The following is a 1,153,433-nucleotide window of genomic DNA, read 5'->3' as shown; positions in this document are numbered from 1 at the left end:
ATCCTCTCTTTTGGACCAGTACACAATTCATCCATTGCATTCCAAAGAAAGCATAGATGATCCACTAGAAACTTACCAAATGCGACAAACCAAAGGTTCACCAATGAGCATATGGGAAAAAAGTATAGAAGCTAGTGCTTTTCCGCTGCTATTTCCTACTGGCAAAGGTGGAAGATACAATGATAGACCCACTCAGATTACAGCATCAGAATACTGCTCACTACGAATGTATTCGCAAGATCTCAGGTTTAGACAAAATGTAGAATACATATTTCACCTACTCTTTGAAAGGGAACTAGCAACCCTATGTTACGGAGTTGCACGCATTTTGAAATCTGGAACCCACTTTCAAAATATGTCAGCTACGCAATTAATACAAAAAGTACAAGAAAAAGTTTTACAATCAAATATAACAAATTTGTTTGCAAACATGTGTAGTACAAAAGAATACTGGTTCCGACGGCACGGAGACGTACGTTGTGTGATCAGAACCCCTGGACCGCCGACTTAGTTTGTTACACTAAGTTGTGCAGAATATGCATGGGAAGATTTACACTAGTTCCTACGCATATCAAACAACAACAAAACCTACATACATTTATTAACACCTGGAGAACTTTGCACTCTAGATCCAGTTAATGTGTCAAGATATTTCCATCATCGTTTCATTGCTATGCTACACTTTATTTGCAATAAAACTGTTCCTCCCCTCAGAGAAGTGCAACACTTCTTTTGGAGAAAAGAATACCAAGCGAGAGGAGCATCACATATTCACATGCTGTTATGGATCAAAGGTGCACCTAAATTTGGTCACGACACTGATGCCACTGCTTTGCAGTTCATCCAAAAATATGTCACTTGTGAAATCCCTTAACAACAGACACATAGTGACCTGCATGGGCAGATTTTACAATTTCAAAGACACAAATGTGGCCAATATTGTCGTTGCAAATACAAAAACAAAGGGAAATACTACACCAAATGCCGCTTTGGTTTCCCTAGACCAGTTACAGCAACAGGTGAAGTCAAAAACCTCATGTCTTCACTTCGACATAGTGTGAAAGGTAAATCACCTAAGTACATGTATTGCATAAAAAGAAAAGAAGAATCAAAATACATCAATGATTACAATGCAATCATTGCCCTCTTATGGAATGCAAACATAGATGTGCAGTACATTGCAGACAATTCCACTGCTGTTGCATGATATGTTACAGCCTACTTAACAAAAGCAGAAAAAACAGAGCTTCAAGACCTCTTGGATGACCTATCATCAGACAAAACACTATCTCAGAAATCGTACAGCGTAGGCATAAAAATGCTCTCTCATAGAGAATGGGGCGCCTATGAAGCGGCAGATCGTTTAACCGGTACTGCTTTGTATGGAAAATCAGAGAACATAGTATGGCTAAGTCTTGGTCCTGCTAAATGTAGAAAAAGAGTTCTGAAATCATATGAGGACGTAGAAACAATTGCCAGAAATGATCCTAACAGACAAGACATTTTAAAAACAATTTACTGGACACATACTATCCGAACAGGAGTAGGACTTTGGAAAACATGTGTCTATACCACATAGCTCAAAACTTTGCATACAAAAATAATATAAAACCTGATAAAAACAAAGGCAGATATAGAGTCACAGATTGTGAAGGCAGCTTAGTAAAACTTACCAAACAAAGCTTAATTAATTATGTTAAATTGTCACTGAAAACTCCTCAACAGAAAGAACTTTATTACATGTCTCTGCTACAACTCTTTAAACCATGGAGAAAAGAGGACGAGATACTAGATAACTATGACTGCTATGAAGATGCTTTCAAAGCAAATGAAAGTGCTATCACCGATGTGAACTTTACGCAGTACAAAACAATGTTGCACAATGAATAGCAATACGAAGAAGAACTTCAGGCCCAGCCAGATAAGGACTCTTCCGACAGTAGTCAACCTTCTGTAACAGGAAGCCAAGAACCACTAGGACAGCCACTAATAGCAAATGAGGCAGTATTATCTATGACAGAAGTGGAAAACACCATGTGTCACTATCAAGAAAATATAGAAGACTTAACTGTACAACAAGCAAAACTTAAAAAAGATCAGCACACCATTTTTGAAGACGTGACAAAACAAATTGCACATGGTGTACAACAGGAAAATAAAGAATGTACCTGCCAAAATTACAAACCAATACTGCTGTACGTCGGTGGTGAAGCTGGGTCAGGAAAAACATTCTTAATCAAAATCATCAGCAAGTTCCTTCAGCAAGTGACAAATAACAAACTGTCAGCTGTTGTAACTGCCCCCACAGGTTTAGCTGCCTACAACATAGTCAGTGTCACTTTACACCGATTACTACTTCTTCCAGTAGAACACCAAAACAAATTAGACTATTACAAACGTTCAGCAGAAGCTGCAATGGAACTACGCAGAGTATTAAAGCAAATGAAAATTCTACTAATAGATGAAGTGAGCATGGTCTCCAACCTAATGTTGGCTTTGATTCACCTCAGATTGCAAGAAGTACTTAAAACAAACTACGAAGAACTCTTTGCAGGGAAACACATTATCGTTTTCTGAGATCTTCTACAATTGACACCAGTGAAAGGTGAACATATTTTTAAAACCTTGGGACACAAACTCTGCCATAAAACGGTTGGCAGCATAGGAAATGTCAACCTTTGGTAACATTTACAATACAGAGAATTAACAGAAAACATGCGGCAATCTGCAGATCTCACTTACGCCAACATCCTAAAAAATATTAGAGTTGGTGTACTATCTCAAGAAGCACAAGCAATATTGAAAAACCGGCACATTCATGCACTTTATGGTGATAATGCATGTGCTACTGATGTTATGGAACAATTAGCGCACAAAAATGTCAATTGTATGGCCTTAATGCCAACTCTTGCAAGCTGATTCAAATTCAATGAAACAATGTTAAATAAAGAAATGCTCCAATAATGGAAATTTGCACCACAGACAAACTAGAAGTACATGTTATGGCACTACCCATGTGTGAGCAAGCCACAACAAGACTAGGTAGCAACGTAGGTTAGAAAATTCAATCTCCAACACAGCTGGGTTGGAAAAAATATTAAAATTATCCTTAAATTGTAGAGTAATGCTTAAGCGTAACCTTGACGTGGAGCAAGGGCTAGTTAATGGAGCACTGGGTACAGTTGTTGGCTTTCAATCATACCCACGTGACACCAACATTCAGTTTGTCAATATTCACTTTGACAAACTTTCAGAAGTGAAAAAGGATAGGGCGCTCCACTGCTCGATTCCTTCTGTTCAAAGACATTTATGTATGTAGAGAACAATTTTCTCTAACTCTTGCAGTCACCATTCATAAATTCCAAGGTCTTACCCTAGACAAAGCATATAGGAAACACAGTCTTTAAAGAAGGCATGAGCTACGTAGCACTATCACGCTTATGTACACTTGACGGTCTATTTCTAATCAACTTTGATGCAAGTAAAGTGAACGCTGATATTCCTTGCATTTTAGAATACAATAGACTACGTTCACTGTACAACCCCCATCTGAAACAATATCCTGTTCCAGAAAAATTAAAACGTGGTAAAAGAAAACTAATTCAAACAGAAATGCAACAGAATCTCACAGCAAATCCTTCAAAGAAAACAAAGGAAGGTAAAGGTTCATCAATTAGCACAAGCAAAGAAGAACCTAATAGGGAAAGTAAACCAGGTACTTCTTCAAAGAAGGAAGAGAAACTCCGAAAAAAGCACTTAGATACAGAACTAGCTGGTCCATTCAAATTTTCAAATGAAACTGGTGTAAGTTGCTATGCAAATTTAGCAATAAATATTCTATTTCAATTGCCACCAATTGTTAACAGCATTTACTTACACAGTACAGACCAATTTTGTTTACAAATGTTAGTCCTTCATAGAAACGCAACAAACAATCCTGACAACACCTACAGTGTTCACGGAATAAGACAAGAATTGGACTACTGTGCTGGAATAGTGAAATTCACTATAAACTCACAAGAAGATCCACAAGAATTTCTAATGTACTTACTACAAGTACTGGAAAACAAAAGCATACATATAAATGAAATCTTCTAGATTTCATACATGTGGAAACAAACATGCACTCTCTGTAGCAATGTGATACAGCAACAAATCCCAAATGAGCGATTTGTGTGTGTATCCATACCAAATTGGGAATACATTCCATTTCAGCATCTTGTACAGAATGCAAACCATGGCAGATTATGCACTATGTGCAATTCAGACGATTGCTCCACCTTACTAATACAAACACATAGTAAGTATATAATACTTATGCTGCTACGTTATAATGCAGAAAACAAACAACTGCAAGCTGACTGGATTCACACACGGTCAAGTGTCACTTGGAAAGAAAAACTTTACAACAGTAAGTATAATCTACCATGCAGAAGCTACAACCAATGCAGGTCACTTCACTGCATACATTAAAAAGAAATGTGGATGGGTGGAATGTAATGATAGCACCATTACTCTAAAGCAGAGATTGCCAGCTAATATTACAAATTCGTATTTAATCTTTTTAAAGCCAAAATGTAATAACTAATGTGTACTTCAACATTACCAAAAAACGAAGTGAAAGACTACAAACAGTTAGAATACGCCATCAGGTATCTAACTGCCCAAGACTGTATAACAACGACACAGATAAATGAATACCGCAGAACCGTAACAATAAATGCACAGTTAGAATACGCCAACAGGTATCTAGCTGTTGTGAAAAATCGGCAACAAGGCAACAAACATAACATTAAGCAGAAAGAACAAGGAAACACTCTTCAGACCTTCTGCAGCTGCTGACCCCATTCCCATCACTTGTGGAGTGCCACAGGGCTCATGTGTTTCTCCAACATTTTATAATATTTTCACTAAACCAAAAAACGAAGTGAAAGACTACAAACAGTTAGAATACGCCATCAGGTATCTAACTGCCCAAGACTGTATAACAACGACACAGATAAATGAATACCGCAGAACCGTAACAATAAATGCACAGTTAGAATACGCCAACAGGTATCTAGCTGTTGTGAAAAATCGGCAACAAGGCAACAAACATAACATTAAGCAGAAAGAACAAGGAAACACTCTTCGGACCTTCTGCAGCTGCTGACCCCATTCCCATCACTTGTGGAGTGCCACAGGGCTCATGTGTTTCTCCAACATTTTCACTAAACCCCTGTTTGATGACTTGGACCATCTGGGTATCACCTACACCAATTATGCAGATGATACCCATATCCTCTTCCCACTCACCAGGGACTACAGTGAGGACTTAGCTATGGTGAACAGAATCTACAGCATCGTTGAGGCATGGATGGCCACCAATGGCCTCTGCCTGAAAGATGATAAAACTGAGCTGCTCATCTTGGGCACTACTCCACTTCTCAACATACTAGGAGCGAGCTACTCTTCCTTCATCATTGATGAGAACCTTATCCAAGTAGCCAAGGAAGTAGAAACATTGGGCATTTACTTAGACTCCACCCTATCATTCACCAAACAGGTAAATACTCTAGCCTCATCAACAGCTTATAAATGTAAACTTATTAGAGCAGGTAAACAATTCTTATCCCCGAACAGTTGCATGACCTTAGCCAGAGCTTTGATTATTTCAAAACTAGACTATTGCAACGCCCTCTACATTGGAGCGACCAAATCCACCATCAACAAAATACAGATTCAGCAAAACAATGCTCTTCGAGCTGCACTGAATATCCCTAAGAGAACATATCTCTGAAACAAGAAGGAAGCACAAATGGCTCTCCACCTATGAGAAAAGTAGACTTAAAACCGCTTCCCTCACATACAAAAGTCTAAATAACAAAACCCCACAATACCTAGCAAACAGATTCTCTAGAACAGCATCTTCCAGAATAACCACACTAGCTAATACTAATCGCCTCCAGGTACCGCGATTCAAACTCTCCACTATTGCAGGCTCCAGTTTCCCTGTCAAAGCAGCCCAACTGTGGAACAAGCTACCTACGCCACCGAGAATGGAACAATCCTTTTCTAAATTCAGGCACAACGTGATCAGCTGGTTAATAGAATCAAATGATAAATGAATGCACAAATCTGTTTTGGATGTATATACTGCTGAACTTGCTCAATTGTTACTCCTATACTGCTAATTTATACTGTCATACTGCTTAATCCTTGCTCACTACTAACACCATGTAAATTGTAACCTGCACCAAGCTGTTCGTTTTCTTATGCCTTTGCGCCTATATACCCTCGGGTCCGGTGCGCATAATAAATACTAAACAAACAAACAAACTAACTCAAAGAAAGCAAAGAAATAGTTTGTAGCATAGCAAATGAAGGCTTTTTTTAATCCAACAAGGATTTTTTCCCCCCAGACCCAAGGATTAGAAAAACAAACACAGAAACCGAGCACAATGCACAGTACACTGGTTTGTGAACTAAATATGAGGGTCAAATAAAAAAAACTGAAATGTCTATTGTACAATGTAAAAAGTCTATAAAATGCAAACACTAACATGCTTTTTTCATTTATCACAGAAATTAAATAAGGCTACTTTCGCCAAGAACTACAATCATGTAACACATGTATGGATTCTGAACAAATTAAAGAGTAAGTATAATAACAGTCATTTCATACATATGCAAATCTACACGGCTAATCTATGGCAGTATTATGGTGCAGTGCCTGTATGCTGGGCCTAGCATCTTTGATGTATAACCTACCACCTACACCCTACAGCCAAGCAAGCAAGACTATAGGTCCTACCCACAACCATCGCTCCATATCAAAATTATGGTGCTTCTATTTTCACTACTTCTAAGTTTAGTTTTCGGTGCATGGTCTGCAGCCATGCAGCCAAAACACTAGAAAGTGCACACAACCACCGCACCACACCATGCCCATTTTCACTTATAACCTCACTGCTTATGACTTCAGTGTTGGGTGCATGGCCTTTGCCCAAGCACCCAAGACTCTGGGTCCTGGCCAGAACCACCAAAGCATATCGCAACCATTGCGGCTTCTAATTTCAGCATGTATAAACTCGGTTTGGGAGCAGGCCCTTCGGCCATGCTCCCAAAATGGTACGCCCTCCCCACAACCACCTGAATAATGTTTCATAGTACAAGTGTAGCTATACCTGTGATATGCTGCAGTAGTTGTGGCCAAAGGCTACAGACTTGGCTGTAAGTCCATAGATTTCTCAATCTATGGGTATGCAGTATATAAAATCCATAGTGGGTTACAACTGCAGTGTTTATAACTTTGTTCTTGGCCAAAGACTCTACGTCTGGGCCACAACTACCACACCATATCATACCCATTGTGCTTTTAATAACATTACGTATGAATGTGCTGTTGGGTGCATGACCTTCGGCCCCATGACTGCAGGCCCTCCCCACAGCCACCTGAGTGATGTTCAATACTATGGGTGTATCTATAGCTGGGATATGCTGCAGTGGTTGTGGCCAGGGCCTAAAGTCTTAGGTGTATGTCCATACATATTTCAATGTGTGGGTGTGAAGTGGCTTATAGCTCCAGTGCTTACAACTTTGCTCTTTGGTGCATGGCCTTCGGCCATGCAGGCAATAATCTACACACTCCCCACAACCATCTGAGCGATAACGAATACTACAGGTGTACCCATTGTTGTGACATGCTGTGGTGGTTGTGGCTAGGGCCTAAAGTTTTGGAAGTATGGCCTACGGCCTACAGCCATGCACCCAGGAGTCTAGGCCCTGCCCACACCTACCAGATACATACTCGATTGTATGGGTGTGATGTATGAATATGATATGCTGCAGTGGTTGTGGGCAGTGTGTACATACGTGGGTGTAAGGCATACAGCCTGTAGCCATACATCCAAAAGAGGTTATAACTTTGTTGTTGGGTGCATGGCCTAGAATGCAGGGCTTCCCCACAACCATCTGAGTGATGTGCAATACTACGGGTGTCTCTATAGGTGTGTATGCTGCAGTGGATGTGGCGAGAGTATAGACTCTTAGCTGTATGTCCATAGATATTGCAATGTATGGGTGTGCAGTAGCTTATTACTCTCATGCTTACAACTTTGTTCTTCGGCCATGCACCCAACACTGTGCACACTCCCCACAACCATGTAATCGATAATCAATAATACAGATGTATCCATTGGTGTGACATGATGCGGTGGTTGTGGCCAGGGCCTACAGTCTTGGAAGTATGGCCTTCGGCCTACGGCCATGCATCCAAGACTCTAGGCCCTGGCCACACCCACCGCAGCATATTACACCCATGGTCGCTTATACATGAGTAACACACCCATACAATGAAACATTATAGCTGTACCATGTACTCATTTTGTACCCAGGACTCTAGGCCCTGCCCACACCTACCAGATACATAATGGAATGTATGGGTGTGATGTATGAATGTGATATCCTGTACTGCTTATGGGCAGGGTCTACAGTCTGTGGTGTATGGCCTACAGCCTGCAGTCATGCAACCAAAAATCTACGTCCTGGCCACAACCAGCACACTATGTAAAATCCATGTTGACTTGTAACTTTAGAGTTGACAAGTTTGTTCTCGGGTGTATGGCCTTCGGCCATACACCAAAGATCACATGGCCTCCCCACAACCACCTGAGTGATGTGCGGTAGTACGGGTGTATCGATAGGTATGGTATGCTTTAGTGGTTCTGGCCAGAGGCTAGACTCCTAGCTGTATGCCCATAGATATTACAATGTATGGGTGTGCAGTGGCTTATACCTCCACTGCTTATAACGTTGCTCTTGGGTGCATGGCCTTTGGCCATGCACCCAACACTGTACACACTCCACACAACCATCTAATTGATAATCAATACTACAGGTGTATCCATGGGTAGGACATGCTGTGGTGGCTGTGGCCAGGGCCTACAGTCTTGAAAGTATGGCCTTCGGCGCCATGCATCCAAGACTCTAGGCCCTGGCCACAACCACCGCAGCATGTCACACCCATGGCGGTGTACTTATCAACAGCACACACATAGGAAAAAATAATGTAATAACGATATGTACTCAATTTCAATGTTCGCTAACACCATGCGTGTCCTTAGAACAGTTTCAAGATGCCTTTGCACAGCACTGACTGAAATACGACCCTTATTAAACCCCTCATTTTCTGTAGGTGCAAACATTTCGAACAAGGCGGGCATAGAGAATACATCATTAACACCTACCGCCTGAACAAATACAGTTTTTCACCCATCTCTTAGTGTGTGAACCTCCCCAAGCACTATGACACAGCAAAATAGTTTTTGAAATAGCATGCTGCTGCTGGTCGCCGCTACGCTGTCGGCGGATCCAAGATATCGGGCGCATCCAAACAATCTGACGCAGAACACATCTCACTGCAGCCAATCAGCGGACACGTCGTGTGTCCGCATCCATGACGCCAGCTCCTTAGCCAATCGGTATTTTGTCCGCTGAGCGAACAGGGAAGTGTGACCACGGAGCGGACATAGATATAACACATTTTTTGAGACCTCATTTTTGGTCGTTTTAAAGAAAAGTACTCATGGATTGTCACCATATTTACAAAAGCACACTTTCAGGAGCAAGCCCCTGCAGCAAATTTGGTGAAAATCCGTCTAGCGGTTTAGGCTGTAGGCGTGCACAAAGTATTCCCCCCATTCAGTCTATGGGGAAAAAAGACATTTTGGAACCCCTCATAACTTTCCACCCCCCTGCACCAAACATCACCAAACTTTGCAGAAAAAATTCAGAGTGGCCCATATACTTTTTTTGCAGTTTGGTGAGGATTCGTCCAGGGGGAGCGGAGTTATTGGCTGCCCAAAAAGTGCTCTTCCTATGGAAACAGCAACTTAACCATAACTACACGGCCACTACCGTGGCAGTGTAATATATATATATATATATATATATATATATATATAGAGAGAGAGAGAGAGAGTCACTGAAAAAACTTTGTTATAAAGATGTTATGGTTACAAGTAAAACCGAAAAACCTCAGAAATTCACCAGTTATGGTAAGCTAAGCAACCATAACTCGCGCCATCACCGTGCACTGCTAAGACTAACACCCAGGACATCAAAGATGACATCACAAATATCATAGAAACACAGACCCATTTGCAAAACCATGCTTTCAGGTCCTTGCCAATGCTCCTTACACGAGTTTGCTGGAAATCTGCCCACGTTTTATTTTTTCAAAAGTGTCAAAATATTTGTACATACAATAGTCGTATAACTTAGCCCCCACTTGACAAAATTAATTTCGACTTTGCACAAATATTCAAGGTTGGGTCTATAATCTTTCTGAAAAAATGTGTCCACATTCGTGAAACGTCGACAAAATTATAAGCTATCTAAAAATGTTGAGACCCCCCTCTTATCCATCCCCCTCTTGACAAAATGCCACCAAACGTTGTAAAAACATTTATATCTAGATTTTAAATTTGTTTGCAAACATTTGTGCAGATTCATCGAATGGCACCACATTTATAAGCCTTTACAATATTTTCAGACCACCCCTCCACTTTTTCCCCCTTATCAACAAAATCCCACCAAACATTGCAAGAACATTTATATCTACACCTACAATTATTTTGCAAACTTTTGTGCAGATTCGTCAAATGGCACCACATTTATAAGCCTTTACAATATGTTGGGAACCCCGCACTAATTCTCTTACCTCTTGACAAAACTGCACCACTCTTTCCAGAACCATTCAGAAACAGGTTTAGAATGATATTCCAAAGTTTCATGCAGTTTCATTGAGTGGTGCCAAAGTTATAAGCCATTTGAAAACTTCTTTTCACCAACCCTGCAATGCACAAATAAGCATAAATGCCCCCGAGCATTTAAGATGTTCGTGGATATCGCAGGACTATCCCGGACTGTTTGCGGACATATCCCATCCCATCCTCATCACCCCTCACATCCCCAGAGATTGTTTTATAAGTTTGACAAGTGCAATGTTGTGTATTTTAATATGTTTTTACTTCCATGTTCTCGGACAACGGGCGCTGTCCGCGAATCCAACATGGTGGGCGTTTCCAAAAATCCGATGCACTTCACGCTTTTCACCATCAAGTCAGCAGGTGTGTCCGATGTACGCGGTCCTCACTTCGGTCCCTGGACCAATCAAAGGCCTGTCTGCGGACCGAAAAGGGAAGTCAGTCCGTGGACTGAACTCAGATATCACACATTTTTTTGTACCTACTTTTTGTTCATTGAAAAAAAAATACTGGACGGATTTACACCAAATTTACAAAATGACGCTTTTGGAACCAAGCTGCCACTGCTAACACATATTTGATGAAAATCCATCCACCGGTTTGGGCTGTAAGTGTGAGCACATTTTTTCCATTGCGTCTATGGGAAAAGCCAGACACCACCCATATAACTTTGCCCCCCCTTGACAAAACCTCACCAACTTCACAGAATCAATCTGACGGGGCCATATACTTTTCATGCAAAGTTTCATGAGGATTCGTCCAGGGGAGGGTGAAGTTATAAGCCCCCCAAAAAACTGCTCTTCCTATGGGTTGAGCAACTTAACCATAACTACAGGGCTGCTACCGCAGGCCCTGTAATATATATAAAACACCCATAAAGTTGGTGGGTGTAAAACGTTATTTTTTTTAAATGATCACCTGAAAAGTGAAAATAGGATGGTACATTTAAGCCAAGTCATTCATTCCACAGCACCACCACTGGAAGTTCACCTGCAGTTCTGAGCATTGTGGGTATGCACATTACCCCAAATGCAATCCTTTTCTCCAGGAAATTCTTTGTCTTAGAGGGCAGTGCTATTTTATACATGGCTTAATCAACCCAAGACAGACATTTGGTAGACATTTTGCAAGGTTGTCAGGACAACTACATGCCTAGCTTCACCCTTATTAGAGATCATCAGTGCAGTATACTCCTGACAGCCTTAGAGTTGGAATGCTGTGCCATGTTTTCCAAACAGCAAGAAAGTTATGGTGGGTTTAAAAAGGTTTGACAAAAAGCTTTTCACCTGAAATGTGAAAGTAGGTCATCTATTTGCACCAAGTCACACATTCCACAACGCCACCTAGTAGCCATCGCAGGAAGTTCACCTCCAGTTATGAGCCACAACAGCCAAATGTCTTGGGTTGATTAAGCTACGTAGAAAGTAGCACTGCCCTTTAAGTCAAAGACCACCTGCCTCCCCTAACTCCCAGGAAAATAAAACAAGAAATAATATAAGCCAAAATAAATCCATGTATCGGACAGTGCTGTAAGAAACAATTAATCATCATACACCTCGGCCAGAAATCCCTCCCTAGGCCAGCCTTCCCCTTGTCCTCTATCACAGTATAAATCATACTCTGCAGGAACATACACCCTCAAATGTACCATACATCTAGTCCATGATACGAGCACCCACTTTATCCATCATACTTCATACTCTGCAGGAACATACACCCTCAAATGTACCATACATCCAGTCCATGATATGAGCACCCACTTTATCCATCGTACTTCCCAGGGTCAATGATAAGAGATGCATAGCCCCATCACAGAGCAATCCAACGGAAATAGCAAGTATTAGGTTATAAATATACAGGCCAAACAAATCCGACAACCTATCTGATCTGGGGGTGCCCAAGGTGATTCCTGTAGGCTTGTCACTCAAATGATCATGTAATGGATGTCCCTACCCATATATATATATATTGAATCAACAGCTGAATGAAGTGGGGACCCCCCCCCCACTTAAACCCAACCAGAGAAATTCAAAGGGACTTATGTGGTGTACAATTATGCAAAAATTGTTTTTTTTTAATGTTACAACATACTAGTATTCAAAGGCATTGTGTTTATAATGTCGAAAATGGCATTACCATGAGGTAATAAGGTGGCAAAGCACTGAATGGACAATAAGATATTCTGTACACAGATAGAAAATCGTTCTAGCTAAAATGCCTTTAATGAAAATGCATGTAACCAAAATGTGGTTTGAACAAGAAGAACTGAGGAGCTCAAAGTGTGTAATGATGAGATCATTTTAAAAGTTGACACATTCAGGGACATCAAGCCTTCAGAAACTTGATTAAGGGGCAGAAGCCAGACAGGCCTGGTCGAAACCCTTATCTGAAAAGTCCAGCTGCACCAATTATGAGTTGAACCGAGCACCGAAGCAGAGTTAAGAATGCATGTTAGAGCATATTTCAGTTTTGAAGGTTTTAGTCCAATTAAAATGAATTGCCCAATGAGCTAATGTAACGATGTACTTGCTTAAGACTGTGCAGGGAGAGGTGGGGGCATTTTGCTCCCTCCCATTTTGCTATAAATGAGCTCTGTGTAATTCTGGGAGGGAGTTCTTTTGAGGCAGGGAACTTGTCCACAGCAGATAGGGCTGTGCTGGTACAGCTATCATGAAATAAACCCTTATGAACTTAACAGTCTCTGTGCTGATCCATTTGAGTGGTCCTTATTGAATTGTGTTGGAGTATGTGAATCCTTCACCCCAACCTCCTCAAGATGCAGCTATCTTATTTTACAGGTACTAGAGGGTGTGCACTGACCTATGGGCCCGTCAGAAGACTGTGCGCCCTCCTGTACATTTGGCAACAGAGGACGGTTTCTGACCATCAACTATTGATTAAAAAACGTCAACTGATGGCCTCTAGGTCTTCGGCAATATCACGAGTCCTTCGCTATTTCGGGCTGAGTGGACTGTGAAGCTCCCCATAGACAATGACTGCAGGCGGGGCCTAAAGGGACCCGGCACATCCCAGCAGACCAGACGATAACCTGAAGAAGGCGGTCATCGAGAGGGTCGGGAGAACAGAAGGTGAGTGAAAAGCTGCCATAGCCAATAGAGAAAGGAACACGGGGAAAAAGAATAATGGCAGTCAAGATGTGGGAACAAAACAAATACGTTAACTGCATTTAAAAATTAATAACAAGAGTAAAATATTAATGAGGGACATGCATGCAGGTGTTCAGGGTTTGTGTCTGACTTTGTTACATGTCACGCTATGTATGTGTCTAAATTTGTATGTTGCGGCATGTGGCTCGCTTCGTGGCATAACTATTTGCGTGCGCAGTTAAAAACAGTGGAACTAGTATAAAAATGATATTTTAAGCTGAATAAAAATTTGGCGTCAAGCCAAGGTTTTGAAATTGCAAAAAATTGCATCAAAAGAAGTGGTCAGATAGTTTAGTTTAAAGCACACACATTCATGGTGATTGCAGCCCAAAAAGAGTTAGACAACCTGTCAAAAGTCAAAAATGCTTGTACACTTTAAGCAAAAACATTGTGTTTCAAACCAGCAGCTATGGAGTTAAAGTTGTATTTCTATGTAGCAGGCAAGATAACTGATAGATCATGCTAAGAACAATACATTTTCACATTGAAATGGCTGAGTTATATTTGATTTGTGGAAGTACTGTTCTCGTGCATTAAGCGCACTGCGCGAAAAAGGAATGCAATATGTGGCAATGTTTTAACTGTGAGGTGTAAGGGAGATCCGGCTAAGAACCAGGAACTGCGAGCCTGGAATGTGTACAAATATAAGAAATGATTGAAAAATTCTTAAAGCAAAAACAGAGCTCTGGTTTTGTTAGAATATCTGTATGAGGTTACAAGTAGTGATTAAAGATAGTATTTTTTTTGTGGTTGTTTTAACAGCAGAGCAGCAGTTTGGAAAAACCCAGTTGAGAACGAATGTGTAAAGGGGGGTTGACAAGAGAAATAAATCAGGCCCCTCACTAAGAGTCCACGAGAGCGTGGTGATCAAACAAAGAAAGGAATGTGAAAATAAGGAGCCCTTGAGATAAACACGGAGGATGCTCTCCAGGCGCGCTTTGTAAGATTGCCTTAATCACACAGAATATTATAAAAAGACAGGCTGTAGGTCTCGTGGAAACAAGGCATGAAAAGTAGATCGCAAAATGCAAAGAATCATTCTGAGCATTGTTGTGAATTATGGAATAAAAGGACCCACATTTAAAGATAGGGGAAATACACTAGTACAGTTACATGTGTTAACCACGCGCTAAGGGGATATTTATTAATGAAAACAACAGCTAAATATTTGACTCGTGGTGGGCATGCTAACAGCTGATGTAATTGTGAGGTTATTTCAGTGATCTATAGAATTTTTGAGTGCATGTGTGTTAGATATTGCATTTAATTTCAAAGACAGGGTGCATTGCATGCAGAATGAATGTGTCTTACGACAGAGCAGCCCAGTAATTGTAGGAAAAGGGCTTGATTGCATGTTAATGCGTCCGGCCTGTTGGGGAAAGCACTAAAAGCTAGGCCCTATTGTGGAGTTTCAAGGAAAGGCATACATTATTGATAGTGACCTGGAGGGTCTGGGGAATTAACAAGATTGATTCATTCCAATAAGGATGAATGAGCGCGGACGAAAAGACATCTTTTGCGCGCTGCCAATAAGGTTAACAAGACATGCATTATTACTGAGAGCCTGTGCGCGCCTCATCTGGGTTATGAGAGGCATCTGTGTGGGAAAATTCAGTATTGCCTAGAGGCCGTACTCTCAGTGAGACACACTATGCGGCCGTAAAGCACTTAAGACAAGCATTTAAAATGTATAAAAGATTAAATGAGATGCCCAGGATCACACAGCGTTTAAGGGGTGAAGCTGGGATTTGTACCAATATTGCAATTCCAAGCAGCTGAGCACTTTCTCTACCAGATCTTAACACAAACTAAAACAGCCTAATGTTAGAAAATAACTTGCAATGTACGCAACCCGCATTTCCATACCTGACAATTTTTAAAAACAAAATGTTACAGAAGGGGGTTACACAACGTGGGAATGATGTTAGCATCAGTTCTCCATTATCAAAGGGATTTCCCGCATGCAAGTAGGTAAAAACCTCGCAGAAAACAGAACAGTAATGCAAGGGATCCTATATGTTTTGACCAGGATCACTGTACCGTCTGCTGGCATAGCAAGGATACAAGCATGAACACATTTGCTGCACAGTCTCGAATTTGAATACTTGGTTGCCGCTGGGACGGATATTCTTGCACATCTTTTAAGGGATTGCTTAGTTTTTAAGAATGCCCAGCTGAGCAAGCTAATTTTAACCCCTATCTGGTGCAGGAACAGTGCTGCTAATCGCGCGCTTGTGCTGCAAACCCAAGTAATTGTGCAGGTATATTTGTGAACTTCAGATTTAAAAAATGGTTCGGCCAGCCTCACTGGGATGTGCCCTTCTGATCCTTCACATGAACACATATCCCTACAATAAGTGCTTAACACACTGAGACAACTTCTGAACCCCCGTGGATGAAAATGGATTTTAACTTTGGCTACTGCGCACGATCAGCAACGTTCCCACAGGGGAAAGTAACGCTACATATATTGTGTTACCCAAACTATGTATTCCACAATGAAAACGAAAGGCAGTGCACGTTTTAATTGATCAAGGCAGAATGTACTTATCAAAACCGTCAGGCAATGGATTTGAAGCCTCAGCAGCATGCAATCAAATTCTCCTGGCATGAGCTATTTTAGCCCAATGTAAACTGGAATATTGCTTTAGGCCAGGCAGCATTGTGGGGGCCCTGAGCAGCCACCCCATGAGCCCTCCAATAAAAACGTCTCTGGGGTCTACTGTTGTGTGGCAAGGAATGAGCGATTCCTAGTAGCATGAAGCATGCAGAAGCCCATAGGCATTGTTGTGCTATTGAAAAGAAGGGGCTTGCAGAATTACAGCAAAAGACATACACTAAGGGCTGCGTGATGAAGCATCGCCTGTGGTTATAAGACAAATAAATATATATTATAGTCACTGTGGATGAGTTGCATGTTAAGCTCACACTGCAGGAAGTATTAAGCAAAACACAGCATAGTGGTTAATTTAGCAAAAGGGGAAGAGGTACAGACACTGCTGGGGGAAATGATAAAGGTAGGTAACCAAAGCAGGGTTGACAGTTTTGCGAGAAATGAGAAGGGATGGTTCTGCGCCAAATCCACTAGAAAAGCATTCCATGATTTAGGGACAAGACGGGGGAGCTTAGCCCTGTGGCATTAGCCCCTTTGGTAAATGAAGACAGCAGTGGGTAACAAGGAGTCCATGAGCAAGAGCACTGGGGAGTAGCACAGGATTTAAGAAATGCGTGCTCCTCGCATTGCATGTCGGAAAGCCTCTCACCTAGGTAGGCCCTGCAGCGACATGTGGGTATGTGTTTATGTATTGTTAAGTGCTGTATGGAAACAGAATGCTAGCAGTAGTGGTGATTTTTAACACTAATGTTGCACGGTGAGCGGCATAACTGAATTGTTAAATGAGGATTTTAATCCTCGCATGGGAAGGGGGAATTCGAAGCTGTGTATGACCATCCTGCGCACCCAATGGGGGAACCAGTGATGACAATGAAACAGGTTTTAGCTCCATTTCTATTCCGTTCTATTGTGGATTGTGGGGTGGCAAGCAGCCTAGTGCAGGTAGCCAATCAGGCCCTGGCCGAGCATCACAGAAAATACCGGCTGGGTCATTGCGCCAGCAGTCACAGTGGCACATACATGCAGGACTGCCAGCAACTTTGGCACATGGAATATGGCAGTCAGTGTGTGAATGTTGCTTTCTATAGCATGCGTGGCTCTAAAGGAGCCAGAGAATGGAGGTCATAGCCTAATTCAGCTGTCTCCTCGCTCTCAACCCCTTTCTGGGCTAGCAGAGATCCTGTAAAGGGCAGAGTCTGTGTCTGTGCATATCTATGAATGCCACCAGCCTCATACATGTCACTCATTGGGGTGCTGTTGTAAAAACAAGGAAAGGATATCGAGGCTGAGTACCCCAAAGGGAAATACACCGAACGCAGGTTACAAAGGAACATACAAAGATCTTTATTTTATACTGAACAGTTTCAAAGGACAAAGTAACCGATAGCTATCAGGCCCTCAGTACAACACAGCGAACTCCAGTGTGGTTCGGTGTGTTCAGTGAGTGGGACTGTACATTAGAATAGTCTCGCTTTATATACCTTTGAAACCAGGATGCTCAACCCTACTGCGAGTTAATATTGGTTAATACATTACAGATCTAGGGTTCGCGCCAAGTTCACACATCTGTACATTTAGGGTTTTCTTTTAATACATTCGCCAACAAGCCTCAATGGCAACAGTGTATTTTCTCGCAGAGCCTTCTCAAACAGTTTTTATACAATGTAGTCAAACAAGTGTCCACAGTTCAGTATTTGGATACATTGTGTTTGACATATGCTCGCAGATTAGCTTCATTGACACAGGTAATCCTCTACACACAGGTCAGCGAAGGACAAGGTCTCAGTTCATGACCCGAACATGTGGCCTGCGGGCAAGTTACACATTAGAGTATACACGGAAGTCAAGACGGCCATGTTACATTTGGAATGACACAGTCCACCATTTTAGACACAGGGTGACTTTACAGAGAGAACCTAAAATGGCAGATAGACCTAAAATGGCGGTTTACATTAACTCTGAGGTCAAGACCTTGCAACGCGGATTTCCTTGCAAGTGGCTTATAAGCAGCTTGGCGTGGGGGGTGTGGCCAGAGATCATGGAGTGAGGCAGCAGCAGAGCTGAGCTCCCATCCTGATTGTTACATTGTTCCTTGAAATTACTTCCAAAGGCAATCATTTCTGGCAAATAATCACTACACCAGTTAGAACAAGCACTGCTGTGCCTTTCCGGCAAAGACCCGAAGAAAATCAGAGCCTGCATAACCCAAAACGAGGTTTGCGAACAGACCCCGGGGGTCCTTCTTTAATGGCAGCCTAATCGAAGCCGAAGGCTCCAGCGGGGGAGGAGCCTATTCGGATGCTGTAGGCCTGAGGAATGCCGGAGACTGCCACGGCCCAGATCCGAGAACCGCCGATGCCGAGAATAGCTACACGTTGAAGCCGCCGCACATTGAGCCCGTTTCGGCCCACCCCAACCGGCCGCCCAGCAGTTGGAGGCGCAGTGGTGCTGCTGTGCTACGGACCTGCCGCACCGAGGGAGGAGACCACCGACAACGCTGATATACCGCTGGGGTAAGGACCAACACACCGTCCTCCCCCTGCAGCATCCGCGCATTCTGTTGGTTCCCCGCATGAGTGAAATCCGTGGAATAGCCGGGTTCCCTGCCGGGGCACACACTCAACAGAACACTAACACTGGAGCCCAGATTCACTTGCAGGCGAAACCCGTGAGGCCTGAGGGTGTGCTGTGAAAGCACAGATAGAGCCTTGGACCGCAGCACTGTTCGCGCCTTCAAGAAAAGCTCCCCACTCGAGGGGCCTCATATATTGGGCCGCAAGGGTCCCAAGGACAATATCAGACCCAGGTGTCCCCCACCGCGCAAAGACACTCTCTGGCAGAGCGCAGCCCACCCTTTCTTTCACGGCCAGTGGGCGGTTTGGCAGGAAGTCCCAGTGAAGTGCCGTACCCGGGGAGAGCTTGGAAGCACTGGTGGACACAAGTCACTGGCATCCAGGTAAGACAAGGCCTGACACCTGGGCGAAGGATTAACGCCAATACGAGGGAGTGAGGGCCCATCACGACACGCTAAGGGCTACTTTGCACCACGGCGAGCTAGAACCTGCTGGAAAACCCTACGCAACAAAGCGAAAGATGTCTGCCTCACAACACAAGAATAAGTTGGCTTCAATTATGGACTCCTTTTCTGGGACAAGGCCCAAACAGCAACTCCAACATGAAATTACCACGCAAACGGAGCCACCCCCACTCAAGGACGACCCTAAAAACACTCAGGTACTGCAGGCTATTGCAGCACTTCAGACATTTATTGAGACCAAAATAGGCAAATTCAAGGCCGACGTGCAGCTCATACGCCAAGATGCCCGCAATCTTACAGATAGGGTGAGCAAAGCGGAGGTGAACTTGCAGGACACCACGGATACCGCCACAGACTTGAAAACCAAGGTAACTGAACTAGAAAGGCAGGTTGCACGGCTAGAGGCGAGATCGGAGGAGGCAGAGGGGAGGGCTTGCCGCAACAATATACGTATTCTTGGAATTCCAGAGTAAATGGAGGGAACCGACCCAACAGAATACGTAGAGTCCATGATACTTCAGGAGATTGGGCCCGGCAAGCTCACACAGGGATTCTCAGTCGAGAGAGCTCATCGATTTCTTCAAAAAAGACCCCCACCAGGATCACACCCACGCCCGACGATTGCGAAGATTTTGAATTTCCGTGACAGAGAGACGATACTTAAATTCTCGAGAGAGGGAGGCGAGATCAAACGGAATGGCTCCAAGATCGTCATGTATCCTGATTATACCCCAATGTGCAGCGCTCCAGGAACTCATCAACACCAATTAAAGCCCGATTATGCAAACTCAATCTCAAATACATGCTCCTATAACCCTCACGCCTCAAGATACTTTGCAAAGGGAAGGCGGTTTTCATGGAAACCCCGGCTGTAGTCAACATGTGGCTGGAGCATAATAACCTAGCCGAAGGCGATGAACGCACTTCAGGGGCCGAAGGTCTAAGCAGGAATCAGGAATCCTACGAATGAAACCTCATCATGTTACGAGACCTGAACATTGCATCTAAAAGGTGATCCTCCGTTGAGAAGACAAAATGTGCTTCTATGGACGGGAACTCAGACGATCACACATGGGCACTGTCACATCCCACCCCGTCGCAACCAGTACCGGCCTGTTGCCAGCGCTACATCCGCATCTCACGACCTAGATAGGCCAACGGGAAGCGGAAGCCCCGAGCGTTGCCCTCCCAAAGCAGCTGGTGGGGGCAGTTCACAGTTGTTCCATGTTGTTAATCCACCTCTTCGTGTGGATGTTGAAAACGTTAACAAGTCTCCACTTTCTAAAGCAATTCAGTCACTAAAGACACGGGAGGGAATGGACTATCCACCAACACTGATCAGCCATGAGGGGAGGCGTCCAAAATACAAAGCCAACAGGAGGGTGAACCGGTTCAGCCGGGAGCGAACATTCAAACTTTTCTTTGGACTAACATGGCCACACGCATCAATGTTGTAACCTGGAACGTGAGGGGTCTGGGTACCTACATTCATCGCAACAGGATTAAATCCAACCTCCACAGGAAGATGGTGGGACTGGCCCTCCTACAGGAAACCCACCTAACGAAGGAGTCCATCGCAACGCTTCAGACACACTGGGAGGGCAGGGGTTTGGATCCACATACTCCAGATATGCCAGAGGGGTGTTCACATGGATTAGCCCCCAAATCCCCTTCCAACTCAACAGAGCTGAATCAGATCCAGAAGGAAGGTATGTGATATTGTGGGGCCACATCGAGCAAACTGAAATATGCATTGTTAATTCGTACCTCCCCAACAGCAACATACCAGCACATTTAGACCTTATGTATGCCAAGGTCACACAGTATAGGAACGTATTGTTTATTTGGGGTGGGGGAGATTTCAACTGTGTCAGCAACCCAGAATTCGACAGGTCCACCCCTCTCCCTGGGGGCCCGTCGGCATCCACCGCGGCACTGAATGCCATGCTGAATCGCCTAGACTTAGTGGACATCTGGTGGGAGAAACATCCAGGATGCCCACTGAAGCGCTAAAAGACCCAGCATTCAGAGACGACCTCAGGGAGTCCCTGGAGAACTACATAAAGGAAAACACGAATAGCGTTGATCACCTAAGCACATTATGGGAGGCCCTGAAAGTAGTTACACGAGGGGAAATCATAGAAAAGGCAGGGGGAATCAAGAAGCACCTAAGAACCAAACTGGAGCGATGGGAAACCGATATTGAACAGCTTGAATCTGGCACCTGGGTTTCCCTGCAAGTAGAGGATGAGCTCAAGCAAATTAGAACTGAATGCAAAAAGGCTTGGGACAGGCTAGCCAAGTTTGATTACCAGGACCAACAGGGCACACACCCAGGCGGACAAACCCAGCAGACTATTAGCCTGGTTGTGCAGAAAAGAGCACCCCCGACCACATCCTTGAAAGGTGCAGACGGCACGCTACACCAGACCCAACATGGCATCAATGACACTTTTAAGCAATTCTATGCCCAGCTGTACTCCCATGATGCCCAGGTGCCCTCGTGCGAGATCTCGGACCCCTTTGAGGAAATAGGTCTGCCTAAACTGCTGCTCGCACACAAAGAAGCCCTAGACGCAGACATCACCAAGGACGATATAACCGAGGTGATGAAGTCCCTAGCCACGTACAAAGCGCCGGGCAGCGATGGGCTGCTCACTGAATTTTACAAGACTTATGAACCTGAGTTAACCCCGCTTCTGCATGAGATTTTTCAGGAGGCTTATGAACTGGGATTCCTACCTGAGAGTATGCGTGAAATGCTGGTGATTCCAATGCGTAAACCCAACAAACCTGCTGAAGATTGTGACTCTTATCGCCCACTTGCAATGCTCAATTACGATGTCAAGATTCTGACAACGATACTAGCCAAGCGGCTTTCCAGGGTAATAGGAGGGTGGTGCATCCTGACCAAAATGGCTTTGTTCCAGGCCGCAACACCACCGCCAACCTCCGTAGGCTCCAACATGTTTTGTCTCAAACCAACCTAGACAGGGGTTCCTACGCTCTGCTCTCCTTGGATGCCATCAAGGCATTTGACTCCATCTTCTGGGAGTGGCTGCTGGCGGTGCTCCGAGAATTTGGCTTTGGAGAGAAATTGATTAGGTGGGTCAAGGTCCTTTATAATAAACCAAGGGCATGTGTGAAATCGGGACGGCTTATCTCTGCAGCCTGGGACATACAAAGGGGCACTAGGTAGGGTTGCCCACTCTCCCCCATGCTCTACATGCTTGGGCTCGAACCTATTGTCATCTATTTCAGAAAACAATGTTTTGATGCCAGCATACGGCTGGACGGGACAGATCATATAATATCCCTGTACGCGGACGATGTCCTCCTCTATATAAGAGACCCGCACCTGAACGTCCCGACCATGCTGGAGGTCCTTGGCTACTTCGGCATACAATTTAGCAGAAGTAAATCCTGCCTCTTCCCATTGGGAGGCTTCAAAAGTAAACACATGGATGACCTGCCTTCATTGGAGGTGAATTGGCAACTCACTGCATTCCGCTACCATGGAGTCAACATTTACCACACACCTGAACTCATGCATCAAAATAACACAGCGTCAGCGCTGCCCACTCTCTACGCAAGTCGATAGGGTTCTGGTCCCGACTCCCCTTGTCCATGATGGGAAGGGCGTCCATCGTCAAAATGATTGTTCGCCCCAGATTTCTCTACGGATTTCAAAATGTGTTCTACTATAGTAAAGCTCCCTTTTTCTGACTACTAGAGACGATACTTAAAGGCTTCTTATGGGGGAAAGGCAGACACAAATTGGCACTATCCACGTTAACCCTTCCGTACAGACAGGGTGGCATTTAACTCCCTGACCTGGAGAAGTGTTATTTGGCAGCCCAGCTCAGCTTCGTAGCCAAATGGCTGGCTGATGACGTCACTCCTGAAACGACACTACTGCAGCACTCAATCGCTCCAATCCGGCTGAATGAACTCATTTGGGCTCCCCAACACCTCACTGGCGGGACCCCCTTTTTTGCCACCCTAGGAAAACAAATATGGCTCCGAACAAAATCGCTTCTCCACCTGAAGCACGCATATACCCCGGACATTCCGCTCCTTTACGACTTATGCCAGAACAGTGTCGATCTAGTGACCATTAGATATTGGGAACGGCTGGGAGTGTACACCTGGGGGGACTTAAATAACAAAGGCTCCTTCCGAGTCTTCTCCTCCTTACAATCTGAAGATGATATGCCCAGTGGCCAATTCCTTTGGTACCTAAAGATCCGGAAACTAGCGCAAACCAAATGGGATACTTGGCCTGAAGAGCCCGAGTCCAACCCCTTCGTGACACTCCTGTACTGTCTGGGGGACGGGTGGAGACCAGTGTCTCAAATATACTTTCACCTCATAGACAGGCCTAATCCCCACAGCCTTGAACTAAAACTCAAATGGGACAGAGACCTGGGGCGCAAAATGACCGATGGAGAATGGGAGAGAGCACTGGCGTTCCCTAAAGAGGTTTCTAGGAATTCAAGATTCAGATTGATCCAGCTCAACGTACTGTATCGCTCGTACCTAACACCGCACAGAATAGCGAAGATCTACGACCAACCCCAGCATAACTGTCAATGGTGCAACAGAGAAAAAGCGGACCTAATGCACATGCTCTGGGAGTGCATCAAGGCCCAACAACTCTGGGCCGAAGTTGAGCGAACCTGTAGGAGAGCTGGCATGACCAGGTATGAGTGGACGCCCGGAGAGTGCCTTTTTGGGACTTACCCCCGATTAGCTAAAATCAAGCACACAGTAAAGCTCATGAACCTGGCATGCATCCTCACCAAAAGGACCATTGCCATGGCGTGGAGGTGACCAGATGGCCCACGCTTCCATGCATGGCGCAATGAACTGGAACGCTGGGTCGGGGCGGAGACTTTGGCCTGGGAGGAAGGCATTGCCAGGTCCCCTGAGGATGCGAGTCAGGCACTTGATGCTTGGAGGGCCCTCACAGGGGCTCTGTTCCACCCCTCCAATGACGACAAACCCCCTTGAATGAGTCACCCCTACGCTTACTGACCTATTCATCACAAGACACCTGAATAGACCACCGCCTGAATATACTTGGTTCCCCCTCCTTTTGGACTCCTTCCTTTCCCTTCCCGTGTTGACCGTCTCAAAATGAACTATTTACCGACCACTTGGAGACAATTACTGTTATTGTTAAATGCTTCATGTTGAAGTTGTTTATTGTTCATTAAATGACTGGCTTATATGTACACATTTATTCTATGCCGCGGTTGGCACCCACTGCCACACTGCTGTTGTACCTGTTATAAATGGCAATAAAGAAATTCAAAAATAAATAAGCAGCTTGGCGTAGGCCAATACACGTATATTCATCAAATAGGAGGCACGATATAAGTTCCCGTTTGACACTGTTTGGACACGTGGCTTTCATACCCTTTGATTGCAGACACCTTGGCTCAGATATTGCTGTATTTCTGATATGTGGACTTTTAGTTAAGGTCATTGTGTGTGCGTGTTGTATGGCAGAGGCGCAGTGTTCCCAGTTTTTGTGAATTGCCTTTGGGGGTGTTGATAGGTGCTTTATTTTAGAAAATTATATTTGTGTGCATTATTTGTTAATGCCCTCACATTAGTCTAGACCAGGTGTCCGTGAGCTGGGAAAAAACCATTGCAGACATTTCAGTGGATTCCAGGCTGTTTAGACTCAAAATTAGACCAGGATTTGTGATGTCATATGTCTGTGGGCTTGGACAGTAAAGTGCACATCTTGGAAGCCATTTTTTCCAAAATGCCTTGCAGGGGGAGAAGCCACTGGCACACTGAGTGGGGTGAGGTGGCCTAGCTCACTCCCAAATTCCCGCCAAGACATGTACGCCCCACCAACTTCCAAGTCACCAGCCGCCACTGGGCTGAACTGACCCTGGCAGCAGCACCAGTTCAATGTACGAGCACTGTGTAAGACTTACATTTGTGACTTTAAAAGAGTAGCCTTTCCTCCATGGTTGGCCAGTGAGCAGCTCATCTGGCACAAAGTCATGTGTATTCTTTCAAAGAAAACTGAAAGCTGCATACTGCGGCACCCTGCACTTTTAGAGCCTCGAGGATTTTTGGGAGATGCCTGCAAGGATGGCGGTGTAGTAATACAATTTAACACCGATAAGGACACGAGAAATGAATGAGCAGGGTGTTCTTTAAGTATGGTGGGGAAAGGAAAAGGCCGGAGGCATTAGCGTACATAATATTGAAAAAGAAGTAATGACACAGGGACGCCGTCCCACCAAAAGGATAAGAGATAGCGGAAGTGACATCTCAATGACCCTTGACCTCTGATAATACCACAATAGAAAAGTTTTAAACATTTTTAAATTCTTAGGGTAGCAAAGGGGACCGCGGGGAAACAAGGTACACCCCTGGGGGGGTGCAGCCACGACCCCTGGCAACCCCCAAATGACATCCCTGCATTGGCACTCCAACGATAAAGTGCAACAAACGGAGTGTAGCGTGTAACCAGGCATGGGATGAGCAAGGGTTATTTTAGAATTAAAGAATTAAAGGAGGTAGTGATAAACTTCGTGAGATGAGGAGCAAGAGATTTTACATGGGGTTTTAAATCAACATGCAGGCAGGAGCAGGCACTGCCCTGTAGCTGAATGGTCCATTGCCATTCATGCGTTCTATCATTGCCCCTGAAATTAAAGTTGGTTACTGGATCACCTGCGACCGGGTTTTGGGACATTTTGGGGATAGCACACATGTAGTGAAGGGGGTTTTTGGGGTGCTCCTAAGAATTGTTTCTAGGAGCCCCACTGTGACTGGTAGCACAGTCTGCATGGAGTCATACCAGAGGTTACAATTTTGAGACCTTGTCAGCCGGAGTGGAGAGCATTTTGTTAAATGGAAAAAAAAAAACCGAAAAAAAAAACTTTCGGTTTTGAGACGGGCGGTTGAGATTCTGGTACCATAGGAATTAGATGAATGAAGAAAGACTTGAATGACAAAGCGTGAAAGCATGATGACAGTGTTGAGGTTACCAAGGAAAGCATGATTATTTAGGGCATGCCTTAGTTAAACACAAGCAATTTTGAAGGCACGAACGTGGCAGAAGACCAATGAGATTGGGTGAGTGAGAAGTAAAAGATTCCAGTATTTTTGCAGCATAATGAATATAGCCAGCGATATGACCTGGCAGAGGAAGAAGGACATATTCTTAGAAATTAAGGTGCAGGCTGCGAATTATGAACATTTACAGGCATGAGGTAGAAACAGATGGCCTCCAGGAAAATAAAGGCAGCCATTCACTAGGGAAATATGGCAAATAAATAAAAGAGCGAGCATAATGAAATAAGAATCACGAAGGACAGTAGTGGTTCAAGTAAGAATTCCGGGGGGACAACCGAGATAAAAACATGAGAATTCCGGGGGGACACCTGAGATAAAAACGTAAGAATTCCAGGGGGACACCCGAGATAAAAACGTTAGAATTCCAGGGGGGAGACACGAGATAAAAACCTAAGAATTCTGGGGGGACAACCGAGATAAAAACATTAGAATTCCGGGGGAACACCCGAGAGAAAAACTTAGGAATTCCGGTAGGGCACCGTGAGAAAAAGTAAGGATACCGGGAGGACACCCGAGAGAAAAAGTAAGGATTACCAGGGAGGGGGCACCTGAGACAAAAACGTAAGGATTCTCCTTGTTCCTGTGCTTTAAAGAGTAGTCAGAAGAAACGTGAACCCAGAGCCCACATAATTGGGGATGATAGGCTACGGTGACGATTAAAGACGGAACAAATGGGGTTCGTTTAAACCCCATGTCGGGGTATTCATTAGAAGGCAGGTATATGTGTGTCCAGCTGGTGTTTGTCTAGTCTGTCAAGTGCCTGTTATATATGTCCTGTTGTATGTCAAATGTAAGGAATTTTGTCTCCTTGTTGGTTGAAATCAAGTAAAAAATGTAATGCGATTCTACAGTTGAGAATGAATCGCACATAGATTGATGATCTCAAGTAAATTGTATGAAAATAAATGTAATAATTTGTGGGAATGGGCTGGATTGGATCTCGCTGCATTTGATGCTCGCTCATAGTAATGGGAGGGTTTGGACTCCCATAAGGATATCAATAGAAACAGAGTTAAGCCCGGGAAACATTGCTCCAATTGGAGGAGTGGGTTAAAGGTACCGCCCACAAGATGTTATGCCGCGGCCACAAATTGAGCCTTAATCTAAAGCCATTTTACCACGCATGGCAAATTACTTGCATGCCACATATACAAACAAAAAGTTAGAAAAACACTATGCTGCTCTCGAATCGTAAAAATATAAGAGCAAGGAAAGGAGGAAGAGGCTCCAGCAGCTTGGTTGAAATATGCACTGAGGGGGGGGGGGGTGAGACACCTACAGCAACGCCTGCCCTACCTAAAACAGGAGCCAAGGGAAGTAAGCCTAGGGGACTTTGCCCATCATAGAGAGCTAAAAGCAACCACAGGTTATAGTAACCCCGCTTATGAGCCACCTTCATACAGTAGTAGCAAAAAGCAAGAGAAGGTTAAGAACAAGAATCTCACATCCCTAGCCAAGGGACAAGGGGAGACACGATGATGCGTTAATGAAGGAGGGGATCAAGCACAGACAAGGGCATCTCTCAACAAGGGAGAGAGGGAAGGAAAAGGAAATAAAGTGAAGACAGAACTGATGAGATAGCATTTACAAAGGACGAATGGATGGGAGGACAAATCTCATTGAAACTCGATGGGAAAGGAAGTGATGATGGGAGGCCTAAGGCGGAGTTAGATGAGGCACAGATAAAGGAAAGAGAAGGAGTTAAGGGACGGAAGGATAAGAAGAAAAGTTAGGCTAAGGCGAGAACATCTTTATCGCGAAGAGCAAGGAAAGCAGCTCGATCGCAAACCAGAGAGCAGCCTATGAACAAGACAGACAGAAACAGCAAAGGTTAGAAGAAAAGCAAAGGTACGTGAAAGAAGGGATGAGGAAATTCAATGGAAAAATGAATATAGAGATAAGAAAAAGGGAGAAGATAGGGTCAGAGAAGAGGCGAGGAAGCGCAAAAGGATTGGTCACAGAAATAAACAAATAAATAAATAAATCAGGAAATACTGAAAGTGAGTGGTTATCTTGAATAAAAAATGAATAAAAGGGACAAGGGATACACTCAAAAGCATAAAGAAAAAGAGCAAAAAGTGGAAAACAAATAGCACTTATGAGGTTTCCTGGCTAACAGAAAAAAGGAGCATTGGGCAATAAAAAAACATCAGGAGACCACGAAGACCAAGAAAAGGAGTATGGCTGATAAAATTGGGTCAATTAAATGAAGGAAACTCGCACGCACAAACCATTTTAAAGTAAATGTGGTGAAGTAAGCAAAACAACTTGTGAATGCCAGTAACAATTTTAATTTATTTTACAGACAAGCTATGGATCTCTTGCGTGGAAGCACAAGAAATTGTCTGCATGGCCTTAAACTAGGGAGAAAAGAAAAAAAAGGTAAGTACTAGTTCACGCCAAAAGGGTGTGAACACCTAATTGATCCACACTAAAGGTAAAGGGATCCAGATGAGTAACAGGAAAAGGTAGCAAGAGACACAAGGTCTTCACAAGTTAGCTGTTTTTCCCAAGATAGATATAATCAGGTGCGGAAAGAGTAGAGAAATAGATAAACAGCATGGCCATTCCAGATAACCACAGAAAACAGAAGAAAAATTGAAGGTGAGTAATTATTTTTGTGTTCATAATGTCAAAAGGAGTGTTATGTTAGAGGTAGGCAAGCAGTAGAATAGGCAAAACATTAATGGGAACAACAAAGGTGGAGGCACGTAGTAAGAATTGGTGCCATAGTCTTAGAAGACAGGGGTAGGCTAGATCAAGTTAGACAGGGATGTTGTGCAGCGAAACGCCTCTGTTTTATCTTCCTAGGATGAACACAAAGCACAAGCATAGACCATTGTCCAACTAACGAAAAAAAAGAATAGGAAGAATGGCTGCTAAGCTGAGGAAGTATGTGCAGCCAACCAGGAAGAATGGCTGCTAAACTGAAGACGAATTTACTGCTAACCTGGAAGAATACAGCTAAGCTGAGCAAAGAACCCAGCCGAAACTAAGTATCCCCGCGGGGTGGTTTGGGAATTAGTTGTTTATGTGCACCATCGAATAATGGAGAATGACCCAGAGAGTATTTTTTGATAGCAGAAAGGGAGGAAGGGGGATAAAGTCGGGAAGAAAACCCGGCCCCTTGCAAATGCCCAAATGACTTTCACCTTTATTTTGAGTTTCTACAGACAACAGGGATCCCCAAGGACGTTTCTGTCATCTACTACGGACGTGCCTAGAAGACCAGGAAAAGAGAAGACGTCCTTCTTTAATTATTTTGTCTCCTTAGGGTTGCATGTGGCACCCGGAAGGGGAAAATGCGTCCCATGATGAACATGATGTATTAAGTGGTATTGAAAAAAAAAATCATTGTCTAAGCCAGCTGACACAGTGCTAGGAATGGGGGATATTTTAGTTATGGTGTAAAAATGACCCACAAAAGGGAAATGTTTAAAAGGAAATGTTGTGCAGCTTGTCTAGGAGGCAGGGGTGTCAAAAAAGAGAATGTCTCAATTTTAGGGAAAAAGGAATAATAGCCAATGCGAAAAGAGGTTTTAAGGAAAAAATGGGTTGGTAGGAAATGTTAGATAAGTAGAGACCCGGTTATTTTACAAAAGAAACTCATTGCATTTTATATTACAGGTATACGTCGAGGGACTTGTATGTCTTGGAAAATTGACGTTGAACTGGGTGAGGAGAGAGGGAGGTCGTAGAGGAACCCAGTGAAAGCCCGACGCTGAATTATGTCTGCAAAAGAGACTCCCCAACCCTGCATCCCCATGCTGAACCGTCCCCTCTTGTGAACCTATCGAACAATTAACCCATTTGAAAGTGAATCACTCTGTGGAAAAGTGAACTTCATGTGAAAAGGAAAAACAATGGACTTCTGGTCTAAGCATCAAAGGAACCTAGGAGACCGACTGTGAAAACAGCACAATGGAAAGGAAAAGGCGACAGGACACAGACGGTCCACTAACGCCAAACTCATGACAACTACAACGGAAGATACAGAAAAGAAAAGAATGTGGACAAGAGGAAAGGATGAAGTGAAATGATATTCATGGGCTGGAGAAGATGCTCAAGGAGAGATTGTACTTTGTTGGGGTGGGAGTTGCAGACAAGGTGTGACATACGACGAGACAAAGGGCTAATGGGTTACCTCAAAGCTTGACCAAACCTCTTGAGTCTCACAATGGCTGTGAATAGTCCAAGGCATACAGTTAGATTAAAGGCACACAGTTACAGGAAGTAGGGCTTACATGGAAGGAGATGAGACACATGTTTGTTTTTAGTATGACAATACGTAAGGATATGCCACGTTATAAGATCGTGTTAGGAAAGGTTTAGATAAATGTTAAGGTGAATGGAAATAGAATATGGTTTAAAGTTGTTGGTTTACAAACAACTGAACTTTAAAGACGGGGGAGTGTAATGGAGGTCCCAACATATATATATATATATATTGAATCAACAGCTGAATGAAGTGGAGACCCCCCCCCCACTTAAAACCAACCAGAGAAATTCAAAGGGACTTATGTGGTGTACAATTATGCAAAAATGGTTTTTTGTAATGTTACAACATACTAGTATTCAAAGGCATTGTGTTTATAATGTCGAAAATGGCATTACCATGAGGTAATAAGGTCGTAAAGCACTGAATGGACAATAAGATATTCTGTACACAGATAGAAAATCGTTCTGGCTAAAATGCCTTTAATGAAAATGTATGTAACCAAAATGTGGCTTGAACAAGAAGAACTGAGGAGCTCAAAGTGTGTAATGATGAGATCATTTTAAAAGTTGAGACGTTCAGGGACATCAAGCCTTCAGAAAATTGATTAAGGGGCAGAAACCAGACAGGCCTGGTCGAAACCCTTATCTGAAAAGTCCAGCTGCACCAATTATGAGTTGAACCGAGCACCGAAGCAGAGTTAAGAATGCATGTTAGAGCATATTTCAGTTTTGAAGGTTTTAGTCCAATTAAAATTAATTGCCCAATGAGCTAATGTAACGATGTAGTTGCTTAAGACTGTGCAGGGAGAGGTTGGGCATTTTGCTCCCTCCCATTTTGCTATAAATGAGCTCTGTGTAATTCTGGGAGGGAGTTCTTTTGAGGCAGGGAACTTGTCCACAGCAGATAGGGCTGTGCTGTGACAGCTATGATGAAATAAACCCTTATGAACTTAACAGTCTCTGTGCTGATCCATTTGAGTGGTCCTTATTGAATTGTGTTGCAGTATGTGAATCCTGCACCCCAACCTCCTCAAGGAGGTGCAGCTATCTTATTTTACAGGTACTAGAGGGTGTGCACTGACCTATGGGCCCGTCAGAAGACTGTACACCCTCCTGTACAAGCACATCAGTGACCCTACCACAGTTCCAGGCTTGGTGTATCTGTCGACTTCCATCTAACCAAGATAGCTTTCAATGCTGTAAATATCCAAACATAACCAATATAGCAAACATGACATTTCTGTAACATATATAGCTAAATATGGCAAGAACAATAATGACAGTGGAGCTAAATTAATTGAGATTGTCAGAATTACGCCACCATGGATACACCAAGAACATAAAAAAGAAAGGGGGGTATAATGATAAAAATGGATAAAATCATTTAATACATAATATGAACACAAACAACCTTGACACAGGGGAGGTTCACAAGAAGGGAATGGGGAGAAATTCATGACAGTAGATACTAAGCAATATACATTAATATACACAGTATGCAGGCATATGACTTAATATAATCTCAAACATGAGATCAAATTACCTGCAATGCGCAGGTGCATTAAATAAATGATAACCATTTAGTAAATGAATGCCTCTTTATTTCATATTTTGCTAACAGCACAATTGGCAGCACATTTTTCAAGGCTATGGATGCTACATATGTTCTTCCCCCAACCATTGATGGTGATTTTCCTAAATTGTTTCCAGTTTGTGGTTATTAACCTAATAACTCATTTAAAAAAGATCATATATAAAGGGGGAATTACTATTGTCACTACATTTAGTGAAAGACTACCAAGTCAGCTATTAGAAAGAGATAAAGGAACAGTGACCTTGAAAATACATTTGATATATTTCCATACCTGTACCCAAAATACATTCATGTGTACACATTCAAAAACGTGCTTAAATTAACCAATCTGTGCATGACATGACTAACACTTTCCATCATCTGTTACACTTGACTTGGGTAACATTACAGGGGGGATATAAGATATGTGGGTGAAGAAAAAGATAGTTTGGGAAATATTAGCAGATGTTGATAGAGAATGAACCTTTTTCCGTATAGAAGACAAGACATCAGCATCAAACCGTGCCTCACAATCCTCTTTCCACTGATACTCAAAGGGATATTTGACTCCTGACGTTTTGTTATTCAGTATTAATCTATACAAGTTAGAGGCTCTACAAATTGGGTTAGAAGAAAGATGGGGCAATCTATACTCATCTGGATAAGCATGTTTTCTGTAAGGGAATTCATGTTATGTATACACACATTTATCAAAATAGTATACTGAATGTAGTCAGAGAATGATAAAGAGAAGTTAAGCTTCAACACATTAAATGAAATGATATCAGTGTCAAATAAAGATGCTATATAAATGTAACTCCTTTATGCAACAACAATTTCCAGAAAATAGATCTATCATTGACCAGGATGTTTTTATTGTACCATATGTATGGGGAGAACAAATCAGGTGATTTGATATCAGTTGTGAATAGAAACTCTCTGGTATTGGATATAGTTAGGGGAATACATTTTGAATATTTAGAGGAGTTTTGATTAAAAATATGATACATATTCGTCAAAAAAGGGGGATACACAAGCTCTTTTTTGAACAGATAGCCAAACAGGAGGGTCTATACGACTATTGCTTAGGAGCCAGTTTTGAGCTTGCTTCAAAACAAATGCCTTATGGTAACATTGATAATCTGCAAATCTAACACCACCCTTATTGTAATCATTCTTCGGTTTATTTAGAGCAATTAATTTCCTCTTTTTTGTTACCCCATAGAATGTTTAGTGGAATTGTATTAATTGATCTAAAAAAGGAAACAGGGAACATTTGTTGTAAAAACAGTATAATCAGTGAGAGCATAATTTTAATCGATATGGATGAAAGTCTCAAGGATTACATTGGGAATAAGCCCAATATTATTTACAGCAAAGCACCTACTATGCAAAATTGTTTATGTCCCAGTTATTTGAGTCCACTGAAGATAGCAGGGAACTGGCTAACTACTGTACAACAGATGAGCGATTTTTTATAAATGCAGATTTTGCTCAATGTGCCTTTATACCCTGGATAATACACCCATATTTACAACAAATTTGTCTAACATCTGTTCATTAATTTTTGAATTGCCGTAGAAAATTTGTAGTTTATATCATTGTTTGCGTATGTGGCAAGTTATATGTAGGGAGCACCATTCGGGAATTACAGACATGTAAGAGAGAAGATTTGAACTCCACTGGCAGTGAAGACCCAAGACTGCCACTTGCACAGCATTGGAACAAGATACATTAGACTGACAGCAAGAAAGACCTAAGATTTCTAGTAATTGATTAAGTCAAGCCTTCAGTAAGGGGCGGTGACAGAGAAAATAACTTAAGAATAATGGAAGCCAGATATATATGTAAACTCAGGTCTACCATTCACGGATTGAATACAGATAATGAGCTTAAAGTTGTCCTATGAGCATTTGGCATGTGGGACCAATTGTATTGTATCATTAATATTTACCATAATTTACTATCATAAATGATAAGGAATTGAGCCGCTAATGACTTAAAGAAGTCTCATTGTAACTGTTTAGAAAACATATGGGCATTAAGGGATATCACTGAGTGGCATTATTGGCTATTATTTTTTGTAAACAATGTATTCATATTTTACATATATATTACACAGCCACGCTAGTGGCTGTGTAGTTACGGTTAAGTTGGTAATCCTATAGGAAGAGTACTTTTTCGGTGGCTTATAACTTCGCTGTCCCTGGACAAACCAAATTTTGTATATAAAGTTTATGGCCCACTCTGAATTTGTTTGCAAAGTTTGGTGAGGTTTGGTCCAGGGGGGGCAAAGTTATAGGGGAGGTCCCAAAATGTCTTTTTTCCCATAGACTGAATGGGGGAAAAACTTTGCGCACGCCTACAGCCCAAACCACTGGATGGATTTTCACCAAATTTGCGGCAGGAGCAGCGGCTTGGTCCCGAAAATGTGCTTTTGTAAATTTGGTGAAAATCTGTCTAGTAGTTTTTTTTTAAATGATCAAAAAGTAGGTCTCAAAACATGTGTGATATCTATATCCGCTCCGCAGACAGGACATCGATTGGCTAATCGGCTCGCGTCATGTCTGCGGACATGTGACGTGTTCGCTGATTGGAAGGTGAAGAGCGTCAAGTGTGTCGGATTGTTCCGATATGCCCGCCATGTTGGATCCGCCAACAGCACGGCGGCGAACAGAGGCAAAATGCAGTTTTGGGGAGTGTTTTAGTGTGCAAGAGTACTTATGGAGGTTTGGGGAGTAAGAGATGGGTCAAATACTGTATTTGTTTAGGTGGCAGGTGCCTATGATGTATTTGCCATGACTGCGGTGTCTGGGAATTCCGTAATTAGTCAAAATGAGGGGTGTCCTAAGGACACTATTCCCGTCCGTTGTGTCCGCAGGCAAGTTGAAACTGTTCTAAGGACACACACGGTGTCTGCGGACATAAAAAATGCCCATATGGCGCAGTAAAAATGTTGGATTCTATGGGTGTGATATGCTGCGGTGGTTGTGGCCAGGACCTAGACTCTTGGGTGCCTGGTCAAAGGCCATGCTGCGGTGGTTGTGGCCAGGGCCTAGATGCACCGAAGACCGAAGTTATAAGCACTGAAGTTATAAGCCACCATGGGCGTGATAAGCTGCGGTGGTTGTGGCCAGGGCCTAGAGTCTTGGGTGCATGGCTAAAGGCCATGCACCGAAGACCGAAGTTATATGCACCGAAGTTATAAGCCACCAAGGGTGGCTTATAACTTCACTCTTCCTGGATGAATCCTCACCAAACTTTGCAAAAGGTGTGATATGGGTGGGCCCATATAGACAGTTAAAATGTTTGATTCTATGGGTGTGATCTATGGGTGTGATATGCTGCAGTGGTTTTGGCCAGTGCCTAGAGTCTTGGGTGCATGGCCGAAAAACCAAAAAAAAGGCCAACCTCAAAGGGGAAATGGGGCACAGTATTTAAATCTACATTCACCACACTCAACTTTTTAATATGTCCGCGGACATGGCGGTAAACCGCAGACACCGCGTATTACAAACAGGGGTTTTGGGGTAGAGAGGCATGCAAATGAGAATGAGCAGAGCTAGGGATTAGTCAGTAAAGTTTACTGGGTGTGTTGTGTAAGGAGAGAGTTTGTCAGAACGTCTTTTTCCTGAGAGAAGAACAAATAGCTATGGCTGTGTGTTTCTGAAAACAGATTATCTGGATTTTGGGAGACTCATTGATACATTGGTTGGAGTGCGTGGAATGAAGTGGCTGGACTTGGTACCTCTCTGTGCTGCTTTGGAGACAGAGCATCATCCAGACATAATTATAATTCATTGTGGAGGGAACAGTTTAGGACATGTGTCTGGAATTTCTTTGCAATTTGCAATAAAAGAAGGACTTGGGAAGGTCATGGAAATGTTTCCAATTTCCCAAGTAATTTATTCTCGTATTGCGCATAGACAAATGTGGCTGCGTTCTTCTTCATTTGGTCCACAAATGGAGAAAGCGAGGCGCAATGTCAATAAGGCTGTTTGTGCCTTTCTAAGAGATGTTGGCATGTCCTCTTTTCACAATGAAAATATTATGTTTCATAGCATATACATTTTTCGCAGAGATGGAGTCCATCTTACTTATGCTGGCAATCACATTTTTCTGAGAAATTTACAAAATGCATTGCAACCTTTTTTGGAATTACAGTCATCTATTTTGCTGTAGATGTTGATGATTTCAAGTTTTTCAAACACACAAAAACACCACCAAAAGGCTCTTTTCAGAGCCACCACTTCCTCCCAGAGAAAAGTGCATTGGTTTTGCTAGGGCAGCACCCTAAAACTTTATATGTCCTAGACCTGTCCATGGACTTCCAAAAAATGCACAGGGCCCTGCACTGTTTATTTGCTGCTTCTATTTTTAAACTGTGAAAGGCGGCTCTGAAAAGAGCCTTTTTTTTGGATTTTTGTTCTTTTATATTTTTCTGGGTTATTTACACACAACACACTAGGAGAGGAGGGGAAAGGAGGGTAATGAAGGGACACCAACCATGGGGATAAGAAAGGCCAGGTGGAGAGAGGAAGACGTAGGGTGGGCCTTACTTAGGTAGGTAGCAGGTCTTCTGGTGCTCTGTGACCTTAGTCTCGAAAGCACTTCGAAGACTCTCTCCCCTGCAGAATACTGAATCACAATACATACACAATATTGTGACCCTCGAAAGGTAAGGGTCAACAGCATCGTAAATGGCCTGTGAGGCAGCTGGAGGGATGTGCTCTCCCACAGGAGTGTCTCTTGTGGTGAGGGGAGTGGAAACGGAGGATGTGGTAGAGGAACTCAACCTACTACGTTGATCACAAGGTACAACCTTGCGAATGGCACCACTGTGGAACGACGTTAGGTGTCGCTACATGGATGTCGTACCAAAGCTGTACGAACCACGTCTCCCATGACTCAGCACCATTTTGCAATGTTGGCAGGTGACCTTGTTTGCATGAATGGTAAACAACCGCCACACCCAAGACTCCCGGCGAGTGCTGGTAGTAGGGAGTTCCTCAACCTCATCCTCTTCATCATCTTCATCCTCATTCTCTACATCCTCACGCCTGTTCCCCTCTGCAGGCCCTTGGGGAGGTGGTGGTGGTGGAGGGTTTGGGGGTGGTGCTGAGGCATATGTAGCAACAGCATCCATGGATGCCATCAGGGTTGATGAGATAATCTCAGCAAGAGCAGCAAAGGCAGCAAAATTAAATCTGTAATAGCCAGAAGTACAATGAAGATCAGCTCTGGGGTGTGGCCTTTTATAGGGGTGGAGGGGTGCTTTTCGCGGACAGATCGAACACCTCAAAAAGGTTCAAATAGTTCCAAAAAGTATGTGGAAAGCCAGGGTCATTGTCTGGGACATGTGCAATGGCGAACTTTTACTGTAAAATAATTTGGATTGTCTGAAAAAGTTGTTTTAAAATGTTAGGGAACTGGGCAGTGTCCGCAAATTAGGACACATGCTCAGCGTGGGTGCAGTCACATGATGATGTCAGGAACACGTCCGCAAAGGGAACGGGTGTCTGCAGGACACCAAATGCACGGGAACGGTCGTGCGCATGCGCGCGGGTGTTCTACGGACAGTCTTCGGGTCCTCCAACAAATTAAAAGTGCGACACAAGTGAGACGGACAGTTACAGACAGGCACAATGTTCGCAGGACTTACGAGTATGGTGCACATGTGCGTAGATGTTCTGCAGACTGTAGGGACAGGTATAGTGTCCTTAGGACATCTCCATTTTGTTTGACTACGGACATCCCGGACAACATGCGTGTTCTTAGGACACTTTCAACTTGCCTGCGGACGGTACGGACAGGTATAGTGTCCTTAGAATACCTCATTTTATTCACTTACGGACATCCTGGACACCGGGTGTGTTCTAAGAACAGTTCCATCTTGGTTGAGAAGAGTAGGGACAGGTATAGTGTCCTTAGGACACCCCCATGTTTTTAATTACGGACATCCTGGACACCGGGTGTGTTCTAAGAACAGTTCCATCTTGGTTGCGAAGAGTACGGACAGGTATAGTGTCCTTAGGACACCTCCATTTTGTTAATTACGGACATCCAGTTCACCGGGTGTGTTCTAAGAACAGTTCCATCTTGGTTCCGAAGAGTGCGGACAGGTATAGTGTCCTTAGGACACCCCCATTTTGTTAATTACGGACATCCCGGACACCGGGTGTGTTCTAAGAACAGTTCCATCTTGGTTGCAAAGGGTATGGATAGGTATGGTGTCCTTAGGACACCCCCATTTTGTTAATTACGGACATTCCAGACAGGCGCGCTGTCCGTGGACACCCCAACTGAGTTTTTAAAAAAAATAAGACACAAAGGACTGAATTAAAACACACATAATATTTTTTTATTATATACAGATACCCAATTTATGAAAGAGAGGGGAAAGCAGAAACTGATACAAATAGAGGGGAATTAGGGGCTTGGAGAGGATGGATGGGAGGGGATGAAGGGATGGAAGTCTCATCAAAATGTTTTTCTTGGTGTTGAGGACTTGGAGATAGTTGACTGGGACATGGAGAGGGGGAACAGGTACACGTGGGACAATGATAATGAATTTTTTCTTTTATGTGGTCCTCCACAAAAATTTTCTAAATATTGAAATTTTCCATGAGCATGTCCATTTATTGTTCCATGCGCTGCAGAGTATTTTCCAATGTGTCTTTTGGTGTATTATTTTCAATGTTTGTATTGTCTGTTAAAAATATATATATATATATATATGTATATGTTAAGTGCACATAAAGTAATGATTTTTATTTTGCTTATAAAGAGAAGTGTCTACCATTAGTATTACTGTCTTCAGACATTTCCTCCTGTGGGAAATTTTCCTCAAGCCATTCCAAAGTACTGCACATTTCTGTGTAAAAAACAAAACTATATTAATTTTAGTGTACCTGATACAAAAAGTTTAGAAATATATAAGAAAAATACAGTTTACTTACTAGTTTTCTGGTAAGTTGTATTCTTACTGTTGTGTAGGTCTACTGTTGCTCCTAGCTGTGCAGTTTCTGTGAGGTAATTATGTTGAAGGCATATCTTTTTTGTTTTGGTATATTCCATGTTACTACTGCAGTGCAGTGTTTATATGGCATGATAGAACATTTTAAGATACCCCCTGAGTGATTGGGTAGTGTTGCTGTTGTCCGCGTCCTTTTGCGGACATACGCACAGTCCGCGGACATCAAAATCATTAGCAGACGGTTCAGTATGTTCTATGTTACATGTATATAAAGTAAGGGAATCCTAGTAAACATCTATCAAATTCACACTATGAAAATGTATATTCAGTAAAAAAAACTTTGATAAAGTGAGGTTATGGTTAAGTTGTACTACTAAAAACCTATGAAATTCAGTAAAAAAACTTTGTTAAAGGGACGTTATGGTTCCAAGTAAAACCGAAAAACCCCTGAAATTCGCCAGTTATGGTAAGCTAAGCAAGTATAACTCGCACCACCACTGTGCACTGCTAAGACTAACACCCAGGACATCAAAGATGAAATCACAAAGGTCATTATGACATCACTGTTGACATCATATGTACATTTACCTTTCATTAAAAGTCTGTACAAGGGATTCTTATTGTAATGCTAATAAAAAAATGTCAAGGATCATTGGAATAAATATCATGAGGTACGTAGTGCATTAAGTAATGCATTAATACAAATAGCATTGTATTATGAAGTTTTTTCCAATACACGAAGGTACACATGTAGTAACATAGGCATAGTGTGCAGCAGACATGATGGAGATGCAACATTAATAATCTTGCTATGTTAAATACTAAAATTATAAATGCTTTCTTATTAGAGTCTTGCATACTGTGAAACATTTAATAAGTACCTAATCAAACCCACCTACTACATTATTGCATTACTGCACACAAAACACAAACAGACAACAACACATACATTTAAAGTATATACAGGGAAAGTGAATTTAACAAAAAAACAGCAGTATTATCCGACAATCTTCATAACCTAACTGATTATCTTCATGCACAGAAATGATTGCTCTGCCTCAACGATACTACTTCCCTATGTATAGCTATCACATATTGTGACTAGACCCTAAGGAAAGTAGTGTAAGTGCAATGTGTACAAATATGAGCATATCCATGGAAAGTACAGTAATTAAAAAACAACAGAACTATAAGACAGTGTTGATAACCTTACTAATCATCTTCATACATAGAAAGCATTGCTGTCTTCCAAGTCTGTGTTTTCCCCTTTGTATATGTTTCATATGCTTTGAGTGGACCCTAAGTGAATTATTGTAAGAACATATTTGAAGTATAAGTCTACAAATATAGTACTTTGTACTATAGTATAGTGATTTTTTAGTTCCTGACTGTTACTGGCCTAGATATATCAGTAAAGGAAAAAATGGCGAGTCAGACATGTGATGTCATCAGTGATGTCATCAATGACATGTGTGATGTCATCTTTGATGTCCTGGGTGTTAGTCTCAGCAGTGCACAGTGGTGGCGCGAGTTATGTACTACTAAAAACCTATGAAATTCAGTAAAAAAACTTTGTTAAAGGGACGTTATGGTTACGTTATGCTACTAAAAACCTATGAAATTCAGTAAAAACACTTTGTTAAAGGGACGTTATGGTTAAGTTGCGCTACTAAAAACCTATGAAATTCAGTAAAAAAACTTTGTTAAAGGGACGTTATGGTTCCAAGTAAAACCGAAAAACCCCTGAAATTCGCCAGTTATGGTAAGCTAAGCAAGTATAACTCGCACCACCACTGTGCACTGCTAAGACTAACACCCAGGACATCAAAGATGAAATCACAAAGGTCATTATGACATCACTGAAGACATCATATGTGCATTTACCTTTCATTAAAAGTCTGTACAAGGGATTCTTATTGTAATGCTAATAAAAAAATGTCAAGGATCATTGGAATAAATATCATGAGGTACGTAGTGCATTAAGTAATGCATTAATACAAATAGCATTGTATTATGAAGTTTTTTCCAATACACAAAGGTACACATGTAGTAACATAGGCATAGTGTGCAGCAGACATGATGGAGATGCAACATTAATAATCTTGCCATGTTAAATACTAAAATTATAAATGCTTTCTTATTAGAGACTTGAATACTGTGAAACATTTAATAAGTACCTAATCAAACCCACCTACTACATTATTGCATTACTGCACACAAAACACAAACAGACAACAACACATACATTTAAAGTATATACAGGGAAAGTGAATTTAGCAAAAAAACAGCAGTATTATCCGACAATCTTCATAACCTAACTGATTATCTTCATGCACAGAAATGATTGCTCTGCCTCAACGATACTACTTCCCTATGTATAGCTATCACATATTGTGACTAGACCCTAAGGAAAGTAGTGTAAGTGCAATGTGTACAAATATGAGCATATCCATGGAAAGTACAGTAATTAAAAAACAACAGAACTATAAGACAGTGTTGATAACCTTACTAATCATCTTCATACATAGAAAGCATTGCTGTCTTCCAAGTCTGTGTTTTCCCCTTTGTATATGTTTCATATGCTTTTAGTGGACCCTAAGTGAATTATTGTAAGAACATATTTGAAGTATAAGTCTACAAATATAGTACTTTGTACTATAGTATAGTGATTTTTTAGTTCCTGACTGTTACTGGCCTAGATATATCAGTAAAGGAAAAAATGGCGAGTCAGACATGTGATGTCATCAGTGATGTCATCAATGACATTTGTGATGTCATCTTTGATGTCCTGGGTGTTAGTCTCAGCAGTGCACAGTGGTGGCACGAGTTATGTACTACTAAAAACCTATGAAATTCAGTAAAAAAACTTTGTTAAAGGGACGTTATGGTTACGTTATGCTACTAAAAACCTATGAAATTCAGTAAAAACACTTTGTTAAAGGGACGTTATGGTTAAGTTGCGCTACTAAAAACCTATGAAATTCAGTAAAAAAACTTTGTTAAAGGGACGTTATGGTTCCAAGTAAAACCGGAAAACCCCTGAAATTCGCCAGTTATGGTAAGCTAAGCAAGTATAACTCGCACCACCACTGTGCACTGCTAAGACTAACACCCAGGACATCAAAGATGAAATCACAAAGGTCATTATGACATCACTGATGACATCATATGTACATTTACCTTTCATTAAAAGTCTGTACAAGGGATTCTTATTGTAATGCTAATAAAAAAATGTCAAGGATCATTGGAATAAATATCATGAGGTACGTAGTGCATTAAGTAATGCATAATACAAATAGCATTGTATTATGAAGTTTTTTCCAATACACAAAGGTACACATGTAGTAACATAGGCATAGTGTGCAGCAGACATGATGGAGATGCAACATTAATAATCTTGCTGTGTTAAATACTAAAATTATAAATGCTTTCTTATTAGAGTCTTGCATACTGTGAAACATTTAATAAGTACCTAATCAAACCCACCTACTACATTATTGCATTACTGCACACAAAACACAAACAGACAACAACACATACATTTAAAGTATATACAGGGAAAGTGAATTTAACAAAAAAACAGCAGTATTATCCGACAATCTTCATAACCTAACTGATTATCTTCATGCACAGAAATGATTGCTCTGCCTCAACGATACTACTTCCCTATGTATAGCTATCACATATTGTGACTAGACCCTAAGGAAAGTAGTGTAAGTGCAATGTGTACAAATATGAGCATATCCATGGAAAGTACAGTAATTAAAAAACAACAGAACTATAAGACAGTGTTGATAACCTTACTAATCATCTTCATACATAGAAAGCATTGCTGTCTTCCAAGTCTGTGTTTTCCCCTTTGTATATGTTCCATATGCTTTGAGTGGACCCTAAGTGAATTATTGTAAGAACATATTTGAAGCATAAGTCTACAAATATAGTACTTTGTACTATAGTATAGTGATTTTTTAGTTCCTGACTGTTACTGGCCTAGATATATCAGTAAAGGAAAAAATGGCGAGTCAGACATGTGATGTCATCAGTGATGTCATCAATGACATTTGTGATGTCATCTTTGATGTCCTGGGTGTTAGTCTCAGCAGTGCACAGTGGTGGCGCGAGTTATGTACTACTAAAAACCTATGAAATTCAGTAAAAAAACTTTGTTAAAGGGACGTTATGGTTACGTTATGCTACTAAAAACCTATGAAATTCAGTAAAAACACTTTGTTAAAGGGACGTTATGGTTAAGTTGCGCTACTAAAAACCTATGAAATTCAGTAAAAAAACTTTGTTAAAGGGACGTTATGGTTCCAAGTAAAACCGGAAAACCCCTGAAATTCGCCAGTTATGGTAAGCTAAGCAAGTATAACTCGCACCACCACTGTGCACTGCTAAGACTAACACCCAGGACATCAAAGATGAAATCACAAAGGTCATTATGACATCACTGATGACATCATATGTACATTTACCTTTCATTAAAAGTCTGTACAAGGGATTCTTATTGTAATGCTAATAAAAAAATGTCAAGGATCATTGGAATAAATATCATGAGGTACGTAGTGCATTAAGTAATGCATTAATACAAATAGCATTGTATTATGAAGTTTTTTCCAATACACAAAGGTACACATGTAGTAACATAGGCATAGTGTGCAGCAGACATGATGGAGATGCAACATTAATAATCTTGCTATGTTAAATACTAAAATTATAAATGCTTTCTTATTAGAGTCTTGCATACTGTGAAACATTTAATAAGTACCTAATCAAACCCACCTACTACATTATTGCATTACTGCACACCAAACACAAACAGACAACAACACATACATTTAAAGTATATACAGGGAAAGTGAATTTAACAAAAAAACAGCAGTATTATCCGACAATCTTCATAACCTAACTGATTATCTTCATGCACAGAAATGATTGCTCTCCCTCAACGATACTACTTCCCTATGTATAGCTATCACATATTGTGACTAGACCCTAAGGAAAGTAGTGTAAGTGCAATGTGTACAAATATGAGCATATCCATGGAAAGTACAGTAATTAAAAAACAACAGAACTATAAGACAGTGTTGATAACCTTACTAATCATCTGCATACATAGAAAGCATTGCTGTCTTCCAAGTCTGTGTTTTCACCTTTGTATATGTTCCATATGCTTTGAGTGGACCCTAAGTGAATTATTGTAAGAACATATTTGAAGTATAAGTCTACAAATATAGTACTTTGTACTATAGTATAGTGATTTTTTAGTTCCTGACTGTTACTGGCCTAGATATATCAGTAAAGGAAAAAATGGCGAGTCAGACATGTGATGTCATCAGTGATGTCATCAATGACATTTGTGATGTCATCTTTGATGTCCTGGGTGTTAGTCTCAGCAGTGCACAGTGGTGGCGCGAGTTATGTACTACTAAAAACCTATGAAATTCAGTAAAAAAACTTTGTTAAAGGGACGTTATGGTTACGTTATGCTACTAAAAACCTATGAAATTCAGTAAAAACACTTTGTTAAAGGGACGTTATGGTTAAGTTGCGCTACTAAAAACCTATGAAATTCAGTAAAAAAACTTTGTTAAAGGGACGTTATGGTTCCAAGTAAAACCGAAAAACCCCTGAAATTCGCCAGTTATGGTAAGCTAAGCAAGTATAACTCGCACCACCACTGTGCACTGCTAAGACTAACACCCAGGACATCAAAGATGAAATCACAAAGGTCATTATGACATCACTGATGACATCATATGTGCATTTACCTTTCATTAAAAGTCTGTACAAGGGATTCTTATTGTAATGCTAATAAAAAAATGTCAAGGATCATTGGAATAAATATCATGAGGTACGTAGTGCATTAAGTAATGCATTAATACAAATAGCATTGTATTATGAAGTTTTTTCCAATACACAAAGGTACACATGTAGTAACATAGGCATAGTGTGCAGCAGACATGCTGGAGATGCAACATTAATAATCTTGCCATGTTAAATACTAAAATTATAAATGCTTTCTTATTAGAGACTTGCATACTGTGAAACATTTAATAAGTACCTAATCAAACCCACCTACTACATTATTGCATTACTGCACACAAAACACAAACAGACAACAACACATACATTTAAAGTATATACAGGGAAAGTGAATTTAACAAAAAAACAGCAGTATTATCCGACAATCTTCATAACCTAACTGATTATCTTCATGCACAGAAATGATTGCTTTGCCTCAACGATACTACTTCCCTATGTATAGCTATCACATATTGTGACTAGACCCTAAGGAAAGTAGTGTAAGTGCAATGTGTACAAATATGAGCATATCCATGGAAAGTACAGTAATTAAAAAACAACAGAACTATAAGACAGTGTTGATAACCTTACTAATCATCTTCATACATAGAAAGCATTGCTGTCTTCCAAGTCTGTGTTTTCCCCTTTGTATATGTTTCATAGGCTTTGAGTGGACCCTAAGTGAATTATTGTAAGAACATATTTGAAGTATAAGTCTACAAATATAGTACTTTGTACTATATTATAGTGATTGTTTAGTTCCTGACTGTTACTGGCCTAGATATATCAGTAAAGGAAAAAATGTCGAGTCAGACATGTGATGTCATCAGTGATGTCATCAATGACATTTGTGATGTCATCTTTGATGTCCTGGGTGTTAGTCTCAGCAGTGCACAGTGGTGGCGCGAGTTATGGTTGCTTAGCATACCATAACTCGCGAAGTTCAGGTTTTTTTTGGTTTTACTTGGAACCATAACGTCCCTTTAACACATTTTCTTTACTGAATATATATATATATATATATATATATATATTTTTTTTTTTATATATATATAGATTTCCCAAACAAAGAATTTATATTTATCAATAGATTATTTTAATAGGTATGTGGGCTGAAAGAAGTTCTACAATTGAAGTGGCTGTGGCAATCAACCATTTCAATAAATATTCTTGGATTGAGTAACAACCATTGTTTTTCTTATGTTGTACTTAATCTTTGGTCACGCATGCATATTTCTTCAACCTAGAAACGGGTTTTGTGATTTCGCACACAGTTACACGTGATGACCACTACTATTACTAATACAATGATTCAAAATGGCATGCTCTGACCACACAGAATGCCAGTACCTACCCTACCAGGCTTGGAAGGGATTCATCCCTAATATTGTGAGTATCATTAATGTAAACTTCGTTTTCTGGCAATAGATCATATTATTTGTTCAAGAGGATTTACAGCACTTTTATTATTTGTAGGAATTTGGATTAACCTTTACAACAGGTGACTAGAGAATTTACGAGTTGCTCTAAGGAACTTGATTTTGAAGTAAGTACCAGCAGAACAATGTGAGCAATTGAATTTTAGAATGGTAGTGGTTTCATCAAGCACAATAGTGACTGGATGGCAGAATAATTGTTTTGTGGAATTATCTATATCTCTCAGGTGGATCACAGTAACATGGACATAATATATTTCTGTGGATCTGGAAGTTCGCGTTGTGGACCAAGGATCCCACAACTAGCCAGCATTCATTACAGGACCATAAACACATTCATCGTAAGGTTAGATGCATGTTCTATGAAACAGCCACCCACTTATATTCTTTGGTGTGACCAGTATCATTGACCAATGATTCATTTTTATTTTATCTTCTTCCATGTGCGTTGTCTATATATTTTCATGTGTCAAATCACTCCGTATCAAGCTGGCCACGCATACACACACGGAAGACCACGCTCCTGCCCTGAAGGCCATTTTCCTGCCCCCCAGAGCCCCGAGCACGCTCCCACCTGCCATCTGCTGCTGACTGACTGTCTGCTGCCCACGTGCCCTGCTATTTGGTGCCTGCACATCAGCCATCTGCAGGGGTCCAGTTGCTGTGTCCACCCCTGCTGGAACAGAAGACTCCAGACTGGGATACCATCGCTCCACAGCCCAGCCCCAGGACCGAGTTGCCCACCCACTCCTGCCTCTAGGGTTGCCATGTCGGGCACATCTCCATCTGGCAACACTGGCAACCCCCAGTCAGAGAGGCAGAGGGCCACCAGCTTCACTGCCACCGAAGTTGGTGTCCTGGTGGAGCAAGTCCTGGGGCATTATGATGCCCTCTTTGGAACATCACGTGCCTACAATGAAGGACTGGAGAGGATCTGGGACGACGTAGTGGTTGCCATCAACGCGGAGGGCGTGGCAACCCGTGACATCAAGCACGTCAAGAAGCGCTGGGAGGACTTCAGGTCCAGGACCCTCCACAAGGCCCGGCGCCTCACGGAGGGGGCCGGGCACGCATGAGTAACATCCAGATGACGGTCCTGGAACGCGTAGGCCCAGCACTCCACGCCCAGATCCTTTGGAGGCAGCCCTGTCTGGAGTTGAGTGGTAAGTGGCCAAGCATTGCTGTGTGAGACAGGGCATGTTGCAGTGTGCTGGTAGTCTGATGCTTGCCTGTATGTGTGACATAGGCCATGTATGGATATGTGTGTGCAGGGACATCCTGGTCATGCATGTGAGACCAGTTATGTGTCAACCACATGGTTGGTGCATGTGTTTTAATGCAACATGGGGAGCTCTATGCGGAATGCACACATGAAAGCATGGCTGTCTCTGTTCCTGGACATGAAGGGGGGGTGAGGAATGGGTGCTGATGTCATGTACATGTATGGTGCGCATGTGTGTGTGCCTGAGAAGTGTGTGTGTGAATTTGAAATGCCATGGATGCATGTGACTGTGAAGGAAACATCTTGGTTTACAGGGGCCCTTCTACATGGATGTTGATGTTGATTGCAGGCGCTAGGACTGTTTCTGCATGTGTGTTGTGTGCATTCACCCATGTGTTGTGGAATGACAGGATGGAAGTGACATTTGACAGTGCCACTCATGTGTTATTGCTTCCTGTCTAGGGTATTTTGTACTGTACCCTGATGCTTGTGTTCTATGTCTCCCTCTACGCAGCATCAAGTGAAGAAGAGGGCGGAGACAGCACTGTGGAGCCAAGCGGCGGGGATGCTTCCACTGGGCGGCGACGCAAGGCCCAGCCACCCTCCCAGGAATTACCATCATCCGGGAGCGAGGGGGCTGGTGCTGCGTCTGCCACAACGGCTGTGGTGGAATGGCCGGGTGAGCCCCCACCGGGGCTTCCAATGGCGGAAGATGGTGTGGAGACATCCAGGTTGGTGGTCTCCACAGAGGAGGAGGAGCCCGCTACTGAGCCACACATGGGTCCTGGTGGGGGTAGTACCATCGGTGCAAGTGGTGCAGTCCAGGGCCAGGGTCAGGAGGCAGCACAAGTCACTGCGGAGGGGCCTGTGCATGTCGCTGTCCCTGACCCTGTGACTGCACCACCATGCACCAGCAGGGAGGCCCCGTCCCAGGCCCATCCGCAGGTAAGGGAGAGTGCCATGTCATCTGCCTCTCCACTACCTGTGGACGAGGGGTCCCACAAACGAATGGGCTCCGTCCTAGTTGGTGGGTTCCTACATGAGTCGCGCACTCTGGCAGACCTCCCCTCCTCTGTGGAGACTATGCGCCAGTCATTCTCCACACCGTCTTCCGGCCCAGATTCCACCAGGGCCCCCTGTGGACCTGGTCCGACCAACACAGCCAGCTTGGTGGAGCTCACATCCCTGCCACAGTCGGGAGTCGGCAGCCCAGCAGGGGTGGACACAACAACTGGAGACCATCTGATGGAGGATGTGCAGGCACCATCAGACACGGCACATGGAGAGCAGCAGCAGGAGCAGGCTCTGGGTGGGAGCAATGATGGCTTGGGACCATCAACATCGGAGGGGCAGCATCGGCCAGAGGGCAGGAGGACCCAGGAATGGGAGTGTCTTCCGTGTGGCACCGGTTGGACCAGCAGATAGATGCGGAGCGGCGGCGGGCGGAAGAGGAGTGGCTCACCATGGTCAGGGCGGAGTTCTCCATGCGTCGGGCTTTGAGGCGGGCAGAGTGCCTCGAGGCAACTCGCAGGGAGTTGGAACAGGCCATGAGTGCCTCCCTGAGAGACCTTGGGCCAGGACAGAGGCCCGCCTCCGGCAAATAGACATGGAGTTCGATGATGCTCTGGCCCGGGACACCACAGAGTGAGCCGCTGGACTTGCCCGCCGCCATTGTATATAGTTAGATAGTGTTAGGTTTCCTTTTGTTTTTTCTTTATTTTGGTTGCGCTTGGACAATGCACCACGTTTTTGTATATAGTTTTTTTATTAGGTAGTATTTTTGATAGGTTTCATTTCATCAGTTGGGCTCATGGACCCTGGATTTTTCATCTGTACATAGTTCACCATTGGATTGTTCTCTTTTTTTTCATTTTCACCATGGTGCAATGGTTTTCACTTTCTTTTTTCCCTTGGATTTGCTTTGTTGGACTGTGACTTTGGACACCCTTTCTTTTGGATTTCTTTGGATTATGATTTCTTGTTTTTTATTCTTTTACGGACATGCAGCTTTTCTTTTATTATTCCCATTGTTGTGTGTTGGATTTAGATTACATTCATGTTCAATACATTTTTTTTTCATACTTCAATGTGTGGTATTATCTCATTGGTTTCATGCATGTCATGATATGGGTTTTCACATTCACTTGCACCCATTGTGTGTGTGTGACGGACATATGTTCATTTACATACTTGCCATTGGGGTTGTGTCATGTAATTGCCTTTTCTATGTGGGTGGATGCAATACTTGGTTGGGTCTTTGGGCTGGGGAGGCTGGCCATAAGGGCCATGATTGAGGATCGTCATGACCTGGGGGCAGGGGGACATGAGTGGGGGCCTGCTGGCAGGTGCCCCACACTGCTGGGGGGGTGGGGGTACAGGGGGACATGAGTGGGACATGAGTGGGGGCCTGCTGGCAGGTGCCCTGCACTGCTGGGGGGTGGGGGTGCAGGGGGACATGAGTGGGGGCCTGCTGGCAGGTGCCCTGTACTGCTGGGGGGTGGGGGTGCAGGGGGACATGAGTGGGACATGAGTGGGGGCCTGCTGGCAGGTGCCCTGCACTGCTGGGGGCTGGGGGTTCAAAGGGACATGAGTGGGGGCCTGCTGGCAGGTGCCCTGCACTGATGGGGGGTGGGGCTGCAGGGGGACATGAGTGGGACATGAGTGGGGGCCTTCTGGCAGGTGCCCTGCACTGCTGGGGGTGGGGGTGCAAGGGGACATGAGTGGGGGCCTGCTGGCAGGTGCTCTGCACTGCTGGGGGGTGGGGGTGCAGGGGGACATGAGTGGGACATGAGTGGGGGCCTACTGGCAGGTGCCCTGGACTGCTGGGGCGTGAGGGTGCAGGGGGACATGAGTGGGACATGAGTGGGGGCCTGCTGGCAGGTGCCCTGCATGCTGGGGGGTGGGGGTGCAGGGGAACATGAGTGGGACATGAGTGGGGGCCTGATGGAAGGTGCCCTGCACTGCTGGGGGGTGGGGGTGCAAGGGGACATGAGTGGGACATGAGTGGGGGCCTGCTGGCAGGTGCCCTGCACTGCTGGGGGTGCAGGGGTACATGAGTGGGACATGAGTGGGGGCCTGATGGAAGGTGCCCTGCACTGCTGGGGGGTGGGGGTGCAAGGGGACATGAGTGGGACATGAGTGGGGGCCTGCTGGCAGGTGTCCTGCACTGCTGGGGGTGGGGGTGCAGGGGGTCATGCATTGGTGATCAGTAGTGCAAGCTGACATGTGGCTTGGCTGGGGGCATGCCCATGGTGTATGGGCTGCCTGCGGGACATGACCAGGGGAGCAGGGTAGTCCCCTGTGGTGTGGGCTGCCTGCAGGGGCAGTGGAGGGTGTAGAGGGAACACCTGGGAGGACCCACACTGCCAATTCACGTGTAGGACTCCTAGGCACCCCCGAAATTCACGTACCCCGAAATTCATGTAAATGGTCCATGATCCCAACCAAACAAATGAAACCTACCTAACAAACTACCTAAAAATATAACTATATACAAATTTGTGTGGCATTGTCCATTGACCACAAATAAAAGGAAAACGAAAAGGAAACCTAACTTCGAAACTATTTACAAAGGCAGCGGGCTAGTCCGACGGCTCACTTTTGGATGTCCCGGGCCAGGGCATCATCGAATTCCTGCCCAATGTCCTGGAGGCGGTCCTCTTCCATGGCCCTGAGGTTTTGCAGGGATGACGACATGTTCTCCTCCAACTCCCTGCGAATTGCCTCGAGGCACTCGGCCCGCCTCAGGACCCTCCGCATGGAGAACTCCGCCCTGACCATCGTGAGCCATGCCTCTTCTGCCCGCTGCCACTCCGCATCTATAGCATGGCCTAACCGCTGCCACACGGAAGACACTTCCAGTCCTGGGTCCTCCTGCCCTCTGGCCGATGCCTGCCCCTCCGATGTCGAAGGCCCCGAGCCATGATGGCTCCCACCTTGTTGCTGCTGCTGCTGTGCCTCTGCCTGTGCCCTGGCTCTTGCTGCCTGCACATCCTCCTCCGGCTGGGGTGCAGTTGTTGAGGTGGCCAGCCCTGCTGGACGTCTGACTCCCGACTGTGTGTCCTCCACCAGCCTGGCCGCAGTGTCAGAGGCAGCTCCACAGGGTACCCAGGTGATACATGGGTGGGAAGATGGCATGGAGGACGACTGGTGCGTAGGAGGTTCAGGTGAGGAGGGGGTCGCAACGAGGTCCAGCACACGGAGGAATCCAGCACTGGTGACCCGTCCCAGCAGGTCAACGCGGTCAAAAAGGCAACCGAGATTACATGCAGTCTCTTCACGAAAAAACTGCACGTCACCTTGCATGCCCCGTTGACGCAACGCTATCCTGGCCAGGACAGGCTCAACACGGTCCCGGATAGCCATGTCCGCAGGGAGAGGAAGGCCAGTTGTTGTGCGCTCATCCCCTCCCTGAAAACGGGTCTGGACGTAGGCATCCCTGCTGGTGCCAGATGATGCAGTGACAGGATCAGGGACAGGATTGCACACAGGGACCTCCATGGCGGCCTGTGCTGCCTCCTGTCCCTGGTCCTGCACTGCACCACTAGCACCAGTGGAATCCCCACCTCCAGACCCCATGTGTGTCCCTTCCATGGCCTCCTCCTCCACCAAACACCCCACCAACCTGGATGACTCCATGCCATCTTCCTCCGTCGGACCCTGTGGGGTCTCAGCTGTCCCTTCTGCTGCCGAGGAGTCCACCTCCAACCTCTGCCTCTTGGACCTACCCTTGGCAGCTGCGGCCTGGGACGTGGCACCAGACTCCTCACTCCCCGACGAGATGACAATCTGGTAGGGGAGCCAGGCCTTGCGTCTTCGGCTGGCGGGACGATCCCTGCCGCTGTGCTCCACGTGGGCAGCAGGCAGTCAGGCAGCAGCACATGGCAGGTGGGAGCTTGCTCGGGGCTCTGGGGGGCAGTAATTCGGCCTTCTGGGCAGGGGCGTGGTATTCTGTGTGTTTTCACGTAGCCAGCTTGATACAGAGTGATTTGGCACGTGAAAAGATTGCACGTCAGCATGTAATTCGAGGAAAGGGCCTTAGCTCATAAGCGCGTCAGCACACGCACGCGATTTCATTGGACCAAAGGCCCTTAGCGCGTAAGCACGTAAGTTACATTACGCGCGTGTACGTGTGGGCCGGTTTAAAAGCTACGTGTAGGACGCCATTTCCTTGTACGTGCTTTTCGTGGAGAGCGAGTGGGTGAAATCTGTACTACTTGTCGGTTCACACACGATTACTTCACAGCGTTTCTAGTTCGTACTCCCTGTTACCTCTGACAGCTCTTTTCTGAATTTTTGTTTGGCCTGTTTCCTCAAACAGAGTTCACTTCTCCTTTTGTCCTGTCTCTTCAGACAGCGTACAATTCTCCTTTTGGCGGGGGTGTTGCCAACGCACACACGTGTGTATTTTTCACATTCTTTTTCCAGGCAGACGGTGAGTTCAGCACTTACTTAGCAACTGTGCTTGCCCGATGTATCGCGTTCCCCTTCAGAGGTCATTGTAGGCTGCGTGTATTACGCGTACGCTTAGTTTTGTGTTTCTGGGTGCCACAGCGTAGTGCGGGTTCATTTTTTCACGCACGTGGTCTACGAAGGGTTGCGTGCACGTTCATTTTTGATTTTGGGCTATCTGTGCGTTGCGTGACCCGTCATCTTCCCCCAGGGGTCACAGACAGCCTTGTTAGAGCACCAGGGTATGAATTCCATCTAGTATCCTACCCCTTTGACCCCCAATTGCCCAGGACAATAGTTTACTGAAACTCCCATACGCACAACAACATCAGTGCCATGGTTGGGAGGCGACCAAGCGGTAAGGGAGGCAAAGGTGGCTGACCTTCAAAAGGTGGGCGTGGAGGGCGCGGTAGGGGACGTGGCCGGGATTTGCAGGGTGCCCCTATACCCCCATGTGTGGAGGAGCAATCAGGGACACCCATGCCCCCCTATGATTGAAGGAAACTTGGCTGACACCATCCCAGCTCAGCCCCTGTTGGACCAGCCCATTGTGGCACCTGACCTGGCACAGGATGACTCCTTGGCTGACTTCCAGGTCAGCAAGTCTAGGCCACGTGTGGCGGTGCAAGTTGTTGTCACCAAGACACGTGGATCTGGGGAAGCTATGTCATCTGCTGCCCCAAGTATGCAGGGTGGGGAGGCTGCAGGGGCAGCTGCAGCTCCATCCGCCCCAGCTCTGACTCTCCCAGCCAGGACAGTGTCAGTCCAGGTCCATCAAACTGACGTTCCCCCTGCCAACATTACCCTGCAACCAATGCCTGCATCAAGACCTATGGTCATTGTGCATTCCCACACTCCTACTACCCAGTTCACCGGTGATTCTGCCCCTACTGACCAGAGCGGTGTAAGCCACTCTGACTCTCCTCTACCTTTAAAGAAGAGGAAGAAGGGTGCTCTGACATGACAGGCTGAGACCCCAGACACGGCTACACACTCCGGTACCTCAAGGAAGCCTAGATTTAATGATCTGGAACTTGATGCACTTGTGGCCTATGTGTCAGCACATAGCTGCGAAATGGTGGTGACTGCAGGGTGCAAGACCACACCTGGTCAATGTAGGGCACACTGGCAGATCATCGGGGACCGCATAAGTGCCCTTGGATTTGTGAGGCGCACAGCTACAAGCGGTGGAATGACCTGAAACGCAGAGCAAAGAACAAGCTGGCCTCAAATCATGCCACTACTCTGGTGACTGGCGGTGGGTCTCCACAAGAGGACAACGAACTCACTGAGCATGAGTCTGTTTCTGGGGCCTTCGTCACAGAGGAACAGATCCAAGGTGTGGGAGAACTACCTGTTTATGAAGCATTGTCCGGTGAGTGCCCATGCATGTGTGTGTAATGCATGTGTATGTTGTTTGGGTGACGGGTTCTGATTGAGTGCCAGGTGGGGGTGTGTGTCCCTGAGTGGTATGGGTCACCCATGTGCTTCATCCAAAACATTCAGCGGCCTTGGATTTGGGTGTGACAGTATCCCTTCTGCCCACAGTAGTAATTTAGCACAACATTACGGCAGTTGCCCTTGAAGTGGCATCTTGCAACAACATTGTTTGTATTTTTCAGTGTTCGTTCAGACTGATTGTTTCAATTCTCCCACTTTTGCTGCGCATTCCTCAGCCCTATTGTCACATTTGTGACATGCTTCTGTCATTGATGAACCCCACATTGGCCCACATGTGTTACCTTGTTAGGTTAATGATTTGACCATTCAGGCTGATTGAGTATTGGCCTGATCACATACATTTTTGGGGCCTGTTTGAATGTGGAACATGATAGTTGTTTCGTGTCACGTTGAAGTGCACAACCATTGATGTGTACATCGGCCTGCAATCACTGTATTTTTGTACACTGGATGTGTTGCAGTGTGTGGCACATGCCTATTTTGTCACACTACGTAGCATTTTTCATTTCATCATGTCCATCTCACATGGATGGCTGACACTATTCATTCACTGACATATGGATGTACTTATGGAATGTACCATGGCTATGGTACATGCCATCTGTGTGATGGCATGTGTCATGTATGTGTATTGGACATGCCACTCACAGGCCAATGTGTGATGGTAGTGCTACCCAGCATGCAGCAAAGGTGTTGCTCTTCCATCTTGGTGTCATCAGTGTCTGCCTTTTGCCTCCCCTTCCAACCCAGTGACAGTGCATGCATGGGAGGGTTATAGTCATGTGGGACATGTGTAAATCATGTACTGGTTCTGTAGCTTGTCAGGCCTATTTGTGTGCTATGGTGCTAATGCCTGTTTCCATTTTTTGTCTTTCATGTTTTTGCATGGGATGACGCACCTGATGCTGTTGAGGTTGAGGAGATGGTGCAGACCCAGGAGGGATCTCAGGCACGACCGGGCACCAGTGGGGGACCTGGTGTGGTGGTGGGTGAGAACCCATCTTGCTGCAGACCATTCTGTCCAGGGGTGTCTCTGGGTGCACCTCCCCAGACCTCTATTCAGGTGCTTGTTCGGATGTCGAGACCTATGTGCCGTCGCAGGTAAGTGTTTCTGGCAGGGATTCTGTTCCGTCCAACCCACCTGCACCAAGGGTAGAACCCTCTATGGTGATGTCAGTGTTGGTAAATCCGCCTTTGGCGATTACGCATGCAGGGTCACACTCCACAACATCTGATCCTGTTCCTGGGCCAGCAGATCAGAGGGGGAATGCAGTCCTGCAGCCTCAGGCAGTGTCGGCACAGCAAGGCGCAGATCGCCTTGCCCCAAACAGGTGTGGTGCCCGCCGACATGGTGGCCGTACGCCATCAGGCAATACCGCATGGGAACAATCCATGTTCGGTATGGCAAGCCAACAGGCAGCATCAGTTGAGCTGATGGCTCAAGCAATGGAGAGGGTGACCACTTCCATTGTCCCCCCTGAAAGGCAGATGGAGCAACTACAGCAGACAACAGACTCCATTTGCCAATCACCCAGAGAGGACATGTTGGTGTCCAACAGGGATAGACGGGCGGCACAGAAGAGTCTACGCCAATCGATATCAATAGAGTCCCAGGGCCACAGGGAAGCCCTGAGGGTAGAACTCCATCACCTCAGGGAGACTCTTGTTGACCTTGAGGCTTCCACTAACTTGAGGACAGAACAGCAGCTGGAGCGGCTCACACGTTCTCTCTCAGCTGAGATGCAGGCAACTCGGGAGGAGATCCGGGCATCACGTCAGGTGGTGCATGGGGATGTCCGCACTATAATCCTCCAGAACGAGACCCTCCACACCCGCATGCTTGCTGCCATGGAGGACCATACCAGGGCTTTGCGTGGGCTGCCTCCCATAGCACCACCACCTCCTGTGGCAGCAGCAGATTGTGATGAGAGCGACAGCAACAGTTCTCCCTCATTGGCATAGCCGTGCAGGCCATGAGCCCATGGAGGTGTTTTTTTTCCCAACATCTACATAGGTGGCTGTTGGTGCGCACCCTGTCCTCGGACCTCCTGGGTGGCCTCCCCCCCCCAGCCCCCACATGACCATTTTTTATTTTTATTTATTTCTTTTTTTTTTTTTTTTACAGTGTGTTGCCTTGTGTGGCTCCCGTGGGCATCCACTGTATTCCTGCTGGGCACATGCAGGCTTGTCCTGAGTTTGGGTTAGATGCTTGGGTTCGTGAGACACACACCCCTCCTGCTTCCCGTTTCCATGGGCTTGCAAAGGGTGTGCCCAAGTGACAGTGACTTACACAGTGATGTTGGACTCCCATGAGCTGTGTGGGCAGTCTGTAGTCAAAACTGTGTATACATTCCTAATGGATATTGTTGTATTGTACACTGCATGGTTTATTGATATGTGCTTGTGCATCCATGTCTTCCACCTAATTTGCAGGTTCATTCCTCATGTCTTCACAAGGCTGTCTACTTTGGAGATGGAGTTCATGTTGTAAGCAGTGCACTTACACATTTGCATGGCAGCAGCACTGTACAGTTGGAAGTGGTCGATGTGCTGCCATAATCAGGTTGTAAGACTACCACTACTTTAACTTAGTACTGTCATGTTTATGCTATGTTTGAGGTTGTGTAGCTGCATTGTATTGTTGGTAAGTATTTGGTCATGTGTGTTGTAAGTTCTACATTACTGGGAGCATATTGTGTGTGGCCAGTTTCCATTAGGGACACTGTACTTTGTGACACTTGTGTCACATTTTGGGGATTGCTTTGTTTGCTCTCACATAGCATGACATGCCATGGTGTGTTGGGTGGCGGTGTTGGGGAGGGGTTGGGTGACATGGCACTGTTGTCATGTTGTATTTTGCAAGGGGGTAATGAATTTAGCAGCATAGAAGTGTGTCTTTTGATGACACAGCATTGGTGGTGTTTGTGTAAGTAGGGATGAACACAATGTAACACTTCCAGGTGACCAATCTCAGGCTGGTATGGTTGTGACAGTTGACTGTCCCTTATGTCATCATCATTGATTGTCAGATGGTGAAGTAATTAGCCACCAGCTGCGTATGGGCTGCCTCACCCCGTGCCCTTTCCCCTCCCATGCGCAGCGGCCGTGCATGTGGTTGGGGATGTGGGGGCACCACCATGTCCACGGGCAGGCCCTAGCATGTTGCAACGTTGTGCAGGACACATGCTGCCACTATGATCCTGCACACTACTGGGGGAGCATATAACAGCTGCCCGCCAGAACGGTCAAGGGAGCGAAAGCGTGACTTGAGCAATCCGAATGTGCGCTCCACTATGCCCCGGGTTGCAATGTGGGCTGTGTTGTATCTTACCTCGGGTGGCGTGGTGGGGTTCCGAATTGGCGTCATCATGTGGGTGCTCAGAGGGTAGGCACTGTCCCCTGGGGAGGTGGTGATGGGTATCATTAGTGGGGTTGTGACATTACTCAGTATCTGACATCCATGCATGTGCTGTGGCATTTATACTCACCGACCAGCCATGTATCTCCATGCCGCCCAGCTTCTAGGTCCCGGTTTAGGGTTGACATTCTGTAAATAAAACTGTCGTGGATGGACCCTGGGTAGTTGGAATATACTGAGGTGATGATTCCCTTGGCATCACATACTACCTGGACGTTGATGGAATGCCAGTGCTTGCGGTTTCTATAGATGTGCTCTGATGCCCTGGGGGGACGTAGAGCCACATGGGTGAAATCAATGACACCTAGGACTTTGGGGAATTGTGCCACCCCATAGAAATCCTGGACAGCAGCCTGCCTTTCTGCAGGAATCCATCTTCTGCAGGAATCCATCTTCATGGCTAATTAGTTCTGACAGTGGCCCAAGTGCTAAAATAAACAGGATAGGAGATAGAGGACAGCCTTGCCTTGTACCACATGTTATTGGAAACATGGGTGAGCATTGATCATTCATGAAGATTGAAGTTCTAGATTCTGAGTATAATCATTTGACTAATAAAATAAAGCTATTACAACATCTGTGCCAATATGTGCCTGCGGACTGATGTGCGTGCAGTCATGATGGCCAAGACCTGGTGTAGGCAGCGTGACTGCGTGGCCTGTGGCACCCCGCCCCCACTATAGCACTTGACCGCTGAAACGATCCAGTGGCCAAGAAGTGCAGTACATTGAGGACCTTCTCCAGGGGGCTGAGTGCTTGGGAGCCCAGGGTGGTTGATGTGAGGTCATCCTCCCACTCACTCACCAGGTCGAGTATTATGTGAGGTGGAAACCTGTACCTCCCATACACCTGGTCATCAGGCATCCCAAAAAGGCTGGTTCTGGGTGTGAAAATTCTGGCCTGACTATCCTCCTCCTCCTCCTGCGGTATCCCACGACCACTGCTGCTAGGAATGGTATATTCATCCTGGCGTCTGAGCTTGTTTGTTGTTTGCGCGCACTTTTATGCTGCGCGGGTCCATGTACGCCTGCTTTCTGCTGGCGTACGTGTTTCCAGATTAGCGCGTCTTTTTTGGCGCACGCGTTAGCCCCGTTCAAATCCATGAATACATGTTTTGAACGTGCGTGTGGGCATTCCGCGCATTTGCCTCCTGTACTTCCCCCGTGACACCCACATTTTCATGCATTGTTCCCCATTCCGCGTGTCACGCCCTCTGTTCCTCCTACTTTTGTTGTGTGTGCCGCGCTATGTGCGATTTCGCTGTGCGCGTAGCGCACGCTGTTTGGAGACGTGTGTGCCAGCGTGTGCCACGCAGAATTTTGGCGCACATCCTGGGATTTATACGCGCACAGACTTCCATGAATCGCTGTGCGCGGGTTTTGCAGAGATTTTCGCACTGGCACTGCGATTCGCACACTTTTGCACGCTTTCATACGCTTGCGCAGAAAGTTTCAGCGCACATTAATTCCATGAATCGGCCTGTGAGTCTTTAAGTCCAGTGATTAGAGTATTAGTATTAGGTTTAAATGTTGTATTGTAGTGATTATGAAATATGAACCCCTAAATACTTAAGATGAGTTCTGGCACCATTTCAGCTCCTTAGTATCGAATTCATGTTTAACACACAATGCATTAGGGGGATAATTTCTGATTTATCTTTGTTTAATTTATAGCCTGATACGAAGGAAAATGCATTCAGGATGTCCAATAGTTTAGTGTTTTTCATAAATATTAATATATCATCAGCATGCACCGCCAGTTTAATCTCAAGTTTTCCACATTGAATGCCAGGAATCCATCTTCATGGCTAATTAGTTCTGACAGTGGCCCAAGTGCTAAAATAAACAGGATAGGAGATAGAGGACAGCCTTGCCTTGTACCACATGTTATTGGAAACATGGGTGAGCATTGATCATTCATGAAGATTGAAGTTCTAGATTCTGAGTATAATCATTTGACTAATAAAATAAAGCTATTACAACATCTGTGCCAATCCAAGGCGTCAAACATATATTTCCACTCGACTCTATCAAAAGCTTTTTCAGCATCAAGAGCTAATGCTGCATAGCCATGTTTTGGTTGTTTTATACTGTTAATGGCATGGAACAGATCACAAAAAAGTCTTGTATTAGAAGACATGAACCTGCCCTTGACAAACCCTACTTGATCTGGTTTGATTAATCCTGGGAGATATGGCTCTATTATATTTGCTAAAATTCATGAAAACATTTTGCAGTCAGTATTAATAAGGGATATTGCTCTGTAATCTTTCGGTAATTCACAGTCCTTACCAGTTTTGGGGGCCAGAATTCATAATGGTTCAGCAGTAATATCCAATGGTATGCCTGCTGTACAGAAAGACGAAAACAATGATTCCAGTTTAGGGACAAGATTATTGTGAAATTAGCAAAAACGTTAATGGAAAGGCCATCCCTGCCCGGTGCTTTACCTTTGCAAAGGTCTTTAATTGGATATTATGAAAGTCTATGCAAAAAGGACAAGCATACTCATCCCTGGCACTTAAGGGGTTAGTAAGACATTTAAGTGATATAATGCTATGAAATATGTGTTCTTGCAGGTTTTGGTTGTATTTTTTATCTAGTTTATTGAGATTACCCTATAGCGTATCTAGCTCATTTTGTCTTTTTTTTTCTTTTTCAACATAAGAGATAATATGCCACCTTAGGGCTGCTTTCTAGGCATCTCCGTTATTCCTAGGGGAGGTATCTTAATCTTTACTGATTTCAATGAAGTGTTGATGGAAAGAGTGATAGGAGATCTCTAAATCGTTATCCTGCAATAAAATGTTGTTGAACTTTCATCTATTTGTTAATGTTTTAATATCTTTAAGATCAAAGGTTGTTATAACTGGGGCGTGATCAGATATGATGATGCTTTCTATTTTAGAATCAATGATTTTACCAGATAGGGACCTCGAGATGCAGATATAATCAATATGTGATTGGGTATTATATGGAATCGAGTGAAAGGTGTAGTCAAAGTCTGCGGGATGTGCGAGTCACCATGAATCCACTAAGCCTGTTTCAGATATGCATTTCGTTAACTTCTTTATGGCTTTTACAGTTTTAAAATATACATTGAGACCTACCATCCATAAAAGTATCCAAAATATCATTACAATCCTCACACATAATGGGATTTGCTAGATCTGATTGCAAACTATGTTTTTTAATATTCATCCAGAATTCATGGTCCGGGTTCATAAGGTCATAAATATTCAGTATGGAAAAGATTTGAGGATCAATTTGGAGCTTGTCTAGTATCAATCTTCCCTTCTCGTCTGATTCAGCATGCAGGATATTATGATACTTTTATAATTATAAGACAACAGGGACACAGTGAACCATGTATGACAAAGAGGTGGATGGAGGGATATATCCCACGTCCAGGGCCGATCAGTGGTTTTCCGAGTGTCATGACCCTTAACCCTGGCCCTCATTGGCAAGTCAGCCTTCCAGTTAGGGCCAGGTCAAAGGCTTTAAAACCTTATCCAAGTCTCTCTTGGAGTCAGTCCTGGCGCCTTTGGTGTCAGGCTCATAACCATCATGAAGACCAACATTAGAATGGGACTATTTAACTTGGGGGGTTCAGCCAACATGGAGGCACACACATAGCTCAGTTACAAGGAACTGAGCTATGCAGTCTAGTCTTTTGGGTGTGGCAGGCCTGGGACTACTTTACCTGGACTACTTTGGTGTGGCAGGCCTGGGACTATTTTACCTGGACTACTTTACCTGAGACTATTTAAACCACACCCAAACAGCAGGTTACGCTTCGTGTTATTCTGATGTGGGCAGCGAAATGCTCACCGTGTCCAGTTCTTTGATGCCAGTTTACCTGAAACCAAGGACCTGCCGAGAGAGAAAGAACACTACAAAACTTACCTGTAATAGTATCCAGTCTTCAATCCATCGCCGACTTCAGTTCCACTCACTTGAAGGTACAAACTTCATCATCCCGCACCGCATGCATCCTGGAATACCATAACCTGGAAAGAAGAGGTAGAAAGACAGCATTAATAAGCGTTTACTCACGTTTCCTCCTGAACGAAAAAAGCCACACAATTCTTACCTGGGTAGTCATCTCCTGGTCAGTTTCATTGCTGGAACATCACGGTGCTCGGCGAGGAACACTGCGACCTGCAAGGAGAGAAAAGACACTGGTTAGCAATATAAAAGACGAAAAAGCGCTGCGCATCGCGCATTACTCACCGGACAGCATCGCGCACACTGCGCTTTCGCCTACCGGCCCATGCTCATCTTCAAACTGCATGACAACATCAAAATACCTTTCCATACCTAAAAGGAAAGAAGCAAGACATTATTATTCGAACTAAGAGGTACATAAGAACTGCATATAAAGACTGTAAAGCAGCAAACCTACAGGCCTGGATTCCCACAGGGAGCTTGCAGCAGTAAAGTAACTTGGTCGCTGCTCACCCCCCACATCTACGCACCCCTGCCACGAGGAGCAGGACGGAGAATACACCTTTTACAATATTAAGGTGAGGAGAAGGCCCAAGGGGGTAGGAAGGAGTTGAGGCCAAGGGAGGTGGGAAAATCTGGTATTGAATCCAGCTCTCCTATATTGCAGACCCATCTTTAACCAGAAGCCTTCCCAAGGGGCCGGGAGAGGGTTAGAGAGTGCAAATCATCCAACCAGGGCTGGGTGGCGCCCCTGTGGATACCAGGTGAGCGTAACACCAAGGGGCAGCAGAGGATTTCCACGGGGAAGTAGTTCATTTGGAGGGTTCAGAGGAATGGGTCTCTGGTTTAATGGCCAACAGGAAATAATATCGAGGATGTTTTGAGATTCAGTGTTCATCCTGTGGAAGGTTGGGACATGTGTCACAGAGTTGTCGTGAACGGCCACAGTACTTTAACTTTAACATGGGAGCTCAACAGATGCAGGCCTGACCCTGGTATATGCCCAGGGCTCCGTGCAATCGCAGCAGGCACGGGTTGTACAGAACCCAGCAACTAGGGCTGCACAGTCCTTCAGGATCCCACCGACCATGCCAGCACAAGCATCGGTGCAGACATGGGATAAGAATCCTTTACCCCCAAGGAACATTTTCGCACTACACCGGCGCAAGTGTTTTCAGGGGAAATCATTTTCCTCTCCCAGTTGCTAATATGTACCAGGAGTAGGACAACAAACAGGGGTCTCTGATGTGTCCAGTCCTGTCCGTTACCATTGATCCGGAAGAGGAACCATGGATAGGTGTGCAGGTAGGTGACCAAACACATTCATTCGTGGTTGACATAGGGGCTACCAAGTTTTGTATCAAGGAAGGTCAGTCCCATTGTCATGCAAAACCATGGACACACAGGCATTCTCTGGGACTATCCTGTCGATCCATATACTGAAGAGCTTCATTTTAAGGTGGAAAATCAAAATGTATCAACCCCTTTGTTGTATTGTATGGACACCCCAGCAAATCTTTTAGGAAGGGACATCCTGAGCAAGTTGATTACATTCACGAAGGAAGATATTGTATGCTTGACCCTAGGTTTTTATCTGGTAAGGGAAGCAGCGTGTTTTCAGACCTAATGTAGCGACAGCGATTAGGGGGCTTCCCGTGCATGCAGCATGGTTTCTTTATGGGGTAATGGTTTTGTTGAGTTGGGTCCCGGAGATCAGGTCTGCGAGTACCATTTGAGTTCTTATTTTGGCCTGATGTGCCACAGGAAGTAAGGCCAGGCGCCATTGTTAGGATTCCCTAAGAGGCTATAGTGATCAAGAAGAACAAGGTGGTTCTCACAGGCACAGATGAGGAAGTCAGAGAGTGGTACAAAGTTCTGTGCATCAATCTGACCTTATCGCTAATGGTGGTGCCCAACAAACAATTGTTCGAAGACACTGAAGACACAGGAGAGATGGTATTTAAAATTGGGGTGCCTTGTCAGATAGCAATAGAGCAAAGGGACATATCACAGACCATGCTCATCGTTAAAAATACATTGCCATTTTGGAAGGAGATTTGGGAAAAATGCCAGACCATTTGTGGACCAGCAATCCTCATGATGTGGAGTGTTGCAGCAGTGGAGCGGTGGGGATAAAATTGAAACCCGGTGGGATATTACCATGGGTTAAGCAGTACCCCATGTCTAAAGAAGCGGATGAAGGGAATTTGATGAGATCTTTATGGCATTGTTAAAGCAAGGCATAATACAACCTTCTGTGTCCCCATGCAATACAGCTATCTATCCTGTGAAGCTATCAATCCTGTGAAGAAAGCAAAGAGGTCTAGTTGATGGATGGCCCAGGATTTGCGCCCCCTCAATAATAATCTTGAGGTGTAATTGTGGTACTGACTTCTGTTACCATTCTCTGTGATTTAAAAAAATCATTTTTCTCTGTTCCCTTAAGCCATCATTTATGCTTTAGTGGTCAGAGAGTTGAGCACACTAGGTTGCCCCATGGGTACTGCGAATCTCAGAGTGTTTTTAACAGGATGGTTCCGATAGATTTGGGGAATTTACATGTGTTGAGTACTGTAATTCAGTACATGGACGATCTATTAGTCTGCAGAACTTCAGAGGAGTAGTGTCAAGGGGACTCAATAACGCTCTTCACCCTGCTTGCAGAGAAGAGGTACAAAGTGGACAAAGAAAAATTGCTTTACTGTCAGACAGATGTAGTATATTTGGGGCAAGTAATATCGCCTACAGGAAGGAAGGTAATCCCAGAGAGAGCCACTGCAGTTCAAAATACACCTCAGCCAGTCACGGTGTAACAAATGCAGCAGTTTTGCGGGCTCTGTAACTATTGTAGATCATGGATCTTTGATTACCCTAGTCATGTGCGGCTCTTACTGTAGGGACTAAAGGAAGCATAGTAGGTGAAAGGTCCGATAGAGTGTTCTGTGGAAATGGGAACTTGCTTTTGGGAACTCCAGGCTGTGATCAGCAATGCTCTGGTCCTGGCGACCCCAAATTACAAGATACCATTCTTTCTGTTTTCCCATTTATATGGGCAGGTGATGACAGCATTCCTGACCAAGCAAACATCTCTAGGCCACAAACCTTTGGCGTATTACAGCAGACTCCTAGACTTAGTGATGCAGGGACAGTTCCCTTGTGAGCAAGCTCTAGCGGCAGCTGCTTTTGCAATTCAAAGGTCTTCAACCATTAACATTGGTTGCCCGTTGACATTGTATGGGCGCATGCAATATTTGCTATTCTACAAAAATCCAAATCCACATTGATGACTCAGAGAGTGTCAGGTATGAGGTAATTTTATAAAATGCATCAATAAATCCTATGCAATGTCACCTAGTAAATCCTGCTACATTTGTAGCAGAGCCAGTGCAGCCTAAGGATATTGTTCATGATTGTGCCACGTATGAGGGAGAAAAGGGAGAGAGCGTGACTGTGAAAGAGGATGCCTTGGAGTAGGGTGAGGGGATTTTTGTTGATGGGTCTTTGACCATCAACCAGGAGATGGGCGAGAGGCATACGGGTGCAGCCGTCGTGGGTCTTGTGGATGGGGAATACCGGGTCAGACGGTTGCCTTCTCATTACTCTGTGCAAGCAGCGGATCTGGTGGCATTCATAGAGGCGCTAGAAATGTGTAAGGGGAAGGCAGTCACTGTTTATTCTGACTCTGCGTACGTCATCTCCACCGTCCATTCTGGGTTATCAAGATGGCAGAGAAGAGGATTTAGGAGGTATGACGAGTATCCTGTCCAGCATGCAGTGCTACTATCCTGGCTAATTGAAGTGTTAACCTTGCCAGTAGAGATAGGTCTAGTAAAGTGCACTGCCCATACTAACCACACTAATTCAATAGCTCTCGAAAATGATGCCACAGACAAGGTGACGAAGGAAGCAGCGTATTTTCCTTTCACAGATTCCCAGAAAATGGAAACCGTGTCCCAAAAGGTACAGTTACCAGCCATGTACACTGCAGTCCCAGTGCTCTAGATAATAGAAATGCAAGTGAAAGCCCCTAGGAAATACAGGAGCTCTAGAAAAAGAGAGGATGTGTTCTCTGTGAAGAGTCTGAGGGCATCCTCACTTCTTTCTCCAATATATCCTCTGCCTAGGTGGCCAGAGGAAGGCTGTTGCTTTCACATCCTGACCCTGGGGGTGGATATACAAGGGAGGATCATCTGGGTGGAGGAGTCTTGGGGAGTGGGGATGAGGCATCATTGGGTGAGACATGGTATCCCCCATTTCCCTTTTGAAAGGAGTCACATTTCACCTAGGCTTTTATACGGTATTACCACTCTCTTTCCTATTTCGCTAGGAAACACTCTCCCAATGCACACCACTCTGGTACTGGGAGGAGGAAGAGGGATACCGAGTACCAAGACTGGTTTGCAGTCAAGGAACATTGACTTCACCTGGGGCCCAGGAGGCGGTATAAATAGCCCGCTCAGGTGAGGCTAATGAGTTTGCCTGGGAGATCGCCAGAGAGATTGCCTGTGGAACGCTTGCTGACACCAGGGAGCTGAATGCCCGAAGCGCCCAGAAGCTGCAGAGTCGACTCAGGAAGCGGATTGTGGTGGGAGTCTTCGGGAGGTCTCCGAGAGCAGAGCTGGTCTGTAGTCTTCCTGGGGTAGGAGGGACTCCTGCTCCATTCAAACAAGGCAGCGGAGATCCTGGATAAGAGGCGCGCTGAGCCGGATGCAGCAACAGCCACAGAGAGCCTGCCGACGCACAGTGCAGCACCCGGAGACAGTGTACCCAGTGAGTCAAAGGAGCCTGAATGACTCTGGGATGCTGTCGGGTGAACCGTGTGGTTTGTGCAGGTCAGACCGCTTGCGAGTGAATGAGTGAAGAAACGCACAGGCACTGTGAATGACAGCCCTGCGCCCTGAGCCGGTACCAGCAACAGCCACAGAGAGCTGCCGACGCACAGTGCAGCACCGGAGACAGCATACCAGGTGAGTCAAAGGAGCCTGATTAACTCTGGGATGCTGTTGGGTAAACCACGTGGTTTATGCAGGTCAGACCGCTCATGAGTGAGCGAAGAAACGCGCAGGTAGTGTGAATTAGGTGAAACCATGTGTTTTGAATACCGAACCGAAAGAAAGCAAGTGTGATTGCATATCAATTGGATTGAAAGCAGTTGGTGATATTCCCTGATACAAAGGAACTGTAAATTGTGTGAACAGAATAAGAAAAGCATTGGCAAGTGCCATAAATATATAAAGAACTAAGTGTTGTGAGACACCAGAAGGTGTCTCACTCACTAGTCCCCAGGCATCTGTCATCAAGGTGGCCACGACATGGCCATCATTTTTGGATCCAGTTTCTATGGGTGGACCAGTGCGGGAGGATCACCTGGGTGAGGGGTCTTCGGGGAATAGGACACCAGATGGATGAGACACGGTATCCCCTTCCCTGTAACACCTTTACCTCATCCTACCAGGTAGGATATTTAGGAACTCAACCCTTTACCCCTTTTACAACACAAACAATTTCTCACAGACAGCTCGCTATGAGAGAAAACGGACTAACACCCGAGCCGTATACCTGACGTGTCCCAATACAATGGTCAGGCAAGGTCAGTTAATTACTGACCATCAAACACACCTGACTTCCAATAAACATCCCCATGTGGATAAAAGGCAGAGCATGAGAGCACACTTTGAGCGAGGCAAAGCACATTAGAAAAACAGCAGTTCTAAGATGGCAGTTTAAAACGAGGAGAAAGACGGCGAAACAGAATCATTACTTTCATGAAGCCTCGAGAATAGAAAGTGTAAGACCAGGAAACCAGGCTGAAGATCCTGCATTGTGTGTCGGAGGAACCTGGGGCCCTGCTGCATCGATAATCAATGCAGAGAGAATTGCCAACTGCTGTGGTACTCTCCTTGGCTCCAACAACAAAGCAGTGTCAGTGAATTCAGCACAGCCGGTGAGTTGGGAAGACCAATACAAGTCCGGTCTGTGTTAAAACCAAGGTTGCAAGTGGCACCATTATACGGCGAGCTCTGCAATGAACATTGTATGAAACGCAGGTGATAACCAACGCAAGTAAAGATGAACTGCAAATATGTGATTGAAATTTGAAACCAAGATACAATACCTTTGACAGAGTGGTCCGGCACTACGTGTGTGCTCAATCAAAGGTCGCTGTAAGGTATCCAGCTGAGAGTTGACAAAAGTGGAAGAGTGGCAAAGGATTGTGAATTGAAGTGGTCCTGCGATGAGGCCAGAAAAATCCTGCGCACAATTGAAAGTCTTCGGTGTTGATACAGTAAAGCAAGTTTTGTGTTACAATAGATAAATTGGTCCAAGCTGGGCAGAGGGAGACTGATTAAAGAATTTGTTTCAAAGAGGATCTAAGCCCGGCAGAGGGGGTCCGGGGTGAACCGTGAATCACTTGAGAAATTGGATGTGTGAAAATCCTGAGAACATTGTGTTAAAGTGGATCGGAGACCGGCAGAGGGGGATCCGAGGTGAATAGTAAATCACCGAAGAAAATTGTGTATATGTGAAATACAAAAAGGAAAGTCACTTTATTGTTTGTTTGTTGCCTCAGGCCCTATGAAAGAAGAGAATTTGAATGGCAAAGAGACTATGGCACAGAAGGCCATGATGTTGAAGTTTTGAACTGCACCCTTGTGCTAGAGAAGCCAGAGACTGTGCTAAGCTTGAGTGTGCCGCCTTGTCCCATGCTGAAAACATGGGGAAAGGAAGCCAACGGCTTGGATATCCTGACATATCATTTCTTGAACACTTTTCTTTTGCATAACATTGTTTCCCACACTTATTTAGAGGTAAGGATTGGCAATAGGTTTATTAGTATAGGCCCTTTTATTTTGACAAAACACCACTAGGATTGCATTGTTCTTATTTGATGGTCGTAGGTTGCTCCCATCTTTAGATTTAGGATTAGATAGGCGTTTTTCAAACCCAATTGAAGATGAATAAACACTGTTGAATTGTGGTCACTTGTGACTGTCTTACTGTTGATACCATGCCTTACTTACATCACATACTCAGCTAGATTATAAAATGGCTCTTATATGGCCTCTTTATTCACGTATAAAACTTACATAATTGAATAAATGCAGCAAGAATAGAAATAGTTTAGATAAAATACTTCACTGAATGCAACAAGAATAGAAATAGTTTAGATAAAATACTTCACTGGTGGCATAGCTGCAAAGCACGCCATCATCTTGCCAAGACTTCACTGGAAAGCTCCACACTAGGAAGGCAGAGAGATCTTCAAAGCACAAAGGGCCGGAAGATGATGCGTCCATCCCTTCCAAGAATCCTTCTCTGCCTGACTGCGTGGATGCCTTTTATTTTTAAGCCATCCGGAACTGTGTGCTGGCATTTTCCAAGTTTCAACCTGTTGCCAGTTCCCATGGATCATCAGTCGAAGGACCCACGGTCACTTGAAGAGGTAAACTATTCCGTATCTCATGGGAGCTCAAGAGACAGCATAACTTTCTCTCGGCTCCACAACGTAATCAGGCGCTACCTGGCACCTTTATTCAAAACAATGCTTGAAGCACTGCAAACTAGCATATGTGAGAAATCATGTTTTCTAATGGAAGAATACAGACAGTGTTCAGACTTCACATCAAAATGAAAGTCTCACTCAGGATGAAAAATGTCCATTGCTGCTCTGGGCTCACCCAGAATGCATTTCACACAAACACCATGTTTTAGTCAAAATCATTATAATTCAAAAGCATTACACTGGGTAAATAGCTGTATTAGAGGGCGAGTTAGTTGGTATTATTATGCCCTGATGCAAAAGTGCATGATGATGTCATATATTACCCCCTCTGCCTCCTTTGATAGTGGATATTGTTTCAATCAAGGTAACACAGCACCAGGTTTCAAGGCAATACGTATTGGCACAAAACTTCATAACAGTCCCATATCATGCAGATTACTTGCCCACAGCTTATCAGGTACTTGAGACAAATCTGTAGAAGCAAAAGAGGGAATATTCCCTGCAAGTAACATAGGACAAGTGACATGTCGATACTGTATCATGATCCCACAGGGGACACACACCTCCAATATTATTTCCCCTTAATTTTCTATGTTCTCAAATAAATCCTCATCTGAGACATTTTTCATCGGGATGGCTGGATCAATACACAGAACTGTACGTCACTCCCCTTTGTTTGAATCAACTGCTATCAATACAATTCTGTCTTCTGCTACTAGAACCCCCTCTATGTCCAATTCAATGATGGTTCCTGCAACAATCTCCTGGGGCTGGACAGACATGAACAGCAACGGAGATGGTTCCTGTTAATATTCCTGTTAATATTTGTTTGCTAATTGCAGTATTGCACTAAACAATATAGTCAAGCCAAATAAGAACAAATCTGGGGCCACTGGTATTCCTCTCACAGCAGATCTGATGCCCAATGCATGTAAAGTCAACATTAGCCTCACGGTACACATGCCGGGTGTTGAACAGACCACACCCCTTTCCGAAATCGAGATAGGTATGTTGAGTTTACTAAAAAAGCCTCTTGGAGTTGCAGTGGAATACAACAAAGGGGCCCACACCTCTCTACTTACCATCTTAATAGGTCATTTCTTTGTGAAAGCAACTGACTGAACTGCCCTAGAGAAGCCCTGCATTTCCATGACCTCACCTGATAGAGGGAATGCTCCTTCACTGGTACACGATTAGGTCGCACCTGTGTCTACCATGAAAACAAATGCTTTATTTCCTATCTCCATTCCAACCAAGGGTTCCTCTTCTGGGTCGGCAGTGACTGAAAGGACTGGATATGCTAAGGCTCTCTCTGGCTGTCCTAGTCTGGATACTTATTTGTCCCTAGAAGGATGAATGAGCTCCCCCCGACCATTGTGGGCCCCTGATAATGTATCACTGTACCACCCGGAACGGTAGTACTGTTCGGAATATGAGGGCCCTGGTGTTGGCCTTGATGTACTGCGTAAGATGGTACATTACTACAATCAGCAGCTGGAAGCAGTGGGAAAGATGGTGGGGAACAGGTGGGGCTAAGGGCACTGGTGCACTGTAGGGGGCAGCCGGGGGTAACTGTCCATATGGCTGGGGGTATGGAACCGATCCTCCATGGGGGTATGGATGCATCTGTTGTTGAAGATACGCATTTGTTTATCTACTCTTACACTCCCTTGAAAAATGACCCTTTTGCCCGCATGTCTAACATCCACTTGCTCCTCCTCCTCCTCGTGGCCCATTCCCACCAAACCACCCTTGCCCCTTTGGAGGACCTGAAAACCACCCTGTACACTGCTGAAATCCCCCTGGAAAACCTCCTTGATACTGGGGTTAATACCCATCTGCCCACTCGTTTTCTCCTCCTCACGTAGGTACAGGTGCCACACGCACATCAGCCTGGATAGCCCTGAAAACAGCCCACCCTTCCATCTGCACTGTCGCTACAGCCCATTCCAACGCAACCTTTGTTAACTTCTTTTCAATCATTTTTGCTTCCTCTGCGCTCACTGCACAGGTTCCTTCTCGTTTTCTTTCAACCGTTTGCAATGATGTATAATAATAGACTGAATTTCCGCCCAGCCCTTTACCTCAATCCCCATCACCTTATCAAGTGCCTTCTGTACCTCTTTTGGAAGGCCTCATTTAAGCACAAAATAGAAAAATTGAATGATTTGATTCCATGACTATCCCGTCTCTGACCACCACATCTCTTGCACATGGAATTTATATGGGCGGGGTCTTCATCATAATGCATCATTCTTTGCATTATAGACTGGAAATCTGGCCTATCGGGGTATGCGTGCCATAATGCCGCCGAAACCTGTGGCCTGACATTGTTAAAATGTGCCCTATCATGGCTATCATCACCCAACTTCACACCCGGGTACCCTGCTTTGGATCATATGTCATCATACTGATCACCCAAAATCGACACAAACCAGCTTTTCAAATCCCCTACAGCCAAGGTAGTACCAGCTGTATGCTTCTCAAATGCATATATCCACCTACCCGCCACAACTGTAAGGGATGGGAGTGGCTTTATGAGGTTGTTTTTATCCATATGTGCCTAAGGTATATACTGTGTTCTTCTCAGTCCCTTATATAGTAACCAAAGCTGTGCTCCTACAGTCTTTCCAACTTTCTTCTTTTCCATCACTGACATCTTGGTTACTGCCATCCGTCCAAACCTATTCTGTAGCCTTGGTCCCCACAAGCTCTCTACTCATTGAGAAATCACAGGTGGCTGATCTTCCCCTTCCAACTCATCTACTGTATCCCACTCCTCTTCTACTTCGTGTGTATAGTCACACTATTCCTCCGGCCTTGCTGTGCCATAATCCATACTTTCCTCTTGCTTCCTCCTGTCTTCCATTTCTTTCTCTATATGCACATCTTTGATAGCTGTGCTATCTATCTGAAATAAAATATCTCCAGTCCTCCACTTATCTAGCCCTACAGAAGTCTTTTGTCCACTCCTCCTCTCTATTTCTAATCACGTCAATTCACCCTCCACCTTTCTCAGTGCATCTACCAATTCTTTTTGTGGTTTCGTACCATTTCTCTCCGATCCCTTACCTCTCATAGCAGTTGATGCAGTGGGGTTAGGAAGATTCTGATATTATGCCGGCGTGGGTGTCGGGGAGCCGTGATGGGCAAAGGGACATACATAGGATTTGTGTATCCAGATGCAGCTTGGGTGGGGTAACACCCTAACGGGGGCAATAGTCTGTCTCAAGAGGGGCCGCAGGGGCACTCAGGACGAGTGCCACAGTAGTAGTTGTGTTACACAGAGTTATCACTTCACATATCGCCTTCAAAGAATCTGTAGGCTTATCGTCCAAATCTTCCACCATTTTCCATGACTCTAACACTTCTTTTCTATTTTTTTGTTTTCGTACTTTACATTTAGCTCTCAAAAACGTGTACATACGACTCAATATATCTCTGTTATTTGCTCCCTGTTCTGGCCATGATTTAGACACCCCCCCCTTTGTTTCAGCAACCCATTCCTTTTGGTACTTAAGAATCTTATCTTGGTACAGACGAAGGACTTTACACGTATTCCACTAGGGTTATTGATTCCATTGTGACCATACCTTCTGAGCAGTACTTTACAGTATGTTTCAACACCCCTATCCCGCCCAAACAAACAGTCCCCAACCCCAAAACCCACATATTACACCCACATTTAACCTTATTCACAATCCCTCCACACCCACATACGCTCAAACACACTCCTCGCTCACACTTCCTATGTCGCACCACAATTGGCCTTCCTCCGGCCACCACTTACCACCAAAAAACTCCCCCTTCGTTACTATTCAAGCAGTGGCACAAAAGGAAAGAATAGATTTTTGAAAATGTGAGCCACTTTTTCATAGGTGCCCGGGACAATTTTATGGCCCAGTCCGAACCTACAGCCTCTCATGCTGGGGTAAATCTGAAATGTGATTGTAACATTCTCTTGTAAATATTTACCATGCTTTTCAGAAAGCAAGCACTGTGCACCACCAACATCTACACCGGGGTGGGGTTATTAGAATTTATATCGCTTAAAGGTGAAGAACAGCATACATTTTTATTGTAAAAACTTAGACATGAGAGATTTCTCAACACAGCTGTTGTTTGGAACCAGTGCAAAATGTTTTGGGAGATGCTTCCGTAACAAGCATCAGAGAAGGGACTCATTTTTGAAACCTATAGAGCAATGCATTTTTCTTGCCATGGATAGATTAAATTCAGTCTAATCTACAGCTGGACTGACTGCAAGGCAACTGTGAGAATAGACAGATTCAACACGGCAGGCAGACTCGTGTGGCTGGAGCCCAAAGGTACAGCGGTATTCCACTTAATGTTTCTCTATACATAGAGGAGACGCCCTTTCCAGTAGTATAAAGTGGCCAATTGCAAAGTGCAAAGGGGTAGTCCCACTTACTTGGACAATATTATATCCAGAGGCAAAGGCTTTGGATTAAGGCGCTATATAAATAACACATCATTATCATTATTATCATTATCTGACCTAAAGATGGCTTAATACCAGAAATAATGATACCTCTATACACTATATGACATGATATGACATGAAGGTTTATTTATATAGCGCCTATACACAATGTGTTTCAAAACGCTTCAAGGCAAGGGAAGGAATAAGGAAAAATACAATGACATTCTTACAGGCCATTAACAGTAAGGATGAGAAAAGAGGGGTGCAGAAAGGGAGGGGAGGAACAAAACAAGCGACTATCGTACTGGGCTTAACGACATTTCAGATAGTGCTGGGGGGGACAAGTAACGGGAGGGGTGAGGAGACAGATGAGGTTCCTATCATACTAGATACAGGGACAATTCTGATAGAGTAAGTGCATAGAAAAAAGTAAGGGGAGGAGATAGGAAAAGGGAGAAAGGGAGAGGAGGAGAGTAAGCAGTCAAAAAGAGTGAAGAAGCAAGAGGGGAGAGTGAATGCAATTACAGAAGTCAGTAGTAACACATAATGTTGCAAGCCAGGATACAAGATGAAGATGGAAACAGCATGATTCAGGGCCACAATGAGTACAAGATGCAAAGGAAATTCAGCATGAATCAATGAAGACCATAAAAGTCAAATCCAGCATTAGCCACAAGATGTTGATGGTGAAACCAGAACGTATTAGGACAGTCTCCTGCAGAAGTAGGATGGAGGAGGAGGGGAGCAGGGTAGAAGAATCAAGCAAAACAGGCAACACCTGTGTGCGCGAAGGGGGGCACACGGAAAATCAGGAGGGGCACCAGAGGCGGTGAGGATGGCCTGTGGGGTCAGAGAGAGTAAACACATGTTGATGCATGCTTACCTGCTATATGAGCAGGGGGTCAGGCCCTGGTCCAAACAGGAATTGCCCTTTTCTTTGTCTGCCCTTTGCTTAATGCACCCAGGCGAAAGACACCCTTGATCTAAGAGTTAAGAGCAGGAAGGAAGAGGCAGGGTTAAGAAGGTGGGTGGTGTTTAGGCCAGGTGACCTAGATCCACTTGAACCTGCTCCCCATCTGCAAAGAAAAAGAGGCTGGAGGGCTCCTTAAGTAGGGAAAAAGAGCGCCAACCAGGAAGGCACAAGGTGGGCGGGGCTTGCTAAGTGGGGAAAAAGAGCGGCAACCAGGAAGGCACCAGGTGGGTGGAGCTTAGGCCAGGTGACCTAGATTCACTTGCATCTGATCCCCATATGCAAAGGAAAAGAGGCTGGAGGGCTCCTTAAGTAGGGAAAAAGAGCGGCAACCAGGAAGGCACCAGGTGGGCAGGGCTTGCTAAGTGGGGAAAAAGAGCGGCAACCAAGAAGGCACCAGGTGGGCAGGGCTTGCTAAGTGGGGGGAAAAGAGCGGCAACCAAGAAGGCACCAGGTGGGGGGGCTTAGGCCAGGTGACCTAGATCCACTTGCACATGCTCCCCATCTGCCCATAAGTAGGGAAAAAGATGGCAACCAGGAGCAGTCCTGCAAATGGGGCAAACATGAGGTTCAGACTGAGATGTGAAGACACAGGTGAACCAGGTTCTTTCTGTGAATACCAGCAATTGCTTATTTACTTTATTATTATAATTTGTATTTATTTATTGTGTAATTTAGTTTACAAAGAGAGAACTTTACACACATATTCACACAGAAACGTGCTTTATTATGAGTTTATTTATAACGTATAACACATACAATTTTTCATATAAATTATGATTAAACAGACATAGGCCTCTACTTACGATTTGCAGAACAAATTAAACTAAACTAAGACTTTTTTACTAGGTTGGTTTCCAAATTAAGGGTTATGCCCACTGAACTGGTTTAGCTATTAGACCATTAGAATAGGCAATAGCAGTCACACTAGTAATGGGCTACAGTATATATTAAAATGTAAAGCATTTGTGTATGTGAGCACAGGTATGTCACTTAGAGTTGCCACAACAAAACATGAACAAAAAATGATACATGGGATTGTATTCAAACTGAAATAATATGCGAACGTAATTGCAAAAAACCATATGTATAGGTATACTTAAAATAAATGTAATGTAAAAAATACAGAGAGTCCCTCTTGATTTCATATTAATGCAAGGTTCATATCATTTGATTACATGTGTTGTTTTATATTTTGTTAATGGCTTCTTATCAAATTGTTATAATGAAAGATCGTCGCCCATTCCAGGTAGGTTAACATGCAAGTCCTTTATTCCAGTGACTTGTAAGTTACATCAGAGGAACCCACTGGCTCCCACGACCAAGGCTTACATCTTCCAACCGCCTGAGTAGGAACACCAGCCCACTAGCATTCTCCCACTCACACATCAACGATCTCACCTTCCGACATTCTCTCTGCCCGCACGCATTCTAGACAAGCTCCCATGCATCCATCCAGCAAAGCACTTCACAACGTAAATCCATGTACAAAATGCATGACTGTCTGAGAAACATAAAATATTTAAAAGGTTCGTTCCTACTGGGGTAATGCAGGACTGCCATGGAACGCTAAGCTGCAAAAGTAAGAGTAATTTCAAAGGATTCTAGAGATGAAAGACTCATATCAAAGTTGTGTTGCCCATAGTAACCCTGTCATATGCTGTCTTCGGAAGAGCCTAGATCCAAATCTCTCCGGATCCTTGATTAAGGTATAGCACCATTCCCTGCTGCAAACTCGTCTCAGCCCGCATGGGACTTTTTCACTACCGTTCGGGTGGAGGTGGATGTCTGCAATACAAGCAAACATTGATACAATTACAAACGCATTGTTCAATGGAACTTCATTTTAAAGTTATCTCTAGATTTTGGTAATATTTTCAGGTATGGTGGAAGCAGTGAGGCAGGTGGTATAGGTGGTATTGTGGATGCCTCCTATTTTTAAAATCATGTCAGCGCCATATTCAGCTTCACTCTGCTTAGAATTCACCCAGGGTCTTGGCTCGATCCCCCTTTTCTTCATATTGCATATCCACCCACCCGGTCGTCTGGCAAATGACAGCGAAGAACGACAGGCAAGTCTGGCCATTTTCTGATGATGGTACTGTGTCACAATAGTCACTAGATGGGTTATGGGAATGTGTGAAGCTTATAGAGGAAATACACTTTAAAGAAAGCAGTGATTCCAAGATGGCGACTGGCGTGAGAGGACGCGTTTAAACGTCTCTCCTCCGCGGGCCGCAAAACGCAGCTCATCAATGGAGCCTAGAGGACGATCCCGCGTCCGTGGAAGCACCAGTGGGGCTCGTCAAGAGGGCAGCCCCCCCAGAAGGAAAAACAGCACCAAGCGGGCAGAGCTCCGAGCCCCGTACAGCGCCTGTGTCGGAGGCGAGTGGACCAGTGCCCGGGCTCGACCATTGAGAGGCTCAGCGGCGGACGGGGGAGGTCTGAGACGCAGACCTGTGCCGCGGTGTGGCAGAGACCGATGGCAGTACCCACAGGGTGGAGTCGGGAGTGCCTTTGGCGGGTGTGCTACGCCCCGGGAGGGTGTGTGGAGACCTGTCGGGCAGTCATCGCCTGCGCGGAGGACGGAGCCGCGTGGGCAGCCGGCGTGGGCGGACCCAGCCTCCCCAGGACTGTGATCGGGGCACGCCGCTCTCCCCACACAGACCAGCTGGAGCACCGGTGAGAGCTGGCGCGGGTGGCGGTCGCCCCCAGGGAGGCAAATTGTAAGCAGGACCAGAGTGGGAGCAGGAGAGGAGGAGCCCTTGTCCGGGGTGGCGCGGGGGCCCGGATCCCCCGAAGAGGAGCAGAGTCCATTGGGGCCAGTGAGAGAGAGGACAGCAATGGAGGGGACGCCCCCCACCCACCGCATTGAGCAAACAAGACTCGCTTTCAGCATTCCAGCGGCGGTTGGAGATGGGGCCAGCCCAGAAAAAGGTTGCGGCCGCAGCGGCAGAAGCTTAGGCCTCAGAATCCAGGCCATTCCCCCATATCCTGAAGGGGGAGGAAGTGAGAGCAAGGGAGGAGACCAGAAAGGGGGGAAGCCCACATATGGATGCCCTGATGGGTCCGCTCCATGCGACCTCTGGGGAATACTCCCGTTACCACCAGCGATCTATGAGTGCGGCCCTTTCACCCAAGGGCGCACAGGAAGCAAGGACATAGTGGGACAAGTTCGCCGATACCTGGGATTGGACCTCGTCGGGGAGTGGCTGTCCCTATGGTCCCCCCTCGGGGTCCACACGCTGCAGTGTTCTTGGGGCCGGGGGGAGCGGGCCCCAAGAGACATACCTTAAGAGGCCCCAATACAGAGCGTCAATGTCTAAGACGCGGGCGGGCTCCTCCGCGCGGTCCTCCCTGCCAAGATCCCAAAGCAAGAACTTGAAACAATTCTGGGGGACCCAGGTTGGATCCATGCCCACAGCTGAAGACTTCCCCCCGCTGGGCCCCATCCCGACTAGAGGCAGGATGGAGGAGTCAGCTATGAACAAAACGGACATGCAGGCGTGTTTTAAGGATCTGCACTCACAATTACTCGCCTCAGTCCAAGAGCAATTCTCGCTCCTGCAGGGGGAGATGGTGCAATCCATCCAAGAAATAAGACAAGATGTGGGCAAGCTGGGGGAGAGGACAGATACACTGGAAAGAAAACTCCAACAAGTAGAGGAGGACTCCCACAAGTCAGAAGAGGCGCTGGACAGGATAGCCCAGACCACCTTGTACCTTGAACAGCAATGTGAAGACCTCGAAAATAGGTCAAGGAGGTCCAACGTCAGAAATAAAAATCTTCCCGAATCCATAGGGGACTCTGATCTGAGGTCTACAGTCACGCACTTGTTCACAGAGATTCTAGCCGATGAAGGTGATCCTGCAATTGGGATTGACCGCATCCACAGAGTGGGTCCCACAAGAGGGGCTGAGTCAGGTCTTAGACCCAGGGATGTGCTGGTGGCCATGGCATCCTATACCCAGAGGGAACAGATTTTGCAGAAGGCCAGGCACTCCCCCCAGATAAGAGTGAATGGTCAGGAGGTACAATTGTACCAGGACTTGGCTCAGTCTACCCTGGTAAAACGACAGTTGATGGGCCCGGTGGTCCGCCATCTCTCAGCAGCCCAGGTTAAATATAGATGGACGTTCCCGTTTGGTCTCCTATTCACGTGGGAGGGGGTCCAACACAGGGTCACATCCTGTGAAGAGGGAGAAAAAATATTGAGCATATCAAGTGGAGAAGAAGGAGCGCATCAGGACCCCCGGGGGGAGACTCAGAGGACCGGCTCGGCAGGATGCTTGGGAAACAGCCTACAAGAAAGGGAGAGTAAGGAAGTCCAGGGAAGCTAGGGGGCACGCCAAGACCACTCCAAGTCCAGATTGAACGGTGCCCCGCTGACGAGGTGGCAATGGGCGCAGAGCAACGCGGTTGATACATCCGAGGGCTTTTTAGAAGGCCCGAGGAGGAACAAAGGAAATCCAGATGGAATCGCTATTGGGGTTTAGGACTCCCCACGATGTGTTTAAGAGGGACAACAAGAGCCGGGAGCTCTGGACACTTCGTCTCAGGGCATATAGTAACCCGGCCCTGACCTCAAGGGTATTGTTGGGAGGGAGGGGAAATGGGGGTTTCTTTCTGGTTAAAGGCGTCGAGGCAACATTTCAGCAGGACACTATTTGCAGCTGGTATGAGAGGCAACTGAAACAAGTCGTACCACCAAACCCGCAATGAGCACGACATATAAGGTCCCGGTGACGGTGCTGTGCCAGAATGTACAAGGTATGAACACTCCCGCAAAAAGAGCCAAATTGGACAGGCAGGCTTGGAAGCAGAAGGCAAATGTTTTACTCTATCAGGAAATGCATATTAAGAAGAGCGACAAATTCTGTACGAAAATAAGAGGGGCGAAGCATGTCTTCCAGTCCAATGCGGAGGGGAAGAGAGCCGGAGTCCTGGTGGCAATAAGGGATACCTTGAAGGCCCAGATCCATGACCACAACTCCGATGGAGAGGGGAGGTATGTTTTCGTGAGCAGCACAGTTGAGGGGAAGAAGCTCACCCTTGCATCGGTCTACACCCCTAATGTGGGCCAAGAGACGTTCCTTAAGGCTATGTTGGGCACACTGGAGCAATTTGTGACAGGGAAATCATCCTGAGAGGGGATCTGAACCTAGCCTGGGATCCCTCGCTGGATAGGTCGAGCAGGGCCAGCGAGGACTCGAAGGCCCCATCTGAGGCGCTGAAGAAGACATTCGACTCCCTCTCCCTGGCCGATGCCTGGCGAGCAAAGTACGGGGACCCGCAGGGTTTTTCGCATTATTCTCAAGTCCACAACTCCCTATCGAGGATAGACTATATATGGGTCTCCACGCCCCTTCTGGGCGTGATCAGAGACGTGGAGATAGGCCCCATCATTCTCTCAGATCATGCTCCACTAACCTTGTCCCTAGTACTGACAACGAGAGAGTCAAGGGTGTGGACCTGGCGCTTCCCCTCAGAGCTCCTACAGGATCCGGTGTTGGTAGAAGATCTCCAAGACAAGATTGATACGTATTTCATCGAAAACGACACGGGGGAAACCCCCCAAGATGTGTTATGGGATGCCTTCAAGGCAGTCATAAGAGGCGAATTAATAGGCATGAAGGCCAAGAGAGAGAAACAACTAGGGCAATGGGAGAAGAATCTGGAGAAGCAACTGCTGGATGCCCATAGGGAGGCCGCGGCGAATCCGACCAGGGCTAAAAAGCGGGCTATGCAACACATCCAAGGTCAGTTGGAACTCCTACACACCCGAAAGGTGTGCCAAGCGCTAATGAAAATGAAGCAAAGATACTACCTCCTCGCCAACAAGGCGGATACTCTACTGGCCCGGCAACTCAGGGAAATGACCAGAGAAAGATCTATCCATGCTCTTGTCGACAGCTCCGGAGCCCGGAAGACATCTAATGACGATATGGGCGAGATAATAAGATCCTTCTATCAGGACCTTTATACAACCAGTGCTCCATCGGAGGATGACCAAGATCTGTACCTTCAGGGGATATCCCTTCCGCAACTGTCTGAGGAGGCCCGTGAGGCATTAGACCGGGACATATCCCAGGAGAAGGTACTCCAAGCCATCAAGCAACTTCCCAATAACAAAGCTCCGGGCCCAGATGGGTACACTGAAACTTTCTATATGAGATTTCGTTCCACCTTAGCCCCAAGACTCGCAAGCCTCTTTAACACATTTAAATCCAAGGGCAACATTACAGCGTCGATGAATGAAGCAAAATTGGTATTATTCTTGAAGCCGGGAAAGGACCCTACCCTTCCAGGATCGTACAGACAGATAGCTCTCATTAACTTGGATGCAAAGCTCTTTACGAAAGTCTTGGCAAACAGGCTATCGCCTCATCTGTAGTCTCTGATTGATGCGGATCAGTCTGGCTTCGTCCCTCTGAGGCAAACGGCAGACAATACAAGGAGGGTATGCCACATAATAGAAAAAGCCGAGCGTACTGATCTGGAGGCGGTACTAATTGCCCTAGACGCTGAAAAAGCGTTTGACCGAGTCGAGTGGTCGCAGCTTTTTCGAACAATGACACATATGGGCTTTGGGGCATCCTACTTGGGGATGTTGAAAGTGAATTACAGGAACCCATCACTAAGAATCGCAGTTAATAGCTTCCTGTCTGGAGCGGTCGTGCATACGGGGGGCACAAAGCAAGGGTGTCCCAGGTCCCCCCTCTTGTACGCCCTGTTCTTGGAGCCTCTTCTAGCCAGGATTCGACAACAACCCCTCATTAGGGGGGTACAGATGGGAATGCTAGAGCACAAAACAATGGCCTTTGCCGACGACATTCTGGTGGCATTGACTGATCCGACAAGGTCCCTTCCTACACTGATGAAGGAACTGGAGACATTTGGCACTATTTCAGGCCTCAAAATCAACAAAACAAAATCGGAGATCCTGAATCTCTCTGCCGATCCCGAGACTATATTAAAGATGGCCGAGGAGCAGGGTGTTCAGGTGGCAAGTGACAAAATCACCGATCTAGGAGTGAAGCTCACCTCCAAGATCAGTCAACTATACGCTGCAAATTACCCGACTTACTCCTTCACCTCCAAAAGCTGCTGACAAGATGGACACCTCTTTCCACGTCATGGTTGGGGCGCATTGCGGCGGTGAAAATGACAATCCTCCCCAAAGTCCTGTATTGCTTCCACGCTCTCCCTATAAGGCCTCCTAAGTCTTTCTTCCGCATGTTAAATAGAATGGCATCAGCATATATATGGCAGCGCAGAAGACCGAGGGTGGCAATGACCACATTGACAGCAGCGGTTCGGGAGGGAGTTTTGGCCTTCCCACACTTTAAGCGCTACTATGAAGCAGCTCAACTGCGTGTCATAAAAGAATGGGTGGCAGATTGTCCGCAGACTAAATGGGCGATACAGGACATAGCGGTGGCTGGGGGCCCACTTTCGAACCTCTTGTGGTCCCACAAGAAGCACAGACACCCGAACACGCGAATAAGCAAAATATTGGGCACCCCCCTCAACGCATAGGACTCGGCAGTATTGAGAGGAAATCTGACAACACATCCTCCTCCGTCTTTACGGTCACTTGAACCCTCAAGCGGAAAAGATAAGCTGGCTGTATATGAAGAGAAGGGAGGAGACCCTGGAGAGGGAAATTCAGCGCTCTCAATGGGAGAGAACTTGGCGAAATATCACCACCATGACCAAATCCATCCAACTGAGGGAAATGTGGCAAAAAGTTCTGCTCCAATGGCATATCACCCCGAAGAGAATGAGAGACATGTACCCGACTATGGATAGACTGTGCTGGCGGGGGTGCCGTCAAGTAGGAGATTGGAAACATACCTGGAGAACATGTCCGGTTATCATCCCCTTCTGGAACGAGGTTAAGGCCCAAGTGGGGAAAATGGTGCAAGGGGCAGAAAAGCTGGGAGACAGCATCTGGTTAGTTGGTATCTGGGACCCCACACAAACAGCGTACCCCAAGCGCCAACAGAAAGTCATTATGGTCCTGGTGGTGGCGGCCTGGCTGGTCATAGCCCAAGACTGGAAACAACAGAAGCCGCCGACTCAGCTCCAGTGGCTGAGAAAGGTATGGCACTTCATAACTATGGAGTGGGTAACATGTAAATTGCAGGGAGCCACTGAGAACTTCCGAGCGAACTGGGGTCCGATTTTGCAATACCTCCAGAGTGACTATATGCTCCAATGGTGCCCTCATAACATTCGTAGCCTTAATCTGTTTTGAAGCCAAATTTTAATGTCCTTTTTGACTGTATTGGTTATTAAGCTATGTCGTCTCGAGCGTAAGGGAAAGGGAGGTGGTTATGGGGGAGTGGGTACACGAGAGAGGTGTTTGCACAGTTGAAGTTGTTATTTTTGAAAATCAATAAAAAGAGTTTAAAAAAAAAAGCGTTTCTCCACAGTTGACCACTGCTTTGTATTGAACAATCTAATTGAAATATACTGTATGGTCCGAGGGGGTAAATTAGGAGAAGCCTCCTTGGATTTGGAGAAGGAATCTGATTCAATTGACAGGGAAACACTGGAAGAAACTGGCAACAATTAATATTCCCCTAATCTTATTCATGTTTGCCATACCAATATGTATGCAGGTTATCCAGTGATTTTACCTAATACAGAATAGAGAATGACATTTTAACGAATAAAATACTGAAAAAAATGCAGAATTAAAAAGAAAAAGATATTTGGGGTGGGGTAAGGTGTTAAATCTGTTGGGGAGGGGTTTTGGGGTGGAATACTAAACATGGGGAAAAAGGGGGATGGGGGCACCTCCCACCCCCAAAAACAAAACAAAATAAAATCAATATTTACTTCGGTATTTTGGGTTCTTTAAAATGTAATTCTCTATTTTTGGGTTCGATAAAATAACATTGGTCCGTCCCGTATGCAGCAGTGAGTTGCTCAACAGAAGGCATATTCTTCCAGGATTTTAAGACAAAGCAGTAAAACAAGGCTGCTCGCTGGCACCGCTTTTATTTGTTTTATTTTTTGCAGATTTTAACCCCTTCTCTAGTGGGAAAACGGTCTTTCTACCGTCTGTGCAGAATATTTTAAATGGCTCCCTTTTATACGCTGATGATGCAGCATTGTTAGATTTGAGCCCGGACTGCCTGCAGCAGATTCTGGAGTATGCAAACCAATATTTACCAAAAAATTGATTACTGGTTAATATGAACAAAACTAAAATAATGTTTTTTTTGCTAAGGGAAAAATTCTTACACCTGGCATTTAAAAAGAGAGATTATAGAAGTAGCGAATACATACTGGGCCTCATTACAAGTGTGGCGGTCTGGAAACAAGGGTGTAGGTAAACTCACCTGCAGCCTTGATTCCGGACCGCCACCCTACGAGTCTGCCTGCCGGGTTGCTGCGCCCGACAGGTCTGTACCTGGCGTAAGCAGCGGCCCCAGGAGACAGATTTGTCACGGAAGCACTGGCCCTGTTAGCAACGATCCCGGCGCTTCCGTCTTCCCACTCCCATAGAGTCCTACTGGACTCTATGGGAATGGGGACTTACAAAATCAGCGTCTGACTTCCCGCACCCACAGGATTTGTAATGTCTCCGAGATACCGCCAAAACCGTAATAAGGCCCACTGTTTTCTTGGACTCATGTTCGCTAAGAATGGGAAATGGGTTACCTACATTGAATCCACTATCAAGAAAGCTATCCCTCGGATGGGAGATCTAATAAGATTCTACCATACATTTGGGGGTTGCATTTTTTTTAAATGCCTAGAAGCATGTGGGACAAAGGTGGGTTCTATCATATTATATGGTAGCGAAATTTGGGGTCTTACTATTTGCACACAATTAGAGATATTACAGAATAGAACATTCAATAGATTGACTGGTCTCCATCTTGGCATCCCAAACAGCTCCATATAATTGGAACTAGGGGTTTGTAATATTGGGTTTTACAAGTCTTCACAGAATGCTGCAATCTGCCCACTGAGGCTGTGTGCTCTTAGAGAGCTGTGCTAATGGTATCTACATTCATATTAACCACATTAACAATTGGCGTGGGAAACCCGTCTCCAAATAGAGTTACATGAAACTTATGTGAGAAGTTCTTGAGTTATTACTACTTCAGGAGCTTTTTTGATTCAGTTCCATTTGAGGGCTCAATTTTGACTAGCACATGTATGCCGTGAGGACGGTCCATTAGTCGAAACACGAGTCAGCTGTGTCCCTGTTTCAAAAATGTTTGTATGAATTCAATGATTTATATCTAGTTTTCTAGATTTTATCAGAATAATGAGAGTCTAGAATGTCTTGTATTTTCAATATGTATTTAATAATTGCTAATTGATTATATGTGTTGATCGTGATATATTGAATTGCAATTATATTCTATATGGTGAAATGAGTGCAGTTAGAAACAGAAGCCCTTTGTTTGCTTGTACAGTTTAGGATTCGCCCCTGAACTGGGGCCACTCAATGTTTCTGACACTGAAGCCATTGGCTAGATTAATCTTTGACTAGTCAGCTCGCACCTAGGTTGTTTCAGTCCTCTTTACCTCATGTTTTGCTTAATATTGTTTCCCTGGAGGGATTACAATTTGGTGCTTTCTTTTTGAAGGCTTGTGTAGAGGAGTTGGAGAATACAAATTTACAAAATGCCCTATGAGAAATGAGTAAATCCGAGGTCAAAGTTAAGCACAGATGGTATAACAAATGGTATAATGAAGGGTGCAAACTTCTACAGGAATTGAACATGCGAGAAATGAAAGTAATACAAATATTTGAGTACAAAAGATGTTAAAAGCATTTCATGAGAAAAGTACTCATGCAAGATTGGGAGCCAGCTAGAAGAAAGGTGGGATATCTACCTTCTGTCGCATTATATAATAATACTAGCTGTCCCCGGCCACGCATTGCTGTGGCTCAGTCTGGTTAAATGGAAAAGAAAGAAAAGAGAAAGCGCACGTTTCTAACATGTCTAATTTCACAATGGCTCTGGCGGTTCTCCACGTTGAGGCAGTTTAATGTTCCCAGTGACGCAACACATTCCTTTCGTTTCTCCATTACATTTCAGAGCATTGCAGTAAGGACACACTTCAGTCATGGTGCCGATGAGAACATGCCGCCTCAAACTATAATCAGCTGGGTTGTACCGGAATGCAAGGCGATTGTAATCGCTTGATTGCTGAGCACAGAGTCGTGTTTGACGCTGATCAGCTATTTCTCTCTTTAAGCCACTCTCAGCCTGTCACGTTCATTCTGTTGAGAACAAAGCATATCTGAAGCTGCAGAACGCGATCGCCGTGCTCACAACCATGCATCCTAAAGTCTGGCTGTACGTCGCTCTGCTGCTTCCTTGGCACGTATTTGAGCCATTCTACATCGGAAACATTGAAATGGAATCGCAAAACAGCATGTGTTGCTTTTACGTCCAACAGATGGCGCTGTTTTGCAGTAAAATATTCAGTATAGCGTGTGTTACTTTTACTTCCAACAGATGGAGCTGTTTTTTCAGAAAAAGCATGTTTTTACCTGTCACAGGTGTGATATCTATGTATAGTAGGTATATGAAAACATGCGCCTATTCGAATGCAATGTTGTGTCAAATTTTCAAAGCAATCGGTGAAGAACATTCAGAGATTTAAGATTTTGAACAAACAAACATTTACATTTTTATTTATATAGAGGAGACACTTTTTGGGAGTAAAAGGCGAAGTTTGTAAAATAAACTCCCAAGACTGCTGGAGAGTAATTCTGATGACCAGACTCAATATGCTGCCGTTAAACTCCCACAGACAATGGGGAGGGGAAGTTAAGTCCCTGTGGTGCCACTGCGATATGGGAGTTCATGAAGATCTGGGTGACTTCCTACTGATTTGCAAAAGGTATATTGATAAGAAGGAAGTGTTTAAAGCCCTATTTTAAGGAATTTAGCATAAGACTTTATTGAGATGCACTGCTTTTAATAATGAATTGTAAAAATATACAATTTATTTTCAACCTTTTCCAATATGGGAGGCTCAATTCTATATGAAATATGCTGTTCTGTGAAGCTTTTAAGGTTTGTTCTTGTATTTATGTGTTTATCTGATGTTAATTGAGGAATCCGACATTAATAAGGATTACTTACTTAAATTAAAGTTATAAAAACAGCAAAGCATGAGATATGATCCCTGCAATGTAAGGTTTACAAGCATGGGGATACATCAAGGAAACTCTTGGCATGGTTATTGCAAAGAGATGTGAAGGTGAGGTTTGTGGCAGGAATCAGAGATGAGGCAGGAACCACAAAAGCAGAGGGGAAGGAAGGTGTTTATGGATACATTTTCCTGATGCTATCATGATATATATACGCCGACTGGAGGGGAAGAAATGATGCTGAATGTATCACCTTCTGTAGAGAAATTATAATTCAGAGACTAACAGAAGGGGAAAATGATGCACTGGAAGTTGAACTGGTATAGACAGAGACCATGACAAGGTACAGTGAGGGAAAATACCAGGCCCAAATGGGTTTCTCATTGACTTATGAAGGATCATTAGGCTTGCGGTAGTGAAGTCCATGTGGAATATGTTCCTAGAATGTAAAAATGCAGAGCTTATAGTGAACAACTTTCAGGAAGCCAGGAATGTGATGGTTGCAATTCATGGTAGGCCACCATATCTCTTTTTCCTACATGCCAATGGTGAGGTGAATGGCAAAATTAAAGGAATGCCCAATTAATGGTTTATAGAAATATATACATGTTCTCAAATACAAACGATAATGTTTTTTAAAAACACACTTAAAAAAAACACACTCCTGCAAGGAACATATACAGGTTAGATATCTATATGTAGATATTCAGGCACTGTGGTAGGGAAAAAATAGGCAAAACAGAAAATGTTTGCCAAAAAATTTCTATTGTAAGGTAGGAAAAAATAGTCACACCCTCTCGGATTGATACTGTCCCGCACTTCTCTCTTGGCCTTTGCTGTACCTTTTTTGGTCATTAATGAAGCCATCAAGACCTTGCGTTGGTCTGTCTGGGCTCTTTAACATGGTTCCTGTGATGAATGGACTTCTGCCATGCAGGAGTAAAAGGATGAGCAGTGGCAAAAGTGCCTATACATCCCTAACACAAACCAAGAAGCAACACAATCATAAAGGTAAAACAGGCACAGTTAAAAGATATACCTCCTTTACCTTTTGTGGTAGCGTGGGCTGTGGGAAGGCTATACTCTCAAGAGGGGTGTGAAGGTGGTTCAGTAGCCACCCAAACAGTGAAGTAGAACAGTCCAAAATAAAGGAATGTCCAATTAAGGTTCTTTAAAAATATATATACTTTATTTAAACATGCCATATGCAATACTAACTAAATAGAAAACACTACAAAACCACACCACTGTAGAAAGAACACAGAATATGCAAATATTAAGATGCGGCACAGGGGCAGGGGGAGAAAAGGCAATAACAACTACAATGTTCAAAGGATAAGTTATTTTGTTGTAACGCAGGATTAACGTGACTTAGCCAATCTCTAGGTCCCAAAATGGACCATGGTGGGAGTACTATCTTTGCAATGTCTTGGGGGGTTCACAATGCCGAACCAGGCTTCTGGGTGCTCTTTGGCGGTTTGGCAGAAGTCCCAGTGTTTGAGCAGCAAGCAGATGTCAAAGCAGAATCAAACTGAAGATGGGTGCTGGTTGATACATTACTCTAGAGACACGGACAGTTCGGTTCTCCAGCTGACATTTGATGGCAAATGAGCTGATGACGGGATACGCAGGAAAGTTAGTTCGATGCAAGGGCTCTAAGGATGCAGTTTGGGAAGAACACCAGAGTCAGATTGACCAGTGATTTGTTCAGCGATGAAGAAGCTGGAGATTTGAACAGCAGTTAGTGTAGTGCAGATACAGCAGTATTTCTTTGTTCGAGCCGAGACAATGAGGCGCTTTCGGTTGGCGAATTGTGGCTGCAAATGGATTTGAACATGCGGGACAGGGGTTCAAAGATTAGCGATTGCCAAAGGCAGCTCCAGAGGTTCCTGGTGGTTCCATCTGTGTCAGACATGCACGAATCCTAGCTTTCAGCGGTGTGTCAGCAAAATTGCAAGAATCCTGGCTGTCAGGAGCTATGAGTCCTACTCCAGGGTCTCAAGGGCAAGATGGGTCCTTTTCTCGATCTCCAAAAACAGGGAGAGGCTGGCACACTCCTTTAGGGTCCTTCAATACAGTGAGTTCCTCGGCAGTGGCGTAGCTGACAGAGATGCAGGTCTTTTTCCAGCAGCTGGTCATCCCCAATGGTCCTTGGGGATGGTTAACGGACAGAGCTTGCCTTTGCCTTGGAACACCTGCCTTCACCTCAAAACTGGAGGACTTTGAAAAAGGACTGCGCTCCCAACAAGGTCCACCAAAATTGTCTTGAAGGTTTAAAGTACATGGATGATTCAAAGAAATGGTAGCAGGCCCCGTTTAAAGCCAACGCCCTCAAGTAATTGGATTACAAGTAGCCTTCTTAAAGTGTTTAATCTCTGTTCTTGAAACAAGTGGACTTTGACTCTTGTCATCAAACCCAAAGTGTTTGTCCTACAGGAAGTGTAGGGGATAGGAAGTAAAGATAGAGACAGTGAAAAAAGATGCTGGCACCTTACTCCAGCTATGAAGAGCTCACTCTGTCCACACTAACCCGCCCTCTCCCTTCGCAATAGAATCAAAAGCCTTTTTATATGCAGCACTCTGTGTGGGGATACTCCTTTGGAGGATTAGTGGGCCTTTGTTTCCTGTTCTAAGAACAGTATCCTGTGGACTGGTTATCTCTCCTGGGAGGGTGTTACCTGCTCTCACAATGGAACAACCGGGCAAATCCTGCAGGCTTCAGTCTTTTTTAGCAGCAGCAAGGTCAGTCTGGCTGGGGAGAATACACATAACCCTTCCACAGCTGAACTGTGCTCACAGGGCTGACACATGTGTGATATCTACTGATATAAAGTTTGGATCACTTGAGTGATGCTGACCACCATACCCTAAACTCAGGTATGGCTTATATTTACCATTTTGTGTGCCACCAGGACAGCAATTTCACAGTTATGTTGTTATAAATGCAGCCCCTGCGCTGCAGACATTTAGCTGTCACTGCATTTGTCAAATTAGCACCTGTGACATCTGAACCTGCTCTGTGCCACTGGAGATCAGGCACTGCACATCAAGCTACTGATGCAGCAGGCCAAAAGCGTGAACTATGCTTTTGGCATGGAGCTTATGAAAGAGAAATCTGATCAGCAGATTTCCCTTGCTGAAATGGAATTAGCGGCATCATTTTATCAACTAATAAAAATCAAAACATCTTGGCCTTCTACACCCTTTCCAGATAGTAATTCCACGCAGTTCCACCACTTCATACTCTTAGGTCTTCCAACGGAAGTCAGGCATCAGGTAATTAGTCAGCTAATTGAAAGAAAGGGTTTATCAATTGTTCCCCCTTGGCCCTGCAGCATTCACATCTCTCAGGGACCCTAGCACAGTCTCTTTGACCTCCTGTCCTGTAACACTAGACCTGCCTCTGCCTCCTAAAGAGGACCTCTGTGGCCTGGTTTCTGAAGATGATGCCCCCTACTCCTCTACTTGTCTACTTCCCTAGCCTTATTCTTCTTCCCAGTCCGCTGGCCCCCTCACTTATTCTCCTCTCCAATGCCGATTCTTCAAGCTCTCTAGTCCTCCTCTTCTACTTTCAACTCTCTGTCCACTCCTCTCGCTCTCCTCTCCACCTCTGCCTGAGTTCTCTCTCCTTCTCCTCTCCTCCTCTCAGTATCTATCTTCTTCTCTTCTCCACTTAGTCACCACTCAGTCCTACTCTAGTCTGCACTCAACTGTCCTGATCCACCTCACTCTGCTTTCTGACATCTGCCCTCCCCATTTTGAGGCTCCCCTTATGTAGGCCAGTGGGAGTGGAGGCCATGCAATTGAGTAATTGAGGTCAGGTGTGTGAGTGGTACAAGCGTTTTTCTTCAATGAGCAAACCCCGGCAGAACTATAATTTCTACAAGTGAACTGGCCTGTATTAGGGGTTGACTTTCCAGAGAGGGAGAGCTGATAACAAGCTATCTGAGTTTTTTAAGCTATGGGTGTCTTGAGGGAGATGTGTTTGTCGATGTGGCACCTGAGGGACGTGGTGCAGGAGCTGAGTTCAGGAGTGAAGCCCTCAGGGTTCATGGTTGATAGCCAGATCTGTATGTCTGGGTGTTCAGTGTTGTAGGTGAGGAGTAGGAATTTAGTCTTGTAGGGGCTGAGCTTCAGGTTTGCACTGGACATCCTAGACTGGATCAGCAAGAAGTAGGTTTTGAGCCTGGGGATGTCCTTGATGGAGTCGTTCTTGAGGTATAAATGTGTCTTTATTTATTTATGCATTGGTAAAGCGCACAAAACCCACAGGCATCCAGGCTCTGGTTACAGAAGGGAAGGGATGAGGAGGGTGTGGGAAGGGAGTAGGGGGTGAGGTAGAGCATCTGATACAGAGGATAAATGATAGGTTTCAGTTGAACAGTCTGGTTTAGAGTTGTTTCCTGAATGGCCAGTATGATGCTTTGGCCTGCAGGTGTGGCAGCAAGGCATTCCAGAGATGGGCTGCATTGGTTGAGAAGGTGGATCTTCCAGCTTTCTTGCACATACATTGAGGGGTGGTCATAGGTGACTGTAGGTTGCTCTGGTAAGTCTGGAAGAAGAATATTTGATGATTCTCTGAGAGCAGTAGGGCGGGGCAGAGTTTGAGAGGCAGTGGTGGGTGATGGAGAACATTTTAAAGTTAATTCACTCTCTCACAGGTATTCAGTTGGCGGCTTTCCTGTAGGGTTAAAACATGGTCACATTTGCACAAGTTCATGGCGGCATGGGCAGTGTTGTTTTGAATAATCTGGAGTCTATTAAGGTTGTGCTCTGATGTGTCAGAGAAGAGAGAGTTGGAGTAATCCAGTTGGGAGCCGATGGCTTCTCTAGCTATGGTTAGGCAGTCTTGTGTAGCTGCCACACATGCAGTCAAGGAAAGATTTTGCTGCATTCAGGAGTTTGGTGGTGTGGGCCGCTCATGAGACAATGGCATTGATGTGATGGGTCATACTGAGGCTGGAGTCTAGGTAGACTCCCAAAGTTTTGACGGACGAGGATCCTGGGATGGTGAGGGTGTTGATGATAAAGGATCAAAATGCAGGGTCCAATTTAGATAGCCTAGAGGGGGGCTCACTAAAAGGATTTTGGTCTTGTCAATGTTAAGGCAGAGTGGGTGGGTGGCCATCCAGGCTTCTATGGTGTCATGGATTTTGTTAATGGTGATCGTAACCTGTGCATACTTGCCTGTGAGTGGGAGCAGGATCTCGGTGTCATCGGCATAATTGGTGTAGGAGAGGCCAAGGACATTGAAATGGTTGAAGAGGGGTTTTGTATAGATGTTACATTGGGTGGGGGAGATACAGGATCCTTGGGGGATGCTGCAAAGAACTGGCGTGGGAACGGCAGCTGCGTTAACTGCATAAATATGAGTGGCTCTATCTGCTAGAAATGAGGTGATCCAGTTGGTTGCTTCGGGGGAGAAGTTGGCACGGTGGTGTGGTGGTGGCAAAGGGTTTGGTGAATGACCGAGTGAGACACTGCTGACAGGTCGAGCAGATATAGAAAGGTTAGATTGCCAGAGTCACACAGGAAGCCTATTGGGATTGTTAGGTAGAGGAGCACAGATTTGGTTCCATGACCAGGGTGAAAGCATGATTGGCGTAGGCTGAGGATATTATTATTTTCAAGATAAGATTGTATTTTGATATAGATGGCACAGTCCAAGATTTTTAGTAGTAATGGGACAGTGGTGATGGGGCGGTAGTTGGTGGGCATAGAGAATTCAAGTGAGGGTTTTTTGATGAGGGGGAGATGCAGGCTTCCTTGGGTTTTGGTGGGATAGAGCTGGTGCAGGTGGAGGAATTAACAGTGATGATCAGTGTGAGGGCTGCTACACAGTCCTTAATGAGTAAGGCGGGGCAGGTGTATCATTGGCACTGTGAGGGATTGAGACTAACTCTTATCTTGGTAATATCATCTTCTGTGGCTGAGAGGAAGCTGAAAAGAGGGCAGTGGTGGGGGATGTGGATGGGACAGGGTTGGGCTAGGGGTCAGAAGTGGGAGGATTCACAAAGATAGTTGCTTGCTTGTGACAAATCAACTTCCGGGGCACCAGTGGTCCAGGGGTGAATATCGGTGTCTAAACCGTCAATCAGCCCCACACCTCTAGTACCCCAGAAGGGATCTGAACAGATCGGAATAACAAGCAAATTATAAACCTCTTGTCCAATTGTGGTAACGTGGACAGAATGGCAGGCTTATCTCCGAAAGGTCATGGATTGGTGGTTAGTTGCCACATACCAAAAATACAATTATTACCCAATGATAAAAGGAACTGTCCAGTCAAGGCTGTACCAAAATATCTACTTTTTATTTATATCACAACAGACAGTTCTAGCAACGCTGTGAAATACAACCCACTCTGTAAAGGAAAGCAGAGGACAGACAGTTTCACAGAAGGAAAAGGGATGCACTCTGGATCATGGCGGGAGGGTAGTCGGTATGGTTAATAACCACAACAAATGAAGGCTACTGGGTGTCAGCAACAAGGGCGCAATGGGTCTTAATATGTCTGTAGGGGCCTTCTGGGAAGGACCAGTTGGACAGAACCACAATGTAACTTGTGCTATAGATGTTCTTGGTGCTCGACAGGGTTGAGTCGGCTTCAGGGCACTTTGCAGGCTTCTGCAACAGATTTCAAGAAAGGAGTCAGCTGCGGGTATCAGGCAGCAAGACGGATCAGCCAGCAAAGCTGGACGAACAGCTGCAGGCTGGCCTACAAAGCTGCTCGGGGTTAGGAATCGTTGTCTCAGTGCCGACCGCGGTTCTGAAGCACTGGTTGAGACGGCTGGGATCTCTTTAAGTGACTGGCTTGACAACGGTCCATGTTGCAGTCGGTTGCAGCTTGAGGAACTCGACTAGCTCGAAAATGTCCTCTAAGGCAGACGTTGGTAGGTTGATGGTTCAGAGACATTCTGGCACTTCGTATCCAGGAATCCTGCTGCAAAGAGTAGCAGGGCACGCTCTGTGATGGCTGGCTACCGGTTCTGGAGCGGCTGGAGGGTTCTTTATCTCCCTCTGTTCCTTGGGAGATGTTTAGGGGAAGGATCTTGCTTCCCTCTTGGAAATCCTGGCCTTCCTTCACTGGCAAACTTTTCCATCACCCAGGGTCCAAGGTTGAGTTCTTCTTTGTTACTTCTGGTGAAGTCATCAGATGATCTGCCAAAAGAGGGGGTCTGCACTCTTTTAATGCCAAGTGGGCCACAGTGATTGGTGTAGACTAAGCCTATCTTAATGAACCAATCCTGGGCTCCCTACCAGCAATCTCCTGTTTGGTGAGGTCATAACCAGAGTGACTTCAACTGGAAAGGTAAAGGGGTGAAAACAGGAACAAGGTGTGTCCCAGAACTAAAATGGTGGAAACCTTCTCTCAACAGAAATATCTCTGGCCACACTCCCCTATGATACTAAGACCCACCTATCTTTCTGTAGTTGATCAAAGAGTCTGTCTGGTTAATGGATCTCTCAGTGGTTCCTGATTAAAGAGTTAGATCTCTCTGGGAGCTGCAGCAAGACCAGACTCTCTGCCTCCTGCAAACCACATTCTCGTACCTTATGAATAGGGTCCCCTTACTGGGGTGGCCTACTGTAAACAACAGACCCAGGGATGACAGTTCATTTGTCATTGATACTGAGAGGCCAGAGCTGGCTTCAGGTTGACACAGTTGCAAATGAAAGGTTGTTGGGTTTCCTGCTTCCTTTGTTATCCTCTGCATCCAGACCCCATGTGGGCCTATTTGAAATACCACCATGTCGGTAATCGCTGCCACCAGCTGCAGGACCTAACAAAAGAGCATTGTGGATCCATGGAGCCTTTGTCAGTTCATCATGACAGGGTGAAGATTGGCCCTCCCCCTTCCAAGAGATGACTTTTTGCATTCCTCGGCTGTCACATTCCAACTAAATATGACAGGTGCGGACGGTGCATGTAGTCGTTGTGCAGTCCGAAGTACACGGATCTATGATTTGTCGGGGTGTGAGCATAGGAAACTGTGTGTGGATTAGCACCACACATTTTCCTGAGGTTGGTCTACTATCATTCCATTTAATTACACATTTCAAAAGACCCTAGGAGCACACACCCACCGTGCGAATGGTCACATCCCTCACATTGCTTCTCTTCTCTTGAATTATTTTCTGGCGAGTGGAGATATTGTTTGTGAGGGCATCTTCGATGTTTTGGCACCAAGCAGCATCTTTGGTGAAGTGAGCGATAGGTGTGTTAGGGGTCTCTAGCTCACGTGGGATGGGGAGCAGTTCCCATGAATAAAAAAGAGCCAGGGAGTTTCCATTGGAGATGGCGGTAGCTTTGGCTGTATAGAGGGCCAGCTTGTATTCTTTAGAGCTGTTAGCGAGGGACGCTTTGTTGGTTTCAGTTGGGGCTGTTTGCCAGCTGGCTCCAAAAGTGCGCTTCTTGGCATCTTGGCTCGCAAGTACTGAAGTATGGGCGTGAACCACGTGGGGCGATGGTATCGACTGCAGACAGAATGGCAGAGTTGCAAATGTTAAGGAGAGCAGTGGGATTGGAAGGCAGGGATTCATGGGTGAGTGTGCGATCTGCAATTAAAAGGGGGAGGAGGCGCTCCATGGTGATGTTACAGGAGCATCGCATGATTGCAGATAAGAGCGCAGTGGTGGTAGTCTGTGGAGAGTATACAGGTATACAGGTATGTTGAAGGTGATGGTCGGACCAGAGGTTAGGGATGTTGGCCGTGATGGTAGTGGGGCAGTTGAGGTTGGCAATTCAATCTAGTGTTCTGTCTAGCCAGTGTGTTGGGCTGGTGATGCGTTGTGTGAAGCCTTGAGAGTTCAGTGAGTTGGTCAGATTGAGGGCTTCTTTGTCTATGGGGTCATTAAAACCTAGGTTCAGGTCCCCTATAATGAGTATTTAAGATGTGGGTTTGATCTGGCGTTTATGAGTTGTATGGTCTTCTTGGAACTTTTTGACCAGGCCTGGAGGGCAGTAGATGACGTGGAGGGTGATAGTCGAGGTAGGGAATATTAGGAGTTTGGTACTGGGTATCTCATGAGCAGGGGAGGCGCTGGTGGGAATTAAGTTGATGGAAATCATTTCTCTCTAGATGAGGGCAGCTCCACCTCCTGGTTAGGGCAGTCACTCCGAAGGATGGTGTAATCAGGGGGGATGCCGATGGAGATTGCTGGTGCGGTGGCTGAGTGTAACCAAGATTCTGTTGTGGCAAGGATGTCCAGGTCAAGGTTGGTGATCAGGTCTCTGATTTCCGTGGCATGGGCAATCACAGAGCACTCGTTGATGAGGGCACAGGAAATGTGTGGAGGTGAGGGGAGGGGGTGCAGGTTTCTTGGATGGAAGTGGGGGTGTTACTGAGATGTTCTAGGTATTGTGATCCTCGTGCAGAGTTGCTTTTTGCAGTAGTCTGGTGGTGGGCAGAGTGGGCTGTACACCAGTGCGTGAGGATAGCCTGAGTGTTCTCTCGGCTCCTGAGCATAGAAGGGAGGGTATGGAGGGTGGATGGAGATGTCATGCATTTTGGAGGGTAGTGGGGGGATGCAGAAGAGGCAGTGGGGCTGCTGAAAGGGGATGCATGGGTGTTGGTGACTTTTGTTCCAACCAGCATCCAGTGGCTGCCGACTAGTGCAGATGGCTGGGTTTAGTTGGAGTGCAGGAAGGAAAGGCATGGGGTTGATCTGGTGAGTGGGATTAAGGCTATTAGCGTATGTCTCATTAAGATGCAGGTGGGTTTAGGTATTGATGACAGCTCGTGTGCCTTGGCTGTCTAGTAATCGGATGAGGATGGATGGTGGTCCTCTGCCAGTGAGGGCAGGGGGGAGGGTAGGTGGCAGGCATAGCCACTGTGGAGTGCAGGAGGGTTCTACCTGCTTGTTCTCAGAAGTGGATGATGGGCACAGGAAGGGCATTTGTTCATGGTATGTGGGGTGTGGGGCTGCTGGCGCATCTTCCACTGATGAAGGGCAGAGTGGGCAGCTATTAGATGATTTGGAGCATGGCTGAAGTTGCAGAGGTGGTGTCAAGGGCCCAATAGGGCTTACCTGAGAATTGATGCAGGACTCTTGGTGCCAGAGCAGCCTAGGGTGGCAGGGAGGGTGGCAGCAGAATCGAGCAGGAGCAGGCATTTCAGATCATTAGAAAGGCTAGTGAAGCACGGACAGGCACAGACAGGATGGACGAGGGGCCTTAAATCCAGGCCTTTCTGACTGGCCCGCTTCACCTGCTGGCTTGATGGGGGCAGGAGAGGAAGTTCAGTGAGCGCCCCATCATTGCGCTCCATCACGGGAGCTCTGAGCCAATCCTTTAAGCTGCTGGAAGCCAGCTGGACTGGTTTGGATATGGCATCGGTCATGTTGTATGGTGTAAATTCTCCTCGGTAGCCGTAGTAGGGTTGCCCAAGTGTGGTGGGCAGAAGCAGAGGGGGTCACCCAGGCAGGGTGTGGATGTACCTAGGTCCTCACCTGACATGGAGGTCCAGGTGCAGCCAGGATTGACAATGGACCTTAAATCCGGCCCTTCGAGATGGGCCGGCTTGGCCTGCCAGCTTTGCTGTAGACAGGAGAGGAGGTGCAGGGAGCACCCAATAGTTGCGCTCTGTCATGGGAGCTCTGAACCAATCCTGTAAGGTGTTATCAGAATATTGGTGGAGGTGGATGTTGTGTGTGGCTAGGAGAGCACCCAGCAGCTCCATGTATAGATTGATGATCACTGGGATGAGGATTGAACCCTGCATAAGTTCACAGGTGACGGGTAGCATTGACAATCTAGAGGAGTCTATCAGAACAAACTGCTGCTGGTTGGCGAGGTAGGACTTGAAGCAGCATAGGACAAGGTCACTGATCTCCATGTGCTGATGTAGGGTGTGCATGAGTGCCTGGTGTTCTACTGTGTCAAAAGCGTCCGAGAGGTTGGGCAGAACCAGGAGGCAGTGGTAGTCATCAAGCAAGGATGTTGAGGGTGTTATCGACCACCTGTATGGTTGCCGTCGCTGTGCTGCATCTGGGTCTAAACCCAGATTGGTAGGTTTGGAGAAGATTGTTGGTGTCAATGTGTTGCTGCAACTACTGCTTGTTCAATGATCTTACCTAGGAAGGGAAGATGGGTGATGGGGCGATAGTTACCTTTGTTTATTTATTTATTTTTATTTATTTATTTGCATTTATAAAGTGCACAAACAGCCCTCGGGCATCGTGGCACTATTACAGATTGCTTAGTTTGCATAGGGTGTAAGACAGTAATGTATACAATAAAATAGACAGGTATCAGACGATGACAAAGAAGGGCGTGTATACAATACTGTTGCTATGGTTACAGTGCAAAAGCATGAGTATGCAGGCTACTTAGGTACATTTAGCAGAACAGTAAGGTTTTTAGCATTTTGCAGAAGGTGGTGTAGGATTTTTCATTCCATAGTGTGGTAGGCATGGCATTCCAGTTTTTTGGTGCAAGGTGTTGAAAAATGTACCTTCCCGCTTAGATTCTTTTGAATGTGGGTACATATATCTGATTTGAGAGGTGGGATCTAGTAGGTCGGGTGGAGGAGATGGGGGTGATTCGTTCGGATAGGTAGGGTGGGGCATCTGATGAGAGGCACCTATGTGTGATGGCCATTGATTTGAAGAGTATACGTTCCTTTACCGGTAGCCAATGTGCTTCTTTTCTGGCTTGAGAGATGTGTTCCCTTTTGGGAATGCTCAGCGCTGCCCTGAGTGCGTTATTCTGAGTAACTTGTAGTTTTTTTAGGTTTTTTGCAGAGTTGCCCAGGAATAGGGCATTGCAGTAATCCAGTTTAGTGCCTACTGAGGCTCTGGGGATTGATAGGCAGTTTTTTGTGGAGAGAAAACCTTGGTGAGGAGTGCGGCGGAAGAGGCTAAGCGTTGACCTGACGGGACATAGATAGTGAAGCATCTAGGTAGACACCTAAGGTTTTAACAGTTGTAGAGACTGTGATGGTGGAGTTGTCAATGTTGAAGATTTTGTATTGTGGTGGGAGTTTATTAAGATTTTCACTAGTACTTACTAGGAGGATCTCAGTTTTGTCTCCGGTTAGGCAGAGTCCGTTGGCAGCCATCCAAGTCTGGATGGCTAAGTAGATTTTGCCGCGTCTTCTTCATAGCTCCCAGTTAGTGGGAGTAGTACCTGAGTCGTCAGCGTAATTAGTGTACGCTATGTTGCGACAGTCGAGATCATTGAAGAGTGGGAGGGTGAATATGTTGTAGAGAGTAGGGGCGGTGAATGAGCCCTGAGGTACTCCGCAGTGGATGGTAGTGGGGGAGGCAGATGCTGTGTCTGAGAAGACTTTCATGAATCTTCCGTTTAGGAAGGAGGCCACCCAGGCGATGGCTTCTGGGGAGAAATGTGCATCGTTTTTTTAGGTGCATGCCTAGGATATCATGGTTGACAAGGTCAAAGGCAGCGGACAGGTCCAGAAGGAGGAGAAGTGCCGGTTTTCCTGTGTCCATGATGTCGCCAAGTTATATTTTTAGATAAGGTAAGGCTGACTCAGTTCTGTGTCCTGGTCGGAAGCCTGACTGTCTTTTACCTAAGATGTGATTTGCTTCTAGATATTCCTGAATTTGTGTGTAGGCAACTTTGTCTAGGATCTTAAGCAAGAATGGTACGGTGGTGAAGGGCCTATAGTTGTTTGCAATGTCTGGGTCCAGGGTAGGTTTTTTTAGAAGGGGGCGCACCCAGGCTTCTTTTAGACTGTCTGGAACCGTGTTAGAGTTAAAGGAGGTGTTAATGAAGGACGTGAGAAAAGGGGCTAGAGTTTCTGGGCAGTCTTTAATTAGTTTAGCTGGGCTGGCGTCTCCTTTGCAATTGGAGGCCCTAATCCTATTCATTATCTCAATAACTTCGAGTTCAGTTATTTCCCTGAATTTGAACAGAGTTATGGGACTTTGGTGGTTGGGGGCACTTTGCTGGGGGTAGTCCTGTGTTCTGTGCTAGTGGTTAGTTTAATGTGCTTTGACAGGTTTTTGTGATACTCCTTGATTTTTTTCTTGCAAGAGTTCGATTTTATTTAGTAGGGCAGATTGTATTGTGTTACACCAGGTTTGGTCTTTAACAACATCTTGGGATTTCGTAGCTGTTGTGGTAAGTTCTTTGAAAATGGTGAAGAGTTCTTTGGATTCGGAACTGGCATTTGTAATTCTTTCATCATAGGACGCTGATTTTGCTATAATTATAGCTGTTTTGTTATCTGAGGTAACTTTTTTATACAAGGATAGCATGTCTATGGAGGGTGACCTCTGCCAGATGTTTAGCGCTTTGTGTTTCTGAGAGCGGAGCTCTTTTAGTTCTGTGGAGAACCAGGTGTTGGAGTGTTTCATTCATTTGGCTTTTTTGTCTGTAGAGGGCAACAATGTCTAATGCAGAGCTTATGGTATGTTTGTAGATGTCTGCTAGCACTGATGGTACAGAGGATTCGAGATCTGTAGTAAGGGTGCTGAGGTGTGGTATGATCTTGTATTTAGTGACTTTTAGCACTTCTTGCCAAGGCTGGGGGGGTAGGGTTGGGCTTGTTGCCCTTAGTGGTAGTGGTGGGGATGAGGAAATAGGAAATGAATGACTTGATGGTTGGACCAGGGGGTGGGGGGGCTGGAGTTAATGTCAACCTCGCAATTGTGGTCGGCTATCCAGTCAAGGATGCACCTTTTGTCATGTGTGGGTGAGTTTATTTTCTAGTCAAAGCCTAGTTCCTGTAGGGCTCGGGAGACAGATTTGGCTGGTTTGTCTTTTTTGTCATTGAATCCAAGGTTGAGATCTCCTACAAGGATGCTTTTAGAGGTGATTTTTAGGTTTTCTGCCAGGAGGTGTGTGAGGTTCTCCTGGAACTCTAATAAAGGGCCAGGTGGACGGTATACAAGGTTGATGGTAATGGTGGAGTTGGGGAGTCAAGTTGGATGGGATTTGTCTGGCCTCTAGGTAATCTTTCATGATGAATGCTACACCTCCTCCTAAGGTAGTGAGTCGGTTTTGCCTAATGATGGAATAGCCCTGCGGTGTGGCTAGGGTAAGGGAAGGCCCTGCGGCGCTGTGTAGACATGTCTCGGTAATAGCTAGAATATCTAGGTCCAGGTTGGTTATGAGTTAGTGGATTTCAGTGGCATGTGCAGGGATGGATCTAGCGTTAATCAAGGCACATTGCAGGTTATGGGGGGTCTCAGTTACAGTTGGGTTGGTGTTTGGCACATGTAGTAGGTTAGGGTGTGTCATATGTGGTGTGGGTGAGGCTGGCTTGGGTGTGTTTGTAGGTGGGTCCGTGACTTTGAATGAGTTTAGTGGCACCAAGTTTAAGGTGCTAAGGTATCTTGGGCGGAGACCCAGGAGTTGATTTCTGATGTTGGTGGATCGTGGGCGTGAGGTTCTGATGGGTGTGGGACCGGTTGCTCTGATGTTACATTTAGTGAAAAAAGAGGGTAGGAAGTGGGCGGGGGGAATGCTGGAGTGGAAGGGGTGTGGGGCAGCTGGGATGTTGGTTGAGTGTGGGGGCGTTGTATGGCAGCAGGTACTGATAGAGAGCAAACTATAACAAATTGCATTGGGAGATGGTAGATAAGCCGTGCAGGGTGGAGGAGTTATAGTGGTGTGATTATACAGGGGAGTAACAGATATGCAAGGTTGGAGGGTCAGATAATAGCAGGAGTGGGATTACACAGGCCTGACAATAAACAAATGCAAGACGGCAAAATTACAAATGGCACCGTACACAGATGTATAGCATAGTGGCAATTGTGAGCACGAGTGAGCAAGGAGGTAAATAAGGTGGGCTGTGGATCAGGCGAAAGACATGAAATGACATAACAGTAGTGCAGCAGTGTGATGCTCTGCGGATGGCCACGTTGTACAAACTGTAGTATCCTAAGTGGGGCGCATTGATTAGGGAGGTCAGACACTACTACGATTAATAATCACCTTGGTGCACAGTGGAACAGTCAAGATGTGGTAGATGCATGGATCACACGAGGGCGTGGGCAATAAAAAGTATTTACAGGATGTGCAATCCTTTCCTCGCTTGCTAATAGTCCTTAGCGTGGTAGGCGAGCAAAGGTGATGTTCAGGGTAGATTATTTCCCAGTTGTTACTGGTATGCCTTGTAGTTTAAATCGTAGTCACCTGGTAGAGGGATGTAGGGCTCAGGAGGAGCGTAAGGTGACAAAAAAGGTCTAAGTGGCCACAAGTGTCCTCCGCCGTGCTGCCGGTGCGGACAGGTGCAGACAGGAAGGGGCCTTTGTCTCAGTGTGCCTTCGGCGAGGTGGGCCGGCTTCCGCCTCCGGCTCACCTTGTGGGCTGATATCTCGTGCTGTGAGTGGTTGCTAGGCAACCGATGACAACAAATATTGCGGGTGCCTGGCGGCGGCCATTTTAGACTTTGTTGATCCGGAGCAACGGCTCCTTGTGGTAGCAAAAGGGCAGGGGGCACTTCAAACCATATAGGCAGCACGATGGGCCTTCACAGGGTGCCACAATGGGTGGGATTACAGGCAACGGGGGTTAGGCTCCTCATTCAGGAGCAGGATGGCTTGCACGGTATGGCTGGAAGTCTAGCTGCCACTGAGCGCACAGGCTTCGATGGCAGCATGGTGCTGCAGGATGTTGCAGGGCTCCACCCCTGGATGGAAGTGAGCTGTAGGTGCAGAAAGGAAGGGGCCGTTGTCTCAGTGGGCCTTCGGCGAGGTGGGCCGGCTTCCACCTCCGGCTCAACTTGTGGGCTGATATTTCGTGCTGTTAATGATTGCTAGGCAACCGATGACAACAAATATTGCGGTTGCCTGGCGGCTGCCATTTTAGATTTCGGTGATCTGGAGCAATGGCTCCTTGTGATGGCAAAAGGGCAGAGGGCACATCAAACCATATAGGCAGCACAATGGGCCTTCACAGGGTAACACAGTGGGCCGGATTGCAGGCAACAATCCCGCCCACTTGATTGTTGTCCATGTTGTCGGCATCCAGAGTTTGTTTCTTTAGTAGAGGGAGGATGTGTCCTGTCTTTAGTGTCAATGGGAAGGTCCTCTGTAGAGAGTGTCTTGAATGTTGTCCAGGGTGAGGAGATTACGCAAGGAGGGACGTGAGGTAGGTCAGAGGATGTAGAGCTGGTGTCTATGTGCTGGTGAATCTTGCTGATTTTTTCTGTGAAGAAGGTGTTACTGATGGTGGATTTTTCAATGGAGTGTGGTATGGCAGGGTCGGTTAGCGGGTTGACACAATGCTTTGAAGAGGACTCTGATTTTATTGTGGGCTTCTGCTATGATGTTATGATAGTAGGAGGCCTTGGTTGTGTTGATTAGTTGTCAGCGGGTTGCTCAGAGTTGGATGCATCTTGTGAATGACTATAAGGCCTCCGCCTGTCTTGTTCCGCCAGTGTTGGATGCCATAGCCTTCTAGGACAAGGACATCTAGGATGTGGGTGGTGGTGGATGTCAGCCAGATCTTGGTGATAAAGATGGCATCAAGGTCATTTGTAGTGATGAGGTCAGCAATGTCTGCTGCATGGGTGATAGCTGAGCAGACATTGGCAAGCATTAACTTCCATGGTGTAGATGGTGAAGGGGTGCTAATGGGCTTGAGGCTGATGTGGGTGAGGTTGCTGCATTGTGGAGTACATCCAGGGCAATGGTTGGTGTTGCCTGGTGATGGTGGGAATGGTTTGTGGGGACGGAAGGAGAAAACACATGTTGGCACATGCTTACCTGTTGTCTGAGCAGGGGTTCAGGCACTGGGACCTCCCAGTCCGAACAGGTACAGACAGGAATTGCCCTTTTTTTCATCTGCCCTTCACTTCAGATGCCCCTAATTTTTGAGTTAAGAGCAGAAAGGAAGAGGCAGGGCTAAAAGGTGGGTGGGGCTTAGGCCACGTAACCTAGATCCACTTGCACCTGCTCACCAACTGCTAGTAGGTATTTAGACTGCACACAATAGAAATATACATCCATTCTTTATATGGATGCCACTGATTATATTACGCATACACTGAACCTGATATTAGCTTAGATGTAACTCCTGCCACCACTCATCAGCCATGAAGCACAGGGCTTTAAGTATGGCAGGGGTAAGGGCAGAGCCCAAGCCGATCAGGCCGCTCGAAGTCAAGGCCTTTTTTTAAAGCCTGAAGCTCTCGCTTATACTGTTTGTTTGGGGATACCCAGAGACTTTAGGGAGGCCCAGCAGCACACCGTCTCAGAACACTTTTCGGAGACTGGCAGAGCTCTGCATTGGCTAGCCCCAGCCCACTTAAAGCCCTGTGCATAAAAGAATGCTTCAGGCTTAGAAAACAAAATCTTGGCTTCTAGCGGCCTCACCTTTTCTTCCTTAATACCCTATTTGGTATCACTCTAAAGATGCAGGGTGATGATCGCTGCAAGGGGATTCCTGGTGGGGTTCAGCACTTACCTAAGCTTTATGGTGCCCATTGGGTCATGCCCCCTTTAGGTCACAGCCCCGGCAAGAGTCACCCTCTCAAGTCTGCATGCCACTAAAAGCACTGATGATGCATATTGGGAAAGTGTGTATGCTCAGCAGAGCACAATATACTGCATGAAACTGCCGTCAGTTGGTTCACAAAAATCAAAAAAGCTCAGGAGTATGCACCCTCGTACATTGCATTCTGCCACATGCCCCTCCGTAAAAAATAGTAGCAAAATCCCTTGAGGGTTCCGTCCATTTTCTAAGTGAAAGTATTGACTGAGGCGATTGTAGTTGGATTGTTCTGATCCATGCTTGTGCTAGATGTCCATATTCCATCACTTTAGCAATATTACTGGCCGATCTGAACTGCAGCATTAACATTGTGTCAAACACACCCTGTGCATGGTCTGATCATCATTTGATAACATCAAAGCCAATAACCAATGCTCTAAACAGAACATTGCCCTTCTATTAGCACTAGAAATAGGAAGGACATAACAAGGGAGAAACTGCTCCCTTTTCCTCTTCCTATTCTAAACAACGCTTCAGTGTAATGTGCAGACCCCACAGTCTTTGTCGACACCTTTAACCAAACCATACTGAAAGCCATAAACACCATCACCCCAACTAAACTGCAGAAACCGAAACCTTGTGCACATCTCAACGCGTGGTTCACGCCACACCTGAGAGAATTATGTAAGGAAAAGAGAAATGCTGAGGCCCGCTGGAAAAGTCTTCCCCCAGATGTGAACAAGAACAGCCTTATCATAGCTTCCCTCAACTACAAAGATGCAATATTCCAAACCGAAAAAAAAGACAGAATCTAATACCAAAGAGCTCTATAAGATACTTCAAGAACTAGAATCACCAGTAGCCCTCTTACTTTTGCTTGACTTATCGGCAGCATTTGATCTGGTCAATCATCAAATTCTCTGCCATAAACTCAAATCTGCAGCCCACTTCTCTGAAGAAGGCACCGCATGGATCAGATCCTTCCTAGCAAACCAATCCATGAGGGTCTTCTCACCGCCGGCCTCTGCTGAACCCTCACCAGTCTTGTGCGGGGTCCTGCATGGTTCCTGTGCTTCACCGACACTTTATAACGTGTTCACGAAGTCACTCTTCGATATTCTTGACTATTTGGGTGTCACCTATACTAACTACTCAGATGACACCCAAATACTCATTCCCATCACTGGTGACCACTCTGCTGACTCCAAAGCCTTAAACAATGTCTATCAAGTCATCCAGGCCTGGATGGCTCAACACGGGCTCTGTCTTAATGATGAGAAGACCGAGCTACTCGTTCTAGGCTCCGACTACAGACTCTATAGACTGGATCCAACCTTCAAATTCTTCATCATTGATGTCAATACCATCAAGGTATGTAATGATATGAAAACTCTATGCATTTATCTTGATTCCACCCTGTCTCTCACGAGACAAACCAATGCTGTTGTTTCGTCATCTGCCTACACATGCAAACTTATTACAGCATGTTGACCATTCCTTACCTCCTCTAACTGCATCATCCTTGCTAGAACCCCCATCATGTCAAAAATTGCTTATTGCAATGCCCTTTATCTCGGGACTAGTCAGAGGAACCTCAACAAGTTACAGGTAACCCAGAAAAATGCCATCAGGGCAGCTTTAAATATCCCTAGGAAACAGCATATCTCCGACACTAGACGTAATCTACACTCCTCTCGGTTTCCCAAAGAATCTCCCTCAAAACTCTAACTCTCACGCACAATGCCTGGCTAACCAGGCCCCAGAATACCTGGCGAACCGCTTCACACCACATACCTCCATCCGCCCTCTGAGATCAGCCCAAGCACACTGCCTCGCACTGCCGAGGTTCAAGCTTCAGACAGCAGGGCGGACCAACTTTCCGGTTCTCGCCTCTAAATTATGGAACTCACTCCCCAACCCACTCAGATCTGAACCTTCTTACCACTCCTTCAAGAGGAAAGCCAAAACGTGGCTCCTTGAGCAGGATCTGCAAAGCATACAGCTATCCCACCCCAGTGTGTGTATTAACTAACACTGCTTGCCAGTTACTTGACTGGCTGGGTCAGCTGACTCTGCCGACTTGACCTTCATCTTGTAATTATTGTATAAATACCCTGCATAATACTCTGAAATATGTACTGGCTATGACTTGACCTTCACCTTTGTAATTACGGTGTACATACCCTGTAAGCAGACTTTATTATGTAATGTTTTAATGTAACTTGCATACCTTGCAACCTGTAACCTTGAAAAAATGCACCCAGATGCCCCCGGTCCAGGCGTGCTATATAGATAAATAAATACAGATGCTCAAAGCAAATGATTAGGATGCTCTCCCATCTAGCCATCTATAAAACCTGTGATTTTTCTGAACTGTGACATGGGACCCAGAGATGTAGGGTGTCAACTTGCAGACTGCCCACACAAGAGCAAATGTATATTTTATAGTGGTGACCAAGTTTCACTTTCTCTGCGATTCCCTTCTGCTAATGAAGACAATAGGTTGTTCTTCCCTGCTCCAATCCCAAAATCACTAGTATTCATACAGATCATTAATTACTGACTACTGTCAGAGATCTTCAGAAAAGGGGCACTTCACATGACATCCTTTAAACTCTGATGAGCTTTTTGGCAGATAGGGCCTAGAGTATCAAAGGAAAGAGCAATTGTCATGTAATCAGTGATGAAGTAACAATAGTATTTGGTGATACCAAGGTATTCTCTAATATGGGTTTGTATCCTTGGGATTTCCCAGGCTTGGACTGCCTGCACATAAGACTTTAGAGGCTGTTTCTTACCACCACCAACTTGGTGATCCAAGGAAGTAATTTGACTATCTAGCATTTGATCGCCTATTTATGCCTGGGTTCTGCATGGCCTAACGCACTGGTTTCCGGTGGAAAGGTTGATCTTTAGAACTGTGGCCATAAAACTGCAAAATTGTATGGGCAACCTAGTTTACCATTCTCTGAAATGTGACACAAAGAGCCTCGCAGTGAACAGTATGTGCCCTGCTCATGTGGACAATTCAAATCTCTCCTCAATGCTATATGTTAGGCACACTTGCCGAAACGCGGCCATCAGCTCAAAGGTACTCATATAGTTTGCAGGACCTAGCCTATCAATGAGCCTGTAAACTCTGGGTATGGAATGTGCATCTGTGTTGGTTACAAAGCTGAGCTACTATAATTAAGCAAGAAACCCAGACAGGCAGAGGCTTCACCGGGTCATGAAAGGCCCTGGGGCCGAGTTACAGGCCATAGCAAAGCGGGACAAGGAAGCTCTAGATATGTGGGGGGAGGGCAGGCATGGGGGTGGGTGAGGGATGTGGAAATTTGGGGTGGGGTGGAGGGAAGAGGTCACAGGGGAGCATGGGGAGCAATTACCTGCTGTCCCACCAACCAAGATGACGGCCTCCCGGCTCCCGCTTCTGAGAAGGCTTGGAACTGGAGCTTTTCCCTTAGATAAAGCTCCTATTCTGAGCTTCCTGATTGGCTGGTAGGCCACCAGATCCCTCAACCCACCACCGGCAGGATGCTAATATACATACAAGTTAACTTCAGTACTTTCCTTCTGACTCCTGTGGCAAAATGCCTCCACTACATCAAGACCAAATGGGCAACTCATCAATCGGTTTTTGGTGATTGTGACCAGGTGACTCCACAAAGAAAAGAAAGGCAGGGCAGAAACAAAGCAGAAACATTGAGATTAGGAGAGCGGAGTACAGTGTGGAACACCACTGTTTAGCTGAGTTGCAGTTTACCGTCCTCACGAGGACTGGTGCCTCGCTGATGCTCCCCCATTGAGCAGGCTTTGTAAGAGAAAGAAAGTGGCACGCTCGGCGGCGTTCTCATGAAGACCACACAAAGCAGATATGAAAGGGGACAACCGTCAGTTTACGGAACGAGCAGAATTAAACCAATGGTTGGATATTGAGATGGTGTCCACAAAGCAAGAACTGATAAGAACATGCAGGGGCACTAAAGAAAAGAGAGATCTGAGCATTGCATGGTGAAGGAGAGAAAGCCAACGTGAATTGCACGCTGGTGGTCATAGTTAGAGGCACCCCCCTCTGTGGCACATAGAGGGGCAGAAAGAAAGAAGCGCTATTAGAACTAGGAGGCTGAAAGCAGGCAAAGAGCAGTGTATGCTGAGAGATATAGTCCTGCACTTGGATCGGGGTTGAAAGCCTGAGATCCAAATGTTCGAGGGAGAAATGGCCGAAGATTATTTTTCTGAAATACAATTCCGAAATACAATTCATTCTTTTCTCCCCTGAACATTTCCAACTTTGCCCCTAAGCGTTTGGTACTGAGAAGCTGAGAACCAAAGTAAACTGCCTTCTAGGAGTTGGTGACGGTAGCTCTTTGATGAAGTGCAAGGGTTGGTTCTATCAGTTCTATCACTTCACAAGGCAAGGAGAGTGGCTCTGATAAAGTCTCATTAGAAACCAAGTTACATTTTACTTGGGACCACCAATCTAACATTCCCCCTACACCCTGCAATGTGGTGCAGGCAACTCAGATACAGAGGGAAAGAGAGAGAGAGAGAAACAGAGAAAGACAGAATGAGAGAGATAGAGATGGAGAGTAGAGATAGAGTAAGAGAGCGAGAAAAGACAGTGGCCAGTATAGAAAGACAGACTAGAGTAGTCATTCTAAGACAGGGAGTGTTTGAATGCAGAGTAAGATGAAGTGTGAAACATAACCCTCGCTAGCCACTGGGCCAGCTGGACCAGCTAATAGAGAATGAAAGAGAACCCAATACTTTATCATGGATGTTACAGGTCACTATGATGCCAGGGAGACTGTTACTTTGGTTCAGAATTGAGACCATGGCACAAAGTATATTTCAAGGGTGTGTATTAAATAAATACTCAAAGGCAATGTATCAGGATGGTAACAAGGGTAACAAAATAAGGTGTCGGAATGGTAGCTCCAGGTGATAGGGTGTAACATATGGTAATGAGTCAGTGACAAGCCACTCTGTTATACCTGGTTTCTGGTCTATTAATCAGGAGCTGGAGGGCACTCGACAAGGGAGGTAGTGTCTCGGCAAGAAGCAGCATCCGGACCAGGGCTGAAAGTAGGTGTAAAATGTTGGAAGTATATGATGTGATGTTATGTGTGTATGTATCCATATACAAATGAGCAAGTGTTTGATGTTGGGTGCACGTGTGAATGAGCAAGTGTGTGGTGTATGGGTGTGTGTCTGAGTGAGCAAATGAATGCTAATGTGAAAGAGCAAGTGAATGCTGTGTGAATGTGTGTTTGACTGAGCGAGTGAATGTGCGTGTGCTTGCGTTGGGTTTGTGCTGGCCTGGGATGCTAATTTGGGTAGGGGGAGAGGGAAATATTTCATACTGGGTATCTGTGATAAAACAAGCATGATAAGTATTATTATGTGGCTAGACTGGTATTTTAGTGTAGCCAGTCTAGCCTGTTTATTAAGACCAGAAATACTCTGCACAAGGTAATACTTGTATTTACTGCTTTATTTCATAAGTCATATCATCAGCAGCCCAGGGCCTTGCCCATCTCCACAACGGTCTCCCTTGTCAATCTAAACATTCTCCACAGAATCGCCCATCAGCACAAGCTCCCCTTATAATACATGGAATGACAGGTTGATCACCACGGAAGTGTAATCATGAGACAGACAAAGCATGGAACTTACAACTATGTACATGCTACAACTAAATACAGCACTATAACCAAATACAGCACTATAACTAAATACAGCACTATAACACTTTTCTTACTGCAACATGGCATTTTTTACTGGGGATCTATGAGAGGGCAAACATGATAAGTGTTATTACGTGTCGGACATGTTTTCTTAATGTGGCTTGGAATTGGAGACAAGTATTGCCTCCGTTTTAGTTTATACTGATGCAATTCTTACTTGTCTGCTTATAATAAAATTGATTTTTGATTGGGGGCAACCTATTTACCTCGCAGGAAACATTTATTGTCTTGACCTGTGTGGGATGGTGCCCTCTATATACATATATATAATTTTTTGTTTATTTCCTTTTATCTTTTTTCTATTTTCTTATTTTTCTTTCTCTTTTTTCTGCCTTAGTTTGGCTATATAATTTTGATTTTGAATATAGATTGAGCATTAATTTGAGATTGAAGCTGTCCTCTGATGCAATATGTTTCCGAATGATTTCATGCACAGTGTGTCCACTTCACACTTTAGGACGCTCATTAGATCAATATGCACCTTAATTGGAGATGTTCATTATTGATTGTGTGTTTTTATGCTGTTTTATTGTGATTTCAGCACCATGTGTAATGTAATTGAATATGTGTCTATTAAAGATTGAATGATTTTTTACTTTCCTTGACCTGGCCTATCTCCTCATTTAGCTCTCACGCAGTGAGCAATTTATCCTGTTGATTCGCTCAATGGATTGATTCACGTGACCCCCCCTTTCTCTTTTGCTTATTGGAATTGTTAATGGCAAAGGCAGCAGAAGTATGTTTTTACATGGTGGTACAGACATGTATTGGTAGGGCCAGCTTGGACATGTTTTCATATAGTATCATTTCTGGTATTACACGCAAAGTAAACATGAGCAGGTTCTTATATGGGAATACTAGCAGGTGCAGCTGGCATGGAAAAGTATGGGAACATCCAGCGAGAAAAGCATTTTTATATTGGCATGTCTAGTGTTGGGAAAGGCATCATAAAAACACTTTGTGAATTGCTCCTCTGCACAAGTTGGTGACTCAGATCTATTGGATGCATTACCCTACTGTGACGAATCAACTTCCGGGGCACCAGTGGTCCAGGGATGAATATCGGTTTCTAAACCATCAATCAGCCCCACACTTCTAGTACACCAGAATGGATCTGAACAGATTGGAAACACAAGCAAATTATAAACCTCCCTGTCCAATGTTGGTAACGTGGACAGACCGACAGGCTTATGTATGGAAGGTCGTAGATCGTTGGTTAGTTACAACACAGCAAAAATACAATTATTACCCAATGATAAAAGGGACTGTCCAGTGAAGGTTGCATAAAAATATCTACTTTATTATCACAACAGACAGATCTACGAAATACAGACCAACCTGTAAAGAAATACAGAGGACAGACAGTTTGAAGAAGGAAAGGGGATGCACTCTGGAAACTGACAGGAGGGTAGTCGGTAAAATAATTAATTGCAATAGTTAAAGGATACTTGGTTTCAGCACAAAGGGAGCAATGGGTCGTAAAATAAATGTCACAAGGGGCCTTTGGAGAAGGACCGGGGGGACAGAACCACAATGTACCTTGTGCTTCTAGAAGTTCCTGGTGATCGACAGGGATGATTCGGTTTCAGGGTGCTTTGCAGCTCCTGCAACAGAGTTCAAGATGGGAGACAGCTGTGGCTATCAGGCCGCAGGCAGTTCAGCGAGCGAGGCTGGATTCACAGCTGCACGCTGGCCTACACGGCGGCTCGGGTCAGGAATCATTGGGCCTCATTACGACCCTGGCGGAATTCGAAAAACGATGGCGGAAATGTAATACCGCCATCGAATACCGCTCGTTGCGATTATGACCCGTCACCGTAAAGTACGATGCCATTAGCGACACCGTAGCGAGCGCCAATGCTAACTGCACCAAGTACGCGCACGCGCGCCTTGCAAAACCGTAATTACCGCCATGGCGCAACGGTACGCGAATTCCGACCCTAGCGGACATCCACTTAACGCCATCAAGCATGGCGGAAAGTACCATTCCGCCATGGTGAGAATTACGGCATCGCGAACCAACCGTAAATGTCCCTACTGAGTGCCTGTACTCCACTCCCTGCCCACATTGCACAACTCCTCGTAGGCGCAATTTAGTCACACTATGCAACCAGTGAAATGTACAAGTCACCCATGCATGCCAACGAACAAATGCATGCAGGGGCTCCAAGTGCCTTGTGAGTGGCCATCCATATTTGGCATGTCACCATTGCCGTACTGATGCAGCACAGGCATTTGAAGGTCCAAGTACACCAAACTGAAATATTCAATGAGACAAAACAACAATAGTCCCCCATCGCTTGCCACCAGTGTAAATCAACATTCAAAGCAGTATCCTGAGGGAGACTGCACCAGCCCTGTACTCTTGCCAGTAGACAAACCAACCATCAGCATAAGCATGTACCACACAAGTTGGCAGAGTGACTGAGCAGCCAGGCTCATCTCAAGAGGGGCCAATGGGAGCTGTAGGGCACAGATGGCACGAATACAGAAGCAATTCCAATGGACCTGACCTCAGTCCCCCTCCAAGAAACGCACGCAAACACAGGCACCTGTGACCAGCCAATTTCTGATAATCCCATCATTCCACCAATCCACCTGGCTGACCGGCATCTGTTGCACAAAAGCTAAACCCCCGCCCCTGAGCATGACATCATAAAAACAGTCATAATGGCAGCCCCTATCCCGGACCTTACTGGGCTTCGTAGGCAAACGCGGCCAGTACAGTACCACACAACTCTACTCAGAAGCCGGAACCCAATGCAGATCATCTCACAATACATCGCGCCACAAATCGGAATATGCTACATTACTAGCAAAGAACAACGCTACACGGTTAATATCTGAATATAAATTTAATGCACATCAAAATCACCAAGCCCATACAGCTATTTGCTCATAAACTCCCAAATAATTTTCATTACTGTGTGCTGCATCCGCAATAAATGACCAGCTTCTTCTTGTGTGACGCCCTGTTCCTTCATGGTACACAGGGGCTACATTTACATCCAAAAAGGCAACATGGAAGCGCCTAGAACCACAGGGCCGTCCCATGAAGTAGGCACTAGTCCAGCTGAAAGGTCGATATGTTGCTCCTAGCCACTAGTACTGCGTAAGGGCATGTGGCCCATTGGCGATCGTCCCATAAGATCGTAATGGTGCTCCACTGATTAACACGAAGCTGCAGGTGTCGACTGTAAATGCCATCTGCAGGAGTGGCGTACAGATGGCAGCGGCAAAAGGGGAGGAGATACCTGTCACCCAAATGAAAAAATAAATAATAGTATGGGCATCCGAACTACATATGTATTACTCACTTCATTCAACACACTAAATCTACAACCATATGCATGCTAGCCCACTCAAAAGGATTAATTTCACCCAAAAATCACTTGCGAATCATAACGAAATAAATCGAGGTGAATACACTATTACAAACGAGTGTTTGTGTGCATGCGTCTGTTAAAACAGAATCCATTAGATGGGATTAGTAACGTGCATAGACACAAGTGTCTGAAGGCGCGTCGAGACAGGGAGGGTTCAACAAGGGCAGATAGACGATGGTCCCACTATGGCAGCTTTGCATCACATAGCGCAGGGGAAGTGGATAGATTCCAAAAAGCCATGTACATGGCAAACTCTCAATTAAATCATCTGTCCATGCATCCATTCATCATTCCCTCATCCCGGTATAAAAACGCCTGAATATTTACTCACATAACATTTGAAATTTCCATTGAGTCTGTGCGTATTGCAGTCTGCAAAATCCACTGTGCTCCTGCCCGGATTTCTAGTGTAGTGAAGTAACATGTATTTGGGAACGTCCTGCCTTATCGTCCACTACGCTATTGCGCATCCCATTCAATTCATATCAATCATTGCATTCTCGTCATGGGCCCTGTCCCAAGGACATTCAACAATAGAACGTTACATTTCCAGTCAGACCTGTGGGCGTCTCCTCGCCGCTAGTTGAAAACCAAAAGCGCTGTCCTTCGAATTCCTCATTTGCAACATCACGTCGAAAAGGCATCTGTGAATGCCTTGAATTCACAAATACATCTATGTAGTGCGGCTGTGTGTGAAAATGGTAACTGGCTTCAATCACTAATGGGACTCCCCGCCCGTCGGTGAACGTCGGTACAGTGCTGCGAGGGTCCACCGTTGATCGAGTACTACATTCCACTGACCCTTCACAAGTTTGTTTGCGACTGCAAATATAGTATGTGAAACAATGGGACCATAGCAGAATAAAAAAATAAACCAATATTTCACTCTACCATCGGGATTAAATACATGATTGTAATTGCAAGATGCCATGCGTCAAATTGCAGCGTTGTGTGCGGGACGTGCTCGGCCAAGAGTAATTGCAGCTGGCACAGGTGGAATGAATCACCACAGGTGGAGGCTATACAGCCTGAAAACACATAAATTGCACACCCAACCCCCTCCCACAACCACACCCACTCCAAAATGCTACCGACAGGACTAGCGATGTTGGGCCTGGCGGACCTGATAGCACTGCAAGTACTCCAACTTCAAGAAGAAGACGAACACCAACTACTACAACAACCGGCCGCACAGAGGAGACGCAGGAGGAGGAGGAGGAGGGCAAGGCAGGGGCAGCAAGGCCCACCAGCACAGCCACTACCACCACGCAGGCAGCCCGCAATCCCACGCCTCCGAGCTAATCCGTTCAACCTCACTGCTGAGCAGATCCACACCCTCTACCGTTTGGACCGGGACACCATAACCGCCATTGTCAACATGACACACGCTGACCTTGTCAGCATGATAGATAGCCCAACCGCCATCCCACCCCTACTGAAGGTGGTGTCTGCACTCCACTTCCTGGCCACAGGCACCTACCAGCACACAGTCGGACAGTTGCATGGCATTTCACAGCCACTATTGTCACGGACACTATTCCAAGTGCTTGATGCCCTCCTGAAGCACACAGATGACTACATCTCTTTACCACGCTCGGAGCAGGAGATTACAAACACAAAGGTGGGATTCCATGCACTTGGCGGCATACCGGGTTGCATTGGTGCCATCGACTGCACCCATGTGGAATTGGTTGTCCCACATGCCATGGAGGTCCAGTACCGCAACCGGAAACAATATCACTCCATCAATGTACAAATGGTGTGTGACTCCAACAGGATCTTTACACATTGTTGTGCCCGATTTCCAGGATCAACCCATGATTCTATGGTCTTGAGGAACTCTACAATACCACGCTACATGGAGCGACACGCAGGGCACCGATCCTGGCTACTCGGTGAGTCTCATTTAATGCACGAGAATGTGGGGTAGGTGATGCGTCAATGACCTGGCAGGAAGGGGGGGGGATGCGTACGTAGCAATGTCATTCCACAAACATCCTTTATTGTCCACATACAGGTGATGCCGGGTATCCACTGAAGAGATGGCTCCTTGCACCAATCCGGAACCCACAGAACCAGCATGAGGAGGACTACAACCATGCCCACTCACGTACCCGTGTAGTCATAGAACAGGCATTCGGCCTACTGAAGGCTCGTTTCCGCTGCCTCAGCAGGTCTGGCGGGGCACTCCTGTACCGCCATGAGAAGGTTGCAAAGATGGTCATGGCATGTGTCATGCTACACAACATGTGCGTACGTAGAAATGTGGCCATGCCCCCTGACGCAGAACTGCAAGCACCTGAAGATGGTCATGATGAGGGTGGGGATGTGGCAGCACCTCAAGGAGTCCGCGAGGCACAGGAGGCCCGTGAAATTCGTCAGAATCTCATAGATGCATGCTTCTAGCACTCACGCCTGGTGGCTGTTACATGGACACGGGACTTGTGGCACTGTGTGTGTCTGGAACATGCACAATGTGGCCTGTACGCCAAGAAAGGCCTCGTACACAAAGATCAATGTCCACACATCTCATTGGATGAATATGAAGAAATGTATAGCAAATGTGAAATGATATTACACACCCAATCGACCCGCCACCCAAAAAAGCCCAACACACCCCCTCCACCCTCCTACCTCCCCCCGAACACCAGTGTCCAGAGATGCTCATTGTCAGTGGGCAGACGCTATTGCAAGCCCCCTCTCCGGGTATCAGGGGCACCCCTGCCTGTGGAGCGCAGGTTCCTCCCAGATCTACGTTGGGGGCTGCCCTGGACGGAACTTGCAACGGATGATGTCTCTGCCTGCTCACGTCCATGCATGTCCCTAAGGGTTTGTGTGAGCTCAGTGAGCACACGGCGCACAGCGGCAAGTTCACCACATACGTCTTTGGACGTCGCATGCAGTTCCCCCCTCAGGCTCTCGGTGCTTCTCTCCATTTGTCCCCTCAGGCTCTCGGTGCTTCCCTCCATTTGTGCCCTTAGTGTCTCGGTACTTCGCTCCATTTCTGCCCTAAGTGTCTCAGTAGATGCTTCAATGGCTGCCTTAGAAGCCCCACTTTCAGCAGCATGCTCCTTGAGGAGCGTGGCCAGTTGCTGCTGTTGCACAATCATCTGCTCGAGGGACTGTTGCCTCTGCTGGGCCATGCCCATTTGCGGTGGTGTCACAGAGGGGCTGATCACCTCATGTTGCCTTGCCACAGGCCTTGTGGGGGTTGGCCAGTCGTTGTCTTGTGGGTGCCCCTGCGTGGTTTCCTCATGGTGTACGGGATGAAACAAACAGGGGGATTGAGACAGGTCATGGATGTGTCCTACATCGGCAGCACCGTTTTCTGTGTCGGAGCATGCTGGCATGAAAGCAGTGTCACCTATGGTGCTGCTGCCACCAGAAGCAGTGCCTTCTGTGGCATCCATTGGGGGGACCTGTGGTGCTGCTGTTGTGGACATGCTGGCTGCTGGGGTGCCTGTTGAAGTCCCCTCCAGTGTGCTGCCACTTGATTTGTGCTGCTGCCGTGTCTTGATCCGTGCAGCTGAGGTGGAGGGTCTTTGGCCGTTGGTCTTGGCCCTCTTTGCAGGTGTGCTGGTAGGCGTGTCCTGAAGCTCGTCGTTTGAATCGGTCCCTGTGGTGGAGTAAAGGAGGGCGAGCGTTATTTATGGGTCTGTGGAAATTGGAATGGCAATGTATCACATGCATTGGGGTGGTACCTGAGGGTGATTTGGGTCAGGGCCTTGGAGGTGGTCTCATTTTTGTGTGGATTGAGGATGCAGTTATTTTGCAGCCTGCAGTTAGGGTGTGCATGCTGCACATGTAGAGGGTGTTCTTAGGATTTTAACTTATTTATGTATTTAATCTGACTTTTGAAGGGCGCTATCATGGCTGTGGACGTTCTCCTGGACATGTGTTTCTATTGCACTATGGGGACACATGGTACTTCACAAGCTTGGACATTGTGGATTTAGCATTGTTTTATTTGGGCCACCTACCTGATTCTTCGGATGTCTGCACTCCTTTCTCCATCCCTCCGACTCCCTCTATGCTCTCAATTCCAATGGTGGAGGCACAGATTTCTTCCCAGGGGGTCAACTTGATGGGTGATTCCGATCCTCCCCCGGTAGCTGTGGCAATGTTTCGGTTGACAGAAAGTATGCTCCGGACGCGTATCCGCAAGTCGTCCCATCGCTTTCTGCATTGCTGTGGGTTGCGGGGTGCGGTCCCCACCGCACTTACCCGCTGTGCCACCAGGGCCCATATGGCCTTCTTGTTCGCAAGTGCCGTCCTGGTCATTTGCGTCGAGAAGACGACGGCAGCATTCTCCTGGAGGGTCTCTGTGAGCACGGTGAGTTCCTCATGGGAGAAGTGGACCTGCCGCTTGCAATCGCACGCTTTTTTAGCAACTTTTCCCATTTTTATTTCTTTCCCTGGGGTGGCTAACGGGTTGGGATGTGTCTCAGGGTCGGTTTTTGATGGTTGTGTTGGGATTCTGATTTTATAGGTGTACGGCGTGCTGTTTCCCGTTCCGGCCCCATGGTTTTACTTCCGTTTCCGTATATTTACGGTGACCGTAATTTGCGCTGACCGCTCATTACGGTGACCGCTAAGATGGGTGGCGGAATTGCACCTAGGGCGACGTACGACGGCGGTAAGGGGCGTTTTGGGGTCATTTCCGCCATCGCGGACTTTGCACTTCCGCCATGGCGTAATGCTCGTGCCCGATGGGTCAGAATTAGCCGCACTTTACTCCATCGTGCAATGGCGGAAACGCTATTTACGCTATGGCGGTCATGTCAGTTACTTTCCGCCAGGGTCGTAATGAGGGCCATTGTCTCAGTGATGACTGGCGGGTCTGAAGCATTGGTCGAGGTGTCTCAGACGGCGTTAGCGACTGCGGCGTAACAACAGTAAGCGGTGCAGTCAGTTGCATCAAGGGACTCGACTGGCTCAAAAATGTCCTTTAAGGCAGACGCTGGTTGATGGTTGTCGATGCACTCCTCCTAGCTTCTTCACTGGGCTGGTGTCGTCCTTTAAGGAGGACAGCCCAAAGCTGAGGAGAGTGTTACAGGCAATGGCCTTGTCCTTGATTTGGTTCAGAGACTCTCTGGCATTTCCCACCTAGGAAGCTTTCTTGCAGAGCCTAGCAGGGCATGCTGTGTGCTGGCTGGGTACCGGTTCGTGAGCTGCTTGAGGGTCCCCTGGATTCAGTATCTTGCTCTGTTCCCTGGGAGATATTTAGTGGGGGGATCTTGCTTCCCTCTTTGGAAATCCTGGCCTTCCTTCTCTGGCGGAAGCTGTAAGGCAGACTGTACCTTCAGCCAGGGTCCATATTAGTTCTTCTTGTTACTCCTTGCAAAGTCTTCAGATGATCTCCACGAAAGAGGGGCTTAACCCTCTTTCAAAGCCAAATGGACCACAGGAATTGGTGTAGGCTAAGCCTATCTTAATGAACCAATCCTAGGTCCCCACCAACAATCTCCAGTATGCGTGAGATCATAACCAGAGTGCTTTGCAACAGAAAAGGTAAGGGGGTGTGTGAGAAACCTAAGGGATTTCTCACTCCTTCTCTCCCTGGATCCTCTGCTTAGGGCGGCCAGGGACGGCCATTGCTGTTGGATACATAACCTGAGGATGTACAAGAAATGGAGGATCACCTGGGTGGAGGGTCCATGGGGTTTAGGAGTGGGTTACCCATGGGTGGGCCACGGTATCCCCCTCTTTCTCCAGATGGCCAACCTACCCTTATCCCACCCAAGACCTCTTTAGGCTGCGGTAAAACATCTTCCTTTACTTTCCCACATGTAACATCCACTGGTACAGAGACACAGTATTCACCCCTGTCCAATAATACATCATCACACTCTCCCTCAGCCTTTATGGGTTGTTACCAGTCCTGTCCCGTTTCCCCCTCCCCATTTCCAACACATATTGGGACGAGGAAGAGGAGACTGAGAGCAATGAAGATTACCCATAGGAACAACATGGAGATGCAAAGAGAGGCCTACTACATACCATCATTAGGCTGTCCCATTAATAGAGTCAGGAAAGGTCAGGCACTTGACTACAAATATGCACACCTAACTCTACTGGACTCTTCCCTACAGATTATCAGAAAGAGCAGGGAAGGAAAAGCTATACTGCACCTTTAAGAACTCACTTACTCGGGACTGAAGGACAGGCATGTCCTGTTAATTGTAGTAGTGGAGGTCAGGCAAACCCAGCCCTGACCAAACACCTGCAGCCCATTGATAAACACAGGTGTATAAAAGCAAACTGCTGAGAGAGCAGAGGGAGAAGCAGTTGGGAGAACAGAAGGGAGGCTGCATGGCTTAGACCAGCAGGGGATCCTTCTCAATCCCAAGCCAGGTTCTGCCAGAATCGTAGCATGAGCTGGGGATGCTGGCTGGACCAGAGGAGACAAGGAACAGAAAGTTGCAGGAAGAGGAACCCAGAAGGACCGCTGGAGTGAGAGATACTGAGACTCTGGCCCGGTGTGTGAAAGGGGCTGCAGCGTGGTGAGTGAGCCGTGTCTCCAGGAAGCCAGAGCAGGACGGAAGGATGTCTGTTGGCCTTGTACTGGCCATTGCTCATTCCCCTGGGATATGAGCTGGTCCCAAAGGTGTCCGAGGGGCAGGTGGTGAGACCCTGACCTCGGCCCAAGAACCCCTAAACCTGTTTGCCAGCGCTGTGCTACTAACAGTGAGTTTCATAGCCAGAAAGAAACTCAGTAGTGTGTGGGTGGCTGGAGGGGGAGCAGGAGCGTTGAGAAAGGTGAACATCCCAGAGAGTGAAGCGGGAAAAGCAAAATGAAGCAAGAAAAGGGAAAAGACAAAGTGAAGTAAGTGAAAGCAAAGCTAAGACAACAAAACAAACGAAAGCTGAAGAGCGGGCAGAAAAAGGCAAGGCGAAGTAATTGAAAGCAAAGCAAGGAAAGCAAAGCAAGCGAAAGCTGAAAAGCTGGAAGAAAAGAAAAGCGTAGTTACATAAAAGTGTGCTAGAGGTGTGAAAATAAAGAGAGGCACAGCAAGTGTGCTTGTGGCTTGGAAACCACTATGAGTGGGTGCAAGTGACCCAAAACCGAGAAAGACAGTAAAGAAACAGAGAGGAGGAAGCCGGATAGTCGAGAAAGGGTGCAAGCAACCCGAAAGTGAGAAAGAGGGTGCAAGTGACCCGAAGTAAATGCAGAGTACAAGAGGCACGTAAATGAGAAAATGAAGGTGGAAGAGAGCAGAGTGGAAAGCCAAGAGAAGTGTGCAAGAGGTACAGGAAGGTGAAATGTAATAAGAAGTTTGCAAGAGGCACAGAAAGGTGGAAAGAGGTGCAAGTGTGCACGATAGAAAAAGGTGTGCAGGAAGCACAGTAAAAAGGGAAAGGGACAGAATAAAAGAGGCACAGAAGAAGGAGAGGTGCCAGAGAATAGGGGCAGGGGTTAGAGGTCATAGTGGTCATGCCTGGGAGGAGCAAAGAACCCGGCATTCTCGAAAGTCTATGATACTACTCCATGAAAGAACTGTACAGTTAAAGGTTCATCCTGAGAAGAGGAACTTTAAGTTAGTTTGTTGAACTGCATAAAGAGGGGCCTTGGCCTTGAGAAGGGAACCCTAAGAGGCCCACTAAAGACATTTTTGAACTTTGTGTGACAAGATGCATAGACTTGGGGAAGGGAACCCTGAGAGGCCTAACATGAATTGTGTCTTTGTGTTTGAAACTGGAAGGATCAAAGCTTGGGGAAGAGGACCCCAAGAGACCCAGAGACATTGTGAACTTTATTGACTTGCTGCAAGAGCACTACTTTGAACTGGCAGAACTGCACGTATGTGTAAGACTACATGAAACCAGCTGTGGTTTACATTTCCTTTTGAATCAACATTTTTTCCTTTAAGAAGAACCCTATCACATTTGATTTAAGAGTGAGGGCAAGCATAGGTTTGGAAAGAGATGAACTCTGGTTTTGGACTTACGGACATCGACGGCCCTTAGAAGCATCAGTTGAAGGAACAGTCCTCTTAGAGTTAGGGCCAGGACGGCATTACACCAAACCCACAAGGTTTGATAATGAAGGTTGGCAAACTGTTACTTTTGAGTTTGTGCCTCTCTTGATGCCATTCCTGTCTCACAGGTGAAAACATGTAATACTAGGTCCCACCCATCTTCCTATCTGTTGTGGATCAAAGGGTCTCCCTAATTAATTGAACTCTCTGTGGTTCCTGATTAAAGCTGCAGGCCTTCCTTGAAGCTGTGGCAAGACCAGATTTTTGGTCGCCGCCAAACCATATACTTGTACCTTATGAATGGAGTCCCACTGCAGGGATGACGACTGTAAATACATAGTCCCAGACATGACAGGTCACTGCCCTTGATACTGAGAGGTGGGAGCTGGCTTCAGGTTGACATAGTGCATATTAAAGGTAATTGGGGATTTCCTGTCTTTTGTTAGTCTTGCGACCAGGCCTCCCGTTGGCCTTCTTGAATTAACTTAGTATGCAAAGCTGCCTCCGGCAGCTAACAAAGGACAGGGCAGATCCATGGAGCCTTAGTTAGTTAATTAGGCTGGCCATTGTAGGAGGAAAATTTTGCCTTCCCCTTCTGAGATGCTTTGATGTACTCTTGGCTGTCATATTCCAACTAAATATGACAGAGGGGATGGCGCCTGTAGGCTGTGTCCACTCAGAGTGAACAGGTCTATGTCGTGCGGTGAGCATATGAACATTTGTGCGGATTAGCCCCAGACATTTTACGGAGGTTGATCTACCATCATTCAAGTTTTATTTCAAATTTCAAAAAAGCCCAGGCGAGCGCACATCCACCGTGCGGATGGTCGAATTCGTCACACCTACACAACTGATTGCAAACGGCCTGGCTTTTTACCCAATTATTCACAAAACATTTCTTGTATAATGCACCATTTTAATCCATTAGTCAAAACATTTTCCATGGGGTAGAATCGCTGAAACTCTCCCGAGTCTCCTGTGGATTATACGGGCTCCCTTGCAAGTCTTGTTCACTCGTGCATATTTGTGTCAAATATTTATGCCCCACTAAGTAAAACTCTGCAAATTTGAACTCATAAGATAAGAATACACTTGCCTTCAATCATTCAATGCACATCTGACTCTCACATCCTTGCATGCACACTTTTGCGCCATCTCATCCCACCTGCCCAAAATCACACAACTCCCCCACACTGCCTGCACTCTCCTGCTACACCCATGCATACTTCCCATCTTACCTGAATGATATCTCTCATGCATGTGTGCTTTCTCCCTTGCCCACTTGCTCCATTCATCGTCCATGCACTCTCTCTCTCCCTGTCTCTATCTCCTTTATCCGCTCATGCTCTTTCTCTCTATCTGTCTCCCACATGCTCTCTCTTCATCCCACACATGCTCTCTCTTCTCCTTTATATCTCTATCTCTCTATCTCACTCTTCCTATATCACCCATGGTCTCCCACATAGCCCTCTTTCCCAAACACCCTCCACCCACACACACACACACACAACCTCTTTCCCACGCACTCATACACCCCTCTCTCTCACATACACCCCTCTCTCTCACATGCACCCCTTTCTCTAACACCCTCTCCCTTGTGGCCCTTCTTACCTCTTAGCACAACCTATTTGAAAAATGTCACCCACGACTGGGTTTTCATCCCAACAGCAAACCACACGCACAAACACTAACCTACAAGCAGCTTTGCTATTCCTCAACCTACCAACACCTTTCACACACCCACACCCTGTCTCTCTTTTAGCCTCACTCGCACCCTTTCTTTTGTGCCCCTGCACAGACTGCCTCATTCTCGCACTCCTTCTTTCACTCTTGCTCCCTAGGTCTCTTCATCGCACTGTAGCTTTCATTTGTACCCTAGCTGTCATGCACACACATACCATAGCTCTCTCGCCCACATACACATATATCTATTAAATGCATCCACCTTAGGCCTTGCATATAGGGGTGCCACCTTGGTTTGAAGAAAACACTGGACTTGAAGCCCCACCCACATTGCAGAAGCCCAACCTAGACACACCCCTAGTATAGATATGAAAACAGCAGTAGAATAGCAAGACAAGAGAAAAAAAGGATCCACGTGTTTTCGCAGCTGCCATTTTCAAGTTTTGTTTTCTTTTCAATGTGCAGTTTTCACTGCTGTTTTCATAGGTTTTTTTTTATTTAAAAGGGGGGGGTTCCCCCAAACTCCCATCTGGCCCATCCCCACCACCTCACCCGCCCACTCACCCTAGAAACACTTGTGTACAGTATTGCGTTATAAATGCGATATCACTATCACTCTCCAACCCCACACCCCAAACATACACTGCATATATTTTTTAAATAAATATTTGTCGAAAACTGCAGCAGCCAAAATTGCTGTCCCACAAACACCTCCATACTGTACATGGTGGTTGTGAAGCAGAGGTGTAAATTCCCTCACCCCATCCCGGTCAGGTGTCAGTGGTTCCCTCTGTGCTGTTTCACTGCATTCTGATATTCAAAGCTGTGCTTTTTATTCATTATTCATCCTACTCGAGCTCTTCACTCCTCCACCTCCAACGCCCTCAGGGTCAGTTGCTTCTCCAAGCAACGAGTTGGTGGTAGATCTCTTTCTTCGACTGGGGCCTCCCTCTGGAACAGTCTCCCTGCCTCTCTGCAACTTGAGGAGAATCATCTCCGGTTCCGGAAGCAACTCAAGACCTTCAGCTTTGCTTCTGCCTTCTCTCTTGCCCTCCCCTGGTGATTTCCGGTCTGATACTGCACTGGTCACCTGGCTACCCTCTGATTGCAGGCCCAGGTCACTGCCCGCTGTGGGATATATTGACCCACTCAACGCCATTGCCCCACATCACTAAGCTGCTTTTGCGCAGAAACAACCACAAAAGGGTTGCGCTGGCTCCTGTGAGCGCCATGGCTCAAAAATGCGTTTTGCAACAACAACAAAAATGTCTGCACCATCCTGCCAAGCACACATCGGGCAGGATGGAACCATGGGGCACATTAAAGGAGATTGCCAGTGCGGTCCCACATAAACAAAGGAAGAAAGTGGAAAAAGCAGTGTTGCTTTGCTGCAAAAGCCAAAATCTCCATTGAAAAGAAACCCTTTTTCACCTTTAAAAAGAAATGCTGCTGTGACGCTAAACCCCTCTGTTCCTTAAAGCCACTGTGATTAAAAAGCCCTGCCATGCCCAGGATATCGTATTGTGCCTCATCAAAACCAGGCATGATTTCTGAATGTGTAGAATAAAACTATTCTTGCCACAACTCATTTTCTTTCCTTTTTCGCACCTCCATTTTCTCAAAGTGCACCTTCTTAGATCTTGCATAGCTCATTAAATTTACCAGCTAGAGACTTACTTTCACTTCCATAGTGTACCTGTGATCTATAGCTATCACCCAACATGAAAACCGCATTGCGATTTACAATATTTCACCCGTTTTTCAAAGAAACTGTTTTAGTAAATTTACACGTAAAACAGAAAAATTTGCAAAGTTTCCAACGTGTCATTTTTATTGCAAACTCTTTTAAATCTTGCACTCATTTTTCAAACTGTATGCTCTTGCTAATCCATTGCTTGTGATTGTTGTTACCTTTACATTGTTGCTTTAGTGAAGAATTGTATCTGCTTCAAGGTTTTTACACACATTCATTATTTTATTCATCCATTTCTGAGTGTCATTTTTAAACATTACAAGGGTTTCAAATCCAATTTTTCGCTTTTTTTTGGGGAGGGAAGATCGGATTTGAATTCCATTTTCAGCTTCTTGTTACTGATCACCTGCTGCTTCCTTATATCCATTCAGAATTGAACATTTGTGGGTTGAGGGAACTTTGTAGTGGGCAATCCTAACTTCAGTGCTATCTGTCCTAAATTAAAATACTCCTATTCTGCTGTGCTGTGTAAGTACTCCACTAAAAAGTCAAATCCAGTGCATTGCTCACATTCTCATTTGTAACTATCACTCCATTGGTGATTGCTGCCCTACATTAAAAGTGTGTGATTTCTTTTGAATTTTAAATAAATAAATAAATGTTGCATTTGACCAACCAACCTGGTTCATGGTCCATTGTGACCCGGGGTAATCCACATAAATAAGGAGAAAAGCACCTCAGTTAGGTGCTACATACTAGAGCGAGACCACGGTGTACATGTCGCCTGATTGAAATCCTTAACAAATCTGGGGGCTCGAGTCCGGGATTGGGTTTTGGTTGCCACCCGTGACAGTCTGGCACAGAAGACTAACCTTCAAGGTAGTCATACTTTGTGTGGTTGGAATACTGGGTTACACTGTACAAGCGCCTCCCAAAACAAATACTCTAAGTAGCAGGCATGTGTCTAAAATTAAAGTTAAATCAACCCCAAAATAGACAGAAAAAGCAATAGAATACAGGGTACCCTTACATAAATAAACAAATTAATAAAGGAAGAACTTGTCCAAAATGACTGTAGTAGAAATTAATATGGCTAGGGAACACCTCTTCAGAGGTGAGTGGCCAGAACAGGATGAAAAAGTCTCGCTACAAGAAATAACCCAGCAGGTCACCGCCATGAACGTGGATATATGGCAGGATGGTGGCCTGTTACACAAAGCTCTGAGCGAGCTACATATGACCCCAAAATTGCAAATCAAAATTGCCAGAATCACGGCCTACATGTATCTCCACACGGGAGTGATGCAGGAAAGGCAGGAGGAAAATTAATCAATCTGAACTAGTAAATAAAATCCAGATTGATTTAAGTTTAGCGGAACAAACATTACAAACAAACCAAGAGTTGGAGGTAGAATCTGCAAACTACATCATAAAATTAAAAGAGGTTTTGGCTCGCCAACAGCAAAATAATGCAGATCAAGAGGCCCAACTAGAAGCAGCAAAAATAGAGTGTCAGGAAAAGGTTCACTCTCTAGAAGAGAGTCAGCAGAAGCTGACTCAACAATTAACCTATAACAGGGCCTGCTCAGGACAAATAACCATGTTGCAAGACCAGGTGAAAGAGGAAAATAATAAGTTCATTTTGAGAGACCTCCACTCTCAAACAGAATTTGATGAAGAGCGCCAGAAATTTAATATCATCAGGAAACAAAGGGATGACCTGGCTGAACAGAGAGGCACCCTAAGTCAGGAGAGAGACGCCCTATTCCAGGAAGTAAGCACATTGAAAAGAGAGTTACAGGGGAGTGAATTAGCCCTCCAGAAACTCAATGAACTGAAAACAGAGTATGGGGATCTACTGGAGCACGCCAGATGGGTAGGAGGTGCTCTGGAAGAGAACACCCACACCAAAGATGCTAAAACTCAGGAGGTGAGTCTCCTGCAGCAGAAATTGTCTCAGTATTCCCAGACCATACAGGAAGCGCAGAGAGACAATGAGGCTCTCTGTGAAAAGAATGGTGGGCTCAACAAAAAAGTGGCAGTGCATGAGTGGATCATAGAGGCCAGTAAAGCCTTGATAGCTGAACAAAAAGCTCAGATCTTTGCTTCTTATCTAGAAGCAGGGGCTGAAAAGGAGAAACTAGCAAGGTTGGAGAAAGAGGGTGCTAGATTTAATCTTAACTGAAGGGACCCCAAACAGGCAGAGAGGGACAGGGTAATCCCCGATCATAGTATAAGGACCTCTATGCTAAGGGACTCCAACACATTTAATACTGTGAACACTGCCAGCTTCATGTCTACCGGTTCACATGAGCCAGAAACCATGAGGACGGCCAAATTCAAGAGACCAAGCATGATGGAAATAACACATCAGCGCCCCCCAGAAATTGATGGCCGGGCGTCCTTGTATATATACCCAAACATTCAGGCTGATGTCTCTGACAAGAAAGTCTCCCATGAGGGGAGGATCGGGGACTTAGATCCACCGAAACATTACTTTCCAAGGGACCAGTAGGTCCAATTTAATGAAAAACCCAATGAAATGAGGCCCAAAAAGAGCATCCTGAAGACACCTACCCAATTAGGGCAGTGGGGGGAATACTCTGCTAACCCTGGGAGTAGGGAGGAGTCAGAAGACTACTCTCCTGTGCCCCCACAGGAGCATAGAAACTAGGCCCCTCTCAAACTCACAGATTCCGGGAGAGCCGAGATGATCATGAGGGGACCTCAACTAGTAGCACATCAGAGTCTGAGAGCAAATGGACTCGGTGACTAAGCCAAAGAAGGTAAACAAACTCAAGCGAGTTATGACCAAAGACCCCATTAGGCAGATTAAGGCCCTTAGGAGTGTCATAACCCCCTACCATAGAAATGCAACATATTCTGTTTGGGAACACCTGGAGCTCTATGAGCAGATGATATACACTTTTCATATGAAAGACAACCAAAACTGTGTACAGTATGTAAAATGGACATTTTCCCCTGAATACTCCAGTTTCTTTGCAGAACTGGAGGACCAGAACCACTCAAGATGGTCCACCTACAGGGTGCCCATTTTGAAACACTTTTCCGCCCACAGAAACCCCCAGGAGGCTTGCAAAACAGCCTACAATCTGCAGTGTGGGGAAGATCAGGCCCCACGAGAGTTTGTGCAGGTGCTCAAATGCGCCTTTGCCCAGACCACTAGGAGGGTGCGCATGGATAGCAGGGAGTTTGTCACTACCTTCTTTCATGCACTCCCCAAGTATATTATGACCCAGCTGGTGAGGGACTTCCACGAGAAAAGAACTCGGGACTGGGTCATCGAGCAGGCGACCCGCATTTATGAGGTCCAAAAACCTGCAGAAAATAAGAATCTGAACAAAAACCCCAAACCAGCGAACACCCCTTGTCGGAATAAAAAGTATATCATGCCTCCTATTGTAATAAATATATTAATATTGGCCTACGCCAAGCTGCTAGAAAGTCATTTGCGAGATCTGTGTTACAAGGTCCTGACCTTTAATCTATGTAGGCCGCCATTTTAGGTCAAACCGCCATTTTAGGATTTATGTGGAAAAGTCACCATGTGAGCTAAAATGGTGGACGATGTCATTACAAAATACAACATGGCCGTCTTGCCCTCTGTACATCGCTAATGTGTAATCTGCCTGCAGGCTACTTGTTGAGGTCATGAACTGAGACCTCGTCCTACGATGACCTATGTGTAAAAGGATTACTCGTGCAAGTAAACCAATTCACGAGTATGTGTTATGATAATGTATTTACACATTGGACAAAGAACATCTGTTTTACTATATTGTATTCATGTTTAAGAAGACCTGCAATACGAAACTTAGAATACACAGTTAATGCATACGCTTATTGTTACATGTAATAAAGAACAAACCAGTTAGAAGCGGTTATTTGAGACACTGCAACGAACCCTAGAATTGGTAACATATAAAGTAGAATATTAACCCGAAGAGGGGTTGGCCATAGCGCTCACAAAATGTATAAAAAGCAAATGCATTCTAATGTACAGTCTCTCACTGAACACACTGAACCACGCTGGAGTTCGTTGTGTTGTACTGAGGGCCGATAGCTCTCTGACTTTGCACTGTTTTTGTAATTGTATTCGATAGAGAATAAAGTACTTTGTATGTTCCTTTGAAACTTGTGTTTGGTGAATTTCCTTTTAGGGTACTCAGCCTCGATATTTTGTTTCTCTTTTCACAGTTGGCACCCGAATAGGGACCCTCAATATTGATGACGGATTGTTGAAGGTTGACACTTGCTATCGGACCGGGATCGGACGGTGTACAAACGTAAGGGGCCCCTGGATGAGACGCGACACCTCAGCAGCGCTGCATGATCCGATCCCTGGACGACTAGCCTGTGGTCTGAGACAGCATCTTGACAAGGGTCCACTTATCAAGACGGCAGAGTTGCCGAAATCACCATACACAAGGTAAGATTAGTTAGGTAAGATTCTTAGAAGTACCGATCGGTCCTCCTTAGGTTTGGCCAGGTGAGTCGTGACCCGATTCTTAATTTAACCCTGGCAATTTGAATTTTGGCGCATTGTATCTGCAGACACAATTATTGAGCAGGTAACACCAAGAATTTGAGATATGCCTGGGAAATTGCCCACCTGCTTTAGGGCATTATTCCGCAGTGATAGACAATCTTTGGAATTTAGCCGTCTGGCACCACAGGAGGGGTCGCCGGCATGTACTATGTACTGTAAGCATGGCATTGGAAGTATAGTATTTAATGATATTTGGCACAGACAAACCAGACATACCTCCGAACTCCAGTGGCCAATTAATGGTAGTTTTGAGATCCCTCGCATTGAATATTTGGAGTCAGTATTGTTAAAGAAAAAGGCTAGACCTGCAGCATTTGATGTTTTACAGAATTGGAAAAAAGAGGCGTTGCAACAGTTTAAGAGTAGAGAAAAACATGCGCCGTCAAAAGACGGTTGCCAAAAAAGCATTATTATATGATCAGGATAAACAGGCTGAGTCAGCTAAAAATATGGAAAGGGCTTTTTCACTTGGTATTCAGAAAATCTATCCTTCCAAAGATCTCTATGATTCTGATGAGTTTTTTGAGAAAATATTGAATGAACAAAGGCCTGGTGCCTATGCGCCACCTCCGTATGTTCCTCTTCCTACTGCAGTACCTTTTCCTGCTGTTATTCCTACTCTTCCTGCTCAACCTGTTGTTCCTATTCCTTTGACTGTTGTTCCTCCGCCTGCTCCTCCGCCTCTTCCTGTCGCACCAGTTATAGCTCCTCCATCGAAATTGCCTGTCCCCTCTCTTCTAAGTGGTCTTGCGCCGCTTGTAATCGATCATGGTGCAGGCTCGAAGGTTGTCACTCGCAGTACTGTACCACTGGAGAAGAAACGTGAGTTAATTGCATGGGCTAAACATTGTATAGAGAAGGATGATCAGGCTAGTGTTTTTTCCACACTTTCTCATACGGATAATTTTCCTGAGAAAAATGTTTTTATTGAAGGTTTGGGGATTCAGTTATGTATAATGTGGGGAAGATTAAATAATACGGATGTTCCGCAAGGGTTAAGGGATCTCAATACTTTAGCACTTTCCAGAGATACTGTGGAGAAGGTAAATGAGCATGTTGAAAGGTTATTTGAATATAGAAAGGAGTTAGAAAGGATATGGAATGAGGATGATGAAGAGGAAAGTATGTATGTACAGAAACGGTACCTTCCGTGTAGTAAACCGGTATCGGAGGAAATGCAAATTTGTACGAAAGATGCGATTAGATGGATTTCAGACATATCGATAACTCCAGTTGAGGTATATGAGACATATAGTCAATATACGTTGGAAATGCAGAGAAAAGTGATACAGGTAATGGTAGAGTACCTGCGAGATGAATGTGTAAAGAGGAAGATTAGTTGTCCCACAGAGTTATTGAATATTTATAAGAGAGCTTTTTCGTTTGACACTTCTTCGACTGCTTTAGCGCTCGATTTGGCTCTGTTGCTTAGTAAGCGTTCGGAGTTGCCAACATCTCAGTTGCCTATGAGAGAGGTTCCTCCAACATTTGTCCCGAAGGTTGAGGTTGCGGCCGATGCTGCACCAGGTATAGTCGCTGTGGACATTCCTGCACATTATGTATCACAGTTTGTTCAAGTCCCGTTTTCACGACAGGAAGTGAACACCATTAGACAGTCTATTCCCGATATTAGGAAAAATCCGACAGGGTTCTATAAAGAGATGGAATCCGTTTTGCAATCCTCAGTGTTCACCTTGGGTGACATTGATTTGTTGTTTCCAGTACTCCTGCCCATAGATTTATGGAAACAAGTTAGAACTATTGACGATGTACCCGGCCTGGGAGATACGTGGGCGTATTTGACTAGATTCGATGGGGAAAGGCCAGCTGGTGAAAGACCACAGCAGGTGATATTAACCTTGCCTGATAGAATCATTGCAAAATTAAAAACCATAATTCCCGAAAAAAGAATTATATGGGACAAGCTTACGGCCTGTGTCCAAGGAAACTCTGAGGGTGCTACCGAGTTCTTTAATCGGTTTGAACAGGTATTTTCGGATTTCAGTGGACAAGACTTAGGCACAGAGTCTGGGAAAAGGTTATTTGTGGACAAATGTGTACGTGGATTGCTGCCTGACATCCAGTCAGAGATTATGTCTTCTGAGAGTGCTTGGCAGGCGAAATCGCAATCAGAAGTACTGCATATGGCTCAGTATTATGAAAACCGTGTAAACAATGAGAAAGACAGGATTGAAAAACGGAAAGGTGATTTAAAAACAAAGGTGTTATTGCAGCAAATTGTTAGAGGCCCCAGAGGGGGTAACTCTCAGGTTAGAGGTCAGTATGTCCCACAAGGGAATGTGCCCTTGGGTCCTGTGCACATTAATCAATTTGCTTATTGTCGACGAGAGGGTCATTGGAGAGCACAATGCCCCGTCCTTCAACAGAGGTCGAATAATAACATGGGTAGGCAATCTAGAGGTCGCCCGGGCATAGGGGGCCCTGGTAGAGGTCAGTTCACACAGGACCCTCAACAACCTTTCTCACAGGACAATCAGACTCCGAGTGTGAATACTAGGAACATATTCGATCATCCTTCCGCTGCATATTTGTCTGAAGAGCTTCCTTTTGACAATATTCTGTTTCGTTATGATTGCCCGAAGCAGGGTTTGGAGCCTACACCTATTCCCGTCAATCAGAAAGGTCCCTACGTTGAAATGATAGTGGGAAATAGGAAACATTAGTTTTTGATAGACACTCGAGCACAGAAGTGTTCCATTGATCGTTCATGGGTTCCAAACGTTCCACTGTCAGGGCAAACTAATGTTTCTGTAGGGTTTTCCGGTACTCCAGTTGTTTGTCCGGTCTCTATGATAGTACCTATTTCTTTGGGTCCTTTTACGGACCAGTGTCCTTTTCTATTGACCTCGGATTGCAGGGAAAACTTGCTGGGATTGAACTTGTTAAAAGAATTAAATGCAGTGATTTATTGTTCTTCTGATGGAGTACGCTTGACAATTTCACCGCAGCAATCTTCCACCTCGCAATTTTTGACTAGACCTTTGCCTCCAGAATTCATTGATGTACCAGAGAGCTTATGGGCTATCGACGACAATGATGTCGGTGTTTTGCAGATTGGGCATGTTAAAATAGTTTTGAAACATGGAATTGAGCTGCCACGCATTCCCCAGTATAAGATTTCGGTTGAGGGCGAGCGAGCTTTGAAATGTATTGTTTCCGATTTTGTGCACCGTGGTGTGATTGAAGAAATATCGGGAATTTTGTGTAATAGTCCGATTTTACCAGTGTACAAGAAAGGCGATAATGTAATTCCGTTTCATTTTATAATTGATTTACGTGCCATTAATAAAGTTGTGGCACCGCAGTTTCCAATTGTGCCTGATGTGACAATGATCTTAACCATGATTCCAGCTACAGCTACTTACTTTAGTGTTGTGGACCTAAACAATGCGTTCTTTAGTATCCCTATACACAAGGATAGTAGATATTTGTTCGCATTCACCTTAGGAGGATGCTCGTTTACATTTACTCGTGCACCTCCAGGGTACACAGAAAGTCCTAGTATTTATAGTAGGGCTTTGAAAGAGCAACTTGATACCCTTGAATTGCCCTCTACTTGTACTTTGCTTCAGTACGTTGACGATTTGCTTCTGGCTGCAGACTCTGAGACTGCCTGTAAGGAGGGCACTGTGTTACTACTTATTCATCTAGCTAAGCATGGTCACAAAGCTTTGCTTAAGAAATGTCAATATTGTTGCCAAGAGGTCACCTATTTAGGCTATCTCCTGTCAAAGGAGGGAAGAAGATTGCCACCTGAAAGAATAAAACACATTTCTGGTATGTCTGTCCCAAATACACAGAAGGAAGTTAGGGCCTTGATAGGTATGGCTTCTTACTGTAGGTTGTGGATCCCAAATGTTTCACTAGTGATAAAACCGATGTTGGCCTTGACGAAGAAGGGCATTTCGATTCAGTTTCTTTCTGCATACAGAGGAACGGCACTCGGTCAATGGGAGATTTTAAAGGTTGTGCCAACGTTGCAAATTTGACTGGGGAAGACAGACCTTTGTATGTAGGCGAACCTGTCTATTTTGTTTGCGGTAATATAGCGTTTCCATGGTTGCACAGGGATTGGCGAGGAACCTGTTATTTAGGAATCCTTTTACCTGGGGTGTTTATAGTGAGTACTAAAGAAGTTTCGAAGGCTCGTCCACGACGGGATGAGAATGGTGATACCCCAGCACAAGTATTGGGAGATATAGCAAAATCAGTTGTGCCATTTTGGGGGCAGATAGCGAATTCAGAAGATATCAGAAAACTAGAGAGAGTACTGGAGAGAACCATCATCCGGAGCACAGATATACTCTACAATATGACATTAGAGCAGAAAGCAATAAGATTAGTAGCACTCCAAAATCGAATGGCATTAGATGTCATTCTAGCTGAGCGTGGTGGAGCATGTAAATTAGTGGGGTCCGCTTGCTGTGTTTTTGTACCAGATTCCTCCGCAACTATCTTTAAGGCAATACAAAATCTGCAAGTCCTTGGTTCCGAAGTGCATCTTCCTGAGGGAAACTGGGATCTAAGCGCTTGGTTCTGGGACTTCTTGCGATCTTGGTGTTGGAAGGTACTTTTGGTTTTATTAACTATTTTAGGAGTTCTGTTGTTCCTTTGTTGCTGTATTCAGTGTCTGCCTGGTATGTGTTCGATGCTAGGGGGGGTGTTGTGCACAAGCGATACATTCGATAGGACATGAGGTGTATGCCTCAGATAAAACTTCCAACGAATATGTGTTAAAAGATATATTAGTAAAAGACCTAATGGCAATAGATATTTCAGATAGTGATTCAGGGTACATGGATACTGATGTATGGAGTTATTCATAAGGAGAACCAAAATAGCTTTTTAGCACTTGGCATAGGCCAAAAGGAGGGTTTGTCGGAATAAAAAGTATATTGTGCCTCCTATTGTTATAAATATATTAATATTGGCCTACGCCAATCTGCTCGAAAGTCATTCGCGAGATCTGTGTTACAAGGTCCTGACCTTTAATCTATGTAGGCCGCCATTTTAGGTCAAACCGCCATTTTGGGATTTATGTGGTAAAGTCACCCTGTGAGCTAAAATGGTGTGAGATGTCATTGCAAAATACAACATGGCCGTCTTGACCTCTGTACATCGCTAATATGTAATCTGCCTGCAGGCTCCTTGTTGAGGTCATGAACTGAGCCCTCGTCCTACGATGACCTATGTGTAAAAGGATTACTCGTGCAAGTAAACCAATCCACAAGTATGCATTATGATAATGTATTTACACATTGGACAAAGAACATCTGTTTTACTATATTGTATTAATGTTTAAAAAGACCTGCAATACGAAACTTAGAATGCACAGTTAATGCATACGCTTATTGTTACATGTAATAAAGAACGAACCAGTTAGAAGCGGTTATTTGAGACACGGCAACAAACCCTAGAATTGGTAACATATAAAGTAGAATATTAACCCGAAGAGGGGTTGGCCATAGCGCTCACAAAATGTATAAAAAGCGAATGCATTCTAATGTACAGTCTCTCACTGAACACACTGAACCACGCTGGAGGTCGTTGTGTTGTACTGAGGGCCGATAGCTATCTGACTTTGCACTGTTTTTGTAATTGTATTCGATAGAGAATAAAGTACTTTGTATGTTCCTTTGAAACCTGTGTTTGGTGTATTTCCTTTTGGGGTACTCAGCCTCGATATTTTGTTTCTCTTTTCATACCCTGCTGCTGCTAAGGTGGCGGAGGTGAAGGTTGCCCCCATTTTAGATCTAGAGATGGGGAAGCCTAAAAATACACCTGCACAAAGTCAGCAGAATCAAAGGCCCAGTAGGCCTTCTGGCCAGTCACAAACAAGTGGCAGTCAGGGAGGTAATCCCACTAATGGGACCCAGTACTCCCCTGATTATATCAGCCCCAATACAAGGGCAACAGACCAATCCTGGGGTATGTATTGACTCTCCCGGCCTAAAGGGGGGATCCAACCAGGTAAGTGCTGCCCCGGGAAACTTCCCTCCTAACTTCCCTCAGGAGGGCAGGAATTCCCCAAATGCTGGGTTAAGCTTCTTTCCCCGATACCCACAAAACCCCAACCTGCAGGACAACCCTCCTTTCATTCCCTGCTTTCAGGAACCCAGACAACCCAATCCGGGAGAGGGGAGGCCAAGGGTGGAGGGTTACCAAAATTTGCCATATCCAGGGTACTATGGGAGAAGGGATAGTTACCCTTCCCGTGATGAACCTAGGGTTGATCAAAGACCCCCGTACAAGCCGGGTATCCCAACTGGAGTGCCAGGTCCAGAACCTAACCCAGGATCTAGGTTGCATGTTGACGGCTCAACAGAACCCTCAGACAAACATGGCAGCTCAGAACCCCACAAACCAGGGATCTGGCACCCCTGAACAATGATGGAGCGAGAACCCTGATAACTCAACGGTTCCAGAGGAGGAGGCACGGGGGGAGGGGAGTGTAAAGCCCTAGAGGAAGCTTCCTTCCTCACTCGTGAAAAGCCCCTGGACACCCAGGAAATGGAACCAAAATCTCCTGCCCCCGAAAACCTGCCACCCAAGGAACAGAGGGGGGGGTAGGAGAAATAAAGAACTCAAAAAGACCCAGTTCGTGGAGGAAGTTAGTGTCCTCCAATTTGAAGTGGAAGAATCCGTAGAGGATCCTGAGAAAAACAATCTTCTCCTTCAGGGACGGGGGGACTCCTCCCAAAGAAAAATGGGTCCCAAGAGATCTAAATGAAGACTGGATGGGTGTGGGGACTGACTCTGAATCGCCCATCCCAGAACCCCAGAATGAGCATCAAGAAGACATAATATTAAAAGAGGATTCCAAAATGTCCCAACTCGATTCTGGTGACTGCCTCCTAAAAGGGGGGAGCGCCCAGAACCAGCACCAGAGGAACCCCAAGCGTACCAAACCACTTCTGTTGACTGCCTCCAAAAAGGGGGGGGGCAGCCCAGAATCAGAAAATGAGGAGCCCGAAACTCCTCGAATCTCCAAGTGCAAAACTTTTCTTTCAGATTCCCAAACTCCCACACAGAATTATGCCCAAACTACCCCTGTGTCAGAGTACAAAATAAAGAAATTGACTACCCAGCTTGCCCAGAATGTCCATTACCTTTGCCCTTTGGAGAAAAAAGAAGGTAGATTCTACGCCTCCGTCCAAGTTCAGGGGCAATGTGCAATTCCAGCACTGGTGGACCTTGTATCCCAAGACACTCTTCTGTCAAAAAGGGCCTTTGAGCAGCTAAATTCAGGAAAGGGGGAGAGATACCATATCCCTCTCACCCCTCTTCCTGGACAACTCCAGAAGTTCGACGGGAAGGAAATTCCTGTTGAGGGGACTGTAGAGCTGGAAAAAAAAATTGGGCGACATAAGGTGAAACACCTTGTCATAGTCGTGACCCCAGAGGGCACACCCTGTCTACTAGGAAATTACATCCTGCGAAAGCTGTCCCCCTTAATAGACTCTGTAAACAAGGTACTCTGGACCCAGACTCACAGGCCAATCAAGTTAAAACAGAGTGTCAACCATGTTAGGCTAAATGGCACATGCCACATGGTTGAACAAAAACCAGATCAGATTAAGTTTCATCTTCAAAATCATGAAATACCCAACGTTACCATCATTGCTGTGGGACAACAAACTGGTGATGGGTACTCCTCTCCATTCCTGTAAATCAGCCTTCCTTCCAGTCTCAAGTGGCATTCCACGCTGGAAGGAAATACTTTGAAATTCTATACCAATTCACAATCTGAAAATCCCAATTCTATAGCCAAAATTGATAACAAACTAGCACAAAGTGTAGCTGGAATTCAGAAGAAGGGCGAACAGCTCTTCTTTCCGATTCAGTTAAATGATGGGAAGGAGTCTGTCCTCGCCCGAGTTGACTTAAACAGCGAAGAAAGCTTCATCAGCGAAATATTATTCAGGAAACTCCCAAAAGACCAGACCCTGCCCGCTGTGGAGTCAGTTTATCAATGGGTATGGGGCTTGGAAATTCCCTGTTCCAAACATCTTCTGATTAGCAGTTGTATGATAAAAATATCTAGAGGTGACTAAAGCATAGAACACAATTGTTGGGTCGTGCAAGGTGTTCCTTCCGCCTTTTACATGGGCAGTCACATTCTCAACCGACTAAAGATTAATTTGGATCCAAGTTATTGCCAAGCCCGGTGCCACCTGGAGAGTAAATCTCAGGGCCCTGGCAGTCCTAAAGAAAGCCTTTCGGTCAGCCCCAGTGCTACCATAGGAAATTGAAGTTAAAAAATGGTCACCATCCCATGCCTAGCCTACAGAATCCGCATCCCCAGAGACGAATTGACAGAAGAGAAATGGGTCCATATTAATCAGCTAAAGAGTTGTCACCATAGGCACTCTTTACAATAAATTGAGGAGCCCAGAGAGAATCGAAAAGAGGAGACATCGGAAACATGATAATAAGGAAAAGAAGAACCAGACTGGAAATGACTAGGATTTATAGATCTGATTATGTAACACGGAGTATTTTCTTCAATATCAATTGTGATCACTGAATGCCTGCGTATCCCACTGCTGTCAACCCAATTGGAGGGCAGTTACTGGGAAATTGTCATAACCCGTTTTGTGTTCTCTTTCATAGATTCGTACTGGTTGCGCCTATCTAACGACCAAGGAGGACCTCCCCGGCAACCTGGAAGGGAGAAACCAAAGGAGATCCGGAAGTGTCGCTCCACACTATGAAAGGAAGAGCCAAGAGATAGCTGGGGGTGTCGTTCCACGTTCTGACCAGAGACAACGAGAGGAGCAGGACGCACCATTCTCTGATGGAATAAAGACTCATACCTGCCTGATCCTGTTGGGGCCCATGGAGAAATCCCACTTGCCCGACTCTTCCATCGACTTGGAAGCCCAGGAGAAGTTGGGGGGGATATGTGGGATTGTTATGCTTGCCTGGTCTCCGCAGGGATGTTGGGGCACAGTTGCAGCCCTCCCTGGAACTGGCTTTTCTTGGTCAGGTTCCTTCCCCTGCTCGTGCGTTGTGGACTGCGCTGGTTGTTGGCACTGCCCCAGCGAGAATATGAGAGGCTGTGAGAATGCTCTGATATGACTACGGTCCCCCTCGAACCCTTCTTCCCAGAATGTGGTGGCCATGCACCGACCCATACAGCCCCACCTTTTTAATTATGATGGAAAACTCTGCGTCCTGCTTCTCACTGCAGTGGTGCTTTAAATAGACTGAGTTTCTTCACTAGTCCATGTATATGGCAGCCCAGACCAGCTGTGACTGAACCACTCCAAAGGTAAGTATCCTTACAATAATTATTATTGTTCGTATCCTTTTGTAATGTCTTTCCTTGATTATTGTCCTTATCTTTTTGTAATGTCTTTCCTTGATTATTGTCTGTAACTTTTATAATGTCTTCCTTTTCCCGAATAGGTGATATGGGGCCCAGAGTAGTTGTGGTGCAAGAGGCGAGCCCCAATGGAAGAAAAGGGAGTTCACGATATCCCAATCGGTGGTAAGTTTTGGTTTTAAGGTTAGCGTAATGTCTATAGCTTTTTTCTATCCTTGTTTGTCTTTTTCTCTTGCAGGGATTGGCTGGTGATGTCAGACTGGAATGCTGTTATCCGAAGATCTGCCAGTGGGTGAAGGATGTCTGGATCTGCGATGATGCTGGCCGAAAGTGGACTCCCAAGTAATTGTTGTGGCAGGGAGTCGGAATCAGGTAAGGATGCGCTCCGACTGCGGTTGCTGCTGGAATCAGGTAAGGATGCACTCCGACTGTGGTTGCTGCTGGAATCCTATAAGGATGCGCTCTGACTGTGGTTGCTGCTAGAATCAGGTAAGGATGCACCCCGACTGCGGTAGCTGTTGGAATCAGGTAAAGAGGCGCTTCGACTGCGGTTGCTGCTGAAATCAGGTAAGGATGCGCTTCAGGTGGCAGTATGCGATTGCTGCTGGAATCAGGTATGGATGCACTTCAAACGGCAGTGAGCGTTACGCTGCCATAAGCAGATTAACGCGAAGCGCCTGCATGCAGGCGGGGCAGGCTTAAATAGCCTGGTCCCAGCCACACCCATTAGTTCTGACTCGTGGCCCCACCCTGCCACTCCTAGAGGATGCTGCACGTGCAGCCCAATGCACTCCTATGGCCACGCCCGACCTGGAGGCCCTGCAGGGGAAAAAATAGCATATGCACCAGAATAAAAGTGTGCAGAGCACACTTTCTCATGAGCCTGGCGCCAAAGGTGCCAGGACTGGGTCTAACTGGACCCTTTATGTAGTGGAGCTTGTGGTTCTTGCACTGTGGCCATGACAGCACTCCCCCTCAAGGCCCCTCTCACAGGTGCTCTTCCTCCTGGTCCGGGCTTGGTGCGGTTGTTGCGACGGAATTGTCTGATTAGTCGTGGAGCATGGACGAATTCACTAGGATCCCATGTACGGTCTTGAGGTCCATAACCTTTCCAGTCTATAAGGTAGTACAGTTTAGCTCTCACTATCTTGGAATCCAGAATAGTCTTGACCTCGTATTCCGGTTCTCCTTCTATGATGTCGGGCTCGGGTCGTGTCTCAATCAGAGTACCTGGTTTCATTGGTTTCAAGAGAGAAACATGGAACATCGGATGGATCCGCATATTAGAAAGTAAATCCAATTTCATGGGTGCAGGGTTTAATTATGGCTTTGATGGCTTTGATGGGATAAGGTCCCAGGTACCTGGGACGGAAGGCTTGTGGTCCTTTCAAGGCAATGTTCTTGGATGCCAACCACACTTTATCTCCGACCTGATAATGCAGAGCCTCTCTTCGGTGTCGATCTGCAAATGTTTTCTGTTGTTCTTTGGCTCTGGTCAGGTTTTCAGCTGCTTCTTTAAGGGTTTGAGTGATAGTTTTGTGTAAGGTGATAACTGCTGGCATTTCCAATTCGTCAAGTGAAACAAAAGTGGATGTTCAAGGATATTGACCATGCACTGTGTAGAATGGGGTCTATCCGGTGCTAGCGTGGACGGAATTATTGTAGGCGAATTCGGTCAACCAAAGGATGTTTTTCCAAGCCTCCTCAGTATGTTGTAACATACACCTCAGGTATTGCTCCAAGGTCTGGCTGGTCCGCTCGGTTTGGCCATCGGTTTGGGGATGATGACTCATGGATAACCGAAGATCAATTCTGGCTATTCTGCAGCACCTCCTCCAGAGTGCTGAGACGAATTGTGTTCTGCGATCTGAGATTTAATGGAATGAAATGGGCAATTTTGAAGAATAAGTCTACAATGACCAGGATCGTGTTAAATCGGTTGCAGGGAGGAAGATCGGTGATAAAGTCCATAGACAGCATATGCCAAGTTGCTGGTGGTACAGTCAAGGGACGTAGTAACCCTACTGGACTTAACTTCTGAGATTTGTGTTGCGCACAGACACCACAGGTCACAATGAATTGGGCAATGTCTTTTCTCCAGGTTGGCCACCAATAACCCTTTTGTATTTTAGCTCGAGTCTTGGCAATCCCTGGGTGTCCTTCCACTAATGATTCATGATAGTTTGCTATTATCTGGTCTTGTAATTTCTTGTCCTGAATATATAGTCTCCCTTGAAAATAGGGTAGATCATCTTTGATGGTGTATTGGTCTCCTCTAGCTAGCCACTCCTGTTGTGCTGTTTGGTTCATCCGAGACTGGAGATCGGTTTTCAAGTCATCAAAACAGGCGGTTGTGGCAATTTGATTTTGGATCCATTCTTCAGGAATGATGGCCACAGGCTCAGATGTGGTGAAAGCTTCTTTGTCCTCACCCATGCGTGACAGAGCGTCTGCTTTCCCATTGCGTACTCCTGGTCTGTAGGTAATGACAAAATCGTATTTCGCAAAGAAGAGAGCCCAGTGAAGCTGGTGTGAGGATTGGACCTTGGCAGTCTTCAAGTATTGTAGATTACGGTGATCTGTGATGACTGTAACTATGTGTCTTGCTCCCAGAAGCTAATGTCTCCATGTTTTGAAGGCTACTTTAATTGCTAGTAGTTCTTTCTCAGTGATTGCGTAGTTCAATTCTGGCACAGAAAATTTAGGGGACCAAAATGCTATGGGATGTAATTGCCCCGTCTCAGGGTCCTTTTGTGATAATACCGCTCCCATGGCTACGTTGGAGGTGTCTGTTTCGACCACGTATGGCAGGTCTTGTCGAGGGTGTCGAAGAACCGGTGCTGTGGTGAAAGCAAGTTTCAGCTCGTGGACGGCGTTCTCTGCTTCGAGAGACCAGATGAATTTCTTTTTTTTTTTCTCAGTAGGGAGGTAATTGGATGAATTATTTGCGAAACCTTGGAATAAACCCGAGCACACTCTATACTTCTTTTGTGGATGTTGGTGATGGCCATCGAAGGATAGCATCCACCTTGCGTGTGTCCATGTGTACCCCTCGTGGTGTGAGCATGAAGCCCAAAAATGTAACTTCCGTAACATGGAAGAAACACTTTTCTAATTTGGCAAACAGCCGGTGCTGTCGAAGCTTTTCCAAAACTGCTCTTACATGGCCGACGTGGTCCTCCTTGGATGCCGAGTAAATAAGAATGTCATCTATGTAGACGAGTGCGCAAATGTCCAATAATTCATGAATTACATCTTTCATAAAGAATTGAAATGCCACCAGGGCATTACATAATCCAAAAGGCATGACCTGATACTCAAAAAGCCCATATTTGGTTCGGAATGCCGTCTTCCGCTTGTCTCCCTTTTTAACTCTCACAAGGTGATAGGCTCCTCGTAGGTCCAGTTTTGTGTAACTTTTAGCATTCTCATTCTTCACCTGATCTAGAAGCTCCGGGGTGAGTGGTAGGGGGTATCTGTTCTTTACCATGATTTTGTTAAGCGCTCTATAATCTATCCAAGTTCCTAAGTCGCCCTCTTACTTTGGTACGAAAAAGAGAGCCGAGGAAGCAGGGGACTTAGATGGGCAGATGAAGCCGTTAGCTAGGCACTGATCCAGGTAACATTTTAGATGCTGGTTTTCTTGCCCCGTTAGAGTAGAAATTTGACTGCAATGAATTTGTGCTCCGGACACCAGATCGATTTGGCAGTCGTAAGGTCTATGTGGAGGTAGGGTGTTCGTTTGCTCCCTCTGGAACACATCCTGGTAATCCAGATATTCATGGGGTAGGGAACCAGAGAGTCCCAGGATAGATTTTACCTTGAGTTCCCGGATCTTCACCTTTTTGTGGTAGCAGATGTTAGCACATTCTTGAGGGAAGGTCAGCACTCATTTTCACCAGTCGATCCTAGGGTTGTGGGTTTCGAGCCAAGGCATTCCTAAGATCATCTGGAACTGGGGAGCTCCAATGAGATCAAAAGAGATGTCTTCCCGATGACTATCCTAACATATGAGCCTGACTTTTTCGGTATGTTGCGTCACTGGGCTGGATGACAACTGAGATCCATCCACTGCTGTGACGTTTTCTGATTTTAGTTTTTGCTGGAGAGGAAGGCCTATTTGTGCGGCCAGATCTTGATCAATATAATTTCCCAATGATGCGCGATCAATATATGCCTCCAAGGCATGTACCTTTGTCGGTTGTTGGTGGTTGACCGAAAGTACTGGCATGAGCAGATTAGAGGTCTGTACATATTCTTTTTTTTCGCCCGACAAGTGGACCCCTACGCTTGTCGGGCATTGGAGTTTTCTGGATTTTGCTCCTTTTCATCGTTGCCATTGTCCTTTGCACCAACTATCTTCTTGGGAGGTTTTACCAGGCATTCCAGGAGGAAATGTTCTGCTCTTCTGCAGTATAAACAAAGTTGTTGTTGTCTTCTTTTTTCTCTCTCAGCCTTGGAGATAGGACTCTGTAATCCCCCGATCTGCATTGGTTCGGTTTGTTTGTGTGTTTTTGCTTGGTTGTCCCGGGGTCGCATATAGACCGACCTCCCTTCAGTTCTTGGGCGATCCATTTTTCGATTCTGCAACCTATGGTCAAGCTGCACAGTCAGATTGATGTATTAGGCACAGCCCTCAGGAGGATTGACCACTTGGGCAAGAACATCCTTTAGTTCCCCACGCAAACCCCAATAAAAGAGTGTGGTCCTCTTCTCTTCTGGCCACTTGGTCTGTGCTACGAGCTTACTAGTAGCAATATAGGTCAGCAGGTCTTGGTTTCCATGCCTGAGTGACAATAGTTAATTGTCCAGGGCTTGTCCTTGAGTGTGCCTAGCAAACAATGTTTCCATTTCCCGCTGAAATTCCCCAAAGTCTCAGAGCAGAGGGTCATCCTGGTTTACTAATGGCATCGACCAGTCCGCTGCGCTGCCTCCTAGATATGAAAGAACAAAGGCGACTTTTGCGCTATCGTTAGGAAAGGCCCCAGGCCGGCACAAAAAGTGGAGAAGACATTGGTTCATGAATATAGCGTACTTATAGGGGCCGCCGGTAAAGCGTTCGGGTGGGGCCAGTGGCACTGCACCTGGAAGCACCACTTGAACTGGGGGTGCCATCTGATTTCTGTCCAACGCCACCGGCATGGCAACTGCCACGACATTCTGTACGAATTTTTTGCACTCTGCCACATCCCCCGATCACCTTCCCTCTACCTGTTAGGATGACGGGACAAGTAGTCTGCTGGATTGTTCGTCCCCGGATGGTACACCAACTTGACCCCATATTCAATGAGGGCCAGCATCCACCGTTCTATCCTGAGAGGAGGTTTTGAGGACACACCAGCTAGGATTGGAAGAAGCGGTTTGTGATCCGTGATGACAGTTACTGGTTTCCCAAGAATGTACAACCTGAAATGTCTGCAGCCCCATAAGATGGCCAGGGCCTCTCTCTCTATCTGAGAGTAGAGACGTTCAGTCTCCGTGAAGGCTTTACTCGCATATGCGATAGGTAGCATCTCGCCTCTCACGTCTTTCTGCATCAGCATAGCTCCTAGGCCCACCGGACTGGCGTCAACAACCACCTCGGACTCAGCCGCAGGATCAAAATACGCCACTGTGTCCTGATCTGTCAATGCCTTCTTTATTACATCGAATGCATCTTGTTCCTTGGTACCCCAGACCCAAACCGTGTCATTTTTCGTGAGGGCCCGGAGGGGTTCAGAGAGGGACGCCAAACCCTTGATGAAGCGACCGCAGTAATTCACCATCCCCAGAAAACTGCGGACCTCTGTCAGCGATTGGGGGGGTGCAGCCTCGCTGATGTCTATGACTTTGTCCGGATCCGGGGATACACCATTGCCATGAAACACAAACCCAAAAAACCCAATGCGATCTCTGAAAAATTTGCATTTTTCCCGGTGTAAGGTAAGTCCAAGATCTTTCAGCCTCTGCAGGGTTGCTTCTAGACGCTTCAGGTGTTCGGCATGTGTGGTGGCAAAGACCAAGATATTGTCACTCATATTTATCACTCCCCTTAGACCCGCCAGTGCACCCTGATGGCATTCTGAAACACCTCAGCTGCGGAAGAAATCCCAAAGCTGAGACGCTTAAACTGGTACAGACCCTCATGCGCTGTGAACGTAGTAATGTGCCTTGAGTCTGCATGTAACTCCAGCTAGTGGTATCCTGCTCTTAAATAAAGTTTCGAGAATATCTTGGCACCCTGCAGTTCACTGATGATATCATCTATAGTGGGGGTCAAGTGGCGTTTTCTCTTGATGGCCGCATTAGGCAATCGCATGTCCACGCAGATGCGAACCTTGCCTGGTTGTTTGGGCTTAGGTGCCCCCACGATCGGCGAGACCCACGGAGTCGGCCCTTCCACCCTTTCGATGATATACATATCGATCAGTGCTCTGAGTTCTTCTTCAACCTGGGACCGAAGATGGAATGGAATTCATCTGTGTTTTAATGCTGTTGGGCGGATCGTTTCATCTATGTGGAGCCGCATTGGTTCCGCTTTTAGTTGACCAATCCCTTGAAACGTATTCTCGAATTTCTCCAAAAGTGACTCTATATCACCTTGATAAATAGCACACTCAAAATTGACCAGATCTAATGCTTCCGAGGCTGCACAACTCAACAGGGACCGCGGGCTGACGTCCGTGACGAAGAACGTTGCCTTGATTGTCTTTCCTTCCCGGGCTACAGGTGTCATGAACCATGGACATAGCCCCTTCTGGTCTTCCTGGTCCTGGTCCAGACGGAGAGTGTGCTCCTTGATACTTCCAACATGGCCGTGCCCAGTGCCGTGTTCCGTACTAGCCTGTACGTCGGACACGGCACGTTCTATAAATGGGCCACGCCCCCGCACCTCCGCGCATCTCAACGCTATCTCTAGGTAGTGTCTTGACGTGTGTGCTGCTCGGCATTACCCTTCCAAGTTCCTGGCCAACTCCCTTATTCTTTCTTCCCTTTTCCCCTGTTTCCAGTATCTCTTACCTTTCTTCGATCCTCTTCCTGGACGTCCTGGAACACGCGACTTCCTGGAACTTTGAACGCTCGCGCTGGAGTCAGACTCAACTTGCGCGCACTTATACAAGTATCGGTCCGGCCGGGAGAAGGAGTACTCCGCGGAACGCCACAAGAAGAGAACTCAGGTGAGCCGGGGGGAAACCTTTGACAGATTGAGACGCCAAACGATCAACACTGATACCGCTATGGAGAAAGCGGTCCAGGACCTCATGCGCGGCATGCAGGAGCTAACAACCGAGGTACAGAACTTAAAGGCAGAGAACGCAGCCTTGAAACAATTAGTGCTATCACGTGACTCTGCCAATAAGGAAAGCGTGATACTGGGTGGAGTGGTAGACAAATACGATGGCTCGCCAAAATCCTTACGTGGATTTCTGGATTCCTGCTTGGTGCATTTTACATTCAAGCCCTATTATTTTTCAACTTCCAGGGCCAAGGTGGGCTTCATAATCTCCCATCTTACAGGGAATGCGTTATCTTGGGCCACTCCCCTAGTGAACTCTGGAGACGTCCTCCTGGACGATTATGATGCATTTATCCAGGCGCTCAAGTCTATTTTTGACCGCCCCGAACAAGTGTTTAGCGCCCAGGAACGCCTACTTGATTTTCGGCAACGATCCCAGGATATGCTAACGTTTGTTACCAGATTCAAACAGCTGGTAAAGGAGGCTGATTGGGGCCCTGAAGCGAGTTTCACCTTATTTCGCAGGGGTCTAAATGACGATATCAAGGATGAATTAGCCAGAGTGGCTCGCCCCAGTTCGTTTCAGGCTTTGGTAGATCTAGCCTTACAAATAGACTTTCGTATCCAGGAGAGAAGGGCTGAAAGGAAAAAGGCTAAGACTGCCTTTCAACGAACCCCTCCGGAGTCGACTGTGAAATCCGATCCTGTCTCAACCCCTGATAACGACTCCGAACCAATGCAAATAGGCGCCTTTCGTGGGCCAATTACTCCACAAGAAAGGATGAGAAGAATTCACACCGGCCTGTGTATGTATTGTGCCTCAGACAAGCATCTCGTTAGAGAATGTCCTTTAGCCCCTCCACGGCGTTCGGGAAACGCCAGCTCCCGGCCCTAGATGGAGCGAGGTTTCGGGAGAAAGATCTCTTGTCCACATCAATCACATCCTTGAACTCTCCTGGACAGAATAACCTGGTGGTGCTACAGGCCTTTCTATCGCCCTCCAAGCACAAGACCTATCCCATACTGGCCCTGGTGGACTGTGGAGCTATGGGAATTTTCATTGATCAAGACTGGGTTATCAGACATAAAATACCATATGAGTCACAGAACATTAAACAGCCGGTAGAAGCAATTGATGGGAGACCTCTCTCTTCAGGACCCATAACTCTACAGACAAAAGAGGTCCGTCTCTCCATAAACCACCACCAAGAGCAGATTACATTCGACATCATCAAATCAGCCCATTACCCAATGGTTCTGGGTATGCCCTGGCTTCAAAGACATAATCCGTACATTAATTGGACAGCAGGGTCATTGTTTCTGGGCTCTGAGTTTTGTATGTCCCACTGTTTATCCCTGGATCTCTCCTTAACACCAGCTATTGAACATTCAGGAGAGCAAAAAACCTCACTCATGGTTTCCAACATTGTACAGGTCCCAGAGGTCTACCAAGGATATACTGAGGTCTTTTCGACTGCCATAGTCCAGGCTTTACCCCCTCACAGACCCGAAGATTGTGCCATTGAGACAGATCCCTCGGCAGTAATTCCCTTTGGCAGAATGTTTATCCTTTCAGAACCTGAGAAAAAGGCCCTCCGAGAATACCTGGACATCAATTTGGAAAATGGCACCATAAGACCCTCAAAATCTCCAGCGGGTGTCTCATTGTTCTTCGTTCCTAAGAAGGATTCCAAGGAACTCAGACCCTGCCTCGACTACCGTGGTCTAAATCAATGCACCCTCAAAGATCGGTACCCTCTGCCTCTGATTTCAGATATCCTGGAAGCTGTCAGAGGCACCGTGATATTCACAAAGTTGGACCTCCGGGGTGCCTATCACTTAATCCGTATCCGGGAAGGGGACGAATGGAAGACCGCCTTTAGAACGCCTTTTGGTCACTTTGAATATCTAGTCATGCCCTTTGGATTGGCTAATGCCCCTGACGTTTTTCAACGTTTCATGGATAGGGTGTTTTCTGACATGCTTTTTCTCTTTGTCATTGTCTATCTAGACGACATTTTGATTTATTCCAAGGATCCCTTGAAACATGAAGAACATGTCATGGCGGTACTACAACGGCTCCGTGAAAACAAGCTCTTGCTCAAACCTGAGAAATGTCTTTTTCACGTGACTTCAGTTCATTACCTTGGATTCATCCTCAGCCCAGAAGGAGTTGGAATGGACCCTTCAAAGGTAAAGGCCATACTGGCCTGGCCTGCTCCTACATCGGTGAAACAGGTTCAGTCTTTCTTGGGACTTGCTAACTTTTATCAAAAGTTCATCCCTACCTTTTCTGAGCTCGTCCAATCGATCGTTGCTCTGCTGAAGAAGGATGTTCCCTTCATCTGGTCTTCCTCGCAAGAGAAGGCTTTTCAACGCTTGAAGACAAGATTCACGCAAGCCCCCGTCCTGGCTCAGCCTGACTTAGATCGCCCTTTCATAGTGGAAACGGATGCCTCCAACCATGCCATAGGAGCAGTCTTGAAACAGGTGCTTGAGGACAAGATGGACCACCCAGTGGCTTACCTCTCTAGAACCCTAACAACCAGCGAAACCCATTACTCCGTCCTGGAAAAGGAGCTGTTGGCAATCCGCCAAGCCTTCACAGAATGGCGACATTTACTCCTGGGTGCTAGACATCCAGTCCAGGTCCATACGGACCATCGAAATCTACAAATTCTCCAATCTATGGAGTGCAGGAACAGTCGTCAGGCGCGTTGGGCCTACTTCTTCGCCCAGTACCAATTCCAAATCACTCATGTTCCTGGATCACAAAACGTGATTGCGGACGCCTTGTCCCGACGTCCTGACTATTTAACCACTGAAGATAGGACCTATCATACAATGTTTCCCAACACAATCTTTATAGCTCAAGCGATCAACCTCTTGGAAGAGATTTGAGCCAAAACCCAGTCCTCTGACCTCTGGAAGGACGTCTCTAGGAAGAATCCCTGGAACTTAAGAATCAAGGAAGGATACTTATTCAAGGACAATGCCTTGGTCATTCCCACACCGAAACTTCAACATAAAATGATAACTCTCTGCCATGATACTTTTCATTCTGGACATCGTGGTGTAACCAACACGCTCCGTCTTATACAAAGAGAGTTTTGGTGGCCGGAAATGAAATGCAAGGTACAAGAATACATCAAGACCTGTACTGTCTGCAGTCAAAATAAGCACGACAATAAGAGACCGGCGGGCCTTCTATTGCAACCTACACTGCCAACAAGACCATGGGAATGTACAGCTACAGACTTCATAGTGGAATTACCACCTTCCCGGGGTTACACGACCATCATGGTAACCATGGACTTGTTTACTCATATGGCACATTTCACGCCTCTCTATAAACTTCCTTCCTCTTCAGAGCTCGCAGGAACTTTCCTAGAACACATTTTCCGTCTTCATGGATTCCCTTCCAAGATCATATCGGACCGAGGACCGCAATATATTTCACAATTCTGGAAACATCTCTGTCGTGTTCTAGGGATTCAACGCGCTCTTTCATCTGGATATCACCCACAGACCAACGGGGCCACAGAACCTGTTAATCAAACCCTGGAGCAATATCTTCGTTGTTTCGCAACCAAGGTACAGGATGATTGGTCCCGCCTTATACCCTTGGCCGAATTTGCCTATAACAATTCAGATCACTCAGCGATCAACGTTAGCCCCTTCTATTGCAGTCAAGGTTTTCATCCCTCCGTGTTACCTTCAGTTCTACTACATCCAACTCCAGTACCTTCACTTGATTCCTGGATTGAAACTCTCCTCAACATCCACAAGGAAGCCAAGGAACAATTGGGAAAGGCCCAGATTCGCACTAAGCGATATGCTGATTCCAAAGGAAGACCAGCACCCTCCTATTCTATTGGTGACCAGGTCTGGTTGTCCTCGAAACTATTACCACGACATCTACGCCTTAACAAGTTAGCCTCCCGATATTATGGTCCATTTTCCATAAAAGAAATCATCAATCCTGTTTCTTATCGGCTCAAGCTACCAGACTCCTGGAAGAGAATACATCCAGTTTTTCACACTTCTCTACTCAAACGCTACATCCACTCCACCCGGAAAACCGGCAGACCCAGTCCTGTGATTGTGGACAATCAGCTGGAATATGAAGTATCCAGAATATGTGACTCCAGGTACAAACGGGGTCGGCTTCAATACCTGGTCGAGTAGAAATGCTATTCTCCTAGCGAGAGAACATGGGAACCACTATCCAACCTAAACACCCCTCGATTGCTGAGAAGATTCCATCTCATACACCCTGGCAAGCCTGGTGGGACGGGGTTTCAGAGGAGGCATGCTGTCATGAACCATGGACATAGCCCCTTCTGGTCTTCCTGGTCCTGGTCCAGACGGAGAGTGTGCTCCTTGATACTTCCAACATGGCCGTGCCCAGTGCCGTGTTCCGTACTAGCCTGTACGTCGGACACGGCACGTTCTATAAATGGGCCACGCCCCGCACCTCTGCGCGTCTCAACGCTATCTCTAGGTAGTGTCTCGACGTGTGTGTGCTGCTCGGCGTTACCCTTCCAAGTTCCTGGCCAACTCCCTTATTCTTTCTTCCCTTTTCCCCTGTTTCCAGTATCTCTTACCTTTCTTCGATCCTCTTCCTGGACGTCCTGGAACACGCGACTTCCTGGAACTTCGACTGCTCGCGCTGGAGTCAGACTCGACTTGCGCGCACTTATACAAGTCCCGGTCCGGCCGGGAGAAGGAGTCCTCCGCGGAACGCCACAAGAAGAGACCTCAGGTGAGCCGGGGGGAAACATTTGACAACAGGAGCTACAAACACCCCTTTAATTGGCAGGGGAGTGTCACCCCCGAACGTGAAAATCATCGCCCTCGAATGGTCCAATGTAGGGGGGCTTGGGAGGGCCTCGTAGTGTTCGGTAACATGCATACTGAGGCACCAGTGTCTATTAGTACCTGCGTGGGGACTCCTTGAATGTCGACTACACACATCGGTTGTCTTTGTTTTCTCCACACATGACAAACCAGTCAAAGTCTACGTTAGATAAGGGAATAAAATGATCCCTTAGTGCGATTTGACCGCATCGTAGTTTACTACTGGTAGGGTGAGAGACTCATATATACCTCTGTGCCCGCCGAGTACAACAGCGTTGCCACTTTGGCATCATCATCTGTTTCTCCGGTGGCGGCGAAAAATATGTCCAGTTTTTTTATCCAAAGGAGCCATCTCGGGCCTAGTTTCGAGGGGGGCCCCGAGGTGTCAAACTCTTGCATTGGTTGTAATGAACCATGTTGTCTTCTCACCTCCCTCACTGATCCAGAGGCCTCTCCTTCGTTGTCCGTCATGTTCACAGGTGGCACTGGCACCTCAGACTGTGTTAGAGGCCGCAAACCTGGCTATATTCGTGTCCGACGTAGGGAGACTGCTGAACATCCAAAACTTCAAGGACTGACTACCGCAGTGTTTAGACAGCGCACGAACACCCTCACGGGCCGCAACCGCCTTAAACACCATAAACAAAATGGCCACCGTCACTCGTGTGAGGATCGTGGCGCACGTGAGATGAAATACCCATAACAACACGATTGTACGTGTCGGGCGTTTTTCTCCTCGTGTCCCGCCTCGTCGTCAGTGGGATGGGGCTTCCCGTGCCTCGGGCCGCCCTGTACTAGAACCAAAGCATGCGCATGCAATGAGACTCGGACACGCACGTCTGATCGTTCCAAGGTCCCAGCGGCAACTGCCTCACGGGCCGTCTTTATTTCTTACATGCATGCGCCACCACAACGAGGCTAGTGCATGCGCACCTGCAATACGGACATAACAAGATGGTCCAGTTTGTCGAAAAGGGGCTTTGTAAATATATTATACAAAGTGGGAGAGATACAAGATCCCTGTGGGACACCGCAAGTAATGGGGATAGGGTCGGCCGCTGCTAGGGGTGAGAAGACCCGCATGGTCCTGTTGTCCAGGAAGGATTAGATCCATGTGACCGCAGAGTGGGAGAAGTGTGCTGCCGATGACAAGTGGTTGCACAGGATTTTGTGGTCAACCAGATCAAAGGCAGTGGAAAGGTCGAGTAGAAGAAGGATGGCCGCCTTACCTTTATCTTTGAGTTCGTCTATCTGGCACTTGTGATCAACAAGGGCCGTTTCTGTCCCATGTTGAGGACGAAAGCCAGATTGACGAGTTCCTAGTCATTGGTTTGTCTCAAAGTAATCCTGAATTTGTAGATAGGCCACTCTGTCAAGAATTTTTAGTAAGAACGGGACAGTGGTAATGGGTCTATAATTCGTAGGTATAACTGGATCGAGAGGTTTTTTTTTTAGCAGAGGTCGGACCCAGGATTGTTTCAGATTACTAGGGACCAAGTTATTGGCGAATGACAGGTTTATTAATTTGGTGATGAAGGGGGAGAGATCCCTGGCTGCATCTTTTATGATCTGTGCAGGGCAGCTGTCCCCCTTACAGTTCGAAGGTTTCAAAGATGCTAACATTTTTTGTACTTCAGGTATGGATACCTTTTTGAAAGTAAAGCCTGAGCTAGTGGCGGAGGGTGAGGGAAGGGTGGGGCTGGAAGTAGGGCCATCAGTGAGTTGTTGTCGTTTGTTGTCAATTTTAGTTTGGAGCCCTGAAATTTTGTCAGCAAGGGCATTCTCGATCCCTGTGCACCATGGTTTATCCTTGGTGCAAGTATCTGTGGGAGGAATGGAGTTTTCTATTTCCTTTAGGATGTTAAAGAGCTCCTTTGTGCTAGAGCTTGCCTGAGAGATCCTGGAGTTAAGAGATTCTTTCTTAGCACGTGTAATCTCATTTTTGTAGAGAGTGGAGATATTGGTGAGGTTGGTTCTGTTATTTACTGAAGGCACTGATTTCCATAGAGATTCAAGTTTACTTTTTTGTTGGCGGAGAAGTTTGAGCTCCGGGGTGTACCAAGTGTTCAGGTGCGCTTTTGGTTTCCCTTTGCGCTTTTTTAATGGTAATATGATGTCTATGGCTTTAGCCATGGAATCATTATAAACATTGACCAGTAGGTTCAAGTCAGTTGTAGCTGGTAGTGCGTTCAGAGTAGGGGTCACCAAGCGTATTAAGGCTTCCGCTGTGATGTTACTCCTTTTCCTAGTTGGGCAGGCCGGTGCAATTGCAGGCTTTTTATGCACTAGATTGCTAATATTAATGTCGAATGGGAGGAGGTGGTGATCAGTTCAGATAAGCTGTACAGGGTCCTTCAGGGTAATGTTGCAGTTAAGGACAGTTACCCAGTCAAGGATTCTGCCCTTCGAGTGGGTTGGTTTGGAGCAGAGTTGTAGGAGGCCATGCTCCTCTAATGCAGTGGCTAGGGCAGTGGCTGGGGTGTCGAGAGGGTCATTAAATCCAAGATTAAAGTCTCCAAGTATAATCATTTGTGCTGAGGGTTTGGAACTTTCGGCAACTAGTGCGGTGATGTCTTCCTCAAATGAGCCTGGTGGGCCCGGGGTCTGTAAATTAGATGCATCGTGATAGTACTCTTCGGGGAAGTTTGTAATTTGACTGTGAGATGCTCACACGATTTGAGTGGAGGAGAGGAGGCTAGTCTAATATCAAGCGAGGACTTGAAGATAATGGCTACACCACCTCCTCGAGCGTTAGGTCTATCTACTCTGAGGATGGTGTAGTTATCAGGGATAGCTAAGGTAAGAGATGGTCCCGCAGCATCATGCAACCAGGTTTCGGTCACAGCGAGGAAGTCCAGGTTGTTAGTTATAATAATGTCAGCAACTTCTGTGGAATGGGCGACTAATGATCTAACATTTAGAAGAGCTCCTTTTAGAGTAGGAGGGGTGGAGTTGAAGGGTGTTACCGTGTGATTGTTAGTCTTGTCGGGTGGTTTTGCTGGGCGTTTACTAGTTCTGTAGTGGGTTCTAGCACCAAGTCTATTGTTACGATCGGTAGGGCTGACGGTGGTAGTTTGGGAGATAGTTAGGTTCATAGTTATGGAGGGGCTGTAGTCCAGGGTGGGGCAAGGAGCTCTCGTGTCGGTGGGGTTCCGCTTGGGGATATCTGAGTTCTTATTGGCTAGGATATCAGAGAAGTGTGCGTAGACAAAGGAAGGATCGGCGGAATGTGAGACCGTGAGGAAGGCTGGTGTGGTGGGAAAGAAAGGTGTGGGCAGGTGATAGGGTGATGTCTTGGGCAGGCAGGTCTGGCTAGACCATTTTTATGGGCTATGTAGTTATTACCAATGCAGGGTATCATGCTGTGCATGACACAAAAGAGGAACATGATCGCGGTAAGGCAGAGTAGCATAATAAGGAGGCTAGGGTCGGGGCACCGTGCAGAGTGTAGGCGAGTGAGGGGCATCGGTGACATAGGGCAGTGCCAGATAGCAACAAGTAAGAGGGTTAAGCTGGTATCAGGTTCTAGCTAAGTGTCAGGCAAGCAAGGGTACTGGTGAGTAAGGCACAGGTATATATAATGGGATCACCATAGCCACAGAAAGGTCTACGATGTCTAGGCTATGCACGGATCAGGCTAGGCATAGTCACTGAGCTTTGTGCATGGTTAGAGTACAGTATGTTGGCTAGGCACATTTCCATAAGGCACGTCACAATTCAAATGTGGTCTGGATGCGACCGTGAGGCACAACACAATTCAAATGTGGTCTAGCTGCGACCATAAGGCACAACAAAGTTCAAATGTGGTCCAGATGCGACCATAAGGCACAACAAAGTTCAAATCTGGTCTAGATCCTAAGGCACAACACAGTTCAAAATGTGGTCTGGATGCGACCATGAGGCACAACACAATTCAAATGTGGTCTGGATGTGACCATAAGGCACAACAAAGTTCAAATGTGGTCTAGATGCGACCATAAGGCACAACAAAGTTCAAATGTGGTCTAGATGCGACCATAAGGCCCAACACAGTTCAAATGTGGACTGGATGCGACCATAAGGCACAACAAAGTTCAAATGTGGTTTGGATGCGACCATAAGGCACAACACAATACAAATGTGGACTGGATGCGACCATAAGGCACAACACAGTTCAAATGTGGTCTGGATGCGACTATAAGGCACAACAAAGTTCAAATGTGGTCTAGATGCGACCATAAGGCACAACAAAGATCGAATGTGGTCTAGATGCGACCATGAGGCACAACATAATTCAAATGTGATCTGGATGCGACCATAAGGCACAACAAAGTTCGAATGTGGTCTAGATGCGACCATTAGGCACAACACAATTCAAATGTGGACTGGATGCGACCATAAGGCACAACAAAGTTCAAATGTGGTCTAGATGCGACCATAAGGCACAACACAATTCAAATGTGGACTGGATGCGACCATAAGGCACAACACAGTTCAAATGTGGTCTGGATGCGACCATAAGGCACAACAAAGTTCAAATGTGGTCTAGATGCGACCATAAGGCACAACAAAGTTCAAATGTGGTCTAGATGCGACCATGAGACACAACACAATTCAAATGTGGTCTGGATGCGACCATAAGGCACAACAAAGTTCAAATGTGGTCTAGATGCGACCATAAGGCACAACACAATTCAAATGTGGACTGGATGCGACCATAAGACACAACAAAGTTCAAATGTGGTCTGGATGCGACCATAAGGCATGACACAGCTCATCTGCCCTGGGGTCGCACATGAACTCGAGTAAATCCGGCACCTAAGTACGAAATCACAATGAGGGCATACATGTACTGAGGCCGTGCAGTGAATAGGGTACAACAGGGCACCTGAATTCGAGATCGTAGTACAGGGCATAAGTTCGCTGGGGACACATATTGATTGGATTACATCCGGGCACAAGGTCCGAGGTCATGCATAGAAACAGAAGCGTGGCTCAGTAATCGCAGAATAAGGCAATGTGCACTACGATGATACAGTTAAATAGCGAGCATTGAGTATCAAGTAGGTTTACAAGGTGCACACATTATGGCGCAATGTCGAGGCTCAAGCCCTTAATGCAGAGGGGTGCATTAGTACGCAGAGCCAATACATACAGTACCTAAATTTGACTGTCAACACAATCAGTAGCATATTTGGCATAATGAATTACCTGGAGACGAGCAACAGCTAGGATGGCAAGGGTTAGTAATGTGGGCGTGGTGAGAACCACGATCTGCAAGCCTTTATCTGGGGGAGGTAAGATGGGTTTAACACAGGTGAGCAACGGTTGAGTCAAGAGCAGTAGCGCCTGGGTGCTGCTCTCTGAGTGTTAGGCCTTGGAGGTTAGATTAGCGCAGGGTACCTTTGGTCAGGCTGCAGCAGGGCGAGGGGCGAAATGCCTATGAGGCGGGCGCGGCCATCTTGGAGAGAAAGCTGTAGTGAGCGCGGCATGTGTGAGAAATGCCTTTTTTCTTAGATCCCACACATTGCGTGCGATTGCAACCGGCAGTGGGCATCAGTGGGTCAGCGGTGTAGGCACATACATCCGTGCTTTTTCCGTGCTCCTGCTTCACTCCCCTAGTGGCTCACTGCTCCTGCAGTGCTGCGGCAGGCTTATGTTCCGCTTCAGGACATGTCGATATTGGCCCACTCAACGGCATTGCCGCACATCACTAAGCTGCTTTTGCGCAGAAACAACCATAAAAGGGTTGTGCTGGCTCCTGTGAGCGCCATGGCTCAAAACTGCGTTTTGCAACAACAACAAAAATGGCTGCACCGTCCTGCCAAGCACACATCAGGCAGGATGGAACCAGGGAGCACGTTAAAGGAGATTGCCAGTGGGTTCCCACATAAACAAAAGGAAGAAAGTTGAGAGAGCAACGTTGCTTTGCTGCAAAAGCCAAAATCTCCATTGAAAAGAAACCCTTCTTCACCTTTAAAAATAAATGCTGCTGTGACGCTAATTCCCTCTGTTCCTTAAAGCCACTGTGATTAAAAAGCCCTGCCATGCCCAGGATATCGCATTGTGCCTCACCAAAATCAGGCATGATTTCTGAATGACAGGCCCAGTCAAACCAACTCTAAGAGAAATCAATAAGCAACTTCAGATTTACTTGCACGGGAATACGCGTTTATTTTTTTACAAAATGTAACCCAAAGCTCAGCAGTTCAAAGAGACTATAGTTCTCTGAGCCAGGTCAGTTTCAATATATCTGTGCTTCAGACAGACTGTTGCATTCAAAAAAATAACTATGGCTGCAAGGGAATATTGGGGAGGCAGATGGGGCTGCCAAACTGAACGTAAAGAAAGAAATGCTAGCAGTTTTCAACACGTGTAAAAAGTGGCAAAACTGAAGGAGGAAAATGCTCATTTAAAAAGGGTTAACTGTTGAAGAAAAGCCTGCCATTACATAGCAATGTGAAGGGGTTTGTGGCTGGTGATAATACACACATAGGCTATTTTTTATTCCACAGGTTTGTTTTAATTCAAGACTCAAAATAAGAAAATAAAGATCAAAACACATGGGCTGAGTTTGCAAGCTCTCAAAAAAACAGTTATTCAAGTGCCAACCCTAAATCTTCGCCCTAGGAAGGGAGACACACCATAAACTTCCAGGACACGAAAGTGATAATTGCCAGCTTGAAAAACCTTGAATGGGCCAGGACAAAGAAAGTTCACACGCTCGTCAGACATTCGTCTGTGTTCCAGGCTGCGACAATAGAAGTCCTGGGACACTATCCTGTCAAGTGGAAGGGGCAATAAAACATTCAATTAAGCAAGGGAACCCCCACCATGCTCTAAAGGAAATGACAGTTGGCAGAAGTGAAGGACAAAAAAATAAAATGGACCCAGGAACAAAGAGACTCCCATTTGTTCCCAAAGACTATTTCAGGAATAAACTTTAAAGACTTCTATCTTTGCAGCAAGATTCTGAAAAATTGTAAAAATGTTGCAGATTAAAAGTGATTTTTGTGTGCTTTCTTTAGATACATGGTAAGGCAAAGACTAGCACCCCTGCCCAATCCAAGTAGTTTAGGGGCGTGCTTGGTTAACCTTGCCCAGCCTATACTTTGATGATATCATTATGCTCTATAAATAAGGGTCCCTGACAAGACTCTAGACACACTCTCTTCCTGATTTCCTGCACGGTGTCCTGTTCCTGATTCCTTCCTCTTGCACTGATCCAGATTCCAGATCCAACTACCAGGCCAAGCATTGCTGACCCTTCCAGCAAGGCCTCAATTCTAACATCCCAATACCCAAAGGGAGAAGCGCATCCAGAGGTATCTGTGCCATCCTGTGACCAGAACTATCATTTGGTATTCAGTCCTTGCTCAGCTGATCCTGTCCCGCTGATTTTGTCCGGCTATCCTTTGTTAGACCAGATCCGTGTGGTGACCAGAATGCTGACGGGCCAAAAATCCTAAACTAAAGTGGACTGTGAGTATCAATAGAAAACCATAGAAATCCATAGTATACCTTGCCTTGCATTGTCCTTAGTTCCCCTCTCTAAGCCATCCTATTCTGACCCCGATATCCTGTTAAAATTTCCAGCATTATTTGTGAAGCCCTGCCTTTGATTTGGAGTGCTAGTGCCATCTCTTTAGTAATTTTGCCTTGTGTAGTCCTAAGCCATTAGTGCTATTTCGAGTGATCGGACTGGTTCCGCCAGGGTTGGGCAGTGGGCTGTCAGGGTAGAAATCGCAAATCAACCCTGACTCTACTTTGTCCCTCTTTTGTGGCCTAGCCTGAATACTCTAGTGTAGAGTAAAACTATTCTTGCCACAACTGATTTTCTTTCCTTTTTCGCGCCTCCATTTACTCAAAGTGCACCTTCTTAGATCTTGCATATCTCATTCAATTTACCAGCTAGAGACTTACTTTCACTTCCATAGTGTACCTGTGATCTATAGCTATCCTCCAACACAAAAACCATATTGCAATATTTCACCCGTTTTTCAAAGAAACCCTTTTAGTAAATTTACATGGAAAACAGAAAAATTTGCAAAGTTTCCAACGTGTCATTTTTATTGCAAACTCTTTTAAATCTTGCACTCATTTTTCAAACTGTATGCTCTTGCTAATCCATTGCTTGTGATTGTTGTTACCTTTACATTGTTGCTTTAGTGAAGAATTGTATCTGCTTCAAGGTTTTTACACACATTCATTATTTTATTCATCCATTTCCGAGTGTCATTTTTAAACATTGCAAGGGTTTCAAATCCGTTTTTCACTCTTATTTGGGGATGGAAGATCGGATTTGAATTCCATTTTCAGCTTCTTATTCCTGATCACCTTCTACTTCCGTATATCCATTCAGAATTTATTATTTGTGGGTTGAGGGAACTTTGCAGGGCGAAATCCTAACTTGAGTGCTATCTGTCCTAAATTAAAGTGCTCATATTCTGCTGTGCTGTGCTTTGTAAGTACTCCACTAAAAAGTCAGACCCAGTGCTTTGCTCACATTCTCATTTGTAACTATCACTCCATTGGTGATTGCTGCCCTAAATCAAAAGTGTGTGATTTCTTTTGAATTAATTTTAAATAAAGAAATAAATATTGCTTTTGAGCAAACAGCTTGGTTCATGGTCCATTGTGACCCAGGGTATTTGAAAAGGGGGTGTGCTATGAGTGGTGTACCATCCCAAAATTGAATCCACATAAATAAGAGAAAAGCACCTCAGTTAGGCGCTACATACTAGGCCGAGACCACGGTGTGCGTGTCGCCTGATTGAAATCCTTAACACTGCCCAGTTGCACACCCGCACTGCCTCCCGGCAACCCTTGCACTTGGGGCTGTATCTGTAACCCTAGAGTCCCCCTACCTGCACTTTTGGATACCCCCTACCTGCACTTTTGGATTACCCTGGCACCTGCCACCTGCTGGGCGCACTTCTTGTTATTGTTTGATCCCATGTACACCACTGCCCCCCTCCCCTTTCCCCTGCCACTTTGCCCTTCGCCCCTCCCCTGCAGTTGTGCGATCTCAATGTCACTTGGCCTAGTAAGATCATTGTCCCCTTCCTTGCCTCGTCGCACCCTGAAACACTTGTGTATAGGCGCGTTACAAATGTCATATTATATCATTGCAGAATTGTAAGTGACATAATGCAAAAAGGCAACTTTCTACTTTTCTATACATATACAGTGTACCTATCGTTCACAAATAAACCAAATAGCTGGTGAGATCTGTTGTCTGGGGTTTGCTTTAAAATGCACATGGGACATCAACATTAATAGCTCTAACATTAGCACGTTGTATGAAGAGTTGGAATTTTGAAAGGGTCACTGAAGATGAACTTGCCCTTTGATCTGTTTGCCTTAATGGCTGGCTGCTGGGCAGCCCTTATCTAACAAAAGAGTTGTAAATCCCAGCTGCAAGTTACACCACTGAATTAAAGGAATGGTGCAGTCAGAAATATTATTGTCTCTATGGTTCGGCCATGTGTTTTTAACCATACGTTAATCGATCAAACAAACATTTCTTATGCACCTTACCAGAGTTTTCGTCTCTTGAGCACAGGCGAAATCAGGCAGCAGGGCGTGGCCATTTTGTGATAATCTTATCACTTGCTGCATCGCCTTGGGTGAACTGCCTTTGCGGCACTAAATTATATCCCCCGCCCCTGAGCATGACAACACTAGACGCGTACCGCCCATTTCACAATGCCAAAGCACGTCTCGTGTCAACATTCTCTGCGCTTCAGCTAATGACGTGTTGCCATGGAAATGGCAGGACGCCTCTTTCCTCAATAAGTATAAACAGACCGTCTCACAACACCCAACAGCAGATTTCCTATTCCATTCCTCTACCTGTATTTCTTTGAGTATTCTGTGACTCGTTTCTGTGCTCTGGTCAGCTACCCTCGTTGCTTGTAGCCCGTGTGAAAAGATACCAGTATCATTGCTATAAATTATTTTCATTTGTTTATCACACAATGGCAACAATAATGCCCTACCAGTACGAGCCCGAGTATTCCGAGGAGGAATTACTGGAAAGAGAAAGATGCAGAAACGATGGTATTCGGACAACAGTTGGGAGGACGATTCAACAGATGAAGAGCCTGGCCTAGTTGCATGAACGGTGTTTCCAACTGGTGTACCTGCAATCGGTGCGCGCTAATGCCAACCGAGGAGGAGAACTGCTGCTGCCGATAAAACTCTGGAAGCTTGTCTTACATATCGCAAGGCGAGCCACGGCCGCAATGTGTTACCAATCTGCCAGACTTCAGGCCAGACTGCCTCACACGGTCCGTGTTGAGGATTTTGATGGTGCTTATGCACAAACTTCGCGCAACAGTTCGCCCTCGTAATCCAAGTAACAAGTAAGTATACTCTGGTTGTGATGTCAGTTAGGCCACTACTATTTCATGGTTGTCTCCTATATTCTCGTAACTTCAATATATCTTTGTCATATCAATTTAGTCTTGCAATTCTCTAGTAATAGTCGTATAAAAGTCGTTCAATATTGTGCAGTGTCTAGTTAGCATTTGTCCTGGCAATAATGCCATTAGATACAAGAATTGTCATTGACAACTAAGGTTTAATACACTTATCTTGGTCATTTAAAAACAGTTTGTATCTTTCTCTTTCACAGGTGGTACTGGCTGGTGGCCTATCCTTCTTTTACATGGTGGCTTCATGGGAGGCTTGGACACCGCGTTTGACGAGTAATACCGACCTGTGTCGTTGGTGCCATTAGAGAAACCTTTTCCAGTGACAACGGTCAGTACAGGGGATTTTCCCTCGCTGTGCTGCAACCAGACCTTTACAATGTGTAGTAGTTTTGTGCTTTCAAAATAAGAAACAAAATCAAACACAACATATTTTTTATCAATGGTTGTTTCAGTTTTTAAGTGAATCAAGTGTATTTCCATTCAGCAGTGTTCCAGTGCCTTGTCTGCATGCCCCAGGCCCATCCATCCCCCCTCCACTATCAGAGGCAGTTCACACCAGTGGATGGCGCTGCCAAGGGGTGCTCTCAGGGCCGCGAACGGCTAAGGTGCCAAAGACCATGTATACTTCAAAGCTATCTTTCGTTCAGGGGTCATTGTTAACATGGCCTCCTCAGACCCCGTGTCTCCAGGCAGGCTCCCCTTGAAGCAGGCCGTGCCCCTGCAATCCACATAAGTGTGTCTCCATTCAGCAGTGTTCCGGTGCCTTGTCTGCACACCCCAGGCCCATCCATCCCCCCTCCACTATCAAAGGCAGTTTGTACCAGTGGATGGCGCTGCCAAGGGGTGCTGTCAGGGGCGCGAACGGCCAGGGTGCCAAAGACCATGTACACTTCAAAGCTATCTTTCACGCAGGGGTCATTTTTCACATGGACTTCTCAGACCCCGTGTCTCCAGGCAGGCTCCCCTTGAAGCAGGCCGTGCCCCTGCAATCCACATAATACCATGACATATACACGTCATTCATTCACAAACACACCCCTTTTTGTAATTCTTTATAAACCACTTGATATTTATCATGAGAACATCTTTGAGCACTGCAAGTCAACTCGTGAACGTGCTACTTGAGAACCTCGGTGACCGATGCTAATCTGCTTGACGTCGTGCTATCTGTGAACTTCTGTGACCGCTGTGAGTCAACTCGTCAGTGTGCTACCTGTGAACATCTCCCTGTTCTCCTGCCACTAACTACTCTGCTTGCTGAATCTAACTGTTTGTTGGTCAAGGTAAGGGCATGTATCCTAATCATATCTCATATCTTCATCTGTAAATTTCTATCTATGCCGAAGTAACATACTCAGTAGTGCTATGTTCATTGGTCTCATTGCAATTGACTTGAGTTTCATTTGTTATGTTATCGATATATCAATTTTCATCAGTGTCAATTGCCATTGAATTGCATCCTTTGCAGACCGTGTCTATAATATAAGCATGTTTCCTTTTCATGCATGATAGTACATTCAAGGGACGAGTAACATGTTCTGATTTTCGTCAAATCAATGAATTGTTTGTGAAAGTTATCCTATAATACAGCCGCCCACGCTGCACTGGTTTTGCTGTGGTGACCAAAACAAAGCTTGCATTGAAGAAACTATGGTCTAATTACTTCTTTCTCACATTTTTATGCAAAGTAAATTCCGAATAATGTTGACCTTTTTTTTGCAGAATTTAGAACAATGCCTGCATGTTCGATTTTCGGTTGTCCTTCGAAGACCCATGACAAATCTGAAGGCAATACAATGCATGTATTCCCTAAAACTGTAGATTGAATTAGAGAATGGGTCAGATATTGCGGATATGCACCAGCAGAGCTTGAAAGAAAAGTCAAAAAAGTCTTGGAGGACAAGAGGGGTGATCGATACCACATCTGAAGCCTGCACTTTACCCCGAATATGTACGACACATCCTTGTACACAAAGAAGAATCAACTGAGAACGACTAGAAAATTGCTCTCAAACGCTATTCCGACTTTATTTGTTCACATGCCGCCACAGGTGAGTCATGCTTCCGGATTTAGCTTTAGGCCTTGCGGTAGTGTGCAGGTAACCATATGGATTGATTGGTATTTTAGGTGTAAATGTCTCTTATAATACTTTAGATATTTATATGATTGTATAGCTTTTTAAATAATGACCATTTTGCTAAACATCAGTCCTTGTTTTTAGAACCCTCATAGAAAATTGATTTATGGGCACAGATAACTATGCTATATTATGCATTTACATAAGCATAATTATCTCGTATTCAGCCTCCTTACATGCCAATTTTTAATATTAGCATTTCTAAATCAAATAATACTTTCCCTTTACAACTCCATGACTATCCACCGAATATGAAGCAACAGATTCAACATCCATGTCTTGCCTGGATTCATCAACCACTTCAAGCGTGTATCAGGTAATCTTACTTAGCTATTCTGTTCCAGACTTGTTTTATGCATGGAATTTGAGATAATGTAATCATATTTACATATCGTGTAGTTCTTTTACCGAATGTTTCATTCGTGGTTTTCTATTGATATGTACCTTTGTCGTCTTTCCAAAGTGTGTGTTCAATTTCCAATATTTTCATCCTTATTAATGCAAGTACTGCGTTTCAAGGAGATGCTGAAGCGTTCACTACAATTACAACATCCCTTGTAGTTGATCCGGAGGCAGAGGTATGGGTTACTGTTAGAGTAAAGACGGTTTCAAAGAAAAGAAAGAAAAATAAGGTTATTTATAAACAGTTTATATTTTTAGCAATTGTTTTGTGCTGAGGCCTTCATTATATGCTTTTTTTAATGTAAATTGTACGATACTGTATGTTGGATTTACACTGAACATCCTTTTTCCTATCTGTCCTGCAGTTGCCCGATGGAGTATGGACTATGCAGACACAGACAGTGACACAAATGAGAGATTCTGCTTGCCAAACTGTTTTCACTATGGAGGAACTATTAATTGAGGCGCGACGTGTTCAGACTCGAGATGCCTTTGTCCAATGGCGAGAAAATGAATTTAATGTGACCGTCGAATGCAGCAAAGTGTTTTTGGACCGTTGCTACAATGTGACTGCTCCGCCAGATGAAGATGAAACTGAATGTATAGAAGATAGTTTTACATTAGTCGCAGAGCACTTGACACAATCGATACCTGCCAAAAAAATGACACCCAAAAAGCAGTCGACATTGATGTTTTCTCCTATCCACGGTGAAGTAACAGATGTTGAAATGACAGAGACTGATGCATCAACACAATTGACAGACGAACTAGACAAAGATCTCAACTATAGTATGTCCATTTTGGCTGATATGTCCACAACGGGTCAGTCCGAAACAACAGTGATGCAGGATGACAGTCGAATAAAGGAGGCCAAATACATAGTATTCGACAGCAGCTTGATGGAGATTATAAAGATGCTGACATGTGTGCCTTCAGTGAGAGGGGAAGTATGTGGGAAGCCATTGGTGAATGTGACTCGTCTAACACAAGGCAGTAACCTCAAAATACATGCCACCTGTCAAAAGTTACATGAAACTTTTTCATGGTCCGCTCAACCGATGCTGGGGAAACTGCCAGCTGGCAATCAACTGTGTGCAGCAGCTTTACTTTTCAGTGGCTCTAGTTTCAGGAAGTTATCCAGTTTCTGTCAGTTTGTGGGACTCCATTTAATTTCTAAAATGCAGTATTACAAATTTCAATGTGATTATCTATTCCCTGCCATTAGTGAAGCTTGGAAAATTGAACAATTGTCTATTCAAAGTACATTCTTCGACAAACGGTTCAGGCTAGCCGGCGATGCACAGTGTGACAGCCCCGGATTTTCTGCTAAGTACTGCACATACCACTTTCAGGACATGGAAAGTACGAAAATTGTGAGTTCGGTGGTCGTGCAGGTGTCCAAATGTAAATTCTCAGTGGCCATGGAGAAACTTGGTTTTATAAATCACTGGAAGATCTACAATCGAGGGGAATGCAAATCGACCTCATAGCCGCGGACAGACACGTTTCAATAGCCAAGACAATGAGAGAGCAGTTTCCAAATATTAAACATCAATTTGATGTATGGCATGTTGCCAAATCAATCAATAAAAAAATCTTGGCTGCAGGGAAAAAAAAAGGTTTGGAAAGTATTTCACAGTGGTCCCAGTCTTTCAGCAACCATCTTTGGTGGAACTCCAAAACCTGTGATGGGTCTGTGGAAATGATACTGGAAAAATGGTGGTCACTAATGCACCACTGTTCCAACGTTCACCACTGGACAGAAAACCAACATTTCCACCAATGTGAACATGGCCCTTTGTCCCCGGAGCAGGCATGGAAGAAGAAGTGGTTGATTCCATCTTCACCTCCACACAAAGCCTTTGAGAAGATTGTATTTGATAAAACTCTATCAAGAGATCTGAAGGGACTCCCAGAATTCTGTCACACAGGAGATTTGGAGGTGTTCCACAATATGTGCCTAAAGTACAGGCCAAAGAGATTGCATTTCGGCATCGGAGGGATGAAATATATTACATTACTAGCGGTATTAGCACATAACGAGAATGTAGGCTGTGAACAATCTAGGACTGCAGGAAACTTAGGGATGCTTCGCTACACTATGGCCTTTATGAAAAGAAGCAAAAAATGGGTGGTCAAACCAGTACATGAGGAAATGGAATTCGATTTTGTTAAATATCCTATTATTAATGTTGTGGAGATGCAAACTCATGGTTTTGCACGCAAATCTGTTCAGAGCACACATACATTGCCACAAAACATTGCCAATGTGCCATGTCCACCCAAAGCAGAGCTTGTTGAACAGTTCAAATCCCGGTACAAATGATTACCATGTGTTTTTATTTTTGCCAAATATGTTTTTATAAAGTGTCCAAATAAAGTATGCAATTTTTCTTTTCAAATCTATCCTCTTAGTCCTTTTTTAAATAAAATAGTACAATTATTGCGATTGACATACAATGTAACACTGCTTTCACATTTCACAGTTTAGTCGAGCTTCTGTGGGACCTTCATTTATCGTGTTAGTGCCCGGTGGATAACAGTGTGTAAGAGTCTTTGGGTTTTGGCGGTTGACTTGCCACACAGTTCCCCAAACAGCTGAATATCTGCTCGTCACACAAAAGGGATGAGACCTAGGCAACATAAGATACTAGGCGCGCAAGAAGTACTGACTGTGAAAACATGCCATGGGGTAGGAGGCCGTGAGATAAGCAGAGGTGGGGCTATTACTAGGCACACTTTGGCTCTGTTTTTGTGTTTCATCGACTACAATTTTGGAGTAGGGCGCATTCTGTCATTGGCAAGTTTCCGCTACCCCTCAGCAGCGCCACGAAACAGCGAGCAGTGACAGCCTCCAATTTTTCCTCCAGGGTCCGTGCTTCCAAATTCCAGTTCTCGTGGATGCGTTGACACGGGATGTTGCAAACTAAGAATGTATGTTCATTGTGAGTGAAGGTCACCAGCTTTGAATTTTTGCTTGGGAGCAGGGGAGGCCCACGCGTCGCACACACAGTATAAGGTTGTATTGTTTTTTTACCTTCAGAGAAAGGGACCATTCCGAAAGGGATTGAATTGAAGGAGGGGTGTAATAACGTGAGATATGATAAGGTTGTCCATTCCGAAACTGGACCTAGTTACATGTAAATTCAGTTCATGAAAAATCGTTGACTCGAACGGAGTCTGCGTTACGGTCGGCATTCCGCCAAGACAATGGAAATGCTGAATATAATGTAAGTTTCTCTTTAGACGATTTTATACCAGAACTAGTCCAAATACAAATAGCTGACCATTATTGCTGGGTTACATTGTACTCATTCGTTCTGTGTGGCATATTGCAAGGAAGTGCAAGTGCAACCTTTGTGTGCTGGTCTTTCTACCGGGCACATGTGCAGTCCAGCATCGACACGCATGTAGACCACCACTTGTTTCCCCCTTGTTTCAACGCTAATAAATCATTACATTGTGCATCTCGAATTGTTGCCTCAGTTTATGCATTATGTTTAGAGCTGAACATACTCCATTGCACTATCCTCGGAAGCAAATAGCGGAGTACTTTGATATTCCACGTTGTGTTTTCTCAGTTCACATTTTGTCACCTCTGCGCTAATAAATAAAATGATAAATTGTAACAAAGATCAGCTACTGAGACACATTTCTATTTTTATGTTTTGCAAACAGGTACATCCTGCCATTCTGCGATTGTCATCTATTCCAGACCCCAACCAACGGTTTCTTCAACCGCCAGCTGCAGCTACATGTCAATCACTGGATTTATTTGACTCTCTTTTGGGACGATCGCCAAGGGCCAATATGCCCTTATGCGGTACCATCGATTAGGAGCAACATAACAACCTTTACGATGGTCTAGTGCCAAGTTGATGCACCAGCCTTGCAATTCACTGTGCGACCAAAGTGCTTCATTTACCCAAAACGAACACCCTGTGTACCAAAAAGGAACATCGCGTGACTCACGATAAACATTTGTGGATCGAGAGCAAAGAAAAAAAGTTCCATTTTGATTGACTATGTCAATCGCCGAATGTTCTCGAAACATTTAATGTGAAATAAATGTACTTTACCAATTGTACAGTCTTGCTGTTTCCTTTTAAAGTACAGTTTCATATTCCGAATTGTGACGCGCTGTGTTGTGAGACGATGTGTGTTGTTTTCCAGGTTCTGCGTCAAGTCGCCTAGGTGACGACTGGGTGCGTTTGGCTGCTCTGCCCAGTAACGTCAGGAAGAGAGGCGGAGAATATCAATGGTTTGGTGATGTCAGGCTCAGGGGCAGGGGATATGATTTAGTGCTGCAAAGGCAGTTCACCGAGGGCGATGCAGCAAGTGTTAAGATTATCACAAGATGGCCGCGCCGTGCTGCCTGATTTCGCTTGTGTTCAAAAGACGAAAACTCTGGTAAGGTGCATAGGAAATGTTTGTACGATCGATCAACATATGGTTAAAAACACATGGCCGAACCATAGGGACAATAATATTTCTGACCGCACCATTCCTTTCAAATGCAATTGACAGCCTGGCCAACCGAAACACACTTTAAAATCCCAGAGGCCTCTTCTCTTGGTAGCACTGGCTTCTGAGGCTTTAAACTCAGATTGCTGACTCATAGGAGTGATCAAATCCGAAATTACAGGTAGTCCAAACTAAATTCAAATGGGTGGCAACTCTTCTTGCATATGCCCCTATCTTTCTCACTATCACACCCGCATTTTCCCACACACCCTTCCAATGTCAGCCTTTGCAAGCTCTTAGCATTTTAGCAGTACCCAACTTCTTTTGACATTACTTGCTGTGTAATTGGTAAGTTACATGTTTGGCAGGGGTTGGCATCTGTCACTTCAGACCAGTAGACCATGGCAACTCGGTTTGCACAATGCAACAACTTAGTTCTTTTTTTTTTGCATCACCTGTTTAGTGCAGGTTTTTATGTCCACTTTCCTTAAGCATATAAATTAATTGCAAAACCCAAAATAGATTTTTTTAGACAGACTTCTGCAGACAAAGGCATTAATTAATCGTGCTTCATTCTCCAGGGTATCAGCAATTGCAGTATATCGCAAAATAAAGTGTTATTAACCAATGTATGATTGTTACAAGTTTGGTTTGGTCCTAACTTGGTTTTTTGTTCTTTTTCATGTCATTATTGCCATTATATCTTATTATGCGTATTTCTTTGGATTGTCATTTTTTTTAGTAATTGTTTTACAATCTATGTCATGTAAATAGACTTTTTTTGTTTGTATGCCTAAAAAATATCATAGAAAACCTTCTTTGTTGCATATATATTAATCCCCACTTGAGATACTCTCCGTGACTTTTTTGCACGATATGATTTTTCATAAATAATTGTAATATATGCAACATATTGAGTTGTTTGCAGCGTGGACATCTTTTTGTTTATTATTCGTGGTTAAACCAATAGAAAGGATATAAATACATCTTACACCACCATAAGTACTTTGTGTATTATTCTGTCTAATTTGATTAAAAACTAAACTTTAAATAGAGTATTTCTCATCAGTCACAGTCCTGTTGTTTCAGTTGTTCTTCATAAGGCTGTGCAGACTTTGGTTCTTTGTCGTCTGGACAACAGAGGTGCGGCCCCCATGGGCCTCCCTTCTTCCAGCTTGGCCTCTCTGACCAAGGTTTACATTCTGTAGCCATTTTGCGCGCATCCCCTCCTCAGACTGCTCTGCATTGTTTCTGCATTCACTCTGGAGTACTTTTCAAGATCCGCTGCATCACCCGTAAAGCAGGGGTCTAGGATACCAGCCTAGTTTATGGATCTGTTACTTCTGCAGCAGGTCCAGACACAGGAGCAGGGTGGATTTTCTGTGCCTAGAGATTCCTTGCTTTAGCCATGTATTTTTTAATTTTTAATTTTATTGTCTACAGTTTACAAAGAAACTTTTACAACTCAAACCATCAATTAAAACACATACAAAAGAACATTAACGTAGTTTACACAATTAGGCAATGTTACCACAACAGTTACTTAACATCGAGAGATTTAAATTTCACACAATACATTACATCAATTAAAACAGGGTTGTCTTCAGTTTTAAGTACCTATAGCCAATTTAAAATGAATTAATTAGAGGACATACATCCACTTAATACATTTTCTTAATCCCCTTTAAATAAATATACAACAGTATCTCAAACAACCATACATTCTCCCAGTACTGAAAAATGTACTATCGGTAGGAGTTCATATATAGATAGATATGCAGCAGAGTCTCAAACCACCATGCATTATCCCAGTACTGAAGAATTCACTATCGGTTGGCGTTCATATGAGGCCAAATGTTACCTCAGTAAATTCACAGCAGCATGAGTCCTAGGTACCCAGGGAGAGAATTCGCTATGTAAGAGGCCTATTCATCTTCCATGCGTGGGAAAAGGTATCAATCTATGGTTCCAGATCCTGAACCATAAAGAGATTTAAAGATTTAATAAAGGATGCTATCGCCAAACCCTCTGAATTATTCTGGATAGAAGTGCATCTGGACCAGATATAATTAACATCACCCCTCATTCCCCACTTTACAAACTTCTCCAAGTAGGTCAATCTCCTTGCGTGTAACGCTGGACAATTCAGTGGCAAGTTCTTCATTGTTTGTATTTCCCCTGTTTTCTCAGGAAATCGAAACCAGGGGTTTACCAAACCTACCGTTTTCCTTCTACAGAGGACATCCCTTAATGGCAAAATATTCCACTGTAGTTTGAGGAGTAGAGTACGATAGTATCGATTCAGAAATTGGGTGAGTAAAGATGATGTAGACCCACGTCTTTTATGTTCCCACTGGAAATGGTTTAAGGAGGGGTATGAGTGGAATTTCGAACCAGTCCCTTTCATATAGCAACGCTTTTACTTTATCAGGGTTGGTTATCAAAGCCATCCTATCTGAGCCCAAGTCTTACAACGATTGAACACAAATATCCATAATAGTAGCCAATTATTTGCTGGGGGAATTCCCCATTACACTCAGAGGGACTAGTTTACCCAGGTCTACATAAAAAGTGTTCTTTAAAGGTGCAAACTTACTATGGAACAATGCCATCTGTCACCATTCAACCCAGACCTGCAACGAGGCTATACCAAGTTCAAACCTGATGGCCACCATTGGAATATTGTAAAGAACCCCTGTCTTCCTTCATAGCCTACCCTCCAGAGTTTCCCAGAAACTTAGGAATTCATTATAGTGGAGCTCCATTCCATGTATTAATTTGGGTACTATTTTCCCCTCATAAAAGGAGATTGCAGGATTCATAGAGAAACAGACAAATCTATGGTCAGGTTTCATCAACTGATTAACTAATGGAAGTGTTTTCTGTTTACGAAAGACACGTAGCCCACACTTCAATGGTTGTGCCATTAATGGGAAACCCAGGTATAGAACCTTTGAGGTGATTTCTATGGGGTCTCCAACCCATACTCCATCCCAATTATTTCCTTCTCCTCATCTTGAAAACACCATGAAACGTGTCTTCCTGGGGTTCACAATCAGTCTGTTCATAAGCGCATACCCTGCAAATGAGTTAATCAGTCTCTGAAGACCTACCCTGGTGCGATCCAGTAGCAGGAAATTGTCGGCATAGGCCAACCATAGAATACGTAGATTCCCCAATTTTGGCATCACCAGTCCTGCCTCCTGTAAAAACTCGCCAAGTCTGATGCATATAGGTTAAAAAGACAGGGGGCTAAGGAGCATCCCTGTCTTAAACCTACATATGTCCTAATCCGCCGGGATAAATTGCCCTCAAGGTTAAGCCGAACACAGATTCCCGCATTTTCACAGAGAGCCATAGGCATGTACATTTTTCTGCGCAGATCACAACTGTAGCCCCTTCAGCTTGGAATGATTTACCCCTCCCCACATTCTAGAGTGACCAGATCTAAAAAGTATAAAACCGGGACAGGACAACTAACAAAAACATAAAAGTAGGACTAACTCTTGAAAGTGGGTGTACACTTCAGTAGCTGTTGGAGGAGAGGGGGGGTTAAATGGTACTGTTCAAATACACTCCTATTATAATTAATTTATCACAAACTAACACTATCTGAAGTTGTAAAATGCAGCATTTCTTCTGTGCGAGATTGTACATTCCTGCCTGACAGCTATGAAGACCTATTTCTAAAACCCGTGACCACTACAGTTTCCAATGGAAGCATAATCTTGAAAAGGGAGGACAGAGCACCAAAATCCGGGACAGTCCCGGCAAAACCGGGACATCTGGTCACCCTACCACATCCGGTTGCTCCCTGTGTTGTTTGAGTTCACAAAGGTGTTGTAAACGCACCTGTTGGAATGGGTTTATTCTTCTGAGTTGTGTTCGCTTCGTTTTACCCCACCCATCTGCCTTCGCGCCAGGATTATGAGCGCTTTATAACTTTCAGAATAAAAAAAAAAAAAACCTACTAACCTTATGTGTCTCCAAATACTAACTTGCAGTGATGATTTTTGAACTTTTAATGTAATAACTGGGTATGCAGGGACAAGGTATTTATTGTGTATTCAAGCATATATATATATGTAAAATACAATAACTTCAAACGCCATATCTATTGTCTTTGCCAATGCTAGTTTTTATGTAGAGCTTCGTACTCCAGTTTAGTAGCGCTGTTAATAGGACAGTCCCTGATATAATGGTACTTCATTTCTTTACCAAGAAAGGTTCAAATCCGCACTTTGCGAATACCTGTGACCTGTACGTTTAACACAGATCTCAGGAGTAGTCGCTTAACTCAGTCAGGTATCTAACCTCACGACCTCTAAGAATCTGCCACTCCCTCTAAGAGAAACACAGGTAGAGGCAATTCAGTCCGAGTGTTCTCACTGAGAGTCTTTTCATCCAAAATATGAAAAAGAAACTATGAGATTAGCACGCCACCTACTGGGGATCTGGTTGCGCTTCAAGTAAACTGCCTGCTGGAAGAGTGAACATGACGTTCATTTCTGACCGTCACTTTTAGCAGCAAACATAACAAAGCACCAACTCTTATAGCCGTTTCCTCAAGTAAGAGCTATGTGAAGAGTTTGAGCCAAAGTGATACACTTTCTATTTTACCTAATGTTGTAGATGCAGATCAAACAAATCCAGCACTGGATAACAAGGAACTCATTTACGGTCTTAAAGTGACCTCTAGAGGAAAGTCAACAGTGGTGTTCCTTTCTCATTGAGGAGCAACCTACTGCATGCAAGAAATAGCGTGCACACCCCAATTTCCAGTTTAAGTGGTGATGTACAAGCAGAGACGAGTGTTTGGGAGGGCAAAAGGGAGCCCGTGCTTGGTGCCACCTCCCAGGGAGAGGTCCCTGCCTGGGTGCCTGATTGAAAGAAGTCAGCCCACAGTTTGCACAAACCATAAGTAACAAACACCATGTTATTGTGTGTGCGCCTCTGCGGCAAGAGCCTGCTCCCTGAAAGTTTACATATAGGGTCTGATCTGATCAATTAATCATGCAACTAAGTATAGCACCACTGGTGTAGCTTGTTCATCTTTCCTTGGCGACTATATTGATTATATGCAACCACCAAAATTAAAATGCATATTAATACATTGGAATGCCACAATGGTCAGAGGGAGTCTTATTGTGTTAAGCACTCGTTCACAGGCTGTTTTCATGTGCCAGATCCCAGTACTTAATCCCTGCAAGGCAGGCCCCGGTAGATTCATGTGATTACACATGGCCTGATTCCGAGGTGAGCAGATTATTTTAATGAAATGCGGACAGAGGAAGCAACCACTCGATCCCATTTCATTTCCGAAAATCCACCCAATTGTGATTTTACCATTGGCGGAGGTGGTATTTCTGGAAATGGCTGCAGAGCCATTCCAGAAATACCATCTCCAGCAGTGGCAATCATAAAATGCATTGTTTAAATATTTGTGTTTGGCCTTTTCCCCACCCCAATGTGAAAGTGCACATGGATACTGTACAGTAGCTAATCATATCATGGAGCCAAAGTGCTGTTGCTGATATCCTGTCTGCTATGCCACTAGAGAATACTGTGATCCTGGACAAATCATTGTGTCTCAGTTTATGGTACCGTGCAGTATTCTCCGGGAAAGCTAGCCTTCTCTCATTCTGGTGGTATTGTTTAGTTCAACGCATGCTCTTTCTTTTTGTGCAGGCTATTGGAGTAGAAGGGGTCCTAGGCAGGCGAGGGCTACAAATGTCACAGGCCTCTGTCAAGCTTACTTTCTGGTCTGTTTAGTTGAGCCACAAAGCTGTTTATTCGTTTGTTCTTCCTAGCTATATGAATAACAACCATCACATCTGTACAAAACAATTACTAGACGCAGGTAACATTCAGTTTCTTTTGCAAGATACTCATTTTTTAGTCTTACTCCAATTGGTGTTTTGGTAATTGTATACTTTCCGTGATGAAGAACAAAACAAACCAAAAAAAGCTGCAGTAGAATCACTTTCATTTGGCATAGCATGTGCATGTAGGATTTGTAAATCTTGGTTTATCATGTGGTCCATGTACTTTGGAAGTCAGGTTTACAAAACAAGATATTATTTCAGTTCATGAAAGTTCGACATTCACTAATAATTCTACATTGCTGTGCGACAAGATCCGGGAAATAATGGGGTCAGGTACTGAAATTGTACTCTGGGCACAAATCCCAGTGTGGGGAAAAAAAGGAATATGAAACATTTTAATGAACTCTTGGATCACTTTGCTGCCTCAAAATAATGCTCTGCTGATGCTTACTGGCATATTTGCCAAGTGCCCCATTGCCATTGCTGTGTGAGCCCTGCGATCTAATGCGCATGTCCTAACTTTCAAGGCTTTTACCGCCTAATACCTAAAGGTGCCCGCTTCCACAGTTCTCGCGCCTGACATTTTTCCCTTTTGTCATGTAGAAGCCTGTTTAGACTGCCACTTTCCCAGACAAGGTGGCTTTAGCAGACAGACGTTGTCATATAGTAAGAGGGCTCGCCTGCCCTGAGCCGTGTGTGAATCGCAGAAGCAGCTTGCTCAGCAAGGTCCAAATATATCACTGTATACCTTCCATCCCGATAATTCCTTCTTGAGCGTGAGAGCATGGTCTGCGTCTAAAACTTGTATGCTGGGACACTGTTCATTCACCTGAAACATTCTTGCTATTGTGTCGCTTGGTGGCTTCGATTTACCACTCTAGATAGCTATCCAATTGCTGTTGGTGTATTCATGCACTCTTCTTATCCAATGCCTTGTGCAGGTGTGTAATTTTGTATAAATCAAATGTGCCTTCCTGCAGGAAGTGTTTAGGTGACTCATTCTGCATAAAATCATGCAATCGTTCCAGAAGCCGTCAGCAAGGCTTATCGATTGCCTACTGCTAAGTCAGCCCAGGTCACAGAACTCGTCGACCTCACAGGAGCATGTAAGCTGGCACAGGGTAGATCAGCAACGGTTTACAGGAACACCTGGTATGCTCACAGTGTTGTGCACGATTTCGGTGTCCTGTGGAAACAGCATGGTTACTTAACATCCACCGGTAGCCCGATATTGAAAGGAAAATATGTGTCAGCCCCGTTGCACGCACTACAGATCCCATCAGCCCTAACCATTGTTAAATGCAAGGGACACAATCCCTCTCAGTCCTTCACTGCTCAAGGAAATACCCGAGCAGGCAGGGGCGTTGCTAGGGGGTGGGGGGGGATAAGGGGGCTATAGCCCCTGATCTTTTGGTTGTAGCCCCGGATAGAATCTCAGGAGCTACAGCCAAAAGACTAGCTAGCCCCCAGTCCCAACAGTTCCGACATCAACCTAGCCCCGGGTCTTTTCCAGACCTAGCAACTCCCCTGCGAGCAGGTAATAAAGCTTGTTTGGCGACCTTAAACTGGATCCTAATCATACTTATTTGTGATGCGTCCAACAATCACTGATTGCTTCGCATTCCAGCCTGCCCATACTCAAAGACTAAGCTCCAGAGCAGAAAAGGTGAACTGGACTCAGCGGCTATTTAAGTTGGGGCAGAATTCCCTTTGGCGCTCCCCAGATGGCTGCCTGGTGGCACCCAAGGTGTTCTTCCCCAACGTGGCCCAAGAGGCCCACGGCATTTCTCACTCAGTTATAAAATGCTATGATTATCACAGGGAACTGAGACTTTGTTGGCCCCGGTTTTGCCTCAATAGCGCAGAAGTATTGTGAAAGATGTGCCACATGGCTAACTCCTAATGGTGGGCGAGCAGCGAGGGCACAGTTGTCTGCACATCCAGTATCAGAGGGTCCTTTCTTAAATGTGCAGACATATTTCATGCAGCTCCCCATGTGCATGACGTTTTCCTATTGCCTGGCAACTGTCAATGTGTTCTCTGGGTGGGTACATGCATACCTGTGCGGGAGGGTGGATCATGTCACTGTTTCAAAGAAATTGCTTGATGAATTCATACCTCGATTTGGTTGGCCCCTTGTTATAGACAGGGACCACAGTACCCACTTTACTGGTCAAATTATTAAGGAAGTTTGCCAGTTTGCCAGACACAAGGAATCTCACAGCAGTTCACGCACGTACCACTTTTTTTGAACACCAAAATTGCGACCTTAAGCTTAGACTGTCCAAGGTGTGTCAGGAAACAGGTCTGAAATGGCCACAAACAGTAACCTTAGCACTGTGTTGTAATACGCACGGGCTCGTGCATAGGCACACTTGTGGAATGTTGATGTACGTTTAGTAATCAACATTCCACAGTGACCGTTGAGCGAGGGGAGCCGCAGCTAGAGGCTGCGGGGTCTCGCCAATAAAGAAAGATAAATACAATTACCTTTGTCGGTGTGATTGTGTCATTGCCGACGAGGATCGGGATTTTGGACGAGACCCTGTCCCACGCGTGTGCGAACTGGCTGTCTGGCTCCCCATTGTTTAAGGCGCAGTCGGTGAGGACGGGGGCCGACTGGCGCTGGATCTGTGGAGCTGCTGTTGCGGGCCTGCCCGGTGAGGCGTGGAGGTCGAGGAACTGTTCGGGTGCCCAGTCGGGGTGCGGCCGGTTTGCCGCCGTATCTGCTGCTGAAGCGGACCTGATCCGGGGCAGGGCAGGGCGGGCGGCTGCCCTGTGGAGGAGAGGAGGTTGAGGAGCTCCTCGGGTGCCCAGGCGGGTGCTGTCGGGCTGCCGCCGGTTGCCTGGATCCTCTGGGGCTGTGCAGAGCGGGCGCTTGCTCTGTTAGGAGCGGAGAACGAGGAACTGTTGCCGCCGGATTGCCGTGGGCAGTTTGTGTGTCCCCGGATTGGAGGCTGGTGCGAGAGCGCACCTGCATTTGATGTCCGCAGGCAGCTGGCCCTGCATTCGCAGTCCGCCGGCAGCTGGCCCCGCCCCCGGTGGCGTCCCTGCATTGGCTGCCCAACGGGAGTGAGGATCCGGGATGGGCCGTGATCGCAGGCATCGGCGGGCATCGGCAGTCCTTCTGGCGGTTAGCTCCGCCCCTACAGCGTCTTCTCAGATAACGAGGAGGGGTTGTGGTGACGCCTGCGCTGCTCAGCGCTGCCTGCGGTCGCCCCAGGGAAGCAGGAGGGGCTGCAGGGGCAGTGTGCAGGGTGCTTTCTTAAGCAGCTGTCTGTGGCGGCTGGTGGATTGAAAGACAGGAGGAGAACACCGTCAGCTACGTGGCCTTTAAGGTGGATCTGGAAGTGTGGGGCTGGTAAGGTGGGACATTCCACTCCATTGGGTCCAGAGAAGTTAAGGCATCTGGGCTGGGGCTGGGATTGTCCATACCATATCGTTGGATACATCATTGGTTGTGACTCACCCTGTGCCAAGCCCTGGCTGTACTGCAGATGCGTGGGGGGTGCACGCTCACAAGGCTATAGGGGAAGATATTCGTGTGTGGTCATTCTGGTTGGGTTGGGACTTACACGGTGCTAGCAAAACACATCATTGGTTGTGACTCACCTTGTGCCAGGACCTGGTTGTACTGCATATGCGTGGGGGTGCACGCTCACAAGGTTACAAGGGAAGATATCCGGGTGCGGTCACCTTGGTTGGTGTGGTGACCACTGACTCAAAGTGTCAGAGAGGACAATTATCTGATTTTAAGGGGCACTTAAAAGTTCGTATAGGTTATTTTGGTGGGCACAAGGCCTTGGGCAGTAAAGGCGGCCATGTTGCATACAGCAGCTAGGCCTCCACCAGCATTTCTTCCTAACCCAGGAGAGCCGGTTGCGCCTTGGGAGCAATGGGTAGATGCCTTTAAGGTATATTTGCGGGCTGCTGGTGGGGCAAAGTTCAACGATGATGAAAAGGAAGCTGCTTTGCTTAATTGTATTGGTACTGAGGGCTTGAGAGTTTTTCGTCACCTGCCTGGAGAGAATGTAATGGTTCAAGGGGGTGGTGAAGGGGAAATGGTTGTAAGTGCCTATGAGACGGCTTTGAAGAAATTGCAAGTACGTTTTGGAAAAAGAGTGAATGTGGTTTTAGAGCGGTATAAGTTTTTTTCTAGGGCACAAGGTTCCGCGGAAAGTATAGATTCATATGTTACTGCTTTACGTGCGCTCATGGCTACGTGTGAGTTCCCGGGTAACGGTGAGGAACATATAAGGGATCAGATTATGATGAAAACGTCAAATCAAAAAATTAGAGAGAGATTGTGGATTGAGAGCGATCCATCACTGGATAAGGTTTTGGAGATTGCTAGAGTGTACAAATTGTTACTGAAAGGGATGGAAATAGGGAGACGGTGCATGCGGTGGTGTCAAGGAGCAAGAAGGGTTTGGACAAAGGGGTTGTACAAGGGAATAGAGCACCTAAAAGTAAAGAGGCGTGCAAAAACTGTGGGTGGTCAAGTCACACAGTGGATTCGAAATCCTGTCCGGCTAGCAACGTTGAGTGCAGGAAATGTAAAAGGATGGGCCATTTTGCACGAATGTGTAAAGGGCAGGTGGTCGCAAATGTAACTACAGAAGAGTTGACTATGGGCCTGGAAGGAGCATCAGGTGGGGGTCCCAAACAGACTGTCATATTACATGTGGAGGATGGTGGGCGGAAGGGTCCATGGGTGTCGGTGTTGGTGGACCAGCACCCTGTGGATATGCTGGTGGATTCTGGGTCACCTTATACCCTGGTGTCTCCGGAAGTGTATCAAGAGGTTTTGGGTAAACCGATCTCTACTTTGTTGGCTCCAGACATCAGACCGTATGCATATGGGCAAAGTTCCATTGACTTACTGGGTTATGATTGGTCAAATTTTTCATTCAAAGGAAGGCAAACGTTAGGTAAATTGTATGTGGCTCAAAAAGGGACAAGTGTGTTGGGTTGGGATGAGCAGGCTGCATTAAAAATACAAATTCATCCAGGTGAAAAAGAACCGGTTCTCAGTGTTGGGGAGGGAATGGAAGAGAAGGATGTAAGAGTTACCCCGACAGTGCTGATGAGTGAGTTTCCGGAAATATTTTCTGACATCCTGGGTAAGCTTAGGGGCTTTACGCATCGCATTGTGTTGAAGAAGGGTGCAGTGCCTGGAGTTCATAAGGTGAGGGGGTGCCAGTTTCAGTGAGGGAGGCATTTAAGGCGGAATTGTCTAAGTTGCAGTCGGCAGGAATAATAGAACCCATTGAGGCTTCGGAGTGGTTGTTTCCTGTGGTTTTAGTGAAGAAGAGTGACGGTAGCATCAGAATGTGTGTGGATCTCCGCGAATTAAATGCCAGCATATGGGTGCATCGGCATCCTTTGCCAAATATTAATGAGTTGCTTTTGACGTTGGGTGAAGCTAAATATTTTTCAACTTTTGATTTGTCAACGGCGTATCACCAAATTGACCTGCATGTTGAATCGAGACCTCTTACTTCATTTGTGACTCCATTCGGGGCGTTCAGATTTTGTCGCATGCCTTTTGGTTTGGCTTCGGCTTCGGCAGTATTTCAGAGGCTGATGCATCAGTTGTTTGAAGGGGTGGTGGGTGTCAGCTACTTTCAAGATGACATTTTGGTTTGGGGCAGCAGCAGGGAGCAACATGATGCAAGGGTAAGGAAGGTCATGCAGATTCTTAAAGAGAGAGGTCTGACTGTAAAATTAACCAAGTGTCAAGTGGGGGTGGAGGAGGTCACATATTTGGGACACACTTTGAGTTCACGAGGTGTAAGTCCAAAAAGGGAGTTGGTACAAGTGTTGAGGGATACGCCAGCTCCGGTTAATAAGGATCAGCTAAGGGCTTTTCTGGGTCTTGCAGAGTATTATGTTAAATTTGTGTCAAATTACGCAGAAAAAACAGTGGCTATGAGAGCTCTTATGAGGAAGTGTGTAAGATTTGTATGGTCTGCGGAGTGTGTGGCAGAATTTGAGTTGGTTAAGAGGGAGGTGGAGAAGGCTCCATGTCTGAAATCATTTGACCCAAAAAATAGAACTGCGTTGACGGTGGATGCAAGTGAAGTGGGCCTAGGTGCAGTGCTAGAGCAATGCATTAATGGTGAATGGGTCCCGGTGGCCTTTGCTTCGAGGACCTTGAGAGATGTGGAAACCAGGTACTCTGTAATAGAGAAAGAGACTTTGGCAGTGCTGTGGGCTTCAAAACATTTTAGGACATTTGTGTGGGGCATACCCTATGTAGTAAGAACGGACCATAAACCGTTGGTACAGGTATTTTCTTCCAAGGGAGTCATGGCAGTATCCCCGAGGATTGCGAGGTGGTCAGTACAGTTACAAGATTACAATTTTTCTTTGCAGTATGTTCCGGGGAAGTTTGATGTTGTTGCGGATTGTTTGTCCCGTTTGCCAGTTGTAGAGGAGGACAGTGAGGGGGGAGTAGTTAAGGAGGATGATTTGCAGGAGTGTCAGGTTGCTTTGGTCACTTCGGCTGTGGAGAAGTCGGTGTGGGATCAGGAGTCTGAGGATGACATTGAGTTAAAGTGGATTAAGGAAGGTCTGGTGAAGGGGTGGCACACTGTGAAGGAGAGGCCGGAAGGGAAAGGTTATGTCCAGGTTATCCAGTAATTAGCAGAGGGTCCCTGGGGTGTCTCTAGGGGTAGTAGATTGATACCCCGATAAGTTTGAGGGGGAGGATGGTTGAATTGGCACATGAGGGTCATTTGGGCCGATCATTGACTAAAAGGAGATTGAGAGAGGAGTATTGGTGGCCGTCAATGGACAAGGATGTCCAACAAGTGGTGAAAGAGTGTCAAGCGTGTTCTGTCAGTGATAAGAGTAAGGTACTGCATCCACAACCGGTGCATCCTGTTGATGTTCCAGAGCAGGTATGGTCGAAATTGGCTTTGGACATTATGGGTCCGTTTGACTGTTTAGAGCCTGAGTCCAGATACATGTTGGTGTTGGTGGATTATACGTCCAGGTGGATTGACGTGGCGGCGTGTTCAGATGTTACGACCAATACCGTAATTGAGTTTCTGAGGAAAGTGTTTGACCGTGAGGGTTTACCTGCAAGTTTAGTTACGGATAATGGTGTGCAGTTCACTTCTAGAGCCATGAGAGAATTCTTGGAAAAGCATGCCATTTCGCACTATAGGACTATAGGACAGCTCTGTACAATCCCTCGGCAAATGGTCTGGTTGAAAGGGCCAATGGCACGATTAAGTCAGCCATACAATTGGCTTTGGCCAATGGTTTGAACTGGCAAGAAGTTGTGACACAATACCTGGCTGCATATAGGAGAACTCCTGCCGTGCTTACGGGAAGATCACCATTTGAACTGATGAGGGGCAGGAAGGCAGGTACTAGGTTGAGAACCCTGGCTATGGAGGGTGGTGGCCCATGCGATATGGATTTGCAAGCAATACAGCGCAGCATTTTAGAGCGCCAGCAGACTATGGGGTCCTCACAAATGAGTAGGAAGGAGTTGAATGTAAAGCCTGGGGATCGGGTGTACATAAAGAATCCTAGGTTAGTTCATAAAGGGTACAGCACTTTTATGCCCTTGAGGAAGGTTGTTAAAGTTGGAAAAGGGCATGTGCACTTGGAGGATGGCTCTGTTTGGAGTAAGAGGCGTGTGGTGGTGGATGGATGCAGACGTGTGGACAGGGATGGTGTGGAATGTGAGGAGGAATCACAGGAAACAGCGATGGATTATAATCCTGTGGTGTCACAATCCATTGGGAGTGAACAGCAGGAAGGGGTACCAATCCTAGGTCCTTTTGATCCACAGGTCAATGTGGAATTTCAGAATGCTATGGCTCAGCAACCTGATCCAGTTCCACAAAGGGATCGTGTGGGTAGGAGCTGTGGACGTCCCATAAGATTTAGGGATTATGTTTGTTAAGAGTGAAGTACATTTAATATTATCCATGCTTCTTGTATGGATATAACTGTTAAAGTAAGTTGAATTTATGACATGTCATGTGATGTTGTTTCATTGTCCATTGTTGAAAAAAAAAAAAAAATGTTTTTGGTGCCAACATTTTTATCCAAGGGAAGAGGATATGTTGTAATACGCACGGGCTCGTGCATAGGCACACTTGTGGAATGTTGATGTACGTTTAGTAATCAACATTCCACAGTGGCCGTTGAGCGAGGGGAGCCGCAGTAGAGGCTGCGGGGTCTCGCCAATAAAGAAAGATAAATACAATTACCTTTGTCGGTGTGATTGTGTCACACTGTTCACTATGCGCAATAATCCCCGCCCATGAGATCCTTACAGGGCATACCATGCAAGTAGGAATGGCTCCCCCTGAAGCCCCACACCTCCTCAATCTGCACCTAGAAGATGAAACTGTTCTTGAATATTGCTGCAAATTGATGAAAACGGTTTGCTCTCTTCATGCCCAGGTCCTACTAGAACCAGCGACCAAGCCCTACCATGCTCTGAAACTCTGTTATTGGGTCCTCATGAAGGTTCACCAGTGGATGTCTGCACTCCAGCCAGGATGGCGCGGACCGCATCAGATACTGCTGATGATGCAAACCGCTGTGAAGTGATCAGGTTTGACATCCTGAGGGCATGGTGCCCATTGCTGCAAAGTTCCCACGCCCGCCAAAGTCACCCCCTCTATTACATCCGATCTTCCATGACCGCATCCCAGCCCTGCCACTGCCACCGATGCCTACGCCAGTGGCCTGCTTCCAAACTGCCTGTGCCAACCCAACCCAGTACTGTGGTCCTTCCATGAGCAGCGCTGGAGACAGAGACCACTTCTCCACATGTATCAGTACACACATGTACTGAACCAAGACCCCCCAACTCCGCAATTTGTTCACCCTGGTGAGCTCTCTGTGGGAGCTGCTGCGCAACCTCCTACAGCAAGCGATCGATGCACCAGAAGGAATGGCCCCAATTCAGGTTCCACTCCTTGCATATCATCTCCAGTGCCTTACTCACATGGATCTCAAAACTTAGGCCTGGGAAGGTACGCCCTGTGCTCCCGTTGAAAGCCACCCCAGGGTCAGCAACCAAGGCTGGAGCATCAGCCAGCCCACCTACTCGCCTCTGAATTTGACCACTCGCTGATAATTAATACTCCTCATTTGGTGGTACACTGGCACAGACTGGAAGCTGCTCCCACTGATAAGCCAGTGCCTGCTGGGTTTGGGCCTTGTTGTTATCACCTCTTTGTCCTGATGACTACTGTGAGCTTGTGTCTCTGGTATCTTGGATATTTCCAGCTTGAACTTTTAAATACACTGGTGCAGTCACGAACACTGAACTGTGGAACATTTGCTCGGCATCTGATCCAGGTTGGAACTCGTTTTTAACATTTACTTTTGTCCTGAACAGAAAGGATGTTTGCGGACTGCAAAGTGCACCCAGCCTCCCCAGATGAACTGAACTTTATCTGCGGCCACAAACGTATATATTCCAGCACAAGCCAGATTCCCTGGATTTCAGCCTTTGGGCTCAGCCCCTGATGCACTTCATGTCTGGTTATTTGACCACTGTTGTTATTGTCGGTTTATTGATTTGGTACCATCTTACTGAGATTGCTGCTTTTACAACTACATGTCATGAACACAATGGTCCTTCTGCTCACCTTTGGGTCACAGTGTATGCATACCTGCACCTGACCTGTTGTCATTGATTGTTGGGTATGCAATGATTTACCTCATGACTTGTCACCCACGTTCCCCTTGTCCCCTATATCCTTCAACTCGGGGGATGTCTGCCTGGATCTCAAGCTGGTCACCCGATCTTCAGGCCCTGGACCCTGTAGTGACTCACATTTGCAGGTGGGGTTTACTGGTCCTCCAAATTTCCCACCCAAGATCAGGTACTCAGGAGGCCAGCAGCACTCCACCTTTCATCCCTGGCTACTGGCCTTGTGTGCTATGTCAACAGGGCTACACTATTCATGGGAATCAACAAGTGTCAATATTACCTTTCAATCGACTCCACTGTAGTCATCAATAATGTCACATATGCAGTGGTCGAAGTGTAAGAAAATAAGTAGTGGAACTATGTTCCCTGCTAGCCTGCCCTGCTCCTCACAAACCCCATTGCCCTGTCCCCTCCCACACACAATACAACCCCCCAAAAACATTTGCTTGCTGTTTAAGGGAATGTTCAGTGCTCTGCACTGAAAGTGCAAGTTTCTACTGCTTCCTACACTGTTATTTTAAAACGAAACCGTTCCAGAACGGTTTCTTTTTAAAATAAAAGTATAGGAGCTGTACAACTGAATTAAAAAAAGTAGAGGAGCACCGCTCCCAACCGCTCCCGCTCACTTCGACCACTGCACATATGCCATTTCATCCTGAAATTTTCTTTGCCAAATCGGGGTAGACCACTTATTCCGGGACGTACTTAAACTGTGGTGACAAAGCTTATCCCTGGTTGCCCATTAATTGGGGAAGAGGTTGTTACATGGGATATGTCGCACCAGCCATTCGGCATACCTGAACCTTCCCAATACAGCCCCACCTGAAGAGAAGCACAGCTTGGGAAGGTTTTTTTTGCTATAATGGATTACCTTACACCAGCCCTTGGGTTCAAGTTGTACCAGGCCCGCCTGACCCGATTATCACGCATGATTGAGGATATTGCAAATGCCACTGCATCCTCCTTGGCACTTTTGTCCCATGAGCAAATAGCCATCCAAACAAGGCAACAAGGAGGGGTTTGCGCAACCGTGAAGAGCAAGTGTTTCACTTTTGTACCCAGTTATGCTAGCAACATCTCAGACATTGTGCCTCATTACAAGTTTGGTGGTATCCCGCCGGTAAATCTGGTGGGATACCACTTAACGGTGATAACGTTACCGGCGCCTGATCTGCCAGATTCACTGCCAGATTACAGGTGCCAGTAAGGGTATGCTAATCCCCATTCCACAGACTTCCATAGGACTCCATGGAGGGATTACCAGTATTACTGCCACCGGTAATACTGGCTGTTTTTGCCAGTGGGGTGCCTGGCTTACCTCCAGCTCTTGGCTGGAGGCAAATCAGGATACCCAAACCGGCAAACATGTAGTTTGCCAGTCTGGAATCAGTTTGGCAACCGGAATTGCTGGAACATTAATTCCGGTCGGCAAATTTATAATGAGGACCAAATTGTCTCACACATCCATGATCCATAAATCAACTCCATGTCATCCCTGAGTCCATGTGGACCTTCAGTTCTTGAGTATTGAGTATGCTGAGGCAACTAGGTGCCTTCATTGGCCAGATCCTGCTCATAATCCTAGTAATAATCCTGTTTTGTGATGAGTTGCAAATCTCTCTACTATTGCCTCTTGACCACTCAGGTGTTTTACTACCAAACTGCAGAAGAAGTCAAATGTTATGACTTGCCAGAACGTGATGTTAGTTTCCCCAAAGATCAGGGGGGAGACTGGATTGAAGGTCTCATAGGACGGAATAGTGGGGGGAAAATGGGTTATGAAAAATGTTAATGAACTCTTTGATCACTTTGCTATCTTACAATAATGCTCAGCTGATGCTCACTTCCATGTTAAACAAGTGCCTTATTGCCATTGCTGTGTGAGCCCTATGTTCTAATCAGCATGTCCTATCTTTGAAGGCTTTTACCATCTAATATCTAGAGGTGTACGCTGCCACAGTTCTCGCCTTTTCCCTTTTGGCATATATATAAGGGTGTTTAGACTGCCGCTTTCCCAGACAAGGCAGCTTTAGCAGACGGATGTTGTCATACAGTAAGCGAGCATCCATGCCCTGAGCCGTGTGTGAATCGTAGAAGCAGATTGCTCAGCACATGTATCACTGTTTGCCTTCCACCCCGATGATGCTTTCCTGAGCGTGAGAATGCAGCCTCTGCCTGAGACTTGTATTCTGGGACACTGTTCATTCACCTGAAACATTGTTGCTAGTCAGTATCATGCTATGTCTGAAACCTCCCTCTCTGTTGAAAGGCATGTGTGCTCTCTGGTATAAAGCATAGTGACTTGAGGGGAGAGGGGTTGCTGCACTGAGTCTCATTTGTCGTTGGGTTGCTGTTTGTTCTGTGTATGCTGGCTTTCCTGATTGCCATTAAAAGTCACTCACCAATCCCCGGGAAGAGTCTCTGGTTATTTTTCCACGACAAGGGCTCAATTTAGGCTTGTGATACTAGAAACTCAGGTAATTGCATAGTCCAACTTGCCAAAACTGTCACTCACTAAATATTTCAAAATGTTCAGCCCTTAAGAGTGATTTAATTATCAGTGATAATACTTCAAAAAAGCCTCACTTGTGGCTTTACTGGCTATAGTGCTGCATCATATATTAATAGTGACCATTGATATATTGCATACCAGTTCGTTGCCATGCTTGCTCATGGTTAACACCACCTGGAAAAAATGTCTTTCTTTTAATTTCAGTCTTTGCTGAGATATATGTAACTTCCTGGTCACGGTTTATGGTCTTTCCATTGAAAATGAACCATCGAAAAGAAAATCCATCGAAATAAAACCAACGAACAAAGATTCATCGAAATTTAATTTTTTGCATTAAAAGTGCATATCCATTGAAACCTTTCCATCAAAAATATGGAGAGGTTCGATGGAACCCTAACCCTAACTCTAACCCTAAAATCCATCCAAATGTATTCAATGAATATGCTTTTTAATAGAAAAGCATTTCGATGGATACATTTCGATGGATAGTAATTCAATGGAAATGTATTCGATGGAAAGACCTGACAACCCAGTAATGTCTAATCCATGTACTCTATTTCTGCTATCTTATATGTACCTTCTTTTTTTATTTTTATTGTGACTTGGTTTATAAAAGGAAAAAGCGTTCACAAATAACAACATAAAGTTGACAGAATTCAAAATAAAAACAAAACAAAATCGAGTAGACAAATCCATGCTTCAAAAGAAAAATAAAACAAACACCATTCCTGAAATGCACTACAATCAATTGATAAAAAAGAATTAAATATGCACATGTAAAAGTGCAAAAACCTCAGTCAAATATCTATAAATTAGTAAAATTAAAGAGACTCCATTTCCTTGTATTAGGTGGAACCACAAAGATTCACCCATCGGAGCAAACTGAGCATCGATGTAGGAATTAAAATATGTTAATTGCTGTACAGTGGGTGGTGAAATGTTAAACGGTTTCCAATTCACCTTTGTTTTTACACAGTGTACAAGAGTGAGACAAACCGAGCCGAAAACTCCAAATACCTATACGCACCAGGGTTGGCAGTTGGTTAAGGCTAAAGCGTAGTTAAACATAACAGGCCTTGGAACATGGAAATACGTGGATGGATTTAGGTAAGATCTCCCTTCTCTTATTACACAGAGCATATTCCATGTAAGTTTTATATGAGTTCAATAAAGCCACTGTTTCACACCAATTCATTGCATATTATTTGTGCTTAACCTTACTAGTATTACAGGTAAATTCTTCTTCATCTGATTGGCTTTTATGGATCAGCCTTAACATACGTTTTCTATACGAATTAATACACTGTATGGATTGCATATGTAAGACTTGACCCAAATCAACATATAGAGAATTTGATGTTGAACAGATCATTTTAGCATGAATAGATAACAAAGTGGAGTATTTTCAATACCATGGCTTTCCAAAATCAGAAAAAACGTAAACGATTAGTGGAGGAAGCCAAAATAGAAGGGAAAGTGGGGGCCAGCCTGTCCCTCGCAAAAGCAGTGATAACCAAACTCTGCAAATTCTCCCTCCTGCCCCTAATTGAGCTCTACAGGGCCAAGATCTCGGCGATCGTCGTGTATGGAGCCGAGCTGGCCCAGGGTTTGAGCAGGAAATTCCTAGACACACAGGAAGGAAGGATTCTAAAAAAGAGTTTTTGATCTTCCAACCTCAGTCCCAGTGAGTCTAATTAGACTAGAATTGGAGCTGGTGCCATGGTGGGCACAAGTGATGACGCGTTGTCTCTCACTATACTTCAAACTGGTAAGAGCGGAATGCCCACACATCGACCACTATCTAAAAATTACTATGATGAAGGGATTCAATCCATTTCTACATAAATTTAGGAAGAGGTTTTTTGGGAGGGTAGCCCAGTTGGACCTGAAGGGCCCAGTTTCTGATGACGTACTAAAATCTAGGGTCAAGAAATGGGACAGGATAACAAACCTGCAAGACCTGGGCCGCCTAAAAAGATATGCGGGTCAGGAAGTCTGGTATTTGCCCCAAAAGAGCTCAGGCTATACATAAAAGAATTCCCCTCAGCAAAGCTCTGAGATTGGTATCTTAAATTTAGATTGGACTGACTGCCCACTCTGAACGTGGTGGGGCCCAAATTGGGTATTCCACTGGAGCTCAGACTATACAGATTGTGTGGTGGGGAACTGGATTTGCTGCACCATATGGTGATATATTGCCCCAGGGTTTTGAAGGAGAGGATCACTACTTTCACCCCCTTTATTAATTCCCCGACAAGTCTAATAGCATCTGTCCTATGACAAAGATTAAAAAACGACCACCACCTATCCCTTACTCTGGCTCTGGTAAAGTTCTTTATTACTATCTTGTCGAGCATGGAGGAGGTGATGGAAGGGCCCTCTTAGAGGCAGAGCCATTGCTGGACATGGGGTAGATCCCTATTTATCTGGAGGGTCAAGCCCTGGCATTGGAGAGGGGTTGTGGAAGTGATGTGGAGTACCTTTCCCAAGCTCAGTAAGAATAGCACGAGTGAGCAACACACTGAAAGCACGGGATTTAGTGTTTGGCGTGGGAATCTACAGATATGTTGATTTATGGATTACATGTATTGTTTCTTATATTTGTTTGTTAATGATTTGAATTAGGAATTTTATTTGTGATAGCACGTTCGCTACAGGGAGTTTGAAAATAATTTGTAAAAGTCCCTTGTGTACTAAAAACATTTTCTTTTTAATAAAAAAAATGAAAAAATAGATAACTTTCTTCATAGAATCTTGTACTGTAATGAGGTCAGGCCAAACTCCGGTCGCAATACCGCATTTAGGATTGACAAAGATAATCTCGGAGTTTCCTTCCAGATAGTTATTTCCAGAGTATCCAAATAGGGACCTATGTCAAGCAAGTTTGTTTCCAGGCCATATAGAATCACTGTTTCCACTTTGGCCAAATAATAATGCTCAATTGGAAGGAGGGAATATTTCGACGCCCGGTAATAAATCCTTTTTAATTGGGCTATTAACGGCTTAGCCTTAGCTCTCAAACTTCCTTTAAGACAGTAATAGACATGGTATTTCATAAATTGAAACCCAGGTATCTGACGGATAAAACTTTACACATTCTTTGATCACCTACTGTGCAAACCATAGTTTTAGGCTTTGTCTTGGAGGAATACATTATAATCTTAGATTTCGCACCATTGATGAGAAGATTATTTCTGATGGCATATTCTGAAAACAGATTTAGTTTCCTCTGAAGGCCAGTGGGCATTTTAACGAAGAAAACCAAATCTTCTGCAAAGGACAACCAATTTAATTTGAGATGACCTATCTTGATAGGGAAGACAATCTCCTGAGACCACAAATTATCAATGTCGGAGATGTACATATTGAAGAAGCTTGGGTCCAGGACAGAGCCCTGCTTCAAGCCGATGAGTCTTGATGGATCTAGACAACGTTCCCTCTTTCTTAACCCTGATTTTTATAACAGTGTCACTATATAGAACAGAAAGCATTCTGATCAGAGGAGATGGAATTTTCCATTCCAGCAATTTCTTCCACAACTATTCCGATTAACTCTATCAAATACCCTATTCATGTCCATTGAAGCAATGTAAGATGTTCCCATGCTTCCCTGTTTGACCTCTGCCAAAATGTGCGACATGATGATACCATTTAATGAGATGCCCAAAAAAAGCCTAAAGCCGACCTGAACCCAAGAAAGGATTTTCAGGAGGGTAGCCCAGTTGTTTAGATCTCCAAGACTGAATGACACAAAACTCTTGCTGGAAGCGTCAAGGAGACATATATGCCTATAGCTTAATGGATTGGTAGCATCACCTTTTTTATAAATTGGAATAATAAGGGATTCGGTCCACAAATGGGGAACTCGAAAAGTTCTCAGAATCTCTCTGAACATGTCCTCAAGGAATGCTGCCCATAATACTGGATTGTTTTTAATTATGGCTGGTGAAGAGCCAGGGAGCCTAGAGGGCTTAGTGTTTGCCATTGCCCATAAGACATCTGCCTGAGTCAAAACAAGTCCCTGCAGTCTTCGTAATTGCCGTCTTGAAAAGGGGCAAGTGGGATATCTACAGGTTTGGCATACAAAGCAGAGAAATAATCCACCCATGTCGACTCTTGTATCGGACATACCTATCAATCATTGTGTTTGTTAAGGCCGAAGGAACTGACACATTTTAAAGTTTGACACATATACTGGTTGTCCCCATTGTGCAATTTAATTTTTTAGGATTTGGTGTAATTTTTATATGCTTGAAGAATGTTCCTCTTTTTTTCTTGATAACCTTTATAGTTGAAGTGTGATCATGCAACAATTCCCAGAGTAGTCTATTTTTGTGTTTCTTTTCTCAAGCTAGCCTTATGTCAAATCGATGACTAAGCCTTTTAAGCCTAGCAGGCTGCCCCCTTATTGTCAATCTCTTAAAGCAAGATTGAACAGTAGAATTATAGCAATCGACAGAAAAGATGTTGTTGCCGGAGTCACCCCCGTCTACTAGTTGTCTGTTAGCTGCTTAAATTTATGACACAAAACCGTGTTTCATTTAATAGTAAGGCCCCCTCTGGCCGACTTAATATGTAAGTCATGGGATGTGGCAGGCCAGAGCTTAGAAAAATCAATTTTAGATGGTCACATAGGTCTATAATCTTTAGACTCAGAGAAGAGAAGAGCTTTTTGATGTCTAGGGATACATACACATGATTGATCCAAGAGGAGAGGGCACCCCTTTTCCAACTATACACTGGAGATTCCTGAGGCCCCCACTCTGGTAGACAAGTCCATATCCCAACCATGCATGTATGAATCCCAAATAATTCCTGTATGGCTAGATGGCAAATGAGCCCAATTCATGTCATAAGAGGTGTAGTCAATCATCCTAGCTCCCTCTGCACATTCCCAGTCGAAATCCCCCCAATGATAAAATTGTTGGGATGGCCTCGGCCCAGCCAATCAATGATCTTATCGATAGCTGATTGGAAGCAGTTGAGTGTCAACTTGGTGGGAATCCAGTACACATTTATAATAAGCAATTCAATTGACAATTCCCAAGCCCAAATCCACTGCTAAAAGGCCCTCATTTGTGGAACAAATTTTGTAAGAGTATTAATTCAGATTTAAATCTATAGCAACCACTAGCCCGCCCCCGTCCCCCACCCACGAGGGCCGACCAGTACTGACACTAGTTGCTATTTTCGAATACGTTTTAAAGCCATCAAGCTCAAAATGTTCCACAGCCATTGTTTCTTGCAAAAGCAGTATAGGTTGGTCTTGAAAGGTTTTGTCCGATTTAGAGGCCTTGAAGATATTCATGAAACCCCAGACGTTCCAAGAGAGAAAAATGTGAGGCTGGACTGGCTAAAGATTAGATGAGAATTCTTTCAACTTATTAAACATATTAATTGCTGCAGCCAGCCATGACCAATCCTGTTCAGTAGATCTGCCCTTGTCTTGGCACCCAAAATTAATTACTGAATTGCTGATGTTCACGAGGTGCCTTTTGGTGCAAGGCAATGACTGTACAATCGAGATGTGTGAGCCCATTGATTGACAAACCAAGCTTGAAAAACCCAATCATGTCAAAGCCCATTGATCTGAATGTGTCCCTCTGCTCCCAGACTAGGCAAGCCACTACGTTTGAATAAAAATAAATCACTGATTTGTCTGCACCCTCGTCTGGGATAGTGACGTAACCAATGTCCCCTGTATGAAGTAGTCGTAAAGCAGGTATTTGTGAAAATATAGAAATTTGCTGCGATTCAATTGTAGTTCTCCATTAACTTGAACAATGTTCTTCAAGACAATTTTTCTTTCGTCATGGAGACAGGGTCGTGCCTGTGGTTGGCATTTATTATTTTGATTGTGTCTTGGGGACCATATATACTCCCCTCATGTCGCTTCCCCAGATAATTGCATACCGTTGTCTCCCATGGAAGCGGTTATCACAGGTGTTCATTTTGAAGCAAACAGACCTGGGAACCATGCCAGTGAGGGACTTTCCTCCTGAGCACCCAGGACCCTCCTCTCGCCTGGATCAGGGTTGCCCGTAGGAAGAAGAAAGGTAGTGATCTGCTTCTATTCGTTTACTTCGCTCTTCATTTTCTGGGTAGTGTACATGGGTATCTCATGACTATTTTCGATGGTTGCTTGTGTTGCGCATTCCTGCACCTCCTGTAAAATACATTCCTGTGTATTTAGATCAATCATTTCTCCTTCATTTGTTAGGGAGCAGATACATTTCCTTGAAGATCTTTGTTTGTTGTTGTTGTTGTTGTTAGGTAGGTTCTTAGATTTCTTTTTCTGTTGTTTCTTTTTCCATTTAGTTTTATTGTTAGACTTGTCAGACAGACAACCAATAAGCTCTTGTTAGCATACACAAGCACCACTAGGACCCTCCTCGCTCGGTGGCCCTTTATCCCTAGGTGTCACAAACACAGTGTGGTTGAATTAACACTTTCATCCAAGCCCAACTCTTTCGACTCCACAATGTCAGATTTGACCAAATCCAAATCCCAGCCACCCTCAGACGAGGTGCTGTCAGTGGACTTTAAATGAGGCTGCAATAAGGTTTTGATATTAAGATCAATACACAAGATCTTACTGGTGCTGTTTTTGAAAATAGCCTTGATGTTGTTATACATAAGTAATGACTCCTATACTAAGTGTAGGGCCGAGATGTAAGATGGTGTAAGGGTATCCAGATCGTGGAGGATGTTAGATTCTCGCCGCATTAGAACATTTCTCAGAGTAAGGTAGTCCTCTGGATGATATAACTTGGAAGGCACTACTTGAGAGATCCGCTGGGGCACTGAATGAACAGGCACTGTAAATGGACCTATATGAGGGCTTGTTACATTGGCAAGTGAAAACAGGAAGCAAGTCTTGTCACCTAAGTCACAACATAGTCTCAAAAAAGATTTGTCTAGCATGATCGAATCACTGTGTTCTCTTGTTTCTTCATGATTTTGCACCAGCTGATCACCAACTGCTGAAATTGAGTCCAGTGGAACAGAAACCAAGGAAGGGTCTATTATAGGTTGGGTTAGCGATGAGTCTGGAATCACAGACGGTTCTGACATTGGTGAAGTTTCTGTGATTATTTGAGGCATTAAGGTTTAAAATTTGTAATCCTAACCTGTTTCTTCTTTTGCAAGCGATCGACCAATGCGGACTGATCCTTAAGCAAGCAACAAGAGGAATCCTTCATCGGACTCATAGAACTTAAAGAGTGACCCACCCGCTCACCCTGCAATTCAGTAGTGCTATTACTAATACTGTGTAAAATATAGTTAGAAGTTGAATGTGCTGCCATTTTCAAGGAATGAAACACGATACTCAGCGCAGGTAGAGCCGTTAACAGCACAGAAGGTAAAAAGTATCCTGTTCTGCAAGGAACTTCTAATGAATGATAAGAAAAGCTGAAGGCTGGCACTTACTGAATGGAACTCTTTTGCAATGGCGCAAACATGCTTACAAATGGTGGTGTGAAATGCTGCCCAGAGCACTGCCAGTGGTTCAGATTTATTCAAAATCTTCCACCCATCACTCTTTTGGTTGTAGTTTGTCTCCCTAGGTGAGCGAGGGTATGCCCAAACATGGGTCCCTTGCTCGCTGCGCCAAATGGAACCAAGCTGCACCTCACTGAGGAGGCCCAACTAGGCCGAAACATGTCTGAGGTTGGTTGTGTTGCCATGCAGAGGGAACCTGGGCTAGCAGTTCGTGTTGGGCTGCTACCATTGGTGGCAGTACCTGACTGATTTGCATATGGCTGGACCATGTTTGCAAACGGGCTAAAAAACAGTGGTGTGGAAGGTTGCCCAGAGCAGTGCCAGTGGTTTAAATGTATTCAAAACATTCCACTCATCACATTTTTGGTTGTGGCACTTACTGAATGAGCAGCATCGGTCCCCCACGCTCCTCCGCTCCTCTGCCACTGCAGACCACAATTTCGCTCATACTACCGCCTTAATGTAGGATGTAAATGGAGAGGGATACTCCACGGATAAAGCTGCTAATATAAGACAGAAGCCAGGTAGCAAAACATCAAAACACAGAGGAGTTTCGCTTACTCACCCCAATACGTTAAAGAACAGCAGCTCCCCTACTTCATCCACCTCCAAAGTCTCTGCAAACCAGAGGGCGAGCAGTGCTACGGCACTCCCAGTGCCACTACACTGCCTCAGGCGTAAGATGTTACGTCCTCTACCTCAATCACTGCCCATAAACACCAGGCTCCAAAGAGCAGCTCTCACTGGCCCGCGCTGCCGCACCCGGCACGGGGACCCACTGCACTGCTACTCCACCCCATACCTCTCTCTCAGAAAGCTGACACGGGGAGTCGAAAGGCCAAACTGCCAAACTGCAACTACAGTTAAGAGGAAAGAGCCCTCAAAGTAAGCCGCCGTCAAGCCGCACTGCTTCTCGTCTTGCAGCCGCTTCCGACAACTCATTACCTTCCTTGTTGCTTCCTGCTTGACTTGAGCTCTCGTACATTTTGTGAGGCTGCTAATCTGAGTTATGGGTCTATGTGAGGGAATGTTTATACTTTTCATCTGTGCCCGGCTTCTGTAATAGAGCCAGATTTCCTTCCTCGTGGCTGCTATTATTACAATGTGTCCTGTTCAAATGCTAAAACCCATACACCCTTTTAGTGAAATGCTAATGTTGTCACTGAAAGGCAACTTGTTTGTTATTCTGATTCCAGCAAGGATGAGGGGTTAAATGGTACTCAAACAGGCAACATATCAAGGTATGGATTGTTAATGTGAAGCAGCACATTACAAATGCATCCCTTAATTTGTTTGGGTTCGGGCGGTGGCGATTGGTAGGGAACGGCTGTGTGTACTTCCAGGCAGGAACATTTCTTATGGTGGCCCTGTTTATAAACAAACAAATTAAAAATCCATGTGAGCGTAATTATATGTGTTATTATAAATAGTACTCACTTTTTCAGCTATATATATATATATATATTTATCAATTGAATACCTTAATGATACAGAACATTATCTTAACATCATTTGACTCAAAAATAGGTAAATTCTTGTTATGTCTCTCGTGATAAATCCAGTTTGTTTCTTTATTTCTTTTGGTGTTTTATGGAAAGCCCTAACATGTTGCCCTATGGGAGCTCCCAAGCACTCTCAAGACACTAAGGGCTCTATCACAAGTTTGGTGGTATCCCGTCGGTAAATCCACTGGGATACTGCCATGCCAACGCAAATGGCGCTGATGCAACTTGGTCCGGTGCTATTAATGGAATGGGAATCCCCATTGCCATTGGGTCCTTTGGACCCAATTGGACATTCTGGGCACTATTAGCGTGGCACTAATAATGCCGAAAATGGGTGGAAAGTGGCAAGACTTACCTCCATCAAAAAGCTAGCTGTAAATCTCCCACTTTCCACCCAAACTCGGGATTGGTTGGAGCGATAAAGTGTCAGTAATAACGTTACGGCTGCATTTTTACTGCTCTGCCCTACTCCTGATGACCTCTTAATACTCCTGATATTCGCAGAGACCCTCACACTAAGAGAGGTTGTGGGAAATATAAAGGATTATGGTGGTAATGGTATGTTGACTAATTGGTTGCAACTATTTTCCTACTTGGGATGACGTGAGTTCTGTGGTAACTCAGAATGCTTTATAAGTCTATAAAATATTTCTGATTATAAAAACATGCAACAACAGAGTTCAAAGTGGGCAGGAACTAAAGGGTACGACACTCCTTAATTTCCGGGACAATCCTTCATCGTTCCCTTACTTTATGCGACCGAGAATACTGTTTCAGGACGGGAACTTTGAAAAAAAACACACCTTTTGTTTTAGATCGAACTTGCGGGCTGCGGATATAAAGACAGTGGAACATCGGACTGAACTATATCACAGGTGCTGGATTTAGGTTATTTATTTCAATAGATTGCCTGGGATATAAAACCCATTCCCAGGCAGCCAAAAAGCACTGTGTTACAGCAATCCGCGCATGAATGGCTGTAGGCTCAGCCTTGTTTGCAGGCAATGAGAGGGGTGTGTGTAGCTGGGCATGTTCTTTAACAGGTGCAATTGGTGGGCAGTGAAGGTGTAGAGGAGCAGCTGAATGCCTCTGCAGGAAGTCCAGCCCCTCTATCTCCTGTATGTTGGAAGCCTGAGATAGTGCCATGCTTGACACCAGCAGTGTGACCATACCCCAGAGAATATTCAAAAGAAGGTACCCTCTGAGCAAGCCCTGTCAAATGTATTCTCGTAGAGACAATAATCCCAGGGAGGAACTCCCTGAAGGAATATGAAACTGAGTGAAGGTGGACAACGAAGTTAATAATCAAGTAAACTTTCATAGGCAAAAAGAAGATTGCACGTGTGACGCACTGTAGACAATGCAAGCCGTTCAATAACTGTACAGCTACTGTAACGCAAATAGATTAAGTAATCTTAGAAGCTGGCTATAAGTAGTGAATAGACTGCAGGCAGAGACACCATTGTATAGAAACTGGACATCGGTGTCATGAATTTAGAAAGCCCGGACCCACAGAGAGGAAAGGCTGAGAGCTGTGTCGCAGCAAGAAGTAGCTGAGATAGTGGACACGAATTGCAAGGCTGTTTGGCTTGGTATCAAAGCTGAAGCAGCCAAGACTGGTTATCTATTCTTGAAGCCAATAGATGTGAGAAGCCGAATCATCCCTTGTTAAGGCTCACTGCATTATTCTGCCATGTGTGTGCTAACCCTATAGTGATTGCTAGAATTTAGCTACTGATTGGTTTTAGGATTCAGTTTTAATTAAAAATATATTCAGCTCTGAAATCTCTCCATTGGCTCCCAGTGGATGCAAGGATTAAATTCAAAACTCTCTACATTGTCCACAAGGCTTCCTGGGGGCAGGGTCCAAAATACCTTCAGCTATCCCTCCACAAATACCTTCCCTCTCAAGCTCTTCACTCCTCTATTTCCAACTCCCTCAGGGTCAGTCGTTTTTCAAAGAAACGAGCTGGGGGTAGATCTCTGTCTTCGGCTGGGGCTTCCCTCTGGAACCTCCTCCCTGCCACTCTAAACCTTGAAGAGAACCATTTCCTGTTCCGGAAGCACCTCAAGACCTTCCTCTTTTCTTCTGCCTATGCTCCCTCTCTCCCCTGCTGATCTGTTTTATCTTGGCACTGTGCACCTGGCCACCCTCTGTCCTCCGGGCCCAGGTACCTGCTCACCCTGCCACCCTCCTGCATTGCCTCCAGGCCACCACTTGCACTGGGGTCTGTATGTATACCCATACAGCCCCACCCCTTTTTCTTCCTGCACTTATCAGACCTACCGTGTCTGCTGCCTTAAACCTAGCACTTGCAAATTGCTGGCTGCACTACCACTGTGTGTTGCCTTTATTATTTATTTATTGTTATTTATCTGTTTCTCCTCTGCTTCGCACTTTCCACTTCTCCCCCTTCCATGTACTTTTCCCCTCCCCCTCTCCCATGCACTTGCGCGTTCTCAATGTCACTGGGCCTATTAGGATCGCTGTTTTGTTCTCACCTCTTCCCCTCCCTTGCCTTGTCGTGCTCTGAAACACTTGTGTACGAGCGCGATAGAAATAAAATATCAATAACAATATCAAAAATATACTTACTAGTCAGATTTTGTTTAATGCTTGTTTTATTGTACCGCATTTACTTTTTAAACAGCATCTAAATGCTGCTAGTGCACATTGGAAGCTGACTTCTTGATTGCCTGGAATGGGCATAGTCCACTTTCTTTGTCTATACAGCATCAACGTCCTGCTTACAGGCAGTATTTAAATTCTTGCTCTGCAGCGGACAAGGCGAGGGTGTGCCCTGCTGGTGCGCAGAGAGCACACTGAGGCCGCATAAATGGCAATCGCGTCTGGGCGCATCTGGAAGCTGTCCTGGGCCGACCGGGCCATGTTTTTACATAAGGAAGATACAGGCATAGGGAAGGTGAGTGACTGTAACACAACGGTCAGCTATTCTCGAGCAGAGTTAATTGCTTTGGCTCCTGAAGGAACTCTGTTTTATGAAATAGCCCATGATATTGTATAGGGGGAATATGAGGGTGGGGATTGTCCCTGTTGTGGGAGACACTGTAGGAGGAGGGAAGGAGGATGGCACTCCTAACTCACCAGCATGTTTGTTGGTTAATGCCAGATCTGCAGGAGCACATAAATATCATTTATATTCTAAACTGAAAGACACCCTTCCTGGCTTTATGTGTATTACTGACACCTTGTTATCTGAGAGCTCCAATCCAGATCTGTGCCAGCTCCTGCCTACTTCTTATGCTGCTCTGCGTGCTGATAGCCCCCCCCTCCTAGTAGAGGTGAAGTCCTAGCCATAATTTATTGTGACTTCTATCAATGTTTTACCATCCCAGTGACTCACTCTTTGCCTTGTGAATTGCTGTTCATCAGAGCTTATGTTAACGTCAACACGACAATCCATTTTTTACTGATTTATAGGCTGCCCTCAGCCAGACTTGTTGATTTCGCAATCAGCTTTACTCAATTGGTAGCTAATTTAAGTTTGGCACACCCCAATTTGGTGGTGCTGGGTGATTTAAATCTTCACCCAAACGATCCTTTGGACCGATATGCCGATAATCTGTTGACTTGTTTATCAGACCTCTCTTTGGTCTTGTGTAACCACCTCTCCACCCATGAGAGTGTGAACATGCTTGATCTCATTTTTGCCAAAGAAAGAATTATCTCTAGTTGCATCCCGTTCCTTCTGACCTGGTCGGATAATTATTTGTTTCCGTTTTTGGTCCTGGTTCGGCTTTGCCCTATGAAGGTCTCTCATGCTGTTCAACTTCATAGAAGTTGGCATAATGTCGATTTGATCGAGTTTGCTGAGCTATTCTCTGAGGAATGTAAACATTCTAAGGAGAAGGGTGTCGACCATCTAGTACAGACTTATACCAAAGGTTGGTTTTGCTTACACCTGTACTCATAGTTGTGTGTAGTGGTCCCAAAGGGTACTGCATACAAACTCTGCCTAACATAGGTTTATCCCTAATTTCTCTGACAGAACAGCTCGGTTGACAGACAAATGAAACAATGCCGAACCCCAGAAGATTCATTGGACTGACAAGGACGATGTGTGTTACAACAGTTTAAAACAAACCCTGTGCCAGAACCCGAAGCCTCTCTTACAGGGTTAGAAGCAGTTTTGTCCCAAGTTTGTGATGGATTAGAACACCCTATCCTATTCACTAGTCAAAAACTTTTCCCACATGAAATAAATGACGCTGTATTGGAATTACAGGCCCTTGCCATCAGATAGGCCATCATCCATCTAAGATACTATCTCCTAGCAAGGAAGTTCACACTTGTAACAGATCATTCCCCATTAGTGTGGATAAGCCAACAAAAGAACTCTAACCCTAGAGTCATGCAATAGCTCCTAGACCTGCAACCCTACTGTTTCACTGTGGACCCCCGAAAAGGTAAAGACCACAGGAATGTCAATCTCCTTTCTCAGTTCACCTGTGAAACAGATGCGGCTACATCGCATAGGAGAAGGACATGTGAGAAACCAGAAGGTGTCTCACCCACCAGCCCCCTGGGATCTGTTATCCAGGTGGCCAAACGTCAGAGCATACGAGAACACTCTGAGCGAGGCAAAGCACACGACAAAACAGAAGTTCGAGACAGCAGCTGAACGAGAGAGGAAAGGCAGCAAAACAGAAGGCGGTTGCAAGGAGGGAAGTTCCCTTGACCTTTTCGACAAGGAACCGCTAGTCTCCCAAAACCTCGAGAATAGAAAGCGTAAGACCAGGAAACCAGGCTGAAGAATCCTGCATTGTGTGTCGGAGATACCCGAGGCAACCCTGCATCAATAATCAAGGTGGGGAGAATCACCAGCTGCCGTGGTGCCATCCTTGGATCCAAGAACAAAGCAGTGTCAGTGAAATCAATACAGCCGTTGAGTTGGGGAGACCAATACAAGACCGGTCTGTGTTGAAGCCAAGGTTGCAAGCAGCAACATTGTATGGCAAGCGCTGGAACAAACATTGTTAAAGCGCGTATGATAAGAGATGCAAGGAAAGTTGAACTGCTGCTGAGTGACTGAACTTTAAAGCAAGATATAACACCTTTGACAGAGTGGTCCGACAACCCGTGGGTGCTCAATAGAAGGTCTCTGTAAGGTATACAGCTGGGAAATAGCAAAATTGAAAGTGAGAAAAGGGTTGTCGAGAAGAGAACGAATAATTGTGAATTGAAGTGGTCTTGCGACTAGTCAAGATAAATCCTGTGCAGTCGAAGGTCTTCGATTTTGAGAAAGTAGAGAAAGTTTGATGTGAAGTATTTGGTCCGAGCCCGGCAGAGGAAGACCAATTGAAGATTTTGTGTCAAAGTGGGTTTGAGCCCGTTAGAGTGTGACCCGGGGTGAGCAGTAAATCACCTGAGAAGCGGTATATGTGAAATCCTAAGCAGAAAGGAACTTTAATGTTTGCCTTGTTGCATCAGCCCCTCTGAAGTAAGAGCCTTTGAATGGCAAAGAGACTTTGGCACAGAAGGCCCTGATGTTGACATTTTGAACTGCATCCTCATGCTAGAGAAGCCAGAAAGTGTGCTAAGCTCAAGTGTTCCGCCTTGTCCAGTGATGAAAACGTGGGGTAGTTGTGGACGCTGAAGGTGTGCCTTGAGCTGCGAACGTTCTGATAAGAAAAGGCTTTGTTATCTGTGGCCAGCAGCATTGCGAGCAGGAGCTCTTGCTGCTCCCTGCTTCCTGGAGGAGGCGGGGCTCATACCGCTCACGTGACTGATCACGTGACCACAGCCGGGTACTAATTGCCGGCCCAACCGCCCGAGTGGCGTGTAGTTGTGGACGCTGAAGGTGTGCCTTGAGCTGCGAACGTTCTGATAAGAAAAGGCTTTGTTATCTGTGGCCAGCAGCATTGCGAGCAGGAGCTCTTGCTGCTCCCTGCTTCCTGGAGGAGGCGGGGCTCATACCGCTCACGTGACTGATCACGTGACCACAGCCGGGTACTAATTGCCGGCCCAACCACCCTCACGGCGTAAGCCCTGGTGGCAGAAGGGCTGGTGCTGTTAGGCTGTTCGGCGTGTGCGGCTGCCGGATGCCAGTAAGTTCCACTACCTTCGTGCGACTAGAGATATCTTGAGAGGAGAAAAGGCTTGAACTTGCCGGCTGCGGTAAGAAGTTACATCGTGCCACGTCTGACTCGGACAACACGGCCACCCACCTCTATATATACGCTGGTAAGTGGAAGCGGGAGCTGGTGTGTATGCCCTTGCTGTGGACGTGTCCTAATCTTCTACTGACAATACAGAAACCATTTTTCTGTAAAGGCTAACATTCGCTCTTAAATAGTATTGCAGTAAACTTCAAACAGGCTCCCACAATGCGAGAAACACGTGCCCAGCGCAAATTAGAATCTACGTCGACCATGGAGCCGCCGCAGTACATAAATGATCAGCAGAAAGACGCTAGTGCAGCAGGATCAAATATGGAGCGGCCTGCTGAGCTAATAAACACTGTCATCCACCCAGCTGAGGTACTACCACTAAATATTACAGTACCATCGCCCACACCATCTAGAGGTTCACCTCATATGGAACAAATAAGTGGTAATTTGCACTGTGCAATACTGAAACCACCTAATTGCCTTGCCCGAGTCATGGATCAGGAGATCTGCCCTCAGACACTGCCCTCTACTGTGTTATCAGTGGACGTACAGGAGCAGGAAACTTGGCTGCCTGAGGAGCTGCATGCAATAAATGACATGAGCGACAGTGGTGGGGCTACCCTTGCTGAAGAGATAAATAAAGAAGGATCCTACCTTAGATACCATGTTGCCGGGGCAGGGGGGCCTACCGCTGTGGACGCGGTAGGTGGAGGGTCCCATCCAAGGATTATGGAGCAGACAAGCTCCCCTGCTGAAGCAACTACGGAAACAACTTTAGTGGTTTTGACGGACGATGTTCACAAATTGCCATGTAAACACAGTGTACTTGCTGGTGACTGGGCCAAGCATCAGATATCCATGGATGGTGCGACTTTATATCTGAACTTGTCCACTAATCAATCGCCCAATCCCACTGGAAATCCAATGTCCCCACAGCCTAGGTTCTATAGTGCTGTAGATACAGCACCCTTCATTGGCAATACCAACCATCCGGCAGAGGATACCAGCGATGACGTTTTCAAGGGTAAAAATGTCTCAGAGTCAAGTGGGGAAGATGTTGTGTTAATAAAGAGTGTGACACCAGCACGAGTGGGAAGGGTGGTTAGCCAAGATCAAAATCAAGAGTCAACTAATCAAGATCGCCCTACCCCCTTCATTGACCTGAAACCCGGATCGGAAAGAAGAAATTCTTTGGAAGTAGTTAACAAACTTTTAAACGCCCTCACACGCCTTAATGCGGAAAGAGCTTCTAAAAAATTAGCAAATTGTGGAGTGTCCATGTCGGAGTGTGAAAACATTGGTCCGGGTGTTGATGAAGTACCAACGATACCACAGCCCATACTACAATCACGAGAAGAAAGCTCCGGATTGAAACGTAGGAGGCTAATCGAGAGCATATCACCTAGCGTCAGCTGCTCACAGAATAAAAAACTGAAAATGGTAACTATTCCACTAAACCTCTCTTCACCACTCTTAAAAACTAACACAACACAGCCAGAACCAATTAAACCCTTAGCCGCTACTGTTTCCTCAACAGACGATGACTCCACTGACTCATCGATAATGGAACGCCCATACCCAAAGATTAGAAGACCTGTGAATCGTGATAGGATACATCCACGATCTATTAATAACGTGTTAGAAGAGAGGGACACTGCTTACCATGCCAAAGATTTACAAGCAACTATAATTTCATCCATGACATTATCAATGGCTCCATTTATCAAAATGTATGAAAATCTTAACGAGAATATAAAAGAGCTTTCATCAGTGGTTGCTACAATAAATAACAAGTTGCTTAGCATGGAAAACAAAAATTTCCACTGTAAAGAAGTGCTTCATGAAATCCATCGAAAAACCGACTGGGCCATAGAAACCCTTGTTGAACATGCCAAAAATGCAAGTTTAGATAAAAGATTGCTGGCCGAAGTCGCAAAAGAGGCATTGGGGATTTTTCAACAACAGAAAAAAAAAACGACCAGCAAACGGACGGGACTGGTTGTCCAGCTAATGGCCGGTTACCTAAAACAGCTAATCCAACAAATGTAGAACGCCTCACTGAACAAGCCTGTGTTAATGCTACACGGAACACTCAAAAACACCTTACCGGCCCAGCACAAGATGCTACCTTAAGCTCACCGTCACAAATGGAAAATGCACTGAACCGTTTGAGCCCTGTTGACAGCGAGGTACGCTTATTACAAACACTGAAGAATCCTGGTGGTGTACCAGCATCGGTGGCTGCTGCAAATAGCACACTTGCAGTTGACTGCCACCCTGTGAACGTGCCTTTAAAAGAACTAAACAAGGTCAGCAGTGGTTTCGCAAACGCTATTAAGGAGTCCCAAGCGGCCTCGAATTTGGCTCATTTAAATCCGCAAGTGCCATCGACCTCAACACTACCAGCCATTAGGGAAGCAACAAGCACCCAAATGCCAGCTACGCCCCTCAATGGGGAGGCTATTGCCATGCCCGAATTATATAGCATTTTCAAAGGCCCATTGGACACCCAAAAGACCACTGCAAGCAGTGCACAGCCTAAGAGCGGCTTGACTAAAAAAAGTAAAAATCAGCCTCAAAGGAAAGCCAAATGCAATGCTGACTCAAGAAAATTCCTGCGTCATCTTAAAACAGTTAACGTAACGGTTAACGGACCCTTCCATGGGGCCGAAAATGCTGGAACAAAGGAAGGAGTACACGTAGTACCAGCTGACCCAATCCTCTTAGAAGAATCTATAAGTAACAGCAGTGATGGCACCGATCCCCTAATAAACCTTTCAACATATAATGATGAAGAATTGGTAGAGAAGGAATCTGCCGCGCCACACCCCTCGAGTGTGCTCGATGCACCTATCATGATGCAGTCTGTGATTGCTCCAGAGGGATCTATTGCGCCGGCGATCCAGGATGACACAAAAGCATGTGATACGGTGACACTGGCCGTAACAAAGGATCAAATTACAGCGAGCTCCTTGACTCTTCCACACAGAAAGTGCAAACTTCTCCAACCTCTATCCTCGCTACAAAATGCGAAGAATCACTTGGAACCTATATTTACGACACTAGAGGCCAAACGAAGATTAATTGTTGCCAATTCGCAAATCAAAGGCCGGGTGCCAAATCCACAAGAGGACTGGGAGGTGTTGCATGACACTGTTAACGCGCAAGATCAAAACAGAGAAATCTTCTCTGTGAATAATGGTCATCCGATACCGCACAGAAATAGACAAACTTCATGCCTTAAGACAGGAATCGATCTAAAGACGCAAACAATGAGGCAGAGTTACAAAAATGTGTACACGCCAAAAGTCGACAACAAGGAAAGGAACTCACAAGCACACACAACTCAAATGCCACACCGACTCCTCTTGGAACGAATTGAAACATCTGACGATTTAATTTTAAATCGACATAATGTGTTGTGGCTGTGCCATTTAATTCCAAGTTTAAGAGCAATCGAATCCACGGTCTAAAAATCGTTGAATTTTTCGACGAGAAAAAAAATGATGCTGTGATTTTACACCTAGAGTCTAAACTCATAGTGGAAGCCCTGTTGGACGCCGACCCCGTATTAATATCACTGGGGTTTGACATAGCGAAAATCAAAGAAGACATACAGTCTGGTTCATCCGAAGACAAGACAGATTTGCAAACAGTTGCGGCGACAAACCATCCTCTGACTGAAGAAATAGAAATAAACCGGGTTGAAACCAAAGCTGCCAAGGCGCCGTTGGGTTCGCATCAGGTATCTTACATAAAGGATCCGATAAGAATAACGATTAACGGAATGACAAGCCCTCAGCGCACAGGGGTTGATACAAAGAACCAGGAATGTTCAAGCAACAGTGATGACGACTGGACATGGTTGGCTACAACCATAAATAATCAATCGGAGAAGTAACGCCAGGAACCAGAGAACCCTGAAGGATGCACTCTGGGCTCATGGAATACCCGCGGCTTCTTGCACCTCTTTGAAACATTGTGGGCCAGTGGATTGGACATAATATGCTTACAAGAAACTTGGTTATCGCAAACTCCGCTGCTGGAAGGCTTTGAGGTGGCATTTAATCCAGCCATAAAACAGGCAAAAGGCAGACCGATGGCTGGCCTGCTTGTGGCCACAAAAAAAGCATCCGGCCTTCAGATTGTGAACTCTTTTAATCCATCCCCTTTTATCCAGGTTGTTACCATCACTACACACCAAAATGGATGTAAGGCACCTTGTCTGTTTATCATTAACATATATTGGAATCATCTGGCCAAGGACGACTCACTTTTTATTGATCAAATTACAACACTGATCGATGATCTCCTAACAAAGGAGCTGCCACTGGACCTAATTGTATGTGGAGATCTAAATATTATTTGCGCCCAAAACGGAGATAGAACCGAGCTAAAAGATAAGAAGGCGCACAAACATGAAAGAACAGCAGCGCAGTGGTGCTTAGAAATGGAGTTTCGTGGTCTATCAATGCTCAACGGCCACACTATTGGGGACATTCCTGCATGCCCTACTTGGAGAAGACTTGATCAGGCATCAGTACTTGACTATATATTCGTTTCTGAAAACATCCACAAACGGACAAAAAAAATGGAAGTCATCAAAATGAAGCATAGTGACCACGATATGGTTCAATTCATATTTGAACTGCCTATTCCGTGTAACAAGGAAAATTGGGGCTTTGCGGTTACTGCTGGTTCCAATAGGATTCGTTTAAATTTGTTGGATACAGAAGTTATTGCCATTACACACAATTTCCAACATGGCTCAAAAGCTCTTGAATACCGAGACCTCCTGTGCGACTACGAAGAACAGAAACGTAACACACATTGCAAGGGGTTTCGAGCAAAACACAAATTTGATATGGCTGTTATGCAACGAAAAAGAGCCATGCGACAAGAACTAAGGGCCATAAAAAACACAAGCAGTTTAACTAAAATGGAGTGTAAACGAATGATTAAACAAAGATATCGGAATTGGCACAAATCACATGCCGCAATTCTGGTGCAAAATGACTCCGAAATTATGTTACAGAAAATGTCTGGTAAAAAATCGGCTGAGTACTGGAGATTGATAAACAACAGCTTGGCGCCTCAACATGCACTACAAGCCAACGCAGTCTTGGAAGAAAAGTGGATCGAATTCTACTCGAATCTATATGCTAAAGATCCATCTTCCACAGTCTGGGTATACACAGCGCTAAAGAAATGGGATTTGGTGTTTGAGCGTCTTGACATACTTAATGTAATTAAAAATGTGCATGACTCTAGAGCACCCGGGCCAGATGGCTTAACCAACTTCACACTCAAGAAAAACCCAGAACTATGGACAGACTTCTGTGTAACACTGTTCGAAAGGGTTATTAAGAACTGTTCAACCCCGAAGTCATGGAAAAATGCGGTGGTGGTACCTATCTTTAAAAAAGGGGACCGAACTAATCCTCGAAACTATAGGCCTATAGCGCTACTTGATGTTTTGGGGAAAGTCTATGCAAGCCTTCTACAACAAAAACTCCTTAAATGGGCCATATCCTCAAAACACGTAGATCCCAGACAAGCGGGCTTTGTAAAAGGAGTAGGATGTGGGTTAAATTTGCTACTGCTAAATCTGCTAAAAATGGATGCATTGAAGTCAAACACAAAAATATACACGGCACTAATAGACCTGTCACAGGCGTTTGACAGCATAGACAGGGAACTGCTGTGGGAAAAACTTAAGAGGTGGAACTGTCCTTCGAGTCTAGTGGATGCAATCCGTGAGTTACACACAGGCACTTCGATTAAGATTCGGTTGGATGAGAAAGGCACGTTGTCTGCTGATATTGCTACATATAAGGGCGTGAAGCAAGGCTGCCCATTAGCAGCAATTATTTTCAATCTCTTTATCTCAGATATAAAGCAAGCGTTCAACGGTGTAGTTACCTTTCCTCCAAAACTTTATGGAACCCCAATAGAATATTTGGCCTATGCTGATGATCTCATTTTGGTGGACTTAACGCCGATTGGGCTCCAGCGAAAACTCAATTGTCTTGAGCATTATACAACAGAAAACGGCCTTAAAATCAACAAAGAAAAAAGTGAAATTCTGATTTTGGAAAAGCTACAGGGAAACAAAGGTAAAAAAGGAAAATTTTGCTGGCGAATTGCAAATGAGGACCTACAAATCGTAAAGAGCTCAACCTACCTGGGCATGAAAATTAGCGCCAGCAGAAGAGACGAACCGTGGTCCATTGCTGCAAAAAGCAAGTGTCGGCAGCTGGCGTGCCAGGCGCAATTAATTAATAAGAAATTTGGCAAATTTTCGTTAAAACCAGTCATCTTATTTTATGAGCAAAAAGCGGTACCTATACTTATATACGGCGGAGAAAACGCATTTGGTTGCGCAGAGGACTTGTGGAAATCCCTAGAAAACATTTTTTGGTCCCGTGTCTTGCAGCTTCCAAAGGGTACATCAACAACATGCCTACGGTATGAGCTAGGGCTCATATCAATCAAAGCAAGAGTTACATGGAACCTCCTAAGTATATATAGAAAAACGATGGTCAAAACTCCGGTGCCGCAATTTGAATTACTACATAAGTCTGACAAAGACAGAATCACTTCCACCTTGTTTGATTGGAATGTCCTCTGCAAGGCTCTACTAGAGGAGTATGGCATTAATCTCTCATTGTTAATAGAGAATCCAGTCATGGCTAAAACGACAATCTGGAGAACTGACTGGATATCAACCTGTGATTTAAGAGCGAGCTCAACTCTAATGTGTGAGGTACCGGGGGAAGCAAAAGCCTACGGTCAGCGACACACATATCTAACCTGCTTACCGGATCAATACTCAAGAGCTTTGTATATGAAATTCAGAATGAATTTGTTCTTAACGAAAGAACGTTTGGCTACATGGACAAAGTATGCTAACATTGATCCAGTATGCAGATTCTGTAAAAAGAGCAAAGAATCCATCAAACATTTAGTCATGAGTTGTCTTGCTTTTGAACACCAAAGAGAAAGACAATTTGGAAAACTGATCAACGAGCATCAATTCATGAATACAGAGGATTGGTGGAAGGCACTGTTTGAGGGGAACAACAGAGCAGTTCTATTTGCTCTAATAAATTTCCTTCGATTGTTGAAAAATATTTTAGATATAGAGAATGAGAAACTGGGTTTACAAAAGTAAGAAAATTGTTACGGAGTAGGAACCTGGCTTATGTGTGTGAAATTAAGAGGTTTCAAATTGATGAAGGGAACTAGTAATTGAAAGGAGAGACTGGAAGATTGTAATGTGTGTGTTTTTTTTAAAGGTTTGAATAAACCAAATAAAAATAAAAAAAAATAAAAAAATAAAAAAAGAAAACGTGGGGAAGAGGAGCCAACGGCTTCGGTATCCTGACATATCATAACTTGACCACTTTTCTTTTGCATAACATTGTTTCCCACACTGTTTGTATTTAGAAGTAAAGATTGGGAATAGGTTTATTAGTGTAGGCCCTTTTATTTTGACAGACTCGACTAGGACTGCCTTATTATTATTTGATGGTCACAGCTTGCTCCCATCTTTAGATTAAGTATTAGATAGTTTTTTTTTCAAACCTAATTGAAGTTCAATGAACACCCTTGGAGTGTGATCACTTGTGTCTTACTGTTTGATACCATGCCTTCCTTACAAACCTGAGAGAGTGACAGAGTTCCCCCTCCTGCCAGCCTTTTTAAACACTCCAAGCTAAGCGTGCCCATGACATAAGTTGCTCCTGAGAACTGTAAACATGTCAGCCTTTTTCTGTGATGCAACGTGTCACAGAACCACCTCCCTTTTTGTCAATGACGCTCCAGAAAGTTATGGTACATGTGACCAGCCTGACTGCTTAATACGGAAGCAAATGCAACATTTCTACCGCACTCTGTTCTTCCTGTTCCACAAAGTAAACAAAGAGCCTTCTTAGATTGCCTTCATTGTCCACATTTATTTGCTTGCATTTCGAATTAACCCTACATAGCACACTAAAGAATTTCACATTGAATGTATCAGATTGCACAAAAGCTTACATACAAGAGCCATGGACTGGTTTGCCCAGGATATATGAAATGCATGTTAGAAGTTAGAAGGATAAAGATTAGTAATCATTAGTAATCAATACATGTTAGTGTATTCCCCATTGCAACCCAGTCCATGGCCAAAATGTATATTGTGCAGAAACAATCTTGAATTCAGCATTTAGCTGGCATGTGCTTTATGCTTTACAAACTGACAAACACTCTCGCTCAGAATAGGATCAACTCTCATCCCTGTTGAAATGTGTAGCCCTAGTTGAAATTCAGAATAGATTTCCCTACAGCGGTCACCATGTTTATACACCTGGGGCTTGTTAAATGCGCACAGGTGAGAATCATTGACTCTAACTGCCTGACAATGGTGAAGTCGATTAGCTGGACATGCCTGACTGTTCCAAAGGAAGTCCTCCACAGCCCTCATCATCGTCTCAGTACCAGAGTGGTGTTTAGGGAGGTTTGAATGGAAGGAAGTGTGCATAACTCTGTCTTGTCTCCTCCTCGTCCCAGTATTACAATGATATTTCTGTGAGATATTTTGGAGGGAAGGAAGGGGAAAAGACTGACAGTAGCCTACAATGGCTCTGGGAACAGAGGGTTTATTTTGACAGGGGAATGTGGCATACCATGTCTCACCGAAAGGCGTCCTCACCCCACTCCCCAAGTCCCCTCCACCCGGTGATCCTCACTTGCATATCCACCCCCAGGGTCAGGATCCAAAATCGTTGGCCTTTCCCTGGCCTCCTGAGAGCAGCATCCAGGGGGAAAAGGAGTGATGACGCCCCCAGGTTCCTCACAAAGGAGAGCCACACTTCACAATGATGGCTGGTGAACATTAATACAATAACGTACAACTAAAAGAAAGAATACAATACAGTAAATATAATCAATAATAATAGATTCTCTTCCTCATTAGCTATGTTTTCCTATCTCAGGAGAAAAAGAAAAGCATTTCTCCTGAGCAAGGAAATGCAATCCCAAAATGTGCTGAGCAAAGTTCATTAAAAAGGATGGGTTTCATAAAAAGAACTGCTCTAGAGTGATTATGGGACAGAATTTGATACAACAGTATTCTACAAAGATTTGATTATATGTATTGTATTGTATTCCTTCTTTTCATTGTGCGTTATTGAATTATTGTTTGTTGAGTACTTGAATGTATCAAAGTTGCAACATTTGAATTTCTTGACTAATCAATTAACCAGATTGAATTAATTCTGAACTATTGACTGTTAACAGTATTAATGGTGTGCAGGGGACTGGGTTATGCAACCTACTAAGGACCCTATTAAATGTTTAGTTACCAACAGTGCCCTGGACCTATTCCCAATGCATTTTCATTATGCCTTTGCCCACAACATATGTTAGTATATAAGATAGTTTCTTGCTGGCTGTGCCCATACATGTGCACGCATGCTGCAATAATATGTTAGTATTACCATATAAGGACTTGCCACCAGTAACAAATTCCATTCCACAGAAAGAAAGTAAATCCAGCTGGCTAGACTTGCCTACATTGAATATAGGCCCTTGACAACACTTGCCATGTTTGCTTTACCCTTAATGCACAGTTAAGATGCACAGTAATTGTGCCTCAAGAGTTAAGCAAAGTCAAGTGTTATTATGTGGGTAAACTGCATTCAATGTAGGACAGTCTAGCCAGTAACAACCAGAGCTGTCAACTGACCCGCCACTTGCAGGATTGACCCGCAATTTTTTAAAAAACTCAAGGTCGCAAACATGTCTGTAAATCCAGGGGCCGTGCAGGCTGATAAAAACAGTCATCATTTACTAAAGTGATGGCCCTTTTACCTGCAAAGCGAGCCTTTCCCTCCATACAATGGTGTTACTGAGGTCTGCTTCTGCCAGTGACAGAGCTTTAACCTCCTGTGATCTTGTGATCTCCTTATGTTGGCAGATATCACAGCCCAGAAGTGTATAGCCTTGCTGTCTTATCTCCCACAAAAATGATTTAAGGGCTTTGGAGTCAGGCACACAAGTTTTTGGCGATTCTGGGTTGAAACAGTCTACATTCCAAAAGTAACTTGTGCACTGATATACAAGTGTTTACAATCGGGTTAATTGTAGGTCCAGATAATTGTGTTTGCTGCAGCACTCTATATATATATTTACTGATGTTTCAATTTGTCAAGAAAGTCACTGCTAGTAAACACACATTCCCAGAACAGTTTTGCCCAAGGTCGCACGGCACTCCAGTACAATCCCATCCCTTCTAATTAAAGGCTAGCTAAAAAATACAATACAATTCACACTTTAGCTGAGTGATGCAAATATGATGACACGCTTGTCTTTCAATGAATCACAAATCACATCTAATTGCCAGCTCTATTGGGTTAGAAACACACATCTATGCTATTAAACACTATTAAAATAATGTAAATAAAAGGGAATTATGCTTGTTTCTAATTCTAATGGAATTGTCCTCAATGTTGTGGTTTCACAGTGCATTTTGTCCTTTCAGTGAGCTTGGCAGAGGTATACAAAGTATGCATATTTTTGGAGTGCAGGCCATGGTAGTGTGTCTAACGCATAAGTGACCCTCGAGCCCACTGTGAAAAGTTGGCGGCTATGGGTAATAACACTTGCCATGTTTGCTTTACCCTTGATGCGCAATAAATGTCTGGTCTTCAAGTGTAAAGCGAAGACAAGTGTTATTACGTGGATAGACTGGCCTACATTTAATGTTGGCAGAGACACACTTAACTCTGGCAGTACCCTGGGCGAAACAACATTTGGCACCCCCAGCACATGAACGGGAGCTGGGGCTTTTTCACTTCAATAGGGTGGAACCAGCACCTGCCATGGGAGGGCTTAAGCCTCCTACTTTGAAGATGTTGCAGGAAGAAGGCAGCACTCTGCTTTGATGTCTGAGTGCTAAGCCCTGGGTTCCGGTGGAAAAGGGGTGCTACAAAGATACTGTCAGATTTCTCACCTGGGAAAGTAGACGATTTACATTGAAACATTCATCAACATGGCAGCAGCAGCAAACATACAGTGGCAGTGGACAAAAGCCGCCCATGCGATATCAATACCCAATCCCTATAATGACGAACTTTCAAAACCGTCATCCAGCCAAACTTAAACAAAATTGAGGCTGGCTCCACCATCACGCCAACTCAGGGAGTCGCTCTATGTAAAAGAAAAGCTGAAGGCAGCAGCATTGGAAGGTTTGCAGAACTAGGAAAGTCACAGATCTGCTTCAGAATCAGGGGTGTTGCTGGGTTTGCAAAGGATTTGGGGCTACGCTAATGTTGAGACTCGGGGCTAGCTAGCCTTTTGTAGCCCCCTCCTAGCTAGCCTTTTGTAGCCCCCTCGGTTGCTCCCTAGCAACACCTCTGTTCAGAAAACTTGGCACGAAACAAAATGAAGAAACAGCCAACCTCACATCCTGTTCAAAAGATGTCCAAATTGGTATATATGTCTTGAAATTTACAGACATGTTTTTGTTAGGGTGAGTAGTGTGAACAATGAAAACAACAGAGTCCAACTTCCATTACTCACGCAAAAGTATTTCTTGCTGAATCACTATCACAGACATGTTTCAAATAAAAAATTGTGGGCCTTTTTTTATAAAGAATGCCCACCATTTTTTATTTGAATCATGCTTTTTGCATAAAAGCAAAGAGCATTTTGGCAACATAATTTCTTATGTTGCCAAAATGCTCTTTGCTTTTATGCTGAATCCCAGGTTTGGCCACGACCCCCAGTATTGCCCCCCTCCACCTCTGGGTGCCCAGAGTATTTTATTTTTGTGCAGCGTGCCCTATTTCAGTGAATAGCTCCTTTCTCCAACACAGGAGAGCAAGGCATAAAACAAGCAGTGTTGCATAGTAATTTGCTATGCAATTCTGTAGGTTTGCTAATTAAATTGACACTTGTGTAGCACAACTAGCTATTTAAATTACATGTTCAATGACCCATTCACTGGGAATATTAAGGAACCCATGGTGGCAACAGTAAAGACAGACACAAGTGATTACCGTTCATGGGTGTTTATTAAACCGTAAATGCAGGGTGGAAAAACGTGTAACCTAAGCCTAAATTTAAGATGGGAGCAAGCTTTGACCATCGAATAAAAATTAAGGCATTCCTTGTGGCGTCTTGTCAAAGTAAAAAGGCCTAAACTAAAAAAAAGATTGCAAAATCCTTACAACTAATTACAAATAGAGTGTGGGATAGGGTTTTCAATAAAGACAAAATTGTTCACAAATAATTAGTCAGGATGTGATTGCCAGAGGTATCGCTTCCGACACGTTTTCAGCACGGGACAAGGTGGGACCTTGGAGCACAGCACGCGCTCAAGCTTTCCCACCACGAGCCGACAGTTCTGTTCCAGCTATCAGGTTCTTCGATTGTCAAGTCTCTTTTCACTTAAAAAGTCTCTTGCCTTCTAGGGCCTGATGTATTCAACAAAAAAACACATAGAGACTTCACCATCCAGGATTCATTTCCCTTAGGTTTCACAATCATCTGTCGATCAAAGACTTTCGATGGTACAGAGGATTTTACAAGACTTCTGTATGACCACTTTGACCTCTCTTTGCCACTTTCCAAGGCCTTCTGGTTAGAGTAGTCTCTACCATCGGGTAATCATCCAGAGTTTCCTGCGTAAGCACCCACGTTGTGCCGGATGCCTCTGTTGTTGGTTTTCCCCTTCTTTCATCAATTGTTTCTTTAAACCTTTCAAAGTTCAATTTAGCCGTTGGCTACATTTCATTCAACAGAGTTTGGTTTCTTATCGACTCTCCCTTTGACTCCCCAGCTGCGATGAACCGCCTGGCTTTCCTCCTCTTTGGAGTCAAGATTGGTATCACCGAGACAAGTGTCTCTCCCCGACTTGGTAATCAGCAGAGGAGGGTCTCGAGTACCATGAGAATCTGTTGCACCACACACTGGCTTTTGTTCGCGGTCTTATGTTTCCATCTGCAGAGGTTTTACAGACCTTAATCAGAAAGGGCAAAGTGTTGTCTCTTCTTGTTATCCTCTTGGTATCTGCCGTCTTTCGCCTCCTCTTGAACTACCGTGCTGAGTTAGCTCTCACGGCGTGCGGTCTGCCTTGCTCCTCCTGTCCTCTCATGCTTCCCATATTATCTCTATGGGAAAGGGAAAGAGGGCTGTCAGGTGCGTGTGATTCTGGTCAATTGCCTGACTCTATCTGACCCCTGTATTAAAACATGTCAGGTAAACGGCTCTGGTGTTAGTCCGTTGTCTTTCGTGTTGTGCGAGAGTGTTCGTGTTGGAAAAGGGGGAGCAGTGTTTTGAAATATCCTATGTGGTAGGATGGGGAAAAGGTGTTGAAGTAGGGGGCTACCGCGTCTCACCCATTGTTCTCCCACTCCGACTCCCCAAGGACCCCCTATTCAGGTGATCCTCCCTCATTGGTCCACCCCCATGAACTTGATACAATAGTAATGGCCATGTCCTGGCCACCTGGATGACAGATCCCCGGGGACTAACTAGGGACACACCTTCAGGTTACTCACAGAATGGACACTTGATGCGACTCACCCTGCATTCTGCTCTTACCCTCGGGACTCTCTCCACTCTTATTCCTCCATTCAGTGCAAGTTGAAAGGGGCTAAAGAGGGAGTGCAGAAGTAATCCTCTTCTCCACCATTATAAGTGCCAAAGGCGTGCGTGGGAGTGCTAGGCAAGGAAAGTTCTTTTTTCAAATAATTGCCAAACAGAAGTAATCAGGAAGATATTTTTATTAAGGGAACTATATACTGTTTGGCAAAGATCAGTATGTGTTTACTTAATTTTTTTTAAAAACAGTCCTGCAATTCCATTCCTAAAAATGTAAGCTGATACCTAATGCTTAATTACCGTATTCATACTGTAAAACACTGTGGGCCTCATTGCGAGTCTGGCAGTAACCTGCCGGTTTTTCCGGCTCGGTTACCGCCGGGCGCGTATTACCATTCCACCTCCGTGATTTCTGGAATTACCAGGTCATTACGACCCCGGTGTCCCAGGAATTCCGGAAGCGGAATTCGGTAAATCCCCATTCCCATTGAGTCCCATAGTCCCATAGGACTCAATGGGAATGGGGACCTCGAGAATAGAAAGCGTAAGACCAGGAAACCAGGCTGAAGAATCCTGCATTGTGTGTCGGAGATACCCGAGGCAACCCTGCATCAATAATCAAGGTGGGGAGAATCACCAGCTGCCGTGGTGCCATCCTTGGATCCAAGAACAAAGCAGCGTCATTGAAATCAATACAGCCGTTGAGTTGGGGAGACCAATACAAGACCGGTCTGTGTTGAAGCCAAGGTTGCAAGCAGCAACATTGTATGGCAAGCGCTGGAACAAACATTGTTAAAGCGCGTATGATAAGAGATGCAAGGAAAGTTGAACTGCTGCTGAGTGACTGAACTTTAAAGCAAGATATAACACCTTTGACAGAGTGGTCCGACAACCCGTGGGTGCTCAATAGAAGGTCTCTGTAAGGTATACAGCTGGGAAATAGCAAAATTGAAAGTGAGAAAAGGGTTGTCGAGAAGAGAACGAATAATTGTGAATTGAAGTGGTCTTGCGACTAGTCAAGATAAATCCTGTGCAGTCGAAGGTCTTCGATTTTGAGAAAGTAGAGAAAGTTTGATGTGAAGTATTTGGTCCGAGCCCGGCAGAGGAAGACCAATTGAAGATTTTGTGTCAAAGTGGGTTTGAGCCCGTTAGAGTGTGACCCGGGGTGAGCAGTAAATCACCTGAGAAGCGGTATATGTAAAATCCTAAGCAGAAAGGAACTTTAATGTTTGCCTTGTTGCATCAGCCCCTCTGAAGTAAGAGCCTTTGAATGGCAAAGAGACTTTGGCACAGAAGGCCCTGATGTTGACATTTTGAACTGCATCCTCATGCTAGAGAAGCCAGAAAGTGTGCTAAGCTCAAGTGTTCCGCCTTGTCCAGTGATGAAACGTGGGGAAGGGGAGCCAACGGCTTCGGTATCCTGACATATCATAACTTGACCACTTTTCTTTTGCATAACATTGTTTCCCACACTGTTTGTATTTAGAAGTAAAGATTGGGAATAGGTTTATTAGTGTAGGCCCTTTTATTTTGACAGACTCGACTAGGACTGCCTTATTATTATTTGATGGCCACAGCTTGCTCCCATCTTTAGATTAAGTATTAGATAGTTTTTTTTCAAACCTAATTGAAGTTCAATGAACACCCTTGGAGTGTGATCACTTGTGTCTTACTGTTTGATACCATGCCTTCCTTACAAACCTGAGAGAGTGACAGAGTTCCCCCTCCTGCCAGCCTTTTTAAACCCTCCGAGCTAAGCGTGGCCATGACATAAGTTGCTCCTGAGAACTGTAAACATGTCAGCCTTTTTCTGTGATGCAACGTGTCACAGAACCACCTCCCTTTTTGTCAATGACCCTCCAGAAAGTTATGGTACATGTGACCAGCCTGACTGCTTAATACGGAAGCAAATGCAACATTTCTACCGCGCTCTGTTCTTCCTGTTCCACAAAGTAAACAAAGAGTCTTCTTAGATTGCCTGCAAAAGTTCATTGTCCACATTTATTTGCTTGCATTTCGAATTAACCCTACATAGCACACTAAAGAATTTCACATTGAATGTATCAGATTGCACAAAAGCTTACATACAAGAGCCATGGACTGGTTTGCCCAGGATATATGAAATGCATGTTAGAAGTTAGAAGGATAAAGATTAGTAATCATTAGTAATCAATACATGTTAGTGTATTCCCCATTGCAACCCAGTCCATGGCCAAAATGTATATTGTGCAGAAACAATCTTGAATTCAGCATTTAGCTGGCATGTGCTTTATGCTTTACAAACTGACAAACACTCTCGCTCAGAATAGGATCAACTCTCATCCCTGTTGAAATGTGTAGCCCTAGTTGAAATTCAGAATAGATTTCCCTACAGCGGTCACCATGTTTATACACCTGGGGCTTGTTAAATGCGCACAGGTGCGAATCATTGACTCTAACTGCCTGACAATGGTGAAGTCGATTAGCTGGACATGCCACAGCCCTCATCATCGTCTCAGTACCAGAGTGGTGTTTAGGGAGGTTTGAATGGAAGGAAGTGTGCATAACTTTGTCTTGTCTCCTCCTCGTCCCAGTATTACAATGATATTTCTGTGAGATATTTTGGAGGGAAGGAAGGGGAAAAGACTGACAGTAGCCTACAATGGCTCTGGGAACAGAGGGTTTATTTTGACAGGGGAATGTGGCATACCATGTCTCACCGAAAGGCGTCCTCACCCCACTCCCCAAGTCCCCTCCACCCGGTGATCCTCCCTTGCATATCCACCCCCAGGGTCAGGATCCAAAATCGTTGGCCTTTCCCTGGCCTCCTGAGAGCAGCATCCAGGGGGAAAAGGAGTGATGACACCCCCAGGTTCCTCACAAAGGAGAGCCACACTTCACAATGATGGCTGGTGAACATTAATACAATAACGTACAACTAAAAGAAAGAATACAATACAGTAAATATAATCAATAATAATAGATTCTCTTCCTCATTAGCTATGTTTTCCTATCTCAGGAGAAAAAGAAAAGCATTTCTCCTGAGCAAGGAAATGCAATCCCAAAATGTGCTGAGCAAAATTCATTAAAAAGGATGGGTTTCATAAAAAGAACTGCTCTAGAGTGATTATGGGACAGAATTTGATACAACAGTATTCTACAAAGATTTGATTATATGTATTGTATTGTATTCCTTCTTTTCATTGTGCGTTATTGAATTATTGTTTGTTGAGTACTTGAATGTATCAAAGTTGCAACATTTGAGTTTCTTGACTAATCAATTAACCAGATTGAATTAATTCTGAACTATTGACTGTTAACAGTATTAATGGTGTGCAGGGGACTGGGTTATGCAACCTACTAAGGACCCTATTAAATGTTTAGTTACCAACAGTTCCCAGGACCTATTCCCAATGCATTTTCATTATGCCTTTGCCCACAACATATGTTAGTATATAAGATAGTTTCATGCTGGCTGTGCCCATACATGTGCATGCATGCTGCACCAATATGTTAGTATTACCATATAAGGACTTGCCACCAGTAACAAATTCCATTCCACAGAAAGAAAGTAAATCCAGCTGGCTAGACTTGCCTACATTGAATATAGGCCCTTGACAACACTTGCCATGTTTGCTTTACCCTTAATGCACAGTTAAGATGCACAGTAATTGTGCCTCAAGAGTTAAGCAAAGTCAAGTGTTATTATGTGGGTAAACTGCATTCAATGTAGGACAGTCTAGCCAGTAACAACCAGAGCTGTCAACTGACCCGCCACTTGCAGGATTGACCCGCAATTTTTTAAAAAACTCAAGGTCGCAAACATGTCTGTAAATCCAGGGGCCGTGCAGGCTGATAAAAACAGTCATCCTTTACTAAAGTGATGGCCCTTTTACCTGCAAAGCGAGCCTTTCCCTCCATACAATGGTGTTACTGAGGTCTGCTTCTGCCAGTGACAGAGCTTTAACCTCCTGTGATCTTGTGATTTCCTTATGTTGGCAGATATCACAGCCCAGAAGTGTATAGCTTTGCTGTCTTATCTCCCACAAAAATGATTTAAGGGCTTTGGAGTCAGGCACACAAGTTTTTGGCGATTCTGGGTTGAAACAGTCTACATTCCAAAAGTAACTTGTGCACTGATATACAAGTGTTTACAATCGGGTTAATTGTAGGTCCAGATAATTGTGTTTGCTGCAGCACTCTATATATATATTTACTGATGTTTCAATTTGTCAAGAAAGTCACTGCTAGTAAACACACATTCCCAGAACAGTTTTGCCCAAGGTCGCACGGCACTCCAGTACAATCCCATCCCTTCTAATTAAAGGCTAGCTAAAAAATACAATACAATTCACACTTTAGCTGAGTGATGCAAATATGATGACACACTTGTCTTTCAATTAATCACAAATCACATCTAATTGCCAGCTCTATTGGGTTAGAAACACACATCTATGCTATTAAACACTATTAAAATAATGTAAATAAAAGGGAATTATGCTTGTTTCTAATTCTAATGGAATTGTCCTCAATGTTGTGGGTTCACAGTGCATTTTGTCCTTTCAGTGAGCTTGGCAGAGGTATACAAAGTATGCATATTTTTGGAGTGCAGGCCATGGTAGTGTGTCTAACGCATAAGTGACCCTCGAGCCCACTGTGAAAAGTTGGCGGCTATGGGTAATAACACTTGCCATGTTTGCTTTACCCTTGATGCGCAATAAATGTCTGGTCTTCAAGTGTAAAGCGAAGACAAGTGTTATTACGTGGATAGACTGGCCTACATTTAATGTTGGCAGAGACACACTTAACTCTGGCAGTACCCTGGGCGAAACAACATTTGGCACCCCCAGCACATGCACGGGAGCTGGGGCTTTTTCACTTCAATAGGGTGGAACCCGCACCTGCCATGGGAGGGCTTAAGCCTCCTACTTTGAAGATGTTGCAGGAAGAAGGCAGCACTCTGCTTTGATGTCTGAGTGCTAAGCCCTGGGTTCCGGTGGAAAAGGGGTGCTACAAAGATACTGTCAGATTTCTCACCTGGGAAAGTAGACGATTTACATTGAAACATTCATCAACATGGCAGCAGCAGCAAACATACAGTGGCAGTGGACAAAAGCCGCCCATGCGATATCAATACCCAATCCCTATAATGACGAACTTTCAAAACCGTCATCCAGCCAAACTTAAACAAAATTGAGGCTGGCTCCACCATCACGCCAACTCAGGGAGTCGCTCTATGTAAAAGAAAAGCTGAAGGCAGCAGCATTGGAAGGTTTGCAGAACTAGGAAAGTCACAGATCTGCTTCAGAATCAGGGGTGTTGCTGGGTTTGCAAAGGATTTGGGGCTAGGCTAATGTTGAGACTCGGGGCTAGCTAGCCTTTTGTAGCCCCCTCCTAGCTAGCCTTTTGTAGCCCCCTCGGTTGCCCCCTAGCAACACCTCTGTTCAGAAAACTTGGCACGAAACAAAATGAAGAAACAGCCAACCTCACATCCTGTTCAAAAGATGTCCAAATTGGTATATATGTCTTGAAATTTACAGACATGTTTTTGTTAGGGTGAGTAGTGTGAACAATGAAAACAACAGAGTCTAACTTCCATTACTCACGCAAAAGTATTTCTTGCTGAATCACTATCACAGACATGTTTCAAATAAAAAATTGTGGGCCTTTTTTATAAAGAATGCCCACCATTTTTTATTTGAATCATGCTTTTTGCATAAAAGCAAAGAGCATTTTGGCAACATAATTTCTTATGTTGCCAAAATGCTCTTTGCTTTTATGCTGAATCCCAGGTTTGGCCACGACCCCCAGTATTGCCCCCCTCCACCTCTGGGTGCCCAGAGTATTTTATTTTTGGGCAGCTTGCCCTATTTCAGTGAATAGCTCCTTTCTCCAACACAGGAGAGCAAGGCATAAAACAAGCAGTGTTGCATAGTAATTTGCTATGCAATTCTGTAGGTTTGCTAACTAAATTGACACTTGTGTAGCACAACTAGCTATTTAAATTACATGTTCAATGACCCATTCACTGGGAATATTAAGGAACCCATGGTGGCAACAGTAAAGACAGACACAAGTGATTACCGTTCATGGGTGTTTATTAAACCGTAAATGCAGGGTGGAAAAACGTGTAACCTAAACCTAAATTTAAGATGGGAGCAAGCTTTGACCATCGAATAAAAATTAAGGCATTCCTTGTGGCGTCTTGTCAAAGTAAAAAGGCCTAAACTAAAAAAAAGATTGCAAAATCCTTACAACTAATTACAAATAGAGTGTGGGATAGGGTTTTCATAAAGACAAAATTGTTCACAAATAATTAGTCAGGATGTGATTGCCAGAGGTATCGCTTCCGACACGTTTTCAGCACGGGACAAGGTGGGACCTTGGAGCACAGCACGCGCTCAAGCTTTCCCACCACGAGCCGACAGTTCTGTTCCAGCTATCAGGTTCTTCGATTGTCAAGTCTCTTTTGACTTAAAAAGTCTCTTGCCTTCTAGGGCCTGATGTATTCAACAAAAAAACACATAAAGACTTCACCATCCAGGATTCATTTCCCTTAGGTTTCACAATCATCTGTCGATCAAAGACTTTCGATGGTACAGAGGATTTTACAAGACTTCTGTATGACCACTTTGACCTCTCTTCGCCACTTTCCAAGGCCTTCTGGTTAGAGTAGTCTCTACCATCGGGTAATCATCCAGAGTTTCCTGCGTAAGCACCCACGTTGTGCCGGATGCCTCTGTTGTTGGTTTTCCCCTTCTTTCATCAATTGTTTCTTTAAACCTTTCAAAGTTCAATTTAGCCGTTGGCTACATTTCATTCAACAGAGTTTGGTTTCTTATCGACTCTCCCTTTGACTCCCCAGCTGCGATGAACCGCCTGGCTTTCCTCCTCTTTGGAGTCAAGATTGGTATCACCGAGACAAGTGTCTCTCCCCGACTTGGTAATCAGCAGAGGAGGGTCTCGAGTACTATGAGAATCTGTTGCACCACACACTGGCTTTTGTTCGCGGTCTTATGTTTCCATCTGCAGAGGTTTTACAGACCTTAATCAGAAAGGGCAAAGTGTTGTCTCTTCTTGTTATCCTCTTGGTATCTGCCGTCTTTCGCCTCCTCTTGAACTGCCGTGCTGAGTTAGCTCTCACGGCGTGCGGTCTGCCTTGCTCCTCCTGTCCTCTCATGCTTCACATATTATCTCTATGGGAAAGGGAAAGAGGGCTGTCAGGTGCGTGTGATTCTGGTCAATTGCCTGACTCTATCTGACCCCTGTATTAAAACATGTCAGGTAAACGGCTCTGGTGTTAGTCCGTTGTCTTTCGTGTTGTGCGAGAGTGTTCGTGTTGGAAAAGGGGGGGCAGTGTTTTGAAATATCCTATGTGGTAGGATGGGGAAAAGGTGTTGAAGTAGGGGGGCTACCGCGTCTCACCCATTGTTCTCCCACTCCCACTCCCCAAGGACCCCCTATTCAGGTGATCCTCCCTCATTGGTCCACCCCCATGAACTTGATACAATAGTAATGGCCATGTCCTGGCCACCTGGATGACAGATCCCCGGGGACTAGCTAGGGACACACCTTCAGGTTACTCACAGAATGGACACTTGATGCGACTCACCCTGCATTCTGCTCTTAACCTCGGGACTCTCTCCACTCTTATTCCTCCATTCAGTGCAAGTTGAAAGGGGCTAAAGAGAGAGTGCAGAAGTAATCCTCTTCTCCACCATTATAAGTGCCAAAGGCGTGCGTGGGAGTGCTAGGCAAGGAAAGTTCTTTTTTCAAATAATTGCCAAACAGAAGTAATCAGGAAGATATTTTATTAAGGGAACTATATACTGTTTGGCAAAGATCAGTATGTGTTTACTTAATTTTTTTTTAAAACAGTCCTGCAATTCCATTCCTAAAAATGTAAGCTGATACCTAATGCTTAATTACCGTATTCATACTGTAAAACACTGTGGGCCTCATTGCGAGTCCGGCAGTAACCTGCCGTTTTTTCCGGCTCGGTTACCGCCGGGCGCGTATTACCATTCCGCCTCCGTGATTTCTGGAATTACCAGGTCATTACGACCCCGGTGTCCCAGGAATTCCAGAAGCGGAATTCGGTAAATCCCCATTCCCATTGAGTCCCATAGTCCCATAGGACTCAATGGGAATGGGGACCATGAGATGGTGCCGGTGTTTCCACGTCCACCTGCAGACGGGTGATGTTAAACCCGCCAGGTCAGACCTGGCGGGAATGACACCTCCGCCTGCAGGACTCCGAATCACCCGGTATGGAAATAACGGTAGCGGCGGGTTTACCGCCACCATTATTTCCATACCGGGTGACTCGTAATGAGGGCCAGTATCGTCTTTGTTTTTCAATTAAATTTAGGTTAGCGAATCTAAATATCATACTGTCAACTATATTTCATTTTGATGGGGAAGGTGCATCATATTGAAGAGTGAACACTTTTAAAAATGTACATGATCACACTGCCAAATACATTTGATGGCAAACAGTTCTGTGACCTGCTGGTTGCATTCATCTATGCAACAGGTGCTCAACCCATGAGATGATCACAAACTCCTTGACAATCTATCTTATCGCTCCGTTGCTTTATACCAGCTAAACTGAAGGTGAGATGGCAGCAAACTACAATTCCGCACAGTTTGCCCAGTTCTCTGCCTGATATCCACTGTGCTTAGTCTCTTGAGTTCTTTCCTCTTACATAATGAATATACAGAGCTACCTAGATGTTTACACGAAGTAGTGATCAATAGTTACATCCAGTCTGTACATCTACAGATCTGCTGTAATACCATGCACTGTAGTTAGCCTCCAAAGCTTGCTTTGCTCTACGATTACGTTAAATATTACCACTTGCAGGAGAGGCCAGAAACGCAAGCAGAATCTGTAGCCACAATGTGTTTGAGGGACATGCCCCTGCAAAGAGACAGGCAGCACAGTCCCCCATGAAAATAAAAGACATGGGGGACTATGCCTGTCACTCAGGTGAGGTGGTGGTCTTGGTGGGAAGACCAGGTATACCAGAGGTCTGGGGATTTGTCAGACTCCCAAGGACCCAACAACCCTTCCCCCAGAATAAACAGAGGACTCAGTCAACAGCAAGTTAGAACTGTTGTTTTATTACAAAAAAACGACACGGACCATACAGGAGAACCACGATTCTCCAGAACTTCTCTATTTCACAATTTCACAGTTTTTATGCCATATGGCGTCATCACCTGAGCCCTCCCCCAAAAACCTATCCCCTTTTCTAGTTGGGTGCTCAGAGTAGCATAGCCCATGGATCACCTATAGGTGTTTTAGTTGATTGGCCTTCTCATGTCAGGTGGCTAGTCGACCCCATCCCCATGAAACTATCTCTTACATTGCTGCAGGGTCGCAGGGCCCTTGGCCTTTTGCCATCCACCCCCAGGTTTCTGTCTCCTAATTGGTTGGACTGGTCTCCCCAGGCCTGGGACCCGATACGGTTCTCAGCCCTCTCTGCACCTTTTCAAGGTGATGTGAAGTGACTATGTGCCCCAAATGTATCTGGTAGTAGACCACCTTTTCCTATGAGAGTGTGCTCCACGTTGCAACATTTGTTTCACTTGTCTGGGTTGCTGAGAACGGCTCATCTTCCTACCATGGGTGAATACCCATTGTCTAGTCCGGCCGCATCACGTGGTTGTGGACCACAAAATTGAGCTCTTTGGGTCTGCATTTATGGGGATTTATTCTACTTTCCTGCAACTGGCCCCTTGTTGTCTGGAGCTTGGAATTAGCTCATTTATCTCTGACCTTGGCTGTGAGCTTGGTTTTCCAGCTTCGTACAGACTGAGCCTGGTTCCCTTGTCTGGTGTCCTGTAGCTTGAGGCCCTCTGTAATTCTCCTTAGACTTATAATGTGATTTCTACATGCTTATACTGTCCTATAAATTAGTCATACCCAGAGGCGTAGGCAGGGTAGGGCCTGAGGGGCAAGGCCCACCCAAAATCTGTAAATGCCCACTCAGCAGCTCTGTGTGGGCATTTACAGGTATTTTTGTAAGTGCAGTGGGCCCAACTACATTAGCTTCAGGCCCCATTTGCTAGACAGTCCTGGCTATGCCTCTGGTCATACCTGGCCCTACCAGGCTCCATATATATTCCTATAGTCCCATAGGGTTAGTTGCCATAAGCACCTGCAATCTTGCTCAGGATCTCTTGTTGCCTTGCATTTAGCGTTACTGCATTGGCTAATGAGAAAAATAATAAAAGCTTTTGCAGTATGTATATGTATCTGTCCTCTATCTACAGAACTGTGTAAGCATGTTCTTCGTGTATGCAAGTGAGTGTTTGTGTAAGATGTGCATGGCTGTGAGTGTTCTTCATGGCTAACGCTGCCGCGTCGTGGTGTCACTAATGACATCAGCACAGTGGCTACTCCGCACTTAATCGATGCAGTCGATTATGGTGTTTGGATCCATGATCGCGGTCAAGTCCCCTGTATCTGTGAAGGCATGCACTGGATACAGTTGGAATGGCTGTATGAGGGAATACCTCTCTGCATATGTGCCAGTCAGTAGTGCACTTGGGGGTTGTCCATAAAATGAGTGACTTCGGGTATCCTTAACTCTTCGGGCCATCATGTTCATGGGGGTGAGGAGGGGCATTCCTTCAGCGGCCTGCCACTCAGGCGGGTGTGGGCGACCCCCCACTCATAGTGGCAGACCACCACTGACACTTCTTTACCTACCCCGAGCAAAGCGCACAAAACCATCTTGCAAGTGTCGACCCTGGGCCTCACATACAGAAAAGGGTCTGTTAGGCTGAAACAAACTGTTACCTAGAAGCCCCGAAGAACAGACATCCTCCTTGAGGAGGAAATCCTTTGATTAACAATTTGTTTGAGACATGGGAAGGAATGTGGGGACATTTGTGTTGGCACCAGCCAGATTTGATTTGTACTGGACTTTAGAACACTGAAGCAAGTGAACCCCTTTGAAGCAAGAGGAGATTCACTGTTCTTTTGAATATTTGAGCACCCCACTGACGCCTTCCTCAGAGTACAGGCAAACCTTTGGAGCTATTATCTTGACACCTTATGCTGTTGAGTTTGGACCATGCGTTACTTTTAGTATCTTTTTTTTTAATAAAAGAAAACCTTTAAACTTCTATATCTGAGTCTCACTCCTGAGAGTATGGTGATGGGCAATCCTTCAAGCAGCACATCACATAAAGTGCTGCTGGTATGTATTTGTGTTAGTTATATGCTGTACATTTTTCTAGAAACAGTAATGTTCAATCGAAATTGTGGTTTGACTTGTTTTCTTCAGTGTTGAAGAGGAATTATCTCACATCTGACAAAGCAGAACTACAGGGGCCTCTGCACAATCAGGCCTCCTTATGCTACTTCATTATTTTCATTTGCAAGAACACAGTGTGCCATACTTGCGTACAAGGCTTAGTAAACAGCATTTTCTTGCTTTTATTATAACACAATACTGGAAATGTCTCTGATATAATAATTTACATAAGGGAGATGCAAATGTTCCTAGAGGGGAGAGTAACATTTCTCTACTGAGTTGTTTTTGTCATTTCACATGGCCACCCTCTTCAAGAAAAGACAGATTTACTTGTACAAGGCAGGGAAAGAAATCTACATCATTTTCCCAGTATTTTAACCTGTGTCCTTACACTTGGCTATCAATAGTGGTGTGGGGAAAATGGGGCTCCTAATTTCAGCTGGGGCAGAATGTTAGTAAACGCAGACTCTGACAGGACGTCGTGTGAGACTCTGGTGAGACGCCGAGTTTACAAAAATTCTGCCCCAGATAGAATTTGAAGCCACATTTTCCCTACAGTGGGGTAGTAACATGATGCACAATTGGCATCAAAGAGATCCTGTACAGGGGTTAAAATCCTGAATTGATGATGCTGAGGCAGAGGATAATTAGACTCAGTAAGGGCTACATAGGGAAACCCCACATTGAGTTGTCTGAGAACAGCCATTCACTGGGAATAGACACTTGATGAGGGATTTGAACTGCTGGGGATGGTAAATGTGTCCATGCACCACTTGCTAAAGGAGACACAGGGCTGCACATTGACATTAGTGGCTGAAGTAGTGAAGGAGTGTTAGGCAGAAATGGGAGGCTATAATATTGCTCCATTTGCATGTTAGGCGAAGGAAGCACAATTATTTTATTTTATTTTTCTTCAGGCGCTCAATCAGTGCTCTTAATGGAGTGCGTTTTAACACGAGAAGGATTTACATAAGTTGTTTTTTACCTATAGTACAAGCATAGTAGGGTGGGGGTGAAGGGTTAATATTAAGGGTAGGGTAAGGTTGAATACTCAGGGTGAAGGGCTTGGGGCAGTGGCGGCTAGTGGCTTTGTAAAGTGGTGGTGCGTAAATGTTCAACTTCGAACTATCCATTGAGCCCGAATGCTTTCAAGGGAGGTTGTGAGGAGATGGAGGTTATGTCCACATCACGTCCCTCAACTGCAAGAATATTTTGGAAAAAGGTGCCCAAACTGTGCAATTTACTGCACAATTTGACAAAAGCATTGCCTAAAAGCACTGAACTTCGGGTACTGATGATGTGAATTTACAACCAACCATTTTCCAGTTTCCAGTCTGGGGAATTGTCGGGATCAATTCCTGGTGTGCCCTAATTAGTGTCTCACTTAACAGGCTTTTCCAAATGAATTGGGATATTGGAGAGGAAGCCTGTGTTGGCTGTAGGCATCACACACTTGGCACTGCTTGGATGAAAGCCTTTGAAAGTACAGCCATAGTTTTCAATTTCCACCCTTGTCATAGGTATTAAGTCAGTACTGGCTTTTTAACCAACATTCTGTGTACCAGTAGTGTTTGCCCCATACTTATGTTGAGAAACGTTGAAAACAATCCCCCGCGTCTGAAGTGCTGTCAGACGATTTAAAGTCAGGGCTGGGTATTAAGTGGCCATTCTAGCATAGTACCTAGTCAGAAGATATTACTGATGTCTTGAAAATATTTCCTTATTATCACCAACCTGGAACCCCCTTAATGGTCCCATGTTAGGTATGAAATCTTGTGCTAGACCTGCATACTTTTTAGCTTGCATCAATTTGCATTCTGTCATTTGCAGTTACCCATTTCTCTTAATAAAATAACATACATGAGCCAGAATGCAAAGAGATATGAGATAAAAGCCTTTGGCTAAATACCTCACATAGTAGAGGAACTTGAACGTCCTGCAATGTATGCCCTCTCCATTTGTCCCGTATCCAGTGTCAGTAACCTATCCAGTCCTGGTTTTAAGTCATTGAATATTGGTTCGTCCATAACAGTTCTGCGTTTAATACAGAAAGCAAAACTACAAGTTCTAGAAGGCAAAGACAAAACTGAACGGGGTGTGCTACTCATTTGTGGCTTGGTACACTAAACAGCTGTTTCAATGGCACCAAAGATTTAAAAAAATGCAGGAGTTGTTCTTAGAAAAATTCTGCATTATATGTAAATTGGTAGAATTCTTTGTTGTATGTAATGAGATGTTTGCATTTTGTCTCTGTATGCTTCAATCTTTTGTAGAATGTGAAGGGTTTGAGCAAGTCCACTGTAGTGTGTGCCAGGAAAAATATTTTTAATAACTACAAAGACAAAAGAATACACATTGGTCACTATATTTTCCCCACGTCATTGCAAATGTGCATCACCCGTGTGCAACATCCTTATTGGATGCCCTGGTAGAGGAGTCGCGATTTCTCGTAGTGACTGAAAAAGACAGCTCTGTCACAAGCTGATGTACTTGTCAGAAGGGTGCACACTTATGAGAACAGGGAATGGCATACACAAAAAATGTCATTGGCAAAACGTATGACCAAAACACTATGCATTTGTATAATACAACTGTATTGCCCCATTTTGGGAGTGTTATTTTCTGCCAATCCTGTGTTTACAAGCAACTGGGTATTCTGCGACTTGTAGTGTGACTTTTAGCAATTGGGTATGGATTTAGAAATCCCAGCATGCAGAGAGCTGTTGCATAAATACAAAATGTGACTGAAATTGACCCTCATGGCTGATTTGGCGACAGCAGTAATTAAGGGGGTAATTCATAGAATCCAGCGCACAAGTGGCGCGCGCGGCTGGCACACAGTGTGCGCGTGCGACAGTCTGCGCCAGCTGCGTGCACTAAAATCCATTTCCGCGCACAGTGTATTCATGGATTTCAACATCCAAAACCAGCCGTGGCGCAGAGTGGCGCAGCGACCCTGCAGCAGCGCCAGTTATGCCCCCAACCCCTCCCCGTGCGTTATGTACATCGCACAAATCCCATACATGGCGCACAGGCCCCCAACCATGAAAACGCCTGTAAAACTCCCCGCGCACCCCTCCGAATACATGTACCCCGGCGCGGGGAGTTTCACACGCGATTGGCCCTGTGCGAGTGGGGTACGTGTATAACTGGGGTTCGCGGAAAGTTTCACAAGCGATTGGCCCTGTGCGAGTGGGGTACCTGTATTACTGGGGTTCGTGGGAAGTTTCACATGCGATTGGCCCTGTGCGAGCGGGTTATGTGTATAACTGGGGTTCGCGGGAAGTTTCACACGCGATTGGCCCTGTGCGAGCGGGGTACGTGTATTACTGGGGTTCGCGGGAAGTTTCACACGCGATTGGCCCTGTGCGAGCGGGGTACGTGTATTACTGGGGTTCGCGGGAAGTTTCACACGCGATTTCGCGGTCAGAGTGGGGTACGTGTATTTCGGGGGTGCGCGTGAAGTTTCACACGCGATTTCGCTGTCAGAAGTTTCACACGCGATTTCGCTGTCAGAGCGGGGTACGTATATTTCGGGGGTGCACGTGAAGTTTCACACGCGATTTCGCTGTCAGAGCAGGGTACGTGTATCCAGTGGGGTGCACGGGGAGTCCCACACGTGAATTGGCAGTGTGGGTCCTCCCAGGTGTCCCCTCTACCCCCTCCACGGCCCCTGCAGGCAGCCCACATCACAGGGGACTACCCTACACCCCTGGCCATGTCCCGCAGGCAGCCCATCCACCATGGGCATGCCCCCCAGCCAAGCCACATGTCACGTTGCAATATGATCACCAACCCATGTCCCCCAGCACCCCCACCCCCCAGCAGTGAGGGGCACCTGCCAGCAGGCCCCCACTCATGTCCCCCTGCACCCCCACCCCCCAGCAGTGAAGGGCACCTGCCAGCAGGCCCCCACTCATGTCCCCCAGCACCCCCACCCCCCAGCAGTGAGGGGCACCTGCCAGCAGGCCCCCACTCATGTCCCCTGCACCCCCACCCCCCAGCAGTGAGGGGCACCTACCAGCAGGCCCCCACGCATGTCCCACTCATGTCCCACTGCACCCCCACCCCCAGCAGTGAGGGGCACCTGCCAGCAGGCCCCCAAACATGTTCCCCTGCACCCCCACCCCCCAGCAGTGAGGGGCACCTGCCAGCAGGCCCCCACTCATGTCCCCCTGCACCCCCACCCCCTGGCAGTGAGGGGCACCTGCCAGCAGGCCCCCACTCATGTCCCACTCATATCCCCCTGCACCCCCACCCCCCAGCAGTGAGGGGCACCTGCCAGCAGGCCCCCACTCATGTCCCACTCTTGTCCCCGTGCACCCCCACCCCCCAGCAGTGAGGGGCACCTGCCAGCAGGCCCCCACTCATGTCCCTCTCATGTCCCCCTGCACCCCCACCCCCCAGCAGTGAGGGGCACCTGCCAGCAGGCCCCCGCTCATGTCCCCCTGCCCCCCACCCCCAAGCAGTGAGGGGCACCTGCCAACAGGCCCCCACTCATGTCCCACTCATGTCCCCCTGCGCCCCAGCAGTGAGGGGCACCTGCCAGCAGGCCCCCACTCATGTCCCACTCATGTCCCCCTGCACCCCCACCCCCCAGCAGTGAGGGGCACCTGCCAGCAGGCCCCCACTCATGTCCCCCTGCATCCCCACCCCCCAGCAGTGAGGGGCACCTGCCAGCAGGCCCCCACTCATGTCCCACTCATGTCCCCCTGCACCCCCACCCCCCAGCAATGAGGGGCACCTGCCAGCAGGCCCCCACTCATGTCCCCCAGCACCCCCAACCCCCAGAAGTGAGGGGCACCTGCCAGCAGGCCCCCACTCATGTCCCCCTGCCCCCCACCCACCAGCAGTGAGGGGCACCTGCCAGCAGGCCCCCACTCATGTCCCACTCATGTCCCCCTGCACCCCCACCCCCAGCAGTGTGGGGCACCTGCCAGCAGGCCCCCACTCATGTCCCACTCATGTCCCCCATCACCCCACCCCCCAGCAGTGAGGGGCACCTGCCAGCAGGCCCCCACTCATGTCCCCCTGCACCCCCACCCCCCAGCAGTGAGGGGCACCTGCCAGCAGGCCCCCACTCATGTCCCACTCATGTCCCCCATCACCCCACCCCCCAGCAGTGAGGGGCACCTGCCAGCAGGTGCCCACTCATGTCCCCCCCTACATGAAATAAAGATGCACAATCATGGCCCACTTCTACACCAAAATACCACAGCATGCCACCCCATTCTTGAGACGCAATGATTTCCCAATCCACCCCACACTGACATGCCTATCTCAAGACACAAACCAAAAGTCAACTATGTACATCAACACATGTCTGTCACACACACACACTGGTTGGCATTGATTGTGTAAACCCACATTTTCACATACATTAACGCAATGAGCAAATCCCACACATGGAACTAAAATATAAAAATGTATTATGTACAAAAATAAAGCAATGAAATGAAAGCATAACAAAATAGCAAACATGAAATGATAAGCATGTGCAAAAGATGAGTAAATGACAAGTATAACCAATCCAAAGAAATCCAAAAGAAAAATTGTCCAAACTCTCCCTCCACCAACGCAAATCCAAAGGAAACGTAAAAAGAAAAATCCATTTATCCATGGTGAAATCAAAAGAAAACGTTCAAAATAATCCATTGTCCAACTATGTACAATCCATTGTCAAAAAGAAAAATCCATTAATCCATGTTCAAAATCAAATAAAAAGTTCAAATAAATACATTGTCCAACAATGTACAATCCATTGTCAAGGGTCCATGAGCCCAACGAAAGAAATTAAACCTACCTAAGAAACTACCTAATAGAAAAATTATATACAAATGTGTGTGGCATAGTCCATTCACCACAAATCAAAGGAAAAAGAAAAGGAAACCTAACTCTAAAAACTATTTACAATGGCAGCAGGCTAGTCCGACGGCTCACTTCCCGATTTCCCGGGCCAGGGCATCATCGACCTCCTGCTCGATGTCCCGGAGGCAGTCCTCTTACATGGCCACGAGGGTTCGCAGGGACGATGACATGTGGACCTCCAACTCCCTGCGAATTGCCTCGAGGCACTCGGCCCGCCTCAGAGCCCTCCGCATGGAGTTCTCCGCCCTGACCATTGTGAGCCGTGCCTCTTCCGCCCGCTCCCGCTCCACATCTATGGCCTGGCCCAACCACTGCCACACGGAAGACACTTCCAATCCTGGGTCCTCCTGCCCTCTGTCCGATGCCTTCCCCTCCGATGTTGAAGGCCCCGAGCCATCTTGGCTCCCACCTTGTTGCTGCTGCTGTGCCTGTGCCTGTGCCCTGGCTCTTGCTGCATGCACGTCCTCCTCTGGCTGGGGTGCAGTTGTTGAGGTGGCCAACCCTGCTGGACATCTGACTCCCGACTGTGGCAGGGATGTGTCCCCCACCAGCCTGGCCGCAGGGTCAGAGGCAGCTCCACAGGGTACCCAGGTGATACATGGGTGGGAAGATGGCATGGAGGATGACTGGAGCATAGGGGGTTCAGGTGAGGAGGGGGTCGGAACAAGGTCCAGCAAACGGAGGAATCTGGCCCTGGTTACCCATTCCAGTAGGTCAACGCGGTCAACGAGGCATTCGAGATGACGTGCAGTGTCCTCACAAAAACACTGCAGGTCACCTCGCATGCCCCGTTGACGTGACACCATCCCACTCAGGACAGGCTCAACCCGGTCCCGGATAGCCACGTCCGCAGGGAGAGGAAGGTCAGTTGTTGTAAGCGGATCCCCTCCCTGAAAACGGGTCTGGACGTAGGCATCCCTTCTGGTGCAGGATGATGCAGTCACAGGATCGGGGACAGGATTACACACAGGCACCTCTGTGGCGGCCTGTGCTGCCTCCTGTCCCTGCCCTTGCACTGCACCACTAGCATCAGTGGAATCCCCACCTCCAGACCCCGTGTCTGCCCTTCCACGGCCTCCTCCTCCACCAAACCCCCCACCAACCTGGATGACTCTGTGCCATCTTCCTCCGTCGGACCCTGTGGGGTCTCAGCTGCCCCTTCTGCTGCTGAGGAGTCCAACTCCGACCTCTGCCTCTTGGTCCTACCCTCGGCAGAGGCGGCCTGGGACGCGGCACCGGACTCCTCGCTCCCTGACGAGATGACAACCTGGGAGGGGAGCCGGGACTTGCATATCCGGCTGGCGGTGCAATCCCTGCCACCTTGCTCCACAGCCCCCTCTCCACCCTCTTCATCAGTTGACGCTGCAGACATGGAGATATAGGACACAGGCATCAGGGCACTGTACAATGGACTGATACACACATGACAGTTGCACATGAGTGGCAGTGTCACACTTCAGACATGGCATCACAATCCCCAACACACATGTCATTTCAACTCACACACATGAGCAATTCCACAGCAATATTGCACCAGGCAGCACCATCCATACACATACAACAGCATGAGCAGCCGAAGGTGAGCCTTACATCACATGAAACACGGGGAGTGCACAAGACATGCACACACGCCACCACACTTACATGCATGCGTACATCTCCACCAACTGTCGCAGTGATGAGATCGCCTCCATGTCTCATCTGGCATTCAGCCTTCTACATATCAGTGTCACATGGATCCATGTTGCATCACAGTTGCACACTTGTCAAATACACACACATGCACATGTACACAGTGCAGATACATGCAGCTGGAACCAACATCCATGTGTGACACCACAACCATGCCAACGTACATACACAGTAATTCAAACATGTGTGCTCCCACATCTGCATTTGGCCTGCATGCTTACCCACACATATGCCATCCATGTGTCTCACACATGAGAGGACTTGCATGTGTCAGCCTCATGCCCCTGTACATACACATCCATACATGGCCCTACAAAAAGACATGTGAAACCTGCACACTACTGGCACACCACGACACGCACAGCTTCCAATCAGTATGCATGTACACTTACCGCTCGACTCCAGACAGGTCTGCCTCTCAAGGACCTGGACGTGGAGCGCTGGGCATATGCGTTCCAGGACCCTCATTTGGTGGTTGGACAGGTGGCCCCGGGGCCCCTTGGCATCCGCTGCCTTCAAGAGTCACCGGGCCTTTTCGACTGGGTCCTGGACCTGAAGTCCTCCCAGCGCTTCTTGACATGTTTGATGTCATGGACTGCCACCCCCTCCTCGTTGATGGCAGTCACAATGTCCATTCAGATCCTCGTCCGTCCTTCATAGTTGGCACGAGAACTTCCAAAGAGGGCATTATACTGCCCCAGGACTTGCTCCACCAGGACACCAACTTCCCTGGAACTGAATCTGTTGGCCCTCTGCCTCTCTGGCTGGGGGTTGCCAGTGGTGCCAGATGGTGGTGTGCCCGACATGGCAACCCCAGAGGCAGGTGTGGGTGGGCAACTGGGTCCTGGGGCTGGGCTGTGGAGCGATGGTATCCCAGTCCGGAGTCTTCAGTTCCAGCTGGGGTGGTCACAACAACTGCCCCCCTGCGGATGGCTGATGTCCAGGCAGCAAATAGCAGGGCATGTGGGCAGCAGGCAGGCAGGCAGCAGCAGATGGCAGGTGGGAGTGTGCTCGGGGTTCCGGGGGCAGTAATTCGGCCTTCTGGGCAAGAGCATGGTCTTCCGTGTGTTGTTGCGTGGCCAGCTCATATGGAGTGATTTAGCACGTGATAAAATGGCATGTCTGCGTGTAATTCGATTAAAAGGCCCTAAGCGCGTCTGTGACGTTACGCGTGTGGGCGTTTCCCTCGTGACGTGGGCATAGTGGTCCAGCGCACGTGAAAAAACTGCACGTCCGCGTGTGAAGGCGTGTAATCCGAGGAAAGGGCCTGTGCGTAAGTGACGTGACGCGCGTGGGCATTTCCCTCAAGACGGGTTATAGGTGAGCGGAGCCAGCAGTTTGCTGTACGTGGCTTTCGTGGAGAACGACGTGTGTTGCTGCTTCGCCATCACAACTTCACAGCGGATCGAGGACGTATCTCTTCTTTTGACAGGGGTATTGGCTACACGTGTTTTTCATTATCACGCTAGTCAGACGGTGAGTCGCGCATGCTATTTTTCCCACTGTGGGTGCCCCTGTGTATCATACCCGTTTTCGAGGTCATAGTAGCCTGCGTGTCCCACACGTACGCGTTTTTCGTGTTACTGGGTGCCACTGCGTACTGCGGGATGTTGATTCCATGCACATAGGCTGCAGGGTTGCGTGCACGGTTTTACTGCAGGTATGGGGTGCCTGAGCGTTGCGTGACTCGTCACTACATCACTGGGGTCACATACAGCCTTGCCGGTGCAGGGGGGCTGTTAACATCTTGCATCCCACCCCCTTCACCCCAATTGGCCAGGACAATTGTGGTGTACACCTCGCATTGGCACTCCTCCATCTGTGCCGGCACTACTCCAACTGTGCCATGGTTGGGAGGCCACCAAAGGTGAGGGGCGTCTTAGCTGGACATCCTCCTCATGGTGGGTGTGGTCAGGGACGTGGCCAGGGTGACCAGGGAGTAGGGGGACTCCAGGGTGTCCAGGGTGGCTGCAGAGGGGGAAGAGGCAGGGGTGCGCCACTTGAGCACGATGTTGTGCCATGTGTCGGTGCAGTCTTGCCACCACCCCCTGTGGTTCCGGGAGATGCAGCTTCTGCATCTGGCACTGGCGCCCGTGTGACCCGGCAATCTGTTTCATCGACTGCCACGGGCTCAAGGGTAGTGATAGCTGCAGGTGCAGCTGTGGACACCACCATCCAGGCTCAGGGTCTGCCAGCGCAGGCTGCATTGGCACTTGAAGAGCCCTTGGAAGATTTCCAACAGGCCAGGAGGGAAACCGTAAGTGCACGCAGGGCTGCCCTGACCAAGACACGTGTCCCTGGGGCAGTAACGTCATCTGCTGCCCCGACCAGCCGGGTGTTGGCAAGTGCAGTGGCAGATGCAGCCAACAACACCCTGGTTGTGAGTCTGCCAACCAGGACAGTCGCGGTCAATGACCCTGCCACAGCGGATGTTGCTGTGCAGGGCCCATTAGAGGGCACCCAGCTGCCACTGACGCAAGTCAGGCCTTTGGTCGAACCTCCACCTGCCACTCCCTTGGCTCAATCCACCGGTGCTACTGGCCATAGTGATCAGGGCGGCATTTGCCAGCCAGGGTCTGCGCCACAATCCAAGAGGAGGAAGGTTGCACCTGCAGCACAGGCTGGGACCCCACACGCAGCCACGACCTCCAGCACGTCGAGGAAGAAGCCTTTCTGCAACCAGGAACTGGACTGCCTCGTGGACTACATGCGGGCCACAGCCATGACATGCTAGTGGGTCCTAATTGTCAGATTATGGCTGCCCACCGTGACACCCACTGGAAGCAAGTTGCGGAACATGTGAGTGCATTCGGCCATGAGGTGCGCACGGCGCAAGAGTGCAAACAGCATTGGAATGACCTCAAACGCAGCGCTAAGGCTAAGCATGCCTAAAATTACAACTTGACTCTGATGACTGGCAGTGGGCCTGCACCTGAGGAGGATGACCTCACTCCGCATGAGTCACTCGTTGCAGAGTTCATACCATCTGAATCGGTCGAAGGAGTGGGAGAGATGCCCCGTCCAGTGAGTGTTGCTGCGTCTTTGTTGTGGACATGTGTGTTTCACTTGTGTGATGTGTTGTGCATGACTGCCACTACATGTCGCGTGTACATGGTTCTGATGTGCAATTATGTGCAATTAATGCAATGCTTCCCTGATGCATGTCTGCTCTGCTGGATGGTGGACATGTGGAGCGGACGGGGACTGTCTGCATCACCACTATTGCAACCTACTCAAATGCTGGTCACCAGGATTCCCCTCAAGTCCATGTTCCAGCTCACTGGCCCTTCAGCATGTAGCATGGGGTGACCTTCCTCTCAGCCCAGGGACTATGTTTTAGCATGACTGACGTGCATGTGTCCTGTGCCTGCATGTGGGTACTCCATGTAGGCATGCTCCCTTGACCCTCCACCCCCCCTCTGCACCACAATTCCACATTAACACTGGTATGCTTCAATTTTGCCGTTGAGTACTTCCCTGTTCATGCGTCCTGTGTACATGCTGACTTCCAGCAGCCAATCTGCCAGACATATGCTGTGTGGTACATCCTTTGTACTTGATGAAGGGTGTCTCACATGGACTGTGCAGAGTTCAGATGCTCAGCAGGGACATGAGTGCCCAATCATGCTCCATGTGTATTCCACTCATGCCCCTATGTGTCCTTGACTGGATGATCATTTTAGTAGGAGTCCAGGGGGAGCTAAATTGCATGGCATTTCATCAGCCTTCCCATTTCCACTGTGGCTCAGTCCTGCGTCACACACATATTTAGGGTGTGACGGTTTGTGTGGGTCACAGGCCTCAGCTTGTTTAATGGCCAATGACTCTGTCCAACTGGTGTAGTGTCTTCTTCACACGTGGGTGTACTCCAAAGGTTTCATCATGTGTCCTGCTTACTGTCCCATCATCATTTGCTGTGTTGTCACTTGACTCACATTATGCAGTTAATGCTAGTCAACACTGTCTGTCAATACACGGGTCTATGTTCAGCCTTTTGATAACATGCTAGGCATCCCTGCATTTGCACTTGGGGGGAGGGGTGGTTTACTTGTAGACATGCTACCCATTGAATGCACATTGCACGTGATGCCTGAAGTTGACCTTGCACTGCCTTGACATTTTCTGACACACATCATGAAGTTCTTGTACATGTAGATAGTGAGTAACGTACATATTTGCTGCACTGCATCGACCCACTTCAGTGCGAACGGACACCTTTTGACATGCCTAATCACAGAAGCAATTACAAGTTGACCCAGCATGCATGGCAGGTTCTATTTTGTGTGTGACATGTCTGTTTGATGTGTTTCGTGTCTATGTGTGTGTGTGTTGTGTGCTTCTAACATGTGTAGTGACCTTTTTTCTCTCTACTTTTCAGATGATGACGCAATGGAGCCAGAGGATGGTGTTGTCATGCCAGACACAGGGTTATCATCACTACAGCAACCCGGCACAAGTGGGGGTTGTGGGGTGGTAGGCCACGAAAACCCATATGTGCTACAGTCCATCTTGTCTCTGGCTGACAATGAGTCCAGCCCTGATGACCACTCGTCCATGTCGAGTTAGATGAGCATCAGGTCCTTATGTCAGGGGTAAGTGATTCTGATGTGGACACTCCTCTGTCCGCGACACCTGCACTGAGGGGTCAGACAGTCTTGGAACCTCCGCCTGGGGCGGATCGGATCACACGGTCACCCTCCACACCAGTCACTGATGTGCCTGGGCCGTCACATCAACCGGGGCATGTAATCGTGCAGCCGCGGGCGGTGCCAACACAACGAGGACACCCAGTCCTTTGGTCACGCAGGGGTCAAACCCAGCAACACGGTCACCGCGTGCAACCGCAGTATACTGAGTGGGAGCAAGACATGACTGCCAATTCTGAACGGCAGGTGGCAGCAAAGGAGAACATCGCTGTTCTTCATTCGCTATGGGATGGGAATGTACACATCAATCATGAAACCCCCTAAATGGGGGGTTTCATGATTGATGTGTACATTCATTGCTATGCATTGTGTAGTATGTTTATTATCTATACTGTACATGTGCTTGGTGCAATTCATGGCGTAGATGGTGTGTTCAACAGTTTGCCTGTGAAAGACGGACTGATGGTGTGATTTGTGTTGTACGTCTCTGACATGGTCCAGTCATGTAATGCCTGAAGAGACACACACAGATGATTTTAAAGCATTAATCATGTGTTTCATGCCCTTTCTGCAGGGGGATGAGCCTCCAGACCACCTTTGCCAGCAGACATGGGCCATTGGACGTCTGGAAGCTGGACACGTTTGGTGGTGCCGACATGCGCATGTGTGCGCAAGCAGAGGCACAGGGATTGTGCTCATACATCCGAAAACAGCTGACATATTTCAAGGGACTCCAGGCAAGGTGAGCAGGACAGGGGGGCCACAACGCAGCAGACCTTTCACCTGGCCAGTTGCACATGCATGCTTAGTAGCAGCACTGACGGTGAGCTTGGAGAAATATTGGTGTTGAAGCGCACAATACAGCTGAGATGCGTTGGTGGACTAATGGCTAGTTGATGGGAAAGTTGTCTGGGGCACCTGCAGGGCCAGTGGCACATACCCTCCAGTCCACCATTGTCCATTGAGGCACTTGTATTAGCCATGTAGCATTCCGAGACATGGAATGAAGCAGCTCACAGGGACAGACAGCAAGGGACAGACTTGTGTGCAGTGCATTTCATTACCATGTAGAATTTGACACATGCACTACCTACTTTTTTGGGTCATGGTGGAACACGACTTGTTCTGAAGTCATTCCTTGCTATATGCGTCTAGCTGCTTACCCAGGGAACATTGCATGTTGTGTGATTCGTGACACATTGGTCTTCCATTTGCAACGCACCAGCGGCGCATGACTTACAGCATTGACTGTTTATGAACCATCACAGGGGTAATGTTACGTATGGGTACGAAGCATCCACACCAGATTGTTTGTTTGTAGAGTATTTTGTTACTTTGGGGCATATATGGTGGTGTGTTTGTGTGTTATAGGCACGCACAGATTAGTAACTGTGGCTCTCTTTGCAGCATTAAACTGCTCCTGTGACCGGACCTGAGAGTGCGCAGGCAGGAGGCCAGCACTCACCCCAGAGATAAGTTTCTGTTTGTCTTCCATTTGAGTAATTTGTTACTATGTGCATGATGATCAGGTTTGGTGTACTTGTGTATGACTTAATGTGAGTGGTACAGGTTTGTGCATTTTCTACTTTCCCATGTGAATCGTACTCCCCTCTCCTGCCCCTCATTCTGGTTATCCAGTATAGCAATGCCTGTCCTGACTGCATATCCCTGACCCTCCTTCCCCACCAGGGTCTCAGGGGCCTGTGTGATTTTGACCTTGCAGGCACCCAGCCACGGTGGTGGTGGTTGGTTCGTGCCACTCCTGCACCTGTACACGGGAGTAGTGACAGTACACATCAGTTTGTGGTGCATTTTTCTGTGTTATGTACCACACATGGTACACATCCTGTTGTGACATTGTTTTACTGTGCTACCTTGGTTGTTACGTCATTGTGGTAGTACTTTGGCTTTGTGATGTACTGCTACTTCAAGTCATCTACTGGAGGGTATTCTGGCTTGTTTTGCTGTCTGCAGGCTTTTTGCTTGGCTTCTGTGTTGGCCTGCTTTGTGTTCTCTTTGATGTGGTGTTTTTGCAAGTCAAGGTGGCCTCTGAGGGTGATGGACACTTTTTGCACACAAGGTGGGAGATGGTGACAAAGGGGAAGGGTGATCCTGTGGTCAGGTGAACTTCAAGGATGAAGGCTAGATAACCCAGGTGCAGTTGTTCAGTGGGACATGGTGATTTGTGAGAGGGGGGGGGTTGTTGTTGACAGTTGCCTTGCCCTACAGTGTGATGCACAGCCTGACATTGTAATTGCAGTATCCTATGTACATGATGTATTCTGCTGATCAATGCCTGTTCATGTGTTGTGTTTACCTTTCAGGTGTGAGGGAATAGTTGTGGCTTGACATGCTGGGGTGTACACATGGTGAATGTTCACATGTGATGTGTAGAGGAAACTGATGGTCACTTGATTGCACATGCATATATTGAGTGCATGGTCCTACCACCCACACACTCGCTCTATGATCCACTACATGTACAACCACCCTTCCATGTCCACATGTACACTCTGTTTGCCTTCTGGTGCCCCCTGTGTCCCTGCAGCACATGATCTATGACCAATTGTGGATCCTGTACATGCGTAATTTGCTTTTTGATGTAGTTTGTCGCTTGGATGTGATGCTCAGGGTGTGCGTCACACACAATGGCTGTTCACTATGATGTGCGCTGAGAAGTGTGTTGCATGAGGTGGGCACGGCACACAGAAGCTGCAGTGTTGATTTTGCAATGCACAATGTGCATGTAGACAGGCATTCATTGTTATGTTACAACTACAACTTTTGGAATGCATTTGGGTATGCCTTCTTTTGGGGGGAGGTTGTTGGTCAGTCATTTCATCTGATTCCATGTCAGGCATCATTGTGTGATGCCACTTTACATTTTTCACATGTCAATGTGTACCTTATTGGTACTGTGTTGGTGTATAGCTATTGCTTGCCATGTCATGTTATGATTTTTGAGGTTTTGGGTGACATAGCAGTGATAGTCATGGCCTGTTTTGCAGGTCTGTGTGATTCACACCTTGCATGTGTGCCTTTTGGTCACACAGGCTTGCTCATGTTTAAGTGCTAGGGATGCACACAATGTGGCACTTCCATGGCAACATTCTCAGGGTGGTACGGTTGTGACAGTTGACTGTCTCTTTGTCATCATCGATTGTCACCTGGTATGTGCCAGCCCTGTGTGCACTCCACAGGGGTGGGAGTTTAGGTGAAAAATGTGGCCACAAGCTGGGTCCGGGCTGCCTCGCCACATGCCCTGTCCCCTCCCATGGGCAGCGCCTGTGCCTGTGGCTGGGGGTGTGGGGCACCATCATGTCCACCGGTACGCCCTGCCGTGTTGCAACATTGTGCAGGACACATGCTGCCACAATGATCCTGCACACTACTGGGGGTGCATAGAGTAGCTGCCCGCCAGAGCGGTCAAGGGAGCAGAAGCGTGACTTGAGCACTCCGAATGTGCGCTCCACTATGGCCTTGGTTGCAATATGGGCAGCATTGTATCTTACCTGGGGTGGTGTGGTGGGGTTCCGGATTGGCGTCATCATGTGGTTGCTCAGAGGGTAGGCACTGTCCCCTGGAGAGGTGATGATGGTTGTGATTATTGGGGTTTGTGTATTTGTGTGTGTGTGTGACGTGCATGCATGTGCACAGGCATTTGTACTCAGCTTGGAGCCATGTGTCGCCATGCTGCCCAGCTTCCAGAGCCCGGCTCAGGGCAGACATTCTGTATATGAAACTGTCATGGGTGGAGCCAGGGTAGTTTGCATAGACAGAGGTGATGATTCCCTTTGCATCGCATACCACCTGCACGTTGATGGAATGCCAGTGCTGCGGTTTCGGTAGATGTGCTCAGTGGCCCTAGGTGGACATAGGGCCACATGGGGGCAATCTATGTCACTGAACACTTAGGGGAAGTGTGCCACCCTGCAAAAGTCCTGGACAACGGCCTGACTTTCTGCGGGTGTTCTGGGCATGTATATGTGCCTACGGACTGAGGGGCGCGCTGTCATGATTGCCAAGACCCGGTGCAGGCAGCGTGACTGCGTGGCCTGTGAGACCCCGCCCACTATGGCAGTAGTCCGCTGAAATGACCCAGTGGCCAAAAAAGGAGGACATTGAGCACCTTCTCCAAGCGGCTCAATGCTTAGGAGAAGAGGGTGGGGGATGTAAGGTCATCTTCCCACTCCCTGACCAGGTCTAGGATGATACGAGGTGGAAACCTATACCAGCCGTAGACCTGGTCGTCAGGCATCCCAAAAAGGCTTGTCCGGGATGAAAAAATGCATGCCCTTGCTATTCTCCTCCTCCTGCAGTGTCCCACGATCAGTGCTGCGACAAATGGGGCATTCATCGTAGCGGTATATACGTGTTTGTTGTTTGCGTGCACTTTTATACTGTGTGCGGGGCCGCTTCCGCCTGCCTTCCTGTGGTGGACGCGTTGATGCCTATGCGCGTCTTTTGCCGTGCGCAGGTTTCCAGTATTCTGATCCATGAATACGGGTTGTTCGGTTGTGTGTGGGCGTTCCACAGTACTTCCCCAGTTACGCCTTCTTTTTCACGCGTTATTCCCCATTCCGCGTGTTACGCCCACTGTACCGCCCACTTTTGTTGTGTGTGCCGCGCTATGTGCGCTTTCGCTGTGCGCATAGCGCACGCCGTTTGATGACGTGTGCGCCCGCGTGTGCCACGCACGGATTAGCCACACAACCAGTGGTATACACGCGCAGCGCATTCCTTGAATCGCATGCGTGCGCGTGCGCTTACTTTCTCATGCTTGAGCCATCTTGCGCCTGCTTGCGCTGGGTTTTTCGGCGCACGTTTGTTCCATAATTTAGCCCCTAAATTATATGATATAAATAAAATATCATATCATATCATACCTGACTGACCTGGTTGGATTCCATCTGGCACTTTCCCATATTCAATCCAGCTTCGGGTTATTAATTAATGTGTTTTGATTTAAAAATGTTTTTGTGTTCCGAAAACAAAAGAAGTGGATAAGTAACCCACGTTTCTGTTGAATATGTACCTTTTCCTATACTAATGTGAAATCATTTTTTTGCCTTCATCTGCTGTTTAACATGGGGTTCGATTTGTTGCATGCGTGTAACGTCCAAGGAACTGGTGTTAAATAAAGGACACATCCTGCTGATGGGGTTTCAGAGACTGAGTGATGAAAGGGGAATAAGTTCTCGGTAGAGGGCATTGTATCAATTGGAGCATTTTTTAAACCACTGGACATGTTTGAACCTGCCACCTTGCCATTGGTAAACCCCAGCTCTAACCATTCTGCCAGCCCATCTCTTCTCGAACTTGTAAACCCCTACCTTCTATATAATTAAAAAGTGTTGGGCCTTCAAATTTTAACTACTTCCTTAATCTCACTTTCACCCTTATCCAAACCCACTTACCATTGCCTTCTTTGTGCAGTATACACATTCTTCCCCGCATGCACATTGTACTTTTCTGTCACCCATATCTGCCTTCGCCCTGCAAACTACTTTCTCAAGTCTTGTTCATCTAACCTCCCATCCACTGTTTGTAACAACCCAGTTCTGTTGCCCCATGCCGCATCGTTCCTCTACTGGGCTTCTGTATGAGCAAGCACTAGAGCGCCATCAGAGACCTTTTGCCATAACACGTTAACATCCAACGGTTGTACCTGATAGGTGTCCCGCCCCACTGGACGCCAATGAAATTCACACACTGCACATGCACTTGAACACATGTGCTCGCTCACTCACATTATACATATAAAAGCATGCTCACAGATACCGTACAGAGAACACAAATAAAAAATTAAATAAATAATTGAATGTATAGTACCTTAAGGTAAATACACTCATTGAAAATGGTATACAAGGACAAAATACACAAGTAACATAGATATGTAGGTTGGTGGAGAGGAAAACCATAAAGGATTCAACTCTTCTCAACCTACGGCCTGCAAAAAAAGACTTTCTTTTGCGAGTTCTCACTTTCATTGGCCCCAAGACTGGGGGCATCCCAGATTCAATCTACTGAAATATAGTAACCTTACACATTCGATTTTACTTCCTTGTTACGAAAGGGACCCTTTAAATATAATGCTTATTGTAGCTATGAATTTTATTTATTTTGTTTTATTAGACATTTGTATGGTGCCTATAAATTAACGGTACTTCTGAAATATTTCAATAAGTACCCAAATTAATAAAAGAAAAGGTGTGTTATTCAATTTTACACAATAAATAAAATAAGGAACAAAACTATCTGAAATTGTTATTAAACAAGGATAAGTACAACATTTTCAGGGATGTATTCTGCTTAAAAGTAAAAAAAAGTAAAAAGATCCAGCATCTTTCCCCAGGTCGTCTGCAACCACACCAGTAAGATGGCGACCAGTAAAAGGGAACAGAGCTGAACCGTCTACATATAGACCAATTTCACTACTGGACACATCTTAAAAGGTTTTCGGCAACCTAGTGTTAAAGGAACTCACGGCGTAGGCAGAAAAAAGTAATCGACTCAGCCTGTTACAGACGGGATACAGAAAGGGTGTGGGCACAGTACTGAGTGGCCTTGCCTTTAAGACATGCTTGTCTGATGTGGGCTCATACTGCGGCGTACTCTATACATCGCAGTGATTGATCTGTCCTCCGCATTTGACAACGTTGAAATCTCAAGGTTATTTTCAAAGTTGTTGAATTGGGGGAAAGACCCATTCCTGCTAAGCATGACACACCTGCTGTATTCCAACACATCTACCCGGGTCAGACTAAACACACTAGGAGAACTCTCTAGGAAAATCAAGTTGAAGAAAGGAGTGAGACGGGTGTGTGTTGGTCCCCATCCTATTTAACCTGTATCTGGCAGACTTGTGGGACAACAATGAACAGGAGGGAGGATGTGTTCCAACGTGGTCAGGGCTGAAACTGAGGTGTCTTGCATTTGCAGATGACATCCTGTCAAGGGTTTTGACCCATGTTGAATTATTAGGTGACAACAAAAACTAAATCAATAGACCGGGTAGATGTGGGGACGAGCTGTCGCCGCCCATCATTCTATCCCAGAGCAAAACTAAATCAATAGATTGGGTAGATGTGGGGATTGAGCTGTCGCCGCCCATCATTCTATCCCAAAACAGGAGAACCGCGCAGTTTTGCGCACACCAAAATAGTCGCCTAACCTGCCACCCACCAGTGCAAGCGTGATGGACCGGAAGCGCCAGGGGTGAAAGGTGGTGTCAAAGGAAAAATAGCAGTGCCTGTTAGATCAAAAGCGCCTTGAAATCACTGCTGTTTCTCTGAAGTGCAAGCTCAAAATGTCCATTTCAATTTGTTCAAAATCCGTTTTTAATTGATGTCCACAAGTTGCTAAAATCATGGGCACAAGACCACTCTAAAGATTCAACCTTCTTGTGGGGGGTTCCACATCACCACTCTACTGTAAGGATGCCCATCAAAACAATGGCAGCAAGGATTAGAGCTGTCAAGCAAAATCCTCCTGTCAAATTCAGGACAACTCCTAAAAAAATAGGTGCAGTACCAGCTTTGGACACAAGCTGGTGCTAGCGGTCTAAACTCTGACAGTATAACTGTACTTCAGGAGTTGCCAGCCTCCTGAGACAGCTGGAAACTTGAAAGCCTTTTTGGTTAATTAAGAATTTAAACACCTGCTGTTCCCTGGAGACAGACCGATTCAATTAACATTGCAAGAGGCTGGGAAACCTTCTCACCTCAGAACTACACAGAAGAAGCCAGGAGATCACACGGACATGCTAACCAAATTCAGAGTGGCCCCCTGGCCTGCTGACCTCAGCTGACACAATAGACTCTTGCAATTGAATGGGGTATGTTAATTTGGGTGTGGACTGTAAAAAGAGCTCTGCCTGGCAGACGAGACATGAGATCCCTGACTCCCAAGTTTCTGGGGGCGGACCCAAACACTGAAGTGAATTGAATTGAAGGAAAATATATGTTTTATAAAAACACTGATAACTAATTCTAACCAGATGACAGAAATGTACAACTTGGGATCTTTAAATTGACACATTCACTCCCAGTTCAAAACTAGGCTTGTCGCTCTGTGATGTTCTGAGCCAAAACCGCGCTAATTATTAATACTGCAGACACTGTGTTTATGCTAGAGAGCTAGTAAATGAATGGAATATGGGTAGAAAGGCGGTGTACAGGTGTGCCATTTTTGGTAAACGTCCGATATTGGTAAATCAACTAAAAATGAAAATAAGTTGTCATTTCTGAATGCAAGCTCTTAGGAAGATCAGAGTTGAACAAGCATGGACCATAAGTAATCTGTAATATGTACATGTAATGTCAAACAGCTGTGTATCTGGGAAAGATGTGTAGTTATGAAAAATGATTTCTAAGGTAAAAGCAAAGGGGCATTTCTTCAATAGATCGTAAATGGCTGACATCACTCTGACATACTATCCTTTCTCAAATCAGGGACCAAAGAATCCTTTGGCCTATCAAATCTTGAGAGGGTTGGGCATGCAGAATTAGCCGACCCACCCATTTTCAAAACACATAAAAAGAGCCACTGGAAGCCAGACAGGGACTTTCTTTTTCACTTTCTGCGGAGCATTTTGACAGACAACTTCACATCCAGACTTCAGACTTCACATCCAGAGACTCCTGACTCCAGAACAAAACTCCAAGAACTCTAGAACCCAACAGCTGAACTCCTATCAGCAGGCCTTCAAAACCTAGCAACCAAACCAAACTATTCAAACAGCCGGGCTGAGCTGTCTGATTCTGGCTAGTACCCTGTGCCAGTACCCAGAAAGCAGTGCTGAATCCAGAACCACAGACTAGACCAGAAAGCCGAGCTGTACCCAGACCAGACCGCTGTGAGCAGAACCGGTGCCTGACAGACCCAGAAGGCAGAATTATCCAGAGAGACCAGAGATCGCTGTGAGCAGAACCAGACAGAGACCGTCCGTGGCGAGGGAACCGCAGTCCAAACCTGGCCAGATCCGTAACGAGGCCCAGTCCTTCCAAAATTAGGAGTGAGTATCCCTAGGACTGTGCAAAAACCCAATCTATTAGTTTAAAATAATCTAATTCAAACTATTTTAACCTATTAGAACTGCATCATCAGAAATCGTGTCCATCTGGTTGATTCAAAACCTTCCAAAGCGCATCTGTCATTCTGAAACTGTAATTTCAATTCTGAAAATCTACCTCCACTAAATCGTCCGTATCTCTTGAACCGTTGGTGCTAGGAGCGAGTTTTAACTGTCATTACTCCTTATAGTTTTTCCGTAATCGCGCTCGACGCACTCGGAAAAATTGCCACGATTTGCGATTTGGCTCAATTTCTTCACTTGTCAAAATAGCAGCTCCTTGCTTTCCTTTGCTGAAATTCGTTTGCAACCTGACAATCATTCATAGAGCATTGCTAAAGTGATCCTGAACTAATTTAAAGTAGCTATCACTCACCCTGAATCTGAAGAGGGAATTAAAATAATTTTTAGCATATTTTTCCCTTCTTTGCATACCACCTTTAAAGTACTTTGCCTGTGTTTAAAATCATCCCTGTTGATCTAAGCTTGCTAGGGGAGAACTGAATTGGGATTGTACTGTGATTGTATTCCTGAAGATTGTGTGTGTTACTTCCATCTCCTTACATTGCATAGGGGGGAGTGAATTGTCAAAGAAAAAGTGATCACATTATCTTTTGCTGAAATCATATCAAGTTTATTTCTGTACTGCCTTTTATTCCTCTTTGCATCTCCTTGAAACCGTAAAGCATTCTCTGATACCTTATTCCCCTGTTCCTAGTCATAAGTCACCAGAACTGTGCTATTGTAGGATTACCTATTGCTGATTACTGCTCATATTCACAAGTGTGATATCAATTATTAATTTTTTTATAAAAGTGCGATATACATATATATTGTTTAATTCTCAAATAAACCTTTTAAATTTGCAAAACAAACTTACTTTTTGGCTCAGTGGGGTCAGGGGGATTCCAAGAGAGGGGTGTTATATAAGGGTTGTCATCCAGAGTACACGAACTTGACATAAAAATATATAATTAAGGGCTTCCCTTGAGCAATCCCAGACAAGGCACTGACTTAGTGGGACTGCTTGATTGGAGTCATTAACAAAGTGGGGGCTCGTAGCCGGGGATTCTGGATTAGATCTATCACTTGTGCAGATTAATACAGTGTGCCAGCTGACAGGATACATATCCGGTTAGTTCACCACGCTGTGTTACGCTGTAAAGCACTCCTCAAAGGAACGCTCTAAGGAAACGGTCAGTTTTGCAAAATAAAATACAAACGTCTGTAAGTCAGGAAGGAAATCAATCTCCAGAATGACGACCTTGGTAGATATGAAGATAGCTAGGGAGCACCTCTTGCATAAACTGTTTGTGAGAGGTGAAGGGTCTGAACATACCAAAATGTGTGGGTGCAGGCGAGCACACAACAGGTCACTACAGGTCACTACAACTGGATCAGATATGTGGAGAGATCAGAGTCCCTTACATGTGGCCCTGAGCAAACTATATATGGCTCCTAAGGCCAAAAATGAACACAATAAGATTGCCAGGATAGCGGCATATTTGTATCTATATATGGGAGTCATACAGGACAAATGTGCTGAAGGCCAAGATCTGGCAAATAGACAACTGATGGCATTAGAGAAGGTCCAATCTGACCTGGACTCTTCTGAGCAGAGGCTGCACAGGAGCCAGGAGTCAGAAAATGATAGTGGACAGTACATCATTAAAATAAAGGAGGATGTGGATATCCTGCAACAGGAAAAGGCTGACCAGGATACCAGAATTCTGGCTTTGAAGAAGGAGCACCAAGACAGTTTGGACTCCTTACTGCAGTGCCAGAAAAAGCTGGAGCAACAGATCAATTTCAACAGGGCATGCACAGAGCAGGTAGCCACCCTGCAAATCCAACTAGACAGAGAGAAAGAGGAAAGCAATAAAATGATTTTGAAAGACCTGGATAGCCAGGCAGAGTTTGATGAAGAGCGCCAGAAAGCTGGTGCCCTTCAACGGCAGAGGGATGACCTGGCGGCACAGATGCAGGCTCTTACTCAGGAAAGGGATACCTTAGGCCAGGAAGTCTGCCACTTAAAAAGGAAAATGGAAGAAAATCACCTGGCCCTCCAGGGGCTGGGTGACCTCCAAAAAAAGCATCAGAACTTGTTAGAGCACGCCAGGAGGGTGGAAGATGCTCTGGCAAGAAAGGAGCAGGCCAGTAGGGATGGGACTCAGGAGGTAACCCTCCTGCAGCAAAGACTGGCCCAGTACTCCAGGACCAATCAGGAGGCACAGAGAGAGAATGAGGCTCTCTGTCAGCACAATGATAGGCTCCAGCAACAAGTAGCCATGCAGGAGAGACTGATAGAGTCTAGTAAGGCCTTAACTGAGGAACTGAAAGCGCAGGCTCTTGCATTGCAACAGGGAGCAGGGGCTGATAGAGATGAAGTTCGCTGGGAAAGGGAAACACCTGAGCATAACCTCAGGAGCCCCAGTACCAGAGGCCTTCATCTCTCCCAGTCCTTGGACTCTGCCACCCCCATGTCTCCTGGCGCACATGAGCACAGGGCCACAGGGAGGGCAGATTACTATCCGGCCAAAAGTATGGGGTTCATAGGCCAGTACCTCCCAGGAATGGATGGGCGGGCATTTGGGTATGGGCACCCAAGCACAGTGCAATTTAGTGGGGAACCCCAGGAGAGAAGGCCCACTAAGGGCATCCTGAAAACCTCTGCCCAGTTAGGTCAGTGGGGGGGGGGGGTGGTAGCCAGCAAATCCTGGCAGCAAGGAGGGATCTGAAGACTCCTCTGAGCGGCCCAGGACACAGGAGACCACGTCCCCACATTCTGCCAGCTATTCCCAGGCTCGCAGAATCCGGGAAAACCTGGAAGATCAGACGGGCACCTCTGGGAGCAGTGCCTCTGAGTCAGAGGATGAATGGACCAGGGTTACCCGAACCAAAAAGGCCAATAAGGCAAAAGGGGCGTTGCTTAAGGACCCCTTAAAACAGATTAAGGCAATCAGGAGTGTCATCACGCCTTATCACAAGAACTCCAAGTATTCTGTGTGGGAACACTTGGAGCTATTTGAGCAAATGATGGAGACCTTCCATTTGAAGGATAGCATAGCTGCATCCAGTACGTCAAATGGACATTCTCCCCAGAATACTCCAGTTTCTTTGCGGGGCTGGAGGACCAAAATCATTCAAGATGGTCCACCTATAGGGCGGCCATCTTGAAACACTTTTCTGTGCATAGCAATCCCCAAGAGGCTCGCAAGGCAGCCTACAATTTGCAATGTGGGGAGGATCAGGCCCCACAAGAATTCGTGCAAGAATTGAAGCGTGCCTTAGCGTAGACCACCAGAAGGGTGCGCACGGACAGCAGAGAACACATTTTTCCATGCTCTCCCCAAATACATAATGACCCAGCTCGTGAGAGATTTTCACGAGAAAAGATCTTTAGACTGAGTCATTGAGCAAGCCACCCGCATCTATGAGGTGCAGAAACAGGTGGAAAACAAGAATCAGCCTAAAAACCCCAAAACCAACAGCACCACTGCTGCTGCCAAGGTGGCAGAGGTAAAGGTTGCCCCGTTTTAGATTTGGAGATGGGGGAGGCCTAAAAATCTGCCTGCACAAAATAATTCTAAGCCCAGAAGGCCCTCGGGCCAGTCACAGACAGGGAGTCAAGGAGGTAATCCTGCCAATGGGGTCCCCCGCTCCCCTGACTATGTAAGTCCCCGCTATAAGGGAAACAGACCAATCCTAGGTTATGTGTAGACCCCTCCGGACCAAGGGAGGGGATCCAACAAAGCGCCCAACCCAGGGAACTTCCCTCCGCACTTCCCCCAGGAGGGCAGAAATTCACCAAATCCTGGTCAGAACTTTTTTCCCAGGTATCCACCCAATTTCCAACCCCAAAACCATCCATCCTTCTTTCCCCAATTCCCTGTGCCCAGACAACCTAATCTGGGAGAGGGGAGGCCAAGGGTGGAGGGGTACCCAAATCTTCCCAACCCAGGGTATTACCAGAGAAGGGATAGCTACCCTTCCCAGGATCAGCCCAGGGGAGAAAATAGAACCCCGTATCAGCCTGAGCGGGTTTCACAACTTGAGCGCCAGGTCCAAAACATGGCACGGGATCTGGGTCACATGCTGAGGGCGAAACAGAACCCTCAGATGAGCATGCCAGCGCAGAATGCCCCAAACTCTGGACCTGATGCTCCAGAACAATGACGGGGGCAGCACCCCGAGAACCCACCGGTTCCCAGGGAGAAGGCACAAGGAGAAGGGGGGTGTAAAGCCTTGGAGGAAGCTTCCTTCCCCACTTGTAAACAGCCCCTGGAAACCCAGGAACCAAAAACAAAATCTCCTACCCCTGAAAGTCTGCCACCCAAGGAGCAAAAAAGAGGTAGGAGAAACAAAGGACCCAAACAGACCCATTTTGTGGAGGAGGTACAGGTCTTCCAATTTGAGGGAGAGGGATCCCAAGAAGATCCTGGGAAAAGGATCTTCTGCTTCAGAGATGGGGGATCTCCTCCCAAGGAAAAATGGGTCCCAAGAGATTCCAATCCAGACTGGGTAGATGTGGGGATTGAGCTGTCACCGCCCATCATCCTATCCCAGAACCAACAAAACCAAAAACCCCTGGTTCAAACCCATCCTGGTGACTGCCTCCAAAAAGGCAGGGGCGGCCCAGAACCGGAACCAGGGGAACCTAAAACCGACTGGGTAGATGTGGGGATTGAGCTGTCGCCGCCCATCATTCTATCCCAGAACCAACAATACCAAAATCCCATGGGTCAAACCCATCCTGATGACTGCCGCCAAAAGGGGGGGGGCGGCCCAGAACCCGAAACCATTTCCAGATGCCAACTTTTTCTTTCAGATTCCCCAGGCTCTTCACAGAATTCTGCCCAAATCTCTTCTCTCGCCATGTCCGAAACCAGAAAGTTAGCCCACCAGTTGTCCAAAAATGTGCATTATCTGTGCCCCCTTGAGGAGAAGGAGGGAAGATACTATGCCCCGGTACAAGTACAGGGGCAGGGTACAATTTTGGCACTGGTGGACACTGGATCCCAAGCTACCCTTCTGTCCAAAAGGGCCTTTGATGAACTTAATGCAGGAAGGGGGGAGAATTACCACATTCCTCTCACCTCTCTTCCTGGACAACCCCAGAACTTTGACGGGAAGGAAATTCCCGTCAATGGGACTGCAGATTTGGACATCAAAATTGGGCGACACAAGGTGAAACACCCGGTCATAGTAGTGACTCCAGAGGGTACCCCTTGTTTACTAGGGAATGACCTCCTGAGAAGGTTGTCACCCCTAATAGATTGCGTAAACAAGGTCCTCTGGACCCAGACTAGCCGACCAATAAAATTAAAACAGAGTGTCAACCATGTTAGTTTAAACGGCACCTGCCACATGGTTGAACAAAAATCTGACCAAGTCGAATTTCACTTCCAGAACAACCAATTTCCAGATGTGACAGTAATAGCAGTAGGACAACAGACTGGTGATGGGGGGTCCTCTCTGTTTCTGAAAATCAACCTTCCTTCCAGTTTAAGGTGGTATTCCACACTGGAAGGAAACACTCTGAAATTTTTACCAATCCACAATCAGACACTCCCACTCCTATAGTCCAGAAAGATGTGAAATCGGCTCAGAGCCTGGCTGATATTCAGCAAATTTGAGAGAAGTTGTTCATCCCTGTTCAGTTAAATGATGGGAAGGACTCTGTTCTCACTCGAGTGTGTGTAAACAACGGTAAGAGCTTCATCAGCAAAGCCATGTTCCGCCAACTACCAAAAGATCCAGCCATTCCCACATTCAAACTGATAGACAAATGGGAAATGGATCTGGAAACACCCAATTCGAAACATCTCCTGCCAAGCAGGTGTATGCTCAAAATCTCCATTGGCAACAGGAGCATAGTCCATAATTGTTGGGTCGTGTAAGACGTCACTGCCGCCTTTTACTTAGGCTGTGACATTCTCAATCGCTTTGCCATTAGTTTGGACCTAATAAACTTCAAAGCTTGGTCCCGATTAGCGGATAATCCCACGGGCTTTGATGATCCAGAAAAAGCATTTAGGTCAGCTCAATTGCTACCTTATGCAGTTGAAATTCAGGTTAAAGAGGAAGTCACCATCCCAGAAAGGACCCGACAATTCTCCCTGGGAGTGAAAGTTAAAAGAGGACAAAAATTGAAAAACCCTGATGCTTATATTCATCTAAATGCTTCTCTCCAACAGCAAGGGTTAGGGGTAAACCCAACACCATTAGTCAACATAGAACATGACACCATTCCAATAGAGGTGGATAACAGCGACTTAAAGAGTATTACTCTAGCCGCGGGCACCATTATTGGAGTGGCGGTTGATGACCGACATTTCTCCATTGATTTAGGAAATGAACTGTTAGGACCAATCCCCAAGGACTGTTTTGACAGTGACAGTGATGACAATACAACACCAGACAGGATATTTACCCGGCATGGGGGGAACTTCCTGGTGTACACTTCTTGCCCTTATGGTAAGGAAGATGTGACTTGTGACTTCATAGGGGATGAGGTGATTTTCCAGGTCCATGAGGGCTGCCTTTCCCACCTGGAGCCTCCAGTCCAAATCAGCACTCTGACCAGGGACTTCTCCACCCAGCTGGAGGAGGCCGCTGAGATAGCAAAACCAGAAGTCTTTCCAGGCTTCAGGCAGATGGTGGAAGAGAGGGTCAACCTAGCTGATGCCTGCGTGACTCTGGAACAGAAGCAAAAGTTGAAACAAGATTTCTTGGATTTCCAAGATCTCTTTGCGGTAGACTCATATGGCTGTGGTCGCACCGACATCCACAAAACAACAATTCCCACGGACCCTGGCATGACTCCAGTGTTTGTGAAGCAATATTGCTTGCCTCTCGCATCCATGGAGTCCCTTACTGAAATAATTAAGAACCTTGAGTCTCGGGGAATAATCCGTCCAGTACACAGCACCTTCAATAATCCGGTGCTGGGAATATTGAAGCCAAACGGCCAGTGGAGACTCTGTGCCGACTTTAGGGAGCTCAACAAACGGGTCCATACTTCCCGATGGCCTCTGCCCTACATTGACCAAGGGCTGGCCCAGATTCAGGGGTCACAGGTATTCACTGCAATAGACCTGACCAATGGATACTAGACTGTGTCTGTCAGTAGGGAGGACCAATACAAACTGGCTTTTACGTTTGGGGGCCAGCAGTACACATAGACCCGAACTCCTTTCGGATACCTCAACTCCGGCAATGAATTCAACATTTTCCTACATAAGGCCATGTCCGACCTGGGTGCGAGGGGTAACCTGGCTTATGTAGATGATGTCCTCATCAAAAGTTCATCTGTGGAAGAACACATAGCAGAGATCCGTTATGTTCTGACACAGTTGAGGGCCGCCGGAGCAAAACTTTCCTTTCAGAAAGCACAGTGGTGTAGAACCTGTGTTACTTTCTTGGGGCATGAGATTACTCCTCGGGGTCTCTGTACCCAAGAAAAGAAAGTGGAAGCACTCCAGAAACTAAAGGATCCCACAACTGTGCGGGAACTAAGGAGCCTCCTTGGACTGACTAATTACAGCAGAAAGTTCATTGAGGGCTACGCAGAGATCACTAGACCCCTGACTCATCTTTTGAAGGAGGGGTCAAGTGGGAATGGGGTCCAGAACAATCCGAGGCAGTAAGACAACTCAAAAGAAGCCTCTCACAAGCGCCTTGCCTAGCTTACCCTGTCAGAAACAAGGAGTTCTTCCTGGAGACAGGGTTCTCTAATACGTGCTTGACGGCAGTATTATACCAAAAGCATGACAAGGTCAATAAAGGAATCTCCTATGCGAGCAAAACTTTATCCTCTGTGGAGGAAAAATTCAACGATTGTGAGAAGGCACTCCTGGCAACGGTGTGGTCATTGAAGAATTACCGCCCATTCATCCAGGGGGAACACATCATAGTGGAGACTCCACACCAGCCTCTGCAATATCTCCAAAGTGACAGAATCCGGGCCGGAAATATGAGTAATTCCCGAATTACTTCCTGGATTCTGTCAATGCAAGGCTTTCCTGTGGAGGTCAGATATGGCCAAAACAAGAAGAGTCCACTCGCGCAAGGTCTGCCAGAGAAAACTGTCTCGAGGACGAAAGTCTAAAAATCAAGGACAACATGGAGGCATACCTTAACTCCACACACAAAGTCTTTGAAGAAGACAAGTGTGAGGGAATGCCCACTGTCTATGTGGATGGATGCTCTCACCATGTTGACAACAACGGGGAAAAAGAACTGGTGGCCGGCATAGGGAATGCATGGGTGAATGAGTCCCCAGAACCCTCCGCTGGGTACAAAATTGGTCCCCGAAGTAGTCAGGTAGCAAAGTTGATGGCTGTGCATCAAGCCATCCTCACTGCTGTCCAACATCAACTCCACGAACTGGTCATAATCACGGATTCGGATTATGTACGGAACGGGTTCGTGGAGCACCTGGTTAATTGGAAAACCAGAGGCATGCTGTGTGCTAACAACAAACCCTTGAAACATGGGAAGTTAATCCAAAATATTGATGATCTGGTCACATCGAATGGGATGACCATCTACTGGAAAAAGATCAAGGGTGATTCCAAAGTAGAGGGACCAGACGAAACTGGAAATGATTTAGCTGATCAGCTGGCCAAAACCGGGGCCATCCAAGGGGATCTAATAGAAATAGAGCCCCTGTTGGGGGAAATCCAGGTCACTGCTATCACTAGGTCCCAGACCAATGCTCACAATCATCTTTCAACTGCACAATGGAGTAAGGAGACCCCTGATGCTGATTTAATTACGGCTCAAAAGGGGGATCCAATAATTGGTAAGTTTTACCAACACATCGAGGACCCTGAGAACTTTCCTCTGACGGATACCGATTATATTGGGAAGGAGGACCTTAGAGTGTTGATGAAATGTCCAAAGATGTTCCGAATCCAACACGGTTTGTTGGTAAGGAAATCCCAAGCTGGCCATGATCAGTGGGTGGTCCCTACCTCATTCCGAAGCCTGATGTTAAGTCACGCCCATGATGCGGCCACCGCCGGTCATAGGGGGTTTCACACAACACTGGAAATCTTAAGAGAGTTTGCATACTGGCCACACATGGGGCAGATCCTCGACCAATACTTGCAGGGGTGTCTTGTGTGTGCACAATTTCAGCCAACATCCCTCACACACCGGGCGCCTCTCCAAAAGAGGGGGATGACACTGCCATGGTCAGATTTGCAAATCGACTTTGTTAGGCCCTGTGATTCACTCGTCTAGAGGAAACAAGTACATGTTGACGGATACATGCTTGTTTACCAAGTGGGTGGAATGTCTCCAGGCCACAAACTGCAAGGCAGAAACAGCAGCTGCCCTGATGATTAAACACATCTTTTCCCGTTTTGCTCTACCTCAAACGATTGAGTCAGACAGAGGTAGCCATTTCACCAGCGAGGTAATGACAAAGATGTGGGAGATACTGGGGGTCAAAAGGAAGTTATATATTGCTTACCGGCCAGCTTCTTCTGGTGCAGTGGAGAGATACAACAGAACCATTGTGAGCCTATTAAAAAAGTTTGTGGCAGATTCTGGGCCAAGTTGGGATATCCGATTACCTCTGGTCCTAATGGCCATCAGATCTACCCCTTCATCTGCAAATAAAATGTCACTGTTTGAGCTGATGACTGGACGCAAGATGGTGCTTCCCCAGCATTTGCTCTACAGGACCCAAGAGCAGACATTGATAAATGCCTCCACAACTCATGAGTATGTGGAGAATTTAAGGAAACACCTTCAACATGCTTTTGCCTATGCTCAGCAGAATCTAGAAAGATCAGCTGATAGCATGAAGACCCACTACGACCTGAAGACCACCAGGAAGGAATATAATGTGGGAGACCAGGTTTATCTATACAAATACCAAAGAAACCAGGCCAAACAGCGAAAATTTTTGCCTACATAGAAGGGACCGTTTGAAATTATAGACAAGATCCCCCAGTAGCTTATAAGATCCGCATCCCCAAAGGTAGTCTGGCGGAAAGGGAAGACAAGTGGGTCCATATTAATTAGCTAAAATGTTGCCATCCCAGGCACACTCTGCAGCAACTGGAGGAGTCCTCTGCAATCCCAGAGGGGACCTTTCCAGATTAATTCAGTTCCACCCTAAAATATTCCACATATAGCCTATAAAATTCTATCATTCTTGAACATGTTCTTGCCTCCTGATTTTAAAAAAATGTATATGTTCATGTTTTTGACTATAAAATGTATATGCCGCCCCACTATATCAATAGTGGGGGAGAAATGTCTACGAATAGGTATTGCCGCTTTTGCTTTATCATCGTAGGGGAGATGAAACCATGGAGACTGACCAAGGAGAACGACCCAGGGACCGGGAGCAAAGATCCAAGGGGCCCAGGGTACCGCCCAATATTCCCATCAGGACCAGCGAGGAGAACCGATCGATCCAACTGGAGGGAGGAAAAGATGCTGAACTGTGCCATCTACAGAATTGGAAGAAGAGGATGCGGACATATCAACACGTGGATCAAAACATTCTTTGCTCCCGACTCCCCCTCAACTCAAAATCAAAGCGCATTCGGGTGGGGGGGCTTGTCAAGGGTTTTGACCCATGTTGAATTATTAGGCGACAACAAAAACTAAATCAATAGACCGGGTAGATGTGAGGATGAGCTGTTGCCGCCCATCATTCTATCCCAGAACAAAACTAAATCAATAGATTGGGTAGATGTGGGGATTGAGATGTCGCCGCCCATCATTCTATCCCAGAACCAGGAGAACCGCGCAGTTTTGCGCACACCAAAATGGTCGCCTAACCTGCCACCCACCAGTGCAAGCGTGATGGACCGGAAGAGCCAGGGGTGAAAGGTGGTGCCAAAGGAAAAATAGAAGTGCCTGTTAGATCAAAAGCGCCTTGAAATCACTGCTGTTTCTCTGAAGTGCAAGCTCAAAATGTCCATTTCAATTTGTTCAAAATCCGTTTTTAATTGATGTCCACAAGTTGCTAAAATCATGGGCACAAGACCACTCTAAAGATTCAATCTTCTTGTGGGGGGTTCCACATCACCACTCTACTGTAAGGATGCCCATCAAAACAATGGCAGCAAGGATTAGAGCTGTCAAGCAAAATCCTCCTGTCAAATTCAGGACAACTCCTACAAAATAGGTGCAGTACCAGCTTTGGACACAAGCCGGTGCTAGCGGTCTAAACTCTGACAGTAGAACTGTACTTCAGGAGTTGCCAGCCTCCTGAAACAGCTGGAAACTTCAAAGCCTTTTTGGTTAATTAAGAATTTAAACACCTGCTGTTCCCTGGAGACAGGCTGATTCAATTAACATTGCAAGAGGCTGGGAAACCTTCTCACCTCAGAACTACACACACGAAGCCAGGAGATCACATGGACATGCTAACCAAATGCGGAGTGGCCCCCTAGCCTGCTGACCTCAGCCGACATAATAGACTCTTGCAATTGAATGGGGTATGTTAATTTGGGTGTGGACTGTAAACAGAGCTCTGCCTGGCAGAAGAGACATGTGATCCCTGACTCCCAAGTTTCTGGGGGTGGACCCAAACACTGAAGTGAATTGAATTGAAGGCAAATATATGTTTTATAAAAACACTGATAACTAATTCTAACCAGATGACAGAAATGTACAACTTGGGATCTTTAAATTGACAAATTCACTCCCAGTTCAAAACTAGGCTGGTCGCTCTTTGATGTTCTGAGCCAAAACCGCGCTAATTATTAATACTACAGACACTGTGTTTATGCTAGAGACCTAGTAAATGAATGGAATATGGGTAGAAAGGCGGTGTACAGGTGTGCCATTTTTGGTAAATGTCCGATATTGGTAAATCAACTAAAAATGAAAATAAGTTGTCATTTTGAATGCAAGCTCTTAGGAAGATCAGAGTTGAACAAGCATGGACCATACGTAATCTATAATATGTACATGTAATGTCAAACAGCTGTGTATCTGGGAAAGATGTGTAGTTATGAAAAATGATTTCTAAGGTAAAAGCAAAGGGGCGTTTCTTCAATAGATCGTAAATGGCTGACATCACTCTGACACACTATCCTTTCTCAAATCAGGGACCAAAGAATCCTTTGGCCTATCAAATCTTGAGAGGGTTGGGCATGCAGAATTAGCCGACCCACCCATTTTCAAAACACATAAAAAGAGCCACTGGAAGCCAGACAGGGACTTTCTTTTTCACTTTCTGCGGAGCATTTTGACAGACAACTTCACATCCAGACTTCAGACTTCACATCCAGAGACTCCTGACTCCAGAACAAAACTCCAAAAACTCTAGAACCCAACAGCTGAACTCCTATCAGCAGGCCTTCAAAACCTAGCAACCAGACCAAACTATTCAAACAGCCGGGCTGAGCTGTCTGATTCTGGCTAGTACCCTGTGCCAGTACCCAGAAAGCAGTGCTGAATCCAGAACCACAGACTAAACCAGAAAGCCGAGCTGTACCCAGACCAGACCGCTGTGAGCAGAACCGGTGCCTGACAGACCCAAAAGGCAGAATTGTCCAGAGAGACCAGAGATTGCTGTGAGCAGAACCAGGCAGAAACCATCTGTGGCGAGGGAACCGCAGTCCAAACCTGACCAGATCCGTAACGAGGCCCAGTCCTTCCAAAATTAGGAGTGAGTATCCTTAGGACTGTGCAAAAACCCAATCTCTTAGTTTAAAATAATCTAATTCAAACTATTTTAACCTATTAGAACTGCATCCTCAGAAATCGTGTCCATCCTGTTGATTCAAAACCTTCCAAAGCGCATCTGTCATTCCGAAACTGTAATTTCAATTCTGAAAATCTACCTCCACTAAATCGTCCGTATCTCTTGAACCGTTGGTGCTAGGAGCGAGTTTTAACTGTCATTACTCCTTATAGTTTTTCCGTAACCGCGCTCGACGCACTGGGAAAAATTGCTGCGATTTGCGATTTGGCTCAATTTCTTCACTTGTCAAAATAGCAGCTCCTTGCTTTCCTTTGCTGAAATTCGTTTGCAACCTGACAATCATTCATAGAGCATTGCTAAAGTGATCCTGAACTAATTTAAAGTAGCTATCACTCACCCTGAACATCTAGAGGGAATTAAAATATTTTTTAGCATATTTTTCCCTTCTTTGCATACCACCTTTAAAGTACTTTGCCTCTGATTAACATCATCCCTGTTGATCTACGATTGCTAGGGGAAAACTGAATTGGGATTGTACTGTGATTGTATTCCTGAAGATTGTGTGTGTTACTTCCATCTCCTTACATTGCATATGGGGGGAGTGAATTGTCAAAGAAAAAGTGATCACATTATCTTTTGCTGAAATCATATCAAGTTTATTTCTGTACTGCCTTTTATTCCTCTTTGCATCTCCTTGAAACCATAAAGCATTCTCTGATACCTTATTCCCCTGTTCCTAGTCATAAGTCACCAGAACTGTGCTATTGTAGGATTACCTATTGCTGATTACTGCTCATATTCAGAAGTGTGATATCAATTATTAATTTATTATAAAAGTGCGATATACATATATATTGTTTAATTCTCAAATAAACCTTTTAAATTTGCAAAACAAACTTAATTCTTGGCTCAGTGGGGTCAGGGGGATTCTAAGAGAGGGGTGTTATATAAGGGTTGTCATCCAGAGTACACGAACTGGACATACAAATATATAATTAAGGGCTTCCCTTGAGCAATCCCAGACAAGGCATTGACTTAGTGGGACTGCTTGATTGGAGTCATTAACAATCCTGCTAATGAATTATACCCCGGCAGGCCTCCAACGTCAACTTCTCGGGGTGGAAAACGACCTCAAAGCAAAATCCCTGCAAATAAACACAGAGAAATCCTATGTTATGGTCAGTACGACCAAAAGAATGTGTATGGAGCACTCCTGGAAGTTGAATAACGCCACAATCCAATTTGTTGACTCAATTCGCTATTTGGGTTTTGAGATTGCAGTTAAGAACCAATGCGAAAAACAAGTAGCTAGAATGGAAGAAAAGATCTCATTGTGTATGTCAATGTTGAAAATGACAAAACGCAAACAGTGTCTATATTCCCTGGTTCCACTGTTCGAGATTTACAGAGTGAAAGTGTCTTCAATTGTCATGCATGAGTGTGAACTGATGAATATTACAGACAGGAGGTTTTTCGATGTGTACAAGGGAAACATTTTGAAACATGCTCCGGGTCTCCCGACTTCTGTGCAAATAAGCATCACCAGACTAGAATTAGATCTTACGCCATGGTGGTCTCAGTACATCAGTAGGAGCGTATCCCTGGTTGACCCATTAGACAGAGCAAGTGAACACTCAAATGTGTTGTTTCTCAAGGCATGTTAGAGGCTTTGTTTGGGGAAATGCACCTAATCTCGTGCACTCTTTTATTGTGGTAAAATGGTATCGCGTTATTGTGATAATGCCCTATATAGAGTAGTAATGCTCCCCTCAGAATACTCTAAAACCTGCATTTTATCCCGGGTCACCTCTAAAGGAAAATTACCAGACTTATTACACTTGGATTGATTTTGACAGTGTCACTTGTTATTCCCAGCAACTTATCTACGATGCTGGGCTACTGCCTTGATGGCAGATCTGTTCAGCTGTTACTGCACACTCACACTCTGTCTAACTACAGAGCCCACAATATATAACTTTCATGAAAGCCTTGGCCATTATCATTTTGCCTTTGTAAGCAGATAAATACAATGGCCCAAATGCCATAAAAATGTTTCAGACACAAAATTATTTTTTATAATGTGTATTTATCTTAACAGATAACTTACCACTTGCATTCAGCAATCATTATAGGAACTATATTTGTCAGTGCGAATGTGGAAATGCAGTAAGAAAGAAAGAAGAGAAGAGAAAAAAACAGTTTCTAAAATAAATGCCACTCAATAATAAGATGAACTGTAATCAATTTACCTCGATCTTGGGTTGTGGGACTTGGCAGAAGCCATGCTTAACAAACTCTTGTAACTTTTATAAATGTGTTTGCGTGTGACATTGATCAATTACACATTAAAAACCCTTCTGGCTAACTAAAAAAAACATTTATTCAGTCATGCCCTCACTTATTTGCTGGCATACTCACCCCGCACACAGAAGATTCTTGCGCTGCTATCCCTAGGGGGTAATTCATGGAATCAAGCGCAGAAGTGATGCACGCGGCTGCCGCACAGAGTGCGCGTGCATCAGCTTGCGTCAGCCAACTGCGCCAAAACACATTTTGACACACAACGTATTCATGGATTTTTACATCCATAACCAGCTGTGGCGCAGAGTGGCGGAGCGACTCTGCAACAACGCCAGTTACACCCCCCAACCCCGCCCCGTACGCCTGAAACATTGCCTATCCACAAATCCACTACATGGCGCAACCAGTATACAGCCCCCCAACCACAAAAACGCGCTAAAAACAGCAAACAGCCCTCACATGCCACTGAAATCACGTGTAAAACTCCCCACACACCCCTCGGAATACGCATACCCCGCTCGAGCCAGCGAAATCACGTGTAAAACTGCCCGTGTACCCCTCAGAATATGCGTACCCTGCTCGAGCCAGCAAAATCACGTGTAAAACACACCGCGCACCCCTCGGAATACGCGTACCCTGCTCGCGCCATTGAAATCACGTGTAAATCTCCCTGCACACCCCTCGGAATACCTGTACCCCGCTCGAGCCAGCTAAATCACGTGTAAAACTCCCTGCGCACCCCTCGGAATATCCGTACCCCGCTCGCGCCAGCGAAATCGCGTGTAAAACTCCCTGTGCACCCCTCAGAATACGCATACCCAGCTCGCACCAGCGAAATTGCGTGTAAACCTCCCTGCGCACCCCTCCGAATACATGTACCCCGCTCGCGTCAGGTAAATTGTGTGGGAAAAGTCCCCCCTGTGTGGGCTGCCTGTGGGGCATGGACTGGGGTGATGGGCTACCTGCGGAACATGCCCAGGGGTGATGGAATGCCTGCGGGCCATGGACTGGGGTCATGGGCTGCCTGCGGGGGCGTGCCCAGGGGGGATTGGCTGCCTGCAGGGCATGGACTGGGGTGATGGGCTGCCTGCGGGGCATGCCCAGGGGAGATGGGCTGCCTGCGGGGCATGGGGAGGGTGAATGGGCTGCCTGCGCGTATTCCAGGGGTGCGTGGGGAGTTTCACATGCGATTGGCCTGCCGCAAGCCGGGTATGTGTATTCATAGGGGTGCACATGGAGTTTTACTCGCAATTTCGAGTGCGGTACGTGTATTCCGAGGGGTGCGCAGGGATATTTACATGCGATTGGCCTGGCTTCAGCGGGATATGTGTATTCCGAGGGGTGCGCAGGGAGTTTTACACACGATTTCGCTAGCGCGAGCGGGGTACGCTTATTCCAAGGGGTGCGTGGGGAGTTTTACACACGATTTTGTAGTGTACGCGTATTCCAAGGGGTGCGCAGGGAGTTTTACACGTGATTTTGCTTGCGTGAGTGGGATACGGGTATTCCGGGGGTGGGGAGTCTTACACACGATTTGGCAGTGTAGGCCCTCCCGGGTGTGCCCCCACCCCCCCATGCCCCGCATACAGCCCACACCACAGTGAACCACCCTACACACCTGGGCATGCACCTCAGGCAGCCTATCACCCCAGTCCATGCCCCGCAGACAGCCCATGACCCCAGACCATGACCCGCATGTAGCCCATAAGCCACTCCATGCCCTGTAGGCAGCCCATGACCCCAATCCATGGCCTGTAGGCAGCCCATCACCCCTGGGCATGCCCCGCAGGCAGCCCATCACCCCTGGGCATAACCCACAGGCAGCCCATCACCCCAGACCCTGTCACGCTCACCTGGTCTTCACGGGGGTGTAGCACATAGCCGCACAAATGATGTCTGCACTGGCGTCGCACTGCTTGAATGATGATGCTTGCCCGCGTCTTCTCCCTTGTTATCACCCCAGGAGGCATTTATCTGCAAGGTCGAAATAAGATATAAGCTACTGAGTGGGGCTGGATTGGTCCCACCTCCTTTAACCTCCTGATGGCCTGCTCCCCTTCTGTCTCACCTTGGAGTTTTGTGAGGTAGGCTCTCCGTCCCGCAATCTCTAGCAGGGGCACAGTAAGCACAGTCTTTTCCCGGACCTAGTTACTTCACTGATCCAGTGGCGCTGTTGCTGAGTCTGGGATAGCTGGATTAAGCAGGTAAGTCTCTATGCCAATGGATGCTTGGTATAGATGCTTAAAGTCCATATTGCCCAAGTTTTAAACCTGTATTTTGTCTTTTCTTTCAGGCGCGGTCTCGCGTGTATTTCGGATGAAGGATTGACTCTTCCTAAGATGCTGAGCAGATTTCCTTCAGGCGAGTATTAGCGCGAGTGAGTGGCGCTGAATGTCTGAATAACTGTTCCTTTTCGTGTGCGACTCACCTGCTGTTTCTTTTCCTTCTTTGCAGGCGCGGCTCCAGGACGGCGATGGGAAGAACCGCTCCAACGTATTCCAGAAGAGTGCAGACCCCGTGTGAGTATTGGATGCCTGTGCAGATAGCTTCTTCTATGCAAGTGCGGCGGTCCGGAGATCAGCTGAAGGCACGACCGATTGGATGGAATACTGCAGGTAAGGCCTTCGTTGCTGTACTAACTCCTGTTCTCTTCTCTTCTTCCCTCAGGTACCGATGGATTAGGATCTCAGAACGGGCGTGGCTGTAGAAGCTCGAGGACTGAGCAGACATGGTGAGCGTTACGCTGCGGGAGTGCAGAATAACGCGAAGCGTGTTCTGCCTGCAGGGTGTGGCTTAAATAGCCTTGCAAGTAGTTCCAGGTAAAGTAGTCTCTTTACCACACCCTGCCTTTCAGGTAAAGTAGTCCCTCAGCAACACCCTGGGTATGCAGAAAGGCTCAGCCTCACTAGGCTGCGTAAGTAGTCCCATGCAGTTCAACACATATTATGAGCCTGGCGCCAACGATGCCAGGACTGAGTACAGGAGGTCCTAGAACACTCCTTTGGGGCTTGATAAGCCCTTATGGGTGCCAGTGACTGGGGTGGGCCCATCAGTTCCAGGGTTTTTGAGGCACGCACCATGACAGCACTCCCCCCCCAAGGCCCCTCTAACGGTGGGTTCTCCTATTGGTCCCGGTTTGTTCGGGGGATTATGATGAAACCTTTTTAACAGCCGTGGAGCATGAATGTGTTCACTAGGTTCCCACGATCTTTCATGTGGTCCATATCCTTACCAGTCTATTAGATAAAATAGTTTTGATTTGATGATTTTAGAGTCCAGGATATCCTTAACTTCAAATTCAGGTTCCCCGTCGACCGTGATCGGTTTCCGTGGTTTCTGTACTCGGGTCCCAGGTTGCACTGGTTTCAAAAGTGAGACATGAAACACAGGATGAATCCTCATGTATGGAGGTAAGTCCAATTCCACAGCTATATATCTGGGATTGAAGGTACAGGTTCCTTTCATTGGAATGTGCTTCGGCACCAGCCAGACTTCATCTCCAACTTGATACCTTGGAGCTTCACTTCCATGCATGTCTGCCGATTTCTTGTATCTTTCTTTAGCTTGTCTCAGATGGTTTGTTGCTTGTTTAAAGGCTTGAGTAATAGTAGTGTGCAAACTTCTTACTGCTGGCATTTCCAGAAGTTGAGGCAGGTCAAGATTAGAGGTTTGTGGATGCATCCCATAAATGGTATAGAAAGGGCTCTGTCCAATGCTGGAGTGTAGGGAATTGTTATAGGCGTACTCGGTTATCCATAAAATATCTTTCCAGCTGCTTTCCGTTTGGTGCAACATACATCTGAGGTATTGCTCCAAAGACTGGTTGGTCCTCTCCGTCTAACCATCAGTTTGGGGATGGTGGCTGGTGGAAAGTCTTACATCGATTTGAGCTAACTCGCAACACTTTTTCCAAAAACGTGAGATAAATTGGCTGCCACGATCTGAAATCAGGATGGAAGGGAATCCATGTGTTCGGACTATCTGTTCTAAGAATTCTTTAGGCAGGATTGAAGCTGAGGGTAAGCCCTTCAATGGGATGAAATGGGCCATTTTGGAAAACAAGTCCACCACCACCAAAATTGTGTTGAACCCATTACAAGGAGGAAGGTCAGTTATAAAATTAAGAGACAATGTATGCCAAGGTGTAGGCGGAATATCCAGTGGTTGCAGTTGACCTGGTGATCTCTTCTTTTGGGCCTCGTTTTGTACACAAACTCCACACGACAGCACAAACTGCTTGATGTCCTTAGGCCATGTTGGCCACCAAAGGTGTCGCTTGATCTTGGCTTTGGTCTTAGCGATCCCTGGATGATCTTCTATTAGTGATTTGTGGTAATTTGACATGATCTTTTCCTGAAGTTCTTTGCTGGGCAGGTAGAGACGTCCCTGAAAATATGGTCATTGGTATGAGACTGAGGTGAGCACTTTTGGTTGGCCAATCCCTCAGAGTGTTGGTATCCATGAGATGTGTGATTTCCTTGTGGATGTCATCTAAGGTTGGAGACGTTGTAATTCCTAAGATTTTTTCTCTGGGAATGATGGGCACTGGGTCGGGGTCGGTGGATTCCTTGTCTACCCCTAAACGAGATAGGGCATCCACCTTGCCATTTTGCAACTAGGTCGGTAAGAAATTACAAAGTCGAATTCAGCAAAAAATAATGCCCATTGGAGTTGGCGAGATGATTGAGCCTTCGCCACCTTCAGGTACTGTAGATTGCAGTGATCAGTGATTACTGTTTGTGAAAAAGAAAAGGTTTGGAAAATATTACTCAAATGCGCCAACCTTACTCAAAAAATGTTTTTGTTCAAAGGTGAGTCAGTTCAGTTTTGTCTTTTTATTTTGCACAATAGGTTAAAGAACATTCAAACAAAAATAGTTCCAATTTTGTGTTAACTTCACACCATTACAATCCTTAATGAAAATTAATGTGGGGTGTTAACTCCACACTTATAGTTTGGTGACTTTTTTTGTATTTACTTCACACCATTTTAATCCTTAATGCAACTTGATATAAGGTGTTAACTCCACACCTGTGGTCTGGTAGCTCTTCAAGAAAAGATTGTTTTAGTTTATATTGTCATCAATTTAGACTGATTAGCTATGCCTTACTATGTCTCTCTCAACACGTGTTTACCCATTGTTGCTAACAATGGTTCATCAGGACAGGAAGTGTGTATCCAATCAGTGATTACTGTGATTGTATGCCTTGCTCCTAAAAGATAATGCCGCCAAGCCTTGAAGGCCGCCTTGATGGCCAAAATTTCTTTGTCTGTAATGGCATAATTCCGTTCTAGTGCCGTGAATTTCCGTGACCAAAACGCCACCGGGTGAAGTAGACCTGTTTCAGGATCCTTTTGCGAGAGGCCCTCTCCCATTGCCAAGCTGGAAGAGTCGGTCTCAACCACGTACGGTAGATCTGGATGGGGGTGTTTCAGGATTGGAGCTGAGATTAATTTTTGTTTTAAGTCCCTGAAGGCTTTCTCTGCCTCCTCTGACCATTGAAAATGTTTGTTCTTTCGCAGTAGAGAGGTGATGGGATGTACTAACTGTGAAAAGCTTGGAATGAAGCAACGATAGAAGTTCGCGAATCAAAGCATACTCTGAACTCCTTTAATTGAGGTTGTAGAAGGCCAGTTGAGGATGGCATCAACCTTCAGCGAATCCATGCTTACACCATGAGGGGTTAGGACAAATCCAAGGACCTCGACCTCAGTAACATGGAAGAAGCATTTTTCCAGTTTTGCAAATAGTCTGTGTTGTCGACGTTTGTCCAGAACAGCACGGACGTGTTTAACATGTTCTTGTTCAGATGGGGAATATACCAGAATGTCGTCAATGTATACTACGACACACACATCAATCAATTCTCGCAGGACATCATTCATGAAATACTGGAACGCCGCTCGGGCGTTACAAAGGCCAAAGGGCATCACTTGGTATTCAAAAAGCCCGTATTTGGTGCAGAAGGCAGTCTTCCATTCGCCCCCTTTCTTAATTCGTACCAGGTGGTATGCTCCTCAGAGATCTAACTTGGTATAAATTCGGGCATCTTTAACTTGATCCAATAGTTCAGGAATTAGCGGCAAGGGGTAATGGTTTTTAACAGTGAGTTGGTTCAATGCGCGGTAATCGATGCAAGTCCTAAGGTCTCCCTCCTTCTTAGGCATGAAGAATAAGGGTGAGGCTGCTGAGGACTTGGACAGGCGGATAAAACTGTTTGCCAGGTACTGGTCTAGATACTTTTTTAAATGCAGATTTTCAGGTTCAGTGAGTGCATAGATTCGACCGCATGGAATCTGTGCGCCAGGTATGAGGTCGATCTGACAGTCGTACGATCTATGGGGAGGAAAAGTGTTAGCTTGATCCTTCTGGAAAACATACTGATAGTCTTGGTATACCGGAGGTAGCGGGTTAGTTAGACTCATGATCGTTGTCACTTCCTCGAACAAAGGTTCTTTTGCTTGATAACAAGTACGAGCACATTCGACTGAGAAGGTCAGCCTCTTAGCACGCCAGTCGATGCAAGGATTTTGTGATTCTAGCCATGGCATTCCCAGAATTATTTGAAATTGTGGAGCCTTGATTATATCGAACACAATGGCTTCCCGATGTTCGTCTTGGCACAAAAGTGTCATCTCTGTCGTTGAGTGTGTTACCGAACCCGAAGCGATCTCAGTTCCGTCGACAGTGGTGACTAAATCTGTTGTTGCCTTTTCGCAAAGAGGAAGATTCATCCTTGTAGCCAATTCTTGATCCATATAATTTCCAATGGCTCCGCTATCGATATATGCTCTGACTGCATGCATTCGATATGGCTGTTGGTGACTCATGAGGATCATTGGCAAGGTTAGGTGTGAGGTCTGGGAGTCCTTCTTTTTCGCTCGACAAGCAGACCTCTATGCTTGTCAGGCGGGGAAGTTTTCCGACTCTGGCTCTGCTTCAACTTTGCCGGCAACCCCAACTGCTTTCTTGGGTGGTTTTACTGGGCACTCTCGGAGGAAATGGCCGGCTTCCCCACAATACAAACACAACTGTTGTTGTCTTCTCCTATCTCTTTCAGCCTTGGATAATGGCCCTCACACTCCTCCAATCTGCATGGGCTCGGCCAAGTCGGTGGTCTTGGATGCATTTTTCTTTGGGCGCACAAATCCCCGAGTGTCCATTCTAGCTCGATCTGCCTTACGGTTCTGTAGTCTATGATCAAGCTGAACCACCAAGTCTATGTATTCAGCACAATCTCTGGGAGGGTTGACCACTTGAGCTAAACATCCTTTAACTCCCCTCTCAAACTACGGTAAAACAGCATTGTTCTTTTGTCATTTGGCCAATCGGTTTCCACTACCAGTCTATTAAAGGTTGCGATGTAAGTTAACAGATCTTGGTTGCCTTGACGCAGAGACAAGAGTTCATTATCCAATGCCTGAGGGTGGTGGGCAAACAACTTCTCCATGTCCAATTGGAACCTCTGGAAGTCTCACAAGATGGGATCGTCCCGATTGACTAGTGGTACCAACCAGTCTGCAGCACTGCCACTGAGATACAGAAGCACAAAGGCCACCTTAGATTGGTCATTTGGAAAAGCTCCTGGTCTACATAGGAAATGTAGTCGGCACTGATTTATGAAAACTGCATAACTTTTTGGGTCTCCTGCAAAGTGTTCTGGAGGTGCCAAAGGTATGGCTCCTGTAAGAACCACCTCAACTGGATTGCTTGGTGTAGTCGGAACCGTTGACCCCAATCCTGTTAATGGTGTTTGCCCCGCCTGTGATTGAAGCAGTTGTCTAGCGAGCTCATCGGTACGATCCTTGGCCACGATCAGTTATCTCCTCAAGGCATTGGTTTCCTGCCGAGCTGAATGTACCTCGGCACTGAGTTCCCACAAAAGCTGGACTAGCTGGTCCGTCTCAGAGGTTTCCATGACGCCCCGGGTAGAGAATTTGTATAAGGCTTCGCGTTCTGTCACACTCACCTGGTCTCCACGGGGGCGTAGCACGTAGCCACATGAATGATGTCTGCACTGGCGTTGCACTGCTTGCCCGCGTCTTCTCCCTTGTTATCACCCCAGGAAGCGTTTATCTGCAAGGTCGAAACAAGATATTAGCTACTGAGTGGGGCTAGATTGGTCCCACCTCCTTTAACCTCCTGATGCCCTGCTCCTCTTCTGTCTCACCTTGGAGTTTTGTGAGGTTTGCTCTACGTCCTGCAATCTCTGGCAGGGGCGCAGTAAGCACAGTCTTTCCCTGGGCCTAGTTACTTCACTGATCCAGTGGCGCTGTTGCTGAGTCTGGGATAGCGGGATTAAGCAGGTAAGTCTCTATGCCAATGGATGCTTGGTATAGGTGCTTAAAGTCCGTATTGCCCAGGTTTTAAACCTGTATTTTGTCTTTTCTTTCAGGCGCAGTCTCATGCAGATTTCGGATGAAGGATTGACTCTTCCTAAAATGCTGAGCATATTTCCTTCCGGTGAGTATTAGCGTGAGTGAGTGGCGCTGTATTTCTGAATAACTGTTCCTTTTCGTGCTCGACTAACCTGCTGTTTCTTTTTCTTCTTTGCAGGCGCGGCGTGGATCCAGGACGGCGATGGGAAGAACCGCTCCAATGTATTCCAGAAGAGGGCAGACCCCGGGTGAGTATTGGATGCCTGTGAGGATACCTTCTTCTCTGCAAGTGCGACGGTCCGGAGATCAGATGAAGGCGTGACCGATTTGATGGAATACTGCAGGTAAGGCCGTTGTTGCTGTACTAACTCCTGTTCTCTTCTCTTCTCTTCTTCCCTCAGGTACCGATGAATTGGAATCTCAGAACGGGCGTGGCTGTAGAAGCTCGAGGACTGAGCAGACACAGTGTTACGCTGCAGGAGTGCAGAATAACATGAAGCGTGTTCTGCCTGCAGGGTATGGCTTAAATAGCCTTGCAAGTAGTTCCAGGTAAAGTAGTCCCTTTACCACACCCTGCCTTTCAGGTAAAGTAGTCCCTCAGACACACCATGGGTATGCAGAAAGGCTCAGCCTCACTAGGCTGCGTAAGTAGTCCCATGCAGTTCAACACATATTATGAGCCTGGCACCAATGGCGCCAGGTCTGAGTCCAGGAGGTCCTAGGACACTCCTTTGGGGCTTGATAAGCCCTTATGGGTGCCAGTGATTGGGGTGGGCCCATCAGTTCCAGGGTTTTTGAGGCAAGCACCATGACGGACCCACAGGCAGGCCAAATGGCACCATGCACTTGGGAGCCCCGACTCATGTCCTCCAACCCACCCCCAGTGAGGGGCACCTGCCAGCAGGCCCCGACTCATGGTTCCCACCCCCAGTGACGGGCACCTGCCAGCAGGCCCCAACTCATGGTACTATTTACACTGAACATCAGAAGGGTCCATGATCCCAAAACAAAAGCAAACCTACTAAAAAAACCTATAAAATATACAACTATATACAAAAAGTGGAGCAAAGTCCATGAACTCCAAATAAAAATATAAACCAAATGAAACCTAAGCCTAAATAACTATATACAAAGGCGGCGGGCTAGTCCGACGGCTCACTTTTTGATTTGCCGGTCCAGGGCTTCATCGAACTCCACGTCGATGCTCTGGAGGCGGGCCTCTTCCCTGGCCTCGAGGTCTCGCAGGGATGCAGCCATCGCCTCCCTCAACTCCCTGCGAGTTGCCTCGAGGCTCTCAGCACGCCTCAATGCCCTGTGCATGGAGTTCTCCGCCCTGACCATTGTGAGCCGTGTCCTCGCTGCCTGTTGCTGCTCTGCACCTATCTGCTGGCCCAACCGCTGCCACATGGAAGACACTCCCAATCCAGGGTCCTCCTACCCGCCGGCCGATGCCTGCCCCGATGATGTTGATGGCCCCGAGGCCACATGCCTCCTATGCTGAGCCTGCTGCCGCTGCCTTTCTGCTGCCTGCCACCGCCACCACGACTGCCTCTGGGTAGATGGCAACACCCGGGGCCGTCGTGCAGGTGCCCTGCTTGAATGCGCCTGCACATCGTCCGTTGCCAGGTGTCCAGTTGCTGGGGTGACCACCTGTGCTGGAGCTCCGACTCCCGACTGTGGCAGGGATAGGATCTCCACCAGCCTGGTTGCGTTGGTTGGGGCAGGTCTACAGGGGGCCCTGGTGGCATCTGGGCCGGAAGACGGCACGGAGAACGATTGGGGTATAGTGTGCACTGAGGAGGAGAGGGCCACAAGACAGAGCGACACATGGAGGAAACCTTCGACCACAAGCCCTCTCAACAGGGCCACGTTGGCACACGTCTCTTCGTGATGACGTGCATGGTCCCCCCAGGAAGCACGCACGTCATCACGAATTACACGTGTGCACAACGCAACACCAATGAGGACGGACTCAATCCTGTCACAGGTCCCCATGTCCGCAGGTAGAGGAGTGCCAGATGACGTGGACCTCCCCCCTACCTGCAGACGGGCCTGGGACGGGGAATCCCTGTTAATGCATGGTGATGCAGTCACAGTGTCAGGGACAGTGACATGCACAGGCCCCTCCGCGGCGACCTGTGCTGCCTCCTGCCCCTGGACTGCACCACTTGCACCAGTGGTACCACCCCCACCAGGCCCCATGTGCAGCTTGGATGCGGCCTCCTCCTCCTCCGTACACACCACCAACCTGGATGGCTCTGCACCGTCTTCCGCCGTTGCAAGCCGCTGTGGGGGAACACCCACCCCTTCCTCTGCAGCCATAGTGGCGGACAGGGCACCAATCCCCTCGCTCCCGGATGATGGATTTTCCTGGGAGGGTGACTGGGCCTTGCGTCGCCGGCCCATGGAGGCCTCCCTGCCGCTTTCCTCCACAGCGCCTTCATTCGCTGCTGTGTAAAGGGAGACATAGAACAAAAGCATCAGAGTACTGTACAATATTCCCCTAGACACAAAGCAATAGCACATGAGTGGCACTGTCAAACGTCACTTCCATCATTTCCCTACACAATACATGGGTCAGTGCAGGCAACACACATGCAGAAACGGGCATGGCCCATGCAACAAACATTTGCATCCATGTCCAAGGCACTGTAGAAAAATCCAATGGTGGGTTGAAACTCACATGCATCATGGGACATGGTGATCACATGCACACACATCACCGGAGGGTCATGCATCTGGCCTTGGATACCCCCAGACACAGTGGATACTAGGATGACTAGGCTGTATCAGTGAATCAACACATCGTCACGGACATGTGTCAAGCATCCATGGCATTTACCAGTCACTCACACACTACTCAGAAACACAGACATGTCCATGACAGCAGCATTCATCTCTCACACCCCAAACAGGTCCAAGTACAGAGACAGGCATGCATACATGTGTGCATTCCGCATGTTGCTCCGCATGATCCATTGTAACACATACACCACCCATGTGGTTCACGCCTGACTGGGCTCATATGCAGCACCATCATGTCCCTGCACACACACATCCATACATGGCCCATGTCACAAATACGCCAAGTAGCTAACTTCCACCACACTGCAACATGCACTGTTTTAAATGGCAATGCATGGGCACTTACCGCTCGACTCCAGACGGGCCTGCATCCTGAGGATCTGGTGGTGAAGCACTGGGCGAATGCGCTCAAGGACCCTCAGCTGCTGGGTGGTAAGCTGGCCCCAGCGCCCCACTGCATCTGCTGCGTCTAAGAGGCGCTAGGCCTTCTTGAGGGTCCTGGACTTGTAGTCCTCCCAGCGCTTCTAGACGTGTTTGATGTCGCGGGGGGCCACTCCCTCCACGTTGATGGCACCCACTATGTCCGTCCAGATCCTCCTCCGTCCTTGTTTGTCGGCGTGCAATGGTGAGAAGAGGGCATCATAATGCCCCAGGACTTGCTCCACCAGGATGCCAACTTCATTGGATGTGAAGCTGGCAGCCCTCTGCCTATCTGCTGGTGGTTGCCACTGGTGCCAGATTGTGTTAGTTCGGACATGGCAACCCCCGAGGCAGATGTGGGTGGGCAACTGGGTCCTGGGGCTGGGCTGTGGAGCGATGGAACACCAGTCGGGAGTCTTCTGTTCCAGCAGGGGTGGTCACAGCAACTGGACCCCTGCAGATGGCTGATGTGCAGGCACCAAATGGCAGGGCACTGTTGGCAGCAGGCAGGCAGGCAGCAGCATATGGCTTGTAGGAGGCACCCCGGGGCTCTGAGGGGCAGGTAAATGGCCTTCTGGTCAGGAGCGTGGTCTTCCGTGTCTTATCGCGTGGCCTGCTTGATGCAGAGTGAATAGGCTCGTGAAAAAATAGCACGTCAGCGTGTAATTCGAGGAAAGGGCCTTAGCGCGTAAATGCGTATGTGATGTAACACGCGCGGGCGTTACCCTCAGCACGGGTTAAAGGTCCCACGTGGGTTTCCATCGCTCTGTACATGCTTTTCGTGGAGAGCGGTATGTGTGTTTTCCAGACGTTGGGGTTCACACGCGATTACTTCACGGCGGCTACAGTGCTTACTTCTTCTTTTGGCAGGGGTGTTGCCTACGCTTTCTTCTTCTACACGCAAGGCAGACAGTGAGTCGCACATGCTATTTTTCCCACTGCAGGTGTCCCTGTTTGTCATGTACCCCTTTTTTTTCGGGCATTCTAGCCCGCGTGTTGATCACGTATGCATTTTTTGTATAAATGGCTGCCACAGTGTACTGCGTGTGTTTTTTTACACGCACGTGGGCTACAGGGGACGCATATCTCTTTTTCTTGCTTTTTTGGGATGCCTGAGCATTGCGTGACCCGTCATTTTTCCTAAAGGGCCACACTGCGGTTGCAGTGATTATTCTCTGTGGCCCTAGATGGACGTAGGGCCACGTGGGTGCAATCTAGGGCACCGAGCACTTTGGGGAAGTGTGCCACCCTGTAAATGTCCTGGACCATGGCCTGCCTTTCTGAGGATGTTCTGGGCATGCATATGTGCCTGCGGACTGAGGGTCACGCAGTCATGATTGCCAACACCTGGTGTAGGCAGCGTGACTGCGTGGTCTGTGAGACACCCCAACAATGGCAGTGGTCCGCTGAAATGACCCAGTGGCCAAAAAATGCAGTACATTGAGCACCCTTTCCAAGGGGCTCAGTGCTTGGGAGCACAAGGTGGGTGATGTGAGGTCATCTTCCCACTCCTGGACCAGGTCTAGGATGATATGAGGATGGTATACCTGCCATAGACCTGGTCATCAGGCATCCCAAAAAGGCTGGCCCTGGGCAAAAAAATGCAGGGCCTGGCTATTCTCCTCCTCCTGCGGTGTCCCATGATCAGTGCTGCGAGAAATGGGACATTCATCATGCTGTATATACGTGTTAGTTGTTTGCGCACACTTTTATACTGCGCGGGGACGCTTCCGCCTTCCTTCGTGTGGTGGACGTGTTTAGGCCTGTGCGTGTCTTTTGGCGTGCGTCGGTTTCCCCTATTCGATTCCATGAATACGTATAGTTTGCGTGCATGTGGGCGTTCCGTGTATTTCCCAGCAGTACTTCCCCAGTTACTCCCTTATTTTCACGCGTGGTTCCCCATTATGCATGTTCCGTCCCATGTTCCTCCCCCTTTTTGGTGTGTGCGCTACACATTGTGCGCTTTTGCTGTGCACATTGCGCACGACGTTAAGGATGCTGCAGTGACGTGTGCGCCCGTGTGCACCACATGCTAATTTGGTGCACATCCCAGGAAAAACACGCACAGGGCCTTCCATGAATCACACGAGTGTGCTAGTTTTTCACACGTGGGCCAGTTTGCGCCACAAATTTCGGCGCACATTTATTCCATGAACCGGCCCCTAGAACACCCTTCTGGCTCATTTTGGCAGCAAATGTGGTGTCGCAACCTCCACCACTCCAGCAGCCCACAGGGATAATGCGAATTCTATGCCTGGATAACCACTCCCCCATCTATCGTCTGTCTCCTCCTCTCCCAGTAAGTCCTGCAGCTCTGTTCGTCTGACTATACCTCCTCTCACCCGTGAATTTAAGTGCTGTCCCTGTCAATCGCCAGGGCCTGCCTCCCTTCGTGACGTGCACCCATCACCCCAGCTGGTCTCAGTGGTTTTTCCCCTTGAAGGATATTTTACAAAGACATTTTCAACAATCATTTCCTGCATGTACAATGGTGCTTTCTCAACAGTGCATTTTTTTCCTCGCCGTTTGTGTAATGAAATCACAGCCAGTAAACTGTGCTTGCATGTTTTCTCTCCATTTTAAAGAAGCTCCTCACTTTTGACATTTCATCTGAGCCTACTTTGCACTGATTTGTTAATGACAGGTTACAAATTATGGGGTTTTGGTAATTGATTAGTGCAGGTTAGTATGTACACAGTGCAAACCGGACGAATTACCTGTTTACCCTGAAGCAGACCATTTTAAAATGTATCATTGCCAGAATGTGTGTCTTTCCATTTGTAATGTGCACCATCTATTTGATGTCTGTATTTTCCACATGAACACCCTGCCACTATTTACTCCCTCCTCTGAATGTAGTGTCATTGCTCACAGTGTCCCTACAGGCCCTACTGATGCAAGATACACATTTTTGAAAGATTTAAGAAAACAATGTCACAACTTTCGCACCATGGTCATCCTAAACAATCAGAATCCGAAGTGGTCTTCAAAAACAAAATAAAAAAATGGGATAGATCAACTGACCTGTCAGATCTTGGACGTTTAAACTTGTATGCGAGTAAGGAACCTCTCTGCTTACCATCAAACCAGTTAAAAGTGTATCTAGCAAAATGTCCCTGTCCTATATATCATGACTGGTACTTAAAATTTCACATAAACTGCCTCCCTGCGTTAGAGGTTTTAGGCCCTAAGGTTGGAGTCTCGCAGGAACCGCAGAATGTGTGGATCGGACTCGGAGTCACTATTTCATTTGGTGATGTTATATCCTGCGTTTCTCAATCACAGGGTACGCAGTTTTGAGTGGTTCATTTATTCAACGTCAGCAGTCCTGACAGACGACTTATGACAAGCTCTCAACTGTCATTACTGATAGCACTGGTCAAAATGCTATTAGATATTTTTTTAGAAATTAGCAAAGTGACGGAGCAAGGAATCCTAGTCTTAATTACAGTATGCACATTTTTATTTGGGTACTCCAAACAGAATTTGAGGACCAAACTAATAAGCTCCTAATTCTATGCATTTTATCATCTGATTTATATTTAAAAGCGCTCTATAAATAAATCAAATCAAATCAATTGGTTTTTTTATTACTTATATATTGTGTACTGTTTTAAATGTGATCATGCTGAATACATTTGTATGTGATTTGTGTAAATGTACAGTTTTGTACGGAGCACACAAAAAAAATGAATTTAATGTAGAGCAATTTAAGGAAAATACACTCATTGAAAATGGTATTCAAGGTCAAAACACACAAGTAACATAGATATGTAAGCTGGTGGAGGGGATAACCATAAAGGATCCTACTCTTCTCAAACTCCCCCCGCAAAAAAACACATTCTTTTGCAAATTTCCACTTTCATTGGACCTAATGTGACGTTGCATGCATACACGACGCATGCGCGAGCCTCGTTTGAGATCACGCATGCGCAAAGCTAATAAAGGAAGTCTGTGCGGCATTCGCGTCGGGCCTCCGGAAGACTCACACGCATGTCTCCTGTCTCTGTGTATGAATGTGCGTGTGTGGCAGTACGGGGCGGCCCGAGGCGCGGGCTCGCACATAACATCTGGCGACGAAGCGGGACGCGAACGGGGGGCATGTTGACACGAATTAACGTGTCAATCATTATAATTTTTCCCGTTGTGTTTCCCGAACCCGACGCGAGCAACGGAAATGGGCTTCTCTGCAATGCGTGAGGCAGTAGCGGCCTGGAAAGGTGCTTGTGCGCTGCTCACGTGTTAAGAATAAGCACAACATACATTTTTGGAACCCCTGCTGTCTTTTGACACTGAAGAGGACCGCCCAACAACCAGTGACCACGGGTCCAATGGTAACACGAGGGACTCCAGAGCACTGGTACTACCCGGCACCACCACTGCCCTGTCGATCAGGTACGTCAACCGTCCATGCAAGTCAGGTTTGCAGCCTCTGACCCGATTGGGAGGTGCCTGTGCGACCTGTGAAGATGTCGGATAGTGACAGAGAAACAACGGCGGCAGAGCCTGTAGTGCGGAGACAACAGGGTTCTCTACTACCCATGCAGGAATTTGACACGTCGGGCCCTCCTTCAAAGTTGGGCCCAAAATGGTTGTTGTGGATAAAAAAATTGGACATGTATTTTACCGCAACTGGGGAAACCAATGACGATGCCAAGTGGGCGACTTTTCTCTACTCAGCAGGGATTGACGCTCTTCACATTTACGAGTCCCTCAACTTGCAAGTGGTAACGTAAGAGGCTGTCAAGACCGCCCTGAAGAACTATTTTATTCCTTTGTCTAACGTGGACTTTGACAGATTCCTGTTCTGCTGAGAAAAACAGCTGGAAGAGGAATCACTTGACCAATTCTGCGCTCAGCTGCGACAGATGCCGGCCACCTGTAGATGGGACAACGAAGAGGTCATGGTCCGGAACCAAGTGATCCAAGGATGCAGCTCAGGCAAGTTACGCAGACAAGTTTTGCGAGAGCCAGGTTTGACTTTAGTACAGATTCTAGAGAGCGGAAGAGTATATGAGCTGGCTGAGTCAAGAGGGGCAAAGATGGACGCTGCGGTGCGTCCCGGCAAGCACGAAGAGGTGTTTGCAGTGGAGAGGCAGATGTCGTCGAAGGCTCGGTGGGGCCAGAAACGCCAGGAAGCGGCTCAAGCACATGGCCCGGCTTCCATTTGCCAATACTGTGGGTATGACCTGCCGCACTCTGAAGACTGCCCGCCAAATCAAGATCCTGTGGCAGGTGCAATGGTCCCGGACATTATGCCAGGATGTGGTGTGCTCCCATGCCGGTTGCTACACAAAGGGGACTGGCCAGGACTGGTGGTGGTGGTCCTAGGAGGCAACGCAGTATTGCGACTTTGGAACAAGATGTGCAACGTCTAAACATTGCGGAGGAAGAAGAGGAGGAAGATGAGGTGTTCTTCATTTCGAACATAGCAACAGGTACAAGGCAAAAGAGGCAACCCAAGTGCATTGTAGACATTCAAGGGGTGCCAACGCAAGTACTGATAGACACGGGAGCCTCTGTTTGTGTGCTGGCCACCGAACACTACGAATCGATTCCTGGACCACCACCACTGGAGGCATCCACGGTGAAGATTTTCACTTTTGGCGGAGATACCCCTCTTCCAATTCAAGGGGTGTTTGTGGCACCTGTTTCGAGGGGGGCCAAGACAATAAAAGCCAGATTTTTTGTCACCGACGTCAACCCGCACTCCCTGCTCAGCTGCGCGGCGTCGGAGGCGTTAGACCTTGTACATTTTGCTTTTGAAGTATATCAGGTAGACATCGAGCGACTGTTAGCCAAGTTCTCAGGCATTTTTCAAGGTGTGGGCAAGTTGAAGGCCTCCCCTGTGCGCACGCACATTGACAACACTATTCGGCCCACAGCCCTCAAACATAGATGGATCCCATTCCATCTCAGGGAACAAGTGGAAAAGGAGCTGCTGGTCCAAATGGACATCATTGAAAAGGTGGAGGGACCAACGCCCTGGGTGACGCCCATAGTGGTAGCCCCCAAACCCAAACAGCTGGGAGCGGTACGCATTTGCGTGTACATGCGCCTCCCAAATGCTGCGATTAAACGAGAGAGGCACATCACACCCACCCTCGATGACATCATAGGAGAACTGCAAGGGGCCAGAGTATTCTCAAAGTTGGATCTGAGATCGGGCTACCACCAGCTGGAGCTCCACCCAGACTCAAGATATATTACAACTTTTACGACACACGAGGGCCTCTATCAGTTTAAGCACCTAAGTTTTGGCATATCATCTGCAGCGGAGGTCTTCCAAAATACCATCAGGGGAGCACTGGCTGGACTGAAAGGTGTATTAAATATGAGTGATGACATTTTGGTTTTTGCTGCATCCGAGGCAGAACACATGCAAAGGCTGGAACACACTCTAAGGCGTCTGAATGAGTTGGGGCTTACTTTACACCATGAGAAGTGTGAATTTTTCAAGGACAAGATCGGTTTCTTTGGCTTCATCTTTCATGCCAGCGGGGTATCACCTGATCCGGAGAAGGTTAAAGACATTCGTGAGGCCGTGGCACCCCAGTCTCCCACAGAGGTACGTAGTTTCCTGGGGATGGTTAACTACTGTGGGCGTTTTATCAAAGGACTGGCATCTCTATCAGAACCCCTCAGAGCACTAACCAAGAACGAAGCTGTCTGGGTGTGGGAAAGAAAAGAGCAGGAGGCATTTCAGGAAATCAAGAATGCCCTGTCGGATAGAGATACTATGGCGTACTTTGACCCCACCGCAGAGTCCGAGAATGTCGTTGATGCCAGCCCAGTGGGGCTGGGAGCTGTCCTTATGCAAGCGGACAAAAGAGGTGAAATGTGCCCCATTGCATATGCGAGCAAGGCTCTCACGGACACGGAAAGGCGCTACTCGCAAATAGAAAGGGAAGCGTTAGCCATCCTGTGGGGCTGCCGCCATTTTTGTCTGTACATTTTGGGCAAACCGGTCAGGGTCGTGACTGACCACAAGCCACTCCTGCCCATTCTAGAGGGAACATCATCTAAACCACCTCCCAGAATAGAGTGATGGATGCTAGCTCTAATGGAGTATGGGGTCAAGCTTGTGTACAGGCTGGGGACCAATAATCCGGCAGACTATCTGTCTTGACACCCGAACTGCGGGAGAGATGGTCAGCCCAAGGAGTTGTCGACTGTCAAGGGTTAGTGAGCCACGTCGTGGAGAGTGCAATGCTGGTAGCCCTGTCCAGGATCACTGTAGCTACCGAGTCAGCCAAGGATGAGGTATTCCAGATCATAAAGACAGCAGTAATAAGCGGTGACTGGAAAGAGGTGCTTCAGAACAATTCCAAGCGGCAAGCGGGAGCACAGAAGGATCTTCAGGCTCTCTGGAGGGTGAGGGTTGAACTCTCCATATCAGACAATGGACTACTGCTGCGGGGCAGGCAAATTGTTGTTCCACAAACACTGAGGAATCGCGTCCTGGAGCTGGTGCATGTAGGACATCAAGGGGTCGCCAAGACCAAGGCGAGGCTTAGGCCTAAGGTATGGTTCCCGGACCTAGAAAGCATGGTGGAGCTCTATGTGAAAAGGTGTCTCCCGTGCCAAGCGGCGAGTCCGGTGGAGAGGGCCCCGCCCATCAACTCCGTGGAACGGAGTGAGAAACCCTGGGGTACCGTTCATGTGGACTTCGGGTCTACGCGGAGGGGCATGTATTTCTTGGTGGTGGTCGACCAATGGTCAAGATATCCAGAAGTAGAAGTAGTTGAGTCCACAGCAACCGACCACACCACAAGGGCGTTTGGCAGGATGTTTGCCGCACATGGTTTTCCCGAAATTCTATGTTCAGACAATGGGCCTCCATTTTCGGGCAGTCGGTTTGTGCAATACTAGAGAGAAAGGCATCCACCACAGGCGAGTGTCGCCCCTCTGGCCAAGGGCCAATGGAGAAGCTGAAAGACTAATGCATACGTTGAACAAGGTGTTTAGAATATCGGCCAGTGGAGGGGACGACTTACAGCAGAAATTGGTCGAGTTTCTGAGAGAGTACCGGACCACGCCCCACCAGTCGACGGGGGTTGTCCCCGTTGAAGCTTTGTTCGGGCGCTGCCCAAGGGGGATGATACCCGAGAACGAAGGCAGGGAACCTGGGGTCATTGACAACGAGAGGATCCGAGAAGATCGAGCTGCACGCAAACCTAAAGGAAAGTGCGAGAAGGGGCCTACAAAACAAAGAGGTGGCTGTAGGTGACCCGGTGTTGGTCCGCAATCACCGACCCGAAGGAAAGCTGTCACTGCCCTATGAACCCCAGCCATGGTCTGTTACTCATGTGAAGGGAACGATGGTCACGGCCGCTAGTGAACGAGGAACTGTCACGCGCAATTGTTCTTTCTTCAAGAAAGTGGACAGTACACCCGAACATGTCGACCCCGATGAGGGTACATCATCAAGCACCGGCAACGAGAGCCGCGCAGAGGATGCACCCCAGGGCGTAGGGTCAGATGCCGAGAGCCCCGGCGTGGCTCCCCAAAATGTACCTCGGTATCCAGTGCGAGGTGACCACAGACTGCCTACTCGCCTCAAGGACTATTTCCTGGACTCGGGAGACAGATCCTATGGGCGTGTCAGGTCTGCAACCCACGTTGGGTTCCTGTGTTGTATTTCACCAGTTGTGTTGTTGCATTTGAAATGTTGTTTTGTTTGGATTGAAAAAAAAAGGGATGTGACGTTGCATGCATACACGATGCATGCGCAAGCCTCGTTTGAGATTGCACATGCGCAAAGCTAATAAAGGAAGTCCATGCGGCAGTCGCCGTCGGGATTCCGGAAGACTCACACGCATGTCTCCTGGCTCTGTGTATGAATGTGCGTGTGTGGCAGTACGGGGCGGCCCGAGGCGCGGGCTCGCACATAACACCTAAGACTGGGGCATCCCAGATTCAACCCATACATGCCAACCCTCCCCATAGCTCTCAACCCACACGCTTTTGGCGGGTGTCACCCGCCTTGTAAAGGGCTGACTCACCCGCCAAGCCTCCTGCACGCCCATTCATTCCAATGGGCGTCTCACCCGCCAAAAACAAAATCGGGTGATTTCACCCGCCTTTGCAACACAAATGGTTGAGAGCTATGCCTCAACCATTTGTGTCGCAAAAGCGGGTGAAAACACCCGATTTTATTTTTGCCGGGTGAGAGTCCCATAGAAACAAATGGGCGTGTAGGAGGCTTGGCGGGTGAGTCAGCTGTTTACAAGGCGGGTGACACCCGCCAAAAGCGTGTGAGTTGAGAGCTATGCCTCCCGATTTAGGCGGGAGACTCCCGATTTTCTCATTAAAACAGTGCTATTTTTTACTGTCTCCTGCCTAAAATAACAATATCCCCAATGCATTCCTATGGGGAAAATTCATTCTCCCGATTTTGGTGCTGAAATCTCCCTCTCAGGGGCTTCGGAATGTTGGCATGTCTGTCAACCTACTGAAATATATTAACCTTATACATTCGATTTGACTTCTTTGTAGCGAAATGTACCCTTTAAACATAATGCTTACTATCGCAATGCATATTTATTATTTTATTTCATTGGACATTTGTATCGTGCCTATAAATTAACGGTACTTCTAAAATATTTCAATAAGCACCCAAAATAAAAATAAAATATTCAATTTTGTACAATAACTAAAATAAGGAAACAAACTATATGAAAGTGTTATGAAACAGGGGTAAGTAACCCATTTTCAGGGATGTATTCGGTTTAAAAGTAAAAAGACCCAGCATCTTTCCCCAGCTCGTCTGGAAACACACTAGTAAGATGGCGACCACGAGTGCCTCGATTTGTTCCGTCAATACAAAAGAACTGTAACTTGTATAATGAGATCGCCATTTTGCAACAGAAAATACTTTAAAATTTCAAGCACAGTCTAATTGCAAAATGATCGACAAGGATTAGTTCGGTTCTAAAACGACGTTTCATATTTTAGGTTCCAACTAAATTTGAATGACAAAGACATCTGATCCCAACAATTGATTACGCAGTCACTATCAGAAATGACTCTCCTTCATCGGCTAGGCAGCCCGCTTTATGTACAGCTTTGCTTTCGGAGGGAGGCATTAAATCGGCGTACCGGAACTTCTGGATGTGAATATAGCGGAAGTGAGAAGAAGCTTCCGGTCTCTATCGTGTCGGCTTTTGGGGCAAGATGGTGAGTGTGGATTTCTCGACTGACTGCTATCCGAAATCATCCGTGTTCTGCCGCCTTGTATTGAAATAGGGTTCTTCAGGGAAGCTCGCTGGAACCTTAAGACTATTTTAATTGTTTAAATGTTTGCGTGTCGGAGCTTTGATAATGGAGATTTTTGAACTTAACGGAGATCGTTCTGCAGAGTTGCAGCCGTAAGATATCGCGGGTTCAGGAATGGGCCATAGTATGTGCTTTTTCCGTCACTGGGAGAGTTTCGTTCTAACCCTCCTGAGCCCACCCGCAGGGTTGCGTGTTGCTTATGTTTGAGTGCGCGGCAGGCTAGCATCTCTTTAGCTGCACGACAGGAGTGTGCCTTGCACGGCGTTTAGCCTATAACCAAAGCTCAGTTTGAAAACTATATGTAACGAAATGGGAAACTTTCCCTGTGACAGACCTAATTTTCAAGTGGGCGTTCAATGAGTGGGTAGTAGCCATGCACGCACCTCCTATGTGACTGATTTATCAATGATGTATTTATTAAATGTCTGAACATATGATATCATAAGTGATTTCATTTTCTTTCTGAGATAAATCGGCATTGTTTTTATCGCTTGTTTTTTAACTGTCACCGCGCCAGTTACTTTATTCATTTAATTGCTTTCTTTCAACGTAGACGAAGGGGACATCGTCATTCGGTAAACGCCGTAATAAGACGCACACACTGTGCCGTCGCTGTGGATCCAAGGCGTACCATCTCCAGAAATGTACCTGTGGCAAGTGTGGCTATCCCGCTAAGCGTAAGAGATCGTGTAAGTACTCATTTGGAATCGACCACTGCCAGGTATAAAATTGGCAAAAGCGCTGTACATTGCGGATTACTTGTTGATTTTAGTAAAAGGACCTCCTAAATAAAATGTAAAATTGAAGTTTTGTAATACACTAATATATTCTTACAAAAATAAAATTACTTGTTGATTCGAGCGTTTTCGTTAAAGATGTTTTTGGCGTTTTTATCCATTCGTGTTCTAAAATAATTGGCAGTTAATATTTTAGGCAGTGCACTACTTTTCAGTGGGGAAAGGGATATGCTGACAGGTGTTGGTCAAAACTTTTTTTGTCTATTGGGGAGGGATGGGCGGGCTGTCCAGTACTAAGTTTGTGCAAGGGTACCAAAGTCCCGTTTCTGCGTCAGCATCTCCACAGAGGGAGAGATTGATGGAAGCTCCGAAATGATCTGAGGCAGTGTTATGTCTGGGCACTGTGTTCAGGCGTACCGTGTCTGAGGTCACCCAGCCGACACACTTGGGTGCAGGGATCGCCCTGCTGGGCTATGGGCACGCGGTCGCACCATGGCCCATTGGCACCCCGGCTAGTGAACACCTGCATTGGTTGCACAGTATGGGCTCCATTATACAGTGAGGGACAGCAGGCAGGAAGGAGTCAGTTGGTCTAGATTAAAGGAAACGGCTCATCCCTTTTATTGAAGTGGTCACTGACATGTGACAGGAGCACAGACATCAACGGTTTCCTTAAAGGGGCAAAGTAGTAGTGGGGTGGGCTACTGGGACCCAATTCACCTGGCCACCAAAAACCCTTCATGGCAAATAACTTACCTTGGAAAGTGTTCAGGATAGGACCCTCGATGCATCTATCGGTGAATCTGCACTGCCGTGACCCTCAGCTGTTGTGCTCCAGGGTTCGCAATTGAGGGGAGCTGGGAGCTATTTAGCTCCTGCTTCTAGTTAGCTTGAAACCACAACAGAGGAGCTGTTTTTAGCTCCTCACTGAATCTCAAATTCGATCCCTGTGCACTACTGTGATTGCTGCCCACGTAGCTCTTGGGAGAGACCACCTAGGTCGGAGATGGAATACTGCATTGGCACCCCATTTCTTATGCACCATGCTGCGCGTTTACCCCAGTGGCTGTCGTCAAAATTTGTGGGGCACAAACTCTGGATGGAGATGGACTAGAATCTCAATTAACAAACTACCTAGCCGTGTGGGGGGATACTGGAGGAATAGCAAGGGGTGACTTCTGTTATGAAGTGAGGGGAGATGAGGCACTGAGCATTTCTGTCTAGAGAGGCCAAGGAATCTGCTGGACTGGCTTGATTACTGAAATGCAAATGAGCTAGGGTCGACCTTGTGAGTAACCACGATGGGCAATAAAATGTCTGGGTGGTGATGCTGAGTTATACATTACATGCCCTTGGTATGCGCTAAATGTTTCTATGTCAAACGCTCAGGGACGAATGACTGCTCTCCCTCGCTCGTAGTGTTGAGCAGGAGAGCCAGAACATTTGTCAAAACGCTGGGTGAAAGGTAAACTGGAAATTATTGTCCTGGGTGGCGATGAATAGAAACCTGAAGTTCTCTGAGAGAATGGGAATGTGGTGTGGTGGTAGGCCTCCCAGAAATCTCAGTGTGCTTGCCAATCAATTTGAAAACAGATAATGGTTGGTGGATTTCAGCTCCAGGACCACCCCAATGGGTCTGGGCTCTTTGTCAGGGCATTGGGGGCTCGGGGGCAGCACACGTTTTTGAAGCAAGGCGACGTGGAGCAGCACAGGTTCGATTCCCGGATCCGCTCCTCTATGAATGAAGTGCGTTATAAATATTAAAATTACATCCCTTCTCTCCCTGCAATATTGGAAACCGTAGCAGTGGTCAGTGATGTAGGAAGACTTGTTATAGATGGATTATGCTTTCCAGGGGCCATGTGAGAAAAGTCGAATCTGAAGGCGATTGGGGAATGAGTGAGTAGTAGTAATGAAGCGAAGTCCCAATTCATGAAGGGCAGCAGAGATGGGCAAGGGAAAACAAAGGGTGCAGACCAAGGGAAGTGATTGGTGGATGAACTTAAAGTGGTGTACAGCTAGCTGAACATTTTGCTAGAACGGCACGCTGTAGGTAACCAAGAGTTACTGGGCCCAGAACAAATTGTTTGTTGGGCCACTGAGGTGACAAGCTCTGGGATGAAGGGATAGTCAATAGCTGGAAGGCTAACGATTCGTGGAAGCAGTGGTTTGTGAATTTTTCCCACCTTCCAGAGTAACACGTGTAATTCTTGATTGTGTTTCTGTTAATTGCCTGTTCCTAAAAACCTAGCAAATGACACACTTGGCGGGCACGCTGTTATAGATGTATGTACACAGATGTCGGTAGAACAATTATAGTCAAAAGAATGTGTAGTTGTACTCATGGAAAATGATGGGTTAAACTACGGATTGTGGGAGCCACTCTACTGAATATCCTGTTCTATGGAATTTAATATTTGACCCATGTTGGTTCCCAGAGGGGGCCCCGCACTCCGTTGTAACTATAAAGTGTTTGGTGCACGCCAAAGTGACTTTTGCTTAATACTATTTTTTTTTTTCATTGGTACAATTATTGGATTTATTTCGCAAACGGTGGGATGGAACAGCGCAAAGCAATTGGTTATTTGTACTTACCAGGGGGGGCCCTTTTGTTTAATCCTTGTGTGCCCCATATAAACTATTACATATTGAAATATATCCGTTCAATATAGTTGCTTATCCCAAATGTGGGATTATCTGTATGGTGTTAGTTTCAGCACACATGAGCATTTCATGTATTGCTTTAATATGCTGCACTACCAAATTTGCATTTACAGAGGAACTAACTTTCCTATTTAGCACTTCAGGGCCTTTAACTAATCCTTGTCCGAGAAAGTACCCATGCGAGTGTATGATGGGTAAAAGCAAGTCTGCTACACCTTCATTTTGGTCTTTTAATGTAGACTGATATAGATATCCATCAAGTCCTTTAACGGTCATTATTTTAATTGCGGTTCTTTCGGGGTGACCAGGAGGTTTTTTTCGTTGTTTGAAATAGGCTGTGGTTTTAGTTTTTTTTTTTGTGTACGATGCATTCATCATGTTCAATAACACCCATTTTTGCAGGTATGATTGCGCTTGCCTCCTGGCACATGTGCACTGAAGAGCTAGGGGATTGAGTGGCGTAGACGGTTGAAGTCTCTTGTAACTCTGCATAGTTTTGCACCGTAGTCAATATAGTATTGAAGTATTCAAGCCATTGTATTGCCTTACCTCCTGTGGTTTGTGTTGGGATCTAACATTTTGTGGGAGGGGTAAAAATGTCAGGGCGCATACTTCACCAGCATTAATATGGTTTGCCATGACTAGTGAGTTGGGGGAGGAGGGGTCATTGGGGCCGTGTCTTAGTGTGTTTTTTCGCTGAATCTGATTTTAGGTGTGGCTTGTCAATTTGGCTGAAACCTGGATTGGTCATAAGGACTTTGAGCTGTGTTCTTTTTCTTAGGCTGTGGCTGGTCTGACTAACTTGGTGTTAAATTGATATGGGTTGTAGTTTGAGAGCACATCCTGGTCCCCCTTACTTTATTTTCTGCGTTTGTACGTTGTGCATCAAACTGCAGGGATAAACGTTAAAACAAATGGGTTGCTTAACCAAAGGTCAGTGATGACTGAAGGTTGTTTTCTGGATATATAAATACTTGGTGTCAAGCTTTTGAACTGAGTTTCCTCGACTGCCGCGGACTAAATCTCCCATGGAAAACCAACGCAACTCGTGCTGTGCTTGCTGTGTATGGGGGGTGGCAGGCTTCTGTGTAATCTTCCAACTGTCTGGATAATTGCCTCAAACCGTATAGACATGCCCAAGGCTTTGTTGTGAACGAACAGTACAGGCGAACTACAAACGCGTGCCTTCTGTGGGAACAGCCTAACCTAATGATTGGCATCTAGTTGTGCACAGTGAGTCGGATATCTACCAGAGTAGGCGGCATAGCACTGCGAGAAGGAACTGACTTTTGCACGTAGCTGCCCCCTTTTTAAAAAAATGCATAAATGGTGCATGACTCCGCCTGATGTAATATACCTCAATCTCTCTCGATTCACACACCCCCTTAATGTGCTCCAACTATATCAATTCATTACTTCAAACGTCAGTATTTGCATCATTTGTAAGTTTGCCTGTTTTTTTCTGTTCCTCTCAGGGCTATAAGTGGTAAAAGAAATTGAGGGGCGGGGGGCGTCATTTTGGGGTGTGGCTTGTGAACCATAAAGTATAAACACACATATATAAATGTTACATATTTATGTGCATACCTGATGGCTTGCATTTTACACAATTAAATCCATCTTTTATAAAGCTTTGATGGCGGGTAAAGCCAGAGGCGTCTTTGTCCCCGCCAAATAAAAGATGGCTTGAATTGCGTACTTTTCAAGCCATCTTTTCTAAACATAGAAATGTCAAGGGTTAAAGATGCCTCGTCGAGTGACCTGGGGAGAGGGGATGGGGGAAACAAAAGGACAGTAACTTATCTGGTGACACCTCACTTCTGTCAGCTTGCCCCGGGTGCATCATCCCGTCGTGGCTGCGGCGGGATGTGTCCCGCCAATGTTGTGGTGGGACTGGGGGTGCCCTGGCAGGGCCCGGCTCAGTCCCACATTTTGGAGACTGCCGGTGCCCGGTCCACTTAAATCACTGGTTCCTCTATAGTCCACCCTTCTCAAGTACTGAATTGTTGCTCCAGCTTCCTCGTACATTTTCTTTACTCCACTTAAGGTATTGAACTGCTTGTATACCCCAACTTGCCGTTAACCTCACTCATTGCTGCACTCTGCTTCCGTGTAGCTTGGCAGTCCATGTGCATACTTCATTAAATTCCTCCTTTGAGTCTATAAATCTGTATGGCTGCTACCTTGAGTACGTTCTTTCGCCCTTCTCAATCCTAGCCACTGTACCCCCTGCCCCACACTGCACACACGTACAAGCTTTTAAAAAGCGCCTTCTTAGAAGAAGAGGCCCAAAATAATGGGTGACTCGAGGCAAGCCGCCACCATGCAACTTTTTACACTAAATGTGACGTGTACCCTGCAAGGGCTGCAAAATTTAACTATACGTTGCGCATATCCTTCAAGTGAGCATGTAACTGATCTTTCAGCCACGATTGCGAAAGCTGCATAATGCTTTGTCAAAAGTAAGCAAGTGTTTTACAACTGTAGGCTTGACCATAAATACTTTGTTGGATTCTCTTTCCATTCCTAATATCCTGGATGAGTTGCCTGTGAAGTATACAGTAGCACAGGTGGAATGGCACCAGTATGCAAGAGGAACAATACTGAATTGGGGGTTCATTTTTTTTTTATACTGTATTGCAAGATGGCACACACTTTGCTGCTGTGGCTTTCTGAGAACGTGCAGGTTGCAGAAAATACATAAGATTGGCTGTCTTCTGTTTGTATTTAGTATTTTTTTAGTGTGCTAATTTTTAGAAATTCGTTTGTCCTCAAGTGTAGGCTCTGTTCTCTTAAACACCCTGGTCTCTCGACCAAATGAAGGAAGCACGCTCATGTAGCCTATGCTGATTACCCTGCTATATCTGTGATGGCTATTGATTTTGACCCAAAGCCCTTTCCATTTTTTTACCCGGCACGATGTTGACGGTTTACCTGGCCCATCCATTGAAATGCTATTAAGTTTGGAGGCTGCCTAACCGCACAAAGGGCAGGTAGCTTCGTTATATGGCCTTTTTTTTTCTTCAGTATTCAATATGTAATAAAGCATGCTGGCCAGCTGAATGTCTTATTTGGCGCTACTGGAATCCCATTGGTTTTGGATAATCATGCTTTCACTGTAGTCATAGTTTCAGTAACCCAGCAGGAGACCATCTTTTACAGGCCTTGCAAATTCTTAAAATTCCCACTAGACCTGCAGGGTGAGTTTTTTTGTTTACATACACGACCTAAAATAAATGCACTTGCCCCAAGGTTGACTAGTGGCAAAATATTTACCCCTGCTTTTTGTAAAATGATGCATGTCGCCATGAGCACAGTTCATATTTGGTGCAATGCTATCAAGCATGCACAGTGAAACTTGGATTTTCCATTTACTGCAAGCAATGTAAATAACACCCCCACTCCCCCCCCCCCCCCCCCCCCATATACTCGCCAGAAAGGTAAAGTATCGTGCAAATGGTACACTCCCATCAAGTACTTGCCAATGCTAGTGGCTAGTAGATTTTGCGAGCCCTGCTTTATGGTTGTCTCATCGAGGGCCACATGGTTTTACCCCAATTGTCGTAAACCCAATTGGTTGCAAGGTTGTTGACAGTTTTTTCATCTGCTGTAAAGGAATCGAGGCACAGTGAGAAATACCAATTTTGCAACATGCTGCCCCTTAGGAGCTCCAGGCAGGATGTGTTGAAATGTGCAGTGACACATTTAAAGGGTGATAGTTGAATGAGTATGTTGGCTGTGGTAATCTTTTATGTCAGTGCTAAAGAAATGAATGTATTTTTATGGTAATATTTTTCTATTAAAAACAAATGTATGGTGTTCTACTTTGAAAGGTGGATGTTTGCGTGTTATCCGAATGCACTTCAACCAGCTGATACACTTTGTCCCCATGCTAAATGTGTGCTCATCTGTTTTAGATAACTGGAGTGTCAAGGCGAAGAGGCGCAATACCACTGGTACAGGCCGTATGAGACACTTGAAGGTTGTCTACCGTAGATTCAGGTATGTTGATACCGGCACTTTTCCAGCGGTGGAATAGCTTTCTTTGATATATACTGTTTAAGGTGCTTCATGCCGTAACCTCCGACACTTGTAAGATAATAAAACGGTATTAAATTTACAGGGCATGATTCTATGCTATATTCCATATGTCTGGCCCTTTCAAGCATGGGCAACCTATTTAAATCCGAAATGGAATAAAATCATTTTTTGAATTGCTTATTGCCAATTTTTCCCAACCCCCCCTACCTCCACTGCTAACTAGTATCAGCATTTCCGAAGTTTGTTCTAAAATGTCACACAGAGGGCAGTGATATTTCATCCTTACGCAGTTTGTCATTGTACTAATCCCAACCTACTGGGCTTTTTCACAAAAATGTGACTGTCCATTGCAGTGTTAAAACAGGTTTTACTAAAATCTACTGCATTAGACTCGCTGGACAATAATTAATCCCTATGTATCCTTTCAGCGCCAGTATTGGTGCATACCATTACAATGCTTGCACATGTTGCGCATAGTCACATATTTTAGTGCCACTCTTAAATCGCATTTATTGTGCGTAAAGGGTAGACATCTGATATTATGGGAAACTTCCATTAGGCGGTAGCTCCTGCTGGAGTTATTTTGTACGTCGCTTGTCAATTTACCTGGGCCGCCTCCATATGATAGATGGCTGGCTAGTTGAATCCTGTAAGTGAGGGTTCAGTTTGTGGTGTACTCATTGACATTTCTTCTACTACTCGTGCCTAATTCGTTGAGATGTACAGCTTATCAGTGATGATTTGAAATAAATGTCTGAACATATGAGTTCCAGTGATTTTTAACTTTTTCCTGAGATAAGCTTATGTCTTGCATAAATGTCAAGCGAGTGTGTACATGTATCGGTTGGTTCCTTAATCTTCAGTAAAGGAGAACGTGATTTCTCCAATTTCAGAATATTTAACTTTTAGGGTGCTTGACACACTTTTGACATGCTAAGACTAACAAACGTGCACGTTTTTTGTTTTTATTTTTTTGCATTTAATTTAGGAATGGATTCCGCGAGGGTACAACACCAAAACCGAAGAGAGCGGCGGTTGCAGCATCCAGCTCGTCCTAAGATATTTTGTTAAATAAACTTTGCTGCACAAATTTGAGTTGGTTATTTTTGGTGCATGTGTATTATTGCACTCGTTTTACCTGGCATTTAAAACTACCGGAATAAGTGTACTATGCTAAAAAGCGTGAATAATTGAATTTTGCATCCATGAAGTTATTCCAGCCTACAAAAAGTTGGACTCAGAAGAATGTGATTTCTTTGTCCAGTGGCAACTGGGCAGTGAAGACTTTTTGCAACGCAACCACAGGATGCAGCCATCCAATGTCTTCATGTAGATTTGTAAAGAACCTGGCCACTGGATCCAGTTTGCAAGTGGGTGGGGCTTCAAATGTTTCAGCATAATCTTTCTGCCTACCTTTGGTGGTAGATCTTGTACTGAGAACTAAGTATTTCTTGCAAAGCCTGCACATATGAGAACTTGTGGCTGACCAAGTTGAAGCTCCAATCCTTTGGCACATACCTTGTATTTTAACCAGTGAAATGCAGCACCTTGGACATCCTCATAATCTGAGTTCCCCTCCCCCTGCCCGATTAAGGGTGCGAAGCTACACTGGCCCCGTGATTTGTACCCATTTTCAAAGCTGCAGTAATTGGAAAAACCTGATTTTGCTCGGGGGCAATTGCCCTCGGCACCCCCTCTGGCAGACTGTTGGGTTGCCGGGGCAATGGTGTCCTGCCCCCCAATATGCACGCCTTAGTGGTGGAGTATCTTCCAGGTGAAAAGTTGCCGGGGACAGCACTGAGAAGCGGCTGGCATTTAGTGCTGACTGAGCAGTTGTGAGTGAAAGGCTTGATGGGTAGGGAGTGTGGTTATTCAGATCTATCCAATGAAGCTGGGCTATGGGGGGGAGGGAGGAGGGGTTGCCGTCTCAGTACGGGGGAAACTGGATACTTATTGTAGTCGTGGGTTGGGGGGGGGGGGGCTGCTGTGGATTGCACTTTCAAAAAGGATTGCCATGTGTTGGAGTTTTATATAGCCTATTAATTGCATAAACTAAATTGGGGCCAAGTAGTGTTTTAGGCCCTAACGCTTGTCAGAACTTGGACATTATAAAAGGGCAGGAGACCTCCCTCTGATGCTTCGTGACAGTTACTGGTAATTGTGGCAAACGGTGTACTTTTAAGAATATAAATCCAGCAATGTTCTAAACGTGTGATCAGGAGATAACACCACTGAAGTTTGGGGATTCTATATGCCGAATTCCGGTGATATTTAGTGGCGATTAAGGATAAAAATGGGTCTTTTACTATAGAAGTTGGTGGCCCATCCTCCACTTTAGCATTGCCCACGAGGGGCATTGTGGTTACTAGGAGTCTGAGCCTGGTTCCCTCAGATGGACAGAATGATGCTTTGACAGCATGTCGCCTGTCTTGTCAACACTAATCTATCAAAATTTGGTTTATTTCCTCACTTGCCCATGAGGAAGTGTACAACATCAGTCATGGAATATATTGACAGCATGAAGTGCAGGTGCTCAGGCAGTCATAACATAATGTATCGGCATATTACTCCTAAAATACATCATGGATGTATCGAGCTACGGTCTCGTATGTGAAGTTTCGTAAGTATAAGGCTCCATAAATTCTGCTGTAAATCTCGATGGGTCTTATACCATGCAACGCCCGTTACATGTCATGTGCACACATGCATAATAGACGTTTTTAGACCTTTCTTTAAAAGAATAAAATGCGTGATAACGAGTTAGAGTGCCTCCAGTGCAGATTTTACTTTGTCTTCCTAAGGCAAGCTATATAAGGTAATTTGCAACTAAGTGGTCACAAGGTCATTGTCTGAAGCAAAAGCGTGACTGCTTTTTTATGCTGCCTCTTACTGATCGTGCAAGAAACGTTGACTTTGAACCTTCTTGGCAAATCACGATGCAGATCAACATGAAATGGGTAATGCTTAATACTGCATCATTGCAAAGAATGCATTAATCGCATGTCCCTGTCACAAACACTTGCTCATCGTTCTTGCACATACACTTCATGTCAGCACTTTTTGACTATGTGGATTTATACCATGCACTGCTACCACCCAGTGGATACCTGAAACCATTTAAATTGACAACTGTCCATCATTGGCTCAGAATCCCTGTATCTTGCCCACTACCCAATTTCATAACATGGAAAGATACCCTGTGGTCAAAACCAAATGGGATAACCACTATCAAGAATATGATACAAGTTTAGCTTGGGAACCAATCCTTGGAAAACCTAAATATTCCTTGTCTAACCCATGCAACATGTTGCTACTAATTTGCATTTTCCTTGTTCTAGCAGTTAGGGCCTTTTCTCATTTGTTTGGCCTCAAGGCGATTGTGGTGGGAACGCCCCCAGGGACTGAAGTCCAGGCTTGAAAAAAATGCAGACAAGGCTTAAGAGTGTGTTTGACCAAGATAAGTTATTGGGTGGGCTGGCTAGGCTCCAGTTAGCAACCCAAGAGATGGTTAATACATGCCTCTGACATCGCTCGGCCCTCAAATACCTGTGTACCCAACACTTCCAAATCTTTGATGCAAAGTCTGCTTACTACACCTCCAGTGGTGATGCAGCTGCTAACGGGAGCAAGCCTTAAGCGGAATAGCTCATCACTGCACCAAGCCCACAGCTGTCGAGATCGATATTCATTAACTTTCAAGATCAGGGGTCTCAATGCCTCAAAACCAGACTGGCCTGTTATCCATGCACTATCCTACTGGACCGTCCCCTTCTTTCCTTCACCCCCTCACCCCAAGGATTTCTTGGCACAAACTCTCTTCCTTCCCTTAGGTGTTCTGCTTAAACAGACATTTGCCCGCCTCTTAATCTCAACGTACCCTTTTTGTGATCGCTTCTTGTAGTACATGTTAATTTCAGGCACAACTGATCTCGCTAAAACATTTCTAAAAATAACCATTATCAGACCCTTATAAGCCACCTGTACAGCAGACATATTTTCAAGCATTTAGTTGTATTTATTTTATTTCTTTAGCACACCAGGCCCTGGGGCAACCGCACGCATCACTTGGATACAACAAGATAAAGCAGAAATGGCAGTACTTACAATGTTTACAGGTAAAATTACATAGTTTACAAGCAGAATAAAAACAAAAGACAAGCCGAGTGTATATATAGGGGAACATCAAAGTACAAGTTAAGCAGTGTGCCAGTGTTAGATTTCTTGCGAGGACAGCCAAACTTTGGTAAGGTGTTTGAATCTCAGAAAGGAAGGTTCTGCTCTCAGCTCATTAGGGAGTGAGTTCCATAATTTAGCTGCCATGATGGGGAAGCTGGTTCCACCTGATATTTGAAGATTGAATCGTGAATGACGAGGCAGTTGGTGTGGGCCATTCTACGAGGTCTAGTGGGGGCTGTGAAGGGCAAATCTGTTAGCCAGGTAACGGGGAGCTTGGTTGTGAAGACATTTGAGTGAGAGCCAGAGATTTCAAGGAAATTCGGTGAGGAATTGTGAGCCAGTGAAGGTTACGTCTAGTGTCAGCTATGTGTTGGCGCCTGGGAATGTTAAGAGCTGCTCTGATCGCATTGTTTTGGACAATTTGTAACTTAGTTACATCGATTAGTGCCTAGGTAAAGGGCATTGCAGTAATCGACCTTTGAAAGTACAAGGGTCCTAGCCAAGGTGTCACAATTAGCTGTGGAGAGGAACGGGCGACGGGCAGTAATAAGCTTACAGGTATAAGCCGCTGCGGATGAGACTGAATTGGTTTGTCTCGTCAAGCATAAGGTCGAGTCAATGTAGATCCCTAAGGTTTGTGCCCTTGGCAGTTGGGCTAATATTCCCATCAATGGTGAAGGACTTAAATGCAGGGTCAAGTTTGGTGAGTTTTTGTGGCGAACCGAGAATGAGGAGCTCTGTCTTCATCAGACAGTCCGTGTTGAGCCATCCATGCTTGGATGACCTGGTAGATGGCATTGATGGCGAGGGAGTCAGAAGTGTAGTCACCTGTGATGGGGGGGATTAGTATCTGGGTGTTGTCAGCGTAATTGGTACACGTGACAGCCAGGTAGTCCAGAATATCAAAGGGGTTTAGTGAACACGTTATACAACCTGGGTGAAACACAAGACCCTTGGGGCACGCCACAAGAGACAGGCGCGGGTGGGGCGGCTGCTAGTGGAGAGAACACGCGCATTGATCTATTGTGAAGGAAGGAACTAATCCATGTTGAAGCTTTGTCTGAAGTGTGCAGCTGATTTGAGGTGGTGACAAAATTTCGTGATTGACAAGATCAAAGGCCGCCAAGAGGTCCAGGAGAAGTAAAAGTGCCAGTTTGCCTTTGTCGATCTGTGTTTTTAAATCGATGAGGGCAGTTTCAGTGCCGTGGCATGGCCAAAACCCTGATTGCCTAAATCCCAGAAGTTTATTTGATTCAAGGTATTCTTGAATTTGTAAATACGCAGCTCGGTCGAGGATTTTTAGTAGATATGGGACAGTGGTGATGGGCCTGTAATTTGTAGGTATGCTGGGGTCCAAGGTAAGTTTTTTCAGAAGAGGGATGACTCGTGCATCCTTTAAGTTGTCAGGTACAATCCCAGAACTAAAGGAAGAGTTGATGAACGTAGTGATGAATGGGGCTAGGTCATGAGCTGCTTCCTTAATGATGGGCGCAGGACAAAGGTCACCTTGACAGTTGGAGAGAAGCTAAAAGGAGTAAGGGAATCTGGGATGGAGTGGTTTATGGAGGGTATGAGGTTCGGTTGGGGGTTGGACTGGAGGCTAGTTTGTTTTTAATTTGGAGAGTGGCAATCTTGCCTAGAAGAGCCTCTTGGATTTTGGAACACCAAGTGCTATCTTTGGTGCAGTAACAGGAGTTTCAAGTTCTTTTAGGATTTTGAATAATTCTTTGGTGTTAGATTTGGCTTGTTGGATACGTTTATTGTAAGTCTTTTTTTGCCTGGAGTATGGCTTCCCTGTAATTAAGGGTAGCCAGGAGTAGACACGATTTGTTGGCGAGAGTGGTTACTTTTTTTGTATAAGGATGAGAAGGGTGGGCAGTAGTCTTGTGAGTAGGATACTGAGTGCACATGGGTGAATCTAAGGCTATTAGGCTGTTGGTGAGGGGCATGTTAACCTAGTAGTCTGCAAAGGTCTGAATAGTGACCATGTGGACTGTTAGCAACCGTAAGGGACAATACACTCGGGGTAGTCTAAAAGACCCTGCCTACTCTTTTGCATTCTTATCTGCGTCATACTCCACTTGATCCTTGCTCTTAATCTTCCAGACCCTGCCCTTTTGTCTAAACTTGCAGCTGTTGGCTTTGCTGACTTTTTCACTTATAAGGACGCATCTGTGCCTTCTTGTTCAAATACTATGTTTTCTCCCTGATGCCCCACTATATTCTCCTGCTGTTCTTTCCTGTTCTCATTCCCATTTTCCTATGCTGTTTATTTCTCTTGACGATCTGCTTACTTGGCACCTGCCCTCCCTATTGCTTCCTCTGTCCAACTTTGATTCCTGATCTAGCCTATACATGACATATTCAACCTTTCCCTCCCTATCGTCATTTCTATTGTCAAAAAACCTACTTTTGATGCTTCTCTACTTAAGATTTTCACTCATTTTCCTTTCTTGGCTAATTTTCTCATGAGTAGTTTTATTTTCAGATCACCTTCATTCTCTTCTGCAATACTGCATGGAATTCGATGTGCTCCCTGTTTCTGACTCGCTTCTCCCGGTAGACAGTTTATTTTCCATCTTGAACTTGTCTTTTGATTCTGTCCTACCAGTTGGTAAATGTAAAGTCAACTTGTTATGTTATAACATTTATTATTTTTTTTACATTTATAAAGTGCACAAAGCAGCCCTCGGGCATCATGGTGCTTTTGCGGCAGGACTTCCTTGGTTACAGGCTGCATGTGAAAACGGCAATATGACAAATGCAAGATGCCTGCATGTCTGTGGTTCTCGGTTAGTACTAACATTTACCAGACCGTTGGAAGTTGAGAGGGTGAAGTATACATGGCGTGGAGAGTGATACTGAGGGGCTGGGGGTAATGTGAGGGGACCGGGTAGTATGTCTACAGGGTCGGTAAGTGGAGTGAGCATTGGCATAGGGATGTCGGGGCTCAGTTGAAGAGCATCGTTTTGAGGGCTTTCCTGAAGGACAAGTGAGGTCTTGGTCTTGAGGGTGTTTATTGTTTAGGAGCAATGAGGGAGAAGCTGGTGCCGTCTGCTTTCATCCTTTTGATGGTGGGGATGTTCCATTTCCCTCTGTACAGAGGGATTAATCAAGATTCCTGATGTCCATTACTGATGAGCTGGAGACCCTCCTGCTTCCCTCTTGCTTTGTTCATACTAGCTGCCTTGTATGTCTGTGCCAGTATGCTCTATGGGCTCCTTCTGCTCTCCTGCAACATTGTTATGGCTTCCACCTGTTCTGGACTCTGAAAAAATTGAAAGCTGCACCAAAAGTGAAAGGGGGTGCCCTGGGCTTAATCTATTCCCAGTGCCGCTCCCCCCGCTTGGATCCTTCTTCTGATCTGTTTGCCTGCATTCTGGCTGTGGCAGCCCCTGAGTAACAATCACTCACTACGTCTGATTTCCCCTGTGGCACGGTCATTGCCTCTTCTCGCTACGCCTCATAAGATGGGTGTGCAGGCATCCGTGTCTTTGGCTGCCCTACGCCATCTACGTATGTCGACCTGACAGTTGCTTTGCTGTCTTTTGTGACCAGAAGGGGGTAGACTGATTTCTACAGCTGTACGCTGCCTGCAAATTTCAGAAGTCCACTCCTTGCTGCTGTACTCCCTTACACTTTGTCCATTCTTCTGCCACTGTGACTCATCGCATGTTTTCCAGTAAGCCTGTTCATGACTTTGCGAGGCATCCCATAAACACACTCTGGAGCCACATAATTGCCTTGCCGGTGCGCCACGCTATGCAAGTGTTCTATTCCAATTGTGCAGACCTGTATTTCCTGACGGCTTATTTCTTGCTGTTTTCAAATTGTGCTGTCACAGGGATTGACATTGGGTATCATGGAGCAGGAGCCACTCTTACCAGGAGCTATTCAATTTAGTCTCCTAAATGCATTTGTGACATATTACAGAGGAACAAAAGACTAAAACAGATTGCAAAACATATCATTCACAAATTGTGCCTCAATATTAGCTAATCAACTGCACGTCTTACCAGACACAGAACAATGGCTAAAACCTCTTGAGAATTTCATATGAACTTTGGAGCATTCTAGATGGCCTTCAAACTTTCAAAGGGATTGGGGAGCTTGGTCATTATAGCTATTAAGTCACTTCTTTTTGGAAGTTCGGCTTGATGAATGTTTTTAGCTGCATCCCTTATTTCTTAACATTGTTAGATCAGCTTCAGAGAACTAGCAACACCCACCAATCTTTCAAAGTTACTAATGTCTAGAGACCTTGAAATGCTGGTGCAACTGGAATTATTTATTGCAAGTAGGACTGGAGGAATAGTTTGTATACTAAGTTAGCAACACTATTGTCTAAAGCATTATGAAATGTCGTCAGTCCAATTGACCATCGTTTCCGATGGTCAAACTGGAATTGGTGATTTAAGTGGGAATATAGACTTTCTAGCTGGGATTAAACTTTGGTTTTGCTTGGACATCCCCTTAGCGTGCCAGCCCCCATCCCCCCCTCTTTTCTGGGGGAGGGGCAGACCTTACCCTTACTACCCAAATAATATTGTTGTACATTTGGAAACAGTCACATTTTATTGGAGCATACACAACACTGGGGCAGTCCCAGCCCTAAACACTTCATGGTTCCTGACTGTACACTTCTAAAAGTGACCGCAGAGTTATAATTCTGAATGTTCTTGTATCCCCTTGCTGCCCACGGCTTTAGCAAGGCACAGGACGTATGCTCCAGATTGTACTGTATGCAGTACTTCCTCATCAGGCCACTGAATCTTGCAGGTGAGGAATCTCAAGGGTCCCTAAGGGACTCAGTGCCCATTGTCCCTATTTGGCTTGAGTGTGGCCATTGGGGGAAACTGCCCATGGTTAGAACCGCTGTGTCACTCTCCTAGGACTGCCCTGAACTCCGCCTGTGACAAATGGAACAAATACATGGTAAAGGAAAACCAGCAAAATTTAGCAACTTACACCTCGAAATCCGCGGAAACAAAAAATTACATTTTTACATCGCTTGATCTCCCTGTTACTGTGCTACCTGCACCTATTTTAATAAACCTGGACAGTACCCTACCCATAATCAACAGTTCCCATTGACCTATGACTTAGAGATCCACTGCATGCAAATTAACTGACTGCACCACTCTTTAGCTTGGTCTGCTACCCATGACAAACTAATCCATTCAACTCTGACCTTACCTGTTCCACCTAGCCAGGAGGGGCTTCAGGCAAGGGGGACTGGAGGGAGACTGGGCTCCAGTCCCTGTGCCTTGTATGCTACCCCCAGGGCCCGCTGGATGTGCCAACCCTGGGGATGCCCCTTCCTCCCCGGAGGAAAGGTGGGAGTTGGCTGCAGAGGGGTGTTCTGCAATGTGGGCTGTCCCTCTAGCGCCCCATTTGGGGGCTTCGACATCCCCTTAGCGGTGCCAGCCCCCGCTCTCCTTTTCCAGGGGGAGGAAGGGGTTGGACCATAGACCATACCCTTAATTCTCAATTATTAGAGCATACAATTGTTATACATTTGGAAACAAAAGGTCATATTTTATTGGAGCATACACAATACGGGGGCAGTCCCAGCCCTAAACAGTACATGGTTCCCCACCATACACTTCTAAATGTGGCCCAAAAGCAGGGCAATGTTATAGTTCTGAATGTTCCGGTGTCCCCTTGCCACCCATGGCTTGGATGCTTGTGGTCTCGTGCAGAAGGTATGTGACCTAGCAGTCCGGGCTGGACTTCCCCTTTTGGGGTTGGGCCATGCCTGATTTGCATATGGTCTTTCCCCTTCTGTAATGGCTTGGCAGGCGAAGAACGATGGTCTGGAGGGTTGCCCCGAGCAATGCCAGTGGTTAAGATTCAGTCTAAACCTTCCAGCCATCACCTTTGTTTTTGCTTTGTCACCCCGAGTGGGACGGGTATGCCCAGACGTGGGTCCCGTGCCTGCTGGGCCTAGAGACCCAAGCTACTCCTCACTGATGAGCCCCAACAAGGACGAAACATGTTTGGGGATGCTTGTGGTCTCGTGCAGAAGGGATGTGACCTAGCAGTCCGGGCTGGACTTCCCCTTTTGGGGTTGGGCCATGCCTGATTTGCATATGGTCTTTCCCCTTCTGTAATGGCTTGGCAGGCGAAGAACGATGGTCTGGAGGGTTGCCCCGAGCAATGCCAGTGGTTAAGATTCAGTCTAAACCTTCCAGCCATCACCTCTTTGTTTTTGCTCCCCACCATACACTTCTAAATGTGGCCCAAAAGCAGGGCAATGTTATAGTTCTGAATGTTCCGGTGTCCCCTTGCCACCCATGGCTTTAGAAAGGCACCAGACATATGCTCCAGATTGTACTGTATGCAGTACTTCCTCCTGTGGCCACTGACTCTTGCAGGTGAGGAATCTCAAGTGTCCCTTAGGGACTTGCTGCCCATCGTCTGAATTTGGCACAAGTTTGGCTGTTGGTAAACCACCCACAGTTTGAACTACTACGTCACTCTCCTCCCCGGCTAGGACTGCCCTGAACTCTGCTGTGCTTTGGGTGTGGCCCCTACTGCCCCCACTCTCCACTAAAATGTACCTTTGTTCTAACTGCAGCTGGCCTTCAAGAGGGCCCCCAGAATAGGTGTGAGGAACAGGTTATGCCCTTTATCTGATAGGTGCACACCGTCTTCCATATAGTGGGAAGGGAACGAATTTAGGCAGGTGTGCCTTACAAAACCAAAGCCCTCCGCCGTTGCACATTTTTCAATCCCTCTGTTGAGCCTGTGCCTGGACTTCTCCATGCCCATGTGGGATGCTGTCCTGCGCCATTGTAATCTTGGCAGTGCCTCTGACCAGATTATGTTGGTACCATGTAATTCTTGTGCCAGTACATGCAGACGCACTTGAATCTGGGTGCATAGCTGACCCCTTCCCATGATGGCCAGATCATTACCACCTGAATGCACCATCAGCACCCTGGGCGGGGGCCTCCACTACAGCCACCTGTGCACTGCTGGTAACAAGGAGTGCCACCTCATATGTGATGCCCCTAACCAAACCACCCTGTTTTCCCCCCCCCACTCCTAGGTTTGCCATCGCTGAGCCGTGACCTCCACCCGCGCCAAAAATGAATGGCCTACAATCCATACTGCCTCATCTGTTGATTAAAAAAATTGAGTCGAGAAAACATATTGAGAAACACAAAGTCTGACAACCATCAAATCTGTCTGTTCTGGCATGCAGGAAAACCCACACTAAGTACCACCTGTCACAGACTCTGTTGTCTCCTGTGGCCTTATGTATAGCTGAAAGCGGTTTGACTGCCATCACCCTATCCTTTGAATAGTGGGTGCTGGCATGCCCTGCAATAAAGGCCGCTGTGGCGGTAAAGATGTGGAAACTGGGAGGACCATCCATTAATCCCCACTGCCCCCAGTGTGGTTGACAGAATCTTCCTAAACTGATAGTTGGTGAGTGGTGCCCCACTTTCATGCACCAGGAGGGGGCCTGGCTGCTGTGGTCTCAACATCAAGTACCCCCTTAACAATGTGACCTGACAGCTGTTGCTGTGGGTGGACTGGCATAGCACCATCAACTTCCCTTTTCCCCTTGATCTGTTTTACACAGGTGCAATGTAATGGTCAACAGCTCCCTGTAGGCCTTTGGACTGAACTGTACCTCTCGCAAAGCTATAGCCCTACCAGAGGGATCATCTTTACACAATGCCACCAATTTGCTGATCCTAAAAGCCCCAAAAAACGCAAGTGAAAATGCAGCCTTGAGCAGTGCAACCTCAAAACCATTAAAGCATATCGCGGGCAAGGTGCCCAGTAGTTTTTTCAGTAATTTGAAGTTGGTGGGTTTCTGAATGTCCTGCTTGGGTCCCTCAGCCCGGCCCCATTCCTTCAAAGCCATGCATACCAAAAACCCTTTGGTTGGGTCCCCCAACCCCTTTAAGTTGGAATGGAATGCTATCGCTGCCAAGTGCCCCACAGCCCAACTCCTGCTCTTACCATTACCGTGTGCCAATTTAACAAATAGACGTTCTTCAAGTGAACCTCCTGATATTTGCAATGTTTCTGTCATGCTTACAAACTCACTGTAGCCCTGCCGGTACCTGGTGTGAGCAATTGCTCCCCAAGTTTCAGAGCACCTGGTCCACGTCACCAGCTGCCACCACTCGCTCCTGGACAACCTCCCGCCCTTCTTTGCAGTTGGATGAGCTGCCTGGAACTTGCGCCACAGAAAACAAGAGAGCATCAGCGGCCACATTCACCACACCTTGTACATGCCGTTCCCTGAATTCGATATTTCCTCATAAACATGCTTCAACTAACCTCAACAGGCTCAATACCGCCAGGCAAGAGGCTGACTGTAGGTTAATGGCCTGAACCACAGCCTTGTTGCACCAGAAGCGCACCCTCCTGTTACCCAGTTCTTTGGGCCATAGTTTGAGTGCCAAAACAATAGGAAATGGCTCTAACGCCATTATATTCTTTGTCCTGCCCTTCTTGTGCCAGTGCCCCGGTCATTTCTGTGCGCAACTCTCCTGCCCCAGTATAACCCCAAAACCTTAATTCCCTGAAGCATCGGAGTATAACTGTAATTCATCACTGGTTTGCCGAGGGCTTCTCCATAACAGTACCCCATTAAACTCTGAGAACTGCCAGCCACATGCACGAAAGCTTCCCTAGGTGGGTGTGGTGGTGGTTCTGTGACACACCAGCTGTTGCCCTTGCTAACCTGCGGGTGAAAACACGGCCCGCCGGAATGTCTATGGCTGCAAAATTCAATTTCCCCAACAATTGTTGCACCCCTTCCACTGTGCTGTTTTTAGCCAAAGAACTCTCTAGCTCCTCCATCAGGTCTGACACCTTCTCCTGTGGCAACCTGCAAGACCAGTTTATGGTGTCTATCTCAATACCTAAGAAAGTCAACACCTCCGTGGGCCCTTGTGTTTTCTCTGGTGCTAGTGGGATCCCCATCCTGGTCATGAGGTTTTTAATGCAAGAAAGATGGTGCAAGCAATACAGTCCCTGGACCCGTCCCATGAACATCGTCCAAATAATAGATGATGTCCCCCCTGTGATTCTACCCTGTGAGCAGCCAATGCCAAGAATGTGCTAAAGGCCTCAAACAGTGCACAAGACACGGAGCAACCCATTGGCATACATTTGTCAACATGGAAATGGCCCTCCCAGTGAAACCCCAACAGGTGAAAATTGTCAGGGTGTACTGGCAAAAGCCTAAATGCTGACTCAATGTCCTCTTTAGCCAGGAGGGTCTGTCTCCCTGTGGCAGTAACCATCAGCATGGCTTGGTCAAATGAGGCAATGCACTGAGCAACAGTCCTGATCTAGCCAGTCATTTACCGAATCCCCTTTCGGGTAGGATAGGTGGTGAACTAACCTAAACTTGCCCTTCTCTTGCTTGGGCACAATCCCCAAGGGGGAGACTATACAAGTGGGGGGGGGGGGGGGGGAGCTGGGAATGGGCCTGCCACCCTACCAGGCTAAACTTGCTTGTTTATCTTCTGGGTTACCACCTGAGCTTGGCACAGGACAGAAGGGAGGTTCCGCGCCATCTGCCCTTTCAGTGGGCCCTCGTAGGGGATCCTAAACCCCTCACTGAAACTATCCCACAATAACTCCCTATCACCTGACCTTGAGTAATCCTGCAGGAATTCAAGTAGCACTACTTTGTCAACTGGGGATGGGTCTTTTGCCCCAATCCCTTCACTGACCTCTGCCCCTGGAGCCCCCCCCTATGTTTTTAACACAGACTGACTTCCCCCACACTTAAAGCATTGATGTGGGAATTTACACTGCCCCCCCCCCCCCAAGTACAAGACCCTTTGTTGAATGATCTACACGGCTTACCTGCCATGGAACCCTTATGTGCCCGATCAACCCCCCACTGTCCTGAATGGGCCGCCAATCATCCTTTCGTTTCTGTTCATTCTTACCACACCATGGCTTCTTTGCACCTCTGTACATCTCGCTATTTGGCCTACTGATCTTATCCTTACCTCCCATGAATGTAATCCAGGCTTCAATATCCTTTTGATACCACGTAATCTCAGGAACCAATCGGTTGTAATAACGTAATCAGTACATCCTGTGGAGCCATACTGACTATATTCCTTCATGTTTCCCCCCTCCCCCTTATATGTCCACAAAGCAGAGCCCTGGCTAGTCTTTCTCTATCCAGACTGCTGCCAGCAGATCAAACACTTACTCCCTATTTTGTATATTTTCATCAGGCTTGAACCTTCTTTGCCTCTTCTTATCCTCCTCCTTGCTAATATTAAGGTCAGGGCCCACTGTTTCGGTCTCTAATAAGCAGAATATGTCAATATATTCCCTTGCCCAGATCCTTTCTTTCATATGCATCGGGATATGCTATGCAGAAGTGAACTTGTTAGATAATAAGGGTGCTATTGTTACCTGTGGGATGGCAACCTCAATTCCCTCTCCCCCTGTAGTGCCAATCATGGTGATCGCCCCCGCAGCTGCTGTTGGGAGAATGGGGGCACCAACGCTTATCATAGCCCCTGCAGTGCCATCCCCAAAGGTTGTTCCTGCAGTTGCCCCAGACTGCTGTCATGGCCCGGACACAGAAGTAGCCATCCCTTTATCAGATAGGACTTGTACCCCTGTGCTCCCAAAAAACGGTCTGGTTCTGTAGAGCTAGAGCACTTGGATGAGATGCCCCCTGACTGTCCCCGAGACACCTGAGATTGCAGCCGGCTCTGCGGTGGGCTCCCCATACCTCTCTCATGGCTGTGCTGGGTGCCCCTGGCGGTGCAAGTACAGATCCCCACAATAACTTCAACATTTCACCTATTGTGTCATTCAGTTTCTCGCTTATCCCTGCCACCACTGCTGGCAGTGAACTCAATGAATCATTATTGGATAATTCAGGGGGTGAAATAGCAACAGCAACTGGATCCACCAAATTGACTAAAGCAGGCCTGTGTGTGCCTGTGGGAGCATCCACACCGTTAGCTGGTGCTTGTGGCGGGACAACCTCTAGTGGTAACACCACTATTTCTTTACCCTTTGCCTTTCGTGCCGCCCGTTTCTTTGGTGTTGATGTCACCTGTTCACCCAGCCTGGGTGGTAACAACTCCCCCACTGGTAATACAGACACAGCCTTACCATTTGCAACCCATGCTGCCCTTTTCGGTTTAGGTGTGACAACCACTGGTGCCTCAGTAGGCGGTGGCGAGTCCAGGACCGGGACTGCACACACCTGCGCATGCACCCTTTGTTGAGGAAACAGTTCCTGCTCATCCTCCAACATTTTCTGTGCCCATTCCTCCCCCTCCCCCCCCCTTTTCGGCATCTGTTTCTAAAATCGTGCAAACATCCTGGCCTCCTCATCGAATTCGTCCCTGCAAGAACTCAACACCACCTCTATTCCAGAAAACATGTCAGGTGATCCTAATTGGGACATGTTGCACAACCTGTATTTGGGCAAAAACAATGTATGAGTTTGTGCGTATTTCAATGCCTGTGCTGCCCACTCCACTCACTGGTAGATATCCCTGCATTTGCCAGCCCAGCTCCCCACTTGTCCTGGGCCACCACTACACACTTTTTTAGTCTTCAGCCAGCCTTACTGATCCGTCTGGTCGCTTCAATTGTACCTTGTTCAGTCACAAAAGCAATCCTTTCCAGTTACCTCACCTGTTTGTGGCACAGAAATTCACACAATCATTACTGCACATATTTTAAACTTTAAAAAAATATATTTTGTCCTAATGCCGTTCAGTCGCATTGAAATGGCTAGTAATCATGGGCTACTTGCAAACATTAAAAAAAAAAAAATGTGAGCCTTCTATGTGCACTGAGCACTGTACTACACACACAAGGGTCCTAAATGGTGCCAAACTGTTGAAAATTTGGACCCGGCCTATCTTAACACGTGTTGCTTGCACGCAGAACGGTAGCCCTTTCCCCCTTGGGTTTCTGCTGTTCGCCGTGCGGTGGGGGCTTACTCCCCCTCCCCCCCATACTCCATGCAATCTAATGTGATCAGCAATTAACTTATTCTCAACCTCTGCCCTATTTATACATACGCCATCCTTACAAGCGTACATACTCAAGTGTCTCATATAGCGGGTTCATAAGCACTGCGTTGTTCAATTTCATCTTGCTTAACCCAATTGATGCCAAAACAACGTGAAAAATTGGCCCGGGTAGTTTTTGTCTATAGTGGTACTGCACGCATAATGGCCTCCCTTTTCTCTTTCTTCCCCTTAGTTTAACAATAACCAGCCAATAACGAGCCTACACACGTTTACCAATGCCAGGTTAAAAAATGGTGCGTCCTAAAACAAAACCCCTCATTGCTCTGCGTCATCCTGTTTCCAAGATCGGCACGAAAAACTGTTTACAATTAATCCCCCCTACTTTGTATCCGAGCATGTGTCTGCTACCGGTCCCAGGTGAACCCTCCCGGAAGCCATTTGTTATGCAAATTAAGGAAATCCCAAAATTGAAAGAGCTGAAAAAAGGTGGGCGCGTACAGGAGAACACCTGCGGCCGTTAAGATAGATCACTGCCTCCATACCTTACAAACGCGCAAGCTGCACAGCGGGTGACCGTGGGATTACAGCATGGCACGTTAATAAATCGGTAAAACCCATTTGTCGACCTGAAATGCCCTTTCTTCTTAACTGTGCATATTGGTGATGCACTTCACATCCACGTGGCTGCTAAACAGAGTAGCCTTTAAAAACATAGCACATTGTTGCCCACTTGGAAGGGCCAATAAGGAAGCCGCGCACACGGAGTGGAAACAAACAACTCTTTATTCACCCGATGTCAAACAGGAACTGGCGCTCTCGCGCCTTACCCAGAACTCCCCTCTCTTTCCTCCCGCTCCCCGCTGCAATAACTCCGCCTTCCCAATGGCGGGGGCCGCACTCATTAACCCTTTGAGTGCCTGGCAACACCACCCCCGAACAAATATGTCCAAACATCAGAGTCAACACTCTTCAACTAATCTCACCGGCTTCTTGACGACTCTCTAAGGTCTCTCGTCAAGGGTACCTGGCCCGGATGGTTCCAGAGTTCCTTCTTCCTGACTCATTCTTCCCGGATCTCTTCCCGGGGGGATCCACAAGTCATCCCGCGAATCTCGCGGCTTTGGAGAGACCGACCGCTGGGGCGGTTCCACTCCCTCCCGTCTGCTGTAGTGTCTGAATTGTTGACAGTTCCTGGTGACAGCTCTGTTCTGGTCCTCGGCTGTCACCATTGTGCCTTTTACTGTGGTTACCCTCATGGGGCTCGGGGCAAACCGCGGATCGGTCTTCCTGGGTGTTGGTTGTTGAACGAGCACTTCATCCCCTATGTGAAAGTCTGGTATCACCGCGTGGCGGCGGGAATCGGTGTCCCATCTTGCTTTCTCTTTTGTTTCTGCGTCCCTTTGGAGTACGTCCATGTTGGGCGGCTACTCATGTGATGAGTTGTGAGGTATGCGGGTTCTCACATTGTAACGGAGCATTAATTCCGCGGGCGTCTTGTTTGTGGCTTCATGGGGGGTGTTTCTATAGTCCCGTAGGAGTCGGCACAACGCCTGGTGGGGGTCGACTGCCTCTACTCTGGCTCTTTGTCTCGTCTTCTTGATTGACGCCATGAAGCGTTCGGCCATGCCGTTCGCTTGCGGGTGGCGAGGAGTCACCTTCATGTGTTCAAACCCCAAGTGTTCCGCTAGTGTCCTGAATTTGTGCCCGCAGAATGGTGGCCCATTGTCGGATTTGACTGTTTTAGGGATCCCCCACTCGCTAAACACTTCCTCTATCGCTGCCGCTACTTGCGGGAATGCGGTGGTGGTGACTGTCTTGACGATGGGGAATCTTGAGTGCTCGTCTATGAAAAGCAGGAGGTAGTCACCAGCTTCCGTCGGCCCATAGAAGTCCATTGCCACGGCTCCCACGGACGTTCTGGAATCTGTGTGTTGCAGTGGGGGTGGATGCTCTGGAGGGGCTGTGCACTGGCATGCATGACAGTTCCTCACCCATTCTTCTACTGCCGCGTCTAAAAATGGGAACCAGACGTGACACCGCAGCTGCTTCTTTGTGTTGTCCGCTCCTCTGTGTCCCTCATGGGCTATGTTGACGACCTTGTTCCTTAGCGTGGCAGGGATGACGATTTTGCACCCTCTGAGGAGGATGTTGTTGTCTTTGACGGCTAGTTCCCTATGTATCCTGGCCAGCCTCTCAATCTCCTGTTTGCACACCCCCGGGTGCGCCAGCATTGCTCTGCGATGGTCGTTCCACTTGTTGGTGGACGTGAGGCTGATGGCGAGGGCCGTGGTAGGGTCAGCGGCTGAGGCGGCAGCAACCCTCTCAAGGGATAGCGCAGGTGGTAGTGAGTTAGATGATATGTACTGCACATAGGCGACATCTCCCTTCCGGGTCAGTGGCGCCCCGACGGGATGTCGTGATAGTCAGCGGGGTTAAGGCCACCCCCAGGGCGGTGTACAATATCATAGTTGTATTCCTGCAGGAGGATGCCCCACCTCTCAATCCTGGGGGGCATTTTGGTGTGTGGGTTCCCAAATAGGGACAGCAGGGTCTGATGGTCCGTGATTAACGTAAACTTTTTCCCAATGATGAAGTTGTGGAAATGCTCACAGGCCCAGGCAGCGGCCAAACTCTCCTTCTCCGCCTGGGAGTAGGCGAGTTCCGGGGTGGACAGCGCCTTACTCGCGTAGGCGATCACGTGTCTTGGGTGGACATCTTCGCCGCTGGTCTGGGCCAGGATGGCACCAAGGCCCACCGGGCTCGCATCCATGACAATTTCAGTGTGCCACGACGGGTTGAAGTATGCGAGGCGGTGCGCCTCCGTGAGGGCTCGCTTGATGTCTGAGAACACTTGACGACAGGCAGGGGTCCACTCGAAGATTGACTCCTTTTGTAGAAGTTTCCTCAGCGGGTCGGTGAGGGACGCATAGTGGGGTATGTATCTCGCACAGTACCCCGCCATGCCGAGAAATGAGCGGACCTCAGCTACCTGTTGCGGCTCACCCAGATTGGTAATCGTGTCGACCTTGTCAGGGTCTGGGAGCATCCCTTCGCGGGAGAAGATGTGTCTGAAAAATTTCAGCTTTGACTTGCTAAACCGACACTTGGTGATGTTGAGAGTGAGGCCCACTTCCTGAAATGCCGCGCACGTGGCAAGCAGGGCCTTGTCATGGGACTCCTTTGTCGATCCAAAAACGAGGATATCGTCGCTGTAGTTTAGCGTGCCTTTAATGGGTCTGATCACCTGCCGTATGGCCTCCTGAAAAATCTCTGCAGCGGATGAGATCCCGAAGTTTAGCCGCCGGTATCTGTAGAGTCCATCATGGGTGGCGAACGTTGTGATGGGCCTGGACTCCGGGTGTAACTCCAACTGATGGTATCCTTGAATGAGGTCGAGCTTGGAGAACATCTGTGCGTTGTTTAGTTGGACGATCATGTCCTCGATGCACGGTCCCGGATGTCTCTCACGCTGAATAGCGGTGTTTGCCACCCTCATATCCACGCACAGCCGGATCTTGCCCCCCTCCTTGGGCACGACCACAAGGGGGGATACCCATGGCGTCGGCCCCGTGGCAGGTTCGATGATACCGTCGGACAGTAATTGTTGGAGTGCCTCCGACACTGCTGTTTGTAGGTGAAATCCAACTCTCCGAGGGTGTTGTGGTACTGGCGTCACCGAGGGGTCGATGTGAAGCCGAATGGGGGGGGGGGGCCTTGAGCTTGCCCAGCCCTTTGCATAGGTTAGGAAAGTCTCTTGCAATGTCAGCTTGTGTGATCACGTTTTGTGATTGATGGCACGTTACGGTGCCGACTGAGTCTCTCAGATTTGGGCCGTTCGAGGTTGCCGCGATGATGTCTCCCGATTTCACGTGTATTTCAATTAGCCCCAAGCGAGACGCCGTGTGGTAGCTGAGTAGGCATCGGCTTCTGGCGAGTGACCGGATGATGTGTATCGTCGTGTCAATCTGCCGGCCGTTCAAGAGGAGACGTTGCGTGAAACATCCCACTGTCTGTAGGGGGGGTTGCAGCACCCCACTGGAAGATCCTCGAGCGCGAAAGTTCGAGTGCAGGTGGGTTCGGTATCCTGGCATAGTCCTGCTCACCCATAATGTTAATGGTTGCGCCTGAATCAATCATGAATTGGAACTGGTAGTTGCCCATTTTGACAGGGATTTTGGGGGCCTCTCTGGCCTCTTCAGTGTCAAGTATAAGGTTGACAAATTTGTCCTGGTCATAGGTATCATAAGGCAAATCGTATGCCCCTTCCTGTTCATCGTGGTAGGCAGTCTCGTATCTGAAGTCCATCGGTGGGTGGTCATATTCATCGGTGAGAAGCCTGGGTTGATCTGCCTGGTCAGGCTGCAACGAGTATCCCTGGGGTTGGTACTCATCAATGGCTCTGATGTATCGCCTTTGTCCCAGCCCTTGTTGGTTGTATCTGGGTTGATTGTATTGTGGAGGCGGCGGGCGGAACAGCGTCCTGGTCTGTGTTGGAGGCCTCATCGGCGGAAATGGTATGCCTTCTCGGCATACAGAGTGAAAATGACCCTCTCTTCCACAGTTCGTGCACTGTTGGGATAGCGCTGGGCACAACCCAGCATGGGGAAATGACATCCCACAACGATAGCATTGCCGCTGTTGGCGGGGGACTTGCGTGGGTTGCGTTCTGTATGGATGTGAGCCTCTGTCCCCTGGGCGAGATGGATGCATGGCCGCGACGAGCTCGGCTGTCTCTTGTTTGGGGTTGCCCGGATTGCCCATGGATGTGGCTTGGGCATCGATCCTTTCATGTATGCGGGCGAGTTCGCTCACCTCTTGGATGGTGAGAGGTTTCTTCAAGAGCTGTTTCTTGAGGGAAGGGGACAGACATCCTTCGATGGCTCTCAGTTTTATGGCTTCCTCTAGTGAAAATGCATCAAATTGGCAGTTTGCGCCTTTCACCCGTAGGCAGGTTATGAACTCATCTACAGTCTCTTGTGGCATTTGGGTGCACGTATTGAACAGGTAGCGTTCATAATCACGATTGACTTCTATTATGAGGAGTTTGTCCAGCGCCGTGATCAAGTTTTTGAATGTGTTCTGTTCTGCTGCCGGGATCGTCTTCACTACAGTTTTTATCTCCCCCCCCCCTACCAGGTTGAGAAAAATATCCCTGATGTTGGGAGAGTCACCATCGCCAGACCCCCTTACGTAATGTTGGAAATCCTCCATCCAGTGGGTCCATCTCGGTCCCTTCGTGGATTGTGGGGTCATGGTGAAAGGCGGGGGTAGCCGTAGTGGAATTGGCTGCATCGTGCGGACTTGTTGAGGTGAGCTCGGCCCGGACCCAGAAGTGGAACCCCTTCTGCTCATGATGGCTGGTGGTGGGAGCTCGTGGGGGCGTGGGCGGAATCACCAACACGCAGATGCGGGAAAAGCCAGGCGGGCTGTCAGGGCCCAATTGCGCACTTCCTTGTGCTTCTGCTCTCGCTGGGGCAGGCGGCCCTCTCCCGGTGGAGCAGAGGGAGGACGGGTGGTGGCGCGTGAATGCGCGTGACAGCGGCGTGCAACCGTCTCCAAGACAGGAGGAGGCCCGGATGTGGGTGGACGTGCGTACGGCGGATAGCCGGTAGGACTGCTGGGTGCGAGTGTGGCGGACTGCCAAGGAAGGAGTTCGGAGGCACGGAGGTGGCGGAATGCCAAGGAGGAGGAGGTCTCCGTCGTGCGCGCGGGATGGCCTCGTCGCCAGTGTTGCCCACTTGGAAGGGCCAATAAGGAGGACGCGCACACGGAGTGGAAACAAACAACTCTTTATTCACCCGATGTCAAACAGGAACTGGCGCTCTCACGCCTTACCCAGAACTCCCCTCTCTTTCCTCCCGCTCCCCGCTGCAATAACTCCGCCTTCCCAACGGCGGGGGCCGCACTCATTAACCCTTTGAGTGCCTGGCAACACACGTGGCCCGGCAACCGTCCCTGGATGCCTACATCTATGTAACCTCAATGATGAGCATACAGAAAAAGTGTCCCCAGGCAGCATGGCGAACGTCCATGGGTGATTAACTCTATGTAACTCCAATGCTGTAATGGATGATTTCACCACCATGAAGGAAAGACGGCCCAAGCAGAGCGGCAGCCGTCCATGGGTGTATCAATCACATTAAATCCTTTCCCCACACAATGATAAAGAAAACAGCCCAAACAACGCGACGGCCATCCATGGGTGAAACATGAAATATTACAAGCTTCACATTAAAGAAGATTGGGTGTGCAACAGAATGCCGCCCACACTCGTGGAACGACGGCAAAGCAAAATTAAAACTCACACAGTCGCAGTCCGTACCATGGAAAAAAAACCCTCACGCAAAGCAGAAACTTTGGACCCCATACAACATTGGTCCCTGAGGCACGATAGTACAATCTTTTCCTGGACCTCAAACCGATACCCCCTTTTTTCACCTGCAGCAGGACCAGCCGCCCAGAGCGGGGTGCACTTGCAGCAGTGGCCAAATGGTGCTGCGTGCGGACAAGTCGCAACAATTTACCCAATCACAAAAACCTTTTCTGCCGCTACCTGTACTCGAACGACGATGACTGCACTTCAGGCAGAGGGGACCCCTCCCCTCTTATGTGCCATCCCCAGGGCACGCCTGGTATCCCAGCCCTGGGGACGCCCCTTCCTCCCAGGAGGAAAGGTGTGAGCGCAACCTGCAGAGTGGGGGGGAGGGGGCAAAGGGGTGTTCTGCTATGTGGGCTGTCTCTCTGGGGGGCTTGGACATCCCCTGAACATACCACAATGAGGGCATACCTCAGGCCACAACATAACCTGATGGCTTCAAAGCTAGAAAGCAAAAATAATATTGGCACACATTTATTTAAAGATAGGCAGAAACAATGATTTTAAATCGGGTCATGCAGCTTTTAAAAGCATGTCATTTTGCATTCCTGTTCACAGCATGCACGACTTGCAAAGATCAGAATGCATTAAAAAAGCCAGGACTTGTTTCTGTTCACACTTGACATTGGAATAATTTAAAATCTCTGCTGCCCTCATTACTTAGAAACCACTGAAGAGGTTGTGTGAAAAAAGTCTGCTTGTAGATTGGCATAGGCTTCTGTTTTGTTATTTGCATAATATTTTCTGTTCCACAAAAAGCATACAAATGCCTTCCGTGTCCTGCTTTCTTTGTATTATGGGACTTTGCTCTTCAAAGTGCAGAGAAAAATACTATTGACATCAGCCTGGGATGGCATTGAACATGTTGGAAACAACGTTTGAATGATAAACCAGTACTATTGGCATCATGAACGGTTAGCTTTTCTTTTTAAACACCACCTCTTTGTGGCTTAATGTGCCTAGTCACAAATCTCCATGTACACAATTGGATGACCCGAGAAAAGAAGTAGCTTGCAGGCAGAAGAGGGTATGTTATGGTAATGGGAAATTGGTGGGTTGGGGTTGTCTGCTGTTTGTCCCAGCAACAAACCAGCAGAGTTGAAATGGATTTTGCAGGGTCTGAATTGTCTTTAATCCCTGCTAATTGGTATCACTGTAGGACTATTGGCATACACTGCAACTCTTATTTAGAGGGTAATTACTTTCAAAGTGACGTTTTGTTCCCGTTAATGTTTTTATGGGGGGCTGAAGGCTGCAGCAGACCAATGCGATTTGTTCAGGGAGCTGTATGATACTGGCTGCAGTGCACTTTCACCAGTCACGTTTGTAATATTTGTCATTATTATTGATCCTATTACTGTGCATTATTTCTGGTATGTGTTATAGATACAACTTTAATGAAAGGACGTTTATTGTTGACATAAACCCACCTAACATGCTTTGACATGGAGAACCATGGGATGCTACACATTAGTTATGCTTTGGTAAAAAAAAATCCATAAACCGTCTGGAAAAGCCAAACAAGAATTGTTGAAAAAGCATGTGTTGATCTGGCAGCGCTAGTGGTCTGTTTTTATGAGAATGTGAGAAGCCAAGATTGGCCTGGCATGAGGTGCCTTGACCATGTGGCACCACCTGTGATGACCTTACAGTATTTAATAAGAGGCCCATGTGATCATTAACACCAGTGAGGTGAGGGACAACTACCATGAAGATTAGGCCGTGGCTTACTTGGAGGGTGATTAATGCCATATTTTACATTAAGGGGGCCTGAAAGCTTCGTGGACAACAATTTGGTTCAGGATAGATGTCCTTTGTGCTAGTGTGCCCCTCCCCAACCCTGCACCTCCATAAAATAAACATTGCACAATTAAACTTACTTTGAAGATTAGCATAATGTGCTTTCCGTATGGCCTCTGCTGGAAGCCACTGTTTGTCCAGTGGCTATGTTGTCTGGGCGCAGGGTTACTGTCCTCTGTCAACGGGTAGCAGGGGTGTCTCAGGTCAGGTCATGCAGTTTAACGTGTAAAAAAATAAGTGGCCTCCTATTCCTGCCTTAATCCTCACTTGTTCTGCAAATCAATGGCCCACACCTGTCTCCAAGCCCACCCCCTTCACATCCACCAATTAAAGTGGTTTGTTTTACCTGGACGCAGGCGTGGGATTTAAGTGGCATGAGTGTTAGTTCAGTTCCAATTATTGGTTGGCCCTTACCGTTGTTCTTACACTTCTGTCATCTAGTGAGCGCCAGGGAAAACAGAGCAACTTGATTGCCAGGCGCTGAATAAGTGTCACCAGGAGCCAAGTATCACCCAGCAAGTTCGAACCCTGTCCTTACATATTTTACTGTTGCATGCCAGAACGCTCGATTTGACATCTGTGCAGAGCCTGCTGACGCAGGTTCGAAACCCATAAGGGCCAAACTTAGCCTTTCATCATTCCGAGGTCAATAAATGAGCACCACGCACCGTGGATAATAATAAGCAGTGCTTAGATGCTTGACGGTTCGTAGCGCTATATAAATGCTAAATGATTATTACTAGTCATCAATTCTCCCCAACTTTTGAGAATATTTTGATCTAAGACATTTCTGCATCTTGCTTTGTGCTAATAACATCTGTGAGTAACTATCACCCTTCACTCTACCTATTGCTTTGTTACTCATTGGGTTCACCTTGTCTGTGGCAATATGTGTTTTACTTGCGCATCTTAACCCATTTCCTGCTTGTAGCTCCGCTCTGCTTACACTCGGTTTTGCTCATTTACCTTGGCTTTACTGCTTTCTCATCCATAATTTGTCCAGGGCCACACTGCATATTGTTTCACATCCTTCAACTTCATACCATATGATATTGGGTTTTGGGTCCCATTTGCATCCCTCTTCATATGGTGCACCCAGTTTTTCCCTTGCTTGCACCTTATCTCCATCTCTTTTGCACCATGACCAACCTTCCTCCAAGCCCCTGGTTACCCAGTTGTCCCCTGGGAGACAGACACGAGGGACGATTTTATGGATTATGTTGAAGGCTTCTGGTTTTATGGTATCTTTCTGTCATTTTAGTCTTATAAAGAGAATTCACAATCAGTATTTTTCTGCATTTGTTCTAAAAAAAAAAATCTTTATTTAAGCACACATGCAGCCACATAGGAAAGAAATGCTAGCTCCATTTTTTCCATAACACACGGTTGACTGCTGCCTTAAGATATATGCTGTCAGCGATTTGAAGAATTTGAATGCTTTTTTATTATACAATTTTACTTTTCGATCTGCAATGTGATTGGCCTGCGATGTATGAGTGACACTGAGAAAGGACGGACCTGTTTTTCTTCCACTTTTATAAATCAGTACAGACAGAAAGTGGATTGATTTCCGTCTGTATTTATGTGTAAAAATCAGTAAAACATTGAAAACTGGTAGCGTTAATTATGTTACAGCCATTCAAAGGCCAAACTTCAATATGGCGAGATGTAGAGCTCTTGAAGCATTGCTTAGGCTCTGAGGGCAGACTCGCACTAAAAAGCCTCCCTGCCGTTCCAACTACTTCACAGGCCTCCGGTGAAGGGACATACCACCACCCCACTTAAATCATCATTAGAAAAATAGGCCAACATTACGAAAAGAAATGTAGAATCATACATCAATGTTAGCACTTTTCCAACAGGGGGCATGCTATAGGTAAATCTGTTGCGTGTTTCTTTAGTGCCTTTTGTGTACTTGCCAACAAATGTAATTTTGGTCCCCACTATGACCTGGGTCTTCGTGACCAATTCATGCTGAAGTTAAGGGAAGCCAGAGAAGAGTGCTGGGCTAAAGGTGACCGTAGTTTGGAGGAAATATTAGATCAAACAAAAAGGGTTGAACACATGTTGGCTTGTATAAAAGAATTGGATGCTAAAGAATCAGTCAATGCAGTTTCTGTTGAAAATCATAAGCCGAGGGGGCGCTTTTTGCAATGGATGAGTAAGAATGTGATCTGCAGTAGCTCCCGGTGAGCCGGAGAGATCCTGGTTAAAATAATTTTCCCCTGTGGAGAGGTGTGACAATTTGTTCATAAGGTCCTTGGGCACCGAAATATCAAGCTCCCTGTGAAAATCGGGCTCTTGAAGACCTGGTGGGGCTAAATGATGCGGTCATGATCTGTGCCCACACCTTGGCAAGGCCTGACTTGGCACAAACACTAAACGACTGGCTGTGGTATCGCCCGGCAGATGGCAGAGGAGCGCTCCACTTGTATGCAGACCTGGGTCGGAAGAAGCTGATGGCTGGATAATTCAACCGGAAACCCGACTTCTTTGTAGTCGCCACCAAGAACATGCAAGGGGGTATACTGACTTCCTTCTGAATAAGGGCAAAGAGGACGAAGGATGGACTGGTGGCAACCTTGACCGGCGGTTCTTCGGTGCTCTGCTATACAATTGAGGCCTGCTGCTGCAAGGCTTCTATATTGAGCATCAAGTGAGAATTGTCAAGACCATATACTGTGTGTTAGGCAAGAATTGATGTAGTAACCCTGTGGGAGACTATACAATCCTTGTCCTCTTGGTATTGGGTAACCCACATTTTGGTATAGGCCTGTACTACACAAGTTAGTAGTGTGCCTGCGCAGCCAGGCTTATTGCAAGAGGGGTAAATGTGAGCTGTAGCAATGAAATCCACAAATACAAGTATCCAAGTAACACTTATACTCAAGTTTTTTAAAAATAATTCTTTATTTATTTAACAGTAGTTTTGAACTAACCATTCTTTAAAAAAGGGCAATATATGTAACAACCAAATATACTTTAAAATACTTTTCAGAATCAACACAAAGCTAGTAGATACTCTTTAGAGATGCTTCTTACACACTCCCTACACCCGGAGGTGATTTCATTAACTAGGACAGTTGTGGCATTTATATATCAATAGTATACTTTGTAGATTCTGAGGTCAGTAGAAAGGAAAGGTTAAGGGAAGGAAAAAGGTTAAACAGGTTCTCCGAGCATGTGAGCACTTAAATCTTCCCATCAAGTCTAGATAACCTTTCCCAGCAATAATAGTTAAAAACCAAGTTATCACCTCTGAGGGACAGTAATTATCAAAGTTAAATGGACTAGAGGAGTCTGCAGGGAGCCAGGACAGCCAAAGTGAATTGGAGCACAGTCTAGGGAGTTGAGGCACTTCTTAGATGACATAGTCTTGCAAAAGTTAGAGAGTTTGTTGAAGAAAAAGCACTGTAGGGTCACAAGCTGTTACACTTGTGAAAGGTAGAGCTGAAATCAGCTCCAGCAAAGTAGCTACTGCAAGTCTCAACTGAGAAGAGCAAAGCTAACGACACTGAGGTAAGTACCCCAAGTCGGAGCAGTACCTTTGGTTAGAAGAAGAGTGCCCAGCTGGCTTCTGTCTGGTTTCAGTGATGCAGGTCCTGGGTTCCTGGGTCTCAATCGTGGGGACAAGAGGGAGGACGTCTGGAGGACTCCTGCGGCAGCAATTCGAAGGTCGGCAGCAGCTACAGGCTCTTTTCAAGTCGGCAGCACTTCACGGTTTCAGCGCAGGGTAAACAGCACCACTGCGGATCCTGGATACCAGTTGGGCTTCTGCACTCTGGAGAGGGGACTTGAGCTCTGGTCGTCCTGCTTCTGGAAGGCCCAGGGAGAGTCCTGGAGCTTCTGGCCAGATCACAGACGTTGCACTCAATTACGGATTTCTCGACCCCTGGCACTCAGTTCCTGCAGCAGCAAAGAAGTACAGCCAGTCGGGGATGAAGGTCCAGTGGAGTTCGTCTCGGGGTTAGTTGGTCCCACTAACCCAAGGGAAGAAGTCATCCCTTCCGGAGCTTCTCTTGTCGATTAGAAAAAGGAGTTTCAGCACAGCAGCAGGGCTTCACCGGGAATTCAAATGTCCACGGGGATGCAGCAAGCTTTGTTCATGGTTTCCTCGTCGGGTTGTTCTTCCCAGTGGCGACTCTGTCTTCAGTCCCAACACCCTCCCCTTTTAAGCAGGCGTCTCCCATTCTAGCTGTCACTCAAACATCAGGGTGGCTGTCCTAAAAGGACAGCCAGCGAGCCAATCGGGCCTTGGTGCATTCAGGCATTCCTAAAGACAAAGGACGGGGATGTTTTGGGAACCTCCCTCACTTCCTGCCCTTCCTCGTTGCTCACATACGAACACTACCCCATGGACACCTTATCACTCTAATAAAAAGCAGCTATATCCCATGACAGACCAGCCTAGCTGCTCAAATAAGCGTCCTAAAGGCTTAACACAGCCAGAACCAGTCTGTCCACTCTCCAGACTGCACACATTCAACTGATGTCATAACCATCACACCCAACGCTAGGTTGCAGCTACCATCAGGCAATTACTTCAGCTGCACACATAACCGGTGCACCCATGCACCTTACTACACCTTCCTCTCTCAACTGACCTGGACTACGGTCCCTAGGGCATTCAACCTACCAGTGCTTTGAGGTCATACCAATGATATATAGAGCGCTATATAAATGCCAAATAACATACACACTGGAGCCAGAGGCAGGATTCAGCACTGAAACCCCACAAAGGCAAAATGAACAAAGGGCTCAAACCTGGCTTGGCACACAGAATAAAACCCAAGAAAGACCTCACAACAGAAAATGGTTAAAAAAGAAAACCCGGGCAATTTTGACAAAATGGTCACCCTTAGGTGCTATACTGCAGCTGAGACTACAGCCTGCGGTAGAAAAGCACAATGGTAGGAAAATTAAACCACTGCCACCAGCCATTTAAAGTAGTGAGCGTAACATAAAAAATGTTACATGAGTAGGTAGGATAAGGGGCTACTAAGTAACCCTGCAGCACTCCATATAAGATGATGTGTGCTGGACCTACAAAGAGAAAAGGTGAGTTAAGTCAATTTCACTTTACTATTCTTGGGAACGGTATTTCACAGAAGAAAAGGTATTTAAACCTTATGTGAAATCTAAAGAATTTCTCTGTGGAACTGCACTGAAGATGCTGTGTGTCACCATACACAAAGTAGGTGACTAAGGAGTTTGTCAGACACCAAAAACAAAGGAAACATGTAATCTAAATCAGGTCAAAACACATGAGAGAGTGAGAAAAGGGCTTCACTCCAGGGTTAAAATTAAAAAGTCCTGAAGTCCAGCAAAAGAGCTGGGGATTTCTAAGGTCGGAGGAATTAACACTAAAATGAAAAGTCACCCCAACACTGCGTTTCTCCAAAGAGGAAGGAGACCAGTGGTTGTGATTACAGTCACAACACAAAAGCAGCAGGACCGCAACGCTTTATAGCTCAGATCACTGCTGGGTGGGCCGATCGCTAAGCAGGGCCTGATGGCAACACTATAGCTTATGGGGACATCGCCAGGTTAGAGAGTTGAAAAATGCATTGTGCGAATTAGTGATGACAAACCACGAAATAGCAAGGTCTTTGCCAAATACTACAGTAAACTATATAAAAGCCCAAATACATTGCCAAATGCCACAATTCTAGACAGGATAACACTTTCCTGCCTATCAGAAGCAAAACAGCTGCGGCTGGATGCTGGAATCATAGAAAATAAAATTGCCACGGCCATCGCCCAGCAAAATTCCAGTAAGAGACCAGGACCTAATGGGCTCCCGGCAGAAAGATGGAAAAAGATTGGGGGAAAAGGTGGTTGATCCATTATACAATATGTTTAATCATTGCAAGCGGGTGGGTGTTCTCCCTCCAGACTTTTGCAGGGGAAGTATTGTAGTCCTCCCCAAACCATTTAAACTTCTACTGCCCTGCAAATCCTACAGACCAATTTCACAAATTAATGGAGAAACAACAATACCTCACTCCAAGAACGCCATGAATGAGCAACAGAGCTCAGGGGATGAAGAACTGAGCTCCCATGAAAAAGAGCTAAATCCAGCAACAGCCACTCCAAACAAGAACCCACAAAACAATGAGCAGAGCTCAAGTTTGTGTGACCCGCAGAACCATGGCCCAAGTAAAAGAAATCCAATTCCAAGGAGGGGCAGGATTGCTAAAAAAGCACAAACAAACACAAAAAAAGACATTTGCCAAACTGGCACAACTGAATTCCCTGAAAGACTTATTCATAAAACAGGGAAAGAGAAACCATGACCAGCTGGACTAGCTTTCAGACGCGGGGATTTTAGAGGCAATAAAGGAGCCTCCACCGGCCATAAAAATCAGAAAAACAAGCAATCTCACTGATTTCCCAACTGGAGCGGTAACAGCACCAAAGGAACCGGCGGTGCAATCTGCAAAGAACCATGAGAGCAAGGCCATAAATGAGAATCCCCCTGTAGCGCAAGAAGAACTCACCAGCGCGACCAGAATAAACAACGCTCAACCCCAGGACCTGCCTCCTAACATCCCAGCGGGAGCAAACAGATAAAAAAATCCTGATCAGAACCAGGTAATGACAGCAGCAGCGAGATCTCCGATGGAAAATCACCCGCTGCCAGAGAGAGCAACGGAACAACCAAAGGCAAATGAAAGGCCCCCATGCCTAGCCTCAGGGACTCCCCATACCCATCACTCTGCAATGAACCAACAAAAAACGAAGCCCTCCGGCAGCATCCACCAGCAGGGAGAGGAAAGAGAAACTGGCCAATTACCAGCACCATCGGGCAGGACCGATCGAAACTCCCTAACCCTACTGTCTCCTCCACGCGGACTTAACCAATCCTCCCCGCTGAGCACAGCCCAGAGACGCCAGAGCCTGGGCAACCAATAGCCGCCCATGCAAAAAGATACCCCAACGAAAATAAAACGACATGACAGCCATCATGTCAGTGATAACAATCGCGCTGGCCCCATTCTGCAAGCTATATGAGTCCATAAATGACAACTTAAAAGACCATACAACTCTTATAGGGATGATGCATACTAAATTAATATACTTAGAAGGATATATCCAGGCGATGGAAAAAAAGCAAGTTACTTCTGAGACTGGCACAGCTAGATCTCCGCCCATAGACAATGAGTGAGGAGTACAACGCAATAACAAAGAACAAGGCTTCAAAAAAGGAAGTTCTACAACGATATCCCAAAGCACTCAAACTGAACTGAAAAAACAGCAGTCGGCCACAAAAAAGGGCTTACAATGGGATAATTTCTGCATCTTTAACTCCCCAAAAGGCACTAAGTCCCCTGAAAGCGCTAATCTACCGGAGGTCTTTTTCTTCAAGGAAAGCTCACCGAGAAATAAGAGAGCTGAAATTAAAAAGGAACAAACTGTGGGGGCGCCGATAGGCGGCAAGAGCACAACGGAAAAAATCCACAAACCCTGCAGATCACCCATACCAAATAAACAATCGTTTCTAAAATTACACGACTCAACGGGTCGGCGAAGGCAGCAGGGAGAAAATACCAGCAGCAAAAATCCACCAGAAAATATAACCAAATTGAGGCCCAGGACAGAAAAGGTGAAACCAAGCACAGACAAAATAAAGTCGCAAACAGGTGCACGCTCGCCGAACCAAAATGTGAAATCCCCAAGAACAGCAGACGAGTTCCTCGCAGACACGTCCTCAATGAACATCTCACAGCACCTGAATGATACCGTACTAGGGGAAGTTGGTAAGACACAAAGGTCACCCCCGACTGACAAGATCCCACAAAGAGCCCAGACGACAATGGAGCAACCAGCAAAATTACACAACAGGGAGAGGACAAGAAACCCGCACGAGGCAGTCTCGTGCAGCAGAAGGAGGCAGGAAAAGCAGGAGAGCAGCAGGGCCCACGGAGCCCCATCGAAAATGCCACCAAGTAATCGCGATCGTCGCGAAAGCGACACAACCTCAAAATACAAAAATGAAGAAAAGGAATCAGCAATGAAGAAGGGTGTCAGGGAGACATCTAGACACAGCAACCCCGAACTGCCGGGCAAAGATCAAAAAGAAAAGAACCAATGGACAGAATACTCCGAAGACTATGGCAAACGAGCCCGACCAGAAAGATCAGAACACAGCTCTCCAACTTTGACTCTGAAGTTAGAACAAGCATCAAAGAACAAGGATGAAATGGTGCTAAACAGAAGAACAGTGAAGTACATCTTCAGCAAAACCACGACATTGAAATGCCTGAAAACAGAAGATTACGTGAGGATCGAACCATACCACAGAGGGACAATTGCAAAAGCTTATATACACATAAGAGCCTCCACCCTCCCGTCCTTAATCAAAAAAGCTCTAGATGATCTAACCTCACGAAGCTTTCATTTATCAATACTGACCAAATCCAAACCAGACTCTGCCGCCTCAGACCACAGGTGAAAGCAATCATCAAGAAGGAGTCACTACAAGCCGAAAACAGAAGATCTGCACAATGCCACAAGAACACCGAGGGATACAGTTAAATCAATAGACCCAAGCAAATTGGACCACAGCAGATCTCCCCACGGAACGGAGACAAATGAAAAAAGGGACAGAACGCCAAGAAAAAAGTCTGAGAGGGACAACCACAGCTCAGAGAGCCAACATAGCCAACAAAATGGAACTCAAAGCACAACAACGGCCTTAACGTCCACAAAGAGCCGCAAGAGGGCAGACAGGGCAGCAGACATGTCTCCAAATCCGGAAGGAGTAAACCACTGTCTTCACCTTTGAAACAACTGTGGGTGTGGTTGCCGAAAAAGCTGTCACTCCGAAGCAACAAATAGCAATTTGCTACTGATGGAATTGAGGCACAACCGTCGGGGAAGCTTGAAGAACCAGTCCACTCGACATCAACATTAACTTTCGGATCCTGGAATACACGTGGGTACAGACATCTGATGCAAAGAGGTGATGTTAATCTAAACGACTACGACATCTTAGCTCTCTGAGAAACTTGGATATCAGAAACCCCACACCTCGATGGGTTTACCACAGCGAACTCACCAGCAAAAAAAAACGAACTGGGCCGTCCATCTGCAGGAATCCTTCTTGCGGTCCAATCAGGCAGAGGAATCACCATCGAACGGACTCTGTCAGTCTCCCTGACTCATCTAGCAGTACTTACAAGTTGGACCATGCCAAATCCCCAAAAAAATGGAAAAGATAAGCAATTACTGATTGCAATCATCGCAGCCTACTGGAACCCCCAAATCATAACGGATGAAGGTCTCCTAAACTCCATCGAAACAATAGTCGAGATGCTATACACTGAAAACGGAGTGATCGACATCATAATATGCAGTGATCTGAACGCCAGATGCCCCGCAACACTGGGAGAGACGAAACACAACACCACCCCCAGCGGAAAAAAGAGGTATACGATGGCTGGAGCTGATGGAGTTGAGAGGATGCTCAAACCTCGAGCAAGCGTTCCACAATCCAAACCGATGGCGGACATGGGAGAGAGACACCTCAACCGCCACTATCGACTACATTTTTGCGAGCAACCACATGCTAAACCTGGCAACTTCATTTGAAGTCATAAGAACGGTCGCAAGCAACCACAATTTGCTCAAAGGAACCTGGACGATGTCCACCCGGGAAACACTGTGGACTGAAACACAAACGGAGTGCAATCATCAAGGGACCCAATTAAAACTAACTGAGCACAGAATAAAAGATTTAACAGCCAGGTACCACAACTGTTTGGGTTCTAAAACAATGCAAGAGGACACAAAACCGGACTATCAACCTTTACTGAGTCCATACAAAGCGAAGACAAGCAAAAGGTTCACCTTGAAAGACCACCCTGAGCACCAGTACGACAAGCAGCTGGTGGCAAAAAGAGCTGTAATAAGACGCCTAAAAAGAAAGGCAAGAAAAAAAAGACTGAGGAAGCACAATCGGAACTGCGCAAAGAAACAACTCTATACAAAGCCTGGCTAAGAAATCAACGACTCACCCTATATCAAAAAGACTCAGAAGCAATTCTCTCAAAAATGGGAGGTAAGAACGCCAGAGCTTTCTGGACGCTGATCAAATCCTCAGGAGCACACTCTGAGCCAAGCCAGACTAACAGCGTGAGCGAAATCTGCTGGATAGCTCACTTCAACAGAGTCTTCAGAGGCCCACCTGCCAACACTTCCGAGACATGCGAGGAGTGGGTAGACGTAGCGGACAGAGAAACCATCCAAACAGCTATCCGCAAACTAAAAAACTCAAGGGCCCTAGGACCAGACTGGGTGTCAAACGTCGACCTGAAGAACTTCCCCGAAGAATGGTCCTCTTTCATCAGCATGGTCTTTAAAACATGCGCTGCCAGCAGATTGCTGCCGAGATCATGGACCACGGCTGTGGACATTCCAATCTTTAAAAAGGGAGACAGGACGAACCCACAAAATTACCGGCCAATCGCACTTTTAGACACGATTGGGAAAGTGTTTGCCTCACTCATGTTGCGTGAATTCCAAATCTGGATCAAAACTGCGACTCTCAACAATCCGTTCCAAGCAGGATTCCGAAAAAACTCTGGAACTATTGTCAATATTATGCTCCTAAGCACCCTCAAAAGCAAAGCCCAGGAGGGCTCGTCATGGCTGTACCTTGCATTCATAGACCTCTCACAAGCATTCGACATGATTGACAGAGCACTACTGTGGGCAAAACTCTTGGCTGCCAACTGTCCGAAAAAGATATTGGATCCAATAAAGGCTCTCTACTCAGGAACATCGATGCGAGTAACGCTGAACAAAAAAGGCTTACTATCAGATGCTATAACAACATCTAGAGGGGTAAAGCAGGGCTGCCCAATTGCACCGGCATTGTTTACAACCTTTCTAGGAGATTACAAGGACTCGTCAACAATGGTGAAAGCCTTCCCACCGAGTATAGGAGAAGCGGCGGTTGAAAGATTACTATATGCTGACGAGATCACCTTGGCGGATCAAACACCAATCGGCCTTCAGAGGCATCTAACTAACCTAGTAAGATACATCGAAACAAACAAACTGCAAATCAACATCAAGAAAACAAAGATAATGATCCTAGGGAAAAACCAAAAAAACATCAAACGGTCTAAGAGCATATCAGGGCAAGTTGAAAACAACAAAATCGAAGTAGTGTCGGAATTTAAATATCTAGGTGTTATGCTGGACAATTCTCGCTCAGAAACATGCATGCAACGTTTCATCTGGACGAAAGCAAGATCTTCAGTGACTCAAGCGCACATGCTAGATAACAAATTCGGCCGCTTTTCCTTGATCCCCCTGCTAAATTACTACAAAGCAAAAGTGGTCCCTAACCTGCTATACGGAGCTGAAGCCATGCCGGCGCTACCAGAGGAGATCTGGGAAAAAATGGAAGGCTTCTTCTGGAGGTCTGTGCTGTCTCTCCCCAACTCTACTTCCATGCCAGCCATCAGAAGAGAGCTAGGCCTTATCTCCTTAAAGGCCTTAGCGGAAAACAGCAGCATGACACTCTACAGAAACATCTTGCTCCCGGAAGCATCGCCCTTACATAACCTGCTGCACAAAGAAATCCAGTCAGGCAGATCCAAAATGCTAGCAGTCTGGGTGACAAAGAAAAAGGCCAAACTGGAGACCATCGCATGCTCGGAGGAAGAGCTGTTACAGAACCCACTCAGAATAAAAAAAGAAACTAGAAGAACTGGACTGGATCAACACTCAAGAAAGGGCGGACAGGAACAAGCTCTTAAGACATCTGCCACCTTTTGCTAGAAAAGCAAACGATCCAGCAGAAATATACAGAAAATTCCCTAGCAAACCGCTCCGCCACCTCCTCCTCAGAGCGAGACTGAACCTACTCCCGACTAACGAAATTCGGCACATTAGATGTCTGTCAAACTGGAGTGCATGCAGACTATGCAAGCAGAAGGACGAAGTAGAAAGCATTCGCCATTTAGCAACCTCATGGCACTACTAACAACTAGAAAAAGTTATCTAAAACTGGTCCTGGCGCCTTACGGGGACCGCAAAGAAACGACCTGATGGCCACGCATGATCAGTGGCCAAAAGACTGCATGGGCAATTGCCACCACTAAAATATTACAAATTGCCCAAGGCAAAATGGAAAGTGAAACAGAAAAAGAAAAAGAAAAAAGAGAATAGTAGAAAAGGAAGGAAGAAATAAGTCAAACAACAAATGAAACAGTCGCGTTTGTAAAAACAATTAATTTGTTAAATACAAATAAAAAAAAAATAAAAAAAGGTGTTGGCATATAGGCTGACTCAACATACAACCACAGGACTCACACCATTGTAAGTCCTCAGGAAAAGAAAGGCCTCCACCTTGGTATGTCCTGCATGGTTGCGAAGGATGAGATATGTAGAATGGGATGAAATGAAGTTGAGAGAAAGGTTAAGAGTCGAGAATAAAGTTGGCAAAAGGTTGCATGACAAATTTAAAGCTAGACTCACCAGAGTTGATATAGGTGATAACGTCTGGGTACACAGGCACACAGGAGCTTTGAACGGGGAGAGCAAATTCCTAGGCCCTTTAAGGGTCAATAAGGTTCTGGATAATGCTGTGATTCTGAGTGATGGACGTACTTGGAACAAAGAAAGAATAGCTTTGAGACCTGCAGTAAGTTCATTTTGACTGATGTTCTTCCCCCACAAAGAGGGAGGTGTGTTATATGGTTAAATTCAAGTTCATACTAGTGTTCATAGTTGTATTGTACATCAGGTTTATGAATTGAGTCATATAAAACATATGTAAATCTACATATGGTTAGTCAGGATACCACTGTAACAAATAAACATGTTATTTAGATAGTTTCAACTACATCCATAAACATGTTATTTATGTCAATATGGTTCTGCATGCTTTGTTTATTTTGTTGCCAACCAGTTGGTAAACGTGAGGTCAACGTGTTATGTGTTTCTAGGGCAACCTAGAATGTTATAACATTCTATTGTATTGTGTGTGTGTGCATATATATATATATATTCAGTGAAAAAAACTTTGTTAAAGGGACGTTATGGTTAAGTTGCGCTACTAAAAACCTATGAAATTCAGTGAAAAAACTTTGTTAAAGGGACGTTATGGTTCCAAGTAAAACCGAAAAACCCTTGAATTTCGCCAGTTATGGTAAGCTAAGCAACCATAACTCGCGCCACCACCGTGCACTGCTAAGACTAACACCCAGGACATCAAAGATGACATCACAAATGTCATTGATGACATCACTGACGACATCACATGTGTATGTACTTCTCATGAAATATGTGTAGAAGGGATTCTTATTATGTTGCGAAAAAAGTGTCAAGAATCATTGCAAGAAATATACCCTAATAAGTGCATTGAGCGATGCATTGATATAAATAGCATCCTATTATGGGGTTCTATCTAGTATACTAAGCTACTCATACAGAAACATAACATTGTGTGCAGCGTACAAGATGAAGGTATGATATTCGTAATGTTAATATGTTGAATAATGAAATGATAATTGTTTTCTTAATAGATTTTTGTGTACTGTGAAATATGTAATAAGTAGCTAATAAAACCCATGTATTACATAATTGCATTACTATAGACAAAACACAAAGACACAAGAACACATACCAATATGGGTATATATAGGGAAAGTGAAGTTAGCAAAAAAGCACAAGTAGTAGCAGAAACAATTCATAACTTAACTGATTAGTTTCATGCAAATAAATGATTGCTCTGTTTCAAAGCTGCTATTTACCCTATGTATATGTATCACTTGATGTGATTGGGCCCTAAGGAAAGTAGTGTGAGTACAATGTATACAAATATGACCATATACAGGGAAAGTACAGCCATAAAAAAAAAACAACAGAACTATCAGAAAGTGCTCATAAGTCTAGTGATTATCTTTATGCACAAAAAGGATTGCTGTCTTTCAAGCTTGTGTTTTCCCATATGTATATGTTTCATATGATGTGACTGTACTCTAAGGGAATTACTGTAAGAACCTACTAGAAGGATACGTCTACAAATAAAATAAAATTCTTAGTTTCTGACTGTTACTGAAGAAAACCATGTGGCCTAGATATGTCAGCAAAAGAAAAAATAGTGAGCCAGACATGTGATGTCATCAGTGATGTCATCAATGACATTTGTGATGTCATCTTTGATGTCCTGGGTGTTAGTCTTAGCAGTGCATGGTGGTGGCGCGAGTTATGGTTGCTTAGCTTACCATAACTGGCGAATTTCAAGGGTTTTTCGGTTTTACTTGGAACCATAACGTCCCTTTAACAAAGTCTTTTCACTGAATTTCATAGTTTTGTAGTAGCACAACTTAACAATAATGACTTTGACTTTATATACATGTCATATGGAACTGACTAGATCTCTTCTTATGAACTTGATGTCCGCGAACTTATTTAATGTTCACGGGCATGTTCGGAGAACAGTACCACTACCTAAAAACTGTGGAGGGAGGAGGTGGGGGGGATGTTTGATTGTTATATCATAATATAGGAACATTTAACAAATTCAAAAAGCAGCACACAAACACATTATATATATTAATACATAAGAAATGTAACCCATATATGTAACACACTAACCATTCATTTAAATACAATATGTTCTGAAATGGAATATACCACAAGAAGATAAATTGGCTCTCAACATAATTACCTCATAGACACAACAGAACTGAGAACAAGACCAGACCCACTGAATACATAGGACTTATCTTACCAGAAATAGTAAGTGTACTTCATTTTACTCATATATTTATAAACTTTCTGTATTAGATTAAAAAATATATTATCTTTTTTTTTTCTCACAGAAATGTCTAGTACTCTGGAATGGCTAGAGGACAATTTCCCACATGAAGAAATGTCACAAGATAGTGAAACTAATGGTAAACACTTTATAATATAAACCATTTATTTATTATTTTTTTATATACATTTAACATGTATATTATTTTTTTGTACAGAGCATACCAAAATAGAAAAAAACTTCAGAAAACCCTGTTATGGATAACAGTCTTCACAATATAGAAGAAAAAATGGATGTATTGTTGGCTAATTTTAATAATTTAAAAACTTTTGTAGAAAATCATTCCAAACCAAAAACCTCATACCATTGCCCCACATGTACCTGTCCCTCCTCACCATATCCCAGTCAATTATCCCCAAACCCTCTCCATAATCCAAAACGTTTTGATGACACTTCCATCCCTTCTTCACCTAATACCAATCATGTTAAAACCCCAAATTCTCCTGTTTTTGTTTCTGTTTCTGCCTCACCTTCTCTGTCATAAATTATTAATATATGTCAAATAAAGTTTAATTTTTATATTGTATTGTGAATAGTTTCTGTTTTTTTTTTTTAAAACAATAAAAGTGTCCGCGGACAGTGTGAGTGTTCTGAAATGTTCGTACATAAACGAAAATGGAGGTGTCCTGAAGAACACCAAACCTGTTCGTACTGTTCGCTAGCAAGTTGAAACTGTTCTAAGAACACACATGGTGTCCTGAAATGTTCGTAAAGAAACAAAAATTAAAGTGTTCTAAAGAACACTATATCTGTCCGTAATGTTCGCTATCAACTTAAAACTGTCCTAAGAACACAATTGATGTCCTGAAATGTTCGTAAATAAACGAAAATGATGTGTCCTGAACAACAGTACAACTGTTCGTAGTGTTCGCTAGCAACATGAAACTGTACTAAGAACACACGCGGTGTCCTGAATTGTTCGTAAACAAACAAAAATTAAAGTGTCCTAAAGAACACTATACCTGTCCGGTACTGTTCGCTAGCAAGTTCAAACTGTTCTAAGAACGCTATTGGTGTCCTGAAATGTTCGTACGTAAACGAAAATGGAGGTGTCCTGAAGAACACTATACCTGTTCGTAGTGTTCGCTACCCAATTGAAACTGTTCTAAGAACACAATTGGTGTCCTGAAATTTTCGTACATAAACAAAATTACACGTGTCCTGTAGAACACTATATCTGTCCTTACTGTTCGCTACCAAGTTTAAACTGTTCTAAGAACACACGCAGTGTCCTGAAATGTTCGTTTCACGTGTGACGCACTTTTAATTACTTCAGAACCCGAACAGTGTCCGTAGGACATCAATGCGCATGCGCTAACCAATCTCCGTGCACTTGGTATCCTGCGGACAGGCGCTTCCTTCGCGGACTAGTTCGCAAACGGATCATATGACCGAGCCCACGCTCATCGTGTGTCCTGAAATGCGGACACTGTCGTGTCCCCGAACAAGTTAAAAGTACATTTTCAGTTAATCCATAATATTTTTCAATAAAATCTCACCATGGCACAAGTCCCACATAGCAATGTTGAGTTTCTATATACCTTTTGAAACTTTCCGATCCTTTTTTTGTGTTCGATCTGTCCGCGGACAGTGCGCATGTCCACGAACCGCGCACAAGCACCCCTATAAAAGACCACGCCCAAGAGATTATTCCCATTGTGTTTCTGACTATTCTTCAGAACACATTGATTTTTGCTGCCACCTGCAGACTACACCATCATCGAGATGGCATCCTTGGCTGCTGAACTGCCACTTGGTGCTGCACCTGCTTCAGCACCACCCCCAGCCCCTCCACCACCACCACCTCCCCAAGAGGAGAACAGGAGTGAGGATGCGGAGTAGGAAGAAGAGGATGATGAGAATGAGGTAGAGGAAAACCCTACTACCCGCACTAGGCGTGAGTCTTGGGTGTGGCGGTTATTTACCATTCATGGTAATGTTCCTAAGGCTCGTGCGAACCGTGTTACCTGCAATGAGTGCAAAATGATACTCAGTCGCGGGAAGCACGGTAAGTACAGCTTTTGGACCACTACTATGAAGCGACACCTGAGGTCATTTCACTCTGGGGCTATTCGCAGGGTTGTACCTTTGCGAAGAACGTAGCAGGTTGATTTCCTCTACTTCATCCTCTGTTTCTGATCCTGTCACCACAAGGACCACCTCTGTGGGACAGCGTCTTCCTCAAGCTCCCTCACAGGCCATACAGAATGCTGATGACCCTTACCTTTCGAGGGTCACAGTTGTATGTATGTACTGTGACACAGTACTCTGCAGGGGGGAGCGACTTCGGAGTGCTTTTGAGACTATCGTCTCAGAGCACGAGAAGACCTGCTCACTACCCAAATAAAACCCACTCTACATCTTCCTCTCTCAGCTCGCCCTTTCTTATCCCTGTGGTTGGTGTCCCCCCCTTTACCCTCCTTTACCCTCCTCTCCTAGTGTGTCGTGTCTGAAAAACCAAAAAAAATACAAAATTACAAAAATCAAAAAAAATAAGGCTCTTTTCAGAGCCGCCTTTCCCAGTTAAAAAATAGAAGTGAAAATAAATGAAGCAGGGCTCTTTGTATTTTTTAGAAGTCCGCGGACAGTTCGCGAACATTAAAAAAATTGGGTTGCTACTCCATCACAAACATTGTAATTTTCTGTGGAAAGAAGTGGTGGCTCTGAAAAGAGCCTTTGGGTGGTGTTTGTAAGTAAAAAATTGTAAATGCTTAACATCTACTTCAAAATCGTTGTTGTAATTCCAAAAAAGGTCGCAATGCATTTTGTACATTTCTCAGAAAAATCTGATTGCCAGCATAAGTAAGATGGACTCCATCTCTGCGAAAAATGTATGTACTACAAAACATAATATTTTCATTGTGAAAAGAAGACATGCCAAAATCTCTTAGAAAGGCACAAACAGCCTTATTAACATTGCGCCTTGCTTTTTCCATTTGTGGACCAAATGAAGAAGAACGAAGCCACATTTGTCTCTGCGGAATCCGTGAAAATATCACTTGAGAATTAGGAAACATGTTCATAACCTTCCTAAGTCCTTCTTTCATAGCAAATTGCAAAAAAATTCCATTCACATGTCCTAAACTGTTCCCTCCACAATGAATTACAATTATGTCTGGATGTTGCTCTGTCTCCAAATTAGCACAGAGAGGTAGCAAGTCCAACCACTTCATTCCACGTACTCCATGCCAGTGTACTTCCACATGTGGGAATCCAAGATCTACAGCTACTCCACAGCTTTCTGCATTCACCTTCAACCAATGTATCCACAAATCTCCTAAAATCCAAACAATCTGTTTTCTGAAACACACAGCCATAGCTATCTTTTGTTCTCTCAGCAAAAAGAGTATCTGAGAAAATCTCTCCTGGCACAACACACCCACCAAACTTTCCTGACCAATCCCTTTCAGTGCTTATTCTCATTTGCATGACTTCTGAACCCAAAAATCCCTGTATGTAACTCCCGATGTCCGCGAACTACCGCCATATCCGCGGACATATCGTAACATGAACAGCCCTTCTACCATTTCCACTACACTCTCTCTGCCATTCCCTCATTGGATGTACCTCAAAAATCACATGACCATGCACCAATCACATTCAAGACCTCTACATCTAACTGCATCATCATAGATCAGCACTGCAAATGTACTCTGAATCTCTCTGAGTACAAGTGTCATATCATTGGCAAGCAGCATCTACCAGAAATACTGTACAAGTCTTCAAGATTTCTACTTGCAGCTCCATGCATATCCATATGCATGAACACAAACTTCAGGTATGCATATTTTCTGTATAGTAGATGAACACATTTTCAAACAGACTTTTACCTTGTAAAATCTGTAACATGAATTTACTGTACTTTTTTCAATTTCCTAAAATCAACTATCACTTATAAACCTTTATACTATTTACTTTCTTTATACACACACACTCAAATCATGTTAAACTAACATTTTTTAAATGAAATATATAGACTACATATATTCAAACAAAATTGCATGCAAACACAATCTATGTGTAAACCTTTATAAAAAATACTTATACAATTTCATATTTTTTGTTTTTATGTATTTATTTACTTAATTACTTTAAATTAGACATGACATTGAGGCGCTATTACCTAGAACAGTTTACTTACAGAAATAGTGGTATTCACTAATATATTATAAATTTCACAAGACATAGTAAAGATTTTTTTTTGTTACAGTTAGTCATTCAATACAATTTGTTCATTAAGAACATATCATATGTACTGAACCAATGCAATGTATCTTATGTAAATAAATTAGTTTAATGGTTTTACAGAAGGCACTGAGGATTTCAATTAAAAAAATCAATATCTAAATTAAAAACAGTGCTATATACAAACAAAGTTACTAATTTGAAGCTTTTACAATTGCAGTGAAGACCAGTTTCCTGAAAAGAAGCAGCCGAATTCGAAGAAGAAAGAAAAACTAAGAAGTTACCTGTTCATTTAAAAAAAAGTAAGTAAAATATCACCATAATATTTGTATTATTAATGAAATATACTATAACGTTAATACGAGCTATTTCGGTTTCTAAAAATAGAGATTTTGTACCATTTTGTCCAAAAATTTCCATGTCTTAAACAGCGATTTACAGCCAGAATGGCCCACAAATTTCTATTTTTGGACACACAAATTAGCCAACTGAACCACTACAATTTTTATATTATAGAACAAACAACTGTTTTAATTGTATACATTAGATTTACTATTTGTACTTTTCCACACCACCAGCTTACTTTTTTTTTGTCATCTGAACCCCAGTTTAGTAACACATAAATTCAAGAATACCTATCCCTACTAGTTTTAGTTCCCAATGCACAATCACACACCATTACATACATCTTTATCATCTTACTCAAACACTCATGCACACAGCACACATACATTCCAGAACACCCCAACCCATATCTTCTTTATTTTTTTCAACAGACCCTAAAGAATGCCTACCAAAAGTCAAGTCCGTAGAAAGCAACGCAAAAGTAGAGCAAATGAAAATAAAGGTGTCCAACATAAGCATCCATCTCTAGCAGAATTTGTAAAAAAAGTTGAAACAAAACAGCTAATACAATCATTTAGTGAAACACAAGAAGTTTCAAGTACAACAACTTCGCTTCCTCTATCAAAATGTAAAACAAACCAAAAAACTATTAACAGAAAATCAGCTATCAGTACAGATAAAACTACTTCTTCAATTTTTAATATAGTGCAAAGTAAGCATACCAAGAAAAGTATTTTAGCCAAAATATACCGTCACAAAGTCCTTCAAAATCTTATAACAACAGGAGAGAAATCAGATTCAAAGCTTAAAACCTATCGTAGGAAATTAATCTTAGAAGCATTGATGAACAGTGCAATTCTTCTCAAAGGAAATGTATTTATTTTACTGTTAAACAAAATGAAACCACTAACAAAACTAATAACTAAATTACAAAAAAGACTTCTCAATAAGCGAAATATCAACAGAAAGAACTTCTTAAGCATCAGCGGAGGTGAATGGAATCACACTACAAGCACAGAACCATATTTTAATGAATAAGCGTACAAACAAAAGCAAACGAATACAATTGCCATACATAGCAGTGGTGAGGTTATGAAAAAGTGAATAATACCATAATGGAACAAGAAGTACTTCTTACAAAAATATGCCCTGAAAACTTAGAATTACCCCTCCATTCAACTGAATCAGAACGTCTAGTGTACAAATGGCCATGAACGTCAATGTGTAACATTCCCAAACAATGTTTCAAATATTTACGCCAATTCCTCCATAAATATGTAAAAAGCAAAGACTAAATCAAAATTAAATTACTGCAAAATATAGATACCTGTCCAGTGCGCAAGTACACAGGACTACAAGGACATTCATTGGCCTGCATTACAGGACCTACTTGTAAAACCACTTTCCATGATATCAAAAGGATATCAACACATCATTCAACTATAAGAAATCTAGTCTATAAACTGTACTATGCTAAAAGTCCTGCTTTAGCACTAGCAAAGTTAAATAACATCCTTCTACATGGTACAGCAAAAGACCTACTTGAAGAAATTCACTATATCCAGAAAAAATATTTTGGAAGTGAAAGCCATTTACAGAATGAAATAGCTTTAAACCAATTAAGCAACAATTCTGCACATGGCAACCTTTTGCTAAACACATACAAAAAATAAATACTAAAATTTAAAAGTACATCAGCTGAAGTACCAAACCATGTATGTGTATGTTGCTGTAGAATTTTTTATAAAAGTAACACAAAAACTGTGGACCTAACATACAAAATAGAAGACAATGAAGATTCTAAATGGTTTGAATTAGCTCTCTACCTTGTAGCAGAAAACAAATATGAAATAACTGAGCCCTTAATACTTTGCAGTTATTGCACTACAAAACTTGACAACAACCAAACTCCTTCACGTTCTATCACAAATAATTTTGAATTATACCCAGTACCAAAACCTCTACAACAACTTAATTTATATGAGAGCATCATAATTCAAACAGTACACCCATTTCAAGCAATAATACGCCTTCAACCAAAAACAGCAAAATTACCTCCCTCTGAATTGGTAAAAGGCATTCGTGGAAAAGTAGTTTATTTACCATTAAATCTAAAAGAAAATGTGCATACTCTAGGAGTGCAACGTCCAATGCAGCAATCTTTAATTATATTAGTAAATGGAGTACCTACAAAAGACAAAAAAATATGGCAACAGCTGGTAGATTTATACAAAGTTAGACAAGCCTTCCAATATCTTAAAGAGAATAATGAATATTACAAAGAAATTAATATTGAAGAAAACTTGAAAGATACAACTGAAATAATTCAAGAAACACAAGAAGCTGGTCAATTTGAGCTACTAGATCCTGCTACAATATCAAATACTTTAGACCATTATACAATTCATCCTTTGCACTGTAATGACACCGTACAAGATGTATTGGAAACTTACCAAATGCGTCAAACAAAAGGATCGCCAATCAGTATATGGGAAAAAAGTATAGAAGCACGTGCTTTTCCTCTACTCTTTCCTACTGGCAAAGGAGGAAGGTATGATGATAGACCTATTCATATATCAGCTTCAGAATACCGCTCATTACGGATGTATTCTGAAGATCCTAGATTTAGACAAAAGGTGGAATACATATTCCACCTACTCTTTGAAAGTGAACTAGCAACTTTATGTTACGGAGTTGCACACATATTAAAATCAGGATCGCACTTTCAAAATATGACAGCTACACAATTATTAGAGAAAGTGCAACAAAAGGATGAGGTTTTACAATCAAATATTACAAATCTATTAGCAAATATGCGTGGTACTAAAGAGTACTGGTTTCGACGTCATGGAGATGTACGTTGTATGATCAGAAACCTTGGCCCACCCACTTGGTTTGTTACATTAAGTTGTGCAGAATATGCATGGGAAGATTTACATGATTTCCTACGCATATCAAATAAAAACAAAACAAACATAGATATACTAACACCTGGAGAACTTTGTTCTTTGGATCCTGTTAATGTTTCAAGATATTTTCACCATCGCTTCATTGCTATGGTACATTTTATTTGTAATAAAACTGTTCCTCCCCTTGGAGAAGTGCAACACTTCTTTTGTAGAAAAGAATACCAAGCCAGAGGAGCACCACATATCCACATGCTTTTATGGATTAAAGATGCTCCTAAATTTGGTCTTGACAGTGATGCCACTGTTTTACAGTTTATTGAAAAATATGTCACTTGTGAAATTCCATCAGAAGCCACAAATAGTGATCTTCATGCACAAATTTTACAATTTCAAAGACACAAATGTGGAAAATATTGTCGTCGCAAATACAAAAACAAAGGCAAATACTACACCAAATGCCGATTTGGTTTCCCTAGACCAGTTACAAATACAGGTCAAGTAAACAACCTCATTTCTTCAGTTAGACATAGTGTTAAAGGTAAGTCACCTAAAAATACATATTACATAAAAAGAAAAGAAGAAGAAAAATATATCAATGATTATAATGCAATCATTGCCCACTTATGGAATGCAAACATAGATGTGCAGTACATTGCAGACAATTCTACTGCAGTTGCACCATATGTCACAGCATACTTAACTAAAGCAGAAAAGACAGAGCTCCAAGACCTCTGGAATGACCTGTCATCAGATAAAACAGTATCTCAGAAATTATACAGCTTGGGCATAAAAATGCTCACCCATAGAGAATGTGGATCTTATGAAGCAGCTGATCATTTAACTGGTACTTCATTGTATGGTAAATCTGAAAATATAGTATGGCTAAGTCTTGGTCCAGCTAAATCTAGAAAAAGAGTTCTAAAATCATATGAAGATATAGAAACAATAGCCAAACATGATCCCAACAGCCAAGACATTTTAAAAAACAATTTATTGGACACATACTACCCAAACAGAAGTAATACTTTGGAAAACATGTGTCTATACCAAATAGCCCAAAACTACACATACACAAATAATATGAAACCTGATGAAAAAAAAGGTAAATATAGAGTGACAGACTGTGAAGGCAGCTTAGTTAAACTCACTAAACCAAATTTCATTAATCATATCAAATTGTCATTGAAGACTCCTCAACATAAAGAAGTATATTACATGTCCCTTCTACAACTCTTCAAACCATGGAGATAAGAAGAACAATTACTAGATAACTATGACTCATATGAGGATGCTTTCAAAGCAAACGAAAGCACTATAACTGATGTAAACTTTACACAGTACAAAACAATGTTGCACAATGAACAGCAACATGAAGAAGAACTCCAAGCCCAACTAGATAAGGATACTCCTGACAGTAGTCAACCTTCTGTAACAGGAAGCCAAGAACCACTGGGAGAACCACTAATAACAAATGAGGCAGAATTAGCTATGATAGAAGTAGAAAACACCATGTGTCAATATGAAGATAAGGAAGACTTAACTATACTACAATCAAAACTAAACAATGAGCAAAGTAGCATTTTTCAAGAAGTAACAAAACAAATTGCACATGATGTAAACATGAAAATAAAGACTGTTCCTGCCATAATTATAAACCTATACTACTGTACGTCAGTGGTGAAGCTGGTACTGGCAAAACATTCCTAATCAAAATCATTAGTAAGTTCCTTCAACAATTGACAAACAACAAACTGTCAGCTGTTGTCACTGCCCCCACAGGTTTAGCTGCCTACAACATAGGTGGTGTTACATTACACCGATTACTACTATTACCAGTAGAACACCAGAACAAATTAGACTATTACAAACTTTCTGCAGAAGCTGCAATGGAATTACGCAGAGTATTGAAACAAATGAAAATGCTACTAATAGATGAAGTGAGCATGGTCTCCAACCTGATGTTAGCTTTGATTCACCTCAGATTACAAGAAGTACTCAAAACAGACTATGAAGAGCTCTTTGCAGGAAAACACATTATTGTTTTTGGAGATCTGCTTCAATTAACACCAGTAAAAGGTGAACCTATTTTAAAAACATTAGGGCACAAACTCTGCCGTAAAACTGTTGGCAGCATTGGAAATGTCAACCTTTGGCAACATTTCCAATACAGAAAATTAACAGAAAACATGCGCCAATCTGCAGATCTAACTTATGCCAACATTTTAAAAAGTTTGAGAGTTGGTATACTTTCTAAAGAAGCAGAAGCAACATTGAAAACCTGACACATTAATGCACTTTATGGCGATAATGCATGTGCTACAGATGTTATGGAACAATTAGCCCACAAAAATGTCAATTGTATGGCCTTAATGCCAACTCTTGCAAGCTGTCTCAAATTCAATGAAATAATGTTAAGTAAAGAAATGCAACCAATAATGGAAATTAGCACCACAGACAAACTAGATGTACATGGTATACCACTACCCATGTGTGACCAAGCCACAACAAGACTAAATAATTTAGAAAAATCAATCTCAAACACAGCAGGCTTAGAAAAGAGGTTAAAATTATCCTTAAATTGCAGAGTAATGCTTAAACGTAACCTTGACCAAGGACTAGTTAATGGAGCACTGGGTACAGTTGTTGGCTTTCAAACATACCCACGTGACAACAAAATTCAGTTTGTCAATATACTCTTTGACAAACTTTCAGAAGTAAAACGGATAGGACGCTCAACAGCTAGATTCCTTCTCTTCAAAGATATGTATGTACGCAGAGAACAATTTTCTCTAACTCTTGCATACGCAGTCACGATTCATAAATCACAAGGTCTTACCCTAGACAAAACAATGATAGATATTGGTAACACAGTCTTTAAAGAAGGCATGAGCTACGTAGCACTATCACGCTTAGGTACACTTGACGGTCTATTTCTAATCAACTTTGATGCAAGTAAAGTAAACGCTGATATTCCTTGCATTTTAGAATATAATAGACTTCGCTCACTATACACTCCCCATCTAAACACATATTCTGTTCCACAAAAACTAAAACGTTGTAAAAGAAAACTAAATCAAACAGAAATGCAACAGGACGTCACTGCAAATCCTCCAAAGAGAGTAAAAGAAACTAATACTTCATCAAGCACCACAAACAAAAAAGAATCAATTAGAGAAAGTAAACCAGGTACTTCTTTAAAGAAGGAAGACAAACTCCAAAAAAAGCAGTTAGATACAGAACTACCTGGACCATTTAAATTCTCAAATATAGTTGGTGTAAGTTGCTATGCAAATGTAGCATTGAATATTCTATTTCAATTACCACCAATTGTTGACAACATTTACTTACACAGTACAGACCCTTTGTGTTTGCAAATGTTAGTACTTCACACAAATGCAGCAAACAATCCTGACAACACATATACAGGCCGATTCATGGAATAATTAGCGCGGCGCAAGTGGGCAAAAACGTGCGAATCGCAGTGGAATAGCGAAAATCGCAGTGCAAGTGCGAAAATCGCACGAAAAGCAGCGCACGTCGATTCATGGAAGGCCGTGCGCGAGAAAACCAGCGGATGTGCGATAAAAAAGTGCGCTGCGCACGTTGGCGCACAGGCCATCTAACAGCGTGCGCCAGGTCACAGCGAAAATCGCACAGGCCACAGCGAAATTCGCACATAGCGCGGCGCACGCAACAAAAGTAGGCGGAACACGGGCGTAACACTCGGAATGGGGAACAACTTGCAAAAACGTGGGCGTCACGGGGGAAGTACAGGGCACAAGTGCGCGGAACGCCCACACGCTCGCCTACAACACGTATTCATGGAATAGAATAGGGCAAAAAAGCGCACGCTCAAACCAGCGCACAGGCACAAACACGACCGCCACAAGAAAGCAGGCGGTAGCGTCTCTGCGGCTGTAAGAAATGTGCGCCAAAAGGTGCGCCAACAAATAGCACCTATATACTGCCATGATGAATGTCCTATACTGTGGCCCTCCAGGACAAATGACGTGCAAAGGGGTACCCACAAACACGGACACCCGCTGACAAAAAATACGTGTGCGTGTATACCGGGGTGCGCGTGAAGTTTCTCACGCGATCGGGCCTGGGGGAGCGGGCTACGTGTATTACAGGGGTTCGCGTGAAGTTTTACACGCGATCGGGCCTGGGGGCGCGGGCTACATGTATTACAGGGGTTCGCGTGAAGTTTTTCACGCGATCGGGCCTGGGGGAGCGGGCTACGTGTATTACAGGGGTTCGCGTGAAGTTTTTCACGCGATCGGGCCTGGGGGAGTGGGCTACGTGTATTTCAGGGGTTCGCGTGAAGTTTCTCACGCGATCGGGCCTGGGGGAGCGGGCTACGTGTATTACAGGGGTTCGCGTGAAGTTTTACACGCGATCGGGCCTGGGGGAGCGGGCTACGTGTATTACAGGGGTTCGCGTGAAGTTTTTCACGCGATCGGGCCTGGGGGAGTGGGCTACGTGTATTACAGGGGTTCGCGTGAAGTTTTTCACGCGATCGGGCCTGGGGGAGCGGGCTACGTGTATTTCAGGGGTTCGCGTGAAGTTTTTCAAGTTTTTCACGCGATTAGCCAGGGTACGTGTATTTCAGGGGTGCGCGGGAAGTCCCACACGCGATTACAGCAGGGTACGTGTATTTCAGGGGTGCGCGGGAATTTCCACACGCGAATAGCCTGGGCGCGTGTATTTCAGGGGTGCGGGGAAGTTCCACACGCGAATAGCCTGGGCGCGTGTATTTCAGGGGTGCGCGGGAAGTTCCACACGCGAATAGCCTGGGCGCGTGTATTTCAGGGGTGCGCGGGAATTTCCACACACGAATAGCCTGGGCGCGTGTATTTCAGGGGTGCGCGGGAAGTCCCACACGCGATTACAGCAGGGTACGTGTATTTCAGGGGTGCGCGGGAATTTCCACATGCGAATAGCCTGGGCGCGTGTATTTCAGGGGTGCGCGGGAATTATCACACGCGATTTGGCTTGGTACGTGTATTACAGGGGTGCGTGGGAAGTTACACACGCGATTAGGCTGGGTGGGTCCTCACAGTTGTTCCCTGTACACCCTCCACGGCCCCTGCAGGCAGCCCACAAAACAGGGGACTACCCTGCACACCTGCTCATGTCTCCCACCACCCCCACCCCCCACCATCCAGGGGCACCCTCCACCAGGCCCCCACTCATGTCTCCCACCACCCCCACCCCCCCGCCACCAGGGGCACCCTCCACCAGGCCCCCACTCATGTCTCTCACCACCCCCACCCCCCAGTCACCAGGGGCAGCCTCCACCAGGCCCCCACTCATGTCTCCCACCACCCCCACCCCCCAGCAGTGCAGGGGCAGCCTCCACCAGGCCCACACCCATGTCTCCCACCACCCCCACCCCCCAGCAGTGCAGGGGCAGCCTCCACCAGGCACCCACTCATGTCCCCTATCACCCGCACCGCCCCCGCCACCAGGGGCACCCTCCACCAGGCCCCCACTCATGTCTCCCACCACCCCCACCCCCCCAGTCACCAGGGGCAGCCTCCACCAGACCCCACTCATGTCTCCCACCACCCCCACCCCCCAGCAGTGCAGGGGCAGCCTCCACCAGGCCCCCACCCATGTCTCCCACCACCCCCACCCCCCAGCAGTGCAGGGGCAGCCTCCACCAGGCACCCACTCATGTCCCCTATCACCCCCACCCCCCCGCCACCAGGGGCACCCTCCACCAGGCCCCCACTCATGTCTCCCACCACCCCCACCCCCCCAGTCACCAGGGGCAGCCTCCACCAGGCCCCCACTCATGTCTCCCACCACCCCCACCCCCCAGCAGTGCAGGGGCAGCCTCCACCAGGCCCCCACCCATGTCTCCCACCACCCCCACCCCCCAGCAGTGCAGGGGCAGCCTCCACCAGGCACCCACTCATGTCCCCTATCACCCCCACCCCCCCGCCACCAGGGGCACCCTCCACCAGGCCCCCACTCATGTCTCCCACCACCCCCAGTCACCAGGGGCAGCCTCCACCAGGCCCCCAACCATGTCTCCCACCACCCCCACCCCCCAGCAGTGCAGGGGCAGCCTCCACCAGGCCCCCACCCATGTCTCCCACCACCCCCACCCCCCAGCAGTGCAGGGGCAGCCTCCACCAGGCACCCACTCATGTCTCCCACCACCCCCACCCCCCAGCTGTGCAGGGGCACCCTCCACCAGGCCCCCACTCATGTCCCCTATCACCCCCACCCCCCCAGTCACCAGGGGCACCCTCCACCAGGCCCCCACTCATGTCCCCTATCACCCCCACCCCCCCGCCACCAGGGGCACCCTCCACCAGGCCCCCACTCATGTCCCCTATCACCCCCACCCCCCCAGTCACCAGGGGCACCCTACACCAGGCCCCCACTCATGTCCCCTATCACCCCCACCCCTCGCCACCAGGGGCACCCTCCACCAGGCCCCTACTCATGTCCCCTATCACCCCCACCCCCCCAGTCACCAGGGGCACCCTCCACCAGGCCCCCACTCATGTCTCCCACCACCCCCACCCCCCAGCAGTGCAGGGGCACCCTCCACCAGGCCCCCACTCATGTCCCCTATCACCCCCACCCCCCAGTCACCAGGGGCACCCTCCACCAGGCCCCCACTCATGTCTCCCACCACCCCCACCCCCCAGCAGTGCAGGGGCACCCTCCACCAGGCCCCCACTCATGTCCCCTATCACCCCCACCCCCCCAGTCACCAGGGGCACCCTCCACCAGGCCCCCACTCATGTCCCCTATCACCCACACACCCCCGCCACCAGGGGCACCCTCCACCAGGCCCCCACTCATGTCCCCTATCACCCCCACCCCCCCAGTCACCAGGGGCACCCTCCACCAGGCCCCCACTCATGTCCCCTATCACCCCCACCCCCCCGCCACCAGGGGCACCCTCCACCAGGCCCCCACTCATGTCCCCTATCACCCCCACCCCCCCAGTCACCAGGGGCACCCTCCACCAGGCCCCCACTCATGTCTCCCACCACCCCCACCCCCCCAGTCACCAGGGGCACCCTCCACCAGGCCCCCACCCATGTCTCCCACCACCCCCACCCCCCCAGTCACCAGGGGCACCCTCCACCAGGCCCCCACTCATGTCTCCCACCACCCCCACCCCCCAGTCACCAGGGGCAGCCTCCACCAGGCCCCCACCCATGCCCCCCTGCCCCCAGGTCCTGATGATACACAATCATGGCAGTAATGGGCAGCATACCCAGCACAAACACCCAGGCAAGGATTGCATCCACCCACATAGTGAATGCAATTACATGACACAACCCCAATGGCAAGTATGTAAATGAACACATGTCCGTCACACACACATACACAATGGCTGCAAGTGAATGTCAAAACCCATATCATGACATGTATGAAACCAAAGACAAAATAACACAAGTGGAAGTAAAAATAAAAAATGTATTAAAGATTAAAAATAAGTAAACAAATGAAACATACAACTATGTGGATAACAAAATAAATGGTCCATGTTGGAGAACCAAAGTAAAAATCAAAAAACGAAAAAGGAATACAAAAACAAATGTTGACCAAAGCAATATCAAGTAGAAGCAAAAGAATGAAAAACCATTTCCACATGGTGAACACAATAATGAAAAAAAGAAAATGTTCCTTCAAAAAACAAACTAAATACAGGAATGTACGAGGGTCCATGAGCCCAACACCATAAAGGAAACCTACTACTACCTAATGAAAAAAATATATACAAAAAAGTGGCCATTGTCCGAGCGGTCCAAAATAATAAAAACAAATAAAGGAAACCTAACACTAACTAACTATATAACTATATACAAAGGCAGCGGGCAAGTCCTGCGGCTCACTTGTTGATGTTGCTGGCCAGGGCATCATCGAACTCCATGTCGATGTCCTGGAGGCGGGACTGTGTCCTGGCCCCGAGGTCTCGCAGGGATAACCCCATGTTCAGCTCAAACTCCCTGCGAGCTTCCTCGAGGCACTCATGGCGAGCCGCTCCTCTTCCGCCCGCTGCCGCTCCGCACCTATCCGCTGGACCAACTGCTCCCACACGGAAGACACCACCATCCCAGGGTTGCCCTGCCCTCCGGCCGATGCCTGCCCCTCTGATCTTGATGGCCCCGAGCCATGATGCCTCCCACGTCGAGCCCGCTGCTGCCTCCGACGCCACTGCCTCTGCCAGCACGACGGCATCCAGGCTGATGGAAACCACCGACGCCGTCGTGCACGTGCCCTGCCTGATGATGCTGTCACATCTTCCATCTGCTGGGGTCCAGTTGCTGTGTTGTCCACCCCTGCTGGACCTCCGACTCCCAACTGTGGCAGGGATGGGATCCCCACCGAGCTGGCTGCATTGGTCGGGGCAGGTCCACAGGGGGCCCTGGTGGCATCTGGGCTGGAAGACAGCAAGGAGAACGACTGGTGGATAGCCTGCACAGAGGAGGAGAGGGCCGCCACATTGGCCAACACATGCAGGAATCCCCCGAACATGGCCGATCCCAATTGGGCCACGTCGGCACGGTGCACTTCGTGATGACGTGCGTGCTCCTCCCGGGAAGCACGCACGGCATCACGAATCACAGCCGTGCGCATCGCAACCCCAATAAGGACCTTCTCCACACGGCCAGGGGTTCCCACGTCCGCAGGTGGAGGGGAGTCAGGTGACATGGACATCCCCTCTACCTGCGGACGGGCCTGGGACGGGGCATCCCTGCTGGTGCATGGTGGTGCACTCACAGGGTCAGGGACAGCGACATGCACAGGCCCCTCCACGGTGACCTGTGCTGCCTCCTGCCCCTGGCCCTGGACTGCACCACTTGCACCAGCAGGGATGCCCCCACCAGGCCCCATGTGTGCCCCAGTGGCGGCCTCCTCCTCCTCTGTGCAAACCACCAACCTGGATGGCTCCTCACCGTCTCCCACCGTAGCAGGCCCCTGTGGGGGCTCACCCACCCCTTCCGCTGCAGCCGTGGGGGCATCCCCGCCGCCTTGCTCCACAGCGCCGTCTCCGCCCTCTTCTTCACTAGCCGCTGCGTAGAGGGAGACAAAGAACACAAGCATCAGGGCACTGTACAATGGTCCCCTAGACAGGAAGCAATAGCAGATGAGCACCACTGTCAAAGTACACTTCCATCATGTCCCTCCACAACACATGGGTCAGTCCAGGCAAAACACACACAGTAACAGGCATGGTGCATGCCATGGACATTTCCATGCATGTCCAATGGACTCTTGAAACATTCAATGATATGTAACTCACATGCATCATGGCTCATGCCTATCACATGCACACACTTCACCTCAGTCACATCCATCTGGCCCCAAACACACCAAACACAGCGGATACAAGGGTAATTTGGCTGCTTCACTGAATCAGTGCATTGTCACACACATGTGTCATGCATCCATGGCATGCACAAGTCACAGACACGCAGGTCAGGCACACAGACATGGCTACCATATATGTACCTGGCATCAGCACCCATCCCTCACCCCCACCCATGTCCAGGTACAGAGACTGGCATGCTCTCATGTTCAAAATCTGCATAGGGCTCCCCATGCGGCATTTGAACACATGCAACAACCATGTGGGTCACACATCACTGGTCGCACATGCATTACCATGATATCCCTGCACACATACATGCATACATGGCCTATGGCACACATACAGGCAAGTATCATAGAACCAGCACACCGCAACATGCCCTGTCTCACACAGTAATGCTTGGACACTTACCGCTCAACTCCAGACGGGCCTCCCTCTCAAGGATCTGGGCGTGGAGCGCTGGGCGTACGCGTTCCAGGACCCTCATCTGGATGGAACTCATGCGGCCCCGGCCCCCCTCCACGAGGCGCCGGGCCTTCACAAGGGTCCTGGACCTCAAGTCCTCCCAGCGCTTCTTGATCTTCAGGACGTCGCGGGTTGCCACCCCCTCCGCGTTGATGGCAACCACACAGTCGGCCCAGATCCTCTGCCGTCCTTCCTTGCTGGCGCGGGACGATCCAAAGAGGGGATCATACTGCCCCAGGACATGCTCCACCAGGACACCAACTTCGGTGGCAGTGAAGCTGGTGCCCCTCTGCCCCTCTGGCCTGGGGTTGCCACTGGTGCCAGATGTGGAAGTGCCCGACATGGCAACCCCAGAGGCAGGTGTGGGTGGGCAACTGGGTCCTGGGGCTGGGCTGTGGAGCGATGTAATCCCAGTCGGGAGTCTTCAGTTCCAGCAGGGGTGGACACAGCAACTGGACCCCTGCAGATGGCTGATGTGCAGGCACCAAATGGCAGGGCACGGTGGCAGCAGGCAGGCAGGTAGGCAGGCAGCAGCAGATGGCACGTGGGAGGCTGCTCGGGGCACTGGGGGGCAGTAACTCGGCCTTCTGGGCAGGAGCGTGGTCTTCCGTGTGTTTTCGCGTGGCCAGCTTGATACGGAGTGATTTGGCACGTGAAAATCCTGCACGTCAGCGTGAAATCCGAGGAAAGGCCCTTAGCGCGGAAGCGCATCAGCACGCATACGCGATTCTATTGGACCAGAGTCCCTCAGCGCGTAAGCGCGTCTGTGACGTGACCCGCACGGGTGTTCCCCACTCAGCACGTGATGACGGGGCACACGTGGAAATACTGCACGTCAGAGTGACATCGCGTGTAATTGGACAAAAGTGCGCGTACACGCGATTGGCCTATGTACGTGTATTTAATGGGTGCGCGGGCACTTACACACGCAAGTACGTCAGCGAACCTGTATCCCGTGGTGCGTGTGAATTTCCACACGCTATTGGACTGGGAACTGGATTCCAGGGGTGCGCGGGTCACACGCTGTATCCCGTGGTGCGTGTGAATTTCCACACGCTATTGGACTGGGAACTGGATTCCAGGGGTGCGCGGGTCACACGCTCGCCTAGAACACGCGCTAAGCATAAATTTGCGCACTTTAACAATAACAAGCTCAGACGCCAGGATGAACATACCGTTCCTAGCAGCAGTGGCAGTGGGCTACCAAAGGAGGAGGAGGATAGTCAGGGCCAGAATATTCACACCCAGAACCAGCCTTTTCGGGATGCCTGATGACCAGGTGTATGGGAGGTACAGGTTTCCACCACACATTATACTGGACCTGGTGAGTGAGTGGGAGGATGACCTCACATCACCCACCCTGTGCTCCCAAGCACTCAGCCCCCTGGAGAAGGTCCTCAATGTACTGCACTTCTTAGCCACTGGATCATTTCAGCGGACAAGTGCCATAGTGGGTGGGGTGTCACAGGCCACCCAGTCACGCTGCCTACACCAGGTCTTGAACATCATGACTGCACGCCCATCAGTCCGCAGGCACATATACCTGCCCAGAACACCTGCAGAAAGGCATGCTGCCGCCCTGGACTTTTACGGTGTGGCACGATTCCCCAAAGTGCTAGGTGCCATCGACTGCACCCATGTGGCTCTACGTCCCCCCAGGGCATCTGAGCACATCTATAGGAACTGCAAGCACTGGCATTCCATCAACGTGCAGGTAGCATGTAATGCCAAGGGAATCATCACCTCAGTATATGCCAACTATCCCGGCTCCACCCACGACAGCTTCATTTACCGAATGTCCACCCTAAGCCGGGACCTAGAAGCTGGGCGGCATGGCGATACATGGCTGCTTGGTGAGTATGTATGCCACTGCACATGCATGCATGTTGGATACTGAGCAAGGTCACAACCCCACCAATGATACCAATCACCACCTCCACAGGGGACAGTGCCTACCCTCTCAACCCCCACATGATGACGCCAATTCGGAACCCCACCACGCCACCCGAGGTAAGATATAACACAGCCCACATTACGACCCGGGGCATAGTGGAGCGCACATTCGGAGTGCTAAAGTCACGCTTTCGCTCCCTTGACCGTTCTGGCGGGCAGCTGTTATACGCTCCCCCAGTAGTGTGCAGGATCATAGTGGCAGCATGTGTCCTGCACAACGTTGCAACACGCCGGGGCCTGGCTGTGGACATGGTGGTGGCCCCACATCCCCAACCACATGCACAGCCGCTGCGCATATGGGGGAGGCAGCCCGTACACAGCTAGTGGCTAATTACTTCACATAGAAATCACACCCCTGTGGAGTGCACACTGCCCTGGCACATTCCATCTGACAATCAATGATGACTCAACCTGACACTGATCCTGAATGTCTGGAGAATGAACCGTGAATACCATATCAGCCTGAGATTGTTCACCTGGAAGTGTCACAATGTGTGCATCCCTACCCACACAGACACCACCAATGCAGTTTTGTGAAGTTACACATTCAAGCAGCTAAAATGATTACCCACTTGCAAAATGCAACAAGAGGACAGTGCCATGTCAGCCAACCCAACCCCAGCACCGCCACACGACACACCGTGCCATGTCATGCTAATTGCAGGTAAACAAAGTAATCCCCACAACATGACACTAGTCTCACTATGTACAGTGTCCCTATTAGAAACCTGCAACACCTGAAATGCTCACAGCAATGCCGGACCAACAACATACTTGAGCACGTAGTACCATTAACATGACATCACAAATGTTACATATTAGTAGTCTCACCACCTGGAAATGCCTGCACTCCCACCACTACCAACTGTGCAGTGTTGGCGCCATGTAGAGTTGTAGGTGCACTGCTGCCAACATGGACCCCATCTCCAGACTAGAGGTCCTTGTGTAGACATGAGGAAGGGACCTGCAAATTGGGAGGTAGACACAGAAGATGAGTTACACATCAATGCAACATGCAGTGTACAACACAACAGCAATATGCACCAGGAATGTATACACAGTATTGACTACAGACTGCCCACACAGCTCATGGGAGTCCAACGTCACTGTGTAATTCACTGTCACTTAGGCACACCCTTGCAAGCCCATGGAAACGGGAAGCAGGAGGGGTGTGTGTGACTCAAACCCAAGCATCTGAACCAAATACATTACAAGCCTGCATGTGCCCAGCCACAATGCAGCGTATGCCCACAGGAACCACGGAAGCCAACAAATCGTCCCAAAAATATAGGGAATAAAAGAAATAACAAAAAAAATAAAAATAAGAAACAATCAAAAATGGCCATTGATGGGCCCAGGGGGGTTGGGGAGGCCACCCAGGAGGTCCGAGGACAGGATGCACACCAGAACCCACCTGCGTGGATCCTGGGAAAATAAAACACCTCCATGGGCTCATGGCCCACACGGCTACCCTGTTGTGGGAGTATCACTGCTGTCGCTATTATCACCCTGTGCAGCTGCATCCGGAGGTGGTTGCACTATGGGAGGCAGCCCACGCAAGGCCCTAGTCTGCTCCTCCATGGCTGCAAGCATGCGGGTGTGGTAGGTCTGGTTCTGGAGGATGAGTGTGCGGAGGTCCCCATGCAACAACTCACGGGATGCCCGGACCTCCGCCCTCGTTGCCTGCATCTCAGCTGAGAGCGTACGGGTGAGACGCTCCAGCTGCTGTTCTGTCCTTTGGTGTGTTGAAGCCTCAAGCTCAACAAGAGTCGTCCTGAGGTGAAGGAGCTCCTGCCTCAGGGCTTCCCTGTGGCCCTGGGACTCAATGGAGATGGCCTCCTGCAGAGTCGCCAGTGCCGCCCGCCTGTCCCTGTTGGACCCCAACATGTCCTCCCTGTGTGACTGGCAGATGAAGTCGGTTGCCTGCTCTAGTCGCTCCATCAGCCTTTCTGGGGGGACAATGGAAGTGGCCACCCTATCCATGGCCTGAGCCATCATCTCGGATGATGCAGCCTGTTGGGTTGCCATACCGTAAATGGATTGCTCCCATGCGGTATTGCCGGGTGGCGTACGGCCACCACGTCGGCGGGCACCACACCTGTCTGGGGCAAGGCGAACTGCGCCTTGCTGTGCCGGCACTGCCTGAGGCTGCAGGACTGCATTCCCCCTCTGATCTGCTGGCCCAGGAACAGGATCAGATGTCGCGGAGTGTGACCCTGCATCCGTAACCACCGAAGGCGTAGCTGCCAACACTGACATCCCCATGGAGGGTTCTGACCCTGGTGCAGGTGGGTGAGACAGAACAGAATCCCTCCCTGGAACACTCACCTGCGACGGCACGTAGGTCTCATCCGAATCAACACCTGAGTACAGCTCGGGGGAGGTGCAGCCAGAGACACCCCTTGAGAGCACGACCTGCAGCACTTGTGGGTTCTCCCCCACCACCACACCACGTCCCTCACTGGTGGTTGGTCGGCCCTCGGACCCCTCCTGGGTCTGCACCATCTCCACAACCCCAGCAGTATCAGGTGCGTCTTCCCCTGCAAAGACATGAAAACAAAGAAATGGAAACAGACATTAGCACCATGGCACACAATGAGGGCTGAGAAGCAAGAGAACCAGTACTTGATTGACACATGTCCCACATGACTAAAACCCTCCCATGCATGCACCCTCACTGCGTATGAAGTGCAGGCAAATGGCACACACTGATGACACCAAGATGGAAAATGAACACATTTTCTGCATGCTGCCTGGCAGTGGCATCACACATTGGCCTGTGATTGCCAGGTGAAACACACATGCCATATCACAGATGGCATGTACCATTGCTATTGAGTGAAGATGGAGAGGAGGGCAGCACCTATTCATTCAGTCCAGTTCCCGCATGTAATTGCTTTTCTAATTCTAACAGGTCAGATTTTTCACCTGGAGCTGCCAGTCTGAAATGGTCCAATTGCACAGGGACATGTGTGTACAAATGATATCCAGGTAACAAAGTCACTCCACTTCACCATTGCCATGTCAGACATGTGACTAGTGGACAGCGACATGGCTAGTGAAAGTGGGGGAATGCAAACAATCTGACTGAATGAACAGTGAAAAATAAGCAACAATGTTGTGGCAAGGTGACACTTCAAGGGCAACTGGCGTGCAGTTGGGCTAGATGTCTACTGTTGGCAGAAGGGATACTGCTATGGCCAAATGCAGCTGCGCAGGAAGTATTGCATGAAGCACATGGCTGTCCCATACGACTCAGGCGCACACACTCTCACCTGGCACACAAACAGAAGCCCTCACACACACACCATGCACATGGATGACACACACATGCATGTGCACTCACCGGACAATGCCTCGTAATCAGCCAGATCTCCCACGCCTTGGATCTGTTCCTCCGTGACGTAGGTCTCAGCGACTGACTCATGTGGAGTGAGTTCCATGTCTACTACTGGAGACCCACCTCCAATCACTAGAGTTGCGGCATGACTTGAGGCCAGCTTACTCTTTGCCTTGCGCTTTAGGTCATTCCAGCGCTTATAGCAATCATTGGCTGTGCGCCTCACGATTCCAAGGGCACTTACGATGTCCGCAACGGTCTGCCAGTGTGCCTGGCGTTGTGCAGGTGTGGTCTTGGATCCTGCAACAATGACCATCTCGTTGTCATGTCCGGACACATACTCGACAAGTGCATTCAGTTCGTCATCCGTGAAGCTGGGCTTCCTGGACGGGCCGGACTGTGTAGCCGTGTCTGGGGCATCAGCCTGTGCCGGACGAGCACTCTTCCTCTTCCGCTTGGAAGGTGGTGGTGATCCTGAGTGTCCTGCGCCGCTCTGGACACTAGGGGCAGGAGCCCTGGTGGACTCTGTATCAGGAGTGTGGGATTGCACACTCAGCATGGGAGTTGGTGCAGGCACTGGCTCTAGTGTGATGGTGTCAGGGGGAATGTCAGCAGCATGGACTAGGACCGACACTGTCCTGGCTGGGTGTGTGAGGGCTGGGGTGGATGGAGCCGCAGCTGCCCCTGCAGCCTCTCCGCCCTGCCTCCTTGGTGCAGCAGATGACCTTGCTGCCCCAGATCCACGTGGCATGATGGCATCAACGTGCACCAGCGCACGTGTCGTAGCCCTGCTGACCTGGAAGTCAGCCATGGAGTCAGCCAGGTCTGGTGCCACAATGGGCTGGTCCAACAAGGGCTGAGCATGGATGGTGTCAGCCACATCAGCCTCAACGGGAGAGGGGGAGGGGGGATTATGGGTGCCCGTGACTGGTCCTCCACACATGGGGGGACAGGCTCACCCTGCAAGTTACGACCACGTCCCCTACTGGATCCACCACGGCCACCACTTGTGGCTCTTCCACCTTTGCCACCCTTACGGAATCCTCGCCTCCCAGCCATGGCACTGATGTTAATGTGCGTATGGGAGTGGATGTAGACTATTGTCCTGGGCAATTGGGGGTCAAAGGGGTTGGGTACCAGATGGTAATTGTACCCTAGTGCTGTAGCAAGGCTGATTGTAACCCCTGGGGAAAGATGACGGGTCACGCAACGCACAGGAGGCCCAAAAAAGGGAGATGACGTGCACGCAACCCCTCCTAGACCACGTGTGCAGAAAGAAAAACCTGCACTACGCTGTGGCACCCAGTAACACAAGAATGAACGTATGCGTGTCACACGCAGCCTAGAATGACCTCTGAAGGGGTAGGCTACACACGGGGCAAGCACAGATGTTAGATACGTGCGTGACTCACCGTCTGCCTGGTAAACGAGCGTGTAAAAGGAGCACGTTTGGTTGGCAACACCCCCGCCAAAAGAAGATTTGTACGCTGTCTGAGGAGACAGGACAACAGTAGAAGGGAACACTGTTTGAGGGAACAGGCCCAGGTAAACCAGTAAAAGAGAAAAAAGAGAAAAAGCTGTCAGAGGTAACAGGGAATACGAACTTGAAACGCCGTGAAGTAAATCGCGTGTGAAACGACAAGAAGTACAGAATTCACCCACTCGCTCTCCACGAAAAGCACGTACAAGGAAAACGTGTTCTACACGTACCTTTTATACAGGCCCACACGTCCAGCGTCACTTACGCGGCGTGTACGCGCTAGGGCCATTTCCACCAATTACATGCTTTGTCACTTCTGCGTGTAGGGCCATTTCCACCAATTACACGCTTTGTCACTTCTGCGTCTAGGGCCATTTCCACCAATCACACGCTTTGTCACTTCTGCGTGTAGGGCCATTTCCACCAATCACACGCTTTGTCACTTCTGCGTGTAGGGCCATTTCCACCAATCACACGCGATTACACTGTGACGTGCAGTCTTTCCACGTGTGCTCTGTCATCACGTGCTGTGTGGGAAACACCTGTGCGGGTCACGTCACAGACGCGCTTACGCACTGAGGGCCTTTCCTCAGTTTTCACGCTGACGTGCAGGATTTTCACGTGCAAAATCACTCCATACCAAGCTGGCCACGCGTACGCACACGGAATACCACGCTCCTGCCCGGAAGGCCGAACTACTGCCCCCCAGAGCCCGAGCACGCTCCCACCTGCTGCTGCCTGACTGCCTGCTGCCCCTGCACTGCTGGGGGCTGGGGGTGGTGGGAGACATGAGTGGGGGCCTGGTGGAGGGTGCCCCTGGTGACTGGGGGGTGGGGGTGGTGGGAGACATGGGTGGGGGCCTGGTGGAGGGTGCCCCTGGTGACTGGGGGGGTGGGGGTGGTGGGAGACATGGGTGGGGGCCTGGTGGAGGGTGCCCCGGGTGACTGGGGGGGTGGGGTGGTGGGAGACATGAGTGGGGGCCTGGTGGAGGGTGCCCCTGGTGACTGGGGGGGGTGGGGGTGGTGGGAGACATGGGTGGGGGCCTGGTGGAGGGTGCCCCTGGTGACTGGGGGGGTGGGGGTGATAGGGGACATGAGTGGGGGCCTGGTGGGGGCTGCCCCTGCACTGCTGGGGGGTGGGGGTGGTGGGAGACATGGGTGGGGGCCTGGTGGAGGGTGCCCCTGGTGACTGGGGGGGTGGGGGTGATAGGGGACATGAGTGGGGGCCTGGTGGGGGCTGCCCCTGCACTGCTGGGGGGTGGGGGTGGTGGGAGATATGAGTGGGGGCCTGGTGGAGGGTGCCCCTGGTGACTGGGGGGTGGGGGTGATAGGGGACATGAGTGGGGGCCTGGTGGAGGGTGCCCCTGCACTGCTGTGGGGTGGGGGTGGTGGGAGACATGAGTGGGGGCCTGGTGGAGGGTGCCCCTGGTGACTGGGGGGGTGGGGGTGGTGGGAGACATGGGTGGGGGCCTGGTGGAGGGTGCCCCTGGTGACTGGGGGGTGGGGGTGGTGGGAGACATGGGTGGGGGCCTGGTGGAGGGTGCCCCAGGTGACTGGGGGGGTGGGGGGGTGGGAGACATGGGTGGGGGCCTGGTGGAGGGTGCCCCTGGTGACTGGGGGGTGGGGGTGATAGGGGACATGAGTGGGGGCCTGGTGGGGGGTGCCCCTGCACTGCTGGGGGGTGGGGGTGGTGGGAGACATGAGTGGGGGCCTGGTGGAGGGTGCCCCTGGTGACTGGGGGGGTGAGGGTGGTGGGAGACATGGGTGGGGGCCTGGTGGAGGGTGCCCCTGGTGACTGGGGGGGTGGGGGTGGTGGGAGACATGGGTGGGGGCCTGGTGGAGGGTGCCCCTGGTGACTGGGGGGGTGGGGGTGGTGGGAGACATGAGTGGGGGCCTGGTGGAGGGTGCCCCTGGTGACTGGGGGGGTGGGGGTGATAGGGGACATGAGTGGGGGCCTGGTGGGGGCTGCCCCTGCACTGCTGGGGGGTGGGGGTGGTGGGAGACATGAGTGGGGGCCTGGTGGAGGGTGCCCCTGGTGACTGGGGGGGTGGGGTTGATAGGGGACATGAGTGGGGGCCTGGTGGGGGCTGCCCCTGCACTGCTGGGGGGTGGGGGTGGTGGGAGACATGAGCAGGTGTGCAGGGTAGTCCCCTGTTTTGTGGGCTGCCTGCAGGGGCCGTGGAGGGTGTACAGGGAACACCTGTGAGGACCCACCCAGCCTAATCGCGTGTGGAACTTCCCGCGCACCCCTGAAATACACGCGCCCAGGCTATTCGCGTGTGGAACTTCCCGCGCACCCCTGAAATACACGCGCCCAGGCTATTCGCGTGTGGAACTTCCCGCGCACCCCTGAAATACACTCGCCCAGGCTATTCGCGTGTGGAACTTCCCGCGCACCCCTGAAATACACGCGCCCAGGCTATTCGCGAGTGGAACTTCCCGCGCACCCCTGGAATACACGTAGCACGCTGGGAGACATGAGTGGGGGCCTGGTGGAGGCTGCCCCTGCACTGCTGGGGGGTGGGGGTGATAGGGGACATGAGTGTGGGCCTGGTGGAGGATGCCCCTGCACTGCTGGGGGGTGGGGGTGGTGGGTGACATGGGTTGGGGCCTGCTGGCAGGTGCCCCAAAGTGCTGGGGGGTGGGGGTGGTGGGAGACATGAGTCGGGCATGAGTGGGGGCCTGGTGGAGGCTGCCCCTGGTGGCTGGGGGGTGGGGGTGGTGGGAGACATGAGTGGGGGCCTGGTGGAGGCTGCCCCTGCACTGCTGGGGGGTGGGGGTGGTAGGAGACATGGGTGGGGGCCTGGTGGTGGGTGCCCCTGGTGGCTGGGGGGTGGGGGTGCAGGGGGACATGAGCAGGTGTGCAGGGTAGTCCCCTGTTTTGTGGGCTGCCTGCAGGGGCCGTGGAGGGTGTACAGGGAACACTTGTGAGGACCCACCCAGCCTAATCGCGTGTGATAATTCCCACGCACCCCTGTAATACACGTACCCATCAAAATGGCGTGTGATAATTCCCACGCAACCCTGTAATTCACGTACCCTGCCAAATCGCGTGTGATAATTCCCGCGTACCCCTGTATTACACGTGCCCTGGCTAATCGCATGTAAGACTTCCCGCGTACCCCTGTAATACACGTTCCCTGGACAATCGCGTGTTGAACTTCCCGCGTACCCCTGTAATACACGTTCCCTGGACAATCGCGTGTTGAACTTCCCACGTACCCCTGTAATACACGTTCCCTGGACTATCGCCTGTTGAACTTCCCGCGCACCCCTGAAATACACGTACCCTGGCACCCTGGCTAATCGCGTGTATAACTTCACTCGTACCCCTGATATGCACGTTACCCGCTTTGCGTTCCCTGTTTGGCAGCCCTGTAAACTGGTCCAGGGCTAGCGCAGCCCGTTGCGATGATTTAGCGATTTTGATGGCTTTTCCTTGCGCGAGGGCGTTCTTGGGGGCGTTACTGGCGCTGCTGCAGGGTCGCTGCGATACTCTGCGCCACGGCTGGTTTGGGAGCCTAAAATCCATGAATACGCTGTGCGCGGAAATCGGTTTTAGCGCACGTGCCTGGCGCAGACAATCGCACGCGGACACTCTGCGCCAGCCGCTTGCGACACTTTTCTGTGAAATTCTATGAATTACCCTGATAGTGTTTTTGGAATAAGACGACAATTGGACTACTGTGCTGCAATGGTGAAATTCACTATAAACTCACAGGAAGATCTACAAGAATTTCTAATGTACCTACTAATAGTACTGGAAAACAAAAACATACCTATAAATGAAATCTTACAGATTTCATACATGTGGAAACATACATGCACTCTGTGCAACAATGTGACACAAGAAGAAATTCCCAATGAACGCTTCATATATATATCAATACCAAATTGTGAATCCATTCCATTTCAGCAACTTGTACAAAATGCAAACCATGGTAGATTATGCTCTACCTGCAATTCAGATAATCGCTCCACGTTAGTAATACAAACACATAGTAAATACGTAATACTAATGCTTCTACGTTACAATGCAGATGGTACCAAAAACAACTGCAAGCTGACTGGATTCACACATAGTCAAATATCACTTGGTAAGAAAACCTTCACAACAATAGGTATAATCTACCACGCAGGAGCCACAACCAATTCAGGGCACTACACGGCATATATAAAAAAGAAATGTGGATGGTTTGAATGTAATGATAGTACCATTACTCTAAAGCAGAGATTACCAGCAAATCTTACAAACGCTTATTTGATGTTCTTAAAACCAAAATTTGATAAATAAACTGTATTTAAACCTTTAAGTAAATTTGTGTTAAAACATATAAACTGTTAGAATACTTTAAAAGCTATCTAACTGCTCAAAGAGTCTACAACAACTAATCAGATAAATGAATACCACTAAATTAGACCAAAAAATACACAGTTAGAATACGCCAATTGGTATCTAACTATCCCAAAATTATAAATTTGTGTTAAAATATTATCAACTGTTACAATACTCCAAAAGCTATCTAACAGCTCAAAGATTCTACAACAACTAATCAGATAAATGAATACCACTAAATCAGGCCAAAAAATACACAGTTAGAACACGCCAATTGGTATCTAACTGTCCCAAAATTTAACAAAATCAAAATAGATAAATCAAAACCACTAAAATATATTAAAAAAAATAGACAGTTAGAATACGCCAATTGGTATCTAACTGCTCCAAAATTTTATAATATCAAAACAAATGAAGAATCTGTTACTGCTCCAAAAAAAATACAACAAAGCAAAGTATAAAGCATTAGCCAGAAACAACAAGTGAACACTGAAAACAAACAAAGAAATAAACTGTAGCATAACAGAAAAAGGTTTTTTTTATTAATCCAACATGGATTTTTTTTTCTCCCACAGACCCAATGATTTTAGCAACAAATACAGAAACTGAGCAAATTGCACAGTACTCTGATTTGTACTCTACTAAATATGAGGGTCGAAAAAAAATAAAAGTATATTGCTTGTACAATGTAATAAGCCATTACAAAATACTAATACTAACATGCTATTTTCTTTTATCACAGAAATGAAGAAGAAAAACATGGACTCCCATTACTAGACCAAACAGTAAGTATACAATAATAAGGACAACCATAGCAGCATATCACATTCATAGTATCTAATATCTTTGTTCCTTATACATTTGTTTTTCACCCAAAGTTATAAGCAAATATAAATGTGATATGCTGCGGTGCTTGTTGCCAGGGCATGCCAAATGGCCATGCACCCAAGACTCTATGCCCTGGCAACAACCACCGCAGCATATCACATCCATAGAGTCAAACATTTCAACTATGATCTATGGGAAACTTTTAATGTCCGCGAACAATGTGAGTGTTCTTAGAACACTTTGAACTTGCCAGCGAACAATACGGACACCGTTTTCAGGACACCCCCTACGAACATTTCAGAACAACGCGATAGTTCTTAGAACACTTTCAACTTAACAACGAACAATTACGGACAGCGTCCTAAGGACACCCCCTACGAACATTCCAGGACACCGGGAGTGTTCTCAAAAACGTCTTCAGAACACCCCCATTTTGTTTATTTGCGGACATTTCAGGACACCGCGGGTGTTCTTAGATCACATTCAACTTGACAGAGAACAATACGGACAGCGTCCTCAGGACACCCCCTACGAACACTCCCCGGACACCGCAAGTGTTCTTAGAAGCGTCTTCAGAACACCACCATCTTGTTTATTTGCGAACATTTCAGGACACCGCGAGTGTTCTTAGGACACATTCAACTTGACAGAGAACAATACGGACAGCGTCCTCAGGACACCCCCTCCGAACATACCAGGACACCGGGAGCGTTCTTAGAAGCTTCTTCAGAACACCACCATCTTGTTTATTTGCGAAAATTTCAGGACACTGCAAGTGTTCTTAGGACACATTCAACTTGACAGAGAACAATACGGACAGCGTCCTCAGGACACCCCCTACGAACACTCCCCGGACACCGCGAGTGTTCTTTGAAGCGTCTTCAGAACACCACCATCTTGTTTATTTGCGAACATTTCAGGACACCGCGAGTGTTCTTAGGACACATTCAACTTGACAGAGAACAATACAGACAGCGTCCTCAGGACACCCCCTACGAACACTCCCCGGACACCGCGAGTGTTCTTAGAAGCGTCTTCAGAACACCCCCATTTTGTTTATTTGCGAACATTTCAGGACACCGCGGGTGTTCTTAGAACACATTCAACTTGACAGAGAACAATACGGACAGCGTCCTCAGGACACCCCCTACGAACATTCCAGGACACCGGGAGTGTTCTTAGAAGCGTCTTCAGAACACCACCATCTTGTTTATTTGCGAACATTTCAGGACACCGCGAGTGTTCTTAGGACACATTCAACTTGACAGAGAACAATACGGACAGCGTCCTAAGGACACCCCCTACGAACACTCCCCGGACACCGCGAGTGTTCTTAGAAGCGTCTTCAGAACACCCCCATTTTGTTGATTTGCGAACATTTCAGGACACCGCGGGTGTTCTTAGAACACATTCAACTTGACAGAGAACAATACGGACAGCGTCCTCAGGACACCCCCTACGAACATTTCAGGACACCGGGAGTGTTCTCAAAAACGTCTTCAGAACACCCCCATTTTGTTTATTTGCAAACATTTCAGGACATCGCGGGTGTTCTTAGAACACATTCAACTTGACAGAGAACAATACGCACAGCGTCCTCAGGACACCCCCTACGAACACTCCCCGGACACCGCAAGTGTTCTTAGAACAGTTTCACTTTGCTTGCGAACAAAACGGACACATATTGAGTCCTTAGAACACCCCCCAGTCAGTTTATTTAGAACATTTCAGAACACCTGTGATGTCCGCAAACAAATCGAACACAAAAAGAACGTCTAACACATAAAAACAAAACTTTCATCCTATCTCATACACTCCCACCCTCCCCAAAAACTGCTACACACCAACACTCTCTACAAAATACACATTTTGAACAAAGTTTCACCGCGCTGTCCGCGGATGTCCACGAATCCAAGATGGCGGGCGCTACTGAAAAATCTGACGCGCTTCACGCTCCACGCCATCCAATCCGCGAACACGTTGCATGTCCGCGAACATCACGCAAGACGATTGACCAATCAGGACACTGTCCGCGGAGCGAACAGGGAAGTGTGTCCGCAAACCGAACACAGATATCACTAATTTTTTTTTTACCTACTTTTTGGTCATTTTGAAAAAAAACTACTGAACGGATTTTGACCAAATTAGCAAAAGCACGCTTTCGGGACCAAGCTGCTGCTCCTGGTCCAAATTTGGTGGAAATCCGTCCAGCGGTTTGGGCTGTAGGCGCAAGCAAAATTTTTTTCCCATTCAGTCTATGGGAAAAAAAAAGTTTTGGGACCCCCCTATAACTTTGCCCCCCCTGGACGAATCCTCACCAAACTTTGCAAAAATATTCAGAGTGACCCAAATACTTATTTTTACAAAGTTTGGTGAGGATCCGTCCAGGGAGAGCAAAGTTATAAGCCACCCAAAAAGTGCTCTTCCTATGGAAACAGCAACTTAACCATAACTACATGGCCACTTCCGTGGCCATGTAATATATTCAGTAAAAAAACTTTGTTAAAGGGACGTTATGGTTCCAAGTAAAACCACTGTGCACTGCTCAGACTAACACCCAGGACATCAAAGATGACATCACAAATGTCATTGATGACATCACTTATGACATCACATGCACATTTACTTTTCATTAAAACTCTGTACAAGGGATTCTTATAATGTTGACCAAAAAGTGTCAACGATCATTGGAATAAATATCATGAGCTAATTAGTGCACTAAGCAATGCATTGATATCAATAGCATTCTATTCTGAAGTTCAATCCAGTATACTAAGCTACTCATGTAGAAAAATAAGCATTGTGTGCAGCATACATGATGAAGGTGCATTATTCATAATCTTGCCATGTTGAATAGTGAAATGAATATCTGCTTTTTTATTAGAGTTTTGTGTACTGTGATACATAAAATAAGTAGCTAATAAAACTCAGTTAATACATAATTGCATTATTACAGACAAAACACAAAGAGACAACAACACATACAAATATGAGTATATGCAGAGAAATGATTTCTCTGTTTCAAAGCTGCTACTTACTGTATGTATGTGTATCACATGATGTGACTGGACTCTAAGGAAAGAAGTGTGAGTACAATGTATACAAATATGGTTATATACAGGAAAGTACAGTATGAGAAAGTGCTGATAATCCTAATGAGTATCTTCATGCACAGAAAGGATTACTTTCTTTCAAACCTGTGTCTTTCGCTATGTATATGTTTCATATGATGTGACTTGAACCTAAGGGAATTATTGTAAGAACTTAATTGAAGGATAAGTCTACAAATATAGTATATTTTCAATTTTTAGTTCTTCACTGTTACTGGACAGAACCATGTGGCCTAGATATGTCAGTAAAGGAAAAAAAGGGGAGCCAGACATGTGATGTCATCAGTGATGTCATCAGTGATGTCATCAATGACATTTGTGATGTCATCTTTGATGTCCTGGGTGTTAGTCTTAGCAGTGCACAGAGGTGGAGTGAGTTATGGTTGCTTAGCTTACCATAACTGGCGAATTTCAGGGGTTTTTAGTTTTACTTGGAACCATAACGTCCCTTTAACAAAGTTTTTTTCACTGAATTTCATAGGTTTTTAGTAGCGCAACTTAACAATAATATCTCTGACTTTATGTACATGTAACATGAAACATACTGAACCCCCTCTACTGAATTTTATGTCTGCGAACTCTTCTAATGTCCGCGGACATATGCAGATAACACAGCACCACTACCCAAAAAGTCTGGGGGGTATGTTTAATTGTTATAACATATGAACATTTTACAAATTCACAAACCAGCAAACATACACATTATATGTAGTAATAAAGAAGAAGTGTAACCCATATATATAACACATTAACCATTCATTTAAATACAATATGTTCTAAAATGGAATATACCAAAAGAAGAAAGATAGTCTTCCAACATGATTACCTCACAGAAACTCCACAACTAAGAGCAACATCAGATCTACAGACCAGTAAGAACACACCTTACCAGAAGCTAGTAAGTGTACTGCATTTTACTCGTATATTTGTAAACTTTCTGTATTAGATGCAAAAAAAGTGATATTATGGTTTTTCTCTCACAGAAATGTCTAGTACTCTGGAGTGGCTAGAGGAGCATTTGCCACGTGAGGAAATGTCTGAAGATAGTGAACCTAATGGTAGACACTTTACTATATAAACCAATTAATAAATATTATTTTATATACATTTAACATATACATTTCTTTTTGTACAGACCATACAAAAATTGAAAATAATAAAGATAAAGAAGTATTGGATAAGACTCTCCAGCACATGGAAGAAAAAATTGACATACTCATGGCAAATTTAAAACATTTAAAAAACTTTGTGGAGGATCACTTGAAACAAAAAACTAGATACAATTGTCCCACATGTACCTGTCCCCCCTCACCATATCGCAGTCAATTATCCCAAAACCATCTCCATGAACCAAAACATTTTGATGAGACTTCCATCCCTTCTTCACCCCATTTAAATCCTATTGAAACCCCCAATCCTCCTGTTTTTGTTTCAGTTTCTGCCTCACCTTCTCTGTCATAAATTTAACATCCATATAAATAAAGTAAAATTATTATATTGTGTCCTAAGTAATTTCTTGTCTTTTTTTACAAAGCAGTTCAGGTGTCCGCGGACAGCGCGGGTGTCTGAAATGTCCGTAAAGAAACGAAAATGGGGGCGTCCTAAGGACACTATATCTGTCCGTACTGTTTGCATGCAAGTTGAAACTGTTCTAAGAACACAGATGGTGTTCAGGGTGTCCACAATCAAACTACCACATGCAGTGTCCTGAAATGTTCATCAATAAACAAAATGGGGGTGTCCTGAGGACGCTAGACCTGTCCGTATTGATCGCAGGCGAGTTCAAACTGTTCAAAGAACACACGCAGTATCCTGAAATGTTTGTAAATAAACAAAATGGGGGTGTCCTAAGGACGGTGTACTTGTCCATATTGTTCGGAGGCAAGCTGAAACTGTCCTAAGAACACACACAGTGTCCTGAAATATTCGTAAATAAAGAAAATGGGGGTGTCCTGATGACGCTATACCTGTCCATATTGTTCGCAGGCGAGTTGAAACTGTTCTAGGAACACACGCGGTGTCCTGAAATGTTCGTAAATAAACAAAATGGGGGTGTCCTGTGGACGCTATGCCTGACGTATTGTTCAGAGGCAAACTGAAACTGTCCTAAGAACAAACTCTGTGTCTTGAAATGTTCGTAAATAAACAAAATGGGGGTGTCCTGAGGACGCTAGACCTGTCCGTATTCTTCGCAGGCCAGTTGAAACTGTTCTAAGAACACAGGCAGTGTCCTAAAATATTCGTAAATAAACAAAATGGGGGTGTCCTGAGGAAGCTAGACCTGTTTGTGCTGTTCATAAGCATGTTCAAACTGTTCTAAGAACATATCAAGTGTCCCGGGATGTTCGCAAATAAACAAAATGGGGGTGTCCTGCGGATTCTATGCTTGTCCGCATTGTTCGCAAGCGAGTTGAAACTGTTCTAAGAACAAACGCCTGTTCGTAACTGTTCGTTTCACTTGTGACGCACTTTTAATTAGTTTCAGGACCCGAACAGTGTCCGTAGAACACCAACGCGCATGCGCAAAACAGTTTCAGTGCATTTGATGTTCTGCGGACACCCGCTCCTTTCGCGGACATGTTCGCGAAGCTATTATATGATCGCACCCACGCTGAGCGTGTGTTCTGACTACGAACACTGTTCGTGTCCCCGAACAATTTAAAACTACCTTTTCAAGCAATCCACAATATTTTTCAATAATAACTCACCATAGCACAAGTCCCACATAGTAATCCAGAGGTTCTACATACTTTTTGGGATTTTTTGAATCTTTTTTTGGTGTTCGATCTGTCCGCGGACAGCGTGCATGTCCGCGAACCGCGCACAAGCACCCCTATAAAAGGCCACACCTTAGAGCTCATTCTCATTGTGTTTCTGGCTATTTTACAGAACACAGTGCATTTTGCTGCCAACTTTCCAGATTTTCATCTGAAACCTGATGGCATCCATGGCTGCAGTACTGCCACCTGGTGCTACATCTGCCTCAGCACCGCCCCCACCCCCTCCACCACCACCGCCACCTCCCCAAGGGCCGGAAGAGGGGAACAGGAGTGAGGATGCAGAGGAGGATGAAGAGGATGACGAGAATGATGTAGAGGAATTCCCTACTAACCAGCACTCGGCGTGAGTCTTGGGTGTGGCAGTTATTTACGACTCATGGTAATGTACCTAAGGCGCGTGCAAACCGAGTCACCTGCAACGAAAGCAAAATCGTACTCAGTCGCGGGATGCATGTTCATACAGCTTTGGGACAACTACCATGAAGCAACACCTAAAGTCATTCCACACTAGGGCCATTCGCAAGGTTGTACCTTGCGAGGAGCGTAGTAGGTTGACTTCCTCTACTACATCCTCTGTTTCCGATCCTGTCACCACAAGGAACACTCCTGTGGGACAGCGTATTCGTAAAACGGCCTCACAGGCCATACGCAATACTGATGACCCTTACCTTTCGAGGGTCACAGTTGTGTGTATGTACTGCGACACAGTACTCTGCAGGGGGGAAGAGACTTCGAAGTGCTTTTGAGGCTCTGGTCTCAGAGCACGAGAAGATCTGCTCACTACCCAAGTAAGACCCACTCTACATCTTCCTCTCTCCACCCGCCCTTTCTTATCCCCATGGTTGGTGTGTCCCCCTTACCCTTCTCTTCCCTCCTCTCCTAGTGTGTTGTGTATAAAAAACCAAAAAAAATATAAAACAACAAAAATCAAAAAACAAAAAGGCTCTTTTCAGAGCCGCCTTTCACAGTTTAAAAATAGAAGTGAAAATAAATGAAGCAGGGCCCTTTGTATTTTTTAGAAGTCCGCGGACAATCCACGAACATCTAAAATTTTGGGGTGCTGCCCTATCACAACCATTGTAGTTTTGTCTGGGAGGAAGTGGTGGCTCTGAAAAGAGCCTTTTGGTGGTGTTTGTTTGTGTTTGAAAAATTTGAAATGCTCAACACCTACTACAAAATGGATGCTGTAATTCCAAAAAAGGTCGCAATGCATTTTGTACATTTCTCAGAAAAATCTGATTGCCAGCATAAGTAAGATGGACTCCATCTCTGCGAAAAATGTATGTGCTACGAAACATAATATTTTCATTGTGAAAAGAGGACATGCCAACATCTCTTAGAAAGGCACAAACAGCCTTATTGACATTGCGCCTTGCTTTCTCCATTTGTGGACCAAATGAAGAAGAACGAAGCCACATTTGTCTCTGCGCAATCCGTGAAAAAATTACTTGAGAATTTGGAAACTTGTCCATGACCTTCCCAAGTCCTTCTTTCATTGCAAATTGCAAAGAAATTCCAGGCACATGTCCTAAACTGTTCCTTCCACAATGAATTACAATTATGTCTGGATGTTGCTCTGTCTCCAAACTAGCACAAAGAGGTAGCAAGTCCAACCACTTCATTCCACGTACTCTATGCCAGTGCACTTCCACATGTGGGAATCCAAGATCTACAGCTACTCCACAGCTTTCTCCATGCACCTTCAACCAATGTATCCACGAGTCTCCCAAAATCCAAACAATCTGTTTTCTGAAACACACAGCCATAGCTATCTGTTCTTCTCTCAGCAAAAAGAGTATCTGAGAAACTATCTCCTGGCACAACACATCCACTAAACTTTACTGACCAATCCCTTGCTCTGCTCATTCTCATTTGCACGCCTCCAAACCCCAAAATACCCGGATGTAACACGCGATATCCGCGGACTAACGCCATGTCCGTGGACATATCGTAACATGGACAGTCCTTATACCATTTCCATTTCACTTTCTGTGCCATTCCCTCATTGGATATAGCTAAGCAGTCACACGACCATCCACCATTCACATCCAAGACCTCTACTTCTAACTGCATCATCATAGATCAGCACTTCAAATGTACTGATAATCTCTCTGAGTACAAGTGTCATATCATTGGAAAGCACCTTCTACAGGAAATACTGTGCAAGTCTCCAAGATTTCTGCTTGCAGCTGCATGCATATCCATATGCATGAACACAAACTTCAGGTATGCATATTTTCTGTATAGTACATGTACAATTCTTATAGATTCATATAAACATATTAACTGACTTTTAGCTTGTATAACCTATAAAATGAACTTACTGTCATTTTTTCCATCTCCTATAATCAACTGTCACTTCCAAACTTATCTGCTATTTAATTTCTTTTTACATACACATTTGCAAAGCATGTTGAACTAACATATTTAAAGTACAATATAAAGAGTTAACATACTCAAACAAAATTGCACACACAGCATGTTCAAATATCAAACAACAATACTTGTACAAAAACATAAAAATCAATGTCTAAATTAAAATCAGTGCTATATACAAACAAAATTACTAATTTGTTTCCTTTACAATTGCAGTGGAGACCACTTTCCTGAAAAGAAGCAGCCGAATTTGAAGTACAAAGAACAAGTAAGAAGAAACCTGCTCATTTCAGAAAAAAAGTAAGTTAAATACCACCATAATATTTGTACTATTACTCAAACACACTGTAAGGTTAATTCATGCTATTTCTGCGCCTATAAATAGAGATTGTGCACCATTCTGTCCACAAATCCCCATTTCTTAAACAGAGATTTACAGGCAGAATGGCGCATAAATTCCTATTTTCCGGCGCACAAATGACCCAATTCAGCCCCTGGCATTTTGATATTATAGACCAAACAACTGTTTTAATTGTATACCATTAGATTTACTATTTGTACTTCTCCACACCACTAGCTTACTTTCTACTGTCATCTGAACCCCAGTTTAGTAGCACATACATTCAAGAATACCCATCCCAACTAGTTGTAGTTGCCCAATGCACAATCACACACCATCACATATATCTTTATCATCATTCTCAGACACTCATGCACACAGCACACATACATTGCAGAACACCCCAACCCATACCTTTTTTCAACAGACCCTATAGAATGCCTACCAAAAATCAAGTCCGTAGAAAGCAACGCAGAAGCAGAGCAAATGAAAATAGAAGTGTCCAGAATAAGCATCCATCTCTAGCAGAATTTGTAAAAAAAGTTCAAACAAAACAGCTAATACAGTCATTTAGCAAAACAAAACAAGCTTCAAGTACAGAAACTTTGCTTCCTCTATCAAAATGTAAAATGAACCAGAAAACAATTAACAAAATTGTTACAGATAAACTACAGATAAAACTGCAGATAAAACTGCTCCTATAAATCTTGATATAGTGCCAAGTAAGCATACCAAAAAAAGTATTTTAGCAAAAATGTTCTGTCTCATAGTCCTTCAAAATATTATAAAAACAGGAGAGAAATCAGGCACAACCCTTAAAACCTATCGTAGGAAATTAATCTTAGAAGCGTTGACAGTGCAATCCTTCACAAAAGAAAGTTATTTATTTTAGAGTTAAACAAAATGAAACCACTAACAAAACGAATGACTAAATTACAAAAAAAGACTTTTCAATAAACAAAATGTCAACAGAAATAACTTCTTAAATATCTGTGGAGGTGAGTGGAGTCACACTACAAGCACAGAACCATATTTTAATGAAGAGGCATACAAACAAAAGCAAACAAATACAACTGCCATACATAGCAGTGGACGAGGTTATGAAAAAGTTAATAATACCATAATGGAACAAGAAATACTGCTTACAAAAATATCCCCAGAAAACTTAGAATTACCTCTCCATTCAACTGAATGAGAACGTCTAGTATACACATGGCCATGCACGTCAATGTGTAACATTCCCAAAAAATCTTTCAAGTCTTTACGCCAATTCTTCAATCAATATGTGAAAGGCAAAGACAAAATCAAAATTAAACTACTGCAAAATATGGATTCTTGTCCAGTGCACAAGTACACAGGACTACAAGGACATTAATTAGCCTGCATTTCAGGACCTACTTGCAAAACCACCTTCCATTATATCAAAATGATATCAACACATCATTCAACTATAAGAAATCTAGTCTATAAACTGTACTATGCTAAAAGTCCTGCTTTAGCACTAGCCAATTTAAATAACATTCTTCTACATGGTACAGCAAAAGACCTACTTAAAGAAATTGACTATATCCAGAAGAAATATTTTGGAAGTGAAAGCTACTTACAGAATGAAATCGCTTTAAAGCACATTAGCAACAATTCTATGCATGGCAACCTTTTACTACACACATACAAAAAAAAAATACTGAAATTTAAAAGTACATCTGCTGAAGTACCAAACCATGTGTGTGTATGTTGCCGTAGAACTTTTTATAAAAGTAACACAAAAACTGTAGACCTAACATACAAAATAGAAGACAATGAAGATTCTAAATGGTTTGAATTATCTCTCTACCTTATAGCAGAAAACAAATACGAAATAACTGACCCCTTAATACTTTGCAGTTACTGCACTACAAAACTTGACAACAAGCAAACTCCTTCACGTGCTATCACAAATCATTTGGAATTATTTCCACTACCAAAACCCCTACAACAACTCAATTTATATGAGAGCATCATAATTCAAACAGTGCACCCCTTTCAAGCAATAATACGCCTTCAACCAAAAACATCAAAATTACCTCCCTCTGAATTAGTGAAAGGTATTTGTGGAAAAGTAGTGTATTTACCATTAGATCTAAAACAAAATGTGGACACTCTAGCAGGCCGATTCATGTAATTCCTCTCAAAAGTGTCGCACGCGGCTGGCGCACAGCGTGCCCGTGCGAATGTCTGCGCCAGCCGCCTGCGATAAAATCAATTCCCGCGCACAGCGTATTCATGGATTCTCGCCTCCAAAAGCAGACGTGGCGCAGAGTGGCGCAGCGACCCTGCAGCAGTGCCAGTTACGCACCCAAGAACACCCTCGCGCAGGGAAAAGCCATCAAGATTGCAAAACCATCGCAAAGGGCTGCGCCAGTTTACCAGACTGGCAAAAGCGGGGAACGTGTATTACGGGTGTCGGGAACACGCGTGCGCGAGAAGATTCACACGTGATCGGCCAGGGGGAGCGTGTGCGTGTATTTCAGGGGTGCGCGAGAAGTTCTACATGCGAATGGCCTGGGTGCGTGTATTTCAGGGGTGCGCGGGAAGTTTCACACGCGATTGGGCTGCGTGCGTGTATTTCAGGGGTGCGCGGGAAGTATCAAACGCGATTGGGCTGCGTGCGTGTATTTCAGGGGTACGCGGGAAGTTTCACACGTGATTGGGCTGCGTGCGTGTATTTCAGGGGTGCGCGGGAAGTTTCACACGCGATTGGGCTGCGTGCATGTATTTCAGGGGTGTGCGGGAAGTTTCACACGCGATTGGGCTGCGTGCGTGTATTTCAGGGGTGCGCGGGAAGTTTCACACGCGATTGGGCTGCGTGCGTGTATTTCAGGGGTGCGCGGGAAGTTTCACATGCGATTGCCCTGGGCGCGTGTATTACAGGGGTGCGCGGGAAGTTTCACACGCGATTGGCCTGGGCGGGTGTAGTACAGAGGTGAGTGAGAAGTTCCACATGCGATCGGGCCTGGAGGAGCGTGTGCGTGTATTTCAGGGGTGCGCGAGAAGTTCCACATGCGATTGGCCTGGGCGCGTGTATTTCAGAGGTGCGCGAGAAGTTCCACACACGACCGGGCCTGGGGGAGCGTGTGCGTGTATCTCAGGGGTGCGCGAGAAGTTCCACATGCGATTGGCCTGGGCGCGTGTAGTTCAGAGGTGCGCGAGAAGTTCCACACGCGATCGGGCCTGGGGGAGCAGGGTACGTGTATTTCAGGGGTGCGTGAGAAGTACCACACGCGATTGGGCTGGGTGCGGGTATTCCAGGGCTGCGCGGGAAGTTTTACACGCTCGCCTACAACACGTATTCATGGAAACGAACGTGGCCAATCCGGAAACGCGTACGCCAGCAGGAAGTAGGGTCCACCCGCAAAGCATAAAAGTGCACGCAAACAACAAACAAGCTCAGACGCCAGGATGAACATACCGTTCCTAGCAGCAGTGGCCGTGGGATACCGCAGGAGGAGGAGGAGGATAGTCCGGGCCAGAATTTTTACACCCAGAAGCAGCCTTTTTGGGATGCCTGATGACCATGTGTATGGGAGGTACAGGTTTCTACCTCACATAATACTCGACCTGGTCAGTGAGTGGGAGGATGACCTCACATCAACCACCCTGTGCTCCCAAGCACTCAGCCCCCTGGAGAAGGTCCTCAATGTACTGCACTTCTTGGCACTGGATCATTTCAGTGGACAAGTGCCATAGTGGGGGGGTGTCACAGGCCACGCAGTCACGCTGCCTACACCAGGTCTTGGCCATCATCACTGCACGCCCATCAGTCTGCAGGCACATATACCTGCCCAGAACACCTGCAGAAAGGCAGGCTGTTGCCCAGGACTTCTACAGGGTGGCACAATTCCCCAAAGTGCTAGGTGCCATTGATTGCACCCATGTGGCTCTACGTCCCCCCAGGGCAACTGAGCACATCTATAGAAACCGCAAGCACTGGCATTCCATCAACGCCCAGGTAGTATGTGATGCCAAGGGAATCATCACCTCAGTATACGCCAACTATCCAGGCTCCACCCACGACAGTTTCATCTACAGAATGTCTACCCTAAACCGGGACATAGAAGCTGGGCGGCATGGCGATACATGGCTGCTCGGTGAGTATAAATGCCACTGCGCATGCATGTCAGATACTGAGTAATGTCACAACCCCACTGATGATACCCATCACCACCTCCCCAGGGGACAGTGCCTACCCTCTCAGCACCCACATGATGACGCCAATTCGGAACCCCACCACGCCACCCCAGGTAAGATACAACACAGCCCACATTGCAACCCGGGGCATCGTGGGGCACACATTCGGAGTGCTCAAGTCACGCTTCCGCTCCCTTGACCGTTCCGGTGGGCAGCTGTTATACGCTCCCCCGCTAGTGTGCAGGATCATAGTGGCAGCATGTGTCCTGCACAACGTTGCAACACGCCGGGGCCTGGCCGTGGACATGGTGGTGCCCCCACATCCCAAACCACATGCATGCCCACTGCGCATGGGAGGGGAAAGGGCACGGGGTGAGGCAGCCCGTACGCAGCTCGTGGCTAATTACTTCACATAAAATCACACCCCTGTGGAGTGCACACAGCCCTGGCACATACCAGCTGACAATCAATGATGATTGTTACTGACAATTATGATGTGTCAATGGACAGTCAACTGTCACAACCATACCAGCCTGAGATTGTACATCTGGAAGTGTTCCATTGTGTGCTTCCCTACCTACACAAACAGCACCAATGCTGTGTTCAAAAGAAACACTTCTATGCTGCTAAAATCATTACCCCCTTGCAAGACACAACATGACAACAGTGCCATGTCACCCAACCCCTCCCCAGCACCGCCACCCAACACACCATGGCATGACATGCCATGTGAGAGCAAACAAAGTCATCCCCCAAACATGACACGTGTCACAAAGTACAGTGTCCCTAATGGAAACTGGCCACACACAATATGTCCACATAAATGTAGAAACAACAACACACATGACCAAATACTTACCACAATACAATCGACATAGCATAAACATGACAGTACTAAGGCAAAGGATACGTAGTCTTACAACATGAGAATGCCAGCACATCCACCACCTCCAACTGTACAGTGTTGTTGCCACGCACATCTGGAAGTCCACTGCTCACAACATGAGCTCCATCTCCAAAGTGGACGGCCTTGTGAAGACAAGAGGAATGAACCTGCAAATTAGGAGGGAGACATGGATGCACAAGCACACATCAATACACCATGCAGTGCACAATACAACAACAATATGCACTAGGAATGTATACACAGTATTGACTACAGACTGCCCACACAGCTCATGGGAGTCCAACGTCACTGTGTAATTCACTGTCACTTGGGCACACCCTTTGCAAGCCCAAGGAAACGGGAAGCAGGAGGGGTGTGTGTCTCACGGACCCAAGCATCTAACCCAAACTCAGGACAAGCCTGCATGTGCCCAGCCGGAATACAGTGGATGCCCACGGGAGCCACACAAGGCAACACACTGCAACAAAAAATCAAAAATCAAAAATCAAAAATCAAAAATGGCCATGTGTGGGCCAGAGGGGTTGGGGGAGGCCACCCAGGAGGTCCGAGGACAGGGTGCCCACCAACAGCCACCTGCGTGAATGTTGCGAAAAAAAAACACCTCCATGGGCTCATGACCTGCACGGCTACTAAATAGTGGGAGATTCACTGCTGGATTCGCTCTCCTCAACCTCTGCTGCTGCTGCCACAGGAGGTGGTGGTGCCATGGGAGGCAGCCCACGCAATGCCCTAGTTTGGTCCTCCATGGCAGCAAGCATGCGGGTCTGGAAGGCCTCGTTCTGGAGGGATATGGTGCGGAGATCCCCATGCAACACCCGACGTGTTGCCCGGACCTCCGCCCGAGTTGCCTGCATCTCTGCTGAGAGCGTACGGGTGACGCGCTCCAGCAGCTGTTCCGTCCTGGTGACAGTGGAAGCCTCAAGGTCCACAAGAGTCTGCCTGAGGTGCCGGACCTCTCCCCTCAGGGCTTCCCTCTGTCCCTGGGCATCTATAGAAATTGATTTCCTCAGATTGTCCAGGGCCGCCTGTCTGTCCCTGTTGGACGCCAACATGTCCTCCCTGACTGATTGGCAAATGGAGTCTGTTGCCTGCTGTAGTAGCTCCATCTGCCTTTCTGGGGGGACAATGGAAGTGGCCACCCTCTCCATGGCTTCAGCAATCATTTCTGATGATGCTGCCTGTTGGTTGGCCATACCATAAATGGATTGCTCCCATGCGGTATTGCCTGGTGGCGGACGGCCACCGCGTTGGCGGGCACCACACCTGTCTGGGGCAAGGCGAACTGCGCCTTGCTGTGTCGGCACTGCGTGAGGCTGCATGACTGCATTTCCCCTCTGAACTGCTGGCCCAGGAACAGGATCAGATGTTGCGGAGTGTGGCCCTGCATCCGTAACCACCACAGGCGCACCTACCAACACTGACATCCCCATAGTGGGCTCTACCCCTGGTGCAGGTGGGTCGGACAAAACAGTATCCCTTCCATGAACACATACCTGCGAATCCACATAGGCCTCATCCGAATCAACACCTGAAAAGAGTTCTGGGGAGGTGCAGCCAGGGACACCCCGGGACAGTATGACCTGCAGCAAGAGAGGGTTCTCCCCCACCACCAAACCACGTCCCCCACTGGTGCCTGGTCGTGCTTCAGATCCCTCCTGGGCCTGCACCATCTCCTCTCACTTAACAGCATCAGGTGCGTCATCCTCTGCAAAAACAAGAAAGACAAAAAATGGAAACAGGCATTAGCACCATGGCACGCTATTAGGCCAGACAAGCTACAGTACCAGTACTTGATTTACACATGTCCCACATGACTATGACCCTCCCATGCATGCACTGTCCATGAGTTGGAAGGGGAGGAAAATGTCAGACACTGATGACGCCAAGATGGGAGAGCAACACATCAGCTGCATGCTGGCTAGCAGTGCCATCACACATTGGCCTGTGAGTGGCATGTCCAATACACATACATGACACATGCCATCACACAGATGGCATGTACCATGGGCATGTCATATATGTGACAATAGGGCAGAGTGATGCGCAGTAGAACCAGGTGAATTCCTACAATCAGCCTGAATGAACACAGCTAAATACGGAACAATGTGGTAGCAAGATGCCACTTCAAGGGCAACTGGCGCGATGTAGTGCAAAACGCCTACTGTGGCCAGAAGGGATACTGTAATACCCAAATCCCGGGGCGCAGAATGCATTGGATAAAGCACATGGGTGGGACAAAACACTCAGGCACACACACCCTGACCTGGCACTCAACCAAAACCCCTCCCACAAACTACATACACATGGATCACACACACATGCATGTGCACTCACCGGACAATGCCTCGTAATCTGGCAGTTCTCCCACACCTTGGATCTGCTCCTCTGTGACGTAGGTCTCAGCAACATGCTCATGTAGAGTGAGTTCTATGTCCTCTTGTGGAGACCCACCTCCAGTCACCAGAGTTGCGGCATGACTTGAGGCCAGCTTTTTCTTTGCCCTACGCTTAAGGTCGTTCTAGCGCTTGTAGCACTCAACAGCTGTGCGCCTCATAAACCCAAGGGCACTTATGCTGTCCGCGATGGACTGCCAGTGTGCCTGACGTTGAGCAGGTTTAATCCTACACCCTGAAGTGACCAACATTTCGGCGTCATGTTCGGACACATACTGCACAAGTGCATCCAGTTCGGCATCATTGAAGCTAGGCTTCCTTGGCGTGCCGGACCGTGTAGCCGTGTCGGGGTCATCAGCCTGTACTGGACGAGCACTCTTCCTCTTTCTTTTTGTGGGTGGTGGGGATCCGGAGTGCCCTACGCCGCTCTGGACACTAGAGGCAGGAGCACCGGTAGACTGTGTAGTAGTAGTGTGCGATGGCACACTGACCACATGACTTTCTGCAGGCATTAGCTGAAGTGTGATGATGGCAGGGGGAACCTCAGTCTGATGTACCGGGACCAACACTGTCCTTGCTGGGGGAGTCAGAGCTGGGGTGGACGGAGCTGCAGCTGCCCCTGCAGCCTCCCCACCCCGCCTACTCGGGGCAGCAGATGACATGGCTGCCCCTGTACCACGTGGCCTGGTGACACTGGCTTGCGCCGCCACCCGTGGCCTAGACTTGGCGACCTGGAAGTCAGCCTGGGAGTCACCCTGTGCTAGGTCAGGTGCCACAACGGGCCGGTCCAACAAGGGCTGAGCAGGGATGGTGTCAGCCACGTTTCCCTCAACCATGGGGGGGATGTGTGTCCCTGACTGGTCCTCCACACGTGGGGGGCTTGGGGGAGTCTGCAAATCCTGGCCACGTCCCCTACCGCGCCCACCACGCCCACCTCTTGAGGCTTGGCCACCTTTGCCACCCTTACCACTTGGCACTGATGGAGTTGTGCATATGGGAGTTGCAGTGGACAATTGTCCTGGGCAATTGGGGGTCAAAGGGGTAGGGTACTAGATGGAATTCGTACCCAAGTGCTCTAGCAAGGCTGTATGTAACCTCTGGGGAAAGATGACGGGTCACGCAACGCACAGGCACCCCTAAAACAGAAAATGACGTGCACGCGACCCCTCGTAGACCACGTGCGTGGGAAAAGGAACCTGCACTACGGTGTGGCACCCAGAAACACAAAAATGAACGTATGCGTGTCACACGCAGCCTACAATGACCTCTGAAGGGGTACGCTACACACGGGGCTAGCACAGTTGGTAAATACGTGCGCGACTCACCGTCTGCCTGGGAAAAGAGCGCGAAAAATACGCGCGTGTGCGCGTTGGCAACACCCCCGCCAAAAGAAGAATTGTACACTGTCTGAGGAGACAGGACAAAAGGAGAAGTCAACGCTGTTTGAGGAAACAGGTCGAAGAGAAAATCAGAAAAATACTGACAGAGGTAACAGGGAGTACGAACTAGAAACGCTGTGAAGTAAATCGCGTGTGAACCGACAAGAAGTACAGATTTCACCCACTCGCTCTCCACGGGAAGCACGTACAAGGAAATGACGTACTACACGCACCTTTTAAACCGCACCACACGTCCAACGTCACTTCTGCGTATACGCACTGAGGCACTATCCTCCAATTACGTGGGCTGACACTCGGACGTGCAGTTTTTGGTCTTGTAACATTCCCCCGGGTACAGGGACACGCCCGCGCGTGTCACATCACAGACACGCCTGCGCTGTCACGCACACGCTCCCCCAGGCCCGATCGCGTGTGGAACTTCTCGCGCACCCCTGAGATACACGCGCCCAGGACAATCGCGTGTGAAAACACTGCGAGCCCCTGAAATACAAGCACCCAGGCCAATCGCGTGTGAAACTTCTCGCGCACCCCTGAAATACACGCGCCCAGGACAATCACGTGTGGAACTTCTCGTGCACCCCTGAAATAAACGCGCCCAGGCCAATCGCGTGTGGAACTTCTCACGCACCCCTGAAATACACGCACACACTCCCCCAGGCCCGATCGCGTGTGGAACTTCTCGCGCACCCCTGAAATACACGCGCACAGGACAATCGCGTGTGGAACTTCTCGCGCACCCCTGAAATACACGCACACGCTCCCCCAGGCCCGATCGCGTGTGGAACTTCTAGCGCATCCCTGAAATGCACGCACACGCTCCCCCAGGCCCGATCGCGTGTGGAACTTCTCGCGCACCCCTGAGATACACGCGCCCAGGACAATCGCGTGTGAAAACACCCGCGAGCCCCTGAAATACACGCACCCAGGCCAATCGCGTGTGAAACTTCTTGCGCACCCCTGAAATACACGCACACGCTCCCCCAGGCCCGATCGCGTGTGGAACTTCTCGCGCACCCCTGAAATACACACGCACAGGACAATCGCGTGTGAAAACACCCGCGAGCCCCTGAAATACACGCACCCAGGCCAATCGCGTGTGGAACTTCTCGCGCACCTCTGAAATACACGCACACGCTCCCCCAGGCCCGATCGCGTGTGGAACTTCTCGCGCACCCCTGACATACACGCGCCCAGGACAATCGCGTGTGAAAACACCCGCGAGCCCCTGAAATACACGCACCCAGGCCAATCGCGTGTGAAACTTATCGCGCACCCCTGAAATACACGCACACGCTCCCCCAGGCCCGATCGCGTGTGGAACTTCTCACGCACCCCTGACATACACGCGCCCAGGACAATCGCGTGTGAAAACACCCGCGAGCCCCTGAAATACACGCACCCAGGCCAATCACGTGTGAAACTTATCGCGCACCCCTGAAATACACGCACACGCTCCCCCAGGCCCGATCGCGTGTGGAACTTCTCACGCACCCCTGAAATACACGCGCACAGGACAATCACGTGTGGAACTTCTGGCGCACCCCTGAAATACACGCACACGCTCCCCCAGGCCCAATCGCATGTGGAACTTCTTGCGCACCCCTGGAATACACGCACACGCTCCCCCAGGCCCGATCGCGTGTGGTACTTCTGGCGCGTGTAGAACTTTGGCGCACATTTTTTTCCTGCGCAGGGACGCTACCGCCTGCTTTCGTGTGGCGGACATTTATGGGCCTGTGCGCGTCTTTGGCCGTGCGCTGTTTTTCCCTATTCGATTCCATGAATACGTGTTGTAGGCGAGCGTGTGGGCGTTCTGCGCACTTGCCTCCTGTACTTCCCCTGTGATGCCCACATTTTCACGAGTTGTTCCCCATTCTGCGTGTAACGCCCCGTGTTACGCCTACTTTTGTTATGTGCGCCGCGCTATGTGCGAATTCGCTGTGGCCTTATCGCACGGCGTTCGATGACCTGTGCGTCAGCGTGCGCCGCGCACTTTTTCAGCGCACATCCCACATTTTGCGCGTGCACGGACTTCCATGAATAGATGTGCAATGTTTTCTGTGCGATAATCGCACTCTCACTGCGATAATCGCACTTGCACTGCGATTTTCGCTATTTCACTGCGAATAGCACGTGCATGTTGATTCCATGAATCGGCCTGTAGGAGTTCAACGTCCAATGGAGCAATCTTTAATTATCTTAGTAAATGGTGTATGTACAAAAGACCAAAAAATTTGGCAACAACTGGTAGATTTACATAAAATTAGACAAGCCTTGCAATATCTAAGAGACAATAATGAATACTACAAAGAAATTAATATTGAAGAAAACTTGAAGGATACCACTGAAATAATTCAAGAGTCACAAGAAGCTGGTCAATTTGAGCACCTAGATCCTGCTACAGTATCCAATACTTTGGACCATTATACAATTCATCCATTGCACTCTAATGACACCGTAGAAGATGCACTAGAAATGTACGAAATGCGACAAACAAAAGGATCACCAATCAGCATATGGGAAAAAAGTATAGAAGCATGTGCTTTTCCTCTACTCTTTCCTACTGGCAAAGGAGGAAGGTACGATGATAGACCTATTCAAATAACAGCATCAGAATACCGCTCGTTGAGGATGTATTCTGAAGATCCCAGATTTAGACAAAATGTGGAATACATATTCCACCTACTCTTTGAAAGTGAACTAGCAACTTTATGTTACAGAGTTGCACACATTAAAATCAGGATCCCACTTTCAAAATATGTCAGCTACACAATTATTACAAAAAGTGCAACAAAAAGATGAGGTTTTACAATCAAATATTACAAATCTATTAGCAAACATGCGTGGTACTAAAGAGTACTGGTTTCAACGTCATGGAGATGTACGTTGTATGGTAAGAAACCTTGGCCCACCCACTTGGTTTGTTACATTAAGTTGTGCAGAATATGCATGGGAAGATTTACATGATTTCCTATGCACATCAAACAAAAACAAAACAAACATAGATATACTAACACCTGGAGAACTTTGTTCTCTAGATCCTGTTAATGTTTCAAGATATTTTCAGCATCGCTTCATTGCTATGCTACACTTTATTTATAATAAAACTGTTCCTCCCCTCGGAGAAGTGCAACACTTCTTTTGGAGAAAAGAATACCAAGCCAGAGGAGCACCACATATCCACATGCTTTTATGGATTACAGATGCTCCTAAATTTCGTCAAGACTATGATGCCACTGTGTTACAGTTTATTGAAAATATGTCAATTGTGAAATTCCATCAGAAGCAACAACTAGTGATCTTCATGCACAAATTTTACAATTTCAAAGACACAAATGTGGCAAATATTGTCGTTGCAAATACAAAAACAAAGGGAAATACTACACCAAATGCTGCTTTGGTTTCCCTAGACCGGTTACAAAAACAAGTCAAGTGAACAACTGCATGTCTTCAGTTAGACATAGTGTTAAAGGTAAATCACCTAAAAATACATATTACATTAAAAGAACAGAAGAAGAAAAATATATCAATGATTACAATGCAATCATTTCCCATTTATGGAATGCAAACATAGATGTGCAGTACATTGCAGACAATTCCACTGCAGTTGCACAATATGTTACAGCATACTTAACCAAAGCAGAAAAAACAGAGCTCCAAGTCCTCTGGAATGACCGGTCATCAGACAAAACACTGTCTCAGAAATTATACAGCTTGGGCATAAAAATGCTCTCCCATAGAGAATGTTGCTCCTATGAAGCAGCAGATCATTTAACTGGTACTGCTTTGTATGGAAAATCTGAAAATAAAGTATGGCTAAGTCTTGGTCCTGCTAAATCTAGAAAAAGAGTTCTAAAATCATACGAAGATATAGAAACAATAGCGAAACATGATCCCAACAGCCAAGACATTTTAAAAAACAATTTACTGGACACATACTACCCAAACAGAAGTACCACTTTGGAAACCATGTGTCTATACCACATAGCCCAAAACGTCACATACAAAAATAATATAAAACCCGATGAAAAAAAAGGTAAATACAGAGTGTCAAATTGTGAAGGCAGGTTAGTAAAAATGTAATTAATCATATCAAATTGTCATTAAAGACTCATCAACATGAAGAACTATATTACATGTCCCTGCTACAACTCTTTAAACCATGGAGAAAAGAAGAAGAAATACTAAATAACTATGACTCCTATGAAGACGCTTTCAAAGCAAATGAAAGCACTACAACCGATGTAAACTTTACACAGTACAAAACAATGTTGCACAAAGAAGCAACACAAAGAAGAACTCCAGGCCCAACTAGATTAGGACACTCCTGACAGTAGTCAACCTTCTGTAACAGGAAGCCAAGAACCACTGGGAGAGCCACTAATAACAAATGAAGCAGAATTAGCTATGACGGAAGTAGAAAACACCATGTGTCAGTATGAAGATAAAGAAGACTTAACTATACTACAATCAAAACTAAACAATGAGCAATGTAGCATTTTTGAAGAAGTAACAAAAGAAATTGCACATGGTGTACAACATGAAAACAAAGAATGCACGCGCCAAAATTACAAACCTATACTACTGTACGTCAGTGGTGAAGCTGGTTCTGGCAAAACATTCTTAATCAAAATCATCAGTAAATTCCTTCAACAATTGAAACAACAAACTGTCAGCTGTTGTCACTGCCCCCACATGTTTAGCTGCCTACAACATAGGCAGTGTCACTTTACACTGTGAGCATGGTCTCCAACCTAATGTTGGCTTTGATTCACCTCAGATTACAAGAAGTACTCAAAACAAACTACGAAGAGCTCTTTGGAGGAAAACACATTATTGTTTTCGGAGATCTTCTTCAATTGACACCAGTGAAAGGTGAACCTATTTTTAAAACCTTAGGACACAAACTCTGCTGTAAAACTTTTGGCAGCATTGGAAATGTCAACCTTTGGCAACATTCTCAATGCAGAGAATTAACAGAAAACATGCGGCAATCTGCAGATCTCACTCATGCCAACATCTTAAAAAGTATTAGAGTTGGTATATTATCTCAAGAAGCACAAGCAATATTGAAAACCCGCCACATTCATGCACTTTATGGCGATAATGCATGTGCTACGGCTGTTATGGAACAATTAGCCCACAAAAATGTCAATTGTATGGCCTTAATGCCAACTCTTGCAAGCTGTTTCAAATTCAATGAAACAATGTTAAAAAAAGAAATGCAACCAATAATTGAAATTAGCGCCACAGACAAACTAGACATACATGGTATGACACTACCCAGGTGTGAACAAGCCACAATGAGAATAGTTTAGAAAATTCAATCTCCAACACAGCTGGATTGGAAAAAATATTAAAATTATCCTTAAATTGCAGAGTAATGCTTAAACGTAACCTTGATGTAGATCAAGGACTAGTTAATGGAGCACTGGGTACAGCTGTTGGCTTTCAAACATACCCACGTGACAACAACATTCAGTTTGTCAATATCCTCTTTGACAAACTTTCAGAAGTGAAAAGGATAGGACGCTCAACAGCTCGATTCCTTCTCTTCAAAGACATGTATGTACGCAGAGAACAATTTTCTCTAACTCTTGCATACGCAGTTACCATTCATAAATCACAAGGTCTTACCCTAGACAAAGCATTGATAGACATTGGTAACACAGTCTTTAAAGAAGGCATGAGTTACATAGCACTATCACGCCTACATACACTTGACGGTCTATTTCTAATCAACTTTGATGCAAGTAAAGTAAACGCTGATATTCCTTGCATTTTAGAATACAATAGACTTCGTTCACTATACACCCCAATCTAATAACATATCCTGTTCCACAAAAAGTAAAACGTTTTAAAAGAAAACGAAATCAAACAGAAATGCAACAGGATGTCACTGCAAATCCTCCAGAGAGATTAAAAGAAACTAATACTTCATCAAGTACCACAATCAAAAAAGAAGCTATTAGGGAAAGTAAACCAGGTACTTCTTCAAAGAAGGAAGAAAAACTCAAAAAAAAGCACTTGGATACAGAACTACCTGGTCCATTTAAACTTTCAAATGTAATTGGTGTAAGTTGCTACGCAAATGTAGCAATGAATATTCTATTTCAATTACCACCAATTATTGACAACATTTACTTACACAGTACAGACCAATTGTGTTTGCAAATGTTAGTACTTCATAGAAACACAAAAAAAATCCTGACAACACGTATAGTATTTATGGAATAAGACAACAATTGGACTACTGTTGGAATGGTGAAATTCACTTTAGACTCACAGGAAGATCAACAAGAATTTCTAATGTACTTACTACAAGTCCTGGAAAACAAAAACATACCTATAAATCTTCCAGATTTCATACTTGTGGAAACATACATGTACTCTCTGCAACAATGTGACACAAGAACAAATCCCCAATTAGCGCTTTGTGTATGTATCAATACCCAATTGTGAATCCGTTCCATTTCAGCAACTTGTACAAAATGCAAACCATGGTAGATTATGTACTACCTGCAATTCGGATAATCGCTCCACCTTACTAATACAAACACATAGTAAATATGTAATACTAATGCTTCTGCGTTACAATGCAGATGGTACCAAAAACAACTGCAAGCTGACTGGATACACACATGGTCAAGTATCACTTGGTAAGAAAACCTTCAAAACAATGGATATAATCTACCACACAGGAGCCAAAACCAATGCAGGTCACTATACTGCATATATAAAAAAATAATGTGGATGGTTCGAATGTAATGATAGTACCATTACTCTAAAGCAGAGATTACCTGCAAATCTTACAAACACTTATTTAATGTTCTTAAAACCAAAATGTATTAACTAAACTTCTATTAAAAAACTATAAACTGTTACAATATGCCAACAGCTATATTACTGCCCCAAGATTCTACAACAACTAAACAGATAAATGAATACTACTAAATTATATCTAAAAATAGATAGTTAGAATAAGCCAACTGGTATCTAACTGCCCCAATATTTTACAATATCCAAACAGATAAATCAATACCACTTCATTATAACAAAAATAGACTGTTAGAATATGTCAACAGGTATATAACTGCTCCAAAAATCTGCAACAAGCCAATATATAGAGCATTAACCAGAAACAACAAATGAACACTGAAAACAAGCAAACAAATAGACTGTAGCATAACAAAAAAAGGTTTTTTTCTTTTTTAATCCAAAATGGATTTTCTTTTCTCCCAAGGACCTAATGATTTTAGCAACAAACACAGAAACTGAGCAAATTGCACAGTACACTGGTTTGTAATCTACTAAATATGAGGGTAAAAAAAAGAAATGTTGATTATTCAATGTTATAAGTCGTTACAAAATACCAATACTAACATGATCTTTTCTTTTATCACAGAAATTAACAAGAAATACATGTAGTCCAGTTACTGAACCGAACAGTAAGCATATTATAATAAGTACAACCACCACAGCATATCACACCCATTGTGGCTTATAACTTTGTTGCTTATAAATTTGTTCTTGGATCCCAAAGTTATAAGCCACTATGGGTGTGATATGCTGCGGTGGTTGTGGCCAGGGCATAGAGTCTTGGGTGCATGGCCATATGGCCATATGGCCATGCAACCAAGACTCTATGCCCTGGCCACAACCACCGCAGCATATGACACCCATAGAGTCAAACATTTTAACTATGCCATATGGGCACTTTTAATGTCCGCGAACATGAGGAGTGTTCTTAGAACAGTTTCAAGTTGCCTACCAACAGTACGGACAGGCATAGCGTCCTCAGGACACCGCCATTTTGTTTATTTACGAACATCCACCGTCCTCAGGACACCCCCATTTTGTTTATTGACGAACATCCCAGGACACATTAGAACAGTTTCAGCTTGCTTGCAAACAATACGTACAGGCATAGTGTCCTCAGAACACCCCCATTTAGTTTATTTGCAAACATCCCAGGACACTTCAAGTGTTCTTAGAACAATTTCAACTTGCTTGCGAACAGTACGGACAGGCATAACGTCCTCAGGACACCCCCATTTTGTTTCTTGACGAACATCCACTGTCCTCAGGACACCCCCATTTTGTTTATTGACGAACATCCCAGGACACATGATGTGTTCTTAGAACAAATTCAACTTGCCTGCAAACAAAACGAACAGGCTTACCGTCCTCAGGACACACCCATTTAGTTTATTTTCGAACATTTCAGGACACCGCAAGTGTTCTTAGAACAGTTTCAGCTTGCTTGAGAACAATACGTACAGGCGTAGTGTCCTCAGGATGCCCCCATTTAGTTTATTTAGAACATTTCAGGACATCCGTGTTGTCCACGGACAAAGCGAACACAACAGGGGGGTCTACCACCTAAATAAATACAACATTTAACCCATCTCTTACTCCCCCACCCTCCCCAAACAGTTTTACACACCAACACACTCTACAAAATAGTATTTTTCCACCAAGTTTCACTGCGCTGTCCGCGGATGTCCGCCAATCCAAGATAGCGGGCATTCCCGAAACTCTGACGTGCTTCACGCTCTTCACCATCCAATCAGTGAACAAGTTGCATGTCCATGGACAAGACGCAAGCTGGTTGGCCAATCAGGACACTGTCCGCGGAGCGAACAGGGAAGTGTGTCCACGGTCCGAACATAGATATCACTAATTTTTTGTGACCTACCTTTTGGTCATTTTGGTCATTTTTGCAGCAAAATTACATTCAGTCTATGGGAAAAAAATAAGTTTTGGGACCCCCCCTATAACTTTGCCCCCCTGGACCAAACCTCACCAAACCTTGCAAAAAATTCCAGAGCGACCCATATACTTTTTTTTTCCAAAGTTTGGTGAGGATTCGTCCAGGGAGAGCGAAGTTATAAGCCACCCAAAAAGAGCTCTTCCTATGGAAACAGCAACTTGACCATAACTACACAGCCACTACCGTGGCTGTGTAATATATATATATATATATATATATATATATATATATATATATATATATATATATATGTATATATATGTATATATATAATATATATCTGCTCACCTGTACAGAGAGAGAGTCATCTGGGCAGGAGGGCCTTCATTTGCAGAAATAAATATTTACAAGAAACTTACCTGGATTCCTGGATGTCCATTACTTCAGATATGTCTTGTGAGGCGACCTGAACAGTCTTTAGGTCCCAAAATGGACCACAACGGCAGTCATGGGCCAATAATACATTCTTGACAATTCAACTACAGCGAACCAGGCTATTTTTGAGATTCATGCCTGTTCAAGAGCAGCAGTTACAGTGTTCTGGACCAGAAGCAGAGTTGAGCGGGGGTCGAATGGAGCTCGATGTGGGGAGACAAGCAGATCGTGAGGACAACCACAGTCTGTCGACTCAGTTTGAAGAACCTGGTGACTGGATATGCTGGTCAGCCCAATGGGTTTGTTGAAGTGCTCGATGCAATGCAGTTCGTGAGGGCACCAGGAATGATTTGATGATTGAGTAGAAGGCGAAGACGCTGGTGACTGCATGCACAGATTTGGTTCCTTCGATGCAGTGTCCAATGATCGGGGCTCTGAGATTCATCAGGGTCAGTTTGACTGGTGATGACTATCGGCAGGGAAGATGCTGGTGGTCCGGTGGCACCTGATGCAACAAAGAAGCCTGTAGTACGAGCCAAGGCATCAGCGTGCTCAGCGAGCAGGTTCAAAGAGCCGTTCGAGTTTTGAAAAGCTTGGTGATTGCCAAGGGCATTTCCTGAAGGTCCTGCTGGTTTTAAATGCGGTGGGCCCGGCTCTACGACGGTTCGACCAGTTTGATGTAAGAAATCAGAGGGTACTAGGCTGTCTTGGCTCTCTGGATGCTGAGTCTCACTCAGAGGTCTCTGGGACAAGGTCAGTCCTTGTTTTCTAGCTCCCAGCAAGAGTAGTGAATTGCTGCAAATGTATGTAGGTGAGTGGAGGTGCTCCGGGTGGGATAAGGTTTTGTTCTATATGAACCAGAGAGTCCCTGTAGGCTTCGAAATACAAGCCTTCAGCCCTATCCCTGTGGGAAAAGATGCAGGGTAGAGGCACAAAACAGCAGCAAGATTCAAAGTGCATTCCCACAGCACTACCACTGCTGAAAAGATGCAAAGTAGTGGCTTAAAACTGTAGCTAAATTCACAATACAGGCCCACAACAGTACTAGATGTGCACACTGTCATTCCCTACCTAATTGTTGCAGCAGACTGGGGTCGTGGCATGGTAGGGGAGCCCATGTTGAACAGGTAAGTTGGCGAAGGAGGTGCCCTTTGCCTGGGCCTGGGGGAATCCAATAATGAAGTGTGGGAGGGTCAGGTGACCCTAGACAAGCAACACATCGCTAGGAAAGGTGGTAAAGCTGACAGAGGGCTTGGGGGAGGGAAAGAACTTGTAGGTTGAAAGAACTCACTGATGGCCATCAGGCCTAGGATGGCAAGCGCACTGCGGAAAGCGGGAGAAAAGATGTTGCATGCAGTGCGCTGGGTGGTGAGGTGGCAAGAAACTCAGTTTTGTACAGAGGTGCATATCTTAAATGACTTGCATTCTGTGCCCACTGTGACAGTCCTGCGAGTGGACTTCTGTGGTGAGTCCCTGGCTCCTGATCTGGTGAATAAAGATTGCCAAAGCGCATAGCGCAGGAAGTCTTGATTCTATTAAAGACACAGAGGCGATCATTATGCTTTATCTTCTTTAGTACTGCTTAACACAGCTTTTCAAATCATGTTCATTCAAAAACCCTTTTTTTATTTTATTTTTTTAAACAAGAAATGTAAAAATCAACTCAAAATGTATCAACAAGGATCCTTATAACTAGATCACGGCATGTCTTTACTACAAGTCCCATGAGGCTCTAGGTAGCCTGTAGTCCCAGCCTCCATGTGAACCACCAATAGGAAACCACTCCCCAGTATAAGTCCTCCTCTGCCTAGGTCCTTTCCTCTTCTTTTCTGATGCTCTTTCTGCACTTGTCTTTAAAAGTCTTACTCTCCTGAACTGGCATCTTCCTTCCTGCCTGTCTGGAGCAGTGGATTCCTCGCTCGAAAATAATACTGCATCACTCTCTTGAGTTTTTCATCTCTTCCCTTAAATAAAAACCAAAAGGATATGTTAGGGTGGGGAATTCGCTTCCTATTCTTAAGGAGAAACATCACGTTAATGAAACAACTGTCCAATCTATACAGTGCGACATTCCTTTATGGAGGGATAATGATCGCCTCCGTGTCTTTAATAGAATCAAGACTTCCTACGCTATGCGCTTTGGCAATCTTTATTCTATGACAAGACCGGAGGCGATCATTATGCTTGTTCAAAGCTTTCAATCACTGCTGATGCCATGTTCTCTAGAGGCTTGAAATAGAAAGTTCTGAAAACTGAATCACTCGACCAGTCCGCCGCCTTGAGGATCTCCTGCCGCGGAACTCCGGCTGCAAAAGCTCTCGAAGCCATCGATCCCCTGGTCGAATGAGCCCCGAAGACAGAAATGTCTATGCCAGCTAGATCCATAATCTCTCTCACCCATCTGGCAATAGTCGACGCTGCTACTGCCTTAAAGGGCTTTCTTCGCGCAATAAGCAGCTGAGTGACGCCATGAGGTCTAAGCGCTGCTGTCGCTGCTTCATAGCACTTAATGCATCACGCTACGCAAAGCTTGCTATTGTCTGGAAAACATGGGTAATTAATTACTTTAGAATTTGTCTTGGTACGCTGCGCCAAGTTAAACGCTATGCCCTCTGGATAAAAGATATTTCTATCTACCTCTAGGGCCTTTACGTCTGATACTCTCCTGCAGGATACTAGCAAAGTAAAGTGGCTAACTTGCCTGATAGCTGTTTGCTCGATAAAAGGTTGTTCTGGGGCCACAGTTCGAACAATTGTAGGACCTTGTTAACGTCCCATAGTGCTGCATATTTAGGTAAAGGAGGTTTAGTAAGCTTCACTCCTTTAAGGAGTCTAGTTATCGCTGGATGTTCCCCTACTGGATTCCCGTCTATGTGATCGTGTCCTGCCGAAATGGCTGACCTGTACATCCCCACCGTCCTGAAAGCTCTACCGCTGGTTGTCAAAGCTGCGAGGAAGTTCAAAACATGTTCTATAGGAGCTGAAATGGGAGAAATACTCCTCCCCCTGCACCATCTGGCCCAGGCTTGCCAAGCGGAATCATAGCTCCTGATCGTGGAAGGGGCCCATGAAACCTTGATAAGCTCTGTAGCTTGCTCTGAAAGGCCTGGCAAGCACCATCTGCGCCTGAAATTCTGCACGCTAGGAGATGCAGCGTCTTGTTCTGGATCAGCGGATGATATTCGCCCTTCGGATTGACTAGGAGATCTGTCCTGTGGGAAATCCTCAGCGGGAAATCCATAGAAAGTTCCATCAGAACTGGAAACCATGCTTGCGACTTCCATTCTGGTGTCACTATCACTAGCTCCGCTCCTTCTCTGCGCGTCTTCGCTAGGACCCTCGCCAGCATCACGAAGGGGGGAAAGGCATAAAGAACTTGTCCCTTCCAGTCGTGCATGAACGCATCCGTCCCGGATGCCTCTGGGTCTAGTCTCCAGCTGAAGAACCTTGGCAGTTGGGCATTCAGTCTTGAAGCAAACAGATCTATACCTAAGGGACCCCATCTCTGTTGCAACTTCTTGAAGACTGATTCGTGCAGTTTCCAATCGCTGGAATCTGTTAGATATCGGGAGTTCCAGTCCGCAACTGTATTCTTTGCTCCCGGAAGATACTCTGCTTTCACTGCTATCTCCTTTTCCAAGCAAGCATGCCAAAAATCCTTTGCTAACTCGGCTAGCATCTTGGATTTCGTGCCCCCTAGTTTGTTGATGTACCTCACTGCAGATATATTGTCCTTGCACAGGAGGATGCAGCTTCTCGCTCGATCTTTGGTAAATGCTTTTACTGCAAATGAGCCCGCCAACAGCTCTAGGCAGTTTATGTGCATGTCTAACTCTCCTTTTGACCATTTTCCTCCGGTCTCGATGAGACCGCATCTCGCCCCCCAGCCGGATCTGCTGGCATCCGACTCTATGACCATCTCTGGAGTGTCTCCGAAAATTGCTCTGCCGTTCCAGGCTTCCATATTGCTGAGCCACCATTGAATCTCCGCTTTGCTGTCTGCGTCTAGCGGGACTAAGCAGTGATACCTCCAACCTTTCTGAAGGAATCGTATCTTGAGCCTCTCAAGGGCTCGATAATGCAAGGGGCCCGGAAATATCACTTGTATAGATGCTGCTAGGAGACCCACTATCCTGGCTAGATTGCGAAGCGATGTAACCGGCTTCTTCAGAGCTGTGCTTTGATCTTTCTTTATCGCTCTGATCTTGGCTACGGGACGTTCCAGGGAAGCTTTCCTCGTGTCTATCACAAAACCCAGGAACTCTAGCCTTCTGCTGGGTATTAAATCCGACTTTTCTATATTGATGAGGAAACCCAATTCTGCAATGCGCTTGCTTGCCCATTGAACCTGGCTGACTAGCCTTTCTCTGTTTTAGGACATGAAAAGGATGTCGTCAAGATAGATGATCATCCGAATACCTTCGTCTCTGAGGGCCGCTGCAAGAGGTCTCATTAGCTTCGTAAAAGCCCGCGGGGCTGATGCTAGGCCGAACGGCAATGTCTTGAATTGCCACATCTGCTTCCTCCAAGTAAACTGGAGAAACTTGCGGTCCTGGGGGGCCACGGGAACTGTCAGATATGCCTCCTTCAGGTCTAACCGTGTTAACCAGTCCCCTGTCCTGAGCAGATCTGCAAGTAGATGGACTCCTTCCATCTTGAAATGCTTGTAGACTAGCCAGCTGTTCAGCTCTTTCAGATTTATCACGGGTCGGACCTTGCCCTTCCTGTGGACTAAAAACATGTTGCTCAAGAAACCTGTCGAATGAGGCTGTGCTTTCTCTATGGCTTGTTTCTGAGCTAGCTCTCGCAATTCCCTGTCTAGCAATGTCGCCTCTGCTGCTGAACAAAGCAAGCGCGGTGGGATTCTCTTCTGGCAGGGGTAATCTACAAAGTCTAGCCTGTAGCCTTGCGCAGTCTGGAGAACCCAAGCATAAGCTGAAAGCTCTCGCCAGTTGTGCATAAAAAGCGCTGTCCTGCCGCCTACCGGTGGGTATATTGCTTTGCGTACTCTCACCTGAGTTGTTAGACTGATGCCTGGAGTGGCCTCTTCCGCGTCTTCCTCTACCGCTTCTGCCTCTATTTGGGAAAAAGGCATCCTGCTGTCGCGATTCCCAATACTGTGCTCTCGGTCCCTGTGGCCTTCTGTTGGAATTAAACCAGCCGGTTGAGCGGCCTCTGAATCGACCGGCCCCGGCAAAAACACGCCCGGGAAAAACCTTCTTAATAGCTGTCTGAGCTTTCTCGAGGGCCGTGTATGTGCCTACGAACCTGCTCATTTCCTTTACGAAGGTATCCCCAAAGAGCAGACCTTGAGCGCTTTCTCCCGCTTCGTATGAAGCTAAGTCACATAGTTTGCTATCTATTTTGAGCAGCGTAGATCGTCTCCTCTCTGCTGAAAGTGCTGCATTAGCATTGCCTAAAAGGCATACGGCTCGCTGAGCCCAATTAGCTAGTACGTACGGATCTACTGGCTCTCCAGTGTCCTTAGCTCTCTCCGCGAGATCCATAATCTTCGCATTGGGCCCTGTAAGGTCCAGTACCTTATCTTGGCAGGAACGCCAGGCCCGGTCCATGCCCTTCCTTACGTCTTTATTCGCTTTGGTCACAAATGTGAGCATTTTTGGGTCTAACTCAGGAGTTTCGGCAACTTTCCCGTTCAAATCTGGCCTGGGGCATTCTGACCTGAGCCGAAATCTCGTTTCTTTTTCAAGCGGTTTGCGTATCTTTTGAGCCATATAAATGGCTACCCTTGGAGGGGTCCATTCCGTAGAGCGCGGGTGCCTAATAGGCTGTAACATATCCGATATGTCCTCATCAGGGGTGGCCTCCACCTTGCTGGCTGTACTCTTTCCTGAACTGGGTTGGATCAGAGTTTTCTCTGTGCTCGGGTTGCTCTCGTCGTCCTCCACTTCATCTTCACTATCCGACGAGGAACCTTCCTTCCCCACATTATCCGCCCCTGGGGATGGGGGTACGAGGCTTGGCACTGCTGATTTCACCAAAAAGGCTTTTTTAAGCCTAAAGAAAGCGTCAGCTGCCTCCTGGGGCTGTTCATCTTGTCCCCTGATAGAGCCCGGGGGGGTAGAAGAGTGCTTCCTCTTGCGGGCCACTTTACGCCCCCTATTATCTTTCTCCAGAGGTCTTGTGGGGGTCCCTTCCCCTGGGTCTTCTTGAACGCCAGCTTTAGTGCCCAGTAAACCCTCCAGTATCTGGAGTCTATCTTGTAGTGGTTGAACACCTTGAGCTACTGCTCTAGTCAGAGAGTCTCCTAGAACTCTCTTGAAACTGAGAGAGAGGTCTCTCGCCTCCTCATGCATTTCCCCTTCATGCTCATATTCCTCTTCCCAGTATTCATCTCCCATATCACTTGCCATATTACTTGCTTGAAAGGCTGATCTTCCAAAGTGACTGGGTGTGACTGGGTTATGGGAGTCTCCTTCAATGTCCAAGGGAGCCACACAGGAGGAGCTTTCCTCCAGCTAAATGTAAGCCGCAAGATTTGAAAAGTATATCAACTTTTTTTTTTTTATATTTTTTATAATACTGCCTCTGGGTAGCGGCCGCGGAACGTAGCTGCGCTAGTTCCGGTGAAAAAACGAGACTCCTGCACTGGGGAAATACCTCCGACGCTCGCACAGGGAGATTCGACCGTTAACTGAATCGAACTCCCTTGTGCGCATGCGCAGAAGCCGTGCGCCGGTAATTCCACGGCGCCACTGCCGCGTTCAGGGCTAGGCTCCCGCGGCCTGAGGCGATTGCCGATACTGTGCTGAGGAGGCGGGCGGGCCCCTAGTGCGGGCGATGACGCTCGCGGAGCGCCGCCCTCCTCCGACCTGTGCTATTATCACGAAGAAATATTGCGTTCGTTTCCTTTCTTTACTACCGAGCGCGCGCTCGAATTATAATGCTGCCTGTCATAATATATTAACAAATCATATATGTGCTTGTGAATATAACAACGTTGTGACTAATACAATACATTTAGATGTACAGAAAATAAAGCACTGAAAGGCTGAAGAAAAGTACTTAGCTGTGTGAGCAGCGAAAAGAAGAGGAAAGGACCTAGGCAGAGGAGGACTTATACTGGGGAGTGGTTTCCTATTGGTGGTTCACATGGAGGCTGGGACTACAGGCTGCCTAGAGCCTCATGGGACTTGTAGTAAAGACATGCCGTGATCTAGTTATAAGGATCCATGTTGATAAATTTTGAGTTGATTTTTACATTTCTTGTTTAAAAAAAAAAAAAAAAAAAAGGGGTTTTGAATGAACATGATTTGAAAAGCTGTGTTAAGCAGTATTAAAGAAGATAAAGCATAATTATCGCCTCCGGTCTTGTCATAGAATTCAAAACTCTTTTTTGTCTTCCCACTACCCCACCGTCCTTTGCTGTTTGCCCTGATCCCACCTTCCCACCACCAGCCCAGATTCAAGCCGATTGGCTCTTATAGACGGTTACGTGATCGAAACCTCACTTTTCAAGAGTCCCCTTAGCGGTCGGCTCTGGCAAGGTTGCCCTGAGGGCCCGAGGCAAAGGGCAACTCCCCTCTGGACAGCTCCCATTCCCTGATTGCCCCTGTTCACCCATGGACATGGGACCGAACACCCTACAGCTATGGCCCAGGTAAGGTGGTATGGGCAGGGAGCACAGCCATTTCTGTACTCTGGTAGAATCCTGCCACTCCTCATTACTATTGATTGCACCTAACCTGATGTCCTACACTGTGCGCTCTCATGTCAGCCAATGTGTTGAACTGAGAATTATCCAGATGGTAGGCTGTGTATGGCATATGGAACTACTGTGAGGTTTGGCTATGATGTACCCACTAGAATAACTGAGAATGTGGCCAGGATATTGCACTCTGAGTCATGGGGGTGACCAATGTCTTGCATGGGGAGGAACTTTGAGGGCAGGCAGTGTTTGCACTCAACTTTGGGTGTGGGCCATGTGTTGCACTTAGATGAAATTTAGCGGTGGGCATTCTATGTCAAGACGGAGGTGAGCATTATGCTTCATCTTCTCTTTATTCTACTTACCAGCAGTTTCAACAAATAACATACATTTTAAATTTCTTCTTTTTGAAATAAACATTATTAAACATTATTTTTTTTTTACAAACTCCATGTCCCATCATTCCTCGTAGTCCCAGTGTCTTAACCATGTAACCTATTCCTTCCTCTTCCTGTGTTCCTCCTCTTCTTTTCCTGCTCTCCAGAGATAAGTACTATCCTACATTAGCTGCGCAATACCATGCATTTATAGTGTAATTAAGCTAGGATACAGGCTAAATTACATTTTAATTGACTGTATGGGGATTATCTGTAAACCCCTTAGAAGCGCAGCGTTCCAGTGGTAGATATTAACAAGAGAGGGGTTGGCGGCCCCGTGCTGCATTACCCGCAACCTCAGGGGATTGCCGGCCGCCTCATACGCCTTAATTCGCAGCTCCGAGTACGCACCACAGAGCAGGCAGCCCCCACCCTTGTGGGGACGGAGCAAGCGACACGAGTGGGAAAAAGCTACTGTCAGAGCGCCACAGAGCAGGCTGCTTCCACCCTTGTGGGGGCGGAGCAACATGGCACAGGCAGGGGAAACGGACTCCCGTCAGAGCCAGGAGAGCGGCCCCCACCCTTGCGAGGGTGTGGCCGCCAACGGCATACGGGCATATCAGAGAGCTCGTAGCTTGGAGCCCCCACCCTCGGGTGGGAGGAGCCAGAGCGTAAACGCTCCACGGAAAGTTTCGGAATAAGAAGCTAAAGACATTGTGCAACACTACGGAGCATGATTATAAGCTCTATTGCAAGCTGAATAAAAGCTAAATATAAGCAGTGTATTTTACACGTGAGAGATACTAAGAACTGTCCCTTGACAGACCTGCACAGCTAGACCCACAGTGCAGACAAGGTGCAGCCTCATAAAGCAGAAGTGAATCAGTGGACGTGCCACTACACCTGAAAAGGTCTTGTCCAGGCACCTAACAGCACTGAAGCATGGCAAACTTTGAATGGAGTGAAGAAGAACAAGAGGCAGTCTACCCAGAAGACTTAGCCTATAGCTTCAAAGAAGTGCTGGGGGATTCACACACAGAGGCAGTGGCTCAAGGGGTCAGACCCCTACAGGCCAGACTAGAGACAATCTAGTTATATCTGAGCCAGAAAGATAAGAGCACCATGCTAAAGGAAAGCACGTCCACAAGGGTCACACCAAAGGACCCCAAGGGGTGTAATAAGGCCCGGAACAGCAAAGACTCTTCTGACCCCCCGGGCCAGACAGAAGGGGCAAGTGCAATGGCCCCAGAGGCTTCAGACGCTTTCAACAGAATGATAGAAGCGTTCATGAAAGAATCACAGGTGCCGAGCCTCGAGACCCCCCTACCCACGGGACGATAATATGGCCGATACAGAAGAAGGTTTCCCAGAAGAGGAACTGGCAGAATCCCCTACCTCCGTGCAGCGACCAAGCTTAGACAAATTAATATCATTAATTATTGGTTAAATAAGGCTTGCCAAGGAATTGCATAAAGCTGAAAACAAGGGACCAATTGGACCCTAACCTCATACTGTTACGTTCAAGCAATTCAGGCAGAACCAACCAAATATAATTATCACTTCGAAAGCATAAGGACACCTTTATAACAACAAAATGACAACAATGTATGATCAAAGAGAATTGGAGGCTGAACAACTTTTTTCAGAACAACAAAATCCTAATCAGGAAAACGAAGATAAAAATCCACAATCGCTTCGATCATTGTTCAACACATTAGAATTATTATAAAAGAAAAAACTCTCTAGATGGTGGGAGGTTAAAACAATGGAACAATACCTTAAAGTTAATAGAATACCGATAGGTTTAAGAATTTGCATTTTTCCATCATTTGATGAAGAAGACATTGAAGGATTTCAAGAATGGGAAGAGTTACTTACTCAAACATCGAGAGAAATGATGATGAGGCTAATAAACAATGCTAAAAAAGTGCATGACAAATTGACAAAAGAAATAGATGCAACTAAAAAAGAAATAGAACAACTAAACGTACCGGAGGCAACGTTCAAAAACTACCAAATGTTGGATGACTACATACAGTGGTATACCAAAGAACTTAAAATCAAAAAACAAAACAAATTAAAACGAGATGAAATGGATTACAAATTCAAAAGAATATATATGTTTCAAAAACCAACAGGACAAAGGAAATAAGCACCAAAACAAAGTTTCAAACCAAAAACATCACAACAAATACCAACTACCCCGCCATCCTCAGAAATAGAATCTTCGAGCGATTTAGAAACAGAACAGCCAAGCATTTCACAACCAACAATTGATGACAACATAGGAAGAACATCATCAGCTTTTTTAGAGGAATACATCAAATACAAGAATACGAAGACTACCCAACAGTATCCCAGAAACCAACAATACCAAGGTACCACAACACAACCAGGACAAGGACGAGGAGGGGCAGGAGGGGCAGGAGGGGCAGGGGCACCAATACAAATAACAGCTTCAATAGGAGAAGGAGTAAAAACAAGGTCCAAAAATCAAAAACCATACAAGAAAACATAGTGGTCAATTTATCTAAATTGGAATTATCAACAGATCTGAAGATGATACTCAGCAAAGGACTGACTTTTTGCCCACCATCCAACTCAGACTACTTTTCACTAAATGTAGATCTATTCAAATTCTGTAGACGATTAAAACTCAAGAAATATTTCTCACACTAAAAAGTTTGCTGAGGGCGCAAGACATTTGGTTTCCGTCTTTTTTCTTAAAAGACAAATTGTTGCTCCGTGCAGGAGGAAGCTGATAACTAGGGGGAGGAGGGAAGCCTACCTCCGCCAAACAAAAGGCTGCGAAAGCTCAATAATTTAGAAGAGGAAGAAACCTCAGACATCCAGAGGATATCCAGAATCCAAAATCTTCGGAATGGGTACCATCACCAAGAGTCGCAAGATACATGACCCAAAGACTGGGGAAAGCTCTGGAGGAAGAAGTCAGACAGAGAATGAGAGCAGAGTGTCCAAGATCGGAACTGCCAGGCAAAGTAGCTGAAGCCCCAGAACTAAATCCGAAGATGTTATCATTTGTTTCCAAGTCCAACAGAGACCCCAGGAAAGGAATAGATTGCTCATGGCGAAGCTGTCAGAAAAAGGTCCTTGACCTAGCCGGGCCTCTGGCTAAAATGATGGACTTAGCCGAGCGAGCTAAAGACACAGGGGAGGAGGTGGACCCAGGAGTCCTATCGAACTGGGCACAGAGAGCCGTATGTCTCCTAGGGAACGCCAATTGTGCAATATCGTCCGAACGCAGGAGAGGGCTCCTGCTCAAGATTGATCCCAAACTGGGAGACCTATCATCATGCGAAGCAGGTGAAGCAGCTCAGGGACTATTGTTCGGAGAGACCTTTGGCAAAGAAATGTGGAAGTTAGTGGGAACCTACACTTCCCTAGAAAATTCTCCCCCGAAGAGTTTTTGGCGGGACCGGTCAATACAGAGGCCGAGCGACCGGTCGCTACCAGGCATTCAGAAGGCCTCAAGGCAATAGAGCCCAATACTGGGAGAACAGACAGCCAGACACCTTCTTCCCGCCGAGAGGCCGTTTCCCTAGAGGAAGGCGAAGTAGAGGACAGGGAAGAGGACAGAACTTCCCCGCAGGTGAGAGTTTTTACATACCCATCAGTAGGGGGGAGGACAGCGGTATTCTGGGAGAATTGGCGCGTGTTCCAACGACTGTTGGGTTCTGCAGACAGCAAAAGGCATGCGCATAGAGTTTACAGAGACCCCTACCCAATACCAAGCCCCCCTTCCACTAGCCTCGGCGCAGACAGAGAAAGACTTATTACAGGCTGAGCTGCAGAGCCTAGAAGAAAAACGGGCGATCGAACCGTGCAAGGCAGATCCAAGGTTCGTGAGCAATATGTTTCTGGTCCACCGAAAAGACAAAGTAAGGCCAGTGATAAATTTGAAAAACATGAACTGCTGGGTGGTCTACAACCATTTCAAAATGGAGGGGACCCATGAGCTCAGAGACACACTCAGACAGGATGACTGGTTAGCAAGGATAGATCTGAAAGATGCCTATCTGACAATACCAGTACAAAAAGATTTCCGTCCCTTTCTAGCATTCGACAATGATGGCAGTTTGCAACTATGCCGTTTGGACTGGCATCAGCGCCATGGGCATTCACAAAGCTCATGAAGCCAGTAGCAGCAGCGATCAGGGAGAAAGGGATACGAATGATTATCTACCTGGATGATATCCTGCTGATGGCCAACAGCAGAGAGACACTCTATTACCAGACCAACTGGGTGGTGAATCTCTTGACTTCCCTCAGGTTTCTAGTGAATCAGGAAAAGTCAGAGAGGATACCAATGAGGAGGATAGAAATCCTAGGGTTTATTATAGACACCAGGACAGCAACCTTAGTGCTCCTGAGCAGAAAGATAAAAGACATAAAAAGGGAAATAAGAATGGGCCTCAGCAAAACAGTAATCTCCCTTCGCACAATAGCGCGAGTAGTAGGCTTACTAGCAGCATTGATACAGGCGATATTTCCAGGGCCACTGCACTATCGAGCCCTGCAATGACTGAAGATAAATATCTTCATCCAGGCTTACGTTACCACCAATTGGTACCACTAGACCAGGAATCCAGAACAGAGCTGGAATGGTGGTTACTAAACATGGAAGCATGGACCGGGTAAGCCATCTTTGGCGACCGTCCAGACTTAATAATAGAATCGGACGTCAGCAGAGAAGGCTGGGGAGCTCGGTGCGGAGACCTCCAGACAGGAGGAAGGTGGAGTGCAGAAGAGCTCCAATTACACATCAACTGTCTGGAACTGTTTGCCGGATCTTTTGCGATCAAGGTTTTTATGAAAAGAAAAGTGAATTCATGTATTCTGTTGAAAATGGACAACATTTCAGCAGTCAAGTGCATCAATCACTTAGGTGGGACGAAGTCCAAGTTATTAGCGGAACTAGCCAAGGATTTTTGGTATTCCTGCCTAGAATCAGGGATCTCAGTAGTGGTCGAATACCTGCCAGGTCGTTTGTTTGTTTGTTTGTTTGTTTGTTTGTTTGTTTGTTTGTTTGTTTGTTTGCTTGTTTGTTTGTTTGTTTGTTTGTATGTTTGTTTGTTTATTATTTATAATGCGCGCCAGACCCAAAGGTATCAGGGCGCAACAGTTACCAGATAATGCGAAGCTTAGTTACAGGTAGACAAAGTGTGAAACATAAATTACAAAGCAGGATAAATTGCATTTACAGACATTACAGGCATTATGTACCCAATTGTAGTGATCCCCTCGGGGTAACATAAGTTAAGTCGTGAAAGTAAAGTATATTTCTTACAATAGCAAAATGTACAAGTATTTACAAATATTTACAGCTGTTATATGCTATGAGCACCAGAGAGGGGTTGCCACGAGGAATGAGCGTTGTTAATTACAGTTCGGTTGGCATCATGAGATTTAATAGTCATTAGCTCTCAGCCATAGGATGGTATTAGTTCTAAAGTTGAGATAGGGTTGGTCTATTCTCATTGTAGAGGGTAGGGAATTCCATAGTTTAGCTGCTTTGATGGGGAAACTGTTGCCTACAATCGTGGTTAGTTTGAATTTAGGGATGGTTAAGTGGTCCCTGTTAGCTGATCTGGTGGGTCTTATGGATGTCTGCTTGTGGAATCTCTCGGAGAGGTAGATGGGGCGACATTATTGAGAGATTTATGGGTGACTGACACGGTTTTTAAAAGGATCTTGTCATTGGTTCAGAGCCAATTATTCTATCTTCTATTCTCAGAAATGTGGATTCTTTTAGAGATGCCTAGTGCTGCTCTAAGGGCATTGTTTTGTAGGGTTTGAATTCTTCTAATGATGGATTTGTTGGAGCCTAAGTACAGGGCGTTGCAATAATCCAGACAGGACAAGATGAGTGTTCTGGCCAGGATGGTACAACTGTTATTGGAGAGAAATGGCTTGCCTGTTCTTATAAGGTTACACAGATAGGCCGTGGAGGACGCTAGCGTGTTGACCTGTTTGGAGAATGAAAGCGTGGAGTCAAGATAGAAACCTAAAGTTTTGACCTCCTCTGCTACCTTAATGCAGTTGCCGCTGATCAGGAATGAAGAGTAGTCAGGTCCCAGTGTTTTTAGGTTGGTACAGGTACCCAGAATGAGGAGTTCTGTTTTATCATCATTCAGGCATAGACCGTGCGTGGCCATCCATGCCTGGATGATGATGTACACTCTGTTCACCAAGGCCAAATCCCTGTCATAATCCCCTGAAATTGGGAGGAGGATCTGCGTATCACCTGCATAGTTAGTGTAGGTGACACCAAGATGGTCCAGATCATCGAAAAGGGGCTTGGTGAATATGTTGTACAGTGTGGGTGAAACACAGGATCCCTGTGGAACACCGCAGGACATGGGTATGGGGTCTGCGGCTGCAGAGGGTGAAAAGACCTTCATGGTTCTGCCACTTAGGAAGGATCTAATCCAAGTTACAGCGTCCTTTGAGAAGTGTGCTGCTGTGTCAAGCTGGTTACATAGTATTGTATGATCCACCAGGTCGAACGCAGCTGAGGGGTCCAGGAGGAGGAGTACGGCTGATTTGCCACTGTCTCTGAGCTCGTTGATTTGGGTCTTGAGATCAACGAGGGCAGTCTCAATTTCTTTTTTGTTGCCTTAGGTTTTTTAGGAAGGGTGTGAACCATTTGTTTAGATGGCTTTTAGGTTTACTTGGTCTGAGTTTAAGGGCGGCGATCTGGTCCAAGGAAAAGGTCATAATTTTGTTGAACTCCTCGACCATGCTCTCTGGGTCGACGCTGTCAGCAAGGGCATTAAGGGTGGGGAGTAAGGCAGGGATAAGTCTATCCACTGTAATGCTCTTTTTATTTCTGGTAAGTGTGGGAGGAGCCATGGGGGAGGAGTGGGTGGGGTATATTGGTGGAGAGTATAAATGAGAGTAGGCAGGGTTCAGTCCAGGTTACAGGCGAGACAGATAGGATATTGGCATGGCAGTTATGATCTGCCACCCAGTCTAGTATTCTACCTTTGTTGTGGGTGTGGGTAGTGCTTCTTTGGATGAAGCCTAATTCTACTAGTGTATTAGCTATTGCCAGGGCCGGCAGATCCGAGGGGTCATTGAACCCCAATTTAAAGTCACCTAATAGTAGTGCTTGTGTTGAGCATTTGAGGTTGTTAGCTAGGATCGTGTTGATGTCATCCTCAAATGTCCCAATTGGGCCCGGGGGGCGGTATATCAGGTGTATATTAAGGGTTTGAGAATTATTCATAGGTATTTTGACTGACAGTGCTTCACAAGATTGGATATCGTAAGGGGGGGCTAGTCTCATGGCAAGACTACATTTGCAAATAATGGCAATACCTCCTCCTCTTGTTCCTTGTCTGTCTTTTCTCAAGATAGTATAGGCATCTGGGACTGCTAGCATAAGCATAGGGCCTGCTGCGGCATGTAACCATGTCTCGGTGATGGCGAGAAAATCTAGGTTATCCCTTAGAATCAGGTCGGCAATCTCCGTGGCATGAGCTACTAGAGATCTAGAGTTTATCAGAGCTCCTTTGATAGGCGGGCTATTGGGGGCTGTATTTGCTGGGTGAGCTAGTTGGTCTCTAGAGTTCGAGTGTTGGTGTTTGGAATTCAAGGGTGTGCAGTATTTAGGCTTAGGAGGGTGGTTGTTTGCTGACTTGATAGTTGCTGGCAGGATTTTAGGTATCCTTTTCCCTATAGAAATGGGTAGCAAACTTCTAGGTGGCTCATATATTTTGGCTAGTCTAGCTCTAAGGCGAGTATTCCTAGATTCTGTTGAGCAGGGGTTGCTCGGGATTTGGTGTATAGAGTTGTCTATGGCTAGTGGTTGCTTAGTTGTCATGTTGTTGGGAGAGTCAGGTGTAGTTGCGGGTAAGTCCCCAGGGGCCTGTGTGTGGCGTCTAACAAGGCAAAGTGTGAGACTCAATATAAGTAAAGAAGAGCAGATACATTGTTTAGTGGCTTTAGTAAGCATACTGGAGCTTGGTGGACAAGTCACTTCGCGGGGACTGAATGTAATAGCGGACTGGAACTCCAGGCACCTATCAGACTCAAGCGACTGGATGCTGGACAGAGAGATATTCCGACAGCTAGAAGAACGTTGGGGCCAAATACACACAGATCTGTTTGCATTCAGACTGAACACACAGAAGGAGAGGTTTTTCAGCTGGAGACTGGACCCAGCAGCAGCCGGAGTAGATGCCTTTTTGCAGGACTGGAGAGGACAGATACTCTACGCCTTCCCACCGTTCATAATGATGAGCAGGGTACTAGCAAAAGTATGCAGGGAAGCAGCGAATTTGATAGTAGTAGTTCCGATATGGAAATCCCAAGTATGGTTTCCAGCGCTCATGGAACTAGTAGTGGACTACCCGAGAGTTGTACCCCAAGGAGAGAACCTTCTCACGGACCCAGTTGGGCTATTTCACCCTCTGAGAGTGAAGGGGACGCTGCCGTTGATGGCGTGCAGGATAGCAGGAGACGCTGGAACCTCCCGGGGATTTCGGCACAGGCTGCAAGTCTCATCGCTGAGTCATGGGCTCCTTCGACTAGAAGGAGCTACGACGCAGCTTGGAACAGATGGTCGACATGGTGCAAAAGGAGAAGTATTCATCCTGTTTCTGCCCCTTTAGTCGAGATACTGAATTTTTTTAGCGGAGCTCCTACAAGATTCAAAAGCATATAGAACAATAGGAGTGTATAGATCTGCGATATCAGCAGGTCACTCGCCCGTGGAGGGAGTGCCGGTAGGAGAGAATGTGGCAGTGATACGACTTCTAAAAGAATTAAGATTTAGGAAACTGCAACAGCCGAGGTACAGGGTCTTATGGGACGTATCAGTATTGCTGTAACTACTAGAAGATTGGCCAGTAACATATATCTGTCACTAATAAAGCTATCGGGGAAACTAGCTATGCTGCTATGCATGATATCATGTAGGAGAGTGGCAGACGTCAAAGCGCTAGAAGTAAATAGAAAGACATATGGTCCAGACGGAGTAACATTCAATCTGGCCAGAAGAACGAAAACAGATTCTTTCAGGATCACGTACCTTTATATGCAAGAACACCCAACGTGGTGCGTAGCCACGTGCATAAAAGAGTACGAGAGTAGAACAGCAGAGCTAAGACCTGTAGGGACGACCCAATTGTTAATAGCGTGCAGGAAACCAAATAAAGGGGTAGCAACAGCCACTATAGCACGATGGTTCAGAGAAATCATGAGACTAGCGGGCATAGACATGACAAAATTTGGAGCGCATTCAGTTAGAGGAGCAATGGCCTCAAAAGCACTGGGGCAAGGCGCAGCTTTGCAAGATATTATGAAATCAGCAGATCGGGCTAGTGATACGACATTTGGAACGTTTGATTTTTGACCATTTAACACTCTAGCTGAAGCTGTATAAGAAGCTTTGAATAAGCATAATGCTTGCCTCCGTCTTGACCTAAAATAAAGATTCCCCCTGATAATAGCGCAGGGAGCTCTTGATTGTATTAAAGACAAGGAGGCAAGCATTAATTTCCCGCCCTAGATACATGGGAGATTTGAGCAATGATGAATAGAATGAAGTGATGTATTGCAAATGACTTACATGAACATTTTTTCCAGAGTAGGGTGTGTATCCGCCGCCCTAACATGTACTATTGTTATTTCTGACACTAGATGAGCAGAAGAACGGCTGAAATTGCTCGAGAAGGGAGCCAGGCACATGGAACGAATCCGGAAGTTGGAATGCAAGAGATCAATTCGACATAAAGAGTAAAGTTCAGAGACTAAGTTAGCCCGATTGTCAGTTCAGTTTTGGAGTAGATTGCAGTTCGAAGCAGTCAAAGAAGAGGAGGAACACAGGAAGAGAAGGACTAGATCACATGGTTAAGACACTAGGACTACAAGGAATGATGGGACATGGAGTTGTAAAAAAAAAAAAATAATAATGTTTATTTCAAAAAGAAGAAATGTAAAATGTATGTTATTTGTTGAAACTGCTGGAGAGTAGAATAAAGAGAAGATGAAGCATAATGCTCGCCTCCTTGTCTTTAATTCAATCAAGAGCTCCTTGCGCTATTATCAGGGGGAATCTTCATTGTATTGCACTTCTTAGGATAGCCTGTCTATTGCACCAGAAGATTCATGATGTTAGCCTGTCTATTGTGCTTGGAAGATGTATTAGGATAGCTTTGTCCATTGCACTTAGCCCTGATGTTGCTCTTAGACGTTTTGTGAAGGTAGTCTGTCTATTGCGATTGGAAGATGTATTAGGATAAGCATGTCTGTTGCTTTTAGAAGACTTTGAGGGTAGCCTTAGCCTGTCTATTGCTCTTTGAGGATTAGGGAGGGAGCCTGTCTATTATACAGACGATCTGATCGCACAGCTACATCAAAGGCAAAGTTCCATCTGAGTCTCAAAGTACCAATTCACCCACAACTTCGATTGACATCTGCCACAGGCACGGCTTCCCACCCGCATGCATCAGAATTCAGCAACGACCTACAACAAAAATATGGTCTAGCTGGACACAATGTTTTGCTTCCATACATCAGACTAAAACACAAACCACAACACCTGCCATCAGAATGCAGCAATGACCTATGACAAAAAACAGTGTAGCAGGACACACAGCAAGTCTCTTGACCACCTCAGCATCCATGCCTGACCTTCATGGGTAGCTTACTGGAGCCCACCTAACCAGCCCACCTAACTCCCCATTTAGCCAAATACACACATGCATTCTAAACCTTTCTGACAATTTTACTATGCTTTGGACTTCGGCCCCCGAAGGGTGGTCCCGCCACAAGCACGTTGAGGCTGTACTAATGGGATGATGGCGCTATATAAATGACAAACTACTACTGCTTGATTGTCAATGCAGCTGTTATGATATGGTATGATATGATAGTTTATTTATATAGTGCCTTTACACAATGTGTTTCAAATCATTTCAAGGGAAGGGAACAAGGGAGAATACAATGACATTTTTACAGGCCATGAACAGTAAGGATGTGAAATTAACTATCGTACTCGACCTGAAGACATTTCAGATAGTGCAAGAGCTAAGACATAGATAAGGAAGGAAGGGTGAGAGGGGGAAGGAAATGGAAACAGACGGGCGACTACTGTACTAGGCCTGGCGACATTTCTGGTAGAGCCGGAGAAAAACAAAAGGTGAGGGAGAGGGGTGCAGAAAGGGAGCAGAGGAACAAAAAAAGCGACTATCATACTAGGCCTGACGACATTTCAGATAGCGCTGGAGGAGGAGCTGCGGGGGAGGAGATCGACAAGGTTGCTATCATACTAGGGCCAGGGACAATTCTGATAGAGTAAGTGCATGCAAGAAAGTAAGGGGAGGAGGGGAGGAGATAGGAAAAGGGAGAAAGGGAAAGGGAGAGGAGGAGAGAACAGAGAGTAAGCAGTCAAAAAGAGTGGTTTCATGGTCACCATGAGTACAAGATGCAAAGGAAGTCCAGCATGAGAGTTGAGAAAGGGTGACGCACTGTGAATCAATGAAGTCCATAAAAGTCAGATCAGCATTGACCACAAGATGGTGATGGAGAAACCAGAATGTATCAGAACAGACTCCTGCAGACGTAGGCTGGTGGGGGTTGGGGAGCAGGATAGACGAATCAAGCAAAACAGGCAAAACCTGTGTGCGAGAAGGGTGGGGGGCACAAGGGAACATCACAGGAGACTAGAGGGGGTGGGCATGGCCTGTTGGGACAGGGGGGATAAACACATGTTGGTGCATACTTACCTGCTGTCTGAGCAGGGGGTCGGGCCCTGGGTCCGAACAGGTCCGAACAGGTATTGCCCTTTTCTTCGTCAGACCTTCGATTCGGATGCCTGGGCGGAGATGCCCTTGATCTAAGAGTTATGAGCAGGAAGGCACAGGCAAGGCTAAAAAGGTGGGTGGTGCTTAGGCCAGGTGACCTAGATCCACTTGCACCTGCTCCCCATCTGCAAAGGAAAAGAGGCTGTTAGATGGGCAACTGTGACCCTGAACTTGCCCTGTGCCACTGATGGAGCAGGCACTGTAGATCAGGAGACTGAAGAACCAGGGCACAGATGTACACTATGCTTTTGAAAGGGGAATCTGATAAATAATTGCCATTACAGAGATGGAATTACCTGCATCATTTTATTAATTACTAAAAATCAATAAAGCCAGGGCTTTCACACCCTTACCAGATGGTTTACAGTGGTATAGTGATATGCTGGTAAGATAGCTCAGTGGGTTGAGCTCTCACTGCTGCGATCTGAGTGTGATCGGCAGGTCGCAGGTTCGAATCCCGGCAAGGCCAACTCAGCCTTTCATCCTTCTGAGGTCGATAATTGAGTACCAATTTCGGTTGGGTGATATTGTATGTAAATATGTGCTCTGTAAAGAGCTTTGGATTGAGGCGCTATATAAATAACACATCATTATCATATTATAGAATTATGAAACAAAGAGTGAAAATTGAAGAAACCCATCTTAAGGAAAACAAAACACATTTTAAAAAAAATACTTTTGTGGTTGGGTGGTTGGGAATGGAAATAGTAGTTTTTGGGGTGGAGGAAAAGTATTAAAAACGGAAAAAAGGGGAGCTTCGGGGGGGGCAAAAACATGGAAAACAAGTGGGTTTGTTCAAAATTAATTCTTTCATAATTCGATACAATCACATGTAACATACCAGGTGACAATTCCTCATTCTCCAACCCTAACCGCAAAGTTCCAATCAGTACATTGGGGTCCTTGGGAACTCACCCAAAGGTCCACAACACAGCCATCTATCAGTATGCTGCCACTCTGTTGTATCTGTTTAGGTCTGTGGCCCAAAGGTATCATTCGCTACTGCAAATGCATGGCTACCATCCAAACCTGGATGTCAAAAATCGACCTCAAACAGAGCCTGACCAACAATGAATTTATCCCCCACCAAACCACTCACGCAAATAGACATGTGGATGGAAAGATTCACCCTGCAGCTGTCAAACTCATCCAAACTCCCATTTCATTTCTGACGTCCTTCCCTTCCAAAATGACATAGCCAAAAAGGCTCAAACTGTGGCTACAGAGCTCCACGATCAGCAAAATTAAACCTGCCTTCCCTCTTGCATAAGTGCCACACTTGTTCAAGTGCTTGTGATCCCATACATTGGGGGAAATGGCCCCCAATATTGGCCTTTCGCCTACATGACTAGCCCCCCCCTTTAAGACAACATGCGTCATGTACATACTAATGCAAATAAGACGATATCACCTACACGGCAGGCTTTACACGGCAGGCTTTCATTCCCTGATAGGATTATACTCTAAACTGAATGTTTCTCCTGCATAGTCTCAAATGGAACACCAACCTACTTGGCAGCTAAACTCCTCACCTTTGTATGCTGTTGTGCCTCACGAAGAGAAACAATCAAAATGTTGGACTCTACACTAGCCTGTAAAGTGAAGACCTGCAAGAAGTATTTCTCCAGCCAAGGCTGCCTATATGGAACACCATCCCATCAGAGGCTCGATATGGCCCAGCAATTCTCCAGTTGTATTGTATTGTATTTGTCATTTATATAGCACCTTTTACCATTATTATAGTCTCAATAAGCATGTGCTGCGCATTTAACGACTGCTATGGCCACTGGGAGTTGTAGTGCCTTAATAATCCTATCCAATAAGGATGCATGCTGCACTAGATTATCGTCTGCGCGGAGATATCCCCTCCTTTTCCAATGTGCCAATCCTGCATGTACGGTTGATGTCACATAGGCAGAGTCACTGTACACCGTCACTTCCTGTCCTTCGTGTTTTTCAAGCGCGATGATAAGCGCTACTAGTTCTGCTGCTTGCGCTGAAAAGTGAGATGGTAGGCTTGCGCTAGCTACTACTTCAAATTCTCCATTTAACCTGTGTCTTATTACTACAGTGCCTGAACGCCTTTCCCCACTAGTCTGATACATTTTTGAAGAACCATCAATAAAGAGAATCTCCCCTCCCGCTAAACTATTCTCTTTCACACAAGGTATATCATCATAAAATTCAACATAATTAGCACAGTCATGCACATGATCGCCTTCTTCTACTGGCGCAGCTATAAATGTGGCAGGGCTCACTATTTTATATCTTACGATTTTAATCGCTGGGTTAGAAATAAGCAGAATGTTTTTGGGATGTCAGTGTGCCCTCGGTGTTCTCTAAAATGACGAATAGAGCATGTTCCACGAAGAGGGTAAAAGAGCAGCCCATAGCAATACTTGTGGACTTCTCAATCGCGAACGCGGCAGCTGCCAAATATTGTTTGCAAAGGAAGTGTCCTCTCATAACTGGGTGTAAAATCCCACTGTAATACGCCAAAGGTTTGTACCCCAATGTGGTTCTCTGTATAAGGACTGCTGTCATAACTGTGCCATTTGTGAATTCCTAAAACAGGGGCTGAACAAATTGCTTTTTTCAACTCCTCAAATCCTTCCTCCATTTCTTCAGTCCATTCTATTTTTATTTTACCCACTTGCGCTTTCTTTAATGCTTGCTGAAGTGGTCTTGTGTATATGCTATAATCAAACACACAGGCTCTACCATAGTTGCATAGACCCTAAAACTGTGCATCTGCCTCCATTTGTTTGGTTTTTAGGTTTTCATACTTGCCTCTGCTTTTTTGGGTGTCACTTTTTTCCATCATGCAAAATCAACTGACACTATATAACAACTCTTCTTCACAGTATTGTAACTTCTCCTTGTCTACCTTATATCCCTTGTCTGCTGAAATAGTCATCAACTGAACAGAATCCTGTCTGCGCTCATCTTCTGTGGCACTACAATCAAGATGCCATCTACATATTGTATCACTGCACTTTTGAGAACAATATTGCCTTAATCCATCTGTAGGACTCACGAGGCAAACAAGTATGTTTTAGTCTTTTTTGGTGAAACGTACATGAAGACAAGTCTTGTGAGTCCTTGTGCAACAGGATTGAGAAAACCGTTTTTTTTCAAATCAATCACCGTGAAATATCGAGATTCCACCAGGATACTGCACAATATCGCCGGATTAGGAACTAGAGGATACTCTGCATCTACAATCTGGTTAATCTGCTCCGGGGGCTCTTTTACTCAAGTTAACATGTCATACTATGGATGGGACAGATAATTACTTCTCAGACTAAATAAAAAGACCGACTTGGGAAGCTGGCAAGTTACTCTGTTTTAATGTCAATTGTCTAAAACAGGGAGTACAACGGACATCAATGGATGTCGCATAGCATAATTTCAACACAGTTTTAAAAAATTACACTTTTATACTAAAAACTCATCATTCATGATGCCATACTACGTCGCAAACTAGGAAACCTACGTGAGACTGTGGTTGGCTCAAGGGGAACATCTAAGTATACTTTCTTTATGGGATAGGATCATGATTGAACCTCTATAGTCAGGTGGGCACCTTTGTTCTCCCCAAGTGCAACTCATAGTGCAAGTCATCCTTGATGGCTACTAGAAAGACATTTCATTGGCTCTCAAACTAGAATGCTCTTCGTTATACAGCCTTCTACAATTGATTGGCATGCTTGTACCCTTCTGGAATATTCGATGCTCTAGCATCACATAAACTGGTACCCCAGGTGTTGGTGGATGAGCCTGACCATGTCTCCCCACCCAATTAGCCCAGTATCTCTAATCACTGTGGCCGTCTGCCATTCATTTTGCCTTTGAACTCGGCCTTGTAGGAGCTTCTCGCCTCTGGGAATAAAAGGGAGTATAGGCATTCGCTATCTTCAATCTGGTTCACCATGCTCTTCGTCTATTTTCATCCTCAGCTCACGTGATCAGAGACCGTGAATCTGCTTGTATCCTAGCATTTAAAAGTCTTTAATGAAAAAACTTGGCACTCATGATGTTCTCTCTTTGCAATTTAACAAGGAATGCCTTGGCTTCTCACGTCTACTGTTCGTAGCTGATAACGAGTTCTTGGCTGCTTTCAGTTTTGACACCAAGCCAGGCAACCTCTTCGGTCTTGATTCGAGTTTGGACCTTTTATTTGTTGCAACACACATAGCCTTCAATTTGTCTTCTTCTATGGAGACTCGCTTACTAAATTGTGTCATCGAATATCCAGAACTCTATATACATATATGTTTGGCGGCACCGCCTGCAGTCTATATACTACGTATAGCCAGCCTTAAGAATACTTAGTCTACTTGCGTTACAGCGTCTGTACAATTGTAAAACCACTTGTGTTTTCTGAAGTGCTTTTCACACATGCAATCTTCATTCCGCACATAAAAGCTTACTCGATTCTTTATTTCGACATCAGTTTCTATATAGTCTATGTGTCTTCGCCTCCAACCATTCTTTCAGTGCGTCATAATATATTTCTTGTGATGTCATCAGCCTTTTTCTTCCTTATTCTCATATTCCTTCGGGAGCTGCTTCCATTACATCATCATTTCTTCGGGTGTACGTCATATAAGGTTTTCTTAATGGATACCTTGTTTCTAAGACTTTCCTCGGAATTGTCACAGTTACTGGTATCAAACTTGGCACAACCTCTGATTTCCAGCACACAGGTAGCAGGGGGCGGGACTTCCTGTAGAGGCATTTGGCTCCTCCTTTACACTCTGCCCTCTGGTTGATTCATTAACCACACCTTCACCAGTCTCCACATCCAGGCATCCTCTCTTGAAAAAGTGCTTCATTGGGGTCCAGATCTTTACTACTCCTTTCAGGGATCCTGCTGATTTGAGCTGTTCTTCAACACTCCAGGTGATTTAGTTGCACCGGCCATTTGGACTGCAATAGACCCATCATCCCACATAAATTTTGTGGTTTCTTGGATGCAGGAAATTTGTTCCCTCTTGTGCTACAATACTGGCCTTTATCTAGTCTCTGATTTCTTCATCTGTCAACTCCTTAGGTTTGAGTCCTGAGTCAACATTGATCATGATATTCATTCCTACTGCCTTCTGTGTTGCCTTCTTGCACTGTGTGATTATTATCCTTATCATACAGAATCCAAATATGATCATTACAAAGATTTCTCCAAGAAACTTAAAGATACTCGCCATCCAGTGTGGAATCTATGAGAAGACGGATGCAAACCAACTATCATCAGCAATGTCTTCCACTTCATCTTCCATTTTATTGTGCAGGTTTGTCAGCAACATTATGGCCTCTGTCAAGGTCACATTCTCGTCACCGTGAGAAGGTGTGAACATGCAACATGATGGCCCGATTTTGGCACAAACTCCTCCTTCCATCACAGTGATCATATCAAGGACATATTCTGGAGAGTCATCAGTCTTATGGCTCTACATTCTTCTCTGGTAGCATTGAATCCCTTTTTGGTAGTATGAATCATCTGCAGGAGCTCCCAGCGAGTGATTTGCAACCACTTTGCATTCTCCATCGTCTGGATCCCAAGCATGAAGATAACCGTAAAGATTGAAGCAGTTTTGCTGAACAGTCTTTGCTCATACAGAATAGCATCAAAGGCTTCTATTGATTTAGCTGAGAAGTAGTTCTCTCTCCTTGTGCGATTGAGAAACTCGAGTGATCTTCTCTTTCTCAAATGGGCGTCCGCTTTTGGAAATTCACCATTGTTCAGGTCACTTTGAGGAATCACTAGTCCTGGAACGTGAATAATCACTAAAGAACAAGTTCCTCCCCAATCCTTAGGCAGCTTCATATAAGCTCTGGGTCCACAGGCCCAGTATCAATCCATAAAGATAGCCATTCCTGCTCCCATTTCGGAGACATCGACTGTAGTTTTGCAACTGATGTTAGTTCCCACATGTCTCTTTCCCTCTCTTTGGAAGCACAGTATCACATTTGTCAGTAGAATCACAATCAGTGGACCTGATTCATCTTCTGCCCATGCCAGCAGCATGGCGTGTTCAGCCCATGACTTTAAACATTCATCATTCACCTTTTGTACTTCTTGTACTTAGTCTGACTTCAACAAATGAGCTGCATAGGATATCAGCCCTTCGTCCCATCCCTTCTTGGTTTTCACTCATCCATAGACTAGCATCTGAGACCGTTCCCAACATCCAGGTGCCCAAAGTGTCTCTATTTTAGCAGAACAGTCCATCTTTCTCATCTCTTTTATGACCACGTCATCCTGTCCTGCCCAAGGATACGTGAGCATCTTGCTTTTCCACGCAGGCTCCTTTTACATCTGTGTAGTCTTTATATAATGGTCTTGAAACGGGAATGACCACTTTGATCTCCATCGCAAAGTGGCCCAGTTTCCTTGGAACTGTGCTCGGGTCATACATGCAGCAAGGTGAACAAGGCATCCGGCATCATACTCTGGAATTTCTCTGGCAATGAAAGTTCGGGCAGCACTCATGGCATATGGTATGAGAGCACAAACGTAACAACCTTCTTTGGATGTTCTCTGACCCGGGTTGGGAAAGAAGTGCTTGGAGTGAGACGTGGCTGGGAGGAAGAAGGGGGAGAGTTGATGGGAGATGGGTTGTGGCACAGAGTACAAGGGTATCATAAAAAGGTTTCTAGGAATGTAAGGCTACAACAAATTCAGCTGTTCATAACTCATAGAGCGTATATGACCCCCGAAAGATAGCTGGGTTCAAAGATGCAGGGAATGTGGAGAAGTGAACGCTGGGATGGCACATATGTTCTGGACATGCCGGAGGTTAGGAGATTTTGGGAGGAAGTGGCGCAACTCCTGGCGGATAAAGATATTATACTTGATATAGATTCCTTATGGGCCGGGATGCTCAGAGGGTTCCCCAGACTGCGTAACCTTAAACACGTAAGCAAGCTTAAGTACTTGGCATATATACTAATGAAGCGCAAGATTGCCATGAGTTGGAAAGCGAAGAAGAGGGCAAGCGTGGAGGCCTGGTGGCAAGATCTCTGGAAATGGGCGAATGCCGAAACAACTATGTGGCAGGAAGCCTCAAATAGGGGAGGGGAAGAGGAAGCACATGCTTTGATAGGCTGGAGACATCTAGTAGCATCTCTATTCAAAAGCGAAGGGGGTGATTCGGAGGGCGGCGATTCCTCACAAGATGACATTGTGGACAGGCCTGTAAAAGCAGCTGCAGTGGATGGTAGTGTCAAATACTTCATTAAAAAAATGTGGCACATTATCGGATCTCAGCACGTCACACACTTCCCATCTTGGAAAGACACCACGTACTAAAAACATTGCTGCGCAAGTGGCTTCAGGATGTGTGCAAGGACCTGCTTCGATCCATCTAGAAAAGGGACACAGCACCACTATCAAATACCTGTATCCACTACATACTTGCAGCATATCAACATAATCATTATGAAAATGCTGAAAAGTCCTATTCGGTCGAGGAATCACTTCTCTGATCATTCAAAGTGTATGCCCAGCATTAAACATTTGACATACGATGCAATTCACTACATAAAATGCAACATGGTATAACAGGTTCGGTACGAACCAGTCTTCTGCATTAGCTGCAGCGAGACTCTGCCTTGTTACATGCGCTGGGTAGTGCAGCTGTTCAAGCGCTACCCTTAATAATGTTACTGGCATAACCAGCTTTCCGGTACTGTCACCACAGTGCTTCTATGGGAGATAAAGAACACCCCCTTCGTTTCCACAATTCTTGTTCTTCCTGTGGTGCACTGCCTTGAATTTCCATTAACTGAGCTATTGATAAATTGTTAAACCCTTCCTGTACCATCATCATTTTAACCACCTTCTCTTTAACATTTGGAGTATCAAAGCTTGAAATATCTGGTGAATATGCAACCCTCTTGGCTTCCGTTTCTGCAGCTTCATTCCCACAAGAAATAAAATATGTTTGTTTAGTATGTGCTGCGCATTTAACTTTCACTATGGCTACCGGGAGTTGTAGTGCTTTAATAAGCCTATCCAACAATGATGCGTGCTGCACTGGAGTGCCGTCCGCTCGGAGGATGCCCCTCCTTTTCCAATGTGCTAACCCTGCATGTACAGTTGATGCCACATAGGCGTAGTCAATGTATATCGTCACTTCCTGTCCTTCGTGTTTTTCAAGTGCTGCAATACGCACTACCAATTCTGCTGCTTGTGCTGAAAAGTGAGACGTAGTCTTGCACCTGGTACAACCTCAAATTCACTGTTTGCTCTATGCCTTACTAGAGTAGCACCTCAATGCCTTTTTCGATTTTATTGATCAATTTTTGAAGAACCATCAATAAAGAGAATACCCCCCCCCAGCAGCGTGTTTTCTTTAATGTGCAGGATGCCATCATCGAATTCCTCATAGCCAGTGCAATTTTGCAAATACTCGCCCCCTGCCTCTGGCTCAGCTACAAATGTGGCAGGGTTGACTATTTTACATTTGACAACTTTAATCGATGGATTAGATATAATAACTTCATATACGGAAGCCCTCTGAGATGTCAATGCACCCTTAGTTTTCTGCCAAATAGCAAACAAAGCATGCTCTACAAAAAGTGTCTACAAAACAGCCCATTACAATGCTAGCAGACTTCTCAATAGCGAATGGGGTGGCTGCCAATGACTGTTCGCACGTGAAATGCCCTTTCATTACTGGGTCTAATATCCTATTGAAATACGCCAAAGGTTTGTACCCCAATGTAGTGCTTTGTGCCAGCATTGCTGGTCAGATAGCCCAGCGAGTAGAGCACTCGCTTTGACATCCGTGCAGAGCCTGCTGGTACAGGTTCGAATCCCGGCAGGTCAAACTCAGCCTTTCATCCTTCCGAGGTCGATAAATGAGCACCACACAACGTGGGAAATAAGCAGCGCTCAGATGCCCGAGGGTTCGTAGCGCTATATAAATAACAACAATAAATAAATAAATTACTGTCCCATCAGTGTGTGAAAATAAAAATTATTTGTCAGCATAGCTGGAAATCCCTAAAGCTGGAGTCATGCAAATTGCCTTTTTTAGCTTTTCGAATCCTTCCTCTCCTACCTCAGACCATTCTATTTTTTCTTTATTCGTCTGTGCTTTCTTCAAAGCCTGCAGAAGGGATCTTGTGTATGAACTGTAGTCAAACACCCATGTTGTTACATAATTGCATAGTCCCAGAAATCACTGCATCTGCTTTACCGTGTGCAGTTTTGCAGTTTTCAAAATTGCCTCAGCCATTTCTGGTGTCACCTTTTTTTCCTCATGTGAGATTAACTGACCTATGCACAACACTTCTTTTTGCCAATACTGTAACTTCTCCTTGTCTACCTTGTATCCCTTGTCTGCAAGGATAGTCATTAACTGAATTGGATCTTGTCTACACTCATCTTCTGTCATGCTACAAATCAGAATGTCATCTATGTACTATATTATGGTACTTTTCAAATCAATATTGTCAAGGTCCATCTGGAAGACCCTATTAAAGTTCGATGGAGACTTACAGTATCCTTGAGGCAGTTTTGTGTGCTTCAGCCGAATCTGACAAAACGAAAATGAAGTTAAGTCTTGCAAATATTTGTACAATGGGATTGAGAAAAATGAAATGTTCAAGTCAATCACTGTGAAATATCGCGCTTCTACCAGGATACCTCATATTATCATTGCCGGATTTGGAACTAAAGGAAACTCGACCTCTACAATCTAGTTAATCGGTCTCATATCTTGTATAAATCTCCACAACCCTCCCTTTGGTTTTTTAAGGATACACAGCAGTATTACACAATAACTCTGATGGTACCAGAATACCTTGATCCATCAATGCTGAAATAGGGCCTCATCACGAGTTGGGCTGTATTCCCGGCTGTAATACCGCTGACTGTAATAGCCCTACCACTGACCGGCCGGGTGGTATTAACACCAGATCACGGGTTGGGCCTTAACGGTAAATCCCCATTCTTGATTGGGTCCATTGGATCCAAAGGGGGAATTTTCGGTGCTAATACTGCGGGCTAATACAGCCGGCTGTAATACCGCTGAAAACAGGGATTTTCACCTCCAAAATAAAGCTGGAGGTAAACAGCCAATTTAGTGCCCAACTTGTGATAGGGCCAGCCCTTAAATGCGGCGGTGATACCGTTACCACCGCATTTAAGGGCTACTGCCCAACTAGTGATGAGGCCCATAGTCTTAAAAATCCCCTCATCTGCTTCTCGAGAGATTGGGTACTGTCTCACTGATCCAATATTTATGCTCATTTCAAATGTCATCTCTAAACATACCATAATCAGTGACATCAGTTAACTTGCACTCTTCCCCAATGGCAATTATTGTTCTCCATGGCCTACCCTCATTATCTGTGCCTTCGTGTATCGCCTTGTCCCCTCACACTATGGCTGTATCTAGTTCTATGGGGATTGTCTACTCCTCATCTTCACTCATAGGTATCTGTGGTCTGAACAAAAACTCATTAGGTATCCTCATAGTCCTTCCCACTAAACCAGGTAGCCATGTTAACAGAATGCTCACCACATAAAGAAAAACGTCTGGTTCCATCGGCACACGTCGCAGAGCCATTTGCCCTGTAAATGGCAATATAAATTTGCCCACATTCATATAATGTATCCCAGGAGTAGAGCACACTATATCTTCATCAGTGAATGTACCCTGTCATGCCACACGTCCAACATATAGGAGGGTTTTGTCTAATTATCCCTCCCTGATTAAATCCTCCTTGCGCATTCTGGTTATCATTCTGCATATTCTGAAAACCTCCTTGATTATTCAGAAAACCACCCCTTCCTCTATAGCCCATTCCTCTGCCTCGTGGTATAAACCCACTTCCTCCTTGATTCATTGAATGTTGGTTGTTCACCTGTGATGTGTCCCCTGGTTGCTCTACTCCTAGTCCTTCTCCACTTGTCAATACCGCTCCTTCTATGGTGTATTTTGACAGTTTGTTCTGCACTTACTTAGCTTCCTCAATTTTCTAACATTGTCTTTCTTTTTATTTTTCTCCTGCAGCAGCCAACAGTGATGTACTATAGTCAACTGTATTTCAGCCCATGGTTTTGCTTCCATTCTCACTCATTTCTTAAACTGCCTTTGTACTGGTTAGGCAATCCCTGACATAAAATGTGGTAAAATACTGCCACTGTTTTACTCCATGGCTCGCATGTTTCAAGAGACCAGCGCTCTTGAATGTCTTGAATGTAAGCAAGCGGATCTTCATCTTTCATGTCATAATTGCACCCATATCTGACATGTCAGGATATTGTACTCTAAGGGCTCTCCAAACATCTGCCCTACAGTTATTAAATGGCACGCCATCCTGTGCCATGTTTTGTGCCATGACACTCGAATAGCCTGCTCTCATCCAAATGCCACTTGCTCTCTCCAAAAGAATAGCTGCTACAAGACCCTTAATGTCCTGTATTGCCAGAGTATTTCCTGTGGTAATTTTCTCTAACTCATAAATTCGTTTTCCTGCACCGGTCGTTAAACTGGGGAGTTTGCACCTCAAATTATTCTTGTCCATCTGTGGCCATGGAATATAATGTGGTCTCTCCCCTCCCTTCTCTAATAGGGGAAACTGCGTAAACCTATGCTACAATCCACACCCATCCATAGTAGGGACAATGGTTTCCAATTGCCTTCTTCTTGGTAGGGACCTTAACCGACTTATATATGGTGGAGATTCCCCCATCTCGCTATACGATCGTCCCTTAAGGTGCTCTGAACATGCTATAGGATCTGGCGTCCTATCCTAAGGTTGTGCTAAATCAAACCATCTTACTGCCTTGTCTGTCTGCAAACATGCCTCGGGACCGCATGTACCTTCTTCCTTTTCCCCACGGAAGGATTGTCTCTCTTCGTCTGACATATTTAGTCCCCAACTAGTATGGCTCACTTCTCTTTCGCCCTTGTCTAAAGTTAATCTGCTGAGAGACAGAGCTCGATGCTCAGGACCAAGTGGATTCCCTCTTCGTCTCGTGATTGGAAGATTATAGATTGATCATCTTTTCCTCGGCTTCCTGATTCGGCTCTTGCTCTCAAATCCTGATAAGCTTTATCGATTCTATCTCCAATGCTCCCTATATCAAAGTTCTCATCTAATGTAATTTTAGATGGTCCTGACGTTGTTCCCTGTAACGGGAGGAACTCTTCTATATCGCTCTTTCATATCACTGGACTTCGTTCCATTAATTCATTCTGAATACGCTCAATCTTGCGTTCTCGCTGTCTCCTTTTTTGCTCTATTTCTTCATCTAACTCTCTTTGTTTTCTTGCCTCCCATCTAATTCTCTCTTCTTCTTTTCTCATTACTTCTCCCCTTTCCCCAGGTCTTCTTTCTTCTTTTTCCTTTTGTCTTTGTAACCTCTTATCTTTTAATTTCTGCATTTCCTCTTCTTTTCTCTTTCTCTCCTCTCTGTCTCGTTCTTCCATTGCCCTCTGGCAGTTGTCATACTTCCTTTGTTCCTCTGCCCTTTCTTCTTTCTTCTTCTCCTATCGCCTCCCCCCCCTCTCTCCCTGGCTCTTCCTCTGGCCCTTCTGCAGCCACCCCTCCTCTCTCCTTCTCTGCCTTTCCCCTTTTTTCTGCTGACAAGGTTTCCAGACAAGTCCGATATATGAAAGTCTCGTCTAAACAGGTTCACCCCTGTTCCTCCAAAACTATCAAGGACCACATAGACTCCCTGGCTCCTGCGCTGGCTGACTTTTGCAACCACTCCTTTGCCTCTGGAGTCTTCCCATCCCCCCTCAAGCACTCCCTTGTGCACCCTCTTCTTAAGAAACCCTCTTCCGACTCCTCCTGCCCGGCTAACTATCGCCCAATCTCCATCACTCCCTTCCTGGGCAAGCTCCTGGAGAAACTGGCATCTCCCAGCTTAACCTCCATGCTGAATCTGTTGGTAGTCTTCATGACCACCAATCTGGCTTCAGAGCTCCCAGAAGCACGGAAACTGCTCTCCTGAACATCCGTGAGGACCTGCTCTTGAACCTCGACTCCAACACTCTGTGTGTTCTCATTCTGCTCGATTTCCCTTCTGCCTTTGACACTGTCAACCATGCCATCCTGCTCAACCGTCTCCGGGATAACCTGGGTATCACTGTTCAGGCTCTGGCGTGGCTGACCTCTTTCCTTTCCAATCGACCCTCCCAGGTCCAACTTGGATCCTTCCTCTCTGACATCTTTTTCTCCACCTGTGGTGTTCCCCAGGGATCTAATCTCTCTCCCTGGCTGTTCAACCAATATCTGGCACTCCTTGCCCACCGCATCGCCGCTCTCTGCCCCAACTTTCAGTGCTATGCGGAAGATACCCAGCTCATTTTCAGGCTACCCTCGGCCTCTTCCTCTCCTTCCCTCATCTCTGACTGTCTGTCTGCTATCCAGGAATGGTGTGCCGCCAATGACCTCTGCCTTAATGCCAGTAAGACTGAGATTCTACTCATCGGCACACCCACTCCCTCCTTCACTGCAGCTCTCTGGCCAGCCTCTCTTGGCCCTCTTCCTTCTCCTACCTGCAAGGCAAAAAACCTCGGGGTCATCTTCGACTCCACACTCTCCTTCTCTCCTCATATATCTGACGTCTCTAAGAAGTCACACTACTAGCTGCACCTCCTCAGAGGTATTCTTCCCTTCCTCTCCTTCCCCCAGAAGCTCACTGTCTCCCGAGCCCTGGTTCTCTCGAAGCTGGACTACTGTAACAGCCTCTATCTTAATCTGCCTGCCTCCACTCTCCGCCCTCTGCAACTCATCCAGAACAGAACTGCGAGACTTGTCCTTGGCCTCAAGCCCTGGGACCGTATCTCTCCAGGACTGAAATCTCTACACTGGCTCCCAGTGGCTGCGAGGATTAAGTTCAAAACCCTCTGCATTGTCCACAAGGCCTTCTGGGGCCTGGGGCCTAAATACCTTCAACTCTCTCTTCCTAAATATCTTCCTTCCCGAGCCCTTTGCTCATCCGTCTCCAACTCCCTCAGGGTCAGCCGCTTCTCGAAGCAACGAGCTGGGGGTAGATCTCTCTCCGCGGCAGGGGTCTCCCTCTGGAACAGCCTTCCTGCCTCCCTGAAACTTGAGGAGAACCATCTCCGGTTCCGGAAGCACCTCAAAACCTTCCTCTTTGCTTCTGCTTTCTCTCTCCCTCTCCCCTGCTAAATTCTTCATTCAAACTGTACTGAATCTGCAACTGGGCCACTCTCACCGACCTCGGTCCGGGGCCCAGCCACTCTCCACTTGCACTGCCTCCCTGGCAACCCTGCACTGCGGGACTGTCTCTGTATCCCTACAGCCCCCCCTTCCCAGCACTTGTCTGCACTTACCTTGCACTTGGCACCAGCTGGCCCTATTTATTTATTTTATTCTACTTACTTTGTACTGCACTTCCCCCCCTCCCCCTCCCCTTGCATTTTTCCCTTCCCCAACCCCTGCACTTGCGCGGTCTGAATGTCACCTTGCCTAGTAGGATCGTTGTCTGTCTTCCCCTTGTTCCCCCCTCCCTGCCTCGTCGCGTCTTGAAACACTTGTGTATAGGCGCGTTACAAATGCCATGTCATCACATCATATCATACCTTGTTGGGGAAAGGGAGGAGCATCCTCATTTCGTCGGGTGCTTCTGTTGGACTTCCTCACCCCTAGGCATTTGCGTGCCGTCGGGAATAGCCCCGTACTCCTCAGTACCTCACAGTCTTAACTGGAGCACTTGTTCTGTCTATAGTTGCCACTTGATCCTTCCATGGTAAGAAGTGTCTGTCCCTTTCTGCTTTGGTTTCCTTTTTCGACCTGGTTGTTCGTGAGTATTAAGAATTCTTTGTGTTGTCTTCATTAAGGTAGTGAACTTATCTGTCTTCCATACTTTGTCAAGGAAAGAATAAGGGTTGTTGTTAATTACTCTTTTCCTTTCCGGTTTAGGAAGTCTCCTGCCATGCGTTTTGGGTCCATTCTTCCAAACAATTGACCCCTGGTGCTGGTTTCTTTGTATCCAGACACAGGGTTACATTGTAGGGTAGAATTCTTCTTCTACACTACGAGGGCAATCTCGACCAGGCAATCCTGACAAAATCAGAAGCCTTATCATGGACCCAAACAACGCCTTGGCCCAAATCATGCAAATGGTCACTGAGTTACGAGCGGATATGACAGCCGCTCATACCGCTACTCAACAACGTATTAATGAAATACAGGCTGTCACGATACCGGCTACTCCTCCTGTGCCAAATCCAATGGCACCTTCAGGTTCAGGAGGGGCCATGTCAGGGCAGGAAACAGGACCTGTCTTTATGACAGCTGCTCACTTTCCTTTAGCTCAACCGGAACGGTTTTGCGGCGATCCTCGTACTTACCGTACTTTCCTAAATCAATGCCACTTGCATTATTTATGCAGACCCTCTTCGTTCCCTGATTCCAAGACAAAGGCGGCATTTCTGTTGCCTCACCTTGGCGGCATGGCCGCCTTCTGGGCTAATCCTTTACTTGAACAAGGTACTCCTCTATTATTTGATTGTGATGCCCTGATTGCGGCAATGAATCGGGATTCTGATACCCGGTATAAGACCCAAGCCATGGATCTCGAATTATTGAGTTTACATCAATGTGAATCATCTTTATTAGCCTACTTAGCCAGGTTTAATCAACTTGTGGCTGAGACCGGTTGGCCTAAAGATAAAAAGGCCTCTCTGTTTTATCATGGGCTATCAGAGTCTCTAAAAGACACCTTGTCCACGGTTCCTATTGTACCCACCACCTTTCCCGAGTTCTTGGAAATGGTTCTCCAAATAGACTCACAAAGAGCAGAAAGGAAGGGAGAGAAAAGGTCTTCTACACCTTTGGCCTTATTACCTCCAACTCCGATTTCTGGAGGCCCGGAACCCATGCAAATAGGTGCCGTCTGTGGTCCATTGACTACTGAGGAAAGGGAATTACGAAAAAGAACCAATCTATGTTTTTACTGTGGTCATCAGAACATCTATTAAAGGCTTGTACTACGAAACCTAAGCGTCAGAGAAATGCCAAAGCTCGGCAGTAGAACGAGTCAATCTGCCGAGCTCAGCGTTTCTTGACTCCTTGATTACAAGACCTTTTTCCATCCCTACCCAATGTTCCTGCTCTCCACACCATGAGTGGTTCATTGATGCTGTAATGGATTCAGGAGCTACAGGGAACTATATTGACAATGCTTTTGCCAGGAAATTGGGCATCTCCATAGTCCAGAAGTCTCAACCAGAGTTGGTCAATGCTGTGGATGGTACAACTTTGCTTTCTGGTTTAGTCACGGAACAAACAGTTGACTTATCATTAACCACTAATCAAGGTCATGTTGAAGTCATCAACTTCGACCTGATAGCAGCTCCGCAATATCGTCTGATACTGGGCTTGCCTTAGATAAAACTCCATAATCCGGTGGTGGACTGGAATACCGGGGAACTGGAATTTATGCCCTCCCATTGTGAGGCTTCTTGTTTCTCCTCGACTTCAGAACCTAGTAATCCTTGTTGACCCTTGTTACACGGTACTTCTTCCATTGGAGCTATTGTTAACAACACCTTACCAAAGGAGTATATAACCTTTAGAGATGTGTTCGATGCCAAAGGAGCAGAATCTCTTCCATTCACAGACCATATGATTGTCCTATAGATTTGGTCCCTGGGGCAAAAATACCTGCTGGTCTTATCTATTCTCTTACGCAGAAGGAGGACATGATTCTTAAAGAATACATTGATAAATCACTAAAGTCTGGGCTCATTCGTCATTCACGTTCACCGGCAGCATCTCCTATGTTCTTTGTACCCAAGAAGGAGGGGGATCTAAGACTGTGTCTTAGACTGTCGGGCCTTAAATGCCATTACCATCAGAAACCAATACCTGATTCCTTTGATATCTGTTCTTCTTGACCAACTTGGGTCTTCCAAAATCTTTACCAAGCTGGATTTACGTGGGGCTTACAATTTGGTGAGAATATGGGACGGGGGCGAGTGGAAAACAGCATTTAAGACCAAGTATGGCCTTTTCGAATATTGATAATGCCCTTCGGGTTATGCAATGCTCTGGCTACCTTCCAGCATTTTGTCAATGACATTTTCAGAGATATGACGGATCGTTTCCTTATCATTTACCTTGATGATATTTTGATCTACTCCAAAACTTATGAAAATCATGTACACCATGTCCATCTAGTTCTACAAAGGTTAAGGGAACATTCGTTGTATGCCAAAATGGAAAAATGTATTTTTCATGTGTCTTCCGTTGAGTTTCTGGGGTATGAAATAACGGAACGGCGGGGGATACAAATGAGTACAGCAAAGGTCAGGGCAGTTCTTGACTGGCCGGCTCCGAAAGACCTAAAATCATTACAGTCTTTCTTGGGTTTCGCTAATTTCTACAGGCGTTTTGTGTGTTCCTTTTCTGAAATAGTAGCTCTTTTGACAGCTTTGACCAGCAGTAAGAGGTCTTTTGTATGGGATTTAGTGGTCAACAACGCTTTCGAATCACTCAAGTTAGCGTTTACTACTGCCCCTGTGCTTCAACACCCAAATCCAAGTCTACCTTTTGTGGTTGAGGCAGATGCTTCAGATACTGCAGTAGGTACTTTGTTATCCCAGGCTTGTCATGATTTGAATGCTTTACATCCTGTAGCTTATCACTCCAGAAAGCTTACCATTCATTAGCGGAATTATACTATTACCGAAAGGGAACTATTAGCCGTCAGAGACGCATTCATGGTCTGGAGGCACCATTTGCTTGGTACAAACAACCCTGTTCAGGTGTACACAGATCATCACAATCTGGTATCCCTTCAATCAGTGAAATGCACTACAGCCAGATTAGTTTGTTGGCATGAGTTCTTTTCTGCTTTCAACTTCACAATCACATATCGTCCTGGTTCTTGTAATCCTAAGGCAGACACACTTTCACGTATTCCTGGCAATGTTATGTCGAAGCCTGCTCCTACTTCTGTTTTGCTTCCTCACCAAGTGATTTGTGGCTGTACTATGGACTCTTCTCTAAGATCACTGTTACGCTCACCTGTACCCCACAGGGGTGTCGATCGGACCCGGACAGCTGCGGTCTCCGTCAACGTGATGCGTAGTGCAGAGATGACTGTCTGGACTGGCCCGCCTAGTCTTGTCTGCTGGACCCAAAGAAGTATTTTCCTGCAAGTGGAGACAGGAATTAGCCACCTGTGGGTTTTAGTGATGGCCTCCCAAATGTTCTCGCTCTCCCCCACTAATCACCTCCGATATCCCCTTAGTAACCTCACCTTATGTTCGTAAAAGATGAGCTCTCCATCCTGCGTGTCTTGCAGGGGCACGTAGATACCAGTTACTTCACTGGTTTGAAGGCGTTGGGAGAGTTCCGGTAAGCATTGACTCTGAAGTCCCAGGCGGGATTGGTAAGTATCAAGTTCAAAGAGTTCAATGTGCCCGATGTTCACTCTTGTCCCTTTCCTTTCTTAAGTTGCAACTGAGTTCGTGAGAAGAAGGTCTCGTAGCTGCTGCTGGCGTTCAAGTAAGAGTCTGTGTTACCCAACACTGTCCGGTAACTATTGCATGCATTAACGTGTTGTTTTTCTACCTCTTTACAGATGCGGCATATGAAGATATGGAGAATAATACCGCCGGTGGTAAAACAGGTAAGTCTATGGTGGTAATAGGTATTTGTTGATTCCCTTGGCTCACCTTGTTATTCTTGTGCCCCTAGGTGCCGGAGTATGGCGAAGAAATGGTGGAGACAGTCCCGGATCGAAAGATGCTGTGAGAACTGGTGAGTATGGCGCCGTGCTGGAGCTGGCGAAGCGACGCGTGCAGGACTGATGTACTTTCCAGGTCGGGAGATGAAATGGATCCGGAATCAGGTGAGGAATTTGAAATAAGTTTGTTTTCTAACCTTGTCCTTTTCTTCCTCTTTATTCTAGGAGCTCCGGATTCGAGGCGGGCGTGGCAGACGACTGGATGCTGGCTGCAGGCACACGGGCGTGGCAGAAGACTGGATGCTGGCTGCAGGCACGGTGAGAGTCACGCTGCTGGATGCAGAATAACACGAAGCATGTGCTGCTGTTCGGGCGTGGTTTAAATAGCCTCCAAAGTAGTCCCAGGAAAGAAGTTCCCCAGGACCACACCCGAGTAAAAAATAGTCCCTGTAGTAAAATAGTCCCATCCAGGCCTCACGTTGGCTTGGATTTATTTGCAGCATGGTCTGCATGAGGTAGGTAAAGTCTATGAGCCTGGCGCCTTTGGCGCCAGGACTGATTTTTATTATGAGCTTGGTGCCTACGGCGCCAGGACTGAACCCAGACAGCCCCTAGCTGGGGCTGCTGGGGTTTTTGTAAATGTCTGGATGCCTGCTCCCGGGGCTGATGGGCTTGATCCGGATGCCCGGGGGTAGGCATCATGACAGCACGCCCCCCCAAGGCCCCTCCTAAAGTTGTTCTTCCCCTTGGCCCTGGTTTGTCTGGGAAGTTCCGATGGAATTTCTTCACCAACCGAGGTGCATGAACGTGGTCACTAGGCTCCCATGACCTTTCCTGTGGTCCGTAACCTTTCCAGTCAATTAAATAAAAAAGTCTTGATTTAACCAACTTAGAATCCAGGATATTCTTTACCTCGAATTCAGGTTCTCCATCTATTAGGATGGGGTCAGGTGGTTTGGCAAGTCTTGTCCCGGGTTGAACTGGTTTCAGAGGTGAAACATGAAAGACAGGATGGATCCGCATATTAGAGGTTAATTCCAACTTGACGGCCACCGGGTTGATATGGCCTTAGTAGTGTAAGGTCCCAAATATCTAGGATTCAAAGTCTGAGTTCCTTTTAGAGGTATGTGTTTTGTAGCCAGCCAAACTTGATCCCCAATCTGATATCGTGGAGCATCCTTCTATGTTGATCAGCATTTTTCTTATATTTCTCTTTCGCTTGTTTCAAATGTTCTGTTACCTCCTTAAAGGCTTGTGTAATAGTAGAGTGTAAATGACTAACTGCAGGCATTTCTAAGTGCTGAGGCGAATCGAGTTCTGAGGTTTGAGGGTGATGTCCGTATATGGTATAGAAGGGGCTTTGTCCGGTTCCAGCATGTACTGAGTTATTGTATGCATATTCGGAAATCCATAAAATATCCTTCCAATTGCTTTCTGTCTGGTCCAGCATGCAAAGTAGGTACGGTTCAAGGGTCTGGTTGGTCCTCTCCGTCTGACCATCGGTCTGGGGATGGTGACTGGTTGATAACGTCACGTCGATTTGCGCCAATTGACAATATTTCTTCCAAAATTGTCAAATGAATTGACTGCCTTGGTCAGAGACCAATACGGAAGGAAATCCGTGTATTCGAACAATGTTTTCGAGGAACTCCTTGGCCAAAATTTAAGCGGAAGGTAATCCTTTTAAAGGAATAAAGTGGGCCATCTTGGAAAAAAGATCCACAATAACTAGGATGGTGTTAAATCCATTACATGGAGGTAGATCTGTAATAAAGTCTAAAGACAGGGTGTGCCATGGTGTAGGTGGAATATCCAAAGGTTGTAAAAGGTCAGCAGGTTTTTTCTTCTGGCTTTTGTTTTGGGCGCAAATGCCACAAGACATCACAAATGACTTTACGTGTTTTCGCCAAGTGGGCCACCAGAACTGTCTCTTAATTTTCGCTTCAGTTTTTGCGATACCTGGGTGCCCTTCCATCAGGGTGTCATGGTAATTGGAGATGACTAGTTCTTGTATTTCCTTGTGTGGTAGAAATAGTCATCCTTGATAGTAAGGTAGGTCATTGACGACTGAGTAGTCCGGGCCTTTCTTTACCCAGTCCTGCAGGGTTGCTGGATCGAAGAGTTGTTGGATTTTTTAATGAATATCTTCTAGTGTCTGTTGAGTAGCTATGCCAAGAATTCTTTGCTCAGGAATTATTGGCACCGGTTTGGGGTTTGCATATGATTCTCCCATCCCTATTCGGGATAAGGCATCTGCTTTGCCATTTTTGCGGCCTGGTCGATAAGTGATCACGAAATCGAATTCGGCAAAGAACAATGCCCATCGAAGTTGTCGCGATGATTGGGCTTTGGCTGTTTTTAAATACTGCAGGTTCCGGTGATCAGTGATTACGGTAATGGTATGCATGGCACCAAGAAGGTAGTGCCGCCAAGCCTTAAAGGCGGATTTGATAGCTAATAGCTCTTTATCGGTAATCGCATAGTTTAACTCAGGTGCTGAGAACTTTCTGGACCAAAACGCTACTGGGTGAAGTTGACCGGTTTCAGGATCCTTCTGGGACAGTACAGCTCCCATGGCTAAACTGGATGCCTCAGTTTCTACTATGTATGGAAGCTCAGGGCGTGGATGCTTTAAGACAGGTGCTGATGTGAATTTCACTTTCAGCACTTGGAAGGCCTTTTCAGCCTCTTCGGTCCACAAGAAGCGTTTGTTTTTTGGCAAAAGTGCTGTGATGGGGTGTTCAACATGGGAGAAGTCCGGAATGAATCTGCGGTAGAAATTAGAAAATCCGAGCATGCTTTGTACCCCTTTGACTAAACTGGGTGATGGCCACTTGAGAATTGCGTCCACCTTTCGAGAGTCCATTCGGACTCCCTTTGGAGTCAGGATAAATCCAAGAAATTCAACTTCCATAGCATGAAAAACATTTTTTTCTAATTTTGCATATAACTTGTACTGGCGTATTTTCTCAAGGACTGCACGCACGTGCTTAACATGGTCTGATTCTGAGGAGGAGTACACTACAATATCATTTATGTATACGACGACACAGACGCCAATGAGTTCACGAAGGACATTGTTCATAAAATACTGGAAGGCTGCTGGTGCATTGCACAACCCAAAGGCCAACACCTGATATTCGAATAATCCGTACTTGGTGCCAAAGGCAGTCTTCCATTCGTCGCCTTTCTTGACACGTACCAGATGATATGCCCCTCGGAGATCTAACTTAGTGTAGATACAAACATCTTTTACTTGGTCTAGTAATTTTGGGATCAGAGGCAATGGGTATCGGTTTTTTATCGTAATCTGATTTAATGCGTGGTAATCTATGCACGTTCTAAGGTCACCTTCCTTTTTTGGTACGAAGAATAAAGCTAAGGATGCAGGAGACTTGAAAGGATGAATAAAGCCATTAGCAAGGTATTGGTCCAAGTATTGCCGTAGGTGAAGATTTTCAGATTCCGTGAGGGCGTAGATTATACTGCATGGGGGTTGTGCACCGGGTAGGCGGTCGATTTGACAATCGTATGATCTGTGAGGAGGTAATGTATTGGCCTGTTCTTTTTGAAAAACATCCTGAAATTCTTGGTATTCCTGAGTTAACTGCATGATTGGGTTAATGACTGTAGCCAGGCCTTTGTTCAACGTTTTCTCCGGGTAACAGGTGTGTGCACAATCCGGGAAGGTTATTCTCTTCTCTCGCCATTCTATACAAGGATTATGTGTTTCCAACCATGGCATCCCCAGTATTATCTGGAACTGTGGGGCTTTGATTAGATCAAACACAATAGTCTCTCGATGCCCATCTTGACTCAACAGTGTCATCTCTGTAGTGGAATGAGTTACAGGCCCCGAGGCAATCTCAGTTCCATCAACTGTGGTGATGACATCCGAAGTGGTCTTTTTGCAAAGAGGTAGATTCCTCCTTGACACCAATTCGTGGTCCATATAGTTTCCTACGGCCCCGCTATCTATGTATGCCCTTACTGCGTGCATACGTGATGGCTGCCTGGGATCAAGTAGGACCATTGGGATGATCAGATGCGAGGTCTGAGTGTCCTTCTTTAAGCTCGGCAAGCGGACCTCTACGCTTGTCGGGCGTGGTCGTTTCCCGAATCAGGCTCTATGTGGCTTTTATCAGCAACTCCTACCACCTTCTTGGGTGGTTTTGTAGGGCAATCCCGTAGAAAATGTCCTGAGGTTCCACAGTACAGACACAACTGCATCTGTCATCTTCTTTCTCTTTCCTTTTGAGTTAAGGGTCTTTAACCCCCGATCTGCATAGTTTCAGATGCATCTGTTCCTTTGGGGGCAACGTTGGGTTTAACCAATACCCGATTCTCGAACTTAGCTCGATCAGTCTTTCGGTTCTGAAGTCGGTGGTCTAGCTGGACCACTAAGTCTATAAATTCTGTGCAATCCTGAGGTGGGTTCACAACTTGAGCCAAGACGTCTTTGAGTTCTCCCCGAAGTCCACGATGAAACAATGTAATTCGTTTTTCCTCCGGCCACCCGGTTTCCACCACCAACCTATTAAAGGTTGCAATATAGGTTAGCAGATCCTGGTTACTCTGTCGTAAGGATAAAAGTTTGTTGTCCAGGGCTTGACCCTGTCAGTGTCTGGCGAATAGTTTTTCCATGCTCCCTTGAAAACCCTGAAAATCCCGGAGAAGAGGATCATCCTGGTTGACTAACGGAATGGACCAATCCACTGCGCTGCCACTAAGATATGACAATACAAAGGCTACTTTGGCTTGGTCATTTGGAAAGGCTCCCGGTCTGCATAAAAAGTGCAAGCGGCATTGGTTCATAAACACGGCAAACCTTTTGGGGTCCCCAGCAAAGCGTTCGGGTGGAGCTAACGGAATATTTCCTGGTAAAACCACTTGCACAGAATTGCTTGATGAAACGGTTGGTTTTCCCCCATATCCAGTTAGGGGCGTTTGCCCAGCTTGGTTTTGCAGTAGTTGCCTAGCCAGATCATCAGTGCGTTCCTTTGAGACAATCAGTTCTCTCCTGAGGGCATTAGTCTCTTGGTGAGCGGCATGTACTTCTGCCCTAAGTTCCCCCAATAATTGGGCCAGTTGGTCGGTTTCCGAGGTTTCCATAACACCCGGGTGGGTATTTTTAGAAAGGCTTTGTGTTCTGTTACGCTCACCTGGACCCCACATGGGTGTTGATCAGACCCGGACAGCTGCGGTCTCCGTCAACGTGATGCGTAGTGCAGAGATGACTGTCTGGACTGGCCCGCCTAGTCTTGTCTGCTGGACCCGAAGAAGTATTTTCCTGCAAGTGGAGACAGGGATTAGCCACCTGTGGGTTTTAGTGATGGCCTCCCAACTGTTCTCGCTCTCCCCCACTAATCACCTCTGATATCCCCTTAGTAACTTCACCTTATGTTTGTAAAAGATGAGCTCTCCATCCTGCGTGTCTTGCAGGGGCGCGTAGATACCAGTTACTTCACTGGTTTGAAGGCGTTGGGAGAGTTCCGGTAAGCATTGACTCTGAAGTCCCAGGCGGGATTGGTAAGTATCAAGTTCAAAGAGTTCAATGTGCCCGATGTTCACTCTTGTCCCCTTCCTTCCTTAAGTTGCAACTGAGTTCGTGAGAAGTAGGTCTCGTAGCTGCTGCTGGCGTTCAGGTAAGAGTCTGTGTTACCCAACACTGTCCGGTAACTATTGCATGCGTTAACGTGTTGTTTTTCTCCCTCTTTACAGATGCGGCATAGGAAGATATGGAGAATAATACCGCCCGTGGTAAATCAGGTAAGTCTATGGTGGTAAGAGGTATTTGTTGATTCCCTTGGCTCACCTTGTTATTCTTGTGCCCCTAGGTGCCGGAGTACGGCGAAGAAATGATGGAGACAGTGCCGGATCGAAAGATGCTGTGAGAACTGGTGAGTATGGCGCCGTGCTGGAGCTGGCGAAGCGACGCGTGCAGGACTGATGTACTTTCCAGGTCGGGAGATGAAATGGACCCAGAATCAGGTGAGGAATTTGAAATAAATTCGTTTTCTAACCTTGTCCTTTTCTTCCTCTTTATTCTAGGAGCTCCGGATTCGAGGCGGGCTTGGCAGAAGACTGGATGCTGGCTGCAGGCACATGGGCGTGGCAGAAGACTGGATGCTGGCTGCAGGCACGGTGAGAGTCACGCTGCTGGATGCAGAATAACACGAAGCATGTGCTGCGGTTCGGGCGTGGTTTAAATAGCCTCCAAAGTAGTCCCAGGAAAGAAGTTCCCCAGGACCACACCGGAGTAAAAAATAGTCCCTGTAGTAAAATAGTCCCATCCAGGCCTCACGTTGGCTTGGATTTATTTGCAGCATGGTCTGCATGAGGTAAATAAAGTCTATGAGCCTGGCGGCTATGGCGCCAGGACTGATTTTTATTATGAGCCTGGTGCCTATGGCGCCAGGACTGAACCCAGACAGCCCCTAGCTGGGGCTGCTGGGGTTTTTGTAAATGTCTGGATGCCTGCTCCCAGGGCTGATGGGCTTGATCCGGATGCCCGGGGGTAGGCATCATGACAATCACTTCTGGTCGCCTGGGTGGAGCAGAATCCACAGAACATCAAAGATGAGAGTATTAGGGTTGTGCACTCACTACCCTATGTTCACGAGAAATGTCTTCTTCCCAACGATGCTACTCGTTCTCTGGCATTACAGTGGTGTCATGATTCCAAGTTTTCTGCACACCTGGGTGCCAGAAAGACTCTGGAACTGCTAAATAGATGGTGTTGGTGGCCAACCATGAAGGCGGATACTAGTCATTATATCAAGACTTGTATTGTCTGTGCTCAAGGTAAATCTTCACACACTAAACCCCTGGGGCTCTTGCAACCACTACCTGTTCCCAGAGTGCCATGGACTATGATATCCATGGACTTTATTGTGGATTTGCCACCTGTTACTGGTTACAACACCATTTGGGTTATTGTCGATTACTTAACTAAATCTGCTTTGTTTGTTCCTTGTTGTGGATGGCCATCTTCTCCAGTGCTGGCTGACTTATTTGTTTCCCATGTGTTCAGGCGATTCGGTCTCCCTATCATCATCATTACAGATCGGGGTTCGCAGTTCACCTCTCGATTTTGGAAAGCCATTACCACCTCGTTGGGCATTGAAGGCAGGTATTCCAGCGCCTATATCACCCCCAGACTGATGGACAAACAGAGAGACTCAAAGCTACCCTTGAGCAATACCTTCATTGTCTCCTGCTCCACCATCAAGGATCTTGGCTGTCCTTGTTAGCCATGGCCAAATTCACCTATAATAATTCCCTACATACGGCTACTGGTACCACACCATTCTTTGCCCTCTATGGACACCATCCCCACACTCTGCCTTTGCCTCTTTTGTCCGGTTCTAGTAATCCGGCAGCTAATTCTTGTGTTCAGTCTCTTACAGCCTTACATTTCCAAGTCAGACAGCATCTTGTGGAGGCTCAGCGTCGTACCAAGACACATGCTGATGCCCACCGCTTGGAATCTCCAGCATACTCTAAAGGTATGCAGGTGTGGTTGTCCACAAAGAATCTACGCTTACCTGGTCGGAGTTCTTTGTTACCTCGTTTCTCTGGTCCTTTTCCTGATTTGGAAGTGATTAATCCAGTGGCTGTTCATTTACAACTTCCAGCTACTTGGAAAATACACTCTGTTTTCCATGTTTCTCTTTTGAAACCTGTCCAGGAGGGTTCTCGGTTAATCATTCCCAAGCACCCATTGCCTGTAAAGGGGTCGGATGAGTATGAGGTGCAGCAAATTTTGGACACCAAGGTCTGTCGTGGGGTGCGTCTGTTTCTGGTGGATTGGACGGCTATGGTCCTGAAGATCGGACATGGTAGCCTCTGGATCATATTCACGCCCCGAGTTGTTTGTGAGATTTTTGGTTATCCCATCGGGAGAGGCGTTCTTTGAGGTGGGGTACTGTCAGGAATCGAGGTGGGTTGGCTCCATCTCCGTTTTGTCAACCACGACATGTGTGTTCTAAAATGCGAAATACACACATTCAGTTGCACGTACCATCTCGTAGAAACCCTCTGAAGGGATTATTAACACCTTGCGGAACCAGGTTAATAGGAAAGTATACTTCCTTCTCTTCGCGGTGGAGGTTGCCATGGAAATTGAGTCGGAGACGCTAAATCATCCAACGTCAGACGCACGTTATGGTCATGTGACCTTAACTTCATAAAACTCCAGTTTTCCCTGTGCTCATTGCTTCTGATTATTTTCCGAAGTGTACTACGTTCTTGCTTTCAAGTTGTCTGCTTCCCTGTTCTTGACCGTCTGAGAGTCTATTGAGAGTTTCCCTATCCTGTTTTTCCTGTGTCAATCCTTCCCTTCCCTGACTCTCTGCATCTTGTTTTCCACTGTGTCTTGCCATCCGTTCCTGTGCTACCCACCTTGTTTCATACCTGATTGCTTGTTGCCGACCCGGACTTCCTACTGGATTGCCTTTGTCTCACGATCTGGTCACTGTTTCTTCCACGCACTGTGCTGACCCAGAATCCACTGGACTGCTGAAACTTCACTGGACCCACCCAACCGCAAGTGCTCCCCTGCATAGACTGTTTGGTACCATCCTCCTCGCCTTATCCCGGTACGGACTAGAGACTGCCGTTGTACCTTGTTGGGGAAAGGGAAGAGCGTCCTCGTTTCGTCGGGTGCTTCTGTTGGACTTCCTCACCCCTAGGCATTTGTGTGCCGTCGGGAATAGCCCCGTACCCCTCAGTACCTCACAGTCTTAACTGGAGCACTTGTCCTGTCTATAGTTGCCACTTGATCATTCCATGGTAAGAAGTGTCTGTCCTTTTCTGCTTTGGTTTCCTTTTTCGACCTGGTTGTTCGTGAGTATTAAGAATTCTTTGTGTTGTCTTTCTTTGTATTTGAAAACAGATATTCCAGGGATTCCATTTATGTGATGTGGTTTTCAAGCTTTATTGCCTTGGGGTCTGAGCATCTACATTAAGGTAGTGAACTTATCTATCTTCCGTACTTTGTCAAGGAAAGAATAAGGATTTTTGTTAATTACTCTTTTCCTTTCCGGTTTAGGAAGTCTCCTGCCATGCATTTTGGGTCCATTCTTCCAAACAATTGACCCCTGGTGCTGGTTTCTTTGTATCCAAACACAGGGTTACATTGTAGGGTAGAATTCTTCTTCTACACTACGAGGGCAATCTCAACCAGGCAATCCTGACAGAAGTGTGGACGTAAGCTGCCTGAAGCAGAATTTGAGGTCGGGTGGGTCGGGTGAGGTGGCATTTGTGATTTATTGTTTTTTTTGTGCGTCTGTGTGCCTTACTGCAGCCCCTCCTCTCATGTGCGCACATCTGTTTGTGCCATCGGAGGAGGAGTGGGCAGCTCGGCAGAGAGCCCAGGGTGAAACGGAGCATTTAGCTATGATGCTTACTGTCTCCGCTCCCCCTGGGCTCATTAGCAATCATGTAAGCTATTTTTAGATGACAGGGCTCTGGTGAGGAAGTCCCGGCGAGCAAGCCCCCTCGGGACTTCCTCGCTATAGCCCTGCCGTTTCTAATAGTAACTCATATGATTGCAAATAAACCCAGAGCGAAGTGGAGACATTCAGCATGATAGCTGGATGCCTTTGTTTCGACCCTGAGCTCATTTTGCATTACAGAAGCCCCATTTGGACTTTTGAAAACAAGGTAATGGGTATTTTGTTTTGGGCAAAAGGGTGCGATTGAGATTTCCCCTGTGGCAGACGGGGAAGCGACTTTGTGCACTATGGGTACCTGGACAGCCAAGCAAGTGTCTACTGTGCTTTAGCTCTGGAGATGTGTTTCACGGACGTTTGAACAGGAGGATGATTAGCTCACATGATAGAGTGCTCGCTTAGCATGCTAGAGGAAGTGGGACCGATGCCTGCATTCTCCAGCGAGTTACTTTTACTTTTTCTTCTATTTTCACTATTTTCTTCAAAACTCATTCCTCGCAAATAAGGCATGTGCTCCCTTCAGGGTTTTTACTATCATCCTAAAATTTTCCATCAACTTTCTGGTATCCCAAAGATTCACACGTTTCTGCTGGCGTAATACTATGCAACAGGCGCATAGCATGGCATTATTCACATATTTATGAAATTACACTTTGATGCTATTCAGCACTGTCAACTTGTTATTTCATTTCAAGATTCCAGAAAGCATATTTTACCTGCCTTTCTTATCACTCATCTGTGTCTCTTTGCTGACATGAGCGGTGGCTGAACTTTGAAGTCTCCCGGCATTTGAAGTCTCCCACCAGCAGGGCACAAGTTTCAACGTGAATTTGCACTGCTGAAAAGTGGCTTTGCATTGCAAACCATGATTCTTGCCACTGTGCAAAGTATATTTTTGCAGTGCAAGTCTGGGCAAAGTAAGCGCATAGTCATTTTTGCAGTACAAAATAACTTTGCCCTGACTTTGCGCTGCAAAAATACACTCTCCACAGTTCCATGAATCTCTGTGTGAGTCTGTAGCGGGGGCTCGGTGCTCACGGAACATCGCGTGGGGTATGCAGTGCTCCACAACAGGCAAGGTCCCCCTTCACTGTTCCTGTGACGTATCACGTGTCACGACACACCTACTAGGCCCCTACAAGGTAGGATACAACACTTTACACAAAAGAAGTTGCTTCCATCCGTCAAACTGCAGATTTTGAAAAGGGGCATATTTCATATATGTCCATTTACAATTATTGCATCTTTCACGTGGGTTGATGACAGCACAGTGTAACAATGATGACCGCCAGTACTCCAGCATAGCTCTCAACCTTTTTTGTCAGCAAGGCGGGTGAAAACACCCGATTTTCTTTTTGGCGGGTGAGAGGCCCATAGAAGTGAATGGGCGTATGAGGGACTTGGCGGGTGATTCCACTGCTTTCAAGGCGGGTGACACCCGCCAAAAGCGGGTGAGTTGAGAGCTATGCTACAGGTAAGTTCTCAGTGTCTTTATTGTCATTGTCCTGTACTCCTCCACAAGACACAGGGATGGTAGGGGACACAAGATGACAAGGGAAACACCGGCATCACCCCCACACCCATCTTCTCTGCTCACAGCTCCTCTCTCTCTGACCAACCGTCACCCAGCAGAACACTTCCACCACAACATTCCACAAGCATATGACCTCACAGACACTACTACTCAGTAAGCCACGATTACTACACACAGTTCCTGTGTTGTAACTGAAGAGCTCTAAAGTGTGCAACTTTTGAAACGCTGATAAATTGTGCTTTTTAGTCAAAGAGTTGTAATTCAAATTCTATTTTGAGCAGCGCTGCATAACTGTGTTGTTTATTGTACTTTCTTTTTTATATTTCCGAAAACGTTGAGCTTTTAACCTACAACGTTTGTCATTCCAAGGTGATTCGCACCGGTGCACTCCAACCTACGAGTGGCATCCTAAAACTCTGTACCGTTTTCTCAACGAAGGAGGTGTGTACCAGTAACGGGCATTCTTGGCACTGCCGTTTTCCTATTATTTATTCAGACAGAGGCAACCTGTGGCGGGGGCGTCGCCCTTGCCTCTGTTATTATCACTGTCAGAGCATAAATGCTGTACTTATCCTGCCCTTTTTTTCAGCCCTTGATCCGCCTACTGTGCAATGCGCAGGTTCAGTTCCTGGTTCAAGATGGCGGCTGATAAACAGAAGCATGACGGGCGGGTGAAGATCGGTCACTATATCCTGGGGGATACGCTGGGGGTCGGTACTTTCGGCAAAGTGAAAGGTAATGGCGGGAGTCATCCGGGGGCGGGGCTGTGGTTATCGCTGTAGTATGAACGTGCAGGGGAGATGGGTATTCTCTGTATGTTTATGAAACCAGTGAGACCCCAGCGTTTCCTTTCATGTGTTTACAGGATGGATGAGGATAGGGGGAAGGGGGGTAATAAATATAAACAATGAGTAAATAATGAAAGCGTGAAATTGCTTCCCGCTGTTTAGGTGTGAAAAGCCCGGTCTCTTTGCATGGAATTGTGAATTTACATTCATAGTAGGACGACATGTGCATGGGCGTTTCTCTCGCCGTTAGTCTCATTTACCACCCATTTGTCGTTGATGGAATTGGTGTTCTCGTGGACGCTATATGTAAGCTTTTGTTTGAGTTTAACCTCCGATTATTTTAAATTGTTATTGACCGAGCCATTGGTGTTGTCTGCTGTGTATATAGTGACCATTCTCTCTACGTTTCCACCTATTAGCAATGTCACCGTTTTGACTGGTTTTGGCTTCGTGAAGGTTTACGCCCCTCCTTAGCCCATGATTGCACAATATGCCAAGGTACTGTTTACTTCGTCACGTTGGGAATGTCCTGTTGGGGATTTTGCAATGATATGGCGGATGTTGCATTTATTTTTTTGACGAAATAAACCACCACTATAGTCCCCTCGCCAGAGTAGGTGAACTCTGTACTTTAAATAAATGAAGACTAATAGAACCGACCAAAATCCAGTTTTGCTTCTATCCATGATTAAGGCATGTACAATGTGCTGTTTTTAAGTTGCCCTCTCGTCCCTGTCTGCAGCGGAGCCGATTAATTAACGAGTGCCTACTAACGATAAAGAGTGTGAAATAATCATACTCGATACGCGCTAGCAATACCTGGCAGGAAATGGGCCTTCCCACACGCATGATGAGCCTTTATAATGGGTAGAATCGCTGCTGTAGTACCACTGTAGTATACAAATGGGCACCGAGTCGAGTACAGTGTACTGGTCTCGGTGTTTACTTTTGTCCAGGCTGTGGCAAACTGACCTGCTGCCTTGATCACCAGACTCGAATCTTATAAAGCTAACCAAAAAGGGTAGAAGGATGGCAGAGGGAGAATAAAAAGATAAATGGAAGGAAGCTTGAAATGTATGAAAGGCATGATTGACTGACTCGCAACATGGGTTAGACCCTGCTTTATTTTTTAATTTTTTAAAAGGTTTATATAGTCTTCCTCTTCTACACCTACCCAGTACCATCTGCACTGCCGTGGCCTCTCATTTCACCGCTAAAACCCAGGCTATCTTGTTTTGTTTGTTTATTTTACTTATATAGCGCACCCGACCCAGGGATATCTGGATGCTCATAAGTAAGGAGACTGTTACAGATTACAGTGAAAAACACTCAAATAACAGTACGTTTTCAGTCCTAATCAAGGAGCATAATCTTGTCGGCACTCTCCGCCTCTCTCGCCCTCTACCTCTCCCCCTGCACTTCTTGTCTGCGCATTTGCACAATCTAAATGATACTAGGACTAGTAAGATCACTTGTCTTGTCCTCACTTGACGGGTTGCGCTTTGTAACATTTGGCTATAGGCATTTTGTGTTGTACCCTTGAGGTACATACTGCACCGAGACATTGGACAGCAGGTAGTTACACAGGAAACAGGTAAGTTACATATAGGTCAAGTTCTTATGTAGGGAGACATCCACCGGTCCCTCATTTACTCAAGCTCCAGACCCAACTGACACTTGATAGAATCTCAAGGAGTCTTGCATCTAAACATTCCATATTCAAATTAACCTAAGTACATACACACTCGGAGGTCAGGGAGAGCCAAGGAAAGACGGGTGTAAAACACAACACATCTCCTCCCTTATATGACAAAGAACAGAACAGAGGAAAGCACAAAGACTGCAAAAAAAAACCATAATCATCCTTGCAAAAACCTTACTGCCAAGCCAAAACGCTCGATCTCCTCTGTACCTTCCACGGGTAAAACATAGCACACCCCCTCCAAGCCAACACAACTGTTCTATGGTTTGGCCTACCACAAAACTCAAATCAGGGGACCAACCCGCCTTTAAGAGTAACCCAAAACAAGCCAAACACACAGCTAAATCCATCCTGCTCCGTCCACCATCAACTATTGATGCCACAACACCAAAACAGGGTTCAAACCCCACTAACGGCCTGAAGCAAGAACAACTCCACCGGGCATCTACATCCCGCAAACAATTGGTAACACAACCACGGGCATACATGCCCTGCTCACCAATTGGCAAACTAAACCGGGCATCTACATCCCGCAAACAATTGTCACTACGAATCTGGGCATCCACATACCACTCCAGTTGGCACAAAACTGGGCATCCACATACCACTCCAATTGGCACAAAACCAGGCATCCACATCCCGCTAAACAATTGGCACTACAGATCCGGGCATCCACATACCACTACAATTTGCACCACAAAGCCGGGAATCCAGCCTCTGAACATCAATTAGCACCAGTCTTGCACAATCACATGCTACAAAGCACTTGCACTCCCCCAACACACCAGTTAGGGAAATTGGACATTAAAATATGGTAAACAAGTGTTAAGCACCACACTTGAGTCCAATATTTAAGATTGTAAAGTCCTTCATGGTCTTTTACCTGTGGGAAAAATGTTGAGGTTAACAAGAAAAACAATGCAAAGCAGAACACATTTAAAATCAGTTCAAAAATTCCACAAATCACATAGTCTCAGAACACTAACGAGCACAAATTTAGACACCACACCACGCAACACGTTTAAGGTCTTATCTGGGCACTAAATTCGATAAATACTCTTGCCACACATCACACGTTCAAGATTTCAACATCTGGGCACTTAATACTCTCTCTGATAACATGAGAGTTCTCTAAAAAAAAAAAAAACTCGGTCAGGGTCAAGCTCCTCTAATACAATAATGGCATTATCCACTTCCAGTCAATGCGAGCTTCCTCCTGCGACTCAGCCTCCGCACAGGTTCCGATATTGAAAAGACAACTTTCTTCCATATAGCCTTCGCCACCCACACAGTCAGCGACTGTTAGAACAATCTCCAGAATCTTCCAGTCAGTTTTACTCTTTTGAAACGAGGCACGTTGGTCATCTTGTACCGACTTCATTTCAGACAGTCGCATCCTGCTCCGAACTCGCCTCAGCAGATCTTCGTTTTCCAAGTTGTGCAGAAATGGGACGTTTCGAGCAAAGAACCTGCACCGCGTCACATGACACGCTTGCCACGCTCCATGCAACAGTTAGACTCCTCACCAACGTCATCACTTCACAATAAGTCAGGCAACTGGTAACACCTTGTGCTGACCAGCACACAGCCTGATAACGCCCCTTGAGTGACCAATGCCCAGAACTTCAAACCGAGGTCAGTGGTCAAAAATGTTGCTTTTAAGCACTCAACGTAAGTCACAGATGAAACCCTAGCCAATGCTTCGAAAACTGGTTGCTCAATTACTGTGAAACTGTGACGCCCAACTTTACTCTTGCAAATTCAAATACCCTTCTGTACACAGGAGGTGTTTAATTTTAAGTATGACAGCTCACATTCTAAGTGCGCAGCGCCACTACGAAAAACGGCTCTCTGCTTTGATAAGATGACCCCCTTGATATCGTGCCGCCCTCCCGGACCCGGGGATGTCTCCCTGCTGGGACCGGCACTCTACTTCCCGCAGCCGTGAGCGCTGCCTCGACCAACACTAAAGATGCTGTGTTCACCATCCCCCTGTTTCTCTCCTCACCTCTGCCAGCAGTTAACACAGCTGTTTCACCGTCTGCACACTGTTCTTTCCGTCCTTTTTTGCCTCGGTAAATGGGGCGGATCCACTCGTCCTTGTGGCTGCACAGCTCTGGAGCACTTTAGATCCTCGTCACCAATATTGCGTTTAATCCTTGAGGTATAGACCTCACCGAGACACTTGGAGTTAAAACACAGGTTTACTAAATTTCGTAGGTTCACTTGGACAGCAGGTAGTTACACAGGAAACGGGTAAGTTACATATAGGTCAAGTTCTTATGTAGGGAGACATCCACCGGTCCCTCATTTACTCCGGATCCAACTGACACTTGATGGAATCTCAAGGAGTCTTACACCTAAACATTCCATATTCAAATTAACCTAAGGACATAAACACTCGCAGGTCAGGGAGAGCCAAGGAAAGACAAGTGTAAAACACAACAAGGCACATTATAAATAATCAATCCTTCGATGTGACCTATCCACGTTTAGGCGATGGAGAGGGTCGGTTTTGCCACTTGGGGCGATATTTTAATTTTTTTTTAATATTGTATATGGTTACATATTTAACCTTTCACAAGCATACAACATATTTAAGCTATTAATAAAACCAAAGCTTAAAAGGAAGTAAATCCAAAACAAAAACATTTTTTTAACCCTCAACTCTTAAAAGAAAAACAGTGAAAATTGAAGGAGAAAAGAGGACAAGAGCAAAGATTGAAGAAAAGGAGAAAAAACTTGCACAGAGGATCAATTGTCCAATATTTAACATTCCCAGCAGGCAACATATTAAGTTCCAGACCCTCAAGTAGCCTTTTGCCAAGATTTTACAATTCTAGCTTGCAGTCCTCCAGCATCTTAACTACAGCGATCGTCTCTTGTTATTTTCAAGGATGGAATGTTTAGGGACAACTTGGAGGTTGCTAATGATTATGGACTGCACAAGGGACAATTTCTGGATTACATGAAAATTACCAGGTTTGCTAAGGCACAGTAGCTGGTTTGGCCGGAGGAACCTGAATGTGATCTGGAAGATGGGTGGATGCCTGTTACCCGCTTATACCGGAGCTTGAGAACGAGTGTGAGTGTACGTGTTCTGCGCATTAAGGTCACGTGGGAGTCTGACTTGGAATGCGAGTTTGATGAGAAGTAATGGGAAACTGTGCTTACCAAAAAGGTATCTAGGAATCCTCGTTTACGCCTTCTGAAGTTGAATGTGCTATTTAGAACATGCATGACCGCAAATATTATTGCTAGTTTTAATAAACAAGCGTCCCCAGAATGCGGTGCAGTGCTAAGCCCGCAGACATCCTGAATATGCTTTGCCTTTTGTCTGAAGGTGAGTGCCTTCTGGCTTAATATTCAGCAGGCCCAGCAGGATGCAGGAGTTGGAAGATGGACCCTGGAGAATGCAGGAGCTGGAAGATGGGGGTTGACATCTATGGAGTGCCTGCTGGGTATGTACCCTCAACCTGACAAGGCCAGACACATAGTTAAACTTGGGTATCTCGCTTGTATACTTGCGAAAAGGAGAATTGCTATGTGCTGGCCCCAACTATGCGATATGGCGGAGGGACCTAATGAAGTGGTCTACGGATGAAACGGGGGAGTGGTACAGGGCACTGCAGAGGGGTATGAACGAGCCTACCATGAACCTGGAGGCCTGGATGGCCCACCTCCAAGCAATGTTTGGTCACTCGGATGAGCGGCCTTTGAGGTGGAGGTCATCGTCTAGATGGGCCCCTTATTGTTGGGTTTGTGGCTGTGCCCGGCGGACCAGATTTGTAAAAGGCTATGCAGGGCTGTTTTCTGTAATACATATGTTTGTGTTTGTGCTGCATTTAACTTTGACCGTGCCATCTGACTGGAAGGTCTTTTCTCTTGATGTCCCATTGTTTGCTCTGTTATGTTGTATTTAATCTGTGTATATTTTCTTTGGTATTTGCTCTTGGAAAATGATGAAAAGATTTTAGTCAAATCATCTGAAATGTGCTTTTGTGTGAAGTCTTTGGGACTGGGTGGAAGAGGATTCCAGGAACTCCCGTGTGGTGGTTATTTTATTTTTTTTCTAAAATCTCTACAGCACGAAACCAGTCGTGTGTACTCGTAGTGGTAAGGTTTTCTAGTTAATTATATTTGGGTGTACTGGTGCAGTTGGCTTCCAGAATATATAATTTGCCAAAAAAAGCAAATTTCTCTCGTAATCTCAGTGCACTGATTTTCTGGCCTCAAACATGACAATTTTCAAACATCTACCTGTTTAGCGCACACCTGGAAAGAGTAATTGAAATTTAAAAGATTATCAAATTGTGGGGATCGGTGCACAAATTTGAACTATTGAGGGTGGGGGGTGCTTGTTGCACTATCCCACCCTGTGCCATTCCAGATAGTTGAAGGAAGGTGGAACTAGTGCTTCAATTGTATGTAGTGAATAAGCGGGTTAAACGCTTGTTGCCGTGATCAACTTGGCCTTTCATACTTCCGAGGTCAATAAATTAGTACCAATTTCGATTGGGTAATAATAGTATGTATGAAAATATCTTATGGAAAGTGTTTTGGATTGAAGCACTATATAAAAAACATAAGCCACTGGAACACATTATGGGAGAATTGAATTGGAGGTAAGGTTGTGCAATGATTGCCAGGGTAGCTTGTCCCGAGGCTACATGCAACACTCTAGGAAGGCAACGGTCTATATAAGACCTGTATGTAGACGGTCTCTGGAGCCTTAAATGCAGCCTTTGTGACCTTCTGCACTGCCTAGGTGTAATCAAGAGATGCACTAACCCAAGTGGGGAACAAGTGCCCTGTAGATGACACCGACGCCGTGATGGCTAGGACATACCTGCTCCATACTATGTGTAGACAAAAAGAGAGCTAACAAGGTGGTCAGCTTTCGAAAAAAAAGCAACATTGTAAAAGTTGCTAGATCGTGTTTTTTTTATTTTATTTTTTTCATTTTTATTTTGCAAATTTCTTGTCCTATCTACTAATACAAAATTGGAAAGTAGCTAAGCACACCAGTTTTGCCAATTGATATTCTACTTCAAAAACTCAGAGCTAAGGAGTAGCTCATTCGTGATTCTTTCATGTTAGGGGTGCAAGGGAGAAATGGCTGACTCTGGTACCAAATGTCAGTTACATACATGGGAAACAGTGTCCATGTTTCATAGGCACTCCCGTCCCCTCACACTTTGTCAATATTTTATAAGAGATTTGTATCTTGTAGTGCAATTTTACAATCAAAATAAGTAAGAAGGCATTCTTTATGGGTATTTCTAATGCACCTTGTCAGGCAATTTATTCATAATGGAACTGTATCCCACACACTGATCAATTCATGCATAATTTGTTACATCACTTTGTATAACATTCATTACATCATTACATTTTCTTGACAAACTATTTACAAAGTAAACTAAAAAGCTCGACGCGTTTCGAGAGCAAACATTATCTTTTTTTTTTCTTCAATTTTTATGTGATTCACTTTTCTCTAAAGCAACAATTCACAAATTAGTTTGGACTCTCCATTATGGGTAATTCAACAGATATTGTTTGTGTATTTGGGTACTTCACCTTAGAAGCTTGTTCTTTAGGAGTCACTGGCACAGTCACATAATCTTTTAAGTTGACCTGTGGAATATACATTTATAGTATTTTATTTATGCTAATCCTTGCTGTGTTAAGTGACTTAAGTTTATGTTATGAGACCCTATTACCATATAGGTTTCCTTCACTGTTATTAAAGATGACTTTTGTTTCCAATGTGCATCCACTTTGTTCACATTTATGCAGCTTCTTTCGATTTGGAGTGGTACATATGGTTACCTAAAAATACAGGTATATCAATTTGAAGCTGCTCATCAGCTAACTTTATATCTCAAATTAATTGAACTCTGATGGTATCTGGCTACGATACTTACCAACTTGTAGTGGTGTAATGCTGGTAAGGATGTTGTCCGTGTTATCACTCTTGGTCTCTTATTCAAATGGCTTCAAACCTGTTGGTCAAATGCAGGCATAACGAGTAAAAAATGCGTGGCATTTTTCTCTATGCTCACTTTCCATGGTTTTCGTTCTGCAGGTTATTCACAATATCTATATTTCAATTTGAAATATAAGCGTATACATTTTAAATATTGTGGGATCTGTACTTAACCATAGTGGTTATGGTAAGCATTTTCAGCGTCTATTGATTCGAGTGACTGACGTTCCCTCTGGATCTATCTCTGGTGGCTGCTTACTACTTCCCGGTACTGTGCGTGTCCCTAGGGGCAAGCGTCCTTACTTTTGCTAATAAAGACTGGGAGTCTAATTATTTACACCATGCAATGCATGCAACATCTATTTTGGTCCTTTTACTGAATTGCTGTTTTCAATTCCAATAGATTAGTTTCACGAACCAAACACATTAGCCGCGGTCATTCTCTGTTAAAACAAGGGATGGTTACAATGGAAACTAGCAGCGGCGTGGGCCTCTTCTCATCAGCACTTAGGCCTATTCAAATTTCCTCGTCAGGTTTGCGGCCTGTATCTAATGCGCTGATTACTACATGGCCATTAAGGCCCTATCCTTCTGCCATAGCTACAAAATGGTGTCTCTTTATATGCGTGCACAACGTCTAAGCATCTATATTGCTTATAATATTGTGATTGTGAGGACCTTTAGGCTGTCCTTACCCCCTGGGCTATTGGAGGTCTCCCAATGGGGATCAGCGCCTAGGGGGTGGGATAGGTTAATTTCATTCCCAACACCACTTGAAAAAAATTAAATCAAACTATTAAAGCAAATACTAATGAAACACACAGTAACTTGGAGAGCACTTGGGCATAGTGATATAGTCTCTCTCTGTGATATTGTTTAAAACACAGCACAGTGGATTATAATAATTGCTCTGAACCAATTGTCGGGTAGTCAACAGATGCCCAAAGGAGCACCTCATACTCCCTAGAGCTCCACGGCCTCGAACAATCTGGTTCTATAGATTGAAAAGGTGTGAGAAACTATGGACCCTCTTAAATGAGGGTGGCTTTTGGTCTGTGGCTCCACTGGGAGTATGACCCTCGTTGCCTGCACGTTCTTGAGGCCTGTAAAGCGCTTTATGGGTAAGGTAATGGTGCTGTGGAAGGTTGGGTTCCTAATCTCCTGAGGCTGGGCTCTTCTGGGAGTTAGCCTGGGAAGGATATGCACGTTTACATTCTGCATCTGTGCAGCAGTTACCTCGTCCTGTTAATGGAGGTCAGGGGGGGTAACCTTGGATTCAGAATGGTTGTAAAATCTGTTTGCAGTTTTACAATGTGTGATGTGGCCCTTTCCATGACTGATTGCTGCACACGTCTTAATATGGGGGACTGGGAGTGTTGTCACCTTATTGCTTCACAGCCCTTGTCTGTTGTGTACTAGTGACATGACATTGCAAAATGATATCTCATGACAGAACAGTAGCATAAAAATGCTTTAACTACATACCACTCTAGCCCCGAACCTCTTAGTTTAACCGGTTTATTTGATTCCCTGTATACTGCCCATGCTGAATATTTGCTTCTAATAATTAGTCTGTGCTGCACCAAAGGATGCTGAGGATACAGGACCATTGTTCGGCCTTAACTTCAGTTTTGGAACCGACATCCCAACTCAGCGATGGGGCTTGTGGCAACATTTGAAGCTTTTGTATCAACTGTTGTTGCTACATCCCTATCTCCTCCCCGCCAAGCACCCTTTAAAAAAAAAAAAAACGGCATGAGGTTCATGCATTCTAGTTAGTGGCTAGGGAGTTGTAGTTGGTAGAATATCCTTTTTGACTGCACATCTTTCAAGTGAGCCTGACTATTAATGGTTAGTGCAAGCAAGAAGATCTAACCTGCAGTGGGAAATGCATACACACTTTTCTGCATGTCAAACCATTGCATGGATTCATCTCAAGTGTTCCATGTGAGCTTTTAGCCACATCAAGCGCGCTAAATGCTTGGTGCAAAATCTGCACTCGCTGTTGGCTAGTGAGAATTGACTCTTGGCGGGTAAGAAATTGTATGTGTGGTGATTGTAAACCTATCTGGGAAGCAGCAGGGTGCTATACCTAGAGGGCAGACACTGACTGGGATACATGTTGCACCTGGCTACCCAACTCTAAGGACATCTTGCTGATTGCCCCACTGATGGCTGAAGCCTAATCAACCTCGCCTGCTCTCCCTGCCACAATACCATATCCACCCCAGCTAGCCCCACACCCTTACTTGTAACCCTCCTGGGTGTCCCTCCAATGTATAGGGCTCTTGCTTCGCAGCTCGGTTTGTTCTTTATAAAACCATGCATAGGGTGGGTGGGAGTAGCAGAAGTAGCTGGAGTGGAGGAGAGAATTGGGCCGAGTGGCACAATTGGCAAATGCTGAAGAGTAGGGTCTTCAATTTTTTTCCTGAATATCTGTTAATGGATACAATTTTAATGAACAAAATAAGCCTTTTAATATGATTTACCTGTGATCTGATAATCGGCCACATTAGGCATGTCATCCGGCTTTAAAACAATTTCACAAGTTGGATGAAGACGTAAGGCTAGACTATATTCTTTAAAGGTGGAATACACAGAGCGATATAAAGTAACACTTTCAATATAACTGTTGTACATCTCTTCCTTGGGTTTCTTCGTACTCCTAACGAATTAGTAGTCTACACCTTGAAAATCACAAAGCATAGTTGAAATGTACAAAAATATTGCTGGTTTTCAGTGATTGGGTGTATATCATTTGTGATTTCTAATATAGGACGATCTTTTAGAGAATACAATCTAGCTTCGATAGACCACTACATGTCCGTAACATGTACAAGAATTACAAAAAACAAGTCCTCTAAACCTTCTCCCTGTATGTATTCTGTAAGTACGTAAAGATGACTGTGCGTAACAATGTTATCCATCAGCACAAGTGATGAAAAAATCAGGCTGGCATAATATTATACATTAGAAGTGCAGACTCTTTTTGCAACTCCTAATAGTAAGTGTTGCTATGTGGGCAATTACAAATATTTAAGAAATACCAGTTTTACATTGCTGGTGTCATATGGAACTGACAAGAGGGAGCACAACCGACTTCTGTAAATCAAAGATAAAAACATGCATGATCACAATAAGCAAGTAAAGTTAAACTATTTGGTTGATTACCCTAGTCTAATTCAGAGGATATTAACCCGTAAATTTCAAATTTCTATCAGTATTCAAGTTAAAAACTGTAAGACCCACATTAACAAAATCATAACTGCTCACCGTAAACCATGCTTTGTGCATGCCATAACATTGCTGTGATATTTTCATGCTTGCTCAAAAAGTCCATAACAGAAAAGACTATTGCACAGTCAATTACAGCCTGGCCTAATGAATGTAGATCCTTGCCAAACACATGATGCAAATGTTTGTACAGGTAACTCTCTCAAACCTGCAAGTCACTGTATGGTATTCATTTTTCATATCTTCCTGAGAAGTTAGCAATGTGTACGATAATGTCTCCTGTAGAGGAAGTATTGATGATTTGTAGAAACATATTTTTGTTTAATTTGGTTTACACTTGTATATAGCGAAGCCACAAAGTATTCTTTTTCCAGTGTACATGTAGCCATAAAAAAAACATGCAGTTATTAGTTTCCACTGAATATTTTGTTCCCCCAAAAAGACAAGCGACTATAGTATTAGCAGGGTGTAAAATGTCAGTTGCAAGCTGCTAGTCTGCCACAAAGTCACTTGCCACTTCAACTTTAATACATGAACATCATATCCTTTCTTACTGTAACAAGTTTATCACTAGCCAATGGCTAGTCCACATTTTGCACCCTGAGGGATGCTGTGACGCATGCTGTATTAGAAGCCACTAACGACACTTGGCATATAGAATAATGTTAAAACGAAGTATACTTGAGGGGTGAGTGTAGTCTTTGCTGAGCTTGTGAAAGTTGAAGATTGACCAAAATGTCATTAAACAAACCAATCGTATAGAGTTCACATTACATTTAAAAATGTTTAAATGCTTTTTGATAACGTCTTGTCTCTTCCGAGTGCCCTTCAATCTGCTGTGTTTACATAATGAAAATTGATAGAATGAATACATTAAAATAACTTTAGTAGCTGCAGATGTTAAATTAAGTGCTGTCCTTGCAAGTTCTTGCCCTAGACCTGCAGGCCAAGTTCCGTGGTTTACATATGCTACCTAAAGAAATGCACTTTTCCCCATGGTGGCAAAATGTTTACCAATGCTTTTCTCTAAAATGGTGCATGTTGCCATAAGCACACTTAACCTTTGGTGCAGTGCTGCCACCCAAAGTCTAGCCATGCACAGTGAAATTCTATTTGCCATAACGACAAAAGTTTGTTTGAAGTAAAGGTCAAATACGTTTTAGTTGAGTACGATGCAATTGGTGCTCTCCCTTCATAAAATCTCCTCACCAATGCCAGTGGGCTAGTAGATTTTCAGAACCTCATTAATAACACATTTCTAGTTTCAATTGTAATCTGACGTATAATACATAATTATGACAATTCTGTTGGTAACATTGCATACATTCTTATTGGAATGTGAACTGAATTTAGCAGATAAGCATTGCAGGAGACATGTTGCTATATATTAGTTATGGTGCGAGGAATATGCATTCCATGCCTCATTTTGCAATGTATGCCGAAAGACCGTGGGATCCACACTTGGAAGGCCATTCTTGTGCGACCCTTTTGTGGTGAACTTGGAAGATGGATTTCAGATGCATGTTGCACATGCAGAAGTTTCTGCTTGATCCACAAAGACCTCATTGGCCATGCTGTCGACCTCGAAATCTGGGAAGCCAGTTTAGGAACCATACTCTTATCTGCAACAAGTTTAGGAAAATGTACAGCACTGTACCAGACGTTTTAGCAAGGCTGAAATCTGGCGAACCCTAAAGGAAGTCATGGTGACCTTTCTTCTAAAAAATGTACTATTAAAGTTACAACAGAGCATATAAAATGGTCGTTGCACAAATAAAGATGACTTATAAAACCTATTGGACGGGAGATCATTTAAAAAAATAAATAAAATAAATGATAGCAACCAGATGCAATACCCGTCATTTTACAATGCATTTAGCGATTCTGCAAGGGAGACAAATTGCTGGCTCATTTCAACAGTGGCAAGCAGAGCAGTGGTATGCCAAAGTCGTCTACAACCTCTTTATCCCAGTATACATTTGAAATGGTGGCAGATACTGGAAGAACTGCTCTTTAATTCTGTCTAGACCCACCTGCGGTACTGGTTAGTCCTGTTTACCTTGAAAGGGCCTTCAAAGCAAAAGCTGTAGACCATTTGGCAAACTCATCTGATTGAAGATCAATGTGTTATGTTCTGCACTAGGGGCACCATGACAGATTGTCGACCCAGCCCTGTTGGAGTGTGGGCTAAGACATTTGCCTTTGATAAGGGTGAGGTGGCTCGGGATGAAGTCGGCAAAAAAGGTGCCTGCAGGACTGGTGACCCAGGGTGATATATATTCCTTTATGTGATACTAGCTTAAGTATGTCTGGGATGTTCGTTCTCCGATATTGTTTGCCACAAAGGAAAAATCTGATGCATGTTTTTTTAAATTTTTTTTTTTAATTTCTTTTATTGATTTTATGCAAACAAAACAACACAAACAAGCAGCATAATCATAATAGTTCCATTACACATCAATTTATCTTAATCACTGCTCCCATAACCCCTCCCTCTTCCCCCATGAGCCTATTTGTCAATCTCATTCAATGTCTGGCACATGCGGCCGGGTTTCGTTCTCTTCTGAGTCTGTTGGATCCAATATTACTCCAAACAATTCTGCTATGAGCGATTTCCAAGCCAACAGGGTGCCCGCCTCCCCTTCTCCAGCCAGGCTACTCGCTTCTTGCCATGCCACTGCTTCAGCCTCTGCCCATTTCTGCAGGTCCTTCCACCTTAGGCTTGTGGCATTCCTTTCACCCCATGGCAATCCTACGTTTTGCTAGCACATACGCCAGGTTTCTCAATATGCTTGAGTTTCCATGGCCTGGGGAACCCGCCCAGTAAGCAGGCCCAGGCCGTGTCCATAACAAGAGTAACCCCCTTATCACCCAGTTTCTGCGCCACTTCTCCCCAAAAACACCCAATGATCGGGCACGACCAAAACATGTGTCATGTCAGCGTTTTCTAAGTTACATTTGGGACACGCTTGTCTTCCAGTGTTTCGGAACTTGGATATCCTCAAGGGGGTCATGTATGCCCTATGCGTGACATACAGCTGTATTTGTTTTAATCTGGCATTTCTAGACACTTTTTTTGTGATAGCCCAGGGCACACTCCCACACCCCATCCTCCATTGGGGCCCCCACTTCCGCCTCCCAGTCCAGTCTCAGATGTGTTAATTCTTTCCCAACCTTAACCGTCACCATCTCGTACAATCTCGAGATCTCATGCCCTCCTTCGGATATATCATATTGCTCCCAAAACTGCATCTGGTTCTTCTATCAAAACTGTCTCTGGCCAGGTGTTCCTAATCATCTGCACCAATCTAATGTACTTGACATATTGGCCCGTATGTAGCCCCACCTCTTCGTTGAGTCCTACAAACTCCTTAATGGACCCCTCTTGCCAAACATCGCCTAGCATTACCAGCCCCACCGATTCCCAGTAGGTCCTAATAATCACCCTCAACTGATTATCCCCTCCTGTCACAGCAACCAGCGGTATCTGCGGAAGGCACTGGCATGGGACTTCCATCAGGCGACAAGCCCTACGCCAAATTTTCCACCCAAACCTCAACATCGCTGGACGCCCCCTCATTTCAGTTTCAGGCAGCCAGATCATTTCTTTCAAGTAAAACGGGGTGCAGTCCTGTCCAAGCACCATGTGCTCAGGGGTCACTTCATCGGAGAGCCACTTAGCCACATACTGTAGCTGTCCCGCCAAATAGTAAACCTCAAAATGAGGCAATCTGGTTTTCATAAAAGTTCTGCAGTTTCCAAAACGCCACTCTATTTCGGGTACCATGCCACAGGAACTCCCTGCACATGCTTTTCAATTTACTGAAAAACCTCTTGGGTATCATGTATGGGATATTACTAAAGTAATGCAGGAGCCTGGGCAGGACTACCATCTTGAGCATTGCCCCTCGCCCCATCATCGCCAGGGGCAGTTTTGCCCAGAACTGCATGCTGTTCCTAATTTTCTCGACGGCTACTTCTGTATTATGTCTATGTTCTTCTTCCACCGTGTGGTATACATCTACGCCCAGGTAATGAAAAGAGCTAGTTGCCCATGGTACTTGTAGCACCGGTAGTCTATCCACAGGGGTCCCCTTATAGTTACCCAGCGGGAATATGACAGACTTTTGGGCGTTCACCGATATGCCCGACAACTCTGCATATCTTTCCATCACTTCAAGTATGTATAGGAGATTTTCTTCTGGGTATTGCAGGTACAATAATAAATCATCTGCGTACAAGGATATCAAGTGTCCCCCTCCTACCTCAATGCCTATCGCATCATACTGTGCCCTAAGGCATATTGCCAGAGGCTCCAGGGCTAAAATGTAAAGCATCGGGGACCAGGGGCACCCCTGTCTGGTGCCTCTACCAAGTTGCCATCTCTCGGATATCACCGCTCCAGTTCGGACCCTGGCAAGCGGTTCACTATACAACATCTTAGCCCACCTTAGCCCGACCCCATGCCATACCCTTCCAAGGCAGCCAATAGCCATGGCCACTTGACCGAATCAAAAGCTTCAACTGCATCTAGAGACCCTATCGCCACCTCACCTTCATTCCTGCTACCCCATTCGACCACCCGGTGAAGACGCCTATGGTTGTGTTATATTCCTATTCGGGACATAACCCGTTTGATCAGGATGTATCAGTCTACCAATCACTTTCTGCAATCGATTTGCCAGGACATCCGTTAGAATCTTGCTGTCCTGATTTAGCATCGACAAAGGTCTGTAGGAACCACATCTATGCTCCGGTTTGTTGGGCTTGGGCAGCAGTATTATGATCGCCTCTCTGAGTGACTCAGGCAACTGTCCTACCTCAAACGCCTCATTAAGCATGTCCAGCATTGGGGGAGGATTTCCTCTCTGTATACTTTATAGAATTCGCTGGGGAACCCATCTGCTCCCGGGGTCTTACAAGTAGGCAACTGCTTAACAACCGCCTCTAACGTGATTGGCTCATCTAGTTCCTCTCTCTCCTCTTCACTGATCTTGGGCACCCCTATGTCTTCTAACGTTTCAATTATCTTGCGTTGGTCACTCATCTCATCATCCCCGTACAGCGCTCTGTAATGATCCGCAAATTCTTTTTAACCCCTTATTGCGTGGCCACTTCCTCCCCGTCCTCCCTAATGGTCCTAATTGAAGGCCTAGGGGTCTCGCTTTTGTATAGCCAGGACAGAAGGCGGCCTGTCTTATTCCCCCCCCCCGCGTGCTGCCTCAACATATTTCCTATAATTAAGATTGCAGAGTCTTTCCCAATGTCCTGCACATTGTTGCTGTAGTTGAGTACCAGCTCCGTGTCTACGTCACCGTTCTTCAATGCTGTTTCTAGCTAGGTTTCCGTCCTCTGTAGGTCAGCCAAGACCCCACCCTGTAACCCTCTTGACTTAGCAATGGCCGCCCCCCGCATCACCACCTTAAAAGCTTCCCATAATGTGCCCGCGGAGTCAACACTCCCAGTATTCTCCTCAAAGAAGTTGGTAATCTCTTCCCTTATATCTTCCCTAAAGACTGGATCTTTAAGCGCCTCTGCTCGGAGGCGCCATGTAGGGATCCTCGCCCTCGGGGGGGCAATATTACCATCCGAGGATCAGGGGCGAGTGATCTTGAGGACCCTGGCCTTATATTCGACTTGAGTAATCTCAGACATCACATCTGCTGTAGCAAAGACATAATCAAGCCTAGTGTGCAGTTGATGCGGGGCTGAATAGTGCGAGTATTGCCTCTCAGTGGGATGTTTCATCCTCCACGCATCTGTAAAGCCAAAATCAATTAGCAGCGTCTGCAACGCTCTCGCCGCCGGGCTAGGCTTACCCACCCTGCCATCAGATCTGTCCACCACAGGATTCAGCACACAATTAAAGTCCCCACCCCAGATCACTGCGCTCCCTATAAACATACTAAGGTTGGTACACAGGGCTCTGAAATATGCTGCTGTGTTTTGGTTGGGGGCATACGTGTTTACTATGCATACCTCCCTGCTCTCCACCAGCCCTCGCAATATAGCCATCCTTCCATCCGTTTCAACTACCTCTTGTATCGATTGGAACGGTGCATGCGGTGCCACCCACATTAACACACCCCGGGCGTACGCAGAATATGGCGAGCCCACCACAGTCCCTCTCCACTTTCTCTTAACCATGTCCAACTTCTCTCGCGTCTTGTACGTCTCCTGTAGTAGTGCAATATCTATTTTCTGCCTTTTCAGATACATCATGATTTTATTTCTTTTCAGATTACTGTTAAGACCGCTGACGTTCCACGTTATTATCCTGAGGTCTCCCATAAGTCGTTGGTAAGCACCCCCTCGATCTTCCGCCGATCCCGCCCCCTCATGCTCGCAAGTGCAACATTCTGATTCCTCCAAATAGGCTCGAAACAAAACTTCCCATAACCACACACACACACACACACACACACACACACACACACACACACACACACTCACTCAACTCCCCGTCCCCCCCCCCCCAAACTGTTGCCCAGCTCCATTCCTGGATCTCGGGCACCCCCACATCTAGCCCTGCCTAGCACAAGCTACTCTGGGCTCAGTAGGGTAAGCCGCCCTAATGGCCGCTGAAACTAATAATCTATCGGGGTAGGTCATCCACGTTCTGTTGCTCCTTTTAAGAAATATTACGCATACAGATGCTAGACAGTTACCAATTGCAGTTACACTCACTATATTCTAGTCCATGTTGAGCACCAGGCTCGGATTGTGCTCAAAGTTCAGCCAGTTACAATTTCTCTGTACAATCAGGATCCTCCTCCCACTCACCCTCACAATGTCCGTATTACAAAATCTTCATTCGGTATGCTCCTGCCGGTCACGATCCGCTTCATGTTCCGGGCAACCCTGCAGGTCCAGCCATGCGACAACATCCTCCGGGGTATCAAAAAATAGCGCTTTGTTCTTATGTAGCACCTTCAATCGTGCCGGATACAGCAGCACATATTTGATTCCCGCCGCCCTCAGCCTTCTTTTGATGGCGACATAACTATACCTCTGCCTTTGCACCAGTATCGTATAGTCCGGGTATGCTGTGATGTTGCTGGATGCTCTCTCTATCGTACTGCCCTTACGAAAATATTCAAGGATCTTTTCTCTATCCCTGTAGTTCAGGATCCTCGCGATGATCAGCCTTGGCGGGGCCCGCGGCCGGGTTTTCCTCATTGGGGCACGATGCGCCCGCTCCACCGTGAATCCTTGCGAAAGATTCCCTGCTCCGATCCCTTGTATGATCATGTTTTCAACATAGTTTGTGGGGTCTTGGCCTTCTTCCCCCTCCGGCAGACCAACCACACGGATGTTGTTCCTCCTCGCCCTTCCTTCCGCCTCTTCCACACGATTTTCCAGGTTGGCAACCTGTTTTAAGACGTGAATCTCCTTCGCATTGTTCGTGCTAACGTCGGTATTGATCTTCACCCCACTTTCCAGACCACTGGTTCTTTCTGCAAGTGCCCTGACATCTTGACGTAACAGGGTGAGTTCCGTGCCCACAGCATCAATCTTATTCTCCAGGGCTGTGCGTAGGTCCGCCATTGCCAAGTCCCATTTAGCACTCAGTCCCGTTATAGCCTCCAGTATCTGGTGCTTATCCCCTTCGGGGGCGTCTTCCGCGGTAGTCACAACCATGCTCTGCACCGATGTCGAGGGGGTCCGCTGCGTTTTCGTAAAAACCTCCATCGTGGGTTGCTTGGACTTGACTCTCAACCCTTTCGCTGACATGGCGCTGCCCTCCACTCCTGTACGGCTCCGTCTTGGTGCAGCTGCTGCACTGTCCTTAGTCCGACAATAGTCTGGCTCCCAGGTCTCCTAACTCACATTCAAGATGGCACTCCGAATTGTCTTACGGGTGGGCTATGGCCTCGTACTCCTCATTCAACTTCCGTAGGCCTTGTCGCCCAAGTGTCCAATGCTATCTCCTCCTGCAGTCAGATCACCAAGGCTTCATTACCGTTCGCCAGGCCGGACCCTCTCACGGTGCCATCTCAAACACTTTTCCATATTTCCTGTTGTACTCGTCCTCCAGGCAATCGTCCGCAGTCTTGTCCCGCAGTCCCGGGGAATCAGTTTCGTTTCTCCTCTGAGGTCTCTCCTTTGTTAGCCGCCATCTTGGCACCGAAGTGGCCACACAGCCGTACCACCAAAAACATATATATCTCACGATTCCTCGGGACCATGAACTTCTCCCACAAACTCCACTTAGCGTGCAGCTTCCGACGCCTGATCCCCAAAGTTCTAGGCGCTCGTTACAGTTTCAGCGTGTAACTTTAGCAAAAGTAAAGTCGGATCATCAGGATCTCCTCACGAAGCACGTCCTATTCCATGGCCAGATAGCCACGCCCCCCTGATGCATGTTAATATCCCCAATTGACTACCACATATTTATTTGCCTCTGATTTAAATTCTCACATGAATATCCTATTTGTATGCTTACTCTGATTATTTGCAGCGTTTGAAGTGGCTGCCATTTTCACTGCTAAACAAAACATTATCTCGGGAATGGGATGACCTATCGAGCTAGAATTCATTCGGCAATAAAGTAAAGAATATTGCATGCAAAATTCATGACGCCAGACCTCATGAAGAGTTGCGTCCCCAAGATCAAAGCCCTATACAAACAATTTGTTTTTTATGTATGTATGTATGTCTTTTTATTTAGCTTTTACACGTTGTAGTTATCCTAGTTTTGTGTGTATGTATATATATATCTATATAAAAATTTTCATAAACTTTCTGGTAAATGTCTGCTGTGAATAAGAGTGGCTTCCCTGTTAATTAAAGGAGCACTGTGACAAATTGGATTCTGCCCTGCGTCTTTGTATTGTGGTTCATAGATGAGCCGCTGAATACTGCCCATAATGGGTGATGGATGAAAAAGCGAAAACCAAGAACTGTAGAAAAGTGTGTATGCAAATATATTTTGCAATGTGATTAACAAAAATACATTAAGTCCACCAACTCTGAGAACAGGAAGATGAAGACTAAATCTTAGATCATGGTGCAAATAAGACCTCAAACGACAAAAAATTGATTAAACCTAAGATGCATCAGACTGACTTTTTGAAAAGCATTTAAGTGTTCCCATTGAATGAATGCACTTGTAATTTGACAGCTAATAGCAATTTTGAAGTAGTGTAAAAAGCTTTATGGAAGTCTTGAAGGACAGAAATAGGCTGACTACCACGCAAGTAGAAACGACTCTTCAAGGATAAAGGCTTTGTTGATGTTTTAACTGAAGGGTGTCTCGTGCATTTCCATGGATACGCATCCATACATTGTACAGGGAACGCTTCCCTCCATCCTGCACTAACGTCATGAAAAGCGGCATTGCATTAAGTTCTGGCATGCTGATATCAATTTGAGGGGCATGTGTGACTTCTTGCCAGTAGACGGGCTGCTTTAGATCAAAGATTCATATACTTGTAAATAATATTGCAGATCGCCATATGGTCCAAAATAGATATTATATCTTCATTCGGTTGATTTAGCGCCGAGTGCACAGCTTCTTTAACTGTGTTGGGAAATTTGTAAATTAACTTTAGGCACACATAGAGGACCTTTGAAGCATTTAGTGCTATACCTCTTCAATAGCAATGTTCTAATTGCATGAAATTAGACCTGTGCTTCAGGTACTGTATGAGCGCCTGATTTCCCCCCACCCCTATTTAGAGGTTACCTCCTGATTAGTGTAATGCTTTAGAGTTCCTTAAGTACATGTTCACAGCTACTTTTGCTACAAGTCCACAATTTGTTTGGGTTCAGGTTTGTGCTGAATGATGACATGCTTTATACCATTAAGGCTGACTCACGTTATTGCTGCCACGTATAGAAGTAATTAAAATGCAGTGTTAATCAAGATTTTTGGGGCAGTGGAAGATTTAGTTCAGGTACTTTTTATTTTTTTTTGGGTGTTTTTTCAGGGCACAATATGCACTCTCAATTAGCTATATGGAGATATTTGACTCTTGCTAAGTAAGAAATAGTGTGCTGTATGTATAGAATTGAGGTGGCAGGATTCATGGCTGGCGTGTAAATTGAATTGTTGTACCCAGTTTCTTTTTTCACAGTGGGTTGGCAATGTAAATGGCTCTGGTTTGCATAGTCTAGGTGAAGAAGCTTGGAGGACCATGGGGCCCGATGGTAAGGGCTTTAATGGTATTGGTGCGTGTAGGATGGAAAATGGCAGCCTATCTGGTGCTTCCTGTGGTGCAGCTTGTGTATTTCTGACCAATACTCGGTGTGTGCACACATCACAAAGGGAACTCTAGAAATCCTGAATAAAGTGCAATATAAACATTTCCCTGGAGCTTTTGATTCTTATGCTGGCGTTAACCTTTTAACGTTCTCACGTGCATTCCAAGATTGGGACTGGGCTCTCAAACATTGATGTTTCTTTAACAAACCTGCCCCACCAAGCCATCCTTGCATGTCCAAAAACGGAACCTGAGCTATTCGGGGGCATTGGGGGGGCGGGGGGGGCGGGGAGGTGTTAGAAATTTGGACAGGCAAAAGCTACTTGTTACCCATGAATACGGCATATAATTGCTCTCGCCACAAATAAATCATTTATTTCCTAGTGATGAGTGCACATTTTGCAGCGTGACTAAATTCTCCTGCTAAATGGGAAAATTTGACATGGGTACTCTGCAGTTGGGAAAGTGATGCATGTCTGAACTAGTTAACTGGACCTTGCTTTAGGAAGTTTCCTCTAACCTCTTCTTGCAGTATTTTCGTTAGTTTGATACAAAGCTGTGCAAGGATCTTGTACTGGAGCGTTGGAATATGATTTAACCTCTGGTGGCTGCATGCAATCAAACGGCTTCCTGCATATCTTTGGGAGCAAAAATGTTGCTTTGGCCCCAGAGATGAGCATTCAAGGCGGGGGCAAACATTCAAATTGCAAGCTACTAGCCGGCCATAGGAATCCTCAATTCCATGCATACACACAGCACCCCATGTCTTACTCTCCCAGATTAAATATCACCAGCCAGTGTCTAGAGTATGTTTCCCCCTGAAAACACACTTTACCTAACCTAAATCTTCCCCCATAACCAGTTATTTTTATTAACTCGATTTTACTTATGTAGTGAGCTAGTTTTAATGGTATACAGCATGTCCTAATTCAAAACCAACCTATGGCCCAACAAATTAAAGGTACCCTGCATGCCCGTTTACTTTCTTTAGAGCAATAATATGATGGTGCCTATGGGGATATCCATGGGCTGTCAACCAAATGGTAGTCCAAGTGGCATACCTCTTGCATGGTCGTTATCGAGAGCAAGATAGCATTTTTGTGACGGATGGCAAGGAAAGGATGGTGCTTTATTTTTCATTTTGAAACTCCATGATCCCAAAATGTATTAATGTGATATGCAGCTGACGCAATAGACTGCTTTGAAAATGAATCTCTTCTGCTGAATCCAATTTGATCCATGACCATAGGGATGTGTTCACACTGATGTAGTCGTAGAGGCATTAGTCAGGACCTACTTCTACCTTGGCCAGAGAGATAGGTGGGAAATTGAAGGGAATGTATTTTTCAGCAGGTCGTTTCTAGAGTTTGAAATTGTGGCAGGTGACTTGTTTGTTGTTGGAAACTGATCTTTCAAAAGACAGTGGAGCTGGTGGGTGAGGATTCTTTTTAAAAGGCTGGGCAGCGGATGCGTGCCATGCATTGCTCGGAGGTAGTTTTGCACATCCTCCATGCAATATGTGGACTATGAAGGGACTGGCTGGGCCAGAATAGGCGAATGGGTTGGGTTGGCGAGGGTGTATTAGGAATTGGAGGGATGTGGGTAGCTGGGAGGTGTTAATGGTGCTTGCAATGAACCAAACCCCTGCGAGTAATGTGGGGTATCAACAGAAGATGCACCCCGAAAAGATAAAAGATGGTGTGATGGTGGGGAGAAGCTACAGGGAGTTTTTTTTTTTCTTTTTTAAATGTTTGGACTGCCGTACCGTGATATTGTCTCAATGGGAGTTGCACAATGCAGCACTCGGTAGCGTAGGCATTAAACCATGTATTTAAAGCTTACTTTTCATTCTGTAACTAATGGTTTAGATGAGGCTAAATTGGGTAGTTTGGAAAAAGTGGAGGCTAAATATGGAGTGAGGCTGGAGGGGCCTGAGGATAGGACAACATTTGAAAGAAAGACTGGTAGGATGGCAGCAATTGAATCATGGAGACTTGTATGGCGTCATCTCTTCACTCCTACTCAAATTCCTGCTTTTTTGTCTGCTACTCTTTAATGGCATAGTTGACTCAAAAAGAACTTGTGCGGTGTGGGTTTTAATTTGTCCAGCAAGTTGTGGTGTAGTCCACTGAAGGCGGGTGTAGCTATTAAACTTGCACTTTATGTACTTGTTAATGAAATAATGGCTATGTTTTACTGACTTCTGTGGCTTTAGATTGTTTATTTGAATACTAGAAGTAGTAGTTTCCTGTATAGTGCACAAACAGCCCTTGGGCATTGAGGTGCTGTTACTTGTCACTTACAGGGTAGGTACAGCTAGGAAATGCATTTAGATGTTGTACATTGATACATAAGGGTACATAGTAAATTTATAAATACATTTTGAAGTTTGTCATGCGATGCAGGTGATTATGGGGTACATCAGGCGAGGAGTGCAGTTTTCATGGCTTTCCGGAACGCCATGTGAGATACCTTGCTGTTAGGGAGAATTCTCTGTTTAGGCTGAATTTCCTAACCTAGTGAGTCCCCCAGCAGCTTTGCTGGCTTTTTGGGGTTTATTTCTTTCTCCTGCCAAGAGTGAGACTTTTACCCTCACTCTTGGGCATGATTTGAGTGTGTTTCTTTGACTCTAGATGTGTTTAATGGGCTATGGGGTCTTTTACTCCATAGGGCTTCATGTGTTTTTGTGATGTGTTACACAGCACCCTGAGTGCAGTAACACAGGGGTGTCATAGTGACCCCCCCAGTATAGACTCCATACCCTGGGACTGACTGTCTCCCAGGGCATGTAAAGTCACCATTGACTTTACTAGTCTTGAATTCTGAACAGAACCAGTACAAACCACCATCATATTGTGGATATACTGGCTGGGGCAATTCGATTGCCCCGGGGTCTGTTAGTCGAGGGGGCACGTCTCCATCCCCCCCTGATTGAGTTTTGGCTGGTGGCAGTGGATACTACTTTTTATATTCAACCGTGAATATGTCTCTATGGGATTTTCCCATTGTTCGAGGCTACTATCTTTATTTAATTACGATAGCCTCGAACATACTGCCGGTTTATTTAATTAATATTAATTCTCCGGTTGGTGTTTTTTGCCAAAACTCGGTTCTAAAATGGCGTTTGTGTTCTCTTCTGTGACTCCAACCTAAGTCGAGCCCTTTGTTCCACTTTTTGGTGGGCTTCTCCACAGAAGCCCTCCAAAGTGGTGCCACTCTGTCTGGGGTACTTAGGCGGGGTGGAGGGGGTTTTAGGCACCCTGGACTGAGTTGCCTAGGCAACTCAAGTCGCACTCCGTCCTGATTGGCCCACCACTTAGCATGTTTGAGTGACAGCTATGCTGAGTGAATGGGGGTTTTCTGCATAAAAGCAGGGCTTTGGGGACTGGAACTTCAGAAGTCGCCACAGGACCTAAGAATCCGACGAGGGAGAAGCTGAGCCGACCTGCCACGACGACACCACCGGTGGAGCCCTGCTGGACCGTCTCACCACTTTTCCCAACGACAGAAGAGATCTCCCGCTGGAGAGTCTTCTTCCTTTGACTGGTGGGGATAACCAGTTTCACCGTCTTTTCGCCTTCTCGACGCATCTCGTGGCCGCCTTGCCTGTGCCAAGCACCCCGGCAACCGGAATACCACGTTTTACCACGACCGCGAAATAAAGGGTAATACCTTTAACCGGAAAACTCCGGCTGGTTTCTTCCCTTGCAGTGCAACGACCTTCATCTTTCCTCCAAGTCGAGATCTTCTCTTCCCCTGGACGACGAGACATGCACCCGCTGCCAGGAACAACTGCCACCGCTGGAGGATCCTTCCCACTTAAGGTACCGTGTCCCGCCTGGCTTCCCTTGCCACCGACTGTACGGGGTACATTTAGCCCCCGGCTTTCGAACCTGGGTTAGCCTGGGACACCCTAGCTAAACTTTTCGGAGCCTCTCAACTCTTTTCGAACCCTCTGCAAGACTTTCTAAGCCTAGTGTAACTGTGTGATCTTGGGCGCATTTGTGCTCTGCTCTCTGAGTGGGCCCAGCCTATGGACTTTGGCTCACAAGTGACTTTTTGCTCTTCTGCCTTGCTAATAGTGTTCCTAAACCTTAGAATGGTGTACCTTTCCATATTCTGTCTTTTTCCCTCCCTTCTTCATAAACTTATTGGAGTGCCATCTATAGTTAAGCGCTCACCTCTGTATGGAAATAAGTGGTGTTAACTAAGACTTATCTGATAAGGAATAAGGGTTGTATATATTATAATAGTAACTGTGTTTAGAGTGTTTTACAATAAGAGTGCTGGAGTGTTTCAAACAGTGTGTTTTTAAATAAATAATTATATACTTTGATACCAAAGCTCTGGTCAGTGTTTGCTTGTATTATTGTGTCTGAGTGCCTATTGTGTATACTTTGCATACTGCCTAACTCTTCTTGAGGGAAGTCTGACTGCTCAGCCACAGCTACCGGGTAAATCTGGGTGGTACAGACTGCTACCAAGTGGGTTTACTGCTAACACCTGTAGTCCTAAATCTTTTGCAGTGTTCCCAAAGGGAACTGCACAGGTTTCTGCCTAACACTTGCCTCAAAGGGTAGGAGGTGAGGTAGGGCATTCAAGTGTAAGGGTGCGAGGTAGGGGAAGCTAACGCCACCTGCTCTAGGTCTCTTTACCATGGGAACACAAAGCATGTTGGCATAGGGTGCTCTAGTTGGCCTTGTGGAGGTGGCGGTGTGGATCCTTTGTGATGGGTAGTCTGGTGCGGAGAGGTGGATGCACTTGTGGGTCAATGTCAAAGCTTTGAATATGATCCTTTCTTTTATTGGGAGCGTAATGTATTCTCTTTTGGTGATGCCTTGAGCTGCGTGGAGCGCATTGTTCTGGATGACTTGTCTTTCCAGATTTTTTGTGGATGTCTCTAAGAGTACATTAGTCTAGCTTTGAGCCAGTAATGGCTCTGGCTATGTTGGTGCAGTTCTCTTTCGAGAGAAAAGGCCTACCTGCGTTAATGAGTTTAGCAAGGTAAGCCCCAGAGGAGGCGATTGCATTGACTGGCCTGTTCATGGATAGGTTAGAATCCAGATAGATGAGGGTTTTGACTGAGTCAGAAACTGGGATTTTAATGGTCCATGGTGAAGTGGCTGAACCATGTGTAGAGTGGCGGAGGAACCTACCAGGAGGCGTTCTGTCTTGTCAAAATTGCGGTATAGTCTGTTGGCTGCCATCCATGCCTGGATGGTGGTGTAAATATTGTTGAGAATAGTGGAGTCTGTCATAGTTGCCGGTAAGGGTGAGGAGGATCTGGGTATTGTCCGCCTAGTTGGTGTAGGAGATACCAGTGCGTCAAGGATGAGGGGGAGGGGCAGGATCCTTGAGGTACTCCACATAGCATGATGGTGGGTTAGACGGAGGCCAGGTCAGAGAATACTTGCATGGTCCTGACTTGCAGAAAGGAGGTGATCCAGGCAGTGGTGTCAGTGGAGAATTTGGTTGTGGAGGAGAGGTGGTGGCATAGGACGTTGTGATCTACGAGGTGAAATGCCGCGGCGAGGTCAAGGAGTAAGAGTAGGGCTGGTTTACCTAGGTCTCTGGCATCGCGCATCTGGTTTTTAGGTCAAGTAGGGCAGTTTCAGTCCCGTGCCTTGGGTGAAAACCAGATTGTAGCCCTAGGAGCTTATTTTCTTCGATGACGTCTTGAACCTGCAGGTAGGCTGCTTTGTGCAGTATTTTAAGAATGGGACGGTGGTCATGGGCCTGTAGTTGTTGGTAGTGGTAGGCGTCAAGCGTGTTTAAAAATAAATAAATAAAAAAATACATTAGAGGGCGGACCCAGGCTTCCTTGAGGCAGGAAGGGACTTGCCCTGTGGCAAGAGGCGTTGGAAGGCTGTCGGTAATGGTGCGGGAGTATCGGCACAGTCCTTAATAATTGCGGCAGGGCAGTATCGACCTTACATTTGGATGGCTTTATGGTTCTCGTGAGGTTGATCATGTCGTGCTCCTGTATGGCCTTGAATGAGAATAGTGGGGAGTAGTCCAGGGAGGGTGAAGGGGTGGGGGTAGGAGTATTGGGAAGCAAATGTTTAGTGGATTGTATTTTGGTTTGGAGAGAGCTCAACTTGTTACGCATGGCTGTTTGAATTTCATCACACCACACTTTATCTTTGGTGATGTTCTGGGGGGCAGGGGTCTCTAACTCTCTGAAGATGGAAAAGATTTCTTTTGTGTTGGATTTAGCTTCGGAGATTCTGGATTCAAAAGATTTGGCTTTGGCATGAATGATTGCCTTCTTGTATTCCTTTGAGTGGGCGTTGGAAGTCGAGTTTGTCTTTGTCAGATGGGAGTTTTGCCAAGGGCGGCCCGTTTTTGTTACTTTGCAGAGTGTGGAGGCCGGGCTGAACCAAGCATTAGAGTGGCTGGTAGGTTTAGTTTTGCAGGGTTAGATTTGATTGCGACATTGTAGGATGGGGCGAGAGCCTCTGGGTCAGTGGAGAACGGTGGTCTGAAGGCTGGGCCCTGAAGGAAGGGTAGTAGCCTTTCTTTAGTAAGTTGGCAGGAGCTTTTTGCAAGGGCTGGCATTAGAGGCTGAGGGGGAGTTGGAGGTGAGGATGCTTAATGTGGTGGTCTGACCATGGTGTGGGGGTATTGCCTGTGATGCGAGTGGGCAGTTATGTTATGCTAATCTAAGGTTCTGCCTAAAGTGAGTAGGGTCAGAGATGGTGTTCCTGAACCCTAGGGTCCCAAGGGCTGAATTGAGCCACTTAGCTGCTGGGTCCTTGGTGTCATTAAGGCTTAGGTTAACATCGCTGAGTAGGATGACTTTGGAGGGTTCTTGAGGTTGTCTGTCAGGTGGTGAGTGAGGGAAGCCTGGAAGTCGCCTAATGGGCCTGGTGTGTGGTAGACAAGATGTAGGGCAATGGTTTAGTGATGAGAGAGGCCGAGTTTGAGTTGGAGGTAGTCGCTTTTATTGTTCAGGGATTTCTCTATTTTTCTAACGGATAGGAAGTCTTTGGCTATAGCGCTACACCTCCAAGAGTAGCCTGGAGGGAGTGCAAGAGAGCATGGCCTGAGGCTTCATGCAGCCATGTTTCGTTGACCATGAGGTCAAGGTTGTGGGTTGAGATGAGGTACTGTAGGGCATGAGCGTTAATGGACCGGGCATTGACCATGGTACACTTGAGATGTGGTTCTGAGGGGAGGAGGAGGAGGAGGAGGAGGAGGCCCATTAATGGGGGGAGGAGACACAGGTATGGTGGCATTAAATACATTGCAATTCTTCATTTCAGAAACTAAGTGAAAACTGGCTCATTATTGTTGCTTTCAGTTTGCAAAAGTGTAAATGCTGCCTGCCGTTTGTGCCTGGCAAGCAACGCTTGCAATGAATTCCTATTGAATCCTCCTCCCTTTAGCAAGTGCTAAATAAGTCTGTCCTTGTGAATAATTTGGGTTTTACCACATGAAAAATCATGCTAGCATAAACCATTGGCCAGTTGCAGTCAGGAGATGAAGGCGCAGTGGTGAGATGTGTGCTGTGCCTATACTCCACCTCCAAATGGCTTCATAATCCCACAAGTTGGGTATAAACCTTGAATGCCTTGGGTTTTAAGGATGCGATTAGGAAAGGTCTTGCAATGCCTTCTGTACTCCCAACATTCCAGGGCCACTTGACAAACCCTGGAATATCCTTTAGTTCTATTAATCTATGAATCACAATTGAAGGGAGTAACCCGATTCAGGCCTTGATATGCGCTACAATTTTCCAAAATATCTAAAGGGCAACAATTGAAAACCTGAAAAAAATGTAGGAAGCTTTTATTGAAAATTTACAGGTGAGCGCAGGTCGGGCTCCCCTTGCAAAGTACAAATACACCAATAACCAAAATAGTTCCTTCTACACCTATGTGAAACGCATTCAAACAAAACTGTATAGCGATTTACCACCAAAAGAAACAAGTACTTAACGTCCAGTGTCCGTGTGGTACCAATCCTCTTTTCCAAGCTGCAACCCTTACAGAAAATATTTTTTTGTCATAATCGATATGTGAGCCCTGTGACTTGCCGTTCAATCTAGTTTTAGAAGCAATATTTGACACATTAAAAACTGGATAAACCATTCGCAAGAATTAGAAAGGTTTGATTTTCTTAGCTTTTCACAATCTATCGGGAAGAAATGTTTGTTATTCCAGTCAAAGTATGTCTGTCTATTTGCTCATGTTGCTTATTGAATGTTCAGTTGATAGCAGTTTCAAAATGAAGGACCATGGTAAATCTTCTTTAAACTGACCCTGTACCTCGCAACAGAAGATGACTTTGAAACCAATCAATTATTTTGTAAATCTTGTGATGCGCTCTGACAATTGGATGCATTTCAGAGCCATCAATAACCTATGAATATTACCATTTGGTAAAGCAGCTAGTCAGCGAAACTTGTGAAACCATATCTCACATTTGCATGCCAAAACTAACAAGTTGTCTCCTGCATTGCTTATTGGCATTCAGAGCAAGGTTTTTATAATTTGCTAGACCTCCTTGTGAAGCACAGCTGGTGATCTTTAAATTACCCTATTCCGTGTAAACTCCTCTCTTGTCTTAAGTGCTCTCCCTGCTATCCTTTCTCTGTTCACTGCAAGTTCAGAGGTGCAGGCAAATGGAGCGCAATTGTAGCAGTATATCGTTTCCTCCAAAGGCCTGTGTGGCAGCATAGAAAAGTGTTTTCTTTTTAAAATAATTTCAAACTAGAAGTAAATCAGGATGATGCTGTAATTAAGCAAAATATATTCTGTTTGGCAAAGACAACACGATTTTATTTTTAATGCTGATTTACATGTGTACTGTGAAACACTGCATGGTCTCAGTTTTTCAGTACAGTTTAGCTTGGTGTACCTAAATCTCATTGGGTCAACTATATACTACTAGTGAAGAGGGAACACTCTAATGTACATGGGTCAGACAGCCAAATGCTTTTGATGGAATGCCTAGTTCTTAAAACCACTTTGCATCTGCGCAACTGGTGCTCAACCCATGAGCTGATCCCACTCCTTGACATTCTGTCTTGACACTCTGGCTTTTAACATTCTACCCTGAAAGATGCCTGCTGGTTTCTTGAACTAACCTTTACTCTAGCAGTCTCACCCCAAAGCCGCTCCTGCAGATTTAATGCTCATGAGTTAAGTTCCTTTGTGGTTTAACTGCGTGCAGAGAATGCTCAACTTGCTGTGATTAGCCCAGTGGCCCATTCCCATTGACCCTGATCCAGACTACATGTTGCAAGGGCTGTCTGCCTCACCCTAAATTCTATTTCCACCTGTGCCTCCAATCCCATCTTATTCTGCATCTGATGAGCCAGATTAATGACTGCACCCCTTGTCCGTTCGATGACATTTGTCAGTCTTTCAGGTACCTTCAATTTGTTGGGTTCAAGATTATACCTTATATCCTGACCTATCTCACTGACCTCTCGTACCACAATCTGTTAAGGGTCCAATTTGCTAGATATTAGTCAAACCTAAGCCACCCACCACCTCAATGCTATACATGCCCACAGCACACCATTTTTTACTTGCCAAGAGTCAAAGATCACTAGTCGATGGTTAGTTACGTTTGTAAATTTTGTCCGTACCATAATGCATGTGGCGATTTGTCACACCTTTTTGATTTCTGCCAATCTCCTCCCCACCAATGTTGTATTTTCTGTGGTCAAGTGTAAACCAATGATGGTCATTGAACCTGCTTCATCTTTCAATATTGCAAAACCATGGTATGGCCACCATGCCGGTTACTTCAGGACATCCAGTGTTCTTGATGTCTTTTTGGAGGCGTGAAATCATTACCAATTCCTGGATGGTACCGTTCTGGTAACACTATTCTTTAAAAAAAAGTTGCTGCCAAACAATTGGCACAATCCGCCTCGGGCGATTTAGTAGCTCATCACACTAGTGTACATCCTAATCATCCATGTGTGCCGCCCCTTCATGTATTAACCTATAGCAGGGACCTGGATTCTGGATTCCAAGCAGTTGTGTCAAACCCTTTTCAAAGAAAAAACCCAAATTCTTCAATTTCTCACACCCAAATAAACTACAAGTGGTATTTAACACTGTAGCCTTGCATTAACATGACCTTCAGTACCAGGTGTTGAGACACGTAGCTGACCGCTATTAGACTGCTAAGACCCTTGACATACAGCAATAGTGGACCACAATATGCATGGGCTGCTCTAGAATGTCCAAAGAAAGTATATGACATTGTGCAGTCGTTTGCACCAGATGTGTTTAAGAATCAATCAGCAAAAGGCCATCTTGGCTGGTGGTTGAGAGACAGCTGCAGCTTTGGCTGCTCCACGGGAAGCTCCTGTGTAATTTGGCTTATCATTGGAGTACTTGGGGATCTAATCCACAGTTTGCATTAACCAGCCCATAAGCTCCTGTTGGAGTGAGTTTGTTTGAAGACCTCTTCCACTGGATTTTTCTGTGTGGGTGAGGCCACATTCACGCCCCACTGTCCTGAAGGACTGGTTAATGCAAGGCTAGAGTAACATAAGTAGATCAAGTAATCTTTTATTTGGGTATATGTAGTGAATAGATTGCAGGTGAACCCACATTTTCTGTGTGTGTGTGAGAGAGAGATTTTGCACATTTTTATGAGAAATGCGCTGAGAGCTCGAGTTAAAGTTAACTTATTACTGGCATTCAGGCAGAGATACGGAGATTCCTCTCATCGGCACACCTGCAAACTCCTTTCCCGTCACTCTGGCCGGCCTCCTTTGGTCCTCTTCCTGCTCCCACCTGTGAGGCTAAGAACCTTGGGTTCATCTTCGACTCACTTGTTTCTACTCACATCTCTGACGTCCCTAAGTAAGTCAAACTACCAGCTGAGCGGTATTCTTCCCCCCCCCCCCCCAAAAGCTATCGCTAGAGCTCTGGTTCTCTACGCTGGACTACTGCAACAGCCTCTTTCTAAATCTGCCTGCTTCTACTCCGCCCTCTGCAACTCCTCCAGAACAAGACTGCAAGACTTGGACTGTGCCTCAAGCCCAGGGATCGCATCTGTCCAGCACTGAAATCTTAGCTTTGGCTCCCAGTGGCTGCAAGGATTAAAGACCCTCTGCACACCCGAACCCGCCCCCCTCCGCAGTGCAAGAATAATTTTTTTACAAATGCACAATTTACTGTGCCACGGAGCACCTGTCCTCACTCCAGCACCGGAGAAGTTGACGTTGCCTGATGATGGTGGGGATGGCCTGTGGGGACAGGGCGTGAACGGATGTTGGTGCATGCTTACCTGCTGCCTGGGCAGAGGTTCAGGCCCAGGGTCGTCCTGGTCCAAACAGTAATTGTCCTTTTCTTCGTGTGCCCTTGATCTAGAGTTGAGAGCAGAAGGGAAGAGGCAGGAATAAGGTGGGTGGTGCTTGGGCCAGGTGCCCTAGAGGCACTTGCACCTGCTCCCCATCTGGTGTTAGTTATTCCGCATACCCATCCATTGCATACATGATGCCCAAAGGGGCCATATGCTCACATGGTGCAGATGGTTGGAAATGATCAAAACTAGTTTGTCTCGCGTTTCGGACAATCTGGCATCCTCTGCCATTAGCTGGAAGGTTGCAGGGTTTCCTGTGGAGAGCAGTTGAATAGAAATAAACTTGCAAGAAGAACCAAGACAGTGGGCGGGTCCCCCTTTGACGAAATCCCTGCCTGGTTTCTACGGGCGCTCTGTTGCCGGAAGGCGAAGTGGTGGAGGCGTCTATACCAAAGGCCTTGAGGCGATTAACAAACAAATGGTGAGTAGACTAAGGGGAATGGCCAATGAAGGGAATGGGATTGTGATAATTTTTAAGTAACTGGAAATATTGTGTGAAGAGCCTCTATGGTCCTGGCTCAAGGAGTTGAGAAGATGTAACTCCCACCGGGGGTAGAACGGAAACCTAATGAGTTAACAGGTTTACGTAAGGTGACATCTCAAACCCTGTATAGTGTACAAAAGTAAAGGTGAGCTAGGAAAAAGGTGATCAGTGTTCATTAATGTGTAATGTCGAGTAGTTTTATTGTTAAAATATCGAAACACGATAGAAGTGAAATAATTGAAAACGTTGAGGCGCAATAGTGATTGAGCATAACAAAGGGATTGGTACCAATGAAAAGATGGCTAATTAAGAAATTAGAGGCTTGAGCAGCGATTGATGGTGCATGCTCAAGGTGTTGAGAAAGTGTGTATTTGTTAATGTTTATTTAACAGTCCGGTAAGTATTGACAGTCAATTGAGACTTAATAATTTAGCATTTATATAGCACTACGAACCCTTGACTATCTGAGCGCTGCTTATTACCCACGGTGTTTGGTGGTCATTTATCGACCTCGGCAAGATGAAAGGCTTAATTTGGCCCTGCCGGGATTCGATCCTGTGTCAAAGCGAGTGCTCTACTCGCTGTGCTATCAGACTGGCACTTGTCATCGTGGGAGACATTCCTCTTATGCACTTATGCAAAACCTTTGCCGAAGCATATGCCCAAGCAGTATAGTGCGGAATGGGTGAAAGGCACGGCAGATAAAATATTCATGCCGTGGCCACAAGGGGAATCATTGTCAAAAGCGGTATTACAACACATGAAGATATAATTGCATGCTGCGTAAACGGGGAAGAAATTGGTGAAAAGATTAGTGATTCTAGAGCTCTGGAAAATGTACCAGGAACAAAGGGAAGATGCACCACCTGAGTAGTGGATGCTTAGTAAGCATAAGGAGTTGAGCCTTCGGCTCCCCCTACCCCACCTGAAGTAAAATACGCTAGTACGGAAGAAATACGGTTATATCCTTTAAAGGAGTTGAAAGCGGTGACTGGGTATAATAATCTGATATACGAACCTCTTGCTTATAGTAGCGATGACGGTCTAGAGGAGAATAAAAGAAAAGATCTATACGATCCTACAAGGCAAAGGAAAAAATAAATGGTCGCTCTGTCTACCCAAATGGACAGCGAAATTAAGAGATGGAAAGGAGAGAAGAATAAAGGTGACGAGCGCTCGTGCAGAACAAATGAATGGGAGGACAGATATTACTTAAAATAGATTGGGGGGGATCATTGAGGAAATTGGGCAAAGAAGTTAGGACGAACAAGAAAAAAAGAGAACAAGAGAGGAGATGGAAAGAAGACGAGCAGAAAAGGAAGAGCAGGGAGCGAAGAGAACAGATGAATCGGGAGGAGCAACAGAGAAAAGAACCGGTAGAAGAACAGACATTTTGACACTAGACGGCGAGCAATAGAAGATAGGGAAGAAAGAGGAAGTGCAAAGACTAGGGGACAAAAGATTACAGGGAAGACTAGGAAAGAAGGGAAGGAATAAGTAGAGAAGAACAAAGGCAAGAGGAAGAAAGAATTTGAAGGGATATGAGCAAGCAAAGAGAACTAGATGAAGAAATGGAACGAAAGAGGAGGCCACAAGGTCTTGATACCAGTCTCACTCGTAAAGAACGAGTAGGGCCAAGCCCAGAAATATGATGGGATAGAGTGGCAGAGTTCCTCCCGTTAATGGAAGCCACGTCGGGGGCATCTAGAGTTGCGTTAGACTAAGAAAAATTTGATGCAGAAAGCATCCGAGAAAGAATCAATCCGGCTTAACAATTGAGATGAAATGGCGAGCGTGAAACTCGAAGGAACGATGATCGATCCCTATTGCCTCGATCATGAAGAGAGGAGGGCAAGCTCGTTCAGTGATCAATGTCAAGCATTGTCTTGAATTAGATTGCATCTGTATAAGGCTGAAGGGGATATGATAGTCACACTAGCTGGGGACAAGCCATGTCAAATGAGGAAAGTCTACCCTTGCATTAGGAGGGAGTGTGCCCCTGAAGGAAGCCTGCAAATGGATAAAGTAAGATGGTCGGATCTGGAACGACCTAAAGACAGAACACCAGCTCCTATAGCGTATCCAGAGCGTTTCTCCCCTATTCTACCCCCCCCCCCCCCTCTCAGGGCGATGCCATAGTGAGAAGGGAGAATCGCCGCCATATGTGAGCAGGTTAAGGTCGCTACCGACAAGGAGACGGACAGGGATGATCGCCCCTGCCATGGATAGGCTAATGCTGGGAGCCGGTTCTGGGTTGGAGTTTATGCCGTTTCCCTTATTGGAAAAAGTGGGGAGCGAGACCAGTTTATCCCATGACCGCAGATGGATAAGGAACATTTAATGTTTAATCTCCTGAGTTTTACTTTGGGCACTGGGCAATGACAGGAGGTAATGCGTTGGCCATAGCAACATAAAAGGTCTCCTGGCAGCTATTCTTGGGGAGAGAGCTGATGACATATGGAGGAGAGCAGGATATTCAAGTGTGATGGCACAAAACGCAGCGCATGATGGAGCCCCGTTTAATTTTCGAGCAGACGTGTGGAGGGCTCTCATGGTACAGTACTGTTATGGGTGCAATGATGACACCTAAGATTAAGGAAGGTGGACGACCCTATTGCTTAAATTCAGGATATTTAAGAGAGAAATGGCAACTTGAAACTTGCGAGCTGTTGTAAAAAGAGGGTGGCATTATTTTACTACATTTTATGCTAGTGGTTGCCTGAGCCAGTACAGAGGCAGATGACTGAGATAAAGCTGACGATGGTGCACCATTGGCTGTTATTACTGGAGAAATAAATAGGAAGAAAGTGTCATGATTCCTGCCCCTCATGTCCCCAGCCCTCGAAGATGTCAAGCTGGAGCCAGGGCACGATCACCTTCATGGCCCTCAAGGGCCTCTCCATCCCTCCAAAGACCCACTTGGAGTCAGACTTACATTGATTACATTGGGGAATTGGACTTGTAGTGCGTTGATGGGGACAAGATGGATGCCCCCACATATTTCAGTGCAGTCTATTTCTTTGGGTGTGGTTCAGCCCAGAGACACCTGGGATACCCAGAGACTATTTAAGCCATGCCCAGGCTGAGAAACATGCTTTGTGTTTTCTGCACCGGCAGCGTGACACTCGCCGTTTTCGGATCGGTCTCCAGTAGGCCTGCAGCTTTCTTCTGCGCTCAACTCCTCCAAGAACACCGTTGGGAACAGCCTTATCTTGCGGCACTTCTGCCCATCGGTCATCGCTCCTCCTGTTTTGCGGGCACCTTTGGCGGTGTCATTCCCATCCCGGCACGCTGCTTCCTAGGGAAAGAACAGAAAAAAGGCATTATTAAGCATTCAGCAAATCTTCGCTTATTTTTAAAGACTACGAGCTTCAAACGCTTACCTGAATTCAGGCGCTCTCGGGGAACTCCGGAACTTCTCATCCATCTGCAAGAAGGAAAAGACACTCCAGGTCAGCGTGAAAACATCTAGAGGCGCTGCATACCGCGCTACTCACCGCATTTCTTCTTCATAACCGCCATCCACGCTGAAAACGTTGCGGCACCTAAAAGACACAGAAAAAGAACTCAGTTCAATACAAATACGAAAGGGTCGCATCGCGCTCTCGTTCACATTCAGCGCTACTCATCTCAGCAGCACGTCGCCATCCCTGGATGCCGGCCATCATCTAAGAAAGGAAAGGGATGAAGTTGAAGAACTGTTCAAAAGACTCATTATACAAAAGACTCATACTTATCTGTCGGACTCTTGCCAGTGAAGTAACTAGGCAGCAACGAGCCCGCATCAATCAACGTGCCCCTGCGCTGAAAGCAGGACGGAGAGTACACTTTCCAAGAAAACAAGGCCCAGTCTCCAGTCGAGTAGACTCCAGGGAAGGGTTCGAGGTCGTAAGAGGTCAGAACAGGCTGAGTGACGTCCCCGTGGATACCAGGTGAGCGTTACAGAAAGATGACTTGGAAAATTGAGGAAGCCAAGTTGGTTCATAAAATATTTTTTAAATTTGCCACAGAAGGGTCGGTATTGACAAGTGGAGCAGGATTGGAATGCAGGAAGCAGTGGGTGCATTGCAGGTGAATAATCGGCGCCAGGTGGATATGGGTTTGTGCCACGAGACAGAGGAATGGGCTATAGAGGAAGAGAAGGTGTATTCCAAAATGATGAAGGTGGGGTTTAGGAATATGCTGAATGAAAATCTGAGTACCAAGGGAGGATATAGCCAAGGTGGACTTCAGACGGGCACCCCCAGTATGTTGGACTTGTGGGGATGAGGAGCACATTGCACGCGTATGTGGGAGACAAGGGAATGTACAAAATGGCCAGTTTTCAAGAGAGGGTACAGCTTATCCTCCACCATATAGCTCAAATACTAGGTAAGGGTTTGGCCAAGTTCACACACTGTATCGGACACCAGCGCCACAAGAACAGCAGGTGCAGCGAGTGCAAATGAATCCACCACAAGGGCAGTCGCAACAAGCCCCTATGCAGACACAGCAGTATGCAAACGTAGGACCCCCAGAATAGGAGGTGTCCCTGTGGTAGGAGGCGAATGAGCCTGAACCCACAACGGGACAGCTCACAGCATAACTTGATGTGTTCAGTGCTATCTGTGACACCATAACCCCAAGAGGAACCAAGGGTTGATGTGACGATGGGAGGCAAATCATTTTCTTTTCTAGCAGGCATTGGGGCTACTTATTTGTGTACACGAGAGGGAAAAATATCCAATGTCTGGAATTGCCATGAATGCTCAAGGGTTCTCTGGATTTATGAGGCGAGTAACTTTTACTAATGAATTACCTGTCTCTATAGGAGAGTGACATGTCTGTTCCTTTGTTATACGATAGACACTGGTTAAAGTCTTGGGAAGAGATTCAATGACAAAACTTAACATCACTATTTCATTCACTGATCAAGGGATAGTGCTCCACTCCAGGAATACGCTATTTAAACATGGGTGAATTATACAGGTGTAACGGGGAAGTGGCTCTGTGAGGCGTTGCAGTAAATCCAGAGATTTTTCTATATGGAGTGAGCATTTTAATGACGGGGCTACCTGGCTTAGTGGGAAACGTTGTGAGGATACCCCAGTTTTTGTTTAGACCACAAATAGCTATGGGAGAAGGGGGTGGGGGGAGACTATCCCTATAGACTTGGAAGCAGCCCTACTACGAAGGGGAATGGCAATGCTCGAAGGAGTAGATGTGGGTAGACCATGTAGAACAAATGGCTCTTTAGGAAGGGTGCAGAGATTGGTCTTCCATAAACTTGTCGTAATCGATTATCAAACAGTTGACTAAGTGGTGGTCTTTATGAGCATCATATACTGGAGAAGGATAGAAAAGAGGGAAGTCCCACAGCGAATGACGATCATGCAGCAGCGTCCAGCATTTTTTTGAGTAAGACTTGGAAAAGGTGCCGAGCCTCCTTTGGACCACAGGCTTTTTTTTAAAATTTTTTTTATTTTTATTTAAACTTTTTGTTTGATTTTTTTCAAAAAACAACAAGACTCCCAAATTGAGTCAAAACCCAATCAAACGTTACTGATGACCACATCAACACTATCATCCTCATCATTGGGTTCTATCGGTTCTCATACAGGGTTTGAAATTCCACCAGTCCCGTTTCAGTATTGTCCCCAACAGCACACACCAGTTGCCCTCTCCATCTCCTTGCGGTCACAGTGTCCTCCCATTTTAGCCAGATTTTATTGGCCTTTTCTGGGCATCCTCGTGCCCTGTAAACTCTCTGTTCCATAGATATACATATCTGGACGTCTGTTTTGTTCAATGTCCTGTATCATTGGGGAAGCCCCATAATCTGGCAATGTTCCTTTTTGATTACCGCACTAGCCATTGTGAAACAGTCTTTCATACCGTGATAGTTAAACCCCTTCACCCCCAAAAATAATTTGGAATCCCGAGGGATCGACTGGTTCAGAACTTTTGACAATATGTCGCAGCACTGTTGCCAGAAGGGTTGTATGCGCTGGCAGCTCCATAGTATGTGGAAGAACGTTCCGTCTTCGCGCCTACATCGTAAACAGTTGGGTTCTGCAATCTTGCCCCAGCGAAAGAGGGCCACTCTCGGGTAATAAATTATGTGCAAAATTTTAAATTGGTTCAGGCGCAGCCTAGCTGAGATGGCCATCCCACGTGGGTGCATCAATATCGTCACCCAGTCTTCTGGCATATTTCCCACCTCATTATCTCACTTGGTCTTAAGGTTCGCTAATTCTGTGGTGGCAAAGTATGTGATGGCACTGTACATAATTGTAGTGACCTTAGATTTAATAGTCCATCACAACATTCGTTTACATAGGACTACAGTCTGGCATGTTGGATAGGGCAGGGGGGTGCTGCTGCAGTGTGTCTGAGTTGTGTGTAGTGATGGCTCTCAGATAAAGGCAGACTAAATCTTGCTGCCAGGTCTTCAAAGGGAGTTATGTTACAATCTATAAACACATCTCCCACCTTTCTTATGCCACAGGACACCCAGACCGGCCAATTTCGGGAAGGCATTGATATTCCCATAATGGCTACAGTGTTGTCTATTTTCCTAGCCTATGAAGGTATGAATTTCAGCCCAGATCCGGGGTGTCTGTAACATTGATTGGGGGAGGGATGCTGAGGTTTTCTGGTACAACCGCATGCCATTGACTCTCTCGCATGTGGCAACGAAGTGTCTGCATGGAGTACGTCATTCACCAGACATCTGGCTCGCCCAATAGTATGTTTGCAGCCTAGGTAGGCCAATGTTCCCCTCTCCCAGATGGATCGTTGAAGTGTCATAAGTTCTATCCTCGAGTGCCCACCACCCCATGGAAGTATCTTAAGTGTACTCTCCATCGCCTGAAACGCTCACGTCGGGATGTAAAGCAGGGAATTCTGCAGGATTTATAGAAAGCAGGGAAGTGGGACATAGGTTTATTTAGGGGAAGTTGAAATAAAGCTGAAAGTCATTTTTTTAACCTCGAGCAAAGCAGTACCCCAGTCTCGTGAGGCTGATTTTCAAACTATTTCAGCACTGTTGAAACCAGGGATTCTGGTGCCATTGCAATCGTCGTGTAATACCGCATTGTATCCGATCAAAAAATCTAAAGGAGGGTCGTGGAGATTTATATAAGATATGAGACCGATTTAACCAGATTGTAGATGCAGTGTTTCCTTTAGTTCCTTATCCCTCGACGGTGCTATGCAGTATCCCAGTGGAAGCTCGATATTTCATGGTGATCGATTTGGAAAAACGTGTTTTTTTTTCTTGATCCCATTGCATAAAGACTCGCAAGACTTGATTTCCTTAACGTTCTGCCACACTCGACAAACATACTTGTTTGCCCCAGAGGTACTGTGAGGCCCCATCGATCTTCAACAGTCTTACTGATGGATTTAAGCAATATTGATCCTAAGAGTGCAGTGATACAATACATTGACTTTTTAATTTGTAGCAGCACGGAAGATGTGCAGACAAGATTCAATTCAGTTGATGATATTCTAGCAGACAAGGGATATAAGGTAGTCCAGGAGACGTTACAATACTGCCAAGAAGAGGTGTAATACATAGGGCAGCTGATTTCACATGAAGGAAAGGTGATGCCTCAAAGATTTGTGGCAATTATGAGAACCTCTAAGCCAAATCCAGTTAAACAGATGCAACCATTTTTGGGGTTATGCAACTATGTTGGAGCCTGGGTGTTTGATTACAGTACATACAAAACCCCTTTTGCAATCTTAAAGAAAGCACAAGTGGATAAGGTAAAAATAGAATGGACTGAAGAAATGGAGGAAGGGTTTGAGGAGCTGAAAAAAGCGATTTGTAGAGCCCCTGTTTTAGGTATTCCCAATTATACTGAGGAATTGTATTCGTTTTTGCACACAAATGGGACAGTCATGACAGCAGTGTTTACAGAGTACACATTGGTGTACAGTAACAAGGACACTTTCATTGCGGACAATCTTTGACAGCTGCCGCATTCGCAATTGAGAAGTCTACAAGTATTGTCATGGGCTACTCTGACCCTCTTCGTGGAACATGCTCTGTTTGTCACTTTAGAGAAACCCAAAGGCACATTTACATCCCAAAGAGCTCAAATCCGACAATTAATTGTAAGATGGCAAATAGTGAATCCTGCCACGTTCATAGCTGAGCTAATATATGAAGGCGATCCTGTGCATGACTGTGCTAATTATGTTGGATTTTATGATATACCCTGAGTGATCGAAAATGCTAAAGCCGGAGGGGAAATTCTCTTTATTGATGGTTCTTCGAAATTGATCAGGCTAGTGGGGAAAGGTATTCGGGTGCAGCAATAGTGAGACACAGTTTAAATGGAGAATTTTAAGTTGTAGCAAGGGCAAGGCTACCATCTCATTTTTCAGCGCAAGTGTCAGAATTGGCGCTTATTGTCATGCTCGAAACGCGAAGGGCAAGAAGTTATAATGCTTACTTGGTCTCCTCTGGAGCGTAATACCTTCCCAGCCTGTGGACCGGATACCTTGGTGCCTTTAGGATTCTTTTTCTGTGTTTTTATTTTTGTGGAGCTCTACATCCTGCTTTTCTACAGGGGCACGTTGAGATGGAGAAACAATGGTAACTTGGCTCTATAGCTTGTCTTGAAATGTCTATTCTTTGGAGGATGAGTCTTTGGGTAAGTAAACGGGTGAAGATACTGTAATCCTTAAGGGCTTGAATTGATTCCTACATTGGAGAGATCTAATTACTTTTGTCTTAGTTCTCTTTTTTTTGCAGGTTCTAGGAATTCGGGAAATAATTAGGGCTGCAGAGTTACTCAGGATGAGAAAACATTTAAAGTTTGCCAATACTGAGTAACTGCAGCCTTCAAGGTGGAGCGCGGTAACAACTGTGAGGTGAAAAACTTGAAGAAACTTCAGGTATGTAAAACGCTTATAAAATGTCCCTGTTAAGTTTGTTTTTAACTTAAATACCTCTTGTGTTGTCTGCAGGTTTTCGGAAAGCTGAGGGAAAAAAAACTTCGGAAGATGCAATGGCTGCTGAAGAAACTTCTGACTGAAGATGCTGCTGCCGTGAGTGAAAAACTGACTGAATATACTGCGATCAAATAAGTTCTTACTGAAGATAACCGCGTCGTTGATAACTTCTGTCAGGTAAGTCTATTCTGTGAACTATGGTACTCTGTAACTGTTTGCAAAACTAATGTCTCTAATATCGCCTTTCTTGACTGGTTCCTCGAGGACAAACGCTGGTAGCGTTACCCGCTGTCAGCGTAGCAGACGCGAAACGCGCATTCCAGCGAAGCTTAAGTAGCTCCCTCTGCAAACATTAATAGAACTGTGCTGCTTCTTGTAAATGGGGGTTTTGCTGCAGCCATGTTAAGTGTATGAAATTACTGTTGAACATCACAGGAGTCTATGGAAGTGGATGCTCTGAATGGTTTAAATGCCATATGTGCAACGGCCACCTTTTGACCTGCTTATTGATAAAATGTTCTCTGCCTAGCCTGAATGAGGACTATGCTCAATGACTGGGATCGTGACAGAAGTGATGTACAGTGAGTCCACCTACGTGACATGAACCGTACACGCAGGATTAGCACATTGGAAAAGGAGGGGCTACCCCCGTGCGGATGGCACTCCAGTGCAGCATGCATCCTTATTAAACGGGCCTATTAAGGCACTACAACTCCCAGTGGCCATAGCTGTCATTAAATGCACAGCGCACACTAAGCAAACGATTTGATCTCTTGTGGGAATGAAGCCGCAGACAAAGATACAGATTTATCTTGAACTAAAATCCAAATGGACATTTCTTATAGATATTTTAGCAGGAGCAAAAAGACTTGCAGCAAATTTTAGTGGCTCAGAAAGGAACTTTAGAAATACACATTGAGGCATTAAAGTTATACCTAAAACATCAGTTCTTCATCAGAAATTGGAAACAAGATCTCCAGATTCATTTTGTGGTGAATACCTGTTCTAAGCAGTCAAACATATGGTACTTAACCAACTGCTCGACATTTGCTTGCTGTCTTTATACTTCAAGCTTATCCTGCTCTTGTCGGAAGAAAAGTTGAAATTTGCACTTTTTTACAGGATCCTAAAAATGGCCCCGTGATAAGGCTTCTCATTGCAATAATTGAGCAAATTTTACATTTTCAAGCATAAGAGATTTGATGATTGTATTAAAAATGAGAAATTCAGATGCTGGCACGGTTCTAGAGAATGAACAGGTACCAGGATGGCGTGAAAAGTGGATGCTTCTGTTTTTGTGCATAATATATGCCTGTATGATTACTCGTCTTTCTTTTCATCATTGTTCAGTTTCTATCATGTTAGTACTTCCCCCTGAGGTAGAGGTCCCTATGACACTTCCTACTATGGAAACTTCCTTTGATATACTTCATGAATGGTACAATGCTTCTAAAAGACACAGGAGAGACACTGAGGAAGATAATGAGGGGATAAATACCTATATAGATAATGCAGCACACGTGGGTAATGTGGTACCAGCACATGAGAAAAGTAGGGGAGAGAACATCTAAGAATTTCTACGGCTGCACACTCATCCCCCTATGCCATGAACAGTTTGAACTTTCATCTCCAGAGAAGGCCCAGAACACAATGCCAGGTGCCTCGTTCATCTTCAGCATGTATGACCAGCGGACAATTTTAGGGAAGTTGGGCCACTTTACAATGGAGATCGAAATGGTAGTTTCCATTCCAGGATGATTATATCAAGGCTGCATAGATGGGAAAACGAATCTGGATGGGAGAGCAAGATGCTTGTGCATCCTACAGCAGGACAGGAAGAGGTTGTCATTGAAGACATGAAGGGAATGGATTGCCCTGTTCTAACAAAAGGCTGTATCCCCTGGATGTTGGGAACACTCAAGTCTTAGCCTATGGACGAGTGAAGACCAAAAAGGGATGGTGAGGACTGATGTCTTGTGCAGCTCATCTACTGAAGCCAGAATATGTGCAAGAGGTGCAGCGAGTGAACAATGGAGGTTTGAAGTCGTAGTCTAAACATGCCAAACTACAGACCTGGGTAGAAGATGAATCTAGTCCAATGGTTGTGATACCATTGCGGAATGCAACATTGTGCTTACGAAGAGGGGGAAAGAAGCATGTGGCAGATGATGACAAAGACTGCAAAACTACAATTGATGTCTCTAGGATGGAAGCAGGGACAGCCGTCTTGATGAATCGATATTGGGCTTTGTGGGCCTAGGGCATACATGAAGCTGGCCAAGGATTGGGGAGGAATGTGCTACCTGGTGCTTATCCATGCTCCAGCATTAGTGATTTCCTCTGAGTGACCTGAACATTATAGAATTTCCAAAAGTAGATGCCCATTTGAGGAAAAAGAGCGCTTGAATTTCTCGATCGAACCAGAAGAGGGAATTACTTCTCTGCAGTCAATGGCAGCATTTGACTACATTCCTTATGAACAGTTTATTCGGCAAGACTGCTTCAGCATTTACAACTATTCATGCCTAGGATCCAGATGATGGCCAATGCCAAGTGGTTGCAAATTACCAGATGGGAGCTTCTGCAGACAATCCACACCACCATGAAGGGATTACATGCTATCCAGGAAGAGCTGAGTGCCATACGACTGATGACCCTGCAGAAGAGTTGTGTCCTTGACCTGCTCACAGCGATGGAAGGAGTTTGCTCCGAAATTGGGCCATCCAGTTGCACATTCATACCTTCTCACGATGACTAGAATGGAACATTGACGGAGGCCAAAACGTTGCTGAGTAACCTGCATAACAAGATGGAAGACGAGACAAAGGAATTATAGATGACAGTTGGTTTGCTTCCATGTTCTCATGGAATCCGCAGTGGATGGCTAACCCCTTCAAGTTTCTTGGAGCAGTATTAGTGATGGTGATGGTGATGTTTTTGGATTCAGTGTAATCAAGCTAGTGATCGCCCAATGCAAGAAAACGGCAAAGAAAGCAGTAGGAATGAAGATCATGATCTATGTCAAATCAGGGTTTGGACCCAATGAATTGACTAATGAAGATGTTAGAAAATACAAAGAAGCCAGCATTGTAGCACCTGAAGGAACGAGGTTCCTGCATCCAAAGAATCCTAATAGGTACGTGGGACAATGGGTCTAATGTAATTGGCACTGTCCATTCGGATTACATGTCCTGGAGTGTAGATAACATGTTAAATCAGCCAGCACCCTGGGCGGGGGTGGGGGGGTGGTGATGAAGATGTGTACTCCAAAGGAGCACTTAAAGAGAAATTACCAAGATGTGGAGACCATTGAAGAGGTGGTTGATGACTCCTCCAGAGGAGGAATGCCTCTACAGAAAATCCTGACCACCCCCCCCCCCCCCCTCTATATGTTGGAAGGCTAAGATTGTGCAATGTTTAACACCAGCAGTTGTGCCAATTCCGCAGCTAATATTCGAAAGAAGGTACCCTCTGAGAAAGCCTTATCAAATGTATCCCAGAAGAGACGACAATCTGAGGGAGGAACTCCTTGAAGGAATATGAAAGAGAAGCCTGTAAAGTCACGAGAGGAGCGTGGTGCACTTGGTCATCAGTTTCTGTTAGATGCACTCTCATCAGCCAGTATTCTAAGTTAAGAATCAAGTACTTTCATATGCTAATTGAAGATTGCATGTGTACAAGACACTGCAGAAAATGCAAGGAGTTCAATAATTGTACAGATGCTGGAACGCAAGTAGATAAAGTAATCTTACAAGCTGGGTATACGTAGTGAATGGAATGCAGTTGAAGCTGCCATTATATAGAAACTGGACGTTTGTGTCATGAATTTAGTAAGCCAGGACCCATGGAGAGGGAGGGAGAGGGGGCTTGAACAACTAACTGTTGCAGCAAGAATAAGCTGAGATCATGGAAATGAATGGTAAGGCTGTCTGGTCTGGTATCAAAGCTGAGGCTGCTAAGATTGGTTATCTTTTCTTGAAGGAAGTAAACGTGTGAAGCTGAATCATCCCTTTAAGGCGCAAAGAAACACCAAGCATGCCAAGTTTTATTCTACTAAGACATTTAAATGCTGCGAGATTGACAATCATGGTCTCATGAGCCAAGGATGGAAATAGAGTTGAGCTTGGAGTCCTTGAACAATGATGGTGCGTGCTTGCACTCCTATATATTCCCACAGGCAAGAATACTTTGCATGGCCAAGTTCAAAGACCATCTTCATGGCCGAAGGCATGGTTGATGAGAGATGTTGTGCTAATTGGGTGGGGAGGTAAAGTCAAGTCCACCTCCTGGGTCTGAGCTTACATGCTGCTAAGTGAACTGAATGGTCCAGAAGGGCACAAGTGTGCCAACCAATTATAGAGGGCCAAATAACGAAGGGCCTTATAGTTTGGAGACCAATGATGTACCGTGTACTTGATAGTGTTGATGTTTTTAGAGGTAGGCATAAGTTGTCCACCTGACAGATATCCAATCACAATCCCACCCCTTATAGAAAGTATACTTGGATGTTGCCCTTGACCGTATCACAATCCCTTGTAGGTTTTCATTTGCCACATAGTATATCGCGTCTAATGTATTGCATATAAGGGTGTTTGAGAAATGTGCTGAGAGCTTGAGTGAATGTCGGTTGCTGTCCGTTGTAACTCCCTGTTTTAGATAATTGTTAATAAAACGGCAACCTTTGCCATCTTCCTGAGTTGGTTCGAATATTTGGTTTCAGAGTTATTCTGCATCTCCATCCATTGCATGCAGGATACCCAAAGGGCCATATGTTCACAATTAATTTCTGACGATACTTAATCGGCGCTCTGTGAAAGGAACCAAATTGAACATGCTATTTACTGCTGGTGTTGTAGGTAGACTCACTGGATGCCCAAAGAGCGAATCATGAGGGACTGAGCCCTAATGTCTTGTTAGCTAGACTCTGCATGCCGAATAATGCGATTGGCTATTCAGTCTGCTTTAGGCCATTCTCTGTACATGTCTTCACCAGGCAGTTTTTGAGCATCTCATTTAATCTCTGTAATGCCCCTGCTGATTGTGGGTGAGGGTAGTGCAGCTTGTGTTGCAAGTTGAGAGCAATGCACAGTTCCTATATTAACTGTCTTGTAAATTGTGTGCTGTTTGTACTGACTAGTACTCCAAATCCCAGTATGAAATCCCTCATTAAGATTCACCCACCCCGTCCCAATATTTACCCTTCAAGTAAAGGCCTTGATCTAGCTTGACCACAAGAATTTACTGGATATTCTTGCACATCAGGATTTGCACAGAATAGACCTGAAGGTTCACAAAATGCCCAGTAGGCTGTAAGTAGGCTCATCTTGCACAGCTTTTCCCACATTCTGCTGGCATGCCATGCATGAAGCTTCTGCTATAGCAGTAAAGTCTGTAGCTAGCGTTGAGGGTTGTATTGTGCTTTCTTTAATTTTTATTTTTTTTATTTTTTTTCTCTTAACAAGTCAGTGATGATATCTAGGTAGGAGCAAGGTACTTTTAGGGTGACCAAGTGACTGCTCTTACCACCAAAGGGTGTTTGTGCAACTTCTCCTAGTTCCAGTTCTGTCTTGAGTAGCATCTTGAATATATTATCGTTCTTACTCATGTTAAATTGAGGGGTTTATGTTGCACTCTTTACTCTGAAACACATTCAGCAAAAATCTGAAAAGGCAGCCTACTTGGAATATGATATTGCATTTCTGCAAGGGACTTTGCCTTTTAGGTGCTGATGTGCTGGACAATGAATTATGGCTGTTTGGGAAGCATTGTCAGGGCTTCCAAAAATGTCCAACATATGTTTTTTAATCTGTTTAACGGATGTCAAACTCTTGCGCCCTTCTTGTTTCCACAACGCACAACCCCAAAGATGAGGTTTGTTCAGCGAACTGGCATGCTCCTGTCAGTACTGCTAATTCTGCTACAGTAACATTGGGCAATGTACCACTTTCTACAACCCCTGCCGAGGAACAAACCGTTTACCCAACAAGACATTGACCACACTGAAGACCTATGAGCTTGTGGCCTTGAATTACCCACAGCGCTAGGTAAGTTTAGACCATTAGTAGACAGCATGTCAGAGGAAGAAAATGCTATTGCCTGATCTGAAGAGGTCCAATCTTTTTTTTCTTTATATATAAATGTGTATCAATAACTAGGTACAAAGGAAATATTTGGACAAACATTTGCTTTACCATTAAAACATGCTTTCTTGCTTATAAAATACTAACATTGGGAATGGGATTTACTTTTTCACTCCCTAAAATCATTTTTTTCATAACCTTAAGAGTAAAATACTCCCACTTCAAACTAATTAAAATCCTATCTGTCGCACTGGTGGTAGATGGTCCACCAGCTGGATTAAGCACTAGGCAAATGATTCAGCAGAACACTCTATAATTTGAATAGTGACCTTCATATTTTGTTGATTGTGTTGGGGTCATGTGTTGGGTTTCAATGTCGGGCAATCTGCTATTAATAAGAGGACCCTAATGCAGTATTCACTACAGTGGATGCTGCCGCTTTGTACCCAAGGCACCCTGCCACAACTGGGTCGAAAGCTGTACTATTTATTTTTATTGGTATTGGTTCCCCCCCCCTGATTTTCGTCGCCATTCTTGTGGTTGCAATACATATTTAACATTATAAACCAGTAACAAACATTAACTGTCTTCATGCTTTTAAACAATTGCGACTTCATGCGTTGGGTTGGTGGCGTGTCTGTATCCTTCCTTAGTGTGGTTACGAGGGCGGTTTAGTTTATTGCTCTCCTTCCGTTGTGCTACACATGCATCTTTCCCTGTGCGCCTCCTCATGGAGGCATGTCGTCAGACAGGTGGAACATGTCTTACTATTGCCGTCCATGTCTCGAATTTATCATTGGTGTCCCCTTCTCCCCTGGCGGCCCCCATGCCCCAGGCTTCTGTCTCTGCAGCTGTCCATTATTCCATTTCCCTTTTCCATCGTGCATATTGTGGGCCTCTTTTTGATTTCATGACATTGCTATCTCTTTTTGCCAGTATACATGCCATGTCCATCACCCTCACTATATGTTTGATCTTACTCGGTCTGGAGTACGTGCCTAGGAGACACACTTTCGGTGTTCATCATTCCTTTTGATTCCACCCTTCTTGCATGTCTGTTCTATGTTTGCCCAGAGGATACTCGCTTTCTCACATCTCCAGAGCAAGTGCATTAGGTCTGCTTCATCAGTTGCACCATGGGCATTGCGCCTCTGTCTGCATCCTGAAGGTTGCTACTTTTTTAGGGGTCATATGTTCTGTATAGAACATTGCTTTGTATTAGTCTGAACCTGGCATTTCTGGACACTGTCTTCGGGTGTTTCAGTGCTCTTTCCCACTCATTGTCTGTGATGTGATGTCTTCACCAGTGTCCATTTCCCATTTGGTTTTTAGTGTGGCGCTGCAGGGGTTAGGCCTGTCATTTAATTGGCGTAGATCCTTGACACTGGCCTCCACCCGTCGCTCAGATTCTACATTTCTGTCACTAGGGGACTTGTTGTTGTTTCAGCTGGCCAATCTCGCCACCTCCTTTTGGCCTTGTGTTTGAGTTTCTGGTACCGCAAGATTTGTCCCATTGGCAGACCCTCTTTCTCATGCAGCGATTTCAACTCCCTGAATTCCCCTTCCTCGTACATGTCCCCCAGGGGTATATACACCCATTCTTTCCCACTGTCTAATGGTGTTGAAGTCGGCTAATGTTCTCATCTCCACCATAATTGGTATTTCTGGGGAGTAAGGGCTCTCCAAGTGCGTGATGGTTTTAGCTCTTCCCCATATTCATCTGCCCAGTTTGGCCAGCATAGGTGCGCCGCAGGTATTATCTCTTGGTCTCCATATTATTTCTTTCAGGTGTGTAGGTTTAATCGGGTCACGCAGTAGGCCCGTTTTGTTAGTGACGTCATCTGACAACCGTCTGGTGACGTGGCTTAGTTGGGCTGCCAGGTAGTATCTTTGGAAGTCTGGGAACTGTATGCCCCCTGTTCCGTGTGGTAGGGTCAGTGCCAATTTGTGGCGCGCCTTCCCCCATATGAAATCTCTCGTACCATGACGGTGTGGAATGTCGTTTCCCACATAAACTAGGTATTTTGCCCACCTATTTGTTACAATGTCCTTCACTCAAAATTCGTAATGACATCTTAAGAGTACAATTTAATTTATGGATTACCAGGGACATACAAGCCAAACGGAAACTCTTGGCCGTAGCCAGTCATTTCTGCCGATTTTGCCTAGTGATGGACACTCGTGAAACTTTAGTACACCTTATCACAGAATGTAGTGCACTACAATCTGCACGGGAAATACACTTTCAAGACATTGTAAATCTTTGTGTTTAAAAGATTCGTATTCTTGCTGGTCATTAATCTTGACAGTCATTTACCATGACAAAAAGTTTACGGTTGCAATTTGTAAAGTCTAAACTTGGACCCTTTAAAAAACGAATACCATTGATGCCCAAATTAGGGTTTATTATACATCACGCCTTTTGCAGGCACTATGTATAGACTTTAGGTTTGTCATTTCATCATTGCTAAAATATAAACGAGTAGAAAGCATAAATGTATTTGTTTTAGTATGTATTGTCAAATGATGAAGATTGTCTTCATGATCTTAGTTATGTTAAATAATTATGATTTTGTATATAATATTTGTGTATTTTGTATTTGAAAGGTTTATTTGATTCAACTAATACAAATCTCTGATCTGAGTCTAACTTGCGGAAAAAGGTTGATCTGATGTAGTGGCAGATATTCTGGAAGAAGTATAGTAATCTTGGCAGGATGATCATTTTAACTATTGATGCCCTCCCCATCATCGAAAGCGCGAGTTTGGACCAGAATTTCATCGAGTTGCAGAGTCTGTTTCCGCCATTGTGTTATATTCATGCATGAGTTCTGGTGCATGTCTGATCTTAAACCCCAAGTACTTAAATGTGTCTAGCTGCCACTGTATCCCTACCTCCGGTAAGTTTTCTATCGTTCTCTCTTAAGCCCGCTAGTGGGAATATGCAAGAATTATGTCTGCTGAAGTGTATCCCTGAATAGCTTGCGAAATTGTCCACCACTTCTAGGATTGTTTGACATTGTTCCGTGGCTCTCCCAGGTAGAGCAGGACGACATCTGCATATAGCGAGATAACATGATACTTCCCGCCCACCCGTATCCCTGCATCCCAGAACTGGTTCCTTATGTAGATTGCAATTGGTTCTAACCCCAGTATGTAGAGCATGGGCGACAAGGGGCAGCCCTGTCTGGTTCCTATATGTTCCAAGCTCTCAAACAGTTTGCCCATTTTTACCCTTGCCATGGGGTCTTTATACAGTATCTTAATCATCGCAGAAATCCCTCCCCGAATCCACACTCCTGCAGCACCTCTATCAGCCACTCCTAGTAGATGGAGTCAAATGCCTTTATGGCATCTGATGACATCACTGCCATGTGCTCCTGATCTCCCTCCGTTTGTGCCATAATGTGTTGTAGTCTGCGCAAATTAGCAGTCGTGTTGCGACAGGGCACAAAACCATTTTGGTCCTCGTGTACCAGGCTTCCTATCACTTTGGACAGTCTCTTGGCCAGTATGGTGGTCAGTATTTTGCTGTCGTAATTTAGCTTTGCCAGTGCGCGATATGAGTCGCATTCGTCTGTTGGTTTGGGTATCAGGACTTCTCGTGTTTCTCTCATGCTTTTGGGTAGGGTTCCTGTCTCATAGGCCTCTTGGTACACCTCGTGTAGCACCGGGGTTAGTGTTGTTTCATATGCTTTATAGAACTCTGGGGGAAGCCAGTCTGTTCCAGGGGTCTTGCATGTAGCCAGGGATTTGATGGCGTCTGTGATGTCATCTAGTGTGATTGCCCCTTCTAGTATCTCCCGTTGCTCGCTCAGCTTGGGAAGGTCTATTTCTTCTAGGGTGTCGTGTATGTCTGTCAGCGGCAGTTGGGAAGTCAGCAAAAGTGTAATTTATTGAGCTCTGTCTTTTTCGTGTCCCCTTTCTCATCTTTTAGTGCGGTCTCTGGGTGTTTTTGGATGCTCTCGTTTACATGGCCATGCCAGCAGTCTACCAGGTTTGTCACCGTTTGTGTCCTAGTGTGGCGCGTTATATAGTCCAATTTAGCCAGCCGCCCCGCGCCTGCCAGCTTGTCTGCGCCTCCAGCAGACTTTCCTCCTCTGCCCTGGATCCTGAGCTAGTGGTCTCTTTTTTTGCTTTATTTCTTCCTCCCGCTCCTCTAGTTCTTAGCATTTTTCTGATTCTCCCCTGCCCCAGCTATAATCTCTCCCCTCATTACCACCTTCAGGGCCTCCCACACTGTACCCCAGCAGTCTACACTACCGCTATTAATTGTGACATATTCCACAAGCTTGTCCCCTAGCTCCTCTCTGAAAGCTGGGTCTGTCAATGCCTCTGTGGGCATTCGCCATAGTGGGATGGGGGGGGGGGGGGTTTGGGGCCTTTCATTGCCCAGTGCATTAGCAGAGGCGAGTGCTCAGAGATCGTTCTGCTCATGTATTGTATTGACTCCACTTGTGCTAGATGTGCTTTGTCAATGAACATGTAGTCGATTCTTGTGTAAAGGCCATGTGGTGAAGAGTAGTATGAGTAGACCCTGTCTTTGGGGTGATGTTGCCTCCAGGCATCTGCAAGGTCTAGTTGTCCCATGTGGTGTTCAGTGCTGTAGGGGCCTTTTCAGCCCGCTTCTGTGGGGGCTCAGATCTGTCTAGGTCCAGGTTCCTCACACAGTTGAGATCACCACCCCATATGTAAAGGCCGTCCCTGTGCCTAGTCAATTTGGGTTGTAGTCTACCAAGGTATGATGGTATGCCTTGGTTAGGGAAATGCGTGTTTACTATGCAGATCTCGACCTGCTCAATTGCACTCCATATTATCAAGTACCGCCCTTCAGTGTCTGCCTCAGCTCCCATTAGCTGGAAAGGCACCCTGGGGCTGATCCAAGTGTACACCCCCCTTGCATATTTAGAGTATGAGGCCCATTGTCCCTGTCCTCCCCAGTATTCTTGTAGCTTAGCCTGGGCGTCCGCTGTAAGGTGTTTCTTGGAGTAGTGCGATGTCTACTTTCTTCCTGCGCAGATGAGACCTGATCCTGTTTCTGCATAAATAGGACCCCAACCTGCGTACATTCCATGTTAGTATTTTAAGTTGCGTTGCCATGTTTGGTTGTGTTGCGCTTCCGAGCCCCCCCCTTCCCTCAGTATTCCACCAGTTTCGGGCGTTTACCTCCAGAGCGCCCTTTCCATCCCGCCCCCTCACCTCATTTCTTGTGTCCTCGACTTGTTGGCCACCTTTTTTCCGTGTCTGTGCTGCATGAAGACTCTGGTACAAAACGGGAACTACTGCAACAACAAATGCAGCCTAAACAGTTCACCCAGCAACTACACAACCAGTGTTGTGCTCGGGTGTCTCTGCACTGTCTAGCCCCTTCCAGGGCATCCGGCGTGGGTGTGGTTGTGCTGGCAACAGGCCAGCTCTGGTCATTCCAAGGGTTAGGGTGTCGCATGCAGGGTGATTGTCCGAGCTCTTTTTCAGCCGTTCATTAAGTGCTCTTATGGATCTCTCATGGTGGTGAATTGCACTGCTGGTGGCAGTTCAAAGGCGAATGTCTCTTCCATGCCTCTGTATCTCTCCCTCTGGTTCGGTCCATTTCAAGGGTCTTTGTCTTGAACGTCCGCTTGGTTATGCTCTAGCCACATGTTGGCTGCTGCTGGGGTCTCTAGGAATATGGCTCCTTTATGGATTACCTTTAGCCTGGAGGGATAGAGCAGCATGTACTTAAAGTTTAGTTGTCTCAGCCTTGCTTTGATCTGGACAATGGAGTTCCTTGCTCTTTGCACTGTTAGCGTATAATCGGGGTATATGGTTCTTAGTCTCCTTGCTCTATTATCCCGCCTTCTCTTGAGTGCTTGAGTATAATCTCTGTCTTGGAAATTGAGAACCTTTGCAATCATCGGGCGGGGATGCAAGGCTGGTGGCGGTTTCTTTTGAAGGGAATCGATGAGCTCTTTCTATTGCGAATCCTTGTGAGTTTATTTGCGCCTATTTCCTGCTCTAGTAGGGACTGTACGTATCTTGTCGGATTCATTCCCTCGGTTACTTCAGGGATTCACAGCAGTCTGATGTTACTTCTCCTGGCCCTTCTTTCCACTTCTTCAGCTCTTGCTTCCAGCATCACAACTTTCCTCGCCAATTCCCCCACCTTGATGTTCAGTTCCGTTGTGGCTTCCGCAGTTTCTGACGCACCAGCTTCAGTTACAGCCACTCTTTCTGCAAGGTTCCTTGTATCCTGCCTCATTAGCTGCATATCTGTTTTCACTTTGTCTATCTTCGTGTCTATGAAGGTCCTGAGAGCAGCTATGGCCTCAGCACCTGCCCATCTCTGTCTGTGTCTGATTCTCTGTGCCTCTGTTTCCATTGCGCCTCTGTCATGGACGTTGTTTTCGGTGCCATGAACAAATCTTTTGTCATCTTCACCTTGCCTTTGGTGGATGGCATGTTTAAGCAGAGCGTTGCGGGGTGCGCCGGCCTTTGTCAGTGCCCCAGCCGTTACGACAGTTCTGTTCTCCGGCAGGGGGGGGATTGGAGAGGCTCTGGATCTCAGGACGTGTGGTATCCCCCGTCTTCGCACAAGATTGTTGGGCCTTGCTGTGCCTTTGTGTCCTGCTAGTTGAATGCTTGTGCCTTCTGTGCTCCCTAGTCCTGCCTTTGGGCTCGGTCCGCTGCCATTCCCCTTCTCTCCCTTCGTAGCTGCTCTTTGTGCGTTGGTCCGTTTCCAGGTAGTTCTCTCCTTCACCAACACTTCTGTGGCTCTAGCTGTGTCACTTTCATTTGTTTCAGTCCTTTAATTCCTCAATCGGCTTCAGTTGCTGGAGGGGTCTTGTGGTTTAGTTGTGCTACCACTTGTCCCCCCCACCCCCATGTTGTAAGCGGGTGTGCCGTTTACCGGTTTTCCCTTAGGCTTTCTGGGCTCTCCGACTTAGCACAAGGCTTGCTGGGCATTTTTGTTGCCCTCCGTCGTTGGGTGCTGCACAGTTGCATTAGGTTATGTTGCGCTTCTGTGCTAGCTCAGCTCTTGTCGTGGATTCGGACCTTTGCTTGCATGTCTTCCTATTCCTTGGCCCTAGGTAGTTTGAGTGCGCAGGCGGTGTGGGTTGCTCACTTCTGGTCACCCTCACTGCATTGTTTGGACTAAAGTGTGTTCCTCCTTGCCTCCGTGGCTCACCTGTGGTCTCCTTCCTGTGGCAGTCCTATCCAGGCCGGCTTGGGCTTCTTTAAATTTGTCCTGCGCTGCCCCTTTGTGAGCCTTGTAGTGTGCTCCTCGTAGCGGCGTGTTAGCTTCCTTGTCCGCCTGGGGCCTGTGGTAGTGGTGCTTGGGTCTTCCGCTCAGGCTTGTGTGTTTGTATTCCTGCCCCTCGGGCTCTCCGCAGGCGTGCCTCCTCGTTCGGGCTCAGCGTGTGTTTATTGTGCCTGTGGTTGTGCCTGTGGTTGCTCCTTTTTTATTTATGTTTTTCTCCCCGGGTGTCCTCTCCTTCCCAGGGTCTTCAGTTGCCGTGCTCCTGGCGCCCCGTGTTGTCCGCTCTCGATCTCTTCTCTTTGCCCAGAGAGGTCCTTTGAAAGCTTCTTACCCTGGCAGAGGGGCTCCCTTGTGCGCCGAGGCTGTCACTATCATTAGGGTGTCCTCACCTCGCCAGTTACCTCCGCTCTGCTGTTCTACGTGCCCTTACGTGTTGTCCTCTCTCCGTGGTCGCAGCCCAGTTCAGGTTGCGCGCACACCCCAGGCATCGCGTTGCTGCAGGTGCTCGTCCCGATCACCAGTTCGCCTCCTCGCTCGTCTCTCTGAGGCTGATTTGCCTGCGGTCTGGAGCTCTTCTGATTGCTGCCGTTGCTTTCTACGGAGCCACGGAGGTCCACTTGCCCTTCCCCCTCTGGCTTCTCAGCGCACTCTCTTCTGCCATTTAGTGCCATCTGGGGGCGGGAGGGGGGGGTGCTTTCTGAGGACTTGCCGCATCGTCTGCAGTCCGTATTTTTTTTTTTTTTTTCCTCTCCCCGGTGTCAGCGCAGGCACCCAGTGGGTCGCTTTATCTCACCAGCGGTTACTTTATTTCTAACTTCAGCACATTATTTCCTCTGCTGCAGGATCAGTACGTAGGATCACGGCCAGAGTTCGGTGCCTTGCTTCCTCACTCCATGCTTGCCAGACCACGCCCCCAAAGCTGTACTATAATCAACAATTGGCCAGTGCGTGTTTCCATGCATTATTGCTAAGTAAACCCATTCCTTTCATGACCGTAGCGTACATTTCTTGTAATCTAGTAACCCAACACTGGTGCATATACTATTCACCTGATGAGGCTTCTGGTGGTCATTTTAGGCATACTGACGGGTTTATTTTTTTGTTTAGCATTGTAGAGGGTGTCACTATTGATGCAGAACCTAATATCCACTTGCTACAGTAGCCTGTCATCCCCATAAACCTATGTTACTGCCTGAGCATTCTTTACCTTTTTAAAATGGCTTCTGTATAGGAGCTTGCTAAGAATCTATGCCCTTGATGTGTGGAAATGGTAGTTTCCACGTATGGACCTTCCCTTGTTTCACATGTCGCATGAGTTTACTGTGGGTTTTCTGTTTGTTGTTTTTTTGTTTTTTTAAACTTTGGTTTTATTGACATTTTCTTAAACTTTAGGGCACCAAGCATATTCACATGAAATCAAGTGACAGGCCCGGAGGCCTCCACCCCCCCCCCCACCACCCCAATACAATTCCCCCCCCCAACAAAAAAATCCCCCTTCTCGGGGCTTTGTGATGCAAGCTCTATTAGTCTGGAGCTTAGGAGCGAGCATGAGCGTTGACTTCTAGTATGGCTGTACTCCGTCTGCCGATTCCCGGGCCATGGGCGCCCAAACCATTCCCAATTCCACGCTACGGATCAGTGGGTATCCCATCCCCAGGTCTGTTGCACCCCGTACCAGTTCGCTTGGAAGGAGGCCGAGACATTGTTTACCATTGCCGTCAGTTTGTCCATCAAGAACATATTTTAAAACTTCTGTAGACATTCCACCTTGGAGGGAGTTTCTGGGCTCTTCCACTTTTGGGTGAGGGCAACCCTTCCCGCTCGTAGCTTTGTTTCCCGCATTCTAGGGTACCTCAATGTGTCGGTGTCCTCTGGGGGGAGGCCCAGCAGCATAGTCGGAGGGTTCTGGGGGAGCAATTCCTCAGATTTCACCGATCCAGCCCCTTACCTCCTCCCAATATGCCTGTACCTTCGGGCAGTGCCACCACATGTGCCCTCGAACCAACCTGGTCACAACCCCTTGGGCATGCTGGGGATACACCTGGGAACATTTTTGACAACTTTGCTGGGTCTCTGTGCCATCCCTGGAGGATTTTAAAGTTGTGTTCCATATCCGCGGTAAAAGTTCCCGTGGAAGGCTATTTTAAATATTCTGGACCAGGCGTCCTCCGAGATCTCTTCCCCTGCCAACCCGTTCCAAAAAGAGCGGAACCGCCTCCTCTCCCCCAAATTAAGTGTTCAAACTAAACATCCCTGAGACCGCCCCCTTCCTGGAGGACGCTGTATCAAGAAACTTTTCAAAGGGGGTCAGTTGTCTCTTCAAATCTTGGCCCCAGGCCTGGTCACATAGGATGCCCTTCAAGCGGAGATATTCAAAAATGGATAGTGACCCCTGACCAAGAGCATCCCTCAATTCCTCGTATAGTAGGAATTCTCCTTCCCTAAACATCTGCCCTGCCCGTTCCATCCCCGAGTCGGACCAGGACTGTGCACAGCGGAACCCCCTACTGCCCAGCTTGAGGGGTTGGCCCCATAGAGAGGACATTGAGGACGGCCATGACGTTAAGTGTGCTGTCTGGGGGCCCTCCCGCCAGATCGCCCAGAGAACGCCCAATGTTGGGTGGGACTTTAATCTGTTCGGAATAAACTTTCGTGGTGGGGCCCATACAAGGTCTCGAACCTTTAGTGGATGGGTATCCATGTACTCCAGATAGGACCAGTATGTGCCCAGCCCCTCTTTCATATGCTCCAGGAGGACACGCAGCTGGGCGGCACGATAGTAAAGCTGGAAATCTGGCAGCCCAAACCCTCCCTCCTCCCTAGGTAAAGTCAGGACAGTTTTTGCGGTTCTAGGTGTCCTACCCTGCCATATAAACTCACGGACCGCGTTTTGGAGGACCCTGAAGGTTTGGTCGGGGACGACCGCAGGAAGAGAGGTAAAGAGATACAATAACCGTGGAAGAATGTTCATCTTCACTGCCGTCATGCGGCCATACCAGGACAGAATCATGGAGCCACATCTCCTCAGGTCTGCCGTAATCCCCACCATCACAGGGTCGTAATTCACAGAGACAAGGTTGGAAAGGTCCCTGGGGAGAAGGACACCGAGGTATAGGATAGAGATTTCTGTTTGTTTTTTTTTAACCAATGTATTGCATGACTTTTCATTTTTGCCAATGTGTTTCGTCTTTCAATGTAGGACTATAAATCTACAGACTTGCTCCTGACTACAGTTTGTGTTTGGTGTTTCTTTACCAGTACGTGCATGTTTCCCTCTACTTTCTAATTATCACCAGCCCTGACTGCCTTTCCTATGCTTGTGGTGGTTTTATTTCTGCTAAGTGCTTTCAAGTTCTCCTGGTTTGTACTTTGTCCATGGACCCTGAGCCACTTTTTTCCTTCATGCCAGAATCTGTATTTGATTACTGCATTGACTCTTCACTGTACTTGGCTTCAATACATCCTGGTCACTACCTTTTTGTACTGTTTATGATCTCTGTATATGCTTCCTGGCACACTGGATATTGCCCACCTTTAGGCTGGAAATGTATTACGTGCATATCCATGTGGAACCAAGCAGAAAAATTGCATCTAGGTGCTGATGATGGCTACCTGAGCAAGTCAAGTTATACATCATGAGTTCGATGTACAATCAAACAGGTATGTGTTCAGCTGTGAACGAAAAATAGCAAGAGAAGTAATATTCCGTGGATCTGCTGGAAGTGAGTTCCATAGGTCGAGAGCCCCTGATGGAAATCGGCGATTTCCCCTTCCCCCTCTCCCCCACGAGTAGCATAGTGGGATGAGGGGACAAGTAACAGGTTTTTACCAGATGATTGTAAGGCTCGAGATGGCAGATAAAAGTTGAATTTTTCACACTAAATATCTGGGTGCTGCGCCCTGAATAGGTTTGTGTACGAGACATAATGTTCTAAATGCAATCCTTTTCCTCATGAGAAGCCAGTGCAATCTTCAGTAGGCAGAAATGGGAACACTCTTGGGAAGATTAAAGACCAGTCAAAGCGGAATTCTGGGCTACCTGGAGATGATATAATTGAGTCTCTTGGGTTCCCGAGTGCCGCCATTTTCAAGCCTGGAGTTCACCATTGTCCCTCTATCCCCTGCACGTTCTGCTTTAGGGATAAATGGCAGAATAGTAAGACCCCTTTAACTACTTCAGAAACCTGGGCTTTATAGTACAAGGAGGCCAGCCACATACAGCCAAGATTTTTCACCTTACTAGAGAAAGGGGTATCTGTGTCAAATAGTCTTGAGACAGGCAGTGGAGTCAAGATGGTTAAGGTTTTTTGGGTCAAGCACCATTACCTCCTTGCTGAAGCCTCCTATCTGTCATCCAGGTTTTAATCGCATTAGCACATGCAATATCTGTCAATTGCCGGGAGGATAGCTCAGCGGCAGCGTGCGCGTCTTGGAAGCAAGACGACACGAAGCAACAACAGGTTCGATCCCCTGGTCCGCGCTTAGAAACCTCTGGGAGTTTAAGCGCGTTATAAATACGTAACTAAGACAAAAAAAGCAACACAATTACACAACTAAGAAAAACAAACAATTCCTGTAACAGCGCCTCGATGCCTGTGGGCTGTGTGAGCGCTTTATAAATGTTAAATAAATTAAAAAAATTAAATTAAATTAAAAAAATTGCTTTGGGTGCAGATTATAATCTGACATAGATTTGTGTGTCATCAGCACATTGCAAGTTAAACTTCGAGAAAATGTCTGTTCAATGTCGGAGATGCGCATTCAATAGTATCTGGGACAAAGAGGACCTCTATGGTACTCGCACTGGATGGGAAGGTCTGAATAAGAACCTCCAAGTTGGACTACTTGGATCTTATGCTGTAGAAATGAAGAAAACTGCACCTTCTGACACCCGAGCAACCACAGAGTGTTCAACAATATGCCAAAGGCCGCGAACAAGTCTAGCATGAACAACTTGCTCAGATCACCACCGTCGTGGCCTGTACAATGTCATCCCACAACTGTCACCATGTGTAATATAGAAGGTTCCATGTAATGTCGCCACAAATATCGCCGAAAAATGGTCATTTTTTGTGGTGACATTATTGCTTGGAACATGCAGGGGACACCCCCGCAACCCCCAAAATTTGTATTTATTTAAATATCGGCTACAACATTTTCCCGCCGATATTATTTACGGCGACCATATATGTGGCGATATTAATACCTAATACCATATAGAATCTAGAACTGTGCCTAATAATCTAATATCCCCTCTATACAAAATTAAATCTAGAGATAGACCTAATATCATCTCTATACAAAATTGAATCTAGAAGTAGACCTAATACCATCTGTGTACAGTTGAATTTAGAAGTGCACCTATTATCATCTCTGTGCAAATTGAACTTGGAAGTGTGCCTAATGGCGTGCCCCCCACTGAATTTAGAACTACAATTAGAAAGCCTTCCTAAACTCCACCTAAAAGTCCAACTAAAACCATACCTGGGGTGTTACATTCAATTTTTCCTTAATAGTTTACCTGTAGTCCAGCTTACTAGAAGAAAGCCTACCCAACAGCTTAACTGTTCTGTAGCTACAACTAAATAGGCCGCCTAATTAGCATTTCCTAAGGTCTAGCTACACTTCAAAACGGCCTAATATCTGCAAGCTAGTACAAATAGTACACTAAAACCTAGAATAAGTGAATAATATCACACGGCTTCGTGGAACCCTGAAATCAAGACTACTCTCAGCCAGTGATATAGCTGAACTTATAAAGTCCATTAAACTGTAAGTTGCACTTGAAACTACACCTAACAGCTCACCATGCCCATGCCAACGTTAACCATGCCCGCTCCCCTCGCTATCATACCGGGCACACCCCGCCCTGCAACCATCCATCCCCTGCCTTGCCCACAAACCCTTGCCACCTTCCCCCACTGACCACACCCTTTCCCTTCCCTGAAAACTGCACACCTAGACCTAGCAAGAACCAAAGCCACATCACTCTCCCCCTCTGACCCCCTACCATCTCTCACATTCCAATCGCAACAAAGAAACTAAAGCGGAAACTTACCAGGTCCCCCTCAATCTCTCAGCACTCGTCGCCTCCCCTGTCTCGACCCACCTCCTTCTCCCGTGGCTTCACCCTTCCTGAAACCCCTCTCCCTCGATTTCTCATCAACTGCAACTCCTAACCACCCACACCCCACCTTCAAATCCCCAGAGCCAAAACCGATCATCCTAACGCACGCAGCCACCCAATCCCGCCCGAAGTCCGACAATTTTTCTGCTCGCCCTCTATTCCCATCGATCACCCACCCTATCCCCCTCCCTCTCCAGCTTCCACTCTCCGCCACCACCCCTTTGTGCTCCAGCTCCGAGACCAACCTCGGATGTGGTTGCCGATGTGAACTACATCCTATTTAATGCCCGATCCGTAGCAAAAAACAGACACTGCATTTTTGACCTCCTCGCCTGTGACAAACCAGACCTGGTTTTCATCACCGAAACTTCTGACTTCGCACCAATCTCCCCTCCGCACCCCAGCCCCGCCCCCCTCCAACCCCCCCCTCCCCCCCCGGACTACTCCCTCATCCCACTGAACCGTCCCTCTAGAGGAGGGGGAGTAGCATTTGTCTTAAAGTCTCTCTTCCATGCCTCAATCATCGACAACCAACCTTCCATTCCGTCCTGCAAATCTCTCCTCGTTAAACTATGCCTCTCCCCGTCGCTCTCACACAGCTTCCTAATAATCTACAGGCCCCCTGGCTACGATAGACAATTTTCATCTATTGCCACCCTTCAACTAAACCATCCCAACCTCACCCTTCTTGGAGACTTCAACATATGGCTCGACATCCCCACCAACCCTATGACACTCTCTGGTTGACGGTTTAGACGCAATTAACCTCCAACCCCACATAAATGGCCCGACTCACTATAAAGGACACACTCTTGATGCCATCTTTAGCTCCAACACCCGGATTCATTTACCCCCCCCCCCCCTATCATCTGGTCCTATCACTTCAGTCTCCTTCGCCATTCGCTCTCCCGACCCCCCCCCCCCCCACCTCCCGTACTCTAATCCAAACCTCTGAATCTAAGCAAATGCTGGAAAAAAACTATGAATCGTCCGGGACCTAGCCGACGCACTCCTCAGTCTCCTCCACCTACCTGCCAACTCAATAAACAACCCCTGACGCCTTTGACTCGTGGCTCAACGCATCTCTGATGCAGCTCGCACCCCCCCCTTGCAAACAATCAACCCGCCATGGCCCCTTCCCCAGATGGTTCACTCCTGACTTGAAGACCACTAAACAACTTTATAAATGGCAGAAAGACCAAACCCAGGAGAGCAGGGCCACATTTTATTTATCAGTACAAGGCCGAAATCCGGAAAGCAAAAAAAGCCCACAACTCCCGAATCCTAAAATGCAAAAACCCAAGCAAAGAACTCCACAAAATCATTTCCGAATTCACCAAACCGTCTTGCACCACGACCGTCCCGACCCCCTCACAATCACTGTGTGATTCACACTCCCTCCACTTTTACACCACGGCTCTCGAAAGAACAAATAATCTAGCCACCAAACTGGCTCTTACATCCACCAGGCAATACATAATGCCTCCACCCCCCCATAGCGGCAAGCCCACCTGCTGCGACCACTACGCAACCAACTTTCGAATCCTTTAGTGCAATATCACTAGAGCAATTTCTCAAACTTCTATCTGCCCGCAAACCACATGGCTCTCCGCTGGACCCTTGCCCACCCACAACCCTCAAAGAAATGTTCGCTTCCACCTGCGCAGGACAACACGCAAGATCCATCATAAATGCCTCCCTTTCCTCTGGTATCTTTCCGGACGCATTCAAAACGGTTCATGTCAAACCTCTAATTAAAAAAAAAAAAAAACTTCCCTCGAGCCCAAAAACTACCGCCCCATCTCAAACACCAGGTTCCTTGCCAAACGTATTGACCGAACCGCCTACTCCCAACTAAATGTCTTTGTCGGAGCCAGCAACCTCCTAGACCCCTGCACAATCAGGTTTCAGAACCCGTCACGGAACTGAAACCACCCTAACGTCAATCTGGGATGACCTTAAAATGACGGCAGACTCCGCAGGATGCGCTGCACTAATCCTTCTTGACCTATCCGCTGCCTTTGACACAATCACTCAATCCTCCTAGACCATCTCCACTACCTAGGAATTTGTGGAACCGCTCTTAAATGGATAGCTTCATACCTCAAATATAGGTACCAAATAACAATACTCTCCACCTATACCTCCCAAGCCCGACCAGTCGACACAGGAGTCCCACAAGGAGCATGCCTATCTGCCCTCCTATTTAATTGCTACTTGATCACCCTCCCACCAATAATTCGTTGACACAACATCCTGTGTTACAACCATGCCGACGACCCTCAACTAATTCTAAAACTCCTGAACTCAAAACCTAACTCCTGACCTGGCCTCCTGCCTCCTTGACCTAGAACTCTGGATGACCCAAAGCCACCTCTTGTTAAATTTCCAAAACGGAAATCATGGTATGTGGCAACCCCAAACTTCTTCCGCACCCACTACCCTGGCCATCCGCCATGGGCAACTCACTGACCCCCTCCAACTCAGTGAAAAATCTTGGATGCATCCTTGACTCTGACCTAACGCTCTCGCGCCAAGTCAACAACGTCTCAAAGTCCTGCCACTACCACCTTAAAACCCTTAGGCGCATCTCTCCATATCTCTCCTTTCCCAACAGACTCCGCGGTCCAATCAATCGTTATATCAAGACTGGTCTACGCAAACCCCCTATACCTCGGAGTCCATGCGTACCAACTTAATAAACTCCAAAGGGCACAAAACACGTAGCCAAAATTCTACTTGCGCTCGGCCCAAGAGACCGCCTCCCCAGCCCTTAAGATGCTGCACTGGCTCCCAGTAGCCTGAAGGGTGACTTTCAAAACCTTATGCATCTCATCGAGCACTGCATAAAACCGGACCTCAATATCTTCAAGACAAGCTAAAACCCTATCACCCCTCCTACCCCCCACCCCCCACGCACCCTAAGATCAAGCTCTGCCGGCCTCCTAGTCATACCAAAGACAAACTCAGTCAGGTTAGGCGGATCATTATTCTCAGCCTTGGCCCCCACGCTGTGGAACTCACTCCCACCCCACATCCGCCTAACTGAGGATTTAGTGTCTTTCTGCAAACTACTGAAAACCTGGCTCTTCCCCTAAAACCAACTCGTACCAAACTAACCCAAACAGACTAACAGCATCTCAATGACACCAATCCAACAAACTACCTGATGCGAGAAATTGACAGCTAATGACCCCTAATATAAACTAGGACAAACCGAATTAAATGAGTAAAGTAGATCAAAGCGGTGAAGTGGTTAATAAGAATAAATCATATGGAAACAGTAAAGAGATGTAAACTCCTGAAATGGACATAATGCATGAGGAGTGAACGAAGTGAATGCCGTGGATGAAGCGTGTGGAACAGATGAATGCGCTGAGTGGAAGAACGGATGGGTGTGTGGATCGGATGAACATGTTGAGCGGTTGGGTGTGGATCGGATGAACATGTTGAGCGGTTGGGTGTGTAAATACAGAGAAGCGAGTAGAACGCAGTAGTGTGTAGAACAGATGAATGTGCAGAACAGATGAGCGTGAACTGGATGAGTGTGTAGAACAGATGAGTATGTAGAGCGCATGAGTGTGGATAGCTGAGTCCGGAAGTGCGGAGAGTGTGTAGATCGCTGGAGCAGATGAGTGGGTGAGTGTAGAGTGGAGGAGCGCATAGAGTGGAGGAGTGCGGGGAGGGGATGAGTGCGCAAAACAGGTGAATGCATAGTGCATGTGAGGGCATAAAGCGAACAAGTGCCTAGAGTGGAGCGAACGAGTTGCGTAGAGCGGATGAGTAAGTAGAACGAACGAGTGCAGATTGCATGCAGTACTGAGGAGTACGTAGAGCTGCTGAATGCGTAGAGCGGACGTTGATGGAACGGCTGACGGATAGATCGGGTGCCATATATGGATGGATCGGGTGCTGTATGTAGATGAAACTGGTGCCGTAAGTGGATGAAACGTGTGAAATGGGTGGATGGAAAGGATAAAGTATGAAGATGTTGCGGGCGAAATATGTAGATGGTGCATAAAACAACTTAGAATACACGCAATGGTACGGGTGAAATATGTGGATGGAGTGCATAAAACAACTTAGAATACACGAAACGGATTGGAGTAAATGGCGCGCATTTGAGTGCGCGTGTGACTGACAGGAGTGCGCGTGAGAGGGCGGACTGGAGTGCATGAGTGCGTCGAGCGGACTGGAGTGTATGGAGCAGACTGGAGTGCATGGAGTGGATAGGAGTGCATGGAACGGACTGGAGTGCATATAATTGCATGACGTATATAATATGGTTTGGAATGCAGAGAACGTTTGAAAGAGCATATAACCCATCACATCACCACGCTTACTCTCTCCTTTACACCACCACTCAACTTGAACACAGATACTATGACACCATTCGGTATAACTGTTCTCATACCAACATCCGCCGCACACTCCCCATCATTCTAAGTAAACACTGCTGGTTACACCCACCCACCCAAACCCCCCCCCCCCCTGCCAGGCGTTCTCAGGCCTAACGCAGCCACATTCGGTCTATCAATCCTGCCCGAACTAACACCTACTCCTGATCTCTCAACCACCACACCTACCGCTAAGAAGCAGCTATTACACGAATACTGCACCAGCTGCACACATACCCGGTGCTCACACGCACCTTTGACTCTCTCTACTGATCTGAACTTCGGTTCCCAAGGGCGTTCACCTACCAGCGCCTTCAGACCATACTAATGGTATATAAGGCGCTATATAAATGCAAAATAACATAACATGGTGGTTTCAGTCTCGTCACCGGGTTTGAAGCCGGATTGATATCAATCCAGAATAACATTTTCTTTCAGATGATTTTGCAACTGCATGGTAACCATCTTTTTCCAGGATCTTTGCGATCCAGGGTAAACTTGCAGTGCCTGGTGGTTCAGGGAAGGTGTTTTCAAAAGGGGCGGAAGGATCAAATAATTTTTTTTAAAAACCTGTTTTTAAAAGTAATTCGGTCGCAGGGTATCATCCCGTAGTCCAAGAAGCTTTCAGAAAATCAGTTGGGAAACATTTAAGAAATGAGGCTTGTGGCACACTAAATATGCAGGGATGGGTTTTTTAATGAAGATTAGTTGTTTTCAATTTCTGAATTAAAGCTTCAATGTCTTCTGGATTTGTCAAGGAAAACAATTCAGATGGCATAGAATGGGTACGGTGGCACAATTCAACAGATGGATGTAGAAGAAGATTGTAGATCAATGTTTGTATGGATAGAATGAACCTTGTGCCATGGCTAGTTTAATGCTCATTTCCATGACGAGACCAGGTAATTTGGAATTGACACAAGATGGAGATGTAGTATATTCTATTATGGCTAATAGTTAGTTCGTTTGATTGGTGCAATGACCCTCATAATCTGAAAAACCAAACATTGAAGTCTCCAAGAATCCTTAGTTTTAAACTTTGAACTGCATCTGATGCAAAAAATACATTTTTGTTATCAAAAATGGACCACTATGGCCTGGTGGTCGATGGCATAAGAGTAACCGCATAGTTATTTGCAGAAGTAGATGTGCAGACGACAATCTGGGATTGCTCATCCCATTTTAAGTCCCTGAAAATAGTTATTAACTGTAGATTTGAAAATAATAGCCACCCTGCCTCCTGTTGCCTTTCTCTATTTTCAAATTCGAGTCGGTGAAAATGGGAGATGGAGTTGGCCTTAATGAGACCACCCAATTTTAGAGAACATCAAAGTTCATTCAAGGAAGCAGGATTTTTTTTTTTTCTTTTACTGACAAACTTGCATTAATTATTGCTCCTTGTAGGACTGTACTATTACTATTTCCTGTAATCGTCTTTGTTGCATACAAAATATATTCAAGTTTTATCTATACCCAAAGCTCAGTCTTTTGTACGTAGTACAGAGTCCCGCAGCCACAACAGTGTCACGAGAATACATTTTGATCCCAAAAGCCCCAACCACCCCTGCCTAATATAAAACAATAAGAAAATAGTTGCATTCTTGTGTATAGAAACCATCCAATCCCCCAGCCTATCGACCCAGAGGATTCCTAAGTTGTCAAGCAGTCGGGCATGCCGACTTGGCCGGTGAACAGGCCAAACGGGCTTTGCGGGCCAATTGTATGCAGGGGAGCCTGTGTTGCAGTGGTGCTCCGTCTGAGTCTGCACGCTGGCTCTGATGGGAAATGTGGTTTAACGCTTCAGTATGGTAAATGCTAGCGTTAGAAAGGCATTGCAATTGGAAGTTGGAAGGTAGGAAATGGCGTTGAGACGAGTAGAATTAAACATTCCTATCCCTGGAATTAGCAAAGTACTGCATGAAGAATTAAAAGCAATACTGCGAAGTAAAATTAAAAACCATTACACAGTTAAAGAGTTACATCAACGAACCTGATGTAGTGTAACGAAGCACTGGCATCTTCAACAGACCCGAACTAGTAGATCTTGTCTGTTTGCTGACACTACCCCGTGTTCCTGCACTGTATGTGTGACCCTGCCTTGTTATGTGTACCATAGTGCCTGCTATTGTGTTTAGTCCTATGTTCTTCCACTCTGTGTCCTCTGCATTGTATCAGGGTATGTATGTGTTTGGGGGGGTTGTAAAACTCCAGCCCCGACACAGCAACTGTTCCATCCAAAACCTGGCCAACCCTCCTGAAAACTAACATGCTCCCAGCGCAGGCAACAACTGCTAGTTTAACGACCAGAGTATACTTCCTTATAACATAAGCCTTTAAAACCACTTTGAATACAGACACCATCCTCCAGGCCCTCCCCGCAGAAGCTCTCCGTCCCTACCTGCAGATAATCAACTGCTCCCCAACTCAAGGCATCTTCCCATCGATAAAAAGAAACCCACTCTGGATCCTGACAACCTAGGTAACTATTGCTCCAGCACACTTCTTCCCTTTCTAGGTAACATCACTGGTAAAGTGGTAGTTGCACAACTGCAGCAACACTTTAACACCAACAAGCTCCTCCAAACTTACCAATCCAGATTCAGACCCAGAATGGAGGCAACAACCATACAGGTGGTCACTGCCCTCCACATCATTGACGGCCACCCCTGCCTCCTGGTTCTACGCTACCTCTTGGCCGCTTTCGACACAGGAGACCACCAGGTGCTTGCGGACACCCTATATCTGCATTTGGGTTAGCAACCTTGTCCTATATTGCCAACCGCAAGCAGTTTGTTCGGATGGACTCCTAATCACCAATTCTACCAGTCACTTTTGAGTCCTGCAGGGTTCCATCCTCTCCCCAGTGAGCTTCAATCCGTACATGGAGCAGTTGGTTGCCCTCCTAGCCACACACCTCTACATCAACCAATACAGCGATGATGCGCAGCTATACCTCCAAGATCGACTATCGGGGACATCCATAAGCTCAAAACCTGCCTCTCGCTGATCAGTTTTGAATGTTCAGTGAATACTTAAAGCCCAACCCCTCCAAGACCAAATTCCTTCTCACCAACAACCCTGAACATACAGACCTGGCTATCGATCATGAACTCTTGAGGGCTTCACACCCCAGTTCACCTCCTGTGCCAAGTCCCTCGGGTTCCACATCGACAAACACTTTTCATTAAAGACGCACATAGCTAAAAAAAACAGCTTTGTATCAGCTCTCCCTCCTGCAGAAAGTCGAGTCCTTCCTCCCTCCGGACAGATTTAGATCCACTGTTCAAGCACTGGTCCTATCCCACCTAGATGTGGGTAGTGGACTCCTCGAAGTCATCCCGTCTTCCCTTGTGCCCCTGAGATGTGTCCTACATGCAGCCGTACATCTTGTTGAGGGTCTAAACTACATCACTCCGGCCCTCATCGACCTTCACTGGCTCCCACTGCACTCACAAATCACCTTAAGTCCTCCTCAAAGGCAGTCACCCTGCTACCTTGCAGAGAAACGCAGCATCTCTGGTGGACAGTGCACCACTGGAAGCCAGAACATGTGCAGATTTGAAATCTGCTGCTGCAAAAAAGGAAAGGACCAGAAAAGTCATCTCTGCCAATGCACCAATAGGCAAACTCCACCCCATCGTTTGTAGGTCATTAATTATACCCCTGTGTGAGCGTAATCCATGTGTTCTGTATTCCGTGGTGTCCAAAATCGGATACTTGCTATTCATTTGTATGGGAATTTCCAAATTTTGGAATTTGGAAATGCTGAACACGCATTTATTGTAATTTGCGGTCATAGGATTCTAGTTTCATTTGCATAGATTTGGACTACTGGAAAAAGTACTAGAACTCTCTTGTGTTTTGACTGGCTAAATTGAGGTATTGCACCCACTATCCCTTGCTTGAATGGGGAGTCGATTACGTTGTTATAGTGCAGTATTTTTGCTATCTTTATCTTGACTGGTTCCTCATTCCTAATATACGCAACTGGTGGTTGTGAGGGGACCAAAGGGTGTTTGTGACGGAGTTTAACCAATACTCTGGAGGAAAAATTGTGCTTGTATTTTGTTTATTCTGTGCAACTTGCGGTATCGTTTAAATTTTTTCTATTTGGGGGACACCTAGGAAAACTCACTCCGGGGTGCACTGTGTAGTTCAGTTTTCAGAACGCGTCCATACCTAATGGATTTATTGGGGATGAAGGGCTAAGCAACAAGGCTTGTTAATGTAATGGTTCCCAGGGTAATACACTGGTTCTGTAAAAGGGTGAGGTCATAGACTGTCTAGGAGGATAAAGCAATACCTGGGACGCAATTGTAACCAATTGCTGATCTACTGCTTCTGTTGACCAAACATGAAATGGTTTGGCAACTAACCTCACACTGAATGGAAGGTCCACCTGTGTCTAGAGTGATCATGGGGTTCATGGCAAGGTCTTATCTCGTGCTGTCGCAATATTGTTCCTCATCAATGGTAGATGTGTAGGCTTGTTCAGCCCAACCTAAAAAGGTATGTGTGTTGGGGAATGTACCCTGTTCTTGGGTGGAGGCAGATTATTCTGCTGTGGTCTGTATAGGTGTTAATTCTTTTAGTGGCCCTCATGTTTCCTGTGGGTTGACCCCTGCCTCTTTCCCCTACTCTGAAAGATCCTCAACTGGGCCAGGGTTTAGGCAGCAATCTAGTAACATATTGACTACTTCAGCAATGGCCTCTGTTTTTGACTACCTCAATGCAATCTTTTCATTTTCCAAATGGTCTGCCAGAAATTCCCCTTTGTTATGTACATTGTTTGTTTTTGCCCCCATTTCTCTTCCTGGGGCTCAATTCAGATAATGGCTAACTTGTTTTAGATTGTTACCCACTACCAGGGCAGCTGCTGGCCACTGACTCTGCTGAAGTCTCTCTAACCTTCTATCCCCTAGCATGGTTGTAATGCTGGATGCTCTGGAGATATTCTTACAGAATTTCCAACATTAGATGAGAGCTTCAGATTTTTTAACCAGTTCCTTTACTCTCCAGTAGACCAAGGGGTATTACCAATCAAACAGACCAATTTTCTCAATTACATGGAACGGGAACGTCCACTCCACCTGGTCGAATGCCTTTGCCGCATCCAAAGACCAGAGGACCGCGGGGTGTTCGTCTTGAGATTTCTCCACTAGATGGGCTACCCTTCTGATGTTATCAGCTGTTTGCCTTCCCAGTACGAACCCTGATTGGTCCTGGTGGATCAGGGAAGGTAAGCTCCCCTCTAACCTATTCAGCAATCTTGGTATAGATTTATGCGTCCACATTTGAGGAGGGCTGTGGGCCTGTGGCTTCTTTGATTCGCTAAAATACTTGTTCGAGGTAACCAATTAGTAGTTGGAGCCCGAATCAATGCATTCCATGTCCGTATTAAGAGGTCTCAGCCAGTGATCTAGCATTTTCTTAACTGATTGTCGTGATTGGACATCTGTTTGGTACGCTTTTTCGTCTTGGTCTTAGCCCATCTTATTCGGTCTCTTGCAGCAAAGTGTTTCCTCAGCTGGATATGGAGAACAGGATGACATGCGGCAGAGGTGCCTAACTAATGTTTGTTTCAGCAATCTTATTGCCTGTCATCGATTGGTGGTTGGATTGCAATATGTCAGACCCTTTCGCACTCGGCTGTTACATAGCAGTTGTAATTTGCTCAGGCTGAGTGCTGTTGAATATAATATCCACTATTTTTATATTAAGGTCTCCATGCTCTTTCATGAGTGAGAGCATAAATCAAACGCCGTGTCTAATGTTACCGCAATGGCATCCAGCTTCTAATTTGCATTTACAGTCTCGGTATGTTCGGAGAAAGACCTGGTAAATGAATCGGCCTCTTATTGAGGGGACAATGTTTGCCGCCATTTGTGTTAAATCTGGGGAAGCGGTTAAGTTTGTCTCAATTATGTTATGTTTTCGCAACGCCGTGGGTTCGCGGAATTCAAACGGCTCAGAGCGTGACTCGACAAGCATATGAGCACCGTCAACCTTTGCAGGTGTATACTGCGCTAAAGATAAAACATTTAGGCATGATAATGACAACTGGGTCAGTGCCCTAAAGCCCTGATGATGGACCATGTCCGAAATGCATTGGCATCTGATTTTGGCACTGAAGAGTCGGGCTCACTCTATGCCTCAATTCATAAAATTTGAAAACATGAGTGGATTGTCCACAATACAGATTGGATTGAATTTTGTGCATGGATTCATAGACATTTAACTTTTTGACGTAAACTATTTAACACCGGAGGGAGGACAGGAAGTGAGCATACCCAGAATCGGGTTTGGTTCTGATTCTACTCTTTCAGTTTGTGTATACATAGCAGGGGGTGCTCCAATACATACATTTGAGCCAACACTGAACTATTTTTTGAATTTACTTAGACAGCAGTGCCCACCCTACATCTCTAGGAGGCTTCTAGGAGATGCCACAATCATTACGGTGTGAAAGCCTCCATTTTAATGGAGGGGGTGGTCTGACAAAATGACTTCTTCTCTGCAGGATTACATGGAATAGTGGCTAAACCACCTAATGAAGATTACCTGTGTATGTACACATACACAAAGCGTTGCCCAGCTGATGCAACTTGAATGGGAAGTTTGTATCGCATGAGCGCCAGCAAATGACTTGTGCACATATGGGGTGTTGCAAAGCTGTACATTTATTTAAACATTTAAAATCGGCAGTCCAGAATATTGGAAGTGTAATTAAGAATCCTGGCCAGTGTATACTACCCACAGGTAACGACAAATTGCCATGCGTTCCAACTGTAACTTGGGCTTGTATAAATAAAGTTGTGGACAAAATAACTTCCTCTTCATTGCAAGGACATGTGATATTCCAGTAAAAAACAATGGTCGTAGGAAGCGGCCATCTTTGACTAGTATCTTGAAGCTATAATTGATGCCTTCAGCTATGGCTAAAAGTAAATTATCAATAGTCGGTGTTGGTGGTCGGGTTCAAGTAATCTTGAACGACCTATGATGGACAATGAATTTGGGCGCATCACCTATTCGTATCTTTTCAGCAAATAGCAGGTGAGTGCCTCAATTTCCAATATTGCAATGTGCACAGTTAACGGTCAATGTGACCGCTGTTCTGCTACTTTATGCCACAATAAATCTCCTATGGGTAGGTCGAAGGACAAAACACATGGCACTATGGCAATGACCAATCGAGTGCTAGTGCATAGTTGTGAGGAAGGTATGTAGAAAACAAGAGTAACAATTCCCTTTAGCCTCTAAATTGCAAAGTGCTCCACATGGTCGGGGCAGATCTGAAAGTGCCCCGTATATAGTTCTGCCTGTGACCACCTTCACTCCTGTTATTGTAATGTCACTTCCTGTCCAGGTACTTTCCTCTTCTTTGCTCTGAACTTTAATAATTGTCCCTTTAGAAACAAATGCCCATGCAACTTCCTTGCTGCCAGATCTCCCAGTCACTTTGCCTGATATCAGTGTAACCAAGATATCGACCTACGTCTCCGCTAATCACTCGTCAGTTGGTCTTTTCCTGAAATATACAAAGGAACACATTGAGGAGGGAATATCTTTATCTCACGTTGCGGTGCACAATGCGTATGAAGGGTGGGGATAATGCTTGCCTCTGTGTCTTTAATAGAATCCAGACTCCCTGGGCTGTAAAATTGGGTATTTTCTATTTCCCCCACCGGAGGCGATCATTGTGCTTGTTCAAAGCTACGCCCCACCACATTTGCTACCAACGCTACTGGTTTCAAATAAAACGTCCTGAAAGAGGAATCGTTAGAGCAATTGGCTGCCTTAATCCTCAAAAAGCTTTTTAGGCCATGGCTCTTCTAACTGAATGCGCACCTAATTTATCCATGTTGATCCCTGACTGTACGGTAATTTCATGCACCCATTTAGCAATCGTGGATGCCTCCACTGCTTTGTAGGACTTCCTTTGCGCTGTGAGCAGCTGTCACTCTGTTCTAATCTGATATTCCTTAATACATGAAGCTACGCACAGTTTCAGCTGACCAGGTAAATGGGGGAGTGGGAGCTGGGGGGGCTATAACTGTTAGTGTCATTTAATGTCGCAAAAAGGACGAAATCTGTCTGGATAGATCGTTATGTCCCCTTATAGTGCCTGAACGTCTGAAACTCTCCTACAGGAAACAAGACACAGCAGCATTGCCTAGTTACCCAACAACTTCTTCATTGACAAGTCTGCAAGGGGCACAACCAGAAATGGTTCTAAACTACTTTCACATCTCACAGGTTAGCATATTTGGGAAGAGGTTGAGACTGGAACTTAATTTCAGTGATAGGACTACTGCTGGATCCTCTCCTATTGGTCAGTTGTCAACCAAGCCCCGCTTAAATAGCTGATCTGTAAACCCCTAATATTCTGAAGGCTTTCGCTCCTGTGACGCCAATAATTTGAGTACTTGCCCTACAGGGGCGGAAATGGGACTACACCAGCTCTCCCATCTGTTCCATGCAGCAGCTCTTGAGCATAGAGGGGGGGGGGCATGATTCCTTGATCAGCTGGGCAGCCTGTCTCAATCTCTGGAGTCTCCATTTGCTTCAGGCACCCTGCAATACTGTTATAGGAAGCGACCCCCCGCTAGCCTTGGGAGGGGGTGGGGGCGGGGGGAGAGGTGTATGATTTCTCTCCGTTGGGTCTGTCCGAAGGTCTTGGTTCTGAAGTAGTCTCTGGAAAATCCGAGGAAAATTCCATCAAAGAACTGGAACCACACTTGCAACTTCCATGCCGGAGCAATCATCACTGCCTCTGCTTCCTGTATGTAATTCTTCGCTAACACCCTGGCCAGCATCCCAGCATCACAAACGGAGGAAAAGCATACTGTACTGCTCCCCTCCAGCCGTGTAGGAATGCATCCACTACTAGAACGTCTGGGTCTAAACTGACAAACTTGGGAAGCTGTATGTTCATCTAGAGGCAAATGGGTCGGACTCCAGGGGAACCCTAAGTATGTCTACTTGTTGGAATATTTTTGTCAATCATCCGTTCGCTGGAATCTTGTCAGATACCTGGAGTTCTAGTTCGCAAGTAGGTTCTGCTCTTCCGACAGATACTCTGCTGTACCGAAATCCTCCTGTGCAGGCAATGGAGCCAAATGTATTTTGCTATTTCTACTAGCATTCTGGACTTGGTTCCTCCTAGGTGATACCTTAATGCTGAAATGTTGTCCATCTTCAGCAGCCGGTTTTGAAATTAAGATTCAATGAGCAAGAGCCAAAACCGGCTCAAGTATCGGGCATCACCCAGTAGTCCGGAGTTACCATTGGGAACCAGAAGAGTCCCCAACACACCACAAAACTAACTTCCACATGAAATGCACACAACCTGTTGTCCCTTTTGTGTAATGCATTATGTTGAAATGTGTACTAGATGTGCCCTAATTCTTCTTTATAAGTGTTCTCAAATACGCCCATGTTAATGTCTCAAATGCATTTTTAGAAGCCACCTGCTGGTCTGGGGAGATGAAAGTAGCTGTTGGTTTTAAGTGAACTAGGCTAGAAGCAGGAGCTGAATATCTCCCAGCTCCCCCTCAATTTCAAACCCTGACCAGTGTACAGCAGTCTACTCTATCGCAAAGGACCCAGACACAAGTTCTAGACAATTTATGTATAGTTTGAATTCTTCCTCGCTCCATTTTCCTCCCGTCTCGATCTGCATCTGGCCCCCCAACCTGATTTGGTGGCATCTGACTTGATAATTAGCCCTGCAACGTCTCAGAAGATGGCTCTGCCGTTCCATGCTTTCATGTTACCAATCCAGTCTTCACTTCTTGGTTTAAGGGAACTATATGATACAAGACTGTCCCTCAGATGCTTGGCTTTTAGCCTCTTCAGAGCACTGTAGTGCGAGGACCTGGGAAAATGGCTTGAGTGGATGCTGTGAGGGTGTCTAGTCAAAGGATCGAATCTAAAGGGTTGTCGGGTCAAAGGATCGAATTTTTTTTTTAATTGTATATTCTTTTTAGGTTTTCGTTTAGGGAAAAAAAGTGGTTTTTAGCAAAAAAAAGGGAGTTCGGGGGGACCCTCCAAAGAAAGTCGATCCTTTGACCTGTCGACCCTTTCACTGTCGATCCTTTGACTGGCAACCACTGTGAGCAGGCTCGCTATCTGAGCTAAAGGTCCGTGAGGAAATTACTGTTTTCTTAAGACCTTCTTTTTTTAATCTTGCTTTCTTCTTCTGGGTCGGAAGTGCCAGGTTTGCCTTCTTGGTGTTGCTGACGCCCAGAAATTCCATCCTTTTCTTAGCTTCCTCATCTATTGGGAGGAGTCAGAGCCGACGCCTGAGGGCCATCAACCGAACTGCCACCCACAGTACTTACTCTAGCAGCACATCGCCACTGGAAGCTAACATTAGTATGTAGTTTAGGGAAATTATCACTTATTCCCCTCGGATTGCCGATGTGACGGACCTCATCGGCTTGGTAAAGGCACTGAGTCCGAACGGCAGTCCTGAATTGCAAATATTGTCCCCACCATCTGAAGCTCAGGAACATCCAGTCTACTGCCACTACTGGTACTGTGAAATGCCTGTTTTTCAGGTCGAACTGTAGTCTCTCCTGAGCAGACTATACATTTGATTTTGAAGTGTCTGTACACTATCCACCCGTTCAGCTCCCTTAGTGTACAGAAAAGACGAGGCACAACCAGTAATGAACCTAAGAAGATGTTGCTGATAAAGCGCGCATTCTGGAGTATGCTGCGTTCTATTGCTCTTTTCATTCTTAGTTTCGTGAGTTCTAGCTCCATCCATTGTGCCCCCTCCTGAGGGAGTGTCAAAGGGGGAAATTCTTCCCTGTTGTGGGACTCTATCCGGAACTCTGAGACTATCTGTAATACGCAGGCATCGCTTGGTAACTCCAGCCACTTGTGCATAAATAGATTTGTTCTGCCCGCCCCCACTGGCGGGTAATTAGTTGGCTCCCATCTTAGCTGGTTGTACTCCTTGATATCTACCTTCGCTTCTCCCTCTACAAGGGCTCGTAAAGATGCACCTTCTGCTGGGAAAACTGCATCTTGCTGCCAGATTTCCCTGTACCGGTCCCTGGGATTGTCAGATCTACATTGCGCTATGTAGTGACCTGCCAGTCGACACCTTAAACAACCGGTCCCTGCAAAAGCTCAGTTGGGAAATATCTTTATGGATGTCTGATCCTTCTCTAATACAGTGTATGTCCCAACAAAGGTATTGATATCCTTGGCAAAGGCTTCTCCGAACAGGCATTCTGCTGCCTTTTCTGCTTTGTAAGAAGCAAAGTCTCCCAATGAAATCATCTTAAGCAATAAGCTGCTTGTCTCAGATGATCGGGCACAATTGGCATTCCCCAAGAGGTATACTGCCCTTTGAGCCCGCTGCCCCAAGGTAGTCATGTCCACTGGTTCTCCCATATCTTTAGTGCATTCTGCCATGATCTTGGCAAAAGGGCCCGATTAAGTCTAGTACCCTCTTGGCAGTTCCTCCAAGCTCTCTCCATGCTCTTGCATATATCTTTGGATGCCTTTGTGACAAAGGTTAACATCTTAGTATCTAATTCTGAGGTGTCTGCCACTTTCCCAGCCAATTCTAGGCATGGACTTTCCGATTTCTTTCTCTGCCTCATGGCTTCCTTAATCGTTGTCATATATAAGGCCACTCTAGGGGAAGGTTGCCAATCTGTGGATCTAGGTTGCCCGTATACCTCTTGCAGATTAGTTTTTGTTAGATATTTTTTTCCCACCTTTCCTTGCGCTCTTTCTGCCTTGTACGGGTACTACTTGTGTCTTGCACTACCTCTACTTTGGGAGGTGCATCGTCATCCATAGACTTGTCTGTCACCCATATTACCTTAACTTGGGGGTGGGGGGGGGTTTCAAGAGGATTGGCACGACTGGCCACTGGAGGAAAGCGTCTTGCAGCTTCCCAAAAGCGTCGGCAGCCTCTGGCTGCATCATGTTGGCCCAGGGGAGTAGAAGTCGTTGCTGTTCTGGGTGAACTCGCCCTTTTGCACCCCGCATTTTGCAAGTTCTTCAAGGACGTGTTATAGTGCTGATTTGTCAGTTCGCTTCTTGCCCTCCATGATGGTTTCTAAGGCTTCCAGTCTGAACTTTAGGGGTTTAACAATTTGATCTACTGCCTGTACTAGAGAATTTCCTAGCACTTGCTTAAAAGTGGGTGCCATGTAATTTTTTTTTTTAATTTTATTTTCTTTCCTGGGCACTAACCTCTTCCATGCTGGCTTCAGTTGTTTGAGGTATTCTGTGCTAGCTGTGCCAATGCCTGGACCAGCAGGCTGGTGTAAATATCTGTTAATTCTCAGGGATATGTGGCTGAGGGGGGAGGAAGTATGTAGGCTTAGCTTTTTGTTCTTATCGAATGGTCCCTGCTGGTCATTGTTCTACAACACTTCTACAACACTTCTGTGAAGACTTCCTTCATTTGTCAGCTCCGAGCCTTTTGGCATGCAAACAAGCTCTGAGCTTTATATACTCGGTGCGTGAGTCTCCACTCCCTGTCCTCTGACGCTGGAGTGGCTGTACTTGGCATGCACTGCAGCTCATGTTCTCGCGCTCCGCAATCTGAGCCTTTAGGGGAATAATGCGCTCAAAAATATTGTCCCGAGAGGTCGGGCTTGTTTTTTTTTTTTTTTTAAATTTCAGTTTTATTGGTTTTTACAGGTAAAACAGACACCTCTTCAATGCAAACATGTGCGCGGAAAAAGAACATATAATCTGAATACGAAAGAAACCATATAAGAGTGTGGCATGTGATATACTGGTAACAGCAAAAGGAGAACATCGCAAACATCAATCACTCCCCCCTTTCAGTTGCGTCCCAGATGCGAACAGGGACGTTTCTTCTGTTACTTATTAAAGTTCTTTACAGAGTTCGGATGACAACAGTAGGCACGAGCGTTCGAGAGAAATGAGAACAACATGTTATTTATACAGGCATCAGATAATTCTATGAGATCAGTCCATTCGGTTTCCACCGAGGTACTATGTCCTTGTAGAGCAGCGGTCAAACTCTCCATTCTGAAGATCTTTCGTGCAACATTCACCCATTCCGTCTTAGTGGGGAGGGATGGTCTTTTCCATGCCATTGTGAGGCAAGCTCTTGCAGCCAGCAGTAAACTCAAGATCATCTTAGGGGCCTTTAGGATCATTTTGTCTTCTTCAATTAAGCCAAAGAGGACCAGTATGGGATGTTTCTCTCTGTCCTCATCTAGATCTTTTATCCAACTGAGGACTTCATCCCAATAAGCCTGTACCTTGCTACAGCCCCACCACATGTGCCAGTAGTTCGCGTCTTGGCCACATCCCCTCCAGCATTGCGGGTTGACCCCTTGATACATTTTAGCAAGTCTGAGCGGGTCGTACTGCCACCTGTGGAGGAGTTTGAGCGTGTGAAGTTTATATTGACATGATATTGATGATTTGGCTGTCTGCCTGCACATGCGCAGCCACAACTCGTCGTTTAGGGGTCTGCGTAGGTCTGTTTCCCATTTGTTCCTCAGTTTGGTTGAGGGGGCTATATTGGTTGTTATCAGGGCGTTCTACATGGCGCTTATCAAACCTCTGGAGCCCGTCCAGGTGTCCAGAATTTTTTCAAAAGGCGTGAGGTCCCTCTGCAGCTGGTCCTTCCACTTCTCTCGTGACATTACTCCTTTTAGTTTTAAATATTGGAAAACTGATAGAGGACCTATATTGAGTGCCTCCTCAAGTTCTTGTATGGTTATGAAAGCCTTATTTCTCCACAATTGGTCTGCCCGCTCTAGGCCGGCTTCATACCAAGACTGGTAGCTTAGTGGTTCGGATATGTCATCACATATTCCCGGGACCCAAAGATGTCCTAGGGGAGAGGGCCAGGTTGTAATCCCTTTCATGTCCTGATTTGGTTTCAGGATTGACCAAATGGTCCCGAGTATCGGGTGATTTCTGATACTGTTTCGCAGTTGTGGTCCAGGAACCCATATCCGTTCGCCAACAGTATACGGACGAAGATGAACATTGTCCAAAGCTATCCAATGTGAGTCCGTCTGTTGTCTCAGGTGAGGGATTAATATTCGCAGCTGAGCCGCTCTGTAGTATGATTCTAAGTTCGGGAGGCCCACTCCCGCGTCATCTTTCTTGAGATACAGAAGGGATTTGGGGACTCTCGTTTTTTTTTTTACCTTGCCAAAGAAAAGCCAACAGGGACTTTGTCATTTCAGTGAAGAATTCTTTAGGCATTTTTATAGGGAGCATCTGAAACAGGTATAGGATCTTAGGGAGAATTACCATTTTAATGGCGTTTAGGCGCCCCATCCAGGAGATTGTGAGTTTGGCCCAATTTTTCATATCGTTTTGCAATGTTAGTGACATGGGCGGGAAGTTAGCTTGGTACAAAGTATCGAGATCTCCGGTGATGTTGATGCCCAAGTATCGTAGGGTGGTCAGGCTCACTTTCATTCCTAGTGGGGCGAATCTTTCCACTTCATCGTCTCTGCTCTTGTCAAGCGGGAGCAGGATTGATTTCCCAGTGTTGATTTTCAAGCCTGCCATCTGTCCATATTCTTCAATAATATTTAGAGCTGCCGGGATAGATTCGAGCGGGTAGGTGAGATGAAGCAATATATCGTCGGCATAGAGACCCAACTTATATTCCTTGTCTCCGACTCTGATCCCCGGTGTCTTGTCTTAGCCATCCTGTTTGTCCTCTCTCTCGAACCTTTGGCACAATGGCTGACAGTGGGCATCCCTGTCTCGTTCCCCTTTCCAGGGGGAACCATCTAGAATAGCCACCATTGACAGAGACAGATGTTTGCGGGGATGAATATAAAGCTTTTATAGCAAGGCGGAGCCTCGGGCCAAGTCCCACCTCGATGAGTACCTTTTCTAGAAGGTCCCAGTCCACCCTGTCAAAGGCCTTCTCGGCGTCCAGTGACAAGAGGGTGCGGTCTCCTGGCATGCGCCGTGCTTCGTGTATCAGGTGGAGTGTTTTCCTCATGGTGTCTGCCCCTTGTCTTTGGATCACAAAGCCAACCTGATCCGGATTCACCAGTCGCGGCAAATGGACTTCCATTCGGGCTGCTATGACCCTTGCGTATATTTTGGCGTCTATATTCAAAAGCGATATGGGACGATATGATTCACATAATTTCGGGTCTCTGCCTTCTTTTGGAATAACCGTTAGCAGTGCTTGTGCGAAGGAGGGGGGCACTTTGCCTGTTTCAAAGATTTCGTTAAAGAGCGTTGTTAAGAAGGGGACAACGTACGCGGTGAATGATTTATAGAAGCCAGGGGTGAATCCATCGTCTCCTGGAGACTTCCCTGCTTTGAGTCTCTTGATGTCGGCGACTTCTTCTTCGCTAACGGGGACATCGATCGCCTCCGATTCAGCACGTGACAACGATGGTAGTTTGACTTCTTTGAGATAATCTTCTATGGCACCTGGCGGAGATGGCGGGTCACAAGTGTACAGGTCTTCGTAGAAAAAAAGCAAACGCCTCCTGAATTCCTTGGGGTGAGGTTTCGGTGGTGTCTAGGAGTGTGCTGTCCCTTCTCTCTATTACGTTCACCCACCTCTCAGCTCTCTGTGCGCGTAGTCTTGCTGCTAGAAGAGCATCAGCCTTGTCACCTTTTTCGTAACATTTTTGCTTTAAATACTGTAGGGTTTGGGTAATTTTGCCGACTTCTAGTATTTTTAGTTATTCTGAGTTCCCTGGCTTCATTGATATATTTCGCTCTTTCCTGTGGGTTTGATTGTGCCAGCTTCTCTACTGCGCTCAATTTCTGCCTGATATTTTCTTCGATCAAGGTTCGCTCTATTTTTGCGGGCCCCCTCTCTAATAAGAATACCTCTCCATGTTGCTTTTGCTGCCTCCCATACCGAAGTTTTTGAAATCTCCCCAGAGTCATTAGAGACGAAAACTTGTTTAATTTCGTTTTCAAATTCATCTCTGAACGCCGTGTCTTTCCACATTCGTTGCACCTCCATTTTGTGTTCTGGGGGATGTGCGTCACCCATCGTATCTCTGTCATAACCATATCGTGATCTGACCACGAGATCAGACATATTTCTGCAGCAGAGGTTTCTCGTAGTAGGTTTTCGGACAGGAACACGTAATCAATTCATGTGAGGGTTCCATGGGGAATGGAGCGGAAGGTGAAGCCGCTGTCTGTGGGGTGGAGATGACGCCAACTGTCAGTTAGCCCAAATGTCGAGAGCGCTACTTTCAAATCAGTGGCCTCAGCCGGGCGTGGTGGTTTGGGTGTGTTTGTTTCACTTTGTCTAGGGCGGGGTCCATCCACATATTGAAGTCTCCTCCAAGGATCGTTTGCCCCTTTGCCATATTAAACACTTTTTCAATTGCTTTGTGGAGAAACCACTTTTGGCCCTGGTTGGGAGCATATACCGTGGCCAGCGTGAAAGACTCGTTCTGTATGAGTCCTGTAATGATTGCCATTCTTCCCTCTGTGTCCACCCACGAGCTTTGGACCGACATGCGTAGGTTCTTACGAATTACTATCCCCACTCCTGCTTTTTTTGTTATACCGGAGCTCCATAGGGTATAGCCAATAGGTCTACCTGGGATTGCCCTTTTGTCCTCTCGTGTAATGTGTTTCTTGGATGAATAAGATGTCAATCTTGGAGTGCTTCAATTCTCTTGCAACCAAGGAACGCTTCGTAGGGGAGTTTAGGCCTTTAACGTTCAGTGTGCCTATGCGTAGTTGATCAATGCTATGTGTGGTTGCCATCAGGGCTTACTGAAGAAGATTTTGCTACTCTCTGTGCCTGTCGTGTTGACTCTGTGGACTCTCGTAGCCATGTGGTCGTAAGTGCTCTTAGGTCGACACCTGTTTGCAAATGTATCCTGCGTTCTGTAAAAGGAACCTGTAAAAGTCAAACTTTTCTACCACAAACCCCCTCCCACCAAGAACAAAGTGGCCCATTGTAGGGTCACCCCTAAACATTCCCTCCCGCGGCGTCCGATGCAGTTGGTTTGACATCACCCAACTTATCGAACCACCAGTGTGAACCGCACAACAATTGGTCCGTTTGCAATTAGAACACATCATAACTTAAACTTTCGAGTCATTCGATGCCTGAGGGAAAGAGGCCTCCTCCATTACCGGCCAACAATCTCGAAAATGGCCCTCTCCGCCCAGGTGTAGTCGAGATCTTAATAATTTCCCCCCCTTGATCCCATCCTGTACCTCAATTCGCATGACACCGCCTGCCAACCTCTTACTTGGGTCCAGTTTGGGAGTCGGCATAGTAGAAGTGTCACCCGATTCGCTTCTGTCGTTCGAGCTGCCTCTTCATAGTGGGTGTTCAAAATAGTGGAGAAGTCAATGTTCCATGTCTGAGGCATTCATCCTCCTAAATTTCCTGGAACCCTGCATTCTCCGTCTTCGAGGGCCTTTAGTTTGCCAAGTTTCTTCAGCATTCTATTTTGTCTGGATGGGAGCTCCATCTGCTTGGGGGGCCTAGTAATTCAGTAATGGCGTTGGAAATTTCTTTCTGATGCGAGTTTCATCTTCGTGCCGTCCCATTCGAACGTTAGTGAGAATGGGTAGCCCCACCGATATCTGGCACCTTTATCCTTGAGAAACTTGGTAATTGGTTGGCATTTCCTTTGCAGCGCAGTGTAAGGGAGGACAGGTCCTGGAAAATGGTGATGCGTGACCCCTCCAGGGAAATCTGCGATGCAAGCCTGGCTTTACCTAGAATCCGGGCTTGTCTGCATAATTGTGGAACCGGGCCAGGATGGACCTCGGGCTACCCGGTTTTCCTCCGGCTCTGTGGATCCTGTCAATTTTGGGTGCATCTATTCCATCGTCTTCAAACAGGAGTTTCAGAATGTCATATAGGTTTTTTTTTTTAGGTGTCTATTCTCCGGCCACCTCCGGAACACCAAAGACACGTATGTTGTTCCGACGCTCTCTATTTTCTAAATCGACTTTTAGCCGGAGTTCCTCCTCTCTGCCCTCAATTTCCATAAGGCGGTGGTCGACCTGCATTTCAAGGATGCCTGAGGAGGTCTGGTTATGCTCAACCTCCTCAATTCTTTCCTCCATCTTGTCAATTCTGCTTGTGATCTTGTCTATCTTATTGCCTATGTCTGCTCTCATCCCTTTCATTTCCGAAAGGAGGTCAGCAATGTCACCCCTGGTCAGTGCAGCCTCTGGATTTTTGGAGGCCATGGTGGAGGGTTTGCGCAGGGGCGGTGCTTCAGAGACCTGATTATACTGAAATTTGGCCAATTTCTGTTTAAAGTCCATAGATCTAAAGTAGGCCAGTAATCCGTTGGGCAGGGTCCCAATAGTGCTGGAACGAGTCTGTAGCGCGCCAGAGGGGCGGCAGAGGGAACAAGTCGCAGTGTGGTTTTCTGGCTGCAGGGTTTGTAGCTCCTTACCTCGGTTACTGTGTGCATAATGAGTGGGCTGCCTGATTATCAGGAGTAGGAGGTCCACCCCAAGTGTGTGAGGGGTCTACCTACTGACGTGGTTTGGCTGAAGCAAGATGTCCAGTGTAATCGAGGAGGGCACATCCCCCAAGGTTTGGGGGCCCAACCCTCAGCTTGCCAATTGTCACAGTAACTGGGCGAACCCCGCCATGCTATGCGGCCCTATGTAGAGGAGTCTGTCCCGTGGGTCTGGGTTGTTTTTTCAATTTTCCCCCATGGATGTCTTAGAGGCCTTGTCCGTGGGCCTGCAGTCTGCGACGCAAGTTGCCGAGCTGTGCACTCACCGGAGGGACCCATTACTGTAGGGAAGGGGTGATCGTCCTTTTTCGTCTCGGATCTCATGGGGATCCGCGGCTCTGCGGTGCTACCCCGCCCCACCTGCGGCAGTCCGCACTGCTAAGAGGGCGTGGGGCGGTGTAGTGCGGTCTTTCGGGCTCCCAAATCCGTGGAACTATCCGTGGCTCATCCGCCGGGGGTGCGAGCCGCCCTGCTGCAGTTTTGTGGGTCCCCTTACCGCTACAGCACACGAGCCGCGCGCAGACGGGGCCTCCCCGCAGACCGGGAGCGCACCTCTGCGCACCGTCGATGCTCCAATGTCCGCGGCTTTCTCTGCCGATCCGCCACTCGAAACTGTGCGGGGGTGGAAGGCGCAGTATGTGCGTTGTGCCGCTGCCGCTTCCAGCCACTTGAAGCTGCCTGTATTTGGGAGCAAGGCCTCCGCAGAGCTCCTGCTAGGCGGGGCCTACGCTGGGCTCCGCGCGTTCGTATCATTTCGATGTGGAAACGGGGGAGAACTTCAGTCTGTCGGTGTAAGGCGAAAACTCCACCGATTTGCTCTGGGTTTTTTGCCACTGGCGGGGGGCACCTTCCCAAAGCCTTGTCTTGAGTCTCAGCTGTGGGGGGTCCTAGAAGTGGGGGCTCAGACCTCTCGCAGGACCTCTGATGAGCGAGCTCAGACGGGGCACAACATCACCCGTGCGCCCCCTGGTGGCCAGTCTCGGGCATGTTTTTTAAGCATACATTGAGCGATGCATTGCTTATGCAGCTTACCGTAGTTTTCCTCACTTTTACACATGCAGGGTGCGTCCATCTTGTGCTAATATTATCCGTTGCTGCATCGCCCTAAGGTGAACTGCCCTGGCAGCACTAAATCACATCCCCTTCCCCTGAGGCTGACATCACCATTCCTGACGATATCCTCCGCCTATCTCCATGATGTTACTGGGCAGTGTAGCCAAATTCACCCAGTCATCACTGTTAAGGATTTTAATCAGGTGACGCACACCTTGGTTTCGGCCTAGTATGTAGCGCACAACTGAGAAGCTTTTCTCCTTATTTTATGCAGTTTCAATTTGAAATGGTACACAACTCTTATCATACCCCGGGTCACAATGGACCAGGCTGGTTGGGAAAATGCAATATTTAAAAATTGAAAAGAAATCAAACCATTTTTAATATGGGGCAGCAATCGCCAATGGGGTGATGATTACAATGAGGATGAAAGCAATACACTTGGTTTAACCTTCTAGTGCAACATATACAAAAAACCAGGGAATAGGAGCACTTTTTGATTTAGGAAAGATGGCACCGAGTTAGGGTTTCCCCTTGCAATGTTCCCTTAACCCACAAATTCTGATTGGATAGAAAGACACAGCAGGTAATCGGGAATAAGAGGCAGAAACCGGAGTCAAAATCCGACCTTCCCTCACCAAATAAGAGTGGAAAACGGATTTTAAACCCCTTGCAATGTTATGAAATGACACTCGGAAATGGACAAATAATGACTTAATGTGCAGTTAAAATAAGGTAAATACAATTTCTCACTAAAGCAACGATGCATAGACACTAACAATCACAAGCAATGGATTACCAAGAGCATATAAATTGAAAATGAGTGGAAAGTTTAAAATGGATTGCAGCAAAATGACAGTTGTAAGAGTCGCATGTCCTATAAATTTACAACGGTTTATAATAAAACGGGTGAAATTTGATTTGGAGTGCAGTTTTTGTGCTGGGGAACAGGTGTGTGTATATATCACAGGTACAACATGGAGGTGAAAATGGGTCTCTAGCTGGTGAATATAGCGGTGAAAAGTGGATCGTTTTAAAAAGTGAAAGGCACATCTTACTTAAACTCGATTTAATGGCTAAGAAAAGAGGAACGTCGCCCATGAATATAGATTACGCTGCAGTTGTAACCCTTCACGCAGTGTAGCCCTTTTCTAGAGGGAAAATTAATTAAGACACTATCGCTAATGATTTATGTTCTATGCAAGACAGAAATGAAGAGAAAAGTGGCGCTAACGCTTGGAGATGAAGGGCAAGAACACAGAATTCTGACAGTTTTAACAAATCATCAGGATAAGAATAGGATAGGATGGCTTGGAGAGTGGGATAAGGACAAATGCAAGACAAAGACTATGGCTTTCTATGGGGTAGGGATTATACGTACAGTCCACTTTTAGTTTGGGATTTTGGACAGTCAATGGTTCTGGTCACTACACAGCAGCACGCCTGGCCAAGGACAGCTGTGCAGGTCTGGTCACCGGATGGTAATTCTGGTCACTGGATGGCACAGGTCCCTCTGGATGCAGTTAGTGGGCAGCAAGATAGGCTGGTTCAGGATGCTTCCCAAAGAATAGCACAGCTTCTCCCTTTTTAATGGGAGATTAGGGGGTTGATTCTGGATCAATGGCCTTGCTGGGAATAGGATCAGCACTGCTTGGGTTTTGTAGTGGGCCCTGGAATAGGGTCAGCAATGCTTTGGCCTTGTAGTTGGAATCTGGACTCAGCAGGATGATTGGACAGGAATGCCGGCGCAGGAAAATCAGGAAGTGTGTAGAGTCTTGTCAGAGACCCTTATTTATAATGCATTGTGACATCAAAGTACATGGATGGGCAGGCTTAGCTAAGCACACCTCTAACTAATGGGATTGGTCAGGGATGCTAGTCTCTGCCTCGATCTCAATTGGTTGGATTTCAAAGCAGGAGGGCAGATTTATGTGCCAGTTTACAATGTTCAAAAAGCCTCCCACAGTAGCCAAAATCGGATTTTTATACGGTTGACATCTCTTTGCAAATTATATACACAGGTTACATATTTTGTGTAGAGCATAACACGGTTTGCAAAAACTTTTTGGTAATTTGAGTATGAACGCTTCGGCTTAAATTTCCAAAACTTTATGCACATGTGAGGGTTAACATAAGGGATGGAAGTATAAAAATGTGCATTGGCATCATGGATACTTTTAATCCCTGATTCTTTGCCATTTCTTTCCCAAAGGGTCCGTGAATTCTACCATGTCTTAAATGAAGGCCCCCCACCCCAAAATCACTTTTAAACTGCAAAATTGTTACATTTTTACCAAGTCTTGCTGCAGAGATAAAAGTATTTACATTTTATTTATAAATAGTTTTTGGAAGCAAATGGCAGCCCTTTCACTGGGCCATGTCTTTCTTTCTTCAGCTGCCACCAACTGTCATTTCCTCCAGAGCAAGGTGGGGGTTTCCCATCTGGATTGAAGGTTTATTGCCTGCCCCCCCCCCCACACTTCACACTTCCTTGTCCTGGAAATCCCGTTGTCAGTGGGTTCAGCCTAGACTAGATTCTGTCCAACCTAATAATTATCACTGGGGTGCAAGTATCTGCCGAGAGAGGTCCTCCTGTGCATCCCCCCCAAGCAGAAACCTATTTTTCTTTTGGAACTTGCAAAATCCAGCCGATATAGGTTAACCCATGTGTGTATTCTTCCCCAGCAACAAACCCCTTCACATTGCTAGACAATGGCAGGCTTTTATTCAACAGTTGCTTTTAAAACGGGCCTTTCTCTCCTGAGTTTTCAAAGCCCATTTTATATGTGTGGTGAAAACCTGTAATTTCTGTTTAAATTCGGTTTTGCATCTCCTTCTGAATTCCCACACTGTCTTACAGTTATAGTTGTTTCCTTGTATGCAGGGGTTTTGTTTGAAGCACAGATGTATTGAAATTGACATGGCTCAGATAGCTAGAGTTTCTTTGAACTACTGAACTTTAATACATTGTAAAGAAAATGAATGCGTTTTCCCGTGCGGGGAAAAGTGTAGCTCTTTGATTTTCTTCAGAGTTGATTTGACAGGGCCTGTCATTCAGAAATCATGCCTGGTTTTGCTGAAGTACAATGATATACTGGGCATGGCAGGACCTTCATCAGTGGTTTAAGGAAAGATCAATGTAAATGGCGTCATAGCAGCATTTTGAAAGGTGAATGTTTCCTTTTTAATGGGGATTTTGGGCTTTCAGCAAAGCAGTGCTACCTTTTCACTTTATTCCATCTGTATATGCCAGAACACACTGGCACGCTCCCTCAGTGTGTCCCCTTGTTCCATCCTGGCCAATGTATCCTTGGCAAGACGGTGCAGGCATCTTTTTGTTGCTGCAAAACGCAGTTTTAAGGCCATGGTGCTCACAGGAGCCAGCACAACAATTTGGCTCTTTCTGCGCAAATGCGGCTTGGTTTCGGCGAAATTCTGTTCAGTGGGTCAATGTAGCCCACATCACCTACGTGTTGACTCAGAACCCGGAATATCAATACACATCCTCTCACCGCAGTGCTTCCCAATTTTGAATACAAAATATTATTTATAAAGGAAACGCAATACTCTGTGAAATAAAAGCAAATTATAAATTGCAAACGCTCCTAGAACATCCGGCGATTGCCATATTCAACCACATTGGTCATTTCTTTCTTCTCGATCCACAAGTGTTTATCGTGAGAAGTGTTCCTTTTGGGTATAAGAAGTGCATTGGACGCACCGTGAATCACAAGGCTTTGGCATCAGTTTGGCGCTAGGCCACCGTAAACTGTCTGGTTGCTCCTTATCACTAGCACTGCAAAAGGGCATATCGGCCCAAGGTTGATCGTCCCACAACAGTGTGATACTAATCCAGCCATTTGGGTGTATCTGCAACTGCCTGCTGAAAAAGCCATCAATTGGTATCTGGAACTGATGACATTCGCAGAATGGGAGGATGTAGATGTGTAGAAAATATAACAGAAATGTGTCTCGGTACCCGTTCTTTATTCTAATTTATCCATTCATTCTGGACCATGTGAAAACAAATGATTAACAGAAACGTGAAACAATGGAAACGCAGAACATCGTGGAAAGTTGAGTCCACAGTGTGCTTGAGAGGTTAGTGCTATGGAGTATGTTTAGCTCGCAATGGGATGCAGAAGCTGACGGAAGAATTCGAAGAACTTGGTCGAACGTGGGGTAACCCAGATGTGGACTACATGCATTTCGGTGCTGGTATGACCATTTGCCCGGGATGAAGACAAGTACACATTATTTTTGCGTGTCGTTGCAGTAGGTCACAAACAACCCATTACAATGTAAGCCAGCAATAACGGTCAGATAATGAAACCTTGACTCGTTCGTCTATAAAATTGTCTACAGAAAAACTTAGATAATATTTGGCATTTCCATTCTCTCGGCGTAATGCAGAGACTCTGTTCAGATCAACACATTTTCATAAAGTGAAATAACCTGTTCCTTTGTCCAGTTTTCGAATGGTGAACCTTATCGTATTTGACGGTATTACACACCTCCCTTCACTCACTCCATTCATAATCTTCCCTTTCTTCCAAGGACGAAAAACAATCGAACCGTATACTGTGTATGATGCGTGGGTGTGCTCAGCTCACAAGCAAAATTCAAATGCAGTGACCTTCACTTCCAATGTGAGCGAATAGCCTTGCAGACCAGTGGCATGTGAAATAATTTTGAAAAACAAACTAAATGTTTGTGGCATCCACCAATGCCGCGCCAAATTTCTAGTGATTTTACTTTCATTTTATTTAATGAAAACCGTTAGAGGGGATTGGGTCCTCCGACGTATTCCATATCTATGACAGTAATCGCCACAGCTGTGCTGCTTCTGAACATTTTCTGCATCCTGCGTTGATGACGTCGATACGCTGTCCTCGAGGGCCTCCGTTGAGCCGACGTCACTGGATGTTAGAAGTAGGACACACGACGCCCGTAGCCTCAGTTCCGCTTTTTCCGTGAACGTGTTCGCTTCGGAGATCTCGACGCGCCTCGGTTCTTCCGAGTTCTGTTCTTTCGGTTCGTCGAACCTGTTTGTTGTGAAGAATTCCATGTCTTCCACCGCGCGGCTGGATTTTAAGAATTGTCGGGACTGCGGGTCCAAGATGTCGTTGACTGATTTTCACGACGCCTGCCTCTGGTGCCTCGGTGAGGACCAGGACACAGATGACTGTGTAGACTGCCAGTCGCTTACATCGAAGGCCTTGCAGGAGCGTAAGAAGCTTTCTGTAGGCAAGGTGGCCAAGCCCCGGAAGTCGCGATCCACTGGGCTTTCGGCTGACTATTCGAGGGGCGACTCTCCGCATCATCGGTGTAGTTCCGGGGCAGGGGGGGAGGGTCTGTCCAGGAGTACGTCCCGACTGGACATTCATTCCGGCAGGAGATGTTGGCGATTTTTTTTTTTTCTTTTTTTTCTTCTTTCAGTCGCAGGGCTCTGTTCCGGCTGTGACCGTGCTAGAGACACCACTCTCACGCCTTCGGACTCGAGCGGTCGTCGCAGTCACCGGGCACCTTCGAGGTCCCGGTCGGACAAGGATGGTCGCTCTAGATATGCCCGTTCCAGATCCCGGTCCTCGACGCCCTCGAGACCGTCTGAGCCTGTGATGTCGAGGGACTCTCGAGGCTCCACCTCCGAGGAACGCTTCACCGACCAGGCTGTCTAAGGACACGATCGGGGCGCCGCCCTCACTGTGTCGGAGCCGTCGGCGCAGCGCTCAACGTCGATTCCCTCGACGCCTTTTGAGGCTACTTTGTCGGAGGTACCCCGTGGCACGGTGGAACCCCCTAGAAAGGCTCTGGTCAAGGCTAAAAATGTCTGTCCCTTTTTTTCTGTGCCCTCATTCCAGCCTCTGGATTATATTTCTGAGGTGGATGAAGGGTCTGAGGAAGGTATGGTTCCTGAGGTGGTACCTGACGAGATTTTGTCTGGTCATAGCCAGATTGAAGACCTGCAGCAGTCGTTGCACGACGCCAGTGGTCTGGACCCCTCTCCGGAGGTGGAGTTCTGTTGGCCTGAGCCTGGCACCCATGCCGAGTCCTCGTACTGGCGCCTTATGTTGAGGGTCACAGAATACTTTGGGTGGTCTGCACCACCAGTGTATTTTCTGCAGGATGACCTGACTGATATCCTCGACCAAGGTCCACCAACTGACCCGGTACTGCCATTCCATATGTCTTTGCAGAGAAGGGTGGCAGCAGCTTGGACTGCTCCGGAGAGTTTCCCGGTAGTGAGCAAGTCTTTGCCGTGAAAATACCGCCCAGCCAGTACAGCCCCCTGCTACTTGACCACGCACCCCACTCCAGAGAGTTTGGTGGTGGAGGCGGTGTGGAAATGCATCAGAGGGAAAGGGCCTCCATATCCTTGTCCTTTACTGCTTTTTATCGTGTGTTCTGTCGTGTTTTCCGCGCAGGAGTTCATGTGGGACTCCTGGCGGTGCAGCTCTTTTGGTTTGGTGAACAGACCCATGGGATACCCTTATGGCACCCATGGGTCGGGGTACAACCCTGTGCCCCTAGTGTATGTTTTGGGCACCTGTGTGTGACCCACAGAGCAGGGTACGGGCTGGTGGCAGCTCTGTGCTGAAATGACTGGTGCCCTGAGCGTCCTCCATTTTGGGATGCCCAGGCCCTGTCATTGGAATCAGTAGATTCCTAATGGAGACAAAATGGCCCCCATGGCCTCTTGCCTTCCTTCACCTGTTACCCTGATCTTCCCAAAGTCACTGGAAGCCCTGCCTCTGTCCCTTCCCCCTGACTGGCTGTTGGGTGGAAGTTCTGTATATGGTAGTGTGAGGAAGTGCCGACCAGACTGGCTGGAGCCTTCTGAACGACTATGTCGTGGGTACGCCTGTGGGTGGGACCTGGGTGAATGGAGTGTGTGATGAATATACATTCTATGTTGTCACTGTCTAGTATCTGGTGTTTGACACAATGGTTGGGACAGCCCTGCCCGAAACAAGTATGAATGCAGTTTGGAGTGTTGAATGGCTCGGTACTTGTCCCAATACACAAGTTGTGAGTGTCTGGAGAGAAGTGAATGGCCTGAATACCTCGTGTACCTGATTGGTTGCCTGCCTGCATGAATGCCCGTAGTCGTGATTGGATGCTTGAGTGCGACCCAGCGGAATGAATGGGAGATCAACAGTATATCTGGGGACCTCTCACTGCTAGGAATCATGTTCAGAAGCTGAAGTCCACGAGTAACTGGAGTGAAGCTTAACCTTGAGCCCTGCTGGACGAGAATTGCTGTTGCTCTCCTTCGCAATCTGAAAGCTGCTGTGCTTCAAGACTGGTAAGGCACCCTCTTCCCGAGCTACGAGGGACCATCGTGCACAGCTGATCTTTGCCTAAGCTCCCTGGTAGACCTTCGACAGGCTGCCGACCCGATACGGGGATTGCTGCGGAACTCCAAGGAGAAGCGCCCGGGCTGTTGTCGGTCACTGTCGTCGACTGCCGTCGCCGACTGGAGCTGCCGTGCTCCCATTGCCTAAAACTTCCGTGATCCAAGGACGCTCTCGTCCGCATCGTCGCCCATGTATCCTGCTGGAGAAGGCCTGACCGTCGCCGCACAGAGGAGCATCCACCGATGGGTTTCCCGCCACCCAAAGACCACAGACGCCGACGACTCGACGCCCTTGCTGGGCCACAGTTCTTCAACTCTTTGCGGTCCAGAACTATCGACACCAAGGTGCCCCGCACGCCTCTTCCTTGCAGGACGTTTACGCTTCCCCATTAACGAGCACTGCTAGGAACGACACGGCCACTTCAGTCGTAGCTCGACCTGTTCTCCGTCGGACGTTCGACCCGTGACTCCTGCCTGAAAGTGAGGACACTCAAGAAGGGTTGTTGCTTTCCCTGACGCGGAACGCTACAACACCAAGGTACTTTGGGGGTTACAGAACTATTGGGAAGTAGAAGGGTGAACAATATATAGACTGGGCTTGTATCTTTCTTCTACAGGTTGCTCAGGTGGCGGGGGGGGGGGGAGGATCTCCACACAGAGCTGTGTTTACCGGTAGTTACCAGTATTCTGCCTATTGCTCAACCATCCTGCTTTCCTTCCTCTCTACTGCTGGATTCTTCTTTATTTTGATCTGTGTCACTCTGACCGTATGCACTTTAATAAGATCGAGTAACGTTAGTGCTACCACTTTAGAACTGTACATATTTACCATTGTTGATTTTCGGAGCACAAAGTGAGTTATCGTGTATATGACTTTGAATATTAATTATATAAAGACTGTTTTAACCGATAGTGTGGCCATTCCTTCGTGGGTGCTTGGGGACTACACTGTACTTAAGAACCAGCTTGCATCACCTCCCGAGAAGCTAGGCCATAATAGAGAATCTTGGCAGGGGTCTCTGTGCCTCCCCTCTACCATATCCCATATAGAGGGGTGCCTACCCCCCCCGCCCCCTCCCTGGTCTTTACAGGCGGCTACGGCCCCAGCAAAGCAGGCGTCGTACCCAATTTTATTGGTTTATTCAAACAAATACAAACCAAACACGCAGTGCATATATCGGCTCAATTGTTCACTGCATACTTTCAGTCACTGCTCCCCTTATTCCCCACCCCCCTTACGAGCCTATTTATTCCACTCACTCTGTATCTGCTTCGCATAGTGGTGTCTCACTTTCTGTGGATTTTGTCAGATCGTGTATTGTTGCAAATAATTCTGCCATCAATGAATTCCATGCCATCAGGGTTCCCGCCTCCTCCTCTCCCCCTACATTGCTCGCCTCTTGCCATACCATGGTTTCTGCCTCTGCCCATTTCTGCAACTCTTTCCACCACACCTCCACCCTTGGCTTGTGACATGTCTTCAATCCCATGGCAATCCTTTTTGCGAGCACATATGCTAAAGCCTTCAATTTACTAACATGCTTAAGTTTCTGCGATCTGGGGAAACCCCCCCCCCCCCGCAAGCAGGCCCAGGCTGTTTCTATGATAATCGTGACCCCCCCCCCCCTTTTCGCTAGTTTCTGTGCTACTTCACACCAGAAACTCTCGATTACTGGGCATGACAAACATGTGTACCATTCCAACGTTATCTTCATTGCATTTGGGACATGCTTGTCATCCAGCATTTTCAAACCTAGATATCCTCTGGGGTGTCATATATGCCCTGTGCATAATATATAGTATCTGTTTTAGTCTCGCATTCTTTGATACCTTCTTGTGGTACTCCAGGGCACGTTCCCACATCCCATCCTCTATCGGGGCTCCTACTTCCGCTTCCCAGTCTAGTCTTAATTGTGTTAATTCCTTCCCGACCTTGGACGACATCTCGTATAGTCTAGAGATCTCATGCCCCCCTCCGTTATATCATATATTGTATCTATAGTAGCATCTGGTTCTTCTTCCAGTACTGTTTCGGGCCATGTTCTCCTAATTCTCTGCACCATTCTATGATATGTGATATACTGGCCCGTGTGTAACCCCGATTCCTCACCCAGCACTTCAAAATCTGATAGTCCCCTCTCGCCAGACATCTCCCATAGTTACTAACCCCACCGGTTCCCAGTGGTTTGATTATCATCCTCAGCTGCTTATCGCCCCCTGCCAGTGCAACTAGCGTTACCTGCGGGGAGCATGGGAATGGGTTCTCCATCATCGGGCATGCTCAGCGCCACATCTTCCACCCAAGCAGCATCATCATGTTAGGGCGCTCTTCCATTTCTGTCTTGGGCAACCAGATCATCTCTCTCAAATAAAATGGGGCACAATCATGTCCAAACAACCTGGATTCGGGGGTCACTTCATCTGAGAGCCATTTGGCAATGTATTGCAGTTGGCTTGCTACGTAATAGACCTCATAATTAGGCAGTTTTATTGCTCCTTTGTTATAAAAGTTCTGCAGATTCCATAGTGCCACCCTATTCCGGGTACCATGCCACAGGAAATCCCTATACATAATGTTCAGTTTAGTGAAAAACTTCTTGGGTATCAGGTATGGAATATTCCCAAAATAATGCAGGAGCCTAGGTAGGACCACCATCTTCAGCATTGTCCCTCGTCCCATCAGCAGGCGTCATACCCTACCATCCCTCCTGATGGGGACGACAAGCGTTTTGTTGGCTGGGCGAAAAGTGTTTTCTTCAGGGGGTATGGATTTACAGGCAGCCAACTCCGTGTGTGCCTTGTCACCTTTCACGCACACTCTGTGGAACTGTATTTCGTTAGCGGCTGAACATATTCCCGAAGGGAAGGAACGGGATGGTTTTCTTGCTATTGTGCAGTATGGCAAGGATGCCATGTGAGTCCGTTCATTTGGGTCTGGACATGGCAGATTGTGTCAGCCGGTCCATGGCAGCGAGCACCGTAACACGCAGGTTTGCGTGGTTGCAGAAGTCGGGGTTTGCTCCGGATGTGCAAGCCCAGCTCCTCAATATGACCTTTGATGGTGAACATCTTTTTGGCAGCATGGCTGACAAGAGCCTTGAGAGATTGCAGACCTCCAAAGCTGCAGCAAAGTCGTTGAGCGCTGCAGTTCGCCAACGTCCCCCTGTTCGTCCTAGGGGACAGCAATGGAGGGGAGGTTCCTTTCGATATTACTCATCCTTTGGCAAATCGAGAGGAGCGGCAAGTCAAAGGGGCCACCGTGGAGTACCAGCGGTGGAAAACTGGGTACTCAAGGTGCCAAAGCCGCTCGGGCAGTTGCCTCTTTGACCCAGGCACTGCTGCAGCCGCTTCAGCTCAGTCATGAGGCCATGTCCCATGGTTTGCCGGTTTGGGGTGGGGGGGTGGAGGCTGGCGCAGCATCTTGTAGAGTGGCGTGACATTACTTCAGATGTGTGGGTTCTGGAGAGCATAGCCCACAGCTGCTGTCTTCCTTTCCGGCAGAGGCCTCACGAAAATCCATCAGGGAATCTTTGAAGAGTCCGGATCCCCTCCTTGCGCAGGAAATAGAACCCCTGCTGGAAAAAGGCGCCATAGAACTGGTGTCTGTAGCGGAGAGGAACAAGGGATGGTATTCCCCTTATTTTTTGATTTCGAAGAAAGACTGGGGATTGAGACCCATCATGGACTTGCGTGGTTGAACAAGCTCCTCAGGAAGGACAAGTTCAAGATGGTTACTCTCTCTCAAGTCCTTCAACTTCAGGACTGGTTGGTGTCTGTCGACCTCAAGGACGCTTACTTTCATGTGCAGATCCATCCCAAGCACAAGAAGTACCTGAGGTTCGCGGTTGGCGACTCGCACTTTCAGGTTCGTGTCCTGCCGTTCTGCTTGACCTCAGCCCTGAGGGTTTTCGCCAAGCTCATGGTGGTGGTGGCAGCGTATCTCAGGAAAGGGGATTCACGTCTACCCCTACCTGGACAATTGGTTGATCGGGGCGTGCTCTCCCGAGCAAGTCCTGGATCATCAGTCAGTCACCTGCCACTCCCTTCACAAGCTGGGCTTCTCCCTCAACTTAAAGAAGTACCACTTGATGCCAACGCAGCGGCTCCAGTACATCAGAGCAGTGCCCGACACGTCCCTGGGGCAGTGTTTCCCTCCCCAGGTGAGGGCTCATCGCATTCAGCAGATGGTGCACAAGTTTCAATATGCCCAGAGTCTCCCAGCGGTCGAGTTCTTGAGGTTGCTCGGCTTCATGGCATCCAGCATTCTTCTGCTGCCAGAGGCCAGGTTCCGGATGGGATCTCTGCAATGGGCCCTCAAGATGCAGTAGTCACAGTCCTCCGGGAGGATGTCGGACCCCGTTCAGGTGCGCCCTCAGTCGCCCAGGATCTTCTGAGGGGGGGGGGGGCTCCTTTGGCTACCCTGGCCAGAGGTGACAATCGTGATGGATGCATCCCTCACGGAATGGGGAGATCATGCCAATGAGTTGACAGTCAGCAGTCGTTGGTCTCCGTCAGAGTCCAGACTCCATATCAATCTGTTGGAGCTGAGGGCCGTTGGGCTTGCCCTGAAGGCTTTTTTTTGCTGACTGTGCGAGGAAAGCATGTCCTGATTCTGACAGACAACACAGTGGCCATGCACTACCTCAACAAAAAGTGAGGGGCAGGGTCACTTCCTCTGTGCAGGGAGGCAATGCAGCTCTGGTTGTGGGCCATCCAGCAGGACGTTTCGATCTCGGCAGTTCATCAGGCTGGAGACGAAAACGAGACAGCGGATGCTCTGAGCAGGCAGAGCGCGATCTCTCGAGTTGAAGCTGGCGCAGGAGATTCTCATGGAGATTTTCGCCCTTTTGGGGGGACCACTCAAGTGGATCTCTCGCCCATCTGGTTGACCCTGGCGGCGAAAAGGTTCTGCTCGCAGGAATTTCCTCCAAAAGGGCATTAGGAAACGTGTTCATGGTGGAGTGGTCCTTCCCACTGCTGTACGCATTTCCTCCAGTCCCCGTCCTCCTGCAAGTGCTGCAGAGGTTACGGAGGTTCGGTTCTCGGATCATCCTCATTGCTCCGGCATGGGCCCGGAGAACGTGGTACCCGGACCTTCTCGACTTGTCCATCTGCCCTCCATGTCGTCTTCCCTACCTAGACAATCTGCTCTCATGGGAGGGGGTCAGGTTTTCCATCCAGAGGTCAGATCCCTCAACCTTCACGCTTGGCTTCTGAAAGGTAGAGGTATAAGGATTGGGGCCTCCCTGAAGACGTGATGGAGGTGTTGCTTTCGGCCCGACGGCCTGCAACCAAGTCCCTGTACTGTTGTCGTTGGAGAAAGTTCTGCGACTGGTGCAGGGTTAAGAATGTGGATCCTTATTCATGTGACATTCCTGTGGTTCCGTCTTTTTTGCTTTCGTTAGCCCACAAGGGCTTGCAAGTGGGTACCATTTAAAGGTTACCTGGCGGCGCTGTCCATATTTAAGCGCTCGTCTGAGGAGTGTTCTTATTTCAAGATTCCTTTAATTTCTCAGTTTCTTAAAGGGCTCACTAATGTGTTTCCGCCGTCACCTTTCCAGGTGCCTGGTTGGGATTTGAACCTTGTTCTAAAATTTCTAATGGGTGCTCCATTTGAGCCTTTACATTCTTGTCCTTTGAGACTGTTAACTCTTAAAACTGTATTTTTAGTTGAGTTGCAGGCACTTTCAGTTAAGCCACCCTTCACTGTTTCATAAGGACAGGGTTGACCTTAGAGTTCACTGCTTTCTTCCGAAAGTGGTGTCGGAATTTCATTTAAGCCAGAAGGTCATTCTCCCGGCATTTTATCCTCCTCCGCATCCTGGTAAGGAAGAGGGGCTCCATAGGCTAGATCCTAGGAGAGATTTAAGTTTCTACATTTCACGCATGTCCCGGGTCAGAGTGGCCGATCAGCTCTTTACAGGTCACGCTGGAAGGCGTTTGGGGACAAGCTGTTACTAAGCAGACTTTGTCTAGATGGATTATTTTGGCAATTTCTGAATGTTACCGCTTGGCTTACGGACCCATTCTACTAGGGGTATGGCTGCCTCTACTGCCCTACAGAGGGGTGTTCCTATTCGAAACATCTGTGAAGCAGCCACTTAGGCTTCGGTCCATACTTTTGTACGACACTACTCCCTAGATTCTATCCATGGGCAGGATCTGGCCTTTGGCATGGCGGTCCTTTACTCTGCAATTTGATTGGACATTCTAAATTTCTATTTTCTTTTTCCCTTCTCCATACGTTGGTACTGCTTTGGGAGTCTGTCATAGATATGGAATACGTCAGAGGACTCAATCCCCTTGAAGAACAAGTTACTTTCTTACCCGGTAACGTTCTTTCGATGGGATGGTCCGACGACCTATTCCATATCGCTCAATCCCTCCCTGCCCGCTACAGAATTTCTTATGCGATTGCAGCTTGTTTCTGCAAGGCTTTCTGTGGTTATACTGGCAGTAGTTTGGTGCCACACGTTCTGGGGAAAAAAACTACAACTGAGGCTACGGACGTTGTGTGTCCTACTTATAACATACGGTGACGTCAGCTCGACGGAGGCCCTCGAGGACAGCGTATCTACCTCATCGACGCAGACACTGAATATTTTCTGAACCAGCACAGCTGTGGTGATTACTGTCGTAGATATGGAATATGTCGTCGGACCATCCCATCGAAAGAACGTTACCAGGTAAGAAAGTAACTTGTTCTTTACTTCCAAATGCCTTTTTTTTTTGTGTCCCTCTGCCGTGCAAGGCCTGGGAGCGTGAGAAGTTCAAACACCCACCACCCACCACCTGTCAGCTCAGCCAGTCTCGTTCTCAAAGCAAATCAGCAAAAAAATTTTGCAAGTAGCGATTCAGTCTCGAGCCCTGACAAAATGTGCTCGTACACGAATCTCGGAGCAAGCCCTGATCCAACCCTGGTGCAGTCTGTCTCTGCTCACTGACTCATGCCATCTCCAACTGCTCTCCTGCCAGGCCGCGATACCTTGAACCCATGACCCTTGTTCCTTTGAACGCATCTGGTCCCCAGACCCTACCCCCGCACAACCTCAACTTCACATCTCATATACCTAATCGGGAGTAGTCATATATTTTGGTAACACTGACGCCTATCTCCACTGCGCTTGAAATGGCAAGACTATGAGGGCCGCAAATCAAATAACCGCTCTAGTAGAGCTTCCGATAGCAACGACCCCGAACACATGCCCCCATTAAAAATATGGGTCAGAATGCACCTATTTCTCACCACCAACCCCCTTTGATGCGTTGTTTTGCTTACAGTCTGTAGTTCTTGCGTGGCAAGTTTCTTATGTAGCGTAGGTCTCATTCCTTTGTGGGACGTGTATTTTATTTGGCTAATTGGACAAAGTTGTTTTCATGCTGATATGCCTCTGACCCTCCCCCGATCAGTGAAGAACCCACAAGAGCTTGACAAAAGCGTGAAGTGTGAAAGCACAGCGTTGCCACTGAATGGCATCCTCCAAAAGGCACTTATTGCAAAAAGAATTGACAGAGGGTGCATTTCAACACGATCTTCTCAAGAGCTTTGTGTGGAGGTGAAGATGGAACCATGTCCATGTGCAACTGTAAAATATTTGCAGAACCTTTTATTTTAATTTTACTAGCAGCAGTGAATTTTTGTTTTTGTTGTTTGATTTGGCAACGTGCCACACATCAAATTTATGGCGAATGTTTGGAAACTGCTCTCGCATGGCCTTGGCGATTGATTGAAACATGCCTGTCTGTAGCTATGAGGTCTATTGCATTCCCCTTGATTGAGGATATCCCAGGGATTATATAAAACCGTGTTTCTCCATGGCCACAGAGGATTTACATTCGATCACCTGTACGACCACCGAACTCGCAATTTCTTTAACTTCCGTGTCCTGAAAGTGGTATGTGCAGTACTTTGCAGAAAATCTGGGGCTGTCACTGTCCATCGCCAGCTAGCCTGAACTGTTTGCCAGAGAATGTCCTTTCAATTGACATTTGTTCAATTTTCCAAGGTTCACTAATAGTAGGGAATAAACTCTCGTTGATATTTGGAGTACTGCGTTTTAGAAAGGAACTGGAGTCTCACAAATTGACAGACTTGGACAACTTAATAAAGGTAGATCCACTGAAAAGTAAAGCTGCTGCGCACAGTAGATTTCCAGCTGGCACTTTGCCCAGCATCGGTTGAGCGGACCATGAAAATGTAGCGTGGACTAGGCCACAGGTGACTTGGATTTTCTAGTTTGTGCCTTGTGATACACGAGTCACATTCACGAATGGCTGCCCGCATACACCCTCCTCCCCTCACTGGATGGACACATTTCAGTATCCGTATAATCTGTACCAGGCAGCTGTCGAATACAATGTATTTTTGCTCCTTTTTAGACTATCGTCCTGCATGTATGTGGTTTGTGACTCAACTGTGGTGGACATGTCGGCCGAACAGGACACACTGTCGAGATCTTTGGCTAGTTCCTCAGTCCATTGCATTGAGGTTTCAGCGTCTGTTATTTCAGCTTGTATTTGCGCACGAATTGGAGAAACCATCAGTGTCGCTTGTTTATTGGGTGGGCCTTTTTTTGCAGGTGTAGATTGTGTGAAGTGGTCCCTGAGTAATTCAAAAGCATCTTCCGTGTATTCAGTTTCTTCTTAATCTTGTGGAGTTCTCACATTGTAGCAATGGTCAAACACTTTGCTTGCTTCGCCGGTCACATTCAATTCATTTTCTGGCCATTGGGCATAAGCATCTCCAGTCTGCTTATTGACTGGATTACGCCATGCCTCAAATATTAGTTGCTCCATGGTGAAATCTGTTTGGCAAGCACCTTCTTTGTTTTCATTGTGACTTCATACTTACTTTTCTTCTGGGCTTCTAGTGTTCAATGTAAATCCAACATACAGTATATAGCACTTTAAAAAAAAAAAGCATGGTATGAGGACACCAGCCCAACCCAAAAGCTAAATTGCTCGTTAGTTACCCTAGTTTTCTTTGAAACCGTGCTCTTCACTATAACTACCGCACCAGCAAGCTGATCCGCCACCTCTGATCCATGTGCCTCCTCATCCAATTCCCAACCTTGTATACATCCCTTGAATAGAATAATCATTCAAGTCAATCGTTTTCTAAATCAAATTCTTTACTCGCACACATCACTTACATACCCTTGTAAACTGTGTACGTCATTTAGTCAAAATATACATTTGGAATTTCACCTGATTGATGGCTAGTTTACTCGATCAGAGAGCACTCTGCGAAACCCACTGATTATAATGTTGCACTCGAGCATTTTGTATTGTATTCGGCTTTAGGGTAGAAATTGTTCAGTTAGAACTGAAATGGTAAGTTTTTTAAAGATGCTAGTTTATAATATTGTCACTGGCCAATAGTATCAGATGTATGATATACTTTCTTTCATTCAAGGGAACTGTCAGTACGCATACCTCAGGCTCTGTATCGGCTTGAAAGGATGATGTAATTGAAATCGAAGTACCAGCACCCCCATGTAACATATTACTTGTGTTAGTATGGATGAAAAACGGTGACATGGACAGACCCATTCGGATGCATCAATGGTACATGTCAATAAAAACATATAAATAAAACATTATGTAAACAAACAGTAGGATACTTAAAAATATTTAATAATATCTCAAATTCCATGCAGATTACATTTCTGTAATAGAATAGCGAAATGAAACTACCTGATAGGCGCTGGAAGTTGTTGTTACTGGGAAAGAAATGGATGCAGAATCTTGCGCCTCCTTCAGTGCATTGACACAAAGTGGTAAAGGGGAAAATTAGATTTTCATTAGATATGTGGGAAACTCCAACGGTCAAGAATATAAACTCCAAGTCTGTATGGCTCGCCATTGGTATACTGGACGTGTCGGTGATGTCACTACCGATAGTCTGTGCTTCAATCAATATGCTTCACCTAAAAATTTGAAGCAACCGATTACGAAAAGATTGTGATTATTTCGAAGGGCACTGCAGCATAGTTTTCTGCGTTAATAAATACATTTCTATGATGCTCCTAAAACCAGAGACGCATGTCTAGCAAAATGGGGTATAGTTATAAATAAATGCAGTCTGTTAAATATGCAAAGTTTACTAAAACATTTATACTAAAAGCACCAATCCGTCCATGCAGTTACCTGTTCAGTACCCCAAGTCCTACAGCTAATTCATGAACCGTGACTCATCTGAGGCAGTGTGCATGAATAGTTGGAATCGAATTTGGAAGCAATTTACGAGACGTTCTGAGTCGATGCTGCTTTGTGTACCGCGACTGGTCGTACATATTCGTGGCAAAGTGTAGGCTGCAGATGCGGAATCTATCACCCCTCAAGTCCCCTAAGAAATCCTGGGCTCTACTTTCAAGCTCCCCCGGCGCAAATCTGCAATATGTGACCAATTCTCTTATATCTATATTCCTCGGGAATATATGCATTATTGTGCTCTTAGGTATGGGTCTTAGAACGGTAACCGTAAACCATACAAGCAGGCGCTGTTGAAAAATCCATTTTAAAAAAAGTACACATCGTTTAATAAAATCATTTTGCATGAGAAAGATAATTATATCCTACATTTTCCTATGCATCATACCCCTACGGAGGAAAATAAATTAAAACTCAAACTCTTTGCCATTAAATACAAAAAGGAAATCATCCAAACTAAAAGAGGTCTATAACGAAAGGATTTCCAAAGCATCCTCCAATACCAAGGAACTATTCACGATTCTACGTGAACTAGAATACCCTGTACCGCCACCGGATAATCTACCTAAAGATAAACAATGGTGTACCAACATTCAAAATGCCTTAACAAATTAAATAAAAACACTGCAAACCAAAATCGCGTTAATCCAAATCCAATCTCCATTCAGGAAGCAGAAAAAATGATTGCCTCACTAAAGCCTTCAAACTGCAAAGGCAACAGCTGCCCTGTCCAAACAATCAAGGATGCAGCCAGAGATTTAGCTCCCTTTATCACCAAACTCATTAACGCTTCCTTTACATCAAGTACTGTCCCAAATAGCTTAAAAGAATCCTGGGTCCTACCACTTCTTAAAAAAACCTTAGACCCATCCATTCCAACAAATTAGACCTATTACCACTGTCCCTTTTTCTCCTGAAGATAATTGAGTGGTCTGCTTACAAATTCAAAAATTCCTTAAAACGAACAAACTACTAGGCTCTCGCCTATCTGGGTTCAGACCCCAACATGGCACGGAGACTGCCCTAATAGATCTTAAAGCCCAAATTGATGAACTTCACGATCAAGGAAACACAGCTATGCTACACCTCCTTGATCTGTCGGCAGCCTTTGACTTGGTGGACCATGCAGTTCTATGCAAACACCTAGCATCGGCAGCCCACTTCAAGTGAAGCTATAGCCTGGGTCCAATCATTTCTTGATAACAGAAGCAGGGGTCTTCTCCACGGCAGCCTCTGCAGACCTAGTCATAACATGTGGAGTCCCCCAAGGCTCATGTCTCGTCCACCATGTACAGTATCTTCGCTAAGCCTTTATTTAATAAATTGGACAGGCTGGGTATCGTACATTATGCAGATGATGCCCAGATCCTTATCCCCCTTACGGGCAATTTCACATCGGATACAGCCTTAGTGAATGAAATCTACATCCTCATTCAGGCATGGATGGCAACCCACAGCTTCTGCCTGAATGATGACAAAACTGAGATCCTAATCCTTGGCTCAGCCAACAATTCAAAAAATCTTAATGACAACTACAATGCCTTCACATAGGCAATATAATTACAGTAGCCAAAGAAGTGAAGACTCTAGGCTTTTACCTAGATTCCACACACTCCCCAAAAAAAAAAAAAAATTTTTTTTTTCCTTAGCCTCATCCTCTGCCTGCACCGGTAAACTCATCAAAGCATGTAGACCCTTCCTCTCACCAGCTAGCTGTATCTTTCTAGCCAATACCCTCATCCTCTCTGGACTACTGCAATGCACTATATGCAGGAGCTAATAAATATATCACAAACAAACTACAAACATTGCAAACCAATGCGCTCAGAACGGCCCTGAACCTCCTCACCAGAGAACATATCTCCAACGCCAGAAGAAATCACAATTGGCTAAAAATCACTGATCGGATCCTCCTCAAAATGGTCACCGTAACCTTCAAATGCCTAAATAACGCAGCACCACCTTACCTGAAGGAAAGAATAACCAGAAAATCCTCTACACGCCCAACTAGAACAGTCAACTCCTACTGTCTCCAAATTCCCAGATTCCGTTTACAAAAAACAGGCGGAAATAGCTTCCTAGTAAAAGCAGCTCAGCATTGGAATGCGTTACCAGTCGAGTTAAGAGACCAATCCTATAACCGCTTCAGGCGCAACACCCGTAACTGGCTACGGCACAAAGACCAATAAACCATAGCCACATTTGCTCGCTCTCTCCTCTTTCTTTTTTCAATCAGCAATCATGCACTAACGATTACTACCTATGCACTTATATATACCTGCAACTGTGTAAACTGTAACTTTATATGCACCTGCAAATACTTATCTATGTAAATTTAACCAAGCTATAAGTAATCTTGTTATGCTGTGCGCCCAGCTACCTAAAGGTCTTGGGCGCCCTATAAATAACAATGTTTGTTTTAGTCACTGAAGCAAAACCTGCGTAGTGTAGCCGACTGTATTCTAGGATAACTTTTATACACAATTGATATATTGTGACGGAAATCGTAACATGTTACTCGTCCCTTGAATGTACTATCATGCATCAAAAGGAAACCTGTTTATAGACCGGTCCGCATGATGCAATTCTAGCCCAATTGACATTGATGACAATTGCTATATATCGAGAACAAATTAAACGGAGGTCACTGGTAATGGCAAAAGGATGAATGAACATTACACTACTGGGTACATTGGTTTGAAATATTTAGAGATCAAGAAGAGCTGATTAGGTGACCTGCCCTTACCTTGACCAACAAACAGTTAGATTCAGCAAGCAGGGTAGTTGGTAGCAGGAGAACAGGTAGCATGATCACGAGTTGACTTACAGGGCTCACAGATGTTCTCATGATAAATATCAAGGGGTTTATAAAGAATTCAAAAAGTGTGTGTGAATGAGTGACGTGTATATGGCGTGGTCTTATATGGATAGCAGGGGAGCAGCCTACTTCACGGGAGCCTTCCTGGAGACACTGGGTCTGGGGAGGCCATGTGAACAATGGCCCCTGCGTGGAAGATACCTTTTGAATTGTACATGGTGTTTGGCACCTTGGCTGTTCCCACCCCCCCCCTCAAGTCACTGAAAAATTGAAACCTTCATAAAAGTTCAGTTGTATTTTATTTTGTTGCTGATTTTGATGGCACAAATGTACTACACATTGTATATTTTGGGTTGCAGCACAGTGTGGGAAAATCCCTTGTAGTGACCGCTGTCACTGGAGAATGTCTCTAATGGCACCAACGACACAGGTGGGTATTCGTCGAACGCGGTGTCCAAGCATCCCATGAAGCCACCATGTGATCCCTCTCAGTTGACTATAATGGCTAAAGCAGATGGAGTAGTAGTCGGACATCTGGAGCAGAAGGTAATGGCTGGAAGGTTTTGAATCCATCATAACCACCGGCCCAGCTCTGGGCAACCCGCCAGAGGTTTTCTGCCTTCCAAGCTATTACAGAAGGGACCTTATGCAAATCGGGCATGCTCCCGCCCCAAAAAGGAGCAGTCCATCTGTAAGCAAAGGTTGCAGACCCTTGTAAAGCACACAATGACTGATCTTGGTTTCGTCCATGGTCTATCTTGGACAAAGTTATTTTAATCTGTGGAAAGGGTGGCAACCCTTAAATGTAGCAGTCCCTTTTTTAGGGGTGGACGGGCTACAAATAAAATTAGAAGCGCATAGGGCGTGTGACCAAGTAGGGCAAGTAAACCACAATCTGGGATCCAAGCACAATGATTCTCATTCTGATCCTTGAGATCTGCAACTAAATTGAGTCTTTAATCTGCCATATACATTTCCATTTGCAATAATTTAACACCTGAATAGTTAGATCGGCATCAAGAGCAGGTGCCATAGCTGGTTATCACGTAGGTCCAGGACACTGAACTGTAAAGCCAAAGGGGCCATTGCCAACCTTTTGCTCCAATGACTGGTCACGAGCTCCAAATTGGATAAATGAACAAAGTGGGATAGTTTCAGCCAATATGTGGGTGGATTGTGGAGCAGTGCTCCTTGCTTGGCTTGACTAATTAGTCCATTGAAATTATGATCTTCTGTAAGAATCATCTGCTGGAGAAAATCTGTGAGCTAGCACGGCATGTATCGTTAGACATTAATTACAAAAGGTCTCCGTCTCCAGGAATGGAACAAAGATCCTTGATTTTTTGAGATTTCCGTCAAAACTCTGCACAAATGCAGGACCCCGCGGTGGAACCAAGATTCTTGAAAAGTGAGCCTAAGCTGCCAGGCCTCACTGGAAGTTCTAAAATCAGAATTGTATGAGTGCTGGAGGAGCAAGGAAATCGATAAAGGACCCATGTAAAACATTTTAATTACATCAATAATGGAGCTGCAACAAATCAAATGAATTGAATTTCTTGCAAAAAATGATTGAGCAAAATATATTTTGCTAGAAAAACACAAACAATAATCCACGGGGAAAAACACACCATGGTGATGTAAATGTTTCCTTACAAAATCCTATTCTTGCATACAGACCACATACCTCTGTCATACCTGCATAAAAGCAAACCCATTTAAACAATCACATTGTAACAAAGGTGACCGTGATGAATCTTGTCTGGCGGTGGCTCGAGGCCAGATCTTAAAAACAAACCATGCCAAGGCCCATGGTGAATATATTCACCAATCGGGTAAATCAATTCTTAGAAAACAGTGTTTCCGTGGAAGGATCACTTGATTTAGGCCAACTTGGAGGTCAACATTTTCACAGGACCTCTGTCTTCATCAGGGCCCCAAAAAGCGCGGCTCACAAGATTTCGAAGATTTTCAGAATAGAGAAAACAAAACTGAAAGGGCGGCAGTGTTCCCATTTCTGTCCTAGGGAGAGGACGAGAAGGAGCGAAGAGAGATTACCTCCGGCCCGGTGACGCTAACCCCAATGAAAGGATGTAACTAGCTAGGACAGAGGGGAAACCCACGAGGGATGTCAGACATAATACATTTAATTATATTCGTCTGAGTGAAACGAGAGTTAATTGTTACTAACGCAATAGTTCTAGACCCAGAAACGGTGAAGAGAGAAGACTATAACTGAGAAGAATTATTGTAACTGCTGGATATTAAGAGGGTGAAGAACAATACTTGTCAAGACTGGGAGAGGAGCATAGGAAGGGAAAAGCTCTATCCGACACATCAGAAAAGCTGAAGAAACCCTTACATCCCGGGTTTCCCCGCTGTCCCTTTAAACTGTTGGTGCCTTCCTGGTTGCTGCTCTTTTTCCCCTTCTTAAGCAGCCCTCCAGCCTCTCTTCCTTTGCAGATGAGGAGCGGGTGCAAGTGGATCTAGGTCACCTGACCTAAGCACCACCCACCTTCTTAGCCCTGACTCGTCCTTTCTGCTGTTACTCTTTGATCCGGGGCATCTCCCGCTTGGGCATCCAAAGTTAAGGATAGACTAAGAAAAGGGCAATTCCTGTTTGGACCCAGAGGACCCAGGGCCCAAACACCTGCTCAGACAGCAGGTAAGCATGCACCAACATGCGTTTTCTCCCTCCACAGGCCATCTCCACCATCATCGGACAACACCAACTTGGTGCTGGAGAGAGGGCGGGTGCTCCGTGGCACAGTAAGTTGTGCCATTTTGTAAACGTTTTATTCTCGCGCCTCAGCGCGTGTACCCACTCAGCCCTTCCTTTGTCCCGGTTGCTTCCTTGTTTGTTGGCCCTTCCTCTCCCACCGCGCTCCCATTGGTTGGCGGGCCCTTTAAATCGGCCACACAAGGCACTCCCTGCTGTGGCAGCCCCCTCGGCCAAGGACCAGAGGCTTAGGACCGCTCCAGTGGGGTCTGCCGGTGTCGGCAGTGGTAGCACCTAGCCTGCAGCCGTTGACCTGCTGCAGTAAGTCGAATCTGGGTGTGCTCAAATACTTAACCCACAACTTGGCCGCGTGTGCTCCCTCACATCGTAGGTCCCCACACCCTGTGCCATCCCCGCCAACCCCCCCATCCTCCTGCGTTTCTCCTTCCCCTCGCAGCTCAGCCCTTCCCTCTTCAATCTATTGTGTACTATTCTGACACTGTCATGCTCCACTGGTTTTCTGGCATTACTTTGCTTTGCCTGCATTCTTCTAGTTTCCTGTTTTGTTCTGTGCCTTGTTGACTGTATTGACTTTGTGTTTGCTCTCTACGGTTCTTGATATTGTGTTGCTAGCCACAGTTTGCGCAACCTTCCCTCTTTCATCGCAGCAATCCCTATGATGCTCGCTCGCCTATCTTTACTGCTTTTCTATGGACTATCCTAGCACTTTCATGAAATCTGGCAGGAAGCAGCTCAAAAGGGACTTCCTGGTCTCCAAACCAGGCCTCCCTATGGCTCCTACCTTTACCAGTGCTTACTCCAGACAGACCCTTACCGACTTACTGTTCCCTCTCCAGGCCTATGCACCCCCCCCCATGGGCTGTTTTCTCTCCTTCCTCTTCGCCCATTAATGGTGGCACCTAGTGGGAGGCCCTCCTGCCCCCTTCCACTCCTCTAAGACCATCATTAATATCTACTTTGGGTGCTTTGAAACAGTATTTTCTTATTGTATAAGCGCCGAACAAGCAAACGATAAAATAAATACTTCAATGGCATTGTCTTGGTCCAGGGACTGTTTCCCACGCCTTATCAACTTCTGTTCCTCTTCTGCTATCCCTTCTTACCACTTTGGCTTCTGTCACCTCCTTCCTGTCACCTCTTCGGCACGCCCCTGCTGCTTCTCTGGCCACCCTATTGCCTCCCTCTGCCACACTTCTGGCACTGTCTTCTCCCTCTCTCTTCTCCTTCTGCCAATCCTCGGGCACATCAACACTTTACGAGAGTGTGCCTCTGGCCTGTACCCCCCCTCCCCGGAAGTCCTTCAAATGTGCAACCTGCTCCACATCTAACTCCTGAGATCTGTCATCTCCTCTAAGATTTTGATTTGGATGTACTCTGTCCCACAGAGACATGGTTCACGGCCTGCTCTGTCATGGGTTTTGAGACCCTGATGGCTACAAGATCCTCTCTGAAAACCAGAACCAATTGTCCTGGTGGGGTGTAGCCTTGATTTTCCTAGAGTGGATCCTTGCTTCTATCATTCCAATGCAGCATTACTCCTCCTTTTGAATGCCTGGTCTACAGGCTCTCGATCTCTCCTGGCTTCTCTCACTGTGGTCACTATCTACAGGTCGCCTTCTTACTGAGTGGGCTGACACCTCCTCGCTCCTTGCCTCTACCGCTCAACTTATTCTCCGACTTGAGGACTTCCAACCCCCCCTTTCTGCCCCCTTTAGCCCCCTTTTTTCCTCCCTCCTTTTGTTCCACCCCCCCTTTCCTTCCTTTTATACTCTGGATATTTTTTGCCCCTGTTATAAGAATCTAACCTCTCTCCCTGGCTCTTCAGCCACTACCTGGCCTTGCAACAGCCGCTTTCTAAATATTCTGCCTCTACTCTTTGACCGTAATAACTTATCCAGAACAGGACTGCGAGACTTGTCCTTGGCCTCAAGCCCAGGGATCTTCTCTCTAGCTCTGAAATCTCTTCACTGGCTCCCCGTGGCTGCAAGGATCAACTTCAAGACCCTCTGCATCATCCACCAGGCTTCCTGGGGCTGCTTTACCGCCAACTTTCTCTTCCAAAACATTTTCCTTCTCGAGCTCTCTGCTCATCCTCCTCCAACTCTCTGAGGATCCGACGCTTCTCCAAGCAGAGTTGGGGGGAGATCTAGCGCCTCGGCTGGGGCCTTCCTCTGAAACTGCCTCTCTCAAACATGAGCAGAACCACCTTCCTTTCCTCTTCTGCTTTCCCCTCTTCCTCTCACTTGCTGATGCACCCGACTGCTACACGCACTTTTCACCTGGTCACCCTCTGAACTCTGGCCCAGACTCCTGCATGTCCAGTTGCCCTCGCACTGCCTCCTGGCTCCTCGGCACTTAAGGGTCTGTATCTGCAACCCTACAGTCCCTTCTCTCTGCACTTACGAACCACTCGCTGGCTGCACTTGTGAGTTAACTGCACCTCCCCCACCCCCCCCCCCTTCCCCGCACTGACACAAGGCCTAGCAAGATTGTTTTTTTGTCCTACCTTGGTCCCCACCCCCCTCTTGTCACGCCTAGAAACACTTGTGTACAGGCGCATTATAAATGCCACATTTAATACATTTATGAACTGACGGTGGTTGCTGCCAAGTACTACCTAAAGAATAAATATTGAAGTGGCTGTGCTGAGAAGGGAGTATTCTCCTGTTCCTTAACCACTTCCCATCCCTAAAACCAAATAGAGTTGGACAGAGGACCGTTTTTTCCTTTTTGAACTCTCCAGCGACTGACTGGTTTCTGTTGGGTAGGGAAACCCCCTTTAGCTTAGGGATAGCTAGGAGCTTAATCTTTGTGTTTAAAACCTTGCTTTGAAATGGATCAGAATTGCTTGTGTTTGTCTGACCAGCCACAAAGTACTAGGACAAGGTTTTATTTTCCCTCGGCATAGACGGAGTGTAGTCATGGTGGGCCACACCTAAAGAAATTAACTATGTAATCTGGTAAAAGTAACTACGTAATCTGGTGTAAACCAGCTGCAGATAAACAGGATCCAAGTTTCTCAGAGATCACTAAACCAAAGCTGTAGTTTTAAGTCAAGCTGGTAAAATAGCCCAGCGAGTTGAGCAATTGCTGCTGCTCTGTAGGATCTGCAGGTCTTCATTGCACTTACTACACCCTATACGGGGACAGGTTTTGTTCTGAGGAGCTTGGAAAACGAAACCTGTTCGAAGAAGCTACCAGGTAAATCTTCTTAATTGTCTATCCTATAGACCTTGACTTTGTGTATTTTTTTTTTTTAATCGAATATTAAAAACTAAGCAATGCTTTCCTTGAAGTTTCATTCGTTTGTGATAACCTCTGGTGCCAAAGGACCAGACTGGTTTTGTCCCAGGGTGTAATACACCCTCCCCCCCACACCCCCACCCACTAAATCTCAGGCAGGTAATGCATGTGGTTGTAAAGTCTGAGTAAGAGGTGTTGGCCATCTCATCTGGAGACTTTCGGTTCTCGGAGATGGGAATTGACTAATGTATTGGTCTATGAACATTTATCCTGAATTTTTGTGCATTGCCTGCCGTCTTTGAAAGGAACGAAGAGCTACCATACTTGCAGGCGATTTGTGACTTACAGTTATAAAGGGCACATTGATGGCGAGTTCCCTGTTTCCACTTGGCTAATTGAACCTTTGGCTAATGCCTTTCAATACTCTTTTGCTTGTAGAGAAATAGCCATCCTTTGCTATTGAACATGTCATGGCCCTGTACGTTGATGGCATGCTACCATTTGCCAAAGATCAATTCTCTGATTGCAGATTGATTTCAATGCTAATGGTGTTTTGTTTCATGAGAACAATGTAATCAATCCTCCCTATACCCGCCAGGAATGTTTGAGTCTATTGTCTCACCAGCTCTCTTCTAGAGGAATTGTAGAAGGTTGTGCTTTATCCTTCTTAGAATCTAGGCGAATTGAACTTTGCAAACAAGCTGAAAGATGATCCATCTCGAAGTCTGGAGCACAATGTATTTCTCTGGGATTTGGGAAGGGAAACTATCGTGCACATGCACTACATGATGGCTGTATGGTTATGAAAGGTCTTTGGGGGTGGCCACTATTAAAATGTCATCTTATTAATTTGGGAATCAAGCTATGATCTTGCATGAAGAAAATGAGGCAGTACCTTATTTTTCACAAGGAGGCCTCTCTGTATTCCATCCTTTTCTATGGCTGCCTTAAGCTTTGAACCTGTGGGTATAATGGTGCAACACATCGATAGTTCAGAATGGACTGATGTTGTCTAATGCAGGCTTAAAACCAATACAATTGAACATATGCACTGTCCCTCAATTAAACAGCGAATGGCACACCCAGTCAGGTGATGGCCATGCCAAGGGCCTTTTTCATTTTATAGGATTTGCATAATATCTTGTTGTTGGAGACCAGTGATTGATTAGATCAAAATGCTGATTGATCATACATCGGACCTACAGACGTGAGTTTTGGTGCCGTTTTAATTACGGTGTCCAGTCATTTTATTGCAAACTGAGTGGTACATAGAGCAGACAATAACACTGAAAAGATTAAATATATAAAGGAACGTGGGGTAAGGGGTTAAAATGGGTCGGGATGGGTTTGGGGTGGCGTTATAAGGGTAGAAAATCATGGTGTGTGTGGGGGGGGGAGGTAAAAAAATGTTTTGCCCGTGATGAAATGTACCACTCTGTAATTGTGGCTGGTAAAATCACAATCTTTAATTTGTATACCGAACACTATGCCAGTGTAGTGCATATGAAACAATGTTGACAACACTGTGTGTGTGTGTTTTTATTCACTACATACACCTGGACAGTTGTTCAACCTATCCCCAACACACCAGCTCTGCAACACATGATAGAAAACAGTAGTATAAACCTAGTGACAGTGGCAGTTTTTTTTTAAAATATATTTTGTATTTTATGTAAAACAAACAGCAATACAACAGAACATAAATAGAACACACCAAACAACAAAAAAAGAAGCACTGCAATCCCCGTCCCTCCCCCCTATGAGCCTGTGTAGTGTCTGCCATCAGTATCCGCTCCGTGCGGTGGGGCCTCATGGCCCTCAGATCCAGCCGAGGCCGACCCCGTTCCGAACAGCTCAGCTATCAATAACTTCCATGCCGTGAGGGAGCCCGTTTCTTCCTCCTCCCCTGCCCTACTGGCATCCCGCCACGCCGCTGTCTCGGCATCAGCCCATTTTTTGGAGATCTCGCCACCAGACCTCCACTCGCGGCTTATGACATTTCTTCCACCCCATGGCGATCCTACGTTTAGCAAGCACATAAGCCAGATCATTAAGCTTCTCGACATATCGGAGCTTACGCGCTCTGGGATACCCCCCCAACAGACAGGCCCAGGCTGAATCCACCTTGAGTGTAATACCCCTCCCTGCCAGCCTCTGCGCCACTTCACCCCAGTAGCCTGCAATCACTGGGCACGCCCAGAACATGTGTATCATGTCCGCATTCTCTTCGTTACACTTGGGGCACGCCTGGCGCCCAGTATCCCGAAATCTGGATATTCTCAGGGGGTCCTATATGCACTGTGCGTAATATAGAGCTGTATCTGCTTAAACCTGGCGTTCCTCGATACCTTTTTGTGGTACACCAAGGCGCGTTCCCACAACCCATCCGCCATCGGGGCCCCCATCTCCGCTTCCCATTCCAGTCTCAGGTGCCCCAGATCCTTCCCAACCTTTGTCATTAACATCTCGTACAACCTGGAGACCTCATGCCCACCCTCCGATGTGTCGTATATTATCTCCAACGTAGCATCCGGTTCATCGGCCAAGGTAGTTTCAGGCCACGTACTCCGGACCTCCCGCACCACCCTATGATATGTCACGTATTGACCCCTGTGCAGCCCCGACACCGCCTCTAGTTCTTCGAACTCCATTAGGGCCCCATCCTGCCAGATGTCCCCCATGGTGACCAACCCCACTGACTCCCAGTATGTCCGAAGGATTGCTCATAGCTGCCCGTCTTCCTTCGCCAGGGCGACCAGAGTTAACTGCGGCACACACGGCAAGGGGTCGCCCATCATCCGGCAGGCTCGCCGCCACATGTTCCTACCCAGGACTAGCATCCTAGGACGTTCCCTCATACATGCATTGGTCACCCAGATCACCTCTCGCAAATAAAAGGGGGAACAGTCCCTCCCCAGCAGCCTGTGTTCAGGGGGCTTGTCATCCGAGAGCCACCTGGCCACATATTGCAGTTGCGCAGCCACATAATAAGCCTCAAAGTTCGGCAGTTTCACGCCACCTTTCTCGTGAGAGTTCTGCAGTTTCCACAATGCGAGACTATTGCGCGTGCCGTGCCATAGGAAATCCCTACATACACTATGTAACCTCACAAAAAACTTCCTAGGTATCATATAAGGGATGTTATTAAAGTAATGCAAAAGCCTGGGCAGCACCACCATCTTGAGCATAGCTCCCCGGCCCATCATCGCTAAAGGCAATCTTTCCCAGAACCTCATGCACTTCTCAATCTTCCCCACAGCTAATTCGGTATTACGCTTATGTTCCTCCTCGGTCGTGTGATACACGTCAATACCCAGGTACCGGAAGGAGCTCGTCGCCCACGGTATCCGCAGCACTGGCAACCTCTCCACGGGTGTCCCCACATAACCGCCCAGCGGAAATAGTGTAGATTTCTGGGGGTTAACTGCTATGCCGGACAGCCAGGCGTACCTCTCCATTACCTCCAAGACATACTGCAAATTCTCTTCCGGATATTTCAGGTATAGCAGCATATCGTCTGCATACAGGGATATAAGATGACACTCCCCTCCCACCTCAATGCCCACCGGGTCATACTGCTGCCGAAGGTATATCGCTAAGGGTTCGAGGGCCAATATATACAACATTGGGGACCAAGGACACCCCTGCCTAGTACCTCTGCCCAACTGCCATCTGTCTGACACCACTGCGCCCGTGCGGACCCTGGCCAGAGGCGCACTATATAACATCTCGGCCCACCTAATGTAGCCTGGTCCCAGTCCAAACCGTCCCAGAGCCGCCAGCAACCACGGCCATCGAACAGTCGAACGCTTTGACTGCGTCCAACGCCACTATCGCCATTTCGCTGTCATCACTACATCCCCATTCAATCACCCTGTGAAGGCGTCTATGATTGTGAGTGATATTCCTGTTCGGGACGTAGCCCGTCTGATCAGGATGGATCAACTTGCCGATCACCCTCCGCATTCTGGCCGCCAGGACAGCTGTTAGGATCTTGCTGTCTTGGTTCAGCATCGACAGGGGCCGGTAGGAGCCACAACCGTGTCCCGGTTTATTGGGTTTGGGGAGCGGTATTATGATCGCCTCCCTAAGTGATTCCGGCAGCCGCCCCACCTCGAACGCTTCATTAAGCATCTCCAGCATGGGCGGGAGCACCTCATCTCCATACGCTTTATAAAATTCACTGGGGAACCCATCCGCCCGTGGGGCCTTGCAAGTGGGTAACTGCCTCACAATCTCCTTCAGCTCTTCCAGAGTGATTGGAGCATCCAACTCCTCTCGCTCTTCGTCACTTATCCTGGGCAGGCCTATGTCTTCGAGTACTTCATCTATCTCCTCCCGGCTCCCCTTCACGATCCTCGTATAATGCCTGATAATATTCTGCGAATGCTCCATTCACCCCGTCCTGGGTGTCCACCTCCTCGCCCTCAGTGATCACCGATCGGGGATCTCGGGGTCTCGCTCTTATACAGCCAAGCTAAAAGCCTGCCCGTTTTGTTCCCCCCCCCCCCACGTGTAATCTCTCAATATACTTTCTGTAATTCAGATTATAGAGCCTGTCCCAGTGTTCCGCACACCTCTGCTGCAGGGTAGTGACCGCCTCCGTATCGATCCCACCCGCTTCCAGCTCTCTTTCCAACTCGATCTCGGCCTTATGCAGATCAGCCAGGACTCCCCCCATCAACCCCTTGGACTTCGCAATGGCGACCCCCCGCATTACAACCTTAAAGGCCTCCCATAAAGTACCAGCCGACTTAACACTCCCTGTATTCACCTCAAAGTAAGCAGTTATCTCCTCCCTCATATCCTCTCTGAAGACTGGGTCCATGAGCGCTTCCGCCCTAAGGCGCCATGTTGGTATGCGCGCTCGTGGGGGATAAAGCTGCCATCGCATGACCAGGGGCGAGTGGTCCGAAAGGACTCTCGCCCTGTAGTCTATCTGGTCCCACTCCGCGGCAACGTCCGGAGTGACAAAAAAGTAATCTAGCCTCGTGTGCAGCTGATGCGGGGCCGAATAATGCGAGTATTGCCTCACGCCAGGGTGACTCGCTCTCCACACATCTACCAGGCCAAAGTCTACCAACAACGTCTGCAATACTCTAGCCGCTGGGCTGGGCCTATCTATCTTGTCATCCGACCTATCCTCCCTGGGGTTCAGTACACAATTAAAGTCCCCACCCCAAATCACTGTACCTCCCATCCCGTCACTAAGTCTCGTGCACAGCGTCCTAAAGTATGTCGCCGTGTCCTGGTTGGGATCATAAGTGTTTATAATACACACTACTTTGTTTTCCACAAGCCCCCTTACCATGACCAGCCTCCCATCAGACTCCACAACCTCCCCAAGTAGCTTAAACGGGACATGTGGTGCCACCCAAACCAGCACCCCTCTAGCATAAGCGGAATATGTAGATCCCGCCACTGTCTCTTTCCACTTCCTCCCCACCAGTTCCATTTTCTCCCGTGTTAGATGCGTCTCCTGTAACAAGGCCACATCTATCTTTTGCCTTTTCAGGTACAACATGACCTTGTTTCGCTTTAGGTAGCTGTTAGGATACTAACGTGGAACGTTAGAGGGCTTAAGGTCCCCCATGGTCTATCAGTAGCTCCCACCTCCCTCCCAGGGCATCCCGCCTCCCCCCCCCACCTCGCAGACACCCATTCCCAGTTTCACCCCCAGGCTCATATAAAAACTAACACACCCCACACCCCTAACCCAACCAACTGCCCAGCTCCATCCCTGGATCTCAGGCATCCCCGTGTTCGGTTCTCTCTGGAAGCCCAAGCAGAGAACCCGACAGGGTGTCACCCCACACACAGTGACTAACCTAAACTCAAACTGGGGTACAAAGAACAGCCCCTGGAGGCTCCTCTCCCTCACATCCGTATCCGTGCACACAGACCATGTTCCCAACTCCTAACGCGTACACGTTCCAAAACAAATTCAGACTATATTCCAGTCCCAATGTTCATAGCCCAACCGGGCCCGCAGCGTCACTTATCTCGTCCCGTTCCATCAGCCGTCCGGTCATCTGGCTCCTGAGAACAGTTTTGCGCGTCTAGCCACTCCATGGCATCTTCCGGAGTGTCAAAAAACAGCATCTTGCTCCTAAAGAAAACCTTCAGTTTGGCCGGGTAGAGTAACATGTATTTGTACCCAGCTGCCCGCAATCGCCTCTTAACCGCTCCAAAGTTCATGCGACTGCGCTGTACCTGCAGGGTGTAATCGGGGTAAGCAGTTATGGTCGCCTCTCCTCTTCGTATAGTGCCCCCCTTGCGAAAGTGTTCAAGGATCCTTTCCCGGTCCCGGTAATTGAGGATCTTGGCGATCACAGGCCTGGGCGGGTTTCCCGGCGGTGGCTTCCTAGTCAAGACCCTTTGCGCCCTCTCCACCGCAAACCCCTGCGACAGGGCGCCCCCGTGATCTCCTGCAGCAACAAGTTTTCAATAAACTCTGTGGGACTTTGGCCCTCAGCCCCCTCTGGCAAGCCCACAATGCGGACGTTGTTTCTTCGGGCACGTCCTTCCGCCTCCTCCGCCCTACTCTCCAAGTTGCCCACACGTTGCACCAGGGCATGGAGATCACGCTTGTGCGCGGCGCAGTCCGCCGCAGTAGGGCCCGTTTCCTTTTCCAAAGTCTCCGTGCGCTCTGCCAGGGCCCGCACGTCCTGCCTTAGGAGGTTCACGTCCTCCTGCACCGCCCCAACCTGTAGTTCCATCGCGGTTTTCAGTTCGGCCACAGCGAGTTGGCGCTTGGTCTCCCACGTCGCTTTCAGGTCCGCGATCGCAGCGAGGACCTCTTTGTTCGCACCCCCGACTGCCATCTCCTTGGCCTGAGCCTTCTCCTTGCTCCTGGCTCCGTCCGGGCGGCGTCTTGGCGTATTCGTCGAGCGTGGGCTGTTTATTCTTCGCTCTCAGAAGCTTATTCGACATGTCTCCCGGCAGGAGCGTCCTTCTGGCCACGCTCCGGTCCGAGGCAGGGAGGCACTATGCCCACTCCTTTGTCCCCCCCGTCAAGCGGCGGCAGCCATTTTCTCATCCGTTGAGGTCTTGCCTCCAACTCTTCACTCGGCTCTTAATTACCCATTCGCAGCGCGGACCCGTGTAAAAATGTATCCACACATGCAGCCGAACTTCATGCACGCAGTCATCACCATCTCCACCGAATCGCATCGGTCCTTGCACGGTTTTCAGTCGGATAATGTACGGATCCGCGGGAGCCCCCGTACAGACACGTCTTTTCACATGGCTTCCAAGCCACGCCCCCCGACAGTGGCACAGTTAATGTACACATTGTAATGGTATACAAAATCCCAAAGCAACCCAGCCCAACATGTTTAAACAACCTTTACATTACTGGCTCGTCCTCGGGGGTACATGACCTACTTTAAGGTGTGATGTATAAAGCCTGCGCATCAGAAGGTTTAAAAACAAGCAGAGGGTAAATTATGTAAGATACGGTTTCTCAAGATGAAGGAAGCTAATATTCGTTCACTTCCATCTATCATTTAAGGTAAACCTTTTCAATTTTGTTTCCCAGTTGGATTTCCAATGGATTCGGACATACTTGGCACCCAACTATCTATACATTTTAAATATAGACCCACTACATGTGTTGGTGTTAAGGCTAAATGTGAGAACCAAATGAAGCTCAATTGGCATACTGTCCTCTTTACATAATATCCCAAGTGATCTTCCTTTATAGTCTGCATAGAAAATAAATAAAACTGTCCAAAGTAGACATTGAGGCACTATTCTCCTACCCCGTTCATTTTAAACTATACTGCGTGACTGGCTCAGAGTATCAAGTGTGCAGGAAACTAGATTTGTCTACAGAAACTGTATTGGGTATATTGCTCGAAGAAATGCTGCTTTGTCTTTTGCTCGCATTTTGCCACCAAAATGTAGATTGTGGGTTGGAATGAACCATATTCGTGGGGGGAGCTGCAAGGGGATTTTGGTTAGCGCATGACTAAACTTGGTGAGTGGATTCACTTTAGCATTAGATTTTCTTGGCAGACTTTTTCAACCATGTGGGTGAGCCTCATTGTTGCAGGAGCTGAGGTGATTTTGATGAATTGTTTGAGCCACCTGTAGCTAACAAAGTGCTCCTGTAACATGTATTGTGTTTTGTATAAGACTACAACACTTGGCGTGGTTTCTTTCATCCTGTAATCTGTTTTCCTGTGTCCAGTGCTCCAGATAAGATTTGGTAGTGGCAGTATTTTACACACGATGAAAAGTTGTGAATTTAGGGAGTAAAAATATAAGCCCAATTCGGAGTATTTTTCTAAACGAGTAAAAATGTTTGAACTGGAAACCAGAAATGTTTTTGTAATATTTCTTTGCACCTAGTTAATCATGCACATTAAGATATGTTTACTTTTCCGATCAGGTAGTAATAAGTTTCTTCCTTTTTGGTATGACATGCACTACTGGTCCAAACATAACCACGCAGCAGCTGTCTGTGAAAGCAGCGGTCTACCTTTGTTTGTTTTTATTTTCTTGGGAGAATTTGCTAATTTTTACAGAGTAAAGGTAGCCGATACTGCTTATCTGTAGGGCTGCCTGTGACAAAGCTTCGTGTTCCCTTTTTCATTCCCGTTTTTGAGGAATGATTACACCTCATTGGATACATCCGGCATAAATTAGTTTTCCAAAATTGATAATCAGTTTGCTAATGAAAATATTCTTTATAAGCAAACCCATTTGATTAGCAATGATGTAATATTTTTGTCACCAGAAGTTTTGTTCCCAAGAAATAAAATGAGCACCCATACAGCAGTTTTGTGTACCATTAGATGAGGCAGGCCTTGCAAATTATTTTACACACCTGAGACTAGAGCGAATGTAACAGGTTGCCACGTTTACCGGGTACCCTGCAACAACCCACTCCAGAAATAACCAAGCTGCACATAAACATGGAGAGTGCTGAACAACCATTGCAGACTATGCTGCACACAATCACTAAGGCACGCAGCCTGGCGCCTTCCGCATAGCCTTGAAGAAGGTGGTCTATCTACAATACTCCACAGAAACCGGTCGGCTTCAGATCAATCTAACCTAGTGAAAACCAGTAACATCGCAGTTTGAGCTTGTTCTTTTTCCTTTATATCCCTTCCAAAAAAGACAGAGGGGTACAGTATAAAAATGAAAACAGAGCAAACTAATGAAGAATGGGAATCTCTAGTGTCGAAATGGGGTTGTCACCAACTATATAACAGACAACCATACCTACTGCAAGTAGCCCATACAGCAGTGAGTCCTCGCAACAAGTGTATGCACTAATTTCTTAGCAATCGCTGCTTGGAAGGACTAATCATTTCTCAACTTTTGTTCACTTTGCTTCTGTTCTAGATGGACGCTTTTTTTCTTTTTTTTTTTTTTTTTTTGGACCTTTTTTGAAATTTAAACTGCACCTGCTAAACAAAGAAACCTCAAAATTCTGTAAATTTGAGGGGCAGCCGACACATGCCTAGTTCCTCTAACCTAGCATGTGCCTTTTTAGCACTACACTGCATCAAAGCAAGATTGAGAGAATGACCACGCACACTGGCATTGTTCAATTTATACAATCTATTCACCTGTGTGGTTTACTATTTGATCACTACTTTCTAGTTAGCTTTGTGTCCATTATGTAAGGGTGAAAGAGACGATGCAACGTGGTTGGCTAGTTGGCAGTGAAACCAGCTGCAATATTGTAGTTGCGGCCATCTCACTTCAGGGTAGCACAGGGTGATGATAGAATGTAACAGAGTATGGCATCTCATGCAACCAGCAGGTCACAGAACTAGATTTACAATCAAAAGTTTTTGGCATATGATGATGCACATTTTCAAAAGTGTTCACTTGTCACTATGATCCCCCAACAAAATGAAATATAGGCGACACTATGATAGTGGGTTAACTTCACTTTACTATAAACCATGCAGACAATGCAATGTTTTACAAAAGCAATACTTTACTTTTAAGCATTATGTAACAAATTCTATTTTTAGGAGTGGAATGAAAGTTAACGCATATTGGTCTTTGCTAGGCAGGATATAGTTGGCTTAATAAAAGTATCAGCCCGATTTTACTTCTGGTTTGCAATTCTTTGAAAGAAGAAAATACTTGCCTAGCACTCCCACACAGGTCTTTGGCACTCAAGAGTGGAGAAGAGTATCTCTTCTTTCTTTCTCTTTCAACCATAAACAAAAAAATTAGTGTCAGCAATAAGAAAAACTGGCCCACCTTAACTATACTGAGTGTCCAGTTGTATTGTACACAGCAACGCATGACATGGTAGCTAAATAGTAGACTATCTGCATGCCATATACATTTGACTAAACCTGCACTTAAACGAGTTGCAATTGAATAGAATTTCTTACAGGCAGGACCCCTCCCTGTTTTCAGCTTTTGTTAGCCCATAGTCCTGTCACTGTGCTGGGCTCTAGCAAAACAGAAAGGTGATGGCTGGAAGGTTTTGTGTTAATCATAACCACGGGCAAAGCTCTGGGCAACCCTCCAGACCATCGTTTTTCAGCCTGCCAAGCCATTACAGAAGGGGAAAAACCATATGCAAATCAGGCTGGGCTCGCCCTCCTGTTAACCCGACCGCAACAGGGTTCAGCAGGTGCCCATCCTGCAACGGGCTCTTCCCGACTTCAGACCCCCACGCACTCTGCCTACGTTGCCTTGGCCCAGACCACGGTTGGCAAGCCTGTTCGGCGTGCTGCTCGCTATCCTCGAAAGCGCTGAAGAACAGACTACCCAGGTGGAGGGAGCTCTTTCCGCGTCTCCTGAGGATCTCAAGAACTTCGTGAAGCATCGATCCAGGCCTTAGGTAGGGCCTCTATTTTCATCTGCACCCCGCAAGGGAGACTCCTTCCCAGGGACTCTCTTGCACGGCAGGGACCAGTCCGGTCCTTATACTGACACACGCAGTGATGATGTCACAGCTACCGGCCTCTGGGCTGAGGGGGTCTTCTGACCCTCCCGGTGCTAGTGTCGAGGGGCTGCTAGGATCCATTACTGGGCTTGCGCCTGAGTGGCTTCGCCCTTGTACCAGCATCATGGCCGAGGGGCTCCGTCCTCTTACCGGCAGTACGTTTGAGGGGGCGCCTGAACGCAGCTCTGACCCTTAGGTTGAGGTTGGTATACCTACCGGGCCTGTGCCCGAGGAGCAGGGCATGTCGCGCACCTCACACATGACTTGGCAGAAGCCGGCCCCAGCGAGCCGAGCAGCACATTGCAGCCACGTGGTAGGCAGCTCAACAAAATGGCCGACGTGCCAGAAAAGGACACCGTTCGACACCTCTGCATCACTTCGGCGAAGAACGAGTCAAGGTGGGACTGGCATCAACCAGGTATGTGGCCTACGGCCTACCCTATACGCAAGGCTTTTTCCCTTTTCGTCCGTATGCACAGGGTCGGCAGCGGCCCCAGCTGCCTCTGGCTACTCCGTCCGAGCCCTCCCCCTCTGCCTCCTTCGGCCAGCGAGGACCAGATCTTTGAGAGGTTCCTCGGCCTCGTGAAGACTCCCCAGATGGGAGCTTTCATCAAGGACGCAGTCAGGGAAGTCCTTCCCGCTATGCTAGTGGCACCAGACTCCTCCGCCGACGCCTCTGGCCCCGGTGCAGCAGTCTCCTCAGGCTCCCCAGCCGACTCTGCAGGCGGTGCCATACCAGCCGCCTACTCTTCCTCAGCCTCTGGCCGTGGTACCAGTGCCCCAGCATCTGGCTCTGGATACTCCGCCTCCACAGGATCCCCCAGACCATCTGGATACTGATGAGGAAGAGGATCCTGATGCACCTTCGTCGGCCAAGGCCTTCCACTAACGTCTCTCGGGCCTGGCGGAATACCTGGGCCTACCCCAGCCGCAGGTAGAGCAGAGGGCGTCCTCGCTGAAGTACTCACAAGGCACCCTTCTGCCAGAACGGGGATTCCACTACAGACTGACGTGGTGTCCCTCGCCAGGAAGGGTTGGCTCAAACCCCACTCTGTCCAGCCAGTCAACCGCCACACTCTTGCTCTCCTCCCACCCTCAGCCACACTCCTCCATGATTGCTGCGGCATCACTGTACTCCAAGCCTTGGTCGTCCTCGTCATCTACAGCGCTGTTGGGCAAGGAGGAGAACCTTTGAGGCATACGGTAAAAAGCTGTATTCCAATTCTTCCTTGCATCTGCGACAGGCTAACGCAGACGCCATGCTGGCAGCCACCAACCAGAGATTATGGTGGGAAATTGCTGACTTCCTCCCGGAACTCCCCGCCCACAGCCAATCGCATTTTAAGGTGGGGCTAGCCGAAGCCAAGCTTGTGGCTCAGGATATCATGGAGTCCACCCTAGCACACATTTATGCCTCTGGACGTGCCATCTGTATTGCCACGGACCTGAGGAGGATGGCCTGGCTCAGGCCAACCAAGTACAACCCAGATGTCCAGGAATGCATTCTAGATTTGCCCTTCAAGGGCAGTGACCTCTTTCACTCAAGCATGGATGAGAATCTGGACAAAAAGAACAGCAGCTCTCAGACGGCCAAGTCTTTATCCATACTGACAAAGACCACGCCCAAAGCATACTCCGAGTCTCAGCAACGCTCGGATAAGAGTCTCTTCTGGAAGCTTACGCGGCTTCCAGGAACGGAGGACCAGGCAGCCAGAACGCTCCCCGACCCTTAGTCGGTGCAAGCACCAAAAAGGGTCGGTGGGGTGGATGAAGGGCTTTTTCCAGTCGCCGTCCCTGTCCTCTGCCTCCGAGGGTATGAAGTCTTGACACACCCCTCCGGGTCCACGTGGCTCCCGCACACTTTTGGCGACAGAACAGTGTGGACCGCTGGAACCCGTCAGTAGTCTCCTCCCTCAAGTTGGGACAGCAACTCTTTTGGCGGAGATTCGGTCGCTCGTCCTGAGCCAGACCGTGGAGTAAGTCCCAGCCTCCCAGCGAGGCTCGGGCTTTTACTCCAGGATCTTCGCCATTCAGAAAGAACCAGGTTGGCCTGAGAGTTGTACTGGGCCTTTCCACCCCCCAACCTCTACTTACCTCTTCAGAGATTCAAGATGGTTACGCCAGCCTTTATTGCGGAGACATTGTGCAAGGGAGATTGGATGTGCTCCCTGGATCTGAAGGACGCTTATTTGCAAATCCCGATTTGGCAACACATCGTTATTTCCTCTGGTTCAGAATCATGGGCTGCCATTTTCAGTACAAGGTCCTCCTTTTTGGCATCAACTCGGCCCCCAGGGTCTTTACCTGGCTCAGGAATGCTGTGGCAGCCCTCCTCCGGGCCTCAATATTTACCCCTACCTAGACTTGCTCGTCAGGGCTACATCGCAAGAAGCTGTTCACCACTCATCCCAGGCACTGAACACGCTACACAACCTGGGCTTCTCGCTCAATCTCAAGTCACAGCTGCAACCCACGCAGTCTTTGACCTTCCTGGGCCTCATCTGGGACACATGCTCTGAGAGGGTATTCCCCTCGGAGGAGAAGATCTCTGCCATCAGCAGGGCTAAATCCCACTTTCTGAGCCGAGGTGCTACTTCGGCTTGGTGGTACCAGCACCTCCTGGGCCTTTTTGCAGCGGTACTGTTAGCCGCCCCCACACAATCCTCATAATGAGGATTCAACTCCACTTCGCAGCACTGTGGAACCAGGAGAGGGGATCTCGGGCAGAAATGATCAGATCCCCATTTCTCTCCACCCGGATATCACATGGTGGTCCAGGGACTGCAACCTGCGGACAGGCAAGCCCTTCAGGCCCCCCTGTCCCACAGGTGACTAACACAGATTCCTCCCTTGAGGATCTCTCGGTCCACAGCATGTGGACCCGTCAGGAACAAGAATCCATCAACTGGCTGGAACTGAACGCCATCTGTTTAGAGCCTTCCTCCCACGTGGGGAAGGGTGGGGAAGGGTGGGGAAGGGTGGGGAAGGGTGGGGAAGGGTGGGGTAAAGGTTGTCCTCATCCAGGTGGATACCTCTACCTGTATGTATTACATCAACAAGCAAGGGGGAGGTCCAGGTCCCCTTCCCTGTGCAGACTGGCGATCAACATGTGGGAATGGGCTTTGGAGATTTTCCTCATGGCAGTCCACTTTCTGGGGGAATCCAACCTGGAATTGGATAGGCTCAGCAGGTTGGGAGCAGACAAATAAGAGTGGCAGCTGAACGACCTAGTTGTACATGAGATCTTCCAGATTGGGCTTCCCCCAGGTGGATCTCTTTGCCACCAGACACAACAAGAAGTGCTCCCAATTCGCCTGGCAGGGGAAGGACCTAGGCTCCCTGGGCGATGCCTTATGGATCCAGTGGAACAGTATGGCAGCATAGATCTTCCCACTCCACTGATTCAGGGTACTCTGCAAGTTAAGGGAGTCTCACCAGCTCAACGTCATTCTGATGGCTCCGTGGTGGCCAGCCAGGCCATGGTTCTCAGAGCTGCTCAGCTTCTGGGAGGTCCCTCCTACCCACCTCCTGACGTGCCCGGGTCGTCTTCTGACTCAGCAGGGGAGCAAGGTCATCCACACCGCCCCTCAGAAGCTGGCCCTCACAGCGTGGCTCCTGAGCAGGTGACGCTCAGCCACCTCAACCTTTCCAAAGCCAATCTAGAAATCCTACAGGGAGCAAGGCTCCCAGAGCCCAGTATAAAAGTAAATGGACCAGGTTCTGACACTGGGATCATTCCAAGGATATCAACCCACTGGCTTGTTCATTGGACGACGTGCTGTCATTCTCTGCGCACCTCGCTGCCTTTGGCGTGCAGGTGGACACCTGCTGCACATACCTCTCGACCATTGGGGCATACAGGAACTCTGAGGAAGGGGTCTTCTCCTCCTCCAACCCAATCGTCAGACATTTGGCCGGGTAAAGTCTAGCAAACCCGGCCAATCGGGAAGCCACACCTCGTTTGGGATTTGAACCTAGTCTTGGGCGCACAAACCGTTTGAGCCTATGGCTTCCGCAGACGACAGGCTGGTCACCATCAGGATGGCCCTGCTAGTCGGCCTCACATTAGCGCGCAGGATCAGCGAGATCCAGGCCCTGTCGCCTCAGAGCTGTACACTACCTTTCACAAGGATAAGATGGTTCTGCGGACCCATCCGGCATTTCTACCATAAGTGCCATCAGCCTTTCACTTTAACGAGGAGCTCGTCCTTCACACATTCTTTGCTGACCTGAAGGGCGAACCTCGGAGTTCTGCACTGTTTAGATGTCAGGTGTGCCCTGAAATTCTACCTTGCCATGACCAAGGGCATCTGCAAGTCGGACGCCCTATTCATTTTGGGGGCTCCAGACCAGGCTATCGAACCTCCAAAGCCTTAATTTCCTGCTGGATGGTCTCGGCCATCAAGGAAGCATACGATGGCCAGCATAGACCCCTTCCAGCAAACATGCATGTTCATGCGGTCAGGGCCAGGCAACGGCCATCGCATTTCAGCGCCATGTCCCCTGGCCGGTCCTAAGCAGGGCGGCCACATGGTCCACTCCATCGGCTTTCTGCAAGCATTACTGTTTGGATGCTGGCTCCAGGTCGGATGAGGCTTTCGGACAGGCAGTTCTCCGGAACCTGTTTGCTTAAGGAGGGTTGCCTCTCCACCCTGGGGTTTCATTCAGTTGCAATCGTCCATGCAGTATGGAGGAAAGGGGACGGGACGTAAGAATAATTAGAAGTTACTCACTGTAGTGACTAACGTACACTTAGTCCATAGTCCCCTTTCCTCCATATGTCCCACCATCCCGTGTCCCCCCCCTCTAATGATGCTGGTTTCATTAGGCATTGATAAATCTATTGTCGATGCGTCTTTGGGGTGTGGTGCCGGAGGGCAGAGTCGGGGCTGCGGATGCTCCCAGGGCCACACCTCCACGCACCTCTAAATGCGGGAAGAGGATTTTTCTGGTGAAAAAGGTTTGTCTCCTGTCCCTCACAAGGGACGCCCATACAGTATGGAGGAAAGTACTATGGACTAAGAGTACATTAGTCACTACGGTGAGTAACTTATAATGTTGCGCATGCTATTGAACTTTGCTTCAGTCATTGTGCACCCCCACTTCCTACTGATTACTAACCCTCCTGCTCCCTCAGCCATGGATCTCCTCAGCCGTCTAGTTGCTTTGGACAAACCAGAGTCTGGTATATTCTGCTGGCGCAAAGATTGTTGGTATAACTTGCTTTCATCGTCAGGAATTACAACACCTGGCTTTTAAAAGAGTACAGAATTACGAAAATGGTGAACGAAATTTTTAGGGGGGGTGGGAAATGGGTAAAAATGGGTGTGGTTTGGGGGGGTAACCCCCCCCCCCGTCAACAAAAATTCGATAACCATTTAACCATTTTCGAAATTCTGTACACGTTTAAAAGCCAGGAGTTGTAAAGATTGTTTCTCCCTCCACCACATCCTGTTGCACAACGCGCATTTCCCCCAGCTCTGTGTTTGCCCTTAACCTATTGGTGACCTTCCAGGTCCGATCTCAATAGCCAAAATGTGTCTATACCCCTATGGCTACCCTCCTATCTCTAATGCTCTTTCGATGGACCCACCACCTCACTGATTCGATTAATTTACTTGCGCGGGTCAGCCCTATTCCACCTCCCTCCAAAAGGGTTCTCTGACCACACCTTGAATCACTTGTATGGCCACCCCACCTGGACTCTGCCGCCTAAAGACTATCAACTCCTCCCAGATCTCGCACCATTGGAGTAAAATCTCTGCTTATTTCTCTTATGAGGGGTCGGGGGAATACAGTAGATTTTTGAAGCCTTAAATCCTTGGAGAGCACTTGCCTAAATGGGCCCAAACTGAACCGTGAAATCTTTACGAAATATATAACTTTTATTACAGTGGGATGTGGTGATTTTCCTTCTTAATTTCCAAATATCAGAATAGATTAAATCGGGTATGTTCTTGCGACCTTTTTGTATTTGGGCAGGTACATTTAAAATAGTACTAAGTGAATTCGGCCACACATGTAGTTCTGCGGAGTACCATCACTGCATTATCTACATAATGCTTCCGTATCTGTTTAATGGTAATATGGGCTAGCCTCCTTCAAGCCACTCAGCGTAGAGGGCGGCAAATCTAGGAGCCATGCTGCCTCCTGTGGCTTCACATTTATTGCTCAATGAGACCTTGACTAAGTACCATTTCAGTGCACCAAATATGGTTATTTTATTTGTATCAGGCTCATACACACGTGTTTCAGAGCGCGACCAGGCAAGGGAGGACAAAACGATCTTACTAGGCCCTGTGACATTGAGAATGGCAAAATGCAGGGGAAAGGAAAGGGGGAAAGTGCAAGGGAGACGGGAGGAGTGGAGAGTGCTGAGCAAGGGATGCAGCCAGCAATGCGGCAAGTGCAGACGTGGGTGTCTAAGTGCAGGTAAGTAGACTGTAGGCTTACAGATACAGACCCCAGTGCAAGGAGGCAGTGTGGGAGTGTGGTTGGGTGGGCAGGGACCCGGGCCTGAAAATCGGGATGGCCAGGTGCCCAATGCCGAAGCAGACCGATCAGCAGGGTAGATAGAGCAAGAGCAGAAGCAAAGAGGAAGGTCTTGAAGTGCTTCCAGAACCGAAGATGGTTCTCCTCGTTTTAGGGAGGGAGGGAAGGAGGCTGGCTGTTCCAGAGGGAGGCCCCAGACGAGAGAATATCCTTGAAGGCATAAATTAGTTGCCTTCTTCGTAGATGCATGGGCTACTATCTTGATAGAATCTGGAGTTCAAGAAATGAGTCGGCCAACAAGTAGTCCTTTTAATCAGCATTTCTGTCTGTATACAATGGGTCTCCTTGAGTTAATATGGAGTTATTGCTGTACATGATCTTAAATGTACAAATTATAATGGAGACATTGACTGCCCATGCTACTATAATAGAAATTACGTTCTTTGTAAAGAGTTGTGGTGGTTTGTCTGGTTTAGATTGGGCCAATTAAGGCAGGTATTTTCCTATTTGGGACGAAACCTTGAAGTTTCCAAATGATCAGGAATTCACATGCGGCTGTATTACGACTGCGTCCAAGTAAAGAATAGGTTACTTACATTTTTAGATTTAACAGTTGACTAATATAAACAAGGTTCTGGCCTCCGGTCTTTCATCTGCCACGCTTCTTCATGAACACTTATCATATCGTACCCATGGCTAAATATAAACACCAAGATGACCGCCCCACTTTCCTGTAATACATTAACAATCTTGTGTTGCACCGTTGCTCACCCTCACGCCATAAAAAAACCTATAGAATAGGGAAGGACCTGCTTTTTAGGAGTTGGTGAGATCTCCTGTGCGTATGAATGAACCTCACAATTTAAGTTGGCTTGTTTACAAAATGTGTAGTGGTTTATTTTATTACGCCAGGTACGTTATTGCGTGGCGCTTTTATTGTATTTGTATTCAATTCTTTGAATACAAATACATACTTTATCTCTTGGATATCATTTTAAAAACAACAAAAATGACAAATTTGAAAAAATACTTTATCTCCCTACAATTTATTTTCGAGAATGGTTAACCCAAGTAATCTATGCTGTAGTTTTGGCACCGACAGCCAGATCAGTGAAAGTGTTTTATGTTATATGTGTAGATGTTAAACACTTTGTGTCCCACTAGCACTGTGCTTTGCCACACGCCTGGTGTTGAGCTTTCCAGTTTTGTGGCAGGGCTTCCTTTGATCAGTTTACAACTCCACCCCTTTTTCAGCACTATGCCTTTCTCCCTTACTTCACCCACCCTCGGAAAAATATGAATCTTTTGAAGGGTCATCATAATAAGTTGTGTGGAGCAACGGAAGCCCAACATGGACATGTTAACAGAACTTGTAAAGCACAACAGCCACCCAAAGGCATCAAGGCGCTAGGAACCAGAGGGAACCGGCAGACTAAGACTTTAGAACCGAAAAGTCTTTCAAGCGATCGCAGCAGCCACCGAGAGACTGTCCACCAACACGAGAATACTGTATGCGGGGGACTTGACTGGTTAATGAGGATTGGGAGCAGAGTGCTCTCGAAGGAACATAAGGGCAGAATTTAGTATGAAGAAATTCAGCGGCCAGTTTATAACGCTTTGTGTACAATGCACAAAGACACACGTTTCTCAACAGGGAGGCAGTGTAGCTGATTTAGGATGGGTGAGCAGAGCTGTATTGGGAACAAAAAAATTCCTCTGGAAATCAGTGGCCCCCATATTTCGCCAAAACGAATGGGCACGGTGTGAGCCCAACCCTCAAAAGGTTTGAATGCTTGCTATAAACATCTAATCTTTATTCACTTGAGATGTTTAATTTACTGTACACCCACTTCAGAGCTGTATTTTGCTCATACAATATAAAATAGCAAATGGATCCTTGAATAACCATACTCCATTAGTGGGTCAGTGCTGGCACAGATCTGCATCCCTGGTTCAGCGCTGTCTTTTGCAAAATTCAGAACCCGGATTCTCCGCATGACTTAAGCATGTGATGGTGATCCTGAGCAAATATCATCACTGCCCTTTAGCGTTCCCAAATTGGGTGATTGTAAGGAGGGGCGAGTGCTATGTGGAAAAACATGCAGTTGCAGTCAAACAATCACGCTCCTCGGGAAGCAACGGGCAGTTAAGTTGCAGTATCACGGAACATTGTCAACTTGTTCTGCTAATACCAGCCCCTTCTTTTTTTTTTATGACTAAAGATTGGGGCGTATAGAGGACTGCTAAATGGGGAATGTGTCTTGTCTCGCAGGTCTGTGAATCCCAAGACTGAGTTATGGAAGCCTTGACCTCAGGCTCATAATGGTCAGGACTCAGTCTGGGTGGATAGCTCTGATGTTAAGCACTCGAATGGTGCTCAGAAAGCTATGGGTAAAAAACAAATCTACTCTTTACCGATTTCTGAGTACCATACAAATGGCTGTGGTGCAACGTGCAAATTGTAATTATAAATCCCAGTTACATAATATAATAGCCATGGCAGTGAATTGGTGTCAATGACGCGAACGCTGTGCACAAGTGTATACTACATTGATCAAAACGGACGTGTATAACTCCTGCTACAGCAAGGACATCATGAGGGCAAAAGGGTCTCAAACTAGCATTGTGCAAACCACCATACATGTGTGCACTCGGCGTGAAGACCTGGCCCACATTATAAATGGACCTCAAAGAAATCGACATGCCCAATACCTACTATGTATGCAATGTAACTACCTTGAATAGGCCACAATGAAGCCAGACTGTACGAATAAGGGTAAATGGGGCCAGCATTTTCCATTCACAGTAAAAATAACATAGTAAACCATAGCACAGTGAAGTGTCAAAGGCAACGCTGTGCATGCAAGCTAAGTGTACCCTCACTGAAAACCCATGTGTACAACTTACATTGCATGTACATCTCCAGCGCACACAGGTCTCAAGCCACCCATGTACATTCTAAGTATAGACACGTTTAAAATTACAGCTGGGCCTCAACTAATTCAGCTTTCTACCTAAAATGGCGGATGACAATTATGCCACTTCTGTCCAACCTGTAGTGCATGTACACTCCGAATCAAACGAATAAGGACCAATAAGCCAGCCCCGTGCACAAACCCCAAGTATACACACTGTACAGCTAATAGGTCTCAATGTAGACAATGAGTGTTGGTGAAGGTAGAACTACGCCCGCCAAGTACATCCCAAGGAGTGTCATTTAAGACTGCACTGTACCAGCAATATATAACCTGTGTACACTGAAAGGGTTTCAATTAAACAAGCCAGCAGTGTGCACAATATTGAGCGAGTGTACCAATTCCCCAGAGTTAATGGTAATGTTTTCGGCCCATGTAGGCTGAGAATGTACTGAATGCATTCACCCCAACACTTACCTCCGTGTTCCGTTTCAGGGTATTGAATGGGTGTACCGGTCAATACACGCCCCAGCCTTAACCAGCCACCAAAAAAAACACTTGCTATGCTGGCAGGTAGCAAGGACATAGCGAAAGGACAGAATGTGAGCCCAAGACTTGATGCCCTCTGTCGCTCCTTTTGAAAACATTCTCACTTTATAGGAAGCAGAGTAGGAGATCATCCCAGTGTTGGTGGAAAAAAGGCCTCCCACATGACTCTTCCAAAATGGCCCCAAACAGGAAGCCATGGCACATGGGCATACAGCTCATTACTAGGGCGATTGATTTTGTTTGGTAGTTGAGCGTCCATTGAAATCAATGGATACATAGAGGGCCTGCCATGAGTTTGCACCGAGTAGATACCTGTCAAATATGCATGGGAGAGATTGGGGCTCTTTTTGGAGGAAAACGGCCGAATGGTGGGTCATAACTGTTTTAAGGGGTGGGCTTTACCTCCAACAATAGGACTATGGCAGGGAATAGTGAGTGACTGTTAACGATCAGAAAGTTCAGTCAGACTCTGGGGTTGCTGCTTGCATTGGGCACCAAATAAAGGGCACAAGCTGTGACAGCGCATGTACATAAAATTCACAAACGCCATCAATTGGCTGTGTTGACCATGTTTAATATGTCAGGGGGAAACATTTTAAGTTGCAAGTTACTAGGCTCCCATAAAGAGTCACTGGTCACCTCCGTTATACACGGAGCACACTTTATTTGCCAAAAATAAATTCACTGCCCAGTGCAAATTCTGATCCCTGATTTAATGTTTGGTATTAACAGAGCAGTCTGCGTATAGCTCGCATTAGAAATTGCTAAAGCCAAGTGGCTCTATCTAGCAGTAGAAATGTTTTACCTCACGTTAATTATGAGATCTCATAATTTGCATGTCCCCGTCCAATAACAGCTGAGGCAGATCCATGATTTCCAAGACCAAGAAAAGACACATTTTCCCAAGGCACAAGTGTAGTGGAGTCCTTGGTATATGCAGTGACCAGAAAGAAACACATTCATTTGCTATTTCCCAATCAAAGAAAGTGCACACGACATAAAGCATTTTCCTGTTCGGAGAATAATTCAAAACACCAAAACAATTATCATAGGACTGTACAATCCTAGCTAGCAAGGTCCTAAGTGTTTTCATATTGCCTGCAGGGGCAATCCTAAAGTGCCATTTCACAGGCAACCTTGTTGGGCAGGTGCCTCACCTATGGTCAGGAAGTCGCTTGCAATGGCAGGTGATGCCACAGGAAGTCAACAGATGTTAAGTGACAAATACACATTTCATTAAATTGATCTTTCTTAACAGAAGAAAGCAGGAAAGTGCCTAGGACAAAAAAATAATTGCCTCGCAGAAGAATAAGAATCCTGAACACCCACAAATGATCCCACAGGAGTACATTCCTATAATGTTGGCAGTGGCCAAAGTAAATGGTGCGCACCATGTAGAGTGTTGTAAATATTCCATGCAGAGAACGAGTAATGAGTCCCTTCACAGGCATTATGATCACACTTTCACATGGTCTTGCAAGTCGGTGCCTCGGCATTGGTCCCACGACCTTAGTTGCTGGCCCGAACATACCTTGGAAAAGAATAGTGCTTTGGGATTATTGAACACCTTAAAATACATTATTGGACATGAATGCATGTCTACTGTTTGGTGTGTGACCGCTCATGTCACTGACAGGGTCTGCTGGCAGGGGTCTGGCAACCCACCTACCTCTACGTCTGCTCTCTGTACTGACAAAGTCTGCAGAAGCGAACCTGGCAGCCGATCACAGCTGTAGATGAGCAGACCATCGTCTAGGGTGCACTTGCAAACTTGTTATGGGTCTAAGGAGCGTGGCCCATGGCTGCATTTTTGAGGGCAACAAACCCAGGCATGAGGCCAGTGTCCCTGCTCCGGACAGACTATCTTCAAGGCATGGTGCATTCAGATCGTGCAAGTGTGCTGACGGGTGCAGGAGAGAGAGAGCGATGGGTTGGGGACCAAGTGGGCCCAGTCATAAGCTGGGCTAAGTGCCAAGAGATGCCACTCACATAGGTCATTGGCCACGTGCAATCACGATGAGGCAAGTGCGAGAGGACTGGAAAGAGCCCGGGGACCTGTGGGACTGAGATGCACCAGGTGGCCAGTCAGCAGGCTGTGTGGAAAAGGAAGGAGAGGAGAGAAAGCTTAGCAGGGTAGAGGGCGAGGAAAGGAAGAGAAGGGGCATGTCTTAAGGAGTTTCTGGAACTAGAGATCTGGCTCAAGACGGAAGTCCTTGCAGATGATCAAGATCTCCCTCCGAATCTCTGCTTTTTGGAGAACTGGCTCACTTGCACAAGACTGGAGGTAAATGAGCAAAGGGTTCGGGAAGGACAGCGTTTAGGCATGATCCACTCTTGCACATCCGCAGCCTCATGTGGGGATAGTTCCGGCCAACTGCGTAAGGTTTGGGAAGAGGTGAGGGCTCTTTGAAATAGCTGCCCCCCTTGCAAGGCTAAGCTGAATTAGCAGAGTGCATGGGTGGACTAGGCGTTACGGCTATAGGAGAACACTCTTGACTCGGTCAATGCAGAGCTTTCCTGCTCCCTTTCTCGGGCATAACAAGGCATATTTACTTCCACAGAACCGTAGCAGTCAATGTTTGAAGGGAGAATGGCCCTGTTCCAGCCCAGCAGCCAGACAACAGTGCATTACACCCAACCCCTGTGCCCACCGGAACCGCCACCAAGCAATCTTTTTCTTAATTTCTTCAATATGTAAATGAAAGGTGTGAAATAATTCACTTATTATCCGTCGATAATCAACGTATTATAAATGCATATTTTCACACACCATCCCGGAACTGTCAGACTCCGCTACCATCGGCTCCATTCTCAATCTCACCTGCTGGTTATTGCTTGTCGGAGGTGGAGGAGGTGCTACTGCTGCGTGCCCAGACTGCCACTGGTACACGTTAGCTGTCTGGCTGCTGCACCTGACCTGCGCAATGTGTGCGTGTAAACATTCTACTGCAGTGCAAGCGCACACCGCTGGCTGCAGCCAGCAGGCAGGGCACGTGTAGTTTCCCGGACAGTGCCCCTCATAAACGGGTGCGAGCCAACCTCTGGTCAGCCTGGCAGCCCTACGGGGAAGTAAAGAAATACCCAGCATTCCTGGGTGGCAGCCAATTCAATGTCAACCACCCACCCAGGCTGGCTGTTAATGCTACAAAGTAGTTTTCGCTCTTCTAATTTTGCATCATTCTGCTATGCGCCAAAGAGGCCTTATTAGTGCTGGACGTCCCTTTGGGGCAGTCCAGCCCTGCATGTGAGCACCATAAGGAGGATGAACAGCTCATGCAGCTGATGCAAGAGTTGGAGAAGAGAAGTCAGATCGGCCGTTTGAGCCAGATAACAGCTTTGGTGATGAAGACCCAACAGGGGCATGGAAATTGGAAGGAATAAAGTAGACGATGGTTCTAGACTCCACGCCGCTCTCAGATAAGTATCCGGGGTAGTGGATGGTGCAAGGATCTTGGTTGTAGAGAAGCTATGGTGGCATGGTAACCCACCTGCCTTTTCTCACCTACCCCAACCCCTGTCATGGGGCTCCGGATCTTGCTATGTTAAACTCGTGCCACCCATCCCCTTGTCCGGTTATATTTGGGGCCATCTTAAATATAATTAATATTACTAGAGATTGTGCAGAGGGTTTGAGTAATTGTCCCTTTTCCTATCCACAATCACCGAGTGTAAGGAGAATGAGGCCATGATCATTGGCTAAATTGGACAATCTTGCTGGCAGGTTGAGACGGCATGATCCAAATGTGAATCTTTTTATTTTTTTGGTTGGGACCGGATCACCTTTGGGACACTTGTTTCTACTGCGACTCCCTTCCGGTCCGGGCACTTCAGTGTCTCCTTCGTTGGTGGGAGGAGATCTTCCAGAGTTCCTCCACCATATTTTCAACTCTTAATCGACGGAAAGAAGAGACGCCCAGTAAGTTCCTTACTTTTCAGGGCACACACCTTCCTGGGGTCCTCCAGGTCCGGAAGGGGCTTCAAAAGCTATGCTACCAGGGTTTCTCCTGAGGTGCCTCGTAGGCCTAATAGGCGTACCGGGGTTTTCTCAGAGGGTTCCCGCCCAGGGGCCTGCCGAAACCGGATCAAGATCTGAGGTTCACCAATTGGGTGCTAATAGCCGGCCCAGTCATGCTGAGACTTTGGGTACTGGCGTTCGAGGTCTCCTTGTCTGGAGCTTCCCATATAGACACCGGGGTGCCCCCTGAGGCATCAGTTGAGGCTTTCTGTACTGAAGCACGGTTCGAAGCCCCTCTCGGGGGAGCTATAAAGACCAGACTCCGTTCCGAGGTTCCTCTCATCGAGGCGAAGATGTGTACCGACAGAACTGAGAGACCTGTTAAGGTCTTATCTGTGAGGTGGATTCCTCAACTTTCCAGCGCTTGCGGTGATACCGGTTCTGTTGATGGGGTACACAGAGGTCGCTGACAGTGTCTCCTCTGTTACCGGCTTGGTCAAGGTTCCTCTCTTGGAGGCCAGTTCGAGGGGTCACATCAGGATGTCCAGTAAACATCCCAAGCCCCATAGTACCGGCTCTGCCGAGGATCCTTGTGTCAAAGCTAAAGTTTCGATCAAGTCCCCTGACCAGTCTGTGGAGTTACCTGCCTCATCCACACATGTGACGCAGTTCTTGTCAGATGCTCACAAAACGGCATGCCTTCCTGTGTGGTCTACAGGGGCCATTTTGGATTCTTCCCTCACACCCACACTGTCGACGAAGGGTACTGGTTGCCTTCTTTTTGGTGGGCAACCTTGTCCACGGGACAGTGTGATTCCGTTCTACCCTTCCTATGACTGGCCCGCTCGATGCCACTACCGCATACGTTCTCGCTTCCTCCTAAATCTGTCCCTCGTCTATGTAGACCCCGTTGGTGGCGGGCCCTCTTGGCAGCCTTTCTCACTACGTTGGTGGGGGTATGCCCCTAATCAGCGGCCTTTGCCCATTACAGTTTCATCAGAAGATGCTTTTTTTGGGAAGTTTCAGAGTCTTATGAACACTGATCCCATGGGGGAGTACTTTAAAGACCTTTTTAGGGAGATCTGCCCTCTTGTGCCGCATCATGCCCCAGCGGTTCCAGTCATGGCACCTGTCGTCCCGGCAGAGGTACCGCCGCCACCTCTTCCTCTTTGTCTCCGGTTGACAAGACTCCAGCAGAGCGAGATGTCAATTTGACACCGGTCGCATCACAACCAGTGGATCCTGACGTTCTGTACGACCCTCGGGCAGACCAGGATAGTGAAGACCAGCCCCACTCTGTCGCAGCATTCCATGACTATGTTCTGGACGTCACTCCTTGACACTCAGTACCTGAGTCGCCCGCTCCGCAGGAAGTGGTGCTTCTGAGGACACTCGCCTTCTCTTCACAGGAGCGCACTGGCCTGTTCCTTCAGAAGGATGTTCTGGCTAAGGCCTGCAAAGTCTGGGATAAACCCCACACTGGGCTACGTATAAATAAGCAAATTGACACCTGTTACAGGGTTCACACCTCTGAGGAAGTAGCCTTGGCGTCATGTCTGCGCCCTTCCTCAACATTGGGTGCGACTGCCACTCTGCAATCCAAGCCGACCTCTGCTGCCGCAGCTCAAGCTCTGGCCAAGAAAGTTTTTGCGAACTTGGCGCTGCAGTTGCGTCGGGCTAATGCAGAGCTCATTTTGGCGGCGGCGAATATGAAACTGTGGAGGGATTTGGTGGACTTCCAGGAGTTCATTCCTGGGGACATGCTGGAAGACTTTAAAGGCGGTTTGTCAGACGCCAGGGTATTGGTGCAGGATATGCTGGAGGCTGCTGCGCACAATGTCGACACCTTAGCTCGAGGCCTCATGTTGGCGTTGGACACCCCTCATTCTTCAACGGATGACTAGCTTACAAAGACTAAGGTGAGCACGCAAACTGTCAAGTCTGTTAGTGCCAGTGAAGCCCCCAGTCAAAGCTCAGAGATCTGGATCCCAGTCTCGGTCCTCCTCAGGCTTCAGAGGGTTCCAGTACCGCAGGTCACGGAGATGATTCCCCGACAGGTGGCTCCTGTTGGAGACCGCAACGGGGGTCTTTTTATTTTTATTTTTTTTTTCTCTCGGTCTTCAGCCTCTTCGGGGGCAGGTAGCTTCTGGCACTTTTTCCTGGCGCTCAAAGCTTTCAAGCCAGTGATTGTGAACAAAGTGGCCTGCATCTGCAAATACAATGCGGTATCAAAGTATTTATTTAATTTTTTTAAAATGTTCTTTTTTTTTTTCACCAAACTTTCAATTTTATTCTCAAGAGCATAGGTTACAAGCATGCTTAAGAAAACGAGTGTAATATCCGAGCGGTATCCATGTTTTACATACACAAGCAGGTGGGGTACCAGGTCACCTCCCCTTGTAGATCTAGCCGTTCAGATTTGGAATAGACCATTTAGCATGGTGTTTGGCTGCTGGCGGTGCACATTCCGGGCCAACTGAATGTGACTGCAGACTCCCTCAGCCGACGAGCGGTGGTCAGCTACGAGTGGGGAACTAAAAACTGAGATCCTCTCTGACCTTTTTTCGCCATTGGGGCACTCAAAAGGTGGACCTCTCTGCGACGTCATGAAACAAACTTCCTCTTTATGCTTCCAGGGACGGGCTCGGAGCTTCTTCCCTAGGGGATTCTCTCAAGGTTCCATGGCACAACATGAGGGCCTAAGCCGTCCTACCTCTTCCTCTGATTCACCGGGCGCTATGCAAGCACATGAACACGACGAATTGCACTCCTATTCATAGCCCCTTGGTGGCCAGCCAGATTATGATTTTCGGAGCTTCAGCTTCTGTCTGCTCTCCGATAAGGCTTCTGTTGATTCCCGACCTGCTTCACCAGAGCGATCAGCAGATGTGGCACCCCTCCCCACAATCATTCAGCTTGGCGGCCTGGTGCCTGAATTCAAATCCTTAAGTTTCCACTTGTCTGTGGATAATGTGCGTATTATCCAGGCAGCTAGAAAAACTTCAACAAGTTCAGTATAAGAGCAAATGGCTCCGGTTCTGTCACTGGTGTTTAGTTAGCAGCTGGACTCCCGAAAGGCTACCATCGACACAGTCCAGTCATTCGTTTCTCATCTGGCAACTTCAGGCATACATGTCTTGTAGGACTTATTTGTTGGCTATCACCGCTTACTTGTCCACGGACTCTTGCTCTTTCATTGACCAACCCTGTCATTAAGACACTTTGCAGGTCTATTGCATCTTTATCCACCTGTGCGCAATGTGGTCCTCACTGCCTTATGCCATAAACCTTTTGAGCCCATGGCTACGGTGGACTTTAAGTTCCTTTCATGAAAAATGGCTTTTTGAGGTGATTGTGTCCTCCGACTTATGACCACAGCTGTGCTGCTTCAGAAAATTTCAGCAGAGGGCGTCCTGCGTCGATCCGTTGTCAATCGAGGGTCGACGTCACCGGATGTTATATATGACGCACGGGTCCCGTAGCCTCAGTTCTGTTTTTTTCCGCAAACGTGTTTGCTTCGGAATCTCGGCACACTCGATTCTTCTCTTCGATACCGATTTCTTCTACTACCCCGAAGTCAGGCTTTAAAAAATGACTAACTGCCGTTTGAAGATGTCCATGACAGACCCGCACGACCTCTGCCTCTAGTGCCTCAGCGAAAGCCACGCCACCGACTGCGATCATTGCCAGTCCCTGACATCTAGGGCCTTGCGGGAACGTAAGAAGAAATAAAAGGTAGCTAGGGTGTCTAAGCCCCATAAATCTAAGTCTGCTGGGCTTTTGGGCTTTCAACCGATGATTCGAGGGGCGACTCTCCGTGTTGGCGAACATCCAGGGGGGTGGGGGGGCCTCGGTTTCGGAGTGGTTCCCACCATTCCTCTGCCTCTTCAAGGCACTCTAGGAAGCGCCGTCACCGGTCACCTTCCCCGTCCTTGTCGGAGAACTCCGATAGACAGTTGACTTGTCCCACCAAGCCTTCGTCGCATGCCGAATGGGATGCGTTCCGCCAGCAGATGATGGCGATTTTTGAATCGCAAGGCACCGTTCCGGCCGTGCCTTCGAAATAAGCCGTCGGGGAACAGGCTCGGTCCACCACTGGCATGCCTTCGGGCTCGGGCATTCGGCGCGATCATTGCGCCGCCGCGGTCCCACTCGGACAAGGGAGATCGCCATAGCCGTGCCAGATCCAGGTCCAGGTCCTCGGCACCATTGAGACTAGTGGAACCTGTGAAGCCTTCAAGGAAGGCGTCGACGCTATCAGCGCCGTGTCCGTCGAGGGACGCTCTCGGGGCTCCGCCCTCGAAGTTGTCGGCGCCTCGTTCGACGCACGACACCATTTGTGGAGGATTTGCCAGAGGTGCCCCTAGGGCTGTGGAAGCTCAGAGGAAGGCTCTCAGTAAGTCTGTGAGGCCTGTTTTTGAGCCCTTCTGTTCCTCCTCCCAGATTGGACTTGTTCCAACCTTTGGAATATATTTCAGAGGTGGAGGAAGGGTCTAATGATGAGATGGTGGCCTCCTGATGTCCCTGATGACCTTTTGTCGGGGCACAGTCAGATGGAGGAAGTCAGTCCTTGCATGACGCCAGTGGTCTTGACACATCTCCGGAGATGTGTTTGGCAGGCCTGAGCCTGGGACGCATGCCGAATCCTCCTATAGGCGTCTCATGTCAAGGGTGACTGAATATTTGGGGTGGTCTGCGCCACCTCCTGATTTTGATCAGGATGATCTGACGGACATCCTGGACCAAGGTCCACCCATTGACCCAGTGTTGCAATTTCATATGGATTTGCAAAGAGTGGCGGCGGCTTGGACTGCTCGGGAGAGTCTCCCGACGGTTAGTAAGTCGCTTCCGAAAAAATACTGCCCAGCCAGTAGTGACCCCTGCTACTTATTGACGCACCCTACTCTGGAGAGTTTGGTGTTGCAGGCAGCTACGGCCCCCGCAAAGCAGGCTGCGTACCCTACCATCCCTCCTGATAGGGACGATAAGCGCTTTGATGGTTGGGCGAAGAAGGTATTTTAATCTGGGGTTATGATGTTGAAGGTGGCCAACTCCACTTGTGCCTTGTCGAGATTCACTCACACTCTGTGGAACTGCATCTTTGGCGGCTGAGCATATTCCCGAAGGGGAGGAACGGGATGTTTTTCTAGCCTTCATGCAAGATGGCAAGGATGCCATGTGCAAATCCGTTCAGTCTGGTTTGGACAAAGCAGACTGTCGGCCGGTCCATGGCTGCGAGCACCGTGATACTCAGGTTTGCGTGGTTGTGGTAGTCCGGGTTTGCTCCTGATGTGCAATCCCGGCTTCTGAACATGCCCTTTTGATGGAGTTCATCTGTTTGGCAGCAAAGCTGACGAGAGTCTTGAGAGGTTGCAGACCTCCAAAGCTGCAGCGAAGTCTTTGAGCGCTGCAGTACATCAACCTCCGCCTTTTCGTCCTAGGGGACAGCAATGGGGGGGAGGTTCCTTTCGGCACTAATCTACCTTTGGTAGATCGGGAGGAGCTTCCAGTCAAAGGGGCCACCGTAGGAGTACCAGAGGTGGAAAGCAAGGTACTCGAGGTGCCAAAGCCGCTTGGGCAGTTGCCTCATTGCCCTCAGGCACTGCCGCAGCCGCGTCTGCTCAGTCATGAGGCCATGTCCCATGGTTCGCCGGTTGGGGGCAAACTTGCGCAGCATCTTGGAGAATTGCGACCCATTACTTCAGATGTGTGGGGTCTGTAGATCATAGCCCACGGCTATGGTCTTCCCTTCCGGCAGAGGCCTCACGACAATCCACCGGAGAAGCTCCCTTTTGAAGCGTCCGGATCCGCTCCTTGTGCAGGAAATCCTATCCCTGCTGGAGAAAGGCGCCATAGAACTGGTGCCTGTAGTGGAGAGGGACAAGGGATGGTAATCCCCTTATTTTTTTTTTGATCCCGAAAAAAGACTGGGGGATTGAGACCCATCATGGACCTGCATTGGTTGGACAAGCTCCTCAGGATGGACAAGTTCAAGATGGTCACTCTTTCTGAAGTCCTCCAGGCCCTTCAACTTCAGGATTGGTTGGTGTCTCTCGACCTCAAGGACGCTTGCGTTCATGTGCCGATTTATCTCAAACACAGGAAGTACCTGAGGTTCGTGGTTGGCGACTCACATTTTCAGTTTCGGGGCCTGCCGTTCGGATTGACCTCTGCCCCGAGGGTCACGTCTGCCCCTACCTGGACGATTGGGTGATCAGGGCGTGCTCTCCTGAGCAAGCCCTGAATCATCTGTCTGTCACCTGCCACTTATTTCACAAGCTGGGCTTCTCCCTCAATTTAAAGAAGTCCCATTTGACACCTACCCAGCGGCTCCAATACATTGGCGCAGTGCTCGACACACCCCTGGGGCAGTGTTCACCTCCTCAGGTGAGGGCTCATCACATTCTGCAGATGGTGGACAAGTTTCAACGTGCCCAGAGTCTCCCGGCGTTGGAGTTCTTGAGGTTGCTCGGTCTCATGGCATCCTGCATTTTCCTGGTGCCAGAGACCAGGCTGCGGATGAGATCTCTGCAGTGGGCTCTCAAGATGCAGTGGTCGCATTTCTCTGTCAGGATGTCGGATCCTGTTCAGATTCTACCCTCGCTTGCCCAGGATCTTCTCTGGTGGGCCGTCAAAGGCAATCTGATGAAGGGTGCTCCATTTTGGCAACCGTGGCCGGAGGTGACGACCGTGACAGATACACCCCTCACAGGTTGGGGAGCTCATTCCAACGAATTGACAGCCAGTGGTCGTTGGTCTCCATCGGAGTCCAGACTCCACATCAATTTGTTAGAGCTGAGGGCCGTCGGGCTAGCCCTGAAGGCTTTTCTACAGTCTGTGCGGGGGAAGAATGTCCCGATTATGATGGACAATACAGTGGCCATGCACTACCTCAGCCAAAAAGGGGGGGAGGGGCAGGGTCACTCCAGTTGTGCAGGGAGGCGATGCAGCTCTGGTTCTGGGCCATCCAGCAGGAAATTGCGATCGCAGCAGTTGATCTAGCCAGAGATGAAAACGCAGCGGCGGACGCTCTGAGCAGGCAAAGCACGGTCTCATGTGGGAGCTGGCTCAGGAAGTTCTGTTGGAGATCTTCGCCCTTTGGGGAACCCCACAAGTGGATCTCTTCGCCACCAGTGTCAACCGGAAGTGCGAAAGATTCTGCTCCCAGGAATTTCCTCCAAGGGGAGTCTTAGGGGACGCGTTCATAGTGGAGTGGTCCTTCCCACTGCTGTACGCATTTCCTCCAGTCCCCGTCATTCTGCAAGTGTTGCGGATGTTCGGTTCCCGGATGATTCTCATTGCTCCGGCATGGGCCAGGAGAGCGTGGTACCCGGACCTTCTAGACATGTCCATCTGCCCTTCACGCGGTCTTCCCTACCGAGACGATCTGCTCTCACGGGAGGGGGGGTCGGGTTCTCCATCCAGTGGTCAAGTCTCTCACACCTCAACCTTTCAGATACCAAGCATGAAGGCTAAGGATTGGGACCTCCCCCAAGACGTGACGGAGGTGTGGATTTTGGCCAGAAGGCCCGCAACGAAGTCCCTGTATCATTGCCGTTGGAGAAAGTTCTGCGACTGGTGCAGGGTACAGAATGTGGATCCTTTCCAATGTTCCATTCCTTTTGGTTTTGTCTTTTTGCTTTCTTTAGCCCACAAGGGCCTGCAAGTGCGTACCATTAAGGGTTACCTGGCGGCGCTGTCCATATTTGAGCGCTCGTCTGAGGAATGTTCTTATTTTAAGATCCCTTTGATTTCTCAGTTTCTAAAAGGGATGTATTCCCACCTTCGCCTTTCCAGGTGCCGGGATGGGATTTGAATTTGGTTTTAAAGTTCCTAATGGGAGCTCAGTTTGAGCCCTTACATTCTTGTCCATTGCGACTGTTGTCCTTTAAAACTGTATTTTTAGTTGCGGTTACTTCCGCACGCAGAGTGAGAGTTGCAGGCACTTTCTGCCAAGCCACCCTTTACTGTGTTCCATAAGGACCGGGGTGTCCTGCGGGTGCGGCCTTCTTTTTCTTCCGAAGGTTGTGTTGGAATTCCATTTGAGCCGGAAGGTGATTCTTCATCCTGGTAAGGAAGAGGGGAGGCTCCATAGGTTGGATCCTAGAAGAGCTTTGAGTTTCTATCTCTTGGATGTCCCGGGTCAGAGTGGATGATCAGCTCTTTGTTGGTTATGCTGGAAGGCGCTTGGGTCAGGCTGTTTCCAAACAGACCTTGTCTAGATGGATTATTTTGACTATCTCCGAGTGTTACCGTTTGACGGGAAAGGACCCTCCAGTAGGCTTACAGGCTCACTCTACTAGGGGTGTTCAGATTCGCAATATTTGCAAAGCGGCCACATGGGCCTCTGTCCATACTTTTGTGAGACACTGTTCCTTGGACTCATCCATGGGCAGGATTTGGCCTTTGGTAAGGCAGTCCTTTATTCAGCAATTTCATTGGGCATTCTAAAATTATAAATTGTAAAAAAAAAATGTCCACCTCCATAAGTTGGTACTGCTTTGGGAGTCTATCATAGATGTGGAATACGTCGGAGGACACAATCCCCTCGAAGAACAAGTTACTTACCTTATCTGGTAACGTTCATTTGGTGGGATGTTCCTCCGATGTATTCCACATCGAACCTTCTCAGCCTGCCCCTCTTCAGAATTTCTTATGCGATTGCAGCTTACGTTTCCGCAAGGTTTTCTGCAGTCATACTGGCAGGAGATTGGTGCCACACGTTCTTGGGGGGGGGGGGGGGGGGGAGGGGAAAACTACAACTGAGGCTACGGGCGCCGTGCATCCTATATATAACATCCAGTGACGTCGACCCTCGACAGACCTTTGAGGGACAATCGATCTACATCATCGAGGCAGGACGCCTCTGCCAAAATTTTCCGAAGAAGCACAGCTGTGGTCATTACCTGTCATAGATGTGGAATACGTCGGAGGAAAATCCCATCAAAAGAATGTTACCAGATAAGGTTAGTAACTTGTTCTTCTGATTGCGGTGACTTCGGGAAGGCATGTAAGCAAGCTTCAGGCCTTGTCTGTAGAACATCCATTCCCCACCTTTCATAAGGATAAGGTTGTCCTCCGGACTAATCCTTCTTTCCTTCCAAAAGTGGTAGACTGGTTCAGATGAAAATTGGATATTTCCTTACCCGTTTCCTTTTCCAGACCTGGCCTCAGATGCCGAGAGGGTATTGCATAATTTGGATGTCAGGCGAACTCTGAAGTTTTAGTTGGACAGAACATCTAAACTTAGCTCTTCCCAGCTTTTTGTGACCTTCGGAGATCCGAAAATAAAGCCAGCCTCGAAAGCAACCTATGGATTGCTTCCTGTATTTCGGAGGCGTATACCGTTCAGGGCCTTCCGCCTCCAAAGGGAATTCATGCCCATCTTGTGCGGGGCAAGGCAGCTGTCGTTGCCTTCCAGAAACATGTTCCCTGGGAAACTATTGCCGGAGCAGCTACGTGGGCTTCCCCATCAGCTTTTTGAAACTATTACTGCTTAGACCTGAGCGCCAGAGCCGATACTCAGTTCAGGCAGGCGGTTCTTAAAAACCTCTTTCAGTCAGAGTTCCATCCACCTCTTTCCTATGAGTGCTTGGTAATCTCCCAAAAGTATGGAGGAAAGGTCGGGACGTAGGAGTATAACAAAGTTACTCACTGCAGTGACTACCTTACTCCTAGTCCCCTTTACTGCATACGCCCGCCGTCCCCTCTAAGTATCCTCTATTATTGCTTAAATGGTCTCAGAACTGGCGATAGGAAAGGACTGAAGGGCGATGCGCGGGGCGGAGCTAAGGAGAGTGGTGTTATAGCCGTGTGCCGTACCCCGCGTAAAAAGAGGATACTTCAATTTGTTTTTTCACAAAAAGTGCTCCGTTCCCGTCCCACAGGACGGAATGTCCCAAAAGTATGGAGGAAAGGGGACTATGGACTAGGAGTAAGGTAGCCTTGAAACACTTGTGTATAGGCGCGTTTATAAATGCCATATCATATAGTCCCTATGGTGAGTAACTTTATTTTGGCTTATACTGTATAAGTGCACAGCAGTAGGTTCATCTCTGATAGACCCATTTAATTTGTCCTAGCAAGTACATATATACTCGCACAATGGGGTTGGTGGGAGAATACAAATGCCATTTTCAAACTCTGATCTACTTGCTTGTAGGTATAAACCTGCCTACAAAGGCGAAGTCCAGGGGCTAGCTGGCAGAGGGGAGGGGCGGGCTTCATTTTTTACCTTCAGTTTATACCAGACTGTAGGCAGCTAAGTTTGCAACGCACAAGTTTGCCAACTAACGAGCTTACTGTCTACACACTTTCACTTAACCCTACTGATTTTGGTACTGTTTCATCATTGGAACTAGGAAAGGCTGCTGAATTTGTAACCTTTTTACTATCATTCAACCTTCTTTCTGTATGCGTTCCCTTTTTAATTGGTGCATTTCTTGATAGTGTCGCTTTTGTTTTAATGGTGGGGGTCTTTGGTTGATCCGGCTTTCAACACTGACCAACGCAAGGCCCTCTTGGTGTGCCACAAACCTCAGTTTTATCCTGTAATAAATGTGACCATAAATGCCAGGGACAAGGTCCTATTCCGTGATTTCAGTCTTGGATGTCACGCCAATTTATGCTAAGATGATCTTCACATTCCTCTGTGCATTGCTGCATTCCAGTAAGAGGACATTTTGTTAGTTAATACTTCTAGCTTTGCTTGCCAACATGCTGCTAAAGTATGCAAACAGCGCCATCATAGGTCGAGCCTTATGTACCAATGGATAATATGCTGATCTTTCCACATATGCTGTATACCACCATTGTATGATCGAACAGTTTCAAATGTTAATGTTCATCTTCATAGGTGCAGCCTCGCATGCATGTATAATACAGATTGCCCATGCGACAAGCGCAGGAAGTCTTGATTCTATTAAAGACACAGAGGCGAGCATTATGCTTTTCTTTAATTTCTGCTCAACAGCAATTCAAAACTTTATCATTTAAACTGTTATTTTTTTTAAAGAAAGTATGCCCAACGGGCTTAAACGAAAATAAACAAAACATGGAGCAATCGGACCACCAATCCCAAGAGTCTTAGAGGCTCTGTAGTCCTTAGCCTCAGTTCTGTCCACCAATGGAAGGCCCCTGGTAAGTATAAACCCCTGTGTCCTTAGGTACTTTCCTTTTCTTTTTTCTCTCTTGCTGCATAACTCTTGCAACTATCCAACCGGTTCATTTTGAAACAACTATTATCCTCTCTTCGCAGGATGAACCTTTCGACATTCCATCAATCCCCGTTATGGTTCTGCTCTTCTATGAACAAAGAGAAGATCATAATCGTTAGGGTTGGGAACTCCTCTCAAAATCTCTGATAATAATGCAGTACAACATTATTTACAATCTTAAATTCTGTAGGGCGGGATAATGCTCGCCTCCGTGTCTTTAATAGAATCAAGACTTCCTGCGCTTGTCGCATGGGCAATCTGTATTCTATTACAAGACTGGAGGCGAGCATTATGCTTGTTCAAAGCTTTGCATCACTGCCGCTGTAATATTAGCTACTGGCTTAAAATAGAAGTCCTGAATACTGAGTCACTGGACCAAGCTGCGGCTTTCATGATCTCCTGCAGCGGGACTCGGCTGCAAAAGCTCCAGAAGCCATCACTCCTCTGGCTGAATGAGCTCCAAACACAGATATATCTATCCTTGCCAATTCCATGATCTCCTTTACCCATCTTGCTATAGTAGCTGGGGCTACTGCCCTGTAAGGCTTCCTACGCGCAATAAGCAGTTGAGTCACTCCTACAGGTCTTACCGCGGCTGTAACTGCCTCATATCGCTTTATACATTGCGCTGCGCAGAGGTTGCTGTTTCCTGGAAAATACGGGTAAGTAATTATTCTGGAGTTTTATTGCGCTGCGCTATGTTAAATGACACTCCCTCCGGATAGAAAATCTTCGATCTACCTCGAGTGCCTTCACATCCGAAATGCGTCTACACGAAACTAAACATAGTAAAGTGGCTAGCTTCCCAGATAATTGCTTCTCTGACAAGAGATCGTTTCTTGGCCATTGTTCCAACATGTGTAACACTTGTGATGTCCTGCAGGATTGAATACCTAGGCAGCGGAGGCCGGCTAACTTTAATACCCTTGATGCTTTACTACCGCTGGATGCTCTCCCGCTGGTACTCCTTCCACCAGCTCGTGACCCGCTGAAATGGCTGACCTATACGCCCCTATTCTGAATGCTTTACCTTTTGCGCCCAGACGCCAGGAAGTTTGACTTGAGCTATAGAGGCTGAAATGGGAGGAATACTCCCCTCCCTGCACCATAATTCCCAGGCTTGCCAAGCGGAATTATAGCTCCCGAATGTCGAGGGAGCCCATGATACTTTGAGCTCAGTAGCCTCTTCTGAAAGTCCCGGCAAGCGCCACCTTCGCCTGAAATTCTGCAGGCCAGAAGTGTTACACTCTGATCCAGGATCAAAGGGTGAGGTGCTCCTGCTGGATCTAAGAGGAGATCCTCTCGGTGTGAGATCCTCTGAGGGAAATCCGTGGAAAATTCCATCAGAATCGGAAACCAGGCTTGAACTCCATTCCGGAGTTACCATCACTAACTCGGCCTTGTCTCTGCGCACCTTCGCTAGCGCTCTGGCTATCATCGCGAAGGGGGGGAAACGCGTAATGGACGTGCAGTCCCCAAACTTGCAGGAACGCATCCGTTCCCAGCGCTTCCGGGTCTAGTCTCCAACTGAAGTAGTTCCACAGGTGTGTATTTAGTCTGGAGGCAAACAGATCTGTATGCAACGGCCCCATCTGTGCTGCAATTTTTTGAAAATTGATTTGTGTAGTCTCCAGTCGCTTGAGTCTACCAGATAGCTAAAATTCTGGTCGGCCACGGTATTCTTCGTTCCCGGAAGATATTCCGCTTTGACTGATATGTTCTTGCTTAGGCAGAAGTGCCAGAAATCTTTGGCAATCTCTACTAGCATTTTGGACTTGTTCCTCCCAGCTTGTTGATATACCTCACTTCGGATATATTGTCCATGCAAAGCAGAATGCAGCCCTGCGCCTTGTCCTTGGAGAACGCTTTTACTGCAAATGATCCCGCCAGCAGCTCCAGTTGATGTGCAGCTCTAGCTCTTCTGGAGACCACTTCCTTCCTGTCTCTGTGCGTCTGCACCTGGCTTCCCAGCCTGACCTGCTGGCGTCTGATTCTATTATGAGCTCTGGCAGGTCTCCGAAGATAGCTCTGCCGTTCCATGCTTCCATATTGCTCAGCCACCATCGGAGCTCTGTCCTGCTGTCCTCGTCCAACAGGACCTGATGATGGTATCTCCATCCCTTCTGAAGATACTTGATCTTGAGCCTCTGAAGGGCTCGATAATGCAGAGGCACGGGGAAAATAGACTGAATCGAGGTCGCCAGAAGCCCCACTATCCTGGCTAGATTCCGAAGCGAAATAAACTGTCTCCCCAGGTCCTTCTTGATGGCTTTTATTTTGGAGGGTGGGAGGGCTAGAGTGGGCCTTCTCGTATCTATGGTGAAACCTAGGAATTGTAGTTTCTTGCATGGAACGAGCTCTGACTTCTCTTCCCTGATCAAGAAGTCTAGGCTGGAGATGAAAGCAGTCGACCACTGAACTGACCTCTGAAGTCTCTCCTTGCTCTCTGCCATGAGAAGGATGTCGTCCAAATATGATCATCCTTATTCCCTGTTCTCTCATTGCAGTGGCTATAGGCCTCATTACCTTTGTGAAGACCCAAAGCGCCGACGCTAGCCCGAAGGGCAACGTCTTGAACTGCCATATCTCTTCCTTCCACTCGAAACGTAGAAAGCAGCGGTATAACGGAGCTGCGGGTATCGTGAGATATGCGTCCTTCAAATCTAGCCGAGCTAGCCAATCGTCCTTCCTCAAGAGGTCTGCCAATAAGTGCATTCCCTCCATTTTGAAGTGTCTGTAAACTAGCCACCCGTTCAGCTCCTTCAGATTGATAACTGGTTTCACCTTTCCTTTGCGGTGTACCAAAAACATGTTGCTCAGGAAACTCTCTGCCTGGGGCTGCGCCCTTTCTATCGCCTGCTTTAGCGTCAGTGCCACTAACTCTGCATCTAAAAGTGCCATCTCCTCCTCTGCGGAACGCATGCGCTGAGGGATTGGAGTCTGAATCGGCTCCTCTATGAAGTGTAGATGAAATCCCTGAGATGTCTGAAGCACCCACGTGTCTGCTGATAATTCGCACCAATTGTTCATAAAAAGCAACGTCCTCCCGCCCACCGGGGGATAACCCTCTGCACTCACCTGTGGAACTATTCTGCTGCCTGAAGTATCCTCTTCCTCAGCGCCCTCTGAATCCTCTGCTTCTGCTCGGGAACAACGCGTCTTGTTGGCGTGACTCCCAGTATTGGGCCCTGTGCCCCTGAGGTCTCCTGTTATAATTAAGGCGGCCGGACGAGCGACCTCTGTTGCGGCCGCCCCCTGCAAAAACCTGAGTAGGGAACACTTTTCTAATCTATGCTTGAGCCCTCTCAAGCGCAGTATAAGTCCCTACGAACCTATTAATTTCTTTGACGAATGTGTCGCCAAAGAGAAGGCCTTGTGCCCCATCTCCTGCCTCATACGAGGCTAAGTCTCCTAACTAGTTGTCTATCTTCTAGAGCAACAACCTACGTCTCTCCACTGAAATGGCAGTATTTGCATTTCCTAGGAGTCACACGGCTTGTTGAGCCCATCCGGCTAGGACATACGGATCCACCGGCTCTCCGGTGTCCTTTGCTCTCTCCGCGAGGTCCATAATTGTAGCTATGGGGCCTGTTAAATCCAATATTTTATTTTGACAGGACCGCCATGCGCTGCCCATCCCTCTTCTAGTGTCCTTGCAGGCATTTGTGATGAAAGTCAATATTTTGGGGTCAAGCTCTGGTGGTCTCTGCCACCTTCCCCGCGAGCTCTGGCCTGGGACATTCTGATCTTAATCTGAACCCGGTCTTTCTCCAGTGGTTTCCTTATTTTTTGGGACATGTATAGCGCCACCTTAGGGGATGGCGTCCAGTCCGTGGATCTCGGATGCTTGATGGCCTCAGGCTCAAACATATCCGACATGTCTTCCTGGGGGGGGGGGGATTGTACTCTCCACTAAGTTGGCTTTTCCCTCTTTCTGTCTCTCTGCTCCATACTGCTCCCTGACAGACTTCTTTCTTGTTCATCGCATTCATCTGAGGAAGAAGGCACAGCCCCTGTTTTTCACCCCTGGGGTAGAGGGTACAAGGCTGGGCACCGCTGATCTAGAAAGGAACGCGCCCTTTAGCCTGTTAAAGGCGTCGGCTGCCTCCTGGGGCTTCTCTCTTCCCCATATCTAAGCCCGGGGGGAGGGGGGGTGTAGAATTGTTTCCACTTCCGGGCTGCCTTACACCCCCTATGTTCATTCTGTAGAGGCTTGATGGTGGAGGTACCCTCCCCTGGGTCTTCAGGTCCTGGAAAGCATATTGGGCACTAAAGCTGGCAGAGATGAAGTCTGTCCTGAATAGGCTGGACCCCTTGAGCTACTTCTCTAACTAGGGAACACCCCAAAACCTTTTTAAAGCTCAGGTCGATTTCCTCCTCCTGCAGCTCCTGTTCCGAGTACTCCTCTCCCCTGTCACAGGACATCTGTGCCTGACTGAAGGGGCTGTTATCTGGCGCTCTGTAATTCTGCTTAGACTGTCTGCCTGAATGTCAATCCCAGAGCGTGTGAAAAAGATTTTTCATTTTTTTAAATTTTTTGTATAAGTCTCTTAATACGATTGCGTGTTAATTACGACTGAGTCCCCACTGCGCTCGAGCTGTAAACTGCGTCACGTTCGAATAATGAATGTTACGAGGGGAAAAAGACAATCCGCGCATGCGCGGAGCGCTCTGCTTGGCCAGCCGCCGTGTTTGCGGCTTTAGAGCGTTGCGTGTGTTTTGCACCCTTTCATCTCTGAGGGAATGGGCTCCCTGATGCGAGCAAGTTCACTCGCGGGATACCCATTCCCTCTTAATGCGCCCTGCCGGAGCTAATCAATACGAACGCTCCTCTAACGGACCCCAAAAACGAATTGCGCTTCCACTAACAATGTGATGCGCATGTATTATCACGTTGCGCAAGTTATATATAACCGATCCTACGCGCTCATTATTATGACGCACATGAGACAATACATGAATAAAGCTATAAAACTTATGAAGGGTACTTAACTGTCGAGCCAGCAAAAAAAGAGGAAAGTTCCCAAGGACACGGGGGTTTATACTTACCAGGGGACTTCCATTGGTGGACAGAACTGAGGCTAAGGACTACAGAGCCTCTAAGACTCTTGGGATTGGTGGTCCTATTGCACCATGTTTTGTTTATTTTCGTTTTTTAAGCCTGTTGGGCATACTTTCTTTAAAAATAACAGTTTAAATGATAAAGTTTTGAATTGCTGTTGAGCAGTAAATAAAGAAAAGCATAATGCTCGCCTCCTGTCTTGTAATAGAATTCAGAGACCTGGCAATAACCTCTTGTCAATATGTACAGCCTTTTGTGCCAATGTACATACTCTTGCGGGATATGGCGCCACATGCCTAGGTTCATCTTTGATGAATTATGCAGTGTATTTATACGCAAAAATTGCTTGAAATGAGTTTCTTCCATGCTGCGATAACATTGCTTTTGGCATTTTAATGTGGAAAACTGGTATGAGGGAGTTGGCAGTAGCAGATGCTATTCTCTATAAATTTTTCTAGTATACACAGCAGCAGTGCAGGCTTAATTCGCCAACACGGTAAGTCCAGCACAAGCAGGAATAATGCAGTTACTTTCCCTAGACCTATTAAGCAGACAGTACCCAAACTGGTCCAGTATTGGTAACTGCAGTGAAAGCTTGTCTCCCACAGATAAGGGCACAGCTGGGAGCTGCACTCGTTTTCCAGACGGTACGGAACAGGCGGCAACAGTGCATGATTCAAACTCTCCTAATCCACGTAACAGATATAACCAGGGTAGCAAGGCCATCAAACCAGAGCTACATCACAAGTAGCAGTAGTTTAGGATTCCCTCAAAGATTGATAGTATTGGCAGCAGCAGTGCAGGATTTTCATGCACTTCATGGACTAGGTGAGTAACAGTACACAAGTTCCTCCCAAAGAACATTCAGTTACCATAAACTGACAGGGTCCAGCATCTTCCTCTGTCGTACGGGACTACTTTTCATTGCCTGCAGTATAACCCTTTCGTGTTGGAGGGAGGTGGTGCATAGCTAATGTTAGTTAACAGCCGTTCCTCTTTGAATTAATGTCCCCTGAATTCTATTTTGTGAAGGATTCTCAGTTTACTTTGTAAACTGAGAGGTGCTCTATTTTAATAGAAGACACTAGCCAAACGGGAGAGTAACTTCAGAATACACACGTTTATCTACATTTCCTACATGTTAGGTGTAACAATCTACAAAATGACATTATCCCAGACGCCTTGAAATAGAACAGCAACCTTCACATAATTGCAACACTTTTTGTAGTCGCTCAGATGGTTGTAGCTTTACATTGCTACACCAAGTAAAGTTGTACGAACAATCAAACTTTGTCAAAGCCAACGGCTTTGCCTATTTGTAGTACTTGATGACCGGCAAATGGCTAAAGCATAGCGTCTAATATCCAAGTGATTTGCAACCTTTGGCTCGCCAAATGTTCTCGACCACATTCCCATCCGCCCTAACCAACCTAATTCATGAGGGTTGAGCCACAGGTTACAGAGCCCTGCCATTTATAAACCTAAAGTGTGAAAACGCCTGACTAGAATGGTTGAAGCTCATAGTTTGTCATGTATAGTTAATGCAAATGGTTTTAGTTTCACATCTTATTTCACATGCCATGTAAAATGCTCATAAGCACCTACAATGTAGACTTAAAACTAATCTGTTTTAAAATAAAACCCTTTAAAAAAATGTAAATCTATAAACATTGAAAATGTTAGTTTAACATATTTTAATAAATTGATGGTAAACTTAAAACTACATTAGAGCAAAAGTACCTATTTTTCTGCTGCCTCCTAATGGAGGTGTAACTTCTGTTGCTTAGTGACCCGGGAATTTGTGTTTCGGTTATAAACAGAATATTACTTCCATGCTAACATTTACATCCCTTGCTCATTTTGGATACGTTCATTTGTTTTGTAATGACTTTGCTTAGTTCCCAACTTTTTTCCCCTTTGCAGTTGGTAAACATGAGTTGACTGGACACAAAGTTGCAGTGAAGATTTTGAATAGGCAGAAGATTCGCAGCCTGGATGTAGTTGGAAAAATCAGACGGGAGATTCAAAATCTAAAGCTATTTAGGCATCCACATATAATAAAACTGTGAGTCGCTTTTGTTTTATGCAATTTAACTATTGTGATTTTAAAACGTTTTCCATATGTATTCTGATTTTGGCTGAACCCTATTGGTTAAGAACACTGTATATTGCTGAACCCAATTGGTTAAGAACACTGCATATTGCAAACTGGGTTGTCGCATCATGATGGCATTTAAATCTCGGTTTTTGGAGCCTTCTCATCTTTCCTGCCTCAACTTCACCCTCGCTCCCCCCACACCTCCCTGAAATTCCGCTGTCCATCACTATTACCCTGTTCTTCCTCCGTGCACAATCTGAGCATTTTTAATCTTCTCGTTCCTTCTCCACCAACATCCCCTTGACTGCCTGCACCGGTTTCCTTCTCTTTAATTCACCTCGATCTGTCATTCATGCTTCAAAACGCATCACTTCCTCACTGTTCTCCTGCTTGGCCTACTGCTCTGCCCTTCTTATTGGACTACCCTCTTCTTACTCACCTTGCTCTGTCTAAAACGCCACCGTTTGTCTTCTCTTCTCTCTTCCGCCTCGATCTTCTTTTGTGCTTTGCCTTCTCTCCTAGTCTTTTCCACTTCTTTGCATCATTTTTAAATGTTGTCATGGTCTAGCCCCTCATCTAATTTCACCTTATTCACTCTCCCGCCCTCTTCACTTTGCATCTTCACCTTCTTGCTCCCCGTCTTGCTTTGGTTCATTCTCTCAACTTTCATGCTTTGCAAACCTAGTTCCTTGCTTCCTCTCTTCATATCTTCTGTGCTTAAAGATCATCTCGTTGCCTCACGCTCTTCTACGTAATCTTTCTATTCCACAGTTTGCCACCTCTTATCTGCTCAATTTAGGCGAAAGCGCTAAAATTGGAATGCAAACCGACACTGCATACTTGAGGCGCAGCATTTCATGACCATTTTATTTATTTGAATTTATAAAGCGCGCAGCATCCCTGGGGCATCGTGGCACTGTTAGAGGATACCTGCTTAGGCGAGCAACAGTTTACATAGTGCACTACAGTGGTATGGCACCCATACAATGGTGAGATGCATTAGTAATGGCAGCAGTATGTCAACAATAACATGGTGACGGGTACATTTAGGCGGTGTGGTATCGGAGGTAAGGGGGCATGTTTCCCGTGGGTCATGTTCCCAGTGGCGCATACTGAGAAGGTGGGTGGGCCAGCGGAAGAGTTGTTTTAGTGCCTTGCAGAACACTGAGGGATGCCTCTTCCTTGAGGGCAGGTGGTGGCGCATTCCAATTCTTTGGTGCTAGGACGGCAAAACTGGAGCCTCCTGCTTTGGATCTTTTAAAGGTTGGTACTTCAAGCTGGTTGCAGTGCTGGGTCCGCTTGGGTGGTTCCATGTGTTAAAATCGCAGCAAAAAATGGCCATGAACACAAAATATTGATGCAAAAAATGCTGTGGTTTTGATGCCACAATCAATGAAAAGGATGCGGGGGGACACACCCGCAACCTCTGGACTCATTATACCATTTAAGGGGGATCGGGGGACACAGGCAACCCGCGCTCCCCTTAAATGGTGTAATGGGATACACCTTTAACTGGTCAAACCTTGGCATTTTTGCTGTGATTTTATCACTGCATACCGCTTGGGTTTCTTTGAGGTGGCACGGTGAATAGTTTGATGGGTAGGGAGGTGCTGTGTGTGTGTGATAGGCGAAAGGGTTTTAAAGAGAATGCGCTCTTTAACATGGAGCCAATGGGTGTCCTGCCTGGGAGATGGGCTCCCTCTTGGGGATGCGGAGGGATGATTTTTGGATGATTTACCTAGGAACAGGACGTTGCAGTAGTCCAGCCTTGCTCCCACAGTGGCTTTGGATAGTGTTGTCATGTGTACGTGCAATGAGTTGTTGAAATGTTGAGGGGTGAATGTCGTATGACGGAGCCATTGGGAAGAGAATGACAAGGATGAAACTGGCTGGATGGGACGCCGTTGTTTTCATGCACTAGCTTACTTGGTGATGACAATAAAGGCTAAAGAACTTGCCTTCAGTGAGAGCGGACTTCCTTAATTGTTACAGATGGGCAGTTTTTTGGAGGATGTAGGGGTAGACAGCATTTTTGTTGTTAGTGCCGCAGATAAGGCGATGGCGCGAACTTGCCGTGACTTGGAGAGGGTGGAATCTATGTATACTCCTAGAGTTGTTGCTGCCGCTGAGGTGGTGCTGGTCGTGTTGTCCATGTTGAATGATGTGTATTTACTATTCAGTTTGTGAAGACTTGTTTGGGACCTACCAGTAGTATTTCAGTCTGGTTTCCATTGAGACAGACCATTAGCCACCATCCAAGCCTGGATGAGGGCCTAGGTGTTGAGTGTGGCTGCATCTTGTTCGTATGAGCCGATAAGTGGGTGTAGAACTTGAGTATCATCAGCATAGTTCGTATAGGCTATGCCGGGATTGTCTTGGTGATTGGTACCGTGGCGTGGTTGGAAACCTGATTGGCTCTTACCCAGTATGTTGTCTTCCAGGAAGCTTTGAATCTGGACGTATGCCGCCTTGTCTAATATCTTTATCAAAAAAGGTACGGTGGTTATGGGTCTACAGTTAGGTCGGGATCAAAGGAGGTGTATTTTTTTTTTTAAGCAACGGGCAAACCCACTTTTCTTTGAGGGAGGGTGAGGGGTGGGGGGCGATGCCGGAGGAGAGGGGCATTGATAAAGGCTGTGAGAAGCAGGGCTGGGGGTTCTGCGCAGTCTTTAATGAGTGCCGTGGGGCAGACATCCCCCTTGCAGGAGGAGCAGTTAGTGTTTAATGATGGCTAGGACTTCAGTTTCGGTTTTTGAGTTTTGTTGTCTGGGCGAGGGGCTGAGGTTGGTGGTGTGTTGACTTTGTGCAGCGCGTTGAGGTGGGCTTTTGTTTTTTCCTGAAGGGTGTTTTTTTTTTTTTTGTAGCATGGTCGTTTGTATGTAATTGCACCATGTATCATCTTTCACAGTTTCCTAAGCGTTGGTTGGTGGGGACGCAAGCTCCTTGTAAATTGCGAACAATTGTTTGTCCCAGATTCCGCATTGGAGATTCTAGAGTTGTAGGAACAGGATTTGGCTAGGGTGATTCATTTTTTATAGCGGGAAGAAAGTGTTTTGTAGGCCTCTAAATTGGAGTGTGACGGGCAGGTTTTCCATGTGGTGAGAGCGGGATGTTTGGAACTCGTATCAACAGCACACTTGTAGTCCGCTATTCAGTCCAGTATGTGACTGTTGATATGGATAGGGTTGGTGACTTTGGATGAAGCCCAAGTCGAGGAGTGCTTTCTAGAGGGCTTTGCTTTGTTTGTCCTTAAGGTCTCTGAGGCCCAGGTTGATGTCGTCCTAGGGTGGCCTTGGGGTTGCTTTTAAGGTTGTCCCCTATCTGGTGGAGGAGATTGGCTTGGAAGTCTAATAAGGGGCTGGTAGATGGCGTGCATGGTGATGGTATCGTTAAGGATAACGCAAGTTTGACAGAGTATCTGTGTGCTCATCAAATGAAGAGCTGATTTGTCTGATGGTGAGGGAGGCTTTGGCGAGGAGCCCCACACCACCGTCTTTGTTGGCGGTTCTGGCCTTATGGAATACAGTATAGCCAGGTGGGAGTGCAAGATTGATGGAGGGTGTTTGTCAGAATGGGTAGGTGTAAAGCTGTGTGGGGCACAGAGGGATGGCAGGAAGGCCGTGGGGGTATGCTTTCTGTGTGTGGCAGCATCTGGTTCACATTGGGGTGATGAGGACCTTCAGGTATGTGTGGGTTGCTGCTTGAGACTGGTGTGGCAGTTGGGGCTAACATGGTGTGAGGTGTTGCACCTGGGCGTCTGTCGCTAGAGGTGTGGGGGTCAAGTCTTGGTGGGGGGGGGCAGGGGGGAAGGCCTGCAGAGATGGCGATCATGTGGCGAGATGGGTGGGAGGAGCGGGCAGAAGGGAGCTAGTCCTAGGGGGGACGTTGCGTGGATATAGGGGAGCGGTGCTAGGTGCGCAGCGCTTAGGTACTAGCAGTAAATTAGACAGCGGTGTGGGCTGGATAACCTTGTTAGTTGCACTGTATAGTCATGTATGCAGAACATTGACAGATCGCAGTGCAGGGCGCTGTCCACCCAGAGGGGCGATTAGGTGATTGGTGTTTGATACAGTATCAATCGTTTAAGGTTGTTCACAGTAGCAACGTTTAGGCCAAAGCTTTATGTGCCGTACATTCATGCATAATCATGACCATATCGGGGCTGTACACGGCCGTTTAAACCATAGCAGCATTTTAAGGCATGTACGTAGGTATGCTACAAATAGCGCTAGATATAGTTTTGGTGCTACTTCTGTTGAGAAGATGGCTCGCTATGGGGTCATTGGTTATGGGAGGGGCCTGTGTGAGTCTCTGATGCAGTAGGTCGTAATGTGCTGTCAGCATATTAAGTGGCATCGGTATAGGCTAAAATGTAATTCTCCAACTCCTTCCTTGGGTAGTTCAAGACCAGCTAGTCTTTAATGACCTTTACTTTTTAGAATGCAACTTTTATCTGTCAACATTTTGACTATTTTGGATATGCATATTGGCTCCCTTGCTGTTTAACTTTTATTTATCCAACATGGGGAAAACCTTGAAGGACCCAAACTGCACGCCATCCAAATTAGGGAATCAAGTAGTACAATGGATGGGATATGCTGATGACATTGTTATTCTTGACCTCACTATACGCGGCGTGCAAACCGCATTGGACAAACTCCACTTGTTTTCGTCAGAAGATTCACACAAAGTGAATGCTGCTAAAACTAAGATTATGGTGGCTCAAGCTGCTTGGAATCTCATGGGAGTTCCTATGAAGTAGTCCCTCGATACATTTACTTGGCCATTGTGTTTGATGTAAAACTTGTGAGTTCCTTTCATCCGAACAAGCACAAGGTCCATTGTGCCCAAGCCTCTGTGGCCATTTGCGATTTTGCCTCTAAAGGAGGGGGTTACTCTGTGGGTTCATTTGAAACTCTACGAAAACCGCTCCCCTGATCTGCTATGCTGCTGAGGTATGGGCTCTTGGCTCCTTGGATGCTGTTTCTAGAATTGAGCTGAATATCCTTAAGGATTTTAAGACTACCACCATGTCTCTTCTGAAATATTTTACCTGGAGTTGGGTTTACTACCGATGAGAGAACGAATCGCTCTGTCGAGTCATCATTGTATTGGAAGCTAGTGCATGCTCCGAGCAACACTCTTATGGGGATGCTGTTTGAAGTGTTCTCCGCTAAACTTGCTTTCATGAAAACCTATACTTTGGGAACCTTCAAACGTCTGTCTGACCATGGATTAGGACATCTATGGGTGCTCCCTTAGCAGTGAGGGTATCCCAGGAGGCCAGTAGCCATGACCAGCTGAAAGTCCATCAGCTGAATGTTTCTTCCCATATATCCCGGAAAGGCAGCTGGTTCCCGCTTACATACAGAATTTCATTGCTAACCAATTTGTTTGGGATTACATGCACCTTTTATTCAATGTGGTTAAAACGTTCAAGATTACTGGGTGTTGGCTCAAAGCTGCCAGAAAAAAATTGATTTTGCTGGTTTTGTGGTGAATTCAATCTGGAATCAGTTCGCCACCTCCTCTTCGATTGCTGTGCAATGATGGTTCTATGGGAAAAAGCGGCTAGAGCTTCGGGGCTTGACTGAACTGCCAGTTCTAATGAGCTCTGGGAAATTTTTATGTCTGGGAATCATGAGGGATGTATAATCCACTTCACTAAGTTATGGAAGGAACTAAATGAAATTATGGCATGTGTGAAATGCCTCTTTAACTGAATGATGGATGATAATGTAATGCTGTTTCTGTAATGAGTTGTGCATTAAAAGTTAATTTAACTGCATAATACAAAACATATATTTCTGATGCTTGTTAATCTGCTCAGAATCACATGCTGTGCATATGGTCCGACATCCATTGGTAACCGCAGAGTATTGCATCTCGTCTTTCGGGGACCGAAAGGGGATGTCGGCATAGGCGTGTCTGTAACATTATCCCTATCGTGACGTGTAGTGTACCCAAAAACTCTCACATGCCGAGGTCCCTCGGATTATTTTTTTCTGCCCAGATAACTGGTCGCCCTATAGCAGAGCTCTTGCATAAGAGACATTGTTTAACCTAAACTGACTTGTTGGTTATTCCCCTCCACACCCCCCTTGCCCCCCAGTCATTTAGACACCAAGAACAACTTTGACGAATACTACGGGGGACTTGTCTACAACGGTGGATTTCGGCACCTACGATCCGGCGGCTGGGGCATCCATGTGGCCGGGCCCTCTGGCTGGTCTTTACAGTAGGGAGAGTGGGGTGGCCATATTTCTGGTATGTCTTTCCTCCTCCTCCCAGCCCCCCTTACCCTCTAAGTCTGGTCATCTTCCCCTTTTGCTATGGAAAGGACTCCTTTTTAGGTTCTGCCCTAAGTGCAGGGTCAGATATCCTTGGAAGGATGAACACAGGACGTGCAACTCCTGTCTCCCCTCAGATCACGACGAGAAGCGGTGTGCTGCTTTTAAACTCCTTCGGCCTAAGACCCTTAATGAGCACTGTGTAAAGTGGTGGGCTGCGTATGGTATTTCGCAGGTGGAACCCCCCCCCCCCCCCACCCGCCGAAAGTGACAGGGGTACCTCCTGATGACCAAACATCTGTTGCGGATGTGATAGACCTCGAGGCGTACACCTTTAGGTCCGCCACGCCCGTCCCTGACCCTTTAAGGCCTGACTCTGGTCTCTTCAGGGACAACACCCGGCGACAGGGGCGTACAATCTCATTTCACTAAGCACACAACCCCTACACCTATTTCAATGGGTACTTTATTAAATTAATTTTCGAAAAAGGTGAAGGCGCCAGCAGGGGCGTCAAATTTCAGCGGATTCCTCGGATCGTACAGATCCAAAGCCTTCCCCGCATCCGCAGCAACTGGGCATTCCAAAACAAGGGCGCTACACCTAAATCAGGTTTACATGTCAAAGCGCGGAAATCCGACGGTCCCAAAGGCCGCAGTAGGCCTGAAGGCGAAAAAACCAACCGCTAGGCCCTCTAATGCAGCTGAAGGCAATAAGGCTACTGATAGTCCTTCGGACACATTAACTCAGAGCGATAATGGAACACCGCATCGTGAGAATTATTTCGGCAGTTGAGCTTATTCCTGTTCCACCGAAAAACATGGGGCAGGCCGCGGACAAATCTTTGGATACGCCATAGTGCCCTGAATCTCACGATGCCTATGAGCACAGTCGAGAGCCTCTTTCCAACACCCTGAGAGACTATTTTTGGCACCGAAGGGCGGAAGATGACGCTTTTCCACCCGTAGGCCCTTCTGGGTCCTCTAAATGGACAAGGGAGAAATTTGAAGGGTGTATGAATTATCGTTTTTTCTGAGCAGCCTTCCCCGAAAAGATCTGAGTAATCTTATGGATACTTATCGTAATTCTGTAGGAAGGAAGGTTCTTCATCTTCACTGTAAATGTCCCTATGAGGACCAGGCGGATGCCACGGACAATTGGGAAGAAACACAGCAATTGGGGGGCAGACCCATGGACGCTTCCCCATCAAGATCAGGACACTGATGTATTGTGCCTGGATTCCCCTCTGTCCAACCCGGCTCGCCAGGCCTCGCCTGTAGACGAACAGATGGCCTTCAATACAATGTTAAAGAAGACAGCTGAGCATTTTCAAATCTCTACTCAAGAGGCAGTGCCTGAGTAGGACTTTGTAGAGGATATTCTTAAGGAGAAACCTACCTCTAGCCAGGCCATTCCCCTCCTTAATTTTATTAAGAGAAGATTGGCTCCCTCCCCTGGTGTCACCAGCTCAAACCCGGGCAGTGAACCCAAGAGTGGAAAAGTTATTTCGACCAGCTCCTTTGGACCCTCGATACATTAAAGGGCATGCCACCCCAAATTCCCTGGTAGTGACTACCACCCAGAAACGGGCAGGAGTACCCCTTGCTACGGGAGAGCGCCTCCGGATAGGGAATCCAAGAGGCTATATGCCATAGGTAAACTGGTTACCTCGGCTGCTGCATATACCACGCGCATAGCAAATAACACTACGCTATTGGCAAATTATGCTGACGCTCAATGGCACCTAGTACAGGAAGGTCTCCAAGAGGTCCCAGAGCCTGTTGGGTCCAAGCTTCTCAATATTGGGGCCGAAGGCAAGCAGGTGAACCAGAATGTAATAAAGAACACTCTGGACACGGCTGAAACAGCAGGCAGGCCTCTGGTCCAGGGAACCTTACTCAAAAGACACGCTTGGCTGTGCACCTCAGGGTTTAAGCCTGGAACACAGGCCTTGCTCATCAATAAACCAATTGAAGAAGCTAACCTCTTCGGATAGGTGGTCGATGAGGCCCTAGAAACAGCCAAAAGAGAGCATGAGACTCTTAAGTCTCTGACAAATCACTCAGACCCCTCCCTCCCAAGAGAAGTAATTCTCGGCAGTCCTTTCAAGGGCAGTCTGCATATAACCACTGTGCGTTACAATGGCTAACCTAAGTAGAAGTGCTACTCCATTCCGAGAATACAGCCAAGTGCAGTACACAGATAATCCACAGATAAGCCTTGGCAAAACCACCATTTTTAGGATGCCCTGCCAGCCATTGACTGGGGTAGCCTACCCCAAAATTCCATTGATTTGATCAGGCCCTCCTTGTCCCTGAAGGCTGCAGAGTTTCGCACTCCTAGTTTCCTGTTTTCCCAGAAGCTCTGGAGCCTTGGCTGGCTTCACAAGATTCCTGCCGAATCTGACCAGCATCTCCCCTACCCAGCATGGCAGAAGGACCAAGAAAGGACAAGCGCACAAGAAATAACAAGGCAAGAAGCCACCATATTGGGACAATGGTGACCCTTCTGTGCATTACCGACGCTGTGTACAACAGCCTGCGGGTAAAAAGCACACAAGTTGGTAGAACACGTCCCCTGCCACCAGAAATGTTACAGGAGATGTGATAAGGGGATACTATGCAACCCCTCAGCACTCCACATAAGGTGGTGTGTGGTGATATCACAAGATAAAATGGAAGGATAAAGTATCCTTCTACTTTGTGGAACTTGTGTTCCCACAAGGAAAGGAAAATACAAAGGGTAGCCCAAAGGGCTGCCGGCAACACCACACAAAAGGTGATGTGTGCTGCAACAGGAAATTACAGATGCCATAGACACTTGGCGGCAAACATGACGCCAATGTAAAAGTATAAAAAAGGATAGAGTTCCCACAAGCTGATTTAGGAGACGGATAAAAAAAAAATCCAGAAGTCCTGCAGAAAATTCTGGGTGTCTCGCAGGTGAAGGGGAATTTGGCATAGAAATGAAAATCTCTCCAACACTCGTCCCCCACAGGAGAAGGGACAGAGGCTCTAATCCACTCCTGGATGGATCTCTTGTTGTATTCGGGCTAAACCTACTGTAGAGTGCATTAGCATTCTTTTTATTTTTACCACTATCGGTCTGGTATGTTTTAGTCAAAGGCTTACCAAGCTATAGGCCATACAATAGTTATTGGGGAAATTATTTTTTTCTTTTTTATATAGGGGGTTCTGATCATGGCCCAGACATGGCACCTTGCATACTTTTAGTTGCATGGGCACACACCCCAAACCCCCCCCCCCCCCCCCGGTTGCAGCCTAGAATGGTCAGAACTATTAAAACTACAAAGGTAAGGTAGATGCTTTCCAGGACTCTGCTTTATTCTTGCGTGCACCCCTAGTTACATCTTCTGAAGGGTTGATCAGGTAATGGGTATGCTCCTATGTCCATCCCCTTTCCTCCTTATTTGTGGGCCATTCTGTCCATCGGGACGGGACCAGAGTACTTTTAAAGCATCTCAAGTTTTTTATTTTTAAGCTTGGCCACCGCACGTGACCGCAGCCCCACCTTCCTGAGCTCTGCATTGCCCTTCAGTCCTTTTCTCCTCGCGGTCGGACTCTAGCATATCAGGTAATTTTTCTTTTTGTTCCGTTGTCCTTCATTTTCCTGCTCCGGTTCCATGGTACTCTTTCTTCCGTCTATGCTGGAGCGTTTGGGATTAGTGTCCTGTTCCTTGTGCGAACTTCGTTTTGTGAGGTTGGATCCCCACTCTTTGCCTGGAGTGCTTATGCCTGGAACACCAGGGTGGGGAGGGGGGCTCGTGCTTCTGCTGCGACTCCCTCTCCTTCCGGGCACTCTAGCATCAGCTTGTCAGGTGGGAGTAGGTGTTCCAGCTGATTCCTCCACCACATTTACAGCAGTTCATAGAAGGAAAATGGAAGCAACGTTAAGTACATTAGTTCAGGGCATCCCAGCGACAGGACACCTTCCTATGGTCTTTGGGTCTGGGAGGGGCTCGAGTAGCTGTTGCCAGGGATCGCCGAGGTAAAGAGATCTAATCAGTACTCCGGTTGAGTTTCCTCTGAGCTCCCCTGCAAAGGGGCTTCCAGGACTGGATCTTCATCCGAGGTTCCCATTTTTGGTGCTAAAGTTAGGCCCAATACCTCTGGGGCTGTTTTCACTGCGGTCCGTCCCGAGGTTTCCACATCTGGAACGAAGTGTACCAAGTCTCGGCTCGAGGGGGACTAAACGTAGCAGGGTTACCACCAAGGTTCTCCATCTTGGGGCTATAGCTAAAACCAGCAAGATTGAGCCCCCTTCTGCCCCCCCCCCCCCTCCCCCCTCTTGGATGGCTCTGGCTTCAGGAGGTGACTCTAAGCCTTCCCACATTCAGGCCTGTGGCTGAACCGATCCTGCAGAAGGGGGGGGGGGTGGTCAAAGAAGCTGGTTAAACAACTGAAGTCTGATAGCCCTGTAACAAGGAACCTCGGCAGAGCTGGTGCTAACATGGAACAGAAGTCCCCTGATTCTCCTGTGGTGACCACGGCCTCCCTGGCACCTGTGACGCAGTTCACCTCCAGGTATTCACAAAATGGCGGTACACGGCGGCCATTTTGTCTACCTTAGACCAACATTCACAACGGCTGATACTGAGGGGCCCTCTTTGGGGCTGAGCAGCCTTTTCCACATTTTGTGGATAACCAGAACCAGTTCCGCCCTCCAATGGATTGACGTACTCTGACTCCATTGCCGCGAACAGTCTCGCTCTGTCCTACATCCGCTCCTTTGGTTTACGTGGATCCAGTTGGTGGAGGACCATCCTGGCAACCATCCGCTTTGCGATCCTGGTGGTATGCGCCTTCCACGCGGCCTCTGCCCACTCCAGTGCCTTGTCCTTCTGAGGATGCGCTTTTGGCAAGTTTCAGAGGCTGATGCATGCTAATGCCATCAGGTGTACTTTACAAATTTATTTAAGGAAGTCTATCCTAAGCCGCCTGTACTGGCCCCTTCTCTGGCAATCCCTCTGCAGGTCCCGGTAGTGCCACTTCCTGTGGGGCCCTCCTCCTCTGCCTCCACTTTCTCCTGAGGAAAAGGCTCTAGGTCAGAAGACCCACGTTCGGTGGATCTGGTTTCTGATCCTGCCTCACTTGATGAGGATCAAGCGGACAAAGACTACGACCCACCCCGCTCTATTCGAGCCATTCACGAACAGGCTGTGGATATGATGCTGTTGCTAGACATCCCAATACCTGAGCCTCCGGCTCCACAAGATGCGGTATTTTCTGGCGCCTTTAAACTGACACAGGAGCACACTTGCTTGTTCCTTCAAAAGGATGTCCTGGCCGAAGCCTGCAAGGTTTGGGAAAAATCTCATTGGGGACAACACCTAAACAAGAAAATTGCTTGCTGCACGCGTCTGAGGGCATATCCTTTTCTGCATGTCCACTCCCCTCAACGGTGGTAGCAGCAGCTACGCTCCAGTCGAAGCCAGCTTCTACATCCTCCACTGCAGCGTCTCGTATCCTTTCCAAAGAGGCCAAGCTTCTTGATAACATTGAGGAAAGTTTTTTTTATTTTTTTTTTTTGTTTTTTGTTTTTGTTTTTTACATTTCAGCTCTTCAGCTGCATCGGGCTAATACCGAGCTTAGCGGCTGCTAATGTCAAGCTGTGGAAGGAGCTCGCTGAGTTTCAGGAATGTATTCCTCCTGATAGTCTCAGACCTTAAGGGCGGCTTATACGATGCCAGAGTTCTGGCGCAGGGTCTACTTGAGGCTGTGGCAAACCTTGTAGACACTTCTGCTCGAGACCTTATGGTCGGAGTAAGCATCTTCCGCCAAGCGTGTATGCATGCTATGAAGTTTTATTAGTAAGTTCAGGACAAGGCGCTTGATCTCCCCTTGGAGGGTAAAGAACTGTTCCACTCCTCCACAGATGAGGAACTCCCAAAAGCCAAAGCAAGCACTCAAACTGCTAAGTCATTGTCGGTCCTTGCAAAAACACCAGCATAGGCACCTTCTACTCGGAGGTTGGGCTCTCGAATGAGGTCCTTCTCTGGTTTCTGAGGCTTTGAGGACAGCTGTGCATGCCGCACAGAGGCTCCCTCTGGTGGCCCTTACCGTAAACAGCAAGGGCAAGGTGGGCAGTTTTTTCCTCGGTCAACTGCTTGCTCTTCAGCAACAGGTGGTCTCCCCGCTGATAAAACCTCTAATGGCCATTTTCCATTGGTCGCACAAGACTCTGGTGGAAGGACACATTTTGTCTCATCTGGAGGCATAGACCATCACAGAAGTCAGATGAGTTTTGTCAGTCGCCCGGGTGGGTTTTGCTTGCCCCTCTCACGCTCCTCTTCAGAAGACTGGAGCGCCCTCCCTCAGAGCAGAGGTACAAAAACATCTAGATGTCAGAGCAGTGGAACTTGTTGCTTTGAGGGTTATTCTCATTGTTTAGTGCCCAACCAGGCTGGCCCGCGCACTATCCCCAACCTCTCAAAGGTCAGTCTCTTTCTACCCCATGTTGGGCAATATTGTATGCAGTATACCCTTTGGGTGCACTACAACAACCCTGACCTGTCAATAGGAACCCAACCTTTGGTATAAGTTTTTACTACACAAGTTCGTAGCAGGTTATCTCAAGAGGGGTCAATGTGAGCTGTAGGGGAGTTGCATAGATTCACAGTGACAAGTATTCAAATAAACTCACACAAGCTTTCTTGAATAAACAATTATTCATTTGTCGTTAGAATAAGCGAAGCAATATAAAAGCAACACACAAATACACTTCAAAACTACACAAAGACCCTTTTGGAATGGCCCACAGTAGGGATGTAACGGTATTACGGTATACCGTTAAAGATACCGTGAACCATTTAATTGAACAATAACCGTCACATTATTTATACCGTTCATACCGTTAAGTGTGCTTTTCAATCTGATTTGGAAAGGCTGCAGTAAGCAAGTGCTGCGCAGTCTTGGTCTTGCACTGTTGGATGTGCCATCTGCCAAGTAGTTTCAGTTGGAGCAGTTTTTCATGCCATTCCATAAACCACACGTGCCTGACACAAAATCAATGTTAGCAATAGGAAGAATAAATACAGTGCCAAGAAGGAAAAGTGTTTACTTTGGGTTGGCGGTTTGGGGTTTATATATTTATAATGGATAATGTTTTCTAAACATATGACAATGGGGGATTTCCCTGGTTCCATCATTGAATTTACATATGAGTCAGTGCGAAATGTACTCATCTCTGTGGGTATTCTCTGCTGCCATGTCAAAGTGTAACATGTCCGTGATTACTGAACACCTTTTGGCCCGCAAGTAAACTGAAGGCTGTAATGTAAAGAGAGTGCATGTGTATGCGCACAAGCGTATACTACCATCAGACTCCATTGATCTGTAGCATGCAGGTGATCAAGATAGCAACATGTTCATCTTCACCAGTAGCCAGTGGGGGGGGCTAAAAGCCAAAATGACCACTTAAGAAAAGCTATTCAGTTTGCTTTGCCAGTCGCAGCAGGGCTCCCCTCCGCCTCTCCTCTCCACACTTGTGTTTGGTGGAAGCAAGAGGTGGCATTTCAGTAGAAAGTATGTTGAAAAGCCCAATTCTGGCCTTAGGTGCCTGGTTTTGTTTGTGATGATAAATCTGACAATTTGACCTTTTTAGAAAATATTTGTTAAGATTAGTTAACTCCACCTGCTATACCGCGATAACCATGATATACCGTCATTTGGCAAGAAGGTTATTGTACCGTCATAAAACTAATACCGTGGCACCCCTAGCCCACAGTCACAGCCTACTCCCTCAGGTGACTTCAATAGCTATTGTGCTGAGGACATTAATATCTTACTGTTTGCGTTTAGAATACTCTTAGAACTTGGTCAAAAGAAAAGGTTATTTGAACAAACGAGAGACCACAAATATTCTTAAGCAGGCAAAGTCATTCAGTATAACAGGTTAAGCCATTGTCAATGGGCAAAAGTTTATATGAGCTGAAGCACCTGGTAGGTAAGTAGAAAGTCTTTGCACAATGTTTTAGAAGTCTTTGAGGAAAAGAATCATCAATTTAGGGCCACACGCTGTTTAGGCTTGTGAGTAGTAGACTATGCAAGCAACTCTACAATAAGAGGCAAGTTCTCTCAGACTTTACAGTACCTTTTGGATTGAAGAAAAAGTGCAGCAGATGAATCCTGTTCCTGTGCAGTGCTGCAGATCTGACAGTTTCTGGTCCTCAGTCGTGGGGACAAGATGGAGGACTTCTGCGGACTCCTGCACTGCAATGGGACGGTCACCGCTTGCAACCGGCAATCTTCCAAAAGTGGCACTTTGGTGTTTCAGACTACTGCAAATAGCAACACCGTGGTTTATGGCTGTCGAGATGGACTCTCCTTGCTTCGGGGGTCCTGCACTCCGTTGAGGGGCTCTGGCGCGGCCAGTCCTGCTTCCTGGGAGTCCAGAGGATCTTTCTGGAGCTCTTGGCTAACTTAAAAGAAACACACATAATCTGGTGTCCCTCTCCCTGGCGTTTCGGTTTCCAGCAGCAACTCTGTGGAAATGCAACCAGCTCCGAGAATGTCCAGGTGGCTTGATTTGAAGTTCATTGGGCCCACCAACTTAAAGGGAGAAGTAGTCCTTGCAGGGGCTTCTGTTTGGAGTTTCAGCACAGCAGCAGGGCTTCACCGGGCAAACCAGCGGTCCAGGAGTAGCAGCAGGCGTCCTTAAAGTTCTTTTTCGGTTCCTCCGTCCAGTGGTCGACTCTCCCTTCGAAGCAAAAAGCCTTGCCTTCTATTCAGTTCTCTCCCATTCATTCCAGCCTAGCTGTCAGTCACCCAGCAGGGTGGCTGTCCTTGCCGGACAGTCAGCCAGCCAATCACAGTTTATTTGAGTGTCCTAGGAGATTAAGCACAGTTTCGGCCACATCCCTTACTTCCTACCCCCGCCAGACACCCTGGAGCCAGAGGCGGGCTTCACTTGGGAATCCCGCCAAAGCGGACAAAGGGACCAAACCTGGTTGGCGCGCAGAGTAAGTCTAGAGAAGGACCTTTCCACAAAAATGGCGAAAAAAGACCAGGGCCATTTTGACATAAATGGCACCCTTGGGTGCTTTACTGCAGCTGTGGACGTAGCCCGCATTAAATGCACACCAGAGTTTTAGTATTTATTATGCGCACCGGACCCTGGGTTATAAGGGCGCAGAAGGTAAGGGGATGTTCAGCTTAGGGCACAGTTACAGGTTAGTCATAGGTTACAAGCATGTTATACATGTGACAGAAACGGTTGTATCAGACACATAGGAAGAGGCAGGCGGTAGCAGGTTCATACATTCATTTAGCATTTGTTGACGTCAACCAGTTGATCACAGTTTGCCTGAATTTGGTAAAAGATGGTTCTAGTCTCAGTGGTGGGTAATTCATTCCACAGCTGCGCAGCTTTGACTGGGAAGCTAGCTCCGCCTATAGTGGAGAGTTTAAATCGGGGTACTTAAAGGCGATTGGTGTTGGCTAATCTTGTTTGTCTTGTGGAATGTGTTCTAGTGAATCTGTTCTTTAAATATTGTGGGGCTTTATTATAAAGCGATTTGTGTGTGAGGGATGAAGTTTTGAGTCTGATTTTTCTTGTAGGTGGAGAGCCATTTATGTTTCCTTCTTGGGAATGTTCAATGCTGCTGAGAGCATTGTTCTGCAGTATCTGGATTTTGTTGATGGTGGATTTAGTGGCTCTGATGTACAGTGCGTTACAATAGTCAAGTTTGGAGATAATTAGGGCTCTGGCTAATGTGAGGCAGCTATGCTGAGATAAAAATTGTTTTCCTGCTCTGATTTGTTTACAGGTGTAAGCTGTTGATGAGGCTAGAGTTTTTAACCTGTTTGGAGAATGATAAAGTGGAATCAAGGTAGATACCTAATGTTTTCACTTCTTTGGCTACTTGTATACAGTCCTCAATGATAAAGGAGGAGTAGTTTGTGCTTAGTTTATTAATAAGGGAGATGGTGCCTTAGATGAGAAGTTCGGTTTTATCATCGTTCAGGCATAAGTCATGGGTTGCCATCCATGCCTGAACGATGCTGTAGATTCTGTTCACCATTGCTAAGTCCTTTTCGTAGTCCCCTGAGTGGGAGGAGGATCTGTGTATCGTCAGCGTAATTAGTATACGTGATGCCCAGATGGTCCAGGTCATAATACAGGGGCTTAGTGAAAATGTTATATAGCGTTGGTGAGACGCATGAACACTGTGGCACGCCGCAGGTGATGGGGTCTGCAGCTGCTGTTGGGGAGAAGACTCTCATAGTACGGTCACTAAGGAATGATTTGATCCACACTGTCCTCAGTGTGGAAGTGTGCTTCTGTATCTAAGTGGTTGCACAAGACTCTATGATCCACTAAGTTGAATGCAGCAGTTAGATCTAATAGGAGGAGTAGTGCCAGTTTTACAGTATCTCGTATTTTGTCTATTTGGGCTTTTAGGTAAATTAATGCAGTTTCTGTGCCGTGGACGGAAACCAGATTGTCGGGGGCCTAGTAGTTGGTTATATTCCAGGAAGTTCTGTATTTGGATGTATGCCTCCTTGTCCAGAATCTTCAAGAGGAACGGCACAGTTGTAATCGGTCTATAATTAGTGGGTATAGTCTGGTCCAAAGTTTGCTTTTTAAGGAGTGGGAGCACCCAGGATTCCTTTAGGTTGCTCGGGGATAGTGCCAGTGGTAAAGGAGGCATTAATCAGCTTTGTGATGAAAGGTGCTAAATCTCGCGCAGCCTCTTTGAGTTGTGCTGGGCAAGGGTCGCCTTTACAACCAAGTATTACTTTCTCCACCTCTATTATGGAGAAGTGGAAAAGGGTGGATGGTTTAGAATTGGATGGCGTTTCAGTAGTAGGCAATGGGGTGGTGGCTAATGTCTCTCTTTTTAGTTCTATTTTCTTTTGGAGGTTTAGGACTTTGTTAGATAATGCAAGTTGGATTTCAGAGCACCATTTTTTATCTTTGAGGCAGTTATCTGGAGGCGTTATGGGGTTTTCCAGTTCTCTAAGTATGGAGAACAGTTCTTTCGTGCTTGAGTTGGCTTGTATAATTCTGTTGTAAATTTCTTATTTAGCTGAGATGATTTATTTTTTATATTGCGAAGAAATGTTAATTTCAGTTTTATTTTCCGGAGTGGGGTGCGCTCCAAGTGTTTCCCCATTTTCTTTTTTCTAATCTAAGATTTTTTAGGAGAGGGGTAAACCAGTTATTCAGGTGGCTCTGTAGTTTACTATTTCTAAGCTTTAGTGGTGATATTATTGAATTCTTCCACTAAGTCGTTAGGGTTTAGGTTGTTAGGTAGCGCATTCAAATTGGGCATAATGCCGGGGAATAGGTTGTCTAGGGTCTTTTTTTTTTTTGTTTCTGGTAAGTGCAGGTGGTGCGCAAGGTTGTTGCAGTTTATAGTGTCCAAGGAGAATAATAACAGATGGTGATCTGTCCAAATTTGGGATGAGATTGTAAGGGTAGAGATTTTGCAGTTGTGGTCAGCGACCCAGTCTAGAGTTTTACCTTTGATGTGAGTGGGCTCATACACTCTTTGGGTGTAGCCCAGTTCAGTCAGGATGTTGGATGCTGCTATGACTTGTGGGTCATTGATGTCGTTTAAGCCAATATTAAAGTCACCAAGTAGTACTGATTGGGTGGTGTCTTTGAGGTTTTCTGCGACGATGATGGATCGGTCTTCTATGAAAGTCTTGTTGGGACCAGGAGGTCTGTATATCAAGTGGAGGTAGTGTTTGAGAGGTCGCTGTCTTAGTAGACATTATTTCACAGGATTCGATGGATGGTAACGGTGCGAGTCTCATGCCAAGCTAAATTTTGGCAAAGACGGCTAGTCCGCCACCACAAGCTCCACATCTATGCGATCTGAATATAGTGTAGTTGTCGGGAACGGCTAGAGAGTGTGCTTGGCCTGATGCCTCATGCAGCCAAGTTTCTGTTATGGCTAGGAAGTCGTAATCTTCAGTAGAGATGACTTCGGATATTTCTATAGCATGGGTGACTAGAGATCTAGTGTTTATTAGGACTCCTTTGAGTTTGGGTATGGAGTTAGTAGGAGGGAGGGAGGGAGGGAGGGAGGGAGGGAGGGAGATGGTTTAATGTTACTATGGGGCTGATGGTTTTTTCTCTATTTATGTTAAGGTTATTATGCCTTTTTGTGGTTGTGCGAATTCAATTTGGGGATGGGTTCAATGGCCATTTTAGTTCGATGGTTATTTGTTTCATATTTGAGAGGATCAAAGATTCTAGGTAGTTGTGCTCGTAGTCTTGTATCTCTCTCGGCTGTATTGCGTTGTGTCCTAGGAGGTTGTCGTTTATGCTGAAGGTTTTCAGCTCGACCGTTGGGTTGTAGTAGGTGTTGGTCATAGTTATCTGTGTGTGGTAAAGAGTTGGTAATATGCAGGGTGTGCTTGGGGCGATTGGTTGTGGGCTGGGCATTAGTTAGGTCATAAGTTCTTGGGAGTCTGGCTCGAAGTTTGAGGTTCCGCTGTTGGAGACTGCAAGCTTTGGTGGCTATGTCGGCGGACTGAGGAGGTGCCCTACCATCGTGTAGTTGGTTCTGTGGCTGGGGTATGTTCGAGTTGTATAGGGTGGTCAGATTCAGTATGGTTCTAAGTAGAACAGTGTAGAATAGTGGCAAGTACATTGTATACTCGTTTGGTGGCTAGAAAACTGATCACCTAGGGTGCGGTTTTGCTGTTATCAGCAGGAGTAGGAGACTCTGCTAATACAGGCAAGAGTCGGAGGGCAGTGACTAGTAGCTGAATGAGATATGCAGGTAGCCTAAGATCAGCTTTACTAGAACATGCAGTCCTAAATACGACTTTGCTGCAGCACGCAGGAGTAGTACGGCATGAGTAGGTGGGCATTGACTTGTAGCTAATGGAGATATGTAGGCAACCTAGATGCAGATTTGCTGATGAGGGCAGTCTAGATGAAATTTTGCTAAAACAGGCAACCTAAATGCTGTTTGCTAAGCAGGTAACTTAAATGCAATATTGCTATTAAAGCCACCTAGGTGCAGTTTTATTAATGCAGGCAACCTAAGTGCAACTTTGCTAGGGCAGGCAAGACTAGGTAGACATTAGCTAGTAGAGTTGTATAGGTACCCTGGATACAGTTTTGCTTACTCGGGCAACCTAAATGCAACTGTGCTAGGGCAGACGGGAATAGGTAGACCTTGGCTAGTAGCTAGTGGTGATATATCGGCAACCTAAATAAAGTAAAAAGTTGTTTAAAGTTCAAAGTAAACCACTGCCCCCAGCCATTCAGTGAGGAAAGGGTAACCTAAAGGAGAGAAGCTAGAGTGGATACTAAGTAACCCCTCCAGCGCCATATTGTAAGATGGTATGTGTTGGGTTTAGACAGTTACAAATGTTTGAAGTCAGTTTCACTTTACCTCTTTGAGAAACAGTTTATCCCAGAGAAGGTATTTTAAACTTGGGGAAATCTGCAAGACTTCCCTGTGCTACTGCACTGAAGATGCTGTGCGACACAATGTTAAGGATGATGCCTATGGAGTTTGTCAGACTCCACAACCAAAAGAAAGTGTTAAAAAAATCACATTAAAATACACAAGTGAGAAAAGGGTCTCGCTCTCTCCAGGTTTAAAAAAAAAAAAAAAAAAATCAAGTCCTCAAAATCCAGCAAAGTTGCAGGGGGACTCCAAGGTGGAGGGAATTAGCACATTTCTGAGAACTCACCCCAAGAGAAATTCAAGAGGATTATGCCCTGCCAGATAAATTCTCCTCTCTGGAAGGGCGATTGGCTCAGCGCGGTAGACCTTCAGGGAGCCTACATGCTTATTCCGATCTGGAACCCTCATCGAAAGTATGTGCAGTTCTCCGTGGGAACGGAACACTTCCAGTATCGTGTGCTTCCGTTTGGTCTCAGCTCTGCACTTTGTGTTTTTATGAAGATGATGGCAGTCATCGAAGCATTCCTCAGACTGCGGGGAGGTCATGTATATCATACTTGGACGATTGGCTCATGTGCAGTCCTTGCCCACAGGCCGCTACGGCCAATCTTCAGTCACTCCTTCAGCTCCTGTTCCATCTTGGGCTGTCAGTGAATTGGCAGAAATCGTCTGATGGTTGCTCAAGACCTGCTCTTTCTGGGTTTCCGTTCGGATAATGTCTTCCTGATGGAGTACAGGTTTACGGACCTATCAGCCACGTGCCAACTCTTCCTACAGTCCTCACACATGTCGGCCTGGTGGTTCCAGAGTGTTAGCTGTACCTCTTGTACTCCTGAAAATGAGACACTCTGCTTGCTCTTCGGAGATGCTGGTCCCAGGCTGTGGATTCGAATTCCAAGATAATTCCAGTCCCATCCTTCATGATGGCAGATCTTCGGTGGTGGTCATCCGTGAGCAACCTTTCAGTGTGAACCTCCCAGGAGCCCTGACCACAAGCAATGGTTACTACAGACGTCTCCCTTCTGTGGTGGGGAGCGGCACTGCGTCAGTTCGAGGTGTATATGTGGACGCCTCAGGACAGGCAGTTCCATATCAATTACCTGGAGCTCCTGGCAGTTTTTCTGGTGCTCAGGGCTTTTCAACCCTCTATCACCAACTGTGTGGTTCGAATTTGCACAGACAATTCCCTTGCGATGTTCTAAATCAGCAAAAAGGGGGTCACCAAGTCTCCCCCTCTGGTGGACCTTGCTATCCAAATTGGGGAATTGGGCTAGCCAACACAATGTCTGGCTTCAAGCTGTGCACATTCCAGGTCACATCATGACCTGGAATGTGTCCCACTCATAACTCTCCACCAATCTGTGGAGAGTTGAGTGGGAGATGAACACCTATGTTATCATCAAGATCTTCCAGCAATGGGGTTCTCCAGTGGTGAACCTCTTTGCGACCTCCTTGAACCGGAAACGTCCTCTTTCTCTTTATGCTGTCAATGACAGGCTCAGTGTCTTCCTTGGGGGAAGCCCTCGAGATCCCATGGGGCAAAAGGAAAGCTTACGCTTTCCCCCTTTGCCGCTGATTTATTCGGTCGGTCTGTAAGCTCAGGAGTGCATCGAACTGCACTCTCCTCTTCATAGCTACTTGGTGGCCAGCCAGGTTCTGTTTTTTCTGAACTACAGCACCTCTCTGTGTGCTCCCCGATCAGGTTGCCGCAGCTTCCCGACCTTCACCAGTTGGTGCTGGAATTCCGATCATTGGCACAGTTCAACCTCTGAGCACAATGTGCATATAATTCAAGCAAGTGGCTCCGTTTTTGTCATTGTCTTGCCAAAGAGCTTGATCCCAGACATGCTTCTATTGACTCTCTTGTCTTTTGTATCTGACATTGCAGCCTCTGGCATCCATGTCTTATCATGCAGGACCTACTTAGCCACCATTGCGACTGATGGGTCTACCGACAGTTGCTCTTTTTCACTGGTGAACCCAGTCATCGAGACATTTTGCAGGTCTTCATCTTTTCTCGTCGGTTCGGGCCCCTCCTCAATGAGGTATGAATGTGGTACTCGCTGCTTTGTCAGAAGCCTTTTGAACCCATTGCCACTACCAAGCTCAAGTATCTTTCTTGTAAGGTGGCCTTTTTGATTGCGGTGACATCTGCAAGACAAATGCGAGCGTCCAGCTTTGTCGAAAATCCGTTCCTAACTTTCCACAAGGATAAGGTTATGCTTCGCACCCACTCTTCTTTCCTTCCCAGCTGAATTCATTTAAATCAGTCAATAACTTTACCGGTCTTCTTGCTGAATCAGGTCTCTGATGGAGAGAGGGTTTTACACAATCTAGATGTTGGACGTGCTCTGAGGTTCTACCTCGACAGAACAAGCAAACTTGGAAGTTCTTAACAACTGTTACGTTTGGTGACCCGAAAGGGAAACCAGCCGCGAGCATACATATCTCGTTGGATAGCTCCATGCATATCCAAGGCCTACTAAATTCAGGGCATTCATGCACATCTGGTCCGCGCAAAGCGGCTGCAGTTGCCTTCCAAAAAAGCGTCCCTTGGGAGTCCATAGCCAAGGCTGCTAAGTGGGCTTCCCCATCGGCTTTTTGCAGACATTACTGTCTTGATCTGCGCTACTGGGATGATGCCCAATTCGGCCAGGCAGTTCTTAAAAATGTGTTCCAATAAGGGATTTTTCCATCCATCTGTCGTTCCTATGGTCAGTGCTTAGGGAATCTCCCACAAGCATGGAGGAAAGGGGACAGGGCGTAGGAGTATGACGGTTACTTACTGTAGTGACTACCTCACTCCTAGTCCATAGTCCCTTTTCCACCATATGACCACCCTCCTACCCCTCTAATTATCCTCTATTGTTGCTAAATGTTCCTGGACCTGGCAATAGAAAAGGACTGAACGGTGATGCGCGGGGTGGAGCTCAGGATGGCTGGGGTGCGGTGGCCCCGGGTAAAAATAAAAGGACGACAAAGTTACGTTTTTGATGCTTTAGAGGTGCTCCTGGAGCGATGGATGGAATGTCCCACAAGTTTGGAGGAAAGGGGACTATGAACTAGGATTTAGGTAGTCCCTATGGTGAGTAATTTTGTCAATATTGTCCACAGCCTTTGGATCCTTTTTTTAAGGAGCAACACCAAGGCTTTTGCAACCAGCTAGTTGCTGTGCTTACCCCTCTTTCCTCCCCACTGCCCCCTCCCCCCCCCAATTCTTCTCCTGTGGCTAGCTATGAGCAAGGTTTTCTGCATACAGAATAGTCCACCTGGAGCACTTTTTATCTGTGGCCGAATGCAACTTTCACAGCATTATTTGATTTTCGTAATATTTGTGGTCCTTGCACTAAACAAAGCAGACTTTTTGCAGGTTCCTTTGGCCAATGCACAAACTTGCTGTGTACCGTGCCTGAATTGACAAAATCACTGCTTCACATGGACCTTTAGTAAATCGAAGACCATTAAGACTCAGTCTTGCAAATCCCAGCACCCTGGTCCAGTGACAAGAGCCCAGTCCCTTGAGGGAAATGCTGGAGGGGTGAATCACTTCTGCAACATTGCACCATCTTTTATTTCAAGTGAGAGGCTAGCTTAGAATGGCCTTCAGGTGCTGCATGTCTGCTGCTCTATTTTATATTTATATTTCACACTAAACCCTTGGGCATCAAGGCGCAGCTTGCACAAAAAATATACATTATAAGAACCTTGGTGTTTCCAAGAATGAGAAAGTTGCACATGGCTGATTTGGAGGGGGTAGGGAGGGGGGGGGGGGTTGGCATGGGGCTGGGGGTTGATAATTCTAATTGCATTACTTGTAGTAATTTGTGGAATACCCAGTATGATTGCCCAACCCCCCCAACACTGAGCGGAACAATTTGTGCCACAGTTTGGCTGCTGTGACCTGGAAGCTTGAGCCACCCGCTCTTGGCAGCTTGTATTTGGATAGTTGGCATTAAGGAAAGGCTCTTGTTAATTTCTCAACAAAATGGGGCGGGGCAGCCTTGGAAAGGCACCTGTGGGTGATTGACAAAGTTTTGAATATTCTTTCTTGTATCAGGAGTCAATGGACCATGCTTATCATAGGGGTGATGTGATCTTTTTATAGGCATTTTTAGTGCCAAACGGAGGGCATTGTTTTGGATCACTTGTAGCTTGTGAATGTTATGCTTGGTGGCGCCAGTGAACAGAGAATTAGTCTAGTCTTGCACCAGTGACAGCACAGGGAATGTTAAGACAGCTGTCTGCTGACGGGAACGACCTGCATGTGTTATGTTTGCTGGTGTGTGCTGCTGAGGAAGAGATAGCATTAACTTGCCGTGTGCGCGAGCGAGGGGCATCTAGGTAGAGTTCCAAGGTTTTGGGATTGTGACAGGGATGTTGATGTTGAAAGAGGCGTATTGCTGTCTCAGGTTGGGCAGGCTGACGATGAGTAACTGTTTTCTCATTGAGACTGAGAAAGTTGGACATCCAAGTTTGAATGGCCTGATGGGTGGTTAGCTTCTGTGCGTTGTGAAGATAGTTGCCGGAGAGGGGGAGAAGAATTTGGTCATCGTCGGTGTAGGAGATACCATTTGAGTCTAGGGTCAAAGTGGTTTTGTGAAAATGTTCTAAAGTGTGGTGGAGATGCAAGAGCTTTGGGGGGATGCCAGAAGAGATCCGTGCGGGCGGGGGCGCAGCATTGCCCGCAAAGTCTTTCAAGAATGAAGCAACCCAGATGGATGCTTCTTGTGCAAAGTTGGCCGCAGAAGTCAGTGGACCACGCCGTTCTGTGCCGCCGTGGTGGTGGTGGTGGTATACCTGCTTTTTTTAGTTTTTATTTTCTCAAAAATTTGATTCTGCAGGGCAGATTCTGTACTGTCCTGGGTGGAACTATTATTGACCGATCCCAAGAAAGCGATTTTACTCCAGGTACTGCTGAATTCATGCTGGTAGGGACATGGCAGTAAGAGGAGTAGTTGATAAAGGTGATGAGGGGGACCAGGATTTCCACATAGTCATTGATAATTGTAGCGGGGAAAGTCTCTCCTTTACATCCGCCCTTTGAGTATGGAAGTTACTTCGGCCTCGGATATAGTGTTTAAACAGAATGAGATCTGATGAGGCTATTGGGGATGTGTCTCTGCTGAAGAGGATTATTGGGGCTAGTTGTGACTTGCTTCTCTCTAGGATTATTTTGTGTAGCAGGGTAATTTTTATCAAGGAAGGCATTTTGGACCTTGTACACGTCTACTGTGGGCAGATGGGTGTTTCAAGTTCTTTGAGAATAGTGAAGATCTCTAGGTTTTTTTTCTTCTTTTTGCATTGGTGATGTTGTAGGTGGCTGATTTTGCTTGTATGATGGCGGTCTTGTAAGTTTATGGCTGCAGGGGCTAGGGGGTTCTTCTCTAATTGGCTTCTGCCTTGTGCTTCGTGGCACAGAGTGCCAGGAGGTTGGCATAAACGATGAGTTGAGGTGTGTTGTAGGTTTTGATATTTGAGGTGCAATGGTATTAACTGCTTACAGCAGTGTTGGAGTAAAGTTTGGGGAGCATGTCCAGGTGAGTCAGATGTAGCCTGTCTAGCAAGGGGCAGGATGCAGTCTTTAGGGAGTTTCCACATGCTGCGTGCGATCGTAGGTGGCATCAGGATGGTGTTACGGGCTGGTAGGCTTCTAGGGGCAACTGTGAATGTAATGTGTTGGTCGGTCTGTGGGCAAGTAATGTTGGAAAAGACAGCAATCTGACAGTTTAGGACGGTTAGCTAGTTTAGCTAGTACAGGATGTGACCTTTTTTGGTGGGTAGGTGGGTGCTGAGATGCACTGTTTAAAGTTCAAGGTGTTGAGGGCGTTCACTACTGGGGTGGCATTAAGGTCTTTAGGGCCGTTGAGACCTTGGTTGAAGTAGCCAAGGAGGATGGCTTTGAACGTGGGTTTAATGTTGGTGCTCAGCAGGTGGAGTATGCATTCCTCAAAGGAGTTAAAGGGTCCCGGTGGATGGTAAATTAAATGTAAGGTGATGGGCTCTGTGTGGGATATGGGTATTTTGAGGGAGAGTAGGTTAGTTTTCCAGCTGTGTAGTACTGATTTGTCTGATAGAGAGGGTGTCTCTTGCTTTCAAACCGACCCTTCCTCTCCCACCCTCTAGCGTCAAATCTGTCACATCGAAAGATGGTATACTTGCGGGTGCGGGGGAGGGGTTGTGGCCATGGATAGACCAGGACCAAAGGAAGCATTGAACCAAGTTTTGGAAACGGCAAGCATCTCAAGTTTGTTGGCAGTAATGAGGTTGAGGATGTCAAGGGAGTGGGCTTTAATAGATCGGCGTTGACTAGTGCACAGTTCAGTAAGGGGGCAGCAAAGACTGGGACTGAGGCAGTAGTAATGTCCTTGATCTGGCAAGGCTGTAAGGGAGATGGGTGTTCTTTGCGTGCTGATACTGTGTTTGAGAATGGTGCGGAAGAGTTGGTAGTTTGCACAGTCTATTTTGGGCTTTGGTATGACATTGCGTAAGACTTGTGAGGAAGCAGGTATTCTGTTGAGCGCTAGGGCAAAGTGGGAATGATGAGCAGTACTGAGGGTAGAGTCTGACTTTGGTGAATGTGAGACAGTGGTATGAGGGCTTATGTTTATTTATTTGTATGGCGCACCTTACCCAGGGGCAACAGGGCGCAGGCAGAAGATAATTCGAAGCTTACAATGTTGCAGAAATATACAGTTTGAGGTAGTGAAAGAGATAATCATAATTACAGAATAAAAAATGTACAAGTCTTCATACATACAAAGTCAATATCTATGCAGGGGTAAATATACAAGTATACAAATATGTACAGGGCTGTTAGAGGCGGGTACACCTGAGAAAAAATATTCAGGATTATAGGAATAGCAGGTATGGAAATGTATACAGATCTTCATACATAAAAGGTCAATATCTATACAGGGGGTAAGTGTACAGATGTGTGCTGTAAGGGCTGTTAGAAGCGAGGGCGAAGTCGCGAACAAGGTATCGCTATCTGTGCCTAGGTATAGAGAGTGCAGCTACATACTAGGGTTATTGGAATTAAGGTGACTGATGAGGTGTCTTCTAAAGTGTAGATATGGTTGGTCAGCTCTTAGGTTGTGTGGCAGAGAATTCCAGAGCATGGCAGCTTTCACCGGGAAACTGTTCCCACTAATGGTGGAGAGTTTGAATCTGGGAATTATCAGGCGGTTGGAATAGATAGTTCTTGTTTGTCGGATGGAGGACTTTCTCTTTACCTTGTCCATCAGGTAGCTGGGGGCGGCATTGTTGAGGGCTTTATGGGTTAGGGAGGCCAACTTTAGTTTGATTTTGTTGTCTGTGGAGAGCCATTTCTGTTGGCGTCTGGTGGAAGAGATATGATCTCTTATTAATGCCGAGGGCAGCTCTCAAGGCATTATTTTGTAGGATTTGAAGCCTGTGGATAATGACTTTGTTAGCGCCACTATAGAGGGCATTACAATAATCGAGCCTAGATAGTATGAGTGCTCTTGCCAGGATCAAGCAGCTGTCATTGGATAGGAATGGTCTGCCTGCCCTTATTAATTTGCAGGTGTACGCAGTGGTGGATGCTAGTGAGTTGACCTGTTTATTGAATGACATAGTGGCATCTAGATAAAAGCCGAGGGTTTTTACTTCCCTGGATACTCTAATGAGATTGCCATCTATGTTGAATTCGGCATAATCAAGGCCTAGTTTGTTGATATTAGCGGGGGAACCTAAGATGATGAGCTCTGTCTTGTCATCATTCAGGCATAGGCCATGCGATGCCATCCATGCCTGAATGATGAGATATACCCTATTCACCAACTCTCTGTCCTTACTGTGATCCCCTGAAAGTGGGAGGAGAATCTGAGTGTCATCAGCATAGTTAGTGTAGGTGACACCCAGATGGTCCAGGTCGTCAAACAGGGGTTTGGTGAAGATGTTATATAGTGTAGGGGAGACGCATGAGCCCTGCGGGACTCCACAAGTAATAGGAGAGGGGTCTGCTGCTGCTGAAGGGGAGAAGACTCTCATGGTTCTCTCGCTCAGAAAGGATTCAATCCATTTGATAGCTTCTGGGGAGAAGTGAGCAGCTGAGTCAAGGTGTTTGCAGAGGACCTTGTGGTCGACGAGGTCGAAAGCCGCGGAGAGGTCAAGTAAGAGGAGGAGTGCTGTCTTGCCCTTGTCCCTCAGATCATCAATTTGGGTTTTCAGATCAATGAGGGCTGTTTCCGGGCCGTGTAGTGGGCGGAAACCTGATTGTCTGGAGCCTAGTAACTTGTGCAGTTCTAGGTATTTTTGAATCTGGACATAGGCGACTTTGTCCAAGATTTTCAGTAGGAAGGGTACCGTGGTGATGGGTCGGTAGTTAGTGGGGATGAGGGGATCAAGCGTTTGTTTTTTGAGGAGGGGGAGCACCCAAGATTGTTTTAAGTTGGCGGGGATGCTACCTGAGGAGAAAGAGGCGTTAATGAGTTTAGAGATAAAGGGCGACAGGTCTCTGGCTGCGTCCTTTATTATGTGTGCGGGGCAGATATCGCCTTTACAGTTTAATGGTTTAAGGGAAAGGATGATTTTCTCAACCTCCAGGGCGGTGGTTTTAGAGAAGGTGAACGAGTTGATGTGTGTACTTGGTGAGGTAATGGGTGGAGGTATGGGAGGGTTAGTGAGGTTAAGGGAATCTTTTTTTAGTCGAATTTTGTTTTGTAAGGTGTTTATTTTATTTGCTAGTACTTGTTGGATGTCTGTGCAGCAGGTCTGGTTCTTAGTGGAGGTGTCGGGTGTAGCAATGGGTGACTCAAGTTCCTTCAGTATGGAAAAGAGCTCCTTCATACTTGAATTGGCATTGGCAATGCGGATGTTATAGGAATTCCGTTTGGCTAGGCAGATTTCAGTTTTGTAATGACGAGAAATTGTGTCAAGGATGGCTTTCTTTTCACTGGAGGGGCATAGTTTCCAATCAGCTTCACATTTTCGCTTTTTTAGGCGGAGGGCTTTGAGTTCGGGTGTATACCATTTGTTTAAATGGGTTTTTGGCTTGCTGGTGCGAAGTTTGAGTGGGGCAATTTTGTCCATGGTGGATAACATGATTTGGTTATATTCGTGGACTAGTGTGTTGGGGTCTAGATTGTCTGGTAATGCGTTTAAGGTTGGAAGGATAGCTGGGATGATTTTTTCTATTGAAATATTTTTCTTGTTTCTTGTGAGGCAGGGTGGTGCCAATGACACGGTAGTGATAGTTGATCTAGAGGTCAGTAAATTGAAAGAGACCAACGAGTGGTCGGTCCAGGGTAGTGGTGTGGTGGTGGTGATGACCGCTGAGCAATTAGCATCAGCAACCCAGTCTAGGGTTCTACCCTTCAGGTGGGTGGGTAGGTTGACTTTTTGGGAGAGTCCGAGTGATGATATCGTATTGGCTATGGTAGATGCATGTAAGTCTGCTGGGTCGTTGAACCCTAGGTTGAGGTCGCCTAGTAGCAGTAGTTGTGAGGTGGTTTTCGCATTGTTAGAGATTAGATTGTGTAGATCTTCCTCGAATGTTCCAAGTGGACCTGGTGGTCTGTAGATCAGGTGGATAGTGAGGGATTGGGTGTGATTTATGGGGAGTTTGGCAGTGAGGGATTCACAAGACTGCAGAGTTTGGGTCGGGGCTAGTCTGAGAGCTCAGCTTGCTTTGGATATGATGGCGATGCCACCGCCCCAGTTACCTACCCGGTCCTGCCTAGATATAGTGTAGCCGTCTGGGATGGCCAACATTAGAGATGGGCCTGCTGCATTGTGGAGCCACGTTTCGGTTAGGGCAATAAAGTCTAATTTATCTTTGGTAATTAGGTCTGCTATATCAAGGGCATGTGCGACCAATGATCTGGTATTGAGGAGAGCTCCTTTGTAGGAGTGTGCATCTGTTTTTACCGAGATGTTTGTAAGAGTCATAGGTTTGGACTTGGTTGTGGGGATAGTGGTGCCTTTGGTGGACCTTTTGGCTTCGCATTTGGAATCAGACGGGGATCTTCGGGGCGGCTCATGGAGTTTAGAGAGTCTGGCGCGAAGTTTGTTTCTTTCGGTGGTAGGGCAGGGGTGGGAGGCAAGGGTTTTGGGTCCTGACTTGCAATAATATCTTGGGTGTGAATGGTCAAGATAGAACCTAGTTGTGGGGGAATTGTAGGTGAGATTAGAGCCTGGCTGGGGAAGGGGGGCTCCTGAGCCAGTCTCCTGGATGGGAGTGTCTGGGGATGGGGGTGTGGCCATTGCACAGAAGATGAGTAATATGGTTAGCATTTTCTACAGTACTGCGCTGGCGTTATGTAGGAGTGGGAGTAACAATGTAGGTGCTATATAGGAGATGGGGTGGGCAGGGGCGAGAAGCAATACGAATACGTAACATTCAATTCAGGCAAGGCAGTAAAGGTGCAATAGGTAGATAGGGTGGTAACGCCTAGGTTCGGTATGTTGTGAAGGGGTGAACTCTATCTTTTGGGTGTGCAGTGTCCTTGTTGCCCTGCTTTGTGAAGGGTTAGCACTGGGGTGCTCGGCCATGATGGGAAGCTGGGTGATTGCTTGATGTACGTTGTCTGCGAAAGGGTAGCGCGTGTTTGGTCTGCCGAGCATTGCAATGATTTTTCTGTAGCAGCTGTGTGGTGGCCGTCAAGGGGTCGTCGGCTGACCTACATGCAGGCCTCCAGGTGGAAACATTGGGTGGCTACAGTTAAGGCAAAAAGCGGCTAGACAGGTTTTTGGCTTTAGAGCTGCAGATGTGATTGGAGAGAGGCTTTATGAAATTAGTACGTGTTTGTGGTCTGAAGTTTCATACACGATAGTGTTTGAATGTGGCTACAATCAGGAGTTTCTGGTATGTGTGGGCACTGGGGAGGAATGTAGATTGGGTCTGGTTCTGCTCCTTGGGTGCAGGAGTAATTTGGCTGCAATGGGGAGGGGGGGAAGCGAGAGGGTCATCGAAGTGCTCACTGACCCTCTGAGCGCACAGTGACCATGGAGGGGAGTGGGATCGCAGTGCTGTTCATTTGAAGGCACTGGTGACCACAGTTTGGGAAATAAGCTAGTCTGCTTTATTTTGGAGTGGTAGGTGGCAATGGGGTGCAGAAAGGGGGTTGCTAAGTACTGCGCACAGTAAGGGAAAACTTACCTTGGACTGACTTTGGTCCGAGGGCGAGAGACGTAGACTGGGTAGGGCCTCAGCAGGCAAGGGCCACCCATAATCTGTAAATGCCTACTAGGCAGCGGTGTGTGAGCATTTACAGTTGTTAATGTGACTGCAGTGGGCCCAACTACATTGCCTTTAGGCCCCGCTTGTTTAACAATCCTGGTTGTGCCTCTTTGGGCCAGACAGGATTTGTTCGCCTTAGCATGGTGCATTTGCTCTACTTCGTCTCCTCCAAGGTGCCACAGCCATGGAATCCAGCAAGCGGATAATAACCACATAAGAGTTGTAGTTAGAGTCCTGCAATTCAAGCCTAGGCGCTCCCTGCCAACCGCATCAGCTAGTCTGTCAGCCAGAAGTGGCAAGGCAGGCTCTCGGCAATGATGCCAACAGTGCTTTTTCAGACCATTATTGGAGCATGTAAACCATAGAAGGCCCTGCTGGAGGTAGTATCCACGATCTGCCCCATCCACCGTCCATCCCAGCGCCACCAACCACCCTTAAGTCCACCCACCCTCCCCCGACAGACATAATCTAGTTTAGTTTATAGCCTCTTTGCTTTGACAATCTGGGTGGGGACTTATTTATGGAACATTCCTGGCAGAGTACTTGCAGCCATTAAGAACCCATCAGCAAGCTGTTTGGGCCCACTTTTCCTTCCATGTGACCCAGACCATCATTGCTGTTTGCCTCTGCCAACCTCCTTGCAAACTGAACAAGGTGGGTCCTATTTCAGGGTGCAGCAGTGTGGATTGCCCCTATGTGGCCCCACCACAAATCCTAGTCTGGCAACAATGAAACCCCATAGCAACTTCAGCACGAACAAGCATAAATTGCCACATGCCAACCTACTCAAAGGAAGGCCTTCGCAAAGCATTTTCTCACTGCAAACATCCTGTTGCCTGACAGGTTGATGCTGTCAGACCAAATTTAAGTCATCACTTCACTCACATTTTGTAGGGGTACATTTAATGAGCAGAACTTTACAATTGAACCAAAGCACATGGTGTTTTACTGTATTAATGTGTAATTTTCCCTTGTCCATACAAAAGGTGCAGAACCTACAAAACATTTACCTTGACTGCTGTCACCCATATGCAACACAAGGAAATACATTTAGGAATTGTTTTTGTTATTGTGCATATTAGTGTTGCAATGTATATTCAGGAAGACTCTTCCTAAAACCCTAAAAACATAGGGGGGGGGGCGGAAGTACTCCCCATGATGACTTCTCTAGGATGTTTTGCGGGCCAGGTACAGCAGACACATCGTCCGAGCAATCATAGGAACTAACTTGAGCCCTCCTCAGGGCAAGGGGGGGCGGGGGGGGTTAACAAGTTGGTGGTGGGGGGGGGGGTTGGCCGGGAACAAAGGTTCGGCATACTTATGCTTGAGAAGACCCACTTAAGCAAATCGGAAAAAGGAACTAGGAATTGGGGGGGGGGGGGTAGGGAGGGAAAGAGGGGGGGGGGGGGTTATACCCAAATATTTCAAGCAAATGCAGGAGAAACGAGCGTGGGGTGTTGACTGCATTCCAAGATGGATTGAGGGTACAGGTTCATGACTCCATGGCAGACAGAGGGGAGAGAGATTTTTTAATGGAACTATAGCGGGCAGCATGCTTGCACTGGCCTCAATCTATGCACCAAACATAGGCCAAGACTGGTTTCTGAGAGAGAGATCCTATCAAAGCTAGAAAGCTTTATCAAGGTGAAATCATACTAGCGGGGGACCTCAACATGGCGTGGGTTCCCATTCAGGATAGAAGTGGGAACACTACACAGGGGGCATGGGCCCCATCTAAGGCGTATGATGGACACTCTATCTCTACATGATATGTGGAGAACCACGAGGGGAGGGGCAGGAACAGGGCCAGGGCTTTAATCATTACTCACATGTACATTCCTCCATCGAGAATAAACTACATTTAGGCATCCACACGTAGAGCTGGGACCCATTTCATTATCGGACCAGGCCCCATTATGGATGCGTATCATTGTGATTAACAGGAAAATGGAGCTATGTAAGAGTTCCCCACAGAGCTCCTACAACATCAGATCTAGGTGGAATGCAGTAGGGAAATGATTGGGCAATATTTTAGAGAAAATAAAATGGCTGGAAATGCAGCAAGAAACGGTATGGGATGAATTTAAGGCAGTGATCAGGGGGCAAATGATGGCACTCAAAGCAAGAAGGGATAAGCAGAGGTGCCAATGGGAAGAGGAACTCTAGGAGTAACGAGATCCTGGGGGAAATATCAAAGAATCCAAGTAGCAAATTGAGGAAGGCACAAAGACCTGTTCAGGGGCAATTGGCGGCGCTCAGAACGAAATGGGCAGAGAAGGTGCTATTCTCTGAAGCAATGGCACAACATGAAAGCCAACTAACATCTAGCTAGACAGCTAAGGGACAAAAAGCGAACCCAAACAATCCTAAAACTACAAAATGACGAAGGGGAAGTGAAAACGGCTAATGAAGATATAGGAGAAATATTATGGGAATACTATCAAACGCTTTACACATCAGACAACCCATCAGAAAAATAACAGGAGGAATATCTCACAAAGCTCCCACTCCACAGCTTACAGAGGAAGAGGGGGAACTTACAAAAAGGGAAATAAGGGAAGAAGAGGTGAAAAAGGTAATCACAGACCTGTCACTAAACAAAGTCCTGGGAGCAGTTGGTTACCCAGTGATCTTTTATAAACAAAAAATATAGGGACATGCTGGCCCCTATCCTTACAAAATTGTTTAACACATTCAGGACTAAAGGAGCCATAACCCCTTCAATGAACGAGGCTAAGCTAGTAGTGTTTCACAAACAGGGTAAAGATCCAATTCTCCCAGGATCTTCTCGTCCAATATCTTTAATAAACCTGGACGCAAAACTATACACAGAAATATTAGCTAATAGATTAACTCCTCTCCCTCCACGAAAGAGAAATTCTCAGACAGCAGCCACTTGCAAAGTAGCTATCACGAACGCAAAAAAAGATCTTTAATACGAGAATTAACAATGCCAAATCCGGCTCAAAAGAGCGATTCTCTATCCTGCGTGAGCTAGAATCTCCTGTACCACCTACGGATGACTGCATCAAGGACAAATAGTGGTCCAATAACATCCAACAAGCACTCTCCAATAAAATTGCCCTCCTGCAAGCTAAGTTTGAATCCAAAAAAGCCAACATCGCCTCCAAAGCCCACGCAAGCAAGACTCTGAGTCCATCCCACCCTCGTTGTCCCCTCTTCCACTTCTCACCAGTCACAGAGGAGGAAGTACTCAAGATAATCAGCCTAAAACCTTCCAACTGTCTTGGCGACTTATGCCCTGCATCCGTCATCAAGGACGGAGCCAACGATCTAGCCCCCTTATCACCTCCCTGATCAACTTGTCGTTCAAAAACTTGGTAGTCCCAAACCACCTCAAAGAGGACTGGGTCCTACCCCTACTCAAAAAACCTAACCTCAATCCCAACACACCCACGATTTATAGGCCCATAACGACTGTCCCCTTTCTCCTAAAAATCATAGACCGAGTAGCATGCCTCCAAATTCAACATTTGGAAGAAAGGCTTTAGACCCAGTCATGGGACTGAAACAACCCTCCTGGATCTAAAAATCCAAATGGATGAAGCAAAAGACGAGGGCAATCTTGCCATCCTGCTCTTGTTAGATTTGTCAGCAGCCTTTGACCTAGTCGATCACCAAATACTCACCGAACACCTCTCCTTGGCTGCTGCATTCTCCCAGGATGCCACCAATTGGATCCAGTCCTTTCTATATAACAGAACTAGGGATGTCGCCCCCGCAGTTAATGCTGCGGCGGACCCTGTCCCGATCCAATGTGGAGTACCCCAAGGGTTATGCATCTCTCCCACACTTTACAATATCTTCACTAGGTTCCTCTTCGATCGCCTTGTTGATTTGGGAGTCACATATACAAACTATGCTGACACCCAGGTCCTCATTGCCCTCATGAGGAACTATGAAGATGTCACTAAACTTAATGAGATCTACCTTAAAATCCAAGCATGGATGGCCACCCACAGCCTCTGCTTGAACGATGAAACGGAACTGCTGATAGTTGGCTCACAGGCCCGTTTTAACAAACTTGACCCCACATACCAATCCTTCATCGATGGCAACATCATAAGTTTCCAAAGAAGTCAAAACATTAGTTGTGTATCTTGACTCAACTCTTTCCTTCAAAAAACAAATCAACGCCACCATCTCCTCCACAGCCTACACAAATAAACTTATCAATGCATGCAAACCCTTCTTATCTACCAACAGCCGCCTCACGCTGGCCAGAGCCCTCATTCTATCCAAACTCAATTACTGCAACACCCTTTCTAGGTTCCACTAACCATAACCTGAACAGATTACAGATACTCCAAAATAACGCACTCGGATGCTCCCTCAATCTCCCTCGTAAGGCCCGCCTCTCCACAGCCAGGAAGGAAGTCCACTGGCTCCCCATCCGCAAGAGTATTAAACTACGAACACTTGTCATTACGCACAAATGACTATACCAGACAGCCCCTCGATATTTATCTGACAAATTCACAAGACAGAACTCCTCCAGACCTACTAGATCCCCATACCTACACCAAATAAACGTCCCAAGGTTCAACCTTCAAACAGCCGGGAGAACCAGCTTTTCAGTGCTAGCAGAAAATCCTGGAATGCCTTACCCATGACAATCGGAGCTGATGGAGCATTCTGGTCGTTCTGTGCGAAAGTAAAGATTCTGTCTACTCAACTATAATCCGCTTACCGCTCCTAGCCTAATCGTGCACATTGCACTTATTTACGGAAATCCTGCATGCTCCAAGACGCTTCTCTCCTCGGACCTCTATGTAACCCAGTCCTCTCTGCCACCTATTACGCTGTAATATATTATACTATACCCTGTATGTGCAACGAAAGTCATCCATGGACCAATATGTAACCTGGCCCTTCAGCCACCTATTATGATGGACTATCCTATGTTATACCTTGCATGTGCAACACTATAACTGTTGATCTCCAGACAATGCGCCCAGTTACCATTTGGTTTGGCTGCGCTATATATAATCTAAGAAAACTAAACTAGCCGCCTACCAATCAGGCTTTATACCACCAAGGCAAACATTCGATAATACATGTAGAATAAACCACTAAATGTGGGTGCACTACAACCAGCAATCTTGGTTTCACCGGACGCAGAAAAAGTTCGACAGGGTTGAATGGTACCTGCTGTTCCACACATAAGAACACATGGGATTCATGGAGAGATGCATTTAAATGGTGAGGGCCAACTGTAACTCGGACCATCTGCATCGCCCTTAACGGAATAGTTACTGGGAAGCTAACATTAGGATGAGGAACAAAACAAGGCTGCCCCCTATCCCCATTGTTGTATGCCATCTACTTGGAACCCTTATTAAGATGAGACAGACCTGCTCGGGGGAATAACTGTGGCAGGAGAAACTCATGAAGCAAAATATTTTGTGGACAATATGTTGGTGGCAATGTCAGACCCAGAACAATCATTGCTGGTACTAATGAAGGAATTGGAAATGTACAGGGCGATATCTGGGTTAAAAATAAACGGACAAAAAGCAGAAATCAGACCCCACAGTGATGGACAACATGGGGGGGGGGGGGATCAATTGTAAGTCCTGTGAGGGCGCCCCAGCGACGGGGGCCCAACAGAAGGCCAAGCACCACGAGTCCGCGGGCATTGGGAGCGCCGAAAGGTCGGGCTCTTCGGCTGCTAGGCAGGGCGTGACTTCCCCGGCACGTTCAACCACGAGCCAGCGCTCTGGTTCGGGGAAGAGGAAGTCTGAGAACCCGGGTAAGCTGTTGGAGCGGCCCCGGTCGATCTCGAAGGGGGAGCAAGGCGCTGACCCTCCCCCCAAGGCGAAGGCCCAGGACGCACCTAAGGTGGTGAGGGCTTTGATCCAGCCGGCAAAGGCCTCTATCGAAGTGGTTGCTGCGACCCTGGCGAAGCCGGCTGAGACTACGCCAGTGGAAACGGCCTCTGGGCTCAGGGTATCCCTGCCTCCGCGGAGGGAATCCTCTTTCCAGCCCATCGTTAAGACCCCCGTGAAGTCCCCGGCGGAAAAAGAGGGGGGGGGAGGGAGCCGGTGGCCATTACAGACTCGGAATCAGCCTTGGAGGAGGAGCTGGTGGAAACCGAGAAGGGCCTCAAGGAGAGGTTCATACATCAATGAGGTGTTTGAGAAGGTTCGATCCCATGGGACGGTTCCTGCTGACGTAATCGAAGAAGAGGGCCCAGTGGAGCGGCCATCCCGTTCGTCGCAGCCATTACCCGAGCCCCAGTATAGCTCGGCGGCCATTTTGTTGGCGATCCAATCATTATGTACCAGGATAAGGACGAGATTACCACGGATCCAGAACCAGGCCCGTCAGGGAAACCCTACGAACAAGCGGAGGAGAGTCCACCCCTCTCTGCCCTTCATGCCCGCGAGGCCTGTGGACCCCTCACCGTACCCCCCCCCCCCCTCGCCGGACCCTAGAGAGGAGATGGATACAGCTACGGATACAGCTACGGATACAGCTACGGATACAGCGACGACAGTGGACATCCTGTCACCCCCCCTCGGGCTTCTCCAGCCGACGAAATTGGCTCCTTTCACGCCATGATAACCAGGGCATCCAAGCTCTTCCAGCTCTGCCCTGAAGAACAAAAAAGGAAGGGTTTCTTTACAAACGACGAGAGGCCAAGAGGAAGACGGTCCTTGCGGTGCCTTTGCTCGACGACATCCGGGACGAGGGGCTTGCCGTCCTTAAGAACCCTTCCATGACACCCGCCAAGAGGGACCGGTACGAGAAGAAGTACCGAGTCCCCGATGCCGCCCCCTTGTGCCTCAGGGCCCAGCCCACGCCGGACTCTGTTGTCTCGGCAGTGGCTAAGAAGAAAGCAGCGGGTGTGGGGGCTTCAACTTCCACTTCCCCTGCCGAACAGCGAGGGCAAGAAGTTGGACTCCATGGGACGACGAGTCATCTCGCCGGCGACGTCTACAATTAAGGCGACCAATGCCTTAGCGATCGTGGCCCGCTACGACCGGGAGCTCTGGTTCAAGATGGCTCCCCTGCTAGACTTCCTACCTGACAAGAGGGCGGAGGCCCTACAAATTCTGCAGGAAGGCGAGGTGGCGTCGAATCACGCCATAATGTTGGCAATGGACATTGCCGATACCGGATTTCGCCAACTGGGCAACGAAGTTTGCCTCCGGCGACGAGGATGGCTCAAGGCGACAGACTTTCGCCAGGACGTCCAGACCAGAGTGTTGGATATGCCGTTCGACGGCAACAACCTCTTTGGTAAGGCGGTGGACGAGTCTCTCGGCCATCAAGACCGACTCAGACAGTCCGGGCCTTAGGGGTACTTCAAAAACGACGGCCCTTTCGGAGCTCCGGAGGCAGACAGGGTGCCTCGAAAGGATCCAGCGGTGGCTCTTCTACTTACCGCCAAGCGGCTCGCTCCTCTTCCCAGGAAGCCTACAGAGGTCGCGGCAAGCAAGGGGGATCCTGTCGTCGCCAAGGAGGCAAGGCCGCCTCCAAGCAAGACTGACCCGGCCGTGTCGTCGGGGGGGGGCCCCCACCGAAGCACCCCGGTGGGAGGCCGGCTGACGAAGTTCCTCAGCGTGTGGGAGTCCATCTCCACCGACCGTTGGGTGCTGGACACCCGGGCCAACGGGCACTCGCTGGAATTCCAAAAGAAGTGCCCTCGCATTCCTCCTGTGGCCAGGAGGGAGAATCCCGTCCCTCAACTGCTGTTGGAGGTAAGGGCGATGCTCAAGAAAGGTACCATCGAGCTCGTCCCCAGGAGGCTCCGGGGCTCCGGAGTGTACTCGAGGTACTTCCTCGTCAGGAAGAAGACAGGCGTTTGGCGCCCCATCTTGGACCTGCGTCGGTTAAACAAATGCATCAAGGCGCAGAAATTCAGGATGGTCACCCTCCAGCACGTGCTGGGACAGCTGGAGGAGGGCGACTTCCTGTCGTCGTTGGACCTGGAGGATGCTTACTTCCACATCCCCATTCTAAAAGGGCACAGGAAGTTTCTCAGGTTCGTGCATCTGGGACGGCACTACCAATTCAGAGCCCTATTAAAGTCAGTTCGGATTAAAGTCGGCACCCAGGGTATTCACCAAGTGCCTGGCACCAGCGGCGGCACAGCTGCGCCTGCAGGGGATCCATGTCTACCCCTACCTGGACAACTGGCTAATCCGGGCAAGGACAAGAGAACTCACCGTCAAACACACGGCGAGGACCGTCCGGCTGCTCACGGAACTGGGGTTCGCCATGAACTACCCCAAATCCCACCTGGTTCCGTCGCAAGTAGCACTGTTTCTGGGAGCGAAGCTCGATACAGTGGGGCAATTGGCCTTCCCGTCGGAGGAGAGGACGAAGACCATCCTGGGCAAGTTACGGCGCCTTCTAGCCACGGACGTGGCCAGGGTGAAGTCCATCAAGTCCCTCCTCGGGATGATGACCTCATGCATCTATCTTGTACCCCTTTGCAGACTTCGGATGCGTCCGCTACAGGAGTTCCTCGACACCCGCTGGTTTCAGGCGACGGGCTGCTTCGAGGACAGGATCCCTCTCGACGAGGAGTTCCGTCGGGTGATCCGATGGTGGGGTACCCGTGCTCACTTCACTACAGGCACGGACTTTCAAACCCCGGCGTTTCAGGAGACTGACAGACGCCTCTCTGGAGGGTTGGGGGGCCCACACCAGAGACCTCAACGCAAGAGGCCTTTGGCTCCCGGAGGAGAGGTCTCTCCACATCAACATTCTGGAGCTCCGAACAGTGTTCTGGGCGCTCAAGTCGTTCCTTCCGTCCCTCAAGGACAAAGTGGTGAGGATCTTCACCACCAACAACACCACCACAATGTTCTACATACGGAAGCAGGGGTCACCAGATCCCCAGCCCTATCCAAGGAGGCCCAGGATCTGTGGCACAGGGCCGTCGCCCAGGGGATGTTTCTGGTTCCCTTCCACTTGGCAGGAATAAAAAACACCATCGCCGACTCACTCAGCAGGGAGCTGCGCTCGTGCCACGAGTGGGAACTACGTCAGGACCAGGTGGATCGGCTCTTTCGGCGATGGGGGAAAACCCTGGATCGACCTTTTCGCGACGGCGACAAACTCCAGTGCCAGAGGTTCACCAGCAGGTTCCTGCAACCGAGGAGCATGGGCGATGCTGTCTCGTTCCCCTGGGACGGCCTGTTTCTATATGCGTTGCCGTTGCTGCTCCGCCTCATCAACCAGCTCATAAGTCCAGATGCAGAATGATCCTCGTCGCACAGACGTGGCCGAGGCAGATCTGGTTCCCGGACCTTCTGGACTTGTCAACGTCCCCACCAGTCAAGCTGCCGGCGGACGCGGATCTTCTCTCCAGAGAAGGAGGCGCCATTCTCCATCACGACCCACAGTCGCTGAACTTGCAGGCCTGGCTCCTGCAGCAGTAGAGATTGGAGGATATGATATCCCGGCTGACTGCAGAGAGGTTCTTGCAAAAGCCAGGGCGTCCTCAACTCTTCAGTGTTACGGTCATAAGTGGAAGAGGTTCTCTGGTGCCGTGCACAGAAGATTAACCCTCTGCGGATTACGGCCCCTCAAGTACTGCCGTACCTACTGTCGCTGGCCAAAGCTGGACTGGCTCACGCCTCCATCAAAATACATCTGGCTGCCATCTCCCGATATACCAGGACCGCGGGACGGGCGTCCTTGTGGTCTCATCGCCTGGTGAAGGAATTTATGAAGGGACTATTTCTATCGTTCCCGCCGGAGAAGGCTCTTGCCCCGGCGTGGGAGCTTAATGTGGTGCTGACCACGGTCATCGAGGGGGGGGGGGGGCGCCCATTCGAGCCTATGCATTCAACGCCTTTGAAGTTCCTGTCATGGAAGACGGCCTTCCTCGTGGCCATCACCTCTGCACGACGAGTGGGAGAGATCCAGGCCCTATCTTGCAAGACTCCATTAACTTTTCATGACACGAGGGAGGTGCTGAGGACGCACCCCTCCTTCATGCCCAAGGTGCCATCGGACTTCCACCTCAACGAGCCCTTGGTGTTACCAGTTTTCTTCCCGTCGCCTTCGACGCCGGCCGAGAGGACTTTACACTCGCTGGATGTAGCTAGAGCACAGAAGTTCTACGTGGACCGCACAAGAGTTTTCGGAAGACGTCACAACTGTTTGTGAACTTTGGGTCTGTGAATTAAGGGAAGGCTCTCTCGAAGACTTCCATTTCCAGATGGCTCTCCGGCTGCATCATGCACTGTTGGCAAACCGACCGCTGCCCGGCCGTCCGAGAGCCCATTCGACCAGAGCGATCGCTGCTACCACGGCGTTCCTGTCTGGTGTTCCCCCTGCTGGACATCTGCAGGGTTGCTACGTGGAGGTCGACGCACACCTTCACAAGATTCTACTGCGTCGATCGGGAATCCAGGGAGGAGTCCAGGGTCGGCCAAGCAGTGCTGCGCAACCTGTTCGCCTAAGGTGAGCCTGGTGAGGAGGTAAGAATTGCTTAATGTTGAGTTTTGGCTGTGATGCTTAATGTTGAGCCTTTGCCACCTCCCGTGTTTGTGTATACTGCTATGTATTTTATTCATGAGCATGTGAATCCATGCCAGACCCCATGCTGGAGAAGGAACAAGTTACTTACCTGTAACTGTTGTTCTCCAGCATGGGTCTGGCATGGATTCACATGCGAACCCTCCCTCCTACCCCTCTGCGGTTCTTCACTTGGTCATACTGCCGCTTTGCGTGCTACCAAATCTGAGGATAGCTGCCAGAGGCGGGGCGTAGGGAGAGGGCAGTCATTGGCTGGGGGCAGTATGACCCAGAGATCAGTGATTGGTTACTACTAAGAAAGACCGATCCGAAACTGATACTGATTATTTTTCTTTACCGAGGATTCCCAGCCTGACGGGGAATATTCATGAGCATGTGAATCCATGCCAGACCCATGCTGGTGAACAACAGTTAGGGGTAGGATGACAACAGTAAAAATAGACTGTCCTAACAAGGCTACTATACTACTTTCAGGCATTACCTATCAGGATCCCAAAGACGTTGTTTACATTTCTCAACAGGGCCATATCGTTATACATATGGAAGAAAAGAGTAACAATGTCCACTCCCACATTTCTGCAGATAATATGAAGCAGCGCAGTTACCGATAATGAGGATGGTCGGCCGAAGGGCTAAATAAAAATGGGCACGATGAGATGGGGCGGTAGCAGAATCGTCACTCTCAGGACTTGTGGCTAAACAAACAAAATAGACACCCAATTGTTAAGATAAGTGAGATAATCTGAGTAGGGGTGGAAACCTGGGACTCGGAAGTCGAACAAGGGAACCTCACAGTGAAACAATCCCCATTATATATCCGATGTTTAAAAACCTGTACTTGTGACCGAGTATGGGAAAGGGGGCATGCTACAAAAGTTAAGTGTAGGCTGTCAAAAGATGGGAGATAAGTTCCAGGGGCAGACACTTAGGATGTTTTGAGGCCTGTGTACAAGAGCTGGTTTTATCAGGGAAGGACTATTTCAAATATAATCAACTGTAGCACTGGTTGTCTACCCCATCTATCAAAGAGGCTGCCACGAGACAGCTGACACAATTTGAAAAATATATAACGACCGACTCGGGTTCAAAGTTTAATGTCAAATCTGTATAGATTTTTGAATGATCCGGGAGAACTGATGCAATTTAACTACATGAAGAAATGGTAGAACACTCCAATCTCTCAAACTATGGGAATACCTATGCAGAGCATCCCCAAATTAACACTCCCCAAGTGAGGGAAATGTGGATTACAATCCTTTTACAATGGCATTACACACTGTAGAGGATCCATGCAATATACCGCCCGGAGCATCCGGTCAATGCTGGAGGGGCTGTAAGGTAAAGCGGTGGGGGGGTTTGGGCTCATATATGGAGGAAATGCCAAATGATAAAATCATTTTGGGAGGGGGTGAAAACCCAGATGCAGGGATGTGGATCTGATGGGAGACCAGATTTGGATGTGTGGGATATGGAATCGAAAACACTTTCTGTAGACCTGCTGCCTCTTAATGTATAACATTGTTTGTGACTTTCCCAGCATAGTTCAGTACCACCTTTTTGGTTTTGATTCATTATTTCAATACAATGTAATACTGAGCCCACACACAGCCTGTTTCTTGTCCTCGAATTTTGGGTTTGGGGTGGGATTTTGTAATAGGGTGCAAGATCAGAGGGCGCAGCCTTAAAAGTTGTACCCATCAAATATTACTTGACACTGCTGTCCCTGATCTTTACCACCAAGTCATAGCTTGGGTTTATGGCACGCCTGAGGAATGTGTCCCTTGTAAACTTGTCCATAGTGAGGTTCATCTCTGCTTAAGACTACGTGACCGTGACATTCCACTAGCTGTCACTTGTAAAGGTTACATTGCGTCGGCACAGTTTTGACCAGATGACTGACAAAGCTGTCAATGTGTGCATATGGTTTGTTTGAGTCCTTTTTAAGACCTTTTTGTTTCAGAGCTCTTAATGTTTGCGGTTGTGGCTGCCCTAAACCAGGTTGTAATAGCACACGTACCCCGCCTTGCCCATGCACTTACTAGCTTCAAGGAAAGATGCCTGTATGCACAGATGTGCCCCACTTTACATGCCCCTAGAGTGTGAAAAGCAGACACTGCTAGGCACCAAATTCACGATGTAAGTGGTCACTCAGTGATACTCTTCTTCTACCTTTGAGTGATGGCAAATGGCTGTTACAGGAGACAGACTAGATTGTGGGACCTCTGCATGCCAATGTGCTTGATGGCACTGCTGTCAGTGAGCCAGGTGGAGAGGGATTGCCTAATGTGCAAAGTTCTAAGGCCCTTTTGTTGGGGAGAATTCTCTGTGAAGGCTAATTTCCCAAACCTAGTGAGTCCCCCAGCAGCTTTGCTGGATTTTTGGGGTTTATTTTTTTCTCCTGCTAAGAGCGACTTTCTCCCACTCTTAGGCATGATTTGAGAATGTCCTTTGACTGTGAATGTGTTTTATGGGCTGTGGGGTCTTTTACTCCGTAGGGCTTCATGTGTTTTTGGTATGTTTTACACTGCACCCTCAGTGCAGTAACACAGGGGTGTCATAGTGACCCCCCAAACATAGACTCCATACCCTGGGACGGACTGTCTCCCATGGCATGTAAAGTCACCATTGGCTTTACTAGTCTCAAATTGTGAACAGAACCAGTACAAACAATCATATTGTGGAAGTACTGGTAGGGGTAATTCGATTGCCCTTGGGTCTGTTTTCCAAGGGGGCATTGTCCAGTCCCCCCTTGTCGAGTTTCTGGCTGGTGGTAGTGGATACAACGCAAAATATTCCACCAGAATATTTCTTATGGTATTTTCCCATTAATTTTAAACGCACCACTTTTTGGTTCAATGTTAAAGATACCACTGGGTTATTTATTTAATATTAATTCCCCGGTTGTGTCTTTTTGCCAGGACTCTGTTTTAAAATGGCGTTTGTGTTCGCCTCTGAAACTCTAACCAAAGTCGAACCCTTTGTTCCACTTTTTGGCGGCCTTCTGCACAGAAGCCCTCCAAATGGTACCACTCTGTCTGGGGTCTACAGGATGTGTGGGAGGGGGATTGGGCACCCTGGACTGAGTTTCCTTGGCAACACAAGTCACACTCTTGTGTGATTGGCCCAGTGGTGTACCGCCCGGCTCACCACTTAACATGTGTGAGTGACAGCTAGGCTGTTGAATGGGGATTTTTCTGCATAAAAGCAGGGCTTTGGGGACTGGAACTTGAGAAGTCGCCACATGACCTAAAGAATCCGAAGACGGGAGAAGCTGAGCCATCTACAACGACACCACCGGTGGAGCCCTGCTGTACAAACTCACCACTTCCCCGACGACAGAGGAGATATTCTTCCAGGAGAGTTTTCTTCCCTTTGAGCTGGTGGGACCAACCAGTTGGCCTTTTTCGCCTTCCTGGACGTCTCGTGGGCGAATCGCCCGTGCCAAGCACCCCGACGGACGGATAGCCATGCTTCACCACTAACCGCAAATAAAAGGGTTGTACCTTTTAATCGGGAACTCGGCGGTTGGTTTCTTCCCTGGCAGTGCAACGACCTCCAGCTTTCGTCCTCGTCGAGATCATCTCTTCCTCTGGTCGAAGCCACGACTTGCACCCGCTGCCAGGAACAACTGCCACCGCTGGAGCTTTCTCACCGTTTCAGGTACTGTCCCGCCTGGTCTCCCTTGCAACAGATTGTACAAGGTGTCCTGTAAATCCTTGACCTTCCAACTGGGTTGACCTCAGACCTGCTAAACTTCTGAACTGCTCCTATCTCTTTTGACATTTTCTGCAAAGACTGAGTGCATTTCAACTGTGTGATCTTGAGCACATTTCGCCTTGCTCTCTCCAAGAGTGGGCCTGGCCTATGAACTTTTGGCTCTATAGTGGACCCTGCCTTTCTTGACTGGCTGTGGTTTCTTAAAAGTGTTGGTGCTGTGTTATTTCCATACTCTGACTTTTCTCTCCCTTTTTAACGAATTATTGGAGTGCCATCTAGGGTTACGCGCTCACCTCTGTTTTGCTAATAAGTGGTGTTTTAACCTAGACTTGTCGAATAATTAACTAGGGAGGTGTATATACTTATAGTGACTGTGTTTGAACTTGCTTGATATATTAGTGCCAGTGTATTTTCATAAGTGTGTTTTTTAAATAAATATATACTTTTATACCAAAGCTCTAGTCAGTGTTTGCTTGTTCTACTGTATTCTTAGCCCTATTGTGTATAATCTATATACTGCCTAACTCTTCTTGAGAGAAGTCTGACTGCTCAGCCACAGCTACCAGGTAAATCTGGGTGGTGCAGCCTGCTACCAATTGGGTTTACTGCTTACTCCTGTGGTCTTAAACTTTTTGCAGTGGTCCCTAAGGGCACCGCACGGGTTTCTGCGTAACATCTTTCAAGAGGCAAGTGCTGGGTTGGTAGGGAGGAGGGGGGTCAGTGGAGAAAAAGTGGGCCTTAGTGAAGGCCTTCCACTCATTGCCTGCTGGAGAGGAGCATGGAGAAAGTCCAGCAGCATCGCCCAAGTGGATTCTGATGAGGATGGGAGCCTTTTGTGCATTATGTTGCGCTTGCGCTGCGACCAACACATTTGGAACCACGCAGGCAGAGGGGTGGAATGGGGCTCTTGTTTGAAGACTAGCGTCTTCAAATCCAAAGTACAGTAGACTTTGGCATACCGATTTGTTCGAAGGCAGTGTCGCAGCAAGGACCCAACTGAACTAGGATAGTTTGCTGCTGTTGGCAATGTAGTGCCCATGTATATTCCACCTTGGGACATAATGGCAACTTACATGCAGGACAAATGCCACATGGGGGTCACAAGGCAGGCATCACTGTTGCAAAACTATTGGTGTGGCCAGTGCTGGCATGTTTGTGCGGTTGAGCTGCTTAGCTGCCCGCCAGTAAGTGTCCAAGTAGTTTTGTGCTGCCCAAGGACCCTAGTGAGCAACAAGCGTGCCTACCAATCTGCTTTCCTGATATTCATTTTTATGATTTGTTTATTGGCATTTCAATACAGGGTTTACAACAGGATTCAAATGCAGCTCATTCCACGTAAACAATGTATACAAACCACAAAATTAACCTTAAAACTGAGGCTTGAATGTACAGGACTTTAACAGTCTCTGTGTTGTGGGGGGGGCCCCCTCAATGTCGGCAATAGCGCAAGGGAAACTAACTTCTGATCATGGTGGTAAACTGAGCTAAAGTGCAGTCGCATACATATCAAGTGTAGTATTTCAAACAAATGGCGTATTCAGGGTGGCTTATCATCCGAGGGGTGGAACATTGTCAAGGTGAGTTGCTACCAGGCTTCAAAGGCATCCGTGGAGTTGTCATGGAGCAGTAATTTCTGAAGCCACGCCATGGTCTCGGCCTCACACCAAAGGTGAAAATCATGAACTGCAGTGCATATTGGGCCCCCTTTAAGTTTCCACTCCCTAGCGATGTGCCTTTTGGCCAGAGTGCACGCCAGGTCCATAAACCTGACCACATGTTTACATTTACCAGGCCGAGGGTGCACACCCAACAAATATTCACTCAGGGTCCAGTGGTACCTGGTTACTCCAGCTGTGGTACAAGCCTGTTCAATGTGAGCCCCGAACTCCTGCACCTGTCCAGAACATGTGTATTAAGTCATTGCCTTCCTGTTCGCACCAGGGGTAAGCCTATGTAGCGTTCAGGTTAAATTTAGACACCTTGTCAGGGGTCATGTAGGTACGGTGTAACGCATTTAACTGGAGCAGGCGGAATCTGGCATTCCTGGAAGCGTGTGGTAAAAATAAGGGTCCCATTCCACTGTGTATCAGATATGACTCAACGTCGTCCTCCCAACGCAACTTTTGTGGCGTTTCTGGTACTAGTTCCCTGTATCAGGCACTCGCAAGAAAGTCTAGAAACGGACCTCACTACTCTACTAAGCTGTACAAGGGGGTTATGGGTGCGTTTTCCTCTGGCTCTGCAGGCCCCGATTCCCACATGTACCTCAAACTGTCCCTTAGGCAGACCCTGTAGTCGGAGCAGGATAAGCAGGTCTCTGAATTTCCCCTCATCATACATGTTTCCCCAGATACACCTAGGGCCTCCCAGTGCCGCACAACCCCTAGCGCGCGCACACACACCTCCAGGCGTTCACCCACAATAATTGGAGCATAAGGTGAATAGGGGTGACTCACCCCTAGTAACTTAAACGCCCTGGCCCAAACCTGTTTACCCAGGTTTACGAGCATGGGATAGGAGGTAGAGGGGCTCTCTGGGATCCAAAGGACCTCCTTGAGCCAGATGGTTCTCACCAATGACAACAGGAGCTAAGATTCAGTCGTATGGTCATCAGACAACCATTTGGAAAAAAGCTCAGTTGAGCTTACAGCTCCAGTTTCAGCAACTGCACCCCACCATCTCTATAGGGCAGACAACACCTTCAGCACCAGTTTGTTGCCTCACACCCCACAGGAAATATCTCAGCAAGGCATCCAGGGAGCGAAAGAAAGCCGCCTCAATGTAAAAGTGGACATTGGTGAAGAAATACAAAATTGAACTTTATTAGCATTTTCAGTAACACAAGAACAGTTCACTTCAACTTTGCCCTCCCGTGCAACACCCCTCCACCCCTGTGCCCTCTCCTTCCCACCCCCCGTTCCTTGCAGCAGTCCTCATTACAATTCGGTATTGTTGTGTCCGAAGTGGGTCAACCCCGCCCCTCGGGCCAGTCACACATCTTCCAGGCTGGTTACACAGCTAGGCCCCATCTGTTTCTCTTCTCTCATCTGAAATCTAGCATTGAAATGCACCCCTCCAAACCTTTCTCGCGGTTAGCCTCATGGGCCCATCACATCCCCACCTCCATTTTACATGCTATCGGCCATATTTCTCGAGAAAGCCTTCAGCGTTTGATCGAGATTCATCCAGCAGGTGTGTTAAGAATTCCATGTCATAGATGGCTTGTACCTTCACCACCCACTTTTTTTTCTTTCTGGAGATTCGGTTTCTCCCACCGCTGGGCCAAACACCTGCCAGTCACTAGCATGACTTTCACCATGTTCCCTCTTCGTCCAACCTTACTCTAAAAAGGAGTCACAGCGATGGCCTTCTCTCAACCCCATCAACCCCCTTGATCCAGAGCAAGACCTCCTTACAGTATCCTTGCACCCTTGAGCATCCCCACCACATAAAGTAGTCTCACTGATCCCGATGACATTTACAACATTGGGGGTCGCACCCCCTACCCATTTTGGCTAGCATCGTAGGCAGGTATTGCCACCTATGCAATGACTGAAGAGCTTAGTGTCTATATTGCAGGCAGAGACGTTGTTGCTCGTGATACTCTCCTGCACATCAGAGTCCACAGGGCGTCATCGATGTCCTTTTCACAGGTCCTGTCCCCACTTATTCCTGGCTGGGGGAAAGTCCCTTGGCTCTGCCAATAGCATAACCCGGTAGAGCCTGGTAATGAGACCCCTCGAGTCCATCTTCGCCATCAAGATATGCTGTCTGTCACACCGATCATCCAATAAGGCTCCCTTTGACTGCAGGTAGAACACTGATGGCTTTCTCACTTGCAAGCATTCCTCTAGTCTCACTAGTGGCATGACAACCCCTCCCTGCCACCACTACCCCACTTTTCTAAGCTCCCCTTCGTAGCACAATTGAAAAGCCAGGGGATACCAATCCTGTCACGCAAAGGGGGTGCCCAGGTGTAGCTTAAGGGTGATGGCCACTCAGTGAGCCACTTGTTATCTTCCCACCCCCCCATCCCTCCAAAGAGACCACAGGATGTTGTAGCATCCTGCTTGGGATGCGTGCCTTGGGAAACTCGCAGCCATTCCCCCAGCGAGACAGGGGCCAGGATAGCATTGTCCACCACCCACTGCCTTTCGTTGAGCAGGTCGAGGTGGTCTACTATAACCCAAAACTGAGTTGCTAGGTCAGGGAACCTTTGATAGGATTAATACCTTATATGCAATTCTATGCTTGGGCCCCCCATCCATAGAAACCTCAAAAGTACCGCCTTAACTTCCTCAGGACCATCACCCGGAGCATTTGAAACCGGAACAAGAACTTGGGGAGCACCACCATTTTAATACAATTTAGGCGGGCCACCCATGAGTTGCATCTTCGCCCATCTCTCCAGGTCCCTCCGCACCTCTAACCATAGCAGCAGGTAGTTCTTTGTGAAGAGATCCTTGTAGGTGTGGGACACCTGTATCCCCAGGTATCGGAGAGAGTGTCTCCCTGCTCACGATATGGCAGTCTCTTAATGAACACCCTTTTGACCTCCAACAGATTCCCCCCCCCCCCCCCCAATAACATACGCCACCGACTGCTCCAGGTTAACCTTGAAGCCGGAGAACTCCCCATATAGTTTGAAGCTGCCCAGGAGACCTGGAACCGATCGACCTGGTGAGGTGTAAGAAGTCGTCTGCAAAGAGGCTAACCCTGCACACTAATTCCCCTATCGGAAGCTCTCCTATCCCCACCTCTTCCTAACCCCTACTGCCCATGGCCCCATAACAAACGCATAAAATAGGGGGGAAGTGGGCATCCCTGTCTCATGCCCTGTTGTAGCGCCAAGGCCTGTGATGTCCTCCCGTTCACAGCCACATGGGCTGATGGGCTAGAATATAGAGCTGCAGCCCATCCTTTCCATCTCGGGCCCATTCAAGGTGCAGTGAGCGTGATACTTGCCTGGTTTTGGTATTACCGCTATTAAGGCCTGCAGAAAAGTCTGTGGGATAGATCCCTTCCCCACAATGGAGTTAAACATTTTGGCCAGAGGCACAGCCAGCAACATCTGTTTGTAAATGTCTGAGGTAAATGACGTCGCCCAGGGCCTTTCCCGCTTTTAATTTCTGCAGCATTGGATCTTTCATGGATTCACATGCTGTGAATATTTCCCGTCCACCGGGTGTGGTTTAAATAGCCTCCTGTAGTGCTTAGGTCTCTCCTTCCACAGCCACGCCTAAGTAAGAAAAGAGTTCCTGGTAAAAAAAGAGTTCCTGCCTTCCAGAAGAGTTCCAGTGTTCTGAATCTAGGGAGTGGCTCCAGCCCCACCCAACAGGAAAAGTAGTTCCAAACAGAAGAGGATCAGAGGCCGTCGGGCTGGGAAAACCTTGGTAACTTTAGCATAGTGTTTTCTTAAGAAAAACTTCGACACTGTTCTATCATCTTTTGGGGTGCCCTAGGCTGCACCAATAGGACTTCTAGTATAAATAGCACCACCCCTGAAGTTTCCCTTCAGATTTTAACCGTCTCAACTGTTGGGATCACCTCGTTTTTTCTCTCAAGAAAAATTGCTCTTCGTGTTGTACACGTGCTTTCACTTGTTTGTAGTTTTCCAGGCCCATCATGTCATCAGTGGGCCCAAAGAAATCGTCGTTTCGTCCTTGTGAGATCTGCGGCCTCAAGATCTATGAAGGGAATGGGCATGCGGACTGCCTTTATTGCCTGTACTCTAATCATTCCGCGGACAACAGTGAGATTTGTCAAGGCTTCTCCCAGAAGACGCTGAAGGGCTGCAATCGGCGGTTGATTTGCAGGCTAAACGAGGGTACTTACCCGGGTTGGGAAGGCCCACGGGGGCAGGTGCTCTACTACGGCAGAGAAGGTGGCGTCTTTGCTCCAAGGGCACAGTTGGTGGAACCCCCCTCTAAGAAGCAGTGCACAGCAGGGCTGGTGTCTGAGGTGGGGAAAGGCGGGGGGGGTCAAGGGGGATAGTCTGTCACTAGGTCGGTGCATCAGAGTAGAGGGTCGGGCTGTCCCTCTCAGGACAAGGCTCCCAGGGTTGAAAAGTCAAAGGAAGTGTCATGATCTCTGCTTCCAAAAGGTCAGGGTTTTCCCAACTCCCTTGGAAGCAGATCCATAACCCAGGTTCCGAGTGCCAACCAGTCCCAATTGGGACCTTTTGGACCCAGTCCTGGCGCCAGTGGCACCAGGCTCATAGATCTGCCCAGTCCCAGCGCTGGAAGCGCCGGGCTCATAATGTTTGGGTGGACTTACCTGCAGCAGACCATGCTGCTTACTTGCCTGCCAGTTGAGCCTCTGATCCTCTTCTGTTTGGAACTACTTTTCCTGTTGGGTGGGGCTGGAGCCACTCCCTAGATTCAGAACACTGGAACTCTTCTGGAAGGCAGGAACTCTTTTTTTACCAGGAACTCTTTTCTTACTTAGGCGTGGCTGTGGAAGGAGACACCTAAGCACTACAGGAGGCTATTTAAACCACACCCGGTGGATGAATCTTGCTTTGCGTTATTCTGCACCCTCTGCAGCAGAACGCTCATCGTGTCTTCTGCATCCGGTCCTGGGCCTAAGGAAAAAGGCTTACCATCCTGAATCCAGTCTTCAGCAACACCTATAAAGACAAGATAGAACAGGTTAGCATTCCGGCATCTGAAAGGCAAAGGCTTACCTACTCTTCGTGCGCTCCGGAGGTCTTCACACTGCATTCCGGCATCTGAAAGACAAAAGCTTACCAACTCTTCGCACGCTCCGGAGGCCGTCGGCGCTGCATCTCGCATCTGAAAGACAAAACAAGGTGCGTTTAAAGACATTGGGGAACTTTAATACTCACGTGCCATTACTCCTTTCCACATCTAACCCAGTGGGTATCCCGGCACCCTGCAGCCGCTCCGAACTCGTACCTGCAAAATAAAAAGACAGTTAGAGCGCTTTGTGAAGCTGGCAACAAGCGCTTACTTACGTGCTTCCAGGCGCTTCTATTCATCACACGGGCTCCATCTTCAACTCACTTCAGCCCGTCATCCGCCATCGCCGGAACCCTGCAAAACAAGAGACATCATTATTAAAGACTTTAAAGACATTTGAGTTACTCGAAACTTACCGTTCGTGCAGTAAACGACGGACAGCAGTCCTCTGAAGTCAAGAGGCCTGCGCTACCTATCCAGTGAAGAAACTGGCTACAGCACCCTGCCCCGAGGCAGATGGAGAGCTCGGCATTCACTTACCTAAGGTGAGAGCGTTAACCTGTGGGGGTCTACAGGAGAGGAGAAGAGGAAAGAGATAGGGACACCCCAATAACCCCAGTTCATTAACCCCGTATTTTCTATCTGCAGACATCTTACTCTGCGCGTCAGGCATACAGGGCACAGAGGTCCAGCCCAAAGAGCCAATCGGGTGCTGCACATCACCTTTGAAGATACGGTAGTCGCCCAGTCAAGACCGGCGCCTCTGCGAGAATCAGGTGAGCGTTACAGGAAGTGAGTTCCAGCCTGGAGAAGTCAGTGATGCCGTTGCACAAATCCTCGGCGGCTAATAAGTCGAAGTCTTGAGCGTCCTCATCGAAGCGTGTAACTAACTGTAATACCTTTGGTACAAGCCTGTACTACAGGTGAGATTGTGATGACACTTGTAGTCTTGTGTATAGTGTTCCCAAATGGTACTGCATGTAATTCTGCCTAACCATGTCGATGGTGCCGTTCCTCACGTGGAAGGTCGTTTTTCTGGTGGCTATTACATCGGCCAGGAGGGTCTCTGAACTTCAGGCTCTGGTCATCGACCTGCCGTATCCGAGGTTCATGAGGGACAAGGTTCTGTATCTACTAATCCGCACTGTAACCCACTCTACAATTGCCTTGCCTACTTTTTTTTCTAAGGCTACCACTCCTGCGGAAAAAGCATTGCATTCCTTGGACATTAAGAGGGCGTTGAAGTTTTATCCTGACCGGACTCAAGTCTTCAGGAAGCCAAGGCAGCCGTTTGTGGCATTTGGCCCCTCCAACAGGGGGCAGTCTATTTCTTAGCAAGGACTTTCCTGTTGGGTCTCCTCTACGATTTCCTTTTGCCACAGGAAAGCTGGTAAGCCTTTGCGGGCCACACCGAAGGCCCAAGATCCACTGCGTTGGCGGTTCTGTGGGCGGGCATACCGCTCAGTGACATATGCCAAGCAGCATCTTGGGCGGTGCCGCATAATTTCACCCGACAGTTTTGTCTGGGGCAACATGTGCAGGTGGGACATGCAGTCCTCCAATGCCAGTTATAATAAGGTAAGCCCTGCAGCTTCCGGGATTTGGTTTGTTCTACTGGTGTTTGGTTCTCATGCCTATTGTTAGATTGTTTTCATGATGTTGGTTACTGTGACCGGGGGCATGGGGTTTTCGGTTGCCGGTCATGCACCACCAAGTTCTCAGACTGCTATGTAATCTATTCACAGCATGTGAATCCATGAGTGATCCATTGCTGGAGAAGGGAATAGTTTCTTACCTGCAACTCCATTTCTCCAGCGTTGATATCTTTCATGGATTCACATGCGCCCACCGACCACCACTGCATGCAACCCTTGGTTTGCTTTTTCCTCTACTTTGGGAGGTTAAAATATGAAGGGAAGCCTCAGGGCTTTTTATACTAGATGTCCTATTGGTGCAGCCTAGGGCACCAAAAAAGAAGTCAATAGGACACTCGGTGTCAATGTTTTCCATAGGAAAACGCTATGTTAAAGTTACCTAGGTTTTCCCAGCCTGACAGGAAACCTTCACAGCACCTGACCTTTATTGTTCCGATCAGTTTGTCGCACAGAGACCAACCTGTAGGCGTATGCTCTCCGAATGTCATTTGCTGATGAGTTTAGTAATGGTATTTCTGTGTGAACTTGACAGAGGTCCTGTCTGCTCAATGCTAATGTCAGCACGAAATCTTGAGCCCTGCAATCACTTAAAATGTTTATGCTGGTGATTGATTTGGCTGTAGACTGGTTTGGTGGTGGATCATTTCATCTCTAAAACTCAGGACATCCTGTCATCTCTCTTCCTCGCCCCTTCCTCCCTCATCTCCCTGCTCCTCCTCTGGCCCTTCTTCAGCCACCTTCTCCTCCCTCCTTCTCTGCCTTTCCCCTGCTCTCCCCAAATGAGGTTTCTAGACCAGTCCGATCTATGAAAGTCTCGTCAAAACTGGTTCATCCCTGTTCCTCCAAAGCTATCAAGGACCACATCGACTCCATGGCTCCTGCTCTGGCCGACTTCTGCAACCACTCCTTCGCCACTGGAGTCTTCTCATCCCCCCTCCCTGAATCACTCCCTTGTGCACCCTCTTCTTAAACCCTCTGCCGACCCGTCCTGCCCGGTTAACTATCGCCCAATCTCCATCACTCCCTTCCTGGGCAAACTCCAGGAAAAGCTGGCCATCTCCCAGCTCCACACTGAATCTGTTGGTTGCCTTCATGATCAGTCTGGCTTCAGAGCTGCCAGAAGCACAGAAGCTGCTCTCTCCGTGAAGACCTGTTCTCCAACCTTGATTCCAACACCCCCTGTGTACTCATTTTGCTTGATCTCTCCTCTGCCTTTGACACAGTCAACCATGCCATTCTGCTCAACCGTCTCAGTGATAACCTGGGTGTCACCGGTCAGGCTCGGGCGTGGATGGCTGGCTTCTTTCCTCTCTGATCGACCCTCCCAGGTCCAACTTGGGTCCTTCCTCTCTATCTCTACTTGTGGTGTTCCCCAGTGGTTTAACCACTCTCCCTGGCTGTTCAACCAATACCTGGCACCGCTTGCCCACCGCATTGCCACTCTGCCCCAACTTCCAGTGCTATGCGGATGACACTCAGCTCATTTTCAGGCTCCAATGATCTCTGCTTTAATGCCACACCCGCTCCCTCCTTTCCTGCTACTCTCTGGCCGGCCTCTGTTGGATCTCTTCCTGCTCCCACCTGTGATGCTAAAAACCTTGGTCATCTTCGACTCCACACTCGCCTTCTCTGCTCACATCTGATGTCTCTAAGAAGTCACACTACCAGCTGCACCTCCTCGGAGGTATTCATACTTTCCTCTCCTTCCCCCAGAAGCTCACTGTCTCCAGAGCTCTGGTTCTCTATAGGCTGGACTATTGCAACAGCCTCTTTCTAAATCTGCCTGCTTCTACTCTCCGCCCTCTGCAACTCATCCAGAACAGGGATCGTATCTCTCCAGGATTGAAATCTCTGCTCTGGCTCCCAGTGGCTGCGAGTATTAAGTTTAAAACCCTCTGCATCATCCACAAAGTCTTCTGGGGCCGTCTCTCCCACACCTAATTGTTTGGTGGGGGAGGGTCTGATTTTAAGTTTATTTTGTTGGTTTTGCGGTTATTGGTCAAAGGCAGGCTTTCGGCTATTTTATGAAGGACAAGTGGTTCTACTTTGTGTTGTGTTCGTGTTTGGGCATGGACTTGCAACTGTCCTTAGTATTCCTGGTTGAACGTTGCCACATTACTGGTGCAAAGCTCCTTGTACGTAGTGGATTTTCCATGTTGGGGTTTCTGGGCAGCTCCTGCTGTGGCAGGGGTAGTGAATAGGATTTTAAAGTGTATACTCTATTTGATTGGGTGCCAGTTGAGGACTGGGGTGCGGTTTGTTTGTCTAAGGTGTGTTTTAAAAAAATGAAAAAAAAAATGTATGCATGAAGTAAGGGCTGGTGGCATAATTTAGTCTTTGCTACTAGAACCAACACTGTTCTAGCAAAACGATTGCAGTTTGTATGGTTTGGGAATTGGATTGTTCCTTTCGGAGGGATTTGTGAAATTACATTTTTTTTTTTACTAATGGTATTATGCATGCTTAACTTTTTAGTGGCAGTCCCTTCTATGTGGAATGGTGAATTGTACTGCTTTCACATCTGTGAATTTGGTTCCCCTCCTGGTTCTAGTCGTTTTACCAAAGAAGGCGCTGCATAAAGTAAATGCTGTAATTAATCTCTGAACTCCGTGCGTTGAAAGGCTCTGTTTCCAGCAACGGAGGGTTAGTCCGTCTGTACTCTTGGAAGTTCATGAAAGATTTAGAATGTCTTCTTGGAGTGAGGGATGTTTAGTTTTATTAAATGAAACCATGTTGTACTGATTTTGAAGTGTTGAATGAACCTGGGATCATTAATCAAGCGACGCTCACATTTTGTACTCTCCGCTAGCCATTGGCTAGCGAGATTAGACAAAAGACATGGTTTATGTTGTGCATGTATAGAATTGAGGTGGAGAGTACATTTTTATGGCTGGTTAGTAGCTTGCACATTTTCTTTTACCCATGCCATAATGGTATGCATTCAATCCGATCCATTGATCTTAGAATCGTTACTCCATTGTTTCTATATAGTCGCCTAGCTCTGAAGATTGTTGTACGTAATTGTTTAAAACTTTGCTAGTTCCTGTAAATATTTTGCATTGCCTACCTACCCTTGACTTTACAGCAAGTGCATTTTCAGGCACAGCACACTGTCCCATATCACCAAGAGCTTCTACACTTCTGAATCCCACTGAAGGATTTATGGTTCTGGCGCCATTGTTAATCCAGTTAAAAGTAACGTTTGATCGTACTGAGATGGGTACTAGATTCTGAAATTCAATATTTCAATGCAATCGGGTGGGGATAATATTTCACTTCTTGGAGTTTTTATAGTTTTTTGATATTGCTGCAGAGTTTGCCAATCTAGTGTTTGTTCCAGTTGTCTTATTTTGTATTGATAGAGGGGGAGGGGCTTGAATGGGCGAAGGCTGTCTGGCTCTGCTGTAAGTATACATTCTAGGTCTGAAGACTTTCGGATTTCCTGAATGGCTTTGCGCTGCTATAATCTAAACTTCCTAGCTGGTGCGATAATTAAAAGAAGGAACTTTGCGATGGACAGGTGTTGATGCCCATTCTCGAATTCCTACTTTGGACTGTGACTCGGGCCAAAGCAACAGCACGTACCACGCGGGTGCTTTATTTGCCGGGCAGACTCTGCAACCTGCCTCAGAGATGCAGCAGTGTGTCACTGCTACACTTGTTGATTATATATTTTTTTCTTCAATGCAGAGGGGCTGTGAAAACATACGTAGCGACCACCAGACTGCCAGTAGGCAGTCTGGTCCTGTCAACTTTCATTAGTGAGAATTTTCTTTGTGTACCTTTGTAATGTAGCTGAGGTTGCAAGCGGGTAAGCCAAGTGTTAAATGTGTAATTTGTATGTGTGCATGCAGGACTGGTTGTCTTGTTTCCAGCCTTACAGATAAGGGGTGTATCGGCCACATTTACTCCCTAAAAATAGGTAAGTACTCCCCAAAAATAAAAACGGGGAGTAAAATACTCAACTAATGGGAAATGGACACACGGTAACCTCTGCCCCTGCTTTCACCCAAACAGATCCATGGATGTGTTTGTACCAAGTTCATGTAGTACCACAGGAAGAAACCACTATAATTATGGAAGAGGTCACGTATATTAATGTGCATGAATAACGTGTGCTAGGTATTTCTTATCCCCCAAAAAATGTTTGACATATTTTTACTCATTTATAAAATGCTGCCATTGGGAACACGATTCATTTTTTTTTACTCCCTCAAAAAAAGAATCTAATAATGTTACTCCCAACTTTAAAAAATATGGAGTAAAATACTCCCACTTCCAAATCTTATCTGGAGAACTGCTTGTTGCGCATGTAAATGTTTTTTTTAAACCTGAATGTGCTTTGTCTAAATGCCTGGGTGAATTGGAGTATGTGTGATGTACGAAATTAGATGAGCGATGGGTGCACGGGGAGCGGGGCTCAATTTGAGGGGTTTGGAGGGGGGGGGGCAACGGGAGCATTGCATTTTTGATTTGGAATGGAAAACGCAGCAGTGTGTTATGTGGCTAGACTAGCCTACATTGTGGGTGCAGCCAGGCTGGACATGTTTTCTTACTGTGACATGGCATTTGTGCAAAGTCAACAGGAGTAAGGTTTTATATGGTAATACTGGTGCAGCCCGCATGGGCGCAGAAGTTTGAAAATACTGGCAGATATTGTGGGATAATACAGTCTGAAAATGCTGTGCACTGTTGGTGATTTGCACCTATTGGATTATGTTCCTGGGCTACCATACAAAACCTATTTAAAACTGTCTAGCATTTTCCACAAAGTGTGCTTTAAAACATGCCATTCACACATTATTTTAAAAATGTTCTTACGAGCTCGGAGGGTGCATTTGACCACTCGGAGCTGAAGATTCAAGTGTGTGTGTGTGTGTGTGTGTGTGTGTGTGTGTGTATGGGTTCATGGGAGTTGAGTTGACGGCCTAACCATAGCTGCAGGGCTCGAGTTCTGGACCCACGCAAGTACTTCATTTGTACACTGGGACAATCTCCCCACATACAAATCCTACAGTACAGAGGCTATGCATGCCTTTACTGTAGCTGAGAATGCTAGCAGCTTAGCATGGAGCCTCTAGTGGTGAAATCTAGTCATAAGGAGTTGGAGCGACAGATCAAAATCTGAGGGACAATCCTCTAGTCCCGCAGATGCTTGAGCAACTAACTTGTTCGTACTCTGGAAATGATTACATTGGGTGCATATCTTCAGACTCCTGAAATGTGTTTCTGAACTGAGGACTCTGCATGGGTCTTGGAAATGAATACTTTGTTGCAATTTAAGACGGAGGCTTGGGAGTTATAGTTGGCATGATTTGCTTGCTTGTTGCAGCTATTTCAGAAAGCCAAAATGTGGCACTAAAGCTTCTTCAATTCACCATTCAAATGCTCAAGCTTTAAGATAAAATCCCCCATCTCTTACTCGTTAATTGCTGTGTATGTTCTGTGAAAACATTGTAACAGATGCCTTGAGACTGCTTATGTCTGGATGGGAGAGCCTAGATCTGGATGTAGGCACTTAGGTGCACATTAGCTTAAGTAAAGCAATTTATGCCGGTTACCAACGGAGTTTCTAGAAATGAGCGGTGTGTGCAGCATAAAATGTCTTGCCCATTTTCTCAATCTTTCACCTTAGGTATCAGGTGATCAGCACACCAACAGACATTTTCATGGTGATGGAGTATGTCTCTGGAGGAGAATTATTTGACTACATCTGCAAAAATGGAAAAGTAAGTAATTTTGTTAAATTATTTAGAAAATGAATCCACCTTTATCTCAATTGTTCATGCAGGGTTAGTTTAACATTGCATCAGTTGTAATTAAATCGCCAACATACAGACCAGACGCACACCATAGTGAACTACAAATTACCCAGTGAAACCTCTGGGCAGTATGGTTGAGCTTGTACTTTACCTGCCACTGTGACTGCAGTGGGCAGGCTTTCATGACTTCTGTCTTGTATTCGACGGTGGTGTAAATGTTGTGTGCTCGGCTGTAAGATGAATACCCTTTTAGGGAACTCTTGAAGGGAAGAGCATAGCTAAAGGCTTGTTAAGACTTGCTGTGCAACGGCCAGATAACTACTTCACCTGAAGAGAACCAGATTGAGGAGAATTGTTGGTCATCAGGGCAGAGGATTGGAAAAGGATAGTGGTGTTAGATTTAGGAAGTGGGGAGAGAGTTGTTGGATGGAACACTATGTTCAATGTTTTTCAACTTGGGACTTGCAATGCTTTTTTGTTTGTGCTTTTTTTGTCAATTTAAGCACTGGGTTAGTCAAGCGAGTGCCAGTCACTTGTCAGTCACGCTTCCTCTCCAACCCCTGTGCTAATATAAATTGTACTTTGATTGCTGGACGACCACCATATTTTAGGAGTCTTTGCTTGATGCCCTTGGTGAGGAGCCATTAAATGCTTAGTGACAGCCTTCTAGTCTGCTGCAGCAAGGCTGGCTTCCACCATGTGTCCTGTTTTCTAGCACAATTGAATGTGGATAATTATTTAAAGGCACATGGGAAGATCTGGAAATTTAGTGGTAGGTTTTGAAACATTTGATAGTGATGTCAATTTGCGTTAAACCATTGACTGTTTGGCCACTTGCTGTTGCATAAAATGATTCCCAATTCACCCTCCCACCCCCAAATCTCATGCCACAAGAATCTCCTCCGTTAATGCGATTTGAATCGCATCCGCAAGAAGTCCTTAATCTCCCTTGATGCAGCCTCCTCTAAGCAGATAATTCACCCACCCCAATTAAGGCTTTTCATTTCGTGATTGTGGGAGTGGTGAGTTAAGCAGTTAAGCAGATGTTAGACTAAACTTGGCCACAGTTGGTTTTCTATCTGAATATCTGGTATAGCCATTACTTGAGATTGGGGTGTTTTGAGCTTGTACAGTCTGGCTTAATTTAAGATCTTGTCCATTTTTGTGTACAAGATTGCATATGCCATGTGTCATGTCACTAGCACATCATTTTCCACTCTTCTCCTGTTCTTTGTTTAGCAGTCAATCCCACAGCCCTGTATATGCTCTATGCACTGTGCCTTCTGAAACACTGCCGGGTACTGCCTAAACACTGTCCTTGTCTCAGCCTGCTTTTTCTCCACCATGCTACCCTAATGCATTGTACACTGCATAATTCTGCCTACTTGGATGCACATTTTATAACCAGCGTGGAAGGGTCTGACGTTCTTTTGGGGCTTACATTGTGTGCAATCCTGACCCACATAAGGTGCTCAATCACAGAGAAGAGTGCTTTTACGTCCAAGACATACAGGATAATTAGTCCAGCACATTGTGTCCGCACGCTGACCAGCAACCAGGTTTCAAAAGCTTTCACTGGCCTACCTAGTAGTAGAAATGTGCAGGTTTTAACAGGCCCCCTGTGTAGAGGGGGCCGATAGTTTTCGCATAGCTATACAATCCTATCACATAGCTTTACAATCCGTTGTTTTGAAGTCAACTTCCTGAACAAGGAGCCTGAGCAGTTGTCAGTCAAAACTCTGCCTCAAACCCTGCATTTCCAAGATCAATTCTTGTTTCGTTTTTTTAAGGTCCTCTACTTCCTTTTTGATGTGCCGTCTCACAGAACCTTGAAGATATAGGCATTCCAATTAATATGCTTTTGTACTCCTGTTGTCAAGGTATTGCACTTGGTTACTATATTGCTTAGTGTGAAACCTGTTTTGCAAAACCTTTCACTTGAGTTGCAAATTCGCAGTCTGCTCTTCCATTCTTTGCAAGCATGATATGGCATTTATAACGCGCCTATACACAAGTGTTTCAAGGCACGACACAGCAAGGGAGGGGAACAGAGGGAAGACGGACAACGATCTTCCCAGGCCAGGTGACATTGAGATTGCACCAGTGCAGGGGACGAGGGGAGGGGAAATGTGCGAGGGGGAAGAGGGAGGGGAAGTGCAGTACATAGGGTAACAGTATATACTTATTATCCTGAAAAAATGTCATTTGTGGCTTCCTTCTTCCTTCTGGAAGTCTCAGGCCAATGCAATGTGCTTTGATCAATTGGTTGTATTCTAATGGATATTTGCATGTTCAAAACCTTTTAATTACCCGTAGGTATCTGCAAATTTGACTCCTCCCAGTGCAGTCAAATCTGGTGTGCAAGTGGAAATAATAGCTAGGTTAGCCATTTTTTGTGGTTTCATCCCAGTAACTCAAACACTTCTTTATGTATAGGATTTGTAAAGTACAAACTTGGCTTTCTCACCCCCCTCTTTGTTGGCCCCTGCCATCTTGCACCCTCCATCTCGACAGACGTGGCCCGTCTCTACCCCCTTTTCATCCAGCCCTTTCCAGGTAGAGGTGCTTTGTAGTTTGTGCAGGCTGTCTTGAACTTGATGTATGCTTGAAGGTGTAGCCAGTGCAGAGCCTTCAGTATTTTCGTGATGTGGTGAGTTTTATTGTTCCTTTGAGACATGCTAGGTGGCATCTGGGAGTCTTGCTATTAGGGCGTTTCCTCTGTCCTGGTGATAGATGCCCAGAATGTGGACAATGTTTCTGCAGATCTGTACAGGGATGACTGGCTAAGCGCTCTGGAGAAGCACATGCTGGTACCATGTGCGTTTTAAATGAGATGTTGAAGCCGAGTAATTTGTGGACTCTTGTGACTTGTCTGCCTTTGTCCAGTTTTTGTCAGCTAGCCAGTAATAGCTTTTGGGCGTAATTATATGTCCCTCCTAGGGAGCATTGGACTCTTTTTGCTGGTTGAAATTCAAGTAGGCTATTAACATCAGGCTTGTATGACTGACAGTACTAATGTGAAGCTGCATGTCCTCTGTATGTTTATGATCACAAAGATTCCTCCCCAGCCCCCTGTTCAATCCCCACTCTTGCCCTCTGGTTCCCTGAGGAGGTTGAAGATGATTGGGGATCGCGGCCCTCGTGGACCAGTTTGTTCTCTAGTGGAGAGGTAGGAGGCAAACCACTGTGCGGCTATTCATCAAACCATTGTATGTACTGGAGCGGAGGGCTTCTGTAGTCCATCCTATCGAAGATGGCAGAGGTAAAGTAGGAAGAGCAATCTGAGGACACAGAATGTGTAGAGCATAATCAATTAACTTGGAAGATGGTGGTCTCGCTGTTGCATCATCATTGGTAATGATGCAGGGAGATTGTGTAGTGGTCCTTTTGTTAAATTGGATTACAACTGTATTCCTTTTCCCAGGAAGGGTACGTGCATGATGGGGTTATAGTTGTCCTGGTTTATTATTTATCCATCAAGGTTCTGTACCAGTTTCAGTGCATCAGGTAATACCACACCTGTGACCTTGACAATAGATGGGGAGGGTGTAGTCTTTATTGGTGGTGGGTTTGAGAGCAGCGGAAACATTGCTTGGGTCTTTAAGATTTTCTGTGTTTCTGTAAATCTTCATCATGGTTGGGATTTCAGGAGTGCTTGAAGCTGTGTACGTGTTGCCTTTCCTTATCCATCTTAAGTTGTTGGTGTTGCTGTTGTCAGTGAATTTCAGTACTGCAGGATCTGGCAGGCGGTTGATGCAATGTTTCGTGACTTTGAAAATCGCTCACATTTTCTTGTATTGCTTCAGTGATGGTTATGTAGTAATTTGTAATTTTCCAGTGAGCTCCATGCAGAGCTCTTAGGCTGTGGAGGTATTTTTGGTGTTGTTTCTTCTGAACATTTCTTGTCTGTGGGTGGCACTGTAATGTTGGATTGTGGGGGTGTACCAAGGTGTGGTAGGCCAGTTAGGTTGTGGTTGAATCCTCTGAGCTAGGCAATTAGATTTGCCAGAACCAGAAAGAAAACCTCACTTTGCAGACTAGGGGAGTGGTTTGAGGGTGGACGATTGAGTGGTGTCATGGTTGAATTAGGTTTGGTGGGGGAGATTTGTATGGCTGAGCAGGAGTTGCTGCATGGTCTATCCAGCCCATAAGTAATGATGATGTGTTATTTATATAGCGCCTGAATCCAAAGCGCTTTACAGAGCACATATTTACATACAATATCACCCAACCGAAATTGGTACTCTGAAGGATGAAAGGCTGAGTTGGCCTTGCCGGGATTCGAACCTGCGACCTGCAGGTCACAATCTGATCGCAACAGCGAAACCAGCTGAGCTAACTTACCAGCTCTTAGTGAGTGAAATGGTAACATGACTGTTGAGGTGGTGAATGCTAGGTTGAGTGGGTTTTCTTTTGTTTCTGGTTAGTTCTGTGGCAAGTTGCTGGATGACCATTATGTCGCGCAGTTTAGTTTCCCTGGTTTTCTTGTTATGTAGTGTAGTGTTTTTTTTATTTTATTTATTTTTTTTGGCCAGCGCAGGGCTTTCAACCTTTTTGCAGATTACTCCTATTTAGTTTTACTTTGCCTCTCACCTAGAGAACATATTAGCCCTGCACTGCGAGTGCTACACTGGCTCCTTATTGGCCGACTAACTACCTTTTTTAAAGCCATGTGCATCACCTACCGTGCCCTCCACAACACCGTACCTGAATTAATCTGGATAAACCTGCATGCTATCAACCCACCAGGAACCTCCAATCTAGTTCTCTACGTTATCCCCATTACAACTCCACTAGATTGGGAAGAGCCTCATACTCCTACGTCCCATCCCCTTTCCTCCATACTTATGGGACATCCCTCTGTCCTGTGGGACGGGACCGTAGCACTTATAAAAAGCATCAACATTTTTTAAAAAAAAGTGTCCTTCCTCTTTCTTGCGCAGGGCCTGGCACGCGGCCGTAATCCCGCCCACCTTGGCTCTGCATCGCCCATCCGTCCTTTTCGCCACTTGTTCGGGACTGGACGCACTTGCATCCTCTGAAGATTTCCTTCCCTTTTGTCCTCTCTGACTCTCGCTAGCGATCGTCTACTAGTCTGTCGTTCAAACGAGACTTTCCAGATTGTTCATCGTGTCACGACGCTTCGCGAGGGCAGATCCCCATCCTCTTTGTTTAGAGTGTTTGGGTCCGGATCACGATTGGGACTCCTGTTTTTACTGCGACTCCCTTTCGGTCCGGGCACTTCGTTGGTTGGAGCGGTGGGAGGAGGTGTTCCGACGAACTCCTCCTTTGCATTTTCAGGCATTCATCGACGAAAAGAAACGCCTGGTAAGTTCTTTACTTTTCAGAGCACCAAGGCCGGGGGGGGGGGGGGGATACCTTCCCAGGTTCCTCCTGGGCGGGGAGGAGCGTTAATCGATCTGTCACTGGGGTTTGCCCTGAGGTGCCCGTTGGGCCTAATAATTGTACCAGAGTTTTCTCTGAGGTTCTTCGTAAGGGGCCTGTGGATACCAGAGCACGCTCCGAGGCCCCTCCTGTGGGGGCTGTTTGTAGACCCAGCTCTACTGAATCGTGGGGTACCGGAGCTCGCTCTGAGGCCTCTATTGGCTTCCCTCAAGAATAAGACTGGGGTGCGCCCTGAGGCCTTGGTTGGGCTTGGTGTCAAACGGATGTTCGAGGCCCGTGCGGATAAGGCTTTTACCGGACCTGGGTCCGAGGTCACTCGTACAGAGGCTAAAGCTGCCAACATTTCTGAGAGGCCTGACACAGCCTTATCAGTGAAGGTTGTTTCTCACCGTTCCCGCTCTTACGGCGACACCAGATCTGTTGAGGGGGCAATTCTTCTTTTTACCAGCGGTGCCAAGGTCCTTCCTGGGAAGGCTAATTTGGCGGTTGGTATGTCGCAGAAACATTCCATGCCTCATAGTACCGGCTCAGCCGAGGTTCCTTATGTTAAGGCTAAAGTTAAGAACCCTGATCCATCGACGGGGACCCTTGCCTCACGTGCCGCAGTTCCCCTCAGGCGATGACAAAATGGCGCCCGTTCCCGCCACAACTGCGGTGGCTATTTTGGGTGCTACCCCTACAACTACGCCATCGGCCTCAGGTGTAGGACTTGGTTCCGTGGGTGAACATAGAGTTCCTTGTGCCCATCCTTATCGGCCAGTTTTTGATTGGAACGCCCGGGTGCCCCTTCCGCACAAGGTTTCGTTGCCTGCGGGGTCGGCACCTTTGATTTATGTTGATGTGGAGGTGCCGGTGTGGAACCCTTCCTCATTACGTCCCTGGAATTATCCCCCTCAGGAGAGGCCTCCTCGGGTTCCAAAGCAGTACCCAGAGGACGCCTTTTTCGGTAAATTTCAAACGCTTATGCGTTCCGACCCCATGAGGGAATATTTCAAAGGGGTTTTTAGGGAGATATGTTTGCCCGCTCCTCCGGCTCCACCCGTTATTCCAGTGGTTCCGCCGGCGCCTCCCTTGCCTACGGTGCCTTGCCCAACCCTTCCGGCTTTGCCCCCATTGTCCCCCGTGAACAAGACGGCGCCCGACACGGCTCCGCAGGATCCTGACCTGTCGGATGACGCGCAAGGCGATCAGGACAACGAGGACCTGCCCCGCTCGATTAGAGCTTTTCATGGTCGGGTACTGGACATGATGTGCTTCTTAGATGGTCCGGTGCCCGAGACACCCACTCCGCATGTGGGCGTGCTTTCTGGGGCGTTCACCTTGTCTCCTTTGGAGCGTACTGACCTGTTCTTGCAGAAGGACGTTCTGGGCGAGGTCCGCAGGGTCTGGGAAAAGCCACACTCTGGACTTTTCGTCAATAAGAAAATTGACGCGTGATACAAACTGCATTCTTCGGAAGAGGTGGCCCTGTCATTTTGTCTGCCCCCCTCCTCCACAGTGGTGGCTGCGGCCACTTTGCAGTCCAGGCCTGCAGCATCCTCTTCCACGACGGCTGGGAAAGAAGGATAAGCTCCTTGACTCCCTTGGGAGAAAAATGTTCGCCAACTTGGCCTTGCAGCTCAGGCAGGCCAATGCCGAACTGGTGTTAGAGGGAGCTAATATGCGGATGTGGAAAGGTCTGTCGGAGTTTGAGGAGTTCATTCCGGTCGAGAAGCTGGAAGACTTTAAGGCAGGATTATCCAACGCCAGTGTCTTGGCCTAGGATCTCCTGGAGGCTGCGGCTCATCACGTAGACACCTCGACTCTGGGCTTTAAATTCTCAAGAGGTGCAGTACAAGGTGTTTGGGCCTTCCGTTCGATGGTAAGGAGCCCTTTCATTCTACAACAGATGTAGAGCTCACCAAGACGAAGGATAGCACTCAGACAGCTAAGTCCTTGTCGGTCTTTGTTCAGACCCCTTTCAAAACCCAGAGACTGTTGTCGCAAAGCCGACCCTCCTCTGGCTTTAGGGGCTTCCTTGACCGGAAATCTCGCAGAGTGGATACCCCTTTGGGGAATAACCGCCGTAGGCAACAACGGACTCAGTTTTTGTCCCGCTCCTCAGCCGCCTCAAGTTCAGATGGCAACACCACCGAAAACCCTACAAAATGAGGGTTATCCGTGCTCGCACGAGACCCCGGTGGGCGGACGCATTGTCTCATTGGGAGGCGTGGCAGACAATCACCAAAGACAGATGGGTCTTGTCAGTCACTCGGGCGGGCCTCCGCTTACCCCTACCCCACCCTTCAACCCTCCTTTTCAGCTGTCGGGCTTGCCCTCCCTCAAAGCCGAGGTTCAGAAACTTCTGGACCTCAGAGCTGTGGAACCCGTTCCCCTCGGGGAACGAGGGGAGGGCTTCTACTCCTGGCTGTTTACGGTGCCCAAACCCAACCAGGCTGGCCTGCGCACCATCCTAGACCTTTCCCAGTTTAATCTTTTCCTACCCCAAGAGAAATTCAAGATTACGCCCAGCAAGATACGGTCCTCCTTGCAGATGGGCGATTGGCTCAGTGTGGTGGATCTTCAGGATGCGTACATGCATATTCTGATTTGGAATCCACACAGGAGATATCTGTTTCTCTTTGGGAGAGGAGCACTTCCAGTTCCGAATGCTTCCTTTTGGCCTCCGCTCAGCGCTGCGCGTCTTCACGAAGATGTCGGTGATTGCGGCCGATCTTCGTCTGCAGGGTATCCATGTGTATCCGTATTTGGATGACTGGTTCTTGCGCAGCCCTTGTCCGTTGAGCAGCGGGCAATCTTCAGTCTCTCCTTCAGCTCCTGTTCCATCTTGGGCTGACGGTGAACTGGCGGAAATCTTCCATGATGGTCTCGCAGGACTTTATTTTCGCTGGGACACGATCAACTGCAGTGTACCTGACCGGGGACAGGATGGCAGATCCGTTAGCCACGTGTTAGATGTTTGGGCAGTCTGAGAGCATGTCGGCCTGGCGGTTCCAGGGACTTCTGAGCCTCATGGCCTCGTGCGTGTTGGCTCTTCCTCTTGCTCGTCTCAAGATGAGGCGGACCCAGATGGCTCTTCGGAGTTCTTGGCGTCAGGCTGTGGACCCGGATTCCAAGCTGATAATTCCGGCTTCCATGAGAGTGGACCTGGAATGGTTTTCATCTCTCAGCAACCTATCGGTGGGTGCAGGTTTTCAGGACCCAGCCCCTACGGTGACTATCACGACGGACTCTTCCCTCCTGGGGTGGGATGCTACGTTAGATTCTCTTCAGGTCTCGGATTGCCTCAGGACAAGCTCCTCCACATAAATCATTTAGAGCTTCTGGCAATCTTCCTAGCGCTCAGGGCGTTCAGACCTATCGTAGCCAACAAGGTGGTCTGCATACGCACGGACAATGTGGTGTCGATGAATTACATCAAGCAAGGGGGAACAGTCTCCCCCTCTCGTGGACCTGTCCATCCAGATTTGGGAGTGGACTGTTTCATGGGGTTTGGCTGCTTGCAGTGCACATCCCGGGCCAGCTGAATGTCACAGCGGATGCCCTCAGCCGGCAGACAGTGGTCAGCTACGAGTGGGAGTTGAAGGCGGAGGTCCTTTCATGGATTTTCTTGCGTTGAGGCACACCGGAGGTGGACCTCTTCGCTTCGGCGGTAAACAAGCTTCCTCAGTATGCCTCCAGAGGGGGGCTGGGAGCCTCCTCTCTGGGGGATGCCCTCGAGATTCCATAGCAAAACATGAGCGCTTACGCCTTTCCACCTCTGCCTCTAGTCCATTGAGCAATTTGGAATCTGAAGAACTCGAACTGTTCCCTTCTACTCATAGCCCCGTGGTGGCCGGCCAGGTTTTGGTTCTCAGAACTTCAACACCTGTCGGTGTATCGCCGATCACTAGTAACCTGATCTTCTTCATCATGGGGAACAGCAGATGTGGCACCCCTCCCCACAATCACTCAGCCTGGCGGCATAGTGCTTGAGTTCAAGTCTTTAGAACATCTTAACTTGTCTGCGGATAACGTGCGTATTATCCAGGCAGCCAGTAAACCCTCGACTAGATCCCAATACAGAAGTAAATGGCTCAGGTTCTGTCATTGGTGTTTGGAAAAACAGTTGGACCCAAGGGGGGCTACGATTGACACTGTGCTGGCCTTTGTATCCTTCCTAGCAGTCGGGTGTTCACGTTCTGTCATGCAGAACTTGCCTTTCAACGGTCTCCGCTTATCTTTCTACGGACGAATGTTCTTATTCTCTGTGTAATCCAGTGGTAAAGCGCCATTTTGCAGGCTTGACACGCCTCTACCCTCCAATTCGATGTCCGCACCCGCCGTGGGATCTAAATGTAGTCCTGACGGCGTTGTGCCACAAGCATTTTGAACCAATGGCCACGGTGGACCTCAAGTACCTATCTTGGAAAGTGTCCTTTTTGGTCGCCGTTACATCAGCGAGGCAGGTAGTGAGCTCCAGGCCTTGTCGGTGGAGCACCACTTTTTGGTCTTTCACAAGGATAAAGTAGTCCGAAGGACAAATCCTGCTTTCCTGCCAAAGGTGGTATCTGAGTTCCATCTGAATCAGTCGATCTCCCTGCCAGTCTTTTTTCCGATACCTGCCTCAGAGGCAGAAAGGGTTCTGCATTGTCTCGGTCAGGAGGGTGCTTAAGTTCTCTCTGGACAGAACATCCGAGCTTAGGAGTTCTTAACTATTTGCGACTTTTGGTAACCCTCAGGGTAAGCAGGCATCTAAGGCGACTATTTCCCGGTGGATCGCCACCTTCATTACGGAGTCTTTCACCGTCCAATGGCGGAAGCCTCCTAGGGGTATTCATGCACACCTGGTGCGGGGCAAGGCAGCCGCGGTTGCTTTTCAGAAATATGTCCCCTGAGAGTCCATCGCTAGGGCAGCTGCTTGGGCCTCCCCATCTGCTTTTTGTAAGCATTATAGTCTTGACACGAGTTCAAGAGCTGATGCTCAGTTTGGTCAGGCTGTGCTGAAGAACCTTTTTCAGAAATGGGAGATTCCCAAGCACTCCTAACAGGAACTACGGGTGGATGGAAATACCCTGACGTATGGCGGAAAGGGGATGGGACGTAGGAGTATAACCAGGTTACTCACCGTAGTGACCACCTTACTCCTAGTCCATAGTCCCCTTTCCTCCATACACCCGCCGTCCCCTCTAATAAGGTTCCTCTGTTACTGCTAATGGGTCTCTGACCTGGCGATAGAAAAGGACTGATGGGCGATGCGCGGGGTGGAGCCAAGGTGGGCGGGGTTACGGCCGCCTGCCGGGCCCCGCGCAAGAAAGAGAGGAAGGACACATTTTTGAAAAACCTTTTTTGGATACTTTTTACAAAGTGCTCCGGTCCCGTCCCACAAGACAGAGGGATGTCGCATAAGTATGGAGGAAAGGGACTATGAGTAAGGCAGTCACTACGGTGAGTAACCTGGTTATTCTCCATCCAAGCCCCTGACGTCTGGAACTCATTCACTCCACATTGATAACTAACTATCCTATCCTTCAGAATGCCTTCAACTTGGTAGTTCACTATGGCATCCCGAAACCCTATTCCCCACTGCTATTTCTATCGTCACAACCTCATCCGCATACATCAACTTCACTTGCATCGAAACACCAACCAGTCGCGTGTACACACAAGTGTGACTATGCCTGTGTGGTGGCATGATGGTGACTGGCGTAGTTGAGCCAGGTTTCTTTTGACTGTACAGCGTTTTGTGGGGACTTTTTGTGGAACGCTGCTTCATCCTGGTTATTGTGTCTTGTCCCGCCTCTATCACAGTTGCTTTGTTCTTGTCCTTACTCCCCTCTGGGGGTGGATAACTTGCCGAGTTTCGATGCTACGATGTGTGCTATTAATGCACTATTAGCAACTGTGTAATGGCATAAAGGCATTAGCATTTCCTTTCTACCAGTTTTGCCAGCTTGCCTGATTTTGATCAGTCATCTCAGGGTTCAATCTGTCCCGTCTTTTGCTTACTAGTTTGTGTTTGCAATCTTGCACATATTTCTTTTGCTAGGCCTTTATATTGAACCTTTACTGGATCATCATTACATGTTCATGTTTGTTATGGGTGTTTTTCTTTCTGAATTGTAATTGGTCATTTCTGCAGCATGGGGTCTGGCATGGAGTCACATGCTCATGAATATTCCCCGTCGTCAGGCTGGGAATACTCGGTAAAGAAAAAATCAGTATCAGTATCAGTTACGTTTCTGATCTGTCTTTCTTGGTAGTAACCAATCACTGGTCTCTGGGCCATACTGCCTGCAGCCAATGACTGCCCTCTCTCTAAGCCCCGCCCCTAGCAGCCATCCTCAGATTTTTACTGCACTTTCAAGTGTTTGGAGCCCTCGTGCTATAGCTCTTGCGTTTTGCGCTTTTTCAGAGATTTCTCATTTTTCGGTTTAATCGAGCCTCATGCTCCACCGTTTCTACTTCCGATCAACGGGGACTCATTTTGGATTGATCTACGACCCTCAAGGGTGAAGTTTTCGTCGAGTTATGCTTCTTGGAGGATTCCAGAAGTTTCTGAGACCTACCTCGCGGACGAGAAGATGGCCCAGGAGAAGGGAAGCTCGACTCCCGGCAAACTGTTGAGGATCTGCCCTGGATGCAACCTACAAAATGTGTTCAAGGAGGACGACCATTCGAAATGCCTTTACTGCCGCCACGCGGACAAAAGGCACGTGGAGGACTGTGCGTTTTGCATGAACATGTCGGATCGGACTATGAGGGATCGTCGGACCAGTCTCTCCAACTGGCTGGAAGGCAAGAGCCCAGCAGTTGAGAAGAAGTCCGAGCAGTCTTCCAAGTCCTGTGAGGGCGCCCCGGCGACGGGTGCCCAACAGAAGGCAAAGCACCGCGAGTCCGCGGGCACCGGGAGTGCTGAACGGTCGGGCCCCTCGGCTGCCAGGCAGGGCGCAGCTTCACAGACGCCATCAACCGCGAGCCAACGCTCTGGCACGGGGAAGAGAAAATCCGAGAACCCGGCTAAGCTTCTGGAGAGGCCCCGGTCTATGCCGAAGGGGAGCGAGGCGGTGACCCTCCCCCCTAAGGTGAAGGCCTCAAGCGTGCCCAATGTGGTGAAGGCCGTGATCTCGGCCAAGTCCTCTATTGAGGGAGTCGCTGCGGCACTGGCAAAGCCTCTGGTGGCTATCCCAGTGGAGGCGACCTCATGGCCCAGAGTTTCCCTGCCTCTGCAGAGGGAATCCTCTTTTAAGCCCGTTGAGGACCCCCGTGAAAACCCCAGTGGAAAAAGAGTGGTGGGGGCCGGTAGCCGTGACACACGGACACAACCTCCGAGGAGGAACTGACCCGAGAATTTGGAAGAAGCCCGGCCCCACGGGATGGATCCCAACGAGGGTGGCTATGACTAGGTTCCCGTGGAGGAGGACAACCGTCCCTCCCAGCACGCCCGTCGCAACCCAAGCCACAAGACAACTCGGCGGCCAATTTGACAGCAATCCAGGCCTTATGCATGGCGATAAGGACGAGACTGCCTTTACCCCCGAAGGACGACCCAGCTGAACCGGGTCTGTCGGGAAGCCCTCCAAACAAGAGGAGGAGAATTTATCCGGCTCCCCTTCAGCCCTCACGGCCTTTTCAGCCTTTGTCACCCTCTCCGGTCCCGAGGGATGACACAGGAACGGACCTGGCCACGACGGGAACGGATGGCAGCGGCGACGACTGGACTGACCTCCCGTCTCCGATTCCTCGGGCGTCTCCTGACAAAATTGGCTCCTTCCATGCCATGATTGCCAAGGCATCCAAGCTTTCAACTCTGCCCCGAAGAAAGCTTCCTCTACCAACAGCGTGAGGCCAAGAGGAAGACGGTCCTTGCGGTGCCGTTGCTGGATGACATCTGGGACAAGGGTCTTGCCCTCCTGAAGTACCCGTCCACGCCTGCCAAAAGGGACCAGTACGAGAAGTAGTACCGGGTCCCCGACGGTGCCCCTTTGTGCCTTAGGACACAACCGACCACGGATTCGGTCGTCTCGCCAGTGGCCAAGAAGAAAGTGGGGGTTGGCGGGGGGGGGGGGGGCTTCGGCTTCAACTTCCCCACCGGACGGCGAGGGAAAGCAACTAGATGCCATGGAACGACGAGTCATTTCGTCGGCGGTGATGACGATTAAGGCGGCCAACGCCCTAGCGATTGTGGCCCGCTACGACGGAGTTGTGGTACAAGATCGCCCCCCTGTTGGACTTCCTCCCGGACGACAATAGGGCAGAGGCCCTGGCGATTCTACAGGAGGGCAAGGTGGCGTGGGACCATGCCATAATGGTGGCCACTGACATTGCCGACACCGGTTTCTGCTAGTTGGGCAATGGCATTTGCCTTCAACGGCGGGGGTGGCTCAAGGCGACGGATTTCCGCCAAGACGTGCAAGCCAAGGTTTTGGACATGCCCTTCGACAGGAACAATCTGTTCGGAAAGACAGTGGATGAGTCGCTGCAGGCCATTAAGACCGACACGGAGACGGCCCGAGCCTTGGGAGTTCTGCAGCAACGGCAGCTGCCCTTTCGGGACTCCGAGGCAAGCAAGGTGCCTCCAAAGGATTCAGCGGCTATTGACCTACCGTCAGGCGGCCTGCTCCTCGTCACAAGAAGCCTACAGGGGACGAGGCAAGTCGGGTGGATCTCGCCTCGGCAGCGGCAAGGCTGCTTCAAAGCAAGACTGAACCGGCCGTTGCGTCGGGCCCCCACTGAAGCACCCCGGTGGGAGGCCGGCTGACGAAGTTCGTCAGCGTGTGGGAGTCAATCTCCACCGACCGTTGGGTGCTGGATGCCCTTGCCCAGGGGCACACTCTGGAATTTCTAAAGTGCCCCCGAATTCCTCCCGTGTCCAGGAAGGAAAACCACGTCCCTCAACTGCCCTTAGAGGTAAGGGCGATGCTCAAGAAAGGAGCCATCGAGCTCGTCCCAAAGAGGCTCTGGTGTTAGGCAGAATCCTGTGCAGTTCCCTTGGGGAACACTGCAAAAAGATTAAGACTACAGGAGTAAGCAGTAAACCCAATTGGTAGCAGTCTGTACCACCCAGATTTACCTGGTAGCTGTGGCTGAGCAGTCTGACTTCTCTCAAGAAGCGTAGGGCAGTTTATAGAGTTTACACAATAGGGCTAAAAACACAGTAGAGCAAACAAACACTGACCAGAGCTTTGTATCAAAAGTATATAAATTTATTTAAAACACACTTTAGGCAATACACTAGCACTCTAAATCGAAAAGCAAGTTAAAACACAGTCAGGTAAAGTATAGACCCCTCCCTTGATAACTATTAGACAAGTCAGAGTTAAAACACCACTATTTGTTAAAACTGATGTGAGCGTGTAACCTAGATGGCACTCCAATAGTTAAGTTAAAGGCAGAGAAAAAGGCAGGGCATAGAAATAAAACCGTTCCCAACACTTTTAGAAGGTCAAAGCAAGGGAGTAAAGGCAGTATACGCTGTAGAGCCAAAGTTCATAGGCCAGGCCCACTTAAAATGGAGCAAAGCGAAATGTGCCCAAGATCACAGTTTAAAATGCACTAAAAGTCTTTGCAGAATGTTCAAAAGAGGTTGGGGTGATTCAAGAAGTAAAGTTAGAAGGTCTGGGGCCAACCCAGTTGGGAAGCCAAGGATTTATGGGTCACCTTGGGCAAACCAAAGAAAGGGAGGCCAGGCAAAACACAGTACCTTTAAAGAGGGAGGAAGCTCCAGTGGTGGCAGTTGTTCCTGGCAGTGATTGCAGTTTGTTGTTTCGACCAGGGGAAGAGAGGATCTCGACTAGGAGGAAACTTGGATCCTTGCACAGCACAGGGATGAAACCAGCCGCGGAGTTCGTCGGTTGAAAGGTGCGTTCCTTTTATTTGGGGTCAAAGTGGTGAAGCTTGGCTATCCGGCCACCGGGGTGCTTGTCACGGGTGATTCGACCAAGAGACGTCTTTGGAAGGCGAAAGGGGCAAACTGGTTGATCCCACCAGCTCAAAGGAAGAAGACTCGTCCAGCAGAAGATCTTCTCGTCGTTGGGAAAGTGGTGAGTTTGTTGCAGCAGGGCTCCACCGGTGGTGTCGTCATTGCAGATGGCTCAGCTTCTTCCCTGTTCGGATTCTTAGATCCTGTGGCACCTTCTGAAGTTCCAGTCCCAAAGGCCCTGCTTTTATGCAGAAAACCCCCATTCAACAGCCTGGCAGCTCACCACCGGGCCAATCAGAATAGTGCGACTTGGGTTGCTAAGGCAACGCAGTCCAGGGTGCCAATTCCCCTCTCCACACATCCTGTGGAACCCAGACAGAGTGGCACCATTTGGAGGGCATCTGTGGAGAAGCCTGCCAAAAAGTGGAACAAAGGACTCGACCTTGGTTAGAGTTAGAGACGGACACGAGCGCCATTTTAGAAAAGAGTTCTGGCAAAAAGACCCAACAGTTGATTTAATATTAAATAAATAAACCAGCAGTATCTTTAACTTTGCAACAAACACTGGTGCATTTCAAATCAATGGGAAAATCCCATAGGAAATATTCTGGTGGGATATTTCGCGTGGTAACCACTGCCACCAGCCAGAAACTCGACAAGGGGGGGACTGGACAGTGCCCCCTTGAAAACAGACCCAGGGGCAATCGAATTAACCCCTTCCAGTACTTCCACAATATGATGGTTTGTACTGGTTCTGTTCACAATTTTGGACTAGTAAAGTCAATGGTGACTTTACATGCCCTGGGAGACAGTAGTCCGTCCCAAGGTATGGAGTCTGTTTGGGGGTCACTATGGGACCCCTGGGTTACTGCACTGAGGGTGCTGTGTAACGCACATGAAAAACAGATACCCATGGAGTAAAAGACCCCATAAGCACACAGTCAGACATACCTCAAATCATGCCTAAGAGTGGGAGGAAAAGAGTCTCACTCTTAGCAGGAGAAAAAAACAAACCCCAAAAATCCACTAGGTTTGGGAAATTAGCCTTATACTAACACTCGGGGCTCCGGAGTATACTCCGATACTTCCTCGTCAGAAAGAAGACAGGAGGTTGGCATCCCATCCTGGACTTGCGTCGGCTAAACAAATACATCAAGGCACAGAAGTTCTGGATGGTCACCCTCCAGCACGTGCTGGGCCAGCTGGAGGAATTGGATTTGGAGGATGCGTACTTTCACATCCCCATCCTAAAAGGACACCGGAAGTTTCTCATGTTTGTAGTCCAAGGGCGGCACTACCAGTTCAAGGCCCTCCCATTTGGATTGAATTTGCCGCCCAGGGTGTTCACCAAGTGCCTAGCACCAGTGGCAGCGCGGCTGCGCCTGCAGGGGATCCACGTCTATCCCTACCTGGACGACTGGCTCATCCTAGCAGGGACAAGGGAACTCGTCGTCAAACACACAGCAAAGACCACCGGCGGCTCACGGACCTGGGCTTCTCCAACTTCACAAAATCCTACCTGGTTCCGTCGCAGGTTGCGCCGTTTCTGGGAGCCAAGCTCGATACAGTAGCGCAGTTGGCCTCGCCGTCGGTGGAAAGAACGCAGGCCATCCTGGGCAAGGTACAGCGTCTGCTGACCACGGACATAGCCAGAGTGAGGTCCATCAAGTTCATTCTCGGGATGATGTCCTCATGCAACTATCTGGTGCGCCTGTGCAGGCTTCGGATGCGTCCTCTGAAGGAGTTCCTCGACGCCCGTTGGATGCAAGCGACGGGCAGCTTCGAGGACAAGATCTCGCTCAACGAAGTATTCCGCCAAGCAATTCGATGGTGGACACCCGCCCACATCTTGCAGCGGGCACGGACTTTCAGACCCCAGCATACCAGGTGACGAAGGATGCCTCCCTGGAGGGGTGGGGAGCGCACACCGGAGATCTTCACGCGAGAGGCCATTGGCTCCTGGAGGAGCGGCTGCTCCACATCAACATACTGGAGCTCCGAGCAGTGTTCTGGGCCCTCAAGTCATTCCTCCTGTCACCGACAACACCACCACGATGTTCTACATCCGGAAGCGGGGAGGAACCAGATCCCCAGCCCTGTCCAAGGAAGCCCAGGATCTGTGGCACTAGGCCATTGCCCAGGGGATGTTTCTGGTACTTTTTTATCTAGCAAAGATAAAAACCATTGCCGACTCACTCAGCAGGGAGCTGCGCTCGTGCCACGAGTGGGAACTACGCCAGGATCCAGTGGATCAACTCTTCCGGCGATGGGGCAAACCCCAAATCGACCTGTTCGCAACATCGACTAACTCCAAATGCCAGAGGTTCCCCCAGCTGAGGAGCATGGGCGATGTTTTCTCGTTCCCCTGGGACGGCCTGTTCCTGTATGCATTCCCGCTGTTACCGTTGCTGCTCAGGCTCATCAACCAACTCAAGAGGTCCCGGTGCAGGATGATCCTTGTCGCACCGAGGTGGCCGAGATGGATATGATTCCCGGACCTTCTGGACTTGTCAGCGTCCCCACCAGTCAAACTGTCGACGACGCAGATCTTCTCTCCAGAGAAGGAGGCGCCATTCTTCATCACGACCCGGAGTCGCTGAACTTGCAGGCTTGGATCCTGCAGCACTAGAGTTTGGAGGGTACCATATCCCGGCTGACTGCAGAGAGGTTCTTGCAAAGACCAGGGCGTCCTCAACTGTCGGACACAAGTGGAAGAGGTTCTCTGTCTGGTGCCGTGCACAGAAGATTAAACCTCTACAAATTACAGCCCCTCAAGTGCTACCGTACTTACTGTCACTGGACTAGCTCACGCTTCCATCAAGATGCATCTGGCAGCGATTTCCCGATACACCAGAACTGCAGGACGGTCGTCCCTGTGGTCTCATCGCCTGGTGAAGGAGTTTATGAAAGGACTGTTCCGAGCGTTCCTGCCGATGAAGGCTCCAGCCCCGGCGTGGGTGCTCAAAGTGGTGCTGACCAGGCTCATGGGCCCGCCATTCGAGCCCTTGCATTCGGCTCTGTTGAAGTTCCTGTCGTGGAAGACAGCGTTCCTTGTGGCCATCACCTCTGCACGATGCGTGGGAGAGATTCAGGCCCTTTCCTGCAAGCCTCCATACTTGACTTTCCACGAGACGAGGGTGGTGCTGAGGACGCACCCCTCGTTCATGCCCAAGGTGCCGTCTGACTTCCATCTCAACGAGCCCTTGGTGTTACCAGGCTTTTTCCCGTCGCCGGCCAAGAGGACTTTACACTAGCTGGATGTAACTAGAGCGCTGAAGTTCTACGTGGACCGAACAAAGTTTTCGGAAGGCATCACAGCTGTTTCTGAACTTTGGACCTGTGAACCAAGGGAAGGCTCTCTCAAAGGCTTTCATTTCCAGATGGCTCTCAGACTGCATCATGCACTGTCATCGGTTGGCAAACCGACTGTTGCCGGCTGTCCGAGAGCTCATTCGACAAGAGCGATCGCTGCTACCACGGCGTTCTTGTCTGGTGTGCCCCTGCTGGACATCTGCAGGGCTGCTATGTGGAGGTCGACGCACACCTTCACGAGATTCTACTGCGTCGACCGGGATTCCAGGGAGGAGTCCAGAGTCGGCCAGGCAGTGCTGTGCAACCTGTTCGCTTAAGGTGAGGAGGTAAGAGATGCTTAATGTGAGTTTTATGTAATGCTTAATGTTGAGCCTTGCTACCTCCCGTGGTTGTGCATGTGTACTGCTATGTATTCTTATATTCCTGTGAATCCATGCCAGACCCCATGCTGGAGAAGGAACAAGTTACTTACCTGTAATTTTTGTTCTCCAGCATGGGTCTGGCATGGATTCACATGCGAACCCTCCCTCCTCCCCCCCCCTCTGCGGCTCTTCACTTGGTCATACTGCCACTTTACGTGCTACCAAATCTGAGGATGGCTGCCAGAGGCGGGGCTTAGGGAGAGGGCAGTCATTGGCTGGGGGCAGTATGACCCAGAGACCAGTGATTGGTTACTACCAAGAAAGACAGATCAGAAACAAAACTGATACTGATTTTCTTTTTTCTTTACCGAGGATTCCCAGCCTGACGACGGGGAATATTCATGAGCATGTGAACCCATGCCAGACCATGCTGGAGAACAGTTACAGGTAAACAACTTGTTCCTTATATCCTGTCACTAAATTGTGCACAGTGCTTTGGCATAAAGCGCTTTAGAAATAACATTAATTAAGATAACTAAAGAAATGTTAGTGGTCAAAAGAATTCCTGTATTGTGCAATATGAAGACTGGCAGTAACCCTACCGTTGTCTTTCCACAGTTGCTAGCCCGTATGCTTACATTATGAAAGACCTATTTGAATAAATATGAAAAATTGGTTTTATAATGCTAAAGTGAAAAAGGTAATTAAAGTTCTGCAATCTGAGTGCCAAGTGGCTTTTTTTCTGAAGCTATGGCCATTTAGTTCATTTTAAAATTTGGAACACAAGTACTACTTTTTCTTTGTATGACAATAGCCGATTCATTTTGGTTTACTTTATTCCTTCCGGCCACTAACCTGCCATTTCAGTAACTTTAACTGCCATGCATTTCGATTCTAGGAAAATATTTGTCCCCGGTTTGTCAAACAGAGCATGAAATAACCATTTGTGAGTTGTTACACTTCAGGGAACATGCATGTTTCCAAAACTCAAACTAGTACACAGGGAAATTGTGTGTTTATTTATTTTTCTTTCTTTTTTTCCCCCTCATTTTTTGCTTTCTTCAATGTTTATGCTTACCTTGGTTAAAGGTGCAATACTAAATTGTACAGACACTGTGCACACCATTATAATTTCAAAATTAATTCTGAACCACATTATTGTAAACATTGATTTGGAAAATGCAGTTGTGTGCGGCCCACATCTGCATTGGTTTTACTTGATATGCCCAAGTTGTATTGAAGGCGTGATATTGCATGTCACAGAGACTTGGTTCACGGTCAGCTCTGTCACGAGTTTCGACACTCCTTCCCGCTGGCTACAAGATGCCCTCCAAACCCAGAAGCAATCGTCCTGGTGGGGTTGTAGACTTGATTTTTCCAAGTGGATCCCTGCTTCTATCATTCCAATGCAGCACTACTCCTTTGGATGCCTGGTCTGCAGGCTCTGTAGCTCTCCTGGCCTCTCACTGGCCACTATCTACAGGCTGCCTGGCCAGGTCGCCCTCTTCCTCTGAGTGGGCTGACCTCTCCTCCTCGTTGACTTGAACATCCGCATGGATACCACCAGCCCTTTTTCAGTACTTTCACAACCTCTGCGATTCTCTCTATTCTTCAGTGTGGCCCAACTCGCTCTGCATGGCACACTGTGGATGTTCTGATCTCCTCAGACCTCCCCTTTCTCCCCACCTCTCTCAGCCCCTCAAGTTAAGCCGACTCCAGCAGTGCTACCTACCTTCTCGGTCAACCATCCCATGAAGCGTGTCAGTTGAGGCTTTTGCTGCTTTCTCTGCTCCTGCACCTTTGGCTGACTCACAACCAAACAAAGCCCTCTTACCTTTATCTCTCTCTAACACTGTGGATGTCCTTGCCCCTGTCATGTGGATCACCATAAAGCCCAAATCTAAGTGAGTAAGTGGAAGGCATTGGGTGCACCCCTGACAAACTGGCCTGCTCCAAAGGCAGTACAGACTCTGTCCTCTAAGAAGAGCCTACATTCACGACCGCATCTCTGCGGCATTTAACAACTCAGGCAACCTTGTCAAAATCTGCAAGGAGCTGGCCAATCCTGCTGCAGGCTCTACCTCTCCTGTTCCCTCCCAGGCCCTCTGCACAGCCTTGGCCTCATTTCGCTACTAAAACTCTGGACATCATGTCCACTCTCTCTTCCGCCTCTTCCTCCTTTACCACTCCTAGCCTGTCTGAGGCCGCCTCTCCTCCTTTTCCCCTGTTCACCCCTGACAATGTTTCTAGACAAGTCTGATCTGTGAAAGTCTTGGCAAAGCAGGTTCTCCCCTGCTCATCCAGAACCATCAAGGACCACACTAACACCCTTGCTCCAGCCTTGGCCGATTTCTGCCATCACTCCTTTGCCACTGGAACTCCCTCCAACCCCCACCCCTTAAGCACTCTTGTGCACCCCTTCTAAAGAAGCCCTCAGCCGATCCTTCCTCTCTGGCTAACTATCACCCGATCTCCAACACTCCTTTCCTGGCCAACCTCTTGGAAAAGCTGGCCATCTCCCTCTTAATCTACATACTTTGCTGGTTGCCTCCCTGATCACTAGTCTGGCTTCAGAGCTGCCAGAAGCATTGAAACTGCTCGCCTGAACACCCGTCACTTGCTCTCCATTCTTGACTCTAATCTCCCTTCTGTCCTCATTCTCCTCGCTCTAACCTCTGCTTTTGACACGGTCAACCATGCCATCCTGCTCAATCGCCTCGGCGACAATCTTGGTATTACTGATCAGGCCCTTGCATGGTTGACCGCCTTCCTCACCGACTGACCCTCTCCGGTCCAACTGCGGTCTTTACTCTCTTCCGTCTGTGTGGTGTTCCCATTGGGGGGTCTAACGTCTCTCCCTGGCTCTTCAACCACTATCTTGCACCTCTTGCCCACTGCCTCTACTTTTCTCCAATTTTCAATGTTATGCAGATGTCACTCTGGTCTCTTTCAGACTCCCTTCAGCCACCTCTGCTTCTCTCGTACCAGATTGTCTGGCCGCAATTCTGAAATGGTGTGATGATCTCTGCCATAATGCCTGTAAGACTGAGATCCTCCTCATTGGGACACCCGCTCCGTCCTTTCCTATCTGGCCTCCCACTCTGGGCCCTCTTTCTGATCCTTCCTGTGAGACTAAACCTTCGTGTAATCTTCGAATCCACCCTATCCTTCTCTGCTCACATCTGACGTCTTGAAGAAGGCACACTATCGGCTGCACCTCCTCAGAGGTATTCTTCCTTTTTCTCGCTTCCCGCCCAGAAGCGAACTGTCTCCAGAGCTCTGGTCCGCTCTAGGCTGGTCTGTTTCTACAGCCTCTTTCTAAAATCTTCCTGCCTCTACTCTTCCACCTTTAAAACGTATCCATAACCGGACTGCAAGACTTTTCCTTGGCCTCAAGCCCAGTGATTGTATCTCTCCAGCTCTGAAATATCTTCACTGGCTCCCCGTGGCTGCAAGGATCAAGTTCAATACCCTCTGCATTGTCCATGGCTTTTTTGGGTCATAGGACCGCTCTACCTCCAACTTTCTCTTGCAAAACATCTTCCTTCTCGAGCTCTACGCTCATCCACCTCCAACTCTCAGAGGGTCAGACACTTCTCCAAGCAGAGAGTTGGGGGCAGATCAATCTCCTCGTCTGGGGCCTCCCTCTGGAACAGCCTCCATGCCCCTCTCAAACTTGAGCAGAACCACCTGCGGTTCTGGAAGCATCTAAAGACCCTCCTCTTCACTTCCGCTTTCTCTTCCTCGCCCATGCTGTTGCACCAGACTGCTCTGTGGACTGGTCACCCCCTGAACTCTGGCCCAGGCTCCTGCATGTCCAGTTGCCCTTGCACTGCCTCCGGGCTCCCCAGCACTTAAGGGTCTGTATCTGCAACCCTGAATTCCCTTCTCTGCACTATGAGCCACTTGCTGTCTGCACTTGTGAGCTAATTGCACTTCCCCCTGGCACTTCTCCCCTTCCATCTTGTCCGCACTTGCACGATCTGAATGCCACAAGGCCTAGTAAGATCGTTATTTTGTCCTCCCTTTCTTCCCCCCTCATTTTATCACACTTATAACGCGCCTGTACACAAGTGTTTCTAAATGCTAATCCAATATCGTATCATGTATGCAGCTGGATTCTGTTTTAAATTGTTAAAGTAGACCTAGCTAGGACTATACAATTACGGTACTAGATTTAATACCAATGGGTCTCGCAGACCCCACAGCCTAGAACTCTGGCAGGCTAGACGACGAAGACTCCATGATACCTCACCATACTCTTACGTACTGTCCTCTTTCCTCCATACTACATGGGCGTCCCTTCCAAGTGACTGGTGATGGAACCCTTTTCATCAGAAAAAAAGTCCCCTTTAAATTTAGAGGCATGCTGGGGTGTGGCCCTGGGAGCATGCGTTGCCCGGCTCCACCCTCTGGCGCCACACATCACTCCCCTTTTCTACATCGACATGAACAGGCCGAATTCACCAGTGCTCATGGGTTGTCTTCAGCCATGTAATTCCACGTGTGGATACGTCATCTTTGTCTTTTGTCTTTTTATCATTGAAGTACTCGGTCCTCTGGCATCATGCTCAGGGTAGGCCCCATGATCCACACTCAAGAGTACTGGACGGGGCTTGGCCCAGTGAGCCGAGCAACACTACGCAGGCATGTGAAAGGCAGCTCGACAAAATGGCGGCTGCACCAGAAAATCCAGACATCTGGCCGACGCCGCTCCAGGGAAGGCAGACTGAAGACAGTGTGTCGAGGTGGGACTGTTGTCAACCTGGTATGTGGCCTACAGTTTAGCCTTCCTTCGCGCAAGGCAGTTTCCTGCTGCGTCCATATGGGCAGGGCACTCAACGGCTCTAGCAGCTGCCTGCTACCCCGTCAATATGGCCTGCCACCAATCCAGCCTGCGAGGACAGGTTCTTTGAAAAGTTCCTCGGGCTCATGACGCCATCAGGGACTTGCTGCAGGCCCCAGTACAGGCTCCTCTGGTCCCTGTTCAGCCTTAGCAGCCCGCTCCGCCCCCCAACCAATCGTACAGGCGCTTCCGTACCAGCCTCCGCTGCAGCCTCTGGTGCCAGACCAGCCGGACCCGCCGATGGACACAGATTAGGAGGATCCCCACATGCCATCTTCAGCCAAGGCCTTCCACGAACGTCTGGCAAGCTTGGCAGAGTACTTGGGCCTTCCTCAACCCAAGGTAGAGCAACCAGCCATTTTGGGGGGAGGGGGGTCCTCGCAAAAGTCATCACGCTACGTCCCATTGCCCCAACGGGGATCCCGATGCAGAAGGACGTAGTGGCCTTGGCCAAGAAGGGTTGGCTCAAGCCCCACTCAGCCCAGCCGGTAAATAAATGCCTGGACGCCAGTACAGGCAGATGGAGGAGGATACACTCTTGCTATTGGCCCATCCTCAGTCACAATCCTCGGTGATCGCTGCAGCACCACTGTACTACAAGCCTCAGTCATCCTCGGCCTTCTCCTCAGCGGCGCTGCTAGGCAAGGAGAAGATCTTGGAGGCATATGGGAAGAAGCTGTAGTCCAACACCTCCTTGCACCTGTATCAACCCAATGCTGATGCCATGCTGGCAGCCGTTAACCTGAGGCTCTGGTGACAAATTGCAGATTTCCTCGCAGAGCCAATCGCGATTCAAGGCGGGATTTGTGGAGGCGAAGATCGTGGCGCAGGACATCATGGCGTCCTCAATGGCCCACATTGACACCTCCGGTAGTGCCATCTGTATTGCCACGGACATGAGAAGAATGGCCTGGCTCCATGTCACAAAATTCAACCCGGATGTCCTGGAATGCATACTAGGTCTTCTATTCGGAGGGGGTGACCTCTTCCACTCCATAATGGACAAGGAGTTGGATAAAAAGAAAAACGGCTCGCAAACAGCCAAATCTTTAGCCATCCTTACAAAGACCATGCCCAAACCGTACACCCAGTCACAGCAGCGCTCTGAGAAGGGGCGTACGTACGGAGGTTTCTGTGGCTTCCAAGAGCGGAGGTCCAGGCAGCCTGACTGCACCGATGCTGGGACGGTGAACTGACAACAAAAAGGGGGGCGCCCCCCCTCTCCTCAAGGGGAAAGAAGGCATGACACACCCCTCCAGGTCCACTTGTCTACAGGGCGGGACAGGCTTGCTCTCAATGTACATTTCTGGCACCAGAATTTCGCGGACCCCTGGATCCTCTCTGTAGTCTCCACGGGGTACCGCCTCCCTATCCCAGCCTCTCCTCCCTCCTGCCACTGCCAGTTTGGGACAGCAACTCTTGGCGGCGATCCGGGCGCTCGTCGAGAGCCAGGCAGTGGAGGAAGTACCAGCCTCCCAGCGAGGCATGGGCTTTTACTCAAGAATTTTCACCATTCAGAAGAACCAACAGGTGGGCCTGAGTTGTGCTGGACCTTTCCACCCTCCATCTCTCCCTAACTCTACAAAAATTCAAGATGGTTACACCAGCTTTGATAGCAGAGATTTTGTGCAAGGGAGACTGGATGTGCTCCCTGGATCTCAAGGACCCGTACCTACACGTCCCGATCTGGCAGCCCCATTCCTTTCTACTATTCAGGATCATGGGTTACCATTTCCCATACAAGGTGCTTCCTTTCGGCCTCAACTCGGCCCCCAGGGTCTTTACAATGCTGATGAACTCTGTGGCTGCCCTCCTCAGGTCACACAGCCACCACATATACCCGCACCTCGACGACTGGCTTTTCAGGGCTACATCTCCGGGAAGCAGTAGACCATACTTCCCACGCTCTAATGAACACACTGCACGAGCTGTTTTTCATTGAACCTCAAGTCGCAGCTGCAGCCCACGCAGAGACTGACCTTCTTGGGCCTCATTTGGGACACGCAATCCGTGAAGGTTTTTCCCCTTGGAGTACAGGATCACGGCCATCAAGAGGGCCATTGCGCACTTCCAAGTGACCTCAGCTTGGTGATACCAACAGCTACTGGGCCTCATGGCAGCAGTCCTCTTGGCTGTGTCCTCCCCCGAGACTCTGGATGGGGATACAGTTGCTTTTCGCAGCATCTCTGAACCAGGAACAGGGCCATCAGTCGGAGATGATCAACGTTCCTCCATCGCTTCACCCAGACCTCACATGGTGTCCCAGGAGGGACTGCAACCTGTGGACGGGTAAGCCTTTCCGGCAAACTACACCACAGGTAACCATCACCACGGACTGCTTTCTCGAGGGTTGGGGGGGCCACTCTGGACAACCACTGCGTCCATGGCACCTGGACCCGGCAGGAGTACCACATCAATTGGCTGGAATTGAAGGCCATCTGTCTGGTGCTCAGGGCCTGCCTTCCGGTTATTGAGGGCAAGGTCGTCCTCATTCGGACAGACTCAACCAGCATGTTTTATGTCAACAAGCAGGGATGTACCGGATGCCCTGACCCTCCCCACCTGCCCCTCCCCCCCCCGTGCAGGCTGGTGATACATCTACTTTACGGCAGTGCACCTGCCGGGGGAATACAACCTGGAGGCAGACAGGCTCAGCAGACTGGGAGCGGACAGCTGAGTGGCAGGTGAACAACCTAGTGCTCCAGGAGATCTTTCGCAAATGCAGTCACCCTCAGGTGGACCTCTTTGCCTCCTGGGGCAACGGGAAGTTCCAACGGTTCGCCTCCTGGCAGGCTCAGGACCCGGGTTCCCTGGGTGATGCTTTTCAGGTCAAATGGGATGGAATGACCGCCTTTGCCTTTACACCCACTCTGCTGCTTCACATGGTGATATGCAAGATCAAGGAGCCTCGCTTCCTCAGCATCATCTTAATGGCTCCATGATGGCCAGCCAGGCCATGCTTTTCGGAGCTGCTGAGCCTCTCGGAGGCCTCCCATTTGTCAGCCGATGGGCCCAGTACATCTTCTGGTGCAGCAGGGGGGCAGGGTCATCCACCCTGCACCAGAGAAACTAGCCCTCACAGCGTGGTTCCTGAACAGGTCACGCTCGGACATCTCTCTCTCTCAGGCTAATCTAGAGATGATACAGGGCGCCAGGAGTAAATCTACCACGGCTCAGTATAACAGCAAGTGGACCAGGTTCTGTCACTGGGCAGACTTGAAGGGCTTTGACCCTCTGTCATGTTCCCTGGATGACGTGCTCCCCTTTTGGGCGCATCGTGCCCATTCAGGTGTACAGGCGGACACTTGCCGCACCTACCTGGCAGCTATTGGGGTGTACAGAAACTCGGAGGAGAGTTTTTCCTCTTCCAAACCAATTGTCAAGAGACATTTGACTTGACTCGCCAGGCTTTACTTGCCAATCAAGAGGCCGCACCCAGTGTGGGATCTCAACATAGTCATGGGCCCCTCTTGCGCAAACCATTCTAACCAATGGCATCCGCAGACATCATGCTGGTCACCATTAAGACGACCTTCTTAGTCTGCCTCGCAGAATTGGCAAAATCCAGGCGCTGGTCCACTCAGAGCCATACACCACGTTTCACAAGGACGAGGTGGTCCTACAGACACACCCAGCATTCCTGCCTAAGGTGCCGTCTGCGTTCCACCTAAACAAGTAAATGGTGCTGCCTACGTTCTTTGCTGATCCGAAGGATGAGGCACAGGGTCTTGCACTGCCTTGATGTCACGCGTGTACTGATATTCTACTTGGACAGGACTAAGGGCTTCTGCAAGTCAGATGCTCAATCGCCTTTTGGAGGCTTAAGACCAGGGTATCAGGCATCCAAGGCCTCCATAGCGCGGTGGATGTTCTCGGCCATCAAAGAAGCCTACGAGGGACAGCATAAGCCACCGCTGGCACCATGCATGGCCATGCGGTCAGCCAAGGCAACTGCCATCACCTTCTAGAGGCATGTCCCTGGCAGGTCATAAGCAGGGCGGCCACCTGTGCCACCCCTTCAGCTTTCTGCAAGCATTACTGTTTGGATGCCAGCTCTAGAGCAGATGTGGCTTTCGGACAGGTGGTTCTTAGAAACCTGTTTGCTTAAGGAGGGTCTCCTCTCCACCCTCGGGCTACTTAAATCGTCCATGCAGTATGGAGGAAAGGAGACTGGACGTAAGAGTAATTATAAATTACTCTCCTTAGTTCCCTTCCATCCGTCCCACCATCCTCCCACCCCCCTAATAAAACTGATGTCATTGGGCAATATTAATCTATTGTTGCTGCATTTATGGGGACTGAGGTGTGGCACCAGAGGGTGGAGTCGGGGAGGGCAGTGCATGCTCCCAGGGCTGCACCCCTGCGCACCTCTAAATTGAAAGGGGGAGGTTTTCTCTGGTGAAAAAGGTCAAGTCTCCCGTCCCTTGGAAGGGATGCCCATGGAGTATGGAGGAAAGGGGACGAAGTAGTATCTACGGTGAGTAACTTGTCATTTTGAGTAGATCTGATGGGAGCAGTCAAACATCTGGAGAGTCAAAGTTTCTAGACAATGGTCTAGAAGGAATAACCTAGTCCTCATTAAATATATGCCCATTGAATAGAAGCAGTAGCTGCCTCTGCGGCAAGGTTGTTTTATTTTTGCAGGGTTTTGTTTGTATCCAGTGGTTCTCCCTGGAACAAAAGCTACCTGTTACTGTATAGCACCTTTTCACTGGTTGCCATCTTCCAGGGTGTGAAAATTACCTACATTTCAACATACAAAAAAAAAGCTGTCACTGAAAGTTTAGTCTGCTAATCGGACCCATTGTTTCATAATGCTCCAGGCCAAAATTATAATACACACATGCCTTAATATACCCAGACTCGAGGATGTTAAGGTTCCTCATTTTGTGAAGTTAAGGTAACCCAAACTTGATGCAAAGAAAATGTGGCACCTGAACAGCTGTCCCTTTCTTGTTCCTGTGAGTGTTTCCCCCCCCCCCGCCTTCCGTAGCCCAGACTTCCGTAATACCCAGGTTTTTCACTGGAGATCGGTAACCCCTATAGGCTTCATTCTTGCACCACTGGGGTTCTTCTATCGGAACCAGTCCTAACATTTGCTGAGCTATGGTTGAGCAAGAAATGTGGTTCTCAAATGCCCAGACCCTCTCGGTCAATCATGCTGTTTCCTTGTGGCACTGTCCTCACTTGAGCTATCCTACTTGCTCCTTCCTTCACCTCCCCTTACTCCCTACTTCTGGCCTTCCAGTAGTCACACAGCACCAAACCACTCTTCTACTCCACTGCTTACTTTTTCAGCTCTTGCACTCGTACACCCTTCTTCCTCACTTATCTTCCTACTCTCTAACCCACACATCTATCAACAATCATTTGTGGTCACCTACCTCCAGTACCACTACCTCCCCAGCACCATCTCCTCCAATGTCTTCCCAACACTACTGCACTGTCCTTGGTCTGCCTGTTTTTTTTATTTTTGGTCCGCACATACTCCACTTGACAACTTTTTGCTGTCTGTTGCTGGGTTTTTATTTACCTCACATCCTGTGATCTTCATTCACTCCCCTTCAGCTTGTTTCTTCACCTGTTTTTTTTGTGGCAATTTGCTCTATTTTTCTCCTGAGTAGTGTAACGGCAATGGGAAGCTTCAAAATCCTGCTGGCCCAGTTTTCTTTTTGTTCCTGGCATTCGCGTTGGTTCCATCGCTGCCTGGTTTGGAAAATAGGTCGCTCTAGTAGTCACTTTTCACTGCTGCAATGGTTTGCAGGGCACTTGTTGCTTCTGTGTCTTTAAGAAGCTGGCATTTCCTTATCAATGATGCTTGCTGCTGCAGTGCTTTCTGGTACCTAGAGTCCTGAAATGAATGCCATGACTCCAGCTCACAGTATTTGATGAACTGGGTTTCAGGCATTTGGTGATAGATGGCGATACCCTCCACTTGGAATAAGGTGCATTCATCTGATATGGGGAAACTGACATGTCCTACAGGCTGACAGTCCTAGGAAAGATTGTTTCCCCTTGTCTAATTACTTTGTTACTACTTTTAGTACATTTTTTTCCACTTGTTTTTCTCGGTGTATAGTGCATCTTACAATGCAGTACAATGGGTTTCACTTTTTTGTTTTGCCCTAGACCAACACTTGGAGGATTTTTGGTTACGCTAGGTGTGCTAAATTGGCAAGCTGGTGGCAGCAGTGACTTTCTGCCATTTGTTTAGTGCATTTTGTTTCAGCCTTACCATGTTTGGCTACTAACTGTGGCTAGTGGTAAAACATGTCCTTTGGCCATCTCATCTTTTAGCCTTCTTCCTGGCCTGAGAGGCCAGGAACATCCTTATATGGACTTCCAGTGCCCGGGAAAGCAGAAGCTTTTGGTGGGCTACTGGAGGGCAATGCGTGTTTGCTGCCAGGAAGTGGGCTGGGACTGTCTGGTCCCAAACCACAAACTGGTGCCAGCGTGTCTGAGTGGTATGCAGGGGTTTTGCCGCCAGTGGTCCTGATTGGACCACCGTTAGTGGGGGGGAGGGTGTGGGACAGATCTGTCAGTGGGAGCTGCTGCTCTTACCTGGGTTTTAGCATAAGATGACTCCCTGGAAGAAACTCAAGGAACCAAGACTCCTGTCCAGCTACAAAACTTGCGAGAAGACCATGGACCCGTTGGAAGAAAGCTTGCCGACCAACTTCTGCTGCTCCCCTGGTGGAGCCCTGTCCTGTGGAAGATCTCAGCAGTCCTGTGAAGGAGCTGCAACCCGTGGAGTGGAGGGAACCGCCATTCTCGACGTCCGCTCTGAGTCTAAAAAGAAGAGCCTTCGGAAGTGCCCCAGGACCACCCTGTGTCTGACCAGCTCTGAGTTTGGGCTACCGTGCTGCAGATGTTCTGAGTTAGAGGCCTGGAACCTGGAGCGGGGGGAAAGGTTGAGGGGTCGTCTTCGGTTTGTGCAACAAGATTTACCACTGTGGTTTCGTGGTCCTAGCGTCAAGGGGACTGGAGATAAGGGGCAGTCTGACAGCGGCAAGCAAATCCCTTTGCATTGCCATGCATCGGTGGCCATCGTCTGACTGCTTACCTGCATCCGTTCCTGTCCTGAGGGGGCCTGCATAGAGTTCTGATGCATTCTGCAACTGGGAGACCCCGCACCAGCATGGGAATCTAGGGCTGTGGCTGATGACGGGTAAAGCGACCTTGGACCCTCTTCAATCAACTAGCCAAGTCCTGTGAAGCATGGATGAGCTGTAGCAATACTGCCCTGAAACACCTTTACTCCCTTTTTAAAAGTTTAATCTGAAAGGTGGGAGCAAGTTTGTTAGCTAGTTTAACTCTTCCCCCGACACTTGGAATTGTTCACTGGATCCCAGAGACCCTACCTAAATTTTTCCTTAATTTTCTTTTGTGCAGCTGCACAAAACTGTATAGTACTTTGCTGAACTTTTGGGCACAAGGCCCCATACATCTTGGATGGACCTCTGAATTTAGGATTGATTTTTTGTGGACTATTAGTGCTAATACTAATCTGTACCTTCCTTTTCAGGGGTTTCATATGCATTTTGCCCTATTCCAGTAATTGTGTATGTATGCATCTAATTTTTAGTATTGGGTGATATTACCAGTTAGTCATTTTTCACTATTATGTGGCCATAAGTATTTTTATACCCGTTTGTCTAAGTGTTTTCCTTGACTGTTTCTGTGTGCTCATTGTGTATCCCTTACAAGCTCACCAACTCTTTAACTTGGCCTAGACGACTTGCCTTGCTACCCGGAACTGGTTTTGCTACAGCTCAGAGTTGTCATTGTCACAATACTAGGTTGACCTTGTACTCTGTCCACCAGGCCAGAGTATAGAAAATCAGTCCCAACAGTTAAAGAGGCTGCTGGACAACCACAAGAGGAGGCGGTTCAAGTGGTTATAGATGACAAATGTTAGAGGGTATAGATGAGCAGGGAACTTGAGATGATTACCCAGAGGATCATTTCTGATGATCATGATGAATATTTACTCCCGTCACTTGAAGATTAGGACCACCCACTACCTGACTTGCCTGTGCACGATCACATTTCTTCTGATTTGCTCAAAAATGCGGTGGATCACTTTAAGATCCAGACTCAAGAGACCATACAAGATATGGATTTTGTAGATCAAATGCTAGAGGAAAGGAAATTGCTAGGTCAATTTATTCCATTGATCTAAAATGATCAATGAAAGTTGCTTTCATTGATCAGTTGTTGAACGGATTCAGCCCTCTTTAGTCACTCCTTTCCTTACTAAAACAGTTATTCCCTGCAGAGTAAACTTTTAGACTTGCCTCTTCAGACCATAATGTATATGTATATGTGTATATAATCACCTGATTCTCTAGTGGTTAACTACCACCTGGAAAAGAGCAGGTACCCGTCTAGCTTTAAATGAAGCACCATCCGAAAAGGAGATTAAAACATTTTTGGGAGAGAGCAGCAGCGGGGCTCTGCCCAGTACCTATCAGACTGACCGCACCTAATGAAGTACCTGCAAGAAACCTTGGACGGTAAGGTAGCCATTGAGAAAACTATATCGACAAGTGAGACAGAATGACGATTGTCAAAATGCAATTGTCAAAATGCAATACCGGAAGAAGCCAAGAAAGTTCTAAAAGGACGAATGGTGATGTCACAAGAACCCGGACTGAGGCACATATGAAAGATATGACAACCTATGAATGATGAAAAGTGACGAAACACCATGGATAAGTGCCATACTGAGTTTAAAGCAAAATAATGTCAAAAGTTAGATGCTTATGCCATGAGCGTGATGCAGATAGTCAGCCAGCTTACACAAGTACATATGCAAGGAACCGCAAGAAGCCAAGAAAATCGTGAGGCTTGCTAAAGCTTAATAGTAAAATAGTGTGGCAAGCGCCACCTATACATATCTACCTCAAAAGAATTGTATATAAGTATACTTCCATTATGCACAAGAGCAGAACTGACTAAAGGTTATTTAAGGTCTCATGAGGAGAGCTTCGCAGCAGGAAAATCAAGAATTAAGGACAGACAAACTCGGGCGAAGACTAGTCCTGCCAAGAAGCCAAGGTCATACCAGCTGAAGTAGGCCAATAGTTAATTCATTTTAATGAAGAGAAGAACCGAGTATCCTATTCTGAAAGGTCAAGATAAGCCACAGGAGGTAGATGGCTTCAATCAAATGCATGAATTACATGGAGAATAAGACTACTTTCACGGTGTCAGAATCACGTGACCGAGCCAGCAGAAGGGATGAAACTTTCACACCGACGCATGGAATTGTGACATGCTCAGTCACCTTCACTTTTCCAGACCAAGAGCAGTCTCGAGGCCAAGATACAAAGAAATAATTGACACATGACCACTGAATGGATGATTGATTGTTGCAATAATTGGAGGGAAACTGGGGGAGCGGACGAGTGCACTGTACCTGGCCGGCTATTCTGCACGCTGCTAGGCTGGTGGAAAAGTATGAGTGCGGATGATGCCAACCTAATCATAGTGGACCAAGTAATCTAGGGTTCTATAGTTAATAGAACCAATGAGACGTCCTACTTTTAGTGACGTCTACGGCAGCCATTTTGAAGGAAGGGCTCAGATGCCCCTCTTGACAGTTTATCCAATCCCCTCACTTTGTTACCATATACAGTAGCTATATTAGTTACTTTCCTATAACCAATAGAATTGCATGCAACATTTTAAGCGTTACACGTCAGTGATGAGTTTTCTGTATAAAAGATGTGTTCGAGGGGATTGGGTCCTCCGACGTATTCCATATCTGACAGTAATTACCACAGCTGTGCTGCTTCAGAAAATCTTCGGCTACTGCGTCGATACGCCGCCCTCGAGGACCACCTCCGACGGCTGACGTCACTGGATGTTATAAGTAGGACGCACGACGCCCGTAGCCTCAGTTCCGTTTTTTCCGCGAACGTGTTCGCTTCGGGAATCTCGGCACGCCTCTACGCTTTAGAGTTTGTTTCTCGGTTCTTTGAACCTGTTTGGTGTTTGAAGTACTTTCTTCGTGAAGATGTCTACCTCATCTTCCACACCGCGTCCGAGCTTTAAGAAGTGCGGGGACTGTGGGTCCAAGATGTCGGTTATGGACTTGCACGACGCCTGCCTCTGGTGCCTTGGGGAGGCCCATGACATTGATGACTGTCGACTGCCATTCACTCACATCTAAAGCCTTGCGGGAGCACAAGAAGAAGTTATCGGTAGGTAAGGTGTCCAAGCCCCGGAAGTCGAGGTCTGCGGGGCTTTCTACGGACGACTCGAGGGGCGGCTCTCAGCGTCGTCGTCGGAAGTCCAGTGGGTCTCGGTCCCGGAGTCGGTCTTGCCACTCCTCTGCCTCTTCGAGGCACTCCCGGAAGCGCCGTCATCGGTCGCCTTCCCCGTCCTCATCCGAGGACTCTGCCCGTCGGCAGGGTCGCTTACCCCACCAAGCATGCTACGCCGGAGGAATGGGCTTCCTTTGGTAAGAAAATGTTGGCGATTCTCGAATCGCAGGGCACTGGTCTGTCCACGACCGACCCCACTCGGAGGCGCGATCAGCCGAGAGACACCGCTCGCACGCCTTCGGGCTCGGGTGGTCGTCACGATTCGTGGGAGAGGTCCCGCTCGGACAAGGGGAATCGTTCTAGTCATGCCCGGTCCAGGTCCTCAACATGCTCGAGACCGTGTGAACCTGTGGTGTCTTCATGGAAGACGTTGACGGACTCTTTCGAGGGCCTGCCTTCGAAGAAGTCGACGCGTCCCGGCTGTCGAGGGACCCGCTCGGGGCCCCGACCTTGGACTGTTGGCGCCGTCTATGCTGTCGACGCTGCGCTCGGCGTCAACACTGATTCACTCGATGCCTTTCGAGGCTATGTCGACGGGGGTACCCCGTGGCTCGGTGGAACCCCCTAGAAAGGCTCTGGCTTTGGTTCATTTTCTTTGCCTTCTTACCGCCATCTGGAGTTTATTTCAGAGGTGGATGAGGGCTCTGATCATGGCATGGTGCCTGACACGGTGCCAGACGAGATTCTCTCTGGCCATAGCCAATTTGAGGACCTGAGACAGTCCCTGCATGATGCTAGTGGGCTGGACACCTCTCCGGAGGTGGAGTTTTGTAGCCTGAGCCTCCTCGTACCGGCGCCTTATGTCAAGGGTCACCGAGTACTTGGGATGGTCTTCTCCCCCGGGGGAGTTTGTTCAGGATGACCTTACGGATATCCTCGACCTTGGCCCACCAACTGACCCGGTACTGCCGTTTAATTTGCTCTACAGAGGATGGTGGCAGCGGCTTGGACTGCTACGGAGAGTCTCCCGGCAGTGGGCAAGTCTTTGCTGCGAAAATACCGCCAAGCCAGTAGCGACCCCTGCTACTTGTCCAAGCACCCTACTCCGGAGAGTTTGGTGTTGCAGGCATTTACAGCCCCAGCAAAGCAGGCGTCGTACCCTACCATCCCTCCTGATGGGGACGACAAGTGTTTTGACTGCTGGGCGAAGAAAGTGTTTTCTGCAGGGTGTATGGCGCTTTAGGCGGCAAACTCCATATGTGCCTTGTCACATTTCACGCATACTCTGTGGAACTGTTTCCTTGGCGGCTGAACATCTTCCCGAAGGGGACGAACGGGATGGTTTCCTTGCCATGGTTCAGGATGGCAAGGATGCCATGTGTGAGGCCGTTCAGTCGGGTTTGGACATGGCAGATTGCGTCAGCCGGTCCGTGGCGGCGAGCACCGTGATACGCAGGTTTGCGTGGTTGCGGAAGTCGGGGGTTTGCTCCTGATGTGCAGGCCCGGCTCCTCAACATGCCCTTTTGACAGGGAACATCTTTTTGGCAGCAAGGCTGACGAGAGCCTTGAGAGGTTGCAGACCTCAAAGGCTGCAGCGAAGTCGTTGGGCACTGCAGTTCAACCTCCGCCTTTTCGTCCTAGGGGACAGCAATGGAGGGGAGGTTCTTTTCGTTATTACGCATCCTTTGGTAAAGTGAGAGGAGCTGCCAGTCAAAGGGGCCACCGTAGGAGTGCCAGAGGTGGAAAACAAGGTACTCGAGGTGCCAATGCCGCTCGGGCTGTTGCCTCTTTGCCATCAGGCAATGCCTCAGCCACTTCAGCTCAGTCATGAGGCCATGTCCCATGGTTCGCTGGTTGGGAGAAGGCTGGCGCAGCATCTTGCGGAGTGGCGCGCCATTACTTCAGATGTGTGGGTTCGGGAGATCATGACCCACGGCTACTGTCTTCCATTCCGGCAGACACCTCAAGACAATAGTCAGGATCCGCTCCTTGTGTAGGAAATGCAATCCCTGCTGGAGAAAGGCGCCATAGAACTGGTGCCTGTAGCGGAGAGGAACAAGGGATGGTATTCCTCTTTTTGATTTCCAAGAAAGACTGGGGATTGAGGCCCATCGTGGACTTGCGCGGTTTGCACAAACTCCTCAGGAAGGACAAGTTCAAGATGGTTACTCTCAAGTCCTCCAGGCCCTTCAACTTCAGGACTGGTTGGTGTCTCGACCTCAAGGACGCTTATTTTCATGTGCCGATCCATCCAAAGCACAAGAAGTACCTGAGGTTCGCGGTTGGCGACTTGCGCTTTCAGTTTCGGGTCCTGTTCGGATTGACCTCAGCCCCAGGGTCTTCACCAAGCTCATGGTAGTGGTGGCAGCGCACCTCAGGAAAGGGGGGGGGGGATTTATGTCTAACCCTACCTGGACGATTGGTTGATCAGGGCGCGCTTTCCCGAGCAAGTCCTGGATCATTGGTCGGTCACCTGCCACTCCCTCCACAAGCTGGGCTTCTCCCTCAACTTGAAGTCCCATTTGACACCAACTCAGAGGCTCCAGTAAATCGGAGCAGTGCTCTACATATCCCTGGGGCAGTGTTTTCCTCCCCAGGTGAGGGCTCATCACATTCAGCAGATGGTGCACAAGTTTCAACTTTCCCAGAGTCTCCCAGCGTTCGAGTTGTTGAGACTGCTCGTCCTCATGGCATCCTGCATTCTTCTGGTGCCAGAGGCCAGGTTGTGGATGAGATCTTTGCAATGGGCACTCAAGCTCCAGTGGTCTCAGTCCTCCGGCAGGATGTCGGACCCTGTTCAGGTGTGGTCCTCGGTCGTCCAGGACCTTCTGTGGTGGGCCGAAGAAGGCAATCTGAGGGGGGCTCCATTTTGGCTGCCCTGGCCGGAGGTGACGATCATGACGGACGCATCCCTCACGGGATGGGGAGCTCATGCCAACGAGTTGACAGTCAGCGGTCGTTGGTCTCTGTCGGAGTCCAGACTCCATATCAATCTGTTGGAGCTGAGGGCCGTCAGGCTAGCCCTGAAGGCTTTTCTGCCCACTGTGCGAGGGACGAATGTCCTGATCCTTATGGACAACACGGTGGCCATGCACTACCTCAACAAAAAGGGGGGGGGGGCACGGTCATTTCCTCTGTGCAGGGAGGCAATGCGGCTCTGGTTCTGGGAAATCCAGCAGGAAGTTTCGATCTCGCCAGTTCATCTGGCAGGAGATGAAAACGAGACAGCGGACGCTCTGAGCAGGCAGAGCTCGATATCTCACGAGTGGGAGTTGGCTCGGGAGATTCTCCTGGAGATCATCGCCCTTTGGGGGACCCCTCAAGTGGATCTTTTCGCCGCCAGTGTCAACCAGAAGTGCGAGAGGTTCTGCTCGCGGGAATTTTCTCCAAACGGAGCCTTAGGAGACGCGTTTGTGGTGGAGTGGTCATTCCCACTGCTGTACGCATTTCCTTCAGTCCCAGTCATCCCGCAAGTACTGCGGAGGTTACGGAGGTTTGGTTCCCGGATGATCCTCATTGCTCCGGCGTAGGCCCGGAAGACGTGGTACCCTGACCTTCTCGACTTGTCCATCTGCCCTCCACGTCGTCTTCCCTAGCAAGATGATCTGCTCTCACGGGAGGGGGGGTCGGGTTCTCCATCCAGAGGTCAGATACCTCAAACTTCACGCTTGGTTTCTGAAAGGTTGAGGTATAAGGATTGGGACCTCCCTGAAGACGTGATGGAGATGTTGCTCTCGGCCAGACGGCCCGCAACTAAGTCCCTGTACCATTGCCGTAAGTTCTGCGACTGGTGCAGGGTTAAGAATGTGGATCCTTTTGCATGTGACATTCCCATGGGTCTCTTTTTTTGCTTTCTTTGGCCCCAGGGGCCTTCAAGTGGGTACCATTTAAAGGTTACCTGGTGGCGCTGTCCATATTTAAGCGCTTGTCTGAAGTGTTCCTATTTTAAAATTCCTTTCAGTTTCTGAAAGGGCTCACTAATGTGTTCCCCCTGTCACCTTTCCAGGTGCCCAATTGGGATTTGAACCTTGTTCTCAAGTTTCTGATGGGTGCTTCGTTGGAGCCTTTGCATTCATGCCCTTTGAGACTGTTAACTCTTAAAACTGTATTTTTAGTTGCGGTCACTTCGGCTCGCAGAGTGAGTAAGTTACAGGTACTTTCAGTTAAGCCACCCTTCACTGTGTTTCATAAGGACAGGGTTGTCCTTATAGTTCGTCCTTCTTTTCTTCCGAAGGTGGTGTCGGAATTTCATTTAGGCCAGAAGGTTGTTCTTCCGGCATTTTATCCTCCTCCACATCCTGGTAAGGAAGAGGAGAGGCTCCATAGGCTTGATCCTAGGAGAGCGTTAAGCTTTTATATTTCACGCATGTCCCGGGTCAGAGTGAACGATCAGCTCTTCATTGGTTACGCTGGAAAGCGTTTGGGACAAGCTGTGACGAAACAGACTTTGTCTCGCTGGATTATTTTGGCTATCCGAGTGTTACCGCTTGGTGGGTAAGGACCCACCGGTAGGCTTATGGGCCCATTCTACCAGGGGTATGGTTGCCTCTACTGCCCTGCAGAGGGGTGTTCCTATTCGTAACATCTGTGATGCAGCCACCTGGGCTTCGGTACATACATTTGTACGTCACTACTCCCTCGATTCCATCCGGGGGCAGGATCTGGCCTTTGGCAAGGCTGTCCTTTACTCCGCAATTTGATTGGGCATGCTAAATTTCTGTTTTCTAAATTCTTTTCCCACTTCCTTGCATTGGTACTGCTTTGGGAGTCTGTCATAGATGTGGAATACGTCGGAGGACCCAATCCCCTCGAAGAACAAGTTACTCTTACGTTGTAACGTTCTTTCGATGAGATGGTCCGACGACATATTCCATATCGCTCCCTCCATACCTTCCCCGCTACAGAATTTGTTATGCGATTGCAGCTTACGTTTCCGCAAGGCTTTGTGTGTCAGACTGGCAGAAGACTGGTGGCACATGTTCTGGAAAAAACTACAACTGAGGCTACGGGCGTCGTGTGTCCTACTTAAAACATCCAGTAACGTCGGCTGTCAGAGGAGGTCCTCGAGGGCGGTGTATCGACGTCATTGACGCAGATGCCGAAGATTTTCCGAAGCAGCACAGCTGTGGTGATTACTGTCATAGATATGGAATATGTCGTCGGACCATCCCATCGAAAGAACGTTACCAGGTAAGAGAGTAACTTTTTTTATGAAGTTTGTGGAGTTGTGAAGCGAGACGGAAGATCGAGCAATTACTATGAACTCCCCGTTCTTTGTACTTGTCATTAAAGGATCCCCCTTTGCCAAACTATTGAGTTGTCATTATTGATTCGATAATATTAATCTGCATCCCCATCCATCTCACGGGTGCTGCTACTCATCTTAAAGTGCTATTGGGTAACCCCCAGCTTTATGGGCTGGTTAGGGGCCTAGTGCACACTTGGTAGCAGAGAGAGGATGGTTTATCGACTATCGATTGGAGAAGACACCCATTGATCATCAACACAAGTAACTCTGGGTCCTCGGCAATATCACACGTCCTTTGCCATCTGGCTAAGTAGACCGAGAAGTTCCCTGTAGATAGTGGCTAGAGTAAATTATAAAATATGCAGTTGAGGTCTGAAGGAACCAATGTTTTCACCCACAAATCCCTTCCCACTTCTACGAGCAGCCTTCCGGAAGAAAAGCAGGAGAGGCGGCGACGGAGGCGGTGATCCCGAGCATCCAGAGAGGAAAAACATGCGAATGGTGAGTGAAAAAAGATTAAATGCTTTGGCAAAAAGTTGCATGCCTTAGAACAAGTAATGGAAGGTAACAGAGGGAGGTGGGACAAAAAATAAAGTCAGAAGTAGAGTAGTATATATCTATCTGGAGGATAGACCCAAATACCTACGCTTTAAATATAGCGGTTGGAAGAAGCCTGCATTCAAAGTCCTGAAAAGATGGGGCAATAGGAGACCGAAACGGTTAAAGACGTTTTCGAAAGGAATGGGCTTACACATGTCGAAGTACATCATAGGGGCAGGAGATCTATGTAGCCGGCTGGAGTCGGTCTAGTCCGTCACGTCTGTCTTGGTTTTTTTTTTTTTCTCTATCTTTTTCCTCTGATGTCATAAAAAATAAGACATTTTTTAAAGAATTAGCGCGAAAATTATGCGATTATTTAACTAAGATATTGTATAATGTGAATTGATGGTGGTTGTGGAAAAAATATTTTTTGTGAAACTGGATTAGATCTTGCGACGATTGGTGCTGACTCATATTGTTTTTGTTTAAAACGTAACAAAGTGTTGTGTGAGGAGAAGATGAATAATTTTAAGTATGGAAGATATTACACCGCTAATACACTTGTGCAAACAGTTGCCGAAACATGCACCTAAGCTGAAAAAGTACAGTGCAGAATGGGTCAAAGGAACCGCCCACAGAATGTTTATGCCATGGCCTCAGGGTGGATCGCTATCTAAAGCAGTCCTGCAACACATGACATTTTTCCATGCCACATATACTGGGAAAAAGTTAGACGCCTAGCTAGTTTAGAGCTTTCGAAAATGTATCAAGAGGATAAGGAGGAGAACCCAGACAAAGCCCTAGACAGATCACCTCCAAAGTCCCGAGGGACAAGGAGAGGCAAGAGAAAGAAAAAGATCCGGCATAAGCAAGTACATCTATAGATGCGAATAGAGAGGGAAAAACATAGGCAGGAGATGAGGACAGAACTGATGAGATGGCATTCACACTGAATGGATGGGAGGTCCGATTCTATTGAAACTCGATGGCAAAGGCATTGAGGATGTTAGACAAAAGGGAGAGCCTGACGATTCACAAAGGAGAAAGAAAGGGAATAATGATTGTATATCTTTTTTCCTGATCCTTTTGTCTCTCAGAGACAAGAACTGTATCGCGAAGAGCAAGTAAGGAAACTCGACCATAAGCCAAGAGTAGCTAATCAGAATAGGCAGTAACAATGGAGAATAGAGGAAGAACAAAAGATAAGGGAGAAGAGAATAAAAAGACAAAGGGATGAGGAAATACGAAGGTTAAATGAACATAGAGATGCAAAGAAACAGGAAGAAGATGGGATCAGAGGGGATGCGAGGAAGCGCAGAGTTTGGTAACGACATAGAACGGAAGCGAAAACAGAGAGCACACAATCTTGAATATCTGGAAAGTGAGGTTAAACAACCAGATGCAGTACTAGAATGGGAAGACCTAGAATTATTTCCTGAGTATTATTCAGTACCAGGCACATCTAGGGCAAATATCTAAGAGGACTTCGACACCATAAGCATCGGAGAGACGATCGAATATATATGATGAAATGGTGCTAGAAAAAGTACCCCAGGGGAGAGGGGAGGACGAGCGCCTTGAGAGCACTCAGTTGTATGACGCTGAGGACGCCTCCCGTAGTAGTAGAAATGGAGAGCTCTCCCTAGATAGGTTGAAACAAAAATGAGGAAGATGAGGAGTTACACGAGTTGGGCACGGACAATATCAGACGTAGAAAGAGAGGAATATGAGGAAAAGGAAAAACAGAAGATGCAAAAAAAGCTTCTCCGGAAGAAAAGGATAAGATGGTCAGATTATAGCGAGTCTGCACCTAAAGCATAAGTCAGCCACACAGTCAGACCGACACGAAGGAGCATCTTACGGTCAGAGGGGGGTGGGGGTGTCTTCACCCTATTTGAGCCGACTAAGGACATTGCCAGGTAGACAGCGATGCGGGACGATCACCCCTGCAGTGGATAGAAAAATGATTAGAGGAAAAGAGTGCCATGTATTACAATTCCCGTTGCTCGAAAAAGGAGGAATGAGGCCACAGTATATTCCATGGCCACACATGGACCGAGAAAATCTGAAAAGCAAGCTTCCTATGTTAACATCGGGAGCCGGTAAATGGATACATGAGCTGGAAAAAATGACAGGAGGAACACATTGGCTATGGGGGGGGTGGGGGTTGTAACGCTCACCTGATTCCCACGGAGGCACAGGTCTGGCTTCGAGTGCTGGTGCTTCTTCAAACGTGAAGCGCAGGACTCTGAAGATGGACAGGAAGGGCCCTCTACTCTGGCTTCTCTGGCTCGCAGGATATTTCCCTGTGCGTGAAAAGGGAGTATTACCTACTGACTGAGTTATGCTCAAGCCTCCCACTCTCCTCCAACCCTCCACGATTCCCCGTGAAGTCTCACCTTAGGGTCTGAAAGGACGAGCTCTCCATCCTGCTTCTGACGCAGGGGCGCGTTGAACCCAGTTACTTCACTGGATTGAGTTTGGATGGGAGTTTAGGTAAGCTTGATTATACTGGTAAGGCGCTGTAAAAGTTCTGTTGCAAGTTCAAAAGTTCAAGCTTTAAATAATAATGTTCATTGTCTTTTTTTTAGGTGATGAATGAAGATTCCTTTGGAGACTTCTTGCAACAAAGCGCGGATGTTGATGTCTTTTCCCCATAGGGGCCGGGGTTCGGAATGCCGGGGATATGGCGCCGACCCGAAGTGAAACATGCAGTTCCAGTAAAGATCTGGTAAGTCCTAGATGAGCGCTCAGGTAATGTTTTTGCATTCGCTCAGCTAATGTCTTTGTCTTTTTTCCCCATAGGGGCCGGGGTCCTTCTTGGAAGCAGCAAGACCCGAAATGAAATGGGAATGACCCAACAGGTAAGTCTTAGAAGGAAACTGAGCTTTTCCTATTCCCTTCCTTCTCTCACCTCTTATTCTTGTCTTTTTCTCTAGGCTCTGGGAAGTGGCTGTGTATCCGGATGATCGCTGCTGAAGATGGAAGAACCCAGGAAAAGTGAGTGAAATGCAGCGCTGCAGCGATCGTAACAAAATGCTTTTAAAAAATGTCTTCCCTTTCAGGATCGTCGGTGATGTCTCCGTGGTGCAGATTAGCTGGTAGGTCTCTTGTCTCCCTTTGCAGGTGACCCAGGATGCTGACAGGCGTGGCTGAAGTCCAGATGCAGGAGCTGACACGATGAGCGTCCAGCTGCGAGGAGCAGAACAACGCGAAGCGTGAGTTGCTGATCGGGTGTGGTTTAAATAGCTTTGGTAGAAGTTCCAAATGTGTATCCTTCCTCCGATCAGGTATGTATCCTTCCCTGACCACACCCGGGTGGAAAGTAGTCCCACAGGTAAAGTAGTTCCTATTCAGGCCTCAAGAGGGCTTGGATGTGGCAGCATGGTCTGCATCAGGTAAGTGCACATTAAAACACTTTAACACATGTCTAGCTTTATGAGCCTGGCGCCTAAGGCGCCAGGACTGCGTCCAAAGGGCCCCAGCTTGGGCCCGCTGGCACTCTCCTAGGGGAAATGATGCCTGCCTCTGGGGTTGCTGGGTCGGACCTGGCTCCTTGGAGGTAGGCATCATGACAGTACCCCCCCTCAAGGCCCCTCCCAAGGTTCTTCCCTCCAGGGGTTTGGGCTTGTTCGGAAATCTCCGGTGAAACCTTTGTACTAATCGAGGTGCGTGGACATGGTTACTAGGCTCCCACGATCTCTCCTGAGGTCCATATCCCTTCCAGTCAACAAGATAGAAGAGTTTCGACTTTACCACCTAGGAGTCTAAAATGTCTTTAACTTCGAATTCTAATTCCCCTTCAATTTGAACTGGATCTGGAGGCTTGGACAGTCGGGTTCCTGGTTGTACTGGCTTCAAAAGTGATGCATGAAAAACTGGATGAATACGCATTTTGGACGGTAGATCCAGTTTAAAGGCCACTGGGTTGATTATAGCTTTGATGGGATAAGGTCCTATGAATCTGGGATTGAAAGTTCGCGTGCCCTTGAGGGGTAAATGTTTAGTTGCTAGCCATACCTGGTCTCCTACTTGGTAAGGAGGAGTTTTACTTCGGTGCAAATCTGCGTTTTCTTTATACTTTTTCTTGGCTTGCTGTAAATGAGTTGCAGCTTCTTTGAAGGCTCGGGTTATTGTGGAATGCAGATGATTTACTGCGGGCATTTCCAGGGTCAGAGGTGGATCTAGATCAGAGGTCCGAGGATGGTGACCATACAAAGTATAAAAGGGGGTTTGTCCGGTTCCAGAATGCACTGAATTGTTGTATGCATATTCTGCGATCCAAAGGATGTCTTTCCAATTTAACTCGGATTGGTGTAACATGCACCGAAGATATTGCTCGAGAGTCTGATTGGTTCTCTCGGTTTGTCCGTCGGTCTGGGGGTGGTGGCTGGTGGATAACCGCACATCTATTTGTGCTAGTTGGCAACACTTCTTCCAAAAATGGGAGATAAATTGACTTCCACGATCCGAGACTAAAATGGAAGGGAAACCATGGATGCGAACTATATTCTCCAGGAATTCCTTGGCCAAGGTGGAAGCTGAAGGCAAACCCTTTAAAGGGATAAAGTGGGCCATTTTGCAGAATAGGTCCACAATTACAAGGATTGTGTTGTAACCAGCACAAGGAGGCAGATCTGTTATAAAGTCCATTGACAGGGTATGCCATGGTGCCGGTGGAATATCCAAGGGTTGAAGTAGGCCGGCTGGCCTTTTCTTTTGAGCCTTGTTTGGGCGCAAATTCCACAAGACAGTACAAAAGACTTTGTCTTTTCTCCAAGAAGGCCACCAGAAGTGGCGTTTGATTTTTTCCTCCGTTTTAGCGATACCAGGGTGTCCTTCCATTAAAGATTCATGATGATGGGCAATAACAAGTTCTTGCAATTCTTTACTTGGCAGAAACAACTGCTCCTGGAAGTAGGGTAAGTCATCCTTAACGGTGTAATGAGGACCCTTTTGACTCCATTCCAGTAAGGTTGAAGAGTCTAGAAGTTGTTTTACTTGCGTTTGGATATCCTCAATAGATTGCAATGAAGTTAAGCCTAAGATTCTTTGCTCAGGTATGATGGGCACAGGTTCTAAGCTCGAATTAGGTTCTTCCATGCCAATCCGGGATAAGGCGTCTGCTTTTCCATTCTTGCAGCCAGGGCGATAGGTAATTACAAAATCAAATTCCGCAAAGAATAGAGCCCATCGGAGTTGTCGTGAACATTGAGCTTTGGCCGTCTTTAAATACTGTAAGTTTCTGTGGTCCGTAATTATGGTGATGGTGTGTCTTGCCCCGAGAAGGTAGTGACGCCAAGCCTTGAAAGCAGATTTGATGGCCAGTAACTCTATCGGTAATTGCGTAGTTGATTTCAGGAGGAGAATATTTTCTGGACCAAAAGGCCACAGGGTGCAGTTGGTTAGTTTTTGGGTCTCTTTGCGACAGGACAGCTCCCATGGCCGAACTGGAAGCATCGGTTTCCACTATGTACGGGAGATCTTGGTGCGGGTGCTTCAATACAGGTGCAGAGGTGAATTTGGTTTTCAGGTCCTGGAAGGCTTGTTCGGCCTCAGGAGTCCATTCGAAGCGTTTGTTTTTCTTTAGAAGAGCGGTGATGGGTTGGACTATTCGGGAAAATTCCGGGATGAATCTTCGATAGAAATTGGCAAAGCCGAGCATGCTCTGAACTCCCTTCACCGAGATTGGAGATGGCCATTTGAGGATGGCGTCCACCTTTCGCGAGTCCATTCGGACTCCTTGAGGTGTCAGGATGAATCCGAGAAACTCGACTTCTGTGGTATGAAAAACGCATTTTTCGAGTTTTGCAAATAGTCTGTGCTGGCGCAGTTTCTCAAGAACTGCCCTAACATGTTTTCTGTGATCAGATTCTGAAGAAGAGTACACCAGGATGTCGTCAATGTAAACAATGACGCAGACATCGATAAGCTCCCGAAGAACCTCATTCATAAAGTACTGAAAGACGGCAGGTGCATTGCACAAACCGAAGGGCATCACCTGATATTCGAAAAGCCCAAATTTGGTGCGGAATGCAGTCTTCCATTCATCGCCGCCTTTTATGCGCACCAGGTGATAAGCTCCTCGGAGATCTAACTTGGTGTACACACAAGCGTCTTTCACCTGGTCGATAAGCTCAGGGATCAAGGGCAGAGGATAACGATTCTTAATCGTTATTTGATTTAGGGCGCGATAGTCTATACACGTTCTAAGGTCGCCCTCTTTTTTCGGCACGAAGAACAGAGCTGAGGAGACAGACTTGGACGGGCGAATAAAACCATTGGCTAGGTACTGATCTAAATACTGACGCAAATGCAGGTTCCGTAAGAGCATAAATCCTACTACAAGGTAGTTGGGCATTGGGTACCAGATCGATCTGGCAATCATAAGACCGATGGGGAGGTAACGTGTTAGCCTGTTCTTTCTGAAAAACGTCTTGGAATTCTTGGTATTCTGACGGTAGCTGTACAGGGGTGGAAGTTGCTGTGGCTAGACCCATAACTGGATTTCTTGGATAACAAGTTGGTTCACAATCAGGAAAACTTATCATCTTTGCTCGCCAGTCAATTCTAGGATTATGTGTTTCTAACCAAGGAATTCCAAGAATTACTTGAAATTGTGGGGCCTTGATCACATCAAACACGATTGCTTCCCGATGTCCATCCTGACACACCAGTGTCACTTCCACAGTGTAATGCGTTACAGGCCCTGAGGCTATTTCGGTTCCATCTACTGTAGTAATGATATCTTGGGTTACTTTCGGGCGGAGAGGAAGCTTAATCCTGGAAGCCAATTCGCAGTCTATGTAATTTCCAATAGCTCCACTGTCGATTTATGCTTTCATAGCATGCAACTGCTGAGGCTGTTTTGGGTCCACGAGCACCATTGGCATGACGAAATGCGACGTCAAAGAGTTTGTTTTCAAGCTCGGCAAGCGGACCCCTACGCTTGCCGGGCTAGGTCGTTTCCTGAATCAGGTGTCACTAATTCGTTATCAGTAGCTCCAACCACCTTCTTAAGTGGTTTAACTGGACAATTTCGAAGTAAGTGACCGGAAGTCCCGCAATACAGACAAAGTTGCATTTGCCGCCTTCTCTCTCGTTCTTTCTGCGTTAATGGTCCTTTAACACCACCGATTTGCATAGGTTCAGATACGTCGGTACTCTTGGAGGTAGCGTGGGTTTTGATCGGTGCTCGGTTTTCATACTTGAACCGATCTGCTTTTCTATTTTGTAGTCTGTGATCAAGTTGAACCACCAAGTCAATGTAGTCTGCGCAGACCTGGGGTGGGTTTACTATCTGAGCTAGAACATCCTTAAGCTCTCCGCGCAGGCCTCGATGAAACAATGTGATCCTTTTGCTTTCTGGCCATCCAGTTTCCACAACCAGTCTGTTAAAGGTGGCTATGTAGGACAGAAGATCCTGATTACCTTGTCGTAAGGATAGCAGTTCGTTATCCAGGGCCTGTCCTTGAGAGTGTCGAGCGAACAATCTTTCCATGCTGGCCTGGAAGCCCTGAAAATTCTGGAGAATGGGATCATCCTGATTTACCAATGGAATAGACCAATCAGCAGCACTACCACTGAGGTAAGATAGTATAAAGGCTACCTTGGTCTGGTCGTTAGGGAAGGCTCCGGGTCTGCATAGAAAGTGTAAACGACATTGGTTCATAAAGACGGCATATTTCTTGGGATCCCCCGCAAAACGTTCAGGCGGGGCCAAAGGCATGTGTCCAGGTAGATTAATTTGTACCGGGTTACTCAAACCCATTGATGTGGAAATGTCTCCGGAATTAGGTAAAGGAGTGTGCCCTGCCTGGGCCTGTAATAACCTTTTGGCTAGGTCATCAGTTCTTTCCTTAGATAAGATCAGTTCTCTTGGGAGCGTTAATCTCCTGGCGGGCTGAGTGCACCTCTGCCCGTAATTCCCCCAAAAGCTGGGCAGTCTCGAAGTCTCCATAGCGCCCGGGTGGGAAATTGTGGGTAGGCTTCGCGTTCTGTAACGCTCACCTGATTCCCACGGAGGCGCAGGTCTGGCTTCGAGTGCTGGTGCTTCTTCAAAGGTGAAGCGCAGGACTCTGAAGATGGACAAGAAGGGCCCTCTACTCTGGCTTCTCTGGCTCGCAGGATATTCCCCTGTGCGTGAAAAGAGTATTACCTACTGACTGAGTTATGCTCAAGCCTCCCACTCTCTTCCAACCCTCCACGATACCCTTCCACGATTCCCCGTGAAGTCTCACCTTAGGGTCTGAAAGGACGAGCTCTCCATCCTGCTTCTGACGCAGGGGCGCGTTGAACCCAGTTACTTCACTGGATTGAGGTTGGATGGGAGTTCAGGTAAGCTTGATTGTACTGGTAAGGCGCTGTAAAAGTTCTGTTGCAAGTTCAAAAGTTCAAGCTTTAAATAATAATGTTCATTGTCTTTTTTTTTTTTAGGTGATGAATGAAGATTCCTTTGGAGACTTCTTGCAACAAAGCGCGGATGTTGATGTCTTTTCCCCATAGGGGCCGGGGTTCGGAATGCCGGGGATATGGCGCCGACCCGAAGTGAAACATGCAGTTCCAGTAAAGATCTGGTAAGTCCTAGATGAGCGCTCGGGTAATGTTTTTGCATTCGCTCAGCTAATGGCTTTGTCTTTTTTCCCCATAGGGGCCGGGGTCCTGCTTGGAAGCAGCAAGACCCGAAATGAAATGGGAATGACCCAACAGGTAAGTCTTAGAAGGAAACTGAGCTTTTCCTATTCCCTTCCTTCTCTCACCTCTTATTCTTGTCTTTTTCTCTAGGCCCTGGGAAGTGGCTGTGTATCCGGATGATCGCTGCTGAAGATGGAAGAACCCAGGAAAGGTGAGTGAAATGCAGCGCTGCAGCGATCGTAACGAAATGCTTTTAAAAAATTGTCTTCCCTTTCAGGATCGTCGGTGATGTCTCCGTGGTGCAGATTAGCTGGTAGGTCTCTTGTCTCCCTTTGCAGGTGACCCAGGATGCTGACAGGCGTGGCTGAAGTCCAGATGCAGGAGCTGACACGGTGAGCGTCCAGCTGCGAGGAGCCGAACAACGCGAAGCGTGAGTTGCTGATCGGGTGTGGTTTAAATAGCTTTGGAAGAAGTTCCAAATGTGTATCCTTCCTCCGATCAGGTATGTATCCTTCCCCCGATCAGGTATGTATCCTTCCCCGACCACACCCGGGCGGAAAGTAGTCCCACAGGTAAAGTAGTCCCTATTCAGGCCTCAAGAGGGCTTGGATGTGGCAGCATGGTCTGCATCAGGTAAGTGCACATTAAAACACTTGAACACATGTCTAGCTTTATGAGCCTGGCGCCTAAGGCGCCAGGACAGAGGTCCAACATGAGCCTGGCGCCTAAGGCGCCAGGACTGCGTCCAAAGGGCCCCAGCTTGGGCCCGCTGGCACTCTCCTAGGGGAAATGATGCCTGCCTCTGGGGTTGCTGGGTCGGACCTGGCTCCTTGGAGGTAGGCATCATGACAGGGGGCTTATTTAAGGGTCTTTTAATCGCCATACTTGGGTGAACGAGCTGACGATGTATGGAAACGTGCAGGTTAGCCTGGCGTGACTACAGTTAACACTGCACACGATGGAGCTCCATTGAACAATTGCAGAGCCGTAGTATGGCAATCATTACAATTGCTATACCCGGATACATCTGACATGGGAGCTAATGAACTGCAAAATGAAGGAGTCAGAAGATCCGTTTCTTTACATTCAGAATTTCCAAGACGCCTGGGTGCTGGAAACGAGGGAATTTTGGGGGGGAAATCCATACCAGTGTTTTGCCACATATTATGCCAAGGGCTGCCTGATCAGGTACAGAAGCGGCTCAAAATATTCGTAGGAATCGAGGCCAAGCCATGGTCTAAGATACAATTGACCATAGCGCACTATTGCAGACCTCTGCAAGAAAAGCATCTCAAAGGGACTACACGAAAAGCTGAAGAGGCAAAGTTAGTGCAGAATAAATTGTCAAAATATGCCATTGAAATGGCAATGATAACTAGCACAGACGGATCAAACATACAGCAGGTCAATCAACAGCAGGTTAATCGGGGCAGGAATGGGTTCTACCCCAGAGGGAGAGGCTTTCGAGGAAGAGGATGGCAAAGTAATCAGGGAGGCTTCCAAGGTAATCGGGGATGTTTTCAAAACATGGAAAGTGGCAATCAAGATATGGCAAATGGGCAATTAATCGGACCACCGCAAACATGTCGGACGTGTGGGATGACGGGGCATCTAGCGCGCACATGCAGAAGTCAAGGCATGGTGCAAACAGACCAAGGAATCGGAAGAGGAATGGTGACTCCGCCTGTTTTACAGCAGGGTGGAAATGGAGTTGCACAGAATCACACGGTGCAACAGCAAACGCCAGGAGCGCAGCAAAGCTTGCAACCTCAACTTGATGGCTTTTCCACAAAGACAGTCGCCGATGCAACTGTCAGACACCACGTGCAGGGCAAGCATTGAACTCTGGAATGAGAGCCAACACTGGTGATGGAGGAAGTCCATTCATGCAGCATGGGACAATGTTCTATATTGATTAGGACAGCTCACTGGGAAACCTGATGTGTTCTATCCGATCAGTGACACCAGACCCTCATGAGGAACCAAGGGTAGATGTCTGTACAGGGGATAAAGAATATTCCTTCTTAGTTGACAGGGGTGCAACGTGCTCATTTATACGTGAAGGCAAGTTTTCTTTGTCTGGTGATGCTATACATACTCAGGGCTTCACAGGAGCAACAAGTCGTGTTCCTTTTACCAATGAATTTCCAGTCTCTATAGGAGAGTGTGACATGAAGGTGCCATTGCTATATTCAAGGCAGACCCCAGTAAATATATTGGGCCGAGACTTAATGACCAAGTTAAACATGACAATCTCGTTCACAGAGAAGCGCATAGTATGTTCGACTCCAGGAATGCATTATTTAAACGTCTGTCCCACGTATGCTCTAATCATTTCACAAACGGCTATGAGAGCTGTCCCGTTGGAACCAGAAATATTCGCATATGGGATACACATACTAATGGCAGGGCTACCAAGCCTCGCAGAAAAAAAACAATAAGAACCCCCAGATGAGTTTCTATTTAGGCCAAGAATACCTACGCACGAAGAAAAGGGACGAGTGTTTCCCTTGGCAATATACACAGCCATAGTGCGAGGGGAAAATGGCACTGATCGATGGTTGCGATGACCAAGGCAGACAATGGTGCATAGTAGTCGCTATTGAGGAAGGGTACAGATTGACTGACGTCACCGGTGACGATCTGTTTGACGAGCAAAAGGATGTTGAGGAAACAGTTGAGGTAAATGCGGTAGTGGGCAGGTTGTGCGCTTTATAAATGCAAATAAATTAAGTAAATAAATCCTCTTTTGGGTGAGGATGATCAAAAGAGGTGCCCCAGATAATGTTGCTGGCACAGAACCGTCCCAAATATTTTGAGGACTATATGGCCCAGGTGCCTGTCTGTGTGGACCACAGGCCCCTATGATGTAGGCTTATTGAAAGGAGCCGGAGCAGTAAGGATTAAATTGAAACCAGAAGCAATTTTGCCAAGAGCACGACAATATTCCATGTCTAGGGAAGCAGATGAAGGGATTTTCAAGACCATTTCTGCTATGATGGTCCAGGGCATCTTAGTCGTCATGCAACACTGCGGTTAGCCGATTAAATCAAAGGGAGGGTCGTGGAGACAAATGATTTGCACCCGATGAATGATATTGTAGAGGCAGAGTTCCCTCTAGTCCCTAACCCGGCCACAATCCTATGTAATATACCTATTGAGGCTCAATATTTCATGGTGATGGACTTGAAAAATGCATTTTTCTCAATCCCATTGCGCAAAGACTCACAAGATCTGACATTTAAATTCACATATGCGGTCCAGTACCCAAAAAAAGCCAGTGGTCTTGTTTCTGCTCTGTTTCTAAAAGAAAAGATGTCCTATAACCTAGCTAATTTGACTATTGCTATGAGACAGGTGGATCAGGTCATCACCCTGAGCCAATCTATGTCAACCGGTTTCAGCGGGGAAAAGCAATTTGCTGCTTTCTTCAGGTCTATAGGCGGTGCCTAATGGGACACTCTATATAAACATAAAAAGGACAGTAACATCATTCAACTGTCTTCCAATTTCTTTGCCTGGAGAGGAAATCTTCCACATTGTTGGGATGTCTCCTCAGTACATCCACTCCCTACCAGGGAAACATGCATATATCGGGAACCTCAAAGGCATATAACTACTATCATCTGTATGATCTTCTGTCTGGTCATTCTTACCAAATTCCGTTGCCTATTGCTGTAGGGCATTGGTCCGGTATCTCTACTTTTTCTGGAGGTAGTCTTGAGTATCTGTTGAACAAGTGATCTAGGGTCGGGTTTTTGCCTACATCATATATTCTTATATCACTATGTATAGGGTGCACAGCACTTACCCTTTTTTATCTGATTTGGTTGTTTCAATGCTGGAGGTTATTATGCTAAAGTATATTATAGTTATTCCTAGAGTATTTCTTACTTGCTTCGATGGCTTCCTCATCTTAACCGTCGACACCACGGTCCGGCTTCAAAAAGTGTTGAGATTGTGCAAAGAAAATGTCGTTGACAGATCCTCACAGGCTCTGTTTGTGGTGCCTGGGATCGAAGCACCAGTGTTCAGAATGCGAGGACTGCATGTCCATGAAGGCGAAAGCCTTGAAGGAGCGTAAGGGGAACCTCGAAAGAGGTAAGACTCTTAAAACTTCTTCTAAAACTCCTTTGAAAGTTTCCTCGGCAGAGTCGAGACATTCGTCTCCTCGCCGTCACGGTAAACATTCTCGTTCGAGGTCTCGAAGTAGTTCCCATCACTCTTCGAGATCCAGACATTCGAAAAAGAGGTGTCGAAGATCTCCTTCTGTTTCACCTGAAAGGGTCACCTGCCCCACAAAACATAGCTCTCCAGCCAAGTGGGAGGAATTTCGAAAAAGGATGCTTGGGGTCTTCGAGAAAGCGGCCTAGACCCCCTTGGAGACGGCTAAAGGTGATACCCTGGGTGAAAGACCCGAAACGTCGTTGCAACCGGCGAAAGACTGCTCGAGAGCGTTCCGAACCCTCGAGAAAAAGCAGTAAGACTGCGTCATCAACACCTTCGTCGAAGGCCCCTTCGACTCATAAATCTGCATCATCTACGCCGTTATCGAAAGGGCCTGTTGACGCATAGATCAGTCGAATCGACGCTGATAAAGGAGAAACCTACGACTGTAACTACCTCGCAGTCAATAGTCCTACCGAGGGCTCCCATCATGACCTCTAATGTCGTCGACAACTTCGACTCCGAGTAGGATTCCGATCCTCTCGAGTTCTTTGAGGTCGCTTCATACCTTTTCGACGCACTTTTCGGTTTCTTTGAAGCCTTTGACTTCTGCGTCGACTATGTTGACGTTTTCTCAACCAGTTACCACAAGCTTAGCCCCTTCTGCTTTAGAAATGGGTTTTAACCCTTTTCCAAGGTCCGATTATTTCAATGTCTTATCCTCCATTTATGAAGGTGAGGATTCTGATCAGGAAAGTCCTTTTGGGTTGCAGAGAACTGCAACACCTGTACCAGAGGAATTTATCTCAGAAGAAAATAGGTTGAAGGACTTGCAAGATTCCTTTCATGATGCAAGTGGGTTGGATACTTCCCCCCAGAAGCAGAATTTGCCAAACCAGACCCAGGGGAACATGCTGAGACCCCTTATAGAACTTTAATGGCCAGAATAATAGAATTCATGGGTTGGTCTACACCTTTACCTACTTTTCAACAAGATGACCTGACAGACATTTTGATTAAAGGCCCACAGGAAGATCCTGTGGTTCCATTCCATACTGCATTGCAGAGGAAAATATCATCCAACTGGGAAACTCCTGAGGTTATCCTGGCAGTTACCCTACATTTGGCAGATAGTTTATCTGCTTCTGACCCTGAATATTTGTCAAAACAGCCAACTCCAGAGAGTCTGGTTGTTCAAGCAGCAACTTCATCGAACAGTAGATCTGCATACCCTACTGTTCCACAAGACAGGGATGACAAGAGATTTGATGCTATGTCAAAAAGGTCTTTTCTGCATGTAGCATGGCACTTAAATCCATTAATGCTGCTTGTACGCTCGCAAGATTCAGCCATACACTTGTGTGCTTCATCAGCGGCTGACTGCCTCCCGGAAGGAGAAGAAAGGGAAGTTTTCCTGTACCTCATTAAAGCTGGTAAAGACTCAATGTGCGAATCCCTTCAAACTGGCATTGATTCTGCTGACAGTATCAGCAGGGCCATGGCGGCAAGTACTACAATTCTCAGGCTTGCATAGTTACGAAAGTCTGGTTTTGCTCCAGATTTTCAGGCCAGACTTTTGAATATGCCCTTTGACAGCTCTTCTTTATTTGGTAAAAAGGCTGACGGTCTAGAGAAGTTACAAACTTCTAAGGTAGCAGCAAAACTTCCTTGGAGCTGCAATACGTCAAACTCCCTATCGCCCCTCAGGAACCTCTTGGAGAGGTAGGTCCTTTCGTTTCTATTCCGTATTCGGAAGAGGAAGGGGACAGCCGGCTCAGAGGCCAAAAGAAATTCACCCGAGGTGGACGGGTTAAAAGTACAAAAGCCGCAGCAGCAGCTGGTGCCTCTTTAGAAGCGGCTGATGAAGATGCCGAGGGTAAACCACTCGGAGGACTCTCCTCACAAAACACCAGCAGGGGGCAGGTTAACTCAACATCTGACAGAATGGCAGGCTATTATGTCAGATGCCTGGGCATTGGAGACAGTTGCCCAAGGTTCCTGCCTTTCCCACGCACCCTAGTCATCCACCAGGGAACAACGCTTTGAAGTTTCCAGATCCGCTCCTTTTGCAGGAGATTCTAGACCTGCTTGAGAAAGGTGCCATAGAACGGGTACCTGTAGAGGAGAGGAACCAGGGTTGGTAGTGCCCCTACTTCTTGATACCCAAGGACGGAGGACTGAGACCCATATTGGACTTCAGAGAATTGAACAAATTCCTCAGGAAGGACAAGTTTAAGATGGTAACTCTCTGTCAGATCCTTCAGGCCCTCCAGCTTCAGGACTGGCTGGTATCTCTGGACCTTCAAGATGCTTATTTCCATGTGCCAATACATCTCAAACACAGGAAATACCTGAGGTTCGCAATTGGCAACTCTCACTATCAATTTCGAGTACTGCCGTTTGGGCTGACCTCCGCCCCGAGGGTCTTCACCAAGCTAATGTCGGTAGTGGCTGCAAGTCTAAGGAGGGAAGGGATCCACGTCTACCCCTACCTAGAGGATTGGTTGATCAGAGCAGTATCTTCGGAACAAGCTCAGATCCAACTAGATTGTCTGCCACTTCCTTCACAAACTGGGCTTCTCCCTCAATTTAAAGAAGTCACAGATGATACCATCACAGACTCCAGTTCATTGGAGCGGTCCTGGACACTTCCCTGGGGAAAGCCTCGCCACCAGAGGTGAGGGCTCAAGATATTCTGCAAATGGTCACCAAGTTTCAAAATGCCCAACGTCTCCCAGCCTTCGACTTTTTGAGGTTGTTAGGCCTCATGGCATCCTGCATTTTCCTTGTGCCAGAGGCTCGTCTGAGAATGAGATCTCTCCAGTGGGCACTAAGAACTCAGTGGTCGCAATTCTCAGGGGGAATGACAGATCTCCTTCAGGTTCCGGACACGGTGGCTCAAGACCTTCAGTGGTGGGCCTGTCAGGAGAACATTTTGAAAGGAGAACTGTTTTGGCAACCATGGCCGGAGATGACGGTCACGGACGCCTCACTCACGGGGTGGGGAGCCCATGCCAACGACTTGACCATCAGCGGTCGTTGGTTTCCATAGGAGTACAGACTACATATCAACCTATTAGAGCTGAGAGCAATCAGACTAGCGCTGAAGGCTTTTCTGCCATCTGTACAAGGGAAAAATGTCCTGATAATGAAGGACAACACAGTGGCCATGCACTACCTCAACAAAAGAGGAGGCGTTTGATCACTGCCTCTGTGCAGAGAGGCGATGCAGCTCTGGTTTTGGGCAATCCAAGAAGGAATCTCTCTATCGGCAGTTCACTTAGCCGGAGAGAAGAACTGAGCAGGCAGAACAGTCTCTCACGAGTGGGAGATAGCTCAGGAAGTCCTTCAAGAGATCTTTGCCCTTTGGGGAACCCCTCAAGTGGGTCTGTTCGCACTTCCTGTTGATACTGGTGGCGATCAGTTTTGTTCAAGGGAATTTCCCCTGAGAGGAGCTCTAGGGGACGCGTTCCTAGTGGACTGGGAGTTTCCATTTCTGTACGAGTTTCCTCCAGTCCCTGTCATTCCTCAGATGATCAGGAGGTTGAGAAGATTCCGGAAGACTATGATCCTAATTGCCCCAGACTGGGCCAGGAGAACGTTGTACCCATACCTTCTGGACATGTCCATCTGTCCTCCAATTGGTCTTCCACACAGGGAGGATCTTCTCTCGCAGAAGGGAGGTCAGGCTCTCTATCCAGACATCACAACCCTCAACCTTCACGCTTGGTTTCTGAAAGGTTGAGATACAAGGATTGGGACCTCCCAGATGACGTCATGGAGGTGTTGCTTTCAGTCAGAAGGCCAGCAACAAAAACTTTATACCGCTGCCGTTGGAACAAATTCTGCAGCTGATGTAGAGAAAAGAATATTGACCCCTTTTCATGTGGTACACCAATGGTGCTATCCTTTCTACTCTATTTGGCGAATTCAGGTCTTCAAGTTGGTAAATCAAGGGCTACCTTGCAGCGCTGTCGATCTTCAAGCGCACTGCAGAGGAGCCATCATATTTCAAATTACCATTAGTAATACCATTTCTGAAGGGGCTAACTAATGTCTTTCCCCCCGAGACCGTTTCAAGTTCCCTTATGGGACTTAAATTTAGTTTTGAATTTCCTGATGGGTATTCAACCACTCCACTCTTGTTCGTTAAGATTTCTCACCCTTAAAACTGTCTTATTAATGGCTTTGACATCGGCCAGGAGGGTGAGCGAATTACAAGCCCTATCTTGTAAACCTCCTCATAAAACTTTTCACAAGGACAAAGTTGTCCTACAAGTGAAACCTAATTTCCTCCCAAAGGTGGTTTCTGAATTCCACATCCCTCAGAAAATAAACTTTCCCTCATTCTATCCTCCTCCCCATCAAGGGAAAGAGGAAGAGAGGCTACATAGGCTGGATCCAAGGCGATCCTTGAGGTTTTATATCAGCAGACTGGCTAGGATCAGACAATCAGACCAACTATTCATAGGTTACACAGGGCACAAACTAGGATTGCCAATTACAAAACAGACCATTTCCAGATGGATTATCTTAGCCATTCTAGAATGTTCCAAATTGGCAGGGAAAGAGCCTCCTCAAAATCTTAGGGCTCATTCAACCAGGGGTATCGCAGCTGCTTTGGCCTTCCAGAGAGGGGTACCGATTCGAGACATATGTGCGGCTGCCACATGGTCGTCCGCACATACCTTTACTAAATTCTACAATCTGGATTCCTCCTCTAGTCAAGAGACTAGATTTGGCAAAGCTGTGTTATATTCCCTTTCAAGAGTGAACAGAGTGTGACAATTTTACTCCCACCTACGTTTACACACCACTGCTATGAGAGTCTATCAAAGATAAGGAATACGTCGGAGGACACAATCCCTTCGAAGAACAAGTTACTTCTTACCTGGTAACGTTCTTTCGATGGGATGTTCCTCTGACGTATTCCTCATCGCCCCTCCCATCCATCCCCTCAGTAAAACTTCCCTTGTGATTGCAGTTTACGCTCCTTCAAGGTCAATAACCAATTCATGAACAGATAATTCCAAGCTACAAAAAGGAACTGAGCTGTCGAAGGACACCGATTCGAGGGACGTCGACGCGCAGCGCCCTCCACTGAAAAAATAATAAAAAATTCCGAGGCCAGCAAGCTGGAAGTTATCTATCAAAGATAAGAATACGTCGGAGGAACATCCCATCGAAAGAACGTTACCAGGTAAGAAGTAACTTGTTCTTCTCAATCGACCAGTCTGGTAAAACAGTTTCTCAGGGCTCGGATTCAGACGGAAGACTTATTAGTCTTCCCAAATTGAAGGAGGTTGCAGGCTGTGGGCTCCGTAGGCACTCCCATCACCATGCCAGTTGCCCACATGCATGTCCCCCTCTCACCACACATCCCCTCCCCCCTCCCCCTCTCCTGAGGCTGGCTTGAAGGCTGGCCCTGCCAGGTTGCAGCACAATGACTCCATGGCTCTGACTTCCCTTCATGGCTGCCACCATTTCCCTCTACATGCAGCTTTGCTAAGCTGCTTGAGCCTTTGGCTGCTGGAGGTGGATTGGCCGCCCATTCCAACGTTTTGACCAATCTGGGTGAGCTGGCAGGTGAAGCAAACTCCCAAACTAAGGTGTCTGGCCTGCCACACCCCTTTCATCTTGAGAGCCAATTCCCTTTGCATTCTTAAAGGCTCCCTCTCGCCATGCCAGACAGTCTTTTTCGGATAAGCGTTGGTTCAACAGTGTTGCATTCATTGACTCTACTTCATTACCCTTGCACCATGAGGTGTTCCCTGCCAGACTTTGGGGTATCGGCCACTGCTGCAGAGCGCAGTGAATCTATGCTCTGATCCCATGGCGCCTTAGATTCCAGTTCAACACGGCAACGACTCCATCTAGCACCAGCGCCGTACTTTGTGTTTTTGGTATGCCCCCACGCTAATCGGCGTTGTGCTTCTAGATTGCCAACGGCTTGTTGCATTGCTTAATTTCAACCGTAATTGTGCACAACGGCACATGACTCTGCTTGACTTTTTGTTTTATCTTGTGTCTTGCTGATGCTCCTGGCACGGCAACTCTCTGAAATGCTTCCTGCCTTCTCCCCCATTCCCCCGTTCCTTCCACTTACCATGATGCCTTTTCCCCTCCTGAATACGCTCTTGTATCTTGTTTGCCATGCTACCTATGCTGGCTAGAACCCTTGCATCTTGTGAGCAGATTACCTGTCTTTGTTCACATGCTTATCTGCTGTGTATTTTCCCCAGTCCTGTGATTCTGATGTATTTTGTGCAATTATGAGTTGAAGCTCTCGTACCTATTTCTTGGTCTGCTCACCTAGTGTTGCTTTTTTTTATTTTTGCCCAAGCTCCATTGGGGTTCAGCTTACTATTGTGCTCCCTTGTTTTGTCACCCTGCATACCTGTTCGCTCAACCTGCTCTCCATCCCCACATCCTTTATTGGCTTCCCAATTCCTGCCCATCCCCATGTCTCCTCACCCCCTCTATCACTGGTTCGACACGCTCTGCCATGCGCCTGCCCCAACTTACCTGCATCCTCATTTGAAACCTACTCCTGAACTGTGCTACCTACCTGTACCTGCATACTTGATGTAGTCCTAACCATGGGCAGCCCATTGTTGCAGTATCCTTTTGTTCTGCATAGTTGATGTACCCCCCCACCTTGAGGTTGGCTGTCCAGTTTTTGCCCCTTGCCCAATTGTACCTGCAAATGTGATGTATCCCCTTGCACCATAGGGTGTGGATTCTAAATTTGTGCACACTGCAATGTAAGTCTCATTTGCTTGCTGGCATGCCTGATGTAGACCCTCATCCCATGAGGCCAGGCTTTTCCAGTCTACAATCACTCTTAACTGCTTGCCATAATTACATGTCTGGTTTCACCTTAATGCAGTTTACCTATTTTGTTCCTGCACTTTAACTTGTTTTTCATGTATTGTACCTCTTGTCTCTCCCCCCCCCTGCACTTTGCTTCACCCACTCTCCCCCTTTTTTTCATGTTTCAGCACGTTAATTGTCTTACAACCCTGGCAGAGCCTTTTGTTTTCCTCCCTTCTACCCCCTTTCTGCCCTTCGCCTCCACCCCCTGCTCTCATGCTATAGCATTTGCACGTTCCGAATGTTTCAAGACCTTATAAGAATGTTTTGGCTTTATACCTTCTTCCTCGTCCCTATTACCCGCACCACCCACCCCCATGTCTTGCTGCGCCTTGAAACACAATTTCGAATGGATTGTAAGTGGGAAGAATTCTGCAAAAAAGATGGAGGTTTTCGAGAATGCGGCCCGACCCCCTCGAAAAAGCCATACCCCTAAAGTCGCTCCATTGTACGACAAAGGGAAGTCCAAGGCTACCATGGCAAAGACCGGTAGTGTCGAGGAATCCAAAAAAACTTGAGTCGACGAAAAACGTCGAAGACTCTTCGAGAGTTGAGCACTTCTCCAGTGCCATACAAGAAACACAAATCGTCGAAGACTTCGGCGTCGATAATTTCGACTCCAAAGCCGAAAGCATCCTCGACGCCATTATCGAAGTCATCTTCGAAGATTTCGAAGACCTTCGACAACTTCGAAGGATTTGCCAATTCCTTCGAAGCAGATGGAAGAGGAAGAAAGGAGATTCACTCCTTTGCCCAGGTCAGACTTTTTCAGATCTATGTCAGCAATTTATGAAGAGTCTGCTTCAAAAGAAGACTAGGTTACTCCTTTGGGAGTTCCTTATGGTACAAGACAAGTTCCTGAGGAACCTATTAGCCAGGAATCTAGAATGAGAGACCTGAGTGATACTCTACATTCTGCCAGTGGAGTTGACACATCCCCAGAATTAGAGTTTGCCAAACCTGATCCTGCAGAGCATGTAGATGCTGGGTACAGGGGTCTTATGACCAGGGTAGTTGAATATATGGGTTGGGGTAATACTTCACCCATTTTTGAACAAGATGACATGACGGATATAATCGTCAAGGGACCTCAGAAAGATCATGTTCTCCCTTTTCACAGGGCCCTTCAAAGGACTGTGGAGAAAAAAACTGGGAGAAACCAGAGACTATTGCTGCTGCAGATAGCACTTTTCCAAGAAAATATAGACCCGCTGGAACGGATCCTGAATATTTGAATAAACATCCGACTCCAGAGAGTTTAGTCATTCAGGCAGCATCTACTTCAAAACAAACTGCTTATTCAAATATCCCTCCAGATAGAGAGGATAAAAAATTGATGCCTGGGCACGTAAAGTTTTCACATCAGGCAGTATGGCACTTAAGTCGGCAAATGTCACCTGTACCCTAGCCAGGTTTACCCATACCCTGTGGGACTGTATTTCGGCGGCGGCTGATCATATTCCGGAAGGCGAGGAAAGGGAAGGCTTCCTGAATATAGTCAAAGACATGAAGGAGGCAATGGGGGGAATGTCTCCAGTCTGGACTGGATACTGCTGATAGTATCAGCAGATCCATGGCTGCAAGTGTTGTGCTATGCAGATTTGCGTGGTTGAGGAAGTCGGGGTTTGCACCAGACGTGCAAGCTAGACTCCTCAACATGCTCTTTGATGGCTCGAGGCTCTTTGGCAGATAGGCTGATGAAAGCCTAGAAAAACCTCAGACCTCGTAAGCGGAAGCTAAATCACTTAGCTCCTCTTTGCGCCAGCCTCTAAAACCCTATTACGGCTCTTTGCGCCAGCCTCTAAAACCCTATTACGGCTCATCTTCCTTGAGGGGTCGTTCTTTTCGATACTACTCCTCTTTTGGTAGAGGAAGAGGACAGGCTTCTCAAAGGGGCAAAAGAAACTTCCCTCGTGGAACACGAGGAAGAGGTTCAAAATCGGCCTTAGGAGCGGCATCTATACCCTCAGCCACTCCTGCAGCCGCCTCCAAATCCCTCTGAGGCCTTGTTACACAACACCAGTGGGAGGCAGGATCTCAACATCTGAAGGAATGTCTGGGCATTACCTCAGATGCTTGGGCACTGGAAACAGTAGCCCAAGGTTACTGTCTCCCCTTTTTAAAAAGGCCTCGGAATCATCCACTGGGAGCCAACTCCGCCAAAATTCCGGATCCGCTCCTGTTGCAGGAAATTTTAACCCTGCTAGAGAAAGGCGCCATAGAACTGGTACCTGTAGCGGAGAGGAACAGGGGTTGGTACTCTGCATATTTTCTCATCCCAAAAAAGGACAGAGGCCTGAGACCCATCTTGGACTTGAGAAACTTGAACAAGTTCCTCAGGAAGGACAAGTTCAAGATGGTGACTCTCTCAGATCCTTCAGGCTCTCCAACCCCAAGATTGGTTGGTATCATTGGACCTTCAGGATGCTTACTTTCATGTGCCAATCCATCCAAAGCACAGAGTACCTGAGGTTCGCGATTGGCAATTCTCATTATCAGTTTCGAGTTCTGCCATTCGGGTTGACCTCCGCCCGAGGGTTTTCACCAAACTGTTGGCGGTTGTGGCAGCAAGTCTCAGGAGAGGGGGGTATTCACATATATCCCTACCTGGACGACTGGTTGATCAGAGCAAGTTCTCCAGAACAAGCTCAGGAACATCTTTCGATCACCTGCCACTTCCTCCACAAATTGGGCTTCTCCCTCAATTTCAAGAAGTCCCACATGATACCATACCAGAAGCTCCAGTTTATTGGAGCAGTCTTGGACACTTCCTCAGGAAAAGCCTCGCCTTCCGAAGTGAGAGCTCTCCACATCCAGCAGATGGTAACGAAGTTCCAGAATGCCCAACGTCTACCGGCCTTCGATTTTCTCAGGTTGCTCGACCTCATGGCATCCTGCTTTTTCCTAGTACCAGAGGCCAGGTTGAAAATGAGATCCCTTCAATGGGCACTCAGAACTCAGTGGTCCCAGTTCTCAGGGAATATGTCGGATCTTCTGCTAGTCCTGAGCGCAGTTGCTCAGGATCTTCTATGGTGGGGCTTGCATCGACAACATTCTCAAGTGAGTCTTTTTGGCTACCATTGCCGGAGATAACAGTAGTGACAGACGCCTCACTCACGGGTTGGGGAGCACACACCAACTATCTGACAATCGGCGGTCGTTGGTCTCCATCGGAGTCCAAACTACACATCAACCTTTTGGAGCTGAGGGCAATCGGACTAGCTCTGAAGGCCTTTCTGCCCTCTGTACAGGGAAAGAATGTCCTGATAATGACGGACAACACAGTGGCCATGTACTACCTCAACAAAAGGAGGAGTAGGGTCACTACCACTGTGCAGAGGCAATGCAGCTATGGTTCTGGGCAATACAAGAAGGAATCTCTCTATCAGCAATTCACCTAGCCGGAGAGAAGAACACGGCGGCGGACGCTCTGAGCAGGCAGAGCACGGTCTCTCACGAGTGGGAGATAGCTCAGGAAGTCCTTCTGGAGATCTTCGCCCTTTGCGGAACCCCTCAAGTGGATCTGTTCGCCACTGCGATCAACCGGAAGTGCGATCAGTACTGCTCAAGGGAATTTCCTCAGAGGAGCTCTGGGAGACGCATTCGTAGTAGAGTGAAAGTTTCCACTGCTGTACGCGTTTCCCCCAGTCCCCGTGATTCCTCAAGTAATCAGGTTGAGAAAGTTCAGGAAAACCATGATCCTAATTGCCCCGGATTGGGCCAGGAGAACGTGGTACCCGGACCTTCTAGACCTGTCCATCTGCCCTCCAATATGTCTTCTGCAAAGAGAGAATCCTCTCTCGCAAGAGGAAGGTCTGGTTCTCCATGGTTTCTGAGAGGTTGAGATACAAGGATTGGGATCTTCCGGATGACGTAATGGAAATCTTGCTTTCGGCTAGAAGACCCAGCAACATCGGTACAAGATTTTGTTGCTGAACAGGTTTAGTAACTGGTGCAAAGACAAGGATGTGGACCCTTTTTAGTGTGGCACCCCAATGGTGCTTTCTTTTCTGCTACATCTATCTAATCTGGGGCTCCAGATAGGAACAATCAAAGGATACCTTACTGCAATGTCCATTTTCAAGCGCTCCTCGGAAGAGGTTCCATATTTCAAAATACTGTTAATAATTCAATTCTTAAAAGGGCTTACTAATGTATACCCTCCAGTACCTTTTCATGTACCAATTTGGGATTTAAATTTAGTACTAAAATTCTTGACGTGCATAACCTGTGAGCCTCTGCATTCATGTCCATTGAGGCTTTTAACTTTAAAAACTGTCCTTGTGGCCCTATCATCAGCCCGTAGGGTTAGCGAACTTCAGGCTCTCTCATGCAAACCACCATATACTATTTTTTTTATTTTTTATAAGGATATGGTAGTCCTTAAATTTAAACCTTCGTTCTTGCCAAAAGTAGTCTCGGACTTCCATTTGTCACAAAAAATAGTACTACCGACTTTTTATCCTCCTCATCTGGGCAAGGAATGGGAGAGATTAGACAGACTAGATCCCAAGAGGGCTCTTAGTTTTTACATCTCAAGGATGACTAATTTGAGACAAGATGACCAACTATTTGTGGGTTATACTGCTCATAAATTAGGCTTATCTGTAACAAAACAGACCATTTTCCGCTGGATCATATTAGCCATAGTTGAATGCTACAGATTAGCGGGAAAAGAACCACCAGATGGGCTTCGTGCCCATTCTACAAGGGGAATGGCTACTTCTGCGGCTCTAAAGAGGAGTCCAGGCAGCAGACATTTGTGCAGCTGCAACCTGGAAAACAATGCATACTTTTGTTAAACATTATTGTTTGGATACTGCCTCCTCTAATGAGGGTTTATTTGCCAAGGCAGTTATGCATTCTGTCCATAAACTGAAATTAGTACTCCCGCCTCCAAAATTGATACTGCTATGGGAGCTTATCACAAGATGAGGAATACGTGGGAGGACACAATCCATTCGAAGAACAAGTTACTTACCAACTGTAATGTTCTTTCGACTGGATGTTCCTCCCACGTATTCCTCGAAGAATGTATCGGTCAGGGGGCACGCCTGGGTGTTCCTATATTTCATCGAAAAAACAGAACGGAAGCAACGGGCGCGGCTCGAGCTATTTATACCATCGGTGATGTCGACAGAGTACGGAGTCCGAGGGACAATCGACGCCTCGAGCACAGCACCCTCTGCCGAGAATCTTTTTCCGAAGCTGGAGATAACGAATTATCACAAGATGAGGAATACGTGGGAGGAACATCCAGTCGAAAGAAAGTTACAGTTGGTAAGTAACTTGTTCTTCTGCTGGTCTGGCATGGATTCACATGCTCAAGAATATTCCCTGTTATCAGGCTGTCAATCCTTGTCAAAAGAAAACGGTTTCACTTAACTATTTCTCCTCTAAACCAATCACTGTCCTGGGTCATACTGGTCACATCCAATGACGGTCCTCTTCCCTATGCCCCTCCTCTGGCAACTGTCTTCAGATTTTTTACCGCATGTTTTAGTGTTGGGAGCTCTCTGAAACAAAAATGTAACTTCTTTTCTGTGAAACACGAAAAAACGTATGAATAGCTCAAAGAAGCCTGTGTACTCTTCATCTCCCGCCAGCTGGGATCCGTTGTAGAAAGTTCCGTGCCCCTCGGGGGCAAAGATTGTTGAAGATTCTACAAGGCCTTTGGGCATACTTTGTCTCCTCCGACCATGGAGGGAAGGTCCCTGCACCGAAAGCGGGCTATGGAATGTGTGTTTGGACGACAAGCACCTGCAATGCCTCTACTGCCTGCATCCGGAGCACAAGGAGGTAAGTACGAGAGATGCCCCTGTTTCTCCAAGAAGACGGACAGGCATAGTAGGCCAGCGGCGTGGCTTAACGCCAAGGTGCTCTGAGCAGGGTCATGCCTCACCCAGGACCAGCCGCTCTGAGGAGGGAAGTCCTTGAAGGGGGCCCAAGATTAGGCAAAGAGATGCAAGTCTGAGTCAACCGGCTTCGCCGCGAAGCTGGTCCCAAGGTGGATAGGGCGCAATCAGCTTTGTTCTGTCTCCATTGCCAGCCGACAGGCCAGCTCCTTTTCGAAGAGCAAGTCCTTTACCCTGGCTTAACTATGTGAAATCCGAGAAGCAGCGGATGGAGGAGAAGGCCGAACAGCCTAAGCAGGCTCAACCGGCACAGGTAAAGACCTTGTCAGCAACTCAGTCGATGACTGCTACTACCACGACAGCTAATGCCGCTGAGCCTGTGAGGGTAATGGCTTCCACAGCTAGTGTCCCTACCCCCAAGGCGTCAAACCGCAGGCATGCTAGAAGGGGTGAAATTGTCACAGGCCCTGCTTCAAGACCTCGGGGGGGGGGGGGGGGGGGGGGGTTTAGAAAGAGGCCTTGGTAAGGCAATGAGGTCCTGAAGCAGCCCTCCCAGGCCATTGCCCAAACCATGGAGGTCTCATCCATGCACGACGAAGATCGGGAGTCCTTGCATACGGTAAACAAGGACATTTAGGAGGACGACTGCGCAGGGCCTAGTTTTCCTGTTCTGCCTTCTCAGCCGAGATATTTTTCCTGGGATATTCTGTCAGCTCTACTCACCTTGGTGTCAAGAGATCCAGATGAGGATGTCTCCGGCTCTGGAACCTGTGGTCCTCCAGGTTCCCGTCCCCGATCAGCCTCCAGCAAAGAGGAAGTGTCATCCGATGCCCCCCATTTCAAACTAGTCTGCCACATCTGGGTCCCTTCTTCTCCAGCAGACCTGAACACAGGAACGGATATGGCCATTACAACTGACTTTACTTTATTCCATTTATAATGCACAGCCATAAACCCGTGGGTGTGAGGGCGCAGACCCGACAGACAACACAACACAACAATCAGGATCCTAAAAAGCGGGTGAGAGGATATCTTCATCAAAACCAAGGTCCAGGGAACATGACTAATAGAATAGCAAGGCATTGAGCTCTTTTAAAGGTGCTCAGGGACAGGGGGCTTTTCAATGAAGGCGGCAAAGCGTTCCACAGTGTTGGTCCAACACAGAACGCTTCCGCCTGGACTTAACTAGTTTTACATCTGGTCAGAAATAAAAGGTTTTGGTTGCTAGATCTTACATTTCTGTAACAGGGTTTTTCCATAATATGCTTTTGTAGATAGGAAGGCATAGTCCCCATTCAACACTTGATAACCAGCAATCTAAAGGAGACTCGAGCCTCTACAGAAGCACGTTGGTATTTCACTGGCTTCCTGTTATCTGAGAGCGAAAAGCGAGTCTTGTAACTACTGTCACTGCTCCATTTTGCACCACTTTTAGTCTCTTAATGGTTGCTTTACTGGCCCCCCGCCAAAAAGCGGCTACAGCAATAACCTTTTTTTTAAAGCCTATCGCGCGATTGCCTCTGCATTCTTTTGAGAAATATAAGGCCTCAATTGGGCTAATAACTTAATGTAATATGCTGACGCAACAGTACAGCCTACATAGGCTTTCATGTTCAATGACTGATCCAACACGGCCCCGAAGACTAAGACCTTATCTCAGAGGATGGAGAATTGCCACATTTGGAACCTTCACATAGGGTGTCCCCACCCGATGAGGTGGGATGGTTGCACCCCATGATTGCCAGGGCCTCTGAGCTATTCCAGCTGGCGCCCGAGGAAACCAAGGAGGGCTTATTGTATTAAAGGTGCGAGGCCAAGAGGAAGATTATCATGGCGGTGCCCTTTCTGGACGACGTTTGGGAGGATTGCCTGGACCTCATGAACGCTTGCACGGCTCCAGCCAAGCGGGATAGGCTCGAGAATATAGGGTGCCGGACTCTGCACTCAAGTGCTGGAGGTCGCAGCCATTGCCGGATTCAGAGCTATCAGTTGGTCATGAGGAAACTATCAGCCAACCGTCCTTCGTTCCCTCCGGACAGCAAGGGGTGTGGGGGGAAAAGGATGGACGCCATGGGAAAGGTGACTTACACCGCGGCGTCCACTATCGAGGTGACAACGCACTGGCGTGGTATAAGCTGGGCACGATTCTGAAGTTCCTCCTTGACTGTAAGAAGATGAAGGCAAGCACTCTCTAACAGGAAGGAGCAGTGGAGTCTGACACGCCATCGCAGTGGCGTTGGACGTCTCAGAAACAGCGGTCCGCCAAATGGTGTCTGCCTTCGCCAAGGTTGGATGTAAGCCACAAATTTCCATCGGGAGGTCGAAGCAAAGGGGCTGGACATGCCCTTCATCTGTTTGGGAAGGTTTTCGAATCCCTCCAGGCCATCAAAATTGATACAGAAATAGCCCGTTCTCTGGGCACAATCCAGCAGCACTGCTCGTCCTTTAGCTCCTCCTGGGGAATGTCGAGCAGTTCTTCAAAAGGTTTCTCCACATCGTACAGCCTTCCAGATCCTAAACGCTGGAAGCATTTTAGAGGCCATTCCCAGGCCTACGGTAGTGGACAGCTTCACCCGCAGGGCAGTACATTGGCGCTGAAGCAAGCCTTGAACCAACCAGGTTGTCCTACTCCCACCTGTGCCCCCCCTGGTGACAGGCTGGCTGTCTAGGTTAGTCAGCGAGTGGAGAAAGATCACCACCGACCGATGGGTGCTGGATGCTCTCGCCCAAGGACTCTGCACATCCCACAGCTGCTGGAAGAGGTACGGGCCATGCTGAAAAAAGGGGCGATGGAGTGAGTTCCTCAACGGCTCTGAGGCTCCTCAGTCTATTCCAGATACTTTTGGTCAGAAAGAAGACTGGGGGGGATGCATAGAGAAGAGGTAGGGGTAAGGCTTTGAGGTCCATCCTCGACCTAAGACATCTGAACATACCTAACGTTCATGATGGTCATGTTGCAACACGTGCTCGGCCAACTGGAAAGATGAGACTTCTTGACGTCGTTCGGCTTGGAGGACTCCTACTTCCACGTCCCTATTCACAAGAAACATCAAGGTTCTACGTTTCATGTTGCAGGGACACCACTACCACTTACAACTAAAGGCCCTACCTTTCTGCTTGAAGTCAGCCCCCACAGTGTTCACGATATGCCTGCCACCGGTGACGGTACATATACAGGGCATACCTGTACCTGGACGACTGGCTGATTCGCGCCCGCTTGCAGGAGCTGGCCAACAGACCAGATTTGGGATTCTCCGTCAACTAGCCGAACTCCAGCTTAATGCCATTGCAGAACGTGCTGTTCCTAGGCGCCAGACTCAATATGGTGTCTTGCCTGGCATCCCCATCGGAGGAGAGGATAGCAGCCATTCAAGTAAAGGTGCAACAACTGTCAACTTGGACGCCCATGTTGCGGGCTATCAAGTTGTTACTGGGCATGTTGTCCTGCAATTCCTGGACACCTGCTAGAAATGGGTGTCCAGAACGTTCACGGACAAGACATCTCTCAGCGATGAGGTCTGTCTGGCGATAGGCTGGTGGGGCGTCCGCTCCAACATCGCCCAGGACACGGTATTTCAAAACCCCCATACCAGGAGATGGTCACCACGGACGCCTCCCTGGAAGGCTGGAGCACACACCGGACGCCTGCATGCACGGCAAAGGCCTGTGGCTGCCGGAGAAGGATCTTCATATTGACATCCTGGAGCTAGGGGCGGTGTTCTGGGCCCTCAAGTCGTTCCTACCATCTCTGAAGGGCAAGGTTGTGAGGATCTTCACGGACAACACCACCACCATATTCTACATCAGGTAGCAGGTGGGCACTCTATCCCCGGCGTGTTCCAAAAAAGCGCAGGACTTGTGGTGCTGGACCATTGGACAGGTGATTTTCCTCATCCCCCTCCACCTGGCAGGAGTCAGGAACACCATCGCAGACTCCCTCAGCAGGGAACTGCACTCTTGCCATAAGTGGGACTTTAGCCAGGATCAGGTCGACCGCCTATTCGTTAGATTGGGCAGGCCACAGATCGATCGGTTTGTGACTGCGGCAAACTCAAGTGCCAGATGTTTTCTAGCAGATTCCAACCGAGGAGCCTGTGTGACATGTTTGCCTTCCCATGGAAAGGACTGTCCTGTACGCGTTCCCTCCTGCTATGAGTCAACACACTCGTACAGTTTCCATACAGAATTATTCTCATTGACCTGGCGTGGCCGAGGCAGATTTGGTATCGGGACCTTCTCAGCCTGTCACCTGCGGTCAAGCTGCCAGTGGTTCCAGATCTTCTCACCAGAAAAGGAGGCACAATCCTTGTAAGGGAGAATTCTCATTTATGGCTAATTTTCCTCACCTAGTGAGTCCCCAGCAGCTTTGCTGAACTTCTGGCGTTTATTCTTTTCCACTTGGTAAGAGTGTGAGCTTTTTCCCAACTCTTACCTGTGTTTTGCCATGTGTATTTCTCTGTTTTTGTGATTGTGGACTCTGAAGGACCCCACTTCAGTAGCCCCCTTCATTTTGTGTCACACAGCACCTTCAGTGCCGTGGCGCAGGGTTGTCTTTGAGACTTCCCCCCGACTCCATTTCTGAGGCTGACTACAGTCTCCCAGAAAAGGGTAAAGTTGCCATTAACTTTACTTAGTCAATCTACCACAGATCCAGTACACCCCATCTTCCATGGAGTACTGGAAAGGGTTAATTCATATCCCTTTTTATCTGCACCTCCTAGAGCACTGTTTCGCTCTTAACATTTAGACTTGGCTGGTGGCAGGGGTATCTACCCTAACTTTTCTACCGCGATTATATTGGATAAACGTGGTATAATTCTTGGCTATTATATTAGCCTCGAACATAAACCCGCTTGACCAAATCGTCTTTCTTTTGGCTCCGGTTGGGTTTATTCGCCATTTCTTTTTGTTAACGTCCTTCTTGTGTCTTACTTTGCGCGGCAAACTAGGTTCGCCTTCTTTGTTCACCGTCTTTTGGCGGGCATTCTGCTCAGAAGCCCTCCACCAGGTGCCTGGGTGTCTAGGTGGGCAGAATGTGAGGGAAAGGTGTAGTCACCCCCCTGCACAGGGTATCCTAGGAAACCCAAGTCGCACTTTGTCATGATTGGCTGAGGTGGTTGTCTAGGCTGGACAACCCCCCTGCAGGGTGATGGACAGCCAGGCTGTGTGAATGGGGGTCGCCACTGGAACTACAAGGGACCGAAGAGAAGCTGAGAGAACGACGGCTACTGCATCTACCCCGTCCTGGTGAAGCCCTGCTGCAGTCCTGAGCTATCTACCCTTCAACAACTAAGAGGAGATCCAGTCCAGAGTCTTCTTTCCTTGAGCCTGGTGGGGATAACCAGCTCATCCTCTACAGCCAGAGGACCCTCTTCCTTGGTCGAAATCGCTGCACACTGCTGTAGTGGTCCGGATAGCCACCTGAAGAGCCTCTCCTGTTCTTGAGCGCACCTTTTATTCCTTGTCACTGCTGCCGGTTTCATCCCTGTGTGGTGCAGACCCCCCTTCAGAGGTGGTCCTTCACACGAAGCTCCAGGAACCGTGGGTCTGCGGGGAAACCCACAGGAACAACTGCCAGAGCACCAGCTGCACCATTGGAATAAGGTAGTGTGTTCTGCTCGAGAAAACTGGGTGAATTCCTTTTTATTCATCTCCAATGCCTGCCCTTGTCTTCCCTCCTTATAAATTTTGCTTCCGAACATTGACCATATCGAAGTTCTTTTGGCTATGTTGAATCGCGAACTCTGACTGTGTGATCTTCGGCAACAGGCCCCCGGTGTCACTTGACCCTGGCTCTGGCCCTTTGACTTTTGAACTCCTGAGTGTTTCTCGATTCTGTCTGCCTAACCAAAATGTTGCCTGTGATTTTTGCCTCCAACTCCCTCTGGGTATCTCAGGTGCGAAGTGTGTTTTTGCCCCGGTAGCATTTCATGTCACGGATACGCTTTTATTTAGTAGACCGAACTGTCAAAAAGTGATCGCAAAAGTATTCACGGTAACTTGTTTTGTTCGTGACACCGGTTCATTCAAACACAGGGTACTAACCTTGAGACCTACTGTACAAAGTGAATTGGTTAGTTGTATATTTAACGTATGGTTTTTGTTTAAGTTTAATAGAAGTGTTATGTTTATAACGAATGGTTTAAAAATAAATGTACTTATTTTTCTACCTGAAACCTTGAGTCAGTGTTTGCTTGAGTTACAGTAATTGTGGTCCCTTTGTGTAATCTCTGCTACTGCTCATATACTCTTGAGATAAGCCTGGCTGCTCCGCCACTGCTACCACTCTGACATAGCGGTACAGGCTTGTACCAAAGGTAAAACTTGTATTGCCACCTGTAGTCTTAATTGTGTGTAGTGGTCCATAAAGGCACTACACAGGATTCTGCCTAACAGTCCTTAATCGTGACCCTGAAACACTGTACGTGAGGGCTGCAGCCCAAGAGTTTGGAGCATAGGAGTTGCCTGCGGACTGCAGGGAGGTTCTCCCAAAGGCCAGGGTGTTGTCGACTTAGAAGTGCTACGCTCACAAGTGGAAGCGTTTCGCTACGTGGTGCTGGTCTCAGAAGATTACCCCAGGGTCACAGCCCGTAGATCCTTCCATACTTGCTATCCTTGGCAAAGGCCGGACTGGCGCACACCTATATCAAGGTAACATCTGGCAGCCATCTCCCGCTATACCAGGTCTCAGGAATCTCTTCACTGTCCAAGAAGGAATTTCTTTCCCGTCGGTAAAGGCTCCTGCCCCGGGCATGGGAACTCAACATGGTTCTGATGACTCATGGTGGAGGGGCGGAGGTCCTTTGAGCCTATGCATCAGGCCCCTCTCGTGGAAAACTGATTTTCTTGTGGCCATCACCTCTGCCAGGAGGGTAGGTGAGATCCAGGCCCTATCCTGCAAGCAACCATACCTGACTTTCCATGAATCGATGGTGGTGCTGCGTATGCACCTGTCTTTCATGCCGAAGTTCCTGTTGGAATTCCACATCAACAACCCTTTGGTGTTACCTGTTTTTTTCCCTGGAAACTTAGTCATGGGCAGAAAGGGCCTTGCATTTGCTGGACATTGCTCGTGCCATGAAGGTCTATAACCGGCATGAAGAGTTTTTGGAAGACCTCACAACTGTTTGTGAACTTTGGTCCTGGGAAACATGGAAAGGCCTTGTCAAAGGCTTCCATTTCAAGGTGGCTCTCCTGCTGCATCACGCACAGTCATTGGTTGGTGAACAGACAGCTGCCCGGCTGTCCAACAGCCCACTCCACCAGAGCAATCGCTGCAACGACTGCGTTACTGTCTGGTGTGCCCCTGCTGGACATCTGCAGGTCTGTTCCGTGGAGGTTCACGCACACCTTCATGAAGTTCTACTGCGTCCACAGGGGTTCCAGAGAGGAGTCCACAGTCAGCCAAGAAGTGCTATGCAACGTGTTCGCTTGAGGCGAGACTTTTCTGCAGGTCAGAAATAATTGCTTCTGTTGAGCCTTGCCACCTCCCATGGCTGTGTAATGTTGTACTGCTATGTAGTGTTTGAGCATGTGAATGCATGCCAGTACCCATGCTGGAGAAGGTGTAAGTTACTTACCTGTAACTATTGTTTTCAAGTAGGCTTCTGGCATGGATTCACATGTGAACACTCCCTCCGTCCCCTCTGCGGCTCTTGGTCACACTGCCCCTTTATGTGCTTACCAAATGTGAAGATTGCTGCTAGAGGAGGGGCTTAGGGATAGGACGGTCATTGGTTATGGGCAGTATGACCCAGAGGACAGTGATTGGTTTAGAGAAGAAATAGTTTTTAAGTGAAACGCACTGTTTTTTCTTTTACTGATGATTCCCAGCCTGACTGGGAATATTAATGAGCATGTGAATCCATGCCAGACCCATATTGGAGAACACTTTACTTGTAAGTAATTTAAACCATACTTTATCAAATCCCCAGTATGTAGCCAGTCATAAGATAACCTACAAAATGCAACCATGTACCTTTTCGGAATGATTACATGCATTTACTTAGGACGCATGTTCAGCCGAGCCACTATGTAAGCGTGGTTGATGAAACTGGTTGCAAGCGGTCAATGGGACGGTCTAGTGGTTGTTTTGCAGTCACTCATTCACGCTCTGCAGTGGTGGACAAAAGACAACCTTTTGAAGGGAAAATAATTCACCACCCCAACAGTAGAACCCACTCTGACCAGACACATCACTATCTGGGTCAGAAGTGGATCTTCTCCAGCATAATGCACATGGTGTGTGGACACAAGCACTAGCAAAGAAACAAATCCACCTTCTACATCTACTAGCAGTGTTCAAAGCCCTTCAAGCTTTCAGACACCAGTTACAGGGGAAAACAGACAGCACTACAGCCATGTTCTATAATAAACAAGGCGGGGGGGGGGAATGGGTCTGTCCAAACTAGCCCAGAACATATGGGATTGGACACTGAAGCACAACATATTCCTCCTATTGCAGCATGTTCCAGGGGAACACAAATGTCTTGCTGAAGTACTTAGCAGAAATGTAGAACTTCATCAGAGCACGAATGGCAGTTGCACAAAGATATCCTTAACATTTTCATAGATTGGGTTCAGCCAACATGGGTCTCTTTGCAACTAGCAAGAACTCTCAACGCCCAGACTACGCGTACGTGTATCACCAGACTGGGTCCAAAGGGAACGCTCTGTGGATGAACTAGCCTGGGGGATTTGTATATGCTTTTCCCCAGCACCAACTCTCAACAAGATGGTCCCCAAGATGCACCAGGAATTAATCAAACTTTTTTTTAAAATTATTTTTTTTAATAGCGCCAATGTAGGCACGTCAACTTTGGTTTTCATACCTGCTCAAGATGCCTCTTTTGACACTAGTCAAATGTCCATCCCCTTACAACATGCTGTCCCAGTATCGGGGAACCACACCTAATACATGTCCACAAAAATGAAATTGACAGCTCGACTCCTGTAGTCCTAGAGTTTTGACATATAACTTACCACAAAGATGTATGGACATCTTAAGGCACGCAAACCCAACCCAACACAAGACACTGCTATTTCAACAAGTGGAATCGCTGTGTCATTTGTCGCAAAACACGCAGTATCAGTCCTATTGACTGCTCACCTTCTCACAGTTCTTTACCTGCTTCACTTGTTGACTCTGGGTTAGTGTTCAACTCCCTTAGATTTAATTTAGCGGCACTCTCTGCATACACCACCTCTCATAGTAAATTATCTTGCTGGAACATTCCAATAATTAAAGCCTTCATGGAAGAGGTTAAAAGATGACACCCTCAATTTCAAATCTACCCCCAGATTGGATTTAAATGTTGTATTTACTAAATTCAAGGGTCACCCTTTTATGCCAATGCATAATCTCAATTAAAAGACTGCGTTTCTAATGGCCATTACATCAACTGCAAGTTAAAGATCCATTTGTTGTTCATAAAGACAAAGTTGTTTTAAGAACACTTCAACGTTTTTCTCATATATCTCAAAGTTCCAAGTCATTCCATAGAACTTCCAGATTTTTCCAATATCCAACTAGTTCAGCAAAAAGAGCCTCCATACATTGGGTGTTTAGGAAAGCTGTTATGCGTTGCCTAGACAAAACCAAACTACTACAGAAAAGGGTTTCTCCAGCATGGGGTCTGGCATGGATTCACATGCTCATGAATATTCCCAGTCAGGCTGGGAATACTCGGTAAAGATAAATCGGTTTCAGTTTGGTTTCTGAACTGTCTTTCTACTATTAACCAATCACTGGTCTCTGGGGTTATACTTCCCCCAGCCAATGACTGCCCTCTGGCAGCCATCTTCAGATTTTTACCACACGTTCAAGTGTTGGGAGTCCTCGTGCTGTAGCTCTCGAGCTTTTACTGCATATTGCGTTTTTTCAAAGTTTACTCTTATGTTTTCGGTCAATCCGAGCCTCAAGCTCCAACGATTCTTCTTCCGATCAACAGGGACTTGTTGTGGAAATTTCTATCCCCCCTAAAGGGCAGATTTTCATCAAATTAAACTTCTTGAAGGATTCCGGAAGACCTTTGAGGCCTACCCCGATCGGACATGGCCCAGGACAAAGGAGATTCAACGCCTACTGGATCCACTCTGTTTAGGAACTGCCCAGAGTGTGGACTGCAGAACTTCTTTGAGGACAAGCACTCCTGGTGCCTCTACTGCCTACACGCCGACAATGTGGAGGACTGTGTGTTCTGCAAGAACATGTCCGTCCGGACCATGAAGGACCGTCATAAACGACTCGCTGACTGGCTGGAGGCGAAGAACCCAGCAGCATGTGAGAAGTCAGAGCGGTATTCTAAGACCTTTTGGGGCGCTCTGGCTACGGGGGCCCAACAAAAGGCAAAGCACCGGGAGCGCCGTTGGTTCGGGCTCCTCGGCTCCCAGGCAAGGTGCGATGTAACAGACCCCGCCATCCACGAGCCAGTGATGTCAGTGAAAAGGAAGTCTGAGAACCCGGGTAAGCCCTGGGAGAAGCCCCGGTTGATCCAGACAGGGAAAGCTATGCCCAAGGCCTCAGACGCGCCCAAGGTCATAAAGGCCCTGACTCACCCGGCAAATGCCTCGCTTGGAGTCGTGGCGGCCCTGGCAAACCCTGCGGAGGCTACCCCAGTGGAGACTACCTCCGGGCCTACAGTTTCCCTGCCACCCCAGAGGGAATCCTCTTTCCAGCCTATTGAGAAGACCCCCGGGACTACAAAGAGGGGTGTGGGGACACTGTAGCCCTAACGTACACAGATGGGAAGGATCCCGACGAGGCGGAAGTAGAGCAACGGTGGAGCTGACGAGGAACCGCGGGCCGTGGAGGAAACTTTCTTTACCAACGACGGGAAGCCAAGAGGAAAACCGTACTCAGTCCTGCTGTTGGACGACGTATGGGACGAAGGACTGTACCTTTTGAAGAACCCGAACACGGCCCCTGCGAAGAGAGACCGGTACGAGAAGTCGCGGGTCCTGGAATATGTGCCTCAGGGCGCAAGCGACCCCGGATTCCGTAGTCTGTGTAGCCAAGAAGAAAGCGGCAGGGGCGACGGCGTCATCCTCCACTTCCCCGCCGGACAGCAAGGGAAAGAAGGTAGATGCCATGGGACGTCGAGTCATCTGGTCGGCAACGACAACCATTAAGGCGGCCAAAGCCCTGGCAATCGTGGCCCGCTGTGATAGGAAGCTGTGGTTCAAGATCGCTACTATCCTGGACTTCATCCCGGACGACAAAAGGGCGGAAGCCCTGGAAATCCTGTAAGAAGGCGAGGTGGCGTCGGATCACACCATCACTGTAGCTACGGACATTGCTGATGCTGGATTTTGTTAGATGGGCAACAGTGTTTTCCTGCGCCAGCGCAGTTGGCGCAGGGCCACGACTTCCATCGGGACGTGCAGTCCAGGGTACTGGACATGCCCTTCAACGGAAACAACCTGTTCGGGAAAGCAGTGGACGAGTCGCTGCAGGCCATCAAAGCGGACACCGAGATGGCCCGTGCCCTGGGCACTCAATCGACTGCCATCCTTTTGGAACCCCGGAGGCAAATCTCAAGATGCCTCCAAAGGATTCGGCATTGGTCCATTGTCGTACCGCCAAGCTGCCCGTTCCTCGTCGCAGGAAGCTTGGAGGCCACAGCAAGGTCGGTGGATACCGTCGTCAAGGAGCCCAGGGTGGCAAGGCCTCGGCGAAACAGGACTGAACCGGCCGTGGCGTCAGGCCCCCACCTATGCACCCTGGTGGGAGGCCGGCTGGCGTATTTCGTCGGTGTGTGGGAGTCCATCTCCACTGACCATTGGGTGCTGGATGCCCTGCTCCACCACCGGATCTCGCAGCGGGCATGGACTTCCAGACCCAAGCGCACCAGGAAACTGACGACGGACGCCTCCCTGGAGGGATGGGGAGCGCACACCAGATATCTCCACGCAAGAGGCCTTTGGCTCCCGGAGGAGAGGTCCCTGCACATCAAAGTCCTGGAGCTCCGGGCCGTGTTCTGGGCCCTTGGGTCTTTCCGTCCCTCAAGGGCAAAGTGGTACAGGTCTTCACCGACAACACCACCACGATGTTCTACATCCGGAAGCAGGGGGGTTACCAGATCCCCAGCTCTATCCAAGGAAGCGCAGGATCTGTGGCACTGGGCCGTCTCCCAGAGGATATTTCTGGTATTCATCTGGCAGGAGTGAAACACTGTTGTCGACTCACTCAGCAGAGAGCTGCGCTCTGGCCACGAGTGGAAACATCGGCAGGATCAAGTGGATCTCCTATTCTGACGGTGGGGCAATCCCCAGATTGATCTGTTTGTGACGGCGAGGAACACCAAGTGCCGGAGGTTCGCCAGCAAGTTTCCCCAGCCGGGGAGCATGGGCGATGCATTCGCTTTCCCCTGGGATGGCCTGTTCTTGTATGCGTTCCCACCGTTGCCGTTGCTACTGTGACTCATCAGTTAACTTGGACGGTCCCGGTGCAGGATGATACTCAGCGCAACGGCGTGGCCGAGGCAGATATGATTCTCGGACCTTCTGGACATGTCAGCATGGAAGACCGCTTTTCTTGTGGCCATCACCTCTGCACGAGTGGGAGAGATCTAGGCCCTCTCCTGTAAGCCTCCATATCTGACATCCCTCGAGACGACGGTAGTGCTGAGGGCGCACCCCTCTTTCATGCCCAAGGTGCCGTCGGACTTCCATCTCAACGAGCCCTTGGTGTTACCCGTTTTCTTCCCGTCGCCGGTTGAGAAGACTTGGCACTCGTTGGATGTGGCTAGAGCGCTGAAGTTCTATGTGGACCGCACAAAGTGTTTTCGGAAGACATCACAGCTGTTTGAACTATGGACCTGTGAACCAAGGGAAGGCCCGCTCGAAGGCTTCCATTTCCAGATGGCTCTCTGACTGCATCATGCACTGTCACCGGTTGGCAAACTGACCGTTGGCCGTCCGAGAGCCCATTCAGCCAGAGCGATCGCTGCTACTATGGCGTTCCTGTCTGGTGTGCTCCTGCTGGACATCTGCAGGGCTGGAGGGAGGAGTCCAGAGTCGGCCAGGCAGTACTGTGTAACCTGTTCGCTTGAAGGTGAGCCTGGTGAGGAGGTAAGAGATGCTTAATGTTTATCCTTGCCACCTCCCGTGGTTGTGCATGTGTGTACTGCTATGTATTCATGTGAAATCATTGCCAGACCCCCATGCTGTAGACGGAACAAGTTACTTAGCTGTAACTGTTCTCCAGCATGGGTCTGGCATGGATTCACATGCGAACCCTCCCGCCTACCTCTCTGCGGCTCTTCTCTTGGTCCTACTGCCATTTTACGTACTACCAAATCTGATGGCTGCCAGAGGAGGGGCTTAGGTAGAGGGCAGTCCTTTGCTAGGGGCATTCTGACCCAGAGACCAGTGATGGTTAATAGTAGAAAGACAGTTCAGAAACGAAACTGATTTTTTTTATTTTTTATTTTTTGTTTTTATTCTTTACCGAGGATTCCCAGCCTGATGACGCGGAATATTAATGAGCATGTGAATCCATGCCAGACGCATGCTGGAGAACAGTTACAGGTAAGTAACTTGTTCCTTCCTTTCCATAGCTGCAGGGAGAGAAGGGAATCTTGTGTCTCAGGTATTTCAAAATGGATAATCGAATGCAGAAGTGTTGTTCTCTATCCAAGACAAATCTACCTTTCATGCCCAGAGCACACAACTCTAGGCACAGGGGGTTCATTATCTTTTATTGCAAATATCTTAGATGCCATATGCTAAGCAACTACTTGGAGTCCAGTTCACACCTTCACACAGCACTAATGCCTAGATACATTCTAAACAAGATTCTCAGGTGGGACAGGTGCTGTTAAGACCTTTTTGCTGCTGCACCATCAAACAACTGATGGCTGGTCTCTTAAAGCATGTGATTCTATGCAGATTCACAAGCTTCAGAAGACCTACATTACCGTAATTGTATTGCTGATGCATATATCTGCTTAATAACATGCTCCCACCCTTCGTCCCCTCTTGAAGTTGAAGGCACATTGACCTTACACCTTCCTTTCATCTCTGTACTCACGCATACAATTCATGCTCCCTAATGTAGGAAACGCAACAATCTAAGGGTCCTTGATGCATGAAGGACCATCGGTACAGTTTGCGTCACACTAGCAATGGTGGTATAAAGAGTTTGTCTTCACTTGTGCCTAGTCTAAATAGGGTGCAGGTGCTATTCTGTGGTTGTTGGACCTGTGCATACATTGTAGGGTGATGGATATTTAGCAGCTGTGCTTTGTGTCTGTTCAATGTTTGTATTCTTATGAGTGAGTATATGGTGTGGGACAGCGTGTGTGTCCTGGTTTGGAATCTGAGCACATGGTGGTTGTAGACCAGTATCCCTGAAATGGCTTGGGCTGTGTTCAATTCTCATTGTGCGAGTTCTTGATCTGGCATAAATCCAGATCTTTGGAAGTTTGTGTCTGTTCCCTTGAGTCTTTCAAATATTTTATATTTTTTCTTCTTTTCTCCTAGATGAAAGGATATGGATGTGTTGTAACTAACTTGAGCCTAGTGCATTTTCTTGCTTGTTTGAAAATGCGTGAGCCTTATTGATGTGGATTCACTGGTTGCATGAGTGTTCCACTTGCCAATCCTAGGATTGGGGTACCTGTGGTCCTGTATAGCAATGTCTGGTCTGTCTTGCAGATTAACTTTGCTTTTCCCCAACTCGAAAGGTCCCTGAACATCATTAGTATCTTGACCTTTCTTTAATTACAACAATTTCCCTTGCTGAAAAGTCGGTGTGTCACAAACTGTTCTGCCACAGATGTTGGAATTTATGGGCTGCTATGATTGAATGCACCAACAATATATTGTGGTGACTTTGTAAGGCTAAGATACCGTAGCCAGATTTGCATCTTTCCCTGCAAGATGGGCGCCTCTGTAGCAGTCCCCCAGTTTTTTTGTGGTGTATTTGCACCTTACAGTAGCACATTCTGGGAAGCCAGGGCTCATTGCAGCCTCCCATTGTTACACCTACAGCAAACTATGAAAGAAGATATCCTGCATGCAGGCACACCAACCGTCATTCCCTGAGTTGTATTGCCTCACATCTACAGCATTGGAGCAGTCTCACTGGCCTTTGTCACAGTGCAGAAGTTTCAGCTCCAGCAAGTCTGCAGTACTCAGCAGACCTGGTCTTTAGAATGCCAGGCAGTTTGTAAGGTACACATTTAATTTCTGTTAAAGTTCATGAGTTAACATTTTGCTTACGGTTTTGTGATGTCCTACTTATTTTACCCTCAGAGTTCCCTCCAGATCTCACTGGAGATGCTGCTCTTTGTGGTACTTTGGGAACCATCATTGCCCCTTTAATTTTTCCTGGGCAAGTAACCTTGCTAAACCTTTTTTTCCTGTGTTGTAGCATACTTTCAAAGGAGGCTGTGGAAAGGCTTTAGCTGTTTGGAAATCTATTAACCAGGCAATTGTAATGTGTGGCCCTGTGTTAGGGAGAATTCTCAGAAATCTGCTAATTCCTCTCTACCTTCCTTAGAGACCCCCAGCAACTTCGCTGGATTTTGAGGGCTTGAATTTTTAACCTGGAGAGAGTGAGACCCTTTTTACCACTCATGTATTTTTTGTATGTGATTTGAACTCCATAGGTATCATCTTTTACATTGTGTCACACAGCACATTCAATTATGTGGCACAGGGAAGTATTTCAGATTTCCCAAGGTTTAAATAACTTCTCTTGGATAAACTACTGTTTCCAAGAGCAGTGAAGTGAAATTGACTTTACTTGCACTTTTCTTTTTTTTTTTACTTACATTTTTGTCATTTTCCAAAAACACTTGCGACCTCATAACCTTACCATTGGAACTTCAACTGCCCATCCACAATGAAGTCTCACAGTACGAGGAGTCTGGGGCCTCGGGAAAAATCAGAACTTGCCTTTAGGCGATACATTGCTTAATGTTCACCATCATCACTTCTGGTGCTTGGGTGTTTGTGTGATTGTTTTTTTTCTCAGTCACTGGTCTAGTTCATCCTGTGCTGGGTTGTCACTCCCCTGCCTCCTGGTGTCCCCTCCTTTTCCCCTACACCCTGGTCCCCAACGCATTCTCCCCCTCTTCCTCTTCGGACCTGTAGTAATTTCTAGGTTTCAATGTACTTTACATCCCCAAGATTGCCTCACCCCATCCCAGGCTGTTCGAAATGACCATCGCCGTAAATTTGTCCATTGCGAACATGTTTCAGTTTGTTCTGCCATTCCTTTTTACTTGGGGTCACCGGGCTCTTACATTTTTGTGCCAAAGCTACCCTCCCCACCCGTAACATCGTTTCCCACATCCTGGGGTATCTATACATACCGGCACAAAGGCAACTCTTCCTGTCCCAGCCTGTCATTGCCTGCTCACTGCCTTCTGCCTAAAACCCTGGTCCGAGGTTCCCTGCAAAGACTCCTACAAGGTACTGTACTCAGAACTATTGCAAGTGTTATTCTGCCCCTCGAGTCCTGCCTGCCTCGCAGCTATTTCATCCCTTGACCTCGACCCTAAAGACTAACGCATACACGAACTACCTGTATTTCAGCCTACTGCACGATCTACTTACCTAGCCTCTATGTTAACTGCCTGCTACTAAAATGCATATGTAGCTTCACTATTCCCCCACCCTGCAGCTACAATCCACTAGGCTCCATTCGTTAGGTTATTGAAACATGTACTGTTTGGCTGTCTCTCCCCAATGTCTGCTCACTATGCATGCCCATCTGTATTCACCTCTACATCATGCTCTCGCTTTAAGCTCCGCATCTTAAACACTTCTATCGGTCTAGGATGCTCTCTGTGTGCATGCCCATAATACTACTAGGCTCAGCAATTGAATGCCTTACAACTGCATCTAACTGCGTCTGTACTGTATAATTTAGGCTTAGCTTGAAAGTGCCGCTGTGCACATGTACTGGTATCTACTACTTAAGCGCAAATACTCTACTAGGTACCTTTGAGAATGTCTGTGCCTTGCATTAATACTTTATTGTGCACCTTTAACTCAGTATTGAACAGTGCACAAGTCCATCATGATTAGTCGTTCCCTGCTCTTGCATTAGGATATTAATCCGTCGCACTTTCAGCCTTGCTTCTCAGCCAAAGTGTCGCTTTCAAATTTATATTTTTTCTACATGTATAGACTCTGTTGCTTGCCACCTTTAACGATGTATCCACGAATTTGCTTGCTTAGCTCAGCACCATTCCATGGCATTAACCATTAACTGACCTATAGCGATTCAGTGCTTGCCTTATCAACTCTGCATGCTAGCGCATTACCTCCACCAACCTTGATACTGTCACAGGCGCATCTGCTTTTGGTCAGCACACACCGTTCAATCCCTGGTGTCTAACCTCACCACCATGCTTCCCAGGACTTTCCTTATCCTATATCTTTGCATGACTTTACCTGCTGCCTTTATTGCTCTGTCACTTTTTGGGATAACACTCTTACACCTACTACATGCGCCCCTGCCAACCTTCCTCTCCTTACCTGATCCATCCGTTACATATCCCTGCCCCTAGTACCAGCTACTCCCTAGCCCGGACCCCACCATGGCCTACCCGGAGGATAACCCCCTCGCACAGTGCTATAGTAGCAATGGAACCAATCAATACCTTAACAACCCTGTCCTCTGGCTAGAACACTTCGCAAAGAAACCAACCCCGAACCAACCTTGCTCCCTCTTGATTAGAAACAAGAGACTTGGTTCAAGATTCCGCCTAGCTCACACCCATAGTTACATCTCTAAGCAATCTATTCACACACCACCCCTCTCACCTTCACATCCCAGCACGTCGTAAACCAACACAACAGCTGCCAAACCACCACAAATCAAGGGCGCCCTCATTAACGCCAGATCCCTTCCAGCTCACGCCCTAGACATCGCTGACATCATCACAACCCACGAACTTGACTTTATTGCCATATCGGAAACCTGGCTACATGCCGCTTCTGGACCTGCCTAAGCCCTGGCCTTACCGCCAGACTATGGCATCACGAGATGCGATCGTATCACGGCCCACACCAGAGGTGGTGTAGTGGCCTTCATTCATAAAAATTCTCTTGGTCTAAGAGTGTCAACTAATTCTAAACTTGAATCAGCCGAACTACTTTCAGTCAAACTACCACTCACGCCCAACCTAACCGCCACCCTCCACCTTACCTACAGACCCCCTGGCCCTGCACCCTCCTTTTGCGGGTGATATGTCCACCCTTCTCCTTGATAAAACTAATTCGCAAATTATAATCCTAGGTGACCTCAATCTAGGTCTTGGGGACCCCAGACTCTACTGCATCCGCCCTTGAACGTACTAACTGGCCTAGGCTTCTCCCTGCACATCCAAGAACCTACCCACTCCAAAGGGAGAACTCTAGACTGGTTAGCCAGTTCCAACTGTAACATTAATGTCCAACACCCCCTGTCTATGGTCTGACCACCACATCATTACCTTCAACATTGAAGCAGCCCCGCGTGTCCAACCTTATTTGCTCCGGCCCTCCACACTAGAAATAAGACATAATGAAAGACAAACTACTCCCACTGTTACTCCCTTCGCTCAATGCCGCCACATACTCTTGCACTGAACCCACATCCCTGGCAGACACCTATAATCACACTATGCTCGCTGCCATTCATTCCATCGCCCCTATCAAACTTAGAAAATCCAAACCATGTGCACATCTCAACTCCTGGTTTACACCACAGTTAAGAGTGCTCCGTAAAGCTAAACGCTGTGCTGAAAATCATTGGATAAGTCATCCTTCTGACGTGCATAAAGACGGTTTCATCCTCGCCTCCATCATCTACAAAGATGCCATTATCACAGCCAAAAAGGACTCCCTTAACAACCGTATCCTGCAAGCTGACTCGAACACAAAAGAACTCTTTAAAATTTTAAAAGAACTCGAATCTCCAGCCACCCCCCCGAAACATGCGCTAAAGACAGCAAATGGTGTGCCAAAATTCAGTCCGCCCTTCTTAACAAAATCTCCACTGTGCAATCTAAAATCAAAGACAAACAAGACAGTCTGAAGATGGACCACCGTCCACCTACCCATGCAAGGGCCGCCCCTCTTGATTCCCCTAATATCAAACCGTTTGCCTTCTCCCCTCTCACCATCGCTGAGGTAGAAGAAATCGTCACGAGAATCAAACCTTCAAACTGCCAAGGTGACCCGTGTCCTGCTGCTATCGTCAAGGACTCGGCCCATGACCTGGCCCCATTCATCACGGCCTTCATTAACTCCTCTTTAAAACTGGTAGAATCCTTGACAACCTCAAGGACGCTTGGGTGATTCCACTGCTCAAAAAAACAACTTTAGACCCTAGCGTACCCACTAATTTTAGACCCATAACCACAGTCCCATTCCTGCTTAAGATTCTGGATCGCGCAGCATACCTGCAGATCCAAGCCCACTTGGAATCTAATCTCCTTGGCTCACGGCAATCTGGATTCCGCCCTAGACATGGGACAGAAACGGCCTTGATAGATTTAAAAACCCAAATTGAGATCTTGAAAGATGATGGAAAACTAGCTATGCTTCTTCTCCTAGACCTCTCTGCGGCTTTTGATTTGGTCATTCACCAAATCCTATGCCGGCACCTCCACTCTGCTGCCCATTTCTCGGACTCTGCCTCGGCTTGGATCAAATCCTTCCTGAGCAACAGATCCATGAGGGTCTTCTCACCATCTGCAGCTGATGACCCTGCTCCTATTCACTGTGGCGTTCCACAAGGATCTTGTGTGTCACCGACACTTTATAATGTTTTCACTAAGCCGCTCTTTGATGTGCTTGATTATCTGGGTGTCTCATATACTAACTATGCTGACGACACCCAGATACTCATCCCCATCACTGGCGACTACCAAGTTGACGCTAAGGCCCTGAATGACGTTTATCTGGTCATCCAGGCCTGGATGGCCCAACAGGAATTGTCTCAATGATGCCAAGACGGAGCTTGTCATCCTGGGCTCACCGCAACGTCTTGGCAAGCTAGATCCCTCCTACCAGTCATTCATCATAGATGGTAATACCATCAAAGTCTCCAAAGACACTAAAACATTAGGTTTTTACTTGGACGCCACCCTCTCCTTGACCTGAAAAACTAATGCTGTCAGATCAGTGTCGGCATACACGTGCAAGCTCATTGCAGCTTGCAGACCGTTCCTGACCACCCCGAACAGTGTCACCTTAGCCCGAACGCTCATTATGTCTAAGATTGACTATTGTAGCGCCCTCTATCTAGGGACCAGCCAAGGGAATCTGAATAAACTTCAAATCACCCAGAACAATGCCATTAGGGCAGCCTTAAACATTCCCAGAAACCACCACATCTCCGAATCTACATCCAACCTACACTGGCTACCTGTGAAGCAAAGAATTGCACTGAAAACACTTGCCCTCATGCACAAATGCCTAGCTAACAAGACCCCCCCCTACCTTTGCAACAGGCTCTCCGTCCACTCCTCCACCCGACCGCAAAGAATTGCTCAGCTCCATAGCCTCTCTATCCCTAGGTTCCAACTGCAAAAAGCAGGGGGTACGAGCTTCCCTGTCCTTGCCTCCAAGATGTGGAATACCCTTCCAGTCACCATCAGATCTGAAAACTCTTTGAACACTTTCAAGCTAAAAACCAAACTCTGGCTTCTTGATCAGAACTAAGGCACCTCTGCCTCTAGGCCCATCTGCTAACTTCTACTGTTAGTTTGTGTATAGTCATGTTTGCACATTCACTTGTATATAATCATGTATGTATATTATGTATATAACCATGTATGTAGACTGTGTGAGTAATTCCCCGGTGACCTCTTCCATCCATCCCCTCCAGTATCTTTATATCTGCGGACAGTGCCACCACGTGGCCCCTTGTGCCTACCTAGCCGCATCCCCTCGGGCACTTTAGTGAGACCCCCACAAACATTTTTGATAACTTTAGCGGGTCTCGGTGCCATCCCTGTAGGACTTTCAGATTATGTTCCATGTCTGCTGTGAATAGGTTTCCATGGAAGGATATTTTATAGGCTTTTTTCCACACCTCAGTGAGGACCTCACCTGCCAGATCATTCCAATATTGAGGGAACCCTCTCCTCTCTGTAAGGTTGTTAGTGTTCAGTATATAATACAATTTAGACACCATGCCCCTCCTAGAGTCGGATGCATAAAATACTTTCTCGAGAGGAGTTAACGTTCTCTTAGGCGTTTGCCACCATTTCTGGTCACATAGGATGCCCTTCAGCCGAAGTTGTTCAAATACAGAGATCATTCCAGGGCCCAGGACCTCTACCACTTCCTCATATGACAGTAAATAGCCTTCCTTAGTTGGCCCACCCTCTCCATGCCCTTGTCCGACCAATACTGCGCGTTTCCAAATCCCCTGTTTCCCAGCCTGAATACCAGACCTTGCAGGGATACCAGTGGGGAGGGCCATGTTGTAAGGTGATCGGTATGCTTCCCCTCCTCCCAGATGGACCAGAGCACCCCGATGGTCGGACGTTGTACTAGTCTACTCTGGTTTTTCGTGGAGCCCAGAGAAGGTCATGCACATTGAGAGGGTGTGCGTCATGTCCTCCAGGTAGGTCCAATATGTGTTTTTACCGTCTTTCATGTGTTCGAGGAGTACCTGTAGAGACGGAAAGCCCCCTTCCTCCCTCGGGAGTAAGGGTCATTCTTTGGGTCCTCGCGTTTTTCCCTGACAGATAAAGGCTTGGACTGCTTTCTGGAGTTCACTAAAGGTCTGGTCAGGGACACTTGAGGGGAGGGATGTGAAGGGATAGAGAAGTCTCGGCAGGATGTTAATCTTCACCGCTATCATGCGTACTTGCACTTTTAACTTTCTGGACCCAGCACACTCTTACAATAGGGTGCTGGAGGGGTTACTTAGTATCCCCCTCGTCTAGCTTCTCATGTAACTATTTTGTGTTACCCTTTCCTCAATGAATGGCTGGTGACAGTGGTTTACTTGTAACTACTGTGGTGTGCTTTTACTGCGGGCTGCTTTCGCAGCTGCAGTGAAGCACCCAAGGGTGCCATTTCTGTCAAAATGGCTCGGTCTTCTTTTTTCGCACCTTCTTTGTGGAAAGGTGGTTCTTGAGATTTACTCTGCATGCCAAACCACGTTTGGTCCCTTTGTTTTGTATTTTGGCGGGATTCACGAGTGAAGCCCACCTCTGGCTCCAGGGTGTCTAGCGGGGGCAGAAGTGAGGTAGTTGTCTGAAACTCCCTGTGCTTATTGTCCTAGGAGACAGGAATGCACTCCTGGGTGATTGGCCGGCTGGCTGTCTGGCAAGGACAGCCACCCTGCTGGGTGACTGACAGCTAGGCTGGAAGAATGGGAGAAACCTGTATAAAAGGCGAGGGTCTTTCGCTTGAGTCGACCACTGGACAAATGAATCCAAAGAAGAACTTGGAAGAGAGACCTGCTGCAACTCCTGGTTTGCCCTGTGAAGCCCTGCTGCTGTGCTCAAGCACCGAATTCACCTCGACTATAGAAGCCCTGCAAGGATGACTTCTCCCCTTGAGTCGGTGGGACCAATCGACTCCAAAGTAAGTCACCGGACATACCCTTGGAGTTGGTTGAATTTCCACTGCCGTTGCTGCCGGAAACTGAAGAGCCAAGGAGAGGAACACCAGATTGTGTGTGTTGCTTTTAAGTTAGCCAAGAGCTCCAGGAAGATCCCCCGGACTCCCAGGAAGCAGGACTGAGCCACCTGAACAGAGTGCTGGACCCCAGATGCAAGGAAAGCCCACCTTGACAGCTAAGAGTCTGTAGTGTTGCTATTTGCTTAGACACGAGGAGTTGAAACCACGAAGTGCCACTGAATAGAAGTTTGTCTTGTTCTGTCGCCGACCGTCTTTTTGCAGTGCAGGAGTACTCCAGACGTCCTCCCTCCTGTCCCCATGACTGAGGCCTAGGAACACGATCTGCAGTGCTGCTCAGGAACAGAAGCCAACCAAAGCACTTTTCTTCTAAACAAAGTTACTGTAAAATCTAAGAACTTACCTCTTGTGTAACCTCACTTGTTCTCAGTTGAGACTTGTATTGGTTGCTCCTGCAGGGTTGCTAACTGCTTCTTTACCTCACAAGCCGAATCAGCTTGTAACCCTGCTTTGATTTCTTCTTTTCTACAAAGACTTCAAAACATTGTGCAAGACTTTTATCTACCTGCAAGAAGTGCTTCAGCTCCCCTAGACTTTTCTCCAATTGACTTTGGCCTGGCCTGGCTCCCTGGATGACTCTTCTTCCCTCTGACATTGTTTGGTGTTCCTTCCAGGAACGGGTTAAATAACTTTGCCTTGGGGGGGAGCGGGGGGGGAGGGTTCTAAAGTGCTTACCTGCTTCAGAATATTTGTGAAATCTCTTGTTTTGTTCTAATTAAATTTTTCTTTGATATATCACGGTTGCATTTAGAATAATACTTGGGAGTATGTCAGTGTCCAGTGTCCTAGCTATTTCAGTCACCTGAGGGAATAGGAAGTGTCTGTGTGCCATCCCAAATGGGTATTTGCTGATTTAGAGAATCTTATGTGTATTTTGGAGTGTATGCGTGTTACTATTATATTGCCCCTTCGGAAAAAGGCTTACGCAAGCTGACTGTTAAATTAATAATTGTTTAATCAAGATACCTTGTGTTCCTTAAGAAAGGGAAAGATGGAAACCTGCCCCCCAGCTACCGCCCCATTAGTCTAATTAATACTGATAACAAAGTTTTGTCTAAGATCCTTGCCACGAGACTTGAAAGATTGCTTCTGTGATTCATGTAAACCAATTCGGATTCATAAGAAACAGACTGATTTTGAACAATATACGCAAATTGATTCTAAGAATATCTCAGGCCATGGAATCTGATAAGGATATTGTAGTTATTTACCTTGATGCCAAAAAGGCTTTCGATTGTGTAAATTGGGAATATTTATACTCTGTTTTGCGTGAAATGAATCTGAGTGAGAATTTTATCTCGTGGATCACTTTGTTGCATGCAAATCCAACAGCAGATGTTAAAACCAACGGATTAAGATCAGAATCAATTTGGAGGGGGGGCACCAGACCGGGCTGCCCTCTTTCGCCGCTCTTTTTTTGTTATTGCAATAGAACCTTTGGCCATCACTCTCATAGGTGTAAGTGGATTGAGTGGGGTAAATTGCTGGGGAGTGGAACGGATCTGACTTTATGCAGATGATCTGTTGGTCCTACAAGATGTAGACAGCTCATTGCCCATTTTGATGGATCTATTGTCCAAATTTCATGTAGTGTCCGGATACAAAATCAATTGGGCAAAATACGAAGTTATGCCTCTAACATATGTGTAATAGATCATCGGTTACGGCTCTGGGATTTCAGTGGTGTGAGAAGACTACGCTAACTGGGCATTTGGTTAACTCCTATGATTGCTATGGTAGAGGAGAATTTAAATGAGATTTGCAGAGACTTTAAAATGGATTTGGAGAGATGGGCGTTACTAAACCTGTAATTATGGGGAACAGTAAATGCCCTTAAGATGACCTTGACCACAAAAGTGAATTATATAATTGCCATGATACCTTTAAGAATCAATCCACATTACTGGAAGGAGCTGGACAGATTGATCCAGACCTTTTATCTGGGATCGCAAACCTTCCTGGCTTCAACTTTAAAAGCTTCAATTACCACTAGCTAAAGGTGGACTCTGGAGCCCTAATTTTCGCCCATATCACTTCAACTCAGTTCCTTGTCCCATTTCTTAAAGACAATCCTGATGAGTGGACTTTTGTGGGACCGGGACTTATGGGCCCACTGGGCCCGAGAGCGGGTTTATCCATGACAATGAGGCCAGGAGGTAAGAGCGTGCGCATTACCTAATTTGTGCGAGAAATATTGAAACATTTGCTTGAGTTACTAGGAGTTGATGCCTTGAAATCGCCAGATGCCTGTGTGTGGTTTAATGCTAGAGTTAAGGCCAATGGGATGACATTATTTTGGTCTGATTGATTCCTTGGAGGGGGGGGAGCTGGATCAAAGACCTTGGAAAAGATGGGGAAATGGCTTTCAGCTGAGACGTTAAAAACAAAATGGTACGTATCGGGTTTTATGAAAACTGATTACAGACTGTGAAAGGCTATTGGAAAGATGGAGTGGGCTAATGACCTGGATCTGGATCTCTTTACAGCCACAACCAAGCCAGTAGGAGGATTGGCCAGCAGGGTTTACAAACTGATTGTTGCAAAATACGAGGAGAATGACCACTTGCGGGAAGTATGGGTTAAAAGATTGGGCTGTTATTACTTCTGAACTTTGGCAGTGTATGTGCAAGAATGTTAATCTTTGCTTGATATATTTGGGTGAAAGATCAAGGCAAATTAGATATTAAACAGGGTTTACTGTTGTGCTGAGCGTTTGAAAAAGAGGTTTTTCCAATGAATGTTGGGGATTCCTGCACCTGATTGCCACTATGTAACATGCTGTGGAACCGCACCTGTGTTCATGATTTTTCTCCAGCATGGGGTCTGGCATGGATTCACATGCTCATGAATGTTCCCCGTCGTCAGGCTGGGAATCCTCGGTAAAGAAAAAAATCAGTATCAGTTTCGTTTCTGATCGGTCTTTCTTAGTAGTAACCAATCACTGATCTCTGGGTCATACTGCCCCCCAGCCAATGACTGCCCTCACCCTAAGCCCCGCCTCTGGCAGCCATCCTCCAATTTTTACCGCACGCTCAAGTGTTGGGAGTCCTCGTGCTTTAGTTCTTGTTTTTTGCTGCGTTTTTGCGCTTTTTCAGGAGATTTTCTCATTTTTTCGGTTTAATCGAGCCTCAAGCTCCACCGTTCCTACTTCCGACAACGGGGACCTGTTTCGGAATTCTTCTACGCCCCTCAAGGGTGAAGTTTTCGTCGAGTTTACGCTTCTTGGAGGATTCCGGAAGATCTGCGGCCTACCTCAACAGACATGGCCCTTGACAAGGGAAGCTCTACACCCGGATCCAAGCTGTTCAGGTGCTGCCCTGGATGCGGATTACAAAACGTTTTCAAGGAGGAAGAGCATTCGCAATGTCTCTACTGCCTTCATGAGGACAAGATGCACGTGGAGAATGACTGTGCGTTCTGCAAGAACCTTTCGGAACGGACCAAACAAGATCGTCGTTCCCGCCTCGCCGCCTGGCTGGAGAAGGGCACAGCAGGTGAGAAGGCGAAGAAAAAGTCTGAGCGGGCTTCGAAGTCCTGTGAGGGCGCCCCGGCGATGGGGGCCCAACAGAAGGCCAAGCCCCATGAGTCCGTGGGCACCGGGAGTGCCGAAGGGTCTGGCTCTTTGGCTGCCAGGCAGGACGCGACTTCCCCGGCACGTTCAACCACGAGCCAGCGATCTGGTTCGGGAAGAGGAAGTCCGAGACCCTCCCCCCCCCCCACCCCCCCCCCCCCCCAAGGCGAAGGCCCAGGACGCACCTAAGGTGGTGAGGGCTTTGATCCAGCCGGCAAAGGCCTCTATTGAAGTGGGCGCTGCCACCCTGGCGAAGCCGGCTGAGACTACGCCAGTCCATTGTTAAGACCCCCATGAAGTCGCCAGCGGAAAAAGAGGGGGGGTGGCGGTGGACATTACAGACTCTGAATCAGCCTCTGAGGAGGAGCTGGTGAAAACCGAGAAGGGCCTTAAGGAGAGGTTCATAGGCCTCAACGAGAGGTTCGAGAAGGTTCGATCCCAGGGGACGGTTCCCGCTGACGTGATCGATGATGGCAACGATGACGAAGAGGGCCCAGTGGAGCGGCCATCCCGTCCGTCGCAGCCATTACCCGAGCCCCAGGATAGCTCGGCGGCTATTTTGTTGGCGATTCAATCCTTATGTACCGAGATTACCACGGACGCCGACGGAGGATCCAGAACCAGGCCCGTCAGGGAAACCCTCTGAACAAGCGGAGGAGAGGCCACCCCTCTCCGCCCTTCATGCATGCGAGGCCTGTGGACCCCTCATCCCCCTCGCTGGACCCTAGAGAGGATACGGCGATGGATACAGCGACGGGGACGGACGATGACAGCGGCGATGACACAGTGGAAATACTGTCACCCCCCTCCCCCCCCCCCCCCCCCCCCCCGGGCTTCTCCAGCCGACGAAATTGGCTACTTTCACGCCATGATAACCAGGGCATCCGAGCTCTTCTAGCTCTGCCCTGAAGAACAAAAAAAGGAAGGGTTTCTTTACCAACGACGAGAGGCCAAGAGGAAGACTGTCTTTGCGGTGCCTTTGCTCGACATCTGGGACGAGGGGCTTGCTGTCCTCAAACCTTCCACGACACCCACCAAGAGGGACAGGTATGAGAAGAACTGAGTCCCTGATGCCACCCCCTTGTGCCTCAGGGCCCAGCCCACGCCGGACTCTGTTGTCTCGGCAGCGGCTAAGAAGAAGGCAGCAGGTGCGGCGGCTTCAACTTCGACTTCCCCACCGGACAGCGAGGGCAAGAAGTTGGACTCCATGGGACGAGTCAGCTCGTCGGCGGCAACGACGATTAAGGCGGCCAATGCCTTGGCGATCGTGGCCCGCTACGACAGGGAGCTCTGGTTCAATATGGCTCCCCTGCTAGACTTCCTACCTGACAAGAGGGCGAAGGCCCTAAAAATTCTGCAGGAAGGCGAGCTGGCGTCGGATCACGCCATAACGGTGGCAACGGACATTGCCGGTACCGGATTTTGCCAACTGGGCAACGGAATTTGCCTCCGGCGACGAGGATGGCTCAGTGCGACAAGACTTTCACCAGGAGGTCCAGACCAGAGTGTTGGATATGCCGTCCGACGGCAACAACCTCTTTGGTAAGGCAGTGGACGAGTCTCTCCAGGCCATCAAGACCGATTCGGAGACGGCCCGGGCCTTAGGGGTACTTCAACGACGACGGCCCTTTCGGAGCTCCGGAGGCAGGCAGGGTGCCTCCAAAGGATCCAGCGGTGGCTATTCCACTTACCGCCAGGCGGCTCGCTCCTCTTCCCAGGAAGCCTACAGAGGTTGCGGCAAGCAAGGGGATCCCGCCGTCGTCGCCAAGGAGGCAAGGCCGCCTCCAAGCAAGACTGACCCAGCCGTGTCGTCGGGCCCCCACCGAAGCACCCCGGTGGGAGGCCGGCTGACCAAGTTCATCAGCGTGTGTGAGTCCATCTCCACCGACAGTTGGGTGCTGGACACCCTGGCCAACGGGCACTCACTGGAATTCCAAAAGAAGGGCCCTCGCGTTCCTCCCGTGGCCAGGAAGGAGAATCCCGTCCCTCATCTGATGTTGGAGGTAAGGGCGATGCTCAAGAAAGGTGCCATCGAGCTCGTCCCCAGGAGGCTCCGGAGTGTACTCAAGGTACTTCCTCGTCAGGAAGAAGACAGGCGGTTGGCGCCCCATCTTGGACCTGCGTCAGTTAAACAAATACATCAAGGTGCAGAAATTCAGGATGGTCGCCCTCCAGCACGTGCTGGTACAGCTGGAGGAGGGCAACTTCCTGTCGTCGTTGGACCTGGAGGATGCTTACTTCCACAGCCCCATTCTAAAAGGGCACAGGAAGTTTTTTCAGGTTCGTGGTTCAGGGACGCCACTACCAATTCAGAGCCCTACCGTTCGGATTGAAGTCGGCACCCAGTGTATTCACCAAGTACCTGGCACCAACGGCGGCGCAGCTGCGCCTGCAGGGGATCCACGTCTACCCCTACCTGGACGACTGGCTAATCCGGGCAAGGACAAGGGAACTCGCTGTCGAACACAAGGCGAGGACCGTCCGGCTGCTCACGGAACTGGGGTTCGCCATGAACTACCCCAAATCCCACCTGGTTCCGTCGCAAGTAGCACTGTTTCTGGGAGCGAAGCTCGATACAGTGGGGTAATTGGCCCCCCCCGTCGGAAGAGAGGACGAAGACCATCCTGGGCAAGGTACAGCGCCTGCTAGCCACGGACGTGGCCAGGTTGAGGGCCATCAAGTCAGTCCTCGGGATGATGTCCTCATGCATCTTTCTTGTACCCCTTTGCAGACTTCGGATGCGTCCGCTACAGGAGTTCCTCGACGCCCGCTGGTTTCAGGCAACGGGCTGATTCGAGGACAGGATCCGTCTCGACGAGGAGTTCCGTCGGGCGATCCGATGGTGGGGTACCGGTGCTCACCTCACCTCACTACAGGCACGGACTTTCAAACCCCTCGCGTTTAAGGAGATGGTGACGATGGACGCCTCTCTGGAGGGTTGGGGGGGGCCCACACCGAGACCTCTACGCAAGAGGCCTTTGGCTCTCGGAGAAGTCTCTCCACATCAACATTCTGGAGCTCCGAGCAGTGTTTTGGGCGCTCAAGTCGTTCCTTCCGTCCCTCAAGGACAAAGTGGTGAGGATCTTCACCGACAACACCACCACGATGTTCTACATACGGAAGCAGGGGGGCACCAGATCCCCAGCCCTATCCAAGGAGGCCCAGGATCTGTGGCACTGGGCCGTCGCCCAGGGGATGTTTCTGGTTCCCTTCCACTTGGCAGGAATAAAACAGACCATTGCCGACTCACTCAGCAGTAGGGGTGTCACGGTATTAGTTTTATGACGATACAATAACCTTCTTGCCAAATGACGGTATATAATGGTTATCGCGGTATAACAGGTGGAGTGAACTAATCTTAAATATTTTCTAAAGGTCAGGTTTATCATCACAAACAAAACCAGGCACCAAGGGCCAGAATTGGGCTTTTCAACATACTTTCCACTGAAATGCCACCCCTTGCTTCCACCAAACACACGTGTGGAAGAGGAGGGGCGGGGGAGCCCTTCTGCGACTGGCAAAGCAAACTGAATAGCTCTTCTTAAGTGGTCATTTAGGCTATTAGCTCCCTCACAGGTAATGTCCACAGCTGTGCTGCTTCGGAAAATCTTTGGTTCCTGCGTCGATGCGCCATCCCCGAGGACCTCCTCCGACGGCGCCCGATGTGATAAGTAGGACGCACGACGCCCATAGCCTCAGTTCCGTTTTTTCCGTGAACGTGTTCGCTTCGTGAATCTCGGTACGCCTCGACTCGTTGGAGTTTGCTGTTTTTAATTCTCGGTTCATTGAACCTGTTTGGTTTGTTGTGAAGACCTGTTCGTGGCAATGTCGTCTTTGTCTTCTACCCCGTGTCCGGGCTTCAAGAAATGCGGGGACTGTGGGTCCAAGATGTCGGTCACGGACTCGCACGACGCCTGCCTCTGGTGCCTCGGGGAGGCCCACGATACGGATGACTGTCGACTGCCAGTCGCTCATGGCAAAGGCCTTGCGGGAACGCAAGAAGAAGCTGTCGGTAGCCCGGTGTCTAAGCCCCGGAAGTCAAGGTCTGCGGGGCTTTCGACGGATGACTCGAGGGGCGACTCTCCGCGTCGTCGGAAGTCCAGTGGGTCTCCTTCCAGGAGTCGGTCTCGCCACTCCTCCGCCTCTTCAAGGCATTCCCGGAAGCGCCGGCAGAGGTTGTCTTCCCCGTCCTCTTCCGAGGACTCCGCCTGTCGGCGGGTCGCTTATCCCTCCATGCAAGCGACACCGGAGGAATGGGCTTCCTTCGGGAAGCAGATGCTAGCGATTCTTGAATCGCAGGGCACCGGTCCGTCCGCGCCTCCGAGTAGGGTCGGTCGGCACCGGTCGAGAGACACCGCTTGTACGCCTTCGGGCTCGGGTGGTCGGCACGGCTCGCGGGAGAGGTCCCGCTCGGACAAGGGTACCCGTTCTCGTCATGCCCGTTCCAGGTCCCGGTCCTTGACGCGCTCGAGACCACGTGATCCTGTGCCGTCTTCAAAGAAGACGTCGGCGCCTAGGTCGTCGAGACACGCTCGGAGCTCTGGCTTCGAGGCCTGTGTCGACGCTCGACGTCGACGCCTTTTCTGTCGACGCCGACTCGTTAGACGCCCGCGACGCCTTTCGAGGCGGTGGTGTCGGAGGGGCCCCGTGGCACGGGGTTTGCCCCTAGAAAGGCTCTGGCTAAGGTCAGGCACTGCTTTGGTCCCCAGAGGTCTTACTCTCCCTGCCTGGAGTACATTTCTGAGGGTGATGAAGGCTCTGATGGCGGCTTGGTTACGGTTCCTGATGACTTATCTTGGGCCATAGCCAGTTTGATGACCTGCGGCAGTCGCTGCATGATGCCAGTGGACTGGACACCTCTCCGGAGGTGGAGTTTTGTAGGCCGGAGCCTGGCACTCATGCCGATTCTTCATATCGGCGCCTTAGGTCTCGGGTCACCGAGTATTTGGGTTGGTCAGCTCCCCCAGGGGAGTTCGTTCAGGATGATCTCACGGCCATCCTTGATCTCATTCCCCCCACTGACCCGGTTTTGCCTTTTCATATGGCTCTGCAGAGAAGGGTGGCGGCGGCTTGGACTGCTCCGGAGAGTCTCCCGGCAATGGGCAAGTCTTTGTCGCGAAAATACCGTCCAGCCAGTAGCGACCCCTGCTACTTGTCTAGGCACCCCACTCCGGAGAGTTTGGTGGTGCAGGCTGCTACGGCCCCAGCAAAGCAGGCGTTGTATCCTACCTTCCCTCCGGATAGGGACAACCAACGTTTTGACGGCTGGGCGAAGAAAGTGTTTTCTTCGGGGGGGGTATGGCGCTTCAGGCGGCCAACTCCATATGTACCTTGTCTCGTTTCACACTCTGTGGAACTGTGTTGCATTGGCGGCTGAACATATTCCCGAAGGGGACGAACGGGATGGTTTCCTTGCTATGGTTCAGGATGGCAAGGATGCCATGTGTGAGGCCGTTCAGTCGGGTTTGGACTTGGCAGATTGTGTCAGCCGGTCCATGGCGACGAGCACCGTAATGCGCAGGTTTGCGTGGTTGCGGAAGTCTGGGTTCGCTCCTGATGTGCAGGCCCGGCTCTTCAACATGCCCTTTGACGGTGAACACCTTTTTGGCAGCAAGGCTGACGAGAGCCTTGAGAGGTTGCAGACCTCCAAAGCTGCAGCGAAGTCGTTGGGCGCTGCAGTTAGCCAACCTCCGCCTTTTCGTCCTAGGGGACAGCAATGGAGGGGAGGTTCCTTTCGCTATTACTCGTCCTTCAGTAAAGCGAGGGGAGCTAGCAGTCAAAGAGGCCATCGTAAGAGTGCCAGAGGTGGAAATAAAGGTACTCGAGGTGCCAAGGCCGCTCGGGCAGTTGCCTCTTTGCCCTCGGGCAACGGCGCAGCCGCTACCACTCAGTCATGACGCCAGGTCCCATGGTTCGCCAGTTGGGGGAAGGCTGGCGCAGCATCTTGTAGAGTGGCAAGACATTACTTTTAACCCACGGCTACTGTCTTCCTTTTCGGCAGAGGCCTCACGACAATCCACCAGGGAGCCTCTCTTTGAAGAGTCCGGATCTGCTCCTTGCGCAGGAAATTCAAGCCCTTCTGGAGAAAGGCGCCATAGAACTGGTGCCTGTAGCGGAGAGGGACAAGGGATGGTATTCCCCTTATTTTTTGATATCGAAGAAAGACGGGGGGGATTGAGACCCATCATGGACTTGCGCGGTTTGAACAAACTCCTCAGGAAGGACAAGTTCAACAAAAAGGGGGGATGGGGGCAGGGTCACTTCCGCTGTGCAGGGAGGCGATGCAGCTCGAATTCTGGGCCATCCAGCAGGAAGTGTCGATCTCGGCTGTTCATCTGGCCGGAGACGACAACGAGACGGCGGACGCTCCGAGCAGGCAGAGCTCTATCTCTCACGAGTGGGAGCGAGATTCTCCTGGAGATCTTCGCCCTTTGGGGGACCCCTCAAGTGGATCTCTTCGCCTCCAGTGTCAATCGGAAGTGCGAAAGGTTTTGCTCGCGGGAATTTCCTCCAAAAGGAGCCTTAGGAGACGCGTTCGTGGTAGAGTGGTCATTCCCACTGCTGTACGCGTTTCCTCCAGCCCCCGTCATCCCGCAAGTGCTGTGGAGGTTACGGAGGTTCGGTTCCCGGATGATCCTCATTGCTCCGGCGTGGGCCCGGAGGAAGTGGTACCCGGACCTTCTCGACTTGTCCATCTGCCCTCCACGTCGTCTTCCCTACCAAGACGATCTGCTCTCACGGGAGGGGGGGGGGTCAGGTTCTCCATCCAGAGGTCAGATCCCTCAATCTTCACGCTTGGCTTCTGAAAGGTTGAGGTATAAGGATTGTGACCTCCCTGAAGATGTGATGGAGGTGTTGCTCTCGGCCAGGCGGCCGGCAACTAATTCTCTGTACCGTTGCCATTGGAGAAAGTTCTGCGATGGTGCAGAGTTCAGAATGTGGATCCTTTTGAATGTGACATTCCCATGGTTCTGTCTTTTTTGCTTTCTTTAGCCCACAGGGGCTTGCAAGTGGGGACCATTAAAGGTTACCTGGCGGCACTGTCCATATTTAAGCGCTCGTCGGAAGAGTGTTCCTATTTTAAAATTCCTTTAATGTCGCAGTTTTTGAGGGGGCTCACTAATGGGTTCCCTCCATCACCTTTTCTGGTGCCAGGTTGGGATTTGAACCTTGTTCTTAAGTTTCTTATGGGTGCTCCATTTGAGCCTTTACATTCTTGCCCTTTGAGGCTGTTAACTGTGTTTTTGGTTGCGGTTACTTCCGCTCGCAGAGTGAGTGAGTTACAGGCACTTTCAGTTAAGCCACCATTCACTGTGTTTCACAGTTGTCCTTAGAGTTCGTCCTTCTTTTCTTCCGATGGTGGTTTCGGAATTCCATTTGAGCCAGAAGGTGGTTCTTCCGGCGCTCTATCCTCCTCCACATCCTTTTTAAGGAAGAGGAGAGGCTCCATAGGCTTGATCCTAGGAGAGCGTTGAGCTTTTATATTTCGTGCATGTCCCGGGTCAGAGTGGACGATCAACTTTTCATTGGTTACGCTGGAAAGCGTTTGGGACAAGCTGTGACGAAACAGACTTTGTCTCGTTGGATTATTTTAGCTATCTCCGAGTGTTACCGCTTGGCGGGTAAGGATCCTCCGGCTGGCTTGCGGGCCCGTTCTACCAGGGGAGTGGCTGCGTCTACTGCTCTGCAGGGGGGGGGGGGGGAGTTCCTATTCGTCACATCTGTGATGCAGCCACCTGGGCTTCAGTACATACTTTTGTACGTCACTACTCCCTCGATTCCATCAGAGGGCAAGATCTGGCCTTTGGCAAGGCAGTTCTCTATTCCGCAATTTGATTTGGCATGCTAAATTTGTATTCTAAATTCTTTCCCACCTCCTTGCTTGGTACTGCTTTGGGAGTCTGTCATAGATATGGAATACGTCAGAGGACCCAATCCCCTCGAAGAACAAGTTACTTTCTTACCTGGTAACTTTCTTTCGATGGGATGGTCCGACGACATATTCCATATCGCTCCCTCCCTGCCTTCCCCGCTGCAGAATTTCTTTTGCGATTGCAGCTTGCGTTCCGCAAGGCCTTGTGTGTCTGACTGGCAGAAAACTGGTGGCACACGTTCTGGGAAAAAACTATAACTGAGTCTATGGGCGTCAGGCGTCCTACTTATCAAATCGGGTGACGTCGGCCGTCGGAGGAGGTCCTCGGACGACGCAGGACCCAGACGCCAAAGATTTTTCCGAAGCAGCACAGCTGTGGACATTACCTGTCATAGATGTGGAATACGTTGTCGGACCATCCCATCGAAAGAACGTTACCAGGTAAGAAAGTAACTTGTTCTTCTCCATCACGACCCACAGTCGCTGGACTTTCAGGCCTGGCTCCTGCAGCACTAGAGTTTGGAGGATACGATATCCCAGCTGATTGCAGAGTGGTTCTTGCGAAAGCCAGGGCGTCCTCAACTCTTCAGTGTTACGGTCATAAGTGGAAGAGGTTCTCTGTCTGGTGCCGTGCACAGAAGATGAACCCTCTGCGGATTACGGCTCCTCAAGTACTGCCGTACCTACTGTCGCTGGCCAAAGCTGGACTGGCTCACGCCTCCATAAAAATACATCTGGCTGCCATCTCCCGATATACCAGGACTGCGGGACGGGCGTCCTTGTGGTCTCATCGCCTGGTGAAGGAATTTATGAAGGGACTATTTCGATCGTTCCCGCCGGTGAAGGCTCCTGCCCCGGCGTGGGAGCTTAATGTGGTGCTGACCAGGCTCATGGGGGGGGGGGGCCCCCCATTCGAGCCTATGCATTCGGCGCCTTTGAAGTTCCTGTCATGGAAGACAGCATTCCTCGTGGCCATCGCCTCCGCACGACGAGTGGGAGAGATCCAGGCCCTATCTTGCAAGCCTCCATAATTAACTTTTCATGACACGAGGGTGGTGCTGAGTACGCACCCCTCCTTCATGCCCAAGGCGCTATCGGACTACCACCTCAACGAGCCCTTGGTGTTACCAGTTTTCTTCCCGTCTCCTTCGACACCGGCCGAGAGGACTTTGCACTCGCGGGATGTAGCTAGAGCGCTGAAGTTCTACGTGGACCGCACAAAGATTTTTCAGAAGACGTCACAACAGTTTGTGAACTTTGGGTCTGTGAATCAAGGGAAGGCTCTCTTGAAGACTTCCATTTCCAGATGGCTCTCCGGCTGCATCATGCACTGTCACCGGTTGGCAAACCGACCACTGCCCGGCCGTCCGAGAACCCATTCGACCAGAGCGATCGCTGCTACCACGGCGTTCCTGTCTGGTGTGCCCCTGCTGGATATCTGCAGGGCTGCTACGTGGAGGTCGACACACACCTTCACAAGATTCTACTGTGTCGGGACTCCAGGGAGGAGTCCAGGATCGGCCAAGCAGTGCTGCGCAACCTGTTCGCCTAAGGTGAGCCTGGTGAGGAGGTAAGAATTGCTTAATGTTGAGTCTTGGATGTGATGCTTAATGTTGAGCCTTTGCCACCTCCCGTGGTTGTGCATGTGTATACTGCTATGTATTCTTTTATTCATGAGCATGTGAATCCATGCCAGACCCCATGCTGGAGAAGGAACAAGTACTTAACTGTAACTGTTGTTCTCCAGCATGGGTCTGGCATGGATTCACATGCGAACCCTCCCTCCTACCCCTATGCGGCTCTTCACTTGGTCATACTGCCACTGTGCGTGCTACCAAATCTGAGGATGGCTGCCAGAGGCGGGGCTTAGGGAGAGGGCAATCATTGGCTGGGGGCAGTATGACCCAGAGATCAGTGATTGGTTACTACTAAGAAAGACGGATCAGAAACAAAACTGATACTGATTTTTTTCTTTACCGAGGATTCCCAGCCTGACGGGGAATATTCATGAGCATGTGAATCCATGCCAGATCCATGCTGGAGAACAGTTGCAGGTAAGTAACTTGTTCCTTAGTTGAATGTTTGCACAATGTGTGTGGAGGTGCTGGGCGAGAATCTTTTTTTTTTTTTTATTTTATTTTTTTTAAACTATGATCTTAGGTGGGGATGAATTGTTGGATGATTTGACTAACTCAGAAGAAATGCCTTCTTAGAGGAGCGATAATTGGTAAGAAAACGATCTTACTTGGGTGGAAATCCAAGGCTGCTCCATCTGTGAATGATTGGATTGACGAGATGAATAAACTTGCAGATATCGAAAGGGTAATTTACAGGAGAGAGAAGTTTTATAAAATCTGGGGGAGATTTTTCGATTTGTACTAGTTCTATTGGGACTACATTTGGTTGTTTTAGGGGTGGTGGGGGATATTTCTGATAGTGTGTATATATTCTACTGTACTTGTATATGGATTTCTGCTATATTACTGAAAGATGTATTGCTTCTATCTCGATGTGATTTTACCTCTGATGTGTACTTTTCTTGTGTGAAAGGTAAATGAATAATACAAAAAGGAAACCTGGTGTGTAAGTTTATTTGAATACTTGTTGCTGTGAATCTCGAACTCCCCTACAGCTCACATTGACCCCTCTTGAGATAAGCCTGGCTGCTCAACACGCTACCAACCTGTGTAGTAACGACTTATACCAAAGGTTGGGTTCCTATTCCCAGGAGTTCAGGGTTGTTGTAGTGCACCCAAAGGGTACTGCATACAATCTTGCCTAACACCCTGAATAGGTGGAGAGAAGGAATGACACATGGTTACTTTTGGTCTGGAACTTGCAAATGGGTAGAGTGCCAAGAAGCCCATGAAGATGCCAGCAAAAGGTGTGTAGAAACTAGCGCTGTTTTGCATCCCACCAAATGTTTTGATGAATTGTGCAGAAGTGTGGACTGAAACGGATTAGGAAGAAAAGGTTGGACTAATCGCCACTAGATTGTGGAATGCTGGAATTAATCCTTCAGTAGTAGAAGGAAACGTCTGAAGTATTTAGAGGGCACATCATCGAGCTTTAGGATCCGTTTAACCCAAACCCTTACAATGATCCTGTGAGGCCTGCTAATGTTTAGTGGTTATTTGACCTGTGACTCTCCTGTGCTGCTTGTTCTCGAGTATGGAGTCTCGCTGCCTGCATAAGTCCCAGCATGGAAACAGTTGCAATATCGTTGCTTCGATTGAACTGTTTCACGACCCAGGTACTGGTCTCTTGGGGGCGTTTACTTTTCGAGTTGTCCTGTTGCACATTGTGCCAACCATTCAGTTGGATTGCATGGTCCATCATGGTGGATTTTTCCTAATGAGGCAAGAACAGCTGCTTTTCCAGATAGAAGTGAGTCAGACAGAGATAGGTTTAAGTCCTTCTATGCAATCTCCGTATTGGGGTGCTTTTAGTCTTGATGGTTAGGATTTTCTCTTTGGTGGTCCCTTCATTTCTCTCTTCGCCAGCTCGTGGGGCCGTGTGTACAGACTTTCAACTTGCCTCTATTGATGAACATTGGGGATATGGTGACACTTAGGCACTGTTCAGAGGCGTGGCTTTTGATACTGAAATGTTAAACTTAACTATACAAAGTTGTGAAAATAATGTATTCATTCTGTGTACCTTGTGTGCTAATAGGTGTTTACTGCTCCTTTTTAATTCGGTCATCTTGTTAGTGTTTTTCACTGCTCAGCCCTACTTGACTGTCGCAGAGTCACGTTGACTGAGGAAATGAGCTGTAAACCAAGACTGATTGATACTGTTTATATCTCCCTAAGGCATAGCTCGAACACCAGGCTGTGCTTGCTCTGGCTCCATAGAAAGCACTACCTCAGCTGGCCATCACCACTTCTCTTCCAAAGAGCATACCAAGCTTAATTAAGCATTTATTGATTGGGGGGGGATTGGCACAGTATTTGGCAATGTGGGATAGCTGGGCTACAGCTTTGAAACCAATCCTTTTCATCTTGCCAGCCACCCCAACATGTCGGTTGCAACACTGCTATGATTGTTTTTATGGACCACTAGTTGTTTCTTTAAACGAACAGTCTGTCGGATGTCTTGCTCTTTAGACAATGTGTTCTTCCTAAATGCAGTTCATGCTTATTCTTTTAAATCGTTTTTTCTCCTAATGAAGATGCACTTTTTTAGAGAGGATTTAACTCTTAGGATTTTGCATCTCATTTTTGTTCTGCTACACCATATGAAGTCTGGCCTTTTGACAGCAAATGAATTCGTTTTTTCATTAATTTGCAGTTTAAGAAGTGGTATGGGACTTTAAATGTTTCACATCAAAACGCTGCTGAGAATATTTGAAAAGCAACTCTGAGCTGCTCATTGTGCCATGCTTTCCTTATTTCTTTATGTGAAACTTAAATATAGCTTTTAGTTTAGGAATTTCAGATTTGCTATGCTGAACTACTTTTTCCTTTCCTTAGCTGGACGAGAAAGAAAGTAGGCGTCTGTTCCAGCAAATCATTTCTGGTGTGGATTATTGCCATAGACATATGGTTGTCCATAGGGATCTGAAGCCAGAAAATGTGCTGCTGGATGCGCATATGAATGCTAAAATTGCTGATTTTGGTAAGTTTCGACTGAATGCTTTTATGAATACATTGATTTTGATTTTAAAGATCCTAAAGGTTGGTTTGTATACAACGGTCCTGCCCTTCCATACCTTTGAGATTTAGGGGTGGCGTCCATTCTGTGCAGGAGTAATTTGGTAGTAACAAAGCTGCATGGGCTACACCTGCATGGAAGAATCTTACTCCTGGCGCCAAAAGTCCAATGCTTGTCTCTGTGAATGTGAAAGGAGTAGTTTTAGGGTAACACTCACTGGTGCATTTTATTTTGGCCTTTATTTTGTTAAGCTTTGCCTCCTGCCCATCAGCGAATGGTCTGTCTTCCTGCCTGTGACAGCCCATTCTCGCTGATTCGTGGTGAGGTTGTGGAGGGCATTTTAAAGTGCACCTTGGACCGAACTCCTCAATACACTGTCCTACTCAGATTTGCTTGTTTGGCAGTTTGTCTGATACTGTGATGGATGCAATCTCTCACCATAGACCTGAAGTCGAAAGGAGCATCTGTCGAAAAACCTAGTCTACTAGCTAAAACACACCCATCATGAGGGGCTTCATCCTAGTCCCTGTCACTTCTCACACAGCAGTGCTAGTCTATATGGGGGTATTTGCCACCTTGACCTGGAGTCCTGCTCTAACATTATTGTGCATCCTTTCCTTAAGGCCCACAATGTAAATGGTTGAAGGATTGTAAACCAGACTCTCCCAGACAGCCTGTGTCTATGCCATCTTCCTTCTTGGGCAGTGCTTGCAGTCCTAAAATCCTTGTTTGACTGCAGGTACAGCCCTGCAAGTCTTTTGTCAGATCAGAGAGACCCCTTTCTTTAGATCCTGCAAAGGAGAATGCTTTTGATGGTGAGGGGGGTGGCATTTATTGAAGCTCCTTCGGTGGGGTGTACAGTGGCCTTGCCCTTCTCTGGACCGGCTACTGTGTTTTTGTTAAATCAACACCCCTTCCCCCTAAGCTGGTCCAGCAGCGTGTATGGTAGAACAGGCCCTGGATGGGCAGAATAGTTTGCTACAAAGCTTTGTCAATTGCCCACTACATTGACTTTTAGGACCAAGTACATGAACATGCAACCTTTGGGCTTGTCGCAGCATCTGCTATCCTAGTCCCATGCCTTTTCACTCCCGCATCAGTAGTATTGCCCCTCATGTTCTGATCAAGTGTAAGGATGAGGTAAGATGACAGTACAGGCCCCTCAGCTGGTGAAAACAGGTGTTGGACTGGCAGTTGCTCTTGGTCAGATGTCTTCCTGGAGGCTTGGCCATGCTGGGATGGGGGCAGTGCACTATCTGTATGGATAAGTAGCTGGAGGTGACATCTATCCTTTTAGGCGAAAAGTTGGTCCACCATGCGTACTCTCTCGGTGAAAAAAGTAGGGTGCTGTGGTAGTGGATGTAGATGGCCAACATGACTAGGCAACAAACTAACTTATGCACAGAAGTCACTAGGTCTGACATTTGATTGGTTAAAGAGTTGTAGCTTTTTAAACCTTTGACTGGTGGGTCCCTTACTAAGGAAAAAGGCTGGCACCATAGCAGCAAAGATTGGCTGCCAACTGCAAGCCTGCCCTTTCAAACCTTCAGGGAGTTTAAACTCTGGCAACGGAATCACAGGGACAGGCAGGACGGACCTCGGGACCTCACCCAAGAAAGGCAGAGTATGACTAGGATTAATCTGAGCCTCCATTTTTGGAGGCCTCTGTGCACAAACTGTTGTGTTTTTAGTTAATTACCTTTGCAAACACAATGGGAATGTGGAGGCTTGCAGTACTCTAGCTATGCCCCATTCCATAGTCCCATTATTTTTTTTTTCTACCAAAGACACTATTTTCCGCATTCTGAGCATTACTGTATTTTCTTTGCATGGCTCTTGTTAACATGATGGCCCCCGGACTGCTGCTCCCTGAACCGCTAAACCCCCTGCACACCTCAGCCACTTGTCTCCTCTCCCTCAAAGAGCTTGGTTTCAACCATCCAACTTTTCATGGAGAATGCCAAACTCTCATCGAGGACTTGGATAGTTACTCCACTACTTGCAGACAGTGGGCCGGACAAAGCATACATATGGACTGGGAGGGTGACAAGGAAGCCCACTTAAAATGCACCTTGAGAATATTGTGCTGATTGTGCCAAAGCAGATAACCAAGCACCTTGGACTTGAAGCTCAGGGTTGACACGGCGGGCAATTCTAAGCACAGGATGCTAGGCCAGGCCGTCTTGGTTCCTCTTCAGAAAGAACTAGGGATGACCGTCTCCCCCTCTTAGAACTACTCTAACGAAGAGTTTATGCCCTCAACAAGCACTTAAATCTCATATGATGGGCAGGAATGCTCCTGGTACATGGATGAAACCCAGGAATCCATCACGGTTGTCTGTACAATTAAACTATTTCTCCCTTTGCACCTTCACAGCTCATTTGAAGGTGCGGCTTCACCCCACACACCTTGCGCACACACAAGACAAACACTTACACATTACCTCTGCCATAAGAATGAAGCTACTTTTAATGACAAAAATTTGAACTGAAGCTTCCTACAGAACTGTATTGCATTATCCACAATTGCCCCCACCACCCCTGTGGCCCTCCCTTCGTCCTTTGTATTCCTCTGCAGCACACATAGAAACTCACCTCCCAAGCCTTTCCCAAATGTCTTGACCCCAGTCCATCTGAGAACGTTTCAACCAAAAGTACATTCTGGCAAAAGGCGCTATAACAAATGGAACAATTTCTGCAAATTTTGAGGCCGGGGTTAGTATCAGTTCAGCTGTATGTGCACTCAGCATGGGGTCTGTTAAAACTGCCTGGCACCTGGGTCCCAACCACCGGTGTCTTGTGCTCCCATGGGTGGGCCAGTTTCTTCTGTAATTTGTTTTTCTTCTCCAGTTATTCTGCTCTTGGTCTAGACTTTCCTAGCTCAGCAGTGAAGCCAGTGCCCTACCCTGCAATTGCTTGACTTGGTTTATTTTGTGTACCAGCCGACTTGGGCCGATGGGCCTATGACTAGCCTATGGGCTGCTCACAAGCCTGCCTTCCACAACCTCTCAATACAAGAGGAAACTGTTGGGTTTCTGCTACTTGCCCTTGGAGGGCAGCGTCAATCCAGTCTACCGTTCTCTTGAGTCATCAGACTGTTTTTGTCTAGTGTAGTATGAAGTTGTACCATTGCCCTTCTGTCTGTTAGTTGTAAACACCCACATTTATGCGGCGACTGCTTCTTGCAAAACCCACTAATTTCAGTAAAGCAGTCTTAAAATGCAAGAGGGAATGGTGCCACACTATTTCAACAGCTACATTGTCGTTCCACATTTCTTCATACTAGTTTAGGGTAGACACAGTTTAATCAAACTGTTTTAGGAGCTGTAACAAACTTGAAGATGCAGCTTAGATGGATAATTATTACAGGTGTTGGTGCCAAGGGCTGGCCTTTTGAAATCTGGAAATCTGACAAATCCACTTCCGTGGCACCAGTGGTCAGGGGTGAATATCCGTTTCTAAACTATCAATCTGCCCCACACCTCTAGTACACCAGAAGGGATCTGAACAGATTGGAATAACAAGCAAATTATAAACCTCCTTGTAAATTTTAACATATACTGAACAACAGGCTTATCTCCTGAAAGGTTGTGCAACACAGCAAAACAATATTACCCCATGATAAAATGGACGGTTCAGTCAAGGTTGTATCAAAACGATCTACTTTATTTATATCCAACTGCCAGTTCTAGCAACACTACGAAATAAAACCCACCCTGTCGGGGAATGCAGAGGATGGACAGTTTCAAAGAAAAGGGGATGCACTCTGGATACTGACATGAGGGTAGTCGTTATGGTTAATAGCCACAACAGTTTAATATTTCTTGGCTTCAGCACAAAGAGAGCACTGGGTCTTAAAATGTCTCCAGGGGCCTTTTGGAAAGGACCAGGGGGGATAGAACCACAGTAACTTGTCCTGTGGGTGTTTTTGGTGCTCAACAGTGTCAAGTCGGCTTTAGGGTGCTTTCCAGACTTCTGTGACAGAGTTCAAGACCGAAGTCTGCTACAGGGTATCGGGCGACAAGTCTGTTCGGTGAGCGGAGCTGGACGAATGACTGCAGGCTGGCCTACACAGCAGCTCTGGGCAAGGAATTGTCTCAGTGGTTATCGGTGTTTCTGAAGTGCTGGTCGAGACGTCTTGGATGTCTGACTGCGGCTTGACAACTGTCAGCATTGTAGTCGCAGCTCGAGGAACTCGATTGGCTTGGATGTTCTTTTAGACGGACGTCTGTAGATGCTCGTCCAGACACTTCTCCCAGCTTCTTCAATGAACGGAGGATGGCACAGCAGCAATGTGCTGGTCTTGGAAGCAAGACAGCAAGACCATGCAGACCAACAGATTTGAATCCCAAATCTGTGCTTAGAAACCAAACTCTGGTATTAAGCGAATTATAAAAACTAAACCAAAACAAATTGCCTGTTCTTGCCCTTTAAGGTGGATGATACACTTCAGAGTTTCATACAGGCAGCTGCCTTGTCCTTGGTTGTAGGTTCAGAGATCTTCTGGCACTTCCTATCCAGGAAGCTTACTGCGGAACTTAGCAGGGTATGCTGTGTGCTGGCTGGGTACTGGTTCTGGAGCAGCTGGAGGGTCCTGAGTTTTTATCCCTGTGTCTCCTGCAAGATGTTTGGGGAAGGTATCTTGCTCCCCTCTTTGGAAATCTTGCCTTCCTTCACTGGCGGAAAATGTAAGGCAGACTGTACCTTCAGCCAGGGTCCAACATTGAGTTCCTCTTTGTTACTTCTGGTGAAGTTGTCAGATTGGCCAAAAAAGGGTATCGGCCCTCTTAAGCCAAGTTGGCCACAGTGCTTGGTGTAGCCTAAGCCTGCCTTAATGAGCCATTCCTGGGGCCCTACCAACAAACTCCTGTATCCGTGAGGTTGTAACCAGACTGCTTTGCAACGGGAAAGGTAAAGGGGTGAAAACAGGAATAAGATGTGCCCCAGAACTAAAATGGCAGAAACCTTCTCTCAACAAAGATCTCTGGCTATACTCCCTTGAGATACGAAGTCCCACCCATGTTCCTGTCAGTTGTTGATCAAAGTCTCTCTAGTTAATGTCCTCTCTGTGGTTCCTGAGTAATGCATCAGGTCTCCCTTGAAGCTGCGGCAAGACCAGTCTATGGCTCCTGCAAACCACATTCTCGAATGTTATGAAGGGGGTCCCTCAAGCAGGGCGCCTTACTGTAAACAGACCAGCCATGACGGTTTACTTGTCATTACTTAGGGTGGGAGCTGACTTCAGGTTGATAGTTACATATGTTTTGTAGTTGGGTTTCCGGTCTCCTATAACCTCTGCAGCTAGGCCCTTGGTATGTTAATCGCTGCTACCAGCTGCAGGGCCTAACAAGAGCAGGGTGGATCCATGGTGCCTTTGTCAGTTAATCAGGCTGACCATGTCAGGGGGAAATGTTGGCCCTCCCCCTTCCTGGAGATGACTGTGCCTCAGTTGTCAGATTCTAACTAAATGACTGGAGCGGATGGTGCCTGTAGGCGTTGTACAGCCCGGAGTAGAATGGTCTATACCTAGTAGTGGTGTGAGCATAGGAAAATGTGTGGATCAGCCCCACACATTTTCCTGAGGTTGGTCTACCATCCTACCATTTTTTAATAAAACATTTTAAAAAAGCCCTTGCGAGTGCACACCCAGCGGGCAGATGGTTGAATTCCTCACAGGCAATCGGCCATCTGCTCTTGCCCACATCCTCTGCCTATAGAAAAAATTCCTTAGTTTATAGGAATTCTCTAGCCCCACGAGTCGCTGCTGTCCATGATTTCAAACTTATTTTCTCCTGTAATTACCCCCAGATTCAGTCAGATCTGTTTTCCTGCACTGTTTGGGTTTTGAGAAGATCAAGATGAGTGCCTAGGTTGCAGTGCTTCTTTGTCTATGTAAGACTTTGCCGTGAATGTCATAGTAGAGCAGTCAAGGCTATGCTATAGCGTGAGACAGTGGTAAAAGGGTAAAGGGCAACCTGCATGAATGTAGTGTTTTTCCAAATATTAACCAAAATAGAAAAGCAATAGGCTACATCTAACACTTTTTAGGATTGTATTTCACTCCAGTCGTGCTGGGGGCTAGTGACCTGTGCAGGGGTCACTAAATGGTTTCAAGATTTCAGAATGCATAGTTTAAGGTGGAATGTGACTTATAACCATGTGCTTTTCTATTGTCAATGTGCTGCAGTTAAAGTTTATGGGTCAATATTGGGGCAGTGTTGGCACAAGGTATTGTGGTGTGTTTGGAGAAGGATGTTCAGGATTTCAATCCGGCGACACACACCTTGGTCTCAGCTTGGTATGTAGCGCACAACTGAGAAGCCTTTCTCCTTATTTTATGCAAATTCAATTTGAGATGGTACACAACTCGTATCATACCCTGGGTCACAATGGACAATGAATCAGGCCGGTTGGTGAAAATACAATATTTATTTTAAAAATTCAAAAGAAAACATACAATTTTTAATATATGTCAGCAATCACCAAGGGGGTGATATTTACAATGAAAATGGAAGCAATGCACTTGGTTAACCTTCTCCTAGAACATATACAAAGCTTACGTGAATAGGAGCACTCTTTGGATGAAGGTTTCTCCCTGCAATGGTCCCTCAACTCACAAAAAATCAATTTCTGAGTAGATGGAAAGAATCAGCAGGTAGTCGGGGATAAAAAGGCAGAAAGCAAAATCTGACCTTCCCTCACAGAATAAGAGTCAAAAATGGACTTTAAACCCTTAGCAAAGGCCTAAAATAACACTAGAATTTTACAAATAATTAATGTGTGGTTAAATTATAATATACATTTCCGATGCTTGTTAATCTGCTTAGAATCACATGCTGTGCATATGGTCCGACATCCAGTGGTAACCGCGGAGTATTGCATCTTGTCGTTCGGGGACCGAAAGGGGACGTCGGCATAGGCGTGTCTCTAACACTATCCTTATCGTGATGTGTAGTGTACCCAAAATCGCTCACGTGCCGAGGTCCCTCAGATTGTTTTTTCCGCCCAGATAACTGGTTGCCCTATATCGGAGCTCTTACAAAAGACATTATACTGACTTCTCGGTTATTCCCCGTTAAGTCACTTCGGTCACAAGAAGATCTTCGACAAGACTGCAGGGAATTAGTCTACGGCTGTGGATTTCGCCACCTAAGATCCGACGGCCAGATTTTCCACGTGGCCGGGCCCTCTGGCCGACCTATACAGTAGGGAGAGTGGGGTCGGGGTGGCCATATTGTCGGTATGTCTTTCCTTCTTCCCCCCTTTTCCCTTTTGGTCTGGTCATCTTTTCCCTTTAGTTATGGAAAGGACTCCTTTTTAGATTCTGCCCTAAGTGTAGGGTCAGATATCCTTGGAAGGACGAACACACGATGTTCAACGCCTGTCTCCCCCTAGAGCACGACGGAAAGCGGTGTGCGGCCTGCAAACTCCTTCGGTCTAAGACCCTTGAGCACTGTGTTTTGCGGTGGTCCGCGTACGGTATGTCGTGGGTGGAACCCCCCAACCTCCCCCCACCACCACACCCCGAGAGTGACGGGGGCACCTCGGATGACCAAACATCCATTGCAGATGTTATAGACCTCAAGGTGAACATTTCTAGGTCCGCCACGCCCGTCCCTTACCCTTTAAGGCCTGACTCTGGTCTCGCTACAGGGACAACACCCTGCGACAGGGGCGTACAAACGCATCACACTAAGAAGACGACCCCTACACCGTTTTCGACGTCTTCGTCAAAAAAGGTGAAAACGGCAACAGGGCTGCCGAAAATGTTGACCGTTTCCTCAGATCGCTTAGATACAAAGCCTTTCACGCATCCGCAGCAGCATCTTGCAACTGGGCAACCAAAATTAAGCGAGGGCACTACTCCTAAAACTTCACACGTCGAAGCGTGGAAATCAGATGCTGCAATGGTACCGAAGGCCGCGGTAGGCCCGAGAACTACAACTAGGCCTCTACCTGAGATACCAACCGCTGGGCCCTCTAGCGCCGCGGTAAGTAAATCACCTACCGATAGACCATCGGAGCAACTGTCTCACGCCGATTTGGCGACTATCAAAGACAGCATCGAAAGAATTACGGCGCCGGTCGGTCTTACCCCGATTCCGCCTAAAGTCATGGGACAAGCCGCAGAAAAATCTTCAGATGCAGTTTTGGATCCTTTTCTTACGATTCGTATTAAGGTGGTCAAGAGCCTCTTCCCAACACCCTAAGACTCTTTTTGGCGCCGTAGGGCGGAAAACAACATTTTTCCACCCGTAGGCCCGCCTGGCTCCTCTAAATGGACTAGAGAGAAATTCGAAGGGTGTATGGATCGGCTGGAGAAGATTTCAGTTTTTCTGATCATCCATCCCCAAAGAGGTCTCGGGTAGAGCCTAGCCTCCATTTTCCATCTAATTTTCAAGAAGATCAATCTTCTGTCCCCGTCCAGCAGGAAAACATTGACCACATGGACACATATAGGGACATTTATAATGAAGAGGAAGACTCTTCATTTCTGGAAAATTATGAGGAGGAACAGCAGGGTACCACAGACAATTGGGAAGAAACCCGGAAGGAACAGACCCATGGACACAAAGATCAGGACACTGATGTTTTGTGCCTAGATTCTCCTCCGTCCACTCCGGCTCACCAGGCCTCACCTGTAGATGACCAAATGGTCTTCAACTCTATGTTGAAAAAAGCAGCTGAACGCTTTCAAATCTCCACTCAGAGGCTGTACCTGAGCAGGATTTTGTAGAGGATCTCCTCAAGGAGAAGCCCCCCCATCTCCAGCCAAGCCATCCTCATTAATCCTATCAAGAGCAGGTTGGCCCCTTCCATTGTTATCACCAGCTCAAACTCGGGCAGTGAACCCAAGAGTGGAAAAATTATTTGCCCTTTCCTTTCCGACCCTTTATACATTAGAGGGCACGCCATCCCAGATTCATTGGTAGTGACTACCACCCTGAAAAGTGCAGGAGTACCCCTTGCCACGGGGGAAGCACCGCCGGACAAGGAATCCAAAAGACTGTATGCTCTAGGCAAACAAGTTACTTCAGCTGCCGCATACACTACGCATATTGCTAATAATAGCACACTTTTGGCAAGCTATGCTGACGCTCAGTGGAAGCTGCTTCAAGAAGGCCTCCAAGAGGTTCCTGAACCCGCCAAATCCAAGCTTCTCTCCATTGTAATCGAGGGAAGACAAGTTAACCAGCATGTGATCAAAAACACCCTGGACAATGCGGAAACAGCAGGCAGGTCTCTGGCCTAAGGGACCCTACTTAAAAGACCCGCTTGGCTGCGTACTTTAGGTTTTAAACCGGAAACACAAGCCTCCCTCATCAATGAGCCCATTGAGGAATCTAACCTTCAGGAAAGCAGTTGATGAGGCTTTGGAAACAGCTAAGAAAGAGCATGATACTCTTAAGTCTCTGCAACAGATCACACAGAAATCTCCCCCTCCCCCCCCCCCCCCCCCCCGATGAGAGGTAATAACTCTTGGTGGTCCTTTCGAGGGCAAACCCATGCTGGTCAAAATAACTATGGCACGGGGAACTTCAACACAGGACAAACTTCGGGAAGCCTCGCATACTACCCTTCAAGGGGTCAAAAACGTGGCAGAGGTAGAGGCCACAATCCCAGAGGAGCCACAGCATCTGGTCAGAAATGACCACCAGATCCAGGTCCCCTCCCATGTCGCCCCCCGGTCGGGGGGCGATTAACATCTTTCCTCATGGCATGAGAGGGGATAACTTCAGACCAGTGCGTCATAAAGACGGTCGCCCATGGGTACTGCGTGGAATTCGTCCGACCTCCAATTCAGACCGCTGCGCTCACGGCAACTTTCACCGGATCATCTAGAGATCCTGAATCGAGAGGTGGAAGCACTGCTGGGAAAGGACACCATAGAAGCCGTCCCTATTCTTCAGGTAAACGAGGGTATTTATTCAGTGTACCTCCTTGTACCCAAAAAGGACTTCACCAGGCGCCCTGTTCTAGACCTGCGCTCAGTGAACCAGTTCGTAAAACCCCAGAAATTTTGCATGGTAACACTACAGGAGGTGATCCCATTGCTGAAAAAGGGGACTACATGGCAACATTAGACATGAAAGTTGCATACTTTCATATTTCAATGTTACCAGTGTACAGGAAATATCTAAGGTTTATGATAAAGGACAGGCATTACCAATTCAAGATACTCCCCTTCGGCATTGCCTCAGCGCCAAGGGTGTTTACCAAGGTCCTGGCAGTGGCTGCAGCACACCTGCGCAGACTCAGTCCCAGTTTACCCTTACCTTGACGACTGGCTCATCACGCGGGGACTCATTCGACGCATGTTTTTCGAACACCCAAAAAAACAGATCTTCTCTTCAGTCTGGGTTTCTCAATCAACGAAAAGAAATCCAGTCTAGTCCCCAGTTAAACAAAACAATTTCTGGGAGCTCTAATTCGGACGGAAGAAGGTCTCGTCTTCCCCTCCGAGACGGTTCAGAACATGCTTTTTCAGATCCTTCAATATGTGGCCAGTCGGGAGGTGACGGTGCACAAGGCCACGCGCCTGTCTAGGAATGATGGCGTCATGCATATACTTGGTTGCCCACGTGCGGCTGCGCATGCGTCCCATGCAAGAGTGGCTCAACAGCCAGTGGTGTCAGGCCAGCGGACAATAGGAAGATCTGGTAGTTGTCCCGCCAGCCCCCGTTCTCTCTGCAGTGGTGGTCAATGGAACCTCTTTAAGGGGGGAAGACCTTCACCACCTCTACAGTGGAAGCCACTCTCACTACAGATGCATCTCTCACGGGGTGGGAGGCTCACCTGCTTCAGCAGACAGCGCACAGAGTGTGGTCCCCTCAAGTAGCGTCCAACCATATAAACTTACTGGAGCGATTAGCGGTGTTCAAGGCTTTGAAGGCCTTTCAGGTGCAACTACAAGGGAAGACGGTGCTGATTCTAACGGACAGCACTACAGCCATGAATTACCTGAGCAAACAGGGGGGCACTCGCTCTCCAGGGCTATCCAAGTGGTCCCAAAACATTTGGATATGGGCTCTCAAACTCAAGATGTTTCTGTTGTCCCAACATGTTCCAGGGGAACTCTATCTTCTGGCAGACGTACTCAGCAGAGATTTCCCTCTGCCAGAAGAATACGAATGGCGGCTACATGAAGACATTGTGTCCAACGTCTTCGCAGAATGGGGTTTCCCAGATATCGGCCTGTGCGCTACTCGGGAGAACGCCCAATGCCTAGACTATGCCTCCAGGTACCCCCAGAACCGATCCAAGGGGGAACGGTCTCTGGATAACATGGTCAGGGAAATTTGTCTATGCCTTTCCCCTGACTCCCCTTCTCAACAAGATAGTGCACAAGATGCACCAGTTACCATGATACTGGTGGTCGCCATGTTGGCCCGCTGTCATGATGCCTACCCCCGGACCGCCAGGCCCAGCACCCCCGGGAGCAGGCATCACACCCCCGGGTAAAAGCCCAGCGACCCTTTATATGTTGGACATCAGTCCTGGCGCCATAGGCGCCAGGCTCATAAGGGGAAGTGTTTGGTGCACTTACCTGATGCAGACCATGCTGCATGAAGAACCAAACCAAATGAGGCTTGGGAGGGACTATTTTTCTGAAGGAACTATTTTGTTACTTGGGTGGGGCTGTGGAAGAATACTCACCTGGAACTTCTTCCAAGGCTATTTAAGCCACGCCCGGACAGCCACACGTGCTTCGCGTTCTGCATCCCAGCAGCTGAACGCTCACCGTGTCTGCTCCTGCACCTGGACTCCAGCCACGCACGCCTCGAACCTGGAACTCCTGTAACGAAAGAAGAGAAAGGTGAAAACCAAGAACTTATTCAACCTTCCTACCTGCATCCGGAATCTTCACGCCAGCATTCCTGAAGGAAGACTTCCATTTAAAAGCACCGCGTTGCTCGCTGCAGCGCCGCGCTTCACTCACCTGTTCCCGAGATGCCCCCCGGCTCCATCGCGGCTCTCAGCACCGGTCGCCACATCTCTGCACCTAGGGGAGAGAAGAAGAAACAAAAGGTGAGCGAGGGAACACAAGAGGAAAGCCGAATTTTCAGCCATATTACTTACCGACTTTTCTTGGTGAACCATTCCACATCTCAGGTCGGCGCCGCATCTTTGGCAGGTACCGCACCCCGGCCCCTATGGGGAAAGGACGAAAGACATTACTGGGGAATTATAAAGACATTTAGAGGGGTCGCCCTCATCACTAACTCACCTGATTTTACCACCGGCAATTTAACCCCTCAACGCATCGCCTTTGTTCTGCACCTGAAATAAAGGACAGATCACAGGTTAGGAAAAACAACATAACAGGAGGATCACTTGAACATTTGCATCTTCTTGCTTACGGCGTATCGCTCAGAAAGGCCAAGTGGATTTGCCAGCGCCATTCTGAAAACCAGTGAAGTAACTGGACGAACGCGCGCCCCTGCACCAGAAGCAGGATGGAGAGTTCATCCTTCCAAACCATAAGGTGAGCTTAAACCGGGGGTTTTGGAGGAAGTCGGAGAAGAACGAAGGGGGAAAGGGGGGAGCAAGCACCCTATTCAGCAGACAGTTAATCCCCTTTCTCATCTGCAGAAGGATATTCCTACGGGCCAGACAAGCAAGATTTGGTGGTCCTGTTCAATCGGTGGTCCGAATTCTGCGCGTCACGCTTGAAGAGGCCACAGCAACCCAGACCAGACCAGCGCCTCCGTGGGAGCCAGGTGAGCGTTACACCCGCAAACCCTGGTTTGCTCATCTGATAATGTCCCTCTCCCCACCAGTGAACTACCCTGCCCGTACAACATGTTTCAAGACAGGGGGAGACCCTACACCCATCCCCACAAACTCTGACTTTAGCAGCTTGGCTCCTGAGGTCATAGTTTGGACACCTACAGCTCCCTCAGAGGTGAATGGACACACACGTTCTTGCTATGCCAGCAAATGGAATAGTTTTGTCATCTGGTGCAGTTCCAAGGGCGTCAATCCCATTGATTGCTCACCCACACACATTGTGCTGTACCTAACCCATCTGTTGGACACTAGGTTAGCCTTCAAATCCCTAAAGGTTCACCTGGCTGCTCGGTCAGCCTACACCACGTCACAACAAAGTCTTGTGGTGGAAGGTACCAGTGATTAAAGCCTTTATGGAAGGGGTTATGAGGATTTATCCTCCCATTTCTCACCCAGCTCCTTGATGGGACCTAAATGTGCTTTTGACCAGGCTCATGGGGAGCTCCTTTTGAGCCTATGCATAAGGAAAGTCTGAAAGACCTGACCTTTAAAACGGCCTTCCTAGTGGCTATCGCTTCTATTAGAAGGGTTATCGAACTACAGGCACTTTCTGTTCTAGACACCTTTGTTACAGTCCCCAGGGATAAGGTAGTTCTGCGCACGCACCCCAGATTTGCGCCTAAGTTCATCTCGAAGTTCGATGTGAATCGATTGAACTACCTACCCTTTTCATGAATCCCTCTAGCTTGGGCGAAAGAAGCCTATACACACACTAGATGTGCACAGGGCCGCCATGTTCTATCTGGAAAGAACTAAACCACTGAGGACGACAAACCAATTTTTCGTTTCAGTGGCAGCTGGTAGAGAAGGGGATCTTGTCCCTAAATCAGCTATCTCAAGGTGGATTGTCAAATGTATCACACTGTTACATTCTTGCTAAGAGAAAACTGCCCTTCAAGCCTAGAGCACATTCTACTTGGGGCACTGGGGCATTCATTGCAAATGTTCCCGTTGAATTCATTTGCAAAGCGGCAACCTGGAGTTATGTACACACCTTTACAAAACACTAATGCCTAGACACTTATTCTAGGTCTAATTCTCAGGTGGGACAAGCAGTACCAAGACATCTTTTCTCTACTGTTCCTTCTCACAACCCGCCTCCAACTCCAGGTACTGCTTGCTAGTCTATGCACCGCATGTGATTCTAAGCAGATTAACAAGCATCAGAAGACCTGCATCACTTACCGTAATAGCATTTTTGATGATTGTATCTGCTTAGATTCACATGCGCCCTCCTTACCTCCCCGCTCGGGGTGGAAGGAACATAGACGTCTTACTAATTTCTCTTTATGTACTCACTCACTATAGCTTTGGGCTCCCTCGTGGCCGAAAAAATACAATCGGAGGGATGTCGGCGCGTGCAGGATTTTGGGTACACTACACCTCACGATAGGGATAGTGTTACAGACACGCCTATGCCGATGTCCCCTTTCGGTCCCCGAAAGACAATATGCAATACTCCGCGGTTACCACTGGATGTCGGACCACAAGCACAGCATGTGAATCTAAGCAGATACAATCAGAAATGCTATTACGGTAAGTAATGCATGTCATATCAAACTAGCATGCATGTTATATCGCTGGCAATCAAGGCAATGGATCAGCGAAAGGCATACGATTCGGAAATGAGTGGAAAGTTTAGAGCAGGCTTCAGCCAAATGACACGTTGGAAAACGTGCAATTTTCTCAAATCCCTCTTTAAATTACCCAAACGGTTTTTAATGAAAACTGGTGAAATACTCCGATTTGGAATGCGGTTTTTGAGCTGGGGGAAAGATCACGGGGACAAGACGAGTGAAAAGGGGTCAATAGTTAAAAAAATAAAACTGGATGAGATGTGCAAGATAGAAAAAGGGTTGATTTTAGTAAAATTAACCCGTGAAATAGGAAAGAAAATTAGTTGAGACGAGAACAGGTTTAGACTACACTGCCAAAAAGGGACACAGTAAGATCCAAGATTGATTCGCGACTTCAACCTTATCACCCCAGCGTCTAACCCTAAGCGGAAACTAGTCTGATCGCTCAAAATATGACTAGCGGCTTAGGATTTGCACAAGACAAAATTAATGGAGATGGAGCTAGCACTTTAGAAAGTCAAGGACAGGTACACTGATAATTATAACAGTTTTAACAAGTTACCAGGGTATAAATATGACTACTTGGAGAGTGGGATAAGGACAATGGCAAGACAAGATAGGCTATATGTTTCTACGGGGTGGGGATTATACTCGATCCAAAAATCCCAAAATCAAAAAGTGGACTGACAACCAGGTATGGTCCCCACACGGCGGCGCGTCTGGCAGTCCAGCTGGGCAAGGTCTGGTCACAGCATAGCGAAAAGCTGGGCAGTTCTGTTCACTCGATACTAAAGGTCAGCTGGATGGCAGGATTGCAGCGGGCAGGCAGTGGGCAGCAAGCTGGTCTGATTTCAGGATGAAAAAGGTACCACCGCGTTCCCCTTTTGTTAATGGGTTATTAGTGGGTTTTTTTTGGGTCGGGGGCCTTGCTGGAGCAGGAATTGGCTATGCTTGGGTTTTGCAGTGGGTTCTGAAGTAGGGACAACAATGCTTTGGCCTTGTAGGGAAAATGGAGCCTGGCAGGATGAATGGAGATCAGGATCATAGCGCAGGAATTCAGGAGTGGGTGTGTCTCTGTGCTTTGTCAACCACTCTGATTTATAGAGCATGGTGACATCACAGAATTATTGGTGAGCAGAACTGAGCTAGGGCTACCAAGAAGCGGATAGGACAATCCATATTGGTTGCCTCCTTGAGGAGTCCCAGTTTGAGGTTGCATTTTGAGGTAAAAAGCCATTGCACAGTCCTTTTTGCCAAAAATCTGTCATAACAGAATTTACATTTATACATTTGTGGCACTTTAACCAACCACATGGTCAGATTACATATTTTTTGTAGAGTATAGCGGTCCATTCCTCACGTTTGTGGACCTTGTTTCGCCCTTCTTCCAGTTTTTCACACTTTTCAGTGAGAATTCTATTACTTAAAATTCTGTAACTTTATACATGGGTGTGGATTATCATTGGACATGGAAGTAAGAAAATTTGCAATGGCATCATGGATACTTTTTAGAATACCCAATTATATGCCATCATTATTCCCAAAGGATCAGTGAATGCTACAATGTCTTAAATTATAAACCACAAAATCACATTTAAACTCTGACATTTTCACAAAGTCCTGCTGCAGTGATAAGTTTATTTATAAAGTAGTCTCTGGAAACAGATGGGCACTTCCGCGTCCTGGAAATTCCACTAGAGGACTCAGCCCAGACCAGATTCTGTCCAACCCAGTAATTATAACTGGGGTGTTAGAAACAAAAGGGGCCCTCTCAGTAGATACTGTCATCCTCAGTAGAAACCTGTTTTTGGACTGGAATTCCCGCATGCAGCCACTGCAGTTTAATTTTATTTTTTGTTCTGAATTGGGAGAAAACCTGCTGACTAGAACCATTTCATACATTGTATTTTCACAGTACAATCCCCTTTCACATTGCTATACAAGGAGAAGTTTTTGTTCAACATAGTACTCGCAAACAAGCATTTCTCTTCCGAGTTTGCAAAGCCCATTTTTACACATGTGGTGCAAGCTTGGCTTTCAAATTCGTTTTTTGTCTTTCCATCTGGATTCCCACGCTGTTTTGCAGCCATAGTTATTTTCTTGTAGGCAGTAGTTTATTTGAACCACCTATGCACTGAAATTGACATAGCCCAGAGCTGGAGTTTCTTTGAATTACTGGTCATTGACACTTTGTGACTTAAAAAGTGAAGCTTTTCCTGTGTAGCGGAAAATTAAGTTTCTTTGTTGATTATTCTCAGATTTGTTTTGCCAGAACCTGTCATTCAGGGGTTATCCTTGGTTTTGCTAAAGCAGTGTGAATGTGGATAAGCATGGCAGGGTCTTAATAAAATATTGTGATAAGTAATCGGAGGAAAAAGAGCATCAGAGCAGCATAATTTTTAAATGTGAATAATTACCTTTCTTCATGGAACTTTGGGCTGGCAGCAAAGCAGCGCTTCTTTTTTGCTCCATTTTTTTTGTTTATGTAAGAACACACTGGCAGGGTTCCTTAGTGTGTCCTTGTTCCATCCTGCCCAATATGTTTGGCAAGATGGTGCAGCCATCTTTTGGTCGCTGCAAAATGCAGTTTTGAGGCCATGGTGCTCACAGAAGCCAGTGCAGCCAATTTGCTGGTGACTGCAGATGTGCAGCTTGGTGATGGAGGGGGTGGGGGCGGGTCTAGGAGGAGTACTGCTGAGTGGCTAAATGTATCCCATCCCCCAACCCCCCTTGTTGGGGGAAGAGTAGGGGAAAGTGGGATTCATCAATGGGGCAAAATGGGGTCCCTCAGGTGGAGTCCTTCCATCATCAGGGAGGGGTACTTCCACGATCCTCTCGCGGTCTCTCGTTGGAGCGTGGAACACCCACAGCTTTCTCTTGGATCTTCCTTTATGGTGTGGAGCGACACCCCCAGATTTTCTTTGATTTCTCCCTTCCAGGTCGCCGGGTTGTCCTCCTTGGTCTTTGAATAGGTGCAACCAGTACAAATCTATTACATAAATAAGAACTGGTTACTTCATTTTCCCACTAACTGCCTTCCAATAGGGCTGACAGCAGTGGGACACACATGCACTCAATAATGACAATTGACAATGAAGAAAAATACTCTGTTACATAATTATACCTATACATCTAAACAGTTTCTTTCTAGTTCTTCTTTCTTGTTCTTATGCGTTCAATGTCTCCTCGATTTGATTTTCTCTTGATTCCTCAATTTGCTGCAAGTGTGCCTAGGGTGACAACTATTTAGCTGATTAATATGGACCCGTTTCTCCTCTGTCAGTTCTCCTTTGGGGGATGCAGATTCTATAGGCGACAGGTGGCATTTTATCTACAATTTCAAAAGGACCGCACCAGCTTGCCAAAAATGTATGCTCTTTTGGCTGGTTCCTTTTGGAAATTGTACAAGTAGAACCTGTCTCCTACTTGGTATTCCTTTTTTGGTTGTTTTTAAATCATATTGAGTCTTCATACCCTCTGCAGATTTTTCCAGATTCCGATGAGCATTCGCAAAAGCATGTTGTAGATGTTTCCTTTAGGTTCTCGACATAATCATGTGTTGATGGAGTAGTTTATCAGTGTCTGCTCTTGTGTTCTATAGAGCAGATGTTGAGGTAGTGCCATTCTTCGTCCAGTCATCGGCTCAAATGGAGACATCTTGGTTGCAGAAGGTGTAGATCTGATGACGATCCGGACAAGCAGTAATCGGATATCCCAACTTGGCCCAGAGTCTGCCACAAACTTTTTTAGAATGCTTACAATGGTTTTATTGTACCTCTCAACTCCACTACTAGAGGACTAGCGGTGTGCAATGTGAAGTTTCATTTTTACCCCAGTATCTCCCACATCTTTATCACTTTCAAGTGACTACCCTGGTCTGTCTCAATCCTTTGGGGTAGGCTAAAATGCGAGAAGATGTGGTTGATAATCTGGACAGCTGCTGTTTCTGCCTTGCAATTTGGGGCCAGGAGGAGACATTCCCCTCATTTGGTAAACAAGCATGTTGCAGTTAACATGTACCTGTCCCCCCCCCTCCCCCACTCCCTAAGAGGAGCAAATTGCGGGCCTGATGAAATCTACTTGTAAATCTGACCAAGGCTGTGTCATCCCCCTCTTCTGGAGGGGAGCTCGGTGTGTGAGTGTTGGCTGAAATTGTGCACACACAAGACACCCCTTCAAGTACTGGTCGAGGTCCTGCCCCATGTGTGGCCAGTATGCAACCTCTTGTAAGATTTCTATAGTGTGAAACCCCTGATGACCGGCTGTGGCTGCGTCATGGGCATGACTTAGCATCAGGCTTTGGAATGAGGTGTAGGGACCACCCACTGGTCATAGCCAGATATGGATCTCCTTACCAACAAACTGTCTTGGATTCGGAACACTTTTGGATACTTCATCAACACTCTGAGGTTCCCAATGTAATTGGTATCCATCAGGGGAAAGTTCTCAGGATCCTCAATGTGTTGGTAAAATTTCCCAATAATTGGATCCCCTTTTTGTGCTGTGATTAAATCAGCATCTGGGGGGGGGGGGTCTTACTCCACTGGGCAGTTGAGAGTTCATTGTGAGCAATTGTCTGGGACCTAGTGACAGCAGTGACCTGGATTTCCCCCAACAGGGACTCTATCTCAATGAAATTCCTCCCCCCTCCAACCCCGTATGCCCCCCTCGTATGGCTCTGGTTTTGGCCCACTGATCAGCTAGGTCGTTTCCAGTTTTGTCTTGCCCCTCTATTTTGGAATGACACATGATCATCTTCTAATAGATGGTCATCCCACTAGAGGTGACCAGATAATCAATATTTTGGATTAGCTTGCCATGTTTGAGAGGTTTGTTATTAGCACATAGCATGCCTCTGGTTTTCCGATTAACCGTTCCGGACATAATCTGAGTCAGTGATTATGACCAGTTCGTAGAGTTGGTGTTGGATGGCAGTGAGGATGGCCTGATGAACTGCCAAGTATTACAAAAGGGCACCTGGTTGATGCCTTGCTCTACCCAGGTAAGTAGACTCGTATAACACAAATGAGCAAGGACATGCGAGTCCAACTAGAGATTAAACCCTCTGACTCCTGAATTTCAATAAAGTCAAATTTGATTAAATTGAATACTACTGCAATTCTTATTTAATGTGTATGCAGCAGGTGTTATAATACACATGAGTATTGAAACCTAGGATATTCAACATGATACATGCATGGTGTAGTACATGAATAACAGTGTCCAAATCCGCAATATTTGGAATTTAAAAATTATGCAATTACATTCTGTGACCTGGCGTGGGTGACCTGAGAAGTGAATAGTATAATTGCCAGATCAAATGCACATATATGTGAAACAATAGTTAAAAGGCCACAAAACAGGTCAACACAAGTGTTTCGGCCATTGAGCTAAACTTGAGAAGCTGTGGTTTAGTAGGCCTTCATTAGGGCGGATCAATTCTTATACGTGAAGAATCCTATGTAATCTGTCGGAATAAGTAGACAGAAGGTGTCAGGAGTGTCGGGGGAGGCGGGGAGGGAACAAATGTTGGAATACACTAAATGCATGAACAACCATGCTCTCTGCAGAGAGCCATGGAGATTGCAGTTCTTGAGGCATATTGGCACAAGTCATCTGTGTGTCTATGTACACCGATGGTTGCAGGTCAATAATTCTTCTGCATGGAGGTCATATCTATGGCCATTGACCACGAACCTGTTAATTACAGGAATTGAAACTCTGCTAAATGAGGTCTTTGAAAATAATAAAATGTGAAAGTGTACTGTTCTTACCAGTCACTGGCCTGTGTGTTGAATAGCTCCACAGGAGGGGGTCACCTTATTGCGTCAGGATGTACACGGTAAGTGTGATTCCAGAAGACAACTGCGGATGAAGGCAAGAGGTTGATGAGCTTTCTACAGTGTGTAAAGCGTGGTAAAGATCTAGCGTTAAGGGTAGTGATGACAAAAACTCAGTAGGACTGTGGATTAGGGGGTGCCTATCAGTGTCCAAAGTGGACGAGAGGTAACCATATTGGATCAGAGGCTATGAGAGACACGACATGCTGTTAGCGTATAGCTGCGCATGCAAATCTGAGCGGCCCCAGCATGGGCGGAAAAACCGTGCTGATTTCTATGCGAGTCAATTGTGGCGTGCGGACTGATTGTGTGCATGCAGATGTAGTGAAAAAGCATAACGTACCAGAAGCGGTCTGTCAATTGTGTAGATCCGTTGGTCTGTTGGGTGGAGATGGCCAGACTCCCGTCTTTCATGTGGCTGGGTGGCGTGCGGTTACCATGGAGAAATGCCATCCACTCCGCCACCGGACTACTACGGGGACCGATAAGTTTTTTTTTCTTTTCTTTTTTTCTTCTACCCAGCAGAGGGTTCCATGGGATTATTCACCCAGGAATTCCCAACGCCGGCCACCAGTTCCTTTTCCCCGTTGTTAACATGGTAGGAGCACCCGTCCACATAAACTGTGGGTATTACCTCACACTTGTCCTCTTCATAGAATTTGTGCGGGGAATTCAGGTATGCCTCCATGTTGTCCTGTTTAAGACTTTCGTCCTCGAGACAGTTATCTCTGGCACAATCCTGCAAGTCAGCGAGACTCTTCTTTGGCCATATCTGACCTCCACAGGAAAGTCTTGCATTGACAGAATCCAGGAAGTAATTCTGGAATTACTCACATTTCCAGCTTGTAGTCTGTCACTTTGGAGGTATTGCAAAGGCTGGTGTGGAGTCTCCGCTATGTGTGCCCCCTGGATGAATGGGTGGTAATTTTTCAATGCCCACACTGTTGCCAGGAGTGCATTCTCCCAATCCTCGAATTTTTCCTCTGCAGAGGATAAAGCCTTGCTTGCATAGGAGATTACTTTGACCTTGTCATGCTTTTGATATAATGCTGCTGTCAAGCATGTATTCAAGAACCCTGTCTCCAAGAAGAACTCCTTGTTTTTGACAGGGTAAGCTAGACACAGCGCTTGTGGGGCTCGGCTTGTTCTTGACCCCCCAGCCCCCTTTTTCAACAGATGGATCAGGGGTCTTGTGATCTCTGCGTAATCCTCAATGAACTTCCTACTGTAATTAGTCAGTCCAAGGAGGCTTCTTAGCTCACGCGGAGTTGTGGGATATTTAAGTTTTAGGAGTGCTTCCACTTTCTTCTCCTGGGGACAAAGACCCTCAGGAGTTATTTCATGTCCCAAGAAGTTGACACGGGTTCTGCACCACTGCGCCTTTTGGAATGAGTTTTGCTCCGGCAACCTCAACTGTGTCAGAACATAACGGATTTCCGCTATGTGTTCCTCCGCAGTTGAGCTTTTGATCAGAACATCTACATAGGCCAGGTTACCCCTTTCACCCAATTTGGGCATGGCCTTATGTAGGAACAAGGCATAAAATAAGCGGCATCGCAATTTGCGATACGATACCGCTGGTTTGCATTTTTAATTTAATGTCGCAGAAACTGCGATATGATTTATGGCACTGAGCGCAGAGTTTAAAAGGCACAGATTACTGTGCCTGTTTATTTAAATTCTCCGCTCGGTGCACTGACAGTGTACAGGCAGCAGCTCCCGGGCTGGGCTAAATACATTGTATTAATGTATGAGCCCAGCCCGGGAGCAGCATTGAAGTCGCGCGGAGAAGACTTCAGCAGGAGCACCCCAGCTCCACTCACAGACCCGGCTTCCATCCAAGGTAAGGAGTCATGCTGGGGTGCTTAGGGGAGGGTGGAGGAGGGGAGCCCCTTGTCTGCGGTGCTGGGTGTTAGCAAGTGGCCACGAGAAATATTCCAGCCACTTGCTAGCACCCAGCCCCACAGTAAAATGGCATGCTGGCAGATCGCCTTTCAAATATTCTTTCCTTCTCGTGATTTGCGAGAAGGAAGGAATATTTGAAATGCCCTCTGCAAGCAGGCTGTTATTTCTGCAGGCCTGGGTGCTTAGAAAGTGGCTGGAAATATGTCTCCCAAACAGACGGGAGAAATATTATTTACTGCCACTTTCTAAGCACCCAGGCCTGCAGTAATAACGTAGCCTGCTTGCAGAGGGCATTTTTAATTTTCCTTCAGTCTAGTGCTTAAAAGTGCCACAAGCGCCTTAATCATGAGGCTGAAGGAAAATTAAAAATGCCCTCTGCAAGCAGGCTACGTTATTACTGCAGGCCTGGGTGCTTAGAAAGTGGCGGTAAATAATATTTCTCCCGCCCGTATGCACCCAGGCCTGCAGCATACTTGACAACATTTTGTGGCGAAAAAGATGTAGGATTTTTCAAGTTTCAAAACGAATGCTTTGCATAACAATTACATCACAGGAAAATACAAAACATACATTGTTGGCACCACTGGAGCGTTCTAAAATACACAACCCACCCAACAGCAGAAGATGGGAAGATGTTCAAATGTTAATGTATAATTCTGAACGTAAGTTAACACCAATTATCTACCTTCACAGAAGGTAATCACACAGACCTGGTAGGCAACGTTTGTCACTGCTCTGTAGCAGCAGCCCGGGCAATACATATTTATTCCTGCAGTGCAAGATAAATAACTGAACAACATGGAGACTGGTACCCTCCTCAGTCTGATAGGCAGATGTGCGATGGTGGCATGCTCTGCCACTTGCCTTCACTGGTGGTTCACCTAAGGCCTGTCCCTGCCAGTGCAGGGCAAAGTCATGTAGCTGTCAGGTCACTGGATTGGTCTGAGCCCATCACTCTGCACAGAGCATTGAACTGAAAAATGTTTACAGAGATTTTTTTATCAGATATATTTATGTAGTCCATTCATGCATTGAACCTTTACATTTTACACTCATCGCACGAATGTATTACTTCAGAGGTACATAGAAATGCTGTATTCTTGCTAATTGTATGTCTTGGGGTAAAACTAAGTTCTGGTGACATTTAAAATACGAGTACAAAATTGCTAATCAAATAGGTTTATTTGCTAATCGAAAATATTTTAATTAGCAAATTCTGCTAATCAATTTTTGAAAACTAATTTATGCCTTGCGGAAGATGTTGAATTTGTTGCCGGAGTTGATGCATCCGAAGGGAGTCCAGGTGTACTGCTTCCCCCGAAGGTAAAGGCCAGCTTGTATTTGGTCCTCCTTACAGACTGGCACGGTCCAGTACCCATTGGTCAGGTCAATGGCGGTGTATACCTTTGACCCCTGGATCTGGGCCAATTTATCAGGTCCAAATTGACTAGGGAAGTTTGGGAATCCTCTTAATGCTTGCATCCCTGGGTGCTCATTCTGGGGTTCCAGGATGGGCGATTCTGAATCCGTCCTGACATCCACCCAGTCTTCATTTAGATCTCATGGGACCAATTTTTCTTTGGGAGGAGTTTCCCCCCGTCCCTGATGGAGAAGATTTTTTTTAGTTTCCAGAATCCTCCAAAGATTCTTCCCCTTCACACTGGAGGACACTAACCCCCTCCACAAAATGGGCCTTTTTGCTGTCTTTATTGCTCCAACCACCCTCTGTTCCCTGGGTTGCAGATTTTCGGGAGCAAGAGATTTTTGTTCCGGTTCATGGGTGTCAAGGGGATTTTCACGAGCGAGGAAGGAAGCTTCCCCTAGGGCTTTACACTCCCCCGCCCCCTCGTGACTCCTCCTCTGGAACCGGTTAGTTGTCAGGGTTCTCGCCCTGTCATTGTTCTGGGGTGCCAGACCCTTGGTTTGTGGGGTTCTGAGCCGCCATGTTTATCGAAGGGTTCTGTTGAGCCCTCCAACATGCGACTCAGATCCTGCATAAGGTTCTGGACCTGGCGCTCCAGTTGGGGCACCTGTTCCGGCTGGTACGGGGGTCTCTGTTGAAATCTACGTGGATAACGGAGAGGAGAACTATCCCTTCTCCCATAGGTCCCTGGATATTGTGATTTTTGGTAACCCTCCACCCTTGGCCTCCCCTCTCCCGGATTCGGTTGTCTGGTTTTCTGAAAGCGGGGAAAGAAAGGAGGGTCGTCCTGTGGGTTTGGGTTTTGTCGGTACCGGGGAAAAACTTGACCCAGCATTTAGGGGATTACTGCCCTCCTGGGGGAAGTTAGGATGGAAGTTTCTAAGGGCAGTACTTACCTGATTGGATCCCCCCCTTGGGCTGGGGGAGTCCATACATACCCCAAGATTGGACGGTTGCCCTTGTATCTGGGACTTGTATAATCAGGGGAGTTAGGGGTCCCATTGGTGGGATTACCTCCCTGACCGCCACCTGTTTGTGATTGGCCTGAAAGCCTTCTAGGTCTCTGATTTTGTGTAGGTAAATTTTTAGGCTCCCCATCTCATGATCTAAAATAGGGACAACCTTCACCTCCGCTACCTTAGCAGCAGCAGGGTTGTTGGCTGGCTTGGGGTTTTTGGTCCGATTTTTGTTTTCTTCAGGTTTTCGGACTTCATAAATGCGGGTCGCCTGCTCTATGACCCAGTCCAGAGATCTTTTATCGTGGAAGTCCCTCACCAGCTGGGTCATAATATACTTTGGGAGCGCATGAAAGAAGGTAGTTATAAACGCCCTGCTATCCGTGCGGACCCTCCTAGTAGTTTGTCCAAAGGCACGTTTTAGCTCCTGCACAAATTCTCGTTGAGCCCGATCTTCCCCGCACTGCAGATTGTCGGCTGCTTTGCGACCCTCTTGGGCGGGGGGGAGGGAGAGATCGGTGGGCGGAAAAGCGTTTCAAGATGGCCGCCCTGTAGGTGGACCATCTTGAATGGTTCTGGTCCTCCAGTCCAGAAAAGGAGTACTCCATGCACGTCTGATTGTCTTTCAGGTGGAAAGTGTCCGTCTGCTCATAGAGTTCCAAGTGTTCACAGACAGAATATTTTGTGTTTTTGTGGTATGGGGTTATGACACTCCTAATGGCCTTAATCTGCCTAATGGGGTCTTTTGTCATAACTCTCGCGTTTATTTGCCTTCTTAGGCTTAGTCACCCGAGTCAACTTGCCCTCAGACTTGGAGGCGCTGCTACTTGAGGTCCCCTCATGATTGTTCAGGCGCTCCCTGATTCTTTGAATTTAGGAGAGGCTCGCAGAACGGTGGGTCCTAGTTTCTACTCCCCTGTGGTGCACAGGAGAGTAGTCTTCTGACACCTCCCTGCTTCCATGGTTGGCGGAGGATCCCCCCCACTGCCCTGATTGGGTGGAGTTCTTCAGGATGCTCTTATGGGGCCTCTTTTCCTGTTGTTCCTGAGCAGATTGAACCAACTGGTCCCTTTTTGGAGGTAGTGCTCCTGCAGGTCTGGCCTGTCAGCTCAATTATGCTTGTCCCATTAAATTCTGATGTCCTCATGGTTTCCGAGTCATATGAACTGGTAGCCATGAAGTCAGCAGTGCGCAATGGATTAAATGGCTAGGAGTCTCTTAGTATAGAGGTCATCATACTATGATCAGGGGGTTGCCCTGTCCCTCTCTACCTGTTCAGGTCCCTCCAGTTTGTATTACATCTATGATACTCTTTCTCCAACCTCGCTAGTTTTTTTTTTTCTCAGCTCATATCTCTTGATGATGAGCAAAGAGCTGAGCCTTTTGTTTGGCTATCAGGGTTTTACTCTTTGTGCTGCCTGCATAGTTTGGGCATCCTGAGCCAATTTTTGTTGCAGGAGACTCACCTTTGTGCCTTTTTTAAGTTTGGGTATTCTCTTCCAGAGCACCTTCTATCTGTCTGGCCTGCTCCAGTAGATTCCCCTATTCTGTTTTGAGTTAATTTAGTTTCTGGAGGCCTACCTCGCTTCCCCGTAACTCTGTTTTTAATTTACTTCCTGACATAGGGCATCTTTCTCCTGATTTAGGGTGCCTCTGTTCAGCCAGGTCATCCCTTTGTTGTTTGATGGTATTTAATTTTTGGCGCTCTTGATCAAATTCTGCTTGGGCGTGGAGTTCTTTAATAATGCATTTGTTTTTCTCCTCTTCCAACCTTTTGACCTGACCTTGCAGCATAGTTATTTTCCTGACTCTATTTTTACTGCTTCTAATTGGGCCTCTACATTATTCTGCTGTTGGGAGGACCAAGTCCTTTTAATTTTGTAACGTAATCTCTAGAGTCTACCGCCAAATCTTGGCTCTGTTGTAATTTTTGTTCTGCTAATTTCAGTTCATCTGGATTTTATTTAGTAGTTCAGATTGGTTCTGCGCAAGCGTTGTTTTCCTGATGCTTTTCCTGCATCACTCCTGTGCGGAGATGCATGTAGGCAGCGATTCAAACAATTTTGATTTGCTCCTCTTTAATTTTTGGGGTCATATACAACTCACTCAATGCTTGGTGGAATAGGCCATCGTCCTGCCCCGTATCTAGGTTCATGGTGGGGACCTGTTGTGTTATTTCAGTCTTTCATCTTGTTCTGGCCATTCACCTCTGACAAATAATTTGTGCAGAAGGTGGTGCCTAGCCATATTAATTTCTACAAACAGTAATTTTGGAAATGTTCTTTCTTTATTGATTTATTTATGTAAGGGTAACCTGTATTCTGCTGCGTTCTGTCTATTTTGGGGTTGATTTAGTTTTACTTTTAGACACAGGCCTGGTACTTGGAGTATTTGTTTTGGGGAGGCGCTTGTACAGTGTAACCCAGCATTCCAACCACACAAAGTATCACTACCTTGCAGGTTAGTCTGCTGTGTTAGACTGCAAAGGGGGGGGGGCAACCAAACTCCATCCTGAACGAGCCCCCAAGTTTAAGGATCTAAATTGAGCGCTACATCCTAGGCTGAGACCAAGGTGTGTGTGTCGCCTGATTGAATCCTTAACAAGGAGTTGGATACGTTCAGGACATTCTAAGTTACCTTTAATGAAAGTATAAGAATGACTAACTTTCCCTATTGCTAGAGGGAATGCCTACCTATCTAAAGGTGCTCGTCTGTCAAGAAGTCCAAGTAAAAATGTCCTCCCTCCAAACCAACTCTTCCTGACCCTACCACTATATAAGTATATTAAATAGACCAAGAGAATTTCTCTTCGTCCCCATGCCAGCTCTTCTGGTAGTCTGTTTATATACTGGTTTCACTTTGTTACAGATTTTTTGACATCCCCTTTTGATAGTCTTAACTCCTCATTCAAAAATACTATTGGCTTTTGTGCCTACTGTGGTCCAATACTTAAAATATCTTTCCTTCAAATGGTTCCTCATTCTTGTCATCACTTAGACTCTCCAGTCGGTTACGTCTGGCTTTCCTAACTTGGGGTTAGCTTGATCCCTTTTGGGCTTTCCTTGTCAAGGATTCTCTTAATCGGTCTCCTTTTACCTTGTTCACTTGCCATTTTGATTTCCTCGTTGCATGTTTCTAGCTTGGACTTTCTCCAGTTCTCAACTCTGAAGATGTATAGAGTATTTTCTCTTCAGCCCAGGGTTATTCTCTCCGGGTTTTACACCTGGGTCGGTAAAATCCCTGTATGTTTGCCACATCTTGTGTTAAATGATAGCTCGTCTTCAGGGCGGGGACTAGTTTCTCTTCATATGACACCAGTCTTCCCCAGCCAGGTTATCTGTTACTTGCTTACTCGGGTTTTTTAAAGTTCCAGTTAGTCTATATACTATCTTGTCCTTAGGACTTGGATGAGTTTCTTCACACATATAATGGTCCCCCAGTGGCCTCCCACTTTTCCTTGTTCCCCGGTACCTATCGTTAATTGGGGGATGGCAGAAGGGCTTTGCTTTCGCTTGGGTAAGATTTCTCGCGCTTCGGTTTCCTGCTCTTGATTTTTTTTTTTAAGCATCTCTTTATTCGTTTTACAAGTTAAAAATGTGATTTGATTCTGCCCCCTGTGGTGCCGCTAATTCGGGTCCAGGAGTTTGTCTTTGAGGGCACCATTGAGCTTTGAAATTTCATTTTAGGAAAGCCAGAGTCCCCCGACCCATTCCGATGCAAATTTCTGCAGATTGTGGTTCATTGCATATGTGGCCCACTCGAGGGCTACCAATTCCAATACTTTTCTGCGCCACTCCTGGACCATCGGGCCCTTCCATTTTTGTGCTATTGGGGGTCATTGCCGCTAGAGTTAATATCCCCCTTGCCTTTTCTCCCGCCCCCCGCCCCTCCCCCTCGTTCCCCTCCGTCTGTCCCTTTTCCTTTCATGCCTAGCAGGATGTATTTGGGATCCCTTCCGGCCTCTTCCACGAACTCGGCCTCTCCAGCAGTCCTTGGATACCTCCGGTTGTATGCTATGTAGCCAAGGTGTAGTACCACCAAAATAGAACTTTGTACCATGCCTCCCTGGAGCTGTGCAGCCCTTGCCACCTTCAGAATTTTCCTCCAGAGCCTTTCCCATTCCTCCCCCATGATCGCATTGCCCAGCATCCGCTCTCAACGGGCAATGTACGGCCAGTTATGCTGGGGGGAAAGCTTCCTCCAGTAGTCTGTAGAGACCAGTGATACGACCCTTTTATCCGTCGTTTGACGGAAGCAATTTCTCGAATGGGGTGACGGGTGGCTGCTTGTCTAATCTCCCCGTTCATAACCCAGTGTCTGATCTGGTAATACCCAAGTCTCTCCCCTTGCCCAACTCCGAAGTCTAGTTTGCACTCCTGGAAGGATTTCACTCTATTTCCCAGGAACATGTCCCTAATCTTCCTGCAGCCTCCATCCTCCACTTGTCAAAGGCCCCCCCCACTCCAAACCCGGGGAAAAGGTCCTTGTTAAAGATCGGCGTGAACTGTGATGGGAAGGTCGTGAACCCCTGCCTCTTTGCCGCTTTGTGCCATGTGTCTGCCAGTGCTTTTGTGTTCACGCTCCTGTATAGGTGTTTCAGCCTAAGATGGCACGGAACCATTCCCGAATTGCCCACATTTCTGCTGTCTCTTGAAATAGCTGAAAATTGAGGAGCGCCAAATTGCAGCGCGCCGGGCCCCGCACACCCCCGTCCTTGGTGCCATTAGCTGGCGGCGGCTAATCCGCAGCTTCTTCCCCTCCCAAATGAAACCACCTAGTTGCCTTCCCTAGTTCACTGAAGAAATCCTGGAGTATTTTCAGAGGGATCGCCTGGAACAGGTACAGCCGCCGTGGGAGCGTGACTACTTTCACCACTGCCCATCCACGAAATCATATGGTTCCTCCATTTCAGGTAGTCCTTCCTAATTGTACGTGGTGTAGGTGTATAGTTGACTACATACCACCCTGATGGAGACTGAGTGATTTTGACATCCAGATATTGAATTCCCCCAGGGCTCCACCGAAATGACTACTAGTTTCAGCTCTCTTGCTTCCTCTTTCTCCAATGTTGAGTTCAACAGTTCTGACTTTCCCAAATTGACTTTCAAGCACACCTCCCTGAAGCTGACCAGTAGGTTCCTGCATGCTTCTATAGAGTCTTTGGGACTAGTGAAGGAGAGAAGCATGTGTCAGCAAATGCTGCAAATTCATGTTGAGCCCCTTCAAAGGGGATCCCCGAATATCCCCCTCCTCCCTTATTGCCTGTAGCAGGCGTTCCAGGTATATCGCTTAGTGTGTGGGAAAGCAGGCACCCCTACTTGATTCCTCTACCCAGGCTGACGTGCCGTGACATGGCCCCATTAACTGCCAGGCAAATAGTCTGGTTATTGTAATTAGCCTGAACCATTTTGAGTCTCCCCAGGCCCATTTTTCCATTACTCTGAACAGAAATCGCCACTCCACCCGGTCAAACGCCTTCTCGGCATCAAGTGCAAGTAAGACCGCCGTGGTGGCTTCTGTGCTTTCTCCACCAAGTGTGCCACTCTTCTGTTGTCTGTCGCCCAAGGACGAACCCTGCCTGATCTAGGTGGATCAACGAGGGGAGGAGAGTTTCCAGCCTTTTCGCAGATATTTTCGTGTACATTCAAACATCTGTTTGAGAGTGATGGGTGTGTATGATGTACACTCTGCAGGGTCTTGATTGGGCTTGCAGATGAGTGGGACTTTGGTCTCTTCCATGGATGTTGTAATGTGGGCCGAGGTCTTGAAAGTTTAAAGTAATTGATAACAGGGTTCCTTCCTCTCTGACATCTTTTTCTCTACCTGTGGTGTCCCCAAGGATCTAACCTCTCCCCCTGGCTGTTCAACCAGTATCTGGCAATTCTTGCTCACCGCATCGCCGCTCTCTGTCCCAACTTCCAGTGCTACGCGGATGATACCAGCTCATTTTCAGGCTACCCTCGGCCTCCTTTTCCCCTTCCCTCATCTCTAACTGTCTTTCTGCTAGCCAGGAATTGTGTGCCGCCAACAACCTCTGCCTTAACGCCAGTAAGACTGAGATTCTACTTATCGGCACACCCACTGCCTCCTTCCCTGCAGCTCTCTGGCCGGCCTCCCTTGGCCCTCTTCCTGCTCCTACCTGCCAGGCAAAAAACCTTGGGGTCATCTTCGACTCCACACTCTCTCTCCTCACATATGACGTCTCTAAGAAGTCACACTACCAGCTACACCTCCTCAGAGGTATCCTTCCTTCCCCCAGAAGCTCACTCTCTAGAGCCCTGGTCCTCTCGAAGCTGGACTACTGTAACAGCCTCTATCTAAATCTTCCTGCCTCTACTCTCTTGCCTTTGCAACTCATCCAGAACAGGACTGCGAGACTTGTCCTTGGCCTCAAGCCCAGGGACCGTATCTCTCGAGGACTGAAATCACTACACTGGCTCCCAGTGGCTGCGAGGATCAAGTCCAAAACCCTCTGATTTGTCCAAAAGGCCTTCTGGGCCCTTGGGCCAAAATACCTTCAACTCTCTCTTCCTAAATATCTTCCTTCTCAAGCTCTTCGCTCCACCTCCAACTACCTCAGGGTCAGCCGCTTCTCCAAGCAACGAGCTGGGGGTAGATATCTCTCCGCAGCAGGGGCCTCCCTCTGGAACAGCCTTCCTGCTTCCCTGAAACTTGAGAACCATCTCCGGTTCCGGAAGCACCTCAAAACCTTCCTCTTTGCCTCTACTTTCTCTCCCTCTCTCCCCTGCTAAAATCAATGAACCTTCACTGAATCTGCTACTGGGCTACTGGGCTGCTCGCCGATCTAGGTCCTTGGCCCAGCCACTCTTCCCTGCACTGCCTACCTGCACTACAGGACTGTCTCTGTATCCTACAGCCCCTTCTCCCGGCACTTACCCTGCACTTGCCACCAGCTGGCCCTATTATTTATCTTGCATTCTACTAACCATGTACTGCACTTTCCTTGCACTTGCCACCGGCTGGCCCTATTATTTATCTTGTATTCTACTAACCATGTACTGCACTACTGCCCTTTCCCCTCTCCCCTCTACCCTTGCACTTGCGCGATCTGAATGACACCTGGCCTAGTAGGATCGTTGTCTGTCTCCCCTTGTTCTGCCCCCCCGCCTCGCCGCGCCTTGAAACACTTATGTATAGGCACGTTACAAATGGCATATATCATCATCAGGGGGCTTGGAATGTGGGTGTATGGTTTATAGAAGGCCGCTGTAAAGCCATCGACCCGGAGCATTATTCAGGGAAGCTTTGCAATCGTACTTTGCACTTCCTCTACTGTTATTTCCCGTTTTAGGAGTTCTTGCTCCTCTGTGGGAACTTTGGGCAGGTGTACCTTCTCCAGGAAGTCGATCTGTTTCTGGACCTGTGGGTTCTGGGGGGCGTACAGGGTGCTATAGTACCTGGCCAGGCAATCCTTCATTTCTTCCGTTAGAGTGAGTTGCTGTCCCTTTTTCGTCGATGACCGGCACAATTGTTTTGCCTCTGTGCTTCCCTCAGTAGGTGAGCCAATAAGGTATCTGCCTTGTTCGCTTTGGCGGAATATTTCTGCCTCATGAAGAGCAAATCACTCTAAGCTTTCTTAGTTCTGGGTCTTTCCAGTTGTCCTACCACTGCCCTGTATGTCCTAAGTGCCTTCCTCGTAGGTCCCTCTGCCGGCTTCTGGCATGCTTCCTCCACTTCTCCCACCAGTTGGGCTTCTAGAACTCTCATCCGTTTCTCATCTGTGTGCCTTCGGTGCAATGAATTTCCCCCTCATCGTAGCTTTGAAGGCATCCGACCTAATGCTTTCGTTCGACTCGAAAAACGTCTTAATCTTGTCCCCTATTTCTTCTCTCTGCATTGGGTCTCTCAGTAACTCCCCCAGGAGCTTCCAGTGTCATAGTCCTGGTCTGTGACTTGGCGTGTGCATGGTCCTGAAGACCACTTTGATCCACTATCTCCAGGGGTGCTACCGCTACCCACTCTACTCGCCCCACTACAATCGCAGAGACACAAATATAATCTATCCTGGATTGCGTATCATGTACCTCAGACAGGCAAGTGTCCCTCTTTTCGTCCCATTAGTGCCCTCCAGATGGCTTTCAACTCCATATTCTCTTTAGCTGGGGGGATGCCACTGCTCCTCCCGCCCCCCATGGCCCTTTACTCCATGCCAAATTGAGATCCCCATTAGGATTGTGCTCCTTCGCAAACTCTTCCACTGATCTCGAGAGATCCCCTAGAAAGTGCTCTTGGCCTACATTGGGCACATATGCTGATACTATGGTGTACTCTTTTCCTCTGTGTTCCCCTTTGACTAGAATGAACCTCCCCTTGTGTACCTTGGGTAGTCTGCACTCTGAAATCCATGTTCCTAAAGGCCAATGCTACCCCCTCCTGCTTTGGTGGGGCCCGACGCATGGAACACCTGGTAGAATCCCCTGAGCTGATGTCTCTCATACTGCTTCAGGAGGTGGGTCTCCTGTAAGGCCAGAACGTCCGGCCCCGTTGCTTTAGTAAATCTCTCAAATGTTTTTTTCCTTTTGAGGTGTGTTGAGCCCTCTCACATTGTGATACACTTGAACTTAGTTGGTCGTTCCCTCCGCCACCCACCCCCCCTCCCTTGACTCCCTCTCCCTTTCTCCCAATACGACTCCAGCCTCTACGCCTCCCGTCCTACTACCTGGCTTTCCTTCTCACCCACCTGTCACTGCCCCTTTCTTCCCCCTCACAACCCCGCGCCCACCTTACCCTCCGCTTGTCTTGACTGCTTGCTGCCTCCCCTCTCCCCCTACCTTCCCTCCCTTCCTCCCAACCCCAACTTCGGAATTAGCCTAGCCCTACCTTCCCTGCCCTCTGGTGCCTCCACCCTTACTGGTCCCAACATGTTTTATACCCACTGCTCCCATTGCCCCTTTTCATACTGTGTCCACCACCCCCTTTTGACTCCACTTCTAGGCGTTGCCTGGACTTCGCTATCCCTCATTGCGCTTTGCTTCTGCAACACCCCACTTCCCCACCCCCAATATAAAAAAAAAAATCAGTGCCGAAATTTGAGCACTGGATCGCTCCATGTAACTTTTTAAAGTTATTAAAAAAAAAAAAAGCATTGAAATGCTAGCTTTTACATGTAAAAGTGCATTTCCATTGAAACCAGTCCATTTTATATTTTCGATGGACTGGTTTAGATGGAAAGGCAATTACATGTAATAGAGCCTGTCGATGCTTTGGCATTCAATGCTTTTTATTAGATGCTTTGGTTTGTCGTTGCTTTTGTTCGATGTAATCACTATAAACCAAGACAACCCCACCAAGTAAGGAGCCTGGGAAGGGGGGGCCTCGGGTAGAGTGTGGGGGCAGGGCTGACCAGTCAGAGGCCTTAAGTGGTGACCAGAAAGACCATCAAAGAAGCAGGGAAGAAAGGAGGGTGCAGCGCAGACAAAGGAGACCTGCGCCAGGAAACACCCGACACATTAGGAAGGCAACCGCCAGGACCCAGAGGGGACCAACATCCCCACAATCTCCAGAGGGGGGGCAAGAACCCACCAAACGAAGGGAAAAAACAGATAAACCCTGCCCCTTCCAGCAGGGGTGTGGGGGGGGAAAAGGATGTAGGGGGTGATGCAGTCCACAGAGTCATCACTGAGCAACGCACCGGGGAGGTGGGAGAGCAGGAGACCCAACTACTTGAGTGCAACCCAAAGGGCACAACCGGAGGAGGTATCAGAGTGAGAGAAGCCAACGGAGACGGGAGTAAAACCAAGAGGGACTGAGAAGGGCTGCACAGAGAAGGGAATGGGCAGGTGACTCCCACAGAACGGAGGGGGAGGAATTCGCAGAGCAGAAAAAGCCCTTCTGGAGCCTAAATAACCAGCGGCACACCAAACTAGATAACGCGCGACAAAGACAACAACCCTGCCCTCCATGGTTTCCAAGGCGAAAGGCCGGCCAGCGCAAGCAGCCCCACCCACAGGAGACACCCTGGGCGCGCTCGACACAATGTGGTCATTGGAGCCTAGAGAACAGGGCAAGGGGTGCCGACCGCACAAAGGACCGGATTGATGTGGAACCCTAATAATTTAACCCTAATGTCTTAATCTAGCGCCAACACTAGCCCCACTAATTTTGATGGATCCATCAAATTATATTCAACGAAATGGCCATTCTATTGAATGGAATTTCATTGCATATAATTCAATGATTTGGTATTAGATGCTTTGGTGTTATATAGATTGACCAGATACTGGTTCTCTTCTGTGTCCTTCTGTCATGCCACCCGTTTTATGGGGCTCATTTGTCCTTGTTCTACACGCTATTGCTGCCTTATGGACCCACTGTTCATATTACCCACATTCTGCCTGGGCAGAAGCTTGTTAAACAGGGGCGCGCCCCCCACTATTGCAGGCCTTACGTGGAGAGATGCCCACTCTTTCTGACCCTGTGCCCGCCTCCTTGTTGCTGTGTGCAAGCCCTGCTCTGCGCTTGCTGCGGTACCTGGGAGGAGCCCGCCTTTGCTCTGCGGGCCACCCATGAAGGGATTCCTGTATTTTCAGTACCCCTGCCCGCCTCCTTACTTGTGGATACCCGCTCTTCTGTGCTTCCCTCCTGTGCTGCTGTTGCCGCGGGGATCCGACCTTGGTCTCTGCTCCTCTCTACAACGCCCGTGTCCGCTGGGTCTGCTTGCCTCCTCCCTGCTGCCTGGTGCTGTTTGCCTCGAACCCACTCGGTGTCGTTGCGGGACGATCTTCTCCGTGCTTGGCCGGTGGAGGGAGCAGTCCTCTGCTTCCTCTCTACCCCCTCCCTTGGGTGGGGGTTGGGGGAAGAGGACTTAACTCAATGCTGATCCTCTGTATCCCCCTGCCTGGTGCCGGATCTGCTGGGGCTTTAGATGCTCACCGGTGGGGACCCTGCAGCACGTCCACTAGGATTTTTCCTCTCCTCTGGCGGGGTGGGGCCTTCCCGCCTACGCTGCTCCCACCTCAGTGCCGGGTCTCCTCCTGACCATGACCTCCTGGGAGCAGGGTGTTAAAGTCCTCTCCTACTGCGTCTCACTTCTTGGGCTGTTTCTTGGGCTGGGAGGCGAATTGGTGGCGTCTCTCACGCCCCCTGTTAGCGTTGCTGGCTGTCTCCTTCAGTGCCTCGTGCAGGGGGGGAAATTGGGGGGGCGGGGCGGAATCTGTCCCTCGGTCAGCCGCCATGCTTCGGTTTGCGCCCGGTGCCTCTTCGCACTGTCTCCTTCCCAGGAGGTACTCTACTCATGGGGGGGGGGGAGCGCTTCAGTTTCCCCTGCTTTATTAACAGTTTGAGGTGGTGGAAACCGCTCTGGTTCGTTCTGGGGCTCGGGAGAAGCCGTCGACACACCCCCTTGTCGGTGGCTATATGGAATCCTTGCTCTTGATTTCTTGTCGGGTAAGTGCTGTGCACGGAGACTGGCGATCTGAAGCTATTCATGCTTCTCGCCATGGTAGTCTTGTTCAGGCATCTTGCCCACCTCTCTGCAAGCGTGGGCATGTCTCTACTGGACAGAACGTTCCTCTCTACACCAGTCCTCCAGCATTTCCCACTGGCCCTCTGTTTTTCGTTGAAAGTCGCGGGATCTGTGACCTGCCTCTGCTCCACCTCCCCAAGGCGTGATGCCAGGGGCCGTCCTCCTGCGCACTCTCCTCGTCGTCTCAGTTAAATGTCCCTCGTTGGGGACCCCTTCCTTTCTTTTCCTATATTGACTTCTTTTTGCATTACCTTCAGCCACTTGTAAAGTTGCAACACTACTCTTTTTTAGCAGTCCCATGTATGTGGCTATGGTAGGTGGTGTACAGGAGCCGGAGTCCTTGTCCCCAAAGTGAAGTCTCTCATGGTGAGTTCCCAGTTGCCTCTATCCCTAAGGAGCGTCTTGCGGAGCAGGATCACTGATCGAGCTTCACAGAGGGAGTCTCCCCCTTGCGAGAAGGACCGAATACCTGCGATTTGTCACAGTATGGTAATGTCTGCCATAAGCTCAATTCTTTATTCTTTTTTTCTCGTTTAATTTTCAGTTTTTCGGTGCAAGAGACAATCTAAAAGTATGTTTGCTGTAAAAGGAAACTCAGTGCGAGTCCAGATTTTAGCTTTTTGTTTTTCAGCAGCAGCCACTGACCAAGGTGGATTACCACAGGTCCCTGAATGATATTGTTGGAGCTAGAAAAGACCTGATCCTGGGCACTGATGCTGCTACTCCAGTAGCTGAGGTTGCAACTTTAGAAGTGAGACTGGTGCAAACTTGTAAGATGAATCCTGTGTAGTTTGTCTCTGACACTGCCTTCTGCTGACCAATTGCAGGAGAGTTTTGGTAATACTTTAAAAAAAAAAGTTTATATTAATTTTAATCAAACCAAACAATAATACAACCGAACACGCAGTGCATTTTACAGCAATACCATTGTACAATACTAAATCTTGATCACTGCTCCCCCCCCCCCCCCCTCCCTTCATGGGCCTGTTTGTTCTTCGTACTCTGTATCTGCCGTACGCGGCAAGGTCTCACTTCCCGTAGATTGTCTGGTCTTGTATTGCTCCAAATAATTCCGCTATTAATAATTTCCATGCCATCAGGGAACCGGTCTCTTACCCCCCCCCCCCCCCCCCCCTGGTGTGCTTGCCTCTTGCCATACCATTGTTTCTGCCTCTGCCCATTTCTGTAACTCTTTCCACCACACCTCCACCTGTGGCCTGTGACAAGTCTTCCATCCCATTGCAATCCTACGTTTAGCAAGCACATATGCTAAATCTTTCAATTTACCAACACGTTTAAGTTTGGACGATCTGGGGAACCCTCCCAACAAGCAGGCCCAGGGTGTATCTATAATTATGGTGACCCCCTTTCCTTTTCCGCTAGCTTTTGTGCGACTTCTCCCCAAAAACGCTCAATTACTGGGCATGACCAAAACATATCAGATCAGCATTTTCCTCGTTACACTTGGGACACGCTTGTCGTCCAGCGTTTTCGAACCTGGATATCCTCATAGGTGTCGTATATGTTCTGCGCGTTATGTATAGTTGTATTTGTTTTAGTCTCGCATTTCACCTTTTTGTAGTATCCCAGGGCTCGTTCCCACATCCCATCCTCTATCGGGGTTCCTACTTCTTCTTCCCAATCTAGTCTCAATTGTGTCAAGTCCTTCCCGACCTTAGACATCACCATCTCATAAAGTCTAGAAATCTTGTGCCCCCCCCTCCGATATATCATATATTGCCTCTATAATTGCATCTGGTTCTTCTTCCAATACTGATATAGGCCATGTTTTCCGAATTCTCTGCACCATCCTGTGATATGTGATGTACTGGCCCTTATGCAATCCCGTTTCCTCCCCAAGAGTTTCCAAATCCAAAATGGTCCCCTCCTGCCAAACCTCTCCCAACGTTACCAGCCCCACCGATTCCCAGTGAGTCCTGATTATCGCTCTTAGCTGCGTATCTTCCCCTGCCAATGCGACTAGCGGTACCTGCGGGGAGCACAGGAATGGGTTCTCCATCATCCGGCATGCCCGACGCCACATCTGCCACCCAAGCGTCATCATCCTAGGGCGCTCTCTCATTTCAGACTTGGCCAGCCAAATAATTTCTTTTAAGTAAAATGGAGCGCTATCGTGTCCAAATAGTCTAGATTCAGGGGTCACTTCCTCTGAGAGCCACTTAGCCACATATTGCAGCTGGCTTGCTATATAATAAACCTCAAAATTAGGCAGTTTTATCCCTCCTTTTTTTATAGAAGTTCTGCAGCTTCCATAGCCCCACTCTGTTTCGGGTACTATGCCACAAGAAATCCCTACATATACTGTTCAGTTTAGCAAAGAACTTATTGGGTATCATGTATGGAATATTACTAAAATAATGCAGGAGCCTAGGCAGGACCATCATTTTTAGCATTGCACCCCGTCCCATCATAGCTAGGGGCAACTTTACCCAGAATCGCATACACTTCTCAATTTTCACGATTGCCCCCTCAGTGTTGTGCCTATGTTCCTCTTCCACCGTGTGGTACACGTCTATCCCAAGATACCGGAAAGAACGCACCGCCCATGGTATTTGTAGCACTGGTAGCCGTCTCTCAGGGGTTCCCTTATAACTGCCCAACGGAAACATACTAGATTTCTGAGGATTCACTGCTATCCCAGACAGCCCTGCATATCTCATCACCTCCAGTATGTACTGGAGATTTTCCTCTGGATACCTTAAGTATAGCAACAGATCATCTGCATATAAGGAGATCAGGTGTCGTTCCCCCCCCCCCCCCCCACCACCTCAATACCTATCATATTGTTGTCTGAGGTATATCGCTAGGGGCTCTAGGGCTATTACATAAAGCCTTGGGGACCAAGGGCACCCCTGCCTAGTGTCTCTGCTAAGTTGCCACTTCTCAGAGATTACTGATCCCGTTCTAACTCTGGCCAGTGGTTCACTGTATAGCATCTTCGCCCACCTCATGTACCCAGGCCCCATCCCGTATTTCTCCAAGGCCACCAGCAGCCATGGCCACTTGACCGAGTCGAAAGCTTGGACCGCGTCTAAGGACACAATCGCCATTTCGCCTCCGGTCGCACTACCCCATTCAACCACCCGTCGGAGTCGCCTATGGTTAGGAGTTATGTTCCTGTTCGGGACATAGCCCGTCTGATCAGGGTGAATTAACTTGCTAATTACTCTTCCCAATCTGTTTGCCAGGACAGCCGTCAATATCTTACTGTCCTGGTTCAGCATTGAGAGAGGTCGGTAAGAGCCACAGCTGTGCTCAGGTTTATTAGGCTTAGGAAGCGGTATAATGATCGCCTCTGAGTGTTTCGGGTAACCGTCCTACCTCAAACGCTTCATTGAGCATTTCTAACATTGGGGGGAGCACTTCTTCCCTGTATATTTTAGAAAATTCACTCGGGAGCCCATCCGCCCCTGGGGTCTTACAGGTAGGTAGCTGCCTCACCACTTCTAACTCTAGCTCTAGGGTGATTGGTGCATCTAGCTATTCCCTCTCCTCCTTGCTTATCATGGGTAGTTCTATGTCTTCTAGCGTTTCTAATATTTCCTCTTGGCTACCTCCCCTCTTGTCTGTATATAGCACCTTGTAATATTCTGCAAACTCCCTGTTAACTCCTTCTTGGCTGTCCACTACATCACCATCTTCTCTCATTATCGTTCTAATCGTGGGTCTGGGAGCCTCACTCTTGTATAGCCATGCTAAAAGCCGTCCGGTTTTATCCCCTCCCGCATGCTGTCTCTCAATGTACTTTTTGTAGTTGAGATTGCAGAGTCTTTCCCAGTATTCTGCACATTTCTGCTGCAGCTGGAGTACCCGCTCCATGTCTTTGCATCCCCCTTTTAATGCTCCCTCCAATTCCTTTTCTGTTCTTTGTAGGTCAGCCAAAACTCCGCCCTGCAGGCCTTTTGATTTTGCTATGGCAACCCCTCGCATTACTACCTTAAAGGCTTCCCATAATGTGCTTGCCGAGTCAACGCTACCCGTATTTTCCTCAAAATAATTGGTTATCTTCTCTGAAGACTGGGTCCTTGAGTGCCTCAGCTCGGAGGCGCCACGTCGGGATCCATGCTCTCGGGGGGGCGGTATTGCCACCCAAAAACCAATGGCGAGTGATCTGAAAGGACCCTCGCCTTATATTCTGACTGGTCTCTATCACATCCGACGTGGCAAAGATATAGTCCAGCCTCGTGTGTAGGTGCTGTGGGGCAGAGAAATGCAAATATTGCCTCGCCTGGGGGTGTGGTGTTCTCCATACATCTGCCAGACGAAAGTCATCTAGCAGTGTCTAATACTTTCGCCACTGGGGTAGGTCTATCCATCTTGCGATCTGATCTATCTATGTTGGGGTTCAGTACACAGTTAAAATCCCCACCCCAGATCACCACGCTACCCACACATATGGCGAGGCTGGTACAGAGTCCTGAAATATGCTGCCGTGTTCTGAATGGGGGCATATGTGTTTACAATGCTTATCTCCTTATTTTCTACCAGCCCTCTCAGCATGACCATCCTCCCATCTGTCTCCGCCACTTCCTGTAGTAGTTGAAATGGGACGTGCGGCGCCACCCACATTAGTACTCCTCTGGCATACGCAGAGTATGTCGAGCCTACCACAACCCCTTTCCATTTCTTCACAACGAACTCCATCTTTCTCCCCCTAGCCCCCCCCCCCCCCCCCGAGTCAAATGCGTTTCCTGCAGTAGCGCAATATCTATTTTTTGCCTTCTTAGATACAGCATAACATTATTCCTTTTTTAAATAACTGTTAAGTCCCCTGACGTTCCATGTGATTATTTTAAGATCCCCCATGACTCATTACTATCTCTCTTCTCCACCTCTACCAGATCCCACCCTCCCGCGCGATACAGATTCAACAGTCTAATGTTTCTATATAGGCTCATGTTCAAACTTAAACTCCCCATAACTATGTACATCTCAAACTCTCCCTCCCAACCCTTCCCCAACAACTCTCCCTCCAACTGTTGCCCAGCTCCATCCCTGTATCTCGGGTCCCCCCACATCTAGCCCTGTCCGGCGCACGCCTATGCTCAGGGCTCAGTAGGGTGAAGTCGCCCTAGTGGCCACTCAACTACTAGTTCTCAGGGGTGGGTTGCTTCAGTCACTTTGCTCCTATTTCCCATTCTGTTACGCTTCATGTAAATTCTATGCAGCTCCTTTATACAATTTAACCACTATATTCCAGTCCGTACAGGGGCACGGGGCTCGAGGGCCACACAATGTGTCTCCAATCTCGCTTGTCCCCATATGGCAATGCCCCCCTCCCACTTACCCCCTCGGTGTCCATGATTCAGGTTCCTCAGTTATTGTGTTCCTGACGATCTCCTTCCGCCTCCTGTTCCAGGCAGCCCTGAAAGTCTAACCATAACACCACCTCCTCCGGTGTGTCAAAGAAAAGCGCTCTGCTCTTGTGCAGCACCTTCAGTTTCGCCGGATACAGAAGCATGTACTTGATGCCAGCTGCACGCAGCCTCCCTTTGACTGCCACGTAGCTATACCTTTGCCTCGGCACCAGCATCGTATAATCCGGGTATGCCATGATGTAGGTGGATGCTCTTTCTATTGTTCCGCCCTTACGAAAATACTCCAGGATCTTTTCTCTATCTCTATAATTTAGGATCCTCGCTATTATTGGCCTCGCCGGTGCCCCGGGTCGTGGTTTTCTCATCAGGGCACGATGTGCGCGCTCCACAGTAAATCCCTGCGAGAGCTTATCCGTTCCTATCTCCTGGAGGATCATGTTCGCCACAGTTTGTGGGGTCCTGGCCCTCCTCCCCCTCCGGCAGGCCGACCACCCGTATATTGTTTCTTCTCGCCCTTCCTTCTGCTTCTTCCACCCGATTCTCAAGATTGGCAACTTGCTGTTTTAGCACGTGGACTTCTTTTGCGTTTTGTTTGATATCAGTGTTGATCTTTACTGCACTTTCCAGACCACTTGTTCTCTCTGCCAACACCCTAACGTCTTGTTGTAGCAGGGTGAGTTGCGTTCCTACCGCATCAATTTTGCTCTCTAAGGCTGTCCGCAGGTCTGCCATTGCTGCGCCCCAGTTGGTGCTTAATTCATTTATGGCCGCCAGGATCTGATGCTTATCCCCTTCTGGGGCGACCGCTGCAGGAGTCGCAACCGTGCCCTGCGTCACTGTTGTGGGGGTCCTCTGTACTTTTGCGAAGACCTCCATTGTGAGTTGTTTAGTCTTTTTTTTAGCCCTTTCACTGACATTGTGCTACTTTCTTGCGTATCCAGTTCTGACTTTACGATGTTAATGTGGCAATCCCAGGTCTTCCGGCCATTGGGGTCTCTTCCCCTGCAGCTTACTTGTGTTATGGCGCATAGATTTGTATTTCAGGTAGATTGTATCCTCCCACGTTCATTCACCATGTACATTTCATTGGTATAGGCTCCACAGTCACCTCTTCATATACTTGGCCTGCCTGAGCACATGTAGTGCATGTAAAGTTTGGGTGCACCTTTTCCTTAAAAAGGTGTTACTCCCCTGCACTTAGCAGCTATTAGATCATCCGTGTGGCCATGCCGTGCATGCCCGCTGAACCCACCTGCGTTTCGCTTCGCAGGCTGTCCAGCTTGCCAGGTGTTGTTCCGCAGTTATTCCATTACAATCACATTAATTGTCCATGATCTTTATCCCCATGCACGCGCTCTGCACTGCTCATATGTGCATAAACGCACGCAAGTTTGTTTCCCTGCTTTACATGCCTCAGCAGCTCTTCCGTGTCAAGGAGTCCCTGCAGTGCTGGATGACACAGTACCCTCAGCCAGCAACGCCCGCCCCAAGGGCCTCCATTTCGCTCCGCAGATCACTAGGGATATATGCCACCGCGTATTGTGTCTCCGCTCACTGCATAGAAGCCCTCTCAGCATACCTCAAGACGCGACTTGCTTTCGCTTTCTGCAGCCATCCAAGCGTGTGGCTACTTATGTTCAATGTCCTGCCGCATCTTCCTGCTTGCAGGCCGGCAACTGCTTCAGTCTGTTTGGGACGGCCGCACCATCAAAGGGGCACACTCCTCTGGTTTCCTTTGTTCTCGGGCGCCGCCATTACCCCTTTCCGCTCACATCTGGCACCTAGACGCAATGTATCTCCTGAACGATTTCCCAGCTACAGTCCCTCAGGCAGCCTGCACACCACGTCCCTGCGTTTGCCGTGCAATTGCCAGCGCTGCTATATTTCAAACTAGCAACGCTCGCCCCAAGCGCCTTCAGTCTGCACCGCGGGTCTTCAGGGATAGTTGCCTCTGCCACGGCTTATCATTCTGCAGGGCCCGATTCTTGTCTTATCCTTCGGCACCGGTAAGGAATTTCCAATCCTCCTAGGTTCGCCTCCGTATCAACGGGCACTTCGTATCCCGCAGGGGGATTCCGGCAGACCGGCACTCATGGTGCGCCCCCTCCGGGAATCTGCCACGGTCTTGTCGTCTTTACAGCTTCCCAAGCGTGCGGTCATCCATTCTGTGATTTGCCCGCAGGTCTGCAGCCGCACCATTAAGGGGATGCAGTCTTCTGGGTCCCTTTGTTCTCGGGCACCGCCATTTCCCTCGCGGCTGCCTCCGATATACAATGTCTCACTCCGTCAATTTCACGGCTTCGATCGTGCAGGCAGCCTGCCCACTATCCGCTCAGCATTCTCCCACGCCTTCTCTTATATTTGGAGTCGCAATTGGTGTAAAAATGCTTGTTATTTCGGCAGATTATCCCGTCGGATCACGGAGCTCACGGGACACACAGCCTATTCCATGGCTGCCTAGCCACAGCCCCCCCGCACCCCTCAGTTTTGTTGCAAGCTATACAATGGCTAGCAAGTACTATTCCACAGAACCTGGAGTAGTAAAGGTGAGTAACTCCTACCGTGCTTGAGTCAAGGGAGGGTTGCACCAATGTGGCCCCCTCCAGTCTTTGTGACCCAGGAAAAAGTTCCAAGCAATGCTTTGCCTTCATATTTTAGAGTTCAGCATAATCTTTAATTCTTTTCTGGCTGCTTCAGGGAGAGTGTCCCTTTATTTTCCAAAGGGTTTGGGTCAGCTACCCAGATTGTTCTTGTTGCATTAAAGGCCCATCCCTCATAGAACACCTTAAAATGTTTTGCATGCCCAAACCAGGAGCAGTCGCCGCTTTCTGGACAAACCCCAGAATGCGACTCAATGAATCCTAGACTCATTTGAAACAATGTGCCAGTAGCTACCAGCAGTGCTGCAGATTCGATTATGAGGTGGTAGTATTTTACTCCCTATTTTTAAACTTTGAGAGGGAATGTGTTTTCAAGAAAATTAATTTTCTCCTTTGTAAAAGAGTAAAACGTATGGGACATCCAGCCGACGTTTGCAAAAACCATATGGCAATCATTACTATGCGGCAGCTTTCTGCATTGTGACAGAATACACCTTTCATTATTTCTCTAAGGTCTGGCCATTTGATCTCTCCTGTATATATTTAAATGTTGAACACAAAAACCTAGCCAATTACCTAGTAAAGCAAACATGAATTGTATTGTGTTTTGAGGTTCGATAGTAGAATTGTCTTTTGATGTTTAATGAAAGTCCTCTATTTGTAGAGCTATTACAACTTAATGGTATGCCAATGTTATGATACAACAGTGCAGAGAGGCAAGGCCTCATGCTAAATTCTCTATCTAATCTCATGGTAAAATGGTTCTTTATACAGTGCCTTTGGCAAAGCGCTGTACATAGAACCCGTTTATCACAATCACCAAATCGAAGTCTGTACTCCTTTATCGACCTCGAAAGGATGAAAGGTTGAGTTGGCCTTGCTGGGATGCGAACCTGCAACCTACAGATCACACAGATCTGAGCGCTCAACCGGCTGAGCTATCTTATTGGCTAACAGCCTTCAGAAGTCAGTAAACTTGAGTATCGACTGAGGTATAATAATCAGTGCCTAGATGTTGGACGAACCATCTTTGAAGTGCTACATAGTTAAATACCGATCTGGATTATCATAGGCACAGGTTTCGCTGAGTTTTTATTTCAATAACAAATGTAACTTTGGTTTGTTTTTGAACAGCGCTTGCACTTCCTTTGGCTGTTTTAATTGAAGTCTTGAAGATTTGAGAGGCTCTAACACCTGTGATTGGTGTAATGACAATCACCTGTTTGGGATGAACTCCCAGGTAGGTTTGAGGCTTAATAGGAGTTCGCAAACTCTGTGAAGGCCCAACACCTTCCCTCCCAAATGGAACGTAGACCCATACAGACAGCAAGTTCAACTGCAGTTTATTACAGCCAAAACCAACAGGGATCAGTACAACGATAAGAATCCCGTCGGTGATCTCTGGCTCGCAGGCCTATTTTGATGGGACATCGCGTCATGAGGACTTCACAACCTTGGCCCCTCTCCACAAAATCTATCGTCCTTCGGGATTGGGTGTTGATTGGTAGTCCACCTATAGTGGACCCTATACATGTTAGTTTATTGGCTCTCCCATGTTAGATGTCGGGCCTAGCTCATCCCAATATTGCTGTTACTAAACAATGTCTTGGTGAGGGTCTGATCATTGGTTCTTGCCTGTTGCTACCCACCCCCTAGGGTCCTGAACCGTGATTGGGTAGAGCTGATACCCCAGGCCTGGGATCTGAAATGATTCTCAGCTCGAGGTTTACCTCTTCAAGGTAGTAAAACTGTCTGCATTGTAACATGTGTGTACCACTAACATCTCTGCAAGTGCCTGTTCACATCATGCAACTCTTGTCTCTTGCTGTAACGACTTTGTTGCAAGCTTCTGTCTGGTGGCATGAGACCGTTCCTTTTTCCCAGCGCTGGTTTCGATTCATCACCCAAGCTAGTCACGTGGCGTTTTGGGCTTTTGGAGCTCTGAATTACTCCAATTTATTGCAGCTGGTGTTATTGCTGTTCAGGGAATGCAATGTTGCTTGTATTGTGGTGGCATTGGCATCTGGCCCTGTCCCACATGGTTGTTCTGTTCAGGCTTCATTTCCACTCGGCTCATACTGAGATGTTTTGTAGCCTATTGTGATTTTCCTAAGCCCATGGCATGACTTCTACATGTTTGTGTTATTGTACAGTTCTCGATATGTTGGTTACACATTGGTCCTGTCAGGTCCCATAGATGCTCCTGCAGTTCCATAGAGTATTTGCATGTAAGCATCTGCAAGCTTGCTCAGGATCTCTTGTTTCTTGCGGTTTCTGCATTGCTGCGGTTAAGCTAATGACAAAATAATAAAAGTAAAGGCAGTATGTTTCTGATGTTTGTTAATCTGCTTAGAATCACATGCTGTGCATAGGTCCGACATCCAGTGGTCACTGCGGAGTATTGCATTTTGTTTTTCGTAGTCGAAAAAGGGACGTCGACAAGGCGTGTCTGAAACACTATCCTTATAGTGACGTGCGTTGTACCCACAATCCCTCACGCGTCGAGGTCCCTCAGATTGTTTTTTTCCGCCCAGCTTCTGGTCGCCTTCACGCGGAGCTCCTCGAGAGACATTGCAACACCTCGACCTTTGGTCGTTTTCTCATTAATATTAAATAATCCCTCCCTCGACGCAGTTGTGAAGCTGTTCTCCGCCGAGCAAGATCTTCGACGGAGGGTCGAGCGGAGGAAATCCTTCGGCGTTGCCGAACACGTGGCCAGGCCTCGCAGGCCATATACAGTAGGGAGAGTGGGGTCGTGGGACATCTCTGGGTCTTTCTGAGAATGCCTTTCCCTTTCCCCTCCCTTTCCCTTGGGGTGGTTATCGCGATTTATTGCCTCGGCTTTGGAGAGGACACCCTTTAGGTTTTGCCCGCTTTGCAAAGGCAAATTTACTTGGAAGGACAAGCATTCACGGTGTAACCGCTGCTTGCCCCTCGATCACAAGGAGGAAGGTTGCGCGGCTTGTCGGCTTCTTAAGCCTAAAACTCTAAAAGACCGTAGGGTTAAAAGGTGGGCGGCCTACGCGATGTCGAAGGCCGAAGGTTCACCCGCCGCTGCTACCACCGACAGTGACGAGGAACGCGATAACACGACCTCCGCTACGGAAGTCGAAAAACCCTCTAAGGAGCGCTCGCGCGCTTCGTCGTCTGTCCCCGGCCCCGACGGGCTCGGCTCACGCCCTGCTTATGGGGATGAACACCCCGGCGACATTGACGCACACAAAAACTCACTTAAGCACACAACCCACGGCTCTTCTTCGTCTAAGACGAAAAGAACTTCGGCGCCCAAGGAGACGCAGGTTCCATCGGTGGCCTCCTCGGACCGTTCGGGTTCAAAGCCCCTCTCGCAACCGCAGCCGCGACCAGCGACTGGGCTTTCGGCAAATAAGGGCGCCGCCCCCAAACCATCGGCCGGCGCGCATCAACAGAAAGCGCATACCGCCGTAGAGCGTTCGACACCGTAGCGTCGAAAACGCAAGCTTCCGCCGACAAACGAGTCGCCGAGAGCTTGGCGAGGATCGCTGTAGCCGACGCCCAGAAGCGTACGCTGAAGGACACATCGAGCGCTACGCACAAGTCGAAAGACACGCCGAAAAAGCCCGAAGGAAGGCAGGGACTACCCCCTTCAGTTGGGGGGTCAACCAGCACACCTGAAGGTTTTTCGGAGGGCGACGGGACACTTTCCTCGACGCTTTGGGAGAGGTCGAGCCGTTTCCAGCTAGATGACTCTATTTTTCCCCCGCCAGACCGCTCTGGGGTACCCCATGAAACCATGGAAAGACTCCACCTCTGTATGGAGAGGATGGAAAGGTTTATTAATACCCAGACCTCTCAAACTCCCAAGAGGACTAGAGAAGGGCCTCAGGAGGACCCCAGGGCCAAAAATCCGAGGCTAGTCGATCCCCAGCAGGACACAGCCTCAGACTTCCATAATGTATACGACCTCACTGGGGAGGAACAATACTTGGAGGAAGGGGATGATTTCATGGACGATGAAGGAGGACAGAACCAGGAGGAATGTCTGGAAGACAGGCCAGACATTATAGAAGAAGGCTTCGGAGAAAACCCAGAAGAAGGACCTTCGCACCCCTGGCAATCCCCATCAGTATATTCCGACACTGATGTCCTAAACCTAAATCCTCCTGACAATTCACCGGTTAGGAACACTTCTCCAATTGACGATCAGCCCACTTTCAATGCACTGTTGCGCAGAGCAGCAGCACATTTCGAACTGGACACGGGGGAGCTCTCTCCAGAATTAGACTTTGTGGAAAGAGTAATTAAAGAGAAACCCCCGGTCAGCCAGACCATTCCCCTCCTAGCTTCAGTGAAGAGAAGAATCATCCCTTCGCTGGCCACTCCCGCATTGATCAGAGGGGTCAATCCGAGAATTGAAAAACTTTTCACTCCTTCACCCTCAGACCCGCTCTACATTAGGGGACATTCCATTCCGGATTCCCTAGTAGTATCTAATACTAGAAAGAGGGCAGGGGTACCACTTTCCACCAGTGAGGCACCCCCTGACAAGGAGGGCAAAAGGCTATATGCCCTTGCAAAAAGAGTAACTTCCTCGGCTGCCTTCTCAGCAAGAATTGCGAACAACAATTCTTTGCTTGCTAGCTACGCAGACTCGCAGTGGGCCAAACTGCGCAAGGACGCCGAGGAAGCACCGGAGCCTTTACGTACACGCCTACTTTCAACTATTGGCGAAGGAACCCAGGTGAACCAGAGCATTGTAAAAAACTCTCTGGACGCGGCAGAAACAGCGGGACGTTCCCTGGTGCAGGGAATACTCCTAAAACGCCATGTATGGCTGCGCAACTCAGGGTTTAAACCGGAGACACAGGCGTCTTTAATAAATAAACCTGTGGAAGACTCTAACCTCTTCGGAAAAGGGGTGGATGAAGCTCTAGAGATGGCTAAAAAAGAGTTCGATACTATCAAGACTCTTGACCAGATCTCTAAGCCCACTACCAGACGCGGCTATGGCAACAAACGCTTTTTTCGTGGCCAACGCCAACAACAACAAAGTCAGCATCAACAATACCCTGCCACCAATTACCAGACCAATAGTGGGCAGTACAGCCAAAGAGGCCAACGCCGGGGTAAAGGGAGAGGTCGGGGATCCACCCCCAGAGGCTCCCAAGCCCCCAACAACTCCAAGTGACGCGAAGATTCGCGTCCCCTCCCATGCAACACCGGTCGGGGGCCGGATAACATCCTTTCTTCCTGCATGGGAGGAGATAACGTCAGACCGCTGGGTACTTTCCGCCCACGGATACTGTATCGAATTCAACAGTTCCCCATCCTACAGACCCCCGAGGGGACGTCGCATGACACCGGAACATCTTGCCATCCTTCTCCAAGAAGTACAACAACTGCTGGAAAAAGGAGCCATAGAGGTCGTGCCTCTATCTCAGGTAACGGAAGGTATTTATTCAGTGTACTTCCTTGTACCCAAAAAGGATCTAACCATGCGCCCTGTATTAGATCTGCGCCCAGCGAACAAGTTTATCAAACCCCAAAAGTTTCGTATGGTAACCTTACAGGAAGTGATCCCTCTGCTTTCTCAGGGAGATTACATGACAACATTGGACATGAAAGATGCATACTTTCATATTTTAATGTTGCCAGCGCACAGAAGATACCTCAGGTTCATGATAGAGGGCAAACACTACCAGTTCAAAGTGCTACCCTTCGGCATAGCATCGGCACCAAGGGTATTCACGAAAGTGCTGGCAGTGGCAGCGGCCCACCTGCGCAGGTTGTCCATCCTAGTTTACCCTTACCTCGACGACTGGCTCATAACAGGGGATTCTTACGAAACATGCTTCTCCAATACCCAAAAGACGGTAGACCTTTTGTTCCAGTTGGGCTTCTCCATCAACGAAAAGAAGTCCAGTTTAGACCCCAGTCAAATCAAACAATTCCTAGGGGCTCTAATTCAAACAAGGGACGGCCTCGTCTTCCCCTCCAAAGAGAGGGTCCAAAACATGCTGTTTCAGATCCCTCAATATGTGACCGGTCGAGAGGTGACGGTACGCAAAGCAATGCGCTTGCTAGGAATGATGGCGTCGTGTATTTATTTGGTACCTCACGCGCGCCTGCGCCCAATGCAAGAGTGGCTCAACAGCCAGTGGTGTCAGGCCAGCGGACTATGGGAGGATCTAGTAGTGGTCTCGCAAGCCTTGGTTCTCTCGCTACGGTGGTGGACAAAGGAAAACATGGAAAAAGGGAAACCCTTTGCCACACCCGCGGCGGAAGCCACTCTAACCACAGACGCATCCCTCACAGGATGGGGGGCGCACCTATCCCATCAGACTGCTCACGGAGTGTGGACTCCGAACGTAGCATCCAAACACATAAATCTACTGGAGCTACTAGCTGTGTTCAAGGCGCTAAAAGCCTTCCAGGAACACCTACAAGGCAAGACAGTAATGGTCCTTACAGACAGCACTACAGCCATGTACTACATCAACAAGCAGGGGGGCACCCACTCTCCAGGCCTGTCCAAACTGGCCCAGAATATATGGAAGTGGGCTCTCAAACAGGACATGTTCCTACTGTCACTACATGTACCCGGGGAACTCAATCTGCTGGCAGACAGACTCAGCAGAGATTTCCCCCTGCCCGAAGAGTACGAATGGCGCCTGCACGAAGACATCGTCTTCGACGTCTTCACACAATGGGGATTCCCAGAGATAGACCTGTTCGCAACCCTGGAGAACTCACAATGCCTAAGTTACGCCTCCAGGTACCCCCAGAACCAATCCAAGGGGAACGGTCTGTCGATGCAATGTTCAGGGAAATTTGTTTACGCTTTTCCCCCCGACTCCCCTTTTCAACAGAGTGGTGCACAAGATGCACCAGGAACAAGTGACCATGATACTAGTGGCCCCAATGTGGGCCCGACAACCATGGTTCGCTCACTTGATGGAGATGTCTCTATCTCCCCCAGTAAAACTCCCCTGCCCGTACAACATGCTGTCTCAGGACAAGGGCAGGACTCTGCATCCATGCCCCCAGAACATGAACTTAGCAGCTTGGCTCCTGAGATCATAGAGTTCGGACATCTACAACTCCCGCAAAGATGCATGGACATCCTCAGGGAAGCCAGAAAACCTAACACTTGCCACTGCTATTCTAGCAAGTGGAAAAGATTTGTCATCTGGTGCAGGAGTAAAAGCATCAACCCTATTGACTGCTCTCCCACACATGTTGTCCTATACCTGACCCACCTATTGGATTCAGGTCTAGTGTTTAACTCCATTAAAGTCCACCTAGCGGCACTTTCTGCATATACCACTTCCCAACTCAGTGTCGTGGTGGAGGATCCCTGTTATAAAGGCCTTCATGGAGGGAGTAAAGAGAATACACCCCCCGATAGCTGACCCAGCTCCCGGATGGGACCTTAATGTGGTACTTACCAGACTCATGGGCTCTCCATTCGAACCCATGCACAAAGCATCTCTTAAACACCTCACTCTTAAGACTGCTTTTTTAATAGCTATCACCTCCTTCAGGAGAGTAAGTGAACTTCAGGCTCTTTCTATTCTAGACCCCTTCGTTACAGTTCACAGAGATAAGGTGGTTCTACGCACTCACCCTAGGTTTGCTCCGAAATTTATTTCTAAATTCCACGTAAACCAATCTATAGAACTACCAACGTTCTTTCAAAATCCTTCCAATTTGGGAGAAAGGACTCTGCACACACTAGATGTACGCAGAGCGGTCATGTTCTACATGGAAAGAACTAGACCACTGAGGAAGACTAATCAGTTCTTCGTCTCGGTGGCAGCAGGAAGAGAAGGAGATGCGGTTTCAAAATCCACTATTTCTAGATGGATTGTTCAATGCATCACTCTCTGCTATACTCTTGCTAAGAGAGAACTGCCCTTTAGGCCAAGAGCACACTCCTCGAGGCACGGGGGCATCCATAGCATTCATTGCAAATGTTCCCCTTGAGTCCATCTGCAAAGCGGCTACCTGGAGTTCTGTGCACACCTTTACAAAACACTACTGTCTAGATGCACACTCTAGATCTGACTCCCAGGTGGGACAGGCAGTATTACGACACCTTTTCTCTACTGTTCCTTCTCATAACCCACCGCCAACTCCGGGTACTGCTCGCTAGTCTATGCACAGCATGTGATTCTAAGCAGATTAACAAACATCAGAAGACAATGCATTACTTACCGTAAAAGCATTTCTGATGGTTGTATCTGCTTAGATTCACATGCGCCCACCCTTCCTCCCCGCTCGGATGGAAGGAACATAGACTTCCTTGATATCTCTCTTTTCTGTACTCACTCACGTCTAGAAGGCTCCCTCAGGGCAGAAAAATACAGAGGGACGTCGACGCGTGAGGGATTGTGGGTACAAAGCACGTCACTATAGGGATAATGTTTCAGACACGCCTTGTCGACGTCCCTTATTCGACTACGAAAAACAAAATGCAATACTCCGCAGTGACCACTGGATGTCGGACCTATGCACAGCATGTGAATCTAAGCAGATACAACCATCAGAAATGCTTTTACGGTAAGTAATGCATTGTCATATGTATCTGTCCTCTAACTTATAGAACTGTTCTGCATATGTTCTTCGTGTATTCGGGTCCGTGTTTCGTGTCCCGGTGTCCAGATGGCATGTGGGCTTCCAGTCTAACGCTGCTAGGTCGTGGTGTCTCAAACGACGTCAGTAGCGCAGCTTCTTGGTGCTTTAGTCGATACTTCAATTGAGGTCGCCTTAGTTGCATCCTGAGGCTCCTCGTCAACCCTGGGTAGTGTGTGTTTGCACTGCTTCTGGCCTGTATGGTTGGCTGAGTGGGTACCTCTTGAGATACTCGTCTATCATAGAGCACTAGGAGTCTTTCTGAAATGGTATGGAGGATCATGGCATCTTCGGTTCTTCTGACCCATGTGTCTTATGGGAGGGGGAGCAGTGGTAGGATTCGACCACCCCTCTTCACACCCTTGAGCAAAGACTCTGCCACTCACCATTCATAATAATGTACCCCATTGACTGCAAGGTTGAATGGATGTAAACTAGACCGTGCATACTCATCATTTTACACACTTTTTATAATTGGAGTGTAAATTATAAGGGTAAAAATTATCTGCTTCTGCATGATTATGCACACAGCACATGAACTCTGAAAAATACAATTGTGCAATACTGCTTTGCTTTGATTCATTCTCAATTGCAACTTAGTTTTCCATCTCATTAATTATACAATCCTAAAATCTTATGAAAATAAATATGCAGTGCTTCTATTTTCTCGATGAGAATCTACACACACCACAGCAGAAGCTGAATGGAAAGAAACCATTCCTTTTATCAGTGTGCAGTTTCTTTTTTTTGAAAGGCTTCATAGAAATAAATTCAGTTTGAGGCTTTCTCCATGGCCTGCAATGACATCCATCTAGATAAAAATCAAAAGAAGCGTTCTGGTTTCTGTCAAGTAATCTGACCTTTGCACTGCCCTCTGCTCTAAACATGTGTGTAAATGTACACAGGAAAATCGTAGTTACAAGATTTTCATGCAGAAAAAGGCCAGGTACGCACCTTATCTGGAGGCTTGGCTACCAGACAAGCAAAACAAGCTAAACCGACAATACAGAAGGCAAAAGTGAACGGGAGTATGGTTATGATGCCAGGCAGCGGCTCGATATACAAAACATCGGATAACGGGGAAGTAATTAAAGTCGGTGCAGATAATAAGACCTGGAAGTGTTTCAGCAGAATTAGTGTTTCTGAGCGAAGAACCATTCTTTTACTATGTTTCTAAAGGTCCAAAAGGAAGGTTTGGCTTGGAGTGCATTAGGAAGGGCGTTCCAACGTTTGGCAGCAAGCACTGGAAATCTGGATCTGACTGCTTTTTAAATTTGTACTTGGGAATGTGAAGGCGGTGTGAGTAGTTTGTTCTGGAAGATTGGTTTCTGATGAATTTGTCAACCAGGTGTTTTGGTACCGTGTTGGAGACATTTGTGTGTAATTACTAGGTGTTCGGAGTGAGATTTTATCATAGCCAGTGTATGTCTCGTCTGATTTCAGATAAATGGCTGGATCGAGGGATACTTGGGGCTGATCAGAGTGCGTTGTTCAGAAGAATTGATAATTTGTTAAGGTTACATACATTGGAACCTAAATATAGAATGTTGCAATAGTCCAGCTTGGCTAGGATCAAAGCTCTGGCTAAGGTTATGTAGCTCTGGATGAAAAGATGAGGTTTGCAGGCTTTAATTAGCTTAGTGGTATAGGCAATAGTTCAGACAGTAGCATTGACTTGCCTAGCGAGGGAAAGGGTGGAATCTAAATAGTTTTGACCTCCCTGGAGACATTAATGATGTTGCCAACAATGTTAAAGGATTTATAGAGTTTCTTACTTTAGAAGATAAAGTAAGGTTGAGAGCCTTTGATCAGCTCAGTCTTGTCATAATTTAGACACAGGCCATGGGCGGCCATCCAGGCATGGATCTGCAGATTTCATTTAGAATTTGAGTCTTTGTCATAGCAGCCTGTGAGAGAGATGAGGACTTGGGTGTCATCTAAATAGTTGGTTAGGTGGCAGCCAATCCGTCTGTGGTTGAAGAGGAGCTTTGTAAATATATTGTATAGGGTAGGCGAGACCCACAAACCCTGTGGGTCTCCGCAGGAGATTGGTACTGGTTCGGCTGATGCAGAGGGAGAAAAAGCCCTCATGGTTCTGTTTGCAAGAGGATTCAATCCAAGTGGCGGTGTTACGGGAAAAGTGGGCTGCAGCGATTAGATGTTTGGAAAGGATCCCTTTATCTTCCCTCACTAGGAAGTCTTTCAGAGGATTGTCATTGTCCCCTGGGTTCCAAGTTGTATTAGCCGGCAAGCTCTTGGGCACTTCCAGCAGTAAATGGCCATGCTCCATTTAATGATTAATGTTTAAACTCTTTGAGCTGCCATTCGCACTGATATTTTGAAAAAAAATTCAAAATTTTTTGTAGATGGAATGGAACTTTCTTAATGTTTGTATTCTAGTGTATGTGCTTTTATGGGCTCTAGTCCCAAAATAAATTGAGATTGATCTCTTTTGACTTTTCAGCATCAGTGAAAAGCTGAATGGCAACACTGCTGTACAGTAGACAAGTAAGCCCATTGCTTCTGCACTAGGGATGTAACGGTATAACGGTATACCGTGAACCACTTATTTGAACAATAATAACCGTCACATTGTTTATACGTTTATACCGTTAAGTGTGCTTTTCAATCTGATTTGGAAACGCTGCAGTAAGCAAGTGCTGTGCAGTCTTGGTCTTGCACTGTTGGATGTGCCGTCTGCCAAGTAGTTTCAGTTGGCGCAGTTTTTAATACCATGTCATAAACCACACATGCATGTTTATACTACCATCCGCCTCCATTGATCTGTGGCATGCAGGTTATCAAGATGGCAACATGTTCATGTTCACCAGTAGCCAGTGGGGGAGCTAAAAGCCTAACTGACCACTTAAGAAAAGCTATTCAGTTTGCTATGCCAGTCGCAGCAGAGCTCCCCCCCCTCGTCCTCTTCCACCTCCTCTCCACACGTGCGTTTGTGTTTGGTGGAAGCAAGTTTTGACATTTCTGTGGAAAGTATGTTGAAAAGCCCAATTCGGGCCCTGGGTGCCTAGTTTTGTTTGTGATGATAAATCTGACAATTTATGACCTTTTTAGAAAATATTTAAGATTAGTTAACTCCACCTGCTATACCGCGATAACCATGATATACTGTCATTTGGCAAGAAGGTTATCGTACCGTCATAAAACTAATACCGTGACACCCCTATTCTGCACAAAGTGTTTTCAAATTTGCCCAACAAATAAGCCACCTAAATAGATTTGTTATTGGATTGGTCTGTAATCCATATAGCATAAACCCTACATTGCTAACACAATGGCAGAGGTTTTCTTTTTGTATGATCTCTTGGCTTTTGTCACGATCTTCTATTCATCACAAGCTTATGTTGTCTTAACACATTTTAAATTTATGTAGCAGTCTGTTGTTTTTCACTAAAGGATTACCCAGGTGCATTGCTTTGCTTCCTATATGTCTAATACATTTCTTGTATTTGCTTTTAAAACCTGGTCGAAAACCTGTAACCTCTTTCTGGGCTTCAAATTATTACTAATTTGAGAACCTTATTGCTGGATATACAATTGTCGTCTTTTTATTTCTCACATATGCAAGGCTTTATTAAAATGTTTTTGGGTGTTAATCCGATCACTTAATTCTATTACCAGCGATCTTTACAGAAAGGCTTGAAAGACTAGGTGCCGAGGATAACTGTCACGAGAAAGTCCAGGTGGAGCAGCAAGCGCACATGATTTGATTCTTCAGTTTCATTAATACATAATTACTTTGGGAAAAACTGCATTAAAACAAATGTACAATCCATTGTAGAGCATACACATGTGCCAGGTAGTGTGACTTAAGTTACATTTAATATTGCAATTTGATTTTTGCAGCTGCCAACAACTCATTTGCCATGGCCCAATTAAGACCTGGTAATAGGAGCCCTTTATGAAATGAACTGGAATCTCACATTTTGAAACTGCTCTAAATCTGGACAAGAGCTCTGAAGGTCACCCGCCACTATTGTTTCAAACCATGTAGTGTTGTACCAATCCACAATTAGATGTTCAATAGTGGAAAAAAGATGCTGTTCCTCAGTTCTCGCAGGATTCCAGTAGATTTTAACAATCAAGTTCGTTGCCTCAACTCAGTCTCTGCCATTGCAGCGTCTGTAGGCAAGCACCACTTCCGCAAAGATACCAAGAAGATGATTCATTCCAATGATTAGACCTCCTGAAGGGTGGACCATTGTGTCCTTCTCTGCCTTGTTTGAATAAAATGATATATATTTTATACATTTCCATATGCCATATCTCCTGTAAGATGAAACCATGAAAATGAGTGTGCTCCATGATGTCAGGATAACATTCACAAACCTATTTTGACCTAGAGTTCCAAGAAAATATTTGGCTAGTCCTTAAGGATTACACTGCTTTAAGGAGGCACTCTCCTAGATGAGGCGGGTAACAAAGACAATCTGTCAGAATTGTTGATTCCCTAGACAAATTACATTCCTGTGCACAAAATTGTACTAGTCTATCCCCCATTCTTCTAATGTGCAACATATGCATGCCTTTGCAGAGTCTCCAACCCCCAATTTGTTTTTATTTTCTAGCAACAGGCCCCTCACCATATACCTTAAACATAACATGACTGTAGCGGAGTAGTTACAGTATGCAATTCCACCTGATCTAAAAGCTTCTTGCTCATTCATAATCCTGTTGTAAATTAGCCTATATTGCAGTTGAACTGCCACCAGACCAACACAAACTTTAAATGGATTTCTGGAGAAGGTCTTTAAGAATCCAACAATTGTAGCAGCGGTATACTAGTAAACTATCTAAGCAGTATGTTACAAATCCTTAATATGCTCAAAACTAATAAGCTTTTGGTCTGAGGAACATCATATCCCTTGTACTGTCAAGCCCCCTGATGACTGAGCTTTAATTAGCTCTGGTGATTTTCAGCCCTCTGAAATGGCCAGAGACTGCCTAAACGCCTCAAAGCTTGATTGTAGACTTTTTTGCCTTGACAGGATTTCTGGTATGGTTGGATTCCTTGTATTTTTCATTTGATAGAGGGGGTTACCGCACAACCATTGAGTGACTTGTATGCAACTGGTATGTTGGTATTCTGCAAGGATGCCTGGACATGTTTCCCTGTTGTGCCTTCTTTAAATATAACTTTCGAATGGGTTGTCTCCTCACACGTATTCCTCATCTTTGAAACTTGTTGTCCTGCTTCAGCTGCTTCGGGAAAATATTTCGGCAGAGGGCGCTGTGCTTGGATGGCATCAAGTTGATGTCCCTCGAAGGCCTCCGTTGAGGATGTCGTCCAAGGCATATGTAGCACGCGCAGCACCCATTGGCCTCAGTTCCCTTTTTTCTGTGACAACTTCGAGGGAAATTTGGCACGCTTCATCTTGTGACGTCTTTATTACAAACACCTCTTGACAATGACTTTCATTGACACTGATGACTCCAAGGACCGGTTTCAAGAAGTGTCTGGATTGCGGGTCAAAAGTGTCACTGATCTGCACTGTATCTGTTTGTGGGGCCTCTGAGCAGACCACGACACCTCTGACTGTTCGAAATGCCAGTCCATGACTGGAAAAGCCTTAAGGGAACGGAAGGGGAAGCTAAAGATGGGGGGGGGGGACCCTTAATCTGGTACCCGATCATGGAAGCCTTCGACCGACGAGTCGAGAGGCGACTCTCCTCGGAGGAAGGCCAAGCGATCCAGATCAAAGAGTAGCTCACACCACTCTTCTTCGTCCCCTAAGAAATCTAGGAGAAGGCACCGTAGGTCGCCTTAATCGACTTACTGATCGAACGTTTCCCCAAAAGGGTTGCCTGCTGTACTAAGAAGTCCACTCCAGCTGAGTAGGAAGCCATAAGGGCTGAAATGCTAAAGATTTTTGAGAAACAAAAAAGCCATGCTACTACCGAGCCTTTGAGAGAAGCCGGAAAGGAAAGGTCTCATCCAAAAACCCTTGAGCCCAGGAAAAAGACATGATCCGCATCGTGAGCCTTCAAGGCCTCAATCCGATGTTTCATCTAAGGATCATAAGAGACAAAAGGAGAGGTCGAAGTCCTCGGCAGTGCCTTTGCCCACCAAGGCGTTGACGCCGAAGCCTTCGACACCAGCTGCACCACTTGCCAGCTGTGCTGTCGGTATGACTTCCCCTCCCAAGTTGACGCCGATAAAGAAAGCATTGACTACGTCTAAGCCAACTATGGCAAAACCAGACAAAGTATATGCTCCACTACCTAAAAAGGATTTCTTTAAATATCTTGCTTCTCTTTTGAAGAAGCACGGTCAAAGGATGATGAAGCCCCATTTGGTTTACGGTACTTCCAATGTACCAGTTTTATTTCTGAAGAGTCCAGAATGAAGGACCTGTATGACAACTTGCAAACAGCAAGTGGGGTAGATAGATTGCCCAAACGTGAATTTCGTAAGCCAGTACCTGGGGAGCATGCTGATGCATCATACAGGAAGCTTGTGACGAAAGTGGTAGAATACATGGGTTGGAGTAGGCCTCCATTGCCTTATGAGCAGGACAACCTCACTGATATTCTGGATAATGGTCCACAATCTGATCCTATTTTACCTTTCCATATCGCATTGCAGAAAAGGGTGGGATGGAATTGGGAGACTCTTGAGTCCAATCCAGCAGTTGATAAGAACTTGACAAAAAATACTGCCCTTCCAGTAGTGAACGCGACTACCTGTCATAACACCCTACTAAGGACAGTCTGGTGGTGCAGGCAGCTACTGCTACTTCAGAACAAGCGGCGTACCCTACCATGCCTCCTGATAGGGATGACAAAAGCGTAGATGGATGCGTGAGGAAGGTATTTTCTGAGGGCAGCATGGCACTGAAATCTGCCAACTACACTTGTGCCCTTGCAACGTTTTCGTATACTCTATGGGATTGTATTTCCATGTTGGCAGGGCACATTCATGAAGGGGATGAAAGGACTGCTTCTTAGCTATTGTTAGGGACGGCAAAGAGGCCATGTGTGAGTCACTTCAATCAGGATTGGATTGTGCGGATGGCATTAGCCCAAACCATGGCTACCAGCACCGTTATGTGCAGATTTGAGTGGTTGCTAAAGTCTGGTTTTGCAACTAATGTGCAATCAAGACTTCTTAACATGCCTTTTGATAGGTCTCGCCTTTTTGGCAACAAGGCTGACGAGAGCCTGGACGTTGCAGACCTCAAAGGCGGCAGCCAAATCTTGAAGTGCCGCTATTGGGCAACCTCCACCTTTTCGTCCTAGTTGGCAACCTTGGAGGGGTAGATCTTTTTGCTACTACTCAGTTGGACGGGCGAGAGGAATGGCCAGTCGGAGGCCAGAGAAGATTTCCTTGCAGTGACGAGGTATAGGTGCAAAGCCAGCTCAAGCAGCAGCCTCACCATCTGTCGCCATCAGCCGCCGCAAAACCACTTGGAGGTCTTGTGTCACAGTTCACCAGTGGGGGATGACTGACTCAAAATCTGGAGGAATGGTGAGACATTACTTCAGCTGCTTGGGCTCTGGAAACCGTAGCCCGTGGTTACTGCATTCCTTATATAAAGGCCTCCGAACAATCCCCTGGGGAACCGCTCTTTGAGGATTCCGGATCCACTCCTTGTGCAGGAAATTTTAACCTTGCTAGAGAAAGGTACTCTAGAACCATTGCCTGTAGAGAAGAGAAGTTGGCGGTTCTCATGATCAATTTTGAGTTCTGCCATTAGTGCAAACCCCCCCCCGCACCCCCCCCCCCCCCCGGTTTTCATCATATTGAAGGCAGTAGTGGCAGCGTGTCTCCCCCTACCTGGACAATTGGCTGATCAGGGCGCGTTCTCCCGAATAAGTCCTGAATCATCTCAAATCACCTGCCACTCTTCAGACTGGGCTTCTTGCTCAATTACAAGTAGTCCCATATGACTTCTTCCCAAAAGCTCCAGTACATCGGAGATACATCCTTGAGAAAGAGTTCGCCATCTGAGGTGAGGGCTCAAGACATTCTTCAGATGGTGACCAAATTTCAGAATGCCCACTCTACCGGCCTTCAATTTTCTGAGGTTGCTCGGCCTCATGGCATCCTGCATTTTTCAGGTGCCAGAGGCTCACCTGAGAATGAGATCCCTTCAATGGGCTCTAAGAACGCAATGTTCCCAGTTATCAGGAAAGATGTGGGACAGACTTCAGATACCAGCCAGGGTCACGCAGGATCTTCTGTGGTGGGCCTGCAAGGACAATATTCTGAACGGAGAACCCTTTTGGCAGCCATGGCCGGAGATTACAGTAGTGACGGACGCCTCACTAATGGGGGAGCCCATGCCAACCATCTCAGTCAGCGGTCATTGGTCTCCATCGGAGTCCAAACTACATATCAATCTTTTGGAGCTGAGTGCAATCAGACTAGCGCTGAAGGCCTTTCTGCCCTCTGTACGGAGAAAGCATGTCCTGATAATGACTAAATACACAGTGGCCATGTACTACCTCAACAAGAGAGGTGGTGTAGGGTCACCCAAGAGGAGCTCTAGGAGACGTGTTCATAGTGGACTGGGAGTTTCTACTCCTATACGTGGTTCCTCCAGTCCCTGTCTTCATGTAATTGGGAAGTTGAGAAGGTTTGGGAAACACATGATCCTAATTGCCCTGGATTGGGCCAGGAGGACTTGGACATGTTCAGACGTTCCGGGTACCATCTGTCCTCTGATGCGTCTTCCACAGAGTGGACCTCTCTCGTGAGAGGAGGGTCGGGTTCTCCATCCAGCGGTCAAGACTCAACCTTCAAGCTTGGTTTCTGAAAGGCTGAGATATAAGGATTGGGACCTCCCGAATGACGTTATGGAGGTGTTGCTTTTGGCCAGAAGACCAGCAACAAAGTCTTTGTACCGTTGCCGTTGGAATAATTTCTGCAACTGGTGCAAGGAAAAGAATGTAGATCCTTTCAATGTGTAAAAGCATCTGATGTTTTATCCTTTCTTCTATCCTTCACTAATTTGGGGCTCCAGATTGATACCATTAAAGGCTACCTGACGGAGCTGTATGTTTTTTAAGCGCTCGTCAGAGGAATGTTCCTATTTCAAAATTCCACTTGTGACTCAATTTCTAAAAGGGCTCATTAATATGTTGCCCCATCTCCTTTCCAGGTTCCCGTTTGGGACCTAAATCTGGTTTTAAAATTCCTAATGTTTGCACCCTTTGAACCTCTGCACACGTCCTTTTATGTTTATTAACCTTTAAAACCATACTATTGGGTGCTCTGACATCATCCTGTAGCGTGAGCGAGTTGCAGGCACTTTGATCCAAGCCAACCGTTACCATCTTACGCAAGGATAGGGTTGATTTAAGGGTCCAACCTTTTTTGCCCAAAAGCATTTTTGATTTTTATTTAGGTCAGAATATTGTTCTACCTTATTTCTGTCCCCACCTCATCCTGGTAAGGAGGTGAAAATACTACATAGGTTAGATGCCCGGGGAGCGTTAAGCTTTTACATTTCAAGAATAAATGTATCAACTCTTCATCGGGTACACAGACCCAAGCTTGGTCAGGTTGTTACCAAACGGACCTTGCCTAGATGGATAATTCTGGCATTATTGGAATGTTACAGGCTGGTAGGAAAAGACCCTCCTGAAGGTTGAATAGCTCACTCCTCCAGGGGCATGGCTACATCTACGGCCCTTTAACAGAGTGTACCAATCAAAATTGATCCGATTAGCCCTACAGAAGATTAAGATCCTGTCCCGGCTATAGCAGATTACTCAAGCCTATTAAAGGAAAAGAAGATTGCTGCATCGGAAGTTCGACAAATGTTAAAATGGATAGCAGAGGCACTCCCAGAGATTATCTCTAACCAATGAGAACTAGTTAGATTATCTTGGAATTGCAGAGGCTTTGCTCATCTTCTATCCCCGGAAAGGTCCACTAAGCTTCTGGATAATTGCAGCTGTTTTTGTCTTCAAGAAACTTGGGCAATAGACCCTTTAATATTGGATGGTTATACGACATACCGCTCACCAGCAAAAAGGGGAGAAAAAGGTAGGCCCTATGGTGGCCTGACCATAGGGGTGATTAATGCAATAGGCTCTAAACAGACTGTTTGTAATTTTGAGAGCAATATGATAGCTGTTGAAGTAATTCCGAACCCCAAGGGCTCCTTTTTGTTAGTGAATCTATATAATCCACCTGGGGCAAGGCTGAGTGAGCAATTGCGGGACTCCCTCCAGGATCTATTGGCCAAGTGGCTATTTCGGTCCTGTAGTTTAGGAGTAATTGTCGTGGGTGACTTTCTGCCATATGCTAGGGCAAGAGTAAAACGCAGAACCCAAGACTAAAAAAAAAAGGAGCCATGCCCCATAGTAAGAGGAATCATGAAGGTGGAGTGTAGGAATATCTATTTGACTCCTGGGACATGGTAATGCTCAATGGCAGAACTGGGGATTGTCCTGGACACTGCACGTGGTCAAATGGGAGCTCGTGTAGTGTTCTGGATTACATATTTGTATGACCTGGGATTCAGCAAACGGTGACGGATATGATGGTGATCGCCAATGAATGGAGCGACCATGCTGCACTAATGTGAGATCAGTATTCTTAGTGAGCAGGCTTTGCCCAACAATATAGGTATGGTCAAAACCAACAGACCTGGTACTAGAATTCTCTGGTCGGATAAAAATATTTTGTTGGCAATTGAGGCCTTGGGGGTGGCAGACAATAGTGAGCTCCCTAACTTTAATGAGCTATCAATGGACGATATAGAGGATTGGGTGCAGGCTTTTGCTCAAAGACATGCATCCTCACCAGTGGGAGCTATGACAAGTACGGCGGGAAAAAAATTGCCCTACGATAAAGCCATTAGAGATATGAAAAGATTGCTTAGAGCTGAGCTCCGTAGTGCCAAAAAATATATGGCCCTGGGAGATGGATATTTCTCAACAGTTAGAGGGATCAAAAACAGAGCAGCTATTAAAGCTAAGAGAAGAGCAGAGAGCATACTGGGATGGCAAAAAATGGTGAAGACGGTATGTGAAGGAAATACGCTGAATATTTGGTCCCTGTTGGCTGAGGCACATTGCTCGCAAAAAGGGACATTGACCAATCCCATTGAAGCTAGAGTCTGGGAAAATTGTCTGGAAAATCGGAATACAACGGATAACCTATTAACCGTTTTGGATTGTCCTCGGCGGTGGCTCCGTTTGAGATTTCCTACGAAGCTATCTTAAACAAAATTAAAGCGAGAAAATCGTCTCAAGCACCGGGACCTAACGGATTATCTAACATTGTTATTAAATCACATCCCGTGTTTTGGGCCAGTCTGAGAATACTATTTGAGAAAATCATAAAATCTGGAAACATGCCTCGTTCCTGGCAAATGGGAATATTAATCCCAGTTTTTAAAAAGGGATTAGATCTGACCCGAGTAACTATAGGTTACTATTGATGCGACTGGAAAAATCTTTGCCTCTTTATATTACTAAAAGAACTACAAGCATGGGCTGAGGGATCTGGCGTTTTGTCTAAATTCCAGAGTGGTTTTAGACAGGGGTACTCCACTTCCCATAATATTATGCTCATGGACCGATTGCGAACCAGAGCGCTAAGAGCAGGGGCTCCCCCGTTATATGCCATATATATACACTTTTTGGCAGCCTTCGATTCAATTGCCCGAAGTCGGCTGTGGCGGAAATTAGAGCTAATGGGCTGTCCGAAAGGTCTTATATATTACCTAAGACTATTGCATCATAATAACTCGGTGAAACTGAGACTAGATCAAGTGGGTAATACTGCGGCAAATATCTTAAAAAAATAGGGGTGTGAAGCAAGGTTGTGTCACAGCCCCCTTAATATATAACTTATATGTGTATGATATTCCCGAAGTAATAGCTGCTGTAAACTGCCCCCCCAAAATTGGCGATGCTCGCTGCTCTGCATTAGCATATGCCGATGATCTGGCGATCTTAGACTATACTATTAGTGGAATACGCCGATCTGCAACAGCACTCTGGGAGTATGCAGAGGTCAATGGCCTTAGTATTAACTTAGGTAAAACCAAAGGTATGAGATATACCAAAAAGAGAGTATCCCGTATTTCACTCCAGGTAGGCTTATTGAACATCAGTTATGTTTCTCAATATCGATATCTTGGAATAGATTTTGAAGTTACGGGTGATTATGGGGCCTGTAAACAACTGCGTACAATTAGAGCGGCGCAAATGACTGCCTTGTTCCACAGGTTTATGGTGAAGCAGTGCAGCTACATGCTGTGGGGCATTCGGCAGTTATATATACAGGCATTTTCCCCGGCTATTGTATATGGACTAGAAGCATTACTGGATATAGATCTGGGTTGGCTACAGGTAAATGAGGGAAAATTCTGGCGTAGTATTCTTGGCTTACCGCCTTGTATACCAATGGCCATAATAAGATTAGAATTGGGCCTGATCTCTCTCAAGGCGCTAGTATTGAAGAAGCGCGCTGTATTATATCTAAAAATGACTCGTGACACTAGGAATGGACTACTATCGGCTGTCTCAAGAACTGGCTAGGGAGAATCTGGGTATGTCAACTATTGAGCAGATGACTAAATTATATTCGGACATTGGGTGGCAAGAGAGAGAGGGGGGGAGTACTCTGATAAAGCACAAAGGGCTCTTTGTAAACGCATAGACCTATGGGATTGGACTGAGAATTTCGAACATCTGAGGAGATTGTGTAGCTGTAAATTTGTACAATATAGACTTTGACTTTAAGAAACCTCAGAAGTATTTGAACATTTGTCCATCACCCAGACTAAAACGGTTTATCTTGCTACTTAGACTGGAGCAACTCCCCACGAGAATGGTCACAGGAAGACAAATTAAGTTGGCTGCCACTTTGCGAACATGCCGATTATGTAAAGCTCAAGATCAGTTGGAGACGGCAAAGCATCTTTTGACCGAATGCCCTGAGATGGCTAGTACTTTTATCCCTCTGTTGGATAGTTTTGTCCATACTAGGGATTACATTAAGGACGACCTGTTCTGGAACCACTGTGTTAATACTAACAGTAAGCGCCTGCTGATTGCTTTGTATACCATCTGGCTGAGGATTGAAGGCAGACTGGATATAACATTTTAAGTAATAGTTTCCAATTGAATAATTTGCAGATAGGATTGGCTGCATAGGCAATTATGTGGTATATATTTGATGTTTTAAAAAATTGTTTAATGTGATTTTTATTCACATTTTTATGTTCGAATTACATATTTATATTTTTTTTGTGTAAACTTTATAATTTAAACTATATCACAATAAATAAGAGTGTACCAATTAAACACTTTTGAAGCAGCAACGTAGTCTTCCATCCACACGTTCACTAAGCATTATTGCCTGGAGTCCTTTGTCAGGATGGTACTTTTGGCAAGGCAGTCCTTCACTCGGTCCATAAAAATGTATGAATTATAATTCTACTCCCTCCTCCAAACCAAATACTGCTTTGGGAGTCTGTCAAAGATGAGTAATTGTGGGAGGTCTTAATCCATTCGAAGAACAAGCAACACCCCTGGTAACGTGCTTTTGACTGGATGTTCCTTCCACGTATTCCTCATCGCTCTGCCATCCCTCAGTAGAATGTCCTGCGTGATTGGTTATGTATAACGCGTTAGGTTTCTAAGCATGGACCCAGGGAGCGAACCTGTGGTGCTCCGTGTCATCTTGCTTCCATGGTGAGCACGTTGCTGCTGAGCTATCCTCCTGGGACTATTACAGCTCACGTTCCATGAAGGCTGACTATGGTCACTCCTGTGTTTTACGGGTATCTCTGCTGCAAGAGGAGGACGTGCTATATATGCCTTTGATTGCATCATCCTTAACGGAGGCCTTCGATTGACATCGACTCAACGCCATCGACGCACTGCGCCCTCTGCCGAAAAAGTTTTCTGAAGCTGAACAGATTAATACGTGGGAGGAACATCCAGTCAAAAGAAAGTTACCAGGGGTAAGTATCTTGTTCTTTTGAGAGCTTCTAAGAGTTGGTAATATAGGCTGTGTTTTGTCAACAACTTCACTCCGTGAATTGAACCAAGATTCAGAATAAATTGGGCCAACGCAGCCTCAGAAAAGGAAATAATGGGGCAAGGTTTGCCTGTTGCCCTTTTTTCCATCCTTTTACCCATTTCCCTTCATTTTGATCTATACATCTCAGGATTTTCTTCAAGCGTGGGATGTGCTTTTGTCTTGAAACTAATGTCAAGAGAATGCAGTTCAAGATGTGAAGCTGATGCAGAATTATATCCCAGCATGGCATTTCTAAGTAGTGGGGTCGTAAAAAATTTGAAACAGACTTCTGATGCAGTGTTGGCCTATAGTTGTTGCACTCTTGATGGAATTGGCTAATATTCTAGCTTTTCGAATGAACCGGGTCTCTGTCTGAAAGATCAGACCTTGCTAACATTAGGAATTTTAATCACACATTGTATAGTCCCTATCCGAAAATCCTACACAATTGTACAAACAAGTACACTTTGGCCTCCATTGTATTGCCAGTCCAATTTCGACATTTGCTGTCTGACACCTAATTACAAGATGATATTCTGTTTTCCCCAGTATGTCTACCATTAGTTATTTTTGGGGGTGTGTGAAAAGTAGTTTATAACTGTCCAGCCGTCATTCTCATGCAAACCTTCCATATTGGAATCTGGAATGGACCATTCAGGATGACTTTGGACTTGTGATTTGCTTGGGTCTGGGAAAATATCTCCTGACAAAGCTGCACCTTCCTTTTTTGACAGGTCTCCTTTATTAATTATAACTAGAAGGGAATGACCATACCATAGAGCTTTATGTTTAAGAAAACAATGTTTCAACCTTACTTTACTGCAGTCGTGAACTATTGCACCAACTGCGCCTTCCACATCATTCTGCAGGGGGAATTTGGAGTGCTTCCTATGTGGCGCTGTACGCACTCCAGTGAGGACACTGTTCATTGCTGCAACTGTTTTTTTTTTTTTTTTGTCACATTTCTTTATTGTAATTTTGAATCCTTATGAAAACTCCAACATAAGATATGGTACTGAAGTTAATGGGCACGATCAAAGCAATATACAAATCAAACATTTGGTTATTGCATCACCATTCGTAATTCTTGAATCTTGCATGACTATCGTTCCAATCTGAATAGAAACTTAACTCCCCCCCCTCCCCCCACCTGATGGAACAAAGGTGTTGGGATAATTGCCAGGGACTAACCGAACTATGTACGCTTGGAGGATCTCATTCGTGCAATGTATCTTTCAAATACTCTGACAGGAAATCTGGTGCCGGGTTGATGATTTCTTGGTCTGAAAATAATTTGACTTGCAGTTTCTTCCCTATTCCTGATCTGCGCCACTATCTTGCATCTGCAGTACTTGAGAACGGGAAGCCTTTCCATGTCACTGGGAGTATGGGATTCCATTAATCTGGCTTTCAGGCTTTCCATGTCGTAGAGCTCCTAGGCATTTGTTGTCCATTCTGCCCGTGTTGGGAGCTGGCTTCTCTTCCAGTGCACAGTGAAACAAACTCTTGCTGCCAAGAACAGATTCCTTGGAATGTGGCAGTTGTACGTAACGATTTCCTTTTTATTTTGTAGACTAATCAACATTAGTAATGGAGATAGCATCCTCTATACCATCATTGCTAACACATCCCTTCAGTAGCATTGATCCATGGGGCACTCCCACCACATTTGTCAAGTACTTGTCACAGCACAATTTCTCCAGCAAAAGGGGCTTACATTGGGATACATTTTAGAAAGCCTGTATGGAGTAAGGCGAGAGTCTGTAGTTATGCACTTTATACTGTACTGTTATTGTGGAGGGCCATACCACCTTGTAAATTGTTTGCCATATGTCCAGTTCATCTTGTAAATGAAGGTTGTCCATTGCTTTGTGTTTTCTGTATATCTGGCCTCTTGCAAGAGTCGTAGTATTGGGCGCCCTGGCGCACAAACTGCTTGAACCAATGGCGTCTGCGGACATCAGGCTGGTCACCATCAAGACGGCCTTACTGGTCAGCCTCACCTTGGCTCAGAGTCAGCGAAATCCAGGCGCTGTTCGCCTCAGAACATATACTACCTTTCACAGGCATCCCGAACTATGGGTGCTGGGAAATCTTTTCCGGTTCGAGCAGCTCAGCAGTGGAACAATCTTCCAGTCACTCTGAGAGCAGAGCCAAATCTGTCAATGTTTAGGAAAAATCTGAAGACCTTTCTCTTCAAATAACGTGCCACACCCTAGCCTCCCATTCTCCTCTCGCCTAACATGAATCTGTCTCTCTGTGCTCTGATGCCTGCGGGCTACCAACGCATTACAGACAAATACAGGGACACAGTCTTGCGTTCACACCCGGCATGCCTGCCCAGGGTGCCGTCTGCTTTCCACTTGAACGAGGAAATAGTCCTTCCTACGTTTTTTGCCGATCCTAAGGTCGAAGCACAGAGTGCTGCTCTGCCTGGATGTCAGGCGTGCCCTGAAGTTCTACTTGGACAGGACCAAGGGCTTCCGCAAATCTGATGCCCCGTTTGTCACCTTCGGAGGCTTAAGACCAGGCCATCAGGCTTCCAAGGCCTCCATATCCAGCTGGATGGTCTCTGCCATTAAAGAAGCGCATGAGGGCCAGCACAAGCCACTTCCAGCCGACATGCCTGCCCACGCAGTCAGGGCCAAGGCAACGGCCATCGCATTCCAGCGCCATGTCCCTTGGCAAGTCATAAGCAGGCCGGCCACTTGGGCCACTCCTCGGCTTTCTGCAAGCATTACTGTTTGGATGCCGGCTCTAGATCTGATGCAGCTTTCGGACAGGTGGTTTTCGGGGACGTAAGAGTAATTAGAAGTTACTCACCGTAGTGACTAACGTACTCTTAGTCCATTGTCCCCTTTCCTCCATACGATCCCACCAGCCTCCCCCCTAATAATACTGGTGTCATTAGGCAATGTTAATTCTATTGTCGACGCGTCACTGGGGACTGAGGTGTGGTGCTGTAGGGCAACGCCAGGGCAGCGCATGCTCCTTGGGCCACACCTCCGTGCTCCTCTAAATTTAAATGGGAAGGCTTTTCTGGTGAAAGGTTCTGTGTCCCGTCCCTTGGAAGGGACGCCCATGCAATATGGAGGAAAGGGGACTATGGACTAAGAGTACGTTAGTCACTACGGTGAGTAACTTATAATTTGTGACATCCTGAATGTAAAACTAGGTCAACAAGACAAAATATTACAAGCCTGATAAAAAGCTTCTTTTTTAATCTACTGTATATAATATCAAAATAAAGCAACAATTTTTTTGCATGTCAGGCATCATGGCAAACCTTTAAAAGGGAGCTTTATTTTAAGTGGACGCCTTTACATGTGCCCATCAGTGACCAAAAACTATGTTCTGGTGAAGAGGGGCAATTTCAGGTCATTAAAAGACCACAAGCAGCCCAGTCCGGGAATGTGGCCTTGCATAATAATGGTAATCAGCCTGGACGAGAGAGTGAGACTGACTGACACTATTTTCACAATGTTAAACGCACATGAAAAGAAAACGTACTTTCTTGTGCGCTTACATTGTGAAAGACACACCGGGCCGAGAATGGTCATGCGGCTGCATGCTGCGCACATTATGGCAGTATCCACCATTCTGCCACCCCATGCGCCATATTTTGCTTCACCCGTCAGTTCTTTCCTCCACACTGTCAGGTCAGGATTGGATGTGTGCAGCAATTGCCGCTCTTTTTTTTTCTCTGCGCTTCATTTTGCGCACCTTCTGTCATTTATTTTCCTTCCATCTGATGCACTTGTGTCTGGGCCCGGTTCATTGATGTGGAGCCTTGCTCGAAGACTTCGGAATGAGCCCTCATTTACTACAGTGCTGGATGTCTTAGTGGCTTGTGCCTTACTGTGGACACCCCACACTTGTCTGCTCCAGACTTCCTGATTCGCCCCCGTTCTCCAACCCAATAATTCACAACCACACCATTTTTGTGGATGATCAGCATGCCGCAGCTGCTTTATTTTGGCAAGCGTTGGCTTAGAGGTGATCCATGTTGACGATCCCAGCCGCAGGAACTACGCTGAGCTGAAGTCCATTGGTGCACCGTGTCGTCAAGGTAGAACTTGCCTCCCTAAACGCCCCAGTTTGTCTTTTGCTGGTAATGGCCAGTTATCTCGTCCCCATGCCTGACTGGCTTTTCTGACCCCTCCGCCTTATATCGCTGACCTCTGCCCCTTGGCCTCAGCCACTCCCACTTTGGTGGCCGCTGCCCCCTCCGTCCTCCCCCCCCCCCCCCCCCCGTACCGCCTCCGCCAAATTGCATTTATTATAGCCAGTTTTCCTTCCATTACCTCGCTTTTAACAGCAAGATTCACCCTTTCCTTTGGCCGGATTGGCCACTTGCGCCCAATGCCTCCCCATGACCATGTGCCCCAGGGGGTGTTCTGCCTATTCCCCCTCGACCACAATTGCTGGGCCCTTTTTGGCTGCAATATCACTTTTTGCCTTGGGATACCCCAGGTAACCCCACCAAGACTACGGCAGCTTGCGCCGCAGTCTAGTTCCCCCACGTGTACCCTTGAACCTCCCACCCCCCTCACTTCATGCGCAACACTTTCCCTTCCATTGTTGCCCGGATGCCTTATCTGCATCCCCAGCCCATATCTGTGGACTCCTGTTTATGTGCTGCCCAACGACTTCCCTTGACCTTCCATTCCTACTTACACCATAACCTTCCAACTTATCCATGATGCATGGTCTTATCTCCATTCCTACTTCGGGCAAATGAACCTTGTTTGGCACAACATACCCTGGTGTTCTTGGGGTAATCGGGTAATTCATCCACTTCCCTGTGTGACCGTCCTTTGCATTCTTGCCTAGGAATTGCCTCCAACCATGCTGTGTCCCCCAATTTTTGAATAGGCTCGATCAGTGTGCCTCGTATTGGCTGTAGCAAGGGTCCTCTACCCTTCGCTGTCAAGTCATTGCCCCCAAGGTGAATTACCAGGATGTGCGGCCTCCCTCTGTGCCACCTCCCCCATTATCAGCCCATATAGCTCACACCATTTCATGCACCCCGTCCTATGCACACCACCTTGGTCTTTGTAAGTCCAATCTCCATTCTCCACTTTGCCTGTTGTATTCCCCTTGCTGCTCGCATGTCGAGTGTCCCACCACCCATGCTTCTTTTACCCTGAGAATAAAAATAAGTGATTCAGTTTGCCATTTATTTTGTTTCAACCGCACCTGCCACTTTCGCTTCTATTTGTTTCCTCCCAAGTCCCCCTTCTCCCTCCACCCCTTTTTGCCCCTGCAACCTCAAAGTGGTAGTCACCCCCCCCACCCCCCCGCTCCTCCTGTGATCTGCTCTGCCTGACCATTTGTCTCAAATCTCGCTTTCCCTTTGCCCTGTACCCCCATGTGCTTCCCTTTAGGTGACCCCTGGTCTAATGTAGCTCCAGAATGGATAATGCCACCAACTTCCCAACTGCATTAGTACTGCCCAAAAAAATTACAAGTGTCACACCGTATTGAACATAAAGCACACTCCAAATTTTATTGGATGGTCTTGTTCCTTTTTTTCCTTTTTTAGAGGTGCCCTATATGATGACACGTGTTTCAGCGTCTACAGCACCTTTATCAAATCAGAGCTAGTTTTCCAAACAAAAGATTTAGATTATATTCCATTTACTTCAGTCTGTGTTGCCAAAATCATGGGTTAAATCCCCCGCCTCAATCACTGTGGGCTTTCGCTGTGTGCGCGTTAGCTTCCACGTTCTTCCTCTCTTCTCAAGACCTCTACATAGGTCATGGTTGCTGCCCCTATCCTGAACAAGTGTGGTGCATATCTTTCCTGTCCCAGCCTATCTTTGCCAATGACATGGCCAGCACCCTCCTGAATTGAAACTATTAAACTCGTTCCGTCCTGATGCAGGAATAAATATCCTTGGACTGCGGGCCTGACTAACACGTACATATCTGCTGTATGCACTAGGCAATCTTCCTCCCCTAGCACTCCCAATATGACCTCCTGACCCCTCCCATCTTGGTCTGTTTTTGACCGTCTAATGCGAATACTCATGTGTGCCCTGTGCATTCTGTCCTTGCCAATGCCTTGCCGCTAGTGTCTGTCCCCAACCGGCCAATTAGTTTGCCGATTCTAAATGCCCTGAAGGCTACGTGGAAGGCTACCCTGAATAACCTACCCCCATGAGACGACTTGCAACCTCTGCCCACTTGGTCAATCAGCTGCCTCAGCACCCGGAAGTCTATTGGCAGTCTTTCTGGAATAAGTATCCTCCCTCTATTCCATCCTCGCAGTGCAGCCCTGACTGTAAAGCTTAGTTGGGTTGGCTCTCCCTTCCAGCTTCTCAAAAAAATGCTGTGGCATTTCAGCCAACCAAGTTTTTGACTTCCTATAGTCCTTTGCCCAAACCACCAAACATTTGACCCCATTGTCCATACTCTGGCCAAGCTTAGGGACATACTGCCCGCAACATGTCTATGCATCTCCTGTATTTCCTTTGTCCCATTTGCCAGTGGCTGTTCCGCTAGCTCCTTCTCCCATTTCGTCCACTCCACCAATGTCCCATAGTCGCTCGTCGAATAGTGTCATTGCCCCGTCCGCCTGTGGGACATCCTTGTCTGAACCACTTTTTCTGGCAACAAGAGTGCGTCAGCTGCCATATTCTGTAAACCCGGCACATGTCTTGCTCTTAACTCCATAGTCGAGTTCAACCCCAGCCGCACTAAGTGGCGGATCAACCCCATCGTTACTGGATATTGTGTCGTCTGATTGTTGATAGTCTGCACTATCCTTGTATTGTCCGACCATGCGGTCAAGCGGCCATTAGCTAGTGCTGTACTCATATATGCAGTGCCACACCACCGGGGAAAGTTCTAACACGTTTATGTTCTTTCTCCAACCCTAACCCATTGAAGTTTATCATGAAACTATGCCACATTCTCACGTCTTCCTTCAAGCCCCTATTTAACCTGATGTAGTGCCTTGGTTCTGTCACACCTGCCATCGCCACTAGTCTTCCGAATACCCACCCTCTGGGTACAATCCTTGCTGCGAAGTTCAACCTCTGCAGAAATACCGAAATCACCTTCAGCGTTCCTTTCCCTAGTATTTCCTTAATGCTGGCCGCAAATAGCCTCGCTTTCTCTGGAGGTAGCCTGGTCAGTCATTCTTCTGCATCTTTCAAGCCCTAAGTATGTCAGCCTCGTACACGGTCCCTGGGTCTTTTCTGCCGCTAGCTGGCCCCCCCAACTCTGTCGCCAGTATGCGAACTCGGACAGTAACCTTGCATATGATATTCCCCCTTTTGCGCCTACGAACAGGAAATCGTCCAAATAGTGTTTTCTACCCTTCGAACACCCTTTCATTCATTGACCACTCCAGGAAAGAGCTCAATTGCTCAAAGAGCAGGAAATTGAACAACCCAATGGCATGCAGCGATCAATGTATATCGCCCCCTGAAATTGGAATCTTAAAAGTCGAAACCTATTTGGGTGTACTGGTAACGGGCGGAAAACTGCCTCTGTCAACCTTGGCCAGCAGACACCCGTGTCCACCCCCTGAGCTCACTTTACTGCCTCATCCAAAAAAGCGTAATTTACAGAGCAATCTCTGGCGTCAAACCTATCGTTCACTGAGTCCCCCTTAAGGTATGAAAGGTTGAATTAATCTGAATGCCCCAAATCCTTCTTGGGTATCACCCCCAGCAGTGAAATTATCAAGTGTTCTATTGGTCTCTTTGTTTATGGGCCAACCACCTTCCCCCAGCTTCAACTCATTTTCTATCTTTTCCCTTCACACGATGATCATGCACCGATTCAGCATTTTGTGCCCATCTTTCCACCCTCTGGCCCATATAAGGCATTTCTAAGCCCATTGTGAAACCCTTAACCAATGCGTCCCCCTTCTTCCAGAGAGGGTATCTTTGCAACCATGCTAACACCTTCCCTTCCCTTATAGGTGATGGGCCCTTGGCGTTCAAGGCCAGTAAGCGCCCCTCCGGTGCTTTTACCAACCTCTCTCCTACCTGTTCTCCTTCCTCCGATTTCTCTCCCCTGTGTCTATCCCTTCATTACTGTTTCTACTCGAAATTTGCTGCATCTGTTGTTTGTCACACACGCACCCCCGTGCCTACCCATTTACAGCATTCCCACTCTTTCTCATGCCTGTGAATCACAATGCAGCAACATGTTACATTGCTTTTATTTCTTACTCCACACCAAGTACAAATGATGCCCTCCTATCGCATCATCCTTTGGCCCCCTGGCCCCTCGCAGCCCCCCACCTTTCCTTCAACCCCCCCCTCCAGCTTCCCTTCCTGCCGCTGCACTATCCCTCACCAGCTAGAACCTCTGTTGGCTCCATTCCCCCTCCTGCATGCCCCAAGCTTCATGACAGAGTATTCCACAATTTCGAGCATGCATAAAATTTCAAATTGGTCCCCATCTGCATGTCCCTCATTTATTAACCTGCATATTGGCTGATCCTTCTACCCCGTAATATTCTCTCCCCTGCCCCCTTTCTCTCTACGTGCCTGCTGTCCCCATGCCTCTGTAACCCCCTGCTAGCTTGCGGGTGACCCAGCTGCCCAGGCGCCCCATTGTTTGTATCCTGCTTGTAAATTACCTCTCGCTGGCTAGTCCTGCACCTTACTATTTCCGACCCACCAGCCTGAGCGTGCACCCATATGGTCCATCCAATCGTCTACGATTTTGTTTGAGTTTAACATCTTGGCATCTGATGCCATCTTTAATCTGAACCTTTGGTCATAGAACAGCCAACCCATTCCGCCCTCCCTCTGTACTCCAGAATACCATTACAATACGTTTGCAACACTAGTCCCTGCTCTGGGTATTTCTCCATTATGATCTGTACCAGGATAGCGAATGAGTCTAGCCAATTCTCCAGCATTTTTGCTTACCTCACCTGTTTCGTCCCCTTGCTTCTTGTGGCCCTGGAGCCAATACATGCAGTCCCAAAATCCTTCATCCGCCTTGAATCTCCTGCTTGTGCTTGGTAATTACTCCTCCATGGATGTTTCCTCTGAATGGATCAAAGGGTCCTCCATTGTGTCCAAGCATGGGCTCTTTTCCTGTGACATTTAGCCTTTTTGATCCGTTCCCCACATGTGTGTGTAGCTATTGATGGTCTGTGCAATCCTCTGCTGCCTCTTTACCACTGTCCTTCACACCCCCAGATCTACAATTGGAAGACATTGTGTACCAGGGATTCCAGCTTGTTGTCTGCAACTGGGAACAAAGGGTTACTCGCCTTACTCCCTTTCCTTTGCCCTAGACCCCACCCCAATATCACCCCAGGACATCCCCTCACACCTGACTGTTCCCGTGCTCCACCCCTTTCTCTTGCCCTCTCCTCCCCTTGCATGTTCTGATCAGTCCTTCCCCCTTGCTGAGTCAGTGGTCTCGCGTCAGGTGGGCGTCCCCCCACAAACACGTTGGACTTTCTTGGCTGCGTAACCAAGCTTTTGGTGTCTAATCCTGTACCATGGCAGGAGACTGCTGGGAGTTGTGGTCAGTCGGGTGCTTTCACTGAATAGATTTTTAGACTAATTTTGTGTTTTAGTTAACCAGAGAAAACCCAGGTGGTGTATTACTGTACTTTCTACTCTCCCATATATGGAATTATGCTTCCCCCGCTTTCATTGTAATTGACCATGTTCAACTTGGCTGTATTACCCTCCTCCCACACAATCCCCCCAGGGACGTCATTTTACCAAAATGCCAGGGGTAGTGGAAGTGACCTCACATGACCTTTGACCCCCTGATGACCTTGCAGGAAGTTGTCATTTGACCCCACCCCAAGTGACATCACGGGAAGTGATGGTAAACATTCTGATTTTTCAGATGCGTCTAGCACTTGTGGCTCGAGGCGCTCTCGTTTCAGCCAGATATAAAAACCGAGGCACAGAGGGAGGTGCGATTTGTCCTCGATCACACATTTGGGCAATGCCATTTTCCATATTCTACATGGGCTCTATATGTAAAACATACATAATGCAGTATAGTAACAGGGTAACCGAAATCTCAAACACAGGCTAGAACTAGTATATGAAATACCTATAGATCAAAGGACACATAATTACTCGTTATATGTGGGGTTGCTGTGTTAAACAAGCCAAAAAGCACTGACCTTGGGAGGCGTGCGCTGCTTTTTACCCAGGAGCAAAATGCTGCATGAACAAGGCCTGAAAATGGAAACCTTGACCAGGATTTAGTATCAAAATTCCCTGGTTATAAATGTATCTGAGTCAGCTACCACTATGATGGGTTTCTTCTATTGGACTAGTATGCGTGCACACAGGGGAGTGCACCTGATAATATCCTTGCTGGAGTAGTATACTGGGAAAGGTTTTCAATATACCCAAGACCACCCCATAGTTTTTATCCAAGCGTAATACTGGATGCTAAAGGACTTAAAAATCCCCCACCATTTAATGTACTATCATTGCTGCACACATATCAGTGGCACCATACAGTTGTTTTAAATTGAAAACACCAGCAAGTTGCTTCTCACCCGGGTGGACTCACTGGCAAACTTCAAGGCGTGCACTGGACACTACCCCTTTGTCCGACAATGGTGTAGCAGAACATTTGGGGGCCCCCTGCTGGTCATGCTGTGGGTGACTCCCCCCAGCTCCTTAAAGAACAGGGCACTCCACAAACTGTGCTGGCCCGGACCACCACATGTGTGCATTGTCCATGATTATGCTGCTGCAGGGGCATGTACTACTGCAAGTGAAAGAAGTAAATGGGTGTTTAATCAGTTTTAATGTTTCACGTAGCAATGGCTGGGTTGTTTATTTGGAGGGTGTAAATATTAGCCACAAGTATGCGCTTTTGACTCTGTGTAGCAAGGGAGCCCGAACTAATGAAAATGTGTTTGGAGGTTGGGGGATTCTACCCCCCTCCCGGTAGAGAATATTTTGAATAATGGGCTTAGGCGGCGCTTTACACAACACCGTTTCTGTGACAATGTGAATAAAAGGATTTGGGTAAAAGGCCAGCCATCTGTTTTGTAGCATGTAGCGTACATCATGAGAAAAAGTACAATGGATCCAAGTCGCCAACAGGGCATTTCACAATGCATTATGCTGGTCCCTGCAATATATGCCAATATAAACGTTTTCATGCTGGCTGTGCCCATTCAGTTCCATGCTGGCTCCACCAACATATGCTTATATTCTCATGTAAGACCATACTCGTGTTTGTTTTAAGATGTTCTTTTATAGTATCATCACTGGCACTGGGCACACAACTGTCTCTGCCAATACATTCCAGTAGTTCTATGTAAGAACCTACTCCCGTTGGTTTGGCCATTAAAAGTGACATGTTACAATATGAAAACCTGTCCAAACTGGTTCCGATGTAAGCCAGTCTAGTCATGCCACAGTAAACTATATACAGGCAGCTACACCAAAACATCAGTCTAGCAAGGTGCATCTTTAAAAAAACAAGCATCTCATGCCACAGTAAGCAATGGCTAGACTGACTGCACCAAAATGGCAGTCTAGCCAGTTAGTGAAACCCATGAACTTGGCTTTTCCTAAAAATACCAGTAAAACATGAAGTCAATGGATGTCTCATGCTCTAGTGATCCCCAGTCTCCCAGGGCCTTAAACATGCATGCATCCCCTTTCACCCACTGATCACTCACCCATACATCCCCCTTGACATTCACACTGCATTCACCACTCTGGCACACACCCACCCACAACACTGAAACACACTACTGCATTCATGCACATTCACCCACCAGTCACTTGCACCGTCTTACATCCACTCATTGCATTCCCTACACAGCCACGCACAACATTCAAAACGCATCTCATTCACTCACCTTTCCCATGCATACATTTGACACGCACTTGCATGCAGCAAAATATACGTTTTAAATAAAGCCTTTTTACCTTTTTCTTGGTTTCGGTCCGTCCTCCTATCCTACCCTTGGACCCTCCATGCTGCTCACAAACGAACCAGGAAGCTGCAAGAGCTTCTTGGTTCCTGTATGTGAGCTGCGAGGAAGCTGAGGGAGAAGGGTTTGGAGCTGAACGTGGCATGTGCCGCATGTCACGGTCAGCTCCAACACTAACCCCTACTGAGCACGACCCTGGCCCAGTTTTTCTTTAAAATCGTTGGGGTCGCAAGGGAGTCCCCAGGGGTTGCAAACTGCGACCCCTGGCGACCTCAAATGACGTCACTGCGATCCCCTCACCTTTTGCCTTGCTTTGAAGTGGCTTAAACTGCAAGTTGGCATGTTATAACATTTTAAATTAAAAATAAACCAAGTTCTAGATCACTAGCTCTACCTGGGTTCTACAAAGGGAAGAGGTGCTCTCGACATGTCATCCCACTGAAGGCATGCTGTCTGTACAGCGGGAGGTGGCAGTGATGCAGCCAGATTTTGGGGGTTCTGGGTAAAGAACCAGTGGACCAGGCTGCAGGGTCTTTAACTTGCTTTTTAGAATTCTACTGTGCTAATTGGTTATGTCTCATGTAAAGTGTATGCATTATAGCCGTGAGTTACTTATCTTGCAGAGAAAAGCACATTAAAAATGTTTTTAATATATATTTGTTAATCTGTTTATTCGGTTTACAGCCAGGGCATTGCAATAACATAGGTACATCATGTTATCCCACCTCATACCGAGTGCAAGTACCACTAAACCCGTCCAACAACTACCCACTACCACATTAATTAATAACCACTTGCGTAACATACCTTCAGGGGACTCTTGTGCCCACTCCAGAGGCATAGTAGTACTGTCCCAGTCACCAATCTTACCTGCTTCTCCTCCCTTCCCAACGTTGGATACACATCTGCCTCTAGCAAGCCAGACCACCCCAACATCTGGTGTAACCCCCTTTCTAGGGGTGTATTGTCTGGTGAGCAGAATTCCTGCACCAGTGCATTCCAGGATGCCACGTTATCGCTCCCTTCACCAGCCTCCTCTGCAGAGCCCTATGCCTCAACGTCGACTCGGCCGCGGCCCAGCGTCTCAAATCATTCCACTAGCATTCTATCTGCAGGCCATTGGGGGAAGGGAGGATTTCTAGGCAATAGCCAAAACGCAAGCAATATCCAACATAGTGGTCTCTGGTTTGGCATTCTTGGGCCTAGGGGACAGTCAGAGTAAGCATGCCTCCAGAGACTTCCTAAACTTAGCAACTCCCCCCGCTCTCTTCCCACTTCTCCCCAGAATTGCAGAATTATTGTATTTACACAGAAGATGTGCATGATGTCTGCCCCCTTATCCTGACATCTGGCCATCCATGTCCATCGGGCCTGGGAATTGTGCTATCCTGTGCGGAGTGAGATATTCCCTGTGGAATACATAGTTGTGTGAGCTTAAATCTAGCTAGCATTCCTAGACACCTTTTGTGTACCACAGTATACATGCCAATTCTTCATCGACACTCCTGCCCAAGTCGTCTCTCATTTAGATTGAACTTTCATCACCCCCGGTTGCCTTCCGGATAGTAACCTCTCGTCAACCTGGGGACTATATGCTTCCCCTTTGAAACCTTGTATAGTAACCCCCATTTGCATCCTGTTCCAGGGCTACTGGGAAGCCCTGCCACCTGTGCTGAGCTTGATGTCTGTGTATGTTAAAAACTACCCCTGGTGCACTCCCACTGCCTCTTGGAATTCCAGGAGCCTCTTGTCTGCTATTAAGTCCCCCTCCACCCCAAACAGCCACCCCCCCTGTTCTCTGATGACCCTGAGATTGCTCTGGACTGAACTGCAAGTGGCAGCCATGGGTATCTTCTGTATGGTTCTCCCAGTCCCAGCAGCTGCTTAGTGCTCTTCCAGATCTTCCTACCCAGTGTACCGCATTTGGGGTGTCGGGGGTTCTCTTGTTTTACAGACAGATTATCTCTTTTAGCAGATGGGGTCTTATTGTATGCTGGAAAAGCCTGGTTTCCATCATCTGTTAGCCACTCTGCTACATACAGCAACTGTTCCACCAAATAGTACAGATCCATATTGCGTTGGACTTGCCCATCCCTGCGAGTTGTCCTGGCATAGAATACTCGAAGCGATTTCTCCGCCTCCCGGAGCCCCATACAAACCCACTGAGTACAGCATTCAGCTCCAAGGACCGCAGAATATAGTAAGGCACATTTATGAAATGGTACAGTAGGTGAGGGAGGACCAGAACCCGGTCGAAAGTTCCATACCGTGCCTAGCTCGATCTGTGTTGACCTCATGCAACCCTTGGGGTGCAGGAATAACACCATGTCTGAAACATCCTGGTCGCCCAGCCCCAAGTCCGGTAGTCACTCCTAGTCTATGCCAGCCTATCCTGCCAGCGTGAACATGCAGGATATATCTCTGGTAAGTTATCCCTGAGGGCACCAAAAAATTGGTTAGGACCTCTAGGTTAAATGCCAGATTGTTCTCCAGGTTCTGGATGCCCAATAACATGTCCGCCACATACAGCAAGATAAGATTAATTCCGTCCACCAACCCTGCTTTAAATTCCACTCCCAAGAATGCTGAAGAACATGGGGAGAACGGGCACCCTTGCTTAGTACCCCTCTGTATATCCTATCCCTTTGATATGTGCTTGTCCTCCTTTACCGTCTCTTGTATATATCAACTTAACCCTCCCCCACCCCCTTCCCCTTGACGAACCGGTCTCTTAACCAAAATTGTTCCTGTGTGGCATAAATCCAGTCCCAGCTGACAGTCTAACACTTTGATGGCGTCTAACGAGACGTAGAATTTGTAATTGTAGAATTCTGCTGTCGAGCAATCTCTCCCTGGCGTTTTCCTAGTGGGTAGAGCTAGAATCGCTTCCCGCAGGTGATCTATCGTTTGTGGCACAACCAAAGCATCCTACGTTCCACCTCCAGTCTGGGCATGTCCATTTTGGACATTGATTCCTCTATTTCCTTTGCATCCCCGTCCACACTATAGAGTTCCACATAAAATCTCTGCAAGGTTCTATTCATCTCCCCCTGTGACCGCCACATAGCACTGCATTCATCAGCTATCTGTTACCATAGCTCTAGGCACTTCTCTCCGGCATAGCCATGCCAACGGCCTACCTGGCTTATCCCCCCTGGTCGTGTAGCTTTTCTGTGTACCTGACATAATCTTATTTGCTGAGCCACTCCGTTTTCAATACAGAGCTGACTAAGCTTAAGAAGTTAATCTTGTTCCTCCAACTGTGCTGTCAGAGTTCGTTCCAAACATTTGATCCTCTCTTCTGATTCTGACAATCATGCTAGAAGCTCATGCTTAATTACTCCTGCCTGCACTATTGCCTCCCTGTCGTCACTCCCACAGTGTCCCTCCCCTCCACATTACCGGTGTTCATATCAACACTCCTGAAGCCTCTCTGCCATGTGCTCCCTAAAAGGGCCATCCTGTAGAGCCTTGGCTCGAAGGCTACACGTTGGTACAGAGGTAACACCTATTCCCAGGCACCAACTGGCGAACAGCCTGCATGATCTACAGTTCTTGGAGGTGGCATTAAGGGGAGAAGTACACCACCCACGCCTGTGAAGATGTAATCCATGCGTAGATCTTATGCAGTCCTGAATAATGCGAATAGTAACTATCCTGTGCATGCATCCTTCTCCAGACATCTACCAGCTCCAGGTCTGCTGACAATCTTACCCCAACACCTTAGCCAGTGGCGCCGGCCTACTATGATTACTGTCAGATCTATCCATCCTAGGGGTCTAGCGGGCAATTGAAGTCCACCCCCCCAAATCAACATGCCCCCCTTGTACAGGGCCAATCTTGCTAACAGTAGGTGAAAAGAACTTGAAGCGTCATGGTTAGGGGCTTGGAGGATGTACACATTAATGATGCAGGCTTCCTACATAGCCGTGGACCAAAACAACCACTCATCAGTCTGCCACTCAAATCACCAGCACTCTAGCGTAATTGGAGAATGTGGTCCACACCCTGCTCCTCCCCACCTCTTCACCATACTCGCTCGCCGCTCTGTCATGAGGTGTTTCCTGCAACATGGCAATGCCAGCTTTCTTACTGCGCAGGTATGATTACGTTTAATATAACTGTTCTCCAGCATGGGGGTCTGGCATGGATTCACAAGATGAATATTTCTGGTCAGGTCAGTAAAAGAACTTTAGCATAAACTATTTTGAATGGATTGTCCTCCAACATATTCCACATCTTTGACATGTAATGTCCACAGTTGTGCTGCTTCGGAAATATTTCGGCATCCTGCGTCAATGGTGTCGGGTCGATGTCTCTCGAAGGCCTCTGTCGAGAGCGACTTCATCGGATGTTATAAATGGCACCTACGGCGCCCGTAGCGTCAGTTCTGTTTTTTCCGCAAATGTGTTTGCTTCGAGAACTCTGCGCGCCTCGTGTTATCTACTTCGATAATGTCTTCTTCTAACCCACTGACCCCGCGGTCTGGCTTTAAAAAATGCTGGGACTGTAAGTCCAAAATGTCCATCACGGACCCGCACTATATCTGCTTGTGGTGTCTGGGCGAGAGCCATGATACGGACGACTACTTGAAGTGCCAGTCGTTGACTGCCAAGGCCTTGTGGGAGCGTAAGGGTAAATTGCAGGTAGGTTGGGTATCCAAACACCGTAAATCCAAAAAGACTATAGGTCTTTCCACGAACGATTCGAGGGGTGACTTTCCCTGTCGGGAGTCCTGGGGATCTCGGTCCCACAGTGGTTCCCGCCACTCGCCGTCCTCGTCGAGGCACTCCCGGAAGCGGCGTTGCTGTTCGCCGTCCTCGTCAGATGATGGCTCCTCGAGGAAAGTGGTTTGTCCCACTTAATCCTCCACTCTGGATGAATAGGATGCATTCAGGGAGAAAATGCTGGAGATTTTTCAATCTCGGGGCACTGTTCCGTCCGGGCCTTCGGTTGAAGCTGGCAAGTAACGGTCTTGGTACGAAACTTGCACGGCCTCAGGCAGTTACACGATAAACCTTGAACCGTTCGAGGTCCCATTCGGACAAGGCTCCGGTAGATTGGCAGAGACGTGCCAGATCCAGGTCACGGTCTTCATCCCCACAAAACCGTCGAAGTCTGGCATGGTGTCGGACGGCGTCGACACCATTGGCACCATGTCCTTCGAGTACGGCTGTTGGCGCTTTGCTGTCGGTCAGCCTTCGGAGCCTTCGGTGCCCTTGCCAAAGCAGTCGGCACCATCTGGGCCAAATGGTCGGAATTTTCTGTTGGAAGCCCCTGTGGCTGTGGATCCTAAGACTGAGACCTGTTCTTGACTCCAGGTCTACTCCTGTGACTAGGAGAGTTATTTCATTCTCTACAGGACATTTGAGGATGAGAAGAGGTCTGATGTGGAGCCTTTTGATACTCCTGCTGCTCCTGACATGGTCTTTTCTGAGGACCGTCAGCTGGAGGATCCGCGTCAGTCTTTACATGATGCCAGTGGCCTCGACACATCTCCTGAGATGGAGTTTGGCAGACCAGAGTCTGGGGCTCATGCTGAATCCTCCTATAGGAGGTTGATGTCGAGAGTTAGAGTATCTGGGGAGGTCCGGGCCCCCAGTTGAATTCGATCAGGATGACCTGACTGATACTTTAGATCAGGGTCCGCCCACTGACGGTGTTGCCTTTTCACATGGCGTTACAGAAAAGGGTGCCTGCTACTTGGCAGACCCCAGAGTCGCTTCCGGCGGTGGTCAAGTCGTTGACAAAGAAATACCACCCATCCAGTAGCGACCCCATGTGCCTATCCACTCAGCCCACTCCTGAGTTTGGTGGTTCAGGCGGCCGCGGCCACCTCAAGGCAGGTTGCGTACCCTACCATCCCTCCCGATAGGGATGACGAGCGCTTCGATGGATGGGCATGCAGTATTTTTTGTCTTGGAGTATAGCACTGAAATCGGGCAACCTGACCTGTGCCTTAGCAACATTTTCGCACACTCTGTGGAATTGTCTCTAGCGGCTGAGCCTATTCCCGAAGGGGAAGAAAGGGGTGGTTTTATTGCGATCGTGCAGGGTGGCAAGGATGCCATGTGTGAATCCCTTCAGTCTGGGTTGGACACGGCTGATGGTATTAGCCAGTCCATGTCTGCAAGCACCGCGATTGGCAGATTTGCATGGTTGCGGAAGTCTGGCTTTGTTCCAGATGTGCAGGCCTGTCTTCTCAACATGCCCTTTGACATTTCTTTTGTTTGGCAGCAAGGCTGACGAGAGCCTTGATGTTGCAGACCTCCAAACAGCTGTTAAGTCTTTGGGTGCAGCTGTGCATGATCCTCCGCCTTTTCATCCTAGGGGACAGCAGTGGAGGGGGGGGTTCCTTTCGTTACTACTCCTCTTTTGGTATAGCGAGGTGAGCGACCGGTCAAAGGGGACACCATACGGTGGACGGTGAAGAGGTGCCAAAGCAGCTCATGAAGCTGCCTCTTTGCCTTCAGGTGCTGCCGCAGCTGCTCCAAAACACCAGTGAGGCCAGGTCCCAATGTTCGCCGGTTGGGGGCAGACTGTCTCAGCAACTCGAAGTGTGGCAAGCCATTACTTCAGATGCGTGGGTTCTGGAAACAATAGCCCACAGCATCTGCCTACCCTTCCTGTGTCGGCCTCACAACAATCCACTGAGGAACTCTCTTTGAAGATTCCAGACCCGCTCCTTGTGCAGGAAAACTTAACCTTCACGCTTGGTTTCTGAAAGGTTGAGATATAAGGATTGGGACCTCCTGGATGACGTGATGGGGGTGGTGTTTGGCTTTCGACCAGACGTCCGGCAACCAAATCCCTGTACTGTTTCCATTGGCCTAAGTTTTGTGACTCGTGCAGAGGACACAATGTTGATCCTTTTCAGTGTTCCATTCCGATGGTTCTTTGGCCCACAAGGGTCTGCAAGTGGGTACCATGGCGGTGCTGTCCATTTTCAAGCGTTCGTGTGAAGAATGTTCTTATTTTAAGCTTCCTTTGATTTCCCAGTTTCTAAAAGGGCTCACAAATTTGTTCCGGCCGTTCCAGGTGCCGGTTTGGGATCAGAATTTAGTCTTCAAATTTTTGATGGGTGCTCCGTTTGAACCCTTGCACTCTTGTCATTTCAGACGGACCTTCAAGATGATTTTCTTGATTGCAGTTACATCTGCTCGCAGAGTGAGCAAGTGGCAGGCACTTTCGTCTTAGCCACCCTTTGCTGTGTTCCACAAGGATAGGGTTGTACTGAGGGTACATCCGTCCTTTCTACCTAAGGTAGTTTCTGAATTTCACTTGAGCCAGAAGGTGATACTTCTGCTTTCTATCCTCCTCATCCTGGTAAGGAAGAGAAGAGACTACACAGATTGGACCGTATTAGAGCTTTGAGCTTTTAAATTGCTAGGATGTGCATGGTCAGAGTGGACGGCAAACTTTTTGTGGGATACACTGGACACTGATTGGGCCAGACTGTTACCAAACAGACCTTGTCCAGGTGGATCATCCTCACCATTACTGCATGTTGCAGATTGCTTGGCAAGGACCCTTCTGAGAGGTTACGAGCTCACTCCACCAGGGCTGTGGCTACATCCACAGCCCTGCAAAGGGGGGTTCCTATTAACTTTTGTGATGCTGCAACCTGGTCTTCCATCCACAACTTTGACGAGCATTACTCCATGAATACTTTCCATGGTCCAGATATGGCCTTTGGTAAAGCAGTGCTTTATTCTGGCATCTAATTGGGTACTTCTAAATTATTCTCCCTCCAGTCACTTATACTGCTTTGGGAGTCTGCCAAATATGTGGCATGGAGCACACAATCCATTTGAAGAACAAGTTATTTAACTGGTAACGTTCTTTCGACTGGATGTTCCCCCTACGTATTCCTCATCGCCCTCCCAGCCTGCCCCTCTGAAGAATTTCCTATGCTATTGCAGCTTGGGTTCCCTCAAAGCTATGTGCAGTCAAGCAGGCATTGTGTATGGGTATGTCACACGTTGTGCAGGGGAAAAAACATGCACTGAGGCTATGGGCGCAGTGCCTGCTACTTAGACCATCAGATGACGTCACCCTCGACGGAGGCCTTTGAGGGACATCAACTCGATGCAGGACGCACTCTGCCAAAAAATTCCCAAAGCAGCACAGCTGTGGACATTACATGTCAGATGTGGAATATGTTGGAGGAACATCCAGTTGAAAGAACGTTAACAGTTGGTAAGTAACTTGTTCTTCTCCTTTAAATCAGTTGCTGTCCTGTGCCATACTGCCCCATCCAATGACGGTCCTCTCCCTAAGCTCCACCCCTGGATTAATTTTAAGATTTTGTACCACACGCTTCAGTGTTGGGAGTCCCCTTCTTGCCCTCAGAGCTATTTTTCATGTTTAATGTTTTTTGGCAAATTTTTGATAAATTCTGACTGTTTCAAAAAACGTTCTCTCATTATTGGACCGGAGGTAGATTACTGGCAGCAGGGACCCGCTGTCGGCAGATCACTACATCATAGATCTTTCATTGAGTTTCGAGAAGGCCTGGGCAGATATGTTATGTTATTTTGCACTTATATAGCGCCTTATATACCATTGGTATGGTCTGAAGGCGCTGGTAGGTTGAACGCCCTTGGGAACCGAAGTTCGGGTCAGTAGAGAGAATAGAGGGTCCAAAGGTGCATGTGCGCACCAGGTATGTGTGCAGCTGGTGTGGAATTCCTGTGGTAGCTGCTTCCTAGCAGTAGGTGTGGTGGCTGAGAGATCATGGGTATGTGTTCGATCTAGCCGGAATTATCCAGACCAAGTGTGGCAGCGTTGGGCCTGAGGAGAACGCCTGGCTGGGGGTGTAAAACCAGCAATGTTTACATAGTGATGGGGAGTGAGCGGCAGATGTTGATATGAGAACAGTTATACCGAATGGTGTCATAGTATCTCTGTGTGTGATGAGGTATGCTCTTTCAAAGGTTCCTTGCATTCCAGGGCATAATACGAACGTCATGCAATTCTGAGCGGTCGGGTTCGTTCTATGCATTTTTGGTCATTTCAGGCGTTCATGATTGCACTGCACACTCATGCGCTCTGGTTCACCATGCGTGCTCTAGTCTATCCTACATTCTCTAGTGTGCTCCACGTGTGTTCCCAAGTATTCCATACGCATGAAATCCTGCCCTTCTCGCACAAGTACTCCAGTTTACCCCGCGCATGTATTCGTGTCTGTCAACTCACTCCTCAGCTCTGTATACTCGTACGCTCTGAGTACACATCCTAACTGTACACTTATCCGCTCAGTACACTCATATGATCTACACACTCATCCGGTCTACACACTCATCCGCTTTATGCATTATTCTTCCGTACTGCGTACTCGTCCGTTCATCATACTCATCTGCTCTACGTACCCATCTGTTCCATACGTTCGTTCTAGGTGTTCATCGGCACCATACTCATCATGCCACTCATCTGCTCTGTACTCACTCATCCGCTCCATATACAATAATTCGCTCCATATATACTCATCAGCTCCACTTGCACACATCTGCTCCATTTATACTCATCTGCTCTTCGTACACTTGTCCGTTCTGTGTGCACTCGTCCGCTCTACACACTCGTCCGCTCTACACACTCGTCCGCTCTACACACTCGTCCGCTCTACACACTCGTCCGCTCTACACACTCGTCCGCTCTACACACTCGTCCGCTCTACACACCTACATTCATCTATTCCACATACTCATCCGAACTACACACTTGTCTGCCATGACTTGGAAGAGATGCCTCTTCAAACTCTGCGCGAAATGTGGATTGAGGAATGTAAGGAGAAGAGTGACACCTTACATGTCTATTGCCGCCGGACCATGAGGGCTGCAAGGTCTGCTGTGGCTCTTCGAAAAAGACAAAGGTATCGCTACAGCTGGCTGGCAGCATAGCTCAAATTGGGCAGGCCTCTGACTCTGCTTCCGGGCTTGGTCATGCCCTCAGATGCCACCCCCCCTCGGGACCGGGCAGTCCCACAAACAAACTCCTCAGAAAAGAGGTCAAGATCCTTTGAGGACGCCCCGCTCTCAGGGGTCCAAAGGAAGACCAGGCTGCACATCGTTGATGGCACTGGGTTCGCTGCGGGTCCCAGCTTGGGATGGATAAGGTTGCCCCCCCAGTAGCCTCCTGAGAAGGGAAAGGTTAAAGTTCCAACTGACGCTAAGAAAGGTATGGAACCATAAGCTGCACTAGCGAGATGGTACAGATTTCTACGAGCTCCTAAGAGGGTGGCAACAATCTGCCCGAAAACTATTATTCGGGCCACGAAGGGGGTCAGGGACCTGTCTGTGTAGGTGGGTCCCCGTGAGGTAAGCCCAGTCCTCCACCTCACCAAAGGCTGCCCATCAGTTCCAGAGCCTCCACCTCCCATTCCTTCGACGCCTCAGCCAAGGGAAATGTCTTTGGACATTCTGACCATGCTGCACATACTTGTATCAGAAATTCAACTGAAACTGCCACCGACACCGGGCCCTGCTAGTCTAGGGGTCCTACTTGGCACAAACGCAGGTCAAAAGACCCTGCTGTTCCAAGGCGTCAACCGAGGCCACCACCTCCACCTTGGGGATTTTACTTCGACTGGGGATCCTGCTGCACACGGATACAGTTACTACAGCGATCGACACTAGCGAGGTTCGTCATTGCTTGGAAGACCATCACCACCGACAGATGGGTGCTGGATGCTCTTGAACAGGGCCACACCTTTGTTCCAATGCAGGTGTTATCGTATTCCCCCGGTTGCTCGACAAGAACACTGGGTACAGCTGCTGCTAGAAGTCGGCGCGATGTTGTAGAAGGGGGCGATGGAACCCAGCACCTCCTGGGCTCAGTGTACCCCAGATATTTAATGGCAAGAAAAGAAGTCAGGAGGGTGGAGGCAGATCCTGGACCTGAGACGACTCAACTACTTGAAGTCCCAGAAGGTCAGAATTGTCACGTTGCAGCACAGGCTGGGCCACCTTTGAGGAAGGAGATTTCCTCGCATCACTGGATTCTGCAGGACACCTATTTCCATGGCCCAATCCACCGGAAGCAAACGATCAGTTCAAGGCGCTCCCTTCGGGCTGAAATCAGCCCCAAGGGTTTTTACTAAGTGCTTTGCTCTGGTGGCGCATCTTCAGCTCAACGAAACACACTTCAGCAAGACCCACAAGGGAGGCCTAAAGTCACCACCTCGTCACCTCAAGGTTCAATGATGCCAATGCTGGGGACACCAGCTTCCCAGTCAGAGCACCATCTCTCTGGAACAAGCTACCGCTGCACCTGTCTGCAGAACACGCTTACAATGTCAACAGAAAGGAACTCCAAACACTGCTTGCTGTTCAACTGGCTTGACTTTCTCCCTCCTTTATCTGTTCCTTACAGATTTCTCTTCTCCTTACCTGTAACTAGCGCCTAGATGCCCACAGGCTATGAGTGCTGCTATAAATCTACAAATAAATTAACGGCATCCACCGCTACACTTATCTGGACGAATGGCTCATCCGATCGCGTGCACTGGCGAACCAACTCACTGCGAGGGCTGTGCGTCTGCTGACAGATCTGGGATTGTCCATGACTTATCCAAAGTCCTGCTTGGAGTCGCTGTAGAATGCGGTTTCTGGGTGCCTGACTCAACACACTAACTTGTCTGGCGTCTTCCTCGGAAGAGGGTGGACATTTTGGGGAAGGTACATTGCATGGCATTGGCGTGGTCGGCTACGGTGCGCCTCGCTGCTGGGCATGATGTCCTCCTGCATCAAGCTTGTCCACCTTTGCAGACTACACATGAGGCCTCTCCAGGAGTTTCTGGATGCGATGTGGCTACAAGTCTCAGGATCCTGGATGGACAAGATCACCCTCAACAAGGAGTTCTGCTAGGTGATACAATGGTGGGGCGTGCGCTCTCATCTCACACAGGGGGCTCCGTTCCAAGTCCCTCCCTACCAGGCGACTGTCACCACAGGTGCTTCCCTGTAAGGTTTGGGAGCCCACTTGGGACAGTTGCATGCCCAGGGCCTCTGGCTACTGGAGGAAAATACCCTTCATATCAACGTCCTGGAGCTTGTGCCATCTTTTGGGCCCTCAAGTCCTTCCTGCTGTCTTGAGGGGCAATGTGGTGAGCATCTTCGGGGACAACACCCACCACCATGTTCTACATCTGGAAACTGGGCGGGACGCACTCCCTGGCTCTCTCCAGAGAGGCCCAGGATCTGTGGCACTGGGCCACTCATCAGGACATGTTTCTCATCCCTTTTCACCATTGCAGACTTGCTTAGCAGGCAGCTATGTTCTTGCCACGAGAGGGAGCTTCGCCAGTACCAGGTGGCTCCTTCTGTTCCAGATTGGGGTCAACCCCAGACCAATCCTTGTGACTAACTCCAGTGTCAGAAGTTCGCCAGTAGGGTCCCACAGCCGAGGAGCTTGGGGAAGCTTTCCCGTTCCTGTGGGAGGGACTTTCCTGTACACTTGCCCCGTTTCCACTCCTGCTATGAGTGATCAACACACTCGGACGGTGTCACTGCACTGAATGATACTCGTTACTCTGGTGTGGCCACAACAATTCTGGTATCTGGACCTGCTAGGTCTGTTGGCGACTCCATCCATCGGACTGCCACTACTTCCAGATCCTCTCGCAAGAGAGGAGCGATTCTGCACCACGACCTGGTGTCGCTGAACCTCGGGTCCTGGCTCCTGCAGCCCTAGAATTTGGACTTTCTTTGCCAGCGGAAATGGAAGAATGCCTTGACCAAGGCAAGTGTCTCTTCAATGTTCAAGTGCTACAACCATAAGTGGAAGCAATTCTCCAGCATGGGGTCTGGCATGGATTCACATGCTCATGAATATTCCCTGTCAGGCTGGGAATCCTCGGTATAGAAAAAATCAGTATCCGTTTCGTTTCAGATCTGTCTTTCTTAGTAACCAATCACTGGTCTCTGGGTCATACTGTCCCCAGCCAATGACTGCCCTCTCCCTAAGCCCCGCCTCTGGTAGCCATACTCAGATTTTTACCGCACGTTCAAGTGTTGGGAGTCCTCGTGCTGTAGCTCTCGAGCTTTTGCTGCATTTTCGCGCTTTTTCAGGAGATTTTTCTCATTTTTCGGTTAAATTGAGCCTCCAGCCCCACAGTTTCTACACCCGATCAACGGGGACCCGTTTCGGAGTTTTCTACGCCCCTCAAGGGTGAAGATTTCGTCGAGTTACGCTTTTGGAGGATTCCAGAGGTTCCGAGGCCTACCCTGGACATGGCCCAGGAGAAAGGCAACTCGACGCCCGGGAAGCTGTTCAGGACCTGCCCTGGATGCCAGCTTCAGAATGTGTTCAAGGAGGACGAGCATTTATGCCTCTACGGTCTTCATGAGGACCAGACGCACGTGGAGAAGGACTGTGCGTTTTGTGGGAACATGTCGGAGCGGACCACGAAGGACCGCCACCTCTATCTCGCCAATTGGCTGGAAGGGAAGAGCCCGTCGGGCGAGAAGAAGAAAAAGAAGTCCGAGCGGTCTTCTAAGTCCTGTGAGGGCGCACCGGCGACGGGGGCCCAACAAAAGGCCAAGCACCACGAGTCCGCGGGCACCGGGCGCGCCGAATGGTCGGGCTCCTTGGCTGCCAGGCAGGGCGCATCCTCCCCGGCGCCATCAACCAAGAGCCAACGCTCTGGCTCGGGTAAGAGGAAGTCCGAGAACCCGCAAAGCTTCTGGAGAGGCCCCGGTCGATCTCGAAGATTCCGGCAGAGGGGGAGCGAGGCTCGGACCCTCCCCCCGGTGAAGGCCCCAGGCGTACAGAAGGTAACGATGGCCTTAATTCACCCTGCTAAGACCTCGATCGAGGATGTCGCAGCGGCCCTGGCTCAGCCTGTGGAGGCTACGCTAGTGGAGGCGACCTCAGGATCAAGTCTCCCTGCCACCGCAGAGGGAGTTGTCTTTCAGGCCCATCGAGACGACCCCCACGAAGTCCCCGTTGGAAAAAGAGCGGGAAGGGGAGGGGCAGGTGGCCATCGTGGATACGGACACGACCTCTGAAGAAGAGCTCATCAAAGTCGTGGAGGAGGCCCAGCCCATCAGGAGGGATCCCGACGAGGGCGACGACGAGAGCGACTGTGCCGCCGACAAGGTTCATCAAGAGCCCTCGCGCCCGTCGTTTCCGGTGCCGCAGGACACTTCGGCGGCCATTTTGTCAGCGATTCAGTCCTTATGCTCGGAGATGAGGACAAGGTTGCCCCTCCCCTCGACGAAGGTACCTGAGCCAGACCGGACGGGGGAACCGGAGCTGGGACCTTCGGAAAGCCCACCGCATAAGAAGAGAAGGACGCATCCTCCGCCACCTCTCCCACCTCTGCGACCTGCTCTGCCTTCCCCCCGGTCTACTACCCACGGGGATGATACAGGCACAGACATGGCTACGAAAGGTACAGATGACGACGGAGGCGATGACGGGACGTGTCCCCCGTCTCCCCCTGCTCGGGCGTCCCCGCCCAACGAGATTGGATCCTTCAATGCCATGATTTCCCGGGCATCCGAGTTCTTCCAGCTCTGCCCCGAAGAGAAGAAGGAAGGGTTCCTTTACCAACGGCGCGAGGCTAAAAGGAAGACGGTCCTCGCGTACCACTTCTTGATGACATCTGGGATGAGGGGCTCGCCCTCCTCAAGAACCCTGCCACGGCGCCTGCAAAGCGGGACCGGTACGAGAAGTACCGGGTCCCCGACGCTGCCCCCTTTGTGCCTTCGGGTGCAACCTACCCCAGATTTGGTCGTGGCCAGGAAGGAAAATCGCGTCCCTCAACTACTGTTGGAAGTAAGGGCGATGCTCAAGGGTGCCATCGAGCTCGTCCCAAAGAGGCTCCGGCGTTTACTCAAGGTACTTCCTCGTAAAGAAGACAGGAGGATGGCGTCCCATCCTGGACCTGCGACGACTGAACAAGTACATCAAGGCACAGAAGTTCCGGATGGTCACCCTCCAGCACGAGCTGGGACAGCTGGAGGAGGGCGATTTCCTGTCGTTGTTGGACTTGGAGGATGCGTACTTCCACATCCCCATTCTAAAAAGACACAAAGTTCCTCAGGTTCGTGGTCCAAGGGCGGCGCTACCAGTTCAAGGCTCTCCCGTTCGGATTGAAGTCGGCACCCAGGGTGTTCACCAAGTGCCTCGCACCGGTGGCGGCACGACTGCGCCTGCAGGGGATCCACATCTACCTCTACCTGGACGACTGGCTCATCCGGGCAAGGACAAGGGAGCTTGCCGTGGAGGTACAGGTAAGTAACTTGTTCCTTCTCCGTGTCGTGCCAGGCTCAGAAAAGAATTCATCTGCGTGTCACGGCCCCTCGGCACCTACCATACTTGGCCAAGACTGGACTAGCCCACACCTCTATCAAGGTACAGCTGGCCGCCATATCCCGTTACACCAGGGTGGTAGGCCTTCTCTGTGGTCGCACAGACTCTTCAAGGAGTTCATCCAGGGCCTCTTCAAGACTTCTCCTCCGGCAAAGGCTCCGGCCCCAGCTGGGGAAATCAATATGATATTGAATAAGCTCATGAGCCCCCTTTGAACTTATGCATCAATCCCTGCTGAAGTGCCTCTCGTGGAAGACTTTCTTCGTAGCGATCACCTCAGCCAAGCAGGTCGGGGAGATCCGGCCCTGTCCAGCAAAATGCTGTTCTTATACTTTCACGCTACAAGGTTGGTACTGCATACACACCCCTCCTTTATGACCAAAGTGCTGTCCGTGTTCCACCTCAACGAGCCTTTGGTGTTCCCTGTATTCTTCCCGAATCCGTTGTTGCTAGTGGAGAGGGTGCTGCATTCGCTGGACGTTGCTTGTTCCTTGAAGTTTTACATGGCACGCAGAGTTTTCGGCAGACCTCCCAGTTGTTCGTCAATTCTCGGACCTGTGAATCACAAATGCCTTGTGGAAGGCTTCCATCTCCAGGTGGCTCTCCGGCTGCATCATGCACCGGCTGGCTAATGGGCCTCTTCCGGGCCAGCTAAGAGCACATTCCACCAGAGCGTTTCTCTGGTGTGCCCCTGCTCGACATCTGCAGGGCTGCTACGTGGAGGTCCGTGCACACCTTCACAACGTTCTACTGAATCGACCAGGATTCCAGGGAGGAATCCCGGGTCGGCCAAGCTTGTGCTAAGCAACCTGTTCACTTGAGGGGAGTCTGTCCCAGGGGTGAGTTTCTTCCTTCTGTTGATCCTTGCCACCTCCTGTGGTTGTGTATATGTACTGCTAGGTAATCATTATTCAGGAGCATGTGAATCCATGCCAGACCCATGCTCGAACAAGAGTTACAGGTAAGTAACTTAAACCTTCAGTCCCCTCACATTCCAAGTGACTATTCTAACCAGCTCTGCCGTCCCTCTGGACCAATCTCCCACCAGGCTCCCTGTGCACTAAGTCCTGACCTGCAAGTTAACTGCTGCCCTAACGCCATGCCTCGACACTTATTGCACCTTGCTTCTGCCAGGCCTACTATCCTTGACTCCCAGTGACACAGTAAATATTAGTGCTGACTCCACAATCCCCCCCCGCCCCCCCCCCCTACAAGTTGTCCCCTCACATTAACTTTAACCACAAGCCAATAACCAACAACCCAACGGTACCATACTACGAAGGCTAGCCTGTAATTCGTCCCACCGACACTCGGTGGCACTTGACAGTTGGACACCTAAAGGTGTTGTGAACATGTCCTTGAAAGGGGAGGGGGGGGCCTCCCGCCAATCGAGTCAGTCTCTGGATAAGTTGTGATCCCAACATCCCATGCCACCCCTTGAGCTCCCAACAACTCTCTCATCCCATCACAACAATGTCCTGTATCATTGGCACGGGTTCCACATATATTGGCACGGATAGTATAGCTGGCAATGCTCTAGTCTTGGAAGTATGAAGACTCATAGCAACACCAGTTTGAATCCCAGGTCCGGGCTTAGAAACCTTCAGTACTAAGTGCGTTATAAAAAAAAACAATTATAAATTCCGCCACCTCTGTAATGTCCCACATGACATCATACAGTAAGACTTCAATTTCTTGTCCATCCTCTGGGCTCTCCACATAAATTTGCTTTCCCTTTGTGCAGCACCTTCAGCTTGGCTGGGTGTACAGCAGCATATATTTCAGACCCTGCCACTGATGCCTCTTTCGTCAGGACAAAGACTCCTGCGTCTCTGCATAGCATCATATAGTCTGGGTATATCACCAATGTTGCGGATGCACTCTTAATTTTGCCGCCCTCACTTGAGAAAGCAAGTGTCTTCTCTGTCCATAAAATTCAATATCTTTGCAATAATTGTCGTCAGCTGCGCTCCCATGTGCCAGTGATCTATGTGCCCTTTCAACAGTAAATTGCTGCGAAAAGGTTCCAGGGCCGATCTCCTGCAGTAGCACATTTTCAACATAAGCTGTAGGGTCTCCGCCTTCCTCTCCTTCCAGGAGACCAATAATCTTAATCTTTCTTCTGGCCCTATCTTACGCTCTGTCCACCAGCACACACCTTCGAAGTCCGGTCCTGATCTTGGTTCTGAAATTCCACCTTTGCTTCTGCTGTGCTATTCCTCTGTCAGGGAGCGCATATCTTGTTTCCATTGAGGGTTTCCGAGCTGCTGTTACCTCCAGGACTTTGTCGCCTGCCCGAGAGGCTCCATCAGTAGACGCCTCCTGTGTCGGAAGGGACTGCCGTCCTGTCCTTCCTAGAGGCAAACTCCTCCATCTTAGTTTGCCAGGGCTTTGCTTTTCTTGTCTGGCATGTGTTCCAGCGCTCGGTAATCCCGTGGTCCTGCCCAGTGTAGACTATCCCCACCCGCGGGGTGTTTACTTGACCCCTGTCCAACCTGTGCTGAATACCAGTCTCAGCCGATCTCCTCATCCGATCTCCTCTAATGTTGGGAACCACCCCCTATGGTGCCATGCATACTGCTTGTTGTGGTGCCTCTCCACCTGCTCAGCAGGCGTAGAGTTGATGCTTCCTCTTTTTGCTTGGCCACAGTGCACTCTACCCCCAATAATGAGCTTCCTCTGCTTGGGCCCCTCTTTCCTCCAGGATCCTAGTCACTTCCTTCCTCCATCGTCCGGATCTATGGGATCACAGCGTGCTCTGTAATTTCCAAGACAAAAAATGTTGAATCCGAAAACTGTGCACAGTGATCACATAAATCACTTTCCTGAATTACCCCTACCCGCAACCCTTATAACAATACTTAATTTCTGTCTGCTTCTCTCCTGCGACTGAAGTTTCCTAGCTCAAAAGTGGATAGGGACTTCCGTTGCAAGGTCGTTTTTTTTTTTTTTTTTTTTTTTTTTTTTCCCCAAAACTTTTTGTCACCGCCATCCACCCAATGTATGTGGGGGACACCCTCCTCAGCCCCAACCCCATTTTATTAAATCAGTTTCTATTTTTTTCTGCCAAATGCACATTCTGCATTTTATTTTTGTAGTAAAGTAGTGATACAATATTGGCCTCGCCACCGTTCACCTCCAGCGCCCAGCTCTCCCCACAGAACTCACTCTAATGGTGCCTGACACTAGGGTACGCCCCAGAGACAGTCCTGGCCTCAAACACTAGCCCTTTCAAACCCAGTCTGGACTTGCCACCTCCGCTCCACGCCTCGCCTCCCGTCAGTGCCTCTCTGGGGTCCACTGTTGTGTCTGATGTGGCCCGCCAAACCCGGCAGTCCAGTTACTTGGTAGGCCAAATCCAATTGGGTTGCCCTTTATTTCTGTATGCTGATCCGGCAGGAAAGAAGTGCCCGATATATGCCCAGGTGTCCAGAAGCAACCACTTCAGTGGGAATTCCTTGTGCCGAGCGTGCTATGGTGCTGGCTAGCATATCCCTAATATTGCAGAATGGCCAATGAGCAGAGTGGTCGACAGGCCAGCTTGTCCTCAATGCATCGTGTCTCGTAGCCGTGGCTTACACCAACACTGCGTCCGCCAGCTTAGCTGCCTGCAGGCTCACACCCTCCCCGCTCACCAGTACCTCCCCTGCTAGCCTCTGTCACCCTCTGTCACTGCTGCCTAGCCAGAGCCATTGAGGGCTCTGACAGTGGCCATTTCCTACCCTCTTCTCTGACCTTGTACACCAACTTGCTGTTGGACACTCCACTTGCCCCCGCCCCCCCACCTACTGCTCCGGGTCTCAGCGGTTCTCCAGCTGTCTCCAGAGAGAGTGTCGTCCTATTCTGCCACCATGTCCTGCCCACTTGTGTGCTGCTGCAGTCTTCCTCACGCAGGCCCAGGTCAGTGCGACTTGTCAGCCGCCATCTTGGTCCTCTCCACACCTCTTTGACCTCTCGGTACCCTCTTCACCTTACGCGCAGCACAGACTCTGCCGATGGCCTCCCCTTCCTCGTGAAAACACTGTGTTTAATAAAATACACAGATATAGCATCATGCGAAGGGATCAGCGGGAGCTCAAGTGCAACGTAACCTCACTCCATGGAAACTTATCACGGACCCACCCCGATTATCAAAAAAACCTATATAATAAAAATGCATTTTCTCGTATGTTAGTAAAGTGAAGAGTCTGGCACGGTGCACACTTATGAGAGACAAGTGAAGCGCTAGTAAGAGCATGATATCGCCCCAAAAAAAATGGTTATCTATTCCAGAAGAAATAAAATATAATGACAATTTGCTGGATTATCATATAGAAACAAGAAAATTAAGCTCCAACAGTCCTATTAATAGGACCAAAAACTATTTTTCTTTTTCTCCTGAGGATCCATTGTGATTGGCAATGGGGAAACGCCTGTCGAGACAATGAATTAAATTGTACTGTGAAATAAAACTTTTAAATCTCTACCAGTGTGAAAATAACACTAAGGCAATAAATCTGATTTGACTCGCCATACAGAGTAAATAAGTCTTCATTTAACAAGTTAGAGTTGGCGCATTAGAGTGACAATTTCTCGCACATCAACTAATTACTGCAATTAGCTTGTGAAGTAGCCACACAAATATGTGCGAGGCACCCATGCTGACGACTGTTTTTCGTTTGGTAATAACCAATCATTTCAACTATATAATTGATGTCGCTAAAGTTGTGCTTAGTTTGGTTACAAAGTACAATTTTCCAAGAGTCTGGCACACACCTAGTCTACATAGTTAAAATTGACATATTTGGGGAATGCAACACATGAGGATTCCTGTGTGCTTTTTATAAAATGTTTTTTAGCAACAAAAGAACCATAAATCGCAACTGTTACAAATTCATAATAAATGTCTGTTTGCTCTTTAATTTTTAACAACTCACCTTAACATTCGTGTTTCTAACCATTTAAGCTCATTCTAACAGCCACAGGGCTAGGATTTGATTTAATGACTTGTAAACTGCATAAGAATAGTAAGGTGCAGACTGAAGGGCATGTGGGCACAAATGCACACACCACAAAAGTAAGGGGAAGATTAAAAGAAAGGGAAGGATTTCACACCTTTACAAAGGACTATCGTACAAGTTCTGAAGGCAAGGAATCCCACAGGTGAGAGCTAAGCACAGTGTTGGGTAAGAATTGATTCAGTCACACTGTGTGAGACTACACAACACTACACAACACTATCTCAAACACAAGACTCCTTACCAAACTCATTGACCGAACTGCCTACTCCCAACTAAATGCCTTTGTCGAAGCCAACAATCTTAGACCCTGCTCAATCAGGTTTCAGATGCCGACACGGAACCGAAACCACCCTAAACTCAATCTGAGATGACCTTTAAAAACACAGCAGACTCTGCGGGATACGCCGCATTAATCCTTCTTGTCCGATCTGCCGCCTTTGACACAATCAACCACTCAATCCTCCTTGACCGCCTCCACTCACTAGGAATCAGTGGAACTGCTCTCAAATGGATAGCATCCTTCCTCAGAAATAGGAACCAAATAACCCTACTCTCCACCTATTCCTCCCAAGCCCGACCAGTCGACACAGGAGTTCCACAAGGAGCATGCCTATCAGCCCTCCTGTTCAATCTCTACATGGCCACCCTCCCACAAATAATTCGTTCACACAACATCCTGTGCTACAACTACGCTGATGACACTCAACTAATTCTAAAACTCTTCAACTCAAAACCCAACTGCCGACCTGACCTTGCTTCCTGCCTCCTCGACATAGAGCTCTGGATGACCACAAACCACCTCTTGCTAAACCCCTCCAAAACCGAAATCATGGTATGTGGCAACACCAAACTTCTTCCACACCTGCTACCCTGGCCATCTGCCATGGGCAATTCACTGACCCCCCCCCTCTAATTCAGTAAAAAATCTTGGATGCACCATAGACTCTTGAGACTTTGTTGACTTGGCGCAAGAGTGTTAGGTCAAAGTCCTGCCACTACCACCTTAAAACGCTTAGACGCATTTTTCCATACCTCTCCTTTCCCAACACTCATCGGTCCAATCAATTGTTATATCAAGACTGGACTACGCGAACCCCCTCTACCTCGGAATCCATGCATACCAACTGACTAAACTACAAAGAGCACAAAACGCCGCAGCCAAACTGCTACTAGCGCTTGGCCCGGGAGACCACATCTCCCCAGCCCTCAAAACTCTGCACTGGCTTCCGGTTGGCTGAAGGGTGACCTTCAAAACCTTATGCATTTCTCACCGAGCACTGCATAAAACCGGACCTCAATATCTTCAAGACAAACTAAAACCCTACCAGCCAGCACATACTCTAAGATCAAGCTCAGCCGGCCTCCTAATCATACCAAAAACAAACTCAGTCAAGTTAGGGGGATCGTCCTTCTCAGCCTTGGCCCCCACGCTGTGGAACGCACTCCCACCCCACATCCAACTCACTGAAGACCTCCTGTCATTCCCCTAAAACCGACCCAGAACGCAATCTAACTCGAACTGGATAACCGCATCGCACTGACTTTGCCAAATGCTAAATCATAAATTAGCAATGTAGCATCATGATCCCAGCGAGAGATCGAAAACTAATAACCTCTACTGGTTAACTAAAAAGGACAGACAAATTAAAATAAGTAAAAAAAAAAAAAGGTGAACGAAGTGAGTGGAGCTGATGAAGTCTGTGAAGCGGATGAAGTGCATAGAGCGGATGAGGGCGCAGGGCGTATGAATGCATAGTTTGTGGTATGGTTATAGGTCATGGTGCAGATGTAGGTTGTGAGTGGAGCGGATGTAGGATGTTGAGCAGATGTAGGGTATTGAGCAGATGTAAGGTGTGGTGGTGTTGAGCGGACGTAGCGTAGAGTGCGCAGCGGGTGTAGATCAAACCGGTGATGTATGTGGATGGAAGTGGGTGGTAGGAACGGAGGATGGAGCTGGAAGAACGGGGGGACATTTATGGACGATACGGGTAAAGTACGAGGTAGGAATGGGTGAAGTATGTGGACAAAATAGGTCAAATATATTGAATAGAACGATTGAAGTATGTGGATGAATCGGGTGAAGTAAATGAAAAATATGGTCAGAACGGAGGAAGTATGAAATTGGAACATGTGAAGTATGTGGGTGGAGCGGATGGAGTATGTGGATGGAGTATGTGGGTGGAACAAGTGGATCGAACATGTGAAATGAGTAGAACCAGTTAAGTGGACGGAACGTGTGAAGATGACTTATGTGGATGGATGATGCATGGAGAAAGGATAATGTGAGGTAGAACGAATGAAAGCAGCAGTGCATGAAATGGTTGGAGTGTTTGGAGCGGACTGGAGTGTTTGGAGCGGACTGGAGTGTTTGGAGCGGACTGGAGTGTTTGGAGCGGACTGGAGTGTTTGGAGCGGACTGGAGTGTTTGGAGCGGACTGACTTACATGGAACGGTTTGAAAGAGCATTGAAACGAACGGGACGAATGGAGTACACGGGACGAATGGAGTACACGGGACGAATGGAGCACACGGGACGAATGGAGCACACGGGACGAATGGAGCACACGGGACGAATGGAGCACACGGGACGAATGGAGCACACGGGACGAATGGAGCACACGGGACGAATGGAGCACACGGGACGAATGGAGCACACGGGACGAATGGAGCACACGGGACGAATGGAGCACACGGGACGAATGGAGCACACGGGACGAATGGAGTAGGTTCGGTCTCAAGCAGCTAAGGTAAACCACCATATCCACATCTCCACGCTTACTCTCTTCTTTACACCACCACTCAAATAGACCACAGCAATACTATGAGACTATTCGATATAGATGTTCTCATATCATCATTTTGCCTCATACTCCCCATCACCCTAACTAAACACTGCTGGTTACACACCCTCCGGCCTAGGCGTTTCTCCTCAGGCCTAACGCAGCCAAATAGGTCTGGATAACAACCTGCCAGAACGAACACATGCTCCTGATCTCTCAGCCTCCACACCTACCGCTAAGAAGCATCTATTACACGATTGCCACACCAGCTGCACACACATCCGGTGCTCACACGCACCTTTTGACTCTCTCAATTCTCTCTACTGACCTGAACTTCGGTTCCCAAGGGCGTTTAACCTACCAGCGCCTTGAGACCATACCAATGGTACATAAGGCGCTATATAAATGCGAAGTAACATAACATTAGGTCGCCCACCTTTTGGTATAGGTCTGTATTATACAAGCTGGTAGTGTGAATGAGCAGCCAGGTCTATCTCAAGATGGGTAAATGTGAGCTGTACCAATGAAATCCATAAATGCAAGTAGCTAAGTAGCACTTAAACTCAAGGTTTCAGTTATACATAGTTAATTAACATACATTTTTAAATGCGCATTCTTTCAAAAGGCAATTCATGTAAACCTACTTTAAAATTACTTTTCAGAACCCAAACAAGTTGGTGGATAATATTTGGATATGCTTCTTGCACAATTCCTACACCCGGCGATGACTTCAATCACAAGACCAGTAATGGCTTTTATATATCACACTAGTTGTACTTTGCAGATTCAGAGGTTGCAGAAAGGAAACTTTAGGGAAGGGAAAAGGTTACAGTTTCTCGGTATGTGAGGACAACTAAATCTTCCAATACAATCTACATGAGCCTTTCCCAGCAGTAATTGTCTACGACAAACTACCACCTATGAGGGACAAATGGTATCTGTCAATGGACAGAGCCTTCAGGAAGCCAGGACAGCCAAAGTCAATTGGGATACAGTCTAGACATCTGATGCACTTCTTAAATCTCAGAGCATGATCAAATGAAAGTTTGACATGGATGATCTATCTCTGAATAATGGTTTTAGTGAGCTTATTTCTAAAGTGAAGACCTTAAGAGGATAGCCAGCTGATGGGAAGATGCATGACTTTGAAACAGTTTTTGGATCTAAAAAGAAAAAAGACTTTCTAATGCTTTTCATCAAACCAAACAAACTATCTTGAAAAAAGCCTGAGCTCTAACAGACATGAACTGTAGTACAATGCTAATGTTTGTCGTTCTTGTAATCAATTTTCACTTTCTTAAAGTACCCTCAGTTTGAAGACTTTTGCCTAATCGGCTTACACAAAGGGGCTTCCCCAAAGACCTCAAATCGATGCTGATTTTGCGGACAAGCTGTTGAATCTGTGAAACATCTAGTTATTGAATGCCTAGAAATGAGATCCAAGCGCTGCTCATTCCTGCTGAAATGTGCTCCCAAAAACGATGATTTAGAGACTTGGTGGTGGTCAATTCTGTCTGGTAAAAACTTTCCTAACCTACGCTGTTGTTGACTACCTTGATGATGTTTTGAAATTATGAAGTGGTTGGAGATAAAGCTATTTTAAGGACTCGAGACTGGATCAAGCCGATGCAAGTGATTTGCAAATGTGATATGAAGTTTGTAATAAACTAAGATCTATTTACAAACCAAAAAAAAGTGATTTCTAAAACGCAGATTGATGCTGCTTGTAGTACAACTCCCAAGGGGTATCCATTACACAATGGTACTATGGGAGTAATGGCTAAAGAGATGGAAGTAGTGGCCACAGGAGTTATGTCGATCAAGAGAAAAAAGCCTGAAACAAGTGGTCTCTAGCGAATCTGGAATAATCTTTAAGGGAGCAAGGGATATTGAACCCCCTAATAAGGTAATGTCGGGCATTCTCCTTTTAATGTGCGGCAGTCATGACCCATAATTGTAAATTGTGGTTAAAATCATCTGAGGCTGAAGTCCGGGCAGCCCTGCCAAATATTAAGTAATGTCCTAGGCTTAAGCTTGTATAACACAGGAGAAGCAAATTATCAAAATTGAACCAACACGTTTTAAGAGCATACACTTGGGGGTGGGGTGCTTTCAATGTAAAACATTCTCATACCAGAAGATTATCAATTAGAAAGTTAAAGAAGACTTGAAGCTCAAAGTGATCAGTAACTCATCTCCCAACAGTCTGTCAGCTAAGGTAATCAACCATACATTTAAGTTGGCAAATAGGATCTAAAATAGTGGCAGCTTTTTTATGTAGAGATCTGACAACGGGGTGGGCACAAATAATTTACTCCTGTTCATCCGTGGAAGGCTGAAATGGAAGTGAGCCAATGCAGAAAGGCAGACCATGATTTGAGATGGACTTTAAAAAAATGTGGTTCCTGGGCTTGAGGCCAAGGATAAGTCTTGCTGCCCTATTCTGGATTAGCTGGAGGGGGTCGCAGAGTGGATGAAGGTAGATTGAGGAGGATATTGCAGTAGCCCAGCCGCTAGAGAACCAGAGCCGGGCATTGAGTCTCTGGGAGAAGTGGGGGAAAGGTAGAATTACTTTCATTAAGAAAAGCTGAAAGTGGGACTTCTTGCCAATGTCCGGCGTATGAGAGAGGAAGAAGAGGGAGACGGGAGTCGAAGATGACTCTGAGGTTTCTGGATTCCGAGGAGGGAGCAGGGGGGGGGAAGAGCTCATGGAAGGCCAGAGTGAAGGGAAGATATCTGGTTTGGCAAACCGCTATCACAAAGCCATGGTAGAGTAAACGCTGTGAAGTGGCCTGAAAAAGAATGCAAGGATAAAATGGCTTGTCATTCTGTGCAGCCTGAAGTATTTACGCACCCTCCTGCCCCCTAAACACCCCCAAAATAAATCTTGGCTTCTCAGTCTCACCTCTTGTAAAATTATGCTACATGGTGCTTTTTTTATTAATATAGTTAAGTGAATTTTCATCTGCAAAATCTGCGTCAAATCACTGCTGTAGTAGTCTGGGATCACCAGACTTGTCTGGAGCTTTGGTGATGGTTTTTAGGATGAGTCCAGCCAAGCGGTAGCATAGATTCTCCAGCATGGGGTCTGGCATGGTGACATATGCTCATGAATATTCCCCGTCGTCAGGCTGGGAATCCTCGATAAAGAAAAAATCAGTTTCGTTTCTGAACTGTCTTTCTCCTAATAACTAATCACTGGGTCATACCGCCCCCAGGCAATGACTGCCCTCAACCTAAGCCCCTTCTCTGGCAGCCGTTTTCAGATTTTTACCGCACGCTCAAGTGTTGGGAGTCCTCGTGCTATAGCTCTCGAGCTTTCACTGCATTTTGCCATTTTTCAAAGAGTTTAATCTAATTTTTTCGGTCAATCGAGCCTCAAGCTCCACCGTTTCTACTTCCAATCAACGAGTACCCGTTTTGGAATTTTCTATGCGCCTCAAGGGTGAAGTTTTCATCGAGTTCCGCTTCATGGAGGATTCCAGAAGCTCTTTGAGGCCTACCCCACGTGCACATGGCCCAGAACAAAGGGAGCACGACGCCCTGCGCCAAGCTGTTCAGGAGCTGCCCTGGATGTGGATTGCAGAATGTCTTCAAGGAGGACGAGTATTCTAGATGCCTCTACTGCCTTCACAAAGACAAAACGCACGTGGAATAGGACTGTGCGTTTTGCAAGAACATGTCGGAGCGGACCATGAAGGATTGGCGTATCCGCCTCACCAACTGGCTGGAGGGGGAAGAGCCCAGCAGCAGTTGAGGAGAAGAGGTCCGATCTGTCTAAGACCTTTGAGGGCGCTCCGGCGATGGGGGCCCAACAAAAGGTAAAGCACCGCGAGTCCACGGGCACCGGGAGCGCCAAACGGTCGGCCTCCTTGGCTGCCAGGTAGGGCGCACTTTCACAGACGCCATCAACCACGAACCAAGGCTCTGGCTCCGAAGGAAGTTGGAGAACCCGGGTAAGCTTCGGGAGAAGTCCTGGTCGATCCCGACGGAGACAGTCGAGGGGGAGTGAGGCGGCGACCCCCACCCCCCCAACGTGGAGACCTCAAGCGCTTTCAAAGTCATGAAGGCCTTGCTTCACCCGGCTAAGGCCTCTATAGAAGGAGTCATGGCGGCCCTGGCGAAGCCTGTGGAGGCGACCTCGGGGCCGAGTGTCCCTGCCACTGCAGAGGGAATTCTCTTTTCAACCCATTGATAAGACCCCCGGTGGAAAAAGAGGGGGTGGGGGGCGGTGGCCATCACGGACACGGATACAGCCTCTGAAGAGGAGCTGGCTGAAGTCGTGAAGATCCTGGACAAGAGGTCTGAGGAAGTCCGGTCCCGAGGGAAGGATCCTGACGAGGCGGACGAAGAAAGTAACTGTGGCGCTGACGAGGTTCCCGTGGAGGCGGATTTCACTCCCCAACCGTCGCAGCCGGTACCTGGGCCACAGGATAACTCGGGAGCAATCTTGATGGCGATCAAGGCCTTGTGTACAGAGATAAGGACAAGGTTGCCCTTACCCCCCAGTGGACGACCCAGCGGAGCCTGGACCGTCAGAAAGCACTCCAAGCAAGCGGAGGAGAACTCATCTCTTCCCCCCCCCCCACCCCCCCCTTCCAGCCGGCGTGGCACTCGCAGCCTTTTTTCCTTCCCCGGATCCGAGGGATGACACAGGAACAGAGACCGCCACGACGGGGACAGACGACGGTGGTGACGGGATGGGTCTCCCATCATCACCTCCTCGGGCCTCTCCGCCCGAAAAAATTATTGGCTCCTTCCACGCCATGATCGCCAGGGCATCCAAGCTCTTCCAGCTTTGCCCCGTAGAACAGAAGGAAGGTTTCCTCTATCAACGGCGTGAGGCCAAGAAGACGGTCCTCTCGGTCCCATTGCTTAACATCTGGGACGAGGGGCTGGAGCTCATGAAGAACCCGTCCACGACCCCTGCCAAGAGACCGGTACGAGAAGAAGTACTGGGTCCCGGATTCTGCCCCATGTGCCTTGGGGCACAGCCGGCCCCGGATTTGGTCGTCTCAGCAGCGGCCAAGAAGAAGGCTGCGGGGAAGACTACTTCGATCTCCCCGCCGGACGGCAAAGGGAAGAAAGGACGCCATGGGTCGACCGGTCATCTCGTCAGCAGCGACGACGATCAAAGCGCCAACGCACTCGCTATTGTGGCCCGCTACGACAGGGAGCTGTGGTTTAAGATCACTCCTCTGCTGGATTTGTGGACGATAAAAGGGTTGAGGCCCTGGAGATCCTGCAGGAAGGCGAGGTGACGTTGGACCACGCCATAACGGTGGCCATGGACATTGCTGACTCCGGCTTCCGCCAGATGGGCAACAGGGTTTGCCTTTGCCAACGAGGTTGGCTCAAGGTAACCGAGTTCCGACAGGACGTGCAAACCAGTGTTTTGGACATGCCTTTCGACGGAAACAACCTGTTTCGCAAGACAGTGGACAAGTCACTGCAGGCCATCAAGGCCGACGCAGACAGCAAGGGCCTTGGGAGTTTTGCAGCAACAATGGCCGCCCTTTCGGAACTCCAGAGGCAAGCAAGGTGCCTCCAAAGGATTCGGCGGCGGTTCCTCGACGTACTGCCAGACGGCCCGCTCTTCGTCGCGGGAGGCCTACAGAGGACGCGGCAAGTCAGGATCTTTTTCGTCGTCAAGGAGGCCAAGGCGGAAAGGCCGCTACCAAGCAGGACTGAACCGGCCGTAGCGTCAGCCCCCACCTGAGCACCCTGGTGGGAGGCCGGCTGGCGAAGTTCGTCAGCGTGTGGGAGTCAATCTCCACCGACCAATGGATGCTGGATGTCCTGGCCCGTGGGCACACTCGAGTTTCTAAAGTGCCCCCACATTCCTCCGTGGCCAGGAAGGAAAACTACGTCCCTCAGCTGTTATTGGAAGTAGGGGCGATGCTGAAGAAAGGAGCCATCGAGCTTGTCCCAAAGAGGCTCCGGAGTGTACTCACAATGCTTCCTCGTAAGAAAGAAGACAGACGGCTGGCGACTCATCCTGGACCTTTGTCGTTTAAACAAGTACATCAAGTCTCAAATTCCAGATGGTCACCCTCAGCACGTGCTGGGACAGCTGGAGGAAGGCGACTTCCTATCGTCGCTGGACTTGGAGGATGCCTTCTTCCACATCCCCATTCTAAAGGGACATCGAAAGTTTCTCAGATTCGTACTACCAGTTCAAGGCCCTCCCCTTCGGATTGAAGTCCGCGCCCAGGGTATTCACCAAGTGCCTAGCACCAGTGGCGGCACGGCTGCGCCTGCAGGGAATCCACGTCTACCCCTACCTGGACGATTGGCTCATCCGAGCAAGGACAAGAGAACTTGCCGTCGAGCACACAGCGAAGACCGTCCAGCTGCTCACGGATCTGGGATTTTCCATCAACTTCGCGAAATACCACTTGGTTCCGTCGCAAGTCGCACTGTTCCTGGGATCATCATCATCAAAAAATTCTCGGAATGCCTGTGGTGATAAGTAGCAGACTCGGGCATAAAGGATAAAGAAAACACTAAAGGGTAGTGCTGCTACTTGTAGACTCGACCCAATTGCTTCCTCAGTAGGAGAACAGCCTATTAATTATATTGGGGAGCCTTTCTACTTAAACTCAAGGAATCAATTAATTGCCCATGAAATTGTCAAGGAAGAAAAACACTCCTACTCAGTGAGGGCTGTTGCTTCGAATATGCTTAACTGTATTTAGACAAACTAAAATGTCCTCATACACTTACATGTGAAACATATTAATAGACTGTGAAAAAAAGACATAAATTAGTGTCATAAACCAAGGGCAACATTTACCATATCCTGGTCTACGGAGTAATAAAATTAACGGAAAAAGACAAGATCACAACATAAACTGAACATACAGCAAATATGGTGGGTGCTATTAGTTTTGCATCTGCAGTTGTATTAGATGTTCAAATTTCTGGTACAAAAAATATAACCTGAATTATACAAGTGCCTAAACAATTGTGCTGGTCATCCAACTATCTATTCAATTTAACATGGAAAAGTATGAAGAATTCTGATATTTATGTGCCAACGTCGTCGGGGGTAAAGTGTGATCAAACTGCTGTCTGTTTGAATCACATAGCACATGCTAAGGACATTTTGAATTTTCTAAGAATTCCCCCTCGTATACACTGGACGTTTCGGCGGCTGTGCCATCCGTCTTGAGGCTGAGTAAGAGGGATCGCTTATGTTTTCATCAAACTAGCCGCCGCCTTCAGGGCGAAAAGACAGCCCCTGTGGTAAGGAAACCAAAAGGAGGAATAAATTGTAAGCATAGTGTCCTTAGTTGAGTGTATTTCCTTGCTGGACATTTCTGGGCAGATTGGTAAGTTAAGAAGCACTTAATGCAACAAAAAATCAGGGCTAGTGGAGGTTCAAGGTAGATAAAACATATCTGGCATGGTGCCTCTCACGAACTGGGGTGGACGTGAATGGTAAGTGTCTCACCTCAACCAACTTGTAGGAAGTCTCTGGGAGTTGGGCGCCTCCGGGCGAGCGAGCTGCAAGTAGCAGGATCACTTGTCACACATCAGCGCGAGTGTGATGCTCTGGTGAGAGCTTCATCTGGAGTCCTCAGTCGCTGGACTAAAAAGAAGGGGGGGTCGCAGACAAATTGGCGGAGTGGATGTGAGTAAGAGCTGCGTGAACCACAGTGGTCAGAATGACAAAAAGGTAGAACACTGGTACAGTACCTGGTGGGAACCAATATGCCGATGGTCTCCCAAGGTGTAAATCAGTGGGGAGGAATTCTTGTAATATTAAATTTCGGGTGGCATGCACTGACATGGTTCACAGGGTCAAAATACCGTCATGGTGCTGCCTGGAACAGAAGAGGGGGAGAGCACAGAGGAGGCAAGGCCAATTTAGGACCAGCTTAACTGTCGAAAGGACGTGTTCGGTAAAACAAATATCTCCGGCGGGTATCGTCTACGCTGTTTTATTTACCTGCATGCAGCTTAACTAGCAAGATGGGTGTCTGCACGCTGGGCGTGTCGCACCGCTTGTTCGCCTTCGCCCTGCAGTGGCCGCCGAATGTTCAATCGGTCAGAGCCGAAAGCTGCATGAGGGCGGGAATTAAAGGGGTGTGTGTGCTTGGTGTCCAATCGGGACCCGCGGATTCCGGCGTGTGAAACAGGTGTCGTCTCAAATGCGGAAGCATTCGCTTGCGCACCAACCGGGTCTCGGAGGGCGGGAGTTAAAGGGGTGCGTGTGCCTAGTGACCAATCTGCATCCCCGGATCCTGCCGTATGAACCAGAGGTGTTGTCTCTCATATGCGGAAGCATTCGCTTACGCACCAACCGGGTCCTGGGGGGGACACGTCATGCGGAGTCCAATCAGTCTAGTCCCTGAGGGAAACAGGACTGTGATTGGTTACTCTGCTCGCTGTGAGGTAGTGTGCTCACGTAGCCCGGGCAACAGCCCTCAGTGAATGCAGAGCACTCTCCCATCTGTAAGATGGCTGTACTAAGTTTGCCCGATTGTTCTGGTAAGTCGGAGTCTGTAGTTAACTAATGCGAGCCTAAAAATTGGAAGCACAGTGGCGCGATTGTCCTCCGCGTCGGAGGAAAGGACGAAGGCCATCCTGGGCAAGGTGCAACGGCTGTCGACCTTGGACGAGGCCAGAGTAAGGTCCATCAAGTCCCTCTCGGCATGATGTCCTCATGCATCTACCTCGTGCGCCTGTGCAGACTGTGGATGCGTCCACTACGAGTTCCTTGACGCCTGTTGGATGCAAGTGGCGGGCAGCTACGAAGACAGGATCTCGCTCAACGAGACCTTCAGCCAAGCAATCCGATCTCGCGGCGGGTATGGACTTCCAGACCCCGGCACATCAGGAGACTGACGACGGATGCCTCCCTGGAGGGATGGGGAGCGCACACCGGAGATCTCCACGCAAGAGGCCTTTTGCTCCTGGAGGAGAGGTCTCTTCACATCAACGTCCTGGAGCTCCAAGCCGTGTTCTGGGCACTCAGGTCCTTCCTTCCGACCCTCAAGGGCAAGGTGGTGAGGATCTTCACCGACAACCTGGCAGGAATAAAGAACACCATCACCGATTCACTTAGCAGGGAGCTGTGCTCGTGTCACGAGTGGGAACTGCGACAGGATCAAGTGGATCTGCTATTCCAACGATGGGGCAATCCCCAGATCAACCTATTCGCAGCGGCGACGAACACCAAGTGCCGGCGGTTCGCCCGCAGGTTTCCCCATCAGGGGAGCATGGGCGATGCCATCTCATTACCCTGCGACGGCCTGTTCTTCTATGCGTTCCTGCTATTACCGTTGCTGCTGCAACTCATCAACCAACTCAGACGGTCCCGGTGCAGGATGATCCTCGTCGCACCGGCGTGGCCGAAACCGATCTGGTTCCTGGACCTTCTGGACATGTCAGCGTCCCCCTCAGTCAAACTGCTGACGGACGTGGATCTCCTCTCCAGAGAAGGAGGCGCCATCCTCCACCACGACCCGGGGTCGCTGAGCTTGAAGGCCTGGCTCTTGCAGCACTAGAGTTTGGAGGGTACGATACCCCGGCAGACTGCAAGGAGGTGCTGGCAAAGGCCAGGGTGTCCTCAACTCTCGTGCTATGGACACAAATGGAAGAGGTTTTCTGTCTGGTGCCAGGCACAGAAGATTAACCCTCTGCGGATTACGGCCCCCTCAAGTGCTGCCGTACTTGCTATCGCTGGCCAAGGCGGGGCTGGCTCATGCAAGATCCATCTGGCGGTTATCTCCCGCTACACCATAACTCTGGGGCGCTCATCCCTGTGGTCCCATCGCCTGGTGAAGGAGTTCATGAAGGGACTTTTCCGATCGTTCCTGCCGGTGAAGGCTCCGGCCCTGGCGTGGGAGCTCAACGTGGTGCTGACCAGGCTCACGGGGCTGCCATTCGAGCCTCTGCATTCGGCACCGTGAAGTTCCTGTCGTGGAAAACAGCGTTTCTTGTGGCCATCGCCTCCGCACGACGAGTGGGAGAGATCCAGGCCCTCTCCTGCAAGCCCCCATACCTGACTTTCCACGAGACGAGGATGGTGCTGAGGATGCACCCCTCCTTCATGCCCAAGGTGCTGTCGGACTTCCATCTCAACGAGGCCTTGGTGTTACCTGTTTTCTTCCCGTCGCTGGCCGAGAGGACTTTGCACTCGCTGGATGTAGCTAGAGCGCTGAAGTTCTACGTGGACTGCACGAAGAGTTTTCGGAAGACATCACAGCCATTTGTGAACTTTGGACCTGTGAACCAAGGGAAGGCCCTTTCGAAAGCTTCCATTTCCAGGTGGCTCTCCGGCTGCTTCATGCACTGTCACCGGTTGGCAAACCGACAGTTGCCCAGCCATCAGAGCCCATTCGATCAGAGGGATCGCTGCTACCACTGCGTTCCTATCTGGTGTACCCCTGCGGGACATCTGCAGGGCTGCTACGTGGAGGTTGACGCACAGCCTCAAGATTCTACTGCGTTGACCGGGATTCAAGGGAGTCCAGGATCAGCCAGGCAGTGCTGTGCAACCGGTTTGCCTGAAGGTGGGCCTGGTGAGGAGGTAAGAGATGCTTAATGTTGAGTTGATGAAATGCTTAATGTTGAGCCTTGCCACCTCCCGTGGTTGTGCATGTGTGTACTGCTATGTATTCCTGAGCATGTGAATCCATGCCAGACCCCACGCTAGAGAAGGAACAAGTTACTTACCTGTAACTGTTCTCCAGTGTGGGTCTGGCATGGATTCACATGCAAACTGTCCTGCCGACCCCTCAGCGGCTCTTCACTTGGTCCTACTGCCACTTTATGTGCTACCAAATCCGTAGATGTCTGCCAAAGGAGGGGCTTAGGTAGAGGGCAGTCATTGGCTGTGGGCAGTATGACCCAGAGACCAGTGATTGGTTATTAGGAGAAAGACAGTTCAGAAACTAAACTGATTTTTTTCTTTACCGAGGATTCCCAGCCTGACGGGGAATATTCATGAGCATGTGAATCCATGCCAGACCCACGCTGGAGAACAGTTACAGGTAAGTAACTTGTTCCTTTTCAGATGCCTTCAGCAGCTTACTGCAATAAATGCAATATATTAGGATTCATTGCACCTCCCCAAAGTTCCAACTTATTCCCATCTTCTCGAATTTGAAGCTCATTACCGCTGAACAAGAAAGACCTCCAAATCAGAATCTTGCATTGCTGGCTCAAACCATGAAATGACGGTTATAGCAAGGTCGAGAACTGGCCCTACCTGTCCAAGCAAGGAAGGCAACTCTGCAACCCACTGGAATACTTTTTGCTAACTACCGAATAGAAAACCTTGTGCAACGCAATACAGCATTAAAGAATGTTCGCAACCATCCTTTTTTAAGAGTCCCCCGTTGACCAATGCAGAAAACCTACATCTAGGAATAGTGAGCTCTGGATGAGTGGCTCAGTTTAATAACCGTGTGGGCCACGAAGGCTACTGCGAATAGATGAGCAGCAGTGAACGCTCATCTATTCGCAGTGGCCTTCATGGCCTCCATATTCCTACTGTGGACAATTAATACACGTCTTGAAAAAGACCCCTGTTGGGTCAAAACACGTGCCTGCTATAGTGTTTAATAAATTCACCTGTAATAATAGCCACCTGTAATAATAACCACTAAGCAAGACTCGGCTCTTATTCATCTTAAGATACTACGGTTCCAGTGCTTGGTTTGAGTGCAGTTCATAAGTACCAGCTGCAGTAATTCCCCCACTTGGTGATCCTGGTACATATAAAGCACAGTTGAGACTGGTTTCCTCTACTGCCTCGCCTGATAAAGGATGCTGGAATTCCTACTATAGCCTGTTGCACAGACCTATTCCAGCCTATTTTTAGTTTGGTCTATTAGGTGCCCAACCACTGACTCCCACGGCCATTCCAATCCCTATGGCCATTCCCACCCATTTCATACCCCTCCCAAAACACCTCATGGGAACTCTTTGAGCTTGCTTTAATTCAGCCTTACCATCAAACATTGCACTCGGTGCCTCCTGGTGTTTTTTCAAAGCAGTCCTCTGAGTTAATGTCTTAATTGAAGCTTTAAATGCGTTACTGGGATAATAAAAATGAGTCTAAACCACCAGGCCTGCCTTCAGCCACTCTGTGTATAAGCAATATGCGCATCCTTCACTGAAGTACTGTTAAAAACAAGCACTGGCAAAGCCAACAGTTTGGCTTGTGTTGAAGTATTGAGCAGTTGCCAGGCACTGCTATTGGATGCCCAGGTACTCGCACAATTGTGCAGCTGCTAACATCAATTGCTAGTTAATACCACTGCAGCAGTCCCTGACGAGAGCCTGTCCCACACCTAAACAAAATCCCAAAATGTTGCCATTGCCAAATCTTGTTTTTACTGTGTGGGGTTTGGGATCGAATGATGTACATGTCTCCTTGTCACAAAGGTTTAGTAATTGAATGTCTTGCACCTTGCATCTCTTTGCTCTAATCTTTTTGCAGTGCTTCGCGTGTTTGAATTTTAGTAATTATGGTGTTTATTTTGTTTAGTGCAATGTACAATAATCCGGTAGTTATTTTACCCTTGGATTCTGTTGGCCATTGTGCACGCAAGCCAACCCAACCACATGCTTTAGGACATTTTTGGTAATTTACGACTGATTTGTTTGGTCTACCCTGTATAAGGTGAAAGGGATGTATATAAAATGCATCCCTTTTGTCGCACTTGTGGTGGGGACTGCTGAAAGGTCTGCATATGGCAACATTTTGTTTGTTTGGCCAACATCAACCAGTTTGCTGATGGTCAGGTGAGATTCCTCCCAAAAGAAATGCTCTTCTAGAATGGTCACTGAATCTTATTTTTGATTCATTCCGAGGGAGAACTGATTGTGGCTGCCACTCTTGCAAATAAATAGCAGTTCAGCATCTGAAAAAATTGGTTGCATTTTATATTTGGCATTGAGTAGGCTACCTTGACCTTGGACTATTTCAAGGCGGATAATAATGTGATGCAAAGGTGTGGCTCCACTCTTGATGCAGATATGCTTCACATAAACAATGAAATTCCGTTCTTTGTTCCTTGGAGGGAGGAAGTCTGAAGCATGCTTAACAGACTACATTCAACACCAGGTTTGACAAAAACAATTGGGTTAATTCTCGCCAGTGTTGTCTGGCCATGGTCCACTGTTGCATCCCTCCTATATGATCGATGATTGGTCAGCTCTCAAGGTAGCCAAAGTCTTGGATAATTATCTACTTAGGGTCGCCAGAATGTACAGAAGTAAGTGATGACCCAGTTATCTGGATTAATGTATAATGCATCTGGTGTCACACTGGAACAGTGAGGTTGGTAAGCAGCAGTCGGTAGGGAATGATTGATTGTGGTTAGATGGAGTGAGGCTGAGAGTTGTAATCGGACTTCCAAGTTTGTACTTTAGGTCCACCCCATACCAGCTAGACAAACCTTGTGTAGAAGGGAACCATGAATTGCGTCCTAGGAATTTGAACAAGAAGTAACTTCAGCCATACAATCAGATGTCCTACATTCTAGTAACTATGCAGCATTTGGTTAGGGACTAGGTTGCATCAATGTTTAGCACCTCAAATCCCAATACTTGAATCTTGGAACCTAACAATGTGTTAATTTGATATAATTTGGATATAGTGGATTTTACATATTGCAAGCCTAGCTCGTAAAAAGGAATACTGAAAGATAACTTCTGAGTCGGTGTACAAAGGCAGATTGGGTGAAGAGTTACAGAGGGCGTTTGGGGGCAGGGGGTTGAGGGGTGAGGGAGATGGCCCAGGCATGTCTGAGGTGTCTGGTCTGTGTGTAGATTTTGTTTTTTTTACATTGGTGCAATACACCAGTTCACTTTCTTTAAACATGGGCACCCATAGTCTAAAGCTGCTGCAGACGGGAACGGTTCTAATCCACAGAATTGCCATTTGTATTGCACATTGGAGAGTTTGGAAGAGGCAATGGTGAACACGCAGTCCTCTGGGGGCTTGCAGAATGAGCCAGTTGATGTAGCTGTTAACTTGATGAATTCTAAATTCCTTTAGTGAGGACCATGATTTTTCTCTGGTCCGTCCCATGTCATCTTGGAAAGAATGCTTGGTTCATTAACCAGTAGGACCGGGTTTCATTACCTCTTTATTGCATCCTCTAGCCAATATATAGTAATAGCAACAGTGTTGATGCCACACACTGTTCTCCAGTTAACTTAGTTGTATTGCACTCTTATCTTCTGTGTTCTGGTGTGAAGTCTTAATATTAGTTGGTTTTTATTTTTTGAGAAATACCTTTTATTGATTTGTATAGCAGTTGTGTAGTCTGAATGTTATTTCCCCCTAGGTCTCTCCAATATGATGTCCGATGGAGAGTTCCTGAGAACTAGCTGTGGTTCACCAAACTATGCTGCACCGGAAGTCATTTCTGGAAGGTAAGCCTTTGTGTACTTTGCTGCAGTTATTGGAATCTTAATTGCCAAATTCCTGGTAAACCTTTCATTCAATTTATTTTTCAGATTGTATGCAGGCCCTGAAGTGGATATTTGGAGTAGTGGTGTTATTCTTTATGCTTTATTATGTGGAACCCTGCCATTTGATGATGACCATGTGCCAACTCTCTTCAAGAAGATCTGTGATGGTATATTTTATACTCCTCAGTACTTGAATCCCTCGGTCATTGGCCTTCTCAAACACATGCTGCTGGTTGATCCCATGAAAAGGGCAACAATCCGAGACATAAGGTAAAGTAAGGGCTATGATCCATCATAATGTAGTCCTTGCATTTTCTTTTTTTGCAATGGTAGAACTGCATTTACATATTTTTTTTAAGACCTTTGCACAGCTTTCTTTGAGTCTTGCCTCAGACATCCTGCAATAAGTTAATCTTTGAGTGGTCTGATACCGTGTGTACCTTTATGTAGCTGTTAATGGTTTTCATGCAGGAAGTGGGCATTTGCCAGAAATTGCTTGTAGGTGTCACCTTGCTTTGCTGTACTAGAGCATTACAGGAGTTAACTGATTCCCATTAACCATTCCATGGTGTATGTACACTTGTTCTGGTCGCATGAAGTGATCAGATCACCCTACGTTTCCAGGTTTGCTTTTTGTAAAGGGGGGGTGGCGGGGGTATGTTGGGAAAATTAACCGAAGTGAGGGAACATAATTACATGTTTGTTTAAATGAGACCCCTGGATTGGTTAAGTAGTGCTGCAGTGACCTGCAATAGGTTTCGAAGACTGAAGCTCTGTTTTTCAAGAAGGTGCTAAAGCACTTTCCAGGCCAATCCTTGGATATTCAAATACTCTTTTGTAATAGTTCCTATTGTACATTACTAGTTTGAGGATTCCTTCAATATGAAAGAGCTCCCTTGAATCCCTGCTTTTGGACAATGCTGTTACAGGGGTGAATATTTGCAAGCTCCTAGCATTGCATAAAGTCTGTCCACAGATCCATACTCGCCAAGAGTAAATTATCACTAGCCAGTGGCTAGCTTCAAGTGCACATTTTGAGCTTTGTGGTAGTACCTACAATGAGAAAATCCAAGGCACAGCAGCGAATCTATTCAGAATTTGAAATCAACAATTACTGTTCATTCCCATGAAGCAGTTTTCTGTTAATCACGTTGCCTGCACTGCTCTCATTACAACTTAATACTAGTGTTGAGCTTTTCTTTGGAAACTGAGGCCCCTTGGGTATCTGAATAGTGTTCTGTCATGGCCCAGCCTGGTCACCAAGTTTCGGGATATTCACATTACTGTGCATTAGTTCTTGTACAAGCCCTGCATCTTGTCAACTTGCACCTTATCTAATGACTACCTTCAAGACTAACCTCTGCATGAAAGGACCCGACTCTGTAAAAGAGAGAAGTTTCTACAAATTGTTTTCTAGCACAAAAGGTAGACTGCTAGAATGGATTCTGTCCTGCATGCAACCTTTGAGGTGGGTGCAGCTATTAGTTTTACTAGAGTAGTTTTGTGTCTTAATAGGTCTTTGGGTTAGGTGAGTTCACATAGGCTGGAATGTCCAGTTTAGCATCTACCTGCAAGCTGCACCCATTCCTTTCCTGCCACTTCTGAATCTCTTTTGCACGAAACTAACTGATCCTCAGTGAAGCTCTTGGATAGCAGGATCAATGGAGGAAAAAACTAAATGGCAGACATTTTCTGTAACAGCAATGTCTGGTTACCTTCCTCCCTCCCCCCTATCCCCCAAGGTAATTGGAGTTTAAGACTATTCGGTCCCCTTAAAGCTTTTAAAGCTAGAAATCAATTGCACCTTAATACACCGGCCGAATTCTGCCGCACCACCAAGTAACGGAGCTTCTAATAACGCTTTCTCAAACTTCATTGCATTAAGACTTCAGTAAGCTTGCTAGTGGATAGAAGTTCAATGCCGAAATATATTGACTACAGAGCATGATGCTCTGCTTACAGAAGTACTGCACTACTCCATAGCAGGGACAGTCCACAGTTGCGCCCCCCTCCCCCCCCAAACCTCCAGACACTGGTTTAAACCACCACACTAGTCCTACTGGACCCAAAACCTGTAACTGCACTCCCGTTATCCCACGACCTCCCCAAGACCCCCTTGCGGCCTCCCTGAACTAAGGAGGCAGGACCGGTTGTCAAAGGTGGAAGTAGCAAATGCTGCAGCAAGCTTTATTGAACATCAAGCCAGGAGTTGGCTTACAGGTGATCAGTTTCTCCACCACACCTCGGGATTCTGTACTGGGCGTGGCTTCCTAAGCACCTCCCGCAAGTCAGCGTCCGGAGGACCCTGCTGGGTAGACCCCTCCCTCCATAGCCATTCCCTCTCTACCCATGGGCATTTTTTCTTTCTCATTCTTTCCTTTTCAATAGTTTTAATTTTCTCCATTCTTTCATTCCCCCAATCCGTGCCCCTTGACCCCCTTCTATCCCATCCCCGAGTATCTTCTCACTCCCCCAGTGCTTACACTCCCCCCTTCCCCCCCTTCGGTTCTGTCCAATTCTGCCCCCCTACTATTTAATTTCTCAATTCTTTATATTCCTCCCCCCAAATACCTAGCATTCCCTCCCCAATTCTTTCTATGACCCACATCTTCGTGTCCACTGCTTTACCTGCCCCAACTCCCATCACTATTAGATTCCATCCCCAGTACCCTCATTCCCCAGATCTTCCAATACCCAAGTCTATTTAACCACCTAATTCATTACAGTCCTGAACTCCAATGTGTTACCATTCCCCAACTTGCGAGCTTCCCATCCACTTGCGTTTGAGTTGGAAGCACTTCCAAGCCCCCTACACCTCCCCCTTTCCCCAGGCCTCCCCTGAGTCTAGTACTCATGGGCGCTGTTCTTACTAAGCTAGTGGCTGCAGTCCTCTTGTGGTATCTGAAGAAAAAATGTGAACCACCCACTACCTCCTGCTATTTAGTTTCCATACGACTTATTTGTCGGTATGCCACGTAGCTCTTTGTTGGTTACACATTAGTTTGAAACCCTTTAGACCAACTCATATAAAACATATATTCACAAAATAATCACTTCCATTTTTTGTCATTACATAATTCTCAACACATACCTAAAAAACACAAACATCTACATAGCCCATCAGTCTCTATGTACATAAATTCATTCACATTGGGCTAGTTAAGGAATGACAAAACATATCATCAGTGCTCCTCTTAATACAAAAAAGTTCTGTACAATTTTAAGAGCTTTCTTGATCAGAGCAGTGTCTTACCCTCGGTATCTCATAAAGAAACTAAGGTAAATGAGTCGAATACTACCTATTTTGGAAAAAAATGCATGGATAAACTAAGGTGTCGACACACTGTGTTTCGGCCACTAAGGCGAGATAGACCACATCCAAAGGGTGGTCTTCTCAAAATAATTTACACTGGGCCTTCGTCAGGACAAAAGGAACTGATTGATGTAGAGGAAATCTAACCCCTCATTTAACACTCTAAAGGTATGAACCACATTGGGCAGATTAAAAATTAGACAGAGTCTAAAGATTGGCCTCCAATAATCGAGCCCTGCCTTTCTACATTGCAGGTAGGCACCGTTCGTAATAATGGCTCCTTGTGGCAGGTGGATGGAAATTCTAAATGCCGTTGGAACAGGAATGTCTTCATGTATCCGTAGGCGGTGGGGGGGGGGGCTAATTAGCTACATGCGACCTTCATGGTACCTTATTGTACACGGACTAATGCCTGCTCATCCAAACGCGGCCACGTCTAATCCCTAAATACTAAATTTGAGGTACGACCTTTGTTATAAACATCTCTTGTGGTATCTGCCAGTGCTTTCTATAGGAATTGTCCTGCGACTCTGCCATGTCTCTCTGCTAGTTTCTTGGCGGAAGTCCACCGTCCGCGACCCCCAACCCCCCACCCTGTGTCAACTCACCTGGCCGTGACTTGCCCTAGGTCAAGGTTCTTTTTCAATAAAGAACCCAACATTCATCAAGCTCGCACACCAATATTCACTGCAAGCATTGATGTGAGCAGAAGGCCACCCGGACTGTGTCCGGTGACGTGACGAACAATGGAGGGGACCTCAGTCCCCACCCTTCACCCTTGTGTGAAGGCATTGCTCGTACAGTCTGTAATGCAACTGGGCTTCATATCCTTTGTAATGCGCACCAGAGGTAGTAGGGCGCAGCAATAAGAATATGCGAGGCTTACAATGCTACATAAAATATACAGATTAGAATGTTACAGTAATGTACAGATTATAGACTGTTTACAGAAATATACAATTTGGAATGTTAGATGTGCAATTTAGGATTTACAGTGCTATACAATTTATTGCATCACAAAGTATATCCAAACCTACACCAATTCGGCTCCATGCATCGGGGGGGGCGGGGGGGGGGCATCAGAGGACGGCAGTGCGTTTAAATTATGGGGGAACCCCAGTGTACCCCCGTCCCATTTCAAGCTCCTCTGTTGCAACCTGCGTACCTAGGCGTTTGCAATGTGATTAGAGGGTGCTTGATTGCACCACTGCCCTTTATGAACCCGCTCCAATGACATCCCCATTATTCTTGTGCCCATATTCTGATTATTTTATACTAAAATAGCCAGTGTGAACAATTCCTCCAACGTAACCTTCTGCGCTACAGCGCCCCCTTTTTCCTTGACTTTGGCGAAACAAGTGCCCTGACAGTGTAGCGTCCGCATCCCCCCCACCCACGGCCCATCATGCTACCCCAAATGTTTCCACTTCTCTTGGCCACCCCCCTGATCTTTGCATCAACCACCGCCCTCCATACCAAAACCACTTTTTGTTAATGCTGATCACTTTCCTTGTTCATACCCCAGCACTTAAATCAGGTGCCCTTATGTCATTACTCATCCACGGAACCATCGTAAGAAAGCAAAGGTAATTTCCATTGTAAAGCCCACCGAAGGCCCCAGATGCATGCCCAAGTCTACCCTCTTCCAAGCCACTTAAACTCCATTACTTTCAGATGAACATGATTGGTTCAAAGGTGGGCACCCTTACACTTCACCCGCATAAATATGTTTATGGCATGCCCTATTACTTAAGTTTATCGTGGCCAACATGTGTTTAAATAAACCATTTATCTACAGATACATAGTTCGCCCTTGTTTCTTTACAATACGGACCTTCCCAATTTTCCATTCGGCAAACGCACTTCCTCGACCTATTGCTGCAGGCTATGCTGGCTTCATTGTTTGCATCCTACAGTATATGGTGCATGCGGATATCCGGACGCCCACCCAACAATTGTTACATGAAATCTTTAAGTGTTTTGCCACGAGGTTTAACCTCCCAAATAGTTACACATGGACAATCCGTGAAGTCCATGGATTGATGGCATGACAAATCCCATGATGCTATGTTTTATACTCCACACCACTACAACTCCCGGAAACCAAGCCATCCAGTTGGTAAAAAGCGTGGGCTACTGAACTCGGCCCTATGGATAAGGTGTGTATCGGCTACTCCCAAAATTTTAACTCTTTAGTTAAATTACTCCCAACAAAATTAGAAATGGACATGTAGAATCTTGCACCCCTGCTTTCACCCGCACCACTCCATGGTTATGTTTGGACCAGTAGTGCACGTTGTACCACAGGAACAAACTATTACAGCCTGATCGCAGGAGGTAAAATTATCTTTTAATGTGCATCAATAACAAAGCAAAGAAATGCATATTACAAAATCTTTCGTTTTACAGTTACCAGGAATATGCTCGCTTATGTAATAATACTCATTGGGAATCTGGCTCGTATATCTCCTTTTAAAATTCATTGTACTCCATACTTTAAACCATTGGGCATAAACTACCCCCACTCCCAAATCTTATCTGGGGCACTGACTGAGCCTAGGCCATAAGCATGAAGTGGCTCAGCACAAACCCCACATACCTTGCCCGTTGCATCGTGCAAAGGGATTTCAAAACAAACTGTTGCCTGGTAAGTTAAGAATTTCAAATAAGCCACTGAGCAGCCCCCGGACCTCAGATGTGGAACCATGTGCCAGTACCCCAAAATCCGGGACTGGAATGAAATGTCATTAACTTGAGACTACTACAACCTATTCCATTTAAACAAGCATTCTGTTGACCAGAACGTCTCATCAATTAACTTCTCCCTTCCGCCCAAGTCACTTACTCCCATTTTACAACTTTGAATTACCAATCCTTCGCTTTCCTCACTGACATTAATATTAGATTAGCACTTGGAGCTCCTTCTGGGGGTACCAATCAGTGTGTACCACTTATCCGAATCCCATACGTGAAAATAGAGCCCCTTGTACCAGCTGCTTTGGTGCTGCATTTATTTGTTTTGGAAATAGCTGGTATAGTGCTTTTCGTAAGGCTGCCCTAGTGCATTTTAAATCATGAAAATTGCTCCTTGGAATTCCTGCACCCTGCCATACCGTTTTGGCCTCACTGACCGCAACAGCAAATGTTCAAATTTCCCAGAGAGCATTCAGCAGGGGAGAGGGCGTCTATACTCAGACTGAGTCACAATAGGGAGTTGTCAGGGCCACCTTTGATGTCCCACGCCTTTTCCGTTATGCATGCCTTTGATGACCTCAGAGTGGCTTTTCTTTTTCTTGATTTATTTTTTTGCCCCAGAATGTGGAAGAGCTTAACTGTGAAGCATATGCCGCTCTTGAAGTAGAAGGGAGCAAAAGAAAGACAAATGGCTCTTGCTGGGTTAACGGCACCACAAAGCCAGCGAGGGCATCAAGCTTTACACTACCGCCTCATCAATGAAATGAACTTGCCGCCTAAACTCAGATCACAAAGAAACATGCTGCAATTAGGTACTCCAACCTCGCAATTCCTCACCACCACTAACTGCCCAATGCTATGTGCTGGATAGTACCCCTCGCTTATTTGTGAACCTTTGTCATATTAAGCATAGATTGGCTCACCCAAAACCCACCTACCTAACCCATTACATCAAATGGCGGAATTTCAGCTAGTCATCAGCAGCAAACTGCCACCGATGATGCTCAGTAAGTCAACAATATCAAGAAGCCCCAAAACGGAGGATGAAAGAAAATGCCCCCAAAACGGCCCGAACGCAACATAGCAAGTTAAGGCCAAACATGAAACCCAGCCGTCACATTTTACACTTTATAGAATACATTCCAAACACTGCTGCAGCTCCTCCAGATAGCCGCATCCCGACAGGCCACATGACCTACGCATGACATACCATATAACACTCCAATGGGCCTCACCTAGCTTTAAACATTGGTAGATAACAAAACTAAACGTGATACTTCATGACGGGACGTGCCCTTATTCAACACAGTAAGTTTGCCAGCCCACTTTGAACAAACCTTTCCCTGATAACCTTTCCCTTCCCAATCTTGGCTCATACCCGTAAACCCCAACTATATGGGTGGTTGGTTACTGCTTTGCCGCAGACCTTCAAGAAGCTCCTGAGTCACGGGAAGGGACGGCATAAGGGCCTTGCAACTCAGATGCCTCCAGCAGCTCCCCCATGTTGCCAGGCGCAGTTTTATCACTGCATATTTTTGTTTTTTTATTTTGTTTATACTTGGCTTTGGGGCAGCCATACAAACTTCATTTGCAGGAGCCCTTGCGATCCTCCCTTCTCTTGAGGTATTGACGTGTATTGGTGATTGGAAGTGGAGTCAAAACGCCCCGCCCCCACACAAGCCTGGCAGTGCCCAGGCCCCTCTGTCCCCCTCCTGCACCAGCACAAAGGCCGCTGTGGTTGTGGTGTTTCTAGAGTTGTACCCATTGAATCCCACCACTGCATGTCCCCAACTATCATATCTGCGCTTCCCTGTTGGCTTGAATGTACACCAACCCATTGTAAAATTGCAGAGTAAAGTGTTTATACATTAGAAAGGAAAGGTACATAGCATGTTATGTATCTGATTATATCATTAGTCAGCATGTTTCTATTAAATAATGCCAGGAGACAACCTTCATGTCTCAACTCCTTTTATGCCATTTCTTAACTAACTGCTCTTCAATCCTTTTCCTGGCATACCCATTCTAGTTCTATTCTCTCTTCATTCCACATTCTACAAGCCACAACACCCCCCCTTCCCCCTTGCTTATCATATAGATTCATTCCCCATCTGTCCAGCAAGATCACCTCTACATCTGCTCAATCAGACGTGCAGGCTTACGAGTATTTCTTTGGGGACGAATATTGACTGTCCCCTGACTTCCCTCACCAGCTACACATGGTGGGGAATGTCCACAGTCTCTAAGTGACATGACATCAACAGGTTCTTCGTTTCCCCGTTCCGCATGCACCTCTTCATTTCTTCTCTCCTCATATGCTTCTTCCCCACCTGAATCATCTTGAAACAATGCATGAAAGAACGGATCCCCAGACACTTCATCTCTCCTTGCATTGATCACGGGCCCTTTACACTCGGTCACAAAGAGAGGCTCTGACTCATCATTAAGGTCTATCTTCTTGACCATCTTCCTTCGCTGCCTTTGACCCCATCGCATGCTCTCATCCCCATCCATGAAATGTTCCTCAACTTTCCTCTTACCAGTTGTCCAAACGCTGTCCCACTTTACTACTTCCCTTTCAATGTCACCATCCTCCTCTCCATTTACACAATTATAATTTTCACACCCTGGGAAGCAGTCTTTTCCTTGGTAGCTGACCATTCTTTCACTGAGAGCACATCCTGTCGCTTTATGGGAACTCCTCCGGTGACTTCTTAGGGTCTCTTCCTGAGATAGCCACTTTCTTCCAACCATTAGTCCTCGATCTGGGGTGGCCACATCATTCTCGGAACGCTCCATCATTAGGCATTGTTTCCCATTCAATATTGGCTGGGCATCAGTTCCACAGGTCGACAATAGAGATGTTCTCCCTTTACACACGACCAAAAAGTGATTTCTCTGACCACATCCCACACATCTTCGACCAATGGCCGGGCATCGACCTTTGTGTGGAAACATAAATCCACATCTAGAACACAGCTTTCCTTGACCACTTCAGTTTATACCATTCCATGTGCTTTGAGATAATATCCTGCTTGAGTATTGGGACTGTTTTTGCACATTGCATCTGAAGCCAGCCAGTGTCTCCAACTTCCTGTCGCTTTCCATATCTTCTGCTTGTTTCTCAAGTCTTTCATACATTCTCGCCAATTCCAGAATATCTTTCAATGAGAGGGGTGCTCTCAGAAGATGTCTCCGCAACTCTGACGATGTGCAGCTTTCAATTATTCTTAACCTAATAGCTTCTTCATCATCAAACTTTGCAAACTCACAATAGGTTGCTTTCTCTTGCAATCGTAATACAAACTGTGCAATTGTCTCCTGTGGTCTGTTTGCATTGGTTAAACAGATCTCTCTCATAATCTTTGTTAGGAGGAATTGTCAAGCGTTCCTCTAGAGCAGCACGAAGAAGCTGATATGATGTTCTCTCAGTTGTTGTCAATGTTCTTATGATACTCCTCATTTCTCCTCCCACCAAATTCATGAATATGTAATTTATTTGGAGCATTCTCATTTCCTAGCGCTCTCATGAAGGCCTCAAATTCAATCACCCACTCTTGCCACCGCCGCCCTTGATCATCATATGGCTCAGGATTGAATGATTCTGGACGGCGTAGGTAATTAACCTCGAGGATATGGCGGTTTCACATATATCCTGAGCTAGATTTAAATCCCCACTCATACCCTCAGATGACATTTTGAGCTGGTAGTTTTACATAAGATATGCAGATTTCTTTTTCTCTAGACTGCTGTGATAACAATACCGGATCTGCGCTGAAATAGGATTAAACTTTGTTTTCTATCCATGCACCTCAGCCATTCTGCATGTTTAATCCTCAAGATCCCCTCAACTGTTATTGCTGGTTTTGAATTGACAGTCTGTCCCTGTCTTGTTTTGATATAGCGCAGCGTTATTGATTTTGCTGTTCTATTGACATTGCTGTACAAGTGTAGGTGTCATTTCTTTGATTTTTTTTTTTGTCGGCCCTTGTAATGTATGTTGTTAATCCACAGCGTATTTGTCCGTGTTATTTTAATTTTTCATTCATGCACTACGCTGCTGTGCACACTGCAATGAAGGTATAGGCATCATTATATCACTTTAGGGCTTCAAATATTGTCTTGGAAATTAATGTTCAGTGTCTTCGCCGAGTTCGCTTTGCTTTTAACAGACAGTGTTGACAGTGTGCCCTTGGGTTTTAGAGACCAATACTTCTTTAGGATGGTAGAGATCTCCCTTATTTGCTAATCTGAGCACTCTTGCCACTGTATGCGCATGGCCTTTGTCATCTCATCAATTCCTTCTTCCAATATGCGCTTGAAACCCTTGCTTTTACACTGCGTTGCTCTGGCAATGTTTATATTGTCATGTTATCAACGAGCAATCCAAAATAAAGTGACCATACTTATTTGATGTTGTTAAACTCTTGCTTTAAACTTTAATGTCTGTTCAGATGATTTTATTCTTTATTATTTCTGGTCCACACTCTCAATATCTACTTTTTGTTTTGTTCTGCTTCACAAGTGCTGCCTATTCGTTTTAATAATTTTTCTTAGTTCACATCAGGAAAAAAAAATATTCATTTGTATAACTGCATTGGTGTATAAGTGTTACTTTAAACGTGTGCACTAGATGGCTTATTATTCCTTACTGAGTCCAGCGGGTGGCGCCAGAGCTCCGTGTAGCCTCCAAGAAACACGAGCCACAAAACAAGAGTGCTCCATGCGTCAATGTAAGGAAAATGAATTCAATCTTTTCCGCTCAGCTGGGTAAATGATTATTTCTTCATTTCGATTTTCTTTAACGCTGCAAACATATCAGGGCTCACTTTCATTTGCATGCCTTACTTTGTTTGTCTCCGATGTGTTGCTATGACAAAACATTCCGATTTCACTCAGGCAAAACAAGTATGGCTGCACGTTTTCTACGCAATGCCTTTATTACTCTCATTATCTCGAGTGCTGTGCCTCGCGCATTGTAAGTTCCACATCAAAAAATGCTTTCTTTGTACAGCGTTCCATGTTTCATTTTAAGCCTTTGTATATGCCCTATATTTGGTCATTCAAGCTTTAAAGTTCGATTGTAAAATAAGTAACTGTGCTGCACAGGCTTACCGTCACCACAAATATGTCCTCCTCCTCCGCAGTCTTCACATTTGTGCTATATTTCCACTCCGAAATTTCTCCTGCTTGACTTTCAACTCCATCCTCGGATAATTTATCTGTTTCTTTGATTTATTCGCCTTCTTCCGCTTCCATTTTTCGGTTTATCTTGTCTTTATGCTATTTGGCTCGTCACCAGTCATTTTCTTCCAGTCACCTCCACAGACCATCTGTGTCTTGATCGTTTATTTTTTCCTGTTTTACAGCACGAGTCAGTCACTACCTCGTCGCCAAATGTTATGTATCTGATTATATCATTAGTCACCATGTTTCTATTAAATAATGCCAGGAGACAAACTTCATGTCTCAACTCCTTTTTATTCCATTTCTTAACTGACTGCTCTTCAATCCTTTTCCTGGCATGCCCATTCTAGTTCTATTCTCTCTTCATTCCACATGCCACAACATAGCATATGCACAACAACCTCTACTTCTTCGACCTTGCCTTTTCTGTACCTTGTCCTGGCTTTCTACCAATTAAGCCTCTTTTGCTTTGATCTGCAGACTGGTCCCTCCCACCTTCCTCCACCCTCCCCCCGCCCCCCTCCCCTCCTCTCCCCGCCACCAACACCTCCGGACTCCCCTCTTCGGGAGTGTTACTGGACGGGTGATTGTCACAGCAAATAAGGAGGCCTTGTCTCTGCTTTTTCTGGCAAAACACCCCTCTAAATTGTATGACCAAGGTAAATTGGATAGCGGTTTGTTACCACCTTCCCTTTCAGCTCCCACTAGCACTGCTTGTATACACAAGGTTACCAAAGTGGAAGGATAAACAAAGCTGCTAAGCTTTAACAGCCATTCAGACAACCACTGCATTGAATAGTACCAATGCCTAAATTCCTTTCTCGTATCCGTTCCTCCCCTGCAACCCCTTCCTGACATAGAATTCATAGCATACCAGTGTCTCTCGTTATCTGTGGCAGTTAACACCCAGATGTATCCCTTAAAGATTTTATTGGGTAGAGTTGATGTGACCTCTTTTTCTGCGATGTCAACATTATTCCACATTGTATTTCGAACTTTTAAGTTCTCAATATTTGGTCGCAGAGTTGGTATGTATACTGGCCTACACGTCCTGAACGCACCAAACACTGTTAGTTTAAAGGGGTGATGGTGGTGGGGGGTGGGGTGTGCACTGTTTGGGCCAAACCTGATCATGTTTGTACTCCTACATCCTGTCCCCTTTCCTCCATACTTTTGGGACATTCCGTCCAGTGGGATGGGACCAGCACACTTTTGTAAAAAAGCATCAAATTGAAAAATGTGTCCTTCCTATGTTTTTACATAGGGTACCGCGCATGGCTGTAACCCCGCCCTCCTTAGCTCCACCCTGCGCATTGCCCTTCAGTCCTTTTCTCTGCGTGGTCAGGGCTGGACGCACTTGCATCACCAGGAAGACATTTTTCTTCTTTCCCGTTGTACTTCTCTCCTGCTCCGGTTCTGCGGTCGCATAGTCCTCAGTCTATACCGGATCATTTGGGATTTGTCTCTTGTTCCTCTTGCAAAAATAGTTTCGCTAGGGCGGATCCCCATTCTTTCTGCTTGGAGTGTGTGGGAACGGATCACCTTTGGGACTCTTGTTTCTACTGCGACTCCCTTTCGATCTGGGTACTTCAGCATCGTTTGTCGGTGGGAGATCTTCCAACGAGTTCCTCCATCGCATTTTCAACTCTTCGACGATTGCGGCAGGCTAACGCAGAGCTCATTTTAGGGGTGGCGAATCTGAAACTGTGGAGGGATTTGCTAGACTTCCAGGAGTTCATTCCTGGGGACAGGCTGGAAGACTTTAAAGGTGGTTTGTCAGACGCCAGGGTATTGGCGCAGGATGTGCTGGAGGCTGCTGCGCACCATGCCTACACCTTAGCTCGAGGTCTCATGTTGGGGGTGGACACCTAGAAAAGCTTGGCTTCATGCAACAAAGTTTTTGAAGGAGGTCCAAGATAAAGTTCTGGACCTGCCTCTTGACGGCAAAGAGTTTTCATTCTTCAACGGATGACGAACTTACAAAGACTAAGGCGAGCACGCAAACTGCCAAGTCTGTCGGTGCTTGTGAAGCCTCCAGTCAAAGCTCTGAGATCTGGATCTCGGTCCTCCTCAGGCTTCAGAGGGTTCCAGGACCGCAGGTCCCGCAGAGCTGGTTGCCCCCCCCCCCCCCACTGACGGGTAGCTCCCATCGGAGAGGGCAACAGGGTCGATTATTCCACTCGGTCTTCAGCCTCCCCTTCAGGGACAGGTAGCCTCTCCACCAAAAAGTCTGAAAAACAATGTTTTTTGACGCTTGCACGAGACTCCGGTGGGAGGACGAATCTCGCCTCATCTGGAGGTGTGGCGAACCATCACTGAAGACTGGTGGGTTTTGTCCATCGGGCGGGCTTCTGCTTGCCCCTCCACCCTACCCCACTCTTCAATCCTCCCTTTCAGCAGTCTGGGACGCCCTCCCTCAGAGCAGAGGTCCAGAAGCTTCTAGATCTCCAGGCGGTGAACGCGTTCACCTAGTGGAATGAGGGGAGGGTTTTTACTCTTGTCTGTTCACAGTGCCCAATCCCAACAAGTCTGGCCTGCGTACCATCGTAGACCTTTCCCAGTTCATACTTTCTCTTCCCCAAGAGAAATTCAAGCTGATCACGCCCTGCCAAATAAAGTTCTCTTCAGAAGGGTGATTGGCTCAGCCTTGTGGACATTCAGGACGCGTATATGCATATCCTGATCTTGAGCCCGCATTGGAAATATCTGTGGTTCTCCCTGTGAGAGAAGTACTTCCAATTCGGAGTGCTCCCTTTTGGTCTCCGCTCAGCGACACATGTCTTCAGAAAGATTGTAAGTCATTGCAGCTTTTCTTCGGCTACAGGATATTCATGTGTATCCATATTTGGATGACTGGCTTCTGTGCAGTCCTTGTCCAGTGAAAGCCTCAAGCAACCTTCATTCTCTCCTCCAGCTCCTGTTCTGCCTTGGTCTGTTGGTTAACTGGCGGAAATCCTCCATGACGATCTCAGGACCTGATTTTCCTGGGTTTCCGTTGGAACACGATCAACTGTAGAGTGTACCTGACTGGACGGAATGGCGGATCTGTTGACCACTTGTCAGGTTTTCATTCAATCAGAGAGCATGTCGGCCTGGTGGTTCCAGAGGCTTCTAGGCCTCATGGCCTTGTGCTTGCTCTTCCCCTTGCTCGTCTCAAGATGCGGCTCATGCAGATGGCTCTTCAGAGCTCCTAGCTTCAGGCAGTGCACCCGTACAACAAAATGATTCCGGTTCCACCCTGCATGATGATGGATCTCCTATGGTGGTCATCTTCCAGCAATCTGTCAGTGGGTGCTCCCTTTCAGGGGTGCTCCCCTCAAACAACCATTACGATGGACTCCCTTATTGGGTGGGGCGCGACGCTGGATAATCTTCAGGTTTTCGACCTATGGTCGCCACAGGACAGACAATTTCACATAAATTATCTGGAGCTTCTGGCGATTTTCCTGCCGCTCAAAGCTTTCAAGCCAGTGATTGTGAACAAAGTGGTCAGCATCCGCACAGGTATCCAGGTTTACATCAACAAGCAGGGGGGGGTACCAGTTCACCTCCCCTTGTTGACCTAGCCATTCAGATTTGGGAATGGGCCATTCAGCAGTGTTTGGCTGCTGGCAGTGCACATTCTGTGCCAACTGAATGTGACTGCTGTCTCTCTCCGACTAGCAGTGGTCGGCTACGAGTGGGAACTGAACACCGAGAACCTCTGACCTATTTCGCCATTGGGGCACTGGAGAGGTGGACCTCTTTGCAACGTCCTCAAACAGGAAACTTCCTCTTTATGCTTCCAGGAACGTGCTCAGAGCTTCTTCCCTGGGGATGCTCTTGAGATTCCGTGGCACAACATGAGGGCCTACGCCTTCCCGCCTCTTCCTATGATTCACTGGGCGCTATGCAAGCTCAGGAACACCACAAATTGCACTCTCCTGTTCTTAGGCCCTTGGTGGCCAGCCAGATTCTGGTTTTCAGAGTTTCAGCATCTGTCAGTCTGCTCACCGATCAGGCTTCCGCTGATTCCCGACCTGCTTCACCAGATCGATCAGCAGATGTGGCACCCCTCCCCACAATCATTCAGCTTGGCGGCCGGGTGCCCGAGTTCAAATCCTTAGAAAGTTTCAACTTGTCCACGGATAATATGCATATTATCCAGGCGGCTAGAAAACCTTTGACAAGATCTCAGTATAGGAGCAAGTGGCTCTGGTCCTGTCACTGTTTAGCTAAGCAGCTGGACCACAGAGAAGCTACCATCGACGCGGTCCTGTCATTCGTTTCTGATCTGGCAACTTCAGGCATACATGTCTTGTAGGACTTATTTGTCGGCCATTGCTGCTTACCTGTCCATGGACTCTAGCTCTTTTTCATTGACAAACCCTGTCATTAAGACACTTTGCAGGTCTATTGCATCTTTATCCACCTGTGCACAACCTGCATCCAAAGTGGGAATTGAATGTGGTCCTCACTCCATATGCCATAAACGTTTTGAGCCCATGGCTACGGTGGACTTGGTTCCTTTCATGGAAAATGGCTTTTCTGATTGTGTTGACTTTGGCAAGGCGTGTAAGCGAGCTTCAGGCTTTGTCTGTAGAACATCCATTCCTCACCTTTCATAAGGATAAGGTTGTCCTCCGGACTAATCCCTCTTTCCTTCCAAAGGTGGTATTTGTATTTTTGTTTTATTTTAATTTATATAGCGCTTTAGTCCAAAGCGCTTTACAAGAGGAACAAACAATTACAACAAGCATAACATGACAATCGAATCTAAACCAGAAAACAGTACAAGGAACAATTTACATTCTTGATGAGATTAATCGCTAATGGAGAGGGACCAGAGTGAGAGAGGGGGTAGGAGGGGTGGGTGGAGGTGGCTACAGTAGTGAGAGAGGAAGCAAAAAGATGCTAGAGGGGAGAGTGGAAGAGATAGGATTTTAGAGAAGTGCGAAATGAAGGGTAGGAGGTGATAGAGTGGATGGGGAGGGGTAGGCGGCTCCAATGGAAAGGAGTGAGGTTGGAAGGAGCGAAAATGGGAGGGGGCACAGGGTGGAGGAGGAGAGAGAATGAAATGATTGGGGGAGCAGAGAACGAGGAGTATAGAAAGTGGGAAGGAAGGATAAGTAGGGATGGGCAAGACAATAGAGGGCTTTGAAGACTAAACAGAGGAAGTGAAATATGAGCTGGGAGTGAAATGGGAGCCAACCTAGTGAGGTGAGGTAAGAGAAGAGGAGATGGAGTGGTAAGGTGAGAGAAGGCAGAGGGAACGGATGGCAGAGTGGTAGATAGATTTGAGGGGGGGGGAGAGGTGAGAGGAAGGGAGTCCAAAGAAAAGAGCAGAGCTGTAGAAGAGTCTGGAGAAGATGAGGGCAGAGATTAGGAGCTTGGTAGCATGAAAGGTTAGGAAGGGATACATTTTACAGATGTTGTAGAGGTGGAAGCGGCAAGATCTAGCAGCAAGAGATGTGGTGGGGGTCGATATGGAGATCAAGGATGCGGGCGTGGGGAGAGAAGGGGAGTTGGGAAGGAGGAAAGAGAATGAAAGGAGGGGAGGGAGGAGGAAGAGTGTTGGCGGGGAAGAATAGTTCAGTTTTATCTGCATTAAGACTAAGTGAGAGGACATCAAGGATTTAATAGCAGAGAGGCAAGAAGAAAGCTTATGGTGGATGTCAGGAGAGAAGAAGGAAAGGAAGAGCTGGGTATCATCAGCATAGAAATGGTGAGACCCCAAAGGAGGAGATAGTGGGAGCAAGGAAGGAATTATAGAGTGAAGAGAAAAGGCCCAAGGACAGAACATTGGGGAACACGTGGTTGAGAGGAAAGATGGGGGAGCAGCAGCCACCCCAGGAGACTGAGAAGGTGCGGTTAGAAAGATAGGAGGAGAACCAATTGAGAGCGCAGTCTTTAAGTCCAAATGAGAAAAGAGCTGAGAAGAGGGTGGTCAACAGTATCAAAGGCAGCAGAGGTCCAGTAGGGTAAGAATGGAGGAATGCTTAGAGTAGCGAGCAGAAAGGGGAGCTGAGAACAGGGGTGAGAGCGGTTTCCGTGGAGTCAAGAGGACGGAATCCTGATTGGGGGGCGGGGGGAGAGAATGGTTGGAGATGAAGGTAGAGAGTTGAGAGTAGACCATGCTTTCTAGAAGTTTAGAAAGGAAGGGTAGAAGAGAGATGGGGCGATAGTTGGATGCGAGATGGGGATTAGCAGATTTTTTGAGAATGGAGTTGATGGCATACTTTAAAGGAGTGGGGAAGGTGGAAGTGGAGAGACTGGTGTTGAAAAAGGAGGTGAGATAGGGTAAGAGGCAGTATATTTTAGGGATGAGTGAGGTAGGTATGGGGTCAGTAGGAGATGCAGTGGGATGAGTTTTAGAAAGGAGGAGGGCAACTTCAGATTGAGTGATGGGAGTAAACGAAGACATTGAAAAGCGGTGGGAATTGGAGGTGGAGGAAGAGAATAAGAGGGGGAGGAGAGGATGGTTTGTCGGAGATTAAGGACTTTGTTGGAAAAGAAGGTGGCAAGATCAGAGGGAGGGGAGGCAATGGAATGATGGAGGGTAGGTGGAGAGAAGTAGAGTTAAGGTTTGAAAGGCTAACGGCCAGGCCTGAGAGTGGAGAAGTGTGCTTAGGAGAGTTGAGACAAGAATCATAGAGGGAGTGATAGTAGAAGTATGCAGATTGGTTGGAGGGGGTGGGGTGTTTGAGCCAGGAACATTCAAGGCACAAAAGAAGGCGGCGCATAAAGGAAAGATGAGTTGAGAACCAGGGTTGAGCAGGTCGGCGAGAAGGGTGGAACGAGGAGAGAGGGTAAAGTAGATCTAGAGTAGTGGTGAGGGAGGAAGTTAAGGTGGGGGAGGCTTCAGTGGCTGAAAGAGAAGTGAGAGGGAGGGAAGAGAAGCAGGAAGAGAGGAAGAGAAGGGTTGAAGTTACGAAGGTCACATCGGAAGAAGGGGATGGAAAGGGGGATGTGGGGAAGGAGTGGTCAAAGATAGTTGGGCCGAGAAGAAATTGGAGACGCGGAGGAGGAGGTGGAGGTGAAGATGAGGTCAATGGTAGAGCCAGATTGGTGAGTAGGAGGGGAGAGGAGTAAGAAGGTAGGAATCCAGGATGGACAGGAGAGGAGAGATTTTCATCTGAACCAGTATATTTCCTTACCCGTCTTCTTTCCAGACCCGGCCTCCGATGCCGAGAGGGTATTGCATAATTTGAATGTCAGACGAGCTCTAAAGTGTTATTTGGACAGAACATCTAAACTTGGGAGCTCTTCCCAGTTTTTTGACCTACAGAGATCCAAAAGGAATGCCGGCCTGTATTTCAGAGGTGTATACCGTTCAGGGCCTTCAGCCTCCAAAAGGAATTCATGCCCAGGACTAGCGGGGCAAGGCAGCTGCCGTTGCCATCCAGAAATATGCTCCCTGGGAACTCATTGCCACAGCAGCCACGTGGGCTTCCCCATCAGCTTTTTGTAGGCATTACTGCTTAGACCTGAGCTCCAGAGCCGATGCTCTGTTTGGTCAGGCTGTTCTTAAGAACCTCTTTTCAGTAGGGGAATTCCATCTACCAGTTTTCCTGTGAGGAGTGCTTTGTAATCTCCCAAAAGTATGGAGGAAAGGGGACGGGACGTAGGAGTATAACAGTTACTCACTGTAGTGACTACTTTGCTCCTAGTCCCTTTTCCTCCATATGCCCGCCCGCCGTCCCCTCTAAGTATCCTCTATTATTGCTTAAAGGTCTCAGACCTGGCGATAGAAAAGGACTGAAGGGCGATGTGTGGGGTGGAGCTAAGGAGGGCGGGGTGACGGCCGGATGCGGTACCTCGCATAAAAAGAGGAAGGACACATGTTTCAATTTGATGCTTTTTTACAAAAGTGCTCCAGTCCCGTCCCACTGGACGGAATGTCCCAAAAGTATGGAGGAAAGGGGACTATGGACTAGGAGTAAGGTAGTCACTAGGCTGAGTAACTTTATAATTCCGCAAGTCATGTCTGGAGGCCGATGCTGTGCCCCGGGTGCCAAAAACAGGGAAACACGCAGCCTCAATTTGTTTTTTGACTGACAGTAGTATGGCAGCAAGCAGACCTTGGATTGCAGAGGCATAGCGACGGTCAGAGGTAGAATAAAGAGGGGCTGAATTGCTTAATACTAGATGATAAATTGGTGGCTATGCAGTGATAGCAAACCGCTCCAGATAGGACCTTAAGTGAACGCCCTGCAGCAGCGAGATGGATGCAAGGATCAAATGGGCTGAGAGGCAAATCGGGGTAGGGCGTGCAAGGTGGCTGCCAGCCCTTGGGTGACATGAAGGTGTCATCGGTGGGGCCTTCTGCCGCAGTTAATGTGGAGGGGGAGCCATAGAGGGTGAGGCAAGGCTCAGGCTGCCAGGGCGCTGCGAGCAGAGGCAGCGCCTCACGAGTATCAAATGTTTCCCGCCTCCCCCAATACCTACCAGGTGTCTCCAGGCTGTGGGGAGCAGGACCAAAGAGGGTGCAACATTTGCCCCTGGTACCTTGTATAGGTTCCTCTCTGGCCCGGCTTCCCTTTCCATCGCCACCTTGTGATGTGGCTTCCACCCCTCTGCCCTTGGGCAGGGGCCACCCACCCAAGCCCCCCCCCCCCCTTAGTTAGCTGGGCCTCGGTGGGCGTCCCAATAAGGGCGGCATTTCCTCTACTCTCTGCCCAGAATTCCACATAACTGACTAGCTGCAAGTTTGAGGCTTGTCCTGTTTCCAACTGTTGTTGGACACAAGTGCATCGGGCAATAGAATAGGAGTTTGCCTCGCCCATGCGTGCTTGATTTTATTTATTTATTGCCATTCTTTATTCAGGGCATCCGGTTTGGATTTTGGGACTCCGGGTGCAGTACGTGCCTCATCATTTCAACGTAGTAAAGGTACCTGTTCACACTACAGAATGTATACTTGTGTAGTTATGAGCCTGTGTCCCTTGGGTCTTTTAATCTAAGCGCACCATCCTAGTATCATTAAACCTGCCTCAAACCTCTTCTCCTCTGAAGGTGTTGTTCACCTTCATTTGTAATCTATATGACACCTGCTATGCATTGATGCTCCTTCCAGACAGGCACCGGACAAGAAGCACCATGTAAAAGAGGGGTGCTGCTGTCTTTCAGAGACTCTCGCACACTAAAGCTTTTTCTTTTAGAAGAGTCGGACTGATGGTTGGTGTTAGCAGCAGGCTAAGTTGTTCTGGGTAACGATTTGGCAGCCGATGCTTTACTTTATGGTGCCGGTAGTAGTAACTTTTAAATGCACTGCCAAAAGGCAACCCCCAACCCAAGAACACTGGTAGAAACTGCTTAATTAGCAAGGACATTGTTCACTAATTGAAAAAAATTACGAAATACTCCTACAGCGCATCCCTTTTCCAGCCTACAGTATGGTTGTCCCCACCATGGGACTTTACTAGAGCCATTTGCACCACAAATGGAGCATTTCCAATTTTAAATTGAATGGTACATGTAGGGGCATCTGTGGGGTTGGACACATTGCTTGATATCCGGACATCCTCTGCCAGTTGCCCTCTTTTCTATGACAGTGGCAGATAACTGCTGGTGCATGTTGGTCTTGGTTGTGTTTTTCACACAGAGGTACTTTCTAGTGTCTTATGCCCCACGTGTTCACCTTCCAGTGTTTGGTCCCCATCACCAGTTGGATGCCTGTGTGGACTAACTAGACGAGTGAGATTATTTTCTTATTAGATCTGCACCTGATCACCTCCAGTTCTCCAGCAAGAAGTCCAAGAAGAAGGTATGCATGCATGTTTTGAGCACTCCCCAGCGATTATTCCTTTCCAAAGAGTTCTGAACTTCTTAAAATGGTTCTCTTCCTGATGCGCTTATGCTCTCACTGGTGCTTGCCCCGAGGGGGTCATGTGACTCTAATTCCAGGACTGAGGGGCTTTAGGGTTCTAGTACTGGGCCGAAGCCAGAGGGGCTTTAGAGTGATTACTGGGGTCGACATCCAAGGGAGCCCCTTTATTCACTGAGACTATCTGCCCCTGGTCCAAGGGCACCAAACCTCCTGGTGGTCACCCAGAGGAGTGTGCTGGTGTGACCCCAAATGCCTGCTCACAAGGGCTCCACACCAGACTGAGTTTTGTCACATGCGCCCTCTGTGCACCAGGCTATTGTGGGCAAGTTGATGGCTAGGCTGAAAGTTGGCACTTGGTGTGGCATTGATGCAGAGCACCATCTTGTATATCCCGTCTCTGGATGTCGACCGCTGTATGTGCAGACCTTCCACCTTTACTTTCCTCAAACCACGGCAAGGCATTGTTTCTTCCCAGAGTGGATTGGTCTCTAGCATACACGCCATAGTGTACTCCCTATCCCATATCTGCCAGTTTTCTTTGCAATTACAGGGTCTACTCTGCCGTTGGCTCAGGTGGCCTTGGCAGCATTCAGTGTTGTACATGGGCTTGATGAGGTCCTCACAAATGTACAACATCCTGAAGGGGGCGTCCTAATGGAGGCAATTCAGCAATCCGCCTCTGCTGCCTTTGACTTTAGAGCCCTCTGGGCAACTGGTCCAGCAGCTTCACATGACATTCCTGTCTCCAATGGTTCCACCTATGTCACTCTGCAGCATTTTCTGACCGATCACTCTAGGTTTGCTCCCTAGAGGCAGCATCACTCTGAACATACCCCAGGATATTCAGGGGGGGTGGAGGGGGGTAAAGGTTTGTGCAGGATAACCTAACTTTATTGTCCTATCGATTTGGTCACTTGCTCGTACGAGCTGCCACATTGAGCACCCATTCCTGTGGGAGAACTGGTTACTTCATAATCTAGTTTAGGCCACTTTTCGATCATTTATCTTTGTGGCACACTTGTTCTATGTCAGGATTTGGGCTCATTAAGTTTTACTGAATGTGGCCTTATGCTGCCTTATAGCATTGTAATGACTATAACCTATATATGGCTCTGAGGCTTGTGGAATCGGCTTGGATCACATTCTATGTATAGGCCGACATCTAGTGGAAGCTGAAGAGTATTAGTTTTTTTTTAAAAATTTGAAAAGGGACGTTGTCTGTGCGTGCCAGTCATGCTATCCCTAATGTGACGTCCACTGTACCCATGGACCTTCACATGTCAAGGTCCCTCAGATTGTTTTTTCCACCATCGTAGACAGATGCTAAATTGCGGGGTTCTGATTTTGGCATATGCCATTGATTATTCCAATTAGTTCTCTTCTTATCCTTCCTATCTTTCACCGACTCTCATTAATATCTTTGACAGAAAACAACCGTCTAACAAAGAATTTCCATCAACTGACCCTTTCAGCCTTGGAAGGCCGCACCGGCCTCGCCCCAAACAGTAGGTTGAGTGGGGGGGTGGACATTGGAGAATGTATTTTCCCCTTTACACTCTTTTCTTGCCTGGCTGCCATTTCGTTTAACTATGGATAGAACCCCGTTCAAATTCTGCCCTAGTTGTAACAAAAATTTCCCCTGGGTAGACAAGCATCTGGTGTGCAATATTTGCCTACCACAGGATCACGGGGGCCATTGTCGAGTCTGAAACCTCTTCAAGCCAAAAAACGCCTGAGGACTGCAAGACAACGCTGGGCCCATGACACCATACAGAGGGTACCTACAGTGATGGCGACGGGGGGTCGTTAGATTCCCAAGTGCAAGCTCCCAACCCCAATAGACAGGCCGGCGGCTGTGCTACGGAGACGACACCCCGTAGGCGAAAGCACTCACACTGCTCCCAGCACTAAACACACGGCCAAGGGCCAGGAATCGACGCGACTGTCTAGCAAATGCCCTCACACGGCATCAAGGGGAAGGTCCACAGAATCCCTGTCCTCTGGGCACTCAAGGTCCCGATCGCCACACGACAGGCCCCGAAAGTCGAAAAACAGCACAGACGCTGTGTCTAAACCTTCTGCTGGACATCGGAAAACGAGACTTCAGTTCACTCCACTGCCAAAATTTGACACTCCTTGTCAAACGGCTATGGGCTAAAAAAAATCCAGGTTTAGCCCACCTGGTGAAGAAACGAGTCCCTGGAAGCCTCCTTAAGGGTAAGGACTCCAAGAAACTCTTCTAAGACCCATCACCCCCATATGGAAAAATCTACTACACCACACAAGGAAAAAGATTCTGGTTCCCAGGGGAGTGGTGGGGGAGCAGGGCTCGTTGGCATCAGACTTGAAGTAAAAGGGCCAGCCTACACCTCGGGCATCAGCCCTACCTCGGGGGTGAAGCATCTCCCCAAAATCCAAGATCAATACTTAGCTCAGCTCAATGGACCTGCAAGGACATTGATGGTCATGAGGAGGTCATTTATGGCAGACTTCTTTGGGGAAAAACCCAGCAGCAGTCCAAAGCTTACAGGCCACCCCTCCCACTACTGCTGCCTCTTCCTCTCAGCCTCCACCTAAAAGGGCATGTCCTGATACCCTGCCCATCTTACCCCAGCAGGACCCTATCCTCATTGATTTGTATGACCCCCCAGTACAGACACTGAAGACAATGACACGATGCAAGAGGGAAATGATCACTACTATGATGACGGTGAAGATGTGCATAACATACCCTCTCCCGTCAACTTAGATGCCCTGGTGGCAGATTCACCAGTAGCGAATCGGCCAGTGCAGAACAATATGCTCATTAAGGCAGCTGAGCAGTTTCAGATACAGACCCAAGAGACTCAGTTGGATAAAGACTTGATGGAGAATATACTGGGAGACAAAGCTGTCACCCAATTTATTCCGATCTTACAATTTATCCAGAGAAGAATACAAACTTCTCTGGAAACCCCAAATCAGATGCGGGTAGTCAATCCACATATCGAAAAGCTTTTCCACTCTGCTCCCACTAATCCTCTTTACATTAGGGGACAGCTAAAACAGACTTGCTTGTGGTAACCACAACTAGAAAGAGGGCGGGAACACAATTGACCTCTTCGGAGGCGCCTCCAGAAAAGGATTGCGATTAACACTGACGAGTTTCAACTGCCCTAAGTGGTATGAGATGTCTCCACTAATAGCTTCAGCTCCTGAACCCCTCAAGTCATATATGGCCATAGTAGCTGCAGATGGCATGGCTTCATCCAGCTGCATTATAGAAAACAATTTAGATGCCGCAGACAATGCGGGCAGTATTATCGCTGAGGATACTATGAGGTGCCATGCATGGCTACGCCAGTCTGGTTTCAGGCATGAAACTCGGGCTACACTCCTTAATATGCCGGTGGAACTGAACATCCTATTTGGGAAAGCCGTAGAGGATGCCCTAAAATCTGCTAAGGAGGATCACAACACTTTAAAATCTCTGGGCAAGCTAGCGAATAAGCCACCAGGCCAAAGAGGTGGTAGCAATTTTCATGGATTTCGTGGACAAAATTCAGAGGGGATCGGGTTACGGCCAAAATCTGGGCTCATCCTGGGAAACAACCAGGGTTGGGCCTCACGGGGTTTCCAAAGGGGCCTGTGTTGCTCTCGTGGCCGGGGGAGGTAGGTGGAGCCACACCTCCCAAGCAATGACCACCCGCTTCAGGTGCTCTCCCATGCCTCTCCAGTAGGAGGGCTTATCGCACACTTCAGCCAATGCAACGGAGGGGGGGATCACCTCGGACAAGTGGGTGCCATCAACCGCGGCAGGCGGTTATTGCGTGGAGCTTCTTCAGCGACCCCAGAACCATCCCCCGTGTCAAAAGCCGCACTCTCGATGAGATTGCAACGTTTTCTCAATGACGCCATAGAAATCATCCCAGGGCGAACCAGGTACCTGTGTGCTTATTCAACCTAATTCCTTGTTCCAAAAAAAAAAAATCGAACAATGCGCCCAGTATTAGACCTACGCCCTGCAAACACCTATGCCAAGCCACAAAAGGTAAGCATGACCATGCTACAAGAAGTAACCCCTCTGCTAAAGCGGGGGGACTACATGGAAATATTGGAGGTTATGAAAGATGGCTATTTCAATGTTCCCAGCGCACAGGAAATTCTGGCGTTTCAAGATAGCAAACCAGCACTACCAATTCAAAGTGCTGCCCTTCGGAATAGCATATGCTCCAAAGGTACGGGCAGAGGTGGCAGCGCACCTGCGCAGGGAGCCAATCCCAGTGTGTCCTTACCTGGACGACTGGCTGATTTACAGGGGAGTCACCCTTAATTTGCAGGCAAAACGCTCCAAGAACTATCAACCTTCTCTTCCATTTGGGCTTATCAATAAAAGAGAAAAAAATCAAGCATTGTGCCAAGCGCATCCAAACAGTTCCAAGCAGCTGTCATAAAAACAGAAGAGGGTTTAGTCTCTCCCTCAAAGGAAAGGGTCCAAAACACGTTGCTGCAAATACCTATTTATCAAGCCGGCCACCAGATAAGCGTACGCAAAGCTATGCGTTTGCTAGGCATGATGGCATTTTTCATTTACCTGGTCCCACACGCACGTTTGCGCATGTGCTCCCTGCAGGAGTGGTTAGCGAAACCGTGGTCTCGGGGCAAGCGTTCAGTAGGATGTTTCTAGTGGTTGTTTCGCCAACACTAGTACATACCTTCGCTGATCTGTTGAAGGGGAAACCCTTCCACAATCCGGCGGTGTAAGCAATAGTTACGACAGACGCGTCAATATCCGGTTTGGGGGGGCTCATCACCTTCATCACACAGCACATGGGCTGTGGACTCGTGCAACGGCGCAGAACCACATCAATCTGCTGGAACCTCTGGCAGTATTCAAAGCTCTCCTGGCATTCGAAGAGCCGCTAACAAATCAGTTGGTACAAATACTCACCAACAGCGATGTTTTACATCAACAAACAGGGGGGCACACGTTCTCCTAATCTGTCGAAGCTAGTACAAAATATTTGGAAATTGGCACTCAGACGGAAGATGTTACCATCTCAACACGTTCCAGTGGAACTCAACACTAGCAGACTCGCTCAGCAGAGATCCCCTACCAGAGGAACACGTGGGGTAACTAGACACAAAGGTCTTAGACCACATCTTTTCTCAGTGGGGTTACCCCACGCTAGACTTGTTTGCTACAAGAGAAAACAAGCAATGCCCAGACTTTGTGTCCAACGCCCTATGGATGAACTGGTCTGGTAAATTTGCTTACGCAGTTCCCCCCTCCTCCCCACACACTTCTAATGAACAAGGTTGTGAGCAAGATTCACAAGGAAAAATCATCCTAGTTGCTCCTATGTGGGCGAGACAACCATGGTATCCACATCTGCGCAAACTGGCGATGTCCAATCCATCAAACTACTGTGCCAGACCAACTTATTGACTCAAAATGGGGGATTAACAGTGTACCCTCAACCTCACTCCATGAACTTGGCAGCATGGCTCCAGAGGTCATAGAGTTTGGACATCTAAACCGGCCACAGATGTGTATGGATATCCTCAAGAAGGATCACAAACCAAACACCAGACACTACAAATCGTCTCCACTTGTCGAAGTAACAATTTGGTGCCAGTCCAAACCGATAAACCCTGTAGAATGTACTCCACCCCCATTCTCCTTTATATGCTCCACTTGTTAGACTCTGGGTTAGTATTCAACTCTATAGGTACACCTGGTGGCTCCATCAGCGTACACCACATCTCAGTAAAGTATCATGGTGGAAAGTCCCTGTCATCAAAGCATTCATGGAAGGAGTAAAGAGACTTCACCCTCCAATTTCTAACCCACTGCCAGGCTGGGAGCTCAATGTAGTTCTTGCAAAGGTCATGGGACCTCCCTTTGAGCCTATGCACAAGGCAAGTCTTAGACACCTTACATACAAAACTGCCTTCTTAATGGCTATTACTCCCATAAGAAGAGTAAGTGAACTTCACGCATTGTCACTGCAGGACCCTTTATTTGTCATCCACAAAGACAAATTGGTTTTACGCACACCCCAGGTTTTCACTTAAGTTCATCTCAAAATTTCATGTAAACCAATCCATTGAGCTACCGTCCTTCTTTCAGAACCCAACAAGCTCAGCTGAGAAACTCCATACACTAGATGTAAGGAGGGTGATCATTTACTATGTAAACTAGAACAAACCTCTTAGGAAAACAGACCAACTGTTTTTCTCCGTAGGAACAGGCAGAGAAGGGGGATCGCATTTCCAAGAATGCCATCTGCAGATGGATAGTCAGATGTATACAGCTGTTACTCATTATCAAGCAAAACACTGCATTTTACACCAAGAGCTCACTCGACAAAGGGTACAGGAGCTACTTTGGCCTTTATCGCAAATGTCCTGCTAGAAACCATTTGCAAAGCAGCTACATGGAGCTCAGTACATACCTTCACTCCACATTACTGCATGGACACTCATTCCAAAGCAGATACACAGGTGGGACAAGCTGTTCTAAAACATCTATTTGCTGCTGCAATCCACCACATTCGCCTAACGCTGCTCGCTAATCTATGCATAGCATGTGATCTAGGCAGATTCCACAAGCCTCAGAAGGGATACATTACTCGCCCTAATCGTATTTCTCTTGCTTGTATCTGTTTAGATTCACATGCGCCCACCCTTCCTCCCCTTGGACTAGAAGATGCATAGATGTTTGAGCTTCATCTGTTGCATAGCTGCTTTGATACACCTGTACTCACGTTACACTTCATGCTACCTCATGTCAGAAACAAAACAATCATAGGTATCTAGATGCGTGAAGGACCATGGGTACAGTGGACGCCACACTAGGGATAGTATTACTGGCACACCCTGTCGATGTCTCTTTGCCAATTTCAAAAATAATACTCTGTAATACTCTGCAGCTTCCTTTAGATGTTGGCCTATGCATAGCATGTGAATTTAAGCAGATATAAGCATCAGAAATAAGATTACAGTGAGTAATGTATCCCATATTTCCCCACCCCCTTGCCAACTTTTATTGTTTGACAGTTTTGCTATTGAAACTAATTTCTGAAGTATTGTTGCTTTTATGGCAGCAGCTGACATTGTGTACAAATTTTAATCTTTTCATATTTAATGTTAAGGCATGTGTTGCTACGCTTGCTATTTTTGTACTTCCATGTGTGTACAGTGTATTGCTCAAAGCTTTTACACCTTATCTCTTACTGCTGAGCCTCGTTACCAGGTGGTTTTGCTTAAGACTTTTGTGAAACCCGGTAGTGGTTCTGAAAACCACCTGGGAAGAGATCTGCTAGCTGTTCTTGGTCCCACTTGTAAATTAAATCTCAATAGCTTTATTTATGCGTTTTACTAGACGAAAAATTTTAAGTGGGTTACACGCCATAGCAATTGAGTTTTATTTTTATTTACACATATAAAAAAAACAGGTCGGTACTACAACACTGGAACAATTGTACAACCTTACATAAATTTACAATCAAATTGGCAATTTTCTTTAAAGCGTTATTGTTAATGTTAGTAGTCAAAGATGCTCTATCTAGACTAAAGGAAATTGTGTGGTTTTTTCACTTTTACAAAGCCACAGTCCCATTCCAAACTCAGGAATCACGTATCCAATTATTGATACAAACCGGCAAATCCACACTAAACAATGGAGTTGATGGACATTGTGTCAGCAAATTGTTTATGGGAACTACAGTTGCTTGACCTATGCAGAGCTGCAATGTACTTTTCAATGCTTTTTAGAGAACTGCTGTAGTGTTGACATAAGCAATGTGAGGTTCTTTAGTTGGGCAAGTGTCTTGAAAAGGGGTGTTTCTTCCCAGGGACCAGACCTTGAGAGCCTAAATTATAGGTCCGCTCGTGCCAAGCAATGAACTCGTGCTAGTGAAATGACAGTCGGTATAAATGTACCATTTATTAGACAAAAAGCATAAAACAGAACAGTAAATTTAGCATCAATGTGGTATTCAAGTTGGAGAAGAGTACAAAACTCATTAGAGAAATCACAAAACGTAGAGAAACAGTCTTGCACCTTTTTGAGATGGTGTCATCAGCGCTAGGAGACCCTGGTCATCTTAAGCCAACTGCTGCCAGCCCTGCTCAGATAACGGTGCTGCAAGCTGCCGTACAGAGCATCAGGTTCCGGGCACTCGCTCTTGCGTGAACCAAGTCTGCAGATCGATATCTCCACCCTGGGTCATGTGGGCATGCATTTTTGTAACCTTGTGCTGTCACTCAACATGACGCACAGTTCCAGAACCTTTGTCATGCAAAAAATAGGTTTGCCCATGGAAAAACCTAGCTCAGTAAATTTCCAACGTGCTTCCTTCTCTGTCCCCTCCCTACTTGGAGCCCATCTGCGAAAGCACAGGAATGTCTCATCAGTATGTGTGTGCAAGGCTGTACCAGGCCTTCCCAGAGAAATAGGATTTGTTCACGAAGCCATGCAGAGCTACAGTTGCAAAGACAGAATATTCTAAGAGAAGCTGAAATCAATTAACCCCATGTGAGCAAGCTCTACCAGGCCTGCACTCATAGCTTAGTGTCCATAGCGCTTCAACGTTTGGCTATCGAAGCGCTATATAGGTGCTATAATGCCCCAAACCCTCCAATACAAGTCTCTATTAGCTACTAAACTAGGGCCTCCGCCCTACCTGTCTATGCACAAGGCATAATGTAACCTTCAAGCCTGCATATTCCTTGTAGCTCACTAATGCGTAATGGAGGCGCTACCACATTACTTTCAGCATTTAGCACATACTTTGAATAAGCTATTGGTTTTAGCTTTTAATGCAGCCATACAAGGCCCTAATATGGAAATATGGCACTTTGTATCTCATGACAGCAAGCAATCCTAATCTGTTTACAACATATGCTATACACCAACAGGAGCAACACTGCTGCTTTCACATCTATGCACAGTTTAACAGTCGGTTTATAGTGATCATATCGAAAAAAATATAACCAAAAACCAAAAATATCGAATGTGAATGTCGAAGTTACATACATACAATGGGCAAAGTCATTTATTCGAGGAAAAAAGTCGAAAAAAATGTTGAAAACGCAATGCTAAAATAGCAATGGAAAATGTTCAAAACAGTGACATTGTTATGGGAGGGGATCCGCCCCCCCCCCACCCCCCACGGAACCGTCTCACCCTCCACGATAAATGGGTATATTATACATTATGAATGACGAAAAACATACAAAAGGACTATTACTAAGGGTTAATTTGTTATACAATGGCACCATCTAGTGGTGAAAATAGAGATTAATCCAATTTACAACTCAAGAATACTGTTATTATATTTATTATAGCTACAAATGTTATTTAATACAATATTTATTTAACCAAAGTTACAATTTACTAAAATATTTAATGGATCACTGTTACTTTTTAATATAATTAAAATATACCAATTTTACTGTTTAATAAAATGTATACTAATACTACAACACTTACCTTGTATGTATTATTTCTACCACACTTACCTTGTATGTATAATTATTTGGAATAAATTCAATTTATTGTTTATTCGAAATTAATATTTTTGAAATAATATTTTCGACATTTTGACTTTCGAAATGATTACATTCGAAAATAGAACTGGATACCATAAGTCTATAGCAGATTTACACTGCCAACTGTTCTTCATCAGACTGATCTGTCTTCAAGACCTTTCTGGGAGGATGGACAATTACCAACTCACTACAACCCACACTACAGTGCAGGGAAGGGGGCAAAGATGTAAAAGTAAGACATGAATCACCCCCCCTGCCCCCACACCCTTACCACTGATTCTGCAAGGCAGCAGTGTACCCGGAAGGGGTTTCTTTTTTGCTCTTGAAGCATTCAAGTCTACGACCTCAATCCAGAGACTAATGGGACTTCTCAGAAAGCCAACATGCAAAATGACAAAGCAGTGTTTATTCCAGTGCGTTCGGGCCAGTTTATTGCATTTTTGCATCATTTTTATGGAGGGTGTGGAATAAAGGGATTATTTTATGGTGATGGGGCGGGGGTTAAAAGGGGAGTAGGTGCAGGGTGTAGAAGGCGATTTCTGGCGATTTCTCCCTGTCCCATAAAAAAGTTTTACCTGATCTACAATCCTGTCTCTCTCCTCAGACGACAACCTCTCAACCCTCCCCTAATCTCATTGAATCTACAAACAAGGCAACTTCTAGAAGTACCTTTCCTGGAGGCTTCTAATGGGCTGGTGATTGGTTTATTTTTTCATTTTTTTTTATTTTATTTTTTTAACCCTCGAAATGGACATGACTGAAGCTTCAATGTGGTCCATTTAGGACCTGTATTCTGTAGTCTTCCCTACACAGCAAAGGATTTACAGGAAGTCTGTGCTCTGAAAAACCAAGGCCTTCGCTTGTAATGAAAAATCATCTGTTTGCTGTAAAGGGGTCATAGTGGTTCCTCTATGCAGACTGCATTTTCAAGCGACTCAACATGAACTTTCATTCCACAGGATAAGGAGTTGCGACGCCATGCACTGCTATTTCTGCTCTCAAGGGTCCAGCAGGATTTGTATTGGTTGATGGACACCCATATTCTATGGCGTAGGGTTCCCGTTGACCAGTTTAAGAATTCTCGCACCTCCCTCTTACTTTGACCAACAATCAAGTGTGTGCAACGTTTTGGACACAATCCGGGTGCTCCTATCATTGTGCTGGAGCTAAGAACCTTTTTAGCATTAAATGTCTTCCAGCTTACCAGCCAGTGCGGCTGCTTTGGTCTTCAAGGAGCATACTGATGACATGGTTTATCTTAAGCTGAAGGGGTTTGAAGGATCACCAGGTCTGCAGGCACTTGTCGCCTTGAAGTTGAGTCCTAGGATTTGTGGCTCACCAGAAATTTCCCCTGGCAGGTCTCCCAGCACGAGGGTGTAAGGAATCAGTTGGAGCTTTGAAATGCCCCACCAATGGCAGCTGTCAAGGGAAGTAGTACTTCATATCCTTTGAAAAGTGGTTTGTGAGTGCCCCTATTTGCCATTCAGTGGAGCAAAAAGTGTCTAGGGTTGCCCTTTTAGAGGGTAGGTCACATTGTGCTCTCTGGGAGCTGCTTTGCTCCAATTATCTGGCTGATTACTGTAAGCCTTTCTAACCGCTCCTGATCATAGTGGTGCACATAGTATGTCATTCTCAATGGTCCCCTCCTTTGGATTATGCCCTTGCAACAAAGGTTTTATTATATTTTTTATCAATATATCAATGGAACATTTTATTCACAGCAGGCTAACTTTGAATTATTTCTTGTGCTTCACCCATTCACCCCATGCCACTCCCCCCACCGTTTCTCCTTCCCATCCTGGAACTTGAGGACTTCAGCATGTGGGTCTTTGGGTCAAGAGAACATCTCTGTAATAAATGCTGTTTGGCAGTGTTCCACTAGGTCCTATTATGTCAGCAAGTGGACAAGGTTTAGTTACTGGTGCCAAGGAAGACTTGCACTCACAAGAAGACTTCTCTGGATGATGGTAATTCTTTAATTTTGCAAATGGCAAATTTAGGTCCAATGTTGGACTCATGCCAGACATGTCAGATTTCACCTGGTAATTGATGAGGCTGCTGGCGGCAAGCAGACTTCAGGAACAGGATCGGTTGGCACATTTATATGGTTGCGAAACTGTTTTGTACTGGTTTATCAACCACCCAATTGTTGGAATGCTTACTAATGTCCCACAGGTGCATGATGGGAATGGCAAGAACGGAGGACATTTCTAGAACCCTACCCAGCAGGATGATCCTTTAAGCGTTTAGAACCACAAAAGATGTCGATGAGCCACAAAGGGGAATACCCATTTGAAGATCTGCCTGCATTGCCTTGATGAAGAGGGTAATGGAAGCCTTTGGTTTCCAACTAGATCAAACTAAATGTTATTTGTTGGCATTATGGAATGAATAGAAATACACTTTTGCAACCCCTCTAGTTCTAAAAGATGTTGTCGGGGCTGGGGAACCAGTTCTTTTCATGCCCCTCTCCCAACCAGACTAGAGCACGGGTCTGCAACCTGTGGCTCTCCAGATGCTTTGGATTACGACTCCCAGGATCCTGCACCATTGACTATGCTGATGGGATTTGTGGTCCAAAACATCAGGAGAGCCAAAGGTTGCAGACCCATGGACTAGAGAAATAGAAGGCAAGAGATGCAGGGTGTTCTTGCATGGTCTGAACCTCACCAGATTCTGTGGTTGCAGCAGTTATACATTCTGCCTCACCAGATGGGCAAGAGCTGTGGGCTCAATGTTTGTGATTCTTTAGTGAGAACAGCTAATGCTGCTGTAATGTTAAGATAGGACTGAGAAAAGGGAAAAAATAGCCTGATTAGAAGCAGAGGCTCCACCATTTTAAGAAGGCAGGCCTGATCCAATCATTTATTGAAGGTGGCCCTTGATGGTGTTCTGCACAGTTTTTGGTACTTTCTTCTCAATTCTTTAACTGTTTCCAGGCCATGACCTACTAGGTAAGCCTTCACTCTCAGCCATTTGTATCTGATGCATTATACTTTGTTCAAATAAGTATAAATTAAGATCAAACATCAAACTTCGATTTACAGCAGATTTACTGTTTTGAGTACATGATTCAAAGCGTAGTGATTTACAACAAATAATGTTGGGAGTGTTTGCAACAGATTACTACACTTTACAGAACCTTTGGTTCCAATATATTCTACCTGAAGTTCATTTGTAATTCCTTCAGACAACACATGGAGATCTCGGCAGCAACTACGATGTTTACAGATTTGGTTTGGTTATTTCTATAAAGTGCTGTAAGTATGGTTGTGTTTTTTACCTGGAATAGACTGATATGTATCTTTATTCTTTCCCTGTAGGGAACATGAATGGTTTAAGCAGGATCTTCCAAAGTACTTGTTTCCTGAGGATCCTTCATATAGTACAAACATGATTGATGATGAAGCATTGAAGGAGGTGTGTGAAAAATTTGAATGCCCCGAAGATGAAGTGCTAAGCTGTCTCTACAGTCGGAATCATCAGGACCCTTTGGCAGTTGCATATCACCTAATTATAGATAACCGAAGAATAATGAATGAGGCCAAAGACTTCTATTTGGCTACTAGCTCCCCAGAGGCCTATATGGATGAGCCCAATGTTTCTCGGCCGCATCCTGAAAGGGTCCCATTCCTGGTAGCTGAAATGCCACGGCAACGTCATACCTTGGATGAATTGAACCCTCAAAAATCAAAACACCAGCTGGGTGTAAGAAGGGCCAAATGGCATTTAGGCATCCGGAGTCAAAGTCGACCAAATGACATCATGTCTGAAGTCTGTAGAGCAATGAAACAGTTAGATTATGAATGGAAGGTAAGAACTTGTACTTTAATAGTGAAATAGATTTAATGTCACGCATCCAGGAGTAACTGTAAAGAAAGGCTGGTCAAATGTATTAAAATATTTCAAGACTGATCCGATTTGATTTTTGCTAGACTATGACATAGCTGCAAACAGAAGGTTCTTTTAGTAATGGCTAGCATTGATATCTATAGCAATCCTGCAACCAAATCTCCATTTTATAAATGGTGGTTTGATATATATATTCCATGGTCTTTGCTAGATGGCTGCTTCCCCTGCATCGCCATCTGCAACCAACTCTCGCCTTGGGTGTCCAGTTGCTTCCCACCCTCTAGCCCCAGTTACCCGATTTGTGCGGCTGTGTCCCTGCTGGCTGCCTTGGAAGTGGATTAGGGGCCCTGTATGGAGCGCTGCCTTCCAGGTCCATGGCGGCCATCTTATTTTGTTTGAATGAACAGGGTGCTGCGAGGCGTCTCGTTCATTCAAACTTAATGCATTGCTATTAGCACCACAGGTTTACAGATTTAAAACCTCGGGGACTAATAACAATAAGCCCCTGTTCGAGAGGGGGAGGGACTGTCTTCACCGGCTGGTAATGGCACTGGGCCATTGGCAGCAGATTTAGTCTCCGAATGGGTGCTGAAATATCATGCAGGCTGCTGGCTTGTTGGCAACATATGCATTGTTCTGGGTGATGTGACTGGGTTGCAAGTTTGACTAATCTAATCCTTTTTACCATCCTTGCAAACAGATACTGTTAATCTAGTAAATGTATAACCAAGGACACCATTTGTTGGGGGGGACGAAATAACAAATGGACAAACATTGGTTTTGATCGTCCCTTCCGTGTGAGGCAAATCTGGACTTTCTCTGCGGCAGATTTCTTTGCAGCAGAGGGAAGGGTGTGGAAGTTGTATGTGTTTGGTTGAGCATGGTTTCCATGGCACCGTGTCGCCCTTACAGTAGACTACTTTTCTTATTGTCTTACATAGATTCATTCATTTGACTCCCCCATCCCTCTCATCCCCCCCTTCCATAATGTACTTGTGATTACACCATGTTGCATGTGAATGACTGGAAGATATTTGGCAACTAGATAATTTAGTTTCTATGCTTAACAATCTTTGTGATCTCGTGATTACTCCCTTGTGAACCATCATGGGCTATAGATAACTATGAATATCGAATGATTTCCTCTTCACGAATATTTGAGTATTGATTCTTTTAAATGGTTAGTTTTTGTACTCTACATTCAAAATTGTCTAGATTGCGGTTTTTGCATAGTGTTAAAATTGTCATGCCTCGCATCAGTGGCACTCGTTTATAGCTTTAATTTTTATAGACGTACGATGGCAGCGTGGTATTTTCTGTTTATGAATATTTTTTTTTTAAAAAAAATTCGAACCATTTTTTACTATCCGAGTATTAACCGGGAACTTCGCTAGCATAGATCCTCGTATGCATGCATCGGTGCTTCATGTCCTCCCAATATGGTTTTCCGATTCGAGTGTGACCTGGGTAACGCTTCATGTACTCTTATGTCCCTTCCCCTTGCCTCCATACTGCATGGGCGTCCCTTCCAAGGGACGGGAGACGGAACCTTTTTCACCAGAAAAAACTTTCTTCCCCTTTAAATTTAGAGGCACGCGGGGGTGCGGCCCTGGGAGCATGTGCTGCCGTGACTCTGCCGCCACACCTCTGTCCCCTTTTCCGCATCGACGGGAACGGGCCGAAATCACCAGCACTCCTGGGTTTGGCTTCGGCCATGTAATTCCACGCGCGAATACTTTTTGTATTTTTGTCTTTTTTTTTTTTATCATTCAGTTACTCGGTCCTCGGGTGTCACGCTCCTCCCTGGCACATGTCGACTTCCACAGGGTTCAGCAGGTGTCATCCTGCAACGGCTCTGCCCAACTTCAGACCCCCACACCCTCTGCCTTTGTTGCCTTGGCCCAGACCACGGTTGGCAAGCTTGTACAGCGTGAAGAACAGACTAGCGAGGTGGAGGGAACTCTTCCTGAAGTCGCCTCCAGAGGACCTCAAGAACTTTGTCAAACATCGAGCCAGACCCAAGGTAGGGCCTCTATTTACCATCGCACGTCGTAAGGGAGACTCCTTCCTAACGACTGGCCCGTGCGGGAGAGACCTCTCGTCCTTGTACCAGCACGTGTACCGAAGCTGCTCCAGCTACCAGCCTACTGGCAGAGGGATCCTCCGATCCTCCTGGTGACAGTGTTAAGGGACCAGAAGCTTCTTTGACCGGGTCTCCACCCTTTTACTGACATTATGTCCGATGCACCACGCCCTAGTACCGGCAATATGGCCAAGGGGGTGCCTAAACGTAGCTCTACCGGCCCACGGGTCTATGCCAGAGGAGCAGGGTAGGCATCACGATCAACACTCTAGTCTTGGAGGAGACTGGGGCCAGCGAGCCGAGCAACACGATGCAGGCACGACACAGGCAGCTCGACAAAATGGCCGCTGCGCCAGACATCAGCACCTGTCTGACGCCAATCCAGGAGTTCGGCAAAGAACGGGTCAAGGTGGGACTGACCTTAACCAGGTACGTGGCTTACAGCCTAGCCTCCATTTGCGCTGGGCAGGTTCCCACTGTGTCCGTACGGGCAGGGTATGCAGGCTTAAAGGAGAGTTCCGGGACTTTTTTTTTATTGTCCCTACGGTTCGGCCATGTGTTTTTAAGCATAACTCGGTAGATCGTAGAAAACTTTCCTATGGACCTTACCCGACTTTTCGTCCATTAACGCACTCGAAATCAGCCGCCATTTTATGATCCTATCACTTGCCGCATCGCCCAGGCTCACCTGCTTTTGCGGCACTAAATCAAATCCCCCGCCCCTGAAACAGACTTTATCAAAACATTCATATTCCCCGCCTCTATCCGTGACGTGACTGTGCTGCGTAGGCAAACGCGCCCAGGCGTCTTCTACGCGACTCCACACAGAACCCGGAAATCAACACAGATCAGCTCACACAACACAGCGCGCCACAATTCGCAATATGAAACTGTACTTTTAAATCAAACCGCAAGATTGTAAATTTGGTAAAGTACATTTATTTGACATCAAATGTTTAGAGAATATTCAGCGATTTTCTTTTTTATTTGCTCTTGATCCAAAATAGTTCGTTTTGAGGCACGCGATGTTCCTTTGCTGTACACAGGGTCTTGGATCATCTCACAATACAGCGCCACAATTCGGAATATCAAACTGTGGTTTAAAAGCAAACTGCAAGATTGTACATTTGGCAAAGTACATTTATTGGACATCAAATGTTTATAGAATATTCAGCGATTTTCATTTTTATTTGCTCTCGATCCAAAATAGTTCGTCTTGAGGCAAGCGATGTTCGTGTGCAGTAAACAGGGTGTTGGTTTACGATAAAATAAGCTCTTCGGTCGCACTGATAATCGCATGGCTGTTCCAACAACGAGGCACTAGGCCACCACAACGGTCTGTATGTTGCATCTAGCCGTTAGTACCGCGTAAGGGCATACTTGTACTTGGCGATCGTCCCATAAAATGGTCAGGGTGGTAACGTTCACGCGGAGAAGCAACTGGCGGTTAAAGAAGCCGTCCGCCGGTGTCTGGTACTCGTGACACATGCAGTAATGCATGATGTACCTGTTTGAAAAACATAAACAATGAAATTAGTCTCACCATCAGATCTTTATTAAAATTATTCATTTTATATATTCGGTCGGTAAATTATTTCATAGCTAGGACAGTGCAACTGGGTTTTAAACATCAAGGGGGGGCTGTAGGATACTGAGACAGTCCCTCAGTGCAGGGGTTGACAGGGAGTGCAGGTGGAGAGTGGAAGGGCCCAGGACCGAGATCGCAGACAGTGGACCAGTTGTTGCAGGGGAGAGGGAGAGAGAAAGCAGAAGCAAAGGTTTTGAGGTGCTTCCGTAAAAGTAGACGGTTCTCCCCAAGATAGTGCGCGGTACAAAACAACATGCCACATAGAACGAACAAGTACAACTTAACCCGTCTTTAAAGCAACTGTATAGTAATTAAATTGCGGTATAAACTCATCTAAAGAGTTACTTACATTATATTTGCATTTTCCATTGCGTCTGTGCGTAGGGCAGCCCCGAAATACCACTCCTTCTATGCCGACGTTATTTCTTCTAATGAACGAACATGAAATGGCTTTCGTTTCTGAAATTATATTAATTATCGTTTCTTACGTGGTCCCGGCCTGTCAAGGTCAAAATACAATAGAACCTTATACTGAGTCGTGTGCCATTCTGGCACCCGAGAAAAAATCAAAGCAGCTGACCTTCACTTTGAACGAGCACACATTCCTAGTTAGCTACATTGAGTGTAAGGCATTCTCACAGGACTTGAAATTTACACTCCATCTTTGCATTTTGTCTGCGTGCTTTGCAGCCACACAGAACCATAAATACGGAGACATTCTATATTTTTTGAAAAATGATTTATATTACTGTTTGGTTTAATTTAATGCGCAAATGAACAAGGTTGGATAGATACACATATTCAATGGGCCTGCGACATGAGGAGACTTGAGAGAACAGACAATGAAATTACAATCATTTAAACCGTGATGTGTATTTCTCAATGAGTTCTTCTTTAGGTGGACATGGAACAGATGCAATGTTGGGTGGCAATGCAGTTGTCCCCTGCACAGGTTCGTTCACAACTCCATTTATGTGCCTATCTAGGACGTCAACAATAAGTTTCTCAATAAACTCATATTGCATATCCTCAAACACTGGTTTGATCACCCATTGTTTACTTCTTTTAGTGAAGGCCTTATTGTAGCGAAGCGTCCCTAAAGTTCCGGTCGTCCTACTTTGTTGACGGCCAACATTATGGTTATGTGCCAAGACCGCTAAAAGAGTCCGATTCATCATGCCCTCCATGCCAAAATGCAATCGTTTTGGCCTGTACTTGAGGCACATATTGTGGAACACCTCCAAATCTCCTGTGTGGCAGAATTCCGTGAGTCCCCTCAAAGCTTTTGTTATAGTTTTATCAAATACAATCTTTTCAATGGCTTTGTGAGTGGGTGATGAAGGAATCAACCACTTCTTCTTCCGTGCCTCCTCTGTGGACAAATGGTCATGTTCACAATTGTGGAAATGTTGGTTCGTGTTCCATCGGTGAACATTTGTACAGTGTGGCATTACTGACCGCCATTTTTCCAGTAGAATTTCCAACGACCCTCCACATGTTTTTGAGCTCCACCAAAGATGGTTGCTGATTGACTTGGACCACTGTGAAATACCTTGCAATTCTTTTTTTTTTACCTGCAGCCGACAATTTTTTATTGATTGATTTTGCAAGATGCCAAACGTCAAATTGGTGATTTATATTTTTGTACTGTTCTCTCATTGTCTTGGCAATTGAAACGTGTCTGTCCGTGGCTATCAGGTCGATCACCATTCCCCGCGATTGTAGTTCTTGCAATGATGCTACAAAGCCAACTTTCTCCATGGCCACTGAGGATGTACTTTGTGACACCTGCACGACCACCGAACTCACAATTTTCTTACTTTCCATGTCCTGAAAGTGGTAGGTGCAGTACTTGGCTGAAAATCCTGGGCTGTCGCACTGTCCATCACCGGCTAGCCTGAACCGTTTGCCCGCGAATGTACTATCAATAGACATTTTTTCCATTCTCCAAGCTTCGCTAATGGCTGGAAATAGATAATCGGTTTGGTATTTGTAGAACTGAGTTTTCGCAATGAAATGGATTCCCACAAACTGAAAGACTCTAATTTTTTAAAACTTGAACCACTAAAAAGTGCAGCCGCTGCACAAAGTAGATTGCCTGCTGGCAGTTGTCCCAGCATAGGGTGTGCAGACCATGTGAAAGGATGATATTTTGTACAGGTGGCATGTATTTTAAGGTTAGTGCCTCGAATTGCACGAGTCACATTAATCAATGGCTCCCCACATACTTCCCCACCAACCAAATGCCCACATTTAATCCGAATAATAATATCAATCAAACAACTATCGAATACAATGAATTTGGCCTCTTTCCTTATACTGTCACTCTGCATCCCAGCTGGTTCGGCCTGTAACGTTGAGGACATGTCACTCACATGAAAGGTAGAATCTCTGATATCGTCTTCCGCTATGTTCAGTGATATTGATGGTGTTTCATTGTCGCCTACTTCATTCTCTTCCATTGCAACATCTGTTCCTTCTCCGGCGATGGGTGAATAAAACAATTTGTTCAACTTTCTCGCGGTCTTAGTTTTTGCGGGTGTGGATTCTGTGAATTGATCTCCGACTGCATCCGAACTACCAGGAGGACATTCACTATCAATGGCTGGTGGTGGTATAGCTCCGTTGTCAATCACTTCATATTCTTCCCATTGGCACGATGCTTCTCCAGTCTCAAGTCCCTGCCAAAAGGTTTGACAAGCAACATCTCTCGTTCGCTTCACTGTCTGTGTAGATCTAGTTCGTACACCCACTCGCAACTAGAGGACAGATTGGAAAAGGGGTGTTCAGTTTAAACACAACTTACAGTATTGAACTATTAACAGTGAAAAACAACATAATATAGTGACCAGGACACTGACCTTCTTTTGCTTTCTTTTCTTTGAAACTTTCTTGCCTCGAACTTCAACATCAGGACGCTGTTGCTCCGACTCGTGTGTATATGTCTCCACTTCCTCTTGCGCTGCAACGACTGTTTTCCTGATAAGCACATCCATCACGCACTGACGCTCCATCGACTCCCTGAAACATAGAACTTTCATTAGTATGTATAATAATATCGAAAACACAAAGTACTTGGGGACCAATACCCACGTACATCTCAATAGCAAAACACGAATGAACGCTTTGTGTAGAACATTCAAACGACAATTATTCACGCATTGTTGATCTAGTTAGATGGAACTGTCAAGATCCATACCTTGGGCTCCTCATAGACTTCCATTGATGATATTATTGAAGATGATGCTTCAGTGACTCCCTGAAACACACTAATTGCATTAGTATGGTTTTCTATTTTGCTAAAAAGAACATAAAGTTTGTGCAGGCGTCAACGGCTCATCTAAATAGACCTGCACAAATGATCAGTTGTCTAAAATAAATAATGGATATCTAAATATGATTCGATTTGCTCGATCGTTGGAAGTGTCACCACCCAGAAATCTGCATCAACTACTAGGGGTGATGTTCTTGTAGAAGAAGCTCCGTCATCTCCCTGAAACATAGTACTTGCGTTAATAAAGAAGGAAGTATAGCGGATGTAATCACGTCATATGATCTCGCTTGATCGAGCTGTCAGTATCCATACCTCGAAATGCATAAGAACATCAAGGGACGATGTAACTGCGGTGCACACTTCTGCAAGCTGTTGCGCCGACCCGTAACTGCACGCTCCCCCTTCTTCTTGGACTAATGCTCCATCGACTCCCTGAAACATAGGACTTTCATTAGTAATGAACACAATATTGAAAAAAGAAGACACATACGAGGGCGACGACAGAAGGACATATCAATGGCTAAAAACGAAAGAAACATTGTGTGTAACAATCACGCTACAAGAATGCAAGATCTGATGATCTCCATCGATGGAACTGTCCTGAAACGTACCTCGAGCATCTGAGTGACAACGGTAGTCGTCAATACGTTGGACTCCTCAGCATCTCCCTGAAAGACAGTACTTGAATTATTTTGGATAACAATAATTATAACTCAAAACAAAGACTAGAGGACGAGTACAAGGGTGTACCATTAGGTAAAATAATTACACGATAAATTAAAACTGTTGATTTACATGCCTAAAACAAGTCAATGGCAGAATAGCTAAGTAAGATTACCCGATAGGCGCTTGAAGTGGCTGATGACTGCAATAACGACACGGATGGAGAATCTTCCGCCTTCATATTGAGTGGATACATAAATGGGGAAATTATTGTTAGCTAATGCTACACACTACCGCAAGGCCGAGAGATAAATACGTAAACTTGACTCACCAGTGGAGGGATGTGGACGAATAGAGTGGGAATAGCGGTGGAGAGCAATTTTCGCCTCGCTCGCGGTGTGTTCTTCTTTATTAGCAATGATGTGGAGTACATGTCGGAGGTAAAGTGCCTGCTGCAGATGCGCTATCGATCACCCCTCTTGTCCGCAAAGACTTCTAGGACTCTACTTTCAAGCTCAGAGGGTGGATATCCGCAATATCGGACCCATTCTCTTATCTGATCTATTGTCTTAGGGAAAACATGCATTATAGTACCTTCAGATTTATTATGGGTCTTCGAAGGGCAACCGCCAATGGAACAGGCAGGCATTGTGGAAAGTTCTGAAAAGTAAAGATCAACAATTCTCTATGAATACCAATGTGTTAAAAAATTAAATGACACATAAAAGGTTCAATGCAAGGTATGTTTTGGTTCTTGGAACTATACACGTTATTCACATGCGGATAAGTATTTGAATAACTTTAAAAAAATAGAAAAATAATTTGACTAAACTCAGAACATATGACTAGTTCCTTGCATGTACTGTCTTGAACGAAAAGAAATTGGACGCAAAATGAGTATGGTACATGGCCTTACCTTGACGAGCAAACAGTTAGATGCAGGGATCAGAGTAGTTTCTTGTCGAAGAACAGGGAGCAGTTCACAGGTTGCAAACTGACGAGTTTCCTCGAAGTGGTCACGGAAGTTCACAGAGACGAAGAGCAGATAACCAGCACCTTCACGGGTTGACTAGCAAAGTGCAAAGAAGTTCTCATTATAAATATGAAGTGGGTTATAAAGAATTCGAAACAGGGGTGTGTTTGTGAATGAATGACGTGTAAGAATCACGTCCAGCGTGAGGGGGGATGCTTGGCAGGAGACACGGGGTCTGGAGGTAGACATGGGAACAACCCATGCGCTATAGACCACTTTGAAGTGTACATGGTCTTTGGCACCTCTTGGCCTTTATCGCTCCCTGACAGCTCCACTTGCCAGCACAAGTACCCCGGTGCGAACTGCCTTTGATAGGGCGGGGGGTGGATTGGGGCGGTGGTCGTGCAGACAAGACACAGGAAGACTCGTGAATGGAGACACACTTATGTGGATTGCAGGGGGCCGTCCAGCGTGAGGGGGATGCTTGGCAGGAGACACGGGGTCTGGAGTTAGACATGGGAACAACAACCCATGCGCTATAGACCACTTTGAAGTGTACATGGTCTTTGGCACCTCTTGGCCTTTATCGCTCCCTGACAGCTCCACTTGCCAGCACAAGTACCCCGGTGCGAACTGCCTTTGATAGTACATGGAAGGCAGGGGGGTGAGTTTATAAATATCTCACCGTCCCAGGAGAATATATGGGTGCAGTTCACCCTGGAGACCCTGGATGCCTAGGCTTGATGCCAACCCGCAAAATAACATATGTATGTCTGCTGCATATGGGTTTAACGGTTATGTGGATTGAAGGTGGGCGGCCAGCGTGAGGGAGGATGCTGGCCGGAGACATGTGGTGTGACAAGACAAGGCACAGGAAGACTATTCAATGGAGACACATTAGATTCATTTAAAAAATCAAAACAACCATTGTTAAAATATATGTTGTGTTTTATTTTAGATCTTAATTTCAATTGAACATAAATAATAAACATTACACATTGTAAAGTTGCGGTTGCAGCACATCCCGGGAAAATCCGCGGTATTGTCCACTGTCGCTGGGGAAATGTTGTCTAATGGCAAGTACCGCACAGGCAGGTATTACTCTCCGAACGCGGTGTCCGAGCCTCCCGTGAAGCCACCAAGTGAAGCAACGATAGGCCACCAGCCTGTACCATCTGTGAAAATGAAAGATGCAAACTGTATTAAAATGACAACTTTCTTATCACTGTCGATTCAGGTAAAAAATGTCATTCTGCTTTGAAAAAAATTCTATCTAGAAAATGCACAACATGGAACCAATTTACATGCATTCGAATGATATGTAGATGTAGTTTTATATGTGGGAGACGACCATGAAATAGTAGTGGCATCACTGACATCACAACCAGAGTATACTTACTCGTTACTCGGATTACGCGGACGAACAGTGCCGCAAAGTTTGTGCATAAGCACCATCATCATCCTCAACACGGTCCGTGAGAGGCAGGCTTCCCTGAACTCTGGCAGCTCGGTGATGCATTGCGGATTTGGCTCGCCTTCCGAAATGTAGGCCAAGCACCCGGAATTTTCACGGCAGCAGCAGTTCTCCTCCTCAGTTGGCATTAGCTCGCACCGATTGCACGTGCACCAGGTGGAGACGCCGTCCATGCGACATGGTCCAGGCTCTTCATCCGTTGACTGGTCCTCCCAACTGCCGTCCGAATCCCCATCGTTTTCGCGTGCTTGCCTTTCCAGTAGTTCTTCCTCGGTGTACTCGGGCTCGTACATATACGGCATTATTGTAGCCATTGTGTGGTAAAGAAAGTAAAATAATTTACAGAGATGGTACAGGTGTTCACAAGGCCTAGAAGCGGCGAAGGTAGCTGACCAGAGCACAGAAACGAGTCACAGAATACTCAAAGTAACACAGAGAGAGGAATGGATTCGAAAATCTGCTGCTGTGTGTTGTGAAACGGTGTGTTTATACTTATTGAGGAAAGAGGCGTCCTGCCATTTCCATGGCGACACTTCATTAGCTGAGGCGCAGCGATTGTTGACACGAAACGTGCTTTGGCGTTGGGAAATGGGCGGTACGCGTCTGCTGATGTCAGGCTCAGGGGCGGGGGATTTGATTTAGTGCCGCAAAAGCAGGTGAGCCAGGGCGATGCGGCAAGTGATAGGATTATCATAAAATGGCGGCTGATTTCGAGTGCGTTAATGGACGAAAAGTCGGGTAAGGTCCATAGGAAAGTTTTCTACGATCTACCGAGTTATGCTTAAAAACACATGGCCGAACCGTAGGGACAATAAAAAAAAGTCCCGGAACTCTCCTTTAAGCAGCCTCCTGCTGCCCCATCTGTATCCCCCTACCACTACTCCAGCCTGTGAAGACTGGTTCTTTGAGAGGTTCCTCGGGCTCATGAAGTCCCCTCGTATGGGGGTTATCCTCGGGGATATGCTCCCTCCGATGCTACCAGCACAACAGGCTCCTCCTCCACCAGCGCCCTGGCGCAGCCTCTGCCTCTGGCTCCCCATCCGATTCCTCAGGTGGTTCCATACCAATGTCAACCTCTGGTCCCCATACCCCAGCCTCCAGCTCCCTCTAATCCACCTCCGTAGGATCCTCCTGACCCTCGGGATACGGATGAGGAGGATCCTGACGCGTCATCCTCAGCCAGGGCCCTCCATGAAAGTCTTGCGGATTATCTGGGCCTACCTCAACCCTCAGTCGAGCAACCGGCAGAGGGGGTGCTTGCTGAAGTCCTCGCGCGAAGCCCCTCGGCCAAAACAGGAATTAACCTCAGACTGATGAAGTCTTACTGGCCAAGAAGGGTCGGCTCAAGCACCACCCTTTCCAGCTGGTCAATTGACGCCTGGATGCGAAGTACAGGCAGATAGAGGGGGATACACTCTTGATATCGGACCACCCTCAGCCACACTCCTTGATGATCGTGGCAGCATCATTATACTCCAAGCCTCAGTCGTCCTCAGCCGCCTCCTCGGTGACGCTGCTAGGCAAGGAGGAGAATATCTTGGAGGCGTACTGGAAGAAGCAGTATTACAACACGTCCTTGCATCTTTGTCAGGCCAGCGCCATACTGGCTGCCTCTAACCAAAGGTTATGGCGGGAAATTGCAGACTTCCTACCGGAACTACATGCGCAGAGCCAATCACGTTTCAAGGCGGGACTGGCTGAGGCCAAGCTGGTGGCGCAGGACCTCATGGAATCCACTGTGGCCCATATTAACACCTTTGGCCGTGCCATCTGTATCACCACGGACATGGGAAGGACAGCCTGGCTCTGCAACGAAATTCAACCCGGACGTCCAGGAACACATATTGGACCTGCCGTTCGAGGAGGGGGTTGGGGGGGTAACCATCCCATCCTCTCCTCCCTCCTCCACTCCAAGTTGGGACAGCCACTCTTCTGGCGGAGATCCGGTCCCTCGTAGAGAGCCATGCAGTGGAGGAAGTCCCAGCGAGTATTGGGCTTTTACTCAAGGATTTTCACTATTCAGAAGAACCAGGCAGGCCTGAGAGTTGTGCTGGACCTTTCCACCCTCAACCTTTGCTTATCTCTACAAAAATTCAAGATGGTAACGCCAGCTTTTATAGTGGATACATTGCGCAAGGGAGACTGGATGTGCTCCCTGGATCTGAAGGATGCGTACGTACACTTCCGATTTGGCAGCCCCATCGTACTTTCCTACAGTTCAGGATCATGGGCTACCATTTCCAATACAAGGTCCTTCCTTTCAGCCTCAACTCGGCCCCCAGGGTCTTTACCAGACTGAATACTGTGGCTGCCCTCCTCAGAGCACAGGGCCTCCATCTACCCATACCTCGAAGACTGGCTCATCAGGGCTACATCTCCAGAAGCGGTTCACCACACTTCCCATGCCCTTATGAACACACTGCACGATCTGGGCTTTTCGCTCAACCTCAAGAAGTCGCTGCTGCAGCCCACGCAGACTGACTTTCTTGGCCCTCATCTGGGACACATGCTCAGAGAAGGTATTTCCGTCCGAGGACATTCTCGGCCATCAAGACGGCCACCACCCACTTCCTCAGCAGAGAGGTGACCTCGGCATGGTGGTACCATCTCCTGGGTCCATTGGCGGTACCATCTCCTGGGTCTATTGGCGGAGGTCCTATTAGCCGCCGCACACACGAGACTGAGGAGGATTGAGCTGCTCTTTGCAGCCTCATGGAACCAGGAGCAGGGCTCTCAATCCGAGATTAACGTTCCTCTATCTCTCCACCCAGACCTAACATGGTGGTCCAGGGACTGCAACCTCTGGACGGGCAAGCCCTTCCGACCTCCCACCCCGCAGGTCACCACCACCACCACCACCAGACTTCTCGCTCGAGGACTGGGGAGCCACCCTGGACATGTTTTCGGTCCATAGCACATGGACTAGGCAGGAGCAGGAATACCACATCAATTGGTTGGAGCTGACCACCATCTGGCTAGCGCTCGGAGTATTCCTTCCACTTCTCAGTGGCAAAGTTTGTCCTCATCCAGACCACTCGACCAGCATGTATTGTCAACAAGCAGGGAGGCATCAGATCCCCCCCTCCTCTGTGCAGACTGGCAATCAGCATGTGGGATGTGGGCCCTGGAAAAAATCTTATCTCACGGCAGTCCACCTCCCGGGGGAATCTAACCTGGAGGCGGACTGGCTCAGCAGGTTGGGAGCTGACCATTACAACTGGCAGATGAACAACCTTGTTATTCAGGAGATATTCAACAGGTGGGGTCATCCCCAGGTGGATCTCTTTGCCACCTGGCACAACAAGACGTGCTCTCAGTTCGCCTCCTGGCAGGGACAGGGCTCCGGATCCCTGGCCGACTCATTTCTGATTCAGTGGAACGGCATGGCGGCATATGCCTTCCCGCCCACTTCGCTCATTCAGTGATTTGCAAGATCAAAAGGTCTCGCCAGCTCAATATCATTCTAATAGCTCCATGGTGGCCGGCCAGGCCATGGTTCTCGGTGCTTCTCAGCCTCTCGGATTCACCTCCCAATGGGTCCAGCACATCTTCTGGCGCAGCAGGGGAGCAGGGTCATCCTCCCCGTGCCACGGAAACTAGCCCACACCACGTGGTTTCTGAGCTGGTAACACTACGCCACCGCAGCCTCTCCTAGGCTAATCTGGAAACCATACAGGGCGCAAGGAGCAAGTCTACCAGGGTCTGGTATAGAAGTAAATGGACCAGGTTCTTCCACTGGGAAGACTCCAAGGAAATCGACCCCCTGGCATGTACTTTGGATGATGTGCTCTCCTTCTTGGGGCACCTCGCCCACTCTGGTGTGCAGGTGGATACCTGCCGCACTTACCTCACAGCCATCGGGGCTTACATGAACTCAGAGCAGGGGATAGTCTCCTCCTCCAATCCTATTGTGAAACATTTGACTGGGCTCGCAAGGCTCTACCTGCCCATCAAGAGGCCGCACCCTGTGTGGGACCTGAACATAGTCTTGAGCGCCCTGGCGCACAAACTGTTTGCGCCAATGGCATCCACGGACATCAGGATGGTCACCATCAAGACGGCCTTACTAGTCCGCCTTGCCTCGGCTCGCAGTCAGCGAAATCCAGGCGCTGGTCACTTCAGAACCATATACTAACTTTCACAGGGACAAAGTAGTCCTGCAAACACACCCAGCATTTCTGCCCAAGGTGCTGTCTGCTTTCCATTAGAACAAGGAGATGATCGTTCCTACGGTCTTTGCCGATCCTAAGGACGAAGCAGTGTTGCACTGCCTGGATGTCGGGCGTGCCCTGAAACTACCTGAACAGAACCAAGGCCTTCTGCAAATCTGACGCCCTGTTTGTCACTTTCGGAGGCGCAAGACCAGGCTATCAGGCCTCCATATCCGCTGGATAGTCTCGGCCATCAAGGAAGCGTACGAGGGCCAGCACAAGCCGCATCCGGCCAAGCATGCCCACGCAGTCAGGGCCTAAGCAATAGCCATCGCATTCCAGCGCCATGTCACTTGGAAGTTCATAAGCAGGGCGGCCACCTGGGCCACTCCCTCGGCTTTCTGCAAGCATTACTGTTTGGATGCCGGCTCTAGATCTGATGTGGCTTTCAGACAGGCGGTTCTCAGGAACCTATTTGGTTAAGGATCTCCTCTCCACCCTGGGGCTACATTCAGTTGTAATCGCCCATGCAGTATGGAGGAAAGGGGACGGGACGTAAGAGTAATAAGTTACTCACCTTAGTGACTCCTTAGTCCCCTTTCCTCCATACGTATCACCATCCCCCCCCTAATAAAACTGGTGTCATTAGGCAATATTAGCTATTGTCAAAACGTCAATGGGGACTGAGGTGTGGTGCCGGAGGGCGGAGTCAGGGCAGCACATGCTCCCAGGGCTTCACCCCTGAGCGCCTCTAAATTTAAAGGGAAGAAGGATTTTTCTGGTGAAAAAGGTTCCATGTCCCGTCCCTTGGAAGGGACGCCCATCCAGTATGGAGGAAAGGGGACTAAGAGCACGTTAGTCACTACAGTGAGTAACTTATCATTTTTCAACAGTCTGCCCAACATGGCGTTCACATAGCTCTCAACCATTTTGTGTTGCAAAGGCGGGTGAAATCACCCGATTTTGTTTTTGGCGGGTGAGATGCCCATTGGAATGAATGGGCGTGCAGGAGTCTTGGCGGGTGAGTCAGCCCTTTACAAGGCGGGCGACACCCGCCAAAAGTGTGGGAGTTGAGAGCTATGCGCTCACATGAGTGGCTGAATTCTACAACACTCCCTGTCTTTTTGTGGTGGGTTATTCTGTGGGGTCCTTGGTATATAAATAACACTTACCCGACTGTAGCAGCTGCTCCGACCAGTGGTGGACTGAATTGAGTCCTTCAAACATGCTGCACACTGAAGGGGATAAAAGACACTTTGGGTGATATGCTAAATCTAGATGGCATCATTTTCGTTACGATGCTCGCAATAGGAATGCAGAGGACACGTGTTTATATACATATACCGTTATCCCATTAGTGGCCCTACAAGAGGTGTAGTCTCATTCCCTGATGGCCCATCTAAATATATTATCCAGTGAGTGTCTCTGATGCCTTCTTTATTTTCTCGGGTTTTAACTAGGAGCCTCTGTGCTTCCTTCCGGTTTTCCTTCTATTGGTGTTTTTGTTTTCGCGCCTGAATCGGTTCGTTCTGTTTCTCGACTGATCTCGATTAGGTGCTACATACCACGCAAATGTAGTTGTCTCTGAGGAAGATCATGTTCATTGTCGTGGGATTGAAGCATGTAGGGTTTAGATAAAGGTCTATGAATTTGAACATTAACATTACATTTTGTTTGCTGACCCGTTATTTATCATTTTAGGACAGAGGTTCCTAAAATCGTTTGAATTCTGTGGTGTCGTATTGTACTTTGCATTTTGTTTGTCATTAAATTTTAAATTCTACTAGACTACTTTAATATTGTGGCGTCTTTGATCAATGTATTGTTTGTATGTGTGTTTGCACTGTATGCACGTGGTCACTTTAATCATGACTGTCACGCTTTTTCGTTTTTTACAAAAAACGGACTCCTTCTGTAGGAGTGAGAAGCGTTGTCTTCAGGAACATAAGGAACACTTACATCTTGCGACTTCCGCTGATTAGCTTTTTTTCCTTAACTGAAGAGGTGTATTAAAAAAATATATATATTTCTTAAATAGATGAACCTGCTTTTTAAAAATTCCTGTTATTGGCTATTAACTGAAATATAAATTCTCTGCAGTCTGTTTCTACACCCAATAGCGAGGCAAAAAAAATCGGCACTGGATTATGTTTTTTCTTCATGCAAGTGAGTCGCCAGAGTGCATGTACTTTTTTGCATGCCAGATCTTTGAAGGTATGCCCAATCCTCTTAAATCTGGTTCATAAGGTGGTTGCAGACCAAGGGACTGGGGCCTCTGTTGCACAGCAAGAGTAAACCTTTCACATGAGCCTGGCCTGCATGAGTAGGCTCTGTCCATTAGCTACTTTGCTGGTTATTGCTGTATTTGTGCTTTCCCTTATCCCTGGCTCTTCCTTTGAAAGAGAACGCTTGAAGATAGTGGTCTCTCAATCTAAATTCTCAAACTGACCCAAATTTGAGGTTTTGCGTTGGGGGCCTAAACATCCCTGGCCGCCAGTCTTGTCCATTTTATAATGCATGCCCTACCGATTTTTGTTCCCCTTTTCTTACTTTGTGACCCCCCCACCACATCACCTCAAAGTTCGACTTTTGTTTTAAGTAATCCTTTTTCGCAATATCACTTACCACTATAACGCTCTTTGGACAATGCCGCTAGGGCCCTATTCATCGTTACCCATTGCTCCATTTTTATTTCTGTATAGACCTTCTCAGTCTGTTTCAACGGAATCGGTTTCCCCTTTCTCTTTCCTGGGTGCATTGTCCCACCAAGACGTGTTCAGGATAGGCTGGTGGAGTCGTTACTTTTTAAAAATGTGTTATGGTGCACTACTGTGCACCTTTAGAGTCGGTTTAATGTGAGGTTGCTATGTGTATATGGTAACAAGTATGGCTACCTTGCTTTAAGCATGTCTTTCAAAACTCGGGCTTTAGCATTCCTCTTGGGTAGTCCAAATGGCCATATGGTCATTCCTTTTTTGAGTGGAACCCTCAAGATGTTCGGACTACGATCCCCAAGTTCAACTGTGCATTGACTATACTGGCTAGGGCTAATGGGGAGTTGTAGTCCAAAACATCTGGAGATTCCAAGGTTGGAGACCTCCCTGCTGTAGTCACTTGCTGTGACATTGAGGGACATTTTTATTTAGAGCGCAACATCATTTCTTTGCTTTTGGGCAGAGGTGGCTGCTGAAAGTCATTTTGCGTTTCCTGCTGTCCTTTGCTGGGCCAATCAAAAGGCTGCTCGTTAGCAGAATCGGCTGGGCTGAGGTTGTCCTGGATTGGTAGGTTTGCAGGCACCTTTTAGTCGGCCCCCTGGACTGCTGCTTTCTCTAGAGCTTGGGGCCCTTGTCTGCAACATCCCTCTTCGAGCATTTGGTAGAACCAGGGCTAATGAATCTTCGGTGGGGTCCTTCTGACTCTCCAGCTGGGGGACCGCCTAGTTTCCACAACTTCCAATAACATACACCTTGCGGTAACCAGGTCTTGGTTTGTGCGATTGGCTATTAATGGTGTACTGTTTGCAAGTAATTGTGTGCGGAATTGAGGAGGCGAGTGAATTATTTCACTGGCTGGTAGCTGGCAACTTGAATTTGTTAACCCAAGGTGTAACCATAACCACAGTTAATGCTATTAGAAATATTATGTTTCAAAGCCAAAATTAGATTTCCCGCTTGTTCTCCTTTAAATGCATTATTTGGTACACTTCTACTGTAAAATGTATTTGAATTGCGTGTTGCTGGGGTCGTGGTATCGATAGCATCACCTGCTGCCACAAAGAAAATGCCCTTTTTAGTAGGCTCATTTTAATGGAGCAGACGTGTGGCATTCTTACTCTGCCGGCTCTAGTTCAGGGTTTGTGTGGTCATCCACTTCATTGAATTTGACATTACCGACCGTGCACTAATCATATCTTTTCAAGTTGGCCTTCTAGAAAAACGTACATAAATGCAACCATACGAATGCTGAGTTTGGAATGCATTTTAACTTGCCCGTTTTTTTTAATGCTTTAATCACAGTAGATGATGCTACTTGTTTTCAAGAAGCTGAGCTCTTCATTAGTGTACATTTTAGTTCAGTCAAAGTTTAGAGTCCATAAAAGCCACATGAGATTCTGTAACTAAATGGGCCATCTTCCTTGTCTTCATAATGCGATCTACATAATCGCTCTGTTCATAAATATTTTAAATCGCTTGTGTGACAATTAACCTTCTGTCCAGTTCCTTGTAGGATGCTAAAATACAGGTTGCACAGTTTCATATTCCCATTTTACACTGCAATATAAATGGAGCAGCTCAGTGTGGTTTTATGTTTAACATGAATTGCATATTTCAGTAATTCCTTGTGTATTTCTATTTTTTTTAATGGAAAACATTACATTTACATGTAGCAACACCCTCCAGGCCTTTGTTGGTATATTTAAAAAAATCTCTGCCACCAAATCTTTCAGACCTCCTGGACCAACACTAAGGGTAAGATTCTCAACTGTGTTCCATTGGCGCAAGTGATGAGATGCGCATGGGCACAATGGTCTACCGTTCTGTAATAACCAGTTCTTTTTACATTAATATCTACAATGAAGTTGGATATTTGATCTCTTTATTTGCCAAATTTTTTAGGGCAAATTTCAAGAAAACATGCGTCTGACAAATGCCCTACCAATGTATCTGATGTGTAAAGTGAATCTGTCTTTTGCCTTCTCGTTAGGTCATGAAGTTTTCTCAATTCCAATAAATGGCACCCAGGCCAACTTTTACTGGGCAGTCTGTTGTTTGGGCCTCTGGTGTTGTGCTGATGGGCAATGGAAGGCTTGCCTTTGGCATTTGTCGTAACGCATCCCTCCCAATTGGCATAAACACTCCTGTCGCCGAGCTTTCCCTGCACCACTAATTTCTTGCAAGAGTGATGCAGGCCTAAAATGGGAGCAAATAACTTCCTGAACGGTTTATGGTATTTGTATTTGTATTTATTTATTTGTATTGCGCACCTTGCCCGGAGGCTTGCGGGCGCATGTTTAGTAGGCAGTTACAAGTTGCAGAGGAGAAGTTACAGGTTCCAGGAGAAGAGGTTAACAGTTACATAGGTAGTGATACAGTATAACATGAACGGTGAAAATGACAATGATACAGTATAACATAACGGGTGAAAATGACATAGATAATAACAACAAAGTAGCAGTACCCAAGGTTACAGTAGAAGGGTACGCGCTGTGAGCAGTTACAAATTTACAGGATGTCTTGTTCCCGTAACCAAAGTTTAGCTTTGGTTTTGAATACGTGGCAAAGCGGAATGTTCCTTAGTGCATTGGGGAGTGAGTTCCAGAGCTTGGCAGCAAGGACCGGAAAACTTGACCCTCCTGCCGAGCGTAATTTGAAGCTGGGGATGTCCAAAGTGTGCGCCTGGGCAGCTCTCAAGGGTCTGGTGGCTGTGTGATGCGAGAAACGTGATATTAAGTAGGCTGGAGCTGCATTGTTCTGTGCCTTGTGTGTGAGCACAAGTGATTTGAGTGATATGGGGTGCAAGATAGGTGACCACTGGATGGTGCGTCTGATAGTGGCTATATGATTCCGTCTAGGTATGTTGAATGCTGCCCTAATGGCGTTGTTTTGTGTGACCTGTAGTTTGTCCAGATTTCTTTGGCTCGTCCCAAGGTATAGGGCATTGCAATAGTCTATTTTGGATAAGATGAGGGTTCTCGCGAGGGTCAGACAATTGTCTGGAGTCAGGAATGGCCTGCAGGCTGTAATCAATTTGCAGGTGTAGGACGATGCAGAGACAACTGCATTGGTTTGTCGTGTGAGGGACAGGGTAGAATCAAGGTAGATTCCTAGAGTTTTGGTGACATTGGCCACTTTGATGTCAATGCCGTCAATAGTGAAGGAATTGTAGTTGGCGTCAAGTTTCGCGAGTTTAGTTTGGGAGCCCAGGATGATTAACTCTGTTTTTTCGTCGTTAAGGCAGAGCCCATGATTGGCCATCCAGGCCTGGATGACGGAGTAGACCGTATTAAGAGATTTTGAATCGGTTACAAAATCACCAATTAAGACTTGGCTCTTGTCTTTTATTGCAACTAACACATGGGTATGTTCCGAGACGCACAGCCCCATCACTGCCACCCATTTTTCTACTGGATTGTATGTAATGTGGATGGTGTCCTGAAATTTATGAATTTGCGTACATCAACTCTGGTGCGGAGGAGTAATCTGTGCACCGGTGCTGGAGTGCTGATTGTTTGGGTTGGCTTTAAAAACTACAGTGGTAGAGTACTCTTGGCACACATGCCCTCAAACATAAACACCCTCCATCTGTTCAAAAGTAAGGGGAAATCATTGGAGTGAAGGGGGTTTTTCCCAGTGTAAATCTGGTGCCCTTCCCAAAACGCATGTATCTACAGGTAGATATGTAGGGACAAGCTCCTGTAATTTAAAGACTTGGAACTTTCAAGGCCTACTCGAATACCTGAAGCACCCACACAAACGTGAGGGACACTGATTTTATCACTGCTGTGGCCAACGTAGTTTCTGCTAGTGCAGCAAGGAAACCCAGTTGCTGAATCTTTCACGACGAAGGGAAAAAATAAAATTTAATAGCCTCTAAAAGATCCCCCTAGATGAGGAGGACCAGGACCATGAAAAGGATTTAGATTACCTGGAGGAATAACCACAGGTAGAGGAAGTCCTATGTAATCCGGACTATGCTGTGGCCTATTCTAAAGATGTGGCACCTCCTTCCGTACTAGGATCACTATGAATACACCACACTGCTACAGAGGGCCGTGGGTCGCTTTGATATTAAACACAGGAGTCTGGCTTCTGTTAAAGGACATCAAAGAAGTTAAAGGACATCAAAGAAATCCATGTATTCGTCAGTTTCTTCTCCTAATGAAGTCCGAAAAACAAATGCACTGCTTCCTGCCTGTTAGGCCAGCAGGCAGCTACTTAAACAGTTCGTTCATGAGTTGCAAAAGTGCAAACATTCAACTTCTGACCCAACACCGGACTCTTGGGTTGTTACTGCTGTCTGGATGATAATGAACAGTCCTCTCGATTGCAGAATGTCCACCTGAGAGAAAGTAAAACCATTTTGTCTTTTGGCAGAAAGATGGCTGCTAAGCAGCATAGTGTCTCTGGTGCCAATCATATGGTAAACTGGACAGAGTGTGATGACCTAGATACCCAAATTTAAAAAATCTTACTCTGCAGGCAGCTTTCCAAAAGGTCTTTCAGGAAGGTAAATGGCACATTAGATGTGGCAGAAATGGCAGGATGTGAAGTTGCTCGGGCCGTAGTGTTAAGGGGCACAGACATTCAGCCAGAAATGCAGGCAGGTCTGCAGCATTAGCCCCTTGAACTCTTTGCTCTTCGGAAAGGCTGTTGATGGAGGTCTTGGATAAAGCAAAAGAGCATCTTACTCTTACAACACTAAGATGAATAGGGTAGAAGACCACTAGCACTGAGGAACATCCTCAGATCTGCACTCCTTTTTGTCCAGTTCTGTGCACAAAAATCCAACCAGCTTAACCAGCCCTTGTACAATGGATGCAATACAAGCTCATTTACTCTGCTCTGGCACATCAGACGCTAAGGAAGCACGAGTTACAGACCTAATCCCTTTGTATGGAGAAGTAATTACTCTGTCCTGAAAGGGAGATTACATGATGACACATGAAAGAAAGATAAATACTTCCATATGTTCCCAGCCCACCACAATTCATACTTCAAAGTTGACACATGTCCTTTTCAGTTCAAGGTGCTCCCTTTTGGGATTGCATTGGCACCTCATGTCTTGTGTGTATTGGCAATAGTAGCAGCACCTCTGCGCCTCAAAACATCCCTGTACACCTTTAATCTAGATTTGCTCCTGACATGGGAAGATGCAGTTTTGCGGTATAACATTTAAACGACCTTCGATCCTCTTCACTAGCTGGGTTTTACTTTCCACAACTGTCCTCCTTTCAAAGCCTCTCGAAGTTCCTAGAAATCCTTTATAGACTAGGCAATAGCTTATCCCTCACAGGAAAGAGTTCAAGCTTTATTGCCCAACTCGACCACTCGTGAAGGAGCCACAAACATTAGCCACGTGGCTTTATTTTTTTAAACATTTTTTTTAACCAAGGTTGAGGTTGGGGATAATGGCATCATGCTTATTCATCCCATTTGCACACCGTTTGCCAGTAGATAAATTGCTTGAGCCAATGATCACAAAGAAATGGGTTCTAGTTGAGGTTGCAATTGGTAATCTCACTACAGCGGTGAACAGAAACGAACCTGTTGATGTGCATATTCTCTTGCTTTTCTGGGTCCTTGTACTGTCCGTGGTTAGGTCCGCCTTCAGTCACTTCTTTTGTTTTGGATAGTGACATCTTTGCCCATCAATCTTGTACTGTAGTGTTGAATATTCTTTGCCGTTAGTACTTGGAAAGCTCGCATCCATGGTGCTTAGCACACCTTCATAAATGTCTTAAAGCAGGCTGCAAATGATACTTGATGAGTAAGAAAGGGTGCACTGTGTATATGTGGAGAATTGGATGGAGCGAGTGACTGGTGTCTGGCTAGTAGCATGCAACTTGAAAATGTTTACCCCAGTCTTGGTCACCTAGCAACGAACATTTAAAGTAGTCCATTGAGTGTGAAGCTGGAGTTGGGTAATGTCGAGCTGTTGCCCCTTGATTGCCGAAAGTTTGGGTGCACAGAGGATTGTCCTGAGATTACTTTGAACAGAAGAGTAGAGTGACACATGGAGACCTCTTGCAGCAAGTTTGAATGCTAGGGCAAGGTCAATTCATCCCCCCCTGCCGCCGCCGCCGCCGCCACCACCACCCCTGGCTGACGTGTGTGTTTAGATACATGTTTCAAACCCATCCCTCTTAAACCGTGTATCTCAGTTCTGGAAGCATGCTTGGGATTACTGTTACGCCCCCCGCCCCCCACCAACCCTCCCCTCCACCCCCCCCTCCTCCTCTGTGTCCTACAGGCAGACTAAAAGTGTATGCATGTCTCAGGGTTTAAAACTAAGCGGGGGGGGAGCCGTGTTGCCGCCAATCTACCCATACCTCCGGGACAGCATCTCGCTCTACTTTGCACTAATGGAAGCCATAGTGTCACCTTCAGATACAAATACTCACTGAGCCGTCTGGTCCCTCTGGATTGGCCAGTTTAGGACATCTGCAGTGCCTCTTAGTATCCCTGGGGTTCTGAAGCTTAGACTGCTGTCTTGCGGGCTCCTTACTGGAGCAGTGTATTAATCATGGAAGCGGTCCAATGCCCCCTGAACACTCCTTATTGGATGTGCCAGAGAGGGGCCCCTCACTTCAATCAAGTGCTCAGATTCACAGCTGCTAAAGTGTGGCAATTGCACAGGCAGAGGGTATCCTGCTCCTAAAGTACCACCATATCCACCTTAAACTGTATAGCACCCACTATCTTCTGGTCTAGCCTTCACCCCCACACTGCCACATTCCCCAACCATGCAACAAGTGTGCTGGCGCCCCATGGCTTCTGTTGCCAGTATTAACTGTTGAGAATATTGCCTGGAGAAAGGCATGAGGGAGCAGCAGGAGAGACTGTTTTCAAAAATGCTCAAACAGATCAGATAGTTTCATCTATTTTTGTTCATGCATTTTTTAAACTGGCATTTGTTGATTGCCTTTCAAATCTGGATGGAAGGTGTATCTGCTGCTTGACTTTGAGCAGATTCAGAATTAAGTACCAGGTTGTGGTTTTCAGTTGGTGTAAGAAAATGTAATTACTGATCCTGAAGCTGAAATGGTATGCTTTTCAAGACCATTTACAAGATGTATCTATTTTAAGTATGTAGTGATTTGTAGGATTAGTTTATACCAATTCTAAATGAATGTCATCGCAGTCTGGCTGCAGAAATTATAACTGAAATGTCTTTTTGTTAAAGGTTGTAAACCCATTTTACTTGCGCGTTCGAAGAAAGAATCCAATATCTGGTACATACACCAAAATGAGCCTTCAGCTGTACCAAGTGGACAGTCGGACCTACCTCCTCGATTTCCGCAGCATTGACGGTACGTGGGGGAGAGGTCTGTGGTATAGAAAGTGAAGAATGGGGGTTGGTTGATAAAATGTAGATTGATTGGTGGGAAGTGTATTTTTGGGTACAAGTTGACTTGCAAGTTTGTGTTTTGTACAAAAAAAAGTTTGCAATAGCCTGAACTAGTCCCTTGTTATATTTTATAATGACCTTCTGAGTCACACGGACTATTAAAATCCAACGCATATCCAATTGCAACACATTTTAGAACCTGTCTGCATTATTTTTGCAACTAGTCTGGGGCTAGAGGTGTGCGGGGGTGCTATCTTGGGGGAGCTACTCCCTAAAGAGATGGCAACCTCTAATCTCTACATGTTGCCAGTAAAGTTGTAGCACATACCATTTACTTTTTATCTAGGGTTTGAAACTTATTAGGAGCTTTGCTCTTGGAGCAGGCAACAAGGTTTTCGGTTTTCAAATTGTGGTCTTCGCACCCCACACACAATACCAAACTACTAGCTTAGCTTTTGTGCAATTGCCTGTTCTTGGATTTTGGTTTCCATCTGTTACTATTTTTGCAGCACCATGCTTCTGGTTTTGCTTTATGAACAAAATTATGAGGTTGTGTGCATATTTATTTAGTCAGACCTTTTTCTATTCTAGTGCTTGACTGTTTGGATTACTAATAGTGTTCGTTTTTCAATGGGTTCTTTTTTTTTTGCCACTTATCGTGTCCTTGGACTTCATGAAATTAGCTCTAATTCTCTGCTGACATGCATGAAGGCTGCCTTTAACTTAAGTTTCTGCATCTGGAGGCCCCTTCTTTCTGGACATTAGTCTCCTTGTTAGTCTGTAGGAATTATGAAGGTAATGGGACCTCAATGCCTTCAAAGCCTGTTGGTAGTGGTGTAGAAGAATACTGCACCAGTTTGAGGCCTCTTCACTGTTTAACAAGGTTTGTTTACAGGAACACTTTTGGCTCTCTTCAAATACATTTTAGAACGTTGTCACCCAACAGTATTAAGTTTGCATGGGGGATGTGGGGGGGGGGACTGCAAGTCCTTCCCTTGAAACAACCCTACATTTTCTTTCTTCAGAGATTGATCAATACCTGGATGAATCTGCAAACGCCTCTCATGACATAACTATTTGAAGAAGTAAAGGGACTTACTTTAAATGTTTTGTAGTCCATATTCTAGGTACAGTGTTTCATTCAGGTTTATCTTTGTCTGCTCACCTAGTATGGCCAAAGCCCTTCCTAATTCCTTCCCATTTGACTGAGTCTCTCGTGAATACTACTATGATGGGTCTTGATGAGCAGGATCCAGAAAGGGAAGTAAAAGAACTGTTGAAACAAATAACGGCTACTAACCTAATTTCAACACGCATGATCAAGTACTGATGAGGTTTTGTCTTTTGGCTGCAATTAGTACTCCCAAACTATTGGACTTGGTATGGTTGAGATGTGCCCCAGTAATGAGTCCTTTACCGAGAGTTGTTTATCACAGTAGCAAAGCTATGCGAATGTGTGGGGCCACTGCAGTGAGGAGCGCAAGCGCAGCAGATTTGCAGTGAGAAACTGAAATGGGTGGAGGCTTTGAGACAGAATTTCCAAGATGAGGACCAGTGTGACAAACTGAGGGCAGAAGTACAGCCAAACATTGAGGAGCAGTGACCCCCAAATGCCAGTTGTGGGGTGCAGGGTGACAGGAGATGGGGCAGTCCCAATAAATGAAATTAAAAGTGGAGAAATCTTGCATTGTGGTATTTGGAGTTTGAATTCCCTTAGCCCTCTGGCACTAATCCTGGATGAGAAATGTTACATTGTTGGAATTTGTCATGTTCCCAGAGGCCCCCCCCTGCGAATGTTACAAGATTCCATGATGGGGTAACTCTTAGGGAAGATTTTCTTTTTGCTGCTTTACACCCATACACTTCAATGGGCCACCTTTTTTTATTTAACACTGGCCTGGCTTTTCATTGGCCTGTACTCATTCTTATGGAGAAACTGATTGGTTCATAAGACTATCAATACTGAGAAACTGTCTCTATATGAATGCCTTCTATTGTTACAATTTAACTCCTCACTGTAAAGTGTGGCTAGGATACTTTTTATCCTTATCTTTTTCTGTAATTATTTTTTTTGTTACTTCTACAATGTGCTTAAGCTAAGCTGATGGCAGCAGTTATTTTCTGCAGGGTTTTGGCAATTTTACTTAAGCACTTTGCGTTTACCGGATCAGGAAATTCCATATAAGAAATGCCCGTACCCGGTTAAGGCTGGTGCTGTTGCAGGCAAAGGGGCAGTTTGTGTCCCAGTACACTTTCGGATTCCTTAATGTTATTGTTGGGCAGATGTTGTGGCCAGTTTGAATGTTGTAGATCCTTGACATTGGTGGACTGGTCATGCTCCCAGCCCAAATCTTGGATAAAAGGAGGGCTCCTGCAGCCATTTCACAGATCGTTTGCGCCAAGTAGTCTAAGAAAGTCTAAGAATAGCAGCCAGATGACCTGTGCAGCTGACTAGCTTAGAGACCAGTGATGTCCTTGTGAAGTCGTCCTACTCTACCTGATCTCAAGAAAACCCTAGTTGGTGCTTGGACCCCTGAACCAGTCTCAACCCCTGCTCTAGTATCTGTGTTTTCTGATTCTTCAGAAGTGTCCCTAGATCAACCAGTGGACTGACCAGCTCTCTCCTGGGCTACATTGCTGCAGCCATTGCTGCTCCGAGTTCATCCGTGAAACTTGGAGGAACTTCAACGTGTGTAACAAGACACCTGTTCCTGAATTATCAGCCTTCCTGAATGAACAGAAGCTGTGCTGGACCTGCTCCTTTGTTCGTCCATTGAAGTTCACCTGACTGGTGACTCCTGTTGCAACAAGGCGGCTCGCTCTGTGTCTTAATAGTTCCTTGTTTAGTTCTTCTATCGGATGCTGCCTGAAACTGATTTCGAAGTACCACAACTGACTAAAACTAAATCCTGATGCAGAAAGTGACCTCTGCACCCATGACCTCCTGGCTTTTCCTCAACTGAACCAAGCACAGAAGAATGTGTCCCCTAGGATTCTGGAACCCCAGCAGTGGTCACTGGAGAAATCTGAGTCGGGAGGGGTAAGTTAACATACCAGTTTTGCCCCTCCCCCAAACCCGGCTTCCATAGGGTTACATGGGCGTATATGCCTGACACTAAATCGCGCTTTCCTAACTGATCGGTGGAGGCCTGGTTGGGAATCCCTTCCTAGGACTTTCCTAAGGAATGGGATTGAGTGATTTTACTTAGCTGAACTTTATCTAACTTTGGCATCGACAATCTATTCATAAACCTACCTGGAACTACTGCTCTGTTGTGGGTAGGTCCACAAACTGGACTTTATAGAGCTAGGGAAACTGTTCTAGGATTATCCTGCCTTTTCTACTTCTAACGCAGAAGAGTACTTGCCAGAGTTTCACTGATCATTGAATCATACGCTAGTCTATTCTAATGTTTTTTTTTTTTGTTGTAAACTCTTTTTATTGAATTTTGCAATAAGACAGAAACTGAGGTAAAACATTCCCTCCCACCTCCCCCCATCCCTTATAACGAGCCATCCAGACCCAAATCATCTTTCTTCAAGCCAGTTCTTCCACCTTATTGGAGCTCAAGTAGTCTCAGGCACTGCGGGCACCACATCACTCTGTAGTCATTTTTAAGAAAGGCCATCACCTCCCCCCATTCCGCAGAAAAGTTTTGCACTTTATCCTCCATGTGGTAAATTGCCCACTCCATAGCTACTATTTCCCAGATTTTCCATATCCAGTCCTGAATCCGGGGGATCTCAAGGCCCTTCCATCTTTGCACGATCAACAACATTGCTGAAAGCGTCAGGATCACTTTCGCTTTCTCCCTTACTCTGCTTTTCCCCTTTTCGGGAGTTTCTCGAATGCCCAAAAGAATCTGCATTGGGGTTCGTACATCCTCCTGATCAAAAGCCTGGTTCTGCTCCCTTTGTACCTCCTCCCATAAGGGTGCAATCTTGGGGCACTTCCACCATATATGCTCTGCAGTGCCTGCCATATTGCATCCCCTCCAACAATTACCCGATAATGTGGGGAACATCCTATGCAGCCTGGCAGGGGTATAATGCCAGCCAAATCTTATACCATCCCTCCTGAAGCTGTGTCGCCCTAGCCAATTTAGGTATCTGTCTCCACAATCGTTCCCACTCCGCCCTACTGATGACTCTCCCTAAAACCTTTTCCCATTCTAGCATGTACGCCCGCTGAGGATCCGAAGGAGAGCTATTCAAAATCTTGTAAATATTAGAGATGAGGCCTTTCGATCCATCATTGGTTAGAAGGAACTTTTCGAAAAGTGTTGGTTCCCTAGTTGCCGCCCTCCTGACTCCCGGGGTGTAGTACTCAATGCCTTATCTGTGCACATCTCAATCTTTCCCTCTCCTGTATAGCGAGTTCACGTTTATAATTGGTTCTTTTGCTATTTCGTCTTCAAATATGCTTTGTGATGTTATAACACATGCAGAAATTAATAAAATATGATTTTTAAAAAAACGACTATTTCCCCCTCACGAAACATATCACATAACTTTGCACAGCCACCCTCCTGCCACTTCTCGAAAGCACCCCTCTCCAGGCCTGAGGTGAAGTTACCAATTCAAAAGAGGGGGTTGAAAGGGGGTGGATATGAAGTGATACCGTTGGAGCCCACCAGCCTATCCCAAGTATCTGCCATGAGTCTAGTTATGGTACTTTCATAAAGGTGCCATGGCCTATGCTCTTTGGGGAACCAAAGCACTTCCGATAAAGCGCGGTGAGCAACCACCCTATCCATTTTCACCCAGAGCTTATCTTGCTGGTTTTCGTCCCCCATCAACCACTCTCTAATAATGCGCAGCTGAGTAGCCTCATAACATCGAAAGTTTGGGAGCGCTATCAGCAAGTTAACACCCACCCTAGGTCTCTTTCCTTCCCAAATAAATTCTTTGGTCAGGGTCCCTAATTCCTTAAAAAAACTCATGGGAACCGGTTGAGGGACTGCTTGGAATAAGTACAGAAGTCGCGGGAGTGTTACCATCTTTACCACTGCTAATCGCCCTAACCATGAGACCCTAAGACACCTCCACCTTTGGAAATCCCATTTATTTGCTTTGAGGAGAGGGGGAAAATTCGCTGCATACCACCCTGACAGTCGCCGTAATCCTTACCCCCTAGATATCTGATCCCCGTCCCCTCCCCCACAACCCCCCACGGACTCCACATGAGATGAGTGCCCCCTTTAGCTCGTCCCGTTCCTTTCCCCTCAGGGTCAAGTTGAGGACCTCCGATTTGGTAGTGTTAACTTTTAATCCTGAGGCCTCCCCAAACTGTTCCAGCAAGGACAAACTATCTTGTAGCGATGCTCGCCGGGCTGTCAGCATAAGCAGCATATCGTCCGCAAAGGCTGCAACCTTGTGCTGGTCCCCTCCAAACGGGATACCCCGTATGTTCGGCGCTTCCCTAATTGCTTGCAACAACGGTTCCAAATTAATCGCATAGAGGATTGGGGATAGCGGGCAACCTTGTTTCGTTCCCCTCTGGAGATTGACCCGCCTAGTGGCCTAACCCATTGACCATTATTCTAATCGAGGGAGCCTGATAATTGGCCTGCACCATGGTCAGAAATTCCCCCCTAATGCCCATCTTTTCCATTACCCAGAACAAGAAGGACCACTCCACACGGTCAAAGGCTTTTTCCGCGTCTAACGCTACCAAGACCGCAGGAGTGTTCATTCGCTGGACCTTTTCTACCAAATGAGCCACCCGTCTGATGTTATCGGCCGTTTGCCTGAAGAAGCCCGCCTGGTCAGGGTGGATCAGAGATGGGAGAATAGCGTCCAGTCTATTAGCCAAGATTTTTGTATAAATCTTGGCATCGACATTGATTAAGGCTATAGGTCGATAGGCCGCGCTCTCTTCTGGGTCCTTATTCGGTTTGAGAACAAGGGTCACCTTCACTTCCTCCATGGACGGGGCAATTCTACCCAATTGCCGAAACAAATTGAACAGAGGTCCGGTGGGGGGCCAGCTGTGTAAAAGGCTGTGGTAAAACCGTCCGGACCCGGGGCCTTATTTTTCGGGAGGGCTTTAATCACCCCTCGAACTTCCTCTTCTGTAATTTCTTGGTTAAGGGCGACTCTCGACTCCCTATCAATTTCCCTTAATTGTACCGACTGTAAGAACCTGTCCTGCGCATCACCAGGGGGGTTTTGGGACGCATATAGGGACTCATAGAACCCCGCTATGGCCTCCTGTAATTATGCCCTTTTGGTGACCTTTACCCCCGGGCTCACTTTTAGCGCAGTTATAGCGTTCTGCGCTCTTTCTCCTAAGGAGACGTGCCAACAGCCTATCCGCTTTATTTGCCTTCGCATAGAATTTCTGCTAGCAAAGCCCCCTCAGCCTTTTTGGTATGCAGGAGCTCCAGCTGGCCTACTGCTTTCCAATGTTCCTGCATAGCCACCCTGGAAGGGGTCATTCCGGCCGCCTGCCTAGCCGCTTCCACCTCAGATTCAAGTTGAGCCTCTAAAGCCTTCAATTGTTTCACGCGGAGAGCAGTTGCAGCAATTAAGTCCCCCCTGATAGTGGCCTTAAACGCATCCCAGCGTACCCCTTCTCCCGTATCCTCCTTTCTATTAAAAGAGAAGGTCGTCCCAATCCTCTCCTCTGTCGCAGCGAACAGTGGGGTCTCTCAGGACTGCCCATGGAAATTTCCAGCCCCACACTCCCCTCACCGTTCTACCCAGGTCTAGAACCGCTGAGACTATCTTATGGTCCGCTATCCCTATCGGACCCACATTCACCTCTCGAATACCTCCTACCAGTCCCACCGAAACCCATATATAGTCTATTCTGGATTGCGATCCATGTACTCCCAATAAGAATGTGTAGCCCTCCTCCTCCCACCCCCCCCCCTTCAACTCTCTCCACACGTCCTTCAGACCCAACCTCCCAATCATCTCCTTCAACTCAAACCGGCACTTCTCCTCAACCCCCGCTCCTCCCCACCCCCCCACCCCCCCCCTGCTCACTCGCTTACCATTTCTGTCCCTCTCCCTATCCATGTTCAGGTCTCCCAGCAAAACAATCTGCCCCCCTAGAATGCTCCTCCAATATTTTCAAAACCTGCAGCAAGAACTCTTCCTGACTGGAATTGGGGCCATATATAACCGCAAAGGTATATGGGGTATCCTGGTATTTTCCCCTGACCACTACATATCTCGCCTCCTTATCTCTCATAACTGCTTCAGCAACGAAGTCAACCGTGTTCCTAATTGCTAGAGCGACCCCCCCCCCGCCCCCTTGCTTTACTCTGCCCTGAGGCATGGAAGATCTGAGCGAATCCACGCAGCTTCAGTCTACCCTGGTCCTTGTGAAACAGGTGTGTTTCTTGAAGTCCCATAACATCAGGTTTCTTTTCTCGTGAAGAGCTCCAACTTCTTCCTCTTTAGAGGGGAGTTTAGCCCGCTCACATTATGCGTTAAACACTTAAGGTGCCTTGATTTACAACTTGGGCCACACCATAAGCTTCTGTCCTCTCTCCCCTCCCTCCTCTGAATGACTCCACCCCCTCCCTAAAAGGGCATCCCTTTCCCGTCCACTCACCACTCAACTCTGGCATCACCGCCCTTTCCGTTCCCAAAAAGGTTGCTCCTCCTAAAACCCGTTTCCTCAAGTCCCTTGTTAGAGGCCCACCGCCCCCTTTACCGCTCTCGAAATCAGGAGTCGACTGGTGACCCGTTCCTGTCCTCGCCCATGTTTCCTTGTCGCTGCTTCTTGCTTTCGTTACCCCCTCTTTTCCTGCTCGCTCCTACTGTTGTCCATCCCCAGGCTTTCTGCCTGGGGCGGACCTTCCCACCCTGGGCCCCTGAGCTCGAAGGAATTTCCTCAAAGTCCATGTGTAGGAGATCAGTCCCTTCCTGTAGAGATGTTACTCGCTTCTGGCCACCCTCCCATTCAAAAATCAGGCCAAAGGGGAAAGTCCATTTGTATATCGTATGTCCTTCTCATTGAGAACCTTTAGCACCGGGCCCATTTGTCTTTTTAGAAGCGTGCTACTTGCCAAATCTTGAAACGGCGCAATTTGCTGACCTTTGAATGTAATGGGCTCCCGCTGCCGAGCCGCGCGCAATGTCGCCTCCTTCTGGGAAAATCTAGTAAAAGCCGCCAGGACATCCCTAGGCCTCGCCATCTGGCCTTTGGGCAACCGCCCCGTTCTGTGCACCCGGTCAAGTTCAACCTTCTCAGGGCACTCTTCGTTTAAGATGTCAGCAGAAATACCCTGGAGGACCGCTTTCAAGTCCTGACACTGACTCCGGCAGAAGTTTCACTCTAATGTTGATCCTTCGGGATCTGTTTTCTAAATCTTCCATCTGAGCCTCTAAGTTTCGTGTTGGCACGTCGATCCTCTCTATAGACTCGCTGTTAGCTATGGTGTCATCCTCTAATTCTTGGCGACCTTTCTCCAGCGTCAGTTCTTTCACCCAATTGCCTCAGCTCTTGTCTAATCTCTCCCAATGCTTCATTTAGGTCAGCCCTCATCAATTGAAATTGTTCCTGAAATGTCTTTGCTAGATTCAATTGTAAAGCCTGCAACTCCCCCCTGGAATTCCCGCCTGGACATCGCTGCCTGTTCCTCCGAGCTTCCCTGGTCTAAGTCCTCCCCGGGATCCTCCCGACAGGACCCAGAGGCTTCCCGCAAAGACTGTGCTGGCCAGATTGCCGGGAGCGTGCCCGTCGTGTTGCCCGGGGCCGCCCTCCCCCTTTATTTTTGCTCTTGGTGCTCCCCGAATTTTGGCGCACTCCCCGAATTTTGCGCCTTTCGGGCTGTCCTGGATGGAAGACCTCCCTCTGTACCTAGAGGGGGTGAGGTTTCTCGACTCCAAGAGGCTGGGGGCGCAGTCACTGCAATCCTCCGTGGATACGTGCCCTTCTGAGCGTTGCCAGGAAAAGGTGGTGGAAATCCCGATGAAACTCACTTGAATCTTCAGTGGGGGCTGACTAGGCTGCCCCAGCCCCCACTTCCTTCCCAGTCAGGCCCGCCCGACCCCTCCTCTTCAGTTCTCCTCACTTAGTGGGGGGGCGGCCCACTCGCCCACCCCAAATTTGAAGGGTTCTCGGAGGGCCACCAGGGCCCGGTACCAAGCGTGCAGTCTTTCCTTCAGCCCGGGGTGATTTAGCAGTCCTCCAGCCACCTTCAAAGTCCTGTAGCCTCCCCCTTCTTTCCTGTTCTCCCTCTGTGCTTCTGCTCACTTGATGGGGCTGCGGCGGGCCTCCCAGATCTGCGGCGCCAGGCCTGGGGGTCGGGGATGCTCCCACGTCCCCTCTTCCTCCGCCGACTTACTCCTTAGACTCGCGCTCCTCGGCCCCCTCCCGGGCCGTCCCACGCCACCGCAGCTCCTCCCGGCTACCTTCACTCCCGTTTCCTTCTCGCACTCCCGCGTACCTGGTGGGGACTCGGAGGAAGCCCCGGCTTCGGCGGTCTCCAAGCCTGCAGCGCCTGGTCCGGAGGGGCGGGAGCGTCCCCGCAGCACTTCCATTGGCTCAGCTGCACACGAACAGCCCCTCCGGCACCTCGCCACACCTCCTCCTCCGCCGGACACCTCCTGCGACTTGTGCTCCGTGGCCCCCCACGCCGCAGCAACTTCTCCCGGCAGTCCGCACCCTTTTCACTCGGGGGCTGGGGGGGGATGGGAATGGGCAAGCCGCGGTGCAAACTCAGTCTATGCTTGCAGCCCACTTTTGGAGTCCCGTCGGGCTTGCACGTCACACTCGGTAGCGCCGCTCTTCACTGAGCCTCCAGGCTCTCTACGCTGCCGGCCTCGATTGCTTCAGCGCCTGCTCAGCAGCTCCCACTGTCCGCCACGCAGGCCGCTTCTGGTCCCGCCCCGGCTGCACCACTACCCGAGGACCCGCGACCGGTGCCCGCTGACTCCGGGTGATTCCCTCTCCGTCCTCGCACGCCGAGGGTCCGTCCTGACCACTGCAAAAGCTTGCTGAAGGGGTGGTGGGCACCTCGCTTCAGTTGGGTCAGGAGAGCGCCTTCGGCACGTCTACTCAGTGCCGGCAGCCATCTTGGAATCCACTATTCTAATGTTTAATTCAGATATTTTTATAATACCATTGGTGTCACAATATTTGACTAGAGGTTTTACTTGCTTAGTGTGTATTGTAAAGGCCTTGTGAAGTATTGTATATTTTTATACTTGTCTGACTGGAATTATAGAGCTCATTGTAGCCATAGACCACTCGGGCCCTACCTGAGACGAAGCCTTGCTGCTCTGCTACCCAACTTGATTTATTGGGTTTGGCTAGACCATTTGTCTTCCCTGTTGACCGTAATATGGTGGCCTCCCCATGGCGGATTTCGGAAATACATCTTCACAGTAACTGACGTCTAACTAGGTAACCTTACTAAAGAAACTGAAATACACATAACCAGGGACCAGGAAAACATGCAAGACCCAGTCCACACGACAGCTTGTATTAAATAAAATGTTGCCCTTTGTTATTCGATGTCCTATTATAAAGAAAATTATATGAAGGTGCAGTTCTCCTATTATCTAGTCCAGCTTTGCTGCAGTGTTCATTCTGAAAAACTAAAGCTTGGTTAAACTTTAACATTTATGTTGTCTGTGGGCAGGCAGGTCCCAAAGATGTTCAATCTTGATGCTGGAGATGACGGAGTAACATACAGAGTTCCACAAAGCTCCAAACTGTTCAAAGTGCTGGGGCTTGTTGGGACCCATTTGAACCAGTTGGTTTATGTTGAAACCAATTACCCATTCAGGACTGTTCTGTCTAAGCCCATGCGAGTGACCAGGTTGTTCAAGATGGCTTAATGGTCAACTGTATTGAAGGTGGCAGTTGGTGCAGGCCGGGCTTCCTTTCCCCAGAATGTGGAGGGCATCATTGATAACTTGAATGATAGGCCGCTGGTGCATTGTGGTCGGAATCCACTATGTTCCTGAACTCCTGATTCAGGATATTTCTGCCACGACTCTACTCCAAATAGCAGTAGGTAGCATTAGATCTGGGATGGATTTTTTGGGTATTATTCCTGACCTTAAGTCTGAGATAATGGAGACCTGTAAACCCTGCCGGTTGACCTGCTTTTCCCTACTGTATACCATTCATAGGGAGGTCCTGGTTCCACTTGTGACCACTTTGTGGAACCTAGTGTGGCCTGTTTCCTTGTAATTACTGAATGGTTCAGTGCTTCATAAAAGACCCATTATGAGGACCTATTTAAGGTCTCTGAAGGCATCCTGTTTTTCTCTACAGGTGTTCTTGTAGTCCTCCAGTATTGATGATGTTGCCTCGATGCACCTGAGCCACTTGCTCTGTGAATCTACACCAGTGGCTTAGACCACCTTGCTGCCAGTGCTATCCCCCACCTTGGAATAGGGAGGATGTGCGGGCAGAAACGCCCGTCTTTTGAAGTTGTTGCTGCCTCTTACTCCTACGTGCCGTCCCCTTTCCACCATACTTTTGGGACATTCTGCCCATCAGGACGGGACCAGAGCACTTTTTAAGCATAAACTCTTTTGTCATTTTTATTTTTACGCGGTTCCACCGCACGTGACAATAGCCATGCCTTCCTGAGCTCTTCCCCGCACATCGCCCTTCAGTCCTTTTCTCCGCTCGATCAGGGTCAGACGCACTTGCATCTTCGGGAATTGTTTCTTTTTGTTCCATGGTCCGTCATATTCCTGCTCTGGTCCCACGGTCTTCTTTTTTCCATCGATGCCTGAGCGTCTGGGACTAGTGTCCTGTTTGTGCAAATGTTGTTTCGTGGTCGCGGATCCCCATTTTGTCTGGAGTGCTTGGGCCCAGAACACCAGTGGGACTCCTGCTTCTACTGCGACTCCCTCTCTGTCCGTGCACTCTAGCATCGGCTTGTCAGGTGGGAGGTGTTCCAGCGGATTCCCCCTCCACATTTACAGCAGTTCATTGAAGAAAAAAGGAAGCGTCCGGTAAGTCTCTTGCTTTTTAGGGCACCCCGGCCAGGGGACTCCTTTCCAGGGTCTTCTGGTTCCGGGAGGGGCCCAGTTGGCTCTGGTACCAGGGCTCTCCCTGAGGTGTACCGAAAGGGATCTAACATGGACTCCGGAGTTCGCTCAGAGGTTCCCTGTAAGGGGGCTGTCGGGACCGTATCTTCATCTGAGGTTCCCGATCTGGGGGCTAAAGTTAAGCCCAGCATTTCTATGGGGCTGTTTTCACTGGGGTAGTTCCCAAGGTTTCCACGTCTGGAACTAAACGTACCGAGAATAGTCTTGATGTTTTCAGTACAGCGACTAAAAGCACTGGATTTACCCCTGACTAGGGGCTATTATTAAAACCGGCAAGATCAAGGCCCCCCCCCCCCCTTCAGAGGGCTCTGGCTATGGGTGGTGACCCCAAGCCTTCCCTCACACCATCGTATGGTCGAACCGATCTTGCTGAGGGGGCAAAGAAGGAAGGCAAACGTACCGGCCCTGCAGAGGATCCCTCAGCGAGAGCTAATTCTTAAGCAGAATCTAAGGGGCCGCAAAAGCACTCTAGATCTGCATGCAACGTTTCTGCCGAGGTTCCCTGACGCAATGCTAAAATGGGGCAGAAAGTCCCCCGGTAACCCTGTGGTGACAGTGGCCTCACTGACATCTGTGAGGCAGTGAACCTCGGGCAATAACAAAATGGCAGCCCAACCCATGTGTTCTGAGGTGGCCATTTTGACTACCTCACACCAACGTGCTCCACGCTGGTACCGAGGCCCCTGCTGTTGGGGCCGAGCAGCCTTTTCCACGTAATGTAGACAATGGGAATTTGTTCCGCCCTCCGAAGGATTGGCATGGTTGTTTTCCGCTCCCACAGTATTGCTCCCTCCTATGTCTGCACCCTTACTCTACGTGGATCCAGCTTTTTGAAGGGCCACAGGGGCAACAGCCTCTTTGCAGTCCTGGGGGGGTATGCCTCTTCAGAGCGGTCTCTACCCACTCCTGTTCCTAGACCTTCCTCTGAGGACACGTTTTTTGGCAAGTTCCAAGACCCTTATGCAAGCTGACCCAATGAAAGAATACTTTAAGGATCTATTCAAAGAAATGTATCCTAAGCCTCTTGAGCCACAACCTACTCCGGTTACTCAGCAGTATCTAGTAGTGCCACCCCACTCCTCCTCTACCACCACTGCCTCAGCTTTCACCTATTAAGACTCCCATTGCGCAGTCAGGTCTGCCCACGGGGTCTAAGGTGCTAAGTGCTACGGTTCAAGTTCCTGTTCCTGGCTCATTGGATGAAGACCAAGCGGAACAGGATAGCCAAGACCCGCCCCACTGTGTCAGAGCCTTTAATGACCTGGCTGTGGATATGGTGTTGCTAGATGTCCGGTGTTCGAGCCTCCGGCTCCACAAGGTGTACTTTCAGGAGCCTTTATTCTTTCGACACAGGAGTGCACAGGCCTTTACCTTCAAAAGGATGTGCTAGCTAAAGACTGCGAGGTCTGGGGAAAAACCTCATTCCAGGCAGCACCTGAACAGGAAAATTGCTTGCTACAAGCTACTCGCCACTCCCCTCATCAACAGGGGTGGCAGCAGCTACGCTCGCGTCTAAGCCATCCTCTATGGCAGCATTTCTAGTCTTTTCCAAGAAGGACAAGCTTCCTGATGCCATTGGGGGAAAAAGTATTTTCAATTTTGCGCTTCAACTACAGCAGGCCAATACCAAGGTCCTCCTGGCAGCTTCAAATCTCAAGCTGTGGAAGGCGCTTGCTGAGTTTCAGGAAGGCAGGCTCAAAGATTTTAAAAGCAGCTTATGTGATACCAGAGTGCTGACTCAAGACATGCTGGAGGCAGCGGGCCATCAGGTTAACACTTACACTCTGGGCCTTATGGTTGGGGTACACCTTCGCCAAGCGTGGCTGCATGCTACAAAGTTCTGGCAGGTGGTTTAGGACGAAGTATTTGATCTTACCTTCGAAGGTAAGGAACTGTTTCACTCCTCCACCGATGAGGAACTCACTTAAACAAAGGCAAGCACGCAAATGGCCAAATCATTGTCAGTCCTTGCCAAAACCCCAGCCAAAGCAGCTTGTACTCGGTCGGGGACCAAACAAGGTCCTTTCCTGGTTTCAGAGGTTTTCAGGACCACTGTCCTTGCCAGGCAGAAGGTCCAGCTGGTGGGCCTTGTCGCAAACCGCAAAAGCTGGGTGGCTGGTTTTTCACTCGATCAACAGCCTCCTTCGGATACAGTGGTCTCACTGCCGATAAACCATCTAAATGTTCTCCATCAGTCTGAAGACTCAGCTGGGAGGATGAATATCGTCTCACCTGGAGGCGTGGCAGACCATCGCAGAAGACTGATGGGTTTTGTCCGTTGCCCGGGCGGGCTTCCTCTTGCCCCTCCCTCACAACCCACCCTCCTCTTCAGCAGACATGGTTGCCCTCCCTCAGAGCCGAGGTACAGAAATTTCCAGACCTCAAAGCAGTGGAACCTGTTCTCTTGCAGGAGCAAGGGGAGGCCGATTACTCCAGACTGTTTACAGTGCCCAAGCCCTACCAGTCTGGCTTCTCCAACTTCAATCTCTTCTACCCCAAGAGACATTAAAGATGATTATGTCCAGCCAGATAAGGTCCTCTGGTTGGAATGCCTGGAGAAGTCATTTATCCCATGCTCAATACACTGGACTCTTGTTTTTGAGAGGCTTGTCCAAAACCGGTATTGGAAAAGATGTATTTTTGCAGCTTCCCCATACCTTACAATAGGTGGTCTTACAGATTTTGTGATCCTGACCTATTTGGTCAGCATGTTTTTACTTTTTCCTCTTGTGCACAGATGCTATTTGGACAGTGTAGTGCCAGAATATGGTGAACCCCCTTGTTTAAGCCCAGTCTTTGCCTTGCTTTTATTGGCAGCCCTTTTCCTGGATTAGTTGGTGCAGGCCGCCCTAGACACACTAATCCACATCCAGACTGGAGTGATGCCATTACTGTTTTTAAGATGGTGATCTCGGATTGGATAGTCATTCGGGGTTTAGTGTTGCAGTACCTTTGATTGATGGAACAGGTTTCTCGATCTGGAGCCTTTAATTTCGGCCACTATAATTTGGAGTCCTAAGCATGAGAAGACACAAAGATCCCTGGAAGCTGTGACAGGGGACACAACCAAAAGCAGGCATGTTCATTGTGGTTAATTGACAGCAGACCAGTCATCGACAGCTTAATGGATATGAAGCAATTCTTTAAAAAAATTAATCCTGCTCATTGTTTTCTCCGCTCATCTATTTTTGCTGGAAAGATCCTGTTTCCTGTCATTTCCTCTTGCATTTAGTGTCCAGCCTTGTGTTGTGGTGTCCGATGGTGCGCTGGGTTCCAGAGATGGGTGTTTCTTGTTCAGTTAGAGCAGTGATTTGGTTGCGACTGCTTTGTAGGCAATACGTGCTGTAATAAATGCGATCTGTGCTTGAAGGCAACAGTCTACAGCTTTGAGAGTGGATGTAATGTGGTTAAGTTTCCAGAGTCCTATGAGGCCTTACCCAGTTTTCAGTATGACTCATGCCCAGTAGTTTTAGATGGTTCTCATGTTTCATGGCCACAATGTGGGTTGGGGCAGAACAGTGGCGGAGCCATCTTCTTAATGCCAATGCATTAACCGTGATAACCCCTTCTCTTTCAGCTTCAGAGATGCCGCTATAAAATGATTTGCACATCTCAAGGAAGCAAAGAAAACACTTGGCTATGATTTTTGTACAGGCGTGTATGAAGTTGAGTAAGTCGCAGTTCACACTAAAAGCAACATTAATATAAAAGACAGATCATATTCTGAACCTGTGCTTGGATGATTTGATGTGTTTATCAATCTATTACTAATATAAAACAAGCAACCAAAATTAATGCTCATTTGTCAACCTTGCAGGGATAAAAGGTTGAGTAGACCTTGCTAGGGTTCAAACCTGTGACTTGCAGATCATACGTGTATTCCAGCTTGAAGCACTTAACCCACTGAGCGCTTACCAGCTAGTTCTCCTTAAATGAGCATACCATAACTTGGTAATGCATTAACCCCAGGTAACATTATTTATTACTGTGCTTAGAAGCAGGAATGTGTCATGGTCCACTAGTAAACGCTGTAATATTAGTTTGTATTTTTCAAATTCTATGGAAGAAGGTAGTTGACTGGTATTCTGACTTCACTGCAGTTGAATAAACCTTAATCTTGTGTCGCAATTGGATAACTCGTCAAGTTAAACAAATAGGCTCTGAATAAGCCCTTAATCCTTCATAGGTTGATACATTAATTACTATTTAATTTGGTAGTAAGCACCAATTTATTATAGCATGAGGAGTCTGACATAAAGTGATGCATAAATTATGCAATGGCAACTATTCTACTCCAATATAGGAAAATCTAGACCAGTGATTATTTTTGGACAATGAGGTGCTTCAAAAAAATAAAACCAAGTTGACACTAACAATACTTGTGTTTGGGGCATTTTGTCTGCCTGGCCTTTACACACACTACTCTCCATGTGTACCTTTATGAAAATGGCACATTGCAGTAAGCTAAAAGACACGAACGAGGAAGGCGTCTGGCAGCAGGTATTGTAATGGAAATGTCATACTTCAGCTCACATTAGCGGCAGTGTGCACAGTAGGCTTGTGGTTCATGACTCTAGGTACTGGTGGAAGAATGACGTATGTTGGGCGACCATGACCTGATCTTTGCAATCTTTTCAGTGTGTTCTGTACGTTACCATTTGCCGTAATGGTAAGTGCAATGGACCAACAGTTGATTCCGGAAAGCCTTATCAAAGTATAGATGCCCTCCACACCTTAACACATTTTTTTCAAATGCAATTAATAGGTAAGCCAGTGGGATACACCTTGCCATATCTGGCTGCAGTGAAATTAATTGCATAGCTCATGCGGACCATACCGCAATTGCAGCCGTAGATGCCTCGCGAAGTACAGATATATTTATTTATATGGCACGCAGACAGCCCAGGGGCATTGTGGCGCTGGTACTTGCAGGAACTTAGTTACAGGTGGTACAAGATTAGCGATTGCCGCCACTACTGCTGTTGACCAACTTTACCCAGCTCGTGTGTACAGTGCCTCCATTGTACTACAAGAGGCCGGGTCTGCGCTAAGATGGCCGCCACTACACAGCAAGCTGCATCCCAGCTCTAGAGTAACATCTTTTTCTGTTATTGGAGCCGGATTGGTTGCTAAGCACCTTATGTGCTCCAATCCTGAGCCAGCCCACCGCTTCAAGGACCACGTGTTAAGGATCTCTCCTGTCTTGTCCTGTGCCTGTCTGTTTCCGTCCAAACCGACGGCAGGAAACTCTGGTTCAGCTACCTCCCTCACCCGGGTGGATCTATTCCGGTCTACAATACCCGAGCCCCCTCTCGCCACCTCGCCTACCACCCTGTCTACTTGCCTGAGCCGTGTCTCCTAGCCAAGCTGAAAGTGCCACTGCCGTTTTCCCCATCGCCATTGTTGCTAAGGCATCCTCTGACTCTACTACAGAGCGCATTGTCCAAGGAACCGGATCAAACTACCCATAGGATACGCTGCACCCTGAATATATCAATAACCGTGGACTCTGCAAAGACATCCATATGTTATACACGTACACGTTATAACCAGGTTTGGTGTAAACGTGCCGAATAGGTATGCTACCCTGTGATTTCTTCTTCTTATGCATCACCAGCCATACGATCACTGTCCTCTGCCAATCCTCGTTCCTTAAAAAACGCATATCCAATGTATTTGTTGCATCAAATCTTAACTCCAGCCTACTGCCTTGAACTGCATTGCCTCAAGTCCCTGCTTGCCACCAACCCAATGTACTTGACTGCCTTAATGTTGTCTAGCACTAGCCTAATATAATACTGCAATGCCTCATATCTGTTCAGCATTAGACCATTGCATTTGACTGTACTGCCACAACTGTGCTGCCGAACATCAGACACTGTTTTTGACTGCATTGCCTCTTGTCTATGGCTTCAAGTAGCTGATTCTTAAAATCAAGCGGGGCTAATTATGTGCTGTGACGAGGACGAGTTTAACACTAGCCCAAGCAAAGTCCTGCCTAGCACCAGCCCAACTTATTTGGCTGCCTCTGTTCTTGTTTAGTAGTAAATTGATGTACTATTTCAATTCTTGTCGGTACTAGGCCACTGTATCTGACCTGCACTGCTACCGTTCATATTAGCATTAGCCCACTGTAATTGATTAGAACTGCTCTTGCATCATTCCAATAGCACTTTCTTACATGTTGCCCACACTGCCATGCTCCTACGATCTACCACTTTCACCCTTCCTACCTGCACTTCTTATAGGCCCACATAACCCAAGTACGAAGATTGCCACTCCAGCTCCTGCACCTAGCCACACCAACACTATGCCCAATTTACTTCAGGATGTACAAGCCCTTACACACCCCCATGCCACTATCTGAGAAACCTAAGGCTAGGTACCTGCTCTGCCCACATCTCGGCTACTCCCAAAAAATTCTTAGGAAAGCAACCTCACCACTCCATCGGCCTCCACCCCCATGCCAAAAACCCTCAGCACCTCTGCCAATAATAAAATCTCCACAAACTAAATTGGGGAACAACCCTACTACCCAAATCCAATGTGCACCATCAATGCACGGTCCTTGCCAGCTCATGCCACAGATTCATGACCTTCTCACGCATCTGGATCTAGATATCTTGGCCGTTACGGAGATCTGGTTACATGAAGCCTCCGGACCAGCCATCTGCCAAACCTTACCACCAGGCTACATAATACTCTGCCAAGGTAGAACCTCCAGTAAAGGAGGTGTCTCCCTAATTCTCAAGGAAACTCTACTCCAGGCAAATAAAAACTGCTAACGCAGACAACTTTGACACTTTATCTGTAAAAATATCTCTCTCGCCAAATGACACTATAACTCTACACATTGTCTACCGCCCTCCAGGCTCACCCTCCTCTCGATTTCCAATCCAACATCACACACGTCCCAGGTGACAACCTTAAAACTAGCACAAGAGCCATTCTCCTAGGAGACCTAAATCTTGGCTTTAAAGACAAGAAAGGTAAAGCTCTCGCCAAAGCCCTCGGTCTAGGCTTCACCCAACTAGTCAACATCCCAACCCACACCAAAGGTTGCATATTAGACTGGATAGCTGATCAAAACTGTGCTGCTGACATCAGCTCTGAAACTGCACGCCCCTGGACCGACCACCATCTACTACACTTTCTTATACCCTCTAAAATGGGAGGTAATCTTACCCCACCTGTGCGAGCTACTATGGCAAGGTCTAAAAAATTACTCCCCATAGACAGAATTCTCCCTCTCCTTGAAACCTCAGTTCTAGCACATCCTACATCAAACATCCCTAGAGAACTAATAAAGCTCTACAATGCAACACTTAAAGGGGTAGTAGACGCTGAAGCCCCATTGGAAAAGAAAAGTGCCAAACATATACTTCATACGAACTCATGGTTCACTCAAGAACTAGATATACGAACCGCCAAACGGGCAGCACTGACCGCATGGCAAACTAGCCCTTCCATGTGTCTACACGAGATACCTACTTGGCAGTTGCGAAACAATACAAAAAAGCTATTACCACAGCCAGAAGTGTCTTCCTACAACACTAGAATTGGGAAAGTGAACTCCCAATCCAAAGAGGAGTTAGCCATTTATAATAAACTGACTATTCCCCTCCTCCCCCTCACCTCCACACAACCAACCGAGAAAAACGAAGCCTGGTGTGTAACATTCAACATGCCATGTTAGACAAAATTAACACTCCAGAAAAAAGTCAAGACACAATTCGACAACTTGCCTAAGGATGCTTCACCTATATCAAGGCCCTCTGCCACCTTGCCAGCCTCAGGTGGCACACATGGCATAAACGCACCTAAACCCTTTGCCTTTAGGGAAATAACATTCTGATGCTTGTTAATCTGCTTAGAATCGCATGCTGTGCATATGGTCTGACATCCAGTGGTAACAGCAGAGTATTGCATCTCGTCCTTTCGGGGACCGAAAGGGACGTCTGCATAGGCGTGTCTGTAACACTATCCCTATCGTGACGTGTATTGTACCCAAAATCCCTCACACGCCGAGGTCCCTCCAGAATATTTTTCTCCACCCAGATAACTGGTCGCCCTATAGCAGAGCTCTTACATAAGAGACATTGTTTATCTTAAGACCAACTTGTCAGATCTTCCCCCGCATCCGCAGAAGCGCTTTGCTACTGGGCATTCCAAAACAAACAAGGGCGCTACCCCTAAATCGGGTTTACACGTTTAAGCGCGGACATTTAACGCTCCGGTCCCTAAAGGCCCAAAATCTACGGCTAGGCCTCAAGGTGAAAAATCTACCACTAGGCCCTCCAACGCCGCGGTAGGAGGTAAATCTACCGATAGACCTTCGGACCCACTAACGAACGCCGATTCGGTGGTGATTGAAGACAGTATCGCAAGAGACTTACTTCGGCAGTTGGGCTGGTATCTACTCCGTCGAAATACATGGGGCAGGCTACGGACAAGTCTACAGATGTGCCATGGTGCCCTATTTCTCGCAAAACCTACAAGGACAGTCGGGAGCCTTTTTCCAACACCCTTGGTGACAAATTCCGACGCCAAAGGGCGGAAGATGACATTTTTCCATCTGTAGGCCCTTCTGGTTCCTCTAAATGAACCAGGGAGAAATTTGAAGGGTGCACGGATCGTGTTGAAAAAATTATACATTTTTCTGAACATCCTTCCTCGAAGATCTCGTGGAGAACATAATCGTAAATCAGCTTCATGTATCCAAGAAAATCTGGACTCTCAGCCCTCGTTCCCTGTCCATCTGGACGACGTCTTCATGATGGACACTTATCAAGACACTACAGTGAAGAAGACCCTTCCTTCCTGCAGGACTACAATGAGGACCAGGCGGATGCCATGGACAACTGGGAGGAAACCCAGCAAGTGGATACGGAGCCATGGATGCTCCCCACACAAGGTCCGGACACTGATGTTCTGTGCCTGGATTCTCCTCCATCCACCCCGGCTCGCCAGGCCTCGACTGTAGACGGCCAAATGGCCTTCAATGCCATCTTAAGGAAGGCAGCAAATCACTACGCGAGAGGCGGTACCCGAGCAAGACTTTGTGGAGGACAAACCCCCCCTCAAGCCAAGCCATTCCCCTCCTTAATTCTGTCAAAAGAAGATTGGCCACCTCCCTGGTGTTGCCAGCTCAAACCCGGGCAGTGAACCCAAGAGTGGAAAAGCTATTTCAGCCAGCTCCTTTGGACCCTCTATACATTAAAGGCCACGCCACCCCTGACTCCTTGGTAGTGACTTTCACCCGGAAACGGGCAGGAGTCGCCTCCGGATAAAGAATCCAAGAGGTTGTACGCCCTAGGTAAGCGGGTTACCTCGGCAGCTGCATATACCACACACATAGCTAATAACACTATGCTGCTGGTGAGTTATGCAGACACTCAATGGAACCTAGTACAGGAAGGTCTACAGGAATTCCTGAACCTGTCAGGCCAGGCTTCTCACCATTGTGGCCGAAGGCAGACCGGTAAACCAGAATATAATAAACACACTGGTCACTGCTGAGACAGCAGGCAGGTCTCTGGCCCAGGGCACTTTACTTAAGCGGCACACTTGGCTTTGTAACTCAGGGTTTCAATCCCGAAACACAGGCCGCTCTTATCAAAAAACCCATTGAAGAGATAATCTCTTCGGGAAAGCGGTCGATGATGCTCTGGAAACGGCCCAGAAAGAGCATGAGACTCTTAAGTTCCTGTAACAGATTACTCAAAAACCTTCAGCCCCCCCCCCCCCCCCCCCCAAGGGGAGGTGGTTCGCGTCGGTCCTTTCAAGGACAGTCCCGTGCAATCAGAACAACTATAGCACAGGAAACTATAATGCTGGACAAACATCAGGAAGCCCTGCCTACTACCCACCAAGGGGTCAGCGACGCGGCAGATGTAGAGGCCCCAATCCTAGACGAGCCGCAGCATCTGGTCAGAAATAACCATCAGATCCAGGTCCCCTCCTATGTCACCCCGGTCGGGGGGTGCTTTACATCTTTCCTCACGGCATGAGAGGGGATAACTTCGGACAAGTGGTTTATAAAGACTGTCGCCCACGGGTACTGCGTGGAATTCGCCGAACCACCACAGTTCAGACCACTGCGCCTCTCACAGGACCATCTTCAGATCCTGAATCAAGCGGTGGAAGCGCTGCTGGGAAAGGACGCCATAGAAGCCGTCCCTGTTCTTCAGGTAAACAAGGGTATTTATTCAGTGTACTTCCTTGTACCCAAAAAGGATCATGCGCCCGGTTTTAGACCTGCGCCCAGCAAACACATTTATAAAACCTCAAATGTTTCGTATGGTAACGCTACAGGAGGTGATCCCACTGTTGAAACAGAGGGACCACATGGCAACATTGGACATGAAAGATGCATACTTTCATATTTCAATGTTGCCAGCACACAGGAAATATCTAAGGTTCATAATGGAGGGCAGGCATTACCAATTCAAAGTGCTCCCCTTTGGCATCGCCTCAGTGCCAAGGGTGTTTACAAAGGTCCTGGCAGCAGCAGCACACTTGCGCAGACTATCCGTCCCAGTTTACCCTTACCTCAACGACTGGCTCATAACAGGGGACTCTTACGACACATGCTTTTTGAACACACAGAAGACCATAGACCCTCTGTTCAGTCTGGGATTCTCCATCGATAAAAAAAGTCTAGTCCCAGTCAGGTGGAAATCTTACTGGGGGCTCTAATCCGGACAAAAGACGGCTTCATCTTCCCCTCCGAGAGGGTTCAGAACATGCCTTTTCAGATCCCTCAATATGTAGCCATTCTGGAGGTGACTATATACAAAGCCATGCGTTTGCTACGGATGATGGCGGCGTACATATACTTGGTTCCCCAAGCGCGGCTGTGCATGCGTCCCATGCAGGAGTGGCTCAACAGCCAGTGAAGTCAGGCCAATGGACAATGGGAAGATCTGGTAGTTCTCTCCAGCCCTCGTTCTCTCTCTGCAGTGGTGGTCGAGGAAAACCTCTTGAAGGCAAACCTTAACCGCCCCTGCAGTGGAACCCACTCTCACGACTCATCTCACACAGGGTGTAGGGGCTCACCTGCTTCAGCAGACAGCGCATGGAGTGTGGTCCCCACAAGTAGCGTCCAACCATATAAATCTATTGGAGCTATTAGCGGTGTTCAAGGCATTAAATAACTTAATTATTTAGCATTTATATAGCGCTATGAACCCTCAGGTATCTGAGCGCTGCTTATTACTATCCACGGTGTGGTGCTCATTTAGCGACCTCGGAAGGATGAAAGGCTGAGTTTGGCCCTGCCGGGATTCGAACCCGTCAGCAAGCTTTGCACAGATGTCAAAACGAGCTGTTCTACTCGCTGTGCTATTGGACCGACATTAAAGGCCTTTCAAACGCAACTACAGGGGAAGACAGTGCTGATTCTAAGACAGCACCACAGCCATGTATTACCTGAACAAACAGGGAGGCACACTCTCTCCAGGGCTATCAAGCTGTCCCAAAACATTTGGATGTGGACTCACACAAACAGGTTTGTCCCAACATGTTACAGGGAACTCAGTTCTGCTCAGCAGAGTGTTTCCACTGCCATAGAATACAAATGGCGTCTGCACGAAGACATTATGTCCAACGTCTTAGCAGAATGGGGCTCCCAGATATCAACTTATTGGCGACTCGGGAGAACGCTGAATGCCAAGACTACACCTCCAGGTACCCCCAGAACTGCTCCAAAGGGAACGGTCTCTGGATAACATGGTCAGGGAAACTTGTCTATGCTCCCCCGCCACCCCCCCTAAAAACTACCCTGCCTGTACAATATGTTGTCTCAGGACGGGGGGGGGACCCTACACCCATGCCCACAAACTCTGAACTTAGCAGCTTGGATTTTGAGATCCTAGAGTTTGGACACCTACAGCTCCCTCAGATGCATGGACATTCTCAGGAAAGCTAGAAAACCTAACACCCGCTATTGCTATTCCAGCAAATGGAAACGGTTTGTCATCTGGTGTAATACCAAGTGCGTTGTTCCCATTGACTGCTCACCACACACATTGTGCTGTACCTAACCCATTTGTTGGACACAGGATTGGTCTTCAATTCCCTCCTCCGACGTATTCCACATCTGACGGTAATGACCACAGATGTGCTGTTTCGGAAAACTTTTCAGCGTATGCGTCCTGCATCGATAACGTCGATATGCTGTCCCTCAAGGGCCTCCGTAGAGGGTCGACATCACAGGATGTTATATATAGGACGCACAGCGCCCGTAGCCTCAGTTCAGTTTTTTCCGCGAACGTGTTCACTTCAGAATCTCGGCGCGCTCGGTTCTACTTTGATTGCAATGTCTTCTTCTTCTACCCCAAAGTCGGGCTTTAAAAAGTGTCGGACTGCAGTTCCAAAATGTCCATCACGGACCCGCACGACGTCTGCCTCTGGTGTCTCGGCGAAAGCCACGCCACCGACGACTGCAATGATTGCCAGTCCCTGACATCGAAGGCCTTGTGGGAGCGGAAGAAGAAATTAACGGTAGGTAGGGTATCTAAAAACCCGTAAATCAAAATCTGCTGTGCCTTCGACCGCCTACTCGAGGGGCGAGTCTCTGCGTCGGTGTAAGTCCAGGGGGATCTCTCTCGGATTGGATCTGCCATTCCTCTGCCTCTTCTAGGCATTCTCGGAAGTGCCGTAACCAGTCGCCTTCCCCGTCCTCGTTGGAGGACTCCAACAGACGGCAGGTGGCTTCTCCCACCAAGTATTAATCGCCGGCCGAATGGGGCGCATTCCGCCAGCAGATGATGGCGATTTTCGAATCGCAAGGCACCGTTCCGTCTGCGCCTTCGAGAGAAGCCGGCAAGGAACGAGCTAGAGGTACCGCTCGCATGCCTTCGGGCTTGGGTGGTCGGCGCTATCATCGGGAGCCGTCAAGGTCCCGATCGGACAAGGTTGATCGCCATAGCCGTGCCAGGTCCCGGTCCCCGATGCCCTCGGGACCTGTGAGGCCTTCCAAGAAGGCATCAGCGCCGTGTCCGTCGAGGGACTCTCTCGGGGCTCAGGCCCCAAAGCAGTTGTCGACTCAATCGGCGCCTCGGTCGACGCAGATTCCATCGGCGCCCTAGACGCCTTTTTGAGGATAATTTGCCTTGCCAGAGGTGGCCTGGAGGGCTGTGGAAACTCTGAGGAAGGCTCTCAGTAAGTCAGTGAGGCCTGTTTTTGAGCCCTTCTGTTCCTCCACCCAGGATGGATTTATTCCTTTACACCTTTTGGATTACATTTTGGAGGTGGAAGAAATGTCTGAGGAGGTGGTGGTGGTAACTCCTGATGACCTGTTGTCTGGTCACAGCCAGATGGAAGAACTCTGTTAGTCCTTGCATGACCCCAGTGGGCTTGTCACCTCTCCGGAGGTGCAGTTTGGCAGGCCTGAGCCTGGTACGCATGCCGAATCTTCATAGGCGTCTCATGTCGAGGGTGACTGAATACTTGGGGTGGTCTGCTCCACCTGTTGATTTTCTGCAGGATGATCTGATGGATATCCTGGACCAAAGTCCACCCACTGACCCGGTGTTGCCATTTCATATGGCTTTGCAAAGCAGGGTGGCGGCAGTAGGAGAGTCTCCCGGCAGTGAATAAGTTGCTTCCGAAAAAATACCGTCCAGCCATTGGTGACCCCTGCTACTTGTCGACGCACCCTACTCCGGAGAGTTTGGTGGTGCAGGTGGCTACGGCCCGCGCAAAGCAGGCTGCGTACCCTACCATCCCTCGTAATGAGGACAATGAGCGCTTTAATGGTTGGGCGAAGAAGGTATTTTCATCTGGGGGTAAGGCCTTGAAGGTGGCCAACTCAGTTTGTGCCTTGGCAAGATTCACTCACACTCTGTGGAATTGTGTATCTTTGGCGGCTGAGCGTGTTCCCGAAGGGGAGGAACTGGATGGTTTTCTAGCCCTTGTGCAGGATGGCATGTGTGAAGCCATTCAGTCGGGTTTGGACACGGCAGACTGTCAGTCGGTCCATGGCTGCGAGCACCATGATACGCAGATTTGCGTGGTTGCGGAAGTCTGGGTTTGCTCCTGATGTGCAATCCTGGCTTCTCAACATGCCCTTTGATGTTGTCCATCTGTTTGGCGGCAAGGCTGACTAGAGCCTTGGGAGGTTGCAGACCACCGAAGCTGCAGCAAAGTTTTTTTTTTAGCGCTGCAGTACGTCAACATCTGCCTTTTCATCCTAGGGGACAGCAATGGAGGGGAGGTTCCTTTCGGTACTACTCTTCCTTTGGTAGATCGAGAGGAGCTGGCATCAAAGGGGCCAGTGTAGGAGTACCAGAGGTGGAAAGCCAGGCACTCAAGGTGCCAAAGCCGCTCAGGCATTTTCCTCTTTGCCCTGAGGCACTGCTGCGTCCGTTTAGTCATGAGGCCATGTCCCATGGTTCGCCGGTTGGGGGCCGACTTGCGCAGCATCTTGGAGAATGGCGTGCCATTACTTCAGATGTGTGGGTTCTGGAGAACATAGCCCACGGCTACTGTCTCCCCTTTCGGCAGAGGCCTCATGACAATCCACCGGGGTAGCTCTCTTTGAAGAGTCCGGATCTGCTCCTTGCGCAGGGAATCCTATCCCTGCTGGAGAAAGGCGCCATAGAACTGGTGCCTGTAGCGGAGAGGAACAAGGGATGGTATACCCCTTATTTTTTGATCCCGAAAAAAGACTGGGGGGGGGGATTGAGACCCATCATGGACTTGCGTTGGTTGAACAATCTCCTCAGGAAGGACAAGTTCAAGATGGTCACTCTTTCTCAAGTCCTCCAGCCCCTTCAACTTCAGGATTGGTTGGTGTCTCTCGACCACAAGGATGCTTACTTTCATGTGCCAATTCATCCTAAGCACAGGAAGTACCTGAGGTTCGCGGTTGGCGACTCGTATTTTCAGTTATGGGTCCTGCTGTTCCGATTGACCTCTGTCCCGAGGGTCTTCACCAAGCTGGTAGTGGTGGTGGCAGCGTATCTCAGGAAAGGGGATTCACGTCTACCCCTACCTGGACGATTGGTTGATCAGGGCGTGCTCCCGAGCAAGCTCTCGATCATCTGTCCATCTGCCGCTCCCTTCACAAGCTGGGCTTCTCCCTCAATTTAAAGCAGTCCCGTTTGACACCTACCCAGCGGCTCCAATACATCGGAGCTGTGCTCCACTCATCCCTGGGGCTGTGTTTGCCTCCCCAGGTGAGGGCTCTTCACATTCTGCAGATGGTAAACCAATTTCAACGTGCCCAGAGTCTCCCGGCGTTCGAGTTCTTGAGGTTGCTCGGCCTCATGGCATCCTGCATTTTCTTGGTGCCAGAGGCCAGGCTGCCGATGAGATCTCTGCAGTGGGCTCTCAAGATGCAGTGGTCGCAGTTCTCCGGTAGGATGTTGGATCCCGTTCAGATTCGGCCCTCGGTCGCCCAGGACCTTCTGTGGTGGGCCGTCAAAGGAAATCTATTGAAGGGAGCTCCATTTTGGCAACCATGGCCGGAGGTGGCGATCGTGACGGACGCATCCCTCACGGTGTGGGGAGCTCATGCCAACGAGTTGACAGCCAGCGGCCGTTGGTCTCCATCGGAGTCCAGACTCAACATCAATTTGTTAGAGCTACGGGCTGTCAGGCTAGCCCTGAAGGCTTTTCTGACATCTGTGCGGGGGAAGAATGTTCTGATTATGACAGACAATACAGTGGCCATGCACTAGCTCAACAAAAAAGGGGGTGGCAGGGTCACTCATTGTGAAGGGAGGCGATGCAGCTCTGGTTATGGGCCATCAAGCAGGAAATTTTGATCTCGGCAGTTCATCTGGCCGGAGACCAACACGGTGGCGGATGCTCTGAGCAGGCAGAGCACGGTCTCACGTGTGGGAGCTGGCTCAGGAAGCTATATTGGAGATCTTCTCCCTTTGGGGAACCCCACAAGTGGATCTCTTCGCCACCAGTGTCAACCGGAAATGCGAAGGATTCTGCTCACGGGAATTTCCTCCAAGAGGAGCCTTAGGGGATGCGTTTGTAGTGGAGTGGTCCTTCCCACTGCTGTACGCGTTTCCTCCAGTCCCCGTCATTCTGCAAGTGATGCGGAGGCTACGGAGGTTTGGTTCCCGGATGATCCTCACTGCTCCGGCATGGACCAGGAGAGCGTGGTACCCGGACCTTCTAGGCATGTCCATCTGCCCTCCACGCCGTCTTCCCTACCGAGACGATCTGCTCTCACGGGATGGAGGTCGGGTTCTCCATCCAGAGGTCAAGTCTCTCATACCTCAACCTTTCTGATACCAAGCATGAAGGCTAAGGATTGGGACCTCCCCCAAGACGTGATGGAGGTGGTGTTTTCGGCCAGAAGGCCCGCAACGAAATCCATGTACTGTTGCTGTTGGAGGAAGTTCTGCGACTGGTGCAGGGTACAGAATGTGGATCCTTTTCAATGTTGCATTACTTTTGGTTTTGTCTTTTTTGCTTTCTTTAGCCCACAAGGGCCTGCAAGTAGGTACCATTAAGGGTTACCTGGTGGGGCTGTCCATATTTAAGCGCTCGTTTTAAGATCCCTTTGATTTAGCAGTTTCTAAAAGGGCTAACTAATGGGTTTCCACCGTCTCCTTTCCAGGTGCCGGGATGGGATTTGAATTTGGTTTTAAAGTTCCTAACGGGAGCTCAGTTTGAGCCCTTACATTCTTGCCCGTTGAGACTGTTGTCCTTTAAGACTGTATTTTTAGTTGTGGTTACTTCCGCCCGCAGAGTGAGTTAGTTGCAGGCACTTTCCGCCAAGCCACCTTTCATGGTGTTCCATAAGGATAGGGTTGTCCTTAGGGTTCGTCCTTTTCTTCCGAAGGTTGTCGGAATTTCATTTAAGCCAGAAGGTGATATTTTTTTTTTGTTTATTTATTTTTTTTTTTTCTCAGCGTTTTATCCTCCTGCGAATCCTGGTAAGGAAGAGGAGAGGCTCCATAGGTTGGCTCCTAGGAGAGCTTTGAGTTTCTATCTCTCACGGATGACCCGGGTCAGAGTGGACGATCCATGATTGGTTATGCTGGAAGGCGTTTAGGTCAGGCTGTTTCCAAGCAGACCTTGTCCAGATGGATCATTTTGACAATCTGTTACCGGTTGTCGGGTAAGGACCCTCCAGTAGGCTTAAGGGCTCACTCTACTAGGGGTGTGGCTGCCTCCACGGCTCTCCAGAGGGGCGTTCTGATTGGCAGTATTTGCGAAGCAGCCACATGGGCTTCTGTCCATACCTTTGTGAGACGCTATTCCCTGGACTCTAGCCATCGGCAGGAGTTGGCCTTTGGTGACAGTCCTATATTCAGCAATTTGATTAGGCATTCTAAATGTGTACATTCTTTTCCCACCTCCATACGTTGGTACTGTTTTGGGAGTATGTCATAGATGTGCAATAAGTCGGAGGGGACAATCCCCTCGAAGAACAAGTTACTTATCTTACCTCTTAACGTTCTTTCGATGGGATGTTCCTCCGACGTATTACACATCAAACTCTCCCAGCCTGCCCCTCTACAGAATTTCTTATGCGATTGCAGCTTACGTTTCCGCAAGGCTTTCTGTAGTCATACTGGCAGGAGATTGGTGCCACACGTTCTGGGGAAAAAAAACTACAACTGAGGTTATGGGTGCTGTGCGTCCTATATATATAACATCCGGTGACGTCGAACCTCGACTGAGGCTCTTGAGCGACAGCTCATCGACGCAGGACGCCTACGCCGAAAAAAAATTACGAAACAGCACAGCTGTGGTCATTACTGTCATAGATGTGAAATACGTCGGAATAAGGGTTAGCGAACTACAGGCCCTTTTTGTTCTAGACCCCTTTGTTACAGTCCACAGGAATAAGGTAGTGCTGCGCACTAATCCCAGATTTGTGCCTAAATTCATCTTGAAGTTCCATGTGAAACAATCGATTGAATTACTTACCTTTTTCAAAGAATCCCACTAGTCTGGCCGAAAGAAGCCTACACACACTAGATGTGCGCAGGGCAGTCATGTTGTACCTTTAAAAGAACGAAACCACTGAGAAAAACAAACCAATTTTTCGTTTCAGTGGCAGCTTGTAGAGAAGGGGATCCTGTCTCTAAATTGGCTATCTCTAGTTGGATTGTCAAATGCATCACACACTGTTTCTCTCTTGCTAAGAGAGAACTGCCCTTCGAGCCTAGAGCACACTCCTGGGCACTGGGGCTTCCGTAGCATTCATTGCGAATGTTCCCCTACAGTCCATTTGCAAAGCGGCAACCTGGAGTTCTGTACACAACTTTACAAAACACTATTGCCTAGACACTCATTCTAGGTCTGATTTTCACGTGGGATGAGCAGTACTATGACCTCTTTTCTCTACTGTTCTTTCTCACAACCCACCTCCAACTCCGGGTACTGCTCGCTAGTCTATGCACAGCATGTGATTCTAAGCAGAAGACATGCATTACTTACCGTAATAGCATTTCTGATGATTGTATCTTAGATTCACATGCACCCTCCCTACCTCCCCGCTCGGGGTGGAAGTAACAGACTTCTTACTACTTTCTCTCTTCGTGTCCTCGCTCACAATAGCCTTGTGCTCCCTCATGGCAGAAAAAATACAATCGAAGGGACCTCGGCGCGTGAGGGATTTTGGGTACACTGCACATCACGATAGTGTTGCACACACCTATGCCGACGTCCCATTTCGGTCCCCGAAAGACCAGATGCAATACTCTGGTTGTCAGTCTAGAAATACGTATACCTCTACTTTGAGACCGCAAACGCATTTTGGTGGCCGTGGGCCAACCGTCTCATGCACGATATGACAAAATATAGGTTTTCGAGTTTGCCAATGAACAGCCATTTTGATGTAACAATCGCCATTTTGTTTTCTAACCATTGCTCATTGCTTTCTGTCCCTATTGCTTTGCAGTATATTTTCCGCTTACACTGCTCGACTGTGAAACATTGTTGTCTGTATGTGAAAAGGACAAGGCCGCAGGGCCGTGAGGATAACAAGAGTTCGCTGAAACACAAACGTAGGCAGCGCCAGGAAGAATGCCCGGCTCCCTCCCGAATGTAGCCTTGAAGCAGAGCCGCAGGGCATTTAATCATTTCACAGCTGCCAGCCAGTCTCGTTATATGGTAGAATATGTTAGAATAATACTGCTAAAGGCTTGAAGTATGCTTTTCTTATGGCCCCCCTTTGCTGAGCCTGCTAGAGCGTGCTCAGCTCCCAGGATGCGAATAGCACCGGATAGATAGCAAGGTCCGGAATGCAACTCTTCCCCCTCGTATGTAGCTCGCTTCCAAGAACCGAAGCGCTGTGTTCTAATCAACAACTGAAAGATTCATTCGCACTCGCAAATTGTTACTATAATAGATGTTTGAAGGTGTCATAGTGGTCGGAGATGTCCATCATACAAAGTACAAAGAAACCAAATAAAGAGGGTGGGGGGGGGTGTTGTACATCTCATAGCTGATTGTTTGATATGCATTTTGTATATATGTAACTGATGTACGTAATTCACTCTCTTGCGTCCCTCGAGGTCTAGAGATGCACGTCGCGGGGCGTGAGACCGAGTTGGCCAACAGACTTTTGCTTTGCAATAAACCCTAGCTTTGGGAATACAACCTCGTGTCTGGCGTATCTGTCGTGTGTGGTGACTCGCCTTGTTTCCATAGACGTCAGGGTCCCCTAAGGGCCCCTTTCACGGATACCACTTGATGTCGGACCATATGCACAGCACGTGAATCTACGCAGATAAAATCATCAAATGCTATTACGGTAAGTAATTCATATCATGCTTGAAGTCCTACTGATCATGAAGCATATTAAACCATCGCTCTGTAAAGGTGACATATGCCCAGCTAGTCTAGGTAAAGACTGTGCGGCAGCTCTGGCCCCATTTGTCACTACCTTTTTATTAATGCCTCCTTTGCAGTGAGTACCGTCCCACCCTCCCTTACGGAGGCCTGGGTTCGGCCGTTGCTAAAGAAACCTACCCTTGACCCTGACTCCCCTAACAACTACCGTCCAATTACTTCAGTTTTTGCTGAAAATTCTGGACAAGGCTACCTACCTGCAGATCCAGTCCTACTTGGAAGCACACAACATCCTCGGCAAAAGACAATCTGGCTTCCGTCCTCATCACGGCACAGAATCAGCCCTGCTTGATCTTAAGAATCAGCTACTTGAAGCCGTGTACAAGGGTAAATCCTCACTCCTACTCTTGGATCTCCCGGCTGCCTTTGACCTGGTAGACCACAAGATCCTGTGTAAACACATCTCGGACACTGCACCTTTTTCCCAAGAAGCAACCACCTGGATTACATCCTTCTTGGAGGGAGGCCGAGCCATGAGGTTCTTTTCTGATCAGGCATCGACCACTCCATCGGGTGTGGAGCCCCACAAGGATCCTGCACCTCCCCCACTCTCTATAATCTCTTCACTCTTCCCCTGTTCAGCGACCTAGAAGAGTTTGACAAAGCCTTTACCAACTATGCCGACAACACACTCTTCTCCCGCTATCAGGTGACTATGAGCAAGACCTCAACACTCTCCAGAAGACATATGCTCTCATCCAGGCCTGGATGGCAGCCAATGGCCTATGTCTAAACGGGGGGAAAAGAATCTACTGGCAGGCCCCAAAGAGTCTCTAAAAAAACTAGACAACAAATACAGCTCCTTCAGTATTGGGAACACTGTTATTACAGTCTCTCTCTGCTGCAGTAAAAACCCTTGGGGTATACTTGGATTCCACCATATCAATGGAAAGACAAGTCGGTGCCATTTCATCTGCTGCCCTTACAACAAAAATCATAAACGCAGTGAAACCCCACCTATCGCCAAAAAACCACCTCAACATTGCAAGAGCTACCATTGGCGCAAAGCTGGACTACTGTAACATCCTACTCCTAGGCACATCTGCCAATAACATCAACAAACTGCAAACCACGCAAAACGCCCTTAGAGCGGCCCTAAGTATCCTTAGGAGGGAGCACATCTCTCAGGCGAGAAAAGATACCCATTGGCTCCCGGTCAAAGAGCGCATCATGTTCAAGGCCAGCACGATCACACACAGATGCCTCTCCCAGGCCACCCCATCCTACCCAGCTGAACAAATGCATAAGTTGCCCGTCCACAGACCAAAACGAGACAAATACTCTCACCTACTCAGTCCCGGCATTCAGTTGAGCCAAAGCCGGCAGCACCAGCTTTGAAGTGCTAGCCCCAAAAGCCTGGAACGCCCTCCCTCTCAGCCTAAGAAACGAAGACTCCCGCGGCGTTCATAAAGGCGCTAAAAACCAAGCTATTCAACTAGACTGTACCTGATGGCTTCTAAGGTTGTTCCTCTGTAACCATGGAACACTTCCACAACTTTGTCTTTGAACATGTACTTCTGTCTTTTAAAGTATCTGTCTTAAGTTGTATCGAAGTGAATATACTGTAACAGCGCCACAATTCCTTTGGGCCGTTGGGCACTTTATAAATCTAAATAAATTCCATAGTGAGAACGCATTCTTTCTGACTTCATGCAGCCAGCAACATGTTTTCTCACCTTGCTATTGCCCTGAACCAATACTCCCTCCAATCTGCAGCCTTACCACATGCACATATTCCCATAAGTATTCACGCACCCACACAGTTCAACTAAATCATTCACACGGCACCATGTACTCACGCGCTACTGGCTCTCCTGCACCCTTTAAAGTTAAAATGCACACAACAGACACATGCATAGGCATTTACTGGGCCGCAGCAGTTATTTTCTCTCCTGCAAGGTGATATCTGGTGGGAGAGAGTCAAGGGGCTGAGGGGGGGGGGGGTTCTTAGCGGAACACAATTCTGTCCTCTTGCCTTTTTATGGATCTGGCTGAGGGCAGGGTCAGCATTCTGACCCTGGCCTGAGACGCTGATGTAGAGTATGAAGAGGCTTTCAGCATGCTTCATGCACAGGATTTTCTAGTTCTCCTGAAGCATCGTTAATGGCACGATGTCACCCATGGTCTCCCTAATACCTTTCACGGTGCTCTACATGAGTGAAGACATGCGAGTTTTATTCGCCGGCCTTCACTCAAGTGCTGTGCAGGACATATGGGACACAAACGTCTTCGTGTCAAATGCAATAGCATCGAATGCCATACCAGAGAAAAAAAGCATCACCCTTTTTTAACCTTTAAACCCCATTTTAATCTAAACCCTTTAAATGAAGAAAAGCATTTGCTGCTTTTTTATTATGCTTTTTTTTTTTTTCCCTTTGGTTTGCCATTCGGTGCTATTTCATTCGATGCAATGACCAGATACTGACACAAACATTTGCGTCGGATTTAAGTTATTTACAAATACTAAATTTACATTATTGTGGAATTAGTCACCAGTGCCATAATGGGAATGCATTGGTTTTGGGCTCTGTATCTTCAGGGGACATGGAGGTTGTTGAAAACTAAGGGGGTCGGGCACCACCCTAGCCACCACTGTTGGCTTGGTTGGTTTGGTCCCAGTCAGGAAATGATAAAGTGGAGTAGTTGGTTGGGGGGGGGGGGGGTGTATGGCTGAGTGGTTTGTCCTGGCCAAAGTTAGTGGGAGGGAGCAGGAAAGATAAAATGGCTGGCGACAAGGTGAATGGTGGTATTGTGACGAGTTGCTTGGTGTCTTGAAGTAGCTTCTGGTTTTATCAATGGTGTTGCTTCCACGCAGGTTGTGGTTTCTGATGAAAATGTTGTGGTGATGTGCTATTCTAATGAGGTCTGATTTCAAGAGGCTTTGTCTGTTCGAGCCGGTCAGTAGATCAGGCAAAAGGTAGCTGTCTGAGCATGGGTGAAAAGCAAGTTTGGCATTCCGTGTATGCAGGTGTGGTGTGCTCCTGAAGGGGAGCATGTCCATGAGTTATTGTGGGTAACCGCAAGCTCTCTCCCAGTCTTCCTTGGTGCTTGTGTTGGATTCTGTAACTTGTGGGGCTGAGGACATACAGGTTATGGGTATGGGTGTTTGTGTGTTATTCTGCCATGTTTTGAGAGTACCTCAAAGTTGAGTGGTGATGTCAGCAATGTGTGCTGCATGTAATACTGTAGAGTATTGGCGAGCAGGACCTGTTTTGGTGTTTAGTGCGTTTTTCCTGTACTGCTAGGACTCCAGCTAAGATGAAGAATCTGTGGCCGGAAGGAATCTATTTAAAGAAAAATGACTTTACATCTTGTAATGTTTCTGATATTTTAGTTATCCACCGTCACAGATCATGCATGCTCTCCTAACCTGCCCCTCTTGGCTTATAGCTAGAATAATTAGTTTGCTCCATGGGCGCTCGTTGCAGAGTACTAGAAGATAGTACTTGGGTCATGAAGGTACAACGCTGCAACTCTACCAGTCTCGACTGCTGTCTGGGCACACATTGGAGCTAGGCGCCTCCCCCCCCTGTTGTCTGAAAGTTTCTGAAGTTGGATTTTATCTCTCAAGCACCAGCTAAGATGAGGAATGTGTGGCTGGAAGAATTTCTCCATTGAAAGTTCTCATCACTAGAGTGATGTTTGCTTCTGAGTGGACCAATTGGTCCCTCGTTTTTCCCTCTTGTGCGCATAGTGGTTTCTGAGCAGTAATGCCTTTTTATCCTCAAATACCTAGATTCACATTGCAGGTGGAAAGTTTTGTTCAATATTTTATAAACCCACCATAACACATTTAGGTTTTGCAAATTCTATTTGAATACTCCCACCACAAGATTGTCACTCTACTACACTGATCATTCCTACTAATGATGAAACCTGTATGCAGTGCTTTGCATCCTTGAGCGGCCTACCTTGGGCTGAGAAAGTGACTTCTAAAATAGCACTGCCCTATAAGACAAAGGGCCTCACAGATTAGGTACTGTAAAAGAAATTTGTGGTAATTCAGTTACCACTTTTGTTTGTCGTTCGTCCTATGCACTTGCTTTGTCCCATACCCTTCCTCACTGCAGCCCTGTCTCCTTTCTTTCCTGCTCCAATGTAATCCACTGCCCATAACAATCAAAGCCAGCCCAACTGTGGATCTCTTCAAACCTCTGCTTCAACGTCACTTGCTAAAGATGGAACTTCCCTTGACCTCTTACCCCCACCACTGCTGATGCTTAATGTAATTTTGTGTATTTAATTAGTACTCCTTTTGTTTGAAGCACATGTCCCCTTAGGTTGACGTAACCTTTGGAAGTCCAGTTTTCCTACATTTTGTTTTGTCATTGGTAAATGGCCTCAAACTATTTTCTCATATTTATGCTATTGTACAGGCCCCGTTTGCGGGAATGCTTCAGCCTGCCATCTGTAAATATTTTACTGTAAGTAGTTTGATGGAAATGGACAACCTGTTTGTTAAATGCTGCCATCTCTGCCGCACCACTGAATTGTGCTTGCACATAAAAGGGAGGATTAATCTCCAGCAGAATGGTGAATTCCCCCTTTACCTTAAAATGCACTGTTCTCGATTGCTGCAAAATCACCAGAAATCCACATGGAGATTTCCACTTGGTATTAGCGCAGTATTAAGAGTATTGGTTTAAGAGTGGCTGAAATGGAAAGAGATTGGTGGTAAATTGGCAGTAAATCCGTAACTGCTGAACTTGTAATGAGGCCAAAATACTTTTTTCTGCGGATAAAAGCATTTGCTCTTTCTGAATGTATAAAATGTGTTCAGTGCCTTTAAACTGGAAGTGAACCTTCACTGATGGCTGCTGGTGGCACTGTGGCACATGACTTGGCAGAAATGACTTATTCTGCTCTCAACATTTTTGATTATGTACTTATTTTGAATAGGTCCTACGACAAATCCTACGCCCGCATTCCTTTTTGAGTCTTGTACTGGTAGTAAAATAAACAAGGGTGGTATACAGTTAATGCCAAAAGCACTACGTTACGTCTGTATCCAAGTCTAGCTGGGCTTGCATCATTTTGGCAAGCTTATTGTCCTCTTTAATGGAACACTGTAGTCTTATCCTTATTGGTCACCCAATGGTGTTCCCTACAAAGGTAGCGTTGAATACAATGCATTTCTGCCAATGTTTCAGTGTAGCTTCTTTGCCTGAAGACCCTCATTATCAAAGATGGTGTTGTCTAGAAATGGAATTTACTCAGTAATTTGTATTTCAGGTTCATATCAAGCTGATTTATTCAGTTAACATGGATTAAGCAGTTATCTTCTAATATGCTATGGACTCTAAATAAAAGTGATTCTTCAAAGGCCACCTATATTAATCGACCATGCTGCGTGCATTCATTGTGGTGCTTTCTCTTATAGATAGTAGCCTGCATATAAACTTTCTGCCCAATCAACACTTAAACAAGAAGGCCCTCATGGAGGTGGTGGAAGGGGGCATTGCCGCTTCAGTTAATGCCCCGGGGCCCATTGTGAGGGCCTTAATGCATGCCCCGAGGCATTACCTGAAGCAGTAATGCCTCCCCAGTGAGGGGCCTATTGTTAGTACCCTGGGCAATTGGACCAGGGAAATATCTTTTTTTAATTTTAAGTTTCACAGCATAACAAAAAAATGGCCACCATGAATTGGGTGAGAAGGGACTAAGTAGTCCCTTCTCACTTTCCATGCTGATGCGTCACGCAGCAGGACGCTACCCGGGAACAGTAGTTTTCCCGGTGCAGGTGAATGAAAAGGTAAGTGGGATGGGAAGGTGCACAAGCTACCCCAGGGGGGCAGATTGCAGCCTCGTGCGTAGAGGAGGCTCAGAGCGGAAGGATTACCGTATGGTATTTTCCCTGCTCTGAGCCTACTCATAGTCAGGAATACATTCTGTTGAGTGGCACCGCAGTAATTCCCTGCTTTTTATTGCAGATTCCACCACTTCAATGCCTCCATGGTGGTTTGTTACTATATAATGCAGTGACTTCTAGACTATCGATCACCTTGCATCAAAGTATTGCTGGCGGGAGTCCGCTTTATTCATGTTGCAACTCTACTCTCACTAATGTCCCAATGGATTCTCTATAACCTAATCAGATGACTAAATCTTTCAGTTGGATTCTTTGTCAACTTTTTGATGAAGATCAGGATTTCCAATACCTACCACTTCATCATATTTAGGAATGTCCAAAACCAGTAGTCTCCCACTTGCCTCCCTGTTTCAATGTTTAATTCGGGTGCCGTTTGACCTCAAAGTATATATATATATATATATATATATATATATATATTTTTTTTTTAAAGTAAGTTTATATGGCGGCTGTCTATTTGGCTTATTTTAGCTAAGCCACTCATGATCAAATATTCCAAAGCCAGCACCTTGTCAGTGGCGTTGCCTGGTCTGAAGGGCTAAAAGGTGAATGATTTTTAGAATTGTGCCAACCTTTTTATTACGACTTTTCCTGTCCGGAATACCCTGAAGTTTAAGTGTTGGGATGAATTTCTACAAGTGCTGCCGAATCTGATTCCTGGGTGTCGAAGCTCTGCTCTATTGACCAGGGAACCACTGGACAGTCTCTCCTTCCTTTTGGACCAGTTGGGTCACAAGGTTTTACCTGATTGGATGAGCTCTCCACGGGTGTGCAAGTCCAGATTGTGCAGTCTCCTGGAATTTGCTGGGTGATTGTCGGGGGACATTCTGAGACTTTGGTGCTGCTGGGGGCGTTGTTTCAGCTGTAGTCCTTTGCTCATTCCCCAGTCACATGCAGATCCTCGTTTGGTCACTAAGCCTGCTTCTGCCAGCTGCATCAAATAGGTCCTTAGCGGGTACTAAAGCAGCGATCCTTCATTGGAAGCCATAAGCCTAGTCTGATAGTATTTGGAACCGTGAGGTGCCAAATTGAGACTGGCACCGCTCACTGTGGTAATATCCCTGGACCCCAATTTTGCAACACAGTGAGCGGCCATCCCCAGCAGCCTAGGTTTAACTCTAGCAGTTGGCCTTCTTGGTCAGAGTTCAATTAGCTGGGCTACATACATTTCATTGCTCCTTTGGCCCCATTAGATTCAATGGGGTCCATAAGTCCTACCTTGCAGCCACCCTTGCTGTAGTTGTGGAACCTATCAGAATCCCATCTCCTTAGACACATAGGATTAGTGGCTGCCTTCTTCCCTCATGGAAAACTGAAATACTAGCTTAAAGTTGTCGCTAGAACCACACTTGCTTTGCGCCATTTAATCCTATAGGTGAAACCTGATTTTTCTAGGCACACTTCTGTACACAACTAGTTACCCGCCCCCCTCACCCTTTCAGCTGAGAGTTTGAGGCCTACTTGAGAGATGTCCAGTGCCAGTTATACCACCTGAGGTTGACGGTGGCAGTTGAGGGTCCTAAATCTTCACCCTCCCCCTGTGTAAGCATGTTTCTATCCGTGCAATACCCTGTCCTCTGACGCCTTGTCACAACTAGATGGACACTTGCCACTTTGGTTTTCTAGAGACAACCCCCTTAGTCTAAGAGGCAAGTGGAAAAACCAAGAAGAGGGGCACTTGTTCTAGTTTCATTTTCTGTTGGGGGTAGTGGGGGAGAGCCGAGGGGAATGGAGTAGTGGGCGGGCGTCATGGGGTATGGGCAATATAGCGGACAATGATGGGAGCAGGAGAGGCACAAAGCATTAAGAGTAGAAGGAGAAGGGACAAGGTGAGTGGATGTGGTAGAAAGAACCTCAAACTGTATAATTGCAAGGCATCATCCCAACTTAATAGCTGTTGGCTATAGTTGGGGACAGCTTCCATGACCCTGAGGGAGACTTGGATGGGTGAAGCCTGTTGGCCTTTGGGTCTTCACCACCAGGACAAGACCGGGATTCACCCAAGATATTCACTAACCCAGGGTGTGATGCATGGATTGGGGTGTACGATCAAATTAATGACTCCGAGAGGTGGTCCTACAGCCCATGAGGACATTAATAAAAACCCTTCTGCCATCTTTGAGACTTGAGTAATTCTTGTGACATCTGTGACGTGGCAGTTGTACAAACTGGACACCACTGTTTTGTATATATGGTTTTAGTTTATTGCACCTGTGTTTGATAAATGGTTTAGTAATCTGTTGCTGGACAATCAATAGATCTTACCTTTACGTTGCCAGTCTCTGCATCTCCTTCGTCTAAGCCTTACTGCTGATTTAGCATGTTAACACTGAGTTTGGTTTTACCTGTGTAAACCCTTGCAGGTCCACGAAGATTGTCTAATTGAGGTCCTGAAAAACCCTCACCGTAATTCTTGTTGCACATTACCAGCTCCTTATTTCTTTAATATATTTTTTTACAATACAACTTAGTCAATCTGTAGTATGAAGGCTTGTGGATACTGTTCATGTCTCAACCTTTACAACAATCTACATTGCATTGATAATCTGTGGCTCTAGTACATCAAATTATATGAAAAGACATTGAAATATTCATACATAAATCATAAACTCAACACCTAAAAACATGTACAAACCCTGATTATTGACCCTTGCAACATTTACATGAAGCACTTGACCAATAACTTAGCGACTTAAACTCCTTTTGAGAGCATATTCGGTCCTACTATTTCTTTCAAACCATCCTCCTAATGATCGCTTTTAATTTCTGCTCTTATTTAATTTCCTAGGGAACTGTTCTGGTTATAATTGACTATTTCTATTGACAAAAGTTACCATCTTTTTTTCCACAGGACCTTATCTGGTTTTCCACAGGATAAAGGGTCTCTTCTCACACCTTTTTGCATAGGCCCATTTGGCTTTACTCCTGAATCGAGGAATTATTTTCTACTTATTAACCAAATGTTCAGATTCTGACCATGCTTTTTACGTTGGATGTTTGTAGAGGCCTGAAATTCTATTTTGTGTGTGACAAATGTCTTAATTTCCTGGGTGCCACCCAACGTACTAATTGGCCCCTTTCAGTGGGGGCGGTGGGGGAGTTTTCCTGTCATGTCTTTGGATTCACCTTAATGACAGGTAGAAAATCCAGAGGAAGTCTTAAATGGGTCCCCAGTGTCAGGGACTGTATGTATCGCCACTCACCTGAAATAGATCTACACTGGTCTCTGCCCTCACTCTTCACAGAAAGCTCCAGCTTTCCTTTGCAGTCAGAAGTCCTCCAAGTCATTGGCTGAAGTGATTGTCTCGGGAGGATACCTCGAGGGCAACGTGCTCGCCTTTGAAGCAAGACGACATGAAGCAATACAGGTTCAATCCCTGTGTCCGCGCTTAGAAACCTCAGGGTATTATATATGTATATACATCTCTGCATAGTCCGAAATCTAGTGGAAGTAGCAGAGTATTACAAGATTTGGTTTCGAAACTTGAAAACTGACATCGACAAGGTGTTAGTAATATTATCCCTAGTGTGACGTGTACTGTACCCATGGTCCATTCATGTGTTGAGGTCCCGCAGATTGTTTTTTTTCCGCCATCTAAGTCGGTTGCAAATGCAGAGTTCTCTTCCAGGCTGATGCCTTTAATTAGTTCAAAGTTTAATTGTAGACTTTCTTTCCTTTATTGTTCACTTTGCCGCACGGCTGACAGACTGCTGGACGGCTTTCGATGAAACCACCTCATCGCTGACTGACTGACCGACCAGACACGGTCTACATGGGCCTCTTTGGCCCATTACAATGGGGAGAGGGGGTGAGGTTCTTCATACTGACCTCTTTAGAGAATGCATATTCTGTCACCCCCTTCCCCTTTGTATTGGCAATCTGCCCTTGTAAAGGATAATGGACAAAACTCCTTTAAATTTTGTGTATTGTATGCACACACCCAATTACTGCGCCATAGTAATAGTTGGGTTCCAGAAGACTGTTTCTTGTTGTATTAATAGGTTTGTATTGGTGGCCCTTTATGATAACGTGTTTCAGCATTATAAATGGCTTTTTCAAATCAGGGCATATCTCTGTATCTTTCTCCGCGTTTCAAATAGGCATAATAGCTGAGAGGATTGTGTAGTACCGGGCTAAATCCCTTCTGCAAATAGTTGTTTTCTCACATCCTGGTCTGGCCTTTAAATTTTGCCTTACCTGCCACCGAAAGAATTTCGGAGGAAAGACACACCAAGTGTGCAATTACGGTCTCACAAGTGAACACCCCTAGAAAGTTTGTAAATCCTGTTAAGGTTTTTGGTCAAAAAAGTTTAAGGATCAGAGGACTAAATCCTGGGCTGCTCACGCCATGCAGGCCAAGGACTCCATCGATGTGACGGAAGACTCCAGCGAGGGCAGTAGCTGAGTCATGAGTGACACTGAAGGCGAGCAGAGTTTGTCTGAACCTCATGTGCGAGCCTCCGACTCTGAGAAGCACTGCTGGCGGAGAAGACCCAGTGGCCAGGGCACACATAAGCACAAAGACACAAACACATACCCCACGGCCGAGAATTGCATAGAAATAATATAATTCATTCCCTATCCTTCTAAGGATAGGCGAATGCAAGACTGCAAGCTGCCAGGGCTAGCTAAATCTGCAAAGTCTTGTATGGTAAATTACAAGCAATTTTTGTACGTGTTGTGCAGAGCAGGGTTTACACCGCTTTTCAGTGAAATTGCACCAAGTATTGCCATTCCTGGTTTCCTTAGCATAGTGTGCATTAACGCATGCATCAATTGCGATACACCTGGCAGCCATATCGAGGTACACTGTAACATCAGAACAACTGCTTTCCAGTCCGAGTAAAAGCAGTATGGCTAGGCTGCAAAGCTCTTTTCCATCAGTTAGAAAGGCTTCACTGTTGAGGACTCTACACACTTGGCCATACTCAATGAAGCCACAGTTTGAACCTTTACACAAGGCAAGCATGAAATGGCTTGCCTGGAAGGTAGTGTAGTTGGTGGCCATGTCAGCAAGACTGGTCACAGAAATCCAGGCATTAGCTGTTCATGAACGTTGCCTGTAGTCTTTTCTCAGGAGTAATCAAAGAAACTTACAATAGTACAGATTTCCACATTACCACATTAATTACTTTGCATCTTTCTTTGGAAATGCTACTTCGAGGGTGAAGGTTGCTTTTTGGATGTCATGCGTTCCCTAAAATATTACATAGATTGAAGAAATACTTTCAGAAAAACATTGCAGCTTTTTGTTGTTATTGAACCCTCTAAGGATACCCATCTCAAAAGGTTTCCTAGTGAGATAGTCGAACTTCTGCTATTACTTCTGCCTTACAGAAGGTAACAGACCTCTTGGCCAGCAGCGTCCATACTGCAGAGGGCAGTTGTGGCTTCTGCCATGTGGGCAGGGATTCCCCGTAGGGAATCTGCAGTGAACACCTGGGCGGCCAAGTATTGCCTGGAAACACCACTAATTGACGCTGGTTTGAAACCAGTAGTGATGCAGCATTTGTTCCAATAAGGTGAGCCTATACTATCTGGCACCTTTCGACTTCAAATACATCTATTGCCTTACATGCATGTACCGCTTTGCAAATCTATTAAAAGCATGTGAATCTATGAAGTATCCAATGCTGGAGAAGCGGTTGGTTACCTGTGATTCCAGTTCCCCAGCATGGGTATTTTTCAGTCACTTGCGACCACCACCATCTCCGTCAAGGCTGTAACTGTTCCAAGCCATGCACTCTGGCCAGTTACAATCCAAGCATGGCCTCTAGGGCTGTGGGCTGAGCCCCCTGTGTCCCAAGGGCTGAGGGCAAAGGTAACCCAAAAGGAGGTACATGGCTTCAGTGGGCACTGCTGTATGTCTTTATCCTAACAATCTGGAAATATGTAATGGAGGATTCCCAGACTGGCCACGTGGAATTCTTTAAAGCATGTGAATCTATTTTTTTTTTAAAATTGTTATTCAGTGTATACGGTTTATTACAAACCTTTCACAATTTCGAGATTAGTTTAAAAGATCATGCATAAGGATACGAATATCCAAATCGCACACAAACAGTAATTGATTTACACTTTCAACATTAAATCAAACAAAACATTTTTTTTTTTCTAGCTGCACAATGACTGGCTTGCTTCTTTTTTCCAGCTTGATGGTACTTTTTTCATCCTTTTCACTGCAATGTTCTAATGCTTTAAATGTTTGTTCCAGGAATTTGACTGTTGTGTAATTGATTCTTGGTGTTCGACAATCGTATATTAGATGCCACCATTTTTCCAAATCTAGGCCGCATAGATCTGCAATGTTACTCTTGAGATATATATTTCTTATCTCAATTTTGTACAGAATAGTACCAAATGGCTAAGATTTTTTATTTTGTTTGCATAATCAACACTTCGTGCATATTGGTTCTTTGTTGTATCTTGCAATAGTTGTTTTATTATACAAAACATTGAGTCTAAAACGCAGTAATAGGTCTCTTTGATTACAATTTGGACATTTTCTCAAATATTCAGGTGTTCTAGACATCACGCCAGTTTGTTTTTAGAAGTGAATGAGTCTTTGATAATGCTCTTTTTGTTTCAGTTTTAGACCAATCTTAAGCCCATATCGTTCTTTTAACTAATTTTGGCTTTTCTGCTAGCGTGTTTTTATCCAGGCCCAAATCTTTGTCTGCTCACTCTTTTTTCCAGTCTCAGACTGCCTTTTCTGTGAAGTTATTTTCGCAGAGCACTTCGAATTGAGGTGGCATAATGCTACTCAGTGATTTTCTGTAGAGCATAAGCTTGTTATACATAATATATGTATATATGCATAATAGTGTTGTCAAGCCGGGCTCATGGCGAATCACTGACATTGGGGTGGTTTTCGGTAAGGCAAAATGTTTTTCCAAAATAGCCCTTCCAAGGCATTCCAAAAGTATTCTCTGATGTTCTCCAAGGAATATTGCAGATCAATAAAAAAGCAAAAAAGTGTGGCTGCTAACGGACAGCCTTGTTTCAGGCCTTTTGTTGTCATAATTTTCTTCGAAAGATTGCACTTTGGTCTAATTTGACTCTTATTGATGTGTTGGAGTGTAATTCTTTTATTGCTTTTAGTAAGTCCAGAGGACACCCTTTTGCTTCCAGTTTTTCCCACAGATGTTTTCGATTTACACTATCGAATGCTTTACGCAAATCCATTCTGGCCATGTACAGTTTTTGTTTTCTTGTGAATGCACTTTTTTTTCGGTCCTAAAAGTAAGAGATTTAAGCTGCATCCTATCTGTTCAACAAAACCGGACTGGCGTTTGTCATAGGCATTTGCCTGTTTAACTGTTTAATCCATATTTCTTTTTTAAACTTATTAGGAGTGTAGCAAATATTCTTCCAATACAGTCCAGCAAAGCAATTGGTCGGTAGTTTTTAGGCTCCATCAATTTCCTTTTTTATAAATGGGAACAACGATGGCCGACTTCCAAGATTTAGGGATTTTTCCAAGGTTGACAATTCTATTGAAGAGCATCCCACAGTATTTGGACCATTTTTTGTGGGTCTGTTTTCAACACTGCATTAGATAAGCTGTCTGTGCCGGGGGCCTGTGATGTACTTTCTTTTTTGATCAGCATTTTTAGATCTTAATTTTTATATCTTCATTGTTGAACTTGATGTTCCATGCAACACCAGCCTCATCTTTGTTTATTAAGCAGGGTTGCTTTGTGTCATTGAACAATTTTGTAAAGTGATCAATCCAGATGGTCTTTGAAATGGGATTTATAAGGCATGAAGCTGAATGTTTTTCATTTAACAGGTCCCCTAGGGTTCTGCTATTTGTATTGTTCAAGGCTTTTGGCATGCATTCGGCATCATGTTGTAATCGTGACGCTTTATGTGACTTTTGCCAATTTTAGTATTTTTTTTTCCTTTTTCGTATCGATTCTTTTTTTTCTTCATGTATTTTTTTTTTTTTTAGTGTAGGTCTTTCCGCAGTTTTTTTGTTGGTATAATTTCTAAATCGTATCCATTCAATTTCTTGAACTTTGGTTTTACACATTTTCCTGTACTTTCTTTAAAGCTCTGTAGAGACACCTCATTCTACAGGCATTTTTTCTTTAGTTTGCCATTTATCCAGGTTTTGTAGTACAGTATCAGTCATTTCTTTTCAGCCTCAGACGGTTTCAAACTGTTACAGTTTGACCTTAATATCCCATGTCAATTTTTTCTTAGGCTTCCAACGCAAGACTAGTGCAATAATTGGATCATGATAACTGTGCGTAACGGGCATTATGCCGAAGGTCAACATTTTTGCCAGCGAGTTTTCAGAGACGAACATATAATCCAGAATTTTGGTCATGTAGCCATTTGTCCAGGTATCAACTGGGGGAATATCGTCTTCGTATTTCCATTTAATCTATGGAGTCTCCTAACATTCATTTAATCGTTCCAACTTTGTCCACATTCCCATTTTTTCCATTCTTGCCAACTATTTCTTTCTGTGTATTCCTTTTTTCCTCAAAGCAATTTGCATTGAGATCACCACAAATAATATCCATATCTTGGTATGCTTCCTTTTTACGGTCCAGACAGTCCGTGATTAGATCTATGAATTGTTCGCTTTCGTTCTTCAAAGGATTCCAATATACATTCACTATTAGTAGTGATTGGCGTAGCATTGGTGTTTCTGACTCAATTTGCACTATTGTCGATTGTATATATGGATTTAGATTTGTGGACTCAATCACCATCATCCCAGATCAGTTTTGAATCATGGTTATTAGGCCTGCAGAAAGCCTACCAATCAAGTCATCTTTAGCTGGGTTGAATAGCACGTTGTAACCATCTACAATGGGTGCAATTTTTTGCCATGATTATTGGATGCAAATGATTTCGAGGCTGTTAAGATTTTGGTTGAAATCATTAAAAAGGTGTCTGAAGACTCTGGCATTCCAGCTCCCTATTTTCTACTGATCTGAGTTTTCTGGGGCAGCTACAATTTTGGTTTTGTTGCAAGGGAGCCGGACAGCCAGTTCCAGTATTTAGGATTATCTGTTTTTTACGTTTTAGCATTTGGCTGGGCTACATTTTGTTAGCTTTTGATGGTTATTTTTATTTTGTTTAGATGTTCTTTTTCAAGGCTTTTTATTTGTGATTTTGTTTTCATTTTCTTGGAACTGAGATGGACTAGTTTCTATATTTGCCCTTTCTGTTGTATTCTTAGTGCAAAGCTCTGGATTTCCCTTTTGGACGTCGTCTTGTTTTGCACTCTGAGTCTCTGCTCTTATTTCATATTTTGGGAAAACACCATTTGTCGTTTCTCCATTGCTTGGGCAATATTTGCTCCTTCCACAGTTCCAATTTCAGATTCCAGGGCCTTCGTCAGATACTGATCTCTTAATCATAAAGCCTAGTAATCTGAAGTTTTCGGTGGCCTCTTTCATAATAGATGCAAGTATCATAGTTGGTGACAATTTCGACTAGATCAACTCGTGATTTAATAGGAAAACTTAGTTAATATTTTATGGTTTTTAGTTGAGGAATATACTGTAGAATCTTCATAATAGCTGATCTGTTCAATATTAAACCATCAGGAGATCTTGACCTTCTTTCCAGGACCACAACTGTATTCGCTGGAGGTTTTTGCTTCGGTTTATTCCATTTTTTTTATTTACTCCAATTGTTTTTGATGGTCTTTGTGTTTTGTTTGGTATTTGCAGCGCGCTGTCTGGTATTTTTGTTTGGGGATTATTTGGCGTTTGATGAGAGGGCTCATTTCATGGTAGTACCATCTTGGGCTCTTTGCTTGCTGCTATGCGTTTGGATATGCATTTTTCCTGCTTCTCAATTTTTCTGTGATCTTATTGTTTGCTGTGGCATCTATACATACATCTTCAGATTCATAACTGTTGAAATCCACAATCGCCCTTTCTTGGGTTTCATTTTCCAGCAATCCAACAATTCCTGGAGACTGGCGTCATATACACTGGAGTCATCGGAGGATAGAGATTGCGGCGCAAAGTTCGCCGGTGGCAAGCTATATATTGCCACTAATTTATCGCATGGTGGAGGAGCCAGAGAGTTGCTTGGAATTGCTTCTTCGGTCGGAATTTTAAGGTTTCTTAGAAAGCTTCTCGAGCCGCAAATCCTTTTAGTCTTTATTTTTCGATTTGCAAGTACTTTTTAGGCTTTTTTTATTTTTTGTGTATTGTCCACCTTTTTTTGCCTCCGATTTTTTTGAGTGGCAGTTGGATCAAACATTGAAAAGGGCTTAGTCGAAACTCTATCAGGCAGCCTACCAGATTTATAGGGCGGAGGCTCAGGGATTTGACAAAAGGTTTTCTTTCCCGTATCGCTGATTTAAGTCTTTGGGATCTGAAATGCTGTGTCGGAGTTTCCAGAGGTGGGTAATCCAGGCATCAAAATTCGTTGTACCTCACTTTCGATGGTTTGAATGGTATGAGTCACTGGCTGGCTCAACAGTACTTGCTGTATTTATAATTTCTGGTACTCCAGTAACTTTTGCTTGTGAAGATAGATTTGGGTTTGAGACAATTTCTCATACCTTCTAGGAACAAACGCTTGTCTGATTTAGCATCCTGTAGCAAGTCGATCGTTTTTAAGACTACTCGATCCATTTCTTTTTCTCTGCTTCGCTTTTCCTTAATTGCTTCCATAACTGATTCGACATATCATTTTGCTGTTCATCAGCGCGATCATGATGGTTTGGTCTCGCTGATTGTCGTTCAGATTTTTGTATCCTTTAAGGAAAGGCGCCATAGTTATAGCTACTGAAACTGAGTTTCCTGAGCCTCTTTAAGCCGTCTTGATTCATTTGCTGCTACTTTGTGAGTATAGGTTTTGTTTTTTTAAGTGATTTCTCTGCTTATTTTACTCTCATTTAAGCTATACTCCGATGAAGAGGAGGGTATCTTCAGATGATGTCTCTTTTGAGTTAGCTTTTGTGTTTAGTGGACTATTTGAAAAAGTGTAGTCTTTTGCGATTTTACCTCAGCAAAACTCTGATGGGGATCTTTGGCTGACGATGCAAGGAGTTCTATAGGGCAAAAAGGCTCAGGCTGTATGGATTCTGAGGCTCCATTTGAAGGTGAAGTCATTCGGGGTCGTTTCGGAGCCCATGATTCATTTAGAGCATCTGACACATCCAGCTTTGGAGAATTTTTACTTTCAGATGTAATTTTATCCCGGTTTTTTCCACCGAGTGATACTTCCAGGACTGCAGTCGTAGTGTTAATTTTTTCTGAGCTAGATTTTCCTTTGTGGTGCTTTTAATTCGACTGCATGTGTGTTTGCCAATAGGTCATCGTCAGTTATTTCTGCCATATTATCCGACTCGCATGCATCTTGTGGCGTGGCTCTTAGGAATACGCTTCCTTGTGAATTTGTTGGAACTTTTAAGTTTTGAGGTTTTTTGCATTTTAGTTTCAACATTTAAGGGCAACTTTCCATTAAAATGCCACCTCAGAGTTCCAATCTTTGTGCTCGAGGGGCATCTTTTTTTTATAGCTTTTTTAAAATGTGTTCCCAATTTCTCCGTGCCTTTGTAGCGTTCGCAGATCTGTGCAATAGTGCATGTGTTTGGGAGGTTGACTGTTTTTGAAAGTGGCATGTTTGTACCTTCATTTGAGCTTTCTTTTAGCTCATTTGTAATGTTCAAGGCTGCGTGCAGGGATACATGAAGGAATGCAGCATAAGCTCCCTCGACGGTCTTGACACGCTCAGAAGCTGCTGCTGAGACACGCACATGATCCACAGCAGACAGACGCCGGCACCCACGGGAGGTACAGTAGCCAAAAGATCAGCCACGCCCCCCGAGCCGGCGAGCAAACGCCACCTGCACATCCACACGAGCCCCCCACGGCTCACAACACAGGGACGAGAAAGCCACGCCTGCTCAACCAAGGGTGCGGCAGCGCTCCTGGGCCTCCACGGGAGAAAGACTACCCACAGCACACAAGAATGCGGCCGCCCCAGGGGCACCACAAACACTGGATGACACACCCAGGGATTGAGGCAAAACAACCTCAGAGCAAACCAGTGAGCCTTTTTCTCCCCAGCCCCCCCCCCTCTCTGCCCCCTCCCCCACCTGGAGAAGAGAAGACATCCAGTACGGGTGAGGAGCAATTTGTCAAAGGGGTTGGAAGCAATGGGCTACTGGTGTTGAAGTCAGTTTGTGTGTGTTTGGAGGAGGAATGGTAGGGCACTGTTTAAGGGCAAGATCAAGGGCACATACCTTCAAGTGCGTGAATTACTTATGGGTCTATTTGCTCACACATAGGCAAACACTCCGACACTCTGCGTCTAGTAGGTGTGTCACGGTATTAGTTTTATGACGGTACGATAACCTTCTTGCCAAATGACGGTATATCAAGGTTATCGCGGTATAGCAGGTGGAGTTAACTAATCTTAACAAATATTTTCTAAAAGGTCATAAATTGTCAGATTTATCATCACAAACAAAACTAGGCACCCAGGGCCAGAATTGGGCTTTTCAACATACTTTCCACAGAAATGTCAAAACTTGCTTCCACCAAACACAAACACACGTGTGGAGAGGAGGTGGAAGAGGACGGGGGGGAGCTCTGCTGCGACTGGCATAGCAAACTGAATAGCTTTTCTTAAGTGGTCAGTTAGGCTTTTAGCTCCCCCACTGGCTACTGGTGAACATGAACATGTTGCCATCTTGATAACCTGCATGCCACAGATCAATGGAGGCTGATGGTAGTATAAACATGCACGTGTGGTTTATGGCATGGTATTAAAAACTGTGCCAACTGAAACTACTTGGCAGACGGCACATCCAACAGTGCAAGACCAAGACTGCACAGCACTTGCTTACTGCAGCGTTTCCAAATCAGATTGAAAAGCACACTTAACGGTATGAACGGTATACCGGTATAAACAATGTGACGGTTATTATTGTTCAATTAAGTGTTTCACGGTATCTTTAACGGTATACCGTTATACCGTTACATCCCTAGCGTATAGGAGTGTATTTTTAAAGTCTGGATTTGATGAAAACACAAAACGGACTCCAGTAGCAAGGGCAAACTCCTTCCTGCAGGTAGCAGAGGTTCTCGTTCCCATACACTCGGCAAACACTCCAATGCTGCAGAACTATGGCTACAGGTAAGTAGTGAACTCCAACTGGCTATGTTTTGAGAGGTACTGACGGAAGTACTTTCATACTGTGGGGATGTATCACCCTTGGTGTGTTCTACTTAGGGTGGTGCACAACCCCCCCCCCCCAATTCCCCCACCACTATTCTGATCTCTGCGTGTTAATTCTACTGCCTACTTGATATAGATGTCAGATGAGGTGCTCATGGATGCAGTGTACAGGATGTCCCATCTTGGTACTGGAAAATAGGTTGGACAAGGCTAACCTATAAATCAGTCTAGCACCTGTTTTCTGGCATGTTCTTCATCCGTTGTACAGGGCATGGTCTAGATTAAGCCACAACAGGATATACTCTTGCTTGCATTTGCCATGTAGTGGCCTTTTCTGAGGCACAATGGTTTACTTAGCAAATCCACCTACCATGGCTACTCTGCAGAGTGAAGCTGCTGTAATGCTAGAACAGGTGCATCAGAGGCTACAAGATGCAGAAGGCCCTGTGTGGCATACACAAGGGTTTTGTTTCAATTAACATTACATGGGATCTTGCTGCTTATGGCCACTCTGACTCCCCACTGGAGTGGAAGGGTAACAGCAACAGAATTGGCGCATATGGAGCGGTTTGTAGAACTTCTTGGCGGGATGGAATTCTAAAATCAACCTTGGTGGGCAGATTTTAGAAAACCACTCCTAGTTATGGCAAATAAGTACAGAGTTTTGCCAAAACCCAGTCAAGGCTTAGTATCTGTGGTCAGGGACCCTAATGATGCCTCCCAGAATAACGCACAATAATTCAGTTTAGTCCATTTAGCTATTCATTTGGGCCTTTAGAACACTCCATTTAGCTATTTATTTGGTTCTTTAGGACCCACTAAGAAGTTAAATTAGCTGGTTGTAATGTCACACACACGTACGCAATCACTTGTAGGTTCACGTACAATACATCAATCACTAATCAGGTGAAATCAAGTACTCTGTAGGTAAAAGGATTGAAACCAGTAACGTACAACTCCCTCTACTAAAGTCCAGCCCTAAGATGTTTGGGGCCCAGTGCCCTGAAGTGACTGGTTCCAATGCAAGGTTTCTCTCAGAAATGCCTTCTCTACAGGGGTTCAATGGGTGTGTGGTGGGGATTCAAAATCGTTTCGAACTAAAGTTAAGCAACAATTTTTCAGACAGGTAGGTTTCCTCTTCCAGACCCGAGGGCCGGATACTTGACTGAACTTTGACTGAAGGCAAGTAAGTGGGAGATGGGAGACAACAGGCTCTGCACCCACTGTTATCCTATGGAGGGGAGGGGGGGCACAGGTATGCTTAGTTACCTTCAGACTTTTCCCTGGGGTACCCATGGATCATCTGGGTGAACGTTCCTCTGTTCGGGTGAGAGGTGCCCGGGTGATGCATTTGGAGTGCTCTTCCGGTCTGGTGCAACTGCAAGATGCAAGCCCAGTCAATGAAATGCAGACTTTCAGGATACAGAACTCTGGATGGAGTAAGGAGAGTGCCAGTGACCGTCAGTTTGCAGGCAACGGGTGTCCTTTCATTTGAGGATAAAGGAATTGTCCCTTTGATGTTGGGAAGCTGAAAATTCAGGAGAAGGTGGTTTATGCCACAAGCTGGCAACCACCAATGTTCTGGTCTTTAACGTGGAAAGGCAACTATTGGGGCCAGGTAGCCCATGAGGGAACTGATCTGTTGACTAAGTCGTTCAGGGACACTTCTCAAAGACTCTTGTTGGGGGGGGGGGGGTGTCACACAACCTGGGACATCGAGGTTAGTTGGTCCCACTAGTCCAAGAGTCGAAGCATGGACTAGGGACTTCAGAGATTGGGTAGAGGTGCAGGGCTTCACCGGGCCAATTACTGGGGGAATGCTTGACCACTGCAGAAGTTGTCCTTTAATCGCAACAGGCTGCTCTTTGAAGGATTCGTCTCCTCTAGAATGGCCGCAGGTGTCTTTTCAAAACTGGAGCTGAAAGCAAGTCCAAGCCCATAAATGGAAAGGCCCTGCACCATTAGAACAGCTAGTAGTTTTCTAATCTGGGACAACTACTGGTTTCGCATCCACCCCAACATCAGACTTTCTGGCACCAGGGATGTGGACTGGAGCTAATGTGACCCAGTCCCCTTCTTGTGACATTCACACACATGCAGTAGCTTTCCCTTCAAGTGCATGGCTTAATATATGGGGTTTCCTGACCTGGGAAGTCTGGAAGAAGGCCAAAATACGAATAAATGTCTCATGGCAAGGCCCTTTTTAGGGTGCTAGACACGTTTATCAGCAATGCACAGTAAACACAAATGTGCACATAAAACAAAAATGGAACTGTTGCCACCAACTTGTCTTTAGGCACATATAAAGGGAGCCTAAAATCCTTAATGTAATGAGTTGGGGAGATGAAAAAGTATCCCCCCTTGCACTGCACTGTCCGGGGTGCAATGTACAAATAAAAGAATTCAAAAGTGAAACCATGTTTCTCGGGACTGACCATCTGAAGCACTAGTCTGTTTCCCCTTGGTTTCCCCTTAATAAATGAGAAAAAGGCAAGTGAAGCTGAAAGTTGCAAAAATAAAATCTTTCCCAACACTTCTACCGAAGAAAATTCTGGGCAACCTGTGAAACACGTATTTCCAAAATGAGCATTCACTGCGCTTTAATGCACAAGTCTAAACGTGAGGAGTTTCCTCTGCCAGGTATGACTGTTTAACAGTTCACCCCTCGAAAATGTGTTGGAGAACAAAGTGGCCATCAAACTGTTGCTAAGAGGCAAGCAAGTCCCTTATACTAGGTTTCCTGTCAAGCGCCACATCCAGCTACAAGTCAATGTCCCTCAGGTCGCCATCCGCTGCCACTGCATACATCCAATCCAAGATCATGCTCATCATGGATACTAAGTTGCCTAATTCCCTGTGATGCAAAACCTGACCAGCTTCTTTTTCTGTAATATGCTCGTCTATTGATGTTCCAACTTGGTAAGTATTCTGTGGTAAACCATGGTACAGTAGCAATCTGCCTTCAAGCTTTCAACTTGGAAGGTGTTGGTTTCCGATAAGACCTACCTGTAGTGGTCCTATCTGCTAAACTGGTATACATTGTTTTCTTGGAGAACAGTGAGGATAGGAGGGAGTATTGTCTTCTGTCACAAAACGCCTTACCAACGTACTTTAATGTTGTTCATCTTTCTATTTACTCTTGCTTTTTTAATCTTGGCTAATATATGAGCAGGTAGAATGGGTACGGCGAAGAGTACCAAAATGTGTTTGCTGTAATATTTGTGGCATGGGGCGGTGTGTTTGGACAGGCATGCTGCTAAGGTAGTGATATTGCAGGGGAGACATGTTTTGGCTAATGTATTTTTTTTTCTTTTTTTTCTAAGCATTTGGGAAAGTACTTACTGTAAATGCTATTCCTTGCCATCACATTCACATTTTGTCAGGGGGGGGGGATAGCTCAGCGGCAACGTGCTCGCCTTGGAAGCAAGACACGAAGCAACACAGGTTCGATCCCTGTGTGCGCACTTAGAGACCTGGGTGTTAAGTGCATTATAAATAACCTATCATATCATAACTTCTTGCAATCCTGCACCATTCTATTGACTTTCTTTTCCAGTCTTTTCGAATCCATGCACTGGGCATTTCGTTGTGCACGTTATCATTGTGATTCAGGTGTATTAATGAACACACATGGGTTCAATGCCCCACTCGTTGCAGACTGCTTCGGGTTCTGCTCTGATGCATGTGGCATGCAATTAGGAATGTTCAGTGATTTTAACCATACTCGTGATCTTCTTGGATCGCACTAGCAACACCACAAGATCATTGCCACATGCAGCCCGAACACTAGTAAAGGAAGGGAATCTATGCCTTTGTCAACATTTGGTGGCTACAGCACTTGGCCAGAAAATAAACTAAATACATGTCCTGTAAATTTGAATGATTTATGGCTGCTCTCTAGCATTGCTGGATGAGCTAGAGAATTTACCCATTCTCTTTTGTGCTTGCTAGTTGTCATGGTAACCTGAGAATCTGATGCTTGAGGCTTTAATCTCCACTTGATCCTATGTTTAACACTTTGAAACTAGTGTTGGGATGCGTCCTATATTCGTGGAATGTCCTTCACAGCTCCATGCAGGCTACTTCCTCCGCAATGAAATGAGCACTGTTGAAGCACACATTTGTTCACTAGTTGGTGAGATGTCCCTGTCCCATTCAAACCTGCATGATGTTCATGGAAACGACAAGACTTGCATTATTGCACAGCGCAAGGGGAAGCAAATGGTGAAACGGAATATGGCACACAGATGAGGTAGCCAGGCCATGCTCAAGCTGCTTAGGTACAGAGACAAAAGTTAAAGTTGTGTACTGTTAACAAAGGTCGCAAGGGTTTACTCACTCTTGTATCAATGTGAGTTTTACTGATATATATCCTGTGCAAACTGACGTATTTGGCCTAAAGGCTATGGGGCCTTTCCAACAGTGATGCCTACTTTCAACCTTAAGTCTATTGGGGGGCATATCAACAGTAAATGTGGCAGTTGTGATAGACTACCAACTGGTAAAGCCAATGTCTGTGTTCTACAAAGAATATACATGGACATTACCTCCCCATATACTTTTTAGGAAAAGTGTGCAGAACAGGATCAAAAGCCAGAAAATGTTCTGCTCATGTTAAAACCAAACTAGGCTCCAGTGGAACAAAGTTCTTATAGGTCACTGTCATTAGTGTTATTGCTTTTGCTAGACTTATCACTGCTAGATTGCTGTCCTATGCGACTAATTTGTGACTCAGCAAGAGCACACAGCAGGAATGCCCTCTTTCCCCATTGTTTACATTGCTGTTGAGCCACTGGTTTCACTTGTTTCAAAATGTGGCCATTTGTTAATTTGGTGGCCGCAAAGTCATCCCTTTATGGAAAAATGCTGTGGTATGTGTAAGACCATGAGTGAAAATTAATCACATTGCTTTAGTTTTCGCGTTAATTGAACCAAATCAGTTATTCCATAAAAGGGCATCCACTGCACCCCAATTGGACCTTAGCAGATTCCCCTGGACTCTAAATTATAACTTATCTAGCAATCCATATAGCTTGTAAACAAGAATTGCAAGCTCTAAATCTCGGTTTCTACCTACACATCCTTGAGGCTAAATGTGTAATCCTGACATATCCCCTCAGTGTCTGTCAGTTGAAACTGGTGTTGATGCCAAAGTTGATCTATTTTTTAAACTTGGTTTTTGGCATCATGCTTGGCTAGGTTGACGTGGGCCTTCATGATTTTATAGGGGGTATTGGTGCACTAGAATTTTAATTTAGTTTTTCAAGCTCTATTCTCTTATTGTACCATGCTGGGGGGGGGGGGTGTGTTACATAGCGACTCCTTATCCCACTTCTCATGTAATGTTTTGTTGCTGACTTGAATGGCTGGTGGCAGCATTTAAAAAAAAAAAAAATTCGAAATGTTTTTTTATTTTTACTACCTTTGTGCCATGTATCTGCAGGCTGATTCCTCAGCTGCAGTACAGCACCCAAGGGTGACATTTCCCCCAAAATGACCCAGTCTTCTTTTTTCACCATTTGTTGTTCGTTCCTTCTAGGCTCTTACTCTTGTGTGAATCAGGTTTGAGTCCTTTGTGCATTTTGCCTTTGGCAGGCTTCAGCCCTGAACCCGCCCAGGCTCCAGTGTGTCTGGAAAGGCAGTAAGTGGGGGTGGGTCCCGAAACATCCCTGTCCTTTGTATTTAGGTGTACCTGAGTGAAACCAGTTCTGATTGGCCGGCTGGCTGTCTGTGAATGAATGGGAACTTGCTTAAAAAGTGAGGTTTTTGGGACCAGAGGCAGTCAACCACTGGAGGACAACATCTGACGAAGATGTGAAGAGATGCCAGCAGCACCCTTCTGGACCACGAAGTGCCCAGTGAAGCCCTACAGCTGTGCTGACCCTGTTTTCGTTTCAACTGGGAAAACCTGCAAGGGACGACTTCCTCCCTTGGGCTGGTCGGACCAACTAGCCTCCAGGCAAGCTTCATTTCGGCGCAACCCCCGACTTGCTGTGACTTTTGACAGCTGCAGAATCCCAATGCCTGGGGACCCCTGACCATCAGAGTACATTGTCTTTGGAAGTGCGAATCCGGCCAAAACTAAATCGTCATCCAGAGGACCCTGCAGAAGAAGAAAATGTTGATCCAGAGTCCAGGACAGAGGTATAAAGTAACATATAAAGGGAGCCTAAAATCGTAAATGTAATAAGTTGGGGGAGAGGCACAATTCTCCATCATGGGGTCTGGCATGGATTCACATGCTCATGAATATTCCCCGTCGTCAGGCTGGGAATCCTCGGTAAAGAAAAAACCAGTATCAGTTTCGTTTCTGATCTGTCTTTCGTAGTAATAACCAATCACTGGTCTCTGCGTCATACTGACCACAGCCAATGACTGCCCTCTACCTAAGCCCCGCCTCTGGCAGCCATCTTCAGATTTTTACCGCACGTTCATGTGTTGGGATCCTCGTGCTATTGCTCTCGAGCGTTAGTGCTATTTTTTCACGTTTTTTCTCAAAAACTTCGTTTTTTCAGTCAAAAGAGCCTCAAGCTCCACCGATTCTCCATCCGATCAACGGGGACCCGTGTCAGATTCGTCTGCGCCCCTCAAGGGTGAAGATTTCATCGAGCTACGCTTTTGGAGGACTCCAGAAGTTTCTCAGGCCCGTCCCGGACATGGCCCAGGAGAAGGGAAGCTCGACGCCCGGAAAGCTGTTCAGGGTCTGCCCTGGATGCCAGCTGCAGAACGTCTTTAAGGAGGACGAACACTCCTTTTGTCTTTACTGCTTACATGAGGACAAGACGCACGTGGAGAAGAACTGCGCGTTTTGCGACAACATGTCGGAGCGGACCATGAAGGACCGCCATCAACGTCTCGCCAACTGGCTAGAAGGGAAGAGCCCGTCCGCCGGGAAGAAGAGGAAGAAATCCGAGCGGTCTTCTAAGACCTTTGAGGACACCCCGGCGACAGGGGTCCAACACAAGGCCAAGCACCGCGAGTCCGCTGGCACCGGGAGCGCCGAACGGTCGGGCTCTACGGGCGCCAGGCAGGGCGCAACCTCCCCGGCACCATCAACCACGAGCCAACACTCTGGGTCGGGTAAGAGGAAGGCCGAGCACCCGGCGAAGCTCCTGGAGAGGCCCCGGTCGAGCTCGAAGGCCCCATCGGAGGGGGAGTGAGGCAGTGTCCCCCCCCCCCCTCAAGGATAAGGCGGTGAGCGCACCTAAGGTGGTGAAGGCCTTAATCCATCCGGCCAAGGCCTGTATCGAGACAGTCGCGGCGGCCCTGGCTCAGACTGTGGAGGCTACGCCAGTGGTGGCGACCTCAGGGCTCAGAGTCTCCCTGCCACCTCGGAGGGAGTCCTCTTTTATGCCCATCGATAGGACCCCCGTGAAATCTCCGGCGGAGAAGAAAAAGGGGGGGCAGGGTGTCGTCGCAGATTCGGCTTCAACCTCGGAGGAAGAGCTGATCGAGGTCTTAAGCCACGGCCTCGGCGTGGAAGAAGACCGGCCCGTCGGGATGGATCCCGACGCAGGTGACGACATCGTCGAGGGCGCCGACGGGGCCCCTGATCGCCCGTCGGATTCCCCTCTGCCAGCGCCGCAAGACAACTCGGCGGCCATTTTGTTGGCTATACAGTCCTTATGCTCGGAGATAAGGACGAGACTACCGTTGCCAGCGGAGGAACCACTCCCGTCGGGGGACCCAGAACCGGGACCTTCTGGCGTTCCTCCTCCCAAGAAAAGGATTCACCCTCCACCTCCTTTTCAGCCGTCGCGCCCCGTCCAGCCCTCCTCCCCGTCCACGACTCGAGGGGATGATACGGGGACTGACACGGCCGCGACGGGTACGGACGACGAGGTCTACGACGAGGATCTTCCGTCGTCACCTCCCACCAGGGCTTCTCCGCCCGACGAGATTGGATCGTTCCACTCCATGATCGCCAGGGCATCCAAACTTTTCCAACTCTGCCCTGAGGAGAAGAAAAAGGAAGGATTCCTTTATCAACGGCACGAGGCCACGAGGAACACGGTCCTCGCGGTGCCTCTACTGGACGACATTTGGGATGAGGGCCTCGCCCTCCTCAAGAACCCTTCCACGACGCCAGCTAGAAGAGACCGGTACGAAAAGAAGTACCGGGTCCCGGACGCGGCCCCCCTGTGCCTCTGGGCGCAGCCTACCCCGGACTCCGTCGTCTCCGCGGCGGCCAGGAAGAAAGCAGGGGGAGGGGGGTGCGGCCTCCACATCGACTTCCCCGCCGGACGGCGAGGGAAAGAAATTGGACACTATGGGACGTAGGGTCATCTTGTCTGCAGCGACGACGATTAAGGCGGCCAACGCCTTGGCTATCGTGGCCCGCTACGACAGGGAGCTATGGTACAAACTGGCTCCCCTGCTGGACTTCCTACCGGACGACAAGAGGGCGGATGCCCTGGAGATCCTATAGGAAGGTGAGGTGGCGTCGGACCCACGCCATCACTATTGCGTCGGACATCGCAGACACTGGATTTCGCCAGTTGGGCAACGGCGTGTGCCTTAGGCGGCGTGGATGGCTCAAGGCTACGGACTTCCGTCAAGACGTACAGACCAGAGTCCTGGACATGCCGTTCGATGGGAACAACCTGTTTGGGAAAACAGTGGACGATTCCCTTCAGGCCATTAAAGCGGACACGGAGACGGCCCGGGCCCTTGGGGTTCTGCAACAACGACGGCCGCCCTTTCGGAGCAGCGGAGGCAAGAGCGCCTCCAAAGGTTCCGGCGGCGGTTTCTCCACCTACCGTCAAGCGGCCCGCTCGTCATCTCAGGAGGCCTATAGGGGACGAGGCAAGTCGGGCGGACCCTGCCGTCGTCGCGAAGGAGGTCAAGGCGGCAAAGCCTCGTCGAAACGGGATTGAACCGGCCGTGGGGTCGGGCCCCCACCGAAGCACCCCGGTGGGAGGCCGGCTGGCGAGCTTAGTCAGCGTGTGGGAGTCCATCTCCACTGACCGTTGGGTGCTGGACGCCTTAGCCCGGGGCCACGCGCTCGAGTTTCAAAGAATGTGCCCGCGCGTCCCCCCCGTGGCCAGGAAAGAGCTTCACGTCCCTCAGCTTCTCCTGGAGGTAAAGGCGATGCTCAGGAAGGGCGCCATCGAACTCGTCCCAAAGAGGCTTCGGGGCTCCGGAGTTTACTCGAGATACTTCCTCGTGAAGAAGAAGACGGGAGGATGGCGCCCCATCCTAGACCTGCGACGTCTGAACAAGTTCATCAAGGCACAGAAGTTCCGGATGGTCACCCTCCAGCACGTCCTGGGTCAGCTGGAGGAAGGAGACTTCCTGTCGTCGTTGGATTTGGAGGATGCCTACTTCCATATTCCCATCCTAAAGGGGCACCGAAAATTTCTCAGGTTTGTGGTCCAAGGGCGTCACTACCAGTTCAAAGCCCTCCCCTTCGGACTACGGTCGGCACCCAGGGTATTCACCAAGTGCCTTGCACCGGTGGCGGCGCAGCTGTGCTGAGAGGGGATCCACGTCTACCCCTACCTGGACGACTGGCTCATCCGAGCCAAGACGAGGGAGCTCGCCGTGGACCACACGGCAAGGACCGTCCAACTTCTCACGGACCTGGGATTCTCCGTGAACTACGCCAAATCCCACCTGGTACCCGCGCAAGACGCACGGTTTCTGGGAGCGAGGCTTGACAGTGTCCCTTCTGGCCTCCCCGTCGGAGGAGAGGACCAGGGCCATCCTGGGCAAGGTACAGCGGATGTTGGTGGCCGACGCGGCCAAGGTGAGGTCCATCAAGTCCCTCCTCGGAATGATGTCTTCCTGCATCTACCTCATTCCCCTGTGCAGGCTCCGGATGCGCCCGTTGCAGGAGTTCCTGGACGCGCGCTGGATCCAAACGACGGGCAGCTTCGAGGAAAGGATCACACTCGACGAGAGTTTCCGACGAGCGATCCGGTGGTGGGGCACCCGCGCGCATCTGACGGCGGGCATGGACTTCCAGACCCCAGCCCACCAGGAGACAGTGACCACGGATGCCTCCCTGGAAGGGTGGGGAGCGCACACCGAAAATCTGCACGCAAGAGGCCTTTGGCTCCCGACGGAGAAATCCTTACATATCAACGTCCTGGAGCTCCGTGCAGTGTTTTGGGCCCTCAGGTCCTTCCTTCCGTCCCTCAAGGGCAAGGTGGTGAGGATCTTCACCGACAACACCACCACCATGTTTTACATCAGGAAGCAGGGCGGAACCAGGTCCCCAGCACTGTCCAAGGAGGCGCAGGACCTGTGGCATTGGGCCGTCGCCCAAAGGATATTTCTGGTGCAGTTTCATCTGGCAGGGATAAAAAACACCATCGCCGACTCACTCAGCAGGGAGCTGCGCTCGTGCCACGAGTGGGAACTACGGCAGGATCTAGTGGATCGCCTCTTCCGACGGTGGGGCACACCCCAGATCGACCTGTTCGCGACGGCGACGAACTCCAAGTGCCGGAGGTTCGCCAGCAGGTTTCCCCAGGCGAGGAGCATGGGCGATGCTTTCTCGTTCCCCTGGGAGGGCCTGTTCCTTTACGCGTTCCCTCCATTGCCACTGCTAATCCGGCTCATCAAGCAGCTCAAGAAGTCACGGTGCAGGATGATCCTCGTCGCACCTGCGTGGCCGAGGCAGATATGGTTCCCGGACCTTCTGGACTTGTCAGCGTCCCCGTCAATCAAGCTGCCGGTGGACGCGGATCTACTCTCCAGGGAAGGAGGCGCCATCCTCCACCACGACCCAAAATCGCTGAACTTGCAGGCCTGGCTCCTGCAGCGCTAGAGTTTGGAGGATACGACATACCGGCCGACTGCAGAGAGGTTCTTGCAAAGGCCAGGGCGTCCTCAACTCTTAAATGCTACGGACACAAATGGAAGAGGTTCTCTGTCTGGTGCCACGCACAGAAGATTAACCCTCTACGGATTACGGCTCCCCAAGTACTGCCGTACCTGCTGACGCTGGCCAAAGCTGGACTGGCACACGCGTCCATCAAGATTCATCTTGCTGCGATCTCCCGATACACCAGAACCACGGGGCGGACGTCCTTGTGGTCTCATCGTCTGGTGAAAGAGTTCATGAAGGGACTGTTCAGATCGTTCCCGCCGGTGAAGGCTCCGGCCACGGCGTGGGAGCTCAACGTGGTGCTGACCAAGCTCATGGGACCTCCGTTCGAGCCTCTGCACTCGGCCCCGTTGAAGTTTCTGTCGTGGAAAACAGCGTTTCTTGTGGCCATCACCTCCGCACGACGAGTGGGAGAGATCCAGGCCCTTTCCTGCAAGGCCCCGTACTTGACTTTTCACGACACGAGGGTAGTGCTCAGGACGCACCCCTCCTTCATGCCCAAGGTGCCGTCGGACTTCCACCTCAACGAACCCTTGGTGTTGCCTGTGTTCTTCCCGTCGCCTTCGTCGCCGGCTGAGAGGACTTTGCACTCGCTGGATGTGGCTAGAGCGCTGAAGTTCTACGTGGACCGCACGAAGTGTTTTCGGAAGACGTCACAACTCTTTGTGAATTTTGGACCTGTCAATCAGGGGAAGGCACTCTCGAAGGCTTCCATTTCCAGATGGCTCTCCGGCTGTATCATGTACTGTCATCGGTTGGCTAACCGACCGCTGCCTGGCCGTCCGAGAGCCCATTCCACCAGAGCCATCGCAGCTACCACGGCGTTCCTTTCTGGTTTGCCCCTGCTGGACATATGCAGGGCTGCTACGTGGAGGTCGACGCACACCTTCACGAAATTCTACTGCGTCGATCGGGATTCCAGGGAGGAGTCCAGGGTCGGCCAAGCAGTGCTGCGCAACCTGTTCGCCTGAGGTGAGCCTGGTGAGGAGGTAAGATGCTTAATGTTGAGTGTGATGTAATGCTTAATGTTGAGCCTTTGCCACCTCCGGTGGTTGCATGTGTGTACTGCTATGTATTCTTTATTCATGAGCATGTGAATCCATGCCAGACCCCATGCTTGAGAATGGTTATTACTACGAAAGACAGATCAGAAACGAAACTGATACTGGTTTTTTCTTTACCGAGGATTCCCAGCCTGACGACGGGGAATATTCATGAGCATGTGAATCCATGCCAGACCCATGCTGGAGAACAACAGTTACAGGTAAGTAACTTGTTCCGTATCCCCCTTGCACTGCACTGTCCGGGGTGCAATGTACAAATACAAGAATTCAAAAGTGAAACGATGTTTCTCTGGACCAACCGGAGAGAAGGGACGGCAGGGTTGCAGGAACAGACCCTTAAGTGCGGGGGGAGCCCAGAGGCAGTGCGAGGGAAACTGGACATGCAGGAGCCTGGGCCAGAGTTCGGAGGGTATCCAGGTGACCAGTGCATGCAGCAGTCGGGAGCATTAGCTGCTACTGCAGACGTTTCCCTTTCGTCACCACAACCAAGGACCAGGAACAAAGGGTCTGCTACACTGCAACAGGAAGTCATCCAGCTGGAACCAATTCTTCAATTATCAGGTACTGTGGGGCTTGGGATACATCTACCTTGTGCCATTTGTGGAGCTTACTAGCTTGGAGTACTATTTTTAAACACTGGAGTTGACCTCACCTGCACTGGCCTACTAGCGTGTGCTTCTTCAAGGTGGCCCCTCTTGATCTTGTGATTTTTTTTTTTTTTTTTTCTACTTAACTATTTGAAAGACTTTTCTAAGAGGGCATCAGAACTTTGAACCGGCCCATTGATTTTGGCTTTTCTAGCTCCCTAAAGGCTCTTCTTCTGAGCCCATTGGCTTTGGCAGTGCTTGTTCCCTCACAGGTTTTAATTGTTGAACACTATTATTGCTTGGATAAAAGATTGCCTACATCTTTCTCGGAGAATCTAACAGTTTTACTACAGTATGTTCTGATCTGACTTTTCCCTCTTGAAACTCAATACTGTAATTGTGATCTCACAAAATTGCTAATGCTGACCTCAAATGATAACTCTGCTGGAACATGCTTAGCATAAGAAATGTTTAAATCTCCTACTTTATTGCTCTTGTTGAACTGAATCCTTTCGATTTAATGTTACTATTAATTGCTGTGTTTTTAAACATTGTTTAATTATCTGTCTGTGTGTGTGTGTATATATGTGTGTGTGTATATATATATATATATATATATGGCTTGTGGAATCTGCTTAGATCACATGCTGTGCATATGCCGACATCTAGTGGAAGCTGCAGAGTATTAGTTTGTTTTTCGAAACTCGAAAAGGGGTGTCTAACTAGGGAGTGCCAGTAATACTATACCTAGTGTGACGTCCACTGTACCCATGATCCCTTACGCGGGTAGGACCCTCAGATTGTTTTTTCCGCCATACCTGTCAGAAGCATATTGCGGAGTTCCCTTGGCTTTAGCCATTTATCTTATTTACTAAAAAATCCCTGTTCTCCAACCCTACGTCGGTACTCGAGACCGAGGAAGAACAGCCATCGAGACTACATAACAGACTTTGGTCCTCGGAAGGCCTCTAGCCTCGGCCCTGTGCAAGTAGGGACAGTGGGGGGTTGTCACTCACACACATTCACACTCGTTTCATACTTATACCTGCCTGCTGCCAAATAGTGACATATGGAGAGTACTCCTTTTAAATTCTACCCAAAGTGTAACCGTAAGTTTCCCTAGGTAAACAAACATAATACGTATAATTTGTGTCTCCCACGGGACCATCCCGAGGCTAATTGTAGAGCTTGTAAGCTCTTCAAGGCAAAGACACTCGAGGACCGCTCGATGAAGTGGGTTCCTTCAGCGACGCCGCCTTATCGGACGGCGAAGGCACGTGGGTGTAGTCATGCACCCACGTGCAAGACCCCGACCTCCGAGGACTGACTGGCGGTTCAGTTATGGGAACAACACCCGGCGGCAAGAGCGCAACACACCTTTTTCACCAAGCGCACAAACCCCAGCCGAGATTCGACATATATGTCGAGCGATCGGCAAAATAAGGCATTTAGAGAGCGGTCCGCCGAATCTGTGTCCTCTGGGCGTTCCTGGTCTCGGTCGCTTCACGATACACAGCATCCGTCCATGGTTGCTAAGGGTGCCAAATTACCTAAAGTTCTTGAGGCCCGGTCGTCAGAAGACTAATCAGACCTCTTCCCCCAAGTAGCATGTTCGATGTCTACTTCCGAGATTCCACGCCCGTCTTCCAAGACTTCTGAATCTCGCACTCTCCCGAACCTAGACACGCTGTGTCGAAAGCCACCTCTGAGTCTCAACGCCAGGCGTTGAAGCATTCAGAACACCCTGAAGGCCCAGGAAAACATTACTCCAGCCAGAGGAAGGGGAGAAACCGCTGAAAGGGCCCTCAGAACATCCGGTTCAAAAGGTAAAACAAAGGCACCCTAAATCTGTAGAAAAATCCAAGGTCTCTTACCCTGTCACCAAGACAAGAATTGTTCCTCCCACTGCTCAGGTTATAGGAATGGAGGAAGCGGATGAGGGTCCTGTAGCCATCCCTAGTACAAAAGATTGGAGTTCTGACGACATTGATAAGGTAATGAGAAGAATGTCATTTATGGCAGACTTCTATGAGAAAGACCCTAGTTACTTCCACAGCTATACCAGAACTCCAGCTAGCTCGGTCCCTTCAGGGTCCAAGTCCTCTCAACCCTCTGCTAAGAGACTCCGTTCTGAGGATCCAGCGCAGGGCTCATTTTCTGACACTTTGCTAATTGAACCCTACCATCCAGAGTCCTACGGTGAAACACTCATATGCTGGAAGAACAGACAGGGGTTTCTTACTACGGGGACGATGAGGACCAGGAAGAGGAAGAGGAGGCGGAGGCCTATAGTCTTGACTCCCTTATTGCCAAAGATCCCCCTGTGAATGACTCACCAGTGGACAATCCGCCTTTAATGATGAGGTTTTAGCTAAGGCTGCAGCCCATTCCCAAATTGACAGTGTCCGAGAAGAGAGATTTTGCAGAAGAAATTCTAGGGGACAGGAAATCCATTGCCCAAACTATCACCATTTTAAAATCGATTCAGCGCAGAATCGATCCTTCTCTGGTAACCCCTGACCTTACTCGGGTGGTTAATCCACGAGTAGAAAAGTGATTTCAGGGCCGCTCCCTCTGATCCACTATACATAAGGGGTCAGTTAAAACCAGACTCATTGGTGGTTACAACCACCAGAAAAAGGGCGGGAACACCTCTAGCTTCCTCTGAAGCACCCCCCCCCCGGACAAAGAGAGCAAGAGAATATATGCTCTGAGGAAGGTGGCATCCACATCAGCATACCAAGCACGCATTGCAACACCACCACTCTGCTAGCAAGCTACAACTGCCACCAATGGGATCAGGTAGCTTCCCTCATTGCCTCTGCACCCGAACCTCTAAAGAGCCAATTGGCCCAAATTGCATCAGATGGAAGATCAGTGTCTGGATGCATTCTTAAGGCAAACTTTGATGCAGCAGATTATGCAGGGAGACTGATAGCCAAGCATGGCGTTCAATAACTGCTTTCTTCTAAGACAATCTGGGTTTAAGCCCGAGACCCAAGTCACCCTCATAGACATGCCGCTAGAACCGAACGTCCTATTTGGGAAAGCAGTGGAGGAAGCACTGAAAACGGCTAAGGATGAATATGAAACCTTGAAGTCCCTCAGCCAACTAACAAACAAGCCCTCAGGTCAAAGGGGCAATAACAATAGTTTTCGTCGCTTTCGCGGCCAAAACTCCCAGAGAGGGTCCTATTACTATGGGAATCACGGAACCTCATGGGGCTGTAATCGACAGTCTACCCAAGGTATCACCAGAGGTCAGAAAAGGGGCCGCGGTAGGGGGCGAGGCCGCCCAGGTAGAGGCACTACGCCACCCAATAAACAGTGACGTTCTGCTCCGGGTCCCTTCCCATGCATCCCTAGTAGGGGGGGTGCATTTCCATCTTCACCCACGCATGGGACAAGATCACTTCGGACAGATGGGTGCTGTCCACAGTGTCCGGGATACGGTATAGAGCGACTAGAACGCCCCCGAAACCATCCTCCAAGACAGAAGAACCACTCCGTGGAGCACCAAAGAATCCCCCTCGAGGAGATTGTCGTCCCGAGCAACCAGGTAAACAAGGGTATTTATTCAACCTACTTCCTTGTGCCAAAAAAGATCTAACGATGCGCCCAGCATTAGACTTGCGCCCTGCAAACAATTATGTCAAGCCACAAAAATTCCGCATGACTGCACTCCAGGAAGTAATCCCCCTACTAAAAGGAGATTACATGGCAACATTGGATATGAAAGATGCCTATTTTCATATTTCCATGTTCCCAGCGCACAGAAGATTCTTGCGCTTCAAGGTAGACAGCCAGCACTACCAGTTCAAGGTGCTGCCCTTCGGAATAGCCTCGGCTCCCAGGGTATTCACCAAAGTACTGGCGGTGGTGGCGGCGCATCTACGCAGGGAGGCAATCCCGGTTTACCCTTACCTGGACAACTGGCTCATCACAGGGGAAACCCCCGTAATTTGCAGATCCAACATTCAAAGATGACCAAAGACAAAAACGATCAGAACATGTATGAAATTTTGAAGGACTATCAGGATGAGATAAAGATGAGGAAACTCAGAAAATATTTTAGAGATGAGAGAGACTACCAAGAGGACAGAGTGTATACTTTTCAGGATAAATACAACCAATTCACCAGACCCCTTTCGAAAGAAAGTACACCAAATATATTGTTTGGAAGCTCAGACATTGAATTGGAAAAAGTTAAAGAAACATTGGATGCACCTTCGAAAGATAAAACCAAACAAGATTTCTTACACCAAATACATTGATATAAAAAAGGTACTGGGAATACTCATTTTACCAAACCGGTCCATTTTCAGCTCCCCAATACATCAGACAAACAGTATAGCACAGGAGAAGAGGAAGGAGGGGGGGGCCAAAGAAGGCAGACACGAGCAAGCGTAAGAGAAGCGGCCAGGAGGAATACGTAACCAACTTGGTACTAAACCTCTCGGACAAGACTTTATTAAGCAATGAGATTTCTTCTTTAGACAAAGGTTTATTATTTTCACCAACTTATGAATACGACACGACAGAGGTACACATTGATTTATTCAAATTTACACGTAAACCTAAACTGAAAAAGTACTTTGCAACTCAAGACGGGACAATCACGAGACACAGGTACAGCAACCCAGAATTTAAATTACTATTGAACTGGAAAACATGCACATTATCAGATCCTTACAAGAATCAGAATCGTATTCAATTCATCACACGCTACAAGAGTTGGAAGTCATACCAATAAGTATGAGTGAAGAAATGAAACCAAAATAAAGGTTCACACCCCAGTTAGCACCAGAAAATATGATTGCCTTTTATAATCTGTAACACAGGACCTCAACAATCTGAAACAAATATATGAAAGGAAAGAAAGTAACACAGGGCTAAGAAAGCACAACCTATCTGTGGAGGAACGTGAAGCTCTAAATGTACTAAAGGACAAAAGAATTGTGATCAAGGAAGCCGACAAAGGTGGAAATATTGTAGGTATGAATAGGGAAGACTATATAACTATGGCCAACAACCACCTGGATACACCTGAATGCTATGAAATACTGCCCAGAATCCAAGTCCAGATATCACTAAGGAACTAGAAGATCAAATCCTAAGATGGCATTGTAAAGGCCTAATTACAGATGAAGAAACGATATATCTTACGGTTAAACACCCAGTACTACCAACAGTCTACTTTTTTACCAAAAATACACAAGGCATACAATGGAATACCAGAGGGCAGGCTGATATTAAGCGTTATTGGATGGGAAACTGAAAAGATCTCTGAATACATTGACAATGTCTTTAGGTACTCTAGGTCTCAAGTCAAAGCATACTTAAAAGATACAACCGATACAATCGTACGACTGGAACAGATAAACTGGCAACCTAACTTTATACTAGCAACCTGTGATGTGAAAGCCCTGTATACTTCAATCAGACACGAATGGGCAATCAGAACCATTGAAAATGTTTTCAAAGATGAGTCTGCATCACACTATCACTTTGTGTATATGATGAAAGAAATGATTTTGGCCACACTAGAACACAATGTATTCATGTTTAACAAGTTTTACAAACAAAGAGGAGGTGTGGCAATGGGCGTCAAATATGCCGCAGTCCTAGCCAACCTCTTCATGGGTATGTACGAGGATCTTCACATGTATACAGATCAGGCCTACACAAATATCATTATGTGGGCCTGATACATAGATGTTTTAATTTGGAATGGAACCACAAATGAACTGGACAACTTTATGGAAAGAGCAAAGTGCAATGACTTGCATAGAATTTACTGGAACAAAGACTAGTATGAATATCAACTTTCTAGATCTCACAATTTACCTCGAAGGACTGATGGACACGTACATATCGTAAGGAAACTGAGGTAAACTCAACCCGTTTTGCCACCAGCTGCCATCATGACCCGGTTAAATGCAATATCCCTAAAGGAGAATTTATTAGGGCACGAAGGAACTGTGGCAACCAAAAAGTCTGAGAATGAATGCAACTCATTCTCTAGATTCAGAGAAAGAGGGTATACCACAAGATGTATAAAAACAGCGTGTGATCAAACCAAAAGAATGACCAGATTTGTGGGACTCAGGAAAGTTGCCTTAGGCCGATGAGGGGCAAACCAACAGATACTCCTGCAACAAGAAAAAGTGAAACTTATCTGCAGATTTAGATCTGTAGAGGTCGAACTTAATACAGACAGAGATGGCTGTATTTCTATGAGATGGGCTACGGTAGCCTGGGTTTTTTTTCATATTTGTGAAGAGCAACAAATGGTTGTTACAAGAAGAATGGAGGATGTGTAGAATTGTTAAGGGAAATTTATATACTATTTTCGGGTGTTTTGTGTTAAAAATCAACAAAAGATCATATAACAAGACCATGTAATAATTGTAGAATAGTTTTTGGTTCAGTTGTACAGTAGAATGTACAGGACCTGGACACAAATATAAACCAAACTTTAGTGTTCATTATATAATATAATTATGTATATATTTAAATAAATTACCATTAAATCTCTTGGGACATGATGATGCACCCAATAGCCACATGGAAGTAGGAACACGAATTATATAAATCAAAACCTGTGTATATTTAACTACACTTCTATCAAATCACCTTGCTCCTGATGTAGCACCTAATAGCCACATTGAAGTAGGAACATTAATTTCGTCCTAGGAATCGCAACTCGAGTAATCCAAATCAAAACATAATTGCGCATCAAGCATCAAAAAAGAAATCCTTATGGAGTTTGCAATAAATCACATATCAATAAAGTATTAGGCCATTAAATGCCACTTTTTCATGATAATACGTATGAAACATTTACTACTGATTAAGTGAACTACTGGCACAGACGTATAGTGTATGAACAACGTGAGAATTGGAACCGAGGTAGGACTACTGTAATTCTAACCATAACAAATCAAAAGGAGACAGAAAAGAACGTAAGCGGCTCTTATGACTCAGCCGACGCGCTGGGACTACTATTAACGCAGGCCAGGTAAGCGTGACCTCAATTAGTAGACCCCAGTGGTTGCTGCTCACTGAGCGACCCACGTAGTTTTGAGTATAAAGGCTTGTGTCTGGTACGTATTTTTAATTAAGAATAGCAAAAGAGCTTTTAGACACGGGTCTGCTGTATGTAGACTCATATGGACAACATTCCGTGAGTCGTATTTTGGAACCTAATGTCTTGACGTATAACCACAGTCTAGCTAACATCCAAGAATTATATAATATATTGGAGCCTGGAGTAAATAATGGTTCATTAGAACAAGGTTTTTTTATATTACTTGATGCCAAAAAGAATACGCAATTGAGCGGGCTAAATTAAGGTAGTTTAAATTGAAAGGACACGCGAACAGCGAAGTCTTATCTTTTCAAATAGTCATTCATGTTTTCTAAACCTTAATACTGTATATATCTTATAGGAGGGGTTTAACCCAGGACTTTTTGGTCAGTGTTTACATAATCACATCTATGACCGCACGAACCATAAACCACAAACTACTGGTAAGGCATGATGTCCTTTCTAATGACACAAGATTACATAATTTAATAGTGCAACCAGCTATATCTACTAATTATTTTTTCCATCGTTTTTGTTTCTTTTCTCTCTTTTCATGATATTCATTTACTATATTTTACGGCATTATCTGTTTCTTTGTGTGCTTTTTATTCTACGCCCCGCACCCCCTTCCAGTTTGTGTTGAAACCATTTTGACTCAAATTTAATATGCCATGAATGTCTGTTTCTTTGATTAATAATGGTGTCATTAACATTTGATTTTCTATGTTACAAATAACATTGGGGGAATATATATCTGCCACAAATGTGTTGGTAACTTATGTACAATTAGTTTCTGTCTATGTACATGACTATTTAATATTCTATATTGGATTTTTTGATTTGCAATTATTAATTTTCAACAGCCCTGATTGAAAAAGGCACAGTACATGCCGAAACACGTCTCTTATAGGGGCTATTAAATAAACTATATTTTTTAAATTGCATCATGTAATTCTTACTGCACAAGCGTTCTATCCCTACAATGGCGTAGCCTATGGTTGGAGGTTTCATGTGACAGAAATACAACGTTCAAAGTACTATTGACCTCCTCTTACAATTGGGCTTCTCAATCAACGAAAAAAATCAAGCCTGGTGCCAAGCACCTCAAAACAGTTCTAGGAGCTGTCCAAAACACCCAAGAGGGGTTGGCCTTTCCATCAGAGGAAAGAATTTGGAACCTGTTGCTGCAAATTCCTCTGTCTGGTCGCCAGATAAGGGTGTGCAGTATTTGTTTTTCGAAACTCGAAAAGGGGCGTCGAACCAGGGCGTGCCAGTAATACTATCCCTAGTGACATCCCCTGTACCCATGATCCCTCAGATTGTTTTTTTTCCGCCATACCAGTCAGACGCATGTTGCGGAGTTCCCTTGGCATTAGCCAATTATACAAAAATTGTTAAACTTCCCTGTTCTCTTCCACCCTACGCCAAAGATCGGCGTCAGTGAAGATTGCGGAAACCAGCTGTTGAGAACTCCTCGGCCCTGTACAAGTAGGGTGAGTGGGGGGTGGTCATACAGGCTTTCCCACCTTTATTTCCTACATGTAACCGCCCGCTGCCAATTTGAGACCTATGGAAAGTACTCCTCTCAAATTCTGCCCGAAGTGTAACAGGAAGTTTCCCTGGGTAGATGAGCACAATATGTGCAATCTGTGTCTCCCACAAGACCATCCCGAGGCTACCTGTCAAGCTTGCAAGCTCTTCAAGCTGAAAACACTTGAGGATCGCTCTGCTAAACGCTGGGCCCACTACGCCAGGCAACTAGAGGCCATGGACACCAAAGGGTCATTTAGCAATGGCAGCAATGCCGCGGTATCAGACGGCAAGGGCAAAGGGGTGACTTCAGACACCCATGCGCAAGCCCTCGACCCTGGAGGACTGGCCGGCGGCCCTTTTATGGGGTACAACACCCGCCGGCATAAGCGCGACACACACTACTTCCACTAAGCACATCAGCCCAGGCCGTGACTCAACACGCGTGTTGAGCGATTGGCAACTGAAGACACTGAGAGAGGTCCAACGAATCTGTGTCTTCTGGGTGTTCCCGTTCGCCTCATGACAAAGACCAACAGTCCGCGGTTGGAAAAGGTGTCGCACTCCCAATAGTCCCAGAGGCCCGATCTTCAGAAGACTATTCCGACCTCTATCCTCAGGCAAGGCGCGTAGCGTCTACTCCCGAGATTAGACGTCCTTCCTCCAAGACCACCTCCGAATCTCATACCACCGATTCTCAACGCAAGGCGTCGTATCCCTCGGAAGCCCCTAAAAGCACTGGAAAACACCTACTCATGGGAAGGGGAATAAACGACACAAAGCCTTTAGAACACCATGTTCATAAGGAGAAACAAAAGGCCCCTAAATCAGTAGGAAAGTCCAAGGTCCCTTACCCTCCCTCTAAAGGAAAAATCATCTTTCCCACTGCTAAAGATATGGGCATGGAGGAGGAAATAGAAGATGTTGTGGTTATCCCTAGCTCTAGAGAATGGAATTCAGCTGATATCGATAGTTATGAGAAGAATGTCATTTTTTGCCGATTTCTATGAAAAATACCCTAATTATTTTCGTAGTTATGCCAACACACCAGCTACCTCTTCTCCTTTGGGGTCCAAGGACGCTCAGCCCCCTGCTAAAAGACTCCGCTCTGATGTCCCGGCGCAGGGCTTGGTCACAGACCCTTTGGTCATTGAACCTTTCCATCCTGACTCATATTGTGAGGAAACAGAACCACAAATGCTGGAAGACCAGACAGGGGTCTCTTATTATGGGGATGACGACCAGGAGGAGGACCAGGAGGACTACAATCTTGACTCCCCAATTCGTAAGGACCCCCTGGTGAATGACTCATATTTAATCCACCACTCCTCAACGAGGTACTGGTTAAGGCAGCAGCCCATTTTCATATTGACACACGAGGTGTCCAAGAGGACGGGGATTTCGCGGAAGAGATCCTAGGTGACAAAAGAGCCATTACTCAAGCTATCCCTATATTAAAATCTATCGAGCGTAGAATTGACCCTTCGCTGGTAACTCCAAATCTTACTCATGCAGTTAATCTGCGAGTTGAAAAATTATTCCGTACCGTACCTTCCGATCCCCTGTACATTAGGGGTCAATTAAAACTGGACTCCCTGGTAGTAACCACCAGAAAGAGGGCAGGTACATCACTTGCTTCTTCTGAAGCACCTCCCGATAAAGAGAGGAAAAGACTATATGCTCAGGGTAGGAAATTTGCCTCAACTTCGGCCTATCGGGCACGAATTGCTAACCGTGCCACTCTTTTGTCAAGCTACAGCAGATGGTAGATCCGTATCAGGATGCAAACTGAAAACAAACTTTGATGCAGCAGATAATGCTGGAAGATTAATCGCCAAAGGCACTGTGATAAAGCGTCACGCTTGGTTAAGACAGTTGGGGTTCAAACCCGAAACCCAAGCCACTCTTAGACATGCCAGTAGAGCTGAAAAACAGCTAAATACTGGTACGAGACCCTAAAATCTCTCGGACAACTCGCAAATAAACCCTCAGGACAGAGGGGAAACACACATTTTCATCGCTTTCGGGGCCAAATCTCCCAGAGGGGTTCAAACTACTATCCGAATCAAGGAACCTCATGGGGCAACAATCAGGTGCAATCATCACAAAGCTTCCCCCAGAGGACAGCGCAGAGGCTGCGCTAGGGGTAGAGGCAGCCCCGCCAGAGGTGGTACGCCACCCAGTAAACAGTGATGTTCTGCTTCGGGTCCCCTCCCATGCATCCCCAGTAGGGGGGCGCATTTCCACCTTCATCCACACATGGGAGGGGATCACTTCAGACAGATGGGTGCTGTCCGGTGTCCGCAGGATACTGTATAGAGCTACTAGGGCGTCCCCACGACCATCCTTTGAGACAGAAGATACTCGTTGGAACACCAGAAAATCCTCCTCTAGGAGATCGCCATTCTGCTTGCAAAGGACGCCATAGAACTCGTCCTGGGCAGCCAGGTAAACGGGTATTTATTCAACCCACTTCCTTGTGCCAAAAAAAATGTAACGATGCGCCCAGTATTAGATTTGCACACTGCAAACAAGTATGTCAAGCCACAAAAACTCTGCATGACTACACTACAAGAGGTAATCCCCCTACTAAAAAAAAGGATTACATGGCAACATTGGGTATGAAAGATGTCTATTTTCACATTTCAATGTTCCCAGCGCACAGAAGATTCTTGCGTTTCAAAATAGTTTCAAAATAGCCAGCACTACCAGTTCAAGGTGCTGCCCTTCGGAGTAGCCTCAGCTCCAAGGGTATTCACCAAGGTACTGGCGTTGGTGGCGGCGCACCTACGCAGGGAGGCAATCCCAGTGTACCCTTACCTGGACGACTGGCTCATTACAGGGGAAGTCCCCCTTAATTTGCAGACTAAACATCCAAAGAACAATCAACCTTCTCTTCCAATTGGGCTTCTCAATCAACGAGAAAAAATCAAGCCTGGTGCCAAGTACCTCAAAACAGTTCCTAGGAGCTGTCCTAAACACCCAAGAGGGGTTTACCTTTCCATCAGAGGAAAGCATTCGAAAATCTATTGCTGCAAATTCCAAAATCAGGCTGGTCGTCAAATAAGGGTCCGCAAAGCGATGCGTTTGCTAGGCATGATGGCATCTTGCATTTACCTGGTTCCCCACGCGTGCCTGCGCATGTGACCCATGCAGGAATGGTTGGCGAAACAGTGGTCTCAAGCAAGTGGTCAGTGGGACGATCTAGTGGTCGTTTCGCCAACACTAGTACAGAGTCTTCACTGGTGGACAAGAGAATCTTACTAAGGGGAAACCCTTCTACAATCCAGAGCTACAGGTCATTGTCACAACAGACGCCTCCCTAGCAGGGTGGGGAGCCCACTACCTTCACCATACAACTCCGGGTCTCTGGTCTCAAACAGTGGCTCAGAACCACATCAATCTGCTGGAACTTCTGGCAGTCTTCAGAGCGCTTTGGGCATTCAAACCCCTCCTATCCAACCAGTCAGTGCAGATCCTAACAGACAGCACGACTGCAATGTTTTACCTAAACAAACAATGGGGCACTTGTTCGCCAAATCTGTCCAAGCGTGCCCAGAACATTTGGAAATGGGGCACTCAAACGGAAGATTTACCGGTCATCCCAACATGTTCCAGGGGATCTCAACTCGCTTGCAGATGCTCGGAGCAAGGATCCCCTCCCAGAAGAACACGAGTGGATACTACACAAGTCGTAGGAGACGCCTTCTCTCAGTGGGGTTTCCCCACTATAGACCGATTCGTCACAAGCGAAAACCGGCAATGCCCAAACTTTTCCCCCAGCCAGGCTCCAAGGGGAACGCACTATGGATGAATTGGTCAGGGATGTTTGCCTACGCTTTTCCACCAACCCCTCTTTTGAGGAAGCTAGTGAACAAGATCCACAGGGAACCGATGACGCTCATCCTGGTTGCTCCTATGTGGGCAAGACAACATGGTATCAACACCTATGCAAAGTGGCGGTGTGTGACCCCATCAAACTCCTGTGCCGGTACAACCTACTCTCCCAGCACGAGGGGCTAACAGTGCATCCTCCGCCCAACTCCATTAACTTGGCAGCATGGCGCCTGAAGTCAGAGTTTGGACATCTCAGTTTACCCGAGAGATGTATGGATATCTTGAAAGAGTCGAGAGAAACAAACACAAGGCACTGTTACTATGACAAATGGAAACTATTGTACTCCATTCTAATGTTGTCACCTATGGGATGCAGGGTTAGTGTTTAACTCCCTTAAAGTGCACCTTGCAGCTTTATCAGCCTACACCACTTCCCATAACAAGGTGTCATGGTGGAAAGTGCCAGTTGTCAAAGCATTTATGGAAGGGGGTCAAGAGACTCCACTCTCCAATTTCTAACCCACCACCAGTTTGGGTACTTAATGTGGTACTCGCTAAGCTCATGGGACCTCCCTTCGAGCCCATGCACAATCTAGTCTCAAACATCTGACATTATAAAACTGCCGCCTTAGTAGCCATCGCCTCCATAAGAAGGGTCAGTGAAATTCAAGCTTTGTCAGTGCAGGATCCTTTCTTGATGAGGATAAACTGGTTTTACGCATTCACCCTAGGTTTTCAGCCAAGTTAATTTCCAAATTCCATGTTAACCAGTCTATTGAGCTACTGGCCTTCTTTCAAGAACCCAAGAGCTCTGCTGAGGTGAAACTCCACACACTACATGTGAGGAGGACGGTCCTCTACTATGCATAGAAGACCAGACCGCTAAGAAAAACAGACCAGCTGTTTGTCTCCATAGCTCCAGGCAGAGCGGGAGATCGCGTCTGTAAGAATGCCATTTGTAAGTGGATAGTCGGATGTATCCAACTGTGCTATTCCCTTTCAGATAAAACGCTGTCTTTTACGACAAGAGGTACTGGAGCCACTCTGGCTTTCATTGCAAATGTACCCCTTGACAGCATTTGCAAAGCAGATGGAGCTCTATTCACACCTTTACTCAGCACTTCTACATTGAAACTCATTCCAAGACCGATACGCAACTGGGACAGGTGGTTCTAAGACACTTATTCGCTCATGAACCTTCTCACATCCCACCTCCTAACACTGCTCGCTAATCTGTGCACAGCATGTGATCTAAGCAGATTCCACAAGCCTTTGAAGGGATATATTACTCACCGTATTTCTGATGCTTGTAGCTGCTTAGATTCACATGCACCCGCCCATCCTCCCCTCAGAGAAGGCGCCTGGATGCTTGTAGTCTCATCTATTTTATCTTCTTAGATACTCCGTACTCACTCTACTCCTCATGCTACCTCATTTGAGAAATAATACAATCTGAGGGTCCTACACGCGTGAGGGATCATGGGTACAGGGGATGTCACACTAGGGATAGTATTACTGGCACGCCCTGGTTCGACGGCCGCTTTTTGAGTTTCGAAAAACAAACTGTAATACTCTGCAGCTTCCACTAGATGTTGGCCTATGCACAGCATGTGAATCTAAGCAGATACAAGCATCAGCAATACGATTACAGTGAGTAATATATCATATATACATATATAAATATAGAGAGAGAGAACTATATAAGGTGTGTACTAGGCCTTTTTATTCATGGAAATCTTGTAAATATGACTGCTTTATTAATTTCCTGTGTACATTTACACATGTTTAGATCAGAGGGCAGTGCAAAGGTCAGGTTACTTGACAGAAACCAGAACTTTTGAGTGTGTAAAATGATGACTATGCACAGTCTAGTTTACATCCATTCAACCTTGCAGTCAATGGTGTTCATTACTATAAATGGTCTGTGGCAGCAGAGTCTTTACTCAAGGATGAGTGATTGTCATTACACCAATCACATGTGTTCTAGCCTCTCAAAACCTGACTCTCCAGGAAGTGCAAGCGCTGTTCAAAAACAAAGAAATGAAATGTACGTTTGTAATTGAAATGGAAACTCAGCAAAACCTGTCCCTCTGATAATCCAGATAGGTATTTAACTTTATTTAGCGCTTCATACATTGTTTGTCCAACATCTAGGCACCGATTATACCTCTGAAGTATGTGAGCCAACAGGGTAGTTCAGCCGGTTGAACACTTGTGATCTGTAGGTTGCAGGTTCAATTCCCAGGAAGGCCAACTCCGCATGTCATCCTTTCAAGGCCGATAAAGGAGTACCGACTACGGTTTGGTGATAATTGTGATAAATATGTACTATGTACAGCGCTTTGCCAAAAGCGCTATATAAATAACCATTTGACCTTGAGATTAGATATAGAATTTAGCATTGAGCCATTGCCTCTCTGCACTGCTGTATCATAACACTGGCATACCATTAGGTAGTAATAGCTCCAGAAAATGAGGACTTTCAATAAATATCAAAGGACAATTCTGCTATCGGACCTCAAAACACACAATACAATTCATGCTTGCTTTACTATGTAATTGGCTAGGTAACATTTAAATATATACTGGAGAGATAGAACGGCCAGACCTTGGAGAAAAAAGGAAAGGTGTATTCTGTCACAATGCAGAAAGCTGCTGCATAGAAATGATTTCAATACAGTTTTTGCACACGTCGGCTGGATGTCGCATACATTTTACTCTTGCAAAGGAGAAAAGTCACTTGTACTCTTAAATCACATTTACTTTCAAAGTTTATACCCCTACCTTACCCCTACCTCAAAATCTTATCTGGAGCACTGCACATATATACACACACTGCTGTAATGTTGTGAAAAAATGCCTGGTGTTAAGACACTTTAAACGCAAGCACTCAGCCCCACACAATAGTGCTAAACCTTTATTCAATAAAGTCAACATGGACTTACAAACTTGTAGCAGGGCTCCATAGCCACTGTTCGGTGCCATGCGTTCTGGCCCTACTCGGGGACTTCTTCGGGCTAGTTTTGCAGTTAAAAGCTCTGCAGCCATTTATCTAGCACTCAAACAGGAAGTTGTAATGCAACCAGTCATGTGACATTCTTAGTACCATATATTATGGTTACGCGGTGCGGCCATATTGTGCTAGTCATTATTGGCTGATTTATCCTCGGTTATGGTCTAATAAATATAGTGCATTTATTTTACATTCATGTGTGTTGCGTTTGTTTTTAAAAAATGTGCCCGCAATTATAAAATATCATTTTTCGTGATAAAATTGATTTCTATGCAGTCCATCCTGCAAGGCAGCAGTTAGAAAACCGCTACTTATGAAGGCTGTTAAGGCTGCGGGAGCTACACTGCCTCCATAACCTGTCTCTAATACTCCGAGAACACATTACGTGCAATTACCGAAGTGAATACATGGGTGATTTTCAATCCTCATACAAATGAGGTGTGTGTGAATTTACTTTGATACCTGTATTTATTAATTTCATTGTACAGCTCGCATTACCCCTCTTAAATGCCTGGCTGCCCAGTCACTCTACCAACTTCTGTAGTACAGGCCTATATTAAAAGGTGGGTTACTTAAGTAAAGTCCCACACCAGTTGAACTCTAGAAATTCTTACCCAACAGCCATAACATTAGGAGATCTTACTTTGAAACTTTAGGAGCCAGACAAATTTGCCATTCGGTAAGCTTGCCCCTGATCGGTCCTTAACATTGCTATACTAGCAAATACATAAGGCATTCCTGTGACTGATTGCCATCTGTGAGGGTGTGAAAGTCCTCGTTTTTGTTTTTATTATTTAAATCTAAACTGTGTGTTGTGGAATGGTGACTACAAAGGACACAACTATAAAACCAGATCAATTTGATAACAGATTTTGGCTCTGTGAGCAGGGCTTAACCATGAAATGACCGATGCACGTTGGTGACTAGGCTGACTGTTTCCACAGATGGGATGTTGAACAATAGCCAAATTTTGATTTCTTTTGGCTCCAGCAGGAAGGGATACCCCTCCACCCCACCGGCGTAACTTCTTTCCTGGAAACAGTGTCAGAGGCAGCACTGACATTCGAAACCCACCTTCACACCAGGGTGCTGACCACTTAACACCTATGCAGCATGCATAGGATGAGGAGGATTTGGAGTAGGCCGAGGTATGGGGGGTGGTAGTGTTGGAGGGTGGGGAAGGGAAGGGGATCTCACACTCTGTTTGGGCACTTTCTTTTCCTGTCCTCCATTTCCTGCAAGCATGGTACTCTGTAATACCATAAGGCAAAGGTCAACTACAGGTTTTGGACCAATCTCCTGTGGCATTTTGCCTATGAAAGGAGTGGTGCACCATCCAATTCTTTGATTCATTAATGGATCTTCTGAAGAACAGTAATACATTTTTGGATCTCTAGAATAGACTGCAATCCTAACAAAGACCCCTGCAAGATGAAAGGCATCCAAGGCAGAGGAAAGCGGTCTCCTAATACCACCCCAGGAACAGTGGGTTGATGTTGGATCAAGGTCCCACTGGGACCAGCGTCCACTCACTGGAAGTTAAGGGACTCCTAACAATGCCAGCCAATTTCCCTTGAGTGGGAGTGACTTTCCTGCCCGTATCGGGGACATTCAGCAGACCAGAAGTCCAAGTGCTCTTGGAAACCTGCTCACTGTTTCAACTGTACTAGATGCATTTTGAGCTGACGCAGGACCTGCATTGCAGCTTTTGGCACTCCACAAACTTCAACTTGCTTACCTGCATCTTTGAGCATCTGATGCAGTCTCACGTCAGTGAAGTTCACTGCTGCCTCGACTAGAGTGCCAGCTCACTGATGTGGAAGCACCTGACTAGACACATCCCAGGCACCAGATTAATTCGACAGTACCTTGTCTAGACCCACAAAGCCATCTAGTCACTTGCAGACTCGACCCAGCCAAAACATTTCAACCAGACTCAAACCTGTTATAACCCATCAATACTCATGATCTCGAGCGCGGACTATCCACACAGTACAATCTTGGCTGTCAATTGCAGGAAAGCACACAAGCTTGTGTCTATCCTACTGACTGCCCAAGAAAAATAAGGTACTGGGAAGAAGCCCTCTCTCCCCCCCCCCCCCCCAACCCCTCTAGTTTACGTTTGGGAACATAGTCACTTTTAGCCCCCCACTGCTATGCCTTTTTCTTGAGGGAAATGTTCATGAACACTGCCGTTGTGCCAATTCGCCTGAATGCGCCTCAATCAATAGTGCTGTTCTGCATTGGCTTCCATTTTCTGTTTCTTTACAGGGGTAGAGTTTTGCTTGTCTGGTTCATTTGTCATTTTTATTCTTAGTCTAGTTTTTATAGAATCTTGATTTCATATGCTTTGACTTTTGTACTATCGCTGTTGGGTTGTTGTTGGTATCGGCTCACATCTCTCCTGGCGTTAAGACTTCCCTTGGCCACTGCTACCACACAAGGTGAAGAGATATAACGTTCACCTTTTTATAATTGCGAACACTGCTGGTTTAGTAGTAATGTTGGGCAGTAAAGCAGTAGTACTTTTGGCAGTTCCGACCATCCTTGTCTGTAGTTACTCTACCACCATGCTGACAGCAGCAGATTGCTGTCAGCCTTGTACATTGCAAAACATTGAAATACCCCTTCCTTTGATGGCTAAAACTACTTGCACTGAACCACTCGAGCATTCCACACATAGGACATCAGTCTGTGCAAAACCAATATTTGGGATGTACGAGGAATTGGCATAGTTTACTTATCTTTTGAGTCAAAAGGTTGTCTTTATCTCTTGTGTGAGATGGGATGCATGGAAGTGTCTCGTTCTTGGGGGTTTTTCTAGATGCTGCTCCGATGGCATTCATTTCTGCCTGGCCTTTTTGGTGGCCATCGAAAGGAAATCTCAATATGCTCTTCTGATCAATATCCACTTCCTGCCAGTTCTCTTGAAATCTGTTCCTAGGTGCTAAACGTTACCAAAGGTAAGTAATTAACCATTGTCTAGATGGCCAATAAGTCACTTGGATCACTTTATGAAAATGTTTTCTATATAAAGCCTTTTCAGGTCTACAGTGCAACAGCTACATTATGTTTTAATTTTTTTTATCTCCAGATGAAGTCACTGAAGCAAAGTCTGGAACAACCACACCTCGCAGATCTGGGTCTGTTAGTAACTACCGATCTTGTCAGAAGAATGATTCCGAAACCGACCTGCAAGCAAAATCTTCTGATGGCTCTCTTGCATCTTCAATGACTTCATCAGTTGACTCTTCGACAGCTGATTTGATCCCAAGACCTGGCAGCCACACAATAGAGTTTTTTGAAATGTGTGCTAATCTGATAAAAATTCTTGCACGATAATTAGCTCTGGTTAGCTTATTTCTGTTCCAGCAATAAGCATGCCATGAATCGTAGCCAAATGCTTCCAGTTTTTAATCAATGTAACATAAAACTGCGCTGCTCAGCAAACTACCCACATCAAAAATGCAATTTGCACATGAATGAGAGGTGGTTTGTATTTTATGTTAACAGTTTGCACAAATGCACATGGAAATCTTAGTGGTCAATGGGTACATGGTCGACTACAGTACACACTTCAATGTTAATTGTCTACTGGTAATTTTGGTGCATGGAATGCACACTGCACTTCAACATCCCAAAAGGATCTTTATCTTTTTTTAAAATATTTTTTATACATAGTTGTAGTTTGAATTGGCAGCCCAGTGGCCTGTGGGGGAGGCTTTGTTTATACTGGACATGCGGCTGCTAGCCTGAGGTTTGGATTTACCCACAGTTGGCTCTGCAAACAAGTAGATGTGTATTTTATGGGGAAGTGTTTGATCTTAAGACATTATTTTTAATAGAAATGTTTGTTAATACACGCTTTAAATTCTATTGCGGCAGGTTTTTATTAAAAAAACGATGATTTTTTTTTTTAATGTACTTGTTAAAACAGCCGACCTCCAGAAGTCTGCATTAATCCTGCACCAAATTACTTTAGTCAGACCAATTTTATTGTAGCAGTCTTAGTTTTAAAATGTTCTACATTGGTTTTTCATATCGCAAGTGCTGTTTGCATACACTGTAAATAAGGCCGAAGTGGTTCAAATTTACCAAACAAAGGGTATAGATTTAATGGCTATTAGTTTTCTGTATGCAGTAAATGTTTTTTAAATGAGTGGTGCCTCTTTGATTATGTGGTTCCCGGATAACTGCAACTCAATCCCTTTATTGAACTGGTCCCAAGTTAACAGTGTGCGTTTATCAAATATTGAGAATGCAATTTTGGGTCTATTCAGGAAATGAGTGTTCCATGAAGGGTTGGTGAAGGGGCACAATTAATAGCAGGCTGGAGTATTATAGGTTGAGTGAAAATTCCTGACCCACCTCACCCATTTGTGGTTTTTTTGTTTTTTTTGTTTTGGTGTCACAGTAAGAAATGTACAATAATTGCATTTATAGACATTTTTTTGAATGTCTACTATACATGTTTCTTAATAGAATTTTTCCAGTAACATGTTTTAAGTCAAGAACATGTTCATGCCTTTTCATTTTTGGTCACTATATGTGCCCTTTGCTTTCACATGTCAAACTGATGAATGTTTTACTAGTGTTATAGTAAGCATTCATTTCTGACTTTAGAAGGGTTTTCAACTTTGGTTAGGGGAACTGCTGAAGGTTTCGGTCACTATCCGGTTCAGTAGTTCCTTCTGGATGGCAATGGTGGGCACAGAATGGCAACTTTCAGACTATGCAACAGAAATCTGACTTTTCTTTTTGCTGAATACAGCAAACTTGAACTATTGTGCTACTACTTTGAGTGGAACCGGTATTGGTAGAATTCACCAAAACCAAATGTATTGAAACTGTAAACACGCTTATTGTATCAATATCATGTTTGTACCAGAGAACATACAAAGAAAGAATATCACTGAATTTAAACAATAAAAAGTCAAGACAGTTTCGACTTTTACGTCTTGGTATATTGCGCTTCTTAAAATTGATACATGTGAGCATTTTATAAAGGAAAAGGACTAGTTCTTGTTTGAATATTTTAGACAAAAAAGAGATCCTACAGTGTCAGATACTGCCGTCCCCTGCACACCTTTGAGCTGAAGATTCAGCTAATAGGAGCATAGATCATTTCAATTGTATGAAATGTTGACACATTTCATTCATTCCTTGAATAACTACAGTGATTTAGTCCATACTGGTCCAGTAGGTTAAATACTTTATATGTGGTCGTCCGCACAAGGTGTTTCAGGATTCTATTTCTGGTGCAATTTCAAACTACAATATGGCATGACTATTTGTGAGTGTAGTATCTCACCTTTCTAGAAATTTACAGTGTAAAAGTAAGAGAATCTCTATTTACATGTCTAGGGCATGTTCTTTCAGTCTTATACTATGAGAGAGCATAATCTATACGGACCAATAATTTTATAATTTATTTTTATAGGAGTCTTGGTTGAGTCGGCAAAACATGCTAACCTACAAGTGCCAGCACCTGTGACATATATAAAAATGCACCATGTGCAGTTAAATTCATAGGGGTGAATTGGAAGCATTCTTTGTGTAGAATGTGACTCTGTGATAAGCCATCAGTCTCATGCAAAAGGTGAGAAAGGATGGAGAATTAATTTACCCAACTCCTTTTGCCATTGGAATGTCTCATGCCTTGATGGTAATGGTAAAGTGTGTGAGGAAAGCACTATAGAAAAGTGATAATGCCTTTGTTAGATATTTGAAAGTATTCGACAGTATGTCAAGAATTGCATGCAGAGTTACCTGTAGTGCTTCTTTGAAGTTGTGGGGATTAAGATCCTACCTATCGTTGGAACGAGTGGGGAAAAATAAATGCGTTTTCTGTAACGTAAACCGGAGAATGAGGTTTTTCAAGAGTATATTGTATGTTACCATGGCACCCGAGAGTGTTATAGAAAATGGACTAACCTCCACTGTGTACACTACCCATTGGGACAGAGTAAAGAAGACAACCGACCTCTCCATAGTAATGAAAGTGGAGGAAAAGCTTATAGAAATGTGCATGTTCAATTACAAAGATAAGGCAAGTAAAATGAGTAAGGAAAATAGCATTTCTGGTAGTGTGAAAAAGCAGGGACATGTGAGCAAACGGCAGGCCTCTATATGCATGGAGGTGCCAGTATCAAGAAAATGGCTTCCATAAGTGCACAGTGTAGAAAATAAGGTTGAATGGACTGAGGTCAAGATAATCCAATGTATATCCTCTAATGACAAAGGCATAACAGAGGGTATACAAGCTTCTAAATGTCAGTGATGTCTGTCTGTCTGAACCTATTAGTCATCAAAGCGTATATGGTAGTTACAAGTAATGACACTTAGTATTGGATATTCAGGTATGTGTGTGTGTGTGTGTGTGTGTGTGTATATATATATATATATATATATATATATATATATATATCTGAGGCTTGTGGAATCTGCTTAGATCACATGCTGTGCATAGGCCGACATCTAGTGGAAGCTGGGGAGTATACATTTTTTTTCGAAACTCGAAAATGGGCGTCGACACCGGGCGTGCCAGTAATACTATCCCTAGTGTGACGTCTACTGTACCCATGAACCCTCACGCGTGTAGGACCCTCAGATTGTTTTTTTTCTGCCATACTTGTTGGAAGCATTGCGCAGAGTTCTCTGGCTTTAAGCCATTTTGCCAAAAATCAATATTAATTTCCCCGTTCTTTTACTCCCACGTCGAGACATCGAAGATCGACGCCGGTCCGAAGAACAAACCACCGTCGAGAGCTGCACGACAGACTTTGGGCCTTGTAAGGCCTCTGGCCTCGGCCCAGGCCTCGGAAGGCCTCTGCCCTGCAAGTACGGAGAGTAGGGGGTGGAAACATACTCTACACTCTTTATTTTCCTACACACACTAGCCCGCTGCCATAAGGTGACATATGGAGAGTACTCCATTTAAATTTTGCCCCAAGTGCAACCGCAAGTACCCTTGGGTTGACAAACACGCCACCTGTAATCTCTGCTTGCCGAGGGACGACCCCAAAGCCAACTGCAGAGCATGTAAGCTTTTTAAAGCAAAAACACTCAAGGACCGCTCCACTAAATGTTGGGCCCACCACGCCAGGTAGCTCGAGGCCATGGAAGCGGTGGGTGCCTTCAGTGATGGCAGCGACGTCGCCCTTTCGGACGGCGATGGGCACAGGGGTGTCAAGACACCCAATCGCTAGTCCCCGACCTCTGAGGATTGTCCGGCAGGGCAGTGGTGGGGAACACACCCGGCGACACGAACGCTACCCAATCTTCTACACCTAAGAACACTAAGACCAACCGAGACTCGACACGTGTGTTGAGTTCACGGAAGAAAGAGGCACAAAGAGAGTGGTCCACCGAATCTGTGTCCTCTGGACGTTCAAGGTCGAGATCGCCGCATAACACACAGCTACCGTCCACAGTTGCCAAGAGTGCCTCGCTCCCTAAAGTAACGGAGATATGTTCGTGAGACGAATCCGACCTCCATCCCCAAGCTGCACACCAAAAGTCAGCTCTGGCAGCCCGATCGGCGTCTGCCTCCGAGTCCTGACGTGCGCACTCAAAAGAGAGAGAGTACCCCCGAATCTTGACGCCAGGTGTCAAAAGATTCCGAAAAAGCCAAACCGTCAGGGAAACTCTTCCACTCACGGGAAAGGGGACAAACGGCAGAAAAAGTCTACACATTCTACTTCTGCATCCCAGGTACACAAGGACAAACACAGGTCGTCAGACAAGGACAAATCTAAGACCCCTGTTCCTGTCACTACACCCAGGCTCATCCCTCCAACTCCTTACGATATGGGATTAGAAGAGGAACCTCAACAGGAGGTTGTCATCCCCAGTTCAAGAGAATGGAGCACCGAGGGCATAGACAGGGTGATGAGGTGAAGGTCTTCCTTAGCTAATTCTTATGAAAATAATCCACAGCATTTTCTTAGCTATACCCCTGACAATGCTACTCCTTCAGTATCCAAGGACCCTCAGCCTCCTAATAAGAGATTTCTGCTTGATACTCCAGCTCAGGGACTGTCTTCAGACCCTTACTATATTTAGCCTTACCAACAGTAGGAGGATGACCCAGACGTACTGGACGACCAAACTGGGGTCGAGTATTATGGAGATGACGAGGGCCAGGATGAGGAGGAGGAGGAAGACGTTGAGGAAGTCTACAGTATGCACTCCCCGGTTAGCAAGGAACCACAGGTTACTGACTTACCTATAGATAACCAGACACTTCTAAATCAGGTCTTGGCTAAAGCTGCAGAGCACTTCCACATAGATACTCAGGGGGCGCAGTAAGAGAGGGACTTTGCAGAGGAGCTAGTGGGGGGGGGGACAAAAGACCCATTGCTCCAACCATTCCTATTCTCAAATCAATCCAACATAGAATTGATCCTTCCCTTCTCACTGCTAATCTCACCAAAGCTGTGAACCCCAGAATTGAGAAGATGTTCAGGGCCGCCCAGTCAGACCCTCTTTACATAAGGGGTCAACTGAAACCCGACTCCTTGGTAATCACTAACACCAGAAAAAGAGCAGGCACACCATCATCTGAGGCTCCCCTAGACAAGGAGAGCAAAAGAATGTATGGGTTAGGAAGGAAAGTAGCCTCCGCTTACCAGGCAAGGATCGCCAACACCACCACTCTGCTGGCAGGCTATATTTGCCACCAGTGGGAGCAGGTAGCTGCTCTCATTGACTCCGCACCGGAACCACTAAAGGGTCAGTTGGCCCAGATCGTGTCGGAGGCTAGAGCCGTGTCCGGTTGCATTCTGAAGACAACCTTTGACGCCGCAGATAATGCAGGCCGGCTCATAGCAGAGAGCAGTGTCATTAAAAGGCACGCTTGGCTAAGACAGTCAGGGTTTAAACCCAAGACCCAGGCAACCCTTATTGACATGACGGTGGAACCGAATCGCTTGTTTGGCAAAGCGATAGAGGACGCACTGAAAACTACCAAAGACGGGTATGATACTCTAAAGTCCCTGGGACAATTGACGAATAAGCCCACTAATCAAAGAGGGAATAGTAATTTTCGTCGCTCACGCGGCCAAAAGTCCCGGAGGGGGCTCCAATTTTGCACAGGGTACAGATGGGTGCTGTCCACAGTCCAGGATACTGTATAGAGCTACTAGAACGCCCCCGCAACCATCCTCCAAGACAGAAGATCCACTCCTTGGAGCACCAAAGAATCCCCCTCGAGGAGATTGTCGTTCTTCTTGCAAAGGACGCAATAGAACTCGTCCCGAGCAACCAGGTAAACAAGGGTATTTATTCAACCTACTTCCTTGTGGCAAAAAATGATTTGACAATGCGCCCAGTATTAGACTTGCACCCTGTAAACAAGTATGTCAAGCCCCAAAAATTTCGCATGACTACTCTGCAAGAAGTAATCCCCCTCCTAAAAAGTGGGATTACATGGCAACATTGGACATGAAAGATGCCTATTTTCATATTTCAATGTTCCCAGCGCAGACAGTCAGCACTACCAGTTCAAGGTGCTGCCCTTCGGTATAGCCTCGGCTCCAAGGTTATTCACCAAGGTACTGGTCGTGGCGGCGGCACACCTACGCAGGGAAGCAATCCCAGTGTACCCTTACCTGGACGACTGGCTCATCACGGGGGAGACTCCAGTAATTTGCAGATCAAACATCCAAACAACGATCGATCTCCTCTTCGAATTGGGCATCTCTATCAACAAGAAAAAATCAAGCCTGGTGCCAAGCACCTCCAAGCAGTTCCTATGAGCTGTACTAAACACTCAAGAGGGGTTGGCCTTTCCATCAGAGGAAAGAATTCGGAATCTACTACAGCAAATTCCTCGATCAGCCTGGTCGCCAGGTAAGGGTGTGCAAAGCGATGCGTTTGCTAGGCATGATGGCGTCATGTATTTACCTGGTCCCCCCACGTGTGCCTGCACATGCGTCCCATGCAAGAATGGTTGGCGAAACAGTGGTCTCAGGCAAGTGGTCAGTGGGAAGATCTAGTGGTCGCTTCGCCAACACTTGTACAAAGTCTTCACTGGTGGACAAGAGAGAACCTGTCAAAGGGGAAACCCTTTTACGATCCGGAGGTACAAGCTCTAGTCACTACAGACGCGTCCCTGTCAGGGTGGGGAGCACACCACCTCCACTACTCAGCTCAGGGTTTCTGATATGATTCGTGGCCACTGTGAGACCAATCTGCTAGAACTCGTGGCAATCTTCAGAGCGCTTCGGGTGTTTGAACCCCACCTGTTCAACCTGTCAGTACAGATCCTAATGGACAGTAAGACAGCGATGTTTTACATAAACAAACAAGGAGGGACTCGTTTGCCAATCTGTCCAAGCTTGTCCCGGAAATTTGGACATGGGCACTCAGACGGAACATTTACCTGTCATCTCAACATGTTACAGGGGATCTAAATTCACTAGCAGACGCTTGAAGAAGGGATTCCCGCCCCCCCCAAGAAGAACACAAATGGTGTCTACACAGAGGTCGTAGAAGACATCTTCTCACAGTGGGGTTTCCCCACTATAGACCTATTCGCCACAAGCGAAAACGGGCAATGCCCAAGATTCACATCCAGTTTCCCTCAGCCAGACTCCAAGGGGAACGCCCTGTGGATGAACTGGTCAGGGATGTTTGCCTACGCTTTTCCACCGACCCCTCTCATGAGGAAGGTGGTCAACAAGAAGCACAGGGAATCGATGATGCTCATCCTAGTTGATCCCATGTGGGCGAGGCAACCGTGGTTCTCACACCTACGCAGACTAGCAGTGTGCAAACCCATCAGACTCCCGTGCTGGCACTACCTACTATCCCAGCACCAAGGTCAAACAGTGCATCCTCAACCCAACTCAATGAACTTGGCAGCATGGCTCCTGAAGTCAGAGTTTGGCCATCTCAACTTACGACAGAGGTGCATGGACATCCTAAAGGAATCCAGGAAACCAAACACGAGGCACTGTTCTTTTGATAAATGTTAGAGATTTGTTATCCGTGCCAGAATAAGCAAATCAACCCAGTTGATTGCACTCCTTCCAATATTGTCACCTACATGCTCCACCTGGTGGATGCAGGGTTGGTATTTAACTCACTCAAGGTACACCTGGCGGCGCTGTCGGCCTACACCACCTCCCATAACAAGGTTTCGTGGTGGAAAGTACCAGTGGTTAATCCCTTCATGGAAGGGGTAAAGAGACTCCACCCTCCAATTTCTAACCCACCACCAGGATGGGACCCTAATGTGGTGCTTGCTAAACTCATGGGCCCACCCTTTGAACCCATGCATAAACCCAGTCTCAAACACCTGACCTATAAAACTGCCTTCTTAGTAGCCATCACATCCATGAGAAGGATCAGTGAAATTCAGGCTCCGTCAGTGCAGGATCCTTTCTTTACTGTTCATAAGGATAACCTGGTTCTACAAACACACCCTAGGTTCTCACCTATGTTAATTTCAAAATTCCACGTTAACCAGTTGATTGAGCTTCTGGCATACTTCCAAGAACCCAAAAGCTCTGCTGGGGTGAAACTACACACTCTAGATGTGCGAAGAGCGGTCCTCTGCATGTAGAGAAGACCAGGCCGCTAAGGAAAACAAACCGTTTGTCTCCGTAGCTACAGGCAGAGAGGGAGATTGCGTCTCTAAAGGTGCCATCTCGAAGTGGATAGTCAGTTGTATCCAGCTATGTTGCTCCCTTTAGGAAAGAACTCTGCCTTTTACGCCAAGAGCCCACTCTGCAAGAGGCACTGGGGCCACTCTGGCTTTCATTGCTGATGTATCCCTTGACACCATTTGCAAAGCAGCTACTTGGGGCTCTATTCACACTTTTACTCAGCACTACTGCATTGACACTCATTCCAAGACAGATACTCAAGTGGGACAAGCGGTTCTAAGACACCTGTTGGCTCATGAACCTTCTCACATCCCACCTCCTTACACTGCTCGCTAATCTATGCACCGCATGCGATCTAAGCAGATTCCACAAGTCTCAGAAGGTATACATTACTCACCGTAATCGTATTTCTGATGCTTGTATCTGCTTAGATTCACATGCGCCCGCCCTTCCTCCCCTCTGAGAGAAGGTGCATGGATGCTTGTAGTCTTATTTATCTGCTTGGTAATCTGTACTCACGCTACTCATGCTACCTCATGTGAGAAAAAATACAATCTGAGGGTCCTACACGCGTGAGGGATCATGGGTACAGTGGACGTCACACTAGGGATAGTATTACTGGCACGCCCTGTCGACGCCCATTTTCGAGTTTCAAAAAACCAACTGTAATACTCTGCAGCTTCCACTAGATTTCGGCCTATGCACAGCATGTGAATCTAAGCAGATACAAGCATCAGAAATATGATTACAGTGAGTAATGTATTCTATGTATCTATACCTCTCTGAGGCTTGTGGAATCTGCTTAGATCACATGCTGTGCATAGGCCAATATGTAGTGGAAGCTGCAGAGTATTAGTTTGTTTTTCAAAACTTGAAACGGGGTGTCGAACTAGGGCGTGCCAGTTATACTATCCCTAGTGTGACGTCCACTGTATCCATGATCCCTCATGTGTTTAGGACCCTCAGATTGTTTTTTTTCCACCATACTTGTCAGAAGCATAGTTGTGGAGTTCCCTGGCTTTTAGCCATTTATCGTAGAATTACCAAAAAATCCCTGTTCTCAAACCCCACGTCGAAGATCGCCAAAGATCGACGCTGGTACTTGAGACCAAGGAAGAACAGCCGTCGAGACTACACGACGGACTTTGGGCCTCAGAAGGCCTCTGGCCTCGGCCCTGCAAGTAGGGAGAGTGGGGGGTGGACATACTCGCACACTTGTTTTCCTACATATACCCGCCCGCTGCCAGATATTGACATATGGAGAGTACTCATGTAAATTCTGCCCGAAGTACAACCGTAAGTTCCCCTGGGTAGATAAACAGAACACCTGTAACCTGTGTCTTCCAAGGGACCACCCCGAGGCAAAATGTAGAGCTTGTAAGCTCTTCAAAGCCAAGACACTTAAGGACCACTCCACCAAGCGTTGGGCCCACTATGCCAGGAAACTCGAGGCCATGGACGCAGTGGGTTCCTTCAGCGATGGCAGCAACGCCAGTTTCGGACGGCAAGGGCACAGGGGTGTCGGCAGGCACCCAAGCGCAAGCCCCCGACCTCAGAGGACTGACCGGCAGGTCAGTTATGGGGACAACACCCGGCGGCAAGAGCGCTACCCACACCTCTTCCACTAAACACACTAACCCCTCCCGAGATTTGGCATTGTCGAGTGATCGGAATAAAAAGGCACATAGAGAGCGGTCCGCCGAATCAGTGACCTCTGCGCGTTCCAGGTCACGGTTGCCCCATGACACACAGCAACCATCCACGATTGCTAAGAGTACCACACTATCTAAAGTCACGGAGGTATGGTTGTCGGAAGACGAATCTGACCTCTACCCCCAGGTAGCACGTTTGACGGCTACTTCGATGGCTCGTTCGACGTCTGCTTCTGAGATTCCACGCCCCATTGCCAAGACTCCCGAATCTTGTGATCCCTCCGATTCTCGACGCCAGGCGTTGCAAAATTCAAGAAAATCCAAGGGGTCAGGAAAACATTCCTCTACACATGGGAAGGGGGGAAAACAACCTAAAAAAGCCTCAACACCAGGTTCAGAAGGAGAAACACCCCAAGTCTTTAGAAAAATCCAAGGCCTCTGACCCTGTCACTAGGCCAAAGATTGTCCCTCCCACTCCCAAGGATATGGGATTAGAGGAGGAACCGCAGCAGGAAAGGGTAATTCCCAGTTCCAAAGAATGGAACTCGGAAGACATTGACAGAGTAATGCAGAGAATGTATTTTTTTTTTTTGTAGATTTTTACTAAAAAGACCCCAATTACTTTCAGAACCATCACAATACCCCTGCTACCTCAAAGACCCTCAACCTCCAACTTGGAGACTCCGTACTGAGACTCCAATTTAGGGGCTGAATTCAGACCCGTTCAGTGTTGAACCTTCCCAGCAGTATGGTGAGGATTCAGAAGTACAAATACTAGACGACCAGGTTGGGGTCGATTATTATGGAGATGAGGACCAGGAAGAGGAGCAGCAAGACGAGGCGGAAGCCGATAGTCTCGACTACCCTATTCCCAAGGTCCCCCGGTGAATGACTCGCCTATTGACAATCAACCCTTGCTTAACAAAGTTTTAGCCAAGGCTGCAGCCCATTTCCAAATTGGCACTCAGGGGGTCCAAGAAGAGATTTTGCAGAGAAAATTTTAGGGGATAAAAAAATCCATTGCCCAGGCTATCCCCATTCTGAAGTCTATTCAACGTGGAATCAATTCTTCTCTGCTCACCCCTAATCTTACCCGGGAAGTTAACCCATGAATAGAAAAGTTATTCAGGGCCGCTCCCTCTGACCCACTTTACATAAGGGGTCAGCTAAAACCAAACTCATTAGTGGTTACAACCACCAGGAAGAGGGCTGGAACACTACTTGCATCTTCAGAAGCCCCCCCACCCCCCGGACAAGGAGAGCAAGAGAATATATGGGCTAGGAAGGAAGGTGGCATCCACTTCAGCATACCAAGCACGTATTGCCAACACCACCACTTTGCTGGCAAGCTACAACTACAACCAATGGAAACAGGTAGCTGCCCTCATTGCCTCCGCACCAGAACCTCTAAAGAGCCAGTTGGCCCAGATTGCGTCGGAAGGAAGATCAGTGTCTGGATGCATTCTCAAGGCTAACTTCGATGCAGCAGACAGTGCAGGGAGGCTGATGGCAGAAAGCACAGTAATCCAGACACGCTTGGCTGAGGCCGTCGGGGTTTAAACCCGAGACCCAAGCCACCCTCATTGACATGCCGGTGGAACCAAACATCCTGTTTGGAAAAGCAGTGGAGGAAGCGCTAAAAACGGCTGACGAATATGACACCTTAAAGTCCCTTGTCCAACTAACAAACCTGCGGGGGAAATAATTTTCGTTGCTCCCGTAGCCAAAACTCCGAGGGTCCCAGTACTTTCAGAACCAAGGAACATCGTGGGGCGCCAACCAACAAGCTACCCAGGGTTTCGCCAGAGGTCAAAAGAGGGGCCGTGGTAGGGGTACAGGCAGCCCAGGTAGTGGTGCTATACCTCCCAACAAACAGTGACGTTCTGCTCTGGGTCCCTTCCCATGCATCCCCAGTAGGGGGTCGCATTTCCATCTTCACCCCTGCATGGGAAGGGATCACTTCAGACAGATGGGTGTTGTCCAGTGTCCGCAGGATACTGTATCGAACTATTGGAGCACCAAAGAATCCTTCTCGAGGAGATCGCCATTCTTCTTGCAAAGGACGCGATAGAACTCGTCCCAGGCAACCAGGTAAACAAGGGTATTTATTCAATTTACTTTCTTGTGCCAAAAAAGATCTAACGATGCGCCCAGTATTAGACTTACGCCCTGCAAACAAGTATGTCAAGCTACAAACATTTTGCATGACTACACTCCAGGAAGTAATCCCCCTACTAAAAAGAGATTACATGGCAACTTTGGATATAAAAGATGCTTATTTTCCTATTTCCATGCTCCCAGCGCGCACAAGATTATTGCGTGTCAAAGTCGACAGCTAGCACTACCAGTTCAAGGTGCTGCCCTTCGGAATAGCCTCGGCTCCAAGGGTATTCACCAAGGTGCTGGCGGTGCACCTACGCAGGGAGGCAATCCCAGTGTACCCTTACCTGGACGATTGGCTCATCACAGGGGAAACCCCCATAATTTGCAGATCAAACATTCAAAGAACAATCAACCTCCTCTTCCAATTGGGCTTCTCAATCAGAAAAAATCAAGCCTAGTGTCAAGCACCTCCAAACAGTTCCTAGGAGCTGTCCTAAACACCAAAGAGGGGATGGCTTTTCCATCCGAGGAAAGAATTTGGAATCTGTTACTGCAAATTCCTCTATCAGTCCGGTCGCCAGATAAGGGTGCCCAAAGCGATGTGTTTGCTAGGCATGATGGCATTATGCATTTACCTGGTACCCCACGTGCGCCTGTGCATGTGACCCATGCAGGAATGGTTGGGGAAACAGTGGTCTCGGGCAAGTGGGCAGTGGGACGATCTAGTGGTTGTTTTCGCCAACACTAGTACAGAGTCTTCGCTAGTGGAGAAGAGGGAATCTTTCAAAGGGGAAACCCTTTTACGACCTAGAAATACAGGCTGTAGTCGCAACAGACGTGTCCCTGTCGGGGTGGGGAGCACACCTTCACCACACAGCTCAGGGTCTCTAGTCTCACACAGTGGCTCAGAATTGCATCAACCTGCTAGAACTTTTGGCAGTCTTCAGAGCGCTTTGGGAGTTTGAACCCCACCTATCCAACCTGTCAGTGCAGATCCTAACGTACAGCACAACTGCTATGCTTTACATAAACAAACAAGGGGGCACTCGTTTGCCAAATCTGTCCTGGCTTGCCGAGAAAATTTGGATATGGGCACTAAGACGGAACATTTACCTGTCGTCTCAACATGTTCCAGGGGATATCAATTCACTAGCGGACACTTTGAGCAGAGATCCCCTCCCAGAAGAACATGAATGGCGTCTTCACGAAGAAGTCTTAGAAGATCCTTTCCCTCAGTGGGGTTTCCCCACTATAGACCTATTTGCGACAAGCGAAAACGGACAATGCCAAGAATTCTCATCAAGGTTCCCCCAGCCAGGCTCCAAGGGGAACGCGCAAAGGATGAACTGGTCAGGGATGTTTGCCTATGCTTTTCCACCAACCCCTCTGATGAGGAAGGTGGTCAACAAGATGCACAGGGAATAGATGACGCTCCTCCTAGTTGCTCCTATGTGGGCGAGACGACCATGGTTCCCACACCTATGCAGACTAGCAGTGTGCGACCCCCCCCCCCCCCCCCCATCAGACTCCCGTGCTGGTACAACCTGCTCTCCCAGCACGAAGGACAAACCGTGCATCCTCGCCCAAACTCGAACTTCCAGCATGGCTCCTGAAGTCATAGAGTTCGGCCATCTCAATTTACCCGAGAGATGTATGAATATCTTAAAAGAATCATGAAAACCTAACACAAGGCACTGTTACTTTGATAAGTGGAAAAGATTTGTTATTTGGTGCCAGAATAAACAAATCAACCCAGTTGATTGCACTCCTTCCAATATTGTTACCTACATGCTCCACTTACTGGACGCAGGGTTGGTATTTAATTCACTCAAGGTACACCTGGCGGCGATGTCGGCCTACACCACCTCCCATAACAAGGTGTCATGGTGGAAGGTGGCAGTTGTCAACTCCTTTATGGAAGGAGTGAAGAGACTCCACCCTCCAATTTCTAACCCACCACCAAGGTGGGACCTTAATGTGGTGTTTGCTAAACTCATGCCCCCCCACCCCCCCCTCCTTTGAACCCCTACATAAAGCTAGTCTCAAACACCTGACTTATAAAACTGCCTTCCTAGTAGCCATTAAATCCATAAGAATGGTCAGTGAAATTCAAGCTCTCAGTGCAGGATCCTTTCTTTACTGTCCATAAGGATAAACTGGTTCTACGGACTCACTTTATTTCTAAATTCCATGTTAAGTCCATTGAGCTACCAGCCTTTTTCCAAGAACCCAAAAGCTCTGCTGAGGTGAAACTAGACACATTAGTTGTGAGAAGAGCGGTCCTGTACTACGTAGACAAGACCAGACCGTTAAGAAAGACAGATCAACTGTTCATCTCCGTAGCTACAGGCAGAGAAGGAAATTGTGTCTCTAAAGGTGCCATCTCTAAATGGATAGTCAAATTTATCCAGCTGTTACTCCCTTTCAGAAAAAACACTGCCTTTTACGCCAAGGGCCCACTCTACAAGAGGTACTGGCGGCCACTCTGGCTTTCATTGCAAATGTACCCTTTGACACTATTTGCAAAGCAGCTACATGGAGCTCTATTCACACTTTTACTCAGAACTATTGCATTGACACTCATTCCAAGACAGATACTCAAGTGGGACAAGCGGTTCCTAGACATTTATTCGCTCATGACCCTTCTCACATCCCACCTCTTTCTAACACTGCTCGCTAATTTGTGCACAGCATGTGATCTAAGTAGATTCCACAAGCCTCAGAAGGGATACATTCATCACCGTAATCGTATTTCGGATGCTTGTATCTGCTTAGATTCACATGCGCCTGCCCTTTCTCCCCTCAGAGAAGGCGCATGGATGCTTAACCTATGTTGCCCTCCAACCAAGCTAACTCTGCCCTCCTCAGGTGACCAAGCCCTAGATTGCGTTGCTATGCCGCTTATCTAGGGTTGGGGGTCAGAAGGAAGAGGTTTGCCCTTTCTAATCCAGGCAATGAGTGAACTTCTATAACACAATTCAAGAATACACACACTTTTCTCAGGGCACAAAATGCTATGTCCCCACAAGCGATGGAGACCATACAGGATGGTCATGCTTTCTTTTCACATGCTTTCTTTTAATTATCCTGTTTAGCAACAAACACAAAGACTGAAAAGACGGGCTCAAATAGTTTGAGCTATGTCTAGCGTGAGTACCACACTAGTGTTCCTGCTAAACAGGATAATGAAAAGTAATCATGACCATCCTCTATGCCCTCCATCACTTATTGGGACTTAACATTTAGTGCCCTGAGAAACATGTGTGTTCTTGAATTGTGTTACTGAGAAATTCACGCATTGCCTGGAATAGACTGGGCAGGCCTCTTCCTTCCGAACCCTAGATGAGCGGCACACCACCGCAATCGAAGGCTTAGTCACCTCAGAAGGGCATAGTTGGCTTGGTTGGAGGGCAATATAGCTTGTACATATTTACATCATCCAATGAAAATAAAGGTTTTCTGTTCGAGCCATCTTTCTCTGGCGGATATACTTGTTTGGCCACATATAGACGACCACATGGCTTTTTGATTGCATACAACACGCTGATGGTGTTGCACGTTGCATAGTCTCTTAATGCTATTTATTGTCCTGTGTGGATGCTGTATGGTATTACCCTTAATTGCTTTATTGCAGTTGCTGCAACTCAAGCATGGAAATTACCTTTCTTCTTAGATGTGTGTTCTTTGTTGGTCTGCACCGGTTATTTCTTCTCTAACCAGTCTACCTTTTAATGTTCCTCCCTCGCCTGTAAGCCATCATAGGTGGCCTTGGAAACCTACTATATACTCATATTGGCTGAATCTTCAGCTCAACAGTGTGCAGGACACTGGAGTATCCATCACTCTTGTATACCCTTTTCGGTCTACGTTGTATTTCCAACCTTGTGTCAAGGTTCTGACAACCCCCCCCCCCCCCCCCCCTCCTCTGCACCCAAAACTATTTCCAGCTAATTTGAATTATTTTGTACGAGAATTGAAGGTGTGCACCTATACTCATTTTTGTTCTAGATATTTGATCCCTTCTTGAGTGACAGAAGAGATTGTATTGCACCCACATGTTGGATATGTCCTTTTCTAGGATAAATGATCTTACAAACATGCAACAACTTTAGCTTTCTCCTCGGAAAAAGCCAGCAGAATGTGCACTAATAGCGCAGATCGATCATACTACAGACACAGCTGGTGATCCAAATAAATTAACTAACTGAAGAGATTAATAAGGAGAGAAATGTCTTGGAAGCGTCATGCATCCACACTGGAATATTACAAAACCCAATGTATTCCTACAGGTTTGTGGGTGTATATTTATGTCTCTCATTATGTAGACTGTGTTGAATTAGTTAAGTGGGACCACATTTTGAACAAGTGTTCTTTGGACCTAATCCTTTTAACCATCAAGGAATTGTCCAAAAGTCTTACATTGCTAAATAGTGAAATTACAGAAATTAAAACTCGGCTCAGTTCGTTCAAGACCTCTGAATAATTACACAACGTTCTTGAGGAAATTACACAACGTTCTTGAGGACATTAACGCAACTTTCATTGTATCAAAAAGAGTGGGCAAAGGAGATGCACTGGACTACATGAAAGATCTAGTATATAATTGGCAAGAATCCTTCTTGCAGAAGTTTGGGAGTGCCAAAAGGAACCCTAATCGATAAAGTTAACTCGGGTGACCAGAGTGAGGACAGTAACTCTAGTGGGAGTGGAGGTCTAAGGGATGACCTTATTGTGCCCCAATCTATGAATAGAGAAGGAACAGATCCAACCAATACTTTTATCTACTGCTACAACTACACCAACTATTACACCGGTTCCTTTTTTAGACCCAAAAAGAACAGAAGAGAGCAAAAGACCCTCAAGACCAAGTAGTGAATCATGCTGCAGAGAGCCTGATGAAAAACACAGGCACTGGACAGGCGTGAGAGGCATACACGAGGTGGGCAGGGTGTGCTACATTCTGCCAGCAGCCTACACCGCCATGCCCACACAATCTGTTGGGTTCATTGGTGGAAATGGAAATAAATTGGTAGGGATCCCACAAGGGCCGGGGTTGGGCAGTGTTTGGGGGGGGAGGGGGAGGTGGCGATGCCGGAGGAGGCAGGGTTTAGGGGACAGAGCTCGCAGTTGACCACCGATCAAAGGAAATGTCCAAAATAATAGTTTTAAACCGTGCTATTTCTTTCATCCTGCTGCTTTTCTAAACTATATCAATTCTACTTCAAACCACATCCATGGCACTGGTGATTAGTTCCTTCACTATGCAGATAATGGTTTTGACCAGTGTTGCTGCGTAAATATTCTCTAAAATGCACAATTTGCATCCCATTTTATAAAATAAACTCCCCTTTGGGTACTATTCAGTTTCTGTTCGCCATAAGCAATGTTTTCTTTTACTTGGACCACCCCCGGCACAGCTCCTCTCTGAAAGCAGTTGTGTGGCTGCATCGTGTGTGATAGTTTCAATGTTAACAGGGGTATTTATTTATGCAATGTTTGTCGGATACCTGTATCCGACAAACATTGCATAAATAAACCGGGTCGTGGCTGCACGGTGTCCCCAGAGGAAGTTACAGGTTGATCGCAGGCTCTTTCTTTTTCCTCCAGCGCTGACTAGGGTCGGATCCCGAGATCCGGGCCAATTGCCAGCGCTGCTTGGGTTCTAAATCCAAGACACTGGCCTCGTATATGCCTAGGGTTGCTGCCCTCATAAGAATGCAGACATGGGCCATGCTCCTTAGGCCCATAACAAGCAGGCAAGTTCACCCTAGACTATGGCCTGGTCATCCGTAGCAGTGATTGGCTGCTGGGCTCGCTTCTGCAGATATTGTGAGTGCAGAGTGCACACGTAGTTAGGTGGGCTGCCAACCGAGTTTCACTGACCTGAGCAGTTGCACACCAAACAGTGGACATGCCTTTATGTCCGATTATGTATTCTTAAGGTGTTCAGTTACTTGGGGGTAATCATTCCAAAGCACTATTCTTTTCCAAGGTATGTTTGGGCCAGCAACTAAGGTTGTGGGGCCAATGGCGAGGCACCTACTTGCAAGACCAGTGAAAGTGTGACCATAATGCCTGTGAAATGACTCCTTACTCGTTCTCTGCATGGAATATTTAAACTTCTTAAGTTTACACGGTGTGCACAATTTACTTTGCCCACTGCCAACATTATAGGAAGGTACTCCCGTGGGATAACTTTTGGGTGGTGTTGATTCTTAATCTTATTCTTCTGCGAGGCAGTTGTTTTTTGTCCTGTCCGCTTTCCTGCTTTCTTCTGTTAAAGATCAATTGGATGAAATTTATATAGGTCACTTTAACATCTCTTCACTTCCTGTGGCATCACCTGCCATTGCAAGCGACAATGTGACCATCGGTGAAACACCTACCTAACAAGACAACTGCCTGTGAAATGGCACACTAGAATTGCCCCTGCAGGGAATATAAAAACGCTTGTAGGCACTTGCTAGGATAAGACAGTTCTCTTAAGTATTTTTAGGTGTTTATTATTCTAACAGGCAAATGCTTTTCTGTTGTGTGCCCTTTCTTCGATTGGAAAATACCAATAGAAAATGTGTATATTTCACTTCTTCCTGGGACGTTACTGGTTACTGCATATACTAAGGACTCTCCGCCCCTCCCCCCACACTTTTTTTTTTTTAAGCACTTGTTCCTTGGGGCTTTGGAAAATGTATTTCCTTGGTCTTGGAAATCCTGGATCTGCCGCAGCTTTTAGTGGGTGGGGACATGCAAATTATGAGATCCTCATAATTAAAGTGAGGTAACACATTTCTACTGCTAAACATATAGATCCACTTGGCTTTAGCAATTTCTAATGCGAGCTATAGTTTCCCAAGAGCCACACACTGGGTTTTAAACGCGTACTGTGCTCTGTTAATACCAAACATATATGGCCTCATTACGACCCTGGCGGTACGGGGTTAACGGTGCCGTAAAAGGTGCCGGCGCCGTTAACCCCGTACCACCTCATTATGAGTTCCCCTCGCGGGACACGGTAAGCACACCTGGGAAAACCAGGCGTGCTTACCGGGTCCCGCGAGGGGAAGAGGGAGCAAACAACGAGCCAACTCGTAATGACCCGTTGTTTGCTCCCTCTCCCATTCCCATTGAGCCCTATAGGGGTGGGAATGGGGAAGGTCCGGGTCCTTGGAGGGAGGAATTACCGGGCCTTCCGAACTCGGAATGGCCCAGTAATTCCTCATTCTGTGGACCCGGACGCGATTTCGGCGGCAATAGCGGCATGGCTACCGCCGAGATCGTAATGAGGGCCATAGTTTGCGATCAGAATTTGCATTGGCCAGTGGTGATTTACATTTTTGCTAAGTAAAGTGTGCTCACTGTAGAACTGAGGTGGCCAGTGATTTATTATGGGTGTCTATAGCTTGCAACTTAAAATGTTTCCTCCTGACATATTAAACATGGCCCACACAGCCAATTGGTGGTGTTTCTGAATAGTATGTGCATGCTCTGTCATAGCTTGTGCCCTTTATTTGGTGTCCGATGCAAGCAGTAACACGCCAGAGTCTGAATGAACCTTCTGATTTTTAAGTCGTAAAGCCCACCCCTTGAAACGGTCATAACCCCCAGTTCTTAATTCAGCTGCTCTCCTCCAAAGAGAGCCCCGACTTCTCCCCCATGCCTGCACACTTGAATTTGGCAGGTGTCTACTCCGTTCAAACTCATGGCAGGCCCTCTGTGCATCCATTGACTTTAATGGATGCTCAACCACCCCAAAAAAAAAAACTATCATTTCAACCACCCTAGTAATGAGCTGTATGCCCATGTGCCATGGCTTTCTGTTTGGGGCCATTTTGGAAGAGGCATGTGGGAGGCCTTTTCTCCAGTAGCACTGTGATGAGCTCCTACTTTGCTTTCTATGAAGTGACAATGTTTTCAAAATGAGCGACGGAGACCATCAAGTCTTGGGCTCACATTCTGTCCTTTCGTTATGTCCTTGATACCTGCCAGTATAGTAATGTTTTTTTTTTTTTGGGTGACTGGTTAAGGCTGGTTGTTTATTGACTGGAGGGTACACCCGTTAAATACCCTGGAGTGAAAAGTATTGGGGTATGCACATTCAGTACATTCTCGGCCTACATGTGCCGAAAACATTGTTAACTCTGGAGAATTGGTACACTTTCCCAATATATTCAAAGTAAGTGCACATATTGGTGAGTGCACACAGTGCTGGCTGGCTTAATTGAAACACTTTCAGTGTATGCATAGTGTATTTATTGCTGGGAACAGTGCTGTCTTAACTGACTCATTGGGTGTACTTGATGTGTTTGGCGCAATTCCATCTTCAATAACACGCATTGTGTGTATTGAGATGGTGGGCACGGTTTGGTTTACATCTGTTTCTGCATGGTGCTGGCTTATTGATGCTTATTCGTTTGATTTGGAGTGTACATGCACTAGAGGTGGGACAGAGCATTAACATAATTGTCACCCGCCATTATAGCCACAGTGCACAGGTAGTATTGGGCAGAATGCTGAAATCTTTGAGTCCCATTTGTAATTTTAAATGTGTCTATACTCGATGTACATGGGTGGCTTGAGAACTGTGTGCACTCTCGATGTACACACAGTCAAAGTTGTACACATCGGTTTTCAGTAAGAGTGTACGCTTAGCTTGGGTGCAGTGTTGTCTTCATTGACACGTCACTGTGTATGGTTTATTACTGTGATTTCTTGTGAATGGAGAATGCTGGCCCCGTTGACCCTTATTCATTTTACCGTGTACACACATTACTGGTTGGATACCATCTGGCTTCATTGTGACCCATTCAAGGTAGTTACATTGCATACATACTAGGTATTGGGCATGTTGCTGATTTCTTTGAGGTCCATTGGGCCAGGTCTTCACTCTGAGTGTACACTTGTAAGGTTTGCACAATGCTGGTGTAGAGAGGGAGCCAAGTACCCCCACCTCAAGCATTGTGCCCATGTTGCCTATATGTGAAATATGTGCAGTGCCAGTTAAGAGACCGATAACAAGGAGAATCCTGGAAGCAAGGTTCCCATTAAGAAAGCCATAACTGCATACACGACAATGATGGCCATTCGAATGAAATACCAGAAGTGTGGACAATTGAGCAAAGGGGCAGATTGGTGACGTCACACGAAGCTTAACTGACGTACCCAGAAGAGATGCAGAAACAAGAGAACCTAGATATACTATAGGCATCAAAGTATCATACCAGTAATATTTCGGGATCGAGATGAAGGTTATGTTATAAAATACGATGAAGATATCAAGTCATTTTACACATGTACAGATGCAAAGAAACGCAAGTAGACAAAGTATTAAGGCTAACTATGTAGTGAATAGATGGCTTTGTGTATATATAACTATTCCACTATGCATTTTAGCAGAGCTGGACCAGAAAAGAAAGGCTTTTCTAGTGTGTCCCAGCTGAAAAGCAATTGAATTACATAAGTGAATCAAAGAAGAGCGAGGCTGGACCAGACTCTGGTTCAGAAGATGGGTACGAAAACGATGAAGACGTCAGAGGTTTGTTAAATAATAGTATTTTAAATGCACCAAAAGCTCAAAACCATGGTCTTCAGTCACGTGGAGGGCTGGAAATAGACAGTCATGATGAACTACACGTATGCAAGGAGACGGAGCATGCTATACTCCCTTGTATTCTCCAGAGCAAGGAACATTTCTAAGGCCAAGTTCAAAGCCTTAATTGACGTGCAGGCCACAAGAGGTGATGATAGATGACTTGCTAATTGCTTGGAAGCTATGGTCAAGACCAGCCCACCAGCACCTGGATGCCAGCCTGCATGCTGCTGGCGTATGTGGAAAAGTACTGACTGATGTAAGGGTGCCAACCAGTTAGAGGGCCACGTAGTAAAGAGCCCTATAGTTCGTGTAACCAATGGGACGTTGCATATTTGAAGATGTTCATAGTGACCTGTTTGAGGGGAAGGCCTAGTTGCACCACCTGATATTAGAAACCTGATCACTCTCTTAGACCAGTATGGAACTTATACCTAGATTTTCCCTTAGACCAATCACTTTCTGCAATAGGTATTTGTAGTTTGCCACATAGGATGATGTCAGCAATGACAAGTTTTTACTATATAAGATGTTTTTTGTAAGATTTGTTGGGAGAGCGAGAAGATCGAACGAATTGTCGCTGTTCGTTGCAAACTCCCTGTTTTAGACAATTGCAAATAAAACGGCTTTGATTTGCCAACTTCCTGAGTTAGTTTATTGATGTTTGAGTATCTTCTGCATCCCCATCCATCTGAAAGTATTGCTACCTCATCTTAAAGGGCTGGGTTGAGAACCCCGGTTCACATGGTAGCAGAGAGATATGGTTAAAGAACCGTCGCCCTAGTAAGCTTTGGGGTCCCGGTAATATCGGATGTCCTCCGCCATTTAGCTGAAAGGACGTGAAGCTCCCCGTAGATGGCAGCAATTAGTTTAAAGAATCTTGCAAGTGCAGGTGGGACGGGTACCTCGGTTTCAAACAGAATCCCCTCCCGATTTCTACAGGAAGTTAAGCGGATGGAAGGCTGAAGCGGCTGGTTGAGGAGGTGACTATCCCGAGAGTCGGAAGTTGGAAACGCGCATGGTGAGTAGACTGAGCGAGGTGGCAAAACATGAATGGGCAGTAAGTGGAGAGAGTGATAAGGGGAAATAAGTAATGGAGGGTGGTTGGGGTAAATAACCTGAGACGATGAGCATCTGGAGACGAGGATCGTCAAGCAATTAAAGACTGAGACGAGGAGCATCAGTTAGGTTAAGCCCAGCATCCTGGGTCATAGGGACGTTAGAAGGGCGACTCGCACTCCGTTGGAGTATTTTATAAGGTGCAAAGAATAGTTCAAAGGAGCGTAGACTGATGTACGTAGGCCAGCCAAGTTTGTCAGTTTGTTTTATGTGTTGTATGATGTATATGTGGTGAAGAGAGTGAAAAATGTGATACTTGTAAAGAAGGCACACAGATTTGAAAATGATATGTTTGGTTGAACTGATGATGCTTGGTGAATACATAGATTAAAACAGAACGTGATACAAAAGGCTTGGAGCTGCACGCTCATATTGTTATTTTTCTGAAACTTATTTATAAAGTGTAAAAACAACCGTGAGTATTGACAGTCAAGTGTGACGTGTCAAAATGGAGGATATTACTCCACTTACACATCGCAAACAGTTGCCAAAACATGCACCCAAGCTTAAACAGTACACTGCGGAATGGGTTAAGGGCACGGCTGATAAGTTCATGCCATGGCCACAAGGGGATCACTATCCAAAGCAGTTTTACAACACATGACATATTTGCTCGCAGCATGCACAAGGGAAAAAAACTTTGAAAAGAAGTTAGTGAGCTTAGAGCTCTGGAAAGTGTACCAGGAGGCAAGGGGATATACACCTCCTGAAGACTGGATGCTTAACCAGTGCAAAGAGGGGGGGGCGAGGAACCTTCTGCTCCCTCTGCGCCTGAAATAAATGGCGATAGTATGAAGAATGACGGACTGTGTACCCATTAAGAGAGCTTAAGGCAGCAATAGGGTACAGCAATACGACATACGAGTCCCCTACGCATAGCAGCGACGAGAGTCCAGAAAAGACTCCAGAAAGGGATGGGATTCCTAAAATCCCACGGGACAAGGCGAGAAGTGATCGACCAAGCACATCCTTAGATATAGGCCGGGAAATAAAGAGATGCAAAGGGGAGAAAGATGAGGCTGACGAGATAGCACTCCTACAGAACGAATGGATGGGTGGTCAGATTTTGCTCAAACTTAATGGAAAGGGCATTGAGGAAGTAAGGCAAAGGGAAGGTTGAGACAAACAAGATAAAGAAGACAGAACGAGAGGAATGATTGAAAGGAGATGAGGCTAAAAGAAAGGATACAAAAAGACGAACGGCTGTATCAAGATGAGCAGCTAAAGCAGGAAAGGGCAGAGGAGCAAAGAAAGACAGAAGGCAATTGAATGAAACAAACTAGAAAGCAGAAATTCAGAGCTAAAAGAATGCAAAGACGTAGAGACAAAGATACGTAGGGCAAATGAGAGAAGAGGTGAAAAGATAGGAAGAGGAAATGGTAAGAGAAGAAGCAAGGAAATGAAGGTAACTTGGCGAAGAAATATAAAGCAAGAGAAGGCAAAGGGCACGCGACATTGATCGCATGGAGAAATCATTAATGGAGCCTAATCCAGTAGTAGCCTGGGATGACATTGAAGAATTATTTTTGACATAAACCAATACTAGGTCTGTCCTCAGCAAATCTAGAGGATGAGTTTGATATAAGAAGCATTGGGGACAAAATCAATAAGGTCCATCATGAAATGAGGGCCAAGCTAAGAAGCGAAAGGAAAGGGAAAAGCCGATCGACTTGAAAGTACGCTGGTACACGGCAAGGAGGGAAGTTTGTACAATCTCGAGCACAGAGCTTTGTCTTTGGACAGGCTAACTCTGAATAGAGACGAGAAGGAGTAAGTCGCATGATTTAGGGACAGGATATGTCCGACAAGAACAGAGAAACCTTCTGTGGGGAGGAGGGAGATAACACATTGTCCTGAAGGATGTTCTTCGATGGACAGAGAAGTAAGATTGTCAGATCTAGACCTACCTAAATCTTGGACGTCAGAACCTCTGGCGTGGTTAGATCGACCCAGAGGGTGATCCCATAGTGAGAAGGGACTTGCCACCTTATGTGAGCAGGTTAAGGTCGCTACCAGGAAGAAGGTGGTGCTGAACCATTGTTCCTGCTATAGACGGATGATGGGGGATGATTGTGAGTTTGGGATCTCAGTTTCCGTTGTTACAGAAAGGAGGGGCCAGACTGCAGTATATACCTTGGCCACAGATTGATGGGACTAATTTAAGGTGTAAATGTCTGAATTTAACTTCTGGTGCTGGGAAATGGATACATGAGTTGGAGAAAATGACAGAAAGAAAGACGTTGGCTATAGGAGATATTAAAGATCTTCTAGCCACTCTCCTTGGAGAGAACTGACGATATTTGGTAGAGAGCCAGAGTGTTACCGCACAGAACACGGCTCATGATGGAGCGCTGTGTAATAACTGTAGAGCGGCAATCTGGAAAGTGCAATATCCAGATACTTCAGATATGGGAGCTGTAATGGCACGAAAGATGAAGGAAGGGGAAGATCCTCTTGTTCACATTCAGAATTTTCAGAAGGGATGAGTTTGGAAACACTGGAACCATGGTGGAAATATATACCTGTGTGATATGTCTGTGCCTTTATTGAATTCAAGGCAGACACCAGTTAATCATTAGAACCAGAGGTCTTTCACTATGAGGTATGCATTTTGTTAACATGACTACCTGGTTTAGTACGTAGGACTGTGAATACCTGAATTTTTATTCAGGCCAAGGATACCTATGGATGAAGAGGGGTGGGGGGGGGGGGGTTGAGTCTTTCCCTTAGTTACAAGCAGCTATAGTGCGAGGAGAAATAGCTATGCTTGATGGAGTTGATAATGCAGGCAGACGATGGAGCACAGTGATTGCCACTGGAGAGGGTTACAGATTGATTGACTTCACTGACTTGGATATGTTTAGGGACCACCTGTCAGATTACTAAGTAGTATTTGAAATGAGTATCACTTATTGGGTGAGGTCAATAAGAAGCAAGGTTTCTCAGAAGATGATAGTACGGTAACGTCCTGCATTTTTTGATGAAGACATGGCGAAAGTGCCAGTTTCATTATGGACCACAGGCCCTTATGATGTAGGCCTATTTAAAGGGATTGAAGAAGTTGAGATTAAACTGAAGCCAGGAGCAATTTTGCCTCGAGCATGACAGTATCCCATTTCTTGACAGGCAGACTAGGGTATTTTTAAGACGATACCCACCATGATGGATCAAGGCATCTTGGTGAAGTCGGAGTCGCCATGCAATACCGCAGTGTATCCGATTAAAAAAAATCCAAAGGGGGTTGTGGCATTTAATTCAAAACATGTGCCCAGTTAATCAGATTGTAGAGGCCGAGTTTCCTCTAGTTCCTAACCTGGTGACTATCTTATGTAGTATCCCTGTTGAGGCACAATATTTCACTGTGATTTCAATCCAATTGCATAAAGATTCTTAAGATCTGACGACATTTACGTTCAGACAGAAGTTAAAAAGCATGTGATTACCTCAGGGGTACTGTGAATCCCCATCGATTTTCAATAGAGCCCTGCAGATGGACTTGGGCAATATTGATTTGCAAAGTGTTGTGTTGCAATATGTGGATGACATTTTAGTCTGCAGCACCTTGGAGTAAGCGTGCAGACGTGATTCAGTTCAGCTAATCATTATTCTAGCAGAGAAAGGATATAAAGTGGACAAGGAGAAATTGCAGTATTGCCAAACAGAGGTGGTATATATAGGGCAGTTAATCTTGCATGAAGGAAAGAGTTACACCTGAAAGGGCTGAGGCTATTTTGAAATGCAAAGCTACACACGATCAAGCACATGCAAAGATTTTTGTGACTATGCAATTATGTCAGAGCATGGATATTCGAGTATAGTTCATATGCATGACCCTTGTTACAGGCTCTGGAAAAGGCAAGTCAGGAAAAAATTGCCTGGACTGAGGAAATGGAGGAAGGGTTTGATTTGAAAAAAGCAAATTGCACATCTCCAGTCTTAGGGAGTCCCAATTATGCTGAGAAAAACCCCTGAAATTTGCCACTTATGGTAAGCTAAGCAACCGTAACTCGTGCCACCACCGTGCACTGCTAAGACTAACACCCAGGACATCAAAGATGACATCACAAATGTCACTGATGACATCACATGTTTGGCTCCCTCTTTTTTCCTTTACTGACATATCTAGACAAGTAACAGTCAGGAACTAAAAATTCAAAAAGTACTACATTTGTAGACTTGTACTTCAAATATTTTCTTAGAGTAATTCACTTTGGGTTCACTCACAGAATATGAAACATATACATAGGGGAAACACAGACTTGGAAGACAGCAATGCTTTCTATGTATGAAGATGATCAGTAAGATTATCAACACTTTCTTAGTTCTGCTGTTTTTTTATTGCTGTACTTTCCTGGATATGCTCATATTTGTACACATTGTACTCCCACTACTTTCCTTCGAGTCCAGTCACATGATGTGACAGTTATACATAGGGAAATAGTAGCTTTGAAGTAGAGCAATCAATTCTCTGCATGAAGCTAATTAGTTGGGTATGAAAATTGTCTGTTAATAATGTTGTTTTTTTGTTTACTTCATTTTCCCTATATATGGTCATATTTGTATGTGTTGTCTGTGTTTTGTTTGCAATAATGCAATTATGTAGTAAGTGGGTTTTATTAGGTACTTATTAAATGTTTACAGTATGCAGAACTCTAATAAGAAAGCATTTATAATTTTTGTATTTAACATAGCAAGATTATTAATATTGCACCTCCATCATTTCTGCTGCTCGCTCTACCTATGTTTCTACATATGTACCTTAGTATACTGGAGAAAAAAAACTTCATAATAGAAAGCTATTTGGATTAATGCAATGCTTCATGCACTATGTACCTCATGATATTTATTCTAATGATCCTTGACACTTTGTTCAAGGGATTCTTATTGTAATATTAATAGACGTTTCATGAAAAGTAAATGCACATGTGATGTCATCAGTAATGTCATCAATGACATTTGTGATGTCATCTTTGATGTCCTGGGTGTTAGTCTTAGCAGTGCAGGGTGGTGGCGCGAGTTATGGTTGCTTAGCTTACAATAACTGGTAAATTTCAGGGGTTTTTCAGTTTTACTTGGAACCATAACGTCCCTTTAACAAAGTTTTTTTCACTGAATATAGATATAGATAATATAAATTTGATGAATGTTTACTAGGATTGCCTTAGTTTATATACATATAACATAGAAGATACTGAATCCGATGCCCCACGCTAGTGATTTTTGATGTCTGCGGACCGTGCGCATGTCTGCGGACGGACACGGTGAACATCAATACTATCCAAAAACTCAGGGGGTACTTACATTGTTGTATCATGCAATAGAAACACTGAACATGTTAAAAAGCAGGACATAAACACATTACATTTAATAATAAATAAGAAGTGGAAACTGTATATGTAAGATATCAACTGTCCAATTAAATGGCATATGCAACAGAATGGAATATACCAAAACAAAATAAATATGCCTCTGACATAATTACCTCACAGAAACTGCACAGCAAAAAGCAACAGCAGACCTATGCAGCAGTAACAGCAAAACTTTGCAAGAAACTAGTAAGTACACTTCATTTATTTAATATATTTATAAACTTTCTGTATTGGGTACACTAAAAAAAAATATTTTTTTGTTTTTTACACAGAAATGTCTAGTACTTTGGAATGGCTGGAAGAACATTTTCCTCGGGATGAAATTAGTGAAGACAGTGATACTAATGGTAGACAGTACACTTATAATAAACCAATTAAAAACAATTACTTTAGGTGTACTTAACACTTTTTTTTTAACAGGCCATACAGACATTAAACATAATATACCAAGAGAGACATTAGAAAATCCTCTTCAACGAATGGAGCTAAAAATGTTTTTGTTGATGAAAAATGTCATTCTTTTTAAAAGCTTTGTGGAGGACAATATAAGAGAAAATTAAATATCACTGTCCCACATGTACCTGTAACCCCTCTCCATGTCCCACCCAACTATCCCCAAAAAATCCCCAGCAAGAAAAACGTTAAGATGAGACTTCTCTCCCTTCCTCCCCTACCATCCATTATGTCCAAACCCCTAATTCCCCTATATTTTTCAGTTTCTGCTCCCCCCTCATCATTTTTATAGTTTTATACAATAATGAAATATGAAGTGTTAGTATATTCCTCTGTGTCTTATTTTTTTTAAAAGGCAGTTAGGGGGTCCGCGGAGAATGCGGGTGTTCGGAATGTCCGCAATTAACCAAAAAGGGGGTGACTGGAACACTGTCCGTAGAACACCTGCACGCATGTGCACAACGACCCAGTGCATTTGGTGTTCTACGGACAGCTGTCCCATTCGCGAACGTGTCATGAAGTCTTCATGTGACCGCACCTGCGCTAAGCATGACGAACACTGTCCGGGCCCCCGGACAACTAAAAAGTTATTTTTTGAGCAATCTAAGGTATTTGTCTGGGAAAGTTCACCCTTGCACATCTCCCAGACCATGTCCCTGGCAATCTGCATACTTTTTGCATACTTTTTTAACCTTTTTTTGGTGTTTGAAGTGTTTGCGGACAGTGCAGTTATCCGTTAAGCGCGCCCCAGCACCCATATAAAAGGCCACACCCTCATTCTGTTTTTGGAGTTCCGGGACAGACACCACTGAATTTTATATTCTGATAATTGCTGCCTTTGCTGTGCCTCCTGAAACCATTAAAGATGGCAACCATGGCTGCTGCTACTGGTGGTACTTCTGCCTCAACACCACCCCCACCACCTCCCCCAAGGGCCTGCAGAGGGGAACAGGCGTGAGGATGCATGAATTGATGAAGAGGATGAGGTAGTGCAAGTCCTTACTACTAGCACTCATCGAGAATCTTGGGTGTGGAGGTTAATGGAGTACCGAAAGCACGTGCAAACAAGGTGCGCTACACTCGGTGCCAGATGGTGCTGAGTCATGGCAAGCCTGGTTTGTATAGCTATGGTACTACATTGGTGAAGCGACACCCAAGGTTGTTCCACAGTGGGGCTATTTGTAATGTTGTTATAAACGGAGTAAGTTGAGTTCCCATGCAGCATCCTCCGTTTCCGCTCCTGCCACCACAAGACACTCCTGTGGGACAGCGCATCCATCCAGCTGCCTCGCAGGCCATATGTGATGCTGACAACCCTTACCTTTCGAGGGTCACAGTATTGTGCATGTACTGCAACGGGGAGAATATTCGAAGTGCTTTCGAGGCTGTGGTCAAGGAGCATTAGAAGGACTGCTAACTACCTGAATAAGGCCCACCCTACATCATCTTCTCTCCACCTGCCCTTTCTTATCCCCGTGGTTGGTGTCCCTTCCGTACCCTCCTTTCCTTGTGTGTCGTGTTTAAAAATAAAAAATAAATTAAAAAAAAAATATATATATATATATATATATATATATATATATATCAAACCAAAACAAATAAAGGCTCTTTTCAGAGCCGCCTTTCACAGTTTAAAAATAGAAGTGTCAATGAAATGCTGCAGGGCCCTGTTCATTTTTAGAAGTCAGCGGACACCTAAAGTTTTTGCAGTTATGCCCTGTCGGAACCATTGCACTTTTCTCTGGGAGGAAATGGTTGCTCTGAAAAGAGCCTTTTTGGGGTGTTTTTTTTGTGTTTCAAAAACTTTAAATGGTCAACACCTACTGCAAAATGGATTGCTATAATTCCTAAAAGGGTTGCAATGCTTTTTGTATATTTCGCAAAAAAATCTGATTGCTAGCATAAGTAAGATGTACTCCATCTCTGTGAAAAAGTGTGTGCTACGAAAACATATTTTCATTCTGAAAAGATGACATACCAACATCTCTCAAAAAGGCACAAACGGCTTTGTTGACATTGCACCTTGCTTTCTCCATTTGTGGACCAAATGAAGAAGAACGCAGCCACATTTGTGTCTGCACAATATGAGAAAAAATGACTCAGGAGTTCGGAAACATGTTCATGACTTCCCCAAGTCCTTCTTTCATTGCAAAGAAATTCCAGATACATGTCCTAAACTGTTCCCTCCCCAATCAATAATATCTGGATGACACTGCCACCAAAGTAGCACAAAGAGGTACCAAATCCAGCCACTTCATTCCACGCACTCCATGCCACTACACTTACACATGAGGGAATCCAAGATATGCCGCCAATCCAGCGATTTGCATGCACCTCCAACCAATTTATCCATGAGTATCCCATAAGCCATACAATCTGCTTTCTGAAACACACAGCCATAGCGATCTGCTCTTCTCTCAGTAAAGACTTTCTGACAGTCTCTCCTTATACATCACACCCACTAAACCTTATTGACCAATCCCTTCTCTGCTGAGTCTCATTTGCATGACTCTAAGCCTCAAAATCCCTGTATGTAATGTGCGCTGTCCGCGGACAACCGCACTGTCCACGGACAAATCGAAAAATCTGAGCATGGGGAATCAAAATTTAAATAGTGTGCCCCCTTTTCAATTTGAAGTTGGCACTGAAAAGAGCATTTTTTAAATCTTTCTTTTTTTAGATGCTTCTGAAACACCTTTTATTTTGTATTTTTTTCTCCAAAAATCTTCTCCAAAGCAATCCTTATGTTCCAAAACAGCATGGCATTTTCCATAAAAAATAGACATGCCATCTTCTTTAAAATAATCCACATTACCAGAGTCAATGTTGTCATTGTTACAAAAGAACATGCCAGCTCCAAGCATGAAAGCAAACATGCCTCGGTTGATTAAACACCTAGCAATATTTTGCTGAGAACAAAAAACAGAACTATTGTCCCATATTGCCCTAGCTACCAAACCAGGAAAAAATAACTTGGCATTTGAAAGTAGTTTTATTACTGCATCAAACAAGTTTTCGAGATCTTTCAACGAAGTAAGGGCACTGACATAACCCAATTGCAAAGCACCACAGTGCAGAACAACCACATGTGGACTTTTCACTCTGCCCATATCTTCACAAACGTGTACAATCGCCTGCAAATTGAAACCAGGCACAGTGCTCCACACCACCTCCACTCCTTTTACATCAAAAGTGTTTGCCACATTCCTACATTTTACATACTGCTCCAAACCATGCACAAACATATCTCCAAGCACAAACACCCTGACTTTCTCCACCTCTGCCATCTCCACTACACACAAACTCTCAATACAAAGCAGAACCTCAACACCTCGTTGGCTAATCTTGCAGTCCCCTTTCCATGCTGGATTTGCTGAGAAACCCCGGATGTGGCACGCCCTGTCCGCGGACAACCGCAGTGTCTGCGTAACAATGGGGCAGCCCTTCTACCCTTTCCACTTCACTCTCTGCACTATTCCCTCATTGGCTACTGTTAAGCAGTCACACAGCCATCCACTAATCGCATGCAAGAACTCTACATCTAACTCCATTATGACAGTTCAGCACTTTAGATGTACTATTGATCAATCTCAGTGCAATTGGGCTGTGACAGCCAAGCACCTACAGCAAGCAACAACTACTGTAAAACTCCCCAAGATTTCTACTTGCAGATTCATGCACATCCAAATGCATAAACACAAACTACAGGTATGAATATTTTCTGCACAGTACGTGTACAGCTCTTGTATGAATGCATATAAACAGAGTAACTGCCACTTACCCTGTATAACCTGTAAATCAAACTTACTGTCATTTCACCCATCTGATATGATCAAGTGTCACTTGCAAACGTGTCTGCTCTCAATTTTTATTTACACACACAGCTATCTAAGAAAGTGTCATTTCATGTTAAACAATGAGAGAAATAACAGTATATTTGTGGAAAAAGGCTTTGTGGTGTGTTCTAAAATGACACGCAGCCAGGATGAGTACATGCATCTTTATTCATGCACACAGATAACCAATATCATTTAAAAGGCTCCCAGCTGAAACACCACTGCCTCTACATCAAATCCTTCTGCTTTATTTCCCACACCTTCACAAATGCATACATTGCATGCTTTTCTGTACAGTTCCTGCCATTTACCCTGTAAAAATAGCAAAAAAAGCATGAGATTTTTTCTTCTATCTCCTAACGTCCAATAACACCGCCTTAAGAAGCCAAGTGTGCTCTGTGCGCTTACTATTGTACTAAAGCATGTTCAACTAACCGATTCTAAGTAAAATATACAGGATGCACATAGGCAAAGAAAACTGCATGTACATACTATGCTCAGTAATCAGAAAGCACTACTACTGCAAAAACAAAGAAATCAATGTCTACATTAACAGTGCTATTAACACACATTTACTAACTTATTTTACAATTGCAGTGAAGACCACTCTCCTGAAAAGCAGCAGCGTCTGAATTATAAATAGGAATTCAGAAGAAACCTACTCTTTCCATTAAAAAAAGTGCAATACTACCATAATGTTCTAACTGTTATTCAAACACAGTAGAATTCTAGTATTGTAGAACAATCAATTGTATTAACCCTATAACATTAGATTCAATACTAGTGCTTCCCCTCCCCAGCTGCATACTTTGTCTTCTGAACCCCAGTATAGTAACACAAATGCAAAAATAGCCTCCCCAATCTGATGTAGCTGCCAATTGCACAATCACACACCTCCACATATATCCTTACCATCATGCTCAGACACTCGTGCACACATACGCTGCACAACAGTCCAACCCACACTTTCTTTTTTCTCCAACAGACCCCAAAGAATGCCTACCAAAACGCAACTCCATAGAAACCAACGCAAAAGTAAACAATGTCCAAGTAAAACTCTCCAAAATAAGCATCCACCTCTAGCAGAATTTGTCAAAGTTCAAACAAAGCAGGTAATAGTCATTAAGCAAAACAAAATAATCTTCCCACACAGAAACTTTTTCATTTTACATTTTCAAAGAGGAGTCCGTGATTAACAAGACTTCAGCTACCACTGCACCTATAAATCTTGATGTAGTGGCAAGTAAGCATACCAAACAAAATAGTTTACAAAAATGTTCTGCCACAGAGTCCTTCAGAACCTTATAAAAACAGGTGAGAAATCAAGTTCAACTCTTAAAACCTATCGTAGAAAATTAATCCTAGAAGCTCGCATAGACAATCCTTCTCAAAAGGAAATTATTTATTTTAGTTTTAAACAGAATTAAACCACTAACAAAACTACAAAAAAAGACTTCACAATAAATGTATATCAACAAAAATAGCTTCTCAAACATCTGTGGAGGTGAATGGAGTCGCACCACAAGCACAGAACCATATTTCAATGAAAAAGCATATAAACAAAAGTGAACAAACCCAATTGCCCTACATAGCAGACAAATACAAAATGAAACTTCTACTAAATATGGACCCTGTCGAGTGCGCAAATACACAAGACTACAAGGACATTAATTAGCCTGCATTTCTGGACCTATTTGCAAAGGCACCTTCCATCATATAGAAATGATATCAACACATCATACAACTATAATAAATCTGGTCCATAAACTGTACTATGCCATATATCCTGCTTTAGCACTAGCCAACTTAAATAACAATCTTCTACATGGTACAGCCAAACAACTACAACAACTGTACAGATGGCAACCTTCTATTACACACATACAAAAAAGAAATAAAGTTTAAAAGTACATCTGCTGAAGTACCAAACCTTGTGTGTGTTGCCGCAGGGCTTTTTATAAAAAAAAGCCCAAAAACTGTAGACATAACGTACAAAATAGAAGACAATGAAGATTCCAAATGGTTCCAATTAGCTCTCGATCTTATAGCAGAAAACACATACGAAATTACTAACCCCTTAATACTTAGCAGTTACTGCACTGCAAAACTTAACAACCAAATACCTTCACGTGCTATCACAAATAACTTGGAATTATTCCCACTACCAAAACTACTGCAACAACACGATTTATGAGAGCATCATAATTCAAACAGTGCACCAATTTCAGGCAATAATACGCCTTCAACCAAAAACAGCAAAATTACCTGCCTCTGAATTAGTGAAATGCATTGGTGGCAAAATAGTTTTTGCCATTCGATCTCAAAGAAAATGTACACACTCTGGGAGTGCAACGTCCAATAGATCAATCTTTAATTATCTTAGTAAATGGCGTACCTACAAAAGACTAAAATAAAATTGAAAACAACTCGTGGAATTACATAAAGTTAGACAAGCCTTGCAATATCTAAAAGACAACGAATACTACAAAGAAATTAATATTGAAGAAAACCTGAGGGAAACCATTGAAATAATTCAAGAGTCATCAGAAAGTGGTCAATTTCAACTTCTAGATCCTGTTACAGAATCCAATATTTTAGAGCATTATACAATTCATCCATTACACTCTAAAGACACCATAGATGATGCACTCAAAACTTACCAAATGCGATAAGCCAAAGGATCTCCCATCAGCATATGGGAAAAAAGTATAGAAGCACGTGCCTTTCCTTTACTCTTTGCTACTGGAAAAGGAGGATGGTACAATGATAGACCCACAAAAATATCAGAATACCGCTCTTTACGAATGTATTCTGAAGACCCCAGATCCAGATAAAACGTGGAATACATATTCTACCTTCTCTTTTGAAAGTGAACTAGCAAGTCTATGCTATGGAGTTGCACACACATTGAAATCAGGTACCCATTTTCAAAATATGTCAGCTATGGAATTACTACAAAAAGTGCAAGAAAAAGATGAGGTTTTACAATCGAGAATCACAAATATTTTTGCAAACCTGCGTGATACAAAAGAATACTGGTTCCAACGTCATGGAGATGTACGCTGTATGATAAGAAACCTTGGCCCACCCACTTGGTTTGTGACATTAAGTTGTGCAGCATATGCATGGGAAGATTTACACATTTTCCTATGCATAGGAAACAAAAACAAAACAAACATAGATATAAAAACACCAGGAGAGAATTCTGCTCTCTAGATCCTGTAAATGTATCAAGATATTTCCATCATCGCTTCATTGCTATGCTACACTTCATTTGTAGTGAAACTGTACCTCCCCTCAGAAGTGCAACACTTCTTTAAGAGAAAAGAATACCAAGCCAGAGGAGCACCACACATCCACATGCTTTTGTGGATTAAAGATGCTTCTAAATTTGGTCAGGACAGTGATGCCACTGTTTTGTAGTTTATCCAATAAAATGGCACTTGTGAAATCCTGTTTGCACATTCAGGTAACCTCCCTTATTTTTTGTTTTGGGGGATCTGTTCCTCACAAACAGGAGGGCATAAACAAGCTAAATATCACAAAAAAGAAGAAACGGATTACCCCTCTCTTCGCCTATGTGTGTAGGGTTGTGTGAGAATTTCCCGTATACACTACAAGACATCATACTTTCTTCAGGGCACTGTACTGTATCATAAAAGTCACATACCTTCCCAGCCCATGGTAGAAACACCCGATGGACCACTCTCCGCAATTTACTTTATTACAAAATACTTTTAAATCAATCTTTACACAATATCTTAATACATAAAAACGGAATAATTATTCCTGACAGGTACAGTTAAACATAGTTAAAAACATAGTTAAATCTTGATGGTTTTTTTTGTCACAAATACAACACACCACATGTAATTGTAGCAGTTTAGATATAAGACTTAGATTGTTTTTTGGTCTTCTACAATAGTCGACATGTTTCGGCCTTTGGGTAGAGTTGGGCACTATCTCTAGTGCTTGTCGAACCCTTGGTCTTATGGCCTTCTTCAGGACTGGTATATTTCTTCCAAATGTGCTAATTCCTTTTTGTGTCCCCATATATTAGAATAGCATCTACATTCACATATAGGCGTTTGTGAAACGAAATCCCTTCACAAACAACACACGGTGACCTTCATGCACACATTTTACAATTTCAAAGACACAAATGAGAGAAATATTGTTGTTGCAAATATAAAAACAAAGGGAAATACTACATCAAATGCTGCTTTAGTTTCCCTAGCCCAGTTTCAACAGGTCAAGTAAACCACTTCATGTCTTCAGTTTGACATAGCGTCAAAGGTAAATCACCTAAAAACACATATTACATGAAAAGAACAGAAGAATCAAAATACATCAATGATTACAATGCAATCATTGCCCTCCTGTGGAATGCAAACATAGATGTGCAGTACATTGCAGACAATTCTACTGCAGTTGCACGATATGTCACAACCGACTAACCAAAGCAGAGAACACAGAGCTTCAAGACCTCTGGGATGACATCTGACAAAACACTGTCACAGAAATTGTACAGTTTATAGCAGCCACATTCTCTATGAGAGAGCATTTTTATGTCTAAAGCCGCAGACCGTTTAACCGGTACTGCCTTGTATGGAAAATCTGAAAATATAGTATGGCTAAGTCTTGGTCCTGCTAAATCTAGAAAAGAGTTCTCAAATCATAGAAACAATAGCCAAAAATGATCCCAACAGCCAAGACATATTGAAAAACTATTTACTAGACACATACTACCCAAACAGGAGTACCACCTAGGAAACCATGGGGGTAATTCATAGAATTCAACGCACAAGTGGTGCACGCGGCTGGCGCACAGTGTGCGCGTGCGAATCCCTGCGCCAGCCGCGTGCGCCAAAACCCATTTCCGCGCACAGCGTATTCATGGATTCCAGCTACCAAAACCAGCCGTGGCGCACAGTGGCGCAGCGACCCTGCAGCAGCGCCAGTTACGCCCCCAAGAACGCCTCTCGCGCAGGGAAAAGCCATCAAAATCCCCAATCCAGCGCAAAGGGCTGCGCTAACCCTGTACCAGCACGGCAAGCGGGCTACGTGTATCACTGGGGTGCGCCGGAAGTACCTCACTTCATTTCAGCTGGGTACGTGCATTTCAGGGGTGCGCGGGAAGTTCCACACGCGATTTCAGCAGGGTACGTGTATTTCAGGGGTGCGCGGGAAGTTCCACACGCGATTTCAGGAGTGTACGTGTATTACAGGGGTGCGTGGGAAGTCGCACACGCGAAGTCAGCAGGGTACGTGCATATCAGGGGTGCGCGGAAAGTATCACACGTGATTCCATCAGGGTACGTGTACATCAGGGGGGCGCAGGAATTTTCACACGTGAATTCAGCAGGGTACGTGTATTCCAGGGGTGCGTGGGAAGTCGCACATGTGTGCAACAGTGATGCAACATGGATGCACGTGACAGCGGGATGTGGAAGCCTAATTGGCAGATGTGACATGGATGCCCATCTGAACACTGCGACACTTGGCAGAGGTGTACACATGCATGCAAGTGTGGTGGTGTGTGTACATGTGTGGTGCACTTCCTGTGGTGCATGTGATGTCTGGCTCAGCTTTGCCTGCTCATGCTGTTGTATGTGTATGGATGGTGCTGGCAGTTGTGATATGGCTGTGGTATGGCTCATGTGTGCGAGCTGAAATGACATGTGTGTTGGGGATTGTTATGGCATGTCTGAGGTTTGCCAATGCCACTCATGTACAACTGTCATGTGTGTATGTGTCCATTGTACAGTGCCCTGATGCCTGTGTTTTCTCCAGCATGGGGTCTGGCATGGATTCACATGCTCATGAATATTCCCCGTCGTCAGGCTGGGAATCCTCGGTAAAGAAAAAACCAGTATCAGTTTCGTTTCTGATCTGTCTTTCGTAGTAACAACCAATCACTGGTCTCTGCGTCATACTGACCACAGCCAATGACTGCCCTCTACCTAAGCACCGCCTCTGGCAGCCATCTTCAGATTTTTACCGCACGTTCATGTGTTGGGATCCTCGTGCTATTGCTCTCGAGCGTTAGTGCTATTTTTCGCGCTTTTTCACAAAAAACTTCGATTCTTTCGGTCAAAAGAGCCTCAAGCTCCACCGATCCTACATCCGATCAACGGGGACCCGTGTCGGATTCGTCTGTGCCCCTCAAGGGTGAAGATTTCGTCGAGCTACACTTCGAAGGACTCCAGAAGCTTCTCAGGCCCGGTCTCGGAGATGGCCCAGGAGAAGGGAAGCTCGACGCCCGGAAAGCTGTTCAGGGTCTGCCCTGGATGCCAGCTGCAGAACGTCTTTAAGGAGGACGAACACTCTTTCTGCCTTTACTGCCTTCATGAGGACAAGACGCACGTGGAGAAGGACTGTGCGTTTTGCGGCAACATGTCGGAACGGACCATGAAGGACCGCCATCAACGTCTCGCCAACTGGCTGGAGGGTAAAAGCCCGTCTGGCGAGAAGAAGAAGAAATCCGAGCGGTCTTCTAAGACCTTTGAGGGCGCCCCGGCGACGGGGGCCCAACATAAGGCTAAGCACCGCGAGTCCGCTGGCACCGGGAGCGCCGAACGGTCGGGCTCTACGGGCGCCAGGCAGGGCGCACCCTCCCCGGCACCATCAACCACGAGCCAACGCTCTGGGTCGGGTAAGAGGAAGGCCGAGCACCCGGCGAAGCTCCTGGAGAGGCCCCGGTCGAGCTCTAAGGCAGAGGAGGAGCGTGGCAGTGCCCCCTCCCTCAAGGATAAGGCGGTGAGCGCACCTAAGGTGGTGAAGGCCTTGATCCATCCGACCAAGCCCTCTATCGAAACGGTCGCGGCGGCCCTGGCTCAGCCTGTGGAGGCTGCACCAGTGGTGGCGACCTCGGGGCCCAGAATCTCCCTGCCTCCTCGGAGGGAGTCTTCTTTTGTGCCCATCGATAGGACCCCCGTGAAACCCTCCGTGGGGAAGAAGAAGGGGGGGCAGGGCGTCGTCGTAGATTCGGCCTCAACCTCAGAAGAGGAGCTGATCGAGGTCTTAAGCCACGGCCTAGGCGTGGAAGAAGGCCAGCCCGTCGGAATGGACCCCGACGCAGGTGACGACGACGACATCGTCGAGGATACCGACGGGGCCCCTGCTCGCCCGTCGGACTCCCCTCTGCCAGCGCCGCAAGACAACTTGGCGGCCATTTTGTTGGCCATACAGTCCTTATGCTCCGAGATAAGGACGAGGCTACCGTTACCGACGGAGGAACCTCTCCCGTCGGGGGATCCAGAACCGGGACCTTCTGGTGTTCCCCCTACCAAGAAAAGAAGGATCCATCCACCACCTCCTTTTCAACCGTCGCGCCCCGTCCAGCCCTCCTCCCCGTCCACCCGAGGGGATGATACGGGGACTGACACGGCAGCGACGGGTACGGACGACGAGGCATACGACGAGGATTTTCCGTCCGTGGCGAGGAAGGAGGCGACGGACGCCCTTTCGGAGCAGCGGAGGCAAGGGCGCCTCCAAAGGTTCCGGCGGCGGTTTCGCTTCCTACCGTCAAGCGGCCCGCTCGTCGTCGCAAGAGGCCTACAGAGGACGAGGCAAGTCTAGCGGACCCCGCCGTCGTCGCCAAGGAGGTCAAGGCAGCAAGGCCGCGTCCAAGCAGGATTGAACCGGCCGTGGGGTCGGGCCCCGGTGGGAGGCCGGCTGGCGGGCTTCGTCAGCGTGTGGGAGTCCATCTCCACCGACCGTTGGGTGCTGGACGCCCTGGCCCGGGGCCACGCGCTCGAGTTTCAAAGAAGGTGCCCGTGCGTCCCCCCCGTGGCCAGTAAAGAACTTCACGCCCCTCAACTTCTCCTGGAGGTGAAGGCGATGCTCAGGAAGAGCGCCATCGAACTCGTCCCAAAGGGGCTTCGGGGCTCCGGAGTCTACTCGAGATACTTCCTCGTGAAGAAGAAGACGGGAGGATGGCGCCCCATCCTAGACCTGCGACGTCTGAACAAGTTCATCAAGGCGCAGAAGTTCCGGATGGTCACCCTCCAGCACGTCCTGGGTCAGCTGGAGGAAGGAGACTTCCTATCGTCGTTGGATTTGGAGGATGCCTACTTCCACATTCCCATCCTAAAGGGGCACCGGAAATTCCTCAGGTTCGTGGTCCAAGGGCGTCATTACCAGTTCAAAGCCCTTCCCTTCGGACTACGGTCGGCACCCAGGGTATTCACCAAGTGCCTCGCACCGGTGGCGGCGCAGCTGCGCCGCGAGGGGATTCACGTCTACCCCTACCTGGACGACTGGCTCATCCGCGCCAAGACGAGGGAGCTCGCCGTGGTCCACACGGCAAGGACCGTCCAACTCCTCACGGACCTGGGATTCTCCGTGAACTACGCCAAATCCCACCTGGTGCCCGCGCAAGTCGCACTGTTTCTGGGAGCGAGGCTCGACAGTGTCCCTTCTGGCCTCCCCGTCGAAGGAGAGGACCAGGACCATCTTGGGCAAGGTGCAACGGATGTTGGTGGCCGACGCGGCCAAAGTGAGGTCCATCAAGTCCCTCCTCGGGATGATGTCTTCCTGCATCTACCTCATTCCCATGTGCAGGCTCCGGATGCGCCCGTTGCAAGAATTCCTGGATGCGCGCTGGATCCAGACGACGGGCAGCTTCGAGGAAAGGATCAAGCTCGACGAGAGCTTCCCACGAGCGATATGGTGGTGGGGCACCCGTGCGCATCTGACGGCGGGCATGGACTTCCAGGCCCCAGCCCACCAGGAGACTGTGACCACGGATGCCTCCCTGGAAGGGTGGGGAGCGCACACCGAAAATCTGCACGCAAGGGGACTCTGGCTCCCGACGGAGAAGTCCCTGCATATCAACGTCCTGGAGCTCCGTGCAGTGTTTTGGGCCCTCAGGTCCTTCCTTCCGTCCCTCAAGGGCAAGGTGGTGAGGATCTTCACCGACAACACCACCACCATGTTTTACATCAGGAAACAGGGCGGAACCAGGTCCCCAGCGCTGTCCAAGGAGGCGCAGGACCTGTGGCATTGGGCCGTCGCCCAAGGGATTTTTCTGGTGCCGTTTCATCTGGCAGGGATAAAAAACACCATCGCCGACTCACTCAGCAGGGAGCTGCGCTCGTGCCACGAGTGGGAACTACGGCAGGATCTGGTGGATCGCCTCTTCCGACGGTGGGGCACACCCCAGATCGACCTGTTCGCGACGGCGACGAACACCAAGTGCCGGAGGTTCGCCAGCAGGTTTCCCCAGACGAGGAGCATGGGCGATGCTTTCTCGTTCCCCTGGGAGGGCCTGTTCCTCTACGCGTTCCCTCCTTTGCCTCTGCTAATCCGGCTCATCAACCAGCTCAAGAGGTCACGGTGCAGGATGATCCTCGTCGCACCTGCGTGGCCGAGGCAGATATGGTTCCCGGACTTGCTGGACTTGTCAGCGTCCCCGCCGATCAAGCTGCCGGCGGACGCGGATCTACTCTCCAGGGAAGGAGGCGCCATCCTCCACCACGACCCGAAGTCGCTGAACTTGCAGGCCTGGCTCCTGCAGCGCTAGAGTTTGGAGGATACGACATACCGGCCGATTGCAGAGAGGTTCTTGCAAAGGCCAGGGCGTCCTCGACTCTTAAATGCTACGGACACAAATGGAAGAGGTTCTCTGTCTGGTGCCGCGCACAGAAGATTAACCCTCTACGGATTACGGCTCCCCAAGTACTGCCGTACCTGCTGACGCTGGCCAAAGCTGGTCTGGCACACGCGTCCATCAAGATTCATCTTGCTGCGATCTCCCGATACACCAGAACCACGGGCCGGACGTCCTTGTGGTCTCATCGTCTGGTGAAAGAGTTCATGAAGGGACTGTTCAGATCGTTCCCGCCGGTGAAGGCTCCGGCCCCGGCGTGGGAGCTCAACGTGGTGCTGACCAAGCTCATGGGACCTCCGTTCGAGCCTCTGCACTCGGCCCCGTTGAAGTTTCTATCGTGGAAAACAGCTTTTCTTGTGGCCATTACCTCCGCACGACGAGTGGGAGAGATCCAGGCCCTTTCCTGCAAGGCCCCGTACTTGACTTTCCACGACACAAGGGTAGTGCTCAGGACGCACCCCTCCTTCATGCCCAAGGTACCGTCGGACTTCCATCTCAACGAACCCTTGGTGTTACCTGTGTTCTTCCCGTCGCCTTCGTCGCCGGCTGAGAGGACTTTGCACTCGCTGGATGTAGCTAGAGCGCTGAAGTTCTACGTGGACCGCACGAAGGGTTTTCGGAAGACGTCACAACTCTTTGTGAACTTTGGACCTGTCAATCAGGGGAAGGCTCTCTCGAAGGCTTCCATCTCCAGATGGCTCTCCGGCTGTATCATGTGCTGTCACCGGTTGGCAAACCGACCGCTGCCTGGCCGTCCGAGAGCCCATTCCACCAGAGCGATCGCAGCTACCACGGCGTTCCTATCTGGTGTGCCCCTGCGGGACATATGCAGGGCTGCTACGTGGAGGTCGACGCACACCTTCACGAAATTCTACTGCGTCGACCGGGATTCCAGGGAGGAGTCCAGGGTCGGCCAAGCAGTGCTGCGCAACCTGTTCGCCTGAGGTGAGCCTGGTGAGGAGGTAAGATGCTTAATGTTGAGTTGATGTGATGCTTGATGTTGAGCCTTTGCCACCTCCCGTGGTTGTGCATGTGTGTACTGCTATGTATTCTTTATTCATGAGCATGTGAATCCATGCCAGACCCCATGCTGGAGAAGGAACAAGTTACTTACCTGTAACTGTTGTTCTCCAGCATGGGTCTGGCATGGATTCACATGCGAACCCTCCCGCCTACCCCTCTGCGGCTCTTCACTTGGTCATACTGCCACTTCACGTGCTTCCAAATCTGAAGATGGCTGCCAGAGGCGGTGCTTAGGTAGAGGGCAGTCATTGGCTGTGGTCAGTATGACGCAGAGACCAGTGATTGGTTGTTACTACGAAAGACAGATCAGAAACGAAACTGATACTGGTTTTTTCTTTACCGAGGATTCCCAGCCTGACGACGGGGAATATTCATGAGCATGTGAATCCATGCCAGACCCATGCTGGAGAACAACAGTTACAGGTAAGTAACTTGTTCCTTATTTCTCCCTGTCTGCAGTGTCAACTGATGAAGAGGGCGGAGAAGGTGCTGTGGAGCACAGCGGCGGGGATCCCACCGCCAGCCGAAGACGCAAGGCCCGGCTCCCCTCCCATGTTGTCATCTCGTCGGGGAGTGAGGAGTCCGGTGCCCCGTCCCAGGCCGCAGCTGCCGGGGGGAGGTCCAAGAGGCGGAGGTCGGAGTTGGACTCCTCGGCAGCAGAAGGGGCAGCTGGGACTACACAGGGCCCAACGGGGGAAGATGGCACGGAGTCATCCAGGTTGGTGGGGGGTTTGGTGGAGGAGGAGGCCGTCGTGCAAGCAACAGAGACGGGGTCTGGAGGTGGGGATCCCACTGGTGCTAGTGGTGCAGTCTAGGACCAGGGACAGGAGGCAGCACAGGCCGCCGCGGAGGTGCCTGTGTGCAATCCTGTCCCTGATCCTGTCCCTGCTACGTCCAGACCCATTTTCAGGTAGGGGATGAGCAAACAACAACTGGCCTTCCTCTGCCTGCGGACGTGGCTATCCGGGTCCGGGTTGAGCCTGTCCTGACTGGTGTGGCGTTGCGTCAACGGGCCATGCGAGGTGACCTGCAGTCTTTTCATGAGGAGACTGCACGTCATCTCGAATGGCTCGTTGCCCACGTCAGCCTGCTGGGACAGGTCACCCAGGCCGGATTCCTCCGTTTGATGGGGCTTGCTACGACACCCTTCTCAACTGAACCCCCTACGCGCCAGTCATCCTCCGTGCCATCTTCCCACCCATCAGTCACCTGGGTGCCCTCTGGAGCTGCCTCTGACAGTGCGGCCAGGCTGGTGGAGGAGGCATCCCTGCCACAGTCGGGAGTCGGACGTCCAGCAGGGGTGGCCACATCAACGACTGCACCCCAGCCGGCGGAGGATGTGCAGGAGGCAGTGCACGGGCAGAGGCACAGCAGCAGCAGCAACGTGGTGGGAGCCATGAAGGCTCGGGGCCTTCAACATCGGAGGGGCAGGCATCGGCCGGAGGGCAGGGTGACCCAGGACAGAGAGTGTCTTCCGTGTGGCAGCGGTTGGGCCACGCCACAGATGCGGAGCGGCAGCGGGCGGAAGAGGCACGGCTCGCAATGGTCAGGGCGGAGAACTCCATGCGGCGGGCCCTGAAGCGGGGCCATCCGCAGGGGGTTGGAGGTGGACACGTCGACGGCCCTGCGGACCCTCGGGGCCATGGAGGAGGACCGCCTCCGGGACATTGAGCAGGAGTTCGATGATGCCCTGGCCATCCAAAAGTGAGATTTTATACATGTGGAAACATACATGCACTCTTTGCAGACATGTAGTACAAGAAGTTCCTAATGAATGATTTGTGTATGTATCCATACCTAACTGTGAATCCATTCCATTTCAGCAACTTGTACAAAATGCAAACCATGGCAGATTATGTACTACCTGCAATTCCGATAATTGTTCCACCTTACAAATATACACACATAGTAAATACGTAATAGTAATGCTCTCACGTTAAAATTCAGATGGTACCAAAAACTGCAAGCTGACTGGATTCACACATGGTCAAGTATCACTTGGAAAAAAAACTTCACAACAATAGGAACAATCTACCATGCAGGAGCCACAACCAATGTAGGTCACTGCCCTGCATATATAAAAAAGAAATGTGGGGGGCGTGGCTAGGCAACACACCATGTGGCTGTGTTTCCCCTGAGCTGTGGTCTTTGTTGCCCAAGTCACCCAATTTTCGCCGTTTAAGATGGAAATTACACCCGATTTTCACTCTCGGGCGAGACCGAAGATATGCTAGCAGAGCCTGTAGACTTTTTGGATTAACGTGCCCTGTTTGGAGCACCTTTTACCTGGTGTAACCCGGTGGTGACTGAGTGTATTGGGAATTGTGGTATTGAAACGCCCACATGCATTTAACTTTTTAAGACAAAGGCGTAAGACATCATGCATTAGATTACATTAATCACCAATTGCTGACACCTAGATTTAAAGAATGCACGGTCAACAGGGTTTTTCATCAATGCATTATGCATTCCAAGACATGTGGTTTAGATGTGATGCACTTTGCACCACATCTAAGATTGAATACGCCTTTGTAGAAATGCACTTCAGAAAGATATTAATGGTGTCATTGAAGGCGCAAACAGTTCACAATGTATACATGCTTAGGTCTGATAATTCACAGGTGAACTCTTGTAAACCATGCTTTCACATATAAGAATGCGCGCTGTTACAGAGAAGTGAACACAGCAGATATGCTCACAGGCAGTGGCGGTATACATATGAGAGACAATTACTTTGTTAATAAAAGCTTTAGTATTCACTAAGGATGCAAATTGAATTGACAATGTCAGAAACATGCCAAATATACACTAGTGTCAAAAAGCTATTTTAGATCTAAAACGTTGCTGCTAGCCCTAACCAACATGGATGCACACTTGTCAAGTTGCAGTGTAAGTCACCTTTTTAGTGTTCACCAAATAGGTGTTTTAAATGTTATTGATTTAGAGGTAGCGTTACTATGAACAAGTCACTAGCTTGTGGCAAAACGCGTTGGGCATTTGAGTAAATAAAGGTTGTTACACAGTTCAACCCTGGCAGTTTCCTCTTCATTTGTTCTTGGCGCTTATGGACGTTGGCATCTGAAATACAGGAGTGCCACTCGCCGGAACAGCGTTTTCCTTTGCCGTTTAACTTTGGAGATATATCTCCAAAGTTATAATTACACGGCCCGTGGTAGCGGCCCTGTAGTTATGAGTTATCTCATAGGAACAGCACTTTTTTGGCGGCTTATAACTTCGCCCCCTCCTGAATGAATCCACATTTTTTTCTCCAAGTTTGGCAAGGTTTAGGTGGGTTTGGGGGGCAGGGGTGGGGGGTAGCAGTGGGCATAGTTATAGGAGGGGTCCCAAATACTCCCCTCCCCCCCCCATACAGTGAATGGGGAAAATGTTTGCGCATGGCTACAGAATGGACTGGCTGGACGGATTTTTGCCAAATTTGCGGCAGGAGCGGGGGGCTTGGGTCAGAAAGTGTGCTTTTGTGTGTTTGTTGGAAATCTGACCTACTTTTTTTGGGAAGTACTGAAATGTACGTCCCAAAAATGTGTGAAATCTGGGTCCGCTCCACGGATGCATTTCCCTGTTCGCTCCACGGACCGCAGTGTCTTTGGCCTTCGGTACGCTGTGATGTCGGTGAACGTTGGACGCGGCCGGTGGTTGGCTGCAGGGAAGCGTGCTCTGCGTCAACGTTTTTGGGAAACGCCGCCATGGTGCATCGGAGGACAGTGCGGTGGCGGAAGGTTGTGGAAAATGGACAGTACGGAACGGGTGAGGGAGTGAAAAGTGGGTAATGTGAAATGTGTGTACATGGAAGAAGACTGAGTGCATGTAGTGGTCTCATGTACTGTCTGAACTGGCGGGTACCTACACAGGTGAGTACTTAGTGTGGTGATTGGAGGCAGGTGCCGCAAGGCTGCATACATTGTGCCGCCACTTGTTTGCGGACACCTACTTCGGTGGAGAGTGGTGGCAGGTAAATGTTTTAGAAGGGGAACATTTAGTCAGTGGCATAGGTTAGGAGGTAGCGCAGGTGGGTGTGCTATGCAAATGGAATGCAGTAGTTGGGCACATGGTGGTATTCATGCCTTAAGGAACTTGTGTTGGGTAAGTGGAAGGATTACAATATTGGCTGGCTGCATGGAGTAAGGATGTCGACAGTAGGGCATGGAGTGAAGAGCGTAGCCTTTTACCGTACCAACCGCACCAATGCAAGTGTGGGTGTACATCCGGTGCAGGGTGGTGCTTGCATAGTATGGTGTGTGCAAAATGATTGCAGTAGGCTACGGTTGTGAACCAAATGTGGGCCCTTTGGCAGTGGTACTATAGTTTAGGAATGGAAGTGGGGACAGCTATAGTATGCGAATGAAAGTGCACAGGGGTACAGGAGCAAGTGTTTTCTTTGTACATTAGGGTAAGTGGTTCTATTTGCTGCTATATAGGTACATGGCGGTGAGCAGGTTTGGTAGTAGTGCTGTGCATGTGGATAGGTGAAGTTTGTCAAATGATACGTGCACTTATGTACAGTAGTGACAGTGTTGAAGGTGTACACTGTTGGGTGCATGGATTTAGGCCATGCACGCAAGAGGTTAGGACACACACAGCAATAATGCATTTCGGAAAGTGCAGCATTTATAGGGTGGTGCATGGATGGTGCCATTGTGTAGAAGTGAGACTGTTGAAGGTGTAGACTGTTGGGTGCATGGTCAAAGACAATGCACTCAAGAGGCTAGAACTTTAAGACGGATACGGTACTAAAGCATTTTGCAATGTGAAGTACATAGAGGGTGGTGACCTGTAAAAAAAAAAAAAGTGTGCAGCACATTTCAAACGCAATAAAGCAACAAGTGAGCTGCCATGGCTGCATGTTTAGTTTTGGTGCTGAGGACTCTGTTACAAGGAAAAGTATTTGATGAGTACTTGGAGATGGTGATGTGAAAAGTGATGCAGTGTGGAAAGTGGGTACTGGGTTTGCATACTGTTACAATGGCAGAGGATATGGTACAAGTGTACTTTAATTGTGATTGGTAACTATGCTGTTTGATGCGTTGTGGCACTAGGGCCAATGTTGTGCAACAGTGGTGGGTAGGTTGACAGGGATACCATACTTTGTGAATGGGCCTGGGTAGGGTTGGTGGATGCTGTGGTGTTTGTGTATTTTGCTTATAGCGACCTCTTTTAGTGAATGGGTGCAATGTAGAGGTTCTGTATGTGATTGCTGGATGCATGTGCAGGTCACCTCTTTGCGGCCACCTCTTTCTGTGGTAACTGTTGGCAGGTACAGTGTAGAAGGGAATGATTTGCACATGAAATAGGTTGGGTGGGAGCGCGGGTGTGTGTTATATGGATGGAATGTGGTACTTGGGCACATGGTGACATGCATGGGTTAAGGAAGCTGCGTTGGGTTTGTGGAAGAATTATAATATTGGCTGCATGGACGAAGGCTGTAGACTGTAGGGCATGCAGTGAAGAGCGTAGGCCTTTACCATATCTAGTGCAGTAAAGCAAGTGTAGGTGTACATCCGGTGCAGGGTGGTGCTTGTATAGTGCGGTGTTTGCAAATTTATTGCAGTAGGCTAGTGTTGCGAACTGAAACGTTAGCAGTGGCACTATAGTTTGGGAATGGAAGTGCCCAGGGGTGTATGACGGTGTTTTCTTTCAACATTATGGCAAGTGGTGCAAATTGTAGCTGTATATGTCCATGGCGGTGCGCTGGTTGGGTAGTGGTGCTGGTGATACTGCTGTGTATGTGGATAGGTAAAATGGATGATGATATTACGTAGCAGTGACAGTATTGACTGTGTAGTTTGTTGGGTGCATTGCTGAAGGGGCGTATGCAATGCACTGAAGAGGCTAGGACTTTAGGACACACACAGTAGTAAGGCATTTTAGAGGCTGCAGCAGGCAGAGGGTTGTGACCTGTGAGAAATGGGTGTGGAGCACATTTCAGCAGGAGAAGTGAGCTGCCATGACTGTATGTGTGGTTTTGCTGGTGAGGACACTGTTACAACATGGTAAACTTTTTGATGTGTACTTGGAGATGGTGCTGTGAAAAGTGATGCAGTGGGTGCTGGGTTTGCATACTTTCACTATGGAGTTGCAGTGCCTTTGTTGAAGGGGTAGCCTATTGGGTGTATGGCCGAAGATAGTAGGCTATAGGCCATGGATTGAAGAGCGTTGGACTTTGGGAAATCCACGCCACTAATGCAATGTTGACTGTGCATCTGGTAGACGGTGATGACCTGTAAAGATGTTGCAGATGACCTAGAGCAGTAGAAATGAGCTGGCAGGAGTGTATGTTTGGTTCCGCAGGTGAGGTGGATGGTAGAATACGGTAAGGTTTTGGATATGTGATTGGAGATGGTGCAATGAAAAGTCACGCAGTGTGCCCACTTGGTGCAGTGTGTGCATACTGGCAGTATGGCACAGGGTATGGTTGAAGTGCAGCTTATGTGGGTTCTTTACTATGATGTGTGCAGAATTGTTGAGGTAGGGCCAATGTCAAAATGTTGTGGTTAGGTTGCTAGTGAAACACTACTTTGTGAATGGTAGTGGGTAGGGGTGAGCGAAGCTATGGTATGTTTGTGGATCGTGGTAATTGCGACCTGTTTTCGTCAATGGTTGCTCTATGTAGTGAGGGAGTTGGGTTGAAGGGCCGCTATGTATGTTATGTTTGTTAGCTGCCTGCATGGTCGTATGCATGCATTCATAGTGTTGATATGGGTGTGCGTAAGGGTGCAGTGCAGTGTTGTGTGCATGGCAAAGGGTGTGCAGGGTACGCCGGCAGATTGTTATGGATGGTGAAATAGGGCATGGTGTACGAAAAGTTTATGGTGGAGGGGCTTTTGAAGCAAAGGGAACATGTTCTCAGTGTTAAAGGGGACATATGGAGTTGTGTACAGAAATCGTAGTGTGCTATGCAGAGTTTCAGTATGTGGTTGATGTAGGTGTTTTTGAAAATTGGATCGTTGTGAATAGGTGCCAGTAAGGGACTGTTGGAGAAATCGAGTGCAAAGGAAAGAAGTATTGAGTGTGCTTTACTGGGGCGTGGCGCTCGCTGTAGCTGGGTAGGTGCACGTGCCACATCATGGCTTTGAGCACGGAACCTTAGCAAATGGAATTGTGGGGATTATGCGATGAGGATTGGAGGGTGTGGTTTAACTGAAGGGGCAGTGACTTATTTACCAAAAGGTAGATGCACGGACGTTGGCGGACATGGAGAGACGGCGAGTGCTTATAGTTGGTGATAGCTTTGTGCACGATCTGCACAGTTATGCCGTGGAAAGAGGCTTAGATACTGATTTTCAGTTGGAAGGAGTGCAGGCTTTTTGGGCCACAGTTTGAGTGGGGTTTCAGCTGAATGCATCTTGTTTGCAAATATGTGGCAACGGTTGGTACTGTGGATGTGGTGGTCGTGCATTTTGGAGGACTACATTTGGGACAAATGTGTTTATTTTTGCTTGTTTACTTAGAGGTTGATGACAGCTGTGATGCAGATAAGCATGTGTGACTTTATGTCCAGTGTTGGGATGTTCTGAACAGCCTATGACAGAATTAATAACCAGCAAGAGTTCCAGTGGTTCCAGGGAAAAGTCTTTTTTTTTACTTCCATTGGCAATGCTATTGGGTTTGCCACTGTGCACGAAGCTTTGCAGAGAATCCTGTAGAAATGATACATAACGGTTCGTCTTCAGTGGGGAAAAAATGTCAGGAGGAGAAGCAAACAGAAACTGAGCAAAAGAGAGAAAAAGAAGAGAAAAAAATGTATGAATGCACATACATTATGAAAACACGACAAAAAGGCAAAAAGTGTTTTACACATCATCCTACACACACAATCCCCCACCCCTTTATTTCACCACCACCCCTAACACTTTCTCAATCCCCCCCCCCCCTCTAGTGTCTAGCACGGTAATGCCACGCAATACATGGTACTGTGAGGATTCGATGTGGCACATCCAGTTGTTTTCAGGTTGTCTGCTATAGCATTGGAACTGAGAAGCCAAAGCAATTGGGCAATGTGCTTACTGGTTGTGGTGTGTACACAAACAGTGTGATGGAAGGTTTGGTTGAGCAGATACATGTAGGAGGCTATTGTGAATGTATGCAAGGTAAGGGACATGCATCATGTTTGTATGCATGGTCTGCACGCATTTGCGTAACGTAACTACATTTTATACCCTGCTTCTTTTTTGGGATCACTTTTCCGACATTTGTAGTACATGCATTACAATGGGAAGACCATATTGTGAAGTGTATAACCTACATGGCAGCAATGAAGTTATTATGATATGATGCACACACTGCATGCATATGATGACTTATGGTACTTCCTGCGGTTTGTATTGCGCCTACATACAAGTGTGTGAAGGAGCGCCAACGAAAGTGATGCAGATAAGGGCGTGTGGGAAGAGGTTGGTGGAAAGGGAAGGACTGTTTATGAATTGTTCGGGTGTGGCTCTAACGGTACTTTGTGAGGCGCACGTGCTATATTCTGTGCTTTTGAACACGCTGGCCAATGGAAATGTGATTGTTGGAATTTTCCAATGAGGTGGTTAGAGTGTGCGTCACAGGAAAAGGTGGCCATATTTTCTTTCATTCCTGTGTGAAGTGAGGTGGGCAGAGATGGCGAAATGCAAACTTTTAAAGTGGGTGATCGCTTTGTGCTCGATCTGCTCCAGTATGCCGTGGAAAGAGGCCTTCAAGGCAATTTCAATTTGGACGAAGTGGAGACTTTGTGGTGCGGTGTCCCTGTCTGTAGTTTACACCATTTGGTTGAATGTCGACAAGTGGCCACATTAGGTACTCTGGACTTAGTGATAGTGCATTATGGAGCATTGCTTTTGGGTTCAATAGCTTGTGCAAGTGTGTACCGTCAACTGAAAAAGATGAAAGAAGTGATTGGCATTTTTCCCACTGCAAAGGTTTTTTTCTCCTGTATATAACTATTTCAATGAATGTTGGCGGCAGCCAGAGGTGGGAAGGTGTCTTCTCAACAGAGGTATGTACAACTTTTTGCGTGCTGCTGGGATGTACTCCTGTACGAATGAGAAGATTGGTAATCGATATGCCCACTTTCTCAATGGAAATAGCATTTCATTGTTGCACAGTGGCAATGACATTTGGTTTTCGAATCTACAGGCTGCACTGAAGACGCTATTGTAAGAATGTGAAGTGCAGAGCAACAAATAAAAACAATTATGAAAGGTCGCAAAAGGAGTTGTTACTGTGGAAGTTGTTTAAAAAATAAAAAGACAGCTTTCTTTAAAAGCCACCAGTACAAAGGACATCCCCCCCCTACCTTCGTTGACATTTATTGCCCTACTGTCGCGTGTGCACACCTGCAAAGAAATCGCAGACATTGCCACAGTTGCAGGGTTGTAAGTGTTACATGCGCCAATTTTGCAAATGTACATATTCTGTTTGAGATTGTGGAGGACACGGGATTGGGCAATAAGCTTTCTGCATGTGCAATGCACGCCCAGAATGTGCTATACCATATATTTGCAAACCTTACTGCAGAGGGTGAGCTTATGGCTGTGTTGTACGAGGGACAGCATATGCTCTGTGGGTGAATGACAAATACATTACTTGACCGTCAATGAAAAAGTGTGTCCTATGGGAGTTGTGTGCAGTGTATCATGTGGGTTTGTATATGTATGGAGCAGCTACACTGAAGTGATTGCTTTTGGTTTCTTTGTGCGAGACTTTGGTGACGCTCGATCTAGATGACATTATTGTTGATTGTGTAGGGAGAAATGCACACCATGTAACACGATATATAGTGGCGTTTGTGCTGAGGGAGGTAGTAGGGCAGGCAATGATTCTGTTTCCGATCTCCTGCATAATTCTGTTTCCCAATATGCAGCCACCCATTTAGGGGTGTTATTTTTTATTTGGTGGCGAAATGGACACAGTGCAGTATATTGTGCAGAAATGTATTTGTGTCTTTTACAACTTGTGTCATTGTTCTACTATACAAATAGGATTCTATCTTTTCACAGCACAAGCTTTTTTCCCCCCACAAATAGTGTTCTTTTTCCTAATACTGCATGTTCCTTTTGTGCCCACTGTACACTCATTGTTTTGGTGCCCTTTTTGGAAGTGCAAGAACAATATTTGTGTTTGCTTTCACCCTTCAAAATGCACTGCAACACGCACGACCATTTCTTTCATTAGGGACCTATTTCTACCTGTTTCAACAGCAGTGTTTTCCACACTACCACGGTTCCTTCCATTTAGCAAACAACTGTGTGGAGGGTCTACGATGCACGTCGCTCTTACTCCCTTCATTGTCACTTGCTTTGTGACAATCCAAAAGGAGCATTCTGTGATAACCATGTACAAAAACCATTCCTAAAAGATTGTTACGATATAACTGCATTGATTATTTTAATGCACAGAAATAAGTGCTGCATTTCAGGCTTCCTTCGTTCCATATTATTTATATATATATATATATATATATATCAGAAAAGGGTGTGAGGGGCGCACTCTGGGTCACAGCTAGGTGTACCTTTCCACAGTCCAGTTGATGTTCTCCTAGCGTGCTTTGTTGCCTCTTGCAATCATCAGGGAGGTAGTCTGTTCAGGTGTTTGTGGTTACTACCAGTGATGGCCTCAGGGAATTCTGGTTGCTGTAGTCATTCAAGTAGCCAGGAAACAACTCGCCCTCCAATTACAAAGTGTAAAACCTAAGTTGGGGGGAGGGGGGGAAAACCAACAGTGTGGCTCTCCTAAGTAGGGGCAGGTGTCACCCCGGTGCAGCCGCCTCTGGAGCCCGGGACTCCCAAAGAACATTTGACAGAAACGGGTGTGAGGGGCGCATTCTGGGTCCCAGCTAGGTGTACCTTTCCACAGTCCAGTTGATGTTCTCCTCCTAGCGCGCTTTCTTGCCTCTTGCAATCATCAAGGAGGCAGTTTGTTCAGGTGTGTGCAAAGAGGAAGGTTTTGAGGTGCTTCCGGAACTGGAGATGGTTCTCCTCAAGTTTCAGGGAGGCAGGAAGGCTGTTCCAGAGGGAGGCCCCCGCCGAAGAGAGAGATCTATCACCAAACTCGTTGCTTGGAGAAGCGACTGACCCTGAGGGAGTTGGAGGCGGATGAGTGAAGCGCTCGAGAAGGAAGATATTTAGGAAGAGAGAGTTGAAGGTATTGCGGGCCCAGGCCCCAGAAGGCCTTGTGGACAATGCAGAGGGTTTTGAACTTGTACAGCATATGATGTCACTGACCCCTAAGGAAACCAGTGCAAGAACAGTAAGGTGTAGAAATTTAGTACCTTCTCACTTTGCAATGCCTCACTTCTACTCAAGAAAATCACCTAGTGTACATATCTCATTAACTAAAAAAGAGGATGCCAGACTTGTGATGTCATCAATGACATTTGTGATGTCACCTTTGATGTCATGGGTATTAGTCCTTGCAGTGCACAGTGGTAGCACGAGTTATGGTTGCGTAGCATACCATAACTTGCGAATTTCTGGTTTTTTAGGTTTTACCTGGAACCATAATGTCCCTGTAGCAACGTTTTCCTTTGAATTTCATGGGTTTTTAAGTGGTGCAACTTAACCATAACATCCCTTTAACAATGTTTTTTCATATATATTACACGGCCCGCGGTAGCAGCCGTGTAGTTATGGTTAAGTTGCTAAATCCAGAGGAAGACCTCTTTTTGGGTGGCTTATAACTTCGCTCCCTCTGGACGAATCCTCACCAAACTTTGCAAAAAAAGTATATTGCCCGCTCTGACATGCTTTTCAAAGTTTGGTGAGGTTTCGTCAATGGGGGGGCAAAGTTGTAGGGGGTCCCAACATTTTTCTTTTCTTCCATAGACTAAATGAAGAAAAACTTTGCTCACGCCTACAGCCCAAACTGCTGGACGGATTTTCACTAAATTTACAGCAGGAGCGGCGGCTTGGTCCCGAAATCGTGCTTTTGTAAATCTTGTTGAAATCCGTCTAGTAGTTTTTTTTTTTTAACTACCAAAAATTAGGTCCAAAAAAATTAGAGATCTGGGTTCGGTCCGTGGACTAATTTCCCTGTTCGGTCCGCGGAAAGGGCTCCGATTGGCTTAGAACGCAACGCGGTGTCCACGGACATTGGACGCGCCCACTTATTGGATGGTGAAAAGCGTGAAGTGCGTCAGATTTTTGGAAATGTCCACCATCTTGGTTTCACGGACAGTGTCTGCGAACATCGCGGTAAACAAATATGAAAAAACACAACATTGCACTTGTCAAACTTATCAAATTATCTCTGGGGAGGTGAGGGTTGATGAGGATGGCAAGGGATATGGCTGCAAGAAGCAAAAAAAACAGGTGCTTTTCACAGTAAAAGTCCATGAACAGTCCGGATGTTCGTGAACAGTCCTGTGAAGTTCGCGGATACCTCTAAATTACAGGGTTGGTGAAAAGCAGTTCTTGGATGGCTTGCAACTTTGGAGCCACTTAATGAAACTGCATGAAATTTTGCAATTATATTCTTGTCCCGATTCTGAATGGGTTTGCAAGGCTTATAAATGAGGTGCCATTTGACAAATCTACACAAAGGTTTGCAAAAAGATTATAGATCTAGATATAAATGTTTTGCAAAGTCTGGTGGGATTCTGTCAAGAGGGGGCCAAGTTATATGACTATTATATGTGCATACATTTGACACTTTTGAAAAAATAAAACATGGGTGGATTTCCAGGAAACTTGTGTAAGGAGCATTGTCAAGGACCTTAAAGCATGGTTTTGCAAATGTGCCTGTGTCATCATGTAGGTACAAAAAATAGTGAGATACCTTTGATGACTGAGGTGTAGCCTGTGGCCATGGGCAGTGGCCACATTGTCTGGGTCATGGAATAAGGTCATGATCCGGACAATCTAGCTATTGGCCATGACCACGAGGGACAAGACATGACATGGGGTTAAAGTGGCCACGTCCACCTCGGACCGGCTTTGTGGTAAAGTTATTTGAAAGTGGGAGAGCTTTGAAAGGAAAGAAAAAAAATGTGCTTGTGGTAATATGGTTCTCTTTGCCTTCTGCAGGCTGCATTGAAAGCGAAAGGGGGTCATGTATGGAACCCTGCCTTTCCTTTCCATTGTGGCCATTTTGGAAATGGATTTTCTTTCCTGCAGTGTCCCAACTGTCCTGTGGAATCGCACTGCTTCACACTTCCAGGAATCTATACCCGTGATACCCACGGTTCAACCCAGAATCGGGACTCTCAACATGGAGGATACCGAGACTGTAAGCTGCGCACTAGTTGTTCCCGCTCCCCGGACTGCGGGATTAGCACCGCCCCCAACTTCCGGAATGGTATTTCCGGCAACAGGAACTTCGGTACTACGCGTTTCTTCTCTATTCAGAGTCGCGCTGCACTCCGTAAGTTCGCCACCTTCTTATCTGAAGATATTTGCCTGCTGCTTTTCAGGTGAGCGCTCCTTGTAGCTTCAATCCTTTTTCTCTTCCTTTTCCGTTTTCTGGAAACTTAGAGATCTCGAATTCTTTCCAAGCCCGGTGGATCAACAGGAAGCCACCTCCCGACTGTTCTCTCTGGTAGTGTTTTTTTTGTTCTGTCTAGCGATTTGTGTTTCTGTGTTTCTCACAGGGTTTCCTCCCTCTAATCTTGTTTACCTTTAACGTCAACATTAGACCTCAACTTCAGACCTCCAATTCAGTCTTCAGTTCCCTCGAGCTCAAGCCCTCTATCCTGGGCTATCACCTGTTGGTAAGACTCCAAATCCCACAGCATTTCCTGCACCTTCGTGTCTTTACTTCTGGACATATCCTTACCTCTTAAATATTATAATAGGCGCCCTGCCAACTTATCACATCCGATTGAAAAAGAAAAGCTTAGAAGGGAATAGGCTTGTCAGGGTAAGCTGCTTTTCTATATCCCTACCACTCTCCCGATTAGAGATTCTGTATCTTTACTTACCTGAAATTCTACTCTATTTCTATCAGGAGTCTCCCTGACAAGATTCCGGTTCACAGCCCAACCAGTGTGACCCTCCACCAGCCGCTGCAGGAATCCACGCTCCCCAGCAGCACATGACAGGGTTTTTTCCCTTCGGGGTTTCCCCTGGAGACTTCACTTCAACCTAGCCTTTGGCTGGGTTTTAGAGGGGTTTTCAGGTAATTCCCTCCTGCTTCTATTCTAAGAAGGTTGACCATCACGGAGGTAGGTGTCATTTACAACTGCCGAGAGATAATTTGCTTCAAGTGCTTTATTATTATAAAGTTATTACACCCGGTCTAGGAAGAAAAATCCATTTTATTTTTCTTCTTAGCACCCCAGGTTCCCACTTTTGGAAGAACCTGGGGTGCTAATGGCATTCCTCCCTCATTGCAGGGGCCGGAATGGGGGGATAATGGTCCGGAGACCTCGTTATCCACCCTGGCTTCACGTGGGCTGATAACTTGGGGTGCCGGGCTGGTATCCACTGTTGCGCAACAATATTTCTATTAGCATAACACAACATGCTAATGGAAATGTTGCAAAATCTTATTGAGTCTATGTACTTTACTGAGAAATGTAAAGTAGATGGAGTCTAAGGTTTTTTTTTTTGTTCTATTTTTTTACTTTGAAAGGTGGTTCCTAAAGGAACATTCTTTGTTGTTTTTGATGTATGTATTCTTTTGGGACCTTAGAACTAAAGGTTGGGAGGGAGAAGAGGGAAGAGGCACCAAGCACTAATATGGAGGAGCAGGTGGACAGGGGAAGATGTTGCACATGTGTTACTTCTAAGGTAGCGGGCAGTGTTTCTCATGCTCCTTGATTACCACTTCAAAATTGCTACCCTCCGCACGAAAAGTGTTGTATAAACAGAGGACTGTTGTCTTAAAAAAATATGGATCAACAACATCTTTTATTGCTTGTAAGGTAGCTGTTGGGATTTTGTGTCCCACAGAAGTAGGCTGTGTGATTACAGTATTGGTTGAGGAAGATGAGGAGGAGGAAGATAGCCTCCTACTGGCTAAGAAAGGAACAATGCATTGCAGGTAGTGGATTTTGCATGCCAGCACATGGAGGTGGTCCCGTAGGAGCACTGTCTGGGGATTCTTCAACTGAGTACACAGTGAATTTCACTTTGGCAGCTTTAGCCTTTGCTACATTTTCAACAGTGGTAAAGAACTGCCACACCCATGATGCCAGAGGTTAGGCACTCTCACTACCTCATCTTCTTGGTCCTCTTCATTGTCTTTGGAAGTACTGCGCTTTTTATGTTGTGACAGTCCTGCAACTTTTGGGGAGGAGGGATGGCAATAGGTGATGCCATTTATAAGATAAATAGCAGTTTTGCAAAAATTCTTCCAAGTATGTACTGTGTACTAGATTGTTAATGGATAACGAGTAAGAATAGGTGTAGGAGCTGTGCAAGGGAAATTTTGAATTTGAAAGTTCCTAGAGCAGTAGAAAATGCAGTTCCGAACTGTATGCGAAGCACGGATCTGATTGCGTCATATGTCGTTTGCATCGTATGGTCACGTGGCACTATCTAGAATGTCCACAATGAAGTCAGATGTTCGTGGATGACTATGGACATCTGGTGAAAAAGTTGCAAAAAGTGTATAGAAGTGTTAAAGATGATGCTAGGAAGTGGGAAATAGCAGAGTGTTAAGGTGAAACTTTGTAAATTGCACACAAATGTTGATATATTGGGTAAGTATGATATTAGTAAATTGTAGGACAATAACCACAACGTCCTTTTAACACGTTTTCAGTGAATTTCATGGGTTTGTACCATTGCATGCTAAGTTGCACTAATAAAAACCTATAAAATTCACTGAAAAAACCTTGTTAAAGGGACGTTATGGTTACAAGTAAAACCTCAGAAATTCGCCAGTTACAGTAAGCTAAGCAACCATAACTCACTAACACCCAGGACATCAAAGATGACATCACATGTGAAATTCATTTTGAGGAAAAGTCCCTACAAAGGGTTGTTTATAATATTGGTAACAAGATGCCAGGGGTGATCGGGAGACCTATCATGAACTACTTAATGTATTAAAGAATGTACTCCTCTAAACATTGTATTGGAGTGTTGTTAATACAGGAACCTAATCCTATATAAAAATAGGCAATGGCTGCAGCATGCACCATAGAAGTATAATATTTATAATCTTGTAATTTTGTAAAGCACAATCATGAATGCTACCTCATGCAAGTTTTGAGTAATGTTAAACATGTAATAACTAGCTAACAATTCAAGATTTACTACACTTGTGCTAGTACATAGGAAGAACCACAATGCATACAAATCAGAGGCACATACAGGGAAACTAAAGTAAGAAGAAAGAAACCGCATCATCAGAAAAGGTTAATAGCATTAAAGTTTATCTTCATGTATACAAATGAATTGTGTTTGAGGCCTGCTTATTTCACCATGTATGTGCACCATTAGCTGAGACTAAACCCTAAGGAATGTACTTTAAGACCATATGATAAGGTTATCGTCTAGATATATAGCACCTTTTCAATTTGAATTTTCTGACTCTCAGTGAAGAAAACCACCTGGCCTATATGTCAGTGACCAAAACAAGTGGCCAAGGTAAGTGATGTCATCAATGACATTTGTGATGTCATCTTTGATGTTATGGGTGTTAAGCTAAGCAACCATTACTCGCGCCACCACCGTGCACTGCTAAGACTACCATAACTGGTGAATTTCTGAGGTTTTACTTGTAACCATAACGTCCCTTTAACAAAGTTTCTTTCATTGAAAATATACATATATAAAATTAGGGGGAGAGGGGGGGAAGGACATTGTTAATGTATTTACTTCTTTTCACACTTTATATTCGCCTAGCTGCCATTTTATTTAATTATGGATAGAACCCCTTTCAAGTTCTGCCCAAAGTGTAACAAAAGATTTCCCTGGGAGTACAAGCACCTGGTGTGCAACCTTTGTTTCCCTCGGGATCACGTCGAAGGGACCTGTTGTACCTGTAAGCTCTTTAAACCCAAGACGTTAAAGGACTGTTTAACTAAACTCTGGGACCACCACACCATGCAGGCCGAGGCCACCATGGACGTTGAGGGGACATATAGTGACGGCAGCAATGCCGCGTTTTCAGGCGGCGAAGGTGACTGGGAGACTTCAGTTTCCCATGCGCAAGCCACGACCCCCAGCAGACAGGCTGGCATCAGTGCTCACACAGCACCTTCCACTAAACACACAGCCAAGGGCGTGACTCGACGCGTTTGTCATCCAAGGGCCCACACACGACGTCTAGGGAAAGGACCGTAGATTCCCTCTCCTCTGGGCACTTGAGGTCCCGATCGCCTCATGACAGGCCCCGACTGTTGAAAGACAGAACAGACGTTGTGCCTAAATCCGCCTCTGAACGTCGCCAGATGTTCGACATGTCTCGTCGAAGAAGGCTAAAGACTCTATACAGTCGGGTTTAGCCCATCTAGTAAAGAAACCCGTCCAGAAGAGCCTACTGCAGGGGAAGGAGTGTAAGAAACATTCTTCTAAGACCCCTCACAGGGAAAAATCCCACTCTACGCCCCAAGAAAGGGATTCGCAGCCACACAAGGAAAGGGATTCACTTCCCCAGGAAGAGGAATCTTTGTCATCTGCCCTAAAGAATAAGGGTCAGCCCTCAACTCTAGCCCCAGTCACACCTCAGGCTTTCCCACTAGGCCCTATGTCCATTCCAAGCTTGGCTCAATGGACATGTGAGAATATAGACAGTCATGAGGAGAATGACCTTTACGGCAAATTATTTTGAGAAGAACCCAGATTCTTTCCAAAACTTCCAAATAACACCTGTCGCTACAGCTGCCGCTGGCTCTCAAGCCCCTGTAGTTGACCCTACTCCACAACACCCTCATAAAAGGGCTCGTCCTGATACCGTGACTAAGCAACCCCAGGTCGACCCACCCTTTATTGATCACAATGACCCTGACTCTGACACTGAAGATACCTATACAGGTCAGGAGGGCAGAGAACAGGATTATGGCGATGAGGCAGATATGTATAACATAGGCTCTCCCGTCACACAAGATCCCCACCCAGTAGCAGATTCCCAAATAGACAACCAGCCACTACAAAATGACATGCACATCAAGGCAGCTGATCATTTCCAAATAAAAACACAAGAGACTCAACATGATAAGGACTTTGTTGAGGACATTTTAGGAGATAAGAAGGCAGTCATGCAGTTCATTGCCATCCTGCAGTCTATCCAGCAGAGAATCCAACCATCCCTGGAAACACCTAACCAGATGTGGGCAGTTACTCTGCGCATAGAGAAACTCTTCCGCCCTGCTCCCACAGATCCGCTTTATATCAGGGGACAGCTCAAGCCTGACTCTCTGGTAGTTACAACAAGAAAGACACCATTAGCCGCTTCAGAGGCACCACCAGACAAGGAAAGTAAGAAGCTATATACTATGGGGCAGAAAATAGCCTCTGAGGCGGTCTTTCATGCTAGAATAGCTAACGCCACTCTTCTGGCGAGTTATAACTGCCATAAATGGGATGAGGTGTCCACATTATTGTCTTCAGCTCCTGAACCCCTTAAGACTCAATTGGCCCTGGTAGCGGCGGAGGGCAGAGCAGTTTCTAGCTGCATTCTGAAGAGTAACATAGACGCTGCGGACAATGCAGGCAGAATTATTGCAGAGGGAACCATTATTAAGAGACATGCTTGGTTAGACCAATCCGGCTTCTAGCAAGAAACTCAAGCTACCCTTCTCAATATGCCTATTGAGCCCAACGGCCTCTTCGGAAAGGCTGTAGATGTTGCCCTCAAGTCTGCAAAGGAGGAATATGATACCTTAAAATCTTTGGGCCAGCTTACCAATAAACCCACAGGTCAGAGGGGTAATACTAATTTTGACTGCTATTGCAGCCAGAATTCACAAAGAGGTTCAAACTACAATCAGAACCAAGGGTCGTCCTGTGGTAACAATCGAGGCCAGGCCTCTCAGGGTTACCAAAGGGGTCAGTGCAGATCTAGTGGCCGGGGGACATCCTCCACTTCTAGAGGTGGGGCCATACCTCCAAAAGAGTGACTACCCGCACCAGGTGCCCTCCCATGCCTCTGCAGTAGATGGGTGTATTTCAAACTTCACCCAAGAAACGGAGGGAATCTCCTCATACAAATGGGTGCTATCCACATTGGTGGGTGGTTATTGTGTGGAACTAATCCAGCGATCCCAGAACCATCCCCCGCTTCAAAAGACTCACTTGAAGGAAGAACAAAGGATCCTTCTCGAGGAAATCACAACGCTGCTCTAAAAGGACGCCATCGAAGTCATCCCGGCGAATCAGGTAAACAAGGGTATTTATTCGACCTACTTCCTTGTGCCAAAAAAAAGTTCTAGCAATGCGCCTAGTATTAGACCTATGCCCTGCAAATACCTATGTCAAGCCACAACAATTCAGCATGACCACTCTACAAGAAGTAATCCCGTGCTAAAGCGGGGAGATTACATGGGAACATTGGATATGAAAGATGCTTATTTTCATATTTCAATGTTCCCAGCGCACAGCAGATTCTTGCGATTCAAGATTGTGAACCAGCACTACCAATGCAAAGTGCTACCCTTCGGAATAGCATCTGCTACAAAGGTACTGGTGGTAGTGGTGGCAGCGCACCTGCACAGTGAGGCAATCCCAGTGTACCCTTGCCTGGACGACTGGCTGATTATAGGGGAAGACTCCCCATATTTGCAGATGAAACATTCAAAGAACTATCAACCTTCTCTTTCAATTGGGCGTCTCAATAAACGAGAGAAAAAATCAAGCCTAGTGCCAAGCACAACCAAACAGTTCCTGGGAGCTGTAATAAACTCAAGAGAGGGGTTAGTCTTCCCGTCAGAGGAAAGAGTCCAAAACATGTTACTACAAATACCCAATTATCAGGCCGGCAGTCCGATAAGTGTGCGCAAAGCTATACGCTTGCTAGGCATGATGGCATCTTGCATTTAACTGGTCCCACACGCACATGACCCTTGCAGGAGGGGTTGGCAAAATAATGATCTCAGGCAAGTGGTCAGTGGGACGATATAGTGGTCATTTTGCCAACACTGTATCAAAGCCTTTGCTGGTGGACAAGAGAAAATCTGTTGAAGGGGAAACCATTCCACAATCCAGAGGTGCAGGCGATAGTTACGACAGACTCGTTTCTTGCCTGCGGGGCTCATCACCTTCATCACACAGCACAGGGTCTGTGGACTCATGCAACAGCACAGAACCACATTAATCTGCTCGAGCTACTGGTGGTGTTCAAAGCCCTTCAGGCATTTGAGATACACCTAGCAAACAAATCCGTGCAAGTCCTCACCGACAGCACTACAGCAATGTTTTACATCCACAAACAGGGGGGCACATGCTCTCCAAATCTGTCCAAACTAGCACAACAATTTTGGAAATGGGCACTCAAATGGAAAATATTCCTATCCTCTTAACACGTTCCAGGGGAACACCACTCTCTAGCTGACTCACTGAGCAGAGATCCCCTACCAGAGGAACACGAGTGGCAACAAGACATAAGGGTCGTAGACTACCTCTTCTCTCAATGGGGTTTCCCCGTGCTAGAATTGTTTGCTACAAGCTAAAACAAACAATGCCCAAACATTGTGTCCAGGTTCCTCCAACCAGGCCCCAAGGGGAACGCCCTATGGATGAACTGGTCAGGGAGATTTGCCTACGCTCCCCCATCCCCCCAACTCCTCACATGAACAAAGTAGTGAACAAGATTTACAAGGAACAAGTGACGCTCATCCTAGTTGCTCCTACATGGGCAAGACAACCATGGTAGCCACATCTGCGCAAACTGGCGATGTGCGACCCCATCAAGCTCCCGTGCCAGACCAACTTACTCAGCACGGGGGATTAACAGTGCACCGACAACCTCATGTGATGAACTTGGCAGCGTGGCTCCTGAAGTCAGAGTTCGGACATCTTAACCTACCCACAAAGTGGTATGGATATCCTCAAGGAGGCACAAAAGCCAAACCCTAGACACTGTTATTTCGACAAGTGGAGAATATTTGTAATTTTGTGCCAGTCTAAACCGATCAACCCCATAGAATGTACCCCATCCCACATTTTAAACTATATGCTCCACTTGTTAGACCCTGGGTTAGTATTCAACTCTATAAAGATCCACCTGGCGGCCCTGTCGGCTTACACTACCTCCCACAATAAAGTATCATGGTGGAAGGTACCAGTCATCAAGGCATTCATGGAGGGAGTAAAGAGACTTCACCCTCCAATCTCAAACCCACTGTCAGGAAGGGATCTCAATGTATTACTCTCTAAGCTCATAGGACCCCCATTCGAGCTGATGCACAAGTCAAGTCTTAAACACCTGACTTACAAGACTGCCTTCTTAGTGGCTATTACTTCCATAAGAAGAGTTAATGAATTGCAAGCATTGTCAGTGCAGGATCCTTTCTTTGTCATAAACAAGGACAAACTGGTGTTACATACTCATCCTATGTTCGCTCCTAAATTAATTTCAAAATTTCATGTGAACCAGTTCATTGAGCTTCAGGCTTTCTTCCAGAACCCAAGAGCTCAGTTGAGGTTAAACTCCACACACTGGATGTGTGGAGGGTGGTCCTTTATTATGTAAACAAGACCAGACCGCTAAGGAAAACAGATCAACTGTTTGTCTCCGTAGCCCCATGCAGAGAAGGGGACCGCATTTCCAAGAATGCCATCTCCAGATGGATAGTCAGATGCATACAATTATGCTATTCTCTGTCAGACAAGACACTGCCTTTCAAACCAAGAGCTCATTCCACACGGAGCACAGGAGCTACTTTGTCATGTATTGCAAATGTCCCCTTGGACAGCATTTTCAATGCAGTTACATGGAGATCAGTACACAGTTTCACTCAGCACTACTGCATTGACACACATTCAAAGACTGATACACAGGTGGGACAAGCGGTTCTAAAACATCTGTTTGCCCATGAACCTTCTCACAACCCACCACCTTCTCCTAACACTGCTCGCTAATCTATGCACAGCATGTGATCTTAACAGATTCCATAAGCCTCAGAAGGGATACATTACTCACTGTAATCTTATTTCTGATGCTTGTATCTGCTTGGCTTCACATGCGTCCACCCTTCCTCCCCTTGGAGAGAAGGTGCATAGATGATTATGAGCTTATCTGATACATATCTGCTTGGATACACCTGTACTCACGCTACACTTCATGCTACCTCATGCCAGAAACAAAACAATCTGAGGGACCTCGACACGCAAAGGACCGTGGGTAAGTGGACATCACACTAGGGATATTATTACTGGCACGCCCTGTCGACGGCCCTTTTCGAATTCCGAAAACAACTGTAATACTCTGCAGCTTCTACTAGATGTCAGCCTATGCACAGCATGTGAATCTAAGCAGATACAAGCATCAGAAATACGATTACGGTGAGTAATGGATCCCATATAAACAATTGTGGCGTTGGGCTGTCCAACTGTAGAATGTTGACACAGCCTCAAACACCAAAAACACAACCCGTACACACATGGGAAGAGGTTGCCAAAAGCACAGCAGAAGAGCTGTTAGTTTATTAATTAGCAAATGTCAACAAACCAAACCTCTCCTCCATAGGTCTGTTAATTAAAATCATGGCAATGTACAAAATCATACATGTAGGTGGCAAAATCGCCACACGTTCCACCTGTGACTCATGCTTACTCAGGCTATTATACAATCTGTCGTTCCATTTACTTGTTTAAATAAAGTTATGGAAACCATGACATCCTGTTCATGTCATGGGCGCTACTCCCGAGGGGCCAGGACTGGCCCAGCGCCCTCGGAAGCAGACCCGTCTTCCACTACTCCGGACCCAGCAGACCCCTACAGGGGCCCTTTGGACCGTGTCCTGGCGCCTTTGGCGCCAGGCTCATGAAGGGTTTCAGTCCCGGCGCCATAGGCGCCGGGCTCATATTGATAAACAGTGTAATAATGCTTGGGTGGACTTACCTGAGGCAGACCATGCTGCATATTTACCCAGAACAAACCAGTCTGGTTGAAGTCCCCAGCCATCAGGGCTGGGTGGAACTATTCCCTCCATTCAGGAACTCTTTTCTTACCTGGGTGGAACCGGTGGAAGAACACACACTGGAAGCACTTCTCTGCTATTTAAACCACGCCCGATGGAAAACACGTGCTTCGCGTTATTCTGCAGCAGCAGCAGCAGGACGCTCACCGAGTCGGCTCCTGCATTCCAGGTCCAGAGTCATCTTCAGCTTCCGCGCAGCAACCTGTGGATGAAGAAAGACACAGAACAATACTTGCCAGATCCCGGAATCCAGTCACCGGCAAAACCTGCAAAGAATAAACATAAGGTTAGAAAAGTGCAACTCGCTCTCATCCGCGCCCGCTTACCTGATCCATCCGTGATTGCAACGGAGCTAACCGCGGCCTTCTCTTCGGCAGCTTCTCTGCACCTGAAAGGCAAAGGACATAATTAAAAAGGGGTTCGGGTGAAGGCAGTCGCATTCATCTTAACTTACCAGTTTTTGCACGCGCAGTAGCGGCCGCATCAACCTCAGCATCCCGGCACCTGAAAAACAGGAAAAAGACATTATTTGAGGTGCCATTAAAAGTGGCCAACGATCATTATACTTGCGTGCATCGGCACGTGCAGTGGCAACGGATATAAAGCCCGCAGCATCCCGGCACCTGAAAACTAGGAAAAGGACATTATTAGAGGTGCCATTAAAAGCGGCCAACGATCATTATACTTACGTGCATCGGCACGTGCAGCGGCAACGGAAAACTACGCCCACAGCATCCCAAGGCCTGAAACAAAGGAAAAGGGACATTATTGAGGTGCCCATCTTTTAAAGCATAAAGACTACAGTATACTTACAGGCATCCGCTCGTGCAGTAACGGCGGCATCGCTCTTCGGCATCCCAGCACCAGTGCCACAACTAAGGCCGCAAAAGACTTGAGCCTCAACACTGAACTCATCCAGTGACGTAACTGGAAACCACGCACCCCTGCACCAGACGCAGGATGGAGAGCTCAGCATTTATACGCCTAAGGTGAGAGCTCGCCGAGACAAGTAGAAAGCTAGGCTGTGGTAGAAACTGGCGATTGGTGGGAGAAGGAATCCCATCAAACGGTGATTAACCCTTTTTCTTCCACCTGCAGAAAACTTACCCTGCAAGTCAGACATTCGATAAGAGGAAGCCCAGTCCTGAGAGTCGTCCGAGCTCTACGCTTCTCAATTGAAGAAACAATAGCAGCCCAGCCGTGATCAGCGCCTCCGTGGGAATCAGGTGTGCGTTACAGTTCACTAAATAGTCATGTGATACTTTTCAAATCCTAGGATCACAATGGTCATTCAAGTCGGCCATCTTAGAGTAGTGTCTGATCCCTTGAAAACATGTGATACTAATAGCTAGGTATCAGAGATGGACACTGAGTAGAAGGACAAGGCAAGGGTGCCCGGTCTCCCCAATATTTGCTGTGATAGTGGAGCCCCTGGCAAGGTATTTTAGGACGGAGATGAGGGAGGCAGGCATATTGGCGGGAGGGGTATGACATATGCCTATACGCCCACGACCTGTTATATGTAGGCAACCCGGTAGATAATCTCCCAGTCCTGCTGGAGGTGTTAAGTAATTTCCGTAAATTGGGTTATTGCATTAATATTGAAAAATCAGTGCTATTTACACTGGGGGGTGGGGGGTTGCTTAGAGGTTGTGACTTGGCGACCATGCCGGACTGGGGACTCAGATAGGAGGGGGACTTGTTTAGGTATCTGGGCATCCAGATCTTCCACAGTATTGAGACTTTCATGTACAACATGGGCAGGGCTCTCTCGGGGATAGGGGAATCAGTTAAACTATAGAAGGGGTTGCCGTTATCACTAATCGGTAGGGTGGTCTCGTGCAAAATAGTTATTCTCCTAAGACTACTTTACTATTTTACTAATATGCCGTAAATAATAAAGGTCTTCTTTAAGATGTTAGACGAGCGAGTGGGGGAATTATTGTGGAATTCAGGGAGGAGGGTCTCTCTAGCAATGTTACGCTGCTCACATCAGGACAGGGGTGTTAAATGTACCTGACTATGAGATTTTATGGCAGCCCAGCTGCAAGCGGTGTTGCTGTGGACTGACCCTGGTGGGGATCTATTACTAGGACTATTGGGGGACCTACCAGCCAACCGAGGGGCAGTAGAGTTATTGTGAGGTGTGGTGGGAGAGTAGGGGACCCCAAATGTTTTTCGGGTGGTTAGGGAGATCTGGAAGAAGTTCCTGAAGTAAGAAGGCACTGGGGTTGTATAGTGCGGACCCACCATGCCGCGCAGATCTGGGGCTTTGGAGAGGGCTGGGCAAAGAATTGGGTTCTCGAGGCTAATAGAGGGGCGGTGCACCTCAGTGGGGACCTTATTTGAGGAAGGCAAAGTACAGCCATTTGACGAATGGAGGCAGCGATATGGGATTCCCAGGGGACAATTCCTAGGCGATGGTGGCACGTTAAGCAAAGCTGAGGGTGGACATCACAGAGGAGCCAGCTACGGTCCCGCTGATGCAAGTATTGTTATCCCAGGGGGGGGGGGAGCTAGTGTTTCCTGTATTTACCAATCAATAGTGAAAATTGTTCCCTGCGGAGGAATTGGCAGTCAAGGCCAGGTGGTAAAGAGATGCGGGGGACCAGATCTCGGAAGCAGACTGGATAACAATGTGGGATCAGATCCGAAAGACCTCGAGAAATGCTAGGTTCCAACTGATACAATACAATGGGCCTCATTACAAATCGCCTGGTATGGAAACCATGGTGGCGGTAAACCCGTCGCCACCGTTGTTTCCATGCCGGGCGATCACAACTCCTGCAGGCGGGAGGTGATGTTCCTGCCAGGTCTGACCTGGCGGGTTTAACACCGCCCGCCTGCAGGCAGACGAGGAAACACCGACAGCATTACGAGATGCTGCTGGTGTTTCCATGATCCCCATTCCCATTGAGGCCCATAGGACTACCAACCAAGAGGACACTGGTAAGGCCTGACCAAACTGAGTAACCGTCCCTCCACTACCACACTTCAGTGGGTTGCACCTCTCCCTTTTAGTCAAGAATGGGGAAAACCTTTCCATGGACAGGTGGGTTCTGTCCTTGCTTCTGTACGTTCACACCTTCCTGGTGTTACAATGCATATTGTGCACCCTTCTCTCCAAATGCACAACGGGGTGAAGGAGGTATACTCTAAATACTTTCTAGTGAAGAACGTCCCATGGTTGGCATCCCATTCTAGACTGCCACCGTCTCAACCCACTCATCGGGTCACAAACCTTCAGAATGGTCACACTGCAATATGTACTAAGCCAGCTTCAATAGGGTGATTGTCTCTCCTCCCAAGTCTGTAAGACAATTCCATATACATTCATTGTCGCCACAGAAAATTCTTGTGATTCACGGTAGCTGGCCTCCACTATCAGTGCAAGGCCCTACATTTTGTCACTTCCATATACATTCATTGTCGCCACAGAAATTTCTTGTGATTTACGGTAGCTGGCCTCCACTATCAGTGCAAGGCCCTACCTTTTGTCCTCCAGTTGGCACTGTGAGTCTTCACAAAATGCTTGGCTCCAGCTCTGGCCCCTCTGCATTGACTTGGGACACTCAGTTTATTCTTGAGCTAAGTGGGCATTATGAGCAGGACCTGTGTGCTGCAAATAACATCTATAATGCTATCCAGGTATGGATGGCCTGTAATTCATTAGCACTTAATTGTAAGAAAACCGAACTCCTGATTGACTCTTCTAAAGCACGCCTGAGCAAATTGGCACCTGAGTATTTACATTGCTGTGTCTAAGAGTCAAAACCTCGGGGGTTGTTCTTGATGAAGAACTATCTATGAGGACACGTCTCTTATATTTGATGTACATGTGGTCTCATTGCCAAATGCATAAATCATTTGTCCTTTTCTTACTGTTGAGAATTGTGTCTTGATGGCCACTGCTCTTGTTAACTCAAGACTTGATTACTGCAACAGCCTGTTGGCGGGTACCAAAGCTTTCAAAATTCAGTCCCTGCAGGTGACCCAGAACAATGCTGTGCGCAATTCTGGGTCTCTCTCTGCATGTCACCAGGACGAGCATTACATTGGTTGCCGATCAAGCAGGGGATCACACATAAGATCTAGACTCTGGCCTTCAAATACCATTCTAATACCTGTCCGGCTTATCTCTGATCGTGTCAAGCTACATCGTAACACAAGGAACCTTCGTTCCTCTACAGCGTCTACTCTCATTCAGCCCAGATTAAAGAAACCCTTTTTAAAGTTAAATTATTCAATGCTGTTTTTCTGCGGTTATTTTCCTTGCTCAGGATCCGAACCCTGGTCGTCCCAATTGCAGGCAGGGAGCTTGGCTGCTGTGCCACATGGAACTGCTTATAAGTTCCCTGACAGATGTCAGTATCACTTCTGCAAGCCGCCTGTAGTACCAGAGTTGGCCTTGTGCGCCCCCGACACTGTCTTGCTTAAGCAAGCTGCTCTTGTTTGCCAGAGATGTCAGAGGGGCTGGGCAGGATCAGGATCATTGCTACCACGCAATGAAAATGTCACAGTAGCACTGCTGCTTGCCTGGAAATGTTCAAAATAATATTTAAAACATAGTGCAATTTCTTTCATGTGGCTTCTTTCCAAAACCCACTTTTAGTACATTAAGCGATCCATAGACACGCTGTACAGTGGAAGCCTACCAGGGTAGCTCAGCAGGTTGACAGACCAATGCTGAGATGTTATATATTGAAAACTAAATGCTGTATCATATCATATCATAAGTGTTTCAAGGTGCGACGAGGCAAGGGAGGGGGAACAGAGAGAAGACAGACAATGATCCTACTAGGCCAGGTGTAATTCAGATTGCGCAAGTGCATGGGAAGGGGGAAGGAGGAAAGTGCAGGGGTGAGGGGAAGGGGACAGTGCAGTACATGGGATAATAAATCAATAATAAGTAGCATCCGGCTAGCTGGTGGGTAGTGCAGACATCAGGTGTCAAGTGCTAGTGGTGGAACTGTAGGGGTAAAGAACAGTCCCTAAGTGCGGGGGGTTGCCAGGAAGTCAGTGCAGGTGTGCGACTGGGGTGGGGGGCCTGGGCTTGAAAGCAGGGGGGGTTGCCAGGTGACCAGTGCAGGTGACCAGTGCAGTTTCAGTATCGGCCAGGAAGTCAGCAGGGGAGAGGAGGAGAAAAGGCAGAAGCAAAGAGAAAGGTTTTGAGGTGCTTCCGGAACCGGAGATGATTCTCCTCAAGTTTCAGGGAGGCATGAAGGCTGTTCCAGAGAGAGGCCCCAGCCGAGGAAAGAGATTTACCACCAACTCGTTGCTTGGAGAAGCGACTGACCCTGAGGGAGTTGGAGGCGGATGAGCGAAGAGCTTGAGAAGGAAAATATTTTGGAAGAGAGAGCTGAAGGTATTGAAGCCCTAGGCCCCAGAAGGCCTTGTGGCCAATACAGAGGGTTTTGAACTTAATCCTCGCAGCCACTGGGAGCCAGTGCAGAGATTTCAGTCCTGGAGGGATACGATCCCTCGGCTTGAGGCTATAAAATGTGTTTGGCCAGGTTATGGATTGGGCTGGTTGCTTGCTTATATTCAGGACGCAGGTGGGGATATTTCTGCCCCTGTAGTGAAAATCAAAAGTTGGCACCCATGAACCCACAGTTGAATTTCCTAAAAACTGCTGTTAGCACAACAGAAGCAGTTATTTGTGATTAACCAGTTTGACAAGCATATAACATCTTTATAAATATAACCTGTGCTAAAACACAGAGGGGCACACAAATAACAGAGTATGTGTGGTGTCTGACAAAAATAAATTTCAACAAACTACTGAACGCAAGCAGCATTTTTCTATTTGGAAATTACTTTTTTGTTTTGTTGATGGAAGTGTGAAATGCACATTTGGAAAACAATAGTGTGCCTAGCATGTAGAAAGCCTGCATAAAACACAAAGGAAGGGCACAAGAATTACAGGATATTTGTGTAGTAGTCCAACAAATATCTGTCTTTTTGAGACAGCTACTAATAATTAATAATGCAACAAAGAGGTTTTTGAAGTTCTTCATATAATCGTGAAGGCATATGTTATTCCATCTGTTTATAGAGAGGAAATAATTGGGGCAAAAGAATATCGTTAAAAATTCAGAGGTTTATAAATATCCCCACTCCGATATCGTCCGCTAGTAGCTCTCCACTGTTGACCTCCACTACAAGTAGCTCTAGCTAACATAAAGGTTGGAGACCCCTGGTCTAGCTGCTAATCTGTCCACTTTTAAGAAGGCTATTAAAACCCATCTTTTTAACCTTAAACCGGACTAACTAGGATTCTCCTTTTGACTGCCTGCACCACTTCTGAACCCTGATTTTCTCCTCATTTTTTGTCTTGTTATGTTTAATGTGCGCTCTGAGGCCTAAGGGCGTATGGTGCTTTATAAAAATGTAAATAAATAAAATAAATAAATATAGGTTTATCCATATCTTGATGACCGGCTGATTAGGTGAGCGTCCCTTCCTCAAGCTCACACATACCAGGACCACCATAAGCTGCTTTTCCTCTCTAAGCTTCTCCATACATTGCAAGTCCTGCTTCCTTCCTGGCAGATGCTGTGTCTAGAAACCCAGCTGAACATTATCTTGCAGTACTACCCCATCTCCTGACCAGGTGAAGGCCATGCTAGTGAAGACCAGCTTGCTCTCTAGGAAACAAGTGACATTGGTCTGCAACCTGAAATCCCTCCTAGGGATGATGTCTTCCTGCATTCTGATATGTCGAGTCGACAGCGCTGAATTGAGACCTGTTCAAGAATACCTGGCTGCGCAATGGAAGCAAATCTCTGGATCCTGGAACGTGTCCCTCTTGTGCGCCTTCCACAAAGCTCTTCAATGGGGGTCTGTGCCCTTCAACCTCATTCATGGTGCCCCATTTTAACCTCTGACTCACCAAGTAACAGTAACTACCAATGCTTCCCCGGCAGGTTGGGGTGCCTATTCTGGCAGCTACCACGCCAGGGGTCTCTAGTTCCAGAAGGAAAGCTACACATGAAAGTCCTCAAATTGAAACCTGTGTTTTGGGCGCTGAAGTCATTCTAATTCCACTTCCAAGGGAAGTTTGTTTGGGTGTTCACAAACACCATGTTCTACATTCTGAAACCAAGTGGCACCCGATCCCTCCTCTCCAGGCAAGCTCCACCCCTATGGAAATAGGCTCTGACTCTGGGGATACACCTATCCCCATTCCATCTGATGGGCATCCACAACTGAATAGCAGATTTCCACATCAGGGAACTACGCTCCTGCCACGAGTGGGAACTCCACCATGACCCAGTGCTCTGCATCCTCCTAATGTGGAGAGTCTCAAACATCAATCACTTTACCACCAAGGAGAATGTAAAGTGCAAGGCATTCGCCATCAGCGTCTTGCAAAAATGAAGCTTGGACACTTTCTTGGTTCCATGGCCAAACTTACTTCTTCATGCGTTCCCTTCTTTCTCACGGATTCTGAAGGTCCTCCACTCCTTCACACAGTCGTTGCAAAGTGATATTTGTGGCGCCAGCTTGAATGAGGCATTTCTGGTTCTTGGAACTCCTCTGCTTCCCATTTGACTACCACTCATTTTCGTTGACCTATCCAGGGACAAAGGAGCATTCCTGCACCACGACATGAACTCTCTCCCTGAAAGCCTGGCTCCTGCTTTGCTTTGCTGAGTTGGGACAAATGCCCATGCCTCCAGACTGCAGGGACATTCCTGCAAAAGCACGTGCTCCACCTACAGTTTCCTGCCACAATAGTAAGTGGAAGTTTCACAACAGTGTGTGGCAACGATGTCATCCTTTGCACTTCCAGCCTCATAACATGCTCTTTATGTGCCCACTGGCCCACAGTGGTCTAGTGCATTTTTCTATTAAAGTCCATCTAGCCACTATCTCAAGATTCACCTGCACCTCAGTAACACTCTCGCTATGGTCTCGGCCCCTAGTCAAAGAATTCCTCAAGGGACTTTTTCATGCATTTCCGCAAATGTGAAGCCCTGGCCCTGCAAACTCGATGTGGTTCTTTCCTAGTTTTTTTGTCCTTTCCTAGTTTGTCGTCCTTCCCTTTGAGCCATTACACAAATTCTCGGGAGGATGGCTCAGCAGCAACGTTCTCGCCTTGGAAGCAAGACGAGGCGGAGCAACACAGGTTCGATTCCGGGGTCCGCACTTGGAAACCTCTGGGTATTAAGCGCGTTATAAATAACCTATCATATCATTCATGTCTAAGATAACTCTATTCTGGTTTGCTGTTTTCTCTACTAGGAGAGTGTGTGGTGGGAGGAGGGTTTCCAAGCTCTATCATGTAAACCGCCGTCCTTGGTATTCCACAAGTCCAAGGAGCAGCTACGGACCAATCCTACCTTCATGCCGAATGTCCCTTTGCCATTTCATCTCATAGAACCATTGGTCCTACCAGTTTTCTTTGACTCAGTCTACTCCAGTGGAACATACAATGCATTCTTTGGACGTTATGCAAGCTGCAAACTATTATGTAGATTGTACAAAACAATTACGCACATCACAATGGTTTGTGGAATTTGATCCCACTGATGTGGGCAAGGGATGATCTAAGGCCTCGATTTCCAGATGGTTATCTGCCTGTATTTTGTACTGCCACTTTGTCGCCGGCACACTTCTTGCAACTAGTTTTGGGGTGCACTACACCAACAATATTTCTTCTACCATGAACCTTCCTCTCAAGTCCCAATGGCGGACATCTGCAGAGAAGCAGCATTGGGATAATTTCACACCTTCACAAGATTCCACTGCATTGACCTACTCCACGAAGTAGTCCGGTGCTGGGCAGGCTGTACTACGCCATCTATTCGCTTAAGTGGTGAGCTTTCCTGTAGGTGTGCCTTCTCCCAATTGTATTGCCAGGTTTATATGGATACTGCTTTTTAATCTATACATACAGCATGTGAATCTATGAAGGATCCAATGCAGGAGAAGGAATAAGTTACTTCACTGTTACTCCTTTTATCCAGCTTTGGTATCTTTCATAGATTCGCATGTGACCCTCCCTCCTACCCCACTTGAGTCTCTGGATGGCTCATCTTGGCACTTTCACGTGCATTATGCTAATCTGAAGTGAGCCTCTAGTGGAGGAGCTGAGGTACTTGCTGCCTATTGGCTGTAGGGCAAGAAGAAGCCCCAAAAACGACAGAGAAAACTTAAGTGATTGCAGTTTTAGAATAATTTTTTTTTTATATTCTCTTACGGAGTATTTCCAGCCTAGCTATGGGAATAATTCATTAGAGTATGTGAATCTGTGAAACGCACCAATTGGAGAACAGGAGTTACAAATAAGTAACTTATTCCATATCGTTATCAGGATATGCCTGGACTTGGAGGATGGTTTAAAATGTAGTTTTAATGGATTTCTTCCTCCCACAGATACTACCACTTAAGAATGTATTCTACAGAATCAGTCTGGCGTTATATTTTCAACCGCCAGCACTCATTGACTCGGTCATGGCTGGTGCAAACCTGGAGCTGCCCACGCTCAGTGACACTTCTATTTCCATGCCCACGGCATACCGCTTCAGAATTCCACTGCTATGTTCTTAACAAATGTCTTACTATGACATGCCTAACCCCTACGCTCCAAGGCCTCGCGCTTGAAGCCCTACAGATATTGTGGGAAGGTATGCCTATTGGACCCTCATAAAGAGGGCCTGACCGTAAAATGGAGGACCATGGGTCTTACATATTGTAGCCTCTTGAGCAGGGTTGTCCAACTCCAGGGTTCGAGGGCCGGAATGTTGACTGGCTTTCAGGATATCCCTCAATATTTATAAGAAGAAATGTGCATGCATTTAGTCATTGTGTGCAAATTTATCGCCCGAGTATTGAGGGGTACCCTGAAACTCCAACATGTTTCGTGCCCTCAGGGCCTGGAGTTGGACAACTCTGCTCCAGAGTGTGTCGCAAGCTTTTCCCTGTCATTCAAGCATGAAAAACGGACCCCTTTTGAAGTTCTTAAGTTCAGAACCTTATAAGAAGGCATGTGTTGAGGAAGAGCTGACACTACTGCAAGTGAATCTGCATCCTCAGTGACTCATGTAAATGGCTTTGTCTTGCTCCAGAAAAGAGACGGTCAATGCTGTTCAAAAGGTAATGAGGTGACACCGCCGAATCGCCACCAAAAGGCAGGTGCTTTTCCCCACCAGCTTCCTCTGCAGTGGGAGTGGTTCAGGTGACGAATCAGCATACTTGATTAACTTTTTTCAGACTGGAGGCCTGCACCCAAGTGAATCTACGACTGCAGGCAGAATAAGGGTGCTATTCTGTGCTGTGCTAAGTGTCTGACTTGCAGTTACACATTTTCTGATTTCCTTTGGTACAACAGGGCCTTCAGATTGGCATTATGAAGGGGTACTTGACTTTATTCAGAAATCTAACAAATATTTAGCCAATAATGGAATTGAATGGATTGGAACAAGATATTTTTATTTTAGTAGGAAACTGAAAATGGAACCAGGATGTGTGATATGTTGCTGGTGAACTGCCATGAATTCGGTTGGAGTGGCCTCATTCTAAGGCATGTAGTGTACAATATTTCAGTAATCTATTGTTTCTGGACATGTTTCTTTGGGAAACATGTACTACAGGAATCCCATAGTAACTCATCCTGGGGGATACTGTACTACTGGTCTATCACCATCACCTTAATGTGCACTCACTCGGTCTGTTCCTAAATTGGCTAGATAGCTGGACTGTTGGTGGAAGCTAAGCAGCGTAGTAGTGGTGAGTGGTTAGTCCCACCTTCACTAAAATTATAGTACCATCCACATGACAGGGATAATCCCAGTATTGATGACAGAAGGCTGCAGTCCTGAACAGGGCCCATTCGTTTCCATTCTCAACTTTTGTGGAGACCGTCCTTTGTGGGGACCGTTCAGTCCATTCATTGTTCCTGTTAGGGATTTAAATCTGTTTGATGTTTGAGCCCTTGCATGTGTGGTCTGAGGTTGCTTACCTTTATTCTCATTTTCCTTGGCTGTCTTTTCTACTAGGTAGTAGATGATTGAGCTCCAGACTGTTAGGGTATGTAGGTTTGTCTTCTCCGAGGAGAAAATGACTGACACTGGCCATCCTTCCCAAGGTTGTCAGAATTGTATTGTCTCGGAACATTCCCCTTCCTGTGTTTACGTAACACCTCCGCCACCTAACATGGAAGAGATGTTTCACTGTCAGAACCGCAAGAAGGCCCTCTGCTACAATCACTTTCGATGAAGAATGAGCCGTGGTTGGTTAGCTTGGAGCTCTGATAGGCAGAGCATTACTAAACAGACTCTGTCCAGAGGCTCCCGCTGCATTTCACAGTGCGATTATCTGGCCATGAAGGATGTGCCTGAATGTCTTGGGGGTATGGGGGGCATTATACTTGAAACCTGGCAGTTATCTGACTTGAAGAGCAGTCTCCATGTTCTGTAAATCAGTCAGGTGGCTGTGAATGGTTTGCCAGGTATGCTGCCTGAACTCTAATCTTGGTTGTACAGTGGACCAGAGTTTCCTGGTGAAGGTGGTAATTTTACTGTCATCCCTATATCCCTGGAAGTCTTTCTGCAGGAAATTGGAGGATGGAATCCCAAGGACACACTGTTTACCTTTTTGTTTTAATCATCATGATGGTTTAATTCCTCTCCTGAGGTCAGACAGATGCTGGATAATACATTACTAAGATGGGGAATTGGTTGTGAAAGGACTAATTACGCAGAACTTTGAGTCTACTGGAAGGTAAGGCATTGTTTGTTCAAGCATTAAGCTTGATGCACTTGTATTGGGTCGCTCTTGGTTGAACAAACGCGTGGCCTTGCTTTGTTAGATGATTGCGTTTTGTGGATGGAATTTTGAACAGATGTGACCCCATTTGTGGTGTGACCAAATTACCACTTATGCAATTTGCCCTCTACAAATAGCTCCTTTTGATTGAAATTGTGTGGCAGTTGTTTATATTGGGAGGTTAATGAGAAAAGATTACAAACTTATTGCTGTTTGCATAAACTGTTCAGTGACATTCAGTCGTGCTTACTCTTTGTGGATGCCTGAAGTGCCTTGGGTTCTCCTTTGTGCAACCAGCCACTGCATAGACCTTTAAGGATTGCAAATCTGCCTTAAAACTGGAGCCGGGCGCGTAGCGCCAGCACGCAAGTTCATCAACAGAGTTCAGCCATGCTTCAGTCAGCCTCAAGAGAGGCTGCTATGCTACACTGGTCTTGTTTCTGCTTCTATGGTCTAATAACCTGGTTTGTTCCTGTGTGGAGTGCTGCTTATCATTTTAACTATGGTACATGGCCGCGCACTCAAAGACAGTTAAGACTCCACGATTCAACATCATTGTTACAGCCAGTGGAATAGATGGTGAGTTTCCCATTCCCTTCGATATGTAAATATCACCATTTACCACAACCCGTGCAAGTAACATGTTCCCCGCCCTGTTAATGCTAAGAGACTGACTTAACAGATGCTGACTTATTGGAAGCTGACTGTGTTTGTCGGTCCAGTAGAAAGCACGAAAGAGGTGAATCCTCTATGTCCAACACTTGAGACAGACAGCTTGAGGGTGGAGGGGTATGTTTCTGCGGCAGGGTCCCTGAGCAAGTAAGAAGAACTTATTTTGGATACTCGCGGTATACTGGCTGCTGATCTGGGCCAAGTGATCGCAGGGGAGAGTCCACAATATTTGGTAATTGTGACTTCTGTACTGGCAGCGAGGGTCTCTCGCAACATTGCTGAGATCAGAATGGAAGTCGGTGGGGGAAGCCACTTGCTCACCTTTACTTGCACATACATCAAGATCTCTTTTGAACAAACCAGACTTTCCAGAACAGGTATATACTGCACCATCATCGCGATCAAAAGCAGACATGATTGCTTCACTAAATTCCTGAAACTCAGACTGTAAACAACCACCTGTGGCCTCTGGGGCTGGTCCATGAGGAATGCTGTTGAGTTAAGGATTACGCCGAGAAGAGATGCAAAAGAGATTTATTTATTTAAGTATAAACGCAGCAGGCAGCAGATGCACCTAGCAGTTCAGATGCTAGGGTAAACTGCCTGATTCAAACAAAATATTCTATAACCATGCACGTAACTGGAGATTCTAAGAACTAGTATACATCACACGGAACTCTGATGTACAAAGGGCATAATAACAGTAATGTAATGTATACAAACCTAACACACCTCCCTCCTTACACATGCAAACATTTTGCAATAATTATTCAAGATAAAAGTCCTTGAAGCGATTAGGTAATCTCTTTGCCCTTTTGCATTGTGTCCCCATACTGGATTCAGTGTCTTCTGAAGTCCCATTGTCTGATTGTGAACGTGATATTCCTTCCTCCTGTTCATCTTGTTCTTCCCTTTCCAGATTGTGTTTCATCACACATTCCCGGTCAGGGTTGGATGTGCTTTTGACCAGTCTAGATTTTGACCAACATTCACCCCCCTCAAGTATGACAACACTGCCTCGTATTGCTCTCACTCTTCTTGGGCCTATAAACTTATTTTCTGTGCATTTTACTCCAAAACGTGGGTTTTTAATCCGCACTGAATCTCCTACAGACAACATCACATCCTTAACATTAAATGTGGTATTGAATCTCTGTCTGTATTCGTTTTGAGCATCATAAATTAAACTCATTATTTTCTGCCTGTCTACCTTTACACAACCAGATGCCTCTAGCCATCGCTGGTTGCGACCTGTCAAAGACACAAACGGTGACACTTTGGTTATGGAGTGTGCGGTAGTGCGATAGATCCAAACCATTTCTTTTAGTAATTCTGACCATTCAAGTCCAGAATTGAGCGCTAATTGAATGCCACCTTTGATAAATCTATTAGCTCTTTCCACTAACCCATTTGCCCTGGGATGGTAAAGAGCCGTTCTTAAGTGTTCGATCCCATAGTGTACCAAGAATTCCTTCGTCTTCTGAGAGCAGAACTGTACCCCATTATCTGTAATGATTTCTGTGGGAAAACCTTCCCTATGGAAGACTTCCTCGAAAAATGTGATCAATTCGTTGGTGGTGGCCTCTCTTAGGGCTTTCCATTCTAGCCACTTAGTGTGATAATCCACTAATACAACCATAAACTTGAATGCATCATCCAAGCCTCGTATAGGGCCAATTATGTCAATGGCAGGGTTCACAGGGAACTTGGACAGGCTTGAGGGGAACCTCCCTGACAATTTTCCCTTTGTCTGCTCTTTCACATTCATTACAACCACGCACCTTCTTCTCCACCACACTGTCCATGCCTGGCCACCAATATGATTGCCTCAATAGCCTTTTTGTACCATTTATCCCTAGGTGACCTTGATGGGCTAAGTCAACTAAACGAGATCTAATGTCTGAAGGAGGAATTATCTTGGACCCCCTTCTCAGGTTCACTCCATCTTCAGATAAGCTTAACTCCCACCTGACTTCATATAACCGGTCAAAATTCCTGTCTAAAGTATCTCTGTTGGGCCATCCACTTTTTGTCCACTCTTTTACCCTGGTGAGGAGGGTATCACATGCATCCGCTTCGAGCCATTCCTCCTTGCTCACTGCACACGTTGTTACATCTGAAATAGTCATGTCTTTTTCATTGACCATTCCTGATATATCTTCAGTGTGTTCTGATGGAAGCCTAGACAAGCAATCAGCCACAACATTATCTTTGCCTGGAATGTGGATGATCTTGAAATTATAACCTTGCAATCCCACCATCCATCTAGCGATCCTGGGGGAGCCTTTTGCCCAGTCACAACTACTCAGAGGTTGTACTAATGGTTTGTGATCTGATTTTATCAGAAACTGCTGCCCCCAAAGAAAGAATTTGAAATGTAAGATGGCCCAGTAGACAGCCAATGCCTCCCTTTCTATTACTGAGTAATTACGCTCCGCTCCTCTCAGGGGCCTGGAAGCGAATGCATCACATGTGATTCTTTTCCTGAGTCTAATTGGCACAATGAAGCCCCTAAACCAGCTAAACTGGCGTCCACCATGAGAACTGTCGTCCTGCCACTCACAAAACCACCCAATGAGGGGGCTTTTGAAATGCCTTCTTTTATTGCATTAAATGCTTCCTGAAACTCAGCAGACCATCTGAAACCAACTCCTTTTTTTTAACAAATTTCTTAAAGGTGATGAAATGGTGGCAAACTTTTCTGCATAAATCAGTATGTCGTCCTGAAATACTGTGACATTTTTGAGACCCTTGAGTACTTCCTCCATGACCCTCTGGAAGACTGAGGCAGCGGATGCTAATCCAAAACACATTCGTAAGTATTTAAAAGTGCCCTCTGGTGTAACAAATGCAGTCACATGTTGACAGTCCTCTGATAGAGGCACCTGATGATAGGCCGCGGAAAGATCTATTACTGAAAACCAACTGGGTTCTCCCAGGGTAGCAAGGGTTTCTGATATTATGGGTAGAGGATGTCTTTCAATGAAAATGTTCTTATTAAGGTCTCTAAGATCGACGCAGTCTCATGCTCCCATTACTTTTTGTGAATAGAACAGGGGAGAGCCATTCAGTCCCTTTAATGCGCTCAATCACTCCTTTCTGGATAAGATTCTCAAGTTCTTCGCACAATTGCTGGTGCAGTTTCAGCAGGACAGGACTTACTTTGTGTACTACTGGTTGTGAATTAGTTTTCAGTTTTATGTGGTGCTCGAAATTTTTCAACTTTCCCAGATTCGAAGTGAAAACCTCTGGAAACTCTTTAGACCTTTTGTCTCCGACTTCTGCAATTGTTACAGGCTCCGCAGCACTGGCTTGAATGCGGACACCCAACTCTCTTTGTTCTTCCCAACCTAGGAGCGATGCTCCCTTTTTGGCAACTAATATCTTTGCGGAGCATTCTCTTCCTTTATGACACTATTCCATGATATTCACCAGACAACACAATGTCAGATTCTCCGTAGCCACAGGGTTGGAGACCGGAAGGGACTAGAGCATCAGAATTCTTGCCAAGAACATTTTTGAATGTCTCTTGAGAAATGATGGTCCAAGGTGAACATGCATCCACTTTCATCTTGAGCTGACATCCGTCAATCAAGAAATGGTCAATCGGTCCCTTGACATCGTCATACACGGCATAAATGTGAAATATGTGTCTAGTGTTCTTCTCCTGAATGGGTGGTTCTTCTAGCATTCTGTTCAAGGGATGGATAGCGGATTGGTGTTCGGGGTCCCTCTGTTCCACAGAATTGATAGATGAATCTTTGCACATGTTTGCGAAGTGGCCCTTACGCTTACATCTGTAACATTCTGCCAACCTTGCTGGACAAGAAGGGAAATTCGCTGAATGTCTGGAGTTGCCGCACCTGGAACACTTCTGATTCCACCACTCCTTCCTGGTTGCTGTTCTCCTTTTCGGCATGACTGCACACATGCCCTGCGCCACACTCTGCGAGGAATGCTTGTCTATTTTCATGACCCTCATGTACTGCAACGTTTGCTCGATACTACGTGTCAATTCTACAGCTTGCTCTAAAGAGACATCTTTGGCAAGCAACTTTTCTTGCACTCTAAGACTGTTGGTGCATCTTACTAATTGATCTCTGATAAGAGAGTCGGTGAGGTTGCCAAAGTCACATGTGTGGCTCAATGTCTTCGAGGATGCCACATATGATTCCACTGATAGTTTTACAAAGGTAGCGGGCGCCCCTCTCTCGCAAGAACAGACATGATAACCTGTTCAGTGGTTATTAACCACTTGAGAGTTCGCAGCCACTGCTTTTACTCACTGTGCCTTTCACAGATGGGAAATATCCATCTGCATATCAGTCTTTGTCCTGCCCAGGGGCAGTCCAGCACCGAAATACAATGGCAATTCCAATCTGAACGAGAGTACCACCAGCAACCACATACACGTGTTTCACCCTTGTTGGGGATCATCAGTGAGGTGAAGCTGATGCCTCTCTAAGCACAGTGAGAAGGAGACCACGTCTGGTTGCCCCCAGGAGACCTAGGGTTACCAATCCCAGGTTCCTTAACAAATAGTTTTACAAAGGTAGCGGGCGCCCCTCTCTCGCAAGAACATACATGATAACCTGTTCAGTGGTTATTAACCACTTGAGAGTTCGCAGCCACTGCTTTTACTCACTGTGCCTTTCACAGATGGGAAATATCCATCTGCATATCAGTCTTTGTCCTGCCCAGGGGCAGTCCAGCACCGAAATACAATGGCAATTCCAATCTGAACGAGAGTACCACCAGCAACCCCATACACGTGTTTCACCCTTGTTGGGGATCATCAGTGAGGTGAAGCTGATGCCTCTCTAAGCACAGTGAGAGGGAGACCACGTCTGGTTGCCCCCAGGAGACCTAGGGTTACCAATCCCAGGTTCCTTAACAAATAGTTTTACAAAGGTAGCGGGCGCCCCTCTCTCGCAAGAACAGACATGATAACCTGTTCAGTGGTTATTAACCACTTGAGAGTTCGCAGCCACTGCTTTTACTCACTGTGACTTTCACAGATGGGAAATATCCATCTGCATATCAGTCTTTGTCCTGCCCAGGGGCAGTCCAGCACCGAAATACAATGGCAATTCCAATCTGAACGAGAGTACCACCAGCAACCCCATACACGTGTTTCACCCTTGTTGGGGATCATCAGTGAGGTGAAGCTGATGCCTCTCTAAGCACAGTGAGAGGGAGACCACGTCTGGTTGCCCTCAGGAGACCTAGGGTTACCAATCCCAGGTTCCTTAACAAATAGTTTTACAAAGGTAGCGGGCGCCCCTCTCTCGCAAGAACAGACATGATAACCAGACATGATAACCTATGATTCCACTGACTCTGCACTGTCCTGTGCACGTTGAAAGAACTTGTGCCTCTCGAAGGTTGCGTTCTTCTTGGGTTCAAAATGATCTTCGATCTTTTTAATGGCTCTGATGTACTCGTCGGCATCTCCGGCACCTTCCTCCATGCCATGCCTGAGACCATCGAACACTATGCGCCTTTCGGGTCCTAAATTCTGCAGAAGTAGCGCTTTCTTGATTGCAGAACTGTATCTGTCACCCCCGATGGCCACAATATAATTTTCAAACATCTTGACCCATCTGTCCCATCTTAGAGGAGGTCGGCCTGGTTCAGAGAGAAAGGGGGCCAGAGGAGGGATTGCTGCTGCCATGTCGTCAATTTTAGTGAAATTTCATGCACTGTGACCAGATAATCAGGATCCTGGAACTGTGGACAGCAAAGTCTGAATGTGATTTCAATTGTTCAGCAGAACAGTGGTATTGGAATGCCAGGAGAGATTGGGCACTCTGCAGGCTGGTCTTGTGCAGACAATGGGTTACTGTGACATCATAATGAGCTTCTGCTCAAGCTGCGTTCCTCGTGTGGATTACAATTGGAACGATCATTTCAAAATTCTAAAGGAGGACACAGTATAGTCTTCTGTTTTAACTTTTTATTTTACATAAACAATCATGAACATGAATAATCCAATAAACACACAGCCAATCAATACAATGTAAATAAGCAACGTATCACAACCAATTTAAAAATAACCATCAGCGTATTAAAAATAGAACCGGTTGAAGAAGAAGAGAGAGAAAAAAGGAAAGGAAAGAGAGAGGAAAAAAGAGAGCAAATGTAGGAGAGAAGGACCAAGAAAAGAAATTACATGAACCATACAATAATTCAATTATAAAACAACCAATGCACATCCTATAGATGACATACACACAGTAGAGTACAAGGATGTATATACATAGTTCCAGATCAAAGTTCAGTTTTTACCCATAGGTGTCAAGAAAACAGCCCCAGATGTCCCAAAACTTGTCAATGTCATCAGAAAGTTTGTAAATAGCTCTTTCAAATGTCGAAATTGTAAGAAGCTCCTCCACCCAATCATCAATGTTGAAAGAATTACTCGATTTCCAGGACCTCAAAATGAATTTTTTAGCAACCATACATGCACGTAGCAGCCAAACCTTCTTACCAAAGTCAACTTCCTCCAGAAGAGAATCATCGCCTAAAATCAACAATGAGGCATTCATGGGGATTGCAATGTTTAAGACCAAACTTAATCTTTCACATACCTTTTCCCAGAACTGCATCGTATAGTCTATGCAATTGCAATTGCAGCCTTTGGTCGCAGTGAGCGTGTTGGTAGGAAACTATGGGCAGCAACATAAGCATAAACAATTGCTCTGCCTTAACGGCTGGGTCCGCCACCACGTGATGTAACGTCGTGGGCGGGCTCCCCAAAATGTGCGCGCGGAGGCCGCTGCACAGTACAGTGCTCTGGGAAGTCAGCTAGTGACGTGGATCTTCCTCCCCCCAAATGCGGCGAGAACCCTCTGACCTGACTCTCGGCAGTCACGGCTTCTGCTGCCTGGTCTGCCGGGGAGGGTGAGGTCTGCGGCCGTGGATCACTGTGGATGGGGCGTGGATGACACGAGTGCCGCTCAGCACTCCCGGGCAGGGAGGAGCAGCGCTCCTGAAGCGTGGCAGGGAGGCGTCCAGTACTCCGGCCCAGGCCCGTAGGCGGTAGGTCTGGGGTGAGGCGGGACGGCAGATCAAAGCTTGACAGATGTGATGTTCGTCCTTGTCGCCAGCGTTGAGTTAAGGATTGCGCCGAGAAGAGATGCAAAAGAGATTTATTTATTTAAGTATAAACGCAGCAAGCAACAGACGCACCTAGCAGTTCAGATGCTAGGGTAAACTGCCTGATTCAAACAAAATATTCTATAACCATGCACATAACTAGAGATTCTAAGAACTAGTATACATCACACGGAACTCTGATGTACAAAGGGCAGGATAACAGGGATGTAATGTATACAAACCTAACAAATGCCTTGATTTCTTCCTTGCATGTGTCATCTGCAAATGGGTTTATGTTCTCACCTATTTCGAACACACATGCACCACAGTACTCAGCCACAGCAGCTTTCCAATCACAATTACAAAATAACATAATGTCCTCCCTGACCATTTCTTTTGCCTCTTTTTTTGAAAATGTATGGTACCTTGAATGACAATTTTAAGGGCCAAGCCATGCTAATTGCTATGACCCATTCAAAACAAATTTTTCTCGAGTCATTTTCTTCGGCAGAACAAACTAGGTTAGATCATGAGGCTGACACTTCGTCACGATGGCAGAGGGGGGAGACTATGTGATTTGCCGCGAGGCGAAGGTGCAGAAAAATCCCTTATAATGGACGCGTTTCTTGAATCTTTCAAATGATCACGATCTATGATTAAAATGGTGCCAGCGAGTGGATACACAAATAGTAACGTAAATCCTGTTCATACTCGTAATCTTGATGTGGAACAGCGTCATACACCTTCAGACCTAGAAGGTGAAACGCAACAAACAGGCTCCGCTCAACCAAACCTAATTAATCATTCGCCACGGCTGATGGAAAGTGATGCTACTGATGAAAGCAGCACCGGTTTTATTGTAGCTTGTCTGCGGGAAGTTGCTCAGGGGAATAATGATTAATCAGCAGACCAAGCTAAACATATAACGAGTTTAATAGAGGCTCCTGTGGTTTGTGTCTCCCTTACCCCTGGCACGAGAACAGCAACACATACCTAAAAAATGTTTTTCTATTTTTGCTCAATGGAAAAAGAAAGGAGATTCCTCCCGCTTGATCAATGACAGGGAGAAAATAAAAATAAAACACATCCAAATGGGGGAAACATATGCAAATCTAATGGCTAGAGCTTTTTTGCAGAACCTTAGAATGGGGTAATAGATTCCAAGCTCTTAGGCCAAAGACATGGTCTGTTAAGAGTGACATTTTCAAGTGGAATTGGCCAAGATAGGAAAGTTATCAAAGATGCTGATCGGTTGTCTCCAGCAAATGTGCAAGATGATAGGACCTAGGTAGCGGGGGCCTTAACAACCACCAATAACAAATAGATCCAGACGGAGGATAGTGATGGTGATGTCGTAGTGGCATCTTGGAACACCAAGGAGTTTTGGCATTTGTTTAATGATAACGGACTGGATGAACAAGTTACTCTCTTCCCTGGTAACGTTCTTTCGATGGGATGGTCTGACGATGTATTCCATATCTATGACAGGTTATCAACACAGCTGTGCTGCTTCAGAACATTTTCGGCGTCCTGCGTCAATGACGTCGATACGCTGTCCTCGAGGGCCTTTGTCGAGCCGACGTCACCGGATGTTATAAGTAGGATGCACAACGCCCGTAGCCTCAGTTGTAGTTTTTCCCCAGAACGTGTGGCACCAATCGTCTGACAGTATGACCACAGAAAGCCTTGCGGAAAAGTAAGCTGCAATCGCATAAGAAATTCTGTAGCGGGGCAGGTAGGGAGGGAGCGATGTGGAATACGTGGTCGGACCATCCCATCGAAAGAACGTTATCAGGTAAGAGAGTAACTTGTTCTTCGAGGGGATTGGGTCCTCCGACGTATTCCATATCTACGACAGACTCCCAAAGCAGTACCAACGTATGGAGCAGGGAAAAGAATTTAGAATATAGAAATTTAGAATGCCCAATTAAATTGCAGAGTAAAGGACCGCCTTGGCAAAGGCCAGATCCTGCCCATGGATAGAATCTAGGGAGTAGTGTCTTACAAAAGTACGGACCGAAGCCCATGTGACTGCTTCACAGATGTTACGAAAAGGAACACCCCTCTGCAGGGCAGTAGAGGCAGACCCCTAGTAGAATGGGCCCGTAAGCCTACTGGAGGGTCCTTACCCGCCAAGCGGTAACATTCAGAAATTACCAAGATAATCCATCTAGACAAAGTCTGCTTAGTAACAGCTTGTCCCAACCTCCTTCCAGCGTAACCTATAAAGAGCTGATTGTCCTCTCTGACCCAGGACATGCGTGAAATGTAGAAACTTAAAGCTCTCCTAGGATCCAACCTATGGAGCCTCTCCTCTTCCTTACCAGGATGCGGAGGAGGATAAAATGCCGGAAGAATGACCTTCTGGCTTAAATGAAATTCCGACACCACTTTCGGAAGAAAGGAAGGACGAACCCTAAGGACAAACCTGTCCTTATGAAACACCGTGAAGGGTGGCTTAACAGCAAGTGCCTGCAACTCACTCACTCACTTTGCGAGCGGAAGTAACCGCAACTAGAAATACAGTTTTAAGGGTTAACAGTCTCAAAGGACAAGACTGTAAAGGCTCAAATGGAGCACCCATTAGGAATTTTAGAACAAGGTTCTAAATCCCAACCGGGCACCTGGAAACCCATTAACGAGCCCTTTCAGAAACTGAGAAATTAAAGGAATTTTGAAATAAGAACACTCCTCAGACGAGCGCTTAAATATGGACAGCGCCGCCAGGTAACCTTTAATTGTACCCACTTGCAGGCCCTTGTGGGCTAACGAAAGCAAAATAGACAGAACCACAGGAATGTCACATGAAAAAGTAACCACATTCTTAACCCTGCACCAGCCGCAGAACTTTCTCCAACGGCAACGGTACAGGGACTTTGTTGCAGGCTGTCTGGCCGAAAGCAACACCTCCATCACGTCTTCAGGGAGGTCCCAATCCTTCTACCTCAACCTTTCAGAAGCCAAGCGTGAAGGTTGAGGGATCTGACCTCTGGATGGAGAACCTGACCCCCCTCCCGTGAGAGCAGTTCGTCTCAGTAGGGAAGACGGCGTGGAGGGCAGATGGACAAGTCGAGAAAGTCCAGATACCACGCTCTCCGGGCCCACGCAATGAGGATCATCCGGGAACCGAACCTCCGTAACCTCTGCAGCACTTGCGGGATGACGGGGACTGGAGGAAATGCATACAGCAGTGGGAAGGACCACTCCACCACGTACGCGTCCCCTAAGGCTCCTCTTGAAGGAAATTCCCGTGAGCAGAACCTTTCGCACTTCCGGTTGACACTGGAGGTGAAGAGATCCACTTGTGGGGTCCCCCAAAGGGCGAAGATCTCCAGGAGAATCTCCTGAGCCAGCTCCCACTCATGAGAGATCGCGCTCTGCCTGCTCAGAGCGTCCGCCGTCTCGTTTTCATCTCCGGCCAGATGAACTGCTGAGATCGAAATTTCCTGCTGGATGGCCCAGAACCAGAGCTGCATCGCCTCCCTGCACAGAGGAAGTGACCTTGCCCCCCCCCCCTTTTTGTTGACGTAGTGCATGGCCACTGTGTTGTCCGTCAGAATCAGGAAATTCTTTCCTCGTACAGTCAGCAGAAAAGCCTTCAGGGCAAGCCTGTCAACTCGTTGGCATGAGCTCCGCATCCCGTGAGGGATGCGTCCGTCACGATCGTCACCTCCGGCCAGGGTAGCCAAAATGGAGCCCCCCTCATCCGATTTCCTTCGACGGCCCACCACAGAAGATCCTGGGCGACCGAGGGCAGCACCTCAACGGGGTCTGACATCCTGCCGGAGGACTGTGAATACTGTATCTTGACAGCCCATTGCAGAGATCTCATCCACAACCTGGCCTCTGGCACCAGAAGAATGCCGGATGCCATGAGGCCGTGCAACCTCAAGAAATCGAATACCGGGAGACTCTGGGCATGTTGAAACTTGTGCACCATCTGCTGAATGTGAAGAGCCCTCACCTGGGGAGGGAAACACTGCCCCAGTGACGGGTCGAGCACTGCTCCGATGTACTGGAGCCGCTGAGTTGGCGTCAAGTGGGACTTCTTTAAGTTGAGGGAGAAGCCCAGCTTGTGAAGGTAGTGGCAGGTGACTGACAGATGATCCAGGACTTGCTCGGGAGAGCGCGCCATGATCAACCAATCGTCCAGGTAGGGATAGACGTGAATCCCCCCTTTCCTGAGATACGCTGCCACTACCACCATGGGCTTGGTGAAAATCCTCGGGGCGGAGGTCAATCCGAATGGCAGGACCCAAAACTGAAAGTGCGAGTCGCCAACCGCGAACCTCAGGTACTTCTTGTGCTTGGGATGGATCGGCACATGAAAGAAAGCGCCCTTGAGGTCGAGAGACACCAACCAGTCCTGAAGTTGAAGGGCCGGGAGGACTTGAGAGAGAGTAACCATCTTGAACTTGTCCTTCCTGAGGAGCTTGTTCAAACCACGCAAGTCCATGATGGGTCTCAATCTTCCGTCTTTCTTCGAAATCAAAAAATAAGGGGAATACCATCCCTTGTTCCTCTCCGCTACAGGCACCAGTTCTAAGGCACCTTTCTCCAGCAGGGATTTTATTTCTTGCGCAAGGAGCCGGACTCCTCAAAGAGAGATTCCCTGATGGATTGTCGTGAGACCTCTGCCGGAAAGGAAGACAGTAGCCGTGGGCTATGATCTCCAGAACCCACACATCTGAAGTAATGGCACGCCATTCTACAATATGCTGCGCCAGCCTTCCCCAAACGGCGAACCATGGGACATGGCCTAATGACTGAGCTGAAGCGGCTGCGGCATTGCCTGAGGGTAAAGAGGCAACTGCCCAAACGGTCTTGGCACCTCGAGTACCTTGTTTTCCACCTCTGGTACTCCTACGGTGGCCCCTTTGACTTGCAGCTCCTCTCGATCTACCAAAGGATGAGTAATATCGAAAGGAACCTCCCCTCCATTGCTGTCCCCTAGGACGAAAAGGCGGAGGTTGGCGAACTGCAGCGCTCAACGACTTTGCTGCAGCTTTGGAGGTCTGCAACCTCCCAAGGATCTAGTCAGCCTTGCTGCCAAAAAGATGTTCACCATCAAAGGGCATGTTGAGAAGCCGGGCTTGTACATCATGAGCAAACCCCGACTTCCGCAACCACGCAAATCTGCGCATTACGGTGCTCGCCGCCACGGACCGGCTGATGCAATCTGCCATGTCCAGACCTGACTGAACGGATTCACACATGGCATCCTTGCCATCCTAAACAAGAGCAAGAAAGCCATCCCGTTCCTCCCCTTCGGGAATGTGTTCAGCCGCCAAAGAGACACATTCCACAGAGTATGAGTGAAACGTGCTAAGGCACACACAGAGTTGGCTGCCTGTAAAGCCATACCCCCTGAAGAAAACACTTTCTTCGCCCAGCCATCAAAACGTTTGTCGTCCCTATCAGCAGGGATGGTAGGGTACGATGCCTGTTTTGCCGGGGCCGTAGCCACCTGCACCACCAAATTCTCCGGAGTGGGGTGTGTAGTCAAGTAGCTGGTGTCGCTACTGGCTGGACAGTATTTTTTTGGCAAAGACTTGCTCACTGCCGGGAGACTCTCCGGAGCAGTCCAAGCCCCTGCCACCCTTCTTTGCAAGGCCGTATGGAATGGTAGTACCGGGTCAGTTGGAGGACCCTGGTCAAGGATATCCGTCAGGTCATCCTGCAGAAAATCTACTGGTGGCGCAGACCACCACAAGTATTCCGTCACCCTCGACATAAGGCGCCGGTACGAGGACTCGGCGTGCGTGCCAGGCTCAGGCCTACCGAACTCAAACTCCGGAGAGGTGTCCAGACCACTGGCGTTGTGCAAGGACTGACATAGGTCTTCTAGCTGGCTATGACCAGACATGAGTTCATCAGGAACCATACCTTCATCAGACCCTTCATCCACCTCAGAGATGTAATCCAGAGGCTGGAATAAATCCCTGGATGAGGGCACAGAAAATACAGGCCTTACTGACTTCTGCAGGGCCTTTCTCAGAGTTTCCACCGGTCTCCGGGGCACCTCCGATAAAGCCTCCTCGAAAGGCGTCGAGGGCGTCGACGGAATTGGCGTCGACGTCGAGCATGGCGCCGATGGCTTCGACACAGGCCTCGAGGGCAGAGCCCCGAGCTTGTCCTTCGACAGCCTCGGCAAATTTTCCAAAGCAGCACAGCTGTGGTGATTACCTGCCATAGATATGGAATACGTCGGAGGACCCAATCCCCTCGAAATGGCTTGTTATGACATTTTATGCCTACAGGAAACCTGGCTACGGCATAGTCTGGTGTGTGGTGACTCTTCAGTATATTTAAATCCACCAATGAAGGGTGCAAGGGTAAGATCCTCCTCGGGTCTGGTTACTTTGATAAGAAATGGGCAGGGCTGGTCTCTGATGGTGTTTAAAAAGGAACACTGTGTAACCACCACCTAAAGTGACCACTTGTTAGGTCACCCTCCAGCCTGGATACACATAACCCAAAGCTTTTCCATTTATTGCTTTTGTTTTGGTTATGTATGTTATGTGTCATGATCTCTGCTTCCAAAAGGTCAGGGTTTTCCCAACTCCCTTGGAAGCAGATCCATAACCCAGGTTCCGAGTGCCAACCAGTCCCAATTGGGACCTTTTGGACCCAGTCCTGGCGCCAGTGGCACCAGGCTCATAAATATGCCCAGTCCCAGCGCTGGAAGCGCCGGGCTCATAATACTTGGGTGGACTTACCTGCAGCAGACCATGCTGCTTACTTGCCTGCCATTTGAGCCTCTGATCCTCTTCTGTTTGGAACTACTTTTCCTGTTGAGTGGGGCAGGAGCCACTCCCTAGGTTCAGAACACTGGAACTCTTCTGGAAAGCAGGAACTCTTTTCTTACCTAGGCGTGGCTGTGGAAGGAGACACCTAAGCACTACAGGAGGCTATTTAAACCACACCCGATGGATGAATCTTGCTTTGCGTTATTCTGCATCCTCTGCAGCAGAACGCTCATCGTGTCTTCTGCATCTGATCCTGGGCCTAAGGAAAAAGGCTTACCATCCTGAATCCAGTCTTCAGCAACACCTATAAAGACAAGAAAGAACAGGTTAGCATTACGGTCTTCAGTGACAGCTCTTCACTTACCTGGTCCATCGGCTGTCACCAACGCCTCGCGCTGCATTCCGACATCTGAAAGACAAAGGCTTACCTACTCTTCGTGCGCTCCGGAGGTCTTCACACTGCATTCCGGCATCTGAAAGACAAAAGCTTACCAACTCTTCGCACGCTCCGGAGGCCTTCGGCGCTGCATCCCGCATCTGAAAGACAAAACAAGGTGCGTTTAAAGACATTGGGGAACTTTAATACTCACGTGCCATTACTCCTTTCCACATCTAACCCAGTGCGTATTCCGGCACCCTGCAGCCGCTCCGAACTTGTACCTGCAAAATAAAAAGACAGTTAGAGCGCATCGTGAAGCAGGCAACAAGCGCTTACTTACGTGCTTCCAGGCGCTTCTATTCATCACACGGGCTCCATCTTCAACTCACTTCAGCCCGTCATCCACCATCACCGGAACCCTGCAAAACAAGAGACATCATTACTAAAGACTTTAAAGACATTAGAATTACTCGAAACTTACCGTTCGTGCAGTAAACGACGGACAGCAGTCCTCTGAAGTCAAGAGGCCTGCTCCCCTTATCCAGTGAAGAAACTGGTTACAGCACCCTGCCCCGAGGCAGATGGAGAGCACGGCGTTCACTTACCTAAGGTGAGAGCGTTAACCTTCGGGGTTCTACAGGAGAAGAGAAAGGGAAGAAGAGAGAGACATTCAATAACCCAGTTCATTAATCCCATATTTTCTATCTGCAGACATCTTACCCTTCGAGTCAGACATACAGTGCACAGAGGTCCAGCCCAAAGAGCCAGCCGTGTGTTACACATCACCTTTGAAGATACGGTATACGCCCAGTCAAGACCGGCGACTCTACGGGAATCAGGTGAGCGTTACAGAACGCAAAGCCTACCACAAAACTCCCGTCCAGGCGCTATGGAAACCTCGGATACCGACCAACTAGCCCAGTTACTTGGGGAACTAAGGGCAGAAGTGCATGCAGCCCGTCAGGAAACGAACGCTCTAAGAAGGGAACTGATTATTTCCAAGGAGCGAACAGATGATCTCGCTAGACAATTGCTACAGTCACAAGCCGGACAGACCCCGTTACCCGCATCTGGGGGAAATCTTCCTTCTACATCCTCTATGAATCCAGTGCAGATCAACCTACCTGGGAATGTACCTCTGGCTCCGCCCGAACGATTTTCTGGTGACCCAAAGAGGTTTGCAGTATTTATCAATCAGTGCCGGTTGCATTTCTTATGCCGGCCAGCAGCCTTTCCAACTGATCAAGCTAAAGTAGCTTTCGTGCTTTCGTACCTTAGTGGCAATGCGGCAGACTGGTCGATCCCTTTAGTAAATCAAGATGATCCGGTCCTCCATGATTTTCAAGCTTTTCAGCTCAGTATGGAAAAACTGTTCGCAAGACATTCACAGGGGCAGGCCTTGGACAATGAGCTTCTTTCGTTGCAACAAGGTAATCAAGACCTTTTGGCTTATATTGCGTCTTTCAACAGACTGATAGTGGAAACTCAATGGCCTGAGGACAAAAGGATTACGCTGTTTTATAGAGGTCTACGTGGAGAGCTCAAAGATGTGTTAGCCCAAGTAGTGAATCCCCCACAAGATTGTTCGGACTATATAGACTTAGTCGTTCAAATAGATCACAGACTGCAGAACAGGAAGGCCGATCGTTCCAAGTTTGATGCTCGAGTATTTTCCAAACCGCCAACTCCTTCCAAAGGAGTAGACTCCGGGGAACCCATGCAAATAGGGGGTCTGAAAGGTCCTCTAACACAAAAGGAGCGGGAAAGGAGAAAACAGTTGCAATTATGCCTCTATTGCGGAAACTCAGGGCACTTTCTTCGAGACTGTCCGGTGAAACCTGCCAAGAAGGCAGTAGGAGCTGCAGTTACCAAAGTTACAAACTCTGAGCAGGGAAACGACCTCGCCCGACAAGAATAGAGGTCCTCTTGCCGAGCTTGAAAACCAGTTCCGTGACCTCGCATTTCGTGATACCTATGGTCCTCATTAGCCCTGATAATCCAGATCGATTACATGCAATTGAAGCTTACGTCGACAGCGGTGCCATCGGCAATTATGTGGATCATGAAATGGTTTTGAGGATGAATCTAACTCTTTGTCCCAAGGCTGTAAAGGACGTCATTACTACGGTGGATGGTACGGAGATAGCCTCCGGGCCAGTAACGCATACCACTCAAGAAGTGACGCTAGTAAGTCAAGATGGACACCATGAGAAGATCGTGTTCGATGTGATCAAGGCCCCTCAGTTTCAGATTATTCTAGGAATACCTTGGTTAGAGAAACACAATCCTCTGATCGATTGGCGAGCAAGAACGGTCCACTTTCCAGAATGTGTCTCTACTTGTCACCCTCCACCTGGTGTTGCACTGGCAGCAATTTCTTCAGAGACTCCCCAGTTACCTCCCGAATACCTAGAATACCAAGATGTTTTCCGGAAGGATCAGGCTAACTCTCTACCTCCTCATAGGTCTTATGACTGCCAGATAGACCTGATACCTGGATCTACTCCTCCTTGTAGTAGAATTTATGCCCTCACCGAGCCTGAGAACCTTCACCTTCGACATTACCTGGATCAATACCTGGCAAATGGGTTTATTCGTCCTTCCAAGTCCCCTGCTTCTTCAGCTTTGTTCTTTGTTCCAAAAAAGGAAGGAGACCTTAGAACTTGTATAGATTATCGCTCCCTGAACCAGATCACCGTTAAGAATAGATATCCGTTACCTTTGATCCCTGAACTCCTGGACCAAGTCAGACAAGCATGCATATATACAAAGCTGGATCTTAGAGGAGCTTACCACTTGGTACGAGTAAAAGAGGGCGATGAATGGAAGACGGCCTTCCGCACCAAGTATGGGCTATTTGAATATCAGGTCATGCCCTTCGGAGTTTGCAATGCCCCGGCCGCCTTTCAATATTTTATGAACGATGTCCTCAGAGAGCTCATAGATGTGTGTGTTGTTGTTTACATTGACGACATCCTCGTTCATTCTTCATCGGAATCTGAACATCGGAAACACGTGAAAATGGTCCTCGAAAGATTGCGTCAACACAAACTTTTCGCTAAGTTGGAAAAATGTGTTTTCAACGTGACTGAAGTTGAATTCTTGGGATTCATATTATCACCTGGCGGAGTGCGTATGGATTCAAAGAAGGTCGATGCAGTTCTCAAATGGCCATCACCATCCTCCGTAAAAGGTGTGCAAAGCATGTTAGGCTTCGCTAACTTTTACCGCAGGTTTATCCCCGAATTCTCTCGAATAGTCCAGCCTATCACTGCCTTGTTAAAGAAAAACAAACGTTTTGAATGGTCTACCGAGGCGGAATAAGCTTTCCAGGATTTGAAGACTAAATTTATCTCTGCACCAATCTTAAAACACCCTCGCCCCGAACTCCCCTACATCGTGGAAACTGATGCTTCAAGCCTTGCCATGGGGGCAGTTCTATCACAAAAGGACCCGATAACCAATCAGTTGCATCCCGTGGCATTTTGGTCCCGCAAATTCTCGCCTCCTGAAATCAATTACACGATTACTGACAAGGAACTTCTGGCTATCAAGTCTGCCTTTAAGGCTTGGCGGCATTATCTGCTGGGGGCCCGACACACCGTTACTGTGATTACGGATCACCGAAACCTGCAATATTTGAAAACCGCAAAAGCCCAATCCTCTAGACAACTCCGTTGGGCATTATTCTTTGCCGAGTTTGACTTCATAATTACCTATCGACCTGGTACAAAAAACGGTAAAGCTGATGCCCTTTCTCGGATGGGAGTGGAAGAACACTTGATCAACCTAAACCTGTACCAATCATTCCCGAACAAAGAATTCTGGGTGTAATCGCCACACAATCCATAGAGGAAGTTAAGGATAAAGCCAGGCAACTTGTAACTCCAGCAGACATACAGAATTGGCATCTGCAGGGAAAGGACTTTGCAGTAAAGGACAACTTATTGTATTTCCAAGAATGATTATACCTACCCAGCACAGATTTACAGAAAAAAGTAATCTCTTGTTATCACGATTCTTTAATGGAAGGACATCCCGGTATAGCCAAGACCTCAGAAAAGATCAAGCGCTACTTCTGGTGGCCGTCTTGGAAAAAAGATATCAGAGACTTTATAATGTCCTGTGGAGTATGCACCCAAAACAAGAGTCAAAAGGAAAGACCAGCAGGCCTCTTACGCCCTATTGACATCCCACCTCGCCCTTGGCATACGCTTTCTATGGACTTCATCACCGATCTACCTCCATGCTCCGGATACAATACGATTCTAGTAATCGTGGACTTATTCTCCAAGATGGCGCATTTCATTCCGCTCAAAGGCTTGCCAACAGCAGCAACTCTGGCCCGAGAATTTCTCGAAAACATTGTCCGACTGCACGGTTTTCCTTCGGTTCTAATTTCGGATCGAGGTAGTCAATTTATTTCTCATTTTTGGCGAAGTTGCTGTCGGTCGGCTCAAATTGATGTGAGACTATCGACCAGTCACCACCCTCAGACCGACGGACAAACCGAGAGGACCAATCAAACTCTGGAACAGTATTTACGCTGCATGCTGCAACAAACTGAAAAAACTTGGAAAGACATCCTTTGGATAGCCGAATATGCCTACAATAACTCTGTCCATTCGGGAACTGGGAAAACCCCATTTTTTCTTTTGTACGGCAGTCACCCTCGAACCTCGGAGTTGGATCCCCTCCAAGATCTTGAAACACCAGCAGTAGACTACCTGCATTCTACAATCACCCAAGCCTTTAAGGAAGCTGTTTCTCACCTTCAAAGGGCTAAAGAACAATACAAGAAAGGAGCAGATCAACATCGGAAGGAAGCCCCTCAATATCAAGTAGGGGATCAAGTCTGGTTATCCACCAAATATCTACCTCTAAAAGGGCCACGCACATTCAACCCAAGATACCTTGGTCCCTATTCCATCACTACCATAGTAAACCCAGTAGCGGTCAAGTTGGACTTGCCCCCGCACATGAATATACATCCGGTCTTCCACGTCTCTCTATGAAAACCCGTGCAACCTCAAACCCGACTAACTAAATCTCCAAAACCTATCCTAGTTGATGGAGAACTCGAGTTTGAAGTCAAAAGCATTCTGGACTCCAAGATCTCCAAATCTAAACTATTTTACCTAATTGACTGGAAAGGCTACGGCCCCCAAGAGAGATCCTGGGAACCTGCTGAATATGTCCACGCTCCTCGCCTAATCAAAAGATTTCACCGAACATTTCCTGACAAGCCAAAACCCCCGGAGAAGCCCGGTTTGGGAGGGGCCTTGAGGGGGGGTACTGTCATGATCTCTGCTTCCAAAAGGTCAGGGTTTTCCCAACTCCCTTGGAAGCAGATCCATAACCCAGGTTCCGAATGCCAACCAGTCCCAATTGGGACCTTTTGGACCCAGTCCTGGCGCCAGTGGCACCAGGCTCATAAATATACCCAGTCCCAGCGCTGGAAGCGCCGGGCTCATAATGCTTGGGTGGACTTACCTGCAGCAGACCATGCTGCTTACTTGCCTGCCAGTTGAGCCTCTGATCCTCTTCTGTTTGGAACTACTTTTCCTGTTGGGTGGGGCAGGAGCCACTCCCTAGGTTCAGAACACTGGAACTCTTCTGGAAAGCAGGAACTCTTTTCTTACCTAGGCGTGGCTGTGGAAGGAGACACCTAAGCACTACAGGAGGCTATTTAAACCACACCCGATGGATGAATCTTGCTTTGCGTTATTCTGCATCCTCTGCAGCAGAACGCTCATCGTGTCTTCTGCATCTGATCCTGGGCCTAAGGAAAAAGGCTTACCATCCTGAATCCAGTCTTCAGCAACACCTATAAAGACAAGAAAGAACAGGTTAGCATTACGGTCTTCAGTGACAGCTCTTCACTTACCTGGTCCATCGGCTGTCACCAACGCCTCGCGCTGCATTCCGACATCTGAAAGACAAAGGCTTACCTACTCTTCGTGCGCTCCGGAGGTCTTCACACTGCATTCCGGCATCTGAAAGACAAAAGCTTACCAACTCTTCGCACGCTCCGGAGGCCTTCGGCGCTGCATCCCGCATCTGAAAGACAAAACAAGGTGCGTTTAAAGACATTGGGGAACTTTAATACTCACGTGCCATTACTCCTTTCCACATCTAACCCAGTGGGTATTCCGGCACCCTTCAGCCGCTCCGAACTTGTACCTGCAAAATAAAAAGATAGAGAGCATCGTGAAGCAGGCAACAAGTGCTTACTTACGTGCTTCCAGGCGCTTCTATTCATCACACGGGCTCCATCTTCAACTCACTTCAGCCCGTCATCCACCATCACCGGAACCCTGCAAAACAAGAGACATCATTACTAAAGACTTTAAAGAAATTAGAATTACTCGAAACTTACCGTTCGTGCAGTAAACGACGGACAGCAGGCCTCTGAAGTCAAGAGGCCTGCTCCCCTTATCCAGTGAAGAAACTGGTTACAGCACCCTGCCCCGAGGCAGATGGAGAGCACGGCGTTCACTTACCTAAGGTGAGAGCGTTAACCTTCGGGGTTCTACAGGAGAAGAGAAAGGGAAGAAGAGAGAGACATTCAATAACCCAGTTCATTAATCCCATATTTTCTATCTGCAGACATCTTACCCTTCGAGTCAGACATACAGTGCACAGAGGTCCAGCCCAAGGAGCCAGCCGTGTGTTACACATCACCTTTGAAGATACGGTATACGCCCAGTCAAGACCGGCGCCTCTACGGGAATCAGGTGAGCGTTACATTATGTATGTTTTACATACTAATCACTAGTCACTTTAGGTGGTGGTTACACAGTGTTCCTTTTTAAACACTATTTTTGTCTTGCAAATTTGTTTTGCCATAAACAGCTGTTTGAGGAAATATTAAGAATTAATCGTTTTGCAAACTCTGTTTTTGTGATTGTACCTCTTGCAGTTCCCAACTGTTCTTTTTAACAATATACCTTTTTTCTTAACAAATACTGATGCATGATTAATAAATGCATCCAGCAGCAAAATAAATTTAAAAAGCTGACAGCTCAATATCTATTTGTGTCTGAAATTCCTTCCTGTGCATTTTTCACATTTAAAGTGTTTATGTACCTATTTTGACATAATAGAAATAACTCAGGTCTACTTTAGCACAATAGTAGTCCCCAGAAAACGCTACACGTCGGAACAGACCCCCATTGTTGACCAAGTATTTCTAGCCCATTGTTCTGACGTAGTCGGGCTATCCCTTCAGTTACCAGTTGGCCCTGATCAAGACTGGGAAGGTTGTACCGTGTGTGACGCGATTACTCTGTGCGCTTTGAAGAACAGGTTAGCTCGGTGGGGGGAGCTCTTTGAACGATCGCCTCCAGAGGACTTGAAGGACTTCGTCAAGCACAAGTCAAGGCCCAAGGTAGGGCTGCTTTTTTTCATCTGCACGCCGCAAGGGTGACTCCTTCCCAAGGACACGTCTGAGCGGGAGGGACCATTCAGGTTCTACCACCAGCACGGGTACCAAGGCTGCTTCAGTTACCGGCCGCCAGGTTGAGGGGGTCACTAGATCCTACCAGGGATGTTGCTGAGGGACTAGAAGGCTCTTTTACCGGGTGTCCACCCGAGGAGCTACACTCTACTATCGGACAAATGTCTGAGGGGGTGCCTTTATGCAGCACTACCGGCAGCACAACCGAGGGCACAACACCTACCAGGCCATGTCCTAAGGTGCAGTGTAGGCCTCAAGATCCACTGCCAAGAGTCCTGGAGGGGCCGGGGACAAGTGTGGCAAGCACCAAGGTGCAGGCACGTGGCATGCCACCCGGCAAGATGGCCACCGCACCAGACAAAATGGTTGCTCGTCCGATACCGGCCCCTGGTGTGGAGCAGATGGGGAAACTAGTTTTAAGGTAGGACTGGTCTTCACCAGGTACGTGGCCTACTGAATATCCTTCAACGTTGCAGGGCAGATACACCCCGCATGCTACAAGGCAGAGTGCGCCGAGACCTATTCCTACGCCACCTAGCGCCCCACCAGCCTGGGAGGACCGATTCTTACATTCCTCATGCTTATGAGATCCCCTCAGAGGGGCAACATCCTTTGGGATGTGAGCAGGGACATGCTACCTCCTGTCCTGCCCCTAGCACCCATAGTCATTCCTCCCATGGCTCCAGCATCTCGGGCCCCCGCACAGCCTCTGCTGCCCCCGGCAGCCCTGTGGTTCTGGTTCCTCTGCCCCCTGCACCACAGGCAGTTCCATACCAGCCTCCATAACAGCCTCCGGCCCAGGTTGCCATGCCTCAACCGGTGGCGCTCAGTACTCCTCCATCTGTCCCTGACCAACTGGATACAATGGACACCGATGAGGAGGAGGACCTGACACGCCATCTTCAGCCAAGACTTTCCATGATCGACTTGCAGGTTTGGCCGAATACGTGGGGCTTCCAAATCCCGAAGTTGAATAGCCTGAGGCGGGGGTCCTGGACGAGGTCCTTACTCTGCGCCCTACGGCTAGAACAGGGATTCCAATGCAGAAGGACGTTGTGGCTTTGGCCAAGAAGGGATGGCTTAAACCCCATTATGCGCAGCCCACCCATCGGCACCTCAACACCAAGTACAGGCAAATGGAGGGGGATACACTCTTACTGTCAGCACACCCTCAACCACACTCTTCGGATCGAATTGCAATGACTTCCATCTACTCTAAGCCTCAATCCTCCTCTGCCACCTCGTCCTCAGCTCTGCTAGGCAAGGAGGAGAAGATCTTGGAGGCGCATGGAAAGAAGGTCTACTCCAGTGCCTTTCTGCACCTTCGTCAGTCTAACGCCGACACCATGATCACAGCTGTTAATCAGAGGCTTTGGCGGGAAATAGCAGACTTCCTGCCAGAACTTCCGGTACACAGTTGGGCACGCTTTAAGGTGAGGCTGGCAGAAGCAAAGTTGGTGGCCCAAGGTGACATGGAGTCCACAGTGGCGCATATACACACCTCAGGCCGTGCCATCTGCATCGGCACAGACATGAGACGAACTGCCTGGCTACGGGCTACCAAATTCAACCCGGATGGCCAGGAGCGCATAATGGACCTTCCATTTGAGGGTAGCGACCTCTTTCATTCCACCACCAATTAGGAGCTAGATAAGAACAGTTCCCAGACTGTGAAATCCTTATCCATCCTCACGAATTCCACGCCCAAGATGTACAGCCAGACGCACCAGTGCTCCGACAAGGGGCTAGTCTTTGGTGGGTTCTGGGGCTTCCAGGAACGAAGGTCCATGCAGCCGGACTGGTCTCCAAGTCAGCACCGCCACAAACACAAGGCGGGGGAATAAGGGCTTCTTTCAGTCTCCCTCCTCAGCCCCAGCCTCAAGGGAAAAAAGGCATGACACTCCCCTCGGGTCCACGTGTCTACAGTGGGGGGGCAGGCTTGCTGTTCATGCACATTATTGGCGCACGGACCCCTGGATCCTGTCAGTAGTGTCCACCGGCTACTGCCCATCGGTTCCTCCCTCTCCGCCACTCCTACAGATTGGGACAGCAACTCTGTTGGCGGAAATCGCTCGCTCGTAGGGAGCCCGGCAGTGGAAGAAGTCCCAGCCTCCCAGCAGGGTATGGGCTTCTACTCCACGATTTTCGCCATACACAAAAAGAACCAGGCTGGCCTGAGAGTTGTCGGACCTTTCCATCCTAAACCTTTCCCTCCTTCTTCAAAAGTTCAAGATGGTTACCCGAGCACTTATTGCAGAGACACTGTGCAGGGGAGACTGGATGTGTTACCTGGATCTGAAGGATGCATACCTACACGTCCCGATTTGGCAGCCTCATCGGTCCTTCCTGAAGTTCAGGATTATGGGCTTCATTTCCAATACAAGCTTCTACCCTTTGGCCTAAATTCAACACCCAGGGTCTTTAGCAGGTTTATGAATGCAGTAGCAGCCCTTCTCAGGGCCCAGGGTCACTATGCCTATCCATACCTAGATGACTGGCTTGTCAGGGCAAGATCCTTCATGAATACGCTGCACGATCTGGGATTCTCCACCAATCTCAAGAAAAGTCACAGCTGCAGCGGACGCAGAGTCTGGCGTTCCTGGGCCTCATCTGGGACACAATCTCAGAGTGTTTCCCTCGAAGGACAAGATCACAGCCATCAAGAGGGCCACCGGACAATTTCGCAGGTGAGCAGCGACCTCAACATGGTGGTACCAGCACCTCTTGAGTATCATGGTGGCATGCCTACTGGCAGTGCCATACACAAGGCTCAAAATTAGAAGATTACAGATGCACTTTGCAGCCTCATGGAGTCAGGAGCGGGGTTCCCAGGCAGAACTCATCAGCATTCCCCCTCCCTTTTCCACCAGGACCTTATCTGGTGGAGCACGGACTGTTGCCTGAGGATAGGCAGACCCTTCCGGCAATCGGCACCACAGCTTACAATCACCATAGATTCTTCCTTGGAGTGCTGGAGGGCTACCCTGGAAAACCACAGAGTCTATGGAGTTTAGTCTCTTCAGGAACAGGAGGCCCATATCAATTGGATAGAGCTGAAGTGGCGACCTGGCTCGCTCTCTAAGCCTTACTGCCACTTATCAGTGGCAAGATGATCCTCATTCAAATGCACAACTCCGCCAGCATGTATAACATCAACAAGCAGGGTGGCACTAGATCTCCTCCCCTATGCAGTCTGGCAGACAGCATTTGGGAGTGGGCTCTGGAGAACAACATTCACTTGAGGGCTATCCACCTCCCGGGGGAGTCCAACCCGGAGGCAGACAGGCTCAGCTTGCTGGGTGCAGACAATTACGAATGGCAACATACCTAGTGTAACCCCCAATACTCAGTGAGGAGTACAACTTAACAAATGCAATACTGAATGCTATCTAGCCATGACCTGACCTCTGACTACTCTACTACGCCTCTCACTCTCACTTGGCCTCATGCAACTCTCTAAGATGATCAACACAGATCCCAACAAAGTCCTTACACAATTCTATACAAGCCCGCAGTCCTCTTCTCTCACACAAAGTACCATACTACTATCTATGCCACACTCACTACCACCTTCAATCAACGTCCCGCCAACACCCTTTCTCCAGCCATGTCTACGTCACACAAGTTGCAGCCCTCTTATGCAAACTCACTTCAACCTCCACACATTAACACCTACAGAATGGATCAATCTATATGCGACGAGACCAACACCCAATCAACTCCCCACCACTAAGAGTAGAAACTCAAGACTAGGCACTAGACTACATTTGAGTCCTTCACCATCATACTCCAAACATAACAATGCCTCCAAACACCGCCAAGCCAACACCACAATACCCATTACAAGAACCACATTTCCATCTAATGACCCTACACACATTAGAGAAATGAAAAAAATCACAGAACCTCACTCCCTCACTCAACGGCGCTCTAACGAACGCCAGATCTATAACTGCACATGCATTAGATATAGCTGACTTCATAATATCAAACGACTTAGAGTTCCTGGCCATAACAGACACCTGGCTTCATGCAGTCTCAGGTCCAGCTCTAGCACTTGACCGAGATACTACAAAAGGAGGTGGACTAGCATTCATTGCTAAAGCATCACTGAATTTAAGACTCATACCAAACCAATCCTTCCCCTCTGGGGAACTATTATCTGTCAAAATACCCACCTCAAATAATAGTACACTCACTATACACCTTATATACAGACCGCCAGGCTCCACGTCTACATTCGAGGAAGATATTACCCTCCTGCTTTCCAACAATATGAAACCCAGCTCTCAAATCTTATTATTAAGAGACTTCAACCTAGGCTATGAATACCCCAAAGACAAGAAAGCACTTAACCTTGCCAATTCTAGATCCAAACTAGGCTTCACACACCACATTACACTTTCCACACACAACAAAGGAAGAACACGAGATTGGCTAGCTGACCTGAACTGTGAAGCTAATGTCCTATCCAACTCACCCTGTGCATGGACAGACCATTATCTTATCAGTTTCACTATTAAATAAGACAACCTTCAGCACCAACAAACACCCACTTCCCCACCTTCTCTGACGAGAACCAACCAAAACAACGGAAAAACTATTCCCACTACTACAGCCACTCATTGATTTCACGCCCACCAACACTGACCCCACAGCCTTAGTTGACTTATATAACACAACTATACTGAATGCCATCAATACTATCGCACCCCTAAAATTGCGCAAAGCCAAACCTCGAGCCCATCTCAACTCTTGGTTCACCACAGAGCTAAAAACACTACGCAAAGATAAAAGGAATGCAGAGACTACATGGAAAAACTACCTGTCAGTCACCAATAAAACCAATTTCATCATAGCCTCCAACAACTACAAGGAAGCAATTCACCAAACAAAAAGAAATACCTACAATGAGCGAATAATCAAAGACAAATCCAGTACGAAGGAGTTCTTCAACATACTAAGAGTTAGAATCCCCTTCCCCTGCACCTAACACATGTATCAAGGACTTTACATGGTGTACAAACATCCAGAAGGCCCTCCTAGAGAAAATCGCAATGCTACAAATGAAAATAGTCAAAGAAATCCACTCTATCAGTCGAAAAAGACCCAGCTATACCCCCAAGCAAACAAATGGACAATAACTCACTCTTCACCTTTAACCATTAAAGAGGTTGAAGACATAATTTCAAAACTTAAACTATCCATATGCAAAGGGGACACTTGCCTTGCTCCGGTCATCAAAGAAGCAGCAAAGCAATTAGCCCCCTTTATCACCACTTTAATCAATGCGTCCTTTGAATCTAGTGTAGTTTCAACAAACTTAAAAGATTCTTGGGTTCTTCCCCTCCTGAAGAAACCCTCCCTAGACCCTGACATACCAACGAATTACAGGCCTATCACCACTGTACCATTTCTATTAAACATTCTGGATAGAGCAGTTTACCTGCAGATCCAGAAACATTTAGAAACCCACAACCTCCTAGGTCTCAGGCAATCAGGCTTCCGCCCTAAACACGGTACTGAAACCACCCTGATTACCATTGTCTTTGATGGAGTCCATTTGTGTCTTGAGGTCAAACTCGCCCTCCTACTACTACTAGACCTCTAAGCTGCTTTCGATTTGGTCAACCACCAAATCTTATGCAACCACCTATCAACAGCAGTCCACTTCTCTGATGAAGCCAATGCATGGATTAAAACAGATTTATGAGTCTTCGCACCAACAGCCATAGCTAACCCAGCGCCAGTCACCTGCAGAGTTCCACAGGGCTCTTGCGTGTCACCAACACTATACAATGTGTTTACCAAACCTCTGTTTGACTACCTTGACCAGCTGGGTATCATCTACACAAACTATGCAGATGATACCCAGATACTCCTTCCGTTAACGGGAGACTATACCATAGATACCACTGTACTCAATGACCTATACTATTTCATCCAAGCCTGGATGGCCAAGCACGGACTTTGCCTCAACAACGATAAAACCGAGTTGCTGCTCCTAGGCTCCCAATGCAGACTCAAACTTGACAGATAATAATCAACATTCAACATTGACGGCAATAACATCCCGGTATCTAAGGATGTAAAAACCTTAGGGGTCTACCTCGACTCCTTGCTCACATTGACCAGACAAATCAACGCCATATCCTCTTCCTCTGCCTACACCTGCAAGCTAATTAATGCTAGTAGCCCATTTCTCCCAGCAACCAATTGCACTTCCATTGCCAGAGCGCTAGTACTTTCTAAAATCGATTACTGCAATGCACTCTGCTTAAGCACAAGCCAACATAATCTGAACAAGTTGCAAGTAATTCAAAATAATGCGCTTAGAGCTGCATTAAATATCCCTAGATCCCACCATATCTCAGACATCAGAAAAAGCAATTGATGGCTCTCTGTCCAACAAATGATAGAATACAAAACTCTATCACTCACTCACAAGTGCTTTGATAATTCAGCACCAAAATACTAGGCCGATAATTTCACTCGGAATACAACAGCACGCCCCACTAGATCTGCACAATCCCACTGCTTAGCAGTGCCAAGGATCAAACTGCAAAAAGCCGGAGGCAGCAGCTTCCCAGTGCTGGCCGCCAAGATATGGAACACATTACCTTCCACACTAAGGATAGAACCTTTCTACCACTGTTTCGTGGAAAAACGGTAAATCCTGGCTTCTCTCGAAAGAAGCATAGATTCATTCCCCTGAGACAGATGCACAATCTAAGTACTTATGTATCTGTAAATATCTGTATTATTCTGCTCTCACTGTAATGTTTTGCTTTTGTAAATAATCTGTGTTCTCAATTCACAGCATATGTAAAGTCCTATAACCTCTGCCTCTACTGTAATGTAAGAAATGCACTCAGATGTAATGTAAGCAATGCGCCCAGATGCCCTTGGGCTAGGTGCACTGTATAAATAAATAAATTAATAAAACTGAACAATCAGGTCCTTCAGGGGATCTTCAACAGATAGGGGACATCCCCAGGTGGATCTCTTCACCACCTGGTACAACAGGAAGTGCCCGCAGTTCGCGTCCTGGCAGGGACAAGGCCTAGGCTCCCTGGGCGACGTATTACAGTGTAACAGCATGAAAGCATATGCATTTCCTCCCACTCCCCTGTTACACAGGGTAATCTTCAAGATAAGAGAGTCCCGATACCTCAGTATCATTCTGATAGCTCCGTAGTGGCTGGCGAGACCATGGTTCTCAGAGATGCTCAGCCTCAGATTCACCTTCCGTTGGGCCTAGCTCACCTACTATCACAACATAGGGGCAGGGTCATCCACCCCGCCCCTCAGAAGTTAGCCCTTGCAGCGTGGTTCCTGAACAGGTCACATTGAAGCATCTGCGTCTTTCGCAGGATAATCTAGACATCATATACAGGGTGCTAGAAGAGTTCCTTCTAGGAGCAAGTACAAAAACAAGTGGTCTTAGTTTTGCCACTGGGCTCAGTCTAAGGAGGTCGATCCTCGTACTTGCACGTTGGATGATGTGCTATCCTTCTCTGCACACCTCTCCAACTCGGGGGTGCAAATAGACACCTGCCGCACCTATCTGGCAGCCATTGGAGCCTACCGGAACTCGAAGGAGGATGTTTTCTCTTCCTCCAACCTGGTGGTTAAGACATTTGGTGGGCCTCACCAGGCTCTAACCGCCTATCAAGAAGCCATACCTGGTGTGGGACCTCAACATAGTGTTGAGCGCATTGGCGCATAAACCCTTTGAGCCAATGGTGTGCACGGACTGGTCACCATCAAGACAGCCCTCTTGGTGGGTCTTACATCTGCACGCAGGGTCAGCGAGATCCAAGCTCTTGTGGCTTCCGAGCCTTACACTACCTTTCACAGGGACAAGGTGGTCCTTAGAACGCATCCCGCGTTCTTGCCTAAAGTAGTGCTACCTCCTTTTTTCACAGACCCTAAGGACAATGCTCAGAGAGTACTGCATGGTCTAGATGTTAAGTGCGCTCTAAAATTCTGCCTGGATAGAACCAAGATCTTCTGCAAATCTGAAGCTCTCTTTGTCACCTTCTGGGGGGGGTCAAAGCCAGGATATCGGGCGTCTAAGGCCTCCAATGAAAGATGGATGGTTTTGGCCATCAGGGAGGCCTATGAGGGGCAGCGCAAACCACTTCCAGCAAACATGCATACCCATGCGTCAGAGCAACGGCCACGGCAGTCACGTTCCAGAGGCACGTTCCATGGCAGGTCATAAGCAGGGCAGCCACATGGGCCACTCCTTCGGCCTTCTGCAAGCACTACTGTTAGGATGCCAGCTACAGGTCAGACGCAGCATTTGTACCAAAGGAGGGTCCCCAACATCTATCTACAAGTTACAAAAACATTTTTTTTGTAAAGTCAAACCAAAAAGTAAGGTTGAGGTGGGCAAATCCTCCATCCTCAGCCTTCAAAAGAAAACAGGACAGAGAAAGACCTATATTTAGATTAGGTCATGTAACAAACTTTGCATAAATGTGTCGATTATCTGAACCACCAAATGGCTATAACAAAAACTAAAAATCAGTCTTCACTATTACAAATGTTTCAAATCAACAATTTTCCGTTTTAATCCAAATATTTTTACACGCATAAACATGTTATTAATCATTTAAATATTGTTCATACATTTGTGCATGTAATCAGTTTTGAATATTGAAACCCAAGTTATACATGAAAAAAGGGAAAAAAAGGAGAAAAATGAAAGTAAAAACCTTAAATACTTATTGAAATAAATCAAACAAAACAACCAAAGAACTCGCTTGTGTGAAACAGAACAACAAAAAGTAATTCTGAAATGTCATAAGTACAAAACATCAATTCCATAAGTATAGAACTCAGTATTGTTAAGTTGGAACTGTACCAAAGAGTGTGACTAAAGACTCCAAGATAAACAAAGATCTATCTGCGGGTCAACGTCAATAAGGTTTTAACTGCAGGTGGTATACAGAATGTTTCAAACCCTTATACAATTATGCATGTTAGTGTACACATGTATGGGCAACAATATGACTGTTGGGCCATTGCTTCATTTAAATGCATAGACGTTTCGGCTGATTTCTGGAATTTAAAGTGACCCAAGCCTTCTTCAGGACCCAAATTCAATTTCTTTTCGAGGATCCTTTACACATAAAGGTGCCGGTCTGTGGCTTTCCAAAAGATTTAAAAAAACAAAGGGTGGGTGATTCCGACCTCTGTACTGGCCCACTGGGATCCCCTTCGAATCGCGTGGGGGAAGGGGAAATGGAAGGATGTTCATGAAGCATAAATAAATTGGTTCATGCTGGTAGAGCAATGTAGGATGGACCCCCTGGGCTCAGATGTGGCTCAGCATCCTGTGAATGGGTGCCTTGAAATCCAAATAAATGGCGTGCTCTCCGTATATATTGTATGAGGAGCAAAGAGACAGCAGGGCCTCACGCGTAGTTAAGAACACTGTGACTGTGCCTACGACTAGCGTGTCGGAAACGAGAAACCCGGAAGTGGACGCAGCATTTGGACAGGCAGTATTAAGGAACTTGTTTTCTTAAAGAGGGTAACCTCTCCACCCTGAGACTACATTCAGTTGTAATCGCCCATACAGTATGGAGGAAAGGGGACGGGACATAGGAGTAATTATAAGTTACTCACCGCAGTGACTAACATACTCCTAGTCCATAGTCCCCTTTCCTCCATACATCCCACTATCCTCCCCCATAATAAAACTGGTGTCAATAGGTTATGGTAATATTGTCGACGCGTCAATAGGGGCTGAGGAGTGGCACCGGTGGGCGGAGTCAGGGGAGCGCATGCTCCCAATGCCGCACCCTTACGCGCCTCTAAATTTAAAGGAGAAGAAGATTTTTTTCTTGTGAAAAAGGTTCTGACTCCCGTCCCGAGCGAGGGACGGCCATACAGTATGGAGGAAAGGGGACTATGGACTAGGAGTATGTTAGTTACTGCGGTGAGTCATTTATAATATTTAACTTATATTGGAACCCGGTATCGTCTATTTCAAATATCTTTTTTGAATATATGAGACCTGATGGATGAAGCCTACATTCGATTCTCTAAACCATTTTTTATAATTTGTGGGGATTTAAATATAAGATGTTTGGACGATTTGGGTAATCCCCTTTCTCTTCATAAATGTACCACATTTCCTGCCCAAGAAAGTGCGACTCAATGGATGAGGGAATTAAGAAATGGAGAAGTGGGGGGGGCGTGGCTTGGGGCTCTGTCGATGCGGTTGCCTCTCTAAAAGCTCTGTGGGACGCCCGGGTTCCCAGCCATTTAATGCCCATCAATCACTGAGATTCCGCTCAGTGAAAAACCTAGCTTGTGGAAGAACTCTCCGGGAAGCTGCTGACTGTTTCTGGGCCAAAATCGGAACAGGGAGGCCCCCGTTAGCCCAACTGAGGAGACCCGACCTGGGGCAGAGAAATTGCATCCAAAATGGTGGTCGCGGGAGGGGGCGGACTCGGGGCCTGCACAATGGATAAAACAGCATGAGCAGAACCCACGCCGAGTCCCCCCCCACCCTGCTCTCCAGCGCAGACTGCAACTGCAGGGAGGCGAACCCGGGAGAGCCGCAGCAACTGTAGCAGGGCCCCCACCACGCTTGATTCAGCCTTCTCAGCCTTCTGCCCGGCTGTTGGAGACCAGAGGAGGAGCCGCATCGGGAGAGAAAGGCAACCCGGCAGACCTGGGACTAGGAGGAGCAGGACCTACACCCCTCCGGGGGGGACATGCCGGGGCTGCGGGGAGACTCTGATCCGCCAGCCCGCCATAGCAGACCCTGCATCCTTCATCTGACCTGCACTGATCCGCCACCAGCAGAGGGCCCGCCGACCCCAATGCCAGGGGAATCCGGTGAGGTCCACCGCCCGCGGCATCCACCCCCGCTGGGCCCCCTTCACCTTGGCCCCACCAAGGCGTGCTGGGAGTCTTATCCCCCTCCTTGCACCGGCGAAACCACGGAGGCACTGCACTCCGCTCCTGCCTGTGACCGCCAGAGCTTTGGGGATCCTCGGCCCGCCCACCACCGCCATGCCAGAGATTACTCTGCTGGGGGAACTCCTTCACCTGCAGCTGCGGCCACCCTGGGCCTCACCCTCAATGGCCACATACCACCGGCCACACGCCCCCGCCCAGCTGACCAAATCAGTGCCTCTCTCTACCAGCACCCTGAGGCCTGAACAGGGGGATAGAGGATGCCCTCCCCCACCCGGGGACTTACGGCCGTGGGGCGCTGCAGAGTCCCCCCCGGGCCCACCTGCCTTACATCGCGGACCCGCTACGTGGGGTTCCCCCCACCTGACCAGCATTGGCAGCACAGCCCCCCCTCACAGCCACAGCACCAGCGGAGAGGAGCCATACCTGTGGGGGCAGAGTCTGGGCCACGCTGCTGTCGAGGAGCCGGCACAACAGCTTGCATCCCCCCGCTGCCGCACTCGGAGGAGCTGCGGAGGCCCCCCCCAGCCCGCCCGCTACCTACATCAGCCTCACCAACACCCGGCCCGGGCCTACACTCTGACTCGGGGTCAACCCAAGCGCGGACCCATCACACCAGCCTGGGGACACTGAGGAGTGATGGGTGGCCCGTGGCAGCATGCCCCCCAGCACAGGCCTTGCATCAGCCGGGGCCATCCCACCACTGGACTAGTACTACACCCCGTGACCTGCAGCAGGCCCGCAGATCCGGACATCGGCCCGGGGAGTCCGGGGGGGCCGGGGCAGCCCCTTCTTCACTTTCTGCCCCACGAGGACCCAACGGACTACACTGGGGGCATCCCCCTCCCCCTCTTCACACCATCCAAGAACTACAGCGGCACGGCACTAGCCCTCCCTCACCGCACCCGGCTGCCTGGCAGAAATGCCCCCCACCACTCAGCTGAAGCTTGCGGACCTGCAACACTGAAGGGTCTACCTGGATGGACCCTCTACATTAAAAGCAGGGAACAACAGGTAACCAGCAAGCCAAACGTAGTTGGCAAAGCAGCAGAGAACATCTCAATCATTGAGGTAAACCTCAGCAAACACCAGCCTACAGAGGCTCCGGAGAGTGTCCGTAGCACCAGTCTGAACCAGTCTAACCCTGGCATAAATCCAGACCCCATTGCTCGCTTGGCTACCCGGCAGCGGGAAACCGGACATGCACTGTGGTCAGCCCCAGGAGTCCCGAGAGACGCAGCGCTCTCCAGCAGCGGTGACCTGACAGGCGGCATTGTCAAGATAGGGCCTCCCCCCAGGACACCCTACATAGATCCACGCACCCAGCTGGGGTGGAGAAGGGATCACGGCCGAAATTGCCCCCCACCCCTCAACATCAGTCTGCGGATAACACGCTCCCATGCAAACGGCGACCCAGACACCAAGATGTCCAAGCAGAAGGGCCCGAAGTCAGCGGATATAGCCAATTTGCTCCACCTGAGGGAGAAACCCAAACAGTCGGACCCCCCCGACCGAGCCTTCCTCTACCACAAGGGCCCAAGGACAATGGGCTACAAAAGACGATATCCAAGGCCTCCTAGCCGACATCAAAACAGAATTCTGCAACTGCATGGCAGAGGTTTCAACCAAGATGGATGTCCTGGACAACCGCATTGAGGAGGTGGAACATAAGGTTGGGGACACAGAAGATCAAGTCCTGGAACACACTGCGCAGATTGCAGAGCTGCGACAGAAAATCCAGACTCTGGAGGACAACTCAGAGAATATGCATCGCAAACAGGAGGACCTGGAAAACAGAGCCCTCAGAAACAACATCCGTATCAGGGGAGTCCCCACCTCGATCCTGGATCAAGCCCTCCCTGCCTGCATCGGGGATCTTTTCCAAACTCTCCTCCTGGACTGCGATAAGTCACTCCTTCTGCTGGACCGCACTCATAGACTGCGAGGCCGCAGGAACACCCCGGCGGTGGCTAGCCCTGAAGTGATCACCAGAGTACACTATTTCTCGACGAAACAGGAAATTATGACCGCAAGCCACTCACAAGACAACCTTACATATCAGGGAGCTGCCATACAGCTTTTCCAAGACCTAGCCGCCTCCACAGTCGAGCGATGGCGAGCCCTCCAGCCACCAACAACCTTCCTGCAGGATCGGAAAATCAAATATCGCTGGCTTTACCCAGCCTCACTTCAGTTCACACTGGAGGGCCAAACAAGGGTAATTTACGCCGTGGAGAAAGCACACAGTATCATGGAGGATGAGCCCTCAACACCTGAGGAGGAAACCATTACCTCCCCGACGGATAAAACACGCAACTCAACTCCGAAGCCCCAGCACAGCCACTGGATGAAAGTCCCAAAAGGAGGCAAACCTCCCACCGCACATGATTAGTAACAGACCACCAGCGTTCCATGCCGCAACCTGCACTCTTGGCACCCGGGCGTCCCACGCAATGCCCCCGCCGAGTGGATAGACAGTCACTCCAGCCCGAGGCCTCTCGGGGCCAGCTTGGTTTTTCCTTTTTCTTGTTGGGCTGGGACTTTCCTCAGCCCCCCTGGTAGCTGGGCCCCGGTTGTCCCAGAATTGGACAAATTTAAAATTCAGTTACAGCTGAGTCAGGCTGACACCGGCCTCCCGGTGGACTCCCCTGAGCACAGAATTTACCCCCCCAACCACCCACCTGATTACTAACGGCACCCCACAGACCTCACCACCAGTGCACATTAAGCTACGCTACGTCTCACTGACCTTTAGGGGGCCTGAACTCCCCCACGAAGCGTAAATCCATCCTTCGACGCCTACAGGACCTTCAGGCTTCCGTGGGGTTCCTCCAGGAGACCCACCTCTTAGCCGAGGACTTCGCTAGACTGCGGAGCCGAGCGTTCCCGACACAATACCTGGCCTCTGGACCCAGCAAGAAAGGGGGCACGCCGATCCTGCTAGCGAAAGGCACCCCCTTTAAGGAAAAGGAGACTTTGCGTAGCCCAGATGGCAGATTCGTAGCGATTGAGGGTGATCTCTTTGGGCACCTCCACATGCTGATCGCGGTCTACGCACCAAATGATGGGCAAGAGGCCTTCTACACAACCTGGGAATCCTCTCTCCTCCCCTTCCTAGAGGGACAGGTGGTCCTGGATGGGCGTCCCATCCACCAGGGACTTCAGGTTAGCTTTGGGCCTCTGCCAACTGTTCAGAACACTGGGCCTGGGGGACACCTGGAGGGTCCTGCACCCGGACACAGCGGACTATTCATTCTTCTCCCATGTCCACCGCTCCTCATCCCGAATAGATCTCATCCTAGCTAGCACGCAGCTACTGCAATTCACGGATGATGTTGAAATCGGCGCGAGGGTGCTGTCGGACCATGCCCTAATTCTCCTCACAGCAAGGGTCTTCGACCCGGACCCCCCAGAAAGATGCAGGTGGTCTCTATATGGACCAATGCTGCATGATATGGCGGTGCGCAATGCCATAGCCACGGCAATCAGCAATTACTTCAAAGAAACCCCCCCCCGAACTCACCCCTACAGCAACGAGATGGGAGGCTATGAAGGCCGTAATCAGGGGGGGAACTGATAGCTCAGGCTTCCACATATACGAGGAGGCGAACCATAAACAAAAACCAGCTAGAGAAGGAAATGGCAGAGGCAGATGCAACCCTAAAAAAGAAGTGGTCACCCAAAGCGGCCAAAATGGTAAGGCTAGCTCGCACGAAACTGGAAGCTCACTATTTAAAGCAGATGCCCGGCTACCACACCTCTCAGAAACGGACAGATCCGCCTTGGAAGCCCCAATCTCGACTGAGGAGGTGGAAGAAGTACTTAAAACTCTGAAACACAGGGCCCCGGACCCAGGCGGCTTTTCTCCAAAATTTTACAAACTGTTTCGCCCCCTGCTGCTACGTCCAATGACAGAGCTCTTTAACTCTTTTCGGGATACAGGCACTATAGCACCCGCTATGCAAAAGTCCACCACAATCATGCTACTAAAACCCGGCAAGGACCCAAAGGAGTGTTCGTCATATAGGCCGATATCCCTGCTCAACGTAGACGCTAATGCATACTCAAAGGTCCTGGCGAACAGGTTGGCGCAAATCCTCCCATCCATCATAGATCAGGACCAGGCAGGGTTTATCAGAGGGAGAAGTACCGTGGACAACATCCGTTGAAGCGCCTAATCTCATTGAAGTCGCGCCTCAATAACGTCGGGGCCTGGCATCCTTAATCCTAGACACCACCAAAGCTTTTGACAGGGTGAACTGGACCTTCATGAGCCTCACACTGGAGGCATTCTGGTTTGGTCCGATTTTTTCAGAAAATGGTGCTAGCAAATTACAAAGCCCCGAAAACATCAATGCGGTGGAATCAGAAGACCGTGTCTCCAATCCAGCTCTCATGCGGGATGAGACAAGGCTACCCGCTCTCCCCGCTGATCTTTGCTCTGGTGATGGAACCATTCGCCCAAAGGACATGAGCCAACGAGCACATCACCGGGCTAGAAATAAACGGCGAACGATTTAAGATCTCCCTGTATGCCGACGATATGATGATCACAATCACCAACTGCCAATCTTCCTTGCCCGCCCTCCTAACTGAGCTGGAGGCGTTCGAAAGAGTGGCTGGATTCCGGTTGAACTACCCCAAATCAGAGGCATTGGGCATCAACCTGGGCACTCCTCTTATAGCCACCCTCCAAACACTTTGCCTGTTAACATGGAGCACCTCAACGGCCTACCTGGGAATACGCCTCACAGCGGACCCGAAACTGCTGTACGCTGCTAATTTCCCTCCGTTATTCAAGGAACTGGAGAAGGACCTCCAACAATGGGACAGTCAAGAAATATCCCTCCGGGACGGGTCGCAGCATGTTAAATTAACCTCCTCCTGAGACTGATATACCTGTGCTCCGCTCAGTCCCCCCACCAAAACAGGCCTTGGAACAATTACAGAGGAAGCTGGCATAATTCATGTGGAGGGGACGCAGAGCCAGAATACCCATGAAGGGTCATGACTGGGGCCGCGAAATGGGGCGGCTTCGGGCTGCCCAACCTGATGAACTACTTCCTGGCTGCCCAACTAGCGAGTGCTGCAGCCTGGGCGAGCCTGGAGACCCACCAAAATGGTCACGCATCAAGCAAATTAGATGCTGGCCACAACTACACTCCCTACTACATATCCCAGGGCCCCACCGGAACCACAGTCCACAGATGTTATCGTCCACCAAGGAGACCCTCGAGGCGTGGGCTCGGCGAAGGAGTAAGATGCCCAGGGGCTTGAGTCCAATTTGGAACCCTGACTTCAGGCCAGGAATGGAGGCAGCCCGCTTCAGCCGATGGACCGCAGTGGGCCTCTGATCCCTCTCCCAATTCTACGAGGGCAACAACCCGCTCAGCTTCGAGGAATGCAAAGATCGCTTTCAGCTGACGGAAAGAGAGAGGTTTGCATACGTCCAGCTTCGCCACTGGATCTCGCAGCCCACAGTCCGTCTGGGAGCCACCCGGGACCTTCACCCACTTGAACAGGCGATGGGGGAAGACACACGCCGGGGTCGGATCACCAAAATATACCGTCTCCTCCAGGAGGACATGCTAAAAGTTAGACCTCCATACATGCCAGGATGGGAGGCGGACCTGGCACACCCCATAGAGGATCAGACATGGGTGGAGATATGGTCTAGGATCAACTCGACATCCAGATGCGTTACAAACAAGGAATGTGCCCTAAAGCTCCTTCACCGCTGGTACTACTCCCCAGTCGCCTAAACCATTGCAACGCTGATATAGACACGAGCTGCTGGAGACGATGCGGTGAGCGAGGATCCTTTTTCCACATGTGGTGGGGATGCCCTCGGTGCAGTCCTTCTGGAGGGAGGTCCTGCGGATTGTCGAGGACATCACCCAGTGCAAACTACCGATGGACCAGGAGATGATCCTCCTCGGGGTGCCGAGCCCAGACTGCTATCCCAAAACAGGGCGATCTGCCAAACTACTTACACACTTACTGCTAGCAGCCAAGATCACAGTGGCGCGGAAGTGGAAAACGCAGGAGGGTCCGCTCTTGGCCCTCTGGTGGATAAAGGTTTGGGAGATCTTGGTTCCGGAGGGGGTCACAGCGGCCAAGGAGGGGTCCCTCCAACGATTCACCGACTGCTGGGCCCCAGTACTGGACGATCATTCCCGATTCCCGGCGCTAACGTTCCAAACCTGCCTGGTATCGCACTTTCTGGGCCCCCAAAGCCCTGATGGGTCTCCAACCCATCAGAGCATCACAGACTAAAGGAGCGGTGAGGGTGGGACCACGGGGAGGGGGTACTGATCAAGCCGTATGCATAATTAATTGTGAATGTAGTCACAATAACAAATGTAATGCACAGTAAACGCTGTAACCGTAATAAATAAAGTTGTTAAAAAATAAAAAGAAATGGGGAAGTCCTCATTCTGAATGGTCAGAGAAGGGGTGATATTCCGGGAAGAGCTATCTGGGTACGAGGTCCATCAAAGACCTGCTTAGATTATTTGTTTGCCTCTGAAGCACTTGCTTATTGAATAGAACTGCTCTCAGTGCTACCAATGAAGAATAGCGACCATAGTCTCTTGAGGATTACATGGAAGAGAATACCGGAATCGGTCTACCCTAGTAATTTCTATTCTAACCAGGGGAGGAATAGAATATTCATCAAGCCACATGATGTACCTGTAATTCTTACTAATTGCAAGGAAAACTTGGATAACCGGAAGCCTGCCTTAGAGTATGAACCTATTCTCTTGCTTTTCGCAGAGATTAATACGACAAAGAAACCAGAGTTTCGCTCGAAATATCTTTAAAATACAGAGCTGGTTAAACTGAGAACTTCTGCACAGCGACATTAGAAATTTAAGGTAACAGTCTGGAGCGGGGGGGGGATTAATAACCTCACAAATTAAACAAAGCAAACAAATATAAAAATTGGTTAATTTCGTTCAAAATGATAAGATCCCAACAAGAGGCTGAGTGGATGCTTAGTGCAATTTGTAAAAAAATGCACGTTCTGTCTGGGAGAATAATGTATCCCCGCTGCAATACTCCCTTTTATTAAATGGAGTATCTGACGAGGGTTGGGTTATCCACTTTAGAACTCTTTTTGCTTCTAAATGTTCTAACAAGAAGGGAGGGGTGAGGGTTTCATGGATGAAGGGTCTTTTTTGTTTGAATCAGACGATATTGTAAGATTAATCATTGGTTTAAACTCCTCACTGGCACCCGGCACTGATGGACTCACTAATGATATGCTTAAGCAGGCTCCTGAGATGTGGGCACATTTAATTGTGCAACTCTTCCAGCAGGTGGTGAGGGCAAAGGAGATTCCAACCTTTTCATAGTCCGCAATAGTAATTCCGATTTTCAAGAAAGGAGACAGGGCGAAACCAAAACATTATCGTCCAACTGCCCTTTTGGATGTCCTAGGCAAACTCTTTGCCTCAGTGTTATTACTGCATTTGAGTAAATGGGCAAGGGAGGCTGGCTGCTTTGATCCCAGTCGGGCGTATTTTTATAAAGGTATCTGGACTAACCTGCATTTATATTGACTAAATGTATTAAATCTTCTAGCTATCAAGGGCAGCACACTATATTTGGCCTTTATAGACCTGTTACAGGCCTTTGATAGCTTAAGTAGAGAGAAGCTTTAGATAAAACTGGCTGCCTGGAACGGTGCAAGAGACTTGCTGAATGCAATTAAAGCCCTATACTCAGACGCCACAATGCAAGCCCATTTAAACTCGATGGGATTTCTATCAGAAAAAATTATGACCCATGGGGGGCTCAAGCAAAGCTGCCCTTTGGCTCCTGCTTTATTTAATTTATATTTATTGTACATGAACATCACTCTAGAGAAAGCTAAGGCCTTTCCCCCTAAATTCAATGGAAAAATAGGGTAGCCAGTAACATTTTTGAAAACACATTTTGGAAATGCCATTTTGTCGAGAAAAATGCAGAAAAAAAAATTCGGAATGTTTTTTTTACATTTTTATTTTTACTTGTTTATTTTGGGGGGAACCAAAATGTAAAAAAACCATTCAAATTTTTTTCCCCGCCATTTTGGTATAAAAAAAATGGCAATTTCGAAAATGTGATGTTCGAGAAAGCTAAGGATGCATCCATCCATGTATGAATGAATGAATGCATGTATTTAATGTGAGGTAGTTGGGTTAACTGAAACTCTTTACTTGCAATAGTTTCAAGATAAGACGAGGGATCCTTTAAGAATCCATTAGCAATTAACCAACATAGCTTAGCTCCTGGCTTTTTGACACAATGCTTTTTCCACTGTGTGATCTTGAGGATGTGATCACATGTGTAAACTGTCAACAATTTGAATCATAGTCCTTTAAAATAAACCAATATGTTAGTGCCTTTGTTACCCACAGTAATTTGCATATGGCGGTCATCCAATTTGTACGTCTGCCGTGCACTCAAACTTGCATCTTGAGGTATAATGCAGTATATTTTCAGTTCTTTGACCCCTGACTGTGATGTCAGCCTTGGCGAATCCTGTAGTATTTCAGGCTTCCTGAACTCTGGATTAGCAGCAAGCCTTCTTTTGATGTGTGTTAGGAAGCATAGAGGGGACGAAAACACGATGTGCATGTCGTCACTCTGTACTGTCCTGGGCATCATTTCCTTGTGCCATGTACTCCTGGAACCAGAGGAATCCATCACTAGTCTTGCCTGTGTAAGGTCAGGGTTTGCGAGTAGGCCTTTATCATCTTGTAGCTGTCTTGAGTCAGGCTTTGCGATTGGGGGTCCAGCTGTTTCCTTGGCTGTGGTGTTGGTCGCACTGGATGCATTTGGCAATAGTCGGAGTCGCTATCGTGGTTCCCTGAGCAGTTTGCTCTGCCCTGGCATTTTCCCATGGCGAGTCGTGGTTTCAGGGAGGGTTTCAATGAAATCACAGTAGAATACATGCTAGGACCATGTTTTGGCAAGTCTGCTGCGCCACAGCGCAAGCTTGTATGATTTGACTTTGACTCCCACGTTTTTGGCAAGAAGTGATTCCTCGGCACACACTCTGCATCTGGCAATGGCTGACACCGTAGATTTCGCCCTGATCAATGACAAAATGAAATGTTTTTGAAATTGCGCACACTGTTCGTATCCAAGACGTCTGCAAAGTTCTGCTCGGAACTGGAAACGAGTTGCCTCAAGGCCCTTCATGTTGCGACTTGCCATGATTTCAGTTTCTGCAGCAACATAGAAGACAGATTCCAAGTATTGACATCCAGCAGCCCCACGCACTTAACGAAGTCAGTGTTTTAATGACCGTCTCCAAGGCAGTTAACCCTTTATGTAGAGTTCTTGTAGTGGGCGCTGCCACCACAGAAAAGCCAGTATTGAACCCACTGAACTGTGAACTGTCAATCAACGAGTGCATGGCCTCTTCCATTTCATCCTCGGAGGCTAGTAGAGATGCAATCTGTTTGACCACAGCGAAGTGTCCTTCAATATACACATCGTCAGTGCTTCGCACCTTTAGACGCATGTTTAGCAGCCACGCCAGGTGCAAGCTCAATTCTGGGTATTCTAATGGGCTTAATGAGAAACTAGGCCAGTGTGACAATTTTTATTGGGATTGCCTAGGAGAATACAAAATGAACCCACAATACTAACTTGTGTATTTACATTAATCAGGATTGACACTCCTATTGCAACATGACAACAAGACTCATTGAAATGTACCAGATGTGAGCCATTGGGTAGGCTGTTTACTTGACTGCGAAAAGATGCAATTGGTGCAACATGAAGTGTGCATTTGGAGTTACTGTCACAGGAATTCACTGGCTCAGCATGTGCACACACCATTCGTGTAGAGCCTCTACATTCACGTAATGAGTACAGTGTTATTTCAGGGCTTCACTGTGAAACACATGCATGTGAATACAGTACAACATAATCTTCTCTGATCCACGTGTCATTTACCTAATGCACTTTACCCCATGAATGTAGTTCCTGACATATCATGGAAGGTGTTGTTTGAATGGGAATGTTTAACACCCCGTGCATGATCCGAATTTGTTGAACCTGGTGACCAGGCAGATGCTGCTGCAACACTCTTTGCAGGTATAGTAAGCAACAAGAAATTGGAGCCTGGCATCGCCTGATGTGTTGCAACCTTGGACAAGTTAAGTGCATGTATTTGTTTCTGACCATGAAATTACATTCCAATCTAGGACTCCTCTGCTGAGAGTGTCCAGAAAATCTGTTACTACAGGAAGATTTCTTGGTCGCTTCTAATCATAGATAAGTCATTATGAACTAATCCCACTACATCTGTAATGACATCTCATAGCGCATAAAAGCCCTGTTCTAGCGCTTGATCATTAGAATCTGCAGCATGAAACCCTAGCTGCACTGCCTTACTTTCAGTCTGCAAAATATGCATTATTGCTTGTGACCAAGTATAAGTTCTACCTGTTATGAATGCTTGTCCCACCTCACAAGGTACTCTAGGGTCAGAGATGGTGCAGGTAGCTGCTCGCCTGACAAGCCCACTCTGGGTGCGCCTCAGACCAGAAGCTGACTGCATGATAGCTGTCGAATTCTCTTCTTTTATGAAGTTATCTAGAGATTGTATCACTTCACCAAGGTGATACTGTGAAAGCATTCCTTGGCACAGTTTACCTGTGGATATAGCTTGCGTCAGGGAAGTGTTCTGGGAATAGCAAGCCATATATGGGCCCACACTGAGTCCTGCTTTTCTTTTATCGCATTAATTTGCTTGAACCGCCCAGAACACAGGGCTCTCTGATGCATAAGTAATATGCTTAGTGTCATTGCTCTCTTTTGCTTCTCTATAAGACACACTCCAGAACTCACCTTCTGCCTTCTTCCATTCTGGGTAGAAGCTCAGGATCCTATTACTACAAGTGGTCTGGTACTGCGTTTAATTTAAAAAATACATCAAATGCAGGAATCTACATGCCATGTCTAAAGTGTGAACACCTTTGATTTGCCATACCTGTTGACCCAAGTAGACCATAGAGGGAAGGTTTCCGGCCATGTATGTTCAGTCATGTTTGAAAAGTATTCTCTGTCAAAAAGGACTGAATCTGCAACATACATGTGTTGTGCATTATGTGGCTCTGGAGGGAATTATACTGATTTTCAAACATGGAATCCCCTGCTTGGTATGGTCTCAATGAAATATATGGGAACTGTGCTTTGCATTCAGAACTGTCGGTTTGAAAAGGCACTTCACAATGTTCCCAGAAAGTGTATCTGGGCCACAGGATCAGCTCATGTTTGACAAGTAAAAAGGAATTGTAATATTGCACATAACACACATGTGGACCCATTTCATGGAGATCTTCAACATCATCAAACACATCAAATAATGCATTTTGCACAAACGGCCGGCGCCTAGTTCTTAACAGTTCTCTGTATGTTCTGGACACACACAGGATTACTGGGTGCAAATAGTCTGGATTCATCAATCACAAAGTGTGAACGTGCAGCTGTGTAGCTGGGCCATTACACGTCTTAAACAATGGCATCCACACATGACCCATAGTTAGAGAAAACCTTGGTATTGAGGCTGGAGTTCCTGGCTCTTGGAGATCTGTTTCCTCTAACATGTGTGAAGAACTTAAAGGCTTTAGAACAACTGCTTTGCTTGCAGGTGGAGTGGAAAGCTTCCTCAGAGAATGCCTGGAAGTCAGTGGGATGAAAAATAAAGTGAGGCTGAGCCACAGTAGGAGGAAGTATACTGCCAGCATTTTATAACACTGTTTCAGAAAGTCTGTCCAAAAGACTTCTTCATTACATTAGCAACTAGAAAGGCTTTCTGTTTTCAAATTGGCAAACTTGCAGTACTTCCCTGAATTGTGGATGTGTAGTCAAGGGTGGCCTATTTTTCCTCATCTTGAACGCCTATCCTCATCCTCATTCAACCAATCTCCATCTCTTCATCTTCTGCGGGCTTCTCACTTAGTAGAGGAGGATTGCGTGGAAACATTGCGTTAACCATCTAGAGAGGGTTTCAGGTGGTCCACAGAAACCTGCCTATTACCTCTCTTAGGTGGTAATGCGGGTAGGACAGCAGTTCTGGAACCTTTCACCTGATTACTTGCACTGCTGGTCTGTAAAACGGGCCAAACAGAGTCTTATCATGGTTTTTCTCCAAGACCCAATCTCCTGCTTTGAGAGTGTTCTCAGGACTGGCCTCAGCAGCTTCCACCTGAAGGGATTCCCTCAGCAGAGTTGTCGCCAGCAGTTGCTCATGCCTGGAGAGTGGACTGGGAAGAGTGTGCAGATCATGCATAAACATCTTTCTCCCAAACAAGAGTTCAAATGGAGTCTTACTGTTGCATAGAGACTGGCATGGTAAATTATTTAAACTCCTGATCACAGCACATGGTCTACCCAGTTACCTCCGAATGACAGAATGCATTTAGTCAGGCTCACTTTTATAGACTGGTTTGCTCTTTCCACAATTCTGTTCATTTCTGTCCGATAAGGATGGGAACATTGTAGCTCTGTTCCCCATGCCTCCAATGCTTTTTTCAGGGCCCGCCTGAAAAAGCTGGACCATTATCAGCATAGAACGTTTGAGTTGCCGTCATCGCTACTACACCCCTAAGTGCCTGTATGACTGATTTGCAGTCTGTTTTCTTTTGAGGAATCATCCAGGTGAACCTAGTGCAAGAATCCACTATTAGCTCCAATAGTCTTGGGAGGATAGCTCAGGGGCAACGTGCTCGCCTTGGAAGCAAGACGAAACGGAGCAACACGGGTTCGACCCCCGGTTCCACACTTTGAAACCTCTAGGTATTAAGCATGTTATAAATAACTGATCATATCATATACAAGTCCAGCGTGTGTCTGCAATCAGCTTTTCCCTGTCTGCTCTATTGGGTATTAATCTTTGAATAGGATCCCCTTGTTTCATAGGAATTGTGACTATTGCTTGATTATTTTCAATGTCATTACTTGGGAAACCTTTTGGCCTAGGTACAATACCTAAACAAGCCTCTTTTATTTCCTCATCCATTGCCGTCGCTGAGCGAGTTGTGGCTAGTATTGTTTTTCTGACTTTGTGCTCTTTGGCATATTTATCTGCCAATGCATTGCTTGTGCTATGAATGTGCTCTTTTGTGCATCACCCACAGCAAAGGGTAGGTTTGTTTAAGGTCCCAAACTTGATTCCAGAGTTGCCTGGAAGCAATAGTTTTATGCTTAATGTCTCTGAAGTCATTTTGAATTCACCAATGAAAATCTGTTATAAGCCCTGACAATGTAATCTGAATCTGAGACTACAAGTGTGGGCTTCCCCGAATCTGCTTGGCGCAATGCAAGCAGTAATCCATGCAATTCAGCAGTCTGGAAAGACATGTCTCCCAGATGCTTTGTTGCATTGTCAGTGTGTATAAATGCTTCTTCATGTGTGAAATGTCCTAGCACTGCCACGCAGGCAGCAGCATATTTGGAAATTTTCCCTACCGCTGCTATTGTGGAACCATCGCAGTAAATTACTTGGGGAAAATCAAACAATGGCATATCCCACTGTGAGGTGTCTGGCCGTGTGTCCATTGTCCAAGTCAATACACTCATTCTTTGCAATTCTGTCTTATAGGGATACGTTACAGCTGGAGCATGTTGAGATGCTGACCATTGAATCCATCTAGTATGTATAGCCTTGGCATTGGGCACGCTAGCTTCTGTGGCAGCCTCAAGTTGAGCTAAAGGTGTATTTATGTGTATAGTTCTATTTGCTGCCAATGGCCGTTCCTTCTGAATAAACATTTGAACTGAAGCCAGAATTTTCTCCTCTGGTGTAAATTTTAACTTGGGTGTGGAACATAAGATCTGTCGAAATTCAAAAGCCCTAAAATAGCCTGCAATTGCTGAAGTGTGGTAGGTGGCCATAGCCTGGCACACTTCTCAAGAAAATCTGCTGACAAGCCTTTATCTGAAAGAGTGTATCCTAGAAAGGTAACCTCACAATGAGCTATTCTTGATTTATTTTTACAGTTAATCCGGTATCCTTTTGCAGCCAATGTGTTCACTGAGATTCTCATGGGTGATGTAAATATCATCTACATATTGCCAACAGTTAGGAATGTCTGCCAGCAAGCTCTGTATTCTACTTGAGAATGTGCTGGGTGAATTCTTATACCCCTGCATTATTCTAGTGGATTGGAAATGTGTCCCTTAAACGTGAATGCAGCGTATTTCTGGCTCTCTACACTTAATGGTTGTGTGAAATACCCATTGCCTAGATCAAGGTTTGTTTTATATTTCCATCTGTGTATGTTGGCTGGCAATCCAGAACTGTGTTGGTTTTGGATTGCCTCGGTCTTACAATGTGCATTCAACATTTGAAAATCCACAATAAAACGTATCATCAGGTTTTAACATGGGGAGCACTGGACTATTATGTGGGCTAGCTTGCTTTATAATTACCCCCTGGTCCATGAGTTGGTCTACTATGGTTTGCATGCGGGAAACTGCCTGCGGGAAACTGCCTGTGGTTTAACTGGATACTGGCTCTGTGGCGGGGGAGTTTTCAGTTCTGGAATCACATGCGCTACTCATTCCCTATCCTGTCCTATGTGATTTTTAAACAGCTGCAGCACTGACCAGTCTTTTGCATATTTTTGCATTAGTTCTTCACTCACTTCTTTTGAAAATGTAGGCATCACTACCTCTTCACCCCTTGATTCTTGACGCACATACAATGGTGGCCAATCTTGAAATGCTAACAGTCCTTTATATTGGATGTGTAACTGTGGCCAAAACAGTGCTTCAATCTCTTTAGGATGTTCGCCTTCCAGCTGAATGGTTACAAAACACACTTTATCATGTGCTAAGGTCTGCCCAGTGGGAGTAGCGATTTGCACATTTCTGTCTGCCCTTGTGTGCTCCAATAGTGCCTTGTGGCTGCACTCAAATATGGAAATGTCAGACCCAGAGTCTAATAGGACCTCGATCCAATCCGTGTGGCGCTTAGTCTTGAGAACGATTTGATGTGTGCGTGGACTGCATTCTATGAAACTTGTAGGGCTGCCATGTGTTTTTCTCACCCTTCACGGCCTTCACCTCCTCTTTAGAACGATCTGGTGTCCTTGCCTGTGAGGAAGGAGACGAACCCTCATCAGTGCCATATTTTTGTGGACTCTTCATGCTTTTCCAGTCCCTAAAATCATAGTCAGTAGGTCTAAAATGGGTCTGCCCCCCCAGGCTTACCCCATGATCGTATACCCCTGGGATTGACTTGCCACTGCGGGGCCTGCCTATCTCCTGTAGCTTTCCCATTCTTTGGCTCGTACTCAGGATATTTTTCTTCCTCTATTGGCGAGAACTGTAGCCTCTGTGGTTCTTTGCCTTTCTTACCATGGAGCGATCCTCGTCCTTTCGAGGTCCTCACTTCGTGGTGTTTCCTTATCTGGCTTAACATCTTTGTTAGCTTTTTCTGTGTCTCTGCAGGTCTCCTGCCTCGCGATTAATTAGTGAATGTCACTATGTCCCCAAATTGCTCCCTTTTCTCTTGCTCATTCAATTGCAACAATGTCCTATGGACTTCTAACCTTGCAGGCTCTTCTTTTAATAAGGGTAGAATTATTCTCTGAACCATTTGATAATTATTAGATGATATGGACGAGCCTGAATTCATGGCGGCAGCACCTTGTGTTCCCATAATGTCTGCTAATATCAGTGCTAGCGATGTGATGGACGGTGTGCCCATGAGCTGTAAATAAAGCCAGCTATGAATTGAAATCCACCTGTCAAAGCTCGCTAAAGGCGGTGTGCAGCCAGATGGAAGGAACATGGCTAGTGCCCTATGTCTGTGCTGTGGAGTAACTTGAGGGTATGCTGCTTGCAGTTGTCCTAGTTTCTCTGAATACCACTTGGGTATGTCTTCATTTCTGGATGGGCAAGACCCTAATATCATTCTCAGTGTCTGTAGTTGTACACAGAGGTGTTGCTAGGGAGTGTCTGAGGGGGCTATAATCTTTTGGTTGTAGCCCAGGATAGAAGCTCAGGGGCAGCAACCAAAATACTAGCTAGCCTCGAGACCCGACAGTTCCGACATTAGCATAGCCCTGGATCTTTTCCCAACCGAGCAACACCCCTGGTTGTACCCCACCTGCATCCAACTGTCCCCGAGGTTGCTGAGCAAGTGCTATACCCTGCTGTGCTGCATATTGTAATGCAATATTGCGCACTGTGTCAAAATGCGTGGCTAGCAATTGGTAGTCCGTTTCTAAATAGGGGCCTCCACGGTTTGGATGAAACTAGGCTAAGAATTCTAGTGACAGATTGGGTGTGGCTAAGGGTCCATGCCTAGCACCTGTTTGTGGGTAAACTAGATTACCTCCAAACCAGTTGACATGATTTGTATGTGTTAAAGCCAATTCAGGAAACTGGTATGGGCGATAAAGGATGGTGTCTAAATCGCCCTCACCAGGAGAATTGCATATACATTATTTGTCTTGTAAGATGGAGTTTTTAAGTAAATAAAGAGCGATTCTGATGGCAATCCACCTAGTTGTGCTACTGCTACTGTGAATTTGGTATTCACTGTCTGACAATGCGCTGGTCGCAGCCATTTGTACAGTGCCATTCTGCAATGGATGGGAATGTTGATTTCCTGATGAGCCATCTTCTGTACTCACTCTAACCTCTTAATTTAAAAAAGTTTTATAGAATTTCTTGTTTGCCCTGTCCTTTTGTCATGACTGGGACATGAGGTTATTTAACTATTAGTAATGCTATGGTCATCTCTAAGACGTGCCATCTGTTACGGGTGCCACCTGTCATGATCGCCTGTGGTCAAGTTTGACCCTTGACCTTTACCTTAGTTGCGGCTGTGGAAAGTGGACACGGAGCCAGTAGTCATGTTTATGATAATATGCACTCCAGGCAGTGACCTAGCGCTTTGGGACAGCCTGCCAGAGTGTTTGTGCCCTTCAGCATAATTTAACCAATACAGACAGGAGATGTCTGAAGTTCTTTAGAATCGAAGAGACACCATTCTAACGCATTACTCAGAATTATGCACTTGACAGTGGGGGTAGTAGGTTCATATATTTTTAATATCACACCTATCTTCTATAAGCTGCAATTTGCATCGCACATGCCATAACAGAAGCAAATATAGAATAGCATATCACCATACCTATGAGCAACACTGCCATATGAGCAAAGAGCAGGGTTGCATTAATAGGAAACAGAACAAGTGGTCATTTTAGTCTTGCAGCTTGAGTGACCTGGGAATTATGCTATGTTGTGCTATGTTATGGTGTAAGATACTATACGCCTTAGTCTCAAAATTCACCCAGCGAGTCCCCAAATTTATCTTGCCCTTTAGAGCAGAATGTGCTGCACTTGTACCAACGCCTTCTACGGTTCCGTGGCTTCCTGTTCAGCTGGTTATCTCTCTAACCTCTGCTCTGGGATCTCCCGCAGACCTCCTCCCAGCCCCCACAACTTGTGTGAGTCTGCTGCTTGATGGGTGAACCTCTCCCCACAATCCAGTTTGCGCTTTATATGCAAACGGGGATCTTGTTTGCGTGTCGCATCAGAAATTAGAGAAGGAGAAGAGGTGGCTGAAGGGAGCCTGAAAATGAGCTGAGTGTCATCTGCATAGCACTGAAAGTTGGGGCAGAAAGTGAGAATGCGTTGGGCAAGAAGTGCCAGGTATTGGTTGAACAGCCAGGGCTCTCTGTCCGCACTAAGAAGAGAGCTCACATCCAAGCCAGCGTCTCTGCTGCATCAAAGAACTCGGTCTAACTCTTTAAAATCTGCAAGGAACTGGCCAATCCTGCTGCAGTCTCTACCTCTGCTGTCCCCTCTCAGGCCCTCTGCACGGCTCTAGCTTCTCATTTCATCTCTAAAACTCAGGACACCCTGCCCTCTCTCTCTTCCTCTCCCTCTACTCCCTGCTCTTCCTCTGACCCTTCATTGAGCACCTCCACTCCCTACTTTTCTGCCTTTCCCCTGTTCTCCCCTAACAAGGTTTCTAGACAAGTCCGCTCTATGAAAGTCTTGTCAAAACAGGTTCACCCCTGTCCATCTAAAACCATCAAGGACCACATTGACACCCTGGCTCCTGCTTTGGCCGACTTCTGCAACCACTCCTTCACCACTGGAGTCTTCCATTCACCTCTGAAGCACTCCCTTGTGCATCCTCTTCTTAAGAAACCCTCTGCCAACCCATCCTGCCCAGCAACCATCGCCCAATCTCCATCACTCCTTTCCTGGGCAAACTCCTGGAAAAGCTGGCCATCTCCCAGCTTAATCTTCACACTGAATCTGTTGGTGGTCTTCATGACCATCAGTCTGGCTTCAGGGTTGTATACTAATTGACCTTTTCACAATTAACCTCGGGAGAATTGACCTCGGGAGAATTGACCTCGGGAGAATTGACCTAATTTAGAAGGTCAATTATGACATATATGTGGGGGAAACCCCCCGCAACTGCCCACCCAATCCAAAACCCCCTGAAATCCCCCACCCAATCCCCTTATATTATTTAAAATCCCAAACCAACCCAAAACATCCCCCTGTGTCCTCATCTTACTTGATTTCTCTTCTGCCTTTGACACGGTCAACCATGCCATCCTGCTCAACCGTCTCCGTGATAACCTGGGTATCACCGATCGGGCCCTGGCTTGGCTGACTTCTTTCATCTCCGATCGACCCTACAGGGTCCAACTTGGGTCCTTCCTCTCCTCTATCTCCATCTCTACCTGTGGTGTTCCCCAGGGGTCTAACCTCTCTCCCTGGCTGTTCAACCAATACCTGGCACTTCTTGCCCACCGCATTGTCGCTTTCTGACCCAACTTTCAGTGCTATGAGGATGACACTCAGCTCATTTTCAGGCTCCCTCCAGCCACCTCTTCTCCTTCTATCATCTCTGACTGTCTGCCTACTATCCAGGAGTGGTGTGCCACTAATGATCTCTGCCTCAATGCCAGTAACACTGAGATTCTCCTCATCGGCACACCCGCTCCCTCCTTTCCTGTCACTCTCTGGCCGGCCTGTCTTGGCCCTCTTCCTGCTCCCACCTGTGAGGCTAAAAACCTCAGGGTCATCTACGACTCCAAACTCTCCTTCTCTCCTCACATCTCTGACTTCTCTAAGAAGTCACTCTACCAGCTGCACCTCCTCAGAGGTATTCTTCCTTTCCTCTCCTTCCCCCAGAAGCTCACTCTCTCCAGAGCTCTGGTTCTCTCTAGGCTGGACTACTGCAACAGCCTCTTTCTAAACCTGCCTGCCTCTACTCTCCGCCCTCTGCAACTCATCCAAAACAGGACTGCGAGACTTGTCCTTGGCCTCAAGCCCAGGGATCGTATCTCTCCAAGACTGAAATCTCTACACTGGCTCCCAGTGGCTGCGAGGATTAGGTTAAAAATCCTCTGCATTGTTGACCAGGCCTTCTGGGGCTTGGGGGTCTAAATACCTTCAACTCTCTCTTCCTAAATATCGTTCTTCTCAAGCTCTTTGCTCATCCTCCTCCAACTCCATCAGGGTCAGTCGCTTCTCCAAGCAACACGTTTTTGGTAGATCTCTTTCTTCGGCTGGGGCCTCCCTCTGGAACAGCCTACCTGCCTCTCTGAAAACTGAGGAGAACCTTCTCCTGTTCCGGAAGCACCTCAAGACCTTCCTCTTTGCTTCTGCTTTCTCTCCTCCTCTCCCCTGCTGAACTCCTGGCTGAAACTTAATCTGCATTGGTCACCTGGCTACCCTCTGTTCTCAGGCATGGGTCCCCTTCGTGCCAGTTGCACTCCTGCACTGCCCCCCTGGCAACTCTTGCACTTGGGGCTGTTTCTGTAGCCTAACAGTCCCTTACCAGCACTTGAAACCTGATGTCTGTACTTACCCTTGCACCTGTCACCAGCTGGCCGCACTTCTTATTATTTTTCTTATTTATTGTTTTTATCTCCTGTTATCCTATGTACTGCACTTCCCCTACCGCTTCCCCATCGCACTTCCTCCCCCCCCTGCTCTTGCGCGATCTCAATGTCACCTGGCCTAGTAAGAGCGTTGTCTCAGTCTTCCCTCTGTTCCCCTCCCTTGCCTCGTCACGCCTTGAAACACTTGTGTATAGGCGTCTTATAAATGCCATATCATATCATATTCTTCCCTCTGGTCCAACACATTCAGTGGGACACACCTTGGATGTTCTCATCTCCTCAGACATCCCACTCTCTAACCCTCTCACTACTCCACTCTCTTGGACTGACCACTTACCCCCCTGGCAAAACCTACCCCAGCACTGCCACCTTCCTTCGCTGTTATTCAACCTATGAAGCGGGTGTCAGTCACTGCCTTTGCCTCTTCATTCTCTCCTCCTCCTGCAACTACTCCCATTCTGACACAGCCCTCTCTAACCTTTATCTCTCTATCTCCAATGTTCTAGATATCCTTGCCCCTGTCAGGAGGATCGTCTGAAGCCTGCCTCCATGTGCTATTCTTGGTATGGCTGCGAACTGGCTGCTCCAAACGTAATACAGACTCCATCTTCTCCAAGAAGAGGGTCCACATTCAAGCCTGCATCTCTGCAGCCTATAACCGCATGGTCAAACTTTTTACTTAAAATATGCAAGGAGCTGGCCAATCCAACTGCAGTCTGTACTGCTCCTTCCAGGCCCTCTGTACGGCCCTGGCTTCTCATTTCACCACTAAAACTCAGGACTTCCTGTCCATGCTATCTTCCTCTCCCGCTACTTCTCTTAGCCCACCTTTCCACTCTTTCTCTACCTCCCCTATAACACCTGATGATGTTTCTAGAACAGTTCCGGTCTATGAAGGTTTCCACCGAACAGGTGCTCCCCTACTCCTCCACAACCACTGACAACATTGTTTTCCTCACCCCAGCCTTGGCTGATTTCTGCAATCTTTCCTTTGCCACTGGATCCTTCCCCTCTTCTCAAGCACACCCTTGTGCCCCCTGCAGCAAAAGCCTTCTGCTGATCCTTCCTGCCCGGCCAACTATGGCCCAATTTTCATCACTCCTTTCCTGGGCAAACTCCTGGAGAAACTGGCAATTTCTCAGCTAAATCTCCACACTCTATCTGCTGGCTGTCTCTGTGGCCATCAGTCGGGCTTCAGATTGGCCAGAGGCACCGAAACTGCTCTCCTGAACTACTCTGAAGATCTGCTTTCTAACCCTGACTCCAGCTCTCACTCTGTCCTCATCCTCCTTGACCTCTCCTCTGCCTTTGACCCGGTCTATCACGCCACCCTGATCAACCATCTCAGTGTGAACCTTGGCATCACTGGTCAGGCTCTGGCGTGGCTGACCTCCTTCCTCTTGGACCAACCCTCCCAGGTCCAACTTGGATCTTTTCTCTCCACCACCTTTTTCCACATGTGGTGGTTCTCAAGGCTCTAGCCTCTCACCCTAGCTCTTTAATGTCTATCTGGCCCACCTGATCTCTACTTTCTCCTCTAACTTTCAGGTTTTAAAAAAAAATATATATTTTTTATTATTTTATAAACAACACTCCAAAGATTACAAACAATGAGGACTTCCATTTTTAAGCTTCACAACATTACATTACAAAGTACGCTTTTCGGTCCTCCCCCCTCCCACTCCTTTAACTCGAGCCCCTGTGTCCATGTCATCGTCCTGCCTATCTTCAGGCGTATCTACTGCCATTAACTCTTCCGTATCATTATCACTATGGTCGGCCTGGGAGGGTCCCACCATTGAGGACACCAATTGTCTCCATGCTATTAGGGGTCCCACCTCCTCCTCCCCCCCCTGCTGACTGCTTCATACCAGGCAGCTGTTTCTGCCTCTGCCCACTTCATGACGTCTGCCCACCACATCTCACTTCTAGGCCGTTGGGTTGCTTTCCAGCACATTGCAATTCTTCGTTTGGCCAGGATGTAGGCCAGGTCTTTCATCTTACTAATGTGCCCCAGGTTGCGTGGTCTGGTAAAACTCCCAAGCATGCATGCCCAAGCTGACTCCACATCCAGCGTAATCCCTTTTCCTGCTAAGCGCATCTTCAGCTCTGTCCAAATCCTTCCCACCTCTGGGCAAGCCCAGAACATGTGTAGCATCCCAGCTTCCTCCTCCCCGCACCTAGGGCATTTCTGTAACACCGAGCCACCAAACCTGGCAATTTTACTGGGGGTCATACATGCTCTATGAGTGACATATAATTGAATCTGCTGAAGCCTTGCATTTCGGGACACCGTCTTATGATACCTTTGGGCTCTATCCCATTGCCCATCCAACATGGGTTCCCCCACCTCCTCTTCCCAGTCTCGCCTCAGTTGGAGCAGCTCCTTCCCCCATCCTAGTCCCCAGTAGCTCATATATGCGAGATATTTCATGCCCACCCTCTGAGATATCATACATCGTCTCAATGGTTGCATCAGGTTGTTCAGCAAGCACTGCCTCAGGAACTTTCAGGGTTATGCGGATGACACACAGCTCTCTTTCAGACTACCCTCCACCTCCTCGCTCATTCCTGACTGTCTATCCACTATTCAGGGATGGTGCGCCTCTAACAACCTCTGCCTTAATGCCTCTTACCCTCTGGCTGCCCTCCTTGAGCCACCTCCCCACACCCCCCTTTGAGGCAAAAAAACCTTGGTGCCATCTTCGACTCCACTCTCTCCTTCTCTCCACACATCACGGATCTTGCCAAGAAGGCCCACCTCCAGCTGCACCTCATCAGAGGTCTCCTACCTTTTCTCACCTTTCCCCAGAAGCTCACGGTCTCCAGAGCTCTGGTTGTGTCCAATTTAGACTACTGCAACAGTCTCTTTCTCAATCTTTCTAACTCTACCCATGGCCCTCTTCAGCTAATCCAGAACAGAACTGTGAGACGTATCCTTGCCTCAAGCCCAGGGACCGCATCTCTCCTGCTCTGAAATCTCTCCACTGGTCCTGGTGGCTGCGAGGATCAAGTTCAAGACCCTCTGCATCATCCACAAGGCTTTCTGGGGCTGTGGGCCCCTCTATATCCAACACTCTCTTCCTAAATACCTTCCTTCTAGAGCCCTCTGCTCAGCTACCTCAAACTCTCTGCAGGTCAGACCCTTCTCCAAACAGAGAGTGGGGGGTAGATCTCTCTCCTCTGCAGGTGCCTCACTCTGGAACAGCCTCCCTGCCCCTCTCAGATTTGAGCCGGAGCACCTGAAGTTCCAGAAGTTGCTCAAGACCTTCCTCCCTGCTCCTCTGATAATCTACCCATCTGCTTGTCCTGACTGGTGGTGTGGTTGCCCTTGGATGCACACACGGTGCCATGCCCCCTTTGACCACTCACCCTGCACTGCCTTCAGGCCTACCCAGCACTTCTGGTCTGGGAATGGACGCATGTATTCCTCTGCCGTCCTTCCACTTACTCAGAGCCCTGCTGCCCTGATTGCACTTCCCCCTTACCTGCACTTCTCCCTTCACTCTCTCCCCTGCACTTTCTCATTTCACTTGCACAATGTCACAAGGCCTAGTAAGATAGTTTGACTTGGCATCCCTCTTTCTCCCCTCCTTTATCTTGTGGTGCCTAGAAGCACTTGTGTAAAGCTGTGTTATAAATACCAAATCATATCTGCTGATGACTTTACCTCTTATTTCTTCACTAATCTCAAAATACAGGACATCTGGTACAACCATCTCTCCCACTCCTTCCCTCATTCTCCCCTTCTCTCATCTTCCCCACACATGCTATTATCGTCTCCCTCACGTCCCCACTGTACTTTTACACATCGTCTGATCCAATTGACCCATTTGCATCACAAATTAAGGGGCTTACGCCCATCAACTTTGCTCATTTCTCTGCCTTATTCAACATATAGCTCTACAGCCTGTTTACAAATGTCCAGTCATACCTATTGTGAAAAAAAACTCCTGACCCCTCCCCCCCAACAGCACCCTTCCCTACCACTCTAAAATCCTCATGAGGGTTGTCTTCAATCCTCACCTATCTGTATATTCTCATTTGCTGACCCACACCCCAATTCTTATACCACTGTTCACTTCCCATCTCCATTCTCATCATTCCAGATCTTTGATAATCTTGGCCTCGTTGACTGTGGTAATGTGAGCTAGTGAAATGGGTGCCGTCTTTCAAACAGCCAAGCATAGGGGTGCAACGTTGCAGGGTTTTCCTTGTAAGGTCTAGGCCACTGTTCACTGACTAACCCACTCCCTATTCAGATCACCTACAACCTTACAGTTCACGTGCCAATCCCCCAAACTGCTGCCACATTCCTAGCCATTGGGTCTAAAGAGGAGAGCGTAAGTAATTTTGATGTGCCATCTCTGTCCCACATCAGTGGTTGACCAGAGCCAAGGTGCTGTATTCTATCAGATCTTGGGCTCTTCCCTATGGATAACATACTCCCATGTCTCCTCGCTAAATGTTTAGACAGTAGATAGGCACATAAAAACCAGGTACCTCCAGTTTGCACCCATCAACACTACATGTTTAGCTCCTGCCACTGTCTCCCCCAACCCCGCCCCCTTTTGGTTAGTGCCACACACTGCAAGGCCACTAAAAGTAGCACAAGGGCACTGTATGCAAGACCACTTACATTATAAGCTCTATCCCTTCACTTCAAATACCCTTTTGTTAATGGGATGTCTCATCCTTGACCACTCAGTCTCCTGGGACTATAGGAGCTCCTTCCCAGCACACCTTCCTGTGTGTCTTCCTCAAAGATCAATGTTACAACTCTCTTCACCCTTAATACCGCAGCAAACCTCTTTCCTCCTCTGGCTTTAACTCATCTACGCTTCCCTCATCTCTGCAATACCCAAATGCATAGCAAGGAAGTTTACACCAAGCGGATCTATGGAAACAAAGCCGCTCTCTAAGGAAGTGTATTCCATAGTTATTTCCAACCATATAATTTGCATACAGAAAACAAATAGTACACGAAATTCGTAACATCTAGTGAATAGATGTTTAGGAACACTAGTGTTCTTCAATTCACGGGTCTTTCCAAATAACCAAATGTATGACGTTTTCAAAAATGGTGTTCACTTCGTGATATACTGTTTACATTTGAAAGTGTCCTGCATAATGGTTTGACGCATTTGGTGTCGAAGCACCCTTCTTCAGGAGAAACTGGTTTTAACTTCAGTCTCTTTTCACAAAAGAAAGTCCTTAACAGCCATCACATCTCCAACTCCTTTTTGTTGTCTAATAATTCTATTAATTTATCAACACTGCCCCACCAGGTTCCTGTTGCAGTTCAATGTAGAGAATAACTATTTCACATAAGGACCTCGAATTATTACTGTTGAGCTGCTAAAAAATAAAACATACAATGTGGGGGAGGGGCTAATAAGTGGGGAAGAGATGTAGAGCTTTTGAGAGGTAGAGTACAGTGAGATGCATTCAGTGAGGTAGTGGGGGCAAGACTGTGGATAAATCGGGCTTTTATAATCTTGCTTTATGCCAGAATCCAGCCTCTTGGCGCCGGGACCAGCTATCAAACCGATGCTGCTCAGTGTCAGTGTCGTCTTGCTTCCAAGATGAGTGCATTACCCATGAGCTATCCTTGGTACACAAGTACAATGACGTTAAGAGTGATTTTGCATTAGAGCCATCCAGCATGGTGATTGCAGGTAGAGGGGGGTCTGGGTAGGCTGAGAAGGACGGCTGTCATAAAGTTGAGGCCTACAAAAGAGGACTAGACCAAGAAGTACTAGCACAGTAATTAAGTTGGCTGAGCCCAAGAGTAGACCTATGTGTTTCAGTTGAGTGGTGTTGGCGAATCTTTCTGATGTTTAGGAGGGGGGAGTCTGGCTGCAGTGGGTGTGATAAACTGGCAGTTTCAGGTTGCTATCAAACAGGGCCACACGGTTGTGAGCCATTGTCGAGGGTGTGAAGTGGTCAGGAGAAAAGGGGGACAATGGAGTTGGCATTGGAGGCATGGATTAATGAGAACTTCCATCTTTGGAAAGTTTAGCATGAGGCAGGGTAGAGCCGTCCAGTATCGGATGATAATTAGCATAGGCCGTACTTCAATATTAAGGCTATGGTTCTCTAATAGTTCTATAATATTGGTGCATGCATTAACTGGACCTCTGCTAAGACCTTGTAAAGTACAGCATAGAAGGTTACACCAAACGGATCTGTGTAAACTGTGCCGCACTATCGCGGGAATGTCCTCCCATAGTTATTTCCAACCATATAATTTGCATATACAGAACAATATCTGGGTTAGACATGACTGTGCACAATTTAGAACATGATGTGAGGTCACAACCGTGGAATAGTAAGTGTTGTGCATTAGTCCATTAACCTCCACCAAAACTTCACAAAAAGTAGTCTTGTTTACGTGACCTTTGTGTGGACCTACTTATTGAACGTTATACTCTCTTAACTACCCATTGCCATTTTACAATTGATTGCAAGAAACCCTGTTTCTTGGGTGTTGGATAGTCTCCCTCTTCCCTTAAACACGATGAGCAATCATAAACACCTGTTGGAAACGAGCACTAAGATACAGCATTTGGTGGTGTGGGTGGATAACCAGCTCTCCAAACCCTACATGGATAATTAAGTATTTTATGTACAAGGCTTTTGTCGAAACACAAACGAACAAGGTTGTCTGCCAGGGAATTGCATTCCCTTTGAATTTTAACATCTATAAACCATAAGAGCTGAGATAAAATTAAGTTCAATGTGTAACCTGAAAAATCGGTATATTATATATGCACAAAATGGAATATGTTTTTTAATAGCTAATGTTTCAGCATCTGCTATGGATAAGCACCTTGAACCGTTTTCTCCAGTCTGCAAAGTCATTTTAATGTCTAATAGATGCGTAATATGTGAAGTATGTTGATTATCCACCTCTCTCATTAATGTGAGTATGTCTGATGCCACGCCTTGCCTTTTGGCTACTGTCAGAGAAGGCCTGTCTTCGGTTCCTAGTCCTTACTGTTGCAGGGCCTTGATCTCTGGCACTGATCTTCTCCAGAAGTCAGCAGGGGCCTCCACCAGACACACTTCTTTGGGCCGTCTGCAGTGTTTCAAGGCCTTAGAGATCAGTGAATGTTGTGGTCTAGCACCTTGATGCGTCTCATGTGCTAGAGGGATTTACCAATCATGATCTGGGACCCAAATAACCAGACAGACTCAAAGAATATGGCAAAATACTATTTTATTATTAGCATAAAAATAAAGTAGGGCAATCTGGTGAATAACAGGCAGTAATTCATGCACTCAAACGCAAGTGTGATTATACAATGGTTTTACACCTCAATATGTGTCATCATCCTATGTGGCAAACTGTAAAATCTATGGAAGGGAGGGATTGGATAATGGAACATATGTAACTATAGTATGTATAAGTGTTAACAACTTCATTGGCTGCCCCTTATCTGTTAGACACACCTCAAACTACCTCTAGATATGTGTAATACGGATTATACCGGAAAAAATAGCAGCGGTTTGGTCTTTGCAACATTGTATAGCATGTTGCTACATAGACCCCCTGATTGGTTGGCATGCTTTCCCAACCTTGCACTTCCGGCTTGTTGGCAGCTGGTCAGCAAAATGAAGCTCCGGTGCCAAGAGCAACATCAGACTGCTCCCCAATTTCCCAATTAGTTCATCTCATCGGTCATGCAGCAAGGTATCTCCTTTGTAGTTGACCTCGAAGCCTGTTCTCTGTTCTGGTACGTTCAAGGGAGTGTGGAGACACCATTCTTTGTTTGGGTTTAATGAATGGCCATTGTTTTCAACTTCTGAATCAGGTGTGAAGATACCACTTAATTGTCCATCTCAACCTTCTATTTGCTGCTATTTGATTCAATTGAGCTGGGTGTCATTACCCTTCTTGACCTCTGGAGACTTGCTCACTTTATCCTGCATATGTTTTCTGCATCTTTAATTTGTCTAATACTTGGCTCTTGCAAATGTTTTCTTCTTTGCTTAATCAAAGAGAAATATGTCTTTCGTAAATAGCTTATTCTTTTGACTCCCCTTGTGCCTTGCAATTATTCCTTGAAGTAGCATCCTTGATCCCAGGCCAATAGACTACTCTTTATTCCTCACACAAAGCTCTTTTTCCTGATTCTCCTGACTCTGCAGCTCTGGTGTGTCTCTGATGTAGCTTTTTTGATTTTAATACCGGTCTGATGTCCATCTTTCCATCATGGCTGATTTAGCCACATTATATTGGCTTCTGCATCAAGTTTCTATATGTCTCCTCTACCTGCCATTTCTGCGTATATACACTTATTAGTCAGCAGGTTAATTTATCATCTTTGCATATATGATTTCTTCATATTCGATTATATGTTTCTCTTGTCGGTGCGAGGGTACATTCAATACCGTTTTCTAACAGCATATCGTCTCTCGTACACTCGATGCGGTTTGGGATGATACCTGGTGTCCCACATAGGGCTCTTTCTCCTGCTGTCCAGTATGATGGAGGTGAGGCGGCGGGAGCTAGGGATGAAGTGTCCACCTGCTCCTCTATACTGTTATGGCTCCCTTCCCAGTTCCTGCGGGGTCTCATGTCCTTTTCACAGTGCACTCGGCTGCAGAACTGCACAATCAGTAGCCCAACCAACCCCTGCAACAGCCTGGTCCTTGAGCACATCGGTTTCCCACCAACAGGACTGGCCTATTTGGATTCTGATATGCATCCATCATATAATCCTTAGTTCCGAGACAATCCATGTTCCTTTACCTCTTCTAAACTTCCAGCATGTAAGCAGTGTTGGAGTTTAGCTATCCACATCCTTGGCGCTCTGGAGTGTCTGACATTTTATTTGCGCATGTTCTAGGTTTTAGCCTCATCAGCAAAGTATCTGACCAAACTTATAACCAAACCCATTCAGCTGTTTATCCCCAAATCACAACTGCTGTAACCAATTGCCTGTGAGTAAATCATACACGAGTAAGGATTTCAGATTGGTCTGTCTGCTTCTCAAAAATAAGTAACATTGTCTCACCATGAGATCAGCTCAGCTGGTGAATTAGTGAGACTAGTTAAGAAATGTAGAAAATCTAGTTCATTTCGAGGCACTTGTGGACCATCAGTAAAGGATTATAATCCAAAAGGAGCAACATTACCCCACGTCCCAGTGAGGGCCGCAGTCTTTCCTCTTCATGTGAGGCCATTGTTTGCGGGATTCTGTTTTAAAGTCAAAGTTGAGAGGACTGACGCCTTGGATGTTTGGGTCATGTAGAAAGAGTGCATGAATGCCCATTTATAACGTGTACCCTCAAAAGTCAAAATGAGATCTAAAAACTCATGTGAAGGGTAGAAGGTGTTGGGTCATGCCGTTTGTTAATCTGGTGCTAGGTGTGATAACTTAGCTGCACGACTCACTGGTAACCGGTGCTAACATTCAGGGTTGGAGGTTTGGAGGGGTGGGGGCGCGGGGGAATGTTGTTGTAAAGCCCTTCACTATTCCAGTCTTTGGGCTCTCTACATCAAGTGAGTTTTGATAACTTTCCCTGCCCATGTCGGACTCAAAACCCTGTAGCAATGTGGTATAGCTTTGCTTTGTCCAATAGGATTCCAACTCCTCCGAGAATAAACGAGCGGATAAATATGAACTTGGAGTGTCCCACGAGTGGAAGGGGAATCGGTAAGCAAGATATAGGAACTCTGGAGGTGTGAACAGGTAGACCCACTTTATTTTTACCATCCGAGCAGAAGTGCCTGTCCTGCCACAAAGATTAATCATTCTCGGATTCTTATTTTGAGTATGCAGCTTATTTATGCTTTCCTTCCACTGCCTTCTAA

The 1,153,433-nt window shown here is 47.0% G+C and overlaps 2 protein-coding genes and 2 non-coding genes across 4 annotated transcripts; all 4 read left to right on the top strand.

Annotated features, from left to right (window-relative positions):
- The first annotated feature begins 284,448 nt into the window (after positions 1 to 284,448).
- Positions 284,449 to 293,241, top strand: RPL37 (ribosomal protein L37). Its single transcript, XM_069627196.1, has 4 exons — positions 284,449 to 284,605; positions 285,258 to 285,393; positions 292,023 to 292,107; positions 293,135 to 293,241. The coding sequence occupies exons 1-4, from the start codon at positions 284,603 to 284,605 to the stop codon at positions 293,202 to 293,204; spliced, it is 294 nt and encodes a 97-aa protein (XP_069483297.1). The 5' UTR covers positions 284,449 to 284,602; the 3' UTR covers positions 293,205 to 293,241.
- Positions 285,101 to 285,178, top strand: LOC138512411 (small nucleolar RNA SNORD72). The gene has a single exon (XR_011281240.1). It is a non-coding gene; the product is annotated as a small nucleolar RNA SNORD72 (small nucleolar RNA).
- On the top strand, positions 292,871 to 292,948 carry LOC138512409 (small nucleolar RNA SNORD72). Its single transcript, XR_011281238.1, has one exon. It is a non-coding gene; the product is annotated as a small nucleolar RNA SNORD72 (small nucleolar RNA).
- Positions 293,242 to 437,247: 144,006 nt separating the features above from the next.
- Positions 437,248 to 1,014,210, top strand: PRKAA1 (protein kinase AMP-activated catalytic subunit alpha 1). Its single transcript, XM_069627195.1, has 9 exons — positions 437,248 to 437,438; positions 592,159 to 592,300; positions 651,450 to 651,543; positions 755,573 to 755,717; positions 871,607 to 871,694; positions 871,779 to 872,003; positions 905,596 to 906,085; positions 930,234 to 930,360; positions 1,012,351 to 1,014,210. The coding sequence occupies exons 1-9, from the start codon at positions 437,315 to 437,317 to the stop codon at positions 1,012,596 to 1,012,598; spliced, it is 1,683 nt and encodes a 560-aa protein (XP_069483296.1). The 5' UTR covers positions 437,248 to 437,314; the 3' UTR covers positions 1,012,599 to 1,014,210.
- The last annotated feature ends 139,223 nt before the right edge of the window (positions 1,014,211 to 1,153,433 follow it).

The sequence above is a fragment of the Ambystoma mexicanum genome, chromosome 6p (assembly GCF_040938575.1).
Source record: "Ambystoma mexicanum isolate Mex_15411 chromosome 6p, UKY_AmexF1_1, whole genome shotgun sequence".
Lineage (NCBI taxonomy): Eukaryota > Metazoa > Chordata > Amphibia > Caudata > Ambystomatidae > Ambystoma > Ambystoma mexicanum.
This window is presented reverse-complemented; position numbering and strand designations above follow the sequence as displayed.

Excerpts from the sequence above, each read along its gene's own strand:
- RPL37 (XM_069627196.1), top strand. Across the intron at positions 285,394-292,022 it reads CGCTAAGCGTAAGAGATCGT|ATAACTGGAGTGTCAAGGCG; the intron begins GTAAGTACTCAT and ends CATCTGTTTTAG. Across the intron at positions 292,108-293,134 it reads GTTGTCTACCGTAGATTCAG|GAATGGATTCCGCGAGGGTA; the intron begins GTATGTTGATAC and ends CATTTAATTTAG.
- PRKAA1 (XM_069627195.1), top strand. The coding sequence starts at position 437,315 with ATGCGCAGGTTCAGTTCCTGGTTCAAGATGGCGGCTGATAAACAGAAG. Across the intron at positions 592,301-651,449 it reads CATCCACATATAATAAAACT|GTATCAGGTGATCAGCACAC; the intron begins GTGAGTCGCTTT and ends CTTTCACCTTAG. Across the intron at positions 906,086-930,233 it reads AGTTAGATTATGAATGGAAG|GTTGTAAACCCATTTTACTT; the intron begins GTAAGAACTTGT and ends TTTTTGTTAAAG.